Here is a 1,006,153-nt window from a genome sequence, read left to right as displayed (position 1 = left end):
GCTGACAATTCATTAGTTTTAGAGGCACATGTCTTTTAAATACTTAGATCGTAGCCCCAAAGTCAGCCTGTCTCCCTCACTGTTTCATTTCCCTCCACCCGTGAGCACCCTTCGCCTCTCCCCAGCTACTTTGCACATGCATGCAATCCCTGCTCCCAGAGAATTAAAATATCCTTTCTTCATGCCGATACAGTAACTTCACCTCCAACTTCTCACCTTGCCTGCATCCAGCCCAGAACCTTGATTGCCCTCCTGCAGCCTCAGACTCACTGTTCAAAGACCACGAGCACGGCCCCCCATCCCCTCTCACCTCCAGTTCTCCCACTCCCTACTCATGGTCAGTTAACAAGCAACCCCTTGCTTGCTCTGTCAGTGCTGTGGTGTGTGTACCAGATAGCAATTCACCCTGCAGGACCTCTGGAAATAGCTTTGTATTTATTTTAAAAGGAGGTTTGGAATCTTGCTATCTTAACTCAATTGAATAATTAGCTGACAGGCAAACTTCAGGCATCCAAGCCAGCATTCCCAAAGCATATTTCACAAACACTTGTCCTATGAGATATAGCAAAAGAAAAAAAAAATCTGTGTTTAGATCATTTTGAGAGATACTGAATACCATATTCCATTTTAAAGACTCACAATTCTTATAATGTATACATATATATACATATATATGTATGTATGTATGTATGTATATATATATATATATATATATATATGTAAGAAAGTTTGGAAAAACCCTAACAAACTTTCTGGCCAACCCATGCATGTGTGTGTGTGTGTGTGTGTGTGTGTTGTCATGAGCAACTCTTTGCAACCCCATGGACTGTGAGGGGCCTGCCAGGCCTCTCTGTCCATGGGATTTCGCAGGCAAGAATATTCATGTCAATGTATGGCAACAACCACTACAATATTGCAACGTAATTAGCCTCCAATTAAAATAAATAAAAACATTTTCAAAAAAAAGAATACTGGAGTGGATTACCATTTCCTTCTCCAGGGGGTTTTCCCCACCCGGAATCAAACCCCTTTCTCTTGTGTCTCCTGCATGGGCAGGTGGATTCTTCGCCACTAGCGCCACCTGGCATATGTGGCTTTGCAAAGTCCAAAAGTAAAGATTTGTATATAACTTTGTTCAATTCATTGTATCTCCAACTTATTTTCAAACCTCTTTACCCCAACTGGCCCCTTGCCCTTTGTTTTGATGGGCACATATAAACATCCAATACATCCAGCAGAAGCAGCACTCCCAAGGAACACTCTTGGGGATACACTGCCCTGGCCAATCAGTTCAGTCGCTCAGTCGTGTCTGACTCTTTGTGACCCCATGGACTGCAGCACACCATCCCAGTCCATCACCAACTCCTGGAGCTTACTCAAACTCATGTCCACCAAGTCAGTAATACCATCCAACCATCTCCTCCTCTGTCATCCCCTTCTCCCGCCTTCAATCTTTCCCAGCATCAGGGTCTTTTCTAGTGGGTCACTTCTTCACATCAAGATGAATGGCCAAAGTATTGGAGTTTCAGCTTCAACATCAGTCCTTCAGATGAATATTCAGGAGTGATTTCCTTTAGGATGGACTGGTTGGATCTCCTTGCAGTCCAAGGGACTCTCAAGTGTCTTCTCCAACACCACAGTTCAAAAGCATCAATTCTTTGGCACTCAACTTTCTTTATAGTCCAGCTCTCAAATTCATACATGACTACTGGATAAACCTTAGCTTTGACTATATGGACCTTTGTTGGCAAAGTAATGTCTCTGCTTTTCAATATGCTGTCTACATTGGTCATAGCTTTTCTTCCAAGGAGCAGGTGTCTTTTAATTTCATGGCTGCAGTGACCATCTGCAGTGATTTTGGAGCCCCCAAAAATAAAGTCTGTCACTGTTTCCATTGTTTCCCCATCTATTTGCTTTGAAGTGATGGGACCAGATGCCATGATCTTAGTTTTTTGAATGTGGAGTTTAAAGCCAAGTTAAATCCCTGGCCAACAGAAGAGCTGATTTGGAAAGGAAGGACAGGATAATAGGGTCTAGCATCCCTCAAGCCATTCTTCATAGGACTTTGATGGTCCCAGACTCTGAGTCAGACCCATCCTGTCCTGGGGTCCACTGCATCCCCAACGACCGGAGCCCTGCTGCCATCTGCCTTTTTACCAGGCCCCGAAGTGTCTTCAGCTGCTTCCTTCTCCACCTGCTGCTTTTCCTTCCATCAATCTCTGACTCTGCATCACATGAGCCATCTCTCTTGTACATTCCCATCATTGCTGAGGATTCACTCACCAATTGTGCACTTAAATTTAAATTTAAGGCCCCATTTAAGGGAAGCCAAGGCTTCCCCAGGCTGCTGCCAAAAATTAGCATATGTTTTCAGTATTTATGAGACATACACAGCTGACATTTTTAGAAAATTACATTCCATCTGCAAAAACATATGTATCCAACTGTGGTGAGATTAGATGTTCTGCATTTATTTTTCTAAGAATTGAGCACTTCCAATATACAGCCTTCTCTGAATGCATCCCATTGTTTCTTTTTTGGCTGTATCTCTCAACTATCCAATCACCAGGGACAGTTACACATGGACCCTTAAGTCAATTAATAACTTCTTAGAAAAACATGTACTTTCCCCAAAAGCAAGTTTCTCCAAAGGACACAGATGAGAATATTGTTGTTACTTAGGATTGTTTTCACAAAACCAATTATGTCAGATGGCAAATATGTGCCCGTTATAACTAGACTTTAAAGAAACCAATGGCCAGTTCATCATTTGTTCGTCATTTGTTGGTTTCCAAGCCACAGTTTGATATCCTGGATTCGTTCTGGGCATTTTCAGGAAAAATCTCTTTATCAAGGAACAGAAGCATGACATACATCCTCACATGAACATTTGGATTCTAACCCAGAGTGTAGGTGTGACCAACTGCCATGCCACCACACACATGGTGTGTTTCAAATTCAGCAACAGTGAAAAAGAGTTAGACCCAATAATATTAATGAGAGAGAGAGCTGAACAGGAGACTATTACTCAGGAATCTAGGCTTAAGCCAAATTATTTTTTATCCTCTCTCAGGAAATGACTCTATACCTGGTAGAGTTGTTCTTTTGTAACCAAGGACTTAAATCAAAAGAAAGTATTAGGTAGAAATGACTCAAAGGAAGTTTATCACAGACAACATGGAATCTCCAGTGAAGACTTTTAAGAAAGTGGAAGTAGACCCAGAGGGATGGTATGGGGAGGGAGGAGGGAGGAGGGTTCAGGATGGGGAGCACATGTATACCTGTGATGGATTCATTTTGATATTTGGCAAAACTAATACAATTATGTAAAGTTTAAAAATAAAATAAAATTAAAAAAAAAAAGAAAGTGGAAGTAGAAGATAATTTTCTTCTCAAAGAAGCCCCTTTTCGGAGTGCAACCTTGCTTTAAATAATGAAAGCAAGTTTTCAATGTCTACATGAAGTCTTCTGGTTTTTTAAACATCCTTGCCTTACTTTGTAGAAAATAAGAGTAAACTATAATTCCACCACAAATCCAAAGATCAGCCAAAGGTCCCTGAAGCCACACCTCTCTGGCTTGCCTCTGGCACACTCACCCTGCCTTGGTCCAGCTGTCACTCACTCTCACCCCAGGTGTGATCGAAGCCCAGAAGCTAACATTGCCACCAGGAAGATTCACTGCTATGCTAGTCAGGATAAGCTGGGAGACACTGCAATAACAAACCGCCCCAAATGTTGGAGGGCTTAACTCAACAAAGGATTCTTGTTCACGTGCCATCCCTCTGGAACACATGGTCTCTGATCCCTGTAGCAAATGAGGAATATGGACTTGACCCTGCCTCTTTCACATATCACTATACAGAACTGCAAGAAGACTAGGAAAGATCAACTTTACTGTCCTACAAAATGCAAATATGCAAAGAATCAAGGCTGAATAAAACAGACGTGAAATTTAATTATTAACATATCCGGTTCCTCAAACCTAGGCTCCTATCCTCAGGTTCACAAATACAACACTGCTTTCTGTCTGGTTTATGTGTCCCATCCACTCAACATTTAGGTCTTGGTTTAAATAGGGTTCCTTCTGAAGATCCTTGAAGAACCCACCTTACTTCAACCTAGACCCTCTTCTCTCATTTACTTTTCCCACAAGAATACTAGCTAGCATTTATCATCTACTCTGTGCCAGGTCCTGTTCTGGGCACTTCTTACAGTCCTCACAGTAAGCCACTGAAGTAGCATGCTACGAGTTTAAGCTTCCCTAGAAAACAGCCTGCACTCAAAGCATACACACTAGCCTGTGTGTACGCGAGTGAAAGCACACTAGCGTACACACTGCATTAGATGGGCAATGCCCGGGAAGCAGGAGGGTTAAAAGAGGGTGAGGGGGCAGGGAAGAAGGGAGACATATGAGGGACTGGGGTACCGAGCTTAGTGACAAGCTGGGTGCTCTCAGGAAATCAAGAGCTACTCAGGGAGACAGAGGAATACAAATCGCTGTGTCTGTGAAAAGTCCATCCCAGCTCCAAACAGACCAGGCAGCCACTCTGCAGGACCCAAGTCTATTAGCAAGGCCACCTCCTGGCTCTGAGCCTAAGGGAAGAAGACCAGATGTCACCAGGACAGTTCCAGCTGGAAAGCTAGATGTAGACATGGATCTGGTTGGTTCAGGTAATTGTAATTTACTTGCAGTTTTTGGAGGAAGACAGTGATGCCCAGAAATATAAAACTGAACAAGATGACACAGCTAGAGAGTAACAGGATGTGAACTAGGAAAACTGGCCCCCAAGCATGGAGTCTTCAACCACTAGCTTGCCGCAGGAATGCAAATTCCAGAAGAACAAGGACTACTTCAGTCCCAGCACCTATCACAAATACAGAGCCCATCACCATTGACACTCAGTCAACATTTATTGAATGAATGAATGAGCTGTAAATAAATGGCATTTCAAGAAAGCTTAAAGAATTCAGTAAGAAGGAGAGATCACATTTTATTGGGGTGTTCTGGAAGGTTCCATGGGAGAAGGGACATCTGTGTCAGATAGTCCAAAGATTTAGAGAAAAGTCTGAAAATGGCACAAAGGCCCTATTTGGAGATAGCACGTTTCCTGAAATAGAGTGCCGAGGGGAAAAATGGGAAATAAATCTTCAAAATTACATTGGTATCAAATTCTAGAGGCTTTGCCATCTTCAGGATGGACAGATGCTTAAGGCAGAGAGAAGTTAAGAATTGCATGTGTTTCAAAAGAAAGTTCCACTTGCAGCAATGCCCACAGCCATGGAAACTGAGAACATTCCCCAGGAAGTCCCCAAATCATGGTCTAATTAAGCCATGTGGTATTATGTACTCCAGGAACTCTCCATTGTTCATTCTGTTCTAGGCAAAAGTCCATTTTTTTTTTTTTGTTACCCAAGTTTCTAAAGCTTAGGATAGAGCTGTATTCTTGTTTTCTATCAGGAGAAATGGAAAACAGCTGCTTGCCATTCTCTTTATAATAAGCTTTATACAATTCAAGCGGTCATTTAAACATTTTCCTGATATTTGATCATTAACCCAGCACGCAACATGAGAAACTATAAGAAATCAAATGATTGTGTTGGCTTCATAAAGAGAATCACAGACACACAATGATTTTTTTCTAATCTATAAAGGATGAAATTATATTCCTTTATGGGACCATCCTTCTAGTTATGATGTTTCCATTGTAATACATAAAGAATTGTCTTTATGATAAATGAAGTCTCTCTGGAACTGATTATAACACAGATGGGAAGCAAACTGCTGAAATAAATTTTTATTTAGAAGCATGAACATTCCAGAAAAATCCACAAGTTCATACTGCTTTTATTTGCTTTTGCATTTCCACTTAGTTAATGTCTTCCAGCATCTGTAGGAGATACAGAAATACAATGGCCACAAGTCACCATCCACTACTCACTCCTGATCCCAGTTTGCCTCGGACTTTAGCCTCTTGACCACATTGGAAACAGTCTCCTGGTTTTCCTTCTACCCCTCTGACTGCTTCTCCCCCAACTCCTGGGGATACTATTCCTTTCCACCCACCACTGTCAGAGCTCCTCCAAGGTCAATTCTAGGCTCTCTCTTCACCTAGACTGTCTCCCTAAAAGATTTTGTTCACCAGATTCATAAATATATATCTGCTTCAAGACCTGGCCTCTGAAGCACCAGTAACCAGATGCTAATGTAATGTTTCCATCTCAGTGCTTGCAAGAGCATGCAGAGCTCAACATACCTAACTTGAATATATGATAATGAACCCCCAGCCTCACCCTACTCTGGGGTTCTCCTCTCATCCCTGTCTTCTTTACTCCATACACCTAATCTACTCTAGTACTCTACTCCACAATCATGTCCCCAACATTTCTAACTTGTCATCCTCTATCCTTCACCACCACCATGAACCTCTTCCAAGACATTGAAACAGGATGCTGAGTGGGACTTTTTTGCTGCCCAGGAATCATCAGTGGTTCCTAACGAATCTTTTCCCTTCTCAACACACAGGGAAGGGAAGGTACTTCTCATCAAGGGAGGGAGACACTAGGAAAGACTCACTCAGAGTTTGGAGATGCTGACATGACGTGTTTATTTGAGTAAGAGGAGAAGACAGCTGGGGTAAGATGGGGATAAGACAGGACTGGCAATGAAATTATCTTCAGGCTGCTTGGAAAAAGAAGGAATGTGTCATTCATCATGAGTCAAGTGAATGTCCCATGACACCTGGTGGGACCTCAGCAACAGAAGCTCTGGGCTGGCCTGCCCTGGGCAGATACCAAGAGGGGAGTTGGAAAACATCATGAAATCATGCAGGCTCTTCATAAGGATCCAGAACACGCTTGCCTTTCACACATGAGTCACCAGAGGCCAGTCAGTGTTTGTTCAAGAAGTGGGATCCAGCATCTCGAGGGCCACAGCAAAGAAACTATCCATTCCCCACCCCCACCCACAGAAGGGCCTGATCCAAGCACAGACAAGAAGTTCCCCCATACCCCTGCAAGGTGAGTGTAAGGTATAGTTCAAAGACATGTGTTAAATACCTGAATGCAGGAGGTATCATAGTTCCAAATCCCTTTGATGTTGTTTAGTCTCTAAGCCATGTCCAACTCTTTTGCAACTCCATGAATTGTAACTTGCCAGGCTCCTCTGTCCATGGGATTTGAATACTGAAGTGGGTTGCCATTTCCTTCTGCAGGAGATCTTCTTGACCAAGGGATTGAACCTGCATCTCTTGCATTGGCAGGCGAATTCTTTACTGCTGAGCCACCAATGTGAAAGTCGCTCAGTTGTGTCCAACTCTTTTCGACCCCATGGACTATACGGTCAGGGAATTCTCCGGACCAGAATACTTGAGTGGGTAGCCTTTCCCTTCTCCAGGGGATCTTCCCAACCCAGGGATCAAACCCAGGTCTCCTGCATTGCAGGTGGATTCTTTACCAGCTGAGCCACCAGGAAAGCTCCTAAATTCCTATATGTGACAGATAACACCATCCTATTTCAGTGAACAGTCGGCCTACTTCCACCTGTATCATTTAATAAGGTTTCTATCTGGGCTTCTGCCTGGCACGCTGGCTTGTTTTGTATTTTTTCACTCAACTTGCTGATGACAACACTTTAAGAAGCAATCCCCTCTTACAGTTTGAAAACATGAAATAAAATGATTGATGTTACCTGGAGTCTTACAGTGCAAAACTTTTGAAGTAAGAAAATTAAATTTCATCTGCCAATGAGAAGAAAAATTAAGCAAATGCATATAGCTAAAGTTTCATTAAAGGTGGGAGAGATGAATTAGGAGGTTGGGATTAACATACACACATTACTATATATAAAATGGCTAATCAACAAGGACCTACTGTATAGCACAGGAAACTCCACTCAATAGTCTATAATAATCTAAATGGAAAAAAACATCTGCGAAAGAATTGCTATATGTATATAAATAACTAAATCACTTTGCTGTACATCTGAAACTAACATAACAATGTAAATCAGCTATAATACTGAGTAAAAATGGAAGTAAAAAATTGTTTCATTAGAGACTAAATTTAATAAAAAGGGGGTCTTCTCTAACAGTCACTTGAGACTTTCTCACAGTGCTTTTAACCAGGCAGTTGGATGCTGGATAACCAATAGCCTTTCCAAGCCTGTGGTTTAACAAAGCATCCAGGACAATGATGATTTATAGCTTCACCAATGCTGATGACAAAAGATACAGTGAATTAGTCAATGTTATCTTAGGTCATGGTGATGCTTCCCACCAAGAATCAAAGTGAAACTAAAATTCCAAACTCTGTAGAGAGAAATCAACTACATAAGTGTCATAAACATCTAAATTTAAAAACGTAAGCTTTTTAGAAAGTACTGAAGCTGGAGCAGGAAGTCAGTAGACTACAGCCCAGGGACCAAATCCCGGCTGCTGTCTATTTGTAAGGAAAGCTTTGAACGTGGTCCCGAGGCTTTATTTACATATCATCCGCAGATGCTTTCGCACCAAAATAGCATAGTTGGGTATTTATATCTGCCAGAGACTGGATGGCCTTCTATGCTTAAAACAGTTACTACCTGGCATTTTACGTAAAACGTTTGCTGACCCCTGCGCCGGCTGCAGTGCAAAACCTCCAGTTATGTCACTCTTTTGAAAGAAAAATGACCTCAGTACCTGAACCTTTTCAGATAGTTCTCATTTAGACAGATAGACACATATATAATTACATATACATAAGATACGTACATAGTACACATATACTCAGATGATGTTTAGTTGCTGAGTGTAGCCCACCAGGCTCCTCTGTCTATGGGATTTCCCAGGCAAAAATGTTGGAGTGGGTTACCATTTCCTTCTCCAGGGGATCTGCCTGACCTGGAAATTGAACCCATGTCTCCTGCATTGGCAGGTGGATTCTTTACCACTGAGCCACCAGGGAAGCCCATAGATGATGGATACATATACATATGTGTGTATATATATATATATACACACACGTCCATCTATATACATATACATACACATATACATGCGTACATAGATGAGACATAAACAAACACATGCACAGATTATAGATACATACAAACATATGTAGATCATACATACACACATACAAGATAGATAGATAGAGATACACAAGAGGAATTTCTACCCACATGCAATATTTTTATTTGTAGTGTCTAAGAAAATGCATCGGAGAAGGCAGTGGCACCCCACTCCAGTATTCCTGCCTGGAAAATCCCATGGACGGAGGAGACTGGTAGGCTGCAGTTCATGGGGTCGCTAAGAGTCAGACACGACTGAGTGACTTCACTTTCACTTTTCTCTTTCATGCATTGGAGAAGGAAATGGCAACCCACTCCAGTGCTCTTGCCTGGAGAACCCCAGGGACAGCAGAGACTGGTGGGCTTCCGTCTATGGGGTCGCACAGAGTTGGACACGACTGAAGCGACTTAGCAGCAGCAGCAACAAGAAAATGCATAATAAAGGATAGTGCTTTATTCAACTCAATTTAAGAATTATTTTTATTCCTTAAAGAATGTATTTGGTGAAGATTATCTCCATCAAACTATATCCAAGTAAAGGAAATAAAACTTCACCATTGTTTTCCTTTGTGAAGTTCACTTTCCTAGTTTCTATTGACAGCCTTCTCTATACACTTTCTGTAACATACAACCAAGACCTGAATGTACATATTTACTTCAAAAATACAGTTAGTTAAGCTTGACTTCAGTCTAAGGAACAAGTTATGAGTATCCTCTTCAATTCCTCCTGCAAATAGAGCTCTGGATTACCAATCTTAGTTCTCACTTTAGCACACATTTATATATGCAAAAAAATGTTTTATCCTTCACATATCCTAAAATATAAAGGTGTTATGAAAGCTACATAATGGCGTTCAAAATAATAAAAATAGTACTAGCCAATACTCACTGAGCACTAACCGCGGGCTAGTGTGGCAAAGACTGCCTGGCTCAGCATCAAACCTGCCTTCTCTTCATCCTAAGGACACAGCCTGAGTTCTAGCCAATGGATCGTTCCTGGTCCAGAGAAACCTCTTGTTCATGAGCTTTCCTCTTTCCTTTTGCACTGACTTGATGGAGATGAGCCTAGCAACCTTGGGAACCACTGCTGAAAAGGCGGGAACCTCCCAAATGGAATAAACCTGGGTCTCTAGTCACAATTTGGGCCCTCAATCTTGCCAATCAAGTTTCCCTCTTTCAGACTTTACATGAGTGGGAAATTAACCTCTGTGATGCCTGGTCCATTATACCTCTGGAGACGTGTTTGTTACCACAATTGGCATAACTTTAACAGGCATTTCATTTAATCAAGAGGGTTTTATTATCACTACTGTATGTTACCAAATGCACTAATGATTTCTATTAAGATCCACACAGTAATTTATAAAAATATGCTAAATCATGTGGATACTTCACAACTGTGTAGCAGATTTCTTAAATGTCTTGAAACTCCTTGATCTTAGAAATCCACATGATATTTTTTATTACTTTTTGGGTAAGTCATTTCAGACATTAACTTTCCTTGTTAAAGCTAGAAAATACTAAATAAGTTCAAGATAAGCACATGAACTACACCAATGCCAATGATGGTTTGTGAATTCAGGTAAGTTGTGAAGGTGATGAACAAAGCAGAGTCTTATATTTACACACCTGATGAGGGAATGATATTTGTACTAATTATACAAAGGCAACAGAGATCCTACTCCAATGATTTTAAGTGAATTCTGATGCATTTAAATAATTCTGGTTGCAATGAAAGACTGCTGGAGCATCGTTTATATGTTGGAGAGTGAAAGAACAATGTTGTTCAAAGTGGCAAATTCTGTCCTCTGAGTCTGGATTCTATTTCACAACAATTTTGGATATTTGATGTGGCTTAGATTGCAGTTTTCCTTTGTGCATTTTCCATTTGGCAAACACAAAATTAAACAAGCCTGAGAAGCTTTCATCTTCCCTTCCCCATTAGCGTTCTGACCACCACATCCTCCCCCGGGCATTAAGTCTGCCTCTCCACTGATGTGAGCAGGCTAGAATCAATGGAGTGATGTTTGAAAAACCCTGAAATCACTGCCGGGGGGTTACACTTCATGATCTCAGAGAGCCTTCTGGCTGACGTGGGCCTATGAGAAGCCAGAAGGGAGCAAGAGGTATGACAGGAAGGAGGGGGAGGTTGGAGAGGAAGAGAAAGAAGGTCTTTCTGGTAGGGTCATCCCTCCTTGTCCCCTCCTTTCAGGACATGCTGCTACAGAGGAGCCTGTAGACTCTGCATCCCACTGTCCCCCACAATGGGCCAACTTCCTGATCATGCCTGAGAAGCCTTCCCTCCCTGTCCCCCTGCCTCCTTCCTCTAGATCTACACAGTGTGAAATATACACACTGCACATGCATACCACTTTGTACATTTCACAGAACAATGAAAAGCACTTTGCATTTTATAAGAATCCAGATGAAGAAACTAAGGCTGGGGAATGGCAGGGACTCTGCACACATCAGCATGATGCCTGGGAACCACCTGAGCCTGGGCTAAACCTCCGCAGCCCCCTTCTGACACCTGAATACCTTCAGTTCTCTAACCACCTCCTCCCTGGAGATGGCAATAAAATTCTCTGATCTCCCAGTCTTTAGATAGATAGAACATGCAGCAGAATGAAGTTCTCAGCCCTGAGCCAGGGATTCGTGGCAGTAGGAGGAGGGTGAAGGGGATCCCAGGGCTTGTTGGCAGCTCTGCTGGGCGCTGGCACCTCTGCCTGGGCCCCGGCTGTGGTTGGAATTGCCTGGAGCTGCCGCAGAGCCAGGAGTGTCTTTCTCTTGGCAGGGAGGCAGGAGCCACTCCTCTCCGCTGCAGCCCTCAAGAGAACTATTCTGTGCCTGGTGCCAGATTTTATAACTTGGGGCTTGAGCAGGAAAAACACTGGAAATACTTATAGATGACTCACAAACCTCAGGTGCAAAATAAAAGCTGCACCCATTTAATTGTTTTAAAAATCAAACAAGATTCTCTCTCCTATCTCTAGTTTCTGCTGGTGAACAATGCTGGCAGGCTGTCCAGAGACGCTAGTGAGACCAACAAGGAGCCAGGTCTCCATCCACTGGGATAGCTTTGTATCTGGTTATCTGAGTCAGATGAGAATTCTCCCTTTGTCTCTGAGATCACCACCTCGTTCAACAACTTAAATTCACATTTCATAGTGATGAAAGGAAACCCAGCCTGATAAATCCCTTTGTCCCCTCAGTGGTTCATTTGGACACAACACTCCTTCCTTCCTCTTCCCTTCCTTCCCCACCCCAGCCCCTCTCTCCCTGTTACACACACACACACACACACACACACACACACACAATGCAGGTGACATAAAAATGATTACCAAACTTGTCCTACACTCCCTACCTTCCAAAGAATCTGTTTTACTTAACTACCATCCATGAGTTAGCTACAGTCTTCTATTTACTTAACCACTTTTTCATGGACTTGACTGTTTATTCAGAGTCCAACACACTCCAGGCACTCAGCTAGGTCCCTAATCTCCATCCCACTTACCTTTCCTGTGAGGTTCATGTAAAAACGTTCTTTTTAATATCACTCATTCAGCAGATATTGACTAAGCCCCAAACTATTCAGATAAGTTTGACTCAGTGGCACGGGACCAGGTTTTTATTGCTCTGTTCTTTCCAAGTTTCCCAATGCTTCTCCAAATGCCTGATATTACTGTGGATTCTTTTGCACAATTGAACACATCTCAATGTAACTGCCACTTACAGAGCCTCCGGGTTTCTGCCAGGAACTAAAGTGGTCACTGGAGATGAAAAGCAGATCAGAGATAATCTCCAGCCTCGAGGGACTCAGCATTTGAGGAGGTGACTGTAAGATGCTGAATGAAGCCCAGTCAAAGGTCAGGGACACTGAAGGACAGTGGATGGGAAACCAATGTGCCTTGCACACTGTGTGACCAGGCCAGGACCTAGAATGCATAATCTTGCATATGAGAGAGATTTTGTTATCATCATTCTACTGGTGAGGAAACTGAGTTTCAGAGGAGTGAAATAATGTACCCAGTCTCTACAAGGCAAATTTCCCTCCACCTCACCATATGCTCTCTCCTGTGATGCTTGTAACTCAGAATCCCTGCCCGCTTGTGTTCCCTGCAGCTTTCACAGCCCAGGTGTCCCGGCTGGGAAGACTTCAGACACAAGACCACCGCCTTGCATGGTGAACCCAACAGAAAGAAAGAAAATTTGAGACTTCATATATCTTTGAAGATAGTTACCTTTTCATGGATAACAACAACATCAAAAAGCAGCTATAAAATTGCATGTTTACAAAGCCACTTCACATTTAATGCACACATGTTAAAAACTACTAAGATTTTTTTTAGTAGTACGGTAATAGGAAAAAGCCTCTTGATGAAAGTGAAAGAGGAGAGTGAAAAAGTTGGCTTAAAGCTCAACATTCAGAAAACTAAGATCATGGCATCTGGTCCCATCACTTCATGGGAAATAGATGGGGAAATAGTGGAAACAGTGTCAGACTATTTTGGGGGGCTCCAAAATCACTGCAGATGGTGACTGCAACCATGAAATTAAAAGACACTTACTCCTTGGAAGGAAAGTTATGACCATCCTAGACAGCATATTAAAAAGCAGAGACATTACTTTGCCAACAAAGGTCCTTCTAGTCAAGGCTATGGTTTTTCCAATGATCATGTATGGATGTGAGAGTTGGACTGTGAAAAAAAGCTGAGCGCCAAAGAATTGATGCTTTTGAACTGTGGTGTTGGAGAAGACTCTTGAAAGTCCCTTGGACTCCAAGGAGATCTAACCAGTCCATCCTAAAGGAGATCAGTCCTGGGTGTTCATTGGAAGGACTGATGTTGAAGCTGAAACTCCAATACTTTGGCCACCTCATGCAAAGAATTGACTCATTGGAAAAGACTCTGATTCTGGGAGGGATTGGGGGCAGGAGGAGAAAGGGATGACAGAGGATGAGATGGCTGGATGGCATCACCGAGTCGATGGACATGAGTTTGAGTGAACTCCGGGAGTTGGTGATGGACAGGGAGGCCTGGCGTGCCTCCCTGAGGTCGCAAAGAGTTGGACATGACTGAGCGACTGAACTGAACTGAATAGGAAAAAGCAAGGAAAAAACTTCATCCCCGATCACCACCAATGGGCTCACGAACCCAAACAAGCACGTGAGATCTAGACATCAAGAGTGCTTTCAGAGTTTCATAAAAACAAAATGTCCAGTTCTGCTGGTTTTTTCCTCATCATAGGCAGTGAATGTTTTGCCATAACTGTACTAAGTTATCCATGTCCTTTATCCCAGGTAACTTCCTGCTGCCAACCTGGGGTAGCACCCCCAGGACCTGTAAATTGAGTGACTGCCTCCTGGTTACAGGTTGAAAAAAATAATGAATGATCGATCCATGATATTAAGGATGTCCCCAGTCCTTGCACTAGTTGAGTATAGACTCTGTGGAAATATAATATGGAAGAACAAATCTGACTCCATGTTATATCTGTTCCTTTGGCTTTAATCTTTATGCTCTGTCGCATGTGCTCACTCTTGCTGGCTGTGAACTTTTTGTAAAAAAAAATGTTGCCTATAGCCTGAAATATACAGGATAGCCCATTCTCAGGGCTCTGACCTTTCAGGGTCCATTCATATAAAGGTTAAAAAGTTGCAGGACAGACAATACCATTCCTCTTGTTGGAGGTTTATAGGAACATCCTGACCTGACCTACACGGACAGCTGCCAGAACAAAGGATTCCAGCCCTGAGAACGTTGCAACAACTAGCTCTGCCCCTCCTTCACCTGACCTTTAAAAGCTGAAACTCTGGGGAGTTCAGGTTTTGAGGGGCACAAGCCGCCAGTCTGCTTGCATGCCCCCGTACTAAGCCTGCCTCTGCTTCAGACGCCGACGTTTCGGTTTCTGGGGCCTCACTGCATCGGGCACGCGGACTTGCCTTCAGTTACAGAAGGCTAGGCGGCAGTGTGAGCCAGATGGTGCCTGGTCTTGGAAGATAAACCTATAGTGACATAATTCCCACACCCCAAGAAGAAGTTACAGAAAGATGGAGTAAAAATAGTCTGGGAATTCAAAAAGGAGAAATACTGAATTCTAAAAACTCTTAGAAAAGCTTCTTCAACTTTGCTGTTGTTTTGGGAAATGACGTGTCCAGAGTGGGTTTTTAGGATTGCTATTTTCTAAGTGGTAAGTTTCCATTCTAAATATTTTGGAGGAATTCTGAAAGCTCTGGTGCCTTCAAATTACAGTTCCAGTCATGTCAAATAAGGAACTACTGATTGAGGCCATACACAAGAGTCTGGTCCCAGACTGGAGAAGCACCTCAGCAATCTTGGATGCCATCAAAATGTTGGTATTATAGGTATCAGTGAGGACTTTGTTGGAACCCTAAAGGAAAGAAGAAAAATATTGGGAAATTTTAAGATGGAAAGGGTGAACAAGATACTAATTTCATTTGGGAAATGGTGGCAAATTTTATTTAGATTTCATTTTCTCCAGCATTACTTTTCCATAATAACAGAAAATCACTTTAAAGCAAATATTCCCAGGGATAAAAAGAAGATTGCAAACAAAGGCATGAAGACTAGAGCCATTTTTCTATTGTTCTGTTATTACAAAACACGTGTAGCCAGAGAGGAGAGTTCTGGATGCCAGATGCATGGCGAGTGTGTCCAGCACAAGCTCACGATGGGAAAGCTCCTCTGTGGTCAGAGAAGCGGGCCCTGTGTGAAAATGCACGCCAGATGCACTGTTTGTGTGTTGGATTAAACAAACCAGATCCAGACACTTGTTAGTCTCACACAGTTTTCAAGGCTTTCCAGGAAATGTGTCGGTTTATTTGAATGATCTTTCAGAAAAGGATATTTATTACCTGGATACAAATTACCCAGCTGAGAGGTTATGTTCCTCCAACAAAAATGATTATCCCTTAGTCAGTAAGATTCCTTGCCACCCAAACCATGGCACAAACCTGCTGCTGGGCAACGGAGTTAATAAACTCCAGTTCTTAGAAAATATTTGTCAGTGACTCCCTTTACTACTATACAAAGTAAGCATATGCTGTATCCACTTACTAGGCTACATAATAGCCGATTCCTTTTTTCCCATGGCTTTCTCAGCATAGACCTACTTTTTTTGGATTAGTCCTTTTTTTAAATTTTATTTTATTTTATATTTTTTAAATTTTATTTTATTTTTTAACTTTACAATATTGTATTGGTTTTGCCATATATCAAAATGAATCCACCACAGGTATACATGTGTTCCCCAGTCCTTTTCATTTAAAACATTTTCAGTATAGGCCAAAAGAAACTTTGATTACCATTATAGAACATTATGGAGATAAAAAATATATATATTCTAACAATCAGTGAATGTGCTCAAAATCTTTGATAAGTAATTTAGCAATCTGTGTAAAAGATCTTCAAAGAGAAATATACGTTAAGCCAATAATCCTCCTTTTAAATAGCTATATTAAGAGAATCAGAATTTGCAAGATTTACATGCAAAGTTCTCAGTGTAGCATTATTTATAAAAAGTGAAAAAATAAAGTCTAACAAAGGAGCATTAGTCAAAAATGAGTATTAACCCATTTACTGAAGTAATACATCATTAACAAATATTTAATTTATTTCTTAACAAAATATTTAATCATGTGAGAGGAAGAGTAAAAATGCTTTTGGAAGCCATCTCGAAACTTGACAAAGAAGTCTAGGCGTGAACCAAAGGCATACTTAAAACCAATATGCTAACAGTATGAAAGAGGTCTGTTATGAGTAATTCTTCTTCAACTCTTCTACCTTTTATAAGTATTGGGTTGGCCAAAAAGTTCGTTTGGGTTTTTCCATAAGATGTTACAGAAAAACCAAAAGGAATTTTTTGGCCAACACATAAACATGTACTATTTTTTAAAAGAAAGACAAAGACCACAAGTAAATCATTTCTGTCATTGGTGCTTAGTGATAGAAAAATAGGAATAATGCTTGGTAATAGGTGCTGCTGCTGCTGCTGCTAAGTCGCTTCAGTCGTGTCCAACTCTGTGCGACCCCAGAGACGGCAGCCCACCAGGCCCCGCCGTCCCTGGGATTCTCCAGGCGAGAATACTGGAATGGGTTACCATTTCCTTCTCCAATGCATGAAAGAGAAAAGTGAAAGTGAAGTCGCTCAGTCGTGTCTGACTCTTAGCGACCCCATGGACTGCAGCCTACCAGGCTCCTCCATCCATGGATTTTCCAGGCAAAAGTACTGGAGTGGGGTGCCATTGCCTTCTCCGATAATAGGTGAGAGGACCACACGTAACCAATAAGAGCTCTCCAAGAGACAAACATATAACACACACCAATGTGAGTAGTCCTCTGTAGGAGGAACCATGTTTTCAAAAAACCTTGCTGAAGAGAGTGCCATAACTCAAAAATGCCAATAAAAGAGATCCAGTCTCAGGAAGGCAGGGCAGAATACATATGCGCGTGCACACACACACACATACACCTTCCCAGCTAGAGCAAGCTTGCCAATTATTTTTAGTTTCTCAGTCAACAGATAATAAAGCTGTAATTATTAGGATGTGGCCTCCTGAAGTTTCTTGCTGCTGTGCTGTGTGTGTGCTCAGTCATGAGCATACTCCCCATAGAGAAGCCCACCAGGCTCCACTGTCCATGGAATTTTCCAGGCAAGAATACTGGAGAGGGTATTGGAAAGGGTTGCCATTTCCTGGGGCTTCCCCAGTAGCTCAGCTGGTAAAGAATCCACCTGCAATGCAGGAGACCCCGGTTTGATTCCTGGGTCAGGAAGATCCCCTGGAGAAGGGATAGGCTACCCACTCCAGTATTCTTGGCCTTCCCTGGTGGCTTGGCTGGTAAAGAATCCACCTGCAAAGTGGGAGACCTGGGTTCGACCCCTGGGTTGGGAAGATCCCCTGGAGAAAAGAACAGCTACCCACTCCAGTATTCTGGCAGGGAGAATGGTTGCAAAAAGTCAGACTCGACTGAGTGACTTTCACTTTGCCATTTCCTGCTCCAGGGGATTTTTCCCAACCCAGGGATAGAACTCCTGTTGCCAGTATCTCCTGCATTTGCAGGTAGATTCTTTTACCACTGAGCAACCTGGGAAGCCCTGAAGTTTCTTAGTTGATGTTTAAAAGGAATCTTTATACTTGAAAGCATAGTCTGAAAAATCTGTTACCTTGGGATCCTCTTTTTTCCTCATCACTTGCAGCCAGTTGGTTAGCAGGACAGTGTGAGTCTGTCCCACAGGTGTTTACGGAATGCGGCTCTCTGTCTCCATCCCCAGATCCAAAGCTTTTATTCACCTGGCCCAGGGCAACGGGGCCTGGCAATGAGTCATCCCTCCCCGCAGTGAGCCCCGCCCACTCTGGCACTTTCCTTCCAAAGTGTAAATCTCCTGACGTCCCTTCCTTACAATTCTTCCTTGGCTTGCCAATGGCTGCAGAAGGAAACCCATTACAATGGCAGCCCAAGCCATTTACAAGCTGAACTCCAAACACCTGCCCATCTTCCATCCAGAAGTTCTATTTTCTGGCTGAGATCAGCTCACCCTGCACCTCACCTACTCCAAATCACCTATCCTCCTCCAACTATGGCTCACTTTTCCAAGTTCCTGGGACCTCAGGCAAGGTTTCCCTCCTCTTTTCTTTGTCTTCAGACTGACTAACTCAGATTCACTCAGGGTGGTATCCAATCATTAATATTTTTTTACATTCCCAGGTGATTCCAACGTGCAGGCAAATGTTAAGAATGACTGATCTGCTCTCTGTCCATCTCCATTTATTTTTGCGTCTGTCTGTCTCCAGAGCACCTCCCCTTCCTCCCTCCTCCCCCACAAACTGAATCAATCCACTGCAGGGACGCGTCCAATGGATATTTACAATGGGCCCTTTACATGCCAAGCATTTGCATCTTCACATCTAACTTCTTCCTTCTCCTCCTTTCTATCTGCCCAGCACTTAACATAAAGCCTAGCACAGAATAAGAATTCAATTAAAAATATGTTCTACTTATCCATGAAACATAAACAGACTCACAGACACAGAGAACAGACTTGTGGTTGCCAAGGGGGAGGGAAGTATTGAACGGCTGGGGTGAGCAGATGCAAACGATCACATACAGGATGGGGAAATACCAAGGTTCTATACAGCAGAGGGAACTACATTCACTAAGCCATGATAAACCATAGTGGAAAAGAATATGAAAAAGAATGCGTGTGTGTGTGTGTGTGTGTGTGTGTGTGAATCACTTTGCTGTATAGCAGAGATTAACTCAACACTGTAAATCAACTATACTTTAGTAAAATAAATTTTCAATGTGTCCTAATTCATTGAAATCGCAAGGGTTTTCCTCCAGCTTTTAGTCATAATCTTAAACAACCTCTTCTTAAAGAGCATCATTTAGTAAAGATGTCAGGTTCTTGCCTCTTTTCAACATTATCCTAACTTTGTATATTTTAGGTCTGGACAGGATCTTAAAATCTCACGTCAAGGGATGGCATCCTGAGTTTTCTCTGAAGACAGCATAAGAAATTCACAGTTTTAAAAACTGTCGTTTCCTAGTAGTTTTATCCTTAGCAAATGTCAGTATGAGAATTCTTCACAAATGTTTATATTCATTCATTTTTGGTTAGGACATCAAGAAGAAAACAATATGCCAAAAAAGTGACTCTATTAAGTTAGTGTAAAGTCTTCTCCGGTACCCATGTGATGTAATATTTATTTTAGTTTTTTGACGAGGCTGAGTGGCTTCCTTAGAGAAAGCTGGGATTATAAGGGGCTTAAGAGTTGGCATTGGGGCCCATCTTCTTGCCAAAGGTGGGTACCACGTTGACACAGTGCCCACTGTATCACACTCACCTCTTTGGCCAGTCAGGTCTTCTTTTCTCCTGTTTAGCCACCCTGTGTGCTGACGTCTTCTCTCTCAGCCCAGGTCAGGGAACCACGACCTTGACCTCCAAGCACGCAGTCTGCTGCTTCCAGGGTGTCAGAGGCTCCACTCCACCCCAGGCTGTCTCAGCCTCTAGGGCCAACCAGGAGAACGGTTTGAGCTTCTGGAGCGATGCCACGCTACCTGATCTTCAGCCCAGGGACTAACCATCTCCTGCCAGTCACCTCAAGGGTGTGCCGCTCCCAGGCGTAGACCACACACTGCACATGCGCGACTAAACCGCGCGGCCACCGCAGCTGCCGCCACGATGATGGAGGCGAAAGAGCTCATGTGACATCATGTTTAGCTACAAATGTCCTCAGCCAGCACCCTCCTGCAGCTCCTTGTTCTATTTCTAAGAAGATCCAAGTGCTCCTCCAAGCCCTTCACCCCCTCCTCAGGGTCACACTACCTCCCTTCCTGGACCTCCTCCCTAGGGATCCTTCTCACCCGGCACTCTTTGCAATAAAGCTTGCAAATCTCCCAAACACAGCTTGCTTACTCTTTTCTTTCTGCAGTCCTCATCATTCCATTTTTAACCCTCCCACTAAAAGGAAACAGGAATGCAGACTTAGTTTGTTCCTAAGACTTTTATGGGCTTCCCTCGTGGCTCAGCAGTAAAGAATCTGCCTGCAATGCAAGAGAAACTGCAGACACAGGTTCAATCCCTGGGTCGGGAAGATCCTCTGGAGGAGGGGATGGCAACCCAGTACAGTATTTTTGCCTGGGAAATCCCATGGAAAAAGGAGCCTGGTGAGCTACAGTCCATGGGGTTGCAAAGAGTCAGACACAACTAAGCGACTGAGCACACATGCACACAAGGCTTTTATAGTGACAGTTTATTAACTGTGGATTTCACTAGCCCAATCTGCTTCAGGAAACAGAAGAGTCAAAAAGAGCAAAGGACTTACAGTGTTCTTGAGAAGTCTTAATTAACTGGCCCATCAGAAATCCTGCCAGTGTTGTGGCTCCTAAATAGGCTGTCATATGATTTAAATCCACAAAGTTCAAACAGGGCGTGTTCAAAGCAAGTTAGAGAAGAGGACATTCATGAAAGAGGAGCTGAGAAGTCAGTTTGACTCAAAGTGCATCTACATGCCTGAGTACCCTGCTACCACTGACTTTCGGTTACATGCATGCATCTATGTACTCTGACATGGGCACACATCAATAGCTGCACAAGTGCAAACACACATGCTTACACATACTCTCAAAGGTACACACTCATATGCACACACACACTGACACACACCCATACCTGCCTGTGTACCCGTGCACACACATGCACACAGGTACAAGTACACACACTCACATCTTACCCGCCGAACAAGTTTCTAGGTTCCATGAGGCTGGTACCATGGTATATCTTCTTGTATTTAAGAACTCAGTGCCCGGCTTAGTCCATACAAATTAACTCAAAATGGTTACACAGTTTTCTACATTGATATTCAAATAACTTCAGTTCAATTCAGTCACTCAGTCATGTCCAACTCTTTGCGACCCCATGGACTGCAGCACATCAGGCTTCCCTGTCCATCACCAACTCCTGGAGCTTACTCAAACTCATGTCCATCTAGTCAGTGATGCCATCCAACCATCTCATGCTCTGTTGTCCCCTTCTCCTCCCGCCTTCAATCTTTCCCAGCATCAGGATCTTTTCCAATGAGTCAGTTCTTCGCATCAGGTGGAAAAAGTATTAAAAGCATCAATTCTTCAGTGATCACCTGTCTTTATGGTCCAACTCTCACATCCATACATGACTACTGGAAAAACCATAGCTTTGACTAGATAGACCTTTGTTGGCAAAGTAATATCTATGCTTTTTAATATGCTGTCTAGGTTGGTCATAGCTTTTCTTCCAAGGACCAAGCGTCTTTTAATTTCATGGCTGCAGTCAGCATCTGAAGTGATTCTGGAGCCCCAAAAATAAAGTCTGCCATTGCTTCCACTGTTTCCCCACCATGAAGTGATGGGACTGGATGCCATGATCTTAGTTTTCTGAATGTTGAGCTTTAAGCCAACGTTTTCACTCTCCTCTTTTACTTTCATCAAGAGGCTCTTTAGTTCTTCTTTGCTTTCTGCTATAAGGGTGGCATCATCTGCATATTTGAGGTTATTGATATTTCTCCCAGCAATCTTGATTCCAACTTGTGCTTTATCCAGGCCACCTAGCATTTTTCATGATATACTCTGCATATAAGTTAAATAAGCAGGGTGACAATATACAGCCTTCATGTATTCCTTTCCCAATTTGGAACCAGTCTGTAGTTCCATGTTCAGTTCTGTTGCTTCCTGACCTGCATACAGATTTCTCAAGAGGCAGGTCAGGTGGTCTGGTATTCCTATCTCTTGAAGAATTCTCCAGAGTTTGTGGTGGTCCACACAGTAGAAGGGTAGAATAATTCCCCTCCAAAAAAATGTCTACATCTTAATATTCTGGACCTTGAATATGTTAGTTAAAGATCAAAGGGGAAATGAGACTCTAATCAACTGACTTTGTGCCCATCCTGTGTTATCCATGGGCCACATGAGCCCATTGTGATCACAGGGGCCTTTAAAAGTAGAAAAAGGAGGCTGACAAGATGAGACGGTCAGAGTGATGTACTCTGCAAAGAACTCCATCCACCTCCGCTGCTCTGAAGGTGGGTCAGGAGGGCCACAAACCAAGGAGAGTGGGCATCCTTCTGAGCGGAAAAACGCAAGGATGTGGACCCTCCCTGGAGCTTCCAGCAGGAGCAAGCCAGCAGATACCGTGATCTTAGCCCAGTGAGAGTTCTAACCTACAGAACTACAAGGTCATAAATCTGTGTTGTTTTAAGCCTTGAAGAGTTTGGCAATTTGTTACAACAGTGATAGGAAACTAAGATAGGCCCTATATGGAAAGGAATTCATGGAGCAAAAGTTCTATTCCAGCGAATTTCATTAAAAAACAAAAAAAGGAAATGCTGCCCATCTGACTGCTTGGCCCACTAGGGTTTTCACAAGACTTCTGGGGTACAGAACACTGCCCTGGGGTGTAAGTAAGGACAGATCTAGTAGAGTTTAAATAACAGGAAAGAAGAAAATCTGTTACAATTTTGATGGAATCACCAAAATGGTTGCTGCAGTTATGCTCTAGAGATGGATGAACTTTCAAATGACTTGGCATTTTCCTGCCTTTGAAGACACATTACCTGTCTGCATACCAGGCTTGCCCAGGGGCCAGGAGAGAACAAGAGGCAGAGAAAGAGCCAAGAGAACCGCTGAAGCAGCAGCTGCTCACCATGGTCACAGACACCCCATCTCTGAGGGGAGCCCAGTGTACAATGTAAGCCAAGGGTGGGGGGAGTAGGGAAGCCCCCACATCTTGGAGGAAATAAAAACCCATGCTCACAACCCCGGGGGTAATGATGCAGGGCATTATGGGTAATGATGCAGTACGGGGATGCAGGGCATTGTGGGTAGTGATGAAGTACAGGGATGCAGGGCATTATGGGTGTTGGCGAGCAATCCTGTTAAAGCTCTGATGTTGACAGCACAGTACCGGTGTCACCGCAATTGACACGCCACCATTGCTTGGATGGAAATCCTTAGTATTCTTAATGGAATATATGGATGGTTATCATTTTCTGAAGTGACACAAACTCCAATCCTCATAAGCTACGGAACATCGGTATGTTATTGATGGTCTCCAAGCCTTAATCCCGCTAACTTGACAATCGAGTTAACAAAACTTCCCTCAAAGGATTAAACATGATATCTGGAGTGCCTAACAAAGCACCTGGCACATATTAATAGTAGAGGTGCAGCCAGTGGAAATCGTTCATTATTAGGATGTCTTCATTCATTCTCCCTGAAGTTAACCAGCCCCTCAATTCTCAAGGATATTAACTGAATACTACACTAGCAGCTGAAAGGAGGCTCATAGAAACTGATCAGCTTTCTCTCCACTTTCTACTGTCATTCTTTGTTACTGAAGTAGAGTCAATGTACAATACTGTACAAGTTAGTAGTGTACAATATAGTTATTCACAAAATTTTTTGATTATACTGTATAGTTACTGAAAAATATTGTCTATATTTGTCTATTTATCCATTTTTATTTTTATTTAATATATAGATTTATATTTTTATATTTATATATATATTCTATCCCATGTTACACAATATATCCCTGTAGCTTATTTAATACCTAATAGTTTCCCTCCCCCTTCCCCACTGGTAATCACTAGTTTGTTCTCCGTATCTGCTAATCTGCTTCTTTTTTTGAACTGTCATTCTTGATAGTGACACTAGAATGCTTGCCAACAATACACAGTGGGACAAAGCAGGATTCTGGGAGAATCTTAAGACTGTACACATACTAGCAAGTCTTGCACTACAGTTAACTTGAAAGTGAAGTGAAAGTGAAGGTTGCTCAGTCGTGTCTGACTCTGCGACCCCATGAACTATACAGTCCATGGAATTTTCCAGGCCAGAATACTGAAGTGGGTGGCCTTTCCCTTCTCCAGGGGATCTGCCCAACCCAGGGATCGAACCCAGGTCTCTCACATTGCAGGCGGATTTTTTACCAACTGAGTTATGAGGGAGGCCCCTACAGTTAATTTCCAGGACCTAAAAAAACAAAGCCTGCTACTTGCCCTAACAAGCACGCTATGGGACTATTTTCTATCTTTTATGGTTGTCTGAGAATACCTTGCTCTCAAATTTTTTGTAGCCTCCAACATCTAGGAAATCCCGCAGTAGATGCTCCATCGGTAAATTTGAATCAGTAAATAGAAAACAGATAAAAATGAACTGGATTGATCTTGCCACATCTTCTTAACCAGGGTTTCTCAATCTAGGCGCTATTAATATACGGGTGAAATCATCCTTTGCCTGGGGAGTGTCTGTGCATCAGAGGATGTTCAGAGCATCCCCAGCCCCACCCCCAATAAAGTCAACCCCCCCCCCCCCGACCACCACCAACAACTGTTAAGAAAAGAACCACTGCTCTAAAGCAGAGGTCCTCAACTTTGGCTATATATTAGAATCAATTAGGAAGACTTCTGAAAACCCAGTGCTTAGGCCACGCCTCAGACCAACTAAATCTGACTCACTGGGGTGGCATCTAGTCATCGGCCATTTCCTAAAGCTCCTGGAAATGTGCGGCCGGGACTCAAAATGAGCGGCCAACGTTTGAGGACCACTTCTGATTAGTAGCTGCTTGCTCCTGATACTGTGGTCAGTGGACCCAGCACCTGGGCATCACCTTGAAGCTTGTGAGAAACGCAAAATCTCAGGCCCTGCTCTGACCCTCCTGTATCACAGTCCAGGCAGGAACCCGAAAGAAACCACACCCATTATTTGAACAGTGAGCATTTCATACAAAGCATTGTTAACTAGGTATAAGTTTACTAACTACATAACTGAAAGAGTAAAAATAGAACTACAACAAATTAGGAAAACAGCAACCACAGAAAGTACGAATACAATAAAGGAAAGAGGTTGGACTATGACGGGGAACTGCTTAGCTAGCGCCGGGGTCCCTGAAGGGCATAACAAAGTTCATGGCGAGAGCGTGGTCAGACCTGGAAACCGGAAGTTGGTGCAACAGGAAAGAGCTGCTGCTGTTGCAGACGGAGGAATCATCGCAGGGTGATGCCCACGATGCCCACAGGAGCCGAACGACACAGGCCCCTGCTCCGCATCTGGTTTGGCAGGCTCCCTCTAGCGCCCCCTACTGGAGAAGCCTAGCTCGGACCCAGTTGGCAAAGCACAAGAGTCCAGCCCAGCCTCCCAAAGCCGAGCTTGGCTGGACAGGTTTGGAATTGCGAAACCATAGCTTAATCACAGGCATGTCCACTGATTCTGAATCCACATTTCAGCAAGATCCCCAGAGATCCCCGTGCACATCAAACTAAGAGAATCCTGCTTTAGAGATGGTCACTTCTTGTACCTATTCTGGCTTCTAGACAAGTTACCACAAGTTAGTCCATAGCTTGGCAGCAACGCCGACTTTAATCGCCATTCTTTTCTTAATGCCAAGAATATAAACCATGACTTCACCACGGTTTATCATCTTACACATAAGGAGTATTTTCAGTAGGGGAATGGGGTGAATGCCGTCTCTGTGTTCTCTTAAAAGCTATGTATGTCTCTGGTTTTCCCTGCTATTTCAAAGTATGACAAACAAAAGCAACTTGTCAGCCCTTTGTTTCTTCACCCTCCTTTAAATGACTGAGTAAAACGAGAAACTTCAGTTGTGAAATTAGTACTAACAAAACAGGGAGCCTCAAGGAGACTTGGCGTCCTTGAACTCGCCAGGGGACCAGCGGTATAAAAATGTAAATACTCAGGCATCTCGGCTTCTCTCTGAGAAAGCCCAAGGCGGGGGGCCTGCCTCTCCCAGCAGCTGGTGATGTACCCTTTGGCCACGAGAGAGAGCAGGCGGGTGACCCAGGCCAGGGCTCGGCGCCCACACAGGGCACAGCTGGAGACAGTCCCCGGCCAGAATCATCCTCCGTGGGAGACTCAGCCTGTTCCCTTGACGATGGCGTCACCCTGAGCCCAAGGGCTGGGCTGCCTGTGCGCGTTCCTGGTGCACTTCTGCCCCCTAGTGGACGTCCTGACTCCTAGGCTTACACGTGAATTGTGAAGTCTAGCCTTTTCTTTCAAAACTTAAGTATTTCAACCTTTCACCATTGAGTATTAGTAGGCCGTAGGTTTGTCATAGGAGAAGGCAATGGCACCCCACTCCAGTACTCTTGCCTGGAAAACCCCATGGATGGAGGAGCCTGGAAGGCTGCAGTCCATGGGGTCGCTGAGGGTCAGACACGACTGAGCGACTTCCCTTTCCCTTTTCACTTTCATGCATTGGAGAAGGAAATGGCAACCCACTCCAGTGTTCTTGCCTGGAGAATCCCAGGGCCGGGGGAGCCTGGTGGGCTGCCGTCTATGGGGTCGCACAGAGTCGGACACGACTGAAGCGACTTAGCAGCAGCAGCGGGTTTGTCATAAATAGACTTTATTATGTTGAGATATGTTCCTTGGATACCCACTTTGGTAAGAACTTTTCTCACGGTTGGATGTTGAATTTTATCAAGTGCCATTTCTGCATCTATTGAGATAATTATGTGGTTGTTGTCTTATTCTTATTGACGTGGTATATGTATCACAATGATTTGCATATGCTGTATTTGTTCCTGAAAACTGCCAATCGTTCTATAAATACATTAAAACTTACTTTAAAATTAAATATAAATATTAACACCCCACCCCATCTGGGCTAGTGTAATTATATATGCATGCATGTGTGCATACTAAATTGCTTCACTCATGTCTGACTCTTCACAATCCTATGGACTGTGGACCACCAGGCTCCTCTGTCCATGGAATTCTCCAGGTAAGAATACTCAAGTAGTTTGCAATGCCCTCCTCCAGGGGATCTTCCAGACCCAGGGATCAAAACTATGTCTCTTATGTCTCTTCATTGGCAGGCAGGTTCTTTACCACCTATTTAATTTTATACGAATGGAAATTTACAGGATATTTTTATAATGAAAACACAGTTCATGAAAGTGTGAATGAAAACAAAATGACCTTTTTCAAATTTGTGGAGATTCTTTAAAGTTTAAAGATATACTGAGAGAAGCACAGTTCCATATATGTGTATTTGTTGAGTTTTAGTTCCAAACATTAAAAATTCTCTTTCGAGTTGAAGTTAAAAACAAAATAACATAGAAAGTATCAACGATTTTGATTCCAAGGTATCCATTTGCACTTGTGGAAGCAACTTGATTTTATCAGATTGTTTTTGTGTGTATGGTGATTTCCCACACAAGTGTTATTAAGCATAAATTCTTAGATTTTCAAGTTATTTTAAACTACACATGACATATGACATTTAGAATTTATTTTATTTGAGTAAATTGGTTGACAAATATGTTAATTAAAATGTTATATAACATCTAGGGAACTAGGTGGCTCAGTGATAAAGAATCTGCCTGCCAATGCAGGAGACCTGGGTTCAATCTCTGGGTCCAGCCCTGGGTCCAGAATATCCCCTGGAGAAGGGAATGGCTACCCATTCCAGTATTCTTACCTGGAAAATTCCATGGACAGAGGAGCCTGGTGGGCTACAGTCCATGGGGTCACAGAGTCAGACACAACTGAGCGACTAACATAATGGAAAAGAATATAAGAAAGAATGCATGTTTGTGCATAACTGAGCCACTTTGCTGCACTGCAGAAATTAAAATAACATTGTAAATCAACCATACTTCAATTCTAAAAATACATTTAAAAAAAGAATGTAGGGCTTCCTTAGTGGCCCAGTGGTAAAGAATTCATCTGCCAATGCAGGAGACACAGGTTCACTCCCTGGTCTGGAAGATCCCACATGCTGTAGAACAACTAAGCCCAGGCCCCACAACTATCAAGCCTGGGTTCCCGAGCCTGGGGGCTACAGTCACTGAAGCCTGCGTGAGCTCACGCTCTGCAACAAGAGCTCACTGCAGTGAGAAGCCCGCACACCGCAACTGCAGAGTACCCCCTGCTCTCTGCAACTAGAGAAAAAATTAAAAAATAAAATTATTTTTAAAAATAATTTGAAGTAAGAAAAAAATATATGACACTCTTCAAAGAACAATATACGTGTAACTCACAATAACCATACATTTACTATAAAGAAACCACAAGCCCTATATTAAAAGGAAGAAAATCCCAGTGTTATATCTCATAAATTTATTATTCATTTTTGATAATTAATGAAGTAAAACATGAGATTATAGATAAAAACTTCTAAAATTCTCATTTTTTTAGGCAGCTTCACTCAATTACTAACAAACATAAAAATCCTGCTCTTGATTTAAAAAGGAAAATTGTCAGAAAAATTTAAGAATTGTTAAGAAAAATGTAAAAAGATTAAGAAGACACATGAAAGCAGATGATTTGAATTTTTAAATTTCATTAAAATAAGTAAAAGATGATAATTTCCAAACAGTTGGCTAATTACACAAAGTGCACTCAGGCATGAGAAACTTTTATAAAAAGGGAAAATATTTCTATTGAGCTTGAACTATAACAGCTGAAATGTGCTGGCTCCTTTTGGAATTTACTCTGGCTCATTGCAAAGTGCATATGGTGGAAACTCCATGTGGTGAGTCAAACTTAATTAAAATTAAACCAGGAAATTGATTTAAAATGGCAATTTAGTTGAACCGGAACTGAACCTCAAAGTATTTTGTTATTCTACCAGTCGTAATCATTCCAAACTCCTATCTTCACTTTAGTAAGCTAAATAAAGTTATCAGTTCAATTTATATTTTGATACTGAATCCTACAATATTGAATTAACTAGCAAATCTCTGCTATCTTTGTGAGTTTATAGTAATATGTGAAGGTTTAACTTTCTTGCCCTTCCAATCAAATTTTTTACTCAATCAATCAATTCCACAGAACTAGAATTTTAAAAGGTCTAGAATAAAAAATGCATATCAGACATACGGTTTCCAAATATTTTCTCCTATTTTCATAGGAAGATATTAAACATCTTATGTATTTTTTTATTAAATGAGGATTTGTTCAATGGATATAAAAATTTCAGTTAAACTAGATGAATTAGTTCTGGAGATCTGCTATATAACAGTGTGCCTATAATTGCTAATTGTGTAGTACTGTGCACTTCAAACTTTATTTAGAGTGTAGATAGAGCTGATGTTGTGTTCTAACCACAAAGGGAGAAAAATGGGATACAAGGAAACTGAGAAGTGTTGGATGTCTATTATCTTGACTGTGGTCATGGCATGGCAAGTGTTTGCATGTGTCCAAACTCACCATGGGTTCATATAGCAAAAGCTATGTTCTTTCATGTAGTCATGTGCAGATGTGAGAGTTGGATCATAAAGAAAGCTGAGTGCCAAATAACTGATGCTTTCAAATTGTGGTGCTGGAGAAGACACTTGAGAATCCCTTGGACTGCAAGGTGATCAAGCCAGTCAATCCTAAAGGAATTCAACCTTGAATATTCATTGGAAGGACTGATGATGACTCTAAAGCTTCAATACTTTGGCCACCAGATGCAAAGAGCCATCTCACTGGAAAAGACCCTGATGCTGGCAAAGACTGTGGGTAGGAGGAGAAGGGAATGACGGAGTATGAGTTGGTTAGATAGCATTACCAACTCAATAGACATGAATTTGAGCAAACTCCGGGAAATAGTGCAGAACAGAGAAGCCTGGCATGCTGCAGTTCATGGGGTCACAAAGAGTCAGACACGACTTAGCAACTGAACAGTAACAACAGCACACTCACCAAATTGTATATATTAAATATGTGCAGTTCTTTGTATATCAATTATATTTCAGTAAAGTTGTTTTTGGGGGAGCCTGATGGGCTGCCGTCTATGGGGTCGCACAGAGTCGGACACGACTGAAGTGACTTAGTGGCAGCAGCAGCAAAGTTGTTTGAAAAAGGAAATAATACATAATATTCAAAAATTCATAGTGCATCTTCAGAAGTCATTTCACACTCTTCCTTTTTAAGTTTACAGAAAATTGAGTAGAAAGTACAGAGAGCTTCCATCTACCTCCCCCCTTCCTACCACGATGCGCACACACTCACTCACTCACAGTTTCCACTATTATCAACATGCTGCATTAATGTAGTACATTTCTTACAATTGATGCATTATTGACACATAATTACTATCTAAAGTCCAAAATTTACATTCAGTTCAGTTTAGTTCAGTCGCTCAGTCGTGTCCGACTCTTTGCGACCCCATGAATCGCAGCACGCCAGGCCTCCCTGTCCATCACCAACTCCCGGAGTTCACTCAGACTCACATCCATTGAGTCAGTGATGCCATCCAGCCATCTCATCCTCTGTCGTCCCCTTCTCCTCCTGCCCCCAATCCCTCCCAGCATCAGACTCTTTTCCAATGAGTCAACTCTTCACATGAGGAGGCCAAAGTACTGGAGTTTCAGCTTTAGCATCATTCCTTCCAAAGAAATCCCAGGGCTGATCTCCTTCAGAATGGACTGCTTGGATCTCCTTGCAGTCCAAAGGACTCTCAAGAGTCTTCTCCAACACCACAGTTCAAAAGCATCAATTCTTCGGCACTCAGCCTTCTTCACAGTCCAACTCTTACATCCATACATGACCACAGGAAAAACCATAGCCTTGACTAGCCGGACCTTTGTTGGCAAAGTTATGTCTCTGCTTTTGAATATGGTATCTAAGTTGGTCATAACTTTCCTTCCAAGGAATAAGGGTCTTTTAATTTCATGGCTGCAGTCACCATCTGCAGTGATTTTGGAGCCCAAAAAAGTAAAGTCTGACACTGTTTCCACTGTTTCCCCATCTATTTCATTTAGGGTTCATTATTTGCATTTTACATTCTACGGGTCTAATAATACATTATGAATAACATGTATCTACCTTTACAGTATCATAAGATGAGTTTCACTGCTCTAAAATCCTCTCTACTCTGCCTATTCATCCTTCCCAGCCCTTGAATCCCTAGAAACCACAGATCCTTCTTCTGTTTCCATAGTGTTTCCTTTTCTAGAATGTCAGAGTTGTCATTTTAGTATTTTTAGACAGGCTTGTTTCACATAGCAGTATGCATTTCAGGGCTTCCCAGGTGGCGCTAGTGGTAAAGAACACGCTTGTCAAAGCAGGAGGCACAAGAGACGTGGGTTCGATCCCTGGGCAGGAAGTTTCCCTGGTGGAGGGCATAGCTGTCCACTCCAGTATTCTTATCCTGAGAATCCTGTGGACAGAGGAGCCTGCCAGGCTATGGTCCATAGGGTCGCAAAGAGTCAGACATGACTGAAGAAACTTAGCATGCACACATGCATGTATTTAAGACCCCTCTATGTCTTTGCAGCTAGACAGTTCACTCTATAACTGCATAATATTCTATTGTCTAGATGTTCCTCTGTTTATTTATACAGTTATCTAATGGAAAATGTCTTGGTTGCCTCCAAGTTCTGGTAATTATGAATAAAACTTCTGTAAAAACCCACATACAGGTTTTTGTGCGGACATAAATTTTCAACTCCTTTTTAATTAAATACCCAAGGAACATGATTGCTGAATCATATGGTAAGAGTGGGCTGCCTGGGTGGCACAGTGGTAAAGAATCTACCTTCCAATGCAGGAGATAGGGATTCAATCCCTGGGTCAGAAAGGTCCCCTGGAGTAGGAAATTTTCCAGAATTCCTGGAAAATTCCATGGACAGAGGATCCTGGTGGGCTACAGTCCATGGGGTCACAAAGGGTGGGCCATGACTGAGTGACTGAACACACACACGTATGGTAAGAGTATGTTTACTTTTGTGAGTCACTGCCAAGCTGCCTCCCAAAGAGGCCGTCCCATTTTGCATCACTGCCATCCGTGAATTGGTTTCTGTGGCTTCGCATCCTCACCAGCATTGGGTGGTGTCAGTTTTTTGGATTCTGGCCATTTCTAATAGTTATGTAGTGGCATCTCATTTTTGTTTTAATGTATAGTTCCCTAAATGACATATGGTGTTGATCATCGCCTCGAATGTTTATTTTTTTGGCAAAATGTCTGTTCAGATCTGCTCATTTTTTTTTAATGAAATTGTTTTTCTTACTGATGGGAATTTAAAGATCTCTGTAAATTTTGGATGCCAGCTCTTTATCAGATACGTTTTACAAAGGTTCTCTCCCAATCAGTGGCTTACTTTTTCATTATTTTAAAGGTGTCCTTCACAAAGCAGAAGATTTTAATTTTAATGAAGTGCAATTTCAAACTGCTGTATTAATTTGCTAAATAATGTGGGCCCCAGATACTTTCTAACTTTCAAAGGGAGAAGGGCATTTAAAAAAGCCAAAATGACAACATACTTTGATTTTTTAAAATACTATATATTAAGTTACAATGAACTCAAGTTATGCAGAATGAATAAAACACAGGATAAGTAAAAACTAGTTCCTGCCATTCTCTGCCCTTCAAAGGTTGCTCATTAAGTTCCCCCAAACCTGTGTATCTCAGTCCCCTTTTACTCATCCGCTTGTCTTGTTTAGTCTCTCCAGCTAAAATTAGGTTAAACTTGAGATTAATTTTAACTGACCTTAAAATGTGAGCAGTAGCCAACTGACCTTGCAAAAATGGGCAGGTCCCTGTATGTAAGCCAACATACATATTTTCACTTTGCTTAATGTTCTGTCATATTGTGAAATTCCAATCTGGGAAAAGTGTAGCCAAGAATAATGAAGATATTTACCATGTTTTTTCATTGATTGTGATTTCTTTTTATTTGACTTCATGGGCAACTGATTGTTATAACTCTGACCAAAGAAAACCAGTTCTTAATTTAGGATAATTTGAAAGTTAAAAACCTTAAAAAACAAGTGTGATTAATAATAATAAAATGACATATTGGCAAGTGGAAACAACCGTACACAAAGAAGTTATGGTTCTCAAAAGGTCACAACACAGTGGACTGATGGTATCTAAATGTCATTATTATGACTCAGAATGAGTCCTTCGAGCAGTTGAACATTAGGGTTTAAAAGTTGAGAGCCTCCTCATCATTAAAAAGTCGATAAGAAAGCTGGAGCGGATGTAGAGAAAAGGAAACTCTCTTACCCTGTTGGTAGGAATGTGAGTTGGGGCATCCACTATGGAGAACAGTATGGAGGTTCCTTAGAAATCTAAAACTAGAGCTGATGGGATCCAGCAATCCCACTCTCGGGCATATATCCAAACAAAACTGTAATTCAAAAATATTCATGCACCCCTATGTTCAAAGCAGCAGTAGTCACGATAACCAAGACATGGAGACAACCTAACCGTCCCCCAACAGATAAATAAAGAAGATGTGTATATACATATACAAAAGGTGGAAGTACTCAGCCGTAAAAGAATAGAATAATGTCATTTACAGCAACATGAATGGACCTAGAGATTATCATAACACGTGAAGTAAGACAGAAAAAGACAAATATTATATGATGTCACTCACATGTAGAGTTTAAAACACAGTACAAATGAACTTATATACAAAACAGAAACAGATTCCAGACATAGAAAAGAATCTTATGATTACCAAAGGGGACACATGGTAGGGAAGGGTAAATTAGGAGTTTGGGATCAACTGACACAAATTACTGTATAATAATAAACAACAGAGCCACGTGTGCCCCAATGTTCTTCGCAGCACTGTTTATAATAGCCAGGACATGGAAGCAACCTAGATGTCCATCAGCAGACGAATGGATAAGAAAGCAGTGGTACATATACACAATGGAGTATGACTCAGCCATTAAAAAGAACACATTTGAATCAGTTCTAATGAGGTGGATGAAACTGGAGCCTATTATACAGAGTGAAGTAAGCCAGAAAGAAAAACACCAATACATTATAGTAACGCATATATATGGAATTTAGAAAGATGGTAACGATAACCCTGTATACGAGACAGCAAAAGAGACACTGATGTATAGAACAGTCTTTTGGACTCTGTAGGAGAGGGAGAGGGTGGGATGATTTGGGAGAATGGCATTGAAACATGTATAATATCATATATTAAACGAGTCACCAGTCCAGGTTCGATGCACGATACTGGATGCTTGGGGCTGGTGCACTGGGACGACCCAGAGGGATGGTATGGGGAGGGAGGAGGGTTCAGGATGGGGAACACATGTATACCTGTGGCGGATTCATTTTGATGTATGGCAAAATGAATACAATATTGTAAAGTTAAAAAATAAAATAAAAAAAAAGAAAATTAGTCATGCTTAATGTCATAGAAACACCCTCAGTCCCTAATACAAATATGACCTAACTTAGTGCAAATCCCATAATACTGGAGTAATGGGATGACAGCAATGAATATACTGTCATTGATCTTTCTTAATTATTTTAGGCAAAATAATTAAGATTATTATTTTAATTATTAAAATAATTTATTATTATTTTAGGCAAATGGTCTTAATTATTTTAGGCAAATGAGTTAATTTTACCAAAATGGTGATAAATCATTACTGCCATGCATTATCAAATAATATTTTAAAATAAATATTATGCCTCAATTTGTCTTTTCCTTCTCAGACTAAAGATAGTACCCCACTGAGAAACTACCTAAGGGGAATTTTGACACTCTGTTTCTACCAAGAACATATTTAAATAATACACAAGCGAACTTTCAAATTCATAAAAAAAAAATTAAAAAATATAAAAAAATCAACAACCTGTTTGGGGCTGGTGCACTGGGACGGCCCAGAGGGATGGTATGGGGAGGGAGGAGGGAGGAGGGTTCGGGATGGGGAACACATGTATACCTGTGGCGGATTCATTTTGATATTTGGCAAAACTAATACAATTATGTAAAGTTTAAAAATAAAATAAAATTAGAAAAAATAAATAAATAAATAAACAACCTGGCACAGAGAACTTAGTTTAATATCTTGTAATAAGTTTTCTTGGAAAAGAATCTAAAAAATATGCAGATATATATTTGAGTCACCTTACAGTATACGATAAACTAACTGCACTTCTGAATTAACTAAATTTAATTTAATTAACTGTACTAACTGAATTAATTGTACTTCAATAAAAAGTTGTTTGCTTTGAAAACAACACAAACTAGGGCCTCTTCTTATAAATTCATCATCTTAGAGCTTGGAGGGATCTTAAAAGTTACATAACTTCCTGAAATAACTTGTGTTCAAAGCTATTTTATTAAAGCACAAATTTATATACCATCATAGTTAACAGAAACAATTAATTTTCTTCATCTGTCACTTGATGACAGATCATCTTATGTATTAATGATATTTGGGATGGATGCACCCAACGTAGAAGGCAAGAAAGCTGGCTTTTTGTCTCCAAACTGACACATTTTAACTGTGTGACCTTTAATAATTCATTTAATCCAGAGATCTCGGGGTCCACACATAGAGCTGAATTGAAAGTGAAAGTGTTAGTCACTCCAATTCCAGTTCAGTCGCTCAGTCGTGTCCGACTCTGCGACCCCATGAATCACAGCACGCCAGGCCTCCCTGTCCATGACCAACTCCCGGAGTTCACTGAGACTCACGTCCATTGAGTCAGTGCTGCCATCCAGCCATCTCATCCTCTGTCGTCCCCTTCTCCTCCTGCCCCCAATCCCTCCCAGCATCAGAGTCTTTTCCAATGAGTCAACTCTTTGCATGAGGCGGCCAAAGTACTGGAGTTTCAGCTTTAGCATCAGTCCTGCCAAAGAAATCCCAGGGCTGATCTTCAGAATGGACTGGTTGGATCTCCTTGCAGTCCAAGGGACTCTCAAGAGTCTTCTCCAACACCACAGTTCAAAAACATCAATTCTTCGGAGCTCAGCCTTCTTCACAGTCCAACTCTCACATCCATACATGACCACAGGAAAAACCATAGCCTTGACTAGATGGACCTTTGTTAGCAAAGTAATGTCTCTGCTTTTCAATACGCTATCTAGGTTGGTCATAACTTTCCTTCCAAAGAGTAAGCGTCTTTTAATTTCATGTCTTACCTTAACATTATTTAACATGTTCCTGAAATGAAAGTAAGCAGAGCTTCGGTTCTCACTCATATTTCCCCTGTGGTTAAGAGTGCTCCTTAAAATAAAAATATTGTTTTAACACATATGCAATATCATATGGAAATATGTATTTCCACTTTGTAAGCTACTTTCTAAAATATGAATTAAAATAATAGAAAAATTAAACAAGTCTGGCCAATTTAGCCTTTTCTATTTTTAGTTGCCGTGCTTTGTCTTTTAGTGCAAAATTCCACGTAAGGTGAAGAAAAGACAGTAAATGTCAGCGAGATGATGGAGGAGCCAAAATGTGCAGGAAGCCAGCATGAATAAGAGGAAATTCATTAGCAAATCTTCCCAAATGTGTTTATAAATAATTACATTTTGGAGAAAATTATACAATTCTGGGATTTTCTTGAAAATCAGGAGGGTCCGGGTGGAGGAGGAGGAATGAGCATAGGTGGAACCAGCGCAGGCTGTGGGAAGCCAGCTATCTAAGCAGGGTGATGAGTCTGTGGGGTCTATTAGAGGGTCCTTTCCACATTCATATATGTTTAAACTTTGTGGATGTAATAATCGAACTGGACGTTTTCTCTCCAGATTGTCTTTTCAAAAAAGCCTAAATTGCTCCCTCTGACATAAAGGCACAATAAAGCAATCACACAAAGTTTCGTACACTAACTTCCTTCATAAATAATGGCATTAATCTTTAAATATTCTGCTGGCATTTTAAAACGCATCAAGAGATATCCCTCCATCCTCAGAATCAGGCAAACAGGCTATGGCTTCCAGGCCCACATTAGCTTATATTCCGTCACTAAGTCGTGTCTGACTTTTTGCAACCCCATGGACTGTAGCACTCCAGGCTTCCCTGTCCTTCACTATCTCCTGCAGTTTGCTCAAACTCATGTCCACTGAGTCAGTGATACTATCTAACCATCCCGTTCTCTGCTGCCCACTTCTCTTTTTGCCTTCAATCTTTCCCAGCACCAGGGACTTTTCCAATGAGTTGACTCTTCACCTCAGGTAGCCAAAATACTGGAACTTCAGCTACAGCATTAGACCTTCCAGTGAATACTCAGGGTTGATTTCCTTTAGGACTGATGGGTTTGATCTCTTTGCAAAACACATATGTAGCCAAAATGAACAGACCAGGGCAGAATTCTTAAGTCTACATTTGATTGGTAATTGATGAGTATTGCTCCAAAATCTATTCTATGGGCCCACTGATCAACTGATTGGTGACTATTTCAATGCATGAAATTCTCAAAATTAATTTGCCGCATCAGACCCATCTTGCTGCTTCACTCAGTCAGCGTCTATCAAATACTTCATTCTTTAATTTTTTTGTCATATTTCATTCTCATTTTAAAATTTAATTATTAGGGTATAGTTGATTTACAATGTTGAATTCAGTTTCTGTTGTTCAACAAAGTGTTTCAGTTTTATATATATATATATATATCAACTCTTTTTTAGGTTATTTTCCCATATGGGTCATTACAGAGTATTGTGTAGAGTTCACTGTGCTATACAGTGGGTCCTTATTAGTTTTTTATTTTATGTATAGTAGTGTGTGTATGCCAATTTCTTTAATCAACTCATTCCAGGAAACATATTTTGAGCTGCTATGATGTGAAAGCCAGCTTTAACCCAGAGATTAAAATCACTGAGACTCACTTGCTGCTTTGAATGAAGTGGATAGAAAAACATGGGAAACCATCTACCAGGCAAGGTGGAATAAATACCCTGGCAGGTTAGGCTGAATAATGCCCCCTCCCATAGATATGCACAGCCTAATCCCCAGAACCTGCGAATGTGTTACCTCACATGGCAAAAGACTCTGTGAAGTGTGATTAAATGAAGGATTTTGAATTGAGGACACTATCTGGACTGTTCAAGTGCGTCTAGTGTTATCAGAAGGATCGTTCTAAGTGAAAGAAGTGCAACCGGGAAGGGTTAATTTTGATTCCATACTCGATCTGTTTCTGTGACTTTAATCCTTGATTTTTGCCTTTGTCATATACATAATGCCTTGCCCTGGGGAATCCTGCCCCAACTCTGCCTGACCCTTAAGCCAAAGTGCCTGTGTTCACCTGACAGGGAGATAACCTGGCCCTGCCCACGTGTGAAGGACGTTCTTAACTTCCTGGTGCGAAGAATGGTACTGCTGCCACATGCTGCTTGCCAGCATGGCTCAGAAATTCACATTTTTGTATACAAGCAACTCCTACAGCTCAACTCCAGAAAAATAAACGACCCAATCAAAAAATGGGCCAAAGAACTAAATAGACATTTCTCCAAAGAAGACATACAGATGGCTAACAAACACATGAAAAGATGCTCAACATCACTCATTATCAGAGAAATGCAAATCAAAACCACTATGAGGTACCATTTCACACCAGTCAGAATGGCTGCGATCCAAAAGTCTACAAATAATAAATGCTGGAGAGGGTGTGGAGAAAAGGGAACCCTCTTACACTGTTGGTGGGAATGCAAACTAGTTCAGCCACTATGGAGAACAGTGTGGAGATTCCTTAAAAAACTGGAAATAGAACTGCCTTATGATCCAGCAACCCCACTGCTGGGCATACACACTGAGGAAACCAGAAGGGAAAGAGATACGTGTACCCCAATGTTCATCGCAGCACTGTTTATAATAGCCAGGACATGGAAGCAACCTATATGCCCATCAGCAGATGAATGGATAAGAAAGCTGTGGTACATATACACAATGGAGTATTACTCAGCCATTAAAAAGAATACATTTTAATCAGTTCTAATGAGGTGGATGAAACTGGAGCCTATTATACAGAGTGAAGTAAGCCAGAAGGAAAAACATAAATACAGTATACTAACACATATATATGGAATTTAGAAAGATGGTAACAATAACCCGGTGTACGAGACAGCAAAAGAGACACTGATGTATAGAACAGTCTTATGGACTCTGTGGGAGAGGGAGAGGGTGGGAAGATTTGGGAGAATGGCAATGAAACATGTAAAATATCATGTAGGAAACGAGTTGCCAGTCCAGGTTCGATGCACGATGCTGGATGCTTGGGGCTGGTGCACTGGGACGGCCCAGAGGGATGGTATGGGGAGGGAGGAGGGAGGAGGGTTCGGGATGGGGAACACATGTATACCTGTGGCGGATTCATTTTGATATTTGGCAAAACTAATACAATTATGTAAAGTTTAAAAATAAAATAAAATTAGAAAAAAAAAAAAGAAATTCACATTTTTGGGGGATCCAGGATCACAGATAGCTGTGGCCACTTCACACCACCCGTGAAATGTCAGTAAGGAAGTGAAACTAGCGCACCCCTCTGCCCAAGGCTTGCGGTTCTAGGAGATATTCACAAGCATTAAATGATCTTTTCATTTTGTTTCCTTACCCCTCCCCCATCTCTGATCCATTAAAGAACCTGGCATCAGGCCCTGACAAGATGGTTATTTTGAGACTTTAGTCTGCCATCTTCTTGGTCAGCCAGCTCTCCAAATAAAGTTGTAATTCCTTGCCTGAACACCTCGTCTCTTGGACTTACCGGCTTATCATGCAGCAAAGCAGAGCGAGCTTGGACTCGGTAACAAAGGGAGGTGGGAATGTCAGAGCCAGAGAGAGATCTGAAGACCCTAAACTGCTGCCTCTGAAGGTGGATGGAGGGGCCACAAGCTCAGGAGCACAGGCGATCCCCAGCAGATGGAAAAGGCAAAGAAGATTTACTCCTAGGGCCCCTAGAAGACATGCAGCCCTGCCAACACCTTGCTTCTAGCCTAGAAAGACTCGTTTTGAACTTCTGACATCTAGGGGCTCCAGACCTAAGAACTTGGGATCTTAAATTTGTGTTCTTTTATGCTTCTGTGTTGGTGGTAATTTGTTGCAGAAGCTCTAGGAAAGCACAGATAGAAACAAGATTACTTGCAACCAGACACATAAAAAGGGAGCTTAAATGGAAACAAGACAGAGTTCACCATTTCTGCATCCATTGGATGTGTATTGTCTAGAGACCAGCTGCTAACCTCAGTGGCTATTTAAACTTAAGCTTCTGAAATAAAATTTTAAATCCACTTTCTCAGTTGTACTAGTCACATGTCAAGAGTTCAACCACTAGAAGTGGCTAATGGATGCTCTGTCGGATAGGATAGTGTTAGCTAAAAAGAAAAGAAAACACAACCTAAACATTGAGAATCACGTTTTATTCAGTGAACAAATCTGAGGATTTAAGCCCAGGATATAGCATCTTGAATACCTCTTGAGAGATTGTTCTGAAGAGGCAAGAGAGGAGCCAGGATATATAGATGTTTATGCCCCCAAAACCAGGTAGTCAGAACATCAAATGATTACTATTAATTGAAGAATATATATCTCAAGTTAAAGAATTTAGCACTTTTCTGTGTTTGGGGAAATGTAAGAGTCTGAGCTCGCGGCAATCAGTCCTCTGATGCGCACCTCAGCTGGCGGGGCCTCTCTTCCCTGTGCTCTCTCACCCTGAGTCTCCTCGGGGGCACCACTTGGGACGAGGCTGCAGCTGAATGATGCGGAATCGTGGGTCTTCTCCGTTTGCATTCTGAGTTCCCCGGAGGGAAGAGGCTCCGTGTGAGGGTTTGGTGGCTGCAATATCCTTCGTTTACTGATAGAGTGGGTGGCATCCTTAGCTCACAGTAGGCATAGAACAAATTCCATCATCACAGAAAATTCTTTCAGGCCACCTGGTTTTAGAGCCTTAAGAGTGTCACTAATTTCTGTCATTCTCCTGGGATGTGACATGCTTTGGACGCATCATCCCATCCAGGGTGGAGGGGACAGGGCTGGGGCAGATGCAGAAGCTTCTGCTTGACTTTCAGCTACTTGTTAATCACACTCAGCCTTTCACTATCCGTTCTGCCTGCACTTCAGAATGTAGTTTTTAAAAAATACTAATGTCCACCCAAAGCAACTGACTTAGAATCTCTAGGAGGAAGTTTGAATATTAGTATCATTAATGCTCTCTAGATAACACCAACATCCATGCAAGAAGTCTGAAAGGCATCTGAAGGTTTGAGAAGCAGGGAGACTTAGAGAGTAGAAGTGAATTTATCACAGTGCAAACTGTTCCCCATTATAATTTAATAGAACCATTATAGTAATTTTATTTAAATATATGAAATCTGGTATTGGAAAGATCTTTCTTTTTATTCTTATAAAAGTTGCTTGGAGACTATTTACAAATATGTAATTGTAGCCAGAAAAACATGTCTGACTAGTTAAGTAAGTTTTATGGCACAAACCTTACCATCCAATGCCAGGGGGTATGTCCAGAACAAATGAAGAAATATGTATTTGTTAATATATTTGTGGATTGACTATTACTAATATTTATAATGTTGTTTTAGAACATTTAAAGTACACCTATAAACATATATTGATAGTATATAGTATGTACATTATTTTTTTTTACTTATAGCCTAAATCTGCTTGACGGTTTAGCCCATAAGCACACTTTAGGAGTATACATTAAAAACATAGGTTTTTAACCTTGGCACAGATGTAGCAAATTAATAGAGACTTAAGTCACAGAAGCCAGGAATAATAAACAGCTATCAGCTTTTAAAAGACATGCCATGGGTTTAATAATGAAATGCCAGTGTATTTTTAAAGAACCGTTTCCATAAAAACAAAACTTTCAAAAGTCCTAATGCTAACCCATCAAACAACAGTCCTGCAGAATACAATGGCTCTTTTCCTGGCCAAGATAAAAGCACAAAGATCGTGAGTGAAAAGAACAAACCAGAGAATACAATTCTTGGATTAGTGAGTAGGATCTCATTCCAGGATATGAGCTGCTTTTTGAGAACAATCGTTTGAAAACATGTGTTCCTGATACATTGATGGGAGTGGTCCAGATCAGAGCCCCTGGGAAGGGAAACACTCGGGACCCTGTGGTGCCACCTTCAATATTTTAATGCTTTCTCTAATTCCTCGTGAGATAAACAACGAAAAGGATAAAGAGCACTGAGAAAGATGTTGCTGGGATTCCTTACAATGGGGATTAAGAAAACTTAGTCTATTCACGAGCGAATTGGACCTTGACAGAGTAATTTTCCTTCAACTGGATCTGTGGTATAGCTCTACATATTTATGAGTTCTATGGTATTTTGAAGACAGCAGTTACTTAATGTGGCTGTAGCTGTATAAATACATACATCATACATATATAAATATATATGTATATCTACACATATATGTACATATATTAATATATTAATCATAATTATAATTAATATATCACTAAAACAGCATTACCTTATATTACTGTTGCATATAATAATATAATCATATTTAATTAATGCAGTTGGAGATTAATTATAATTAACATATACATGTACAGATATGTACATATCTGTATATATATGTATAAGTTTGCCAAAAGTAGAGTGTTTCTAAAAACCTTTGTAAGCAGAAATGGCATAAAGTGGAGAAGCAACTATTATTAATTCATACGAAAAAATGTTTGAGTGTTCCCAGATAACCTACCAATTCATACAAAATAGCACATAAAATGTAAAATAACACTACCAAATAGTAAAAGCAGGAATGATATGAAAAGACACAGCCTGTACAAAGTAGAAATAACATACACTGCGTGATTCCACCCACCCGCATTGGGAGGATGCCCAGCACCCTGGGAGGCTGAGTGGCGCTGATGGTAGAGTGTGAGGCTTGCTCCTCGGAGGCTGGGGTGGCGGGAGGTACAGGAGACAGGGTGCAAGAAAGAAAGGAAAACATCACCTTTTAACAGCTCATCATTGTCTGAATCAATCCAGGCAGGCAGGTCGCTAACATGTGCCTGATGTAAAGCTTGAGGCTCGGTCTGCCATGGCTGGTGTGGCCGTTATGGATGGCGTGACCCAGCACAGGATGCTTCGGTGCCTAGCCCCGGGTGTTTTTCTAGCACACAATTCTTCGCATGCACAAAAAAATTCCTGCAAACCTCCCTGAACATGCACGCCTTTTCAAAACTAGAGTCAGACTGACTTACCTGCAATCCTTGCATCACTGTCAAGCCCAGCAAAATTGCACAGAGTGCTTCCTTTCTGACCCTGGAAGACTTCATTTTCAGGCTGTTCACTATTGCTTTTGATTTCAGTTTGTATCCTTTCCACATACAACTGTATCCACTCTTCCTCTGTCAGATCTTGGCCAAGCGAGGCCAAAATCTCTTCAACATCACCGCCATTTTTGTTCACGCCAAGTGGAGGAACAGCACAATTTTTGACAATCAGAAGACACCTATAATCAAGGTTATTTTCTCTATGGTATTTTTCAACACAGGAGCTAATGTATCCACTCATGTGGGGGACCCTTAAACAACAGTGGGGGTGGGGGCACCTAACCTGTCCAGTCAAAAGGACGAAAATCCAAGCGAGACTTTATAGCACACCCTTCAGATCCACAGTTTCACATTCTGCAGATTCAACCAACAAGGGATGGTGTAGTATTATAGTAGTATTTACTGAAAAAATCTGCCTGAAAGTGGAGCCCCACAGCTGCTGAAGACTTTACACCCCCGAGCTGTGGTCCACGACAGAAATCACTGCAACGAGAAGCCAAGCACAGCAGCTGGAGAGTAGCCCCTGCTCTCCACAACCAGAGAAAGCCTGCATGTAGCAATGAAGACCGAGGGCAGCCAAAAATAAAAAAATTAAATGATAGAACAAATAGTGGTCCAGAAGATAATGAAACTTAAGAATCTGACATTAAAAAAACCTGCCCTTAAAAACTAAAGTTTAACAAACATTTATTTGGACTTGTTAAGCATTGGGCTGAATTCTGACTCCACTCCCTTTAAGAAGCAAATTTTAAAAACAGATTAAATGGTAGGTCCAAGGGCAGAGGAATGGTCAGGATTCTGTTAGCATAAAGAAAGGATACTTAGCCTAATGTGACCTCAGGAAGAATTCTTGGAAGAAATGAAAATTCAACTGAGTGTTGAAAAACAAAGAGTTGCTATAGGCATCATTCTGCTGAGTGAGGATTATTGCTGAGGGTTTGGAGGGGTAGTGAGTTGTGGATAGAGAAAAGAGCAAAAAGAACTAACAGAATTATATTTGTAAGCAAAGAATTATAAAAAAAAACTTTGCAAACTTGAAATGTGGCATATGCTATAAAGGTGACCGGAAATGAAGCTGGAATGAAAGGCCGTGACTAGATGATAAGGACCCTGTGCACTTTGTTTTAGAGACTGAATGTTCTTTGCCCTTGATCATATTTGCATTTTAGATTATTCAGTCTAGCTGTAGCAGGAAAGATTTAAGTGGATCCGAAATGGAAGCAGAGAGATGAGTTAGAAGGTTAACGCAAGCCAGCAATGAAGAGATTGTGAACTAAGATATTGGCAGCAGGGACGAGAACAAGGGGTGAAGGCTGTGGTTATTTAGGTGATCGATAACCAGAAATTGGTGACTGATCAGATAAAGAAGAGTGTGTAGAAGAAAAACACTGGGACTTGTTCCCAGCTTTCTGCGGGGGGTGACTGTTGCTATTTCTGGGTTCCTTTGAGTAAGAACATTTAATGAACAAAAACTTCCAAGTTCAGGTGTATAATTAGTATTGAAGTATCTGTTAGTGATACAGACAGATATATCCAGCATATACTTGATACACGGATCAGAAGCTCAGGAGAGGCATCAAGACACAAAGGAAAGAAAGAGAAAGCTACTTGGAAGGTCTAAGAATATTGGTGGTAATAAAAAACCAAATAATACATATTGCATGAAATTGCCAAGAGAAAAGATCAATAGATAGATACCGTTAGGGCACATCAATTTGATCAGGTTCAATCCCTGGGTCGGGAAGATCTCAGGGAGAAGGAAATGGCAACCCACTCCAGTACTCTTGCCTGCAAAGTCCCATAGATGGAGGAGCCTGGTGGACTACAGTCCATGGGGTCGCTAAGAGTTGGACACGACTTCACTTTCACTTTCAGGGCACATCAGGCTGCTAACATGCATCTAGAGGAAAGAATGCCCTTGAAGAAAAGAGGAAGAAAGAGTCAGGAAGACAGACAACAAAAATTGGTATCAGGGACACCTACGGAAGAGGGCTTTTCAAGGAGAGATCTGGCAAAAGCACCAGAGAAGTCAGGAAGAGAGCAGAACCCTTATTCATCCATATTAGAGGACTAGGCCCCCAGCACATGTCTCTAACTGTTGTGACTGCTAAGCCAAGCTTAGTGAATCTCCATTGGTTTCTCAGGATCAGTCGAGATGGGGTGAGGGAGGTTCAGCTAGTGAAGAGCCGGCATGGACAAAGTGCAGGGTGGAGGTGGGATAGGGGATAATCTCTGGCTTCAGAGTCACGCAAGCCTTGTTTTGATTAGTCATGCAACTGGCTCACGGGCAAGAGACTCGGGTCTGATCCTTTTGTCAGGAAGGTGCCCTGGAGAAGGGAATGCCTATCCATTCCAGCATTCTTGCCTGGAGAATTCCATGGACAGAGGAGTCTGGTGGGCTAAGGTCTGTGGGGTCGTAAAGAGACAGACGTGGCTTCATGACTAAAGAACAATAACAAAAACAACAACCCCTTACAAAGATAGAAAGTTACCCTCTGATCTTCAGCTTCCAGAATTTGTAAAATTAAAATGAAATAATGAAAGCAGGGTGCCAACATGGTCAAATTCCAATAAGAAGTCTTTCAGGATTGCATACAGCACCTTCTAACTATGTCCTAGGCTTCCCAGGTGGCTCAGAGGTAAAGAATCTACCCACCAAGGCAGGAAGTGTGGGTTCAATCCCTGGGGTGGAAAAATCCCCTGGAGGAGGAAATGGCAACCCACTCCAGTATTCTTGCCTGGGAAATCCCATGGACAGAGGAGCCTGGGCTGCAGCCCACAGAGTTGCATAGAGTTGGACACAACTGAGCATGTGTGCAAGCAGCTGCCCTAGCATGGCAGATCTCTCTCCCCGCTTCTCTTAAGGGGCCCACCCTTAGACCTCCCACCATTATGACCTCACTTAACATTAGTTATCTCTTTACAGGCCTATCTCCAGATATAGTCACACTGGGGATTAGGGCTTCAACATATAAATTGGTACCACAGGGACACAATTCAGTCCATATCACAGCCATTCAGATCCCTGACTTGCACCAACCAAGTCACCTTTGTAACCTGTTCACTGATTAAGAAAGAGGACCTGAGGTCAGAAACGTGGAGAGAGACATTCTTATAGACCCTCCCCTACTTGCCTCTACCCTATTCGGCCCATTTTCTCCTCCTTTCCTGCTTTGCAAAGAAAATGTTCTGGAATCAATAAAGAAGGTAATGTTTTTAAACTATTTTTCTTTTTCCTGAAAGAGAAAAAATATATATCCTCCTCTCCCTTAAAATAATGAATGGATTAATTTTCATTTTTAATGTTCAGTTCAGTTCAGTTCAGTTGCCCAGTTGTGTCCAACTCTTTGCGACCCCATGAATCACAGCATGCCAGGCCTCCCTGTCCATCACCAACTCCCGGAGTTAACTCAGACTCATGTCCATTGAGTCGGTGATGCCATCCAGCCATCTCATCCTCTGTCGTCCCCTTCTCCTCCTGCTCCCAATCCCTCCCAGCATAGGGTCATTTCCAGTGAGTCAACTCTTCTCATTAGGTGGCCAAAGTATTGAAGTTTCAGTTTCAACATCGGTCCTTCCAATGAACACCCAGGACTGATCTCCTTCAGAATGGACTGGTTGGATCTCCTTGCAGTCCAAGGGACGCTCAAGAGTCTTCTCCAACACCACAGTTCAAAAGCATCAATTCTTCGGCACCCAGCTTTCTTCACAGTCCAACTCTCACATCCATACATGACCACTGGAAAAACAATAGCCTTGACTAGACGGACCTTTGTTGCCAAAGTAATGTCTCTGCTTTTGAATATGCTATCTAGGTTAGTCATGACTTTCCTTCCAAGGAGTAAGTGTCTTTTAATTTCATGGCTGCAATCACCATCTGCAGTGATACCTTTTTTCTTGATAGCATCTTGAACCTGCATATTAGGCTCTCTTTCTATTGAATAGGTGTGATGTATGATGTGGGTTGGACTTCCCAGGTGGCTCAGTGGTAAAGAATCCGCCTGCAATGCAGGAGACCCAGGTTTGATCCCTGGGTGGGGAAGATCTCCTGGAGGACGGCCTGGCAACCCACTCCAGAATTCTTGCCTGGAGAATCCTGTGGACAGAGGAGCCTGGAGGGCTACAGTCCATGGGGTCACAAAGAGTTGGACATGACTGAAGTGACTTAGCACGCACATGATGTGGGTTCTGTAAAGAAAGATTCCCCACCTGGGAGGCAGGAAGCTTCAATTCTAAGCTAAGTTCTATTGTAAATTATCTGCAGTAGATACTTCAAGCTTGGAGCTTGTTTTCTCATTGTAAAATGACTGGTTTGGATTCAACTGTCTTAAGATTTGTTCCATTCCTTACGTAATGTAATTCTAACAGCACTGACAAGCGTTTCAGATTCAAAACACTCTGCTTCCACCATCTTCAACACAGGATCTTCTATTAAAGTCTGATGGGCCTAACTTGTGACTTTCCTAGGTAAGACGTACATAGATATTGTGATATTATGGCACCTGGTGCATTCTCTAAATTGAAGAAAAGCACAGTTCCCTTTCTAACTTGAGAGCAAAAGGCCGCTTTCTGCACGTGGCAGCGAAGTAACTGCAATCCCAAGAATACACCACTAGAGGGCAGTACAGTGACAGCGATTCTCCGGTACTTGGCATTTCATCCCGCAGCCCATCACCAGTACGCACGGCGTAGTGGTCACCAGAGTATCTGAGCACTAGCTGAATTACGTGGTGTCCCTGCAAACATAGACTATATAACTAAAAACAAAAAAATCAGTGCTTCTGGGAATTCTTTAAAACCAGCATGATAAATGTAGATATTTTGACTGCCTATAAACAAGGTATGGAGAAGGCAATGGCACCCCACTCCAGTACTCTTGCCTGGAAAATCCCATGGACGGAGAAGCCTGGTGGGCTGCAGTTCATGGGGTCGCGAAGAGTCGGACACGACTGAGCGACTTCCCTTTCACTTTTCACTTTCATGCATTGGAGAAGGAAATGGCAACCCACTCCAGTGTTCTTGCCTGGAGAATCCCAGGGACGGGGGAGCCTGGTGGGCTGCCGTCTATGGGGTCGCACGGAGTCGGACACGACTGAAGCGACTTAGCAGCAGCAGCAGCAGCAGCAGCATAAACAAGGTAGATGCCTGAATAGTAAATTCCCACAATTGACTTGTTTTCTTTCCCTCCAGATGTCTGATGATACAATACAGAAAAGCTCCGTTCTGTTTCTCTTTGAGGGCTTTTGCTTCACAAGGGCCCTTCGCTATTCCCTGCGCAGGGAACCTTTGTCCTATAAAGCCCTGCCCCCTCCTCAGGCCCACCCTCCTGCCTCTTGGTTGGAATCCAGGACAGCAGATAACCCACAGAGGGGCCAACCATCCTGGAGAAAACTTGATACAAAGTTCCACACAAACATGGCCAGGGGAGAGTAGCTGCACCAGTGAGATGCTCTGGTTCTGAAATCTTCATTTAGAATTATGGTATCATCCAGTTGATGGTAGGAATAGATATAAAAGAAGAAAATGCAGTGATGATCTCTGGCTTCTTATCCTGATGACCCTTAGAAAGGCCCATCTTGGGATTTCCCTGGTGGTGCAGTGATTAAGAGTCCACCTCCCAGCGCAGGGGAGAGGGGCTTGATCCCTGGTCAGGGGACTAAGATCCCAAGTGCCACGGGGCAACTAAGCCTGCGTGCTGCAAACTGCAGGGTCCATGTGCCACAACCAACACCAACGTAGCCAAGTAAATATAGAAGTAAATAGCTTTTTATAAGGCCTATCCTTAGAGCTGCATTGGGCTTCCCTTGTAGCTCAGCTGGTAAAGAATACGCCTGCAATGCGGGAGACCTGGGTTTGATCCCTGGATTGGGAAGATCCCCTAGAGAAGGGAAAGGCTACCCACTCCAGTATTCTGGCCTGAGAATTCCACGGACTGAATAGTCCATTGGGTTGCAAAGAGTCGGACACAACAGAACGACTTCCACTTTCACTTTCTTAAGTCTAAGTTGAACCTGGAATCTTTCCCACTTCCAAACTACTGTTCCTGTTCCTCTCTAGAGCTGTACCTACCTTCGTTTAAGATTTCTCTTCCCCTCTTTCCCTTTCTCCTCCCTCCTCCCTCTCAATCCTCCCCACTCTGTTCTTGCATGAGGATCTTGTCAATGATCTGAGTTAGATCTAACGAATCATTTTCCCTTCCCCTCTCCAAAAGATGCTTTAAAAACACACACGTGGGACTCATGCTGCTAGAACAAATTTTCACGCTACATGTGGTCCATTAAAGTGTTATTCTATTGCCATGGCACATCTTTGAATTGCAATGTGGGTCAGAGGTTAAAGCATCTGCCTCCAATGTGGGAGACCTGGGTTCGATCCCTGGGTCAGGAAGATCCCCTGGAGAAGGAAATGGTAACCCACTCCAGTATTCTTGCCTGGAGAATCCCATGGACGGAGAAGCCTGGTAGGCTACAGTCCATGGGGTCGCAAAGAGTTGGACACAACTGAACAACTTCACTCACTCACTAGTGATAGCTATAACATTCTTGCATTTTCAAACAGGTTATTATTTTTTCTGAATTATAGTTTTATAAAAAGTACCAAGAGATTTGACATGAAGAGATCTGAGCAGGGGACTGGATTACAGAGTGTCCAAGTTTCAAGCCAAGACTAGTCACAGGGGCCCTTGCTTCTCCAGAAATATCATCTAGGAGATAAAGGCTACAGCCCCCAGATGTTCTCACTTTCACGCTAGTCCACACTGCACCTCTAGGAACTCATCATCTAAGGGTTCTTACCCTCATGGTTCTAGTGGCTTCTGCTTCAGGGAAGCAGATCCCAGCCGTGACTGTCTGAATTCCCCTCTCTCCTGATCTCAGGACGGCAGTTTGTCCTGCAAATTCTGTACTCTGATGGATCAAGAAAAGCCACTGAAATCCAGCAATCTCACTCTGAGGCATATATCCAGAGAAAACCATAATTTAAAAAGATACATGCACACCAATGTTCATTGCAACACTATTTACAATAGCCAAGAAACAAACTAAGTGTTCACCAACAGAGGAAGGGATAAAGAAGATGCGGTACATAACCTCAGATATGCAGATGACACCACCCTTATGGAAGAAAGCAAAGAGGAACTAAAGAGCCTCTTGATGAAGGTGAAAGAGGAGAGTGAAAAAGCTGACTTAAAAGTCAACATTCAAAAAACTAAAATCATGCGTCCAGTCCCATCACTTCATGGCAAATAGATGGGGAAAAATTGGAAACAGTAACAGCCTTTATTTTGGGGGGCTCCAAAATCACTGCAGATGGTAACTGCAGCCATGTAATTAAAGATGCTTGCTCCTTGGAAGGAAAGTTATGACAAACCTAAACAGTGCTTTAAAAAGCAGAGGTATCAATTTGCTGACAAAGGTCTGTATAGTCAAAGCTATGGTTTTTCCAGTAGTCATGTGCAGAGGTAAGAGTTGGCCCATAAAGAAGGCTGAGCAATGAAGAATTCATGCTTTTGAACTGTGGTGTCAGAGAAGACTCTTCAGAGTCTCTTGGACTGCAAGGAAATCAAACCAGTCGATCCTAAAGGAAATGAACCCTGAATATACATTAGAAGGACTGGTACTGAAGCTGAAGCTCCAGAACTTTAGCCACTTTGTATGAAGAGCCAACTTACCGGAAAAGGCCCGGATGCTAGGAAAGATTGAGGGCAAGAGGAGAAGGGGATGGCATGGATGAGATGGATGGCATCATCAACTCAATGGGCATGAGTTTGAACAATTTGGGGAGATAGTGAAGGACAGTGAAGCCTGGTGTGCTGCCATCCATGGGGTCGCAAAAAGTTGGACATGACTGAGAGCCTGAACAACAATGACATTTATACACAATGGAATATTACTCAGCCATAAAAAATAATGAAATAATAGCATTTGCAGCAATATGGAGGGGCTTCCCAGGTGGTACTAGTGGTAAAGAATCTGCCTGCCAATGCAGGAGACACAAGAGATGCGGGTTCAGTCCCTAGGTCGGGAAGATCCCCTGAGGTAGGAAATGGCAACCCATTCCAGTACTCTTGCCTGGAAAATTCCATGGACAGAGGAGCTTGGTGGGCTACATACAGTCCATGGGGTCACAGAGGTGGACACGAATGAGTGTACACACACACACACACACACACACACACACACACACACCACAACATGGATGGGCCTAAAGATTAACATATGAAGTGAAATAAATCAAAGACAAATATCATATGACATCACTCATACATGAAATATAATATTTTTTAATGATACAAACATATTTACAAAACAGAAACAGGTTTACAGATATCAAAAACAAACTTATGGCTACCAAAAGGGATGTGTAGCAGGGAGGGATAAATCAGGAGCTTGGGGTTAACACACACACAACTGTATATAAGACAGATAACCAACAAGAACCGACTGTATAGCACAGGGAACTCCACTCAGTATTCTATAATAACTTCTATGAGAATGGAAACTGAAAAATAATTAATATATACCTGCAACTCAGTTATTTTGCCATACATCTGAAACTAACGCAACAACATAGGTAACGATACTCCAATAATTTTTTTTAAAGAGAGAAAAGCCATTGATTTTTGACTGTTCAGGTTTCTCTTGTTGCAAGGGAAGAGTAATGACTTCCAAGCTCTTTACAGCCAAGAACAAAAACTGATTTATTGAGCACTCACTCTGTGCCTGGCAAAGTGTCTCCTAAGTTTCCATATCTTTAATTCTCCCCAAAGCGCCCCAGCAAAGCACCCACTAGTGTAAGCCCAGCAGTGCCTCCTCATGAGCAGCACCTCAGCAGCAGACCCCTCGATGGGCCCTCCTTGTTTTAAGAAGATTTTAGTTCCTGCACACCGGTTAGTCCTGTCATAACTTGGAGAAATCTCAAAGCCCATGTGGACGACTCATCCAATACTCCAGACTCTTCACTCTTGACCTCTCCCCCCTCAGCTGACCACTTCCATTCTACTCTCACGGCCCCCCTACCCCTAAGGCCACATCAAAGGCACGCTTGCCGTTGCAGATACTAATCTCTCCATAATCTCAATTTCAAACACTGCATTTCCTGGCCAGCCCCTCTCTTATCTCTCCAGCTCAATCCCTCTAGTTCTTCTGCCCCCAAAACACTTCAGGGACTATATGTGAACAATCCATTCATCTTCTCTCTCTCCTTCTCTCTCTCTCTGGCTCTTTCTCTCTCAAACATTACCTTGTACTTATTTCTCTTCCCCTCACTCCATCCACAAGCCAAACAGCCTCCCTGCTGCTGCTGCTGCTGCTGCGAAGTCACTTCAGTCGTGTCCGACTCTGTGCGACCCCATAGACAGCAGCCCATCAGGCTCCCCCGTCCCTGGGATTCTCCAGGAAAGAACACTGGAGTGGGTTGCCATTTCCTTCTCCAATGCATGAAAGTGAAAAGTGAAAGGGAAGTTGCTCAGTTGTGTCCAACTTTTCATGACCCCCTGGACTGTAGCCTACCAGGCTCCTCTGCCCATGGGATTTTCCAGGCAAGAGTACTGGAGTGGGGTGCATTGCCTTCTCCATACAGCCTCCCTACTACCTTACAATTCCTACAACTCGCCACTCAGGACCCGTCTCTAGGTTTCACATCTTCTGTTTCCTTTACCTGGAAATCTCTTTCCTTTAATATCCACATGGCTTGTACCTTCATTTCTTTCAGATTTCTGCTCAACTCTCACCTTTGAAAAGCCTTCAAAGTTTGCTAACTTTTCCAGAAAGCAATGCACTGTCCCCCAACACTCCATCCAGTTCTCTCCCTCTTCTCTGCTTTTTTTTTCCCCCCAAGGCAAGAACATCTTTGAGTCATGCTGTACTTTTGACTTCTTTTTAATTATCAATATACACCCGTGAAATGTAAACTTTCTCAAAGTGAGGACTTTGGCCTGCTTTATTTATTGCCTTATTCCAAGTGCTACAACCGTGCCTGGACAAAGGGAGAATTCAATAAACATTAGCTGAAAGAAGACTAAATTTTACAGATGAGAAAACCAAATTTTATAGACTGCATATAAAATGGCTTATCCACTAGGGTTACAGAACTGATCGAAGCTGCAAAACTTCTCGTTAAACATGGATCATCATCACGACATAGTTAGGACTCAGCTGAATGGGCCTCTTGTGTTTCTGCACGTCTTAACAAGCAGAGGCACTGGCTGTCCTCTGTCCCAGACTCTTTTCAAAGATATCTGTATACTGATTAGTCGAGAAATCAGAGGTCATATCTCCCTCCAAAACAAAGGGCAGGCATTCTTGTTGCCAACTATAAAATGTTTGGATTCCCTAAGTTCAGAGTGTCTCTCCTGTAATGAAACCTACCACACGTATAGGCACAATCTGGACCTAACACATTGGTTGGTGCCTTGGAACTTTGGGCAATGGAATCTATTGCAATAACTTGAGCGTGCTGCTTGCCATGCTGTGAGTTATAAAGTCCATTGTTTCTGAGCAGGAAGTCGTGTCTGCTGCCATCATCAAAACTTGGCAAGCTAACTTGTGAGCTCACAAGTGGCTCTCAGCCCAACAAAGCTATTGACAAGCCACATACTGCTGATTTCAAGCGCCCCAAGTGCATCCCAGCAGTTTCTAGTGTTGATTCTTAGAAACCTAAATCAACCAGATTAAATTTACCTGAATAAAAAAACCTAAATTTCAGTTCAGTTCGGTTCAGTCGCTCAGTCGTGTCCGACTCTTTGCGACCCCATGAATCGCAGCACACCAGGCCTCCCTGTCCATCACCAACTCCCGGAATTCACCCAGACGCACGTCCATTGAGTTGGTGATGCCATCCAGCCATCTCATCCTCTATCGTCCCCTTCTCCTCCTGCCCCCAATCCCTCCCAGCATCAGAGTCTTTTCCAGTGAGTCAACTCTTCTCATGAGGTGGCCAAAGTACTGGAGTTTCAGCTTCAGCAGCAGTCCTTCCAAAGAACACCCAGGACTGATCTCCTTTAGAATGGACTGGTTGGATCTCCTTGCAGTCCAAGGGACTCTCAAGAGTCTTCTCCAACACCACAGTTCAAAAGCATCAATTCTTCGGTGCTCAGCTTTCTTCACAGTCCAGCTCTCACTAAAATGGAATCCAACCCCTTATTGGATTCTCTGTACAGTTGTGTAGTTGGCTATAGATCAAAGGTTTGACTTTGCCTATGTGTATATTTAAGCCAAAGTGCCAGGTGGACCCCCAGCAATGTGTTGAGACACAGGTAAGTTTCATTCCTGATGGACAGTCCAAGGTGACCATTGCACCACTCGCTGGACCACAGGAGAAGGGCAACTGGGCCCTGGTTCAGGCGTGTGCCACGGTGTTTGGAGACCTTGTGTCCTCATCCTGCTCACCACCTCCTTCTCAATCTGGGATGTCTTTTGTCTGCTCCAGGGGCAGGAAAACTCACTCTGAAAGCTCACTTCTAAATCCCTCTAGAATGGAAGAAGCTGGCACCTTTGTTTTCTGCCTGGCACTTTCCTCAGTGTAGTAGGGACTGAGCACAGATTGCTTGAGTTAAAGGAGGAAACGCTCAGAGATGAAATGATCATGAATTAAGGGTTTCCTCCTCATAGACTGGGTCAGAGTGAGGGCAATGCATCGCTTAGCAATGCGCTAAGAAGACAAGCTCTCCATCCCCTGGCCCTGAGCAGGAGGCATGAGAGAGCCTAGCCACCTGGCCAGGAGAGTGGCATGGAGCAGAGGCCACGGCCACACCTGGAAAGGGGCAGTGAGACAGAACCGGTGTCCCACCACATCCAGACAACCATGGGTCAGTGCCCCACCCACCTCTATCACAGTGATGTAGTAATGCAGACTCCCTCTATGACTACGTCATTCTCCCAACGGACATCAAATGAACGTTATTGTGACAACTGATAAAAACTGGAACAGAAAGCAAGAGTAATCTGGGGAAACTCATGGTTCTGTTTTACTAGCACACTTGATTAGATATGATGCCTTTCATAATTAAAGTTCTTTACACATTTTAATGAAGTACATATATACGACATGAAAATATAATTAAGTCTTGAAACCCTGTTGATCTTTCTGAAAGTAACCAATGGCAATAACTTTGAAAAGTTGGATTTTTCAGTTATATTAAAACTATAATTTGTAGTTCACACATATGAATTCAAGCAACCTGGGAAATTATAAAAGCACATTGAATAGGAAACACTAGGATAAGCACAGCTCTCCAAGTCAGAACATAGCAGCAACAGCGGCATGTAGTCTGAGCACAGCCATTGTTTCTCCCTTACATAAATTTCCTCCTTCTTAATTTCATCAGGCTCTCAAGTATTGCCAGAGGAAGCATTCTAAAAGCTACACTAATTATAACTTAGTGGCATTGCATCACAATGTTCACAATATAACATCACAAATCAAAATGACAACCCTGTTTTTCTTTCTGATTGATATTCTTACATGAAGATCAGTTAAGAATCCTTCGGTTCAGTTCACTTCAGTCGCTCAGTCATGTCTGACTCTTTGCAACCTCACGAATTGCAGCATGCCAGGCCTCCCTGTCCATCACCAACTCCTGAGGTTCACTCAGACTCACGTCCATCGAGTCAGTGATGCCATCCAGCCATCTCATCCTCTGTCATCCCCTTCTCCTCCTGCCCCCAATCCCTCCCAGCGTCAGAGTCTTTTCCAATGAGTCAGTTCTTCGCATGAGGTGGCCAAAGGACTGGAGTTTCAGCTTTAGCATCATTCCTTCCAAAGAAATCCCAGGACTGATCTCCTTCAGAATGGACTGCTTGGATCTCCTTGCAGTCCAAGGGACTCTCAAGAGTCTTCTCCAACACCACAGTTCAAAAGCATCAATTCTTTGGCGCTCAGCTTTCTTCACAGTCCAACTCTCACATCCATACATGACTACTGGAAAAACCATAGCCTTGACTAGACAGACCTTTGTTAGCAAAGTAATGTCTCTGCTTTTCAATATGCTATCTAGGTTGGTCATAACTTTCCTTCCAAGGAATAAGCGTCTTTTAATTTCATGGCTGCAGTCACCATCTGCAGTGATTTTGGAGCCCCAAAAAATAAAGTCTGACATTGTTTCCACTGTTTCCCCATCTATTTGCCATGAAGCGATGGGACCAGATGCCATGATCTTCGTTTTCTGAATGTTGAGCTTTAAGCCAACTTTTTTACTCTCCACTTTCACCTTCATCAATAGGCTTTTTATTTCCTCTTCACTTTCTGCCATAAGGGTGGTTGCATCTGCATATCTGAAGTTATTGATATTTCTCCCGACAATCTTGATTCCAGCTTGTGCTTCTTCCAGCCCAGCGTTTCTCATGATGTACTCTGCATAGAAGTTAAATAAACAGGGTGACAATATACAGCCTTGACATACTCCTTTTCCTATTTGGAACCAGTCTGTTGTTCAAATCCTTCAAAACATTTATTACTAGCAAAGTAATTATTTTGATTAAGTTAGAGAGGAAATTTTGAAAAACTCTTATAAAACAGCTCATCTGTTCAGTTTAAAGCACATCTTCATGTCTATTTGACCAGGTCAGAAGTGATGGTATACAACAGAGGTCTGATTTAGTACTAAAATAGAGACTAGACAAGCAACCCTAAATTTATCCCCAAAGTTACTACCACTGGGCACCTGGAAACTCAACCCAGTGGTTATTAACAATATAGAAATGCATCCAACCTACAAGTCACATCATTAAGCAAATAATTCATTTTCTATGACTCATAACTAGTGATCAATGGAAAGAAATAGAAAAAAAAATAGAATGGAAAAGACTAGAGATCTCTTCAAGAAAATTAGAGATACCAAGGGAATATTTCATGCAACGATGAGCACAATAAAGGATAGAAATGGTATGGACCTAACAGAAACAGAAGATATTAAGAAGAGATGGCAAGAATACACAGGAGAACTGTACAAAAAAGACCTTCATGACCCAGATAACCGTGATAGTGTGATCACTCACCTAGAGCCAGACATCCTGGAATGTGAAGTCAAGTGGGCCTTAGGAAGCATCAATGAAGAAAGCTAGTGGAGGTGATGGAATTCCAGTTGAGCTATTTCAAATCCTAAAAGATGATGCTGTGAAAGTGCTGCACTCAATATGCCAGCAAATTTGGAAAATTCAACAGTGGCCACAGGACTGGAAAAGGTCAGTTTTCCTTCCAATCCCACAGTAAGGCAATGCAAAGAATGCTCAAACTACCACACAATTGCACTCATCTCACATGCTAGTAAAGTAATGCTCAAAATTCTCCAACCCAGGCTTCAGCAATACGGGAACCATGAACTTCCAGATGTTCAAGCTGGATTTAGAAAAGGCAGAGGAGCCAGAGATCAAATTGCCAACATCTGCTGGATCATTGAAAAAGCAAGAGAATTCCAGAAAAACATCTACTTTTACTTTATTGACTACGCCAAAGACTTTGACTGTGTGGATCACAAGAAACTGTGGAAAATTCTGAAAGAGATGGGAATACCAGACCACCTGACTTGCCTCCTGAGAAATCTGTATGCAGGTCAAGAAGCAACAGATAGAACTGGACATGGAACAACAGACTGGTTCCAAATAGGAAAAGGAGTATGTCAAGGCTGTATACTGTCACCCTGCTTATTTAACTTATATGCAGTGTGCATCATGCAAAATGTTGGGCTGGATGAAGCACAAGCTTGAATCAAGATTGCTGGGAGGAATATCAATAACCTCAGATATGCAGATGACACCGCCCTTATGGCAGAAAGTGAAGAAGAACTAAAGAGCCTCTTCATGAAAGTGAAAGAGGAGAGTGAAAAAGTTGGCTTAAAACTCAAATTTGAAAACAAACATCATGGCATCTGGTCCCGTCACTTAATGACAAATAGATGGGGAAACAATGGAAACAGTGAGACACTATTTTCTTGGGGTCCAAAATCACTGCAGATGGTGACTGCAGCTATGGAATTAAAAAACGTTTGCTCCTTGGAAGAAAAGCTATGACCAAGCTAGAGGGCATATTAAAAAGGAGAGACATTACTTTGTTGACAATGTTCATCTAACCAAAACTATAGTTTTTCCAGTAGTCATGTATGGCTGTAAGAGTTGGACTATAAAGAAAGCTGAGCACTGAAGAATTGATGCTTTTGAACTGTGGTGTTGGAGAAGACTCTTGGGAGTCCCTTGGACTGCAAGGAGATCCAACCAGTCCATCCTAAAGGAAATCAGTCCTGAATATTCACTGGAAGGACTGATGCTGAAGCTGAAACTCCAATACTCTGGCCACCTGATGTGAAGAGCAGATTTATTTGAAAAGACCCTGATGCTGGGAAAAATTGAAGGCACAAGAGAAGAGGAAGACAGAGGATGAGATGGTTGGATGGCATCACCAACTCGATGGACTGAGTTTGAGCAAACTCCGGTGATAGGGAAGTCTGCCATGCTGCAGTCCATGGGGTCGCAAAGAGTAGGACATGACTGAGTGACTGAACTGAACTGAATGACTCACAATCACATGGTTTCTAGAAAGTGACTTCAGGAGCACTATGAGTCATCCTTGCTAACATCCCTAACTTTATGTAATGTCTTTAAGTCCTATTTTGTCTACATTAAGCTGATTCATTGCTTTCCAGATGTCAGAACCCCTTCCTCCATTGAAATCTGGAACATTTTCTCATTACATCCTCTATCCTCTGAAAACCGCTCAGCCTAAGCCATGAGCTTTAATGACTTCTCATCTAGAACGACAGCCTCATGCCTTTCTCACACAGACTAGGCTCTGCTTCAGATCAAACTGCAAAATGTTCCTGTTTATCTACTATGTATGAACATTTTCTCTCCTACCCACCAATTTCAATATCAAATATGGAAAATAATTAGTTGAATAGCTGCAGATACTTGACATTCTGATTCAAAGTGTAACTTATGATTTACCTTTAAGAGAAAATACATTAATGTTTATTTTAAGGGTTTCACAATCTACCTCCCCCTCAAATTCTTAAATTATTTCTAGATCTTTCAATAAATGAGTAGAAAAAAATTCATAGTTATATAAGCAAAGTATATAAACTTCTCTTCACAGTAACAGCTGTAGTTTTATAATCAACTATTTTTAAAACTGTGAGTTCTTTTCAATGAAAGCCTCAAGTATTTTTAGATCTATCCCAATTCAAATTTTGATACAACAATATGCATACTAAATGCTAGGTACAACACAAAATAGATTTTGCATGACACAAGTCCATGTACAATTGTCTTTTCATTTGCCATCAGTTTTAAGACATTCCTAGTCACAAGAGTGGACTTCACCTATTCTAGACAACTCACAGGTGCTATAATTCATCAGCCATTTTCTGATTACAGATTTGTCTTTCACACTGCAGAAAAAAATCACATAGAAACTCTACTTGTCATAGTTTTAAAAATTCTCAGCTGAGGAAATATTATTGAACGAATGTCAAGTCATACTGAAGCACTAATATGAATCACAGAACAACCAAACTTCCTTCAATTTGATGAAAGCTATATATCTGCAAACATATCAAAGGCCGAAATACTTTCGAGCCTAACAAAATCAATTTGCAGAATTGATGGCAGCTCTAAAAATCTTAGAATTATTTCCTTTAAAAGTTTTCAAACTTTTAAGAAAAAACAGTTACTTTGTAAATATTGATCTCTACTATTTAAGAATGTTTTCCCGCCTGCTGTTTTCAGATATTGAACTGAAAAGCATGCTCTCCAATGTTAAATAGGGAGAAAAATCCTCAGCAGCAGCAAGAGTCTGTATTCAGGGAAATAATTCCAAAAACGAAGGGCCATTATAGTTCACAGTCTTGAATTAGAGGCAGAACAAACCTGGGTTCAGATCCCAGCCAGGTGACCTAGAGCAAGTGATGGAACCACTCTAATCTCAGCTTTCTCATCTTTTAAATGAGAAAAGCAACATCTATCTACAAATTGCTCATAATATTAATAGCATCAGGCACAAAGTACTAGGCTCACCTATGAGAGCTATTATCCATCACTACCATGACTAAATGACATGTATCTCCTGCCATTTCAAGTTTCTTTAACGTTAATGACTACTTAAAAATACTTAGAAAATTTGTGTGTGCCAAATGAAAAATGAACTTATCTACAAAACAGAAAGAGATTCACAGACATAGAGAACAGGCTGATGGTTCCAATCTAGATCTTTTTTTCAGTCCAAAATTGAACATCCAATTTTGAATAAAGTAGTGAAAGTGAACACCCTTGGCTTATGACTGATCTTCGGGTCAATCAATCTTTCTCTACTTAATATTATGTTATCTGTTTTCATTTTGTTGTTGTTGTTTTTTTTTTTTTTTTTTTTTTGGTAGATGCAGCTTATCAGATTCAGAGAATTTCATTCTATTCCTATTTTTTGAACATTTTTATCAGGAATGGATGTTAAGTATTTTCAAATACTTTTTTCTGTGTCTGAGATGATAACTTGATTTTCCTTTCTTAGTTTAATAATTTGGCAAATAACATTGATTGGTTTTCTAATGTTGAACCATATAGTCGTGATACATTTTCCTTTTTGTAAGTTGTTGCATTTAATTTGCTAAAATTTTGTATACATGTTTACTTCTATGTCTATAAGGAATTTTAGTTTGTAGTTTTCTTTTCTTATTATATCTTCATCTGGTTTTGGTATCAGGGTAATTCTGGTTGAGTTGGGTGAATGAATAATTTGGAATATTTTAACCCTCTTCTGCATTCTCAAAAAGATTGGGTAAAATTAAGTATTATTTCTGCCTTAAATTTTTCTAGGATTCATTTGTGAAACTACCTAGACCTGAAGTTTTCGATATAGGTAAGTTTTTAACTATAAATTCAATACTTTTGAAGATATAATAAGGCTAGTCAGGGTATCTATTTCTTCTTGAGTGATCTTTATTGGAAACTTCAGAGAAACTGTTCATTTTATCCAAGCTGTTGACTTTATTGGCATAAAATTGTCCATAATATCTCTTTATTATCCTTTTGATATCTGTACTCTGTAGCATCTATAGGGCTGTCACAGCTCTTATTTTTAACATGGGTCATATGTATCTCTTTTCTGTTTATCTTGATCAGTGTGGCTAAAATTTCATCAACTTAACTCAACTTCTCAATGAACTGGTTTTGGTTTTCATTCACTTTCCTTTATTGTTTAGCTTTCTATTTCATTGATTTCTACTCTGACATTTATTATTCCCTATTTTTACTTAATGTGGATTTGCTTTTCTCTTCTCTTAGTTTCTTAAGGTAGAAACTGAGGTCACAGACTTCAGACTTTCCTTCTTTTCTAGTATATGCACTTAGTGCTGTGAAATTCACCACAAAGTACTGTTTTGGCAGCATCCTGTGAATCTTGATACACTGTTTTTATTGTCATTTATTTCAAAATGTTGTTTAATTACAGTTTTATTATTTTGACCAACAAGTTATTTAAAGTATGTCATTTCATTTCTAAATATTTAGGGATTTTTGAGAGCTATCATGTTATTGATTTATATTTTAATTCCATTGCAGTTAGAGAACATACTTTGAATGATTCAAATGCTTTTAAATTTATTGAGACTTTTATGACTCAGAATACAATCCATATTGTCAAATGTTCCATGTGAACTTGAAAATAATATGTATCCTGCTGTTGTTCAATAGAGTACACTATGCATGTCATTCTGATCTAGTTGACAGTCTTATTCAAAACTTTTCTATCCATTTCTGTCTATCTGCAGCCAAAGATGGAGAAGCTCTATACAGTCAGCAAAAACAAGACCAGGAGCTGACTGTGGCTCAGACCATGAACTCCTTAGTGCCAAATTCAGACTTAAATTGAAGAAAGTAGGGGAAACCACTAGACCATTCAGGTATGACCTAAATCAAATCCCTTATGATTATACAGTGGAAGTGAGAAATAGATTTAAGGGCCTAGATCTGATAGATAGAGTGCCTGATGAACTATGGAATGAGGTTTGTGACATTGTACAGGAAACAGGGATCAAGACCATCGCCGTGGGAAAAAAATGCAAAAAAGCAAAACGGCTGTCTGGGGAGGCCGTACAAGTAGCTGTGAAAAGAAGAGAAGCGAAAAGCAAAGGAGAAAAGGAAAGATATAAACATTTGAATGCAGAGTTCCAAAGAATAGCAAGAAGAAATAAGAAAGCCTTCTTCAGCGATCAATGCAAAGAAATAGAGGAAAACAACAGAATGGGAAAGACTAGAGATCTCTTCAAGAAAATCAGAGATACCAAAGGAACATTTCATGCAAAGATGGGCTCGATAAAGAACAGAAATGGTATGGTGCCGGTGCCGGTGCCAGCCGGCAAAGTCGATCAGGTCCCAAGAACGTGCACGGCGCGGCTGAGAAAGAAAACTACAGCAAGAGACTACAACAAAGATGGGGTCGAGAGGTTCAGACACGTCTCCACAAAGGGAAGCGGTCTGACACCGACTTTATTCAGCATCTTATATATATACAGGAGAGCTTGAGAAAGACAAGACAGTTGACATTTTTTCTTGGTTGACCTATACATCTTACAAACAGTCACAAGAAATCTTGAGAGCATGGGAATGGCACCCTGTTATTATTTCTTACACCAGATAACATTTCCCTGTGCGTGAGAAGTTTGCACAGAACTCCAGGTGTCTGCAGTAAATAATCGCCTAATCTCTGGGGTGGCGGGACAGAGAGCTATGTTTGCAAGCAAACCCTCAAGGACTGAGGCAGCTCCCAGAGCTGTGTCCTTCAGACAAAGGACCCCGTTCTCACGGAGAGCTCCCCGCAGTATGGACCTAACAGAAGCAGAAGATATTAAGAAGAGATGGCAAGAATACACAGAAGAACTGTACAAAAAAAATCTTCACAGCCCAGATAATCACAATGGTGTAATCACTGACCTAGAGCCAGACATCCTGGAATGTGAAGTCAAGTGGGCCTTAGAAAGCATCACTACAAACAAAGCTAGTGGAGATGATAGAATTCCAGTTGAGCTATTCCAAATCCTGAAAGATGATGCTGTGAAAGTACTGCACTCAATATGCCAGCAAATTTGGAAAACTCAGCAGTGGCCACAGGACTGGAAAAGGTCAGTTTTCATTCCAATTCCAAAGAAAGGCAATGCCAAAGAATGCTCAAACTACCGCACAATTGCACTCATCTCACACGCTAGTAAAGTAATGCTCAAAATTCTCCAAGCCAGGCTTCAGCAATATGTGAACCATGAACTTCCCAATGTTCAAGCTGGTTTTAGAAAAGGCAGAGGAGCCAGAGATCAAATTGCCAACATCCGCTGGATCATGGAAAAAGCAAGAGAGTTCCAGAAAAGCATCTATTTCTGCTTTATTGACTATGCCAAAGCCTTTGACTGTGTGGATCACAAGAAACTGTGGAAAATTCTGAAAGAGATGGGAATACCAGACCACCTGACCTGCCTCTTGAGAAATTTGTATGCAGGTCAGGAAGCAACAGTTAGAACTGGACATGGAACAACAGACTGGTTCCAAATAGGAAAAGGAGTACGTCAAGGCTGTATATTGTCACCCTGTTTATTTAACCTATATGCAGAGTACATCATGAGAAACGCTGGACTGGAAGAAACACAAGCTGGAATCAAGATTGCCGGGAGAAATATCAATAACCTCAGATATGCAGATGACACCACCCTTGTGGCAGAAAGTGAAGAGGAACTCAAAAGCCTCTTGATGAAAGTGAAAGTGGAGAGTGAAAAAGTTGGCTTAAAGCTCAACATTCAGAAAATGAAGATCATGGCATCTGGTCCCATCACTTCATGGGAAATAGATGGGGAAACAGTGGAAACAGTGTCAGACTTTATTTTCCTGGGCTCCAAAATCACTGTAGATGGTGACTGCAGCCATGAAATTAAAAGATGCTTACTCCTTGGAAGGAAAGTTATGACCAACCTAGATAGCATATTCAAAAGCAGAGACACTACTTTGCCAACAAAGGTCCGTCTAGTCAAGGCTATGGTTTTTCCTGTGGTCATGTATGGATGTGAGAGTTGGACTTTGAAGAAGGCTGAACGCCGAAGAATTGATGCTTTTAAACTGTGGTGTTGGAGAAGACTCTTGAGAGTCCCTTCGACTGCAAGGAGATCCAACCAGTTTCTGAAGGAGATCAGCCCTGGGATTTCTTTGGAAGGAATGATGCTAAAGCTGAAACTCCAGTACTTTGGCCACTCCATGCGAAGAGTTGACTCATTGGAAAAGACTCTGATGCTGGGAGGTATTGGGGGCAGGAGGAGAAGGGGACGACAGGGGATGAGATGGCTGGATGGCATCACTGACTCGATGGACGTGAGTCTCAGTGAACTCCGGGAGTTGGTGATGGACAGGGAGGCCTGGAGTGCTGTGATTCATGGGGTCGCAAAGAGTGAGACACGACTGAGCGACTGATCTTATCTGATCTGTACTATCAATTATTAAGGAATTGGTATTAAATTTTCTGCAGCTCTATCGGTTGTATTTTGAAACTCTGTTAGGTACACAAACTTTTAGAATTATTATGTCCTCTTTGTTCCATCTATTTTTCATTTCTGTCTTCTTCTTTGTCTTTTTCTTGTTGATCGAGTTTCCTTTATGTTGTTTATTAGTTAAATGCTTTTTAAATAATTTTAGTCATTGCTGAACTGTTTATGGTGTACTCCTTTAACTTTTACTATCTGTTTTCAAATGATATACAACTTAGATCATGTAAGAATCTTGAAATAGTATACTCCTATTTCAATCCTCTCACCTTTGTATATATATTTTATTTCAATTCTTTTACTTAAATTTTAATATATAACATAACTTTACATAAAAGCCTTGCTATACATTATTTTATTGTTGTTTACCTAACCAATTATCTCTTGAAGATATTTCACAAGTAAAAACTTGTATGTCTAGCCCTTAAGAGCTAAATGAATTGAAATCGAGTTACATATTCCAAAAGCGAGTTACATATTCCAAAAGAACACGTGATGGCTCTTCCACAAACACCTGCTCCTTCTCCTTGGTGAGTTTCTTTTATAAGAACAGTTGGTTTCCGTTGTTGTGTTAATTTCTGGACAAAGCAATTCATACATACATATCCATACACATATTCTTACTCATATTGTTTCCATTGTGGTTTATCACAGGATACTGTGCTCTACAGCAGGGCCTTGTTGTTTATCCATCAGGCATATGATAGCTTGCATCTTGCTGTTTTCTATGTCAGTAATGGTGTCATAATCAGCTAGTCTCTCACGGGAGAACTCATAGAATTGACGTAAGACACTCTATGCTACACCTCCGCCCCTCACACGTAATCGAACACAGCCCTGTCCATTCGTTTATGAACTGTTGGCAGCTGCCTTGACCGCACACACACAGAGTGGGGTCGTGACAGGAGCCCGTGTGGGGCCCACAGGTTCAGGAATGCTCTCTGCCTGGCCTTTCACAGAGCAGCTTTGCCAGCCTCTAAGCTGAACGCACAACAGCCACTCTGCCACCAGACTTCAGGCTCTTCTGTTCTAGACCTCCCGGTCCACTCCACAGACTGTTCTAGACCTCCCGGTCCACTCCACAGACTCCCGAGCCTCCCTCCAGGCCGTGCTGTTCCCACAGTGTCTGGCTCCCTTTTCCCTCAGGAGCCTCTGTGTCCTCCCGGGCTCCCCGCCCCACACATCCACCCCGCACGGTGCTCTCCACACACCTGAGGTTTTCACGCTACTGACCTTTGACCAGCACGCCTTCTCCTCAGCAAGCTTCCCCAGCCACACTCTGCTAGGAAAGTGCCTGCTTATTCCTTAAGGCATAGATAAAATCTCAGTCACCCGCCGCTTTGGGGTGTTTACTGTACACTATTCATTTACTTCCATCACCTGATATCATGTGAATTCCCCAGGATTAGGCATCATCTATTATTGTTTCCAGTCTTTCCACCGGTCGGATGTTTGGAACACTGCAGGTACTACATTGCCATTTTCGAGTGAGTGATATGTGTATAAATTAGCTCATGGATTAGTGAATTCTACCCAGGAAAATATGTACATGAATGTAAAGACAGAAAGGCACTTCAGGGGAAAAGGAATAGACCCTATGGTAAAGAAAAGACATTGAAAAGTCATCAAAAATAATCTTAGAGAGATAAACTGGAACAAAAATATAAAAGACCATGAACAGTATCCTGTAATCAAAGCAAACTTTTTTTAAAAAAAATGATTTACTGGCATTGAATCAAATGCTATTTCCCAGAGCAACTTTACATTATAAACTAAACATTAACTATAACCAAAAGTCATCACAAAAATACAGTCATGATATGAAAAAATCAATAGTTATTTAGATAACTATTGTGTTGGTCAAAAAATTCATTTGAGTTTTTCACAAACTGTTTTGGAAAAACCCAAAGGAATTTTCTTGGCCACACTCATATTTGTGCACAGAAATTCTTGTGGACTTTGATAACTAAGGTGTAAGTCTCCCTCTCTTTTCAAACTTTATCTCCTGTCACCTTTATCCTCAGTGTCGGAAGGCTTTGGCTCATAATTCACTGAAAAAAGAGGCTTTCTTGTACATGATCTCACAACTTCAACCCCCTCCTCACACTTAACAAACACATCCTCAAGTCTCCCTGGTCTTCTTCCATCCTCATCTGGGTAAAAAGTGGAACTTCCTCTTGTCCAGTGATAATCTCTCCATTCATATTTTAAGTCCCAACTCTTTTCCATTTGTCAGGGACCTTCCTCTATCAATCAAGTGATTTGCTTCCTGAGCCTCCAGTCTCTTCCCTTCCTCTTGGCTCCACATGGTAGGTGTAAGGTGAGGAAGAGACACCTGTGCTTGGAGTGTTGACAGGATGGGATGTAAAATGTCGATTTGGGAGTGGAGATCTGAAAGACTTCATTTACAATCATGCAAACGGAAAAGGAGTTAGAGAGTGCAACACGGAACTCAGAACTTGGAGCAGATCCTGCTGTGCACCCACTGCTAGGGAATAAAGAAGGCAGAGGGAAAAGTAAAACAAAAGGCAACCAGCCAAGAACATGAAATCCAATGGTGGAGAGCTTCCAGAAAGCTGGTTGGTCCCCAGTGCCAAACAATACAGAGATTTAAAATGAAGGAAGTAAAGACAACCCAGGAGAAGAGAAGCTACTTATGTCTATGAATCCTGACAACATTCAGATGTAGACTCCAGTTACAAATTCTTCACTGTCACGATTCCTGGCTGTGAGTTAGCTTCTCAGTGCATGCATGCTCAGCTGCTCAGTCGTGTCCAACTCTTTGTGACCCCATGGACTGTAACCCACCCACCAGGCTCCTTCTGTCCATGGAATTTTCCAGGCAAGAATACTGGAGTGGGTTGCCATTTCTGGCTCCAAACGTTTTTTAGAAGTGCCAGAGAAGCATCACCATACTCTGAGAGCCCAGTTTCAGCAAAGAGTCATCAGACCTCAAAGGACTGCAGTAAGAGGGAATATACAGGAAGTTGCTTACTGAGAACGGCCCTTTCGCTACACTACCAAATTTGGATCTTCTGTATTGTTTGCAGAATTCGTCACAGTTTCTAATCCTTTTTCTCTCTTAGAACATGGGTCTCAAAGTCCCGCCACCATTGCCTCAGCAGCATTTCCATCATTTGTGAACCCTAAGAGTTTAAATAATCTCAGCCTGGCTAACTAGGAAACTCATTAGCATTGGTAGTTCAGTTCAGTTCAGTCTCTCAGTTGAAACAGACTCTTTGCAACCCCACGGAGTGCAGCACAGCAGGTTTCCCTGTCCATCACCAACTTCTGGAGCTTACTCAAACTCATGTCCATCGAGTCAGTGATGCCATCGAACCATCTCATCCTCTGTCATCCCCTTCTCCTCCTGTCTTCAATCTTTCCCAGCATCAGGGTCTTTTCCAGTGAGTCAGTTCTTCGCATCGTGTGGCCAAGTATTGGAGTTTCAGCTTCAGCATCAGTCCTTCCAATGAATATTCAGGACTGATTTCCTTTAGGATGGACTGGCTGGATCTCTTTGCAGTCCAAGGGACTCTCAAGAATTTTCTTCAACACCACAGTTCAAAAGCATCAGTTCTTCAGCACTCAGGTTTCTTTATAGTCCAACTCTCACACTCATACATGACCACTGGAAAAACCATAGATTTGACTAGACAGACCTTTGTCAGCAAAGTAATGCCTCTGCTTTTTAATATGCTGTCTAGGTTGGTCATAGCTTTTCTTCCAAGGAGCAAAGGTCTTTTAATTTCATGACTGCAATCACCATCTGCAGTGATTTTGGAGCCCAAGAAAATAAAGGCTCTCACTGTTCCCATTGTCTCCCCATCTATTTGCCATGAAATGATGCCATGATGCTTGTTTTTTGAATGTTGAGTTTTAAGACAGCTTTTTCACTCTCCTCTTTCACTTTCATTCAGAAGTTGTTTAGTTCCTCTTCACTTTCTTCCATAAGGGTGGTATCATCTGCGTATCTGAGGTTATTGATATTTCTCCCAGCTATCTTGATTCCAGCTTGTGCTTCATCCAATTCAGCATTTCGCATGATGTATATATAAGTTAAAATAAGCACGGTGACAATATACAGCTTTGACGTACTCCTTTTCCTATTTGGACCCAGTCTGTTGTTTCATGTCCAGTTCTAACTGTTGCTTCCTGACCTGCATACAAATTTCTCAGGAGGCAGGTCAGATAGTCTGGTATTCCCATCTCTTGAATTTTTCACAGTGTGTGGTGATCTACAAAGTCAAAGGCTTTGGCCTAATCAATAAAGCAGAAATAGATGTTTTCTGGAACTCTCTTGCTTTTCCTATGATCCAGTGGATGTTGGCAATTTGATCTCTGGTTCCTCTGCCTTGTCTAAATCCAACTTGAACATCTGGAAGTTCATGGTTCGTGTACTGTTGAAGCCTGGCTTGGGAGAATTTTGAGCATTACTTTGCTAGCGTATGAGATGAGTGCAATTGTGTGGTAGTTTGAGCAAAGGGCATTTGACATTGCCCTTCTTTGAGACTGGAATGAAAACTGACCTTTTCCAGTCCTGTGGCCACTGCTGAGTTTTCCAAATTTGCTGGCATACTGAATGCAGCACTTTAACAGCATCATCTTCTCATGCTTGAACTCCACAATTACAAGTCACTGCTGAACAATCATTGACAGGAGAATGTTGGACCCCACCAAAAAAAGATACCCCACATCCAAGGGCAAAGGAGAAGCCCCAGCAAGATGGCAGGAGGAGCAAAGTTGCATTTAGAATCAAACCCCATACCTGCCAGAGATGCTTAGAGGGTTCAAACAAAACATTGTCACACCAGGACCCAGGGACCCCAGAGAGACTGAGCCAGACTTTAGTCTCCTGCAGAGGTACAGGTTAGCAGTGGCTGGTTGCAGGGGCAGGGGCTCTGGGTGCAGCAGACCTGGGTCACCCAGCCTGTGGCATAAGCCCTCTTGGAGGAGGTCACCATTAACCCCACCATAGAGCTGCCAAGCAGACGACCCACAAACTGCAGAACAATTATACCAAAGAAATTCTTGCACTGTTAAGAAAGTTCTAGGGCCCAAAACAGATTTCCCAACCCGGGGATCTGGCAAAGGGACTGAGAACCCACAGAGAACTTGACTTCAGAGGCAAGTGGGATTTGATTACAGAACTTCCACAGGACCAGGAAAGCAGACTCTTGGAGGGCAAAACAAAACTATGTGCTCACCAGAACCCAGGAGAAAGGAGCAGTGACCCCACAGGAGACTGACCCAGACTTGCTGTGAGTGTCCAGGAGTCTCCGGCAGAGGCGTGAGTCGGCGGTGGACTGCTACAGGGCTGGGGGCACTGAGTGCAGAAGGGCACACATGAGACTTTTTGAAGGAGGTCGCCATTATCTCCATCACCTCCACCATTTACTGAGCATGACCCCGCCCATCAGAACAAGACCCAGTTTGCCCCTCAGTCAGTCTCTCCCATCAGGAAGCTTCCATAAGCCTCTTATCCTTATTCATCAGAGGGCTGACAGACGGAAAACCACAATCACAGAAAACTAATCAAACTGATCACTTGGATCACAGCCTTGTCTAACTCAATGAAACTATGAGCCATGCCGTGTAGGGCCATCCAAGAGGGACGGGTCATGGTGGAGAGTTCTGACAAAACGTGGTCCACTGGAAAAGGGAATGGCAGACCACTTCAGTATTCTTGCCCTGAGAACCCCATGAACAGTATGAACAGCATGTGTAGTGAAGTGAAGTCGCTCAGTTGTGTCTGACTCTTTGCGACCCCATGGACTGTAGCCCACCAGGCTCCTCTGTCCATGGGATTTTCCAGGCAATAGTACTGGAGTGGATTGCCATTTTCTTCTCCAGGGGATCTTCCCGACCCAGGGATCGAACCCAGTCTCCTGCATTGTAGACAGACACTTTATCATCTAAGCCACCAGGGAAGTCAGGAGAGAGCAAAATTAGCCAAGATGGTGTGTAGTGGCTCTCTTGCCCCACGTTTTGTAAATAATGACTATGTAACAGCTGAGATCACTTTATAGCACTGCACATGCGCATCACGAGCTACCCACTTGGTCAGAGGCTACTGTGTGGGGTGAGGGTATATGAGCTCCACCTAAAAAGCAGCGGCATTTACTGATGCTTAACGGCTGTGTCCATTGGGTCAGCCATGAGAGGAGAGACTACAGTGTGTCTGCTGCTATGGCTACTGCATCAGCCAAGAGAGAATAAACACATCTGCAGCTCCTAAGGCTCCTTGAGTTTTCTTCCAGCTTCCCCACTTGCACCTCGTCTACTGTGGGGTCAGCGAACAATGCACACAGTGAGATAGAGCAAGACAATTGGCACTGTCAGTGGGTCACCAAGACAGTAAGATAAATATATTACCCACCTGTGACACTATGATTAAGACAAGAACTGCATCTTTGGTCCCCATCCATATTTCTTGCATAAACCTCCTAAATCCTTGAGATGAGAGTGACAAATGTTTTTGTTATGTGACTTTGAGGAGGCACCTAAGGATGGGGGCTCATTGCCAGAAGAAGCACCAATGTGATTAGAGGGCTGGCACTTCATAGTCCCCTCCCCGACCTCCATGGAGGAGAAGTGGGCAGGATGTTGGGTCATTCGCCAAAGGCCAATGATTTAATCAATCATGCCTATGCAATGAAGCCTCCATAAAACCCCAGGAGGATGGGGCTTGGGGAGCTTCTGGTTGGTGGACACATGGGTACCTGGAGAGGACGTGCAGTCTCTGAACCCTTTCCCCACACCATGCCCTGTGCATCTCTGCCATCAGACTGTTCTGGAGTTATAACCCTTTACAATAAACCAGTAATCCAATAAGTAAAATGTTTCTCTGAGTTCTGGGAAGTGCTCTAGCAAAATAATCACCTCATGAGAGGGTCATGGGACCCTCCGATTTACAGTCAGTCAGAAGTACAAGTAACAATCTGGACTTTGAAGGGGCATTCGAATTCCAAGGAGGGGCTGAGAATCCATAGTTGGTGCGTCAGATGCTCAGGTAACAACCTGGGCTTTCAACTGAATATAGAAGTGGCTGTGGCAAAGCAGTCTTATAGGGCTAAGCCCTTTACTTCTGGATATGATGCTCTCTCCAGGTAGATTTGGTCAGGATTGACCACAACTCAGCTGTGGTTCCTGGAATCGTTGGTTAATATGGAGAAACCCACCCTTGCATTCATAGGAAATGAGTGGTAAAACTGTTGATCTCTGGACAGTATTGCTATGTAAGGAGACAAAGTGAAATGCCATATGTAAAACATTTTTTTAACCTATTAACCTGATACTCAAGGAAAACATAATAATTTTGAGTTACAGTCAGCCTTATTACTTCTAGACCTTGGTTGAGTGGCTTCAGGGAGCTGTTCAGTTCAGTTCAGTCACTCAGTCATGTCCGACTCTTTGCGACCCCATGAACTGCAGCACGCCAGGCATCCCTGTCCATCACCAACTCCCGGAGTTCACTCAAACTCACGTCCATCGAGTCCGTGATGCCATCCAGCCATCTCATCCTCGGTCATCCCCTTTTCTTCCTGCCCCCAATCCCTCCTAGCATCAGAGTCTTTTCCAGTGAGTCAACTCTTCACATGAGGTGGCCAAAGTACTGGAGTTTCAGCTTTAGCATCTTTCCTTCCAAGGAACACCCAGGGCTGATCTCCTTTAAAATGGACTGGTTGATCTCCTTGCAGTCCAAGGGACTCTCAAGAGTCTTCTCCAGCACCACAGTTCAAAAGCATCAAGTCTTCAGTGCTCAGCTTTCTTCACAGTTCAACTCTCACATCCATACATGACTACTGGAAAAACCATAGCCTTGACTAGACAGACCTTTGTTGGCAAAGTAATGTCTCTGGCTTTTGAATATACTATCTAGGTTGGTCATAACTTTCCTTCCAAGGAGTAAGCGTCTTTTAATTTCATGGCTGCAGTCACCATCTACAGTGATTTTGGAGCCCAGGAAAATAAAGTCTAACACTGTTCCCACTGTTTCCCCAAATATTTGCCATGAAGTGATGGGACCAGATGCCATGATCTTTGTTTTCTGAATGTTGAGCTTTAAGCCAACTTTTTCACTCTCCACTTTCACTTTCATCAAGAGGCTTTTGAGTTCCTCTTCACTTTCTGCCATAAGGGTGGTGTCATCTGCATATCTAAGGTTATTGATATGTCTCCCGGCAATCTTGATTCCAACTTGTGTTTCTTCTAGTCCAGCGTTTCTCATGATGTACTCTGTATATAAGTTAAATAAGCAGGGTGACAATATACAGCCTTGACATACTCCTTTTCCTCCTCATGGAGCTGTACAGAGCAAGAAAATTTCGAGTTAAACAGAACCTACAATGAAGTTGGGTTGCTGCCCTTGGAAGAATGGCTGCATGGCCAACAAGAAGCTTGTCATGCAGCATCAGCTTATCATTTGGTAAATGATAGAATCTATTCCTCGGTTTCGTAGGCTCAGCCATGATTTGCTGGTGTGCCAACAGTGGGTCATTTCCTGGTACAGAGTAGCGCCAACCAGGCTCGCCAGTAACTGACTCAGAAATGAGCCCGTCTGAGAGTTGTGATAAAGATCGCAAGCCCCACATGGGTTGGATCACAAGTCAGTGCGGTCAGGACCTCCTATCCCTGCAAAGCGTCTCAGCATCTTCTGCTGAAGATAAAATGGAAAACAACCAGCCCTTGGATAAATCTGAACTTGAATGTTGACCCACAGCCTGCAGCCATCTGCCTGGGAGGCCAAACACGTTATCTACAATCAGCAGCCCAGGAAACCAGCCTGCCCTGGGTCAGACCTGCAGGAAAACCCAGACTGCTATCGCTAGGGACAATGCAGGAAGCCAAACAATAACTTCAGTAACAACCAGCCGCAAATGGCCCAGACTTGTTTAAGAACTGACAGCTTTCAATCCCGGACCAACCAAAGAAAGACAAATACACACCCTAACCAATCACACAGGATGCCCTGTGTCTAGCAAGCCTGCCTACCACTTCCCCTTGCCCCAGCCTCCACCCAGGGCACACCTGAAGCCTTCCCCTTTTGCCACCATGAAGCACACCCACTCCTCTGTCTGCCCTTGAGTCTCTGCCAAAATGTTGGTGGCTGACTCCTTTGCTACTGTGAGATCAGAATAAACCACCTTTGCTTTTCTCATTTGGTTGGTCTTAGTTTATTTCCACAGCTTTATGGATAAGCCAGGTGAGCTGCCCATAATGATGTCTTCCAGGATACCTGGTCCAGTCTGTTACAAATTGCTCAGGAATGCTGAAAGATGCCTCCATTCTGGAGTCCTAAGAATAAAATAACAATTTTATCTTAACCACAGAGTTTGGGGACTGCCTGGTTGTTGATTCCTTCCACTGTCTATTTGATGATGACGACAGTGATGACGATGATGAGGGCAACTGTGATGCTGCTGCTACTGCTGCTAAGTCACTTCAATCGTGTCGGACTCTGTGCGACCCCATAGACGGAAGCCCACCAGGCTCCCCCGTCCCTGGGATTCTCCAGGCAAGAACACTGGAGTGGGTTGCCATTTCCTTCTCCAATGCATGAAAGTGAAAAGTGAAAGTGAAGTCACTCAGTCGTGTTCGACCCTTAGCGACCCCATGGACTGCAGCCTACCAGGTTCCTCCATCCATGGGATTTTCCAGGCATGAGTACTGGAGTGAGGTGCCATTGCCTTCTCCGGGATAATAGCTAGCATCTATCAAATGCTCTTAGGTCCTCTGATGGGCACTTGCGCTACATAATTAGCTCTTAAAGTGTTTCGGTCCCACCTGAGGACACGTTAGAAATGCAAGCTCTCTGCTCCCTCTGCTGACTGACTAACCCTCCGGCTGATTCTGATGCTGCTGAATGGCTCCATTTTGTTCCTTTCTACAGCTGAGTAATATTCCATTGTCTACACACACACACACACACACACACACATATATATCACATCTTCTTTATCCATTTCTTTGCTGATGGACACTTAGATTGCTTCCACATCCTGGCTACTGTAAACGGTGTTGCAATGAACATTTGTAGACGTGTGGATGGACCGAGAGACTATCATACAAAGTGAAGTAAGTCAGAAAGAGAAAAACCACTATTGTTTATTAATGCATGCATGTAGAATCTATAAAAATGGTTTAGATAGTCTTTACAAAACAGAAATAGAGACACAGATGTAGAGAAAAGTATACGGACACTAAGGGCTGCAGGGGTGGGATGAACCAGGAGACTGGGATTGACGCAGATACATCAATGACACTGTGTGTCAAATAGATAACTAATGAGAACCTGCTTTGTAGCTCAGGGAACTTCATACTTTATATATATACACTTCATAAAACCTATATGAAGTATAAACTTTATACTTTACAGCTCAGTTTTTCCTAAATGGAAAGGAAATCCAAAAGAAGCAGGAATATATGCATGTGAATTCTTTCTTCCTTTCTTAACTGTGCCACACAGCATGTGCTATCTTAGTTCCCTGACCAGGGATCCGACCTACGCCCATCGGTGAGACTGTAAAGCCCTAACCATTGGACCACCAGGGAATTTCCTACCATGAATTCATTTTAATTCATATTATTCTAAGATGAACACACTGAGGCACAGGGCAACTAAGTAACTCACCCAAACGCCCACATCCAGAAAGGGATAAAGGCTGAATTCCCACCCAGGCCGTCAGAGATTCTCTAGTTATGCAGAAAGATACAAAATTTTTTCCAGTTTTCTTAAATTAATCTATGTGAACACTATTCAGTGTGTGAGATTTTAAGGAATTAAAATAGCAGAAAGATAAGCACAAGAGGAAAATATTCTATTAAAGATTTTTTTCCCCCAGAGCCCTGAAGAAGCCTCAGGGATTGTTTACATGGGTTTTGCCCGTTTTCCCCTTCAAGGCTGTATAACAGTGAATTGCTGAAAAACACAAACTGAGATCAGTCTCAACCAAATGAGATCACTCATGTGAAGATACTTTGTAAGGCGTTCTGAAGATTCAAGTTACTGCCATTATTGTTAGTAGAACCAATAAAAGCATCTGTAAAGTGATCTCCCTGTGACTGACGCTGTGTCTGCTCAGTGCCAGTATGCTGGTCAAGGCGGGAGAAAGAAGTCTGTCAAGCCAGTCATTTGGTTCTGTCTAGTCCAAAACAATGGGTAGATCATTTTTCATCCAATTATTTCCGCAAAACTAAGATGGCCTCAGTTGCTTTGTTTGGATACTTCTGTGTGGATATTTCTGTGCCTTTTCCCATATTTAAGTCTCCAGGCATCCTCCTCTGCTTCCTTAATTGTTTCGTGGAACTGTTCTGAGTTTGATCTGAGCTTTTTCAAGAGGTTTGTCTCATTTCGTCGTCGTTCTCAAGCATGCTTAACAAACATTTGTTAAACGTTCCTGGATGATTTTCTTGACCCACCAAGAACAATCATGAGTGGACGTGGCAGTACCAGACATCCACAATCTGCAAAATGTCCTGGGCAGTGAACCTCTTTGCTATTTAGAATGAGTTTCTCCAGGGCTCTGCTGAATTAATAATGGAAATAGCATAGCATTAGCATTTATGTGAAAATTCGACAGGGCACATAACACTATCTCACATTTCATGTACTTTAAGCATGTATTTGTCCAAGTCTATCCTAAATGAGGGTGTATAATATTGCGTTGGCCAAACACTTCATTAGGGTTTCCCCATATGTTATGGAAAAACCAGAGTGGACTTTTTTTGCCCAAACCAATGTAATATGTAATGTGCTATATAGTTCACACATTTTTGAGTAAAACTTTTGAAATTAAAAACTAACAATAGCAATAACAGCTACAACCACTGATTGAAGGTCTAAGATGTTCCAAGATCTTCCAGCCCTTGCTTCTACCCTGCAAGGCTGGAGGATGGAAGGGTTCTATTGAAAATACGACAACAGGCCCAAAATGAAGTCACTCTTATGCTAAGCCCAAGGCTGACAAATTGAGACTTAATTACAGTTTTGGCTCTCCCAGAAATGGAATCTTAAACCAGTCAATCAGAAATCGTTCCATCAGCTCCAGTGAGGTAACCCTCCGATAGACCCTGCCATCATCCCCTGAAGAAAAGAAGCCTTGCCATAACCCGTTTTTTGTTTGTTTTTTTTTTTGTCTAGTGTAACTTTCTTGTTCCCCCTTTCTTCTGCCAGAATTGAGCTCCATCTAGACCACCTCAGTGTTGGTTATTTTACCTCAACTTATCCTAACATCTGTATTATTAATCCCATTGACCTGAGGATGAAACCCAGCCATGCACCCTGCAGTCAACTGCTCCATGGGAGCAAGCAGAGGAATCCTGGGAGGAGAGGATTAAGCTAACTCACTGGTGAGCTGACCACTTGGATACCACACCGACAAGATAAAATCAGTGCACACACCTTGGGTTTCCCTCTATAAAATATTTCACATATATAAGAATTTACTTAGCAACTACACAACAATAGCAACAATAAGATTTTTACCATCCAGCATATGTATCATTTTACAGATGGGAAAACACTCCAGTGTGGCTTGGCAGTAAATACTGTAGGTAGAAAATAGAAACTGAAAATTAACATTGCTGTCTCCATTTAGTGAAAAAAAGACATGGAGACACAGGAACTTTGCATGAGTCAGACAAATATCATGTGATATCACTTATATGCGGAATCTAAAAAGAGATACAAATGAGCTTACTTACAAAACAGACACTCACAGACATAGAAAATGCTATGGTTACCAAAGGAGAAAGTGGGGGAAGGGATAAATTAAGAGTTTGGGATCAACACATATGCACTACTATATATAAACTAGTGGTAAAAGAACCTGCCTGCCAATGCAGGAGACATAAGAGACATGGCTTCAATCCTTGGGTTGGGAAGATCCCCTGGAGGAGGCCATGGCAACCCATTCCAGTACTCTTGCCTGGAGAATCCCATGCACAGATGAGCTTGGAGGGCTACTGTCCATAGGGTCGCAGAATTGAACACAACTGAAGCAACTTAGCACACACACATATTTAAAATAGGTAATCAACAAGGACCTACTGTATAGCATAAGGAACTACAATCAATAACCCGTAATTACCTAAATGGGAAAATAGTCTGATACAGAGTAGATAATGTATAATCATGTCACTTTGGTGCAAACCTGAAAGTAACACAATATTATAAACCAACTATACTGAATACAAAACTTTCTAAAAGCATAGAAATAATAAATAGATTTTTTTTAATTAAAATAATGATACTTTGTAAAGTCAAATCTCCTACAAGTTAATGACAGCAGTGGAACAGTGATCTGAATCTCCTTTCTTCCACTGGCATAATTTTGCCAACACACCACACTGAGAGGTGTGCACCCCTGGGATTACTATTTTCAACTCTCTGTACATGTGAACCAGGAATCCTGGAGAATGTTTCCAATTATAACCTTCCTGGGATCCCAGTCAGTTCCTCAGCAGGAAAGAGGTTCTCCTGAAGCCTGGGACTGTGGGACCCACTGCTGACAGCCTAGAGCTGGCAACTCAAGTGAAGTTTAAAGGTGGAAATTGCCAAAGGAGGGACTCCCTTGCCTGTCCAGGGACGGTGCCTGGGACAGCTTCTCAAGACAACAGGAAAGTGACACCTGCCCTTCTGTAGACCCACCTTGGGAGCTTCTCCAAGGCTGAAAGGAAGGGTTTCCTTTGAAAGTAATCAGCAGCAGGGCCACCCAGAGATACAGGGAAGGCACTTCAGTTAAAGTCACTAAGTGTCTGTATCTGATCTTTGAGATCTACAATTCTGGGGGTTCCATAATGCTTTCTTTGAGTGGAGGGTCACTAGTGCCAGGCAAGAATCAAGTGCCTTCTTAGTCTGTCGTGCTGCTGCTGCTGCTAAGTCGCCTCAGTCGTGCCCGACTCCGTGGGACCTCATAGACGGCAGCCCACCAGGCTCCCCCGTCCCTGGGATTCTCCAGGCAAGAACACTGGAGTGGGTTGCCATTTCCTTCTCCAATGCATGAAAGTGAAAAGTGAAAGTGAAGTCTCTGTCGTGTCCGACTCCTAGCGACCACATGGACTGCAGCCTACCAGACTCCTCCGTCCATGACATTTGCCAGGCAAGAGTACTAGAGTGGGGTGCCATTGCCCTCTCCCAGTCTATCATGCTAATAACCTCCAAAACCTCTGATTACAATTAATGCCAAGCTTTCAAAAATTGTACTTTGCTTGCATATGGAAGCAATAACCGTCAGCTTCCATCACAATTTAAGTGCTGATGCTTAACTCTATCTTTGACTACATTCTGTTCTTTCTCCTTTTGTTCACCTGCTTTCACCTGCGACCCTTTACTCCTTTGCTGGGATGGAGGTAAGGTGGCCTTGGCGCACCTCAGGTGCTTCTCTCTGATTCAGGAGCAAAGTCAACTTCACAACAATAACCGATCGTAATCCAATGGGAAGTTGACAGACACTCGCTTTGGACTGTTGATTTCAGCCAGTTTTCATAATGAGGAGTAACTCCAATTTCAGAGTTCAAATTTGCTGTCGAAGTTCTCCTACATTTTAATTCTGTGGCTCAAATTTTTCAGGCAAAATACATTACTCAATATTATAGACATAAAAAAATTATTTTTACTGTACTCATCGGCATGGAACAACTGAGTTCAGGGTCTTTATTGTGTATTTCATCAGTGCACACTGTGCCAGCCTCATATAACAGTGGTGTGTGTGTTAGTCACTCAGTCGTGTCTGACTCTTTGTGACCGCATGAACTATAGCCTGCCACGTTCCTCTGTCCATGGAATTCTCCAGGCAAGAATACTGGAGTGGGTTGCCATTCCCTTCTCCAAGGGATCTTCCTGATCCAGAGATTGAACCTGAGTATCCTGCATTGCAGGTAAACTCCTTACCATCGGAGCCACCATAATAGTGATAGTTTCTTAAAACTTACTGTTATAATGGAAATAAGAAACTCTGTTTCCAGAACTAGTGTTTCCAACTAATTCCAATTACAATTTTTTCTATTTTCTTTCTTGGCTGTGCTATACAAATAAGAAAAAGGAACGTTTCATGAGAAATGCCATGTAAAAATGTTCATAAACCTAAATTCTTCAGATACTTAAGTAAAACGTTAAGTAATATTCATCTAACTACAAAACAAGCTTTTCTTAACATTAATGATTAACCATGTGTTATCGCATGTATATTTACATAACAGACTAAGAATCCTATAGTTTGTTTACAGTAAGTTGTACTAGAGATTATTTGTTAAGCAAATTTCAAACCCATTCATGTATCCCACACATATTTTTTGAATATCACCAGATGCCAGGTACCGTTCTGACTCTTGGGATACAGCCAAGAACAAAAAAATTCCTCCTTTAGGAAGCTTGTTCCACTGAAGGCTATTTTTAATGTCGTCCTTTGCTTTTTAAATTTCTAGCCTCTTTCTTCCAGTCCAGAAGGCCCTCCAAAGCTGGTGTTTCAAGGGCTCTGCAGTGGGCTGCTTTTTTACACAGTTCAAGAGGGTACCAAACTCAGGTGCCGACTAAGCCTCTATAGTTGTACAACCCACTAGTCCTCCAAGCGGAATCAAGCGTATAAGAGCCCGCCATCCTGCTGGAAGTGTATGGACTGGGATCTACCTAATTCTTGTGCCAGCATCTGATGTCCACCTCCCCAGTGGCTTCAGTGATCCTCACTTCCTGGTATCCAAGCCCTTGGGTCAGTGGCTTTCACACTGTGACCCATAGAATGTGAAATTAAAAGACGCTTGCTTCTTGGAAGAAAAGTTATGATCAACCTAGACAGCATATTAAAAGGCAGAGACATTACTTTGCCAACAAATGTTCATCTAGTCGAAGTTAAGTTTTCTCTGGTAGTCATGTATGGATATGAGAGTTGGATTATAAAGAAAGCTGAACACCAAAGAATTGATGCTTTTGAACTGTGGTGTTGGAGAAGACTCTTGAGAGTCCCTTGGACTGCAAGGAAATCCAACCAGGCCATCCTAAAGGAAATCAGTCCTGAATGTTCATTGGAAGGACTGATGTTGAAGCTGAAACTCCAATACTTTGGTCACCTGATGCAAAGAACTGACTCATTTGAAAAGAACCTGATGCTGGGAAAGATTGAAGGCAGGAGGAGAAGGGGACGACAGAGGATGAGATGGTTGGATAGCATCACTGACTCAATGGACATGAGTTTGGGTAAACTCTGGGAGTTGGTGATGGACAGAGAGGCCTGGTGTGCTGCAGTCCATGGGGTCACAAAGAGTCGGACATGACTGAGTAACTGAACTGAACTGATGGCATGACTTCCAAGGCTGGATCATGAAAGCATTGCAGCTTCTGCCTGGATCCTTGAAATTCTCACTCTGGGGACGCCAGTCACCTTGATGTGAGGACACTTAAGCTGCCCTGGGGAGAAGCTACATGGAGTGGAACTAGCCCCTTCCTCCCCCACTGAGAGCCACGACTAAGCTGACAGCCGTGAGCACCTTGAAGGTGGAACCTCACCCTGGGCCCAGCTTTCAGATGATGGCAAGCCACCTGTGACACCTAACAGCAGCTTCATAAGAATCTCAAGTCAGAACCATGCAGCCAAACTGCTCTCAAATTCTCAGCTCTCACTGTTGTGAGGGATAATGAATGATTTATTACTGTGTTATGCCACTGAATTTGGGGGGAGGCTTTTACACAACAGTAGATAACTAAGACCCAGGGTTAGTATTGGTCCTGAATGTTACCATTCTCCTTCCCCCAGTGAAGCCTCTGTTGAAGTATATCTTCTCCCCAAGAGACCAGGAGATGCTGTCTGGTTAATAAAAAGTTGATACCATAAAAAAAAAGTTGACATCAATCCTAAAGGAAATCAGCCCTGAATACTCACTGAAAGGACTGATGCTGAACCTGAAGCTCCAATACTTTGGCCACCTGATGCGAAGAGCCAACTCATTGGAAAAGACCCTGATGCTGGGAAGGATCGAGGGCAAGAGGAGAAGGGGACGACACAGGATGAGATGGTTGGATGGCATCACGGACTCAATGGACGTGAGTTTGAGCAAGCTCTGGGAGTTGATGAAGGACAGGGAAGCCCAGTGTGCTGCTGTTCATGGTGTTATAAAAAGTTGGATACAACTTAGTGACTGAACAACAATCATAAGCTAGTAGAGGTTGTTAAAGCACACTGAAGTGTGCTAAAGCATATTCATACTATATATTTTTCTAATAAAACACTTAGGTTTCTTTTTTTTTTTTTTTTTTTTTGGCCACACCACATGACACGTGGGATCTTAGTTCCTGATCAGAGATTAAACCTCCACCCCCTACAATGGAAGCTTGGAGCCAACCACTGGACCACCAGGGAAGTCCCAAAACATTAGTGTCCTTAAAGAATCTTTCAAGTTAAGCACTAGTTGTCTCTGTGTATAAGTCACTGGGCTGGCCCTTCTGTGGGGTGCACAGTGAGCCAAAAAGGGGCTCTTCCTTTAAGCGCCTTATAAAGTAACAAGGGAGACAAAAGGCCTGAGCTGAGGCTGATAGCACTTGAGTAGGGAGCAGAGAGAGGAAGAGAAGTGCGAACAAGCCCAGTCACGTGAACTGAAGCCCGTGACCGGTGCTGCTATTCGGCGGGTGGTCTTTTGCAATCCTATGATAAGAATAAGCACTCCTTTGTGGAAAGTCTGCCATATGCCAAACACTTATATTTGACCCAGTTTAATCTTCACAGCCCAATCTGTCATCCTTTGGGCAGATGAAGAAACAAAGGCTCTGAAAGACGAAGCAAGTTTCCCAAGATCACCTCGAAAAGAAAAAGCAGAGTTGGGTCCTGAACTCATACCTCTGTGATGTTGAACCCAACACTGTTCCCACGGCACCTCGATGAAAAGGAGCAAATTTCCCCGGGACTGAGAGCGTGCACAGGCCTGATCCTGCATCTCCCAGGGCCACTGAGGTCACCAATCTTGCCTCCAAAAAATGCCATTAGGATGTTTTTTGACAGCTTAGTTTTGATTTTAAAGGAACCAGTGTGTCTTTAGACAAATCAATTCCAGGAGGAGAGTTTTGGAAAAAATGTTATGGCAACATAATGGCATCTAAAACATTCCAAGGGAGAGAGAAACAGTCAGAGGAGGCCCGGGGGCCTTTTGATGAAAACACATTTTCCTGTGGCTCACGTCTACCCTCCGTCTTCTCTCTGACTGACTGAGTTAACTCCGGGCAGATTCGAGCATCATGTGTGTTTTTATCCAGCACCATCTACTTTTCAACACTTTGATTTATATTTCAACAATTTAGCCCAAGCGTTTGGGTGAAAAATGAGTAGGACTGTTTTATCTACCGCCTACTTCTTTGTAGCACTATGTGAATTATACCCTATATACAACCTTGGACAACTCAGATGCCCTGGATACACCAAGCTCAGGGGTGACGGGCCTGCGGTGCCTCCTTCTGCCTCAGACACTTGGTCCCATTCCTGGATTGAAATATCACCCAGGCGGCTCCAGGCTCAGCAGCACGCTGAGTACAATTCCCCTGTGAACCACTTAAGGAGCTAGAAATCCCACACCAAGTTTGATTCCTGATCCAAAAAGCCCATGCAGACTTTTGAAGACCAAACACAGCCAAAAATAAATAAATAAAAGTTTAGACTGGTTAGGTCAATGGCAAAGATTCTACCCATGCCTCGGTGCTTCCCTGGTGGCACAGATGTAAAGAATCTGCCTGCAGTGCGGGAGTCCTGGGTCCAATCCCTGGGTCAGGAAGATTCCCTGGAGAAGAGAATGGCAACCCACTCCAGTATTCTTGCCTGGAGAATTCCATGGACTGAGGAGCCTGGAGAGCTATAGTCCATGGGGTCGAAAAAAGTCAGACATGACTGAGTAACCAATACACACACCCATGCCTCTATCACTAAGAGAGGAAGGGCAAATAAGAGTTTTCATTTATAGTGTTCCTTCAGGGAAAAAAAGTGCCCTGCAGCAGAGAAAAGATCAAGGAATCTAGTCTGAAGAAAAGAAATTAAAAACACTATATTTCTAATCCTTGGCTAGAGCACTAAAAAAACAAGCCGTAGACAATAATCCATTGCCTTGACAATTACCCTTTTAGTAAGACAGGAACTTTCCTGTCTTAATACTAAGACAGAGAAACCTTAATACTAAGGTTGAGAACCTTAATACTAAATACCCAGAGAGAGTAAAATGGATTGAGGTAAGGAAAGAAACTATAATACCTTGAATTTCATGCCTTTTGAAGACAGAGCATGGTAATCCATGAAGACCAGTCCCCCACCAAAGTTAACCACGGAGACTGAGCAGCTGAGTCATCATAAATCAAAATAACCTTCAGAAAACAAACTCAGTGCCTAAAGCCATAATTATCTCAAGTTGCATTCTTGCCAGAAAATGGTTTTTGACCAAAGAAATTGGAGATGCTAAGGGTTATCCTCAAAGTGCCAAAAGATATTCATATAGGATTAAAATTTTCAATCATCAATCAGATATAAAATAATTGAAAATTTCAGGACACAATTTTTTTGTTAATTTTGGCTGCACAGGCCTTCTTTGGTTGTGGTGAGTGGGGCTCCTCTCTAGCTGTGGTACACGAGGTTCTCACCGCGGTGCCTTCTCACGTTGCAGATCACGGACTCCAGGTGCACGCGCTTCAGTAGCTGTGGCGCACGGGCTTCGTTGCTCTGAGTCTTGTGAAATCTTCCTGGACCAGGGACGGAACCTGTGTCCCCTGCATTGGCAGGCAGATTCTTTACTAGTGAGCCACCACAGAAGTCCAGGACACAGTTTTTTAACTTTCATATTTAGAAGTGTGGAGAGGGGGAGCATAGTGATCATTTAGCTGCAGTGTAAAATTAATATGCCATCTTCTGAATTAACCCATCATATTTTACATTATTGTTTCTATTTCTAGTTAGCTTGTATTTCATTTTGAGTTTTTTTTTTTTTCATTCTAATCAAGAAGAATTTCATTGTTAAAATAACCCAGAAATCCACTCAAGTTGGCACTAACAGGCATCCTATCATAAGGAATTAGACGTCTTCTGGAATCGGGGACTGGCTGGGGTGACATTGGAAACTAAGTAGGACTCTCTCCGTCTCTCAGGACCAACTTGGACTCTTCCCTCAGGTCCTCTCTTCCTTCTCTTCTCTCTTTCCGCCATGTAGACAAGACCTTCCCTTACTACTCAGCCACCGGCCCTCAAAGTCTGCTCAAAATTGCAGTTCCCCATCTGAGGACACATGGGCATGGAAACCTCACCAATTCAGAACTTGGTCCCAGTTCAGAATCACCAAGAGAGGAAGTCAGACTGGCCTGCTAGGTCCTGGATGCACTTCTGCTCCACTCTGAACTGGGGGGCTGGACAGGGTGCCCAGGAGCCCCTGGCCCACCCTCAGCCTAGCAGGGATAAGACTGCCTGCGGTAAACATGCAGACAGGTAGGAGGGTCCTGAGAAGGGGCGGCCATGGAGATGCAGTAAGGGCCGTCAGCCCATAGGAGCGCTTGGCTGGCAGAACATCATCTGGCCACGGAGCAGTGACCATAGTTTTCCCAAGAAGTGCTTGTTTTTATCGCTCACAATGTGCTACATGCTGCCTTTCACAAAACAGACACTGAGCAATGTGTACTGAATGGATAAACAAAAAAAGAAGCTAAAAACGTTTCAGGGAAACACTGCCCAACAAGAATGCTGCTGTTTCATTTTAGTTTGTCTTCTGGACCTTCCTCAAAGGACTTTAAGATCTCAAAGCTCTCCCCCAGATATACTCAATTAACATCTAGAAGAAGAGGTTGTAAACATGACTAGACATAGACCAGAATTGTATTCATAGTCCCCCCCAAGTTGGGCTTACTTTCTACAAGTTAGTAGCCTGGACCAGAGAGGCTCACGGGGCCAGATGGGGGGCGGGGGAGTGGGGGTATTCCTGCTTTGTCCTCACATCTGGGACATCCAGCCAGAGCCCACCTGGGTCCAGATTTCTTTCTTGGACAACAGACATACTTGTCTAATGTAGTATTGATTTATTAATAAATTTTAAAACTTTGGAAATATAATTTTCTATAGTCAGAAACAGAGTCACAGACCTTGAAAATATACTTATGGTTATCAAAGGGGAAAGTGGGGTGAGGGATGGATAAATTAGGAGTTTGGTATTAATATACACACATAGCCATATACAAAATAGATAAACAACAAGGACCTATTGTATAGCACATGGAACTATACTCAATATTCTATAATAACCTATATGGGAAAAGAATCTGTAAAAGAATAGCTGTTTCTCTTTCTTTCTAGATATATATATATATAAATGTGTGTGTGTGTCTGAATCACTGAATTGTATACCTGGAACTAATGGAACATTATAAATCAACCATATTCCAATATAAAATAAAAAAAATTTTTTAATGACACAGTGTGAGATTGGCCATGAAACCTATGTTAGACAATCTTTCATAATAAATAGACTGCATCAAAGCAGAGTACTTAACAATAATAATAATCTGGTTTCAGTATTGACCGTTTGGTGATGTCCATGTGTAGAGCTGTCTCTTGTGTTGTTGGAAAACAGTGTTTGCTATGAGTAGTGTGTTCTCTTGACAAAACTCTGCCAACCTTTGTCCTGCTTTTCATTTTGTACTCCAAGACCAAACTTGCCTATTACTCCAGGTATCTCTTGACTTCCAACTTTTGCATTCCAATCCCCTATGATGAAAAGGACATCTTTTTTTGGCGTTATTTCTAGAAGGTCTTGTAGGTCTTCATAGAACTGGTTAACTTCAGCTTCTTAGCATTAGTGGTTGGGGCGTAGTCTTGGTTTACTGTGGTGTTGAATGGTTTGCCTTGGAAACAAGCAGAGATCATTCTGTCATTTTTGAGATTGCACACAAGTACTGCATTTTGGACTCTTTTGTTGACTGCGGTGGCTACTCCATTTCTTCTAAGGGATCCTTGCCCACAGTAATAGACATAATGGCCATCTGAATTAAATTTGCCCATTCCAGTCCATTTTAGTTCACTGATTCCTAAGATGTCAGTGTTCACTCTTGCCATCTCCTGCTTGACTACATCCAGTTTACTCTGATTCATGGACCTAATATTCCAGGTTCCTATGCAATATTGTTCTTCACAGGAGCAGACTTTACTTTCACCACCAGATACATCCACAACCAAGCATAATTTCTGCTTTGGCCTAGCTGCTTCTTTCTTTCTGGAGCTATTAGTAACCGCTCTCGGCTTTTCTCCAGTAGCATATTGGATCCCTTCCAAACTGGGGAGCTCATTTGCTGGTGTTCATATCTTTTTGCCTTTTCATACAGTTCATGGGGTTCCTGGGGCAAGCATACTGGAGTAGTTTGCCATACCCTTCTCCAGTGGATCACGTTTTGTCAGAACTCTTCACTATGACCCGTCTGTCTTGGGTGGCCCTGCATGGCATGGCTCATAGCTTTATGGAGTTATGCAAGCCCCTTTGCCACGACAAGGCCGTAATCCATGAAGATGGTCAATACTGAAACCAGACTGATGGTATTCTTTGCAGGTGAAGATGCAGAAGCTCTATATAGTCAGCAAAAACAAGACCTGGAGCTGACTGTGGCTTGCATAACTGTCTTGGTGACACATAAAATGATGGTTTGTATCATCTTTATCTTTGATTTGAGGGAACAGAATACAGGGAAGGCCACGACAGTGCCTCAGAACCTAGTCGGTCCTCAGCAAACTGTCACAGTGGCTGCTGTTAGGGTCTCAAGGCTGTCAAACCTGGCTGAATCAAGGGGCAAAACTTAAAGACCATCTGTAAATTTATTATGTAAAAAAATCCCCCAAATCAAGTGTGGCACAGATGATGTATATTACAACTTACATGTTAATGTCCTTTCAAAGCTATTGATTTCATTATTGAACTTGAACCCTCAAGGCATGATGACTCCAAAGGGTATTTGAACCACTTTCTCCCTTACCCTCTGTCCCTGGGTATCTGGTCTATGTGGTAGGGACCACACAGCATCAGGAGGCAGGCAGAGCAGGAGAACTAAAACCAAAGCAGTTCTAACCCCATACAGCTCTTACACACCCGTGACTCAGTCTGGTATGCTGTTAAGCATTAGCACTTTTGATTTCATCTCACTGAAATTTCAAGGAATTAGAAAAAAAAGAATAACATCTGAGTATAAAATTCCCCCAAACATAGTCCCATGTCAGGAAAGATACTCAAAGTATATAAATTAAAGAAGAAAAGAAAATATCTAAAATCTCCAAATATTCTGGGGAAAGAAGTGATATAAATATTATTTTAAATTGCATGAAAATACCTGTTATGGCCAAATGGAAACTGTGGAGAAGGTCTATTTTATACAAACAGGGCAATGTAGAGTATTTTCCCATCTGAATGACAAAATAGTTCTACAATGGATGTTTACCTAAAGCAAAGCACATTTTATTTTCTTTCAATATTAAAGTTACTTCCCAGGTGGCGCCAGTAGTAAAGAACCTGTCTGACAACACAGGAAATATAAGGCTTCGATCCCTGGATCAGGAAGATCCCCTGGAGGTGGGCATAGCAACCCACTCCAATATTCTTGCCTGGAGAATCCCATAGACAGAGAAGCCTGGTGGGTTATAGTCCATAGGGTTGCAGAGTCAGACATGACTGAAGCAACTTAGCACGCGTGCACCTATGAATAATTTTATTAAAATTTTGATAGACTTTGAGAAGAATTTTAATTGATTATCAATTTCAAAATATAATTTTCTGCCAAAGTTTATCATAGAATGTATCAGCTCATTCCACATCAAAATTGCTCTGTGGAAGAATTTTCCTGATAATATTTTCTGAAAACTAGTTGGAAAAGCCACTGAGCCAGGTCTGTGTTATGGAGACAATCAACCACCAGGGGACAGCAAAGCACCTCATAAGACATAATCTGGAGCCATCAGATCAGCTCCTGGAATCAGTGTTTATTTTTCTGCTTTCTTGTCTTGTAAGTCTTTTACTATATTAATCAATAAAGTTACTTTTTATAATCTAAAAATACGAGGTATGAGAACATTTGTCATTGATTTTTCTAAAGACTATGTCTGAGCACATGCTCAAATTTTTCTTCCTGAGTCATGTCCCATTTTTCCATAGTGCTTGGAATTGACATATTAATCAAGATGAAAGATAAAGGCTCCCAGTCCCAATCAAGCAGCCTATTAAATTAAACCTGGTGATTTGGGCAGAGAGATACTTTGCAAGACAGATGTTCCATTATGTGAGTCTGAGAAGCAAGACAAAGAACTGTCAGCACTTTGAAGTCCTATCAAGGGATGTGGAACTCTTCCTTAATCTAATCAGTGATCCTTTCTGAGTACAAAGTCACTGAAAACAGACAAGCAGAAAGCTACTGAGATGTAATTTGCTCAGAAAACCACTGAGAAATAATTTTATTTTGACTGCAATAAACCATCACTTAAACAAAAGAATGCTCGTCAATTATCCTAAGAAGATTGACAGGCGGGGGTATTGCAGTGCTGATGTTTTCATAGGATTCTAGGTCACCCTCCTGAAACTGGAGGTCCTCACACACCAGTGACGTGTGCAGCAGGCAGGAAGCTGTTGCCTCCTGCCTGCAGCCAGCATCCTTCGCAGGTCACACAGGGAGACACATGGACCACTTTGATGTCGCAATGGCAGGAAGCAGCAGGGTTCACACCACAATGTCAGGGAGAACAGAGGCGGTAGGCAACAAAGATAGGGATATGCTCGAGATTATTGCAAGCCAGATGACAGACATGGAAAATGACCTTTTCTAAATTAAAAAAGAACGGCCTGACACAATAAGTGTTCTGAACCTGAGCACTAACTGAGGTGAGGTCACAGCAGAGGTCACAGAAACGAAATAGCAGAAGACAAGACCAGGCAACAGACAGGTGAAAAGTGTCTGGCCAAAAGTTGGCTGCATAAATATAAAAGGCATTGAAAAGGTTTAAAATTAAAATGGCATGAGTTGAAGAGAACAGATAAATACCCATGGTGACTTTTCAAGACACCATTCCTCAGAAATGAATGGAAATATATTTGAATAGCAAACACATATTTCTATAGGCCTCAGGTAGATAGAATACTGGAATTATTGGCAGCAACCTCCACTTTCTTCTGCTATTATTTTCATTTTTACATCTGAGACTACTGAGTTTGAACACTAAACAGATCAAGGGTGCAAGCCAGGAAGTCAGAAACCTGCAGTTTGTATTTGCTTGTAATTGGAACAGGTAGTTTAGCTCTAGTACTGTTGCCTGGAAAATCCCATGGACGGAGGAGCCTGGTAGGCTGCAGTCCATGGGGTCGCTAAGAGTCGGACACGACTGAGCGACTTCACTTTCACTTTTCGCTTTCATGCATTGGAGAAAGAAATGGCAGCCCACTCCAGTGTTCTTGCCTGGAGAATCCCAGGGACGGGGGAGCCTGGTGGGCTGCTGTCTATGGGGTCGCACAGAGTCTGACACGACTCAAGTGACTTAGCAGCAGCAGCAGCAGTTTAGCTTTGCTCTCAATTTCCTACAGTAAAACAAGAGGGTTCAATTAAACTACGTCCCTCAGAAGCAGAGCCAGAGGTGCGTCCATCTCTGGAGCTTCTCCTAGTCCGTGCTCTGTCTCACACATGAATGACCAGGGCACTTATTAATCATGATTTTGTATGCAGGCTACAGAATTATTTGTTTAACTTTATTTTTAACATGACAAACATTGTTTGAAAACAAGTCCAAAGTTGTAAATAAGTGAAATGTCCAATGATATGAAATTCTTTTCCATTATTCTGATATATTCAGTGGACAGGGCTTCCCAGGTGGCACTAGAGGTAAAGAACCCGCCTGCCAACACAGGAAACAAACTAACTGCAGGTTCGATACCTGGGTTGGAAGATCCCCTGGAGGAGGGCAGGACAAACCACTAACCACTCCAGTATGCTTGCCTGGAAAACCCCATGGACAGAGGAACCTGGCCGGCTACAGCCCATGGGGTTGCAAAGAGTCGCACACGACTGAAGTGACTTAGCGCACACATACACATGCACAAATTCAGTGGATAACCAAGCATCCATTGGAAATGATGTAGATCACCTAGCGCTTAGGGTAAAGTGTTTATAGGAGTTTGTTACAGAGACAAAAAGAAGCTGCAAACAGAAGGATCACACTGTTTCTTACAAAGAAATAAGGACACCTCAATGTTGACAGTGTTCATCACCAGAGACATGTCATTTTAAATTAAGAACAAAAGATGAAAGCACAAAAATTAAAACAGGAATAGCAGTTCTTTTTTGTGGGAGTGATTTTATGTCTTGTGTGCATGTGTGCATATGTGTGTGTGTGCACGTGCGCGACTGTGCTTTGCCCCAACATAAATAAAACAAAGACCACGATATCTTTTTGAAGGCTCTGAAAGCTGTCTTGAAGCCTGAGCCAGGAAGCAGGGGCCTGTGGTTCTTGCAGGAGGGCCCTGGGCATTGTTTTCAAGCAGACGTAAGCTTTTCCTCTGGCTCCCTGGCCCTTTGGCATCCCATCAGGAACAGCCGCCTTCCCGGTCCCCAGGCGGATGTGAACCAGGTCTCCAGGTCAAGGGTATACAGTGAGCACTTTCCCCTAGAAATGCACGCCCCCCACCCCCTCCGCCCCAACCCCTGCACTGCCCACCAGCTCACACTACCCAGAGAACCCTCCAGCTCACCAGATGACCAAACACAGATTAGAGGCAAATTCAGCCCAACTGGAAGGACCGAGTCTTGCAAGCAACTCTGTGTCACTTGAAGAAGAAAGTGTCTCAAGTGTCATGCTAGTCTTTTTTTTTTTTTTTTGTAAACTTATATGTCAGTAGTAACACATGAAGGAAATTCATGGTTCTCCCTCTGTGGGCCTGTAAGTGCCTTAAATGTTCTTCTTTTCGTTTTTCTCTATTTTCTCAATTTTCTACAAGAAATGGGCAAAAAAATGAATGAAAGTCACGTCCAGTTCTTTGCGACCCCATGGACTGTGGCCCTCCAGGCTCCTCTGCCCATGGGATTCTCCAGGCCAGAGTACAGGAGTGGGTTGCCACTTCCTTCTCCAGGGCATCTCCCCAACCCAGGTACCAAATCTGGGTTTCCTGCATTGCAGGCAGATTCTTTATCCTCTGAGCCACCAGGGTTAGTACAAGAATTAGGTATCACTTCACAGTTTTAAATAAAATGAATGAGGTAGTTTGTCAATTTAAAGACAAACTCTGTCTCTCTCCCTTTTCCTCTGAAACTTCTCTGCCCTGAATCTCCACCAGGGCCAGGCAGGACCTACGGCCAGAGGAGACTAGACCTGTAGAAACTCCCTGGAGAATTATTTCATGTTTTGTGCAGCTTTGAATGGAGAGACAGATTGTCTTTCCTAAACTAATAAATGAATGTGTGCTTTGAGAGATCCTTGATCTTCTGGGGCTTCGGCCTCTTTTTCTAAGTCAGGGTCCCAGACAGCAGGAGCCTAGGCCATATAGGCACAATGAGCACCATGTGATCAAACATTGATCATCTGTTTTAATGCTCATAGCTGCGCAAGATGGGCTTTTATACCTTCATTTTACTGACCTAGACATCAGGGCTTCAGATGTTAAGACATCTGGTATAAGTCACACCACTAGCAAATATTAGAGACTTCAATATATGTATTTTTGACTTAATACAAGGTGACCCCTGTTGTATCACAGGTCACTCTGAGAGATATTTTGAAGTTGGTCACCTGTGGCTATAAGAACTGGTTGTGAATTTCAGGATATTTGCTTACCATGGTCTTAAGTGGACCCTAGGAGGGCCCAACCTGGGCCTGAAAGATAGATATCGGGCAGTATTTCTTATCGGGGACATTCTGGTGATGCAGTTCTTGCTTGTATAGGTCTGTATTACAGGTTTCAGGGCTATTAGCATCCTTGACCTCTGCCTACTAAAATCTGATTGGGACAATCCAAAATGCACATACACACACATACCCACACATATACACATACACACATATACACATACACATTTCCACACCCCCGGGGGCATTTTGCCTTCCCAGGATTGAGAACTAGAGCAGGAATCTGAGAACCTCTGATTTAAAAGCAATGCCCAGGGAATTCCCTGGTGGTCTAATAGTTAAGACTCTACACTTCCACTGCAGGGGGCATGGGTTTGATCCCTGGTGGGAGAGCTAACATCTCATATGCCACATGGAATAGTCAAAAAAATAAAATAAAAAATCCCACCTTCTAGGGTGGTGCTGTTAAAAGAAATGGCTATATCCTAATAATTGACAAGTCAGAATAATTAGATCAAAAGGAAAATAATTACTGGCCAGGGCAGATCATTTGAGCTGGACTGACCTGGCCTCACTCAGAGCTTATACTGAACATGAGTCGATGGCTGATGTAATCAGCAAGCATTCCCTCAGTCAGCGGCCAAGATAAATGTATTATGAGCATAATGAGGCTGTATGGTTTCACTAGAATGGAAAGAACAAGCATCTACATCTTTGGCAAAGCTTGTGTCTCTCCCAGTTGTCCCCTGAATTGGCGATGATGAGCCCTTCAGGGTCCCAGACCCTCATGAAGGTGAAATTCTTTCAAACTGGCAAAGGGAACCATTGAGACAGTACTAACAGATCTTGGCAGAAGTAGCCGAGTCAGATACTGTAAATGAGAAATTCTAGGCAGTGACCTTTCAAAAAAGAGAATTAAAAGTCCCAGTGACTCCTCCACCTTCATGGGAACAGGGAGCTCCTTTCACCGGCACATAATGCTTTTGCCCAGATACCATCTCCAAGGGCCATTTTCTCCTGGATGTTGTTAACAGATGAATGACTCTCCTGTTTGACCAGGAGAAGGGATTGTGTTTTAGACTCTTTAGGGAGACCCCTCCCATAAATCTAACTTATCTCCATGCAGAGCAAAGCCATCTGAATCCCAGGGCAGCTGCTGGGAGGGCTGTGTGCTTCCCCACTTCCCCACCACGAGCCCTGCCTGGTTCTCAGACAGCCGAGCCCACTGCCTCTCAGTTTCTCTTGGACGGCTTTGGGGCTACAATTTGCTTTTCCCTGGGTAAAGATTACACAGCAAAAGCGGCTCTGAATTTATTCTACCCAAGTTGCTAGATGTTATCTCTCTCTTTAAAGAGTCCAGGAAAAAAAAGACTCAGAAATTCAAGTGTTCTGCTGTCTCATGCTCAAGGCACAATCGTTCACCATAGCTGTTATTGGGCACCTTTTTCAGGCTTATACAAGGACTATACAAGTTTCAAGAAAGTATTTGATTCCATTTTCGTCTCTGAGTCACTGGCAAACTGAATGCTTGAGCAGCCAATGCCCCGCCCCGGGGCTGCATGGGGAGGAGGGGAGTTGCGTAAAGCACCTTCCCCAGGAGAGCATGCCAAGGGCCTGGGTCATCTCTGTAACCTTGGTCCTGGATAACGCTCCAGAAAACACTTTTTCAGGTTTTTAAAATAGATTCAGTTGCCTCCTTTAATCTCAGGAATCCTAAATAGTCAGGAGTCAAATTTATCAGGAAAAAACATTTACAGCTCACCACAAAATTCTCTGTACCCAAATTGCTCAAATCTGTAATAATTTTAAATAGCTATCCGCATTTGACCAAAAGGACTCTCCAGGAATAAATTTTCTTTTCTTGTGTATTTTCACTGTTTCCCAAATAAAGTCCTACATGACATATTCCTTCCTGAGTTGAAAGCTAGGTTTCTTTCTCCTTATGGATGATCAAGGAAGATCATGAGAACTGTGTACCTCTCACCTGCTTTTTGATTCTGAGGTCAGAATTAAGTTTTATGCTCCAAAGAATAGTTTAATGTAAATAATTTTCTGGCGTATCCTTACCCTATAAATTCTTGGTTCTTAAATCTTTTTATTTCTCTTGTTTTAATGGTTTCATTATTTTATTGCTTGAGTTTTTTTTTAATTTTGTCAAAATATAGTTGACTTACAAAACTGTGTTAGCTTCACGTGTACAGCAAAGTGACTCAGTTAAAAACATGTGTGTGTGCTCAGTCGCTTCAGTCGTGTTCAACTCTGTGACCCCACAGACCTTCCAGGCGCCTCTGTCCATGGGATTTTCCTGGCAAGAATACTGGAGTTTTGCCATTTTCTACTCCAGAGGATCTTCCCGACCCAGGGACTGAACTCACATCTCTTGCATTGCAGGCAGATTCATTACCAATGACTCACCAGGAAAACCCTAAACGTATACATATAAACGTATATACAAATATATATTCTTTTTTAACATTCTCTTCCATTATAGGTGATTACAAGATGTTGAGTACAGTTTCCTGTGGTACACAGTAGGTCCTTGTTTATTTATTACACAGTAGTGTGTGTATGTTAATCTTAAACTCCTAATTTATCCCTTCCCCCACCTAACCATGTTTGCCTTCTATCTGTGAGTCTATTTCTCATTTGTAAATAAGTTCATTTGTATCATTTTTTTAGATTCCACATTTAAGTGATATCGTATGATATTTGTCTTTCACTGTCTGACATTTCATTTAATATGATTAGGTGCACATATATTGCTGCAAATGGCATTATTTCATTCTTTTTATGACTGAGTAATATTCCATTGTTTATACTTGCACATCTTCTTTAATGTAAGCTGCCTTCCTGCTGCTTTGACTGTAGGTAGGACATGAATATGGTGTTTGGGATTTTCTAAGATATTCCTAATGTAAAATTTATCCCCAGTAGTCTGGTTTGCTAATAAAGCCAGAGGACCACTCAAGGTCATAGCCCGTGAGTTCCAACATGGTTCTCACTTGTCAAAGCCTCACAGGTGGGTAGGGTGCAGAGCTGTTTCATTGATCTGAGACTTGGACTCTGAACCTTTATATCATCTGTAATAATCATTTCTTTCCCAGTCTGTTTTCACTTCACCAGAGCCCCTTCTCGCTTACTAGGAATCATCTCAGTATATGGGAGGATTTCAAGGTCCCAGGAAAATTTCCAGTCCCTCAAAAGAGAGGAAAAAAAAGAAAAAAAAAAAAAAAAAAACAAGAAAGAAAGAAAACCTTTTTTTACTGACTTTTATTGAAGACTAAAATGTCACAATTAGACATGCATCCCTTGACTTAGAGATTTGTCTCACTTGAAAATGCAAGGGAAAGATGAATGCAAATGTATCTCTAACCTTGTAGCGTTTATCCTTGTATGTTGAGTTTTTTGGATTCCTGTTCTGAGATTACACTGGAATAGAACAAAAAGGGATTTAAAAAAAAAAAAGGATGAAAGATAGGAAAGGCGCAATGAGAGGAAACATGAAAATGCAAAAGCACTAAAAGGTAAGACAGTCTGACTCAGAGGCAAAATTTTGAGTGCAGCCCAGCCTTCCAGGGCTGAGCCTGTGCAGCCTCTTTCCTCCCAGCACCTCCCTCTGCAAACCAGGGAGACCTCTGGGCCCGCGCAGGGGCAGGCCCTCGGCTCTGAAGGCCAAGTCTTACAACAGGAAAATCTGACGACTGTCTGGTGGTTGAGATCATGTCAATGTTCAGAAGCTGCGGATCAGGAGTGAGACTGGGCTGCTCGCACTTGAAATATGTTTTGTAAAACACATCAACATCCAAATGCAGAACCAAGCAGAGCCAGAAAAGCAACTAAACCAGGAGGAGGGTGTCGTGCGCGGTAGGATTTCTCTCTTCTCTTGCGAGCCATACATCTTGGGGGCCCTGCCCCTCTGTCAGCTTGCAAACAAAGGGAGAATTCTTCACTCCTGAGGCCATGTGGCAGGAGCAATTAGGTTGATGGGATTTGGTTTGAACTTGAGGCCAGCACCTCTCAGAGGGACAAACGCAAGTTTCTTCCAGATGAGTGTTTCACAGTACCATGAGTGGAAAATTGTTTCATGGCAAGAAAAAGAGCATGTAAACTTAGCAACCGAAGAAGCAATCGTTTCTAAGAAGTTTCATTTCCACTGGGCCAATTTGTTTTTAGAAGGAGAACTGATCAACCACGATGGACCAGTGGTGATTCTAGGGCTTGGGGGTGTTCTTTGTGCTACTAGAAATGCACTTGTATATATTCTACGTTAATTTAACAAAAATCATAATTTCTCCAAGATACACTTAGATTGGCAGCTAAACATTTCAAGAAGATATAAGGTCTCTGTGATCTTCCAAGTAAATACAAAATTTAATGGCACATCAGAAACATGTAACTTCAGTAGATTTCCCTTTTTACTTAAATCAATATTAAAATATTTAGAGCTGATTTAAAATGCCATTATTCCCTAGTTATGCTGCATGTGTGGTAAATGGGAATTCTCTCTCTATTCCTAGTGGTTCAGTCAACAGCCTCTTCCTTCTTTTCTGTTGGTATAACCCTAATTTTGTTTGCTTGTTCAGCCCCATGTAATTCAGAATGTGAACCCTGATTAGTCTAAACCCAGAGTGGTCACATTACTTCCCTTATGAGTGATTCATTTAGGAGTGGGCACGTGGCCCAGATCTGGCCAATGAGATGTGAGGGCAAGTCTTCTGGGGACTTCTGGAAGAATTTTCCACCTTCTCAAAAAACAGAAATAAGAGAAAGCAGGCACATTCTTCCACAGGATAATTTCATGTCTGGAAATGATGCTCTGAGACAGCAAGGGGAGATGGCCAACCCCTCCCAACACAATGAAGCCAGAGCAGAACAGATGACTCCAGAGGATGAAGCCAAAGACTGCTCTGCTTGGAGCATCTGCCTCTGGACCTGTTATGTGAGATAATAAATATCCTCGCTGTGTAAGCCCATTCATCCCATTTTCTACTAGTCGGGAGTGACATAATTCTTAAAGGTGCCTCATAAACACCCATGAACATTGGAGTACCATTCCTTTGGTTAAAACACTGTTCAGTGAGATCGAGCATTTTGAATTTACACTCATCTCAACACTCCAGTCAGAAACTTCTCAACAATCTCTCTTATGACTCAACAAGGTGAGGCTTGGGGTGGGATGTACAGAGTTTATATTTTCATATTTTATAAATAACTTTAAACATTAAGATAAATAAACTATTCTAGAAGACTGTTACCCTTGACAATCATGCCCTCATTTGTTTATCTATAATTTATGATTCATGGAATAGACAAAATCAAATTTTAAGTCTCTGCATCTATAGACTTTAAAACGATGTCCTGTACGTATGTAGATTCATCACAAAGAGATAAAATGTCATTTTTATAATGATTTTAGATAAATGATGAAATGCATATTGATACATCTTGACTCATGACAGTGGAAAAAGCTAAATACTAAGTGGTTTGCTTTTTCTGTGGCTGAAAGGACTCCTGGTTAAGGTGCAGGGTAGTGACCATTTTGTCACCTGACTGAAATTGCAGGTAGCCACACAGGGAACCTCACTTCACACCCTCTTCTCATTCCCATTAAAATTTATTCACACCTCCCTTTGGTTCAGAATGATCTGCCTTCAGCTGCCAGGGAAAGTTTGCTTGTATTTCTTGGAAACAAGCTTCAAGGTCACTTCCTACCATTAATCTCCTGTCAGCAAGTGTCACCTGGGGCACTTCCTGTTCCTGTCCTCAACAATGCTGAGGAAGACAAATTCACAATGGTGCCTAATTCTCATCCTCTACAATTTCTTCAAATATGTGCTAGTTTACCATTCATTTCATTTACCTGTAACTATTTGGGTAGAAGCAAGCCAACGTAAGGCCTCTGATACAAATCTTGCTCATTCCTTACTGAGAGTGTCTGTAGAATGGGCAATGCGGTATTTTCTTCCATCTTTGGAAGCAAACCAGCTTGAATTCAAGTTACTTAGAAGTCAATACAAACAAGCACTAATTATAAATCCAGAATGATGAGCTGACCATCCAGAAACAACTACTTTGGTCTTCTTTATTAACTAGACCCTTTGAATTGAATACATTCATTTAAGCTAAAAAAAATTATTTTAATCATTGATGGCTTTGTAAAGAAGGGATAATCAGTTAACAAAATGATTATTTTCATTTTCTGATTGGATATGTAAGATCATAAGTGATGGGGCCTACAATGGGGCCCACTGTTAAAATGGCTTATTACGTTGACCTCGTAAACAAAGGATAAAGTCACGGTGACCCTTAAGACTGACCAAATTGCCCAAGCAACATTCTGTTTTCCTGCTGGCGTCTACCTTCTCAAGGCTACGAGATTACCAGATTACAAGCCTCCAGCTATATGACTGCAGGACTCAGCTACAGGCTAAAAATTAACCATCCCTTCAGAGATTTTTTCATTGTCAGAGTATAAGAAAGACCCCATCAGAAAGGGAGGACACTGGTTCTTCTTAAAGGCCAGTCACCCCCTCATATTCTCTTTAATAAATTTCCTTTTCTTCCCTGACTGCCCAGCTTGCTCTCTTTTTCTCTGCACTCGCTGTAAACACAGTTTCCCAGTAAACACATTAAATTATAGAGGGCTTTAAATATCTGATCATGTTTGACATATTTGGCAAAATATCTTGTAAAACTCCTGCTTTGCTATATTCAGCTCAAATATCTCAACATCAGCTACTGCATTCTATTTTCACCCAAAGCTGATTTTTTCACACTAAATTAATTTTTGTTTGTTTTTGTTTCCCCCCCGCCCCAGACTACCTGTCTTGAGGGTAGAAAAATTACAAAAGGGTGAGAAAAATTATAAAAATATCAAGGAAGAATATAGTGAATGGAAAGAAACATTATGTTCCTAAAGAGGAAAATTTTCCAGAGGACATTTGACCAAATGATTGTAACATTTACCAAAAGAAACTCAACAGGCATAAATAGCCAAACAAATTCCAAAACAATAGCAAAACAGAGGGAATACTTCCCCTCAGATATGAAGGCATTTTACAAAGTTATAAGAAGTTCAATCACTGTGGCCAAGGTGAGAGAATAGATATAAGTCAATTCGAGACAGAAAAGAATATTCCACAGGTGCAGGGACAATTCAAAGTGTTCCTGACATCACACAGCAAAAGGAATTCCAGATGTAAGAGGGAATTGAATGTAAAACCATGTCTGTGGAAAAGCTGGGAAAAAGAGGGTGAAAAGTGCATGCTCTTGGCGCCCAGAGATTTTTGGGGGCATAAAAACAGAAGAAAAGGTAAAGAAAAAAACTGATGTATGTGACCACCAATGGTTGCAAATCTTCCTACCTTAAAAAATAAGAACCCTTTTTTGGAGAAATGTCTATTTAGTTCTTTGGCCCATTTTTTGATTGGGTCATTTATTTTTCTGGAGTTGAGCTGTAGGAGTTGCTTGTATATTTTTGAGATTAGTTGTTTGTCGGTTGCTTCATTTGCTATTATTTTCTCCCATTCTGAAGGCTGTCTTTTCACCTTGCTAATAGTTTCCTTTGATGTGCAGAAGCTTTTAAGGTTAATTAGGTCCCATTTGTTTATTTTTGCTTTTATTTCCAATATTCTGGGAGGTGGGTCATAGAGGATCCTGCTGTGATGTATGTCGGAGAGTGTTTTGCCTATGTTCTCCTCTAGGAGTTTTATAGTTTCTGGTCTTACGTTTAGATCTTTAATCCATTTTGAGTTTATTTTTGTGTACGGTGTTAGAAAGTGGTCCAGTTTCATTCTTTTACAAGTGGTTGACCAGATTTCCCAGCACCACTTGTTAAAGAGATTGTCTTTAATCCATTGTATATTCTTGCCTCCTTTGTCGAAGATAAGGTGTCCATATGTGCGTGGATTTATCTCTGGGCTTTCTATTTTATTCCATTGATCAATATTTCTGTCTTTGTGCCAGTACCATACTGTCTTGATAACTGTGGCTTTGTAGTAGAGCCTGAAGTCAGGTAGGTTGATTCCTCCAGTTCCATTCTTCTTTCTCAAGATCGCTTTGGCTATTCGAGGTTTTTTGTATTTCCATACAAATTGTGAAATTATTTGTTCTAGCTCTGTGAAGAATACTGTTGGTAGCTTGATAGGGATTGCGTTGAATCTATAAATTGCTTTGGGTAGTATACTCATTTTCACTATATTGATTCTTCCAATCCATGAACATGGTATATTTCTCCATCTATTAGTGTCCTCTTTGATTTCTTTCACCAGTGTTTTATAGTTTTCTATATATAGGTCTTTAGTTTCTTTAGGTAGATATATTCCTAAGTATTTTATTCTTTCCGTTGCAATGGTGAATGGAATTGTTTCCTTAATTTCTCTTTCTGTTTTCTCATTATTAGTGTATAGGAATGCAAGGGATTTCTGTGTGTTGATTTTATATCCTGCAACTTTACTGTAGTCATTGATTATTTCTAGTAATTTTCTGGTGGACTCTTTAGGGTTTTCTATGTAGAGGATCATGTCATCTGTTGGTGGGAATGCAAACTAGTACAGCCACTATGGAGAACAGTGTGGAGATTCCTTAAAAAACTGGAAATAGAACTGCCTTATGATCCAGCAACCCCACTGCTGGGCATACACACTGAGAAAACCAGACGGGAAAGAGACACGTGTACCCCAATGTTCATCGCAGCACTGTTTATAATAGCCAAGACATGGAAGCAACCTAGATGTCCATCAGCAGATGAATGGATAAGAAAGCTGTGGTACATATACACAATGGAGTATTACTCAGCCATTAAAAAGAATACATTTGAATCAGTTCTAATGAGGTGGATGAAACTGGAGCCTATTATACAGAGTGAAGTAAGCCAGGAGGAAAAACATAAATACAGTATACTAACGCATATATATGGAATTTAGAAAGATGGTAACAATAACCCGGTGTACGAGACAGCAAAAGAGACACTGATGTATAGAACAGTCTTATGGACTCTGTGGGAGAGGGAGAGGGTGGGAAGATTTGGGAGAATGGCAATGAAACATGTAAAATATCATGTAGGAAACGAGTTGCCAGTCCAGGCTCGATGCATGATGCTGGATGCTTGGGGCTGGTGCACTGGGACGGCCCAGAGGGATGGTATGGGGAGGGAGGAGGGAGGAGGGTTCGGGATGGGGAACACATGTATACCTGTGGCAGATTCATTTTGATATTTGGCAAAACTAATACAATTATGTAAAGTTTAAAAATAAAATAAAATTAGAGAGAAAAAAAAAAAATAAGAACCCTGAACAAAATAAGAAGGCAAACAAGTGCAAAATATGTGCTAATATGTTTAACAGAGAAAGAGCTTTCTAATCAATTAGAAATGGTCCTAAGTATGAAAACCAGTGCTCAACCTCAATGATACTCAAATAAACACAATTAAAAGAATCACAACATATATTACACAAAACCTTCTAATATTCAGAATGCTTGTAAGGCTGCTAAATGCAATCACACCCAGTCACTAAGACTTGTTTCCTTTGAATTAATAGCAAAGGAGATGCTCATGATATGTTTCAATTGAAAAGAAAACAGCTTAGTTGAATCTTCGGAATTATTCACAAATAAATGCACAGAAAAAGCCTTGAAGATTCACAGGTGTTATCTCCAGGTGGTGGGGGACCAGGCAATTAAAAATTTCTTATTATGCTTTTCTGTATTTGTCTTGTCAACCCAAAAACAAACAACCAAAAAAATGCAAACCTAAAAATTGAGAATTCCATTTTCTCTGGCAGAGTTTCTGAGAACCTAAGCCTGGGACATAGCATCTCGGATAGCTCTAAAGAACTGCTCCTAAGAGGTAAGTGGGGAGCCAGGACAGATAGAGGTTTTGCAACAAAGACCAGGTAGACAGAACATCAAGAGATCACTGTTGATTAAAGAAAACCAGACATCTCAAATTAAGGAATTTAATGCTTTTCTCAGTATGGAAAGACGCAAGAGTCTGGGTGCCCTGAAATCACTCCTTTGGTATGTACCTCAGCTGTCTGGGGCCAGTATCACAGCTTTCTCACCCTGTCTCCTCAGGTGCACCCTTGCGGGGCAGGGGGGTGGCTGCAGTGGCTGATGCTCCATGTGGACACCCTCTTTCCATCTTGAGTTCCCTGGGGGTTCACCGTCTGGGTGACTGAAATGTGAAGGCTTGATAGGCTGCAACATCCCTTGTTTACTGATATGACAGGTGGCACTTTTCATTCACAGTCTTTCACTTTATTAATCAAAAAACAGAAAAAATAAATGCCCTTCATCTTCTGGCCTCAAACCGTCTCGCTCTCAGCCCCTCTCCTACTAGAGGTCGCCTGATGCTTCTGCGATGGGGCTGCTGGATTCAGACCCAGACCTGGGATAAAAGCCTCTGTCCTCACCTGCCTCCCAGGGCTCAGCTCCATGTCCCTCTCTGAGCACGCCCCATGAAAGCAAATCAGGGCCTCCTGCAAAACAGGAGATATGTCAGATATATGAAAATAAGAGCTAAGATGTGACACACCAGCTAAATATAGGCGGTGCGAACGTCCAGTTTAAAATAACCTTGGTCCCTCAGAGGAGGGCACTGCCCGTGACTAAAACAGAGCTTCACCCTGTGGCTGGCTGATGCTATTCCTGCATTTTTCAAATGCTTCTTCTTGGCCCTTTTCAAAATAAACCGGAGAACTGGGCTTTATGTGCTTATATGGCAAGGTTGCTCCCTGGGATCCCGTCACAAGGCTAAAGCATAAAATCTAGTGAACGGTTCTTGCCAAATCATGAATCAGTTACAGCAGGATATTCTGAACTCTGCTCCTCTTTTTTTTCCATTCTCTAATATTTCTTCACATCGTAGCCCAAACAATCGCTCATAATTAAACAGAGTGAAGGAGCGGGCCTGGCAGGAAACGTACCTGGCAAGGAGCCTGGAGCCCTGCATTGTCCTCAGCAGAGAACAATTACATCAGTTTCTCCCATTTCCAGAGGAAGGACGGGTTTTGCAGAGCAACAGACGAAGAGGAGAGGAAGGAGACAGCTGATTTACATATTCCTAATTAGATTAATCTATAATTTTTATGGGGAAAGGAAATGCTTTAAAGAATGGAAAGGTCATTTTCAGAACCTGCTTTCACTTCCCGCGGGATCCATACCACCTGCTAACCACAACCTCCGCTGAAAAATCTCCAGGTTCAAAGGGAAAGGCAGCCAACAAGTGTGTGATAGCCCAGTCTGGAAGCTCTGGGAGAAGTTAAATGCCATTCCCATGTTTGAAAAGTGAAAAACGTATCATCACTCAGTTCTTAGTTATCTGCTATTTACTCAGTAGATGCACTGCTAATCCAAAAGCAGAGAGAAGATTCAGAGTCAAATGTGGGCGCCGAGCTGGGGTGTATTTTTATTTTACCGTGTACTGGAGTGTAGTTGATTAACAATGTTGTGGTAGTTTAAGGTGTACAGCGGTGATTCAGTTACACACATACATATATCCCCTCCCCCCAATTTAGTTTGTTACAGTGTGTGAAGCAGAGTCCCCTGTGCTTACAGGGAAGAACAAAATCTGGCTCCTTGTTGGATCTGTCTCTTTAAACTTTACTTGATTTTGTTCACTAAAAGAATACAGTTCAGTTCAGTTCAGTCACTCAGTCGTGTCCAGCTCTTTGCGACCCCATGGACTGCAGCACGCCAAGCCTCCCTGTCCATCACCAACTCCCAGAATCCACCCAAACCCATGTCCATTGAGTCAGTGATGCCATCCAACCATCTCATCCTCTCTTGTCCCCTTCTCCTCTAGCCTTTGATCTTTCCCAGCATCAGGGTTTTTCAAATGAGTCAGCTCTTTGCATCAGGTGGCCAAAGTATTGGAGTTTCAGTTTCAACATCAGTCCTTCCAATGAACGTTCAGGACTGATTTCCTTTAGGATGGACTGGTTGGATCTCCTAAATATACATAATGTCTTGCCTCAGGGAACCCTGCCCGTCAGCCTGAATGTTAAACCAAAGTGCCTTTATTCAGGGAAATGTCTTGACTCTGTCTACCTGTGAATGGCTTCACGGAAGAAGAAATCAACACATCCCCTCCCTGAGGCTGGCTATTCCAGGAGATAATTGCAAGATTAATGGCATTTTTTTAAAAATTCATTTTTAATTGGAGGATGATTGCCTCACAATATTGCATTGGCTTCCTCCAAACCACAACACAAATCAGCCACAAGTATACATACGTCCCCTCCCTCCTGAACCTCCTCCTCACCCCGTCCCACTGCTCCAGGGTATCACAAAGTACAGGATTGAGCTCCCTATGCAGCCACTTGCCATTCAGATCAGATCAGATCAGTTGCTCAGTCGTGTCCGACTCTTTGCGACCCCATGAATCACACGCAGCACGCCAGGCCTCCCTGTCCATCACCACCTCCCGGAGTTCACTGAGACTCATTAGCTATCTATTTTACATTACTTTACTTCCACAGCCTTTGACTGTGTAGATCACTAGATTACTTTACTTCCACAGCCTTCAACTGTGTGGATCACAACAAACTGGAAAATTCTTCAAGAGATGGGAATACCAGACCACCTGACCTGCTCCTGAGAAATCTGTATGCAGGTCAAGAAGCAACATTTAGAACTGGACATGGAACAACAGAGATTCCAAATAGGGAAAGGAGTATGTGAAGGCTGTATATTGTCACCCTGCTTATTTAACTTATATGCAGAGTACATCATGCGAAGTGCCAGGCTGGAAGAAGCACAAACTGGAATCAAGACTGCCAGGAGAAATATCAATAACCTCAGATACGCAGATGACATCATGCTTATGGCAGAAGGATGAAAATGAAAGAGGAGAGTGAAAAAGTTGGCTTAAAACTCAACATTCAGAAAACTAATGTCATGGCATCTGGTCCCATCACTTCATGGCAAATAGATGGGGAAACAATGGAAACAGTTACAGACTATTTTTTTGAGCTCCAAAATCACTGCAGATGGTGACTGCAGCCATGAAATTAAAAGATGTTTGCTCCTTGGAAGAAAAACTATGACCAACCTAGACAACATATTAAAAAGCAGACATTACTTTGTCAACAAAGGTCCATCTAGTCAAAGCTATGGTCTTTCCAGTAGTCATGTATGGATGTGAGAGTTGAGTTATAAAGAAAGCTGAGCGCCAAAGAATAGATGCTTTTGAACTGTAGTGTTAGAGAAGACTCTTGAGAGTCCCTTGGACTGCAAAGAGATCAAAACAGTCAATCCTCAAGGAAATCAGTCCTGAATATTCATTGGAAGGACTGATGCTGAAGCTGAAACTCCAATACTTTGGCCACCTGATGCGAAGAACTGACTCGTTGGAAAAGACTCTGATGCTGGGAAAGATTGAAGGCAGGAGGAGAAGGGGATGACAGAGGATGAGATGGTTGGATGGCATCATGGACTTGATGGACATGAGTTTGAGTACACTCTGGGAATTGGTGATGGACAGGGAAGCCTGGTGTGCAGTCCATGGGGTCACAAAGAGTCGGACACGACTGAGTGACTGAACTGAACTGAATTAAACATCCTCAGCACCCACCATGTTCTATAAAAGAACCTGGCATCCAGACCCCAATAAGATGATTATTTTGAGACATTAGTCTGCCATCTTGTCAGTCTGCTGCCTTTTCAAATAAAGTCATTATTCCTTGCCTCAATACTTTGTCTACAGACTTACTGGCCTGTCATGCAGTGAGCAGAGTGAAGTTGGACTCAGCAACATGCTAAGGCGTTGCTTAAGAGTCATTTGGCTTTGGCTCAGCTGCATCTCCCTGGAGAAGGGCATGGCAACCCACTCCAGTACTCTTGCCTGGAGAATCCCCAGGGACAGAGGAGCCTGGAAGGCTACAGTCCACAGGGTTGCAAAGGGTTGGACATGACTAGTGACTAAGCACAGCTGCATCTCAGAGCATCACAGCCCACCTGCTGCTTCCTGATGACAAGGTCTCATCAGCTGACAGATGTGCCACAGCTCCGGTGCCTCAGGGTTGAGCAGGTGAACAGAGGTCAGCCCAGCTTTGGTGTACCAAGTCCTTTCCCCCTCTTGGCAGCCTTGAAATTTATCACAGTTCCCTAGGAAGGGACAGTTGGGATAGAGGGGCTGGTTCTCAGAAACCCCAGACAGGCTGGAGTCCAGCCCCCCAGTGAGATCAGACGAGGGAGCCAGACCCTCCACAGAGTGTCCCAGGCACCTAGGAGGAAGGCGTACATTCTAGGAGGCCAAGGAGACATTAGACTTCACACCTTTTGTTCCCTAAATTGCTTTACCTCTCAACTGCTTCTCCTGGACCAACCCCTACCAAGGCCTCATCCCCAAAACATCAGAGGGACAGAAAGGGGTGTCCAGTCCTCATCCCTGCTCCATGAAGCTGGGGGGAGCCCCTTGTGACCAGGGTAAGCCTATGAAGTAGAGGGACCAGAGGATTCAGGGGGATCAGTAACGAGGGTTCTTCCCTGGGGACTGAGGGCATACTTCTAAGATGCACTCCTCCAGAGGATAAATCTTTGGGGTGCACCCTTTACCCTGTCTAGTAGTTAGACTAGAGAAACAGGGTCCAAGATGGTGATCAGAGGAAGTGGTGACTAGGAAAAAAAGCCCACAAAAAAGAGGAAGCCACGGAGGGGAGTGAGAACCTCTAGTGGGAAAGGTACCCCTTCCCTGATTGGTCTTGGGCATCACTGACCAGACCCAGGAAGAGTACAGGCCCCAGAAACTCGCTTAAGGGAGGGAACCAGGGACATAAAGGGACATAAAAGAGGGAAGCCAAAGCTAGAACAGGACCCGCCTCAAGGCTGGTCTGCTCTCACACCTTGAGAGTGCACTGCTTGATGCACGTCCGGTAAACCCTGCCTGCCTAAGCTATAATTGGGCTGCTGTTTCAATTCTTTGCTAAGATGAGACAAGAACCAAGGAAGAAGACTTGACCTAACAACCTGGAAACTAGTTCCATGGGGTCAAGATACACTAGTTCCTGAAGGGAAAGGATATGACTCCTGGTCTTGTGCTTACAAACAGTTCTCTGAACAAACCCAAACAATTTAGAGATGAACCAGACATCTTGATCCCATAACTGGACACAGAGCATGGCTCTCACAGGTTCACTGGCTGAGAATAATTTTTTTTTTTTTTAAGGAAAAGGAAATACTTTATTGGCTAATGCAACAGAAGACCCCAAGGATGGATTTCAAGCATGGCTGGATCCAGGACCTCAAACAATGACCTTAATGTTCTTCTTCCATCTCACCAAGGGTCTGCTCCCTTCTGCACTGGAGTCACTGTTGGGTCAAGTGTCCTCACAAGGCAGCAAGGATACCCACAGTTTATGTGCCCCCCCAAAGAGGTGCTACTGGAGCTTTCTTCAAGGAGTAGTCAGTCTCCCAACAGCGCAGTTAGCAGACAGCTTCCAGGGGCAGCTCCAGGGGATAAGAGCAAATTGAGAAAAAATCTGGGGGTTGTATGAGAGGGAGCCTGGGTGGGATGAGGCAGAGCCCCCTACCCCCAGGAGGCTGGTGGGCAGGGTGGTTTCCGTCCTCCCCTGGGCCTGCCCAATGGCCGAGAAATCAAGTGCATTCAGAAGGCACTGGCAGAGGAAACTCGGGGAAAAATCCCCCAATAAAGAAGCAAGAATATGATTTCACCACCAATATGAAAGCAGCACCATATAAGGCAGGAGGCTCTTGTTGACTAGTGACAGATGCTCAACTCAAAAGCGAGTTTATAATTTAGGCCAGAAGAAGAATTCATCAGCTAATATAAATAGGCCAGGGTTTTTGTTTCTTTTTTTTTAAGGCTGAGGCACATCTAGATTCAGAGGCTTCAATCACATTGTCTGGTTTTTGTCTGTCTCTCCCATTTCTTGGCTCTTCTTCCCTCTCTACCTAGGCTGAGTTCTGCAGACCTCTTCTCCCGTGACTTTCATTCCATAGCATCTGGAACTCCTCTCAATTTAGGGACTTTCCCACGTCCTGCATCTCCGCAGGGCATGCACCCTCCTGCTGCAGGAGCTGACGATGTCAGCTGTTTCATTTCCCAAACACCTTTGCAGCTGGAGCTCAGACGTGCAACCGAGGTGACAGCAACCAGACAAAGCCATCCTACACTTACTTGGAACTAGAGGCAGAAAAAACAAAGCAAGAGGAAAGAAAGAAGAGCAGGAACGTGGAAGGGGCTTTTCCCTGAGGAGCTCATGTTTCTGGTGGTCTCTGGGGTCCTGTGCGCACATCAGATCCGCCTGCTAGGGGCCTTGGTGCTCAGTGGCAATGATGTTCTCAGGAGACCCCTCCTGGCGCGTAACTGGGGGCCATTCACACAGTTGCTAACGATAGTACTTGATTCTCCAGCCATCCTAGAGATTCCTTTTAATACCAGTGACATTTTCCTAAATTTCTTTTCTGCTTAAGGGATCCAGAATGGGTTTCTATTGCTCACAAATAAGAAGTTGATCACAAGCAGCTGCCCCAAGGTCACATCCACCCAGCTGAACAACCTCAGATGAAAAGAAACTTCTCTCCTCTAAGAAGGTCTATCAATACAGCCAAGGATCTCACAGCTCCTTTGGGGGTCACATGTCACCCTCTCCCAGTCACGTCACTAGAAGGATGAGACTTTGTGATTGTCGCAGCTGCGGGAGATGACCATGGCGCTCATGAAGGACAGCTTGACAAGGAATTGTGGATGGAGGAGGTGAGATTTCTCCAAGGAAACGACTGTGTGTGATAAACGCTCCTTTTCCTTAGAATTTTCCCTATTTACTCACTAATCTTTAAAAACTCTCAAATATGAGACTGCAAAGAATTGAAAGAAGAGGTCGTGTTTGTTAGTTCTGCCTCCTCAGAAGAACAAAATAGGACACCTTAAAGTGAAGAAACCAAGAAATATGCTCAGAGTTTCCTGCCTCTGGGTCCGAGGAAAAAGAAATAGCATAAACAGAAGGGCTCTTTGTGTGTGGAATTTCTCAAAATAAGGTAAAAGGTTTCTTATCTCCAAATCTATGAATGTTTGTATAGAAGATGTTCAATCACACCTAGACATTACTAGGAAAACACTGCTTCTGAACAAAATTACCACCTTACTTTTTCCTGATTATCTACCTATTTCAGTTCACCCAGAATGTAGGGAGAGTCTGAGTGTCTTATGAGAGGAGGACCCCCGAGTGGAAGTTTGCCGGAAAGCCCATCTTTGCGAGAGAAATCTACAGCTTCAACCATCACGTGGTGTCACCGCACCCCCAGAGAGCAGGACCCCCGCCACAAGCTGGGTGGAGTCTGACAGGAAGGCAAAACTCGGGAAATTCAGGCCAGCTGGAGGCAGAAAGCCAATTTAGAAGGAAAGTGGGAGAAAGCCAGAGCGAAGGAAATATGATAGAAAGCATGTTAAAGAGTGAGAAAGGCAGCATGCGCTAATTACATCAAGGTCAGCAAAACCCTAATGTAAATAGTAACAGCTGTGCCCGCCCCGCAGGAGGAGTCCGCGCTGGATGTTTTCCGTCTGGCTCTCCAGCTTTGCTCGCAGCTTCTCCCCTTTGCTCCCCCGACCAAGAAGCCTGGGCTGCCTCCCTTCACCTCTGTCTGCTGGCTTCCAGTGGGTTCCACCTGTGGGCGGCGCCAGGGAAAGAATGCAGAGTAGGAGACAGGAGCAAACTGAGAAAAGAGCTGGGGGGTTGTATGGGATGGAGCATGCCACGTGCCCTCCAGGACTAGGCAAGAAGCTCTCCCTGCTGCGCCCGGCTCCAGCCCTGTTGGATTTCCTGAACCATGCCCACGCTTTGCAAACAACTCCTTTACACGGTGGTTTTACACCCCTGAATTACACTGTGTGAGCAAGTCATCAGTTTCCTTCTGGGACCAAGACTGATGCAAAGTCAGAACATCTGTAAAAGACTTGATGATTGACCACATTGGAGTGAGTGGTCATGGAGGGAATGAAGCAAACGGATCAATTCAAAGACAGGAAGACAGGAAGCAGGATGGGACTGAGGGTGTTAGCTGTGCTGTATTCAGTGCAAATGTGTTCCTCTGTTGCACCTGATGTGGATGTCAGAGAGGAGAAAAGAATTCACCATCAGTGATGAGGTTTAGGAGTTATTCACAGGTCAGGAGTTCATAAAGCTAAGAAAATAGACAAGGTTGTTTAGGAAACACAACAGAGTGAAAAGAGATGATTGTCACTTAAAAAAACTAATGAAAGTCTCAAAAAGCTTACATTTCATTTGAATAACATAGAATACACTACACTTCATATATCAACTTTCATTTATTTTTTTTTTCATAGCTTTTCTTCCAAGGAGCAAGCATCTTTTAATTTTATTGTTACAGTCACCATCTGCAGTGATTTTGGAGCCCAAGAAAATTAAGTCTGTCATTGTTTCCATTGTTTCCCCACCTACTTGCCATGAAGTGATGGGGCTGGATGCCATGATGTTAGTTTTTTGAACCTTGAGGTTTAAGCCAGATGAGTTTTAAGATGGTCAATACCGAAATAAAGAATGCTATACATCAAAATGTGTAGGGTAATTCTTAGAAGGACATTTTATTTAAAATTTATTTTAAATAAAAAAAATGTATAAAAAAAGAGAAGGGGAAAAAAAAGAAAATTTTTAAAAAGAAATTTAAAAATACATTAACTTTTATAACTGAAATTCCAGTAAATGTCTTCCAGTCAAGGAGGCACTTTGTTGGAGGCTCTGGTTTACTTACATGTCAGCATGTATTTCTACAGAAATCTTCATTGTTGCTTACAGCCATCAGAGTGACCAAATGACCCAGAGATAAAAGTGTCCTCTGGAGGAAAAGATTACACTTTCTTAATTAACGGCAATTTCCTTTGAAAAATACAGGCATACCTTGGAGATAGTGTGGTTTATTCCAGACCACCTCAGTAAAGTGAATATCACAATAAAGTGTGTTACCAGAATTTTTAGGTTTCCTCCGTTGCATATAAAATTTGTTTATACTACGCTGTAGTCTATGAAGTGTGCAATAGCATTTTGCCTAAAAAAACAATGTACATGGTGTAATTAAAAAGTACCTTTCTGCTAACACATGCTAAACATCATCTAAGCCTTCAGTGAGCTGAAGTAGTAACAGCAAAGGCCACAGATCACCAGGACAAATATAATAATAATGAAAAAGTTTAAAATATTTTGCAAATTACCAGAATGTGACACAGAGACACAAACTGAGCAAATGCTGTTGGAAACACGGCATAGATTAACTTGCCTAACACAGGGTTGCCCTGAAGCTTCAATTTGTAGAAAACACAATTACCTGTGAAGTGCAGTAAAGCAAAGTGCAATAAAACAAGGTATTCCTGAAATCATTAAAAAATAAAAATTTTAATCCTAAGAAATTTTACATGTCTTTTATATACTTTTATTCCTATTTTTGTTTTCTGCTAGCATATAAACTACATATCCAAGTAGTATAACAAATGAAAAAAGATGAATGAAACAATTAGCAAATGGCACTAAAGAACAAGATTTGGTGAAGAAATATCACAATAGGGTTTGCTGCTGCTAAGTCGCCCCAGTCGTGCCCAACTCTGTGCGACCCCGTAGATGGCAGCCCACCAGGCTCCCCCATCCCTGGGATTCTCCAGGCAAGAACACTGGAGTGGGTTGCCAGGTTTAGAAAACATAAATGTCCATTAAGAGATTAATGGAGAAGCAAACTGTGACATATCCATATCCATATCCAAATACTTCTTCATATACAATGAAGAAGTTCTCCACAATAAAAAGGAACCAACTACTGATACTCAAACACATTATAAATCAATGTTCTTTTTTTTTTACTGGGTGAAAGTAGCCAGAAACAAACAAATACATAGCATATGATTGTATTGATATAAAATCCTAGAAATCGCTAACATCAGTAGTGACCAAACACGAGTTTCAGAGTTTGTTGGAGTCAAGGGTCAGAGGGAGGAACAGGCAGCAGTTGGAAACACTGGTTGTGATGGTTCTGCATCTGGATGGTAGCGGTGGGTTCGTGAGTGCAGACATCTGTTAAAATCCTTTGAAATACAGACTTTAAGAGGATACTGAGTATTATATAAAATTTATGCCTCAAAAAGATGATTCCCAAACGGGGGAAAAAATGATGAGAAGAACTGCGAAGGAGAGCTGGTGTGTTCCCCTGAACAGTATTCAATGGATAAAAGGGAAAATGGTGGCCAACAGGGAGCAGCCAAGAAGTAGGAGGGAACCGGTGGTGTGAGCGGCCCCTGTGGCTGAAGGGGGGACTTCAGGAGGGAAAAACGGACTGGTTAATAGTGCCTCTAAGAAGAAATCTTTTAAGATAATGGTTGAAACTCTTCCACTGACTGCAGCATCTGAGGAAACACACATTACCTTTGTTTCCAAAGGGCGGAACTGTGGACCCGGGCAGCCTGGGAATCCCCTGCTGCTGCTGCTGCTGCTGCTAAGTCGCCTCAGTCGTGTCCGACTCTGTGGGACCCCATAGACGGCAGCCCACCAGGCTCCGCAGTCCCTGGGATTCTCCAGGCAAGAACACTGGAGTGGGTTGCCATTTCCTTCTCCAGTGCATGGAAGTTAAAAGTGAAAGTGAAGTCGCTCAGTCATGTCCAACTCTCACCGACCCCATGGACTGCAGCCCACCAGGCTCCTCCATCCATGGGATTTTCCAGGCAAGAGGACTGGAGTGGGGTGCCATTGCCTTCTCCGTGGGAATCCCCTAGGGAGGAGGAAAGGGAGGAGAGAGAGGTCGGCTGCAGAGACCGGGGTCCAGGCATCTTAGATGAGAAAGGAAGACAGAATAGTAAGATACAAGAGTAACCAGGAGAGGAAGAGGAGAGAACTTTTCTTTGTAAGAGAAACAGGTGACTCTTCATATGCAGAGGGGAATGCACCGGCAGAAAGGGAGCATTTCCTCCTTGGAGGCCAAGGAGACGCTGCAGGAAGGACGAGTACCGTGTGTAGACGGATCTTTCAGAGAGCAAGACCAAGTAGAGACACTGTGTATCTTATGGCCTCAGTTTTATCAATAAATTAGGAGGAAAGGATATTTGATGTAAGCCATTGGAATAGGATAGGGGCCTTGGGAGATTTTGAATAGTTACAGAAGAAAAAAAAAGTAGGGGTAGCTACCCTGGAGCTAGTCTAAAAGAGGGTGATGCATGACCTAGATTTTTTGTAATCAAAGACCCAGGGGGAGGAGTGTGTGGTAGCTACTTCGGGAAGAGATAATTAAATGTAGATAAGATATAGATTAATATAGATAATAAATACATATGTAGGCTAAGGCAAGATTATTCATACTCATCAGTCCTTTCCCCCATCCTACTCTCCTGCCTAGAAATTTATATTCATAAAATTTAAATCTTTAAGTTTGGAGGAGGAAGGGATGGGGAAAGCCTCAGTATCCTCACTGTACCCACCTGTGATCATGTAATGCTGTATATAACCCTGACTAAAATACAATTCAATGGAAATTAGAATGCCATTGAGACTGTAAACACACACACACACACACTTATGCACACACAATGATAACATGCTGCACACCTTTTAAATTCACTATATCTTAGCGAGTTTCTCATTCTTTTTTAAAGCTGAAGTATATTTCATACTCTCGATGTATCATCATTCTTTAACCAGAGGGTTATTGATGGACATTTAGATTGTTATCAAGACACTTCCCTTTATAAACAATACTGCAATGAAAAATGTTGTATGTATGTCATTTTGCACACATACAAATATATCTATGAACTGAATTCCTGGAAATGGGAATGCTAGGGGAAGGAGCAAGCGATCTGGTATTTAATAGCATATCATTTTACACCCCACAGGCAAAATATGAGAATGCCTATATCCTTACAACCTTTCTAACACAACACTTGAACAGCATTTTCTATCTTCACTAATCTGATAGTTTTAAAAATGGCATCTCAGTGTAATTTTAGCTTAATCTGCATTTCTTCTTGTATGAGGGATATTGAGCATCTTTTCACATAGTTAGGAGGCATGCATGTGTCCGACTCTGAGATCTGTCTCTCCACTGCCTTTGCCCATTTTCTATTAGGCATTTAGTCTTTTTCTTATTGAGTTTTATAAATTGCTTATATATACAATAGATCCCACTATTCACAGATTCCAGATTGAAGAATTTGCTCCTTTGTTAAAAATTTTTTGTAATCCCCAAATGCCCACTCTTGCTTTTGTGGTTGTTCACAGACGGGAAAAAATCTGAGTCACCCAACATGGACAACTGAGGTCAAGCAATGCTGTGCCCTGCCCTCTTGTTTCAGCTCTCATACAATAAGAAATGTCCTTTTCATGATCTACTTAATAAGTAGACAATTTTTGTGGTTTTCAGTTGGTGATTTGGCTATTTAAAATGGCCTTCCATTTACAGTGCTAAAGTCTGTCTAGTGTTCCTAAGAGCAAGATGGCTATGAAGTGCCTTATGAATAAAATTTATATGTTTGATAAGCTTCATTCAGGCATGACTTACAGTGCTATTGGTTGTGAGTATGTTAAATAAGTTGTCTTCAAACAGAAACACATAAGATATTAGGTTATATATGTGATTGGCTGACGAAAATGTTGTGACTGAAAGCTTTTCAGAAAAAACCCTTGTGTTCCCTCAGGAGCAATGGCTCAGGATTTGCTAAGACAGTGTTCACAGTGACTTTTTAGAACAGAACTATCTTGAATAATGCAACCATTTGAGAAATTAGCACTTTGTGATATAAGTTGTGGTAATTGTGTCTAGCTTGTTATCCATCTTTTCATTTTCTTATTTTTTTTGAAAGGATGTTTTTATTTTTATGTGGGCAAGTTTATGAAGTTACCATAGGCCTCTGGCTATTGCAATTTAATTAGAAGGGGGAAAATGAATGAGTGTAATAAACACCTGAGTCCAGGCACTACCTGTCATCTGGTCTACAAATCTCTGCCCAAAGAGAAACAAGACGATAGAGAGGTAGAGAGAGATTATATGACAGTTACTTCAAAGAGGAGCAATTAGACTCCCAAGGTACTGTTTCACTTTGCCCTTCAAATATTTATTTGGGGACAGCATGAGTTTATGGCCTCAGTTACAAGCATGAAATAAATGAGGCTTTCACTTCCATTTCTATGTAATTATCAGTAGGAATATTGTTGGCATCACATTTATCCCAACATAAGCTACAAATGTTGCTTTGGGTAAGCATCATCCCCCAAAAGAATGGAGACCTACTTTCTGGCAAAGTGAGGAGTACTTTGTCAATTATCAACTAAGAGAGTCCACAAGTTGTATTTTAATGAAGTTGCAAGTAACAAATGACTCCAAATTGGAAGTCACACTTCCAGGACCTCAGCTTGTCAAATTTCAGATGGTGGCTGATTTCCAGACACCAATAATAACAATTTTAACACAAGCAGCTGAGAGGAGCTACCCCACACCCAAGGTCAGGGGCAGTGGCTGAGAGGAGCTACCCCATATCCAAGGTAAGGAGCAGCGGCTGCACGTTGCTGGAGCAGCCGTGAAGAGATGCCCCACGTCCAAGGTAAGAGAAACCCAAGTAAGACGGTAGGCACTGAGAGAGGGCACCAGAGGGTGGACAGACTGAAACCACAATCACAGAAAACCAGCCAATCTGATCACACGGACCACAGCCTTGTCTAACTCAATGAAACTAAGCCACACCATGGGGGCCACCCCAGATGGGTGGGTCATGGTGGAGAGGTCTGACAGAATGTGGTCCACTGGAGAAGGGAATGGCAAACCACTTCAGTATTCTTGCCTTGAGAACCCCATAAACAGTATGAAAAGGCAAAAAGATAGGACACTGAAAGATGAACTCCCCAGGTCGGTAGGTGCCCAATATGCTGCTGGAGATCAGTGGAGAAATAACTCCAGAAAGAATGAAGGGATGGAGCCAAAGCAAAAACAACACACAGTTGTGGGTGGGACTGGTGATAGAAGCAAGGTTTGATGCTGTAAAGAGCAATATTGCATAGGAACCTCAAATATTAGGTCCATGAATCAAGGCAAATTGGAAGTGTTCAATAAGGAGATGACAAGAGTAAATATCAACATTCTAGTGTCAGTGAACTAAGATGGACTGGAATGGGTGAATTTAACTCAGATGACCATTATATCTACTACTGTGGGCAGGAATCCCTTATAAGAAATGGAGTAGCCATCATAGTCAACAAAAGAGTCTGAAATGCAGTACTTGGATGCAATCTCAAAAACGACAGAATGATCTCTGTTCGTTTCCAAGGCAAACCATTCAATATCACAGCAATCCAAGTCTATACCCCACCCAGGAACACTGAAGAAGCTGAAGTTGAACAGCTCTATGAAGACCTTCTAGAACTAACACACAAAAAAGATGTCCTTTTCATTATAGGGGACTGGAACGCAAAAGTAGGAAGTCAAGAAACACCTGGAGTAAGAGGCAAATTTGGCCTTGGAGTACAGAATGAAGCACGGCAAAGGCTAGTAGAGTTCTGCCAAGAGAACACACTGGTCATAGCAAACACCCTCTTCCAACAACACAAGAGAAGACTCTACACATGGACATCACCAGATGGTCAACACCGAAATCAGATTGATTATATTCTTTGCAGCCAAAGATGGAGAAGCTCTATACAGTCAGCAAAAACAAGACTGGCAGCTGGCTGTCACTCAGATCATGAACTCCTTATTGACAAATTGAAGAAAGTAGGGAAAACCACTAGACCATTCAGGTATGACCTAAATCAAATCCCTTATGACTATACAGTGGAAGTGAGAAATAGATTTAAGGGACTAGATCTGATAGAGTGCCTGATGAACTCTATCAGGCACTTATGACTTATAAGTCATAGAAGAAAGTCATTGAGACTGTAAACACACACACACACACACACACACACACACACTTATGGAGGTTCGTGCCATTGTACAGGAGACAGGCATCAAGACCATCCCCGAGAAAAAGAAATGCAAAAAAGCAAAAAGGCTGTCTGAGGAGGCCTTACAAATAGCTGTGAAAAGAAGGGAAGTGAAAAGCAAAGGAGAAAAGGAAAGATATACCCATTTGAATGCAGAGTTCCAAAATAGCAAGGAGAGATAAGAAAGCCTTCCTCAGCGATCAACGCAAAGAAATCGAGGAAAACAACAAAATGGGAAAGACTAGAGATCTCTTCAAGAAAATTAGAGATACCAAGGGAACACTTCATGCAAAGATAGGCTCAATAAAGGACAGAAATTGTAGGGACCTAACAGAAGCAGAAGATATTAAGAAGAGGTGGCAAGAGTGCACACAAGAACTGCACAAAAAAGATCTTCACGACCCAGATAATCACAATGGTGTGATCACTCACCTAGAGCCAGACATCCTGGAATGTGAAGTCAAGTGGGCCTTAGGAAGCATCACTACAAACAAAGCTAGTGGAGGTGATAGAATTCCAGTTGAGCTATTTCAAATCCTGAAAGATGATGCTGTGAAAGTGCTGCACTCAATATGCCAGCAAATTTGGAAAACTCAGCAGTGGCCACAGGACTGGAAAAGGTCAGTTTTCATTCCAATCCCAAAGAAAGGCAATGCCAAAGAATGTTCAGTCTACCACACAATTGCACTCATCTCACACGCTTGTAAAGTGATGCTTAAAATTCTCCAAGCCAGGCTTCAGCAATACTTGAACTGTGAACTTCTTGATGTTCAAGCTGGTTTTAGAAAAGGCAGAGGAACCAGAGACCCAATTGCCAACATTCACTGCATCATTGAAAAAGCAAGAGAGTTCCAGAAAAACATCTATTTCTGCTTTATTGACTATGCCAAAGCCTTTGACTGTGTGGATCACCACAAACTGTGGAAAGTTCTGAAAAAGATGTAAATACCAGACCACCTGACCTGCCTCTTGAGAAACCTATATGCAGGTCAGGAAGCAACAGTTAGAACTGGACATGGAACAACAGACTGGTTCCAAATAGGAAAAGGAGTATGTCAAGGCTGTATATTGTCACCCTGCTTATTTAACCTATATGCAGAGTACATCATGAGAAACACTGGGCTGGAAGAAACACAAGCTGGAATCAAGATTGCCAGGAAATATATCAATAACCTCAGATACGCAGATGACACTACCCTTATGGCAGAAAGTGAAGAGGAACTAAAAAGCCTCTTGATGAAAGTGAAAGAGGAGAGTGAAAACATTGACTTAAAGCTCAATATTCAGAAAACTAAGATCATGGCATCTGGCCCCATCACTTCATGGCAAATAAATGGGAAAACAATGGAAACAGTGGTTGACTTTATTTTTCAGGGCTCCAAAAATCACTGCAGATGATGACTGCAGCCATGGAATTAAAAGATGCTTACTCCTTGGAAGGAAAGTTATGACCAACCTAGATAGCATATTCAAAAGCAGAGACATTACTTTGTCAACAAAGGTCCATCTAGTCAAGGCTATGGTTTTTCCAGTGGTCATGTATGGATGTGAGAGTTGGACTGTGAAGAAAGCTGAGGGACGAAGAATTAATGCTTTTGAACTGCGGTGTTGGAGAAGACTCTTGAGAGTCCCTTAGACTGCAAGGAAATCCAACCGGTCCATCCTAAAGGAGATCAGTCCTGAATATTCATTGGAAGGACTGATGCTGAAGCTGAAACTCCAATACTTTGGCCACCTGATGTGAAGAGCTGACTCATTTGAAAAGACCCTGATGCTGGGAAAGATTTAGAGCAGGAGGAGAAGGGGACAACAGAGGATGAGATGGTTGGATGGCACCACTGCCTCAATGGACATAGGTTTGGGTGGACACTGGGAGCTGGTGATGGACAGGGAGTCCTGGCATGCTGCAGTTCATGGGGTCACAAAAAATCGGACACAACTGAGTGACTGAACTGAACTGAACACAGTGGACTGTACAAGCCTTCCCCTGGCCCATGGTCAATTTGGCCAGTAATGTGACTTCAGCAACAGATATGAATCTATGACCTACCTGCAAATTAGTCCTGATGATATGGATACAGAGCTGTAGAATGGAGACTAACAGAAGCATCCAGTTTGAACACCACTGGGGCAATAAGCCCCATCTCTCAGAGTTGGTGAACTTTATCATGTATGATTTAGTATCACTGGATTCTTGGTTTGTTGGTGGAGTAATTCCCACGTTTGTGCATTTTTGTGCCAAGGGTATGCATTTGGAATGCTCAAGTCCTCCCTTCTAATTCCCCTAGTAGCTCAGATGGCAAAGAATCTGCCTGCTCTTGGGCTTCCCTGGTGGTTCAGCTGGTAAAGAATCTGCCTGCAATGCAGGAGACCTGGGTTTGACCCCTGAGTTGGGAAGATCCCCTGGAGAAGGGAATGGCTACCCACTCCAGTATTCTGGAGAATTCTGGCCTGAGAATTCTATGGACTGTATAGCCCATCTGGTTGCAAAGAGTCAGATATGACTGAGTGACTTTCACTTTCCTTTTCTTTCCCTTCTAATTCACCATTGGTTATTCCAAAATACTTGTCTTTCATATGAAACAAAACACTGTATTGTCTCAGTGTTCCCATAATTCTATAGACAACCCAAGTGGGGTTGTCCTTGCTCTTAAAGAAGACATTAGATATCACCAGTGGCAAGGTTGGAGAATGGGTTCTCTGCTCCCTGCTGCATCCTCCTTCTCTTTCTGACTGCAACAGATTGAACTGTGTCCTCCCAAAATGCATGTATCAAAGCTCTAACCCCTCAATGTGACTGTATTTGAAGGTAGGGCTTTGAGGAGGTAATTAAGGTTAAATAAATTCATAAATAAGGTCATTAGAAGAACTAAGGAGCCTCCTGATGAAAGTGAAAGAGGAGAGTGAAAAAGTTGGCTTAAAGCTCAACATTCAGAAAACGAAGATCATAGCATCTGGTCCCATCACTTCATGGGAAATAGATGGGGAAACAGTGACAGACTTTATTTTGGGGGGGCTATAAAATCACTGAAGATTTTGATTGCAGCCATGAAATTAAAAGACACTTTCTCCTTGGAAGAAAAGTTATGACCAACCTAAGCAGCATATTAAAAAGAAGAGACATTACTTTGCCAACAAACGTCTGTCTAGTCAAGGCTATAGTTTTTCCAGTGGTCATGTATGGATGTGAGGGTTGGACTATAAAGAAAGCTGAGCACCGAAGAATTGATGCTTTTGAACTGTGATGTTGGAGAAGACTCTTGAGAGTCCCTTGGACTGCAAGGATATCCAACCAGTCCATCCTAAAGAAAATTAGTCCTGAGTATTCATTGGAAGGACTGATGTTGAAGCTGAAACTCCAATACTTTGGCCACCTCATTGGAAAAGACTGGGAAAGATTAAAGGTGGGAGGAGAAGAGGACGACAGAGCATGAGATATTTGGATGGTATCACCAACTTGATGGACATGAGTTTGACTAAGTTCCGGGAGTTGGTGATGGACAGAGAAGCCTGGTATGCTGCAGTCCATGGGGTCACAAAGAGTTGGACACGACTGAGCAACTGAACTGAACTGAACTGAAAGATCATTAGTGCTTCCCAGGTAGCACTAGTGGTAAAGAATCTGCCTGTCAATGCAGTAGACATAAGAGATGGGGGTTCAACCCCTGGGTCAGGAAGATTCCCTGGAGGAGGAAATGGCAACCTGCTCTAGTATTCTTGCCTGGGGAATCCCATGAACAGAGGAGCCTGGTGGGCTACAGTCCATGGGACAGAGTCAGATACTACTGAAGCGACTCATCACAAAAGGCTAAATGTGATGTCCTAGTCCCATAGGGCTGATGACTTTATAAGGCTTGCTCTCACTCTCTGGTTCTCTCCACTCATGTAGGGAGAAAAGGCCACGTGATTACACATCGAGATGGGCCATTTCCAAGCCGGGAGGAAAGCCCTCACCAGAACCTGACATGCCGTTACCTTGACCTTGACTTCCAGCCTCCAGAATGGTGAGGACATAAATGTCCGTTCAGTTCGGTTCAGTTCAGTCACTCAATCGTGTCCCACTCTTTGCAACCCCATGAATCGCAGCACGCCAGGCCTCCCTGTCCATCACCAACTCCTGGAGTCTACCCAAACTCATGTCCATCGAGTCAGTAATGCCATCCAGTCATCTCAACCTCTGTCGTCCCCTTTTCCTCCTGCCCCCAATCCCTCCCAGCATCAGGGTCTTTTCCAATGAGTCAATTCTTCGCATGAGGTGGCCAAAGTATTGGAGTTTCAGCTTCAGCATCAGTCCTTCGAATGAATACCCAGGACTGATCTCCTTTAGGATGGACTGGTTGGATCTTCTTGCAGTCCAAGGGACTCTCAAGAGTCTTCTCCAACACCACAGTTCAAAAGCATCAATTCTTCGGCACTCAGCTTTCTTCACAGTCCAACTCTCACAACCATACATGACCACTGGAAAAACCATAGCCTTGACTAGACAGACCTTTGTTGGCAAAGTAATGTCTCTGCTTTTGAATATGCTGTCTAGGTTGGTCATAACTTTCCTTCCAAGGAGGAAGCGTCTTTTAATTTCATGGCTGCAATCACCATCTGCAGTGATTCTGGAGCCCCCAAAAATAAAGTCTGACACTGTTTCCACTGTTTCTCCATCTATTTCACATGAAGTGATGGGGCTGGATGCCATGATCTTCGTTTTCTGAATGTTGAGCTTTAAGCCAATGTTTTCACGCTCCTCTTTCACTTTCATCAAGAGGCTTTTTAGTTCCTCTTCACTTTCTGCCATAAGGGTAGTGTCATCTGCATATCTGAGGTTATTGATATTTCTCCCAGAAATCTTTATTCCAGCTTGTGCTTCTTCCAACTCAGTGTTTCTCATGATGTACTCTGCGTATAAGTTTAATAAGCAGGGTGACAATATACAGCCTTGACATACTCCTTTTCCTATTTGAAACTAGTCTGTTGTTCCATGTCCAGTTCTAACTGTTGCTTCCTGACCTGCGTATAGGTTTCTCAAGAGGCAGGTCAGGTGGTCTGGTATTCCCATCTCTTTCAGAATTTTCCACAGTTTATTGTGATCCACACAGTCAAAGGCTTTGACATAGTCAATAAAGCAGAAATAGATGTTTTTCTGGAACTCTCTTGCTTTTTCGATGATCCAACCAAAGCCCTTAGCTTGCGATGTTTTGCTCTGGCACCTCAGGGGCTGCCGATACCATGTTGGCTCTGAAGGGCCTGGGTTTGGTCAAGAAAGAGTCAATCCTTAGGCAGGTTGATAAAAAGTTCAGGGTCTCCGAGAAGGAGAAAGGGGTCTGGGGCTCTCGAGAAGGAGAAGGAGTCTGGAGTTAAAGGAGAAAAGGACCAACTTTTTTCCTTTAAGCCCAGAACTGATGATTGCACAACAAAACAACTCATCTTGCTCAAGGATATGTTTTTCTTTAAACTCTGTACCAATGATTATATAACAACAATGCATCCTGCTTGAGGACATGTTTCTCCTTCTTGAGAACCTTCTGACTAATCCTATCATCTTAAAACATATATTATGGGAGTGGGTCTGGTCTCTTTACAACCTTGAGACATTCTTTTGATTTACTGTAATAACCAATTGAAAAAGTATCTGGCTCCCTTGCTAAGACTAGCGAGGGGGGCACTCTGTCCCCCTTCTGATGTCCATGTCAGAAGCTTTCTCTGTTCCTTTTTCACTTTAATAAAACTCTGCTACACAAAAGCTCTTGAGTGATCGAGCCTGGTACCTGGTCCCGAGGCTAAATCTTCCTCAGAGATCATGAATCAATCACCGTAAGCTGTCAGCCACAAGTTTCCCCACCAGCCCCACCTCAGATAGCACCCACAATGCTAACCTTTCTAGCAACATCCTCCTCTTCTTCCTCCTTTTACTGTTCCTTGGAGCCCTGTTCTCATAGGTGATGGCTGGTTTGACCAACTCCTCCATGCTGCATTGTCACATGCTTTCCCCGCCATCCTATCCCAGGTATCCAGAGGCAGAGAGTCTTGATAATCGGCCCAAGATCCTCGTACAGATTTTGACAAGGGCCCGACTCTGTGCTTATTCCAGGGGTTGGCAGCGGAAAGGGCCAAAAAATCATCCCCTGAAGAGTCACCACCGAAGGCCAACTACAGCCTTCTGGTCTCTGCTCTTGGGAACAGCCCCGGCCTTTGGCTTCCTATTCAACCAAACTTCCAGATACCCTGTTGCCTCCATCAGTAGCGTTAGGATCATAACAATCTTTAAAGAGCTAAAATGGGATCATTTCAGATGTTGAAGCAGGTTTTTTTCCTTTTCTTTTTTTTTTTTTTGCCTCACCACACAGCACACAGGGTCTTAGTTCCCTGACCTGGAATCAACCCCCACCCCCTGGAGTGGAAGCAGGGAGTCTTAACCACTGGACTTTCAGGGAAGTCCCAAAACAGGTCTTCTTGTTAGAAAGTAAAAGGCCTTTTAGACTACTTCCCCATAACTTCATACTTTTATTCCATTTATCCACATCTAAGTATGGATCTTAGTCCACAAATTCAAAGATGCAAGAAATACCCATTATAAAATGTTTTCACTTAGATTAAATGAAATACAGTTACAAGCCCTTTCCTGCCAATCTGTTGTTCAGCCATCCTTCCTCTTAGCATATGGTCACTCCAAGACCCAAAAGATCAGGACCTCCTGGTGGCCAGTTTCTCATGGTGCCCTGATGTCCTCATTGGCCTGCCCACCTGCTTCCTTAAACAGCATCCCTTTGCTCTTTGCGTCTGCATCATGAGTGGGTGCAGGGCCTAAGTGCAACCATCACATGAACCCTGCTTCTCTCCCTTGATCTAAGGGGAAAAAAAAATCTCTTCCTTGGATTGTCCTTAAAAGAGCTCAGCATAAACCTGTCAAAGCTGAGGGTTTAGAAAAACAAAAGCCAGGAAGACAGATATCTCACTGACAACTTCTGCTTCCGGCCCAATTAGAAAAACTTTCTCTAAGCCAAAAGAACATCTGAGGGCTTGGTGACCCTTGTAGAACAACAGGGAAAGGGAACATGAGAAGAGAATAAGTAATACTTCCTTAGAGGATCCTGGTCCACACAGAGCACATCCTGAGTAGAAATATCTGATACAACTGCAGGCAAGTTTTTCTCACTGACTTGTTATTAGGCAGCTCATAAAAGCATCAGCCTGGAAAGAAGACTCACTCCCAGCTCTTAATAATCCCCTATCAGTTACTTCACCTCTCTGAACTAAATTTTGTCTACTGATGCATTCAACAAATATTTATAAGCACTACTCTCTGCAGGAATTTGGGGAGAATGCCGCGTAGGTCTTGGGGCTTAAAGATATGTCTTTGATCTCAAGCTGCACATAATCAGCTCAGGGTCAACTGCGAGGAAAACCACCTCCCAGCACCAAGGAGAAGAATTTAACATGGCCGGGGGAGCGGAGAGCAGTCTGCACTCAGTCTGTACAGTAGATGCTGTCTAAGCCCAGATGTTGGAAGGGTAGTCCCTGGGGAACAGAACTAGCAAGACAGGGGATGTCTGAGGCTCCTGGAGGGGTCAGCAACCCCTGTGCTCTTATCTCCATGATGAAGTCTCCTGAGGGCAATAAAGTAACTTGAAATAGCTTTGGGGCAAAAAGTTATATGCTAAGATTTGACGGGTTTTTTAAAGCAGCTTAAACAACACAAATTTTATATCTTGCAGGTCTGCAGGTCACAAGTCTGACGGAGGTCTCACGGGCTAAAGTCAGGGTTTGGCAAGGCTGAGTTTCTTCTGGAATTTCTAGAGGAGAATCCATTTCCTTGCCTTGTCCAGCTTCTTGCTCACATGATCCCTTCCTCTGTCTTCATTGCCAGCAAAGGTGAGTCAAGTCCTTCCCACACAGCACCACTCTGACATTTTCTGCCTCCCTCATACACTTAAATATACTTTTTAAATTGAGGTAAAATTACTGTACATGAAATTACGATTTTAAGGTGCACAATTCATTGGCATTTAGTATACTCACAGTGTTGTTCAACCACCATGTATATCAAGTTCCAGAGCCCTTGAAACACCTAAAAAGAAAACTCTGTATCCATGAAGTGGTCACTGCCCCTGCCCCAGCTTCTGGCAACCACTAATCTTACTTCTATGTCTATAGATTTACCTATTCTGAATATTGCATATAAATGGAATCATCCAGTAAGTGATGTTTAGTGTCTGACTTCCTTCACTTAGCATGTTTTTGAGATTCATGCATGTTGTAATATGTATCATTACTTCCTTGATTTTTATGGATAAGAAATATCCCGTCGTATGGATATGCCACATTTTGTCTATCTGTTCGTCCTTTGATGAGCAGTTAGAATGTTTCCCCTTTAACTAATGTGAACAGTGGCTCTATGAATGTTTGTATTTGTCTGAGTGCCTGTTTTTAGTTATTTGGAGTACACTCTCAGGACCAGAGTTGCTGAGTCATATCTTAACTCTGTGTTCAACTTTTGAAGAATCCACCAACCTGTTTTGCAAGCAGCTTCACCGTTTGACATCCCTGCCAATAATGTATGAGGGTCACAATTTCCCCTCATCTTCATCAGCACTTGTTCTTCTCTGTTTTTTTGGGGTGTGTGTGCCTGACAGGTGTGAGGTATTATTGTGGTTTTGATTTGCATTGACCTTAATGACTAATGATGCTGAGTCTCTTTTCAAGATCTGCTTTTTAAATAACTGAATTTGGGAGTGGTAAAAGAGATTTTGAAGAAGGCAATGGTACCCCACTCCAGTACTCTTGCCTGGAAAATCCCATGGATGGAGGAGCCTGGTAGGCTGCAGTCCATGGGGTCACTAAGAGTCGGACACGACTGAGCGATTTCACTTTAACTTTTCACTTTCATGCACTGGAGAAGGAAATGGCAACCCACTCCAGTGTTCTTGCCTGGAGAATCCCAGGGACGGGGGAGCCTGGTGGGCTGCCGTCTATGGGGTCGCACAGAGTCGGACACAACTGAAGCGACTTAGCAGTAGCAGCAAAAGAAATTTTAAGAGAAGTGAAAGAAAGCAAGAAAGATTTACAGCTTAAATCTGATGAAGCCATGAATAAACCATGGGAGTGCAGAAATACAAGAGGGAACAAATTAGAGAAAAAAATCAGAAAGTAAAATGGTCAGAATTTCAGGACAATTTCACATGGTAATTAAAGGAAAGGAGACTCAAATAGCCCCCCAACCTCATCTGTAAGAGGGGAGGGTGGGGCCGGGCTGCCTGGATGCACCAGTTCTGAAGTTCTTTCTCAGATGGACTCTGCCTCAAGTATCAAAGAGGCTTGTCAGGTGAAATTTACTCAGGGTTCCATAAAATCGACGTTGCACTCACATATTAACTGCTTCTGAGAATGAGCCCCTGTCACTGCAGGGAGAGCTGAGACATGATTTAAATGGAAGCAATTTATTTAAAATTAATTGCTAATTAATGAAGCAATTAATTTACACCAATGTAACCTCTAAATTATCAGTCATTATGTTTTACATACATCCCACCAGTCAGTGCCAAAAATTTGTCACCCTGATTCAGCCTACCCCCTATCAAAACAGAAATGTGAATTATAATGGGAATTATTTTTCAAAGTCTGCACAATGGGAATGAGTCAATGCTCCAATTCATAATTAAAGGCATTAAAGTTTTATTTTAAAGCAGCATAATTCCCTGATAAGAAAGATCAAGCTTACATTAGTAGTTACATTAGTAGTCAAAGATTTTTTAATGTACAATTTCTTTGATTTGGGTTCTGTTTTTCTCCATTATTACAGAAAAATGCCAAATCTGTCACTCCTCCAAGTTTACCTTACAGCTGACTTGATTGGAGCCATAACAATTTCCATATGAACGCTTCTTCAAAAGTTGTAAATGAATCACTAGAAAATTGTTCATTATATCATTTTCTCTTCACAATTTAGCAATGAATCTAATTCAAAAATAAATTTTTTATGGTATAATCTTAACAAGAAAGAAGTGCACCTACTTTTAAAAAACACAGAAGTGATAAATCTATCATCTGTGTTAATGCTGAGTCAATTTCATTTGATAGTGTGATAGTGAACACAGGATATAATATTATATATAACATTAAGGACTAAAACCCAACCAGTCACTATAAAACACTTTTTTTGAACAATTGATGCATCCTTTGGTTTTTTTATTGCTATGTCATTAAGATATCAAAAAAATGAAAGAGATTTTGCCCTCTATAAGCTGTTTTAAAATATCTTTCATCTTCTCAAGTACTTTTCTCCAGTTCACTTGCAATCATTCAATTCCTTTTTCTTAGCTTAGTCATCTTCAAGGCACACAATTCCATTCAACCATTAAATTGAATTACCATCCTACCAAGTAGGGTATATTCTCTCAATCTTATTCCTAACAAGATATAATATGTACATTTTTCTGGGACTCAGCATATTCAGGAAATTGTCTCCACTGAGGGTTCACAGGGAGGCCAGGATGAAAGTTAAAGGTTTAACTGTGAGGTTTGTGAGGAAAGGAATTAGAGGCACTATCTCTTCTTCCTGATCGTGCCTTCCCCAGCCCATGTATCTGGAACATTTTTATCCTAACATGTCCTGCTCATACTTGGGCCAGCCAAGTTCATGAAGGGTAAACAAATTCCTAGAAGGGTGAGCAAGCATCCCAACTTCTGACCCTCCCTCTCTTCCCATCCACCAACTTTTCTTTACAGTATAAAATGTCCTTTGTCTCTAGCCACATTTTGTCTTAAACTCTGTTTTGTCTCCTCTTAGTACAGATACAGATACTCCAGTTCTCTTATGATTGCTGCTTGCATTAAATATCTTTTTCCATCTGTGCCATAATTAAAAATAAATATTTGGTCTTTGTATACTAAAATGAAAATAATTATTTGGCCCCTGGAACAGAGCTCTGAAAACCCTTGTAACTTAACCTTCTGTATGTTGAATGACTAATGCTGAATCAATCCATCTGAATCATTCAAATTGGTAAGAGGAGGGGAGAATGGATTCAGAATGGAGGCTAGATGCCAGAAAACCAACCATATGAGTAGAGGGCTAGGAATTTCAGCCCAAACCCCAACCCACGGGGAGAGGATTGGAGCTGGAGATAGTTCAATCATGCATGCCTGTGATCTAATCAGTTGTGCATACATAATGGAATGCCCATAAAACTCCTAAGTGACAGAGTTTGAAGAACCTCTGAGTTGGTGAATACATCCACATACCCTTTGTCTGCATGGAGGCAGAGACTCTCCTGCTTGGGACACTTCCAGACTCTATCTACTTTTTTGAAGATCTGACAGTTCACTGATGTCCTTTATAATAAACTATAATAGTGAATAGAGCACTTTCTTGACTTTATGAGTTATTCTAGCAAATTATTGAAACTGAGATGGTGGGGGGTACTGGTCAGTGGAAACTTCAAATTTGTTGTCATCTGGCCAGAAGTATGGGTTGCCTGAGAACCCCACTTGTGGCTGGTGTCTGAAGTAGAAGCAGCCTTTAGGAATAAATCCTTTAACTTCTAGGAGAAGATGCTAACTTCATGTAGGTAGATGCTAACTTCAGGTAGGATTGAACAGGACATCCAGTTAGTGTCAGAGAATTGGAGAACTGGCGTGAGAAATAAACACATATTTGGTGTCTAAAAAATATACAGTATCCTTTTATTTCAACTTAGTTATTTCTTTTAAGATTTTTTTGATGTGGACCATTTTTTAAGTCTTTATTCAGTTTGTTACAATATTGCTTCTATTGTTTATATTCTTCTTTTTTTTTTTTTTTGGAGGCTAATTACTTTACAATATTGTAGTGGTTTTGCCATACATTTACATGAATCTGCCACGGGTGTACATGTGTTCCCCATCCTAAACCCCCCTCCCACCTCCTTCCCCCTCCCATCCCTCTGGGTCATCCTAGTGCACCAGCCCCAAGAACCCTGTGTATCCTGGTTTTTTGATCATGAGGCATGTGAGATCTTAGCTTTGCATTGGAATGCAAAGTCTTAACCACTGGACCACCATCAAAGTCCCTATTTGTTTCTTTGACTCTAAAGCATGTCTCTTTCAGACAGCAGATGGTTGGCTCTTTTTCCTTTTACCTCTGTGACAATTACTACCTTTTGATTGTATTGTTTTATTCCTTCATATTTAACATGATTATTGACATAGAGACATTCTTCAAAGAAATCACAGGTTTAGTTCCAGACCACCACAATAAAGTGAAATCACAAAAAAGAAAGTCACAGGAAATTTTTAGTTTCCCAATGCTTATAAAAGTTGTGTTTATACTATACTGTAGTCTATTAAGTGTCTAAAGTATTTTGTCTAAAACAATAATGTGCATCAGTTCAGTTCAGTTGCTCAGTCGTGTCCAACTCTTTGCAACCCCATGGACCACAGCACACCAGGCCTCCTTGTCCATCACCAACGCCCAGAGTTTACTCAAACTAATGTCCGTAGAGTCAGTGATGCCATCCAACCATCTCATCCTCTGTCATCCCCTTCTCCTGCCTTCAATCTTTCCCAGCATCAGGCTCTTTTCCAATGAGTCGGTTCTTTGCATCAGGTGGCCGAAGTATTGGAGCTTCAGCTTCAACATCAGTCCTTTCAATGAATATTCAGGACTGATTTCCTTTAGGATCAATTAGTTTGATCTCCTTGTAGTCCAAGGGACTCTCAAGAGTCTCTCCAACACCACAGTTCAAAAGCATCATTTCTTTGGCACTCAGCTTTTTTGTGGTTCAACTCACATCCATACATGACTACTGGAAAGACCATAGCTTTGACTAGATGGACTTTTGTTGGCAACGTCATGTCTCTGCTTTCTGATATGCTGTCTAGGTTAGTCATAGCTTTTCTTCCAGGGAACAAATGTCTTTTAATTTCATGGATGCAGTCACCATCTGCAGTGATTTTTGAGCCCAAGAAAATAAAGTCTCTCACTGTTTCCATTGTTTTCTCATCTATTTGCCATGAAGTGATGGGACTGGATGCCATGATCTTCGATTTTTGAATGTTGGGTTTCAAGCCAGATTTTTCACTCTCCTCTTTCACTTTCAACAAGAGGCTCTTCAGTTCCTCTTCACTTTCTGCCATAAATGTGATATCATCTGCATATCTAAGGTTATTTTTCTCCAGGCAATCTTGACTCCAGCTTGTGTTTCATCCAGCCTGGCATTTTGCATGATGTACTTTGCATATAAGTTAAATAAGCAAGGTGACAGTATACAGCCTTGACGTAATCCTTTCCCAATTTGGAACCAGTCCTTTGTTCCATGCCCAGTTCTAACTGTTGCTTCCTGACCTGCATATAGATTTCTCAGAAGGCAGGTCAGGTAGTCTGGTATTCCCATCTCTTGAAAAATTTTCCACAGTTTGTTTTGATCCACACAGTCAAAGACTTTTGTGTAGTCAATAAAGCAGAAGTAGATGTTTTTCTGGAATTCTATTGCTTTTTCAATGATCCAACAGATGTTGGCAATTTGATTTCTGGTTCGTCTGCCTTTTCTAAATCCTGCTTGAACATCTGGAAGTTCTTGGTTTACATACTGTTGAAGCCTGGCTTGGAGAATTTAGAGCATTACTTTGCCAGCATGCGAGATGAGTGCAATTATGTGGCAGTTTGAACATTCTTTGGCATTGCCTTTCTTTGGGATTGGAATGAAAACTGACCTTTTCCAGTCCTGTGGCCACTGCTGAGTTTTCCAAATTTGCTGGCACACTGAGTGCAGCACTTTCACGGCATCATCTTTTAGGATTTGAAATAGCTCAACTGGAATGCCATCATCTCCACATTGATAAAATGGGCATACCTTAATTTAAAAATACCTTATTGCTAAAAATTGCTAACCCTTATCTGAGCCTTCAGCACATCATAATCTTTTTTCCTGGTGGAAGGTGCTGCCTTGATGTGGTGGTTGCTGAAATTTGGGGTGGCTGTGTCAATTCCTTAAAATGAGACAACAGTGAAGTTTGCCACATCAGTTGGCTCTCTTTCATAATTGATTTCTCTGTAGCAGGCCTTGCTGTTTTGTTTGATAATATTTTACCCATGATAGACATTTTTTCAATATTGGAGCAAATCCTCTCAAAACCTGCAGCTGCTTCATCTGCTACTTCTATGTAATATTCTAAATCCTTGTTGTCATTTCAACAATTCTCACAGTATTTTCACTAGGAGTAACACTATCTTAAAGAAACATTTCTTTTGCTCATCCATAAGAAGCAACTCCTCGTCTGTCTAATTTCTATCCTGAGATTGCAGACATATCTTCAGGCTCCACTTCTAATTCTAGTTCTTGGAAATTTCCACCACATCTGCAGTTACTTCCTCCACTGAAGTCCTGAACCCCTCAAAGTCATACAAGAAGATTAGAATCAATTTCTCCTAAACTCCTGTTATCATTTGTTGATATTTTTGCCTTTTTCAATGAATCAAAAATGTTCATAATGGCATCTAGAATTCTTAGATGTGTTCATCATGGCATCTAGAATCCTCTCCAGAAGTTTTTCAATCTGTTTGTTTCAGATTCATCCGAGGAATCACCCTCTATGGCAGCTATAGCCTTACAGAATGTATTTCTTAAACAGCAATAATTTAAAATCAAAATTGCTCCTTGATTCATGGGCTGCAGACTGAATGTTGCATGAGCAAACATGAAAACAACATAAATCTCCTTGTACATCTCCATTAGATCTCCTGGGTAATCAGGTGCAATGTCAATGAGCAGTAGTATTTTTAAAGGAATCTTTCTAAGCAGTAGGTCTCAATAATGTGTTTAAAACATTCAGTAAACCATGTAAACATATTACTGTCCTCTAGGTCTTGTTCCATTTATAGAGCACACACAGAGTTAGAATAATTCTTGAGGATCCTAATATTTTCAGAATGGTAAATGAGCACTGGCTTCAACTTAAAGGCCTCTAACAAGAGAATCAACCTGTCCTTTGAAGCTGTGAAGCCAGGCAATGACTTCTATCTATGAAAGTCCTAGATGGCAACTTCTTTCAGTAGAAGGCTGTTTCAACTATATTGAAAATTTGTTTCATAGATATTGTTCTAAGAAATTTTTGAATCAATTAGGAAAAGAAATACATAATTTTACTTTCTTTTTTAGCTACCTACATAATTGCCTTTACTGCATACCTTGTTTTTCTATGTGAAATCAAATGACTCTCTGGGTTAATTTATTTTCAGCATCAAGCATTTCCTTTAGTATTTCTTGTAATCTAAGTATTCTAGCACTGAATTAGCTCAGTTTTTGTTTATCTGGAAATCATTGTGCCTTCATGTTTGAAAGGTATTTTGCTGGATATAGGGCTCTTGATTGACATATTTTTTCAAGAACATTGACTACACTATTCCACTTTCTTCTGGGCTCCACTGTCTCTGACAAAAAGTCAGCTGTTAACTTTACTGGAGTTTGCTTCAATATGTAGAGTCGTTTTTCTTGCTGCTTTCAATATTTTTCTCTTTCTGTTTGTTTGACTATGATGTGCCTGAGTGTGGATGTCTTTGTGTTTAATCTTCATGGAGTTCACTGAGCTTTTTAAACAGTATGTTAATGCTTTATTTTAATCAAACTGGGAACTTTTCAGTCATTATTCTTTAAATTATTTTTTGCCTCTTCTCTATCCTCTTTTTTTTTTTTTGGTATTCATATTGCACATATTTTAATGCATTTATGGTGCCCTACATTTTTTTGAAAATCTGTTCATGTTTCATCTTTTTTTCCCCTGTTCTTCAGATTGCATGATCTCTATTGATCTAGATTCAAGTCTGCTGGTTTCTTCCTCAACAGCCAAAATATGTTGCTGGATTCCTATAAGAGTAATTCATCAGTTCCTGCTAATTCCTTTTCCAAAACCCAGCAATTCAATTCTGCCTTCCACAGGTGGCCTAAGTCTGCCCCCCAGGTACATTGTTCTTGATAGATTTCAGAACCCTGTCTTACCAGCTTTCATTGAAGTTTGTTCAGCATCGCTGGATTCAAGCTACAATCATCCACCGTCTGTAAGGCAAATGCCAGTATTCATGTTTTAAATAAATGAGAAAACCAAAGCACAGAATTGAGCAGTAATGTGCCCAGAAAATGAAGGACTGTCACCCAGGCTCTTCAGAGTTTTAACCAACCAGCTATTGAATGTGTATATAAGCATCACCTAGGGACTTGTTTACAATCTGAGAAGGGTAACTACTTATAGGTTCAAAATCACTTAGGAAAGACCAGTAGGAAATTCCAAACAAGGGAAATAAAAAGAAAACACCTCATTTTCCAATACAGAGATAGTTACTACACTGGAGTCAAGAGAAGGGACTCCCAGCTGGGACTTAGTGATAAGATAGTTCTTACTCTTAATAGGAACTCAAAATTAACATTATCCTAAATATGACTAATGTTTCTAACTCCAAATAACCTTAAAGGAAGGTCTGACAATTAGAACATTTTAAGCTGTCAGCAGATGTGAGAATTTCAAAGCAATAGTTTTAGACATATTTGGAGTTGGGTGATTTCCCTATTTTTAAAATTTTTATATCTTATTTTATTCCATCAAGGCTAAAGATTATTTCTGGAATTTATTTTGGCACAAACATTTACCAAGTATCTATGATGGCAGGCTCTTTTATGTAAATGAATAGAATAAAGCCTGCCACCAATGACTCAGAAACAAAAAACCGAACACATGGCTTCAAAACTGGTCTGTGGAGTCAGGCAGCCCTAGGCCTGTGTCCCAGCTCCTTTCCTTATTAAGGTAAAATTTGAACTCACTATTTGGCCTCTTCAATCCTCAGGGTCTTTATAAAACAGAGAAAAACACATAATTGACTTTGTTTGATTTTGTGGCAATTAAATTGTATAATTCCCCAAATGTTAAAGACAAGACTATCTTCCAAACCTACACTGAACGTGAGACAAAGGATTATGTAACTCATTAGTGAGGAAACCAGCAGGGTCACAAAGATGATTCAAAGACATATGGGAAAGACTGGTACACATAATAAATGAAAGAAAGTGCTGGAATAAGATCGCTAAATTATTTTTAACTTGTTACATCCTTTAGAGCAATAAAACTTAATATTTGGGTTTATCTTCTCTATAGAAATTATTTGTATTTCTGCCATCCAAAAATTACTTGAAATGTATCCATCTGCTACAAGTTGCATCTAATTCCACTGGAGCTGAAAGAAAATAGTCAATAGCAAGTCAAACAAGATGTACGCCTAGGGAATTAGATAATCTTTGGGTGGTCCTATTAGACAATATTCCAGCATGAAAAGACATGCGATCATCATTTTGCCTTATTTCCAAATTTGGGCTAATTTTTCTTAACACAGCTAAAGTGTTTAGCACAGAGCTTGTTATATAAGTGCTGATTTATCATTTCTTACTTTATAATCCTAGCTCTGCTGCATACTAGCTGAGTGGTCTTAGGTAGTGTTATCTCTTTGCTTTAGTTTTTTCATCTATAAAATGGAGATAATGGTGTTTTCTACCTCACAAGGGTATTAGGGGGATAAGTAAGGATTTAATAGGCACAAGACACTGAGTGTCTGGCAAACAGGAGTCACTAAATAAGTGAATGCGGTTGTTCTCTGGAGCACGGGGAATCACACTGCAGCCAACATCTTCATAATGTAAGGAAACGAAAGGGGAAGAAATGGTGGTGACATGGAGAGGATGGCACAACTGCTCAGAGGATGCCGGAGACCTTTGGCAGCTCAAACTTGGACGAAAGAACCAGCTATTTATAACTGTGCTGGGAAACCAGCTCACCCTTGCCTCAAACATTATTAAAATAGACCTGTTCCAGAATTCTGAAAGCAAAGATAAATTCCACACTTTCATTTCTCTACGTTTTGCCCTCATTCTCACACAGTAATGATGCACAACACACTTTCACAGGTTACTATGACCACTGCCCAATGCTTTGAGACCCCTTGGGACCATGACATCTTTTCCTGGGGATGAAAATGTTAGTCACTTTTTACTAAAAGCAGCTTCCCCAACATGTTTGACTGCCTTATTTAATAGAAAGCAAATGTCTTCACCAACCAGACGCTCTACACTATCACAGCCCAAGTAGCCAAGAATATACACTTTTATATTTTCCCGTCTATGTGAAGGGCATCTGAAATGTGTGTAGCTGGCACTGATATGTATCAATGATCAGCTTATGCTGGTATAAAAAAGACCCCTATCTGAGTGCCACGGACTTCTCTCTTCCATGAGTCTTTATATGATGGATGAATATCATGATTATAAATACCCAGGGCCCAGACTCAGTCTAGCTATTTTTTTCCCATAAGACAGGAACATTGATGGAAATTATGGTAGCTTCAGCGGATGCAAGGTACTAGGAGGCCACCTGGAGCTGTGTCTTTCTTCTCCCAGGTCGTGGCTCCTAATTTTAAATACACCTCTGTGAAGCCAGAGAGCTCAGACTGTGACACTGAAGATGTCCTGTATAATAAGCCCATTAAAAGGATAAGATGGGCTATACTTTGTCACCTTGTAAGCAGGTGGTTAGTGTTAAAAAGTTATCACAGCTTTTCAGAAGTGATTCATCTTTCCCTGTTTATTATTTATTCATCTATTCATTTGTTGACTGTCTCTAATGATAGAAGTAATAACTACATGATCAATTTCAGATAATCTGTGGATTGCAGAAAATCACAAGGGAATAGCCAAAAATTCTGCATATTTCCATACCAAATATAATCCTGGAAACAGGTTTTTGTTTTGTGTACCTCTAGAATTTCTCATGAGAGATAGAAAGAGACAGATCTTTGTACAGTTGTTCATATGTTTGTAACCTGCCTGGCAGGCACGGGTTTGTTCCAATATCTAAGTCTGCATAACAAACCACATACAAATTTAATAGCTTTGAAAACATCAGGATTTGTTCACAGATCTGCAGTTTGGGCAGGGTTTGAAGGGGATAGCTTGTCTGTGCTCCACTCAGCACCAGCCAGGATGGCTCAAAGGATTGGGGTAGAATCATCTGAAGGCCACGTGCCCTGCATGCCCAGTGCATAGACTGGAAGACCTGGGGCTGGAGAGCTGGGTGTCCCCAGGCACCTCTTGTTTTCTATTTGCTCTGCCCCCGTGGTGTCTCCAGCATGGTAGCTTTTGGTGAGCTAGACATCTTCCATGTCAACTTAGGATTCCCAAGGCTTCTCTACTGCTGGAGTTTTTGGGGAAACACAGTGTCACCTTTTATGATTTAGCCTTGGAAACACACACCATCACTTCCACCACATTCCACTTGTTGGAATCAAGTCTCTAAAACCAGCCCACAAACACAAGAGGGAAAACTGGAATCCATCCTCTCAGAGGAGCGTCAAAGAGTTCCTAAGCATTTTTTAAAAACCCCAGGGACCTTAGCAATTGAATGAATACCCGAATCAGTTCAGTTCAGTTCAGTCACTCAGTCATGTCCAACTCTTTGTGACCCCACGGACTGCAGCACGCCAGGCCTCTCTGTCCATCACCTACTCCTGGAGTTTACTCAAACTCATGGCCATTGAGTAGGTGATGCCGTCCAACAATCTCATCCTCTGTCTAAATAATAATAAATAGGGAAGCATGAATCATTTTTGAGAAAGGCTGTAAAAACCTTTTAACACTGATCATCTGTTCCTACTGTGTGATAGTATAGACCATCTTGTTCTTGAATATACCTATTAAAGAAAACGCATACCTTCTGCAATGTGCATAGTTGTTGGAATCAACTTAGCAAGTCATGAGTATTTTCCTACATCAGTGACTAATTTACCAGCATCATTTTACGAGTTGCATCATAATTTATTTAACCAATTTCCAGTCACTCAATGTCAGATATATAAAGAATTTACTTTATTATATAGATAACTCCATGAATAAAGATGTTTTAACATCTGTGTGCCGGTTTTTGTGTGAATATGGTTATGTACCAAGGAACGTGATTGCTGGATCATATGACAAGCCAATTTTGGGGTTTTTTTTTTTTTTTTTTTTTTGAGAAACTGTCTTCTGAAGTGACTGTATCAGTTTGCATTTCCACCAGCAATTGGTAAGAGTTCCTGCTGCTCCACATTCTCACCAGCACTTGGCGATGTCCGCGTTCTGGGTTTTACCCGTTTTTATAGATGTGCTGTTATCTCTCCTTTTCATTTTAATTTGCACTCCTCCAATGATACAGGATATGGAGCTTCTTTTTAATATATTTATTTGCCATTTGTATATCTTTTTTGATGAGGTCTTTGGCCCATTTTTTATGTCAGGTTGCTTGTTTTTTAATTGTCGACTTTTAGAAGTTCTTTGTATATTTTGGATAACAATCCTTTATTAGATGTGTCTTTTGAAAATATTTTTTCTCAGTATGGCTTATGCTTTCATTCCCTTGACAGTATCTTTTTGCAAAACAAATATTTTTACTTTTAATGAAATTCAGCTTATTGATTATTTCTTTCATGAACCATACCTTTGGTACTGTGTCTAGAAAGTCTGTGCCAAATCGAAGATCATTCACATTTTCTGTTATCATCTAAAAGTCTTATAGTTCTCCATCACACATTTAGGTCTGTGACCCATTTTGAGTTAGTTTTTATGGAGAATGTTTCATCTGTATCTACGCTCATGTGATGTCCAGTTGTTCCAGCTCCATTTGCTGAAAAGACTACTTTTCTCCAGTGTAAGTGCCTTCATTCCTTTGCCAAAAATAAGTTGACTGCATTTGTGTGGGTCTACTTCTGTGCTTTAATGGAATACATTAATGTAATAGAATATATTAATGTAATGTATCCCATTACACTAATCTATCTGTCTATTCTTTTGTCAGTACTACACTGTCATGTTTATTTTAGCTTTATAGTAAGGTTTAAAGTCAGTTAGTGTCAGTCCTCCAACTTTGTTCTTAATCGCTTAATATTGTGTTGGCTATTCTGAGTCTTTTGCCTATCCACATAAACTTTAGAATCAGTTTATTGATCTTCACATAATAATTTGCTGGAATTTTGATTGAGAAGACATTGAATCCATAGATCAAGTTGGAAGGAACTTTTAATGAGTTTTTCTGTTCATGGACAAGGAATATATATTCATTTATTTAGTTCTTCTGATTTATTTCATCAGAGTTTTGTAGTTTTACTCATATAGATCTTGTTAGATTTGTACCTAAGTATTTTCTATTTTGGAGTGTTAATGTAGGAAAATTCTGAAAGAGATGGGAATACCAGACCACCTGACCTGCCTCTTGAGAAATCTATATGCAGGTCAGGAAGCAACAGTCAGAACTGGACATGGAACAACAGACTGGTTCCAAATAGGAAAAGGAGTACGTCAAGGATGTATATTGTCACCCTGTTTATTTAACTTATATGCAGAGTACATCATGAGAAACGCTGGACTGGAAGAAACACAAGCTGGAATCAAGATTGCCGGGAGAAATATCAATCACCTCAGATATGCAGATGACACCACCCTTATGGCAGAAAGTGAAGAGGAACTAAAAAGCCTCTTGATGAGAGTGAAAGAGGAGAGTGAAAAAGTTGGCTTAAAGCTCAACATTCAGAAAATGAAGATCATGGCATCTGGTCCCATCACTTCATGGGAAATAGATGGGGAAACAGTGGAAACAGTGGCTGACTTTATTTTTCTGGGCTCCAAAATCACTGCAGATGGTGACTGCAGCCATGAAATTAAAAGACACTTACTCCTTGGAAGGAAAGTTATGACCAACCTAGATAGCATATTCAAAAGCAGAGACATTACTTTGCCAACAAAGGTCCGGCTAGTCTAGGCTATGGTTTTTCTTGTGGTCATGTATGATGTGAGAGTTGGACTGTAAAGAAGGCTGAGCACTGAAGAATTGATGCTTTTGAGCTATGGTGTTGGAGAAGACTCTTGAGAGTCCCTTGGACTGCAAGGAGATCCAACCAGTCCATTCTGAAGGAGATCAGCCCTGGGATTTCTTTGGAAGGAATGATGCTAAAGCTGAAACTCCAGTACTTTGGCCACCTCATGCGAAGAGTTGACTCATTGGAAAAGAGTCTGATGCTGGGAGGGATTGGGGGCAGGAGGAGAAGGGGACGACAGAGGTTGAGATGGCTGGATGGCATCACCGACTCAATGGACGTGAGTCTGAGTGAACTCTGGGAGTTGGTGATGGACAGGGAGGCCTGGCATGCTGTGATTCATGAGGTCGCAAAGAGTCGGACACGACTGAGCGACTGAACTGAACTGAACTGAATGTAAATGGTGGGCTTCCCAGGTAGCTCAGCTGGTAAAGAATCCACGTGCAATGCAGAAGACCCTGGTTTGATTCCTGGGTCAGGAAGTTCCCTCTGGGTAAGGAATAGGCTACCCAGTCCAGTATTCTTGGGCTTGTCCAGTGGCTCAGATGGTAAAGAATCTGCCTGCAATGGGGGAGACCTGGGTTCAATCCCTGTGTTGGGAAGATTCCCTGGAGGAGGGCATGGCAACCCATTCCAGTATTCTTGCCTGGAGAATCCCCATGGACAGAGGAGCCTGGTGGGCTACAGTCCATGGGATTTGCAAAGAGTTGGACACTACTGAGTGACTAAGCACAGCTCAGTAGTGGAAATGGTATTGTGGTGTTTTTAGGCAGTGTGTTTTTAGTTTCAAATTCCATTTGTTCTTTGCTAGTATATAGGAACACTATTGACTTTTGTAATGTTAACCTTGTATCCCAAAAACTTGCTATAATAACTTATGAGATTTTTTGCTAGCTCTGTCAGATTTTCTCCATAGTCAATCATGTCATCTGCAAACAAACAGTTTCATTTCTTTCTTCCTAATCTATTTGCCTTTCATTTCCTTTTATTTTGATGCTTTTGAACTGTGGTGTTGGAGAAGACTCTTGAGAATCTCTTGGACTGCAAGGAGATCAAATCAATCAGTCCTAAAGGAAATCAGTCCTGAATATTCATTGGAAGGACTGATGCTGAAGTTGAAACTCCAATAATTTGGTCACCTGTTGCAAAGAACTGACTCCATGGGAAAAAACCTTGATGCTGGGAAACATTGAAGGCAGGAGGAGAAGGGGACGACAGAGGATAAAATTGTTGGATGGCATCACCAACTCAATGGACATGAGTTTGAGCAAGCTCCAGGAGTTGGTGATGGACAGGGAAGCCTAGCATGCTGCAGTCCTTGGGGTCACAAAGATTCATACACAACTGAGCAACTGAGCTCAACTGAACTCCTTTTATTATCTTATAGCATTATCTAGAGTTTGAGCAAACTCCAGGAGATAGTGAAGGACAGGGAAGCCTGGAGTACTGCAGTTCATGGGGTCGAAAAGAGTCAGACACAACTTAGCAACCGAAAAACTGCACATCCAGTGTGATGTTGAAAGCTTTGAGTTTCTCTCCTTTAATTATAACATTAGCTGTAAGCCTTTTCGTAGATTTTTTAATCAAGTTGACGAAGTTCAAGTTCCTAGTTTACTGAAGAGTTTTTATCATGAATAGGTGTTGGATTTTGTCACATGCTCTTTCTAATTCTTATGATCTTGTGAATTTTCTTCTTTAGCCTGTTGCTGTGACAGATTAAATAAGTTGATTTTTAAGTGTTGAAATAGCCTTGCGTATCTGGATAAATCCCACTTGGCTCTGTGTCTAATTCTTTGTATACATTGTTGGATTTGACTTGTGAATATTTTATTTAGGAAATTTGCATCTAGTCTATGGTTTTCTTCTCTTGTAATGCCTTTATGTGGTTTTGATAATAGGATCATGCTGCCTTCACAAAAATACCTTAAGGAGTATACCTTTTGCTTCTGTTCTCTGAAAAGTATTGTAGAGAATTGGTATAATTTCTTCCCTAAATATTTTGTAGAATTTACAAATTAATTAAATTTGTAACATTTACAAGTTCATTTGTAATTAATCCAATTAACACTGGTATCTTTCCATTTTAGAAGGCTGTTAACTATTTATTCAATCTATTTTGTATATATGTATACACACACATACATATATAGGTCTGTTCAGATGGTTTATTTCTTCCTGTGTGAGTTCTGGCAGGAACTGATTATTCAAGGAATTGATCTCTTTAGGTTATTAAAATTGTGAGCATAGACTTGTTCATGGTGTCTCTTCATTATTCTTTCAGCATTTGCAGGATCTCTAGTGATGTGACGTCTTTCATTTCTGGCACTGGCAATTTGTGCTGTCACTGTATTTTCTCAGTTAGGCACTAGATCAATCTGATAGATCTTTGCACAGCACCAGCTTTTGATTTCCTTGCTATTATATTGGGAAAAGAAACTGTTAACGATAAGACCATTTAAAAATAAAGTTTCATAGTTTACTTTCACTTATTCCTTCTTTGATGTTCTTTCTTCCTTTGTATAAATCTAAGTTTCTGACCTACAATGTTTTCCTTCTCTGTAAAAGAACTTTTAACATTTCTTGCAAAACAAGTCTGCTGGTGATAAATTCCCTCTACTTTTGTTTTTTGGAGAAAGTCTTTGCTTCTCACTCACTTTTGAAGGATGACTTCACAGGGTACTGAATTCTAGGTTGGGTGGGGAGGGGTTTCTCTCAACCATTTAAATAATTTTATTCCAGTTTCTTCTCGCTTGCCTGGTTTCTGAGAAATCAGATGTAGTTCTTAATCTGTGCTACTCTACAAGTAAAGTGTTTTTCCTCTCTGGCTTCTTTCAGGAGTTTTCCTTATCCTTCAATTTTCTGCAGTTTGAAACATATGTGTACTTGTAGGTCTGGGGTGTTTGTTAGTTTGTTTCTGAATTTACCCTATTTGATGTTCTCTAAGCTTTCTAGATCTGTGGTTTGATGTCTAACATTAATTTGGAGAAATTCCTGGTCATTACTGTTTCAATTATTCTCCTGTTCCTTTCTCTTCTCCTTCTGGTACTCCTGTTATTCTTCTATTAAACCTTTTGTTGTTGTTTGGATTTTCTGTTCTATTTCTTCCCAGTCTCTGGTTTATTTGCTTTTGGGGTCTTGGGACATTCTATTGAGACATCCTCAAACTCAGAGTCTTCCCTCAGCTATGACCAGTCTACTAAAATCCCACTGAAGGCATTCTTCATTCCACAGTGTTTGTTATCTCTATCATTTCTTTTTTTTTTCTTAGAATTCTCATCTCTCTTCTTATATTGTCCTTTTGTTCTTATGTGCTGTCTACTTTACTCCTTAGAGCTCAGCATATTAATCATAGTTGTTTTGGATCCCCAATGTGATCATTCTAACATTTCTGTCCTATCTGACTCTGGTTCTGATGCTTGTTCTATCTCTTTAAACTGTGTTTTTGCCTTTTAGTATGTCTTGTAACTTTTTCTTCATAGCCTAACATGATATACTGGGTAAAAAGAAACTACTGTAATAGACTTTAATAATATAGTAATACATTATGGCAATGGCACCCCACTCCAGTACTCTTGCCTGGAAAATCCCATGGATGGAGGAGCCTGGTGGGCTGCAGTCCATGGGGTTGCTAAGAGTCGAACACGACTGAGTGACTTCACTTTCACTTTTCACTTTCCTGCATTGGAGAAGGAAATGGCAAACCACTCCAGTGTTCTTGCCTGGAGAATCCCAGGGACCGGGGAGCCTGGTAGGCTGCCCTCTATGGGGTCGCACAGAGTCAGACATGACTGAAGCGACTTAGCAGCAGCAGCAGCAATACATTATAATAATATAATATAATTAAGATAGTAGTGAGGTGTCGGGGAAGAGGAAGCTTTCTATAATCCTATAATAAGATTTCAGTGTTATGTTTTCTTAGATTATGATTCTGGCTGATATCTAATGCAAAACCTGCAGAAAATGTAATTAAAAACAACAAGATCCATGTTAAAATGTCTATTCTGATAGTATTTCATATCAGTTGTTCTTCTCAATCTAGCATTATTTTATTCCTTTCCCTATTAACTACTTTTCTGTGAATAGTTTTTTAGTTATGCATAACAACTTCTCTTATTTACATATGAATAACTGCCAAATAAATAATATTTTACCCTGTGCCTCTCAATCTGCTTCCACTCTTTGGAATAAATTCCTTTCTATTGGTCTATTTCTAATTGAGTTTGAAAGTGTGGACTAGTCTTGACATGCAGTATAAATGGCTTTTGTTGGAACTAGAGATTATGCTTTCCAGTCCCAACTTTCCTCTAGCTCTGTTTTCAATTAAATTTCAATTTTGCTCCATTGTTGACCATATTATGAGATACATCATATAAAAATCTAATTTGCATATACTGAAACATAAGAAGCACTCCAGAGGCATTTCTTGTTATTTAAATTCTAAAGTCAGTCCCTTATCCTACATCTGGTGGAATCATGTACTGTTCATTTTTTCTTATACTCTGAAATCCCCATGTGAGCCATTAGCGTTAGATGAAATCATCCCCAAAGACTCTGAAAAGAACTTTATCAAAGAATCATACCTCTAGCATCAGGCTTTCTAGTGCTTTTCACATATAAAAAGTCAATATTCACATGAATTATTTAGCTTAACTTATTTCTACAAGCACAATGGCATTATATTTACACTTAAGAGAAAGAGAAACAGCAGTGATTTCTTGGAATTCTGTTTATGTGCATCACACACACCCACACACACACACACATACACACACACACACACACACACGGCTTTGTATATACTCTACTTTGGCTATAACCCCTGTGGTTGCACAAAGCAGAAAACCAACACAAACTAATTTAACCAAGTGAAAATTCACTGGTTCAAATAACCTGAAAATCCAAGGGCAGATTTTCAAGCACTGATGACCCAGGTGCTCCAGCAACAAGCAGCATTTCTAGGTCTCAGTCTCAATCTCTTTCTCTCCTTTCCTTTCTTCTTGCAACGGAATTTGCCTACATGGGGTCAGGATAGTCCCCAGCACCTTCGGCCTTACAGCCTGCCCACCAGCCTCGTGACTGCAGCGAGAAAGCTCATTTCTTCCTGAAGAGTTCCAACAAAAGTTCTGGATGGTGCCACATTGGACTGGTTTGGATTATGTGCTCATCCCTGAACCAACTCCTGTGGCCACAGGGTAAAGTCTATCCATCAAACACTTGGGCCATTTGTAGCTCCTGGATCCAAGCCCATCCAACACTTGAACAGAGAGTACAGAGGGGTATTTCCCATGGAAAAATCAAGCTGATTGCCAGAATATGTGGGAAACACATAAAATAAATACCTACTAAGCTCCCTAGTTTGAAAAATCAAGTATCCCTCCAAATAAGATCTGATTCTCAGTCCTCTTATTTAACTACTGTGCTTACACAAACCAAATGATTCAGTCAAGAAACTAGGTGAGTGAAAAAACATTTGAAATTCTGCACTGTGTTGAAATATAGAGCCTCTACGTATTTCTCTTGTCAGACTATCTGCTGTCATCACACACACCAGTGCAGTAGCACACCGCAGTCATCATGCACCCCAAGAAGGGTTAATAACTCCAGCTAAAGTTAAGGCAACATATTTATCTCATCTATCTTCCAAAAGCCCACTAAAAAGACATTAAGAAAAACATAAGCATAAACTCAGTAGTACAAAGAGAATCATAGAAGAGATGACAGCAAAAAAGACCTTGGAAGCTGGGAAGCAGATCGGTAAAACTTGGGAAAGGTGAAAGCCAGGCCAGCAAGGCTTGTGGGATCCAGAAGCAAGGAAATCAAACAGCGCAGATGAAAGTTAAGGGCCCTGAGAGTTGTTTAGGTGGGGATGAAAGCAGAAGCGTCTGACGAAAGTTAGGCAGAGAATCGTATATTAACACGCACATGGAATCTAGAAAAATGGTACTAATGAACCTATTTTCAGGGCAATAGAGATGCAGACGTAGAGAGCGGACACGGGGACAGAGGGCTGGATGAAGAGAGGAGCGGTGACACGTATACACTGGGAGAAGGAAACGGCAAGCACTCCACTGTTCTTGCTTAGAGAATCCCGTAGACAGAGGAGCCTGGTGGGCTGCTGTCCATAAGGTCGCACAGAGTCGGGCACAACTGAAGCGACTTAGCATGCATGCATGCATTGGAGAAGGAAATGGCAACCCACTCCAGTGTTCTTGCCTGGAGAATCCCGTGGACGGAGGGGCCTGGTGGGCTGCCGTCTATGGGGTTGCACAGAGTTGGACATGACTGAAGCAACTTACCAGTAGCAGCAGCAGACGTGTATACACTATGCTATGCTATGCTATGCTAAGTCACTTCAGTCGTGTCTGACTCTGTGCGACCCCATAGATGGTAGCCTACCAAGCTCCCACGTCCCTGGGATTCTCCAGGCAAGAACACTGGAGTGGGTTGCCATTTCCTTCTCCAATGGATGAAAGTGAAAAGTGAAAGTGAAGTCGCCTAGTCGTGTCCAACTCTTAGCGACCCCATGGACTGCAGCCCACCAGGCTCCTCCGTCCATGGGATTTTCCAGGCAAGAGTACTGGAGTGGGGTGCAACCTGACCTCTAACCCAGGGCACTCAGTTTGGTGCTCTGTGCTAACCTAGAGAGGTGGCGAGGGAGGCTTAAGAACATGGAGATAAATGTATACTTATGGTTGATTTGAATTATTGTACAGCAGAAACTAACAAAACCTTGTAAAGCAATTATACTCCAATTTTAAAAAGTTAGGCAGGGAAATAGACACACATCAAGACCTGCCTTCCAATTCTGAGTAGCCTGAAGGCTGCCTTATAGCACTCAAAGGTTGGAGGTGTCGGCTCTGCAGGGGCTGAAGGAGACGGACAGAAGAGTGAGACCCCAGAGCGCTTGCCCTCAAGAATCCCGAACCTGATTTTTACATACGATATAATTAACATTGTGTGTGTTTAAGGGGTATGTGTTGATTTGATACAGTTGTGTTAATATGACTACTACCCTAAATTTGAGCCTGGATTTCCCAGTTATTATGAAAGTGAAGTAAAGTGAGTGAAGGTCCCTCAGTCGTGTCCGACTCTTTGCAACCCCATGGACTATACAGTCCATGGAATTCTCCAAACCAGAATACTGGAGTGGGTAGCCTTTCCCTTCTCCAGGGAATCTTCCCGACCTAGGAATCAAACTGGGGTCTCCTGCATTGCAGGCAGATTCTTTACCAACTGAGCTATGAGGGAAGCCCATTATGAAGGTATAGTTGTCAAATAGAAAAAAGAACATATTTTTTAAATTTATTTTATTGAAGTGTAGTTGATTTACAATGTGGGCTTCCATTCTGCTGTACAATGCTGTACTTTCCCTTCTGCAAAGTGATTCAGTTATATGCATATATATATATTCTTTCTCATTTTGGCTTATCATAGGAGAGTGAATGTAGCCTATATATAATAGTTTGCATCTGCCAACCTCTAACCCCCAATCCATCCCTCCCCCACACCATTCCCTCTCGGCAACCACAAGTCTGGAATGTATTTTCTTAGCAATTTGTTAGCTCTGTTTACACTTTTTATGGTTATAGAGATGTAGTTTGTGCCCCCCACCCTGGGCTTCCCTGGTGGCTCATTGGTAAAGAATCAGCCTGCCAAAGCAGGAGATGCGGGTTCAATTCCTGGGTCAGGAAGATCCCCTGGAGAAGGAAATGGCAACCCACTCCAGTTTTCTTGCCTGGAGAATTCCATGGACAGAGGAGCCTGGAAGGCTGCAGTCCATGGGGTTGCAAAGAGTTGGACACAACTTAGCGACTGAGCACACATACACACATGCATACGGGACTCTTGCCTCAGGTCCTACAAAGAGAGTTCAAAACCAACAGGAAAAAGGAAACTTGAAGAACTCAGTGGAGGGAACACAAACAAATCAACAGCAACAACAAGGCATGCTCTAAATGACATCCTTGTGGAGACAGGAAGACATCTTTCTACCAAGAGGCGGAAGGAGCCTCCGCCCACCCCCCACTCCCAGGGGTCGCCTGTCCCTGGCCCGAGCACCGCGGCCAGCTTGAGAGAACAGGAGCCCTTTGGAGTGTCCTGTGCTCCCTGTGAGAACATTCTGCCCCGGAGGGTGTCACACCCTCCATGGCACCGCCTTCCGGGCACCATAGGGGACCCCGCAGCTCTCGTGCTTACAGCAAGAACTCTCCCACCCCGATGCTCTGTACCCTCGGGCCTGAACCTGTGCCCCTCGGTCACTGAGATGAACCAGACCAGAGCTTCACCCAGCGGCTCTGAATTCCCTTAAACTGCCTACTACTGTTGGTTTCCTAGCCCTGAACTTCCACTCTGACCTCTGGAATACAGGATACAAGCTCCATCACCAGCAAACTCTGACATCCTCACTTTCTTTCCTGAAAATTCCCTTCCCTTTCTGATCTCCAAGGCACCTAGCTTCTCACATAGCCATAGCTTCCCACGTGCCCACTGCACATAGCGTCCATCTCTCTCCCGCACCCCCTGCTCCAGGGGCCAACTCACCATTTCCATCTGCCCTCCCTCTGAAGTTCCTCTGAAGCTTAAGTGCACATGCAATATCAGCCATCACCTTTACTAAACTTTCTCGGGGTCACTTGCCTTCATTCCACGAAAATGTTACCACCTGGCTTGTGGTTTGTTCCTCCAACCCTGAACCAGCTGTTACACTTGGCATGTCAATAGGGAGATGATTTTCCCAAAACACTGGCTGCACGATTCCTTGTGTCTCCCTTCTCCAGCAACCCTTTCCTCAGCGCCCCTGCCCCTGGGGCCCTTCATCATGACCCTGCTCCGTGCCCAGCTCTGCCAGACCCCAGTTCCACCCACTGCACACATGCACCGACACAGTTCAGTGTGGCTGGCAGGACACCAGACAGCCATGCTGACTGGCCTTCTTTAAATTTGTGATCAGTAACCCCATGTGAATGTGGAGTCAAGTGGGCCTAAGGAAGCATCACTATGAACAAAGCTAGTGGAGGTGATGGAATTCCAGTTGAGCTATTTCAAATCCTGAAAGATGATGCTGTGAAAGTGCTGCACTCAATATGCCAGCAAATTTGGAAAACTCAGCAGTGGCCACAGGACTGGAAAAGGTCAGTTTTCATTCCAATCCCAAAGAAAGGCAATGCCAAAGAATGCTCAAACTACCGCACAATTTCACTCATCTCACATGCTAGTAAAGTAATGCTCAAAATTCTCCAAGCCAGGCTTCAGCAATATGTGAACTATGAACTTCCAGATGTTCAAGCTGGTTTTGGAAAAGGAAGAGGAACCAGAGATCAAATTGCCAACATCTGCTGGATCATCGAAAAAGCAAGAAAGTTCCAGAAAAACATCTATTTCTGCTTTACTGACTATGCCAAAGCCTTTGACTGTGTGGATCACAATAAACTGTGGAAAATTCTGAAAGAGATGGGAATACCAGACCACCTGACCTGCCTCTTGAGAAGCCTATATGCAGATCAGGAAGCAACAATTAGAACTGGACATGGAACAACAAACTGGTTCCAAATAGGAAAAAGAGTACGTACGTCAAGGCCATATATTGTCACCTGCTTATTTAACTTATATGCAGAGTACATCATGAGAAACACTGGGCTGGAGGAAGCACAAGCTGGAATCAAGATTGCCAGGAGAAATATCAATCACCTCAGATATGCAGATGACACCACCCTTATGGCAGAAAGTGAAGATGAACTAAAGAGTGTCTTGATGAGAGTGAAAGAGGAAAATGAAAAAGTTGGCTTAAAGCTCAACATTCAGAAAACTAAGACCATGGCATCCAGTCCCATCACTTCATGGGAAATAGATGGGGAAACAGTAGAAACAGTGGCTGACTTTATTTTTCTGGGCTCCCAAATCACTGCAGATGGTGACTGCAGGCATGAAATTAAAAGACGCTTACTCCCTGGAAGGAAAGTTATGACCAACCTAGACAGCAGATTAAAAAGCAGAGACATTACTTTATCAACAAAGGTCCATCTAGTCAAGGCTATGATTTTTTCAGTGGTCATGTATGGATGTGAGAGTTGGACTATAAAGAAAGCTGAGCCCCAAAGAATTGATGCTATTGAACTATGATGTTGGAGAAGACTCTTGAGAATCCCTTGGACTGCAAGGAGATCCAACCAGTCCATCCTAAAGGATATCAGTCTTGGGTGTTCATTGGAAGGACTGATGTTGAAGCTGAAACTCCAATACTTTGGCCACCTGATGCGAAGAGCTGACTCACTTGAAAAGACCCTGATGCTGGGAAAGATTGAGGGCAGGAGGAGAAGGGGACGACAGAAGATGAAACAGTTATATGGCATCACCAACTGAATGGACATGGGTTTGGGTGGACTCTGGGAGTTGGTGATGGACAGGGAGGCCTGGTGTGCTGTGGTTCATGGGGTCGCAAAGCATTGGACATGACTGAGTGACTGAACTGAACTGAACTGAACTGAACTGAACTCCATGTGGGTCTTAAGTGCTGAATTTTAGGATCAGTTCTTCCTTCCTTCTTCCTTTCCACTTCTAATCTCCTAAGTTAATATTTTGCAGCTTTTCAAATCCTTGTACACTGTTGGTGGGAATGTAAACTGGTGCAGCTACTATAGAAAACAATTTGGAGGTTCCTCAAAAAGCTAAAATAGAGTTACCTTTGATACAGCAATCCCACTCCTGGTCATAATCTGGAGAAAACTATAATTCAAAAATATGCATGCACTCCTGTGTTCATAGTAGCACTATGAACAAGACATGAAAACAACTTAAATGTCCATCAACAGACGAATGGATAAAGAAGATGTGGTACATACACACAGTGGAGGATTGCCCAGCCACAAAATGAATGAAATGACGGTATTTGCAGCAACATGAGTGAGTCTAGAGATTATTGTACAAAGGGAAGTAAGCTAGAGAAAGACAAATACCATATGATATCACTTATATGTGGAATCTACAATAAGGGACAAATGAACTTATCTACAAAACAGAAACAGATGCAGACATAGACAATAGACTTGTAGTTGCCAAGGGTGAGAGAGTTGGGAGAGGGAAGGGCCTGGAGTTTGGGATGAGCAGATGCAAACTCTGTAGGATGGATAAACACTAAGGTCCTATTGTATAGTGCAGGGACCTATGTGCAGTATCCTGTGATACCTAGTGGAAAAGAGTATGAATATATGCATGTAACTGAATCACTTTACTATACACCATATACTAATGCAGCATTGTAAATCAACTGTGCTTCAATAAACCCTGCTCCCCTAGCCTTCAACATCTCCATCCCTATGCTTATCCTCAGTCGATGTCCTGGCTTCTTATTTAATCAAACAGATACAGTTTGAAGAAAGCATGTTCATGCCATTACCACCAGTTCTCCTGGTCTACCTGCATCTACGCCATCTATTCTGCCTTTGCAGATGAGTGGTCCTAGCTTCACTCCTGGCCAAGTCCTTCGGTGTTTACAAATTACACCCCCACCTACTCAAGAACATCTGTGCTACAACTGCCCTTTCTATGCCATGTCATCAATTTTCATGCAAATTAAAGAGGCTGGTGGGGGAGGGGAAAAACAAGGAGGCACAAACATGCTTGAATTTGTAGGTATCACTAGGCGTCACTGTCTCATCCTGCCACCCTTTTAGCAAAACCTACAAAGGGGTTTCTATACTAGTTGTGCCCAATTCCTTCCCTTCGTTCCCCTGGAATCCACTGCAATTAGACTCTGGCCCTCGTGACAATCAGTACAGCTTTTTCTGTTGTCAGTGAAATACTTCTCAGTCCTCATGTTACTCTTCATATCTAATAGCGGCATTGATAGTCAATCCTTTCCTCTTTTCACGAACACCCTCTTCTCTTCATTTCTAGGACTCTGTTAGTTTTCCTCCTATTTGCCAACAATTCCTCATTAGTCTCCCTTTGCAGATTCTTCCTCACCTTCCCAATTTCTGAATGTTGGAGTCTCCAGGGCTCAGTCCTTGGAGCTCTTTGCTTCTCCCTAAATGGCTTGGTTATTGATCACTCCTAGGAAATGGCAACCCACTCCAGTGTTCTTGCCTGGAGAATCCCATGGACAGAGAAGCCTGGTAGGCTGCAGTCCATGGGGTCGCACAGAGTCAGACATGACTGAAGTGACTTAGCAGCAGCAACTTATATCTCTAGTCCAGACCTCTCCACTGAAATTCAGACTCACCTATCCATTGTCTTCTTTTTAAATGAATGAACTTGGATCTCTAATATGTATCTCAAACTTCACATGACTAAAGCCAAATTTTTTATTACCCTCCCAACCTAGTTCTTCCTATATTGTCTGTGTCTCAGTAAATGGCAATGATTCTTTGCCTGGGCTTTGTCCTAAAACCTCAGCTTCTTTCTTGAGCCCTCGATTTCCTCAACAACTCTTGTCAGTGCTTCTTTTGAAATATGTTCAGAATCTGGCCACTTCTTGATCTATTACTTGGGTTCAGGTTACCATCTACATCAGATTCAAGTTACTAACCTGTACTGTTGCAACAGCCTCCCTAATATTCTATTTCACCATTGCCCTTGTGTCATCCATTCTCCACCAGGCAGCCAGAGAAATATTGTATTTTAATTTCTTTTAGTTTTTTTTTTTTAATTGAAGCATTGTTCATTTACAATGTTGTGTAAGTTTCAGGTATACAGCACAGTGATTCAGAGAAGGAATATGGAGAAGGAAATGACCACCACTCCAGTATTCTTTCCTCATGGACAGAGGAGCCTGGCAGGCTACAGTCCATGGGGTTGAACAGAGTAGAACCTGACTGAAGAGACTCACATGCATGCACACATATATATACACATATGCATTCTTTTTCAGATTCTTTTCCATCGTGGCTTATCACAGGATATTGAACATAGTCTCCTGTGCTGTGCACTAGGACCGTGTTTATCCATCCTGTATATAATAGGCTGCACCTGCTAATCTCAAACCCCGACTCCATCCCACCCCTAACACCCCTCCTCCTTGGCAACCGCAAGACTGTTCAGAGCAATATTTTTAAAGTGTAAATCAAACTATGCTTTCCCTATACTCAAAATCCTCCATGATTTCACACCTGTGATCCTCATCTGACTTCACCTCTGATCACTCGCCCCCCTGCTCATCTGAGTCCAGCCTCACTCATCTCCTTGATTTTCCCTAAACTTCCCACGTCCCCACCTCAAAACTTCTGTGCTTTCAGTTTCCTCAGCCTTAAAAGTTCTTCCCCAATATGCCTATTACTCCTTTACTTCTTTCTTTTCTGTTCATGAGTTTCCCCTTGCCTTTGAAGCCTGTCCTGACTACCCCTCTTGCAGTCCTTCTCAACCTTTTTTGACTCTGCTTTTTTCATCAGACTCATCTCTACCTAATTGACCCACTGAATGTGGTTTTGATTGTGAGCCTCTTAAAGAAAGAGATTTCATCTTTTTATTTTCTGCCAATTCCCTAGTGCCAAGAATAATAGTAAGTTAGTTCAGTCACTCAGTCGTGTCCGACTCTTTGTGACCCCGTAGATGGCAGCACACCAGGCTTCCCTGTCCATCGCCAACTCCTGGAGCTTACTCAAACTCATGTCCATCGCATCAGTGATGTCATTCAACCATCTCATCCTCTGTCATCCCCTTCTCCTTCTGCCTTCAATCTTTCCCAGCATCAGGGTCTTTTCCAGTGAGTCAGCTCTTTGCATCAGGTGGCCAAAGTAATTGGAGCTTCAGCTTTAGCATCAGTTCTTCCAATGAATATTCAGGACTGATTTCCTTTAGGACAGACTGGTTTGATCTCCTTGCAGTCCAAGGGACCCTCAAGAGTCTTCTCCAACACCACAGTTCAAAAGCATCAATTTTTCAGCACTCAGCTTTCTTTATAGTCCAACTCTCACATCCATACATGACTACTAGAAAAACCATCCTTTGTTGGCAAAGTAATGTCTCTGCTTTTTAATATGCTATCTAGGTTGGTCATAGCTTTTCTTCTAAGAAGCAAGAGTCTTATAATTTTATGGCTGCAGTCACCATCTGCAGTGATTTTGGAGCCCCCCCCCCATAATAAAGTCTGTCACTGTTTATGCCTAGAAAAATACCTGGGACATAACTAATGGTGCTGAATAAATATTTGTTGAATGAAAATGATGGATTGAAATTAAGTGGAATCCCCAAAATAAGACCAAAAAAGAGCATCCAGAAAAAGAAACCAAAATCTTTTGAAAATTAAAATATGACATTGCAATTAAAATCTATTAGACTAATCTGAAGATTCAGTGAAGTAAATTCTCCCCAAAATAGAAGAAAAAGCAAAAAAGATAGAAAATAGGAGAACAAATAAGAGAATTTAAAAAGAAAGGAAAATATCAAATACTGGAAATTCCAGAAAATGAGATAATGGAAAGAGAAGATGATCAAATAAAGAATCATTTCCCAGAACTGAAGGACACGTGTTTTCAGAATAATTTTCGCACCAAGAGAATACAAAATTACACAGCACTCATGTAAAGATGTTGGGCTTCAGCCAACAAAATATATACACATTTACCATTAGACCGAGCAGTCCTACTCTAAGGCTCTATTCAAAAGAGATATTTGCAAATGTGCCAAATGCCATAAGCATAAGGATATTTATTTTAGAGTTATTTGTAGTATTAAAAGACTGAAAACAATCCAGATGTTTATCAAGAGGAGAATGATGGCATAAGCTATTAAAAATTTTGATCATTAGAAGGAATGTGAATATGAATGGAAAGTTGGGTAACATTAAGGCATTATTATTTATTTTTATAGAGGTAATAATGATATCATAAATATGTTAAAAGAAAACTCATCTCTTGGAGACACATATTGAAGAACTGATGGTGAGATAATAGATGTCTTGCATTACCCTTAAAATATTCCAGAAAAAAATTCAAACAAACTTGATGGAAAAAACAAAACAGGAAAAATGTTGTAATTGTTTAATCTGTATGATTAAACATGATTGCATGTCAGCATTCATTATGCTATTCTCTTTATTTTTGCATATATTTGGAAATTACTGTAATAAAAATAGCTATCTCCAAATGCAATGGATTTTTTAATTGACATCATTAATGTACATTATCCAGAAATTTGTGTATATAAGGGACAAAATAAAAGTCCTAGAAGCTGAGAGAGGGAGAGAACAGATCACATAAAAAGGATCAAGAATTACAAAAATTCAATCCATAGAAAGAAGAATTAAAATGACATTGGATTCCTAAATAGCAGATTCTACCCTAGAAGACAATGAAAAAGTGTCTTCAAGATTCTGAGACACATATTTCTACTCACAGAATGGAGAAAATATCTGCTAATCATAAACTGATAAGAGACTTGTACCCAAAATATAAAAAGAACTTTCACAATTCAACAACATGAAGACAAATAACCCAATTAAAACACTAGCAAAGAATTTAAACAGGCTAAAAAAATTTTTCCAAAGAAGACGTACAAATTTGGAAGTCAGCATGTGAAAAGATGCCCAAAATCATTAGTCATTAAGAGTTGCAAATCCAACCACCCTGAGACACGGCTTCATATCCACTGCGTGCTCAGTCATGTCCAACTCTTTGCGACCCCATGGACTGTCGCCCGCCAGGCTCCTTTGTCCATGGGATTTTCCAGGCATGAATACCGAGGTGGATTGCCCTTTTCTTCTCTAAAAGATCTTCCCAGTCCAAGGATCGAACCTGCATCTCCTATGTCTCCTGCATTGGCAGAGGGATTCTTTGACCACTGAGCCACCTGTGAAGCCTTCACAGCCACTAGGAAGGCTGTAACAAAAAAGACAGACCATAAAAAGTGCTGGCAGGGCTGTGGAGAAGGGGCAACCTACACGTATTATTGGCATGACTGCAAAATGGTAAAACTCTTTGGAAAACAGTTTGGCGGTTCCTCAAACTGTTAAACATGGAGCTACATGACCTGAAATTTCAGAGCTGAAAACATATATCCCCATAAAAACATGGACTTTAATGTTCATAGCAGCATTATTTGTAATCATCCAAAAGTGGAAACAATTCAAATGTCTATTAACTGATACATGAATAAACAAAATTGCTATATCCTTATAATGGAATATTATTTAGCCAAAAAAGGAAAGTATTATTAATATTACAATATGAATAAACCTTGAAACATTATGCTAAGTGAAAGAAACCAGTCACAAAAAAGTACATATTTTATTAATCCATTTACATTAAACATCCAGAACAGGCAAATTCATACAAATTTAAGGATGAGTTATGTTTGCTAGGGGCGGAGGCAAGTGGCAAATGACTGTTCCTTAAGGTTTCTCTTAAAGGTAATGAAAATATTCAGGAATCAGATAGTGGTCATGACTGTATAACCCTGTGAATATACTAAAAACCATTTGATTGTGTACTTTAAATGGATGTGTGAATTATATCTCAATTAAGTGTTATTTTAATATTTTTGAAGGCATGATCACAGATGTCAGGGGGGTCTGTGGCTCATTTGTTAGCATGCACTCTGACTTGTCTGTTGATTGACCAAAGCTATTAAAAAATGTTCAAGTAGGCTGCAGGGTTTACTTACTAATCTAGAAGTACTTGGCTATCTTGCATTTGCAAATGTTCCCAATCAAGTCTGTACTAATGATTCAAAGTCCATGTTCACAGACTACTCTTGACTGATCTCCAATTCAAAATAATTTTACATAGAACAGAGAAAACTAAAAAAGCTTTCCAAATCGAGGCTTAAAGAGCTAAGATTAAAGGAGGGATCAAACTGCGACTTACAGCAATGGTTACAGCAAGATATGGTAATATAGTCAACCATGTATTACACTGATGAGCAGCTCAAATGATATCTGCGTGATGAACATGTTTAGAACAGACAGTCATGTCACAGAGAACATGACGCATTGTTGTTTTACACTACTTCATCTTTTGAACATGAACTTAAATTCTGTGAAGCTAAGTTTATGAAGATAATGACATGAACTCTGTACTTGTAATTGCATAAGTTGACAACCTCATTGATAAAATGAGAGCCATTGAAGAAATACATTCTTGATAAAAACAGAAAACATAGCATCAAATGTTATCAATTCCCAGAAGAATCAGATGAAGAGTTTAAAGATCAGACTGGGCTCTCTCAAGTCTTAGATCCTAACTTTTGTGGTAGGATCCAATTTCTGTAGATGGACATGAATGTCGAGGAGTTAGAAGTCATTGCTCTCTATGGGGCTTTGTAGGCATGAAGACTCCAAGACAATACGACGGTGGCTGAGCACAGCAGTCATTGCTTACCCACAGACCTCGAGGGACTAGCCAAGGACTTTCAATTTGAAAACTTTTACTCTGAAAGGCTTTAAAAAAAAATAAGAAAAAAGTGAAGACATGAATAAAGACCGCACTTCACTGAAAGAAGTGAATGCACATGAGTTCCATGAACGCAGGTATGGATGCAGAAACAAAGACAGGGAGAAAATGGAGAGAACTGTGTCGTGACCACCTGTGTAAGGGAACTGCCAGAGCAGGAAGGCTGTTATTCATGTGGTCATTGGAAGAATGCCCATCCTTTTAACAGTTCCTATGGAATTAAATTTTGCTTTCACCTTTAGATGAAAAATAAAAGCATCTTTTGTCTAAAAAAGTACTTCAACATTATTTATCATTGTTACATTTTTCAATTGTGCTATAAATGTCTTTTCACTTTTCTTATTTAACCATGAATGCTGAAGTTGGTTTTCAATAACAGCTCAGACAGTATCATTAATAATTAATTTGAGGTCAATAGACCTAACTAGCGAATCATTGATTTGAAAAGTGAAAGTGTTAGTTGTTCAGTCACGTCCAGCTCTTTGCAACCCCATGGTCTATAGCCCATGAAGCTCCTCTGTCCAGGGGATTCCCCAGGCAAGAATACTGGAGTGGGTTGCCATTCCCTTCTCCAGGGGATCTTCCCAACCCAGAGTGCGAACCTGGGTCTCCCACATTGCAGGCAGATCCTTTACCATCTGAGCCACCAGGGAAGATCCTAGGGGATTCGAACAATTGATTTACATCAAGAAAAAATTTCATTAAGTCAGACAAGGACAAATATCACATATCTTTTATTTGTGAAGTCTAAAAAAATGATACAAATGAACTAATTTACAAAACAGAAATAGATTCACAGACATAGAAAAAAAAATTATGGTTACCAAGAGGGAGAGAGGGTAGAGGAAGGGTAAATTGGGAATTTGGGATTAACATATACAACCAACTATAAAATAAATAAACAAGGATTTTTTTTTAAATACTTTTACAATTTCACTTTAGTTAAGTCTTGTACAGGATTACTAAATACCATTAAGAGTTATACCATCTATATCCTAATAAGAATTGAAAATTTACATTCCAGTTGACTATTTAGCTTAAACAGTTTAATTTCACTTCTTTCTTTTTTTTTTATTTATTTATTTTTTTAAATTTTATTTTATTTTTAAACTTTACATAATTGTATTAGTTTTGCCAAATATCAAAATGAATCCGCCACAGGCATACATGTGTTCCCCATCCTGAACCTTCCTCCCTCCTCCCTCCCCACACCATCCCTCTGGGTTGTCCCAGTGCACCAGCCCCAAGCATCCAGTATCGCGCATCGAACCTGGACTGGCAACTCGTTTCTTACATGATATTCTACATGTTTCAATTTAATTTCACTTCAATATCTATAGAGCCTATTAAGGCTAGATGGGCACATCCCTATCTTTCATGTTATCCTTAACCTCTTTGTCCTGAGAGAAGAGGCTTAGCTTCTTCTTTAGTTCTGTAATTTCTTTTCTTGCTCTATACTCAGTATTTTGTAATAACCTATAAAGGAAAAAATCTGAAAAAAAATATATATATACATATATATCTCGATCAGTTTGCTGTACACCTGAAACTAACACATTATAAATCAACTATACTTTAATTTAAATTTTTTAATTACAAAAAATTAAAAATTCATTTTTTACTTCAGTTGTTTTTGAGAGGCAGGATTTCTATCTGCAGATTCAGAAACACTGGCTGATGGGGGTCCAGGATGAGATCATCACTCACCATAATGTTCCATTCTAAGTCTCTTTCTTCTTTCTTGCTGTATTTGTTTGCGCACAACACTTAAAACTTCGGAGAAGGTGATGGCACCCCACTCCAGTACTCTTGCCTGGAAAATCCCATGGACGGAGGAGCCTGGTAGGCCGCAGTCCACGGGGTCGCGAAGAGTTGGAGATGACTGAGCAACTTCACTTTCACTTTTCACCTTCCTGCATTGGAGAAGGAAATGGCAACCCACTCTAGTGTTCTTGCCTGGAGAATTCCAGGGACGGGAGAGCCTGGTGGGCTGCCGTCTATGGGGTCGCACAGAGTCGGACACGACTGAAGCGATTTAGCAGCAGCAACACTTAAAACTAGCTTGTTGCCACCATTCAATACAGATAATTTACCTATACACTTATCCGCTAACCAAATAAAATAGTATAATGAGAAAATTATACTTAAATACCTTTGGGAGAAAAAAAAGAAACTTCTAGGTGGTAAGTATCGTAAATATGGTAATTCCAGGTGGTAATTTGAAAAGCCTTCTGAATTCTGATGCCAAATAACTTTAACAGTTAAAACAATTGCATTCTAAGCTATTTTTAGTTTATAATCTTCTAAAATGTTTATCCCTCGAAAGTTGGTTACTCTGTGCTATAGAGAAAAGTAAAAATAGCCTGTAAGTTCCACTTACTGGATTTTAAGTTAAGATTCTTACCTACAAAACTATATTTTCATTAATTAAATTTTAATATAATCTCTCTTTTCAAAGACAGTATTAAAAGCTTTAGTAGGCCTGTTTAAAAACCAGTTTCAGAATTATTCATTAGGTTCATTTGGGGTGGAGTCTTCAAGATTCCAGATCCAGGATGCTCTTGTGGCTTTGGCCAGATGAAGTCCTGGTACCTACCGGGACTTGATTTCTTTTTTATAGTTTTTAATGGAATGTGATAAGTAGTAATTGCTGTGTCACGTGTGGATGGTCCCAGCTGTTGCCACGCACTGTCATCCCCTTCATTCTGCCTAATATAAACTTCTCCATATGTTGTCCAAGGATAAGATGTATTTGAATTCAATGCCAGTCAATTTCAGGTGCCAGAGGTCAAAGGTACTCAAGTTCATCTACTGTGTGAAAATGTGGCCTTTTTCCTTATTAACATATCTTACTGTAGTACATTGATAGGAGAGTTGAAATATAAAGTGCTTGCTTTCTTTCAATATTCCTACTGACATTTTAAAGTTAGTCCCCAAAAGTGATATAATAAGGAAACTGGGAATAAAGACAGCAGGAAGTATTTGTATTTTCATTTTCATCAGTGGGATTGGAAAAAAGTTCAACTTAAGGAGGGGGTGGGAGTTTTGTTTTATATTTCATCAAACCAAGCTAAAAAAAGAATACATTTAAAATATTAGCTTTGAAGATATACTATTTCAAAAATATTCAAGTTTCTCACTAATACTGCAACTTTATCCTTGAGCAACTATCAATAGTCAAATATGATATGGTTTCCTTTTAAGGAGCTTTTTAGTATTACCTTTAGAAAGTCTATTATAGCTTATATTTGAGCTATTATGCATATTCTTACCAAGAAGATGTATTCTATGACTCCAGTGCATTACACAGAAGGTCACTTTTTAAATTATTTTGACATTTGTTAGTTATACTAGAGAAAACTATTTTAAAACATCTATTTGTAAATTATCACCATAAACTAAGCATTCTGATGTTTGAATACAATTACTACTCAGCAGAAATGAACACTTAGTGATTTTTATGAGGGTGGGGGAGCCTACAGGTTTTATGCCATTGTATTGATGCCTAGATTTTTCTTAAAATGCTTTTGTTCATGATATTTTACTTGCTATTTTACCAAAATGCTACTAATACCTGCTACTGCTAAGTCACTTCAGTCGTGTCCAACTCTGTGCGACCCCATAGACGGCAGCCCACCAGGCTCCCCCGTCCCTGGGATTCTCCAGGCAAGAACACTGGAGTGGGTTGCCATTTCCTTCTCCAATGTATGAAAGTGAAAAGTGAAAGTGAAGTCGCTCAGTCGTGTCCGACTCTTAGCAACCCCATGGACTGTAGCCTACCAGGCTCCTCCATCCATGGGATTTTCCAGGCAAGAGTACTGGAGTGGGGTGCCATTGCCTTCTCCGGCTACTAATACCTATGTATATGTAATTTGGAAACTTATTTTGCACAGTACTTTCATGTCTGCTCAATTAACTTTTCATCAGTGAAGTACTATTGTTTAGATATTTTCAAAAATTCTGAGACAATATCATTTTAAACCTGAAATTCTATGATAAACCAACTATCAGTCAATTGTGAGGGCAGAATTAGAACATTTCGAACATGCAAAACCTCCAAACATTTATTACGCATGCAACCTTCCTTGGAATGTTATCCAAAAATATGTTATAGAAAAATCATGGAGCAAACCAAGATAATGAAAAGTCTAACTCCTTCAGGCAGGTGGTCCTATCAGAAGAGAGATGAAGGGAGTCCAAGGTGATGATGAAAGCAGAGATTGGCCTCAGACAGAAGCTCTGGGAGCTTTTCTCTAAGAAATGAGGCTCTAAAATTAGTTCCTGCCCTCAGCGGCTTTGAGACCTGAGGACGCTTTTTCTCTCACATATCAAATTGTTCTCTTCGTTTCAAGAGTGAAGGAAAACAATTCACCTCTACTTTGGACATCTGATCACACAGGTCTACAGGTTTCCTCTCCGTTAGTAATGCTGTTGAGTTGGAAACTGTTGGTCCAGGGTTTCATCTCTGGACCAACTTCGACCACAAAAGATGAAAGAAACCAAAACCAAATTCTTTTCACATTAAAGATGATTAGGCCCCCATGGAATTTGGTACATGAATGTTTGGACTTAGCATAAAAAAGTCTTCAAACATTATGGAGGCAAAAAAATGTCCAGAAAAGCCTTTTTCACAGATTTTGAGTCATTTGCTGGGATCTATGTTAGGGTTGTGAGATATATTAAAGAAGACACACACAGACCAAAAAAAACTCCACTAAATTAAGAAGTGTTAGGTGACGTTCTAGTCCAGAGTGGCTTTGAATCAGTGAGCTTTTGCAGTTGCACATTAATTGGCTGTAGAGCAAGACTTTATACCAACAGTTCCCTTTGGTGATCTATAGTTCACTTAGAGCCTCTGCCAAACTCAAAGGATGCCAAATAACATCAGTCATAAAATGCAGAAGAATATTTAAGTCACTCTTTTTTTGCACGTTGGCAGGCATCCCTACCTAAAAGAAAGAAATTAAGTAAGATTTTGCCAGACACTCACACAACACTGAAGAAAATTCTTTTATTTTTTAGCCTTTCTAGAACTGGTCACTTGCAAAGCTACCCTCTCCTCTTCAATTATTTTTTGATAAAGATGAAAAGCTATCCCAGAAAGCACTACTTTTCCATATTTGGACCTATAGTCCATTGAATTTCACCAAAGCCCTCTCAGTTCCTCTGCTTTTTCCAATAAAAGCCCTTGTCAGCAGGAATATTTATTTATGATTAGTTAAGAGGCTTCCCTTACTTGTTTTCCTTAATGTGGGAAAACTCCCAAAGGAATTAAAAACTAAGAAGTAAGAATAAAATCGGAAGAGGCATATATTAATCATAAGCAGTGAGTCATAAGGATATGATAAAAGACATGTCAAATGGTTGAGCACTTAAGAGGTGACCTCTGTAAACTGTTGAGAGGAGAGGGCTGTGAGCCACCCTGTAATCACCAGGACTTTCAGAATTAGAGGTCAGAACCCAGCCAGCACAGCTCTCCACCCACCTCACCAGCCCACGTACCCTTAATCAGAGGTAATGCAAAAGAGCATTTTTAATTCCATCAGTCATCTCTCAACTGACATCTCAGTACCCCAAACAGGATAATTTAACAATGCTTTGTACATAGTGGGGAAGGGCGATTGGAAAAATAAGTGAAATCTTCCACTCACGCAGAAGCTCTAATGTCATCAGCACCTCCAAAGCTCTTTCTCTACTTTCCTTATTTACTGGTTTGCTAACTGGAAGATGCATTGAGGCAATCAAACCTTTTAGAGTTAGAAATCTCTGGATAGCAAGGCCAAGAAATACATTTCATTTAGCTGTATAATCCCAAGGTTTTAGTGTCTTGCCTAATGCTCCTAACTTCAAAGGTTTAAGAGACTGATTCATGCCTTTTGGAGCCCACCCCCTCCACACACACACACCTGGAAGAAGTCAAGAACTCCATTTACATTTCTTCTCTTTCAAAAGTGTTCCCTAGATTGTCCTCCAAAGCCACAGCTGACGTTCTTGGTTGCCTACACTAAACCCCAGTTCTACCTGGATAACCTGCTTCCTCCAAAAGCCAAAGCCTTAGCCAACCTTCTGCAGCGATCCCATCGCCTTGTCCTTGATCGGTCCGTGCGGTTGCAGCCACTCACACATTAAGGGACGACTGCTCAGGTTTGCGTGGGAAAGGCAGGCTTTTCTAAAGACATACAGGAAAAAGCACCCACATGTTCTCTGAGTCATGTCTGGAGGTGACGTCTAGGCTTGGTAGCCTCTTGTTACCCTCAGTGGAGGTGGTGCCAAGATCACAGAGAAGCAAAGTCAGAGCCTAACAAACAGTGCCCCAAACCCACCCTCCCTCAGAATATCTTCTGATGTGAATTAATGAATCTCCTTGTTGTTCAAGCCAATTGGGGTGGGGTTTGATGGTCTTTTCAGCAGACAGCAGCCTAACATATTCAGAGGGTAGATCCACAGGACTTCTACCCCGGGGATATTCCTCTTTGGTCTTTGCTCTGCTCTTTGCTAACAGTCTCACAATTCTCATCCTCAGGGTATAATAAGTGGTTAAATAAACGGAAGGGAAAAACATCCCTAGGCCAGAATGCTCATAAAATTTCCTATAACATCATCTGAAATAGGGCCAGATTTCCTGGGGAAAAAAACCAAACAAACCCTCAAGATATATCACTGGGGAAAATTGGGGAACTAAGTTATAATAATTACTAATGATTTCAAGTAGCATCCCTACAGAGGGAACTTGTGGGCAATAAGCATTTCAATTACTTCCATTAATGTTGGAGGTTTAAGGAAAAAAAAGTGACAATAATTCTTTTAATGAAAGAACTATCCAGAAGTCATAGAATTAAGGATAAAGTAAGGAGGTATAAATCTGCAAAGAAAAAAAAGCAAATATAACAAAAATAAGAATTCTCCTCTAGCAAGAGAATTTCATAAAGTTTCCTTGAGAAATTTCATTTTAAATAAATCACATTTTAAAATCACCAACAGAAAAGGGCAATAAACAACTTAATCACCAGTTGTATATCATCAGCATTAAAATCTGTAATTTATGCGTCTTTAAGTGCACTACTGAACCTGATAGGGGTGTCTACAGAGAGCTGGACCAGCTTGGCACTGGCAACAAGGCTCACAAACCATTATGTAGAATGGGCAAACCAAGAGGCTCCACTGTATAGCACAGGAAGCTATATTCAATACCATATGCTAAACCATAATGGAAAGGAATACGAAAACCTGTACATATTAATTTATGTATAGCTGAATCACTTTGCTGTACAGAAGAAATTAATGAAATGTTGTAAACTACTTCAGTAAAATCAGTCTTTAAAAAATCATACAGTAGGGCCCCAGCAGTCAAAAGTGGCGTCAGGATGTCATGAATTTCAGCTAGTTGCTGGGCTTCAAGGCATCATGTTGGGAACAGAAGACTGTGTGTGTGTGTCTTCTGAAGACACACAGAAGACCTAACTCTCTCCCTGCACATCCTGGAGCATCTGGGTGTCATTCGGGTTTCTTTCAAACAGATGAAATTGACTCTTCAGATGGAATTGATAAAGTGAAAGACAGAGTCTAATGTGGTAAGAAGCTGTTAAAAGATTAGCATTGGCTTTGGGTGGAAAAACAATTATGCTGAATTACAAAGACATCTGCCACACACTCAGCAAATGATCAGAGAAGCCAGATTTTCCTCACATTTTACTTCCTGGACCCTTTTCAATTTTCAAATAGAATACAGTGCTCTGATTATTGCTTACATGCATTTTCCTTAAATAAACTCAGAACAAACTTAGTCTGATATTGTTCCCTATAGAACTTCTTTTTCCCCCCAGTCTCTTACCCAGCAGGAAATAAAAGTGACACTCTCTATTTCTGCAGTGTTGTGCAGTTTTCAAGATTCTTTAACGAGCATTCATTTGTTGAAGAACATTCACTCTTCCATTTGCATTCATTCTTTTGATAAAAAACAAGTTTAAGCTTCTTGTAGCTCTACTTAGAACAGTTCTACAAAGACAGGGTGTGCATTCCTGTCTGCAGTCCCACTCATTCATTCATTTATTCAATCAATAAGCACTCGTTGCCTTTAATGTGCCAGACACTGTTCTAAACTCTGGGAGCCCAGCAGCGGGAAAAGAAACGGACAAAATCCCTGTCCTCCTGTCATTTACATCCTCAAACACAAGATGACTGTTTTGCATATTTCCAGTTAGGTTTAAATAACTTTTTGAAGAAGCAAGGTCCAAAAACTAATACATGGAGATAGGTTACTGCTCAACAGTATGGGGAAAGTTTATTAATTCATGAAAGGAAGAAGTCAAGCTCCTTTGGAGTATTCCTTAAGTGAAAAAGCAGATTTTCCATTCACCATAAATCCAGTGAAGAGTAAGGACCATCACAGTATTTCTCACACCCATTCATCACACACAGATTCATTATGAGCATATTACACTTGTTTTCATAACATGTCAATAAAATTATCTAAATTTACCAGACTAAACACACACACACACACCTCAGAGAAGCGAAGTTAAGTTTGTTGTCCCGTTTCTGTGAGTTAACAGATGATGATATGCTTAGGACAGTAAGCAAAGAGGAAGCATTCAATAAATGCAACCCTATAGATGCCAACCCACCAGGCTCCCCCGTCTCTGGGATTCTCCAGGCAAGAACACTGGAGTGGGTTGCCATTTCCTTCTCGAATGCAGGAAAGTGAAAAGTGAAAGTGAAGTCGCTCAGTTGTGTCCAACTCTCAGCAACTCCATGGACTGCAGCCCACCTGGCTCCTCCGTCCATGGGCTTTTCCAGGCAAGAGTACTGGAGTGGGGTGCCATTGCTTTCTCCGTCAATAAATGTTACCTGTTGCTATTATTTCACCAAATATAAGCTTGAGGAAGCTGAGACCTAGAAAGGCAACTTGCCTAAGATGCAAAGCTGGTTGCTGATTGAAGAGGGCCTTGGCCTCTCCAGGGGCTCATCCTATCCAGTCTGTTCTGGAATTAGCCAGCCAACACCAGTGTATCCATGCCACCTAGAGCACACTTCAGTGACAAGAATGAATCTCATATCCATTAGTCATAAGCTTAACCACTTGTTCCTTTAGAAGTGCGACAATCGGGTTCTGGAAACACTGGACCCAGGCCACTCCTTTGATGGGGGAAGCCCAAGGTCACAGGAGCAGACAGGCCTGGGGAGGATGAAGTTTTCCCCTGGGGAGCCGAGAACCAGGCTAAGGGACGCTCCAGTAACAGATATGCAGGTGTTGAGACTCATCTGGGGCTTTCACTTTTCACTCACTAGCACGTGTCCTCAGAAGGAAACAAGGAGGAAGCCGGGCAGCTCCATAACTCCTGACACTTCCGAGCCTTTTCAGGCACAGGTACTGGATCCTGTCTGAGGAGGATCTGTGGGGACGTGAACAACTGGGGAGGGAGAAAGGACGGATACTGCTGCTGCTGCTGCTGCTGCTGCTGCTGTTTAGGTGCCAAGTCGTGTGCAACTCTTTGCAACCCCATGGACACCAGGCTCCTCTGTCCATGGAATTTCCCAGGCAAGAATACTGGAGTGAGCTGCCATTTCCCTCTCCGGGGGATCTTCCCAGCCCACCTCTCCTGCATTGGCAGGCAGATTCTTTAGCGCTGAGCCACCTGGGAAGCCCCGAAGGAAAAAGCAAGCATTCTCATTTCAGAGGAAAACCTGTCCTTCCCTGGGTCAGTTCAAATCAGTAATCTAACAATCAACCTACGTTAGGACGCTTCTCTCCCCGTGGATGCATCCACTGTCAGAACTGCTGATCTGGAACAAGTGCTGTTCTCCCGGGTTTGCTTTAGTTAATAGAACATTTACCCAGTGTGATAGAGGCACAGTTAGTTAGCAAGACGACTTTTTAGACTGACCTTGCTAGATCACATAAGGGAACTTTTGGGAACATTTTCATTTAAAGGCATCCTTTTAATTAAAAAAAATAAAAGCATCCTTTTCGAGGCTCAGCACAAGGGTGTTCACGGGGTGCGCCATGGACGGCGCATGCACACACGCGCAGACGCTCTCTGGGCTACACCCACCCCCGACAAAGTCTACTGGGAGAATTCCCTTGTGCACAGCCGGCTCCGGGAGGAGTCTCCAGTGGGAATGACTGTAAGAGAGGTGCTACTGCTTCCTTGAGGCTGGTAGAGCATCCGTTGGCCTCCTGAAATGGCCCTCAATGGTCCAGTCCTCAAAGGCAGACTGAGGGTCAACATTCCATTTGTTTCTGCAATCTGACCATAGTCGGTTCAGTTTCTCGCCTTTACTCTGGAAGGGCCATCAGAGGCCTCAGAGCACTGAAGCCTCACCCTGCTCCTCCTTCCACTGCTTGGAGGCTGTTTCTATTTCCCTGAAAGCTGGATGCTAGATAAGGTCTGGCTTTAGTTACAAAACCCAGGGGACCCTAGAGAGCCAAGCACGTGTGCCAAGGCACTCGGACCCACAGCCTCTCCGTCAAGGACCTGGTTGCAACTGCAGTCTTTACAGTTTTGGAAAGGAATCTTGTTCCAAGGCCAGAAAGATCACATGAGGTAGATTTATTGGTCAAAAGTCTAATGATAAGAGAACCATGAAATCTTCTTAGTCTGTTATTTAAAAGTTGCAAAAGCATTTAGCATCCTACAAATGATAAAAGCATAGACAAAAGTTAAGAGACTCTGTTGCCCTCTGTCTGGAAGTCTACCCATGAGTGCAGGGAAGGCTCTGAACCCTTGGGAGAACTGTGTCTGACTGATGACCCTCTCGGGACACAGGTGACAGATGCACTGAACCCTCCTTGAGAGTCACTGTCCCCCAGAAGCCCCAAGTCACAGAATAACAGAGCCGGGCACGGCAACCTTGGCAAAGGCCCGCAGTCACGCTGGTCGTCAAGTTCAGGAGGAGGTCAAGAATTGTGCAGTGCACACCACCCATTACAGGCTATTTGTGGAAAGTCTAATGTGTATTTTTCTTAAAGGACGACCATATGGTGAGGAGATGAGGCTAGAGCTCTGGTGTTTAAAGAATCTGTATCACAAACAAATAAAGTAACTGCAAAAGGGGAATTTCACAAATATTTAACTCACAAGGAGATGTGCGCAGATGACAGAGGAAAATGATGTCTATGGAACATTAAGCTAGGTCACTGTGCCCAAGGTGACAGAGCAGTCATAGCCAGCTACAGCAATTCATTTCCTGTCCCAACGACCACAAATTTACCCAGCAAGCCATGAAATTGCGTCTGGAGGCAAACTGTGGCCAAGCCCAGGCAGAGCATCTATCACTTTCTGGGATGGCTTTTAAAAATTAGAAAAGACTCCATAAAAATTAAAATAGGAAAGGCTTCATCATGCGACAAGCCTCACTGGGACTAAGAAAATAACTCCATATAACATTCTAGTTACAGAACTAGAGTTGAAATGAGGATTATCTAGGAAGCCCTCCAAAAACAAATGAGTTAAGAGACTTTCCTCTGTTGTTTTCAGACCTTGGCTTTCTGCACCAAGGGGCCAGAAGGAGAGCAGAGGAAGCATCGAGAGACATACTTCTGTGCCTCCTAAACAGAGTTCCACCCAATCAGAGTGACCTCTGCTTCCTGTGGCGTCTGACCCAGGATAAACCCAGCTTCCTTGAACTCTCACCAAAATCACCTGCTTCCAGCCTGAACACTGTAATAAGTCCTTTCAGTGCCCCCTTACTGAGATGCCCCCCAACTCCCCATGGAGTGAAGGTGCTCTCACTGCAATAAATTGATAAATGCAAACTTTCTTCCTTGCAGGTGGATCCCTGGTCATCTCTGACCAGAGGACACTATCAATGCAATAACAAACCGAAGTGCTTGTAATATCTTACAGTTCAAGCAAAGGCAGGTGGCTCCTTTGTGCTGTGGAAGGTAGCTAACGTGGAAAATTCAAGTTTCTCTCTTTTAAGATTCACTCTTAATCATTCTTTAAAACAGTATCAAAAATCACTAGTCAATTTTTCCAGATTCTTTATATATGCATTAATATATGATATTTGTTTTTCTCTTTCTGACGTGCTTCACTCTGTACGCCAGACTCCAGTTCCATCCATCCACATCACTACAAATGACCCAACGTCATTCCTTTTTATGGCTGAGTGTACCGTATGCCATTGTGTATATGTACCACAGCTCTGTATCATTCACCTGTAGGTGGGCATTTAGATTGTTTCCACGTCTTGGTTATGTAAACAGTGCTGCTGTGAACAGTGGGGTACACGTGTCTTGTTGAATTGTGGTTTTCTTGGGGTATGTGCCCAGGAGTGGGATATCTGGGTCATATGGTAGTTTTACTTTGAGTTTTTTAAGGAACCTCCATACTGTTCTCCATAGTGGCTGTATCAATTTACATTTCCACTACGCACCTATTTACAAGGCAGGAATAGAGACCCAGATATAGAGAAGGGACATGTGGACACAGAAGGGGAGAGGAGGGTGAGACAATCTGGGACATTGGGATTGACATATACACACTGTCATGTATAAAACAGAGAGCTAGTGGGAAGCCGCAGTATAGCACAAGGGGCTCAGCTTGGCACCCTTAATGACCTAGATGGTGGAATGTGGAGGGGGGAGACTCAAGGAGGAGATACAGGTGTACATATGGCTGGTTCGTGCTGTTGTATAGCAGAAACAAATACGACATTGTAATGCAATTATATTCCAATAAAAATAAATGAATTGCAAGGTAAGCAAACACACACATGCAAATCATTAGTTAACGCATATCTGTAGCCTCTGTCTGTGCCTCTAAGCAGAATTCTAGGTCATCCTTCCGTTCTCATTGCCTGCCTTCCCGACTAGGAAAGATGCTGACCGGCTTGATCAGCTCTGGGCTGTTGATGATACTACATCTAAAGCAACAATGAGAACCAAAGCAAGTGGAAGACTTTGGGGAAGTGAAACCAGCACTGCAACGAGCGCTGAGCTGGACAGGTAGAGGAGAGAAGAGTCTGCATCATGTGGGTTTATGATGAGTTTGGACTCAGGAATGTGAACTAGTAGAGAACCTGGATGTGCATACGAGGAGGGAGAAGAAGTTTAAAGAAACCTCCCTGTGGTTTATAAAAGTACCACAAGCCCCTCCACCTCTCTCCCTTGTTTGCTTTTCTAAAACAAAAATTCAAACAACTTGGTCTTTGGGGATAACTGGTGGGAAAGATTTCAATTTCCTTCTGTTATCTGTTGCTGATGGTCTTTTTTTTTTTTAATGTTTGCCCTCCCCCAATGACTGAGCCTCATGACAGCTCAGCCTCATGCAAATTACATTTAAAAGTCAGCTCAAAGGTGCCCATGTCCCAGGCCTCTCCTGAACCCACCCTGCCTTCCTGTGTTTATATCCACATGGCCCTCACAGAGGGAGAGGCAGAATGACCTACAGCATCATCGTTTTTAATTGACAGGTCTGTCTCCTCTACTGAAATGTGGGTTCCTTGAGGGCAGGGCCTGGATCCTATTTACTTAATTTCCTGAGTGTGGCAGTGCCTGGAACAGGCTACTCAACATACTTTATTTTATCAAGCAAGTGTTATCTGGCTTCCTGGTCTAGCTGTCACCACCAGCTCCGTCAGCGCCAAGCTGGCATCATCTCCTCCAGAATGCTTACACTTTCTTTTCTTTTCCAATCCAGGCCCTGTTTTAGAATTGTCATAATTAATGCTGCTTACAGACCCTGTGCTAGGCCCTTTGTTTTCTTTTTTTTTAATTTTTTTTAAAAAATCTTCTTTCCACTTTGGTTTATCACAGGGTAATGAACATAGTTCTCGGTGCTGTAGAGTTGGACCTTGTTGTTTATCCACCCTATATATTATCATTTGCATCTGCTAATCCCAAACTCCCAACCCACTGTTTCCCCACCCCTCTTCCCCTTGGTAACCATAAGTCTATTCTTTATGTCCATGAGTCTGTTTCTGTTTCATCAGCTCTGTTCAGTCGCTCAGTTGTGTCTGACTCTTTGCAACCCCACGCTCTGCAGCACGCTAGGCTTCCCTGTCCATCACCAACTCCCAGAGTTTATTCAAACTCATGTCCATTGAGTCGGTGATGCCATCCAACCATCTCATCCTCTGCCATCCCCTTCTCCTTCCACCTTCAGTCTTCCCCAGCATCAGGGTCTTTTTCCAATGAGTCAGTTCTTCACATCAGGTGGCCAAAGTATTGGAGTTTCAGCTTCAGCATCAGTCCTTCCAATGAATATTCAGGACTGATTTCCTTGAGGATGGACTGTTTGGATCTCCTTGTAGTCCAAGGGACTTTCAAGAGTCTTCTTCAACACCACAGTTCAAAAGCATCAATTCTTCAGTGCTCAGCTTTCTTTATAGTCCAACTCTCACATCCATACATGACCACTGGAAAAACCACAGATTTGACTAGATGAACCTTTGTCAGCAAAGTATTGTCTCTGCTATTTTTTTTAATTTATTTTTTTATTGAAGGATACTTGCTTTACAGAGTTTTGTTGTTTTCTGTCAAACTTCAACATGAATCAGCAATAGGTATACATATATCCCCTCCCTTTTGAAACTCCCTCCCAACTCCTTCCCCATCTCACCCCTCTAGGTTGATACAGAGCCCATGTTTGAGTTTCCTGAGCCATATAGCAAATTCCCACTGACTATTTTACACATGGTAATGTAAGTTTCCATGCTGCTCTCTCCACACATCTCACACTCTCCTCCCCTCTCCCCAGGTCCACAAGTCTATTCTCTGTGTCTATTTCTCCATTGCTGCCCTGCAAATAAATTCTTCAGAATCATTTTTCTAGATTCTGCATATGTGCATTAGAACACGATATTTATCTTTGTCCTTCTGATTCACTTCACTCTGAATGATAAGTTCTAGGTACATCCACCTCATCAGAACTGACTCAAATGCATTCCTTTTTATGGCTGAGTAATATTCCATTGTGTATATGTACCACAACTTCTTTATCCTTTCATCTGTCGATGGGCATCTAGGTTGCTTCCATGTTCTAGCTATTGTAAATAGTGCTGCAATGAACAATGGGACATGTGCCTTTTTCAAACCTGGTTTCCTCAGGGTTTATGCCTAGGAGTGGGATTGCTGGGTCATATGGTGGTTTTATTCCTAGTTTTTTAAGGAGTCTCCATACCATCTTCAATAGTGGCTGTATCAATTTACATTCCCACCAACAGTGCAAGAGCATTCCCTTTTCTCCACACCCTCTCCAGCATTTATTGTTTGTAGACTTTTTGATGATGGCCATTCCAACCATTGTGAGGTGATATCTCATTGCAGTTCTGATGTGTATTTCTCTAGTAATGAGCAATGTTGAGCATCTTTTGATGTGTCTGTTAGCCATCTGTATGTCTTCTTTGGAGAAATGTCTGTTTAGGTCTTTTCCCTGCTTTTTGATGGGGCTGTTTGTTTTTTCTGGTAGTGAGTTGTATGAGCTGCTTGTATATTTTGGAATCAATCCTTTGTCAGTTGTTTCATTTGCTAATATTTTCTCCCATTCTGAAAGCTGTCTTTTCACCTTGCTTAGAGCTTCTTTTGCTGTGCAAAACCTTTTACGTTTAATCAGGTCCCACTTGTTTACTCTTGTCTTTATTTCCATTACTCTAGGAGGTGGGTCATAGAGGATCTTGCTTTGATTTATGTCATCGGTGTTCTGCCTATGTTTTCCTCTAAGAGTTTTCTAGTTTCTGGTCTTACATTTAGGTCTTTAATCCATTTTGAGTTTATCATTGTGTATGGTGTTAGGAAGTGTTTTAATTTCATTCTTTTACATGTAACTGTCTAGTTTTCTCAGCAGCATTTATTGAAGAGGCTGTCTTTGCCCCATTGTATATTCTTACCTCCTTTGTCAGAAATAAGGTACCGATAGGTGCATGGGTTTATTTCTGGGCTTTCTATCTTGTTCCATTGGTCTATATTTCTGTTTTTGTGCCAGTACCCTACTGTTTTAATGACTGTAGCTTTGTAGTATAATCTGAAGTCAGGAAGGTTGATTTCTCCAGCTCCATTCTTCTTTCTCCAGACTGCTTTGGCTTTTCAGGGTCTTTTGTGTTTCCGTATGAATTGTGAAATTTTTTGTTCTAGTTCTGTGAAAAATGCCACTAGTAATTTGGTAGGGATCACATTGATTGTGTTTGGTAGTAGAGTCATTTTCACAATATTGATTCTTCCTACCCAGGAACATGGAATATCTCTCCATCTGTTTGTGTCATCTTTGATTTCTTTCATCAGTGTCTTATAATTTTTTGTGTACAGTTCTTTTGTCTCCTTAAGTAAGTTTATTCCTAGATATTTAATTCTTTTTGTTGCAACGGTGAATGGGATTGATTCCTTAATTTCTTTTTCTGATTTTTCATTGTTAGTATATAGAAATGAAAGTGATTTCTGTGTATTAATTTTGTATCCTGCAACTTTGCTAAGTTAACTGATAAGCTCTCATAATTTTCTGATACTATCTTCAGGGTTTTCTGTGTACAGTCATGTCATCTGCAAACAGTGAGAACTTTACTTCTTCTTTTCCAACTTGGATTCCTTTGTTTCTTTTTCTTCTCTGATTGCTGTAGCTAGAACTTCTCAGAACTATGTTGAATAATAGTGGTGAAGGTGGACACCCTTGTCTTGTTCCTGATCTTAGGGGAAATGCTTTCAGTTTTTCACCATTGAGAATGTTTGCTGTAGGCTTATCATATATGGCCTTTACTATGTTGAGGTTGGAGAAGGCAATTGCACCCCACTCCAGTACTCTTGCCTGGAAAATCCCAGGGACAGAGGGGCCTGGTAGGAGGCCGTCTATGGGGTCGCACAGAGTCGGACATGACTGAAGTGACTTAGCAGCAGCAGCAGCAGCAGCATGCTAAGGTAGGTTCCTTCTATGCCCATTTTTTTGAAGAGTTTTAATCATAAATCGACACTGAATTTTGTCAAAGGCTTTTTCTGCATCTATTGAGATTATCATATGGTTTTTATCTTTCAATTTGTTAATGCGGTGTATCACATTGATTGATTTGCATATATTGAAGAATCCTTGCATCCCTGGAATAAATCCAACTTGCTCATGGTGTATGAGCTTTTTGATGTGTTGCTGAATTCTGTTTGCTAAAACTTTGTTGAAGATTTTTACATCTATGTTCATCAGTGATATTCAGTTCAGTTCAGTCACTCAGTCGTGTCCGACTCTTTGCGACCCCATGAATTGCAGCACGCCAGACCTCCCTGTCCATCACCAACTCCCAGAGTTCACTCAAACTCATGTCCATCGAGTCAGTGATGCCATCCAGCCATCTCATCCTCTGTCGTCCCCTTCTCCTCCTGCCCCCAATCCCTCCCAGCATCACAGTCTTTTCCAATGAGTCAACTCTTCGCATGAGGTGGCCAAAGTACTGGAGTTTCAGCTTTAGCATCATTCCTTCCAAAGAAATCCCAGGGCTGATCTCCTTCAGAATGGACTGGTTGGATCTCCTTGCAGTCCAAGGGACTCTCAAGAGTCTTCCCCAACACCACAGTTCAAAAGCATCAATTCTTCAGTGCTCAGCCTTCTTCACAGTCCAACTCTCACATCCATACATGACCACAGGAAAAACCATAGCCTTGACTAGACGGACCTTTGTTGGCAAAGCAATGTCTCTGCTTTTGAATATGCTGTCTAGGTTGGTCATAACTTTCCTTCCAAGGAGTAAGCATCTTTTAATTTCATGGCTGCAGTCACCATCTGCAGTGATTTTGGAGCCCCAAAAAATAAAGTCTGACACTGTTTCCACTGTTTCTGCATCTATTTCCCATGAAGTGATGGGACTGGATGCCATGATCTTCGTTTTCTGAATGTTGAGTTTTAAGCCAACTTTTTCACTCTCCTCTTTCACCTTCATCAAGAGGCTTTTTAGTTCCTCTTCACTTTCTGCCATAAGGGTGGTGTCATCTGCATATCTGAGGTTATTGATATTTCTCCCAGCAATCTTGATTCCAGCTTGTGCTTCTTCCAGCCCAGCTTTTCTCATGATTACTCTGCATATAGGTTAAATAAGCAGGGTGACAATACACAGCCTTGACGTCCTCCTTTTCCTACTTAGTTTTCTTTTTTGTGTGCTGTCTTTGGTTTTGGTATCAGAGTGATAGTGGCCTCGTAGAATGAGTTTGGAAGTGTTCCTTCCTCTGCAATTTTTTGTAAGAGTTTTAGAAGAATAGGCATTAGCTCTTCTCTAAATATTTGATAGAATTCTTCTTTGAAGCCATCTGGTCCTGGGTTTTTGTTTTTTTGGGAGATTTTTTATCACAGCTTCAATTTCAGTGCTTGTAATTGGGTTGTTCATAATTTCTATTTGTTCCTGGTTCAGTCTTGAAAGATTGAACGTTTCTAAGAATCTGTCCATTTCTTCCAGGTTATCCATTTTATTGCCATATAGTTGTTCATAATAGTCTCTTATAATCCTTTGTATTTCTGCATTGTCTGTTGTAACCCCTCCCTTTTCATTTCTAATTTTGTTGCTTTGATTCTTCTCTCTTTTTTTCTTGATGATTCTGGCTAAAGTTTTGCCAATTTTGTTTATCTTTTCAAAGAACCAGCTTTTAGATTTACTATTCTTTACTATTGTTTCTTTCATTTCTTTTTCTTTTATTTCTGCTCTGATCTTTATGATTTCTTTCCTTCTACTAATTTTGGGTTTTTTTGTTCTTCTTCTTCTTTTTCCAGTTGTTTTAGTTGTAAAGTTAGGCTGTCTCTTCGATGTTTCTCTTGTTTCTTTTTTTTTTTTTTCTTGTTTCTTGAGGTAGGATTGTATCGCTATCAACTTCCCTCTCAGAACTGCTTTTGCTGCATCACATAGGTTTTCAGTTGTCATGTTTTCATGGTCATTTGTTTCTAGAAATTTTTAGACTTCCCTTTTGATCCCTTCAGTAACCTGTTGGTTCTTTAGAAATGTGTTGTTTAATGTCCACGTGTTTGTGTTTCTTACAGTATTTTTCTTGTAACTGATATCTAGTCTTATAGTGTTGTGGTCAGAGAAGATGCTTGATATGACTTCAATTTTCTTAAATTTACTCGTTTGATTTGTGACCCAAGATGTGTTCTATCCTGGAGAATGTTCCATGTCTACTTCTGCATTTGGATGGAATGTCCTGAAGATATCAATGAGATCCATCTCATCTAACGTATCATTTAAGATTTGTGTTTCCTCATTAATTTTCTGTTTTGATGCTCCGTCCATTGGTGTGAGTGGGGTGTTAAAGTCTCCTGTTATTATTGTGTTACTATCAACTTCTCCTTTTATGTCTGTTAGTGTTTCTTGTGTACTGAGTTGCTTCTGTGTTGGGTGCATAGATATTTACAATTGTTATGTCTTCCTCTTGGACTGATCCCTTGATCGTTATATAGTGTCCTTCCTTATCTTTTGTAATCTCTTTATTTTAAGGTCTATTTTGTCTGATATGAGGATTGCTACTCCAGCTTTCTTTTGCTTCCCATTTGCATGGAATATATTTTTCCATCCTCTCACTTTCAGTCTATATGTGTCTTGAGGTCTGAAGTGGGAATCTTGTAGACAGCATATATATGGGTCTTGTTTTTGTATCCATTTAACCAGTCTGTGTCTTTTGGTTGGAGCATTTAACCCATTTACATTTAAAGTAATTATTGATATATATGTTCCTATTGCTGTTTTCTTAATTGTTTGGGGTTGATTTTGTAGATCTTTTTTCTTCTCTTGTATTTCTTGATTAAATAAGTCCCTTTAACATTTGTTGTAAAGCTGGTTTGGTGGTACTGAATTCTCTTAACTTTTGCTTGTCTGAAAAGCTTTTGATTTCTCCATCAATTTTAAATGAGATCCTTGCCAGGTACCATAATCTTGGTTGTAGATTTTTTCTATCAGTACTTTAAATATATTCTGCCATTCCCTTCTGGCCTACAGAGTTTCTGCTGAAAGATAAGCTGTTAAGCATATGGGGTTTCCTTTGTATGTTACCTGTTGCTTCTCCCTTGCTGCTTTTGATATTCTTTCTTTGTGTTTAGTCTTTGTTACCTTGACCTGTATGTGTCTTGGTGTGTTTCTCCTTGGGTTTATCCTGTATGGGACTCTTTGTGCCTCTTGGATTTGATTGACTATTTCCTTTTCCATGTTGGGGAAATTTTCAACTATAATCTCTTCAAAATTTTTCTCATACCCTTTTTTTCTCTTCTTCTTCTGAGACCCTTATAATTCAAATGTTAGTTCATTTGATATTGTCCCAGGTATCTCTGAGACTATCCTCAGTTCTTTTCATTCTTTTTACTTCATTCTACTCTTCAGGAGTTATTTTCACCATTTTATCTTCCAACTCACTGATTCATTCTTCTGATTCAGATATTCTGCTACTGATTCCTTCTAGAGTCTTTTTAATTTCAGTAATTGTGTTTGTCTCTGCAAATGTATTCTTTAATTCTTCTAGGTCTTTGTTAATTGATTCTTGCATTTTCTCCATTTTGCTTTCAAGGTTTTTGATCATCTTTACTATCGTTATTCTAAATTCTTTTTCATGTAGTTTGCCTATTTCCTCTTCATTTATTTGGACTTCTGTGCTTCTAGTTTGCTCCTTCATTTGTGTAGTATTTTTCTACCTTTTCATTTTTTTTTAACTTATTGTGTTTGAAGTCTCCTTTTCCCAGGCTTCAAGGTTGAATTCTTCCTTTCATTGGTTTCTGCCCTCTAAGGTTGGTCCAGTGGTTTCTGCAAGCTTCTTATAGGGTGAGATTTGTGCTGAATTTTTGTTTGTTTATTTGTTTTTCCTCTGATGGTCAAGGCTGAGTGAGGTGGTAATCCTGTCTGCTGATGATTGGGTTTGTTGTTGTTGTTGTGTAGATGAGGCATCCTAGGGTGCTATTGGTGGTTGGGTGATGCTGGGTCTTGTATTCCAGTGATTTCCTTAGTGTGAGTTCTCACTATTTGATACCCCATAGGGTTAGTTCTCTGGTAGTCTAGTGTCTTGGAGTCAGTGCTCCCAACTCCAAAGGCTCAGGGCTTGATCTCAAGTTTTGTGCGAGTCTATATATTCTTTTCCGCTGGTCGGGTACTCCTCTCTGCTCTCAGCTGGTGTTCTGCATGCACTTCTGTGTCTGAAGGTGTATTCCTGATATATCCGTGGAGAGAGATGTATTCCATGTCACCTACTCCTCCGCCATCTTTTTCCACTTCTGCTTTTTAATATGCTGTCTAGATTGGTCATGACTTTTCTTCCAAGGAGCAAATGTCTTAATTTCATGGCTGATGTCACCATCTGCAGTGATTTTGGAGCCTAAAAAAATAAAGTCTTTCAGTGTTTCCATTGTTTCCCCCATCTATTTGCCATGAAGTGATGGGACCAGATGTCATGATCTTAGTTTTCTGAATGTTGAGCTTTAAGCCAACTTTTTCACTCTCCTCTTTCACTTTCATCAGGAGGCTCTTTAGTTCTTCTTCACTTTCTGCCATACGTGTGGTGTCATCTGCATATCTGAGGTTATTGATATTTCTCCTGGCAATCTTGATTCCAGCTTGTGCTTCACCCAGCCCAGCATTTCGCGTGATGTACTCTGCATGTAAGTTAAATAAGCAGGTGACAATAAACAGCCTTGACATACTTCTTTCCCAATTTGGAGCCAGTCTGTTGTTCCATGTCCATTTCTAACTGTTGCTTCTTGACCTGTATACAGATTTCTCAGGAGGCAGGTCAGGTGGTGTAGTATTCCCATCTCCTGAAGAATTTTCCACAGTTTGTTGTGATCCACACGGTCAAAGATAAGTCAAACTTATCTATTCTGTTTCATAGATAAGTTCATTTGTGTCCTATTTTATATTCCATGGGCTTCCCTTGTGGCTCAGCTGGTAAAGAATCTGCCTGCTACTTGGGAGACCTGGGTTTGGTCCCTGGGTTGGGAAGATCCCCTGGAGAAGGGAAAGGCTACCCACCCCAGTATTCTGGCCTGGAGAATTCTATGGACTGTACAGTCCATGGGGTCACAAAGAGTCGGACACGACTGAGTGACTTTCACTTTCACTTCACTTTGGATTCCACGTATAAGTGATGCCATATGGCATTTGTCTTTCTCTTACTTCACGTAGTGTGATAATATCTAGGTCTATCCATGTTGCTGTAAATGACATTATTTTATTCTTTCCTTCTTTTTATGGCTGAATATTGTCCCATTGTATATATATGTGTGTGCCACGTCTCCTGTATCCATTCATCTCTTGATAGACATGCAGGTTGTTTCCGTGTTTTGACTATTGTGAGTAGTGCTCCTGTGAACATAAGGGTTCGTGTGTCTTTTTGAATTATAGTTTTGCTAGATATATGCCCAGGAGTTGGATTCCTGGATCATATGGTAATTCTATTGTTAGTTTTTTAAGGACCCTCCATATTGTTTTCCATAGTGGTCATTCCAACTTTCATTCCCACCAACAGTGTAGGAGGATTCTCTTTCTTCACACACTCTCCAGCATTTGTTACTTGTAGACTTTCTGATGATGGGCATTCTGCTGGTGTGAGGTGGTACCTCATTATAGTTTTAATTTGAATTTCTCTAATAAATAACATTTTAAGCATCTTCTCAAGTGCCTATTGGCCATTTGTATGTCTACTTTGGAGAAATATCTGTTTATAATAGGTCTTCTGACAGTTTTTTTAATTGGGTTGTTTGAACTTGTTTGGGTTGTTTGTTGTTGAGGTGTATGAACTGTTCACATATTTTGGAAATTAAGCCCGTGTTAGTCACATCATTTGGAAATATTTTCTCCCAGTCCATAGGTTGTCTTTTCATTCTGTTTATGGCTTCCTTTGCTGTGCAAAAGCTTATAAGTTTGATTAGGTGACTTTTAAAAAAATTTCTATTGTTTTTGAAGACTGACCTAAGAAAACATCGGTACAATTTATGTCAGAGAATGTTTTGCCCATAATCTTTTCTAGGAGTTGGATGGTGTCTTCTCATGTTTGAACCCTAAAGCTATTTTGAGTTTATTTTGGGGTATGGTGTGAGGGAGTGTTTTAACTTCACTAATTTGCATACAGCTGTCCAAGTTTCACAACATCAATTATTGAAGGTACTGTCTTTTCTCTGTGGTGTATTCTTGCTGCTTTGTCGAAGATTAGTTCACTGTAGTTGTATGGGTTTATTTCTGGGCACTCTATTCTGTTCCATTGATTCATACATCTGTTTTTGTGCCAGTACAATGCTGTTTTGATTAGTGTAGCTTCAAAGTCTGGGAGGGTTATTCCTCCTGCTTTGTTCCTTTTCCTGAGAATAGCTTTGGCAATTCTGGGTATTTTGTGATTCAGTATCAATTTTAGGATGATTTATTTTAGCTCTATGGAAAATGTCAAGGGTAATTTGATGGGGATCACATTAAATCTATAGATTTTGGGGGTATTATGGCCATTTCAACAACATTCATTCTTCCAACCCAAGAACATGAGGTATCTTTCCATTTCTTTGAATCATATTGAGTTTTCTTTATTAACATTTTATATTTCTTGATAAATCTTTCACTTCCTTGGTCAGATTAATTTCTGAGTATTTTGGGAGGGGTGTGTTTTTAAAAGTTTTTTTTTTTTTTACATTCCCTTTTTGATATTTCATTGTTAATATAAAGAAGTGCAACTGATTTCTATATGTTAATGTTGTGCCCTGCTACAATGTTTCTGTAGAGAAATCAGCTGATAGCATTATGGGGGTTCCTTTGTATATAACTCCTTGTCTCTTGCTTCTTTGAAAACTCTCTATCTTTAACTTTTGCCATGTTAATTATAATATGTCTTGGTATAGATCTGTTTGGGTTCATCTTGTTTGGGACCTTCTGTCTTTCTGTTTCTGGATATCTGTTTCCTTCTTTAGGTTTGGGAATTCGTCAGCCATAATTTCTTTAAATACATTTTTGATCCACTTTTTTCCTTCTTCACCCAATAGGCTCTCTATTATGCATAGATTGGCCCACTTTATATTATCCATAAGTCTTTTATATTGCTTTCTTTTTTTTCCTTTTAATTTTGCTTTCTCTTTGTTGACCTGATTGGGTGATTTCTATTATTCTATGTTCCAGATCACTTATTTATTCTCCCGCATTATTCATTCTGCTAGTCATTGCCTTAACTCCACTTTCATCTCAGCAAATGAATTCTCTAATTTTTCTTGGCTCCTCTTTGTAGTTTCTAGTTCCTTTTTACAAAAATCTGCATTTCTGTCAATTGCCTTTTTTAATTCCTTCGATATTTTTATTATCTCCTTTTTGAACTCAGTATTTATTAGACTGAAGAAGTCTGTTTCATTGTTCCTTCAGGGGGATTTTCTTGGTCTTTAAATGGAGAGTGCCTCATCTGCTTTTTCATCGTGCTTTTATTTTTCTTACTCTATGAGTTTAGGAGAAACACTTATCTTCTGTAGTCTTGGGGCTTCCCTGATAGCTCAAGTCAGTAAAGAGACTGCCTGCAATGCAGGAAACCCAGGTTCAATTCCTGGGTCAGGAAGATCCCCTGGAGAAGGAAAGGGCAACCCACTCCAGTATTCTTGCCTGGAGAATCCCATGGACAGAGGAGCCTGGCAGGCTACAGCCTACGAGGCCACAAGAGTCAGACACGACTGAGTGACTAAGCACACAGCACAGCACACTGTAGTCTTGGAGGGCTATTTTTATGTGGGAGCATCCCTGTGTAGCTTTTGTGAGTTTAATATTTTTGATGCAAGGGCTGTTTGTTGTAGAGGCCTGCTGCCTCCTCCCTTAGCATGTGCTGACAATTATTCTCTTGAATAATGGTCAATACAGGTCTCATTTGATAATATTCTGCTTAGGGTTTTTTCTCTATGTTTATGAACTATATTCTGGCTTCCCTGGTGGCTTAGACGGTAAAGCGTCTGCCTGCAATGCAGGAGACCCAGGTTCAAACCCTGTGTTGGGAAGATCCCCTGGAGAAGAAAATGGCAACCCACTCCAGTATTCTTGCCTGGGGAATCCCATGGATGGAGGAGCTTGGTAGGCCACATACAGTCCATGTGGTCACAAAGAGTCAGACACGACTGAGCGATTTCACTTTCACTTTTCATGAACTATATTGGCTTGTAGTTTCCTTTCTTCTATTTATTTTGTCAGCTTGTAGTTTCATTGTTACACTCTCTTCATAAAGTAACTTGAGAAGTGTTCCCTCTTCATCTGTTTTCTAAAAGATTACACTTAAGATTGCTATTATTCCTTCCAGTGAAAATCCAGAAAATTTTCCTACAGGAAAAATTTGTTAGGATTGACTGGTTTGATTTCCTTGCTGCCCAAGGGACTCTCAAGAGTCTTCTCCAGCACTGCTATTTGAAAACATCAGTTCTTCAGCACTCAGCCTTCTTTACTGTCCAACTCTACAGACATACATGACTACTGGAAAAACCATAGCTTTAACTCTACAGACCTTAGTCAGCAAAGTGATGTCTCTGATTTTTAATACACTGTCTAGGTTTGCACAGCTTTTCTTCCAAGGAGCAAGTGTCTTTTAATTTTGTGGTTGCAATCACCGTCCACAGTGATTTTGGGGTCCAAGAAAATAAAATCTGCCAATTTCTACTTTTTCCACATCTATTTGCCATGAAGTGATGGGACTGGATGCCGTGATCTTAGTTTTTTGAATGTTGAGTTTTAGGCCAACTTTTTCACTCTCATCAAGAGGCTTTTTATTTATTCTTAACTTTCTGCCATTAGAACAGTATCATCTGCATATCTGAGGTTGTTGATATTTCTCCTGGCAATCTTGATTCTGGCCTGTGTTTCATCCAGCCTGGCATTTGACATGATGTGCTCTGCATAGGACTTAAATAAGCAGGGTGACGATATACATCCTTGTTGTATATCGTCACCTTGTTGTACTTTCCCAATTTTGAACCACTCTGTTTTTTCATATTCAGTTTTAACTGTTGTTTCTTGACCTGCATACAGGTTTCTCAGGGGACAGGTTTCCTGTATTGGCAGGCAGATTCTTTACTGTCTGAGCCACTTTTAGTCTTTTACACTATTTTTAATCATTTTTAAATGTTTATTTATTTATATTTGGCTGCACCAGGTTTTAGTTGCAGCATGCAGGGTCTTGAATCTGCATTGAAGCACAAGGAACCGTTAATTGCAACCTGTGGGATCTAGGTCCCAGACCAAGGATTGAAGGCCCCCTGTATTGAGAGTATGGAGTTTTAGTAACTGGATTGCCAGGGAAGTCTCTATACATACACTATTTATCTGTTTATTTAACAAATATTATTGTACATCTATTATGTGCTTAAGTGTTTGGGATATAGTCAGTCAGTTTAGTCACTCAGTCATGTCAGACTCTTTGTGACCCCATGGACTGCAGCATGCCAGGCCTCCCAGTCCATCACCAACTCCTGGATCCTGCTCAAACTCATGGCCATCACATCTGTGATGCCATCCAAGCATCTCATCCTCTGTCGTCCCCTTCTCCTCCTGCCCTCAATCTTTCCCAGCATCAGGATCTTTTCAAATGAATCAGTTCTTCACATCAGGTGGCCAAAGTACTGGAGTTTCAGCTTAAGCATTAGTCCTTCCAATGAATATTCAGGACTAATTTCCTTTAGGATTGACTGGTTTGATCTCCTTGCTGTCCAAGGGATTCTCAAGAGTCTTCTCCAACACCACGTTTCAAAAGCATCAATTCTTCAGTGCTCAGCTTTCTTTATAGTCCATCTCTTACATTGATACATGACTACTGGAAAAACCATAGCTTTGACTAGACAGACCTTTGCTGGCAAAGTAATGTCTCTGCTTTTTAGTATACTGTCTAGGTTGGTCACAATTTTCTTCCAAGCAGCAAGCGTCTTTTAATTTCATGGCTGCAGTCACCATCTGCAGTGATTTTAGAGCCCAAAAATATAGAGTCTGTCACCGTTTTCATTGTTTGTCCATCTATTTGCCATGAAGTGATGGGACCAGATGCCATGATCTTAGTTTTCTGAATGTTGAGTTTTAAGCCAACTTTTTCACTCTCCTCTTTCACTTTCATCAAGAGGCTCTTTAGTTCTTCTTCGTTTTCTGCCATAAGGGTGGTGTCATCTGCATATCTGAGGTTATTGATATTTTTCCCAGCAATCTTGATTCCAGCTTGTGCTTCTTCCAATCCAGCATTTCTCATGATGTACTCTGCATGTAATTTAAATAAGCAGGGTGACAATATACAGCTTTGACGTACTCCTTTCCCAGTTTGAAACCAGTCTGTTGTTTCATGTCCAGTTCTGTTACCTCTTGACCTGTATACAGATTTCTTAGGAGGCAGATCAGGTGGTCTTATATTCCCATCTCTTGAAGAATTTTTCACAGTTTGTTGTGATCCACACAGTCAAAGTCTTTGGCATAGTCAATAAAACAAAAGCAGATGTTTTTCTAGAACTCGCTCACTTTTTTGATGATCCTACGGATGTTGGCAATTTGACCTCTGGTTCATCTGCCTTTTCTAAATCCAGCTTGAACGTCTGCAAGTTCACATTTCATGTACTGTTACAGCCTGGCTTGGAGAATTCTGAGCATTAGTTTGCTAGCGTGTGAGATGAGTGCAATTGTTCAGTAGTTTGAGCATTCTTTGGCATTGCCTTTCTTAGGGATTGGAATGAAAACTGACCTTTTCCAGTCCTGTGGCCACTGCTGAGTTTTCTGAATTTGCTGGCATATTGAGTGCAGCACTTTCACAGCATCATCTTTTAGGATTTGAGATAGCTCACCTGGAATTCTATCACCTCCACTAGCTTTGTTTGTAGTGATGCTTCCTAAGGCCCACTTGACTTCAAATTCCAGGATGTCTGGTTCTAGGTGAGTGATCATACCCTCATTATTATCTGGGTCACGAAGATCTTTTTTGTATAGTTCTATGTATTCTTGCCACCTCTTCTTAATATCTTCTCCTTCTGTTAGGTCCATACAATTTCTGTCCTTTATCGAGCCCATCTTTGCATGAAATGTTCCCTTGGTATCTCTAATTTTCTTGAAGAGATCTCTAGTTTTTCCCATTGTATTGTTTTCATCTATTTCTTTGCATTGATCACTGAGGAAGGCTTTCTTATCTCTCCTTGCTATTCTTTGAAACTGTACATTCAAATGGGTACATCTTTCCTTTTCTCCTTTGCCTTTCACTTCTCTTCTTTTCACAGCTATTTGTAAGGCCTCCTCAGACAACCATTTTTCCTTTTTTCATTTATTTTTCTTGGGGATGGTCTTGATCACTTCCTTCTGTACAATGTCACAAACCTCCATCCATAGTTCTTCAGGCATACTGTCTATCAGATATAATCCCTTGAATCTATTTGTCACTTCCACTGCATACTTGTAAGGGATTGGATTTGATACCTGAATGGTCTAGTGGTTTTCCCTACTTTTTCAGTTTAAGTCTGAATTTGGCAATAAGGGGTTAGGTAATATAGTCAAAATCATAATGGTCAAACAGCTCACATTCAGAGACAGAGCTGGGAGACAGTGTAGTTGCCATGATTAGGAAGAGGCAGGATGCAAAGCTGGCAAGACGGGATGCACAGGAGTTGACCAGGTAACATGGAGCAAAGACACTGTGTTAAGATGGAGAAGCTGAGGTAGAGATGAGGAACTTGGGAGCATTCATAATGAGACAAGTGATTTCCTAGGTACCACAAATATGGAGATGTTAGAACTTTTTGACATCCCTAACATATCCCCTAGGGTAATGGATGCCATGTGAGGCAGACAAGTGCCCTTAAATGGAATTGTTCTTGCAAGACTTCCAGAGAATTCCCACGGAGCTGTTAGAGATAATTCTTTCTCATAAGCACCTAGCAACATGATAACAGCTTTAACTATTTTTGTATGCTTGCTCTGGGTGGAGCAGTGCACTGAGGGCTCTGGAAGCTGCCTCAGCTTATCCTCTACAGCACAGTGGTGTGCACGTTTTTAATGTATAATACATATTGCCACAAAGACTTGAAGGGGATAATTTGCTCAGGTTCTCAGAACTAATAAATTATGGAGCCATCAAAGAAGACATACAGATAGCTAACAAACACTAGAAAGGAAGGTCAACAGCACTGTTAAAGAAATGCAAATCAAAGCTGCAATGAGATACCACCTCAAACTGGTCAGAATGGCCATCAACAGAAAATCTACAGAGAATAAATGCTGGAGAAGGTGTGGAAAAAAAGGGAACTCTCTTGAACTGTTGGTGAGAATGTAAATTCATACAGCCACTGTAGAAGACAGTATGGAAATTCCTTACAAAACTAGGAATAAAACTATCACATGACTCAACAATCCCTCTACTGGACATACACCCCTAGGAAACCATAATTCAAAAAGACACAGGTACTCCAAAGTTCATTGCAGCACTATTTACAATAGTTAGGTCATGGAAGCAACCTAATGTCCATTGATAGATGAATGGATAAAGAAGGTGTGGGACATATATACAATGGACTATTACTCAGCCATGAAAAAGGAGCACATTTGAGACAGTGCTAATGAGGTGGGTGAACCTACAGCCCATTATACAGACTAAAGTAAGCTAGAAAGAGTAAAACAAATATTGTGTATTAACTCATATATATGGAATCTAGAAAGATGGAACTGATAAACCTATCTGCAGAGCAGCAATAGCAATGCAAACATAGAGAACAGACTTATGGACAGAGGGGTCGGGGAGGAAGTAGAGAGGGGCAAATGGAGAGAACAACATAGAAACATATACATCATCATATGTAAAATAGATTTTATTGTTTAGTTGCTCAGTCATGTCCAACTCTTAGCAACCCCATGGACAGCAGCACACCAGGCCTCCCTGTCCATCACCAACGCCTGGGGCTTACTCAAACTCATGTCCATTGAGTTAGTAATGCCATCCAACCATCTCATCCTCTGTCGTCCCCTTCTCCTCCCACCTTCAATCTTTCCCAGCATCAGGGTCTTTTCCAATGAATAAGTCCTTCACATCAGGTGGCCAAAGTACTGGAGCTTCAGCTTCAGCATCAGTCCTTTCAATGAATATTCAAGACTGATTTCCTTTAGGTTGGACTGATTGGATCTCCTTGCTGTCCAAGGGACTCTCAAGAGTCTTTTCCAACACCACAGTTCAAAAGCATCAACTCCTCAGCGCTCAGCCTTCTTTATGGTCCAACTCTCACATCCATACTTGACTACTGGAAAACTATAGCTTTGACTCTATAGGCTTTTGTTGGCAAAGTAATGTCTCTGCTTTTTAATATGCTGTATAGATTTGTCATAGGTGTTCTTCCAAGGTGCAAGTGTCTTTTAATTTCATGACTTCAGTCACCATCTGCAGTGATTTTGGAGCCCAAGCAAATAAAGTCTCTCACCATTTCCACTTTTCCCCTTTCTATTTGCCATGAAGTGATGGGACCAGTGCCATGATCATAGTTTTTTGAAAGTTGAATTTTAAGCCAGCTTTTCACTCTCCTCTTTCCCTTTCATCTAGAGTCTCTTTAGTTCTTCTTCACTTTCTGCCATTAGGGTGTTGTCATCTGCATATTTGAGGTTATTGATATTTCTCCCTGCATTCTTGATTCCAGCTTCTGCTTCATCCAGCCCAGCATTGCACATGATACACTCTGAATGTAAGTTAAATAAGCACGGTGACAATATCCAGTCTTGACGTACTCATTTACCAATTTTGAACCAGTCTGTTCTTCCATGTCTTGTTCTAACTGTTGCTTCCTGATCTGCTAACAGGTTTCTCAGGAGACAGGTAAAGTGTTCTACTATTCCTATCTCTTGAAGAATTTTCCAGCTTGTTGTGATCCAAAGACTTTAGCATAGTCTATGAAGCATAAGGAGATGCTTTTCTGGAATTCTCTTACTTTTTCTATAATCCAATGGGTGTTGGCAATTTGATCTCTGGTTCATCTGCCTTTTCTAAATCCAGCTTGAACATCTGAAAGTTTTTGGTTCACATTCTGTTGAAGCCTAGCTTGGAGAATTTTGATCATTTCTTTGCTAGCGTATGAAATGAGTGCAATTGTGTGGTAATTTGAACTTTATTTGGCATTGCCCTTTCTTGGGATTGGAATGCAAAGTGACCTTTTTCAGTCTTGTAGCCACTGCTGAGTTTTTTGTATTTGCTGGCATATTGAGTGCAGCACTTTCACAGCATCATCTTTTAGGATTTGAAATAGCTCAGCTATAATTCTATCACCTCCACTAGCTTTGTTTGTAGTTATGCTTCCTAAGCCCTACTTGACTTTGCATTCCAGGATGTCTGGCTCCAGGTGAGTGATCACACCATCATGTTATCCAGGTCATTAAGACCTTGTCTGTATAGTTCTTCCATGTATTCTTACCACCTCTTCTTAATCTTTTCTGCTTCTTAATCCATTTCTGTCCTTTATTGTGCCCATCTTTGCATGAAATGTTCCCTTGTTAGCTCTAATTTTCTTGAAGAGATCTCTAGTCTTTCCCATTCTGTTGTTTTCCTCTGATCATTTCTTTGCACTCATCACTGAGGAAGGCTTTCTTATCTCTCCTTGCTATTCTTTGGAACTCTGTATTCAGATGGGTATATCTTTCCTTTTCTCCTTTGCCTTTAGCTTCTCTTCTTTTCTCAACTATTTGTAAGGTCTCCACAGACAACCATTTTGCCTTTTGCATTTCTTTTTTGGGGGGGATAGTTTTGATCACCGCCTCCTGTACAATATTGTGAACCTCCACACAGTTCTTCAGGCACTCTATCAGATCTAATCCCTTGAATTTGTTCAAGGGGTTAGAACTGATAATTTGCTGTATGACTCAGGGAGCTCAAACCAGGGCTCTGTAACAGCCTAGAAGGGTGGAATGGGGTGGGAGGTGGGAGGGAGGTTCAAGAGGAAGGAGACATCTGTATACCTATGGCTGATTCCTGTTGATGTATGCAGAAACCAACACAATATTATAAAGCAGTTATCCTTCAATTAAAAATAAATAATAAAAAAAAATTGTATAGCCATGGCATTAACCTGGGTCTGCTGGATGGCAGAACTATTGTGCTTAGTAGAGGTCAGAATATGTGACTGAATATCCAGAGTCATTCAGCAAGTATTTATCCAGTCCCCACTGTGGCCACAAACTACACTAAAATTATAAAATGAAGGGGCCTTAAATGCTTCTGGTCCAATCCACTCATTTTAGGTTTAAAAAACCTGAAGCCCGCAAAAATTGAGGGAGTTTATAACAAAGTGCCATTCTATCTTTGTCAGCTTTGAAGGGAAGACAAAGCTAAGAAAACAGGAAAATGATAGGTCTATGGATTTTTAGTTTTAAATATTTAGGTGGTGACATCACCAAGATGGCAGTCGTAGACCTCAGCATCTGGCCTCTGACAATGATTAACAGTGAGATAGATACCCACAAGCAGAAGCAGCTCCAGGAGAGGTCAGGGTCCACTTGAGGAACCTCAGCAACACAGAGGAACAAAACACCTGAAAATAACTACATGTGAAAGGAAGGAAGAGCTGGGGAGAACAGAGTCATTTTTCCCGCATCACCCCACCCCAAACCAGCGCTGCTCAGCACCCAGAGGGAACTCCTCAGCTACAGAGTTCCCCTCGTGGGGACAGGGCAAGCAGGGAGATGGAGCGGCTTCCCCAGGCTTTCAAGGAACTAGCTTGGGTTGCACCCCACCTTGAGACAAGCAAAGCTGAAATGGCAATGCTAAGAATGAGAGCGAGCAGGGCTACCATTATCAGCCTCACAGGAAGCAACCACAGTCTCCAGTGACCTGCTCTGCAGAGGAGCCCAGCCATTTTCACCACCAAAGAAAGCAATGGCCATACAGTTGCTGCAGATCCTCCTGCCCCTGCAGATTTCAATGGGTGTCCATCCCGCAAGTATCTACCTTAGTGGACACCAGCCACTGAACTGCTTCTCATTCCCTGCACCACTCCTGTCCCCAGGGCCCCCACCAGGAGCACCGTGCCTGGCTCCTGAATCTTCAGGGCTGCAGGGCCCCCACCAGAAGCACCGTGCCTGGCTTCTGAATCTTCAGGCTGCAAAACGCAAGCTCAGAGAGCTTAAGGCTGGCTCTGCCATCATTCATGAGCTCAACGCTCATCTCCCCAGCTGTGCGCCCCTGGTCTGACCCCTGACCCCAGCCTCTACTGCTGTGTCCATTCTCCTGGGGAGCTCCGGCAGTCACAAAAGTGCAAGCTGACAGCCAGGACCCCTGCAGCTTCCAGAGCACCCAAATCAGAATCAGAAAGGAAGAAGTAAAATTGTCTCTGCTGATAAAATGATCTTGTGTACACAAAGTCCTAATGATTCCACCAAAAAAACCAGCAAAACCAGTAAACAAATTAAGCTCCAAGGTATAAAACAAACATGTGAAATCAGCTGCATTTTTATACACTACCATTGAACTTTATGAAAAAGAAATAAAGAAGACAACCCCATGTACAATAGTATCCAAAGCAATAAAATATCTAGAAATAAACTTAACCAAAAAACTGTAGACAAAAACTGTGTATAGTTTGATGAAAGAAATTGAAGAAGACACAAATAAATAAAAAGAGATTCCATGTTCATGAATTGGAAAAATTAATATTGCTAAACTGTGCATACTGTCAAAAATGGTCTACAAATTCAATGTAATCCCTATCAAAATTCCATTGGAAGTTTACATAGAAATAGAAAAAAATTCTAAAATTTATTTTTAAAATACCTTGAAAAGCTGACGTAATCCTGAGAAAGAATAAAACTAAGGCATCACACTTGCTGATTTCAAATGATACTTCAAAGCCATGGTAATCAAAGCAGTAGGACACTAATATAAAAACCCACAGACCAATAAAACAGAAAGCGCCTAGAAGCCAGCTGTGGCTTACACAGTCCCCGGCATACACACAACTGATAATTGGCAAAGGAGCTAAGAATACACGGTGGAGGGGGAGGGACATGGTACTGTGAAAAGCAGATATTCACATGCAAAAAAAAAAAAAAATGAAATTGGACCTCTATCTTATGTTTGTTTCACTTTTAGTGAGACACGCACTAGAAGTGTCTCAAAATGGATTAAGGACTTAAATATAAGACCTCAAACTATAAATCTCCTAGGAAAAAGGGAAAAAAAGCTCATTGACATTGATCTTGGCAATTTTTTACACATAATACCAAAAGTACAAGCAACAAAAGCATTATAAGTGAGTCTACATCAACCTAGACAACCTCTGCGTCACAAAAGAAACAATAAAATGAAAAGGCAACCCATGGAAAGAGAGACAACATTTGTAAATCATGTATCTGATAAGGGGTTAATATCCAAAATATATAAGAAAGTCAAACAACTCAGTAGCAAAACGAAAAAAAAATCAAACAACCTGATTAAAAAATTAGCAGAGGACTTGAGGAAACCTATCTCCAGGGAAGACATACAAGTGGCCAACAGGCGTGTGAAAGGTGCCAAACACCATGAATCCTTGGGGGAACACAGAGCAAAACTACGAGGTATCACCTCATGCCTGCTGGAATGACTACTAGCCAAAAAGCAAGAGATAGCAAATGCTGGTGAGGATGTGGAGAAAAGAGAATTCTTGTGTACTATTTGTAGGAGTGTAAATTGGTACAAGTTCTATGAAAATCAGTATAGCAGTTCCTCAAAAAATTAACAATTGAACTATCATATGATCCAGCAAGCCCACTTCTAGGTATAGATCAAAAGGAAATAAAATTTCTATCTCAGAGATATCTACACTCACCAAAGCATTATTTAGAGTAGCCAAGACATGGAAACTTTGTAAGTATCTGTCAAAGGATGAACTGATAAGACACACAGCCATGAGAAAAGAGAATTTCCTCATTTGTGACAATATATATACTAAATGACAGACACAAAAAGACAAATACTATACAATTTCTTATACATGGAATAAAAAAATCACTGAACTCATACAAACAGAATGAGAGAAAAGCTATGACTAACCTAGACTGCATACTAAGAAGCAGAGACCTCACTTTGCCAACAAATGTCCATATATGGTTTTTCCAGTAGTCATGTACTTAAGTGAGAGTTGGACCATAAGCAAAGGTGAGTGCCAGACAAATGATGCTTTTGAACTGTGGTGTTGGAGAAGACTCTTGAGAGTCCCTTGGACTGCAAGGACATCCAACCAGTCCATCCTAAAAGAGATCAGTCCTGACAATATTCACTGGAAGGACTGATGCTAAAGCTGAAGCTCCAATACTTTGGCCACCTGATGTGAAGAACCGACCTATTGACAAAGACCATGACGCTGGGAAAGATTGAAGGCAGGAGGAGAAGGGGACAACAGAGGATGAGATGGTTGGATGGCATCACCGACTCAGTGGACATGAGTCTGAGCAAACTCCAGAAGATAGTGAAGGACAGGGAAGACTGGCAGGCTATAGTCCATGGGGTCACAAAGAGTCAGATATGACTTAGCGATTGAACAACAACATACAGAAAGCAAAATGGTGGTTGAGAAATTGGCAAAAAGGACTGAGAAATTAGCAAAAGTAGATGTTTTGGACAAAAAAGTATAAACTTACACCCTTTATTTAGGACTTCCCTGGTAGCTCAGACGGTAAAGCGTCTGCTTACAATGCGGAAGACCCGGGTTCAATCTCTGGGTTTGGAAGATCCTCTCGAGAAGACAATGGCAACCCACTCCAGTACTCTTGCCTGGAAAATCCCATGGACAGAGGAGCGTGGTAGGCTACAGTCCATGGGGTTGCAAAGAGTCGGACATGACTGAATGACGTCCCTCACTCACTCACACCCTTTATTTAAAATGAATAAGTTCCATGGACCTCAGGGTACAATACAGTCATTGCAGCTAATAATACTAGGCTGCTGCTGCTCATGCTCACTCGCTCAGTCGTGTCCGACTCTGTGAAACCCCATGCACTGTAGCCGCCAGGCTCCTCTGTCCGTGGGACTCTCCAGGCAAAAATACTGCAGTGTGTTGTGTTGCCATTTCCTCCTCCAGGGCGTCTTCCCAGCTCAGGGATCGAACCTGCATCTCCTGTATTGACAGGCAGATCCTTTCCCACTGCGCCACTGGAAAACCCTAAATGTTTTCTCCACTGGGGGAAAAATGGTGATTGTGTGAGATGATGAAGGTGTTTCATAATGTATGCTGTTGTTCAGTTGCCCACTCCTGACTCTTTGAGACCCCATGGACTGCAGCACGCCAGGCTTCCCTGTCCTTCATGATCTCCAGGAGTTTGCTCAAACTCGTGTCCATTGAGTCAGTGATGCCATCCAACCATCTTATCCTCTGTCACCCCCTTCTCCTCCTGCCCTGAATCTTTTTCCACATCAGGGTCTTTTCCAATGACTTGGCTCTTCCCATCAAGGGGCCAAAGTATTGGAATTTCAGCTTCAGCATCAGTCCTTCCAATGAATATTCAGGGCTGATTTCTCTGAAGACCAACTGGTTTGATCTCCTTGCTGTTCAAGTGACTCTCAAGGGTCTTCTCCAGCAACACAGTTCAAAATTATCAATTCCTTGGAGCTCAGCTGTCTTTATGGTCCCATTCTCACAACCACTGGGAAGACCAGTCAAATCAGCATGTTATACACCTTAAACTTTCACAATGTTATATGTCAATTACATCTCAATAAAGCTTTTAAAAAGTACTTAAAAGATCAAACTTGTAAACATTTATTACAAATTACCGCTATTCTGTTCAGTTAGTCACTTAGAATAAAAACAAATTAAAGGAAAGTTTGAATCAAGAAAAAGTTAAGTAGCATAAACTTTTTCTCCCCCCAAATACTTTCAGGGTTTGGTTTATGGCCTTGCTGTATTTGCATTTGCACAGTACACTGTTAGGTTCCTTTCCTGGAATCATCCTTCAGTGTGTTCATAAGGACTTCTCATAGTCTGCTTGGAGACCGATCTAATTAAGTATGGCACCTGAAAAGAGCAGCACCTCCCCAACAAAGGGCATGTGACTTTTAACTGGAGTCAGGAAGACTTGAAGCCCACCAAAAACTTGGAATTTGCTATTGCAATGGCATCACATGAGATGAATTCAGCGAATTAACATCTGGGTATGGTTATCTTTGTTTTCATCTGGAATATTCATTTTTAAAGTTTGGCCCATGCTTCCCATTTATTTTTCAGAAGGTATATAAGATTCCAAATATTTGAAGCAACCCATGGTAGGCTCCAACCTGGCTCAGTTCTTGGAAAGGAGGTACAACAGAAACTTCTATGAGCTAAGTCACACCTGAATAATTTGGGAAAATGGCAGTCGGAAGGGAGATCCAATTGATACTAATTACTTAGCAAGGACATTCTTTATATAAACCACAAAGATAACCTTTAATCCAGTTCCAGAAATTCTTGTATATTTCTGTATAATGTGGTCTAACAAGCCATGATCTGTGTGAGGGCCGTTGCCATGATGACAGTAAGAAAGCAATGTTCATGAGAATGAACAGCCATTCTCATATGCAGATGACACCACCCTTATGGCAGAAAGTGAAGAGGAACTAAAAAGCCTCTTGATGAAGGTGAAAGTGGAGAGTGAAAAAGTTGGCTTAAAGCTCAGCATTCAGAAAACGAAGATCATGGCATCCGGTCCCATCACTTCATGGGAAATAGATGGGGAAACAGTGGAAACGGTGTCAGACTTTATTTTTCTGGGCTCCAAAATCACTGCAGATGGTGACTGCAGCCATGAAATTAAAAGACGCTTACTCCTTGGAAGGAAAGTTATGACCAACCTAGATAGCATATTCAAAAGGAGAGACATTACTTTGCCAACAAAGGTCCATCTAGCCAAGGCTATGGTTTTTCCTGTGGTCATGTATGGATGTGAGAGTTGGACTGTGAAGAAAGTTGAGCGCCGAAGAATTGATGCTTTTGAACTGTGGTGTTGGAGAAGACTCTTGAGAGTCCCTTGGACTGCAAGGAGATCCAACCAGTCCATTCTGAAGATCAGCCCTGGGATTTCTTTGAAAGGAATGATGCTAAAGCTGAAACTCCAGTACTTTGGCCACCTCATGCAAAAGAGTTGACTTGTTGGGGGCCAGAGTGAGGCACTCGGCCCGTGGCAATGGTCATGAGGAAGGAGGCTTGACATATGCAAAGGCGGGATCGAGCCTCAGGAGTCCCCCTGGAAATCCTCGAGCATCTACCCCCATAACCAGAGCCTCCCTGCTTTACTACTTTGTGCTCTCACCTACACCTCTGACTTTATGCTGGGCTGTTCCGCACCACCTCTTTCAGAGAAGGAGTTAACCTAGAGCTCCAGTTAATAAAAACTCCTGGGCGTGACAAGAGTGTTTTAACCTACAAACTCCTCTGAAGGTTCTCTAGCCTGCCTGACAGGCTTGTCCGGCCACATGTGATTGCTCACAGCCTCCCAACCGTGAGAGGCACGAGATGCTTTAAACCTTCTAAAAACAGGTTCCTTAGAAAAGCTAGAAAACTATTAGTATAAGTATAGTGGGCTGATTAGAAATTGTATTGGTGAAGGGTTTTTCATTTGTTGAGCCAATGTTTGTTGCTAAGTCTCCACATCCCCTGCCCTTACACACATTAATGAATATATAGAAGAAATAAGTATTAACCTTTGATATAAATCACGTTAGACCTTAGGCTAAGTAAATTCTTTCCTTAACTAAAACCCACTATACCCTCACCCTGTAGGAATGTAACTTTATTTGGGTGGTGTCTGCTTTAAGAATAATCACCCCTGGAGAAATAAGTGTCCTGGTTGACTGACCGCTGTCACAAGGAGAGGGTCATAAATTGTCAGCAGGCCCCTGGCCAGAAGATGATGTAACACCCCTAAGACCTCTGTATACATTTGTATGAAGCACCTGACTTTGATAAAAGTCAGGACTGCTGACCCCACGTGACTTTTGTATAACATCTCAGTGTATAAAAACAGACTCTGGAAAATAAAGAATTGGGATCAGTTCCTCGAAAGACTGGTCTCCCCATGTCTCTCTCTCTCTCTCACTCTGGCTGAGTCTCCATCTGGAGCACGGAACCCACCATGCTTACTAATTATGCCTGGGCTTCTAAGATCCAACCGGGGAGGCCTCAGTGTCTCCTCTCCTTCAGGAGAATGGAAGGACGCCTGCAGCCTACGTAAGTGGTGCAAGCTTCTTGTCTTGAAGTTTTATTGGTCTCTCGTGTAAACCAAGCTACTCAGCCTCTTTTTCTCCACTGAATTTTCCTACTGAGCTATCCTCATTCTATTACTCTTTATATCTTTAATTAATATCTAATCGAAGCTATTGTATCCTGATCCTCGCCGACGCCGTCCCTGCTTCAAATACCCTGGATCAGCCGGGGCTGGAGCCCGGCATTGACTCATTGGAAAAGACTCTGATGCTGGGAGGGGTTGGGGGCAAGAGGAGAAGGGGACGACAGAGGATGAGATGGCTGGATGGCATCACTGACTCGATGGACATAAGTCTGAGTGAACTCCGGGAGCTGGTGATGGACAGGGAGGCCTGGTCTGCTGCGATTCATGGGGTCGCAAACAGTCGGACATGACTGAGCAACTGATCTGATCTGATAGGAAATTAATAGGGAAAAATAACTTTAAAATGGTCTTGCAGGCAAAAAGTTTGGCAAATACCAGGTGAAATTAAACTAAGTGTGTTTTCCTACAATCGATATTTTAAAATGTTCAATGATCTATTGTGTATTGTTCCTCTTCAAACTTATTTAAAGATCGCCCTTTTTCTTAACATCCTTGCTATGTGTCCTCATGTTTTAGATCCAGTCACCAACCACTCAGACATTCATCTTTCTCATTTTAAAAATGGAGTAACACTTTATATCATGAGGTTAGTATGTTTTTGTTGTTCAGTTGCTAAGTCGTGTCCGACTCCCTGCGACCCCAGAAACTGCAGCATAAATTAAGTTTATAAATATACATAATTGCCTTATAAATAATCAAGTATAATACAAATTGCTGTGTTGTTAGGCATGGGCGTAACTCTGGTGGTAAAGGTTAATATATTTCTCTTCACTTCTTTCGCTCTATTTATAAGTGTCTACAACCCTTCACAGCTTAAAAGCATGAAAATGTTGCCTTTTGGAACAGCCTAATCTCTGACTGTGCTACTCAGACTTCTGTTTCCTATGGTTCTATTCAGTGTCACCACTCCAGCTCTCCTTTTGGATGTTAGTACATACGTATACACAGCATTTTCCAAAATGTGAACTTTGGGGGGAACTCAGAACTAAACAATGTTCAACAGGTGTGAAATGTTTCATTTCAGCAGGATGTCCCAGAGCCTTCATTATGTATAACGCTGTGAGTCTCCAAGAGGAAACTCTAACTTGCAGTATATTTCCGAAATTTATCTTACAGTGGAACTCCTCTTATCCTGGAGGTCCCAGTGGTCTACAGAACACACTTTTGGAAATGCTACTGAATAGGCTTGGTGGACGTGAACTGGCTTCTCTGCTAGAAAAGAAGTGTCTCAGGGACTGTATCCCTAATAATCTCCCACTGTCCTTGTGAGTCTGAGACCTGGCACTCTGTGCTACAGTGCAGCAAAGCTTCCACCTGGACACACCTCTCCTGCAGATACAAAATACAGAGAAATTACACAGGACTGAAAATAACTCTGTGCGTATGCACTTGGGGCAAATTCTGGACCAAAAGATACAAAAAGACAAAAAAGAAAAAAGTCCCTGACATCCATCCCTGAAGAGCCACGAGCCATGGGTGTCAGGAGCAAAAGCATGTACTCAATACCACAGAGTGGGGGCGGGCAGACACCTAAGCCATCCCTCCAGCCTGACCTCTGGGCATACCCCTGCTCTTTCCTCGAATAAGGAATGAGCTCACAACCTCTCCAGAAGCAAGCAAGGGGGGTTCCTTGTTTTCATTTTTTCCTGCAGCTGGCAGAAGAACCCTAATAGAGCCTTGCCTGAATTTCTTATCTGGTCTCTAGTCAATTTCTATTGATTGGTGAGGGCCAAGAACCCTGGTTGGTATCACTTTGATATTGATCTGGAGTTTAAGTAGGATATGACTCTTTATGGGAGCTAAATGTGCCTCATGTACCTAAGTAATTATATTATCATCAAAGCATTTTGACAATGTCACAGCTAAAAAATCTTTCATAGACACCAAAATCTGAATAACCTAAATTTCCCAGTGTACAAAATGCCTGACTATATTGAGTTTTCTGGCTAATTCAGGTTACTTTAGGTGTTAGAAAAAAGCAGATGGTGGGGAGCCTTCCCTCATAACTCAGCTGGTAAAGAATCCACCTGCAGGACAGGAAAACCATCCACTGAAGAAGGGATAGGCTAGCCACTCCAGTATTATTGGGCTTCCCTGGTGGCTCAGCTGGTAAAGAATCCACCTGCAATGCAGGGGACCTGGGTTCGATCCTTGGGTTGGGAAGATCCCCTGGAGAAGGGACAGGCTACCCACTCCAGTACTCTGGCCTGGAGAATTCCATGAACTGTAAAGTCCATGGGGGTCACAAAGAGTCAGACACAACTAAGCAACTTTCACTTTACTTTATTCAGTGATAATTATGCAGTCTTACAAAAGTAGAGAGTTCTGGAGGTTTATTTTGACTCTTTCCTGATGCCTGACTGAGCCTAGAAAGTTTTTTTAAAAACCAACAAAAGCTTGTTTTCTGGACATTTGTGTTGCATTATTTCATTCTTTTTATGGCTAATATTCCATTGTGTATATGCATCACATCTCCTTTATCCATCCCTCTGCCAAAGGACATTTAGGTTGCTTCCATGTCTTGGAGAAGGCAATGGCACCCCACTCCAGTACTTTAATGTTAACAGTGCTACAATGAACTCCGAGGTGCATGTATCCTTTTGGATCACACTTTTTCTCCAGAATATGTCCAGAAGTGGGATTGTGGGATCATACTGTAGTTCTATTGTCAGTTTTTAAAGGAAACTACACTGTTCTCCATAATGGTTGTACCAATTTACATTGGTAAATGTAAAACCAATAAAAGTGGTTTTGTTGGTTTTAATAAACCTCCAACCAACAGTGTAGGAGGTTTCCCTTCCCTTCACATGCTTTCCAGCATTTATTGTTTGTGGATTTTTTTTTTATGATAGTCATTTTTACTGGTGTGAGATGATATCTCGTATTTTTGATTTGCATTTCTCTAATAATTAGTGATGTTGAACATTTGCTCATGTGTTTCTTGGACATCTGTGTGTCTTCTCTGAAAAACATCTATTTAGGTCTTCTCTTTTTTTTTTTTTTTGATTGAATTGTTTGCTTTGATGATATTGAGCTGCAGGGGCTGTCTGTAAATTTTGGAGACTGATCCCTTGAGGGTCACATCATTTTCAAATATTTTCTCTTAATCGGAGAGTTGTCTTTTCATTTTGTTTATAGTTTCCTTTGCTATGCAAAAGGTTTTTAATTTAATTAAGTTCCATTTGTTTATTTTTGTTTTTATTTCCATTACTCTAGGAGACACATTGAAAAAGAAAATATTCCTGCAATTTTTGTCGGAGAGTGTGTGGCCCATATTTTCCTCTGAGAGTTGTATAGTATCCGGTCTAACATTTAGGTCTAATCCATTTTGAGCTTATTTTTGTGCATGGAATTAAAAATATTCAAATTTCATTTTTTTAAATGTAGCTGTCCTGTTCTCCCAGCACCATGTATTGAAGACATGGTCTCCTCACGGGTGTACAGACAGTCCTTGGACAGAAGGCTGCCCTCACCCTCTCCCCCTCCACCCCAAGCCCCGGGCCACACACAATTGGATCAGGGTAGACAGCTAGTTGGGGCAGTCTGAGCAAGGGTCAGAAAAGAATTTCCAGATATGGAGCATTTCAGAAGGGAGTGAGTTTATTGAGAACAAAGAGCAGAGATAATGTGGGCACTGCCAGCGCAGTGGGCTGACCTCCTGACAATGGAGCAGCAACAGTTTTCTTGGGTTAGTAGCCAATTTTTATAGCCTCAAGACAAAGAAAATTTCTGCTAGAAGGTTGGCATTAGGTGATTGGTTGGGCCATTATAGGGTGTTTACTGGAGTGGGCATCTTTGCCTAACTGGGAGTCAGGAGGCTTGTTAGTGATGATCACAGTGGGGTTTTGGCAACGGTTGCAAAGGGGCTCAGTCAGCTTCAGAGGTGGCCTTGGTTCGGGCTCCACGGCTGTGGCCTCGGTGTAAGGCTGCACACCTGTGGCCTGGAGGCAGGGCTCAACACAGCTCACGCGAGCCTGTCCAATCAGAATGTGAAAACGGAAACTAGAACTTTGAGTCAGTTGGACAATGATGAGCAGCTGCTCTTAAAAGTAGTATTGGGGGAGGAGGGAGAGGAGGGAAGGGGGTTGGTCATAGGCTAGAGTGCTCATATTTTGAAGACACTTTCAGATTGTAACTGTTACACTGTTGCAATTTATTCAAGACTGCTCCCATACATAATGGACAAATTAAGTCCTTATTTGAAACATCTATTCCATCTAGATATTTAGAAGTGCCAGATGCATGTTAAATGGGTGTGTGTGTTAATCACTCAGTCATGTCTGACTCTTTGTGACCTCATGGACTGTAGCCTGCCAGGCTTCTCTGTCCATGGAATTCTCTGGACAAGAATACTGGACTGGGTTGCCATTCTCCAGGGGATCTTCCTAACACAGGGATTGAACCTGTGTCTCCTGCATTGCAGGCAATTCTTTACTGTCTGAGCCACTAGGGAAGCCCCAGTGTTACTTAGAGGTAGTAAAATATCACTTTGTAATTATCTTTTTGCTCGGATTCATAGGAAGCACTGTCTCTGGGAAAGTTAAATGTCAGACCTCCTCTGTGAGCGGTGTACTCTTGCCTACACTTGTTCAGTGGTTTGGAGGAAGTGGGAAGAATTGCAAAACGTCATATGGACATACCTGGACAGTTTCAAACAAAACCATTTTTTTATGTTATGTGCATTTTGTTTTGCTAAGTATATAGTATGTATAATGGACAAATGAGTCCTAATTTTGCAACATCTAGTCTCTAGATGTTAAAGAGGTTGCCACCGTATGACAAAGTAGGTAATTTTTAGCACATTTTGTACACTTAGTGTTGAAATTCACAGGAAAGCTTGTCTTCTGTAAATGACTTTTGGATATGAATTTGTTCAACCACCTCTAAGCAATACACATGCCTGAACTTGTCCACTGGATTGGTGGTGGGGAGAAGGAAGTGAGAGAAGGAATGGTCGTATTTAGAAGATACCTCAGATTATAACCTTTGTTACATGTGTGCGATTTTATTTAATAAAATGTGTACATAGCGTACAAGTGGATATAGTGGACAAATAAGCTATTATATGAAATATCTGGTCTCTCTAGATATTTAGAAATGCTTGACGCATTTAAAAATGCTGTTAAATAACTTCTTATAAAAAGCTGTTAAAAACTGATGGGAAATACTGTCTTTGGAAATGGAATTGTTAAACCTCTGCTCTGAACAGTATACTCTGCTTTTTTGCTGGGTTGAGGGAGGTGGAACGGAAGATTGCAAAAGATACTTTGCTAGTGGGTACTAGATTTCAGCTTACCATTGCTATATATGTTAAATGCATTTCATTTAACTTTACTGTATACACTAGGTATACACTGGACAAATAGGTCCCAATTTAAAAATATCTAGTTTCTAGATTGAGGTTGCCAAGGTGTGACAAAAGTAAGGTTAGTAATCTAACACATTTTGTACACTTTGTGTTAAAATTCACTGAAAGGCCATCTTCTGAAAAGGACCTTGGAAATGAAATCATAAATCACGTCTAGGTGATACATGCGCCTGTACTTGCCCACTTTTGGACAAATGGTGAAAAGGAAGAATTGGGAGAAATGAAGGGTTCTAGACTAGAATGTTCCTTCGTAGAAGACACTTTTGGATATACCTATTGTTACATGTGTGTAGTTCATTCAACACTATTGTGTATATAGTGGACAAACTTATGTTTAGAAGGGCACAAGTTACGTTAAAAGTAGAGGTAGTGAAATAACATATTTTGCATATATATCCTTTTGTTAAAATTAATACGAAATACTGTCTATTAGAAACGGAATGATTAAAATGATCAAACCATCTCTCTGAGCAGTACACATTATCTTATTTGTGCTGATTCAGGGGGAAAGAAGAAAGCACAAGGGGGTTATATCAGTGTGTTTATAGTTAGGCAAGATTATCCATTGTCACATATGTGTCTGCATTTTGTTTTACTTTAACTGTGTGTATAGTGTTCATAAGGAACAAGCATCCAAATTTATAGTTGGAAACGCCTGAAGCGACTTAGCAGCAGCGGCAGTCTTCGTAGATGTTAAAGAAGTTTCCAGTGTATGACAAAATTAGCAAATAAATACATTGTGTACACTTCATGTTAAAATTCATAGGAAAGACTTCTGAAAACAACTGGCAGAAGTAAAATTGGTAAAATCCCCTCTAAGCATTACAGAAGCTTATTGGACTTGTCCACTGGGTTGATGGAGATGAGAAGTGAAAGGGCTCTCGGCCAGAGTGTTCCTGTTTAGATGGCACTTTGAGACCAGCTTTTGTGCACAGTTTATTCAGTGCCATTACATGCATCAGTCCAGTTCAGTCGCTCGGTCGTGCCCGACTCTTTGTGACCCCATGAATCGCACGCCAGGCCTCCCTGTCTATCACCAGCTCCCGGAGTTCACTCAGACTCACATCCATTGAGTCAGTGATGCCATCCAGCCATCTCATCCTCCGTCGTCCCCTTCTCCTCCTGCCCCCAATCCCTCCCAGCATCAGGATCTTTTCCAATGAGTCAACTCTTTGCATGAGGTGGCCAAAGTACTGGAGTTTCAGCTTTAGCGTCATTCCTTCCAAAGAAATCCCAGGGCTGATCTCCTTCAGAATGGACTGGTTGGATCTCCTTGCAGTCCAAGGGACTCTCAAGAGTCTTCTCCAACATCACAGTTCAAAAGCATCAATTCTTCGGCACTCAGCCTTCTTCACAGTCCAACTCTCACATCCATACGTGACCACAGGAAAAACCATAGCCTTGACTAGACGGACCTTTGTTGGCAAAGTAATGTCTCTGCTTTTCAATATGCTATCTAGGTTGGTCATAACTTTCCTTCCAAGGACGTATAGTAGACAAATTCTTGTTTGAAACATCTAGCCTTTCTAAACGTATAGAAGTACACAATGTATTTCAAAAGTAGAGAGTTAAAGTATCAGCTTCGAAGTATTTTTTATGTTAATTCATAGGAATGGCTGTGTTTGGGGAGTGGAATTGTTAAACATGCGTTTTGGAGAGTAAGCTGACTGTTCATGCTGTGGTGGGGATGTGGGGGCAGAACAGGAAGGAAATGCAGAGAGAAGGGCTCGGTGCCCATCAGTCTTTAGACTGGTTCGGATTGTCTAGCATTGTTCTGTTAGTTACTGTCACTGTGTTTTAAAGAGTAAGCAAGTCCTACTCTCTGGAGGATGAGAGGAGACTGAGGCAGGGAAGAACTGAAGCACTCCAGCCAACAGCCAACCAACTCTGAGAACCGGAGCAGCTTAGCAGGTTCAGGGCTGACCACACACACGGGAGGCAGTCAAGACCACAGCAAGCCAGGACAGCCCAGGTAGAAGTACTGCCCCACTGAACTGGCACTGAAGACATGGTGTAAGTTACTATGTTTGGGGATGGTTTGTTACACAGCAGTAACTAACTGACACAGGAAAATATATGTAGAAACAATTCAAATGATATTTTAAAATCCGTGTCAGCCTTTTAAATAGCAATTATTTATGAAACATTTATATCTCACAGAAGAAACTAAATTATCATTTAACACATAGTATAATTATTTAAACAATTTCTTTTGCTGGATGTAACTTTTATATAGTTCAAATTCTCAATAAATGTGTTGAATTGAACGGGACCAAAAAAAATAAGCAAGTCTAATACCCAAAGTATATTAAAAGTAGAGGTAGTAAAATAACCCTTCATTAAATGCCCTTTTGTTGGTATTGGGAAGACCTGTGTCTTCTGGGAGTGTCTATGTTACTCCACCTCTTGGAGCTACTCCAGTACTTAGTCTCTGAGATGCTGGAGGCGGGGTAAGAGAAAGGGTGAGGGGAGGACTTCTTGGCTAATAAATATCTGCATATCAGAAGACAGATTTAGGTTATAACCATAGGTCTGTGTGTGCCTTTTTGTAAAGTACCTATGTTTATTGTGGACAAGCTCATTCTTTATTATGCAACATCTAGGCTTTTTAGAGGGCTTCGCTGGTAGCTCAGCTGGTAAAGAATCCACCTGCAATGCAGGAGACCTGGGCTCAATCCCTGGGTGGGGAAGAGCCCCTGGAGAAGGGATAGGAATGTCCTAAGGTGAAAATGTATGATAAAAAATAGAGCTAGTGAATTAACCAATTTTTAAATACCTGGGTTATAACTGATGAAAACATAAAGCAACATCTTGGACATGGAAGTGTTAAACCATCAGGACTTGATCATTAGGTTGGCAACAGAGGGGCAGAAGGACATATAAAGGGAGGGCTGTTTTGGACGTGTTCAGGTTTCTATTTTGATGATAACCATTGATGTGTGTGGAGAAGGCAATGGCACCCCACTCCAGTACTCTTGCCTGGAAAATCCCATGGACGGAGGAGGCTGGTGGGCTGCAGTCCATGGGGTCGCTAAGAGTCGGACATGACTGAGCGACTTCACTTTCACTTTCCACTTTCATGCACTGGAGAAGGAAATGGCAACCCACTCCAGTGTTCTTGCCTGGAGAATCCCAGGGATGGGGGAGCCTGGTGGGCTTCCGTCTATGGGGTCGCACAGAGTCGGACACGACTGAAGCGACTTAGCAGCAGCAGCAAGGTCATGAGGGCAGAGCCCCCAAGATGAGATTACTGTCCTTAAAAGAAGAGACTTGAGAGAGCTTGATTCTCTGCCCTGCACCGGGTGAGGATACAAGGAGAAGACAATCAGGTACAGACCAGAAGGTGAGCCCTCACCAAGAGCTAAACCTGCTGGCACCTTGATCCTGGACTTCCCAGACTTCAAAACTGAGACACACAGGGTCGTGACTTAAGCCTCCCCGTCGTGGTAGTTTGTTATAGCCCCCCGAGTCGACTAAGTGCAGAGACCGAACAATCCTCTACTTCTTCCAGAGAAAGGGGATGAAAGGGCTGCGCCTGGCAGGTTAATTGCATCTTGACGAACTGCAGCTTTTGGCTGAGCCACACTGACCTCTGACTCCTGGGAGAGCTCTGGCCAGAGAGCCTATTACCTCGAGGCGTGTCTATCACACCTTCTGTCCTCATATGGCCCAAACAGCACGGGCCAGGGCTGCCGTTGGGACTTAAAACCAAGACAGCTTCCACCAAGCGGCACTTTAGAATGCAGAGGGAAAGCCATCGGAGGGAAGGCTCCCTTGCTGCTCCTATCAGTAAGCGGTCCACACACACCCCTATGAACACCAGGAAAAAAACATTTAGTGTGCTGCTTCTAGAGGTGGTACACCTGATAACAATCATGGGAACTGATCTAAGAGTAAGAATTCTGGAGTCTCCACTCAGAGGGAAATTGAGCCTCAAAGCATCCCGGTTGCCGGTCTCCTTCCGCTGAAGGTGGCTGTCCTCTTGCTCTCGGCACACTCAGCCAGTCCCTGCTTCCCTCGCGTGGCTGTCAGCCCTCTTCATTACGGGGCGCAGTTAGTAGCTGCCTGTGTGCTCACCCCTTCCCCAGCCACAGATGTCCGGGATAACGGACGAGCCCACCTGGTGTGAATTCTCCCAACACCGGGAAAGCCCCTCCTCCCCCAGAAGCACAGATGCGGCCACTCGTCCCCTCCAGCTGTCACGTTCAGTGGACACGTTGCTCCCGAACCGACACCCTGTGTATTAACCAGTGATGTCCCTGATGCTGCCTCTTGGCTTTTTCTTTGGTCTCGAGACTGGGCAGCTGCAGAGCATGCAGGCCTGTGGAGTGCAGCCAGTCTCCCTTTTTTTCTGCTGTACTCTGTCTTGCCTTTCCAGCGTCTCATGCGCCTTTAGTGGAGAAGCTGCCAGCTGAATATACTTAGAAATAAGTCACTTCAATCGGATTTTAGAATCATAGAAACCAGGCCCCAGAGGTTTTTCCAATAAACCTTGAACCTCGTATTTGCCAGTATGTATGCCTACCTGTGGAAACAGTTCAAGGTGGGGTATAAAAGATATTTTCTACTACTTTGTTCCTGACTGTCTAGAGAGAGATGAAAGATCAAAAGAGACACACTCCTTTTACAGCTGGAATTAGGAAATGTACTCATGAGTAAATCACAGAAGAAGCCCAGGACGCAGAAGATACTTGGCAGAGGATCAGACCTCCAAGAGCCACACATGGCTCCCCCAGAGAGCCCATGGTAGGATGCTACTGAGAGATGGGGTGTTATGAGGGTTTATTAATACCATTCGTTAAGAATATCAATCAACTGTTCCAAAAATTTAGGTGAGAAGCTCTCAACCCCATTAGAATCTCAATGCCCAGGCTACAAATGGATCAACTAAGTAAAAACCACTGCGGGTGGAACTTCAGTCTTTAAAAATCTCTCCAGTGGATCCCAAGTTGCAGCCAAAATTGAGAACCGCTGATGTAGGCAGGATGGAGAAAGACAGATTGAAAAGAACAGGACATATTATTTCCAGCATTATGAAGTGAGTTTCAGAGGGCAAGAAGCTCTGGGTGGAAGTATTTGATCATCCAAAAGGGAACCTGCCCAGGTTCAGCTGAGACCAGGCAGACCCCTGAGAGCAGCAGGTAACACAATCATCCAGCCTCGAGGAGAAGAAATCTCTCAGTGCTCAGGAGCATCAAATCATGGAGCTTTTCAGGAGGCCCGTAATTTACTGACTTCATCTCTCCATGGTGGTGCTACATAATGCAGAATCTGGAGGAGGCTGTCAAACAGTGTGAGGAGTTAAAGGAATGAAGACAACCTCTTTTTTTTTTAAATTGAAGTTTAGTTGACTTCCAATGCTGTACTATATATATATATAACATATATATAAATATAAAAATAAATATATAAAAATAAAAATATATATGTTATATATATAACATATATAAATATAAAAATAAATATATAAAAATAAAATATGTTATATATAACATATATATATATAAAAATAAATATATAAAAATAAAATATGTTATATATAACATATATATATATAAAAATAAATATATAAAAATAAAATATGTTATATATAACATATATATAAATATAAAAATAAATATATAAAAATAATATATATGTTATATATATAACATATATATAAATATAAAAATAAATATATAAAAATAATATATATATATATGTTATATATATATATATGTTATATATATATATAGTACAGCACTGGAAGTCAACTAAACTTCAATTTAAAAAAAAAAGAGGTTGTCTTCATTTCTTTAACTCCTCACACTCTGTCTGACAGCCTTCTCCAGATTCTGCATTATGTAGCACCACCATGGAGAGATGAAGTCAGTAAATTATGGGCCTCCTGAAAAGCTCCATGATTTGAATGGTCCTGAGCACTGGGAATATATATACGTATATATAACATATATATATGAAGAATCTGCCTGCAATGGAGGAGGATTGCAGGAGACCCCAGTTCAACTCCTGGGTCAGGAAGTTTCCCGGAGAAGGGATGGACTACCCACTCCTTTGTTCTTGGGCTTCCCTGGTGGCTCAGACAGTAAAGAATCCACCTACAATGTGGGAGACCTGGGTTCAATCCCTGGGTTGGGAAGATCCCCTGGAGGAGGGCATGGCAACCCACTCCTGTATTCTTGCCTGAAGAATCCCATGGACAGAGGAGCCTGGCAGGCTATAGTCCATGGGGTTGCAAAGAGTTGGACACAACTGAGCGACTAAGCACAGCACGCAGCACAGCACATGCATATAATGAACTGTAATGGAAAGAAAAATTACATATATTCAATATAGGATATTGACTATAGTACCCTGTGCATTTCAGTAGGATTTTATTGTTTATCTATTTTTATATATAGCCATTTTTGCCTTTTTAAATACTATTCATGGGGTTCTCATGGCAAGAATACTGCAGTGGTCTGCCATTCCCTTCTCCAGTGGACCATGTTTTGTCAAAGAGGAGAGTGAAAAAGCCGGCTTAAAACTCACTATTAAAATAGCTAAGATCACGGCATCCAGTTCCATCACTTCATGGCAAATAGAAGAGGAAAAGTTGGAAGCAATGACAGATTTTGCTTCTTGGGCTCTAAAATCACTGTGGATGGTGACTGCAGCCATAAAATTAGAAGACAATTGCTTCTTGGAAGGAAAGCTATGACAAACCTAGACGGTGTATTAAAGAGCAGAGACATCATTTTGCTGACAAAAATCCATATAATCAAAGCTATGGTCTTTCCCACAGTCATGTATAGAAGTGAGAGTTGGACCATAAAGAAAGCTGAGTGCCAAAGAATTGATGTTTTCAAACTGTGGCGCTGGAGAAGACTCTTGAGAGTCCCTTGGACTGCAAGGAAATCAAACCAGTCAATCCTAAAGGAGATCAACCCTGAATACTCTTTGGAAGGACTGATGCTGAAGTTGAAACTCAAATACTTTGGCCACCTGATGAGAAGAGCTGACTCACTGGAAAAAGACCCTGATGCTGGGAAAGACTGAAGGCAGAAGGAAAAGAGGGTTGACAGAGGATGATATGGTTGGATGGCATCACCAATTCAATGGACATGAACTTGGGCAAACTCCAGGAGATGGTGAGGGACAGGGAGGCCTGGCATGCTGCAGTCCATGGGGTTGCAAAGAGTCAGACACGACTTAGTGACAACATACAGCAGTTTGAGTCTGACAATTCCAAAGTCCTAATTTATCCCTACCCTCTTTAACCTTTAGTACATAAGTTTGTTTTCTACATCTGTCTGTTTCTGTTTGGTAAATAAGTTCATTGTGTCCTACTTTAGATTTCACATACAAGTGATATTATATGGTATTTGTTTTTCTCTAAGTTCACTTAGAATGAGAATCTGTAAATCCTTTCATGTTGCTGCAAATGGCATTATTTCCTTCTTCTTTAGGGCTGAGTAATATTCCATTGTATACATGTACCACTTTTTAATCCATTCATCTGTGGATAAACATTTAGGCTGTTTCCATGTATCGGTTATTGTGAAAAGTGCTATTATGAACATAAGGACACATGTATCTTTTTTAATTAGTTTCATCCAGATATATGCTCAGGAGTGGGCTTGCTGGATCATATGGTAATTTTGTTTAGCTTTTTAAGGAACCTCCATACTGTTTTCCAAAGTGGCCGCCCCAGCTTACATTCCCACCCACAGTACAATAGGGTTTCCTTTTCTCCACACCTTCTCCAGCAGTTGTTATTTGTAGATTTTTAAATTATGGCCACTCTAACCAGTGTGAGATACCTCGTTGCAGTTTTGATTTGCATTTCTCTAATAGTTAGTGATGTTGAGTGCCTTTTCATGGACATGTTGGCCGTCTGGATAGCTCCTTTGGAGAAACATCAGTTTAGATCTTCTGCCCATTTTTTCATGGGATTGTTTGCTGTTCTGTTGTTGAGTTGTATCAGCTGTTTGTATAATTAGGAAACTCAGCCCTTGTCAGTCGCATAGTTTGGAAATCTTTTCTCCCAGCCCATAGGCTGACCTTTCATTTTGTTTATGGTTTCCTTTGCTGTACCAAAGCTTACAAGTTTGATTAGGTCCCATTTGATTATTTTTGTTGTTATGTCTATTGCCTTGGGAGACCAACCTAAGAAAACTGCTATAACTTCTGTTGGAGAATGTTTTGCCTGTGTTCTCTTCTGGGAGTTCACTCATGCTTTCTTCTGCATTTTGTTATTTATTGCCTTTAGCTTGGCTATTGTCTCAGCATGTGAATTTTCTAATTTTAATTGGCTCCTCTTTATAATTTCTAGTTCCCTGTTATAGTGATCTGCATTTGTACTGATAACACTTTTTATCTCCTTCAGTATTTTTACTGTCTCCTTTTTGAACTCATGATCTGGTAGACTGGAGAGGTCTGTTTCATTGTTTGTTCTTTCAGGAGACTTCTCTTGTTATTCTAATTGGGAGTGGCTCCTCTGTTACTTTTTTTTACTTATATTTCTCTGACTCTATAAATTACAAAGAAACTGTTATCTACTGTGGCCTTGAAGGGTTGTTTTTATCTGGGAGCCTTCCTGTCTAGCCCACAAAAGCTTAATATTTTTGGTGCAAGGGCTGTTTTTAGCATGAATGCCTGCCATGTCTCTCCTCAGGATATGCAGGCCCATCTCCCCTTAATAGGAAGTGTGATTGGTAGTGTGATCAGCACTGGAGGTTGAGCAGGGCCTCCTCTTTGCTCTGTGGTTGTTACAGCCCTGCCAGAGGCCAGGTCTGCTCCCCAGTTGTTGGGATATAACCCTCCGATCTGTTTATAAGGATGTGGTGTGAGGTGGGTTGAAATGGAGTGAGAATTTGTCAACGTGTTGATGTATTCTTGATGTATTTGTGGGAGTAGGTGGGTTCCATATCCTCATCCTGCTTCCTGATCTCTCCTTCGTCAAAAGCGTCTTTACAGCCAGTATAAGGATAAGAATTAACCTTAGGTGAAGATGAAGATTGTAAAGGAGAAAGGAGTGGGGAAATGAAACATAATGGGATACCCCACTTGTACAGAGAAAGACATAACCTGAAGAAGGGGGCCATATGTTTCTGTTGCCACTGAAACTGATAAGCTCTTCAAGGCCTGGAATAGTCACAGGCTGGGTCAAAATGGCCAACAAGCACATGAAGAGATGCTCAAGACCACTAAGCATCAGGGAAACACAAATTAAAACTGCAATGAGAAGCCACCTCACACCACTAGGATGGCTATTATCAAAAGCAAAACAAACAAAAAAAAACAAAACAGAAAATAGCAGATATTGGCAAGAATGAGGAGGAATTGTCATTCTTATGCACTATAGAAGGGAATAAAAAGGTGCAACCACTACATAACACAATATAGAATTTCCTCAAAAAATTAAAAGCAGAACTATCATATGATCTAGCAATTCAACTTCTGAGTATTGACTCAAAAGGAATTGAAACTGGAATCCCATAAAAATATCTGTAAATCCCTGTTTATAGCAGCATTACTGACAAGAGCCAAAAAATGGAAGCAACCCAGCTGTTCACTGGTGAATGAATGGATAAACAAAATGTGGTCTATACGTACAGTGGAATATTATTTGGCCTGGAAAAAGAAGGAATTTCTGACATAAACTATGACATGGATGAGCCTTGTGGACAGTATGCTAAGTGAAATAAACTAGTCACAAAAAGACAAATATTGTAATTCCACTTATACTTATGCGGTATCCAGAGTAGTCAAACTTACGGAAACAAAGTAGAATGGAGGTGGCCAGGGATTGGGGGAAGAACTATACAAAAAAGATCTTCATGACCCAGATAACCACGATGGTGTGATCACTCACCTAGAGCCAGACATCCTGGAATGCAAAGTCAAGTAGGCCTTAGGAAACATCACTACAAACAAAGGTAGTGGAGGTGATGGAATTCCAGTTGAGCTATTTTAAATCCTAAAAGATGATGCTGTTAAAGTGCTTCACTCAATATGCCAGTAAATTTGGAAAACTCAGCAGTGGCCATAGGACTGGAAAAGGTCAGTTTTCATTCCAATTCCAAAGAAAGGCAATGCCAAAGAATGCTCAAACTACCATACAATTGCACTCATCTCAGACACTAGTAAAATAATGCTTAAAACTCTCCAAGCCAGGCTTCAACAGTACATGAACCATGAACTTCCAGGTGTTCAAACTGGATTTAGCAAAGGCAGAGGAACCAGAGATCAAATTGCCAAAATCTGTTGGATCATTGAAAAGGCAAGAGAGTTCTAGAAAAACATCTACTTCTGCTTTATTGACTATACCAAAGCCTTTAACTGTGTGAATCACAATAAACTGTGGAAATTTCTTCAAGAGATGGGAATACCAGACCACCTGACCTGCCTCCTGAGAAATCTGTGTGCAGGTCAGGAAGCAACAGTTAGAACTGGACATGGAACAACAGACTGGTTCCAAATCGGGAAAGAAGTACATCAAGACTGTATATTGTCACCCTGCTTATTTAACTTATATGGAGAGTACATCTTGAGAAACGCAGGGCTGGAAGAAGCACAAGCTGGAATCAGGATTGCTGGGAGAAATATCAATAACCTCAGATACGCAGATGACACCACCCTTATGGCAGAAAGTGAAGAAGAACTAAAGAGCCTCTTGACGAAAGTGAAAGAGGAGAGTGAAAAAGCTGGCTTAAAGCTCAACATTCAGAAAATGAAGATCATGGCATCCGGTCCCAACACTTCATAGCAAATAGATGGAGAAACAATGGAAACAGTGAGAGAATTGAGCTCCAAAATCACTGCTGATGGTGACTGCAGCCATGAGATAAAAGACACTGGCTCCTTGGAAGAAAAGCTATGACCAACCTAGACAGCATATTAAAAAGCAGACATTACTTTGCCAACAAAGGTCTGTCTAGTCAAAGCTATGGTTTTTCCAGTGGTCATGTATGGATGTGAGAGTTGGACTGTAAAGAAAGCTAAGCGCAGAAGAATTGATGCTTTTGAACTGTGGTGTTGGAGAAGACTTTGAGGGTCCCTTGGACAGTCAGGAGATCCAACCAGTCCATCCTAAAGGAGATCAGTCCTGAATATGCACTGGAAGGACTGATGCTGAAACTTCAATACTTTGGCCACCTGATGTGAAGAACTTACTCGTTGGAAAAGACTCTGATGCTGGGAAAGATTGAAGGCAGGAGGAGAAAGGGACAATAGAGGAAGAGATGGCTGGATGGCATCACTGACTTGACGGACACGAGTTTGAGTAAGCTCCGGGAGTTGGTGATGCACAGGGAGGCCTGGCGTGATGCAGTCCATGGGGTAGCAAAGAGTAGGACACAACTGAGTGACTGAACTGACTGGAGGAAGAGTAGGGAATTTAATTCTGTACCAATTTTAATTGATACAAAGTTTCTGTTTTGCAAGATGAAAAGACTTCTGGAAATTGCCCAACAATGTGACTATAATCAAGGATTTGTAAAATGCATAGGTCAGTAGTGTTAAAACAGTAAATTCTGTTATGTGTATTTTGTCCCATTAAATGTATACATATAAATCCAGATACTTTTAGGTAAAAAAAGAGAGAGGTAGTACATTTTATATCATATATAAATATTTTTAAGAAAGTGGGATACATCTTAAGATAATCTCCTTTATGTCAGGTTTATATACACACAAATATAGATAGATAGACACATGAACACATCTATATCAAGAACCCTTAGAAGAATAAATGGGAAACTGATAAAATGGGATGGGGGGCAGTGGGACTGAGATTTCTTATGTTCACCTTTTTATAGTTTTAACTTTCGAATCATGTAAATATACTGCCTATTAAAAATAAAGATATTTTGAAAAGTTAAGAAACAAAGCTGTATGAGCTGTTTGTATATTTTGGAGATTAATTCCTTGTCTATTGCATCATTTGCAAATATTCTCTCCCATTCTGTGGGTTGTCTTTTCCTTTTGTTTATGGTTTCTTTTGCTATCAAAAGGCTTTTAAGTTTAATTAGGTCCCATTTATTTATTTTTGTTTTTATTTCCATTACTCTAGGAGACAGATCCAACAAGATATTGCTGCAGTTTATGAAGAGAATATTCTGCCTGTTTTCCTCTAAGACTTTTAGACTGTCCAGTTTTACATTTAAGTATTTAATCCATTTTGAATGTTTTGGTGTGTATATGGTGTTAGGGAGTGTTCTAATTTCCATTATTTACAGACTGCTGTCCAGTTTTCCCAGCACCATTTTTTGAAGAGATTGTCTTTCCTCCACTGTATACTCTTCCCTCCTTCGTCATAGATTAGGTGCCATAGGTGCGTGGGTTTATCTCTGGACTTTCTATTGTGTTCCACTGATCTATCTTTCCGCTATTGTGCAAGTACCATGCTGTTTTAATGACTGTAGCTTTGTACTATAGTCTGAAGTCAGGGAGCCTGATTCCTCTATTCCATTTTTCTTTATCAAGATTGTATTGGCTCATGTTGATGTACGGCAGAAACCAAAACAACATTATAAAGCAATTATCCTTCAATTAAAAATAATATTTTTAAAGAAGATTATATTGGCTATCCAGAATCGTGTTTCCATACATATTAAAAAAAGGTTTTTTTTCTAGTTCTATGAAAAGTGCCATTGATATTTTGATAGGGATTGCATTGAATCTGTGGATTCTCTTGTGTAGTATAGTCATTTTGACAGTACTGATTCTTCCAACCTAAGAACATGATATATCTTCCCATGTGTTTCTGTCATCTTGGATTTTTTTCATCAGTGTCTTATAGTTTTCAGAATGCAGGTCTTTTGCCTCCTTAAGTAGGTTTATTCCTAGGTATAGTATTCGTTTGGATGTGATGGTAAATGGGAATTTTCCTTTCTGATTTTTCGTTCTTAGTGTATAGAAATGCAAGAGTTTCCTGTGTATTAATTTTTTATCCTGCAACTTTATGAAATTCATTTTTGAACTCTAGTAGTTTTCTGGCTTTGCTCTGTATAGTACCATGTCGTCTACACACAGTGACAGTTTTACTTCTATTTTTCCAATTTGAATCATTTTATTTCTTTTTTTTCTCTCTGATGGCCATGGCTAGGACTTCCAAAACTATACTGAATAAAATGGTTTTGATATCGCATTTGTGTGTGGATGATTTCCTATCTTTACTGTGTGTTTCCTTTTATCAGTAAGATTTTCCATTTTGCAATTTTCTTATTTCTTGTTCTGGGCTTTTCTTTTCTGTCTAGAGAAGTTCCCTTAGCATTTGTTGTAAAGCTGGTTTGGTGGTCCTGAACTTCTTTATCTTTTGCTTGCCTGTAAAGATTTTTATTTCTCCATCAAATGAATATAAAAGTCTTGCTGGGTAGAGTATTCTTGGTTGTAGGTTTTCCCCTTTCTTCACTTTATGTCATGCCTTTCCGTTTTTGCCTGTAGTGTTTCTGATAACCTTATGAGAATTCCCTTGAATATTACTTTTTGCTTCTCCCTAATCATTTTAAACATTTTCTTTATTATCTTAGGTTTTTGTCAATTTGATTATTATGTGTCTGAGCATGCTGCTCCTTAGATTAATCCTGTATGGGACTCTCAGTTCAGTTCAGTCACTCAGGCTTGTCTGACTCTTTACAACCCCATGAATTGCAGCATGCCAGGCCTCCCTGTCCATCACCGTCTCCAGGAGTTCACTCAAACTCATCTGCATCGAGTCGGTGATGCCATCCAGCCATCTCATCCTCTGTCGTCCCATTCTCCTCCTTCCCCCAATCCCTCCCAGCATCAGAGTCTTTTCCAATGAGTCAACTCTTCGCATGAGGTGGACAAAGTACTGGAGTTTCAGCTTTAGCATCATTCCTTCCAAAGAACACCCAGGGCTGATCTACTTCAAAATGGACTGGTTGTATCTCCTTGCAGTCCAAGAGACTCGCAAGAGTCTTCTCCAACACCACAGTTCAAAAGCATCAATTCTTCTGTGCTCAGCTTTCTTCACAGTCCAACTCTCACATCCATACATGACCACTGGAAAAACCAAAGCCTTGACTAGACAGAACTTTGTTGGCAAAGTAATGTCTCTGCTTTTTAATATGCTATCTAGGTTGGTCATAACTTTCCTTCCAAGGAGTAAGTGTCTTTTAATTTCATGGCTGCAATCAACATCCACAGTGATTTTAGAGCCCCCCAAAATAAAGTCTGACACTGTTTCCCCATCTATTTCCCATGAAGTGATGGGACCAGATGCCATGATCTTCGTTTTCTGAATGTTGACTTTTAAGCCAACATTTTCACTCTCCTCTTTCACTTTCATCAAGAGGCTTTTTAATTCTTCTTCATTTTCTGCCATAAGGGTGGTGTCATCTGCATATCTGAGGTTATTGATATTTCTCCCGGCAATCTTGATTCCAGCTTGTGCTTCATCCAGCCCAGTGTTTCTCATGATGTACTCTGCATATAAGTTAAATAAGCAAGTTGACAATATACAGCCTTGACGTACTCCTTTTCCTATTTGGAACCAGTCTGTTGTTCCATGTCCAGTTCTAACTGTTGCTTCCTGACCTGCATACAGGTTTCTCAGGAGGCAGGTCAGGTGGTCTGGTATTCCCATCTCTTTCAGAATTTTCCACAGTTTATTGTGATCCACACAGTCAAAGGCTTTGTCATAGTCAATAAAGCAGAAGTAGATGTTTTTCTGGAACTCTCTTGCTTTTTCCATGATCCAGCGGATGTTGGCAATTTGGTCTCTGGTTCCTCTGCCTTTGCTAAAACCAGCTTGAACATCTGGAAGTTCATGGTTCACACATGGTTGAAGCCTGCCTTGGAGAATTTTGAGCATTACTTTACTAGCATGTGAGATGAGTGCAATTGTGCAGTAGTTAGAGCATTCTCTGGCATTGCCTTTCTTTGGAATTGGAATGAAAACTGACCTTTTCCAGTCCTGTGGCCACTGCTGAGTTTTCCAAATTTTCTGGCATATTGAGTGCAGCACTTTCACAGCATCTTCTTTCGGGATTTAAAACAGCTTAACTGGAATTCCATCACCTCCACTAGCTTTGTTCATAGTGATGCTTTCTAAGACCCACTTGACTTCACATTCCAGGATGTCTGGCTCTAGGTCAGTGATCACACCATAGTGATTATCTGGGTCATGAAGATCTTTTTTGTACAGTTCTTCTGTGTATTCTTGCCACCTCTTCTTAATATCTTCTGCTTCTGTTAGGTCCCTACCATTTCTGTCCTTTATTGAGCTCATCTTTGCATGAAATATTCCCTTGGTATCTCTAATTTTCTTGACGAGATCTCTAGTCTTTCCCATTCTATTGTTTTCCTTGATTTCTTTGCATTGATTGCTGAGGAAGGTTTCTTATCTCTTCTTGCTATTCTTTGGAACTCTGCATTCAGATGCTTATATCTTTCCTTTTCTCCTTTGCTTTTTGCTTCTCTTCTTTTCACAGCTATTTGTAAGACCTCCCCAGACAGCCATTTTGCTTTTTTGCATTTCTTTTCCATAGGGATGGTCTTGATCCCTGTCTCCTGTACAATATCACAAACCTCTGTCCATAGTTCATCAGGCACTCTATCTATCAGATCTAGTCCCTAAATCTATTTCTCACTTCCACTGTATAATCATAAGGGATTTTATTTAGGTCATACCTGAATGGTCTAGTGGTTTTCCCTACTTTCTTCAATTTAAGTCTGAGTTTGGCAATAAGGAGTTCATGATCTGAGCCACAGTCAGCTCCTGGTCTTGTTTTGCTGACTGTATAGAGCTTCTCCATCTTTGACTGCAAAGAATATAATCAATCTGATTTTGATGTTGACCATCTGGTGATGTCCATGTGTAGAGTCTTCTCTTGTGTTGTTGGAAGAGGGTGTTTGCTATGACCAGTGCGTTCTCTTGGCAAAACTCTATTAACCTTTGCCCTGCTTCATTCCATATTCCAAGGCCAAATTTGCCTGTTACCCCAGGGGTTTCTTGACTTCCTACTTTTGCTTTCCAGTCCCTTATAATGAAAAGGACATCTTTTTTGGGTGTTAGTTCTAAAAGGTCTTGTAGGTCTTCATAGAACCGTTCAACTTCAGCTCCTTCAGCATTACTGGTTGGGGCGTAGACTTGGATTACTGTGATACTGAATGGTTTGCCTTGGAAACGAACAGAGATCATTCTGTCGTTTTTGAGATTGCATCCAAGTACTGCATTTTGGACTCTTTTGTTGACTATGATGGCTACTCCATTTCTTCTAAGGGATTCCTGCCCACAGTAGTAGATATAATGGTCATCTGAGTTAAATTCACCCATTCCAGTCCATTTTAGTTCACTGATTCCTAGAATGTCGAAGTTCACTCTTGCCATCTCCTGTTCGACCACTTCCAATTTGCCTTGATTCATGGACCTAACATTCCAGGTTCCTATGCAATATTGCTCTTTACAGCATCAGACCTTGCTTCTGTCACCAGTCACATCCACAGCTGGGTAGTGTTTTTGCTTTGGCTCCATCCCTTCATTCTTTCTGGAGTTATTTCTCCACTGATCTCCAGTACCATATGGGGCACCTACCGACCTGGGAGTTTCTCTTTCAGTATCCTATCATTTTGCCTTTTCATACTGTTCATGGGGTTCTCAAGGCAAGAATACTGAAGTAGTTTGCCATTCCCTTCTCCAGTGGACTACCTTCTGTCCACATTCTGGGACTCTCAGTACTTCCTAAACCTGAGTGAATGCTTCCTTTCCCATGTGGGGGAAATTTTCAACTATTTTATCTTCAAATATCTTCTCAGGCCCTTTCTCTCTTCTCCTTCTGAGACCCCTATAATGTGAATGTTGGTGCATTTTACATTGTCTCAGAGATCTCTTAAACTGTCCTCATTTCTTTTAATTATGTTTCCTTTATTCTTTTTCATGGTAGTAATTTCTACAACTCTGTCTTCCAGCTCATTCATTTTTTCTTCTGCCTCATTTATTCCGCTACTAATTCCTTCTAGTGTGTTTTTCATTTCAGTTATTGTGGAGCTGGGTCTTGGCCCTCTAGTGAGCAGTGCTGGGTCATGGAGAAAGTCTCGAGGTAGCTGTGGCTTCAGGAACTCTTTAATCAGCCTGTATGATGATGAGTACGGCTGTGTTCCTGCCTGTCAATTGTTTGACCTGAGTTGTCCCAGCACTAGAGCCTACAGGCTGTTGGATGGAGCCAAGTCTTGGTACCAAAACACCAGACTCCAAGAGAGCCCATGCCAATGAATACTCCCCAATATCTTTCATGAATAGCATCCTTGTCCCCAGAGTGAGCCACATCCATACCCGATCTTCCCAGGGAAACTCCAAGACTAGAAGGTAGGTCTGACACAGGCCCCAGTGACGCCACTGCTTCTGCCCCTGGTTTCAGTGTGCATGAGAGCTTGTGTGTGCCCTCTAAGAGCAGAGTCTCTGCTTCCTTCAGTCCTGTGGAGCCCCTCCAGTCAAACCCACTGCCTTCAAAGCCAAGTTACCTAGGGCTTTGTCCTCTAGACACCAGGCCCCCCAGCCTGGGGAGCCTCACATGGGCTCAGAACTCTCACACCTATAAGAGAAGGGTCACCCACCTGGGGACCTGGGAATTGGTTATACTGTGAGTGTGGCCTTCCTCACTATGGTTTCTTCTCTATGTCTTTGGATGTAGAATATCCTTATTGGTAGGTTCTAGTCTTTTTTATTGATGGTGATTCAACTGTTAGGTGTGATTTTGGTATACTTTTGAGAGGAGGTGAGCTTAATCCTTCTAGTCTTCCATCTTTGGCTAAACTCCTGAAAGTATATATATTTTTGAAATTCTCTCATATTGTCAGACTTTTTCAGTTTGGATCTGGGTAGGAAACATTAACAGGGTCTTATTTTAAAGGAAAGCAGGTTTATACCAGTTAAAATAGTGAAAAAGCAAGTGAAAGTTGCTGTCATGTCCAACTCTTTGCGACCCCATGGACTGTAGCCTGCCAGGTTCCTTGGGTCTCCAGGTCAGAATACTAGAGCGGGTAACCATTCCCTTCTCCAGGGATCTTCCCAACCCAGGAATTGAACCCAGGTCTCTCACATTGCAGGTAGATTCTTTACCGTCTGAGCCACCAGGGAAGCCCAAGAATACTGGAGTGGGTAGCCTATCCCTTCTCCTGCAGATCTTCCTGACCCAGGAATCAAACCGGGGTCTCCTGCATTGCAGGCAGATTCTTTACCAGCTGAGCTACCAGTGAACCCCAGAATAATGAAAACATTTCATATAATTGGGTATTTTTGGCTCCCTGAAGACATCATGGCTCTGGCCCCAGCGCTCTGAAGGTATTGTTGTTTTCCTCATTGTTGTAACGTAAAAACACATCCACAGCAATATCACTACCACTAAGCATACATACAACTGGATCTTCATGCCTTGGGAATCCTGCACCCTGTCCTGCACCCAGACCCAGTTGTTTTTATAGTCTTAACAACAGTCTCCAGTAAACAGATCACCCTGCATGGGAAACCAAATTTGAAAGGGGCCTTAGTTGAACTTTTCATTGTTTGTCAATTATCAGCATGGAGCAACTTTAGGATTTCATGCAACAGATCATTAATACTGTGTCCTGTAAAGCATCCATTAAGCAAGAATCCTTCTAAGAGTTTTCTTCAGAAACATTAAGAAATATTTCCAAGGCAATGGATTCATCAACTTCAAAGTAGGGCCAACTTTTATCTTCTTATGTGATTTGGAGGGTCTGCCAGAAGTTATTTATCCTAGTCCCCTTCTCTAGGAAGAATTGTTTTTATGCCACAATCTTTGGGGAACAGAACAGAAAAATATATTGGACATACTGCATCTTGGTTATGAAAATTCCAGAGCTCCTTGTGGGAACACAATCCTCCAGGTAGATGTATTCCCAAGGATCCCCACCACCAACAAGGGTTAAGAAATATTAATAAGAAGCAAGTGTTTTTTTATTTTGCACTTTCCACTGTCCCCTCCCTGCTAGTGGTTGGAGAGCAGTAAGTTGATCCTGCCAAAGGAACAAGAAACAAAGAAAATGGGAAGATCATAAAAAGCCACTGTCCCCTCAAAGTCATGATATGTAGAGTCATTTGCTCCTCACCCCCACCCCAACACCTAGCCCAGCTCTGAACTCAAAGATGTCTATGAAGATGAAATTCGGACCTCACTCTTCATACAATGCCTACTGTACAGTCTGACTCTTGGACCCTCGATAACACAACTCCATGTGATCATTAGTGTTTTTAATCATAGCACCTAGAAACACAACTGTTTCCAAATAGGTAGCCAGATTTAGCAAATAAGAACACAGGATTAAATTTGAATTCCAGATAAACAATGAATGATATTTAGTATAAGAATGCCAAATGCAATGTTTGGGACTTACTTATGCTATAATTTTTCATCATTAGTCAAACATAGCTGGTGTCCTATATTTTATTTGGTACCTCTACTACCAAGATAGCCACCTTTGGTAATGGAAAAAGTTGTTTCTCATGATGAAATAAAGATCTATCTTCTACCCAGTGGTGGTTTTTTAGAATGTTATGTCATCCAGTTAAAGGGATCACAGTTCTAGAATTCTGAATGATAATGGAAATCTAGAAAAGAATGTTTTCATAAGGGTGAAATACTAAGCTTGCTACTATCTCTTTCTTAGGGGATAAGAAAGAATATTAGAGAAATGATTAGAGAATGTTTACTTGCTGATTACTCTAGATACATTCTGTCTCTAACCTTCATGGAGTCATATTCCTAAGCCTTTTGTCTTAAAAGTATAAAGAGCATTCCTGTAATATTCGGAGGTTTTAATAATCATTTCTCAACTACAGTAACTGTAACCTTGTGAGTATGTTTTAAGAGAGAAAATATTAGCTGTCAGAAAATTGTTATTTTACTTAAAAGTTTCAGAGAGTATTTCATCAAACTTGTGATAAGTAATCTGTTAATTATGATTTCACTAACTTGTTATAGTTAAAGTAAGCAGTATATAAGCTGTGCAGTTTCTCTTGCAAAAATTAATTTCCTTGGAATAACAGTACTTGCAGACATTTCCATTAAAACACAACATAAAATCTAATTTTTCCACATTATGATGTCCATTTCCGATAAGGTTCTGAGCTGCATGCTGGCCCCTCACTTGCGGAAGTGGCAGGATGCCCACATCTCATAACGAGGTACCACGGTGGAGCAGGACTCCTCCAACTCCTGTGTGCTGGGCACTGCATTTCTATTAATGTGGTTCAAGGTCATTTACACATCATCAACTGACTACCACTAGCTGTCAACTCAAATGTATCCATAGCATAAGTAAGAGAAAAAAACTATCTTATATTCTAAATTTGGCTTTCTCATTCCCGTTTATAAAACTTGTTGCATTTCTGATTGTACATTAAGTCATCAGTCTTGCATGGAAGGGTTGCTTTTGCGCTCCTCTACATCTTCATCTACCTTCTATTTGTTTTTTAAACCCTCCATGATATAGAAACTCAAGCTTTGAAAAACAACTCAGGTTTAAAAACTAAGAAACCTGCTTCCTCCACACCACCCCCAACCCCAGGTAGATTTATAGTATTGGACTGTGTTGGGGGTAGTTCTCACCAGCAATTGTTTGGTGATGTCAATTACCAGACAAGGTGTTCGACTAGATGAGTAATCAGTCTAGTGTACCTACCTCACAGGGAGGTCATGACCCGGAGGTAACTGACAAAGATCAAAGGTCTTTGCAGTATTCTGAGCAGGAAAAATAGATAAGATTTATTTCGCATTTTCAAACATTTATTCTAGAACACGTCGTAGGATCAGGTGGTCGTTCTGATCTCAGGTGGCCTTGACCAGCAGTGGCTTGGAGTAGGGCTTGGGTTCCCAGCCAGAGACTGAGGCCAGGTCACAGAAGGGAAAGGGCCAAACCCTAACCACTAAACCAGTGGTCAGTGGCAAGGGCCCTGGCCCTTGAGCTTGGCAGAAGAGAATTTCCACAAAGTCAAAAAGTAGTGAGGCAGGTAAAGTATATATTTAGAGGAAAAAGAGTACAGTATGTGTGGAGAGACCCACAGGCAGACTTGAAGGAGAGTCTGAGCTGTGACCTCCTGGCAGTTTGAATTACTTTTATGGGGATTTCTTCTAGGTTTCCTTTGGCCAGTCATGTTGATTTGCCTGGTTCACAGTCCATATTTGGTATGTCTCAGGATCTTCCCACGTGTATACATGCACCTCTTGGCCAAGATGGATTCTACTCAAGAGGCCTATACATAGAGCATCCCTTGACATCACTCCCCTTTGACTTCCAAGGATCCTCTTTGCATGTGTGGTCAGAGAGGTCTCCTGACTTTGAGAATGAGAAATACGTGGTCTGGGCAGGGCCCAGCCTCTTCCCTTAATTGTTCTGCTATTGCTGTCTTGGAGTTTCAGTCCACTGGGAATGAATCTCCAGTTGCTTTACCCTGGGTGGGAGGTGATGGTGGGGCATCTACCTCTGGCCTCAGTTCTTTCCTAGTATTTTCCCACAGACCTGTTGGTAGGTGCATGTGATATAATGTTGTAGTTCTCACATTTATAGCCATATATCCAGATTAGGAGCAGCTTTCTGTCTGGAGGATTACTCCAAAAGCAGTCTTCCATCTTAAGAGACCCAAGCACCACATGCCAAAGAGATAGGAAGGAACTCAAAGCCAAGATCACTGATTCTTGGCACGGAAGATGCACCCCTCCACCCACTTAGAACCATATTTCAACCTAATCCTAAAGAGTGTTTACATATTATCCTCTAAAGCCAAGGATTTCCCTGCAAAGCTGAGCACAAATCAGTTGTGTGGTTTGACTTGACTTCACAATGTTGAAGAGCCACATTTCTGGGTGCTTCCCAACTGGCATCTTAAATGCTTCTGCCTCTGTCTTTCTGATCTTTCCCCATATGTAACTGTCAGGGAAGGAATGTTTGTGCAAAGTAGGTGAGTTCTATTTTTAAAAATATGTGCTTTATCTCACTCTTGTTGGTGGTGGTGGTGGTGGGAGAAGCAGGATGGGAAAGAATATATTTTCAGGACTTTTAATTTTCTAAAGCACTCAAGTTAGGAGCAAATAAGAAAAGAAACTGATGAATAAGATGTGGGCCGGGTCACAAAAAAAATAAATCTGAAAAATAATGGCTGACACAACATGATACCTGTCACAGAAAGACCACAGGCTTTTGTTCAGCCAGAACTGGGCCGGAGAACATGAATCCCTCTACTTAATAGCTAGTGACCTTGGTCATGTAATTCTCAGAGCCTCAGCCTCATTAAATTCCTAACCAGCAGTTTGGGATAAGTGCTCCCCCAAAGTGTTGGATGAGAATGGAAAAAACATGGTTCCTGGCACAGAGAAACCTGCAGGAATGTCTGATTCCTGCCATCCTTTCGGAACTGTCCACAGTGTGTGGGGGCAGTCAAGAACTCCAAAATGGCGCCAATAGCTTTTGGCTTTTCTCTAGAAGTAATGAAAACAGGAAAAACCACTCTGGCCCCTGAAAGCCAATGTCCTTATATGGTATGAAAAGTGCTATCTCGATTGTTTATGGACTTTTAACAATAATTCCTAGGCAAGCTGCCTCACAGCTGCTACAAAATTCTCCAGCTAGTCTTGCTTCATTATACATAAAATTTCTTGGATAAACTTTGGTGCGAAGTCCACAAAGCAGTGCCTGCTCATGAGGTGTTTTCTAGGAAACCCTATGGAGCAGTTCCTCTGAATACGAATGTGATCTCACCAGCACAAACCAGATGTCAAACTACAGAGGACTTGGTTCAAGGGAGGAGGCCCTAGGGGCACATTTTATTTGCAACCACACTTGATTCCTCTGCTTCACAAGAGGCCTTTAAAATGTGTGTGCTGTATATGTGGGATCCTTTGGAAGAAAAAGTGAATGAGATTAAGCCTGGTTAGTTAATTCCTGGGAGCTCCTAGGTCAACAGAGGCTCACTTAGGTGCCAATGATCACAAGCACTTGTGCCAGCCATGGAATCCGGGTGTCCCCAGTGGAGAGAATCCAAGGTTTCCAAATACCAGCAACTTGTCGGGTCCAGCATTGCAAGGATGGGAGTCAGAGGCGGAGGATGAGGCAGGGCAGCACTTAACCATGAAGGGGTAAGGTGGTTCTCATTACTCCCCGACCCATCCTCTCACCGTATTTGTAGGATGTTGTTCCTTAACTGCCCTGTACATCTCTGGTTCTTTTTATGGGGTCATTGAGGCCTATTTGTACTCTATCCTGTTTCGGATGTTTTTGTTGCTCATTTCCCAGTATAAGCAACTCTTCAGTAAAGTTTTCAAGAAACATTCCTTTTCCTAACTAGATTGCATTGAACTGGTCATTAAATTTTGTTTTTTCATAGGAAAGCCATGATTTTTATTTTTAAAATTTTTACTGGAGTATAGTTGATTTACAATGTTCTATTCATTTCAGGTATACAGCAAAGTGGTTCAGTTAAACATATACAAATATCCACTCTTTTTAAGATTCTTTTCCCTATAGGTCATTAAAGGGTATTGAGTTCCCTGTGTTATGCAGTAGGTCTGTGCTGGTTATCTAATCTACATATAGTAGTATGCACATGGCAATCCCAATATCCCAATTTATCCCTTCCTCCTCCCCCATCAGTAACTATAAGTTTGTTTTCCAAATCTTTGACTCTATTTCTGTTTTGTAAATAAGTTCATTTGTACTATTTTTTAAGATTCTACATTTAAGTGGTATTAGATGATATGTGTCTTTCTCTGTCTGACTTACTTCACTCAGCATGACAACACCTAGGCCCATCTATGTTGCTGCAAAGACATTATTTCATTCTTTTTTTTGGCTGAGTAGCATTCCATTGTGGATTATATACATATATATACCACATCGTCTTTATCCATTCATCTCTTGATGGACATTTAGGTTGTTTCCATACCTTGACTACTGTGAACGTTGGGGTGTAAGTATTTTTGAATTATTGTTTTGTCTAGATATATGTCTAGATTGCTGGATCATATGGTAGCTCTATTTTTAGTTTTTTTGAGGAACCTCCGAACTGTTTTACATAGTAGCTGTACCAATTTATATTGTCACAAACTATACAAGAGTTCCCTTTTCTCCAGCATTTATTATTTGTAGATTTTTTGATGATGGCCATTCTGACTGATGTGAAGCAATATTTCATTGTAGTTTTGGTTTGCATTTCTCTGATAATTAGTGATGTTGAACATCTTTTCATGTGCATTTTGGCCATCTGTTGTCTTCTTTGGAGAAATATTCATTTAGATCATCCTCCCATTTTTTGATTGTTTATATATATATATATATATATATATTGAGCTATATGAGCTCTTTGTATGTTTTGGAGATTAATCCGTTTTTTGTTGCTTCATTTGTAAATATTTTCTCCCATTCTAAGCATTGTCTTTTCATTCTGTGTATGGTGTCCTTTCCTATGCAGAAGACTTTAAGTTTAATTAGGCTCCCTTTATTTCTGTTTTTATTTTTCACTACTATAGGAGGTAGATCAAAAAAGATCTTGCTGTGATTTATGTCAGAGAGTGTTCTGCCTATGTTTTCCTCTAAGAGTTTTAAGCTACCCAGCCTTAAATTTGTCTTTAATCCATTTTGAGTTTATTTTTGTGTATGTGTCAGAGTGTGCTCTAATTTCATTAAGTGTAGCTGTCCAGTTTTTCCAGCACCACTAATTGAAGAGACTGTCCTTTCTCCATTGTGTATTTCTGCCTCTCATGTCATACATTAGGTTACCGTAGGTGCCTGGGTTTTCTCTGGGGTTTCTATCCTGTTCTATTAATCTCTATTTTTGTTATTGGGCCAGGAACATACTGTTTGATTATTTTGCAGTATAGTCTGAAGTCAGGGAGCCTGATTCCTCCAGCTGGTTTTCTTTCTCAAGATTGCTTTTGCTATTCATGGTCATCTGTGCTTCCATATAAATTGTAAAATTTTTTTGTTCTTGTGTGAAAGATGCCATTGGTATTTTGATAGGTATTGCATTAAATCTGTAGATTGTTTGAACAGTATAGTCATTTGCACAATATTGATTCTTCCAATGAAAGAACATGGTATATCTCTCCATCTGTTTGTGTCATCCTTTATTTCTTTCAACATTATCTTATAGTTTTCCAAGTATAAGTCTTTTGCCTTCTTGCTGCTGCTGCTGCTGCTGCTAAGTCGCTTCAGTCGTGTCCGACTCTGTGGGACCCCATAGACGGTAGCCCACGAGGCTCCCGTCCCTGGGATTCTCCAGGCAAGAACACTGGAGTGGGTTGCTATTTCCTTCTCCAGTGCATGGAAGTGAAAAGTGAAAGTGAAGTTGCTCAGTCGTGTCCGACTCTTAGCGACCCCATGGACTGTAGCCTACCAGGCTCCTCTGCCCATGGGATTTTCCAGGCAAGAGTACTGGAGTGGGTCGCCAGTGCCTTCTCCGTTTGCCTCCTTAGGTAGGTTTATTCCTGGGTATTTATTCTTTTTGAATAAATAAATGAGATTATTTCCTTAATTTCTCTTTCTGATCTTTTGTTGTTAGTATACAGGAATGCAAGATATTTCTGCATATTAATTTTGTATCCTACACCTTTACCAAATTCACTGATGAGCTCTAGTAGTTTTCTAATAGTGTCTTTAGGATTTTCAATGTATAGTATCATGTCATCTGCAAACAGTGACCATTTTATTTCTTCTTTTCAAATTTGGATTTATTTCTTTTTTCTTCTCTGAGTGCCATGGCTAGGATTTCAAAAACTATGTTAAATGAGAGTGACAAGAGTGGACAGCCTTGCCTCCTTCAGGTAACTCAGATCTTCCCGGTAATGCTTTCAGTTTTCACAGCTGAGAATGAAATGGTGTTTGCCATGGGTTTGTTATATGGCCTGTATTATGTTGCGGTAGGTTCCCTTTATGCCCTCTTTCTGGAGAGTTTTTTTTTTTTTTTAATCATAAATGAATGTTGAATTTTGCCAAAAGACTTTTCTGCATCTATTGAGATGATCATATAGTTTTTATTCTTCAGTTTGTTAATGTAGTGTATCACATTGATTGATTTGCATATACTGAAGAATTTTTGCATCTCTGGGAAAAATCCACTTGGTCATGGTTTATGATCCTTTTAATGTGTTGTTGGATTCAGTTTGTAAGTATTGTGTTGAGGAGTTTGTATCTATGTTCATCAGTGATATGGGCCTGTAATCTTCTTTTCTATGTGACATCTCTGCCTGGTTTTGGTACCAACTTGAGGGTGACCTCATAGAATGAGCTTGGGAGTGTTTCTTTCTTTGCTATTTTTTGGAAGAGTTTCAGAAAGATAGGTATTAACTGTTCTCTAAATGTTTGATAAAATTTGTCTGTGAAGCTATCTGGTCCTGGACTTCTGTTGGTTGGAAGTTTTCAAATCACAGTTTCAATTTTAGTAGTTGTGATTGCTTTGTTCGTATCTTCTATTTCTTTCTGGTTCAAGCCTGTTAACTCCCTTCCTTTGAATGTAGGCTGGACCTGGCGATTTTCTCCTGACTAGGAGAATATGGCCAAAGTGAGAGGTCATAATTTCTGTGCTTCAGTTTGGGAGACTGTGACTCTGGAACCTACTGCTGTCTTGGTTTGTCCAGCTTGATGAAGTAAGCTGCCATCCTGCAGGGGCCTGTGTGACAAGGAACTGAGGGTGGTCTCCAGCTGACAGCTAGCAAGGAACTGAGGCCCTGAGTCCAACAACCCATGAGAAATGGAATGTAGACAACCAGGCAACCAAGGAGTGAACCAAAGGGTAGATCCTGCCTCAGACGGACCAAGACACAGACGACAGCGGTCCCAGGTGGAGCTCTGGATGCAGCCTTGTAAGAGCCCCTGAAGCAGAGGACCCAGGCAGACAAGCTTTGCCTGAATTCCTGTCCAGACAAACTGCAGGATGAGTTGCTTGAAATCACCAAGTTCTTGGGCAACGATTTTCTAGCAGTAAAAAGCAATATAAGAAGCACCCTATTTCTAGTTTTAAAGACTAAAATAACTGGATAACTTACAACTCTATGGCCTTTAAAACTTTAAATAAATAATTGGAGATACAAAAATTGAAGTACAATATGACATCAGAAATTTAAAATAGCACACATTCTTCATTATCAGTGATTTATTCCAAATAGAGCCATGCCATGTAGGGCCACCCAAGACAGACAGGTCATCGTGGAGAGGTCTGACAAAATGTGGTCCACTGGAGAAGGGAATAACAAACCACTTCAGTATTCTTGCCTTGAGAACCCCATGAACAGTATCAAAAGGCAAAAAGATAGGATACTGAAAGAGGAACTCCCAGGTCGGTAGGTGCCCAATATGCTACTGGAGATCAATGGAGAAATACTTCTAGAAAGAATGAAGAGACAGAGCCAAAGCAAAAACAACACCCAGCTGTGGATGTGACTGGTGATGGAAGCAAGGTCCAATGCTGTAAAGAGCAATATTACATGGGAACCTGGAATGTTAGGTCTGTGAATCAAGGTAAATTCGAAATGCTCAAACAGGAGATGGCAAGAGAGAACACTGACATTTTAGGAATCAGTAAACTAAAACGGACTGGAATGGAGGAATCAGTAAACTAAAATGGACTGGAATGAGTGAATTTAACTCAGATGACCATTATATCTACTTCTGTGGGCAGGAATCCCTTAGAACAAATGGAGTAGCCATCATAGTCAACAAAAGAGTCCAAAATGCAGTAGTTGGATGCAGTCTCAAAAACAACAGAATGATCTCTGATCATTTCCAAGGAAAACCGTTCAATATCACGGTAATCCAAGTCTATGCCCTGACCAGAAATGCTGAAGAAGTTGAAGTCGAACAGTTCTATGAAGACCTACAATACGTTTTAGAACGAACACACAAAAAAGATATCTTTTACATTATAGGGGACTGGAAAGCAAAAGTAGGAAGTCAAGAAACACCTGGAGTAACAGGCAAATTTGGCCTTGGAGTACAGAATGAAGCAGGGCAAAGGCTAACAGAGTTTTGCCAAGAGAACACTCTGGTCATAGCAAACATCCTCTGCCAACAGCACAAGAGAAGACTCTATACATGGACGTCAACCAGATGGCCAACACCGAAATAAGATTGATTATATTCTTTGCAGCCAAAGATGTAGAAACTCTATACCGTCAGCAAAAACAAGACCAGGAGCTGACTGTGGCTCAGATCATGAGCTCCTTGTTGCCAAACTCAGACTTAAATTGAAGAAAGTAGGGAAAACCACTAGACCATTCAGGTATGACCTAAATCAAATCCCTTACGATTATACAGTGGAAGTGAGAAATACATTTAAGGGGCTAGATCTGATAGACAGAATGCATGATGAACTATGGACGGAGGTTCATGACATTGTACAGGAGACAGGGATCAAGACCATCCCCATGGAAAAGAAATGCAAAAAAGCGAAATGGCTGTTGGAGGAGGCCTTACAAATAGCTGTGAAAAGAAGAGAAGCGAAAAGCAAAGGAGAAAAGGAAAGATATCCCCATTTGAATGCAGAGTTCCAAAGAATAGCAAGGAGAGATAAGAAAGCCTTCCTCAGCGATCAATGCAAAGAAACCGAGGAAAACAACAGAATGGGAACGACTAGAGATCTCTTCAAGAAAATTAGAGATACCAAGGGAATATTTCATGCAAAGATGGGCTTGATAAAGGACAGAAATGGTTTGGACCTAACAGAAGCAGAAGATATTAAGAAGAGGTGGCAAGAATACACAGAAGAACTGCACAAAAAAGATCTTCACCACCTAGATAATCATGATGGTATGATCACTCACCTAGAGCCAGACATCCTGAAATGTGAAGTCAAGTGGGCCTTAGGAAGCATCACTACAAACAAAGCTAGTGGAGGTGATGGAATTCCAGTTAAGCTATTTCAAATCCCAAAAGATGATGCTGTGAAAGTGTTGCATTCCATATGCCAGCAAATTTGGAAAACTCAGCAGTGGCCACAGGACTGGAAAAGGTCAGTTTTCATTCCAATCCCAAAGAAAGGCAATGCCAAAGAATGCTCAAACTACCACACAATTGCACTCATCTCATGCCACTAAAGTAATGCTCAAAATTCTCCAAGCCAGGGTTCAACAATATGTGAACTTCCAGATGTTCAAGCTGGTTTTGGAAAAGGCAGAGGGACCAGAGATCAAATTGCCAACATCCACTGGATCATCAAAAAAGCAAGAGAGTTCCAGAAAAATATCTGCTTTATTGACTATGCCAAAGTCTTTGACTGTGTGGATCACAATAAACTGTGGAAAATTCTGAACGAGATGGAAATACCAGACCACCTGACCTGCCTCTTGAGAAACCTGTATGCAGGTCAGGAAGCAACAGTTAGAACTGGACACAGAACAACAGACTGGTTCCAAATAGGAAAAGTAGTACGTCAAGGCTGTATATTGTCACCCTGCTTATTTAACTTATATGCAGAGTACATCATGAGAAACACTGGGCTGGATGAAGCACAAGCTGGAATCAAGATTGCCGGGAGAAATATCAATAACCTCAGATACGCAGATGACACCACCCTTATGGCAGAAAGTGAAGAGGAACTAAAAAGCCTCTTGATGAAAGTGAAAGAGGAGAGTGAAAATGTTGGCTTAAAGCTCAACCTTCAGAAAACGAAGATCATGGCATCTGGTCCCATCACTTCATGGCAAATAGATAGGAAAACAGTGGAAACAATGGCTGACTTTATTTTGGGGGGCTCCAAAATCACTGTAGATGGTGACTGCAGCCATGAAATTAAAAGATGCTTACTCCTTGGAAGGAAAGTTATGACCAACCTAGATAGCATATTGAAAGGCAGAGACATTACTTTGGCAACAAAGGTCCGTCTAGTCAAGGCTATGGTTTTTCCAGTGGTCGTGTATGGATGTGAGAGTTGGATCATAAAAAATGCTGAGCACTGAAGAATTGATGCTTTTGAACTGTGGTTTTGGAGAAGACTCTTGAGAGTCCCTTGGACAGCACGGAGATCCAACCAGTCCATCCTAAAGGAGATCAGTCCTGAGTGTTCATTTGGAAGGACTGATGTTGAAGCTGAAATGCCAATACTTTGGCCACCTGATATGAAGAGTTGACTCATTTGAAAAGACCCTGATGCTGGGAAAGATTGAAGGTGGGAGGAGAAGGGGACGACAGAGGATGAGATGGTTGGATGGCATCACTGACTCAGTGGACATGTTTGGGTAAACTCTGGGATTTGGTGATGGACAGGGAGGCCTGGCGTGCTGCAGTCCATGGGGCCACAAAAAGTCGGACATGACTGAGCAACTGAACTGTTCTGAACTGAGTGGTATAATGAGTGTATTCCTCTTTGTACTTTTATGTATCTACTACATTTTCCACAATTAGCAAGTGTAGAATTATAATCAGAAACTGATAATGAAATATATCATTGAATGTATAAAATATGGTTGGTTGTTTAGTTGCTAAGTTAAAGGAACACACAATGAATGTACTAACATGATTTGAAATATATTTGAGTGATAGAATCAAAAGAAATGCCTTGGGGGACTTGTGGTCCAGTGGTTAAGGATCTACCCTGCAACGCAGGGGACACAGGTTCGGTCACTGGTTGGTGAACTAGGATCCCACACGCAGCAGAGCAGCTAAGCCTGCACACCACCACAACCCAGCCCGCACGCCGCAGAGCCCGGGTGCAGGCCTAGAGAGTCTGTTCCAGCAACGAAGGATCTCAAGTGATACGACAAAGGTCCTGCTTGCCACAGTTAAGACCTGAGACAGCCATTTTTTTTTTTTTTTTAAGGCTCCAGCTTTCTAGGAAAAAGAAGTTGTTTTTATCTATGAACAATTTCAGTTCACAGTGTGGAGACAGAAGACTCATAGCCTTTATTTAAAAAAAAAAAAAGTAAATGCTTTGGAGCACTTTGTAAAATAGTCAAACTGACCAAAAATGAAGCAGGAAAAGAAATATACCTTTCCTTATATATTTTTATTAACCTTTTTTGGTTAGCTCGCATATATGTCCCCATGCCTGAAATAAATTTTTGAAAATGGTACCCCATGACATAGTGAAAAATTCCAACATTTACCCACATATTTTATCAATGAATTTAAGCAAAAATTAGGATATTCAGAAGTCTAATTCAAGTAAGTCATTCAGGATACCCATCTAGCAGCAGGAGGAATCAGGACTCTGGTAGCTAAGTGACGAAGCCGCTTTACAGGAGAACTCATGACTCATCTTGTGACGGTCAGAGAGAAAATGGTGTTATATATTAACTGCCTTGAAGCAGACCATCTTACTCAGTGACCAGTTTTAAAAGGCCACTGCTTTCTTGGAATTGGATAATTTGATGAGACATGAAATAATGGAAAATGAACTAGTTACAGAACTCAAGACATTTCCAACACTCCAAAGAAGAGTCTAAAACTATCTCGACATACAGCCTGTGCTCTGGACAGTGCAGACTTCGGTTCCCAGGAGCCCGTGACCGTGCTTTCCTTGTGAAGTCACTATCTTAGATAGGAATGCAGAGGCCCTGGGGTAATAGTGAGGTAGAGTTGGATGATGACTGGTCCTGGCAGGAAAATATTTATCTACTGGGTCATTTTTAGCTGTGTGAGGCTGGACAAATAACAGCCTCTCTAGGTTTGTTTAAATTAGTCATAAAATTAAAATAATACTTATCTACTATTTCAATGACAGGTTGGGAACCTCATATAAGATATATATTTGTGTAAAGAGCTTTTCAAACCAAAAGTGACTTAAAAAAAATCAATCTGGGTGTAACGAAGTACCTAAAAGAGCGAAAGGTTACCCAGGAGAAGCAATTCTAAATTAATTCGTGAACAGATACGGCATTGTAAAGTTGATGCTTTATTTCTCAAGACATTGATTGCTTCAGACTGATTCTGTTCCCCCAAATTCACTGGTCATTTCTCAAACAGGTATTTTATGACTCAATTGTTGACCAGACATATGTCCACTGACTGGTTATTTTGAAACAAACTTTTCTACACTAGCAATTAAAACCATAACAATGTGTATTTTTCTATCTAGTTGGTCCTTGTTTCTGAAATGTAGTCTTTATGGTAATGCATTTTTTCTTATTGGGCTATAGTTGCTTTACAATGTTTTGTTATTTTCTGCTATACAATGAAGTGCATCATCTATATTATGTATGTGTGTGTATATATATATGTGTGTATGTGTGTGTATGTGTGTATATGTGTGTGTGTATGTGTATGTGTATGTGTGTGTATATGTGTGTGTATATGTGTGTATGTGTGTGTATGTGTGTGTATATATGTGTGTATGTGTATATATGTGTGTATATGTGTATGTGTGTGTATATATGTGTGTGTGTGTGTGTGTGTGTGTATACTCTCCCTCTTAGACCTCCCCCCCAGTGCCCCCCATTGCGCCAACCTAGAGTACCATCACAGTGCCGAGCTGAGCCCCGGTGTTAATACAGCAGCTTCCCACTATTTCGCACACGTAGTATGCATATGTCAATCCTAATCTCCTGATCCATCCCACCCTGCTTCCCCCGCTGTGCCCACATGTCCGTTCTCTCTGTCTGCATCTCTATTCCTGCCCCAGAACTAGGTTCATCTGTGCCATTTCCCCTAGATTCTACATGTATGCATTAATAAATGGTATTTGTTTTTCTCTTTCTGACTTACTTCACCCTGCATGACAGATTCTAGGTCCATCCACGTTTCTATATTTTTAACTCACGTCCATAGCCAGATCTAATGGGTATATATCAACATACAAATTTCCAGAGACTTCCGTCTTCTTGAGAGACTAGAGCTGCACACATGCACACACGCATCAACCTAATTGGAGCTTTGAAGCACAACCAATTCCAGATGAAATGCAGGCTCTTCCTCCCTGTCCCTGGACCTAGGAGATTATTATTGCTTTCTCCATGGAGATTCTACTACAAGCACAATGAAAATCAATATAGACTTGGAACAGCTGAGACTAATTTTTAAATGCTGAGGCTGCCAAAATTCACCCTTGGACAATGCCCCCAGTATAAGTCCCTCTTGATCATACATCCATACATCTTCTCCTGGGCTCTCATCCCTACTGCTCTAGCCTTCCACCAAGTTGATCCAAACTCCCATCCACAGCATATCTTCCTTCAAGCCCTTTCCTCTGGGTACCCTAAAACCTGATTCTGCTTCTTCCTACAGCTCCAATCCCTTGCTCATCCTTTTGAGCCTGACTAAAAAAAGACTCCAACTCTTTTTTTTTCTTTTTTTAAAGAAAATCTGATCAATTTTCTAAAAAAAAAATCTTCTGGAATTTGGCTTGGGATTACACTCAATTTATAGATTAATTGGAGGATAACTGACATCTTAACAATATTAACTCTTCTGACTGATAAATATAGTACCTTTTAAGTTTTTTTTTATCTTTCTCAACATTTTGTAGTTTGTGTACAAATTTGCATATGTCTTGTTAAATGTATCCCCAAGTATTTTGGGGGTTTTGCTATTATAATTTTTATTTTCAACTTCCAACTAGTTATTACTAGCATGTGGAAATACAACTGATTATACTGACTTTATATATAGTGACCTTGCTAAAGTCATCTGTAGCTTTTTTTGTAAATTCCTTAGGATATTCTATGTGGACAATGGTGTAATCTGAGAATTAAAATAATCTCATTCCTCTTTGCCAATCTATAAATCTTTCATTCTTTCACTGGCCTTACTGTAGTGCACTTAGCTTCTACTAGGATGTTGAATGGGAATGGTGAGAGAAAATATCTTTGCCTCATTTCTGACCTTGAGGGAAAGCAGTTAGTCTTCCACTGTTAAATACAATGTTAGCTCTTCTTTATCAAGTTGAGAAAGTTCCCTTCCACTCTGAGTTTATTGAACCATTTTTTTTTCCCCTCATGAGTGGCATTTGAAGATCATCAAATGCTATTTCTGCATCTGCTGAGGTTATCATATTATTTGTCTTTTTTTTTTAGTCAGTTAATATAATGGAAAAACATGCTTAGCTTTCTAGTGTTAATACAACCTCACATTCCTGGGATAAACTCTTACATTTGGTCACTGTATTAGCCTTCTAGAGCTGCCATACCAGGATATGACAGATTGGATGGCTTAAAAAACAGAAATTTATTTTCTCACATTTTAGAGGCTATAATCCAAATCTTGCATGCTAGGCTTCAGCATTATGCAAACCAAGAACTTCCAGACGTCTAAGCTGGGTTTAGAAAAGGCAGAGGAACCAGAGATCAAATTGCCAACATTTGCTGGATCATAGAGAAAGCAAGGGAATTCCAGAAAAACATCTACCTCTGTTTTATTGACTCCAATAAAGCCTTTGACTGTGTGGATCGTAACAAACTGAGGAAAGCTCTTAAAGAGATGGGAAAACCAGAACATCTTACTCGTCTCCTGAGAAACCTGGATGCGGGTCAAGAAGCAACAGTTAGAACCCTGTATGGAACAGCTGATTGATTCAGGATTGAGAATGGGGTACGACAGAGCTGTCCCCTGTCACCCTGCTTGTTTAACGTATACACTGAGCACATCATGAGAAATGCCGGGCTGGATGAGTTACAAGCTGGAATCAAGATGAGCGGGACAAACTTCAACAACCTCAGATATGGCAGAAAGCAAAGAGGAACTAAAGAGCCTCTTGATGAGGGTGAAGGAGAGTGAAAGAGCCGGCTTAAAACTAAATATTAAAAAAAACTATGATCATGGCATCCGGCCCCATTACTTCACGGCAAATAGAAGAGGAAAACATGGAAGCAGTGACAGATTTCCTCTAAAATCACTGTGGATGACGACAGCAGCCATGAAACCAGAAGGTGATTGCTTCTCAGCAGGAAAGTTATGACGAACCTAGACAGCGTGTTGAAAAGCAAAGATATTACTCTGCCAACAAGGGTCTGCTTCGTCAAGGCTTTGGTCTTTCCAGTGGTCACATACTGTTGTGAGAGCGGGACTGTAAAGAAGGCAGAGCACCAAAGAACTGATGCCTTCGAACTGTGGTGCTGGAGAAGACTCCCGAGAGTCCCCTGGACTGCAAGGAGATCCAACCAGTCCATCTTAAGGGAGATCAACCCTGATTACTCATTGGAAGCACTGATGCTGAAGCTGACGCTCCAGTATTTTGGTCATCTGATGCGAACAGCTGACTCATTGGAGTAGTCCCTGACGCTGGGAAAGATTGAGGGCAGAAGGAGAAGAGGGCGTCAGAGGATGAGATGGCTGGATGGCATCACCAATGCAAATGACATGAACTTGGGCAAATTCAGGCGATGTTGAGGGACAGGGAGGCCTGGCGTGCTGCAGTCCGTGGGGTCGCAAAGAGCTGGACACAACCGGACGACTGAACAACAACAACTCTAAGTTGCTACTAGGGCTGGTTTCTGGTGAGATGTCTCCTGGCTTGCAGAAGGCCCTCCTTGATGAGTTCTCACAGCCTTGCCTCTGTGGACCTGCAGTGAGAGAAGTCTCAGGTCTCTCCCCTTCTTCGTGCAAGAACACCAGTCCTTAGGATTAGGGCCCATTTTTATGACCTCATTTAACCTTAGTTATCTCTTTAAAGGCCTTGTCTCTGACTATAGTCATATTGCAGCTTAGAGCTTCACCTTAAAAGAGTTTGCCCAGGATAGGATGGGGAGGACACCAGTCAGTCTGTGACAGTCATGATGTATTATTTTTATCATATATTGTTGTATTTGATTTGCTAACTTTTAAGGATTATTGTATCCATATTCATGAATGATATTGGTATTAATATACAGTTTTCCTTTCTTATAATGCCCTTGATTTTGGTATCAAGGTGATGCCTCATAAAATGAACTGTGAAGTGTTTGTTCCTTTTTTACTTGTTTGGATGATTTTTGTAAATTTGATATTCATTTTCATTTAATATTTATTATTCATGAATATTTAATATTTTTATTTAATATTTAATATTTTATTTAATATTCATGAAATACTAAATATTTCATGGAAATCACCAAAGTACACATTCAGTATTGAATTTTTCTTTTGGGTAAAGTTTTTTATTCTTTTGTTTTTATTGACCTCTAATTGATTTATAATACCATGTTAGTTTCAGTTGTACAGCACGGTGATTCAGTTATATACATATAGGCATACATATACATATATATGCATATACATATATTCTTCTTCAGATTCTCTTCCCTTATAGGTTATTACAAAGTACTGAGTATACTTCCTTGTGCTATACAGTAGGTCCTTGTTGGTTACCTATTTTATATAATGTAGTGTGTATATGTTAATCCCAAACTCTTAATTTTTTCTCTCCCCCTTCCCCTTTTGTAAGAACAAATTTGTTTTCTGTGTCGTGAGTCTCTTTCTATTCTGAAAATAAGTTCATTTGTATCTTTTTTTTTTCAGATTCCACATATAAGCGAAATCATGTAATATTTGTCTTTCTCCTTCTGACTTCACTTGGTATGATAATGTTTAGTTCCATCCATGTTGTTGCAAATGGCAATATTTCATTTTTTTATGACTAACAGTCCATTGTATATATGGACTGTTATACATCTTTGTCCATTCATCTGTTGATGGACATCTAGCTTGCTTCCACGTCTTGGCTATTGTAAATAGTGGTGCAATAAACATTAAGATGCATGTATCTTTTCAAATTATAATTTTCTCCAACTATATGTCTAGAAGTGGGACTGCAGGGTCATATGGTAATTCTAGTTTTTTTTCTAGAAATCTCCATACTGCTCTCCATACTGTAATATCAATTTACATGCCCACCAACAGTGTAGGAGGGTTCCCTTTTCCCTACACCCTCTCCAGCATTTATTATTTGTAGACTTTTGATGATTGTCATTCTGACTAGTATGAGATGACACCTCATTGTAGTTTCTGATCTGCATTTCTCTAATAATTAGTGATGTTGAGAATCTTTTCTGTGCCTGTTGGTCATCTGTATATCTTCTTTGGAGAAATGTCTATTTAGACCTTCTACATATATTTTTTTGTTTGTTTCTTTGACACTAAGTTGTATGAACTCTGTATATTTTGGAGATTAATTCCTTGTCAGTTGCTTCACTTACAAATATTTTCCACCAGTCCAGGGGTTGTCTGTTTTGTTTATGGTTTCTGTTATTGTGCAAAAGATTTTAAGTTTAATTAGATCCCATTTCTTTGTTTGTTTCCATTACCCTAGGAGACAGATCCAAAAAGATAATGCTGCAATTTATGTCAAAGAGTATTCTGCCTATGTATTCCTCTAGAACTTCTATAATGTCTGGTTTACATTTAAGTCTTTTATCCATTTTGAGTTTTTTGGGGGTCATGGTGCTAGAGAATGTTCTGATTTCATTCTTTTACATGTAGCTGTCCAGTTTTCCCAGCACTGCTTTTTGAAAACTGTCTTTTCTCCATTGCATATTCTTGCCTCCTTCGTTATGGATTATTTTACTAATGGTGTGTGAGCTTATTTCTGGATGTTCTATGTGTTCCATTGATTTATATTTCTGTCTTTGTGCTGGTGCCATACTGTTTGATTACTGTGGCTTTATAGACTGTGTGAAGTCAGGGATCCTTATTCCTCCCACTCTGTTTTTCTTTCTCAAGACTGCTTTGGGTATTTGAAGTCTTTTATGTTTCCTTATAGATTAAAAGCAATTTTTGATCTTGTTCTATCAAGAAATGCCACTGGCATTTTGATAGAGATTGCATTGAACCTGTAGATTACCTTGGGTAGTATAGTCATTTTGACAGTATGAATTCTTCCAGGCAAAGAACATGGTGTATCTTTCCATTAGTCATCTTTAATTTCTTTCATCAGCATGTTAGTTTCCATTGTACAGGTCTTTTACCTCCTTTGTTTGTTTAATTTCTCATTTCTGATCTTTTGTTGTTAGAATATAGAAATACAAGAGGTTTCTGTGTATTAACTTTATATCTTATAACTTCAGCAGATTCATGGGTGAGCTCCAGTTTTCAGGTAGTGTCTTTAAGATGTTCTAACTAGTACAGCCACTATGGAGAACAGTGTGGAGATTCCTTAAAAAACTGGAAATAGAACTGCCTTATGATCCAGCAATCCCACTGCTGGGCATACACACTGAGGAAACCAGAAGGGAAAGAGACACGTGTACCCCAATGTTCATCGCAGCACTGTTTATAATAGCCAGGACATGGAAGCAACCTCGATGTCCATTAGCAGATGAATGGATAAGAAAGCTGTGGTACATATACACAATGGAGTATTACTCAGCCATTAAAAAGAATACATTTGAATCAGTTCTAATGAGGTGGATGAAACTGGAGCCTATTATACAGAGTGAAGTAAGCCAGAAAGAAAAACATAAATACAGTATACTAACGCATATATATGGAATTTAGAAAGATGGTAACAATAACCCTGTATACGAGACAGCAAAAGAGACACTGATGTATGGAACAGTCTTATGGACTCTGTGGGAGAGGGAGAGGGTGGGAAGATTTGGGAGAATGACATTGAAACATGTAAAATATCATGTAAGAAACGAGTAGCCAGTCCAGGTTCGATACACGATACTGGATGCTTGGGGCTAGTGCACTGGGATGACCCAGAGGGATGGTATGGGGAGGGAGGAGGGAGGAGGGTTCAGGATGGGGAACACATGTATACCTGTGGTGGATTCATTTTGATATTTGGCAAAACTAATACAATTATGTAAAGTTTAAAAATAAAATAAAATAAAGATGTTCTACGTATAGTATCATGTTGTCTGCAAATACTGACAGTTTTGTTTCTTCCTTTCCAACTTGGATAACATTTCTTTCTTTTTCTTCTCTGAGTGCCAAAGGTAGGACTTCCAAAACTATGTTGAATAAAAGTGATAAGAGTGGACATCCATGTACTGGTCCTGATTTTAGAGGAAATGCTTTTCACCATTGAGTATGATGTTAACTGTGGACTTTTCATATAAGCCTTTATAATGCTGAAGTATGTTCCCTTTATATCCCCTTTCTGGAGAGTTTTTGTCATAATAGATGTTAAATTTTATGAAAATCTTTTTGAGTCTATTAATATGACCATATTTTTTGTTCTTCAGTTTGTTGTTTCATCACACTGATTGATGAATTGGTATTGAAAAATCCTTTCATCCCTGAAATAAGCCCCATTTGATCATGATGTTTGATCCTTTTAATGTACTGCTGGATTTGGTTTGCTAGTATTTTGTTGAGGAATTTTGTGTCTATGTTCATCAGTGAGATTGGCCTGTAATTTTTTTTTTTTTTTGGTGATATCTTTGTCTTGTTATCAGGGTGATGTTGGTATCATGGAAAGAGTTTCGAAGTATTCCTTACTCTGCCACTTTTGGGAATAGTTTCAGAAGGATTGGCATTAATTCTTCTTTTAATGTTTGATAGAATTCTCCTGTGAAGCTATCTGGTCCTAGGCTTTCATTTGTTGGGAGTTTATAAATCATAGATTCAGTTTCAGTATTTGTAACTGATCTATGTATATTTTCTATTTCTTCCTAGTTCAGTCTTAGGCAATTGTACCTTAGAATTTTTCCATTTCTTCTAGATTGTTCAGTTAATTGGCATCTGGCTGCCTGTAGTATTTTTCTGCATCTATTAATATGACCATATTTTTTGTTCTTCAGTTTGTTAACTTTGAACTGTGGTGTTGGAGAAGACCCTTGAGAGTCCCTTGGACTGCAAGGAAATCCAACGAGTCCATCCTATAAGGAAATTGAATATTCTTTGGAAGGACTGAAGCTGAAACTCCAATACTTTGGCCACCTTATGCAAAGAACTGACTCATTTGAAAAGACCCTGATGCTGGGAAAGATATAAGGCAAGAGGAGAAGGGGATGACAGAGAATGAGATGGCTAGATGGCATCACTGACTTGATGGACATGAGTTTGAATGAACTCCGGGAGTTGGTGATGGACAGGGAGGCCTGGCGTGCTGCAGTTCATGGGGTTGCTAAGAGTCAGACACGACTGAGTGACTGAACTGAAGGTTACGTGGTTTGAGATTTCTTGTTTCCTGAGATAAGCTTGTATGGCTATAAATGTCTTAGAGCTGTTTTCTGCATCTTACAGGTTTCTGAAATTTTTATTTAGAAATATTTACTTATTTGACTGTACCAGGTCTTAGTTGCGGCATGCAAGATCACTAGCTGTGGTGGGTGGTATCTTTCAGTTGTGGTGTGCAAACTCTAAGTTTCAGCATGTAGAATCTAGTTCCCTGACCAGCGATCAAACCCAGGCCCTCTGCTTGGGGAGCATGCAGTCAGAGTGGACCACCAGGGAAGCCCGTCATTGGTTTTGGATTATCGGGTTTCATTTTCATTTGTCTCTAGGTATTGTTTAATTTTCTCTTTATTTCCTCAGTGACCCATTGGTTGTTCAGTAGCATAGTAGTAACTTCCACATATTGTTTTTTGCATTTTTTAAATTGTAGTGGATTCTTAATCTCGTAATATTGTGGTCAGAAAAGATGCTTGATAAAAATTTCAGTTTTCTTAAATTTACCAAGGCTTTGTGTTCCAGCATGTGATCTATCCTGGAAAATGTTCCATATACACTTGAAAACTGTGTATTCTGCTTTCCGATGGAATGCTCTATGAATGTTAATTAAGCCTATATGGTCTAATGGATCATTCAAAGCCTGTTTCCTCGTTTTCTGCTGATCTACTGACGTGAGGGGTTAAAGTCCCCACTATTACTGTGGTAGTGTCAATTTTTCATGTATGTTAATATTTGTCTTAAGCATTGAGGTGCTCCTATATTGCTGCATATATATTCACAATTATTATGTATTCTTCTTGGGTTGATCTCTTGATAATAGTGTCATGTCCTTGTCTCTTTAGCAGTCTTTAAATTGTTTTATCTGATATGAGTATTGCTATTCCAGTTTCCTTTTGATTTCCATTTGCATGGAATAACTTTTTCCATCCCCTCACTTTCAGTCTGCAGGTGTTCCTAAATCTGAAGTGGATCTCTTGTAGACAGCATACACTGGGTGTCGTTTAAAAAAAAATCAATTCAAGCAGTGTGTGTGTTTTGGTTGGGGCATTTAATCTCTCTACATTTAATGCAATTACCTATATATAGTTGCCATGATGTTGTTTTATTGCTTTGTATGTTTTTGTAGGTCTTTTTATCTTCTCTTCCTCTTTTGTTCTCTTCTCTTGTGATTTGATGATTATCTTTAATGTTGTGTTTGGGCTATCTTTCTTTTTTGTGTATCTATTGTAGATTTTTGGTTTGATCACAAGGTTTCGATATAGCAGTATGTATGTATGTGTGTATATATAGACACAAATACATATATATAAATATATATAATTTGGTGTATATGTATTTATATATATAAATTAAAAATTTGGTTCAAATTGATCTCTAAATTTCAAACATCATGCCTTTGCACTCTCCTCCTCTCATGATTCCTGGTTTTGATATATTTGTGTGTTGATGATTTCCTGCTTTTACTATATGTTTGTCTTTACTGGTGAGCTTTCCCATTTTGTAATTTTCTTGTTTCTAGCTGTGGCCTTTTCCTTTCCACCTAGAAAAGTTCCTTTAGCATTTGTTACACAGTTGGTTTGGTGGTGATGAATTCTAGTTTTTGCTTGTCTGTAAACATTTTGATTTCAGCTCTTAACTTTCAATTAACCTTGCATTCCTACAGCAGGGTACACTCTGTAGATGAGGGTAACTGTAGACCTGCCCTGGTCTCAACTGTTTCAAATCTTTTTGGCTCATAATCTTGAAACGTCATAATCTATGGCCCTTTCGTTAAGTAAGACACCGTTGCTTCTAATTTGCTGAGAACAGTCAGTGTAGTTAGGTAACGTAACTCCCGTCCAGTTTTACTGAGACGTAACTTGGACTGCAAGGAGATCCAACCAGTCCATTCTGAAGATCAGCCCTGGGATTTCTTTGGAAGGAATGATGCTAAAGCTGAAACTCCAGTACTTTGGCCACCTCACGCGAAGAGTTGACTCATTGGAAAAGACTGTGATGCTGGGGGGGATTGGGGCAGGAGGAGAAGTGGACGACAGAGGATGAGATGGCTGGATGGCATCACTGACTCGATGGACCTGAGTCTGAGTGAACTCCGGGAGTTGGTGATGGACAGGGAGGCCTGGCGTGCTGCGATTCATGGGGTCGCAAAGAGTCGGACACGACTGAGCGACTGATCTGATCTGAACTAATGTACAGTGCTGTGTAAGTTCCCCTGCTAACCACCTTATTTTTCGCAGTCCTTCCTACTCAAAAGGCATGTCCCTTTCCATAGGGCCAATTCCTCTACCCTGACATCTGCAGAAAGCACTGAAAGCGAACCAAAAAACAGGTGGTCCTGCAAATCTAGTCCATAACGCCAAGGTTATGAGATCAAAGCCGATGACAGGATGTCAGCGGGGCTCTGAGTGGCAGCCACGCAACAATTTCCTTGCTCTCTTTCTCCAGCTGGTGGAACACTCCTAATCACTTCTGGTTGGTGGCTGCCAGATTAGAATTGGATTTTGCTCATTATTTAAAAAAAATTTTAATGTAGTCCGTTTATGATGTTGTGTTAATTTCTGCTGTACAGGGGACTGATTCTGTTTTATAGTCATATTCTTTTCCACTACGGTTTATCCCAGGATATTGAATACAGCTCACTGTACTATGTAGTAGAACCTTGTTGTTTATCCATCCTATATACAATAGTTTGCATCTGTTAACCCCATGCTCCCAGTCCTTCCCCTCCCACCCAACCCCTACGGCAACCACCACCGTGTTCTCTCTGTTTGTGAGTCTGTCTCTGTATTGTAGGTCTTTTAAAGTTCTTAATATGCCTCAATTTATCTTTAACAGACCCAATCTTTACACTGATTTTTAGTGCTGCGAGTCAGTCCAATGTCATGGTTTTAAAAAAAGAAGAAGGAAAGAATGCAAAAAGACAGAAAGAAGAGGAAGAGAAGGCAATGTACATAGGGAGGAGGAGGACAGTTTACAGGAGACCTCGGAAGTCAGGATGAGGCTCCAGAAAACAAGCATTCAAGAGGAAATAAACATCAGACATCAGAGAGTGAAAAGTTCCCCACAAGGCAACTGCTAGTGACTGGGAACAGCTCCTGAAGACTCTCAGGAATATTTTAAACCACTTACCTTTCTCCCAAAGTGTATTTTTCTGTTACAAAAAAGCAAAATCCCTAGGTCTTTAACAGGGGCAGCATTCAAATGAGCTGAGATAAAATTATGTTCTTAAATTTGTCTCTGAACACGTAAGCATATTCAAAGCACCAAAGGAGTAACAACTTCAACTGCCTTCTCAGATGACGTTTTTACAATCAAAATGCATGAATTATAACACACGATCTCTTAGGTTAGAACTATGCTTCCCATCAAAGGCACACATTTGAGGCCCATGCTTTGAGAAAGAAGTTTTTGTCATTGAAAGAAGTACTGAATTTCTGTCCGTGGAGATTCCAGGTCCTCTGTGATAAAGGTCACGTGAGGAAAACATGATTATCACCTTGAACCTGATCACCACCACTCCCACTTGTGAAATAAATTGACAATGTCACGAGGGAAGTCATAACTGGTCATGGTTCCAAAGGAACCATCTGCTATCCTTCTAATCATATTTGATGCCATTTTAAATAAAACTCTACCATTTGATTCTTAAATGTACGCAGGCTAAAAGGATATAACTATATTACCTTGTCATACATTCCCTGCTTTCAGTTCATGTTTTTTAGTGATTTAACTTTTCCCCTTTTGAAGAGAAGAGGGCTGGGGACCCTGTAGGCTCAGTGTCACCAACAGTGGCTGGCACATGGTTGGCACTTTTGAATTAAAAGTAGAATGACTGTTATTTTATCATTTGTTCATTATATATTATATCCTTGTGTTTCTGTCCCCCAAACTTAGCCTATTACACTGTTACTAAAGAGAGATCATCCATATAACATTTATTTAAAACAAATAAATGGAAAAAATTCACTTTAAAGAATCAGTTATTCCATATGTTCATGTGAATATGTTTTATTAAATGCATACTATAATAATATCTTTCTATAGTATGTGAGTATACATAATAAATTAAAAGGTATATATTTATTAAATATAGATATAATACCAGAACATGATTATTTCAGATGAGAAAATCAAAATAAACCCATTTTTAAGTCTCTTTTGGTCACTCCAAATGGATATTTGCTCATAAAAAAATACACGGATTTGTTTTTTTTTTCCCTGGGGAAAAAAATTAATTCCATAGCAATGTAGTTAAGGGACATATTTTATTTCATAGCTTTTCCGCAAGCAAACTTGCTTTGATACAAAATGAGTTCAATGGTACAGGCGCTACTGTCCACTCAAGCAAAAGAAAACCTCACATTTAGATGAATGCACTTTATGATGATACTCTTACAGGATACTAGGTCTCAGGTCCAGGTGGCCTCTGGCCTCAGGTGAAGCCATGGGCGCAGAAATGCACAAGAGTCTGGGAGTCTCAGAGCATGGGAAGGCGCGGAAAGGAACCTCCTGTGAGTTCTGTCAGCAGGAGGATAAGAACCGTGGTGGGTGTGTCTGTCTTTCTGCCCCCCATCTCGCAGTTCACACTGACATCATCTCGGAACAGATCCCTGGGGGTGTCTGTTGGCTTTTCGGGGTCTCCAGAGAAGCAGGGGCGTGTCATGAGGTATCCTTCACATTAGCGCCCAGTGGAGGGCTGGCTGCCGGGAGGCTGTGGACTTACCTTCAGGTACCGTGTGCTCAGTGTAGGAACCTCTGTGCCTGTCAAACACTCTCTCCTGCCTCACAGAGGGTGTGAGTCCAACCCCAGACTATCTGACCCAAAATCATACAGAGGAAAGAAAAAGACAAATACACAGATAAGGCTATCTGCAGAATTTTTAAACTCACCTCTTGCAATATTTCACAATAATCTCTACATCATATGTTACATCTCTCAGACTTAAATAGTAAAGGCTTCAGGAAGGGCCGCGGCGGAACCAACTGCACTATCTCTTGGAGGACTTGTCCAATTTGCTGGCAGGTGATTTCCTCTGGGGCGTGGGGATTTTGGAAGGCTTGGCTCCAGGCGGCCGAGAACCTGCTCGGGGCGTAGGCCTGTGTGTTGGGGGGACAGTCTCCACGTCGGAGCACACGGACTGGATCTCCGAGATGTCGAAGTCCGAGGCGTCACTGCCGCGGCGGCTGCTGGCCCGGCTGCCGGCTTTGCTGCCGGCCCGGCTCCCGGGTCGGCTCGGCGTCCTCCTGGGATCTGAGCAGAGAGAGGGCAGAGACAGGTCATCCTGCCTCCTGCGCCCCCTGCCACCGGTTCTCGAAGCTCAACACCACACTCAATCTCAGCCAGTCTGCTGAACACCCAGGAGGTGCTCAGGCAATACCTGTGGGTTTTATGGCCTTGCTGTGACCCTTAAGTGGATGAAATATACAAAAAGCTGGATACACACACAAAGTGGAGGTTGGGAGCCATCCCACTTAAACAGGAATTCCACTGACTGGACACAGATGGAAGGATTAGACGTATTGAACTGGAGACTGTGTTTTCCAAAGTGTGGCAGGTCTGCCCTAGGGATGTGCGCAGTGCAATTGCACAGCACGCACTTGGTCAAAGTTTTACCTGCAGATAAGGAATTCAAAGCAGAGGGGAACGGAAGACAAAAAACTTTGTTTAAAGAAGCTTCAGGCTTGCTATAAAGAAAGCTGAGCGCCAAAGAATTGCTGCTTTTGAACTGTGGTGTTGGAAAAGACTCTTGAGAGTCCCTTGAACCACAAGGAAATCCAACCAGTCCTTCCTAAAGGAGATCAGTCCTTGAGTGTTCATTGGAAGGACTGATGTTGAAGCTCAAACTCCAGTACTTTGGCCACCTGATGCAAAGAACTGATTCAATGGAAAATCCCTGAGGCTGGGTAAGATTGAAGGTGGGAGGAAAAGGGGACGACAGAGGATGAGATGGTTGGATGGCATCACCGACTCAATGGACATGAGTTTAAGTAAACTCCGGGAGTTGGTGATGGACAGGGAGGCCCGGCGTGATGTGGTCCATGGGGTTGCAAAGAGTTGGATACGACTGAGTGACTGAACTGAACTGAACTGAGGCTTGTTGTGCTCAGGACCCTGGAGTCAGAACCAGAGTGGTTGGGCTCTTCCAACAACCCAAAACAGCCCAGCGCAATTATCAAGCAGCAAAGGAGGCCAGACCTTCTGGCCTGAAAGGGTAGATCCTGTTGTAGCTTTTCTTTGATTTCACAGTCACTCTCTCATCTTTCTCTGGTACTTTCTGAAAGGGAATTTTTGAGTCTCTTATTCCCCTTGGCTCATTGATCCCCTATCTTAAATGGATGACTGGGACCACCTGTCATTTCAGAAGCACACAGCAGCATCAGTTCGTCTTCCCTGACTAGGAAGAAACGGGACTCCCACCTTTAGATCACATCAGGGAGGAAGCACCCCAGACTCACCGGCAAACTGGGTCCGCACTCTGGCAGCTGCGGTGGTGATCAAGCCACTGTCCTCCCCGGAGTGGAAGCCTTTCCCTGACAAGTATCCCGGAAGTCGGAGCTTGCTTCCCTGTATCGGCGTCCCCTGTGGTTAAGCAGGGAAAAGACATTTCAGACACTGCGTTTGTCCCATGATCCTCCACCGACACCGCTTCGCAGGCTGTGGGAACCCTCCGCTGACACTTGAGAGGTGGAGGGGACAGCCTACCGGTTAACAAGGCACTGGGCTCCCACCTACGAACTTCTTGTTCTCTCCCTGCATTCAGAGGGAACCCTCTAAAGGAGATGAGTCCATGTCGGAGAGAAGATATGAAAATAGAGGCAACAAACTGTGAGTATGTTAGTATCTCTCAGACAGTCAGTGAATATCACAGAGTTCAGAGTTCAGCCAAAAAAAGAGGATGGTGATTGCATGGTACAGAGAGAAGATGGGGCTCTGAAAAACTGTGTTTGGATTATCTGCTGCTTGCAAGGCTTTTAGGGACCAAGACAGAAATAAACAGAACAGAAAGAAAATAAGAAATGCTTAGACAGCCATCATTTAAACAAACAAAATGACCCCCAAAAGTGACACTTTATTAATCTGTAAGACGTCACTTTTATCCCTTGGCCCTGTCACTTTCTATGGTCCTCACACACAAGATACCTTACACCATTTTGGGATGATTCTCTTAAAATTCTTACAAGCGTTCAAGCAATCACAGCTATGAAATTTTTATTGTAAGTCTAAAATCACTGCACTTTTTCTTCATCACGACAACATTTTGAAAATTCTCCCAAAGTTAAAAAAAGAAAAAACAAATCTCCTGAGAAGTATAAGGATATCTCATCCCTCAATGAGCTCACAGTCAGGGAGCTGTTTGGAGGAAATAAATCTATATAATTATATGTGCTTTTTAAAATTAATTTTCCTTTATCAAATACTTTTAAATGCTTAATAAAGCATATGTAAGACCTCCTGATACATCAGACTTGCAATTTGTTAATATTAGTGATATTCATAATTCATTTACGTACTCTCTATACATTTAAGTATAGAATGTAAATAGAATTCATATAGATTACTTGAGTGTTCAAAATATTATCACACATCTAACCACAACCAATCCTCACACTTACCTAATCACTTTTTCACAGTCATGAAAGAGGAGGGCTTGAGGTGGGCAGTAACTTCCCCAAATGAAGTCTGACAGCTCTGCTTCAGCTAAATCCCTAACTGAGAATCTCAGCAACGCAAGAGAGACTGAGGACTCGCAGGTGATGAAACATATTATGCGAGGTGACAGTTCCTGCCCCCGGAACACCAAAAGCACTCGTCAGGTGCCTTGACGCGCTTGATTTTATGATCACAAAGCTACTCAGTCCTCTGAAAGACCCCTCCACGGAAGGATACTGTTGTTTTGTCTCATGAGGCTACTTGAAATCATACCTAGTTTTCTATTACCTAAAGACTTTAATTTGGGTGGGGGGGGGGGGTGGTTTCCACTTTTTAAAAACTTGAACTAACGGAGTAGCACAGCCCTAAATATTTATTTATTTATTTATTTATTTTTGATTTTATTTTATTTTTAAACTTTACAATATTGTATTAGTTTTGCCAAATAGCGAAATGAATCCACCACAGGTATACCTGTGTTCCCCATCCTGAACCCTCCTCCCTCCTCCCTCCCCATACCCTCCCTCTGGGTCATCCCAGTGCACCAGCCCCAAGCATCCAGTATCGTGCATCGAACCTGGACTGGCGACTTGTTTCATACATGATATTATACATGTTTCAATGCCATTCTCCCAAATCTCCCCACCCTCTCCCTCTTCCACCGAGTCCATAAGACTGATCTATACATCAGTGTCTCTTTTGCTGTCTCGTACACAGGGTTATTGTTACCATCTTTCTAAATTCCATATATATGCGTTAGTATACTGTACTGGTGTTTTTCTTTCTGGCTTACTTCACTCTGTATAATAGGCTCCAGTTTCATCCACCTCATTAGAACTGATTCAAATGTATTCTTTTTAATGGCTGAGTAATACTCCGTTGTGTATATGTACCACAGCTTTCTTATCCATTCATAAGCCCTAAATATTTAAAACAAACATCTCACGTAAGGTTCCCTCCTCTGCTTTCAGTTCTGGCCACAACAGATCCATCAGAAGTGACACCTCGAGACAGAACATGTGATACTAAACCACATCGCTCACTCGGGGGAAGGGAGAGGGACGAGGGGCTGGGGATGAGGACTGGTTTGTGCCCGATTCTACCTCCATCAGCAATTTCCATTTACACCATTCCGGTCTCAGGAGGGCAATGATATTTCCTCTGCCTGCCTCTCATTATGAGTGTGAGGGTTAAATAATACGTAAGAAAGAGTTTTGGAAAAGCATAAAAGGCTTTCGAGTGGTACTAAGTTACTTGCATCCAAGAGTCCTTGCCTTTAATATGAAATGCCTCCTTGGTTTCAGGAAGAGTTATTTAGAGATTCTCTCCCACCCAATTCTTGTGATTCTGGTCAAATATGTGCCTATGTTTATCATTTTACAGAGAAGTTTCTTTAAAAGACATATGGTTGACTTCCAGTTGAACATAAATGATCTGATATAGGAGTTAATCTTGGCAAATCTTATATCACCTAAATATCTTATCCCCATAGAGCATGTCATTTAAAAAAGAGCACACTGACTAAAAATCATCAAGTCTAATAAAGACATACACCTTTTGAGAAAGAGAGATAACTTTGTGCCTACCTTAGCCCCTGACCTCCGGCACTGATGACTAAAAGGCTATGTCCCAACCACCCAGTGTTCTTGGACAGACGTAACACACCAGACAGTCAGAAGGACCTTGCCCAGAGAGAACACTCAATCCACATTCTTTTAAGTGATTCTCTTGCAAATAACACTGCCTTTCACTCTCTCCCAAAAAGGATTATAGTATTTCTTGCTGAAATTATGTCTAGAAGCAGAAGGAAACCATCAGCTTGAAAAGAAACTGGACTCAGGTCTGGGTATAGTCTCCTGTACTTCACTCTCCCAGGGGAGAAAAGCAGAAGTATGAGCAAGAGAACAAAAAGCAGAAGCGATCAAGAGCCCGCAGTGGTGGCAAGGTTAAAGAGCTACAAGCCGTCTTTTCTGTTGACCCCTTACTCTCGTGTCTGCCTAGAAATGCTGGGTTGAGACTTACTACAAAGAAGTGTTTAAAAAGACACAGTATTGTCAAAAGTGCAGTTATCAAGGGGGAGGTGGCGCAGGGCTAGTAAGTGATAGTTAAAGGCAGCTGTTAGGCTGGAATCTGGGGCCTTACAATACCTCAGGAGATGACACGGGAAGGTCAGGGCACTCGGCTGGTTTACAGGGAGTTGACACCTTGCTGTTTGTCAACCAGGGTTTACCATAATTGCGTGTTAAAGGATGGAGAATCTGTATGGAACAATGGCAAATCAAACGTGAAGGATGGCAGATAAAAAGCAAAGCCACGGAAAGAGAGAGTCACAGCTACTCATTTAGCAGGAAGAATGATCGTCATTAAAAACACATGGAAAGGCCTGATGGCAAATCATACACACCAAAAACATGAATGAAGCTTTAAAAAGAAAATGCAGTCTAAAAGGTATCAAAGTCTCCAAACAGATTGTCTCTATATGGGCCACAAGGCAAAGGCATACCAAAAAAAAAAAAAATACACACACACACACATCCACACACATATATTTAATCCTGCATCTTCCATATTGTGATAAGGGACACATCTGGAGAAAGCTGGTCCTGCAAATTCTAGGAACCCCAAACACTGAAAAGCAGACTCTAGCACAGCAGTCCCCAACCTTTTCTGGCACCAGGGATTGGTCTGGGGATGACTCAAGAGCGTTACATGAATTGCATACTTTATTCCTATTTATTATTATAGCAGCTTCACCACAGAACATCAGACATTAGATCCCAGAGGCTGGGACTGCTGCTCTAGACGGGGAGTGTGGAGGAGAAGAAAACGCGTCCTACCTTAGGCGTGCTGCTGGCAGGGACCTGCGGGGAGGCGGCCTGGCCGGCCTGACCGGACACGGACGTGGACCGACTGGGCGAGGCCGCCCGGGATGAGGGCCTGGATCTCCGGCCCCGTGGCCGGAAGGCAGCCATGCCCTGAGTGGCTCCATCCGCCAAGATGAACTTCTCCCGCAGTTCCATGTTCGTCCTTCCTTTAGCTGGATGGTGGAACACGTGAGAAGGCACACACACAAGAAAGGAAGGGAAAAAAAAAAAAAACAGGGGCTCAGTATGTGAGGGGAAAAATCGCCACCGGGCACCACAGACCACGTGGAGGATTGCAAGAACACCTTTTTGCCATGCCAACTCCCACTCAGCATCACAAAAAGTCAAATGCATTCCTTTACAATGCATTCCTTTTAGATACAAGTAAGTTGGGGGAAGATAAAAATAAAAGTGTGCTTATTCTAACACTAGACACCAGAGCAAGAGGAACCACTATTAAAGAGAGAGTCAGCATGAAAATGACAAGCTCATGCTCAAATACCGTTAATCCACCCGCTACTGATGCCTGCAGTGTTTCCCTATGCCATCCCCACCCCAAGGGGACCAGGGAGGCAGGGACTATGGCTTTTGTAGGTACTACTGAGGCCAGGAGATTGAGACCAATATTTCACCATCAGGATTAATTGAACAGTTATACAGAATGAGAGATGGGTTATTAATCATGATGACAACACATAAACTTTCGGGTTTTTCACTTTCAAGAAGGCGGCTGGTATTTTTATTTTATGCCTTAAAAACCTGGTTTTACAACATGCAAAATAACAAACGCCAGACCGGAGGATCTGGGAGGTCATCTGTGATTCAACACTCAGACCGACACGTGTGCACGCGCTCTTGAGGCGCCGCCAGAGCCTCGCGTGTGGGGCATTGGCCTGTGTTTGATCACAGACACAACCCCTGCGTCTGCAACACTGGAAGGGCGTCCAATGTCGAGAGTTTCAATTTGGAAGCACCAGCTCAGTTGGATGTGAGTTAAGCCATACGTGATGGATGAAGCGCGTTATTTGAAAACAAACAACGAAAGCAAGAATGTCAAAGGAGGAAAGAGGAGAGGCCAGAGGGGAGAGGCAAAGAGAGGGGTCGCCAACCTATAGTAGGCTGAGTAGTAGTGATTGAAGAGTTTGATTCCGAGCGTAACATTTTACTCCCATGATGATGAACTAGAAGAAATGACACAGGATATCAATCACATTCAAGAGAACTGTTAGCAGAAGAAGAAACACAGCACAGCGGTCGACTACGCCAAGGCTTCTCAGGTCGGGCCTTGGTGCACAGTTTAGAAGAGAAGCACGCACAGGGCTGACTCGGGAGGAAAACCGCACCTGAAGACCCTGCCCCAGGCAAGCTGCCTTTCTCAGGTAACCGCACAGAGCACTCTGCCTTCTCCCTTGTTTCATAAGTGGAGCTGTGCTACCTTAGGCTGCACTGTTTCCAAATACAAAACAAAAGGGCGCCTTTGCTTTTACTTCACTCCTTTAGGCGTCATCACCCACGGTGGCCAGCAGGGAGGCCCGCGGACTGGCCACCCGAGCCCAGTCCCACCCGCCTGAGTGCTATTGGTGCGGTGTGTGTGCACCTTCTTAGGGCGCTGATCTGTAACTTCAAAATTCAGAGTCAAATCAGGAGCTTATTGTTTAAACATTTTTTTCAATACTGCTTTCCTCATCTCCCCCTAATTTCAGAAACACTTTTGCTTTCAAACGTCTCTTGTACACTATCTTCAATCTTCATCACTCGGTTTTCTTTCCTCTTACTTTGCTTTTCAATGACAGAGGAAATCCTGTCCTTGGCTGGTCGAATCGCTCATTCTGAAAACTGCAGATGGTGGGGTGTCTCATACAGAAAAATACATTCTAGTGTTTCCCATCCCCCAGTCTCCTAGCTATCCAGGAGAAGTGGAAAAGAAAAAAAAAAAAAAAACCAAGAGCGAGGAACACAGTTTACACAACTGCCCCAAGTTCTTTGGGAACTTCAGGCTGACAGACCAATGTGAACATTCATCATATTGGGCTGGCCAAAAAGTTCATTTGGGTTTTTCCGTAATGTCTTATGGGCAAACCCAAGAGAACTTTTTAGCCAACCCAATAATATATGACCAAAATGAGCCTCAGTAATTAGCTAACTTTTTAAAAAACGTTTGACTTTATGTACTGGGAGTATAGTTTTACTTGATACACTGGAGCAAAGTTGATGAACAATGCTGTGATAGATTCAGGTGTACACCCCAGTATGTTTTTGATGCTGGAAAATAACACAGGATGGACATACTTGCACGGGGTGACTACCCTGACGGTAAACGTCTCCTTACCCCTGCAAGGGTCGTTTTTCACTAGGAACTCATCGAGCGCCATCCATCCACCTCCAACGCGAACCATCACGGTGCTGCGCAGGATGCGGACGAGCCGAAGTTGCTGGGAGTCTCCAAACTGGGAAGGGAAAGAAAGAAGACCCTCTAATTGTCCAGAGTAAATCTCAACCAAGGCAGGAAGTGCGATCTGCTATAAGCAACCAACTCTAACTTCTTGCTTAGTTTGCAGCGATTAGTAAAATCTCAGAGAGGGGTTTGTCATGATCTGCGTTAGACGGCTGCATGCTGATTTAGCCCAGAGGAAATAGGGTGAAAAAAGATGACGAAGGTTATCACGTGTAATCCTGAAGCTTTCTTCTAAAAATGATTTTTCTCACTTATGACAGAAACAACATTAGTAAGGAAGTAATTGAAAAATGTTTCTAGAGAGTAAACACAGCCATGAAAATAAGCACTGATCCAGTCTCCTGGGGGTTCCAGGAGGTAACATGATCCTAAAGAAAATTTAATAAACTCTGATTCTTCTTCATGAAAACTTCATCTTACACCTAAAGCTGTTGGAAATCTGTGGCAGAAATGTTCATAAACTCATCTGCTTTCTCTAAGCAATTCTGACTTAGCAAAAGAGACAATAAATGATCATGACTAATAAAAATTTCACAGTTAAATAAAATTTCTGCATCACTAATGATCTGGTAGGCTAATTTGTTAAAGGCTGGATTAACATGCCATTTTAGATTACTGTCATATTGGACAGACACTGACACATTAGGAATGATACAGCTTTTAAATCTAGAAGGCCTTCTTTAAAGCTGTATGCATCAAAATTGCTGACACTGAGAAGCATTTGTCTTTTCCTGCTCTTTCAGTGGATCTCTGATCACTCAGATATGCTACAAATTCTTCAACTCTTGAATATACAAGGAGACTGCAGGCAGTTTCTGATCGTAAGGTTGATTTACTATGAAAGCCCATGAGAAATGATTTTATACCCTTAAATCATTTCTAACAAGCTCATGACCAACTTACAAAAACCACCAGACTGAATTTCATGGTTGCCAACCTGGCGGATACCATAGCAAAATCAACAGTCAAGTTGACATAAAGAGCTTCTTTTTAAGGCAGGGAACATACAATTGTGACTATTTGTCTGGGCTCATGAAAGATAAATAGAAAAACTTGAAGTAGAAACAATTTGCTGCTTTTCATAAATTTTAACGCTGAGTTTCAGGAAGAGAACACTAGAACAAAGCCAACCATCCCAGACCCTGAAACTCAGAAGGATCCAGAAAGTATGTAAAATGTACCAGTGGGACTCAAGATAGTCACATCAAACCTTTTTACATTGCTTTTTCTAAAATGGTTTTTAAGCCTTGAGATTTCAACTCTCCTGTAACTGAACCTGCTAGTGAATTGTAAATTAAAATTTAAAAATCAAAACACATATTTAATTTGTTAGAAAAAATTTGGTGCTGCTAATAAGCAAAGGAAAAGGAGGGGATTCAAAGAAAATTACCCTTAAGGAACCAGATAATCAGACCATACATACACTTTTGGTCCAAGATTACATTGAAAACAAGCTTTAAGGATATAGGTAAATATTTATATCACATATAAATAATATAAAATATTTATTTTATAGGGATGATATTTCAATTTATTTCCATCATACTAAATATGAATAAGTTTAAATTTTGAGATGGCATTCTCTGACAGGTACCAATGTCTTTAGAATTTCCCTGATTTTTTTCAACAGCTAAATTGAAAAATACATAATGTTGTTGTTTGTATTTTCAGTGACTTAAACCTTTGGGGTCATTTCATCCTTTCCAAAAATAAAAGATGCTGTCACAATTACTAACTTAGAAAATAACAAGAAAGGGAAAGTAACTTCTTATGCAAACCAATGGAAGGTTTCAAAACATCTATTCAAAATGACTTTAAAATGTTATTTGAAAAAATAATTTGCTTGCAAGTAAATGATACTTGGTAGTTTGAAACTTAAGATCTAATCTGACTTAGAAACTGAGGAGGAGAGTAGTATCTGTAATACGGCCAGATCCCCTGGAGGAGGGCATGGCAGTGCACTGCAGGAGCCTTGCCGGGGGAATCCCATGGACAGAGGAGCCTGCTGGGCTGCCGTCTGTGAGGTGGCGTAGAGTCAGACCCTACTGAAGCAACTGGGCACACACAAATGGTCAGGTGTCACAAATAGCATGCCTGTTTTCAAAAGCACAGAGTTAAAAAAAAAAACTTTCCTTGTTTAAATTAAAATATGATTTCTCTGTCTTTAGTTATAATATTCTGACTTAAATCTGAGGGCAAAACGGCATAAGCACGGCTAGGATTTCGTCAAGTCACAAGAGAAACAGCTCCTCACGGGGATTTGTATCGTTTAGGACTGTCAGAGCGACACTTTACCCAGAACGCAAAGCCCGAACTCGATGGACCAGGGCACACGGATGGCGGCTGCTCTGGAGAAAACCATCACTGAGGCCGAGTGCCGTGCTGACCACTCTGAGCTGTCCTCCCGGGTCACTGCCAGAGGCTGGCCCTATTCTCACTGCCCTCATCAGAGCAACCTGCTCCTCAACGGCCAAGCACCAAGACCACACGGAGATTGTCAACAGTCAAGTTTGTGCTGCGATGAGCAGATGCGGGTGACAGGTGGGAACAGCATTATCAAAGATAGGGCTGAAAACTGCACTCAACACTGTGCCTAGCCAGACTACAACTGATTATCTGGTGTGCTTGAAGGTAATCTCCTCATTTGAGACACAAAGCAGAAAGGAGTCCTGGATCGAGGACCCTTATAGCGCTGACAGAAACACCACGCCAACCAATAATGTAGCCGCTAGGGGACAGCATGGGAAAGACGGGCCAGGGCAAGCTTTAATGACTATGAATTAAAGTTAAAAAAAACCATTGGGAACTGGAGAATACATTCCACTGGTTTATACCTGATTTCCCAGGAAGAACTGATAAAAAAAATGAAAAATGGAAGAAAGACACAATTAGTTCAATAGGAAACTTTTCATATGACTCCAGAAAACACACACACACCCCCTCTCTCTCACACTTTGGGATTCTGGATATAGCATCTAGGTTAGAGATGTGCAGGTACCCATTTTTCCCAACTTCAAACCAAATAATCAGAAAATTTTCCATGCAAGTTTTTTGGAAAGTCTTTGGGTTTCAAATTTAAGGTAAAAATTCAAACGTATACTGGGTTGGCTAAAAAGTTCATTTGGGTTTTTCAGTGCCATCGTCTGGAAAAATGTGAACAAGCTTTTTGGCCAGCCCAATAGATGAATGTTTTTCAATGCAGAAATACAAAAAACAAAATGAATACTGTTTCATTTATAAGTAACAGACTATAGGAGGGAAACCAGCACATTTCCTATCTAGCTACTACAAATAAGAGATGTTCAAAAAAAGAGAAAAAAATGATAGAGAAAGTGTGACTAAGTCACAAGTGCTTTCAAGTAATTGTTTTGAAAGAAGGTGAACTGAATTATTGAGATTTAAATTAAAAAAAAAATTTCTGCATCAGAGGACAATACTGCCTCTTTCTCACGTTTGTAAAAACGAGTCAACATTTTAACTTTGCTTCCTGGCTTGGAATAGTTTTGTTACTGAAGGTATGAAAACTTACCTCTGATCATAATAGATTATAAAGTAATATGAAGCAATCTAAATATACAAGATGTGTTTTCCTCTGAATATTTTTCTCCTTGAATGGACATCCTGTACATGTCAAAGATATGTCCTAATATACAACAAGCTACCTTTATATCATTTAAAGTTACAAAAGCTGGAATTTCACATACCAGTACCCTTTGATAGATGGTAAAAATAAGTCATTAGCACTCCTGGGAAGCAATGCAGATCACATGTTTAATTCTCATCCTTTAAGCAGACTGCACAGCTATTTTGGAAACTTACCCTGTATTTGTTATCTCCAATCTGTTCAACCTGGAATCGTTTTGCACATTTGCACTTAGCTACCTGCCTTGTCACCTGCCAAAAGCAATGATAAAATAGTCACTCTAATGTTAATATTACATCGTGGCATCCTTAAAACCGTTATGTAACAACGAAACGTGGAAATAAAGCTGCAGCATCAATCGTGCAGGGTATCTGGGCAGAACATGAGGTGACCTCTGCACACAGTATAAAGGTAAGCAGTACCTCATCTTCGATTTTGTCAGCATCAGTGATGGGTTTGTATGCATCCTTATTTGGGTGAAGGGCAGCTACAAACTCATAGTAGTCGATGTACCCGTCTCCATCTCTGTCGAAGATGTCTGCAACTGCACTCATCTCCAGGCGGCTGGTAGGGAACTCTTAACAGTTTCAAAACAATAGTAAGTAGCATTATTGAGGGAATCACTGACAAATGAAACTGCAAGATATTTAAGGTGCAACCATAATAAGATATATGTACACTGTGGAGGGATTCCTCTCATCTAGTTAACACATCCATCACCTAACATATTTATCTTTTGCAGTTTTTTTTTTGGTAAGAGTAAGTTTCACTCTTTCAGCAAATTCCAATCTATACATGTTATCAATCATAGTCACCATGTCATATATATATATATGTATATATAATGTATACATATATACATACATGTGTATATATGTGTGTGTGTGTATATATATATACACATATATACATGTCATATATATACACATGTATATATACATATACATACGTATGTTATACATATATAACCAAACATATTTATATACATATATAAACCACAGTCATACATTACATTTTCAGGCCTTATTAATTTTATATCTGGAAATTTGTACCCTCATACCAGCCTCTCCCCCACCTCCCGGCCAAACACTTTCCTGCCCTGTTTCTATGAGTCCGACTTTTTGTTTAGATTCCACATACAACTGATAATTAAGATATCCTCAGTACACTCTACTCCCAATGAAAGCTGATAAGACCTTCCACCTATAATAACATTTTACAAAAAAGATTTGTGTGGGTTTTTTTGTTTTTGCCTCCTCGTGTGGGTCCTTTGGAGGATCTTAGTTCCCTGACGAGGAATTGAATCCATGACCACTGCAGCGGAAGTGCAGGGTTTTAGCCAATGCACCACCAGGGAAGTCCCCTTTAAGTCTTAAAAAAAAAGTAAGTGGCACTAACTTGTTAATTCTGCCTTGAGACACTCTTGGTTGTACATCTGAATTATAGTGTGGCCAGTTAAATGATTAGCATGATCAAATATAATAAAATCTTTAAAAAGAGAAAAACCTGATTTATGTAACATAAGCACAATCACTAGATATGTGGCCTAAATTTACCCTTATTTACTACTTGAATCCTTTGAAGTGGCTATTTGTCTAGGCTAAAAGCTATTTAAGATTAGCAAATTTCATATGGTTCAAGTACCACTTATGGAATAATTTACGTGAAATTTACTTTGAGAATGGTTTCCGGTAACCTCCGCCAAAGAAATCACAAACACAGGATCAAACTAATTCTGCCAACAAGAAGGGGGCACGTACTTGAAGAATTTCTATAGCCTTGTAACTTCCTACTAATGACAATATCAGATTAGAATGTGAACTACAACAGAAAAGAGGGATGCTTTGCATTTACTGACTGCCCATTCTATGCCAGGCAACACAATCTAAGAATTAAAAATTATCAACCTGCTTACCCACCGCCATTTATCTGTGGTGACACAATTAGTAAGTGTGCCTGCCTCCAAAGCCATACATTTTAACCAAGAACGGTTTTTTAGTTTTTTGAGGGCAATGACTTTAAAGCCAAATTTAAATGTGATGCTAATTACTTATAAATAACACAAGATTCCTGGCTCCAAAACTTAAACTGTGCTCATTTTCTTAAAAAAACTACATTCATTCTGGCCACCTCACTTGGGACTTACTTGAGGAAAGGATTCCGTCAATAAACTCTTGTCGGGTTATTTTCCCATCTTGATCTTTATCTATCCTCCTGAAAAAGTCCATCACTCGAGATTTCTTGTGGTTCATCCAGCGCATGTACTTTTTGCGCCAGACATCAAAGTCAAAGTTGGCAAATTCTCTAAGCTGAAAAGGGCAAGAGGCATTTGGCTGAGTGACTACTGTGCTCAAATTACATATACAACATGAGTGTGATTCCTAACGATCCTCTAGACAACAAAAATTTTATCTTATATGATATGAACGTTATTTTTAATGGTCCTCTAGAAAAAAAAATTGTATCTTATATAATATGAATTACCATTATTTTTAATGACCCTCTAGATTCAAGGGTCCCCCAGTCTCTGGGATCCACTGCTTGATGAGCTAAGGTGGAGCTTGTGCAATAATAACAGAAATCAAGTGCACAAGGAATGTAACGTGCTTGAATCATTCTGAAACCACACCCCCCCAACCCCACCCCCGGTCTGTGGAAACTCTCTTCCACGAAATTGATCCCTGGTGCCAAAAAGGTTGGGGACTGCTGCTCTAGATGACAAGAATTCTATCTTACACAATATGATTAACGCTATTTTTGATGGTCATCTAGACTACACACACATCGTTCTTTCCAAGAGAGACATCGTCTTGCAAAGGGGGCCTCAATGCTTACCCTGTAAAGTTTATTTCATTACTGCCACTGTTCTGTTCTGTACTTAGCAGAAGAAACAAAACTCAAAATGTCAAAAGGAAATTTTCTGGTACAGCAAACTCATTCTCTGTGCCCCTGGGGAGCAGGCCCAGCTCAGCACGACCCATTTAACCCCTCGAGCTCTCCGCCACCAGGCGCTCTCAACTCCCACCTTTTAAACATTCACCAGCTCCAGAATCTGAAACTCTAAGAGCCTCAGATCAGAGTATGTATAATTAAAAGATCTGCATTATAAATGATTACAGTTGCTAGGTGATGCTGCCAGCAAATGTGTCAAACCAGACCTATACCTGAGGCGGCAGCTTTTGATTATGTTACAATGTATCTGTTTTTGACTTTGATCCCTTAAATCCAAAGCCCATCTATCAGGGGTTTTTTTGCCATAAAAACATTCATACTTGCGGCATTAATTTCAGAAATATTAATAAAATATGTACTCTGACATCAAGAGTTTATCTATTACCAGAAATGTTGAAAAAACCCAAGACGTTGGCACTGCGTCCTGGTGAATGGGGGCAAATGCCAGTATGCCCACACGAGCCCCTCACCTCCTCCAGCCTGTCCAAGGCGTCGTTCAGCTTCCTCCTCCTCTCTAAGGCGAGAAGCCAGACTTGCTGCCACTTGCTCACCAGTAAGTTGACCCTGGGATTTTTGGTTTCAATTTGCGTCTGTGATCCAGAAGGATAGAAGCTTGGGGCTGGGAGGCGTTTACCTGTTAAAACACAACTTGATTAGGATGGCAAAGTCTCCAGGGTTCTGGAAGGTGTTAAGGTCTGACCTCTCCTGCTCCTCATTCAGAGTGAATCAAGTTCCCTACTGACTGTGACGAGTAGAAACTCTGATTGAGGTGAAGTGCGGTATCAGGGTCCAAGTGCGTTTTACTTAACAGGGATCACATACTGTTCAGAGACAGAGGCATTTTAACGTGTCTTGACAGGAGCCCTGAAGTACTAGGATGCTCTCTCAATACACTGACGCTTCAAACACTTTTCAACCTAAATTCTGTGCCACTTGAGTTCCAAAGAAGCACCCTGCCACCTTCCTCTTTGCTACCTAATCAGGGCACTGCTGTCTGTGACTCGGTTCCAGAAGCCTGGCTGTGACTGAGAGGCTAAGGCCCCGAGGATGGCAGTTGCGGGCAGGCGATGCCGGGGACGCCGCAGTCAGTGAGACGCCCGACAGCCCCAACCTGACCACCCGGAGTGAGGCAGCATGGCCTTCCTCCAGGCCCGCTTCCTGCTGAGGCTGAGCCCCGCACACTGGCTCACGCCCCAACTTACCACCCTCCTCGAGCTTCCGCCCTCTTTCTATCACTTACAGGCTTCTATAACATCACAGAGCTCCCTGATCCAACTAAACGGCTCGATGTGAGCTGGAAAAACACATCACTGGCCTCAGCTTACATAGGAAGGTAGTGTCCAAGCTGAGATTTGCCTAGATTTCCTAACCCCTATGGGGCTGTACAGAGATATCAATAGCTAATATTTAATGAGCATTTTTAATTTAATTTAAAATTAAATTTAAAATTTTAAATATTAAATTAAAAAGCTAATTTAATATTAGCTCATAATTTAATGAGCTAATATTTAACAATGGTCCAGGAAGTACGCTGAACACTTCACACACAGCAGTTAAATTAAATCCTCACCACAGCCCAAGAAGGTTATAATCCTCCCCTTTTACAGGCGAGAAAACTGAGGTTCAGAAAGGGTTTAGATAACATGTCCAAGGTTGCGTGATCCAGCTGGTGGTGGGAAGGGGTATGGCACAGGACAGCCAAGAGTCTGTGCAGAGTCCCTAACCACTTTCTTACCATGGCAGACCCAAAACCATTTTTTCTTTCTTTTTTTTTTTTTTAACTAATACAGCATTCAGAAAATCAACAAATTGGTATAAATTGTGTGTCTTCTAAACCTTATCCAAGCTATTATTGAATTTGATGTCATTTTGTTGGGTCAAGACAGGCTGGGAAGTCAGTAAATAGAGCCTGAAGTCATATGACCATGAGCAAAATCAATCAGATTACTGGTTACTAGTGAACAGTTAGGTCACGGTCATTCCTATTCCGTTCCACTTGAAGGTTATTTACATACTAGAAGCAGAACAAGTCATTTCAAAGGAGGTCATGATTTCTGTTCTTATTGCAAATCTTTCTAATTTCTTCTGGCTAATCTTAAAGATATACTTCAAGCAAATAAGGTTACACACAGAAACCTGGATTTACCTTTTTATTTTAAAATAAGTTGCTGTAATACGTAGCCCATGTTTTCTTTCAAGAAAACTTTTTGTTATTGAGAGCTCGTGTAGAATCACCTATGCCTCCAAAATGTCAAAGTGAGAGGAAAGTGAAGTCGCTCAGTCATGTTCAACTCTCTGCGACCCCATGGACTGTAACCTACCAGGCTCCTCCGTCCATGGGATTTTCCAGGCAAGAGTACTGGAGTGGGGTGCCACTTCCTTCTCCAGGAGATGTTCCCGACCCGGGGACTGAACCCAGGTCTCCCGCATTGTAGGCAGACGCTTTACCATCTGAGCCACCAGAGAAGTCCCAATGTCACACCATAAACTCAAAATAAAAGGAAGTTAACTTTCTTGTATAACCATCCTCATTTTAAAGAAACGGCCTGCTTACGTCCTGCTCGCCCCTTATCCAAGACCGGGATGTGGGACTGCAAGGAGGAAGGGTCTGCTGCCCTCCTCTTGTAGGTCTTGGTGACTTTGTCCACGTCAGGCTGCTTTCTGGTCATTTCTTCCATGAAGGTCTGAAAGAAAGCAGTGATATCAACTAAATACAAGTTCATCAGTGAACGCTATCTTTAGAAATGAATTAAAAAGAGAGAGGATAAAAAGACCGCACTACGATTTCTGGAAAAAGAACAAAATGCATGTTTTATCTAGGGGGGAAAAAATCTAACCACCATAATACAGCATTTACTTACTTCTAAAGACTACAAAGCGTTATAGGTAGTAAGTACAGTGTTTCAAAAGCAATTTGTTTTCGTTTGAAGACCACCCTGGGAGCAGCTGTATGAAGAACACAACCTGTCTGTGGCCAGCCAGGACCAAGCATCCTGGCTCCCCATGAAGAATCTCAAAGTGAGTATCTGTTTGCTCAGCAACAAGTCAGCTGGGCTGTCTAGGGACACATCTCACCTACATATCTAAAGTGTTTAAGATGTCTTTGATATACAGTGACAGAAAGCATTCACATTAAATGTGGAAACACCTCAAATATCCCTATTAATAAATGGGCTCTACCAGTGAGGGCCCTCTGGGCTCAAGTTTATATTTAAAAGGTCTGACTGTCTTGCCATTTGTCTCATCTCCTTGGGCTTATGATCATGATTGACCATGTGTCCCTGTATACGAAATCTGTGGCAAAGGCAGAGACTGATAAAAACGATGGGAAAAGGACGAAGCAGACAAAAGTGAGAAAAGTGAAGAAGCACGTTTGCAGAATGTTCATCACCCTGGAGAACACTGATCACTTTAACACTGCAGGTGCCAGAGACGCTTCAGGGCCGCACAGGCGCTGAAATCTTACACTTCTATTAAAATACAATTGCACTGCTAATTGCTTAGCCAAGTAATCTGACACTCAGTGATCTTCATAAATACATATTAAAGAAATGAATGAGCGAACAGTAGGTCAGTACGATGCCCATCATTTCCGAACCTGAAACTTTTTTGAGTGAGACTGTATGTTCCCATTGAGATGAGATGTGTCTGAAGGACTGGCGGGCTTTCTGTGAGATGCTGAGAGCAGGCAGCAGAAGATGCAAACGTGGACCAGTGAACAAAAGAAGTGAGGAGGCCACGGGGGTGCAGGAGGGAGGGGTGGGCCTGGGGACAAAACGCAGGGAGAGCTGCCCGCTGAGGGAGCAGGAGGTGGCCGGTAGGGAGAACCCATCCGAGGGGGGCGCCCTGATGGGGCCAAGAGAAGGAGCGTCCAAAAAGGGGAGGAGACCCCAGCAAAGCGAGAGAAGCTCCAGGGCCGGGGTGGGGGCTGAGGAAGTGAAATAGGCAGCATGGCCTTCTGGGAAGGCCCGAGAAGGCGGGCTGGGGTGACGTCTGTTACCTGGTGCTCCGCGATGAGGGCTTTCACCTCTTCGATCTCCTGGGGGATGACCTCCTTGTCCCTGTCGCTCAGCGTGGTTTCGGCCCACTGCAGCCAGGCCAGCAGGGCTTCCAGCAGCTCCTGCTTTGCGATGAGCCCAGCCAGGGCGCTGGCCAATCTCTGCTGGTGCTGCTTCGCCCAGGCCAGCACCTGATGGACAAACAGACCTTGTTCCCACTCCCTTCCATCATAGGGCATGATTTCATGGGTGTTAAGTACACAAAATTGAAACATGTATCAGGATCACCCTGGGCTAGACTCGTAACTCTTCCAATCTTTCAAGATTCCATCAATGGTCCCGAGACCCAGCTGGTGGAGGATATGGGAACCCTTTACAACACTGGTCACCCTCATAAGGGAAGATGGCCATCAATCACCCAGGCTTCCCTTCACCTTCTAATTTAAGTTCGAACTGGCATCCCCTGAAGGATCATGCATGCTAACTCCACGGAGCGCAGGGTGGAAATAAAAATAGCTAAGATCTTAAATACAAAACGAATTCACTTGGGTGTGCATAGACAAGCATAGATGGCTCTGAAAAACCTATTCTGCAGATATGAAGTGGAGTTGGACAGAAAGTTCTACAGTGAACCAAGTATTTGACTCTTCACGTTTCAGGGACACAGCTGCAGAACGCCTGTAACTTCTTCAAGAAAAGTGGGTGGCAGAGACAGGTAATACCCAGAGGAATGGTTTCACAAAGGGTGCAAGCCTCCAGGTTCCCACAGCCTTAAAGGCATCATCAATTGCCCAAGTGTGCACAGCCCCTCGCCCTGACTCTCACAGCTCCCGCTGCCCTACGCACGGCCTGCGGCGCACTCACCTCCTCGAATCTGGCCCGGATGATGGTTATCCAGTGCTTAATGGTGGTGATGGAGTCGGGGTGGCAGATGGCCAGGATGGCGTCCCCCATGCTGGTGGCTTTGTTGAGGGCGGCGCGCTTCTCCTCCAGTCTCTTCATGAACTCCTGCAGCAGAAACAAAGGCGCACAGGCTGAAACCAAAACTCAGGCAGTGCCCACTGGACTCTCAGAGCTAAACCAGCAAGCAAGAACTTAAATCGATTTATTCACAGCTGGAAATTGTTCACTGACAAGGAACTGAGAGAGGGGAGGAACAGAAATCGGAAAAAGCACCTTCTAACCCACTCTCAAAATCCAACTGCAGGATACCATCTCATGCTTTACAAACACATGATACAAAAAAACACACTCCTGAACTTGAATATATGATAATTATTATATTCACACAGAGGAGAATTGGGACTTGGCCTAAACCTTAAGAGACAGAAACAATATGGACTGAAAAAAAAATGTTCTAGCAAATAAGACAAGGAGGTTAGTGTTTAAAGCAGCATTTACTGTGCCAGGAATGACAGGAATGCGTATCCAAAGAGTGCCAAGGAAGAGAGCGGGCTGGCCGGGAACTGGGAAGGTCTGGGCTGCAGCAGAGAAGCCCCAGCATCCAGGCGGGAAGCAGGCCCGAGAGGCTGGAGCAAGTGGTCTGACAGGGCTGGGCTCTGGGAGAAGCGCCCATCTCAAAGTCTGGTAAAGAGAGCTATCCTCAGCTTCGGCAGGATACACAAACTTCAACAGGTCTGGAGGCAGTCAAACCAACCTGCTTACAAGTATCTCACATGCTTTACTTTTGGCCATCAGAACTGTATCTGTAGATTCATGGATCACAGAACTCACAAAGTGGGGCTGAAAGATGAGAATCTTGGCCCTAAAAAATGTGACATGCCTCCCGAACCCTGCACTGAATTTCAAATACCCACTGACCCCTCTGATCTATCTGGACCGCACACCAAGAACGATTCCTGCCCTGACAAGAGTGGGAGGGGATGGACGGCACCGGTGTTACCCACGCCCGGTAACCAGGGGGTCATCTCAAATCATGGGCGTGCATGTCTAGTGACCTTTCCTTTCGAACCTCCAGAGTGGCCATCTGATGCGTCCTAGGCTGGCATTTTGCTCTGATAAAACAATCCATTTACATGCACAGCTACCAGATGTTAAGGTGCACAAGATCAAGAGAGCGTCTCATTCAATTCCGTGTCTCTGTGGCTGAATAAATGTTGGGGGAGTCAAGGCCCAGTCACTCCGCTAACATGACCTGCTGTAACTTAGTTTACACGGGGGTACAGTTGCCTGACAATGCTGTGCTAGATGTAGGTGCACAGCAAAACGATTCAGTTACATATATACACGTACCCATTCTTTTCCACATTTTTTCCCCATAAAGGTTGCTACAGAGTACTGAGTGGAGTTCCCTGGACTGTACAGTGGGTCCTTGTTGAGTACCTCCTTTATATACAGGAGTGTGCACATGTTAACCCGAGACTCCTAGTGTATCCTTCCACCCATCCTTTCCCTTGGTAACCATAAACAAATGAACTTACGTACAAAACAGAGACAGACTCACAGACTCTAATGACCCACTTTTCAAATACCAGGACCTACTTTAAAAATATCTTAATTTTCATTTAAAGGTGAAAGAAAACAAACTTTACTAGGAAGAGAGAAAAGCAGAGGTTAAGAGCAGCTGTGCCTTTCCAGAGGGGAGCTGACCCAATCATGCACGTTTAACCACTCCCACACTGCAAACCAGGCCCCATGGCACGGTGTGGGCCAGATGCCAGCCAACACAGCGTCCCGGGCTCCTCCAGGCCCGTCTGAGCACTGCTTGGTGGCTTGTGGTCACATGGGAAACCCCGCCAATTTAGAAACTGGATTCTACCGAGAGGGCTCTAGTCCAAGAAATTAAGGATTCTGTTTGCCTTCTATTGGTGAATGTGTGAAGGGCAAGAAAGGAAATGGAAAAGAAAGAACAATGTTACTGTAAAATGCTATTATATTTATAACACTGCATGTAACTGTATGCTAACTTAAAAATATTTAAAAGGAATCTGTTGTTAAAACCACTACCCCAGCCTGGCTGCCTGCCTCCCGTGTTTCTGAGGGCTTCCTGGCCCCGCTGTGAAGGTGGTGACACCTCAGCGGGCGTCGTTCTGCAGGGCACTTATGTACCCGGGGCTTCAGGAGACACTCTGACACCCAAACCCCAGCATGTCAGCGGAGCCCAACGCAGCTGACGGTCAGCACATGGTAACACAAAGCAGATCTTCATAATACTGAACTGAGTCAAAAAAGGATGGCAAACGTGATGTCATTTTCCTACTTATACCGTCTAGCTTCAACTTGAAAAAGTGCATGCGGCATTTGTTTCCTCCAGATAAGGTTATACAAGCTCACATCCCTTTTATGAATAACAAGGCAATATTTCATTGCTACAGGGTAGGCAAACCATCACTGAGAGCGTGAGTATAGTGATTAAAATAAGCAGTCACCATACATGATGGCATCTGTTCTACACTGGAATTAACGATGTGTTTCCAACAAACACAAGGTTACTCAATGGTTATTAAAAAGATCCTTTACAATTCACAGGAAATGCTGACACTAATACTATCAATACATTGAAACAGGCAACAGGCACATGAAAAGATGCTCAACATCACTAATTATGAGAGAAATGCAAATCAAAACTACAATGAGGTACCACCTCACACTGGTTAGAATGGCCATCATTAAAAAGTCTACAAATGACAGGTGCTGGAGAGGGTGTGGGGAAAAGGGAACCTTCCCACACTGTTGGTGGGAATGTAAGTTGTAGCCACTATGGTGAACAGTACGGAAGTTCTTCAGAAACTAAAAACAGAATTACCATATGATCCAGCAATCATACTCCTGGGAATATATCCAGACCAAACTCTAATTCACAAAGACCCATGCACCCCTGTGTTCACAGCAGCATATTCACAATAGCCAAGACAAGGAAGCCACCTAGATTCCACCAACAGATGTGATCCATCAACAGATGGGGGAACAACGAGGATGTGGCACATATATTCAATGGAACATCACGCAGCCAGACAAAGAATGAGATCATACCCTCTGCGGTGACGTGGATGGATCTAGAGATGATCATACTAAGAGAAGTCAGAGAAAGACCAATACCACACGATACCACTTACATGGGGAACCTCAACTGTGACACAAAAGAACTTACTTATGAAACAGAAACAAACTCAGGGACACAGAGCAGACTTGCGGGTGCCAGGAGGGAGGGGGCTGGGCGAGGGATGGAGTGGGAAGTTGAGGTCAGCCAAGGCAAGCTTTTATACATAGGACAAAAAACAGCAAGGTCCCATCATGTAGTACAGGGAATTATATTCAGTATCCGGGGATGACCCATAATGCAAAAGAATGTAAAAAAGACTGTATGTATGTGTGTGTGTGTATATATGTAAAGTATACAATGTACATATTTATTTATAAAATTAATACAACACTGTAAATCAATTATACTTTAATTAAAAAACAGAAAAAACCCTCAAGATACTTAATTTTAAGACAATTAATGAACACTATATCCCAGGGGGAAAATATAACACTATTAGCACTGCAAATTCCTCATTTTTAGAATCAAAGATTAGAAAATAATCTGTTGAAGAGCTCTCTGGACCACTCTTATAAGGGTTTTGCGAGTCCTATGTATTATCACAGGAAAAATCTTGACCTGAAAACTTTGGTCAGAATTTTATTTGGTTAGTTATTTAATAGTATGTCTACTTACATAAACCATTTTAATCTATAAGTTGCAATATAAGTTACTTTGCAAAAGAATTTAAAGTAGCTCTTGATTAGGAACAGAATTGCAGAGGCATAAAAATAAAATTTCAAGACCAGTTATTAAACTACTTGTCTTTCTTACAAAGGTAAAAATTATTAATTTACAATTCTAATGGCGTAATTTTATAGATGTTATACTGCTCAGAAAAGGACATTTCATCTTTCAAATGTGTGTCTAAGTGCAACAAAATTGATCAATTTTGCTCAGGAGCCACATAGCCCCCTAGAAAAAACATGCTTCCTGGAGACAGAAAAACAAGAGTGACTATATTTTTTAATTTATTTTTTATAGTGAAGTATACTTGATTTACAATGTTGTGTTAATTTCTGTTGTACAGCAAAGTGACTCAGCTATACAGATACATATTTCTATATTCTTTTCCATTATGGATTATCCCAGGATATTGAATATACTTCCCTGTACTGTACACCAGGACCCTGCGGTTCATCCATCCTATAAATGTCCAATCCACCCCTCCCAGCTTCCCCCTTTGCACGGAAACCACAAGCCTGTTCTCTATGTCCATGAGACTGTTTCGTAGGTAAGTTCACTCGCATCATAGTTTAGATTCCACATGAAAGTGACATCATATGATATTTGTCTTTCTCTGTCTGACTTCATTTAGTATGATAATTCCTCGGTCCATCCATGTTCCTGCGTAACGGCATTACTTCCTTCTTCTTTATGGCTGAGTAACATTCCACTGTTATATATTTATGTACCACATCGTCTTTATCCATTCGTTTGTCGGTGGACATTTAGGTTGCTTCCATGCCTTGGCTATTGTGGATAGTGCTGCTATGAACATAGGGGTGCATGTGTCTTTTTGAATTACAGTTTTATCTGGACATATGCCCAGGAGGAGGGTTCCTGGATCATATAGTGGCTCTGTGTTCAGTTTTATGAGGTACCTCCACGTGGTTCTCCATAGTGGCTGCACCAACTCACATTCCCACCAACAGTGTAGGAGGGTCCCCTCTGAGTAACTAGTCTTAAAAGATCCACCTTCTATGAAGAAGGCATAATAAGACAGCCACACGTCCATGTGGGTAGGTGCATGCGGACATACCTATGTAAGGATGGAAGATACAGATAAATTCTAAAAACGTACCAGATCTTACACTACTTCTCAGAAAGGAAGATATTCACGCAGCTGGTATTTGCAATCAGGAATTCATTTTCTCTATTTTGTTTGGCTTTCTCACTTATTTTTTACTGAGCATTCATGTAACTCACTTTATGCTGGTCAATGAGAGTCCGGAGAGCATCCTCATCGTCTGGGAGAACACCATGGAAACGAAGCGTCTGCTCGGCTTCTGCCAGCCACTCCAGGAGGGCGTGGACCACCGAGTGGAACTCCTCCGCCTAAGGGTGCACGTGTGCCCGAAAGAGATTCGCAAATATGCTTGTTAGTAGAGTCAAATCTTCCTCTCCATGGAAACAAAAAAAACAAGTCTTACATTTAAACTGATTCATTATATCCATGATTCCCAGGAAAAAGAGAAAGACACATGGTGCTGCATTTTACAAATGTAGGAAAATCTGTTGGAAATGCCTGTAGGAAGAACAGTTCACCACTTTAACCATCTGATTTGCAGGGAATGGCAGCCCATCTTAATGTTTTTGCTGAGAAAAGGCTCCACCAGCACTTTTATGGGAAGATTAGAAAACCTCACTCTGTGAGTCACTGAAATTCTTCGGAGAGGAGATGGTATGTGGGAGAAGGTATGGAAGGATGCTCTAAGAACTTCCTCCCTTGAGTATCCCAGCCGAGACCAGGGGGGTACCGCTGGCGGTGTGAGCACAGGACTCTACCTGGCGCAGGGCAGCCTCGAGGCGGCTCTGCTTGGAGATGGACAGGGCGCACACAGTCTCCCAGCGTGTACTCAGCTCCTGCACCTGGACCCTGACCCAGGAGGAGTCATCCTGGTTGCCCTCGATGAGCTCCCGGGCCGAGCGCTTCAGTGCCTGCACACTGCTGGTCCTCTTCCCCAGCTCCTTCTGGAAGACCTGGGAGCAAATTTGTTAAAACGAACTTTTAATTGCCAAGCCCAAACAGTAACACATACTATATGAAACAGGCACGTGCACCTAACATCATGCATGGCTCTCCAACACCTACGGTTTAACGACTCGGGTTTTCTGCAGAATTTCAGAAAATAAGACAAGTCACACCACTCCTGTCAAGTCCGGGCTTACATCAATTTGATCAACCTTGTAATGCCTTCCTGAGTGAATGTTCCTTCTTAAATAATATGTTGGGTTTAAATACTGGTGGGCACCCTCTTTATTTCAATCCCATGCATCAATGCATCAAATTCAGGCCTTCCCTGGCAGTCCAGTGGCTAAGACTTTGGGCTTCCACTGCAGGGGCAAGGGTTTGATCCCTGGTTGGGGAACTAAGATCCTAACGTGTGCCACATGGTGAGGCCAAATAAACAACCTCCAGAAAACAAAATGCGTCAGACTGTCTCTGTGATTCTTTGTGAGGGTGTTCCAGCTGCTCTGGACTCCGTCACCCTGTGCTGGCCACCAGACTGCTCTCCACCAGCAAACGCGCCTCAGAGACTGACTCGAGGAGAAGGGCAGGGAGCCCAGCGGGGCTGGCACACAGCCTTTTTCCTTCTAACAATCCTCTGTCGCATCTTTCATAGCACCCTGGGCACTAACTCATGAGGACAGGTTTTAGAAGCTCAACCCCTCATCTGTCACCTTGAAGAAAAAGCTTTTTATTCTTCTTTCTCGCCCAGTTCTGGTGCTGATTTGCCAGGGGTTAAAATGACTTCTTTGGCCACAAAATGAACCCATTTCTGACCCTAAAAGTCTGTCTGCAACCAGATCTTTCAAATAACCATCTTCCTTTATAAACTAAAATCATCTTATTTTTCTAAAAAGTCATCACAAACGAACACTACCAAGCACATTTTATCCTTTTGACTCTATCCATGAGTTTCTAGTCTGATACTTGGATCATTCACAAAAGCGAGCCTGTTGAAAATAATCCAAAAACAGCGTGATGAGTTCTTTGCTGACTTCACACTGACAGTGTTAAATGAGGCGTACCCGTAGATAAACACACACACACACACACACACACACACACAGATCCAAGGTACAGGCTCTAATGCTTCCATTTGTGATACGAGTAGCCCAGCGGTTCTGAGTAGACCTTCCAATGCACTCTGCATACGTTAACTTCTTATTGGGCCTTTCAATTGTATTACTAATGCTGAATGATTAATTCATTCTTGTTGACCTTTGGTATATAAAAAACCTGGCAAGTGCCTAGGGGAGTAAATATTTAGACAGTGAGCTTATAAAAACGGCATTTATGTACAAAGTAACATTACATTATTCATTACTCACTGAATGAGTGCCAGGGGATGGGAAAGACTGCATTAATCACCCACAAAACATTTGTCTCAGTATAGGCAAAGCAACATAATTTAAAGCTTTTAACATGTTTGTAGACCTGACTGATGCTCTTCATCTATTCTCTTAATTCCTGTTCATGTTCAAACCTAACAAATTCCCTTCTATGAATATAATGTGATCATGGAATGAGAAAAAGGCAAACAAATATGCAAAACACCAGTTATTTTAAAACTAACAGATAAGATCAAAACAGCATAACCAGGAAGGTGTAAAGAGAACATTTAAAATTAACTAAAGTTTCTGAACTGCAAAATTATAGAGAATTATATATGAATTCAAGTGGAGTGTTGTAACTGTGCATGCGCCTAACAACCCTACAAGAGTACCAGTCCTCATGTTGTTTTCAAGATTCTTTAAGTTTTAACAGCATTTGATCCTAATTGAAGACCTCACACTCAGTATCAGTGGGAGTCTCAAATATCACCTCTGACTTCTACAACAGTATAACATACATATCAGGAGATAGCAAGGAAACCATTTTTCTTAAAGTAGTAATCAAATCCCTGATGGCTCACGCGGTTATCTCATGAACTGCTACAGGCCCAGGGTCAAGGCTAACAGTTCCTGAGAACAGAGACGCCGATCTGTGATGCAGCGCATGTCACAAACATAGCATTTCAGCAACGACCTAGTTCCAGGTCACCGCATGCGTGATTTTAAATTGCATCGCACAATTACTTAAATGCATTAACTAAAGATAATAAAACATTCTTATAAAGCTCTTTAAAGTGGCAGACAATGAAATCACTTCCTAAATTCTAGCAAGGTATCAGATGTGGAAATGTAAAACCAAAGTATTTCACTGATACTAAAGCAATTTTCCTGCATGGCTTTTAAAGCGGACTTCCTGATTCTGCTCAGAGGCGTACGTATTTCAATATTAAAGACTATGACGCAGCATGACACACAGTCTCTAGATCTTAAAAGGCTCAATGAAGTAATTACAGTTCCCTCTATATTCAGAATAATCAGACGAGATAAAATAACATGTCCCAGATAATCATACCTTGTGATTATCGATCAGATTCATCACCAGATCGATGTCTCCATGGACAGGCTGGTCCTCGGCCAGCTGGGGCTCGACCCTGTAGAGCCAGTCAATGAGGGCCTGCAGGGCGTCCGTGAATTGCCCAGAGAATAAGAGGGCTTCCTCCAATTTGTTTTGTCTGGCGGGAAAAATGGAAAACAATCAATCTGGGCAACAAAAAAGCCACCCTCTAAGAACGGAACATCTAAAATCCATCTGCGAAGGCTGGGCAGACCTCAAGAGAAAAAGGAGCATACTAGGATTGACTGCGGTTTCTCTGCTTTCCTAAAAAAATAACAAAATTTCTCTCAAATTTTCTTTTTTATCCCTTAAATACATGGCATCTATTCCAGGAAATGTCCCTCATCATCACCTCTGGAAATCATGGACCCTTTGCTTTCGTCATGAAAATCTGCCTTTTCCATGAAAAAATGTACATTTTCAGGAGTCACGCAGTACGTTTGAGTCTGCAGAGGTACAGTTCCATGGATTTAAACACTGTATTCACGTAACGTCTGTATTCATGTAATGTCATCGCAATCAGGACACAGTCTATCACCCCAAAGCCCCTCAGCTGGCTCTGTGGTCACCATGCCCCACCGCTAACGCCTGCCACTCAGGCGTCTGTTCATCACTGGGCCTTTCTGTCTCTGCAAGAATGCCTTACAAAATGCTGTGAAATCATTTAGAGGACATTGCAAAAAGCTGTAACCTTCTGAGACTGGAGACGATTTTAAAGATTTTTTTTTTAAAGTAACCATAAAAACGTGATGAAGCTCCTAGAGTGAAATATATAATAGGCTGTTTAATTTGGACACTGACAAAAGCAATTAGACCAACTCTGGATGAGAAACTTGAAAGCATTCATAAGCAACATGAACCTGCCTGCCAATGCAGGAGACACAAGAGGCGCAGAAGTGATCCCTGGCTCGGGAAGATCCCCGAGAGAGACACAAGAGGCGCAGAAGTGATCCCTGGCTCGGGAAGATCCCCGAGAGGAGGAAACGGCAGCCCGCAGCAGCACCAGTGCCTGGAGAATCCATGGACAGAGGAGCCCGCTGGGCTGCAGTCCACGGGGTCGCACAGAGTCGGACACAACTAAGCGACCGAGCACACGTGCGTGCACAAACTCTGCAACCGCTATTTTACTTTCTCAGGTGCTTAAAAACTATTCGAAGCTTTGGGTTTTTCCTGGTTGATACGTGAGGAAGAGGAGGCAGGAGACAGGAAGGGGCGGTGGGGCCAGGCTGGGAGGACGCTGCTGAGTGCAGTGAGGAGCCCGTGTCCTGGTCCACACTCGAGAGCCGGTCCCTAAGGCTATGGGCAGGGAGGCCCCAAGAACCCACTCTGCTCTAAGCACACAGGTCGGCTGGGATGTGGGGATGGGTGTGAGGAGGACAATGGCAGACCTGGGGGCCAGTCCCATGGCAGGGGCGGTGGGAGGCGCAGAAGGGGAGGTCATTTTGAATGAACTGAGCCCTTAGAGACAAACAGTAATGGACAGCAACACCTCCAGGGTGAGCAGGTGCTCTCCAGGCGCAGGAGGCACGTACTCAGGGGCCCCAGCCCTCCCTGCAAGGCACCAGGCCTGGAGTCCGCCGGGTCCAGCACGGCGAGCGGCCGCCGTCGGGAGCGTCTCACCTCTCCACCGACTTCCCGCAGATGGTGTCCCACTTGTCCCGGAGCTCACTCAGCATGTCGTCCAGCTTCAGGTTGTCGTCAGCCAGGGTGGTCTTCTCCTTCAGGGAACGCCCGGTCCTACTGGTGGTGTCGTACACAGAATGCTTGGCTCCGAGGGATTTCTGAAACTCCTACGTGTTCAACAAGAAAACAGTGCGCATGTCTACTCGGGACCAATCCACAAATGGGTAAGAGACAGTGAAAAACCCCGGACAAATAAGCGGAGACACGGGCCATCGTTGAGTCAGGCGCTGCAGCGTGCACAACACGGGAACACGCCAGGGGAGAGCAGAGTCTTTACACTTTCAAATGGAAGGATTCACTTTTCGCAGAATCCAAGTGTCTTTCAGAGCACCTACCATTACCACAAGAACAGGTTCCAAGCAAAACCAATCCTGAATCTCATGTAGATATAAACTGCAAACAATATAAACAGTGATGATAAAATGGAATTGCTAATAAACTATTGAGAGACCCAAGACAGTTTGGAGAGGAAAAGGTAGCTAGTACTCAGAGCAATTATGACTTAAAGTCCAGAATGACTTTATTTTTGGCAGTAAGTTTCCCAGGTGGCACCAGTGGTACAGAACCTGCCTGCCAGTGCGGGCAGTGTAAGAGACCCAGCTTCTATCCCCGAGTCAGGAAGAGCCCCTGGAGAAGGAAATGGCAACCCATCCCCGTATTCAGGCCTGGGGAATCCCATGGACAAAGGGGCCTCCTGGCAGACTACAGTCCATGGGGTCGCACAGAGTCAGACACGACTGAAGCAGCTTGGCACACACTCATGTACTCATTCCACTATCTATTTTTGTAGTTTGTTTTCTGTTATTATTATTTTTTCCTGTTATTCATAATAGAATGCTAGATTTAGAATCATGGTATTGACATATGTGTTTATCTCCTCACACATCAGATACATAACAAATGTTATAGCTGAATACAGGACAGAGTCAACATTTTTAAACATATCCAAATGATAAAGAGAAAAGACTTCTTTTAAAACTGGCTTAATGTACCTTGTATCCTTATCTCAGAGAAGAGTGACCATGACAGGTCATACTAGGAAAAAGAGAATCTAATAGGGTTCTGCACACATTTGTATGCCCAGGACTTCCTATGTTAAATATGTAACGTGCTTTCATCAGACTTCATAATTCCACGTCTATGCTTACGTTCATATCAGGCAGTCGGTCTACTCTGAGCAGGGCAGGGAGGGTGCTGGTCCCTGTTTCTGGGCTGCCAGTGCTGGAGGGGCAGCTCTTGGGAAGATGCAGAGGGGCCAGCAGGACAAGCCACTCGCAACCCCTCATCCAGCCAAAGAAAGGGCCCCCATGATCCCAGCATCCCGACCCCTGCAGTCAGTAACACCCATGAATGGAGCCACCAGCCTGGATAAACACGATGGCTAGAACTTTATGATGACGATAAAACTTACATCAACCAATTTCTCACAGCCTTTTAAAAATTATCATGTTCCAAGCAATGATTTACATGTAAAACCTAAAATTACAAACCCGTTGAAGGAACATGCTCCTTCAACACACATCCTCACCCTGAGGGCTGATGATCACATTACAAACAGAGTAATATATAGGAAGACCCAAATTAAAAAGTGCTGGGGAGAATGGGGAAGTGGTCTTTGAATGGCATGTGATTGGATATATACATTAGAAAATACAAAAAATGTTGTTTCCATATCTTCTTGTCTGCACAGGGAAGCCAGTGACCATGTCCCTTTGAGGAAAGGGGTGAAATTTCACACACATACACAATAATACCAGCTTAGGATGAGGCAACCAATTTTCCCCACTGCACTGTTTAGAGCAATCTACATGGCAAAACGTTCTTTTCAGTACACAATTATCTTCTGCATGGCTATGAAGGAAATGACAAGACAAGGCAGTTGTGATAAACTGAGGTACCAATGTTCAACCTCTGGAAATCCTTCATGTATTATTTTAGATAGTAAAAGATCCAGTTTTAATCTTGTGTGTTTTCCTTTAACAGCTAATCCTGGAATCATAATGGAATGATTCTTGGAGAGTAAAGATACTACTGCTCTTTGATCAACAAGAAGGGCAAGCGGTTTTAAATTTAGTATGAATCCACATTGGACAGCCTTTCTTCTCTTGTGATGAATAAACACGCAATCAGATAAGAATTTCAAAGTGACCTTGAGACGTACAATGACACAATGTGCTTCCTTTAGCTGCCCACCCACCTTATGCTGTGCCAGTTGTGTTTTGATTTTGTCTGGGTCGTTGGCAATTTCCAGTTCAGAATCCAGAGACTTTTCTGACTCTTCCAGCCACTCCATAAGCTTACTCCAAGCGTCATGGAACTGTAAAAGAAATTCACATCTTTGTCCAGTCGGGCACACTCACTAGATTTGAAATCGAATACATTTTTAAACAGAAACTAATAGTAACAGAAATGTAAGAAATTATTTATTCAAAGTTTTCCTTGAAGAAGAAGGAGAAAGAATATTTTCATCAGCAGATTGCAAAACATCTTGTTAATGCTTCTGTGGTCACGCCCCACGGTCACTTTGTTACAACTCATTCAAACACAGTCAGCCTTAACAGAAACAGAAGTAGGGCTTGAGGAGGCAGGGAGATCAGGCAGAACACCCCCAACCCCTTCTTTTGCTTAATAACTAACTAAGTATAGACCAGCATGCTTTATGTTATCCCATAGGTCTCTCCTATTGCTTTCATTTTATTTTTTTTCATTTGGCTTTCTGAATGCTGTTCTGATTGGAATCTAAAATATGACACAAATGACCATTCTACAAAACAAAACAGATTCACAGACAGAGAACAGACTTGTGGCTGCTGAGGGGGAGGGCGAGGAAGGGAAGAATTGGCGAGACTGGGATTAGCAGATGCAAACTGTTACATATGGGATGGACAAACAATAAGGTTCTGCTGTATAGCACAGGGAACTCTGTTCAATATCCTGTGATAATCCATAATGAAAAAGAATATATATTTGCGTAACTGAGTCACTCTGCTGCACAGCAGAAATTAACCACAACATTGTAAATCAACTATACTTCAATAAAATAATAAAAAACAATAATGTAGGCTTCTGCTGTTGTCTCCTGACAGATCTGGGTTTACTTCTCAGGTGTTTAATTCCTATGATAAGAGAGGGGGACAAAAAGGATAAAGTTTGTACATTCATTTTTAACAAAAAGGGGCCATTACATTCCTATTTAATGCAAGGACAGCTCAGTGTCTTTCTTGTTGCTCTCTGAACCCTCCCATCAAAGCCTGAGCCTCCCATGTTGGCTTTATATGTAAGAGTGCCCACCGTACCTGAGTTCTAGCGAAACAGAATTCTGTCTGTCTTCAACCTTGAACTATTCTGGTGCTATATACACTGAGTTGGCCAAAAAGTTCGTTTGGGTTTTTCCATACGATAGTATGGAAAAGCTTGAATGGACTTTTTGGCTGATCCAATATTTGATTTCAGCTGGTACTGTTTCTGGATACCAAACTGGGAAACTGGTTACAAATTATTTCTTCTAAGGAACTCAAGGGAACAGAAACATAGCAAAAACTTGAGCAATCAAAATATAGTCTGCTTTCTATCAAAGAACATGAACAGTGAAATAACAAAAAGACTTCTGACAACAAGCTCAGTGACAGCACAAAATGGCAAGGCAGCAAAGGTCCAGGGGAGACCATCTCGTTAGAGACCTCTCCCCAGGCCCCTCCCCAGGAGTAATCAACTCAGCAATGAAAACAGAGAGGCCAGAACAGCCACACAGATTGCCCAAGTCAGAGAACTGCAGCCAAGATCTGAGCCAAATGTGAGATACCAGAGTAAATATATAAACAGCTGACGATGATGCCGGGCCATCTGCAGACAGCACAGCCTGTAACAACCGAGCAGTAAGTACGAGGACATAAATGTACACGTTCTGAGACTGGTTCTGCTCTCAAAACTGTTCTGAAGTCACTCAAATAGAAGAAACAACATCCCTCTGCACGGAGAACAGTACCCTTACATGTTTAACTGAACAAATTGAGAAAATAAGATGGACTCAACAGAGAAAGGTGGAAGACAGTGGCCGATCGGCAACTGATATCCAAGAGGCTTTGGTGATCAGACGTTCCTAATTCAGAGTGCGTCCAGTACAGCCGATGGAGCTGCACAGGCGGGAGGAGACATGGCAGGTCTGGCCTGAGTGCTGTCCTACAAAAACATCCAGGCTGATTCCATTCCAGAGACGCACTTATAACATGGAACACACCACACTTCCCACTCAAAAGGAGACACGCGGCCTGTAATCCTATCACAATTCAATTTGTCATTTTGCAAGCCTTTAAACATGTTATGCTGACTGCTTGAAATGCTCCAACACTGGACTCCCAGGTCATCTACTGCATCACCCAAATGAACCTTGTTCCCCAAATAACCAAGCCCAACACCAATGCCAGACAAATGCAAATGAATGGGTTAGAAAGAGTCATGATAAAGATGTTATTCCAAGAAGTTCCTAGTAAAAAATCAAAGCTATATGCCAAGTCAGGGGGGTGCATCTTCCTTCTTCCCTGGAGTACAGAAATGTATCACTGTACTTTTCAGCGTTCAGTCTAGAACAGAATATTAACGACAGATAAAGGAAGAAAAGCTCCTTGTGAGATTCTTTAGATTAAAAAACCAGCCCCCCCAAGATTCAAACAGTTCATTTCAAAGTCGAATGGAGCGGTATCCAACCAGAGAAGAAAGGAAGGCTTGCCAACAAGTGCACAGACTGGGAGAGGAGAAGAGGACCCTGGTAGTAGCTCAGACCCAGAGCACACCTTCAGAAAGCTGCGTGGGGGCCCGTGGGGAGACAGCCTGGTTTTAGAGCTACACAGCCATAGCAGACTGCCTCACTCTGAGTGGATGCTGGAAGGACAAAGAAAACAAAGAGAACCAACAACAGAACTATGGAGGCTCTTTTCGAGCCCTGATGATAAGGGTCCATCAGTGAGATCAAGCTAAGATCAGTCCCTCCAAGGCTGATCCCCAGGGCTTGGGGCTGCTGCCAGCTCAGAAAGTGAAGTCATCCTCCAGACTCAGGCCACGCTCCTTGTAGGAAATAAACACCTTGGCCCCAGGCCATGACAGCTACACAAGGCACAGCCTGCCATAAAAGGACTTTAATAACATAGCATCCATTTAATAACCTAACCGAGTCACTGCCGAGTTCAGAGGATCTTTACAGAGGTTTACCTGCTTGGCCCTCTTCCTTGCTTCATCCAAAGATCTTCCTCTCTCCACTAAGCGCTGCACCACTTTCTCCCAGCGACTCTGTACGCTGATAAGCAGATTCTTAATGAGAACGACATCTTGCTTCTGACTGAAATATTTCAGGTGGGTTCCAGTTTTGTCCAGCTCTATGATCTGCTCTCGGTGAGAATTGACTTCATTGGCAAAGACCTTTCCAAAAAAGAAAAAAGCATGGTAAGGAAAAATGGATCTTGAAATGCTTCTGGGATGATGAGCTGGTCTCAAAGGACAAAAGACAGTAGTCAAACCACCAAATGTATGCTTTTCCCATTAAAACAGCCTGGTGTCTAAAAACGTCTGAGAGTTAAGTGCTCTACATCAGGGCTGCAGCTTTACCTTGTGTTCATCGATTTGAAACAAGACAGTGTCCAAGATCAGGCTGGGCCGGGAAGCCACGTTGAGGGTCTGCTCCGCCTGGGTGAGCCAGTTGATGAAGTCCTGGAGGGAGTTGTGGAACTCCATGGCCAAGGTGAGAGCCTCTTCCAGTTTAACCTGTAAAGACGGATTATTGAGCATTCTGTGGTATTCAAGGTGCTTTCCCCCAGTGTAACCACTCTCTGACAGATCTCCTTTCCATCCACGCTGTATTTCTGCATAATCTGTGTATTTCTGCATCTCTCCCAGACAGTTTTTGAATACTGGCTAACCCCCTTCAAGTAGAGTGAGAAGCATCTCACTGCAGGTAAAAAAGAATTTATATACACTAAAATTATGGCTTGGGAACAATCTGCAACAGAACATAATTACAAAGCAGAATGTAGAAAAAGAAAATTTGACATGCATACAACTCATTTTGGGGGTCAAAATACTATGAAATATATATACATTATGCTCTGTTGGTGAAGGCACATGATCTAGTATTCCAAGCCTATCATTTTTATATGATTAATATTTTTAATTCCCTCTCAAAGATTTCTGTTGCATAAGTGCCTATTTTTATATATACAATTCATTTCATTTTCTTGGTCTCCCTCCCCCTACCCCAAGCCTACATATGGCCTGCCTTTTGCTTAAAAAGTGTGATTAAAATTATTTAACCACTCAGAATTCAAGTGGTTCACAGGCTTAAACTATATCTAGTAACACTTGATCTATGATATACCTTTCTCTATCTGTGTCTGAATAGGCTCCTTCAACTCTGCTCTCCTATGTTAAGACAGAATACTATTTTCAGAACCCATTAATGTCCAAACGCATACAAAGAAAATTTAAACACGAGTCATTAAAAGTTCCACTGACGTTTTACTCAGAGATAAGGTCAGACTCATGCAACGAAACGGAGACATTCATTCTATAGTATTCATCAAGGCACATACTTTCCTTTCATTGAGCTTCGTTTCCACCGATTCCCACTTTTCTTTCAAGTTATTTATGTCTTGGTCAATATTTGTCTCTGCTGATTTGGGGCATCTTGCAAGCATCTGCTGGCCTTTCTGCATCAGATTCTTATATGTTTCTTCTTTAACATCAAAAGCAGCACAGATTTCCTAAATGGAGATATTCCCCCAAATTACATCACTTTTAAGACAACAAACTCTGAGTTCTTTTTCCACATTATCAATCCATCCAGCTCACAAATAACCCTGACACTCGAACTTTCTGCTATATTCAAAGAACACCTAACCGTACAGTCATACTGTTTCTACCAAGAAATCCTAGAAATGGGGCTATTGTCATCAATCTATCTCACATATGTCAATATTTTAAACTACTGCTACTACAAAAGGTTACAGTGTACAGTAACCAATCAGCTCTGTGACCCTGGGTGCATAACGTAACCTCAGAAAGCCTCAACTTCCTCTCTGTAAAATGGGTTCTCTAAGTCTCTCCCTGGGACATGAGACAGCAACTATGATATTTTTTGTATAACATAATTCTATGCTCAGAAGACTTACAGTGGATAGAAGGAAAGACCCAGTATAGTAAGACAAAAGTTGATGATTCAGACTTTGAAATCACAGAAGCCAGGCTTGTGGCCCTATGAATATAATATTCTTCTCTCGTATAACATTTTAAAAGTTTTCAACTAGAATGCAGTGTGTATCTTCTACAAAGAATATAAAAAATACTCCTTAAATGGATTCAGGATGGAAGATCAATGAAACAATAGTTGTATTCATGTAATAAATAAGACCAGTTCTATTCCATTGATTTGATTTAATATAAGTCAAACCATAGCTCTCACTGAAAAATTATATACTATCTAACACTTTCAATTTTATAATTTTAAAAATTGAGATACAGTCCATAAAAATCACCTTTTTAAAGTCTAGAAGTCAGTGTTTTAGTATATTCATAAGGATGTGTGACAATCACTACTAATTTTAGAACTTTATTGCCTCAACACTTTGTAATTTCTAAAACCTTAAGAAGTTCCTCTCTAAACATATTTATAGTATCATCTAAACATATTTACAAAAATCCCCCTCTAAACATATTTACAATATCATCTAATCAGAGCAAAGCTTCTAAATATTGCTAAATCTCAGGAAATAGTAATAGCACAAGTTTTCTAGGTTTCTTCACGTATAAGAGAACGAACTCAAAAGAACATGACTAAAACAGTATTATGAAAATCAGTGACTCTTTAGAATTCCTTAAATCATGGAATTTTATAATCTAGCAAATTATATCAGCAAATTCATTTTAAATATCCTACCCAAACCAGACATGATGATATGTGATATTTTTCTAAAATAAAATATTCTAAAGATAAGTCCTTTGCTTTCCAACTTTTCCTTTACATTCTTCTAAATTAACATTTAAAAAATAGCTGTTATTAGACAAACATCTCAAGCATGTTTGCTCAAGAATTCATTAAACTTATACTTGTTGGACTGTGACAGCTATGCAGGTACTTCTTGGGAAGTAAGGAGGTAACTGGAAGATGGCCAGATTTATGGAAAAGACAAGCACTCCCAAGTTAGTCAACTACTTTTTCAGTGAACAAATGAGTCCCCTGTGGCACCCAAAACCCAACATATAACAACAAAACCACATACACAATAATTTTCTAAAACAAGGAAAATAGACTCTAGAAAATTCTCTACTGGACTAACAGGATTCATTTTAACTGCTCACAGCCGCTGTGTAACAAATGTTACCTCTGCTGTATTTCTTCACAGCACCTACAGGATGGCACTTCCTCTCCAAATCATCAAATGCAAAATTATCCCCAATAAGTGCAGCTTTATTAGTAGGATTTTACAGTAACACGAGAATTACTAGAGAGGACAGATTTTCACAAACAATGGACCATTCCTTTTGCCAAACCCTTAAGTACTTCTGCTTTAATTTCTTAAGATGCTAACTGTAAGCATGAGAATATTAAAAAAGATTTATGATGCAAATTCATAAATATAAAAATTAAGAGGGTTAGTTTCCAACACCTGCAACACACTGCTTTCTCTTACAACTTTTGGAGTAGAATTACGATGGGAAATGAATAGGCAAGGATCAGAGACAGTCAAATGTTTCCATACTGCCATGATAGAAAGTCAGAATCTCAAGTTCATTATTTTTCTTCCTTATCCTTAAGATAGGACAGGGCTACAGTCTGAGTGGGAACAGCCTGCAGGCAAGAGGCACTGCTCGGGGACAGACAGTGAAAAACAAGCGTCCTCTTGTCCAAACCTGGTGGCTGTGAGGTTGAAGGCACTGCCCCACCAACGTTCAAAGGAGCAAATAAGTCACTCTGTCTTCACAGGACAAGAACACATCTTCTAGCCTTCTGTGAAACTCAGTGAGCATCTCATGTTCACAGCAATACTTTTTCAGTTCATTCTGATTCCTTTTGAGATTTTTCTTTTCACTCAAGGCACCACAGTTTAAAATTTACCCTATTACTATCCATAAAAGTTTATCATTTTATGGGGGAAGATTTGCTTCTAAAAAAATGCCTAAACTTCTAAAACCTGTTTTTCATATATTGACACACTACACTTTAAAACAGAGATTCTCAACCACTTACATTTCTGCTACAAAACTGGACAGCCTTTAAACCTTCACCTACGGTTTATTTACCACCAGGGCCTATAAAAATGGTCAATTTCTTAACCTGAGGCCAGAGCTGGAGGAAACAACAGTTACCAAGTGGGCATTGAGCTGCTCCCTGGCTGTTTCTGGTAAACCTCCCAGAGGCTTGGATGCTAACAGATGCCGCTCGGTGTCGGTCAACCACTGCTGCAGATCCTCAATTTCACCGTGGAACCCTTTGGCCTGGAGTGAGAGAGAGGTTCAAGACAGGTCCCAAATATGGTCACTTTGAAGCCACAAACAAAGCTTAAGCAGCCTGCTAAGCCTCGCCATGCACTCTGAACAACGGCAGGGGCCCCTGGACCACCTGCCCTTCTTCGTCAGGAGATCAGACCACCAGGCTAAGAGCTACAAAGCTGCCTTCTCTTCAGCTCTGCGCCTTTATCCCACTTATTTTTACTCCTCTCCCCAAGGTATAAAAACGAAACAGGGGTCTGAAATCCAGTCAGAGAAGGCCATGCCATCTTGATCTTGAAGACTACGGAAGGTTTCAAGATTTATCCCCTTATTCACCTGGCGCAAGGCAGCATCCAGCTGCTGCTTCCTTTGTTCTGTTTTTTCCAAAACATTTTGCCAGCGTTGATTCAAAACCTCCAGCTTGTTCTGAAGGCTGCTCGCTTCTTCTCCTGCACTTGATTCAATTAGGTCATTTCCTGCTTTATTCACGGCTTCCACAGTGGATTGATGAGCTAACACATCATTCTGGAGCACCTGAAAACATTCCAATAACACTATGTTTGCTAGTTTGTAATATACTATTATCGCTTCTAACGCAATTGTTTTATTTCCTGGTTAGGAAACCTTTTGAAATTAAAACATCATATACACAGAATTTTAATATTGTGAACTTTTTAAAATGGTGGACTTCTTTCCCCTTAGCTTTGCAGCTTTGATGAGTATTATTTTCAATCTACCAACATCCCCTGAAATGATTGTGGTGAGAACACTGCTTGTGCTTCCCATCAGAACAGCTTTGCAACTGATGACATTACCTAGAGATTATAGTTAAAAAACTCAAAAATATTCATTTGATTCAAGCTCATTTTAATTGAACTTAATTTCCATGTCTTGGGTAAACAACTTCAAACATATATTAATATACTGATATATATTTGAACATAAAATGAATACATTCCCATGTCTTACAATTAGTACTCTTAAAAAGTAAACAAATGATGATCATAGAATATTCTTTTATCATCTCAGGTTTTAAGGGTGCCAGAATTAACTCTTAAGTTGACAGGAACCCCAGGAGGCTCTACTATTAAAGGGAAAGAGATGTCACCATCCACTGGGAATGCATGAGCCCAGCACTCCATTTAGTTGTTCTCTTACTAGAAAATACACACGTAAAATGCCCACAGCAGACCCCAGTGCATAATACCTTCCTATTCTATTATCCGGTGGGAATATAAGGACAGATTAATAACACTTAGCTGCATTAACATGGACAAGAGTGGTAAGTGCAGAAAGCAACTGCAAGGCTAAAAGAATTTTAAAGAACAAATAACAGCTCAGGAATAGTTTCCTTTCATGAAGACTGTGCTATGTTTTTGGAAACCAGAAGAAATCTTCCTCTATTTTTAGCAAAAGTCTGTGACAATCCTTTTCTACACTCAGATGTGTGTTGCAAAGAAGAAGAGCACTGTGTGTTATCCTGGGTGGGATGTCCCACCCTGGGAACCCCAGATCAGGAGGATTTCAGCCAAGGGCACGAACCACCTGTGATCACTGTTCTCTGACTCCATTCACTCGGGTTCTAGGGCATCTGGCGAGGGAGGGTTTTTCAAAAGCTATAAAGTCAGCTGAGTAAGGAGTGATCTTTATAAGCAGCAGGTATTTTGATACAGTAACAGTAGGAGCCACTTTCAAAAGCTAAGAGCTCAATATTTTCATAATAAAAGCAAATGATAATTCTATAAAAGTCATTCTTATAAATGTTCGGAGTCCCACTATATAAGCCACGGCCTAGGAACCAGAGCACAAGGCAGGACAGAGATGAGAATATCCCCTCCCTTTCTCCAGGGAAAAACAGAAGAAAAATTTACATTAGGGAACAATTACTGCAAGGAAACACATAAGGGAAGAGGAATTAAGCAAGAATAATCAAAAACTGTACATCATGACCTTAAAGTCCTAGAAACCTATTATTTTAAAATGGTGTTAATATGTAAAATAATTAAATGTTTCAATATGAGAATCAAGGAAAACTTATTAAGATCAGGATAAGATACCACATAATGTGAATGTTAAAAGTTCTATGCTGCTGCTACTGCTAAGTTGCTTCAGTCATGTCCGACTCTGTGCGACCCCACAGATGGCAGCCCACCAGGCCCCGCCGTCCCTGGGATTCTCCAGGCAAGAACACTGGAGTGGGTTGCCCTTTCCTCCTCCAATGCATGAAAGTGAAAAGTGAAAGTGAAGTCGTCAGTTGTGTCCGACTCTTAGCGACCCCATGGACTGCAGCCTACCAGGCTCCTCTGTCCATGGGATTTTCCAGGCAAGAGTACTGGAGTGAGAGCCTGCTTAATGTCTGGGTCAACTCTACAGGGCATAACTTTTATTCATTAAACCTCATGACTTGACTAAGATGGATGGAATTTTCCACCAAGAATTATTAACCAGTGTCACAAAGATGACAAAAATATGAAACTCTTTTGCATATATCTCAAGGCAAACATTTTCCATTTATAAGCTTTCAATCAAGCACAGGAAATGTAAAAACTCTTCTCAACATAACAAACACTTTTAAAAGGCTAACTCTGAAAGAAAAAGACTACGAGATACAAAAAGCCAGTGAAAAGTAGAGAAAGAAACACAAGGATAAGCTCCAACATGATTAGAGAGATAGACAGAAATAGGCGACAAGCCTCAAAGCACAATGGAGACACGTGAAGGGAAGGGTGACCGGAGGGAACACACAATAGCCTGTAAGAAAACTGACTCGTCAGGCTGTTCTCAACTACTTGTAAAACGATGTCATCCAAGGACAGGGGTAATCAGAAATTTAAACCCTCCAGTGTTGGTCTCACAGCCCTCCTAAAATTTAGTCAGAAATTCCCCATTCTTGCTATTTTGGAGAATAACTACCTTGACCAATGAGAAAAACATTTTGACTATCATCTTTTAAGGAATGTGCTTATGTTGCAGATGTCAAATAGAAACTTGGGTCAAAACCATAAAATGCCTAAAAAAGAAACAGACCAGAAACATCTGGTGACCCTAGAAACGCAGAGAGAAGAAAACAGACAATGCAGTAACAGCCACATACGTGATGCTTGGCGAGTTCAATTTCGATGGCCTTGGGGTCTCCTCCAACAGGCTTCTGTTCGCCGAGCAAGCCCTCGGTGTGCGTGAGCCAGGCCAGCAGCTCGTCCAGGGCGTGCTGGAACTGCCCCAGCGCTAACAGGGCGCCCTCCAGCTTGTGCTGCAGACAGAGGGGTGGAAGATGATCAACCCACGTGTCCAACAGGACAGACGGCCCACGTTTATAAAACACAAGTGAACAAACGATTGCTCCATGCTGCAGAGGTCTACAGACAAAGCCAATGAACCCAATCACACATCCTCCTACATTTTAAGTTTGAAAAAAAATTCTTTTAATGGCATGAAAAGCAGGAAAAATTCTAAGGAAACAAGTGAATGTAAGGGTTTTCAAAGTTTGTATCCAGGAACACCTTATTTTACTTTTTAATAGTTATTTTACATTAATATACGACCTTGAAATTGGTATTTACCTGTCTGTTGATGATTCTCTCATCCAGACTGTCCCATATCAACTTCAGCTCCATCAGTGGGTCCTGAACAGTGTGTTTGTCACTTTCTTCTGTTACTTTCTTCAGCAGAAGCTCTGCCTGATGGTTCAGTCTCTCCATTTCTATCTGCTGTTGATATGCCTCTGACTTAAATTGCTGTTTTTTAAAAAAAGAGACATATAAGGAAAATTTGTCACACATCACTAACTTTTTAAACCAAAATTCTATGGGTCAGATCTTTATTCTAATTCATACTTCATATTGGGGAGGGCGGAAGAGGAATAAAAATCTAATACAGGGTTTACTGATTAAAAAAAAAAGGCATAGATAAAAGGAAATTTTCTCACACCTGAAACTAACGCAACATTGTAAATCAACTGTATTACAATATAAAATAAAAATTAATGTAAAAAATTAATCTTTTTCATTATTCAACATAATCTGATGAAAACAATGTTTTTATAGTTTGGTTATTTCACTTCTGTCTCCACAATAAAGAGCAAACAAATTTCAACGATGAACTTCTTTCAGTGTCTGATTACACATATTTAATAAATGTTTTGAAGCTACAGGAAAGAATAAAACAAAATATATATTTGCATATATGAAACCCAGGGGAAAAAATCTCTAACAAACTTAATTTCCTGCTCAAAGCATACATACATCTTGCATTCACTCAACATTGTATGTTTTCTGCAACCATGCTGTTCTGTTTTTTAATTATTATTATTCTTTTTCTCTTTGGCCGTGCTACGTAGCTTGTGGGATCTGTTTCCCGACCAGGGATCAGGGATCAAGCCCAGGCCCTGGCCGAGAGAGTGCTAAGTCCTAACCACTGGACTGCCAGGGAATTCCCTGCCATGCTGTGCTTATTAATATTTATTTATCCTATGGATCAACCAGTGATGACTCAGAATAACATTCCTCTCTCCTGGTGCTTAATGACATGTATGTAATCATCCTAGCTTTGCCAACTAATACAAGTTAGCCAGGGGTTACTTGTAATAGGAAACTGTCCTTTCATAAAGTATTGAGTTTAATCTCTAATAGTAAATAATTAAAGAGTAAATGATTAATGAGCTAAGCAGTCGCTTCCTTTTTTTCAAGCAAATTAAAATAATAATTAAAAGCAAAAGCACAGTGAACATTTGCTAGAGTCAAGGTGTTCTCAATAAACTTCTAAAGAAATTCACTTTATCCTCAACTAAGCTGGGGACACAGAAGTGAGAGCAGTTAGATAACACCATTTGGCTGGTAACTGGATTAAAGGGGGTGCAATTTCAGATACCTGATTCCAAGGCAACCACTCCACCTAGTCTGCTACATGCAAACCACTGAGACATATGTAAAATGCACAAACCCTGCACATCTGTAATTGTATATAAAGGATATCATGTGTTTACTACAGGGGCAGACAGTGAAAAAAAAATCACAATCTAATAATGATGGTAAGAGTAAAGTTCTCAAAAAGAAACAATTTTTTTTCTAACCAAAATATTCTATATCACACTCAGAGAGGAAAATGATACATTTCTAAAGCCAGATAGTAACTTTATGTGAAAATGTAGTAGCACTGATGGAAAGGGGCACGATGCCTCTGCAGAGGAAGACTTAAACCTCGGGAGGAAATACTGCCCCTACTTTGATAAAGGAGCATCAGTGGAGGAAATGGCCCAGCCATTTTCACAGCTGGAGATCAAGAGCCACAAAGGAAAAAAGATTACAAAGGAAAGCAGATGGGAAACAACAAATATCTACAGAACAAACATTTGGGGAAACACTGTGATCCCATCCACCCACAGGATCCTCCTTCGGCCTATTAGACTAACTGAATTATTCTGAACAAGGAAGAAAACAGAAGCGTTGCTGTATATGCATGTGTGTGTGTGTGTGTGTGTGTGTGTGTGTGCGTGCGTGTATGTGTGCATGCACACGCTCCCTCAGTTGTGTAAAACTCTTTGTGAACCCATGGACAGAAGTGTTGCTGTATGTGTGTGTGTGTGTGTGTGTGTGTGTGTACGCACACGCTCCCTCAGTTGTGTCAAACTCTTTGTGAACCCAGGGACTGGAGCCCGCCCGCCAGGCCCCTCTGTCCATGGAATTCTCCAGGCAAGAATACTGGTGGTCATTGCCACTTCCTTCTCCAGGGGATCTTCCTGACCCACGGATTGAACCTGTGTCTCCTGCACTGCAGGCAGATTCTTTACCCGCTAAGCCATCGGGGAAGCCAGTTTATGTATCAGTGACTACAGCATGCTACGGAATAATTCAGTTCTAAAATCTTTACAGTATAGTGTGTGAAAGTGTTAGTTGCTCAGTCGTGTGCGACTCTTTCTGACTCCACGGACTGTTGCCCGCCATGCCAGGCTCTTCTGTCCATGGGAATTTGCAGGCAAGAATACCGGAGTGGGTAGCCATTCCTTTCTCCAGTGGATCGTCCTGACCCAGGGATCAAACCCAGGTCTCCAGCACTGCAGGCGGATTCTTTACAGTCTGAGACACCAGGAAAGCCCAACAGTATAGTATACATAGGTAATATGTAAAACACCTTATCCTACTCTCAACATGAGGACGTCTGTAAGGCTATAAATCAAAATTTAAGAGTGCCTGCCACTTGGTATATAACATTTTAGTCTGCTTATCTGCATTTTCGAATTTTTCTATAATAAACCAGTATTGCTTTGGTAAGAAATACTACTAGTATTTTGTATCCTTTTATTGAATGAGCACTTATACACAGCTTATTAGGTGCAAGCACTATAGTAAACCAGTTACATAATCAAAATAAAGCACTTCAATTATGTAACATAGAAAAATCTGCACAAAGCGTCCCATGAATCAAGAACCTAAGAACGCAACGTGCCTGGTAGATTTCTCAGCCCTTACCATACCTTTAGCTCCTCAATCTGCTGCTTGACGGTTTCAAGATCCGTTCCAATTGGAGACATGGAAGCCAATTTGCCACCTGCGATATCTACCCAGTCAAATAATGCCTGAAAAACACACAAGGTCACATTATTATACAGTATATTTGAAGCTACTACACCACCTCAACTGTGAGAGAGAAGTATAATCATAAATCTATATATTAAGCAATGAGCCTGTTTTATAAAAAAAAAAGTAAGTGGCAATATACTGGAACAGTTATTCCAGATATGAAATAGATGAAATCTCCATTTTTGTATCCAAATTTGAAGAAGGAATTCTACCTCGAACAGAATCTTAGGATATCCAGAACTTTCAAGAAAAGTCTATTTGAAAAAAAGTTTTATAAAGTTACCACACAGAATAAAATTCTGTCCTCTTTTATGTCTGCCTAAAAGGCAGACTGCATAAATATACTGAAAGAAAAAGATTCAAACCCATCCTGTTGATTCAAATAATCAAGAAGTTGACTGCTAGGCACTTGAAACAATTTGTCTCAAGTAAACTCTTATGTATTATTTAGATTAGCATTAAAATCCTACACATATAATGATTAAGACCAGCATTATTAACTGCAAAAAAACCTGCAAAATCTCCTGTAATTCTTATTCTTTTTATGCAATATAAATATTCTAAAAAGGCTCTACTTACTTTTTCTTCAGGTACTGAATATACAAAATTATTGTGCCACTTAATGAAGTTGCCAGGACATACAGTCAGGGGGAAAAAACTTTGGAACAAGCCCTGAGAGGTTAAGCAACAATTTGGGAAACAAACTGTGTTTTACTTAACAATCAAGCTCTGAAACCTCTGGAGGGAGTGACTTTAGCTTTGGACACTGAGCTACATACAGTTCAGTGCCTCACTGCCCTTCATCCCCAAGGTGAGGCTACTGACCCAGGACCAGCGGGACCTCTGAAGGGCCTTGTTTTTCTATCAGTAGTGATGAGAGTAGCCTCAGTGTCCAGCTGGGACCTTGACCCCCGGGGCTATTGATGGCAGTGCCATCTCCAGCCCAGAGAGAGGACACAGTCCCAGGGACCCGCCAAACAGATGTGAGAATCACCCGCTGGCCACGCAGACAGAGCTGGAGCCTGACAGGTTACTGGCTGCTGATACCCAACCAATAAATGATCACACTGGTTTAAAAAGAAAGGCAGGAGAATGATAATAAGGTGTCCCTTGTGGTGAATTTTTAAAAATATATTTACAAGGTTCAAAATACTTCTCAGCTGGCATAAAGCCAGGCTTGTGATATTTATTTTTGTAAATTTAGAAATGAAGTGGCCTAGTCAAAGGGAAAAGATGTCCTCATCTGAGCTTTGCAAATAATATTCTCTTGGTGCTATGGAAATACTTAGGCCTTTTCCATATGGTTGGATGAAGGCTGAAGCCTTGTCAGGAAATGGAACAACGTTAAGGAAAATAGGGAGAGAAAGATCCCTGAGTTGGCTTAAACTGATAGGAGAATTTTTAATATAAAGAATAAACTAAAAAACTGGTTAGTGAACTGAATGAGAATCTGTGAGGGATGTGAAAAACAACCATTAAAAGGGATTATATACACAGAAAAGAAGAAAACACTTTTTACATGACTGATTATGACCTAATAAAATAGAAATCTATTTTAGTTCACCAGGAACACTGGCTTCAAATCACATTTCTTTATGTCTGACTTGAGCTACATACACTTGGTGATATTTTTAGACAGTGTTTACCCCTTTCATCTGACTCCACTCAACTCCAGGACAGAACTCAGACTCAGCTCCACTTCACTGTCTGGGGTTGAGACATTTATGAAAAATACTGTGACTTTCACCTTAAAAAGTTAAAATATTTTTTTTTCCAAAGTAAATTTCACTGAATGTGTGTAAAGGGGCGTCTATAAATCTGTATGTATCTCCAGTGTCAGAAATCTCTTTGAAAAGACACAGCACGAATCGAAGCAGGTGAGTTGACGGTATCACACCTGCAGCTACGGGGCAATACCAACGCGTGAATTTGTGAGCATCGTTTAATCTGAACCCTCCCCTCCAGCACACGCTGTAAGCCTTACCTGCAGTCCATCCTGGTACTGAACGGCAGTCTGCATCGCCTCCTCAAGTCTGTCTACCCGATCTTTCCAAGCTTTGTTGAGAGAATCCCATGCTGAATTTAGCTACAATGTAAATATCAGAACTCTTTCAGTGTCATATGGTAAATTTTCAACTACTATCAAACATGCTTTAATTAGCAAAATCCTTTTAAAAACCATCTGATGAGCTAGGAATGGGGGCTGTACCTCGTCTATACTTTTTTTGACAATGGGCTTGTCAGGCTCCCCACACGCAGCAATGAGTTCAGAACCGAGGTTAATAACCATGTCCAGCTCTTCCTGCAATCCATCTATCTCCTCCCTTATGACCTAGAATAAGAAATGGCAGCCTTAGTGTTTTAAGCCAAACCACAGTGAAACCAAAAAAATGCACACAGACATTAATGGCAGTTGTCTCTAGGAAACGGGATAAGAATCAATTTTTATTTTCTTTCCACCTGTTTTCTAAGTTTCTGCACTAAATTTTTTCAACAATAGAAAAACCAAGAACAAGTGTCCTTTGAAGGAACAAATGTCAAGTGTTTATTATAAAGACAATATTTAGGAAATAATTCCATGTAACACATAACAGAATAAGTTTTTTTAAAAAAATGTCAACAGTACTGAAAAGCATGAAAATATGTTTTGTCTTTTAAACCAATGAGTTTGGCAATACACACTTAAAACAGACACAAGTATAATATAACCTTAAAGACGTCACACAAATTAACGTATTTGCTTAGTTAGCAGGTGTAGAATAATCTAACTCTGGATTTTCAGTTTTATCCTAGGACACGTAAAGTACAAAAACAAAACAAAACCTATGACGGAAATGCCAATTCATGTTCCTGTATGGCAAAACCATCACAATATCGTAAAGCAACTATCCTCCAGTTAAAATAAATAATTAAAAAATAAAACAAATACTTGTTTTTTAAAAAAAAGTATATGCACTAATCTATCTTTGCTTTCATTTTCTTGGTTAACTACATTTATTCATTCAAGATGCATTTATTGACCACGGATGAACCAAGCCCCACACCAGGCATCGGAGACACAGGGAGAAGGGGCTCCAAGTCCATCAGGAAAGACAGAGGAACCGCCAACAGGAAGTCACCCTCTGCAGTCTTGGGAGTGAGGGGAGTGCTATGGGAACAGACTGACTCAGCTGAGTATACGAGAGGGTGGAGGGTGACAATCCACCCGAGCCTCGGAGTCTGAGTGAGATTCACCAGAGGCGTGTCAGGAGAGGCATCCCAGGGTGAGGAAACAAAATGTGCAAAATGCAGATGCTAGAAAGAACAAAGCTGCTTTGGAGAAGGAGCTGGGGAAAGGAGAGGAGAAAAAGGTGGCTTTGGAAACATAGGCCTGGGCTAGGCTGGGGTGGAAAGGGCTGATCCCATGTTCCAGGTGACCTGGATACTGGGTAATGGATGCAATCCTCCAAGGGCTTCTGAAGCCGCAGGACAGCAAGAGCGGGTCTAGAGGACAATGGGCAGTAAGCTTAGAGGCTGGAGGGAGAGAGACTGCAGGTGGGGCTGCCTCTCAGATTCCTTTTGTAGACAAAAAGGACATGACAAGGCCCAGCAGTGAGGCAGAAGCAGTGGGGATGGAGAGAAACTTTCTAAATACACATTCTCCAAGGGAAACCTGAGGGGGGACTCTTTCCCGTACTACATCCTGTGCATTCCACTTTCAGAGTCAAGTATCAGTCTTAACAGCATAATTCCAAATATTTACACTAAAGGAACCCAGCATTCACGCCGCTACGCCTTGTTCTCTTAACTTTAAGGGAGACTCGGCTCACCTCCGCTGCTTCCTGCTGCTGCTTCACCACAGAGGGGTCGATGCCCGGGTCCTCCAGGTCGCGGATGAAGTCCTGCGTGTCTTTCGTGGTGACCACCAGGGACAGGTGATCACACCAGAACTTCTCCGCCAGCTCCATCACATCCAGCAGCTTGGCCTCCCGCTCCTCCACCAGCACGTGGATGTTCTCCCAGATGAACACCATCTGGTCGAGCTTATCCTGAACAGCTACGAGCAGAAGAGTATCGAGAAGACACACTTCCTTATCAAAAAAGCACAACTTTCTAGCTCACACAGGAATCACAATTCTGTCTGCCAAGGATCTAAACCTGGGCCAAATGTGGGTTGAGCCCATCTAGTGGGTATCCCCGGGCCCAGTGGCCTTTCCAGACAAATGCAGTTCACGAGGGTGTCCTGTTCCTTATGAACCAAGTCCTCCTGACACAGGACAATGCTCAGAGGCACCGGAGCTCAGGGGAGACCTGAGTTCACCGAGGCTGGCCCTACTTCCTAAAGAGGTTTAGTCTATTCTTTATGCTCTCCAAATCAAGAATAGAGATGTCCATGCAATCCCTGGAATGTAACGAAGTAGGACACGTATTTTGAGTTCCCTTCTAGCATTCCCTTACCATGAATTTCCATTGACCTGTGCACAAGCTCTTCCTTTCAACCCCAGGCCAGACCTTGAAGGTGTCAGCTTAGGACCCTGGTGGCCATTTCTGTGGCTGTGGGATCGGGTACCCGTTACATTAGTTACTGCAGTCAGTAACGAGGACACGCTATCCCTAGGTTTGGTCTTTAATTAGCATTATGCTTTAATCACCTGATTTAAAGGGTCTAGAGACCACATGGTTTCGTATCATGATGCATGCTGTATTTACTGGACTGATTTCACAGACACAGGAAGACAGTAACCAGAGACTGGTGTGCACAGCCCTTCCACCCCAAACAAGCCCCACCTGTGAGACTTTTTCCCTAAACTCCAGTGTGTTGATATGCAACTGGGCTGTCAGGGGACACCCAGAATCATTCTAAGAGCAACATTCAGAGGTCCCTTCACCAAAGGGCTCACCTTTGGCAGATATGTCCTTGTCCGTTCCCTGGGACCGCGCGATCATCTCCTCGCCCCGCTGTCTGAGGGTCTCGTACAGAGGCTGCAGCTTCTCCATGTCCACCGCCACATTCTTGTTCTCGCTGACCTGCTCCCTGATCTTCTCCACCTCCGCCGAGATGGACGGCGGCTGCCGCAGCCGCTCCACCACACGCTCCAGGCTCTCCAGGATCTGGTCGATCTTGTCGTGGAACTGCGGGTCAAGCACAAGGGCCACTTACAGGGGAAAGACACCACGGGTGGGATTCAAGCGACCAAACTTCTGCTTAAGATCACGGCCGGGAACCAAACCTTGGCCCCGCTGTGAACACATCCAAAGAGAGCTCCATCCAGCTGGTGAGGGAACCTATTCCTAGAATCACAGTTTATGTACACCTCTCTGAGTCACACTGTTATGGGCACAGGACTGCTGCTTGGAAATAAATTCACTACAAATGGTGTCTGTTAATATACAATCGGGTCACCCGACGGCAGCATCTGACGACTGCTGCATATTACTGCAATCAAAATAACAATAATTTTGAAAATTAGTTCAATAATCTGGGTGTCTATCAACACTGATAGTTTCATTCACTTTACTGATTATTTTGGCATCTCAAAAAGTTACATTTTTACTGTGAAATTCATGGGCAGGTTTGATGAGATGAAAGGGATTTCTTAATTTACAAGTGTCCTGAACTAAAAAATGTTAAAAAAAAACAAAACAAAAGATGTGATGGAAGCTTGCATTTAATTCATGGTCAAACCCATAATGAGATCCATGAAAGAATTTTAAATTTCCACAGACAATGAAGCAAAGTTATAAACACTTGTTCATTTATATTAATAGATTTCACACAATCCTCAACATTAAATGAACTGTCAGCCAGGATTACAGGAAATGGACCAGTGTATCTAAAAATAAACACCAAGCCTTCAAAATGGAAAATCTGCAGGTACTACAAATAGACTTCTTGAGAAAGATATTTTCAAAATAATTTTTTTCAACTTTTCTTTCTTCTTCTTCAGCCTATCCTTCATAGTCATCTTATTGCTATCTTGGGAGTGATTTATTAATAATGATAATCACACTCTTTTATCTCTTCCAATGGCAAACACAGAATTCCACTCTAGATGGACACTTATTTAGATGTCTGGACAACTGCATATTTCTTAAGTCACTGAAAATTATGCCTTACTTATATACAAGCAGGCAGAGAAATGTAAGGACTGGATGCAGGCAAGTATCACCTCTGAGACTAAAACATCCATACTCAAGAGTTAATGCAATGAAACAATTTCAGCTGGAGTTGAATTAGGAGACCTGGAGACCATCCTCCCAAGCACTGCTGTGGCAGAGCCCGTCGCACTCAGGGTGCAAAGCCTCACCTGAGTTGACTGAGAAATGGCTTCATCCAGGGCCACAGCTCGCTTTCTGACATCTTCTTTAATCTGACTGTAGAGGGTGTCCGCAGCCACGTACTTCTCTTGGATAGAAAAGCCTTCCCTCGGGCTCAGCTCCAATAACTGCGGCCCAGTTTTGTTCATCTTATCTATATGAGGCTTGTGTTCGGCTATCAACTCTCGCAGTTGCTACAACAAAGCAAACAGCATTTCAGTATCTCAGAGGCGCACCTCCACCACACAGCTGTCAACATCCTCAGTGCATCCAGCTGGCACGGAACCCCAAACACACCCTCCCATCACAAGGCTCTGAACCAGCAGCCCTCTGCCAGGAAGAGATGCCCCTGACACAAAGATTAAACAACAGTCTGGTCGTGTCAAGTCCCTCTCAGGGCACATGCGAAACTTCTGGATGAGTGAAGCACCTACTCCCAGTTCATTACGACTTTTCTACTAAGAGCAGTACGTTCTAACAAGAGTATTAGCCGAGGGTCCTATTACATAAAAGGATTATGAACTCACTATGCCCCAACCTATAGAGACCAAGCTGTAATTCTCAGTATTCCTTTCTGCACATTCGTGATACATATGAAAATTATTTAGAAGTTAGGATGGAAGGGAGAGGGAGGGAGAAGAAGAAAGGAAAAGAAGCTCAGTAGAAGGTGGACATGATGCTGAGAGAAAATACGACAGATAAGTGAGGCACTTTCATTATATTATATGGAAGAGAATGGATATATGGCATATATATTATATATATATATTATACATAATACAATGCACAAGGCATTGTCATTATACTGTATGTAAACCAACAAAAAAGTGTCCATATATATTACATTATGTATCTGTGAATCTATTCTATGTATATATGTGATCTGTGTGATACTCACGTATATAAACAAATCTACTGGCACTTATTTTTAAATGTTCATGGCTGCAAGGGTAATCAACCCATCTATCAAACACACAGCTGTATACCGAGTATTAACTGTAAGGTGTACTTAAGAGAAAACATGTGACATATGAGTATTCTGCATAATATCATCTCATCAAGAAATATGATGGTAGCGATACTAATGAGGGAAGTGGAATCCAGGTGGAGCCCCATTCCTTCTGGGGAGATGGCTCCACTGGGGATCGTGACTCTCTCCAGAGTCCAGGGCCTCCTGTGACTGTCCACAGCCTTCTCCAGGGCCAGCCTCCTGCGGCACTGAGGTGCCCCGTTTCTCTCCGTTATTCCTGAGTTTCCCTAACCAGCAGCTTCTCATCCTCACCAGAAGGTGTGCCTCCACGCTGCTATCTAGCCCCTGGTGAAAGCTCCTCTGAGAGAAATTACACTCAAGAAAGACAGTCTAGAGGAAAACAATCTTTCTCTGCAAATATTTTAATTTCCATCACTCATTGAGCAGAATCACCAGGATGGCCACACGCATGGACTTTTATTTTAAAAGTGGCCACTAAGGAATGCATCTGAGTCAGTGCTAATGAGGTGGATGAACCCAGAGTCTATTATACACAGTGAAGTAAGTCAGAAAGAGAAAAACAAATATCGCATATTAACGCATATATATGCTAAATCTGAAACTCCAGTACTTTGGCCACCTCATGCCAAGAGTTGACTCATTGGAAAAGACTCTGATGCTGGGAGGGATTGGGGGCAGGAGGAGAAGGGGACGACAGAGGATGAGATGGCTAGACGGCATCACTGACTCGATGGACATGAGTCTGAGTGAACTCCAGGAGTTGGTGATGGACAGGGAGGCCTGGCGTGCTGCGATTCATGGGGTGGCAAAGAGTCGGACATGACTGAGTGACTGAACTGAACTGAACTGAGGAATCTAGAAAGATGGTACTGATGAACCTGTTTGCAGGGCAGCAGGAATCCCATGGACGGAGGAGCCTGGTGGGCTGCAGTCCACGGGGTCGCGAAGAGTCGGACATGACTGAGCAACTTCACTTTCACTTTTCACTTTCATGTACTGGAGAAGGAAATGGCAACCCACTCCAGTGTTCTTGCCTGGAGAATCCCAGGGACAGGGGAGCCTGGTGGGCTGCCGTCTATGGGGCTGCACAGAGTAGGACATGACTGAAGCAACTTAGCAGCAGCAGCAGTGAAGAAGCAGACCTAGAGAACAGACTTACGGACACAGGGGGTTTGGGGAAAGGAGAGAGTGGGACGAATGGAGAGAGTGGCATGGAAAGGTATACACTATCACATGTAAACAGAGCGCCAGTGGGAATTTGCCGCATGACTCAAGGACTCAACTTGGGGCTCTGTGACAACTTCGAGGAATAGGCCGAGTGGGAGGTGAAAGAGAGGCTTCAGAGGGAGGGGACATGTGCATACCTATGGCTGATTCATGCTGATGTATGGCAGAAACCAACACAATATTGTAAAGCAACTATCCTTCAATTGAAAATAAATAATTTTTTTAAAAGTGGCTACTAAAATCAGTCATGCAAATTCTTTACGAAGTGGTTGAGAAAACTGTTCAGTACATCATGAATAAACCCCAGTGCAATATCTCTATTTTTGAAGTTTTTCTGAAGGTGGTCTCAAAATTCTTTTGGAAAAGAGCAAAATAAGAAAAAAATCAGCTTTAAAAATAAAAAAAGAAGGAAGGTCTAATCAGTCTAGCGTGCTAGGCACAGCCCCTGGGCAGTCCAGGCAGCGATTTCCTCATTTTGTTCTACATTATTTGATAAATTCATCCTGTTTTATAGAACGGAGGTGATGATGGTAAGATCAGCTACTATACAATCTCATGGAGAAGAAACATGTCACCCAAGTTCTGGCTTCAACATCCCAGCGGGCATGTTTGAAAAAGGAGTTCATACTATGAGTATCAAGGGACTCTCAGTAAAGTGAGGGATCTCTGCTGAGAGCTCTTGAGTAGCCTGGACTCTAAGTGGCTGTCACCTGTGCAGTGCAAGTCGCTCAGTCATGTCCGATTCTCTGCAACTGACCCCATGGACTATACAGTCTATGGAATTCTCCAGGCCAGAATACTGGAGTGGGTAACCTTTCCCTTGTCCAGGGGATCTTCCCAACCCAGGGATGGAATTCAGGTCTCCCACATTGCAGGCGGATTCTTTACCAGCTGATCCCAAGGGAAGCCCAAGAACACCAGAACGGGTAGCCTATCCCTTCTCCAGTGGATCTTTCCAACCCAAGAATTGAACCAGGGTCTCCTGCCTTGCAGGTGGATTCTTTACCAACTGAGCTATCAGGGAAGCCCAACCTGTGTAGCAAACACCTTTCCCGAGAAGTTGTCAGTGAGCCTTTCTGAAGACTACTCCATGACAGACAAGCAAACAACCACAGGACAGCTGCTTGGTAGGTGTGTGCGTGGAGAAAAGGCTTGGCAGGAGAGGTCTTTTGCTTTATACATAACAAAATGATTCTTGGCAACCATCCTCAGAGCCCACTCATGCGGGAGATACTTAATGTGACTTCAAGGTAACTACCGCTTATTTATAACATGGCTCTCAGGGCCATTTTTCATCCCTGGCTAGAATGAATGAAAAGATGTTCCCCAGGACAGTGAAGTGGACGCTATGAAGTTGCAGAAGAATGCTGAAAATATTCTGAATAATTTAGTTTGAACAATTTGAAGATTTGGCTACGAAGTTTTGAAATCCTCTTTCTCCATACAAATCTTATATTTGTTTCGAGAACTGAAAGATTACGCCAAAAAGGAAAATTAACTCAATTTTAAAATTTTCCATTCAGTAACGATTCTTTTCAACCTATTTGATGTTATGCTGAAAAACAGCTACTCAAATCTCACCTCAGAGTAGAAGAGATCCATGAAATATATTTTTTTGAAATATTTTATCTTAAAAATCATTCTGTGGCTAGGCATGAGGATTTCTGCCAAATATAACCTTTCTACTAAAATTAATTATACATAGTTTATAAGTCTTTCTCCCACTGAACAATTTAGATAGAATGCCATAAAGTTTCCATTTTGTGCACTAAAGTGTCCTCTAAACAAATACTTAAAAGATCCTTTCCAATGCCAATACATTTAAAGAGTAAACAATAAGACCAATAAGCACGTTACTTGAAACGATGATGTAATATACCGAGTTAAACTTTATACACGTGCACACACTCGATGACTTGGAATAGTAGTAGTAGTTTCGGAGTACATCTTATACAGATCTAGGAGAGCAACTAAGGTTCACAAGCTCATAAGTAATAAGAATTCTAGACTTTCTTCCAACAGTCTTGAACCTTCTCACTCAAACCCTCGCAAAATTTTAAGCTAATCAACATTTCTGTGACTGCAGAAACGAGGGTTTCATGATGCCTTTTTATATGTCTAAAATAGGGTTTATTTGTAGATAGAAAAATACTCTCTCATTTGCTCATGTAAACTTATAGGAGCAGAGAACTTCAAAAGATTTCTATGTACAAAAGGTTAAAAAAAAGGGGGGGGACAACTGGTCTTTAAACTTCAGCAGTTTTTCGCTTTTCACAGAATTTCATGACAATGTTGCCACATTTGTTACAGCGTCTATTTTCTCCAAGCTCAACAGCCTTGTCTGTGTGAGGCTGCTTCCACATATTTCTTCTGCTAATTCAGATGGCTCCCATCACTATGAAGTATAAAACTTAGTCAAATTAGGGTATACTGAAAGCAATTCGACCTGATCAACTGAAAGGACTCGAAAGCTTACTTCCCTGACGCTCTGAGAGAGGGTCTCACTGCGCACTCAGCGTGCACTGCATGTACTGGTATGGCGTAGAGCGTGCGTGCTCACTTGTGTCCAACTCTTTGTGACCTCATTCACGGACTGCAGCCCGCCAGGCTCCTCAGTCCATGGAATTTTCCAGGCAGGAATACTGGAGCGGGTTGCCATTTCTTACTTCCGGGGTCTTCCTGACCCAAGGACTGCACCTGAGTCTCTTGTGTCTCCTGACCTGGCAGGCAGATTCTCTGTCACTGAGCCACCACTCCTGTGCTAAGAGCTGTGACGGTGTCACGTGACGTGCACAGGGTGTCTGCCCGTATGAGTCTTCCCACCACAGACCGGGACAGCTGGGTGGGGCTCAGAGGTGAGCAGACCGTGCAAACTGGACCCTGCACGGTGGACACTTCCCCACCTCAGAAGGCGTCTGAACCAGAAGCCCCCTGACAGCTGTGGTTCCTTCCCCGGGACCCCCGCGTCCGCCCGGGGCCTGAGCTCACCCGGTGCTCCTCCTGCTGCTGCCTCAGGGTCTCGTACTCCAGGGCAGGGGCGGGCAGCTGAGCAATGGCCTTCTGCGTGTCCGTCAGCCACGGCCAGAGCTCCTCGTACGTCTCCCAGAACTGGCTCACCAGGGACTGTGCCCGCTCCAGCTGCAGGTACCTCTCCGAGTTTACCTGGCAGATGGCGTCATAGTTCTTCAGCACTGTGTCCAGTTTTTTCTAGAAAATCAGATGACAAAATGTGTTTATCCAGTCAGGTAAACCAAGGGACACATATATACACTCCAGAGTGCTTGATCAGCACTATTTACCTGGAACAGAGTAAGCACTCAATGAATAAATGCATGGTAAATGACTGATGAACAGCGGCTAGTTAGTGTCTATGTAGAGAAGCTCATCTTAAAAGAAAGGCCTTGCTATGTTGTTGCATAAGGCAGGAAGTCCCTCCTTTTCAAGGCTGAAAATGCTATATGCAAATGCTATGCTTTTACTACAATAAAAAAAATTTCATGTATAAAATAGCGAAAATGTGTTATAAGTTTTAAAAGTACACCAACTGGAGATTACGGTAAAAAACGAGTATATGTTCCTATACTCATGAATTTCTATGCAGTCATCAAAAATCAGGGGGCTTGATAACATGGAAGACTTCTCAAAAAATATTAGGTAACAAACCACCCCCCAAATAAATAAAAAGCCTCAAGTTGTTCTGACTAAGAGACTGAGCTTCCCAAACACAATTTCTTCCAGGTCTTCTATGTGAGAGAAGGGTCTGGCAACACGGACGGCGAGTCCATGCTCAGTCGCTCAGTCACGTCTGACTCTTGTGACCCCATGGGCTGTAGCCTGCCAGGCTTCGCTGTCCATGGGATGTTCCAGACAAGAATACTGGAGTGGGTTGCCGTTTCCTCCTCCAGGGGATCTATCTGACCCAAGGGTCAAACCCAAGTCTCCTGCATTGGCAGGTGGATTCTTTAACACTGAGCTACCTGGCAAGTCCAACACGGACACTACTTTCTGTTAAAATACAACGACTGTCTTTCAAAAATGAAATTCTAAAAGGAACTCCTAGTCAGGAAAATTAATTACATAGACTGAGAAGCAAAGTAGAACATCATGCTGTACACTGATTTGATCGGGTGGTCACAGTGATCTTGATTATGGTATAAATTCACTATAATCCAATAGCAAAAGACAGAGCACAACCATAACCTAATAAACCACAGAATAACACAGAGATTCTTTCATGATCATCTATATTTTTCACATAAGATTTTTTGCAAAAATAATAAAGATTATATTAAAACCAAGTGCCACTGTGGAGTATTTAAATAAAAGAGAAAAAATATCAACACACACTCTGCATTCTATTACTGGCCTATGGTATACCTTAAAAGCAATGCACCATCTTTTCAATGGGATCTTAGGCATAGACATTTGTATAACAAATATGTTTTTCTGCCATGGGCTATTTTCCTATGAGAAGCATTAATTTCTTTATGCTGCTCAGAGGTCTGAATATGAATTGAACTAAACATTTTTATTTGAGGCTGCTTTCCCACCAATGTAAAGATCATTAAAATTACATAAACCGAATACTTCCTTAATGACTCCACTCCTTTTTTTCTATATGGATTACTGTAACTTTATACAGAATGGGTTTAAGCTAGAGAGAACTATGTATTTCAGGTTTTGTTTCGACTCCAGAGGACCCAATGTTCCTGAAACCTATAAACAACAGTTGACGTATAGAATAACAATTTACTCTGATAATAGCAATGATAATACAGCAAACATTAATTGGATGCTTAATGGGTCCCAGTTACTCAAGGATTCAAACATTAATAGCTTTTCTGTCTATTAAAAAAGATTATCCCCAAAGTGATTCCCTTAAGGAGTATTCTTTTCACTGTTATTCTGTAAGCTTGAAAAATGTTTTATTTAAAACTAATGATTTAGCTGTTTAAACAGCAGCTGTGGATAAAGGAAAAGAGCTTTTCTCCGAGTGAAAGCCCCACACACACTGTCTGCTTACGGGTCTCACACTAGTCACATGGACGAGATTGTACCTTCATAGGCTGCTTTTCCTCTTCGCTGCACGTGCTCATGATTTTATGTCCAGATTTAACAAGCTCATCAATAATGTCCTTGTGTCGCAAAATCTCCATGGTGAACGTCTGTATTTACCAAAATACAGATTTTTTTTTTTAAAGAGAGCATATGATTAAAACAAAAACAATAAGGCAAAGCAGTTAAAATGACTAAGTCACACTCAATCATGCAAGTGCATCTCCTCGGAGCACGCTGACAAACCACACAGATGTGACTGGAAACCTGTGTCTTCACCTTTTGAACCTGCAGCTGAGCGGAGGTCTGGTCTTGCTCAAGCCTGATGTCACCCAGAGACGTCAATTTCTTCTCTGTTTCATTAATCCAGGCTAACTCAGCATCGGCCGCTTGGTCAAACTAAACAAAAGATAAATAATCAGGTCAGCAAGTTCCTGTAACTGGTGCCAGAGAAATATCTATCTACATGTCTTTCAAATATCCTTATCACATAAATGGAAAATCTGGGCCTGTCTCCTCATGGCAACCGGAAATGATCCATGAGAGTGACTCATGTTATAAAGAGAAAGGAGAAGTTTCCACAGAGAAATTAAACACAACCTCTTAAAATGTGCTGAATCCATAACATGGTAATGATGTGAGGATCGCTCACACTGCTGCCTTCTCCCTGGTGGTGATATAAAGATTTTCTATACAATACTATATAAATTAAGCAGCTATAAGAGCGGTTAGACACCATCTTTACATGACTTCATCCTTCACTGTATCACTTTAATGTGATATGCAGGTAACATTCTGCTATCAAAGTCCGCAATTCCTAGCAAAAAGAATGATGTAGTCCCATTTATTTACTGCTTGTGGAAAATATCTTTCCATGTATGCAGAGTGTACCCCAAATGTCTCATGCATCATGTTTTGCCTCTCATTTAATAACAGCAGAATACATTTTCAAAAGCCTTCTTAAATATTTTAAGAGATTTTTCTTTTCCTGATCACAAGAATAATTTGTGGTCTAAATCTGCAAAGTACAAAAAAATACATAGAAGAAAATTAAAAGCTGAAGTTAATACTATCGTTATTTCAGTGAATTTTCTTTCAGAAGTTAAAACTTAGAAAGTGCTGAGATAATACCGCATAAACGGTCTCATTCTTTTTCATTTATGGTGAACCTTTCCCATGTCAAAAGTGTGATTTTTAAAATACCATAATTGTATCCCAGCATCCTTGGATATTTTCACTTAGGTTCTCTGCATTTGTCTGATGTTACACAAACAATGCAGTAATGGATATGCTTGTAAATAAATGTAAATAAATGTCCGTTGGCATCTCTAAGTAGTCCCTTAGAGTTGATTCCTAGAAGATGACTTCTAAATCAAAGAGTATGAACACTTTCTATACTTTGTACCAGACACACCCCATGCCTTCCAGTTATCATGAACAAATACAGCAGGCAAGCAGTACCAGTCAACACAGTGCCGACTATAAATGGTAATTAACAACACCTTGGCAGAAAGAGTGAGAGAGAGAGATTGTGATTTTCAAGTCCGGTACTGCCAGAACCTCCAATTTTTCAAGTGTCAGTAGCTCAGTGGTGTCCAACTCTTTGTAACCCCATGGACTGCAGCCAGGTTCCCCTGTCCATGGAATTCTCCAGGTCAGAGTACTGGAGTGGGTTGCCATTTCCTTCTCCAGAGGATCTTCCCAGGGATTGAACCCAGGTCTCCTGCATTGCAGGCAGATTCTTTACCATCTGAGCCACCAGGGAAGCCCCTAATTTTTCAAGAGCACCTGGAAACCCAGTTTGGGGTCGGGGGATAGTAAGTGGAGGCGGGTGAGGGTGGAGGTAAGACACTAAACTGGAAGATAACTCATGCTCTTAAGACACAAGGCAACACTCTGCAGACTCACAGGAGGGTGGAGAAGACATGCTTTTCACCCAAGGACTGATGCATCTCAGAGCCCGGGCATCATACAGAACACACACTAGGAGGATCCAGGAGACAGGAAAGCAGAACTGCTATGAGTCTTGGACCCCAGGAACACCACAGAGGCCAGTCCCCTGGTTTTCTTTTGCTCCCATACCCTGGACGGGATGCTGGAGAAACTGCCCCCCAGAAGCACCCAGAGGCCAGACAAGGCCCCCAGGAAAGCCTCTCTCTAGTCAAAGGTACAGGAAAGGGGAAGCCTTGCAAGACAGAAAGCGTCTAGACAATAAGCATTCTGCTCCAACCAAACACCAGAGAACAAAGCCCTGGGTTCCCTACCCTCCTGCCAACAAGGGCTGAATGGGGAGCCCAGAGGTCTACCCCCTGGGCTGGGCCCAGAACCCCTGCTGGGGTGACGTCAGCCCAGCAGGGGGCAGGTCCTCTCACTTCCCAGGCGAGCACAGGCCTCTGCCCCCGGGTCAGTGGGGAGCGCTGGGCAGTCCCATGGAGAGCCTGGACTTGCAGCCCTGGAGGCTCAGGCAGGCTCTCCTCCTCTCCTCAGGGGTGTCAGGTGAGGCCTGTCACAGTCAGGATCTGCACAGCACTCAGTGGGGAGGTGGCCCCTTGCCCACGGTGCCGGGGAGCTCCCAGCCCCACCAAGCAATGAGGGGTGCCCCCAGCTTAGGGGTCACACAAGTTCCCTGGGGTCCACGGACTTCTCCTTCCTCCGGGCGGCACCCCCATCATCTCAGCCAGAGTGGTGCTGGGGATTGCCCACCAAAGGAGAAGGCCGATCTGAGGCCCAAGACACAGGGCACCAAGAACCGCAAGGAATCAAGACGGAACTGAAGATCACGAGCAGGGGCTGGTCCCCAGATGACCTCAGAAGCATCTGACAGACCTTAGAGCGGCTGTGATAGACACACTAGGAGCGTTCTCACAGGCAGTGGAAATGAGGGGAAAATCAGAAGGCCTCAGCAACAAAAGGTAAAATCCGTAAAAGACACAGAATACACCGAGAAGAACCAAATGGAGATTTTAAAACTTAAAATATAACAACTACAGTAAAAGCTCAGAGGATGAGACCAAGGAACACAATAGAGGAAAGAGTCATCGAAATGGAAGACAGAATGACAGAAGTTACCCAACCCGAATGACAGAGAATAGACTGGAGAAAACTAACAGAGCCCAGGGCCTGAGGAAGGAACCGTAATAAAAGATCTAAAATTCAAGTCACTGTGGAGAGGAGATGGGGGATACCTTGTGGCTGAAAGGTACGCAAGCATTCTTAAAGCAATAAAATTGTAGAAATGGAGGCCAGATTTTGGCTAGGATCGAGGGGGAGGCAGAGACAGGAGGGGCAAATGCAGCTGTAACGGGGTGGCATGAGGGTCTCCGTGATGGCCATGTCCTGCGTCCTGATGGAAACGTTCTGCGTCCACTTCCTGCTTGTGACACTGGACCGTAATTTTGCAAGATGGTCTCCCATTGGGGAAACTGAAGAAACATTACAAGGGGGACTCTACATTACATCTTACAACTGCACGTGAATCTACAATGATCTTAAAACAAGTTAATTAAAAAAACAAAAAAACCTCTCTGTGCCTCTCACTGGCAAGTCCTATGCGCATCTTCTCTTTTCGATCTATGCTCCCAAGTTGTCCTGGATGTACTGATTCCTGTTCCCACAAGCAGAGTCTGGCCTTCCCCTCATCAACATAGGGCATATAATTACCCGCCAGTATAAGCTGATGCAAGTAAGATAGTACCGAATGAGTCACTGTGATGGCTCCAATCTCACAAATAGAGAGTCACCATTAGATAGGTAAAAAAGCCTTACTATTACTGAATTGTTATTTATCAAGATTTTTTTCTACCTATCATGTACCCACTTGTTTTCACCTTTGCCAGGTCATGAATGAGTAAATAAATACTGAAGCTATTTGAAAGTTAATTTCTCTTAGTCAACAAGTTTAGATAGAAAAAAAATTAGATAATCATTAAAATATGGGACCAAACCAGAAAATACATTTGCTCACTGGAATAAAAGCTATGACAAACCTAGTCAGTGTATTAAAAATCTGAGACATTACTTTGCTGACAAAGGTCCATATAGTCAAAGCTATGGTTTTTCCACTGGTCATGTACAGATGTGACAGCTGGACCATAAAGAAGGCTGAGTGCTGAAGAATTGATGCTCTATAATTGTGGTGCTGGAGAAGACTCTTCAGAGTCGTTGGTCTACAAGGAGATCAAACCAGTCAATCCTAAAGGAAACTGGTCCTGAATATTCATCGGAAGGACTGATGCTGAAGCTCCAGTACTTTGGCCATTTGATGTGAAGAGCCGACTCATTGGCAAAGACCATGATGCTGGGAAAGATTGAATGCAGGAGAAGGGGAGGACAGAGGATGAGATAGTTGGATGGCATCACCGACTGAATGGTCATGAGTTTGAGCAAGCTCCAGGAGATGGAAGGACAGAGAAGCCTGGTGTGCTACAGTCCACGGGGTCACAGAGTCAGACATGATTTAGCAACCAAACAACAGCAATATTTTTTTACATTTACCTTTAAATATTGACAGCATAAGGATATGAAAGGGAAGATATGGTTTAACAGACCTTTACTTAACAATCTCTAGAAATGCTGCCTGAACAAAATCTGAATCTAAACCAACATCTAACCGAAAAGGATGCAAAGTCAGGCTGCTCTGAGACTCCTCTGGCGTATGGGCAGCAGTCACACCATCACGTGAGAAGCTGAGACACGTGGCCCACGGGTGCCCTGCCAAGTGTCACACGTCTGACGGGATCACTGACAGGCCAAGCAGTTTCAGACAGAAATACACAGAACTTGAGTGCTCAGAGTGGGTGAGCTCCCCACAAGGGCAATTACAGGAAGTTCGCCACAGCCACCTTCCAGGTGTAAACTTTCAAAGGTGCAAATGCGCTCTGGTTCCAACAAGGAACCAGGACCTGCTCCATCAACGTGAGGCATGAGAGAAACTGCAGCTTGCCCTCCGTCTCCTGCGGGGACGATCCTTCAGCTCCACCATCTCCCACCTCCATTCCCTCCTCTAGGGAGTGACGCTTCTTGCCTCTTCACTTGACCAGCCCCTGTATGCCAGCTACTGTACTGTGCTACTATACTTTGCTGGAGAAGGAAACGGCAACCCACTCCAGCACTCTCGCCTGGAGAATCCCATGGGCAGAGGTGCCTGGCAGGCTACAGTCCACGGGATGGCAAGAGTCAGACACGACTTAGTGACCAAACCACCACCACCATCACTATAGTTTTCAAAGCACTGTACTGTAAGATCAAAAACGTTTTCTTATTGTGTGTTTTTTAGGTATTATTTATGTGAAAAGTATTATAAACCTATTACAATACTACACTGCCAATTGGGTATGTAGGCTAACTTTGTTGGATTTACGAACAAATTGGGACTGAAGAAAGAGCTCTTGGAATGGAACTCGTTTGCATGTGGGTTGTCGGTATGCAGGGGACTTACTGTACTTCTGAGATGACTCTGCACATTTATATACTCAAACAGAAGCCTTTCTCCTTTCTAAGTTTCCCATAACATCATGCGTTGTTTTTTGAAGCCGCCCTGTGATCTGCACGTAGTGGTGCTGGTTAAGTGTTCTGCTCACTAATTCATCACTTTTGCTGCTGTGGGGACAAGCCAGAACGATGCGGACTCCAGAAGGAATCTTGATAAGACATCTGAAAAATGCTATCTGAATTCATCTGGTTCAATAATTGTTACGACATGACTTAGTTTCGACTGGAACTACTCATTAGCAATTGTAGATCAATGTGAAGAGGGAAAAAAAGTTTCATCAACTAACTCAGCAGCTTCAGATGTGGAAAAAGAAATCATCACGAGACAGGTGGAAGAGTCCGGATCACTGGCTTTGAAACGGCACATGATGAAACTCCTGGGCACAGCTCTACTGTGTGCGGTGCACTTGGCACATAACTGAGAAAAATAGTTCAGGCCTTTCCACCTGAGTGCCAGTGCTGCAAAATAAATAATTCTTCTACTAGTCCTTGAAAAAATAAAGTGATGCCCCAACCCTTTTGCTTGTGTTCAGGCTATTTTTAGTATTTATATGACGGTCCTAATAAAGAAAGTCAGACTGTTAGTGTTAATATTAGTTTAATACTAAGTCTCCCTTTCCTAAGGGGGAAAAAAAAAGCATCCAATGTAAAACAGTCTGATGATACCCAAGTTGCCAAAATGGAAAGCTGAAACTCAAACACTGTTTCTTTAACCAAGGCAAATATTTGCTCTGCTAAAAGAAAACAAGACTTCAAGCAGAAATTTCCCTTCTGTCTTTTGAATTTTTTTAATTAGGTTAGAAAATATTTATTATCCAACAACAAAAGGGATAGCCGCAGGGTCTACATGAAACAATTTACAGTCAAGCAAGGCATTTTATTTAGATCTGGGACTCTTTCAAATAACTACTTAATGTGAGAATTCCTTAGCAGACCATAAGTGTGGCTTATTTTACTTGTTGAATAACATGGACAGAAAGCTCCCTACACCAAATTTTAATAAATTAGCTTACTGCCCATGTAAGTAGCAAAAAAAAAAAAAAGACTTCAAATGAATTGTAGAGAATGTCAGCATCCTTAACTGCGTTCTGGCAAACAGTCTAATAGACATCATCTGTGGAGTCCAACCATCAACCCCAACTACACTAATTCCTAGTTGAACTAGTATTTTAGAAACTTCCTACAAGTTGGTAAAAGACATTTTAATTGGTTAACCTCTAAATGTTCCTGAAAAACACTCTGTAAAACAGTAACGACCAACATTCTACTGAACACACTGTTCTAAGTGCTTGAACATTCAAGACTCCCTCCTTGTATCCTGACAGCAACTAAATCCAGTGGGTACCACCACTAATCTCATTTGCAGCTGAGCAAGCCAAGACAGACAGAGACTGACTGACTCACCAGAGGTTACCCGGCTTGTAACTGCGGGTCTGAGATTCGCACGACTGTGGTCTGACCCGAGTCCGCATCGCAGTCGCCCTGGTACGCCCCTGTGCCTGTGGACGGCCTCGGCTTAAGAACTCACATTATTCATGGGATTTCACCAGAATCGGTTCAAATACCACAACAGTCATTAAGCGGTGAGTTTTTGCTTACTATTTAAGTGTCTCTCCCATCTCTGACAAATTGTTTTTGGATTTCTCCAGAAAGTTTCACTTGAGCGGAAGCAGAGGTTTAAGAAAGACTTAAATGGTAAGCAGACCTTAACCTTCAGGACACCCTCTTACTCCGAGATGGTCTTGGAGCTTTCTTTCCATTAGCATTTCCTCCCATTCTCCTTCCCATTACTCATAGCCCAGCCCATATTTTCCTACCCCAACACCTGGAAGGTCTAAAGAAATCTCCCTTCCGTGGGGGAGGCTTCCCTCTAGTTCTTTAAAAGAAATTAACAGGTGTTATTTTTCTCCCAGGCAGATCCCTAATGACCCAGTGAGCTGTTTATTTTAATTGTACCCATACGCCTTTATACTGGGGGCCTTATGACGGCCCAATAAAACAAGCCAGGCAATCAGAACTGCCAGAGAGTGCCTGGGATACCCAGACCCTGCGAGACACACACCTCAGCACCTTCTGATAACTGTACATTTATAAGTGGCTAGTGAAGTGAAGTGAACACAAACATCCCGGGTTTAAATAATCACAGTGTCCATAAGACTGTTCTATACATCAGTGTCTCTTTTGCTGTCTCGTATACAGGGTTATCGTTACCATCTTTCTAAATTCCATATATATGCGTTAGTATACTGTATTTATGTTTTTCCTTCTGGCTTACTTCACTCTGTATAATAGGCTCCAGTTTCATCCACCTCATTAGAACTGATTCAAATGTATTCTTTTTAATGGCTGAGTAATACTCCATTGTGTATATGTACCACAGCTTTCTTTATCCATTCATCTGCTGATGGACATCTAGGTTGCTTCCATGTCCTGGCTATTATAAACAGTGCTGCGATGAACATTGGGGTACACGTGTCTCTTTCCCTTCTGGTTTCCTCAGTGTGTATGCCAAGCAGTGGGATTGCTGGATCATAAGGCATTTTTATTTCCAGTTTTTTAAGGAATCTCCACACTGTTCTCCATAGTGGTTGTACTAGTTTGCATTCCCACCAACAGTGTAAGAGGGTTCCCTTTTCTCCACACCCTCTCCAGCATTTATTATTTGTAGACTTTTGGATCGCAGCCATTCTGACTGGCGTGAGATGGTACCTCATAGTGGTTTTGATTTGCATTTCTCTGATAAGGAGTGATGTTGAGCATCTTTTCATGTGTTTGTTAGCCATCTGTATGTCTTCTTTGGAGAAATGTCTATTTAGATCTTTGGCCCATTTTTTGATTGGGTCATTTATTTTTCTGGAGTTGAGCTGTAGGAGTTGCTTGTATATTTTTGAGATTAGTTGTTTGTCGGTTGCTTCATTTGCTATTATTTTCTCCCATTCTGAAGGCTGTCTTTTCACCTTGCTAATAGTTTCCTTTGATGTGCAGAAGCTTTTAAGTTTAATTAGGTCCCATTTGTTTATTTTTGCTTTTATTTCCAATATTCTGGGAGGTGGGTCATAGAGGATCCTGCTGTGATGTATGTCAGAGAGTGTTTTGCCTATGTTCTCCTCTAGGAGTTTTATAGTTTCTGGTCTTACGTTGAGATCTTTAATCCATTTTGAGTTTATTTTTGTATATGGTGTTAGAAAGTGTTCTAGTTTCATTCTTTTACAAGTGGTTGACCAGATTTCCCAGCACCACTTGTTAAAGAGATTGTCTTTAATCCACTGTATATTCTTGCCTCCTTTGTCAAAGATAAGCTGTCCATATGTGCGTGGATTTATCTCTGGGCTTTCTATTTTGTTCCATTGATCTATATTTCTGTCTTTGTGCCAATACCATACTGTCTTGATAACTGTGGCTTTGTAGTAGAGCCTGAAGTCAGGTAGGTTGATTCCTCCAGTTCCATTTTTCTTTCTCAAGATCGCTTTGGCTATTCGAGGTTTTTTGTATTTCCATACAAATTGTGAAATTATTTGTTCTAGCTCTGTGAAGAATACTGTTGGTAGCTTGATAGGGATTGCATTGAATCTATAGATTGCTTTGAGTAGTATACTCATTTTCACTATATTGATTCTGTGGGAGAGGGAGAGGGTGGGAAGATTTGGGAGAATGGCATTGAAACATGTGAAATGTCATGTATGAAACGAGATGCCAGTCCAGGTTCAGTGCACGATGCTGGATGCTTGGGGCTGGTGCGCTGGGACGGCCCAGGGGGATGGTATGGGGAGGGGGGAGGGAGGAGGGTTCAGGATGGGAAGCACGTGTATACCTGAAATTTTTTTAATTAAAAAAAAAAAAATAAATAAATATAAAAAAATAAATAAATAAATAAATAAATAATCACAGTGAGCTGAACTCAGGCGGTAAAGTCTACATCTCTGAAGCAAAAGTGCATTTCCCCATTTCCAAGTGGCTCATTTAATTCAATGAGCAGAAAGAGAAAGAAAGCAACAAAGATACGTTGCGTTGTGTGGGTTTAACATGCTAAAATACCTACAGTTTCTAACTCAGATAATGGCAGGCCTTGGTGAGGAGGCAGTTGTTTTGCTTTTATATAAAGATCATTATTACTACTTAAGAAGCTGCCTTATTCTACTCAGATTTTTCCTAAAACTTATGAATGGGCCCAACTAAAAAATCCTTTTCAGAATATTGATGATTGTAAATCTGTTGAGTCAGATTCAGGGGCTTATTAACCAGTCGCAACAAACGGACACCATGCTCATTGCATTCACCCGTAATTGAGGCTGTTCTATTACTTCCAAAATAATAATAAACGTCACTCAAATTTATGTAAGACTCTTGGCACTATGTTCTCAAAACTCAATGACAGATCTTTTCAAAACTGCTATGTAATATAACAGAATTAACATGAAAAACCTAACCATGTAACATCAGAAGTATTTTGAGTATACTGGGTGGATACGAAGTACGTGCTAATGAGAAGGTATCTGGACACTCTTCCCACTTCTCTTTAGACCTCAGCCCTTTGCCACATTTCCCTGGCGTCTTCCACGTAGATGAATATAACCTGAGATGGTGACCTGACCATTCACAACTTCCCTAAAGCTGCAGAATTCCAAAGTGTAGCTTATAACAGTATCAAGGAGGCAGGCCTATATATAAACAATTTTAATGTCAAAAGACTAAAACATCTTATGAGAAACCTGCCTGGAAAACAGCCCCTTCAGTTATTTTCAGTCTAGCTGAACTTAGGTTATTTGGGGACACAGCATTAAATTTATAAATATAAAATTTACCAAGTCATTCTCAAGGCCCATACCCTCACGTTGTCACTCATGGGTGGGATATGTCGGGGAAGGGACCCAGGAGGGAGTAGCTGTTAATAAAACAAGCTGTATGTGACTAAAGTTGTACAGAGAAAGACAGACGCGGCCATATCATGTCCATGGCTCAGACGGAGAAGAAACAAGAGTGGGAGATGATTTGTTTATACAACATAAAATAGCATTTACAAAACATGTGGCTCACATCCAAGTGCAATTTTTTTCTTTTTCCACCATTCCTTTTGTATTTCATGGATGTACTAACACTGCATAAACAGAAAACAAGCATTCTAGTATCAAACTGTATTCTGGTCCTAATTCCAAACATTTACAATTGAGCAAGGTTATAAAATAATTTCAATGACATATTAAGCCTTTTCTAAACCTGGAAATCATGAGTTCAGAAGCCATTCTTTTGAATGCAAAAGTAAATCTGTCAAACCAGAAAGACAGGCATGGATGTCTTCTTAAACTTGTCTGGAGTGAGAGATTTCTTGATCCTTTCAGCGTGGATGCCCATGGCTCACAGCCCTTTTTGGAAATATCCTCATATTTCTACTTTGTAGCAATAATAGTGCCTACCTTCAGATTATGGAGGGAGGTTAGAAAAAAATGGATCACCATTTAAGACTTTTCCTTTCTACCTGATCTATAAAGAGGCACCAGAGTGGAGTAGAATGAGATCTGAACTAAGTCCTGATTACAACTCCACTACATACCAGAGGCAGGACCCCTCTGGTGGGAGGGAGGTCACCTCACCACACACCAGCTCTGAACAGTGCATCTCAGCCTTACTGGAAAGGTATTTCTCTTCTAATTTCTCTCTCTTTTTTTAATTGGCTTAAGTGCATTTTTAAGGCTGAGCGCCAAATTCGAATTGTGCTGCTGGAGAAGACTCTTGAGAGTCCCTTGGACAGCAAGGATATCAAACCAGTCAACCCTTAAGGAAATCAACCCTGAATATTCATTGGAAGGACTGATGCTGAAGCTGAAGCTCCAATACTTTGGCCACATGATGTGAAGAGCTGACTCACTGGAAAGAGACCCTGATGGCTGGGAAAAATTGAAAACAAAAGGAGAAGGGGGCAAAAGAGGGTGAGATGGTTGCATGGCATCACTGACTCAATAGACACGAATCTGAGAAAACTCATAGATAGTGAAGGACAGGGAAGCATGGCATGCTGCAGTCCATGGAGTCACAGAGAGCTGGACACAACTTAGCAACTGAACAACAACCAAAAAAGTGCATTTTATTGGAGGTATTTCACTGGACAGATGTGCAGGCATTTCAAAGGAATGCACATATACATATGGAATAAATACACATGAACAACCAGGAGATATTAACAGACCAATGGCACTGATATTAGCTACAATCTAGTGGCAGTGAGGTGCTTTATCCAAAAGCTCTCCCTCTCTCTCATAAGCAAGGCTTGAAGGATTTCAGACCACAGTGTGTGCATGGTCTTGCTTCCATGAGTTTTTCCTGCATTCTTTCTCAAAGTCTTGAAACTTTCAATCAGGAATGACTTTATCTGGTAAAAAACCCATTAATTGTTATTTTCCTACAGGATATATGTTTTGGATCTAGAACACACAGACCAACTTGTGGAAAATATCTGCAAAAACCTTGACTAGAACTAGACTCCAGTTTAACGACCTTGGCACCCAGCAGAGCTTACAAACCAACAAGGCGCTCAGCCTGTCACCGGTGCTTTAGAGCAGCTCTTTGCCCCTTTCCTGTTTGCCCATTTATATTTCCCTCTATCCTTAAAAGAACCCAGGGAGACGAATGAGATCACTAAGCAATTCAAACTGACTCCTGACTTATGCCCTCCTGAACGCACATCATGCCTTGCCTAACCTGCTGGTTCTTTTCCTAGATTAGAAGGAGTAAGAATGATGAAGCAACCAGTTAAAAATGACTAGCCCTCTATCCCACGAGCCCCCTAAGCAATCCTGCCAGAGATCACAGCAAGATAACGTTTGAAGACAGAGCCAGCCACCTGCACTCAATGCAGATGGAGGCAGAAGCACCCTCCTGCCTCCATGATTCAGAGATTCGCCCCGCTTTTTTCCTTTAAAAACCGTCCTGGCTGAGCAGAATCTTTGGAATTGGTCTCTGGACACGAGTCTCCCTTTCCCCCAGACAGCCCACTCTTACAGTTAAGCACCTTTCCTCTCTCCTGACATTTGCCTCTCGAATTACTGGCTTATGAGAGGCAAGCAGCCAAACCTTAGTTTGGTTACGCCCTCATTACCGTCGTCCTTCACTGAGCCAACCACGATCAGCTTCTCGAGAGAGCCCTATTTCCCAGAGGACAGAATATTTGTCTTGCTATTTAGAGAAGTCTTCAGTGCCAACTCGGAAAGGTCGGCAGAAATTCTGGCGAAAAAAATAATCCGACTCTTTTCAAATAGTTGAATAGCCTCGCAAGTAAACATGCTTATTTCCCTATGATAATGAGGCATACAAATTCCTCCCAAGTTTGAAAACAGAGCCATGCAAATGCATTCCTCAGGCACGAAGGTCTCCCTCGCAAAAAATACCTCAGGCGGGCCTTTTGCTAATACTGTATTCAGGCGGCCCTGGTGATTCTAGAGCACGGCACTCAAATGAGGGGCAAGCGGCCACGCTTTAGAACTAGACAAACTGCACTTTTACAGCAACCTGAGAGAACCGATTTTGGATGCTCCTGCACAATCTGCTTGGTTAGTGTGTCTTGCTTTTGGCCTGGATGAGTAAGGCTGAGTCACCCACCTTCCTGAGCCCCACTCTGCAGTACACAGCAAAACCGCACTAACCCCATCAGAGAAAGCCTGCAACAAAGGGCTGATGACTTAATGTAAATATCCAGAGATCTCAATACAAGTTAATCCAAACATGTCTCACAAGCTTCTGGATCCAAGACCCCCCTGGTTGCCCAGAGTCTTCTGACCCAGCTGTGGCTAAGGGGTGGGGCCTATGAAACTCTCTGGAACCAGAGGCTCTGTGTGAGTTGCAGACAGGTCAGAAACGATCATTTTTTCCCCTTTCAGTCATCTCCAGAAAGAAAAAAAACAAACACGACATCACCAATACAGCAGTTTCCTTTTCAGAAAGAACTCAGCCTTTCTTTGCCATGTATGTCAAGGAATGTTAATAGTGACTTACATGATAACTCAAAAATATAAGAATAATAATAATAATTACGCACACACAGATTTGACCTAGCCAGGACCTGAAATCAACATGAACAGCCTGCACATGTGGAGACAAAAGGCCTTCTGTGCGGGGAGCGGGGGAGCGGGGCTGCTCCTTCCACTGGCCGACGGGGGGACCAGGCCGGAGACCAGAGGGCAGACGGCTGCCCGCGATGCACAGCCGGGCCCTACCCGGCGCGCACACACCTGCACGAGCCTGCTGACCCTCTCGGCCCCTCCTGTGGCTCTGAAAGAGTGAGCAGTGGGTGGGAAGGCCCCTGGGAGGAGAGGTTCCGGGAGGTGCATGCCCACCTACCTGCTGGGCCCGCAGGAGCGCCGCGTCGATGGCCTCTACCCGCTGTGCCACGGCGTCGCTCACCAGGCGGAAGCGGTCGTTGTCCTCGGCCACCGTCCGCTCCAGGCCTTCCCTCGCCCTCCAGGGCACCAGCTCCAGCAGGGCGGTGCTCACCTCATTCAGCGAGTCCAGCAGGGCTTTGTGGCTCTTGGCTTCCTTCTTCAGCTCCTGGGGACGCAAGCCGAGAGACACAGGCCTGGGGGACACGCCACAGCTAAATGAGCTTCCCCTTCAACTGCCCTCGGGGCCAGAGCCCTTCACAGACAACAGGCCGCATGGGCCCCCTTGGCCGCAGTTACGTTCTGTATACCACAGGTATTTCACACAAGGGAAACCATTCCCTAAGAAGCTCAAAAGGACAACCCCCTTGTCAACATGGCACAATTTGAACTTTGAAACGTAACATCAATGTTTAAAAATTGGGAACCCAAACCCAGCAAGTTAATATGGATTATTCTTTGCTGGCTGGCAACCTCAAAGTAATCGGGAACCAGAACAGATAACTGACGAGAACCTCCTGTGCAGCTCAGCGAGCTCCACTCAGTGCTCCGCGGTGACCTGAAAGGGAAGGAAATCCAAAAAACGGCAGATACATGCATGCGTACGGCTGCCTCGCTGTGTTATACAACAGAAATGAACACAACACTGCAAAGCAACCATACTCTAATAAAAATTAATATAAAAAAATCAGGTACCAGAAAACTAAAGAGGAAAGTCTGGACCAGAATCGAGTGACCCTCAAGAGGAGGACACACTGGCTTTAAATCATCCCTGTTGAATCATCACAGGCTCAGTGAACCTAGCCTCCCTAACTCCCTGAACCCACGTGTGGTCATACTTCAGGGATGATGAAAACGGAGGCTGGCCACTCTGAGAAGAAAGACACTCAGCGTGGGAGAATACCAATTTTTGCAACATGATTAGGAAAGTCACCTCATGCCATGCACTGACCTTATAAACGTGATTATCCTGACCAAATTATGTGTGTCTCTGAAACACTGATCATTGTCCTTTTTTTCCTGTTTTTATGCATAATAAAGTAAACTCCCACCATGAGGTTCGAGGGACAAACGACAAGACGCTGTTTTTTTGTCTGGGCTCCTAAAAGTTCACACAGCTGGTCCGTTGCCAGTTTCTGTTGGGTCCACGCCCACAAAGGCGCCCTTGAACACATTAGTACTGACATGTGATAAACATCACTTCACCCCTGAGTGACTAGGCCTCCCTTGAGAGATAACAAGCAGACACAAAGAATATATGTTGGAGCGTACTTTTTGCCTTGCGTGTGCTTGGCTGGCAGCCTCTCCCTTCAGAACCTGCGTTTCGTACGAGAGCAGCTCGACTTCCACCTTGTCCAGCCAGGCGCACAGCTCCTCGTGGGTGGACTGCAGCCGCCGTGCAAGCTGCAGTGCCTGCTCCAGGGTCTTCGCAACGTCCGTGCTCAGCTTAGTGATGTCCTGGTATCTCGCTTTAATGGCTTCCAGCTTATCTTGAATGATTAAAACCTCATCACCTAGAATTTCAAAGGCATGTTATATCTCATGAAAGGGGAAGCAGAGTTCTTCAGAGGTGATGCTACGCTGATGAGATTTTGGGGGGTGGGGGAGAGGAGACACTTTTCTTAAGAAGCTCTGACCCAAGAAAAGTCCTTTCCTAGGTTTGAATCTTTCTGGGGATTTCTGGCTGATGTCAACAACTCTGCAAATGCAAATACAAAAAACTGCCAAGGACCACAGCACCTTCTGTCTTGTGAAAGCACTACCTTGCGTCTATCTGTATGGTCTTTCCGTGTTTAAGGTTAAAAACCACCTGGGTCCAAATACTGAGTTTGTGACTCATTACCTTGTACAAGGTACCTGACCTTTCTGTGCCCCTGAGTACTTATTATAAGAACAGAGCCTACTTCATAAGGTTGTGATAAAAATTCAATTAGTTTATATTTGCAAAGTATTTAGAATGGTGCCTGTCACAGGCATACACATGTTTATGTACAGCCTGGGTGGTGGTAGTTTAGTCACTAAGTCACGTCCGGTTCTTGGACTCTTGCAACCCCATGGACTGTAGCCCTCCAGGGTCCTCTGTCCATGGGATTCTCCAGGCAAGAATACTGGAGTGGGTTGCCATTTCCTCCTCCAATGTATAATCCGTGTGTGTGTTAAAAATAATAAACTCATCTGTACTGTTCCGACAGATCTTCACCTGACTCTAATTTTCAGACACACAGAAAAATTGCATCCTGGGCTTCAGGTTCCAAGTGTAAGGCTGTAGCTATAATACCAAATTCCTCCCATGCATAATGAACAGTACCTGCCCCCACAACACGCATGCTGAGCTGAATACAGATACAGTGAGATGTTCTTAAAGCCAAAGGGATTACTAAAAACAAGTCGCATTTATTTTCTTGGTGAGTTCAAGCGCAGAGAAAGGAAGCTGGGGCACAATCACACTGCTGCTGCTGCTAAGTCGCTTCAGTCGTGTCCAACTCTGTGCGACCCCATAGAGGACAGCCCACCAGGCTTCCCCGTCCCTGGGATTCTCCAGGCAAGAACACTGGAGTGGATTGCCATTTCCTTCTCCAATGCATCAAAGTGAAAAGTGAAAGTGAAGTCGCTCAGTCGTGTCTGACTCTTCACGACCCCATGGACTGCAGCCTACCAGGTTCCTCCGTCCATGTGATTTTCCAGACAAGAGTACTAGAGTGGGGTGCCATCTATGTGTCACCAAATAGCACCTCTTTTAAAATTTTACAAACCTGTCCACAACCGCTCTGCCTCTACAACAACTGCCTTCCACAAGTGGAAAGCTAATTTCATTCTGCCATGCAATTCTCTGACCAGTGCTCAGTATTATGAGTAATACACAAAACTTTCATTAAGAACTCAGTGAGATCATGAGAAAAAAGTGAAATCATAGTCCAAAATCCCCTTGATCGGCCTTCAAAGTGTTCTCCAGAACGAAGTCTTGGACTGGCCCCAAAATTCTAAAGTGCTTTGTGTTCTCCCTCCCCCATCTCTAAAATATTCTGAAAGCAATGCACAGTGTTCATGGAATGATGATTTGAAAGGTATCTCACCTGTTGTTCGTTTAAGTAGTTCCAGGCCATTCAGCAGAGCCTGGTCTACATTTTGTTTTCTAAGCTGGATGTCCTCTTGAAGAACCTAAAATACAGGTACCATCTTGTTATCAGCTAATCTTAAGAGAATGTTAACTAGGTTTCATTTTTTTGAGTAAACACCTCGCATTTTCAAATATTCCTCACTGTTCTCACATTTACTTCTCCTTGTTTCAGCACTGTGCCCATGTCTCAGTTCAACTATCGAAATTCTCTCCCCTACTCAGAAAATGAGCTACGTGGAGAGACTGGAGTATTGGTTAATTGTGGGCCTTTGTATACAATGATGAAATAATAAAATGAAAAATGAGCAATCTATTACTGGATAAACTGAATCTCTTCTTACATTACGTGTGATTTAATTGAATATAACACTCTATATTTAAAATGGATAAACAACAAGGACCTACTGTATAGCACAGGGAACGATACTCAATATTGTATAATAATCTAGATGGGAAAAGAATCTGAAAAAGTATATATATACATATATATATATAACTGAATTGGTTTACTGTACACGTAAAACTAAATCACTGTAAATCAACTAAACTTCAATTTAAAAAAAGGTCATTGTATACAAAGGCAATGTCTTTTTTGAGTACAGGAATTAACCTAAATCATAGCGAACATAAAATAATACAGAAATAAAGAGAACTGAGAAAATAAGGTCAACTGAAATGAAAAAGTAAAATAAATCAAAATACCCGCAACTCAGCCTGCTGTGTCCACAGCCCCTCGGGGCTGGAGTCCTGGACCGAGAGCCGCCTCAGCTTGTCATGCACTTCACTCAGCCAGTTCATCAGCTCCACTTCATCTTCCCCAAAAATCTTAGCATTACACAGAGCCTGCTGCAGGAGCTCAGACCTGCTGTGGCTTTTCTCTTGAATCTCAATGTACCACACTTGGGAGGAGTCTAGTTTACTCTGCACCATATCTTTATCCTCCCTGGGGCTCAAAACCTTTAAAGACTGGCCAATGCTAACAGCCTGGTGTAAATGCTTATTGTGATGCAGGATGTCATCTTCTAAGGCCTAAACGAGGTTTAAAAAAGGGAAACAGAAAGAATGGACAAATAAAAATGACAACATAAATTGAACAAAAAGATGACACATGAAATGGGTATAAGGTTGAACTGAGGCCTCACCCAATAGCGCGTAACTCAAATGCGTGTCATAAAACCTCAAAGCAAAGGGACAACTGGATCCCACGGGCGTGTGAGGGGAACCTTACTTTGTGCTGCTCAATCTGCTCCTCTAGCTTGGACGCCTGGGTTCCAACAGGCTCGCAGTTCGCCAGCCTCTTCTCTGTGGTCGACAGCCACTCGTTCAGCGGCTCTAAGGTTTCGTGAAACTGCTGTGCTACCACGGAGATACCTTCCAGCTGACGGTTCCTGAAAACGTGCCAACAGGAAGGTCATTCGGGGATGAGGAATGTGGGAAGCTGTCAACAGAAAGCTTCACTCATGCTCCTGCGTTCCGCTCCCAACACTTTTTGTAGAAAACATCTAAGGTTAAAATTAAAACCTCTCACACTGAGAGGACAGTTTAAAATAGTTCTTATATTCCCTGTGCTTCCCCTGCCAGGGTTCAATCCCTGGTTGGGGAACTAAGATCCCTCAAGCCACTCAGCACGGTGGAAAAAATAAAACAAATATCTGTAAATCTTTTTTAAAAAAAATAGTAGTTCTATTAAATTCTCCTTTAATTTTTAAAACTGAACAAAGACCAACCTCAAGAACCTGAATCTTATGAAAATCTTAAGTAACTCATCGTAATTCTTACAATAGTTATAATCTTAGTAATGGTATAACAACAATAGCAGCAATAATAATGATAATAATAGGCAATATTTACCGAACATGTATTCTATGATTTACAAATTAGTTAAATTCAGCCAGAGCACCAGTTACTGAGACTGCATTAGTCAAATGGTCAAATTTAGATGCAAGTTTTGAAAAATAAAGCATCCCTTGCACTGGAATTACTAGTAATTCCTCTCCTCCTTTAAAAAATATAGTGTCAGGTACATTTCCCCGAAGCAACATTTATTATTTTATGAACTAAAAATATCAGGAAAGAGAAGAACTATTTCTCTGACTTCTACAAAACAGAGCTTGAAATGCTTTTAGAAGACTCATCGTTTCCTCCATTGAAAGGGGGCCGTGTGAGTTAAAACCTGCTCGAGCGGTCCTGGGTTTCCACTGAGGGCAAGTGATTGTGCCGGTCTGTGTACGGAGAACCTGATTCAGTATCCAATTCTGCGAATCCTTTCTGCTGGGACCAAGAGCTGCTGTCTTGACCTGTCATCGTGTTTAATGCTTAGGAAATGACCTGATTTGAGACATGGATGTTCTTTAGGGACAAAGGGAATTATGAAAAACTGGCACATGCTGCTGAATGTATTGAGTTGGCCAAAAGGTTTGCTAGGGTTTTTCCGTAAGATCCCACTGGAAAACCCAAATGAACTTTTTGGCCAACCTAACAATTTTTGTATCTTTATATCACAAACCACATATGTATATATTTTTAAAACTTTCAGTTGAAACACATTTCACCTTTAAAAAAAATGAGTAAATTACTATATTATTTTTACCTTCTGGATGATCACTATCTATGACTCTTCTTTCTAAATTCTATTAAATAGTATCTAATCACCTAGAATGAATGGAAATAACTTTTGAGACTAGGTGTAATTGGCTGTGATCTAAACTGTAAGGGGATCTATTAATCGGTGTGTGAATCACAATATGACCACAATCCCTCCACTTAATACTACTGTGAGGATGGCTTGGGAAAAGGACAGTTCTGGAAGAAAAGCAGAGATCTTGGCTTTCATTCATTTAAAAAAAGTACTGAGCACCTCTCCCATGGTAGTAATAGTAATTCTAGGGCATTACACAGAAGGAATAATCTACTGATACACGTTAAAGGGAATGTGGAACTCCCAGCCTCCGTGGGAGCCCCTTACTCACTTGTCCTAGAACATCGTTTCCTTCTACCCTGTAATTCAAGATTAGACAAACCCTTCTCTGCATTATCCTATGAAGAGCTCCAACAAAGGCAGGAATGTGTGGAGACGCTCATTCTGTTCAGCGGGTCGTCTGTTTCCAACCCAACCAGTAGGCACTCCAGTGTCACAATGACTTAACGTGGGTCAGTGCAGCGTCAACGGAGAGAATGAAGGAGGAACTATACTCAGTATCCCACGACAAATGGTAAACCAAAATGGGGAAGAATACTTTTAAAAGAATGTATATATGCATTCTTATATGAAGTGAAGTTGCTCAGTCATGTCCGACTCTTTGCCATCCCACGGACTGCAGCTTACCAGGCTCCTCCGTCCATGGAATTTTCAAGGCAAGAGTACTATAGTGGGTTGCCATTTCCTTCTCCAGGGGATCTTCCTGACCCAGGGATCGAACCCAGGTCTCCCAAATTGCAGGCAGACGCTTTACTGTCTGAGCCACCAGGGAAGCCCACATTCTTATACATACGTATATATATATACACATACACACACATGTGTGTGCAACTGAGTCACTCTGCTATACAGCAGAAATGAAAACATCATCATAAATCATGTATACTTTAATAAAACAAAAACAAAGAAATGTAGTGAAGCCCAGCGGAGCCACGCTCCAGCTCCTCACCTTGGTAAACGTCACAGCACCCTCCACCAGCCTCACTTCCCAGACACCTCCCACTCCACTTTAAACCAGAACGTGGGACATCCCTGCTGCAGCCGCTCAGCCTTCGCACTTTCAGTGCTTCCACTGCAGTGGGTGTGGCTTTGATCCCTGGTTTGGGAACTAAGATCCCACATGTCTCAGGGTGTGGCCAAAAATAAAATAAAATTAAGTAACTGAGGGCACCATTTAAAAAATATTATTAGACAGTCAAAACTTAATTAGAAACAAAAATAGAAAAAAACAGAGGTTGCCTGTCACCTCCCCACCCCAGGCCGGGTTCTTCCGATTCTCCACTGCCATGGCACTGTGTGCAGGTTTCACTCTGAACCATCACATTCGTCCCTGCTCTTCAATGGCCACCAAACCCTGCTACGGTATTCCCTGAAGGTAGTAGGGATGATCTGACCAGTGCAGCCCCGGAACGCCTGGCCTTGCCTGATGCGTGGCAGGCAGGCAATAACTATGTTACAAATGAATGAAAAAAGGACCCTGCGAGCGATACACTGCTCTTAGAGAGTTGTAATAGGGACCTTCCTGGTGGTCCAGCAGATAAGAATCCACCCTGATCCCTGGTCGGGGAACTAAGATCCCAGACGCTGCAGAGCAACTAAGCCTGCACACTGCGACTACCTACGAGGTCCACGTGACGCAACGAGAGAGTCAGTGCACCGCAACAAAAGATCCTGTGTGCTGAAACTACGACAGGTCGCAGCCAAACAAATAAACAAATAAAAACAAAAACAAACACACAAGAGTTGCGAAAGATCTGGGACTACAAGACATCCCTATCGGAGGAATGAGACGAGAAGCGCCAGCACCCCTGCCCTCTATGTTCACATACGTGACAAACACAGGAAGAGAACAGTCTGGAAACAAAGTAGGACCAAAATAGAGAAGTCAGTACAAAAGCCACTGCCGCTCTTCCCAAACCCTGGCAGCGTTTACGTTACCTTGTTTCGGCCTTACTAAGCAGCGCCTCCCATCGGCTATCCAGCAGACTCAGCTGTTTCAAAATCTTCACTTTATCCGGAGGTTCTGCCGTGGCGGCGATTTTCTCTCCTTCCCGTTTGATCACCTCCACAGTAGATTTACGGTCATCCAGCAATCTTTGGAGAAGCTTAGGAAAAATAGTAAATAAGAAAACAATAAACAAATGGAAAGGAAACAAAGGAATAACTGTATAAACATATGCAAAACATATGCTTTGTAGCATACTTTTGACATGTGACAAAAATCATGTTGGATGGGTTCACATACAAAAGGATTTGAGAAGTAGAGCTTTTTCAAAAACCTCATCCTATTTAACGATTCATTACTACTGTGTTAGACACTGTGGTAGAGGCTTTTCGCAGTAAGTAAAATGAATATTGGTAAGGCCACTAAACTATTCATTCTCAACTTTTTAATACAAGATAATGCGGTAGAAGGATGCTTCTACTCAGGAAAACATCACTGCACTGGAAGTGCAAAACCCTCATTACTATAGCGAAATGGGAACGCCCTAACACTCAACCATGAGCTGTCCCACTGAGACAGAAAGTTCATTACAAATCATCACAATTTTCAAAACCTTTTCCCACATTAAACAATCTACCACAGGAGGGAAGCTGAGACTCAGACCAGTTCACATGTCAATGAGGCTGAAACCGGAGGCTCCTGGCTGCTTTTGGGAGGTAGGATAGCTCCTAAAATTCTTTATGAGGATAAAAACGAGCCTTTAACTAGCATTTCCACAACGACCAGAGAGTGGAACATTTCAGAAACCTTCAAAGTTGGCGAAAGAAGACTAACATTTAGGACTGAGCAGCAGAAAAAAAGTCAATCCAATTCTTCATTTCAAGAAGCCTGGAAGGGAGTGTTTGACATAGGGAGCCAAAAATCAGGATTCCCTTCCTCCACTTAAACAAAACAAGCATTTCAGTAATAAGTGCCAGCCCCAGGCCCCACGTGCAGAGTGGTGAGCAAGGCACACGGAACGCTGAACACCACTGCTGCCTGAACCTGACCCTGACTGATCCTGGAGGACCAAAGCCACGGACAGGCACCCAGGGGCAACACGCCGCGGGAGGGTATCCCGTCACCCAGGGGCAACACGCCGCGGGAGGGTATCCCATCATTGCCACTTCGCCACCAAGGCCGCTCTGCTCCATGTTACGCAGCAGCCTGGATGGGAGGGGGGTTTGGCGGAAAACAGGTGCATGTGTGTGTATGGCTGAGTTCCTTTGCTGTCTACCTGAGACTATTACTACGTTGTTAATCAGCTATACTCCAATATAAAACAAGAAGCTTAACAGCAATTTAAGAGAGACCACCACATACAAGGGGAGAGGAACAGGGTCCAAGAGAAGGGGAAGAGACGTCCTCTTTTAACACAGGTCAGAGATCATGAAATCAAAGTAGGACAGGTGGTTTAGGCAGTAAAAGGAACAATTAAGTGGATTACTTTCAGTAAACTTTAACGAATAGCTTCTAGCAATTAAGAGCAAAGTCGACAGACAGGTTTTGTTGGCTAAGCCTTGTTCATTAACTCTGGGTAAATACTAAAGGTTTAAATTAAATCATGAATGGTAATAGTCATATTATTTTATTTAACACCATAGTATATATTTTATATTTATTACATTATAGAAATTACATATTATATTTTATTACGTATTATATGTATCAATTTTTTTCAAAAACCAAACAAATGCAATGTGTTTCCTCTTATGCTTCTTTATTCCTTACCTCTAAATCTATTTCTAATTAGTTAATTTCTCAAGATACTAAAGTCTTCAAAGAATTTTCAGAGAGAGTAGTACTGGATGCCAAAACCCAACCAAGCCTCTGAATCCATTCCTTTTTTTAAGCGTGTTGTCTTTTTAAAGGTAAACCTTATCAACACACTGTATGCCAGGAGCCCCCCAATGCCATGAGTCATTTCAAGCCGTGGATGACACGAATCAATACTGGACGGGTCATTAATGCTTCCCAATGACCACAGAAGTTGTATGTGTGGCCCTAAGGAGTCAGCATCCCTCTAAGGAGTGTCTTTCCAACTGGGTCCTGTATGTGCAGCGTCAAAAGACACAAGAGCCCAGTTTTGAACACAGGGATCAACTCTCTGCCTCGTCAGTACAGGCTGAATCATAATAAACTGCCCATACTGACCTCATACAAAGACAACTGCATATGCACCAAACCAGTACATCAAAGAACCGTGATATCTCTGTTCGAAGTCACCTTTTCGCTGAGTGAGGTCGTCCTTGACTGCACTATTTTTTTTTTAAAAATTGTACACGTCCCGTCTCCACTTAGCACTTACTGTCCCCAGCTCTACCCGCTCTCTTCCCAGTTCTTAGCTCCCACCCGGCTTTATTTATCAGCGGCCAAGGTTAACACTAATTGCTTACTTTTGTTACTGTCTCTCTCTCCCTGTTCTTCCTTTCCCATTAACACTTAAACTTGATGAGGGACTTTTATGTTTTTAATTTGACGGTACAGCTCCAGCACCTGCAAGGATGACTCACCTGTGGCAGATGATGGACGAATATTTGTTGAATGACCAACAAAACAAGGTCTAGAACATCGATTACTGGTTAATGAAAACATTCTATTAATACAGACAGAGTCACAAGGTAAACGTTTACTCTCGTTATTAAGATGTAACGGGAAACAGGAAGCGCGCGCTGCTAACTCACCTTCTGCTCCTGTATCTGGGCCTTCACCACCTTGAACTCGGCGGACGGGGCTTTCTGATTGGCCACAAGCTCCTCGGTGTCGCCCATCCAGCTGAGCAGAGACTCCAGGGCGTCCTGGAAGCGCCCGCAGTGCAGCAGGGCCTCCTGCAGCTGGGCTGCCCGCTGGGCCACCTGCACAGCCGGGGCCTCAGTTACCACTGCGCTGGTGAGGAACCACACACGCCCACCAGCCCTCCCTGTCCATGCTCGTCTGCCCATTGATCACAGATTCTCTCTTCCTTCTCACTTAAAACTTACTCAAGGCACTGCTCGTGGGCAGGATACAGACAAAAAGGAGACAAGCTCATCAGCAAGTCAGCCCAGCAGATAAGGTTACCCTCTCAACCCAAATGCCAAAGAGGAGGACTCTCGGATTTTGGATGTATCCAATACACCAATGATTAGCAAAGAAGGGTTCAAATATTTTAAGGTTACTGAAAGAAACAGTGCCTTTTTCATTTTTACCATTATCCATGGGGTTCCATTATTTCCTACGTTGAAAATCAAGGATAGTAATTTTTTTAAAGACTAAGATTAAAAAAAAAAACCTATTATTTAATAGAGAGAATCAGAATTATATTCAGCCACACAAAATAACTATGAAGTATCCAATTAAATCCTGCCAGCTCCAAGCTCTATATAGGCCTTTCTTAACAAGACAGGGCCTTTGTCCTCCAGTAAATGGAGTCTCTGTGTCCCACACAGAGATACCCTATCGCCCCCTCAAAGGTCTTTTCTTTTTGGACTGAACAAGTACTTGGCAAGACAGTTTAAGTACCATGGAATATATTTATACCTGACACTGCATCCCCGTTTGTGTGAGCAGCACTACAGTATGAATCAGACTCTAAAGAAGGATAAATGCTGTCTTGAGATCTGGCCACCAAGAAAGATTTCAGAGCAGGAAAAACTCCAAAAACAATTCCCTCCAGCACCAGACGAGCCCTGCCATCCCAAAACCCTTTTCTGATCATTTCTGTCACATAAAGAGCTGCTGTTGTGTTTCAGCATCATCTCCTTAAGCTATCAGAGTTACTTTCCAGTGTTTTCTGTCACGCTCATTTGGGAAAAGAGGGGATCTTCATTTCATCAAATGACATTTGGATTCAGCAATCTATAGTGAGGTGCAAACCCTCAGTCCAGGGCGGACAGACACACGGCTGCACTGTGCGACCTGCTACACAGTGCAGAATGAGCTGCTGATGAATGAAAATTAGGTTTCACATACAAAGTGAAATTTCCAAGTTCTCTGGAAAATAAGTAGACCATTTGGCAGCAGGGAGCCCAGGCCCCTGGGTGGCACTAACCTGAGGCGCCAAGCAGCCCCCATGCCCTCAGAGGTATGTGCACGGTCCCAGCCCAGGGCAGAGGACCTGGCCACCGTCCAGACAGGACCTGCCTCACCCGGCTCGCTGCCTGCATCTACGCCCCCAGCCCTGGGGACACCTGGGATGGGCCATGGGTCACAGGGCGGCCAAGGAGCAGGCAGGGCAGGGAGGCTGGGCTACGGGACACAGGACTGGGGGTCCTAGAAAACGCTGGCGAACAATCTGCAGGAAGGACAAGGGAGGGAGCGCCACACCACCTTCTTGTTGAGGGTCTTCCAGCGCGCGCCGGCGTCGTCCAGGTCGTGCTCCAGGGCCTCGGTGCTGGCGCCCTTGGCGGCACTCTGGATGAGGCCCTGCCCCAGCCAGTTCACATCCTGATGCTTCACCTGCAGGGGTTCGATCTCTTCTTTTTGGAACACCTACGTTTGAAAAGAACAGTAATTCTCTGAATTAGCGTTACCTAACAGTCACCAAATACAAACATCTGTTCAATCAGCCAATCTGGATTATTACAGATAAAGATAATCCTGGTTGCCTAAGTCATGTGTTGTTGCCTAGTCTGCCTTACAAATACTAGTAAAAAACTAAACATAAATTCATAATATTATCATGACCACTCAGAAATATTCAGGAATGATATTCTAGCTGCATTTCATCAGATTACCTATAAAACGAAAACAAGAGTGGACATGTCTTCTGTATCGCTTCATTATCACAGCACTAGGAATCTCCTATCACTCCAATTTGACTAGTAAAAAAAGGTTTAGAGTGGCATTATTTCATTCTTTTTTCTAAATGTCATCTGCAGCAACATGAATGCAACTACCGATTATTATACTAAGAAAGTCAGAGAATGACAAATACTGTATGATATCACTCATACATAGAATCTAAAATATGACACAAATGAGCTTATTTACAGAGCAGAAACTCACAGATACAGAGAACGGACTCATGGTTGCCAAGGTGAGAAGGGCGGACTGGGACTTCAGAGTTAGAAGATGCAAGCTGTTACACACAGAATGAATAAACAACCAAGTTCTGCTGTACAGCACACTCAACCCTACTCAACATCCATTCCATAATGAAAAAGAACAGAAAAAACCAATATGTACACCTTTATGTATCCGTGAGTCACTCTGCCGTACGCTAGAAATTACCCAGTATAAATCAACTATGCTTCAATTCAAACTGAGGCTCTGTGACAACCTGGAGGGAAGGGTGGTCAGGGGATGGGAGGGAGGCACAGGAGGAGAGGACGCATGTGTACCTATGGCTGATCCATGCTGACGTTCGGCAGAAACCAACACAATACAGCAATGATCCTCAGTTAACAACAAATAAAAACTAAGATGGATAACAACAAAGTCCTACTGTGTATCACAGGGAAGTATATTCAGTATCCTGTGATAAACCCTAATGGACAAGAATATGAAAAAGTGTACCTATATAACTGAGTCACTTTGATGTATAGCAGAAATTAACACAACATTGTTAACTCAACTATACTTCAATAAAATAACTTTTTAAAAAGCCAAAAAAAAAGGTACAGAAAATGCCAAGTAGCAAGATGATAAGATGGGCCTTCCTGGACAAGAATCCTTATGGGCTCTTCTAAGCAGGCCTGCTGCTAGCTGGCATGACATCGGAGCCTCAGCTGGAAATGGGGGTCACTGACAAGAAGATGAGCTGAGCCAGAGGGGCCACACACGGGGACACAGACGGCAGAAAGGGGTAGGTGGACACTGCGACAGCATGGACGCCGACACGTCCAGCCCCTCAGCCTCCGCCAAGACACCAATGGGCGTGCGAGAGGCACAGAGGCCTCCCCACCGGATCCCAGCACACGTGGCTTGCACGGCCACCCTGTGGGCCCTGCCTGCACTGTCGGCGGCTTTCCAGCACCTCCCAGCCAACCCTCCAGCCCACCCAACTTACAGGCCGCACTGCCTGCAACTGGCAAAGTATCTAACTAATGTGTTAGAGTAAAATGCAAGTTCCACAAAAACACCAATTTGTTTTCCTTAGAGCTGCTCTATTTCCTGGGCCTACCACAGGACCTAGCTTGTAATATGGACCTGGTAACTACTTGCCAAATGAATTATCAGTATAGAAAATTGTATTCCTATCTTGGGGTGGGTGATGATCATTCCTCAATAGATAATACTATACGTCAACTCTTTCATAGATAATACCAATGCTTTAATATACGGCTTGAAGGTGTCAAGAGGACAATAAACTCATTTAACTAAGGAAGGAAAGCTTCAGCTGGAGATTAAGGGAAAACAAGGTTTGGGGTGCTGAGTCATTATACTACATAAATGTAACAGTCCAAGTGAATGAATAGTTCAACAGAATATAGGAAAACACAATAAAAGCAAATATCAAAATAGGAGTTGAGAAAACACTACAGGCACAGTATGGAAAATAATTCTGAAAGATGTAGAGGCTGCCAAACTCCCCAGACTTTGGCCCATGCCAGCATATGTCTGTGCTATATAGTATGAATGAGTACATTAAAGAAGAGCAAACAAAAAATGCATGATCACCTCTTCTAAAAGTCCCCTTTCAGCAAAAAGCCCAAACTTTCTGACAGTTTCCACACTAGCTAATTGCTTCTATAGAACAATACTCAATATAAAAAGTCAATTACACACAGAGAATTATAGGAGTTCCCCAAATCACGGGGACAAATACATAAAATTTTTCATAATTTTTAAAAGGCATTAATGTACCTAATAAGTCAACAGAAACACTGCAAGTTAGTGAAAACAGAATTCTGCCATATGATCCCACTTCTTTTCTATACCACTTTCCAAGTTACTATTTCTAGGAATAGCTGTAGATATGTTTTACTACTTACCAAAAAAAAAAAAAAAAGAGGGGGAGGAAAACGGCTACATTTTTAATTCCGGGAACTTGTCTGGTACATAAGGATTCAGGGAAGTTTTGTTCTCGCCCACAGCTAGTTTTCGGTGGAGAAGGCACCACTCCAGTACTCTTGCCTGGCAAATCCCATGGACGGAGAAGCCTGGTAGGGCTAAGGACTGAGTGACTTCACTTTCACTCTTTACGTTCATGCATTGGAGAAGGAAATGGCAACCCACTCCAGTATTCTTGCCTGGCAAATCCCAGGGACGGCGGAGCCTGGTGGACTGCCGTCTATGGGGTCGCACAGAGTCGGACACGACTGAAGCGACTTAGCAGTAGCATAGCTAGTTTTCAGGGCAAAAAACAACAAAACTAATAAAAATGTTCCGGTAAAGTGTCTTAACCTCTCGTCTTGGTTTGAAAGGAATGGATTTCAGGGTTGTCTATCAGCATAGTTCAGGCTGAGTCTAGTAATTTTCAAAAGTGCTTCTCAATATTCACTAAGGGTTAAAAAAAAAAAAAAAACTACTAAAGAATCTATATACTCTAAGAGTTTAATTACTTTCTACAAATAAACTACAAAATCCTTTATAGTAAGCAAACACTCTGTTAAGCTCTCAAACTAGCACAGCATTCAATGCAAGGAAAGGGCATGGCTAATTAGATCAATTATTTCATAGACTGATAGCATCCAAAAGCCTTATCTCTCAGTAACAAAATACCTAGGAAGAGAGACTCTTCCTAAGGCTAACCCTCAAGCATACAAACACAAGAGAAGCTTAAAATAAAGTAAAATTACCTCTGAGGCAAAGTTTACCAGAAGAGCTTAGGAAAAGGATCAAAATAGCTGAACTTCAATCTAAGTGGGAAGAAAAAAATTACAGGCTTGACAACCGACGTCTCCCTATGACAAGGCTGCACCCTTCACGAGCTCACTTCACTCAGCACTTAGCAAAAGGGAAGGCGGGCTTCGTGGACTGCAGAAGGCAGCACAACCGCTTTTCCCCGCATGCAGAGCTGCAGAGAGAACACTTTGAGCACGTGTACAGAGTCCTCAGCTTGAGGAGAGCACTTCTCAGACCACAACAATGGAACACTGTGTTTGCTCCTTCCTAAGCCCCTTCAAGCTTAATAAATCCCATATAACTGCCCTTAAGTGGCAGGACCTTAAACCACAATTTGTGGAGAAGCCTAAGCTTAACATGAATTCACAGTGGAGGGGGGGCATGCAAATGAAGGGGAACGGCCACCATCCTACCACCAGGAGCAGGAACGCAAACAGCTGGCAGTGATCATGCTCCTCAGGAACCATCCCTAATTAGCTTGCAGTGATCGATGGATCAATGTCTGCCATCTGGCTGGGTACCAGTCAACCACCCCTTGCCCCCCGCCCACTGCACCCCAGCCAGAGACAGGACAGGACTGACCATGGTCAGAGACACCAGTGACCACTTGATGGCAAATTTCCCATGCCTATTAATTACCTGAGCAGAGTGAAAGCCATTACAGACAGGGTCCAAGGTTCCTGCATGGGCCCCTGTTTTCCGGGGAGCGGCTTGCTTTCTTACTGCTCTGAATTGTGAGGAGCACGGCTCACAGACCGCCTCCATCTCCTGGACAGAAAGAGGAGCCTCCACACCCTCTTGGGATGCTACGTTGGATTCTTCTGAATCGTACTGTGTCAATAACGTCAGATTTTCCACTAAACCCGTGCCATCCCAATCTATGACATTTCCCCCCAGATCTGTGCAAGAGACAGCCAGCTCCTCGGGAGAGTCTCCCACAAATTCCCTCCTTTGGGCAGTGGTTTGGAATTCTCCTGATCCATAGGTTCTTCCTTCTTCTCTGGGATTAGAAATGCACTTGCTTTCTCCCTCTCTTGGCAGAATGAATGAACCACCCTTAAGAGCGCTCTCTCTGACATCATCCTGCAGGCAGCTGTTTTCACCACGGATTTCCCTTTGACCATGGACAGGTTTCGTTTCCTCTGGTGGAGAAGCATCATGTAAAATCATCTTGAAGTTGTCATCAAGGTGGGTGCTTCTGCATGAAAGCAAGGGCATCTTCTGTTCGCTGATGGAATTAACAGAAAAAAAGGGTCTGTATTGCTCTGCGGTGTGAGCACCTTCCACAGAAGACAGGCTTCTGATTTGGGACAGGTCTCCGGGGAAAAGGCGCTGCTTTTCCTCCCTCTCCGCCGGAGGGCCGCACAAGCCAGAGTCGTCCTCCTCCGACGTGAGAGAGCTAGTAGCCCCTCTGCACTTGCCAGCCTTGGCAACAGCATCTGACAGATCAGCAGGTTCAACAAAAGAGCTTTCACTTTTGTTTGCATAATCCACGAAATTGGCCGGGACGAACATTCGCCATGACCGTCTATGCTCTTTCTTTTCCGCATGGGATTTGGCTTTGGGTAAGCCTGTGCTCCGGATGACGTCGCTATTGAGTTTGAGGGCATCAAAGATCATCTTTTCATCGAGCTTGTGGGCTTCACGGCCTCTCAGCTCGAACGCACTGGAAGAAGCAAGGGGACCGTTGGAGCACAAAGAGCTGACATCCAGTGTTCTGTGACTGTAGGGTAAAGTCCGGTCTGTGAAGTGCCTGGAAGACAGGCTGCCCTTGGAACCCGAGTCAATCTGCTCATTCAGCCTAACCGTGTCATAGATGGAGCGCTGGGGGACATAGCAGTCCTCAATGTTGAGATCCTCCTCCTCCTCACCTTTTCCTACGCAAGGGGGATTCTGACGTAAACAGTCTGGTCTGCTCAGCGGCTTCCCCATTGCGGAGCCCGTTACAACAAACACTGCAGCTCTTGACGCAGAAAGTGGGAAGTAAGGCCAGGCATGTTCCAGAAAAGCACACTTCTGAACAGAACTATAAAGTGTCTCCAGCCCAAAGATGCATCTTAGATAACACACGTCATCACAGATGAGGGGCTGAAGGCCAGCAGCAGGGCACCAGTCCACGTGCAATCCTCCCTTTACCTGGTTGTGTGAGAATGATTCTCAAAAATAAAGTGCATCCAATAACAGAGAACTGAAGTCTCCTCCCCAGCCCCTGGAAGTTCCCTTTCACATACTCCAAAACACAGAAAAAAGAAAACAAATAATACACTTATCAGTGGCTCAAACACTCAGAACATTCCATTGTCGGTCCATTTCCCTTTTTATTCTAATTCTGCATCTGAGATTTCCAGATTACAATTTCCCCAGGAGCAAGCATCTTTATCCACTGAGTGTCAATTTCAGCAGAGGTCTGGTTAATTGTAATCCACTTAAACACAGCTTGCAAAACTCCATCTCTTATAAATAAACCAAGGTTCAGAAATTTAAAAACACTTGGAGACTTGAGACCACAGACTATTCCGATGAAGGCACAGATCAAGTCTTCAGAGAAAAATAAGTCTAACACACTGTAAGAAAGTTCAAATTTTCTTTTACTCTTTTTGGGAGTAGCTATAAATAATCCTGATTCGAAAGGCAGGCTCTTCCCATATTAAGCGTCTTCGAGGCTATTCAGAATTATCCAAAGAGGAAAAAAATAGGCTTTTGGAAGGCCAGGCCGGCACAGTCTAGCAACCGTTCGAAGTAAATAGACAGCATGGTGTAGTATAAACTCCATTCAGAGAAAAAAAAATAAAAGTCATTTTCAAAGAGTCTTATCTGATCTTCCTTAAGACAGCTGATTCCACCTGAGGCCACCACAGTGGAGAGCAGCCCCGCACTTCCTCCGAGGCTGGGCAGCCGCGCGGCGGGGCGGCGGGCGGGCGGGCGGGCGTCCCGAGCCTGGGCGCTCCGGGGGCGCATCTGCCGCGCGCCCCTCGCCGAGGCCCGGGGCCCGCTCCGCCGCTACGCGCTCCCGAGACCCGGCTCGGCGGGCATGTGCCCCGGACTCCGGCCCCGGCCGGCCGGGCGCCCGTAAGTCTTTCAGGGGGAGGTGCCCAGAGGCGGGCGGCGGGAGGCAACCGCCCGGCGGTGACATCAGCGCGAACCAGACCCGGCCCGGGGGCGCGCAGCGGGCGCGGGGGCGCGACCGGCCGGCGGGGCGGGGGCCACCTCCGCGCGGACAGCGGGGCCCCGCGGGAACCGCGCCCCACCCTACCCCGCAGAGAGAAATGGGGAGTCGGGCTAACCCGCCCACCGGGAACCACTCTAGGGGCGCTGCTGCGGCGGACTCGCAGCCCTTCGAGGTCCGCGATGTAGAGCGCGCATCACTTTCAAGTCGGATCTCCTGTCGTTCTTTTTAAAAGCCCAAGTTCAAGTCGAACTGTTCTCCGGAGGAAACCACTCCTTAGGGTATGGAGCCCTGGGCACCGTGGACGTGGATATGAGCCGTTACTAATAACTATGCATGCCTCTCGAGGTTACTGCAAGGCTTGGGCTAAGATCAAGGGCGGTTAAGCGACCCTGGATATTTCATTAACAAAATCACAGCCAGGGAGTTTTATCCACTGAACAAACACTCTTTAAATAATACTGTTTGAAAATTAACTCAGCAAGCCAAATCTTAGCCTTTGGCGGGGGGAGAAAATATCACAGTTTCATTTAAATAAACTAAGATCTATCCATTCTTTATTTTATGAAATAAGCAATCATGCCAGAATAGCAGATAGAGGGCAGATTTTCTTTCCTCAAACTCACAAAATAATCTTTCGAACATAAATAAAACTCTGCTGGCCCCAAGTGAAGACAGGTCTAGTAAAAACAACAGTAAACTTCTCTGATAACAGAAGAGATGTGGGAGGGGCCTTTTGTACCTTTCGTGAGAAAATGATTCCAAAATGATTTTTTATAAAAGTAAGAACTGAATCTTTTTTTTAAAAAAAATCTATCCATAACCAGAACTCTATAGGCAACATACCCATTCACTTATTAGATGTAACTCATATTAAGTTGGAAAAAATATATACATAGCCAACTATAAGGGATAATATACATAATAAACTACCCATCAACATAATAATATCAAAGCCCACTCTTCACGGTCAAGAAGTGAAATATCTCAGCAAGCACTTGATTCTATCTGAGCACACAGGCTGTTCTGCTGCCTGGATAATAAGACAAAGAAAACCCGCCCACAGTTACCATGTTTGAACAATGAGTCGGGCACCAGGCCACAATCAGCAGAGATGGAGGGACTGACTGCCAGCTGCCACGGCCTTCCTTACGCAAGTAGCTCCTGGGAAGCTACTCACTCGTGGCTACGTGGATAAGAAAGTTTCCACAAAGTGTGGACCAGAGTTGCTCACAGAACTTTTCCTAAGAAACAACGGCCCTCCTTCCAGCCCCCGTAGGCTCTAACTCTAAATCATGAACTCAGTTCTAATTTGGTCTTCCAGCTCTCTGTAAAGCTAAAGACAGCAACCCTGCATTTGAAATGAAGAGTACACTTTTAAAGCTACACAAATAATTCATTCATAATTTCAGCCATTCATCAAACAGGCTCCACTATCTGCCAAGCAGCACAGGAAACCCTGGCAAAGTGCAGGTGCCCAGAGAGGCAGGACCCTCACCCCATGTGACTGACAGTGAGGTGGAGAGTGTGGATGAGAAAGTGTGTGGGACACAGCCGGGAAGCAGGAAGTGCGATGGAGAAATCTCCTCTGATGGATTATATTTAACAGTGCACCATTTATTTAATAACTGAGTTCCTATTTTATTAAGCTGATTTCAACTAACTCTACAAAAGATGATCCTGGTACATTAGTGTTCCATTTGATATTTGTACTCTTAACATTATATTGGTATTGATGACAACAACTTGTATATTTATCTTTGTTACCTGAAATCAGATTCCAAAGATATATCTGGGTAACTTAAGAGAACTCATATTTAGAGCAGGACCCGACTGGTTGATCATTTCTTCCTAAATTCGAGTTATACAGCTACTTTTCAATGAGATGCTCTCTAAAGTTAGTATTAATAAAATCAAAATGTATTGAACTGTGTTAAATATGTTTACCATTATACATATAAGAAATATACAATGAATAAATGAGCAAAGCTCTTCCGAAAAGCAGTCAAAAGTATTCAGAAATCACAATGTTAAACTGGTCTCGAAAGGCAAGTCTACACAGCCTACTTGATGTGATCCAGTTAAAATACTTTGTAAAGGTAGATAATTTTGGAAAAGTACACAAACACTAGTTGAATTATAAGCAAGAAATATTTTATATTTCTAAAATTAAAAAAGAAAGTTTCTGAAGAATCTTACCACAAAGTATCATACAATGATCCATGTCTTAGAAAAGATAAAAGGCCAATTTTATCAACTGAAACATGGAGTTTTTAGAGCTGAAAGGCTAGAAATATTAGGAAATTCAAGTGTAGTAAGTGGACAACGTTTGTGAGTAAATGCAATATTATCCATAAAAGCTGATGAACTTATCTTCCTGGCCCAGTAGCTCCTGAAATATGAATTAGAAGCCAGACAAGAGATGTGTGGGGTGTTTTGTTTTAAGTACAAACCTAGGACTTAGAGACAACAATTTCTATTATTCTTTCTAAAACAGATATGCTTTTTGCTAAGGAAAACTGAAAGCATCTTAGGTTCTCAGGTTTTAAAGTGATAAACTTCTTTTCATGCATGGATAAAGGATCTTCAAGAATAGTCATCAGATGAATGTGAGTGTGCGTGCATGCTAAGTTGCTTCAGCTGTGTCTGACTCTTCCTTTGCGACTCTGTGGACTGTAGCCCACCAGACTCCTCTATCCGTGGGATTCTCCAGGCAAGAATACTGCAGTGGGCTGCCATGCCTTCCTCCAGGCGTCTCCTGTTGCTCCTGCACTGCAGGCAGATTCTTACTGCTAAGTCACCGGGGAAACTCCATTAGATGACTACGCAGTAACTATTTATTTCAGTTTAACACACTTTACATTTGAAGGAAAGAAGGGTATTCAGACCCCATGACCAAAGCAAACAAGTAATGAAACTTATCAGACTGACTGGTCTTGATGGATATTTATCTTGAACATTGGGTAGGGCCTTTAAACGTGCGCTCCTTAGCTTCCTGTGAGTTATCTTCACAGCATTTACCAACTGAGGCTATTTTTTAATGAATGAATAGAGATCTAGATGAATGTTTAAAAAACATTAACTCATCAGATTTTCTTATCAAGAAACCTACATCATTTCATAACAACAAAGCAAATTCCTCTCTCTCTCTGTTCCCATCTCTCACACACATGGACACCCATACCTTTAAGCAACTTCCCACGTGAGTAAAATAAATTATGTAGGTCTCCTTTTATCTAAGGAAGGCCCTTGATAATGACAAGAGATGCTACAGCCTGGCATTTTTCAGGGGTGGGGAGTGGGAACCACTTTAAGATACAAATTTATCCAGATAACAATAAACCACCAAAAAGTCCCCTGGTATGAAATCACTGGCTGGAACTGTGTTGAGAATGACCCACTTTGACTCCTTGACCTTTCTTTTGTAATTGAAGTGTAGTTGATTTACAATGTTTACAATACTGTGTTAGTTCCCGGTGAATAGCCATCTACACACACACACACACACACACACACACACACATAATCTATTACAAGATATTGAATATAGTTCCCTGGTGTCCAGTAGGTCCTTGTTGTCTATCTGTTTTATATCTTGTAGTATATATCTGGCTAATCCCAAACTCCTAATTTATCCCTCACTCCCCTTTCTCTGCTGGTCACTGTAAGTTTGTTTTCTGTGTTTAACTCCTGGGTCTTCAGTGAAGCCACAGGAGTTAAGAGGTCACAGGACACCCAGAGCATGGCATCAGTTAGAAGCAGACATGGAAAGAGAGCCCGCAGGCCACGCTCCCAGGAGCAAAGCCTTTCAAAGCATGAAGGCCCACCTGCTCCGCTGGCATGCGTGGTGGAACCCTGCCCCACGGCAGCACCATCCCCGCAGCATGGCGTGGCCTCTGCGTCCGTGGGCCTTCTCGCTTGCCAGCACAGCTGAGATTTCTTCTTCCTAGCATCCTAAAGCCACTCTGACACAGCTGACTGAATAAACGGGACCAGCTGATACAGCCCATGCATCAAGGGGTAGTTTCTACAGTGGAAATAGTCACCTTTAAATATACCAGAGGAAGGTGCTGTGAAATCTGCCTACTAATACAGGTTTATTAACAAAAATCCAGGCAAGTAAGACTATTTCCCCCATGAAAAACCACTTCTGAGAAAGCTTTACTGAATTTCCTCCTGTTCTCAACAAAACAGAGAACAATCTGCCATTGATCTCAAATGGAACAATATGGAGCACTTAAAAACCACTATTAAAGCATTCTTTGGACAGTTTACTTTTATCTTGGAAAATATGGTGACATTACAGAGGTTGTTTCAGGATCATTTAATAAATATCTTAATAGGATACTTGGAAAGTGATTTTTTTTTAGCAGTACTATTTACAAATAGGATCAAATAACCCGGCTGCGCCAGCTTCATGGCACCTGTCATTTTAGGTCCCCCAGCATTCATAGGAGGATGCTGGGTGCCCACTGCCTTCCCCTGTGCCCAAGAACATTCATCACGGCACAGTTACATGTGTTCTGGTTTTTGTATCCGGTTTCAACTTGGCTGTCAGGGAAATTAAAATGGAGGAAGTCTTCAGGCTCTAGAAGCAAGAGCCAGCCTCTGACCTGCCTCCGACCCTGGCTTCCACGCCTGCCCTAGAAGCACAGCAAGTCACACAGCACCGTAGATAAGAAAGGATATGTCCTGGAATCTCTTAAGCCCCTGAGGGCCTGGCCAATCCCCTACGGTGTAAGAAGTCTTCTGACTCACAAGGTGAAACAAGCAGCACTGTAAAAACTAAACCAGAGACAGACTTGCGTGTGCAAGCACGATGACATCACTTGCAGCCTGTGATTACAAGCAGGAGTCCACAAAACTGCAATTTGAAGTCTTGCCCATGGGGTGGACACACTGCTCGGGACCCTTTCCCAACTGGGATTCCAGACTGCTGTCAACAAGGGACTTTCCAGCACTGTTTAATCTGGATGTAGGTGGTTGGCTCAATTTGGTGATGTATATGCTATTACTTCCTTCTTGGGCTCCAAAATCACTGCAGACGGTTACTGCAGCATGAAATTAAAAGACACTTGCTCCTTGGTAGAAAAGCTGTGACCAACCTAGACAGTATATTAAAAAGCAGAGACATTACTTTGCTGACAAAGGTCGGTACAGTCAAAGCTATGGTTTTTCCAACAGTCAAGTAAGGATGTGAGAGTTGGACCATAAAGAGGGCTGAGCGCTGAAGAAATGCTTCAAACTGTGGTGTTGGAAAAGACTCTTGAGAGTCCCTTGGACTGCAAGGAGATCAAACCAGTTAATCCTAAAGGAAATCAACCCTGAATATTCATTGGAAGGACTGATGCTGAAGCTGACGCTCCAATACTTTGGTCACCTGATGCGAAGAGCTGACTCATTGGAAAAGACCCTGATGCTGGCAAAGACTGAAGGCAGGAGGAGAAGGGGACAAAAGAGGATGAGATGGTTGGATGGCATCACTAACTCAATGGACACGAGTTTGAGCACACTCTGGGATATGGTGGAGGACAGGGAAGCCTGGCGTGCTGCGGGCCATGGGGTCACAGAGACTTGGACACAACTGAGTGACTGAACAACAGCATTGTTCCTATTTCTTTTCTTTTAATGACTGTACCTCAAGATTAAGTCAAATAATCTAGAAAAAAATGAAACTTTTTTTGTGTGTAACAAGTGGTTTCTTTTGTTAATGAGTTCTTCAAACCTGAAACTTAAGTACTGGCTTAAAAATTCTCTGCCTTAAGAAATTTTTGGTTCAGAGAGACGAATACCAGTGATTTGTTCATTTGTGGGAACAAACAGTGACAACTGGGGCAGCCACAGAGTGGCCGGAAAAACCAGCAACAGGTTGTGGGTGAGGCTTTCTACCGCGGCCCAGATGGAGCTGGGGAAGGTCATTATTTAGCTGGAATGTGACTGCATGTGTTCGCTAAAACATCACGTTTCTTTGCTCTTCACCGAGATTAAATCAATTCAGTGTGCTTATAATAATTACTTCACAATGATCAGAAGATCTGATTGGCTGTTGGTGACATCATAGGAAGGCCGGTGTATATTCCTTGTGTAGAATTGGTAGGTCTTTGAAACACAGTAAAAACATGAAAACCTTAATATTCTATTTGATAATGGAGTTTTGATTTGAAGACAATCTTGAGCTGAGAATCTTCAACAGGAGACAGTGATAGGGAACTCCAAAGGGACTTTTTCTTTTTGTCTGGGAATGTATGATAGTGTACACAGAATTTAATGCAATAACTTACGGAAGCATAAGTAGAAAAATGGTACTTTGGGTTATCAATAGTAATAGAAAATACATCAGTCTTTAGACATTTTAGTCCAATGACTACTATTTAAAAATAGGAAAATGATTCAAATTATTTTAAAACATAGCTGAAGTAACCCAAAAGGTAGTACCAATCTCTTTTCAGCAACCTGGAATACTTTCACTGACAGTGAATTAGCACTCTTGGTTCTGAACAATTTTTATTTTCAATCGTTACATTTGGGTTGTATTAAATATGAATTAACTTTATCCTTTCAAGGATATTAACAGCTATTTCTAAGGTTAAATTTTAGGGGGGAAAAGAATGGAACCCTAAAACTCTGTCTCACCTAGCTTATATAATCCATTATGCTCCTAGTGAATATAAGGCATCCTTACTGAGCAACTGGGTAATAGCTATGAAGCCTCAGAACAACTCAGAGGGCAGCCTATTCTATACCATGAAAAACTGTTGAAAGATTTTCCCCCTGACATTAGGTTAAACTAAAGCTCCCTGGTAGAATAATGACAAATTGCATTTTATTCCAAAGTCTATAATGAAAATAGGTCCCGCACTGTGGTGCTTTTCTGTTTCATTTTTAGAAATTATAACATAGCAAACTACTAGTTTTTTTTTTTTTTAAACTCAATACACATTATTCCAATGAAGACAATTTTTAAATCTTCCTAAAATATTATGTTAAAACTCATGTTCAACCACGTATTCCAAGTTGCTGAAAAGAGATTGGTACTACCTTTTGGGTTACTTTAGCTATGTTTTAAAAGAATTTGAATCATTTTCCTATTTCTAAATATTAGTCATTGGACTAAGCTTAATGCCCAGCAAAAGTTAGATCGAGATCTGAAATAATTTACAACTATGATCAAGAAAGATATAATTACCAGGACAAGGAAATGTTTGGTTCCCTTTCAGAAGCAGTGGTGCTGGAGGTTAACTGTTCTCATCATTAGCCTCATCACCGTATCTACGGATCTGTTTCGACAACTATAGTACCTAACATATTCTTTAAGTGCTCCTGGTGTTCTGGATTAAGACAAATAATGATTGATTGACAGATGAATGGCTAAAACAGATGTGATACATATACAAAATGGAATACTCAGCCATAAGAAAGAACATGGATGGACATAAAGACTGTCATACTGAGTGAAGTAAGTCAGATAGAGAAAAATGTCAAATGATAAACCTAAAAAAAAAAAAAAAGACAAATGCACCTATTTATAAAACAGAGACTCACAGACAGAGAAACAAGTTTATGGTTTCCCAAGGGAAAAGGTGGGGTAGGGATAAACTAGGAAGTTGGGATTAACAGATATACACACTGCTGCTGCTGCTGCTAAGTCGCTTCAGTCGTGTCCGACTCTGTGCGACCCCATAGACGGCAGCCCACCAGGCTCCCCGTCCTTGGGATTCTCCAGGCAAGAACACTCGAGTGGGTACTATATATAAAACAGATAACCAACAAGGACCTACTGTACAGCACAGGGAACTATACTGAAGATTCTTAAATAACCAATAAGGGAAATGAATCTGAAAATTTTTATATATATGTATATGGGGGAGAGAGGGATTAAACAATAAATAAATATATATATATATATATATATATATACACACACACACACACATAACTGAATCTCTGGCTGTACACCTAAAACTAACATGATATTGTAAATCAACCATACTTCAATATTAAAAAATCAGGAAAACAAACATAAATGACAACAATGGATGGTTATTCAAGGCACCCAAATCAGTCTAGAGCAAAGATGATTTGAAAGTTTCCCAGAAAAAAATGTAAGATGTGCAATGTGATGAATAAAGTTGACCAAAACACTGCACTATATTCACAAAACATCCAGGCTCTCTCTAACAACTTAACACCTACATGACCCTGGGAATGTCACTTCCCCTCCCTCGTCTCAGCTTTCTTACAATAAGATGCAAATAATAATAGGACCCAACTCTCAAGACTGTCAACTGGATTAAAGACAGTCTAGTGTTTGCTCAGTCGTGTCCAACTCTTTTCAACCCCATGGACTGCAGATGGTAGCCATGAAATTAAAAGATGCTTACTCCTTGGAAGGAAAGTTATGACCAACCTAGACAGCATATTCAAAAGCAGAGACATTACTTTACGGAACAAAGGTCCATCTCATCAAGGCTATGGTTTTTCCAGTGGTCATGTATGGATGTGAGAGTTGGACTATAAAGAAAGCTGAGCACCGAAGAATTGATGCTTATGAACTGTGGTGTTGGAGAAGACTCTTGAGAGTCCCTTGGACTGCAAGGAGATCCACCAGTCCATCCTAAACGAGATCAGTCCTGAATGTTCATTGGAAGGACTGATGTTGAAGCTGAAACTCCAATACTTTGGCCACGTGATGCCAAGAGCTAACTCACTTGAAAAGACCCTGCTGATGTGAAATATTGAAGGCAGGAGCAGAAGGGGACGACAGAGGATGAGATGGTTGGATGGCATCACCGACTCAATGGACATGAGTCTGAGTAAACTCTGGGAGTTGGTGATGGACAGGGAGGCCTGGCGTGCTGCAGTCCATGGGCTTGCAAAGAGTCAGACACGACTGAGTGACTGAACTGAACTGGACTGTAGCCCACCAGGTTTTTCCGTCCATGGCGTTTTCCAGGCAAGAATACTGGAATGGGTTGCAATTTCCTTCTCCAAGTGTTATGCTTGACACACAGAAAGTGAAAGAAAGTGAAGTCGCTCAGTCGTGTCCGACTCTTTGCGACCCCATGGACTGTAGCCTATCAGGCTCCTCCGTCCATGGGATTTTCCAGGCAAGAGTGCTGGAATGGATTGCCATTTCCTTCTCCAGGGGATCTTCCCAACCCAGGAATACAACCCGGGTCTCCCACATTGCAGGCAGACGCTTTACCATCTGAGCCACCAGGGAAGCCCACAATAAATGTTAATCGTTGTAATGGTTATTTTTCAGAACATGCACATGTAACACACACACAGAAAACAGAATGAGTGACTGTGTAAGCCACTGTCTTTATTCACCATACATTCCTGTTCTTTTTTACCCATGGCACTGGTATACCAAAGGCAGATAACTGTCTCCTTGGAAACTTTTATTTCAATCACTGGGTTTCAAGACACTGAAGCTATGTCATGATATTATTATTACTCGATTTCGTTAAAAGCAGTCAACTCCCTCCAAAGTAATCAGAAAACAAATACAGCATGTCAAGTGGCTTACTTCAGAAGACATGATCCCTTTGTTTTTCTTCACAGTCAAATAAAACAATCTCTGTATACATGAACGGTAACGAGGCTTATTTAGTGCTTTTCAGTTTGCAAAATACTTTCAAAGAAATAGTGATTTTTTTTCTTACAAATAGTTGAAGTAGTGAAAAGAGACGGAGAAGGCAATGGCACCCCACTCTGGTACTCTTGCCTGGAGAATCCCATGGACGGAGGAGCCTGGTGGGCCATAGTCCATGGGGTCGCTAAGAGTCGGACACGACTGAGCAACTTCACTTTCACTTTTCACTTTCATGCATTGGAGAAGGAAATGGCAACCCACTCCAGTGTTCTTGCCTGGGAATCCCAGGGACGGGGGAGCCTGGTGGGCTGCCATCTATGGGGTCACACAGAGTCGGACACGACTGAAGTGACTTAGCAGCAGCAGTGAAAAGAGATGAGGCCTACTCTTTTTTTTTCTACACAAAGTCACAGAACATCTAGGGAAATGGTACCACTTCATGAAGGCAGTGAACAGAGCCAACTTGCATCAGTGCAAAGACCATCTGATCACTGTCATGTAAGCATCAAGCCTTGCTTGTTGGGCTCCACAAAAATTCCAGAGACTCACTCCTCAGAGCCTCCACCCAGTCTTCCAAGTTGCAATGGCCACAGAATTTTGTTTTTCTAATACAGAATTATCTTATATGAAACCTTTATTTTTCAAACCACAAGTATGACAGTGTGACAGAGAAATGAAGGGAGTTAAGTCAACAGTGAGGCCGCTCCTTCCACCTCCAGAATCAAGACCCAAATTCAGAACCGCAGGTTTTTAAGCCCTGCAGGGACGGGGCTTCAAAGGCACTCCATAAACAGCAAATAATCATGTTAGTAACAGAGAAGAAAAAGAAGCTACTTTGAAGTTACTTTTTAAAATTCAGTCACCTAAAAACAATGTCATGAAAGAGAAGCAAAGGAAAGACATTGTCAAGTACAGTAGCAGAGAATTTTGAAGTCTATTTGATTTATATTCATTTCTCCTGGGAAATGATTTCTAGGTTTGCAAATTCTGTTTGTATTTGATCCTCTCTGATGTTTCACGGGCTGGCGGTGGGACTCAGCGTCACACAGGCCTTTACTGCAAAGCAGAATGAACCTCGTGGATGGTCCCCCAGCCACTCCACAGGCTCCCGTCAGTCCCAAGCAGCAAAGGCTGGGCAGCCAGGACCTTCCCTCTGTCCCCATCCAGATGGGATTCTGTGCACGACACCCTGAGCAAGGCCACATTACTGACCCGGACCCTGGCACTGACCTCACCACCTTCTCCTGCACCCCATCGTCAGGCATCACTGCCGCTGCTGGTGAGAAATGTGTACTCACTCCAAGTGTACAGCCCCACGTGTACTCAGCTCCACGTGTACTCGGCCCAAGTGTACAGCCCCACATGTACTCAGCCCCACGTGTACAGCCCCACATATGAAATGAAAGTCATTCAGTCGTGTCCGACTCTTTGTGACCCCTTGGACTATATGGTCTATGGAATTCTCCAGGCCAGAATACTGGAGTGGGTAGCCTTTCCCTTCTCCAGGGGATCTTCCCAACCCAGGGATCGAACCAGGCTCTCCTGCATTACAGGCAGATTCTTTACCAGCTGAGCCACAAGGGAAGCCCCACGTGTACTCAGTCCCAGGGCGCTCACAGTCCCATCAGAAATAATTTACTCGCAATCGTCTGGGGCATGAGCCCCAAATCTTAAGTTTTATAGACCCAGGATTACAAAAGGGAAACTCTGCTTTTAAAAGAAGAATTTGGGGAAAAAACTAAGCTAAAAAGGAGAAGAAGACCATGAAAAGGATAAGGGGAGGAAGAGACTGTAATTCACCATGAGAGAAAATGCGAGGACACAAACAGAAGAGCACACACTCGTGATGGGTGGATGCGCCGGTCTCCGTGGTCGAGTTGTGGGAGCCGTGAGCGACGTCAGAAACCGACACCAGGCTTCCCTGGAGGCTCAGGGGTAAAGAATCAGCCTGCCAGTGCAGGAGACAGGCTTCAGTCCCCAGCACAGGAGACTGCACACGCCATGGAGCAGCTAAGCCTGGGTGCCACGTTCCTCGGGCCTGTGCGCCAGAAGGCAGGGGTGCCCAGTGCTGGGCCCCGGAGCCTGCGTTCCGAAACCAGAGCAGCCACCACAACAGGATGCCCGCACACCACCTCTGGAGAGCAGCCCCGCAAGTAGGGAAAGCGCCCGCACGGCAACGAAGACCCAGCAGAGCCAAATGCAAATAAATGAAATTTAAAAAAATAGACACCAGCCTTCCAAGCACCCTGTGACTTCCTAGGTCATCTCAAGCCTTATCCCACAAGAGGCCAAAGCAGAAGCAGAAGGACCCACCTGCCCTGCCCAGATACCCGCTACACAGATGCTCATTTGAGCTCCAACACTGCCTGGTGATCCTACTTGAAGATGCTGCAAAACAGGCCACCTCCTTCTCTGTCAACCAGTCTTCTTTTTTTTAATGGAAGTTTTATTTTTTATTTTATTATCATTATTATTTTTGGTCACGCTGCAAGATATGTGGGATTTCAGTTCGACCAGGGATCGAACCTGTGCCCCCTGCAGCGGAAGCATAGAGTCTTAACCACTGGGCCACCAGGAAATCTCTATTCACATCTCTGAATAACCAAAACGCAGAATAAAAAGGAAGCACTCCCTACCTTGAACACATCGAGCTGTTGATTAATTGTTTCTGTTTCCATGCCAACGGGGCCTTGAGACTCCTCAAGCTCCTCAGCCTTCTGGAGCAGAGTAGAAAACTCCTGGAGTTTGCTATAGAATTCCTCAAGGCGCACAATGGTCCCTTCGACCTGCTCTTTCCTGGCTTGTGCACGGTCCCAGAGCTTGTTGCACTGTTTGCTTAAAGCCTCCAGGTCCCGCTTAATGCCGACGAGGTCGGGAGAGGCTTCCTCCGTGGCCAGCATCATCTTGCAGGTCTTATTGGCATTGGCGTTGTTTGCGATGAGCGCATCCAGCTTCTCCAGGAAGGCTCTGATGGCTTCCTTCTGCTTCTGCAGTGTCTCCGCGTCTCTCCCAACTGGGGCCATGCCGTCCAGCTCATCATCAAACTCTGCGAACTGAGAAAACATCTCTCGGATGGTGTTCTGGAAATGGCCAATGCCCTGAAGCTTGGTTTCTAAGAACGAGCACTTGTCGTCCACCTGCTGGCTAAGGGAGTCGTGCTCCTGAGCTAAGGTCTCCGCTTGGAGCAGGATCTCAGAGGTGCCCTTGGAGTCAGAGGCCTCCGCCACGAGGTCCCGGGCAAGCCCCTGGGCCAGATCCACCTGCGACTTCAAGGTCTGGAGGGCTTTCTGCTGGGTCTGCAACACGGTCAGGGACTTGCTGCTGTGAGCCTGGGGCCCCAGGGAGTCGTGCACCGCGAGCTGGTCCTTTGCACCCTGAAGCTGGCGCTGAGCTTCTCTGGAAACTTCCTGGAACTCTTTAAACTTCTGGGCCATGTTCTCAAGGGAGAATTTCTTCCTGTGCACCTGCTCAGTGACCGTGTCCACCTTCCGGAGCAGGCACTCCCTCTCCTCTGCTACCACCTCCTGGTCCACCTCACAGACGCCGAGCAGGCTGCCAGCTGCACCACTCAGCTGCTCCACCAGCCCGAAATGCTGGTCCATCTCCTTCTGCAGAGCCTTCAGCCGGGCGAGGGCGTTCTCTGTCTCAGCGGGATCCAAGCTACACTTGATTTCCTCAAGGCTGCCTTGACATCTGTCTATCCACGGCCTGAGCGTGTCCACGTGCTCTTTATACTTGAGGGCTCTCTCCAGCGTGTCCTTCACCCTGTCTTCTCGGTCCTTCACCTGCTTCTGCAGTCCATCCCAGTTGGTTTTAATAGTGTTCAGCTGTAACTGCAAGGCTACTTTCTCAGACCCTTGGGTTTTTAGTAACAGGTTTTCGCCTTCCGCAATGGTTTTCTCATAAAGGTGAGACTGGGCAGTCAGCGTTTTCCTGAAGTCTTTCTGATCTTTCACTAATGACTCCAAGACGTCAACTTTGGCGGATATCAGGGGAGACTTGTTTTGTTCTTCCTTCTTAGTATCCAGCCAAGCCTGGAAATCTCTAGACATTTGCTGAAATTGGTGAGAGCTGGCACAGGCTGATTGAAGGTGCTCGACATGGGTCTCTAAAAAGTGAAATCACAGACAGGTTTATTTTACATCAAAATGTTGAACGAACCTGTGAAAAGCTAAGGGAAAAACCACCAACTAGAAACACAGAGTAATCTAAATGCAAAGGCTACTAGCACTGACGTTGTACACAAAGAGTGGGTGGGAGGGCAAGAGAAGGGCTCTACAAGAAGAAGAGGGAGCTTCGTGGCCAGATGCCACAGCCACCTCTGTCCCAGGGCAGAGACGTGACTACTGCTCAAAGCTCCAGGTGATGCTGATAAACAACTCACCCCTTATCAGTCGTGACCTTTCGACCTGTGTGATTTCCCCCGCTTTGGCTGCACAGCATGCAGGATCTCAGTCCCTGGACTAGGGACCGAACCTGTGTCCCTGCCTCGGGAGCAAGGAACCTAACCACTGAACCACCAGGGAAGTCCCACCTGTACAATTTTTACCCATCACTTGGACAAAATAAGGCAGTCTGCGAGGACTACAGGGTTCTGGGTTTCAATCAGCCTGTTATGTGCTGCAGGGCCCGGGGCGAATGACTGAAGCCCAAGGTCTCATTTCCCCAAGTCTGAAGCAGCAACACTGACAGACGCTGTCTCGGGCGTGAGGGGACCCTGCATGCACTGAGCTGAACGCCAGTGATGGAACAGGGCTCCTGATGGAGTCATCACCACTGTGATCGTCACAGCTCGTATCTGCTACCCGCACCACATCAGAATCCAGGGACAAGCCTGAAATGGTTGCTCCGATCAGTAAACAAGTCCAATCCGTTATTAACAAACATAAACTGGGTGAGGGTGTTTCTCTGCAAACGACACAAACAGACGCCCGTGCGCTCTCCTCTGCCCGGCCCCACTCGGCCCAGAAGCACCTCGGCGGGCGAGAGGGGAACGGGCAGGGCGGCTCTCTCCCACGTGTCTCTTGGGAGAAGCTCCCGTGACACAGCCAGACGAACTAACTGCGGGCAAGAAAATGACACCAAGCCTTTTTGGTAACTGTTCATCTCCTTTCCCGATAAAAACAAAACTGTGACGTAGCATGAACGTCTACACTTTTAAAAATCAATTTTTCTATTTTTTTTTTTACTATTTTCTTTAAAATGAAGCATAGGTGATTTACGAAGTTGTGTTAACTTCCGCTGTAGAGCAAAGTGATTCAGTTTTACATATACACACATTCTTTTTCATATTCCTTACCATTATGGTTTATCCCAGGACACTGAATACAGTTTCCTGTGCTGTACGGCAGGACTCTGTTGTTTATGCATTCTATGTTATATCCTATGATAAACCATAATGGAAAAGAATATTTAAAAAGAATGTGTGTGTGTGTGTGTGTGTGTAACTGAATCACAGGCTTCCTATGTAGCTCATGGGAATCCGCCTGCCAAGGCAGAAGACTTGGGAGACATGAGTTTGGTCGCTGGGTCAGGAAGATCCCCTGGAGGAGGGCATGGCAACCCACTCCAGTGTTCTTGCCAAGAAAATCCCAAGGACGGAGGAGCCTGGCAGGCTACCAGTCTGTGGGATCACAGAGTTGAAGACGACAGAGCACGCGTGCATAACTGAATCACTCTGCTGCACAATGCCAAAATTAACACAACACTGTGATTAAAAAAAACAAACAAAAAACAAAAAACACTGTGATTAACTAAACTTCAACAACAACAACAAAAATTTTTTTAAATAGTATGCATCTGCTAGCCTCAGACTCCCTCACCGTCACTCCCCTATCCCTCTCCCCTTGGCGGTCTCAAGTCTACTCTCGCTCTCTGTTCGTCTGTGAACACCAGTCGGGGGCACCTGAGATTTCCCGGGCCAGCTGTGCGGTGGCCTGCGCCCACACCGGATCCCCCGGCACCTGCACAGACCCCACCCCGCAGGCCGTGTGCACGGCGGCCAGGACCTGCGTTCCACGTGCCTGAGACTGCCTCTTCACACACACTTCTCACTACGGGCAGGTCCTCTGTCGGAGCCCGATTTACCCGGCAGCTTGGCTTGTTCATGGATCCCTCTCTCTAGGACACACGTGCACTCACAGAAGACACACACACCTGCTTTCTGCTCCAGATCCTTGAACGATTTCAAGACGCCTTCCAGCTGCCGGCTGAGCTCTGCTCTCAGATACTCTTCTCGGACCAGGGCTGCCAGGTCGTCGCCCAGGGCCTGCGCCGCACTGATCCGCTTCCCCTCCTGCTCCACCGCCTGCTTCAGCTTCTGGGCCGTTTCCAGCTGCTGGCTCATGGCGTCGGGGTGTGCACTGCCGGCCACGCTGCTGCTGAGCTGATCGTCCAGGTCGGCCAGCTTCTCGGACAGGCTTCTCAGCAGGCTTTGATACTGGGTGCTTTTCCCAACGGCCTGATCGATGCGGTCACACCGGTCCCTCAGCTGGCCGGTGAGGCTGTCCCATTTCTGGGTCACGGCCGCCAGCTGCTCCTTCACAGTCCCGTGGAGGGACGGGTGCTCCCCAGGTCTCTGCAGGATGCCCCGGCCGGCCGTGGTCAGCTGCTCGTACTGCGGCTTCCTGGTGTCGAACTCCTGCAGGAGAATCTGAGAGAAAGAGAGAGCGAGGGTAACTAAGCACACAGATGACTGGAGAACCAGTTACAGGAAACACGGCTTTATGCTTCTGCGCAGAAATGATAGTTAATTGTCTAGCTTTTATTTTTGCTTTTGTTACCGCTTTCCTAGCTCTTATTTCAAAGGCAGTGCGGTTATCATAAACTAAACCCAAAGGGCAATGCTGCCTCACAGAGATAACACTTGGTCTAAAATAACATCCCCCAAAGGGGGGGGAGAAATAAATAAATATTTTTGCTAGTCTGGGGAGAAGGAAGAGAAATTTATGCACAAGTTCTCACACACAAAGGGAAACACGGAGTTTAGACAAGTTCACATCACCCTAGCACCAAATGTGATTTTTCCTCCTTGTACTTTTCTTTTTACAGGAATTTTTGGAATGCTCTATAGCATTTTACACCAAAAAAAAAAAAAAAATGCACAGTGATAACAGTATCAGGCTATACCGATTCACGGTGCATTGATTTACAAAGATTTCTTTTTAAACCCAAGATTGATGTGTAGGCTTTTTTGTAAAGATTTAGCCAATAAATCACATCGTTCCAAGCATGCAGGCTCACAGAGGCTTTCACTGTAAAATGGATAATCTCCAAATTGTCCTTTTAATGTAATATTTTGTCTATCTCTGGGAGACCATGAACAATTATTTCTTCTCAAATGTTTCTTTACCTCTTTTGCTTCCAGCCTATTCAGATGAAGAACGTACAAGCCTAGAACAGTATGTGACTCAGCTGCCTGGACTGATTTGTATTTTCAGAGCAGGGATCAGTCTTCCTGCACGAAAACCACCCCCCGCACCGAAAGACGCTCCCGAGACCCCAGCGGCGGTGCTCCTGCGACCACGGCTGACTCACATTTTATCAGTGTTTCCCCGTGTGGATTTATCTGCTCATAATCAGATGAGTCTAAGTAACCTTGTGGGTTTCAAGGTTCCCTCTCTGCCTCCCTTCTTTCTTCTCCTCCCCAGATCAGGGCTGTTTTGCATGACCTTTCTAAGTTTCATTATCTACTACCACAGTCAAAATGAATCAAACTCCAAAGGAGTCATTTCTAAACAAGATACTAGCTTCTCATAAAAATGCTATTGCTTATGCAATCACATTAATACTTCAAAGGAGGTCCTCTTTAACAGGGGTCTGTACAAACCACAATATGAATGAGACAGTCAAGGGACGTGACCATCCATGGGCCCCGTGGGCCACTCAGGGATGCTCCAGCGCTTTGCTCCTCTGGGGTCCCCATCAGCATCACACTAGCACCTCACGGGCGTGTGATGCATCACAGATGCCCGCCCAGGCAGGCAGAGCACACACTGTCCAACGCCAGCGTACTTCCCGTGAAAACGCCCCCTTGTTAAGTCACAGGCTCACCTGCACCTGCTGCCTCTGTGTGTTCAGCATGTTCGGGTCAACTGACAAGGGCCCGAGGACGCTGACCATCAGCTCTTTTTCCACGAGCCACTGCTTTAACTGGGCCTCCACCGTCTGGAACTGGGTTAGAGTATTTGAGGATTCTTCCAGCTTTTGTTGTCTATCAACTGTCAATTGATTGAGTTCTTGCCACTTAGAATCTAAAAAACAAAAACAAGATAAAGGATGCAACAGAGGTTTGGTTTTTGTACATTTAACACAACTATACCTTAATGAAGATTACATAACAACTCAAAAGGATCCCCAATGGCCATTATTCCACCCTCATGACTCTCCCTATATAGTCTATTAAAAAGCCTAACCTAAGGGTTCATTGCATTTAACAATACAAATTTTATGGTCCTGAGGGTTGTATGTCAGCTGAAGTATACGAAAAATGAATTTGAATCTGATTTTGGAAGACGGCGTAAATTATGGGATACTCCTAAGAAACCTCACTCCTTCTAGAAGTCCTACAGAGTTTGTTTATTCACCTAGAACTGACCTACTAGAACAATGAACATATATCCTTTTCTTTAATAGCAAACCTTCAATGACCAGTTCGAGGTAAGTGACCCCCAAGTACGTGTACCCACGGCCAACCATGCCCTTCTATGCAAACCAGCAGCCCGCTGCTCGGAAGGTACGCTAAGAAATCTCACCAACCTTTTAAACTCAATGTTGGGGAAAAAAGAAAGCTATGATACTCCTATCTGAACGGGTAGATTTTTCCAGCTTTTAGATTTTTTTGAAGGTTCTTCTCTCACACATCGTGAGATGCAACAGTTAGATTTCTTTCATGACACTCCTACGTCCTCGATCACCAAACCTTAAAGCCAGTTCTTCCACTCCCAATACCCAAACGCCATGTGGGTCCCGACCCTGTTTCGCCCAGACCAGTGGTTCTCAAACTGGAGCTACGTCAGAGACCCCTGGAGTCTGCTCACACACGACTGGGGACTGAGGACTGAGGAGCAGGTCTGAGTGAGGCCTGAAGGTGCACTTCTAACACGGCCCCGGGGTGCTCAGCTCTTGCTGCCACGAGCGTGTCACACGCACACCCAGACCAGCAGCCGTCTACCCTGCTCCACCACCACCCACGACCCTCAGCTTCAGCGAACTTGTTCTTAAATAATCTCCCTTAGACATCACTGAACACGTCACTCCTGGGCTCAAAGCTCTCAATACGCCACCCACCACCATGCAGACGGCAAAATCTAACCAGCTTTGCTTGACCTGCAGAGGTGCCCCAAAACTGGCCTTGTCTGCTCATCCCAGAGTGTCTGTCCTCCTCTCGTCTGCACCGCTGGCCTCATACCCTCATCCAAACAGGGCGGGTGCACGCGGGCCCTTCTGCCCACATGCCCCATCCTGCCTTCAGGACCCGCTGGGTCTCACGCCCTGCTAGGATGCCTGCCTGCCACTGCCACCCAGACGACAGCACGCTCCCTGGAGCCAAGTTACTGACCATCCTTGAACACCAAACACTGCACAGTCAGGGAAGCTGTGATGAGCTGTGACAGACTGCTTTTCAGCCAGCACAGAGCTGCTTTTCCTATAACCCAACCCCTGAAACCTTCCCTAAGTGACATCATTCCATACCGCCTGTTCTAGTCAGTCACAATCTGACAGCAAAACAACGCAAGTAAAAATAAGCAAGGAAGAAGGAGAAATATCAAGATCTTATCAGGAAGCTTTCTGAAATATATGTTCCTCACTCCCACCCCTATTTTAAAATGCTTTGACAGTATTCTCCCAAGTAATTCTGATATTCTAGGCGACAGTCACTGAAATAGGGCCTGACTAATTATCAGGCAACAAGAGTTTCTAGCAAAATAAACCTTTCAACATTAAGATCTTTTAGGATGCCTCTTTTTTTACTGCAGCAGAGTGGATTTTACAATGTATGTCAGTTTCTGGTGTACAACAAAGTAAATCAACTACACATGTAAGGATGACTCCTACTAAACTGAAACATACTTTGAGACGTCTAAGTTCACCACAGCACGCTGCTGCTGCTAAGTCGCTTCAGTCGTGTCCGACTCTGTGTGACCCCATCAACGGCAGCTCACCAGGCTCCGCCATCCCTGGGATTCTCTAGGCAAGAACACTGGAGTGGGTTGCCATTTCCTTCTCCAAGGCATGAAAGTAAAAAGTGAAAGTCAAGTCGCTCAGTCGTGTCTGACTCCTAGCGACCCCATGGACTGCAGCCCACCAGGCTCCTCCATCCATGGGATTTTCCAGGCAAGAGTACTGGAGTGGGGTGCCACTGCCTTCTCCTCACCACAGCATAGCTAACTCTAGAGGAAGGACAAGGTATAGCTCAATGTAACGGAACAACTGACGGTGAAATGATGTTTGTGACGAGTAAGCACCTTCACTCTGTGCCCGTGTCTGAGCTGCACACACTGACTCACTGCATTCCCCAAACAGCACTACGGTGTACAGAGAACAACTCACTGTCTTACGCTCATTTCAGTGTCATCACAATAAGGAAAGGGGGCGATACGCCAACAGGGACTGTGGAGGAGATTCTGCATCTCCGAGGAACGGCGCACGCAGGGACAGGGTGGGAACGTGCACAGCACTCTTCATAAAGAGCAGAGCCCCGACCCCATGGGGAGCGGCCTCCACAGGCCTGACAGGGAAGGGCCCGGGAGCACGAAGCAGAGGCTGGCAGGGTCCCGTCGGGAACTCTGCGGCAGAAAACGGCACCCGTCTTTTCCAGACAAATAAACTAAAAGGACTCTCTACACTAAAATATAACAAAGCATAAAAAATTAGAGGCACCCAAAATCTAGCTTAAAAAAAAAAAAAAAAGACCATAAAGAAAACATGTGACTCAATGCACAGCACTGTAGTAACGAGTATCTACCTTCTTTGTAAACATAAATTTCGTTACTGTGTTTAGTGAGAAAAACAAAAGATATGCCAAGGCCTGGCCCCAGACAACATGAAATGACACTTCTGAAATTGCAAAAATAGATTCTGAAACGTGGAAGCAAATCTCAAAGTCAGGGAGACTGTCGGATAGATGTTTTCTAATAAACATTATGATTTTTTAAAAAATGCCTGGGTTCCTTTTGAAGGCCTCTGGTGTAATTGGTGACCTACCTATTTCCGTCAACATCTGCTTCCACCTGGGGGCCTCCGGCGTGTCCGGGTTCTCCTCCAGAAGCTCCGTCAGCTTGTCCTTCAACTCCTGCACTTTGTTCACATTCTGCTTCAGTTCTGCATCAAACAACTAACAAGGAAATAAAAAAAGTAACTGCATTAAAGCATGTCAACATCAAAAGACAAAGACACAATTATAATAGAGCACTTTTTTCTTTAACACGACCAAAACAGGGGGAAATATCCACAGTTAGAGGTTGAAGTGAGTGAGGACTGGATTCAGGAGTCAATTATATTTTCTTTTCCTCTTTGTAACTATTCTTCAACTAGGTGAGAAAAGAATCCCAAAGAAGAATGCTAGAGAGCTCACCCCACCACCTGGGAAGAATTTCATATATTCTCAAATCCCTCTGGAAAAAGGAAGTGACACCACTAAGACGGTAATTAACCAGAAAATCAGTCTTGAGAGAGGCTTGAGACTCTACTAGTGAATGAGCAGCTTTCTGGATAACACATTATAGAGCTCAAAGATAAGTCACTCATCTGGAGACATTTTTGCCAGCACTGCTAGCGTACAGAACCATTTTTCTAACGCTGAAAGCTGTAGAAAGAAATACTGTCTATTAAAGAAAGGGAAAGCGTGAGCTCCCCTATTTTATACTGGACAGAACAGACTCCTAATACACCTGGCCCTTAAGTACATCTTTTCCAATAAGGACTGGCTAAAATCCCAGACTTGAGCTGGAAAGTCAAAGTTGCTTGCACCCAACAGCTCACTCATCTTTATAACGTCTGTGGGTAAAAACAAGTGACTGTTAGGATCCATCTACAGAGAGGCACATCCAACAAAGCTGGCCCACGACTTGCTGGCGGTTACAGAGCCGGAAACCAGAACCGGCTCGTGAGCCTGAGGGCGCATTCTGGGCCCTGATGGCTCCCTCGTGTCTCCCGTGGACGGTACCTTGTTCTGTTCGACTTGGCTTTTCACAGCCTCCGTGTCCACAGGTGTTGGCGCCTGGTGCCACTTCGTGGCAGTGTTGCTCATGGTCTGCAACCACTGCATCATGGCGCTGGACTCCTCCTGGGCCTTCTGCAGTCTGGAGAGCTTGGTGCTCAGCTCGCCTATTTTGTCCTTAAGCAAGAGGCCGAGATCTTCATAGCCATGGCTTATGTCAGTCATGTCCTTTTTAATGGATGTTAAGCCTAAACGTAAGAAAAAAAATTAACACCGACACATTTTCAGGGTATTTAGAGCTCCAGAAATAAAAACTGGTTCTAGGTGCTATTTCCTTCTGTTAGGTTGGTCAATCGTTTGTTAGGGTTCTTCCATAAGACGTTACTGAAAAACCCGACCGAACTATTTTGGCCAACCTGACATGTGGTCAAGATTAAGTCTACTATGATAAAGTCATAGAGTTTTTAGAACTAAAATGTCACTTTCATCTTACAATGGTACTTCATGACCAATACATTAAGGACACTGCATAATACCGGTGAAATGAGATAGATATTTTACATGGAATAAACTACCCAAACCATGAAATGTTACATATTAATTCCTCAGGCATCAAATTAAAAAATAGCTCAAATAATGTTATCCCCAGTGAGAAACTACCTCAAATTAACCCAAAAGAAGGAAATATAAACGAAATGCCAAACTAAACGACCAGATTTTACCTTCAAATGAACAAAACTGCACAGAATGTTATATAAATATGTTATTTATGGAAAACATGATTATTTTTATGTCATTTTAATTCAAAGTTTGAAATTCTGATATAATTACTTTTTGTCCCTAAAAAGATTTTTTCTCAAAAAAAAAAAAAAAGTTATTTAATCAAGAAACATTTAAAGTTACTATTTACCTTTATTTGCCAAAACTTCCTGAGTATCTGTGGCTGTTCCTTCACCATTTAATATTACGCCACCTGCAAAAATATTAAAACTGAAGTCATCATAGACTTCTGTCGTATTACATGTGTATTAATAGCAGGTGGCATTAAAAAAAATAGTTGCTCAGTCGTGTCAGACTCTTTGCAACCCCATGGACTGTAGCCCGTCAGGCTCCTCTGTCCATGGGATTCTCCAGGCAAGAATACTGGAATGGGTTGCTATTCCCTTCTTCAGGGAATCTTCCCAACCCAGGAATCAAACTTTCCTCCATTGCAGGCAGATTCTTTACCATCTGAGCCACCAGAGGAAGCCCAGGTGGCATTAAAACAAACCCCATAAACAGTAATTATTTTAAAATGTTATTATATTTTAAAATTTAAAATAGTGATTCAATTTCAAAATCAAACGAAGGTTTAAAAGATCAAGCTATGTCCTCTCTTCTGTATAAAATTTACTCCTAAAGTCATAACACGATCAATTTAAACTCCAGAGTTTCAGAAACTTTAGATTACTGATACATTAATCATTAACTATTAATCTATAAGACAACTTGATTGATGCTTTTGAATTGTGGTGTTGGAGAAGACTCTTGAGAGTCCCTTGGACTGCAAGGAGATCCAACCAGTCCATTCTAAAGGAGATCAGTCCTGGGTGTTCTTTGGAAGGAATGATGCTAAAGCTGAAACTCCAGTACTCTGGCCACCTCATGCCAAGAATTGGCTCATTGGAAAAGACTCTGATGCTGGGAGGGATTGGGGGCAGGAGGAGAAAGGGACGACAGAGGATGAGATGGCTGGATGGCATCACCGACTCGATGGACGTGAGTTTGAGTGAACTCTGGGAGTTGGTGATGGACAGGGAGGCCTCGTGTGCTGCGATTCATGGGGTTGCAAAGTCGGACACGACTGAGCGACTGAACTGAAAAGACAATTTTGGGGTGATAATTGCTTTAATGCTGAAGTTATTTTAATGATACAGTCACCGAAGCACAGAAGCTGGTTACAGTGTGTGTTGCTTGAAGCATAAATGCCTGACGGACAGAAGAACATCCACCTCAATGTAAGGAACTGAAACTGTCTGCTGCAGTGACAGTCTTTTCGTGGGTTTACTGGAGGTGGAATAATGTAAAAAGACATGAAGGAAAAGTCAGAAGTAAAAGAAACCACACTGAATCAGCACAGGGAGAGGAGGCATAGGAGCTGGGGCCCTGGGCCCTGGTGTCCGTCTCACCTGAGCTTCAACCAGCCCACTGATGACCCTGTGAGTCTGCACAGATGCAGCCAGCCCTCCCTGCTGCTGGGGAGAGGAAGACCTGGCTCACGAAAGCCCAGTGGGAAGCCCAGACAGGCACCCTACTGCCTAGAAATAGGAACGGCTCGGTGAGTGGTAGTAATTACTTCTCTTTAATTCTATAAACATCTAGCATCGGTATCTTTTTATAATCAAAATATTTTTTAAAAAATCAATTAAGACTTTCTCATATGAGTACGCCTTGGCTCTCTCTCCAAAACACATTTCCCCCAACTAAACACACGAGAACAAACCTGAACAAAAACACTTACATATCTGAATCTTAATCTAAGTGTTATCCCCGTAAAACAAAAATCACACACCACGGAATTTCAAATGGAAGTGAAAATGCCCTGTGGATACTCAAGATTAATTCCCACCATGCTTGGGAGTTTTTAAAGAGCAGGGGAAAAGAAATGTTTTCTGCTTATTACAAATACAAAGAGGACATGGAGAACTAATATAAAACACCACAGAATTCCTTCCCTTTAAAAAAAAAAAAAACAAAAAACCTTGACATTTCAGGAAATCTGATTAGGAGAGAAAGAAGCGATCATCACACACATACACTGTGAGTATTGCCTGAAATGGGATTAATAGAGCAGAATGAACAGTGTGGGGAGAGGCCCAGCTGAACGCCAGCCTCACAATGGGGACAGTCGGGGGTGGAAAGAGCAGATAAAGCACAGAGGACCCTCAGAAACTCTCAGGATAAAGATGCGAGATCTGCCTGCAGTCTACTCTTGGATTATTTCAAACCTGATAGTGACAACAATATAAATGTTTTGCACTTAAAACCCTATCTACAACTTAAATTTTAGAACCCTTATTTATATGACTCTCCCCTTCTGTTGAGAAGCATGACAAGACTGTGATTCAGACATGCTGGCTAACCTAAGACAGGACTGTTTTCTTTGGGCATAAAAGAATAAAGCAGATGGGAATAAATTGAGAGGTCCACTTGACAAAAAAAAAAAAAAGCAAACCTGTTTCCTCCCCTTACTTCCTTTTTTCCCAGGAGACCAGATGCATTTCTTTATCAAATGTTTCAAATAGAATTGCTACATTTCCATCAATGAAGGTAAAAACAAACAAACTGGAATCTAATCTTTCCCCTTTCCCAATATAATGCTCCTTCTTCTTACAGATGAATTTGGCTACATTTTAAATCGTAGTAAAACCCAAGAGATCTGAAATTTGAACAGTACAGACACTTTTCTGTGGCAGCATTTAGTGTGTTTAGACACGTCATATTTCTTGTCACTTTCCCTTTGTATTTCTGAGGTTATTTTATGCATTAATGAAAAGAAATAACATAAACACATGAAATAAACACGGGTGGACCCAATTCTTAGGGGTTTTGCCACAAATGTACACAGCGCACATACCTGACTTAACTGCTGCTATGGCCTTCGCGGGGGTGGTGACAGCGCTGATCAAGTTACATAGTGAGTTCCCACTGTCGCTGACTTTCTGAATCTCTGGTGTTTTTAAGCTCCACTTCTCTTGTAATTTCTTGAGATATAAAAATACATTATTTTTCAGTCTTAGTAATCTTTTCCAAGTTACACATTATAATTCAGGATCTGAAACATATCTTAAAACAGTGACGATTGTGGCTTCTGACTTATGGGAGAGTGGATGCAAGAGAAGAACAGCATCTCTATTCGTTCCAACAGCCCAGGTGACTGTTAACACTGTTGCTAGTGAGGACTGGGGTTGGCACCATCCTGAATTCTGCTCCCAGCCACAGTGGAAGCTGGGCCAGCCCCAGCTGCCGTGAGTTCCAAAGTAACTGTCAACTGTAAGTCTGCAGACTGTACTAGGCGACAGCCAAGCTACAAGAAGAAAGGTACTAGAAAGTGTTCTTAAAAATGTAAATTCAGAATTCTACTTAACAGCGATTTTTAATTATCAAAATTTCAATGAATTTTTTAATATCTAAAACTCATCCTATTATTTTCTTCCAGCACTGGAATCAGCAAACATAACATACATTTTTTAACTTTAAATAGTACATAACAAAGGAGATTCAAGCAACTCAACAAAATTTTAAAAAGAAAAATTAGACTACATGGTGAGCTTCAAACATAAACAGTTGGAATAAATATAAGGACAAAAGAAAAACAATAAACGTGCATATGTTAAATAAGATTCAAAGTAGAAATACCTGTATTTTTACATAGCATATAAATGATGAATAATCAAAATACTCATGCATATCCACTCAAATTATACGTATCTAAAACTATCACAAAAAAAGTAAAAATAGTGAAATCATAGAAGGGCACTAGATAAATATCACTCAAAAGCAAAAAACAATAATGTAAAAACTTCAGTGAATTTTAAAAAATACACGACTCCACAAACTTGGAGTAGAAATCTTGCCATAACTGGTCCTAAGTTTTAGACCTGAGTCTGACGACAATAACTTCTATCTTCAGATACCGGTTTGAGTGATTATGTTCAAACTAGGGCAAAATGCAGAACTGAAGAAAAGCATCTCTTATTAACATGATGAGAAATAGCATAAAAAATAACTGAAACTAAGAGACATAGGGGCGAAAGCAACTTGGACCACTTAGCAACTCACTTATACGTCTCTCTAAAAAAGCAAATTCACTGCAAGTCTGTGTTCTTTAAAAGGTTCAGTTAAACTCATGTCATGATTTACAAGTTTCACCAAAATACACTGTATATTCGTGAAGATCTAACATGAATAGGAAGCCTCCGTTCCCATTCCTATGAAAAGGAAACCTGCCATTCCTGACACCAGCAAACGAGAACTTGGTATCAAACACAGACAGTGATTCACCTTGGTTTCTTCCAAAGATTTCTGCAAATCTTCTGCACCAAAAGAAGGCTGCACAACGGGAACTCTTTCTGTGGTTTCTTTTATCCATGATTTTAATGATTTAACCAGGACTTGAAAGGCACCCATCTGTTCTTGACAAGAAGATACTGCTTCTTTTCTAGATCACAAACACCATTGACAAATTTAAGCCACAAAGGGAGATACCCCAAAGGACTCATAACTAATAAACAAATTATTACTCCTATATCAGATTTAACATTAAGAAAAAAAAATCTTCGCCCACGCACATGCCAACCCTCAGATACAGGAGGAAAGATTTCCTAGGTGGCAAGTGAAATCAGTGAAGTCCTTGTCTGTTTTCAGTAGAGTCCACAGATCAAGACAAAACGGTTATGATGTCTGTAACCCATATGGAACAGCTCTCTACAGTGCTACACAAACTCTAAAGGCCATATAAACATCTTTAACATGATTTACAGTCAGTGTGCTTTGATCTGTCTGCTTTATACGGTGCTAAACGCCAGCAGGCTGAGACCCAGAAGGGAAACAAGCCACCGACGTGAGGGAAGCACAGCGCCACCCAGTGGTGTTTATGCTGCATTACAGTCCAGTCCAGCCCAGTTCAGTTCAGTTCCTTGACTCAGTCGTGTCTGACTCTGTGACCCCATGGACTGCAGCACGCCAGGCCTCCCTGCTGCTGCTGCTGCTAAGTCACTTTAGTCGTGTCCGACTCTGTGTGACCCCATAGACGGCAGCCCACCAGGCTCCCCTGTCCCTGGGATTCTCCAGGCAAAACACTGGAGTCGGTTGCCATTTCCTTCTCCAATGCATGAAAAGTGAAAAGTGCAAGTGAAGTCGCTCAGTCGTGTCTGACTCTTAGCGGCCCCATGAACTGCAGCCCACCAGGCTCCTCCGTCCATGGGATTTTCCAGGCAAGAGTGCTGGAGTGGGGTGCCATTGCCTTCTCCGCCAGGCCTCCCTGTCCATCACCAACTCCAGAGCTTGCTCAAACTCATGTCCATCGAGTGGGTGATGCCATCCGCCATCTCATCCTCTGCTGTCAATTTAGTGGATGGGTAAACTGGTCTTCAATGGACATGAACTTGGACAAACGCCAGGAGACAGTGAGGAACAGGGAAGCCTGGCAGGCTGCAGTCCATGGGGTCGTGAAGAGTTGGACATGACTTGGCAACTGAATGACAAATTGGGTCTTTAGAGAGGACAGGACTGAGTTTCTAAAACACAAGGTGAGACCTAGTGATGCTGAATTTTAATGGATGCCTCCCCCACAGGTACTCAGAAAGCTCCACGGTGAACTGTACACAGACCTCCCTGGACACGCAGCACCAGGGACGGAGGGTACCGCCTGGCACATGCACAGCTCTGAGGAGAGGTCTGGCAACTGGATTTGGCTCCTGGATACTTTGCGGATCGTGTGTGCTCACGTGCAGGGGTGTGGATTATCGGCAGAGAGTCCGCGGCTGCTAAACTAATCACTGAGGACCACGCGGTTTTACCATCGGGTCCATTTGACAGAAAAAAACAACCTAGATTTACCCAGGGAAACCAAGATTATTTCTTCTGTGCAATGTGAACTAAACGGGATGGAAATGATAGCTCTGTGAGTAGTTCCCACAGCGCCCAGAAGTTTCAGGTAGAGAATTCTAAAGAAATAAAAAGAGTTGAAAGAGAAATGGTTACTTTCTATCTTTGGCGGGGGGTGGGGGGGGGCGCTTCCATATGAATTCTGGCAAAACCAGATATATATTTTAAACTAGCACGAGATCAACAGTATATTCAATCAAAGCTCAGTCACAAGGCTCACCCCTGTGCAGCTTTTTACCTTAATTTAGGTTCACTTTTGTATCTTATCTTGTTTGTTCATGGAATCATGTCTGATCTGCTGCTGCTGCTGCTGCTGCTGCTGCTAAGTCGCTTCAGTCGTGTCCAACTGTCTGCGACCCCGTAGACAGTAGCCCACCAGGCTGCCCCGTCCCTGAGATTCTCCAGGCAAGAACACTGGAGTGGGTTGCCATTTTCTTCTCCAATGTGTGAAAGTAAAACGTGAAAGTGAAGTCGCTCAGTCATGTCCAACTCTTTGCGACCCCATGGACTGCAGCCTACCAGGCTCCTCTGCCCATGGGATTTTCCAGGCAAGAGCACTGGAGTGGGGTGATACTGCATGTCTGATCTACAACTCCTTAAAAACCAAACTACTTTTTTAAAAAAAGACACCCAGAACTATATTGGATTGATGCATAGTTTCTGAACTGAGTCCAGAAAGCCATGGCCACTGGCTATCTTTCAAGGTTATTTCAAGGCTTTTGCTGAAGATTTTAGACTAAAGTAAGTTTAGACTACTTTCAGTAAAACACTACCACCACCGTGCTCCTCACATAATGCCTTCTACTTTCATGCAAGAAAAATTCACTTTCCCTCCTAAACAATTTAACAAAAATACACTTCATTGTAACAGCAAAAGACTTAGCAACACAGAAGGACTTATAAAGTAGCCCTATGCTTATTCTCAAGTTTCTAAAACTGTTCCAGGTTATCTGTGTAAAGAAATAAAAATCATGCATTTCAATTAGTATCAAGTGGAATGAAATTCAGTTTCTTATGTGGTGCTCACTTTTCTTTGACAGTGTCCTCCATTTCCTTGAATTTTTTTGACAAATTATTTGTTTTTTCAAATACCAGAGCCTTATCCCCTGGCAAGCCATGGCTGGAGATCTCCTTCAAGAGGTTCTGCAAAACTTCCAGATCTTTCTTGCGTTCTAGCAATTCAGATGTTGATTCCTACAAAACACCAACATGAGATGTTGCTGCAGACACAGAGAACAGACCAGTGGCTGTCAAAGGGGAGGGGTTGGGGAGGGGTGGGGGGGGGGTCTGAGATCAGCAGAGGCAGACTCTTAGATGCAGGAGGACAAACAGGGTCCTACTGTGCAGCATGGAGAACTACACTCAGCATCTGATGACAAACCACGATGGAAAAGAATATGGAAAAGAACATACGTATTCGTATATATACACAAATACCCTTTTTCAACAACATGAGAGATGACTTTACACATGGACATCACCAAATGGCCAATACTGAAATCAAATCAATTACATTCTTAATAGCCAAAGATGCAGAAGTTGTAAACAGTCAGCAAAATAAGACCTGGAGCTGACTGTGGCTCAGATCAACAGCTTCTCACAGCAAATTTCAGGCTTGAACTAAAGAAAGAGGGGAAAACCACTAGGCCAGCCAGGTATGACTTAAACCCACTATGAATATGCAGCAGAGGTAATGAACAGATTCGAGGGATCAGAACTTGTAAACACTCTGCCTGCAGAACTATGGTCAGAGGTCCGTGACATTGTACAGGAGGGGCAAAGAAAACCATCCCAAAGAAAAAGAAAAGCAAGAAGGCAAAGTGGTTATCAGAGGAGGCCTCACAAATAGCAAAAGGGAGAAGAGAAGTGAAAAGCAAGGGAGAAAGGCAAGGGTATATCCAACTAAACGCAGATTTCCAAAGAACAGCACAGAGACAAGAGGGCCCTCCCCAATGATCCGTGTATAAAACTAGAAGAAAACAACAGTCTTCAGGAGAACCGGAGATACCAAGGGATCATTTTATCCAAAGATATGCACAATAAAGGACATAAAGAGTAGAGACCTAGCAGACGCTGAAGAGATCAAGAAGAGACAGAAAGAACACACAGAAAAACTGTAAAAAAGACCCAAATGAACTGGATGACCACGATGGTGTGGTCAGCCACCAAGAGCCAGACATTTTGAAAAGTGAAGAAGCCATGTGGGCCTTAGGAAGCACTGTTATTATCAAAGCTAGTGGATGCAACAGAATTCCAGTAGAACTGCTCAAAACCCTGAAGGATTATGCCATCAAGGTATTGCATTCAATATGTCAAAAATCTGGAAGACCCAGCAGTGACCACAGGACTGGAAAAGGTCAATCCTCATCCCAAGAATACTGAAGAATGTGCTAACCATCAGACAACTGCACTCATCTCGCATGTTAGTAAGATCATGCTTAAAATCTTGCATGCTAAGTTTCAGCATTATGTGAACCAAGAACTTCTAGATGTCCAAGCTGGGTTTAGAAAAGGAAGAGGGACCAGAGATCAAATTGCCAACATCTGCTGGATCACAGAGAAAGCAAGGGAATTCCAGAAAAACATCTACCTCTGTTTCACTGATTAAGCCAAAGAATTTGATTGTATGGATCATAATAAACTGTAGAAAGCTCTTCAAGAGATGGGAATACCAGACCACCTGACCTGTCTCCTGAGAAATCTGTACTCAGGTCAAGAAGCAACAGTTAGAACCCTGTATGAAACAGCTGGCTGGTTCAAGATTAAGAAAGGAGTGCAACTAGGCTGTCTATAGTCACTGTGTTTGTTTAATTTATACGCTGAGCACATCAGGAGAAATGCTGGGCTAGATGCGTTACAAGCTGGAATCAAGACAGGCAGGAGAAACATCAACAACCTCAGATATGCAGATGATACCACTCTAAAGGAGGAAAGTGAAAAGGCACTAAAGAAACTCTTGATGAGGGTGAAGGAGGAGAGCAAAAAAGTTGCCTTAAAACTCAACATTCAAAAAACAAAGATCATGGCATCCAGCCCCATCACTTCATGGCAAATAGAGGGGGAAAAAAGTACAAAGAGTGGCTCTTGGGCTCTAAAATCACTGAAGATGGTGACTGCAGCCATGAAATCAGAAAATGCTTGCTTTTGGCAGGAAAGCTATGACAAACCTAGAGAGTGTGCTGGAAAGCAGAAACATTACTCTGCCAAAAAGGTCTGTACAGTCAAGGCTTTGGTCTTCCCAGTGGTCATGTGCAATTGTGAGAGCTGGACCATAAAGAAGTCAGAGCTCCAACGAATTGATGCCTTCGAACTATGGTGCTGGAGAAGACTCCTGAGAGTCCCTTGGGCTTCAAGATCAAATCAGTCAATCTTAAGGGAGATCAACCTTGAACACTTGTTGGAAGGACTGATGCTCAAGGTGAAACTCCCATATTTTGGTCATCTGATGCGAACAGCTGACTCACTGAAAAAGTCCCTGATGCTGGGAAAGACTGAGGGTAGAAGGAGAAGAGGGTGTCAGAGGATGAGATGGCTGGACGGCATCACCGATGCAATGGACATGAACTTGGGCAAACTTTGGGAGATGATGAGGGACAGGGAGGTCTGGCGTGCTGTAGTCACGGGGTTGCAAAGAGACAGATCTGACTGGATGACTGAACAACAACAACACACACACACATATAAAACTGACTTAGTTTGCTGTACAGCAGAAATTAACACAACACTGTAAATGAACTAGACTTCAAAAAGAAAAATAAAACAATATATAGGATGTTGCCAGATCTTCAAAGGGCTTTCCACCAAGTTGTAGGTATGGACACAAATGACGCTACTCAGAATGTCAGAGAACGATCCTGCCTACAATCTAAGTGTAAACCAACATGCAGGCAGGCTGTCTGAAAGAGAACACGGTAAACTTTAATTTAAAAGTGCACCCTACGTCTACTCTGAGTTCTGGAATAGGATATGCATGGTATCTATGATATACAGAAAATGAGAGATGGGGTTCACTTCTGGGCAATGAGCAGAGGCCTCAAGGAGGAAACGGGCTCTGAAGTTTTTAAAGGAGAAAAGCACGGATCTTTTCAAATCCATCAGCAATTTAAATGATGCCTGTTAATCGCAATTCTGCCCTTAAATGTATGCGCTTGTCTTGGCTGCTGATACACTTGATCAGCCTTGTGAGTTCCAAGGAAGACATACCTGCATAAACTGAGACAGCTCAGTAACATCCTTCCCAGGTACATCTGCCTCAGTGAGAGCCTGGGTTTTGGCTTCTAAGAACGTGTGGAGCTTCTCTGAGAGGTTCTCAAACCGCTCCACTTTGGTTTTGAGCTTCTCCACCTGGGCAACTTTTTCCTTGTGTTTGTGACTTGCTTCTGAAAACCGGAAGGCTAAGTCCTTCATCCGGGCCTGCAGCGAGGATGCGGTGGACGGGTCGGTGGTTTCTGTGAACCGCTTCACTTTGTCATTCATGGCGTTTATGCTGCTCTGCCGCCCTGCAATGTCCTGCTCCAGCATCTGAAATGGACCAAAGACCATGTGCGCAATATGTTTACAAATAACGTCACAGACTTGTACAGATTACTATTCACAACAACAGAAGCTTGAGCCACCTGTGACTAAGGAAGCTAACGGGAGTGACCGACCAGCTGACGGGGTCCCCCAGCCCCAGCCCACCCCACCCCCGCCCCCGCCCGGCCAACCACGGAGCCTGCAGACAGCTGGCCGGCTGCCCTGGAGACGCGGCAGGTGGCTGCCACTCTGCGACCCCCGAATCTCCTGCAGCCCAGGGATTAGCCACGCTGCTGGGTTTCTGAAGGCCAGACAAGACTGATCTGATTAACTCCTGGGCAGCGGGCTGAAGCCGGGCGAACAAACAGGGCCCAGCGTGTGAGACACCTTCTGCCATGAGCGACGCTCGGGAAAGGTACAAGCAGCCCCTCTCTGCTCCTTCGCACACGTGACTGTGCAGGCACTACTTTGCACGCTGCTGTACTCAGGAAACATCTCTTTATGCCTTAAATTCATCTTAAATCTACCCATCTTTGGAGCTCATTACACTTTTTTCAATATAATTTTTAACTGAGATATAACTGACATATATAACATTATCTTACAATAATGTTAAACAGTAAGTCAGTTTCAGCTGGACAACATAATGGGGCTCCCCCGATGCCCCAGCAGGTAAAGAATCCGCCTGCAGTGCAGGAGTCACAGGAGATGTGGGTTCAATAGCTAGGTCAGGAAGATCCCCTGGAGAAGGAAATGGCAACCCAGTATTCTTGCCTGAAAACTCCCACAAACAGAGAAGCCTGGCAGGCTCCAATTCAATGGGTCTCAAAGAGTCAGATAGGACTGAGCAACTGAGTTCACATGCGCGTATAACATGAACATTCGATAGTTGGAAATATTGCTAAATGATCACTACAATAAGTCTAGGTAACGTTCATCACCACACCTAGTTACAATTTTTTTTCTTGTGATAAAAACTTTTAAGATCTACCCGCTTAGTAACTTTCCTACAATTATTTTGAATATACCCAATATCAAGTGCTATTTTAGCCAGAGAACCCAACAGTACACAGGTTCAAGTTCCCAGGAAAAATAAGTCTGTTTTTCCCTAAAGAAAATTAGAGGGTTGTGCTTTCTGCCATCTAGAATGAGGCTTACAACTCAAGACTGTATGTTGAGGAGGATATATAAAAGAGCAGATAATGTTACAGTAACACTTTATATATAGATTTTATGTTTGCACATGGGAAAATCCAGGATATATGAATTTTAGGGATGAAAATGTGTAGCGAGGATGAGTGAAATGCTTTGAGACGGGCAGAGCATGAAAGCATCCACACTTTTTAAATAACCTGAGATACTGTTTTTCCCCCACTGAATAGTGGTCTACTTGTTTGAAGTCACTTACGATGCTTTTACTGATGACATCCTGCAGAGCGGTGGAACTCAAGGGCAGCTGGCACGGCTCCTGCAGGCAGCGCTCCACCCCCTCCATCCAGAGCAGCATCTCGTCCAGGCCGTCTTGCACGCTCAGCGAGCGGGTCAGCGTCATCTGCAGCTTCTCATTCCGCTCACTCACAGACGCAGACAGGTCATCGTACCTCCCGACAATGTCATCTAGTCCAAAAGAACCAGGGAACGTCAACCACTAAGAGCTCTCTGTCCCATTCCTTTCCAGAATATGCTAAGGAGATTCACAAAATTCCCACACTAGAACTGGAAGAAGAAGAAAAGATTTAAGTGGCAAATTCATATTTGCACCATCAGAGCACCACCAAAACCTGAAAACAGAAAGCAAAGATCCCAGTGGAAAATAAAAAGCCGGGGATTTTTGACTAGTGTATACGTGTGTACATCATCTGGATTGGAAAAGAGATTTGGGGATGTGTGAACATTTGAACTGTCCCAGAGAAATGAACGAGTTTCAGATAGCCAATCTTTGGAGTACATGGTGGTTTCTCAATGTGACATTTCATATTAGCCACACTTCATAACCACGTGGAGGGGAGGCGACAGCTGCACAGAGCCAATTCCAAGGGAAAACACACACTTCCAAGGATTTATTCAGAATTCACCTTTACACATAAAAAGTTATTTCAATCTCTGTCTCTCTTGCTGTCTCTCATACACACACATACACATTTAGGTTCTATCATCCTTTGCATCCTAAGCAAAGGATTCAAACACATAGAAGGTGGCAAAAGCAAATGTTAATAGAAAACAGACAATGAAAATCCACATTAAATGAAGGCGGTTGAGATTACGCTTCTAAGGTTAACACTGAATTTCTCTGATAAATTTAATAGCAGACAAAAAGGGAAGGAAAAACACAAACAGGCTGACCTATCAGATGAGATCAGTTTCCATTCTGAAGACTTAAGACACTTAAAAAAAAACTTTCTGGCTAGTTTTCATTCATATATAAAGCTCTACATTTTAACATCCTATATTCTATGTTGCAGACCAATGAGAAATTCAAAGAACAATGGTTTTTACTGTATTCCCTTCTCCTTTCCTCCCCACAACCTGTCTCTCTGGAAAACAATCATCAATTATCACTTACTGTCCAAGAATCTGAAAAAAAATGTAATGATTTCTGAATGCCATCATCTATACACTATGACCTTATATTCTTATGTTTGGCCCACAGAACATATTCCATATAATTTTTGTTTGTTCTAACACTACATCATGAGAAAACAGTTTGACAAGTTTTCACCTGACTGAGAGGTCAAGCTGGGATGAATTAGAGAGTCAGTCATGCTCTTTTTATGAAAACACTAAGAAGGCCCTGGGAAGGGGGTGGGGAGGGCACAGTCTTTGATATGCACCAAGGCGCCAGGGGCAGACAGGAGCAGGTTCAAGTTCACGATTCTGTGAAAGTCACAGAGCAGGCCACCCAAACTGCAGGCCACAACTGGCAGGTGGGCCATTTCTCACGTGGGCAGCTTCCCCAGGGCAACATCCTGTCTGTTTAGCCATGGTAAGTGATTTCCCAAGTAAGGTCACTATTTTAATAAACTTAGCACACACAACACTGTAAATCAACTATACAACAATTAAAATTTTTTTTTAATCAATGCGTGGTTTACTTTTGGACTTAGTAATAAAATATCACTAAATTCTTAATTTTAGTAACTAAAAATTATGCTAGAAAAACATACAAACAAATTTTACTTTTAGAATGTTACTTTTTAAAGTGGTTGGTTCTCTTAGAAGTCAACTAGATCTTAGAGAAACTCCTCTATATCTTAAATATACTTTCACATATTCCTAGAAAACTATGCCAGAGAGAGAAGTTTTACTCTTAAAACAATGTAACATATGTTAAATAATGTCACATATATTTTTAAACAAATGCAAGTGAATTGTGTACACTTAACAATCAGAGAAGGCAATGGCACCCCACTCCAGTACTCTTGCCTGGAAAATACCATGGACGGAGGAGCCTGGTAGGCTGCAGTCCATGGGGTCGCTGAGAGTCAGACACGACTGAGCGACTTCACTTTCACTTTTCACTTTCACACATTGGAGAAGGAAGTGGCAACCCACTCCAGTGTTCCTGCCTGGAGAATCCCATGGATGGGGGAGCCTGGTGGGCTGCCGTCAATGGGGTCACACAGAGTCGGACACGACTGAAGCGACTTAGCAGCAACAATGGGGAAAATGTCCAAGTACTTCTTCAAGTCACAGAATTACACATAATAAGAGTCTTTTTTCTCCCCCAAGCCCCTGTACCAGCAGTGGTTACCAATGTAACCAGTGCCTGGGACAGAGGAGCAACATGTTGTAATGTCCACTCGTATTTTGATCTTATACTTTAACATATTACATTTTTTGTGTCGTATAATCATAATGTACATGTTAAGATAGTAACATCTCAAATTTATAAATACACATGCATCTCTGAGTATCTATATACAGATGCTGAAAAGTACAGGACAAAATGTGTGATTAGGAGATTGTGACTGTCTCTCGAGAACAAACTGGTGGCAGCCAAGGCAGTGGGGGTCGGGGAGGATGGAGTTGGGGGCGGTTAGCACACGTAAGCTTTTGTACACAGGATGGATAAACAACATGGTCCTGCTGCATGGCACAGGGAACTGTGCTCAATTTCCTGTGATAAACCACAAAGGAAAAGAACATTATACAAGAATGCATATACAGGTACAACCGGACCACTGCTGTACAGCAGAAATTAATACAAGGCTGCAATTCAACTATACTGCAATTTAAAAAGCTGATAAAGAAACTGCACTACGTCATTGTTTAAATCCGTGAAATTAATACTGTAGCAGAAAAAGTATAAAATTTCATATATTTCTTTTACATTTTCTTCAAACAATGCAGTCGTTATGGTCATTATTACTGATATTTTGCCTCCAGGGTTCTTGCTTCTTTCAATACAAAATCATAAATAAGATGAAACATTTTTTCTTGTAAGTTAGAAGAAGCATACTGTATACAGCTGGAAATAAATCATCCGAAAAAAACATTTTTGTAAAAAGATTCTGACCGCCTGTAAAAACAAAAAAGGTGTGTCTTCTACAGAGTGGTTTATTTTTTAAATTCATTTTTATTGGAGTATAGTTAATTTACAATGTTGTGTTACTTTCTGCAGTACAGCAAAGTATATCAGTTATCCATCCACATGCATACATACATATATATATATATATACACACATATATATATACATATCATCCTTCTCTTTACCTAAAATTTCAGTTCGGATTTTAATGCCAGCTCTGTTGTGGTGAAAGGTCTGTTAATAATTTGCTGTGTTAGGATTTTTATTTCACACCAGTTCAGTCACTCAGTCGTGTCTGATACTTTGCGGCCCCATGGACTGAAATGTGCCAGGCCTCCCTGTCCATCACCAACTCCCGGAGCTTGCTCAAACTCATGTCCATTGAGTCAGTGATGCCATCCAACCATCTCATCCTCTGTCATCCCCTTCTCCTCCTGCCTTCGGTCATTCCCAACATCAGGGTCTTTTCTAATGAGTCAGTTCTTCACATCAGGTGACCAAAGTTTTGGAGCTTTGGCTTCAGCATCAGTCCTTCCAATGAATATTCAGGACTGATTTCCTTTAGGATTGACTGGTTTGATCTCTTTGCAGCCCAAGGGACTCTTAAGAGTCTTCTCCAACACCATAGTTAAAAAGCATCAATTCTTTGGCGCTCAGCTTTCTTTATGGTCCAACTCTCACATCCATACATGACCACTGGGAAAACCATAGCTTCGACTAGACTGACCTTTGCTGGCAAAGTACTGTCTCTGCTTTTGAATATGCTGTCCAGGTTGGTCATAGCTTTTCCTCCCAGGAGCAAGCATCTTTTAGTTTTATGGCTGCAGTCACCATCTGCAGTGATTTTGGAGCCCCCCCAAATAAAGTCTGTCACTGTTTTCATTGTTTTCCCATCTATTTGCCATGAAGTGATAGGACCAGATGCCATGATCTTCATTTTCTGAATGTTGAGTTTTAAGCCAACTTTTTCACTCTCCTCTTTCACTTTCATCAAGAGGCTCTTTAGTTCTTCACTTTCTGTCATAAGGGTGGTGTCATCTGCATATCTGAGGTTACTGATATTTCTCCCTGCAATCTTGATTCCAGCTTGTGCTTCATCCAGCCTGGCATTCCTCATGATGCACACTGCATATAAGTTAAATAAGCAGGGTGACAATATACAGCCTTGACGGACTCCTTTCCCTATCTGGAACCAGTCTGTTGTTCCAGGTCCAGTTCTAACTGTTGCTTCTTGACCTGCATACAGATTTCTCAGGAGGCAGGTCAAGTGTCTGGTATTCCCATCTCTTGAAGAATTTTCCAGTGTGTTGTGATCCACACAGTCAAAGGCTTTGGTGTAGTCAATAAAGCAAAAGTAGATGTTTTTCTGGAATTCTCTTGCTTTTTCTATGATCCAAAGGATGTTGGCAATTTGATCTCTGGTTCCTCTGTCTTTTCTAAATCCACCTTGAACACCAAGAAATTTTCACACCAAGAAATACATAATAATGTCAAACAACACATTAAATACAGGAAAAGCAGCAAAGTCAAAACAAAAAATACAGTAAGACAATAAGTGACCTTAACTGATAATCCACTGGGCATTTAAACTAAACACTGTGAGTAGATCCCAAGGGTAACGTAACAGCTCTGTTCTCAAGAAAGTCACCATCTAATGTGAGAGGATGCACAAGCATGACTGTAACTGAACAGATTCCAGGATCACGAAAGACCCCAGGAGAGGAGAAGCGGGGACATTTCAACCTCTTATCACCGAGCTCCCACCCGGACAAGACTTCTCAAGCTTCTGCTCCTGGCCACAGGTTGAAAATCTAGCCCAGCCCAATCCCAACAACCAAAAGAATCTTGCTCGGGTCTACTTTCCCTGATCATTGCACATTATTTCTTTTTTAATCAACTAAAATATAAAATAGAATTTTTTTAAAAACCTAAATGTAAGGCTGGATACAATAAAACTCTAAGAAGAAAACACACGCAGAGCCTGTGAAATAAATCGCAGCAGTGTCTTTTTGGATCCACGGCCTACAGTAACGGAGACAAAAACAAAAATAAACAACTGGGACCTAATTAAACTTAAAAGCTTTTGCACAGCAAAGGAAACCATAAACACAACGAAAAGACAACCCACAGAATGGGATGAAATATTTGCAAATGAAGCAACTGACAAGGGGGTCATCTCTAAAATATACAGTTTATGCAGCTGAATATCAGAAAAACTAGCAACTCAATCAAAAAATGGGCAGATCTAAATAGACATTCCCCTAAAGAAGACATACAGATGGCCCACAATCACATGAAAAGATGCTCAACATCACTAATTATTAGAGAAATATAAATCAAAACCACAATGAAGTGTCACCTCACACTGGTCAGAATGGCCATCACCAAAAAGTCCACAAACAATAAAACACTGGCAAGGGTGTGGAGAAAAGGAAACCCTCATACACTGTTGGTGCAAATATAATTTGGTACAGTCACTGGGGAGAATAGTTCCTCACAAAAACCAAAAATAGAGTTACCGTATGATCCAGCAATCCCAGTCCTGAGTATATATCCAGAGAAAACCATAATTCGAAAAGATGCACGCACCCCAATGTGCAGAGCAGGACTACTTACGTTAGCCAAGACATGGAGACAACCTAAACATCCATTGACAGATGAACGGATAAAGAAGATGTAGCATCAATACATCTATATAGTGGAGGATTACTCAGCCATAAAAAGAACAGGGTAATGCCATCTGCACCAACACGGATGGACCCAGAGATTATCATAGTGAGCGAAGTCAGACACAGAGTGACAAATACACGATGTCATTTATATGTGGAATCTAAAAATACTGATACAAATGAACTTACTCACAAAACAGAAACAGACTCAGACATACAACACAAATGTTACTAACCAGGAAATGCTGGGGGTTGGAATAAACTAGGAGTTTGGGATCAAGAAAGCACACACTGCCGGCAGAAAGTACATAGTCACATGGACCTACTGTACAGCCCTGGGAACTCATACTCAGTATTTTCTAATAACTAACCTATGAGAAAAGAATTTGAAAAAGAGTATAGATACATGTATGACTGAATCATTTTGCTCTACCCCTTAAACTAACAAAATACTGTTCATCAACTATAATATAAAAGTTTTTTAAAAGTTTTGCTATATTGTCTAAATTAAAACTTAAGGATGTTCTTTGCAAACCACATGACCAGTCCCCACTCCCAAGACGCTAAGACGCCTGCCACAGAGGGCGGGTCTTCGCTCAGACTGGGAGGAGCCGTTCCAGAGAGAAAGTGACGGGAACGTGCTAGTGAGTGATGCCCCCGTGTCTATTAGGAGACCTTCGTTTAGAACACACCCACGAGACCAGACGCAGGGACACTGCACACTTACCCAGCGTTTTCTGGATGTCACTCTTGGCAGGAAGGAGAGATGCCCTGGAGTCTAACAACACTTCAGCTGTTTTCTTCAGTTTCTCTACAGCCACTTGCTGACTTGATATCTGTCCCTGCAGAGCCTGGAGAATCAAATGCCTCAATTATACTCAGTAGGACTGAATAACAGATTTGCAGCATGAAAAAAAGGTGCACGGTAAGACAAAGCGAAATCGGACAGAAGATTTGCCATTAGCAGAAACTGACACCAGAATTCTGAGAATCAGGCCAATTATAAAGCGGCACTAGGAACCACCAGCCACTTAGGATCACCCAGATTCACTCCCGGAATAAACGCTCAGCATCTGCGCACGATAAACAGCCTCATTCCCCATCCTCAGACACTCCACCCCCAGCCCAAGTTCCCCACAACCTCCAGAAAACAAAGACAGATGAGAGACAAACAAGCAACAAAAAACCTTTGGGGCCGTTTCAGACTCCAGGTAAGGAGACAGTTACGGATTCTCAGCACATCCTGACTCAATTCTGAGTCATATTCATTTCCATCAATGAAACAGAAGTTATTTAACATCTAACCAATTTCAAAAAAGCTTGAAATTTTTATGAAAAATACAAAGACCACACAAAGCTTAGCCACAGGGTCTTCTGGTCTAAGGCAGGAAGTGGTGACTGCTAAAGATGATTAAGAAAAGCTGAGCAGGGAGGACTCCTTCATGGGGTGGGCCGGGCTGGGTCTGGGGAAGGGGTGGCTCCGGGCCTCCTCCTGGGCTGCACGGTCCCCAGGTGGTGTCTTCCCCCTCCTTCCCATCTGCAAACCACGAAGCAAGCCCTGACAATTTCAGCTTCTTCACCTTTGTTTAAACTTGGGCTCCTGCTCTGTATTTTTGAATCACAGGAGGATGATCTCTTACTTCACTGGAAAAAGCCTCCTAACCACACGCTCTCCCTCCAGTCTCTCCCCTGATACAGTCCGCAGTGTGTTTGATGGAAGACACACACCCAGCTTCATGACTCACCTCTGAAAATCTTTCATGGCTTCCTCATGCTTCAGAATAGAGGGGATACTGGAACTTTCTATCAATGGCCCAAGGAAATCTATTCCTCAGTTCTATCTTCAGTTTCATCTTTATCCACCTCCGGTTCCAGGTGTGGCCCACGACACAGCTATCCCTCAGAGAGTCACTCTTCCTGGACCCAAGGCCCCAGCATCTCTACACAATGAGCTTGGCAGGCAACCCTGAGCTTGGCTCTTACCTTGAACATTCAGCCTGGGGGCCTCCCTGTCTCTTCCCACCCCAACCTGGAACACCGCCCCGAGGAGCTCCCAGATTTGCCCTGTGAATATCACTGCATTGATCTGTCTCTTCCATCAAACTGGAACCTCCGTGTGAACTAGGAATTGATACTGTCCAAGTTCCGTTACCACTGCCTCACCCAGTGCTGGTCACATAGCACTGATGGAAGTTTCTGGAATAAATGAGTAAGTGAATAAGTAAATAAATGAAGATATAAGGTGTAAGGTTTTAAAAGCTCCTCTTCTATTTTAGCCTCCAACAACAACAACAAAAAGCAAATGCCTAAAGCCAGTAGCAAAAATCTCCTCAATTAACTCCCGTATCCAAGAAGCTGTGATAATACAAGCAGCTGGACATACGTCCAAAGGTTCGACAAAAAAGGACCAGCTTGGGACCTGTGATCTGAGTACCAGATCCTACAGTTGATCCAAGAGACCAGAGAATCCGCATCCAAATGGTCATTTTGGGAAATTCTCCCACAGGTTTAGTTGCCATTAACGGTAAGAAGTTTCTCAAAACAGGAACTTCACCTAAAATGGACTGAAGTCTAAGCCACACAGACAGCTTACTCACCTCACACAGGTTAATAGGAAATGAAGCAAGTTTAAAGGTACCTCCAAAAAGAGTATTCTTTAGAATGTGAGTTCCCCAAAGTCAGAGACAGGGTTTTAACTCCTTGCATCTTCACAAAACCTAATAGCTGACCTAGTATATAAATGTCTCCGAACGAATGAATTTATGTAAAAGTGATCATGGTTTTATAAAAATATCCTATACCAACGATGGCCCTACCGACCATCCTAAAACTTAAAATAGATTACAAAAAAGCATCTCTTCTTTACCTATTCTCTTTAAAACATCCACACCTTTTCTCTTCATAATTACGTTCAAAACAGTCAATAGGTTTCAGTGCCTAACAAGGTAGGTCCCATCACTTTATGGCAAATAGAAGGGAAAAGAGTGGAAACAGTGACAGATTTTACTTTCCTGGGCTCCAAAATCACTCTGGATGGTGACTGCAGCCATGAAATTAAAGCAAGCATTTAATTTCTTAATGCAAGCAAACATTTCTTGCTTCTTGGAAGAAAAGCTATGACAAATCTAGACAGCGTATTAAAAGGCAGAGACATAACTTTGCTGTCAAAGGTCCATAAAGTGAAAGCTATGGCTTTTCCGGTAGTCACATGTGGATGTGAGAACTGGATCATAAAGAAAGCTGAGTGCCTAAGACTTGATGCTTTTGAACTGTGGTGCTGGAGAACACTTTTGAGAGCCCCTCAGACAACAGAGAGTGAAGGACAGGGACGCCTGGCAGGCTGCAGTCCATGGGGTCGCAGAGTTGGACCCGACTTAGTGACTAAGCAACAACGTGTTACCAGGTTTTGAGTTAGCCACGGCAGTAGTTTAAAACACTACAAGACTGCAAACTGAAGTCTCAAATGGGTGCCATACGTTGTTTTTAATGGACTTCGATTAAATTAAAGCATGAAAGCAGCATCTGGGACAGGGAACGATGCAAGATGACGACCTTGGCTTCCAGCCTGGACCAGAGAAGAGTGAAGTTTATAAAGCCACGGGCACTTGTCCAGCTCATAAAAATCTCCATACACTCGTCACCCTCCCTAAGATCAGAGCAAGCCTGGAAGGTCAATGTCATCCGTGGGACACGGTCCCATGCCTGGCTCCAAACCCAGGCCTCTACTTGGGTCCCAGGGTCTTGTCTTTCTGTGCTTCACGTGGAACCTAAGATCTCATTTCGTCCACTGACTTTGAAAAGCAGCATTCTAGCCCAGTGGTATCAGACTGCTGACAGGACAGCCAATGGTGATTTGAAAAATAACACTACTAACAATGTGCTATTGGCCTAAAGATTTCAAATGAACCCACTGGGCGCCCCAAATTACATTCATCATACAACAGAATATAAGTAGAAGTTAGTATGGAAAACGTAGAAAAGACTGATTATTTTGTAGTAGTCATGTGTTTGTATTATTGTTAAAAGACAAATGATTGTAAGACGTTGTTGGTAAAAGGAAAGAAATGGAGACTCCTTAGTCCTCATAAAAACAGATCCTCGCTACCTGTTGAGATCATCGGTGAGGAAGACACGGCCATGTGCCAGGAAAAACTCTAGTCACACATTTATTTTCTAAAATGATGCTGTGGCTTAATTGGAATTCATTCTCCTTGGAGACGTTCCTCTTTTTCTACTTCTTTGGCTGCCTTAAGACTAGAGGAGTCTTCTTCCTCTGTACGAACCAAGAAGTCTTCAGGTTTTAGAATTAATCCACGTTTCTATTTCATTAAAAAGCTATAGCATTCATTTCACTTTTTTTTCCTTTAGTTATATTAAAACTACTTTTATACAGGATGTAATCAGTTTGTTAGTATAGACCTAACTAAAAATGTATTATTTCTGTTTGACATAGTTTCTAATGCTAAAAATACCTAACTTCCTAATTAAATGTAATACCAGAAATCTTAATAACCATCAGCTCCTGACATTTCCTATTAAAATAATGGCCTTTAAGTCACAACATCTCTTCTGCCAGCATACACTGTCCTTGGACCTGTCATCCAGTGGGGACTGAAAACTTCATTTAGATGGATCTATTCTCGGGCTTGTGGGCAAGAGAGAAACACACACACACACACACGAGCCTCAGGACTGAGAACGTACCCCTGACGTTGGCAAGCTACATCACGTGGGGCTGGCCTGGCTCGGGCCACAGGTAGCGCTGGGTCAGCCCTGCCTGGGAAGTCACAGGCCCTGCCCTCTAGCCCCAGGCCCTCCCTCCTGTCTCTGCATGGCTTTAAGCTGCCACACTTTACTCCAGGGAACAACACAGCACTCCTCCTGCCGGAAGACACTGGCCTCACGCAATACCTAATGGTCAGTGAAGTCAGTAGAGGACCTGCTTCTCTCGTTAACAGAACAGTGATTTCCGACTCTGTAACTAATAGATGGAACCAAGTCTGAAGGGCGGTGGTTTCACTGGCACTAACGCTGACTTTCTATCAAGCTGAGAATAATCTATTGCTATCCACCTGCTAAGAGGAAACACAGGAGAGATTTAAGAAATGAAACTTAAACAAACTCAAAATTTTTTTCTTCCTTTCTTGGCCTCATGGCCTGGCGTGTGGGATACTAGTCTCCTGACCTGCCATCCAACCTGTGCCTCCTGCAGTGGAAGCATGAAATCTTAACCCTGGACCACCCGGGACACCCCTCAAAATCAGAATTACTGGTCACATGAAAGGAGAAGAAAATTTTTCAAAAGTTCTGTCCCCTTACATGAAGATTTGAAAATATACCTGAAATGTACGAAATGGGCTGGACTCTCTGGGCCGCTGGGGGTGTGGCTGAGACCCCACAATTACACTGTCCCCCAGCAACCCTGCACATTCAAAAGGGCAGGTGGCTTCTCTGAGAAGTGGGAGAGGTGACAGTTGAACTGTGCACCTCTGTGAATCAGGGGGCAACTCAACAGGAACCCACGTGGAGTGTGACGGTGACAGTCCCCCATACCCCGTCCACTCGTGAACGCTCACCGAGGACCCATGAGGGCCCCGGCACACAGCAGTGAACAAAACAGACCAAGGGTCAGTCCTGTGGACCTCAGAGCTAATGAAGGAGAAAGATGACGAACAAAATAAGTAAGACTAAAGACCACAGCTAGTCCGGGCAGGACTGGTCTGTGTCTGGGCAGGAGCGGGGGGGATATAAACCACAACAGCAGTGTCAGACCAGCTAAACCAGAGCAGAAGAAAGAGAAATGGACAGACATCGGAAGACCAAGTCAGGAGTCCTGAGGAGGGACACGCACACCTTCCCAACCCCTCTCCCCTTGCTCTGCGGGCAGGATCACAGAAGTGGGGGGAAAGCAGGGTTTCCTGTGGGACGACCCCGGGGCTGGATCTCTCCCTCCCTCTCGTTTCTCTTACCTTCATCTCTTCCAGCTGCCGCTGCAGGTTTTTAGGGTCCACGGCAATGGGCTCGGATAAGTGTCTGCTGGCTGTGGCCTCGCAGGCCTGGAGCCCAGAGAGAAGCCCGCTCGAGGCGTCTTCATAGTGCTGGTATTTATCCACCAGGTCTTTGAGGTTATTCCCGAGGACATTGCACTGAGAATCAAACAAAGGAAGAGTGGGAATCAAAATCTGCTACCTCTATACACAGTCTTCAGGACCTAGGAGTCATGCCACCTGTAAGACGCCAGACTTCAACCGCAGCGAGCGACACCTACAGAGCAAAGAGCTTCTCCTTTATATGAAGGTGCTTCCTCTAACCAATCAGAAAGTCACCTTAAACGTGAGCAGACAGATTACATTTATGCCAGTTCAAAAACATACGCACAGGGCTGGGTCTTCAGCTAGACTGAAGGCCCTAAGTGTCAGTCATCAGAGGGGCTCATCTCACAGAGTTGACACACCAGGCGTAGAGTGTACATCAGACAGAGACATGGTCCCTGTGCTTCATGTTGCACAAGACTGATCAACTTCTCTATGTTGCACAAGACTGATCAACACGAGGAGGGAAGAATCCAGACCAGGAAAAGAAAAGGCCAACAGCCAATGATGCTCCACAAGCCATGGATGCAGCCTGGTCAGCCTGTTCAGCTTATACTCTAAACTGGGACATGTTTTCTCTTTTTTATTTCTTTCACTGTTTTTAAACAAAATTCTCTTACTGGTCCACAAGAATAATAGAAATGGAAACTGTCTCTTAGCCACTCAGTATTAAAATAATACCAATCAAATATACATGTAAAGCAAACACTTGTGAAGCGAATTTTAAGAGACAAAGATTCCTTTCTCAAGTTTGAGGCTGCAAAGTACTCTATAGTTACAGTTTATACTTCAGTTGCTCAGTCGTGTTTGACTCTTTGCCACCCGATGCACTGCAGCACGCCAGGCCTCCCTGTCCACCACCAACTCCCAGAGTTCACTCAAACTCATGTCCACTGAGTCGCTGATGCCATCCAAACATCTCATCCTCTGTCGTCCCCTTCTTCTCCCACGTTCAACCTTTCCCAGCATCAGGGTCTTTTCAAATGAGTCAGCTCTTCGCATCAAGTAGCAAAAGTATTGGAGTTTCAGCTTCAGCATTAGTCCTTCCAATGAACACCCAGGACTGATCTCCTTTAGGATGGACTGGTTGGATCTCCTTGCAGTCCAAGGGACTCAGAAGAATTTTCTCCAACACCACACTTCAAAAGCATCAATTCTTGTCACTCAACATTTTTTATGGTTCAACTCTCACATCCATACATGACTACTAAAAAAACCATAGCTTTGACTAGACGGACCTTTGTTGGCAAAGTAATGTCTCTGCTTTTTAATATGCTGTCTAGGTTGGTCATAAGGAGAAAGCAATGGCAACCCATTTGCCTGGAAAATCCCATTGGCGGAGGAGCCTGGAAGGCTGCAGTCCATGGGGTCGCTGAGGGTCAGATACAACAGAGTGACTTCACTTTCACTTTTCACTTTCATGCATTGGAGAAGGAAATGGCAACCCACTCCAGTGTTCTTGCCTGGAGAATTCCAGGGACGGGGGAGCCTGGTGGGCTGCCGTCTAGGGGGTCACACACAGTTGGACATGACTGAAGCGACTTAGCAGCAGCAGCAGCAGGTTGGTCATAACTTTTCTTCCAAGGAACAAGCATCTTTTAATTTCATGGCTGCAGTCACCATCTGCACTGATGTTGGAGCCCCAAAAATAAAGTCATTGTTTCCACTGTTTCTCCATCTATTTGCCATGAAGTCATGGGACCAGATGCTAGAAACATGCTAAAAACATGATTTTAGTTTTCTGAATGCTGAGTTTTAAGCCAACTTTTTCACTCTCCTCTTTCACTTTCATCAAGAGCCTCTTTAGTTCTTCTTTGCCTTTGGCCATCAAGGTGGTGTCATCTGCATATCTGAGGTTATTGCTATTTCTCCCGGCAATCTTGATTCCAGCTTGTGCTTCATTCATCCCGGCATTTAGCATGATGTACTCTGCATATAAGTTAAATAAGCAGGAAGACAAAATACAGCCTTAATGTACTGCTTTTCCTATTTGGAACCAGTGTGTTCTTCTATGTCCAGTTCTAACTGTTGCTTCTTGACCTGCATACAGATTTCTCAGGAGGCAGGTCAAGTCGTCCCATCTCTTGAAGAATTTTCCACAGTTGGTTGTGGTCGGCACAGTCAATAAAGCAGAAAGAGATGTTTTTCTGGAACTCTCGCTTTTTTGATGATCCTACAGATGCTGGCAATTTGATCTCTGGTTCCTCTGCCTTTTCTAAATCCAGCTTGAATATCTAGAAGTTCACGGTTCACATACTGTTGAAGCCTGGCTTGAAGAATTTGAGCATTACTTTGCTAGCGTGTGAGGTGAGTGTAATTATGCGGTAGTTTGAGCATTCTTTGGCATTGCCTTTCTTTGGGATTGGAATGAAAACTGACCTTTTCCAGTCTTGTGGCCACTGCTGAGTTTTCTGAATTTGCTGGCATATTGAGTGCAGCATTTTCACAGCATCATTCTTTAGGATTTGAAATAGCTCAACTGGAATTCCATCACCTCCACTAGCTTTGTTCGTAGTGATGCTTCCTAAGGCCCACTTGACTTCACATTCCAGGATGTCTGGCTTTAGGTGAGTGATCACACCATTGTGATTATCTGGGTAGTGAAGATCTTTTTTATATAGTTCTGTGTATTCTTGCCACCTCTTCTTAATATCTTCTGCTTCTGTTAGGTCCATACCATTTCTGTCCTTTATTGTGCCCATCTTTGCACGTAAAGTTCCCTTGGTATCTCTAATTTTCTTGAAGAGATCTCTAGTCTTTCCCATTCTATTGTTTTCCTCTATTTCTTTGCATTGATCACCGAGGAAGGCTTTCTTATCTCTCCTTGCTATTCTTTGGAACTCTGCATTCTAATGGTTCTATCATTCCTTTTCTCCTTTGCCAAAGTACTCTGCGCTTAGAGCCAAAATACACACACCACCTGCTGGTCAAAATGGGTAGTACAGAGTTTTACAGTCAGGGCTGCCTGGAAACCACACTACATGAACTAAAAAATAACTGTACAGTCTTAATCTTTAAATACACATTGCAGAAGTAAAGCAGATGAATAAGACTGATAGAAGCAAGATGAAAATGCCTTATTTTCCCTGCTTCAGTTTTCAAATTTCTTGCTTCTAATTCCAAAACTAAAGTTAACAGGACACAGTGAAAACTATAGGTACAGATTAAAAAGTTAAAAATGAAATCACCTTATTGCACAGAAAATGAAATCATAAACAAAACAAAATGAATACCAATGGAATCAGAGAAAATATTTGCAAATGGTGAAACCAAAAAGGGCTTAAATTCTAAAACATATCAACTGCTCATACAACTCAATAACAAAACAAAATCCAATTGAAAAATGGGCAGAACTAAATAGACATTTATCCAAAGAAGACATAGACGGCCAAGAGGCACATGAGAAGATGCTCAACATCACTAAATAGTAAGCAAAATGCTGACACCAGTCATAATGGGCATCATCAGAAAGTCTACAAATAATAAAAGCTGGAGAGGGTGTGGAGAAAACGAAACCCTACTACACTGTTGGTGGGAATGTAAACTGGTGCAGCCACTATGGAGAACAGTAGGAAGTTGCCTCAAAAAAAATAAAATTGGAGCTACCACCTAATCTAACAATACCACTCCTGGGCATACATTCAGACAAGCACTCTAACCGCTATGTTCATAGCAGTGCTAATTCACAATGGCCAAGACATGGAAACTACTTAAGTGTCCATTGCTATTGCCAAGTCACTTCAGTCATGTCCGACTCTGTGTGATCCCATAGACGGCAGCCCACCAGGCTTCTCTGTCCCTGGGATTCTCTAAGCAAGAACACTGGAGTGGGTTGCATTTCCTTCTCCAATGCATGAAAATGCAAAGCGAAAGTGAAGTCGCTCAGTCGTGTCTGACCCTCAGTGACCCCATGGACTGCAGCCTTCCAGGCTCCTCTGTCCATGGGATTTTCCAGGCAAGAGTACTGGAGTGGGGTGCCACTGCCTTCTCCGTAAGTGTCCACAGATAGAGACAAATGGATAAAGAAGAGGTGGTACGTATATACAGTGGAATGTTACTCAGCCTGAAGAATGAAATTATGCCATCTGCAGCAACATGGATGGATCTAGAGATGATCGGTGAAGTAAGTCAGAAAGAGAAAGACAAATGCCATATGATATCACTTGTACGTAGGATCTAAAATATGACACAAAGTTGCCTGAGAAACAAAAGCAGAGTCATAGACATAATCCCAGACTCCTAACCTTTCCCTCCCTCAGAGGAAAAGCAGAGGTGACTAGCAGAGGTGAGCTATCTTACATAGAGAGGATTAACAACACAGGACTGGGGACTATATTCATTGTCTGTGATGAACCGTAATGGAAAGAATATCAGAGAGAATGTATGCACGTGTACAACTGAGTCACTTTGCTGTACAGCAGAAATTAACATGACGTTGCAAATCAATTAGACATCAATTTTAAACACTGCACTTACCTTTGTGTAGAGGGACCTGAAGCGCTCGGTGGCGCGGTCCAGCCGGCCCTGCACTTCTCTGTGGGCGGCAGAGGTGTCCACCTGGTCCCTATCAGCCCGGCCGCCTCCCTCTCTTCCGCCGCAAGACTTGGCTGCCTCCAGCACTCTGTTGCCAGAGATGGTGATGTACCTCAAGTCCCCTTTGTGCGAAATGACGTCTTCTGAGAAGCTCTTCTGCCGCTTGAGCTTGGCCGTCAGCCCGCTGAGGTCGTCCGCGCCAGCCTCCAGGTTCTGCAGGTCCTGCTCTGCCTGCTGCAGCCACTGCTCAAACTCGCCGCAGTCCGTGTCGAACTTCTGCAGCTCCTCCTGTAGGGAGCGCGTCCGGCGCACCGCCGTCTCCGATGCAGCCAGCGCGCTTTCGAAGTGTGTCTTCAGCTCCGTCACGTTCCTCTGCAGCTTCTCCTTCTCCTCCGGGCACAGGTGGTGGCCCTGCGTCTCCAGCAAGGCCTGGGCCGCCTGTGTGGCCGCGAGGACCGCCTGCTGCTGGGCCGCGAGCTCCGCGTGCTGCGCCTGCGCGAGAGCAGTAGGGTCAGGGCGTGGGGTCTGCGGGCGCCTGACGCTCACCCCCGCCTCCCGCCACGCCGCCCCAGGCGCCCCGCCTCTGCTCCACTGATGAATTTCCCCAAAGGAGGGGAGGCTCACCTCATCTTAGGATTTCCAGTCTTCTCTGGAAAGGACTTGGGCAAGCGCACAAAACAAGTACCGTTTTGAGAAGTTTGGGGAGGAACGGAACAAATTACTCTTCCAACTTGAAAACAAGCACCCACCACCTGCTCTAGTTCGGCTCATCCCTTCCTCACGAGCTCCCTAAAGGGACGGGGAGCGTCTTCACCTGATTATTGATCAAGGAAGTATGATGTTTGCTTACGAAATGATCTTGAAAAAATACTTAATAGGAAAAAAAAGAATCTATAATTTGAAAGCATAAAAAAAAAAAAAACAACCCACAAAGATAAGTAGTAAGCAAGAACAATACACATTTGGAGAAGCTCAAGGGAAGTCAGAGGAGCACGTACAATAGAGGAGCATCTTGGAGCTGCTCCTGGGCTGGCTGAGCCTCGGTTTCCAAAGTGGAAAGAGGACAGTACCCTACAGTCACATATATGCAGAAAGGACCACAGGAAGCCACGCGGGAAGAACACTGCCCTCAGAGCCTGGCACACCCAGGGATCCAGGTTCACCCTGGAGGCGGAGCACAGAGCAGGTCACAGGTGAGGGGCTGCTCGCTGGTGTGCACAGCTACCCGCCCTGGGCCCTCAGGGCAGCCGTGAGGGCCTCAGAAGGCCAGGAGCCCTTCCTCTCCAGCCATAACCAGCTTCTTCCATCCACCCCATCATGCCATTAAAATGTGGTCAAAAGCATAATGGAAAAGACACAAGTGTATACATACGTATGACTAGATCACTTTGCGGTACCATAGAAACTAGCACAACACTGTAAATCAACTATACTTCAATTTTTAAAACATGTAATAATCCTTTGGGGCCATTTCTGCATTTCTTGTGATGACTTACTTGAAGCCAGATGCCTGATCCCAACCACTTCCAAACCCCCTCTGGGACCTGACTGTCCCCCACCGCCAACCAGGCACCTGGCCTCCACCTCTACCCATCCCCACCCGCAGATGCGCTGGGACCCTTTTCTCCAGCTGCTCTCCTGTCTGGCTCCAGCTCTACACCAAAATACTTGCCTGGCAACCCCCATCTCCCCTAAGTCTTGCCACAAATCTCCCTCTCCTGTGTGGCCCTTCTCTGATGATCCTATTAACCCTGAAAGAGGGCCCCAATCCCATACTCACCCAACCCATACCCAGCTCAACTCAGTAGGAAGTTGCTGCCTCCCAGCACCCACAGAATGCAGATGGTTACCACCTGCCCAGTCATCCTCAGCCCCGCAGACAAGAACCAGGATGGGATTCATTCTGCTCATGACCAACAAAAGAGATGGCACCCAGGGGCTGAGAAAAGATCACGCCAGCCATCAGATGAACAGGGCCGAGGAGCGCTGCTGTGGGGCAGCTTGTCCTGAAAAGTCTGATCCCAGACATCAGCAGAGAACAGACTCACCAGTCCTGGTCCCCACCCTGCCTGTAACAACACCTGCTGTGTGGCAGACATATGCAAGGACTTCTGTCTCAATGACTTTTCTCCCACAGGTGATGTCTTCCATACGTGAGTTATATTCACAGGACGCCTCCGTCCAGTGGGCTGGACAGGTGTAATCATACCTGTAGGTCACCTGGTCCATCCTTCCCTCTGACAGATGAGGGGAGACAGGCTGCAGGTGGGGAAGCACCGAGCCCAGGATGCGTGGCACAGACAAAGAGCTGGCCCCAAAGCCCTGTGCTCCCGAGCCTCTGGGCCATCTTTCCACTCTGCCAGGAGCGCGGGAATTTCTAAGTTCCTTAGGTTCCCATCTTCTCAGCAGTAAAGCATTCAGAAGGGTAAACGTCATACTGTGGCCAAAAACAAGGGTTTCCTGGGCAGCACCTGTGTGTCTGGTCCACCCTGGTATTTTCCACTCCTTCAGTAGAGTTCCTAACCTTTCCTGACTCCTCTGTAACTGACTCACAAGGTTCCTTTAGGAAATCGTTACATTTTTCATTTTAAGACGCAATTACAGTCAGGTTTTGAAATAACCTCTTGAAATTGTGATGTAATGAACACCCCACTCCTCTTCTGGTTTACTTTCTAATTCCTTTAACAGAAAAGCTTCTCAGAGAGCACTCTGTTCCCAAAACGCCAAAGACAAAGGCTCAGAGGCAAACAGCAGAACCACAAACATTTCTGAAACCCACCAAAAGCCAAACACTGAAATAAAATGATTAAAACACTCTCTAAAAACAGCTTTCAAACGCCCCCTTGGCTCCTGGAACCGCATTCACATCAGCTCTGACTTCCTTCATGCAGTAACTTTCACTCCTCTCCTCTACAGCACCTTCACCAAACAGACAAGCTGAGGTCTGCAGAGGACTCGCATGAACCCAAAAGGACACAGCAGGCACGGACTGGAATTCAGCAGAGGGACTCACAGCCTAGGTTTAAGCCCAAACTCCATCCCTCACTAGAAGCATGACCTGGCCAAGCCAAATCATTCTGTAAGTTACTTTTCCCATCTGTTGTTGTTCAGTCGCTAAGTTGTGTCCAACTCTTTTGCAACTCCGGCGACTACAGAAGCCAGGTTACTGTGTCCATGGGATTTCCCAAGCATTCCCAAGTATTCCAAGAATCCTGGAGTGGGTTGCCATTTCCTTCTCCAGGGAACTGTCCCGACCCAGGGATCAAACCCAGGTCTCCTGCACTGGCAGGTGGATTCTTTACCACTGAGCCACCAGGGAAGCCTTCCCATCTGTAAAATGAGAATAATAATAACATTAACAATAATAAGCTCATCACTGTTATAACTGTATTCTCATTTTACAGAGTAGTGGGGAGGACGAAAGGGACAAAGTGATGAGTCAAGCCGGGAAGAGCTTTGAAGTTTGCCTGGACCACTGTCACCGCTCTACGAATGCTAGCTATTATTGTTATTGCTGTTAATTCCTTACAACTCTGCTTTACAGAGAAGAACTCCACATTTAATGATGTAGTTCTCATTGCTTTTGACTTGTTTACAGTTCTCAGCACAACTTATTCTGACATATGATGGGCCTAGAAAAAAAGGACTTTACTCTCAAGGGTCCCTGAACTTTGAAGGGACAACTCATGTGCTAAGTTCTTCCTATCTTTATAGACCCGAAAAGAGACTCTAACAATATCCTGTTTGAAACAACACACCTTCATCTTCTGGTACTGCTGGTTCAGGTTCTCCTCGGTGGTCCCGACACGCCCGTCAACATCCGTGTCCAACAGGTTACCGTTAAACTCATCCTCTTCTCCCATCATCAACTTGCCATCACCCTCTTGAAAGTGCGTCCCGTTCTGCTCAATGATCTGTTTCGGCTCCATCGCTGCCCGTCCTGAGTCTCTTTCGACGTTTGCCAACCAGTCCAAGAGGTTTTCGATTTTGGTTTTGCTCTCTTCCAGCTGCTTCGCAGCCACGACCTGGGCAGGAAAGGTCACAACAGGTAACAGTGAATGTGGGCCAAGGCATGGCTATTTAGACATTCCGAAAGCAAATAGTTAGATCACTGAAAAATCAGAGTGGGGAAACAAACCAGACCCATGCTGAAAACTGAACATTATGAAATTAAGTCTTACAGCAACTGGTAGTTACTCTGAAGTTTCCATTGTTCTTAAAATACATTCCAAAATTATAACTGATGAGACCTCAAACATCTCACAAGTACAAAGTTCCACAATCCCACTTAGATTTTTTTTTTTAAAGTTCAACAAAGCCTACACACTACTATATGTAAAAGAAATTAAGCTACAAGAAGGGAATCCCCTGGTAGTCCAGCGGTTAGGACTTGATGCTTTCACTGCCGAGGACACAGGTTTGATCCCTTATCAGAGAACTGTGCGAGCTGCGAGGCCCAAAAAAAAGCTACAAGGACATATGGTACAGCACAGGGAATACAGCCCATATCATATAGTAACTATCTATGGAATGTAGCCTTCAAAGCTGGGAACCACTGTGTTGTACATCTGTAACTTCTATAATATTGCACATCAACTTTGATTAAAAAATTTAAGTTCAGCAAGGCCAATTCTTCAAATCTGGTCAATTACATGCATGAAAACCCCAAATTCTAGTCTCTGCGCTAATCATCGCTTTGACCTCCTGACAGCAGGTAACAAATCAAGGCCCTGGAGAGCCTCGTCATTCTCAACAAAGCCGCAGGAGTGGGCACCACACATCTCAATAAGGACCTTTTCCGTTTCCTCTCGGATTGCTGTCGTCACAACCTTGTCCAGCTCTTTCTTTGACTGCTCCGCCTTTATAGTCAGCTGTTCACACTTTATCTTAGCTTCGTTCAGTTTCTGTTCAATCACAGCCTTATCTTCTCGTGACAGCTTTTCACCACTCTCTTTTAAGAAATTTTCTGTGTTTTTCACTATTTCTGCCAATGCCTGTGCACTTCCTTGCATATCTTTCTGTAATTCCTTTTAACACAGAAGAAAAAAAATTATTAAATTAGTAAACCTATTTAATTCTTTCAAAACCATCATTCTGAAAGTGGGGGTAGGTGTGGGCAGAGGAGAATGCATACAATGCATACAGGTTGAAAAAGCATATTCAATACAATGTTCATCTGAATGGTTTTATTTAAATCATAATATTTAATGTAATTTGAAACCTCAAAGAATATTAAAGAAAGATATAAGATTTGCATGGTTAATAAATGGATGTGGTTTGTAAAACACTGAAAAGAAATATTTAGTATAATCTTTACAAATTTGCACACATCAGATTGTTTTACATTATGTGAGTACATAATAAAAGGTTTTAAATACACATTAATATTATCAATTCTGTTTCTAAACATTAACATCTATCTACTGCTCAAAATAAAAACAAATAATTCCCTAAATTATGAGCTAAGTTGTTCCTAAGATAATTTCCAAAGACAATTTTTTTCTACTAAATGCCAGAGTTCTATAAAATGTAATGTTTGCTTCTTTGCCCTGGCTGCTAGGAAGCTCAGAGTAAGATCTCTCCTCAAGTAATATAGCTTTCCTCTCGTGAGATTGCTCTATGTAATTCTTCCTCTTTTTTTCACCCATTATAATTTCATTCTCTATATTGCACTATGTTTAACTCTTCATGCTATTTTCCCCCATAACTTAAGGCTCCCCAAATTTTTCTGGAAAGTATCTGAATTGAAAGAGACAGTGTCCAGTTGTCCCAGCACCACCGAGTGAAGAGGCTTTTTCTCCTTGTATATTCTTTTTTTTTTTTTTTTTCCTTGTATATTCTTGCCTCCTTCGTCATAACTAATTGACTGTAAGTGTGTGGGTCTATTTTGGGACTCTATTCTGCCCCATTGATTTCTGTGTCTGTTTTGTGCCAACACCATCTCGTTTTATGGCAATAGCTTTGCAGGACAGTTTGAAATCCAGAAGCAAGATAACTCTAGCTTTGTTCTTTTTCAAGATTGCTTTGGCTATTCAAGGTCTTTGTAGTTCCATATAAACTTTAGGATTATTTGCTGTAGTTCTGTGAAAAATGTCATGGGTACTCTGATAGGGATCACACTGAATCTACAGATTTCTTTGGGCAGTGTGGACAATTTTTACAATGTTAATTCTTCCAATCTATGAATACTATGTATAGAATACATAAGATATAAGAATATATTGTACAGCACAGGGAATATAGCCAACATATTAGTTTTAAATGGAGTGTAATCTGTTAAATGTTGAGTCACTGTGTTCTGTGTGTGAAGCTAATATAATACTGTAGTCAACTATACTTTAAAATATATAAATATTTTTTTTAAAGAGATACATTTCACTGAGCCACTGCTGCTGCTGCTACTGCTAAGTCGCTTCAGTCATGTCCGACTCTGTGCAACCCCATAGACGGCAGCCCACCAGGCTCCCCCGTCCCTGGGATTCTCCAGGCAAGAACACTGGAGTGGGTTGCCATTTCCTTCTCCAATGTAGTATACGGCATTAACTGCTGGTCCCCTGACATATAATATTTAACTCTGACAGTAACGTTGCAGTGGAAGTATGAGCAACAGAGTCAGTGAGGCTCTGAGAGCTTCAGAGTCTGGGAGCAGAACCAGGAACTATCTCACAGCGAAGAGAATGTCCCTTCTCCTGACACCGAAATAAAGCTTTCTTTATCTGTTACTATTGCTTGTTCCTTCAGTGAAAAGAAACAAATCTCAGAGAACAATGAAAGGAATGAGATGAACCAAGAACCCAAACTCATGGACGTGTTTCCTGATTTGTGAGTGACTTGGTCTTCAGTGGATTCAGATTTTAACTCATCATACAAGGTTTCTCCCCACCTATCAAACTTCCTCTATATGTCTCCTCCATTCAACATCTCACCAAAACAAAGTCAAGAAAATTACCTGGCTGGCTGGAGCTTGAAATACAACTTTTAGTATGAAGTTTCAAGCTCAGATCTAGGGGTGTCTTTGGTGCACCCTGCCTCTGAAAAGGTAAAGGGATGACTACTTTCCAGTAGCCCCAACTGCTTTCCAAATACCAGTACTCCAAGTCAACATGGACTCAACCCCCGAATGCAAAGCTGGACTCTACCTCTTGCTTGGACTGGTACTTCTTTAACTCAGCCGTGCCATCTCCAATCACGAAGGCTTCCTGGTGACCGATGAGGCGGTTTTCGGTTTGGGTGAGGAGGTCGCAGATGCCCTGCAGTTTCTCTTTGTACTCCTGCTGACGCTCGGCCACCAGCTGAAAGGAGGAAAACCACAGCCTCGTGAACTGGTCCCCAGCTCACTGCTGTCACAGCTGTTTACCACAACACATTTTGCAAGTTTCGTCTACATAAGCGTCCCTACGTATGCTGTAAACACGATAGCAGTGGGGTGTACACTGAGCGAGTGACACAGAACGCGAGAGCGTGGCTCATGCACACGGAAGGAGGCCACGCTTCGATGGCACCGCTCAACAGAACACTGGCCACGCGTATGTGTAAGAGGTGGAGCTTCTGACCGACGGGAAGAAACATCCCATTTCCTGAAGCTCTGGGAACCTGCGACACACACAATTAATTCTGCAAAAGGATATCAAAACAGAAGTTAGTTGTGATCAGTCTGTGAGCACATATTTGTTATGCGTAGACAGGATATCATGCTGGAGACCACGCTTATTCTTCCAGAAGAGATCGAAGGAGCTTTGCACAAGGTCTCGTGCCTTCATCACTGGGGCCAATTCTGTCCCCACCTCTGCGCACTGTTCCTACTGAATGGACCACCCCAAACAATTCATTACATCATCCTAAGAGATTAATCGAGCCATTGGTTGCATCTTTTACCTATTAAATTCACTCTACTCATTCTACAGCCATGGATCAGGTTGACTAGGAGCCTGACACGTGCCAGGCAAGGTCCTAAGAGTTTTAATTCTTTCTTTCATTGATGCCCACGATACTACTGGGTAAGCACTGCTACAGTCTCCAATTTCCCAGTGAGAAAACCGGTTCAGTGACTTGCCCTGGGTCCCACAGTGGGTGAGTGGTGTGAACAGGGTGTAAGCTTAGGCAGCCTGGCTCCAGAGCCCAGTCCCATCCAGCTGGGCCACCCTGCTCCCAAGAAGAAGAGACACCCTTAACCTTCACTCTCCATATGTTCATCAGTTTATCCCTGGACACTTCTCAGTACATACACATTTCTTCCTCCTAGGGAAAAAAATTACAACCCTCCCCTAAAAGCAGCAGTTTGAGGGAGTCATGAAAATTAAAAGCCTTCTTAGGACCAAAAATACCTTTATATATTGTAGAATTGCCACATCATACCCTGTCCATTCACTGCCATTCCAGAAAACCCTTCCTATCTTTTCCTACCCACAGCCCCTGGGGTCTACATTACAGGTTTCACACTGAAGCACTAAAAGCCAAGAATTTCGACTCCACAAAGAAAGGCAGACCTTCTGATGATCGAGATCTTGTTCTAGCTGTAACTGAGCCTCTAAATGTTCCACCTGGGTAGTTACTGAGTCCTGCATGTCAAGGAAACCCTTCTGAGTTGTGTTTAAGAGCCTTAATAGTTGTCTGCTTTGGGTGGGAGACAGATCTTGAGCGTGTTCAGAGATGAAGAACTGCACGTCAAAGGCGGTGGTCTCCAGCTGCGTCTTGGTGTGTCCGAGGTCTTTCAACACATTCTGTGAACAAAGTAGCACTAGTTATGAACAGCAAGTTAAGCCATAATAGAAAGCTTCTATCAACAGTAACATTTATTACAAAATACGGGGGCTTCCCAGGTGGCGCTAGTGGTAAGGAACCCAGCTGCCAATGCGAGACATAATGAGACTTGGGTTCATTCCCTGGGTCTGGAAGATTCCCTGGAGGAGGGAATGGGAACCCACTCCAGTATTCTTGTCTGGAGAATCCCATGGACAGAGAAGCCTGCCAGAGGAGTCCATGGGATCTCAAAGAGCTGGACACAACTGAGCGACTAACACACACACATACACACACACACTTTATCTTACTGATTTTGATACTTGCCTTGAGAAACTCCGAGCTTTGTTTTATGAGTTCAGCATCTCGAACTGTCATGATCTCCACATCCTTCACAGATTTGCTCGTCTCCGATATCCAACATGAGAATGACTGGAGTTTCTGCAGAAACTCTTCATGGGAAACGGCTAGTTTAGACTAGAAAATAAAAATTGCGTGTTCATTTTTATCTTTCCCCACATTTTAAATTCCTACAAATAATGATCCTGTGTTAAGGGCTTAACAATTTAAGAACAAATATTTCGTCTTATGACTAAATTTTCAAACCCTCAACTTTCTCCCAAAAGCTATATCTGACTTAGCACGAGACGTTCTGGTACCTACCACCTCGGAGTCGATCGCCAGCGTGATGTGGCTCATTCTTTCTGAAGACGCAGCCTGGAGGGATGAAAGGGCCGTCTGCAGACTCTGGAGGCTCATGCTCAGGTCCTCGAGGGGTCCCCTGGGGAAGTCACTCGGCACAGACTTTACAAATTCCTCCGCCAGCGTCATGTCCTTTCTTAAAATCACACCAATTGGAGCCAATCCCAATTCAAATGTCTGCAGAAAAAAATACGCATCTCGTATCTATTTAGTGAGAAACACAAGTATAACTAACATTCAAAATAGACAAGTGCTCTTCTTAATTTTCCAAATTAACATTAGCTGACCACCCTCCATAACCATCAGCAGACGATTCTTACCTCCAACTGTTTCAGCTGGTCTCTCAAAGCTTCTAGACTGCCATCCCGGGAGTCTTGGCTGCCAAAGGGAGGCTTCATGTCTTGAAGCAAAGCCAAATACTCGCACATCTTTGATCTGTGCTGTAAACATTGCTGCAGCTCCTTGGAAAACTGAAGATAAACGTGGACATTTCATTCAATTGCTCTGTGCAGGTTTTTCAACCAAATAAAATAAATGTGATTATTCCCAAATGCTCCACACAGCTACTTGCTTATAAAATGGAAAGTCCACTTACTCGCTCCATCAAGCTGTCTCCAGAAGCCAAGTCTTCTGACCCTGAAATACATTCCAAATGGCCTGGGGACGCAGCACACAGCTCCTTCAGCCTCCCATCTCTTGACAAAGCTGGTGCACAGACAGGAGAGTTTTCTGGGCCACTCTCTTTCACACTTCGTAAATTTAGGGAACAGGGGTTTCCTTCCTTGCTGTTGAATTCTTCAAGAATGTGTGGCTCCTCATCTGTCACCTCAGGAGCTGTACGTGATTTTTTACTCAAGTCTGTACGCTGTCCTCCCTTCTCCGAATATCCATCGGGAAGCAGCTTGCAGAATATATCTTCAAGCTGCAGAGGAAGAAGTTCAGATGCCCCACCCTTTTCCTCCAGATCACACTCCATCTGAGTTAATTCTTTCATCAGTTCAAAAGCTCCTATAACTTTTTGGCTATACTGACTCTGCTTAAGTATATCAAGGAGCAATTCAGACTTGAGGTTTGCAGCGCAGAGCGGATCCTCTCTGCTCTCTGAGTTTTTGGCGCAGGAAATGCCACAGCCACTGGTGTTAGAGTTGCTGGGCACACCAGGTGTTTCATTCACCAACTGTGATGAGCTAACTCTTTTAATTAAGGTCTGAATTAGAATGTTAGCATCTGCACAGGCTGAAGGTTTTCCAAGCTCTTGAGGAGTCACACGACCTTCTTTCAAATTACCTTTTAAGGTGTCCGTGATGTCCTCCACCAGGACCTGAGATAGTTCAGCGACCTGCACCTTGCTGCCCTGGGCTCCTGGCGACGGGGCTGGTTCTTTCCCTTTCTGCTGCTCAATCCCCTCTTTCTCGCTGTTAATTTCTAAGGATGAGCAGTCAGTGCTTAAAGCCTTACTGGAGTTATTTCTTACTCCATCTGCACAGAGGTCTGACTGCACAAAATCCATGTGTTTTCCAAGGCCTTCCGCATTTCCAAGAGGGAAGCCTGAAGGCATGCTTTCATCTCCTGCTGGTGTGAGCTTGGGGATTCCTGATCTGCTTTCTTCAGCAGGAAGGTCTTTCTGTTGGCCCATCTCCTTTGGAGGTGAGTCTTCTTGGGCAAGAGCTGCCTTCTCGTCTGCATTATTAACTCCTAACTGTAAATGCTCTTTAATGGGAGGGGAAGTGACTGGAATACAGCTTGGGGTATCTTCACCTGGTTTCAGTACATCCTTTGCTTTTACATCTTTAGCACAATGCTTTAAGTAAGTAAACAGATCAAGCTCATCTTCAGGTCCATCGGTGAGTGAATCTGTCTCAATCTTTGTAAACCCTTCGGACAAGGTCACGTCTGAAGTCATGTCATCATTGATCACTTGGGAAACTGATGAGTCAAATATTTCTTCAAGATTCTCAAACTGAACGGGACTTCTACTAACTACTGTTGGTAGGTTCTGTGGTTCATCTTTAAGAGCTACTGCTGTGTTTTTAAGGCTTTCTTCCTGACTGTGTTCTTCACTGTGTGTGGTTTGTGGGACTGGAAACAGACTATTAACTATATCAAGACTCTCCCTTGTACTTTTACTGGGCAAAAGTTTAGGATATTTATCTTCTAAGGGACCTTCTATGAGAACTTCTCCTTTACCTGCGCACATTTTAGGAACTGATGCTTCATCTTCTATTTGTACATTGCTTTTGTCAGCTCTCCTTTTAATTAGATCCCTTCCACTGCCTGGAGGATTGTTATCAGCTACAGACATTGTGAATGACAAATGGCTTTCCTCTGCAGGTTTTCCTGTTAAACTGGGCTCAGGACAAATGATTTTATCAGAAGAGGAGTTACCACGAAGTGTCACATTCTCACAATATGGATTTCCACCTTTCACAGAGTCAGCAGATCCTGGCTGAATCAGCTCAAGCCCTGTGTTCTTTAGGTGGCCCTCGAGTTCAGAGGCTGAACTGACACTGGTATTAGGTAAGGCACCAACAGGGCTAAAGATGTTTTCTGATTCAGTGTCTTTCATGATAGGCAGTAATTCATCCTGAAGGACCATCTCATGATTCAACAGATCTTCTATGCTTTTTCCAACAACCTCATTTGTATCTTCTGGAAAGCGGTTTATTTCAGGACCTAAGCTACTTTTACTACTCAATTCTGGCTGTAAAACATTCACACACTGCTGTTTTTGTTTAGAATTATGATGGTGCTTTTGAGTCAGGAGAATTGTTTTATTGTTCCTTTGACTTGCACGGCTGTTTTCTGTTTCGGGAGCAGCGGCAACACACCAGGGGACGACCACGGCCGCAGCTGCGCCCTGGCCCACGGGCTCCGCACCCTCCCCTCCTGCGCCATCTCCAGCATCAGCGCCACGGTCATCGTCGTCCTGCTCGTTAGGGCCAGACACAGATTCCTCATAACCGTCTTTGCTTTGCACAGAATCTAAATGATCAGGAGCAGATTCAAATCCTTGTCCAGCCACACAGTCTTTTTCTCTCCCTTCCCAGCAGCCAGCGTCCTCAGATTCTACCGCCATCGTGAAGCTCTCTTTTCCTCCCTCAGTTTCATAGTCAGTCAATGAATCAGACTCATCACCTTCAAGGTCATCTGTGCTGTCCCTTTCTGATACAGTTTCCATCAACGGTCCACTCACTTCATAGGACTCAAATGAATTTAACTGGATTTCTTCACCAGAACCGAACTCTGCTTTCTCAGCACCTATGAGAAAATCCTGCAGAGACTGTGCTCCTCCCCTCACACCTAAGCTCTCAGCCAGCCCTGCCTGGGTCCCCACAGAATGTTCCTCCTCTTTAGAAACATCATAGAAAACCTCTCCAGGAGGAGCGGCCCATTCGTCCTCCTCTGGCAGCGAGTCATAGTCCTCGGGCTGCAGACAATCACAGTCGTCACCTTCAAGGAGCAGGGAATCATGGTCGTCATCTTCAGACAAGGGTGTGTCATAGAAGTCAGCATCACTGTCTGTGTCTGTATCACTGCACCGGTCATCCAGCAGGGACGTTTCATAGTCGCCAGCACTGGCGCCGACAGTTCCTTCAAAAGATGGGGTATGGGTGGGAGCCAGGCCAACATCATGACCACCAGCCCTTGGGGTCGGGGCACCTGAGGACCCTTCCACTGTGGACTCACGGTTCTCATCTTCAGGTTCCTGCTGAGAAGTAGCAAGCGCATTTTCCTCTTCACCACAAGTATCTGAACTAAATTCATCACTCTGACACTCTACCTGAGGATTACTACAACCAACACTGAAAGATTTCTCTTCAGCCTGTTCTCCCTTTAAACTGATGTTAATAGCTGCAATTCCCAGAAACTGGTCGTGAAATTTTTCTCTTATTCTTTGACCTGATGACTCAGTTTGGTCATTGAATGGCAATGTAGAAGTTTCACATTTCTTTCCATTACTCTCTGCGCTGTGTACATCATGAAAACTTCCCTGCTCAGTCCTCAGTTTATCATGACTTAACAAGGCACTCAGCCTGGGGGAATAGTCAAAGAGAACTGAACCCCTGCTAATATTATCTTCATTTTCTGTTTCATTTAAATCATAGGCTCTACTAGTTTTTGATTTTATCATAGGATCTGTTATCAAATCACTTGCCAAGTTCTGAAGGTTTTTAGAATGACTACATTCATCTGCATGTTCCTTTGTTTCTAACTGACATTGATTTTCACCATTTTCAACTCTGTTTTCAGAGTCTTGTCTGGGCAGGCTAACATCAGCAAGTCCAAGCTGTGTTAAGTGTGATCTGGAACTGGGAACACTCACACCGGGTGATTTCTTAACTTTAAGATCAGTTGTGATTACATCTGCCAGGTTTTCTGACAGCCAAAATTCACTCCTGATAACATTAGTTTCCAATTCCTGAAACTCTTCGTCTATGGTATTTTCAGGGGTTTCTTTGTGTTCAGGTTCTCTCTGATGACATTTATCAAAACTACTTGGTGAAGCTGGACTTTCACCCATTTCTTTACTTGCAGTGTTATTCAGAGATACACCAGGGAGTCTTAAGACATCAAAACATTCTTCGATGGGTGTGTCCTTGTCAATTTCTGCACCACAGCCTTCCAGGAGCATCCCAACAGCCTCATTCAAGTCTCCATCATACAGCAAAAGCCTCTGCCCTGTGTTTGCATCCATATAGCTATTTATCATCAAATAAGACAGGAACAATTTTTTAGTTTGTTCTGAGCTCTGAGTTGCCACTGGCTCTTCTCCATCAAAAGCATCCTCGTCTAGCCTGTAATCATGGACCATAGACGGTTGGAATTTACAAAAAGAGAGCCATCTTCTGGCATTTTTACAAGCTTCTAAATCTCCCAAGTTTGGCATTTTATCGGGCAGTGTTATACTTTTTAAAATCGATGCTGTGTAATTATCTATAATTCCGAGTTGCGTGGCAACCTCCAAATCAATGACTTGACAAGTTTCTGGGATGTAAAGAGCAGCGATTTTCTGCCTCCCTTCCAGGATCTTGGAGGCCAATTCGTTGGTGATCAACTCCTGCTGCAGAGATGATGATGTGGGGAAGATTTCCCCAGAGTGAGGCCAGATGAGGCCCACATAGCCTCGCTGAGCCTCAAGGACCAGAAGGGCACTGCTGGACGGGATCAGATTGCACTGGACTGCCTCGTCGACAGTCAGACGCTTGGCGGGGTTGCAGCGGATGATTCCTCCTGTCTCCACCTGGTAGGTGAGGATGCTGTTCGCAGTGTCTCTGTCCATCACACCCTCTGCCACGGCTTCTTCGACAGTCAGCCTCTGACCAGACTTGGAATTGATCAGACCTCCTGAAAGCAGCTGGGCGCCCAGTAACCTGAACATGGTCTCACGGTCTATGAGGCCTTCGTGTGCTGCCCTTAAAATGCTCACATTTCGGCCACATTTCAATGTTATTCTGCCTCCTTCCTGCGGCCTCACAGGCAGAAGCCGCATCCCTAAGTCTTCCTGCAAAACACTTCTTTGCATGATATCTATTAAGGACACCTTCTCAGAGGTGGAGGGGTCGATAAGGTCTTTGCACAGACTCTGCCTTTCCAGGATTTTAGAAAATAAGGCTGAGGAAACCAGGTGCTGCTGGAAAGCCTTCTGCAAGGTCAGCTGTTCTCCTGTGGCTGGAATAACCAGCGAGCCCGTGGAAAGCAGGATCTCGAGCACTCTGATGGCCATGGGCTCTGAGATCACACCTTCAGCCAGGGCGTCCAGCACCGGAACTCTGGTGGATGACACAGCGGAGATAATCTCCTTCATTTCATTGAGTTCTTGGAGTTGGCTCAGAACTTGCTCATCGATAAGGCCGTGACTCTGGGCATCTTTGAGGTTAAAGCACGTTCTTAATTCTGGCGAAATGAGCCCAGAAATCATGAGCTGGGTCTCAAGCAACCGAATTCCCGTGTCATAATCAAGGAGGCCTCTCAGAACTGACTGAAAGACAGAAAGGACTTCCCCTGTGCTCTGATCGACGGTGCCCGCGATGACTTTATCCAGCTGAAAGGAAAGCACAGAAGTCTCAGTGGCTGACACAAGGGTGAGCAGAGCGTCAAGAAATTTAGTTTGCAAGTTTTTTTTTTTTAATAAAAAAAGACACTTTAGCATAAAAATCCTCTACTTACCGAGGTGTGGCAAGGCTGTGAGTGTTAGGCAGCTCAAATGCACAAGTGATCTAAGTCAGTGATCTATCGAGAGCACAGGATGTGATAAAGCTTTGAAAACGACATGCATCTGTGAATTGAAAACTTCATATTGTGGACATCAACAGGTTAGTGAGGACACGGAAAAGATGAGGGTGAGGAGACAGGACACACACCTGCAAGGCAAACCATGCTCTCTGCAACCCAATGAGATTAGTCTCCTGACACGGGAGAGTTTCAAACCCCCATGCTATTGATGTTTACAGCATACGGACTTCTTCAGACAAGCCAGAAAAAATCACTACGTACCCTCAAAATGCGACAAATAGTATGCAAAGTACTCCAGGGAGTAAGAGAATTGAATATAAAAATAACTTTGAATTCTGAATATTGTGTTGAATACTGAGTATTGTAAAGTTTAGAAAGTTCAAGGATAGGCCAAATTGTAAGCAATTTTTGTTGTATTTTGAAGATGCTAGAGGATCCTTACTAAGACATATAGCCCAGTATTTCTCAAATAAATCTCCTGGCTATCTCTGAAAGGCAGACAAACCCCTTAATATTCCAGTGGCACCTTTAGAGATGACTCATAGACTATTTTATATCATCACATTTATATATTAAAATACCTACTGTAGCAGCAGCAGAATGACTTTGAAAGAGAAGAGTTAGAAAAATGAATGATTCTTTTCTTTAACCATGCAAGGCAGAGATTAAGATGTCACAGAAACTGATGACAGCAGGTGAAAGGTTGCATTTAATAACCAACACGGAAATCTCCAAGTACTTACATAAACCCCACCCATGTTTCTTCCACGTACACAACTCAAGATCATCTCTTTGTCATTGACATATATTTCTACAACCATGCAGTTAGACTGAGAGTCTTGAAACAGCCTCGCGTTGTAAATAAATAACATTACCTTCTCCTCTACCTTTATGTCTCCTAAGGTTTGCAACTGTTGCAGTTGCTTCAGAGATTCACTAAAGAATAAATTATAACTTTCTTGGAGAGTTTTCACTTGTTTTTCCAATTCATTTCTTTCTTCATCTGTCATTCTAAAATAACCAGAAAGTAGGAAATGAAGAATATAAGTCCGCAAGTGATAATTATGACATACTAGGTGCAATGATTTTATAAAGAAAAATACTTTTCTAAATTAGTATTGGCTCATAAAATATAATGTAAAAAATCAATAATATATCAATACTATAATACAGTAAAAAATAACATAATCTCATACACAGATGGCTCAGGTCTAGAGTGGCTATGTATGTAAATTAAGGATGGCCTTTATAAAGAACCAAAGGAAAGAGTATAGACTAACAATATATCAGCATCTCTCTAGCATATGCAAACTTCTAAAACAACAATTGCTGTTATCTAACAGAGGGAAAACGGAAGGTATTCCCATTTGAATGCAGACTTCCAAAGAATAGCAAGGAGAGATAAGAAAGCCTTCCTCATCGATCAATGCAAAGAAATAGAGGAAAACAACAGAATGGGAAAGACCAGAGATCTCTTCAAGAAAATTAGAGATACCAAGGGAACATTTCATGCAAAGATGGGCTCGATAAAGGACAGAAATGGTATGGACCTAACAGAAGCAGAAGGTATTAAGAAGAGGTGGCAAGAATACACAGAAGAACTGTACAAAAAAGATCTTCACGACCCAGATAATCATGATGGTGTGATCACTCACCTAGAGCCAGACATCCTGGAATGTGAAGTCAAGTGGGCATTAGAAAGCGTCACTATGAACAAAGCTAGTGGAGGTGATGGAATTCCAGGTGAGCTATTTCAAATCCTGAAAGATGATGCTGTGAAAGTGCTGCACTCAATATGCCAACAAATTTGGAAAACTCAGCAGTGGCCACAGGACTGGTAAATGTCAGTTTTCATTCCAATCCCAAAGAAAGGCAATGCCAAAGAATGCTCAAACTACCACACAATTGCACTCATCTCACACGCTAGTAAAGTAATGCTCAAAATTCTCCAAGCCAGGCTTCAGCAATACGTGAACTGTGAACTTCCAAATGTTTAACCTGGTTTTAGAAAAGGCAGAGGGACCAGAGATCAAATTGCCAACATCTGCTGGATCATGGAAAAAGCAAGAGAGTTCCAGAAAAACATCTACTTTTGCTTTATTGACTATGCCAAAGCCTTTGACTGTGTGCATCACAAGAAACTGCAGAAAATTCTGAAAGAGATAGGAATACCAGACCACCTGACCTGCCTCTTAAGAAACCTATATGCAGGTCAGGAAGCAACAGTTAGAACTAGACATGGAACAACAGACTGGTTCCAAATAGGAAAAGGAGTACGTCAAGGCTGTATTTTGTCACCCTGCTTATTTAACTTATATGCAGAGTACATCATGAGAAACGCTGGACTGGAAGAAAACACAAGCTGGAATCAAGATTGCCGGGAGAAATATCAATAACCTCAGATATGCAGATGACACCACCCTTATGGCAGAAAGTGAAGAGGAACTAACAAGCCTCTTGATGAAAGTGAAAGAGGAAAGTCAAAAAGTTGGCATAAAGTTCAACATTCAGAAAACGAAGATCATGGCATCTGGTCCCATCACTTCATGGGAAATAGATGGGGAAACAGTGGAAACAGTGTCAGACTTTTTGGGGGCTCCAAAATCACTGCAGATGGTGACTGCAGCCATGAAATTAAAAAACGCTTACTCCTTGGAAGGAAAGTTATGACCAACCTAGATAGCATATTCAAAAGCAGAGACATTACTTTGCCAACAAAGGTCCATCTAGTCAAGGCTATGGTTTTGTCAGTGGTCGTGTGTGGATGTGAGAGTTGGACTACTAAGAAAGCTGAGTGCCGAAGAATTGATGCTTTTGAACTGTGGTGTTGGAGAAGACTCTTGAGAGTCCCTTGGACTGCAATGAGATCCAACCAGTCCATCCTATAAGGAGACCAGTCCTGGGTGTTCATTGGAAGGACTGATGCTGAGGCTGAAACTCCAATACTTTAGCCACCTCATGCAAAGAGTTGACTGATTGGAAAAGACCCCGATGCTGGGAGGGATTGGGGGCAAGAGGAGAAGGGTATGACAGAGGATGAGATTGGCTGGATGGCATCACTGACTCGATGCACATGAGTTTGGGTGAACTCTGGGAGTTGGTGATGGACAGGGAGGCCTGGCGTGCTGTGATTCATGGGGTCACAAAGAGTCGGACACAACTGAGCGACTGAACTAAACTGAACAGAGGGAAAGATCCCATTGTTAGTTCCAACATGGAAAAGGGACAAGTAATGTGCCATGACTCAAGATTAAACTTGTTCAAGCAGAAAGATGAATAAAAACGAAATTCATAAGGAAATTAACCCAATTCGCTAAGGTACAAAATCATTCTAGATTAATTCTGATGACAGCCAAAGAAGGGTTTAAGAAAAGGGTAGATTCCATCCCTTCCTAAGGCTAAAATAAATAAAGGGCCTCAAAGCAAGAACCAAACCATTAGAAATCTTGTTGCCAAAGGTCTCAGCTAAGGAAATAAAGAACACATTTATACATATTTTCCAAAAGGCAGGTCTTGGAGAGTAAGTACTACTTAGAATCAGGACTTGGCTTGGAATCTTTACAACTAACTAGCAACTCATCCTTAACTCTGAGCCTGTTTTTCTTATCAGCAATATATGGAGATAATAAGTATATTTCAGAATTTTGATAAAGACTGAGAGTCAAGAAAAGTGACAGTTAAATCACTTTATAATCATAGGTTATTAACTAAACTTGTGACTGAGTTCCATTTTTAAACCCTCCACTAAAATTTAACATCCTCTACTTTGCTGAGCATTTTGAAGACCACTTCGCTACTCTGAATAAAAGACTTAATTAAAACCAACATACTTGTCTCCATGTTTAACCAAAAACAGCTGCATGCCTTGTAGTGCTTCAGATAACTGTTCCTTCTTGATTGAAATTTCCTCACTGGAAATCTGCAAGGTAAAGAAAGTACACTCAGGCTCTTCCTTCACAAAGGCTAGATAACAGTCTTTTTAAAAAACTGATCCAAGTTTCCATCAACACCCACACGATGGGTCTATTTTCAGGTGACCTGAGTCAATACCATGAGTTATTCCCAGTCTGCAGGTCTGGATAAGATGAATACTTCATTGAGAATGTACAATGAGTGGAGCCCCTCCCTCTAATCCTAAGGCCATTACTTCCACCAGGAAATAATAATACAGCATGGTAAGATTCTTGCATCCATCCCAGCCCAACCACGAATGAAGGAGGCACAGATGCTCGGCACTGGAACATCACCGTCCTCACAGAGATGGATACAGCGCTCATTTGGAAAAAAACATAGTGGAAGTATTTCTCTCTAGATCTGCAGAACGAGGTTAAATAATTTCTATTATTAAGACATTTGATTGCAAAAGTCGCCAGTGACAGTCAAAGAAATAAAACTGAACTGTTTGGGAAAAGCAAGCCCTTGTATTACTTTCTCCTAATTCAGAAGTGTATCATTTCTTAAGCCCTAAATCCCATGGACAAGTGGAGGCTGGTAGGCTATGGCCCACGGGGTGGCAGAAGAGTCGGATACCACTTAGTGATTAAACAACAACGTCAGAAAGTAATTACCATTCTTTTAAGTGATGGGGCAATGAAAAGGTATATATTCCCCAGACATATACTATTGAGAATCATTTTAAAGTCTATTTTTTGTGGTTAGAGGAAAGCATGAGGCCATACTAATTTTTTGAGAGACACTTATTATTGACATCAAATTACCTGAAATTTCCTTTAATAGAGTGACCAAGAGTAATTCAAGATTTGCAACTGAGGCCACAATCTGCACTGGCAAAGTATCTATTCTTATGTCTGCCAGGTGTAAACCTGAAACTGATCTATAAAACTTGGGAGCACTCCTAACCACAGAATGAAGAAATACCAAGGGTTCATAAACCACATTCCTCAGAAGAAACTTGTTCTCCACAAAGAAATCCTTGCTAAGGTCTGTGTCCCTATTTTAATTATTTTCCTGTTTAATAGGGGGGAAATTAAGATGTTTTAAACTAAATATTCACATTCACTTTGATGGCTTTAGGTTTAAAACACTCAATGTAATTGTGTTTTCCAACTTATTTCCTCTACACTCTATAAAATGCAGTTTGCTAGACTATGAGCTAAGCTGGCTTGATTTCAACTGAATGAGAATTCAAGCAAATACTCAGGTTTATAAACCTCTCCTGGGGGAACCTCAGAGATGGCACACCTGCCTGGCACCACAGGTGAAATTTGACAAGATACTGAAGTTCTCCACTATTAGATTATGCCAACAATGTCTGTTTCAAGTGATGACAAGTGTGTGTCGATGCAGAGCTTGAAGGTAAAAAGCTACTGAGCACCTCTGTGATTTCCACAGGTCAGGAGGGCACTATAGGAAACGTACCCCAGAAAAATGCTGCTTAACTTAGCAGAGGTTTATTTTTTTTAAATAAACCAGCAATTCCAATGCTATCACCAGCAACAGTAACCCTGCTTAATTTAATCCAGTCCCCTAGGAGCATCAGGTGGGGCATTCCAATGGACACCTCGGAGCAGTAACATCTCACAAGAGGTAGCCAGTCAACCGAAGCCAAGTAGACAAGTTTAGCCCACAGAACTGAAGGCTTCATTAGGAGAGGGAAAGAACCTAGAATTCCTGGTGGAGGGCAGTTGTTTTCTTTAGGAGATAGAAAAGATCCAGAAAAGCACAACTAATTTCAATCCTCACAGGTTGTCATCTTGGTTTGTGTTTTGTTCTTCTGGAAACTTGTTGTTCACATTGTAAGAAGGAACCTGCATCTCTTTATGACACAAGAGTGCGTGGATATACTCAGGGCACAAAAGAGAGTGACTCTGCTCTCCAGCAGTGCTTATCACAAAGACCAAGAAGCAGAGCTCACTGTGAGGAGGACCAGGCCACATATTGGCTGACTAACAGTGAGATTAGTACTGATAAAGTTCAGAATTTGGAGCAGAGAGCGCGTCTTCTGCCACATACTGTGCTTCCTTGGGGAAGTTACTGAACCTCTCTGATCTTCATTTATAGTTGCCCAAAGAAATGGGGAAAACTAAAGAATTAAAAGTATTTTTTAGATGGACTATATCGACTCAGTAAATTCTTATCACTGTAATTATTAGTAAACCAGGATCTCGGTGAATACCTTTTGCTTAGAAAAGGAAGACTTTCCAGCCTTCTCTCCATCTCTCAATGTCTTGCTGATATTTGATACCCATTTTTGTAATTCTTTGACTTTTTCAACATGCTCTTTCTTTTCTTCTTCCAGTGACTTCTGATGGGTGTGAGTGATTTAAAAAAAAAAAAAAGACATATTCCAGTAAATGACCAAACTATTAATCACTTCACAGAAAACAAGGATGTAAAAATATTTTTTTCATCACACACAGGTTACTGAGATATTTTATTCATTCACTTATCCACATTCAACACATCACGTGGCAGATGTACTTCCAAAAATTTAGGGTAGTAAAGCAAACTGTGACAAACACTTTTGAATGATCAATCTAACCTCCCAGCTGGTCTATTAACATGACATATTCAAAAACTCAACTTTATTCATGAAGCACTCTTTGAATCGCTGCCTTTGCATTAGCATTACAATCAGAATTCTCTAGACAGAAAAATCTAAGACAATGGCATGCTGAAAAAATGAAGTCTACAAAAGACAAAAAAAAACACACAGAACTAAGAAAAACCTTCCCCCTCCTGCAGCAGGTAAACCACTCACAACGCTGCTTTTAATTACAAAGTTGCAACTAGAAATGGGAGATGGTGGTAAACATATTATACGTAGATTACAACATACAGAAAAACTAAAAACATGCATTTTTCAAGGTGATCTGAACCACCACAGCTTCACGGATATGGGAACAAATACACATTTCCCCTTGGATTTCATGGTGCTTTTGAAGTGTTCTTTCGGTGAGTGTAATGAATCCTTGAACAAATGGGAACCCTAATAGCAGGCTGGATCCCATCAGGGATGCAGAATTCTGAAGTAAGGATGCTGTAAACTCAGTGATATTTCTCAAGCTTGTCTCATATTTCAGGTAAAATACTTTTATTTTACTGTGGGTAGGAGTTCAAAAAACAAATCTCAAAGCTAAATGGAACCATTATGAAGAGCAGTAAATATTTTGTTATTTTCAATTTTAAACATATTCTCTCTCAGGCAGATTGGAGTCTAAAATCCAAGTAACCTGACATTTAGTCTAGAGGAGCGATGCAAATTTCTTCCAGATCAGGAGACAGCAACTGTGTTTTGTAAAGGACCAGAGGACAAGTATTTCAGGCTCTGGGAGCCATACGGTCACTGTCAGAACTACTCAACTCTGTCCTTGTGCCCAAAAGTAAGCCAAAGACAGTATGTACATAAGAGTGTGTCTGCGTTCCAATAAAACTTTATTTAAAAAAAAATTATAAATGAAAAGTTTTCTCTTTTCTGAGCAGTCAGTGTTTCCAGCCCTCAAGAAACTGAGGGTGCTTCCAGCGTGTGACAGTGACCAGAGCGTGGATCTTATCATTAAGCTGTGGGCACAGCAATGAGAACTAACACAGCATTTCCCGTATGACTGCTTATGTGAACATGCCCTGTTACGAAGAATAATAGAGGCTGGAAATTCCTGTCATCAAGGGTTCAGACACTTCTAGGAGTTTAAGTCCTGTGTGGAAATCAAAATCGGCTTTTTCTAAGGCTTCTTTGTATGTCAGCTTTCTTTTCGTCTGGGGACACAGGATGTTTCTGACATAGGACTTTTGATCTTTGAGCTTCGTAGCAATGAAGACATCTATAATCCCTACTTGCAGAGCTTCTTCAATGGACAAGCGGGACTGAGCCTGGGGCTCCATCAGGCCCCCTGTCAGGTACTGAAATTCTAGACATCGGATTCCCATGTCCTTACTGATGATGTTTGCACCCACAGTTTCCACCACGGACATCACTTTGTTGGTGACAGGGTGGCTGACCCCCGTGACCACTAGCTCGCACTGCCGCAGCTGCTGGGCAAAGCCCTCGTCCACCAGGCCTCTGTGCAAGGCCTCGGCCACCCGGTACCTCTTGCCGGTCAGCGGGTCGATGATGCCCCCGGTGCTGACTTGGGCTTCAAGGCATCGGAGGGCAGTAATCCGATCGATCAGATTCCGACGGGAGGCCTTCAGCACAGAGATCCTTTCCCCGCTGGACGTCAGCCAGTAACCCGCAATAGGACTGTGCACATCCTTCTTGGGGACCAACCGGCTCAGCAAGGAATCGGCAAGTTCTGTGAGCGTGAGGAGGCCTTCCTGATACTTTTTGATGGCGGCTTTGTCGATAGTTCCCTGCTCTACAGCCTCGCTGATACTGAACTGTAATCCGGTCTTAGCATCAGTCAGCATGTGACAAGGCTGCCCATAGGACTCATAAAACGTGGCTTCCTTCCACTGATACTGCTGCCCCGAGAGCTCCAGGTATGTACTTTTCTCAATCAGGGTTCTCTGGAAAGCCTCGTAGGCAGTCAGCTCTGCTCCCGTCCTAGTATCTACAACAGCAATCCTGTGAGTTTTTGCTACATTGAGATTGGAAATGTTCTTCTCCCCAAACGGAAACAGAAAGCACTGGCTGTCTACATCAAAGACACACATGCGCAGTAATTCCGAGTAATACAGGGCTTGCTTGTTATTGGGATTAGGGAAGACGCGGCTATTGCTGGAGGGCTCATGTAAAAACTGCAGGATGGCATTATTTAGCAGTCCTTGCTGCAGGGCAATTTCTGGGGGAACCCGAATGCCCCTTGTGGGGTCGATGACGCCCCCACTGGCGATCTGCACCTCCAATATATGTTTGCCCCTCTGTCTATCAACCATTCTATTTTCCATGGCCTGAAACACTGACAGCACCTTAGAGGAACATGGATAGCCCAGGGCTGCCTTCTCTGCCTCAAGGAGCCTGATTTTAAATTCAGGGTCAACCACACCTTTCAGGACTGCATCCTCAACAGAATAGGTCTGCCCTGAAACGGGGTCAATTATGAAACCTGTGGCCGCCTGAGCTTCTAAAAACGCTAAAGCCATCATCTTGTCAATGATGATTTTCTTGGCAGCTGAGGAAAAGGAAATCTTTTCTTTTGTGGATTCCAGGTAAAGCCCTGCGATGGAAGTGGCTTTTGTCAAAAACTTGCTCAGAGTTTTCTGAACTTCTTCAATGGTCTTAAGACCAAGTCGCAGCTGCTCAACTGTTTTCATGTCCAGAAGCTTAGCCTCAACCAACTGCCTGGCTGTCACGGTGTGCCGGAGCCCTTGGAACTGAAACTCATCATCCCTGACCGAGCATGCGTGATCACCATCAAAGTTCTGAAAGGTCTCTGGTTCTGAGTTTTTGTTTAGAAAATCTCTCTTGAGCCCACCCGCTGCCCTGCACCCTTCGAGCATCCATTCATCACTGCCAGGGGCTGGATTCTTCTCTTGCTTTAATGCTGTGACTTCCGCACGCATAGCACACGGCTTGCTCTTAGCTATCTGTAACAGGAATTTACAAGATGTTAAAAGTCATCTAAAGAACGTTCTCACGTTACCCACTCCTAATCCAAATATAATTCTTAGCATAACAAAGATTACATAAGAGAAAAAAACTGTTAAGCCCCAGAGGGTTCATGAATAAGGAATGCTATTTTGAGAGTCTGAAGTTTAAACTTTAGATGACTATTAAGTATTAAAATGGTATATCTGAAAAAGATGGGAGATGAAACCTGTCCACAGAATGTGTTAGAAATTAAAACTAACTGCTTGCTTTTTCTAGTTTTCTTTAGGGTCAAATTTTTCAGAATAGAATCCCTTTTGATACCAACAGGATAGCCATGCCATCTGTGTTTTTCATCTTAAGCATTTAAAAACTAAAGACTATGGTTTGTAATAAAGATTCAGGTAAATCACTAGAAAATGATAGCATGATTTTCTGTCGGAACTACAAACAGCCAATCACATTCAATATGGCTAAAAGAATACAGCCTAGCAGAGAAAGGAAACAAGAGCGAAAACTTGACAGAGGGTAACTGGTAAAAGTCCCAGAACCCAGGTAATACCTCGAAGGGCGCCAGAAGCGTCACCAGGTCTATTTCATACTTGTCATCTTGACACCTGATGGCGGGTCTGGAATTACACAGAGCTTGATCTCTTAGCTTCTCAATTTCTGACAGTCTTGCAATGGGGTTCGTCTCATCAAAAGTTATCTGTAACTCGGTGCTTGTTTGAGAAAAGTACTCCGAGTAGCACTGCTGGATTTTCTCTTTCTCAACTGGAGCCCCTGATGGCCTGCCCTGGACCTCCTTCTGTACATTCTCTGCACCCCAACGCTGCCATCTTTCCTCCGAGGGCTGTGGTTCCTGAGTCCACCTCTGCAGAGGGACCCCAGACACGGGGGGAGTGGAGGGGAGGTCCCTGGGGCCCGGACCCTCTTTCCCTGCCATCTCAGGGTCTGGCTTGATGGCTGTGTTCTTTTTCTGGATTTCACCCTGGAGCACCACTAACTGATGCTCGTGCTCCTTTATCTGCTGGTCCATCTTCTGCTTCAGGTTTTCCACCTCCCGCTTCTGGGCCACCAGCTCTTCCTCCAGCTTCCGACACTTCTGATAGTGATGGGCCTGCCCATCCTGCCCTTGGTGCATCTGCTGGCGATACTGCTGGAGCTGCTTCTCAAGTTCTTGGATGTTTGTCTCACAGAGCCTGGCATTCTCTTGAGCCCTGCTGTTTTCCCGCTGCAGAGACACGAAGTCCAGCTGGATGCCCGAAATATCACGTTCTGTAATATCTTTGGAGTCCATCAATTTTTCCATCTTCTTCCGAAACTCCTCTGCAGAACGCTTAAATTTCTCAGACTCTTCCTGAAACAGAACCATCTTCCTGTGGGTCACCTGCTCCTCTAGGGTCTTTAAGTGCAGTTCGTCTTGCACCTTCTTCAGCCTGTTGTTCAGGTCCTGCACCTGCGCCCGCTGCCTCTGCACCGTCTGCTCCCCGAGGCGCTTCTCCTCTTTCGATGCGCTCAGCTCCGCGCTCAGACTCCGCACCTCCTTCTCTGTGTTCTGGATGATGCGGTCTTGCTGGTCACACTTCTGCTTGAATTCACTCACTAAATGCTGACTCTGGGCCAGGTCTTCTTCCAGGCATTTGATTCTCCTTTGGAAATCCTGTTCCGTTTTGGTCTGTTTGTGCAAGTGCTCGGTGGTGGTGCGAAGCTGGTCTTTGAAACCATCCGCCTGGAGTTTCAGTGTTTCACATCTTTGCTGGATGGCTTGTTTCTCTAAGACCACGTCTGCCGATTCTGCCTGAATTCTCTGCATCGTTAACTTGGTTTGGTTATTCTGCCTGGTGAGCTCCTCCACCTTGTGCCTAAGCTTGTCTGCACGCTCATTACTTCTCTCCAATTCCTCTTTCAGCTTTTGGATTTTCTCGTTATTCTCCTTTTCGGCTTGAATATTCTGAAGCAACTGTGCGTGACTTTTCTCAAACTGCTCTTTCAGGTTATCTGGCGTTCTCTGGCAGGACCATGCTCTTTCTCTAGAGGACACCTTGCTATCCTGTGGAGAAGTAACCTGTGAGTTTAGATGCTGCATGCTCTTCTCGGCGGCAGCCTGCGTCCTGCTGATCCGGTCCCCCTCCCTCTGGAGCTTGCCCCGCTCCTGCTGCAGCGACTCCAGTTCCAGCTCATAGCTGTGCTTCATCCTCGTGAGGTCGGCAGCCTCCTGCCTGACCTCCGCAGCCCTCCCCGTGGTCTGGCTCAGCTGCCTGCCCAGCTCCTGGAGCTGCCGCGAGTACCCCTCCTCGGCCTGGTCCTTCCTTTCCAGTTCCAGCTTCAGGCACCTCAGGGACTTGTTGGTCTCATCCAGTTTCTCTTTGAGCAAGCGGGCCTTCTCCTCCGAGGAGGTTTTTTCGAGCTGCAGGGCGCCGAGTTCACACTTCAGCTTCCTCACGTCCTGCTCGGCCCTCCTGTTGGCCGCCATCAGCTCATCCACCTGCTCCTTCAGGTCCTTCGCCTCGGCATTCGGACAAGCTGGGTGCGCGCTTTCTCTGCACGGATGCTGCATTTCTGTTACTGTTCTTCGGGCTTCTGAGTCGATTTTCTGCTTTCCCTCCAGCTGCTTCTCTGCCGCCTGCTTCCGGAACGTGAGGTCTTTCTCCATCCGTTCCATCAGCTCCAGGAGTTCGGCTTCGTGGGCCTTCTTCCTCCTCAGCTCCGCCATGAGCTCGCCCCTCTGCCGCTCGAGCTCCTGGAGGCTGCAGTCCTTCCTGGTCAGGCGCTCCTCCAGCGCCCTCTGGGCAGCGCTGTGCTCCGCCAGCTGCTCCCGGAAGCCGCGCAGGTCGCGCTCCACCGCCTGCAGCTCCTGACGGTACCGCTGGGCCTCGCTCTCCGCGCGCACTTTCTGCAGCGCGATGTCCGCCGCGTCCCTGCGCTGCCTCCTCAGCGCGTCCTCCGCCTCCTCCCGGACTCTGGGGAGCTCCTGCTCCGCCCGGGACTTCTGCCTCTCGAGCTCGGCCAGCACCTTCTCCAGCTCTGTGATCTTCCCCGCGAGCTGGCGGTTCTCCCGCACGGTCGCCTCCTGCCGCTGGAGCAGGTCTGAGTACACCCCTTGCTCTGAAGCCTCCTGACGCCTCTGCATCTACGAGAGACGTTCAGAAGGGTCAGACCCGCGCCGCCCCAGCCCGTCTGCAGGCGTCCAGAGCAGCGCTCGCCAAAGGACCGACAACGGGGAGGGAGACCCAAGGCAGCCCGAGCCCCGCCACCGCCACCAGAGAAGGAGCTTCAGGAAGTCAGCAGTGGGGGGAAACCACAAACCCTGTGTGGCGGCTTTTCTAAGCCAAGGAATCTTTCTTTTTCTTTTTTGCCTCTTACGGATAATTTTGCTTTTAAAATTTGCTAGCTCAGGATTTTAGAGCAAGAAGGAACCTTACAGCCTGACTCTCACCTCAGATGAGGACACTGAGGTCTAGAAAACTTCAGTAATTTTGAAAACCCATGCAAAACAGGCAGATGACAAAGTAGGAACAACAGTTCTCATAGCAGTCCTCTTTCACTCACACACAACCTAGTCCTACGAGCTAAGAACATAGGAACTGAACAACATGAGAGAATTGTCTTCAGTTTCTAGCCCAAAAGAAATTAAAAATGATATCTAAAAGAAAGAAGATACAGAACTCTGGAACTAAGAGCCAACTGAGGAAACAATACTTAACAGGAGGAAGGAGGAAATTATATAAAAATTTATAATTTTCTAAAATCTAATTCCTCACTAATTTATATTTGCCCTACTATGATACTTACAATAATCAGAATTGCTAATGCAAAGGCAGCCATAGTCCTGGTGGCTTTAGAGAAGACGTGCTTCATATACTCACAGACTTTGTTGCTGTCATTAATGACATGGCCCATATGAATCCACCTTGACAAGTACCTTCAGATACTCCACAAACATAAAGATATGTGTTAAATATAAATGCTTATAAAAGTATACTTAGGAATTCAGCTCCAATTAGGAAAATTTGTTCACTCTATTGATTACAAATCGATCTCAGCTGGGAGGAACATACTTGACTAGAACAAAGTGATCACAGCTAGTTTATAGTCACATTTAACTTCTCTTTACTAACATCATAAGCTTATTAGTGTTGTATTATCAGTTAAAAATCATTATAGTTAGAAGTAACTTAAACAGAAGGAGGGAAATTATTCTAAATAGCAGGTTTTATTTTCATTGAAACGCCTTAGTAAATCTTAAGAATCTGATTTGTATTACAGACCACACATCTTATTTTGCATCCTCTCATAACATGATTGCCAATAATTTTGATGAGAATTTTGGTTGTTTCCTTTGCTAGCCTAAATATGATTTATAGTAAGAATTCATATGAAAACAAATCTCATCACAGTCTGTAATATTTAGTGCTCTGTTTGTTATCAGGGTCAACTCTTAATGACACTGAAGCATTTTATCTGCTTAGACATTAAAAGTATTCCATATATTAATATTTTGAGTAGACAACTTCTAAAAGGGTCTTTCTCATTTCTCATCAAATTTCCTTTCCAACTTAGCTGTTGTGAAGAAGTTTTGAGTCCCTTTCTTTTTTTTCTTGGTCATAGTCTGAGGTTTAAAAAAAATGAAAATTCTCTCAGGAAAAAAAAAAAGAAGTTAAACTCTCAGTGTCTTGGAATCATTTAAGTGACTGCTAATTTCATGTTGCCTAGATAACTATAATCTTTTTAAGCAAAGATCAGAAAAATTACTAGAGATCATTTAGTTCTATTACTGATTTCCTCTCTTGTGTATCTCAAACTTATTCACATAAAATAACTTCAAGTTTTAACTAAATTTTTCCCAAGGAGACATGCTGTCTTAATCTCAGCAATTAGTATATTCTGCTGTCAACACAGACTAGAAAAATCTCTTTATCCATTAAATATCCATTACAGATACCCTACTAATATTTCTGTAGCTAATTTGGTATTATCTTTGAAATTAACATGGCTCCCTCTTTGATTCCATGTTTATTATGGAAAATTCTGCTCTCTGACCAAGATTTCGCATGTGGGTCTTAGAGACCCAGTTTCAGAAACACTTCTTTGTGGAATCTGAAAATTGAGCTATGTATCTTTTATAAGATACTCCATTATTAAGACCAAGAATATAAAAATCTATTCTAAATTATAATAGTCCTTTCACAGACTTCCATAAACTATATTATTTTGACTTTCACTTCAATATAAATCTTTAACATGTCAAAGGATGACAAGCATAATTTAGATATATTTCAGGCTTTTTGAAATCTCTTTTGGGTCTATCAACTTCTGGTACTCTACCCCATCAGATAAATTGAGCACAGTGGCTCATACGTGTACAATCAGACATACATAGTAATAAAGGAAAGCCTTAACTTATTTTATTTTACCTTTAACTACTAAATATACAATTTAAAAGATCTGCCTACCACTTAAAATGGAATATCTCTTAAAAACTAAAAATGTAAAAAAACTGTGGACCTTTCATAGTTGAGAAGTGTATGCCAATTATTTGGATGTGAAAATACTCTGGTTCTCCTTTCTAAGCCCAAAGGTAGTTAGTTATAAAGACTTGCAAATAGCGATGTTAGTGCTAGTAACTCTGAACAGACAGAAATAGTTTACAAAAGTAGTCACACTTTTTTTAAAAACTAAGAAAGCAACATCTATTAGACATTTGCTACCAGTTTGGTCCTCTTATTATATGAATGGAGTTATACTAAGTACAATCACCTTCAGAATTTCAACAATGGTCTAATTTAAATGGCCAATATCCCACACTTTACTTATTATAGCATTCAATTGACTATTTTTGTCTGTTCTGAGGTCAGGAATAGAAAGTATATCAAGATGACAAAGCACAGCATAATACCTTCAAAATTAGATATAATAGCCTCTTATAAAAACATACATTCATGAATAACTCCCTATTCGGTTTCTGAATATATTATTAAATGCATATAGTCTTTTTAATATATACCATATCTTTTTGACAAAAATAAAAACAAAACACCTCAATTATTAAAAAGCATTACCATTTTGTATAAATACCTGCTACTTCTAACTTAATGGTGTTTCTGTTTTAAATCCTTGAAGATGTAAATTAATTTAAAAGATATAAAACAGATTTGTTTATGTAATATTTCTCCAGACATCTAACAGTAGTAACTATACTTCAAAGAAAACTGGAGAAAATTCTGCTAAACTGCCTACATTCCATAATGTAAACAGAGCCATTTATGACATTAACCCTCTCATATTAGATAGAGTCCCAGAGAGAAAATAAAAATGTTTTTCTTTTGTTCCCCAAAATGGTTGTTTCTTTTTTTGCAATGCTTTTCAATTTGACGGAATCTCAGTAACAATCCAAAAAATGCCAGGTCTCTACTGTTTTTCACTGTAATTTTATAACTAATCACTTATACATCAGATCTCAACCATGTGAGTTTATCATGAAGCCACCTCATGGCTCCTTGCCAGTGACCTGCCCATGGTTAATGGTTACCTCCTCCTCCTCCAGTCTCTTCAATGAGTCCCCAGCAAATTTAATATATTGTGTCATGAGGGTGACCAGAGCCGTGTATCGGGTCCTCAGGTCCATGAACTACAAGTAAAGAAAAACAAAATGATAGAAACATAATCTCCATTTGCCCTAAATCAGTTGAGCAAGCACCAAGTAATAATTAAAACATTAATTAGGCTTTGGGGCAGGGAAGCTCATGACTCCTAGTAACGATAACCACATAGGAGCAACAGGCATTTAGTATTCTCTGCAATTCACTCATCTTGAATGAGGATTTTCAAAGAGCTTCTTAAAACTCTTAACAAAACGTATTGTTATAGGTAAAGAGCAGGTACTTGGAATGATGGACTGCTCTGGACTTGGATTGTGATCAAAGTTGTACAACATTTCAAAGGTACTGAATGTCACTAAAGTCTACACGTAAAAATGATTAAGATGGTGAATTTTCTACTATGTATATTTCACCATAATACAAATATATAAATCTAAAACTGCTAGAGTGCTGCGTCTCTGTTTTGCATGCTCCCTGTCTCTAGACGGTTACCACCTCCTGAATGACGAGATCTGCTGAGCTCTGCATTCTCCGTCGTTTCACTGGAGACTTTTGCTGCGAATCCACCATGGCCCGGTAGGTCATCGTTTGTAATTCGTAGTCCTGCATGAAGATATCGGTAAGATTAATCATGGCAAAGCACTAACGCTTCATTCTATAGTGATCTTTGATGCAGAGAAAGGGAATCCAGTTTCACTGAATGACTTTAAATAAAAAATATTGCAAAAACACATTTTCAGGAATCAATCCAATCCTGAGATGTTTCCAAGGTGGTAATAAAAATCAGAAACATTTAGGGTGGTCAGGAAAGTTCCTAAGTCCCTTTAGGAGCTCATGGACACATTTAGGAACAACGTGCCAGTTATTTTCAGTCTCCCCTTCTTCTAGATAAAAAATGGGACTGCAGATCCGAATGGCCAAAGCCGAGATGTGGCGGGTGACTCAGAGCACATGGGAACCATCCCTAAGGGAGATGTTCTTCCATGGAATATCACAGCAATATCTGCATGGATATTCAAGCAATATTTCCAGGGACACTCCATCAATACTTCCATGGAATACTGCAGCAATACTCACATGGAATCCTAACCCAGACTAATGGGTTAGGATTAGGTGGGTGTTCCAGCAATGCTTGAAGGGAAGGAAGGAGTAAGTGAAGCAGAAAGAGGCAGATGACAGAGCTACATTTTCTCCTGGTGTACATGGGGGTGTGGGCAAGCTGTGCGTGTGTGTGACACGGAGAGAGAAGTAAAGAAGCAGGGGTTTTCACATGACTCAGGTTTCCATGAAGAATTAACAGGTTAAGTGACAGTGAAGATGCTCTGTTTCACTTTTCAACACAGACTGAATAACCCGTGAAGGCTTTAAAGAGCACTGTGGAAACATCCCCCTGAACACCTGAACGTGAAATCTGATGCAAGGAACTAGTCTCACCTTCACCGCAGTGGAGTACTGTTCTGCGTACTTCTGACACTCGTCCATTTTGCTCTGTTTCATTTCTATTTCAGAAACCAGCATCTATAAATGCACACAGGTTAGCAGAAAAGCAACAAGGAATTCTATGCTGTCCAACAACTTGAGATCTCAGGCACTAATACCTACATCACTTAAGACTACAGCTCTCTACCCTACTTTACTTTTAAGTACAGCCTTTATTAATCAATTAATTTATCTGGCTGCACCGCTTGGCCTATGGGATCTTAGTTCCCACACCAGGGATTGAACCCATGTCCTCGGCAATGAAAGCAGAGATTCCTAACCACTGCACTGCCAGGGAATTCCCTCTACCCCAAAGCACTTAATGTCATCTGCCTTATGGGTGAAGTTCAAACATTCAAGTTCAAGCCACTACGTGACACCTCCTCGTGGGGCTTCCAAAGCAGAAATTACTAAACTCCATGGAAATTATCCACAAGTAGGCCTGAAACCCTTTGCTCCTTAATCCTAATCTTGACCTAAAGAGAGCTAGAAATTACTGGCCCCTCAAGATGGAACAAAAATCTCAAAGCATTTAACTCTGTCAAATGTGGCTGTTTAATTTTCTACAACTAACCATTTTTTAAAATGTAGGGTCCTAATCTAACCTCAGTGATCATTAGACACTTGAACTGTCCCAACATGAAACTTTCTTATTCCTTATGGTTTCAAAATTGACCTCCAATAAATCAAAGAAGTAATGTATATAGGTCTGAGAGCACATTTTTAACATTTATGATTTATTCCTGTCTTCCTTGAAATAGTTGCTGACCTCCTGCCTTAACAAGAGAAAGGAAGGTCAAGGTCATGAGTGACTAAATGCAGACACAACCATGAGGAGCTATGTTTGCACACCTTCTGTTGATTCAACTGTGTGGCCAGAGCTTTACTATTTTCAGGCTGATTTTCTTGAATCTTCCTCTGAGTAGTTTCAACTTGCTGGATCCAATCATCCAACAGGTGATACATATCTCTGTAGTACTTCAGTGACTTGCCAATGCCTTCCAAGTCCCGTAACCTAAGAGGATCACAACAGAATAGCCAGTTTTCAAGAGCAACCAGTAGGGAGTTGGAACATGTAGAAGAGGAGGGAGGGACAAACTAACTGTCCTAAGTGCCACCACAGGGGAGTGTCCAGAGTTCAAGGCTGAAGCACCCTAGGCCAATTTCCAAGGGCCCCTGCACTGCTGTGGGTTGAATACAAATAACTTTTCTCCAGGACTTGTGCAGTTTATTAGTACTGACTGCTCTAGGGGCAAATCCAAGAGACTAAAGCTGGAAAGCAGGAAAACTGGAAACAATCAGCAAGTCTTGAAGACCCAAAGCTTGTAGCAATGACAGTTTCACTTCTGAACTCATGACCTGGTTGTAATGAATGGTTCAACATGAACTCAGAGAATACGTTTCAGGAGCTGTAACTGAACACCCAGTCTCTATGACTGTAAAACCACTACATTAAACCTACAGATCATGTATTTTAGAGATTAGCTACTGTGTATTTAAAAATAATGTATTTGTCACACACGACACTATATTATAAAAGCATTTTAGCTACATTAATAAAAACATAAAAAATAAATGAGAAAGAACACTATTCTGTTTCGTCCCCAAAACTATCCCATTTCCTTTCACTTCTTTATTTCAGTCACTGGGCAAATGATCTTGACTTTCTTTTATCTTTGGCTAGAATGAACATCAGGCAATTTCAGTTTCTTTTACCTTCTTGCCTACTATAGATACTGCCTCCCACCCTAGGAAATGCATGATTCACGCTCCTATTACTAAGTCATGGTTATTGGGATATTACCAGTTTGCAATAACTAGAGAACTGCATTGTTTTTTCCTTCATAAAATGCAAGTAGATTAACACTACAAATGCTAGACTAAGTACTCATTTGGAAGTTAAGCATCTTGCTTAAGGCCATCCTATAAAAAAGAAATGTAATTAGACGCAGCTCTTGCAATTAACACAAGTAACTGTTCTATGGAATGAATTACATATGAGGGTAGAAAGCCTAATATATTTAGACTTTACCCAGAATATAGAGATTAAATCTGAGCTAAAACTGAATGAAAAGGCTACTAACCTGTTGTCAATCTGAACATGAACATTCTGCCATCTCTCAACCAACTGATCTGCTTTTTCTTTGTGCCAGTCAAAGTCAAGGTCACGCTCTTTGTAGGTTTTAAACATCTCATCACTGATGGTCTTTGCTCTCTGCAGCTCATCCTCCAGCTCATGGAAGACCTCTCTCTTTTCATCCACTTCAGATCTCCATTGCTAAAATGGAACAATTTACAAAGTTATAAAAATGTGTAAGGTGCTCACCAGGTAAACACTTCACTTGCCTAATTTTACAACTCATTTACAAATGACTGACATAAAATCAGACAATGGAAAGAATATATTTCATATACAAAATATTACATTAGGTTGAACCTTATAAAATTGTCATATTTGGCTATACTTTGACCTAAAAAAAAAATAACAATATTATATGTAAAGTTCAGCCTAATAGATTTTGCACATCAATAAAATAAAACATATTCCATAAGTAAGTCTGCCAACTCAGTAAGTCTTTTTCATTGTTTATTTTTTATATATCTACTGATCCCATTGTTTAAAATGAACATGTGCATTAAAAATCCAGCAATCCCACTGCTGGGCATACACACTGAGGAAACCAGAAGGGAAAGAGACATGTGTACCCCAATGTTCATCGCAGCACTGTTTATAATAGCCAGGACATGGAAGCAACCTAGATGCCCATCAGCAGATGAATGGATAAGAAAGCTGTGGTACATATACACAATGGAGTATTACTCAGCCATTAAAAAGAATACATTTAAATCAGTTCTAATGAGATGGATGAAACTGGAACCTATTATACAGAGTGAAGTAAGCCAGAAAGAAAAACACCAATACAGTATACTAACGCATATATATGGAATTTAGAAAGATGGTAACAATAACCCTGTACAAGACAGCAAAAGAGACACTGATGTATAGATCAGTCTTATGGACTCTGTGGGAGAGGGAGAGGGTGGGGAGATTTGGGAGAATGGCATTGAAACATGTATAATATCATGTATGAAACGAGTCGTCAGTCCAGGTTCAATGCATGATACTGGATGCTTGGGGCTGGTGCACTGGGACGACCCAGAGGGAGGGTATGGGGAGGGAGGAGGGAGGAGGGTTCAGGACGGGGAGCAGGGGTATACCTGTAGCAGATTCATTTCGATATTTGGCAAAACTAATACAATATTGTAAAGTTTAAAAATAAAATAAAATTTTAAAAAAAAATCACTGAAACAACTTTTCACAACTGTTTTACAAAACCTTTACTCAGGGCTTTATAAGTGGAAGGACAGAAACATACATGTACAACTATCGTCCTTTTCCTTCTTAGATTAACTAATCTATTCACCTCTTTAATTTCTTAACATAACTGCCTCTTTCTGCAGGGGCATCTAATTACAAACAATTTACTTTTAAGTTTCAACTCCTCTTGCTGCCAACATGAACAGAGTATAAAAATCTACTGTCAAAAAGATAAAAACTTCAAATGAAAAGAACTCATCTCAAACTAAAAATGAATCAACATACTTATTAAGTCATAGTATTACAGAGAAAAGATATGGAATGAATAGAGAAGTATTCAAGTTCATATATTTAATGCTTGATGTCTGAAGACCTGAGCCAAGTTCTAGAGAAATACTGTTAGAGCACAGTCTTAAAAACAGCCAGCAGTGAGACGCATACCTTTAAAGTACTTATCAGATTCTCAATGTTATTCTTGTCAGCTATAACTGCTTCCTCTTCACACAATTTAGTTTCATAGAGTTTGACAAGGGCTTCTGCAGCTTGAGTGTTTTTTAACACCAAGTTGACCGTTTTCAACCTGAAAAAGATAATTAAACAACACCCCTTCTGTTAAGTGTTTATTTCCCCGCAGTACAGCCTTGACGCACCATGAGGCTGGGTGATGCAGTGTGTTCCTCATGCGGCACAAAGACAGTTTTTACTACAAGGTTCACATCCCGCTCAGTCAGTCAGGAAGAGACAGACAAATGCCACATGGTATCACCTATATGTGAAACCTAAAATACGACAGCAAGGAACTCATCTGTGAAACAGAAGCTGACTCACAGGCACAGAGAACAGCCCTGTGGAGGCGGAGGGGGCGCCGGGAGAAGGTGCAGTGGGGGTGTGGGGTCAGCGGATGCAAGCTATGGCTACAGGATGGATGGACACAAGGTCCTATTGTACAGCACAGGGAACTGTATTCAACACCCTATAATGAACTATAATGGAAAGGGATACAGACAATATATCTACGTATAACAGTCACTTTGCTGTATAGCAGAAATTAACACAGCCTTGTAAATCAACTATATTTCAATAAAAATTTTTTTAAAAGATTAACATCCCACTAACTATCTAATCAGAGAAGCCAATGGCACCCCACTCCAGTACTCTTGCCTGGAAAATCCCATGGATGGAGGAGCCTGGTAGGCTGCAGTCCATGGGGTCGCTAAGAGTCGGACACGACTGAGCGACTTCACTTTCACTTTTCACTTTCATGCATTGGAGAAGGAAATGGCAACCCACTCCAGTGTTCTTGCCTGGAGAATCCCAGGGACGGAGAGCCTGGTGGGCTGCCGTCAATGGGGTTGCACAGGGTCAGACACGACTGAAGCGACTTAGCAGCAACAATCTAATAGAATCCACACCATGCCCCCAAGTTGTCTTCAGCAGAAGATTCCAACAGAAGAGGGGCTTCTTTCAAAGCTACTTTAGACCAAGACTGGAAGGTAAGTTCAACAGACCGTAACAGCTGAGCTATCAAAACTACAGGGAACATGTGGGAAGATCATTAATGCTTTTGTCTCTGATGCTCATTCCCTTTCAGCATGAAACAGCATCATAAATCCACAGAAATATTTAGCGTATTTGTTACTAAGAAAAAAAATTTGAGGGATTTTGCTGGTGGTACAGGGGGTAAGAACCCACCTGCCATTGCAGGGGATATGGGCTTGATCCCTGGTCCAGGAAAATGTGGAGCCACTAAGCTCCTGAGCCACAACTAGCGATGCCCACGCGCCTGGAATCTGTGCTCCACAGCAAGAGAAGCCACCACAGTGAGAAACCCACACACCACAACAAAGAGTAGCCTCCACTGGCTGAACTAGAGAAAGCCCATGTGCAGAAAGCAAATCCACGCGTGCACACAAAGTCGCTTCAGTCGTGTCTGACTCTTTACGACCTGATGGACCATAGTCCATCAGGCTCCTCTGTCCATAGGATTCTCCAGGCAAGAACACTGGAGTGGGTTGCCATGCCCTCCTCCAGGGGATCTTCCCAACCCAGGAATCAAACCCACATCTCTTATGTCTCCTGCATTGGCAGGCGGGTTCTTTACCACTAGCACCAACTGACACAGCTAAAAATAAAAATAATTGAAGAAAAGAAAATAATTTTTTATATTCTTAAAAATTAACATTTTCAGCCTAAACAGCATCTGTATATAAATGGCAGCTATATGAAGTCAGCTTAGATGATTTCTATCAAGGCAGTGGTTCCATACTTCTCTATGTAGGTGGACGACATGGAATAGACATGGTTCATGCTCTGGACAACCACGCTGAGCTCAGACCGCAAGGCGGGCGTGGAGGCAGAGGCAGGCGCCTGACTGAAAAAGTCTTCACATTTACTTGTGATCGTGGCCAAATCATCTTTAAGTCGCTCCAGTTCTTTCTTTAGTTTCTACACGACAAAGAACAAACCATAAGGATTAGACAGGGCCTCTTTCTTCAAACACTTTAAAAACACACATTTCCCATTATTACTCTTGAGGTAAATACATATTCTTTTTTTAAACTGCACCACAGTTGATTTACAACGTCATGCTCATTTACGCTGTACATCAAAGTGATTCAGTCACACACATATATACATCCTTTTTTCCTATTCTTTTCCATTACGGTTTATCACAGGATGTGGGAGGCAGTTCCCTGTGCTGTACAGCAGGCCCCTGCTGTTTATCCAGTGTATTCATCCTACAGCTTGCATTTGCTAATCCAGCACTCCCACTCCATCCCCCGCCGGGCAACCACAAGTCCATTCTCTGTGTCTGAGTCTGTATCTATTTCGTAGATAAGTTCATCTGAGTCCTATTTTGGATCCCACACATAAGCAATATCATATGGTGTCTTTCTTTCTCCTTCTGACTTACTTCACCTAGTATGATCGTCTCTAGCTGCAAAACATTTACGTATTTTTATTTTTTCTTTACCAAAGAAACGAAGCCGAGGCAGTCTACTTTTACCACCAGTCATTCCCTCCCTCACCGCACAGCGCTCGGGCCCAAACACCTAGTTTAGGGCCTGTGCGTCAGCACGTGCCCGACGGAGAGGCCCTGCAGCCTCCACGTAAACGGCGAGGACGCAGTGCTCCGCGTTCACCCAGTGCGAGGCAGAGCTGAGCCACGGAGCCTCGTCTGCCGTCAGCCGTGAGCACAGTCAGAGCGCACAAGGTGGCCCCGGCACAGCGCGCGTGAGGGGTCGCAGGGTCAGCGGCGAAGGTCGCGAGACCCCATCTGCGCTGACCTCGGCCCACGCACTCGCAGCCTCACCTCCTGCTCCGAGATCCTGAACACGCTCTCATGCAGGTCGTCTCTCTCCAGCGGGGTGCGGATCTGTCTGATGAGACGGTCCTCACAGCTCTCTAGCCGAAGCCTGAGGTTTCGAACTTCAGAAATGTAGAGGTTGTAAGCCGATTCCTCTTGCTCCTCTGTGAGAGTAAACATGATGTTTAGAAAATTCCTCATTTTCTGACGTTTGGACGTTCTTGCTCATGAATTAATAAGGCAATTTTACCATTACTGAGACATAGCTAGTCAGACTAATGTTACCAGTTATCACCACAAACCCACACCAAGGATATAAACCTTGAAACTGTGGACCTTACAATTTACAAAGACTTAATACAACTTCCCTAATGCCACTTCAAGTACCAACATCTGACTTAAGATGTCTGAGGAAAGTAATACATTGGTTTGTTTTGTTTTCACAAAAATGTGAAATATATTAGTAGCAGATTAGTTATAAGAATAATGTTTTAAAAAAATTAGAGTATTACTACTAAAGTGTTTTTGGTCTCTAAGTTTTATGGACGTCAAGAATTTGGAATAAAATTTATATTTAACAAACATTAACAGGACAAAATCTTTTCCTTCAACCCCTATATAAAATCCAGGTTTGGTTACAGGAAACCTCTCCCCTTTGCTTTCAATTTTGCTGTGAATCTAAAACTTCTCTTAAAAAAAATATTCTTTAAAAAAATCCAAGTTTGACATATGAAAAAGTAATTGAAACTTGTCTGAAACTAAAATATCATTCTGAACATTACACTGCAAACTAGAGAAAATGGTTAAAAGTAGATGCATTAAGAATTCACTGTCATACAACTTGGTTGGCAGCTTTTTACTACTTAATTATTTGGAAAAAAATGAATTCCTTCTTGAATCTTCCTACCTCGAACATCCATCTGATGCTTTAGTAACTGTCTCTACCTATTACAGGTTGAGTGACATACTATACCTAAGACTGAGAGTCCCAGTGATAATAGAAAACAGCCTGGACTAAACACCCACGGGAAAAAAGGCAAGGGTTCCCATGCTTTACCTCTTTCTGCAGATTTAAGGAGTTCTTGATAATACTGCTTGCACACATTAACCTCCTTTTCCAGTTGTGTTATATCTGAGCCTGAAAATATTTGGGATTCCTGGCTATCTTCAAGAAAATCTTCAAAACGGGACTGCAGATTACTCAGAACTTGCTGATGTTCACCAGGCAACATGGTCTTTATCTAAAGAAGACCAATGATCCATTATAGTATTAAGGGTGAAATTTCAATAGGACTGATCTCAAGTGTTTCTTATGGGACATGAGTTTATATTAAATAATCATAATAGAAAATCATTGGAAATTAATTTTTTCTTCATTCACAACTTTAGGTTTTAAAAGACAAGGGAAAACAAGACTACAGAATTTCATAGAATTTCACACTATATACTATGCCTCCCAATGAAAACAGAAACACTGAATGAAGTATGGGATTTTCAGATCCCCCAATTCTTAGAAAGTACCTCATATAAAACAGGCATGTAACAGATATTCAGTGAGTAAATGACTTTTATCATGGATCTGCTGGACCTCATCTGACTCAAGGGATAACACAAAGGCCACTCCTCATGACGAGAGCCTGCATCTTGGGACAGGTTGGGTGGACGTGCAGATCTGCACTTACTGAAGCCACGTTGCTCGCTCGGATTCTGTCAATTTCATTGATGAGATGGTGCCAGGAGACTACACTCTTCATGTTTATGTGAGACTCGTGCCAAAGGGTCAGGACATTCTGATACTGCTGCTCAATTCTGAAACACATGGAAGAAACTCAGATTCAGCCCTTCCATTCCCCACCAACACGTGTGACGGTTTCTTTCTGTGTTTGAGACATATCTCAAGTTTACTAGCTCGAGGTCCTTCTGATCCAGTGCTGTTACTGTTCAGTTGCTAAGTCTTATCTGACTCTTTGCAACCTCATGGACTGCAGCATGCCAGGCTTTCCTGTCCTTCACTATCTCTGGGAGTTTGCTCAAACTCATATCCTATTAGCCTTGCCAAAGCATTGATTGTTTCTTTTACCTTCAGAGACCCCCAAAGCCAGCCCTACATCTGGAACTAAAGCACACAAACCTGTTTGCAAGGTCAACCGCCTCTTTGTTTGGAGGAGGGACGGTGAAGCACACAGAAGGGACCATGGCCTCATTCCCAGTGGGGCTGATGACCTTCCACTTAGCGCGATGAGAGTTGTTTGCCAAAACGCATTCATCGTCTTTGAAAATGGTTATCTGGTTTTAAAAGAAGAACAGAACAACCAGATGTGGTCACTGTGGTATTTGTCTCTTTCCACACCCAATCTTGGGTATTTTTTTTGTCTTTTTAAAGTGGGAAACTTTACCACTAGTGAGCAATATGACCTTGTTTTTTAGATATATGAATGATGCCAGAAACAGGTCTGTTTCTAGGAGTTAAAGTACCTCAATTTGTCTGTAGTCACAGATGGCTTTGATCGGAAGAGAAGTTTTGAGTGGACAGTCAGCATTTCTGGGCTTCAACTGAACGATTGTTTTTGCTCTCCCCATCAGGCTCGCCACTGTACTTTTATACTGCAGAAGCTCTTCTTTCTCTTCCTGAGGAATAAATCAGAAGGCTTTTAGAGGCAAACAGTGTGTACTCTCTGTTCTTTTAGGGCTGTGCACAAATGCAGCTTCCCCAGCAGAGTCTTCCGTCTGAACCGTCAGCCCCTCGCCGCCCACTCTCCCCCTGTGTTGTCCGGTTGCTTTCTTTCCTCCTTCACATTTGCCAGTACCTAACAGACTACATGTATTGTGCTGTACTAATTTATCATGTTTATTGCATCCCCCCCGGGAGGGTTCTTGTCTGCTGTGTTCAGTCCCAGCACTAAAAATAGTGTCTAGGGCCTAGAAATACTGACAAGTCTTTATGGAATAAATGACTAAGCACACATACTCACACACAAAGCACAGTGAGAGCATTTTAAAATACTAAGGCAATCACATCAAACAACACTCTTGCTGTGTGCCAAAAAGAAAAAAAATGCTAAAACTCAACGTTTAAGTGGTTGAGTGAGGCGGAAACACCAAGAGTACCAATAAAATGCGAAGCTCCAGGCACAGAAACGCAACCAGCACGCATCCAGCCCCACTACGCATCGCTGACGAAGCCCGGGGTCTTCCTGCTCATACCATGGACTCCTGAACGAGGTCCTCCAGTTTGTGGATGCTGCTGGACCTGTCACAGCTGTACTTCCGCTGGATGGCATCTTTTAGATTCCTCAAGTAATCTGTGGCTTCTTTGGCATCATTGAAAAACTAGCAAAAGATGAAAACTGGCACTTAAAAGTGTACGAAACGCCAGCAAAGCCCCCAGGTGTCAGGTTTGAGTACCAGAGTCCTGTGTGTACCCCTCCTACGTGGGCACAGAAGGAGCCGCAAGACTTCTTCTCCAGAGCCCTTCCCTTAACCAAACACCAACTCCTGAACTTGGATGATGATGAGCAAATGCTAAGTGTCCAAAGTTTATGTCTCCAGAGAACAAACCTGTGGATGCCCAGGGGGAGGAGAGGTGGGAGAAGGAAGGACTAGGACTCTGGGGTTAGCGGATACAAACTATCAAACACAGGGTGGATAAACACCAAGCTCCTACTGGTATAGCAGAGGGAACTGTATTCAGTATCCTGTGATAAACCACAATGGCAAAGAATATGAAAAATAATACAGCTATATAACAAAGTGTATGTCTATATTGTGGTCGTGGCCCTGTATTACTTTGATTGAACATCTATTTCACTTTAGAACATCTATAAACACTTAAACAGTTGTTAAATGAAAGTGAAACTCAGTCATGTCTGACTCTTTGCGACCCCATGTTCTATAGCCTGGCAGGCTCTTCTATCCATGGAATTCTCCAGGCTAGGATACTGAAGTGGGTAGCCTTTCCCTTCTCCAAGGGATCTTCCCCACACAAGGATTGAACCTAGGTCTCCCACATTGTAGGCGGATTCTATACCAGCTGAGCCAGGGAAGCCCAAGAAAACTGGAGTGGGTAGCCTGTCCCTTCTCCAGTGGATCGTCCTGATCCAGGAATCAAACCAGAGTCTCCTGCATTGCAGGCGGACTCTTTACCAGCTGAGCTACCAGGGAAGCCCAAACAGTTGTTAAGCGGGGATGAAATTGCAAGAATATTTTAAAACTTCTGAAGAATAGGAAAAAAGCTCCCCCTAGTAAAATTGTTCCTCAAAAAGACAAGCATGGACAAAGTTAAGATTTTCTGACATTTTAAGTGGTTTTTAAAGTATTTCTTCTTTACTAAAATGCTTCCATTTATCCTAAAGGACATATAACCCTTCTATCCTAAAATGAAGACATTTTGGTTTCTTTCCGCTGCAGTCAGACATACACGCATCCCAACATTACACCATGGAAATGGTTCCTGTAACTCAGCTGAAACTGCAGTACCACCCGCCGACACGGTGACCGTTCCATACCTCGAAATAAGCGCCGTTCTCCTTCACGTGCTGCTCCACACACTGGCAGAGCTGCAGGACCCAGCTCCACTGCGTCTGCATTGCCGCGCGGTAGGCCTGCCAGGGAAAGCACAGTCACCACTGCCGTCTGCACAGCAAGACACACCCAGGCTTCTCAGGGTTAAAAGACGGCGGTCTACACAGGTGATGAGATGCCTTAACAGAGACTTGAGAAGCAGGGACGTGAACTGTCCCGCTAAGCTAAACATCCCCACTTGCACAAAGCCAGTCCTAAAAGTTTAAACATACATTTTTCTTTTTAAAAAATTTTTTAATATAAATGTATTTATTTTAATTGGAGACTAATTACTTTACAATATTGTATTGGTTTTGCCATACATTGACATGAATCCGTCATGGGGATACATGTGTTCCCCATCCTGAACCATCCTCCCACCTCCCTCCCCATCCCATCCACCTGGGTCATCCCAGTGCACCAGCCCTGAGTACCCTGTCTCATGCATCCAACCTGGACTGGCGATTTGTTTCACATATGATAATTTACATGTTTCAATGCCATTCTCCCACCCTCGCCCTCTCCCACAGAGTCCAAAAAACTGTTCTATACATCTGTGTCTCTTTTCCTGTCTCACATACATTTTTCAATCAGTCCAATTTCTTTCAAATTTTCAGTTTCTTGACTCGTTTTTCTTGTCACATATATGAAAAATGCTAACTCTGGGGCTGTTTTTCCAGGCAGACTTCTTTAACACTTGAGATGGATGCAAGCTATCCAACACTCTCCTGTGTGGAATCCTCAGATACACCCCCTTCACTCCATTTTCCTCTGTCTGTTTTCTGAATTTTTGTATTATTGGATAATAAAATCCCCCTTCTGACACCAAAGTACATGGTGTGTAGTTTTTTTCCTGGTTTTTGCTTCCAAAACTAGTCTTGAAGCTCTTGGCAGGAGTGGGGCTGATCTGTTTTATCAGAACTGTTTGGGAAGGGTGGAGAAGCTTATGTAATTCTTTATCAGTATAATTATGGGATAATATCAGAGATAATACTAGGAAGTTTTTTTTTTTAGGAAGTTCTTTTTCAAATGTTTTTTACTTGAATCTTTATTCAGTACAAGGTGCCTCTTTCATGAGAGCAAAAATACTGCAGGAAAGGCACCTACTTACAGGGAAACAGGAAACACCCTTTCCTATTTAAGGTGCAGTTCCCTGGCTTCCAGAAGAGGGCGGCCTAGCTGCTCTAACGACTGTCTTACATAAGACGGTCCCTCCTGGAGAAACAGGCCGCTGAGCTCGGTCCGGCAGATTTCTGGATGGAACGTACAAGGCGACCGTGGAAATCTGGCAACACTTCCTGATCACGTTACGTGCTCCCTCCAATTAAGCTACTTAGAGTAAATTGGCTATAAAATACACATTGTGCATTGTTAAATTATTAGCTTCTTTTCCTCATAAAATACAAAATAGTGTTGATAATTAACTACTATCCACCGCCTACAATACATTAGATGGGCCTGAAGAACCATAAAGATGACTAAGGCTTAATTTTATCCTTCCACATCCTCTTAGTTAATTAGACTAACAGCTCTACCTAAAGGTAATCAGGTTCACATCCACTTCATCCACGCCCATCAAAAGTCTCAACCTATAATCGCACTTCCTAGCAGCCGTCACTTCTCTATTTTAAGGAATACCCCACCTTCAGTTGACCATAGTATAAAAGTATATCCAGACCCATCATGATTCTAATCTCCTTTCCCTAGTGCTCCCCCCCAACCCCCCCTACCCCCCGCCCCACTCTTCTAGGTCCTTAACATTTCTATGTAGCATTGCCTGGGGATGAAAACCACATTTTTACATGAAAGAAGGGCAACTGTAACATTCCCTAGACCTCCAGATGAGGTCTAGAATTTCATGAATCTTTTGTGTCATGACAACTTATTTTAGGGAACAAAGATTCTCAGATCCCTTTCCTCAACCGCACATCCCATTGTAAGTACAGTTTCATTTTTCTTCCTCTGGAAATATACAACTGTCCACATTTGATACTTCTCCCCTCTTCCATAACCTCCAGCACATTTAGAAAGTCACTAACTCTAGCAGATACCAGGCCTAAAAACTAAACACCCCCACCCCACCTGCACCTCACAGGCAGCCTGATAAACTCCAGGTCAGCCCTCCCCTTCTGGGTCTGAAATGTGTGTTACACCCTGAGGACGTTCCTGTCAGAGCCAGATCATGGACAGGATTAGTAAATGAAATAATAACTAGGACTTCTTGAGAACCTACTATGTATCAAGAACTGAACTAAGCTAACAGTACACTTTTCTCCTCCTCACACAACTCTACAGTTAGGAGCAACTTCCCCCATTTTAGGTAAGTGAACGGGACCCAGCAAGGTTACAACCTCGTGCAACATCACGTGGTCGGGAAGAAACTAACGTCAAAGCCTGACAAGACAAGGTCCTTCAGAGTTACTGTCCTGCATCTCTATGGCCACAGGGGTTGACACCAATGGGTGGCACGCTTCACGCAGAGCAGAAGGCACATCAGTATGATTTGTCAGAAGTGTTATTTTTGAGCCAGGTTGTAGTAAAAGTTTGATAGTTTGCATTTTTCTATTTATCCACAAACAATAAAAGAATCTGAAAGGTAACATTCGAATATCCATATTACACTTTCTGACTCACCTCAATGGTTAACCGGGCTGGGTGATTTTCCAGAAGCAGCTGCTCCGCTATCTCTTGAACTGACTTAATAGTTTCTTCCTTTTGATCAAGTTCTCTCATCAATTCCTAATTGAAATAAATACGTTAGGAAATGATAAAACCTGAGAGGCACTGGTAACATTCAGCCACAGAAGCTGCACTCACAGCGTGGTAATCTCTCTTCCGGGCTATGTTGGTGTTTCTTTCACTCCAGTCGTAAGCAACTTCCTCCTCTTCTTTTTCATTCAACCAAATAAGTTCATTCGTTGCACGAGTTACAAAATTGTGGAGTGTGTCAAGGTGCCGCTCCTGATTCCTGGATGTATTCTTTATAAGGAGAATCATGGTAAGAATCATGTCTTTGCCATATAAAGGGAAGGGAAAGTTAAAAAAAACTTACCAAGAGTTTTGCATACTGATTCTCTAATCTGTGTAACTTTTCTGCATAAGTTAGTTTAAGAGGTGCCGTCATCTGGATCTATAACATGGGATAAAAAGACAGCAGGTTAGGAATCTTAAGAAATTCTGATTCACTGGCAATCTATCTTTTATCCTGTGACAACAGGGTCTTAACAGAAAGAGCACAGCAGAAGCTGGGATGAAATATATACACACAGACTTTAAATTCACATACCTCACTGATCTTAGCTTCTTTAAGGCTAGATTCAAATTCTTCAATAGCTCGGTGGACATTTTTATGATTTTCTAAGTGGCTTTCAACACTTGGCAAATCTGATCCCCATTCAGTGCGGTCCAGCTGCACCTTTAAATAGGAAGATATGAGGTTTAAAAAAAAAAAAAACAAACTGGTAGCAATAAGGCCTGAAACTCAGGTAAGAGTAAATATTTTTACCTGCATCTCATCCACCCAATTCAAAAGGTCCTGAACAAATTTCATGTTGATTTCCTCTTCTGTTAAATTCTGGTCCAGCAGAGATGACTTGAGAAGGGGCTTTCGGATCTGCATCAGCTTCAGAGTCTGCAGGGAGCTTGTCTCCCCTCCTGAGCCGAAACTTGGAACTAACCCTGATGGGAAGCCAGGCGTATAGGCAGGAGTGACAGACGGGGTCAGGCGGGAAGTCAGCCCTGACGACAGGCCCGAGGTCACGCTAGACGGGGTCAGGGAAGGTGTGAGACCCTGCGTCAGCCCTGAGTTCATGCTGGGGTTTAAGGTCTGTGCAAATCCTGCGTTTAAACTCTGAGAGATTCCTGATATCATGAGCTTCGTCTGCTCCGTCGTCAGCACGCGGCCTTTGCTGTACACTGAGGAACATTCGTTCCGCAAGGCCATGATGTCATCGCGCAGTTTTGCAACCCTGAAAAGAAAATCAAAATGCGTAAGCTATAATGTAAGAGGTATTGTTCACAAAGGCTGACCCCTAAAACTAGGGACTCTAGTTACCAAAATGATCAATATTGGCTCATCAGCCATAACAAAGGCATCACACTAGTGCAAGACGTTAATAACAGGGGAAGAGGCTTTGAAGGGGTGTTATGGGAACTCTAGACTGTCCACGCAATTTTTTATAAACCTAAGTTGCTCAAATAAATAAAGCCTATTTTAAAATGTCATTATAGTCACACTGATAAAAATTTACATCACAATTTTTTCACTCAATGTTGTACTGTAAGTATTCTATATTATCATATGATCTTTACAACTGTAATTTATAATGAACTCAATTACAACACTATCATAGTATATGCTCATTCTCCTATTATTTGACACACAGGATTCCAAATTTTTGACATGGACACTTTTTTCCCTATATTTATTTAGATAAGTTCTATATTTAGAATTATTATAGATGTCTAAAAGCAGAATTACTCATTTGAAGCATCATTCATAGTTTTTGCCTTATACATATATATCATATATTTAGATATTTACATAATATATATTATATACAACCAGAAATGTTCCATTCCTATCCCCAAATCCACTTCTCAGAGACACAGATTTTTATATACATATTTTCCCAATATTTTGTTATGAGCATTTTCATAAGATAAACACAAAACTGATAAGTTGACTTAAAAGATAATTTTCTCATTATTGTCCCTTTTTCAAATATCACACATGAATATTTCAACTGCAGTTAGTTACTACAGTATTAAATACTACATGTATCTAAAATTTTTTTCTCTTATTTATCTTTGAAGAACAAAACCTACTAAACACACCGAAATAGGACACAATTAATGTGACACACATTGTCAACAAAAAAGAGCTTAGGGAACACTTCATAAAATCGCCACCCTCTACGTCCTTAATGAGGGGCCACGGAACAGTCAGCGAGGAGGACAAGGCTGGCTAGGAAGCTCCCTTACCTCTGCACCAACTGGTCTGCCTGGTAGTACTTTCCATCAATAAGAATCTGTACATCAATGACATGCTGGCGTAAAAGGTTCTCACATTCAAGGATATATCCTGCAATCTCTGCTTCATTCTGAAACTGCAGCCCGGATTCCAATCTTTTAGAATCCTGTATTTTAAAACAATTCAATATTAACTCTACATTAATTAACTAATTAAACAAATTGCAAATCTAGCCTCAGGGACTTCCCTGGTGGTGGCCCAGGAGTGAGGACTCGGCGTGTCCACTGTAGGGGGCATGGGTTGGATCTGTGGTCAGGGAACTAGACCCCGCACGCCATGAAAGTGAAAGCGTTAGTCGCTCAGTCATGTCTGACTCTTTGGGACCCCATGGACTGTAGCCCATCAGGCTCCTCTATCCAAGGAATTCTCCAGGCAAGAATACTGGAGCGGGGTGCCATTCCCTTCTCCAGGAGATCTCCCCAACCCAGTGACTGAACTCATGTCTCCTACACTGCAGGCAGATTCTTTACCATCTGAGCCACCTGGGAAGCATAGAAGATTTTATTTCATCTGAATGTACCGACCCCTCTACAGCAATTCCAGCAGCTCCTGAAATGAACTTACAGACTGGAGAGCATTTCGGGCAAGCAACAGTTTGTCTTCACAGATGACACTGCCCCTCTGAACTCGGTTAGCAATCTGCTGCAACATCTCCAACCTAAAAGAAGAAACAAAATCAACTCTTTCCTTCTGAAGTCAGAGAGCTAGCCACCCCTGAAAAACGAGGCCCACCAAAAGAAAAACCACAACCCCACACCAAGGACTCCATACCTGTGTCCATCAAAGGATTCATTGCCAAAGCTAATACAGGAGTTGATCAGGGTTGGACCACAATGAACCGAGAGGAAATTCTCATTTGAGTCAAGACTAGTCCGAGTGCTGGTCGTGTTACTAAACACAGAATCACTGCTCCGGTAACTGTAACTACTACTGTGCATTTTTATCTCGCAATGATGTTTTTTCTTCCACCATTAAAAGTAGACTAGAAAGTACACAGTCTGCAGAAAGTGCTACTTCTAATGGTGAAAAGAGGCGACTGGCTGTTACAGCTTTTAATGGCTCCTTAAATATGCCCCAACATGCATATTCAACACGCAGCAAATAATACGCTGATAACTATTCAAAGGAATCCCGCCTAGAGCCATGGGTTTGCTAGCTACGGTCTGCCTTTTGTAGCCTACACTAAAGCCCTACATGTACGGACAAGGCAGGCTGATGGGGCGTCACTGGACAAGACTTGCCAAATATTTTCACCAAGAATCATTCACTTGCCACCAACTCAAAAACAACTCTGATGTTTCACGGAAGCCAAAGAACAATCAGGTCACTCTGGCAATACCAATCATCAGCTAAAAGAACACAAACAGCCAATCAGAGCCTCATCCTAGCATTTTGGAAAAACCAGCTCTGTACTGAACAACACAGGGTTAGAAAACCGGTACGTACAAACACCTACAAACAAAGGAATTTGACAAGAAGCAAAGCATCTTTCCTTTTTAACCAGCGCAGCATTTGTCGATTAGGTTACATTAACTGGAAAATTGTCCAGTTACCTTTTCCCCACCACAGGAACCACTCCCAGGAATGTTACGTCTACTCTCAATAAAGTTACTTTTTATTTTTAAAAGCCAAAGTGCTAAGAAGAGTATCAGTGTGATGCTTGGAGATTTAATTTGTCTGTGCTTGTTTTTCCTTTCTACAGGTTATTACCTGGCCTAAGATCATTGGCTCTTTCTCATTTGCCTTTTACATACTCCCATGCCACAGAGCTATTATTTTGCAATACAGAGTTAATGCCAAAAAACTTGTTGCTTCAAGAAAAATGAAGGCATTGAATCAGCCATGCTAAATATTTTCCTATCCCCAACACTGCAAAGCCAAATTGCTGCTTCCCCAACTAGAGGCAGACACTGTCCTTTTTAGGAGGGAATTTGAGAGCGTCATGTCAAATATAGTTAGTAAACAGAAAAGCACAAAATAATAATAGTAGCCAGCACCTAACATTTCTGAAGCAATTGTTAGGTGCCAGGAAATTAACTAATCACTTTATAGACATACTCAGAACCACCAAATGTGGTTCCTACTATTACATCCTATTTACAAATGAGGAAACTGAAGTTTAGAGAGGATAGTGAATCTAAGATTACATGGCATGAACACTGAGCTAATAATTCATCCAGGATTGACTGGCTCCTAGACCTTGAACTCTTAACCACAGCATTCTTTTATTTACATAAATTAAAATCCAGCTGCTATTCTGACAACTAAAATCAACTCTGCCCCCTTTCTCTGGCACCTTTTCTATCCTTTCATCAGATTAGAAGCTGAGCATTTCATTTGAACCACCCAGAATTATCTCCTCCCTACAAGGTCCATCCTAGGTATTTTGCACTTGTTCTGGTTCAAAAGGATCCAGTTATGTAGACATAATACTCTGCTTTAACAAGCGTGTCATCAATGATGTCATAAAGGCCTGACAAATCAGACCCACCCTCGGATCTTCAATGCATTAGTTCACACTTCTTCCACGTGGAAGTTAGGAGTGGGTGCAGAGAACATCAGTATATTGAGGGCCTCCGGGTAGCAGAGCCGGTGTTGTGGGCAGTACAAGGAACCACAAACACAGGAATCTGTCTGCATGCTCACTCTGTGGAACTGGCAGTCCTCATTCAAGCAATCGCAGAGAAATGTATAAATTACAACCGAGATGAGTCTATGAAGGAGGACCACATGGAACAGGAGGGTCAACCCCAAAACACCTGAACCAGCCTGGGAGACTTCAGAAAGTTTCTGGAGGAAATCATACGGGAGCTGAGATCAGAGGAAGATCAGGAGTAAGGAGAGGACGAACCAGACGACCCAGCCGCAGGAAAAGACAGTGCCAGATCTCACAAATGCGGAGGCTGGGAAACGGGCAGGCCAGCGCTCCTGAGAGGCGGCCGGCGTGGCTCGCCAAGGACCAGAAGGCCAGCCTTGGGGACTCGGACCATGAGCCCCACGCAGCACAGCTCAGGCTGGAATGGAAGGACCGTCCAACAAACCCCTCCTGAGGACCTAGGCGACCTTCCGGGGCGCCTGGTGAGGCAGGAGAGAAAGGAGGAAGCTGAGGGATGGTTTCGGGCCCACCGGCAGGGTGGGACTGAACCAGCGATCACAAGTCCTCTGGGCGCTGCCTCACTGCCCTTCTTTAAACAGAGGGTTCACTGCCCACAGAGAGAGGGCCGTAGCCCTAAACATACAAAGAAACAAGGTAAGCTCACGGTTAACCTATGTTCTGTATGGATGAGCTTCTGGTGACTTAAAAGCTGGAGAAATTCTCACGGGTCCTCCTGACTGTTAAGTCTGTAACCACCATATGAGATGCGACTGCACACACCAACCCAGGCCCCCTTCTGCATTACTTCCCTGATTCCTTCCTCAAACCTCTTGGAAGAGTTTCTAGATAACAAAATGGGAGAATCAGAAAGACTTAGCCAAGGTCACACAAACAAGCAAATGGAAAAGGCTAATGTTGGTCCAGGGTGGCATGTCTCCAAAGCTTAAGCTGTTTGCGCACCACAAGTGGACCCCCTCACTGGACACCCCGGGCAGAGAACGCCCCCAACCTTTCAACTTCGGGACGAAGAGCCTTCTCCCTCTCCAGCATGGCGATGATGAGCTTTCCCCACTCCTTTTCTATGTCGTTTGGGTGATAACCTTGAAGGAGTTTGATGCGTCCAAACTCTATCCAAATCTAGAGAAAAGAGCACAAAAAGGTGATGTGAAGCAAAGACATTAAAAATCACGCTTCTTAAATCAAGACAGACTATTAATAAAGATTACATTTGATATCATATGATATCACTTACAGATGGACTCTAAAAGATGACTCAAAAAAGCTAATCTACGAAACAGAATCCCAGACACAGAGAACAAACTTGTGGTTGACAAGGGGGAGGGGTTGGAGAGGGGGGAAGGGAAGGACTGAGTTTGGGATTAGCAGATACAAAGAGCATTATACAGAGAATGGACAAACAGCAAGGTCCTACGGTACAGCCCAGTAAATACATATATAACTGAGGTATATAACTGAGTTACCATGCTGAGCAGCAGAAATTGACACACTATAATCAATCAACTACACCAATAAAATTTTTTAAAAGGAGACATTTGCCAATTCAAAGGAAAGTTTTTTCTTACCTCTAATAATTTATATAAGCGTTTAATTTTTGATTTTTCTGTCTCCTTTGGTGGAATTTCTGTTTCTTTAAACTGTAAATACTGATTGTAAAGTGCCTAAAATGAAAGGGAAAATAAATGAAGAGCTGAACTTCAAAAATCTGTTTTCATTATCACATAATGTCACGACTTCAAATGCTTTCTATCCTGTCGCCTGCCTGGGTGGCCTGGCATGCGTACTCAGCTACGTCCGACTCTTTGAGGCCCCATGGACTGCAGCCCACCAAGCACCTCTGTCTGTGGGATTTTCCAGGCAAGAATACTGGAGTGGGTTGCCATTTCCTACTCTAGGGGATCTTCCTGACCCAGAGATCAAGCTCGCATCTCGTGCATCTCCTGCATTGGCAGGCAGATTCTTTACCACTCTCCCACCCGGGGAGGTATTCCTTCATAAAATAAGACAATCAAGGATGCCAGTTCTGAGCCAGCTGGTAAACAGGATCTAAGGGATCTGAAGAGGATGTAATTAGGGCTGTGAGCCCGATTCAACATATGCTGCCCAGGCATCTGGATAATGAAAACCACAACAGTGTCTGTTAGTTGCTCAGTCGTGTCTGACTCTTTGCGACCCCGTGGACTGTAGCCTGTCAGGCTCCTGTGTCCATGAGAATCTCCAGGCCAGAATCCCGGAATGGGTAGCCTTTCCCTTCTCCAGGGGATCTTCCCGACCCAGGGATCGAACCCGGGTCTCCACACTGCAGGCGGATTCTTTACCAGCTGAGCCACCAGGGAACCACAACTCTACTAAGGATCTCATCATCCAAATAAGAAGACAAATCCTTTAAAAGATACACTTTGCAAATGCTGTACTTTAGCTTTTACTTTTTGGAAAAATCATCTGATACGATTCTCATAAAACGGGGTGGGAAGCATTCTTCTCTATTTCATGGTCCATCCTTGAAAAACAGAATTCTCATCAGACAGGACTAAAGTTTGCGTTCAATGTCCCATGGCCAAATTAAGCAGATCTTACAGTAAAAAAAGATGCTACTGGTTCCTGCTATTATAAAAGTCTGGGCCATATAATTAAATTATTATCTAATTTATAGATATTAATTTGGGAATCTCTTAAATATATGTATATTATGTTTATTAACAAGGAGCTTCTAAAAATTATGTTGATAAAATAGCTCCACATTTAGTAAGTACACACTGATTATTTCATCCTAATTCATGCTGCTTTAAAACAAGTCCATGAAAATGTTCGAGGAGACATATTTATCTGAAGGATTCCATTTAATGTTTTGCTGATTAAGAAAATTATTCAGTTGGCCAAAAAGTTCCTTTGAGAAAAACCCAAATAAACTCCTTGGCGAACCCAATATTTGGTATTTCCCCATGATGTATTTTTTTCCTATATCCTGTCTTATCCCAGACACCAGCAAGTAATCTGTAGTCAAACTTCTTCAATAATTTAAGCATCTGCACTAATCAGAAGCCAGCATGAATTTACTCAAATGTCTGGACAATCAATCTATTTGAAAATAAGTAGAACTTGAAATCTAAAAGTTGGCTAAACCCAAAGTGCAACATTTTAGGATGTCCATCGGTGAATAAGTACAGAATGCCATCGTGTGCTGACGCTGTTCACAGTAGATGTGGTCACGGAAGGGGGAGGAACGCTTTCCTGCCGGGAGAGGTTACCATCCACACTGGGAGACATCGCACAAAACCGCTTCAGAAAGACCCAAAGGAGCATCACATGGACACGCGCCAAGGAGCCTGGTGCCAAGAACAAACTCCCCGTGGCAGCGTGAGTAAAAGCTGTTCCATAGACGTTGTGTGCAGATGCGTGGACGCAATTGCTCATGTGAACAGGGCCTCTCCTAGATTAGAACCATTCCTGAAATTCCGATCAGGAAAACAGTGTCTACAGTTCAAGGAATTAGACCTTGTTGTTCATATTCACATGAGCCATTGCTTGAAATAAAGTACACTACTCTGCTATGACAAATCCCAAGGTTCAAGAAGAGTCAACTTATTTTCAATGTTTATACAACTACACCATCTTTCAATACCTCTGTGACGTCTCTGACAAAGAGACGGACCCAGTTTCTTAGGCAGTAGCACCTGTTCTACTAAACCAGGAACTCATTTACCCCGGGAGGCGGGTACGTCCTTTCGAATTCATGGTGAAATACTGAATGTACGTCTTGTACCACAGAAGCCTCTGAGGCCGTTTCTAACGGGATGTGACCACAGGCACACGCCCGGCCACCCCTGTATTGCACAAGCTTCCCACACAGCTCCTGCCCCGGCCACCTGCTAGCTCCAGGTGTCTCCCAGGTTCCAAAAATAACACCACAACGTCATTCCCAGAGACCCTCCCATATTAACTCTCAACAAGGCAAAGTGAAGGGACTATAAATTTAAGATGTTGTTGCTCTGATGTTTTAAGTATTGGTGTTGACTTCCATTTCCTCTGTATAATAGAAGATGGATAAATAAATAATTTGCCTGCTAACTGGTACCTTGCCAAGGCTAATTTTTCTTCAGTTTCTGAAATGAATGAACCATTTCAGCATTTTTTTTTAAGGTTTAGTAATAAACTTAACCCTACTTAACTTCTGTAGGGACACAGACCTTGAGTTCTACAGGATTATTAGGAAACGTTCTCTCCGACATAGTGGCCACGTGGTGTCTGATCCACTGGACGAGGTAGTTGACCATATTCTGGTATTCAATCCACTTGACTTCGACATCCTACAAGGAGAAGATGGCAAAGAAGGTCTGTATCTGCAGATGGCAACATTCACGTCTAACATAGCCTGGCCAGAGGTCGTTTTGTGGATCTGTGGGTCTTTAAGCCTGACAGAGAGGACCAGTTCAAGGTTTTCTTCATTTCCTCCCTTTCTCAATTCTGTCCACTTAAACAGCTCTAAAAACATGCTATCAACAGTTGACCACTAAGACTCCCCTAAGGAACACCAACTCTGATCCAAGGATCCAGGCTGACTGAGGTACCTTGTTAAGGCGGCTTCTGAGGCTGCACTGAAATGTAGCAGAAAAAAACGCCATGATCAATTTGGAGTGTTTCCCGGACAGTCAAGAAAGGGAGTAATGGCCTGCGAAAGCCAGGTGAGCTACCTTCTCTGCCAGCCTAAGTCTACCTGATATCTGAAACTCAGAGAACTACATAAGACACAGGAAACTTGACAGGAATGAAACCTACAGGAAATGTACATGGGGGGAATCATTCAATATTCCTTAAGCAAACTTTTGTTTTTAAATGAAGGAGACTGGAAGACTGTCAACTGTTTTCTTCAATTAAGCATTTGAGGAAGTGCTTATGATGTTCAAAGCACTGTGGTAAGCGCTGTAATAAAAATATACTTTAAGAGATGATCCCTTTTATCAAAGAGTTTTCTGTCTAGACGAGGAGGCAAGAGAGAGTCATAATATAAACAGTTATGCAAAATGAAAAGCAGTACTGAAGAAGTGTTGAAATAACAAAAGTGGGTAGTTTATGCGAGGCATCAAGATAAAAAGTGAGGTGAGCACAGATGTGCCTCAAAAGCATCACCTGAAGGCCTCTTGGGAGAGGCCGTCCCTGGGTGGCTGTGCAGTGAGCAGGAACTGGAGTGGGCGGTGGGAGGGACAGACAGGTGACGCATGGGATGGAGGCACGGACTCTGAGACAGGAACGCCCTGGCCACCACCAAAAGCTCACGTGGGAACTGATGCTGGGAAGAACGGACACATGCAGAGCCATTGGAGGTCAGTACATCTAGACTGCATTGAGCCTTGCAAGCCATATGAAGCCGTGGGAGGTTTCCAAGCTAATATGCCAACAGTGTGCAGAGATGATGGTAGAAGAAAATCAGGGGAGCCAGCAAGGCCACAAGCAAGCTCACATCCTCATCCCGGTGAAGGGGTGGGAGTGAGGAGCTGCGTGCAGGCTGTGGGGAGGAGCCCGGAGCGGCCACAGGCACGTTCTTGGGCAGCTCTAGCCTGAGTCACAGCAGACACCAGAGCGGAGGGTGAGCACGGCAGCAAGTTGCTTGGGGACCAGCCTTCAACACAGAGCACACAGGAGGGAAGAGGAACAAGCCTAAACCAGAGCACACGGAGGCGACACAAGAGACCAGAGAGCTCCCAAATCCTCAAGATGAAACAGAGTAAAGGTGGCAGCTGAAGGAGCAGAGCGGCCAGGGAGAGGGGGTCCCCCAGGAGCACAGCATGTGTGGGGCGGGGGTCCTGTCCTCCAGAGAAGCACAGCGCTCGTCAGCAGGGCCAGCACGACACGCACGGTGAAAATACACTGCAGGCTTCCAGAAGCACGGGACTAAACCAAGAACCCAGAGCCACGTGTCAGAGATCCTGCCCTGCTACAGAGTCTGACAAAATCCAATCACCCTCCTCCGGGCCTCACCTTCAAACCAGAACACAACACAGAGCGGCCTTACTTCCTGGGATCATATAAGTCTATAAACTTGAAAGTGATTTCGGAAGTGAGACAGTCTCTACAGAGAGAAGGATAGCAAACTGGGTGGCTGTTAAACAGCAGCACATTAAAAAAGAAAAAAAAAACTCTCAATTGAGTGGTTCCAGTTTTCATTTACAAGTGACATGCAACTCTGAATAACCTACTTTATGAAATGAAATGTTTCTGAGTTATACTTGAATTGTAATGGTGGAATGGTACCATTAAAATACATATAGTATCAATTTATTGAGTAGCCTATTAACTCAAATCCATTAAAAAATATTTGACATTTAAAGACTGTAAACCCATACAACTCGACAATACAAAAACAACTGAATTGGAAAGTGGGCAGAAGCTATAAATAGACATTTCTCCAATGAGAACGTACACATGGTCAACAGGCACGTGAAAAGATGCTCACCATCACTAATTACTAGAGAAATGCAAGTCAAAACCATAATGAGGCATCACCTCACACTGATCAGAACAGACATCATTAAAAAGTCAACAAACAATAAATGCTGGAGAGGGTGCAGAGAGAAGGGAACCCTTTTAGACTGCTGGTGGGAATGTTACAGCCACCATGGAGAACAGTATGGAGGCTCCTCAGAAAACTAAAAATACAATTAGTATATGATCCAGCAATGCTACTCCTGGGCATACACCCGGGCAGAATTCTAACTCAGAAAGAGCTATACACCTCTACACTCATAGCAACACTATTCACAATTGCCACGACATGGAAACAACCTGAATGTTGATCAACAGATGAAAGGATAAAGAAAATGTGTACATATACACAAAGGAATACTCAGCCATGGAAAAGAAAGAAATAATGCCATCTACAGCAACACGGATGGATCTAGAGATCGTCATACTGAGCGAAGTAAGTCAGACAGGGAAACAGAAATATTGCATGGCACCCCTTATATGTGGAATCTAAAAAGAAATGATACAAAGGAACTTACTTACAAAACAAACAAACTCACGGACTTAGAGGACGAACTTATGATTGCTGGCAGGGGAGGATGGGGAAAGGGATAATTAGGGAGTCCAGGATGGACAGGTACACACTGCTATATTTAAAACGGATAACCAACAAGGACCTACTACATAGCACATGGAACTCTGCTCAGTGTTATGTGGCAGCCTGGATGGGAGGGGAGTTTGGGGAAGAATGGATCCCGTTGCTGTTCATGTGAGACTAAAGACAAAAAGTTTTTTTTTAAAAAAGAAGATATGGTACATATATACAATGGAATATTAGTTGACCATATAAAAGAATAAAATAATGCCATGTGTAGCCACATGGATAGACCCAGAGGTTATCGTATTAAAAGGAAGTTAAGACAGAGAAAGACAATTACCACACAATATGAATGGTATTGTATCTAAAATATGACACACACGAACTTATCTATGAAACAGACACAGAATCACGAACAGAGAACACACTGATGGGTGCCAAGGGGGAGAACGTGGGGGAGGTAGGGACTGGGAGGCTGGGATTGGCAGAACTATATTCAATATCCTATGATAAACTATAATGAAAAAGAATATTCAAAAAAGAATGCAAATATACAGATAACTGAATCACTTTGCTGTACACCATAAATTAACAGAACATTGTAAATCTACTACACTTCCATTTCTTTTAGGTCATATGAACAAAAAATATGACTGCAAAAAGCACTCTCAGAGAATTCAGTCAACTGTGAGTTATCAACTTCAGAATGGAAAAATCAATACTCACATTTGCCCCGATGCCTTCACCACCTTCAGGGACTTTGGGAAATGCGTCATAGAGAGATGATACATAAGTTATTACTGACTTTTCATCAGGTGAGGAGACATCCACATCTAAAAGCAGCAACATGAATTATTTCAGAATGCTGATCGATTACTTTAGATCAGACCTTCCAGCCCGTCAACATCTGGTCAAAACAATCACTCACCTTCAGGATCCAGAAGTCTTATAACACCGATTTTTTCTGCTACATAGAAAGCGTGCTCTAAATTTGCAAGGTTGCTTTGAACAGCAACAGTATTCATGTCTATCAGGTCCGGCCTAGGAGAAACATATGCTGTATTAATGAGGCTTCTCACTTGCCAATTCAACATGAAATATACATGTGTACTTATTGACATAACAACTCCTGCAAATCTTAATACTAAGCGTGTGTTGAAATACAGAGCTTTTCAATCCAATCTTCACCACTGCTCCTGTGAACTAAGAATGCCTCCTGCCATATTGGTTAACAAGGATGCTGCAGTCACCAAGCCGTCACATTATGGCCGCCTGGACCGTGAGCCCCGAGGGAACTCAGGATGGAAACACCCGAGTTTCAAACCACCAGCCCAAGCCATCAAACTCACCTCAGGGCGAGAAAGCACGGGATCCTGGCCCCAGGCAGCTGAGGCACAGATCAAAAAAACGAGCTAGAGGAGCTCAGAGGCCTGCACCTTTCCATACACAGAAAAGCACTCAATTCATTAACTTGAGAGATCTTGTTTTCTCTAGTTAATTAATCAGGTAGTCTTCTGATGTTGCGACTACCTGATCTCTGTTGCAAAGCCCCCATACATCCTGGCCTCCCCGGCCTCTTCAGAGCCATCCCTCAGAGCCGTCTGAGAGGCCGTGTCCTAGGGTTAAGGCTTTAATTTTGTTCACCGGATGTAACTCTCACCTTTTAGATCATTCAGTTTTTCAGTCAACACTCACTTCTCTCAGAAACTTTTGTGAGCCAAAAGCAATTGTGGAAAAATGTAACAACTTTCATGTATAAAATTTCAGCAAAATCCACAAATTGCCCATGATCAGAACATGTATGAGTATCTGTCGCATTCAATCTATTTAAGCCCCATTACCTCAACAGTATCCTTCTAATCCAACTGGCAGCTTCTCAGTGTTCCTCCCAAGGAGCTCAGGCCCCACACACTGTTACCCTCAGGGTACCACCACGCAGAACACCCTTCCGGTCGCAGCCCCCCTGCACAGGCCTGCCCATCCTGGGAGCAGACATCCAGCCCCACCTCCTCCAGGGCCGTCACTCACCTTCCCAGCCCTCATTTCCCACTTTGGTCCCTGAACTCCACCATGCGTAGTTGCCCAGTCGTGTCCAACTCTTCGCAACCCTATGGACTGTAGCCCACCAGGCTCCCCTGTCCATGGGATTCTCACGGCAAGAATACTGGAGGAGGTTGCCATGCTCTCCTCCAGGGGATCTTCCTGACCCATGCATTGAACCCACATCTCCCGCGCTGCAGGTGGATTCTCTACCATCTGAGATGCCGGGAAGTCCTACTCCTAAGCCTGTGCCAATTAATCTGGCACCTGGAAGAATCATATACTTCTTTGCCCTTTAAATTTACTGTTCAAAACTGCATCTTGTTTCTCCCAACCGGCTAATTCCAAGATAACAAGAGCCACGTGATTTTAACAGACTTTTGTATTTTATCCTTCTACTGAGATAAACAGTGGCATATATATATTGTAGACACTGAATAAATATCTACAGATAAGGTAAGTAGATTGGTTATTACACAGAATTCATAAAAGACTAAAATAAGCACCAGCTTATATCTTCACACACACACACACACACACACACACACACCCCATGATGCTATAAACCACAAAGATTACTTAAAACCGGCTCTATCGACATAGGATTTTATAAGACTTCCCAAATACTCCTGAATACTAAGTGTAAAACACTGTAGCCAGAAACTTAACTCAAGGCCAGAAGCCAGTCAGGAAACTTTCCTCTCAAAATCATTTAAAGAATGTAGAAACAAATATGGAAACAGTAAAGCCATCAAAAAGAGCAGTACCAACCCCCAAATCTCTAGGAACCTGTTTCTCAGCTTCTAAGGAAAGGCTCTCATTCCAGCCTCCAAGGGCATCCTGTCTCCCTCAAAATCACCCTCTGGGGTCTGCAGAAGGGTGGGAGCGTTCAGAGGTAGGACAGGAGACTGAGGTGGTTATTCTGAACACAGCGAGAAAACAGATTACAGGACAGAAACAGACCACTAACTTCAGGGAGGGAGGCAGCAATCAGGACGCTTATCTCTATTAAGAAAGCAGACCTCCAAAGATATCTATCTACTCACTGTTTTACTGCACTTTCAAAGTGTTCGTAACCTTGAAATGTACCTACCTACCTACCTACGGATTTCCTGGGAATTATCTGGAAATTCTTTAATGCTTTTCACATTGCCACCAATATGATCACTAGAAAGGTATCTCACATCGATTATACAAACAATGAATCCGTTGACAACAATACAGGTAAATGACGTCACCTCTAAAGTAACACTTTTTATTCACAAATGTGTAGTTTGAAGAGTGATAACCTCAAGATTACTAAACAGGTGTGCATAACAGTCGAGACAAAAACAAATCTCAGAAGTTCAAAAAACTGCTTTGCATCCACAAAGTTCAGACATTTTGAAGAAATAAAAGCCAGTGTTTCTGAGTTTGCCAAGTCTCCCAACAAGAAAGGGCATGTTGTCAAGCAAAGCCTGCCATTAGCAGATAGAGTAAACACTGAGTAATCCCGGAGAATGAATCCAGTCATTGAAGAATCCAGCTTTCCACTGAGAGAACAAAGCACTCCTTCAGAATGACAGAGTTGTTTGAGCACAAAAGCAGCTGTGTAATACATCAATCTGGGATAAGCTGCCTCTGTTTTCCTGATACTTAACCCTTTCATGAAACAAAAGCTTGCAGGGGGTTTCCTCTGTTAAGACTCCAGTGAACAAAACTTAATGAAGCAAAAAGTGTTCTAAAACCACCCTGGAGAAGGAGCAGCCTGAGCGTTGTCGGAATTCTACCTTCCCTGGGGTCCCTCTGCAGCTTCCCATTCTGCTTCTCCTATTTGTCTGGAGCTTCCAGAAGCTGCACATGCTGGGACCTACCTTCCTTTTCCTTCACAGCTTCACTGGGATATATAACCCTTAAAAACCTGGCTAGTTCCCACATATGCAAGATTTTTGTTTTCATTCTAAAGGCTTCATTTCACTGTAACATCCCCTTTTGTGGAATTTTTACAGGAAATTTTATTCTCATCTTAGGTTTCACTAAGCAAACACTATATTATACTGTAAGCGACTGTTCGTGCCCTAGTTTACATCACTGGAGTGGGGTGCCATTGCCTTCTCCACACTGAGTATTAACCAGTCTAATTTCCCTGTTTTCTGAAAACCATTCCAAATTATATGATGTAATCCTCTGCCACCTAAAATTATACCAGTTTTTCAAATGGGATAAAAGCCATAAAAGCCATCTAAGCCTTACTTGTATTATTATTCTATGATGATGTCATCTTTTCTGAATGACTCCTTCATCATGGACAGCAACTTTTTAAAGCACACCTTTACATACCACTTTTTTCCCCACTAAATTAATAGAAAGCGCTTACAAAGAAATAAAAAATGGGAGGTGATCACATACATTTTTCACACTAGATGTATAAAACCAAGAGACGCCGTATGAGGAAGGTGAAAGTCAGGCCGAAGCCACTTCTATGCATGCTTAATGACTTTGTCTCAAAAACACAGAACAAAAAGGTACCAAGCAAAATGGCTATTGTCATAATACAAAATAATCTTGGATAAAAGTAATGTTTATCTTTCATACAACACCCAAATTAAAAGTATTCTTCCCGGACAAAACGGATATATGTATACCCAGAGGCATATATGGGCTTGCCTGGTGGCTGAGATGGTAAAGAATCTGTTTGCAATGCAGGAGACTCAGGTATAATTCTTGGGTCAAGAAGATGTCTTGGAGAAGGGAATGGCTACCCACTCCAGTATTCTTGCCTGGAGAATTCCACAGACAGGGAGCCTGACGGGCTATAGTCCACGGGATTGCAAAGAGTCAGACAAGACTGAATGACTAACTTATAGGCATATATACATATATATGCATGGCATTTATATAGAGAGAGGCATACACATACAGATTTATAGATATATAGATATATAAAGATTGCAACACTCACATTGATAGCCAAACTAGTGGAACATTAAAATTATATAAGAGATATTTTAGTATAGATGCCCCAAAATAACTCTGCAGTCCCCAAGTGCTTTATCAGTATATTCTCTCACATAAGAATTAGATGGAATTCTACAAGAAAACTGTGACTTAAGTGTCATAAATGGCTGAAGATTAGGCTTTCATGTTTTATCATGTCAAACACCAACAAGCCCAACCAAGAGCAGCATGAAGCAAAGTCAAACAACTGGAAAGAAAGTCCTCAGAAACTGCCATGGGAAATCCCAGAGGGGCACAGATACACGTCAATTAAGAGAAGAATACGTTAGTACAGACACAGGTGACCAAATCCTGAACCAAAAATGAAAGGATGCTGACAGGACGTATCTAAGAAATATCAATAGTCAAAGTCCAAATCAGCACTTTTTTCAAGCTATAGAAAGAAATGATTTAAATTCATGAAGTCTGTTACAACCTAAATATCCATCAGCAGATGACTGGATAAAAAAGATGTGGTATACACACCATAGAATACTACTCAACCATAAAAAGGAACAACATAATGCCATTTGCAGCAACTGGATGGACCTAGAGAATATCATATTCAGTGAAGTCAGTGAGAAAGAGAAAGAAAAGTACCATATGATATCACTTATATGTAGAATCTAAAGCATGACACAAATGCACCTATCTCTATCTATGAAACAGACACAATCCAAAGAAAGGCAATACCAAGGAACGGTCAAACTACCATGAAATTGCGTTCATTTCACGTGCCACCAAGGTAATGCTCAAAAAGCTTCAAGCTAGCCTTCAACACTACAAGAACCGAGAACAGTGCGTGAACTGAGAATCTCCAAATGTGCAAGCTTGGGGCCACCCAAGACGGGCGGGTCATGGTGGAGAGGTCTGACAGAATGTGGTCCACTGGAGAAGGGAATGGCAAACCACTTCAGTATCCTTGCCTTGAGAACCCCATGAACAGTATGAAAAGGCAAAAAAAGATAAGACACTGAAGATGAACTCCCCAGGCCAGTAGGTGCCCAACAGGCTACTGGAGATCAGTGGAGAAATAACTCCAGAAAGAATGAAGGGATGGAGCCAAGCAAAAACAACACCCAGCTGTGGATGTGACTGGTGATAGAAGCAAGGTCCAATGCTGTAAAGAGCAATATTGCATAGGAACCTGGAATGTCAGGTCCATGAACCAAGGCAAATTGGAAGTGGTCAAACAGGAGATGGCAAGAGTGAATGTCGACATTCTAGGAATCAGCGAACTAAAATGGACTGAAATGGGTGAATTTAACTCAGATGACCATTATATTTACTACTGTGGGCAGGAATACCTCAGAAGAAATGGAGTAGCCACCATGGTCAACAAAACAGTCCAAAATGCAGTACCTGGATGCAATCTCAAAAACGACAGAATGATCTCTGTTCGTTTCCAAGGCAAACCATACAATATCACAGTAATCCAAGTCTAATACCCTGACCAGTAACGCTGAAGAAGCTGAAATCGAACGGTGCTATGAAGACCTACAAGACCTTTTAGAACTAACACCTAACAAAGATTTCCTTTTCATTATAGGGGACTGGAATGCAAAAATAGGAAGTCAAGAAACACCTGGAGTAACAGGCAAATTTGGCCTTGGAATACGGAATGAAGTAGGGCAAAGGCTAATAGAATTTTGCCAAGAGAACGCACTGGTCATAACAAACACCCTCTTCCAACAACACAAGAGAAGACTCTACACATGGACATCACCAGATGGCTAACACGGAAATCAGACAGATTATATTCTTTGCAGCCAAAGACGGAGAAGCACTATACAGTTAGCAAAAACAAGACCGGGAGCTGACTGTGGCTCAGATCATGAACTCCTCATTGCCAAATTCAGACTGAAATTGAAAAAAGTAGGGAAAACCACTAGACCATTCAGGTATGACCTAAATCAAATCCCTTACGATTATATAGTGGAAATGAGAAATAGATTTAAGGGACTAGATCTGATAGACAGAGCCTGATGAGCCATGGACAGGTTTGTGACACTGTACAGGAGACAGGGATCAAGAACTCCCCTAAGAAAAAGAAATGCAAAAAAGCAAAATGCCTGTCTGAGGAGGCCTTACAAACAGCTGTGAAAAGAAAAGAAGCAAAACGCAAAGGAGAAAAGCAAAGATATACCCATTTGAATGCAGAGTTCCAAAGAACAGCAAGGAGAGATAAGAAAGCCTTCCTCGGTGATTAGTGCAAAGAAATAGAGGAAAACAATAGAATGGGAAAGACTAGAGATCTCTTCAAGAAAATTAGAGATATCAAGGGAACATTTCATGCAAAGATGGGCTTGATAAAGGACAGAAATGGTATGGACCTAACAGAAGCAGAAGATATTAAGAAGAGGTAGCAAGAATACACAGAACTATACAAAAAAGATCTTCACGACTTAGATAACCATGATGGTGTGATCACTCACCTAGAGCCAGACATCCTGGAATATGAAGTCAAGTGGGCCTTAGGAAGCATCATTATAAACAAAGCTAGTGGAGGTGATGGAATTCCAGTTGAGCTATTTCAAATCCTAAAAGATGATGCTGTGAAAGTGCTGCACTCAATACGCCAGCAAATTTGGAAAACTCAGCAGTGGCCACAGGACCAGAAAAGGTCAGTTTTCATTCCAATCCCAAAGAAAGGCAGTGCCAAAGAATGCTCAAACTACTGCACAATTGCACTCATCTCACACACTAGTAAAGTAATGCTCAAAATTCTCCAAGCCAAGCTTCAGCAATATGTGAACAGTGAAATTCCAGATGTTCAAGCTAGTTTTAGAAAAGGCAGAGGAACCAGAGATCAAATTGCCAACAACCAACGGATAATCGAAAAAGCAACAGAGTTCCAGAAAAACATCTATTTTTGCTTTAATGACTATGCCAAAGCCTTTGACTGTGTGGATCACCACAAACTGTGGAAAGTTCTGAAAGAGATGTAAATACCAGACCACCCGACCTGCCTCTTGAGAAACTTGTATGCAGGTAAGGAAGCAACAGTTAGAACTGGACATGGAACAACAGACTGGTTCCAAACAGGAAAAGGGGTACGTCAAGGCTGTATATTGTCACCCTGCTTATTTAACTTATATGCAGAGTACATCATGAGAAATGCTGGGCTGGAAGAAGTACAACCTGGAATCAAGATTGCAGGGAAAAATATCAACAACCTCAGATATGCAGATGACACATGGCATATGTCACTTTTTATGCCAGAAAGTGAAGAACTAAAGAGCCTCTTGATGAAAGTGAAACAGGAGAGTAAAAACATTGGCTTAAAGCTCAACATTCAGAAAACTAAGATCATGGATCTGGTCCCATGACTTCATGGCAAATAGATGGGGAAACAGTGGCTGACTTTATTTTGGGGGGGGGGCTCCAAAAATCACTGCAGATCGTGACTGCAGCCATGAAATTTAAAGACACTTGCTCCTTGGAAAGAAAGTTATGACCAACATAGACAGCATATTAAAAAGCAGAGACATTACTTTGCCAAGAACGGTCCATCTCATCAAGGCTATGGTTTTTCCAGTAGTCATGTAAGGATGTGAGAGTTGGATTATAAAGAAAGCTGAGCGCCATAGAATTGATGCTTTTGAACTGTGGTTTTGGAGAAGACTCTTGCGAGTCCCTTGGACTGCAAAGAGATCCAACCAGTCCAACCTAAAGGAGATTAGTCCTGAGTGATGTTCAAGCTGAAACTCCAATACTTTGGCCACCTGATGTTAAGAGCGGACTCATTTGAAAAGACCCTGATGCTGGGAACGATTGAAGGCCAGAGGAGAAGGGGACGACAGAGGATGAGATGGTTGGATGGCATCACTGACTCAATGGACATGAGTTTGAGTAAACTCCAGGAGTTGGTGATGGACAGGGAGGCCTGGCGTGCTGCAGTCCATGGGGTCGCAAAGAGTCAGAAACAATTGAGAGACTGAACTGAACTGAATGATTTATGATGTTGAGCATCTTTTCATGTACTTACAGGCCATCTGTGCATCTTCTCTGGATAGCATCTAACCAAGTCCTTTGCCAATTTTAAAATTGAGTTGTTTGATTTTTCATTGTTAAATTGTAGGATTGTATATATTTTAGATATTAAATTACTTTCACATGTATGATTTTCAAATATATTCTACCATTCTGTAGGCTGCTTTTTCACACTGTTGATACTGTTTTCTGATGCACAGAAGCTTTTGCTTTCATGTAGTCCAGTTCTTGTATTTTTTCTTAGTTACCCATGCTTTGGTAACATATGCAAAAAATCCCTGCCTAACCCAATGTCATAAAGTTTTTCTTTTATGATTTCTTCTAAGTTTTATAGTTTTAGCTTTTATGTTTTAACTTTTTATTTTATATTGGAGTATAATTGATTAACAATGCTGTGTTAGTTTCAGCTGCACAGCAAAATGATTCAGTTATTCATATGTATGCATTCTTTTTTATATATATCTTTTCCATTACGGTTTATCATAGGGTACTAAATACAGTTCCCTGCACCAGCAGTAGGGCCTTGCTGCCTACCCATCCTGCAGGTAACAGTTTACCTCTGCGGACTCCAAACTCCCAGTCCTTCCCTCTGCCACCCCCTCCCCTCTGACAACCAACACTCTGTTCTCTCCACGATTCTTAACTGATGTTTTTAAATAAAATCAAAACCACTGAAATAAACCTTGTGATTGGAGATATCTGCTCATCTGAAAGGACACTGAGCAACAGTTTTCTTTCTCAGATGGAAAAAAACAAATAGAAAGATAGGCAGTTGCAAGGTCTGGGAGAGGGGGAGGGGAAGTTACTGCTCAATGGGCACAGAGCTTGAGTTTTGCAAGATGAAAACAGTTCTGTAGATGCGTGGTGGTAATGTTTGTATAACACTGTGGTTGTGTTTAATCCCAGTAAATTGTACACTAAAAATGGGTAAGGGGACTTCCCTGGTGGTCCAGTGGCTACGACTCTGTGCTCCCAATGCAGGGGGCCTGGGTTCAATCCCTGGTCAGGGAACAAGATTTCTCATGCTGCAACTAAAAACCTGCATGCCACAGCAAAGACAGAAGACCCTATGCGCTGCAACTAAGACCCTGAGCAGCCAAATAAGTAAACAGTTTTTTTCTGTTACACACCACGGCCCCTCAGCATCCGTGGTGGATCAGTCCTGGACCCACAGGGACACAAGTCCCCTGACGCTCAAGTCTCTTACGATCCTCCGCGCACAGGCAGCTCTGCATCAGTGGGTTCAGTCAACCCTGGGCTGTGCAGCTTTAGGTTGGTACAAAGTAATTCTGGCTTTGCACTGTTGAACTTTCGCCAGTTGATACTGGAATACATTCTTAAAGAAATGTGGTTGTGCTATGTATCATTTTAACAGGTATTTCTTGCGTTATGTTTTCTGCTAATGAATCATTACTTGCTCTTTATTTTATGTATATTTTAGACTATGGAAATGATGTTAGACAAAAAGCAAACTTGAGCAATTTTCTTATTCGAGTTCAAAATGGGTCATAAAGCAGTGCATTTGGCCCAGAAACTGCTAGCAAACATACAGCGCAAGGGTGGTTCAAGAAGCTTCAAGGAAACAAGTGCCTTGAAGATGAGGAGGTTCATTGGCTGGCCACTGGAAGCTGACAACAACTGAGAGGAGCATCAAAGCTGATCCTTCTACAACGACATGAGAAGCTGCCCAAGAACCCAACATCAACCATTCTACCGTCGTTTGGCACTGAAGCCAACTGGAAAGGTGAAAAAGCTCGGTAAGTGGGTGCCTCACGAGCTGACTGCAAATCAAAAAAATATATCATTTTGAAGTTTGTATTCTCTTATTCTACACAACAACAATGAACCATTTCTCAATTGGATTGTGATGTGCAATGAAAAGTAGATTTTATACAAAAACCAGTGACAACCAGCTCAGTGGATGGACTGAGAAGAAACTCCAAAGCACTTCCCTAAGCCAAGCTTGCACCAAAAAAGGAGTCACGGTCACTGTTCAGTGGTCTGCTGCTGGTCTGACCCACCCACAACTTTCCAAATCCCAGCAAACCATTACCTAAGAGACGTATGCTCAGCAAATCGATGAGATGCACAGAAAACTGAAACAGCGGCAGCCAGCACTGGTGAGCAGAGTGGGCCCAACTCTGCAACCACACCCAACCACATACTGCACAACCAACGCTTCAAAAGCTGAACGAATTGGGCCATGAAGTTTTGCCTCATCTGCCATATTCACCTGACTCTCACCAACTGACTGGCACTTCTTCAAGCACCTAGACACCATTTTTCAAGGAAAAAGTTTCCACCGCAAGCAGGAGGCAGAAAATGCTTTCCAAGAGTTCATTGAATCCTGAAGCACAGATTTTTATGCTACAGAAATAGACTTCTTTCTCCCTGGCAAAAATGACTTGATTGTAATGGTACCTATTTTGACTAATAAAGATGTGTTTGAGCTTAATTAAAATGATTTAAAATTCAGGGTCTGAAACTATAATTACTTTTGCACCAACCTAATATTTTAGATCACCAGGTGGTTGCATCTGCATATCCCATTACCTCTGGATTGATATTGATGGGCAACAGTATGTTTTACCAGTGTTTTTAAAAGTTTCCAAAAATCATTACAGACAAATTTTCACATATTTGAGAAAAATGGGCTATATGGAGGTAGAAAAAAGTCAGAGGGATGTGATTCAGGTGTCCTGTGACTTAGTCCTAACTTGCTTGGACTTTGAACACACATCCAGACACCCTTGTCTCACCTCCTGTCTATAAAGAACGAACACTGAGAATCACCAGGAACCATCTAGAATTTCAGTTATCCTGAGCGAGCATCTGCAAATGTGTGTGGGGTGGAGGGAGATGCTGGGGCTGCTGCGGCCATACGGTCTGAGGAACCCCACCGACTTGCCTCAAGTCTCGAGAGGAGATCCCATGAAGGTACTTGGGAAACCAAGCACACAGAGCCACGTGTACAGGTCACTGAGAAGTTCTTACGGGAACATAAACACGTGACATGACGCAATCGGAGAAGGCAGACTGTGGGGCTTTGGAATGCTAATCATAGATAATCCTCCCCCGGCAACACACTAGCAGTTCGTTCATTCACTCATATTTAATAAGCATCTACATGAGCCTGGCTGATGAGTGAGGCATTAAGAATAACAGACACTGACTTGCATTTCTCTGAATAACTGGTGATGTTGAGCATCCTTCCATGTGCCTATTGGCCGTCTGTATGTCTTCTTTGGAGAAATGTTTATTCAGGTCTTCAGGCCATTTTTCGAAACAAACTAGTATATATAAGACGGATAAACAACAAGGTCCCACAGGGCACTATATTCAATATCCTATGATGAACAATAAGGGAAAAGAATATGGAAAAAGTATATACAGATACATAAAACTGAAGCAGTGTGCCGTACAGCAGCAATCAGAACAACACTGTAAGTCAACCACACTTCAGCAAAAACAAGAAAAAATTTTTTAAAGAGTATAGGACTGTGTATGGAGAGCTCAAAACCCTGAAGGGAGCTGGGGGGAAACCTGGAGAGCCCCTGGTGAGAGCGGCAGGTGTGGGGCGGGGAGCATGGACTGCACTGTCGGGGGAGCCGGGGCCCAGGGGCCCAGCTCAGCTCAGGTGCCAGCAGCAGGGGCACGCGGGAGGCGGGGACAGGAGCCAAGGTGATGCCCAATCTCATGAACTTCTTACGGGATTTTGTTTTCCCAACAACTATGGAAAACCACTCAAATGCATTAGGAGGATTAAGAGACTAAGCCATCAGCTCCAGGCCAGGTGGAGAAGAAATGTAAAAGGGAGACAGTCCTCTCACAGAATCCAGGGCGAGGCGCGGGAGACTCGCGGAAGGACACGGCTGCAGAGGAAAACGTGGAGGGCCGGGCGGTACGAGAAGGGCACGGCACGAGAAGGGCACGGCACGAGAAGGGCACGGCACGGAGCTTAGCTTTCCCACCCACTTACAGTACTCAGGGCTGGACGCAGGGACGGGGGTCAACAGGGAGGAAGGAGAAAGGAGACAGGCCGCCCTGAGATCCCCACGTCCACCAGCCTCCAGGAGGTCGGATGCGGAAAGGGCGCCGCAAATAAGCCCCAGAAACACGAGGAAACCTAGGGCAAGTGGGGCTGGAAGAGAAAAAGGGCAATTCACGAAGAAAGGACGGTCAACAGAGCCCAATACTGGCAGGTAAGACGAGGCCTGGGACGCGTGCGCTGGACGTGTCCACAGTCATCCTGAAATCCCTCGTGATGCGAGGAGAAGTGGTTCTGGGGGTTTGAGGGGCCGGGAGCCAGGTTCCCAGTCGGCTGAGGAGTAAAGATGGGGGGAAAAAATAAAAATAAAAAGAGAGTGCAGACGACTCTTCTGAGAAATCTAGCCTGTAAGGAGGTTAAGGCAGTACCCAGAACAAAAGCTAGGGATTAAGGGACGTTTTTAAATTGTTTGCTGTTTTAGAGATGAAGAGGTTTCAGCATGTTTAATATCCGATGAGAGGGCCCTCCCCTGGGGTCCAGTATTTAGGGCGTGGTGCTCCCATTGCAGGGTTGTGGGTTCGATCCCTGGTCAGAGAACTAAGATCCCACAAGCCACGCCCAATGAGAAAGACCCGTTGAGAGACATTTACTAGAATGGGAAAGAAGGTTTCTGGAGCAGTAGAGGACATGGGGTACGAGGGACAGGCCCGGACAGGTGGCAAGAGGGCACCTGGCAAACGGGGGCAGAGATGGCAAGAGGCAGGCAGAGGAAGGCGGGTTTGCTCCTTGGAGAGCCAACAGGACAACTCTCCACTTGCTGGCTTCAAAATCCTCTGAAAGCAGGAGTGAGGAAGACCAGGTGGTGACAGGGAGAGGAGTGGATGAACAGGCACAGAAGGACGCCTGGGAGCCACGAGGCTGGGAACCCGCCCTGCAGTCCGCCTCGGTCTCCTCTGCTTCTGTGCTGGGCACAGGCCCCGAGCAAGCCGAGGGCTGGGATCAGACAGGCCAGGCTTCTCTGGGAAACTGGTGTGTGCTCAGCGGCACGGACAGAAGTAAACAGGATTCTGTGCAAGAAAAGAGGGAAGGAGGAAGGGTAGACAGACAGACAGAGAGAGGAGACAGAAAGAGAGAGACAGAGAGAGAAAGAAAGGAAAGGAGGAGGGAGGGGGAGACAGACAGAAAGAAAGGAGGAGGGAGGAGGGGGAGACAGGCAGGGGAGAGGAAGGCCCTGCAGGGTCAGGGAGGAGGGACCCACTCTGCTCACCAGACGCCACTACTAGCCCAACCTCGGGGTCAGCACACCGCACACCGCCTTACACGCAGATGCATGAAGCCGCCTGCGGCGGTTCACATCCGCTCTCAGACACATCTCACACACGACTGTGCACTGATGACACCTCGCTTAGCCTCTGACAGCAGGACAGTCGCCATAACAGACTCCTGAAGATGACTATGTGGACCAAATCATGTTCAGACTAGCGTATTCTTATTGTTCTTGCTGGGGAAAAGCATCTCACCTTGGCCCCCGTCCCTCATTGCGGCGGGGACCTGTAATATGGTCCTTGCCCTCCCCCAGCAGTAACTGGGAACATGCAGGAGACACCCCCACTGTTGTGTAACTGGGCACAGACAGTCCCTGATGCTCATATTTGGGTACACACTGTTAACGGAACAAGGCCAGGGGCCCCCAGGCAGCAACAAGCTATAAAGGTAACTTTCCCTCATCTCACAATGAAATGCCTGAATTTACTCTCAATATTCTCATTTTTTCCTGCGAGGTGACTCTCCCCTACCTAACACAGCAGAAAGCAAAGAAGGAGAAGCACTATAATTCACAGCAAGCTTTGTTAGGACTTCAAGATTAGAATCTAACAGGAGACATCAGGAGACATCTAACGAATTAAGACTCTCCATTCACAGAGAACAATTAACCCCTCACAGCCTCACAGACTTCACTAAATACAAAAAACAGTACTGATCTTGAGAAAGGAGTAACTTCTTCAGTCTCCATATTAAAGTGAACTTACAACAGTAAACTGGAAATAAATCTAGGGGATGAATACTGCTGCCCTTCCCCAGAAAAAGGGGGGATGGCAATGAAATCAACTTATTTACTCCGGGAGAAAATACTAAACTGCTCCCATCGGAGAGCAGCACGACAATATGAACCTATCAATGCGCCAGAATAAAAGTGGCCTTGCAAGAGAACAGAGGAAGGGCTGGAGAGAGCCAGCCGTGGTCCCGATCGCAGGAGGAGTCTCGGGGTGGAGGAGGTCAGGGAGAGCGCAGCAGAAATGGTGAAGGAGGGCTGTACCAGCTCCACAGACAGGAGGGGTTCCTCCAGCAAAGCCGTCTTCTCCTGGGCCCCCCAGTCACAGCCTGTTATCAGGGGGCTGGCAGCAGCCTGGAGGAGGGAAGGAATCTGACATCTGTGACGCACCTCCTAAATCTCACCAGACACAGTTTCATCTGTTATCTCAAGACACCCCTCCCTTCCCACTAGTATCCCAACATCTTACATGATCACATCATTCAGAAATGTCCTCACTCACTCGGTCATTTCTCCCCTTAAACTCAACACATACATGTTTAGACTAACAGCCTGTACGCCAGACAGAGGGACGGGCAGGCCTGCCATGTCAGTTCCAGCACAGAGTTTAAAAGCTGAAGAAAATGAACTGTGTGAACAAAGGGGTCAATTTAAAAAGAAAGCTAAGAACATGAAAGGGGGTTGGATCTGCTAGGATGCAACGGACAAGGAAGCAAACTGTTCTTTCTCAAAAGCGACATGCAGGGCAAAAAGCACAGGAGGAGGTACAGGTCAGTGCGGCTCGAAGACAATGCAGACACAAGTCCTACAATTTAAATGACCCACAGATTCTGCTTCTAGGAACTTATCCTACAGGCGTATTCATACATCTGCACAGAGGCACATACGAAGTTCAGTACAGTAGTTTTTAGTGGCAGTAAACAACATCCATCCATAGTGCAGGGCATACGGGATCAGTTGTGTCCAACTTCTTGTGAACCCATGGACTGCAGCCCGCTTTCATGGTCAGGCCAGCCAGGGGAGACATCTTCCTATTATGGGTGGATAACGTTTTCAGTTTTCTGACTCCAAAATGCAACTAGGAGAATGAGGCTGTGCTGACTTCCTAGATACAAGGACCTATTTCACAGAATAATGGAAGGCTTAGTGTGATAGTACATTTCTGTAAATTAATCTTGGCAAGAGGGCCAGGAACACAGAAAAAAAAGTAATGTAAGCACATACTCCTATAAATATTAATATTTACATGCTAACTAAAGTCCCAAAGCTACATGTAAAAATACACAGACGAACACTAAAAACATTCCCTGGACATAGACACTAACGCACACACCTCGCTTGGGTACAGAGGCGTTACAAACCATGCATGTGAGCTCCCTGAAGATTTTAAAATGTGATCATGTATACAAGTCACCCACATGTACTCTCAGAGTTCAAACTGTTTTAAGTTTACCTGGTAAGGGAAATAAGACACTTGATTTTGCCTCACAAACTCACACGTTTATGACTTTAAAAAACAATGAACAACCGTCAGGGCTCAGTCTAGGCTATGCCTAGCCTGTGGCCACACAAACCTTACCTGTGTGTGCGTGCACGTGCACACACACACACACATACACACACACATATCCTGGTACCTCTGGATCTGCAGCCTGAGGGCAGACCAGTTTCCGAGAGAAAGGAATCTTCTAGTTAATACTAATCCAACTTCCTATGGGAACATTTGAAACCCTCAAAGGCCTCCTCCCAGTATAAACCAGTCCAGTCCAGTTTAGCTGGTAAGGTGTGACTGACTCCAGGTGTGAGGCTGAATCACAGCCTCCAGGTCCTGTTAAAGGAGATGACTAGAACACAGCCTCACAGCCCAACCTTCCCAATTGCAGCGCCTTTCAACAGTTCATAGAATGCAGCAGGATGATGGTCCTATTAAAGTTTAAGTCCAAATGTAAACAATGAACAAAATCATTGCTACCCATCTCTACACTCAGATGAGTGAAAAATTCCTGGCTGCCTAATTAAAAAAGAAAAAAAAACAAATGGCATGCTTTTAAACACAACTTGTTCCAAAAATATTGACTCGTACGTGGGTAACAGATTTAAAACATGCTTGTGAAAAGAATGTGGGGGCCAAGAAGGAGAGTTAAACACAAGAATGGGATAAATTAAGAACAAGAGGAGGACAAGCAGGAACTAGTGCCCTGAAATTATCTCTTGGCAAAACCCCTGCAGCAGTTCAGTCCTGACGTACTCATCAGCATCTCTTCATGTGGCCACCTGAGCTCACCCGCTGCACAGTCTGTGCTGCTCGTTCTGGCCCGTGGGCGCCCATTCGTGTCTCTGCCTGTCACAGAGACATGTTTTCATGCTGAGAGAAGCTTCACGCTGCTGAGTTGGAACTTGGCTTTCATCGGCGTTCCAGGGCAGAGACTGATAAAGTCAGACAATCTGGGGGCTGAATTCGAGCTGAAATCAGAGTGTTATTTTTCAGCAACAAAAAAGTCCATTTTCCTGTACCTGAGCACACAGAAGTCTCTGTTAACCCATCTGCTGGGACACCTGCCTCTCGAGGACACGCACACTGTCTGTCTTAACTCTTGGTGACATCAATCCACTATCTAGAAGACACTCCTGGAATCCCGTGGCTATTGATTCTCAGTCAATTCTACTTCATCCTTTCTTGCTTTCAAGCTCCTTACTCTGCAAATGCTCTTGTGACGTCCTTCTGATTTAAGTCCATCAAATCAAAATCTGCTTTGTTCTTCTTTCAAATGAAAGGTGACTTGTGAGGGCCAACGGTAAGGCTAATTTACCTAAGATCTCTGACCAGTTGAGTGTTGGTGAAAAGATCTTAACATGCTTTCAAGATAATTTAAACTATACAAACAAAACAAGCAGGGAACTACTATAAACATATGGTATTTTTATTATCTGAACCCTCTTTGCATTGAAAACTGAATGTAACAAATGAATGTTCCTAGAAGGAATTAGGGACAGATTCCTAAGACAGAAATAACATGAAAATAATCTATCAGTGACTTATTTAAATAGAACCCACAGAACCAACCTTTGTAATCTCTAAATCATATTACTTTATCACCCTTACTACTGAAATAAAGCAGGGCCCTAAGGGCTCCTGAGCGCAGAAGCCTTTCTGTTCCCTGTTTCTTGCTTATAGGGAACAGACTCTAGCTTCTACAACCTTCTCTGAGGCCCAAAGGGCAGAAATGAATTTAAAAAAAAAAAACAGCGGGCTTAAAACTCAACAGTCAAAAAACTAAGATCATGGCATCTGGTCCCATCACTTCCTGACAAATAGATGGGAAAACAATGTAAACAGTGACAGACTTCATTTTCTTGGGCCTCCAAAATCACCGCAGATGAAGCCATGAAATTAAAATATGCTTGCTCCTGGGGAAGAAAAGCAATGACAAACCTAGACAGCATATTAAAAAACAGAGACATTACTTTGCTGACAAAGGTCCATCTAGTCAAAGCTATGGTTTCTCCAGTAGTCATGTATGGATGTGAGAGTGGGACCATAAGGAAAGTTGAACACTAAAGAATTGATGCTTTTGAACTGTGGTGTTGGAGAAGACTCTTGAGAGTCCCTTAAATGGCAAGGAGATCAAACCAGTCCATCCTAAAGGAAATCAGTCCTGAATATTCACTGGAAGGACTGATGCTGAAGCTAAAGCTCCAATACTTTGGCCACCTGATGCAAAGAGCTGACTCATTAGAAAAGACCCTGCTGTTGGGAAAGACTGAAGGCAGGAGGAGACAGGGACAACAGAGGATGAGATGGTTGGATGGCATCACCGACTCAACAGACATGAGTTTGAGCAAACTCCGAGAGTTGGTGATGGACAGGGAGGCTTGGTGTGCTGCAGTCCATGGGGTCGCAAAGAGTCGGACACAACTGAGCAACTGAACTGAATCGGGAAGTGAGGGGATGCAGAGACCAGTGAGGAGCAGCCAGGACACAACAGTGTAGCCTTGAGACGGGGTTCCAGTTCCCCTCAAGGGATACACTAACAGTGTCTTTGAGCTCTTTACAGAACTAAAACCCCCAACAAATGGAAGATGTCAGCATTTTTCATTCCAGAGAAAACCACCTAAGGCCAAGTTAAGTGAACCAGAGAAGATCATCAGAAGATTACCTGAGATCAGATTAAAGGAACAGAGGCCCTGCACACACCCTTATCTTATCAGCAACCCCCTTTAACCACTGCTGTAAAATTCCCCACTAATCCTCCACAGCAGGGCACACAGTTTTGAGAGGCACAAGCCCACTGTGGCCCCCTTTGCAGGCAAGGATATAAAACTATTCTTTTCTCTTCACCCAAAACTCTGTCTCCCAGACCCGATCCAGAATGGGCACACAGAGGCTGAGTTTGGGCATCAGTACCCACCGCACCATCCAGGCCCTCCACCCTCTAGGATCCCAGGGACACACTGAAACTACAGAACAGTTCATCTGTGACTTTGCTCTTACTGGTCCTGTTCTAATGTTCTCTTTATTATCTAAGTTTTCCTCACTATATGATAGTTGTGGATGCTGTTTTCAGAGATGGCTGATTCTAGATTAAACAATTAATGCTGTCCTCATTAATTCCTTACAAGAGACCAAGATCTTAGTTGGCAGTTATATATGGTACTATTTATTTGGTCATTTTGTAAGCAGATAGGTAGGTGCTCCCATAGAAAGAGAACCAGGCAAGGCTTTCTTGGCATAAGAGAACCATTTTTGGCCTAAGCCATCTTGTGATCTAAGCCTTGCCACCATGCTTGCCCCTGAACAGATCTCAGTAATTAATGATCTTATGGGAACAAAAAAAAACATAGAAACTCTGCCCTGTCATCCAGTAAGATAAGTAACAATAGCAAAGATAATATACTAGTTATAAAGACTCTCAGTTCTGTTTCAATGGTAAAGATTAGCCTGAAATGCTCAACCAACAGATAAACTACAATCTAAAGGATGATGACTTTTTCTGACCCTAGAGACTTCAATCTGTTGACTGCCCAAGCGCCTTCATGCATATGCAAGTACCCTTAATTTAAAATTTCCCCAGTTATGCTGTCTAGGCTGCTTCTAGAAAGATCCTCAGTGTTCTCCTGACTTGTAGCAAGTAATAATAAATCCTTCCATCTCCCCATCTTGGTTTGGTTGTGTCTTTTGCCTTGACACCCACCAAAAGGCGAACCCAGTTTTGGGGTAACAATTTCTGAAATACATTGAGAATTCTCACATCTTTAGTCTTTAAGGACACATTACCACAACTGCTCTGGCCAACAGTTCCATTTCTTGGTATTTAGTCTGCCTATTGGAAATTACTTAAGTATTTACAGAGAAGTATATGAGGACTTGAGAATCCAGAGCAAACACGTCCATTATTAAAAGGGTATCTGGTGTGAAGCATATGGGTTACCTTTTGAGCCTCAGTTTAATAATTTAACAATTTGATAATTTAATAAATAGATAACAGTGAAAACAGTACCATCCGTTTCACTGGATTGTGATAATTTTGAAAGCCGCTGCTGCTGCTGCTGCTGCTGCTAAGTGGCTTCAGTCGTGTCCGACTCTGTGCGACCCCACAGACAGCAGCCCACCAGGCTCCCCCGTCCCTGGGATTCTCCAGGCAAGAGCACTGGAGTGGGTTGCCATTTCCTTCTCCAATGCATGAAAGTAAAAAGTGAAAGTGAAGTTGCTCAGTCATGTCCGACTCTTCGCAACCCCATGGACTGCAGCCCACCAGGCCCCTCCATCCATGGGCTTTTCCAGGCAAGAGTACTGGAGTGGGGTGCCATTGCCTTCTCCAAATTTTGAAAGCTACTAATTTGCATTGGAGAAGGAGGTGGCGGCCCACTCCAGTGCTCTTGTCTGGAGAATCCCAGGGACGGGGGGAGCCTGGTGGGCTGCCGTCTATGGGGTCGCACAGAGTTGGACACGACTGAAGCGACTTAGCAAGCAACCAAATACTAAAATACTAAATGCTAAAAAATAGGCAGGACAGAAACTAATATCTTTTCAACATCCTGCATCTAATTCTTGGGTACCCACTATATGATGGTTACTTTCTTTTCACCTTTATAAAACATTTTTATTTCCTAAAAACTACAAATCAGTCTTATTATATAAATTTGTCTTTGTTTTTATTTAATAATATTATTTATTATTACTTATTTCATATAATTCTGTTTCAAGAAACAGAATTTTAGAAAATTAAGTTTCTATGGAACTTTAGGAATAAGTGAATTGTTATTAAAGTACTGCTTACCAGAGTTAACAAACACACTCTCCACTTTTAAAAGTCATACTCTATGAGGGACACTAATAGCAATATGCTAGACAATTCAAATTAATGTGCTTGACTCACAACTACTGACATTGCTGGTGCTAAGTCGCTTCAGTCGTGTCTGACTCTGTGTGACCACAGACAGCAACCCACCAGGCTCCCCCGTCCCTGGGATTCTCCAGGCAAGAACGCTGGAGTGGGTTGCCATTTCCTTCTCCAATGCATGAAAGTGAAAAGTGAAAGTGAAGTCGCTCAGTCGTGTCTGACCCTTAGCATGGACTGCAGCCTACCAGGCCACTCTGTCCATGGGATTTTCCAGGCAAGAGTACTGGAGTAGGGTGCCACTGCCTTCTCCGCTACTGACATTATTCACATGCATATGGAAGCTGAACGATGCTACACTCTTCTCATTTCAGGTCCTATTTTGGAATCTTTAGACGATATTATATACAGTTAGCCCTCTGTATCTGTGGTTTCTGCATCCTCAAATTCAACTAACCACGGATCAAAAATATTTGAAAAAAAATTCTACAAAGTTCCAAAAAGCAAAATGAGTTTTGCTGTGTGCTGGCCACTGTGTACATAGCATTTCCTTTGTATTAGGTATTAGAAGTAACTTAGAGATGATTAATTGGAGAAGGAAATGGCAACCCACTCCAGTGTTCTTGCCTGGAGAGTCCCAGGGACGGGGGAGCCTGGTGGGAGGCCGTCTATGGGGTCACATAGAGTCGGACACGACTGAAGCGACTTAGCAGCAGTAGCAGCAGAGATGATTCAAAGTATGCAGAGGATGCACAAGGTTATATACAAACACTGCACAGTGTGAGCATTCATAGATTTTGTTATCTGTGGGATAACCCCCAGTGGATACAAGGGGACAGTGATACACAAAAACCTTACTAAATCAGTTATGTCAAATAATACTGATCTACTCTTATTTGATGAATCCTACCTATTCCCTTCTCAGCTCCAGAAAAATCTGCACTCTATCCAGGCGCCCCTGCCACATCAGGGTTCCACACCCTCTCTCCATGCACTGCCCTGATCAGGAGGTCGTTCCCTGCAAAACCCTCACTCCCCCCTAAGGTCCTTCTCAAGAAAAGAATCTATAAGATTAAGCTTGGTATCTGAGAAGAAACCCAACCCATGTGCCACCTCAGATAATTTTTATTACAGAAGTCAAATAAAATCCATGCAAATAATAAAATTTGTATCTCAAAAAGCCCAATTAAGTGGGTGTATTTCCACAGCAAATCCAAATAAATACATCACAAAATTTAAGAGGATAATTATCAAGGGGAAAACAACTGTTAAAACACAATTCTATAAATGCGATTATTTCTGCCCAATAGCCAAAAATGTAACAGTGATTTGTTAATTGTTTATAACTTTGTCTCTTTTGTCTTCAGTAAGTCAAGACAATCAACAACGAAAACCATGTATAAATCAACACCATCCGCTTAATTATTACACGGACTAGGGAAAAGGTACTCAACTATTTTTTAAGAAAAAACAAAGGCCCAAGGATTCGAAAAAATACAGTTCTACAGATGAAAGGTTTCTTCTAGTTAAAGAAACCACAGTAATATTCTAGGCACAGAATAACTTGACATTTCAGCAACAAAAAAATCTTGTAACCATTTAAACCAGATGGTATTTTTACCATGAATTCTAATAAGGGAAAACAACACACAGGAGGGAATCAAGTTCCAAGTTAAGGCTAAACACACTGCTGTACACAAAACAGACAACCAACAAGGACCTAGTGTATATACAGAGAACTATACTATACTCAGTATTTGCTAACAACCTAAGGGGAAAAGAATCTGAGAAAGAACAGACACACAGGTTACTGAATCACTTTACACCAGAAACTAATGCAACACTGTAAATCAACTACACTTCAGTCAAACAAGAAGTTAAAGGAAAAAAAAGCTAAAGCTAAGCAATGTTCTAAAATGATTACTCTGCCGAAATGAAAGTTCAAAACGAATAATGCTCACAAGAGTGAAATCCTGTCCTAAAACAAGGTGAGCTCTGAAACATAAACAGGGCAGTGATTTATTTAAGTACTTGGGGAAAAAAGGCACAGCAGGTATACCTCAATTTGCATTCATAACCCTTCATAAGTATCGCAGAGACAATGCCTGCAGAGTATGGCTTTTAAAAGTCAGTCATTTTAGAAGAAGAGCTGGCTTACAAATGCTTTGCTTCTACCTAAAAAACTTCAAAGCAGAGCACACCTTCAAAACGCACCCTGACACCCACCCTTCGGTCTAACAACCCCCACACTGCCATCCAAAGGCTACGAAGACCTTTCCGCTCAGGTACAGAGTGGGTCCGGCCTTCCAATGGCCTGCATTCTAAGTCACACGGAACACACAGCGTGACCATCACAGTGTCTGTGGCCACAAAACCCTCCTGGCAGCGGGGCCCTCAAGGAGAGCTGTGCTTTATTCTGGACAAGAGCTAGCAAGTCTATCCAGGTTTTTCTTTCTAACTCAGCAACCAACACCCACATCTACTGAAATGCCATCCTGTAAAGGAGGCAGACTGACCGCGTTTAAAGGGGCTCTTGGGTGTGGGCCACGGGAAACTTGGTACAGTGTTACATGCCTCAAAGTCTCCAAAGTGAAAAGAGGGAGAGAAGAGTGGTAGGGAAAGGGGAGAATGGGGCGGGGTGCCAGGCAAGCAGCCCAGGTGGGAATCACACTCTGCATCTCGGCAGCACTGTGACCTTGGCAAACCTGAGGGTGCCCATGTGTAACGTGGGCTTCCTCCCAGAGCTCGAGGAAGATACGAATGCGACAATACAGAGGAAGCATCTAACAGAATGCCTCACAGGCAGCAAGTTAGCAGGATATTAACTGTTTTATATAATTGTTCTTTTATTTCCAAGTAACTCTGTCAGTTCAGTGAGTTAGAGTTTGGACTTACTCTCACAGGAAGATACTCAGCTCTTCAAGAGCATGACAAACTCCTTGCAAAACTGAGAAAAATAACTGAAATCAAGAATGACATTGCTTTCAATAAGGAATTTCTGTGGATTTCACTTCTTATAAGGCAATAGAGGTGTGCCTTGTAAGAACAACAACAGCAGCTGGGCACTGGGGTTTGGGTCCCTAGCCTAACACTCACTGGTTGTGTGACTTGAAGCAAGTATGTACTCTGGTCTCGGTTTCTGTGTGTAGTAACCAGGGGGAACGACATTCTTACGGATGTTGTCAGGACTGAGTGAATGAACGTAAGTAAGCTGCTCAGGATAGCACCTTGCCCTTAACAGGTGCTATGTCAGTGTTCATTCAGATCCAGCAATTCTCACCAGGAAACTGTTTGCCACCCCAAAGTTGGCCATCATTAAACCCACCTATGCACTGGAGTTGCTAGGTGAGGAGGCTGTGATGTAGAAACTGACAAGGCTTTGTCTGAACTCTGACCTCACTAATCATCAGTGCTCTAAGTATACAATCTCGGTCCTCCACTTATAGAGTCTACATATGAGAGCTTACTGTCCGCTAAGTCACTGACAAAATTCAAAGACATACCACATACCATAGCTCTGCGTGTCTGAGTGATGATCTCTGGACAGTGGAAATGTGATTTTTTTTCACTTGTCTGTATTTTCTAGTGTTTTACCATGCACGTGCACCATTTAAGGCTCAAGATATCATTTTCACTGATACATTCTCTTTACTCATTGTATCAGTCTTGCCTGATCCAGGCGTCTCTCCAGTAAAAGGTGTGTTAATTGATAGAAGTGTTGTTTGTTGTCAGAAAGAATGTGTAGCTTGTGGTGACTGACACAGTTTAGCTGAGAGATCTTGGGTAAGTCCTTCTCTGAGCCACATTTCTTCATACATAAAATATGTGGGCACAACAGTGTCTTTCAGGATTCCTGCTGGTGGGCTCTTTCCCTGACCTGGGACTGAACCCAAGCTTCTGCATTGGCAGCACGGAGTCCTAACCACTGGACCACCAGGGGAGTCTCAGGATTCCCCCTGGTTCTAATATTCTGTGACCATCTTACACTTTTCAGATGGGAAGCAGAAACAATAGGGTATATGCTAAACCCTTATTTGTTCCAGCTTTGCTACCCTAGAGAATCTGTTGGGAACCAGTATGGTATAATAATAATCTTCTCATTAATGTACAAATTTATTTGCACAGGTTATAATGTTTTCTTTCCTGATCACTTTATCTATCTTTACGTATTTATTCTGGCTGTTCTGGGTCTTCGTGCTGCGTGTGAGCTTTTCTCCAGGTGTGCAACACAGCCTGCTCATTGCAGTGGCTTCTCCTGTTGCGGAGCAAGGCTCCGGGTGCACGGCCTTCGGCAGCTGCGGAGCACAGGCTCTGGGCGCACAGCCTTCGGCAGCTGCGGAGCACGGGCTCTGGGCGCACAGCCTTCGGCAGCTGCGGAGCACGGGCTCCCAGGTGCACGGCCTTCGGCAGCTGTGGAGCAAGGCTCCGGGTGCACGGCCTTCAGCAGCTGCAGCACGTGGGCTTGGTGGCTGTGGTCCCCAGGCTCCGGAGTGCAGGCTCAGTAGCCCACAGGCTCAGTTGCTCCCAGTTCGAACCTATGCCTTCTGCATTGGCAGATGGATTCTTTACCACAGAGCCATCACGGAAGCCCTAGTTTATTTTCCTCATTAATTACAAAATGATGCAATATATGGCGAAGAATGAGAAAGCTGAACTATAAAAATGTTTTCTCAAAGACCTGTCAATTGTCGAGGCACATTTGTGGGACAGAACCTCTTGAAATAACGTGTCTACATGAGGAGACATTTCAGGTTGACTGGCCAACAGATCATTTCCACTGCTGAAACTTTGACATTGCATCCATCTAGTAAAATCGCTAAAGAAAATCTAGATGTATTCTGTGAAGCCTGGGAATCCCAAAGCAGTGACATGTCAACACTGCTGAGAAATCAGTGATGTGCTTGAAGGAAAATGAGGGGAGAAGTATGGCTCCCTTTCATTTCCAAAGCCAGTGAAGAACAACGCAAACCTGAGATCATTAAAGTCAGACACGCCTGACTCTGAGGAGCAAGCCAAGATAGCAAGCTTGTTCTCAAGCTGGGTTTGCTAACCTCTGCGAGACGAGTAATGCCAACTCCAAGACTGAGAAGTGGGAGGATCAGGAGAATGAGATTGTTTGATATGGATGGAACATGTCCAGTATGGCATATTCTCTCTATTTATTTACTGCTAAGTCACTTCAGTCGTGTCCGACTCTGTGTGACCCCATAGACGGCAGCCCACCAGGATCCCCCGTCCCTGGGATTCTCCAGGCAAGATCACTGGAGTGGCTTGCCATTTCCTTCTCCAATGCATGAAAGTGAAAAGTGAAAGTGAAGTCGCTCAGTCGTGTCCGACTCTTAGTGACCCCATGGACTGCAGCCTACCAGTCCCCTCCGTCCATGGGATTTGCCAGGCAAGAGTACTGGAGTGGGTTGCCATTTATTTACTAGGGGTCACTAAAAACTTACCAAGATTTAATTCATCAACTAGAGGTTTTTGCTGAGAGGGTCTGAAGCTTGCTTCAAGTGTATAAGCTTTCTCAGAACAACTCAAAGATAATGATAAGCTTATGCTTTTCCTGGAAATAAATAAGCTTGTTCCTCTCTGCCACCAGCTCCAGACAATAATTGAGATACCTTTACAGAATCAAGGGGCTTCCCTGATAGCTCAGTTGGTAAAGAATCCATCTGCAATGCAGAAAACTCCAGTTCGATTCCTGGGTCGGGAAGATCCACTGGAAAAGGGATTAGCTGCCCACTCCAGTATTCTTGGGTTTTAAGACACTTTGGGCAGAATCAAGTGTTTCTAAAGGCTGATAAGGGTATTATAAAGGTAAGTTCCATGATGGCTGTTTTGGTTCAACTTCTCGCACTTTGCTATAAACTGCTGAAGAAGCTTTAGATGGAAAACAGATGGGTCTCAGTTACAAATAAAGATTCTGTGGATGGTAAAACTTGAGAAGCTTTTGAGGTCAGATCTTGCGAATACCATGTGGCAATGCTAACCTTTTAAGAAAGCAAATGATCCTTTATGTTTCAGAAATGCAACAATTTTGCAGAGAAAACAAACTGAAGTATTGCTTTATTTTCTGATCACAAAACCGACTGTGAAGCTTTCTGACAACTAATAAATGCCAAGGTAGTTGCTGTTAAAAAAAATTTTGGAAATGAAAGAAACACTTAGATTTATCAAAAGGCGGGAAAACTCAAATTTCATACCTGTATTTATGAATGATGGCATTAAATAATTTCCCATCTCTCCAGCAGGTGGTGAAATTTTCACACCGAATCCCGGCATAACCCTCCGTGGCCTGCTGCGTCCACAGTAACAGTCTCTCTTTCGCTGACATGTCTTCTGACTCACCAGTAACATGGATATCAGATATCTAAACGGAACAGAGAATGGTAAACCATTAGGAAGGAAGGAAGCTAACTCAGATTAAGAGCCTACTATGTGCCAAGCACTTTTTACTTAATCCTCCTTTCACTCGTAAGATGACAATGTTTCCCCCATCTCCATCGAGGGAACCTGAGTTTCAAAGAGATTAACAGATAGAAAAGGAGGATTTAACCCAAGCATCTCATTTTTTTTTTATACCGAAATGTCCCAGCACTGAAAAGTCTCCATTCCTTTTTACTAATCAGATCTGTTCAAACAACTTAAGCACATGTTTTTCCAAGTTCAAATGGGTCACAGTAGAACCTACAAATTAATCTACGTTACCCATCTTCAGAGCAGAATGTGATCCAGCAGGTATTCTGTGTAAAGAAAAGGAGAACAGCCCCCTCTCCAACTAACCACACTGCTTAACTGTTTGGCCAGAAGTCTTTCTGATTTTCTCATGAAGCTTCGTTCAGTTTACCCAATGGGAAATTTTCATCAAATAATTTTTCCCGATACTTTGTTTGCCTTATTTTTTTTTTATCTCTTCCACTGAATGATAATGAAACAGTCACCATTTCACATGATCTCCATTTGCTCGTGGCCCTTTGATAAGGGTCCTATTTAACCTGCTGATAATGACGTTAAGGCACCAAGTGACTCTGGCAGGAGTCAGACAGTGACTCCCCAGCTGGGATTAACACCAGCAGACAGCTGTTCCCTCAGTCAGTGGTGATGCCAAGCTGGGGGTCAGGACAGGCGACCGACCACGGTCAGATGGAAAGGAAGGCGGTGGGGCGGGGGGGGGGGGGGTCATCCTACACGGGAAGGAAACCCCTCAAGTCTGACCCGGCCTCGAGAGCTGGCCACCAGTCCCCTCACTCAGGGACGCCCTCCAAGCCGGGGCGGTCAGGACAGGCGGCTGACCAGGGTCAGATGGAAAGGAAGGCGGTGGGGCAGGGGGCGTTATACTACATAGGAAGGAAAACCCCTCAAGTCTGACCCGGCCTAGAGAGCTGGCCACCGGTCCCCTCACTCAGGGACGTCCTTTCAGGCCTGTGAGCCAGCATCCTCTTCTATAAAACAGGGGACAGCAGGCAGGAGCAGGGACTATTTAAGACTCTCTTCAGTCTGAAGTCTGAGAGGCTAAGACACTGTAAAAATGACACAGAGGTAGAGGTTCACACAGGCAGGCAGGCAACTGACAGCAGAAAACTTAAAAACCCGGACTAAAGCCCTTTAGTCTAGAAAGACGAATGGATAAAGATGTGGTGCCCATATTCACTGGAATATTACTCCGTCATACAAAGGAATGGAACAATGCCACTTGCCACAACATGGACGGACCCAGAGATGATCACACTGACACGTTTATGTGGAACCTAAAATACGACACAGACGAACCTATCTACGAAACAGAAGGAGACTCCCGGTCACAGAGAACAGGCGTGCGGCTGCCAGGGGGAGGGGAGTGGAGAGGGGGCATGGGCGTGCGGGACTGGCAGATGCAAACTATCACACACAGGGCGGAAACCAACAAGCTCCTGCTGCACGGCACAGGGAACCAGAACCAGGACCCCGCGGGGAACCAGAATGGAGGAGGATATGAAGAGGACGGTAGACACAAAGGTATAACTAAGCTGCTCTGCTGTAAAGCAGAAGTGTACACTTCAATAAAAATTTTTAAAAAGATCTATGCCTGTACAAGTAAAACTAGCTGTTTCCGGAAAACCTGAGAACACAGGGTGGTATTTATAGCAGTATAAAAAAAAGGGCAATAGCTGGGTAGAGGCAGGGACTGATTTCTGCAGGGTCAAGAATGTTCCAGTCCAGTCAAGGGCCAAAGGTAACTGCCTATTAACAAGGAAAGTCAACACATTTCAACCATATGGTAAGTTTAACAGGCTACAGTGCTGCCCAGCACATCCAGGATTAAGGAAGAAGAGTTAACAGGCCTGAAAATGACTAAACATCAAGCAGGAGAAAATAATATATTTTATTAAATGAGTTGCTGAAAGTTCCCAAATCTCGTAGCATGTTACACTCACATACACTCTATCAGACCGCTGCACATGCAGACACTAGTTTAAAAGCTATAGTTTTAAGGGGTATATTCAAATATGTTATGAACCAAATTTTAACATATGAAAGACCACTAATAAGTTAAGCCTTTCACCTTCTCCTTCAATTTCCAATCAACTATTATTCCCACTGGGAAGTTAAAGCATTTTTAGATATACTGTTACCACTCACCATTGCCTACATAGGTATATCTAACTTTTATATGTACCTAGAAGGCAATGGCACCCAACTCCAGTACTCCTGCCTGGAAAATCCGGTGGATGGAGGAGTCTGTTAGGCTGCAGTCCATAGGGTTGCTGAGGGTCCGGCATGACTTGAGTGACTTCACTTTCACTTTTCACTTTCATGCATTGGAGAAGGAAGTGGCAACCCACTCCAGTGTTCTTGCCTGGAGAATCCCAGGGACGGGGGAGCCTGGTCGGCTGCTGTCTATGGGGTCACACAGAGTCGGACACAACTGCAGCGACTTAGCAGCAGCAGGTATATCTAACTAAGATATGGTGCAAAAAAATTAAAAAGAAAAATAAACCAAATGCTAAACACTGTAAATCTGAAGTTGCCACTCACGACTCCTAATATAAAATCAGCAGAACAACCTGACTCCTCCATCAACGGCAGGCCAGGTGGGATTCTAGGAAGGAACCAGGCCTCTTCCTCCAAATCCTAGAGGCACACAGAGATCACAGAAGGTTTCAGCTCCTGCTGTCTGGGTTCAAATCCCAAGTGCAATTGCTAACAGGATTAAGACCCAGAGCCACTTAACGTGGGCAGATCTAGAGACGGCCAAACTAAGTGAAGACAGAGAAAGACAAATGTCATATGGTATCACTGATATGTGGACTCTTAAAAAATGATACAAACGAATTTATTTAGAAAACAGAAAAAAGAGTCACAGACTTAAAAAACAAACTTATGGTCACCCTAGGGGCAATGTGGGGGGAGCAATAAAATAGGTTAGGATTAACATATACACGCTACTATATATAAAAGAGTTAAATAACAAGGACCTACAGAGGTCTCTACACAGTATCTTGTAGTAATCTGTACTGGAAAAGAATACAAAAAAGAATATATACATATATATATAAATTAATCACTTTGCTGTATATTGGAAATCAAGGCAACACTGTAAATTAACTCTACTTCAATTAAAAGACAAGACCTAGAGCTATTAACATCATCTCCCTAAAACCCATCTTCCTCCTTTTTGAAACATAAATGATGATATAATAACATCTTTCTAAAGTTTAGACAAGATGACCTACATTAAGTGCTCAGCACAGGGCCCGCAGGTAGAAAACTCTACAAATGTCAGCTTCTCCCACCATTTGATGAGCAGTACTTGTTGCTTCAGGCCTCTCACCAGTGACCTGCCAGCCAGCATCCAACACAAACAAGATGTTTCAGACCAGAGCTCCTCCTGGACGCTGGAAGCCTGCGTGACTCTCCTTCGAGTCACTGCCAGCCGCCACTGGAGGGCACGTGCTTCCTCCCACAGAGCCTCTCGGACCTTCTTTCACCTCTGCTTCCTCTCCCCAGACCCAGTCTGCCTCCACTCCCAACTTTCCAGAAGCATCTATCCTGCAGGAAACAAAATCTGCTCACCTCCACTACCCTGCTTCGGCCTTTCCATTGAACCCCCGCCACCACGCCCCACATCACGTTAAGTCCTGGATACCAGCAGGGACACGGGCAGGGCACATTTCCCACCTCCCCCGATGATGGGAAGCAGCAGCTCTTAGATCATTATCTGTGGCACAAAGACCTCGCCTTTGCACATCTGGTCACTCTTGTGCCACCATCTACTTCCCATCCTCAAGACGACCCGTGTTCCCAGCATCTAGTATCCGCTGGGGGTCCCTGTCTGCATCCAGGGACCCATCCTCACAGGTCTCAGCCTTCTCGCCATGCTGACCAGTCACATAGCCTCAGCTGGATCTCGTTACCTTGAACCTGATCCAGTGCACTGCAAGTCTGTGGCTTCCGACAGCAAGGGACATTTTTCCCGCTCCCCAGCTCCAGTGGGACCGACCAAAGGCCCAGCAGCACCGTGCGGTCCTGCGCCGGCCCGACTCTGCCCCGTCTCTGAGCCCTCCGCTGGCTTCGCCGCCTCCTCCCTCTGTCTCCACCACGTGACCCCTCACTTCACCCGCTGTCCTCAACTTCCTCACCCTGCAGCCACCCAGACGAGCCTCAGCCCCGATCTAGGCAGGCTGTCTCCTCTCTGGGGATGTCCGCGTCCCACGTGGACAACCACCTCCTTGAACCCCAGCTCTGATCTCGGCCAGGGGCTCCAGGAAATGCGCCTTTTCTCCTCAGTGTCCTCAGTGGCCAGTCTTCCTATCCCTCCGAGAGTTTCTGTCCACTCTCCCCCGTGTGGTGAAGCGCCTACCCGCCTGCTCTCCTTGTGTTTGGCATCGCCTTTCGTCATCTTCACAGAGGACAGAGAGACGTGTAACGGCCCTGGCCTGTCACCCTGGGTCTCTGTGAGGGGCTCCCCTCTGGGTGTTTGCTCTCAGTATGTACAACACCCAAGTCTCTTCCATCCTAAATTGAGTAAAAACAAATAACCTTCATAAACCCGGTTTCCTCTGTACTCAGCACCATCGGAGAAGGCAATGGCACCCCACTCCAGTACTCTTGCCTGGAAAATCCCATGGACGGAGAAGCCTGGTAGGCTGCAGTCCATGGGGTCGCTAGTCGGACACGACTGAGTGACTTCACTTTCACTTTTCACTTTCATGCATTAGACAAGGAAATGGCAACCCACTCCAGCGTTCTTGCCTGGGGAGTCCCAGGGACGGGGGAGCCTGGTGGGCTGCCATCTGTGGGGTCGCAGAGTTGGACATGACTGAAGTGACTTAGCAGCAGCACCACCTCTCTCTCTTGTTAGTAAAGCACCTGGAGAAACCACTCTGCACTTTGTAACCTTTATCTTTACTCCTCAGCCTGTTGAGTCTCGGCTTCTGTCCCAGTCATTCCATGGAAAGTAAGAAGGGGTGAGCAGACAGAAAGAGGGGGTCAGCGCTCGTGACTGCTCACAGGAGGCGGGAGAGGAGATGGTCTGTGCAGCGTGGGGAGGGGTCAGGTGCGGAGCGTGGGCGGTCCCGCCAAGGGTCAGCGCTGCCAAAGCTGGGCACCTGCACACTTCCTGTGCCCTGGAGAGACAGCAGCGGACTCTGGGGGGGCGCAGGCTGCCCCGGGACTGTGGGGAGCAGAAGCAACTACCTTTAGTCAAGACCACCACCTCCAGGTTCCCGTGTCAGCATCGACCCCTCCTAAGACACAGCCACGACAGACAGGAGAGCCTCCCGCCTCTAGAACCGAGCCCCCGTGTCAGGTGAGTAACAATCTCCTGAACAGGCTCCGCGCACCACACCCGCCCCTCACCCCACGGACACATCGATCCATGACAGTCTTGACTGGTCTGCCCAGGCCCAGGCCATTAGCCTTCTGTTCCACGGTCAAACCACACGGCATCAGAGGCCCTCTCTCCGCAGGGGCTCTGCTCAGGCCGCTTCTTCCCTGAAGCATCCCCGCCCCCCATGCCCAGCTCAACATAGACTGAAGTGCTCAAGGGGCGGGAGACCTGCTGGAAGGGAGAGAGGGGAAGGCCAGGGACAGGGAAGGGGAGGAGGGAGGGGGAATGGAGGGAGGGGGAGGGGAGGAGGGACAGGGAGGAAGGGAGGGAGGAGGGGGAGGAAGCATCAGAAGAAGTGTCATGTTTGCACTGGGGATGAATGAGTTTTAGCCTATCATGTAACCCTTGTCACCTTAGGAAATAAAATGTTTCCAACTAAGGTCACTTCGCAGTAACTGCCACACCCCCAGCCACTGTCTAGGAGTGCCCGGCAGCAAACCCAGGCCTGGAGATTACTCAGCGAGAGCCCAACGCTACCCAAGTGTCATCTCGTTTCTGTAACAGTGTCATAAACTTAACCCGGGATATAGTTTTGAAATGTCTTTTCAATGCAAGAAAAGAAGCCGACACCTCCATCAGAATGCTCACTTGACTTCCCTCCCTGCGGACAGGGGTGGGGGGTGGGGGTGGGAGGTGTGGGGGGGCAGGCATGGAGGGCCAAGCCTCCCGTGCTGGTCAGCTGAGGCTGCCAGCCTCAGTCCTCTAAGCAAAGTCAAAGCCACGAGAAGACTGGGCGGCAGCCACACCCGCTTTTTACCACTATGCTGTCATAGTTCTGGCATGTGGGAAGGGAGGGCACGCCAAGGGCCAATTTCCAAAGCTGACTCACACAGTCCCCAGGAGACTATTCACAGTTCTATCATATTTAATTCTATCTAAGGCAAAGGCAATTTTTAAATTTTTAAAAAATAATTAGAATTTATGAAAAGGTTAAATAATCAGACATGTAACAGCAGAAAGGCAACATCTCTGAGGCTGAGAGGACTAAGAAACATAACTCAGAGAAGCTATGACTATAGGAAAGGATTAAGGAATCCAGGGAACTCTAACTGGAAGATCTCGGAGCCCGCTGTCAGCCCCTGGTTTCACTGGTGAACAAGCTGAGGACACAGGAGGCTCCGGGACATGTCCAGGGTCTCAGCAGGCCGGCTGGGAGGGCCCAAGGCACGGACCTGAGGCTCCTAAATTCCAGCTCAGGACCTGCAAGAGGAGAGTGAACTCTCTCCTTCACATTTAGAATAGACACCTATCCTGCCAACTCGGACTGATCTTTCCTCCGGGTCAGGAAGCCCGGTGGGTGCTCTCTCTCAGTGCTGGAGAGATGTCTCCACTCGACTGTGGTTAAGGGTTAAGGGTCAAGGTGGAGAAGGAAATGGCAACCCACTCCAGTGTTCTTGCCTAGAGAACCCCATGGACAGAGGAGCCTGGCGGGCTCATGGGGTCACAAACAGTCAGATACAACACTAGACTATACTCACACTGGTCACAGTGGCCATCATTAAAAAATCTACAGATAACAAATGCTGGAGAGGGTGTGGAGAGAAGGGAACCCTCCTACAGAGCTGGTGAGAATGTAAGTTGGTGCAGCCACTATAAAAAACAGTATGGACGTTTCTCAAAACACTGAAAATAGAATTACCATATGATCCAGCAATCCCACTCTTAGGCGTATATCCAGGCAAAACTGTAACTCGAAAAGATAAACACACCCCTATGTTCATAGCAGCACTGTCCACAATAACCAAGGCATGGAGAAGACCTGAATGCCCATCAACAGATGCACGGATAAAGAAGACGTGGCACATATATACAACGGAATGTTATTCAGCCACAAAAAAGAACAAAATAACGCCATCTGCAGCAACATGGAGGCAACTAGAGATTATCACACTAAGTGAAAACATCTCAGAAAGAGAGACAAATGCCACATGGCAATACTTCTATGTGGACTCTGAAATATGACACAAATGAACACATCTATGGAACATAACAGACCCACAGACAGAACGTTGTGGTTTCGAAGGTCGGGGAGGCGGGGAATAGCAGATGCAAACTATCATATATGGGAGGGATACACACGGTCCTACCACACAGCGCTACACGGGGACTATATTCAGAGTCCTGTGATAGACTATAATGCAGAAGAACATAAAAGAGAATGTGTGCATATACATACACACACACACACACACATGTATATATATAACTGAATCACTCTGCTATACAGCAGAAATTAACACAACAGTGTAAATCAACTAGACTTCAATTACAAAAAAATTTAATTAGAAAAAACATTTAAGTCTTCTGACTCAAGAGCTAAGTCCCCTTTCCTCTGCCACACCAAATCGACAGTGACACTCCACGGCATTTCAGGAAGAGTTTTGTCTACTGAGAAACCAGCTCATTTTACAGAAGCAAAAACTGACACGGTGGGTGTGGGAAAGCTAGTTGTCAAACGTTCCTCCCTGCAGAACCCAAACCCCTACTGGTTCAGAGAGCTGGACGCGAGCACCATCCACCGAATTTCAATTCCTTCACATATTTGTGTTCAAATCTACAAGAGAGTTTACACTCTAATTGAGAGAGTTCGGGTACTACCAAGGAGGAAAGCAGGAGGCTGGAAAAGGTGATCTCAGGATGCTTCCACCTCTGTTAACACAATGATTTGAAGAGTGAAAGCTGATCCTTGGGGGAAAAGGCACTGCAGAGCCACGGAGGGCGGTGACCTGTGTTCCACCCCCAACCCCACGGCTTCCTGGGCCTTGGTCTCCTCTCACGGAGATGTCCACACACACACACACACACACACACACACACACAGTTCAGAACCGTGCCTACCCATGTGAGTGGAAGGGACTGCACCATACTGGGGGTTATTCCTAACAATTTTTTACTCACACTGCTGGGCACTCTAGTCAGGCAAAAGCAAATTCCATACTGAATGTGTCAAAACACACAAATATTTCCAAGCCTGTATGTTTGCTTTCAAAGACAATCTCTTCAACGATGTTTCAACTGTTTTGGCAGAAACCGATGTAATCAACACATTTTTAGTGTCTGCTTCCAAGTTTCAAAAATGTGTGAAAAGGCTCCACAAAATATTCTTAACTGCAAAGAGGGCACATGTATTTTGAAAATTGTATCTCGTTAAAAAACTGCCTCCCTAAAAGGAAGAGGTAAATAGAGGATTAAAGCAAAATAAAAGCTGATAAAATTCAAGTGCTGATGCTCTACATTAAGGGTCACCTTGAGCAAAGGTTCATTTATTTCTTATTCAAATACAGGATAAATTAACATAGATTTAACTATTTCTCTTGTACAGCAAAGGATCTGAAACTTTGACATGTCCTTCCTTTAACAGAAAAGACAGAAGCATTTTAATGCTGACACACAGCCACGTTCTGTGCAATTATTTTAGAACTAAATTTTCACAAACTGGTTATGAAATCTAAATGAAGACTAGAAAAAAAAATACCCATAAATGCATTTTCATTTAAAAAGATGAACTGTTTCAGAAAGAAATGAGTTAAGTCAACTGTAAACCAAATGACCTTTGCTTACGAGATCTAGAAAAACGGCACTGATGAACCTATTTGCAGGACAGGAACAAGACACAGACCCAGAGAAGGGATTTGCAGGGGGAGGAGAGGGCGGGGCACGAACTGAGAGAGCAACGATGACACATACACACTACCACGTGGAGAACAGATGGCTGGTGGGAGGCTGCTATGGGACACGGAGAGTTCAGCCTGGTACTCCGACACCCTAAGGGGTGAGGTGGGGAGGGGGAGGCAGGCTCAAGATGGAGGGAATATATATATATGTGTGTGTGTGTGTGTATAATTATGGCTGATTCGAATTGCTGTACGGCAGAAACCAACACAACACTGTAAAGCAATTATCCTCCAATTTAAAAATAAATTAATTTTTAAAAATCTACAGAGCAAAAGCTACTATAGAAAAGGAGAAATACTTAGAATTTATCCTAGTCCTTGAATTCTAAGTACAATTTTGTAGCTTAAGATTCACAGAAGACTTGGTTAAAGAAAACTCTTCTGAATAAATATTACGTTTCAATGAGGCAGACAGGATGAAGCACAAGCTGGAATCAAGATTGCCGGGAGAAACATCAATAACCTCAGATATGCAGATGACACCACCCCTATGGCAGAAAGAGAAGAGGAACTAAAGTGCCTGTTGATGAAAGTAAAAGAGGAGAGTGAAGAAGCTGGCTTAAAACTCAATTCAGAAAACTAGATCATGGCGTCCAGTCCCATCACTTCATGGCAAATAGATGGGGAAACAGTGGAAACAGTGTCAGACTTTATTTTCTTGGGCTCCAAAACCACTGTAAATGGTGACTACAGCCATGAAATTAAAAGACACTTGCTCCTTGGAAGAAAAGGTATGACCAACCTAGACAGTATATTAAAAAGCAGAGACATTACTTTACTGACAAAGCTCCATCTAGTCAGAGCTATGGTTTTTCCATGGGCTTCCCTGGTGGCTCAGACGGTAAAGTGCCTGCCTATAATGCGGGAGGCCGGGGTTCGATCCCTAGGTCGGGAAGATCCCCTGGAGAAGGAAATGGCAACCCACTCCAGTATTCTTGCCTGGGGCTCCAGTCCATGGGGTCGCAAAGAGTCGGACATGACTGAGCAACTGAACTGAACTAAGGTTGACTATTCATGTATTATTCTAACATTTTGAGATGTTTCTGAATTATGTTATTCTGATACAATGGGAAGTCAATTAATAAAATATCCAACCCTCCTTTTACTCAGATGCTGATAATGTCACTTGTACACTATGCACACCCCTCCCCATCCTTCCCTCCTTGGCTTTTCCCTGCACACCACTGCCCTATTCACGGCAATTCACCAAAGGACGAAAAGAAAAGGAAGGTGAAAAGAAGTCAGTCTGAACTAGTTTACATGGCTGGATGACAGGGTGGGACGTCAAAATGACAAAATTCTCCCTTGATCCACAGTTTGGCTTTCTGTTATTTCAATGATCCCAGTCTAGCACAGTCCGAAAATATTAACGGAAACTTTCAGAAATAAACAATTCTTAAGTCTTAAATGGCACAACGTTCTGAGTAGTGAGACAAAATCCTGCCCCGTCCAAGTCCGTCCCACCCCTAAGAGGAATCACCCCACTAGTCACTTCATAAATGTCTTGGTTATCAGACTGACTATTGTGGTTTGGCCACCTGATATGAAGAACTGACTCACTGGAAAAGACCCTGATGCTGGAAAGATTGAAGGCGGGAGGAGAAGGGGACGACAGAGGATGAGATGGCTGGATGGCATCACCAACTTGATGGACACGAGTTTGAGTAAACTCTGGGAGTTGGTGATGGACAGGGAGGCCTGGTGTGCTGCGGTTCATGGGGTCGCAAAGAGTCAGACACAACTGAGCGACTGAACTGATTGTGGTTTCTCAGTGCGTGTATTCAAGGACCGCTTATCTTCATAATGGACCTAAGATGCAAAAGTCATGCCAGTAATTCAGCTACTCTCCTACTGTGCCTAATTTGCAAACTAAACTTCACTGTAAGTATTTAAGTACAGCAAAAGTACAGTGTATACAGAGAGGGCTGAGTACTATCCAGTTTCAGGAGTCCACTGGGAGCCTTGGAATGTGTCCCCTGAACATACAGAGAGTACCATGATATCCACGGTCCAGATCCCCAAAGCCTCCAGGGCATCTAAGCTTACAGCCACACCCCCAACATCTGTAATGAAGAAACGATGGGATGAGTTGGTGTTGGTTAGACATATAACAGGCCCAGAATAAATGGTAGAGAAATCAAAGAAGAGGGGACTGGAGGGAGGGGTGAAAACACAGCACAAGGGTGTGCAGTGGAATCTGCGGATTCGCAGGAATTGAAAGAGATGCATGCAGGGGAAGGTGGGGAAGTGGCAGCCGCTCTAAGCCTGGCTGGAGACAGTCCCCGGCGAGACCCAAACCCTCCCTCACCCCGGCAGAGAGGCGTGAGCAAGTCATCAGGTCTCCTGAGGCTCCACGTCCTCATCTGTAACTGGAGCGAACAACAGAACCATCTCATGATGCTTGAACAGCCCCGTGGGGGTGCCGAGCATGCAGCAGGGCTCCGCAAACACCATGCCTATTAATAGTCATGTCATCAACCAGCCCCACATCCTCCGTTTCTGGAATGGGGACCCGAGACCTGGAGAAATTGCAGGAGGCATCCAAGGCACCCGGCTCTCTGGCAGCAAAGCCTGGCGGGAACTCACACCTCCTGCCTCTGGGCCTGTGATCCACACCGCTTGCCAGAAAACACATGATGAGGGGAAAACGAGGGTGATGCTGGTTTTCAGAATTTAATGTGGTTTTCATGAAATGCAAGAGAGGGTGCCTGAAACATAAGCAGTATTCTCACATTCCACCAGAAGATACTGTCATTCAGTTAAATCCAGGGGAAGGCTTCATCTGGGGATGGCTCCACCACCCCAGGGGCCACTTGAGAACATGGAAGGAAATGAGCGCTCTGGCCACAGTCTTGACCGTCAGAATCACCAGCCCGCAGTGATCCTGTGTATCAGGATCACTGCAGTTGACATCCAGCCACCTATATATATACTTTTTTTTTTTTAATTTATGTGTCTGCGCTGGACTGTAGATGCAGCACGCAGGATCGTTCAGTTGGAACATGCAAACTCTTACTTGTGGCAGGATCTAGTTCTCTGACCGGGGATGGAACTTGGGTCCCCTGCACTGGGAGCACAGTCTTAGCCACTGGGTCATCAGGGAAGTCCCACAGCTTACTGCTTAAGAGCTCCTTAGGTAACATTTATACGTGGTCAGTCAGAAAAACAATAACCCATAAAGACAGAAAATAACCATCTTTGTGGAGATCAGCACAAGATTGTGAAGAAATGGGACTTGTGAAACTTAAGGATGAAGAAAGCTTTGTGGGAACAGCTCAAGGGCAACAGCAAGCTCCTCGTCACAAGTCCAGGGAGCATGTGCGTCAGACAAAGAAGGGGCCCCTGAGCTCATCACACACTGCCCCTAATCGTGCTGCACCCTGGCCACCTCTGTGGGTAACACTCACCCTCCCCAATGAACATCAGCGCTTAGAAACATCAACCTCTGCCCCAAGCTCACAGCATCTCCTTTAGAACTCTGACAGTTCATGTGGGATGCTAAGCCATCATTGACTCAGCTACTCACATCTACTGTGCGGCCTTAAGGATCTTATTTAACCCGAGTTTCCATTTCTTAGTTCCAGAAAAGAGGAACTGTCTGTTTCACCTATTTAATACAGTTCTATTTAATACAGTTCTTAAGAATGATCAAAAGACGATGAGTCTGAAAGCGTTTTCTGCTTCCAAATCAATATGCAACTCTGCGATGCTTCTGTTTTCACTTATACCTCCTTACCCTAGCAAAGCTATAACGTACTATGACATTTACATCCAGTATGTGCCCAAGGAGGACCAGCTGAACTCCCTTCTCAGAACCCCAGAGCCTGGAGGACCACCCAAGGTCAGCTGATGGGGCAAGGACTAAAGGGGAGGTCGGCTGGTCACCTAGAGCAAGAATGACAAATATCACAGGAACTAGGAAGTTCAAGGCAGAGGCCTAAAGTAAGTCTAAGCTGAAGAAAAGTTCAAAGAATTGTACACTATTCCATTTGGAGATTAACTCAAACATCACTGAGCCCAATCCTTACACATAACTGAGTGTAAAGATGGCTCAAATAGAGAAGCAATGAAAAAGATTTTGAAGGGACTATGTCTTGCAAACAAATGCTGGCTAACAGGACATTGTAGGGGCTGAGAGCTCTCACGTCCATCCAATTCTGAAATGGAAAATGGAGAATCCAATACAAAATAAAGAGCCATGCACAGTTCTAACCAAAGATAATTAGGCAGAGTCCACCTCCAAGGTTCTGGGAAGAATGCAGTGACAAAGAGCAGCAAGCTATTGGTCTGATTCTGTTTGCCACAGAACCATCTTTAAGTGGACCACAGCAAAGTGAGACCTCAAAATCCTCAGATAAAATAAGGACTGCTGCTGCTGCTGCTAAGTCGCTTCAGTTGTGTTCAACTCTGTGCGGCCCAATGGACGGCAGCCCACCAGGCTCCCCCGTCCCCAGGATTCTCCAGGCAAGAACACTGGAGTGGGTTGCCATTTCCTTCTCCAGTGCGTGAAAGTGAAAAGTGAAAGTGAAGTTGCTCAGTCGTACCCGACTCTTCTCGACCCCTATGGACTGCAGCCTACCAGGCTCCTCCGGCCATGGGATTCCCCAGGCAAGAGTACTGGAGTGGGGTGCCATAAATAAGGACTAGCCCTCATTAAAAAGTCTACAAATAAATGCTGGAGACAGTGTGGAGAAAAGGGAGCCCTCCTACACTGTGGGTGGGAATGTAAATTGGTGCAGACACTATGGAGAACATGGAATGGAGGTTCCTTTAAAAACTAAATACAGAGCTACCATACGATCCAGGGATCCCAAGCCTGGGGATATATCCAGAGGAAACCATAATGCGGAAAGATACATGCACCCCGGTGTTCACTGCAACACTGTTCACAACGGCCAAGACATGGGGATGACCTAAACACCCACGAACAGGTGGATGGGTAAAGAGGATGTGGTGAATACACACACATGTATATATGTAACACTGCTCACATAAAAAAGAGCAAAATCATGCCATTCGTAGCCACATCTATGGACCTAGAGATGATTATATTAAGTGCAGTAAGTCAGACAAACTCATGATTGCACTTACATGTGGAATCTAAAAAATTATACAAATGAATTTGTTTACAAAACAGAAACAGACTCAGATACTTCGACAACAAATTTATGGTTACCAAAGGGGAAGGTGGGGGGAGAGAATAAATTATGAACTGGGATTAGCATATACACACTAATATACATATAACAAATAATTAACACGGACCTACTGTACAGCAGTGAACTCTACTCAATATTCTGTGAGAAAGTGGAAGTGTCAGTCACTCAGTTGTGCGTGACTCTTTGCAACCCCAGGGACTGCAGCCCGCCAGGCTCCTCTGTCCATGGGATTTCCCAGGCAAGAATACTGGAGTGGGTAGCCATTCCCTTCTCTAGGGGATCAATATTCTGTAATAACCTTAGGGAACCAGGTAAGAATACTGGAGTGGGTAGCCATTCCCTTCTCCAGGGGATCAATATTCTGTAATAACCTTAGGGAAAGAATCTGAAAAAGAATGGTTATAGGTATGTGTATAACTGAACCACTTTGCTGTACATCTGAAATGAACACAACATTGTTAATCAACTACACCCCAGTATAAAATAAAAATTGTTTAAAAAGTGAAAAAATAAGACTATTTATTCCATTTTGCATTCCCATAGAAGATGTGAGCCTTTGTTAAGTACCTCCATATCACAACTATTTAACAAATCTGGTTGACAGGTTTATGACCTATTTTCACATGTATTTTCCATTGAAGTTTCAAAAATCATTAGCTACACAAAGTATAAAGAAGGGGTAAAATCCTTGGCATGAAGATAACACAAGGGGGGAGAAAAAGGCTTATGTACCACTTAAGAAACAGATTTTAAGTTTCCACTCATCAAAATGTGTAAGGCTTCCTTGAAGCCAAATTGTGAAAACAAACAAACAAACAAAAAACAGATGGAAAACATATGTGAGCAAAGCCAAGTGGCTACATTCATAAACACACAGCGACCAAGCAGCTTTCTTTCACACTGACCTCCATCCATGTCAGACCTACACAGACAACGGACTAGACCGGATGCTTCTTTTTCAATGTGACCACTGTAAAATGTAAACAGAAAGCGTGACATAACACTGCCAAGGATGGGGGTGGATGCAAACAGGGAACCAGCTTCGGGAGGGCCAACGAAAGTCAACGACGACCACGCACACTGGCCCGAACAGAGCTGCATCTGGTCCCTGGGCAAAGAATCTCTACCCGACAACACAAGGACTTTGCCACGAATGTTTCATATCACATTTACCTCTTATTTCTGGACTTTTTTCTTAAAAGGCAAAGCCATCAACTTAAAGAAAAACTCATCAACTTCCACTACTAACATGTACAGGACACTGCTTGGGTGATGGGCTTCTCAGCAAGTATATCAATATTTTACATTTTAAAGACAAGTAAAAATCCCAGAGAAGTAACTTTGTCTAATGCTAAATATCTGTGTTAGAAATAAAGATTGCAACTTCCTGGCAGTCTGAGTCATAAGCAAATTCCTATGACCCGCTGCCCAAGTGAGTTCTGATTTTAGAGTTGGCTGGGGGAGGAACTCATGTATCAGAGAGAACAGATTTGGTCAGTTTCATCTGTGCCTGCTGCCCCCAACACACAAACACACATGGAATTGAAAGCAGTCATGTGAGCGTCCCTATGTATGGACACAGAGAACTGGAATTTGCCTTTTGTATCAGCAAACTTGTGGATCAGCAAGTCCATACTGACTGATCACTGCAGTGTCTCCTCTTACATCTGTCTTGTCAAAATTGTCTTTTTTATTTAACTATTGTTTGCCAAGGCTATTCCATTGGAAAAAACAGGAAACATTAACTACAGAAATTTAAAAGACGTGCCAAGTCTTCCAATAATAACAAAAATGTAAAGGGTTTGAAAATAAAGTCATGATTAAAGAATGCATCACAAAAAATAAAATCACAATCCAACCTAGTGAAATGCATCAAGAGCTTCCACAGAGATGACCATAAAGAGAGCACCTACGAAGGACAAGCTGCAGAACCTCCAGCAGCTGTGCGCACCTGGAGTCCTTATTTACACGGTGAACTCGGGATCTGGCTGCACTTACCTCCTTCGTGTCCTTGGAAGGGAAGGACATATTATCACAGAGGGAATGACATCTCTTTTTTCCAAACTGGAAACGGTGTGCTTCCTGAAGGCAAGATCTTTCCGTGTTTTGCTTTTCCTGACTACCGCTGTCATTTTTTGATGGATCTTCAGAAAACCCACCTTTTTCAAGTGATCTCTCTGTACCACAGTGAATGGAACTTAAGCTGGCTGCCTTTCGTGAAGAAAAGCCACCCGTTTTTCTCTGGAATGTTCTTTTTCTTGTGTTGACATCATCAAAGTGGTCCTTTCTCTTTGCATGGTAGGGGGTGCTGTCTTTTTCTGAAACCCTTTCCTCTGGTATGCTGACTCTGATTTGGGTTTCCTGATGTTGAGAAGGGCACCCCGGGTAACGCTGACCGCTCGCGCTCGCCATCTGGGGCTGGACCCCTGCCTGCAGAGTGAGGCCGGGGCTGGCCCCCCGCTCCTGCACCAGCCCCCAGGCCCAGGGGGCTGCCTGCCCTCCGGAGAGCGGGCGGGCGCTTCTCTTCCCTTCATCATCAGGCCGAGGCCCTCCTGACTCTGTGTCATCTGCTGCTTTCTTGGTCAGGTCCCGTCTAAAGTATTTTCTTCTTCCAGCAGAGTACTTTTCAAGTCTCAGAGGAGTTTTGGCAGGATCCAGACACTGTTCTTCTTTCTCGGCTCGGACACATCCACAGACATTCCCCATTTGATTTGCAGAAACTCACAGCTACACAGAGTCCCTCATTTCAAAAGCCGGGGGTTCCTCAGATCTCCACGCAGCCTAACTCCTCAGACTTCCTGACCATCCTCTTCAGCGTGAGGCCATCTTGCTCATGAGAAAGGCACCCGCAAGAAACGCCGTGGCATCCTGCCCGGCCGGCCCCGGGTCTCATTAGACGCCGTGGCTTATTTCTGGCCAGCAATCCTCTTAGACAAACATCACTGCTCACTGTCAAATAACATGCTGATGAGCTTTCAAGGCAAACCCTTAGCCTTGGCTGTACGAAAACATTCTGACCCTCACTTTCCTTTCGGTTTTCTGAAATGCAGTTACACGACCCAAGTCTGCCTAACCTTTGGAATGACTGGCGATGCGACAAATCTGAGCGCAAACAGAAAGCAACACCAGTCAGGAGACGTTTAGCAAAGTGCCTTTCAAACTTAGTTCCAAAGTGCCTTTCAGATTTAGTTTCAGAAACTCCTGACTGTACAATTTTTTTACTTAAGAAACACAAACAAATGTTGGCACCTGCCCCAAAAACTAGGCTCAGAAACCTGTATAAACTGTATTAAGAATCATTTAAAAACAACCACACACACACACACACAAAAGAACAAAAACAGGGTGATTCCACAGCTGAAGGAGAGATAAAACATGCTAAATTCCTAAAACACTCCAGTCAAATCATTTCTAAAATCAATCCCTTTAAATAGCTTGTCATATTTTTCATATGACAAATTTCCAAGCCATTTCTCTTTCTCTGATCATTAGGATTTTCATGAGTAGCTTGATAAATTTTATGATTTCAAGCTTGAAACACTTAGCCAAAAGAAACACCTGTGTGTTCTTACACATGAATTAAGGCAGTTGAACTTTACATGTAACTTTTATACTTGTACCCTAGTTAAATATTATGCAGTTTTACCAGGGCTGTGCTGTATGAATGATAAATCAGAATGGAGCCTGATGACCCAAGGTGTGCCTCTTTCTAAGACTGAGTCACTGATACGGTAAAAAGGAAATTAGTATCATATGACTAGTCTTACACAAAAGCTCAAATCAGCTGACTAATAAAAAAAATTGACAACTGACTTTCTCTAGGTTGTCTTTAGACTGATCCAAAAATGGAACTCATATTTTTCTAAACAAAAATATTCAATTAAATAGTCAAGTTAGCAATGTGCCTGATAATTGTCAGTAACAGACCTGCACGGTGAGGTTTTCCTTAATCAATTCAAGAGGAAATTAAACAATCTCTATCAGAAAAAAGAATTATATCCTAGAAGACAAGCTGGTAAAAATAAAGCTTCCGGCTGGTTTGCTTTTAATTTATTCTCAATGTCTTTGTTGGCACTGGGACATTTTTCAAGAGAACTCAGAAGTATAATGTCACTAACATGACAAAGGTACAACCACTGACCTGCACGTCCTTCCAGCCCCGCCAAACCCAGAAGCTACCCCTCTTGAGGCCACTGCACACTGCTGTCTCCCCCGGAAATGGCTCCACTTCAGTCTCTGCCTGGTTAGCTGGCATTCATCTTGCAAAGCCTGTCTACAACATCAGGGGCAATTGCCTTTATTCTCTAAGACCTTCCTAATCCTACCGAAACACATCCTCCTCTACATCCCTACTTTTATTTGTACTGTGACAGATTCAGCAGCCCAGATTATAGTCAGTATTACAAACATTCTCCCAATAGACAGAGCAACACTCTTCCATCATCTCCACGAGACAGACTGGGATCTGGGACCCTTTGTTGCAATACTTGCACCTGAACAAACCTCTCCTGAGCAACAAAATACAAAGAAACTATATGGGACTGAAACTGACTGCATGCACGCACAGTTGGGGCAAATTCTGGACAAAAGATACAAAGAGACCAAAAAACCCAACTGCCACTTCTGAAGAGCCCAGAGCAAAAGCAGAGGTCAGGAGCAAAAGCAAGGTATTGCGCATGCCCCCTGCACACACCACCACCAAAGGGGTGGGCACACCACCTGGGCCACGCCTCCAGCCAAGCCCCGGTCAGGCCCCCACCCTGACCCCACGTGAGGAAGGCGCTCACCCCACCTTGGGGACTGAGCAGGGAACCTGTTCTCACTTCCCATGCTGCAGGCACAAGCCCCCAGAAAGCCCTGCCTGAATTTCTTATCTGGCCTCTCATCAACTGCTATTGATTAAGGAGGCCAAGAACCCTAGTCCATCACATAGTATCCTGGACTTAGCATAGGGTAACTCACACAAGATTACTGTCCTGGCAACACTAACCTTCAGACTGCCCAACTATAACAGACAGTCAATTTGTGATGCTCAAATAAATATTTTTAAATCAATCAATAAATTGGTCTTCTGAAATCATTTCCCTTATTTATATAAAGTATAGAGAAAAAAGGCCCCGTCACATTGAGTGAGGACAATTACCACTGCTATAAATAGCCTTCTGTCTTGGCATAACAAGTAAAACCATTCTAATCTTAAATTATCATAGGACTAAAAGTATTTCTTTAAATAAAAAAGAACATTTCTATTTTATACAAAACACTGAAATGTTCCATTTTAAATAAACCTTGGTCTAATTTTTAAATACTGGTGATAATCTAACAGTCATAATATCTTGTAATTCAGGTCCTAAAATACACTGGGTTTCATAAAATATGCCACAGTATCATACTAGAAGCAAAACCCTTGGGAGTTTGGGATTAGCACGTGCATTAACTATTATATATCGAACGGATAAACACGGTCCTCCTGTATAGCACATGGAACCATACTCAGAATCCTGTGATTAAACCATAATGGAAAAGAATATGGAAAATACTGTGTGTGTGTGTGCGTGTAAAACTAAAACATTTGGGGTACAGCAGAAATTAACATGACATTACAAATCAACTATATTTATATAAAAAATACATTTAAAAAAAAGAAACAGAACTGATGTTGGTACTTTTTTGGCTGATCCTCCTCTCTCCTCCAAAGACACTTTATATAATTCTTTTTTGAATGATTCTTTGCTTTCCATTTCTTTCAACTTAGGGTCTAAACACATTGCCTCTAATTTCCAACCAGTTACATTTCAGTCTGTTACTTTCTGGTTTCTGCTCTCGGGAACTTGAATGGACCTTCCCCAAAACTCCCGGGGTCTTCCCAGTCGAAACTACCAACCTGCACTCACTCTTAACTCTGTCAGGCCCTCTGGGGGCATTCCTCGCTGCCCACTGTTCCCCTTCTACTTGAAATTCTCTTCCCTGGTTTCATCAATGCTACATTTTCTTGTAGCTATAACAAGAAACGAAGTCCATGTTTCTCTTATTAGGAGAATTCTGGTAAAACCGACTATAATCCGGGGTGACGAATCCTTCTCAATATAAATAAAGAGAAGGACGAGGGGGTTCTGCAAGACTGGGAAGGTGCTGGAGAGAAAGCAGGCGGTCACCGACGCCGGCCAGCTGCGGGCCGGGCCCCTCGCTCCTTCTGTGTCGCCAGGTGGATGGTCTCCCCCAAACTTCCGTCCTCTCTCTCTGCTCTTCTCCACTGGCCCCTCTGAAGGCCCCCTCCTCTCTGACAGACTCAGGACCCTTGCCTTCTGGAGACCCCCAGGTTTATCAGCAGCACTTCTGACTCCCCGGCTCTGCTCTGCCCCCATCTCCAGCTGCTCGGCAGACAGAAGCCAGGGGACCCCACCACACATGTCAAGCCCACCAACGCTGTGGCCTTTTCCTCTCCCCTCACCTCCACCTTCCCCAGCTGTCTGCCGGCTTTTTACCTCTGGGTTTAACGGCTCAGCGGCATCCTTAACCACCCCCTCCAAGTCCATCCTGTCTTCTTCCAAAACACCACCCTGGATTCACCTTTTCTTCCGCGCCCGAGTCCTGGCCTTCAACACCCCGTTCTGAGGGCACCACCTCCACCTCTCCTCTCATCTCCTTGACCGTGGCCTGTGGTCATTTGTTTATTTTACTAGAGTCCATATAGAGTTCTAAAACATCATTTTTCAGGCGCAGGATGGTTGGGTGACTTGCTCAATGTCTTCACGGCCACAGATAAAAGAACTGACAATGACACTCCCTCCAGAGCCTGGGTGCCCCCCAACTCTGACATTCAAAATCCAGACACAGCCTGTATCATCAGTTGTCGGTAACAATGGGACTGTTTCTAAAGGTCTCCTGCAGTTTCAACCCTAAAAGTTCTGGATCCCTGGGAAAGTTGCTGAGCAACTCCACGTGAATTCTGCTTTTTGGCCCATTCTAGTTAGACTTCACCTGTTCTGATAACAAGGTTTCAGGTCTGGAGCCAGGCCCCAAACCCTGCCTTGCTCGGTACCCTAGGTCCCCGAAGGATAGGGCCTCTAGTGATGAGGGTCCCTGACTCCAGCTCCCAGTCATCAAGCCCGCTGAGTGGACATTCGCCTAATATATCTGTATTAGCTGCTGTATCGGCTGGCTGGCTGACACCCGGTTACCTGGTCTCCTGGTCCCTGGGTCCTCTCCTCTGATGTTCTAGGGCCTACCCAAGTCCTGGAACCTATAAGATTCTACTTCCTATAGCTGTCCATATATGCCAGATTTAGCCTGTTCCCAAATGAGCCCCAGGTACATTATTTCCACCATTCCCCTATAAACCCTGTATCCCACTCAAATTTTTTAAATATTAGAAATAAGTCTTCTTTCTCCCAAGATGTGGTCAAAACCACAGCTCCTCTCTGAAGCCGGCAAGCCGTGTCTTCCTCCTCCAAGGCCCGCCACACAGCCATCAATCAGTGGACGTGCCGCGTGCCCACCAATACAACACTCCACGGTCACCCAAGGGATTGATAAACCAAAGCAAGCACCAAAAGTAGGACTCACTTTAAATCAAATGCAGATTATTTTTTAATGCATCATTTTACAAAAACCAAAGGATCAAAAGCAGCCTTTTATTGGCAATTAGATAATAATTCATAGTAATAAATTTGCCTTTGCTGCTGCTACTGCTAAGTCGCTTCAGTCGTGTCTGACTCTGTGCGACCCCATAGACGGCTCCCCACCAGGCTCCCCCATCCCTGGGATTTTACGCTCTTAAATCCCGTTTGAGAAAGTACAAGGCCACAGGAAACACGGATGGCTCGAATGCAGGGAATCTCTCTGTGAGAACGACACCGCCACCTAGCGTCTACAACACCAGGAGAAAGCGGCATGTTCAGAAACCGCAGGATCAAGGAAATCCACTCCAGGTCAGGACTGAGTCCTAACATTTTTATGCATCTAAGTCAGGTAATGTTGGCCAACAAACAAAAAAAAATGTCTACATTCAATAAAAGGCATCTCTGTCTTTCAACTCTTGAGATTACAAGCACTGTTCTAAAAACATTCTAAGCTTTTCAACAACAGGATAAAGGGCACCAAGTCCTTAAGCGGCATGTTTCTGAGGGGAACAATACAAATATATTGTTTAGGAAACAAAGTCTGAATATCGTATCATTTACATACAGCATCTTTAAAAAAAACTGATACAAATGAGCTTATTTACGAAACAGAATCAGATGCACAGACTTCAAACACAGATTTATGGTTACCAAAGGGGAAAGGGTGGGGACAGATAAATTAGGAGTCTGGGATTAATAGATACATACTACCAAACATAAATAATCAGCAAGGACCTACTGTAGAGCACAGGAAACTCTAATCAAAATTCTGTAATAATCTATATGAGAAAACAATCTGAAAAAGAATGGATATAGGTACATGCCTATGAATCAATCTGCTGTACTCCTGAAACTAACACAACATTGTAAATTAACTATACATCAATAGAAAATAAAAACTAAATTAAAAGAGAAACAAAGTCTGAAATTTATGTCCCCCTGTTAGATGTGAATGCATAATTCACCCTTCACCTGAACCACTTGAAAACCAGCAATGAGGTTAAAAGAAATGACAATTAAGAAAACTGGGCTTACCTGAAAGTGCAAAATTATCGTCCATATTAATCCCAAAGTCAATTTAGGATTTCCATCTGTTATGTCATCATTTCTAATATTCACTAATTTCACCTGTTTTGCATATGAAAAGAGAAAACAAAATGCTTTTCAAGCAGCACATGAGTTATTTTTACCTACATAAATGATTCTAAATTACAGATAAAAAGAAGCCTGAATAATTTTAATACCAATAATCCTTTAAAATACTGTTTTACCCCTAACCCCACTCATCTTAGGCTGCAAATTACAGAGGAACAACAAAGCCAAAATGTTTATTTTCTACAGCAAGCACTAAAAGTACACTTGTCAAAACAAAATCACTGTTCAAGTAAGAAGTCCTAAATACCTAAGTTTTTAAACTAGAAATAATATTGTCTTTTGAAAATAAGTGTTATTTTATAATTAAGCAGGAAACTATTCTGAACCATCAAATAATTTTAACAATTTTATCACACTTCTATCACAAAGAGTGTAAAAAAGAAATCTAACATTATTATTCCATTTGTCTACCATAGACTGCTACCAGGATAAGGAACTATGTAAGTCACTGGACATTTAGCAGACTGTTCAAAGCTTTAAAAATAATATGCCAGTAATAACCAGATTTAAAGCTCATCAACTGTCAAATTATGCATTCAGATAAATCAATGCAATAATGATAACTAACACTTCCTGGAAAAATAATTAAATATTATGAATGATACCTAACATTTTACTTCCTGGACAAATCACTACCAAAAATATTTCGACAAGGAGACATAATTAACCATTAATCTTCTGGAAACTTCCACTAGCATTAAGAATAGTAAGGCAAATACCAATAACACTTAAAATATAACCACTGAGTATTTGCTGCTGCTGCTAAGTCGCATCAGTCCTGTCCGACTCTGTGTGACCCCATAGACGGCAGCCCACGAGGCTCCCCTATCCCTGGGGTTCTCCAGGCAAGAACACTGGAGTGGGTTGCCATTTCCTTCTCCAATGCATGAAAGTGAAAAGTGAAAGTGAAGTTGCTCAGTCATGTCTGACTCTTAGCGACCCCATGGACTGCAGCCTACCAAGCTCCTCCGTCCATGGGATTTTCCAGGCAAGACTGGAGTGAGCTGCCATTGCCTTCTCCGAGTATTTGCTAGAATTTACTAACTAAATTTAGTAACTAAAAGCACTATGATGTTCATAATAAACCAACTGAAGGACTAACAACAGTGTTTCCTTCTCTTCCTTACCCTCTCTTCTTTTTTCCCTCTCCATAAAAAAGCAAAATTGTTGCCACCTCTGATTTCTCAGTTTTCAGTCACTTTCAATTCTCCTGAGTTTCACTGTCTCCTCCTTTTTTCTACTAACTCAAAGCTACCAATTACTTGGCTTATACCATTTTAATCACAGTAATACCCAATCAAGATCAAATCCAATTCGGTGTTCATTTTTCTCCCATGATTTCCTCTGAAACCTTAAGCGAGTTGGGGACTGTTGTCAGAACTGTTTTATTTTTAACCGCTTCTAAATCATCCAGTTGTACCTGCTTTTAAAATATGAACTACTGCCTCCTCACTACTACATTTTAAAAATAAACACATGCAAAGTTTTTTTTTAATATTATATAAACTATCTTTTATAAAAATAAGGCAATTTTGTAAAGTGAGTCTAAAAAATATTCTCTCCCCACTACTAATAACTGTTCTTTGACATTCTTAACATTCTGTTGCTACTAAAATGTCGCTAATTTCCCAGGCAAAAGCATTACAATTCTAATAGAAGGAAAATCAGTAGCTGTTATTCAGATGGTAATGTAGCCACTTATAATTCCTCTGGGCTTACACCTACGATTAATTTTCTTTTCTTTGGAACAAACGTTTAAAAATATTTTAAAATATCAGTCTCACAAAAGCACAAGTTTAATGCTTAGGAAAGTGAAGTCGCTCAGTTGTGTCCGACTCTTTGCAACCCCATGGACTGTAGCCCGCCAAGCTCCTCCAACCATGGGATTTTCCAGGCAAGAATACTGGAGTGGGTTGTCATTTCCCTCTCCAGGGGATCTTCCCGATCCAGGGATCGAACCCAGGTTTCTGCATGGTAGGCAGACTCTTTACTCTCTGAGCCACCAAAGAACCTCTGTTAATGATTATTAAATCATTATCAAATCATATTAAATGTTAATGATTAACTCAAGGTCAAATTTAACCTGTTCGTTCCCTGTCATGGTCCTATGCAGATTTATTCAGTCACACATGTGTTGTATTATATGATTACAGCTTTGAAATTCAAACATCATACCTGGCGTCTTTTCAAATAGTCAAGTGCAATTTGTACATTCTGGAGTCTGTGAAAACGCATCCGGCCCTTCTCTCTGGGCTAAGAAGAGAAAAATGCAGGGTATGAAAAACAATATATTTTCTGACACCATTGACCATGCTAAATATACTGAATATACTATATAAATACACTGCATGCTCGTCATACTGTCAAAAATTTACTGTTTGGGGAAACCCATTAAATTTTTAATGATATTTTCATTTTTTTGAATTACCTGAGATTCAATGTAAACTAGGGATTTTTCTGAATATGTTTTATTTAAATAGATCCTTTACTGTGAATATTTTATTTAAACAAACGGAAAAGAGAAAGTATCACAGAATATACAGACATTTCATATTCACTAAACTACACGTCTAGCCTACAATTATTTAGCTATGGATGCACGCAAAAAATTAAATACCATTCCCCATTTGCCTTCTTAATAAACTCTAACTCAAGAGGGTTTTTTAATTATACATGTATGGCATGTTAATGAAAATGAGGTAAAGTAGCATGCAGTTAGTATAAAAACCACCAAGAAGGAGAAAGGCAGTAAAGGTTTACTTAGCCATGATACAGGAGAGAGAAAAGCAATTAAAGCCACGTAATATATTTCCTCTTTATTTTATTTTCGTTTTTGCACACAATCGGTTGGACTCTAATAGTCTGACACTGCCTGCGGATGGACGTGATGACGTGCTGTGTCAGGGAACCTGACAAACCATAATTCTTTTCCTTGATGCCGTTTCCCTTAAGAAACGTTACAAGTCAGCAGAAGGAAAACATAAGGAAACAGAGCTGAGAAAATGGTCAACAAAAATACAAAGGATGGAGCTGATAACTGACCACATAAAATCTTCCAAAGGGAAAAAAAGAAAACTGAGAGCTGAGCTGAAATGTGACTAGGTTGCTGAAGCCAAAGGCAGCAGAATTAAACAGACGGCGGACCCCAGACTGGGGAAATAACCCCATATAACAGGAGAAATGATGGCGATGAATCCCCACTGCATCCACAAAACACACGTTCCAGTGAGAACAGGGGGCTCCGGGGATATGATGACCAAAGAAGCGCATCTGTCCTGCAGAGGTAGGCTCAGGTGACTGAGTGCCACAGGGGTGAAACAGCTCTGTCAGGAGCCTGGCATTTAAAACATCCTCCCCAAATAAAATGAGACAGATAAGGCAGGCAGAGAATGTCTGTCTAATACCAACTGCCAATAGGCATGACTTAAAGCATAGTCTTAAATATAAAATAAATGTCCATACGTTCCTTCCAATAAAGCAATGAGCAGTTATGTCTGAAATATGAATTTCAAAAGTGGAACTGATGTGCATAAAAATTAGCAGGCTGGCTGTAACTGTAAACCTTCACACTTATACAAAAGGTATATAAACTTCTTTAGCTCAGATGCCATCCTATAGTTTAAGCACATATGTTCAAATACCATGCAATGCATACAGATACAGAAATAAATTTAAAGAGAAAATATGTCCTTTGTCCAATCAGTTGGTCCACACACATCCACCTCCCTGTGGGTCTTTGGGCCTTTGCACCATTTTCTAAACAGGAGCCAGAAGCCGTGGGTTACTCTACGGTGTTAGCGCTCACCGCACTGTACCGGCTAGGTTAGTCGAGTTACGGGGGCGACACCTACCCCCTTATCCTCATCCTCCACATCCTCATGCCGTTCATACTCGCATGCTTCTGAGGCACTCACCAACCGTAAGGTCTTCAAAAAATCTCGCTCCCTTGGCTAATGAATATAACAGACAGAAGACAGGACAGCAAATACACAGACAGACCAGAAATGAAAAGAAGAGCATGAACAGAACATAATGAAGGAGACCGGGTAACCGAGAGGGGGAGGGATGTTCACAAAAAAGGAGATGACACCTGTGGAGGGGTTAGACCATCTGTCAGAAAGCGGTGCTTATTTCCTTGCTATTGGTGAGTCTTTTAATAGGGGGTTATATTATGCATCCAAATTCTGCTAAGCATTAAAAAAAAAAACCCAAGGTAAAAAGAACAGCAGTAGTATTTTAATTACAGAACTAATTACATAAGCAAGGTCATCAAAGTGTTTCCATCTCCCAAATGCACACCACTTAAAGTCTGAAAATGCTTTAGAATCTAACCAGAACTCTTCTTTCCAGCAGAATTCATAGCAGCTCACAAGATGGATGCTGCAAAAATCTGAATAGTTTGTGCCAAAAACATACTAGGTCATACGCAAAAAGGACCACACGTTCCTCCAAATAAATTATGAAATTTAAAACTTACCAAGGTGTCTCCGGAAAGAACCTCCAAAAGAGAAATCAAATTGTGTCCGTCCCTCAAGTCTTCATAGAGATCGTTCACGTGTTTTCGAACCTATGTACAGAAACACAATTTAAAATATTTGGTTATAGAACTTGGATTATCCTTAACACCCGAACGACAAAGTGGACGAGGAGAAAACATTCCCCGTGTGTTCATTCATGAGGTGTTTTACACGGGCCCTGACCTGAATCACCATTCCTGAGACAGCAACCAGGGACACCTTAACAAGCTGAGTGTTGAGCCCCCCAGCCCCGAGTTGGTCTTCCTGATCTCTGCATCCCAAAATTCAAGATGCCAGAGGCACGCCCTCCACATGTTAAAAATCCAGAGATGCAGCCTGGGTAAAAGGTCCATGAGACTCTAGGTACTACTTCTGAAAATTCCTGTGAGTCTATGATTATCTCAAAATTAAAAGTTTTTTAAAATATATGTGAGGTTATAAGGCCTCTACTCAAGATTTCTCTGCACAGCATAAATTTTCCTGTGGTGAAGGGTTTTCTTTTCTTTTTGAATAGCTTCTTTTTAAATTTTCTATTGGACTACAGTTAATTTACAATATTCTTCTTGATTCAGGTACACAGCAAAATGGTTCAGTTATACATATATCGATTCTTTTTCAGTCTTTTCCCATACAGGTTACTGCAGGGTACTGAGCAGAGTTCCCTGTATGTCCTTGCTGATTATCTATTTTATATACAGTGGTGTGTGTATGTTAAACCCAACCCAATCCATGGGAGGGATAAATCACATAACCACACTCACAGTAACTGACAGTTAACAAGGATGGTTTACGTTTGAGTTTATAGCTCAAACCACCAAAGACTTCCCCAAAGCTCTGCTTTTCCCACAGAGGGACACCCCTGGCACACGCAGTCAGTTTCGACCGGACAGACACGGTCAGAGCAGGTCGGGAGCGCGGCTGTCCCACGGCGGGCAGGCCCACCCCAGCCTGCTCCCCTGGGCTGATGCTGGGCTGTGCTACTTCGCGAGCCGAGGACGGGATCCACAAAGGCAGAGACCAGCATCCCCCACAGCACGTGGGCACGGGCCTGCGGGCCCCATCTGCGTGGACACACACTCTGGAGGTTTACATGCAGGAGTCAAGCTTCTGTGCACGTGCAAAGTGTCATGTGACTAAACAGCAGAAAGAACAAAAAGATCCAAAGTATGGTCAAAACTTTCCGACTCCAGAGCAACCAGCAAGAAAGGGCCTAACGTAAACTGGAAGCCAGCCTTTGATGGTTAAGATTTTCGGGTCTAAAAAAGCAGCTTGCTAAGTCGCTTCAGTCGTGTCTGACTCTGTGCGACCCCATGGACTGCAGCCTGCCAGGCTTCTCCATCCATGGGATTCTCCAGGCAAGAACACTGGAGTGGGTTGCCATTTCCATCTCCAAAAGCAGTTTAAATACCACTAAATTTTGCTCTGCAGTGACCTAAATGGGAAGGAAATCCAAAAAAAGAGGGGATACATGTATACATATTGCAGATTCACTTCGTTGTAAAGCTGAAACTACCGGGACATTTTAACTAGTTGTCGTCATTCGCCGCTCAGTCGTGTCCGACTCTGCGAACCCCATGGACTGCGCCACACCAGGATTCCCTGCCCTTCACTGTTCCCCGGAGTTTGCTCAAACTCATGTCCATTGAGTCCATACCCCAATTTTAAAATCTTCCAATTAAAAAAAAATTTAATACTACTAAATTTTATTATCTTAACTGACTACATGCTTTACAGTATGATTTACTGTCAGAAACTATTTGTAATTAGTGAAGGATAAAATTCCCTTAAGAGTTTCATATCAAACTTATTCAGCTCCTATGACTAGTATTTGGGGACTTTCTGCCTAAGTCACAGTACTTTTTAATATTCAACTAATATTCATTTACCCATCTATGCATCATTAATGACAAATAATGTAAGCATTACACTCAGGCCTAATAGCTCTAAGTAACTACTAATGCCAATAGAACCTATAAAATGACCAGCAAAACTGAAACAGTCAGATTATTTTTAACCAAGTGTTTCCATTTTCACAAGTTGATATTTTTATTTTGATTTCCCAATACCCAAGGAATATCAGCTGACTCTTTGGTGTCACAAGATAATTATATAATAGTAAAAGCAAGCTTAAAAATACTTCATTTTTCTAAAAAAAAAAAAATAAGGAGCACGTCATAACACATTTCAGACAGTCCTATTTAGAAAAGCTATAAATACCTAAATAAGGTACAAAGAGAGTATTCCTTCCATTAAATATTTACCTTCTATTAAATAAATGGCATTAAATGACATTCCCCTGAACTACTCAATTACATTTCAGAGATGAGCCAATTTCCAAGGATCTTTTCAGGAAGAAATCTGTGATATACATAACACACACATGTGCAGACAAGCACCCATGTGAAATGAACGCTAATACTCAATTTTCTACTCACATATCAGAGTCCTGTAAGAACTGACGTGGTCTCATTCCAAGCCATGAGCTTGAATGTAAGGCTAAGGGCCCACTTAAAAACAAGATGTCCATGGATGGACGAATGGATAAAGAAGACACACAGTGGAATGTTACTCAGCCGCTAAATAACAGAGACCTTGAGGGAATTAGACTAAGTGAAATAAGTCAGACAGAGAACAAATGCTGTATGATTTCACTTATAAGTAGAATCTAAAAAACAACAAGTGAGCAAACAAAACAAAAATCATAGATACAGAGAACAGAATGGTGGTTGCCAAGGGTTGGGGCTCAGGAGTGGGTGAAAACAGGCGAAGCAGATCACAAGAAACAAACTTCCAGTTATAAAATAAATAAGACATGGGGATGTAATGTACAGCAGGGTGACTGTAGTCAATAGTATTGTATCACATACTTGAAAGCTGCCAAGAAACCAAGTCCTGAAAGTTAACTTTGGAGATGAATGGTATTATAACTAGAATTTTTTATCATCTTGTAACATATACAAATATCAAATCATGATGTCATATACCTGAAACCAATATAATGTTATCTGTCAATTATACTTCAATTAACAACAACAAAAAAACAAGGCAGAAGAGCTAAGCTTGTGAATTTCATGCATATGTGTACATCTAAATCAATATACTCCTCTGAGTATCTCCAGTGTAATCAGAGAATAGACTAATTCTTGAGAGCCTGAGCAGGAACATGAGAGACCACAGTTATATAAACAATATTATGCATCTCTTGACCCTGAGGCAGCTGTCGAATCTCTCAAAATAGACAAGTCTATCATGCAGGTCTGACATCTTCAGAAGGGACAGTGGAAACAAGCGCACCGTAAGGATGCCCCCGCCCCGGGCAGGAACGAACAATCAAAGCTAAGAAAGCCACGCGCTCTTGGTCCCCTGTGCCCACCCGTGCCTGCCAGAGCCACACTTCAATCCAGATCCACTTCCTCTGTCTTTCTCACTCCAGGACGGTTAATGATGAGCTGTGATCAATAACCAAGACATGGAAACAGCCTAAATGTCCATCGACAGATGAATGGAAAAAGATGTGGTACATATATACAGAGGAATACGACTCAGCCATTAGCAAGAATGAAATAATGCCATTTGCAGCAGCATGGGCGGACCTAGAGAGGATCACACTAAGCGAAGTACGTCGGAAAGAGAAAGACACAGACCACAGGGCACCTCTCCACGTGGAATCTAAAACGTGACACTAATGCAGCGATCTATGAAACATGGCTTCCCGGTGGCTCAGACAGTAACAAAATCTGCCTCTGAAGCAGGAGACCCAGGTTCTCCCCTGGAGAAGGAAATGGCAACCCACTCCAGTATTCTTGCCTGGAAAATTCCATGGATGCGGGAATCTCGTAGGCCACAGTCCATGGGGTTGCAAAGAGTTGGACGCGACTGAGAAACTTTCACTTTCAGAAATGGAATCACAGAGAACAGACCGGTGGTTGCCAAGGGGCAAGAGCATGCGGGATAGATGGAGTGGAAGGCTGGGGCTAGAAGAGACAAGCTTCAATACACAGGATGGATAAACAAGGGCCTTCTGCACAGCTCAGGGACTATATCTATATCTTCAATATCTTATGATAAGCCATAATGGAAAACATTTTTTAAAACAGTGTGTGTGTGTGTGTGTGCGCGCGCACGCGTGTGTGTATAACTGAATTACTTGCCATACAGCAGCAATTAACATAACGTTATAGATCAGTAGATTTACTTCAATTAAAATTTAAAAGATCAATTAATTAGAAATCAATTTTTTAAAAGATGAGGTATGATTCTGAACACATATTTCACATAAAAGCAATTTCACAACTTGCTCTGCCAGACTGAACCCAACCATGGACACGAGGGAAACTTTCCACCACAAGGGGTCCTTTTCCACAACCACATTCATGCACCAATAAAGAAAAATTAAATTAGGCATGTTTAAAGAAGAAGAAGATTAAGCCAAGCAAAACCAAGTAAGGGAAAGAGAAAACATTCTACGCAGGAAAAAGGATTTCAGCCATGCCTCTGCCGCAGGCCTCATGAACCAGCTACCCAACCTCTCGAGGCCTCCGTTTCCTCACCTGCAAAATAAAGACTGAAAACAGAAGGCCTCGAGTTCAAATTAGAGAACGAGAATTCTGTGACCCGAAAATAAAACTGTCATCTTTTTTAAAAAATCACTGTCAACTTAAAAGAGAAAATATGTAAAATGGAAAGCTGCTAAGAATTTTAGGAAGAAATACAGAAACAGATTAACTCAGCTTCTGTAATGCTTGAAAACATGCTGAGTCATTATTTATCATGGAATACTGCTTATCTTCCTTGTCTCAGGGGGACATTCTGAGGTTCCAGAGAAATACTGTGTATGAAAAATGCTACCTAAATGCAAGATACCATTATTTTCATCTTCATGACTCCATATAAAACAAATGCACCATTATTAACAATAATAAAAATACATAAACGGACCTGACCCTGTGTAAGTGCTTTATAAGGAATGACTCATTTTCCTCACGACAAACAAACGAGATAGAAAAGGAATGCCAAGTGAAAACTAAATATCAGCATTATGGAAAATAAAAAGTAGAGTGTTACGAGGAAGGAGTGCTAATGGGCGAACTGAGTGTAAGCAGCTGAGGTCCTAGAGAAATACCCAGGCATGTGATCAATCGGGGTGAAAAAGGAAGGAAATAGTTCAGCTGCCACAGAAAAGCCTTTTATTCTGTCCAATGTCTGAGTCACAGACACGTGGCCTGGTAACTTTCCTTCACAGATGACTGCGAACTGCCAAGAGCTTCAACCTTCGGCTTTCACTTTTTAATAAAACATTCTTTCTTCTCATTTTGGATATTCTCTCCCTGTGGGACAGAAAGCTGTCTGAATAAATAGAGCTCGAGGAAATGATGAGCAAGTTGAAAGTACTCTGGGACACTCTGGGGTTAAATTATGTAACTTGAATTACATAACAGGGATGAAGCATCTTTTTCTGTGTTTTCTGAATCCTATGGGATTCTCCCAGAATTTTGCAGGCTTTCTTAAAATGCGGTCCTGCATTGCACCTACAAGCTCACCCCTAGAGGGCGCTCATCTTTTGCTTAGGAGTTTTCCTAAGGAAGGGAAATACAGGCGAAATGGGTGGGGTGAGACCCTGAACAAGGTCCTGCTGATGACACAAAAATATTCCCATTTTACTTCCAATAGAGAACAGAGTAGAGTATGCTAGGTCTTCATCATCACAATGGCTCAACTGCTCAATACAGCACTCTGGAATTTTTATTTTAGCTTGTAATTGCTTGATTTCAGGTGGGCTAAATCAAATTCAAGTCTGAAGATCGGGCCGACCTTCAGACGTATAAACACAGTTGCTTATGTAATGCTTAAGGATGCCTTTTTCAAAAGTCTGACTTTTAGTGGTTGATGTCAATCTAGACGAAAATCTCACTTCCCATATTTATCCTTAGTGCTACTGTAGAGCTGCAGTTCATGTCAGCAAATATTTATTAAGCATTCCTCATATGCCAGGGTACCACTTTGCTTTTATTTTTTGGCCACAAAAATAAAAAGTGGTTCTTCATTGCATGAGGCAGGCTCTCTAAGTCACAGACTCAGTAGCTGCGGCAGGAGGGCTGAGACGCCCAACCAGGGACCAAACCCACACCCCTGCACTGGAAGTGGATTCTCAACCACTGGACCACCAGGCAAGCCCCTAAACTGACGCGAAGGGTGCAGACGTGGATAAAGAGCGCACGCCACCTCTTGAGGCCCACAGGCTGGGATGACAGAAACTTTGTGGGAGTCTGAGAAGGCCTCCCCCAAAGATGGGAGTGTCCCACCTGAAGTAAAGAACTGGACAGGGGGCCAGACGAGGGAGCTCCCAGCTCCGGGGAAGGACAGCGTCTGGGATGCCAAGGGGACAGGAGCGGGGATGGGGCACAGGGGCAGGGCACGGGGGGCTGACCTCCTCCTGGGTACCGACAGCCTGCGCTGAGCAAAGCCAGCCGCTGAGCCCCAAGCAGAACGAGGACACACCATCTCTGAGCAACATGAAAGCTCCCACCCTATCCTGAGCAAACCCAGAAAGAGCTGCTGGAGGTCCAGGCAATAGGCGAGGATGCAGGAAGGGCCGCTGGTGCGGGGCACACAGAGGCCACGCAGTCCCTCGTGAGCCCGGGGAAAGGGGATGCCCCCACCCCAGCAGCAAGGAGCAGACCACGGGCAAGGACGGCCAGGCCCCTCTTAGGGCAGTCCTAAAGCTGAAGGACACGCCACTCTGGCAAACAACCCCAAACTTTAGAAAGGCACATAAATAATCAAGGCTTGCCCCAAGACGGAGCACCTCGCAGCCCTGGGTGGAAAGAAACGGGAGACTTAGCTTCAGGCGAAACTACAAATGATGATGTTATTCAAAGCAATTTTTTGATTCTGAACAAATACATTCAGGAAAAATAAGCAACCACATTCTTGGGAGTGAGCTCCTTACAAGTCCTACTTCAAAAATAAAAATAACCTGCCAATAAGTTACTACATCAATTATTGATAGGTAAATTGATGCTTTAAAAATGCACAGAAATGCTTCAAAACACTGCATTCGCTTCGGTAGGTGCCTTTTCTGAATGGTTGTTTATTACAAACTTATGTCAGTACTATTTCTTCAAGAATGGTGAAGAAATAAAACCACAGCTCAGACTCTTGCTAAATTACCATAAATTCTAATCTGGTTCAGGGAAATATAAAGGGTAAATATCATTATCTGATGTAATAAAAAGGTGGTCATGCTTTTCTCTAGGCAGTATGTTAGGTCGGCATTAAGGCAACTCATAATTATCTCCTTCAGTGGTTTCTAACCATAAAATAAAGACATTCATCACACATCTTAAGGTATTAATGAATAAAATAAGGAAGCATTTCAAACAACTCAGTTGTTGGCCCCAAGTAGTACCAATAATCTGTCTACTCCATAAAGGACATGATTAGTTCTCAGACAAAGAAGACTTCTCTTTTAAGCTTTCAGATGGACAGTCGACAACCAATTTTAAAAAACCAAACAAAATCAAAAGGTTTTCTCTAGTCTTTCATCACGAGGTAGAACTACCGGTCGTTAAGTCATCTTTCTTACTGGTAAACACGTCAAGATGTGGGAGCTTTTTGATTATGGTTTTAACCCAGGTACTTCTGATTTTTTCTGTATAATTTTACCACTGTCATAGGGACATTTATAAAAGAAGATTTCAACTTTTAGAAATTTTAAAGGATGAAATTATTTTCTGTAATAATTTGTGTGGGGTTTGGGTGGCTGGTTCTGGTTTAGTTTGGTCTGATGTGGGTCTACTTTTCCTTTCAGTTCTTCCCTTTTACAACAGAAAGACAGATAAAAATCTGTTTTTGCATGGGTCTTCCCCTTGGTCTGCACATCTTTTATGGCCTGCAGAACTGTATTATGTCTTGGTGCTGAACAATTATAAATAATGTAATTGAAGGAGAAAAATAAAATTCAGAAGTCAATTACTGTACATATTATTGTGTATCTGCCCACTGTTTGGGGGTTGGTTTTCATTAAGGATGTATTCTAAAGAGCCTCCATACTACAACGTCAAACAAAGGAGCCCTGGTTCACAAAGACGTTAGCATCATCCATTCCGTGTGAGCTTTACAAGGGGTGGCGGGGTAAGGGTGGGGGTTAGGTGCAGGATAGTCACTGAGCTCAAAGGCAGGGATGCTCGGCCGGACGATGTGGGTCTCTCCTTTCAATGTATCCAGTGCCCACCTGGCTCATACCTGACACACGTCTTTCTTTAAACCATTTACCACTTCAAGAAATCAAGGACAGTTTTCAATAATAACATCAGGAAATGGGAAGACATCAATCACCTGCATTTTGACACTCATCTCTTTCCCGTTCACCTTCTTACAGTTTGGGCAAAAGGAAGCAAGAGCTGGGAAAGTGGGTGCCAGAGTCACTCAGCACTGACAAGGAATAATCAATGAGCTGGTCGGGGAAACAAAATTGATACAGATGTAAGCATGTGACTACAGTGATGTAACAAGACAGATAATGACTGCTCTGCAGAATATTATTATAAAAGCAACACACAATGTGAGCTAATACGTGCCAAGTCCTAAACGCACAAAATGAGCCGATCTGACCGAGTCCACGCTCCACTATCAAAGTCCTATTACTTTATCACCAACATTTTTAACAAATTCCACTGTTTTCTCAAATTCTAGCTTTTACTGGAAAAGTTCTGAAACAGAACTGCACATGTTTTTCAATACAAATCATGTAAAAAATGTTTAACATTTTTTTTCCCTTTTCTTGCCCAACTTGATCTAGAAGTACTCTTTTTTTTGGCCATGTCACAGTACATGGGATCTTAGTTCCCTAACCAGGGACTGAACCCGTGTCCCTTGCATTGGAGGTGTCTTAACCGTTGGACATCAGGGAAGCACCTAAAATTTATTTTTTTTAACTTTCATTTTAAATTTAAGTTACAGACATGCCCAAAACTTACAACTAGTTCAAGAAATGTGTATTTCCTCCATGCTAATGCTAAGTCACTTCAGTCGTGTCCGACTCTGTGTGACCCCATAGACGGCAGCCCACCAGGCTCCGCCATCCCTGGGATTCTCCAAGCAAGAATACTGGAGTGGGTTGCCATTTCCTTCTCCATAAACCCCCACTAAATGACTCTCTGGTAAGGTATTCCCAATAAGGTAAGTTAGGTCAGGTTAACTATTAGAAACTGGAGACGAACTCAAGTAAATAAACCAGTCCCCAGATAAAAATAAGACAGCTCCTGGGATAAAGAAACGATCGGTCATTGCCTCCGAATTCCAAGTCACTTTATCACACTGATATTCTTCTTAACACCTGTCTGTTATCAATTTCAAAGAAGCTTTGACCACCGTTAGTGATTAGATGGAGTAACCGTGGGAGCTGGGTGTGGGAGGGAGGCACCCTGGGGCACCCAGGGGTCCAGAGAAGAGCTTTGAAAGTGAGAAAGAACATGAGGGCCTTGGGCAGTTGCTGGGCAGAGAGAGAAGAGTCCAAGAGAGGGGTCAGGGAGAGGGTCAGAACCTCCAACGACTTGGCAATTGTAATTCAAAGGCTTGCTGTGGCCCCTGCTTTCTGAATACCTCTGAGCTGAATCATCTCCTCTGGGGCTTGTGTCAAACGCCTGACCGGCTGTCAGAGCCCAGCCTGTTGCACAGTAATTCAACAGTGAAGTGGACACTTGTCCTGAATAGGAGCTGGCCTCTCTCCTTTTGGCACCATTTAAAATACCTTTTACAGGAACCCTCCTACACTGCTGGGAATGTAAACTGGCAACAGCCACTATGGAGAACAGTACGAAGGTTTCTTAAAAAACTAAAAATAGAGCTACCATATGACCCTGCAATCTCACTCCTGGGCATGTATCTGGGGAAAAAAAATCATCATTCGAAAAGATGCATGCAACCCTATGTCCACTGCAGCACTATTTACAGTAGCCAAGACATGGCTATCTAAGTGTACACGGACAGATGAATGGATAAGAAGATGTGGTACATATATGCGCTGGAATACTACTCAGTCATTAAAAGGATGAAATAAGGCCATCTGCAGCAACACGAATGAACCCAGACATTATCATACTAAGTAAGTCAGACAAAGACAAATATATGTAGAATGTAAAAAAAAAAAAAAGATATAAATGAATTTATTTATAAAACAGAAAGAGACTCACAGACATACAAAACAAACTTATGGCTACCAAAGGGGAAAGGGGAGTTGGGGGACAAAGTAGGAGGTTGGGATTAATATATACACACTACTATATATAAAATAGATAACGACTTGTCTTGCAGTCCGGTGGTCAATATTTCACTTCCAATGGAGGGGGCAAGGGTTTGATCCCTGGTCAGAGAACTAAGATTTCACATGCCTCTTGGCAAAAAAAAAAAAAAAACAATAGATAATAAACAAGGTCCTACTGTATATAGCACAGGGAACTTTACTCAATATTTTGTAATAACCTGTAAGGCAAAAGAATCTGAAAAGTATATAGTATATGTATTCTATATATAATATATATAGAATATAATATAGAATATACAATATAATATATATTACATATATTATATTAAATATATATTATATTCTATATTATAGAATATACAATATATTACATTATATTAAATATATAGTATATTCTATATTTTATAATGTATTATATTCTATATATATATACACACACACACACTGAATCACTGTGCTGTACACTTGAAACTAACAAGATACTGTAAATCAACTACACTTCAATTTAAATTTCTTTTAAATACATAAAATAAAATTCCTTTTAGGACAACTGTTTATAGCAAAAAGAACCACAACCTCGGGGCACACAAAAAAGCAAAGGCCCCACCAAGCCCTCAAGGAGTCACTTCGCCTCCTTTGTAGAGGACGATGAGCGAGGCTGTGCCAGCGGCTGGGATGGTGCCCGGTGGCAAGGCTCAGGACTGGGAGGTGGGGAGTCCTCTGCAGGCGGCGGGGCCGGGGCTGAGGGTGCCACTCTGGGCGGGGAGCTGGCCAGGAGGGCCGCCCTGGGTCACACCGGCGCGGGCACTGCCCGTGTGCCGTTCGGAGCACTGTGCTTCCAAGAGAGGGATGACACGAGCCGTGGCTTCATGTCTTTTTAAGTCTTGAGGACTAGAAAATCTCAGGGTCTCTCAGGAGCGCATGTTAAGGTTCTGAGCCCTTTAAAACCCTGCGATGCTCTCTGATACTCCACATGCAACTGATTCACCCTTCTTTACACATAAGCCCAGGTCCTCGAGTCCTTACAAGTAAACAGCTGAGAACAACTGGCTGCATCCTCTTTACTAAACCTCTGAAGCAACCGGGATTAGGACAGGACAACTGCCGCAGGGAGATGAGCATGGAGACTATTTTTAAAGACACCCCCAGATCATGCGATCCCACTGCTTCTGCTCCCGACCATGCTGAAACCTGCCCCCTGTTAAAACGTTTCCTTCAATCCAGATGAAACTCCAAGGCCCCCAGACCCAAACATGTGGGCAGAATCATAAATATTGGTTTATCCATCACTAATAAAGAAAATTTTTGACACATGTTGTATACGCTGTTGTTGAAATGAATCTCTGCCACAGAATTATACCTTCTGTGGGAAGATTCAAGCTTAAAAAGCTGGCATCAATTTCTTCAAAGTGATCACCTCCCAGGGATGGAGCGGGAGGCTGGGCTTAGCAGATGTAAGCTATTATACACAGGCTGGACAACAACATGGTCCCACTGTATAGCACAAAGAAGTGTATTCAACATCCTATATACCATAAAGGAAGAGAATGTGAAAAAGTATGTGTGTGTGTATGTGTGTGTGTGTATTCTTTTTATGGAATATAGATATGTAAAGATACAGAGTATATATAGATACATATAGATACATAGCTGAATAATTTTGCTGTACAGCAGAAATTAACAGTGTAAATCCAATATACTTAAATTTTTTTTAAAAAAAGGACTACCTCCTAAATGACACTGCAATTTTACCAAATTTCCAGATTTCAAACTGCTCAGCAGAGACCTGTGGACCACGGACGTTCGACAGTTAGTCCTCACAGGCATTCATGACCAGAATCAGAGGCGATACCCACGTACGCCGCCTACTAAAGCCTAAAATCTAAGCGGATCTTATTTTTCCTCCAGTCCCTGTTCTGAACATCCTCTCTTTTAGACAGATAAGAGACCGCCTTGAAACACAGGGGCCATGTGTGCAAAGGTGAAGTGGGGACACAGCTGCGGTGCCCTGCAGCACACACGCGCCCCAGCGCCCGGGCGGGACAGCTGCACTTCCAACCCCGAGGGCTGAGAGAGCTGGAAAGGAATGTCGGATGGACAGTGGCGGGCTCTGCTTGCACTTGAGGTATTCTTTCTACCCGAAATGCTGTTCTGTCCCCACTCCTCTGGCTACTGAATCTTGCTCTTTCTTCAAGGTCAAACTCCAGTGTCACCAAAACCGTGAAAGCATCCTTCCTTTGCCCTCCCATATTCCTTGGCTTATACCAGGGCACCGACCATCCTTTTCCTTTAAGAAGAGTTTTATGTACATGATAGCACAAGTGTAAGCCCCTTAAGAGGACAGAGTCTCAGGTCCTCATTATAAATGCTTCGTGCTTCACACAGTACCCTTCATACAGCAGACAAAGAAGTTCTGTTCAATAAATAAAAGACGAGCCATCCGTACTTTGTCTGTGACCTTAGCCATGCCTTCAGCTGTGGGCTCCTGAGTGCCTGCCTGGTGATGGGGAAGAAAAGAGAAACTCAGGACACAGAATCATGAACTCCATCACCCACTTCCCAGAGGGAATCTGTCTCTCCTGCAGGGCCCACCAGGGCATCTGTGACAATCGGTACCTGGCACTGTGTCCTCTCGTACAGCTGGAGCTAAATAATGCTGCTCAATGACCAACACACAGAGGGAAACCTCCACTCCTGCACCAAATCCTCTAAGTGTTCCTCTTGACCCATCCAAACTGACCTGGGAAGTGACTGCCAGAATGGAGTTCAGGTAAACCAAGTTTTAGGACTTAAACAAGAATCTTTTTTTAAAATGCTTTTTTAAAAAATTGACATACAGATCAATGGAACCCAACAGAGTCCAGAAATAGACACATATTTATGGACAATTGTTTTTTATTTTTTCTCACCATACCACACACAGCATGTGGAATCTTAATTCCCCAAGCAAGGATTGAACCTGCGCCTCCTGCATTGGAAGAGTTTTAACCAATGGACCTCCAGGGAAGTCCTAACAATTGGTTTTTCACAAAAGAACAAAAGCAATTCAGTGTTGAATCTTTTCCACAAATGACGCTGAGAAACTAATATTCATCATGCAAAAGGATTCATTTGAACCTTTTCTTCCAAATGGATCAGAGACCTAAATACTGTATGAGAGCTAAAACTATATAACTCACACGCCCTTTGAGTTACTGAGTGGCAATTTTGTTTGCACACAGGACATGCTTACTACACTCATCAGAATTCACCAGGAATTAAGAATAAGAACAGTGCCCAGAATATAAGACAGGAAGTCAGGCCGTTCCAATCTGGAGGTACACACAATGAAAATACACTTAAAAGGACTTATGATTTGTATTTATTAAAAAGTTTCCAAAGTAATCAATTAATAATTAAACCCTTATATTAATTATAATACTAACGAGGCTAGAAAAACTGGCAATGCCAACCACTTTCACCTAAACAAAAAAGGAGATCTATATTAAAAGACCAAAAAGCAAATGGAACAGCCATACTGAAAGGGCTACCCAGTGATGCAGCTGGGAAACATCTAACTTGAAGGACAAGGAGTACAATTCCATCAGCACGACTTACTGAACTCTTACTTGAAGCAGGTATCTCTTTCTTGACTCCATCTCATTCAAAAAGGGTTATCACAGAAAGAAAATCTTGCCTAAAATATGAAGCAATGTATTGAGTTGGCCTTTTCGAATGCCATTTTAAAAAATAAATCGAAGAAGGACGCACATTCAGCAGCTGTAAAAAATTAATAAATTAAAAGTTTTAAAAACCTCAATTAAATAGAGTCAGGTGGCCAGCAGGGGGCGCTCTCACAGTCTGTGATGACAGCGGAGCCCAGCAGGAGAAGACCCACCTTCCTAGCCGGCCAGGGCTCGGCCAATGAAAAGCCATGAGGTCTGTGTTAATTGCAGCGCACCCATCTCCTCTCCCCACTGTAACAGTGGTCCCCTCCCTTGCGATGCCTGAATGTTCCTGTGATTCCCCTTGGCTGCAGACCCTGTACTGCAATTCTCTGCTGCTCTTGAATAAACTATCTTTGCGGGAGAAATATCTGGCCATCTATTTGGCTCAGGTCAATGCAGCTATGGTATAAAACTTCATTCACTGAACCACAGCAGATCTTACATGTAGGAAAAGAAAGCCATCTTCACAAAGAGATTCAGAGCAAAGTGAATTCACACAAAAGCTTACCCTAAATATACACAAAACCTCATCCGGAGATAAGAGCTCCACAAACATTTTCTGTGAAGAGCCAGGTGGGAAATATTTTTGGCTTTAAGGGCCACGTGGTACAAGAACACACAAATGAATGGGCATGCCTGGGTTCCGCATAATTATTTATGGACACTGAATGTTGAATTTCATATAACTTTCATATGCCCCCAAATAATATTCTCCTTTTGATTTGTCTCTAATTCTTTAAAAAACTGTAGAAATAATTCTTAACCCATGGTCTGTACAAAAAGACAGGCTGTGGCCTGGTTTGGCCCTCTGGCCATATTTGAAGGCCTCTCCCACCAGCATCACCACCAAGACATCTGAAACACAAATACTCTGGGGAATAGCAGCACATTTGTCATTATCAGGCCATTCCTGTGAAAGAGGTGAATGATCCAACTGCCTTCCCTTCCCAAAGCAAATTCAGAATGAAAAAGACTAAGGTTTTATAAAATAACATTATCTTGTTCTTTTCTGAAAATAAAAGCAATACTTGCTCTTTGTAGAAAAACTGGAAAATAGTTACAGCAAAAGGGGCTGTTCTGCAGGAAAGAAAAAAACCCTTAAAGGTAAGTCAACAGGGAAACAGCTCAACACGTACAAAGGTAGGGAGGTGGAAGGTCAGAGATAATTTGGAAGGTGCTGAGCACAGAGTGGATAACGTGGGCCCAAGCTCCTGCTGCACAGCTGTGATGACCTGACTGACTCCTTCAACTCACTGTCTGCCTTCAACTCAAGTCTTAACACAGGTAAGAACACAAAGAGAACGTGCTAGAAAAACAAATATGCAGTGTAAAAATGGAATCATCACATGAAATGAAGGCTATGAAAGTGTGAAATGAAGTATTTTCTGCTTTAGGCTCTACCAATAAACAATACGTTTCCAAATGCAAATTTCTGAGCCCAGGTGAAACAAAGCCAGCTATTCAGAAGCCATCAGCTAGCTAAGAGCTGAGGAGCCTGGGTGGGGGGTGGGGGGGTGGGGGGCGGGGTGTGAGAGGCACCATCCACCACATTCCCCAACGGTAAACAAGGAAGAAGCAAGTGAACAATAAAGAAAGCAGGATTGGCCCCAGAAGGCCAAACACATAGGAAAGAAATAATTTCAGCAAGCGGGCCACTAGCATCTTCCCATACACAGAAAACTGCTAAATCTCTTCATATGAGAGATTTCGTTTTCTTTTAACTAACAGTAATATTTCCATAGACTACCTGCCCTTGCTGTAAACCTGTATGTAGCCTGGCTCCTCTCCTGCCCCTCGGAGTCCGCTTTCCCCGGGTCACCTGAGGTCCTGTCTCCTGGGCTCAAGTCCAACATCCCCACTGAATAAAACCTAACTCTCAACTTACAGGTTGTATATATTTTTTTAGTCAACAGAAGCTTTAAGTGTTCTTAAAACTTTTTGACAAGAAAACTTTTAAAAAAGGGACAACATTAATTCTTCACATATTTAAGAGCTGACATACATGTTTAATATCCTGCTGACCCAAGATATGAGGGTGGGAGTTACAATGAGCAGATTCTGGCTCAGTTACAACTCAAGTAGGCTGAAAGTGTGAGTTATCCATGAATTAGAAAGCCAATGACCCAGAAGAAAGGCTGTGAGAAAACATTCCTGCAAGGACAACCAAATTAACTAGATCCTGTCCAAATCTGGGATTCGAATTAACACAAAATTAATTAGACTTGCTTACAAACAGTCATTTCTAAAACTCTCCTGCAGGATTTCTCAAAGGGATGTTAATAGATATTCTTTGATAAAAAAAAGAATCCGTGACCAAGTGGTTTTGTGTAACACTGGATTAAACAGGGTTCTTTTCCACAGAAATTCGGTCTTTAATATGCTAATGTGTACCATAAATCTCTCCAATGTGGGAAGGCTGCTTTCCAAACTCTTGGCAAAGGAAGCCTTCCCCACCACCCCCACCTTACCCCAAGGCATCTCACAGCACTGGTGTTCCTGGGAACCTGTTTTTAAAAATGCTTTTCTTTGCCAAAAAAAAAAATATATATATATATATATATATATGTTTTTATTTGATCCTGTCAACTCAGGAAAATTAATTTTAAAATGATCAAGAAAAGTCTTCTTCAGAAATTAAATCCACAAACCAAAAGTCTGGAATTTAACAAATGAGAAGAAACATTAAAACTTCTTGTTACAGACTCACAGATAAAGAGAACCAACTAATGGTGACCAGTGGGGAGAGGCAAGGAGAGAAGGCAAGACAGGGGTAGGTGATTAAGAGCTACAAACTATTATTAACACGTAGAAAACGAGTAAGCTACACGGATATACTGTACAACACAGCCAATATTTTAGAATAACTACAAATGGAGTAAAACCTTTAAAAAGTGTGAGCCACTGTGTTATACAACTAGCTTATATCAACTATTCATCGATTTTTTAAATTTGCTGTTACATACAGTGCTCCAGCAGGGCTTCGCAGGTGGCGCTAGCGGTAAAGAACCCGCCTGCCAGCGCAGGAGACTTAACTGGTTCAGTCCCTGGGTGGGGAAGCTCCCCTGGAGGAGGAACTAGCAACTCAGTCTAATATTCTTGCCTGCAGAATCCCAGGGACAGAGGAGCCTGGTGGGCTATGGTGTCACAAAGACTTGTTGGTCTTGACACAGTCCATGATGTCGCAACGAGCCGGACTCGACTGAAGCAACTTAACACGCACGCAGGCATGCACTATGCTCCAGTGAAATCAAAGTGTCTGCAAATAGGGCTTCTTCAGTTTTTTAAGCTTATGCATAATGAGATGCTTAAAACATCTGTGAACAATGTGAGACAAACTGTGAGATTAAAAAAAAAGATAACCCTGAAGATCATTAACTTGGGCACAGATCTACAGGACACATTTCTACTTTTAGGTCAGGGCACCTATATTATATCTTCCTGGTATAACTGTACTTAACTCTAAGAAATAGAGCTTTTACACTATTCTTCAAGAATTCAGTAAGTGTTACTGATTTTGGAGATTTTGCTTTGTTTTTTCAAGTACTAGAAGGCTGTTAATGCTCTTATAGGAAATACAAGTGCCAGATTCTCTCTGCTCAGGCAGAAGGTTGAAATGCCATCTTGTGTTTATGACTCTACCAGGTTGCTGCTATGTGGATTATTTTATCCGGGCTAAACTCAACCAGAGATGTGATGGCACACAAATAATCACAGCATCTCATCTCAAACTGCCATGCCCATGGGAAGGGACACGGTGTGGGCTTCAGCCAGACCATGGGAAACACACTCCTTTATTTGGAGTTCACCGTCTAACTGGCATCTGGCACTGCAACAGAAAACCACAGCCCCTTCTCAGATGGGCCATCTCCTCAATATGCAATACTCAATGCGATACTCCTCTTCTCATAGGCAATACTATGACACAAACCATAAAAATGCAACCATCATGACCCACCGCCACTGCTATGGAAGACTGGAGGACAGACCTGAGCTTTTGCTAATCTGAAAGATTTCTGAAGAGGGCACTATTCTCTGCGCTTTCCAGATGAGAAAACAAAGGCTTAGAACAGTTCAAGGTTAACCTAAATTATATATACAACATATATATATGTTAGTCACTCTGTTCTGTCCAAATCTTTGTGACTCCACGGAATGTAGCCTACCAGGCCCTCTATCCATGCAACTCTCCAGGCAAGAATACTGGAATGGGTAGCCGTTCCATTCTCCAGGGGATCTTCCTGATTCAGGGATCAAACCTGGGATTCTTGCATTGCAGGCGGATTCTTTACGGTCTTAAGCCAGCAGGAAATCCATATATATATATATATATATATATATATATATATATATAAATAAATACACACACACACACGTACAGATGTATAAGAGAATCGTTGAGCTGTATACCTGAAACTTACTGTAAATCAAATATACTTCAATTTAGATTTTTTAAATGAAAAGGGAGGGACAGTTTTATAAATCCAAGAAAAAAAAAAAAAAAAAAGGACGGACCTCCTCCGGGCTCTAGGGCACAGTGAGGGAAGATGCTGGAAAAGGCGGACTAGCTCACAGAGACTGCCCACCAGGACAGACTCCAGGCAAGACTAGCTTACTTCCAGGTTGCCTTCCTACCCACTCACCCCAGGCGTTCTTCCCCAGCACGAGGGCTGAGTGCTGCACTCCTTACGGACTGCGGAGAATCTGGTGCTCATCATCTCCCCTTGAGGGCCTGCCCCAAACCTCGCCAAGACCAGCTGCCCTGGGACTCCAGGATGAAACATAGAGAGTCAGGAGGACCCACTCACCCAGGCGCCCCTGGGGAAAGGGGGCAAGGGAGTCTCCGAAATAAACAGAGAAGCCCAAGGACGCTTGAACCTACACCTCTGTGGGGCTGGCGAGGGGCCGCTCTGGTGTGTTAGGGGGGGCTCCTCGACCTCAGGACTTAAGCTCTTAACATCCATCCATCAAGATATGTACTAGATTGCATCTCCGGGGCCGGTCTAAGAAGAAGAGCAGCCTGCCTCCTACTTCAACCACCTGGGGAAATGCAGTTCTCTAAAAATGACGGACAAACAGCCCCACTCACATGTGAGGGACTGTGCACACGTGCTCTATCAAAACACGATCTGACCACCAGCGCCATGGTATCTCTAAATTTTATTTGAAAATGAGTAGTATATTTCCCATGAGAGTTTTTTAAAAAAATCACAAACAAGAACACTTAAATAATTTTGATAAGAAATTCTTTAAACAGGTAAGAAAGTCACAAAATAATGTATAAAACTTTTAATATAAGGCATGTAGGTTGCCAATAAATATGATTTCCCATACCCCTACAATGGACATGCAATTTAAATGTTAGCATATTCCTGGCTCGATTTTGCTTTCATTCCAGTGGAATCTGAAAATTCTGGTAGTGAATGAATAAAATGCATTGTAAGGAAGCAATTATAATAAAAATATAGTCTTGTCCATATTATGTTGGTAGATGTTCTTACATTAATTTTAGCTATTGATTCTCCCTCATAAATGCATCTCAATATTGTGCATAAATATTAAGCAAGAGCACTTCAGCAGTGCTGTGCATTTCCTGTATACCATATGATAGATATCCTGCTGGAAAAATCCTAAAACAACATAGATTTTTGCTACTTTTATTTGTGAAACATTTTTCTTTTTGAAAATAGAAAAATTGGTAACAAAAAGTTGTCAAAAGTGGGCATCGTATGAAAACTATCATATATAGGATGGATAAACACCATTCCCTACTGTGTAGCACAGGGAACTATATTCAGTATCGTGGGACAGACCATAAGGGGAAAGAATATATATATGTGCATAACTGAATCTCTTTGCTATAGAGCAGAAACACATCATAAATCAACTATATGTCAATAAATTTTTTAAAAAATAAAAAAAATTTAAATTAAAAAAATGGACATCTGGACTTCCTTAGCGGTACCGCCAGCCAACGCAGGGAACACAGATAGGTTCAATCCCTGACCCGGGAAGATTTTACCTGCTGCAGAGCAACTAAACCAGAGCATCGCAACTCCTGGCGGGTGCCCCAGAGCCCGTGCTGCAACCACCAAGCCTGTGTGCTGCAACCAGTGGAGCCCACGCACTTCCCAGGAGGAGCCGCTCACCGCAATGGGAAGCCCGAGCACCACAACAAGGGCAGATTGCCCACGCTGCAACTACAGGAAGCCCACGCACAGCAACAGAGCCTGAGCGCAGCCAAGAAATCATCAATAAAGAAGTGGACATCTGATACGAATACATCCCAAGAGAAAAGGCTAAACATTCATACAGACTTGTGGGATATAAACTGGACCTATGATATGAAAACTCCTTCGAACACATCATCTGTGAGCAACTGTTTAAGTGAAGTGACAAGAGCAAGTGAAGGTAGGAAAATCACCAGAGAGATCTGTTTGTATATTTGTACTTTCAAGATTATAATGCAACTGAGCTGACTAGTCAGGTAAATGTAGATAACTCATGTACAACTAAGGACAGAGAGCCTTTCAAAATGCGTATTATTTGACTGTATTTGTACATCTTTAAACATAGGTTTAATTCCACAGTTTTATACTTTTCATGATCACTTAGGGTGGTGTAGCTTTAATGAATGTGTAGACCCCAACAGAGGAAATTAACAGTTAATAATCTGCACTGAATTGAACCTATAAGCACATAAACTCTCAAATAAATAGTAGGCATGTGATATACAACATGATTAAGGTAATTAGCATGTGGGAAATTAACTGTGAAATTAACAATTAACTGTGAAAAATTCTTAAAGAGATGGGAATACCAGATGGGAATACCTGACCTGCCTCTTGAGAAACCTGTATGTAGGTCAGGAAGTAACAGAACTGGACATGAACAACAGACTGGTTCCAAATAGGGGAAGGAGTACGTCAAGGCTATATATTGTCACCCTGCTTATTTAACTTATATGCAGAGTACATCATGAGAAATACTGGGCTGGATGAAGCACAAGCTGGATTCAAGATTCCGGGGAGAAATATCAATAACCTCAGATATGCAGATGATACCACCCTTATGGCAGAAAGTGAAGTAGCACTAAAGAGCTTCTTGATGAAAGTGAAAGAGAACAGTGAAAAAGTTGGCTTAAAACTCAACATTCAGAAAACTTAGATTATGGCATCTGGTCCCATCACTAAATGGCAAATAGATGGGGAAACAATGGAAACAGTGACAGACTTTATTTTCTTGGGCTCCAAAATCACTGTAGACGGTGACTGCAGCCATGAAATTAAAAGACATTTGCTCCTTGGAAGAAAAGTTATGACCAGCCTAGACAGGATGTTAAAAAGCAGAGACATTACTTTGCCAACAAAGGTCCATCTCATCAAGGCTATGGTTTTTCCAGTAGTCATATATGGATGTGAGAGTTGGACCATAAAGAAAGCCGAGCGCTGAAGAATTGATGCTTTTGAACTGTGGTGTCGGACAAGACTCTTGAAAGTCCCTTGGACTGCAAGGAGATCCAACCAGTCCGTCCTAAAGGAAATCAGTCCTGAATATTCACTGGAACGACTGATGCTAAAACTGAAACTCCAATACTCTGGCCACCTGATGCGAAGTGCGGACTCATTTGAAAAGACCCTGATGTTGGGAAAGATTGAAGGCGAGAGGAGAAGGGGACGACAAAGGATGAGATTTATACTTTTGGGTGGCATCACCGACTCAATGGACATGAGTTTGGGTAAACTCCAGGAGTTGGTGATGGTGATGGACAGGGAGGCCTGGCGTGCTGCAGTTCATGGAGTCACAAAGAGTTGGACACGATTGAGTGACTGAACCGAACTGAAGGTAATTAACACTGCTGTAAGTTATATATGAAATTTAAGACAGTAAATCCTAAGACTTTCCATCATAAGAGAAAATTTTTTCTCTTTTAATTTTGTATCTATATGAGGTAATGAAGGCTCACTAAACTTACTGTGGTCATCATTTTGTAATGCATGTAAGTCAGGTCATTACGCCGCAAAGCCTAGACTTATACAGTGCTGTACATCAATTATATCTCAATGAAACTGGAAGAAGGGAAAAAAAGAAATTCTTTAAGACATCATCAAGTGTTAGACTATGTCAGCATCATGAATCCACAGCTCAGGCCATCGGTGTTCAGTTCAGCATTTTTAGATGTACACAGTGGTCCTCCCAGCTTCAACAGCTTCCCTCTGAGGTCACTGATCTCTCCCTCTTTCACACAGACATTTCTTCTATATCACATTAAGATCATCTTTTCGGATTTAAAATAGCTCAATTTGAATTCCATCACCTCCACTAGCTTTGTTTGCAGTGATGCTTCCTAAGGCCCACTTGACTTAGCATTCCAGGATGTCTGGCTCTAGGTGAGTGATCACACCATTGTGGTTGTCTGGGTCATAAAGATCTTTTATTAATAGTTCTTCTGTGTATTCTTGCCACTTCTTCTTAATATCTTCTGCTTCTGTTAGGTCCATACCACTTCTGTCCTTTATTTTGCCCATCTTTGCATGAAATGTTCCCTTGGTATCTCTAATTTTGTTGAAGAGATCTCTAGTCTTTCTCATTCTATTATCTTCCTCTATTTCTTTGCATTGATTACTGGAAAAGGTCAGTTTTCATTCCAATCCCAAAGAAAGGCAATGCCAAAGAATGTTCAAACTACTGCACAATTGCACTCATCTCACACGCTAGCCAAGTAAAGCTCAAAGTTCTCCCCCCGCTTGTCCTCCTCATCAGCCCCTTTTAAAATCAGTTTCTGAATTTCCCCTCGGGTTTGCAGCACAGCCAACTTGACAGTGCCTGGAATTGGGGTTTCTGTAAGATCCTAAGAAGTGAGAAACTTAACCACACCTGCAAGACAGGGCTCAGGACGCACAACCCCAGGCTTCAACAGTACATGAACCATGAACTTCCAGAGATCATCAAAAAAGCAGGAGAGTTCCAGAAAAAACATCTACTTCTACAGAGGATGAGATGGTTGTATGGCATCACTGACTCAATAGACATGAGTCTGAGCAAGCTTCGGGAGTTGGTGATGGACAGGGAGGCCTGGCATGCTGCGGTCCATGGGGTCACAAAGAGTCAGACACGACTATGCAGGCAACTGCTTCCAAACTCCATGGCAAGTCCAACATGACTCGTCCCCGGCCCCTGACACACTGACTGCTCTCAAGGTCAAGTTCTCCACCAGCAGAGCACGCCTCCATCTTCATCACCGGCTTCTGCCTCCCCCTGCTTGTCCTCCTCATCAGCCCCTTTTAAAACCTGTTTCTGAATTTCCCATGGGTTTGCAGCACAGCCAACTTGACAGCGCCTGGAAACGGGGTTTTCTGTAAGATCCTAAGGGATGAGAAACCTAACCACACCTGCAAGACAGGGCTCAGGACGCACAACCCCAAACACAGCCCCTGGGCAAACTGGACATTTCCAGCCGAAGGGGCTGGGAGACAGCGGGTGCTGGAAGGGCGCTGCCACCACCCACCCCCAGGCAGGTCATGAGACCCTCAGCGGGGAGGTGCTCACTCTGCACCTGGAGGAAAGGAGCATCCTTATCTCTGCAGGTGAGAGGAATCTGAACAGACAGGCCTTCCTGAACTTCTCAAGTTTATTGCCCTTGACTCATGCCCTTCTGTTCTGCCACGTTTCCCCGTGACCCTCCACTCCCCACCAAGCCTGGTGTTAAAACACACTCAGGTTTAACTGTTTCTTCAGGTCTTCATTTCTCCTCGAAGGCTCCTGATTATACAAAGTTCTTATTAAATAATCTGTATGCTTTTCTCTTATTTATCTGTCTTTTGTTTTACAGCCCAGCCAGGAACCTAGAAAGGTTAGAAGGAAAAAATTTCTTCTTCCTCACATGCAATAAGGCTGCAAAGAATCTACTAATATTGTCAGCAAACTATTAGAAAATTCCCCAGTGAGGAAAAGCTAGCTTCAATCAATAGTCTTATACATTCTGAGCTGAGGGAAATAACAATAGGTAAGTTGGGCAAACTTTATTCATTTATTTATACGTACGTAATTCTTGCTGTTGTTCAGTCATCAAGTCATGTCCGCCTCTTTACGACCCCATGGACTGGAGCAGGCCAGGCTTCCCTGTCCTTCACCATTTCCTGGAGTTTGCCCAAGTTTGTGTGCTTATCGAATCAGTGATACCATCCAATCATCTCATCCTCTGCTGTCGCCTTCTCTTCCTGCCCTCAATCTTTCCCAGCATCAGGGTCTTTTCCAGTGAGTCAGCTGTTGGCATCAGGTGGCCAAAGTCTTGGAACTTCAGCTTCAGCATAGGTCCTTCCAAAGAGTATTCAGGCTGCTTCTTTTTATTATATTGTTTTATTTACTTGTACGTATTTAACGCTAGATAAATACATTAATATCAGTTATAAGTAAGAGTCAACTTCCTGCCCCCGAAGTGAACGGAGACCCTGCACTGGGCTGTGGAAGAACGCAGAGCATCAGCGTGGCAGCTCCTCCTGCCTGACCGGGCGACTCACGTTCTGCACCCACAACGCAGCGGGGCTCCTCAGCCTTCACAGGAAGGAGTCATCACGCAATGCCTTTCCTTCCGGACTTTCACCTCACTTCTCACAAAGTGACACTTTTCATCTTCCCATCACAGTAGTCAGGGGTATATCACAAACACGGGGGAAAGCATCATCTGGTTTCAGGTTCACTGAGGAAGCAACAGGGGCCTGACAGAAGCAGCGTATCAGGCACCGTGCTGGGCTGACCTGCAGCCTGGAGTCCAGAACAGACGACGCAGCAAAGCTTCTGCGGGACCTGCCCACGACGGAAGGACGGGACCGGCGCCGCTGTGAAGCCTGCGCGGCAGGATGGGGCTGTCAGCTCCACTGAGCAAACCGCCTTATCCTCTTCTTTGAAAAGGGCTTAGTCAGTGCCCTTCTCCAGCTAAAACCCCAGCCTCTGGGAGTGCTGGCTGGCTTTCTCATATACTTTTATCTGTATCTCTAAATGCTTGTAAAGCATATTGATTAGAGAAGAATGCAAATAAAAATTTATGGCCGAAGCATCACAGCAAAGACTAGAAGTAACGCAGAAAGAAACGAGAGCTGCACCTCAGCACCGCGCCTTTCCACTGAGCCGTGTCTGCCCCTCCTGACCGCTCTTCAGCCCCATGGCTCTGCTCAGGCAAGATGGGCCAAGATGGCGGAGCTTTCCTGGAGAACCAGAAGGTTCTCTGCCACGTTTCAGCCCGCCCACGCCGGTCAGGTCATGTCGTTCCTGAGCCTCCGGAATGTCACTGGCTAAACAAGGGCTCAACCAGACAACCCACGTTACACGGCCCATCCAGCATCTGGCTCAGCCTAGGCATTCAAAATGGCAGTGTTGGAAGCAGAAGTAATACTATTATTAGCAGTAAGGAAATCAAGAAAAACTATAATTGACCACAAGACAGAACTAAAGTCATTTGATGAATTACTGAGTCAAGTTGTGAGGTTCTCAATTTGAAAAGATACTGTATTATCTGAAAAATTTGAAAAGATACTCATTACTTATCAACAAGTACTAAAATCTCAGAAAAGAGCTTATCTTCTTGTCATAAAATAGTCTGAAGTTCAAAATACATTTTACTATTAATTGATCTTCCATTTTCTATAAACCCCTGTTCTGCAGTCTTCAAAAAATGTTCATGTCATAAAAGTCTGTTAAAGGGCTGTTAAACTGTTTCTATCTGAAGCAGGATAAAGAGACACAGCAGCTAAATGCAACAGCTGACCACGACCTGCAAGCTGCTCTGGGGTAACAGTGTAAAGGACCAACCACAAAACTGAAACACAGGCAAGAGACTGTAAGCCAGCGTAACTTTATGAAGTAGGTAGATGTGGGGCTATGAAAGAGAACACCCCTACTCTTGGGAAATGCTGCAGTACTGAGGGGAAAAGGGCCATCTGTATAGTATAGGACTTACCCCCACGTGGTTCAGATAAAAAATACACACACACACACACACACGTGCGGTATTAGAGTCATGATACAGCAAACAGGGTAAGTGCTACCAAGAGTCAATCTGAGTAATGAGCATACCTAACAGGGCTCCTTGTACTATTTTTATTTTTACAACTTGTTAAAGCATAAAATTATTTCAAACATTAAAAAATATAAAAACAAATCTCTGGTCTATCCCTATTAATTACTGCTTCACAAATCTTATCATAAACGAATGACATGACTATATAGTCTTGGTCTTGGAAAGCAAACGCATCACCACCTAGTTCACCCTCCTACCAACGCATGAACCATTTCTGTTCCACCTCTGATAGATTCCAACTACATCCCCACAGGATTTCGGTGGAAATTTGGGAATGACTGGGGAGTGCCTATCCCATGAAGCCTTAGCTGACTTCATATGAGGCAGTTTTACTGGTTCACGTATAAGAGGATGATGGTGGCCCCAAAGATATCAGGTCCGAATCTCTGGAAACTGAATGTTGCCTTATTTGGAAAAGAATCTTTGCAAGTGTGTTAAAAATCTGTGGTGGGACGATTATCCTGGATTATGCCCGTGGGCTTGAAATCCAGTCTCCAACCTCCTTAGAAAAGAGATGCTTGGGGGTCCTAACCCATGGACCAGGAGGCAGCATGTGGCGACGGGAAAGGCAATGCTGGTATCCCCAGACGCTGAGAGAGACGGGCACGGCATTCTCCCCAAGAGGTTCTGAAGGGAGCACAGCCTTGCTACCAGGGTGATTCGAGCCCAGAAAAACTGAGTCCAGACTTTCAGCCCCCAGATTTGACAGCATAGAGATCACTGTTCTAAGTCAGCAAGCCTGTGTAATTGGTTATAGCAGCCACTGGAAACTAAGAATATACCCTTAGATCAAAACAGACTTAAGTGAACACCTATTACTGGGCACTGTGGATGTTTACAGAGGGGTTTTACATTGAGCTTACATATTCAAACTGGAAAGTATCCATCAATCTTTGGATCTAATAAATCCTAAACTGTAGCTTCTTATATGACTACCCTGACCAATATCTGAAAATGCCCATCACGTTTCTCTGTAACCCTCTCTTCTCAAAGTCTCCTTCTCAATTGTCTCCATCGTCCCTCATCCAAGAGATGTTTCCAGATGCTCACCATCATGGTTGCCTCCTGCAGTCACTTTCCTTTTGACTGCCCCTTTATGCGCAGTCAGGACCTGAACAAACACCCTGGATGTTGGGTGCCCAGCACACTCTGAGCTCTGCTAACACAGCCTGCGTGCAGGCACACCACTGCCGTCAGCCTGAGGTCATCGGAACCCCCAGCTCCGATGAGAGGAATCGCTGCCCGCCAGACCTTCTGCACCTTCTAAATCCTACAGGGAAATCTTCAGTCTTTGAGCAGAACTTTACATTTTCACCGTTAAGTTCTCTCTTTCTGATGAGACCAGAGGTCCAGCCTTCTTGATCTGTTTACTACACTGAGTGTTCTTCAACCTATAATCTGATCAGCAAGCCTTCCGCAACCCCATCCGAGTACCAGCTACAAACAAGGGGAAGAGCTAAGACAGAGGCCCCGCAGTCCCCTCTGTAGGTTCCCTCACTCAGCAGACACGGAGCCATCACAGGAAGACAGCTCCATCGCAGAGTTCACAGTGCCGTCACCTGTAGTTCCTCAATGCCTACGTGTGCACTCAAGGCTCTTCCCAACGGCAGTCACATGACTTCAGAGTGCCAGTTATACCACGTTGCTCTTGTCCTCAGGTACTTCCAACATCCTTGGCTGACCCATCCCATCTGCTTCTTATCTGTCTTCACCATTTCTTTTTTTAATTGAGATACAGCTGACTGATGATGCTGTGTTAGTCTTGCGTGCGGCTTCGCCGTTTCTCTCCACCTGATCTCCTCCCAGCAAACCCAGCGTCCAGTGCAGCAGGCTCAAGACTCACGGCCCCGCCCAGCCCTGGCCCACCCCTCCGCTGCGCCCCGCTCAAGCCAGCACCCCTGTCCTGGCACACTCAGAGTGCCCTTGACACTCAGAGCCACCCCAAATCTCCTGGCCCCGATCTTGTAAAACCCCACTGTTTAGCACTCGTTCTGACACTTCATCCTGTGCTGCCAGGCGTAACAGGTAATGGTTTTGAAACAAAAGAGGTAGCAGTGAAAGAGTCAGTCACCCCGTCATGTCCAACTCTTGCAACCCCGTGGACTAGAGCCCACCAGACTCCTCTATCCAAGCTGTTCTCCAGGCAAGAATACTGGAGTGGGTAGCCAGTCACTCCCTTCTCCAAGGGATCTTCTCACAAATGTATTTAATGTCTCCAGCAAAGCGGTAAGCTGCATTAAAACTGGAGCCTATTATACAGAGTGAAGTAAGTCAGAAAGAAAAACACCAATACAGTGTATTAACGAATACATATGGAATTTAGAAAGATGGTAATGATGACCCTGTATGCGAGACAGTGAAAGGGACACAGATGTAAAGAACAGACTTTTGGACTCTGTGGGAGAGGGCTGGGGGGGATGATTTGAGAGAATAGCATTGAATCACGTATATTATCATATGTGAAATGAATCACCAGTCCAGGTTCAATGCATGAGACAGGGAGCTCAGGGCTGATGCACTGGGATGACCTAGAGGGATGGGACTGGGAGGGAGGTGGGAGGGGAGTTCAGGATGGGGAACACATGTACACCCGTGGCAGATTCATGTCAATGTATGGCAAAAACCACCACAATACTGTAAAGTAATTAGCCTCCATTTAAAATTAATTAATTAAAAAGAAAAAAACAGTACTTTCTAAACTGTATTTCAGATACAGCCCTGATTATACAAATGTTCAATACAGCCCTGTTGAAAGTAAACAGTATTATCTTGGACATTTTTAATTGGTGAGGGGCTTCCCTTGTGGCTCAGCTGGTAAACAGTCTGCCTCCAATGTGGGAGACCTGGGTTCGATCCCTGGGTTGGGATGATCCCCTAGAGAAGGGAAAGGCTACCCACTCCAGTATTCTGGCCTGGAGAATTCCAGGGACTGTATAGTCCATGGGATCACAAAGAGTCAGAAACAACTGAGCAACTTTTACTTTACTGATGAGGAATTTACCCAAAGAAATCACTATTCTTCATGATGAGAAGATATTCAGAATTTCTCAGTCCCAAGCTATGACCGTCTATATGAAACCATGTCAAACTCATCTGTGTTATCTCTTACTGTTTTGAAATGGTCAGGGTTACCAAATCAACAATTTTTTGCACTTAAAAAAACATGATTTGCTTCTAAACTCTACACTTTTGAGTCTATCCCCCCTCCCCGTTTAACCCTTCCTCTACTACATACATATCTCTAACACCACAACAGAAATAAACATCACATCGCATTTGTAAAGATACTAGACCAGGGTCCAAAGGTGAGCTCGACTCCCCCTTCAGCTCTGCTCACTGCTTTCATCCTTCGAGCAGCAGAGAGAGCACAATGTCTGGAGTCAGGCAGACTGGCGTGTGACCCTCACTTCCTCCCTAGACAGGTCTCCAGCCTGCGTGATCTCTCTTAGCCTCTTTCCCACGTGCATCCTGAGGTCTACCAGCTTCACGACCTGAGGAAATTATGCAACCTCCCTGGGCATCAGTTTCAACACCTGTAACACAGGGATTCAGAACAGTCAGGATGGAGACGAATGAACGAAGAAGGTGTGGCACATATACACAACGGAATGTTACTCATCCGCAAAGCAGAAGGGAACAATGCCATCTGCAGCTACATGGATGAACCTAGAGATGATCATCCTGAGTGAAGTAAGTCAGACAGATAAAGACAAATATCGTACGATACTGCTTACATGTGGAATCTAAACTACAACATAAATGCACTTTTATACAAAACAGAAACAGACCCACAGACAGAGCAGACCCGTGGCTGCTAAGGGGGAGGCGGGGCTGTGGGGAAGAGAGGGTTAGCAGACACAAGCTAGTCCACACAGCATCAAAGGACATGCCTGCTGCCCAGCACAGGGAGCTATCTTCAGTATCCTCTGACAAATCACAACGGAAAAGAATGTGGAAAAAATGTGAGACATATACAGATGTGAAGTGGAAGTTGCTCAGTCGTATCCGACTCTTTGCGATCCCGTGGACTGTACCGCCCGTGGAATTCTCCAGGCTACCGGAGTGGCTACTGGAGTGGGGAGCCTTTCCCTTCTCCAGGGGATCTTCCCAACCCAAGGAGCGAACCCAGGTCTCCCGCATCACAGAAAGATTCTTTACCAGCTGAACCACCAGGGAATCCACCAGGGAAGACACACACACACACATACATAAAAAACTGAATCACTTTGCTGTACAACAAAAATTAACATCATATTGTAAATCAACTATACTTCAATAAAATAAATTTTTTTAAAAAAAGAACAGGTCCTTTCCATAAGAATTGTTATGAGAAATAGACATTAAGACACAAAAGTGACAAATCCTGGTATGTGGTTTGCTCTCAAATAATATTAGCAGCTATTACTATTGGTAGTAATAACAGTATTAATATTGAAGGTATTAGTTAATATTAATTCATTATTAATAAATACAGCTTACAATAGATATGCAGTAGCTACAATTATTTTTTAAACCTGCTTATAATATTTGTTGATTATATCAAATGAATCTGATGGTCCATTATAATATTTATCATTTTCTCTATGACAGGTGCTCTCTCATAGAGTGGCCCTGGCTCAGCAGCAACAGCTTTTTGTTGAAAACCTAACTTCCTGGAACTTATTAGAATGGTAGAGTTTCAGGTCCCTCCCAGATCTACTGAATAAGAAGCCTTGGGCTGAAGCCCAACCATCTACTGTAACAAGCCCTCCAAGAGACTCTGATGTAGCTCAAGTTTAAGAACCACTCATGTAAGTCTAAGGTCTTGAAAAAAAGACCTTATTTGCGGATTTTAAGAACCAATACTTGCATTATAGTTTCAGAAAAAGCATTTGTCATTAGTCCTGTATAAAGTTGATGCTTCAAAAATTCTCCTCTCTCATCTGTGCCCACAGATGGTAAAATTACTCAAGAAGTATGTGATGGCTGAGAACACAGAGCAAATAGAGCTTTTTACCTATTCCTTAAAAGTTATCACCATATTCTCAGCTTAGGGGTCTACATTTTCTTCCAGCCACCAAATCAATAAAAAATAGTGTGATTGATTCGGCGGAGCCATGAAGTTGTTGCCTTTACAATACGTGCAAAGGATATCTCTGCCTTGAGTAAATCAAGCTTTCCCAAGACAAGACGGAACAGAGATTAAAGTGTGATCCTTAGCAGGCTGTCTCCCAGGTGGTAACCACACAGGTTACTAAGAGGGAGTAGTTCAGTACTGGAATCCAGGGCCTTTTCCTCTCCAAATGCACTTATGTGTCAATAAACTAAAACTCGGGCTTCCCAGGTGGCTCAGTAGTAAAGAATCTGCCTGACAATGCAGGAGATGCAGGTTTGATCCCTGGGTGGGGAAGATCCCCTAGAGGAGGGAATGACAACCCACTCTGGTATTCTTGCCTAGAGAATTCCATGGACAGTGGAGCCTGGCGGGCTACAGTCCACGGGGTCACAAGGAGCCGGACACGACTGAGCACACAAAGTAAAGCTCAGCCCAAACATCTGACTACACAATGTTAAGAATAAGTTCACAGTACAGTCAAGCAGTGCTGAAGAACATAACTCCACCATAAATGGTTAGCTAGAGGAATCCAACACAAGGGAAGCACACTATATGAATTGCCCAGACTCCAAGCTTCCAAAAACTGTTCTTCACCTTAAATTATTCCTCTTCAATACAGCCTCTCAGTCACAGCTCAAGTTCTAATTCTGGGTCCAGGCAAACAATGAGTTAAAAAGGAATCTTCTAGTCTTTCAAATGTTTCAGGAAATAAAAGGATGCCTTGCCTCCTGTGTCCTTAGAGCAAGACAAAAGCTACATCATCAGGACTTAGAGATCTGGGTGCCATACACATGCTCATGAAGTTCTAGACAGAAAGACAGAACTGCATGTGATCAAGAATAACAAAAATTAAACAGTGACCTAAGACCCTCTAGTATATAAAGTCCAATTGGCAGAATGGGCAAAAATAAATACTGTAAATAATAGAAGGTCATCAATTTTATATTTTAGAATAACTCTCTCGGTAAAATTTATCTAACTGAAGTCACAGGTATTTTCAATAACACCCAGCTCATGTTTTAGCGCTACAATTTAAATTATGCTAAAGAATAATCCAATACTTCCCACCAGGGAAGTCAAAGAATAATACATAATTGTTACTTAACAATAGTTTTACACAGAGATCATAATCTGCAAGGAAAATAATCCAGTATATTCTGTGTGTGAATAAACATGTAGAGGTAGCAGATGAATGTGTTAACTGGGATATATTCTTAAATATATTCTGAAGAAGGAGGAACCAAAAGGAAAACATTCTTTCTAGAACAATCAGTTTAAGGACAGGCTTAGTCATACAACTGAAATCCCAGAGCACTAAAATTTAAATACACTTGGAAAAAAGCCAGAGACGTCTGCTCACCAACAAACATAAGTTTTAATTAAGCAAACTATTTAAACAAATGTCATTTTAGCCCCAATATAAAATAAGGCTCTAGTCATTTTTTCTGGAGAGAAAGCTATATGAAAAAAAATCCTAACCAAGTATTTCAAGGAAACAACGTTTACGCGCTTGGATACAACAGTAACCTAAGCAATCATCTAAAAAGTCCGCAGTGTTTACTTTACTCGGTCAAATCAACTTTGAAAAATCGACCTTGCCAGAAGCTTCCCCGGGCACTGAGTATACACTAGTTTAGAGCCGGATAAATCCTAACTTCCTGAGTCACGAGGATTAATTAGCAAATAGCTGAAACTGTAAGGTGGGGAAAGTCAACAGTCTAACAGCCCTGGGAGCCGGCGGCACGTCGGTGCGCCAAGGCGCTCCGGGCGGGGCGGGCGCCCGGCCAGGTCACGCTGCCCGCATCCCTGCTGACGCGGCGGGACCAGCGCGGCCGGCTGCTCCCCCGTGAGATCGGCGACGAAGACGCGAGACGTGAGAACCCAAGCGCAGGTACACGGAGTCCACAGGCCCCTTTCCGCGAGGGGAGTGTGTGCAAGAGGGAAAAGGAGGGAGAAGAGGCCTTGGGCCCCAAGAGCAACCACGGATGGGGAGGGGCGTGTGGGGAAAGGACTCATTTAAGGAGATGAGCGAGCCTTAGACGACCGGAGTCTGGAGCCAAGGGTCCCCGCAGGGCTCCAAGGCAAGCCAGCCCATGGATTCTGACCCCCAGCCCCGGCTCTTTCTAAACCAGATGAACTAAGAGGGAAGTGCTTGCGGTCAAGAGGAGAGGCGGACGAGGCAGGCAGTGCCCGGGCGTCCCAGCCCTGCTTCTCTGTCTGATCGGCAGCACCCATTTCGGCCTCCTCTTCGGCCACCGCTTGCTGTGGGTTGCCCACCGGCCAGGCGCCGCCTGCCTGCTCATCCGGGCGATGGCATCAAGCCCCCCACCAACCCACCACTCCCACCGCCCAGGGAGGAGGGCCAGAGCAGCGTCACAGACGACCAACCGCAGGATCATCTGCCTCCCACCTTTGCCTTAAGTGTCACAGGCCGACAGTTTTGCAGGAAGCAAGTCTCTTTTCAAAGACAAAATAGTTATCAAATGAAAGGGAAAATCCCGTGAAGATCTGTCCTGGGACTAAGCTCTCAATCACCTCACTGCCTGAAGAAGCAGAACTACAAGGAACAGTCTTCTTGGAGCCACAACTGGGGTAAAATAATTGCATAAAATTACATTAAAGTAAACACATAAAATAATAACATAGAGCAAAAGTTTTAAGAATTCTTTCAAAAGATGGGGAGCACCCTGTGGTCTGAGTCAGCCCCCCAGGCCGCTGAGCGCAGGGCAGAGGCCCCTGGACGCAGTCCCAGCACACAGGTCCCGCTGCCGGGGCGCCCCGCCCCTCTAACCCCAAACCTCCCCCCTTCTTCTCTTTCTCCTCCTCTGTCCCCACTTTCCTCTCCCTGCTCCCAGGTTTAAGGAGGGCCACAATCAGACAAAGCAGAGCAAGTACACACACAGAATGACTCAAACGCCTTCTAAATGATTTTATTCCCACTTTTTTCTCTCTTTACCCATCAATTACTCCATTCTGTTGACTCATGGTCACCCTTTCCCTTCACATTTTTAGCATGATTAATTTTATGAAAAACTCTTCAAATAACATACTTTCCATTCACTAAAAAGGAACACGGTGGGGCAAGAAAGATAAGAGACTCACTTCTCTTCTGTCCCTGTTTCTCCTGAATACGTTCAGTATTTCAAGGGAAGAACATAAGAAAATCAACACAGAAGAAATATTTCTAATATTGACATTTTAACCTAAAATCCATACACTTATTTTCCATTTCCTGCAAACTGGGTTGTGACCAAATGATCTCTGACAGCACAAGTGTCTTACACTCCTCTGTCATCCCTTGGGTGAAACACACAAGAAATGACACAAAGGCTGGCCTTTTTCTGGCCAGCTCGGGACACAAACCTGAACAGCCTGCTGCCCCACATCTGGGGATACGTAATCACCTTTCCCAGTTGAAGGTAATGCTCTAACTTCCAAACAGAAAAGAATAAAATATCATAAAATTATGTTCTCACACATTTGAGTTTTGTGTCAGAAATTTTAGTGCACAATTTTTTAATAAGAGTAAATTTTAAACTCTGACCTACATCAAGAAACAAATATGCTACTTTGATTATAACCCTAACCAGTTGGACTGGCATCTATCAAATGGCTATTGTGTGTAAAATTATTATTTTCCTAATTCTTACTGGGTTACAGCAGAAGCCTTATATCTTTGAGATGTGTTATTTTACTAAAAAAAAAAAAAAAGACATCACTTACTCCACATAAATCAAGATGGGCACCCTTGCCATCTGACTCTGAAGGCTGTGTGTGCGTAACCACTAAATGAAACCACCTTTGGAGGGTTGTTGGAGGGTTAAGTGATTTAAGCATGTGTGTGCATTATCCACGCAAGGCACCAGGATGCACCCTAGGAGTGGACGACGCAGCCTTGTTGTCAGCGTTTTGAATTTTTAGCAAACGCACTTTCCTTAAACACATTCATCCAGTTTACAAAATGCTCATCAGATGAGTGGTCCAGCCCAACACATCCAGGAGACGGTGGGTCCCCACTAGCATCCATCTCAGGCCAGCAGGGCGTTCCCACGGGGTCACCCTGGTGAACTTCTATCCTCAACTGTCAGCACTATGGGGCTTACGCTCCAGGGACACGGGCCAACCCTCTGCACCACCCTCCCCCACCCCCCGATGGCCACAGTCACACAGACTGCCAGGCCAGACAGGCACATGGAGAGATGCTCCACATCACGGATTATCAGAGAAATGCAAATCAAAACTACCACGAAGTACCACCTCACGCCAGTCAGAAGAGCCACCATTAAAACGTCTACAAGTAACAAATACTGAAGAGGTTGTGGAGAAAAGGGACAACTGTACAGTGCTATACAATGCTGGTGGGAATGTAACCTGGTGCAGACACTATGAAAAACAGCGTGGAGGTTCTTCAAAAAACTAAAAATAGAGCTACCACATAATCCTACAATCCCACTCCTGGGCGTAGATATGGACAAAACTGTAATTCAAAAAGATACATGCACGCCTATATTCTTAGCCGGACTATTCACAATAGACAAGACATAGAAATAATCTAAATGCCCATCAACAGATAAAAAGATAAAGAGGCGGTACACACATACAATGAACTACTACTCAACCATCTGAGAATGAGAGATGCCATTTGCAGCACTATGGATGGATCTGGAAATTATCATACTAAGTGAAGTAAGTCAGAAAGAAAAAGACAAACATCATATGATACCACGTAGAAGGAATCTAAAATGTGACACAACCGAGAGGGGTGGGATAAGGGGGCTGGGACGGAGGCTTAAGAGGGGGATATGTACTTGTAGATACACACATGTATGTATACTTATGGCTGATTCACGCTGCTGTATGGCCGAAACCTACACAACATTGAACGCAACTATCCTCCAATTAAAACTTTTTAAACTAAACACTAAATAAAATATGACACAAATGAACTTATCTATGAAACAGCAAAACATGGCAACTGGTCCCATCACTTCATGGGGAACAGATGGGGAAACAGTGGAAACAGTGTCAGACTTTATTGTTTTGGGCTCCAAAATCACTGCAGATGGTGACTGCAGCCATGAAATTAAAAGACGCTTACTCCTTGGAAGGAAAGTTATGACCAACCTAGATAGCATATTGAAAAGCAGAGACATTACTTTGCCAACAAAGGTTCGTCTAAGTCAAGGCTATGGTTTTTCCTGTGGTCATGTATGGATGTGAGAGTTGGACTGTGAAGAAGGCTGAGTGCCGAAGAATTGATGCTTTTGAACTGTGGTGTTGGAGAAGACTCTTGAGAGTCCCTTGGACTGCAAGGAGATCTAACCAGTCCATTCTGAAGATCAGTCCTGGGTGTTGTTTTGAAGGACTGATGCTAAAGCTGAAACTCCAGTACTTTGGCCACCTCATGCAAAGAGCTCACTCATTGGAAAAGACCCTGATGCTGGGAGGGACTGGGGGCAGAAGGAGAAGGGGACAACAGAGGATGAGATGGCTGGATGGCATCACCGACTCGATGGACGTGAGTCTGAGTGAACTCCGGGAGTTGGTGATGGACAGGGAGGCCTGGTGTGCTGTGATTCATGGGGTCGCAAAGAGTCGGACACGACTGAGCGACTGAACTGAACTGATGAAACAGAAAGTGTCACAGTCATAGAGAACAGACTGTGGTTGCCAAGGGAAGAGGGAAAGGGAGAGATGGAGCGGGCGTGTGGGGTTGGCAGATGCAAACTGTTACACACAGGATGGGTAGACAGGGTCCCCCTGCACGGCACAGGGAACCATGATCAGCATCCTCTGATAAACCAGAATGGAAAAGAATCTGAAGAAAATGTATGACGTTGTTGTTTAGTTGCGCAGTCATGTCTGATTCTTTTGTGACTCTATGGACTGTCAGGCTCCTCTGTCCATGGGACTCTCCAGACAAGAATATTGGAGTGGGTTGCCATTTCCTTCTCCAGGGGATCTTCCCGACCCAGGGATCGAACGCAGGTTCTCCTGCATTGCAGGTGGATTCTTTACCACTGAGCCACCAGGGAAGAAAATGTATATATCTGTATAACTAAGTCACTTTGCTAAACAGCAGAAATTAACACATTGTAAATCAATTATACTTCAATAAAAATTTTTCTTGAAAAAAGATTGGCAGCCACCAAAGGGGCATCTTTTCATCCAGAACCTCACTTCCCCTGGACTTATCTCAGAAATGGAAAAGTCTTGTCAGAGTCTTCAGCTCCGACATCCCACACCCCAGCCCCGCTCTGCTCCAGCCTGTGCAGGGTCTGCTCTCACGGGAGGCATGGGACACACAGGATGACACAGAAGCCAGGCGGAGGGCAGGCAGGCTGCTGGCATGATGCTCTCCGTAGAAGTCACAACACACTTCCTCCTGAAAGCATCAGACAGCAGACCTCTGACCAACGCATCAGAGGATGAGGAACAGAAATCCCAGCAGTAACAGAAATGCCCACAAACTGACCCTCAGATGGGGAGTGGGTGACATGGCTCACCTGAAGGGCATGTCAGATTTGGGAAAAAGATTCTGTCCATGGGTGATGAGAGAGAGGACTAAAACTTCTCACGTCATCTGACATACCCCATGAAATACGCATCACTTTCATAGACGGCTATTAGATGTGATTACAGTATGGGCACCATCTCCCTAGGCTACATGATGGTTTAAATAGGATCTCCGGGACAGCCTAAGAATATAACCACTTTTACCATAATGTTTCTATGTGAGAAAACTCTCTCCAAGTCCCAAACAACAGACTTAAAATACGACCTCCCTCTAACTTCAGGACTGGCCATAAAAAGCCAAAAAAGGGGACTAAGTTAACTGTGAAATCCCATGGGGTCCTTAGATGAGATTTATAGAATCACTGGATTGGTGGGACCCAATAATGCCAAGAAATTGTATGCATGCGTGGTGCACATGTGTATTTCTGAGGAGAGCCTACAACAGATTCTCAAAGTGACCCATGGAACACAAATATTAATTAAGAACCACAACTATTAACTGTTTCACAGATAAATCCAGAATAAGCATCAACTTCTGGTTCACATTAAGTACAAGAAACCTGAGTCTAGACTTCTGTCTATAACCCATCTTTATTCCCACCTAACTCTCCACCATTCACATAAACCTAACACCAGAACTTGCCTGCAGTCTTGAGAGGAAAAAAAAAGGTTATTAAAAATTGCAGTTTATAATGCCCTAACATGTAACCTGCGGAGATTTTTGAGAGTCTAATAATAAGAGGTTGGACTGAGGTCACAGACCGAACCGCCATCACTGGGCAGTCGTCTCCAACCCCCATCAGGACCCGCAGGCCACACACCAAGTAACAACAGATGCCTGAAATGAACATGAAATACTCTAGAACTGAAACTCTGCAGCTGACACTGAAAGGTTTTTCTTCAGAGCCATATACTAAAGTACTGTACAATAAATTAAAGTCTGAAAAACCATCCCAAGATGCAGAAGAAACGCACACTGACCTTCATGAGATGCTGATTTATCCATTTTGTAAATGTTTTCTTTTGAACTTTGTCCCGTTCATCTGCAAGGGGGAGAAAAGATATAAAAGAAGGTTGGTAAAAATCCAGGAAGAGGAGACCTTCATTATCATCATGCAAATAAAGAAAACTAAGATGTTCAAAAGGTACTCTTTAGTGCACTTGAATTTACATCGTGAGGTTTGAGAGACCTCTTCCTAATACGGCGTCTGCCAGCACTGACCTCTGCTGCACCACCCTCTCCCCCCACCGCCGCCACCACCAGGAAGCCCTCTCACCGCCTCTGCCACCACCATCAGGAAGCCCTCTCACCCCCTCCGTCACCACCAGCTTAGGGCAAGCCCTTGCATGAACTTCCAAAGCACTTGGTCACAGATAACATCCCACTTGGTCTTCAAGATCACAAAAGGTAGGGTCATTTCCATCTCACAGAAGAGGAAACCAAGACCTCCAGCAGTTGAAAGATGTGTCGATGATTAGTTCGCAAACACGTAAAGTTGAAAGGCATGACTGAATTCATGTCCTCTAGCTTGAATTACAAACCAAGCGGCCTCTCTGTTAGATTCCCTGTGTTGAACCATCTGGTAACAACGGAACCCCTCACTAGATCCTTGGCATGGAGGGTGATGCAGTCCTGGTTTCTAGACATGGTTCAGAGAACAGTGAGGGGGGTCTTATGATTTAGGAGTGCACTAGAATACTCTGGCTCATCAAGTTATCGTTTCAAAGAGAACCCTGATCTCCAACTCCTAGAGAGGAGGCTGGTAGCCACACCCGCTCCCTGTCCTGCTCCAAGGCAGGAATCCTTGCTGTGCTGTTCCGTCCTCCTCTCTCTGCATCTGGGGATGGCTCTTCCTCTCCCCTCTGCTGTCCTCTTTCCTTTCCTCTCACTGATCCACATCTCCATCCCTTCCTTGGGGGCAAACAGGCCTCACTCTCTTCATCTCTTTCCCTCCTCATTCTTCGTCCCTGAGTCCCCATAAACTACTTTAACAGAAGGAAAGTGTCTCTGAAAACGCTTGCCTAAAAACAGGGCAACCGTATGATCCTACAATCCTACTCCTGGGCACAGATCCAAGAAAACCATAATTCCAAAAGATGCGTGCACCACAATCTTCACAGCAGCAGCGTTTACAACAGCCAAGAAGTGAAAACAATCTAAGTGTCCACTGACAGATGAGTGGATAAAGCCGCAGTACATACATACGATGGAATACTACTCAGCCATAAAAAAGAGTGATGCTATAACAACACAGACGGACCTAGACAGTCCCACACTGCGTGAAGAAAGTCAGACACAGAAAGACAAATGCCATATGATGTAACTTAAATGTGGAACCTAAAATGATACAGATCAACCTATGAAACAGAAACAGACTCACAGACATAGAGAACAGACGTGGTTGCCAAGGGGGTGGGGGAAGCAGTGGGAGTGTGGGATCAGCAGATGCAAACGGTTACACAGGATGGATACACTAGGCCCTACTGTACAGCACAGGGGACTACATTCAACATCCTGTGATAAACTGTGAGGAAAGGGATACAAGAAGGAATATATATATATATAAAACTGAATCGCTTTGCTGATTTAAAAGGTGATGCAAATGAACTTATTTACAAAACAGAAACAGACTTACAGATGTCAAAAACAAACTTACAGTTACCAAAGGGGAAATATAGGATGGGAGATAAATCGAGAGTTTGGGATTAACATACACACACTACTATATATCAGATAGATAATCAACAAGGATCTACTGTATAGCCTAGGGAACTCTACTCAATATTCTGTGATAACCTATATGGGAAAAGAATCTCAGAAAGAATGAACATATGCATATGTGTAACTGAAGCACACTGCTGCACACTTGAAACTAACACACTCCTGCTGCTGCTGCTAAGTCATGTCAGTCGTGTCCAACTCTACGCGACCCCAACAGGCTCCGCCGTCCCTGGGATCCTCCAGGTAAGAACACTAGAGTGGGTTGCCATTTCCTTCTCCAATGCATGAAAGTGAAAAGTGAAAGTGAAGTCACTCAGTTGTGTCCGACTCTTCACGACCCCATGGACTGCAGCCTACCAGGCCCCTGCATCTTTTACCTATCAAGTTGCCAAGATTTTATGAAAAAATAAATTCATATTGACAAGGGAACAGTGGAGCTTCCCCAGTGGCTCAGCAGTAAAGACTCTGCCTGCAGTGCAGGAGACCCAGGAGACATGGGTTCAATCCCTTGGCTGAGAAGATCCCCTGGAGAAGGAAATGGCAACCGAATCCAGTATTCTTACCTGGGAAATCCCATGGACATGGAAAGCCCATGGGGGCTGCAGTTCATAGGCTGTTAAAGAGTCGGACACAACTGAGCAACTAAGCACGCACACATATGCGTATAGTATGTATGTGTATATACTGTTGTTCAGTTGCCAGTCAAGTCTGATTCGTTGCAATCCCATGAATTGCAGCATGTCAGGCTCCTCTGTCCCCCAGTACCTCCCAGAATTTGTTCAAATTCATGTTCATTGAGTCAGTGATGTTATTAACCATCTCTTCCTCTGTCACCCCCTACAATATACATATATATATATACACACACACACACACACACACACACACATACAGTGGGTGTGTATATACACACGTACACATTGCTATTGGAAATGTACTTAGGTTTAAATCCTCTAGAACTTCACTGTCAACACTCCAGTCACGAGTCACATATATGGCTATTAAACTATGAATTTAATTAAAACAAAATAAAATGAACAATTCAGTTCTTTGATTACCCAGTCACAACTCAAGTGTGTACTGGCTAACACTGGACAATACAGATAAAGAACATTCCCACCATCACAAACATTTCTACTGGAGAGTGCTGCTCTAGGACAATTTGCCAATAAATATAAAAAGCCTTAAAAATATAGATGACGTATCCCAGCAAGCCCACTTCTAAAATTTATCCTACAACTAGAATGATGGTTGTGCACAAAATGTATCTATGACAATATAAATCAGTGTAACTACTTCAAGACAAAAGTTTTGGGAAAAAATAAATGTTCAATGATAAGGAAATGAATAAATAATTTTCAGTAAAGCAATCCAAAGGTTTGTTCAGATCCACATCTTTGCAAGCTACCTAGTGATGGCATGTTACTTAGAGCTCTCTTACCCTTTAATGCCATCAAGAATGGAAGGGGGCAGACCACGTAGTCTCTCTCATGTTTCACAAGCGTTTGTTCCCCAAAGTATCCCCTGGAAACCCTTCCCACTTCCCATCAACGTCAGGGGGAACCAGAAAGACACCTGAACAGAGACTATCGCTGGGTACTGTCAATAATACACTCCCTTTCAGTGAGCAAACCTCTAGCCTAACTTTTTTTGGCTGGGGCACATGGGATCCCATTTCCGCCAACCAGAGACTGAAGCTGTACCCCCTGCAGTGAGCATGGTGTCCCAACCAGCAGATCACCAGGGTTAGTCTCATTCTTAACTTCACACTGGGTATTAAAGACTAGAAAAGCTGACCAAGGAGATAGAAGGTTGCTGAATCTGAATATAAATGCTTAGAATTTATGCTAAAATTATTAAACTTGCCTTGGGACTTCCCAGGCAATCCAGAGAGTGGTTAGGACTCCAAGCTTCCACAGGGGCGAGGGCTGGGTCCCTGGTTGGGGAACCAGGACCCCACGTGCCATGTGGTCCACACACGAGAAAAGAAACTGGCCTGATCCCCAACATAAGAACCACAGGCATTGTGCATATAACTACTCTGCCAAGACCAATTGCATCAATAATTGTTAACCAATATCACCATCCACAAAATATTTATGAATTCCCCTGCGAGTCCCCTGGGGCATGACCCAGACCTTAGTCATCTTTATCTACCCCACAGTAGAGGCCATGAAGCTTTAGTGCACTCAACAAACATAGGCCCGTGATGTGAATTAATTATGTTTCTCAAAGGACAATCCTCCTCAGAATAACAAGGTATAATCCCCTATATACTTAGATACAGTGGTATATATCACTATCATTATTACATCTCTTGAAGCAATAGTGACGTTTTAAATATCTTTCAGCCTTGCTATCTCTAAAGTGATCAGAAAGAACCTAAGTAGCCTCCCAGGTCAGAGAAGGCAGTGGCACCCCACTCCAGTACTCTTGCCTGGAAAATCCCATGGACAGAAGAGCCTGGTAGGCAGCAGTCCATGGGGTCAGGACTGAGCGACTTCACTTTCACTTTTCACTTTCATGCACTGGAGAAGGAAATGGCACCCCACTCCAGTACTCTTGCCTAGAGAATCCCAGGGATGGGGGAGCCTGGTGGGCTGCCGTCTATGGGGTCGGCACAGAGTCGGACATGACTGAAGCGACTTAGCAGCAGCAGCAGCAGACTTCAAAAAAATAAATTTAAAAATAAAAAAATATATGTCTTGGGTCATGGAAAGCCATGTGCATTGATATGTTAATTGCATAATTTACAATGGAAAATTAGAAGGAATCTAATTATATGATATTTAATGATTATTAAATTCTGATTTTTCCTTTTAAATATATATTTATTTTCTCAAGTTAATAAAAACCAGTCCTATATTTTAAGGAACAGGAAGAACAGAACACAAGTTCTTAAAAACTACTCACGTATTGGTTAATTTCTTAGCCATGTGACAGATCAAGAAAGCTGATTACATCAAATAATCAAATAATGAGACTTATTCACATAATACAACCATATAAAGGCTTTTTCGATCACTGACATTTTGTTGTGGTTGATAGTAGCTCAAAAGCACTATTGAAAATGTAAGGTGGGTGTTAGACATTTAGCAGGTCGATACTGAGGTAGTATCTGGGGATTACGGTCCACAACTGAAGTAGTGGGTAAGGCACGAAGACTAACCTGAACTAAATAAATAACACAGGATTCATAGATTCTGATACTGTTTTCTAACAGTAATAACCTAACCTTTTAAGCCATGGTAACCCGAGATGAGCCCCCTTCAAGTACACCAAAGGACGGTCTTTTACCCTCAAAGGCTCCCAGGATGCTACGGTAATAAGGAAAGAGTTAACGTGGACTCAGGGCCTCTACTTTCTTTTAGAAAGCAACTTACAACCCGGGAATAACTGAAGTCTGGGCAGACAGTGATCTACCACTTTCCACACACATTATTTCAAGAGGGAGTATTCAAGATGACAGCATCTAATTTTCCAATTATAAGTTTCATAATGGCTCTTTCTTTCACTTCAGTGAGGGAGGTCTAACGCTAAGGTTTATATTTAGGGTGATGTTGCTAAGGCAACACAAAGGAAAAGACTCTCTTGAGTTATTAACTGATTCTGTTTGTTTTACAAACTGTTTTTCTCAATGGAGCTTTAAAATATTTCTCTATTGGAAAAGTACTTCATTTAGAGAGTACATCTTAAATGAAAACATACATTTATGATCACCTCATAAAGTACAACGTGGCTGAACATTCCACAATGACAAAGAAGGCAAACAATAGCAGAGTTTGAAAAAACAAAAAGTATAAAAAGAGTACCGATTATTACAACTTACACTGTCTGGTCTTCGGCAAAATCCAATCAAAGCTAAACCACTTTGTATCACCCATAAAATAACTATAGGAGTATCTCAGTGCGTGCCCTAGATCCAACAACGAGGGGGAAGTCCTGTCCAGGGAGCTGCAGGAGTGGTCATGGAAGCCCGCCCAGACTCTGAAAGGAGCCCCGCAGTCTACGACAGCCCCGCCGTGGGGCCCATCGGGTCCTGCACTGCACCCCCTCCCCGACCCTGCAGCGCGGAGGCCAGTGGACAGGTGGCTACTGACCCATGCAGCACATCAGCGCCACCAGCCTCGAGTTCCAGTCTCCATCGTCCCTCAGGACCTGGCCCATCCTTCCGCGGGAAATCTGTCCGGCAGCTCCCTAAGCTTTCCGTACCAGCACTCATGTGTCAGAGTCCTGGCAAGTTTCTGGACAGGAGGGAAAACACTGACTAGACACTCCCACTCACAAGCAGTCAACTCCCCCTTTTAAGCAAACATGAGCAAAGCCCGCCTCCACCACTATTTTGCCGGGGACGCAGACAACTCTTACTAAAAAGAAACTAAATCATCTCTTTCTCCTTTGACCCTAAGAGCTGTTCAAATGAAGTCCCTCGAAAACAAAGTTGTGCTTGCCTAACTTTTTTTGCAACCGGGCAAACCAATCAGATGTTAGATTTCACTGCAGCACCAGCTCATCACATTCCCTCCTCTAACACCCCAGGCAGGATTCCCCCGGGATTAATAAATAAAGAAAAAAACAACCAGCTCAACTAGTTTAACTCATCTCTGACACGCACTACATGAAGGTGATTTACACAGGAAGCTGAGCTTATAGGCTGGACACAAGTCCTTCAGGGGAAATGCCACCGGCAGGTATTTCTTTCTGTACCCTCACACATTTCCACGTGAATCTCACCATGAGTCTTGGAGCTGGATGGTACATCCACATTTTAATGATGTCACAAACAAGGTTGGGGAGATTAAGAAACTAGCCTGAGATTTCAGAGCCTAAGTGGGACCTGAAATCTGATGCCAAAACCCACTTCTTTTCTGTGTCACCATGACAGAAGCCCCAATCTAATAATGCAGGAAAAACAAGGAGTCTCCAATTTAAAAGGACTTCACTTTCAAGCATGAAGAAAAATGTCAAGAAATGAGGACCTTTGTTCTAAAGAAACACCAGACCAAGTGTCCTCAGCACAACTCTGTTTGTCTGAGACATTAGGCAAACAGACCTGCTCGAATAAAAACTGTGCAAACAGTAATTCCACAAACAACAAACATTTGGCAACAGTGAACCTGCCTCTTTGACCAGGCCAAGGGGAAAGACAAAGCCAGGTGAACAGTGGCTTTGAATGTGCTTTGAAATGTTCAAGTATGATGGCTAACTCTACTCTAAATAGATTGTGACAAAATTATATCAACTTCTACAAAAGTTTAAAGTATCCTTCACTTTCTCTCCCATTTCAATTGTCTGTTTCAGAGCCCCAAACTCCACTACCAAAAAGCCTCAGCCTACCTACTTTCTTGAAAGACTGTGATAACGTTAGCAAACACTCAGGGAGAGGCTGCTATGTGCCAGGTACTATTTTTACCTACAGACATGTAACACACATAGACTGCCAGGCATGCGAACAAAATCCGTCATGGGATCACGCCACCCACTCACAGCAGGATCTGAAGCGCTTAGAGCTTAAACATTTGCCCAGGATCACACAGCCACCAAGGGCAGAGGGTGGGGAGAAGATGCAATTTGCAAGAGCGTATTGCAATATTATCGTTTCATACTCAGAAAACAAAATGCCAGCTTTTAAAAAATAAACTAACAAAAAGGAAAAGGTGAGGCGTGGCCAAATCTTCAGTGGTGGGGATACACAAAAGATGGAATTCACCTTCTGCAGATCAGTGATTCTAGAGGGTGTAGGAAGGATACTCAGGAGGGCTTCCCAGGGGGTCACACTGGAATTTAGGACAAGGATGAGACCTCTGCATTTACTAATAACAGTCAGGTGTGAATTTTGGAAGACTAGGAGCCACCTGGCAAAAGGCTCTATCCAAACAGAGAGAGAGAAGGGACAGACAGATGGAAGGGGTGCAGAGGGAAAAGACAAGATAAAGTGTGGAGTCCATGTGAGGGAAGACAGGAGGCAGAGGAAAAGGGTGTCTAGGGAATTTCCCTGCTCCTGCCAGGAAGCACCTCTGTGATATAAGACGGTGCAAACAGTGGGGGGAAGCTGTAAGATTTGTTACAGAAGAAGGAAAACTGGCTGGAAGAAACAGCTGGGATTACTGAGACGACCAGCTTCTGAGACTGACAGGCTGTGACCAGGAAGCTCGGGTGGGCAGGAATGGGGCAGGGCGGGAGTCAGGCCTGATGCCATGGTCCCTACCCCTGCCGTGAGCTTTGCCCCCCATCACTCGGGCCCTGGGCCTCATCCCAGTAACAGCAGCCCCGCCCACCTGTCAGGACCTTCACCCACAGGGGTCTCGACCAACGACATTGGGACTGGAGATTGAAGGCGCAATCCCATTTTGGTTGAAAACTCTTCCCCAATAACAGAAGCATCATGATGTCCCCATGAGCACAGCTGACATCCAATTTCCAGCTGGTCCATTGGTCTGTGTGCCCAACCTCTGGGGGACCACGGATGGAAAGGAAGAAACTGGATATCTTGGAGCCCTAGCCAAGCTTTCCCCCAGCCCACTTTGTTAAAAGCAAGACTCTTCAGGACAATTCCACCAAAATCACGCCACTGATCTATTCATCATTAGAAAGAATAAGATTGCAAACTATCCCAGGACTCCATGGAAGAGAGTTAGTAGACCAGTGTTATTTCCCAGTAACTCCTCAGCTTAGTCATGACCTCAAAGTTCCACTGACTTCAAGCCTACAACTGGTCCCCCACCAAGGAGCCTGGTCCAGATCTGCGGTCCTTTCTTCCAATCACAGCACATCTCGTGCTCTGCATGATGTATGCAGTTTAACACTCTGGGGGAGAGAGGTTCTCTTTTCTTCATTCTCAATTCTTCTTCGCTTAAACAGAATTCTTCCTCTTCTACAAGAAATGACAGCATCAAAACTCTAGGGCTCTCCTTTTATCATTACTGCTTTTATCTGTTTAAATTCCCAACGCTGATGATTTTTCTGAGTGTTTTTTATAACTATTATTTGTTAAGATCTGAATCGAAATGAAATTGACATTATTTTCAATCACAGGTGCTCCTTGGTCAGAGCATGATCTACAGTTCATTGCTAGATCTAAGCATGGTTAAAAGCCACACTTCAAAAGGAGACACATCTAAATGATCATCTTCATAGAGAAGGTCTTTATTCTTTCAGAAATCCTTAAACTTTCTCCCAAGGAAATGAAGACAGCTTAAAAAGGAGACGGTGCTGACAATGTACCTCAGACACACAGCATAATACAATCTTCAGATGTATCCTCCCTGACAGTATATCAAGAAACTATACAATACCAGAAAGGAGAATGAGAAGAAGTTAAAACAAACCATTTAGAAGAAAGTATTAAAAATTATGTTTTAAAATAGTTGGGTAGGAAGAAGGTTTCAAAACTAGTTACACCCCCCAAAAAATGAACATATCAATGGCTGACAAATCTGATGAAGCCCTGATACAACAGATGGTATAAATGAAGTTTAAAAAATGACAAAGAAAATATATGCTATAGATATAATACACACCAAGAATATCCGAAGTAGATGAAAAATCCCATTAGTAATCAATAAGATAAAAAGACAGTCCCTCCCCTACTACAAATGATGTCAGCACACAATTCAAAGAAGGAATGAAAAAGACTCAGGGAAAGGCTCCCCCAGCCTTCCAATCAAGAAACGTACACGAAGCAAAATATTTCATACCAGCATAAATTTTATAAGAATGACAGTAACTAAAGCAGAGGCAGACAGCTCCATATGTGCAATGGCAAAAAAAAAAAAAATTATGAGGGCAATTTGCCAGGATCCATTACAAATGAAAACAACTTTCTGCATGAACAATTCTACGTGTAGTAAATCTAAAGAAATATTTGTGTATATATGATCAGCATACAAAGATGTTTACTGTAGCAAAATACATGAAACCACTTAAGTGTCAGTCAGTAGACTAGATGAATGAATTATACCTAATCCACCTTCTAGAATACTAACAAGGGAAAACGTGTACAACATGACATAAAAAGATTGCAAGATATACAGTTAAGTGGGAAAAATGCAAAATTATATATATATATATAGAGAGAGAGAGAGAGAGAGAGACAGAGAGAGAGGGAATATACACCAAATTGAGAAAGAGCCATTTCATCAAAGGGGCTGAAACTAGAAGGGGGGGGCGGGTGCTGGTAAATTTCACATTTCATTTTGCATCTTTCTAGATGGAGTGTTTCTACCTTTTACAAGAAAGATGTGCTGTGTAGGACTATTAACAACTGTGAGAGAAAAAGTGTTTCATGTTTTTTATTTATTTATGTATCGAATACTCTGCAGGAGAAGTAGGCTGGGTTCCTCGGTAGGGAAGACCCCCTGGAGAAGGAAACGGCACCCCATTCCAGTCTCCTTGCCTGGAGAGTCCCATGGACATGGACGGAGGAGCCTGGTGGGGTACAGCCCATGGGGTCTCCAAAGAGTCGGACAGGACTTGGTGAGTAAACAACTCTCTCTAGAGAAGACACAGAGAAAAGACAGACACGGGCAGGCGCACCCACCGGGATCTGAACATGGAGAGAAACACCCGCACTGCGGGCACCTGCCTCAGGCTGCTGGTACTGAGGGGGGAGGGGAAGGGGGGACGGGGCAGGGGAGGGACGAGGGGGAGGGGGAGGGGAGGGGGATGGAGGGGGAGGGGAGGGGATGGAAGATGGAAGGGGAGGGGAAGGGGAGGGGGAGGGGATCGAGGGGAGGGGGAGAGGGGAGGGCTGGAGGCTGGGGGGAGAGGGGATGGAGGGAGGGGGGATGGGGATGGAGGGGGAGGGGGATGGAAGATAGGGGAGGGGGAGGGGAGGGGGGAGGGCTGAAGGCTGGGGGAGAGGGGATGGAGGGAGGGGTGATGGGGATGGAGGGGGAGGGGAGGGGGATGGAAGATAGGGGAGGGGAGGGGGATGGAAGATGGGGGGGAGGGGGATGGAAGATAGGGGAGGGGAGGGGGATGGAAGATGGGGGGGGAGGGGGATGGAAGATAGGGGAGGGGGAGGGGATGGGGAGGAGGGGGGAGGGCTGGAGGCTGCGGGGAGAGGGGATGGAGGGAGGGGGAGGGGAGGCGGACGGGAATGGAAGATGGGGGAGGGGAGAGGGAGAATGGGGAGCGGAGAGGGCTGGGGGAGAAGGGCGGAGCAGCTGGTGACGCCTCCTCAGAGGGCTGCGCCCAGGCTGGGATACGCAGTGATGAGTCTTTAGAGATCTTGAAAGGAGAACCCGTAACAGAAAATATTCAGCAATCACCCCCCAAGTGTAATCGCCATGGAACGAAACGCAGTCCGGTTCTGCCCAGGTTGTCAGCAATCCCGAGGCAGGGCCGGGGGAATGTGCTCCGCAAGCTGAGGCAGGGCTGACCCGGAACAATAGCCGCAGGAAGCCCGCCCGAAGACGCCCTCCCGGGCCTCCCGCACCGTCAGCCTCAGCCGCGTGCTCGCTGTCAGGGCGGCAGCTGTGGACCCGGGACAGGATCCATAGGGTCGGCGGCTGGAAACCAAACGGCACTGATGCGTTCTGCTCGGAAGAAGACTTCGCTGGTATCTGTTCTCACGACTGGCCAAGAATTGGCCAAGGATATAAAACTGCCAGCATCTGCTTTTAATCTACCTTGTCCCCCTGAGCATCCTAAGAACACAGGAACACGAGAACACCAAGAACCTTCCGGGTGCAGCTACACTGCTGGAAGGTACGTGACCGCGGCTGTTCTGAGGCACCACGCAGGACACAAAGTCTGCACAGGGCTCTATCTGTGTTACACTCGCCCGAGGCTGTGGAATTACAGGGTGACTCACGTGTACTTTCCCTCCTGTAAGAGCTGGGCTAAACCCAGAGGGAGTCAGCGGCAGGCTAAGAGGGTGGAGATAAAAAACAAGACCCCAAGCCACTGGGAAAACATCAACAGAGGCTTATTTCACAGAGAGACTGCCTCCTGCCCAGGGCTTTTATTTCAGGGTAGCTTACAGCTTGTGGGGGCACCTGTCTCAGTTACAGAATCAGGAAGCATGCCCGTGCACTTCAGGAGCCACAAACCAGGTGACTCAACGCACCTCAGAAGGGCTCTGCCATGACCCACCCCACCCCATCACCACCACCATAACCACCACACTCACTACCGTTTCCCCCCCAACCCCCCTACACTGTCCCCACACCCATCACCCCACCCCAGCCACCAACTACCACCCCACCATCACCCCCACCCCCATGACTACTATCCCCACCCCATCACTATCACCACCCCCATCACCCCACCCCAGCCACCAACTACCACCCCATCACCCCTACCCCCACCCCCATCACCCCCACCCCATCACTATCACCACCCCATCACCCCCACCCCATCACCCCCACCCCCATTATCACCACCCCCATCACCCCCACCATGATAATCACCCCCATCACCCCCACCGTAACCACCACCACACACCCCCCACAGGCCCTCCCAGGATCGCTGAAGAGCAAGAGAGGCCGGCAGATGATTAAGCATCTGGGGAGCCAGGACAGCACCCCCTGGGGCTTACGTCCTCTTGTGCGGAGAAGATCTTCAAACCCGTGTTAGCCAGGGCTGCATTCTCCCAACCAGAGCTCACCTAGAACACCCCAGATAACAAAGGAGGGAAAACAGCTCTGACTGAAGTCAGAGTAGCAAAGAGCTTCTCCCCAGGTTATCCACCAGAGCATCACCTTGGGTTGACCATTTCTATGCCTCCACTTCCAGCACTCTTGCCTTCTCAACCAAGTTTTTTTCCTTGAAAACCAAAGGCAAGTTTCGAAAAAAATGGATCCTCAGAGACACTTCCCAGAGTTTCTAAAGACTCTACGCACCTCTATCACATACTATTAGAAGAGCGGTTCCAAACGTTCCGATCCCGTGACCCCTCCCCACCCGTCTTTATAAGAAACCAACATGCCTATCCTGGCCCCCCAAAAGAAGAAAACATATAAGATGAAAGTCAAAGCACATTTATTAATGATACATTACGTAACGGAAGTCAGGGCTCAAAGAACAAAGAGAACCTGAAGGATCACGTGCCAGTGGTACCAGAGGCTCTCAAGAAAGTTTTGCTAACAGCTGACTGTGTAGGAAAACGGGCACCCTGAGGTGCTGCTGATGGCACCTTTGGGAAGCTGGTGACGGTGACACAGGAGCCTTTATAATGCTCACAATGCTCTGTGTCCTGACTTAGCAAGTATAATGCCTGAGTAATCCAGCACCTCCCGAGCCACACCCTGCCCTAAGCATTTGATACTTCACCCTGGAGATCTGCTGTTCTCCTCCACCCTCACAGTGGAGGAAACCGAGGCACCAGGACGTTACTGCGTGCAGTCAGAAGGGAGTAGGGTGAGTCAGTAAAGGTAAGGGGCCTGCCTCTCTCCTGCCCCCTTTCTCCCTGAATATGTACCATATCTCAAGTGAATATTGTATAAGAATATGAACTTGAATATTCACAAGAATACTCTTGTATAAGAATATTCTTATACAATATTGTAGAAGAAAATCAATATAGAGGAAATATTTCTGTCTAACATATAAGATTTTTAATCTAAACCTCATAGCTTATTTTCTCTTTCCTACTGGCTGCATTAGTAGAGAGAATCTGGGATCAACCACAGCAGATGGGCTCACCACCCATACTCTTGACCTTCTGGAATACAGTGACAGAAAATCCAAAGCCCAGACAGAGATTTATACAAGGAAAGAGTCAGCTCAACATTAAATATACCTGAAACCAACATGACATTGTGAATCAACTCTACTTCAATAGCAAAATGAAAGGACTTCTCTGGCGGTCCGGTGGTTAGGACCCAGAGCTTTCCCTGCAGCACCCAGTGCAGATGGTCCTGCAGGCCATCCAGTGCAGTTAAAAAATAAATTGATTTTTTAAAAAAGAACCCATTCGTCCTTCTACACATGCTCCCCTGTTTATTACGTGTGGCTCTAAAAATTTCTGGCCATAAAATTTTTAGATAATTAACAACTTCTTTGCTTCATATTGTATAACAATAAAAGATTATCAGTGAAAAAAAAACCACTACATATAATCCTTGCCTGGTACTTAAAATTTATGAAGCTCTTATTAATTTTTACCTATTAACAGAAAAATATGAAATAATTTCAATATTCAAGGACAGAAAAGTGAGCAACTCAGTTCCAGCATGGGAACAAAATGATCACGCTTTCGTTAAACAGACAGTACACAGTTTCCAAGACATGAAAATGCCAGTTACAACATCAGTATTTTCTTCCCATTTTTCCTCAAGGAATGTATTTTTTACAGTTGGAAGGAAAAGTTGTATAGCAGGCATTCATGTGGGAGTTTTGCTGAGAACCCCTCAGTTTGTACAAAAATGTCTTATGCCTTCCATTCCTGACTGCTCCTGGTGTCATTGTAAACACGGATGGCTGGGAGTGAACCAGCAGACTCAGGCAGACATTGAAAGTCGGCCTTTAAATGGGGAGTTCTTCCCAGAAGACAAGCTTCTGGCTCCCCCAGAGTGCAGGGCACCACCACATAGCTCACTAGCCAGAACTCCACTGGGTGCTCAGCATCTCCGCCTGGCTGCTGAAAGGGAATCTGTAAACTCAGATTTATTCCAGCAATGAAGTACCTTCACAGCCCTAAGGTCAGAGATGTGAGTCAGAGACCTGCTCCAGCCCAAAGCTATTCCAAAAACAAGGGGGAGATGGTTAGAGAAGTCATGCTAGTTTAAACTGCAGGCATCACCTGACATCTAGAGGCTAAAAAATTCAAAGCACACCACTAAAAATATACAAACTCAGTCTTCACTTTTTTGTAGGCAAATCTCTGTAACTAAATTCATAAAGGCTTGATCTGCATCTTCTATGAAGCTTAGATTTCCAGGCACCTAAAGACCATGTTAAACATCCTCCTCAGCCCCCACTATTCCACACACACTCTTTTTTCCTAATGGACCAGGTTTTTTCAGAAGGTAGTATTCCATGCATTCAACAGTATCTCAAGAACCCACCATAGAGGGACAAAATCTGCCAACCCAAAAGGCCTCTCTGGCCTGTGGATTCTGTCCAGCTGAAAACAGTCAATGCCCAAAAGACTCAGGAAGAAACTTTGACCTTCCACCTAGCTGACTGAAGAATTTAGATAGAAGGCCTGTTCCCAGAACAGAGCTATCTGTTATCTGCAAGGAATACGGCTACGTGTGGTCAGGGAACAGGGCCGGGGGCAGAGTCCACGCTGTGTCCCACTGCGTCTGCCTGGCCCAGCAAACGTTCACTCACCAAACCTTTGTTCTTCCCTCTTCTTGTGAACTCCCGTTCTTGCCTTTAAAATCCCAAGCCCCCACCTCCGTATCCTCTTTTGTCTTCAGCTGCAGATGGAATTTAAGGGACCCATGCATACATGTTATTAAACTTTTAATTTTCTCCTGTTAACCTGTTTCCCATCAATTTAATTCTTGGACCAGGCAGAACCTAGAAAGGTAGAGAAATATTTCTTCCTCCCCAGTATCACAAAGTGCCAGGCATGGATGCCTACAAAATGTCATGTCCCATACCTGCTCCCATCCGGTGGGAAAAGAGACCGGAAGCCAGAACTGGCAAAACTACATGACAAATGCCATGAATTATGCAAAAGAACCACAGCCTTATTTTACTTTTTAAACAAAATAAAATAAATACTAAGTGTTCAGTTAAGAGAGTTTCAAAAACTGTTTGCTAGGATGCCTGGCACCCAAAACAAGACAGAAAATATTTCCACACTCCTGTGCGCCTTGCAGCCCACCCCACACCCCTCCCAAAGGCAACGTGATTTTGATCGTTACAGTTTCACAGGTTCTGAAATTTATAAATAGAATCAATTTGAGTGTAGCTTCTTTCACTCAGGCTAACATTTTTTTTTTAATGATCAAGGCTCAATTTTTAAAAACTACTTGTTTATTTACTTGGCTGCCAGGTCTCAGCCGTCACACGGCACCCTCTCTGTGTCACGCGGGATCTTCACTGCAACACAGGGACTCTCCAGTTGCAGTGCAGGCAGAGCTGCTCTGCGACGGTGGAAGCTCAGCTTCCAGACCATGGACTGACCCACAGCCCCCGCTGCACGGGACCACCCGGAAGTCCCCAGCCTCACATCTTTGGGGGGTGTTTTTTTTTTTCCCCCCGGCTGTGCTGGGCCTTCACTGCCGCCCATGTCTTCTCTCCAGCTGGGCTGAGCGGAAGCTACTCCTCAGTTGTGGAGCTGGGCCTTCCAGGGCTGCGGCTTCTACTGTGGGGTGCGGGCCCCAGGGCACCGCCAGCCTCACGTTTTTCAGATTCATCCGTGTCGCCGCCGTGTACTCGTGATCTGTTCCCTAGGATGACGGAGCGGTGTTTCACCGTGTGGATGCCCCAGTTTGCTTATTCACTCACCTGCGGATGGATGCTGGCACTTTCCAACAGCGTTGCAGTGATCTGCACTACTGCAAAAAAGGCTGAGTTTCATCTGTTTTGCTTCATCTCTGATTTATATTTGTCTGTGTTTTTAATATATGGGGCAAGGAGATACACAGTACAACTGGTTCGCAAAGAAGACAGATCGCAGAAAAGGCAAAATGTGGAGAACCAAGGGTGTGACGTCAGGCGTGAATCAAGTACAGACAGATGTGTGTGGAAGAGACCCGGGCGACTAGGCCAGGAGGAGAGGCCCGTAAAGACAGGCGGCCTAAGGAGCCGCGGCTCTGTGAGGATGGTACGAAGGGCGATGAGCATAACTTCAGGTTCCTCCCAGCTTCAGCAAGGTGGTTTCAAAGCACACCGATTCTGAAGGCAGAAAGACCTGGCCTCACACCCCCTCTCTTGCTAATAACCCTGTGTGTGCATGCTCAGTCGCTCGGTCGTGTCTGACTCTTTGCCACCCCATGGGCTGTAGGCCGCCAGGCTCCTCTGTCCACGGGATTTCACAGGCAAGAATACTGGAGTGGGTTGCCATTTCCTTCTCCAGGGGATCTTCCCAACCCAGGGACTGAACCCGTGTCTCCTGCATTGGCAGGTGGATTCTTTAGCAGTGTGCCACCTGGCAAGTCCATAGGCTGCAGCAAGTTAATAAAAGTCCCTAAAATTTCTTTTCTTCATCTGCAAAATGGAGAAAATACCACTCGTTTCAAAGACTTGAAGAAAGACTGGAAATATATCATGAAAGCCATGCAAATAGGATAATAGAAGAATGCTTAGCATAAAACGGGAACCCCTCTCGGTGCCAGGGTCAATTTACATGCACTTGTCTCAAACAGGGCCTGGAGTCCACATGCCACCATCATCAGGCACCCTGCAGGGCCCCTGCTAACCTCTCGCAGCTTCAGAAGCTGCAGATCTACGTCTAGTAGTGCATTTTTGAACCCATTTGTGAAGTAAGGTAACCAGTTTTCCCTGGAGAAGATTTTTAGGGAGATTTCTAGGGAGAAGAAAAAGAGTGATGGCAAGTGAACAGCATGAGTTTGGAGTAGCCAGAGAACCTGAATCATGGCTACAGCATGCAGTGTGACCCTGACCACAGGCTCCCGCTGCCATGAAAACAAGGCTGATTACCCGGCTCCAGGCGCAGTGCAACCACACAGCCACTCACATGCCCATCGCTCCAAAATGCAGCCTACAACAAAGACCACAGTAACGCTTCTGAGAACAGAACTTTCTGTCTGCATGAACCTTCTTAGAAATCCACTTCTATTGATAATGAAATTTATAAACAACAACAACTTCCTGTGCCTTTTTGCAATAGGAATGAAAAATAAATGAAAGTATTAGATGGTGATATATACCCTCCCAGGGAACTCTGGTGGACATACTGTAACTTCGTATAAAGTAAAACTTTTTAAAGGAAATTCATTAATTCAACAGAAGAAATACAAGGCTTATTTTGTAGAGGCTGACCTTTTTTAAAAGTATAAGCAAAATATACTGACTTTCATAGTAAAGGCAGATTTTTGTCTAACTTCATACAATTTTTTCTTTTTCTTTAAATTGATAGCTTTTTTGAGGTATTGCTGATGAACGGGATTATTCAAGTTACAGGTATACAACATAGTGACTCACAATTTTTAAAGGTTATATTCCATTTATTGTTACTGTAAAATACAGGCAACATTCACTGGGCTGCACCATATATCCTTGTTGCTTATCTGCCTTATACACAATAGTTTGTAACTCTTCATCTCCTACCCCTATCTTGAGCCTCCCCACTTCCCTTTCCCACCACTGGTTTGTCCTCTATAGCTAAACAATTTTTTAATTCTATTCCTTAGATGGGGTCTGTGTGACTGCATGACTCATTCCTTCTGGGGTCTGTCTCTTTGCTGAGAGATCCAGACTTAATTTATTTTAGCAGGTCATCCAGAACAGGCCTTAAGTGTATATGTGCTCAACTGACTCTGAATATAGACCATCTCCTTTATCCTCTCCCGAACCTCATGAATATTCACTAGCTAAATATATGTGAAATCTGAGATGGCTTAATTATAATAACTGAGGATTCAGCCCTTGAGAAGACCCAAGAGCTATGTAAACATGGCCACCAAAATTGAAATGTCACATATATTAGGTCTGGAGTTCCACAAACGAACTGTCAAAAAATACTTCTGAGCCATAAATATTTTAGTGTGATAAATGAAATGACTTCATAGTTCTAAGATAAATTTCTTAAATCTAAAAATACTTCTCAGTCAAAACTGTATGTGGGAAAAGTATTTAAATTAAGACATATGTTCTTGATTTTGCAAGTCCTGAATAATTTCAGCTAGTTAGTTACAAGTTATTTAGAGTCTGGGTACTTTTCAGAATCTGAAAGGATCAGATAAGAAATAGGATTATAAAGTACACATGATGAGATCAGACTTTTTAGTTCACTAATTTCTGGTAATATTAACCAATGCCTATTTTTTTCAGCTGCAAAGTCTGCCCAAGAGTTACAGAAAATATCCCCCAAAGCATTAAATATGCAAGTGCGAAGGAGAGGTTAACAGGAGCTTTTGATACAGGGAAAGTGCAGGGTGTGATATGAGTGTGCAAAACATCAAGGCACTTCGTGTCTACGGAGGAAATAAAGCAAAACCTGGACACAGAATGGGAAGCCTACTGACCGTAAGTAGGCAGGAGGAGAAGGGGACGACAGAGGATGAGATGGTTGGATGGCATCACCGACTCAATGGAGATGAGTCTGAGTAAACTTCGGGAGTTGGTGATGGACAGGGAGGCCTGGCGTGCTGCAGTCCATGGAGTTGGAAAGAGTCGGACATGACTGAGCGACTGAACTGAACTGACTGACCGTAAGTAGGAGGGGAATCAGACGCAGGATGGCCGGCGTCATCCCGAGCACCTGTGAAGGCCCGTGGGCACCAGGGCAGATGGCCCCCTGGGCAGACAGGTGCTGGGAACGTGCATGAGTGGGGCCACTTGCACCCCAGATGTCCCAGCACATGGCTTCCCCATGTTATACACACCCCAACTTTGTGAGGTAGGTACGGACTCAGAGTTAAAGATGGAATCACTGAGATCCCAACAGATAAGAATGACTTATCCAACCCAACCTGGCCAGCCATCGGCTTTACCCATCTCTGGATCACCAAACCCCATGTTCTTGCTAAAACTACCAGGAAAGAGGCTGACTTAGAGAATGAAAAGTTTAAGAACAATGAAATTTTAGTAAATGCTGGAGACGGTATGGAGAAGAGAGAATCCTCTTCCACTACCGGTGGGAATGTAAAGCGGTGCAACTGCTATGGGAAACTGCATGCAGGGTCCTTTAAAAACTAAAAACAGAATTCCCACATGATCCAGCAACCCCACTCCTGGGCATGCATCACACAAAAGTGTAATTCAGAAAGATACAGGCACAGCTAGGTTCACAGCAGTGCTATTCACAACAGCCAAGGCACAGAAACAGCCTGAATGTCCTTCAACAGATGGACAGATAGACAATGCGGCATATAAACAGAAATGCAAGGTAATACTACTCAGCCATAAAAAAAAAGAATAAAACGATGCCATTGGCAGCAACATGGATGCACCTAGAGATAATCATACTACGTGAAATAATCAGAGAGAGAAAGACAGTTACAATATGGCATCATTTATATGTGGAACATAAGACACAAATAAGCATGTCTACAAAACAGAAGACATAAAGACCAGCCTGCAGGTTGGCTGCCAAAGGGGTGGGGAGGGGGAAGGCCTGGGAGTTTGATTTGGACTTTTTCCTTGTTTTTTTTTTTTTGTCTTGCCAAGCGGCTTATGAGATCTTAGTTCCCTAACCAGGGGCTGAACTAGGGCCCAAAGCAGTGGACGTGCTGAGTCCTAAGCACTGAACTGCCAGGGAAGCTGGGTGTTGAGATGAGCAGATGCAGAATCTTATATATAGGATGGATGGACAGCAAGGACTACCTTAGAGCACAGATATTCAACACCCTACGACAGACCATAATGGAAAAGAACGTGCAAAGAGGATATATATGTATACATGTGCCGAGCCACTTTGCTGTACAACAGAGATTAATTCAACACTGTAGATCAACTACACTCCAACAAAAAATTTTTTAAAGAGGAACACTGAAATATTCACACACCACAAAATCAAGTGTCATAAAATAGCATTTTGAAAAGTACTCATTGGTTCTCCTTTGCCTCTAGACACAAAGAGATCATCACCCTAAAAAAAAATCACAGGAATGTTACTACAAGATGGAGAGTCATTTCAGCTGATGCACTGGGACTACTCAGCAAAACCATGTAACTCTGCTAGCCACGCTACTACCTAGAGAGAAATTTACAAAATACTTTATTCCTTTCCCTCATCAGGAGTTCATGGAAGGCTCCTCTAGGGAAGAAAAGACACCCTTTCAGCCTGACATCAAAGCCACAGGACCAGCTATAGGAGTGCGGTATAGGCTTCAGGCAGGCAGACTAGGGGAGAGGAAGGAGCCAGGGGCCAGACCAAGGGTCAGAGGATGCCCCCTGCCCAGGCTGCGGGGAGGGGAGCAGGAGGTGAGAAGTGGCGGGAGGCAGAAGGCGGCTCCCGGCCTCCCCTCCCGTCACCTTGGTCCTTCCCGGCACAGACTGAACGCGGCAGGACCTGCGAGCCTGGCCAGAGGTCCCCTAGGGCTCTGAACAAGGCGGCGGAGCAGATCACCTGGGCAGACCTCGCAGGGGCTGCAGCCCCCGCAGGACCGCAGGGACAGTCAAGGAAAGGAAGGACACGGCCTGAGCCACAAATGAGCCCCACGTCCATGTGACTGACTTGGAATCAGCAGCCGGCAGCACGCCAGGGACAAGCATCGGGCAGGGCAGAGGTGCCGGGGGAGCCAGGGGCACTGAGGGGGATGAGCACGCTGGAGGGTCAGCGCCTCTCCCCGGAGATGGAGGCAGGGCGGGGTGGGCAGCGGCCGGACAGGGGGACGCGGGACCACAGAGACTTTCACACGGCCGCGCACACTGTGCCTGGGAACAGGCACAACTGTGTGCATTTCCTCTGCCAGGCAGAGGCTGGGCTCCCCGAAGACACCAGAGAAGCTCAGAACGAAACAAACAACGCCCACCCTTTTTTTTTAATGTTCTTTTCCATTATGGTTTATCAAAGAACACTGAACATAGCTATTTGTGCTACACGATAGGACCTTGTTGTTTATCCATTCTATGTATTACAGCTTCATCTGCTAACCCCAAACTCCCAGTCCCTTCCTCCCCACCTACCCCTCCTCCTTGGAAACCCCCAGTCTGCTCTCTATGTCTAGGAGTTCTGTTTCTGTTTCACAGGTAAGTTCATCTGTGTCCAACTTCAGATTCCACGTGTAAGTGATATAGAGTCTCTGTCTTTCTCTTTCTGAGTTACTCCACTTAGCATGATACACTCTAGTTGTATCCATGTTGCTCCAAGTGCCATTATTTCATTCTTTTTCGTGGCTGAGTAATATTCTAGTGTGTGTGTGTGTGTGCGCGTGTGTGTGTGCGCGCGCGCGCGCGCGTGTGTGTGCGTGTGTGTGTGTGTACGCACACATCTTCCTCATCCATTCACCTGTCGATGGCCACTTAGGTTGTTTCTACCTCCTTGATATTGTGAATATTGCTGCTATGAACACAGGGGTGCGTGGATCTTTCTGAATTACAGTTTTGTCCAGCTATGCGCTCAGGGGTGAGGTTGCTGGGTCATATAGTAGCTCTATTTTTGGTTTTCTGAGGAACCTCTGTACTGTTTTCCACAGTGGCTGCACCGACTCCCATTCCCACCAATTGTGTCAGAGGCTTCCCTTTCAACAGAAAATATTTTCTTTGCATTTCCAAGTTTAATTGTAAATCAAATCTTTCCACCCTGCTACACTGGCAGAAGTCACTTTTTACAGAGAACAAGTCATGGTATTTTCTCAAGAGAAGTCTTAAGATAAAAATTCTGCAGTCATTGTACATGGTCTAGGGAAGAATCAATGTCTCACAACTACTTCACTCTTGAGCCAGAAACAGCTAAAATATGCATTCAGACTGTTTCTACTCTAAAACAAAGGGGGGAAATCCTTCTAGAGAGCAAAATAGGAAAAAAAAAAAAGAGTCCACTTTCCAAAAAGCAGAACCTCAAACAAAGCAACTTTGAAGCACTGCAAGCCAGTGACAGGGCCACTGTGCATCCACTGGCAAATGGGACTCTCTTTTTCAGGAAAGGCTTTGGGGGTCGACCTAAGACAGTGACTGTCCGTACACAGCCGTGAGCTGTGAACGTCAGACGTCCCTACAAACCCAAGTGTTTATAAGGAGTGGGAGGGGAGAAAGGGCTGACAGCCTCATGTGAACACGACTGTAAATCAGCAAAATGTTTTCTAATAGTTTTCCATGTTGCAACATATCAGGTAGGTAGATTAGACTGTTCTTCCCAAATTGACAGCGTGTAGCAGAGCCTGCTGGTGATTCCCTTCCTTAGTAACAGAAACTCTGATTTTGATGAGTCTCATTGTTGCTTGGGGGGAAAAAACCACACTTTCTAGCCTTGCTTCGTGGGCATGGCCAAATGATGGTGTTCTGGTCAATGAAATGAAAGCAAAAGTGTGCTGTGGCAACTTCTAGGAATTTTCCATGAAAGATGCCTGGCTCCCCTGTATCCCTTCTTCCCTCTTTCTTCCTTCCTTTGTCTTGGCTGACCTGATGGATGAAGTTCAAGCAACATCCTGAACCAGAAGGCAGCCTGCTAAGTCTGGGCTGCTGACAGTGGTGGTTTCTGGTATTGCTGCAAAGCCAGCCTGGGTTCCACATTAGAGAGAAGTAAACGACATTCCTTTTAAGTCCCTCTTATCTGATTTTCATTTGCAATATAGCATTATTATTGGCTGATTCTAATCCTACCCAAAATTCAGTTTTCCAGCAAATCTGCTACTGAAAACTCCTTGAAATGGAAAATCTCCTAGGAAAGAAAAATACACTATTTACAAAGTACAAAGCAAAGAATTCAGTATGTAAGTGAAATAAGTCAGAAAGAGAAAGCCAACACCTATTAAGATATCACTTATAGGGGAAATCTAAAATAAGACCCAAAGAGCCTACCTCCAAAACAGACACACAGACACAAGAACAGACCTGTGGGTGCTGGCGGGGGCGGGCGGGGCGTGAAGCAGACACGAGAACAGAATGGGGGCTGGGGACGGTATGTGGGTGGACTCAGGGTTTGGGGTTAACAGATGCAAAGGATTACATAAGGAATGGACAAAACCTTGGTCCTACTGTAGAGCATAAAGGAAAAAAAAATTAACTGGATCACTTTCCTGTACAGCAGAAATAAACACAATATTGTAAACCAACTATACTTCAATTAAAAAGTAATTTAGGATAATCAAGCCAACATAACTCTCCATGCACCCTTCCCTCCCAAAGAAATGGCTCCCTTAATTTTTAGCTGGGGGCATGGTCACCAGCAGCGAGTTCACCCTCCTGGCTTCCCTGAGCTCCACGTGGCATGTTCCGGCTATGTTCTCGCCCACCAGATGTCAGCAGAAGTGACTGTGCTACTTCTGGGGCATGTCCTTCAGGAGGAGGGTGGTGTCTTTCTGTCCATCCTTGGTCCAGACAGCTGGGATCAGCTGTGGTGAGCAAACACGTCAGAACCACAAGAGGGTGACAACCTCTGAAAGGAAGCAAGAAGACGGCAAAGGTCCCTGTCTCTGTCCCTGGGGCTGGGTGACAACCACTCCAACACGGAACTCAGCCATCTTTACAGTACCTAGGACGACTCTGTGTCTACAATGCATTTTATATTATCAACGACTGCATATCTTCTTCATCCATGAGTGTCTATGAACATCAGGAACTCCCAGCAGAGTACAATCCTTCCGTCACCATGCCGACCTTTCTGGTTTGGTGCACTGAGGGCTTCTGAGCCCAGACAATAAGGATCCCGACACAGCCCAGAACCTGCAGCCTGAAAACAGAGAGCTCCAGACCCAAACGTGACTGTGGGGGCCCCAAATGCCCCACATCACAGTTACCTTCCCCAGAGACCCCATCGAGAGCAAGGGAAGCGGCCACTCCCCCGCCTCCCCGTCAGCTATGTGCACGAGCAGAGCAAACCCCACAAACCCAACAGCGTCACAGAATCGTGTCACTCTATCATTTAGCACACTCTGGATACACCCTTCTTTTTTAAACAATTAATGGACAGGAGAACTTTTACCTCCTCAAACCCACACAAAGCAAAGCATGTAAAAGGAGCACTGGTTTCTTTATGCTTCCGCAAAACAAGAAAGCAAACTCTGAGAGCATATAATTTCACAGGAAACTGGAAGTCTGATCATCTCAAAACACACTCAAGGGGGAATGCCTGGCAGTCCAGCAGTTAAGAATCTGCCTTCCAGTGCAGGGCATGGGGCTTCAATCTCTGTGAAGAACTCAGACCCTGCATGCGGCAGGGCCACTCAGCCTGTGCATCAAGACAAACAGCCCACGCACCGGAGCTAGCCCTCGATGCAGCCGAAGATAAATTAAATAAGTGCGTAAAAAAATAAATTCAAAACCACACATGACTCTGAAATATTTCCCTAGAGAAGAATACTTTAATATCGAAATCTATGAATGTAGAATTCACAAAATAAGAGTATCGGAAATGGAGTTAAAATCAGGTTTCACAACCTACCAGCTGTGTGACCTGGGGAAGTGACTTTACTGTCCCTGAGCCCTGCAGACTCAGGTCTGCAAGATGGAACAGGCGCCAACACAGGCCAAGACCGTACCGCGCCCGACCCTCGTCCGCTGGCTCCTCTTCAACTCATGGGCCACTGACTCACTGTATGGCCACGCACACTGCCCGAACTCATCACAGCTTCCTTCCCAGATCACAAAAGTCCATTTAGCTTCCAAAAGGCTACATCCAACTGTGCTTGGATTTTAACAAATGGAGAATATAGGCAATATTTAGTCAAACAGAAAATCACAGATTCTCTTTGACAGAATCAGACTATCTGGGGAGCTGCTGCAAACAGAGGGCACCCAGTGTATAGTTTACACTCCATGTATAGTGTGTACACAGTGTTTAGTGTACACTGTACACACTGTGTATGTACACACTGCATATAGTGTACACACCATGTATAGTATACACATCGTGTGTAGTGTGTACACTCTGTGTATAGTGTACACTGTACACACTGTGTATGTACACATCACGTATAGTATGTACAGTGTATAGTGTACACACCATGTATAGTGTACACTCCATGTATAGTGTGTATACAGTGTTTAGTGTACACTGTACACACTGTGTATGTACACACTGCGTATAGTGTACATACCATGTATAGTATACACATCGTGTGTAGTGTGTACACTCTGTGTATAGTGTACACTGTACACACTGTGTATGTACACATCACGTATAGTATGTACAGTGTATAGTGTACACACTGTGTATAGTGTATACACACTGTGTATAGTGTACACACTCCCAAGAAAAAGCCACACACGGCACCCTCTCCACCGCCTTCATCTGTCCATCACAGCCAGGCCGACAGAACACTGTGTCACCTGCAGACGGGCGTGGTCCTCAAGGGGCCCATGGTGCCTTCTTCTGGACAGACCAGGGACGGCCGACTAGGACCAGCACGCCTCTCCCATGAGGTCGGGACTCATCCTTCTCCCAGGCGACCACCTACACACAGCAGCTGAGATGGGAATGGCTCACTGAATAACTAACACTTCAACTACTGAGGGGGGATAAACTGGGAGTCTGGGATTAACATATACACACTACTATATATAAAACAACCAATAAGGACCTACTGAATGAACAGCACAGGGAACTCTGCTCACCTAAACTGAAAAACAATTTGAAAAAGAATGGATACTTGTATATGTATAGCTGCATGACTCTGCTATACACTGGAAACTAACAAAACATTGTAAATCAACTAGAGTCCAATATAAAATAAAAACAAAAAAATTTTTTAATTAGAAAAATTTTAAGAGTTGTGTTTGTGGTCTGTGAAACATCATTTAAAGGAGCTTTATTACCTAATTTAAAGGAGATCTCACCTGCAAGATGATTATGCATTTAGCTACCCATGAAAAACCTTTTTTTATTTTTTTTTTTTCTTCCAATTTTATTTTATTTTTAAACTTTACATAATTGTATTAGTTTTGCCAAATATCAAAATGAATCCGCCACAGGTATACATGTGTTCCCCATCCCGAACCCTCCTCCCTCCTCCCTCCCCATACCATCCCTCTGGGCCGTCCCAGTGCACCAGCCCCAAGCAACTAGCATCATGCATCGAACCTGGACTGGCAACTCGTTTCCTACATGATATTTTACATGTTTCATTGCCATAGAGCTTCTTACTACAGAAAAACCTAAAAAAAAAAAAAATACTGGGAAGAGTAAAATGAGCTGCTACATATGGATGCATATACATATCATCAGCTTCACCAATTACCAATAGGGACTTCCCTGGTTAAGAAGACAGTGGTTAAGAATCTACCTTGCAATGCAGGGGACGCAGGTTCAATCTCTGGTCCGGGAACTAAGATCCCACAAGCTGCAAGCTGCAGAGCAACTGAGCCCCAGAGCCACAGCTACTGAGCCACAACTAGAGAATCCATGGGCCACCCTGCATGACCCAAGGAAGATCCCATGTGCCGCAAGTAAGACCTGACACAGATGAATTAATTAACTACAAACAGGAGGGGCGCGGGGAGGTTTAAAAAGGAGGGGATACATGTATACTTACAGTTGATTCACACTGTTGTACAGCGGAAACCAATACAACATTGTAAAGCAATGATCCTCCAATTAAAAACAAATTTTTTAAAAAAATTATCAATACACAGACACCCCTGGTCCATCAAATCCCACCCAGTCTTTCTCCCAGAAACTGTGTCAATAAATCTCAGAAAGCACATTACTTCATCCAAAAACCGTTCAGTACATGTCTCTAACAGTAAGGATTTCCTTAATATCATGAAATACAGTGTTCGGATTCCACAGACCACCTGCAAGCGTCTTTTCGGCTCCTCCCCCATGAGCCAAGACCCTGCAGCTGGGTACCTCCCTCAGCCACCGGGGTCTCTCCCCACCTTCACTTCCTCACAATTTATCTGCTGAAGTAACGGGACCCTCTGTCCCAGGGTCTCCCAAAGGTGACCTCTGGGTCTGCATTCCCACAGTGTCACTTAGAATATCCCTAATGTTTCCAGGAAACTGGAAGCTGGATAAAGTCCACTGGTGAGATTTAAGCACATAAAGCCTGATCGTCTCTTTAAGTCAGCAGCCTAGACTGCATCACACCTTGGAACTCAGTCTCTACTGAAGAGAAATTATCTCTATAAAAAGAATCTTCCTTTCCTTAAATATGTTTTCCCTGAGGTATAGGCATAGTTCATACAAGTAAATGCTTGGATCTTACTTTTTATTTCAAGTTTTCAAAATAGTAAGTGGGTTCCCTAGACTCTTCTAGGACTGGGTGGCTGATGGACGAAAAGGGGAGGGAGATACGGAGGGCAGCTTTATATTCCCCAATGTCTAGGTTCTGATGAGCCACGCTTTGAGTCAGAGAAAACACCAGAAAAGTGCAGCAGAAAGGAAAAATGCTCCGTTCTGACCACAGTTAGTCAAGAAAGTAGATACCCTGGTCTAAATTTCTCTTATACTTTAGCTTTTTGGGTTCTGGTATGTATTCTTTGGTTTACAGTTAGCAAATCTTTCTGGCAAGCCAGATGCTAATTGCTAAGGGAAAATTTGACAAAACTTGAAAAAAGCGAAAAGGTTTTTTGCCTTTTAACAAAAGTAATATGTTGGTTTTTCCTTCCTCCTTCAAGTGGTAAGTTAAAAAAAGAACACTCTGCAGAAAGAGTGTGATCTTGTTTCTCAAAAAAACTTACGATATAAATTGTATGTGTGTGTGTGTGGAAAATTAAAAAGTGTGAACGCATGGTTTCATACATTTTATGAGAAACTGAAGGGAGAGTGTAAATAAACCATTTGCACTAGTTATCACAGGGAAACCAGGGTACAGAGATCGAAACAACTGAGTCTTGATCTGTTTATTGCAACAAACTTGCGTTGCTTTCCAAACTGAAAGTGATGACTTTGAGCATCAATTTACGCGCTACACAGTTTTCAAAGCCCCAAAATGATGGGAGATTCCTTTATTTCCAGACACTGAAAGACCACCTCTGCCATGATAAGCTAGCACAGAGACAAAGGAGAATTTCTCAGGCCTCTGTGGGCACTGCTGATGGGCTGATGAGTTAAGTGACAGAAGTCTATAAAACCACATCAGCCCCCGCAGGATAAGTGATTAGCTAACACCTTTTATTTTGCACAGGAGGAGACCCTCAAAGGAAGAAGTGACCCTCTTTTTATAGGCAGACAATAGGCCCTATATATCAGAAAGGTATGCACTATTGCTTTGAAATGTTTCCATTTGCTTTCCTTTTTTTTTTTTTAAAGAATTTCCAATGTTTCCATTTTTTTTAAGAACTACAATGACTTAAATTACTAAACTCCCCACGGACTACACAGTCCATGGGATTCTCCAGGCCAGAATACTGGAGTGGGTAGCTGTTCCCTCCTCCAGGGGATCTTCCCAACAAAGGGATCAAACCCCAGGTCTCTCACATTGCAGGCGGACTCTTTACCAGCTGTGCCACCAGGGAAGCCTGGTATTTAATTTAAATAAAGTTTAAAACCTTTTTTAAGAAATAAAGCAATTTATGGCTATTTATCCAAATGGCTCAACCAAAAAGCTACCACAACTTCAGTGACTGAGTCACTGCAGAAACTGGAGGAAGAAAAGGTGACAAGAAGGAAGGCAGAAGCTGCACTGATGAACAGGTCACGCGGGCCCCTGCCACCCCGTGGGGTCCGATTCACAAGAAGGTGGGAATTCACTGAAGACCATCGCACAAAGGTACGTAAAGATAGTCCTCTGAGCTGTGACAGATGGATTCAAAACGAACCCGACTCCAACAGACAAGGGGATATTAATTCTGAACCTTTAAATGAAAATTTAAACATATCCTGCAGACACTGCTGCTGCTGCTGCTGCTAAGTCGGCTGCTAAGTCGCTTCAGTCGTGTCCGACTCTGTGCGACCCCAGAGACGGCAGCCAACCAGGCTCTGCCGACCCTGGGATCCTCCAGGCAAGAACACTGGAGTGGGTTGCCATTTCCTTCTCCAACGCATTAAAGTGAAAAGTGAAAGTGAAGTCGCTTAGTCGTGTCCGACTCTTAGCGACCCCATGTACTGCAGCCTACAGGCTCCTCCGTCCATGGGATTTGCCAGGCAAGAGTACTGGAGTGGGGTGCCATTGCCTTCTCCGATCCTGCAGACACAGAATTCGAATATAGACTAGTCTGAAATCTACCCACTAGGCAAATAAATACCAACACAGCACACAGTATAACTACCTTTTTTGGAGATGCTGTGGGATCTTAGTTCCCTGAAGACCAGGGACAGAGCCCATGCCCCTGTTTGGAAGCTCAGAGTCCTCAGCACTGGACTACCTTTTTAAGGAAAAAAGAATCAAAGAACTGTAATGATTCCAATAATACTAATGAAATCGAAGGATGGTTCTCCTACATACCGTGTGCCTCATTCAGATGTCACCTGTCAATCACATCCTTCCTGCATCCCTGGTCTTTCCATCACAGCAACAGTGTTTCATTGAAAGATCAACCCTTCTGGAGTTCAGGGCTTCTTTTGGGAGTGATAAAGATATTCTATATGTGATAATAGTATTGGTTGCTCAATTCTATGAATATTGTAAAAACCACTGCACTGAACATTTTAAACAGGTGAATTGTATGGTATGCAAACTGTATCTCAAAAAAACTATTACAAAAAGAAAAAAAAAACAGGGTGTACTTAGTCCTCTATAAACATGCTTTTTACAGAAACAAACATATAGACTAATTCATGCTTTAAATGGGATTTTGACTATAGAAAGATGACACTTTCAAACAAGACTGCAGAAAAAGGACTTTGATGAGGTAAGTACACAGAGAAAAGCCAACTCTGTCTTAATTTCTTACACAGGAAAAGTGACAGAATCATTCTCTAAATTCAAGTAAATTTCAGCTTAATGCATGAAAAAGTACATTGTGTATTACAAATCTACTTATTGACATTAAATATGCAGCTTTTGTTTTTTTTAGCTTTCAATTTTGAAATTTCAGACCTACCAAAAAAAAGTCATAAAAATCACATGAAGAATTCCCATATATCCCTTCATCTGCACGCTCCAAATGTTAAGATCATTCTCTACTGTAATATTAGCAACCTACTAAAATGACATAAAATGACAAAATGATACAACAGAAGAAACGAAAAAAATTATTAAAGAAGAGTTTAAGAGATTAAAGAGATTTCCATAAATCCCAAGGTTTCTTGGAGGCAGGATGAGACCAGAAGTCAACGTGGGCCTTAATGGCAATACACTCTTTTAATGGCTTCTCTCTGGCTAATTACTAAAAGGGAATCCCAACTGCACCTGTAGACTGAATGCAGCTGCCAGGTGCTGATCACAAGATGCCCTAGAAGGATGCACTGGGTCCAGGAAATGAAATCTCCCTGCTGTCCTACAGATAAGAGTCAGGGGCAAATATACCACTTGCTGCAGTCATAACCACCCTGGTACCAAATGCCTTCAACCATGCAACACACAAGAGGATCCATCAGCATGCAGCACGCCTTCAATTCACACCACAGTACCGGTCAATTACATCTCCATAAAGCTGGAAAAGTCACTTGTGCAACTACTGAAAAATACAAGATACCTACACTTCACCTTCAAAGATTCATACAAGCATGGGCAGGGATCCTGGCATCTTAGGTTAAAAAAAATCCGTGAAAAAAGCAAGCTTGAACTCTCATAACAGCACTTAAAATTCCTTCCAACAACTTGGAAAAGGATTAACCCGGTTCTCATTGACACTTCAAGAAACAAGGTCTTACATCATAATCACTTTTAGCAAATAACTGTATACAGGAACTTGACTTACGTATGAACTGACTACAGCTTTTGCTTTCAGTACTCACTGACGATTACTTAATGGCCCTCACAGCTGAGCATCTGAAACCCCAAAAGCAGTTTCTATTAGTTTCCCAATCTTCTGCCTCCTCAGGACACAAATGTCAACCTGAGGCCATGGTGTGGAAACTTTCAAACAGGCTCACAGAGCTCAAAGGGAGCAGCAGCTTTAGGGGCCGTCTTGTGTGGTCTGACGGCCTGCCCCGCCCCCGGCAAAGACCATTCAGCAGAAACGGGCTTTAAAAGCAGCTCCTCCAGGCTCAGGGACCAGAGCCGCCTCTGCAAACCCTGCTCACAGCCGCCTCTGCTCACAGTTCTTACCACATCCCCCAACGTCCTCTGTGCATGTCTCTCTCCCCGATCATACCTCTTTGAAGACAGGAATCCTGCCTTAACTCCTCAGACTCCCTTCTCTCAATGTCATTCACTCAAAACTGTTTGCTTAACAAGACAGTAAGGACACAAACAAAGTTGATTTTTTTCTTGATTATTGTATTTGTTCAACAGGGACTTATTTTAATGCCTACTGTGTCCTGTACCATGGGTAAAACAAATGTATGAGAGTAACACCTTTACAGAAAGTAGTTCCATCTTGTTTATCCTTAGGAATTTGGCACCTGTGGCCATGTGCTCTAATTTTGTCCTTAAATATTCCAGTCATATTCACAAAAACATTAATTCAGGCCTCAGCTCTCTGATCATTTACCTAATTATGTCAAAGTGCCTCTTCTCTCTGCCTGGATCAAGTCAACATGTCCCAGATTTTCTCTACGATCAATAAATTGAGAGAGAGAGAGAGAGAAGGCCTTAAAGGGGTCACGTTGTAAACTACCATTGCCCTCAAGAAACTCGGTCTAATCTCACGAGGAACTCTCATTCTCTATCACCTACACTGTTCACTGTTCCAGAATGTACTCAGGTAAGTACAAACCTAAGGTTTGAGGATATTTTCGTTATTATTATGGAAGCTCCCCTCTAATGTAACTGAGCACTATAAATACACAGATTAATGATAATCCACCTGAACTGACAGTGACTACAGTTCAATAATAGGAAGTCGCCCACCCATCTAACCACCTGTTCCTTAAAGGCAAAACTTTTTCCAGCACAAGCACACGTGCACACACACACTTACATGCACACACACACAGACACACACACGCGGTCCCAGGTGCCCTGCAAAGACGCAGGGACACAGTCCCGGTCTGACCACTCCTGCCTGGACAAGAGAGTCAAAGTGAAAGTCGCTCAGTCGACTCTTTGCGACCCCATGGAATATACAGTCCGTGGAATTCTCCAGGTCAGAATACTGTCGTGGGCAGCCTTTCCCTTCTCCAGGGGATCTTCCCAACCCAGGGATCGAACCCAGGTCTCCCTCACTGCAGGCAGGTTCCAGGAGCCTCTCTGAAAACCACAGCCCAACTGTCCTGCGCCCCCCAGTGGCTACACTGAAAAATGCAAGTCAGCAGGAGCAAAGCAAGCAGCACCTCTTCAAGACCACTGTAACAGCAATGGCGCGTCTTCTCCTGCCCAGACACCCCTCGGGTCACTGTCCCCTGCCTTTGGTGCCATCACAGGCTGGGCCTGCCTTGCTCCCCGGCACCGCTGGCCTGGGGTCTCGGGCCACAGGCTCAGGCCTCTGCTCCCCAGCCAGCCGCCCCATGGCTCCCAGCAGTTTGAGGCCAAGGACCCTGTTTCATCCAGCTTCGTACTCCCAGCAAGCACACTCTCCAGCAGAGAGGAGATATCCAAATATTTGGTTTTTTAAAAAGGGGAGGAAAACTGGGACAGAAAGGAGGGAGGAAGGATGTTAGGGGAGACGTGGGGCAAGGGAAGAAGCAGAAGACGACAAATTCAGATCCAGCAAAAATGCACGTGACCGCCGGCCCCGCACGGACAGAGACCGCTCAGGCCCTGGGCCCGGCTCATCATGCGCAGGCAGCTGGGGTCCACACTGCAGAGACCCCGTGACCCGGACACCCCACGGCCTTGCCCAAAGCTCCTCAGGTCGGGGGGGGAAGCACCCACTTTCACTGACACGGGACTTTCCAAAGCCAGGTCTCCACCGCCTTTGCCATCTTACACCTCCTCCATTTGGTGTTTAAAAAATAGTCTTCACTTCACAGATATGAACAGATATGGACACCGAAATGCCATCACTTAGTACTTGCGAGTGTCCTCTTCAATCACCATCCTAGAATTATAGTAAGAGGTCACTGCACGAAGAAATTAGGCAAGACTTACGACTTCCAAGAAAAGGGGTGAATCCCAACCAACCATCTGGCAGAAAGAATACAGGCCAGAGACCTATGCCAGGGCATCAAGGGAAAGGCCGTGGCACCAAGGGATGTGCAGAAGGCTGGCACGCAAATGTGAGGACAGAGTTGGGGCAGAGGTGTAAGGGGAGAAGTCAGCCAGCCTTGAGAGCAGAGCCGCAGCGGTAGAGAAGGACACATTCTGAGACCTGACGGTGTTTGGAGGCAACACTAGACAGACCCCAGTTAGAGAAACTACCAGTGTCTGGAAGAAGACCCTCGGGGTCTCAGTGAGACTTTAATTCCTGATCCCTGACAACCGGTAGGAGGAAACTTTCCAGAACTGAATTACAACAGCCTCCTCCTCGTCGACTTTCTTCAGCAGGAAAAAAGGCATCTGTCCACTCAAAGAAAAACACCTAAACTGATCACTTAAAAACACCTGCCAGATACAGAGAACAGATCTGTGGTTGTCAAGGGGGAGGGGGATGGTGCAGGGAAGGACTGAGAGTCTGGGGTTAGTCCATGCAAACTGGTACATACAGGATGGATAAACAGGGTCTGCTGTAGAGCACAGGGAGCCAAATCTATTATCCTGTGAGAAACCAACCACCCGAGTGCAGAGTTCCAAAGAATAGCACAGGGAGATAAGAAAGCCTTCCTCAATGATCAACACAAAGAAATGGAGGAAAACAATAGAATGGGAAAGACTAGAGATCTCTTCAAGAAAATCAGAGATACCAAGGGAACATTTCATGCAAAGATGGGCTCAATAAAGGACAGAAATGGAATGGACCTAACAGAAGCAGAAGATATTAAGAAGAGGTAGCAAGAATACACAGAAAAACTATACAAAAAAGATCTTCAATACTCAGATAACCACAATGATGTGACCACTCACCTAGAGCCAGACATCCTGGAATGTGAAGTCAAGTGAGGCTTAGGAAGCATCACTATAAAACTAGGGGAGGTGATGGAATTCCAGTTGAGCTATTTCAAATCCTAAAAGATGATACTGTGAAAGCGCTCCACTCAATATGCCAGCAAATTTGGAAAACTCAGAAGTGGCCAAAGGACTGGAAAAGGTCAGTTTTCATTCCAATCCCAAAGAAGGGCAATGCCAAAGAAATGTTCAAATGACTGCACAATTGCACTCATCTCACACGCTAGCAAGATAATTCTCAAAATTCTCCAAGCCAGTCTTCAACAGTATGTGAACTGTGAACTTCCAGATGTTCAAGCTGGATTTAGAAAAGGCAAAGGAACCAGAGATCAAATTGACAACACCCACTGGATGATCAAAAAAGCAAGAGAGTTCCAGAAAAACATCTACTTCTGCTTTATTGATTACGCCAAAGCCTTTGACTGTGTAGATCACAACAAACTGTGGAAAATTCTTCAAGAGATGGGAATACCAGACTACCTGACCTGCCTCCTGAGAAGTGTGTATGCAGGTTAGGAAGCAACAGTTAGAACCAGACATGGAACAGACTAGTTCTAAATCAGGAAAGGAGTAGGCCAAGGCTGTATATTGTCAACCTGCTTATTTAACTTCTATGCAGAGTACACCATGCAAAATCCCGGGCTGGATGAAGCACAAGCTGGAATCAAGATTGCCGGGAGAAATATCAATGACCTCACATACACAGTTGACACTACCCTTATAACAGAAAGTGAAGAGGAACTAAAGAGCCTCTTGATAAAAGTGAAAGAGGAGAGTGAAAAAGCTGGCTTAAAACTCAACATTCAAAAAACTAAGAACATGGCATCCAGTCCCATCACTTCATGGCAAATAGATGGGGAAACAGTGGCTGACTTTATTTTGGGGGGCTCCAAAATCACTGCAGATAGTGACTGCAGCCATGAAATTAAAAGACACTTGCTCCTGGGAAGAAAAGCTATGACCAACCTAGACAGCATATTAAAAGGCAGAGACATTTCATTGCCAACAAAGATCCATCTAGTCAAAGCTATGGCTTTTCCAGTAGTCATGTACGGATGTGAGAGTTGGACCATGAAGAAAGCCGAGTACCGAAGAAGTGATGTTTCTGAACTATGGTGTTGGAGAAAACTCTTTAGAGTCCCTTGGACTGCAAGGAGATCCAACCAGTCCATCCTCAAGGAGATCAGTGCTGGGTGTTCACTGGAAGGACTGATGTTGAAGCTGAAGCTCCACCACTTTGGCCACCTGATGCGAAAAGCTGACTCATTTGAAAAGACCCTGATGCTGGGAAAGACTGAGGGCAGGAGGAGAAGGGGACAACAGAGGATGAGATGGTTGGATGGCATCACCGACTTGATAGACATGAGTTTGAGTTAGCTCCGGGAGTTGGTGATGGACAGGGGGGCCTGGTGTGCTGCAGTCCATGGGGTCACAAAGAATCAGACATGACTGAGTGACTGAACTGAACTGAGGAACCAACATGAAAAAAAATAGGAAAAAGAATGTGTATCTGTATAACTGAGTCACTTTGCTGCACAGCAGAAATTAAAAGAACATTGTAAATCAGCAAAACTTCAATAAAACAGAATGAAAACACCTGAAACAGTTCCTCTCAGAACTTACTACATTTGGTTTGGGATCTCCTGTTTTTCGTGAACTGCTTGCGGGCAGAGAAAATCTAAGCGTAGCTACTTGTCCTGCTCAGCTGGGCACACACACCACAACTTCCCAGCTCCAGAACCTGCCAATCATGACCACTGCAGAAGTTAAACCTCACATTCGAAGATTCACTAACTGAAGCACCATTCCACGTTTGCTGAAAATGTACTCACCTCAGACTTTTAAGTCAAAGGCAACTTACTTCTTCAAGGTAGAAAAATATCTCTTTTTATAGATAAATCATGACAAAGGCAAATACCATGATGCCCAGATCCTCAATGTCATTGACAATTCATTGCCTCTTACAATATTCATTCTTTTGACACTCATTTGATGCCTGCTGCTGCTGCTGCTAAGTCGCTTCAGTCGTGTCCAACTCTGTGTGACCCCAGAGACGGCAGCCCACCAGACTCCCCCGTCCCTGGGATTCTCCAGGCAAGAACACTGGAGTGGGTTGCCATTTCCTTCTCCAATGCATGAAAGTGAAAAGTGAAAGAGAAGTCGCTCAGTCGTGTCCAACTCTTAGCGACCCCACAGACTGCAGCCTACCAGGCTCCTCCGTCCATGGGATTTGCCAGGCAAGAGTACTGGAGTGGGGTGCCACTGCCTTCTCTGCATTTGACTCCTACTACATGCCAAGTCCCTACCAGCCCAGGTAATGGGATACACAGGTGGGTAAACCGATCTGCTTTGAAGTCCTGGCTATGGTGTTGCTCTGGAAGACAGCACCATGAACTTGCTAAAGTCTGAAGTCTCTCATTTCAGACACACAGGCCTTTCTCTGTCATTGCCGCATTTCTCTTTTCATCATCCTTACACTCAGGGAAATCCCAGTTCTCTTAGCTGAGACACACAGTGGGCGACTTGTGTTCAGAAAGTCTAATGAATCAGTGGTTCTGCTTCTACTTTGACTCAGCTGCTGCTCCTAAGCTACTCGTAAGTCACACAGTCAGGAAAACCTACTACCACACAAGCAGCTGCACCTTGTCAGAAATCAATACATCTGTCAAATATTAATCTTGGTTTGGTTTGGATTTTGACTTGATCTTACAAGGTCCCAGTGGGACCGAATGGACTGGCACTCAGCCTCCTTCCACATAACTAATGCTCTGCACGTCACCGTATCACTCACTCACTTATTCATTTTTTAAAATGAAATGTATTGAAAACCTACAATGTTTTATCTGCCGAAGACATAGTAGTCAACAAAACAAAGAACTCTGCTATTTGGAATTAAATTCTAAGCAGAGAGAGAGAATAAATGATAAAAATAACAAGTAAGTAAGTACATAAGGTTTTGAAGGTGATGACAGTTATGAAGAAAACAGCAGGCTAAGAGAGGCTGAGAGAGTATAGAGTTTAAAGGAGAGGAAGAGGGCAAGCTGAGATCTCAGATAAAATGACCACAGGATCCTTGGTGGGAAGGTTGCATGTGAACAGGACTTGAAATAGACAAAGGAGCATCAGCCCTGCAGACCTGGGGGGAAAGACATTCAAAGCCAGGAAAGCAGCCCAGCTCAGGACTTTCAATGTGACCCTCACCGCAATCGGAAAACAGAGGTGGGACTCGGGCAGAATAACAGATCAGACTGGAGCTTTAAAAGATCACCACAGCTGCCATATTGAAAAGCTAGTACTTAACAAAGAGTGTTTAGCGAGTGCTGATTTTTCCTTTGGCCGAGCTGGTGTGTCTTGTGGGGTGCCAGCTCTCCAGTTGGGGCACACAGGCTTGGCTGCCCCATGGCACGGGGAATCTTAGTCCCCCGACCGGGGACAGAACCACACGGCCTGCACTGGACCACCAGGGAAGTCTGCAAGGGCTTATTCTTCAGACACAAAAAATCATTCCAGCCCAGGACAGCCAACATAATCCCGAAAAGGAACAAGGCTGAAGGACCGACATCGTCAAGACGGTGAGCTGGTGGTGAGGAAGCAGACAAGCAGGTCAATGGAAATGAACAGGGAGCCCAGAAATTGAACAACACAGATCTTGACAAAGCAGCAGAGACAACCCAGCAGGGAAAGGATAGTCTTTGCAACAAATGGTGCTGGAACAACTGGACACTCATAGGCAGAACAAGTGAATCCAGGCACAGATGTCTCACAAAAATTAACTGAAAATGGATCACAGGCCTAATGTAAAACTACAAAACTTCGAGATGATAACATGGAATAAAATCTGGGTGACTATGGGTTGGGTAGATGACTTTATAATAAATAACTTTATAAATAAATGATGACTTTATAAATAACACAGTCCCTGAAAGAGAAAAGCAATAAGTTGGACTTCATTAAAATCAAAAACTTCTGCTCAGCAGAAGATACTGGAACGAGAAGGAAAGGACCAGGCACAGAATGAGAAAACATTTGTAAAATATGCATTTGAAAAAGGCCTTTTATGCAAAATAGACAACAGACTCTTAAAACTCAACAAGAACTAAACAAACAACCCAAATGAAAAGTAGCAAAAGGTCTGAAGAGGCGCCTCTCCAAAGGAGATGTACAGATGGCAAGTAAACGCATGAAAGGATGCTCCACGTGGCATGTCATCAGGAAACGGCAGAGCAGGACAATGAAATATCCCTGCACACCTATTCCAAGAGCCAAATCCCAAACACCAGACAACTCCAAGTGCTGCGAAAAGGGTCAACCAACAGAAATCCCCAGTCGGTGTTGACAGAAAGGCAAAAAGCAGAGGCACTTTGGAAGACAGGTTAGCGGTTTCTTACCAAGCTAAACACAGTCTTATCATGCAAACCATAAACCATGCTCACAGACATTCACTCAAAGGAACTGAAAACTCATATCCACATACAATGTGCACATGAGTATTTATAGCAGCTTCATTCAGACTTGACAAAACTCAAAAGCAACCACGATGTCCTTCAGTAGGTGAATGAATAAACATCCATCCAATGGAGTATTATTCTGCAATAAGAAAAAAGTGAGTGAACAGGGTAAAAATTTATTCTTTTTTTATTTTAGATGCTAAAAAAAGAAAAAGAAGGAAAAATGAGGGACTTCCCTGGTGGTCCAGTGGCTAAGACTCCGTACTCCCAATGCAGGGGGCCTAGGTTCGATCCCTGGTCAGGAACTGTTAATAGACCCCACGTGCCACAAGTAAAGGCTCCACAAGCCACGACTAAGAGCTGGTGCAGCCAAATAAATGAATCAATGTTTTTTTAAGGAAGAAAAAGTGAGCTACCAAGCCAGGAGAAGACAAGGAGGAAACTTAATAGTATATTGTTAGGTGAACAAAGCCAGTGTGAAAGAGCTACATGGTTCCAACTATGGAACATTCCAGAAAAGGCAGAGATATTGAGACAAAAAAAGGCCAATGAGGGCAGGGAGGAAGAGAGGGATAAACAGGTGGAGGACAGGGGATTTTTAGGGCATTTGTCAGACCCCAAAGAGCTTTACAACACTTTAACTATTGACTGTGCTTAATAATAATATAGCCATATTGGTTCATCAATTAAAATCAATATGCCACACTAATACAAAATGTTCATTGAACAATAAGGAAAACTGGGGAGAACAGGGTATGTGGGAACTCTCTGGACCTTATGCCCAACTCTTCTGTGAACTTAAAACTACTCTAAAAGCCTATTCATTTAAAAAATTATCCCTGCCCTCAAAATGCTTACTCTTATTTATTTTATTATCCACTTTCCACCCACTTCCAAAATGGAGTTCAGATGAAATACACAGATAAGTGATCTAAAAGTAGAAATAAAATAACAAAAGCCATGAGAAAGGCAAGCAACACAACTATTACACAACTTCAAGCAAAAGAGTTCCTTTTCAACATTCCTTCGCTGACTTCCCTCCACCAAACCCCACCACATCTGTCATCTCTCCACGCACCGATCTGCCCGTCACAGCACCTACTGCAGCTATAACTTTCCTGGTGTAACAGCACCTACTGCAGCTGTAACTTTCCAGGTGTAACAGCACCTACCCCAGCCGTAACTTTCCAGGTGTCTGATGATCTCATTGACGCCTGCCCACGTCAGACTCCATAAGAGCAGGTGAAGGAGTTAGAGGGAGCCACAGTAACCAGGAAGCGTACGTCTGCAAACAGACTAAGGTGCAGAAAAGTTCAGCAATGAAAAGTTTCAACTTAAAACTGGCAGAGCCAGGATTTCCACACCTGGACTGTTAGACCCCAAGGCTGAGTGGTCTCGGTGTTACACAAAAAGTATGACGAAATTTTTGTGCTATATGTTCCCTTCAAGCTGTCAGAGGTAGCAACACAATAAACATAACACACAGCTGTAAGACAGATAACCAAAGTGACCTTCTATTCAGCACAGAGAACTCTATATCCTCTAATTTATACAGGAAAAGAATCTGAAAAAGAGTGGATTCAAGTATATGTATAACTGAATCACTTTACTGTACACCTGAAATTAACCTGACATTATAAATCAACTATACTCTAATAAAAATTTTTAAAGAATAAAACAAACACGACTTGGTGCTTAAGGTAGAAATCAGCCTAATTTAACCAAAAAAGACCATAACTGCTCCTAATTTCAAAGCCAGTCAATAAATTAAAACCCAAAGTGTGAGACGCCCTATTTCATCCCCTGCGTCTCCCCAGAGCTGGGTCTACTACCGATGGGACATACCCCTGGTGGCAGAGCGCATTACTCTATCTACTGAGTCCTGTGACGTAATGAGGATTTGAAAAGACGAACTAGACTGTTACCCGCACTGGTTTTTGCTGCACCCTTAAAATGGGACTCTGGGTAAAACCTGCCATCTTTAAACATGGAAACAAAGAAATAACCAGCCAGGAAACTGAATTATTGAGGAGTAAGGTAGGAGCTGGAGAAAGGAATGCTCTATTTATAAAATCTCTCTGGACTTTATATGCACACAGCCTTAGAGCTACCACATCCCAGAATAATTTAACTTTTTAAAGGACTCTGGCCATACAATTACCAGGAGAGATCTTAACAGCATTCCTGTTAGATAATAAAGTCTCTTCAAAAGGGAAGAGAATGATAAACATTACCTAGGAAAACTGGGTATTATTTTAGAAGCTCAGAAATTCTCTTCCACAGGGCCCCCAATTTAGACAAACACTAATCCTCACACCAGCTATGTGACTAAAATTGTCTGCAAAGAGCAGTTGTTCAACTGACGTTGTGGCTGCATCTGTAATGTCATAGTTAAAAAATGTGGTGTCATTTAAGGAGACGTTAGAATTTTTTGAACCTAGAGAAGTAAAACATCTAAAAACATTAAATTGCAAAAATTGTTATTTCTAGCAATTCTAAATATATAAATAATCATCAAAGAAGTACAAAAACTCCGGGTCAAAATATTCAAGTACATGTTTTGGTTTTGAGTTTTTATGGGAAAAATGCTGAGACTCCGTTTTCAGAAATGTAGAAATATCTGCACACAAACTACACATGCAAAACAACAAAATCCATCACAACTAGAGGACAAAATTGCAGTAAACACCGAGGGTCATTAATAGTTGGGGATCGTAGGTTTCTCCAAGAATCTGATAAAATCAGTGGGCTTTCTTCCAAATGCACACAGAAGGTGAAAACGAACACAAAATTTTACCTACATCCTTAAGGAGGGTATGACCTTTTAACCTCTGCTTAAAAACTTCAAACCTGGAGAAAAATCCCACTGCAAGATTATGTCAGAGTCACAAGGCTCCTGCTCTGGCCGGTGAGCTCATGGGACAATGACTTAAACATAAAGCGAGAAATACTCCAGCGAGAAAGGAATACCAACACAACTAATAAAACGCACTCTGAAAGGGAAATCACGAAGGAAGCAGGGAAAAGCTGCACCTTATACCGTGGGTCAGGCTATTTTAAACACAAGCACTGGGCCAGGCGAAGAGAGCTGAGCCATCCGAATCTCAGCACTTATATAGCATAATTTTAGATGTTTAGTCAACTTCTGTTCTATAAGCACATAATCCTTTCGTAAAACCAAATGTCACATGCATATATTAAGAGACATTGGGTAAATTTTCAGTATAACATCTGAACTCTTTTACAGCAAGGAAAATAAAATTCACAGAAGACTTAATTAATTTAATAGCTGAATCATGAGAAGTTGCTTGTGATGCTGTTTTTATACAATGACGCTCCAATGTGCTGGGGACCGCAGGCTGGGAGGCATGGCTGAACCGACCCTCCGCAGCCCTGCCTTGTCCGCTACTCACTCTGCAGCCTCCTGACGCTGATCAAGGCACTGCCTTGCAGCCTCTCAAGTCTAAAAGACTATAAAATTAAGAGAATGAACAACATGCTCTTTAAAACTCCAAAACTGTTTTAATTTTCATTCCATGAGGACATCACAAGTGAACAATGAGAGTCAGTGGAACAGAACAATCAGAATCACGAATAATTCTGTCCCAGGGGGACTACGCTGGCAACACAGACAGGGGCCAGAGCGCCAGAAGGCACAGCCAAGGCGTGTGTCTCTCGGCCACTGTGGTGGCCGCCCCCATGCAGTACCCCTCGGGGTCACCCCCGTAGTCCCCGTTTCCGGGGTTCACACCTATGCAGTCTCTTCCATCATGGGATCACCTACACAAAGCAGAACAGACATGTCTCTCTGGGGTCAGAGCATAGACGACAGGGCCCCCCTTCAGGGTCCACTCTCTTCCCCCACCCTCCTCAGTCTCCGGTGGCCCCGCTGCGAGCACCTGAAGCTTCCAGACAGGTGAGCACAGAGGCTTCCAGGGACAGGTGAGCACTGTGGCTTCCGGGGACAGGTGAGCACTGAGGCCTCCGGGGACAGGTGAGCACTGGGGCCTCCAGGGACAGGTGAGCACTGAGGCCTGGGGGCGGGGACCCAGGGCGCCCGCAGAGCCTGGAGACCTGGACGACAGACTCCCAGCTGAGCTACCCCCAGACTCCTGGTGAGTCAGTAGACAGTGACTGTTCAAAGCTTCTAGGGGGTTGAGTGATTTGTTATACAGAACACTGCAGCACCACGGATGGATCTAGAGATGATCCCACTAAGGAAGTCAGATGGGGAAAGACAGACACCATTTGATATGGCTTATACGTGGAATCTTAAAAAATGATGCAAATGAACTTCTCTACAATAGAGAAACAAACTCACAGACAGAGAAAAGAAACTTATGGTTACCAAAAGGGAAAGGTCAGGGAAGGAATAAACTAGGAGTTCAGGATTAAAATATACACATGACTATATATAAAATAGATAACCAACAAGGACCATACAGCACATGGAAATATATTCACTATCTTCTAATAATCTATAATGGAAAAAACTCTGGAAAAGAATATAGGTACAGACATACAAATTCTAGAAAAGAATATGTATCTACATAAATATGTAGATATATATATCAGTCACTAAATTGTGTGCGACTTTTGTGACCCCATGGACTGTAGCCCATTTTGTCCATGGGGTTTCCCAGGCAAGAACAATGGAGTGGGTTGCCAGGGATCAAACCCAAGTCTCCTGTATTGCAGGCAGATTCTTTACTGCTGAGCCACCAAGGAAGCCATATATATAATAGATACATTTTATATATATATATATATGAAACTGAATCACACTACTGTATACTTGAAACCAACGCAACACTGTAAATCAACTACACTTCAATAAAAACTTTTTGTTACACAGTAGATCAGAACACTGGCACCACTATCTCCTGGGCCTTACAAGCGCTTGGTCACCAGTGAGCTTTTCTTCCCGGGTCGTCCAGTATAACCGCCCCACACACGCTCCTTCACTTCCTCTCCCCCGCCTAGACCTGGCTCCCCTGTATCTCACCACTACAAACACCACAAAAGCCCACACCCAACACACAGAAGGCTGCTTTCTACACACCTCTGAACCAAGGACCCCAAGCTCAAATGTACACAGGAGACATGCGGGCAGGGTCGATGGCCATGGGGAGGTGGGCCACGTTCAAGGCGACAGGGTGAGACCTGCTTCAGGGGCGTCTTCCGCTCAGCTTCTGCCAACTGTCACCATGGACCCCGTGGGCCCAGAATTACTGGACGGCCTGTTCAAGAGGAGCGTAAACTCTGAATTTTTAAATGAAATCTCCCAACTTCTAAATATTGGTTTAAAATTTTATAGCAGTTCATGAGATACGCTCCCTTATTCAGCCTGTGAGCTACCAGTTCCCAGTGTCCACACTGGATGACTCTCTCAAATCTTTCTCTTATCCACATTCCCCTGCTCACAATCTCCAACCTACCAGCTGCCTAACTGAGACAAAGTCACTCTGCAAGCTTTGACACACCTCTTCCCAGGACCCCTGCTTACCCCTTCAGTACTCTGCTCTCCTTCCGAACGTCCTATGTCAGCAGACAGACCTCCCAACTCTCCCTGGAAGAACCCTGCACCTCCCACTCCCAAAGTTCTGGTCCACGGCCCATCCATACCCCATCCATGTTTAAAACCAAACTAGACTCAGTGAAGTCAGTCAAAGAAATATCATACCCGTATCACTCATATGTAGCATCTACTTTTAAAAATGATAAAATGAACTCTTTTACAAAACAGAAATGGACTTATAGAAAGCAAATTTATGGTTACCAAAGGGGAGAAAGTGGGGAGGAAATAAATCAGGAGCTCAGAAAGGATACACACTATTATATAGAAGACATATACATACTCAATAATGACCAACTCTATAGGCCAGGGAACTCTACTCAGTATTCTGTGATAACCTACAAGAGAAGAATCTTTTTAAAAAATGAATATATTTTGTGTATGATTGATTCATTCTGCTGTATACCTGAAATACAACGCTATAAATGAACTATACTCCAATAAAATGTTTAGAAACTAAAAAAGTAAAACCAAACAAGATGCCACTTCCTCCAGCAAAGCCTCCTGACTCCCAGCCATCTTCTGAAGTCCTGCAGCAGAGAACTGTGAGGATATTAATGCAATCATCAACCTCAGATCAGGTCAGTGACTCTCACTACCATCTTGAACTTGCATTTGAACTTGGCATATTCACTCAGCTTTTCAAACCTGAGTGAAACCTGTACCTTGTTCAGGTTTTTTCTCCTTGGGCACCAAAATCACTGCAGATGGTGACTGCAGCCATGAAATTAAAAGACGCTTGCTCCCTGGAAGAAAAGCTATGACAAATTTAGGGTACTAAAAAGCAGAGACATCACTTTGCCTACAAAGGTCCATACAGTCAAAGCCATGGTTTTTCCAGTGGTCATGTACTGATGTGATACTTGGACTATAAAGAAGGCTGAGTATCAAAGAATTGATACTTTCAAACTGTGGTGCTAGAGAAGACTCTTGAGAGTCTCTTGGACAGCAAGATCAAACCAGTCAATCCTAAAGGAAATCAACCCTGCATATGCACTGGAAGGACTGATGCTGAAGCTCCGATACTTTGGCCACCTGATAAGACAGCCAACTCACTGGAAAAGATGCTGATGTTGGGAAAGATTGAGGACAGGAGGAGAAGAGGGCAACAGAGGATGAGATGGTTGGATGGCATCACCGACTCGATGGACATAGGTTTGAGCAAGCTCAGGGAGATGGTGAAGAACTGGGAAACCTGTCACGCTGCAGTGCACGGGGTCACAGAGTCAGACACAGTGGAGCAGACAACTGAACAACAACAACAAATACTGTTCAGGAATGATTCTGTGATATCGTATGTGCGACACTCTGCATTCAGCGCATTCATAACCAAAACGTGCAGAAGTCCTCACTTACTGAACTGTGTTCTAAAGATTATACAAAGACGAGACACAATCCCTGACCTCAAAAAGCTCACAGATTCTTAGGAAAGGGAGATGCAAACAGCGTGATCGGTGCTGAGGGTCACAGATGCAGCAACAATGGAGCTCTTTCAGGAAGGAAAGAAAGAAGCGATTACAGCTGAATCACAGCTACAATGAGGCACCTCAAACTGGGCAGAATGGCAATCACCGGAAAATCTACAAACAGCAAACGCTGGAGAGGGTGGGGAGAAGAGACAATCCTCTGACACTGTCCGTGGGGATGTAAACCAGTGCAGCCACCATGGAGAACAGTACAGAGGCCCTCAAAAAACTGAAAATAGAGCTATCATATGAACCGGCAATCCCACTCCTGGGCATCTCTCCAGACAAAAGTAATTCAAAAAGATACATGAAACCCCAAAGTCCACTGTGGCACTATTCACAACAACCTCACAGTAATCAAGACACGGAGACAACCTGAATGTTCATCGACAAAGAAATGGATAAAGATGTGGTACAGACAGACAGCGAAATATTACTCGGTCATAAAAAGGAATGGAACAATGCCATCTGCAGCAACGTGGATGCACTGAAGTGATCATACTGACTGAAGTCAGGAAGAGAAAGACACCACATGACATCACCCACATGGAGACTCTAAACTACACCAGTGCGCCTATCTATGACTCAGAAACATACGCCAAGACACAGAGGACCGACTTGTGGTTGGCAGGGGGAGGGACGGAGTCCACATTAGCAGATGCAAACTATTGCATACAGGATGGTGACGAGCAAGGGCCTACTGTGCAGCACAGGGAGCTATGCTCAGTCCACTACAGGAAGCTACGCTGGAAGGAGTATACAAAGAACGTGGGTATACATATACACATACACACACGTGTAACTGACTGCTGGACAGCACAAAGTAACACAACATTGGAAATCACCTATATTTCAATTTTAAAGAAGGTGATAGCTGAGCTGGGCTGGGACTAGTCAACAGTTACCCCCAATAAAGAAGCCTTCCCAGCCTTGCTCAGCCAGGAGGGGGCCTCTGGGCACTGCCCACTTCGCCCAACTGGGGCATCCCTGCATCCCATCAGTGATATAAACTGCTTTGTTATTTAACCTCAAATGTCTCATTCTTACCTCTAAACAAAACTGTAACCATCACAATTATCCATATAATGGGTGCCAGGAACTATTACACCTATTAACTGAAAGCCAGTCTAACATTTTATGATTGCAAAATACCAGAACCACTCTTAAACCAGAAGATTTCAAAGGCCCAGTGCTGAGATCTTAGTTTCTCAAACTGTCTCCAAAAAAAGGCGCCAAGGCTCCTGGGAGAAATGGATGATTCAAAGGGTGGGGCAGGGAAGATACAAAATAAGCCTAGAACATTCAGTAACATCAGAACAAAAGAAAGTGCTCAAAAAACAAGGCAGGGAGATGCGTCAAAGGCACACAGACACACAGCTCCTGAAGGACCTCCTAGCAGTTAACAGCTTTTAATTTTCTGAGTGAAAAAGAGAGCTCTGATCTTAAGCTTTATACTAAGACTTTATACTAAACACTAACCGAAGCTGTTCTTTTTCTTTCGGGGGGAGGGGGTCTGCCCTGGGTCTTTGTTAGGGCATGCGGGCTTGGTTGCCCCTCAGAATACGGGGTCCCAGTTCCCACATCCCCTGCGCTGGAAGGCAGACTCATAACCACTGGACCACCAGGGAAGCACCCTAAACTACTCAATTTTATTTTGAAAAGCTTTCGAAAACCTTTCTTGCTCACTAAACCCCCTTTATCACATCCAAAGATTTTATTTTGAATAGCATTACAAAAACAAATTGTCTCCTCAAAGGTCACAGTCAAATCAAGACCTGGAGGAAAGTAAGTTTCGAGGTTCTACACACTGTGACAGCTTCATCTGAAATGCTAACAGTTAGGGGAGCAGAACATCCAGGCAAATACTAATGTGCACTCACAGGGTCCCTTATGCTTTACACAATAAGTTACTAGAAACTGAGAATGAAGGCCTTCCCCTGGTGGTGCACTGGCTAAGACTCTGTGCTCCCAGTGCAGGGGACCCAGGTTCGATCCCTGGTCAGGGAACTAGATGCCACATGCTGCAACTAAGACCTGGTACAGTCAAATAAATAAATATATTTTAAAAAGTAAATTAAGAAGGAACCCTGTTCATCTTTAAGCAGAGATGAGCATGTACCTTTACCGCTGATTGTTTTTTCCTTGGCAATGGCCCCCAGTACTTAACCTGAATGAACTGTGGTTTCTCTATACAAACTGTCATTGGCAGGGAATTCAACTGAGAAACGTAAGGCCTAAGAAAGCAAGGCACCCATGTCTTCAGGAGAGCCAGCAACTAACAAACCCCTTGTCCAGACTTTAAACCAATTCAGAAGTGGAATAAAACAGATGAGCACTAAGAGCAATACTGCAACTGGACGGATACGAGGGGAGAGGCGAGAAGGCAAACAGGAGCCCAACCGGGGACACTGACCACCCCCAGCTCAACACGGACGGATACGAGGGGACAGGCGAGAAGGCAAACAGGAGCCCAACCGGGGACACTGACCACCCCCAGCTCAACACGGACGGATACGAGGGGACAGGCGAGAAGGCAAACAGGAGCCCAACCGGGGACACTGACCAACCCCAGCTCAACACGGACGGATACGAGGGGACAGGCGAGAAGGCAAACAGGAGCCCAACCGGGGACACTGACCACCCCCAGCTCAACACGGACGGATACGAGGGGACAGGCGAGAAGGCAAACAGGAGCCCAAGCTGGGGACACTGACCACCCCCAGCTCAACACGGACGGATACGAGGGGACAGGCGAGAAGGCAAACAGGAGCCCAAGCTGGGGACACTGACCACCCCCAGCTCAACATGGATGGATAAGAGGGGAGAGGCGAGAAGGCAAACAGGAGCCCAAGCTGGGGACACTGACCACCCCCAGATCAATAGACTGACCCCCCAGCCACAGGCAGTAGGTGCCCCTGGGGTGGAGGGGTGTGGGTCCCTGAGCACTTGCAGCCGGGGGGCCGCTTCTCATCAGAAACTCACCAGTCAGGCTGGGGCCTCGGCCTCCGCCCTCTGAAGAGGGTGTCCCCACCCCCAGAAGCAAGCATCAGGCGTGGGAATAAGCATCTCCCCCACTAGGCAGCAGGGAAAAAATCATCATTTTGCTGCATCTTGTTAGGTATCATGAAAAATATTTTTAAATGCACGTGAAAGTCTAGCCATTTAAATACGCACATTCCTTGGCTCAGGATTTCACGGCCAATTTATGCCACAGATGTCAAAGCAGAAGGACTGAGTCAGTGTGAGAAGTGGTTGATTCCATTGAACTGGGGGTCTTTCCTTTCTCTCTGCCTCCTCTAAACAACACCATGAATTAGAACAAAAGGAAAACAAAACTGTCCAGGGTCTTATTGTGCAGAACTGAGGCAGGAATACAACAGAAGGATTGCAGAAAAACAACATACACATGTATGTACGTAACTGACTCATGTTGCTGTACAGAAGAAATTAATACAACACTGTCAATCAACTATACGTCAATTTTTTTTTAATCAAAACAAAAGGATTACAGATCTGGTGGCCTACTGATGCGTGCTAAGCTGCTTCAGTCGTGTCCAACTCTTTGCAACCCCATGGACTCTGGCCCACCAGGCTCCTCTGTCCATGGGATTCTCCAGGCAAAGATACTGGAGTGGGTTGCTATTTCCTACTCTAGCAGATCTTCCCAACCCAGGGATTGAAGCCACACTTCTTATGTCTCCTGCACTGGCAGCTGGGTTCTTTACCACCAGGGCCACCTGGGAAGTCTTTGCTATTCTTAGATACATCTTGAGTTAAAAATGTTCTAGGACTGGGATGCCTGGAGCGTGATACCAAGAGAAAGAATAATCTGGAACTTCAGGGCTGACAATAAACAGAGAAGTCAGCATACAGTAGGTCTTTGGCTTTTGTATGGGCTTCTCTGGTGGCTCAGATGATAAAGAATCTGCCTGCAATGTGGGAGACTTGGGTTCGATCCCTGGGTTGGGAAGATCCCCTGAAGAAAGGCTACCCACTCGGTTATTCTGGCCTGGAGAATTCCACGGATTATGTTTAGTCCATGGGGTCACAAAGACTTGGACACGACTCAGCAACTTTCGTTTTCATATATATATGGCTGCTGCTGCTGCTGAGTCGCTTCAGTCGTGTCCGACTCTGTGCGACCCCATAGACGGCAGCCCACCAGGCTCCCCCGTCCCTGGGATTCTCCAGGCAAGAACACTGGAGTAGGTTGCCATTTCCTTCTCCAATGCATGAAAGTGAAAAACCAAAGTGAAGTCGCTCAGTCGTGTCCGACTCTAAGTGACCCCACGGACTGCAGCCTGCCAGGTTCCTCCGTCCCTGGGATTCTCCAGGCAAGAACACTGGAATGGGTTGCCATTTCCTTCTCCAATGCATGAAAGTGAAAAGTGAAAATGAAGTCGCTCAGTCGTGTCCGACTCTTAGCGACCCCATGGACTGCAGCCTACCAGGCTCCTCCATCCATGGGATTCTCCAGGCAAGAGTACTGGAGTGGAGTCCCATTACTTCATAGCAAATGGATGGGGAAACAATGGAAACAGTGACAGACTTTATTTTCTTGGGCTCCAAAATCACTGCAGATGGGACTGCAGCCATAAAATTAAAAGACACTTCCTCCTTGGAAGAAAAGCTGTGACAAACCTAGGAAACCCATTAAAAAGCAGAGATGTTACTTTGCTGGCAAAGGGCCGTATAGTCAAAGCTATGCTTTTTCTAGTAGTCATCTATGGATGTGAGAGCTGGACAATAAAAAAGGCTGAGTGCTGAAGAACTGATGCTTTTGAACTGTGGTGTTGGAGAAGACTCTTGAGAGTCCCTCAGATAGCAAGGAGATCAAACCAGCCAATCCTAAAGGAAATCAACCCTAAATATTCATTGGAAGGACTGATGCTGAAGCTCCACTACTTTTGATACCTATGGCTAAGAGCCGACTCATTTGAAAAGACCCTGATGCTGGGAAAGATTGAAGGCAGGAGGAGAAGGGACGACAGAGGATGAGATGGTTGGGTAGACTTAACCATCCATCCGACTCAATGGACACGTTTTTGAGCAAACTTCAGGAGATGGTGAAGGACAGGGCAGCCTGGTGTGCTGCAGTCCATGAAGTCACAAAGAGTTGGACATGACTGAGCGACTGAACAACAATAACTAGTTGGCAAGTTCTTATTCACTGAAACACTGAAAATTTTAAATTGTAAAGCACCATCGCAGACTCAGAACTATGATAAAAACAACATTCTTGTATGATTGAGTTACCATGTACCAGGCATTCTTCCAAGAAGTCTAGATGCAGTAACTCATACCCACCTCACAACAACTCTCTGAAGTGCACGCAGTGACCCCTCCCATTTATAAGTAAGGCATGAGGGTGCTCCAACTCTCAGAGCAGAGATGGTGCGACAGATCTGGCATCTGGGCTGCGATAGTGAACGTGCCTAAGATAAAGGCACCTGAGGTATAAAAATGCTCTGTTCACAGAAGTTAAATTTCAGATGAGTAAACTGATGGATGCTCAGAGAGATACAGTAATTTAACCAAGGTTACTTAAATCAAGACTTGAGGTAGAAGGTCAGTCTTCTCCAAAACAAACTAGACTAAATGCTTTGCATTCCTAGACACTACACAAATTGATACAAAATAGCTTAGTTATTTTATGAGCTTGAGTATTTCATTATTTAAGACTGGTTGCAATTCTCATCAAAGTTAGCATGGAAAAATATAAAACACTGTAACATACACCACAAAAGATAAAATTAGACTCCCATCTCTTCAGAATGAAACTCAGAGCTCACAGAGAAGCAGACTAATTTACTCATGGGCATTTTGATCATCTTATCTGAAGATTATTAAATACCAAATAAATGCCAGATTTAAAAAAAAGGTGGGGGGGGAGAAAAAGAAGCATGGCTATAAAGAGGTTCTAACATGGAATTGTTTAATGACTTTCTCTGTATGGGTGAGTAATGTTAACTTGATAAAATGAATATTAGAAAAGAAAGGCAACTTTCATGACATATACATCTAAACAACATTTAAATTTAATTAGGACAGTCATAAAGATGCTACCAAGTTTTTCTTCATCAAATATTTTGAGAAGCAAAAGTTTATGAAATACGGAATTGTATATAATACTCTTCTATTAGTTGGCATCCAACTTTTGAAAAAAGGGCTAGAATAGTTTACATGATCAAGAGACCCCCTCTCTCTGTGATTTCCCTGGTGGCCCAGTGGTTAAGAATCCACCTGCCAATGCAGGGCACATGGGTTCAACCCCTTGTCCAGGAAGACACCACAGGGCACGGAGCAGCTAGGCTCCTGCACCCCAGCTCCTGAGGTCCGGAGTCCGCTCACCACAGCTGGAGAGCAGCTCCCGCACGGCGCAACTAGAGAAAGCCCACGCAGAGTAACAGACACAGCGCAGCCAAAAATAAAACTAAACAAATCAATTAAGATAAAAATTTTAAAATAAAACCAAGACTTTAAAAAGGGAGAGAGAATTCATCTGTTACAGTGGCTACAGCATAATCTGTAGTTAAAAGAACCTGAGTTCTGTCGTTTATACAAAGAACATAAACGTTTTCAAGTGTTAACAGAATCAAGGTATTCGTCAATCAAGTTTTATCCCCACAACCAATAGAGAGCTGCACAGCCAACAGAGAGCTGGATCTCTGTTTCAATAAAATGATGGACGCACCATAATCTAACCAATTCTCTAAAACTGAGCAATCAGAATTGCTTCCAACTTTTCATTATTATTATCAACAGGGCTGTAAACTAATACCCTTGTTAAACATTTATGCACAATTTTTGCCTTGTAACAAATTCTTGGAAGCGAAATCTCAGTTAACATGAATATGTACATTGTCCTGTGGAAAGATTGTATCACTTTTAGTCTGTGTATCTTTTACTCTTTTATCTTTTAGAAACACTGAAATAGCACAATATAAAATACATGTAAGTCTACACTAAATTTTTTAATATGTGTATATAATAACCATACATAGACATAAATGTTAGTATATGTTTATATATACATAAATGTCTATTATACAGACAGTATCTTGTAAACTATTGTGCTTTTTATTGCAGTAAAAGATTTGTAACATAGAATTTACCATCTTGACCATTTTTAAGGCTATGGCTCATTAGTGCTAAGTATGTTCACACTGCTGTGCAGCCAGTCCCCAGAACCTTTTCCTCCCAGACACTTCACTCGTTAAATGATGCCTCCATTCCCGCCCCCAGCCCCCACCCGGCCCACCATCCCTGGTAAGGACCCTTCTACCTTCTGTTTCTGTGAATTGCATTGGAGAAGGAAATGGCAACCCACTCCAGTGTTCTTGCCTGAACCCCAGGGACGGGGGAGCCTGGTGGGCTGCCGTCTATGGGGCCACACAGAGTCGGACATGACTAAAGCGACTTAGCAGCAGCGGCCACCTATAAGTGGACGAAGACAGCATCTGTCTTTCTGTGACTACCTTACTTCTCCCGGCATAATGTTCTCAAGGGCGGTCCCTGTTGTCCCAGATGTAGGACTTCCTCCCTTACTAAAGCTGGTCATATCCCACTGCCTGTACAGACCACATTTTGTTTATCCATTCTGCCGTCGGCAGACACTCAGGTTGCTCCCAGCTCTCTGCGATTGTGAGTGGTGCTGCCGTATAAAACACAGTGCCTGTTTACAAGTGTTCATCAGCACAGTGAGACTCTATGCAGAAGTCCTCAGCGCAAAGAACTCCGATCATTCCAGGAAGGAGGGTGAAGAATTCCCCGACACCTTCCACAACTTCCACTTACTGGCTAGACCATAATGTACCACTATGAGTGCACTGGAAAGAAATCACTCACTGGCAAGAAAAATTAATAACTGTTATCTCCCCTGGGTAGGGCTGGGATGAGGAAGTGTGCCCTCCCAGTGCTCAGTCCCTGGGCTCCCACACCAAGCATGGAGGTCAGGACCACCTGCGGGAATGGGAGCCCACCTCACCTGCCCGGACGAGGTTCGGGGCCCCAGTCCCCCAGCCCTGGCAGGGGTGCCCCCACCGTGCTCACGGCTGCCCCCTGGGGTTCAGACCCCACCTCTTAGAGATGGGCCCGCTGTCACACTTCCCGACCATGGCTTCACTGCAGATCCTTTATTTCTTCAGAGCTAGGACTTCGGACTTACCAGAAAATAAAGCTAAAAGGTATTTTTTTGTGTGTCTAACCCTCTATGATTTCTCACTTATAGTGATGAAAGTGAAAGAGAACAGTGGAAAAGCTGGCTTAAAGCTCAACATTAAAAAAACTAAGATTATGGCATCTGGTCCCATCACTTCATGACAAAATAGATGGGGAAACAATGGAAACAGTGACAGACTTTATTTTCTTGGGCTCCAAAATCACTGCAGATGGTGACTGCAGCCATGAAACTGAAAGACACTTGAAAACCTATGACCAATCTAGACAGCATATTAAAAAGCAGAGATGTTACTTTACCAACAAAGGTCCATCTAGTCAAAGCTATGGTTTTTCCAGTGGTCATGTATGGATGTGAGAGTTGGATCATAAAGAAGGCTGAGCGCCAAAGAATTGATCTTTTTGCTATGGTGTTGGAGAAGACTCTTGAGAGTCCCTTGGACTACAAGGAGATCCAACCAGTCCATCCTAAAGGAAATCAGTCTTGAATATTCATTGGAAGGACTGATGCTGAAGCTGAAACTCCAATACTTTGGCTCCATGATGACTGACTCATGGGAAAGGTCCCTGATGCTGGGAAAGACTGAAGGCGGGAGGAGAAGGGGACGACAGAGGATGAGATGGTTGGATGGCATCACCAACTTGATGGACACAAGTTTGAGCAAGCTCCAGGAGTTGATGATGGACAGGGAGGCCTGACGTGCTGCAGTCCACGGGGTCAAAAACAGTTGGACGTGACTGAACTGAACTCTGGAGATAGTGGGTGTTATCATGCTCCTTTTACAAAAGGGAAACTGAGGCTCAAGACTGCATTCGCCATCTACTCCATGCCACAAAGTTTGAACAAGCCAATTTCAAATTTAAGTCTGTTAAGTTGAAAGTTTATGTTCTGTTCACTATTTTATTCACTATTTTACAAACTGGCTTGTTAATTCTCAGTCACTAACAACACCTACCATAGATTTTCTTTAAAAAAAACTTATTCTTCTTAAAATATCAAGTTGACAGACTTTGGGCAGCTTACCTTTTCTTCTCATTCAGAAATCTAGGGGAAAAAAAAAACACACATATCTTTTTCCTCCTTTTGGGCGCTCTCTAAGATGTCATCAGTAGCTAAATATATTTGCCCTGTATAATGACTTTGATTTGTTCAGAAAGAGACTACAGCTTGCGGTTGGCAAGCTGGAAATTAAACACATTTTACTACCTTATTTTCGAAATTACTCATGAACTGAAAATACGCCATTAACCACGCTTCGGCAGGAGGAGAAGGGGACGACAGAGGATGAGATGGCTGGATGGCATCACTGACTTGATAGACGTGAGTCCGGGTGAACTCCGGGAGTTGGTGATGGACAGGGAGGCCTGCGTGCTGCAATTCATGGGGTCGCAAAGAGTCAGACACGACTGAGCGACTGAACTGAACTGAACTGAACCACACTTCTGGATGAAACAGTCTATAGCCATTCTAAGAAAAATAAAAGCCAGTTTGTACTAGTCCATTAAACCTGAGAACGTCCAGTGATTACAGCGTTCAAACAAAAGAAAGCAGCCAGACCCTTTCCACAAAAGAAATCTCTCCGCCCTGCTCGTGACCAACAATAGCAAAGACATCGCCCAAAAGGGGTGCTGCTGAACAGAGGGTAAAGGATCAGCCTGGAAAATTCCTCCACACTGGGGAAGGCTGAAGGTGGGAGACAAGGAGCAGAGATACCTGGAATGAAAATGTAACCAAGGCCAAGACAGCAGCGGGACGCAAGCAGCTGATTCTAAAAGCTGCCTTAGATCTGGGCCACCATTTATGCCTACATCAAATCCCTCATCCTTTCATCTATTTCCAGTAGGCAGCCTGGGAGAGCCTCCAGACCTTGACACCGAATGAGGCTGGTAAGGATAAGATGTAGTAACAGAGGCGCTGTTCCACGTATATTGTAGGAAAGAGCAATTAGGTTATATACAAATGCTGGTAGGAACCAAAAGGTTACATCAGAAGAAGGTGAAAAAGAACCCCATGATATCAGATTCAAATAGTGAGCATCACTAATACATTTATGACTTAAAAACAGGCTTCAGCACTATTTATAATAGCCAGAACATGAAAGCCACCTAGATGACCATCAACATGAAGACGTAGTACAGGTATACAATGGAATATTACTCAGCCATAAAACGGAACGAATCTGAGTCAGTTCTAGTGAGGTGCATCAATCTGAGCCTGCTATAGAGTGAAGTAAGTCAGAAAGAGAAAAACAAATATCATATATTAACACATATGTATGCAATCTAGAAAAACAGGACTGAGGAACGCATCTGCAGGGGACAGACAGAGACGCAGATGTAGGGGAGGGACTTGCGGTCACAGCGAGGGAGGGAGAGATTAGGACAAGCTGAGAGAGCAGCCCTGACAGGCACTGCCACGTGTGAAGCAGGTCGCTGGTGGGAAGCTCCTCTGCAACACAGGGGCCCAGCCTGCTCTGTGATGACTTACAGGGAGGGGTGGGGGGAGGGGCAGGGAGGGGATATACACACAATTACGACGGATTAGTGCGGTTATACAGCAGAAACCAACACAACATTCTAAAGCAATCATCCTCCAATTTAAAAAACTTCTTTTTTAGTTTTAAAAGAATAAAATCCTTCTATGTATGCTATAATTTCCTGGGTCTATAAAAATAAGAAATCTCTAAAGAAAAAAGAAAACATCTATTTCCTAGCTACTTCCATTAAAAGGCCCTAAGAGCAGGGGTAACCAGATAACAATAAAGGCATCTAGCTCCCAGATCTCAGCTTCCAAAAACACATCCCCAGCAAAAGAAACCAGGACTCTTCAGATACCTGATTTGCAGATCTGGGGCAGAGAAAGCACAAGGGGAACTGGGAATATCTTGTGCCAGAAAACAGGGATGCCTCAAGATTAACAAGAACATGGTAAAAAAAAAAAAAAAAGCAGAAGCTGGCTGCAAGGGCTCCCACTAGCCAAACCTGGGACAATTTAAGCATCAAAAAGAATAGCAGTGGTAATGGGTTCTAACACACAGAGTAAAAAAAAGAATCCGTAAGTCAACAGTGACGTGTAGAAAAGAGCTGGCGGTGGGGGGGGGGGGGGGGGGGGGGGGGCGGTGGTGAACGGTCTTCTGTACAGAAGAACACCAGCTAATAAATGAGGAAGAAACGATCAGTTTCTACAATAGCAATGAATCAAGTGAGGATCAAAATTAAAAATCCAGATTGCAGGACATTCCTTCAGACGACTGGCAAGGAGGGGTCTTTTCTAGAATAAATGAGACCAAAGATATATACCAATCAAACACAACCTGCAATCCTTGTCTGAATCTTGAGGTCCTGGGGGCCTAGGGGAGGGTGGGAGTGAAAAGTTGGGAAAAATGAGGGAAGAATGCCTATTATATATCAGACAGTATTATAGACACCTTCTTAGGGATGAAGACAGTATGCTGATTATATAAGAGAAATTCCACATTCTGAGGACATATGTGATGACTTAGGGACAAAGTACCTAATGTATAAACAATGTTTAATGGTTCAGAAAAAATTAAAAATAAAGAGACAGCATACAAAGGCACCAAAATGTTAATAATTGTTAACACTGAACCTAGATAACCTAGGTGAAAGGATACAAAGTGTTCACTTAATCCTTCTTTCAGCTTTTCTACAGATTTTAAGTTTTTGCAAATAAAATACAAGAAAAGCAAACTACCCAAAGAGAATTCTACCAACCAAAACAACCACATGCTTTTGAAGAGGAGAGAAATATTCACCAAAAAAATGGAAGTTCCTGGTCCGTCTAAACGTTAAAAATCTAGCTTTTCTTTAGTTTAGCAAATCCGGCCTAATTTCAGACTGCTTTTTTCAACTTAAATGAATATGCAGTGAAGAATGTACACTTTGTCCCTGATAAGTAAGTCGTGACAAAAACTTACCCCCCCCAAACTATTTTTAGTAAAAGTTCCTTAAGATGCTGTTATCAATTCTTCAGAGGAAGAAAAAGGTCTTAAAATGAAACATCACAGAGTTTCTGCTTCAAACGTCTAATCAAAGAAGCCACATGCGTTGTAATTTCTAACTTTCCTTTGTGACACCTGAGTGAGGTAGAGCTGACACTGAGAAAGCAGAAATGTTTAAAATGCCAGTGCAGGCAATGAGTGATTTCAGCAGGAGATGCAGGCGGCGCTTGTGGCAAAGAACCCACCTGCCAACGCAGGACACGTAGCAGATGTGGGTCCCATCCCTGGATTGGGAAGGTCCCCTGGAGGACGGCAGGGCAACCCACTCCAGTATTCTTGCCTGGAGAATCCCACAGACAGAGAAGCCTGACTGGCTCTAGCCCATAGGGTCACAAAGACTCAGACACAACTGAAGCGACTTAGCACACACACACCAGCTCTTTTGGTGAAAACCAACACAGCATTTTTAGGGTTTCTAAACTCAACATTTTATTTTAAAACCGGCTGTCAACCTGCACTGCAGCAGAAGAGTTTAAATAACTTTTCCAAATTTAACTCTTCAGTCCAACGAGTGGCAGCCAGATCTACTGGGAAAGAACAGCAGACACAAGGCCCTGCGAGGTCTGTGCAGACACTCAGACACCACGGAGGCCAGCGGGAGGGCTGCTGAGAGGGCTGGGGCTCCACGTGGAGCCCTGACGGCAACCTGAGGCCTTTTATCGTCTAGCTTTCACTTTTCATAATCACAGGATTCGGTTCTGATCAAGTTGGGCAGCTGAACTCTGAGCTCACGTCTCCTCTCCTGAAAGCCACTACATTGACAGTGAGGGGATCTAATTTTAGGATCTCCTCCTACAAACAAGGAGAAAGGAAAAGGACTTGTTAAGAATAAGATTCAGGAACTGTGTTCAATATCCTGACAAATCACAAAGGGAAAGAGTATGAAAAGAATATATGTTTACCTGAGTCATGTGCTGCACAGCAGAAATTAACACCATATTGTGAAACCAACTGTACTTCAATACTTTTTAAAAAAAAAGACAAGATTTGGGAGCCCAAAAGCAAAGGAACTGGTGATACCTGACCCAACAGATGAAAAGCTAGAGCGTCAGGCAGTAGCAGAGCATCCCGGTTCCTATCTGAAACCCTGCTGGACGCCCCCCAGAAGCTGACGGACCGGCAGCTCTAGAGGGGCAGGGGTGGTCTCTGAGGGAGGTGCCCCACCCTCCGTGACCGCCGACCAACAGAGGAGACAGAGAGAGAGAGATGGGGGTCTCTCGTCTTGGAGACACGGACGCCAAAGGCGGTGAAGAGTGAGGCCACACGAAAACCGGACACGCTCTTGGACCCGAAGATCATCCTAAGCGAAACAAGTCACAGGAAGACAAGTATGTGATGTCACTTCCATGTGCAAGTTTTAAAAATGGTACCAATGAACTTATTTACAAACAGACTCACAGACACAGAAAACAAAGGGAAAGATCGAGGGGAGGGATAAATTAGGAGCTGGGATTAACATTTATACCCTACTAGATATAAAGTACATAATCAACAAGGACCTATCGTATAGCACAGGGAACTCTGCTCAATATTCTGTAATAACCTATACGGGGAAAGAATCTGGAAAAGAGTGGACATACGCATATGTAACTGAGTCACTCTGCTGTACCCCTGAAGCTAACACAACATTGTCAATCAACCATGCTCCAATATTTAATAAAATTTTTTCAATTTGGACATCCTCCCACCTTCCGCCCACTCAGTTCCCTCATCAGCTGGAGCTGAAAACCATACTCTCTGAGGAAGCTGAGCGGCCCAGGAGAAACGGCCCTCAGACAATGACAGCAGGGACTCCCCACGCCCCTCTGATGCAATGGCCCAGCCAGATCATCAGAGCAAAGGCTAAAGCTGCCGTGTCGACCACACGCACAGAACCTCTCAGTCAGCTTTTCAACGTGAGCAGGTAAGCCACTAAGAGTGCTGTGGAAAGCCTCCAGTAGGGAAGGCGGGCACCGATACGAATGATGGGTTTTGTAAAACAAACTTGGAGGAAAGAGAACTGGGAAGGGAGATGGAAACTTAACAGAAAGTTACTGACATCCTTAGAGAGGAGGACAGATAAAAGTAGGAGGCCATCCACACCAGGAGGCACACGGAAAGATGCTCACCACCACCAATCATCAGGGAAACACAAACCAAACCGCAACGAGATACGAGACATACCTGCCAGAATGGCCACTGTCAGAGGCAAGAGGTAACAAGTATTACTATAGATGCGGAGAAAAGGAACCCCTCCTACGCTGCTGCTGGGACTGTAAACTGGCGCCGTCTCCATGGAGAACAGTGTGGAGGCTTCTCGAAAACCTGAAGTGGAGCCGCCATGTGACACGTCAAGCCCTCTTCTGTGCACACAGCTGAAGAGACTGAAATCTCCGTCCTGAAGAGATGTCTGCACTTACGTGTTCACTGCAATACTACTCACAACAGCCAAGACGTGGAAATAATCCAAGCGTCCATGAATGAAGAAAGAAAACGTGACACCCACTTATACAATGGAATATTATTCAACCATAAAAAGAAAGAAATCGTGCCATATGCCACAACACGGATGAACCTTGAGAGCATTAAAATAAGTCGGACAGGGAGAAACTACTGTGTGATCTCACTTACATGTGGAATCTTTAAAAAAAAAAAAAAAACTCACAGAAACAGAGATCAGACTGATGGCTGACAGGGGTGGAAGAGATGGGGAGATACTAATCAAAAGGAACAACTTCAGCTATAAGATGAGTAAGTTCTGGGCATCCAATGTAGAGCAGAGCGCTTACAGTCAACAACACAGCACTACATCCCTGACAGGTGCTAGGAGAGTAAATCTCTTTAAATTAATTTTGTTGAAGCATCCTTAATTTATACTATTGTATTAATTTCTGCTGTACAGCAAAGTGATTCAATTATACCTACATATACATTCTTTTTATATTCTTTTTCATTTCATTTTTTTTCATTATGGTTTATCAGAGGATACTGAATAGAGTTCCCTCTGCTATACAGTAAGACCTTGTTGATCATCCATTCTATGTATAACAGCTTGCATCTGCTAATTCCAAACTCCCACCCCATTCTTCCCACTAAGAAAATAAATTTTGTTTTTTTTAAATTTTATTTTATTTTTAAACTTTACAAAATTGTAGAAAATAAATTTTAAATGTTGTTATCACACACACAAAAAAGGTACCTATGCGAGGTGATAGATGTGTTAACTAACCTTGTTGTGGTAATCTTTTCACAATATATGTATCAAATCATCACCTTGTACACCGTAAAACTTACACAATGGTATATGTCCAATTAATACGATCTCAGTAAAGATGGGAGAGAAAGGAGTCCATAAAATAGAATATTCAGAACCAAGAACATAAACTTCTGGAAAATAAAAATATAATAAAGAAGAAAAACTCAGAGGGAGGAGGGTTCAGGATGGGGAACACATGTATACCTGTGGCAGATTCATGTTGATATATGGCAAAACCAATACAATATTGTAAAGTTAAAAAATTAAATTAAAAAAAAAAAGAAGAAAAACTCAATGGAAACACTGTAGATCAAACTGAGGAAATCACACAGAAACCAAAACAAAACAAGAGAAAGTTACAGAAAATGGAGGGCTTCCCTGGTGGCTCAGATGGTGAAGAATCTGCCTGCAATGCGGAAGACCTGGGTTCGATTCCTGGGTTGGGAAGATCCCCTGGAGGAGGGAATGGCAACCCACTCCAGTGTTCTTGCCTGGAGTCGCCATGGACAGAGGAGCCTGGCGGGCTACAGTCCATGGGGTCACAAAAGTCAGACACAACTGAGCATCTAAGCACAGAAAATGGAAGATGGGAGCACAGGACCTACAAACAGTAGAAGAGGGAAACTTGAAGGAAGAAGATAAAAAACTTCCCAAATTTAAAGGTCATAAATTTACAGATTATTAGGACACCAAGCACCTACCGTAATGGATGAAGAGACCCCCATTACAGTGCGTCATGAAAAGCCACTGTATTCTAGACAAAAAAAGACCTTGAAACAGGGGTTCTCAACTCTGGCTGCAAATCAGAACTACCAAGGAGCTTTCCAGAAATACCTATGTTTGGGCTCCAATCCAGACCAATTATTTCAGAATCTTTCATACTAGGATTTGGTCAAAGCTTGAGACTTCTTAACAGCAATAGTGAAAGCTCAAAGACAACAGATCAGACTTTCAAAATTGTGAAAGAAAATTAACTTCCAACCTAGAGATTATTAACTACTTGTAAGCATATAACAAAAGCCTCCAGACTACTGAGGTCTCACAGAATTTATCCTCCCCCCCCTTTCTCAAGGGAGAACACTGTACTGGGAGAAAAATTCTAACAACTGGGCAACAATCTGGGGATGGATGTGTGGTGAGTACATAGAAAATCGAGCAAAAAGCAACATGACTATTGACTCCAGGAAATGCAAAAGGTTTTCAAGGAAGAGAAAGTCATCACATTTATTCTGTGCTTCAGCTGTGAGCAGCATTTACTAAGTCACAACGCTGTGAACACAAAATACTGATCTGTGAACACAAAATACTAATGAATGCTATGATCAGCTCAAGAGGACAAGGGAAGTGGCGGGCCGTCTCTGCCGGCAGAAGCAGAGGGCAGGGTGGGGGTGTGAGGAGGGAGGGCAAGACAGAGGCTCACCCTCCAGAGAGCCCGGTGGACAATGCGTGAACAGATCCAGAAGTCCACCCAAAACCAGAGTCACAAAAAAGGCATGCTATAAGCATGGTAACTCTGCATCTATCATAACAGGAATTAACAGAAGATGTCTACAGTTAGTCTAGTCATAAAAACAGCAACATAAATATCTTATTTAGAGACCTGGAAGGAACCACCAGAAAAACCAAGACATGATTCCCGAAGGCTTCTAGGGACAGGAAAAGGGAAGAAGTGCAGGTGAAACTGCATTTTCATTATAAATCTTCTTTCCTGTTAGATTTTGTAACAGTGTGCGTATAATGTTTAAATAAAGCGTTTTTAAAATATTCAAAAAGGCGGCTTCTTTTTTTGGTAACTTGCTTTATTTACTGACATTAACTTCAGAATTAACTATGCTGACATAATACCAGCTCATACTTCTGATATATGGCACTCACTGCCCAATTACACAACCCGATATTTATCCATTATAATACTGACGGGCACCTAGGTTATTACCAGTTTCCCTACTAAAAGCAACAGCACAATTTTTTAAAAAGTCTTATACCTACTTGCACACATGTGATAATGTGATATTTTCATCTGTTCAGTTGCCTGTCACATTTTTTTGTCTTGTGTTCTGTGCCCCCACCACCAAATTTTTAACTCTTTACATACTTTTTAAGCTGGTTTTAGAAAAGGCAGAGGAACCCAGAGATCAAATTGCCAACATCCGCTGGATCATCGAAAAAGCAAGAGAGTTCCAGAAAAACATCTATTTCTGCTTTACTGACTATGCCAAAGCCTTTGACTGTGTGGATCACAATCAACTGTGGAAAATTCTGAAAGAGATGGGAATACCAGACCACCTGACCTGCCTCTTGAGAAACCTATATGCAGGTCAGGAAACAACAGTTAGAACTGGACATGGAACAACAGACTGGTTCCAAATAGGAAAAGGAGCGCGTCAAGGCTGTATATTGTCACCCTGCTTATTTAACTTATATGCAGAGTACATCATGAGAAACGCTGGACTGGAAGAAGCACAAGCTGGAATCAAGATTGCCAGGAGAAATATCAATAACCTCAGATATGCAGATGACACCACCCTTATGGCAGAAAGTGAAGATGAACTAAAGAGCCTCTTGATGAAAGTGAAAGTGGAGAGTGAAAAAGTTGGCTTAAAGCTCAACATTCAGAAAACGAAGATCATGGCATCTGGTCCCATCACTTCATGGGAAATAGATGGGGAAACAGTGGAAACAGTGGCAGACTTTATTTCTGGGGGCTCCAAAATCACTGCAGATGGTGACTGCAGCCATGAAAAGACACTTACTCCTTGGAAGAAAAGTTATGACCAACCTAGACAGCATATTCGAAAGCAGAGACATTACTTTGCCAACAAAGGCCGGTCTAGTCAAGGCTATGGTTTTTCCTGTGGTCATGTATGGATGTGAGAGTTGGACTGTGAAGAAGGCTGAGCGCCAAAGAATTGATGCTTTTGAACTGTGGTGTTGGAGAAGACTCTTGAGAGTCCCTTGGACTGCAAGGAGATCCAAGCAGTCCATTCTGAAGGAGATCAGCCCTGGGATTTCTTTGGAAGGACTGATGCTAAAGCTGAAATTCCAGTACTTTGGCCACCTCATGCGAAGAGTTGACTCATTGGAAAAGACTCTGATGCTGGGAGGGATTGGGGGCAGGAGGAGAAGGGGACAACAGAGGATGAGATGGCTGGATGGCATCACCAACTCGATGGATGTGAGTTTGAGTGAACTCTGGGAGTTGGTGATGGACAGGGAGGCCTGGTGTGCTGTAATTCATGGGGTCGCAAAGAGTCGGACACGACTGAGCGACTGAACTGAACTGAACCGATACGTTTTAAAAAATGAAACTCCAGCCTTCATTTGGATTTCAGTGGTATTTCCATTAATGTCCTCTTTTTGTTCCAGGATCCCGTCCAGAGGACAGTGATGCATTTAACAGTGCATTTACACATCTTGCCAGGGTCAAGGGCTGTTTCTCACTTATACTCATCAGAAACCTGTTTAAGCAATGCCAACTGTTAAAGCAAAACAAAACAAATTTAACCTCTGAGCCCTTTGCTGTAAGATGAGCAATTATTATTGCTCATCTCGTTCTTTGAGGAAAACTAACAAGATTATGTTATGAAAAGGTCCTATAAACTCTGTTTTCCTACTGGGAGTGTGTTTGTTTATATGCATTATTCACAAGCTAGACAAGGATCAGGAATATCTTTTTTTATAAAATATTCAGAAAAGAATTAAAACCTTCCTTTCCCCTAGATCATGCAACTTCACCCTTATTATAACATGGAGAAATCAAAGACTCTTGGTATATACATAAAGGACTTATATATAATGAAATTTCTGAGAAACTCTTAAGTAAAAAAATTATAAATCTGGAGAAACGATAATAAAACTTAACTAAATGTTATAATCTTCCTGATACATGTCACATAATAAATCTTAAGGGAGAAACTAAAGTTGATTTCTAATTCTTAATATCCACTTCTATTTCTACTTCTTGATTATTTGTTTTTTCATCAATCTACTTACATTTTACATTTAGGGAACAGTCAGAAAATGGGTTTGAAAACCAAGCATTATAAGAAGAATTCATTATGACATGAATTACATAATGAGAACCATATTTAAATTTTAGAATACAATTCTATAAATAGAATGACATTTTCTCATCTCCATGGACAATGAGGAAAAAATATCTTAACTTTACGGGTTCAATTACACTTATCTTAAAACTCTTAAGGAAAAAACTTAAACCAACCTTTTATTCTTTTTAATTTGACTTTATCATAGTTGACTTGCAATGCTACATTTATTAAATCAATCTTTTAAATTTGGTAACAAGCATCAACTCTGTAACAAAGATACTTTAACAAAGTGTAACATGTAATAAGAGTTCAATAAATATTTTTGGGTTTTAATACCACTAGTTTTGTGGATTTTTTTTTACAAAAAAACACAGTATATTCTCATAAAATCTAACCACTGGGAATTGTACCAAATATTGATTCTCTACGACTAGCTAGATCCTAAGGACCTCAGGACAAAGACACCGTTCACGTCAAACATGAGCTCATGGGAACATACTAATGCACCTCAGAGAACCATGGCCTTACGTTGAGCAGCAAGACCTTTCCCCCGCTCTATACACATTACACTCATTGATATCCATGGCCAAGGGCAGGCAAGGGTCACCATGCGGCCTCTCGTAAAGGGGAAAATTGATGTCTCCTTTTCAATGGTGTTTGCCACCTGGCTCTCAGCCAATCCAACATAAACACCACCATTCATGAAGTGCTGGAAAACTCCGTCTTCAGCGAATTCCAGACTTTTGAAAAGGTCAAAATTCAATTTGAAAAGAAGAAAATCATTATATTTAAGAAGGCCCAGAACACAGAAATATCATACAGTATAGTACAATGCTAACAAATGATCCAAAATACTCCACCGTACCGGGCATGAACATCTATGCCATGAGAGTGGCCATCTGGGGGGTGTCTGTCTGCACTGTACCATCCCATTTCCTTCTCACAAAAATCCTGTAAGTGGATATGAACCACATTCTGCAGGTGAGGAAAGTGAATTTAGAGAAGCAAACTGCCAGGACCAAATTATAAACTCTGGTCCTCTTTAAACACTACGGCCTAACCACCGCTAACTCAACAACACTGGGCAATGACATTAGCTGCTGGAAAACAGTCTATTCCCTTTGGAAATACTTTTCAAATATATGCTGCAATCTTAGTTGATACTTTCCTTTCTTTTCCAGGGGAAGTGTTTTTTATTTTCCCTTCCTTATTCGCTGTAATAGTGATATCTGTGAGTGCTCCGTCTCTCAGTAGTGTCCAACTCTTTTTGTGACCCCATGGACTACAGCCCACCAGGTTCCTCTGTCCATGGGATTCTCCAGGCAAGAATACTGGAGTGGGTTGCCATTTCCTTCTCCAGGGGATCTTCCCGACCCAGGGATTGAACCCGCGTCTCCTGCATCTCCTGCACTGTCAGGCGGATTCTTTACCACTGCATCACTTGGGAAGCAATATTGCTTAAAGACACCTTCTGTCTCTTAAGTGTTCAGGAGACTGCAAAATATAATAGAGGAGAATTTATAGGATCGTCTTAAATTAAAATTTATAGGATCATCTTGAATTAAATAATCTGAGTATAAGCAGCTTCTATGGAATTTCACCAATAAAATTATCAAACATCTACCAAATGTTTCCCTGACGATCAGAGGCAGAACTCCCTTTCAAAGGGAGAAAACCAGAAGGAAATGCCAATCCATTCCCTGATGTGACTCTTACCAGCAGACCAAGCTGACCTGCAAGTTGACACCCATCCTAACAGCAAGAGCTGAAATGCTGACTAACAGTATGGAGACCTTTAGAACATTCTAAGAGGTCACTGCCCTATGCTAAAGATTTAGGACATTCCCCCAGGATGCAATGGGCTTCCCTGGTGGCTCACATGGTAAAGAATCTGCCTGCAAAGGCAGGAGGCCTGGGTCCGATCCCTGGGTCGGGAAGATCCCCTGAAGGGAATGGCAACCCACTCCAGTGTTCTTGCCTGCAGAATTCCATGGACAGAGGAGCCTGGTGGGCTTCCATCCATGGGGTCACACAGCGTGGGGCATGGGTTACAGGCCAACACGTCACCTCAGCAGGATGCAGCACACAGGGATTTGAAGTCTTTAAAACAAGTTTCAAATAGTTGAGTGAGTGCTTAAGCTTACTTGATCCACGATGCATAAACCATGTGTATCATGCAGTTTCTAAGGAAACAGAATCATCTGGGACAAGAGAAACAAACGAGAAGCCAGGAGTTGCGATTTCCTTTGCAGTCATGAGCAAATCAAATACCTTCCTTGTAACTCAGTGGATTTATGTAGAAACAAGGTAAAACAGGATCTTTGGAAAATCGGAGTCAATGTTTGAATATATTGGGTTGTCCAAAAAGTTTGTTCGGATTTTTCCATTACGGCTTACGGAAACCCAAACAAATATTTAGGCCAATCCAATAAAATTTCCGTGATATTTTAATAAATAAAACTGAACTTGACATGACCTAGTACTGGAAAATAATAAAACCATGGAGTCAAAAGACTGTCTCTAAGCTACCGCAGGAGTGATACCAACTCGTAAGTACAAACAAGGGCATTCACATTTAAAAAGAAAAATAACTCAGCACTTCCTATGTAAGCAGGATGATTAAAGAATGAAACAACTAGTTAAACCCTTGATCTGGCTAAATGATTTTCACTGAATGGAGCAAATATACAATGTCCTTCTTCAAAGAACTGGAATAAAATAGGCTGCCAGCATTTACTGAACCTGCCATGTTCCAAGGCTGTTCTCAGAGTTTCACTCAATGTAATCTTCAAAATATAAGACAAGGAAGCAGACACAGATGGAATACATGTTTCCCCGGGATTACATGGTTAGGGAGCGGCATATTTTGTTCAAAAATAAATACTGAAAAATCAGACAGAAAAAGACAAGTATAATATGACATCACCTATACTGGAATCAAAAATACAATACAAATGAACTTATTTATAATAACAGAAACAGACTCACAGACACAGAGAACAAACTTACAGTTACCAAAGGGGAAAAGGGGAGAGAGAGAAATTAGGAGTATGAGATGAACAGATACACGCTACTATATATAAAACAGATGATCCACAAGGACCTACCGTATAGCACAGGGAACTATATTCAGCATCTTATAAAAACCTATAATGAAATCAAGAATCTGAAAAAGATAATACACACACACACACACACACACGTGTGCATAACTGAATCACCTTGCTGTACACCTGAAACTAACGTAACATTGTAAATCAACTATAGTTCAATTAAATAAATAAATAAAATTGCTACTGAACAAAACATAATAACATTTGATGATTCAGAAAAAAGTAAGAGTATCTTGTGCTAAACACAGAACACACTTACTGAGTATGTGCACACAGGCAGATGTGAAAAAGGAGCCCCAAATCCTCCCCTTGCCCTGGGGTCCCTGGGAGGGAGAATGCCACCAGCGAAAGCCCCTCAGGCTGGGCAGGAGGGCAGGGTCTACCTCCCAAGCAACTGGCATCCTGCATCCAGACAACCGGAAGGAACATGAAAACTACAAGCGGACTGAGACCACGTCAGATCACTTTCTACACCACCACTCACATCTTTAAAACATCTAAGAAGAAAAAAACCACAAATATCTCACCCTGCTGTCCCCCACTTTCTCATAAATGGGAACATGTACAAATACATACCCTGTGTAAATGCTTAAAATATGCTGGGACTTCCCTGGTGGTTCGGGGGTTAAGACTTCATGCTCCCAATGTAGGAGTATGAGTTAAATCCTGCTTGGGGAACTAGGAACCTGCACACCACACAGGGCAGCCAAAAATTTTTTTAATATATATATTGACATTCAGATGAAACTCCCAGGGAAATGGAGCAGCAGAGCTCAGCACAGTGATCTGAAATCTCAGCTAAGCTCTGAGAGTTACTATAAAGAAGCTCTAAGTCTCCAACAATGGAACACATTAGTCAGGAACCGAAAGATATATTCTCAGAACAGCTTCCCGGTGCTCTTCAATGCTCATCTCTGGTGCCCTGAATCATGTGCTGTGCTTGGTCGCTCAGCTGTGTATGACTCCTGGCGATCCCACCAGGCTCCTCTGTCCACGGGGATTCTCCCAGCAAGAATACTGGAGTGGGCAGCCTATCCCTTCTCCAGGGGACCTTCCAGACCCAGGAATAGAACCGGGGTCTCCTGCATTGCAGGCAGATTCTTTACCAGCTGAGCTACCAGGGATGTCCACCCTATATCATGAGACAGCTCAAATTCAATACACCAGAAGAGCACCATGCTGACATGTACAGAAGGGATTTACCTAATCCTGACATGCTCTCTGCTCAGCTGCACTGTTGGAGAATCAAGTGGAAACACAGAGGGAAAGATAAAGAACTTCCATCCACTATTTATGAAGTCCTTCATCTGCCAGATATCATTCTTTTCCTAAAGTTTATGCATTGCTAAAATCTGATGTATTCTTCCTATGATGAAGGTTGAGAATGAATGCTGTGAAAGTGGGTGAGAGCATCTGAAGGCACCCCCGAGGAACACTGACAGACCAAATGTCCAGTAACGTGGCTTTGCTTAACACACATTCTAACATAAAATATGATTTGAATTTAACAGTAGATCTATATATCTGCTTGCTCTACACAAGCAAGTCAGAGGTTCCTACAGATAACTGAGAAGCCACTGAAAATACTTAACAAAGAGACTTTTAACACAGGTTTTCTCTTGTATTTGATATTTGAAAAAACTCTGTATGAAATTTGAAAAATATCTCATAGAAAAGCTGTAAGGTGCATGCAGGCCGCTTCATCACCGAGTATCTTGACCTGTAGGCCCCCACTGAGTACATTTGTCATTGATAATCTGCCTGTTTGGGTTTTTTTTTTTTAATATTTACTTATTTACTTACTTGGCTACACCAGCTCTTACCTGTGCACACAGGGTCTCTGCTGTGCCGTGTGGATTTCTCACCGGGGAACATGGACTCTGGAGTTTGCGGTGTGCAGGCTCAGCCGCTGCAGCAGCCGGGGTCTTAGAACCCTGAGCAGGGATCAAACCCCACACCCAGCACTACACTGTGGGTTCCCAACCACTGGACCACCAGGTAAGTCCTAACAATTTGCCCGCGTAAACGGCCCTTTTGAAATCCCATGCTTTGAAGAGTAACTGTTCTTCCAGAAGATAGCACTGAAAGTCTCCATGTTATACTTGGGTGTGATCTCTGCCAATGGCACTGTGGAACTGCTTTAGTTAGGTATTCAGATATAATGGCTGTCACTGTGAGTCCAACTGTCAGGTACTGAGCTATCAGTTCTTTGAAGAAATAAATTTTGAGGAGGTATGGAAGGAAGGAATTTATTTTACAAAACATTACAATGAAATTCATGACTGACCTTGGAGTGGCAGTTTTAAGTATGCTGTTAAAAATCTGTAAGGGACAGTTGAGAAAATTATCAGACTATAAGAGACGTGTGAGCTCGCCAAACAAGGATTTCAGTGTAATTTCTGTCTTTATTAGATGAAGTGAAAGGAATGGGTTATACAGTCTGAATGGACGAGCCAGCCGCTGCTGTTCTCACCTACCTGCCGCTGGTGACATCCCTTTACTGAGCCTACATCTTCATAAGCTTTTGGACAGGCATATGCTGAACGCTTCAGTTTCATGGTCGAGAAAGGGTCAGAGGCTGTGGATACTGGCAACTGATTTGTCTGTTTTCTCTGTGTTTTTCCATGACTATATCTACTGTCTCATCTTGATTTACAAGCAAAACCTAGAAAACCTACAAAAGTAAGTGTTTGTGGTTTACCTAGGAATAATACAGAAAACACTGCTCTTATTTTTGGTGAAAAAAATCAATTTTGTATGGTTTATTTCAACCTAAATAAAATGTGAACTTTGTTTTAAAAATAATGCTGTCCTAATCAACATAAACTATTACGCCATCTACAAAACACTCAAGAGGAGGCTGAGGAGACGGGGAGGGAGGGAGCCTCCAACCCCACAAGAGAGACTCAGCCAACAAACAGGCAGCAGGAGAGCTCACCACACACTCGAGACAGGAGAACACTCAGGGCAACGTCTTCCAGGCCAAAGAGAAGAGAGCAAGACTGGAAAATCAGGAAAAGATGGGCTGATGCAAAGGAAAGCTGTGGTCTAATCAGAGACACCGCGGGACCCCTGGAGAAGGTCGGGGGGCAGAGAGCCGGAAGAGGGGGCGTGTGCGGTGGTCCCCCCCACATGGCCAGGAGGGGCCGGCGAGGTGCCCGGACCCGCGGGGGCTGGGCCGGCGCGGCGGGAGAGCCAGCTGCCCCAGGCTGCCACCGGCCAGCAGTAAGGACGACAGGGCAGCAACGGGGACAGTCACCATCCACTCCACGCTGAGCTCCGCGCCCCACACACGCTAGTGCATCTACCATCTCCAGGGAGCTGTGAGCCCCTGTCCCCACTGTACAGACGTGCCCAAAGTCATCACATGGCCTCCACAGAGGCATGATCTGAGCCCAGGTCAGACTTCACAGGCTATGCTCTGCTACCGATGAAGATACTACCCCTGTAAAGACTGGTGAGAGAAATTAGAGGAGACCAAACAAATACTGTATTCACTGATTCAGGGGCTCACACTGGTAAGGCTGAATTTTCCGCAAGTGACCTAGAGACTAAATATACCCACAGTTAAAATCATGGCAAATTTTTTATAAAAATGACTAATAAGACGATATAAAAAATTATACAGAAATAGAAAGGAATAGAAAAGCCAAAACAATTTTGTAAAAGAACAAAACTGTAGGGCTTGTGCTCCCTAATTTCAATACTTAAACCTAGAATCATCAAAATGATGTGGCTTAAAATAAAACACATGGATCAATGGAAAAGAATAGACCAGGAAGACCCAAGCACCTGTCGTCAATATATCCTTAACAAAGACGTCCAAGGTCACTCAATGGGGAAAAGACAGCCTTTTCAATAAATGGTGCTAGAACTAACATATATACCCAGTACTATACATAAAAATTAAATCAAAATGAAGAGAATATATATATGTATAACTGAGTCACTTAGGTGTATCACTTCAGCTCACTTCACTCGCTCAGTCGTGTCCGACTCTTTGCAACCCCATGAATTGCAGCACGCCAGGCCTCCCTGTCCATCACCAACTCCGGGAGTTCACCCAGACTCACGCCCATCAAGTCAGTGATGCCATCCAGCCATCTCATCCTCTGTCGTCCCCTTCTCCTCCTGCCCCCAATCCCTCCCAGCATCAGAGTCTTCTCCAATGAGTCAACTCTTCGCATGAGGTGGCCAAAGAACTGGAGTTTCAGCTTTAGCATCAGTCCTTCCAAAGAAATCCCAGGGCTGATCTCCTTCAGAATGGACTGGTTGGATCTCCTTGCAGGCCAAGGCACTCTCAAGAGTCTTCTCCAACACCACAGTTCAAAAGCATCAATTCTTCGGCGCTCAGCCTTCTTCACGGTCCAACTCTCACATCCATACATGACCACAGGAAAAACCATAGCCTTGACTAGACGGACCTTTGTTGGCAAAGTAATGTCTCTGCTTTTGAATATGCTATCTAGGTTGGTCATAACTTTCCTTCCAAGGAGTAAGCATCTTTTAATTTCATGGCTGCAGTCACCATCTGCAGTGATTTTGGAGCCCAAAAAAATAAAGTCTGACACTGTTTCCTATACTTAGGTGTATAGCAGAAATTAACTACAACATTGTAAATCAATTATATCTGAACAAAATGAATTTTTTAATTAATTCAAAATAGACCATGGTCCTAAATTTAAGAGACAAAATTACAAAACTTTCAGAGGAAAATATGGGTGAGCATCTTTATGATCTTAAGTTAGGCAAAGACTTCTTAAATATGACATCAAAAGATGAACCACAAGAGAAAACAATGATAAACTAGACTTAATCAAAATTAAAAAATTGTGCTCTTCAACAAGATCTATGCACTTTCCATTTTCACACACAGCATGGCTCTCCTGCAGCTTTTCTGATGGGGAAAATCCATCACGGAAGTCCAGTCCAACTGACAGCTGCATTCTTTTCACCGTATATTAATAAACTGACATTCTGGCTCACATGTCAGTGTCCTGAGAGCTCACTCACCCAGAACAAGTCAGTCTCCCTGGGCAGGGAGCATTAACAAGGTTCATGTTCTACACCCACAAAGCTAAACCGAGACCCTGGGCTATTTCCAAGTTGGAGGACTACATCCAAGTTACACCCCAAGGACTCCCAGGCCATCATCACCCAAACCCTAGTAAAGTCTCTCTTTATATACATATATATATATATATATATATATATATATACACACACACACACACACACCTATTTTTAAATTATAACAAAGAGTACTTTTGAAATCCTATACTCTATGTAAGAAATCAACTGAATTTTCCCAGGCCTGTTTTTTTCAAAGATACAAAAAGTTTGCTTAGATCTGTTGCAAGAATTACACTTGCTACTCCAACAAGTATGGGAATAAAAAAGGGCATGAGAAATGAATGGTCTGAGATGAAAACAAAGAAAATCATAAACATAAATTAACCAAATCTGACAGAGTGGAGGAAAAAACCCTTAAAATATGTTTCCCATAAAGAAAGAAAAATATAATGGATAAAAAGGAAAAAATGCTCTACCATTTTATCTAATATTTTGTGCTCACTTTCTAAATTAAAATAATGAGATTATATACAACTGAGTCTAAGCAACATCTCTGTAATAAAGGAAACTACTTAGAATCAGCATGAAATACTGTTGTTTGCTAACTGATATCCAAATTAAACTGATTTTCCCATAGCCAGTAAGAAATAGTCTACCATGCTTTCCCTTAGTCAGCCTTAATTGAGAGGATAAAAACAATAAACCACTGATACTTTTATAATTAGCAGATGAAGCACCATCTAATAATAGACACTGGAAAACATTTTCTACCACCTGCTAGCAGTCTGTGGTTATTAGTCAGTGATGAGGATCTCAATAATCTGTGAATAATGGCTGGATGGCAAATGTGTTACACGAGGCCCAACACGATGGCACACGCTGGACTGTGTGAAGTAGGTCCTCCAGGGCGGCACCTCCATCACTCACTGACTCCGAGGCTGTCAGTCACTCAGCAGCTGGGCATCATGGCAGCAGCTGGGATGGGGGATGGTGTGAGGACCACCTCCACCCACTATGGGTCAGTCCTCCCAAAACACTCTCCTGGGAGATACTAATCCGCCTTTTGCCCCAGGACTTGCTGCTGTCTGCCCTCGCTCCCGGCTCCAGGACGCCACCCCACCCCAAATTCCAAGGTAGTCTCCCCATGACAAGCATGAGAGGAATGGGGCAGCCCCACAGCATGGCCCTGCACTGCCCCTCCCTGGGCAAAACTAACTTCTAGAGGGTTCTGGCATCTTCTCCAGAGTTAGGGGGCTATCTGAAAAGAGGTACACTAACCCTTCAGAACTCTATTAACAACGCTGTTTCCCAATCTAGTCCTCTGGGTGGTAGCATAAATAAATGTGTAAATACTGCCACCTTGTAACTGACTAACTGATCATGCAGTAAAACATCAGAAACCCAACAAACTACAGCCTTCAAAATACCATCCCTCACAGCCCCACTGGAAAGAAAAACTGCAGACGATTAAAATACAGATTGATTGTTGGGGGGTGTCAGCAAACATTTAGTTAATGCCCACCTTTCACATGGACAGCTGGTGAGATTACAGAGAAAGTTCCACGCATGACTGGCCCTGTGCCAACATAGAGCTTCAGTGATACCTACCACCTTGAACTAAGAAACCCCATGAAACAGCTTCCCCAGTGATCCAGTGGTTAAGACTCCACCTTGCAATGCAGGGAACACCAGGATGATCACACAGGCCATGGCGCAGCTCCACCGCCGGAACTACTGCGCCTGCGCTCAAGCCCACGGGCCAGGAACGCTGAAGCCCGCGCGCCCCAGAGGCCGTGCTCTACAGTGAGAGAAGCCACCCGGGTGAAAAGCCCAAGCAGGCAACTTGGGAGTAACCCCAGCTCACTGCCACCAGAGAGTGCTCCCAGCAACAAAGACCCACCCAGCAGAGTTAAAAGCAAATAAATAAACATATGTTTAAAAAAACACCAAAAAGAAATCATATTTTAAAGACAGTTTTAACTAAGAGAGTCTCTTAAAAGTCTAGTCTCTGCTTCACTTTCACATAAGAAATTCCACGAACCATTTAAATTTTGCGAACTTTTAGGAATTGTAAACATGACATGCTTACTGATCAGTATTACTTCACTTTCTTATAGCATATGTTTGCCTCCCGGGAGCACTTACTATGTTGCTGCTAAGTCGCTTCAGTTGTGTCTGACTCTGTGTGACCCCATAGACGGCAGCCCACCAGGCTTCCCCGTCCCTGGGATTCTCCAGGCAAGAACACTGGAGTGGGTTGCCATTTCCTTCTCTAATGCATGAAAGTGAAAAGTGAAAGTGAAGTCGCTCAGTTGTGTCCGACTCTTAGCGACCCCATGGACTGCAGCCTACCAGGCTCCTCCACCCATGGGATTTTCCAGGCAAGAGTACTGGACTGGGGTACCATTGCCTTCTCCTACTTACTATGTTAGGTTAGAGAAAATAAAAGAACGACAACCTGTACTTTTAGTAAACAGCTAAAAGAGCACATTTTAGGTATTATATTAATATCATATTTCTGTACAAGATAAGATCAGCACCACCAGACATCATGGCATTTCATTAGTAATACACTGAGATCATAATGTCAGTTATTCATTATACATTCCATTCTAAACATCTTAATTCTAAGGAGTTTCTTGTTCGATGATGGGTGAAAGTTTGTGTATCCTATGTTTAAAAAATTCTGTTTTCCTATCTTTTAAGAACCTGTGTGTGCTAAGTCACTTCAGTTGTGTCCGACTCTTGTGTGACCCTGTGGACTGCAGACTGCCAGGAACCTCTGTCCATGGGGATTCTCCAGGCAAGAATACTGGAGTGGGTTGCCATGCCCTCCTCCAGGAGATCTTCCCAACCCAGGGATCGAACCTTCATCTCTTAGGTCTAACCTGCACAGGTAGGCAGGTTGTTTACCACTAGCGCCATGATTCGTAAACCCCGTTCTGAAATACAGGATCACTGAAATGCTAAAGCAGGAAGGAACATTAGACGTTAACCTAATACAATCTACTCACCAAACACACTACACCAAAAAAAGGTTAAATGATGTGTTCAAGGCTCCATAGCAAGCAAAGAGCAAAATCTGGATAATTTCAGGTATCTTGACTCCACGTTGTTTTCATTTTTTTTAATTGCAGTTGATTTATAATATTGTGTTAATTTCTGCTGACTCAGTTATAGGTACATATTCATTCTCTGTTCTTATATTCTTCTCCATCATAGTTTATCACAGGAACCGAATACAGTTCCCTATGCAGCACCCTGTTGCTCACCCATCCCGTATATACTCGTTTGCATCTGCTAACCCCAGACTCCCAACCCGTCCTTCCCAACCCCCGCCCCCTTAGCAACCACGAGTCTGTTCTCTATGTGAGTCTGTTTCTGTTCTGCAGATAAGTTCATTTTTCTCCTATTTTAGATTCCACATATAAGTGGTATCATATGGTATTTGCCTTTCTCTTTCTGACATTTCATTTAGTACGATCATCTCTAGTTGCATCCATGTTGCTGCTGAGCCACAGTCAGCTCCAGGTCTTATTTTTGTTGACTGTATAGAGGTTCTCCATCATCGGCTGCAAAGAAGAAAATCGGTCTGATTTCAGTATTGACGATCTGGTAATGCTCATGTGTAGAGCCATCTCTTGGGTTGTTGGAAAAGGGTGTTTGCTATGACCAGCGTGTTCTCTTGGCAAAACTGTTAGCCTTTGCCCTGCTTCATTTTGTATTCCAAGGCTAACCTTGCCTGTTATTCCAGGTATCTCTCTCTTGACTTCCTATTTTTGCATTCCAGTCCCCTATAATGAAAAGGACATCTTTTTATGGTGTTAGTTCTAGAAGGTCTTGTAGGTCTTCATAGAACTGGTCAACTTCAGCTTCTTCAGCATCAGTGTTGGGGGCACAGACTTGGATTACTATGACGTTTAATGGAAAAACAAGTTGGACTATAAGGAAAGCTGAGTGCAGAAGAATTGATGCTTTTGAACTGGGCTGTTGGAGAAGACTCTTGAAAGTCCCTTGGACTACAAGGAGATCCAACCTGTCAATCCTAAAGGAAATCACTCCTGAATATTCACTGGAAGGACTGATGCTGAAGCTGAAACTCCAATACTTTGGCCACCTGATGTAAAGAACCGACTCATTGGAAAAGACCCTGATGCTGGGAAAGATTGAAGGAGGGAGAAGAAGGGGACAACAGAGGATGAGACGGTTGGATGGCACCACCGACACGACGGACACGAGTTTGAGTAAGCTCCGGGAGTTGGTAATGGACAGGGAAGCCTGGCATGCTGCAGTCCATGGGGTCGCAAAGAGTCAGACACAACTGAGCAACTGAAATGACTTAGAAATGAACCGAGATCATTCTGTCGTTTTTGAGGTTGCACCCAAATATTATATTTCAAACTCTTTTGTTGACTATGAGGGCTACTCCATTTCTTCTACCGGATTCTTGCCCACAATAATAGATATAATGGCCATCTGAATTAATTTTGCCTGTTCCTGTCCATTTTAGTTCACTGATTTCTAAGATGTCACTAATTTCTAAGATATCAATGTTCGATCTTGCCATCTCCTGATTGACCACCTCCAATTTACCTTGATTCAGGGATCTAACATTTTAGATTCCTATGAAATACTGATCTTTAGAGCATTGGACTTTACTTTCACCACCAGATACATTCACAGCTGAGCATCCTTTCTGCTGTGGCCCAGCCGCTTCCTTCTTTCTGGAGCGACTAGTAGCTGTCGCCCGCTCTTCCCTAGGAGCATACTGGACTCCTTCTAACCTGAAGGGCTCATCTTCCTGCCGTATCTTTTTGACTTTTCATACTGTTCCTGGGGTTCTCCAGGCAAGAATACTGGAGCGGGTTGCCATGTCCTCCTTCAGTGGGCCACGTTGTGTCAGAACTCTTCACTGTGACCCGTCCATCCTGGGTGGCTGTGCATGACATCACTCATAGATTCAATCAGTCACACAAGCCCCTTTGCCAAGACAAGGCTGTGATTCATGAAGGGAGAAAAACTAAAATTACATTTTTATAAATATACTCCTTAGATAATACTATAAATAAACTATATTTCAATTAATATAAAATAATTAAAAAGAAATACTCAAATGCTTTATTGGTTTTATTTATTTTGTTTATTTTTTTTGCTTTATCAGTTTTAAAAAGTAGATCATAACTAATTCTAATTAAGATGAGAATTTACTAATAAGTCTAAAATTTTTTTCAGAAAAAAGTTTAAAAATACAAGGAAATGCAACCTAAAAACATAAAACCATATTCCACAAAAGGAGAAAATAACCTGATGGAAGGTTGATAAGGGGCAAAATTTTCCAAAGGGCAAATCTAACAATATCTATTTTCCAAAAATAACCTTTAATCTTCTAAAATGCTTACGCTAAATAAAGTGACTAATGTTTTAAATGTAGGACTTCATCAAAGACCTCAAATTCTTCTGTGAAACACTGAACGGAAACAGTTAAAACATGCTTGTGTATCTTCAAACCTCAGAATAACATATATTTAAACACCCTCCAGGGCTTCCAGGTGGCACTGGTGGTAAAGAACCCTCCTGCTAACGCAGGAGAAATAAGAGATGCCGGTTCGATCCCTGGGTCGGGAAGATCCCCTGGTGTAGGGAATGGCAACCCACTCCAGTGTTCTTGCCTGGAGAGTCCCATGGACAGAGCCTGGCGGGCTACAATCCATGGGGCTGCAAAGAGTTGGACACGACTGAAGCGACGGCACAAACAACCTCGATACAAATATATTCATTTCATTTGTGCTGTTCAGTTATGAAGCAAATATTTTTTAAACCCTATTTTAATACATTTAATTCTTATGCTACTTAAAGCCTAACAAACTACAAACAGTAAAAATATTTCAGCTCTTTTATCCCCCAACAGCCAATCTCAATTATAAATGAAATCATTCTCTTCCATTTGTCATTTTTTTTAAATTATCGTGCCTAAACATGCTTTTTGTATCACTAACTCAAGCTGATTCCCAAACAGAAAATAACTAAGAACATGAATATAATTATGATGGTAATAACATACAAAAGAAATTACTCATTATAATTTATTATTACATTTATTATGCAGATGTAAGTGGATACAGGGAAACTTATTCTACATGACTTCATTTTTAAAGTACAAAATCCACATCTCTGAAAAATGAGCAAAGAAAATGAGCTATTTGACTTTAACTTTTATTTTTACCATCATACAGTACTTCCATGTGAAATACGATGCTGTGTCTCACTAAATAAACAAGGAGCAAAAAGCGCTCTTTGATCAAAATCCTTCCACAAATGGATGGATTCAGGGGATGACAGAATGCTGCTATTTGGGGCTGTCACTGCATTAAAAATGAGCAGGGACCATCCTGGGGACAGACGCAGCACCTGCCACCAACAGCCCTTCCGAGCGGGATCCGACCTCCTCAGTCCATGACGGAGCAAAGAAGCATTTCACCGCCACCTCCCCGCCAGCCCCGCTCAGCAGCAGTTTCCCCAATAGCATTTGTCAACAACACCCACAGCTGTGCTCTGTGACAAAGAAAACCTAGCTGACTGTGCTACACAACCGCCCAAAGCAAACCCTGAACACGGGGAAACCAACCGGCCACCACCCAGAGTCCAGGAGGACTCCAAGGCTGATTCTAGAGGTATATTTTGGTCAAGGTATCTCATGCTATCTTAAGAAGCTGAATTGCTCAATCAAAATATTACTGAACAAAAATAGTCAGAGGCAAAGTACACGCTGCAGGGTTTCATGTATTTGTTTACCGGTATTCCCGTCATGTTCCAAAAATGATGTGAAGTTACTTATAAAATTATTGAGTTTTGACCACAAGGGCACCTTTAGAGGAGAGAAATGAACGCCCTAAAAGGACCACTCTCCCAGACTCATCAATGTGTCAGGCCCACTCCTTTCTTCCTAAAATTGCCTACGGACTCCACTCCAGTTTTTATCACCTTTAGTCACAGAAGTGAAGTGTTAATGAATGGATGAAAATTTCATGAACCTGGGAAATTGTCTACCTGGTACTCTTTGGCATCGCATAAAACCAAACAAACGTGAAAGGCAGCTCACTGCTGCTTCAGGAGGACAGTGAGAGCTGCATCTCTGCAGCCCCTGAGACACACCCTGGCCTCACATGGCGAGGAGGCGGCCTCCACAGACAGACCCAGGGCGGGTCGGCAGAGCCCCAGGAGCTGCAGCACGTGGAGGGCCCTTGTCCGCATCCCTCAGGCGTCACTGCAGTCCTGGCCTCTACTAATCATCGTTCCGGCTGCTGGCTGACGAGCGTCCTGATTATCAAGCCTCACCTGTAAAATTTACAGGCCCAGAGGAGTCCCCATCTGTGGGAGGGCTCCGGCAGGCGGGTGGGCAGGAAACGCTCGACAAGCCTCGAAGTTCCCCAGCCATCAGTCTACGTTTCCCTTCATCTCAAATGTCATATTTCCAGAAATATTCTCAAAGTAGAAGGAAGAATGGTTTCAAATAGACCATTTTTCTGCCTTTTGGCTAATTTCCAAGGTCTTCTCACCATATATAAAATACAACTTGTTAGCAAAAATGTTCATATTTAGTCTTTAAATTCTCTCCACCAGAGATCTCTGTAGTCTCTGCTCAATGTGGATATCACATTGTGATATGCCCTAAAAACTGGGCACCAGCGCGGCCAATGGGATCCTGGGCAGAAAGCTCACCTGCCAAGCAACGTCCAGATGCCTGACCCGTGGAAACTGTGAGATAACAAACCGGTGCTGTTTTAAACTCTTAAAAAAAAGTACAAGGAAATAGATATTGGGGAAGAACTAGAAAAAAAAAGACAGACGTCTAAAAAATGTTTATAAAGTATACTCAGTATTTTGTAACAACCTACATGGGAAAAGAATCTGAAAAAATATATATGTATATATAAGCCCACACCATATATATGGGCTTCCCCAGTGGTTCAGTGGTAAAGAATCTGCCTGCAACGCAGGAGACATGGGAGACGCCGGTTCAATCCCCAGGTCAGGAAGATCCCTTGGAGAAGGAAATGACACCCCACTCCAGTATGCTTGCCTGGAGAATCCCCATGGACAGCGAGACCAGGGAGCTACAGTCCATGGGGTTGCCAAGACACACACTGTAACTCTATGGACTGTAGCCCCGCAGACGCCTCTGTCCATGGGGATTCTCCAGGCAAGAATACTGGAGTAGGGTGCCATGCTCTCCTCATATATACCATAAATATATGGTATTTCCCCTTTTAAAGACAGTTTCTCTCAGGTAATCTGACTGATCTCATCATTTCCTTTCTTGGATGACGAAGAATTTAAGGAGTTCTAAAGGCAACTTAAAGCAACTGAAAATAGCAAAGCCTTTCCAAGAGCATCTAAGGATGATTTTATTTTATTTTCCTTTTCAGATGAAGATGAAAGATGTTATTTATATATATACACATCTGTATATTTAAAAAGCAATTTGTGAAAATAAGACTTCTGATGGGATACTGTGGGGTGGATTTTTTTTTCAATAGCGTTAGCATTTTATCACTAAACTCTAGATATCAAGACATGTTTTCTTTGACTATTTCCCCCATTTTAACTTAGAAAAGCACAATGAAAATTAGCCAAATTTGTCATACTTTTCAAAATTAAATCATATTTATGTGTTAAAGGAAATCATGATGATTTTTCTAAAGGTTAGTGGTCACCATCTCTGGTTTCCTTTTCTCCAGACAAGAATATTGGAATGGATAGCCATTCCCTTCTCCAGTGGATCTTCCTAACCCAGGGATTAGAACCTGGGTCTCCTGTATTGCAGGCTGATTCTTTACTGTCTGACCCACCAGGGAAGCTCCTGGTCTCCATTATGATCAACTAATATAAGAGAAGTTATGTGATTTGGTATCTTATCAGAAAATTCTAAAAATTTCTGTGGCAGGTAAAAAACTAGTTCCCCAAAGATATCCACCCTCTAATCTGTAGAATCTGTAAATATGTTACCATCCATGAAAAAGACACTTTGCGAATGTCATTAAGCTAAAGGTCCAGAGACAGAGAAGCAGCCTCCGGGTACCCGGGAGCACACACCGTCATTCCAGGCCTCGCAGAGGGAGGGGAGGCGTGACAAAGACAGGGAGGTGGGGGTGGTCGGGCCACCGGCCCAGCAAGGTGGGCAGCTTCCGGAAGCCAGGAAAGGTGAGGAGCCGGATTCTCCCTACAATGCCCCAAAGAAGCAGTTCTGCTGACACCTTGATTTTAGTGCCATGAGATCCACGTTGAACTCTAACCGCCAGAGCTGTACGATAATAAACTTGTGTTACATAAGCTGCTGAGCTGGTGGTAATTTGTGAGAGCAGCTCCTCCTGGAGCAAACTACCCCTTTTTGTTTTTTCAACAAGAACCAGTGCTATCGGACGGGCAAGGGGGAGGAGAAGGAAGGGTGAAAGGGGGGGTTTCTGCCTCCTGGGGGCTCAGCAAAGGAACAGGCGCCCAAGAGAAGCACAGTGCTATCCCTGTGACGGGTGGGCTGGTCTGCGGCAGGAGCGACTTAGAGCAGAGGACAGCCATCAGTCTCTGCAGGGCTTAACACCCACTTCACTCTGTGCCCAACCCTTCACCATCTCCAAAATCAATTACATTTAATAAGTAAGAAGTTTTCTTTTCGATTAGTCAATCAGAAATGTTAATCAACATAAAACTCAGAATAAATGAATATAATTTCAGTTAAACTCAAAAGAACTTGATAATCTGACCAATCTTATTTGGGAGATTTTTGGAATACAGAGAAGGGTCCAGACCCCAAGAGTTTCAAGGGCTCTGATATGTAAGCCCAGAGAGAGAAAAGACAATTTCTTTTCAGTAAATTATTTGTTTAAAGGAACCTACCCCCTGCCACCTCCTGCTGAATAAGACAGCTTTCCCTTTAATCCTAATGCATGTACCCGCTCAGGCTGGATCTGACCCTGGGTCATCCTCATTCAACATGTATCCCTTTTTCTTCTTCTTCCCCTTCCTGCCTTTTTTATCTTCAGCAAGTCCCTGACTGCCCACATCAAAAGATGACAAGCCTATTAACATCACCGGAGAAGGCAATGGCACCCCACTCCAGTACTCTTGCCTGGAAAATCCCATGGGTGGAGGAGCCTGGTAGGCTGCAGTCCATGGGGTCATGAAGAGTCAGACACGACTGAGCAACTTCACTTTCAGTTTTCACTTTCATGCCCTGGAGAAGGAAATGGCAACCCACTCCAGTGTTCTTGCCTGGAGAATCCCAGGGACGGGAGGGCCTGGTGGGCTGCCACCTATGGGGTCGCACAGAGTTGGACACGACTGAAGTGACTTAGCAGTAGCAGCAGTGACCTATTAACATCACCTGAACACCTCCTTCAAACCAACTCAAAAAACTCCTAGTTCCTAATCTCCAAATTTTAGCTGTCAGCACCAAAAGCACCATTCTGATACATTTCATCACATCTCAAGGTAATTCACAACATCCTTCAGAAGTCCCTGTGAGTTCTCAGATGGCCAAAATCACATCTCCCAGAGAGAAGACAGACATGGAAGCTGGGAAAAGACACTTAGTGAAAATCAGTCTGCATGGTTCAGAGTTCACTGAGCAACCTTCACATGAGTTTGTAGATAAGCAGCTCAGTGTATTAAACATCACTGCAACCTGAAGGTGCTAGAAATTACCCAGCAACTCCCTAATTCTCAAATTTAGGAACATCAATTTTATGTACGGAAATGACATTAAATGGCATACACCGCTTCCTAATTATAATACGAAAAAACTGATTAGGCCTCATCATCCTTGTTTGAACACAGGGAATAAAATGTCTCTAACAATACAACCAGAAACACTTTCTTGAAAAATTTCAATTCTTTAATTAAGGCAACATTAGAAAATACATAAGGAAAAGGTCAAGAAATCTACATATGCTTCATTAAGACATGTAAACAATTTACAGGAATAAAATGGCCTTTATGTAGTTCTGCTGTGGATCAGGCCCTCTGCAAGGCTGGAGCTGACACCACGTGAACAGAATGGACACTGTCCCCAGCCATAGTGAAGTCTCCAGGCTGTTTTTCTACTGGAGAGAGTCCTACTTTTCCTGCTGATTTATGTGAATACTTCATATAGTCAAAGCTATGATTTTTCCAGTAGTCATGTATGGATGTGAGAGTTGGACTATAAACAAGGCTGAGTACCAAAGAACTGATGCTTCTGAACTGTGGTGTTGGAGAAGATTCCTGAGAGTCCTTTGCAAGTCAATCCTGAAGGAAATCAATCCTGAATATTCACTGGAAGGACTGAGGCTGAAGCTGAAGTTCCAATACTTTCGCCACCTGATGGGAAGAGCCAATTCACTAGCAAAGACCCTAAGACCCTGATGGCTGGGAAAGACTGAAGGCAGGAGAAGAGGATGAGAGAGGACGAGATGGTTGGATGGCATCATCGACTCGATGGACATGAGTTTGAGCAAGCTCTGAGAGATGGTGAAGGACAAGGAAGCCTGGCGTGCTGCAGTCCATGGGGTCGCAAAGAGTTGGACACAACAACAACAACACTTTATCATAATGAAAATTCAAATAAAATCTAAACAATTACTAAACAAATCATTAAATAATTCTGAAGCATAAGTAGTTTTAACTCAAAATTTACTATAGTTACTACAGTTACTACTATTAGAGTTACTCACATTCAAGAATACCTTTAGGGACATCCCTGGTGGTCCAATTAAGAGGGCCTGGGTTTGATCCCCAGTCAGGGAACTGATATGGCACGTGCCCCACCTAAGAGTTCACAGGCTGCAACTCAGACCTGGAGCTCCCAAATAAATAAATTAATTTTTTAATCCTTTTTAAAAAAAATTTAAAAAGAATATCTTTAACCCCAAGAGGTAATACTGCAAGGGGGTTAAGATCACAAGCTCTGGGAACAGGGGGCCTGGTTCTGAACCCCAGATCAGCCACCCCTAAACTGTGACCTGGGCAATTACTACACCTCTGTATGCTCAACTTTACCACCTGTGCAATGCAGATTATCTAAGCACCTCCTTCAAAGGGTTAATCGGAAGGTGACATAACTCACACTAAATAGACCACCCAACGCAGATAATACAAACTAAATAAATGTTATCTATTTTCAGTGGAAGGCAAGCTTGAATGAAGTGCTGAATTTTTGGAATTTTGTAAGCTAGCTGTTAACAACAGCCTTTTCTTTAAAAATTAAATTACCTGAAACTATAATTAAATGAATTACACTAAAAACCAAGACAATAAATACAACTTGTCACTTACTACTGACATCATTGTTTCACTGCTTATGCCTAAAGGACGTGCATGGTGGAAACCAGGTCCTGGTGAGACGCTGCACCTCTCTCTCCAACTCTGCATCCAAAGCCGTCAAATGGTACCTGGAAATCGACTGTGCTTAAAGTATTTACACCTTGAACGTGAAAGTCGCTTTTGAAAGTGAGTGTCTGACTCTGCAATCTCACGGACTAATATACAGTCCATCGGATTCTCCACGCCAGAATACTGGAGTGGGTAGCCGTTCCCTTCTCCAGGGGGTCTTTCCAGCCCAGGGATTGCAGGCAGATTCTTTACCAGCTGAGCCACAAGGAAAGCCCAAGAATCTGGAGTGGGTAGCCTATTTCTTCTCCAGTGGATCTTCCCAACCCAGGAATCAAAGCGGGGGTCTCCTGCATTGCAGGCAGATTCTTTACCAACTGAGCTATCAGAGAAACCCAAAAGGTATTTTGTTGTGAAGTTCGGACCCTCTAGTTGTGGCACGCAGACTTATTTGCTCCATGGCATGTGGGATCTTACTTCCCTGACCAGAGATTGAACCCATGTCCCCTGCATTACAAGGCAGATTCCTAACCACTGGACCACCAGGGAAGTCCCAACTTAGGGTGTAGCTCCACTTACACCTTGGAAAAGCATGAATGCTACAAATCATGGCTTTTATCCTGGATGAACTGGTGATCAAAAACTTACCAGCACACTAGTACCCATTATTATAGATTTATTATAATAAATCGCCTTCAATCTCTTCCTTTTTCACAGGAGAAAAAGAAAGGGTAACAAATCAAAATATATGTTATCTCTAGTTGCCTTGTCCCTATGTCATAGTGTGTACCTGACGGCCAAGTTCAGGTTCCTTTTCAAAACTGTGTCCCCAAAGAACCGCATACCCTAGTGTGTAACTGCGCCAGCCTTGTCTTTTCTGCTTTGCCAAAGCCAGGTAGATTCATTATTCTTTAAAAATAACAGGGCTAATTTGCCACAGCTGAATATGAAGGCCACCTTAAGGAGGTAAAAGCCAAGTGCCAACTGTCCTCAGATACAGTCCTCACATCTCTTAAAACTGACCTTCTGACATTACTTAGCAACTCAGTCAATATCAAACGAGCCCACAGTCACTCCGGCTGAAACTAACTTGCAAAAAAAAGGTCAAGCGCTCAACTGCCTTCTAACTGCTCAGTGCATGCCTGTGTTAAACAGTACACACGGGAATAATGTGTTCAGAGGGACCAACTACATGTTCTAATTCAGGCCAAAAGGATGGCAGTTTGCGCAGCATAGAACAAAGCCTACAACAACACTGCCTGCTGGGCCCGAAGACGCGCCATGCGCGCGGAGGAAGAGAAATACTGTGCCGGCGCCTGGAGCACAGAGGACACAGACAGCATGACTGAGCAGGAAAGCATTAAACCAGAAATCAGAATTCCCGGGCTCCGCTTCTAACTCTGCTTCTCCCCAGTTCAAAGAGCTTAATCTCTGAGTACAATTCCACTAAATTAGGCCATCTCAGCTCCGATTCTGCTCTGTTTTTCAGAATAAATGTGCTGTCACTACAAAAAAGAATAAAAGAATCCTTCCCTTCTCCCTGCCCAACCAAGAGAACATAGTTTTATTAAACTGACTCAAGTTTAATATCACACAAACAGAAACACTTACATTAATGTGAGAATACAGAAATCTATGTGTCACGTCTTCATTCTCTGCTGTACAACGCTCACGTCTCAGGGCTATGTCAATACTAACACAGAGGCAACACGTGAACCAGGACCATGGGTTTTCTTTTCCATACTTTCAGCAGCCAAGTCCAGGGCACCCGTCGAACAGAAGGAAGGTAATAACCTTACAGATGAACGATACAGGAAGGACTCTGAGGGTTTTAAGTCTATCTTGCTACAGTCCATCTAGCTGTAACTGGTAACTTTGTGCACGATTTGCATGCACATAAGCCTTCTTTTTTAAGTTTACTTATTTATCTGGCTGTGTCAGGCCTTGGTTGCAACATGCAGGATCTTCACTGCACGACATGGGGTCTTTCTTTGTGGCACACAGACTCTCTAGTTGTGGCACAGGCTTCAGCAGCTGCGGCACATGGCCTTAGATGCCCCCCGCCACGTGGGGTCTCAGTTCCCCACCAGGGACCAAACCCACACCCCCTGCATTACAAGGTGGATGCTTAACCACTGGACCACCAGGGAAGTCTCTCCTTTAAAGAGAAAAGGAGGGCCTGCCACCTCCGGACACGATGAAGGAATAGGAACTGGATTTACTCTGCCACTTGACGCAACTATTTCTCTCTAAAAAGAGGCACAGAATGTATTTATGTCTTTGGACATCAGATAAAACAGAGACAACAGTGATTTCTGAGAAAATGGAAACCAACCAAATGAGCCCTACCAGCCCAGCTGCCTGCCTGGAGTGAGTTTCCAGGCCTCAGTACAGCTGTGGAAGGGAGAACAGGGTCAAGGAGAGAGGGTGGTCTCCATGAGAGGAGAAGACAGCCCACCTGAGGAGCTCAAGACCACCAGAAACTTCACCCGGGGGAACAGGCACGAGCTGCACAAAGGCCAAGCCTGGAGCCATGTGAGGAGCTGTGTTCATCGAAGGTGTGCACATACGAGTTAGGAAACTGCCAGAGCCAGGAAGACGACGAGCAGAAAGCAGCAGGCAGAATGCGGAAAGGTGTCACCTTGGTTACAGGAAGACAAGCCCCAGGCCAAGGCTGACAAGGCCCTACCCAGCCAAGCTTAGAAAGCAAACCTTAGAAGGGTCGGTCTCTTCTAATACTTGGCAAACAAAAACATAAAAAAAATTTCAGAAATTCAGCACCCAACTAACTAAAATCAAGAATGTTTAGCATCTATACAAAAAATTACCAGGCATACAATGAAGCTGGAAAATACAGAGAAATAGTAATCAAAGGAACAGACCCAGAAAATGACACAAAAAGTAGAAATAGTAGACCAGGATATTAAAAGAACTATTATTAGTATACCACGCATGTCCAAACAGACTGAGGAAAGTGTAAGCATGTTATAGAGACACAGACAAGACACAAAAGAAGTGAAAAAAGACCCAAATTGACCTGCTAGAGATGAAAAATATACTGGAGGACATTAATAACAGATTAGACGCTGAAAAAGAAAGTACTGGTGAAGCTTAAGACAGAGTCATTCTGTTTAGCCTTAATAAGAAACTGAATTTAGAAAATCTTTTTTTAAATCTATTCAAAACTTTTCAAGTTGTACACTTGATTTTTTTTAATTTTTGTAACACAGCATGCAGGATCTTAGTTCCTCGAACAGGGATTGAACCCGTGCCCCTTGCACTGGAAGTGTGGAATCTCAACCACTGGACCGCCAGGGAAACGTGAAATTCAGAAAATCGTACAGCCCAAAATCCTCAACAGAAATTCATTCAATCTTTTTAAAAAAGCAAAATAACTATTAAGCATTTGCAATATGCCAAGTACCATGATGGGCTTCCCTGGCAGCTCAGTGAAAGAACCTGCCTGCAATGCAGGAGACACTCAGGTTCAATCCCTGAGTTGGGAAGATGCCCTGAAGAAGGAAATGGCAACCCACTCCAGTATGCTTGCCTGGGAAATCCCATGGACAGAAGAGCCTGGCAGGCTATAGTCCATGGAGGTCCCAAGAGTGGGATACGACTTAACTTAACAATAAAAAGTACCATGATAAGCACTGGAAATATTTAAAAGTCTTAAAAGTATTTTCTATAGCTTCCCAACTTGTCAGAACTACTCAATATTCCCTTATTTGATGATCCTATAAACAAATATGCAATTCATTTTCCTCAGTCCCCCTCCTGTATTTCCATATGATCTATTAGTAGTAGGCACTCCCTTCTAACCCTGAGTTATGTTATATTAATATTTCAACCCACAGAAAAAGTTAATACTATAACCGGGCTTTCCCATAATTTCTTTCTTCCTACTTGTCAGAGAAACAAAACTTTATGAAAGAAGTTAAGAGATACAAGACAGGTTGACCTCATTAGGTAAAGCGTGTAAGGAAGTCACTCCTAGGATACTTTATTCACACTGAATGTACAGCGTCTTAGCTGTTCCTTATTCATGGTGCTGATTTCCCCCAACAGACTGAGATCTCCTAAAAAGCAACGCCATTTTTTTCCCATCTTTGTTTATGTCATGGGCACTCAATACACTTTCAGGTAACTTGTTAAATAAATGAGTAAAAAATGAAGCCAGATAAGAAAACAAACAGAAGTGTGACTCAGGACAGCACTCCTTAGGGACCAGGGTTCCATCTGCCTAACTCTTTGAGTCAGCACCTTCACGCCCCACTGGACTTTGCCAGCAAGTGACTGATCAAATCAGATGTGAAGAATGGTAGCTGAGGTCATAATGAGCCACTTCAGCCACAGGGACCACACAAACCATAAGTCTGTAAATTGTTCATGAGAGTGCCAGATGGTCTATTAAGTCAATGTCACTTAATACCCACAACTTATAAATCATACTCATCAGAGTCACACGGTGAAAGCTATTCTCAAAAACCAGTACCGCTTCATCACATTTGTGCGAGTATTTAATAATTTTCTTCTTATGAATGTTCTCCTTTATTTGTGGCGGCATCTATATTTATAAAAGAAGAAATAAGATACTTTTCAAAATGTCAAATGCCAAGACTGAAAAAAATCTTACCCCCTGGAGTTAACCACATTAACAGCTCAGTTTCTAACCTTCCTCTCTCTCCCTATGCTTCAATACATAATTTTTCCTGTTTTATAAAAATGCCATACACACTAGTCTTCTGCCTTTTAATTTTTCTTAAAACACTGGGGAAATGTTATGGGTCAATAATGAGACATCTAACTCATATTTTTTTAATAGTTTCTTAACATTTCAAGGTTCAGAAGTATATAAATTTACTCAGCTATCCCCTATTGATGGAGAAGGCGATGGCACCCCACTCCAGTACTCTTGCCTGGAAAATCCCATGGATGGAGGAACCTGGTAGGCTGCAGTCCATGGGGTCGCTAAGAGTAGGACGCGACTGATCGACTTCACTTTCAGTTTTCACTTTCATGCACTGGAGAAGGAAATGGCAACCCACTCCAGTGTTCTTGCCTGGAGAATCCCAGGGACAGGGGAGCCTGGTGGGCTGCCGTCTATGGGGTCGCACAGAGTCAGACATGACTGAAGCGACTGAGCAGCATCCCCTCTTGATAGCTGTTTCCAGTATTTTGCCATTATAAACGATGTCACAATAAACATCTTGAATTCTACCTGTAAGGAAGATTCTGGAATTTTGGTGGGTCAGAGTAGGTGTTCCTTCAGCAGCAACCTCCTTTCCCCAAAGATGGTTAGGAAATCACATGTCAGAAGCAATGCATGGAGTACTATTTTCCCACATCCTTGCCAGTCCTGGATGTTACACTAAATGCTTTTGGAGGATGACAACAGGAATAAAAGTGGTCACTAACCTTAAAAAAATATACTAACATTTTCCAAAATCCTTTAAATTTCCCCAGAGACCTACTCCCAAATATTTGCCAATGAAAATTTTACTATAGAAATTTACTTGTAAATTCCAAAAAAAACCCAATGTATAACACATTTCCTCCTTAAAATCCTGTTCAAATAAAGATTAGATAACCCCTGGTCATACAAGGCTCTATTTTTAATTGCAAAAATGGTAAAACAATAACATTATTGCTGTACAACATATATTGACATTTTGGAGTCAATCTAGAATAATTAAATAACTGGATCTACAAAAAAATAAAGTTTAATAAATACATAAATCAGGCATGTTGCTATGGAAACGCACTTTCCAAATCACATCCCTCCAACCACATACTCACCTGCTGCTGTCACAGGGAGGCTGAGGAGCCTGGACCAGCCAGAAGAAGCAAAACTGAGCTTGGAGGGTGCAGGGTAAGCGAACGGAAGCAGGAAGAACCAAAGATGGGCAGCGGAGTCGGGCCACCATTCACCTCCAACCCCCACCTCAGACTCCCCAGAAATGCCAAGAGACGAGCTGCCTCTCCTCTTCTCGGCCCCTTCCCGCCAGTGCACACCTCCCACACACGGCACACGCCCCTCCAGGATGCAAGTAGACCCCAACGTCCCGTCCCTTCCCTGCCGCTCGCACTCTGGAGGCAGACTGGAAACAGGTCATAAAGCAGCATCCCGTGTCCACCCTGACCCACAGCATGGGGACAGCCCCAGAGTCTCACCCCAGAAGGCAGCCATGGGGAAGGGAACGGGAATGGCTACTGGCCCAGCCCGCCTGCCGGGAGCCTGAATCCTACAGTCAATCAGAAAGCAGCCAGGAATCCACACACTGATCAAACGCTGCAGCCCAGTATCACTAAATTTTTCAAAATGGAGGACTATTTTGTCTGGGTTTATGAATCCAATTTATATTAAACCTAATCTATTTCTTAAAGCACCAGAGCAGTGATGAGCCTGCTGCTCGCAGTGTAAGTTCACTGACATCCCACTGGCCCCCGAAGTCCATAAACATCAAACACAACGCTGACAACTCAGCAGTCTTCTCACCCCAGGACATGTCACACGATGCCCTGTCGCTTCACTTTTTCCACTCATTTCTTCTCCATTAATTTCCTTACTAACTCTCTCGTAAGCCAGGGCTTTTTCCTGAAGTGGCTCATACCTAGCCCATGAAAGCACCTCTTCTATCCACTGAAAGCCATAAAGGAGCAGGAGGCGTGTGGGGATGCAGGGTCAAGAGACCTCAGCGCAGATCTTGCTCTTCCCCTGCTGACTCCCCTTCCCTGGACTTCAGTTTTCTCAATTATAAAATGAAAGTCGAGAAATCAGTGCACTCATTGTTTCTCTGTATCAACCACGAGCAACGGTAATTCTCAAAGATGGGCCAGCAAGGGAGCAGACTCAGGGTCAGATGCAGAACTACAGTTCTTTTCACTGATTAATATAGGTCATTTGTTCACACTTGAAGGCACCAAGTTTACATAACTCATGTGAAGAAAGTGGGAAAAGGTTTTAAATTAGGAATTTCTTCTAAAGTTTTACTTCAATCAGTGTTATAAATAAGCCTAGTTCCTCCCAAGTACTGCTTAATTCAGTACCACTAACAAAGAGGACAACCTTGAAGATCAGCATGAACAATAAAAGGCAAATGCAATCAAGGATTACAGCCTATATCAAAAGTCCTAAAGTCATTTTCCCTGGTGGCTCAGATGGTAAAGAATCCGCCTGCAATGCGGGAGACCTGGGGTCAGTCCCTGGGTTGGGAAGATCCCCTGGAGGAGCGCATGGCAACCGCCTCCAGTATTCTTGCCTGGAGAATCCCATGCACAGAGGAGCCTGGTGGGCTACAGTCCATGGGGTCACACAGAGTCGGACATGACCCAACAACTAAGCACAGAACAAAGGCGTTTTCAAAAGGAATCAACAGTAGTTTCATAAATAAATTAAAACTATGAATATGGTGATCATCTCAAATAAAACATAAAGTGTATGCCAAAGACAATAAATGGAAAGTAGGTCAGAAAGTGATGCCAAGGATAACCAGACAGACCATCATATCAGAGCAAAGTGACACAGAATGTAAAAATAATAAAATTGGGGGAAGGCGCCAAGATGGCGGAGGAGTAGGACGGGGAAAACACTTTCTCCCCCACAAATTCATCAAAAGAGCATTTAAACGTCGAGTAAATTCCACAAAACAACTTCTGAATGCCGGCAGAGGACATCAGGCACCCAGAAAAGCAACCCAACTCCTCGAAAGGAGGTAGGAAAAAGTATTAAAGACAATAAAAGAGACAAAAGAGGGAGGGACGGAGTTCCGTCCCGGGAAGGGAGTCTTAAAAAGAGAGAAGTTTCCAAACACCAGGAAACCTTCTCACTGGCGAATCCGTGCCGAGCTTTGGAAGCACAGAGGACAACATAACAGGGAGAAAAAATAAATAAACAATTAAAACTCGCAGATTGCGAGCCCTACGGTAACTCCTCCAGCGGAGAAGCAGCGCAGACGCCTGCATCCGCCATTAGCAAGCGGGGGCTGGGCAGGGAGGCGCGGCGCGGGCTGCATCGCTGAGAGTAAGAATCTGGCCTGAATACCCTGAGCACTATCTGAGAGAAATAATTTGGGCTAGCAAACCAGACTGTGGGATATCTACCATGCGAAAAGCCAGCCCTAACCTAAGACACCGCCAGCCCGCGCACGGAACAAAGGACTAAACAGAGGTAGCCGGCTGCAAACCTTCCCCCTCCGGTGACAGGCAGCCAGAGCCGGAAGGGGGCAATCGCAGCCCCAGAGAGACATTATCTATAAAACTGGCTTCTTTGCTAACTAAAACTTATTGGGGGTCTGGACAGTCAACATCTACCTGAGAAGGTGCGCCGGTTTTACACCCAGATAACCAAGTGGCGGGGAGGCGATAAGTCGCAGCATTGGCGCTCGCCAAACACCTCATCACCTGAGCTGCTCAGACCTGGGAAGAGCACAAAATGCAGCCCCAACTGAGTCTGCGCCTCTGAGGACTACCTGAGTGCCTGAACCTGAGCGGCTTGGACCTGGGAGGTGCATGCAACCCAGGGCCAGCCTCGGATTGTTCCCGGCGGAACAACCTAGAGCCTGAGCAGTGTGGGCAGGGAGGCTACACGCGCCGTGAGCGGGGGCAGACCCAGTGTGGCTGAGGCACTGCGAGCGCACGCCAGTGTCATTTCTTTGCAGCATCCCTCCCTCCCTCCACATAGCGCGACTGAACAAAGAGAAGAAATACAGCTCCACCCACCAGAACACCGACACAAGCTTCCCTAACCAGGAAACCTTGACAAGCCACCTCTACATACCCACACACAGCGAGGAAACGCCACAATAAACAGAACTCCACAAACTGCCAGAATACAGAAAGGACTCCCAAACTCAGCAATTTAAACAAGATGAAGAGACAGAGGAATACCCAGCAGATAAAGGAACAGGATAAATGCCCACCAAACCAAACAAAAGAGGAAGAGATAGGGAATCTACCTGATAAAGAATTCCAAATAATGATAGTGAAATTGATCCAAAATCTTGAAATTAAAATGGAATCACAGATAAATAGCCTGGAGACAAGGATTGAGAAGATGCAAGAAAGGTTTAACAAGGACCTAGAAGAAATAAAAAAGAGTCAATATATAATGAATAATGCAATAAATGAAATTAAAAACACTCTGGAGGCAACAAATAGTAGAATAACAGAGACAGAAGATAGGATTAGTGAATTAGAAGATAGAATGGTAGAAATAAATGAATCAGAGAGGATAAAAGAAAAACGAATTAAAAGAAATGAGGACAATCTCAGAGACCTCCAGGACAATATTAAACGCTACAACATTCGAATCATAGGGGTTCCAGAAGAAGAAGACAAAAAGAAAGACCATGAGAAAATACTTGAGGAGATAATAGTTGAAAACTTCCCTAAAATGGGGAAGGAAATAATCACCCAAGTCCAAGAAACCCAGAGAGTCCCAAACAGGATAAACCCAAGGAGAAACACCCCAAGACACATATTAATCAAATTAACAAAGATCAAACACAAAGAACAAATATTAAAAGCAGCAAGGGAAAAACAACAAATAACACACAAAGGAATTCCCATAAGGATAACAGCTGATCTTTCAATAGAAACTCTTCAAGCCAGGAGGGAATGGCAAGACATACTTAAAATGATGAAAGAAAATAATCTACAGCCCAGATTATTGTACCCAGCAAGGATCTCATTCAAGTATGAAGGAGAAATCAAAAGCTTTTCAGACAAGCAAAAGCTGAGAGAATTCTGCACCACCAAACCAGCTCTCCAACAAATACTAAAGGATATTCTCTAGACAGGAAACACAAAAATGGTGTATAAACTCGAACCCAAAACAATAAAGTAAATGGCAACGGGATCATACTTATCAGTAATTACCTTAAACGTAAATGGGTTGAATGCCCCAACCAAAAGACAAAGACTGGCTGAATGGATACAAAAACAAGACCCCTACATATGTTGTCTACAAGAGACCCACCTCAAAACAGGGGTCACATACAGACTGAAAGTGAAGGGCTGGAAAAAGATTTTCCATGCAAATTGGGACCAAAAGAAAGCAGGAGTCACAATACTCGTATCAGATAAATTAGACTTTAAAACAAAGGCTGTGAAAAGAGACAAAGAAGGTCACTACATAATGATCAAAGGATCAATCCAAGAAGAAGATATAACAATTATAAATATATATCCACCCAACATGGGAGCACCGCAGTATGTAAGACAAATCCTAACAAGTATGAAAGGAGAAATTAACAATAACACAATAATAGTGGGAGACTTTAATACCCCACTCACACTTATGGATAGATCAACTAAACAGAAAATTAACAAGGGGAAAAAAAAAAAAAAACATGTATCTATAAAGTTCACTAAAGCAAAGCACAGTAAAATGAGGTATGGCAATAAAAGGCATTAAATTTATCAAATAAAAAAATAAAAAATAAAAAAATAAAGTATTTATTATGGATAATACTGAATATAATCAAATGTAAATAGAAGCATGAGAAGAAACCCAAGGAAACCCATGCATCCTTCATTCAGATTCCTTCTCCACTAATCATTAATGACACGACTTTGAACAAATTAACCAAACCCAATGAATTATCTTCATCTGTTGTATGGCAGTAAAATGCTCTCATGTTTTGCTTAATTTGAGACTTAGACAAAAATGAAAATATTAAAAAAAAAATAATAATAATAATAATAAAAAAATTAAATATGGACCAAAGAAAAGAATAAATAAATGCATCCACAACTCAACAAGTAAAAGAAAAGGTAACTGTTTTTCATATATTGGTCACCCTGGTGACCTAACATATAGTACTTGCTGGCACACAAGAAATACTCAACAAATAAATACTCAACAAATGTTTTCTAAATGAATAAACAATGAATTAATTCATTGCCACAAGTACTACAGGATGATGAGGCAATCATTCCTTTAACTTATGAGCCCATGCAAGACTAGCTAGTTAGCACTGCGAGCCAAGAAGGGAAATCGGGTCTCTAGATTATTCATCATTGCTTAATTTATTGTGGAATTTCTAGACTTCAGACCAATTAGAAAATTTTAGTTGGATATATAACTCAAGAATCTACTCAGTCATGAACTAGGCAGGATCTTATAACCAGTTAACCGTTAACAGCTTATATAATCCGTGAGATTTCTTTCTTATCTTGAAAACGTATTTTTGAAGCTTGTAATTAGATCAAAAATATACCAACATAATAATATTAACCAAATCTATCAGGACACAAAATTGCTTAAATGGTGTCACCACACTGTTTATCATTATACATAACAGAATGCATGCATCAGTCATTAAAAACACTTTGAAACAATACTGGGTTGGCCAAAAGTTCTTTTGGGTTTTTCCAAAAGATGGTACAGAAAAACCCAAATGAACTTTTTGGCCAACCTCAATATTTAATGGCATTTAGCAAATATCCTGATATATTAAGTGGGTAAGCAGGGCATGAGAAATGCTGGATGAATCACAATCTGGAATCAAGATTGCCAGAAGAAATATCAACAACCTCAGATATGCAGATGATACCACTCTAATGGCAGAAAGTGAAGAGGAACTAAAGAGCCCTCTTGATGAGTGTGAAAGAAGATAGTAAAAAAGCTGGCTTAAAACTCAACACTCAGAAAACTAAGATCACAGCATCTGGTCCCATCACTTCATGGCGGGGAAAAGGTAGAAGCAGTGGGAGACTTTATTTTCTTGGGCTCCAAAATCACTGTGTATGGTGATTGCAGCCATGAAATTAAAAGACACTTACTCCCTAGAAGGAAAGCTACGACAAACCTAGACAGTATATTTAAAAGCAGAGCCATTACTTTGCCAACAAAGGTCCATACAGTCAAAGCTATGGTTTTTCCAGTAGCCATGCACACATGTGAGAGTTGAACCATAATTAAGACTGAGCACCAAGGAACTGACTTCCTTCGAATGGCTGTGCTGGACAAGATTCTTCAGAGTCCCTTGGACTGCAAGGAGCCAACTTATTGGAAAAGGCTATGATGCTGGGAAAGATTGAAAGCAAAAGGAGAAGGGGGTACAGAGGATGAGATGCTCAGACAGCACTACCAACTCAATGGACATAAATCTGAGTAAATTCCAGGAGATACTGAAGGCCAGGGAAGCCTGGCATGCTGCAGACCATGGGGTCATGAAGAGTTGGACAGAAGCAGGATATAGAATTTTACATACACGGTCCAAATTTTTAAATGTTATATATTAAGGAGAAAAGAGAAAAGGAAAAGAAGAGAAAATATGTCAGAACGTTAATTAGTGTATTTGGATAATGGAACTATAGGTCTTTCATACATATTTTGCACATTTCTTTATTTTCCAGAAATGCTACCTACTTTGTATCATAGATTTTTCTTCTCACATTCCCCCCAAATTTACATAGATGTAGTTCCTGCTTTTCCATTGAGTAATACAGAAATTATACATTTAGTCATTGGGATAGTTTTCTTGTCTAAACGTAAAACCCTAAAATTTTAAAAGCTGCTTCAGTTAACAACAGAAATAAAAGATAATGGAGTTTTTCTCTCCAATACCTAAATTCCCAATAGCCAGCAACAAAATTTTTCACTAAAGTTTACAGGTTAAGGATAGCCCAAAACAACATTACACAAAAAGGAAACTGTATTTATCTACTTCCTGAATATAGACCTCTACCAATAATCCCAGGACTTATTAAATAGCTGTTTATTTAAACTGAGACTATTCATCTCTCGTCACATACATCGCTTATAATCTCTACGGTTAATAACAGCTGTGAATGCGTATAAAGACAGACCTCAACCACCAAGAGCAGAGGCCTCTGTGGACTCGCCGTCAGAACTCCAGTCAGCCACCCGTCAACGCAGGCATGGGAAACCAGCTTCTGAGGGAACTGACTCTTGCGTTACTTGTCTCAGAGAGGAGGCGTAAGAATGAAATTATAACATGTTTATAAAAATACGATCAATATGTAAGGAGTTAGGATCATGGATCTCTGAATTTCCTACACGTCAAGACTCTCATTCCACAACGACACCACTGGACAAGATCTGTGAACGCAGCAAAAGCAGTCCTTGGAGGGAAGTTCATAGCAACACAGGCCTCTCTCCAATGGCAAGATTGTCTCAACCTTTGCATTTGTTGAGCCAGGTCTTCAAGTTATTTCTCACAACTGAAGCCTGAGATTTGATAATATATCCATGGTATTAGCAAAGTTCTTAAAAACAGAGGATAAAATGTACAGCTTAACACTGATTACCCACAAGTAAAATCGTTCTTGTTTAAAGGATTGATTAAGTCATTATGATAATACTCTTCCCACAGGGCAAAGAGTGAAATACAAGGTTAGACTGTGCAGATGAAAAAGCAAAAGCAGAAAACCCTCCACCAACACCGCCCACCCTCACCCACAGCGCGGAGCCTCCTCCCCAGACCGCCTCCCTCAGATGCCAGCCCTGAGCCCCTCCCGCCCCTGAGAACCTTCGAGGCCTGGAGAGTCGTCCCTGAGGGCTCACTGACACCACGCGGAGCGGGCCCACTGGCCTCACTGTCTCTGCTCTTCCAGAGGCTACAGCCCACAGCCTGCGTCCCTCTTCCTTCCACAGGCCCCCGTTCCTCTGCACATTTCTAAGTATTTGATCAACAAGCATTTAGATGCGTGAGACAGGGTGCTCAGGGCCGGTGCACTGGGATGACCCTGAGGGATGGGGTGGGGAGGAAGGTGGGAGGGGGGGTTCAGGATGGGGAACACGTGTACACCCACAGCTGATTCAAGTCAATGTATGGCAAAACCACTACAATATTGTAAAGTAATTAGCCTCCAATTAAAATAAATAAAATTTTTAAAAATAAAATAAAGGACAAGAAAAAAAGAATTAAACCACATATCTCAATTTGATGAAGATAAATTTCTCCTGCCCCCAAGTGTCTCCTCTCTCCCCAGCCTTCCCAAGGATCCTGATTAGAACACATGATGGAGGCTCTGGGAGGGTGTAAGTGACCAGGTGATCTGCGCATCTGAGCACAGAATCAACTAACTTCCAATGAGAAATATAGAAAGATGATGCTGGGAATAATGCAGCTTGACAGCTTTCAATGAAACGCTAGTTACAAACGTATTTTATCCTGTTTATTATTTTAACTCTACTAAAGCACAGATTTGAATTTCTATTCTAAATGAGAAAACATTTGTAACATTAAATACATCGATTTTTCAACGAGGAACAGAAAGCACCCTTGCATTTTGCTTTCTGTAATTTAGAATTCTTCAATCCGTCCATTTTGTTCAAAGAAAAGTAAGAAGACTATGTTATCTGCAGCAGCTAACTTGTTCGAGCTTCTGAGACTGTGTGAAAGATAGTCAAATAATACTACAATTGCCTTCATAACCATAAGCCCTTCCTCAGGAAGATCATAAAGTTATTTATTTAAATAGTATCTATACTGAGCCACTGAACTGAACTGAAGCAAAATCAAAACTCTGAATTTCAACCATTTGGCTTTTTATCTACCAAGTATTATCAATATTCTCTAGTTTCTGTCATGTAAATAAAGTTATTACAAAGATCACAAAACGTACAACCAAATACTTTTTTCCTAGCGAAGGCAGCCAGTGGTTTCCAGCATTCATAAATATTTATAGGCGGTAGCTCTTCCAAAACTACACTGAAAGAAAAATCAGGTAATCTTGTTTAATCTCATAACTCATGGTTTTAAAACTCAAACACGATCATTTACCTGCTGCTTAATTCTAAGTAGTAACAGTAAAACTTTGTGCTCTTAGACATTATCTATATGCACAGCATGATACTCAGGCTACAATCAAATTACCATCACAAAAATTCTTGAGTCAATTATATAAACTACTATCTATTTAGCCCTATTTCTGACTACATTTTAAAAGAAGTAACTCAATACCCTAAGAGTTTAACTTTCACATGTTTTGCAGGACATGAACTACTAATGTCAGCCTATCCTTAAAATAGAATAGTTCAACTAATTTTAGACTCAAGTGTTATAACGCATCATAGCTGCCAGCCGGCAGGATACCTGAACTGTACCAGCAGCATATACAGATTCACCAAAGCAAACTGTCAGATTGCTGAACTCTGAGCCACCCCATGCAAGCCCACGGAGGAGGTCCACATGGTGTACCTATGCAAAACAAACAGTACTTACTAATAATGTGCCCCTGGGAAAAAAAAAATGCCCAGGGCCCTATTGATTTAAATAGTATCTATAATATGCAGTGGTTCAAAAGTGTCTAAAGGAGGTAACGACATAAAAATACTACTATCATATACATAAACAATGTTCAAACGACTGCAGAGTTGCACTCACTTCACATGTTAGCAAAGTAATGCTCAAAATTCTAAAAGCTAGGCTTCAACACTACATGAATCGAGAACTCTCAGATGTTCAAGCTCAATTTAGAAAAGGCAAAGGAACCAGAGATCAAATTGCCAACATCTGCTGGATCACTAAAAAAGCAAGAGAATTCCAGAAAAACATCTACTTCTGCTTCACTGATGACACTAAAGCCTTTGACTGAATGGATCACAACAAACTGTGGAAAATTCTGAAAGAGATGGGAATACCAGACCACCTGACCTGCCTCCTGAGAAACCTGTATGCAAGTCAGAAAGCAACAGTTAGAACCGGACATGGAAAAACAGACTGGTTGCAAATTAGGGAAGGAATATGTCCACCCTGCTTATTTAACTTATATGCAGAGTACATCATGCAAAATGCCAGGCTGGATGAAGCACAAGCTGGAATCAAAACTGCCAGGAGAAATATCAGTAATTTCAGGTATGCAGATGAAACCTCCCTTATGGCAGAAAACAAAGAGGAACTAAAGTGCCTCTTGAGGAAAGTTAAAGAGGAAAGTGAAAAAGCTATTAAAACTCAACACTCAAAAATCAAAGATCATGGCATCCCGTCCCATGACTTCAAGGCAAACAGATGGGGAAACAATGGAAACAGTGACAGACTTTATTTTGGGGGGCTCCAAAATCACTGCAGAAGGTGACTGCAGCCATCTCCAGAAATTAAAAGACGCTTGCTCCTTGGGAGAAAAGCTATGGCAAACCTAGACAACATATTAAAAAGCAGAGACATTACTTTGCCAACAAAGGTCCGGATAGTCAAAGTTATGGTTTTTCCAGTAGTCATGTATGGATGTGAGAGTTGGACCATAAAGAAGGCTGAGTGCCGAAGAATTTGATGCTTTTGATCTGTGGTGCTAGAGAAGACTCTTGAGAGTCCCTTGGACTGCAAGGAGATCAAACCAGTCCATCCTAAAGGAAATCAGTCCTGAATATTCATTGGAAGGACTGATGCTGAAGCTCCAATACTTTGGCCACCCAACGCAAAGAACTGACTCATTGGAAAAGACCCTGATGCTGGGAAAGATTGAGGGCAGGAGGAGAAGGGGTCGACAGAGGATGAGATGGTTGGACGGCATCACCAACTCAATGGACATGAGTTTGAGTAAGCTCTGGAAGATTGTGAAGGACAGGGAAGCCTGGCGTGCTGCAGTCCAAGGGGTCACAAAGAGTCAGACACAACTGAGTGACTCAACAACAACAACATATACACACTACTATATATAACACAGATAATGAACAAGGACCTACTGTATAACACAGAGAAGTCTACTCAGTATTCTGTAATAACCTCTATGGGGAAAGAATCTGACAAAGAATGAATATATGTACACGTATAACTGAATCATTTTGCCAAATGCCTGAAAGTAACACAACATTGTAGTAATAAATCGACTATACTTTAATATAAAATTAAATTTAAAATAAAATATTCAAATCTCTTAAGTTAAATTTTGAAATATTAAAATTTCAAAATAAACTTATTAAAATTGAAGTTTAAGTAAACTTAAAAAAAAAGATTACTAATCATTCATGAAAGATGTGTGATAAAGGACTGATATCTGAAAGACACAAAGGACGCAAAATTCAACAGGAAAAAAACAAAAGGCAAAAGATCTGACCAGACAACTCACCAAAGGAGATACATAAATGCAAATGCACATACGAAAAGATACTCCACATCACATGTCACTAGGGAAGTGCAAATTAAACCAATTCAATGCTACCGCACCCTATCAGAATGGCTAAAATCCAAAACACTGCCAACACCAAATGCTAAGGAGGGTGTGGAGTGACAAGAACTCTCATTCACTGCTGGTGGAAACGAAAGATGGTACAACCCCTTTGGAAGAGAGTTTAGCGGTTTCTTAAAGGGTAGACACAGGCTTCCCTATGATCCAGCAGTCACACTCCCAGTTATTTACCCGAATGACTTCCCTGGTGGCTTAAGTGTCTGCCTACAATGCGGGAGACCTGGGTTCAATCCCTGGGTCGGGAAGATCTCCTGGAGAAGGAAATGGCAACCAACTCCAGTATTCTTGCCTGGAAAATCCCATGGACGGCAGAGCCTGGTGGGCTACAGTCCATGGGGTCACAAACAGTCAGACATGACTGAACGACTTGGCTTTCACTTTCTTTACTCAAAATTGACAGAAGTTGAAAGCAACCAAGATGTCCTTCAAAAGTTGAATGAATAAACAAACGTAAATTCATACTGCTACTGCTAAGTCGCTTCAGTCGTGTCCGACTCTGTGCGACCCCATAGACGGCAGCCCACCAGGCTCTGCCGTCCCTGGGATTCTCCAGGCAAGAACACTGGAGTGGGTTGCCATTGCCTTCTCCATTGTGTGAAAGTGAAAAGTGAAAGTGAAGTCGCTCAGTCGCTTCGGACTTGTAGCGACCACATGGACTGCAGCCTACCAGGCTCCTCCATCCATGGGATTTTCTAGGCAAGAGTACTGGAGTGGGGTGCCACTGCCTTCTCCGTAAATTCATACAATGGAATACTATTCAATAGTCAAAAGAAATGATCCATCAAGCCATGAAGAGACATGGAGGAACCTTAAATGCACGTTACTAAGTGAAAGAAGGGCTTCCCTTGCGGCTCAGCTGGTAAAGAATCCGCCCGTAATGTGGGAGAACTGGGTTCAATCCCTGGGTCAGGAAGATCCCCTGGAGAAGGGAAAGGCTACCCACTCCAGTATTCTGGCCTGGAGAACGCCATGGACTGTATAGTCCATGGGATCACAAAGAGTCAGGCACGACTGAGCGACTTTCAGTTTCAAGGGAAAGAAACCAGTCTAAAGAGACTACATACTGTATAATTCCAACTACAGGAAATTCTGGAAAAGATTCAACTATATGGAGACAAAAAAAAGATCAGTGGTTGCCAGAAGCATGGGAGAATGAAGAGGCAGAGCACAGGACTTGGGGGCTATCAAACTATTCCGTATGAGCCTGTAATAGTGAACACATGACATGCATGTGTCAGCTCCCAAAGAACTGTACATATTCAACATAGTTTTGAAAGTCCCAGCCACAGAAATCAGACAAGAAAAAGAAATAAAAGGAATTTAAATTGGAAAAAAAAAGAAAACTGTCACTGTTGGCAGATGACACAATACTATACAAAGAAAACCCTAAAGACATCACCAGAAAACTACTAGAGCTCATCGATGAATTTGGTTAAGCTGCAGGATACAAAATTAATATATAGAAAGCTGTCGCATTTCTATACACTAATAAAGAACTATCAGAAAGAAATTAAGGCAACAATCCCATTTACCATCACATCAAAAAGAATAAAATACCTCGGAATAAACCTATCTAAGGAAGTAAAAGAGCTGTACTCAGAAAACTATAAGATCAATGAAAAAAACTGGAGACAACAGAAACAGTTGCAAAGATACACTGTGGTTTTGGACAGGAAGAATTAATACTGTTAAAATGAGCATACTACCCAAAGCAAACTACACCAATGCAGCCCCTATCAAAACACTGATGGCATTTTTCACAGAACTGGAACAAATAATTTTAAAATTTGTATGGAAAAACAAAAGACCCTGAAGAGCCAAAACAATCTTGAGAAGAAAGAACACAGCTGAAAGAATCAGGCTCCCTGACTTGAGACCACATACAAAGCTACAGTAACCCAAACAGTGGGGTAGGGGCACAAAAGCAGACACACAGATCAAAGAAACAGGAGAGAGCCCAGAAAGAGCATGCAGTGTTACAAACGCAAGCTGGATCTTAGTAACACTAATGTACCAATACTGGTTCATCAGTTAAACAAATGCACCACACCAATGCAAGATATCTAAAGGGGAAACTGTGGGGAGGGGAGGGAGCACTGGACTCTCTCCTCAATTTTTCCAGAAAACCAAAACTTCCCTAAAAAAGAAAAAAATTTGTTTTTTATGGCCACTGCCCTAGGAGGAGTCAGAGGACTTGTATTCTCAGGTCTACATCATTCACTGACTATGTAATCTCTACTGCCCAAAATACCTCATATGCCCTATTTTATCCCACCTTTATTAACAAAAAACGGCTTCCCTTGTGGCTCAGCTGGTAAAGAATCCGCCTGCAATTCGGGAAACCTGGGTTCGACCCCTGGGTTGGGAAGAGCCCCTGGAGAAGGGAAAGGCTGCCCACTCCCGTATTCTGGCCTGGAGCACAGAGTCGGACGTGGCTGAGCGACTTTCAGCTTCGTTTTTAAGCTAGTGAGGTGGAGAGTGAGGGAGGTCTGCCTTTCTCCCTTCAGGAGGGTAAAATAAGCCACCGAATAGTTCTGCTTCATGCCCAGCATCACGAAGACAAACTGCCCCACTGGCACGGCCAGCATGGAGAACTGTACCAGTGAAAAGAGGGACATGTTTTTAATTCACTGGGACAATGGTATCTTTGTATAATGCCTTTAATACCAGGATTCACTGGGAAATATTTTCACCCACTAGAGAAAAATCAGGACTTTGTCAGCTCCCTTTGACGATTCTTTCCAGGAAATATCTCAGGCATGTATCAAGGCAGCCACATTCATCAGTGACATTTACAAAACATAATTCTTTTCAAAAATCTCAATCTAAATACACACTGGAAATGCTCATACTAAAATTCTATTTTATTTTCATGGATATCTACCCATTCGAATATATAATCCAGCTAAGATAAAACAGGTTCAAGCTCCAAAGTCTATTTAATATTTGAACTAAGTCTCTATGAATTTTTAAACTATTACTTTTTATTTCATGTATCCATTTAACACACTTCAGAAAGATCTAGTAATAAAATCATAATCCTAACTTTTAAAATATGCTTAAAAATACTACTTCAGCAACATTTCCTGGTTAGTATAACAAAACTCATAACACATAGTTTATATCAAATATACACTTAATGTTCAAATGTCATTGCTACCAACTTCTCTAAGCCTCAGTGTTCATATTGGTGAAATGCTATGCTATGCTAAGCCACTTCAGTCGTGTCCGACTGTGTGTGACCCCATAGACGGCAGCCCACCAGGCTCCCCCATCCCTGGGATTCTCCAGGCAAGAACACTGGAGTGGGTTGCCATTTCCTTCTCCAGTGCATGGAAGTTAAAAGTGAAAGTGAAGTCGCTCAGTCATGTCCGACTCTTAGCGACCCCATGGACTGCAGCCTACCAGGCTCCTCCATCCATGGATTTTCCAGGCAAGAGGACTAGAGTGGGGTGCCATTGCCTTCTCCGATTGGTGAAACGGCAGTAGTTAAATAGTTATGAGATTCAGAAATGAGAGAGAACTCATTTGCAATACACTACCCGGTGCCTGTCATATAAGTGCATGTGTGCTAAGTCACTTCGGTCGTGTCCAACTCTGCAACCCTGTGGACCGTCGCCTGCCAGGCTCCTCTGTCCATGGGATTCTCCAGGCAAGGATACTGGAGTGGGTTGCCATGCCCTCCTCCATGGGCTCTTCCTGACCCAGGGATCAAACCCAAGTCTCTTATGTCTCCTGTAGTGGTTCTTTACCACTAGGACCACCTGGGAAGCCCTAACAATGATTAATACCAAGAATTTTTTCTAATGTTATGTCAACTACACCCCTTTTTTAAAAAAAGAGGAAAAAGACTATTTTAAAACAGCATTTTCTTTTTTTGATAAATATTTATTTGTTGTTGTTGTTCAGTAGCTCAGTTGTGTCCGACTCTTTGCAGCCCCATGGACTGCAGCAGGCCAGGCTTCCCTGTGCTTCACCATCTCCCAGAGGTTGTTCAAACTCATGTCCATTGAGTCGGTGATGCCATCCAACCATCTCATCCTCTGTCACCCTCTTTTCCTCCTGCCCTCAATCTTTCCCAGCATCAGGGTCTTTTCCACTGAGTCAGCTCTTTGCATCATTTACTGAATTTACTGGGTTCCATCCATCTACGGCTAAGCTAAAGGTCTATTTAACAGCAGCTTTAAATGAATTTTTAAAACTCCAAACTATGTTTTGTAATGAACATACACTATAAGAGATTTTCTACAAATTAAAAAGACCCCAAGTATCTTCAACTGTAACTTCTATAACAAAGTCATTGCACCCCATCCTGTCCCCACACATACAGCCAACCATCAGCCACGCTGTAAGTTTCTGAAGTAAGCTCCTATTGAACCAGCCTTCCATCCAACCACCCCAATCTTTTGGTGGCTTCCTGAGGCTCCCATCCCATTCAGCCTCCACACTGTTACCAGAGGTATCTTCCTGAAACTGATCTAATACGCTGGCAAAGATCATGAGAGTTCCCTGCCTAGAGGAGAAACCCCAAATCTGGTGCTGGCTGTGGCATCCCAGGCTCTCTTCAACCTGGTCCATATTCAGCCAGATCCACCTTCCCATAACCGCCACCCCATACCATTCAGCCAAACTCTCCAAATGAGTTCTGTGGTTCTGCTAATGCAACAGAATTGCCCCGCCAGACCCTCCCCCTGAGGCTCTCCTCCCTGCCACCTTCAGCCTCTGTTCACGGAAAATCCCACTTGACCTGAAGGACAGAGTTTTTCCCAATACCCAACCCCAGGAGGACTATTTGCTTCCTCTTCTGAATGAAAAGAGAGTAGAGTAGAAAACTATGACAATTATAATTACATTAAAGGAATAGACCATACAGTGAAATATTACTCAGCCATAAAAAAGAAATAATGCTATCTGAGGCAACATTGATAAACCTAGGTATTATCATACTAAGTGAACAAGTCAGACAGAGAAAGACAAATATCATAAGCTATCTCCTATATGTGGAATCTTAAAAAAAGATCAAGTGAACTTTAATTTATAAGACATAGACTCACAAACATAGAAAACAAACTTAGGGTTACCAAAAGAGAAAGGGGGGAGATAAATTAGGAGCTTGGGATTAACATTTTCATACTACTATATATAAAATAGGTAACCAAGATATTGAGTATAGTTCCCGGTACTATACAATAGGTCCTTGTTGGTTACCTATTTTATAGAGAGTAGTATGTATATGTTAATTCCAAACTCCTATTTTAGTGGTGGCTTATTAGTTCCATTTTCCTTACCAGGACCTCCTGTTTTAAAATATTTATGCATGAAAATGGTTATTAGGGTGCCTGGTCAGGGTGGGCAGTTTCAGTCAGGGTGCTTCCTCTAATATTCCCCTTTCTTCCCATCTAGAATTGAGATGCAAAGGCTGGAAGAGCAGAAGCCATCTTGTAACCCGAGAACAACCACATGATGGCCAAGAAGCAACACACAAGTCTGGGTCCTGGTGGCAAAGAGAGGTTCCCCACAGAACCCAGTCCCTGAGAAAAAGAAAACATCATCAACTGTTCTTTGTTACAAACATCCAAACACAATCTTAGCTAACACTCATTACTAGTTAAACCTATTTCATTTTTTAAAAGAAAAGAAAAAGCCCAGACTAATATCATCATAACTAGCTACAAGTAGCACTATCGCGATGTGCAATGCTCAGTCACTCAGTCATATCTGACACTTTGTGACCCCATGGACTGTAGCCCTCTAGACTCTTCAGTCCATGGGATTTCCCAGACAAGAATACTGGAGTGGGTTGCCATTTCCTTCTCCAGGGTTCTTCCCAATCATGATGAGGCCCTACTAAAGACCACTCACTACACAACTATCAATCTCAAAGAGGAGATGAAATCTGAAATCAAGATTTTGCAGAATCCTGAAGCCAAATGAAAACCACTGAGGTCACATGGATTGAAGGGGGCAAAGTTCTCTGAAATCTTTACACTCCAGCTTCCAATTCAGCCAGCACCAGAATTAATTTACAAAGTAAAAGATAGGATTTTGACCATTCATGTATCTGTGTATGCCTTAAAAGTGAACTGAAAATGAAAATTACAGCTGGAATAGTTCTCAGTTCCTTTTGTCACCATGCACAAAAGCAGAATCACGGGGCCTTAATGTGAAAAGGGATTAAAGCAACTCCTCAGCGTTTTCATGGAAAATAGAAACTTCTGTCTTTTTTCTTAATCAAAGAGGGTTTTTTCATGATCTATACACACAGATTGGAGAAGGAAATGGCAACCCACTCCAGTACTCTTGCCTGGAAAATCCCATGGACGGAGGAGCCTGATAGGCTGCAGTCCATGGGGTCGCTAAGAGTCGGACACGACTGAGCGACTTCACTTTTACTTTTCACTTTCATGCATTGGAGAAGGAAATGGCAACCCACTCCAATGTTCTTGCCTGGAGAATCCCAGGGATAGAGGGGCCTGGTGGGCTGCCGTCTATGGGGTCACACAGAGTCAGACACAACTGAAGCGACTTAGCAGCAGCAGCAGCATACACACAGATACATAGTCATACATAAGTAAGAAATCTGCCACTCAGCTTTCACAGAGAATAATAAGAAACCCTTGTTATAGTTATTTGGGGATAACTGATCAATTTCCAGGTCAATGGGAAAATACTCATTTTCTTGGACCAAAATAATTTACCTTCCTTGTCCATTAAGTCTAAAATGTATAGAATACAATTCATTGGATTCACATTCAGTTCAGTTCAGTTCAGTCACTCAGTCGTGTCTGATTCACATTAGCGCTCTCATTTTCACACTTAACATCAATTTTAAAAATTAACAATGTGTTGAGAAAAGAAAATCTTCCATCACAGATTCAAACAGCAGAATTTCACAGTGACAGCTAATTAATACTAGTAATATAATAATACACAGAAATTAATTCTAATAACAGTATGTAAGTTGGTTTCCTTATACTGACAGGGAAGACAAGAGGGATACTGGGCATCTTTTATGCTAACCTACTAAAAATGTTTTATATTACATGGTAAATACCCCGGATAATTCACTGTAAGATATTAAAGAAAGTCACTGATATGGGCTATTTCTAGTATAAACAATAATAAAGAAATATGTTTTATTTGTAAATAAACGCTTTTATTCACCCTGCCTCTGGCAATCTGCTGAAGTAATGAGATTTTTTTTTTTTTTAATCAGATGCCTTGAACATCCTAGCAATAAATACATTTTATAAGTAAAGGCCCTGGAATATGAATCAGAACACGGCACCCTTCTCTGCAGCAAATAGCTCTTTCTGTGTTATTCTAATTCAACAGACAGTTGCCTCTTTTCACTCAAAAGTAAGGACCAAAGCAAGACCCAAGAATAGACTACACCATAAATAATTAGGGCTCACTCACTTGCCGCTATTCTTGTTCTGATCCAGAAGGCTAGGTTTGAAGTTCTTCCAAAGCCATCTGAGGACTCAACTCTCAACTTCTAAACCTAATAGTCATAATTGCTAACGTTATACATTACTGTAATTCTCCGTTTCTGTCAACAGACAAATTCTGAATTTGTTACAGCTGACCCACACTTTCAACAGCTGGGGCATATGATCACTTGGCAACCTGATAACACTCCAGCCAAACGCAAAGTCACCCTGGAATCAAGGAACTTGGTCAGAAATGAATATTGAAATAAGCTCTCAAGTTCAAACGGGAATGGAAAATGTTTTGAACAATGCACGATTTCAGAAAATGGAACAACTGTACTTTGAAAGTTGAGTGAGCTGACACTCCCTATTCACAGCCTACAATTCTTTTCTGATTAGATCAGCCCCCACAGCAAGTCATCGGGATAATAAGCACTGTAATGAAGTCATCGAATTGGATACTGATGGGAAATCATAACCGGCTTCAAAATACATCGGGAAACAATGAGTTTTCCAGGTCTCTAGCTTTCCACATAACACACTGGCCAATACTCTTACTTTTCTTTCCAAGACCAGATGAAACACAGAACATCTATAAAGCCGAGGACAAACTGATGACTTATGCGTTTTAACACAACAAAGAAGATGAAGGAAACAACCTCCACTTTTTCAGCAAATTCGGGACTACAAGTTTGAAAAAGTGGATGTGTAAAGTTCCATACTGATTATTAGGCTATAATGAAAATGAGATAAAGTGAAATCGGCAACAATCTCCAGGATCTTCTATTTCCTTTTACTTCCAAAGGCAAATAAAAACCATCTTTTACAGAATGTCCACTTCCTCAACGCAAGTCAAATCAGCACCTCAGTTATTTCTGTTTTCTAAGTCATCTGCAAGTACCCACATGTCACAGAGGTAAAACTTGATGGGACAAAAATTCATACAGCTATCTTTTTTTTTTTTAAGTAAAAAAGGTATTTACTTTCAAACTTTCAGACTCTTTCTTTCTGACCTTAAAGAACACAGGTGTACCTGTTCCATAAGGTTTATTAGTGTATTGCAATATCTCTCATTTTTAAGGTTCTGGAACAAATGATTAAGAATCTTATTTTCAAATGGAAGTATAGATGTAAACATGAGTGTATTGGACATGAACGCATATACAGATGCTACAAATGTGCTTTAGCCTAAAATATCATAGCACTTGCTCGGTGGTAGTATCATACAATAGAGCCTTGGCACAAAGGAATTCTGATTGTGCTGTATACAGAATTCTACATGCATTAAAGGAATGTCAAAAATAAAATATGTTCTAGAAGGAGATGAAACATGTTCATGTAGATTTTGAGCTTTGGGGGGAGGGGGCCTGGAATTTAATTATTCAGTTCATGCATCTTTAACCATAAAATCCCCATTCAATTTACAGAAATTGAGTTTCTTAAGACCAAAGCAAATATTCAAAAGAAGCAAGACCACTTGAAATCAACTGATGAAACAGGCCACGATTCACCATTAATATATTAAGGCTCTTAGCCATCCCTGGGTGTGGAGCGCTTAAGTAGAGCCACAGTTAGGAGATTGTCTAGACATATTGAAAGACAATGTCCAGAGACTAAAAGACCCTTTAAGATGAGAAAGTGTTCTTTAATCTAACCTCTCATTTAACTATAAAGTCAAAATAAACACAATGCTAAAACGTCAATACTATTTATCATAGAATTTCCCCAACGTAAAGGACAGGCAGAAAAATATCTCAAAATATACTCCTTTACCTTTAAATTTACAACAGACTCTCTGACGAAAGTCTTTCATCCATCACACTATCAAGTAACCTTTACGATAGGTAGGAATAGATTTAATATAGTCACGAACCATAAACTTTTCAAATAAAATCATTTTAAGAAAAACGATTTGGTGATGCTCTCAGCGGTGAAACAGTCCATTTATTTAAGAAGCTAAGAACCTTTTTTTAAGGGTTAACCAATACCCCGTATCAAGCAAGGTCAGCAATGCCTTAGTAATCCCACGGAGAATGAACCTGTAACCACCCTCCCAGCAAGAAGGATGATTATGCGTAGTGCTTAAGAGCTTTTTACAAAGGAGAAAAACGCAAGGTGCCTCTTGGAAACCAAACCCCTCCCCCGCACTGTACTGCCCATCCGACGGTGTCTCCCGGCCATCGCCCACCCGGCCACCCTCCCTGCGGTGCGATACGGAACCCCGTCCCCCAAAGACCAGGTTCAGTCCCAGGACTGGTCCAGACACCTGTTTACTTGTGCCCAAGCAGCAGTGGCTCCTGTCAAGCAAAGGAGACGGTCACCCCGCAGGTCTGTGCCCCGCCCAGGCGGCGGGGGCGACATACCTTTGTACCTCTCCAGGACATCCTCGTAGGCCTGGAGGTACTCCTGCTCGTCCACGCACAGGTAGGCGGCCGGGGAGAGGTACCCCGCCATGCCCAGGTTTATCTCAGCGGGGACCGGCCGAGCCCCCTCTCCCGCTCGAAACCCGGACAGGATCGCAGTCAGCGAGGGGCAGCCGCGGGCACGGAAACGCGCGAGGAGAGGGGAGCGCCGGGGCGCACAGGGGGTCGGCCGGGGAGACGCCCCGGGGTCTCAGCAACGGTCCGTGCAGGCGAGCCCGGCGGCGGCGCGCGGCGCCACGCGGCGCGGGGGAGCCCGGGGCCCGGCGAAGGCGGGCGCGGGGCGACGGGCGCCTGCACCCTCGTGAGCCGAGGCGGCGGCCGCCTGGGCCCGGCTCTGCGCGCCCGCTCGGGGCCGGGAGGACGCGCGCGCTGCCTCCGCCCGCGGTGCTCCGCGGCGCATCTGCGGCATTTCCTGGCCGCCGCGCCGCAGACGCGCGCCCGCGCCCGGGAGGGGGAGCGCGGGGAGGGGGCGGGCGAGAGGGCGGGCGGGCGGCGGCCTCCGGCGGGCAGCGCCCGGCCCCTCCCCGGCCCGCCCTCCCCGGGCGCGGGGCGCCGCCCGGATCCCAGGGGCGAGGTTTCTATTTGGGACCCACAACAGGTGCCTGGGAAACAAAGCCGCGGATCGCGCCTCCCGCGCTCGCAACCCCCGCGGGGCTCCGGGGAGACCGGGGGAGCCTCCGGGACCGGCCGGCCGCGCGGAAGGGCCGGGCCCCGCGACAGCGCGGGGCGCACGGGCGGGGGAGCCGGGGTCCGCGCCTCGGGGGCCGCCTGCGCCTGCGCGCCCCGCAGCCCCGGCCCGGCCGGCGGCCCCTCCCTGCCGCCCCCCAGAGCCTGGCCGCGCCGCTGCGCCGCCAGAGACACCAGGCTCCGCCACCCGCTCCTCCCCGCCGCGGATCACCCGGCGGTGTGATGTGGCCAAGTGACTTACCCTGTCTTCATCAGGATAATCATATCATAAAGTTCATCATATCGTATCATCATATCACAAACGTGTGACATGTCAACATTGTACGTGTTCGCTGTTACTATTATCAGATGAGCCACTTCATTGTTGACTCTGATTGATGACTCTGGCCACATCTCCCCTCCCTATTTCTTCTTTCATGAGTACTGACCTTTTGTCCTTGATGAGTCTTTTTTTCTTTTTTAGTGATGTGAATCTGGTCCGATTTCCATGAATTGTTACATGGGAATGAGTAGTCTTGAGAACACTGTATACTCTGGATAAAACTTCCTTAAGTTAGAATTGGAAAGCTTTACTTCGCACTAGTAATTGGCCTATGTGACTCCAAACAGAATAAGACCACCCTTCTCTTTTCTATCCTGACCACTGACCTGAGTTTGATCTCACATCCCACTAAGCCTTTAGGATCACTAGAATTTTCTTGCGACTTGGCATGCATTTATGTGCACATTAGCTCATGAAGCAACAAGCATGAACCATATGGGACACCTAGAACTGAAAGGATTAGCAATTCAATCCCTAAGAGTCGTTCCATTTACAAATCACATATGTACAAATAAGTCTCTCAGAACTCTCCTGTCTCTCATGGACACAGAGAACAGAGTTGTGGTTGCCAGGGGGTACAGGCTTGGGGGGAGGAATGGAGTGGAAGCTTGGGATTAGCAGATGCAAACTATTATATATATGATAGGTAAAAAACCAGGTCCTACTGTATAGCATAGGGAACTAGTATCCCGTGATAACCATGAGAGAAAAAAAAATGAAAAAAAGAATATATATATAACTGAATCACTGCTGCTGTATAGCAGAAATTAACACAACATTGTGAATCAATTTTACTTCAATTTTTAAAAAAATTTAAACTGTCTTGTCTCCCTCCCAATGAATAAGGTCATTGAGGGCATAGTCTGAGCCTTAATCAGAAATTGCCACCCAGTAGCTTCCCTGATAGCTCAGTTGGTACGATTCCTGGGTCCAGAAGATCCACTGGCGAAGGGATAGGTACCCACTCCAGTATTCCTGGGCTTCCCTTGTGGTAAAGAATCCGCCCACAATGCGGGAGACCTAGGTTTGATCCCTGGGTTGTGAAGATCCCCTGGAGAAGGGAAAGGCTACCCACTCCAGTATTCTGGCTTGGAGAATTCCATGGACTATATAGTCCATGGGGTCACAAAGAGTCGGACACGACAGCGACTTTCACAAGCACCCAGTTTTGTGAATATAATAACTGCACACTCAAGTGATTTTTAACTGTTCATTTAAGGAACTAGTCAAAAGGAACAAGCAGCACTGGTAGTTGTTGGGGTAAATGTATATTCCTGGAATGATAATCGAGGCTCAATCTGCTAATAATCTTAGTGTATTCCACGAGGAAGCGGCAAAAGCACAGCAGTTTAGAGCTTGGTCCCCCAAGTCAAAATGGCCTGAATTCAGATCCTAGCTCCACCACTTCCTAGAACCTCGGGAAGAGTCTCTCCTCTTTTGGCAGATTTCTGGCCTGAAAAAAATGGAGAAAATAAGAGTGTGTGTGCTCAGTCACTCGGTCATGTCCAAATCTTTACAATCCAATGCAAAGCAGCCCTCCAGGCTCCTCTGTCCATGGAATTTTTCAGGCAAGAATACTGGAGTGGACTGCCATTTCCTACTCCAGGGGATCTTCCCGACCCAGGGATCGAGCCCGTGTCTCTTGGGTCTCCTGCATTGGCAGGTGGATTCCTTACCACTGTGCCACCTGGGAAGCCCTGAAAATAACAGTGCCTACTTCACAAAATTGTCAAGAAGCCTGAATGAGATAACATATGGGCTTCCCTTGTGGCTCAGTTGCTAAAATATCCGCCTACCATGTGAGAGACCTGGGTTCAATCCCTGGGTTGGGAAGATCCCCTGGAGAAAGGAAAGGCTATCCACTCCAGTATTCTGGCCTGGAGAATTCCATGGACTGTATATACAAAGAGTCGGACATGACTGAGCGACTTTCACTTTCACTTTTCATCAGGTGCATAGGGCCATCAGTCAACCCTCACTCACAGAGCATTTACCATGTGTCAGGGAATTTGCAAAATGTTTTGCATTTACTACTTTAATCACCATAGCCACCATGATCCTTGGATAGACAAAATGAAGCTAAGAAGTAAATGTTCAGTAAATTGTCCAAGAAAACACAACCAGTTTGGGATAGAGGAGGAATTAAAATCCAAGTCTAACTCTGCCAAGATCTTTCAATTCTTCACTTCAAAGAATTCACATGGGACAAATATCCATAATTTAAAATAGCATCATCACTAACCAACCATGTACCTTCACAAGCACTTCAAGACTGAAAAACCCAGCTTACGATATCATGCAGGCAAAAACAGCAGATCTGCTGGTTATGATGTTAAAGAAAACAAAGCCCCTTTCCTTCCATGTTACCATGTCATTTTCACCTTGACCCTGAGATCAGGAGAGCATATGGCATGATAGGCTCAGATTTTAACATGAAGACACTGCGATAAATGCAGAATCACTTTTAAAATTGTAAAGTATCAGACATGTGACATCGTCGCCAGGAAATGTACATCTGATTATCTCATCACACTGCTTTTTACATCTTCAAGTGATTCTGCACCACTGACAGCTAAATAGTCCAGTCTCTGCAGAATTGCTCCAAAGCATCCTAACGGTTCCCACTCTTCCCTACAAATCCCAGGCTTCAGCTGCACAGATGACTTGCAGTTTCCACCTGAACCCACCTCCCTGCTGTGTGTCTGCAGCTCCATCCCGCAGACATGACCTCCAGTTTGCACCAGTCCATCAGGCTAGTGAAATCGCCCCTCCCGCAGCAAGCCCCCCAGCAGCCCTTCGGGAAGCTGCCGGCCTGCTCTCGGTCCGGGGTAATCAGACTCTCCCTCTGGGTTCTCCTCATCCAGGCCCTCAGAGCCGTCACAGCTGGCCTCTCACCCTGCTGTGACTCTCTCACTCGCGCGTGTGAGGTTAGAACTGCTTTCAAGGCAGAACCGAGTGTGCACCTTCATGTTGTCCCAGAAGCGTAATAAACATGTATTGAACAAGAGTGACTAACGGGATCCCCCAAACCATATGGTCTTCTCCACTCGAGACATTTCCTCATTCCATTTTTACAACCTTAAACACAAATAACCGTGTCCAACTTTCAATTCCTTTATTACTAAATAATAAACACAGTGGACATCCCCACACCCTTTCTGACCCTTGCCCTGTCTCTTATTAGGGATGAACTTCACAGACAGATTAGGTTTCAGGCCAAGTGCGAAAATGCCTAATAAAATGAGAAGCTGAAACCTGAATGATATGTTTTCCAGCTCTCCACTGTACCACATCCCCTCAGATGACCTGTCCCCTTACCTGGATGCTGTGTGGCAAGTTTAACACATAATATATCTGAACTTCATAGTTTAGCCACATGATGATGAAACAGGTGTTTATTGACCCCTCAGCCTATGCTGTGTGTGTGAGGATGGATGTAACTTGTGTGCAATAGCCAATTTACCAGTGTTTATTTTAAACATGGTCATTAGTACACGTCCATACTAGAGCCGCTTATTCTGTCTGTTGTTTTATTTTCTTTTGTTCTATTTTTGAAGAACTAATGTAATCTTAAAAGTCCGTAACTCGGAGGTCTCCAGTGCAGCAACTACCACTAACTTCATAGCAAACCCTTTACAGTAAGTAAGGTGTGGCCTCGCCCTCACAGAGCCGAGACTCCCCTGACCCCAGTGCCCACTTTTCCACTGCACCCCATCAGAACCCCCGGGTCCTCCATTCCCCACCGGCCGTACACGCCACCGGATACTACCGCCAGCCGCTGCTGGCTGCCTGTCTAGTAGTTTATGTGATCTCATCCCCCGACAAACAGGTGCCTGTCCTTCTCCCCTAGCCCCTCCTTCACTACCAAAAGCAAAATGCCCATCTCTGCCACAACCATCAAAACTCTCAGCCCAGGAGCACCTCCCGCCGTCCAGGCATCCTGCTTTGGAGACCCAGGCTTGCCACAGAGCACCACCTGTCACCATCTTCCCTTTCCGCCGAGATGAGTATCTGGTACCCTGGTTCCGGCACTGTTTCCTCCGCCCCCTGGGGGTGTCATGACCGGGCAGGGAATCCGGCCTTGGTGACTAGACCCTCCGGTGCCCACCCAGCCCTCCACAACCCCCCGGCTGCCCTGCTCACCCTCCCTTGGCTCCCAAACTGTTTCCATCCTCCCTGCCCTGCCCACCTCCACCCTCCGCGTCAAAGGCCTGGGCGAGACCAGCCAGCATCTCACAAAAGAAGCCAGGAGAAGCTCAAGGCTGTTGCCCCAGAAACCCAGATGAGAGAATGGCTGGCTGGGCGCTGTTTATTTTTCCCGTAATCAGAAAATCCCACTGAGGGGACCCTCGGGGGACTCTCGGCCACCATGGTGGCCAGGATCTGAGCTAGTCCCCTGCAGCCCCCTAGAAGGTAGACAAGTCCCAGCTCTGCATGATGGTGAGAAGCAAGAGAAACTGAGTGGGCAGGGGCCTGGGAGGGAGAGACGGAGGGGGAAGAGGCCCAATCCACAGTAAAAATCAACTCTGGTAAACACCTCACCTTTGGCCTTTGCAAGAGAGGCCCCCGGGACACACCCCAACCTACCCCGTTGCCATTTCTGAGAAAAAAATTAGGTAACAACCACCTCAAAAAGCATAGGTCATATATACACAAACCACACAGGCACTGCAGGCTGGGGGATAGATTTCCACAGCAGGCTCAGCTTACAGCTGAGTAAAACAAGCCATCCCTTCTGGGACCTACAGGCAGTGCAAGGGAACACCAGGTAACAGAAGAGAAACATGGGTCCCTCCCATGTATTAATTAATCAGGGATGCATGATGGCTAAACCCTCAAAAGCACCAAAGGCAGGAGCTGCTATGAACATATGATGCTAATAGAGATGCTATGCTTAAAAAAAAAAAAAAAAAAACCTGTAGAGAGCCCTACGCAATCTTGGGTACCAGAACCCAGGAATCTAGCCCCCTGATAAATCTGGTGGCTCGGAGCTCCCAGGCAACAGGGAAACGAAGCTTCCAGCAAACACACTGTGAAACACTGAATTAATACTTTCAGATTGTCACGGTGGCGACTGCACATATATAGGAAACTTCAACGCAGATGCCTGTAAATATCCTCTTGGTTTCAAAGATATCGGGTCCTCCAACCAGAAGACGGGGCCAAACAGCTTAGTCACTAGCAGACAGGGCCAATTGCTCCTTCGATAAAATCGGGACAGAAAGTAAACATGGTCATCCTCCTCCCCCACCTTAAGCCTCAGCTCCCGGCCAGACAGGGACCCCGGGGAGCCGGTGGGTGAATTTCCACCTCTCCGCACCCCCCAGCCGGGCCCCCCCTCCGCTCGCTCTTACCTGCGATCCTAAGCACAGCCCTCTCCGCGGGGTCCAGCACCGAGCCCCCGTGGATCTTTCTTTTCGATCGCTCATGTTTAGGCAAATTCCAGGGTAAGGTGTCTCCAGGAGCTGGAGATGCAGAGCCAGATTTCTGGCTGAAATCATCTTCGTCAGAAAAATCCGCAGAGGAAGACATGGAGCAGCGATAGGACGCGTTCCCGGAGCTCTACGGGGGATGACACAGAGAAAAGCATCAATGGCAGGGCACTCGCGTCAGCTCGTCCATTTCAGCAGCCCCCTCCCTGCCCCCAAAGGGAGTCCGCTGTCCCCCACCCTCCTCCGAGCGGCGGGGGGAACGCGCCCCAGGGCTGACCCCAGCGCTCACCATCTTCTCCGGCCCCGGCTCCAAGCCCAGCCACAAGGCCTGGGCAGCTCCGGTTCCAGGAAGATGGGCACCCAAGTGTGTGGCCTGTGGTCCGGCCACCAGCTCACAGATGACTGGCCCAACAATGAAGCCAGAATCCACAGCCTTCCTGTTACAAATCTATAGTATCTGGCTCCCCCACCAGGCCGGGACCGAGATTTTCCATTACGAGCTGCTGCTTAATTCATTAATGCAACTCACTCCAAGTTGCAAACACAAAGCACAAACGCAGGATGCTGAGTCCTGACTCCTTTCCGCTTCCCCTCCGAGTCTCCCCTCCGACCAGGTTTGAGCCCCTCGTTCTTTTCAGTTCATTTTTTTCCCCTGAGTTTGAAGCTAGTTCCCAGACTCTTCTGGAGGAAGGAGGGAGGAGGGGCTGATTCTGAGAAGAGCCTTTTCTGCAGACCTGGAGAGTACAAAAGGCTATTTGCCGAAGCCAAAGGCAGCGCCAGTAAACAAACGTCTGAACTCGGTTTGGAGCTCTAGAGATCATATAAACTTCGAGCAGAGGAACAGCTGCCAGCGATGGAGACGGAGGGATGCGGTGGGGAGGGGAAAGAGCTCCCCGGCCCGGCCTGCCCCGTCATCACACGCGGAAACCGGAGACGCGGCTCGGACCCGCGTGCGCGGCCTGAGCTCGTTCCCCCCTGCAGGAGCGGAGCCGGGCGCAGGGCGTGTCCGGCTGTCTGCCCTGCAGGGAAAAGTCACCAGTCATTAGCCCTTCCTCTTTGGTTGGGTTAAGTTTGTGATAATCTAGTGAGCCACTCATTTACCACTGAAAGGAGGCTGCTAACTGTGCTGTGAACAGGGTTATAAACAAGATAAAGCATCCATGGGGAAAAAAAAAAAAAAGGCTGTGTGACAACCTCCCAAAGCACGAGGGATAAACCAGAAGTGAATCAGGATCTGGCCTCCGTCTAGTCAGGCATGACCGACATGAAGTCCTGATGCACATGTAGTGACCAACACCATCATTTTAAAAGCAAACATACTATTTCCTGCAAAGTGTCTAAGATTTATCTTTGGCTTTACTCTTTCCCCTCAAAAGCAGTTTTCCATTTTACATGAAATGCATCGCTTTGGCTAATTATCAATTTATTTAGATTTTGTGTGTTTTCTTAGTGGAAATCGTGTACTAGGCAAATAAATAAATTCCACTGATTTTCTGTATTCATTGGAATCCACAGAGTTGTGAGGAGGCATTAAGTCAGTCACAGGATGCTACTATCAACCTACTTTATTTTCCATGTTTTTCTGAAAATTCGTCCTGAGCTCTATAAGGCTGTGATGCTGGATAGGTCCACAAAAAAGGATGACATTCTTAAAGACTTTCAAAAGGGTAACGGGTTTCCTTGGTTGCCTTCTGTCTTCCTTAAACTGGCTTCCAACCTGTCCTTAAGAAAGGTCAACTTTTATTTGTGAGCTTGTATTTCTTGTTGTTTCATGCACTCTTTCAGTGAGAGTAGTCATTTGGTTGTTTAGAGACAGACTTGGGGAATAAATGGTTAAAGGACCATCCCCATCCAAAAACTCTGATTATTGATTTTTGTAGATGAAGTAAATTTTTCTAATGATTAGAGTCTCAGCTAATGGAAGAGCAAAACATGATTTATGCCATGACATAAACACCACTCATCACCCAGCCAGATGGGAACATTTACGACCCTGGACCCAAGGGTGTTTGGTGCAGCCTCTAATCTGGACGTGTCCTTGGTGAATGGGTAAGACAGAAAGGAAGACAAGGCAATCAGCAGCACCTCTTTCAACAACACAGCGCAGGGAAATACACACGCAGACGGAAGGAAAGCACGCTGGCTTGTACACAGCCAAGTCTCTCCCAGGCTGCAGGACTCGAGTGCTAACCATCAAAGCATTTGGTTTTTCCCCACAACAATCTTCATGAACACTCTTTAAATATAAGGTAAACTATACAAAATTAGGCCCATGTGAACCTTGGAAACTGAGAACAGATTTTTTTTTTATCATTTACATGCTTCATATTCTGAGAATTACCTTTTAATTCACTTTTTAAATTTTAGACATATGCACTCGGCAGTACAGAAATTTTTTTCTATATCTTTTTAGCCTTATCTGGCTGCTTTATTGAATTTGAATTTTCTATTTTAATTGGTGGTGTTTGCTGTTGGCTGTTTAGCTGCCAACAAGATAGAGACTAAATTGGCCACCTTTTAAGGGCTATTGAATTTAGTCTTTTAGGTTTTAAGTGTGTGATTAAATGAATGCTTTTATTTTAATCAATGAAGGTTGTCTATGGTTTCTGTCTTCAAATTTGGGGAAAATATATTTCGAATCTTAGTAAATTTGCATTCTTTCTAATGTCAGTGGCATCCATGCCAGTGAATCAAGCAGACTTTCTAAATCAAGTGTTCCAGGTGGGAGGCTGAAAATTCCACCACTCACCTGTCCTTTCCTAATATCAGGCAAACTGGATGAACCATTGATAATTGTTTTTCTGTTTCTTTTTTATTTAATATTTGATGAGGTGAAAGAAGAGAGTGAAAAAGTTGGCTTAAAACTAAGATCATGGCATCTAGTCCCATCACTTCGTGACAAATAGAAGCAGAAAAAGTAGAAGCAGTGACAGATCCTCTTGGGCTCCAAAATCACTGCAGATGGTGACTGCAGCCATGAAATTAAAAGACACTTGCTCCTTGGATGGAAACCTATGACAAACCTAAAAAGCATATTAAAAAGCAAAGACATCACTTGGCCAACAAAGGTTTGTACAATCAAGGCTATAGTTTTTCCAGCAGCCCTGTATGGATGTGAGAGTTGGACCATAAAGAATGCTGAGCACTGAATAATTGATGCTTTTGAACTGTGGTACTGGAGAAGATTCTTGAGAGTCCCTTGGACTGCAAGGAGATCAAACCTGTCAATCCTAAAGGAAATCAACCATGAATATTCATTGGAAAGACTGATGCTGAAGCTTAAGCTCCAGTACTTTGGCCACCTGATTCAAAGAGCAGACTCATTGGAAAAGACCCTGATGCTGGGAAAGATGGAAAGCAAAAAGAGAAGGGGGCAGCAGAGGATGAGATGGTCAGACAGCATCAACGACTCAATGGACATGGATTTGAGCAAACTCTGGGAAATGGTGAAAGACCGAAAAGCCTGGCCTGCTACAGTCCGTGGCGTTGCCAAGAGTCGGACAAGACAGCGACTGAGCAACAAATTGAAGTACAATTGATTTACAATGTTGTGTTAGTTTCAGATGTACAGCAAAGTGATCCGGTTATACATATATATATATATATATATTCTTTTTCCTGAGAATGGATTCAAATGAAGCTGCTTTGAAGTCGACTGACCCTCCAAAACTACTCTTTATTGATTTGAAATGACTTGCCACTTCACAACTCTGCCATGGGGGTTAAAGGAAAGAGCTGGGGGTACAGTCCTTTCTTTTGGAAAAAGCAAATGTGTTCTCTGACCCAAAGTCCAGGCCTCGCCTTCGATGTGGGGCTTAAAGTTCAGACAAAGGAAGAGAACTCTTGGGACCAGCAAAAGACCCAAGTTCCTCCTGCTCTGCTCCTGTTGCCTAAGGTTTGATTCCTGTTAAAATATAAATATCTGTCTATAGGGAATTCATTAAGTAAGTGACAGTATATCCATACAATGGACTACTTTGCAGCAATTAAACAAAAATGTTATTGATCTACATTTAGCAAAGTGGGAAGGGTGCATACAGAATGATTCCTATTAAAAAAAAAGTCTGTGTGTGTGTGTGTGTGTGTGTGTATGTGGAAATGAATAGAAAGATAGATGATATCTAGACAAATAGGCAGACAGGTAACTATCTACCAGAGTGTAAACAGCAGTTATCTCTGGGTGATGACTAATGCTATGAATGAATTTAATTTTATTCCTTATAATTTTTTAACATAAAACAAACAGTATACAAAAAGATTACTGAAAGGGAGAAGATACTACATCAAGGGTCAGAGAAAATATCAAAGGCTATAGAAAGAAACAACCATTTAACCCAGTGATTTTAACTGTCTGGGGCTCACGGACACCTCTAAAAGTCAGACCAGAGCCCATAAGCAAAGACACACAAATTTCAAGTGTGATTTTATGGGATTCACTGGCTCCGGGCTAAGCCCCCAAGTTACATCATCAACTGTCAACCCCATTTGGCCTGCGTGTTGAAAACAAAAAAAGTGGGGAGTGGGAAAGAATGTGCAGTATTCAAAAGTGAAGAAAGGTAATTAGGAGAGTAAAGACAAAGCTGGCCCAGGTCATCATGGTTTAATATTTAGCCTTTTTCCGTAAATAAAGGACTGTGAGAGTCCTCCAGTCTGACAGCGGATCTCTGCGACCAAGAACAAACAGCTAGGCTGTGAGGGACAGAGACCCATGCACTGTGTCAGCACAGCCTCCTTGGGAAGGCGGTCTGAGCAGCTGGATTAGATCACCAAAAGCGAGCAAAGGGACCTTCCTAATCGCCAATTCACTCCCACGGTGCAAAAACAAACCAGATCTCCTAAAGCCAGGATAGTGACATAATGCGGCATTTTTAGCAGGGGAACTAAACAATAATCGCTCTAATTGAAACCCCAGTGGGGGATCTGGACTAGCACAATGGAGCTGCCTACCCTGGAAACCGCCCAGCCTCAGCACCCGGATCTGGAGGAAGGTGCCAGGAAACTGCCTTGGCCCAGCATTCTCTGAAGGCAGCAAGAAATCAGTGCGGAGATAAGACCCGGAGACGTAGCCAGACAGCCCAAGGCCCAGAGGCGGACACGTGGGCTCTCACAAACGCGCACACCTGAGACGTCGGCAGGCTGCTGTAAGCACGGTTCCAAAAATTTAACAAGAAAATAAAAAGCCTGTGAGGAATCAATTAGACAAATTCAGATTGACGGATATTCGAAGATAATTTTATCCTGGACTCTTTCAAAGAGGAAAAAGGTCAATGTCACAGAACACACACACTACCCAAAGTGGCTGCTGCTGCTGCTAAGTCACTTCAGTCGTGTCCGACTCTGTGCAACCCCGTAGACTGCAGCCCACCAGGCTCCACCGTCCCTGGGATTCTCCAGGCAAGAACACTGGAGTGGGTTGCCATTTCCTTCTCCAATACATGAAAGTGAAAAGTGAAAAGGAAGTCGCTCAGTCGTGTCTGACTCATCGCGACCCCATGGGTGCCATTGCCTTCTCCGACCCAAAGTGGGGACTCTGCTCAATTTAAAAAGACAATGGAAGCCTAACAACACAGTTATGAGCCTTGGTGGGAGTCTGAATTTCTCTTTAAGCTAAAAAGACATGTTAGGGACAACGGGAAGAATGTGCACCTGGATCACCAACTGTTTATTAGCTGATACCGGGAGACTGCTGTCAATTTTCTGAGGTGTGCAAATGGTATGCTGGTTGCGCAGAAGAGCATCCCTATCTAAATTCACTCTGCCGCACTCGCTCTCAGCTGTTTCCGTATAAACAGGAATTGGTAAACGTGGCAACAGCTTAACAGTGAGTCTTCACTGTACTGCTCTCCCAACTTTGCTGTAAATTTGGATATTTTCAAAATGAAGGGCTGGGGAAACACAGAGCAAGGTCTTTTATGGTTTGTGTGTGTGTGTTGCTTAGTCCAGGCCTGTTCTCACAAGATCAGATCCCCTGGGTTTATGTCCTCAGTGACAGAACCTAACTAAGTAATTGCTCATGTGAAAGTCGCTCAGTCGTGTCCCACTCTGCAACCCCATGGACTGTAGTCTGTCAGGCTTCTCTGTCCATGGGATTCTCCAGGCAAGGATACTGGAGTGGCTTGCCATGCCCTCCTCCAAGGGAGCTTCCCAACCCAGGGAGCGAACCCAGGTCCCCCAGAGCATCTCATAGACACCTGGAGAAGAACCAAAATAGATGCCAACCTCAAAGGGACCCCAGATCTCTCTGCCTTTGTCCCAATCACAGTTACATCTTTCCAACAGGTGGAAAGATATTTAAAAGGTGCCTTGGTGTTATTCACTTAATACACAATCCAGCGAGCACAACATTGGTGCAGTATCACATAATTTTTATATATTTTATATAAACTCCCACCAAAAAAACAAAATTTAGAATAAGTGAAGATCCAGTTTTGTTTAAAACTCTGTTGATTAGGTAAGCACAAATACTAAATACTAACTTCTTACAAAGTGTATAAAAATACTTGATCTGGCCCAAGACTATTCTTCCATACTAGTTTTCTATTTGAAAATAAGTCCAAAAGAAGGGCACACTATGTGATTTTAGAGATCTCAAGGAAAACCATCTCTACCACAAAGAAATAGATGTGGAAGAAAACAGAAAATGTTGGAAAATGTGTTTAACCCGCTGAAGACAAAATGACTTAGGGAAAACTTTGGGGGCTGTGTGCTTGTCTTAGTTTAAAGTGTTTCCCAAACTAGTTGAACAATGCAGGTACTTGCTCATTGAATAAATGACTCCTAATCAGCCTCTTAACTGGAAGCTACCTTTAAATAGTAAGCGGGGAGACTTCTGGTTTGGTAGGGCCTAGGTTGGAGAAGGAAATGGCAACCCACTCCAGTGTTCTTGCCTGGAGACTCCCAGGGACGGGGGAGCCTGGTGGGCTGCCGTCTATGGGGTTGCAGAGAGTCAGACACGACTGAAGTGACTTAGCAGCAGTAGCAGCAGCAGGTCGGCTTTCACCCTCTTCTTTCAGGAGAGATTTGCAGAACTGTAAACCAGGAGGAGAGCCTGGTGAAGCTAGAGGAGAGCGGGTTGGGTGGAGGGGCGTCAGAGGGAGGTGGAGCTGGAAGGTTCTTAGATCCAATTCAGGGAGGAGATTTGCGGCAGAAAGTGAAGGAAGTCCAAGGTTTCCTTCTAAGTGGAGAAGCCCAGTTCACCAGCCTCTGAAAGAAGGACACTGAGATTCAGGACACAAACTCTCTCCAGCGTGTGAGACTGTGTTCCGGTCACAGTGGTCCTTGGTGTTAGGTTTCCAGGGCAACCAGCCTCACTGATGGGATACAGGCAGGAGAAGTGCTCCCCAACGCCTTCTGTAGCTCTGAGGGATGCTCTACAAGGTAAGCACCAGACTCATTTCCTGAAGAGCCTAGCCTCAGGTCTAGGCTGTCTTGGCTCAGCTCTCAGGCATTCTGCAAGACTTCCTTCCTTTCAATTTAACCAGCAAGTTCTCACTCTGCATCGCTTATTCAGTGACTGAGGTCAGGGGCTGGACTGAGCATTTTTACTCACTGTCCAATTTAATCCTCACAGTAACCCAGTAAGGAAGTATGATTAGGGAGGTTAAGTCACTTGTCCATAGGCGTTCTCTCAGTCCAAGGTGGAGCTGGAATTCCACCTGGGTCTTTTGGACACCAAAGTGCCCTAGAATGTCCCAGTCCTCAGAGGAACACAGAACACGCTCACAGCCCTCAACTCTATTACCATGGATTTGGAGAGCCCAAAAGGATTAGACTTGCTCTGTATCTACTCCAGTCCAAAGCACAGAAATGACCAGGAGACAGGTGTCAGTCCACAATGATGAAAAAACATTCCAAAAAATATGACTGCTAAGATAAGGACAGCTTTGAGCGTCAGGGAGCTCCCTCCTACCCAAGAGACCAAGCCTTCACTGAGGACAACCTCACACCAACTCCATGTTCTTACAACCCCAAGATTCTCCAGCCCGGGGTGTTCTCACACCTCCATAAATCCTCTTCCCATACAGATAAATAAAAGAAAGACCATGAGAAGTATCAAAACAGTTTGAAACTGTTTGAAATTTGTAAAATTTCAAATTGTTTGAAAATTGCAAAAACCTTTCAAAAATACCACAAAATTTTTTGCATGTCAACCTTAATGAAATCATATTAAAATTACAGAAACAGAGACACTGAGAACTAGTTTGCAGAATCTAAAATATGACACAGGGCCTCCCCAGTGTGATCCAGGGGCTAAGATGCGTCACTCCCAAGGCAGGCGGCCCAGCCCAGATTCGATCCCTAGTCAGAGGACTAGATCCTGCGTGCCGCAGTGAAGCCCTGGAACAGCCAAATAAATGAGCATTTTTAAAACAATGTGACACAGACGGACTTATCTACAAAGCAGAAACAGACTCACAGACGGAGAGAACAGACTTGTGATTGCCTAGTGGGAGGGGCTGGGAGAGAGGGGAGAGAGAGAAACTGAGACTCTGGGGTTAGCAGATGCAAACAATTATACACAGGATGGCTAAATAACAAGGTCCTACTTCATGGTACAGGGAACTATACTCAATGTCCTGTAATAAACCATAACGGAAAAGAATATGACAAAGAAAAAAAGAACAAGTTTGCATTTGAGCATCTACAAACGAGTTTGCATTTGAGCGGCTTTGCAAACTAAGGAAGGGAATTTTTAAAAATCTGCCTCAAAGAAAAGTAAAACATAACTCTGAAAATAGTTCCACGACACAGAAACACATTAAGAAGACAAAAACCACTGAAAACAGCTCTGTACCTAAATAATACTTAATTTTATATTTTGAATGGATGATTATTTATACCAATCAATTAAACATGTATCTTAAGCATCCATAAGCTTCTGCTTTGGAAGAGTCTGACATCCAACCAGGAGAGTAACGGTGATTAAGAGAGCCCACTTTTAAATCCCATCATTTTATCTTCATGTACTAGGCTGTGAAATAAGTCTTCCATGGGACAATATAAATACGTGTGTAAAAATATGGTTTACAGCACAAAGTCAAGCAGGAGAAAGGGTCTGATGCAGGAGCACCTGTGGTTCCTGCGGAAGCCAGGATGGAGCTTTACTGCTCCAGCCCCCTGCCTTCCTCCGACCGTATCACCCCAGACCGGCAATGCTGACAGGGCTCTCCCGGAGAGCAGCGGTCCCCAGCCTTTTTGGCACCAGGGACCGGTTCTGTGGGAGACAATTTCTCCACAGCCCAGGGGGAGGGGATGGTTTCGGGATGATTCAAGCACATCACGTCTGTTATGCAGCCACTGATCTGGCAGGAGGTGGCGCTCCGGGGAAATGTGAGTGCTGTGGAGTGGCTGCAGAAACAGACGGGCCTCGCGCACTCGCTGCCACTTATTCTGCTGTGCAGCTCGGTTCCTAACGGGCCATGGACCGGGGACCCCTGCCATAGACGCACTGTGTTCCCCTGCCCACTTTTTAAATTTATGTTATTGAAATATAGCTGATTTACAATGTGGCATTAATTTCCGCTGTATAGCACAGTGACTCAGATATCCATATACAGACATTCTTCTTCATTTCCTTTTCCATTACGCTTTATCAAAGCATATTGAATACACTTCCCTGTGCTATACTGTAGGACCTTGTTGCTCATCCATTCTACATGTGATAGTCTGAATCTGCTAATGCCAAACTCCCAATCCTTGGCAACCAGATGTCTGCTCTCTGTGTCTGTGAGTCTCTTTCGTAGACAGGTAAGTTCATTTGTGTCATATTTTAGATTCCACACAAAAGTGATATCATATGGTGTCTGTCTTTTCTCTGTCTGACTTCACTTAGTATGATAATCTCTACGTCCATCCATGTTGCTGGACATGGCATTATCTCATCCCTTTTTATGGCTGTGCAGTATTCTATTGTAGCTATATATCTATGTAGATATATATGGGCTTCCGGGATAGCTCAGCTGGTAAAGAATCTGCCTGTAATGCAAGAGACCCCAGTTTGATTCATGGGTTGGGAAGTTCCCCTGAGAAGGGATAGGCTACCCACTCCAGTGGCTTCCCTGATGACTCAGATGGTAAAGAATCCGCCTGCAATGTAGAAGACCTGGATTTGATCCCTGGGATGGGAAGATCCTCTGGGGAAGGGAAAGGCTAACCACTCCAGTATTTTTTCCTGCAGAATCCCCATGGACAGGAGCCTGGCGGGCTACAGTCCATGGGGTCACAAAGAGTTGGACACAACTGAGCGATTAAGCAGAGCACAGCATATATATATATATATATATACACACACACACACACACATGCACGCACGCACACACACGTACCACAACTTCATTATCCATTCATCTATCAATGGACATTTAGGTTGTGTCCATGTCTTTGGCCTGCCAACTTTTAAAAATTATTGGCAAACATTTAAAATTGGGAATTTTACATGAAATTGCAGATGTGGATCATTGATCCTAGAGATAGTTTCCCCTTTCTAGAAAGAACACATGCTTTCCAGGCTAACACAGAGCTTACTAGCCTCTTTATCCATTTATGACACCTGCCCCTGCAGGCATCTGACTTTAGGGCCCTCCCATAAATTAAGGCAAGAAAGACACTGCTGCATGCAGAGATTAAGAATGACAGAGGCAGGGATGTGGGGATGATGGTAATCAATAAAAGGGGGACGTTTAAAAACTAAGGAGAAGGGAACTGAAGAGAAGACAAAATAAAACAAAGAGGGCAATCAAAGACGTCGGTTCACTAGTGTCAGACAGAAAGAGTGCTGCTACATTCCTACTGATGCCCCTGCTGCTCTCATTCTGCTCCATCCCCAAGAACCCTGGGAACCAGACCCTGCTGCAGGATTCAGGAAGAACTGGCCCGTGATCACTGAGAACTGAGCTGGACCTGCCCCCACCACACTGCTGAGCCCACTGGTTTTGCTCCTAATCCTTCCCCTGGTCAATCCTGCTCCGCACGTGTTCCTCCCACCCCACTCTAGGTTGTGGGAGGCTTTCTGTTGGAAAGAAGACATGGGTATGACCATGCATGTGGATCCTAAGGTATTAGCACAGGATGTTTGCAGAGACCAAACCCAACTACCATCCACGCTGTTAGTCATGAAGCTAAAAGATGTACATGATGTTGTCTTCATCACAGGAGACTGGAATGCAAACGTAGGAAGTCCAAGAGATACCTGAAGTAACAGACAAGTTTGACCTTGGAGTACAAGTGAAACAGGGCAAAGGCTAATAGAGTTTTGCCAAGAGAACTTATTGATCATAGCAAACACCCTCTTCCAACAACACAAGAGAAGACTCTACACATGGACATCACCAGATGGTCAATATCGAAATCAGATTGATTATATTCTTTGCAGTCAAAGATGGAGAAGCTCTATACAGTCAGCAAAAACAATACCAGGAGCTGACTGTGGCTCAGATCATGAACTCCTTATTGCCAAATTCAGACTGAAATAGAAGAAAGTAGGGAAAACCACTAGACCATTCAGGTATGACCTAAATCAAATATAATCTTATGATTATACAGTGGAAGTGAGAAATAGATTTAAGGAATAAGATCTGATAGACAGAGTGCCTGAAGAACATTGTACAGGAGGCAGTGATCAAGACCATCCCCAAGAAAAAGAAATGCAAAAAGACAAAATGGTTGTCTGAGGAGGCTTTACAAATAGCTGAGAAAAGAGAAATGAAAGGCAAAGGAGAAAAGGAAAGATATACCCATTTGAATGCAGAATTCCAAAGAATAGCAAGGAGAGAGAAGAAAGGCTTCCTCAGTGATCAATGCCAAGAAATAGAGGAAAACAATAGAATGGGAAAGACTAGAGATCTCTTCAAGAAAATTAGAGATACCAGGGAAACATTTCATGCAAAGGTGGGGCACAATAAAGGACAGAAACAGTATGGACCTAACAGAAGCAGAAGATATTAAGAAAAGGTGGCAAGAATACACATAATGGTACAGAAAAAACCTTCATGACCCAGATAATCACGATGGTGTGATCACCCACCTAGAGCCAGACATCCTGGAATGTGAAGTCAAGTGGGCCTTAGAAAGCATCACTATGAACAAAGCTAGTGGAGGTGATGGAATTCCAGTTGAGCTATTTCAAATCCTGAAAGATGATGCTTTTAAGGCGCTGCAGTGGCCACAGGACTGGAAAAGGTCAGTTTTCGTTCCAATCCCAAAGAAAAGTAATGCCAAAGAATGTTCAAACTACTGCACAATTGCACTCATCTCACATGCTATCAAAAATGCTCAAAATTCTCCAAATGAGGTTTCAACAGTACATGAATTGAGAACTTCTTGAAAGTCCCTTGGACTGCAAGGAGATCCAACCAGTCCATTCTGAAGGAGATCAGCCCTGGGATTTCTTTGGAAGGAATGATGCTAAAGCTGAAACTCCAGTACTTTGGCCACCTCATGCGAAGAGCTGACTCATTGGAAAAGACTCTGATGCTGGGAGGGATTGGGGGCAAGAGGAGAAGGGGACGACAGAGGATGAGATGGCTGGATGGCATCACTGACTCGATGGACATGAGTCTGGGTGAACTCCGGGAGTTGGTGATGGACAGGGAGGCCTGGCATGCTGTGATTCATGGGGTTGCAAAGAGTCAGATACGACTGAGCGACTGATCTGATCTGATCTGATCTGAAGAAGAGGCAAAGGAAACAGAGATCAAATTACCAACAGGATCATCAAAAAGCAAGAGACTTCCAGAAAAACATCTATTTCTGCTTTATTGACTATGCCAAAGCCTTTGACTGTGTGGATCACAAAAAACTGTGGAAAATTCTTAAAGAGATGGGAATACCTGACCACCTTACCCGCCTCCTGAGAAATCTGTACACAGGTCAAGAAGCAACAGTTAGAACTGGACATGGAACAACAGACTTGTTCCAATGTTGATTCAAAATATAAAGATCATGACATCTGATCCCATCATTTCATGGCAAATAGATGGGGAAACAATGGAAACAGTGACAGAATTTATTTTCTTGGGCTCTAAAATCACTGCACATGGTGAATGCAGCCATGAAGTTAAAAGACGACTGCTCCTTGGAAGAAAACCTATGACAAACCTAGACAGCATATTTAAAAACAGAGACATCACTTTACCAACAAAGGTCCGGCTAGTCAAGGCTATGGTTTTTCCAGTAGTCATGTATGGACGTGAGAGTTGGACTATAAAGAAAGCTGAACGCTGAAGAATTGATGCTTTTGAACCGTGGTGTTGGAGAAGACTCTTGAGAGTCTCTTGGACTGCAAGGAGATCCAACCAGTCCATCCTAAAGGAAATCTATCCTGAATATTCATTGGAAGGACTGATGCTGAAGCTGAAGCTCCAATACTTTGGCAACCTGATGAGAACTGACTCATTCGAAAAGACCCTGATGCAGGAAAAGACTGAAGGTGGGAGAAGGGGATGACAGAGGATGAGATGGTTGGATGGCATCACCGACTCAATGAAAGTGAGTTTGAGTAAACTCCAGTAGTTGGTGATGGACAGGGAGGCCTGGCATGCTGCAGTTCAGGGGACTGCAAAGAGTTGGACACAACTGGGCAACTGAAGTGAGCTGAACTGATCTGCTAAAGACTGGATGTCAGGGAGAAGCTTTAGGACCTGAGAAACTGTTGGGCCTCTCTGGGCTTTGGTTTGCTCATCTGAGAAGTGGGAGACAAAACAGTATATGAGACACGGGGCTGCAGGGGCAGGATGCGGGATACTTGAAAAGTGCTGAGCTCAGAGGCCAACACGTAGAGAGCCTTCAGGAACCTGAGCATCACTTGACGCTACCCAGTCACATCCCTGGCTGATCATACCTTACTCCAAAATGGAAAGTAAGGTAACTAATAAAAAAGTGGTGGGGGACAAGGGAGATGTTTGTGTAATCTGGGCAGGGACTAAGTCCAGGTAAGCCTATATGACTGTCATTCCAGGAAACACTGAACCAACAGAGAAAGACAGAGAAGCTGGAAGTGCCTGGAACTAGGTCACATTAAGGAGCTGCTCTCAGGAGGCAGATCCACATCATCCTCACATCTGTCCTTCCCATCCTCTCTGACCAAGCCCTCAGCTCTTTGAGATACCCTTGTATCTTTCCAGTGCACTTCGCCTTTATTCTTTTTAAAATCAATTGCTTTTAAAATCAATATCCTTTTAAATTCATTGTCTTCATTGTTGTAGAAAACAACGAAAATTTAGACAAACACGTTTTAGGGGGGGAAAAAAAAAGCAATTCTTTTCTGTTGAAACAAACAAGGCTGTCTTTACACCTTCATTTCATTACCTGTCTTCATTAATGAGACTCTAGATAACAGCTTGTACACAGCTATTCTCCCACTTCAGTTACTACTGCAATTAGGTGGAAGAATTAGTTTTTCGTTAAAAAAAAATAGCTTTTATCGTTGAAGTGAAGCCAAGTCCATGAAGCTTGCAGTGTCTGGCTTCTACCTTCTGAGGAAGACAGGGCTGGCTCCACGGCTCCACGTGTTCAGGGAAGGTAACCGTGGGCTGTGGGCCCCACCAGAGTGGGACCAGCAAGCAGAGCCCAACACAAGGAGGGCCACTGCCACAGCCGGGTCTCTGGAAGCAGCCCAACCGGGATGCTTCACGCTGCTGGCAACCCCGTCCAATCACAATGCAAAGTGGATTTCAAATGCTCTTCACTGACATTTGAGTTTTCCCAAAGATCTGCTGCCTATCCCAGCCCCAAAATACTTGAGATCCATGCAGAACCACCACGTGGTCCAAGGCCCCTACGTGGTGTCCTCTGGTTTGTAACAGATCTCTTTTTCAGAGAGATAATCAGAAATCGGAGAATCTTCCCTGCTTTATCCCTAGGGGAGGTTAGGTATCCAAACAGGAAGCAGAAATAGCCTGCACACGAACCTGGCTTTTATTTTCCACCAACCTAAATCTATTGAGGTTAAGGTTTTAGGAAAAAGACAGACAGCAGTACTATTCACAATAGCCAAGACTTGGAAACAAGCTAAAGTCCATCAATGGAGGAATGGCTAAAGAAGATGTAGTACATTTATACAATGGAATACTATTCAGCCATAAAAAGGGATGAAATAATGCCATTTGCAGCAACATGGACGGACCTAGAGATGATCATACTAAGCGAAGTAAGTCGGAAAGACACAAATACCATATGATAACCACTTACATATGGAATGTGAAATATGACACAAATGAATTTATCTACAAAACAGAAAGAGACTCACAGCATAGAGAACAGACTTGTAGTTGCCAAGGGGGCGGGAGGAGGAGGCGGAAAGGACTGGGAGTCTGGGGTTAGCAGATGCAAACTAGTATATATAGGAAGGATAAACAATAAGGTCCTTACTGTAGAGCACAGGGAACTGTATTCAATATCCTGTGATAAACCATTAATGAGGAAGAAGATAAAACACAATAAATGTAGGTATAACGGAGTCACTTTGCTATATAGCAAAAGCTAACACAACACTGTAAATCAACTAGACTTCAATAAAATTTAAAAAATACTATCAATACTCCTGTTTTTCTGACTTCTCTATAACAAGAAAACAGGTAAACTCTTTGTCCTGAGCTTTTAAGACAAATCCATTCCTGCTTTTGCAGAGCTGACCGCACAGCTCTCTCTCCAGGTCCCCGCTTAGTCCTGCTGCACACTTGGGATTAGTCTGAACTCCAACCCCACCTTCCTCCCCTTCCCAGCTGCAACTCCTGACCATGAAATCCTGCTTAAGGGTTTTTCCCTTCTCTCCTTCTCAACTGGTGCTTTCCCAGTCAGCCTGAGCACTTCCTCCAACAATAATATAAGACCAAGAATTTTTTTTAATGGATATCCGTGTTCAGAAAACAATACGATGACTCCTACCAGAAACACACACACGCCATGGAATAAGTTAAGAGCCGTCCCCTGGGGGCCATTGCGCTTCCTCCTGAACTGGTCTTGTGTCTGTGTCCACAGCACCAGAACCAGCTGGAAAGTGAGCAGGTAAGGAATTCAGCTACCTTAAAAAAATCTATTCAGTGAAAACCACTGCATTAATAAATTAACCACTTATTAGTCTGATGGCTAATTTTACATGTCAACTCAGCTAGGCCATGGCACAGAGTTTTTGGCAAAATGCCAGTCTAGATGCTGCTGTGAAGATTCTTCAGATGTGATTTCAAGCTAAGCACATCCATAGCGTGGGTGGGCCTCATCCAAGCAGTTGAAGGTCTTAAGAGCAAAGAGCAAATTTTCTCAAAAAAGAAGGAATTTTCCTTAAGTATCAATACAGAAACCCAACATGAGTTTTCAGCCTGATGTCCCATGAAATTCAGATTCAAAGCTGCAATGTCAACTCTTAACCTGAATTTCCAGGCTGCGGACTGTCCTAGAGATGTTGGAAAATAAATCTGTGTGTGTGTGTGTTCCATGGGTTCTGTTTCTCTGGGGAACCCTAACTTGACTCACATTTACTGCATGTTAGGGAAATAGAAACACCTCGAATAATTCACATTTCACAATTTCACGGAAGACCAGGCAGGACCTTCACCAGATCTCACCACACAAACTACCCTGAGAAAGTCATTTCACCTCTCTGACTTGCCCATATTCTAAACGCAGTGACTCGCACCCACCTCCTTGGATGTCAGACACCACTAAAATGAGATCATGTGTGTAAAGCATCTAACACAATGCCTGCCTGCCACGATACTCAATGCATTCTTATAGCATCCTACAAGGAAAACATAAAATGAAAACCAGACAAAAAGTACTTAGAATGGCAACGATGGCAGATTACAAAAAGTATATAATTTGGGGGACTTGAAAAAACTTCTCACCTCCTTTCACACTGACGCCTAAAATTCCAGCAATTAACATTCATTCTTTTTTTTTAACTGAAGTGTAGCTGATTTACAATGTTGTGTTAGGTTCAGGGATACAGCAAAATGATTCAGTTATATAACACAAATGTGTTCTTTCTAAGGGTCTTTTCTCTCACAGATTTTTGCAAGATATTGAGTATAGTTTCCTGTGCTATCCAGTAGGTCCTCATTGGTTGTCTACTTTATAAACAATAATGAGTATCTGCTAATCTCAAACTCCTAATTTATTCCTCCCCCTCTTTCCCCTTTGGTAACCCTAAGCTTGTTTTCTGTGTCTGTAATTCTATTTCTGTTCTGTAAATAAATCAATTTGTATCATCTTTGTAGACTCCACAGATAAGTGATATCATATGATATTTATTTTTCTCTGTCTGACTTACTTCACTTAGTATGATCATCTCTGGGTCCACTTATCCTGCTGCAAATAGCATTATTTCATTCTCTTTCGTGGCTGAATGGACCTCTGGGTTGCTTCCACGTCTTGGCTAATGTAAACAGTGCTACAGTGAACGCTGGGGGGAATGTATCTTTCAAATTACAGTTTTCACCAAATATATGCCGAGGAGTGGGATTGCTGGATCATATGGTAACTCTAAGGACGATTCATAAAATAAAGATTCATTATTCTAGTTTAAAGCTTTTTTATTTCTAATCCAGTTTCTCCCATACAGGAAACAGTAAGTGATGTCAGTCATTCACCCGTTAGTGTGAATAAGGGCGTGAGCGTCCATCCTGAAGGATATTTTGATAAAAGGAAGAGGTGACACAGAGGCTCTTAAGAGGTAAAACAAACTCTGTCTGCCTCATCATTTCCCCTAGAGCCATGTGACTCTCAGAGACAGAGATTCAAGGACCCAAAGGAGTACTAACAGAATCGTTGGCTGGCCGTAATTCAGATCGCCGCTAAAGAGGACCACTGCCTGGGGTTCAAGCTCATAATTCAGATGTGACCGTCCTCTCTTCTGCTTCCTTAGCTCAGGGCTCAGGCTCTCTCTCCCACTCTGCTGAGCCAGAGACAGACAGCCTCGTCTTCTCTCTGCCACGCTGCCTCTCCAGGGAGAACGTGAGCTGTCCAACAGTGTGACAGAATCAGAAGATCTGCTTCAAAGCCTGGTGCCATAGCGTCTGAGATCCTCCTGTGAGGGCCTCACTCGCCAGTGTTCTCACTGTGACAGGCCTGCAAACTGCACGCACTTACAGGAGGGCTAATAGAACACAAAAAGGCCCCCTAAGCTATTAGTAATGCAGGCAATCTCCCCCAAAACAGAATGCTACAGGTCACCTGAGAGCAATCAAAGCCACAGAGAAAAGGTAGAAAGCTGAAAAAAAGTAAAACTGTTCCCAATCTGGTGAATTCTCTGCCTCACTATAATAAAGTAAGAGGCCCACAGATCAGGGCTTTCACCACCAGTTCAGGCATTTACTGGCCACGTGGCCTTGTTACACGCCTTTGAGTCACAGCTTCTGTGAACCCTGGATTCCTCATCTATGACTGGGAACAGCACCTACCTCCCAGAGTTGTTCCAGAAGAGGAATATATGGTCCAGGGCCCCGAGGACCAAGCCAAGCAACAGGAGGAATAGATGAAGGACAGTGATCATTTTAAAGAGCTATGCCAACACAGCCGATTGGACAGAGCCCTACGGTCAGAGCTGCGCAGCCTGGGGCAAACTTCCAAGCCCCTGGGAACTTTCCAGTCCTATCTTAGTTAATGACTGAATTCAACCAGATTACTGAAAGGGTCAGCAGGGACACGCATATAGCACATAGTAGGCACTGCAAAAATGAGAGCAGTTCTTACCCAAGCTCCTCTACAGTCCATTCCCCACACAGAAGCAGGACTGAACCTTTAAAAGCAGCCGTCAGAGTGCAGCCCCATCCTCAGACCCCCAGCAACCACCCCGCTGCCCTCGGAGTGACCCCAAAGCCTGTGCTCTGGCCACAAGGCCTCACTGTCAGTCTTCAGCTTTCTGCTCAAATGTTTGTTTGTTGTGTTTTGTCTTGTTTGGCCACACCCAGCAGCATGCGAGATCTCATTCCCCAAATAGGGATTGAACCCGCGCCCCCTGCAGTGGAAGTGCAGAGTCTTAACTGCCAGACCACCAAGGACATCCAAATGCCATCTTTTTAGAGAAGTTCTTTCCGAACAACCGGACACTGTAATATCGCCCCCTCCTCCCTTCCCTCAAACTCCCACCTCCCCCCCCCCCGCCCCAACGCCACCAACCTGCTTCAGTTCCCCCACAGCACCCGTCACCACCCGACACGTTGTTCAGTCCACAAGAGTCTGTGTGCTGCCTGTCTGCAAAACATGCTCCATGAGCACAGGAGCTGTGTTTTCTTCTCGGTTCGCTCACCAGCTCCTGACCCAGTGACAAGCCCATAGCAGGGGCTCAGTCCGCATTTGTGAAATGGAAAGATAAACAGTGCGTGGGATTTGCAAAAGCACCTGTCCTGCCCAACACTCAGGAAGGGCTCAGGAAACGCCGGTCTCTCCTCCCTGCTCCCACAGTCATGGCCCGCCAGACTTGTCCTGAAGCTTGTCTTGAAAGAAGACGTTCACAGCATCACCCACAACCCACAGTGAACTTTCTAACCACACAGCAGAAGTGGAACCACCCTCAGCCAGCTCACTGGGGAGGGTCAGAGACCGAGGTCAGGCAGAGCCCTGGGGGCTGGCAGCACCGGCCCCCTGCCCAGCCTCACCACCCACCTGCCACGTGACTGTGGGTCAGCCCAGGACCTGCTCTGAGCTTCTGTTTCCTAATCTGCAGAGAGAATCCACCTCCTAGGGCTGCTGCTGGGACGAAGTGAGCACAGCGCCTGGAAGTGCTGACGAAATGCCAGCTCCCGTTACGATCATCAGTTAGCACCAGGGAATATGCTGTCAGTGTGAAAGGTATTCGCGTCTTCACAACTTCTATTCTTAGACGGTTTCACTTATTTATGGTTAACTCTGGAGCTAATGGAGTCCCCAGATTTTAGGCGGATCTAAAAACAGGAAATAGTGATAGTCTTTTGCTTATAAAAAGCAGCATTCTCATTTCAGAAGCCATTTTTCACTTCCCTAGGATTCTGAAACATCTACACCTCAGACTTCCTGATTCTTCGGTTCTACTAACAAGATAAGTCTGCCTGGAGTCATAGTGATTACATGTATTCTAGAAACAAATTTAAGATATCTGTGTTGTCTGGTTAATACTACCATTATGATAGAGGTTTTTTTTTTAAGACTTGTTTATTTATTGGCTCTGGCGGGTCTGTGCCGCACACAGCCTATTTCTAGCCGGGGTGCACAGGCTTCCTGTTCTGGGGGCTTCTCTTGTCTTGGGCACAGGCTCTAGGCACATGGCTTCAGCAGTGGTAACATGTGGGCTGTGGCACACAGGCTGAGCTGCTCCGCGGCATGTGGGACCTCCCTGAACCAGGCATGGAACCGGTCTCCCCTGCATTGCAAGGCAGATTCTTAACCACCGGACCACCCGGAAAGGCCTATTATAGAGTTCTTTAAGATAAGTTTTCTGGATTTTCTAAATTAATTTCAAACATGGGGACTCGGTTCATTTTATGAAACATAATATACATTTTTAAAAATTTATAGATATAAAGCATTTGAAATGTTTAGCTAATCTGGGCATTTAAGCCTAGAAACACTACAGCACAGAAGAGAGTAAGTTCAACTAGAAGGTTCTGCCTCCACTGAGTCTGAAAATCACAGGATACATCTGCAACTACAGATACATCCAGCATCTCAGATCACTTTCCTGGGCCCTGCATGGCAGCAAAGGCACAGGCTTTGTGAACTGGGCCCCGCGACAGAGGGAGCTTAGACTTCGACTCAGAGGAACCCTCTCCAAGGGGATTCTGTGGCTGGAGGAAGGGATCAAGGAGAGGGAAACTTGGAGGCCAAGCAGGAACACGCAAGCAGGGAAGCGCTTTTCCCTCATGAAGAGAACTGCAACCCACTCGCAGGGCGCCAACGATGAACCAGCCACGTGCTGTGCAAAGCCCACACCCCCAGCCTTCTCTCCCTGGGCTGACACTAGAGCCTTCGGAAGCAACAGCTGGTGGGTAAGGGAGAAAGTGGAGAAGGCAGAGACAGGAAGCCAGTTATGTCCTTTGCCACTTCCACCTGAATCTGGCTCAAGCTGAGTGAAGAGAGGAGCACTGGATCTGAAGCTGTGATAACACACAAGACCAGACTGCATTATATTGTTACGCGTCTAGGCTCAAATCTTTAATGTTTGAAAGTAATCCAAGGACTCGTGCAATAGGGAAGAAACTTTGTTCTATTACCAGTTAATCACTAAAGGGAAGTGTCTACACAACGGCCCATCTCTGCGAACTCTTCCTCCGAGGTAATGAGCATTAAGCAAAAATACCTTTGTTTAGCTCACAGGAACCATCCTGACCAGGCCCACCTGTGAATGACTGCAGGAAGGGAGAAATTAACACATCCCCTCGGGAGACTGACCAGAACCAGGGAATGTTTGACTCCACACCCTCCCATTTTAGTATAAAAGCCTGAATTCTAACTCAGGCAGGACGGTTCTTTGGGACATGAGTTCGCCATCTTCTTAGCTTGCTGACTTTTCAATAGAGCTGCTATTCCTTTCCCCCAACAACTTGTTTCTTGATTTACTGGCCTGTCACGTGGTGAGCAACATGAGCCTGGCCTCAGTAACACTTTCCATTATCTAAGAGTGACTGGAAAAGCGGAATCTGTCTTGAGTTTTTCCTTGGGGGCAAAAATAGAGATTGGTGAAAAAGAATAAATCTGATTTCTCTTCCTACCCTAATCAATAAATAGATGGCACACAAAGATAGTGCTCTGTAGCTCTCCTCCCCCTCTTCCCATAGGCAACCAGCTTCAACTCTGGTTTTTATGGCATTCATCTCTACAGTTCTAAACAATATGCACGTGGTAGTATCTCCATATTCATCGATTTTAGATATTATCTAATGAATTCCAATTATGGTAGACAAAGATTATACCATTGTTACATAACTTTTGCTTAAAGCCATAGCTAGTGATTTCGTGGTTAATTTCATGCTAATTTATCCACTGCTGAGTCAGGCAGCATATCATGATTAGATTTCCTTGCATAATCAAAATTTCATTTTTCTTGGAGTTAATAATTGCCTCATTTCTTCCTATTGTCTTCATTTAAATTTCTAATTTCTGACACGTGCAAAAAGCTCCTCTCGACATTCATTTTCCCTATGGTCAAATCGGCCCCATTTTTGCTCCTGGAGAAGTCTTTTCTGGTGCCGTCCGCCCTCCTACTCCATCTCAGCTGCCTGTCCCCACGTCTGCTGTACGATGATGCTGGGCCACCCTCCGTCATCATCTGCTGATCCTCTTCGTCTCTTCACTGACCTTCCTATTGGGTGCTAAGTGTCCGATGTTCTCTTAGAACACCCCTACCCTACTATGTTGTAACAGCTTTGTCCGTGGTCCACGAGACCTGAAGGCCCTTGAGGTAGGAGCATCATGTCACCCACCTCTGTGACCCCAGGATCCTATCCAGCTGGCGCTCTATCCACACCCAGCATGTCAGTGCTACGTGCCAACCACTGTTCCGAGCACAGTGAAAAGATGATGCTCACAGGAACATGATGAAGTCACAGCTGCCCATCTACAGCTGAGGAATCAAGCCCACTGGAAGCAGATAGAGTCACAGCACCCCTGGCCCTGAGCTAGGCGTGCTAAATCCAGAGCTGACGCTCACACAGGCAGGTGGCTCCAGAAAACACACTGTCTGCCTCTCCGTCAGACTGCTTACACTGCAGAGAAGCTTGTCTTAACTCAAGAAAAAGTAAACTGGCCCAGCCTGCTGATAAACCAGGTGCAGCTGTAGCATACAACACACAAATGTTCAAACTTCTGCCCCCAGGATGAACAGATGAATTTCAAAAAGGTATCCAGAAAGGTGGTTTGGATATATCAATATAAACCACAATCTAACTTGGCTTTTCACCACAATAACTGAGCCTATGATTTTCCTTTTCTCCACTCCTCCTCTCCCTGATTTCTCACCTCACAGCTTTCTCTTACTCCATGATGACTCAGCAGTAACTATTCAGAAAAAAAGGAGATCAGAGGTTCATTATTAAAAATTTATTGAAATTCCACAATTCAGAGGCTTAGACTACAAACCCCAGTCTCCTTCTTCTAAGGGGACATCATTCCTCTCAGAATTTTTTTAAAGTACAGTTGATTTATAATGTTAACTTCTGCTACATAGCAAAATGACCCAGTTACACATATATATTCTTTTTCATATTCTTTTCCATCATGGTTTATCACAGGATTGAATACAGTTCCCATTCTCATTATTAAAGTCAGAGTAGAGACAAGACTACAATGAAGCAATGACTTTTTGTAAAGATAGCTTTCATATGTCTCTAAGAAATCAGTGCTGTTCTGGTTTGCAACTTACCTGGCTCCACAAATAGTGAGAGATTTTTAAATATCAGCTAATAGGAACTTCCCTGGTGGTCCAGTGGTTAAGAATTCACCTTGCAATGCAAAGGATGCGCTTGATCTCTGGTCAGGGAACTAAGATCCCACAGGCCTGGGAGCAACTAAGCCCATGCACTGCAACTGAGCCCGTGTGCTCCACAGCCACAACTCGAGAGTCTGCGCAACACAAGGACAGCCCCCGCGCGGCGCAAGGAATAGCCCGTGAGCAACCAAATAAATAAGTATTTTAAAGATAAAATATCAGCTAATTCACACCAGCTATCTGTTTTACATATGGTAACTTATATGTTTCAATGCTATTCTCTCCAATCATCCCACCCTCGCCTCCCCCACGGAGTCCAAAAGTCTGATCTTCACGCCTGTGTCTCCTTTGCTGCCCTGGAGGTAGGACTGTCGGTACCACCTTTCTAAAGTCTATATATATGTGTTAATAGACAGTATTTGTCTTTCTCTTTCTTCACTCCATATAACAAAAGCAGGTGCTCTGGGACAACCTAGAGGGGTAGGGTGGGGAGGGAGGTGGGAGGGGGTTCAGGATGGGGGGGACACATGTATACCTATGGCTGACTCATGCTGATGTATGGCAAAAGCCATCATGATATTGTAAAGCAATTACCCTCCAATTAAAATAAAGTAATTAAGTTTTTAAAATATCAGCTAATAATATACTCATACAGCACAAAGCAATAATAAAATACTCTCTCACTCAAAGTTACATACACCCAGGGAGATAAAAAAGAACCAGTGAAAATAACTAAGAATATAAAGCAAACACTAAGTAACTCCCAGAAGAATCACAACGCCTGACACCAAGCTGACTCATCACCCAACTGTGTCTCCACCTTCAGGTCCAACAGTTTATTTTTATATTAAAAAAGGAAGCATTCAGGGTTTAGGAGCAGACTATGGACCACAGAATTCTAAAACTCTCCAACCATACTCAGTCTTTTACTCCTGAGAACAGAGAGTTGCTGCTGTTCAGTCGTTAAGTCGTGTCTGACTCTCTGCCACCCTGTGGACTGCAGCGTGCCAGTCCCTGTCAGGCCAGCTCCCCTGTCCTCATCATCTCCGGAGGTTTGCTCAAATTCACCTCCATTGAGTTGGTGATACTATCTAAGTATCTCAAAAGCAGATCAACAATCAGATATCTAATTCTCATGATTTTTTTTATTGGTGATATTCACCAATTCCTGTAATTTGCCATCAGTGGAAGAAATAAAGTTTGGTTCACAGTTTATTAAATAAATGGGAGACTAATCTTCTGTTTCGCAAAGACAAAAAAAGCATCAAAGAAAAGGATGGAAAAGGTGCCAACAATGAATGACTTTCCCTACATCTCTTCTCTAAAACTCCCAAGAGTTCAGTGAGCATGTTGAACCCCACTTGAAAGTTTATGTTCAGTCTGAATGGGTAATTTTTGTCCTTCTGAACTCTTGAGACAAAGGCTGATGCTCAATAATGTTTAACCTTCTGGGAACACAGGAGGAGGAAAGGCTGAGAGGGAAATGTCACAACTGGTTATAATCACAGTTCAAGGGAAATGTGACAACTGAGTTGTCTTACTCCGTAAGTTGTCTTACTCTGAAAAAGGAGCTCATTTTCAACACTTATGCTGCCTGTTTTAAAAGAATTACTTTTCTGCAGCTACAAGTTGTTAACAGTTAACAGCATGAGGTCACACATCCTGTAAGGACTCCATTGCCTCTTAAAGATCCATGCTTAGCTGTCCAGTTCGATAAATATAAATGGTGGCAAAGCAGCTAAAAATTACAGTCCATTCTCAATTACCCATGCCCATTTCTAACAGGGCTAAATAAAATTCACAGACAATTCTAAAGCACCCCAGCTAGTAAGAGATTCAAGCAGTCTTAAGTAAGCTTTAAACCAAACTGGTCATCAGCTCATGACCCTATTTAGTGACAGAGAAATACAAGTATGAGCAGCAAAATGAAAGCAATAACATTCCTCCGGAAAATCATCTCCTGAGCCCAGTCACATAATGGAATGTGAGGTCAATATTATTAACTCCAATCGATTAGGCAACTCGCATTTCAGCCCTCATCAAAATTTCATGATCTCTGTGAGAAGATGTAAAGTGCAATTTGCTGGAGTAAAGTAATGCTGAAATGGAAGGACTCCATTACTATGAAAAGACTGTAAGATTAGGTATCATTTGAGTTTTAGCAAGACAAAGTCATGCCACGGGATGGCACGTTGCCTTCAGGCCAGTTTTGTTTCAGTAATAATTCCAGTTTCATCAATAAATCTACAAAGAAGCAGAAAAGCAGTCTCAGGGAGAAATCAGCTCTTTAGAGATGACAATTAAAGAATATGCCTATATAACTGACTCGTCTGTTTTACAGTATTTGTTTAAATTTTAAATAATAAGCACACTTTTCCCCACCATTCACCAATACGGCTTCATAAAATGCTCCAAGTGAAAGCCAACAAATGAGCAAACTGTCCTTTGTTAAGAGAAAAAATAAAAGACATGAAAAGATAGCCATGGGAATATAGCTCCCTTCTGTCTTCCTGAAAACATTTTAATAGTAAATATCTGAATATGAAAAAGAATATGTATATAATATGTATAACTGAATCACTATGCTGCACACTACAAACTAATACAAGATTACAATCAACTATAATTTTAAAAATTTAAGTAAATATTCAAAATCTGGAAACCATATTAACAAAAATTTAGGCTCTATGGAAAACAAAACCCAGAAGAGGGACTAGATAAAACAAAGTGTTAATGAGGTAAATTTTGAATAAAGATATGTTTGGTTTTTTTGTTTGTTTTTCATTGTGAAAAGTTTCGAGCTTATAATAGAAAAATAAAGAGCTACCATCTGTAGCTTCAACACCCAGTTTCAACAATCACCATCTCTTGATCAGCATCATTTGGATGAGACCCACACTCACATTTCCTCCCCTCCTCCCCCTGCTGGATTATTCTGAAGCAAACTCCAGGGATCTTATTATTTCATTACTATTATATCAATAGTATAAATCTCTAAAAGATAATTATCCCTTATCGATGTAAATATTAATATGTTTCTTAATACCATCAAATATCCCATCAGTCATCCATTTTCTCAAGGGTCTTTTTTTCATTTGATTTGTTTATTCAAACAAGGCTTACATCTTACATTTGGTGGATAGGTCTCTTAAACCACTGTTAATCCATAGATTATCCCTCCCACTTTTTATGTCTTACAATTTATTTGTTGAGGAAATTGCAGTGCTTGCCCCAAAGCTCCCCAGAGTCTGGATTTTGCTGACCCCGCCTTCAGTATATCACCTGACACACAGCCCCGCCACATGCTCTGTGCGAGCCTGTCTGATCCAAAGTGGTGATGGTCCTTTCATCAGCGGGCACCTGAGGTCTCTCCTGAGGGTCAGCATCACGGATGACCACCCTCTAGGTCGCCGTTCATCAGTGTCTGCAAAGTGGTGACACCTAATTCCATCAGTCCTTCCCTCCACAACCATACGATTACTGTGTAGAGTAATTCTTACAGCAAAGACATGACAATGCTTCCTTCTTTCCCTTTACTATTTTCCGGAAAAGTGAGTCAGTTCACTTAGCATTCTCCAAAGGTCAGCAATAAGGGTGTGGGTTGTTTTTTTTTAAATATCATATATCATGGATTTTAAATACACTGATGTGACTCAATCTACTGTGATCATTATCCTCATTGACCAGGCAAGCAGGAGCCTCTCCAAGTTTAACACTGATTCGAAACAGTATTGAATCTCCAAAGAACCTCTCCTGGTTATTTTGACAAGACTACAATCATCTTTGATGCTTTCTTGTCTTCTGGTTTGACAATATTTTCCAAGCTTTGTGAAGTCTGGAAAAAGGTACTAATACTTCACATGTATTTTAATGTAATACTAATAAACCACATATCACATACTCTCCTAAGGTTTCAGACTTGGTAGCCATTGTGTATATCAGGCATATTTCTCTTGTGGCTCAGACATTAAAGAATCCGCCTGCAATGTGGTAGGCCTGGGTTTGATCCCTGGGTTGGGAAGATCTCCCAGAGAAGGGAACGGCAACCCACTCCAGTGTTCTTGCCTGGAGAATCCCGTGGACAGAGGAGCCTGGCAGGCTACTGTCCACGGGGTCGCAAGAGTTGGACACAACTGAGAGACTTTCACACAAGTGTATATTAAAGGAGACTAAGAGGTCAATCTAGTGACAACTAAATGCACAATGAGACCCTCGATGGAAAAAACAAGGCCAATATTGGAACAACTGGCAAATCTGAACATGTATACATGTTAGACAACAGTATCAAATCAATGGTAAAATTCCTGAATTTGGTAACTGTCATGTAATATGTAAGAGAAAGTCCTGGTTCTTAGGTGATACAAATTTAAAGTATTTGGGAATGAAGAGTTATGATGTTTGCCACTTCCCCAAATTGTTCCCAAAAATGTGTGTATGTGTGTACAGAGAAATCAAATGGCAAAATACTGATAATCTAGATGAAGATTATAGTATTCAGAATTATTGCTCTTGAACTTATAAGTTTGAAATTTCAAAAAAATAAGGAATTGAAGGTAAAAGGCAAAAAAAAAAAAAAAGATGTACTGGGCTCATCCTTCCTTTCTCATTGCAGACCTAGAATTAGCCGTTTCTCCAAGTGCTGCTAAGTGCCCTCAGCCTGTCCTTCCACCTAGCCCTCGAGCTCAGTGACTCACGGCGGCCCTTCCTCACGGCACTCTCCTGGGTTGCCCTGGGCTCCTCACACCAAGACCTGGGACTAACCCAAGTGAGGCAGCAAGCTGGCTTCCAGGGGAGACCACGCTGCTGCGACCAGGCCTGGAGCCAGCCCCCTACCCTGCCTGCACCAACTCAGCCTGTACCCCCGGGTGCTCCCCCTCGATGCGTCACTTACACTGCAGAGCCCCCAAGCTCTGCCTCAGAACCTGAGCCAGCCTGAGTCTGACACAGCTGGACACAGCCTGAGCTTGTTTCCATAAGAAGCAACACAGGAGGCTTGGCCGGTGGTCCAGCGGTTACAACTCCATGCTTCCAAGGCAGGAGGCAAGGTTCAGTCCCCCGTTAGGGAGCTAGATCCCGCGTGCCACAACTAAAGATTCTGCATGCAGCAACGAAGACACAGTGAAGCCAAGGAAATCATAAAATTTAAGAGAAAAAGAAATGACACAGGGGATTCCCCAACGGTCCAGTGGTTAGGATTCTGCGCTTCCACTGCCGGGGGCGTGGCCTCAACCCCTGGTCAGGGAAGTAAGATCCTACACGATGCACGGCACAGCCCACCCCCTCAATTCCTAAAAATAAATAAAAATCCACCAGTTAAAACGGAAATGACACAGGGAATGATAGCCACTATCTTGTAATAACCTACAATAATCTGCAAAAATGCTGAATCACTATACAACATGCCTGATTCAACTAGACTTCATGTTTAAAAATGAATTAAGTTTTTAAAAGAAACGATATTAGGATACCATAATACAGGCTATTTCTGCTGGATTGGTCACTGTTTCTAGTCCTGTCCAGTGGGTGGAGCCAGGAAAAATTTTTTTTAATAAGAAAAACTCACTATGAGTTCAAACTGATATTTCCAATTAAATTTTGGGATTAAAGGGATTTATTTAACTTCTCCAACTTCGCACCTGCATTTCTTCTCTCTCCCAACTGAAAAATCCTGGCTCTGAAAAAATCAACATATCTATTTACTAAATAAAGTTTCTGAAGTTTTCTGACACAAGAAAAAAATCCATCATAAAATATTTAATACAATATTTTGACTTGAAATCCAAGTTTACATCATTTTAGATCAAACTTGCTTATTGCAGAGTATAACATTTTAATTCATGCAAACGTGTTATACAATAGCCCGTAAAGCCTCAACTAAGACATAACATTCTAAGGAGTTTCTAAACAGCTTCTCTTGCCTCATGACATTCAATCTACACTCGTGACCACATCAGGTGTACAAGGACACATTCTTCAATTACTAAGTCAGAGCTTTCTCAGCATCTGCTACTTGTAATTACCTCTTTATTTACCTTGTGCCTCTCACACTCCATCGTTGTTTTATTTAAAATAAGCTAAATGTATCTTCTCTGATGTTCTTATCACTTGGGCCCTTCTTTTGTGAACCTTTATTGTGATTCTTCTGCCTCTTTGCCTACAGCTGCTGTTTAAACCCAATTTCCTTTTAATTGCGATAAAATACATAAAAGGTAAACTCTATCACTTTTTAAATATATGTATACCTGGCTGTGTCTGGCCTTAGCTGCAGCACATGGGAGCTTCCCTTGCGGCGCACAGACTCTCTAGCTGGGTCGTAGGCTCAGCAGTGGTGGTGTGCAGGTTTAGTTGCTGGCGGCATATGGGATCTTAGTTTCCCAACCAGGGGTCAAATCTGCGTCCCCCGCACTGCAAAGCAGATTCTTACCACTGGACCACCGGGAAGTCCCAACTCTATGATCTCAGCCTTTCAAAGTTCAGCATTACTAAGCCCAGTCATCTTGCTGAGCACCCAATCTCCAAACTCTTTTAGTTTTGAAAATTAAAATGCCACACTCATCAAACACTCCCCACATCCTCCTCCCTTCACCCCCAGCTACCACCACTCTACTTTCTATCTCTATGATTCTCCTACTCTAGGAACCTCATGGACGTGGAATCCACAGTACTTGTCCTTTGGTGACTGTCATGTCACTTAGCATAATGTCCTCAAGGTCCACCATGTTGCAGCAGGCCAGGCTTTCCTTCCTCATTACGGCTGAATAATATTTCATGGTATGTACACACCATATTCTGTTTTATATTAATCCTTAAAAGGACAGCTCGGTGCTTCTACCTTTTGGATACTATAAGTCACAGTACTGTCAACATCGGCACCCAAACATGCCTTCGAGACCTTGCTTTCAGTTCTTCTGGGTACACATGCCTGGTGGCTCAACGGTCAAGAAACCACCTGCCAATGCAAGAGACCCGGGTTTGATCCCTGGGTGGCGAAAATCCCCTGGACGAGGAAATGGCAACCAACTCCAGTATTCTTGCCTGGTGGGCTACAGTCCATGGAGTTGCAAAAGAGTCAGACACGGCTTAGTGACTAAACGACGACAAATTCATCCAGAAGTGGGATTGCTGGACCCTACAATTTCCATTTCTGATTTTTCGAGGAACTGCCATACTGTTTTCCAGAGCAGTTGCACTGTTTCACATCCCCAGAAACAGTACACCAGAGTACTTAAAGTTCATTTTAATGCGAGGTTAACTGAGGTACCTGGTCTTTACCCACCAGAGGGATCCAAGCTGCACGGAGTGGGGGTCAGTGAGGACAGGTCGGGGATATTTCCCAGCACCAGGGCTGATGAGCCACAGGAAAGCTGAGCAGGAAGTGTGGAGGCTGCCGCATGGAATTGGGAATATTGGACGAAAGCAGACTTGCCCACACACTGGTACCCTGGGGTGGCCACACAGATAAAGCATGCCGTGAGCATGCTCTCAAGACACACAGTTACTCTTCCAGGGTGAGTCAGGATGAGAAATGCATAATTCCCCCAGTCTACTGGAATCTACGATGGTGACTCCTAGGTGAAATTCCTCAGCTGACTCCCCAAGCGCTCTCGGAGCTGAAGCTCTCCCTAACAGATGGCAAGCACAAGGGATGTCAGAAACACTCCCATCTACACTGACGACCTGGGTCAGTCCTAACTCTGAGACTCAGAGCTGTCAGACTAGGGGTCCGCCAAGGTAAAAACTGCTTGTGCAGATTCAATGAGATATTCACTAATACGAACACACTTTTAAAAACATGAAGTGTGAAAAAAAAGCACAACCTGAACGCTGAGAGCTGTGTTAATATAATTCAGTGGACAAAACTGAGGACTTAAGGCCGGGACACAACAGCAGAGGGATTGCTCTGAAGCAAGGGAGGGGCCAGGATATCCAGGAGTTTCTGCAACAAAGACCAGCTACATGGAACAGCAAAAGGTGACTGCTAATTAAGGAAAGCCAGACATCTAAAGTTAATGAATTTAGCGCTTTGCCATGTGTGGGAAGGTGCAGGAGTCTGGGCTCACTGACGTCATCCCTTTGATCTGCACCTCAGCGGTCTGGGGCCAGCATCCTGCCATCCTCACCCCCGGTCTCCTCAGAGGTGCTGCTGCAGGCGGCAGGGGCTTACAGTTGATGGCAAGCACCCTGTCTCCACCCCAAGGCTCACCATCGTAATGCGCATGGCTCGAAGACTGCAACACCCTTTGCTCAATAACACTGCAGGCAGCATTTTTCATTCACAAGTGTTATTGCAAAGCAGTAGTTCTCCTGAAACATCACTGTCATTTCCAGATCTGACCTCTCCTCTCCCAAGGCACAAACTAAATTTGGTTTGGCTATGGCCCACTGTATTCTTTGGAACTCTGCATTCAAATGGGTATATCTTTCCTTTTCATTTGAATGCAGAGTTCCAAAGAATAGCAAGGAGAGATAAGAAAGCCTTCCTCAGTGATCAGTGCAAAGAAATAGAGGAAAACAACAGAATCGGCAAATCCCATGGACGGAGGAGCCTAGTAGGCTGCAGTCCATGGGGTTGCTAGGAGTAGGACACAACTGAAGTGACTTAGCAGCAGCAGCAGCAGAGATCTCTTTCAAGAAAATTACAGATACCAAGGGAACATTTCATGCAAAGATGGGCTCAATAAAGGACAGAAATGGTATGGACCTAACAGAAGCAGAAGATATTAAGAAGACATGGCAAGAATACACAGAAGAACTATACAAAAAAAAATCTTCACGATCCAGATAATCACGATGGTGTGATCACTCACACTCACCTATAGCCAGACATCCTGGAATGTGAAGTCAAGTGGGCCTTAGGAAGCATCACTGCGAACAAAGCTAGTGGAGGTGATGGAATTCCAGTTGAGCTATTTCAAATCCTGAAAGATGATGCTGTGAAAGTGCTGCACTCAATATGCCAGCAAATTTGGAAAATTCAGCAGTGGCCACAGGACTGGAAAAGGTCAGTTTTCATTCTGATCCCAAAGAAAGGCAATGCCAAAGAATGCTCAAACTACCGCACAATTGCACTCATCTCACACGCTAGTAAAGTAATGCTCAAAATTCTCCAAGCCAGGCTTCAGCAATACGTGAACCGTGAACTTCCAGGTGTTCAAGCTGGTTTTAGAAAAGGCAGAGGAACCAGAGATCAAATTGCCAACATCCACTGGATCATGGAAAAAGCAAGAGAGTTCCAGAAAAACATCTATTTCTGCTTTATTGACTATGCCAAAGCCTTTGACTGTGTGGATCACAATAAACTGTGGAAAATTCTGAAAGCAATGGGAATATCAGACCACCTGACCTGCCTCTTGAGAAATCTGTATGCAGGTCAGGAAGCAACAGTTAGAACTGGACATGGAACAACAGACTGGTTCCAAATAGGAAAAGGAGTACATCAAGGCTGTATATTGTCACCCTGCTTATTTAACTTCTATTCAGAGTACATCATGAGAAACGCTGGGCTGGAGGAAGCACAAGCTGGAATCAAGATTGCCGGGAGAAATATCAGTCACCTCAGATATGCAGATGACACCACCCTTATGGCAGAAAGTGAAGAGAAACTAAAAAGCCTCTTGTTGAAAGTGAAAGAGGAGAGTGAAAAAGTTGGCTTAAAGCTCAACATTCAGAAAACTAAGATCATGGCATCTGGTCCCATCACTTCATGGCAAATAGATGGGGAAACAGTGGAAACAGTGGCTGACTTTATTCTTCTGGGCTCCAAAATCACTGCAGATGGTGACTGCAGCCATGAAATTAAAAGACACTCCTTGGAAGGAAAGTTATGACCAACTTAGACAGCATATTAAAAAGCAGAGACATTACTTTGCCAACAAAGGTCTGTCTAGTCAAGGCTATGGTTTTTCCAGTAGTCATGTATGGATGTGAGAGTTGGACTATAAAGAAAGCTGAGCGCCGAAGAATTGATGCTTTTGAACTGTGGTGTTGGAGAAGACTGTTGAGAGTCCCTTGGACTGCAAGGAGATCCAACCAGTCCATCCTAAAGGAGATCAGTCCTGGGTGTTCATTGATAGGACTGATGTTGAAGCTGAAACTTCAATGCTTTGGCCACCTGATGGGAAGAGCTGACTCATTTGAAAAGACCCTGATGCTGGGAATGATTGAAGGTGGGAGAAGGGGACAACAAAGGGTGAGATGGTTGGGTGGCATCACCGACTCAATGGACATGGGTTTGGGTGGACTCCGGGAGTTGGTGATGGACAGGGAGGCCTGGCGTGCTGCAGTTCATGGGGTTGCAAGAAGTCAGACACCACTGAGCGACTGAACTGAACTGATGGCCCACTGTTGAATCTCCATAGTTGGATTTTCTTTTTAACCACACAACTGGAAAAAAGAAAAGATAAAAATACAAAAACGAAGAGGCACTATTGAGAGAGAGCAGATGGATTGATGCCGCTCACCAGGAGGGGGCAGAGAGGAGCACAACAGTGGTATTTGGGAAACCTGAGGGCTAGCCTTTGACTGTGTGGATCACAATAAACTGTGGGAAATTCTGAAAGAGATGGGAATACCAGACCATCTCACCTGCCTCTTGAGAAATCTGTATGCAGGTCAGGAAGCAACAGTTAGAACTGGACATGGAACAACAGACTGGTTCCAAATAGGAAAAGGAGTATGTCAAGGCTGTATATTGTCACCCTGTTTATTTAACTTATATGCAGAGTACATCATGAGAAATGCTGGGCTGGAGGAAGCACAAGCTGGAATCAAGATTTCCAGGAGAAATATCAATAACCTTAGATATGCAGATGACACCACCCTATGGCAGAAAGTGAAGAGAAACTAAAAAGCCTCTTGTTGAAAGTGAAAGAGGAGAGTGAAAAAGCTGGCTTAAAGCTCAACATTCAGAAACTAAGATCATGGCATCTGGTCCCATCACATCATGGGAACAGATGGGGAAACAGTGCAAACAGTGGCTGCCTTTATTTTTCTGGGCTCCAAAATCACTATGGATGGTGACTGCAGCCATGAAATTAAAAGAAACTTACTCCTTGGAAGGAAAGTTATGACCAACCTAGACAGCATATTCAAAAGGAGAGACATTACTTTGCCAACAAAGGTCTGTCTAGTCAAGGCTATGGTTTTTCCTGTGGTCGTGTATGGATGACTGGACTGTGAGGAGTCCAGTATGGAGAGTATGGAGAGTTGGACTGTGAAGAAAGCTAAGCACCGAAGAATTGATGCTTTTGAACTGTGGTGTTGGAGAAGACTCTTGAGAGTCCCTTGGACTGCAAGGAGATCCAACCAGTCCATTCTGAAGGAGATCAGCCCTGGGATTTCTTTGGAAGGAATGATGCTAAAGCTGAAACTCCAGTACTTTGGCCACCTCAGGCGAAGAGTTGACTCATTGGAAAAGACTCTGATGCTGGGAGGGATTAGGGGCAGGAGGAGAAGGGGACGACAGAGGATGAGATGGCTGGATGGCATCACTTGATGGACGTGAGTCTGAGTGAACTCCGGGAGGTGGTGATGGACAGGGAGGCCTGGCGTGCTGCGATTCATGGGGTCGCAAAGAGTTGGACACAACTGAGCGACTGAACTGAACTGAACTGGAGGACTGGGCTGGAGAAAAAAGGTCCAGAGAGATGGATTCATGACCCAGAAAAGAAACCGCACTTTGATTCTCAAGTGGGATGACTGGCTACAAATCCAAGCCATCAGACCACGGGAGGCCTCCTCACTGAGGCCCTGGACAAGCTCCAGGTCTTTCCCAGTGTGATTTCTCAAGAATGGACGGGACACAGAGCTGCAGGAGCGCTGCTTCGGCATCTTCACGGATGGCACCACTGTAACCCACAGTACTCAGGCCAAGACGAAGAAGTCACCCCAGGCAAACAGAATTCCAAAAGAAGCTCTGAGTGTGTCCTTCAAAATAAATAAAGACATTTATACCTATCTTCCTAGAACAATGTAACGATCATTCTGTTTAGAGGTACACGTTTTTCTGGTTAAAGGCAGAGTAATCAACTAGACCATCTCTGAAGACACTGTCTTTTCAGCTCTTTGATCCACCATTGTGCATGAAAACTTTAAAGGCACAAGTGGCTATCTAAAATTTTTCTGGAAAAGGAAGACTAAAGAAAATAATTTAGAAAATGAAAAATAGGGACTTCCCAGGTGGACCAATGGTTAAAAATCTGCCTTGTAACGTGGGGGACAGAGGTCAACCCTGGTTGGAGAACAAAGATCCCACATGCACCAGAGCAACGAAGCCTGTTCAACACAACTACTGAGCTCAAGTACCTCAACTACTGAGCCAAAGTACCTCAACTACTGAGCCCAAGTACCTCAACTATTGAGCCCAGGTACTTCAACTAGAGGGTTCACGTGCCACAGAGAAAGATCCCGCCTGCTGCAACTAAGCCAGAATAATACATAAGTATTTTTAAATAATAATAAAATTTTTCTAATTTTTAAAATTTCTATAAGCTCTCTTTGCCTGGAACTTAAACAATTTAAACTTTTTAAGACAAGGGATGATGCCGAGTACCAGATGAACAGAATGGCAACAGGCCTTGCTGCCATCAAAATACTGATGTCAAAAAGAATCATCGGTTAGAAGAATGTGCTTATTTTTCCCCAAGCAGAGCACATCAATCCCTTCACCAAGCTCATCTTGGTTTCATGAGCTGCTTGAGAAATTAAACTTTATCTGTATCCGCACCATTCATTTATATAGACCACCTACCCTGCAAGCTCCTGGGGACCAGTTATTCTTACACCTACTGACAGTAAACTTATAATAAATGAAATCTCTGGTAGAGTCGTATAATGGGTAGCAATGAGCAAAGACTCAGTAAGCTGACTGGATATTAGTCCACAAATTTCTTCTGAAGCAGTCAGCAGAAGAAATTTGACTTTATTCATTTAATGCATTCTCCAGAACCCCAAAGAGGAAAAGGAAACAAACATTTCCTCTAGGAGCTCTGTGTCTGCCAATTAATTAAGCCAGAGGAAGGTGTGAGCTGTAAGTAAGCCTTCCCCACAAAGGGCAGTGTCCTGAGGTTATGCAAATAAAGCTACAGGGGGCTCCACACAGGGAAAGGAGAGGAAAAGGCAAGACCACCTTAGTCCCCAAGCAGGAAAGGGAGAGAGAAACATCCTACATTCTCAGAGAGATCACAGAGGTCTGGTTAGTCTTTGCTACACGGCAGCGAGCTCCCAATTACAAAGATAACCTGAAATCCTGTTAATATTAACTTAAAATAAAAACTATGCAATGTTCCAAAATACCTTGCCCCCTTAAAATGACCTAAGCTGCAAAGAAAAAAACAGAAAATTTCCCCAAGACTTGAAAACAAAATCCAACAAGAAAAGGACAAAGAGAGTGAGGTCAAGGAAGTGTTCTGGTAGGAGAAAGGACCGGGCTGGGAGGGAAATCCGCCTGCCTGGGAAATCCTTTCCCGGTTCTACCTGAGACACCTTTTCTGGGCCAAGTACACACATCCTTCAGTGAAAGTCAAGAGCCCTGGACCCACCTCTGCCTAAGGCATTTGTAATTTTTTTCCTTTCCTTCTTTTTTTTTTTTTGGTATATTCAAGGGTTTGTTTTCCTGTGGTCACTGAAAACAAAAGACGTATTCAGATATGTGTGCTGTTTTAAACTGCATTTTCCCTGCCCCTGCTCCCCACCTCTGCTAACCACCTCTCTGCTCTCTGCATGTATAATTCTGAGGAAGGTGTTGAAGTTAAAGGAACCTCCACCCTCTTCCCGACCTCTTGGCTATGGAGGACCCCCCAACTCAGACCTCAGCTCTCTTTTCCATCAGTATTCACTTCCTGGGCCATCCTACCCAGTCTCATGGCTTTGATAGCATCCATGTATTGATAGTAATGACTCCATGAAGTCCAAACCCTAGGAAGTCTAGTAGATATTTCAGACTTAATATATCCAAACTGGAAATTTGATTTCTACCCCTCAACACAAAACAGCTTCTTCCCTAGTATTCGCCTTTCAGAAATCAAGACCACCAGTCATCTGTGCTAAGCCTGCCTGTCCTCCAACCTCAGTCAAGTACCAAGCTAAAAACATGGAAACAACCCAAGTGTCCATCAACAGATGAATGGATAAAGAAGAAGTGGTACATATATACAATGGAATACTACTCAGTCATAAAAAAGAATGAAATAACGCCATTTGCAGTAACACGAATGGACCCAGAGATGATCATACTAAGTAAAGTAACTAAGAAAGAGAAAGACAAATATCATGATATCACCTATATGTGGAATCTAAAATATGACACAATATGACAGGAATGAACTTGTCTACAAAACAGAAGCCAAGACTCAGACTCACAGACATAAAGAATAGACTTGTGGCTGCCAAACAGGATGGGGTGGTGGAGAGGTGGACTAGGAGTCTGGGATTAGCAGACGCACACTATTACATACAGGATGGACAGACAACAAGGCCCTGTAACACAGGGAACCATATTCAACATGCTGGGATGAACCAAATGAAAAAGGTATGAAAAAAATACATACGCGTAAATGTACATATATGTACAAATGAACAAATGATTCACGGATGTTGGCCACTTATCTCTGGTTCCTCTGCCTTTTCTAAATCCAGCTTGAACATCTGGAAGGTCATGGTTCATGTACTGTTGAAGGCTGGCTTGGAGAATTTTGAGCATCGCTTTGCTAGCATGTGAGATGAGGGCAATTTTATGGTAGTTTGAGCATTCTTTGGCATTGCCTTTCTTTGGGATCAGAATGAAAACTGACCTTTTCCAGTCGTGTGGCCACCACTGAGTTTTCCAAATTTGCTGGCATATTAAGTGCAGCACTTTCACAGCATCATCTTTTAGGATTTGAAATAGCTCAACTGGAATTCCATCACCTCCACTAGCTTTGTTCGCAGTGATGCTTCCTAAGGCCCACTTGACTTCACATTCCAGGATGTCTGGCTCTAGGTGAGTGATCACACCATCATGGTTATCTGGGTCGTGAAGATCTTTTTGTATAGTTCTTCTGTGTATTCTTGCCACGTCTTCTTAATATCTTCTGCTTCTGTTAGGTCCATACCATTCCTGTCCTTTATTGTGCCCATATTTATGTGAAATGTTCCTTTGGTATCTCTAATTTTCTTGAAGAGACCTCTAGTCTTTTCCATTCTATTGTTTTCCTCTATTTCTTTGCACTGACCACTGAGGAAGGCTTTCTTATCTGTCCTTGCTATTCTATGGAACTCTGCATTCAAATGGGTGCATCTTTCCTTTTCTCCTTGCCTTTAGGTGCTCTTCTCTTCACAGCTATTTGTAAGACCCTTTCCAAAAGCCATTTTGTCTTTTTGCATTTCTTTTTCTGGGGATGGTCTTGACCACTGCCTCTAGTACAATGTCACAAACCTCTGTCCATAGTTCTTCAGGTACTCTATCTATCAGATCTATCCCCTTGAGTTTGGCCTGAGGTCAAACAACAGGGAGGGAACACAGCCCAGCCAATCTCAGAAAATTAGATTAAAGATTTACTGAGCATGGCCCCAACCATCATACCAAGACCCAGTTTCCCTCACAGTCAGTTTCTCTCATCAGGAAGCTTCCATAAGCCTCTTATGCTTATCCCTCAGAGGGCAGAGAGAATGAAAACCACAATCACAGAAAATTAATCAAACTGATCACATGGACCACAGCCTTGTCTAACTCAATGCAACTATGAATCATGTCATGTAGGGCCCCAAGATGAACGGGTCATGGTGGACAGTTCTGACAAAATGTGGTCCACTGGAGAAGGGAATGGCAAACCACTTCAGTATTCTTGCTTTGAGAACCCCATGAACGGTATGAAAAGGCAAAAAGATAGGACACTGAAAGATGAACTCCCCAGGTCTGTAGGTGCCCAATATGCTACTGGAGATCAGTGGAGAAATAACTCCAGAAAGAATGAAGAGACGGAGCCAAAGCAAAACAAAACCCAGTTGTGGATATGCCTGGTGAAGGAAGTAAAGTCCGATGCTGTAAAGAGCAATATTGCATAGGAACCTGGAATGTTAGGTCCATGAATCAAAGTAAATTGGAAGTGGTCAAACAGGAGATGGTAAGAGTGAACATCGACATTCTAGGAATCAGTGAACTAAAATGGACTGGAATGGCTGAATTTAACTCAGATGACCATTTTATCACTACTGTGGGCAAGAATCCCTTAGAAAAAATGGAATAGCCCTCATAGTCAAATGCAGTACTTGGGTCCGAAATGCAGTACTTGAGTCTGAAATGCAGTACTTGGGTGCAATCTCAAAAACGACAGAATAGTCTCTGTTCATTTCCGAGGCAAACCATTCAATATCACAGTAATCCAAGTCTATGCCCCAACCAGTAATGCTGAAGAAGCTGAAATTGAATGGTTCTATGAAGACCTACAAGATCTTCTAGAACTAACACCCAAAAAAGATGTCCTTTTCATCACAGGGGGCTGGAATGCAAACGTAGGAAGTCAAGAAATACATGGAGTAACAGACAAGTTAGGCCTTGGAGTACAGAATGAAGCAGGGCAAAGGCTAACAGAGTTTTGTTAAGAAAATGCACTAGTCATAGCAAACACTGTCTTCTAACAACACAAGAGAAGAATCCACACATGGACACCACTAGATGGTCAACACTGAAATTGGATTGATTATATTTTTTGCAGCCACAGATGGAGAAGCTCTATACAGTCAGCAAAACAAGACCAGGAGCTGAGTGTGACTCAGATCATGAACTCCTTATTGCCAAATTCAGACTTAAATAGAAGAAACTAGGGAAAACCACTAGACCATTCAGGTATGACCGAAATCAAATCCCTTATGATTATACAGTGAAAGTGACAAATAGATCAAGGGATTACATCTGATAGACAGAGTGCCTGAAGAACTATAGATGGAGGTTCATGACATTGTACAGGAGGCAGGGATCAAGACCATCCCCAAGGAAAAGAAATACAAAAAGACAAAATGGTTGTCTGGAGGCTTTACAAATAGCTGAGAAAAGAAGAGAAGTGAAAGGCAAATGAGAAAAGGAAAGATATACCCATTTCAATGCAGAGTTCCAAAAAATAGCAAGGAAAGATAAGAAAGCCTTCCTCAGTGATCAATGCCAAGAAATAGAGGAAAATAATAGAATGGGGAAGACAACAGACCTCTTCAAGAAAATTAGAGATACCAAGGGAACATTTCATGCAAAGATGGGCTTGATAAAGGACAGAAATGGTATGGACCTAACAAAAGCAGAAGATATTAAGAAGAGGTGGCAAGAATACACAGAAGACCTGCACAAAAAAGATCTTCATGACACAGATAACCACAATGGTGTGATCACTCACCTAGAGCCAGACATCCTGGAATGTGAAGTCAAGTGGGCCTTAGGAAGCATCACTACGAACAAAGCTAGTGGAGGTGATGGAATTCCAGTTGAGCTATTTCAAATCCTAAAAGATGATGCTGTAAAAGTGCTGCACTCAATATGACAGCAAATTTGGAAAACTCAGCGGTGGCCACAGGACTGGAAAGGTCAGTTTTAATTCCAGTCCCAAAGAAAGGCAATGCCCAAGAATGTTTAAACTACTGCACAATTGCACTCATCTCACATGCTAGTAAAGTAATGCTCAAAATTCTCCAAGCTAGGCTTCAATAGTACATGAACCATGACCTTCCAGATGTTCAAGCTGGATTTAGAAAAGGCAGAGGAACAAGAGATCAAATTGCCAACATCTGGTGGGTCATAGAAAAAACAAGAGAGTTCCACAAAAACATCTATTTCTGCTTTATTGACTATGCCAAAGCCTTTGACTGTGTGGATCACAACAAACTGTGGAAAATTCTTCAAGAGATGGGAATACCAAACCACCTGACCTGCCTCCTGAGAAATCTGTATGCAAGTCAAGAACAGAACTGTATATGGAACAACAGACTGGTTCCAAATCGGGAAAAGAGTATGTCAAGGCTCTTTACTGTCACCCTGCTTATTTAGCTTGTATGCAGAGTACATCATGAGAAACGCTGGGCTGGAGGAAGCACAAGCTGGAATCAAGATTGCCAGGAGAAATATCAATAACCTCAGATATGCAGATGATACCACCCTTATGGCAGAAAGTGAAGAACTAAAGAGCTTCTTGATGAAAGTGAAAGAGGAGAGTGAAAAAGTTGGCTTAAAGCTCATCATTCAGAAAACGAAGATCATGGCATCTGGTCCCATCACTTCATGGCAAATAGATGGAGAAACAATGGAAACAGTGACAGACGTTATTTTGGGGGGCTCCAAAATCACTGCAGATGGTGATTGCGGCCATGAAATTAAAAGACGCTTGCTCCTTCAAAGAAAACCTATGACAAACCTAGATAGCATATTAAAAAGCAGAGACATTATTCTGCCAACAAAGGTCCATCTAGTCAAAGCTATGGTTTTTTCAGTAGTCATGCATGGATGTGAGAGTTGGAGTATAAAGATAGCTGAGCCCCGAAGAATTGATGCTTTTGAACTATGGTGTTGGAGAAGACTCTTGAGAGTCCCTTGGACTGCAAGGAAATCCAACCAGTCCATCCTAAAGAAAATCAGTCTTGAATATTCATTGGAAGGACTGATGCTGCAGCTAAAACTCCAAAACTTTGGCCACCTGATGTGAAGAACTGACTCACTGGAAAAGACCCTGATGCTGGGAATGATTGAAGGCGGGAGGAGAAGGGGATCACAGAGCATGAAATGGTTGGATGGCATCACCGACTCAACGGACATGAGTTTGAGTAAACTCCAGTATTTGGTGATGGACAGGGAGGCCTGGCGTACAGCAGTCCATGGGGTCACAAAGAGTCGGACAGGACTGAGCGACTGAAGTGAACTGAACTAAACTGAATTAAGATACTGGTGACCTGCTTCAAAAGATCCCATGCACGCACTGCTGCACTCAGTGCCCTGACCCTGCAGCAGACCACACCTCCAACCCACGCCTCCGCCGGAGACTCCTGTGCACTCACAGGCAAGTCTGGGTCAGTCTCCTGTTGGGTTAGTGCTCCTTTCTCCTGGGTCCTGGTGCGCACAAGGTTTTGTTTGTGCCCTCCAAGAGTCTGTGTCCCCAGTCTTGCGTATGTTCTGGCATACATTTGAATCACCTTACTGTACAGCAGAAATTAACACAACACTGAATCAACAGTACTTCAATAAACTTTTTTTAAAAGTACCAAGCTTGATTATCCAGTTACTCAGGGCAGGGGCCCCAGAGTGAAGGACAGAAGCCTTGGTTTTGCCAGCAGGGGGAGTGGGTGACCGCTTGGCTGGTGCCTGGAGGTGCTGGTGGTTTTTACTCAAAGTCCTTCACCGCCACTAAAAAAGATTCAGAGGCTCTGGGTCAAGGAAATGCCCGCGATGAGGTTGAAACGTGCACAGAACTGGGATCCGTAAGCATAACAGGGTCAGAGTCAGGGCACCTGGTTATCTGCCAGTGCTCTCAAGTTCTGATCCCCCCTGTGTGTTCTATGTTAAGAGGCTCACGTGAGGGCAGAAACATTCCTGCTGCCTCCCCAGTCCTCTGCCCCAGAAGGCCAAGCTCACCGAGAAGCGTGGCCAGAAGGAGGTTCAGGGCTTCTCTGTGCTGCTCAGTGCCATTTAAAAATGGGTACTGATGGATGCAAAAGTTGAAAAACATCTACACATGTAGGAAAACTGAGACTTTACGTGATGAAACTATGATCCATCCATGAGAATGAACTTCTAGCCCCAGAAATGGGATCGTCTGAATCTCTGTATTCCACGTGCTCTGGTAGGAACTCCTGGGCTTACGTCTTCATTCTGTCATCCCCCAGCTGAGTGACCTTGACAAGCTTCCTCCTCTGGAAAGTGAGCACCTGTGCCAGAGAACGACTGGGAAGGTAAAAGGCAGAAAGCAGGGACGCACAGAGCCGCGTGCTTGCGGGGGCGCGAGGGAGCAAGTGTGCGGTGACACGGCACCCACCCCGGGGACGGTGGGATGGGGACGTTTTGGCTCTAGGAGTCAGACCCCAAAAGGCTCTGCAAAGTCAAAATACTAGAGAAGCAAGGGAGATCTGGATCTAGTTATCTTTTCTGCTTCAAGATGGTAAAAATTCCTAAATGTTCCAGCGACATGTCTTCGTTTACAGGATAAGTCCGAAGACGCAAGAGAGAAAATCAGGATGGATGTTTGCCTTACTCACTCTTAGAATCATCTCATTTCCCCAAAAGAGCAGGGAAAGAAAATCATATTATTAACTTCATTTATATTAGTGATCTCTATTACAAATTCTCAGAGCCACACCGGAATATAAAAGCTACACACAGAACAAGTAAACAGGTCAGAGCCGCTAAGACGCTGAAACATAATGCACTGCCCGTGGCTCGGGCGCTTCTGGCTGAAACTGCACCATCACGTTTCTGAGTCATCTCCTCACAGCGAGATCCGGTGTCAGTCCAGCAGACTCCTGGGCCTTTTGCTCACTCAGACTACCACCAGAAAGGCCTGCAGTGCTTCCTGTAAAGTCATTCACACAATCCCGAGTCAGCACAGCTGATGTACTTTATTCCACCTCCAGGCCCCCACGAGAGCTGCCCTCGGGGCACCGCAGTAGCAGGCTCTGGGCTTGGGGAGAGGAGGCGGCACCCAGCGGCCCACAGGCTGGACCCAACCCCACCCGGAGAGGGACCGGAGGCTGGCGCTCACGTCCCGGTACAGCATGCAAAGAAATGCCAGCAAGGCTGTGCTACCAGCTCAGACAACCTCCAGTCTCCAGAACAACCCCGAGGAGACGCACACAGATGGACGAGGTGAGTTCACCCGCGCAGAGAAAGCTTCTGCAACGTCCTTCTCGTCCTTCTTGCTTGCTCACAACAGGACAGCCCCCACCGCCCCTTCCTGCCCTCCAACCCCACTGCCTCCCAAAGAATCCTGCTGAAGAGGGCAAAGGCCACCCGTAGCGTCCCCACCAGAAGTCACCACCAGATGGCATCACAGAGCAACTGGCAAAGCCCACGTTCAGGTCCCAAACACCAGGCACCAGACCCTTGGGACAGCTGCTGACCCAGCCCTGCCCTGCTCCGGTTCAGTTCCTGATGACGGCTCACCTCCTCCAGGGCCTCCATGACGCACAGAAGATGCAGTTTAAATGCAGTGGTATCATGGCCCCCTCTCTCTTTCCAGCTTTATCCTGTACATTTCTCATAAACCCCCACATCCAGCCAGAAGGGTCTCAGCACCATCCCAGACCTGACCTCTGCTGCCTGTCCAATTCCTACGTGTACTTAAGCCCAACTCAGTCCTGTCTCTTGAAGTAGTTGCTCCCTGACCATCCCATTTGGGAGATAAAAGGAAAAAAAAAAAAAAACCCCTCTCTTGCCCAGATCCTGTAGGACGTATGCCGTGTCGTGTGTGCACATCACTCATCTGTTTATTTAAAAAAAAAGCATCAGATGCTGTTTACCAGGAGATATTCTAAATCAGACGACTCAGCCCCTGGGGAAGACAGGTCTGGGAGGAAAGGAAATGAAGGTATCACTATGTTCTGAGTATTGATGCCAAGCAGGCCATCACCTCCACACGTCAGTTCATCCTCACCCATCAGGGAGGCCACCGTCGCTATGATGACTCCACAATACGAAAGCTGGGTCTCCAGGAATTGGACAGCTGGGTAAAGATGATCACGTGTGTTCTTTGCCCTCCAGGGTCCCTGTCTGCCCCCCACACTGCTCATCCCTGCCCTGCCTTGTCCTCAGGTGCTGAGCTCTGAGATCCGCATCACTCACGCCCCCTGCCCTCTGGCATCCTGCTGGGTCGGGTCATGGAAAAGCGGCGCACCTGCCCCCCCACCCTCATCCTGACTCAGCAGGCTCTGGCGGGCTGCAGCCCTCAGCCACAGCTCCTGGAAACCAGCCTTCCCACAGGGACCCAGCAAGACGACTGCCTGCTGTCACCCCTGCAGGCCAGGAGTGGTGGGTAAGCGGTAGACAGGCTCCAGAGGAAGCTGGCTGCACCATCGCAGCCCTAGTCACACTTCTGGGCAGTCTTTACATGAAACTCTTAGTGTGAAGACTGCTTCCTGCCAGGTCCACGGAGGGGAAGGCAAACATGCATCTGTCTCACTATAGAGCCTGTCTTTCTCACCTGGGTAACTGCTCTGCTCAACCTCTGGGCAAAGCACCTCACTCTCATGGGAAGGATCAGAAAAGACTTCCCTGAGCGGGTCGCCTGATGACAAGTCAGTGGTCAAGGTGGACTGGAAACCACCAGGCAAAGAGACAGCAAGGCAAGGTGATCCAGGACAGACTCACCGGGCATGGGGACCACGTCTGACCACCTGCAGCAGTCGGGCACAGGGCTCAGGGGAGAATAAAGGCGCGATGATGCCGACTTACTTCTCCATCCACGTAGGAAAAACGGGAGAGAGAATTAGCTAAATTCAGAGCAGGAAAACCAAGCAGGAGAGCCCTACCTTCAACAAGGCCACATTGCAGAAGATAAGCCCCGCTGCTGTTTAGCATAAGATGCCCCCTAATGCCCAGCCAGACCCTGGTCTCATCTCCCAGCATCACTGAGCTGCCCCGAGCCTGCCGCACCATCGGGCGTCCTGGCTTCTGTGTCTGCCCTCCTCATCAAAGACGCTGCCCTCTGCTTCCCACCTGCTCGACTCCCCTCTCAGGACACCTCAGGCGTCTGCTTCTCTGCACACACGGCTGGATCTGCACGTTCCCTCGTGCCGGTGCATAGTCCACAGCAGCACTTCGCTAACTCGGACCCACCCTGCTTACTTATGCGCATCTGTCCACCGATGGGGCCAGGAGGCCCAGGAAGCAGGAGGGCGGCAGCTTGCAGAGAGGTGCTGGGGCTCCAGAGCCCGCGGCCCAGACCCAATCCCTGGCACTGTCCCAGCCCCTGGGTGAACTCAGGCAAGTTATGACCCTCTCTGGGGCTCTATTTCATCATCCAGAAAATGGGGATAACACCAGCCTCCACCTCAGAGGCTTGTTAAGTGAGTCACGTAGAACAATGCCTGGGCCACAAAGAAGCCGTCAGTAATGTCAGTTGTTAACATATGTCTGTGTATCCCTTATTTCCTGTGTAGAAAAGTTTTTGTTGAATGGATGAATTTTCCCACTATTTCATTTTGCTCCATGTAGACACCAAATTCTGCTTAGCCTTTGCTTTATATAAGCATGAAAGGAAGACTCTCTAAATATGTGTTTATCTTACAGGTGGTTAAATGGGACCTTTTCTGTAAAGGAATTCAGCTTCTTGCCACTGTTTCTGGCCTGGGAGCAAACTCCACATACATTTGCTACACAGTCACCCCACTGAATGAACAGCAGGGCTGTTTTCACAACTCACAGGGACATATCATCACATCAACTCTTGCCGGCTCCCCTCGGGTGACCAGAGTCACAACGACCATGGGCCCCCACGACACAGAAGTGACCCACAGGAAAACTTGTCTCAACGCTGAAGCAATGCAAGGTTAGTGAAGTCATGAAATACTCTCTACAAGCTTTTAAAAATGTCAGCTTCTAAGCCCCAAAGTCTTAACTGTTACAAGCCTGGCAACACATCCCTTGGTGAGAGCCCCAACCGAGACAGAAAATCAGAGCACATGTAATAGTGTGCTCAGGAGGTGAGGAGGGGAAACCGGCTTCCAGGTGCGCCCCACACTTCCCAGGTAACTGTCCAGGTGACTTCCCAGCTAACTGTCCAGGTGACTTCCCAGCCAACTGTCCAGTCTGGCTGACAGAGACCGAGGGTACTCCCTAGAAAAGGAGAGCATGGTCCCGTGGGAGCAAAAGAAAGCCCATCCCAGAGGACGCAGCACCCCAGCATCGCCCCAACAGGAGCTGCAGAGGAGGGGTCAGCCCTCCGCCCAGGCCTCCCAACTCCAATGCCGCTTTGTGGAGGCCCCTGGTCCCTGGCCCAGCTCTCACCACGGCCAGGCCTCGGCGGGGGAACCCTGTGGCCCCATCCGGCCTGTGGACCCCGCACTCAGGGTCAGGATTCCCGTTTTCAGTCTCCCCTCCCGCCAGCGACCAGGACTTCCTGGGAAACCACACTCCACACTGACACAGCGGAGCTCAGTGCCACTGGCCGGGACGATCAGAGACTCACTGAGCACTTCAGGTCGACCTGACCATTTCTGAGGACTGAGAAGGACCGCTCTGGGCAACACGGCACCTAACACTCCCGGCACGCCCGCCCCCACTCACCGGTCTGCGGGCAGCGGCGCTCTGCACGCTCTGGTAGAACTCGGGCGGGACGCGCGCGCCCCTGCGGAGCCGCCGCCGCCTCACTGCGCCGTCCTGCTCGCTCTGCACCGGGACCTCCGCGGCGGGCTTCACGTCCTCCAGCCGGGCGGCCGCGGCGGCGCGTCTGCGGAGGTGTCGGGGGCTGGATCGGAATCCCTGGGCAGGAGACACAAGCGGACACATGCAGGTTGGTGCCGGTCAGCTGCGCTGTTCCCTGCGGCTCGCGGTGCAGGCGGCGCCAAAGCCACCAGCCCCGCGGGGGCCCGCTGCCCACCCACAGGAAGCCCGACGCGGGGCAAGACCCAGGTTCCCGGTCCAGAGTTATTCTACACTGAGAAACGCTTTTAATAAACAACAGAGTCCTACCGTATAAAGCGCAGGGAACCATACTCAATATCCTGTGATAAACCGTCATGGAAGAGAATATGAAAAAGAATAGATGTGTGTACAACTGAGTCACTTTGCTGTACAGCAGAAATTAATACATTATAATCGACTACACTTCAATACATTTTTTTAAAAAAAGAGAACTGTTTTTAACCCAGAAATGCCAGTTTTTAAAAAAAAGAGTAGGCAGACACACTGCTTTACTTCTGTGTACACAAAGTGTGAAGAAGGGGGCTCCGTGATGATGGGGAGGGTTGGGACCCAGTAGTACCCCGGAGAAAGGGCCCTCTGCCTCCCTTCAGGAAGGAAGGCCAGGAATGCAAGGCATCACCAAGCAACACCTTAAAGTGAAGACCTAAAACTAACTGGACGAAGGACGGTGTAGTGTGGCTTTGGAGGTCAGATGGGCCGGGGTCCAAACGCTGCTCATTATAGCTATACGTTTATTAAATATTAATGACCTAACTTTTCTAGTCTAACAAATGGATAACATTCTCAAAGGTTTTTATTTTACTCTTTATTTTACTACACGCATAGAATTTTATTATTGTTTCTAATTAACTTTTATTGAAGTGTATAGTTGCTTTATTGGAGAAGGCAATGGCACCCCACTCCAGCACTCTTGCCTGGAAAATCCCATGGATAGAGGAGCCTGGTGGGCCATAGTCCATGGGGTCGCTAAGAGTCGGACACGACTGAGCGACTTCACTTTCACTTTTCACTTTCATGCATTGGAGAAGGAAATGGCAACCCACTCCAGTATTCTTGCCTGGAGAATCCCAGGGACAGGGGAGCCTCGTGGGCTGCCGTCTATGGGGTCACACAGAGTCGGACACGACTGAAGAGACTTAGCAGTAGCAGCAGCATAGTTGCTTTATAGTGTTATTTTCTGCGGTACAGCAAAGCGAATCAGCCCTATGTATACACATATCCCCTCTTTTTAAATTTCTTTCCCATTTAGGTCACCACAGAACACTGAGTAGAGTTCCCTGTGCTATATACTCTGTTCCCATTACTTATCTATTTTACACACAGTATCAATAGCCTATACGTATCCATCTCAATCTCCCAATTACCCCCACCCTCCTTTCCTCCCTTGGTATCCATACATTTTTTCTCTACTCTGTGTCTGTTTCTGCTTTCTCTCACAGGGTTTTTTAGAAGGTAACAGATGTTAAAGGGCTTCCCTGGTGGCTCAGCTGGTAAAGAATCTGCCTGCAATGCGGGAGCCCTGGGTTCGATCCTTGGGTCGAGAAGATCCCCTGGAGAAGGGAAAGGCTCCCCACTCCAGTATTCTGGCCTGGAGAATTCCATGGACTGTATAGTCAATGGGGTTGCAAAGAGTTGGACGCGATTGTGCGACTTTCACTTCAATTTCAATGGATGTTAAAATTCTAAGCACAGCATCTGGCAAATGGCAGGCGCTGAACAAAAGGTTAATTTCCCTTCTCTTTTAAGTAAGGTAAGTATAAGGACAACTCGCTGGACAAGGAAACAAGCTCTGTTGTGCATCTGGGAATGTGCATCTGGTTTTGGAAAACACCACAGAATTCCATAAAATGATGCCTATCCACAGCCGGTGCTTTGCGGCAGAGCAGAAGCCAGCCACAGAGTTCACAAGCAGACTGGGATGGGTGACGGGGGGCAGCAGAGGGCACGTGGGGCCAGCAGATCCCACACGAGGATAAATGGATGAAGCTGAGCTCAGTGGGGCAAGCGGCACGTGCAGAGCAGATAGGATCTATGCTCCAGGCATGGGAGCAAGAGGGAAGAACAGAGGGGTAAGGGATGACTTAGCAGCAGCAGCAGCTCTGTCCATGGGATTTGCCAGGCAAGAGTACTGGAGTGGGTTGCCATTGCCTTCTCCACTAATGTTATTACCAATAGACTTTCTTGGTGGCTCAGATGGTAAAGCGTCTGCCTACAATGTGGGAAACCCAAGTTCAATCCCTGGGTCGAGAAGATCTCCTGGAGAAGGGAATGGCAACCAACTCCAATATTCTTGCCTGGAAAACTCCATGGACAGAGGAGCCTGGTAGGCTACAGTCCATGGGGTTGCAAAGAGTCGGACACGACTAAGCAACTTCACTTTCTTTTCTATTATTACCAATAGAAGGCCTCAAAGGCCTTACAAATTCTAGAAATAAAACCACAAAAAACTCGCTTAAAGTGATCAAAAAAAAATTAGTAGTCATTCTGGAGAATAATAACCCAGTAAATCCACACCCCTGTATCTACTCTAGAGGAACTTTGCCAAGTATGCCCAAGAAGATGGTCAAGCATTGCTTACATAAAAATTAGAAACTGTTTAAATCAGTCTTTTCTAAGATTCTTCAATTGTCATTCCACCTTCACATTTGTGAAGCTCTGAGCACCATCACATAAGCCTCTGTGATTTCTCTCATACCCAAATACACGTGCAGTATTTTAAAATAACTCTTTACAAGCACGACAGGGCAGGACACAGACAACAGCCAGGCTATCTGGGCTCATGACGGCCTCTGTCACTTCCTAGCTGTCTCATCTTGAAGAGTTGCTTAGCCACATCCTCATCTGTAAAATGGAGCTTAAAAACACTACTTAATTCACAGATTTGTTAAGAAGAATAAATAAATGTAAAGTACTTACTGCCTGGTACACCGTAAAACATAAGGGTCACCTATGATCATTCAGTATATTGCTTGTGTAAATAAAAGATATTCTTAAAGACTAAGGCGTGTTATTAATCCAATACAAAAAGGAAAAGGATCACACTGCAGGTATTCCTCGCTGCCAGACACGGAGGCACCAACCTCCCTGCTCATCAGGAGAGCTCTTCACTCCAGAGCATCCCAGGCGCTCACTGTCCTGAGTCAGAACCATCTGCGCTGGAACCCCAGCTCTCCCACTTCTAGATGTACGATCTCGGAGCTCAGAGATCACTACTTCTCAGAGCCTCAGATTCTTCTTCTGCCGAATGCATACAATACTCGCCTCTCACGGGGTCAGACAGTGTTTAAAGGAGACGGTCCACATGAGCCTCCTCGAACAGTACACATATCAGTGTACGCAGTCGATGCGTTACCCCCTTTATTACTACAGTCCCACTTCCTGGATCCTGAGGTACCAATTCACCTGCCAGAAGCTCAGAACTACGACCACAGACACTGCAAACCGAACGGACTCATCACTGAGCGGGCAGCTTCTTCGTTACCCTAAAGCAATGCAGAGCATTGGGGTTTACTGCGTGGGTTTGTTCTAAACACTATCAAAAAATACTCCATGACTTTTAAAAACAATTTATTTATTTATTTAGGGCAGAGCTGGGTCTTGGGTGCTTTGCGGTCTTTCTCCAGTTGCGGGGAGTGGGGGCTTCTCACTGCGCTGGCTTCTCCTGCTGTGAGCACAGACTCCAGGCGCCCAGCCGTCAGCAGCTGCAGCGCGCAGGTTCAGTAGTTTCAGGGCATGGATGAAGCTGCTCCACACAACGTGGAATCTTCCAGGGCCAGAGATCGAACCCATGTCCCCTGTGTTGGCAGGCAGACTCTTATCCACTGTGCCAACAGGAAGTTCCTAAGTCATGACTTTTAACAAAAAGAAATTTTCTTTTGAAACAGCAGGTGGTGCTATAAGCTCTCATAGGTGTTAACAGGTTTTGATGCCATCAGTATAAAGTCCACTTCTCCCTCCAGTCATTTGATCTTGCCCATGTGCCCTTCAAGGACTGATGCTGAAGCTGAAACTCCAATACTTTGGCCACCTGATGCGAAGAGCTGACTCATTTGAAAAGACCCTGCTGCTGGGAAAGATTGAAGGCGGGAGGATAAGAGGACAACAGAAGATGAGATGGTTGGATGGCATCACCGACTCAGTGGACATGGGTTTGAGTAACCTCTGGGAGTTGGTGATGGACAGGGAGGCCTGGAGTGCTGCAGGGCACGGGGTCAAAAAGAGTCGGACACGACTGAGCAACTGAACTGAACTGAACATGCCCTTCAACCAGTAGGTGACAGGCACTTGGCAGTCTCTCGGTAATGGACTTCTGTCATTTTTAGGGCACTCTATTATTAAATTTTTAAAATTCTTTATTGAAGCATAGTTGATTTAAAATGTGTCTGTTTCCGGTGCACAGCACAATGATTCCATAATTGTATTATATATGGTGGTTTAGCTGCTAAGTCCGGAAAAGGCAATGCCAACCCACTCCAGTACTCTTGCCTGGAAAATCCCATGGATGGAGGAACCTGGTAGGCTGAAGTCCATGGGTTGAGAAGAGTCGGACATGACTGAGCAACTTCACTTTCACTTTTCACTTTCATGCACTGGAGAAGGAAATGGCAACCCACTGTTCCTCCCTGGAAAATCCCAGGGACGGGGGAGCCTGGTGGGCTGCCATGTATGGGGTCGCACAGAATTGGACATGACTGAAGCGACTTAGCAGCAGCAGCAGCTAAGTTATGTCCGACTCTTGTGACCCCATGGACAGTAGCCTGCCAGGCTCCTCTGTCCATAGGATTCTCCAGGCAAGAACACTGGAGTGGGTTGCCATTTCCTTTTCCAACTTTTTTTTATTATATATACATACACACATATATATAAGGCTCCCCAGGTGGTACTAGTGGTAAAGATAAAGAACCAGACTGCTAATGTAGGAGACATAAGAGACACAAGTTTGATCCCTGGGTTGGGAAAATCCCCTGAAGAAGGGCATTGCAACCCACTCCAGTGTTCTTGCCTGGAGAATTCCATGGACAGAGGAGGCTGGCGGGCTACAGCCCATGGGATCACAAAGAGTCAGACACAACTGAATCGACTTAGCATGCACATGCCCACATATATTCTTTTTCAGATTCCTTTCCCATATAGGTTATCACAAAGAATTTGAGTATAGTTCCCTGCACTATACAATAGGTCCTTGTAGATTACCCATTTTATTTATAGTAGTGTGTATCTGTTAATCCCAAACTACTAATTTATCCCTCCCCTCCTTTTCCCTTTGGCAACAATAAGTTTATTTTCTATGTCTGTGAGTCTAGTTCTGTTTTGTAAATAAATTCATTTGTACCATTTTTTTAGATTCCACAAATAAGTTATATCATATGATATTTGTCTTTCTGACTTCAGTTCAGTTCAGTCGCTCAGTCGTGTCCGACTCTTTGTGACCCCATGAATCGCAGCACACCAGGCCTCCCTGTCCATCACCAACTCCCGGAGTTCACCCAGACTCATGTCCATCGAGTCAGTGATGCCATCCAGCCATCTCATCCTCTGTCGTTCCCTTCTCCTCCTGCCCCCAATCCCTCCCAGCATCAGAGTCTTTTCCAATGAGTCAACTCTTCGCATGAGGTGGCCAAAGTACTGGAGTTTCAGCTTTAGCATCATTCGTTCCAAAGAAATCCCAGGGCTGATCTCCTTCAGAATGGACTGGTTGGATCTCCTTGCAGTCCAAGGGACTCTCAAGAGTCTTCTCCAACACCACAGTTCAAAAGCATCAATTCTTCAGCGCTCAGCCTTCTTCACAGTCCAACTCTCACATCCATACATGACCACAAGAAAAACCATAGCCTTGACTAGACAGACCTTTGTTGGCAAAGTAATGTCTTTGCTTTTGAATATGCTTTCTAGGTTGGTCATAACTTTTCTTCCAAGGAGTAAGCGTCTTTTAATTTCATGGCTGCAGTCACCATCTGCAGTGATTTTGGAGCCCCAAAAAAATAAAGTCTGACACTGTTTCCACTGTTTCCCCATCTATTTCCCATGAAGTGATGGGACCGGATCCCATGATCTTTGTTTTCTGAATGTTGAGCTTTAAGCCAACTTTTTCACTCTCCTCTTTCACTTTCATCAAGAGGCTTTTGAGTTCCTCTTCACTTTCTGCCATAAGGGTGGTGTCATCTGCATATCTGAGGTGATTGCTATTTCTCCCGGCAATCTTGATTCCAGCTTGTGCTTCTTCCAGTCCAACGTTTCTCATGTATGATAATCTCTAGGTCCACCCATGTGGCTGCAAATGGCATTATTTCATTCTTTCTTATGGCTGAGTAATAGTCCATTGTGCGTATGTACACACATTTTTGATCCACTCCTCTGTCAATGGACATTTAGGCTGCTTCCATGTCTACAGGCCACCCCATGTTGTCAGCACCCTTTGAGTCAGCACCCTCTCAGACTTGCAGTCCTGATACGCAGCTAAGCCCAGGAGCTCCACAGACCACCCAGCATCTCCTCTCTTAATAACCCGGCACAGTGCCTGGAGGAGCTCACGGCTGAGAGTCAGCCCACCGAAGTCCCACTGTTTGGACACTGAGTACTGAATGGAGGGACGGAGAGACTGAAAATAGCAGAAGGAATTCACTCATCCAGTGGCCACACCAACTACCTTCTGAAGCTCCTAATTCTGTCTGTTCTAATCTTTCAGTCTTAATTGTGAGTTCTACCATATATTTGTATTAAATTCTCTTCCAGTAGGAGATGACACTGCACTCCCTTATTCTTGCCTGGAAAATTCCGAGGACAGAGGAGCCAGACGGGCTACAGTCCACAGGGTCACAAAGAGTCAGACACAAATGAACACGGCACATCCATATATACTCTTTCAGTTTAAGTCAGACTCGGATCCCACTGCCTGCAAACAAAACCCCTGATGCATGCACGTGGCTAGCTATTTCCCTCAGGTGCTAAACACTCAGACTGAACCAGGCTGTTTGTGTAGACTGATAAAAAAAGGAGAAAGCAACAATTTACTAAGCACCATTTAGATGCTAAGCCTAGTATACCCACTGAGACAAGCAAACTGAGGCTTACCAGGATTAAGAAATCTCCCTATGGCCAAAACCTCTGCCACCAAAAGAAATCACAGATATTTGAATACTGAATTATAGGGGCTGCAGATATCTAGAAATACCATTTATATTCATTCATTGTTACTTCAAAATCATAGTAGTTGGTAAACATGCCACTAGATCTTGTCATTTAACGCATTAATCAGTTCAGTTTAGTCACCAGTTGTGTCCAACTCTTTGCGACCCCATGGACTGCATTAATAAAGAAGTACATTTATTGCTCTGTCAAAAATGTTTTTTATTGAAGCATAATTGATTTACACTATCTGCATTAGCTTCAAGTGTACAGCAAAGCAATTCAGTTATACAGATATATGTATGCTGCTGCTGCTGCTAAGCCGCTTCAGTCGTGTCCGACTTGGTGCGGCCCCAGAGACGGCAGCCCACCAGGCTCCCCGTCCCTGGGATTCTCCAGGCAAGAACACTGGAGTGGCTTGCCATTTCCTTCTCCAATGCATGAAAGTGAAAAGTGAAAGTGAAGTCGCTCAGTCATGTCCGACTCTTAGCGACCCCATGGACTGCAGCCTACCAGACACCTCCGCCCATGGGATTTTCCAGGCGAGAGTACTGGAGTGGGGTGCCATTGAGATATACGTATATATTTATATTATTTTTCAATTATTTTCCATTATAATTTACTACAAGGTATTGAATATAGTTTCCTGTGCTATACAGCAAAACTTTATTGTTTATCTGTTTTATATATGGTAATGTGAATCTGTTAATCCCATACCCTAGTTTATCCCTCTCTCACCCCTTCCCCTTTGGTAACCATAAATTTGTTTCCTGTGGCTGTGAATCTCTTTCTGTTCTGTAAATAAGTTCATTTGTACTATTTTTTAGATTCCACATATAAGTGATATCATATAATATGTGTCTTTCTCTGACTTACTTCACTTAGTATGATCATCTCTAGATCCATCCATGTTGCTTCAAATGGCAATATTTCATTCATTATGGCTGAGTAATATTCTATTGTGTATATGTACCACAACTTTTTATCCACTTCTTTATCCACTTTATTCACTTTATCCATCTGTCAGTGAACCTTTAGGTTGCTTCCATGTGTTGACTATTATAATTAGTGCTGCTGTGAACATTGGCGTGCATGCATCTTTTCAAAGTAGAGCTTTCATCTTTTCTGGATATATGCCCAGGAATGGGAATGCTGGATCATATGGCAACTCTACTTTTAGTTTTTAACATACCTCTGTACTGTTCTCCATAGTGGCCACACCAGTTTACATTCCTATCAATAGTGTAGGGTTCCCTTTTTTCCACACCCTTTCCAGCATTTGTTATTTGTACACTTTTTGATGATGGCCATTCTGACCAGTGTGAGGTAGTACCACACTGCAGTTTTGATTTGCATTTCCATAATAATTAGTGATGTTGAGTGTCTTTTCACGTGCCCGTTGGCCATCTGTATGTCTTCTTTGGAGTCTTTAGTCACATCGTTTGCAAATATTTTGTCCCAGTCTGTAGGTTGTCCTTTCATTTTGTTTATGGTTTCCCTCTCGCTGTTTAACTTTGCTTTTATTTCTATTGCCTTGGGAGACTGACCTAAGCAAACACTGGTACGATTTATGCCCAAGAGTGTTTTGCCTCTAACCTCTTCTAGGAGTTTTATGGTATCATATCTTATGTTTGGGTTTCCCAGGTAGATCAGTGGTAAAGAACCCACCTGCCAAGCAGGAGACGCAGGTTTGATTCCTGGGTTGGGAAGATCCCCTGGAGAAGGAAATGGCAACCCACTCCAGTATGCTTGCCTGGAGAATCCCACAGACAGAGGAGCCTGGCAGCCTGGCAGTTCATGGGGTTGTGAAAGAGCTGGACATGACTGAGTGGCCGAACAACAGCAGCAACAGCTTACGTTTGAGTCTTTAAGCCATTTTGAGTCTATTTTTGTGTATGGTGTGAGCAAGTGCTCTACCTTCATTGATTAACTTGCTGAAGAGATTGTCTTTGCTCAGTTGTATATTCTTGCCTCCTCTGTCAAAGATTAATTGACAGAGGTATGTAGGTTTAGTCTGGGGCTCTCTATTCTGTTCTGTCGATTCACGTGTCTGCTTTTGTACCAATAGCACGCTGTTTTTGGTTACTGTAGCTTTGTAATACTGTCTAAAGTCTAGAAGGTTATGCTTCCACAGCTTTGTTCTTTTTCCTGTTTAGCAATTCTAGGTGAAAATTTTTTAACAATTTATAATTATGTTTCAATATAATTGATTTCCTTTGTATTCTATTATTTTATGCATTTAAAAACATCTTGAGAATCAGTCCATGAGCTCTGATGAGGCTGTCAAAGGAGTTTCTGCTACAAAATAAGTCCAGAATAATACAGAGAAAGAACCTCAGAAATGTTCATAAAGATACTGCAAGCTGCTCACCAAAATGCACGTTTGCCTCTTTCCCCTCAGCACAAGCTAGACTACTTTCACAGCCTCCCCTGCAGGCCAGCAGGGCCACGTGACTGAGCTCTAGCCAATGGACTACGGACACAAGTAATTCTGGACCCAGCCCAGGGACTCATCCCTCTGCCCTTTCTCCATACTCCTCTCTTTTGGCTGGGATGACCTCCAGACAGCCTTGAAAGTCACATAATAAAGACGGCAGCACCTTCATCACCCTGAGTCCCTGAATAACTGCACAGAGGAGCCCACTCTGGCAGCCTGTTCACCCACCTGCACCTTTAAATGAGCAACAAATATATGTCTATTTGTTTGAGTCGTTGAACCATTATACACTGAACTGAGCATTCAGTATAGGAGTTTGCATGACCCAGTCAGTGGTTCTCAAACTTTATCAAGCACCAGAAACCTCCAGGAAAGAAGACTAAGACTGCTGGGCCCAGTCCGGAGCTTCTGGTTCAGCAGCTCTGGGATGAAGCCTGAGAGTTTTCTAATGTGTCCTCAGGTGACGCTGCCGCTGCCCGCCTGTGACTGCAGTCTGACAATCCCTGCTCTAACCCACACCAGCTCCTGACCCTTGCTGTGTGGCTGGTGAGTACTTGGGTCAGAATAATACTGTTCCCCCTGTGCTGTGTGCAGCAGGGCCCTCCAGATCAAAGCGATTCCTCCCTTTGTGGATCTTAATAACCCCACATGAAAAGAATGGCCATGAAAGCCACTCTGTCAGCTGAACGGGAAAACAGTGTACCTTTCTGTTTTCAGAGGGAACTTATTCCCTGACAAGGAATAAGCAGGTCACCATATTACTTTTTAAAAACCTTATTTTCTATTAATTAATCATTAGTTGGTATAGATCACTGGTCCTAGAGGTATGATGACAGCAGAAAGTCTTTTTTTAATCTTTGCAAAATCTAAGGAATTATACATTTATGTTAGACAAAGGCTCACTTACTAACGTAACTGTGTTTCTTTAATATTTACTAATAGTATATCAACTGGTGATTTATTCCTGCCGATCAGAATCTCTAATGAGCAGACAGCCTTGATGTTTTTTTCAAATTGTGAATGAATTCCAACTGAAATGCAGTTTTGTACTGATGCCAATCATTCCCTTTTGGACATATGCCCCACCCACAGCTCCTGCTGCCTGGGGGTGTGTGCTTTGGACCCTGGGTCACGATGCCGGGGTGGAGTCCCAAGTATGATAGAGAAACATCAAGAGCCTGGACCACTTAGAACAGAACTTGAAACTGAAAATCATTCTGTGGCCAGTCCTTCTCAAACTGTACTCATAATGTATATGCACAGCCTAGGATTCTTAATAAAATGCAGACGGTAGAGCCTGAGATTCTGAATTTCTAACAAGCTCCCAGGGAATCCCAGGGTTGTGGGTCTGCAGACTCAGTTTCCAAAGGCCTGATGGAAGCTGTGTGGCCCTCTTACAGGCTGAGGGTGAAAGTACAGAAACCGCGGTGAGGACTGAAAACCAGCGGACAGCAAAGGAAAGGCGGCAGCCGCTGGAGTGGCTCTGAGTCACACCTTCGCCATTTCCGTATGGCAACCCCCACAACCACAACTCTCATTTCTCTGAAGCCAAACTCCCTCACGGGTCTGATTCTTAAATTCCACTAAATTACACATATATCCTTACAACACGCCCTCAAATACAGCAGGTCTCTGATTCTGCGTCCAAGTGAGCCTAAGACAGAAAACACGTCCACCATGGTGGGACTAGGGGAGGGGAAAAAGAATAAAAGGAGATTTGGAGGTTGAAACTACTTGAGATGGAGCATCATCTCCTGTAAGGAGCTTAAAGTGCTTTTTAATTATAACTGTTAGATTAACCTAAGCCAGGACCACAGGATCCATGCCGAAAGCCAACTAGACTGCCCCTCCCGCTGTCCTTCAAATCCACCATCCGGAATCAGTTCTTTCTCAACCTATGTACAGTGTGGGGTAGAGCCTATAATTGCTCTGGTTGTTCTCAGATGATTTAAAAGTGCTCTAGCCACTGACAGTGAAAAACAGTGCTATTTCAGTGAGGTCATTCCACTCCTCTCGGCCTCCTCTTGGACGCATTTAAAGTGACTGCAGGCTCTCCCCCAAGAAATCCACAGGAAATACACATGCTTCGCCCCAACTCACTCTGCTTCCCTCCTCTGCCCGCTCCCCCGCCGGGGCACTCAGCCAGCCACAGTCCCCGGCTCTTTGCAGTCATCGCCTGCGGTCTGGCACCAGCCTTGGCACACTGGCCCTGAGGACTCAAGTCAGCTCCCTAGTGGTCTCCTTCAGTTGCTCACTAAGCTTCAGACAGCCTGGCGTGGACCCAGAGCCCTGCTCAGAACTCCCCAGCCTCTAACCCTGAGCTCCCAGCAGGGGAGCCACTGGCCACAGGAGACGATGTGCATTCAACTTCTAGGCTCTAGGGACCTCCCTGGTGATCCAGTAGTTAAGACTCCAGGCTTCTGACATAGCAGGCACAGGTTCTATCCCTGGCCAGGGAACTAAGATTCCCACAGGCTGTGTGGTGCAGCCAAAAAAAGAAGTGTACTAAAAATAATAAAGGAAAGAGTAGTCAATCTATTTTAAATAAATAAATGTTAGGCTTTAGATATATACATATTTTTTAATTGAAGTATAGTTGGGAAAATCCCCTGGAGGAAGGCATGGTAACCCACTCTAGATTTTTGCCCCGAAGATTCCATGGAGAGAGGAGCCTGGTGGGCTACAGTCCGTGGGGTCGCAAAGAGCTGGACACAACTGAGGGATGGAGCATACATACACACAGTTATTTACAATGCTGTGTTAGTTTCAGATGTAAAGCACAGTGATTCAGTCATACATACATATGCATGTTCTTTTCTGAATATGTATATACATATACACACACGTGTATGCTCAGTTGCCTCAGTCGTGTCCGACTCTGTGATCCTATGGACTGCAGCCCTCCAGGCTCCTCTATCTATGGAATTCTCCAGGCAAGAATCCTGGAGTATCAGGTTACCATGCCCTCCTTCAGGGGATCTTCCAGACCCAGAAGTTGAACCCACATCTCCTGTGTCTCCTGCATTGCTGGTGGATTCTTTACCCACTGAGCAACCTGGGAAGCCCAGATATATATTCTTTTTCTGGGGAAAAAAAAAAGCTACAAATGAACTTATTTACAAAACAGAAAAAGGCTCACAGACACAGAAAACAAACTTACAGTTATCAAAGGGGAAAGAAGGGGGATAAATATATTAGGAATTTGGGTTTAACATACATGCACTATTATCAACCCTGAATATGCATCGGAAGGACTGTTGCTATAGCTGAAGCTCCAATACTTTGGCCACCTGATATGAAGAGCCAACTCATTAGAAAAGATTCTGATACGGGAAAGATTGAAGGCAAAAGAAGGGAGCAGCAGAGGATGAGATAGTTAGGTAGCATCACCAACATGAATTTGAGCAAATGCTGGAGACAGTGGGAAACAGAAGAGCCTGGTGTACTGCAATCCATGGGATCTCAAAGAGTCAGACATAACTTAACAACTGAACAACAAGAGCAACATTACTACATATAAAATAGAGAACCAACAAGGTCGTCCTGTGTAGCACAGGAAACTTTACTCAGTATTTTGTAATAACCTATAAAGGAAGGAGAAGAACCTGAAAAAGAATATATACACATATATTGGACATGAATCTGAGCAAACTCCAGGAGACAGTGAAGGAAAGTGAAGCCTGGCAGGCTGCAGTCCACGGGGTCACAGAGTCGGACAGAACTGAGTGACTCAAAAACAACAAGCAGATCTACGGGCATCCCAGGTGGCGCTAGTGGTAAAGAACCTGCCTGCCAATGCAGGAAACAAAAGAGATGCGGCTCAACCCCTGGGTCAGAAAGAGCCCCTGGAGGTGGGCACAGTGACCCACTCCAGTATTCTCGCCTGGAGAACCCACGGACAGAGGAGCCTGGCAGGCTATAGTCCATAGGGTCATGAAGAGTCAGACACGACTGAAGCGACTCAGCACAGTATATATATATATATATATATATGCATTCAGATGACAATGAATTAAAATCAAACTGAAAATTCAGTTCCTCGGACACACTAGCCACATTCCCAGATCTCAAGGGCACATGCAGATGCTGTACTGGGTGATGCAGGTAAAACATTTCCATTATCACAGAAAGTTCTTAACAGCACTTCTCCAACCTCTCAACCCTGGATACTCAGCCTTTATCCACACAGCCTAGACCTGATGACGGGAGACTCTGAATGTCAGCACAGGCTCACCACTGCAGCAGGCACCACCACAATCTCAAACTGAAAAACAGTGATCTCTTCAGCGCAGGCTCACCACTGCAGCATCCTGGTGCAGCAGTAAGCCTGCACCACAATCTCATCCTGAAAAACAGTGGCTTCTGCCCCGCTCAGGGCGCTGTCACACACAGCCAGCAGGGGGAGAGCCGCTCTGCTCCAGACACTCACGCGGGGCACGAGGCACCTTCCACCTTGCAGCCCAGGAGGCGCCCTACGTTCTCTCCAGGCTGCCAGTTGATGGAGAAAAAACCAGGACCGTGTACGCAGGGAATCCACAGGCCCGGCCTGTAGACAGCACCTGTCCCTTCTCATAGCTCATCAACCAGAATCCACTGACACAGCCATCAAGGGAGGCTGCAAACGTGGCTAGACCACGTGCCCAGACGGAGAGAACACAGATGTCTTGAGCACAGTGGTTCGGCCACAGAGCTGGTCACAAACTGCTCTCCACTCACCCCCTCCTCTGGGAGTCCTGTCTGGCACTGTGAGCCTCCCCAACAGCAACTCATGGGGCCTCAGACAAACCCAGACAAAAAGAGTTGCCTGCACACGTCTGGTTACACAGCCAAATTTAATTTAAGCCCATTTATCTAACACTTTTCCAACCCTGTTCAGCTGGTTAATTACATCCAACTCTCTTTAGAATTAATTAGCATTAATAATAGCAATTTCTAGTCATCAAACATTTCCCACGTGCCAAATACTATGCCTGCATTTTATCATTATTTCTTATAGCATTCCTAGGAGGTAAATATTTTAATGCAATTTTACAGATTTAAAATATAGACACTTGGGCTTCCCTGATGGTCCAGTGGTTAAGAATTTGCATGCCAATGCAGGGGACACAGGTTCAATCCCTGGTCTAGGAAGATTCCATGTGCCACAAGGCCAGTGAGTCCGTGCGCCACAACTTCTGAATTGGAGCCTAGAGCCCGTACTCCACAAGAAAAGCCACTGCAATGAAAAGTCCATGCACCACAACTACAGAGTGGCCCTCATACAGCAACAAAGCCCTCATACAGCAACAAAGATCCAAATAAAATATATAAAAATTTTTTAAAACTCATAAAATAGATACTTAGAATTTTGCCTAAGACTTAGAAAGTATCTGCTCTCCCGAGGAAGCCCCAGGAATAATACTCCAGGAGATCTTCCCGACCAGGGATCGAACCTGGGTTTACTCACATCGCAGGTAGGTTCTTGACCATCTGAGCCACCAGGGAAGCCCCAGGCCTCCGGCAACCAGACCTTCCCTCTCCAACAGGGGTCAGCAAACTGTAACCCTCAGGCCAAGTCTGACCGACTACCTGTTTTTGCAAAGTTTTATTGGAATGCCAGCATGCCCATTGCCCTTCATTGCCTATGGCTACTTCTGTACTAGAAAGGAGCACAGTTGAGTAGCTGCAATAAGAGTTCACACGCCCTGCAAAGTCGAAAATCTCTACGAGGTGGCTCATTACAGCAAATCTCTGCCAACCCCTGCTCTGCAGTGCCCCGCAGGGCCTTGAGCGCTTGCTTCTCCCGTAGACTGAAAAGTAACCCTGACTTGGTGTTTTGGTTGGCTGATCTGTGCTCTGAACCAACAACCTGGTCTGTGAAATATACAGGTCAGGCTAATAATACCCTGCTGGCAGCCTCTACTCCATCTGTTTGTGTCTGCTGTTTCACAAGCAGATTAAACAACATCTGCTACACTGTTTCATCAAACACACAGGTGACACCATTGAAGGATACACTTGCATTATTTTCTAGTAAGGAATACGCCTATTCCCTGATGATTGTTTAAGACTTGGACTGTAACTACCAAGCAAAAGGTTTGCACAAATTTATGAGCTCTATGGCTTTTGACACAACAGGTTTCATCCTTTTACCCTTTCCACTTCCTGCTTTGGTTTTTCAAGATAAAACCATCAGCACAAGGCAACAGTGAATTTTATGGTCAGTGGCTGTCCAATAAGGTGAGGAATGTTCTGCGAAACTGGCCTACACTCACTTTTTTATTCGATGGAATTCACCAACATGTTTTTTTTTTTTTTTTTACAAAAATGAACCATAAAAAGAATATAAATATGCTTAACCTTCAAGAGACTCAAGAGCATGGAACCCACATTGGCTGCACGTTGAAATAAGAGCAAAAGAGGATAGAAATTTCACCTACTTATCCAACACTAGAGAAAGGGTATGTGAGTGGATGCCATGCAGGCACCACCCAAACGCCACCTTCAAGAACCAGCTGCTAGGACTGCGGGCAGCCTGACTTTTAGCTGAACCCCTGTGTGGAAATTCCCCTCAGCCTGAGCACTGGCTGCCTGGGCCAGCATCACAGCCCTCACTGGGGCCAGCGCTGGTCCACAGAAAGCGCACATGCTGGCCTCAAGCAGAAACAACTCTGCCGGGCCTCTCGGCTCCAGAACAGTCTGTGGGACCAGCTGGGACCACTGCTGCACATGCCTCACGTTGCAGCTTCTCCCCCGCCAGGTCCTGCTTCTCCCTTCCCTCTAAGCACTCTTCCCCAGGGCCCCCTCCCCCTGTCAATTCCCCTGGCACATAACTGCCCTCTAAAAGTTTCTCTGCTTCTGCAGGGAAACTGACCTGCAACAAACATGAAGTCTGATTTCCTAAACAGCACCATCAATAACTGATGCACCATATTAAACATTCAATGACAGCAAAGAATCAGCAATAAGGAGATTCCAGGGGACAGCAAATCCATCAGTACAAAAAAATAACAGTAACAACAAAACGTCAGGCGGCATAAACATCAAACACAGGGAGTATCAAGGCAGAGAAGCAGCGGGCATTGGGGAGGTGAGGCAGAGACAGACAGAGGTCCGGAGCGAAGTTAAGGACAGCGAGTGAAGGTGGAGCAGAATCAGTGCCATCTGCTCTCTGCAACCACAGCTCCGGGCGCAGACAGTCATGCGCAGTGACAGGCTCTATAAATAGCAGATCAACCAGGAAATCATAACCCAGCCTTCGTGATTACAGGCCCAGGGGTCTCACAGATGATTCTCTAAATAAGAGCACGGTCAGCTTGCAGCTAGCCTTTTCTGAGCTGCCCACTCACAGACAGTAACTAACCACCGTGTCTACTAAATAAGGAGTCACAGTTTAAAACAGGGATGTGCCAGAGGCACTGTCCTTTTCAGGACAAAAAACTAGATAACAGAAAACACGGAAGCTTGTCTTGTGGCATGTATAAACTTCCCAGTTGCCAAGACGCCAAACAGCATCCAAACATCAAGACACCCACAGTGACGGCCACACAAAGCAGAAGCCACAAACCTCAGGCCTAAGAAAGAAGCAGTGCAGGGGCAGCCCAGAGGGGTGCAGGACAGGCAGGGGACAGCAAGAAGGAGAAGACAGGCGGGGAAAGCAAGAAAGGAGACAAGAGGAAAACAGGAGCGTGTGCCTGTTTGCAACAAGCCACAGCAAAGTCCTAGCAAGGGGTCACCAAGCCTTTACAAGGGCATCCTTTAAGCACCTTCAATACTCATTACAAAATCAGAGTCTTTAAGAGACTAAAGGCAATTTATGAGACAGCACAGCAGAAACAACTCAAGGGACTTCCCTGGTGGTCCAGTGGTTAAGAATCTGCCTTATACAAGGGACTGGGTTCCATCCTTGGTCAGGCAATCAAGCCCCTGCACCACAATTAGAGAGCCCAAATGCTGCAACTAAGCCCCAACACAGCCAAATAAATCACATTTTTGAAAAAGGAAGAAACAACTCAAGTCACAGTAGAGGGCAGTGGACATGACCAAGAGGAGAAAGTAAGAGACTAAAAGGCTAACACTGAACAAACTGAACAGCTAACACTCCATACAAAGGAAGAATGGTGATTAACCTCACAGCTACAGCTCCATCAACAGTGTCGTCAACAAGCTATTCGGCTCAAGACAAACGGGGCCTCACTGGTTCAGGGGGCCTCTGCCCCTGAACAGTGATGGGGAGGAGCGAGCCAGCCCTGCCAGGGGTCACGGGTCCGCACAGGCAAGACCCCGCGGGCGGGCGCAGCCAGGAGCCTCTGGCCAGGCGTGCAGGAGTGTCAGGGCACCCGGGGATCGGCTCAGCCAGGGTGAGAGCAGAGTGGCCCTGAGGGGGAGAAGCCCCGAGACCCCAGGTGTCCTCAGGGCTGCTCACCTCCTCTCCACACTGAGCTCCTGAACTGCCCCCTGGCTTTAAGCAACCTAAAGGCATCAGCCTTTCATTCGGCACCTGTTCTGATGGATCAGAGCCCATTTTCTCCTTGTGGTTAAATATTTCGAATATCAAATACTGCTACCAAAGCATTGGGCTGCCCAAAAAGCTTCTTCGGGCTTCCTGTAAGATGGTACAGAAAAACCAGAACGAACTTTTTGGCCAACCCAGTACAACAGTAACAAGAGCTATTCCAGCTTCTGGACCGGTGCTCAGGGCGGGCTTTCATATCCCAGAGGTGAGCTCCAGCACAAGCGCAGGCCAGTGTGGGAGCCATTCACTGAGACCCAGCCCAGAGCCGGGGACCGATGTTTGACAAGCTCAGCACCAAGCCCTGGGCAGCGCCTTGAAGGGCAGGAGCTTCCGGCACACAGAGCTGAGACCAGAAACATCTCGGAAGTATCACCAGCCCTCACTGGGAATTCAGTGGGCATTCCCACTCATAGTCTAAAGGTGGAACCTTTCCCCTAAAGAAAGGAATCGAAGGTGCATTTGGTCTGTGTTCAAGTCTTAAATGCCTTTCTGGAAGCACATTTTCTCTCAAAGTTGGCTTACTCTGAAGACACACTTATCAACAAGAAGGAAAAAGAAATGTTTTCATGACCTCATGTCTTCGGATAATTGATACTAAGTAAAGAGAGAGACAAGGAGAAGGGAGCTAAAAGGATCAAGGGCCAAACAAACACAGCTCATCAGACCAAGACACGTGAACTCGCCCAGTCTGGGGGTGGCGGCAGCATCGCTTACTGTGCGTTTCTGCTCCGTCTTTGGCCCGCATCTCACGGACACCAGCAAAAGCTCTGCATTAGAAGTCACCTTGGGCTCTTTGTCCTGAGATGATGTTATTGAACACTAGCTAAAAGCATTAAAGAGATTTTGTTACTCTCTCTGGCAGTTATTGGGACAAGAGCTATGAACTTTTTAACCTAGATCATATGATCTTGTCTTTCCCAGTAGACTAATGGAAGTGGTGTTTATTTCAATGTGGCCTTTTTGGTTTTGTTTTTTTTTTTTACAGCATTTATCACAGTCTGGCTCATTCGTGGACCTGAGAGCAGAAACAAGCTTCTTTTTCCTCTGTATTCTTCATTGTTCCTATCTGAACTTGGCACAAAGTCCATTCTCATTAAGTTTGGGGTTTTATTTTCTTTTATAAAGATCTACTTGTCTAAAATTTGCAGAAAAGAACAAATTAGAAACTTAAACCCTCCCCAAAGAGCACACTACCCTCTTTAAAGTATATAAATTAATGAATGTTCCTCTTCTGTACCTCGAAACACCTCTCCAGAGTAATACCTGGGAAGTCAGTAAATAGCATCCTGATTTTTTCCTTATGCTTACACAGATATTTACAGAATAATAAATAATAATTTTTAACAAAACAGGATTTTGTTATATATATTGGGTTGCACTTTGTTCTTTTTATCTAACAATAACAGAGATAGCATTTCAGATATACATCCTTTTTAACAATTGAAGAATTCTCCAGTATATTGGTATGCCATACCATAGTTAAATCCCTGGTCAGGGAACAAGATCGCACATTTTGCGATTAAAGAAACAAAGATCAAAGATCCCTAGTACTGCAACTAAGACCCGCTGCAGCCAAATAAATAAATTAAATAAAGATACTACCACATTTGTCTCTAAAAATGTTGAGCCGATCACATTTCTAGCAACGCTCTGAAAGCCCTGTTTCCTCCTGTCCCCAGAAGCAACAGGAGAGTATCAATCTTATTTGTTGCCAGTCTGATGGGGTAAAAAAACCAGTCTTGATTTGTACTTTTTATTAGTAAGGCTGGAAATATCCTCATATTTTTATCAGTCTTTTTTTGTTTTCTGCTTTGAATTATCAGTTCATATCCTTTAGTCTTTTTTTTTTAAATTTTAAGGTCTTTATTGAATTTGTTACAATATGGCTTCTGGTCTATGTTTTGCCTTTTTGGCCAAGAGGCATGGGGGATCCCAGCTCTCTGATCCCTTGCGCTGGAAGGCACAATCTTAACCACTGAACCACCAGGGAAGTCCCTCCTTTACTCACTTTTCAATGAACTGTATGTACGTGCCATATTGCTTTTGTGGAAGCTTTTTATATAATATGAATACAAGTATTTCCTAAATATAGAGCAAGTATGTTTGCCTAGGTTGCAAACTTTTAATTTTATTGTACAGAAATCTATAATTCTTTATTCAAATCTGCCCATCTTTTTCTTTATGACTTTAATAATTTTTATTGAAATGTAATTCATCTACCATGTTGTTTTAGTTTCAGGAACTAACAGCAAAGTGATTCAGTTACACATGTACATATAAATACATATTCTTTTCTTACATTCTCTTCCATTATAGGTCATTACAAGATAATGAGTACAGTTTTATGTGCTATATAGTAAGTCCTTGTTGATTATCTATTTTATCTATAGTTGTGTGTATATTTTAATCCCAACCTCCTAATTTATCCCTCCCTTGCCTTAATGACTTCTAAATTTTTTTCCTAGAAAGTTTTCCCAACTTGCAAGATTACAAAATGTTCTCCTATATCCTCTTCTATTCCTTAACTCCTTTAAGGGCATATTTACAATCCATCTGGAAATTACACACACATTTTTAATCTATCTGAAATCATTTTTTGACTGTAGTGTAAAGTATAGGCTAATTTTATTTCCTCCCAAGTGGGTAATATTGTCCATTGACCTATCCTTTCTTCAAAGAGTTTATTTTTAATTTTCTAAATGTTTATTTTTTTATTGTAGAAAATTCAAAAATATATAGAACGAAGAAGTGAGACAGGCTGGGTTCTGGGACCCTCTACTTGAACACTTGCACCTGGTCCAATGTCCCCTCAGACAACAGACACAATGAAACTATAAGGGACTAAAAATAACTGCACCAATGCCCAGCTGGGGCAAATCATGAACAGTAAGATACAAAAAGACTACCAACCAGCCGGCACTTCTGAGGTGCTAGGAGCGTGATCCCTGCACCACCAAGGGGAAGGGCAGACCACTGAAGCCACTCCAATGACGCCACTCAGGCAACAGCCCCCACCGAAACCCCATTTAAGGGACCAGCCTGCCCCACCGCAGGGAGCAAGAAAGGGCACCTCTGACTTGTTTTCCCTCCATCCCGCTGCACCACGAACCCCAATAAGGCCTTGCCTGAATTTCTCGTCTGGCTTCATCAATTTCTATTAGAGTCCAAGGACTCAAATTGGTAACACGAGTACAAAGAACCCTAAGTAGCCATCACCCAACCTCAAGAACTATCAATTCATCCTTTTTGATTCAAAACAGTATTTTTATCATTTACTAAACCTCTACATCGGAGAAAGCAATGGCACCCCACTTCAGTACTCTTGCCTGGAAAATCCCATGGACAGAGGAGCCTGGAAGGCTGCAGTCCATGGGGTCACTGAGGGTCGGACACGACTGAGCGACTTCACTTTCACTTTTCACTTTCATGCTTTGGAGAAGGAAATGGCAACCCACTCCAGTGTTCTTGCCTGGAGAATCCCAGGGACGGGGGAGCCTGGTGGGCTGCCGTCTACGGGGTCACACAGAGTCGGACACGACTGAAGTGACTTAGCAGCAGCAAACCTCTACATGTACTTGGATATACATCTGAACGATCTGCTCTGTGCTACTTTCATCAATGTGGTCGTTAATATTCTTATAAAAATATGGGTGTGTGTTAATTCGCTTCAGTCACGTCTGACTCTTTGCAACCCCATGGACTGTACATAGCCCGCCAGGCTCCTGTCCATGGGATTCTCCAGGCAAGAATACTGGAGCGGGTTGCCATGCCTTCCTGCAGGGGATCTTCCCAACCCAGGTACCTAATCCACATCTCTTACGTCTTCTGCATTGGCAGGCGTGTTCTTTACACTAGCACCACCTGGGAAGCCCCTTATAAAATACAGAAACACACAAAAATTTTTGTAAAAACAATAAGAATATACTCTTTATATACTACGTTATAATGATCTGAAAAGCACAGGAAAATACAAGCCTATTCCTGTAACAAAAATCCAAAAATACGGTGATATAAACAAGCAGAAATTCACCTTCTTTGTGGCTAGTTCTTGCGGCTGACAGATGGCTCTGCCCATGAGCTCACCTGAGGACCATGGTTCTACTCCGTCGCTGCCCTGCCTTCCCCACAGGCACACCACATCCTCATGGCTGAACCTGGCAACTCCTTTCCAAACAGAGGAAAGGAAGATACCGGCGGAGACGAGCAGCTCTCTCTCCAGGCATGTGCATGCATCACTTCCGCTTACACCCAACTGGCCAGAATTTTAAAAACTGCAGGACAGGCTGAAAAATGGAGGCTCCTGCGGTTCACCATATGCCCATTTATAATGGCAGCATTTATATTACAGAGAAAAGGGAAGGATGAACTCTGAGGAAAAATCATAGTCCTAACTATAAAATGAATGTAAAGTGTGTATCACAGATGAATTGGCTGACATATTTGCATGTGCTTTTTCTCACAGGGGTCAAGAATAATTCAAATGGGCACCCTGCTGCTGCTGCTGCTAAGTCGCTTCAGTTGTGTCCAACTCTGTGCGACCCCATGGACTGCAGCCTACAAGGCTCCTCTGTCCATGGGATTTTCCAGGCAAAAGTACTGGAGTGGGGTGCCATAGGCTGTCTAATTTAAAAAGCTTTCTTAGCAGAGTAATGCTGAGCCAACAGGTCAGAAAAAGATACGGTCACAACAGCATTAAGCAGGAAGAGTGTGACTTTCTCATCCAGACCCTGCAGAGCCTGGCAAGGACAGCAGTCACAAGTCCTTGACAGCTCGGCCTGCCCTTCTCAGAGCGAGGAGAGGAGCACGGCCCTTCACAGGATGCCTGGTCCTGGGGTGAGTGAGGATGGCACAGGGGCGACATCTAGGACAGAGACACAGGAGGAGGAAACGCCTGTGCTGAGGATGCAGACTGACCAGGAGACAAGAGAAGAGCTCACGAATCAGAGACCGAGGCCTTCCCTGGCAGTCCAGAGGTCCAGACTCTAAGCTGCCACAGTGGGGCTGTGGGTTTGACCCCTGGTTGGTGAACTAAGACCCCCATGCCGGCAGCACAGCCAGCAAGAAAAACAAACAACAACCATACGGAGTAAAGAGATCCAAAGGCCTGGGCGGCGGGGCTGGGCTGGTCCTTGACAGAGCCCAGGTCCTCCTCCCCTCATCCCCCACTCCGAGCATTCTGGAACATGCAGCTAAAGCCTTACTGGATCTTCCTGGGATTCAGTGTGCACCGATGTCAAGGACAGGAGGCAGCAGGCGTTCCCACTCTATTCCCTGGGGGAGCTGGGAGGCCACTGCTTATCTGGAGAAACAAGATCAACCTCCCCCGGACTCCATCCTATACCCACAGCACACCCACCACCACCAAAAGAAGACAGAAACCAGCTCTGGGGGTAGAAAGAAGCACTCAAACTGACTTACAGGTAAGAAGTAGCCTCCCCTATCACAGTTGGTAAAATGAAATGGAAAAACACTTCTGAAGCCAGGTTATAAAATCATCAAATCTATCCTGTCAGCATCAAAAAATTTTCCTTCACTTGGCACTGATGCTAAACTCTTTATGAAGATTAATTCTGAATATTAATGCAATTCAATAATAAGCATAGACACGTGTGCAAATCTTCAAAAGTGTCCCCATAAGATTCAGCATGACTAAACATAATTAAGTAAATCAGTAAAAAAAAAAAAAAAAAAAAACTGGCACACAAAATAGCTACCTAGAGAGTAAGAATAAAGAACACACAGAAGGGTACCCTGGGCAGGATACCCAGCATCAGTGGAGGGGTAGGCAAGGATAACAGTGTTTCAATGGCCCAGAATAATTTCTGCAGCTAAAGTGGGTCGAAAGAATTCGAAATTCCTCCCTTTGTCATCCAAACATGGGCTGCTAATTAAAAATTTTCCAGCAGCTCACAATGGGAACACATTCAAGCAAAACCTAATCCCATGTTCTATTTATATTTACACTTTGCAGGTGGAGGCATCATGGAAAGAGCTCTGATTTCCTGCAAACCCCTCAGTTTAATCCTGACCATTCAGGTCAGCCAGTCTCCCCAAAGCTCTATTCTTAGCCTTCGTATTACTCTCTTTGAGCCCCTTACCTCTCCTGTCAGCATTTCCTGAAGCAGGAAATAAAAACACAAATGTCCTGATACGAAAGGTGAATTATTATAAAACCACCAGAGGCTCTAAATTTTGAAAGCTGTTTTTCTGACTTATTTTGATGTACATCTACCAATAAGCAGATTTTAAATGTGTGTTGCCAGGAAAGCATCTGCAATGTAAACATATCGAATATAAATTCAATTCCCTCTGAATGAAAACATTATGGTTGCTTTCATACTGTTTCAAGTGAATTATTTTTAAAAACCCTTTTAGCATCTGGCACATGGTACTGAAACCCGTTCAGGGTCCATTCATCCATTTGCCATCCACCTTTCTTTATGTCCATGTTACTTGGATTTCATTTATTCAATAATTCAACTAAGATTTTTGAGGCCTCCTATGTGCAGCAGCACTGGGAGCCCTGGAAACAAAAGAGCTGAGACACAGAACGCTGCCCAGAAGCACTTAGTCCAGAGGGGACACAAACGTGAAGCAAGGGATGTGGTGAGCGAAACAGGACTCACGCTCAGGAGACGGTGCAGGGCAGAGGAGGAGGCGGTCAGCAACGGGGAGCGGGGCAGGGGGCCAGGGCCACGGCGTCAAAAATGAGCCAGAGGCGAGGGAAGGCCTGCTGACCGGAGAAGGTGAACATAACTGAGGCTAGAGCTGAGATCAGAAACTTGACAAGGTGTCATTTCATCTTTTCCTGGACTTACTCCAAGGGGGCCACATGGTGACCCTGATGGGTGTGTTTTAAAGAAGGCTGGGGACCTGCTAAGGTTCCCGAGTGGAAAGTTTATTAACGGAGTCCATGGGAGGATGGACTCTCCCCTACCTGGCGCATTTATGCGTCACCGCAGATTGAGTGTGCCCGGAGAACCTAACAGAGAAGCTGGGGGCACCAACTGTGTACATGTCTATATCCGTGACAGAACATGATTCTGTCATGATTACATTCATGATTCGCCTATTAAAATGCAAGCATTTCTCGACTAACAAGGGCTTACTTTCCAAAATATACAAACAGCTTATACAACTCAATAACAAACAAACAAAATAAACAACCCAATGAAAACCCAAAGAAAAAATGGGCAGAAACATATAAATAGACATTTTTCCAAAGGAGACATAAAAATTGGCCAAAAGACACATGAAAAAAAGCTCAACACCAGTAATTATTAAAGAAATGCGAATCAAAACTACAATGAGGTATCACCTAACATCAGTCAGAATGGCCAACATTAAAAAACCTACAAATAACAAATGCTGGAGAGGGTGTGAAGAAAAGGGAGCCCTCCTACACTACTGGTGGGAATGTAAGTTGGTGCAGGCACTATGGAGAATAGTATGAAGGGTCCTTAAAAAACTAAAAATAGAACTACCATATGATTCAGCAATGCCATTCCTGGGCATATATCCAGACAAAACTCTAATTAAAAAAGATACATGTACCCCAATCTTCTGGGCTTCCCTGGTGGCTCAGACAGAAAGAATCCTCCTGCAATGCAGAAGACCTGGGTTCGATCCCTGGGTAGGGAAGATCCCCTGGAGAAGGGAAAGGCTACCCACTCCAGTATTCTGGCCTGCAGAATTCCATGGACAGCGGAGGCTGGTGGGCTACAGTCTATGGGGTCGCAGAGTCAGAAACGACTGAAGTGACTTAGCATGCACCCAATGTTCATGGCAACACTATTTACAATAGCCTAGATGTGGATACAACCTAAACGTTCATAACAAATGAACAGATAAAGGAAACGTGGTACAAACCCACCATGGGACACTGTTGCAGTTAAGTCGTGTCCGACTCTTTGCAACCCCATGGACTGTAGCCCGCCAGGCTCCTCTGTCCATGGGATTTCTCAGGCAAGAACACTGGAGTGGGCTGCCATTTCCTCCTCAAGGGGATGTTCCCAACCCAGGGATCAAACCCTTGTCTCCTGCATTGGCAGGCAGATTCTTTAGCACTGAGCTACCAGGGAAGCTGAAGGGTTTAAAGCAAAAGTTAGTAACACCGAAAAGGGGGCACCTTGAAGGAAACCTAGGCATATCTTCTTTCCCTTTGACAAGCAGCCCCTCCTCTGTACAAAATGTGCCTGTGAAAGCACAAAAGAAATTAAATGTGCAAAACTCACGTAACAGATTTAGGCTTCAAGCCCAGAAACTGTAAGATAAGAATCCTTAGTAATGGACCTAGAGACTGTCATACAGGGTGAAGTAAGTCAGAAAGAGAAAAACAAATACCATGTATTAAATACATATATATATGGAATCTAGAAAAATGGTAAAGATAAACTTATCTGGGAAACAGAAATAGAGACACAGATGTAGAGAACACATGTATAGACACCAACGGGGGAAAGAGGGGCTGGGATGAATTGTGAGCTTCTTATTAACGGTACACACTACTGATGCTATACATAAGAAGGTAACTAACGAGAACTTACTGAATAGCACAGAGAACTCTACTCAGTGCTCTGTGGTGACCTAAATAGGAAGGAAATTCAAAAAGGAGGGGATATATGTATACATGCGTCTGATTCCCTTTCCTATACAGCAGAATCTAACACAATATTGTAAACATTTATACTCCAATAAATAAATAAATAAAAACACAACAAAATAAATAAATGTTATTGGAAATATTCTTTTAAAAACCCTTACCAAGAGCTCCCCTTCTGCATAGAACCCTCAGGGACAGAGTTTCAGAATTCCAGACACGTCCCTGACTTTGGCTTTCTTTCTCCACATAATGAAAGACTAGAGATGGGCTTCAATTCCATAAGCATCCATTTGAGGCAAAGAGTTGACTCTTTGGCCTCACCTGATGATTTTGTATATTTTTGTATGAAGTGCAAACTGTGTGAGATTTAATTTCCCATTACCAGCATAGGTAGTTATTTTTCCAATGTTCAGTCATTTATGTTTTTTTAAAAAAGACACAAAAAATCAATAAAGTATTCAAATAACTGTACAAATGCTGCTGAACAAAGACAGTAATTTTGCTGAAACGGGTTGCAGGCAAGGCAGCTCTCAAAATATTCCTTTGTCATGACTGAATGACATAATCCAAATCCCGGCATGAAAACCTGAGTAGAGACGGCATTAATATTCTGCAGGAAGTGGAAGGCAATGTGCCCAGTCAGAAATCTGCAACCCCGTGTACTGTGGAATCCAAATCTCAGCATCTCCTTGGGGTCTCTCCATCAGTCTTTTATAACCTGGGATGAATTAGGTTGACATGATTATCCTTTAATTGTGTCTAGCTGCATCCTTCAGTATAGAAATGGCATTCTGATTGGAACCAAGGGTGAAAATCTGGAAAGGAAAGAGTATTGTAGGAGTTCAAGGCACTCAGGGACAAGGCAAGCCTGTAATACCCAGAGGAACATGTTCTGGGAAGCCCGAAAACCAGCCTGAGGGCAGTGATACCCAGAGCGGCAGGAGGATGAAGGACAAGACGGAAAACAGGAAAACCGAAGTTCAACTACTGCGTTTTTCTCACACAGGCCCCAGTGACTCCAATGATCTTACCCACTTAATCCCATTCATTGGTCCATCAAATATTTACCAAACATCAAATATTCAACACACAGGGAGGAAGGACACATCCCACGCCAGATGCCACGTAAGGCTACAGAGAGACAAGATGAAAGGTGTGTGGCACCTGCCTTGGGAAGACAGATGCATTGGTCCCTACACCTGGTGCCCTCATCCAGTCCCGGGAGGATTAAGGAAGGATTGTGAGATAAAGGGACGGAAGAGGTGAGGCTTCATTCTCCTTCTGAAGTAGGAAAAGGAACGACTGAAGTGGCTTAACACACACACACACACACAATTACCAAACACACAAATAAAAGAGCGGCAGAATTCCAGCTCTGGCAGTAGCATGAAAGCGTAGCAGGATGGGAGGTGAGAACTCTACCACAGAACGGCCAATGCGAAAGCACAGCAGGCGGGGCACGGGGGGCGGCTGGGCCGCTTCTGAGTTCAGGCTGTGTGCCCAGCTGAGGCTGAGAAAACACGACCGATCCCACAGGCAGACGGAGCGGGGGGTCCCACCTGACCCAGGCAACTAACTCGGCCGACAGGAGAGCAACAGGCGACCTGGAACCGCAGGCCAGGAGACCAGGTAACAGACTGTGTCGGAGCGGTCCCGTCCGTGTCCCAGCCCTACGTCTGTCGTTGTGACTCTATTTTATCAGGCCCTCCTCACCTCTGCAGCGACTGCCCTCACCAAGGGGCTACACAACTCACCCTCCAAACAGGTGGGTTCAGAAGAGCAAATGGAAGAACCACCACAACAGGCATACGTTCACACTCCCTCTGACCCAGAGGATGATCAGATCTCTCCATCACTGGGTGTTGGTACACTCCCTCTGACCCGGAGGATGATCAGATCTCTCCATCACTGGGTGTTGGTACACTCCCTCTGACCCGGAGGATGATCAGATCTCTCCATCACTGGGTGTTGGTACACTCCCTCTGACCCGGAGGATGATCAGATCTCTCCATCACTGGGTGTTGGTACACTCCCTCTGACCCGGAGGATGATCAGATCTCTCCATCACTGGGTGTTGGTACACTCCCTCTGACCCGGAGGATGATCAGACCTCTCCATCACTGGGTGTTGGTACACTCCCTCTGACCCGGAGGATGATCAGATCTCTCCATCACTGGGTGTTGGTACACTCCCTCTGACCCGGAGGATGATCAGATCTCTCCATCACTGGGTGTTGGTACACAACATGTACTCTGACTCGAGAAGAGTGGCAACTTTAGCTTTTCCGTTCAGTTTCTGTTTTGTAAGTTACTCTGTGGTATGCTGTGCCTTTATAATAAATTCTAGCATGTAGGCTGTCAACGGTTCAGCTCAAGAGAGGAACCGTTTACTAATTTGTTGCCCATCAACCCACTGGTGCATTTCACTGGGACATGTTAACAGTCTCCAGCATCAAAATGGAAATAACATCCATTCTGTGACCCACCCTAGGTTGGCCGCCCTCCAGGTTGGCCTTCCAACTGTCAGTTACTGTGTACTCAAGAATTATAAATTAATTTGAACACTAATCTTAAAACCATAATCAGGAAACTATATTCTCTTTAAATATATACATAACATTCTAACATCAAATACTGATGTCCACTAAAAGAGTTTCCCTATCATTTCTTTGAACAATATACAGAACAAAGAATTACCAAATATATCTAAAACGAAGTATTTTTTTTTCAGTTGTCTGGATTATTCTCGTACACTCTTCCTATCAACTGGCAGCATCTCTGTTTTCTAAGCCACACACACTACTTCAGCTTTAATTAAAAGGCCCGTTGCCATAGTTTCCCTGAGAACAGCTCGAGGCATGCTCAAGACCATTATTTTCTTAAGGTTTCTAGAGAAATTGTAACATAGCAGTAGCCAGCCAAAATTCCCCAATTTTACCTCCCACCCAGTACAGCAGATGACTCAGACACAGAGCTAGGTATTCTGAACATTTTTAAGAGACTCGAAACAACCAGGAATGTTACTTAAAATTCAGCCTTTGGTTTCTTCTCTTCTGCCACGTTGGTAATGTAACCAGCAGGCCCAGATTGATGGGGGATTCAGCCTACAGACACAACACTGCCTGCGTCTGTGGAAACACCAGCACTTTTTCCTTTCTCACACTAAAGGAGAAAATGCACTGTATTTGCACATTAATAGCATCTTTTGCTTCATATCACCTAATAACTCAGATATGTAAACCCAACATGTTGGGGGAAAGCTCTCAAAAATAGAGAAAAGCAATGGAAGTTCATTTCTTTAAGGATTTCAAAATTAAAAAGTGGAACGCACAGAACCTTACTTTTTGGGGGTTTTGTTTTAATTTTCGTGCACACCACACAGCATATGAGATCTCAGTTCCCTGCCCAGGAATGGAACTGGGTACTCCGTGCCATGGAAGCATGGAGCCTTAAGCATTGGACCACCGGGAAAGTCGCCCTAATTTTTATTTTATTTTGGAGTATAGTTGATTTACAATGTTGTATGAGCTTCAGGTGTACAGCAAAATGATCACTTCCTAAAAGAACCTGCTTCCGTCCTAGTTCTCACCCTGCTCTCAGATGGCAATTACCACTATCTCTAGGTCTTGAAGAGTAAGCTCGAAGGTTATTCTGAGCCTTCAAGGTTAAAGAATGTGAATTAACACTGACCCCTATGAACCCCAGGAAGGGCAAATGCCAGTTCAGCTCGCTGTAATTCAGCCCCATTTCCCGGCTTCTCAGGAGCTGTGAGCACAGACTCTGCAGGTTAAAGAGCCAGGGCTGGAATTTCAACTCGGGGAGCCCCTGAACCTCAGGCAAGGGATGATTAAACGAGATAGACATCTGTAAAGATGGGGCGCGCTCAGGAAAGGGCAGCTATCATTCGCCCCTGTAACTAGGTCATCTCCAGGACAGGGAAGGGGACAGGATCAGATCTCACTAGTTTCAGGAAAGCGAAACTCATCCTACTCCCTTTGACTGTCATTTTAAAAGCCACGATAAACTATGTAATTAGTGATCTTTCCAGTGTAAACATTATACAAATCATTTGACTTCCTTATTCTGTATTACCAAACTTCCTTTTATTCTCTTTTCTACATATGAAGAGATTCTAGAAAGTATTTGAGAGATACTGCTGTGGTTCTTTCAGTCGCTAAGTTGTGCCTGACTCTTTGCAAGCCCATGAACTGTAGCCCACCAGGCTCCTCTGTCCATGGGATTTCCCAGGCAAGAATACTGCAGTGGATTGCCATTTCCTTCTCCAGGGGATCTTCCTGACCCAGGAGTCAAACCCATGTCTCCTGAATTAACAGGTGGATTCTTTATCGCTGAGCCACTAGGGAAGGCCTATTTGAAAGACAGAAGAACCATATTCCCAACCAGGAGCACAGGCAAGTTAAAGATGCCCTGTGAGTATGAGATGAGATGTATTTACTATGAGTAAATGCATGATGAGTAACGACAGTGCCATTTTTTCATAGCTATTATGCAATGTGTCCCTTCCACTTTGAGATGCTTGCATATTTTAAAAATCACATATATTATTGTCACTAATTCTCACAACTGCTAACTGCTGCTAAGTCGCTTCAGTTGTGTCCGACTCTGTACGACCCCATAGACGGCAGCCCACCAGGCTCCCCGTCCCTGGGATTCTCCAGGCAAGAACACTGGAGTGGGCTGCCATTTCCTTCTCCAATTCTCACAAAGTCCTATAAAATGACAGAACAGGTACTGCTATTTCTACGTTACCTAAAGAGAAAGGGATTCACAGCAGTACTAAGTGACTCACCCAAGGTAAGCTAAGGAACACGTTTGCCAGTAGGTCTTCAATGCCTGAGTCAGGACTCTCCCCACCCCTCCACTTGGTCAGCACTCTCCCCACTCTCACGGGCCCTGTAACAGCATCATTTGAAGGGGGGCTGAGAAATCTCTCCTCGGGGAGCTTTTGTAGCCCCATACACTCCAGAACACACACTTCATAAGTTCCAACAAACTTGGAGCAACCTCACTGGCCTGAAGGGTACCTCCTTCCTCCTTACTGCAGGAAAAAGATCTGAGCTGGAATTTCAAGTTGTAGGCTAGGGACTGAGGACTCTGTGATACTATTTCTCCAAGTATCACAGGTAATTTACAGGAGGTTTTCCACAACATCTCACATCTAAGTTCAACCTGCCAAGACACTGCCCAGGACAATCCTAACAGGCAAGGATGTCTGGTCATTTCACTGCAGGAATTCTTACCTGGGGGGTCTACCTCTGTCCTGGGTTTCCAAAGATGAGCATGAATAAAGTATGTGCACTTAAAAGTATGTGCAAAACTATGTCTGTGTATCTCCAATTTTTCTCAAGATGTGGACCACAGTTTTCATCAGATTCTCAGAATGCCTCCCCACCATGGGTTAAGATCCTGTACAAGGATTTCAGAGCAGCAGGAATTAGTTGGATCTCATTATTATTATTTTACTTGGAAAAATTTTAAGTTTCTGTTTGTGACTATGTCATTTTTTTAAATTGGAAAATTACACCAAATCTCCGCATACTAGTGAGCCAGTGAAGTTGCTCAGTCTTTGCAATCCCATGGACTGTAGCCTACCAGGCTCCTTCATCCATGGAATTTTCCAGACAAGAGTACTGGAGTGGATTGCCATTTCCTTCTCCAGATCTTCCCGACCCATGGATTGAACCCAGGCCTCCTGCATTGCAGGCAGATGTTTTACCATCTGAGCCACCAGGGAAGCCCACATATATATCTCCCCATATATATCTGTAATTCCTTCAGGACACCCTAGAGCAGCTTTCAAAACAAGAGAGCTATAGTCTAGGTGACTTGGAAATACAGACTCCTACTGCCTCATCCCTGCAGCCACTGCGCAGGGGGTCAGGTCAGGAATTTACCTATCGGGATTCATTAAGGATTCTCCAAAGTCGATCAGCTAGTTATTTAAAAGTAACAGTCTAATGCTAAATTACTTCTTAATGTGAGATTTCTATTCTCTTTGTAAATAAAATCTGTATGTGGTTCTTTAATCTCAACCTATTTGGTTTTCAAGAATTAGAAAGAAATCCAGAAAATCTGGAGAAGGATAAGATTAAACGAAAAGAATTTTTTTTTTCAAAAGACAGTGTATTGAATTTAGATTTCTAAAAAATCTGCATAATGATGAAAGAGGTGGAATCTTCAGTACTGCATGGGTTATATGTAGCAAAACACATCTCTACCAGCATCATCTTTTTTTTTGGTGGCTGTGCTAGGTCTTCATTGCTGTGCGGGTTTTTCCTTAGTTGCAGCGCTCAGGCTTCTCATTGTGGTGGCTTCTCCTGTTGCAGAGCACAGGCTCTAGGGCATTTGGCCTTCAGTAGCTGCAGCACATGGGCTCAGTAGTTATGGCTTCTGGGCTCTAGAGCACAGGCTCAATAGTTGTGGCCCATGGGCTCACATGCTTCACAGCATGCAGCATCTTCCCGGACCAGGGACTGAACCCATGTCTCCCGCACTGGCATATATGCCTGCCAGTGAGCCACCAGGGAAGCCCCCACCTACCAGCATCATCTTATTAGATGGCAAAATACAATGAGATTTTCCAAAAAGTAAATAAATTAAAGAAGGAAAGCAATGGGTTTAAGGTGAAAGGGAGATAGACTGATTGAAAACAGGCTGTGGTTCTGGTTACAATAAATAAGAACAAGCGTATACCCGCCACTGAGCACAGACACACACTTGGACAGAATGCACTGAGCACTTCTGAGGATTCTGAATAGGAAAGAGTAGTGAGAAGCCTGAAGCAAAAAGGCCAGAATTCCAAGTACCACCAAACCAGTGATGGCTTTGCTGTGTTTGACCTCCAGCATCCCCCAGGCTGAATGCAACTCAGCAGGACAGCTTGAAACCCAGAGCTGGTACTGCATCTGAAGCAAAGACAGTTCCAGGAAACACCCCCTCATCCTGGCTTCTGGAGTGAGGGAGGGAATCCTTAAGACTTAGACAGAAAACAGACCTCCCCCATCTTTTTCTTCTCTGAGGTCTCTTAAGCCTCAGCTTTCAAGCAATCCCATGCACAGTGACATTAGAAGCCACTGCTAATCCGATGACATTAGAAGTCCCAGGGGAATAGGAATTAGAACTCTTAGGAAGGAAACCTTCCTCTCTGATCCCAAGAAAGTGGGACAAACTCCCATCTTACTCTTTCTCTCTCTTCCTCCCACTTGGCCCTGGACACAAGAGTAGTGACAAAAGTGTGCAACGGAACAGGAAAACAAACTCCAACTTCCTGGCTGAATGAAAGGAATCTGAAAGTATTAACAACCCTACAGAAATTAAAAGGAGTAAAAGAGATTTGTTGGCCAACAAATCAGACATTTTAGATAAAATGAACAAATTTTTAGAAAGACACAAATTATCAAACTGACTCAAGAAAAAATAGAATATCTTAACAGGCAGGTACATAAAGTTTAAAATCTGAATACTTAAATTTTAAATTGATATCTTAAAAATATTCCCACAAAGAAAACATCAGCCTCAAATGGCTTCACTTTGAACCCTATCAAATATTTAAATAGTCAATACCAATAATTCACAAACTCAAAAAACAGAGAAAAACTCAAAATGGATCATGGCCTACATGTAAGAACCAGAACTGTAAATTTCTAGGAAAAAAAAGGAAAATGTTCATGACTTTGGGTGAGGTAGGGTTCTGAGATATGACATCAAAAGCATGATAATAAACGAAAATAACTGATAAAATAACTTCTTAAAAATTTTAAACTTTTGCATTTAAAAAGATACCATTAGGTAAATGAAATGACAAACCACACACTGTAAGAAAACATTTGCAAATCATGTGTCTATTAAAGGACTTGCAACCAGAATATATAAAGAACTCTTACAACTCAAGAGGAAGACAGAGAACCAATTTTAAAATAGGCAGAGACTAGCTTTAGGAGGATCCCATCTTGTACAGCTGTTCCCTGGAACAGAAGTCATTTCTCTTTCTCTGCCTTCTCTCCCACCTACGAGTGAGCCACAGTCCACAGAAAGCCACCCAGAGGCCGCAGAACTGTCCTGGTCGTGAACTGTGATGAAAGTGAGCAGGTATCTTTGAAAACAATCAGTTGGAGGGGCCAGGGCAAAAGATGGTTTTGCACATTACTGAAGCAGAGGCAACGAATGATGAGCCCAAGTAAAGCAACACTGGCGACTTTGAGAAATATCTTTCCAGTCAACAGTTTGCCTTGGGGACTTTGAAATGACACTACCTGGGGTCTCACAGTTGAATGGCGGTGCAGGTCTGTGCATATTAGCGGACAGCACGTGGCAGCAGTGGAGGAAGATGAAGATGATGGAAACTCCTAAGTATCTCTGGAGAGCAATCTGCCCCTGGAAGTGGTAACAAGCTTCCAAAGGAAAAAGCAAAATGTGATGCTGATGAAGGTGATGATGATGATTTTTGCAAGCTGAAAAGCTCCAGTAAAGAAATCTTCATGATGTATCACTGATTCACTGCGGTCTACAGCAGAAAGTAACACATGTTGTATATCAACTAGACTCCAATAAAAAAATTTTTTAAGAAATCTATATGAGATACTCAAGCAAAAATTGCACACAAAAATCAAACGAGAATGGAAGAGACTCAAACCATCACTACCAAGATCAAGATGTCAAGAATATTTTTTAAAATGGGAGGGGGGAAAACTCCTAAGACACAGAAAGGACCTGTTCTGTAGAAGACATTAAAAAAAATGCAAGCGAGTATAGAAAAGGGTGGTTATCTCCCAAAGTGGAAACCAAAATTATCGATTATGTGAAGAATTGCTCCAGATGACTGACCTGAAAACTACTCAAGATTTCCTGCAGTTGAGGAATTCTCTTTAAGAAAACAATGTAAATCTTTTGTCAAAACTTTCCATCTTATTTCATTTCTGTCCCAGTTGATATCTGGTTGTACTTTTTATAATGCAGGGTGAAAACTTCCCCTACTGTATCGGATACATGCTACCCAGGTTCACTGCCAAGAACGCATTGTCCAAAATGGCCATTTTATTTTTAAAAATGGAACTCTACCGTTTGCTCAGTCTTAAGAATATATGGAATGCCGTGATAGGACCCAGTAGTCATGGTGACCAGACAAACTAAAATGGTGGAAAGACGAAAATATACATGTGAAACAAATGCAGTATTTCAATAAAGCAAAAAGTAGAATAAACACGGGAAAAGAGTTGAACGTTTCACTAAAGAAGATATCTGAACTGCTAACAGGCACACACAAAAACGCTCAAAAATCATTAGTCATTAGGGAAATGCAAAGTGAAAACTACAGTGATACCACTTCATACCCACTAGAAGAGCTATAATCAGAAAGACAATAAGTTTGCCAAGGAGGTAGAGAAACTGGAACCTTCATACGTTGCTGATGAGAATGTTAAATTGTACAGTCACTTTGGGAAAGAGTTTAATAATTACCTTTAAAAATTAAACACACACTTATCACATAAGCTAGGAATTCAACTCCCAGGCATCAACCCAAGACAAATGGAAATGTATGTCCACACAAAGATTCCAAGCAAATATTCAGCAGTATTATTTATAATAGCTAAAAATTGGAGAAAAATAAAATGTCCATCAATTGTTGAATGGATAAATGAAGTATGGTATATCATAGACTAAAATACAATTCAGCAATAAAAATGAACAAACTACTGATGGATGAACCTCAAAAACATTAATATTCATGAAAGAAGCCAGATGCAAAAGACTATGTATTTAAGATTCCACTTATATATAATGTCCAGAAAAGACAAATCCATAGATACTAAAAGCAGATTCATAGTTTTGCAGATTAGGGGTGGGAACAGGGATCAATGGCAAATAGACATGAGAGATCTTTCTAGGGTAATGGAAAATATTCTAAAACTGGAACATAGAGCCACCCACATTGTTGAAATTGTTAGGCTTAAAATTTTTTCAGGCGGAAGTAATTTTTATATGGATGTAAACAAAGGCATTAGAAGACTACCCAGGGAAAACAACAGAAAAACCTTAAAATCAGTGCTAAGGAACAGCAGACAGCAGCAAACCAGACATAAATCAAAAGACTAGCCACAAGATTACAGAAGTGGCCACCACATGATTCTACTTTTCCCACCAGGACTCTACTTCCCTCACTTCCTATAACTTGCTTTGGTCAAAACAATGTATGAGCAGAGGCCACAGATGAGCTGAGAGCCTAGACGGACCCCCCCAAAGGCCTCATGCACTTCCACTCTTGCTGCTTTGAGAATACGAATCTAACCAACCACGGGTGAACCAACCCCGGGTGGCCTGATGGAAGGGGACAGACCATGTACAGGCAAACTGTGAGTCAGCCAGAAGCTCATCAATTGAAGCCAACATGTGACTGGGGCCGGCTGTGATGAGCCAAGCCTGACTCAGACCAGAACCACTGGCCAGCTGGGCACAGCTCAGACTGCCAATTCTCAGACTTGCAGGCTAAATAGTTAACATTCGAACTGTTATTGTTCACTGTTACAAAGCAGAAGCTAGCTGATACTCTCTAGGAGCAAACCTGGTTGCTGGATAACATAACAAATGGCTGGGTTTTATGATGCTGTCCAGTAAGGCCAGGCCTCCTGGGCATAAGAAAGAAAAGCAAAGTCACTGACTCAGATCTGATAATTTTCAAGTCACTGTGGTAGAGGAACTGAATGACCAAAGTGAGAACAACAGTAAAAGCTTCTCTACACAATTGATTAACAGTCTATACTAAGCAGAAAGGCAAGTGAAGTTAAACCAGGAAGTGGTGACAGGCTGAACTTAGAGAAGCAAGAAATTCATTAAAAGCTCATGATGAGATGCAGAGACAGGCAGGGATGTGGTCAAAGAGAGATACTTCAGAACTTAGGATCTGGGACTTAGAGTAGTTCTAAGACATGGTGAATAATTAGAGAGCTATAAGATATTTGTCCATTTCATCTAAGTTGTCAAATTTCTTGGCATAAAGTTGTACAGAATACTCTCTTTTCCTCTTAATGTCTGTGATTTTTATTGTTAAAATGTTTCTTCCACGTGTTATATCAGTGATTTGTCATTTTTTGATCAGTCTAGTTTGATATTTATAAACTTTGTTGATCTTTTCAAAAAACCAACTTTAATATATACACTCTGCTGCTGCTTCTGCTAAGTCATTTCAGTCGTGTCTGACTCTGTGTGACCCCACAGACGGCAGCCCACCAGGCTCCCCCGTCCCTGGGATTCTCCAGGCAAGAACACTGGAGTGGGTTGCCATTTCCTTCTCCAGTGCATGAAAGTGAAAAGTCAAAGTGAAGTCGCTCAGTCGTGTCCAACTCTTGGCAACCCCATGGACTGCAGCCTACCAGATTCCTCCATCCATGGGATTTTCCAGGCAAGAGTACTGGAGTGGGGTGCCATTGCCTTCTCCTAATATATACACTCTACTATATATGAAATAGGTAAACAACAAGGATCTACTGTGAAGCACAGGGAACTATACACAATATCTTGTAATAATCTGCAACAGGAAAGAATCTAAAAAGGAACATACACGTATATATAAATGAATCACTTTGCCATCTACCTGAAACTAACAAAAAATTGTAGATTATACTTCAATTTTAAAATACTTTTAAAAAAACAATCTTGCTTTTGTTAATTTTCTCTATTGTATGTCTTTTGTTTAATACCAATGTTTACTCTGATTTTTATTATGTCCTTCCTTCTACTTATTTTGCATTTACTTCTCCTTTTCTTAATCCCCTAGCTTCTTAAAGTTGACAATTTGTTAGATTGTAGACCATAAGCAGTAAAAGCTATATGTTTTCCTCTCAGCACTGCTTTGGCTGCATCCCACAATTTTGAGATACTGTGTTTCATTATCATTCACTTCGAAATATTTTCTAATTTTCCTTATGGTTTCTTTCTTGGTGAACGAATTTTCTAAAGCATGTTATTTAGCTTCCAAATATGGGAGGTTTTTCCTAGAGATATTATTGTTATTGATTCCTAGTTTAATTGTGTTATGATCAGAGAATATACTATATATGATTTCAATCCTTTCAAATTTAAATTAATTTGTATTGTGAACTGATTTATGGCCTAGAATATAGTCTGTCTTTGGGAATGAGTCATGTGGGTATGGTGTTCTATAAATATCAATTAGGTCAAGACAGTTGATGGCATTATTAAGATTGCTTATAGTTTTACTGATTTTCTATTTGGATATTGTACCAATTGCTGAGAGAAGGATGTTGAAATCATCAACTGTGATTCCAAAACTGTTTGCTTCTCCCTTTAATTTTGACAATGTTTACTCCATGCATACATTTATGATTACATCTTCCTGAACATTTAGTCTTTAAATCATTAAAAAAGAAACATCCTTTTTAATCTCTGTTATTTGCCTTGATATCTATTTTGTCTGAGCCACTCCAATCTTCTTCTGATTATTACTTATATCATTTACATTTTTCCATCTGTTCTCTTTCAATCTAATATAATAATCGATAGGATTGGATTGAGGTGTACCATCTTCTTATTTTCATTCTGTCTTCTCTGTTTTTTCTTCCTTTGGAGAAGGAAGATCCCTTCCTTCTATGGATCATTTGGATATTTTTTTAGAATTAAATTTAGGTTTATCTTTTGGCTGTGTATTATTTTTTACTGGTTCCTCTGAGAATTAAAATGTTCATCTTTAACGTTTCATTCTATTTAGTATTTAGAGTTAATACACCACTTCATATAAAATATAGAAATCCTGCAATCATATGGGGAGCCCATTTACTCCCCTGTACTTCTCTACACTATAGCTGTCATTCTTCGTATACATTACAACTCCCACAATGTTATCATTTGTGCTTTAAACAATCATATGTTTTACAGTTTCACTAGAAAGATGGTAATGATGAAATTGTTTGCAGGGCAGCAATGGAGATACAGACCCAGAGAACAGACTTATGGACACAGTGGTGGAGGAAGGAGAGGGAAGGACATATGGAGAGAGAAACACGGAAACTTACATCAACATATGTAAAAGAGACAGCCAATGGGAATTGGCTGTATGACTCAGGGAACTCAAACCAGTGCTCTGTAACAACCTAGAGGGGTGGAATGGGGAGGGAAGTGGGAGGGAGGTTCAAGAGGGAGGGGACATACGTATACCTATGACTGATTCATATTGACGTATGGCAGAATCCAGCAGAATTCTGTAAAGCAATCATCCTTCAATTTAAAAAAACAGAAATTACAAAGAATAAAATTTTATATTTACCTTGGTATTTGGCATTTCTGATCTTTTTTATTTAAACTTACCACCACACTTCTTAAAACTAGCTGAACAAAGATATCCACAGCACATTACTTGGCCTTCACCTGGCATGAATGCATAAAGCATAGGTTAAAATTGCCCTGGTGTTTTCACTTAAGATCATGACAGTTAAAGCAACACCACTGGACACCAATTTGATTGCGAACAAAACATAAGATGAGGTACTACAGCTGGGAAACCAAAACTGGTGATAAGGGAAACATGTACAAGATAATTCAAAGTACATTTATGTTGATGTTTCAGATTATAAATTGAAGCAACGTTAAATATTAGGCTTGCCAGTAGGCTCAGTGGTAAAGAATCTGCCCACTAATTGAGGAGACGGAGACATGGGTTTGATCCCTGGGTGGGGAAGATCGCCTGGAATGGGAAATGGCAACCCACTCCAGTATTCTTGCCTGGAGAATTCCATGGACAGAGGAGGGTGGTGGGCTTGTCTATGAGGTTGCAAAGAGGCAGACCCGACTAAGCACACATGCACACACATTAAATATTAAAGCTCAAAATTCAAAATATTAAAGTTCAAAATTCTCACCTCAAAGTATAAAAATCTCTTCAATAATATATAAAAATGTTGGGAAATACTTTCAACTCATTTTAAAAAGGGCCTGTAGATGAGATGGATATCATTGATATCTTCAGGACATTCCATCCAAATGCAGAAGAATACACTTTCTTCTCAAATGTGCATGGAACATTCTCCAGGATAGACCACATCTTAGGTCATAAACCAAACCTCAGTAAATTTAAGAAATTGTATCAAGCATCTTTTCTGACCACAGCGCTATGAGACTAGATATCAATTACAAGAAAAAAACCGTAAGAAACACAAACACATGGAGATTAAACAATACATTTCTAAATAACCAACAGGTTACTGATGTAACTTCTAGAAACAAATGATAATGAAAACACAACAACTCAAAACCTATGGGATGCAGCAAAAGCAGTTCTAAGAAGGAAGTTTATAGCAATGCAGTCCTAATTCAACAAACAAGAAAAACATCGAATAGACAACCTAACTTTACACCTAAAACGACTGGAAAAAGAAAACCAAAAAAAATTAGCAGAAGGAAAGAAATCATAAAGATCAGAGCAGAAATAAGTGAAAAAGAAATGAAAGAAACAATAGCTGCTGCTGCTGCTAAGTCGCTTCAGTCATGTCCGACTCTGTGCGACCCCATAGACGGCAGCCCACCAGGCTCCCCCGTCCCTGGGATTCTCCAGGAAAGAACACTGGAGTGGGTTGCCATTTCCTTCTCCAGTGCATGAAAGTGAAAAGTGAAAGTGAAGTCACTCAGTCGTGTCCGACTCCTAGCGACCCCATGGACTGCAGCCCACCAGGCCCTTCCGTCCGTGGGATTTTCCAGGCAAGAGTACTGGAGTGGGGTGCCATTGCCTTCTCCGAGAAACAACAGTAAAGATTAATAAAACTAAAAGCTGGTTCTTTGCAAAGATAAACAAAATTGACAAACCTTTAGCCAGAATCATCAAGAAAAAAAAAAAGAGAGAAGAATCAAATCAACAAAATTAGAAATGAAAAAGGAGAGGTTACAACAGACAATGCAGAAATACAAAGGATTATAAGAGACTATTATGAACAACTCTATGGCAATAAAATGGATAATCTGGAAGAAACGGACAGATTCTTAGAAAAGTTCAATCTTCCAAGACTGAACCAGAAATTATGAATAACCCAATTTTAAGCATTGAAATTAAAACTGTGATCAAAAATCTCCCAAAAAACAAAAGCCCAGGACCAGATGGTTTCACAGGAGAATTCTGTCAAACATTTACAGAAGAGCTAATGTCTATCCTTCTAAAGCTCTTTCAAAAAATTGCAGAGGAAGGACCACTTCCAAACTCATTCTATGAGGCCACCATCACCCTGATACCAAAACCAGACAAACGCAACAACAAAAAAGAAAACTACAGGCCAACATCACTGATAAACACAGATGCAAAAATCCTCAATAAAAATTTTAGCAAACAGAATTCAACAACACGTTAAAAAAGCTCATACACCATGATCAAGTTATTCCAGGGATGCAAGGATTCTTCAATATATGCAAATCAATCAATGTGATATAACAATATTAACCAATTCAAAGATAAAGACAAATGATAATCTCAAGACATGCAGAAAAAGCCTTTGATAAAATTCAACACCCATTTATGATGAAAACTCTTCAAAAAATGGGCACAGAAGGAAACTACCTCAACATTGTAAAGGTCATATATGATAAGCCTACAGCAAACATTATTCTCAATGGTGAAAAACTGAAAGCATTATTCGTAAGATCGGGAACAAGACAAGGGTGTCCACTTTCACCATTATTCAACATAGTTCTGGAAGTCCTAGCTACAGCAATCAGAGAAGAAAAAGGAATAAAAGGAATCCAGATTGAAAAAGAAGAAGTAAAGATCTCACTGTTTGCAGATGACATGATACTGTATACAGAAAACCATAAGGATACTACCAGAAAATTACTAGAGCTAATCAGTGAATTTAGCAAAGTTGCAGGATACAAAATTAGTACACAGAAATCAATTGTATTTCTCTATACTAACAATGAAAAATCAGAAAGAGAAATTAAGGAATCAATCCCATTCACCATTACAACAAAAATAGTTAAATATCTAGGAATAAATTTACCTAAGGAGACAAAAGAAGTGTACACAGAAAATTATAAGACACTGATGAAAGAAATCAAAGAAGACATAAACAGATGGAGAAATATTCCATGTTCCTGGGTAGGAAGAATGAATATTGTGAAGACTATACTACCAAACACAATCTACAGATTCAATGCAATCCCTATCAAATTACCAATGGAAGTTTTCACAGAACTAGAACAAAAAATTTCACAATTTATATGGAAACACAAGAGACCCCGAATAGCTAAAGTAGTCTTGAGAAAGAAGAATGGAGCTGGAAGAATTAACCTTCCTGACTTCAGATTATACTACAAAACGACAGTCATCAAGACAGTATGGTACCAGCATAAAAACAGAAATACAGACCAATGAAACAAGATAGAAAGCCCAGGAATAAACCCATGCACCTATGGGCACCTTATTTTGACAAAGGAGGCAAGAATATACAATGGGGCAAAGACAGCCTCTTCAATAAATGGTGCTGGGGAAACTGGACAGCTACATGTAAAAGAATGAAATTAGAACACTTCCTAACACCATACACAAGATAAACTCAAAATGGATTAAAGACCTAAATGTAAGACCAGAAACTAGAAAACCCTTAGAGGAAAACAAAGGCAGAACACTCAAGGACATAAATCAAAGCAAGACCCTCTATGACTCACCTCCTAGAGTAACGGAAATAAAAACAAAAGTAAACAAGTGGGACCTGATTCAACGTAAAAGCTTTTGCACAGCAAAGGAAACTTTAAGTAAGGTGAAAAGACAACCCTCAGAATGGGAGAAAATAATAGCAGATGAAACAACTGACAAAGGATTAATTTCCAAAATATACAAGCAACTCATACAACTCAATACCAGAAAAACAAACAACCCAATCAAAAAGTGAGAAAAAGACCTAAACACACATTTCTCCAAAAAGGACATACAGATGGCTAACACATGAAAAGATGCTCAACATCCCTCATTATTAGAGAAATGCTAATAAAAATTACAATGAGGTATCACCTCACACCAGTCAGAATGGCCATCATCAAAACGTCTACGAACAATAAAAGCTGGAGAGGGTGTGGGGAAAAGGGAACGCTCTTGCACTGTTGGTGGGAATGTAGATTGATACAGCCACTATGGAAGACGGTATGGAGGTTCCTTAAAAATCTAGGAAGAAAACCACCATATGACTCAGCAATCCCACTCTTAGCCATACACCCTGAGGAAACCAAAATGGAAAAAGACACATCCCATTGTTCACTGCAGCACTATTTACAATAGCTAGGACACAGAAGCAACCTAGATGCCCATGGACAGATGAATGGATAAAGAAGTTGTGGTACACATACACAATGGAATGTTATTCAGCCATAAAAAGGAACACATATGAGTCAGTTCTAATGAGGTGGATGAACCTAGAGCCTATTATACAGACTAAAGTAAGTCCGAAAAAGAAAATAAATATCGCATACTAATGCATATATACGGCATCTATAAAAATGGCACTGAAGAATTTATTTGCAGGGCAGCAGCAGAGAAACACATAGACAACAGACTTGTGGACATGGGGAGAGGGGAGGAGAGGGTGAGATGTGTGGAGAGAGTAGCATGGAAACTTACATTACCATATGTAAAACAGATAGCCAACGGGAATTTGCTGTATGGCTCAGGAAACTCAAACACGGGCTCTGTATCAACCCAGAGGGGTGAGATGGGAGGAAGATGGGAGGCACTTTCAAAAGAGACAGGATATATGTATACCTATGGCTGATTCATGTTGAGGTTTGACAGAAAACAACAAAATTTTGTAAAGCAGTTATCCTTATATTAAAAAAAAAAAAGTGTCTGAATCTGCATATTTTCAAAGCAAACACAGGATGTTAACCAAGGCGCAACTAAGGTAACCATCAGGGGTTATGAGTATGCCCGAAATAAAAAATGAAAAGCATCTGTCTCTTTCCCTTTAAATAAAACAAAGATATGGGAATATTTTGAAAGTTAGCATCCATGAGAACTGAAAACTAAACTGACTTTAGAAAACATCAAATACATTCATTCCTTCACCAAACATTGACGGAGCTAAAAACCAGGGTTTTAGTCTATCTTCAACAGTCCACTGGATCGCAAAGAGTCGGACACGACTGAGAGACTTCACTTTCACTTTCAAGATACTTACAATCTTTTAAGAGAGACAAATTTTTAAAACTCAACTATTATTATTATTATAACAAGGGAGTTAAGAAAGGTTCCTGAAGACAACTTATGAACTGAGTTTTGAAGGAAGAGCAAAGAGTTTGTCTTTCGGTGCCTGAGTATTTCTGCTTTAGTTAGGAGTGGGTGTGCAAAGAAAGAAAAGGAAGACAAAGAAGGGCTTTCTTTGTCGGAAATAACATGATCAAAACGAATAATCCAAAAAGTCATGGTCTGTTTGGAGAATTAGAACCGTCACCAGGACATCAGCATAGGGATCCCTCTGATATCACATTAAAAAGGTCGAACTTTATTACTCAGAACAAAGTGGAAAGCCACTGAAAGATTTTAAGCAGGGGAGGAATATGGCCTATCCAACCTTTTCTTCCTGCCTACCTCTACCAGGAAGCCAGGAAAAATGAAAGCTCATATTCGAAACTTCCTCTGCAGTGAGAGGTGAAGCTGTGACACAGTTCTGACCAATGAAGCATAAGAAATCTAACTGGAAAGGCATCCGGCAAAGATTTTGATTTCCTAATGAATATCTTTCCTTGACTGGCTCTGCCTTTTCCCTCACTTCCTTCCTTGAATTCGGGCATGATGTCTACAACGGTGCAACCACGAGGGAAAGGCCAGGACCATCCGAATCGCCCCAGTGATAACAAGCGGGACTGCTGCACCAAAGCCAGTGGCATCTCTAGACTTCTTGCTGTGAGAGAACAGAAATCCCTGTAGTTTCTACTTTTTTTCCTAGCTGGTTTTTTTTTTTTTTTCTTTGGCCACACCACGAAGCATGCAGGGTCTTAGTTCCCCAACCAAGGATCAAATGCAAGCTCCTCTGCACTGGAAGCATGGAGTCTTAACCACTGGGCCTCCAGAGAAGTCCAGAGAAATCCATGGTTATTAATAACCCATCTTATGCTGGGATCACCAGGATCAGAACGGCTCCCTGACGAGTGAGTTTTAAGACTTAATCTGTATTTTAGATGATCTGTACTAAATTAGTGTACATGGACTGGGAGTGGGGAGTTAGGGAGACTTGCCTGGAGGATTGTTATAGGGTCTGAAGCAAGGTAGCCATCGGGAGGATGGTAAGGAAGGCAGGACAGGATAGGATGGATGAGGGGGTCTGTCACAGCTTCTAGATTTCTAGCTTGGACAACTGCAGCCTCAGGGGTGAGGGTGTGCCACTCTCCACAAGGGGGGCACATACTTAGTCTGAGATCCCTGCGGCGCACCTACGTGAGGATGAGAGAAAAGGGTTGACTCTGTGTATCTGGAGGTCAAGAGTGAAGCCTGAATTGACATAGAGATTTCAAAGTAACCATTCTGTGAAGGGGCTTCCCTGATAGCTCAGTTGGTAAAGAATCCACCTGCAATGCAGGAGACCCCAGTTTGATTCCTGGGTCAGGAAGATCTGCTGGAGAAGGGATCGGCTACCCTCTCCAGTATTCTTGGGCTTCCCTTGTAGCTCAGCTGGTAGAGAATCCGCCCGCAAAGCAGGAGACCTGGGTTATCCCTGGGTTGGAAAGATCCCCTGGAGAGGGGAAAGGCTACCCACTCCAGTATTCTGGCCTGGAGAGTTCCATGGACTGTATGGCTGCGAAGAGTCAGACACGACTGAGCAATTTTCACTTTCATTCTGTGAAAAGGAACTAAAACAGGAAATATGTGAGTACAAGCACAGTTTGAACAGGATGAGTAACATGAGGTCCAGCCAATCTATCTAGACAAAACTAGGTAAGTGGTTGCCTATGGTTGGGGTGTGGAGGTGGGAGGTGAATGCAGAGTGACTGCTAACTGGTATGGGCTTTCTCGGGGGGGATGGTTGCACATTATAAACACACTAAAAACCACTGAATGGGTGAACTATATAGTATGTGAATTTTATCTCAACAAAGTTATTTTAAAAATTAGGAGAAAGGGAATAACTTGGGAATATCAACATAAGTAAAAAGAGGGTCTAGCATAGGAACAGAGGGAGCCGTGGCCAGAAAATAAAAGGGGGAAGAGTTTCAAGAAGGGATTGGTGTTGGGACTTCTGTGGTGGTCCAGTGGCTGGGACTTCAAGCTCCCAACGTGGGAGGCCTGGGTCCAATCCTTTGTCGGGGAGCTGGATCCCACATGCAGCAACTAAGACCCAGCGAAACCAAATAAATAAATAATAAACAAATAAATAAATATTTTTTAAAAAGAAGGGATCAGTTGTCAACAAAGTCCAATGCAAGATAGGTCGATTAAACCCAATACAGAAATATGGAATGTAATATGGAACTCATGGCTGAGCAAAGGGTGAGTGGTTTTAAGCTGCAGCAGCAGAAGTAGATTTTACTAAGTCGAGAAATAAATAAGAGCATGGAAACAGTGACAGACTTTATTTTCTTGGGCTCCAAAATCACTGCAGATGTTGACTGCAGCCATGAAATTAAAAGATGCTTGCTCCTTGGAAGAAAAGCTATGACCAACCTAGACAGCGCATTAAAAAGCAGAGGCATTGCTTTGCCAACAACAAAGGTCCATCTAGTCACAATTATGGTTTTCCAGTGGTCACGTATGGATATGAGAGTTGGACTATAAAGAAAGCTGAGTGTTGAAGAATTGATGCTTCTGAACTGTGGTGTTGGAGAAGACTCCTGAGAGTCCTTTGGACTGAAAGATCAAACCAGTCAATCCTAAAGGAAATCAGTCCTGAATATTCATTGGCAGGACTGATGCTGAAGCTGAAACTCCCAATACTTCGGCTACCTGATGCAAACAACTGACTCACTGAAAAAGACCCTGATGCTGGGAAAGATTGAAGGCAGGAGGAGAAGGGGCTAACAGAGGACAAGATGGTTGGATGGCATCACCGACTTGATGGACATGAGTTTGAGTAAGCTCCAGGAGTTGGTGATGAACAGGGAAGCATGGCATGCTGCAGTCCATGGGGTCAGAAAGAGTTGGACATGACTGAGCAACTGAACTGAACTGAAGGAATGGGAGGTGGCAGATAAAGAACCTTTTTCAGGGAACTTTTTTTGCCAAGAGAAGAGCTAGTGGTATAGGGAGGTTTGCGTTGTTTTTGAAAGGATGCACCTATGATGTTTATATGTCAGGAGCAGGTGCCAGCAGAGAAGGAGCAACAGAAGACAAAACAGCAGAGTCAACTCCCCTGAGAGACAAGAAGACAAGGAATTCATGGCATAAGCATAAAACATCCATAAGGAGGCGGACAAATGGGTGGGAGGGAAGATTAAGATGCCACTTAATATGCAGGGGCAAGAACTTTAAAGTGCTATTACTTGGTGGCACTGATGTCTTCAGTGAGTTAGGAGACAGAAGTCACTGGCTGAGGGTGACGGGCTAGGCTTGAAGATTTGAGGAGGAAACAGACATTCAGATTATTATGGGCGGGGGAATTTCTTCAAGAAGAAGTTTAAAAGCAGAGACATATTTGAAATATTTTTAAAAACTGTAATGTATCACATGGCCTTGTACATAATAAATTGCCTGCAAATCCCTGGACGCACACGGTGTCCGTGGTCAAGTATAACCCAGTGATGCTTGAGAAGTAGATCTGAAACGCACAATGTCCTGCAAGAACACAGCTTTCCAGTGACCAGGAAGGTCCCCGGCCAGCCATGGTCCCAGGCCTTAGAGCTGAGGCCACAACTCTCCACACTCTGTGACACAGTAAAAAGAGTAAATGGGCTATTTTGCTGTAGTTGCTAGAAAAGAAATAAAAACTCTGCTTCTCTTGAGAGTTCAGAGCAGGTTTCCTCCTAAGACACTCAAATAACGTTCTGTGAAAGCCTTTGTCAGCTACTTAGTGGTACTCAAAAATAATTTTTTATTATAGCTGGCACCTACTTATGTTTCCAGTTCTACATTCCATGATATGATCTCAAGACCCCTACCTTCTAACCACATGGACATGTTCTGAGCTATCAAAAAACAAGTGTGTTTCCTAAACTGTTGCTTATTATTAAGTGGTTCTGCTGTCTTGGGGGTTTGCTCTGAGTCCCTCTCTGTCTAGCTGGATACTACTCAGCCTGCACGCTGCAACAGAAATATCACCTGCTCCTGGAAGGCTTCTCTGATCACCCCAGCCAGAAGCCATCACATCATCAGAATTATTCCAACCTTTTTATAATAATCTGTTACTTCATGCTTATGCTATATTCTGTGACATGCTTATTTTACCTTTGGAAGTGAAGTCGCTCAGTCATGACCGACTCTTTGCGACCCCATGGACTGTAGCCTATCAGGCTCCTCCATCCATGGGATTTTCCAGGCAAGAGTGCTGGAGTGGACTGCCATTTCCTTCTCCAGGGGATCTTCCCCACCCAGGAATCGAACCCGGGTCTCCCGCATTGCAGGCAGACGCTTTAGCGTCTGAGCCACCAGGGAAGCTATTTTACCTCTACCTGCTTTAAATTCGTAAAAAGAATTGTGCTTTACATGATGCCTTTTTTAGCAGGTTGCTTTTTTTGCACATAGCAAAAACAGGGCCTGTTTACTCAGAGATCACCTTCGTGTTACCAGTGAGAACAGCAGGTCTGTGTCAGAGCCCCTGAGAGACTAGACTAAGATGGCACAGTTAGTGGCAGAGCTGGAACCCAAACCAAGACTCTAAACTCTTATTCCTGTAGTCTCATTAAACCACTGCTTGTTTTCTGCCTGGTTCTATGCTGTAACTGCAGTGTCAAAAATTGAGTTCTTAACCCTTAAGTTTAGACAAAGATTTCAGACTTCTCTGAAAAAGCTTTCTTCTAGATTAGATTTAATAGGTTTGGATACAAGAAAAAACACTAGGTTTCTTTCTTTTTTTCTTCTTTAGCTCTCAGCATCCTCTGTCACCACAGAGCTGAAGTAAGGGTGACTTCTATGCTAGTGGTGACCCGGTGGATGGGGTGAATTTGTCCTTTTCATGAATGTACTCGCTGTACTTGCACAGCTTGGCCTCTGATGCTTCCATCACATTTGTGATTCATAGCTGGAAATCGCACAACAGCTCAGTTACGGGAACCCAACCAGTAACTGCAAAATTCCAGCACTGCTACTGGGAGTGACCTGAAAAGTTATCATTAAGGGCAAGGGCTATACCTCAGACCCTTTGTTATTCCTACCATCTAATGTTATACCTTGTAGGTGATGAAAAAATAAATGTCTGCTTTTAAAATAATTGAGTGAAGCAAAACGAACCCAATATCATGTGTCGAGTTCAACTTAAGATTGGTTTAATTAGCATAAACTGACTTAGATCTAGAATTTAACTCCAGGCAAGGAATCTGTTTATAAAGATACATTAATTGCAAAAGAAAACTCAATAATAAACTATCATTTTCTCTAATTCACTAAATGAGTAACACTCTTTTTCCTTTGGGTCTCAGCTGCAGCACACAGGATTTTTAGTTGCAGCACATGGGATCTAGTCCCCCGGTAAGGAATCGAACCCTGGTCCTATGCACTGGAAGCTCAGAATCTTAGCCAGAAACTTCCCTGGACCGTCAGGGAAGTCCCTACATTGGTAATTCTTAATGGAAGATGCAGATTCCAGGAGAAGCTGTGAACCACGGTTACTCCACTGAACATGCTTCCATGGTTTGGTGCAGAGAGGCTCTGGGAACACGATGAGGCCGAGAGAGTCTGTGGACCACCTATTCATCTAGGAGAAGGTAATGTGGAGAGTCCCTGGGAAAATCTAAAGGATATGCCTTGACAGCTTCATCAAATGGCCACTAAAAACTCATTCCACTGAGCTTCTCTCTTTCACTGAGAATTCTGGGCACATGATTCTCTGGAATGTGAACGACACAGTTAAAAATCACACAGTGGTTCCTTTTCCCTGAAACGGGAAGTGAAGTTATTTACTCAATCCTGATGGACACAAAGCACACTCTTGCTTTTCCTGATATCAAACAAGGCTGCCCTTATTCCACTGAGCTGATGAATAGGGATCATGTACCGCTGTCCACGCTGGGTATTCTCAAGGGCATTATTTGTAATTGTCTCCACTCTCCTGAAGGGCTCCCAAGGCTCTTTCTTGTAATCTAATGGTACCTCAATTACCCGTATCACTTTCTGAGATTTCCTTAAAATCAAGATTGTCATTGTCTGGTCCTCATCACAGGCGTCTGGGGTAACAGGCATTGTGTAAAGTCACAGCATCAAATCTTATAAGTCCTCAGGAAAAGTATCCTTCTTACAGACCCAGAATGAGCACTTGGTTTCCAGACTGTCTCACATCAATATGAAATCACTTCTCATCAGTATATGTATTGTTGATATATATGTATGTGTGTTATGTGTGTGTGTGTCACACAGAACAAGTTCTTTACTTTTACATACAAAGTGCATATTTCTAGTTATCTAACTGAGCCCCTCTTCATCTGTTAGAGAATTGGGGTTTAGCCCTTGCTGGGTCGTTAATAATTTCACATTCTCATATGCTATCATTAAAATTTAGGGAAATCCTAAGCCAGTAAAGATGAGTTTGCAAGTGTGTGAAAATAAAAAGGGATTGTTGGTAGTTGCCAAATATCTCATAAATATCTGTATCAACTACTTCTAGCTTTATGAGGGAGAGATTGAGATGAGATGTTGATTAGTCACTTGTGAAAGTGAAAGTGAAGTTGCTCAGTCACGTCCGACTCTTTTCGACCCCATGGACTGTAGCCCACCAGGCTCCTCCGTCCATGGGATTTTCCAGGCAAGAGTACTGGAGTGGGGTGCCACTGCCTTCTCCGAAAGGGGATTGTTGGTAGTTGCCAAATATCTCATAAATATCTGTATCAATTATTTCTAGCTTTATGAGAGAGAGATTGAGATGAGATGTTGATTATTCACCTGTGAAAGTCTAGTTGCTCAGTCGTGTCCGACCCTTTGCGACCCCAAGGACTGTAGCCCGCCAGGCTCCTCCATCCATGGAATTTTCCAGGCAGAAGTACTGGAGTGGGTTGCCACTTCCTCCTCCAGTGGATGTTCCTGACCCAGGAATCGAACCTGTGTCTCTCGAGTTGTAGGCAGACGCTTTTACCATCTGAGCCACCAGGGAAGCCCGATTATTCACTTAGTGAGAACTAAAAAGCTGCAGCCACTCAGATGAGAGACGTGGATTTTTTTTTTTCCTGCTGCAAAACTTCCCCAAAGCATGCTGGGTCCTGATGACAAAGTCTCCCCGCTGGGAGTATTTCTCTCCCTACCTGGGAAGAAACATCCTGAAATTTCCTGTCCAATGGGACTCCTTTCTGGACATATGGAAAACAGAAGCGATATCCTCCACCAAGTAAAGCACCAAGCGCTAACTGAACTTCTCCTGTGTTCGAGGGCATCCCCAAACCTCTTTCACATTTCCAAATACGCCAGCAGATCTTAAACCCACTTCCCTCATCTGACCACTATAGAAACACTGAGAGTGACTTACCTACAGACTGAGACTGGGATAAGTAATAGAATACTCAAAAGGACTATAACTTGTAAGAAAACAAAATCGTTTTATTTGATACTTATTTTGCATCAGCTACTGCTAAAAAGCAACCCAAGTTCTGATTTTCTAATTTGCTAGAATCCAAAAACTTCAGAGGTATTTCCCATGGAGAAAATCCTGCAGGAAATGGCGTTTTGAAAGGGAGAAGGGGGAAAAACTTCACCCCTCTGTTTTCCTTAGGGGAAAATGTTTTATTTGTAGTGAACATGAAACAATGATGAAACAGACATTCTCCTGGAACAGTCTAAGGGTGTTCACTTATCACATGACTTTCTTTGAGTAGTTTAACACCAGACCTTGGTACGAACAAGAACACAGGTGGGCTATCAACAAACGACAGTAACACTGCACTGAACTTTCTGAGAAAAAAATTCTAACCAAATCCGTTTTCTTGTAATTAGTGATGTACATTTTCAGTACAAACTCCAGAGCAATATTTTAACATCTGGAAAGATAAAATAAGAGCTGGGATTTAGCAAATACTGAATTCTGAGCACTGTCCTGAGAAAGTACAAAAAGTTTTTCTCTTCGGCCCAATTCTGAGTTGTATTTGCCCAGTTATGGGAACAGGCACTCATTGAGGAATTTTTCACTCATTTGATAAATATTTATTATACAACAGGCAGTGGGGATACAGCCCTAAATGAGACACTTGGTCCAGGCCGTCAAGATGCTCACAACCCAGCAGATTAGGCAAATATGAAGCACACACAGGATGTCAGTCTCTACAGGGGATCTTGTGAAATGAACTATAGAGTTAAATAGTCACTCTCAGCTTTCCTAACCAAAGGCAAGTTTAGGATAAATACTTAACTGACAGGTAACTAAACAAAACATAGTCCTATCTCATTTTTTCTGTCTGCACTTTTCACTGAAACACTTGATGGTTGATCTAACAACCCATAACAGAATTTTAATTCTGGTTCTAGCATTGATGTGTATTGGACTGGTAATCTCTCCTTGAAATAAAAATCGTAAATTTTGGTGTTCATACCTTGACTGTGATGGATTTTTTTATCACTTCTAGATGGGTTATTCTATTAATCAGATATTCAAAAAGGGTTGGTTTATAATAGACACAGTTTATGTTGTTTCAGATAACTTTGAATTAATTAATCTAATAAAGACTTTAAGATTTGCAGACAAATCTTTTATTTTTACATATTTTAATTCAATTTTACAAAATGTAATGATACCTATCAGGTACTGAATAGCTACTATAAACTAAATGGGTTTTTGTTTCTGGGGTTTTTTTTTTTTTTTTTTTTTGGCCTCACTGCACAGCTTCTGGGATCCTAGTTCCCTGAATCCAGGCCCCCTGCAATGGAAGGGCAGAGTGCTAATCACTGGGCCGCCAGAGAATTCCCATAAATGGGGTTTTTTTAAAAAAACATGATTGTGGTAAACCCTGCCCTCCCCTTACAGCCCTGTAAGGTACTATTAGCCCTATTTTACAGGAAGGGGAACTGAGGGTCTGAGAAGTTGAGTCTTCCAGCACCACACAATTAGTTAGCATTGGAACCTCTGATTATCTGATTGGTTATTTTATTCTCTTTACAGTCCTAAATTGAGCCCAGAGTTCTCACCCACCGGGACCCCACGCATAATTCCTCACTGGGCAGCATTATCAGGGTGTTACAGTAGTACAGTGAAAGCTTTCAAGCAACCAGCGTCCAATCAAACATCCAGGGTGCAACAAAACACCGGATTAACAAGGGAAATGAAATGTGAAATAACTTCTCAGGTACATAGCAAGCCGATGCAGGGTGTTTAACTATGAAGTCTTTGCTAAGATGATCAAGCCACATCACCCATTGCTACTAGCAACCTCCTGGCTGTGTGAAACTCCCCGGGAAAGAAGGGGAAATCATCTGGCCTTAAGTGGGGGTTGGCCTGGAAACTCATCAAGAAACGTTGCGTTAAGAGAGCTTGTGCTTCTCGGTTTTGTTCTGTCTCCAGCAGGCCTAGTCCTACAACAGTTCCACTGAATCAGTGCAGCCAGGTCACCTGTTTAAGTAGGGATGGATGGTTCACCTTTTGAGGGTAAAGCCGGATCACTATCATCATCACTTTGCAAAAGTCATCAGACGTCCCTAGTAAAACATGGAGCGCTTTCTGGGTGAATAGGAATACAAACTTGCAAGTCTAAAAGGTAATACACACGGATCAAATTGCCCTGCACTAACTCCTTAAAAGCTCCCAGCGTGGTTGGATACCCAAGTGAACAGCAGCGGGTGCCTGACTGCGCCCTGAAAGCTTCCGGCCACTTCCAGATGGTCAAGAAGCTGACAGCCACCGCAAGGCTGCGTTCCTGAGGTCAGGCGGCTTTTAGGCGCTGTCTCTCCCCTTCCAGCACAGCGGCTCCACGACACAAGAAATCTGTCACAACCACTCCCCGGGAACTCATGCTGGGGAGTCGCTTCAAAGCAAACATGTCCCTTTTGGCTTGGGGGCTGTGGGCTCGCAATACAACACCCTCCCTGCTGGCTTCTAAACACGCCTATGATTAATACGGGTACCCAGGAAAGAGAACTTCTTCTGACCTTGAGCGTGCGCGCTAAATAAATTACCTCGGAACGAAAGTGGTGAGATCTCAGAACAGCATCTGGGGGAGAAAAAAAAAAGAGAAAAACGAGACTTCAGTTAACTCCTTGTTCTTCACCTGCCGAGTCACCGACGACTTACCTGGGGGGCCGGGGACCGGAAGGCGCGTTCCGGACGCCTTGAACGCAGTGGGGACAGACCGCAGGGCGGGTTGGCTGCTAGGCCATCAGTTTAGAAGTTTCAGGGAAAGTTTTGGGGGAGTTGGGGCGCCCCGACGTCTCCCTGCCCCAGGCTCCGGCGCCGGGGGGCGCGGGTGGAGGTGGCTGCCGCAGCCTGGACTCAGCTCGGTCACCCCGGGCTCAGGCGCCGAGCCCGAGCGTCTGCCGCCTCCCCTGTCCCGGAGCTGTGCGCGCCGCGGGCACCACGACCCGGCGGACCCGAGGAGGCGGCCGGGGCTTGAAACAGCGAAGCGCACCGGGCCGGGGGAGGGAGAGCGAGGACGCGGCGGGGGCAGCGGCGCTGAGGGAGCGAACCGCGCTCCCCTCTCCAGACTCGCCGAGCGGTCCCCCCGGTCCCGAGGAAGCCCGCCGCGACGCGCCTTACCTCGGCTCCTTGAACGACCCGAAAAGACCGATTTCATGGGATGCCTCGCCTTCTGGAGCCTGCGGTGCCAGCAGCAGAAGAAGATGATGGTGGCGATGGTGCCCAGCAGAAGCAGCAGGAGGAAGAGGGCACATTGGATGCTATAGGGTCTCAGCAGGACGAGGAACGCGGCGGCGATCATGGTGCTGGCGCGGCGCGGCCGGCCGGCGGGCGGCGGGACCGGAGGGCGGCGGCACAGGCACCCGCGCGGGGCGCACGCGGCGCGGCGAGCGAGGCTCAGCGCGTCATGCCCGGCGCTCGCGGCCCCGCGCCGGCCCAATGGCTGCGCACCCGCGCCCGCCGCGCTGTGCGAATGAGCCCGGGCTGCGGGCAGCGCTGCCCATGACTCAGCAGACGGCGGCCCGGCGGGCAATCGGCGGCGGGGAGCCGCCCCCGCCCCCCGCGGGCGCCCCCGCCCCGCCCCGCGCGCAGCCCCCGGGCGCAGCCCCGCCGCAGACGCGGCGCGGGGGGAGGGGGAGGGCCCGCCCAGCGGGCCCCGCCGGCCCCGCCCGGACCCGGCGCATCGCCCCGCGGCCGCGGCGGCCGCAGCATCCCCGGAGCCCGAGCTCGTGGGGCGGGGCGGGCGCGGGGCGCGGGGGGCGGGCGCGGGGCGCCGCGGCGGGGGCCCGCGATGACATCACGGCCGGGCTGCGGCGGCGCGCGCGGACATGGCTGCGGCGGCTCCGGCGGCCCCCGGCTGCGCCCGGGCCTGAGCGCCCAGCGCCCTCTCGCCGGGCCGCCCGCCCGTCCGCGCCGTCCGCGGGGCTCCGGCCGGGCGCCCCTTAGCTCCCGAGCGACCGGGCTGCCGCCTCCCTGGCCTCCCGCGGCCGGATCGCTGGGGAGTCCGGCGACAGGGGGCGCCCCGGAGCCGGGGGTAGACCGCAGGGCGCGGGCGGGAGCCTCCGAGCGGTGCTGCCCCCGCCTCCCACCCCCCCGCGCCCCGACCCGCGCGGCTGGGGCTTCGGAGGATGCAGCCGGGTGAGCGATTGCTTGCGGGGGTGGGGTTCCTGCACGACCACGCGTGAGCCCCAGGCAGGGCCTTCCCTGGGATTCGGGGTTCCCCGGAACAGGGGGCCTACCCCTACCTCTCCAGCCCCCCTGAACTGGACGCGCGCCCCAGCTTGGGTCTGCAGAGGTGACCCCTACCACCCCTAACTTGGCACAGTTTGGCAGCCGAGAAGTGGGCACTTGCCATCCCCCTCTATCCATCCATGCGTTGACCCTAAAACCTCGCCTCCTTTAGTGCAGCTGGAGGGAGAGGCAATTTCAGTTTATGGAACCAGCAGATGGAGAAGCTGGAGGTTGACTTGTAAATACTCTATTTTGAGGAGAGATTTTGTAGGGAGAGGGAGGAAATAGTAATGTCCCACTCAAAAGGCACACACTCCTTCTCTCCGTCTTGCCCGCTCCCCTTCCTTCGTCATCAGCAAAAGCGATCTTGCAGTTGGAGGTTGTCCCGGGGCCGCTGGCGCAGTGCGGACGCGGGAGGCGCGGAGGGGGCGCTGCAGCGGCCGCAGGGCACCGGATCGGAACCAATGACAACAGCGACCTCGGCCGGCCGATTCTGCGCCGCTGGCTGCTGCCCCATAGCCGGGGCTGGTTTTGCTCATGCGGGGCTGGGTTTTGCTTGTTTTGTTTACTTGAATAATGAAACAGCAATTAGAATGACAAGGTAACCCATTACTACATGTGTGGAGTTTCTGCTAACTACTAAGGTGAACTCAAATATTTAGGAGGCTGAAGAAATCGTGTAATTTTGTAAAATTCTGGAAAGCAGTTAAAGAATTGATGGCAATTCTTGTTTAGTTACTTGCTTGTAGGATATCAAAATCCGTATAGTTTTCTAACTATACGTAATCTACTGTTGAGCTCTGCATAAAGGCTTAACTCTTGATGTTCTTAAGGCCTTTAAGCATCATCACATCTAAGTGTTATGGGACACTCAAAAAGGCATTGCCTAGCGCATGTCTTAAATGAGATTCATCACCACGGGAAACATGGGGTTGAGTTTTCTTATGAACATCTTGTTTCTTAAAACAACATGTTCTGGTTTGAAGCTGGACCTTGCTTGCAGTGGTTGTATAAAGTGAGAATGGTGGATCAGAGTGCCAGCAGGATGGGCTTACCAGCAAGGTCCCAGGCTCTTGGGCTGACAGGTAGCACTGTATCTGTGCAGGTAGCTCAAAGGTTTCCTGATTCTGCAGCCACTGCAGTGAGACACCACATTCCCATCCACTGTGCAGGGGTCATTGAGGAAAAGTCTGGGAGCCTGCCGTGAGGGGCACACCAGAAAAAGAAGAATTCCATATCCCTTTGCTTCGCAGAGGCACAATGGAGTAATTTAAAGCAACAACAAAACGGAATTAACCTTTTGCAAACATTGGGAGAAATATCTCAGAGAAGATAGGAAGGTCATCTTTACTTTATCCTTCTTATTGAGGAAAATTTCTGAGTGAGAAGAAATGGCCTAACTCTCCTTGAAACATGCCTAAGAGCACAAACACAGCATAGTAACCAGTTTGCCCCAAACTGTACATTTATAACAAGAAAAAGCAACTAAATAGCAATTATGGTTTTCTGAGCTATAACTTGAGCACAACTGTTATCATCCTGAGTCTTACTGCAGCCATTTGTAAGTTTCAAGTGCACACAAGAACATCATTTATCTCTTTTGGCAGGCAAATACTTTACCGCCCTGCAGTTAAGATTATAGATACTTCGTTTTAGAGCTGTTCATTTCTGTTCTTTGCATCAAAATTTCAAGTATACTAATAATAAGCTAACAAAATCGTTGAAAGAATTTAGTATTTAGGTTCTATTCTTATTTTCTGGCTTGTTTGTTGCTAATTTATCATCCCCTTATCCAAATGATGGCATGTTATTAATTGCTTCTTTCTGTGTTGTTGTGCAATGCTAATGCATTGTGGAATTCAATAAATATTAAATCAGCCAATCAATCCTTTTGGTTAATTTAGTAGAATTCATACCTATTCTTTCCAGTAGGTTTTTATTAATAAAGAATAATTGATATAACAAAATCACAAATTTAAAGTTTGGAGGTAGCAATGGAGGAGGAAGAAAGTCTTTCATACCTTGGAATGAAAAATTAAGATGGAAAAGTATATATAATTTTTTTATTTTTATGATAGTGAGTTAGCATTGTCACCCAAGACAAATGAGTTGTGAAAATTAGTTAAGAGAATTTGGTATCAGGGATGTAGATGATACATCCTGCAGCCCTTTTTCCCTTTAGATTTTCAACCAAACTGAGAATGCATACAAGGATTCAAAAGGAAATTAAGATCCTGGCTTAGATTCAGAGCCAAGATGGAGCATCTTATCCCTTTTCCCCCTAATTCTGCTGACCCGCCCAGTCACAAGTGAAGTATAGTCCTTCCCAACACTGAGGCAGGAAGGAACCCTACCTGTACTGCTTCTCACCTGAAGACTAGGGACTCAAAAGAGCCTGACACCCTCCAGTCCACATGGCCTGCAGCACAAGTGAGCAAGAGACAGGACCATCTGTGAGAGGGACCTTTCCTACACCAGCCCTGCCAACAGTGGTCCCAGTCCCTCCCCAGGAACCCTCCTCACGGAGTCATTCTGCTCCCAAAGATAAACGTGAGTAAGGGGCTTAATAAGGTGACAGAAACATCTTCTACAGTACCTCCCTAGAGGTAGGAATGGCACGAATTCCTCATGTGTGCATCAGAAAGAAACATCAAGAAGAAGTGTCTTCACCTAAGCTGTGTGGTGACCAGTTGAGGAAAAGACAGGGATTGCAAATGACTCAGGTTTGGGGCTCAGATGAAGGAACAGTTGTGAAGGCAAAGAAGACAAACTGAGGTTCAGACCCATTGAGGAGCAGAGTTGTCAGAAAGTCATCCATGTGAAATTACCCATGGAAACCCAGCTGGGGAATCAGAAGCAGAGAAGTGTGGGAATCACACACAACAATTATAGTTGAAGTCACGCAGGTGGACAGAATTACAAAGGAAGAGAAAGTGTAGAAAGAACTGAAATCTGTTGAGGTCTATCCTGATGGGGCTTTTTGGTAAACCTACATTGCTGGAAATGCCTCATAGAGTAACTGTGGTTTCCTTTAATCACAGAGCTATGTATTAGATCTGTGGTAAAGAACTGTAAGTCAGAACTGCCAAGTAAACTATGAAAAAATGATCAAACTTTTTTATCATAGATATTGGTATATCCCAATGATCTGTGCTGTTCTAGTGTGTGATAGCTTAGGAATGAATATAATCTGAACTTCATGCATTCATTGAGGGTGTCTAAAATTCAGAACCATGCAGATCCATCTCCTGCCCCTAAACATGGTAAATTGCTTGAGGAAATTGGATCCCAAAAATTACAGGTGAGGAACTTTCAAGTGTGTCCATATTCCATTTGGAGAACAAAGAAGCCAACTAAAAGAATTGTGGACACACTGACATGACAGCTGTGGATTGAGCAAAACATCTGTTTGAAAGGGCTATCTTGAAGATTCTGACTTTGGAGAACTGGCGATTGGTAGTGAAAAGAATCAGAACACGTGAAATTCCTTAAAATTTTATTGAATGAAATAGTTTTGCCTGTTACACATAATAATAATAATTTTAAAAAGAAAACCTTTACACTTTGTGCAGAAAGTAAAAAAAAAAGAAGAAGAAGAAGAACTAAAATCAGAACTTTGGACACATCTAATCCCTTGTGGGCTGGAAAATGAGAGCAGGAAGTGCTTCCGGTTCAGGGGCTTCTCAGGACAGGCGCACATCCGGAGTAAGGAGTCAGAGCACCGAGGACCAGTGGGGAAGAGCCCTGTGCACACCTTCCAGGGAATCGGTTCATCACACTGGGAGAGGCTGAAACCAGACGGGAGGGGGTTGGAGAGGGACTAGGATGTGAAGAAGAGGCAAGAGCGATGTCTACAATCTTTGGAGAAATTTAGCTCTAGAATGAATGGGCAGAAATGCGAGTAAAGCCCAATAATTGTGCTTTCGTCAGAATAGGATACAACTTGGGAGAAGGAGCCAATAGTGGAAGAGAAATTGAGAGTTGAAGGGAGGGGAGAAGACAACCGCCTCTCCCGTGTGTTTTGTCGTTCCGCTACTTGTCCTCAGGCCCCCTGAGTCTCCCAGCTCTCAGGCTACCTCTGACTCTACAGAGTTAAAACTAGCCTTGACTGGTTGTGCTGGCTCCCTACCCCAACTCCTCCCCACCGGCTCTGGCTACTAATGTTCAGATAGAAGAAGGATTTTTAGGGAAAAAGAAAGAATACCTTGGAATATCACTGAGGCTATTTGTAAGAGTTTATTACAAACTTCGGTGGAAGTGAGTGGATGACCTGGTTGGTAATGATGCAGAGATATTCCACTGGAATATTACCCCAGAAAACAAAAAATTTAGTAAGAATGACTCCAGCAATAAGATACATGAAATCATACTGATTTCAAATAATAATAAGTTTAGGTCAGAATGACTTACCTAAAAAAAATTGAGGTGAGAATGACTCTAGCAATAAGTTACTTGAAATCATACTGATGACCTTCTTGATTGAACTTGTTTACTCTCAGAAATCAGTGGTGTGAAAGGAATTGGGAGGAGTCTGAGAAAGGTTGTATGCTTGTTCATTCCCAAGTGGTTTTCATGACAATCTGAGACCAGGGGCTGTGCCAACCGTATGCATGCCCTTGGGTTGAAAGTCCAAGGAGCCACATCATTTGGGAGCATCACTACAGCATCTAATGTAATCCAGGAGGCAGTTTCCAGCCACCAGAATCAGGGGAGCCATCATATGAATGGATCACTGTTTGCTTTGAAAAGTTTGCATTTGAAGGTAAAAGAATTATTCTTTGCAATAAATACCAAATATTATTTGTAGCAAATATGTCCTATAAAAGGTCTTTATTTTACCATAATAAAAATTTGAAAAATAAAGGCATCATTATAAGAGAAAATATTTTATATGACATCATCCCAAATTGTTCTTTTATGTTTTAGAAATTTTAGAGTCAGATTCGGATTTGTTGTCCTAGCGGTGGCAAAATTCATGATCATTCTTGGGTGGGGGAAGGGGTTTGTTCTTTTTTTGTGAACACTACAGACTTCTCGAAAAAGTCTGCTGACTTTGAGAGTTTAAAAACATCAATATAATTGAATTCATCTCCTCTGTAACGCTTTGCAGACAGTTTTTGGAAAGTAATCATTTATTATCCAGAAGCAAATAGAATTCATTTCTATAGTTTCCACACTGAGTGTGGGATTAGTCATGCAGCAAAATACTGAGTCATTTGGCTGGAAAATTTACTCATAGTTGTATGAACTGCCAATGGAAGATGTGAGAGCTGTTCATAAATCAAATTATAAAGCTCTCAGAGTTATAAATCACTGCACAACCTTATTCATTATTGTTCAGATAGTGTGGACTACTTCTACCATTTCTGAGAATGGGCAACTTATACAAAGCAAGTTGAAAGCAGAAGTCACTGCCTTCTAGATCCAAGATAAGAGTTGTCATATTCATTACAAGCATTTCAACATTCTTAAGGGAAAAAAGTAAGATAAGCAAGTGGTTTATAGTTGAAGCCCACCTGGTGGCTCTACGATAAAGAATCTGCCTGCCAATGCAGGAGACTCAGGAGATTTTGAGTTCAGTGTTTGGGTTGGGAAGATCCGCTGGAGAAGGAAATGGCAACCCGTGTTCTTGCCTAGGAAATCCCATGGACAGAGAGGCCTGGTGGGCTGCAGTCCATGGAGTCACAAAACAGTTGGACAAGACTGAGCAACTAAACTAAACAAAAAGCAAAGCAAATAGGTTACAAGATGAGTAAATTCTTGATTAGCTAATGTTTATGGATTAAATTCCAGATTTCTTAATAAAATGACAGCAATATTTATTAACTAAAGGATCTCCATTTCTTACAATAGTTTTTGTAGGACTTTTCCATTAACTGTTTTGTGGTAACAGATTTGTATACTAATGCATCAATGTGCTGGTAGCCTGAAAGGATGTCACCAAGAGAACAGAAGTAGCATGTGTACCCAGGAAAAGAGAATGAGTAACTGAGAATTAGTAAAAGATATGTCAATAACATACAGCTCCAGATGTTATTGAAATTATCCAGGTGTAATGGCATCCCATGGATCTAGGAACAGAAAGAAAAAATTTATCTTAACATGACTTTATGGTTCCAAAATACTTTTTGTAGTAAAATAGGAAAACAAATAGCAAACTCACTAAATTAGGATATAGTAAAATTTATATTTCAAAAACAAAAGCCAAAAATCTAAAGTGTGTTCTTGCTGGTCTTATCTGTGCTGTAGGAGTCTTTAATCTGGGATTCACAAACAGGATTCTAGGGACCTGAAATTATATGTAAAACTGTGGATCTCTTTAGAGGGACATGATCCACAGTTTTCACCAGCTTCTTAAGGAGTTATTACCAAAAAGAGCATCCTCAGAACCATACACAGCCACACAGATATACCAAGGCTTCTGCACCATCAAATCATTCTTTCATCCATCAGCATCACATCACGTCAGGGACCACCCCCGTCCCAGACTGGGAGAAGGGTCTGAAGCATCTTCAGACTAGGATGAACTGAGGAAGCTCTCAGCTGTAATTAAACAAGCTCAGGGATGCTTCCCCAGTGCAGGGAAACAGCTAGGCAGAGACAGTGTGCTCTGAGCTTCCTTGTCCTCCTGCAACTTTAAATGAGTTTGAAGAGGAACTAAAGGGCTCCTTCAGTAACTTTTATTGGGATGTCAGTTTCAACCCTGAGAGGGGAAACCTGTATTAAACTATCCAGGGCCACTCCACAGACAGCTAGATGTTTGAAGGCAGAAGCCCATTCTGAGCCAGAAACACTGGTCCTGGAATTTAGTCTTCAGCTCAGAGTCTGCAGGGATCTCCATAAAATCTTAAAGCTTAACACAGAGGCAGGCGGACTTCCCTGACAGTCCAGTGGTTAAGACTCCCTCTCCACTGTGGAGGGCTGGGGTTCCATCCTTAGTCAGGGAATGTGCCACTCTGTGTGGCCAAAAACTAAAAATAAGAAAAATTTTTAAAAAGAGCGAGGCAAGGACTTAGTATTAGGCTCCCGGAAACTACTCCTAGACATCCTAGTGAATTTAGCAGCCACTCCTCCTGTATCCTGCTTAAGCCACAGCTGTGAGGCTTTTCAATACCCAGTGTTCCCTGGGGGTCTGAGAACTGGGGCCCTGAATCCCGCCAGGATAACCCTGCCCGAAGTGGAATGGGCTTTTCAGGTGGCTCAGTAGGTAAAGAATCTGCCTGCAGTGCAGGAGATGCAGGAGACACAGGTTTGAGCTCTGGGTCAGGAAGGTCCCCTGGAGGAGGGCATGGCCACCTGCTCCAGTATTCTTGCCTAGGAAATCCCGTGGACGGAGGATTCCATGGGGTTGCAGAGTTAGACACGCCTGAAGCAATGAGCCCTCGTGCACGTGGTGTGGAAGACTGCCATCCGTCCCCAGGAGCTCAGCCCCGTCCTCCCACTACTCTGCCTTCCCCTCCCCTTGCCGTGCCTGTGAGCCCCGCTCCCCTGCCCCTCATCTCCCAGGACGCTAGGTCCTGTGACCTGTTCCTGGGATCACACTCCCCCACTTCACGAGGCCCTTTGCTTCATTACGGGACTGCCTCACCCCAGTGGGCAAGTCCACCATCCAGGGGTCCTCGTCTCTGGGTCTGGTGGCTGCATCTCCTCCAGGTTCCCTACCGACCCCACAGGCTGTGGAAGGTTTTGGGGTACGACATACACACATTTCACACAGGAGCGGGCTTGAGACAATGCCATTTCCAAAGTGTCTCTGGTCCCTCTCTGCACTGCTCTTGGCACGGTTTCATTTGGGGTCCATCTGCAGTGAAGCAGGAATCCACTTTGAGGAGATACTGCGAGCTCACAGTTCGTGCCCCGTCTCCTGGTGGTCTGCCCAGGCGAGCTGACCTGGTCTGGGTCTTGGGGCCCCGGAAGCTGGCTGGTGTGATCGCTGTTCACCTCTTGCCCTCACTCACAGGGCTCAGGACTCTGTGTGCTGGGCTTCCTCATCACGGAATGGAATACTGCTTCAACAGTGTGTGAAAGAATATTAGAGCCAGAAAATTACTGATAGTAGGTGAAGGGGCACCTACTTTTTTGTTACAATTGATTAAGTAAATTATCTGAAGTATGTGACTCAGCAGATTAATTATGTTCAGATCTAAACTTTTAAGACTATTAAAGTACAAAATTAATAGAGACATTGGTAATTGGTATACACTTAATTTCATTAGTATACAACATTAATATAGGATATAGGGTATGTGCTTAGTCGCTCAGTAGTATCTGACTCTTTGTGACCCCATGGAGTGTAGCCCACCAGGGCTGTCCATGGGATTCTGCAGGCAAGAATACTGGAATGGGTTGCCGTGCCCTCCTCCAGGGGATTTTCCCAACCCAGGGATTGAACCCAGGTCTCCCGCATTGCAGGTGGATTCTTTACCAGCTGAGCCACCAGGGAATGGGGCAGATATTTCAAAGAGAAATTAGCTTGTCCTTTATGTTATAATCAATAAGATAGATTAATATTTGAAAGTTGAATCACTCCTGATTTTTAGGCATAGGCATTAATTCCTGCATCAGAATGATTACATTTTATGAATTTTTAAAATTTGTCTAAAAATTATTAAAATTATAGTGATCTCATCTTGCAGTCAACTTTCAAGACAAATAGAATGTTCTACATTAATCAAAAAAAATGTGAAGTGGAAGATGGTTTACATGACTTAACAACTATCCTAATATAGAACGTTTCATTGATTCTTACTCTTCTTTAGGCGTGACTCTGCACTTGTGTTTCTGATAAATTGGGAAAAGCACATAAATATCAGAGTGTAGAGTGAAGGGACAAGTAATAACAGAGGAATAGCCAAGGAAAATAATACTCACAAAGACTGGTATTCCTTAGAAAAGATTTTGGAGGCCCTATAACCATGGGAAAACTTATCCGAGTCCTTCTGAGTTTTGCATATACTCTCTTATGCAGACTTTTAGACGGTCCTACACACACACACACGGCTATAGGCTTTTTTAAATTGAAGTATAGTGGATTTACAATGTTAATTTCTGCTGTACAGTAAAGTGACTCAGTTATACACATATACTCTTTTTCGTATTTTTTCTATTATGGTTTATCACAGGATATTGAATATACTTCCCTGTGCTATACAGTAGGACCTTATTTATCCATCCTATATGTAATAGTTTAAATCTGCTAATCCTAGACTCCCAATCGTTCCATCCCCCTGCCCCCTTGGCAATCACAAGTTTGTTCTCTATGTGGCTACAGGCTTTCTGTAGACATTAGAGGGGACAGGTGACATTGTGGAGCAGGTGAAGGTTGTCTTCCACTGCTCCCAGCCTCTGACTTCCACACTATTACCGCTCTGCTGTAAACATCTTCTTCCTGAACACATCAGGATAAAAATGAAGTGGTCTCACTGTCTCATTACAGAAGAGTTGGAGACTGGGCCATTTTGCACCCGGCTCTCCCACTAAGTCAGGAGCAGCAGAGAGACTTCAGTGCAGAATATGAGGTTGATGTCTTTCTTTGTTCAAGCTACTATAGAAAAATACCAGACATTGAGTAGCTCATAAACAACAGAAATGTTCCTCTCACAGTTCTGGAGGCTGAGGTCCTGGATCAGGTGCCAGCATGGTCAGGTGCTGGCGAAGCCCCTCTTCCGGCTGCAGACAGCCGATTCCTCACTGTGTCCTCCCCCGGCAGAAGGCTAAGGATCCCCTGGAAGCCTTTCTAACAAGGGAACTAATCCGTTCATGAGGCCCCCCACCGCTTCATGACCTCATCACCTCCCCAAAGCTCCACCACCTGATACCATCACCAATGAGGGTGAGGATTTCAACATGTGGATTTGGGGAGGCACCCATTCTGACCATAGCAGCTGGGTGTAGGGAAACCAGGAGGAACTTCCTCCAGTATATATATAGTTTAAAAAATAATATGGACGTCTCCTACCCCCATGTCCCACCTTGCCAGAGGCAGAGCTCAGACTGGTAGCCCATTTCACAGAGAGCATTAAACCAGCACTGGATATTTAGAAATATGTTGCCATTATTTTCCTGGCACTTTGGAACTCACTGAGAGGAGAGTTTTCAGTTTGTATTCTGACTTGAGTACTGAAAGGGACCTCCTATGTCTACACATTCTAAAACTAATATGTATAGAAAACAAAACTTTTGGCAATTTGGAAGAATACTTAAGTTTTATTTTGCTATTTCTTTAAATGTAGTACCTTTTGTTTCTTACAGTTTAAGAGGTGGCTTTTGTATTTTGAATTCCTGAATTAATTGTATTAATGACATATTAAAAGTAAACCTAAATGCATTAATAATTTATATTTTTATTACATTCATTTGCCTTCATTAGTTACAAAGTTCTCTGTTCTCTATGTCTTATTTCTCAGATATGTTTTGTATAATTTGAAGGTTTCTTGGAATATTCTTTTTCAAACTATTGGTTATAATCCATTAGTGAGTTGTGAAATCAATTTAATATGCTATGATCATCCCTTATTAAAATGAAACAAAATACAGTACATAGAATAAAAACTGAGAGAATGCATCACATGCAGTAAAAATGAGTATATTTCCTGAAATTTTGTTTTAGATGTATGTGTGTGGGTATGTCTGCAGGTGTGTGTTTTCTGGATCAAAATGTAGAATGTATTAATATAGATTACATTTAATATATTTAAATATAATAGTATATATTTTATTTATAAATTCTAATATAATATGTGGTCATGTATGGATGTGAGAGTTGGACTGTGAAGAAGGCTGAGCACCAAAGAATTGATGCTTTTGAACTGTGGTGTTGGAGAAGACTCTTGAGAGTCCCTTGGACTGCAAGGAGATCCAACCAGTCCATTCTGAAGGACATCAGCCCTGGGATTTCTTTGAAAGGAATGATGCTAAAGCTGAAACTGCAGTACTTTGGCCACCTCATGCGAAGAGTTGACTCATTGGAAAAGACTCTGATGCTGGGAGGGATTGGGGGCAGGAGGAGAAGGGGACGACAGAGGATGAGATGGCTGGATGGCATCACTGACTCGATGGATGAGAGTCTCAGTGAACTCCGAGAGTTGGTGATGGACAGGGAGGCCTGGCATGCTGCGATTCATGGGGTCACAAAGAGTCCGACACGACTGAGCGACTGATCTGATCTGATCTGATAAATATATTTAATATACAGAATATAATTACTGTGAGCTTTGAAAGACTGAAAGTCATTGACATATTATTCATCCAATCCCATGTCTTGGAGAATCTTATGGCTGTGGTCGTATTTAATCTTACCCACTACAACTACCTGGGAAGTTAATGGTTTCTTTTAGCAGAAAAGTAAAAAATAAAGAAGGGCATATAACTACACGATTTTTTTTTACTAACTAATAATGTTTAATATACAGTCATATTCATAATATCCCTTCTGAATTTGCTAATTGGCTGGTAATATATACATTGACCCACTTGTTTGTGGATATTAGAACAGTGGCCTGAAATCTACTGAAAAGCAGAAATTCTGCAAGAGGTCTGATATGTCTATTCTGGTTGGTCTTAAATGAATTGTCTGTTTGTGAAGAAACTTGAAGATTTGTTCTATAAGGAAATTATGTCAGCAGGAGAAAATTTTAGTACAGTTAAGAATATTAAAAAATTCTATATTTTTGCCAACTGATTTTTTCCAATTTTTTTACTAAACACAAAAAACATAGCATCGTTTTTTACCAAAACACATAGCATCAAATTTACATCTTAATCATTTTTAAGTATATAGTTCAAGGGCATAAAGTACATTCACATTATTGTGCAACCGTCACCACCATCTATCTCCAAACTGCTTTTCATTTTGCAAAACTGAGCTCTATATCAATAATTTCCCAGTTCCCCCTCCCCCCACCCTGAGCATATGAGCAACCGCTGTGAATGGGACTCATATCTGTCACCATCACTAAGGAATACTTAACAGATCTTGCAGTTGGTGCAGGGAGGCCTGGCGTGCTGCGGTTCATGGGGTTGCAAAGAGTCAGACACGACTGAGCGAATGAACTGAACTGAACTGGTTAAATCTGGCAAATCCAGTTTTATCAAATAATAACAATTTGCTGTTGGATCTTCAGTTCAGTTCAGTCACTCAGTCGTGTCTGGCTCTTTGCGACCCCACGAATTGCAGCATGCCAGGCCTCCCTGTCCATCACCAACTCCCGAAGTTGACCCAAACTCATGTCCATCGAGTTGGTGATGCCATCCAGCCATCTCATCCTCTGTCGTCCCCTTCTCTTCCTGCCCCCAATCCCTCCCAGCATCAGAGTCTTTTCCAATGAGTCAACTCTTCGCATAAGGTGGCCAAAATACTGGAGTTTCAGCTTTAGCATCATTCCTTCCAAAGAAATCCCAGGGCTGATGTCCTTCAGAATGGACTGGTTGGATCTCCTTGCAGTCCAAGGGACTCTCAAGAGTCTTCTCCAACACCACAGTTCAAAAGCATCAATTCTTCAGCGCTCAGCCTTCTTCACAGTCCAACTCTCACATCCATACCTGACTACTGGAAAAACCATAGCCTTGACTAGACGGACATCTGTTGGCAAAGTAATGTCTCTGCTTTTCAATATGCCATCTAGGTTGGTCATAACTTTCCTTCCAAGAAGTAAGCGTCTTTTAATTTCATGGCTGCAATCACCATCTGCAGTGATTTTGGAGCCCAAAAAAATAAAGTCTGACACTGTTTCCACTGTTTCCCCATCTATTTCCCATGAAGTGATGGGACCAGATTACAGGCTCTAAATTATGTCTTTCAAGTACCGTTCTAAATATTTTAGTAATAATGTGCAGTGAAGTAAGGCACGGAGAGGAAAAGGTTAAAGCAGTTGTTTTGCTCACCAGGAAAAGAAATGAAGATGAAAGTAAAGGAAGTGTGTGACACAGCTAAACTCCTTTTCAGTGCGATAACTGAGCCCCTAGGTCAGGGTTCAGCAAACTGCTGCCCCTCTGCCTGCCTTTTGTTTCTGTAAAGCCTGTAAACTAAGAGCAGTTTTTTACAGTTTCAAGTCATGAAAAAAAAAAAGTGAGAATATCATATCATGATATGTGAGAATTGTATAAAATTGAAGTTTCGGTGTCCATAAACTTTCATTGGAGCACATCCACACTGTTGTGTGTACAGACTGCCCGTGTGCTTTCGTGCTGCAAGGGCACAGCTGAGTAGTTGTGACAGAGGCCACACGGGCAGCCGCGCAGTGCAGTGCCGTTGCGATAACTGAACAGTGTTTCAGTGTCATGCACATTGTCATACCACTATATGACACCGCGTTTTATTTTCTTACTATCAGTGCATGGCAGTCATGCCAAAGCTAGAAAGAAAGAGAAATCTGGACTCATGGCTTCTGAAGCAGAGTGGCGTGTGGGTTATTTTGCTACCAAATTAGATGGCAAAGCATTGTGTGTATTATACAAGACACTATAGCTGTGCTATAAAAAAACACATTACCAAACTCAGCATTCATCACAGTATTTCCAGCTCACCAGACAGCAAGTCACAACAATTAGAAAATTTATTTATTTTTACTTTGGGCCGTGCCCTGTGGCTTGTGGGATCTTAGTTTCCTGACCAGGGATTGAACCCAGGACCTTGGCAGTAAGAGCCCGAAGTCCTAACCTCTGGATTGCCAGGGAATTCTCCTTGAAAATTTAAAGTGAAATATCACAACAGAATTTTTTCACAAAAATGAGGAATGAAAAGGAGTCTGTGACTAGAGGAAGTTTCTGGGTGGTTTGTTTGTTAGCAAGGAAAGCCATTAGTGACAGTTAATGAAGTCATCCCTTTTTGCAGTAGCTAAAGGCATGCGCCCAAAAAAAAAAAACAAATATACTTAAGACTCAGCTTTTCTGCAGAAAGAGTTACTCAAAGGAATGAGGACATCAGGAGCAATGTAATTAAAATACACAGCAAATGACTGCGTGTTTCTTGGCTCATGATGAATCAACAGATGTTACTGATATTGCTTAGTTGTTCTTGTTTATTGCTGAGTTTAAAGTGACTGATAAATTAGCCATTATAAATAGTCTTTGTGAAACTACTGTGGGAGAGAATAATTCCTAAGAAGTTGAGAAAACACTGATTCAGTACAACCTGATGTGGAATCTACTAAGATGTGATGCAGTTGATGGTGGTTCAAAATGTGTGTGAAGCCAAAAAAAGATTTGTTGGAAAAATTTATAAAACTTGTGAAAATATAAAGTATTTAAAGCCTACAGTTATTCATTTTATTTTTCATCAGAAGATACTTTGAAGAAAATGTTTGAACCTATTATATAAATATATATTTTTACATAGCTGTATTGAATTATTATTTAAATGCAATTTACCCATTTGAAGTACACAGTTCAACGTGGAGTTTTATTTTTATTATTGTTTGTTTTATTCACAGGCTTTGTGCAACAACCACCACAATCCAGTTTTTAAAAAATACTTTTGGGGCCTCCCTTGTGGTCCATTGGTTAAGAGTCTGTGCTTCAAGTGCAGGGTTTATGGGTTCAGTCTCTCGTTGGGGAACTAAGATCCCACATGTCACATGGCTTGGCCAAAAAAATTTTTTTTTAATTTTTAAACATATTTTTGTCTTTTTTAAAAGAAACCCATCAACAGGCATTCCTTTCCCCATCCACCAATCTTTCACCTCTAAGAAACCACTAATGTATTTTTGTTTCTAGAAATTTGACAATTCTTGACATTTCTTAGAAATGTAATCATACAATGTGCGATCTTTTGAGATTGATGTCCTCAACTTAGCATAAGGTTTCCAAGGCTCATGTATGTTGTAGCATGTATCAGAACTTCATTTCTTCTTGTTGCGGAATCATATTTCACAGTAAGAATGTACTTACTTTTATTCATCTAGTCCGAAGTTGATACACTTCTGGGTTTTTCTACTTTTTAGCTGTTACGGCTAATACCGCTGTGAACATTTGAGTACAAATGTTTGTTTTGAAGTATGGTTTCACTTCTGCTGGATGCATACTTAGGAGAGAAACTGATGTGTCATACGGTGATGCAATAGTTAACTTTTGGGAGAACTGCCAGACTGTTTTCCAAAATGCATGCTCTATTTTTACAATCCCACCAGCAAGAGTGGGATTCCAGTTTCTCCACATCAGTACCATAAGGGTTCCAATTTCTCCACATCAGTACCAAAACTTTTTGTTTTTTGTCTTTTTTGGTTATAGCCATCTCAGTGGATATGAAGAGGAATCTTACTGTAATTTTTATGAGCATTTGTGTAGTGATTAATAACACTGGGTTATTCATTGTTTATCTTCATTGAAGTAATGTCTGTTTAAATCCTTTGTTTAAAAAAGGATTTATTTTTTATTTTAAAATAATAATTTTTATTATCCTTTGTTTAAAAAAAGCTGGGTCATTCATCTTTGTATTATTGTGTTGTAAAAGTTTTTAGATATCCTGTATTCAAGTCCCTTATGAGATCTACTTTCAAATATTTCCTTCCATTGTATAAGTTTTCTTTTTACTTTCTTGATGGTATCATTTGTGAAAATAATGTTTTTGTTCATATCTATGAAATCGTTGCCTAACCCAAGATCACAAAATTTATATAAACTCTGATAACACGTCAGCGTTAGCAAGTGAGCGTTTGACTTTAATTTTGAAAAGGAAAAGGGAAGGAAGGAAAAAAGAAAAGGGAAAACGTTGAACACTAATTAAACAAGATTTTTAAAAATTCCATTCTCCCTAGGCCTATCTTACAAAAAATTGTACTCAATTATTATTAGTTTAGTTTCAAATATGCATAGTACATCATGAGAAATGCCATGCTGGATGAATCGTAAGTTGGAATCAACATTGCCAAGAGAAATATCGACTACTTCAGATATGTAGATGATACCACTCTGATGGCAGAAAGTAAAGAGGAACTAAAGAGTCTCTTCATGAGGGTGAAAGAGGAGAGTGAAAAAGCTGGCTTGAAACTCAACATCAGAAAAATTAAGATCATGGCATCCAGTCCCATAACTTCACAGCAAATAAAAGGAGGAAAAAGTGGAAGCAGTGACAGATTGTAATTTCCTGGGCTTCAAAATCAGTGCAGATGGTGACTGCAGCCATGAAATTAAAAGATGCTTGCTCCTTGGAAGGAAAACTATGACAAACCTAGACAGTGTATTAAAAAGCAGAGATACCACTTTGTCGATGAAGGTTCATAAAGTCAAAGCTATGGTTTTTCCAGTAGTTAGGTACGGATGTGAGAGCCGGACTATAAAAAGTGCTGAGTGCCAAAGAATTAATGCTTTTGAATTGTGGTGCTGGAGAAGACTCGAGAGTTCCTTGCACTGAAGGGAGCTGGAATCAGTCAATCCTAAAGGAACTCAACCCTGAATATTCATTGGAAGGACTGATGCTGAAGTTCCAATACTTTCGCCACCTGATGCAAAGAGCCAACTCATTGGAGAAGACCCTGATGCTGGGAAAGATTGAAGAAAAAGGAAGGGGGTGGCAGAGGTTAGACAGCATCACCTCAGTGGACATACATTTGAGCACATTCTGGGAGATAATGGACTACAGAGGAATCTGGTGTGCTACCTTCTTCCTTTGCTGGAGTTGCAAAGAGTCAAATACAACTTAGAATGAATAACAACAACATTTCAAATTCATGAATGAAAAGTTTTGAAGATTTATGTTCTTTCTTACTTACGAGTACCCACATAATATCCTTGATTTTGCCTCTTGGCCTGCAAAGCCTAAAAATTATACTATCTGACCCTTCACAGAAAATGTGTGTTGACCTTGCTCTGAGTAACCAGATGAATGAGATTTACTGTAAATAGAGACTTTGTTGACAGAATGCTCTCTAAATAATTATATATCACCAATTTAAGATTGCTTATGGCAAACACACTTAGGATCTGTGGATTTACAACTCCCTAGAAAAGGTCATCAGAGAAGGCAATGGCACCCCACTCCAGTACTCTTGCCTGGAAAATCCATGGACAGAGAAGCCTGGTAGGCTGCAGTCCATGGGGTCGCTAAGAGTCGGACACAACTGAGCGACTTCACTTTCACTTTTCACTTTCATGCTTTGGAGAAGGAAATGGCAACCCACTCCAGTGTTCTTGCCTGGAGAATCCCAGGGACGGGGGAGCCTGGTGGGCTGCCGTCTATGGGGTGGCACAGAGTTGGACACGACTGAAGCCACTTAGCAGCAGCAGCAGAGAAGATCATGCGAGCTACACAGCTCTGAGGTATAAAGTGGAGGTGTGTCACAAGCTAAACACACCCCCTGTGTGAGCTGACCCCCAACTCTCAGAAGTCTCACCTGTTATTCTAGAAGGAAGGACCTACAAAACCAGCAGGAAGTCTTAAATTTCTCCCCATTCTGCCTGTGCCTTTTTTTTAAATTGGAGTATAATTGCTTTACAATGTTGTGTTAGTTTCTTGCCCGTGCCTTTTGATTGTTTGTGTCTTTGAAATTATTAACAAAACTTGATACTAGGTAAGGTCTCTGATGGTTGTGAGGTGTGATAGTCTAGTCCCATGTGTTAGTTGAAACACTCTTCATGCATTTAAAAACTTAAATTTTCAAAGAGTCAAACCAAGCAGTCTTGGAAAGACCATCCCGGATATAATTTTATGCTTGGAGTAGAGAATAATTAATTTCTCTGAAAATAGGTAAAAGATCCATATTTTCTCAAAGGAGTACTTGGTGTAATTTGGTAAGGAGCATAGTTACCTTCCGGAGAAGGCAATGGCACCCCACTCCAGTACTTTGCCTGGAAAATCCCATGGATGGAGGAGCCTGGTGGGCTGCAGTCCATGGGGTCGCTAAGAGTCGGACACGACTGAGCGACTTCCCTTTCACTTTTCACTTTCATGCATTGGAGAAGGAAATGGCAACCCACTCCAGTGTTCTTGCCTGGAGAATCCCAGGGATGGGGGAGCCTGGTGGCCGCCATCTGTGGGATCACACAGAGTCAGACACGACTGAAGTGACTTAGCAGTAGCAGCAGCATAGTTACCTTCTGTTTAACAGTCCCTTTGAGATCAGTCTCTTCTGTAAAGTTTTATCGCAAGCGTACTTAGTCCCTCAGTCATGTATGACTCTTTGCAACCCCATGGACTGTAGCTCATCAGGCTCCTCTGTCCATGGGATTTTCAGGCAAGAATACTGGAGGGGGTTGCCATTTCCTTCTCCAGGATCTTCCTGACCCAAACTCGTGTCTCCTATGTCTCTTGCATTGCAGACAGATTCTTGACCTGCTGAGCCATCAACTATATAAATTATATATCTTTTCATGAAAACAAACCAACATTTGCAAGTAAAAAGGATGCTCGGATCAAATGTGCTGAATCATCCACAGACAGTAAAAGATAGATTTGATCATTTCCACTCTATTCAACTTAAACACTATTGTCTGCTTTATCACATTTTGAAAAAATGATTCTCCCTTAAAATTTTTATGAAGTCTGTTACCTTTGAAATTTGCCCTCATTCTTTATAGTACTATTCTTAAGTTTATACCAAAGAAGATATTCCATCTCCAAACTTTAGAGGTTTCAGAAAAAAAAAAAGGACCAATTTCTAGGCCATTATTGATCTCCCTTGGAACATTTTGGTCCTGATGAGATCTGCTATCTTTAATGTCTTTTTCCTAAAGGTATATAACTTCCGTCCTCATTTGCATCATTTTGTAATCTTTCTACTTAGACTCCTCATAACTGACAAGAAAAAACTTGTAAAGATGGGGAAAAAATTATACTATTTAATTTTATAAGTGACAACTTCCTGCATCCCACATATTGGAAACATGACATCCTCGTGATTTTGAATTGAGTGGAAGTGTGTCCTAAATAGGCTCGTGGGAGAAGAACGACAGGAAATATTGAGTAAACTAGTTCACTTGAGTGGCTAGTGCCTTTACGAAACATACAGTTACAAACATATTATGTATCCCTTTGCTTTTTCTTTTTTATTTCATATATGACCAAACATCTCAAAATATCCCTACTTTTTTAGATTGTATTAACTTTATTCAACAGTCTAGTAAAGATTGAAAAACGTTACAATTTTATACATACCTACATATGCTTTCATTTTTTCTGTTTGTTTTTTATGGAAAGGTATTTTATTTTAAACATAGCAAGCAGTGTGTACTCAATCTCAAACTCAAGCAGTGTCAATCTCAAACTCCCAACCTACCCTCTCTCACTTCCTCCCTGGTAACCACAAGTTCATTCTCTAAGTTTGTGAGTCTGTTTCTGGTTTTTAATAAGTTCATCTGTATATTTTCTTTTTCGATTCTGCATATAATTGATATCATATATTTGTGTTGCTCTATGTTACTTCACTTAGTGTGATAATCTCCAGGTCCATCCATGTTGGTGCAAATGGCATTATTTTGTTCTTTTTTATGGCTGACTAGTAGTCCGTTGTGAAGAAGGCAATGGCACCCCACTCCAGTACTCTTGCCTGGAAAATCCCATGGACAGAGGGGCCTGCTGGGCTATAGTCCATGGGGTCACTAGGAGTCGGACACGACTGAGCGACTTCACTTTATTTTTTCACTTTGATGCATTGGAAAAGGAAATGGCAACCCACTCCAGTGTTCTTGCCTGGAGATCCCAGGGACAGGGGAGCCTGGTGGGCTGCGGTCTATGGGAGTCAGACACGACTGAAGCGACTTAGCAGCAGCAGCAGCAGCAGTAGTCTGTTGTATATATGTACCATATCTCCTTTATCCATTCCTTTGTTGATGACATTTAGGTTGCTTCCATGTCTTGGCTACTGTAAACAGTGCTGCAATAAACACAGGGGTGCATGGATCTTTTCAAACCATGTTTTTCTCTCGTTTTTCATTTTAGGGCAAAATATTAACAGCGTATCCCCATCTCATGGGCTTTCCCTCCTCCCACAATTTCACAAAACCTTTGGTAACTAACTAAGAAAATGCAGAAGATCTTTCAAACAGAGGAAACCACTGATTCCCAAGCTCTCAGAAAAGGAAAGAGGAAAAGGACAGAGCCGATGGACTCAGAGAACGTGAACAGTGACCCAGACAAAGCCCAGGTGGGTGTGCTGCTGCTGGGGGTCCACCGCGACTCCACAATTCCTTTCTCAATTTACTGGTGCATTTCCCCCTCTTGTCTCAATTTATTCTTCCCTTTAATTCTTTATTCAACTGAAGGAATAAAATTTCATGTTATCTTTTTATTATTGAACAAGTTGAATTAGAAACATACTCAAAAGACATCTTACATACTTCTATTGAAGTGTGGCCAATTATGCATTGTTCAAACTTTCCTTGATATCCTGGTATATTAAAGATCAGCAAACTATCAAAAACGTTTTTTTCTTCCCCAAACCACTGGAGACATTGGAACACCTCTTCTAAAATTTACTGGCTGCTTTTCTTTTTTGACTGCTGTTTGTAGTCAGGGCCCCTTTCTTGTTTGTATTCATTCATTTATTCCTTTCTGATCTGAATTCCCTACTCACATTCTCCTCCTACACTTTCGACAAACCATCCATGTGTGTATTCTGTGCCTTTTTGTGTGTCTTTGTAATGCATGAAGTGTTTGTGTGCATACATTTTTAATTTTTCTTAAGGTTTAGAATATATTTTAGCCCCTGGGAATGGTGTCTAGAGGCATCGAGAATGGTCCAGCATGTGGCGCATGTCCATCCTAGGCTGCCCTACAGCACAGCCTCTAACAAAGCTAGACTGACTTGAACCCCTGGCAATAGAATTTTTTACCTTTAAACGCAGAAGTTTGGGGAAGTACCAAAATCCATGTGTGGAATGTGCCCAGGCTGACTTTGAGAAGTTGGCTCTGTGAGACCAAAAGATCTTACGAGGTTTCCTGAAATGAAACATCTCAGCTGGGCATATGGTGGGTCCGTGTCTGCTAAGTGTGTCCGTGAATGGATTACACAGTCTCTCCTTATAGAGGGACAGAAAATCCTTGTAAAAGTGTTGGAGGCACAAGCACAGAGTCACGAACCGAAATTTAAAATGAAGCCTTTTTCACCTGAAGTTAATGAAATACTGTTAATCAACTATACGCCAATATAAAATTTTAGATTTTTAAAATAAAATAAAAAATGAATCACTTTTGGGTAATTAAAAAATCAAAAGGCTAAAAATTATATAGTGTATATATAGTATATATATAATATATAGTATGATCATTGTATATATATATATCATATTATATGTGTGTGTGTGTGTGCCTATAAAACATCTCCCACCCATCCTGTTCCCCACCCCCCAGCCCCCATTATAGGGAACCACATGTTTGGCTTTCTTGTTTATCATCCCAGTAAAATAAAGCAAATTGAATGTAGATATTCTTATCCCCTCTTCAGCACAAAGAGTAACTTACAAATAGGCTGCTTTGTACTTTGCTTTTTTAATTTAGCGTATTTTGCAGATCTTTCTATTAGTGCATAAAGAACTTTCTCTTCTGTACATCAGCACCCCCTGGGCGTGTGTATCCTTTTTTTACTTATCCAGGCACCTAGCATGGATATGGCTTGTTTCCAGTCTTCTTTCTACAAATCACGCTATACCGTACAACATTATGGCTCCATCATCTTGCACATCACTTAGTATTATGCTGGTATCATAATATACACCTCAATCTGTTTCTAATTTTTCAATCAGTGCTGCTTTTAACTTCTGTCTATACTGCTATTATACATGATTCATTGTGTCTAACAAAGAACAGCATTCATTATTTCACATGTGCTTTCCTCCAATGATGAAGACAGAGATTTCCTCCAGCATCTTAGTACTACAAACAATGACAAAGTAAATGTCCATATACATGTCCTTTTAAGAAACAGCGTGAGAATGTCTCTGTGATAAACACTCGGGAGTGTGAGTAATTGCTTTCGTATGACAATGAAATTACTTTCCAGAAGGTGTGCGTTGGTGCACATGCCCAGCAGCAGCGCCTCAGGGGTTCCGTGTTTGTGCTTCTCTGCCAACACACACCATTTATGTCCTTATTGCATATATTTGGTAACTGAGGGGAGAAAATGTTTCGATTTGCTAGTGCAGGTATGGGGGTCCAGAGGTTCCTCGAGGATAAAACAGTTCACCTGCTCTAGCAGGCCAGTGTTATGGTTTCTTTTGCAATTTGTGTCTCTCAAAAACTTTAACAGCTGATCAAACTCTTTCTATTTGGTTCCCTTGCAAGTAACTACTGCCACATATCTTATTTGGTCCTAAATAAGCCTGAAAACTCTCCTCTTTTATTACGGCTGCCCAGTCTCTTTTCTCTCCAACTTTTGGCAGTGAGTTAATTCCCGTGTGAAACAAAAGCCTTGAAGGTAACGCTCTGAAGCCGAGGTTTACTTCCGGGATGGATTTCAGTGTCCGGCAGAGAGCACTTAAAGAGAAGCTCTTGAGAAAGCCTTAGGTCACAGGCTTACCTCCTGCAATTTAGATATAGACATCATTTTTTTTTCAAGCCTTGAAGATTTAACATTATTGGACTCAGTTTAGATCGCTTGCTGCATTCTCAGTGTCAATGGATGAAGAAAGTCTTCCGTTTCTGCAAACCAGCTAGCACTGACAGGAAGTCACTGATGCACACAGACATTCTCTTTCCAGGCCCAATAAGCACATGGTCTGCCTCCCAAGGCATTGCAGGTGACCGTGGATCAACTGTGTCATCACTGAGGCCTAACAAGAGTCAGTGACCTTCCAACATGGTATACCTGTGCTGTTTTTGCTCACAGCCTGACCTCTAATTGAAACATATGTCACTTTTTGGGTATCTGGCTTCTAGTTTATAGAATCTACATTAGGATGCATGTTGAAAAAGCTGTAACAAAGACCCAAACATCACAGTGGTGTATAAAGATGGTTTATTTCCCTTTCACATAACAGGAAGCAGAGTCCTGGTTGCTATGGCAGCTCCACAATGTTGAGGATCCCTCTTATCTTCTGTATCTACCTTCCTGAACACATAGCCTTGGCATCTGGGTCAAGGTGGCTGCTTCAGCACCTACCGTCACGCCTCTCTCTTTGCCAGTAGAAAAAGGAGAATTGAGGCAGGATAAAACATGCCTGTTCCTTCTAGGGTCATGACCCGGTGGTGGTACACATGGTTTCTACTCCTGTTGATTGGTGGAAGCTTAGTCACATAGCCACACTGAGATGCCCAGGAGTCTGGAAAATGTAATTCATGCATTGGAGAGGAAATGGCAACCCACTCCAGTGTTCTTGCCTGGAGAATCCCAGGGACAGAGGAGCCTGGTGGGCTGCCGTCTATGGGTCGCACAGAGTCGGACACGACTGAAGCGGCTTAGCAGCAGCAGCAGCTAGATCTATTGTCTATTAACTTTGTCTTCCAATGATGTTTACAAATGGATTCGCTTTAGCTTGATTTTATTTCTCTCTTGTATGAACTTGCTGTAAGAACTAGATCATGTATTCTGCTTTTTTTCCAGTTACTTTTTTCCAATTGCTCTGCATAGAATTATGATCTCAATAGGCATCCTTCAGGTTTTTTTTCGAAAATATTTCACTTCTATTTAACCAAATCTATCATCAACTAAATCTACTGTGAATACATTAGCTACTTGCCCACATAGGACAGTAGTCATTTTCATTACCAGTATATATATTATATATATTACATACATATATGGAATAATGAAATATATACACATACGTAGATTTGTATATTTGTAAAATAAGGAGTGAGGTTGAATGTACACATTACCAAACATACAAAAATGAAATTGTATTTTCTATAACTGATCCTACCTGGCTTTCAATTCTCCTTCCCTGCTTGACAAGGAAGTGGGGAGATGGGGAATTTGAACTTGTCCATTGACAGTGAATTACAGTTAGAGTGTTCCGGGGTTTAAAAGTCCCTTTGAGATATTGGTATGATTTAAGTCTCAGTGAGACTAGACTCTCACCCTCCTCCGCTTCCTGTTTTTTTCTAAGAAATGGTTCAAGTTTTGAGGACTCTTCTACATCATCCAGCGTTTCTGCGGAGGGGCGGCTGCTCTTGCACCTGGGCTCGAGTCTTCTTTGTGGTTCCTGGGTGTCCCGTACTGCGACTGCTGAGGCACAGGGGTCCCTCCAGCCCCCCGGGGGTCCTGTTGGCACCGTCTACTGATGTTTGCCGTGCTGGAACCCGCTGCCATCTTCTGTAAGGTTCTGTCGCTCTGTAGTCTCTCTGTTCCCCTGGTCCCCCAGCACTTACCCAGTTCCTGACTGGGACACAGGGACCATTCGGATTCTCCAGCTGCTTTGCCTGACCTCCGAGGGGTCTGGACACTGTCTCTGGTTCATTTGACCACACGCCCCTTTGGGCCATTTCTGATCTGGGGCTCAGAAAGGCACCGTGTTGCCCTGATGTTGCTAGACAGGGAGCCCATTTAAGGCATTTATGATGCACTGAGAAGCCCGGAGCCGACCCTACTGCCTAGACTGCCTTCATTCATCTGGATGTTTCTGTCATCTACCCTGACCCCGTGATCCGCCTCCATTCCCCACAAAGGTCAGGGCAGGAAGAGCAGACACGAATCTTTCTGTCTTTCTTGTCCCTAATCCCTCTTGCTCCTCAACCCGGCCCCAGGAAGTCTCTTCCCTTCCTATTCAGCAGGAACTTTCTTGATGCCATGCCTTTATCTCTCTATATATAAAAAAATTGTTGTAGTAAAGCTGGTCTACAATGTTGTGTTAGTTTCAGATGTACATGTGCCTTTATCTCTTCTCCTTTGAAGTTTATTTTTATAAACATCATACTCCAGGCTTCTAGGGTTGGATCTTTATAAATTCTATTCTGTGTTGTAATTTCCCAGATTTAGATTTATATAAATATAAAGATAAGCTTTATAATTTGAGAAAATTTTTCTTTCTCTACACAGCCTAGGTTTTACAGCTCAAGTGTACACATTTCAGACTGTTGTCCTGCTGGCCTCAAAAAATATCTTTTAAACTAAAAGGTAAACATTAGTGCTTTGTTCTGGGTAAATCTCTCTCCTTTCTCTGGTGGAATAAACCCCCAAATTGGCCTCATGGCTTAGTCTCAACAGAGAGGCTGAGGATGAGGCAATGGGAGAAAAATGGAGGATGTGGATGAGTTATAAAGATCTGAGTAGCACTCTGGTTGTTTCTGCTCTGTTATACTATTTTTCAACTTTGTGTTTTTCACTGACATTAAGTTGAAAGTCAGAATCCTGATGACTGTTTTGAGAAAGATGTGTGCATGAAGCTTTGATGTCCTCCCTTACTCTGAGCTCCCCTGGATGGTGGAGGACCAGGCTGAGGCTAGATCACTCGCAAGGACCCAGCCCCCTCCTGGGAGAGCAGGAGCCTGTAGGTCTGATTAAGTCCCAGCAGCATCCAGAACACAGGAGAAACCACAAAGCTGCCTTGATGCTTTTGTTGTGCCTGCCTTGTATTTTAGAGAGACCCATATTCGGGAAATGCCTTTCTGCCTGGTGAAAGCTCCAGTGAGGATGAAGAGCCTCTAGCAGAACTGTCAAAGGAGGAATTGTGCACAAAAATAAAAAGCCTGAAACAAAAACTAACAAACATCCGGAAAGAAAACAGCCGCCTTCGACAGTCTTTGGTCATGCTGCAAGGTAAACCTAGAGAAAATTGACATTTTTAGATAAAAAGAAAAATACGTGATGAGTGAAAAGTATTTAAATCAGTTGTCAAGAATGAAAAAGTGAGTGCCTTAGAGAAAAAATTAAAAACTACATGTTAAGAAAATCTATGATTACACAATTTAACATGGATACACTCTATCAAATCCTCAGTTTATTGCTTAGAAAATTTTAGATTATTCCTACAAAATACCAAATGTTGTATTCATTTAATAATGCCCAACAAATATTTACTGAGCATTTAATATAGGCTTAGACAGAAAAGACCAGTTAGACAAGAGATACATCAATGTGTTCACGATGTACTTATCTCATTCCCCTCTGCTAATGAAGCACTAGAAAATGGGGCCTGTGGTGATCCCTTATAGAATCACTGGAATTAAACATTCCATATATTAAATTTTAGATTTAGAGTTGGGAGGAGTGGAAAATAATCACATTCCATTGAAGACTTACAAAGGAGAAAGATAGGCCCAAGGAAATGAAAACTCCCCTGGTATAATGCCTTTTGGAAGAACCTATTAATATATTATGTTTAAGTGTTTATTTTTTAAATTATGGTTTCCATTTGTAGTTCAGCGTCATGCCCTATTTTTACAGCTGAATTATATTCTGTGTTGGAAAGCATTCTTTCCAACATAAAACGGTAAATGCATAGTGTATTTTGAAAATACATCCCTCTGGCTGCTGTGTATAGAATGAGTACAAGGAGCACAGAAAGGAAAGTGGGGAAGAACCACTCTGAAAGGTGTTCCAGTCCTCATACTAGCAGGATGGCAGCCTCGCGCAGGGCTGTGGCCGTGGAAATAAAGAAGACGATCTTGCAGAAATGGCAGGAGACAGAACAATGTCGTGAGCTAGGTCGACACAGTGATGGCTCAAATGCCTTCCTACCATTATTGGTTAAGTTGAAGACTTCTTAGTTTTAAGTAGAAACAGGGACATGTGAATGGAAATAAGATATTTATTCCACCAACAAGCTATTCTCTCTTTATTTTTTACATCTTAAATGTTGCATTTTTATAACTGATGGTTTTTCCTGGTGAGGTTTTTGCAGTTTTCCTTTTCATAAGGATGTCAGTCATTTTGGATTAAGGCCTACCTCATTTTAACTTGATTACATCTGTAAGACCCTATTTCCAAATAAGGTCACACTCTGAGATTTTGGAGGTTGGACTTCAGCATCTCTTTTTGGGGGGTACACAGTTCAGCCCACAATATTCCATATTGCTAACCCCAAAGGTCCTTTCTGAAGGGTCCCATTAAGTGCCTGCTACTTTTGACACCTTGGCTACCTCTCCTCCCTTGGCTTCAAGGACACCTGTGTCCTCAGGTGCTGCTGAGCTTTCCACCCCGGTCGTGTGTCTGCCTCATTTCATCATTTTACCCTCCAAATATCTAATGATGCCCAGGCTCAGCCCTTGGACGCCTTTCTTTTCTGTCTGCGTGCATTCCACAGGGGCTCATGTCCAATTCTATGGGGTTAAATTCAACAGTAACAGTGATTCTCAGACGTACCTCTGGCCTGGACTTCTCCCTTTAGCTCCCGACTCACTGTCTGACTGTATTTACATGACCAGCAGGTATCCCAGGTCAGCCTGTCCCGTCCATGTGCCCAGCCTTCCCCTCCACCTGCTCCTGTATTTCCTTCTTCCTTGTCTTGGTTAATGCTAACTGCATAGTTAAAGTTTCTCAAGTCAAAAATCACGATGCTGTCTTGTAGTTCTTTTACATCCTACACTCAGTCTCTTGGCAAATCCTACTAACTTCCCCTTCAAAATATCTCTGGTTTAGACTAGTCCAGATCACCAGCTTCCCTCACCCCGGCTATCATGGGGGCTTTCTCCCTGGTCTTGCACTTTTGCTCATGCTCCTGTGCAGTCCCCTCTCAATATGCAGCAGTTGCAACCCGGCTCCTTGTAGGCCAGCTCATGCTGTTCTCTGAAAACTCTTTGGTGCACGTCCACCTCACAGGGGGAAGAACCAAGGTCAGTTTTATGATCTAGAGTCCTTACATGATCCAGGCACCTCCCCGCCACCTCCCTTTCTGGCCTTGTTTTCTACTCTCTCCCCATCCTTCTTCGTGATTCAACCCATCCTGGACCGCTTGTTTTCCCTCTGAATACATCAGAGGTGATCTGACTTCAGGGTCTCTGAACCAACTTTCTTCTTGGCCTGGGATGTTCCTCCCCCAGATATCCATGTGGTTTGCCCCCCCACATACTTCAAGACTTCACTCTAAATTCATTTTTGCCCTGACTGACTCTCTCCATTTAAACTATCAGCCTCTCTTCCCTCACAACGTTTTTTATCCCCCTCCCTTGCTTTGCTTCCTCTTTGGTATTTACAACTCTATATCCTCTATTCCATATTTAATATTGTCTGCCCCCCACATGTGCACACACTGGAATGTACTCCTGGAAACCAAAGTAAAGTTGGCTATTGGCTGGACTTCAGGCAACAGGAAGAGTCAGGAACTGCCAACTGCCACTGCAGTATTCATGCATGCATTTCTTCGTTCAACCAATATTTATAAAGTCCTCTGTATATCAGGCACTGCTGCAAGTACCTAGGAAAACCCAGTGAACAAAATAGCAAAAGATCCCTGCTCTCGTGAAACTCACATTCCAGTGAGGCAAGCAATCAAGATCATGAAAAATAGTGATTAAATAAATTACATAATATGTTAGCAAGTGGAAAAAGCTATGGGAAAAAATAGGTGCTCAAGGAGGATGGGGATTTGAGAGAGAGCGTGTGTGTTTTAGAATAATGTGGGTCATAGTAGGTCTCCTTGTGAATCTATAGTTGGGAACTAGGACGATATCAAAAAGTTGAAATTTCATGTATAATCCAAGTAAGAAAGGGATCTGAGAGAAGAGTGCACGGTGGTTAGTCATCTTTTGCTCAGCAGTATTCTTCTTTGAACTAAGAATCAGTTTTTCTGTCTATAAAGCCTATTAACTAAGAAATATGGCAGAGCATATATGACGTTGTAGACGTTCAGAACAGCAGATGTGTGTGTGCTCTGTGTGCACGTGTTAAACATTTGAAGCAGATCTTGTGGATCACAGCTAACCAGCACAGTAAGATAGAGAAGGAGAGAAGCGATATCTCTTCTGTACAGAATGCTATTAAATTGTTACATGTAAAGGGTGAATATATACCCAGGAAAAATAATGCCTCAGCTGAAAACTCAACTCTATTAACTAAAGAGATTTCAGTAAAGAAGGAAAACTCAATTAAGTTTTGCCAAGGCTCATTTAAATATAGTAGAAAGCTGTCAAAGTTTCAGACATAGGCAAAGTAAAACCAATGAATCACTGAAGTAGTAATCATTAAAAGTTTATTGTGCTCACATCAAAAAGACAGTTTGCAAATCAGGAGCACTCAAATCAGAATATGGAATGAGGCTCAGGAGTATATTTTTATAAAGCAGCTTGTATAGTGAGAACACAGTGACTGTTTACACTTCTTTATAATATTGGTTATAATATTAGAATTTTTTTTAAATGGCAGGGAATTGGGTCAGTGGTTGCCTCATATCAACCTTGGGAAGCAGTTCAAGTTTTGTTTATGATTTTTCAAAGATGAAAACAAGAAATGGCCCAGGACAAGTTAAGTCTTGCAAAACAAGCTAAATTAAGCCTTGTTTGTGTGATTAAATGGTTCTGTCTGCTTGGGGAATTTTCAAGGCTGGTCTTCATTTCTGATTTTTAACAAAGCTTAAGTTAAATGTCTGAATCTCCCTCTTTTCTTGAAATCCTATGAAAAAGAAACTTAAAATGCATAAAACCACAAGGACCAAGAAAACTCAAAAGAAGACCACAGCAGATAAAAGATGCCGATAAAATTTGAGAAGCTAAGAGCAGATGGATGAATGGTAACTGACTCCATCTGGAGAAATCTGAAAGCTCAGTGTCTGTGATGGAGTGGGGGAGGTACGGGCACAGGACTGGGGAAGAGGAATTCAAAGGAAATAAGCCACATCCCAGCCCAGAACTACAGAAGGCTTAGAATTGTACTTGAGAAAAGGATTATGTTAGTCCTGATGGTGCGAAAACTGGAGGAGTCATTGAAAAACTTCATCAAAACCCTTTAGGACCCAAAGTCTCACATTTTTTCTGTACAGCCGGCAACTTCCACCCTTCCCACAGCCAAGGACGGGTGTGTTCTCTTAGGAGAGGTTGATCCAAAGCCATGAACTCAGGGACACTGGGCACAGTTGAGGGAAGGGGTGTGATCATGGAGGAACTCCTCTAACACGTAATGCAGAGACCGAAACAAAGGGGAAGTAAGGTCACAGGAAACAGAGAAAATGCAGGGAGCAGAGGGAGGCCCCATGAAACAGGGTGGTTTAAGGAAGGAACAGTCAAAGACATCAATAAAATGTCTGGAAGTGAAAGTTAAGAAAGTCTTGTAGCTATCGCAAGAAGGAGACTAAGAAAAGGGAAATAAAAGAGATTAGGAAAAACAGAGAATGAGTCCAGGAGGTCAAACATCCAAAGAAAAGAGGTCCTGATAGAGAGGAGAGAGAAGAGGGAGAAATTATCTTAAAAATAAATACAGTAAACTTCTAGAACTGAAAGACATAAAATTCTAGACTAAAAGATGCTACCAAAAGCAAAAAGGCTTATTTAAGGCACAATAATGTGAAATTTCAGAACACCAGGAAGGGAAGATCCAGAAGCTTTCAGAGGGAGCAGGCATGTTACCTGCTAAGACGTGGGGGTCAGATGATGTTGGACTTTTCACCAGCAACCCTGGAAGTTCCAAGGCAATTGAGCAATGCCTTTAACATTCTGAGGAGAAATGATTTAAACCTAGACTTCTATACCCAGTGAAACCATCAACCAAGGGTGAGGGCATAATAATGATACTGTCACACTTACAATGGCTCAGTGCTCTTCCTGTGCTTCCTTTTTCAAAAATTAAGGGAGGGTGTGTTCCTCTAAATGAGAGAGTGAACCTAGAAAGTCAATCTGAAAATGGTAGTCCAGTTCAGGAGAGGGACAGAGAGTAGCCCCAGACTAATAGTGAGGGGACACTCCAGGGGAACGGCTCCACAGTGGGCCGGACGCAGCTGGTTCAGAGAGGTGGAGGGGGTTCCAGGAGAGAGATGACTGAGAGAAATATGAGACGGAGAGATGACATAGTCGAAAGTCAGTAAACAATTGTATGAATCTGAAAAAAATAAAAGAACAGTTGGTTATGCTTATTATTGTTATTAAAGACTGTAATGGTAATGACCATAGAAACAGGTAAATGAATTAGAAATTGTCCCTCTAAAGCACTAGGTAATCCAGAGTGGTAGCAGTAGGGCAGAGGACTCCTATTTTTCATTATAAGCCTTATTGTATTTAAAAAATAAATGCCTAGTACATAATAGGTACCCCAAATCTAACAGCTACCATTTTTTAAAAAATCAGTAATTTTCTTAAAGATCAGAAATTGCTGGTTATATCCCTAAAAAAATAAAAAGAATCTACACATATTAATTACAAATAGCTATAAAATATCTACTAGTTACCCTAACAAGAAATGCGTTGGCTTCCCAGGTGGCTCAGTGGTAAAGAGTCCGCCTGCCAATGCAGGAGATGCAGGAGACACAGGAGGCACAGTTTCAGTCCCTGGGTTGGGAAGATGAAGATCCCCTGGAGGAGGAAATGGCAACCTGCTCCAGTATTCTCGCCTGGGAAATCCCATGGACAGAGGAGCCTGGAGGGCTACAGTCCATAGGGTCACAAAGAGTCAGACACAGCTGAGCAACTGAGCACAGAATGTGTAGGATCTATGATGGGAGATTAAAACCTCAACAGAGAAATACACAAGTCTGGACTTCCCTGACGGCCCAGTGATTAAGAAGCCTCCTGCTAATACAGTGGACACAGGTTCGATTCCTGGACTAGGAGGATCCCACATACCTCAGGACAAGGCTGGTGCACCACAGTTAATGTGCCTGCAGTCTAGAACCTACGCTCCGCAACAAGAGAAGCCCACACACCACAACTGGGGAGTAGCTGCCACTCTCCATGACTAGAGGAAGCCCGCATGCAGCAACAGAGACTCAGTGTGGCCAGAAAAAAAAGAAATACACAAAGCTGAATAGAAAGACCTCAAATTCATAGATGAGAAGATGCCAGTTCATCCCAAAATAACTCCTAGTTTGAATGGAATCCCAGTCAAAATGTCAATAATTGCTTTGGGGTTTTTATCTTTGGGATAATTTGACAATGATTATTCTAAAGTTAATGTGAAAGAATTAATAGGCAAAACCAAGTAAGAATATTCTGAAAAAGAATCTGAGGGCATACTGTCAACATGAAACCATGTGGTTCTGATAATTCCAAGCAACTTGCTAGGACAAGAGGCAGCAGATCAATGGAACAGAACACACATTCCCAGATAATACCTTCCACACAGAGAAGAAATGTCCCGGAGCCACTATGGCACACGGGCATGGTTTAGAGAGATCAAACCACCTGGGTTCAAACCCTGGCTCTGCCACCTACTAGCTGTGTAGCTGAGTGTGAGATAAATGGAAATGATGAAAGCGCTGCCCTGGGTGACACGCAAAGCATTCTGAGCAGAGGCTGGCAAGGCACGTGCATAGAGTGTTTGCTTCTTGCTGTACGACAACCAGCACAGCCACACAGGGCTCTGCTCCTAGGAAAGCCGCACATGCTTGTTAAAGGCGTTGCTGTCACCAGATTCAAATTCTGAAGAAGCTTGGAACAAGGAGTCCTGCATTTTCATTTCATAGTGAGCCTGGCAATTTACTATGTAGTGAGTCCTACAAGCGTTTAGGATAGGGATGAATTATTCAACAGAGGATGCTGGGCAAACTGACATTCCAGTGTTGGGGGAGGGACAGGTTGAAGTTAGGCTCTCGTTTCACACCATATGGCATACTAAAAACATAACTGTACAGTTTAAATTAAAACTTCATGTTCTGAATTTGAGCTTCAACACAAGATGAATTTTATTCTTGAAAATTAATAATGCATATTTTCTAATAATATTCACTGAAGAGGCCTAGAAACAAGAAACCAATAGCAAAGAGCACTTCCAGCACCTGGGTTATGGTCTCGAAATACTGTTTCCCACTAAAAGGAGCTGGGGTTCCCTGGAGAAACAGCTGATTCCAGAACTCACCCAGGAAATGGACAAGATGAGCCTTGTCAGGAGCATTGAAGGGAAATGCAGATGAAAATGTTGTCCTATTGGGAAAGAAGAAGGTCAGCAAAGACCATGTGAGCATGTCAACTGGAAGAAGTTCCTACTGGCCAAAAATTATCACTAGAGCATCAATAATAATGACTGTGGCAATTGGTTTTCATGTGTATTCACATGCATGAGTTCATTCAAAAGAGAGAACACTTAATGACCATCTGAAAGAACCAACTCATTGTTTTGAAAACTGGCAAATATGGACTGAAAAATCAAGTGTTTATCCTGCCATTATTATAGAAATTAACCTCAGGGTAACCAAATAGTTGATGAGAGAAAGTTTCCCTTGGTAGAAGAATTCTAGCTAAATGAAGAAGAAAAGAATTAGGATATCACCATTTCATAACCTCTTGTGATTTAATGAACCTAGGCAGTGATCATTCAGTTCAGTTCAGTTCAGTCGCTCAGTTGTGTCCGGCTCTTTGCGACCCCATGAATTGCAGCACGCCAGGCCTCCCTGTCCATCACCAACTCCCAGAGTCCACCCAAACTCATGTCCATTGAGTCGGTGATACCATCCAGCCATCTCATCCTCTGTCATCCCCTTCTCCTCCTGCCCCCAATCCCTCCCAGCATCAGAGTCTTTTCCAATGAGTCAACTCTTCGCATAAGGTGGCCAAAGTACTGGAGTTTCAGCTTTAGCAACATTCCTTCCAAAGAACACCCAGGACTGACCTCCTTCAGAATGGACTGGTTGGATCTCCTTGCAGTCCAAGGGACTCTCAAGAGTCTTCTCCAACACCAAAGTTCAAAAGCATCAATTCTTCAGCGCTCAGCCTTCTTCATAGTCCAACCCTCACATCCATACATGACTACTGGAAAAACCATTGACTGCTAATATTACAACAAAAGGTTATTATGCATTCAGTGCCCTCTGCTGGAAGTGTTTTTAACTTCCAAGCCTTTAGATCTAACTACCAATTTACACCAAGTAAGGAACAAAAGAATATGTGAAATACTCTCTTAAGGGTGTGATCAGCAAAATCCAGACTGTGGGAAACCCTACAGGCCAAAGGACTCAAATTTCTTCAACTAACAGCCTGGTGTGCTGCAGTCCATGCGGTTGCAAAGAGTCAGACACAACTGAGCGACTGAACAACAACGAAAAACAACTATCAATCACAAGGAAAAAACTAGAAGAGGGAAAGGAAAAGCATAGTTTGTAAGAGACAGCAACGGATTGTGTTAGCGTGTGTGCTTAGTTCTGTCCAACTGAGCGACACCAAGGAATGTAGCCCTCCAGGCTCCTCTACCCATGGAATTCTCCAGGCAAGCATACTGGGGTGGGTTGCCATTTCCTGCTCCAGGGGATCTTTCTGACCTAGAGAGCCAACCTGCATCTCCTGCATCTCCTGAATTGGCAGGCCGATTCTTTACCTCTGCACCACTTTGGAAGCCCAACAAATTGTAATATGTGGACTTTATTTGGATTCTGATTCAAACAAACTGAAAACAACAAAGACAGCAGCAAGGAGAAATCTGAACATTTGCTAGTTTTTTAATGGTATTCAAAAACGATTGCTAAGTATTTCTGGTTGTAACAATGGTGTTATGGTTTTATGTATTTATATATATATATATATATTTTTTTTTTTAATTTCTGACCGGTGATATACACGAAAATATTTACAGATAAAATGAAATGATGGCTGTGATTTGCTTGAAGTAATTTTGCAGGTGAGGAGAAAGTGGATGGAGGTACAGGTGTAATGAGATTGGCTATGAGTTGGAATACATGAGAGTTTACTATTTTGTGTATATGTGTTTAAACATTTCCATTAAAGGTTAGAAAAAATATGTATACAGGGAAAAAGAAAGCTTACTTGTGGAAAGATGTTTAGACTGTATGAAATATGTGAGTGAATATTTAATATGAATGGCTTTCTAAACAAATAAATAGTATATTAGGGAAAAGACTACTACTTTTAACTGAAATAAAAACTTAAAATATGTGTCTGCTTATAAAACATACTAAAATTAAAATAAACACTCTAAGAAAAATAATTGTAATTGATGACAAATTAAAGGTTAAAGTGCTTAAGACAAAGAAATTAATAATAAAAGCAAAGCTAATACATTGTGCTTATAGTGTAGTAGGCACTCCTATAAGCACTTTACAAAAGCCGTCTGCTGCTGCTGCTGCTAAGTCGCCTCAGTCGTGTCCAACTCTGTGCGACCCCATAGACGGCAGCCCACCAGGCTCCCCCGTCCCTGGGATTCTCCAGGCAAGAACACTGGAGTGGGTTGCCATTTCCTTCTCCAATGCATGAAAGTGAAAAGTGAAAGTGAAGTCGCTCAGTCGTGTCTAACTCCTAGCGACCCCATAGACTGCAGCCTACCAGGCTCCTCCGTCCATGCCGTCTAGCATATTATAAAATAGAAAAAGTACTAACATTCCTTGGCCTAATAACTATCTCATACGATAAGTTCAAATAATCAATCAATAAATATTTAACTTCACAATAATAAAATAATTGCAATTTAAGTTGTACTAAATTTTTTAATTTATTTTTTATTGAAGGATAATTGCTTTACAGAATTTTGTTGTTTTCTGTCAAACCTCAACACGAATCAGCCATAGGTATACATATATCCCCTCCCTTTTGAAGCTGCCTCCCATCCCACCCCTCTAGGTTGATACAGAGCCCCTGTTTGAGTTCTCTGAGCCATACAGCAAATTCCCGTTGGCTATCTATTTTACATATGGTAATATATGTTTCCATGTGACTCTTTCCATACATCTCACCCTCTCCTCCCCCCTCCCCATGTCCGTGAGTCTGTTCTAAAATTTTAGCTATCAAAATAGTGAAGATCATTGTTAATAATGAACATCTCTTGTTGATAGTGCAGTGACTGGTTGACTTCATACCTTACTAGTGGGCATGTAAGTTGGAAAATTCTGGAGAGCCATTCAACAATATTGACTGAGTCTTAGAAACATTCATACCTCTGAGCCTATTGTTATGCTTTCAGGAATTTGTAGTTATCGATATGCTCAGAGATACATATATAGATGTCTCTGGTAAATGGTTCATAAGAATGTTGTCTATAATCAAGAAAAATTGAAGCAACTTAAATTCCAAAAAGAAAAAAAAAAGGAGCATTTAAATAAATTATAGGAATCAATACCTTGAAATATTAGGAAATCCTTAAAGTGTATGTTTAATTGGAAAAGAATGAATGTGTGTGTGTGTGTGTGTGTGTGTATCTGAACCACTTTGCTATATACCCGAAACATAGTAAATCAACTATTTGTTGATGGTGCTCAGTCACTAAGTCGTGTCCAACTCTTTGTGACCCCATAGACTGCAGCATGCCAGGCTTCCCTGTCCTTCACTGTCTCCTGGAGTTTGCTCAAATTCATGCCCATTTAGTTGGTGATGCTATCCGACCATCTCATCCTCTGTTGCCCTCTCCTCTTTTTGCCTTCAATCTTTCCCAGCATCAAGGTCATTTCCAATGAGTTGGCTCTTCACATAAGGTGGCCAAAGTGTTGGAGCTTCAGCTTCATCATCAGTCCTTCCATTGAATATTCAGGGTTGATTTCCTTTAAGATTGACTGGCTTGATCTCCTTGCAGTCCAAGGAACTCTCAAATTAATCAACTGTACTTCAATAAATAAATAAATAAAGTATAATTAAATAAAAATAAATAATATTCATTCTCCTAAAAAAAAAGAATGAATAACTGACACAACAGGAATCAATCTCAAAACATTATGCAGAACAAAAATCAGACCAAAACAAGGAGAATATACCACTTGTATCCATTTATATGGAATTCTAGAACAGGTAAAGAAGTCACATTAGTCGTTGCTTTTGAGGTGAGTCCAGGAATTAATTTATTTGGAAAGAACATGAGGCAACTTTCTGGGCAGACGGAAACATTCTATGAACATATTGGTGTGTGCTAATTGGGTTTATCCTTTTGTCAAACTCATCCCCCTATACCTACTTTTATCCTGTTCAGACTTCATATAAGATCTTACCTTTGATGCTAAGCAAATTACACCTCAAAAGGTCATATTTTCCAAGATTTAATAAAATAGGTAAAATATTCGATGTATGATCTTAACTGAAAAAAAAAAGAACCATGATACAATGCTCTGGATGTAGCACAGTCCTAATTATACAAAAGAAAATGTACGATAAAGATACAGAGATAGAATTGGCAAGAAGGATATCTTCTGATGAACATGTACAGCTTTCATTATTAGAAAAAGCGGTGACTGTTTTCTAAAACCCACTTTATACGGAATTCCCTTTTTCTCCTTACAGTCTAGCTTTGGCCTTCTTGCAGTTCCTTAAATACAGACCTTGTGTTTTTGTGTTTCCTATGCTCCTGATGACCTCCAGGTATTTAGTTCCTGCTCAGCCCGCAGCTCTCAGGTAACTCTTGACTGCCCCAGAGAAGCCCTCTGTGCCCCTTCCCTTAGAGGAGAGGCTGCTTGCCTCTCCTCAGTGGTCTTAACAACTGCAATTTTTCATTTCTTTGCATGCACCTTGAGTTACCCAAACCGTAAAGTTAAGTGCACTGTCTTCTAGATGGCCAAGTCTGCTAAGACACCTGATACCAACTGCAAATTTAGGGGTTTTCAAAAACCACTCTCAGGCTCAGTAATTTGCTAAAGACATTAAATTCACCAAAACCTGTGATACTCATGGTTATACTTATTACAAGAAAAGAATACAAATTAGAACTAGCCAAAGTTGGAAGAGACCTATAGGGCAGAGTCTGATCAGTTTCCAAGTGAAAAATTTCTGTCCCCAGGACCCATTACCTCCTAGTCTTTACACGTTACAACAATACACACAGAGGATTGTCCACCCAGGAAGCTCTCTGAGCTTGGGCATCCAAAGTTTTTAAATGAAAGTTCATTATGTAAGCATAATAGATTGATTGACTGCTCACAGGGTTGAACTCAGGCTCTAGGTCTTTCTGGCTTTCTGGCCATGGCCAGCTTCTGCCCTAAGACTAGGCTGTATGATTGTCCCCACCCTGAGAAACTCCTAAGCATAAACATAAATCAGATGTGTTCTGAGGGGCTCACTGTGACACTCCTGATATAGCTGAAGAAATTCAAGGGTATAGAGATTACTTCCCAGGAACTGGGGGGTGGTGGGTGGGGGTTAGGGCTGGCAATCAGATTTCTTTCTGAGCAGGCCAAATGCTTACACACAGCACTGTTAGGTAAAGAGTGCTCCCCACCTGTCCCAGTTCCAAAAGGCTAGGACCGCATCTAGTTTTGCTCCCGGTTTCATTCCTTGCGCCTAACAGAGTGGTGAGCAAATGTTGAGAGTCGGTGTAACATTGTGGTTTACAGCAGGGGATGGGCAGAGTCCTAATTTGAATGTTGGCTCTTCTTTTCACTGAGTAGACCCTGATGGGTTATTTAACCTCTCATTGCCTCATTGTCCTCATCTATAAATTGCGGGTAGTGATAATATTATATTAATACCTTTCTTGGAGAATTGCAATGAGGAGTAAATGAATAAACATCAGTGAAGTTCCCAAAATAGTGCCTGGTGCAGAGTAAAAACTAGCTAAATGTCTGATATTATTAAGTGCTCAATAAGTAATTGCTGACAGAGCACCTGGCTATCACATGAGAGGTGCTTAGCAAATGTTAACTGAAAAATATAGAATAAGATTTTCTTCTTTAGCAGGTTTTTTTCTATTATTTTTCTATTAACATAGTATTAAATGTGTTGATTTGGACATACCATCACTATATCTGATGTTCAGGTCTTTAATCATCTATAATTCTAAAGATTATGTAGCTCAATAATATGCTTAGAAAAGTACAAAAAACTTCCAGTCTTTTCGCCTCTCTACCAGGCATTACCCCCAACCACAGAGTGAGGAGTTGAATTAGACAGGGTTCAAAGTGTCTTCCAGCTCCAACAAAATGTTATTTGTCCTTAGGAAACAAATTAGATAAAACAACAGAGAAGACCATTTTACATGGAGGCATGAAACCTATGAATGTGTAAGTTTCCATTTAAAAAAAGGAACAAAGAACATTCAAGCTGACTACCAAAATCCATCTGTTATCTGTGAACACATAGATTTGAATTGTGGCCATAAATTTTTAATAATTTGATGTCATTTGACTCCCTGGCAAATCATACACTAAGATTATAGAAGATTTAGTGAGAAACCTATTTATTTAATCTTGTCACTTAAACTGGCCTGATGGAAAGTGATACAATCAGTAATGTCTCCAAACAAGAGATTAAGCACCTTCAAGTAATACCATTAGCAATTAGAAAAAGAATCAACTTCTAAAAACATTTTTTTAGTTACAAAGTAATGCATATATATTCGGATACAACAACCAAATGATTTAACACTGATTTACTATTATTCAGCAATTATTAAATTATTGAATAATAAAAAGTAAATGTGTTCCAATCACTGTTCTTACCATGTTTATTTTCCAGATGTAGCAAGTGTTAACAGTTTGTTCTATACACTTCTATACATAGACACACAATAAAAAATACGTGTCTATGCTGTTATGACAAGCATCTGTAAAGTGCTACCTGTTCTTGCCATTTCAGTGTTACCGCAGGCCGTCACTCAGTTTGAAGAACTGGTCGGTATGGCCGAGGCACTGCTCAAGGGTGGAGGAACCCTGTCCACATCCGCATCCACCCTCTGGAGAGCAGCGAATAACTCCTCACCAGATTCCTTTGCTTCTACATGCAGTAATTCTAACTCTGATTCCAGTTCACCCATCTCCCTGAAAGCTGAGGAAGACCATCAGACGGATGAGAAACAGGTCAGCAGGGAGACTGTCCCATCTTTCTCTGGGGTGCAGTTACAGGCGAAATGAAAATCACAGAACAACATAGTCATTGTCTTATCAGATCACTTTATGGAACTTTGGGTCAGTCATAATATTCTGATGACACAAAACAATTTTTTTACAATAAATCTAATATCTGTGAAAAATATCCAGTTTAGAAAATAAATGGTGAACAATGATGAAGTTATTAAACTAGAAAATTCTTAAACCAGTGAGAAAAGGACAATTGTGCATTAAAGGTTATAAAACTGTATTATTGAGACCAGGTGAATTTCAGCCTGTACATGCTGGCTGAACACAATTCTTTGTCTTCTTTACCAATTTCTCTTAATCAAGAAACACAAGCTAAAAATACAAGTTTTGTTAGAATCAGCCTGGGAAAATATGCCTTCAAGAGCAAGTAATAACTGTAAATGCTCACAATCTAGCTTTCAGAACACTTGAATCTTAGTGTACCAGTTTCCTCCTGCGATGTAACAGGATCCCACAAACTGAGTGATTTATTATATTACAAACTCAGATGCTATAAACCCAAGGTGCGGGCTACTTCTTTCCTTTCTAGAGGCTCAGGGGAAGGCTCTGTTTCCTGGCCGTGTGGGTTCTAGAATTCAGTCTCTTGTGGCGCTACAGCTGAGCTCCCTGTTTTCTTGTCAGCTGTAACCTGAAGGATGTTCCCACATGCCCCGATTCGTGGTCCTCCTCCACCATCTTCAAAGCCAGTCAGAGCAGGCAAACCTCTCTCACTCTCCGAGTCTCTCCTTCCTCTGTGTCTTCTTTCTTGGCCACTCTTCTGCGTTCAGAGGGCTCACGTGAGCCCTCAATAAATGTTAGCCATTTTCTTTATTATTATTAAACACATTGCGTTCTTATTATATACCAGACACTGCTAAGTGTGTGTATATATTTATACACGTAAGATTATATATGTACGTGTGTATGTAAATATATATTCATACTTGCAATAAAGTACATGGATTTTAAGTGTAAAAAAGGTAAAATGTAAAAACTTCTCATAATTAGATTGGGCCTTTATGAATAACCCAGCATACTCTCCAGCTTTCCCCATCTCAGGGTCCTTTAATGACTCCTGCAAAGTTGATTTTCCCATATGGGGTGACACATTCACAGGTTTCGGGGATGACGATGTTGTCCGTGGGCCATTATTCTGTTTAGTAGGAACGGTTGAGGGTGGAATAATCCTTAAAGCACCAAATCCAGATTACATGACAAGAATTTGAATACACTTTGTAACAAATACCTCATACATATTGGGAATCTATCTCAAAAATAACATCTAACTCTAACCCCTGAGATATATATATATATAAATATATATTAAATATATGGGCATCACCTTAAAGAATGTTGATTTTGTTTTCTGGTCTGTATGAATTCAATGAATAATATATTTCTTCAGATACTCCTTTCCTTTTTCAGTTTTTTCAATTCTTATTTTTAATTTTTCAGTTCAAGATTGAAAAATGGCAGATTGCACGTTGCAACAAGAGCAAGCCTCAGAAGTTCATTAATGATTTAATGCAGGTGCTTTACACAAATGAATACATGGCCACACACAGCCTGACGGGGGCAAAATCCTCTACTTCAAGGGACAAGGCCGTGAAACCAGCTATGAATCAGAATGAAGTTCAAGAAATTATAGGTGATATGATTGCATTATATTGTGTCACATGAATCTGAAATTAGTTTACCATTCAACATTTGGTTGTTCTTTCATTACCTTTTTTTCTTCAGATTTATTTTTCTATGAGAGAAATATCTCGGGGTAGCCGAAACCTCTTAGGATACATGGTGAATTTTGTGGAACAACTTACATTAAAAGTGGTTAGTGGGACTTCCTTGGTGGCCCAGTGGTTAAGAATCCGCCTGCCAATGCAGAGGACGCAGGTTCGATCCCTGGTCCAGGAAGATCCCACATGTTGAGGAATATCTAAGCCCAAGCGCCTACTGAAAAATACACTGTGTGCCGCCACGACTAGAGAAAGCCAATGAGAGGCACCAAGAACCCAGTGTGGCCGAAAATTAATTAGTTTAAAAAATTTTAGGTGGTTATTAAAATAAAAATGAATTCTATATCACTGAAAAATTTGAATTCATACAATTCATAGCTTTAGAAGAGTAAAGTTTCAAAATTCACTCCAACAAAATTTTAGTAACTGTTCATATCTTGTATTCTTTTTCTTTATTTTGGTTAGAAATGTCCCTTATCTTTTATTCAGAAAAATGAAGGTTAATGTAACCATCCTACCTACAGTTTTTAAGTTCATCTCCTTAAATATAATAATCTAGGTTATCAAGTAACAATTTTAAGTACTCACTGAATCCCAGCTCTCTGTATTTTGATAGTACTTCATTTCTTGGTTGGAAAATAGTCAGTTGGAATCTGCTTGTTTCAGCTGATGCTGGGAATGGGTAAAAATAAATTCTCAGCATTTTGGGTCAAGGGCACGTGATATTCAGAACAAGCAACAAGGGTTAAGCTGGGTGGTACCGTAGGAAGACTCATACATATGTTCTCAGTTTATGATATAGACCTAGTTATCTCTTGCTTTGCTTTGGAAAATCTGCCTATATAGTCTGTTTAAATATCTCATGGTGTGTGGGCTGCTTTTTCAAAATGGAGGCCAAAATTATAATGTGTGGTATTTGGTGTTTTATCTCAGTTCGTATCTTAAGATGCAAAGGCCTGATAATGTGGGTTTTTAATTAATTTACTTGTTTTTATTCAAGTATAGTTGATGTATAGTATTACATAAATTATAGGTGTACAATATAGTGTTTTGGGGCTTCCCAGGTGGTTCCATGGTAAAGAATCCACCTGCCAATGCAAGGGAACACAGGAGATGTGGGTTCAGTCCCTGGGTGGGAAAGATCTCCCACTGGCAACCCACTCCAGTGTTCTTGCCTGGAGAATCCTATGGACAGAGGAGCCTGGCCAGCTATAGTCCATGGGGTAAAAAAAGCGTCGGACACGGCTCAGTAACTGAGCAGGCACACATGCAATATAGTGTTTCACAGTTTTTAATGTTTATACTCTATTTACAGTTATTATAAACTATTGGCTCTATTTCCCAGGTTGTACAATGAACGTGAAAGAGAAAGTTGCTCAGCTGTTTCAGACTCTTTGCAACCTCATGGATTGTATTCTCCAGGCCAAAATACTGGAGTGGATAGCCTATCTCCTCTCCAGGGTATCTTCCCAACTCAGGGATTGAACCCAGGTCTCCCGCATTGCGGGCGGATTCTTTACCAGCTGAGCCACCAGGGCAGCCCAAGAATACTGGAGTGGATAGCCTATCCCTTCTCCAGGGGATCTTCCTGACTCAGGATTCAAACCAGGGTCTCCTGCATTGGAGGCAGATTCTTTACCAGCTGAGCCACAAGGGAAGCCCATATAACTTACTTTATGCATAATCATTGTACCTCTTATCCTCCCAGCCCAACATCACCCCGCCCCTACTCCCCCACTCCCCACTGGTAACCACTGGTTTGTTCTTTGTTTTTGTGACTCTACTCCCATCTGATAAAATGTTTTTCTGTGTTTTGTTGTTGTTGTTACAGGAATCACAAAGCAATTGTTTCCCAGCACAGACGACGTTTCAATCAGGAGAATGATAGGGCAAAAGCTAAACAACTGTACCAAGAAGCCAAATTTAAGCAAAACTCTGAACTCTCAGGATATTAAGTAGAACTTCTCGGTAAGTCTTGTCAATCTCTGTAATCCTTTCAGTGTGGCAAGAAGATGCAGTACCTGTACCATGAGACAGCCTTTCCCAAACACTCTGCTGGAGGAGACCAGTTGGCTGTGCGAAGCTGATGAGTATTCCTGGGGTGAAGCAAAGACAGGGAAGGGGATGTAAACTTGGGAAATGCTGGGTCAGGTACACAGATTCTCCTCTCCCAGAGCCTCTCAAATATTCTGATGCCCTTTAAACACGCCCGAGTGCAGCGGAAATCTCTAAGAAGGGCATATTGGGTATAGTGTTTCCCAAGTGCATTTCACTGAGGAAGTTTTATTTTTCTTCACATCTTAACTATGGGTGGAGCTAGAAGGGAGCCAGGGGAAAGACACATGACAATTTAGGAAGTGTTTCTCTAGAATAAGGGGGGTACAGACCCTTGGGAGGTCCCTGAGGCCCGTCACTGGGGCTGCACTTACAACGCTGAACAGAGAACAAACCGCTGGTCGAGGGTCTCCTCTACCATCCCATCCTGCTTCCCAGTGTCTTTAAATCTTTCAGTCAGTTGTTACAGTTTGTATTTGTGAGATAAGTATTTTTTACCAATATATTTGTATTAAAATACTCAAAGGAAGAACTATTTGTTTTTAGTGAGTTCTAAAGGAAATTCACTTTATGATCAGGCCTTGCCCTAGGCAAGAGTGTGATGTGGAATTGTGTTTGCTTTACTAACTGAAAGTCTTGGCCTTTTCACCTGTCCTCATTCTTCCTCTTCATTATTTTGATGGAAAATACATGACACATGTGCACTGTTATGCTTTTAATAACTTTTTTTTAAAATAACTTTTAAACAGAGTATATGATAAGCAAGTGAGGGCAGGTTTTCCTTCCATTTTCTTTACTTCTGCCTTTGACTTCCACTTTGCCTGCTCTCTGCCTGATTTCATCACCTTGAGACCATGTCATTTGTCTTTTTCTTCTGACTGTGTTTTAAATAGATGTGGATATGAGTGTAATACAGTGATGCCCCCATCCATCACTGACTACCACCTCATCCTCCTTGAGGGTCCCTTACTATGTTGCTGTACATTTAAGGCTACCTCTGCTGAGGGTCAACAATAGTCTCTCTTCCTGTAACAAAACAAAATGACCAAAACACCTACTTATAATAGCTGCAGGGAAATTCTTTCCCTTGGCTCATACATACTGGCAGACCTGCCTGAAGAATTTATAAAAGGTAAAGATACTTGTATCCTTTTTCTCCCCCGGGGATTAAAAATTTCAGTAGATGGTGAATCTCACAGTCACCCAGTTAAGAGCTAATTGCTTAAAAGAGCCCTTGGAACTTCTTGGGTTTTTTTTAAAATTTATTTTATTGAAGTACAGTTGATTTACAATGTTAATTTCTACTGTAGAGCAAAGTGATTCACGTATATATATACATATATATATATTCTTTTTTGTATTCTTTTCATTATGGTTAATCCCAGGATATTCAAAATATGGACTTCTTTTTTGACATGAGGCTCCTCAGTTGTATCATGGCCAAGTTCCCCATCTACGGGTCATGTTACCAGACCTCCAAGTCATAGGGCTGTCTTTTGGAGCACATAATTGTGTCTCAGAGCTCCGCAAAGCATTTTCATATCCTAACTCCTTCCTGTTTTATATCCCAGGCTGTGAGGGTAGGCATGGAACTCATATCTGATAACAGCAGAATATTGAAGAAATTAAAGTTAAAAGGTTTTTCTATCAGTTTTGCTTGCACTTGCCAGCCATAAAAATCACCTGGTGATGACATTAATTAAAACTGAAAGGAAGAAGGAATCTTTTGTTATGAATGCAGGAAACTCTGGTGCCTCCTGCCCCTGAGCTTGGGGGCCAAGATGCTTGGAATAGAAATGCGTATATTTTGAATCAGAAGTAGAGATAAACAGTAGAATGGGATTTTTGTTTAATTGGCAGATACCTTTCATTTGAAGTATAGGCTCAATCCAATTATTTCAAAAGGACTGAGAAAATTCACTGGGAAAGACAGGGTCACAGAAGCCCTGATTCAGCCGTGCTTGATGAATGAGTCAGATACAGCACCACCTGGTGGAGCACTGCTACACTTACAGCGCCACCTGGTAGAGCACTGCTACACTTACAGCGCCACCTGGTGGAGCACTGCTACACTTACAGCGCCACCTGGTAGAGCACTGCTACACTTACAGCGCCACCTGGTGGAGCACTGCTACACTTACAGCGCCACCTGGTGGAGCACTGCTGCACTTTTCTCTTTTTGCTCATTTGATGGGTAGGAACCTAAAGTGACTGCGTTTACTCAGGCAAACCATACTCCTCCTCACCATGCCTTCAAAAGTATTCTTTGGAAAAATCATTGCTCTCCCATTACTGCAGTAAAAGCAGTAGATACTTCAAAACCATGTAGATTTCTATGAATTCCAATATATCTAGGAAACCCAGCAGGCCTACCAGGGCTCTGGTAGACTGTGGCCCCCATGCAGGACTGAGCTCCCAGTGGCCCCCAGCTTGGATTTGAGAAGACAAACATTTCCCAGCTCAGACTCGTCTTTGTAAGAATAAGAGCTAAGCCCATCCTGCCACTTTGAGTCCATCCCCTCTCACTTCCGTGACTTGTCTGCAGCTCTCACTCTGCCTAGAGCTTCATGTTGCCAATCTTTCTGACCTTTCTCCATTGTTTTGCTTTTTTCTTACAAGAGCTGTAGAACATTTTATCTATAAGGATTACAGAATATTAGACCATCACCTCTGTAACATTCCTCGGTGGTCAAACAGCCTTCTGAAATGTCCACGGCTGCTGCAGTGTATATAATCTCTACCATAATATTACATGTGCAGGTAACTTCAAGGTGATCTAATACAGCAGTGCTCAGACACGATTGGGAGGGGTTTTGTCCCCTGCCCCTGAAAGGGGATATGTGAAAATGTCTTGGAGGCCTTTGGGTTAGAGAGGCGCCAGGGATGCTGCTATACATCCAACAATATACAGGACAGCCCCCATAATAAAGAATTACCCAGTCCATCTGTCAATTCTGCCTAAGTTGAGAAAGTGAAAGTGAAAGTTGCTCAGTTGTTTCTGACTCTTTGCGACCCCATGGACTATACAGTCCATGGAATTCTCCAAGCCAGAATACTGGAGTGGGTAGCCTTTGCCTTCTCCAGAGGATCTTCCCAATCCAGGGATCAAACCCAGGCCTGCCATCGCAGGCAGATTCTTTCCCAGCTGAGCCACAAAGGAAGCCCAAGAATACTGGAGTGGGTAGCCTATCCCTTCTCCAGGGGATCTTCCCAACCCAGGAATCAAACCAGGGTCTTCTGGACTGCAGGCAGATTCTTTACCAACTGAGCTATGAGGGAAGCCCAAGGCTGAGAAATCCTGACGTAAATGATTTCCTGGTCACCAGGATGATAGAGTAGGAAGACCCTGAGCATACCTCCTCCCAGGGGCACACCAAGATTAAACCTGTTTGCAGACCATCTATCAATAGGAATGACCTGAAGACTAGCAGAAAGGATCTTCTACAACTAAAGAGATGAAGAAGGAACCACAAGAAGAAGGGTGGGAGGGGTGGAGACATGGTATAGTCAAGACCCAAGTAAGTAACCAATGAACAGGAGGATAGTCACAATCGCAGAGGTTCTCCCCAGGGAGTGATGGGTCCAAGACCCATATCAAGCTTCCCAGCCATGGGGGTCCTGGCACCAGGAAGACAAGCCCCCAGAATATCTGGCTTTGAAGGTGCAGCTTGCATTCAAGAGAGCTAGGGGCCTGTAGGAAATAGAGACCCCACTCAAACAGGGTATGTGCAGAATCTCACACATTGTAAGTCCCAGTTCAGAAGCAACAATCTGAAAGAAGCCTGGGTCAGACTCACTTGCTGCCCTTGGACAGCCTCCTGGACCAGTAGGAGGCAACGGGGACTTCCCTAGAGACAGAGACACTGGTGGCAGCCACTTTTGGGAGCGTATTCTACCGCAAGGACACTGGTGCTGGCAACCACCGTTTTGGAGCCCTCTCTCTAGCCTATTAGCTCCGGGACTTACCCACCCACCAGCCGGTCACCACTAGTCTTGGCACCCCTCAGGTTGAACAGGGACCTGGCCCCACCCTCTAGCAGGCTGGCAGAAGCCCTGGTACCCCCAAGGCCAGAACCAGCACTGGGAGCCCTGGTCCCACAGCCAGCAGTGCCAAGATCACACCTCACTCCAGTGGGCTGGCACAAGCCTCAGCCCTCACTGGGCCCCACGGGACCTGCCCTGGATCACCTGCAGCCAGTTTACCAGGATCCTGCCTTGCCCAGTGGCTCAGCATAAATCCCAGGGCTCTGCAGGCCTGGCAGCCAGCTGTGCCAGGATGTGGCCCCTTCCACCAGCAGCCAGTAGCTTCTGCAGGAGGCAGGGCCTGGCAGCCAACTGGACAAGGGAGAGTCCCATATACCAGCATGCCCACAGCATGCCCCACCACAACAGGAGGGCCCACTCAGCCTACCTGGGGCACCCTGATAGCGCACAAGGGGCGTGCACTACTGGTATGCACAGCGTGTCTCCCACAGAAGTCCACTTCTCCAAAATCTGGATGGAAATGTAAGCAAGGGAACTTCTATTCCACTGTCAGCCACCTTTTCAACAGAAACTATGCAGGCCAGAAAGGAGTGGCACAGTATAGTTAAAGTGATAAAAAGAGAAACCTAAATCAACATAGTCCACCCATCAAGGCTCTCGTTGACGTTTGAAGGAGAGATAGTTTCCCAGACAAGTGCCGCACTCTTTAGTTCCTCTTCACTTTCTGCCATTATATCATTTCCATATCTGAGGTTGTTGATATATCGCCTGGCATCCTTGATTCCAGCTTATAATTCTTCCAGCCTGGCATGCTATATGATGTACTCTGCAAAGAAGTTAAATAAGCAGGGTGACAATACCCAGCCTTCTCATACTTTTTCCCCAATTTTGAACTAGTCCATTGTTCCATGTCCCATTAACTGTTGCTTCTTGACCCGCATACAGGTTTCTCAGGAGGCAGATCAGGTGTTCTGGTATTCCCATCTCTTTAAGAATTTTCCAGTTTCTTGTGATCCACACAGTGAAAGGCTTTAGCATAGTCAATGAAGCAGAAATAGATTCCAAATTTCCTGGAATTCCATTGTGACCCAATGAATTCCATTGTGACCCAACGACTCCATTCTGTAATCCAACGAATGTTGAAAATTTGATCTCTACTTCCTCTGCTTCTTTGAAAACCAACTTGGACATCTAGAAGTTCTTGGTTCACATACTCCTGAAGCCTAACTTGAACAATTTTGAACATAACCTTACTAACATGTAAAATGAATGCAATTGTACCCTACTTGGAAAATTCTAAAAAAGAGCATTGCCCTTTTTTGTAATTGGAATGAAAACTGACCTTTTCTAGTCCTGTGACCACTATTGAGCTTTCCAAATTTGCTGTCATATTGAGGGCAGCATTTTAACAGCATCATCCTTTAGGATTTGAAATAACTGGAATTCCATCACCTCCACTAGCTTTATTCCTAGTACTGCTTCCTAAGGCCCATTTGACTTCACACTCCAGGATGTCTGGCTCTAGGTGAGTAACCACATCATTGTGGTTATCCAGGTCATTAAGACCTTTTTTTTTTTTTTTCTGGTTGAGAGACAACTTTTCTTAAAAACATGTAAAACCACTCCCACTTGTGAGTTAGTATATCTACACTATTACCTTTAATTGCAATCTACTGTTTCATGTTATACATCACTATAGTTTATTTATTTTTTATTTCTATTTTTTTGTTTGTATTTTAGTTTACTTATTTTTTAATTGTAGGATAATTGCTTTACAGAATTTTGTTGTTTTCTGTCAAATTTCAACATGAATAAGCCATAGGTATACAATATATCCCCTCCCTTTTGAACCTCCCTCCCATTTCCCTCCCCATCTCACCCCTCTAGGTTGATACAGAGCCCCTGTTTGAGTTTCCTGAGCCATACAGCAAATTCCCGTTGGCTATCTATTTTACATATGATAATGTAAGTTTCCATGCTACTCTTTCCATACATTTCATCCTCTCCTCCCCTCTCCCCATGTCCATAAGTTTATTCTCTATGTCTGTTTCTCCATTGCTGCCCTGCAAATAAATTCTTCTGTACCATTTTTCTAGATTCTGTATATGTGCATTAGTATACGATAATTATCTTTCTCTTTCTGACTCACTTCACTGTGTATAATAGGCTCTAGGTTCATCCACCTCACTAGAATCAAATGCGTTCCTTTTTATGGATGAGTAATATGTGTATATGTACCACAACTTCTTTATCCATTCATCTGTCGATGGACGTCTAGGTTGCTTCCATGTTCTAGCTATTGTAAATAGTGGTGCAATGAACAATGGGATACATGTGTCTTTTTAAATTTTGGTTTCTTCAGGGTATGTGCCTAGGAGAGGGATTGCTGAGTCATCAGATCAGATCAGTAACGCAGTCATGTCCGACTCTTTGCAACCCCATGAATCGCAGCATGTCAGGCCTCCCTGTCCATCACCAACTCCCGGAGTTCACTCAGACTCACGTCCATCGAGTCAGTGATGCCATCCAGCCATCTCATCCTCTGTCGTCCCCTTCTCCTCTTGCCCCCAATCCCTCCCAGCATCAGAGTCTTTTCCAATGAGTCAGCTCTTCACATGAGGTGGCCAAAGTACTGGAGTTTCAGCTTTAGCATCATTCCTTCCAAAGAAATCCCAAGGCTGATCTCCTTCAGAATGGACTGGTTGGATCTCCTTGCAGGCCAAGGCACTCTCAAGAGTCTTCTCCAACACCACAGTTCAAAAGCATCAATTCTTTGGCGCTCAGCCTTCTTCACAGTCCAACTCTCACATCCATACATGACCACAGGAAAAACCATAGCCTTGACTAGACGGACCTTTGTTGGCAAAGTAATGTCTCTGCTTTTGAATATGCTATCTAGTTTGGTCATAACTTTCCTTCCAAGGAGTAAGCGTCTTTTAATTTCATGGCTGCAGTCACCATCTGCAGTGATTTTGGAGCCCAGAAAAATAAAGTCTGACACTGTTTCCACTGTTTCCCCATCTATTTCCCATGAAGTGGTGGGACCGGATGCCATGATCTTCGTTTACTGAATGTTGAGCTTTAAGCCAACTTTTTCACTCTCCACTTTCACTTTCCTCAAGAGGCTTTTTAGTTCCTCTTCACTTTCTGCCATAAGGGTGGTGTCATCTGCATATCTGAGGTTATTGATATTTCTCCCGGCAATTGATTCCAGCTTGTGTTTCTTCCAGTCCAGCATTTCTCATGATGTACTCTGCATATAAGTTAAATAAACAGGGTGACAATATACAGCCTTGACAAACTCCTTTTCCTATTTGGAACCAGTCTGTTGTTCCATGTCCAGTTCTAACTGTTGCTTCCTGACCGGCATACAAATTTCTCTAGAGGCAGATCAGGTGGTCTGGTATTCCCATCTCTTTCAGAATTTTCCACAGTTTATTGTGATCCACACAGTCAAAGGCTTTGGCATAGTCAATAAAGCAGAAATAGATGCTTTTCTGGAACTCTCTTGCTTTTTCCATGATCCAGCAGATGTTGGCAATTTGATCTCTGGTTCTTCTGCCTTTTCTAAAACCAGCTTGAACATCAGGAAGTTCACAGTTCACGTATTGCTGAAGCCTGGCTTGGAGAATTTTGAGCATTACTTTACTAGCGTGTGAGATGAGTGCAATTGTGTGGTAGTTTGAGCATTCTTTGGCATTGCCTTTCTTTGGGATTGGAATGAAAACTGACCTTTTCCAGTCCTGTGGCCACTGCTGAGTTTTCCAAATTTGCTGGCATATTGAGTGCAGCGCTTTCACAGCATCATCTTTCAGGATTTGGAATAGCTCAACTGGAATTCCATCACCTCCACTAGCTTTGTTCATAGTGATGCTTTCTAAGGCCCACTTGACTTCACATTCCAGGATGTCTGGCTCTAGGTCAGTGATCACACCATCGTGATTATCTGGGTCGTGAAGATCTTTTTTGTACAGTTCTTCTGTGTATGCTGAGTCATATGGTAGTTTTATTCCTAGATTTTTAAGGAATCTCCATACCATCTTCCATAGTGGCTGTATCCATTTACATTCCCACCAACAGTGCAAGAGCATTCCCTTTTCTCCACACCCACTCCAGCATTTATTGTTTGTAGACTTCTGATGATGGACATTCTGACTGGTGTGAGGTGATACCTCATTGTAATTTTGATTTGCATTTCTCTAATAATGAGGGATGTTGAGCATCTTTTCATGTGTTTGTTAGTCATCTGTCTGTCTTCTTTGGAGAAATGTCTGTTTAGGTCTTTTTCCCATTTTTTGATTGGGTTGTTTTTCTGGTATTAAGTTGTATGAGCTGCTTGTATATTTTGGAAATTAATCCTTTGTCAGTTGTTTCATCTGCTATTATTTTCTCCCATTCTGAGGGTTGTCGTTTCACCTTGCTTAGAGTTTCCTGTGCTGTGCAAAAGCTTTTACGTTTAATCAGGTCCCACTCGTTTACTTTTGTTTTTTTTTCCATTACTCTAGGAGGTGGGTCATAGAGGGTCTTGCTTTGATTTATGTCCTCGAGTGTTCCGCCTATGTTTTCCTCTAAGGGTTTTCTAATTTCTGGTCTTACATTTAGGTCTTTAATCCATTTTAAGTTTATCTCTGTGTATGGTGTTAGGAAGTATTCTAATTTCATTCTTTTACATGTAGCTGTCCAATTTTTCCAGCACCATTTATTGAAGAGGCTGTCTTTGCCCCATTGTATATTCTTGCCTCCTTTGTCAAAAATAAAGTGCCCACAGGTGCATGGGTTTATTTCTGGGCTTTCTATCTTGTTCCATTGGTCTATATTTCTTTTTTTGTGCCGGTACCATACTGTCTTGATGACTGTCGTTTTGTGGTGTAATCTGAAGTCAGGAAGGTTAATTCTTCCAGCTCCATTGTTTTTCTCAAGACTGCTTTAGCTATTTGGGGTCTCTTGTGTTTCATATGAATTTTGAAGTTTTTTGTTCTAGTTCTGTGAAAACTGCCATTGGTAATTTGATTGGGATTGCATTGAATCTGTAGATTGTGTTTGGTGGTATAGTCTTTTTCACAATATTGATTCTTCCTACCCAGAAACATGGAATATCTCTCAATTTGTTTATGTCATCTTTTATTTCTTTCATCAGTGTCTTAAAATTTTCTGTGTACACTTCTTTTGTCTCATTAGGTAAGTTTATTCCTAGATATTTTATTCTTTTTGTTGCAGTGGTGAATGGGATTAATTCCTTGATTTCTCTTTCTGATTTTTCATTGTTAGTATATAGAAATGCAAGTGATTTCTGTGCGTTGATTTTGTATCCTGTGACTTTGCTAAATTCACTGATTAGCTCTAGTAATTTTCTGATAGTATCTTTATTGTTTTTAATGTACAGTATCATGTCATCTGCAAACAGTGAGAGCTTGACTTCTTTCCAATCTGGATTCCTTTTATTTCTTTTTGTTCTCTGACTGCTGTAGCTAGGACTTCCAGAACTATGTTGAATAATAGTGGTGAAACTGAACACCCTTGTCCTGTTCCTGATCTTACGGATAATGCTTTCAGTTTTTCACCATTGAGAATAATGTTTCCTGTAGGCTTGTCATATATGGCCTCTACAATGTTGAGGTTGGTTCCTTCTGTGCCTATTTTTTGAAGAGTTTTCATCATAAATGGGTGCTGAGTTTTGTCAAAGGCTTTTTCTGCATCTATTGAGATTATCATATAGTTTTTATCTTTCAGTTTGTTAATATGGTGTATCACATTGATTGATTTGCATATATTGAAGAATCCTGCCTCCCTGGAATAAACCCAACTTGATCATGGTGTATGAGATTTTTAATGTATTGTTCAATTCTGTTTGCTAAAATTTTGTTGAGGATTTTTGCATCTATGTTCATCAGTGATATTGCCCTGTAGTTTTCTTTTTCTGTGTTGTCTTTATCTGGTTTTGGTATCAGGGTGATGGTGGCTTCATAGAATGAGTTTGGAAGTGTTCCTTCCTCTGCAATTTTTTGAAAGAGTTTTAGAAGAATAGGCATTAGCTCATCTCTAAATGTTTGATAGAATTCTCCTGTGAAACCATCTGAGGGCCTTTTTTGGTGGGGGGGAGATTTTTTTTATTGCAGCTTCAATTTCAGTGATTGCAATTGGGTTGTTCATAATTTCTACTTCTTCCTGGTTCAGTCTTGGAAGATTGAACATTTCTAAGAATCTCTGTTTCTTCCAGGTTATCCATTTTATTGCCATATAGTTGTTCATAATAGTCTCTAATAATCCTTTGTATTTCTGCACTGTCTGTTGTAATCTCTCCTTTTTCATTTCTAATTATGTTGATTTGTTTCTTCTCTCTCTTTTCCTTGATGAGTCTGGCTAAAGTTTTGTCCGCTTTGTGTATCTTCTCAAAGAAGCAGCTTTTAGTTTTATTAAGCTTTACTCTTGTTTCTTTCATTTCTTTTTCAGTTATTTCTGCTCTATTTTTATGATTTCTTTCCTTCTGCTAATTCTGGGGGGTTTTGCTCTTCTTTTTCCAGTTGTTTTAGGTGTAAAGTTAGGTTGTATATTCAATGTTTTTCTTGTTTCTTGAGGTAGGATTGTATTGCTATAAACTTCCTCTTAGAACTGCTTTTTGCTGCATCCCATAGGTTTTGAGTTGTGTTTTCATTGTCATTTGTTTCTAGAAAATTTTTGATTTCCCTTTTGATTTCTTCAGTAACCTGTTGGTTACTTAGAAACGTATTGTTTAATCTCCATGTGTTTGTGTTTTTTACAGTTTTTCTGTTGTATTTGATATCTAGTCTCATAGCATTGTGGTCAGAAAAGACACTTGATATGATTTCAGTTTTCTTAAATTTACTGAGGTTTGATTTGTGACTCAAGATGTGGTCTGTCCTGGAGAATGTTCCATGTGCACTTGAGAAGATGTATTTTTCTGCATTTAGATGGAATGTCCTGAAGATACCAATGAGATCCATCTCATCTAATGTTTCAGTTAAGACTTGTGTTTCCTTATTAATTTTCTGTTTCGATGATCTGTCCATTGGTATGAGTGGGGTGTTAAGGTCTCCTACTATTATTGTGTTACTATTAATTTCTCCTTTTATGTCTGTTAGTGTTTGTCTTAATGTATTGCGGTGCTCCTATGTTGGGTGCATAGATATTTACAATTGTTATGTCTTCCTCTTGGATTGATCCCTTGATCATTATGTAGTGTCCTTCCTTATCTCTTGTAATATTCTTTGTTTTAAAGTCTATTTTTTCTGGTATGAAGATTGCTATTCCAGCTCTCTTTTGCTTTCCATGTGCATGGAATATATTTTTCCATCCAGACATCTAGAATATATTTTTCCATCCAGACTCTCACTTTCAGTCTATATGTGTCTTTAGGTCTGAAGTGGGTTTCTTGTAGACAGTACATATATGGGTCTTGTTTTTATATCCATTCAGCCAGTCTGCGTCTTTTGGTTGGAGCATTTAATCCATTTGCATTTAAAGTAATTATTGATATATGTGTTCCTATTGCCAGTTTCTTAACTGTTTGGGGTTTGATATTGTAGATCTTTTTCTTCTCTTGTATTTCTTGACTCTATAAGTCCCTTTAACATTTGTTGTAAAGCTGATTTGGGGTTACTGAATTCTCTTAACTTTTGCTTGTCTGAAAAGCTTTTGATTTCTCCATCAATTTTGAATGAGGTCCTTGCTGGGTACAGTAATCTTGGTTGTAGATTTTTCCCTTTCAGTACTTAAAATATATCCTGCCATTCCCTTCTGGCCTGCAGAGTTTCTGCTGAAAGATCAGCTGTTAAACGTATCGGGTTTCCCCTGTATGTTCCTTGTTTCTTTTCCCTTGCTGCTTTTAATATTCTTTACTGTGTTTCATCTTTGTTAGTTTGATTATTATGTGTCTTGGCCTGTTTCTCCTTGGATTTACCCTGTATGGGACTCTTCGTGCCTCTTGGACTTGATTGATTATTTCCTTTTCCATGTTGGGGATATTTTCACCTATAATCTCTTCAAAAATGTTCTCATACCTTTTCTTTTGCTCTTCTTCTTGGACCCCTATAATTTGAATCTTGGTGCATTTGACATTGTCCAAGGGGCCTCTGGAACTATCCTCAGTTCTTTTCATTCTTTTCATTCATCCATACTTTATTCTGTTCTTCAGAAGTTATTTCTACCATTTTATCTTCCAGCTCACTGATTCATTCTTCTGCTTCAGATATTCTGCTATTGATTCCTTCTGCCATATTTTTAATTTCAGTAATTATGTTGTTTGTCTCTGTATGTTTGTTCTTTAATTCTTCTAGGTCTTTGTTAATTGATTCTTGCATTTTCTCCATTCTGTTTTTTCAAGGTTTTTGATCATCTTTACTATCATTATTCTGAATTCTTTTTCAGGTAGTTTGCTTATTTCCTCTTCATTTATTTTGGCTTCTGTGTTTATAGTTTTACTCATTTGTGCAGTATTTCTCTGCCATTTCATTACTTTTCTTAAACTTATTGTGTTTGAGATTTTCTTTTCCCAGGCTTCAAGGTTGAATACTTTTTGGTTTCTGCCCTCCTAATGTTGGTGCAGTGGTTTGTGTAAACTTCATACAGGGTGAGATTTGTGCTGTTTTGTTGTTGGTGGTGGTCCTCTGATGGGCAAGGCTGAGTGAGGTGGTAATCCTGTCTGCTGATGATTGGGTTTGTATTTTTGTTTTGTTTGTTGTTTGGATGAGGCATCCTGCACAGGGTGCTACTCATGGTTGGGAGATGCTGGGTCTTGTATTCAAGTGGTTTCTTTTGTGGGAGTTCTCACTATTTGATAATCCCTAGGATTAGTTCTCTGGTAGTCTGGGGTCTTGGAGTCAGTGCCCCCACTCCAAAGGCTCAGGGCTTGATCTCTGGTCAGGAATGAAGATTCCAGAAGTGGTGTGTTATGGCATTAAGTGAGATTAAAACAAATACCCAAAAACGAGGAACCAAAGATGAACCCCAGACAAATGGCAGTTACAAAATCAGGCAAAATAATTTAAAAAATGGAAAATACACCTATACATATACACCCATAAACAAAATGAGAACAGTCCAATAAAAGTAAAGTACAATGGATTGACCTGGTGAAAATGGAAACCAAAAGTTATATCTACCAGTTAGGAACAAAACTAACTACGGCACAAACTGGAAAACAAAGCTAGAGCAAGGTGCCAGCTGAGGATTAAGCAAAGAAAACAAAACTAGCAAATATGTTGAGAGGAAAGTAAAGGAGAAAAACAAAGAAAGAATAGATATTCAAAGTTAAATAGAGGTAGATAAAGAAAAGTTATATACATTAAAGATTAACTGCAAGGGAAAAAGAACAGTAGGAAAAAGCAAACAAAGGAATAAATGTAGAAAGAATAATAGCTTTAAAAAATTAAAATTTAAAAAAAGAAGAGGAAAGAAAAAAAGAAGAAGGAAAGAAAAAAAATAAAATAAAGAAAAACTCCACAGAACTGCAAAGGTCCAATGTAGAAGCAGAGGTTTATAACAACAATAAAAAGTGTGATTGAAAGAAAAAGACTCAAAAGCTTGATTAGCTTTCATAGTGTCAATAAAACTGACAACTACAACAGAGGAGGGGTGAAAGAGGGAAAAAAAAGAAAAAGAAAGAACATCCAAAAGAACCACAGAGCAAGTCAAAACATAAGAGTAACAAATGTTTTTCTTGAGTTACTGCTGTCAGGGAGTCACAGTCCACCTCACCTCCCTAGGATGGCCTCCAATACTGTGCTGGTCTCTGGACCTGCTGTGGGGGCAGCTCGGATTCTAATCTGGTCCTACTCCTGTATGCTCTTGCCTCCAATGTCCACAGCTATCAGAACTAGTATGTTTTCTTTTGTGGGAGCTCTCAACGTCCTTTTATCTATTCCATAGACACAGGGTCTGCCTTGTTGATTGTGTGGATTTAATCTGCAGCTTGTACAGCTGGTGAGGAGGTTTTGGGTCTTCTTCCTTAGCCACACTGCCCCTGGGTTTCAATTGTGGTTTTATTTCCACCTCTGCATGTGGTTTGGGGGTTTGTGTCCACTGGGGTTTGCTCCTGAGGCTGCCCTGGAGGGCTTGGGTTTGCCTCTGTGAGGGCCAGGTGTGGAGGCAGTGCAGCTGTTTGAGTCTCAGGGGTTCTGGCAGCAACAGTACTCAGTAGGGCTGGCGGCTAGGGCAGCAGGAAATACAGTGCTCTAGAAGGGTACGGCAACCAGTATTGGCCAGTACGCTCCAGTATTCTTGCCTGAAGAACCCCCCTGACAGAGAAGCCTGGCAGGCCACAGTCCATACAGTTGCAAAGAGTTGGACATAATTGAAGTGACCCCATGTGCATAGACTTTTCTTTGCCTGTGGCAGCTCTGCCCCAGTGAGGGTTGAGTGTGAAGGTGGTGCAGCTACTTGGGTTGTGGGAACCCTGGTGGCACCAAGTGTGCAGGGACACGGACTGCCTCAGCCTCAGGAGTTATGGTGCTATCAGTCTTTTTTAGAGCCTCTGGTAGCTGGCAATCAGAAGGCCTCTTTGGCTAGTCTTTCTCCATAGCTCCGCCCATTCAGGCACTTAGAGGGTTCTCTTGCCTGGGGTCCTTCTATGTTGTTCTGAGTGTCAGGCACATAGAGGGGCTCCCCTGGCTGGGGTCCTACTCTGGAGATCAGCATGTCAGGCACTTAAAGGGGCACCCTGGGTGGGGTCTTAACTCTAGTTCGGTGCATCAGGCACTTGATGGGCCATCCTGTCTACTGATCAACTGCCAGTGCTGACGTGTGGGGAAAGAGAGGCTATGGTGATGGCTCCACTCCCTACGTGTGACTCAGCAGTATTGCCTTGCTTCCATGGCTGCCTGGCTTTCCTCCACAGGCATTTTCCACCACAATCTCCTCCCTCACATCCTCTCTGTCCGTCTCTCCAGTCGACAGCAGCCCTTGCCCTGGGGTTGCTCCACAATCCCTAAGCTCCAGCTCCCAACCACTGCACCTTCTAAGTAAGGGACCTGTATCCCTGTCCAGGGCATGTATGGCTGCAGCAAGGACTGTCTGATTCTCATTCCATTTAGGTTGACAGAGATCAACTGTTTCACTCTCAGCCTTAAAAGTTTTTCCTCTGACTCAGACAATTGCCCCGATGTGGGGATCAGACCCCTGCTTCAGCTCTCCCACCCACTGAAGGCAGGTCCAGACCTAGTAACACTCCTGTTTTTCCCCCTAGTTCCTTCATCCTAACAAGTTTTTGCGTGGTTCTATACATTCTTTTCCACTGGTCAGGTACTCCTGTCCACTCTCAGCTGGTGGTCTTTATGCATCTCTGTGTGTGAAGGTGTATTCCTGATGTATCCATGAAAAGAGATGTACTCCGTGTCCACCTCCTCCCCCGCCATCTTGTTCTCCAAGACCTTTTTTGTATTCTTGCCACCTCTTCTTAATCTCTCCTGCTTCTATTAGGTCTTTACTATTTCTGCCCTGTATTGTTCATTTCCTTGCATGAAACATTCCCTTTATAACACCAGTTCTCTTGAAGAGATCCCTATTCTTTCCCATTCTACTGTCTTTTATTTCTTTGCACTGTTCATTTAAGAAAGCTTTCTTATGTCTCACTATTCTCTGGAATTCTGCACTCAGTGGGTATGTCTTTCCCTTTCTCCTTCACCTTTCACTTCTCTTTTTTGTTTCACAGACAAAACTCTGTGAGCCTTTGACCTGCTTTATGTTGTACTCCAAGGTCAAACTTGTCTGTTACTCCAGGTATCTCTTGATTTCCTACTTTTGCATTCCAATCCCCAGTGATGAAAAGGGCATCTTTTTTTGATGTTAGTTCTAGAATGTGTTGTAGGTCTTCATAGAACCAGTCAACTTCACCTTCTCTTGCATTACTGGTTGAGGCATAGACTTGGATTACTGTGATGCTGAATCAGTTGCCTTGGAAAAGAACCAAGTACATTCTGTCATTTTTGAGATTGAACTTAAGTGCTGCATTTTTTATTCTTTTGTTGGCTATGAGGGCTACTACCTTTAGTCCACTGGATTCTTGCCCACAATAGTAGACATAATGGTCATCTGAGTTAAATTCACTCATTCCTGTCCATTTTAGTTCACTGATTCTTAAAATATCAATATTCACTCATGCCATCTCCTGCTTCATCACATCCAATTTGCTTTGATTCATGGACCTAACATTCCAGGTTCCTATGCAATGTTTTTCTTTATAGCATCAAACTTTACTTTCACCACCAGACACATCCACAACTGAGTGTCGTTTCCAGTTTGACCCAACCGCTTCACTTCATTCTTTCTGGAGCTATTAGTAATTGATTTCCTCTCTTCATCTGTAGCATATTCTGAACTAAAAGGCTCATCTTCCAGTGTCATATCTTTTTGCTTTTTCATACTGTTCATGGGGTTCTCACAGCTGGAACACTGAAGTAGTTCTTCTAAAGGGACTTCTCTAAATGAAAAAGAAAAACCAGAAACTCCAGAAAAAACAGAAAACCAGAAAATAGAATTATATTTCTAGAAAAACAAGAAAGGTAAAATTTCACAAGGAAAAAAAAACTCACCAGTAAGAGCAAACAGACAGTAAGGGCAGTATACCCACCACTTATAATGCTAGTATGAAAGTTAAAAGACAAAATCATCTATGTTGAATAGTTAAAGAGTACACAAAATACAAAGACATAAATATGATGTAAAAAACATGACATGTTCTGGGGAGGAAGTAAAAATGTAGGATTGTTAGAATGTGTTTGAATTTAGGAGATTATCAACTTAAAAAAAAATTATCTGTATATATAGGTTGCCATATATAAACCTCGGGCTTCCCAGATGGCTCAGTGGATAAAGAACCTGTCTGCAGTGCAGGAGACATGGGATCGATCTTTGGGTTGGGAAGATCCCCTGGAAAAGGGCATGGCAACCCACTCTAGTATTCTTGCCTGGGAAATTCCATCAACAGAAGAGCCTGGCAGGCTACAGTCTGCTGCTACTGCTGCTAAGTCGCTTCAGTTGTGTCCGACTCTGTGTGACCCCATAGACGGCAGCCCACCAGGCTTCCCTGTCCCTGGGATTCTCCAGGCAAGAACAATGCAGTGGGTTGCCATTTCCTTCTCCAAATGCATGAAAGTGAAAAGTGAAAGTGAAGTCGCTCAGTCGTGTCCGACTCTTCACGACCCCATGGACTGCAGCCTACCAGGCTCCTCCTGCATGGGATTTTCCAGGCAAGAGTACTGGAATGTGGTGCCATTGCCTTCTCCAAGGCTACAGTCTATGGGGTCACAAAGAGCTGGATACGACTGAAGCGACTGAGCACGCTCATATAAACCTTATGATAACTAAAAACACAAATCCATAATACATTCCCCCACAAAAGAGAAAGGGATCCAAACGTAACTCTAAATACAGTCATCAAACCAGAGGGAAGAGAGCAAAAGAAGAGAAAAGAAAAAAACAAAGAAAGAAGAATGAATAATGAGGAAACTATAAACAAGACAAAAAGTCACCCTACTGAATGAGAGAAGATATTTGAAATGATATACTCCATAGGAGTTAATATCCAAAATACAGAGAACTCATACAATTGAACATAAAAAAAAAAACACAAACAGCCCCATTTAAAAATGTATAGAGGACCTGAATAGACATTTTTCCAAAGAAGACATACAGATGGCTAAAAGGCATATCAAAAGATGCTCAGCATCACTAATCATCAGGGAAATGCAAATCAAAACCACAACGAGATATCATCTCACACCTGTCAGAATGGCTATTATCAAAAATACAGCAAATAAGAAGCGTTGGCAAGGATGCAGAGAAAAGAGAACCCTCATGTACTGTTGGTGGACTGAAAAATTGGTACGCCCTCTGTGGAAAACAGTATGGAGGTTCCTCAAAAAATAAAAAATAAAATTACCATATGAGCCAGCAATTACACTTCTGGGTATTTTTCCAAAAAAAAAAACAAAAACAGTAATTAAAAAAGATATATGTACCCCTGTGTTCATAGAAGCATTATTTACAGTAGCCAAGACTGGAAGAAGCCTAATGTTCACTGACAGATGAATGGACAAAGAAGATGTGGGATATTTATATATATACATATATATAATTTCATATATCTATGAAAGAGGTAAGGTAGGTTTGGGAAATTTCCTAATATTTAAACACTCAGCGAGTATTATTGAAGAGTGACAAACAGAACTGTAGATAATTTTTTAACGGGTATGTGGGGATTGTTCATTTTCCTTTGTGTGTTCAAGTTTTCTTTAAAGTCATTTGTTAAAAATATATATTAAATATTTTAGTTGTTACCTATGCCGGAACTCTTCAGAGTAGATCGTAAAACAATTCCTTTGCCACTGAGCTATCAGGGAAGCTTATTAAAAAAAAAAAAAAAAACAACTGTTAAAAATACTATAAGAAGTCTCACATAAATATGTTCTTTTCTTTTTTTTACTTGCTTCTTATAGGTATCCTCAGTTCCTGAAACAAGAGCACCTTCAGTTGTAAGTCTAATACCGGCTCTTGCTGGAGACTCTGCAGCCTCCCTGGCAGTGAGCACAGGGACAGGCGCAGGGACAGGCCGAGAGGCACTTGGGACACCGCTGGCCGTCCTACTGGAGCACAAGCTCACGAAGAAGCTGCATGTAGACGCCACCCTCAGTACCAGTGATGCATCAAACCACAGAGTTTCTAGCAGGCCCACGAGCATGCAGTATAGTTTCTTGGAAATATGCACTTTCCTGCCCCAAAGTGCTTCCCTGTACAGCTAACCCAACAGGATAATCTGAGCTCTTATCATAACAACAAAAACTTTAACCCCTAAGAGTCATCATTGTCCTGATCAATCCCTGTTCCATTTATTATTACCAATGACTCTCCATTTTAGCTTTTGGATCTTTAGTATAAGCACATGTTTGGAAAAGTAAACAGTGAAAAAATCAATGTTCACAAACATGAGAGCAACAAAATCAACTTAATTGATCATTATATCTAATGAACTACTAGTATCTTAGCAATAAGATTACATAAAATTTATAAAATAAGAATCTGAGAAAATAAGAACAGGAAGAACTTTTCATTTTACTATAAACTTATTCCACTGTACTCCTGAAAAAGAAATAAATCCAAGTTTTTGATTGTTAAAACATGCATCAACTTTTAAAAAAAAACCTTTTTTATGTTTGTCTGTTTACCTGCTTCTTTTTATTGCCTAAAGTATATTAAATGCACGTGTGTAATATAAAGCATCAATATCTAAAACATTGTGTATAAGATAAAAGCCTTTTTGTTATTGTTGGTTATACTGTTACATTGCTTAGTTTTAACTAATTTGTTTTCATAGTTTCAGAGGAGAAAATAATTGAAAACAAAAATGGGTTTAGTAATTAGCCACATACACGAATACCATTTTGTAAACGAATGAAAGATAAAATATTCTTTATCAATAGACTTCTCATTTGACGTCAGGTTGTCACAAGTGACAATTGTGCAGTGTCAAGCCATGCTTCTTCAGCACAAAAGGCCATGCTCAGACTTGGAGAGGAGGATCCCTAAGATGGTTACAAAGTCCAGTACTGTGGACCCGGGAACATTCCATAACGGTTGCTTGACAACAATGTGATTGTACAAAATAAATATTCTTAAGGAAATAACTTAGGTTGACATTTGCTACTTTTAACTAAATATGAATAAATTTCATTGAAAATATAAAAACCATTTGCTTGTTTCTTATTAATGTGAAAAATCCAGGGAGAAAATAATTTTCTGGGCTGATAGTTTTTTTACATAACATAGGGTTGCTTGTATTAGTATCTTTTCAAATCAAAGTTCTGTCTGGATGTATGCCCAGAAGTGGAATTGCTGGATCCGATGGTAACTCTAATTTTAGTTTTTTGAGGAATCTCAATACTGTTCTCCCTAGTGGCTGCATCAATTTACATTTCCATCAACAGTATAGGAGGGTTCCCTTTTCTTCACACGCTCTTCAGCATTTATTATTTGTAGGCTTTTTAAAAAGATTTAAAAGAACTAAAAAACTGAAAAGCTTCATATATTTAATGATCGTATATGCTTGTCAAATAAGAGCTGAGGTGAATTTTTTTCTAAATTCAATTTCTGCGATGTCATTGTTTGCTCTCTGGGTTTCAAGTGTGTGGTCACCTGATAGACCATCCACTGGAAGTTATGTCCATGTTCATTCTTTGGACCCTGGTCACTGTGAGGTGGAGCCTGGCAAGGGCTAATCGTCCTGGGGGTCAATAACAAATATCAGTGCTCCTGTTAACCTTGTCATAGCCAAATAGAGGGTCAAAAAGTCAACGTGTTGCAGGAAGTTCCAAATGTGAAAATTAACAAAGCAGTTGAAAGCTACAGCTAACATCATATTTCATGATGGAAGACAGAATGCTTTCCCTCTAAAGGAAGAACAAATCAAGAATCTTTATTCTCACTACATATAGTCAAGATTGTGTTGGAGCTTCTAACTAGTACAGTAAGCCAAAGAAAGAAATAAAAGTCATTCAGATTAGAAGAGAAGCAGAAAGATTGTCTTTATCCACAGACAACAGGTTTATCTATGCAGATGATCAAATGGAGTGTCTAAAAAGTAGAAAAACTAAAAAGTGAGTTCAGCAAAGATGCAAGATACAAGATCAATTTACAGAAGTCAATTATATTTCAGCTGTTGGGTCAGCAAGATGACAGAATAGAAGTTTACTATCACCTTTTTCTGATAAAATGTGGTCCACTGGAGAAGGGAATAGCAAACCACTTCAGTATTCTTGCCTTGACAACCCCATGAACAGTATGAAAATGCAAAAAGATAGGACACTGAAAGATGAACTCCACAGGTCAGTAGGTGCCCAATAAGCTACCAGAGATCAGGGGAGAAATAACTCCAGAAACAATGAAGAGACAGAGCCAAAGTAAAAACAACACCCAATTGTGGATGTCAATGGTGATGGAAGTAAAGTCTGATGCTGTAAAGAGCAACATTGCATAGGAACCTGGAATGTTAGGTCCACGAATCAAGGCAAATTGAAAGTGGTCAAACAGGAGATGGTAAGAGTGAACATTGACATTTTAGGAATCAGTGAACTAAAATGGATTGGAATGGATGAATTTAACTCAGATGACCATTATATCCACTACTGTGGGCAAGAATCCCTTAGAAGAAATGGAGTAGTCATCATAGTCAACAAAAGAATCAGAAATGCAATACTTGGATGCAATCTCAAAACGACAGAATGATCTCTGTTCGTTTCCAAGGCAAACCATTCGATATCACAGTACTCCAAGTCTATGCCCCAAACAGTAATGCTGAAGAAGCTGAGGTTGAATGATTCTATGAAGACTTACAAGACCTTCTAAAATTAACACCCAAAACAGATGTCTTCTTCATTATAGGGGACTGGAATTCAAAAGCAGTAAGTCAAGAAATACCTGGCTAAGTCACTTCAGTCGTGTCCGACTTTGTGTGACCCCATAGACAGCAGCCCACCAGACTCCCCTGTCTCTGGGATTCTCCAAGCAAGAACGCTGGAGTGGGTTGCCATTTCCTTCTCCAGTGGACCTGGAGTGACAGGCAAATCTGGCCTTGGAGTATAAAACAAAGCTGGTCAAAGGCTAACAGAGTTTTACCAAGAGAACACGCTGGTCATAGCAAACACCCTCTTTCAACAACACAAGAGAAGACTCTACACAAGAACATCACCAGATGGTCAATACCGAAATCAGATTGATTATATTCTTTGCAGCCAAAGATGGAGAAGCTCTATACAGTCAGCAAAAACAAGACCAGGAGCTGACTGTGGCTCAGATCATGAACTTCTTCTTAAGTATTCAGACTTAAGTTGAAGAAAGTAGAGAAAACCACTAGACCATTCAGGTATGACCTAAATCAAATCCCTTATGATTATACAATGACAGTGACAAATAAATCAAGGGATTACATCGGATAGACACAGTGCCTGAAGAACTATGGATGGTGGTTCATGACATTGTACAGGAGGCAGGGATCAAGACCATCCCCAAGGAAAAGAAATGCAAAGAGGCAAAATGGCTGTCTGAGGAGGCCTTACAATTAGCTGAGAAAAGAAGAGAAGTGAAAGGAGAAAAGGAAAGATATACCCATTTGAATGCAGAGTTCCAAAGAATAGCACAGGGAGATAAGAAAGGCTTCCTCAGTGATCAAAGCAAAGAAATAGAGGAAAGCAGTAGAATGGGAAAGACTAGAGATCTCTTCAAGAAAATTAGAGATACCAAGGGAACATTTCATGCAAAAATGGGCTCAATAAAGGACAGAAATGGTATGGCCCTAACAGAAGCAGGAGATATTAAGAAGAGGTGGCAAGAATACCCAGAAGAACTATACAAAAAAGATCTTCAGGACCAAGATAACCATGATGGTGTGATTACTCACCTAGAGTCAGACATCCTGGAATGCGAAGTCAAGTGGGCCTTAGGAAGCATCACTATGAACAAAGTTAGTGGAGGTGTTGGAATTCCAGTTGAGCTATATCAAATCCCAAAGGATGATGCTGTGAAAGTGCTGCACTCAATATGCCAGCAAATTTGGAAAACTCAGCAGTGGCCACAGGACTGGAAAAGGCCAGTTTTCATTCCAATCCCAAAGAAAGGCAATGCCAAAGAAAGTTCAAACTACTGAACAATTGCACTCATCTCACATGCTAGTAAAGTAAAATCCTCCAAGCCAGGCTTCAACAGTATGTGAATCGTGAACTTCTGGATGTTCAATCTTGATTTAGAAAAGGCAGAGAAACCAGAGATCAAATTGCCAACATTTACTGGATCAGTGAAAAAACAAGAGAGCTCCAGAAAAATGTCTGCTTTTGCTTTATTGAGTAGGCCAAAAAAGTTGACTGTGTGGATCACAACAAACTGTGGGAAATTCTTAAAGAGATGGGAATACCAGACCACCTGACCTGCTTCTTGAGAAATCTGTCTTCAGGTCAAGAAGCAACAGTTAGAACTGGACATGGAACAACAGACTGGTTCCAATAGGAAAAGGAGTACATCAAGGCTGTATATTGTCACCCTGCTTATTTAACTTACATGCAGAATACATCATGTGAAATGCCAGGCTGGATGAAGCACAAGCTGGAATCAAGATTGCCAGGAGAAATATCAATAACCTCAGACATGCAGATAACACTACCCTTATAGCAGAAAGCAAAGAAGAACTAAAGAGCCTCTTGATGAAAGTGAAAGTGGAGAGTGAAAAAGTTGACTTAAAACTCAACATTCAGAAAACTAAGATCATGGGATCTGGTCCCACCACTTCATGGCAAATAGATGGGGAAACAATGGAAACAGTGGCAGACTTTATTTTCTTGGGCTCCAAAATCACTGCAGATGGTGACTGCAGCCATGAAATTAAAAGACACTTGCTCCTTGGAAGAAAAGTTATGATAAACCTAGAAAGCATAGTGAAAAGCAGAGACATTACCTTGCTGACAAAGGTCCATATAGTCAAAGGTATGATTTTTCCAGTAGTCTTGTATGGATGTGTGAGTTGGACTATAAAGAAAGCTGAGCACCAAAGAATTGATGCTTTTGAACTGTGGTGTTGGAGAAGACTCTTGAGAGTCCCTTGGACTGCAAGGAGATCCAACCAGTCCATCATAAAGGAAATCCGTCCTGAATATTCATTGGAAGGACTGATGCTGAAGCTGAAACTGTAATACTTGGCCTCCTGATGCAAGAACTGACTCACTGGAAAAAACCCTGATGCTGAGAAAGATTGAAGGCGGGAGGAGAAGAGGACGACAGAAAATGAGATGGTTGAATGGCATCACCAATGTGATGGATATGTGTTGAGTAGGATCCTGGAATTGATGATGGACAGGGAAGCCTAGTGTGCTGCAGTACATGGGGTCACACAGAGTCAGGTACAACTGAGCAACTGAACTGAACTGATCATCATTTTCATCCATGGATGAGAGTATCTTTCCTGTATTTTCATTCTGGATGAGAGCCCCCAGGTCCAGCAAAGAAGTTCCAGCACACCATTGAACAAAAGAAATACAAGAATAGACAGACTGAAGATGGTAAAAACAGTTTCACTTTACTCACATCACCACGCCCCAAACTGGCGCAGCTTAGTGCCAAGGGAAACCTCCTTGACTCATGATGTCTCCCATATGGGTAAGAGAGAGGTAGTGAATGAGCTGGCCCAAATAAGTTATGCTGAATGCTGGCTAAGAGGCCCACTTCTTTCTTGCCCTTCCAGAATACCAACGTATTTGGCATGGCTGAATAGGGGAGAGGCTGTGGTGCAGGGAAGAGAGATAAGAATCACAAGCAATGAAGGCTTAAACTGAACAAAAGGCCAAGGAACCCACTGATTGACAGGCTCCCCCAGGAGGCCTGCCAACCAGTGGAGTGGGACACCTCACATGTAGACCCCACAAATGGGACACCCCTACTGGTCTGTTCGTAGATTATAAGAATAATACTGTTAAAATTTCCAAACTACATAAAATGATCTACAGATTCAACCGTAATCTCTATCAAAATCCCAATGGCATTTTCAAGAAATAGGACAAACAGTCCTAAAATTTTTATGTTACCACAAAACTCCTGAGTAGCCTAAGAAATCATGAGAAAGAAAAACAAAAGTTGAAGACATCACAATTCCTGATTTAAAGTTATATTACAAAGCTATAGTAATCAAAACAGTATAATACTGGCATAAAAACAGACACTGGCATAAAAATAGACCAATAGAACAGTATTATACAGACATCTAAGTTTTGGCATGGGTACCAAGAATACACAATGGGGAAGTAACAGTCTCTTAAATATATGGCATTAGGAAAACTGGCTATTCACATGCAAAAAATAAAATTGGGCCCTTATCTTACTTCATAAACAAAAATTAATTCAAACTAAATTAAAGTCTGAAAATGCAAACTGATAGAAGAAAATGTAGGAGAAAAGCTCATTGACATTGGTCTTTGCAATGATTTTTCTGGATACAACACCAGAAGCACAGACAAAAATAATAAGTTCAAACTAAAACTTCAAAATTTTTGTTCAAAAACAAATAAGTTCAAACTAAAACTAAAAAGTTTCTGACACAGCAAAGGAAACAATCAACAAACCAAAATCAACCTGCAAAATGGAATAAAATATTCACAAACCACATACCAAATCTCTTTAAAGAGAGATTGCTATGCTATGCTATGCTAAGTCACTTTAGTCGTGTCCGACTCTGTGCGACCCCATAGACGGCAGCCCACCAGGCTCCCCCATCCCTGGGATTCTCCAGGCAAGAACACTGGAGTGGGTTGCCACCTCCTTCTCCAATGCATGAAAGTGAAGAGTGAAAGTGAAGTTGCTCAGTCGTGTCCGACTCTTAGCGACCCCATGGATTGCAGCCTAACAGGCTCCTCCATCTATGGGATTTTCCAGGCAAGAGTACTGGAGTGGGGTGCCATTGCCTTCTCCTTAAAGAGAGATTACTATCCAACTATATATGGAATTCTTACAATTCAATAGCAAAAAACAAATAACTCAATTTAAAAATGAACAAATAGATATTTTTCCAAAGAAGACATACAAATCACCAGCAGTTATATGATAAGGTGCTCAGTGTCATTAATCATCACAGAAATGAAAGGCAAAACCACAAGGAGATATCACTTCATTTCTGTTAAGATAACTATTATAAAAAAAAAAAGAGAGAGAGAGAGATAATAAGTGCTCTGGCAAATGTGCAGAGAAAAGGGAATTCTTGTACACTGTTGATGGGATGTAAATTGGTACAGTCACTAAAGAAAACAGTACAGTGATTAAAAACAGAACTACAATATGATTTAGCATGTGTCTCCTGGGTAATATAAATAAAAAGAAATAAAATCTATATCTCAAAGAGATACATGAACTCCTATGTCCATTGCACCATCATTGCAATAACCAAGACGTGGAAACAACCTAAGCATCTGGTGACAGAAGACTGGATAAAGACAATACAGTATAGATACACAGTGGAGTGGGCTTCCCCGGTGGCTCAGTGGTAAAGAATCCACTTGCAATGCAGGAAACGCAGGGGATGCAGCCTTGATCCCTGGGTTGGGAAGATCCCCTGGAGGAGGAAATGGCAATCCACTCCAGTGTTCTTGCCTGGAGAATACCATGGACTGAGGAGCCTGGTGGGCTACAGTCCATAGGGTCACAAAGAGTCAGACACGACTGAGTGCACGCGCATGCGCACACACACACACACACACACACAGTGGGATACTATCCCACTTTAGAAAAGAAGGAAATCCTGCCATTTACAGCAATGTGGATGAACCTGGAGGACATTGTGCTAAGTGAAATAAGCCAAACACAGAAGGACAAATAGCATATGATCTTATATGAAGAATCTAAAAAAAATGAACTTATTGAAACAGAGAGCAAAATGGTTGTTTCCATGGGCTGTGAGTGTGGGGAGAACGAGGGCATGTTTGTCAAAGGGTACAAACTTCCAATTATAAGATGAATAAGTTCTGGAGACTTAATATATAGAGAGGTGACTAATGTATAGATGACTCTTTTTGCTAAGTCGCTTCAGTCGTGTCCGACTCTGCGTGACCCCATAGACGGCAGCCCACCAGGCTACCCCATCCCTGGGACTCTCCAGGCAAGAACACTGGAATGGGTTGTCATTTCCTTTTCCAATGCATGAAAGTGAAAAGTGAAAGTGAAGTCACTCAGTCGTGTCCGACTCTTAGTGACCCCATGGACTGCAGCCTACCAGGCTCCTCCATCCATGGGATTTTCCAGGCAAGAGTACTGGAGTGGGGTGCCATTGCCTTCTAGTTAACAATAATGTTTTGCATACTTGAAATTAGCTAAGAGTGGGTCTTAAGTGTTCTTACCACACACATGTGTTAATTAGTTTGTGGGAATCTTTTCACAATGCTTAATAATATCAAAACATCGTGTTGAACACCTAAATGTACACAATTTTTATTCGTCAATTATAGCTCAATAAGGTGGCTTCCCTGGTGGCTCAGGGGTTAAAGCATCTGCCTGGAAAGAAAAATAAGTTTTACTTGTAATAACAATGAACAATCAGAAATTTAAATTTGAAAAATCATACCAGTTATAATAGCACAAAAAATATGAAATACTTAGCAGTTAACAAGATATATGAAACATCTGACAGTGAAAACTACAAAATGTTGCTAAGTTTAACATCTACAACAATTAGAAAAAGAAGATAAAGCTGAGAGACCAACATTACTTGATTTCAAGACTTATTGAAAAACTATAGTAATCAAGAAGATAGTGTGGTACTGGGTATCAAAATAGATAAATTTCACCAACAGAATATAATTCAAAGTTCAGAAATAGACCCACATGAATATGGACAATTGGTATTTGACAAAGTGCAAAGGCAATTCAAATGAAAATTATTCTTTTCAACAACTGGTCCTGGAACAATGACATATCCATATCATATCCCACACCATATACAGAAATGAATTCTAAGTGGATCACAGACATAAAATTATAACCTAATTCTAAAATTTCCATAATAAAACAAATGGGAATATTTGTAACTTCTTAGGCAAAGATTGGAAAACACCCTGATGCTGGGAAAGACTGAAGGCAGGAGAAGGGGATGACAGAGGATGAGATGGTTGGACGGCATCACCAATTCAATGGACATGAGTTTGAGCAAGCTCTGGAAATTGATGACGATAGGGAATCCCAGAGTGCTGCAGCCCATGGGGTTGCAAAGAGTCAGACATGACTGAGTGACTGAACTGAGCTGAGGCAAAGATTTCTTAAATACACCACCAAAAGAAAAAATTGATAAATTAGACTTCATCAAATGTAAGAACTTCTCTTTGAAAGACAACTTTAAGAAAATGGAAAGAAAAGCCACAGACTGGGAGAAAATATTTGCAAATCACAGATCTGTTAAGGACTTTTACCCAAATAAATAAGCGATTCTCAATATTCGACAAGAAAATAAATAATCCATTTAGGGCTCAAGATGGCAGAGTAGAAATATGTGCGCTCATCTCCTCCTCCAAGAGCACCAGAACTGCAACTAGCTGTTGAAAAAGCATTGACAGGAGGACACTGGAACCCACCAAAAATGATACCCCACATCCAAAGGCAAAGAAGAAGCTGCAGCAAGATGGTAGGAGGGGCACAATCATGATAAAATCAAATCCCATACTCGCCGGGTGGGTGACTCACAGACTGGAGAACAGTAATATTAAAGAAGTTCTTAGCTGTTGTGAAGGTTCTGAACACCATGTCAGACTTCCTAGCCTGGGGATCTGACAAACAGACTGGGAATCCCAAGGGAATCTGGCCTCAAGGGCCAGCAGGATTTGATTATAGGACTTCCAGAGGATGAGGGGAAGCAAAGACTCCAGTTTTGGAGGGCACAAATAAAACTTAGCATGCACCAAGACCCACAGGATAGGAGCAGTGACCCCACAGGAGACTGAACCAAGGCTACCTGCTAGCATGTGAGGGCATCCTCTGGAGGTGTGGGTCAGTAGAGCCTTACCACAGGAGCCGGGGCACTGGAAGGTCCCCCTTGTTGAAAATCCTCTTGGAGTTTGCCATTAACCCTACCATAGATCCCATGGCTGAGTCGCCTCAGACCAAACAACTACAAGGGAGGGAGAGCTACAATACCACCCATCAGCAGATAATTGGATTAAAGCTTTGTTAAAGCTGGATTTAGAAAAGGCAGAGGAACCAGAGATCAAATTGACAATATCCACTGGATCATCAAAAAAGCGAGAGACTTCCAGAAAAATGTCTATTTCTGTTTCATTGACTATGCCAAAGGCTTTGACTGTGTGGATCACAACAAACTGTGGAAAATTCTTGAAGAGATGAGAATACCAGACCACCTGATCTGCCTCCTGAGAAATCTGTATGCAGGTCAAAAAGCAACAGTTAGACCCGGACATGGATCAACAGACCGGTTCCAAATAGGGAAAGGAGTACATCAAGGCTGGATATTGTCACCCTGTTTATTTAACTTCCATGCATCACTTATATAACTTAGAGTACATCATGTGAAATGCAGGGCTGGATGAAGCAAAAGCTGGAATTAAGACTGCTGGGAGAAATAGCAATAACCTCAGATATGCAGATGACACCACCCTTATGGCAGAAAGTGAAGAAGAGCTAAAGACCCTCATGATGAAAGTGAAAGAGGAGAGTGAAAAAGTTGACTTAAAACTCAACATTTAGAAAACGAAGATCATGGCATCTGGTCCCATCACTTCATGGCAAATAGATGGGGAAACAGTGACATTATTTTCTTGGGCTCCAAAATCACTGCAGATGGTGACTGCAGACATGAAATTAAAAGACACTTGCTCCTTGGAAGAAAAGTTATGATAAACCTAGAAAGCATAGTAAAAAGCAGAGACATTACCTTGCCAACAAAGGTCCATATAGTCAAAGGTATGATTTTTTCAGTAGTCATGTATGGATGTGTGAGTTGGACTATAAAGAAAGCTGAGCACCAAAGAATTGATGCTTTTGAACTGTGGTGTTGGAGAAGACTCTTGAGAGTCCCTTGGACTGCAAGGAAATCCAACCAGTCCATTCTAAAGGAAATCAGTCCTGAACACTCATTGGAAGGACTGATGGTGAAGCTGAAACTCCAATACTTTGGCCACCTGACGTGAAGAACTGACTTATTGGAAAAGACTCTGATGCTGGGAAAGATTGAAGGCAGGAGCAGCAGGGGGCGACAGAGGATGAGATGGTTGGATGGCATCACTGACTCAATGGACATGAGTTTGAGTAAACTCCGGGAGTCGGTGATGGACAGAGAAGACTGGTGTGCTGTAGTCCACAGGTTACACAGAGTCAGACACAATTGAGCAACTGAACTGAACTGAACTGAGGAAGGCCCTGCCCACCACAGCAAGATCCAGTTTTTCCCATCACCAGTCCCTCCAGTCAAGAAGCTTACACAAGATTCTTAGCCTCATCCATCAAAGCGCAGACAGAAGCAACAAGAAGTACAGAATCACAGAAGCTAAAACAAAAATGTATTACAGAGAGTTAATCACAGTGAGAAAGCAGAAAGTTATGTCTCAGGTGAAAGGAAGGGACAAGGTAAAACCCCAGAGAAACAACTAAATAAGTGGAGATAGGCACTTTACAGAAAAACAATTCAGAATAACGATAGTGAAGATGATCCAGGATCTCGGGGAAAGAATGGAGGCAAAGATTGAGAAGATGCAAGAAATGTTTACCAAAGACCTAGAAGAACTAAAGAAGAAACACACAGAGATGAATAATACACTAGGAGGCATCAATAACAGAATAATTGAGGAAGAAGAATGGATAAATGACTGGGAGGACAGAATGGTGGAAATCACTGCCACAGAACAGCATATAGAAAAAAAAAAGTGAAAAGAAATGAAGACTGCCTAAGAGACCTCTGGGACAACATTAAACGCACCAACATTCTCATTACAGGGGTCCCAGAAGGAGGAGAGAAACAGGACCTGAGAAAATATTTGAAGAGATAATAGCTGAAAACTTCCTCAACATGGGAAAGGAAATAGTCAACCAAGTTCAGGAAACACAGACAGCCAGGCAGGATAAACCCATAACACACTGAAATACATAGTAATCAAACTGACAAAAATTAAAGACAGAGATAAAATATTAAAAGCAACAAGGGGAAAATGACAAATAACATACAAGGGAACTCCCATCAGGCATCTCAACAGAAACTCTACAAGCCAGAAGGGAATGGCATGATATATTTAAAGTTAAGAAAGGGAAGAATCTGCATCCAAGAATACTCTACCTAGCAAGACTCTCTTTCAGATTTGATGGAGAAATCAAACCTTTCCAGACAAACAAAAGTTAAGAGAATTCAGCACCACCAAACCAGCTTTGCAACAAATGCTAAAGGAACTTCTCTAGACTGGCAACACAAGAGAAGGAAGATATGTACAGAAAATAAAGTCAAAATAATTAAGAAAAATGGTCATAGGATCATACATATCAATCACTAACTTAAATGTAAATAGTTTAAATACACCAACCAAACAAGATAGACAGGCTGGGTGCATGAAAACGTGTGCATGTATGCACTTCCACTTATCACATCACTGTGCCTGACACCCACCCCCCCCACCCCCCCACAAATTGTATGTAATTATTTTATATTGTTAAGTTAATCGTGTTCCCATTATGGCTTGCAATTGTAATTTTTATTTTTTGCCTGGTTATTGATTGTGAAAATTGATAAACATCTTTTACTCTTGTGATTATGTAAATATTACTACTTATTACCATTGTGTCATGATTGTTCAACAGAAAATAATAGAATTCTCTATCACCAAAACTAGGAGCTAATAGAAAAACCTGTAATCACTTTTTAAAATTCAGATGCATATCGGATTTTGAAATTTTTTGAAAAACACAAATGCTAAGGTATTGCTTTTTTTTCTCATTTAAGAACAACTGGACTATATGATGATCTTTTATTTTTGTCTAGTTTGTTTCACTTTTTCTATTTCATAGTCAGTGCTCCCATTTCATTTAGTTTATGTTTTCCAGTTTCGCCATCTCATCTTCTTTTTTGTCTATTCTTTCTCAATTTTGTATCAAGTGTAGTAGAAAAGCTTTTGTATACATATATATGTATGTATAATACATATTTTCAGTTCAGGTCAGTTGTTCAGTCGTGTCTGACTCTTTGCAACCCCATGGACTGCAGCAAACCAGGCCTCCCTGTCTATCACCAACTTCCGGAGTTTACTCAAACTCATGTCCATTGAGTTGGTGATGCCATCCAACCATCTCATCCTCTGTCGTCTCCTTCTCCTTCCACCTTCAATCTTTCCCAGCAATATATATTTTAGAAAACATTTATTTTGCCTAACTAAAAAGTTTATGACATTTTGATTCCATTTGTTTGACTTACTATGAATAGAATGCTAGATTTCTACTTTAAAAATAAATGTTCAACAAGCAACAAAGGTTTACTATACAGCACAGGGAACTATAGTCAATATCTTGTAATAATCTATGATGTAAAATAATTTCAAAAATAATAATGTGTATTTGTATATCTGAATCACCTTACTGTGTACCTGAAACATTGTAAGTCAACTATACTTCAATACAATATATATTTTTTTAAAAAAAAGAAAACAAATAACCCATTTAAATAATGAACAGAAGGTTTTAACAGACACTATCAATGAAGATACTTGCTGTTGTTGTTTATTTACTAAATAATATCCGACCCTTTTGCAATCCCAAGGACTGGAGCCTGCCAGGCACCTCTGTCCAAGAGATTTCCCAGGCAAGAACAGTGGAATGGATTGTCATTTCCTTCTCCAGGGGATCTTCCTGATTCAGCGATCAAACCTATGTCTCCTGCATCTCTTGCATTGGCAGGTGGATTCTTTTACCACTGAACCACCTAGGAAGCCCCAAGGATACTGGAGTGGGTAGCCATTCCCTTCTTCAGGGGATCTTCCCAACCCAGGAATCAAACCCAGGTCTCCCACATTGCAGGCAGTTTCTTTACCATCTGAGCCACTAGGGAAGCCAATGGCAAAGGAATTCATAAAAAGATGCTCAGCATTGTTAGTCATAGCTATGCTGTGCTGTTCTTAGTCACTCCGTTGTGTCTGGCTCTTTGCTCTTCCATGGACTGTAGCCTACAAGGCTTCTCTGTCCATGGGATTCTCCAGGGAAGAATGCTGGAGTGGGTTGCCATTTCCTCCTCCAGGGGATCTTCCCAACCCCTTACAATGCAAACCGCATCTCTTACATCTCCTGCATGGGCAGGTGGGTTCTTTACCATTAGTGCCATCTGAGTATCCTAAATGGAAAAGACTGTCCCCTCAACAAATACCAAACTGGAGGTCATGAGCCCATTCAGGCTCTAGACACATACTTGGCTGTTGTTTTCCAAGAGCTTAACTGAACTATCCCCCCACCACCCCTCACCCCTGTCCCCCACTAACCCCCACCCCTCACCCCCCAGCCAGCAAACTATCACAGTACATTTCTACTGAATGCTTATTAGAACATTAGGAAAACCTTTTAAATGCAAATCTTTCCTAGACATTTAAGGGATTTAGAAACGGTTACTTTACCTGCAGCTTTTGGGGAGGTCATTGTGGAGGTCATCCTGTTCTCAACTTTACAAGCCCCAAATTAAGTTGGAACAAATACACCTGTACTTTTTGTGCACTCTTTGTGCAATATGTGAATAAGAAAGAAAAAAAATAAAAAAACAGTTGAATCTAATACCAGCCATGTTCTCATTTACACCGGCAGAAGAGATCTCCCACAAGAAATTAAATGTCTGCTGGGCAAAAATAACTCGTGCACATAAAGTCTGCTGAAACATTAACAAGGGACAAGATTCCTCCCAAAGAAACACCGCAGAAAGTCGAAGTGGCTTTGATAAATAGAGCTTTTTACCTGCTCAACGAGAAACTTTGTTCTCTAAAATCAGAGTATGAGACACTTTGTTCTTTGAAAATATATCAGGAAGAGTGAAATACCCTTCTGTTGGCTGGTCTCTTCAACACAGAGAACCAGCCTATCTCATGCCCAGTGCAGGAGTTTCTGGACATATCAAATGATCTATATTAAGTGTATATATATATATATATATCTCAAGTATCTATATTAACCTGAAGTTCCCAAGTTGGCAAGACCCTTTGCAACCCAGACCTAACACTGAACCCTTTACACATGGCCCTAAAGTTGACTGTGACCCTATGAGAACACTGATTCACCAACATTTCACCTCCCTACACCCTTCCCTAAAATCTCATAATAATGACATTCATATCCCCTGAGATGCCCCATGGTTCCACCACTGTATGACCTTGCTTACTGCAGGCCAGGATCATAAAGGTGATTCTGTGGTGATACAGAATCAGTTTTGTCAGACTACAGACTGATGGGAAAGGAGAAAAAGCTCTGCATGTTCTCAGTTAATACTGGTTTTCACACATTTTATCTATTTACAGTTGTTTAGATGTGAGAGTTGGGCCATAAAGAAGGCTGAGCCAAAGAATTGATGCTTTCCAACTGTGGTATTGGAGAAGATCCTTGAGAGTCCCTTGGACTGCAAGGAGATCCAACTAGTCCATCCTAAAGGAAATCAGTCCTGAATATTCATTGGAAGGACTGATGCTGAAGCTGAAACTCCAATACTTCAGCCACCTGATGGGAAGAAGTGACTCATCATTGGAAAAGATCCTGATGCTGGGAAGGATTGAAGGCAGGACAGAGGATGAGATGGTTGGATGGCATCACCGACTCAATGGACATGAGCTTGAGCAAATTCCGGGAGATGGTAAAGGACAGGGAAGCCTGGCAGGCCGCAGTCCATGGGGCTGCAAAGAGTCAGACAGGATTGAGCGACTTAACAATCAATTATAAACAAAATCCTGGCCACTATCTCACTATAAAGTATCTAGACGATAGTTTTGGTTTAAAAGAGAGAGAAAGAGAGGGGGGGTGCTGGAAAAGAAAGATCCCCTATGATTTTACTTGAGTAGCACAGGCTTTAGGAGGAGCGCAAGCCTCATAGCTCCTTGTTCGCGCCACGCCGCACGCCGACCGGTCTCGCGATCGGAACTACATTTCCCAGTAGCTCTTGCGGCGAGGCTGGCCGAGCGGACTACAGTTCCCAGAGGCCCTGAAGGCGGGGGAGGAGGCGGGCGCTGTGCAGGGAGGCTGGGCGCCGCTACCCTAGCGGGGGGCCTCTGCCGGGCGCGGCTAGCGGTCTTTTCTGCTGTGGTGGCAGCGACGACTGTGGGAGACGGGAGGTGCAGGGTCGGAAATGCGTGGTGGGCTGGGTCCAGCCTTGAGCCAGAGTCCGGTAGGTGCTGTGCGGGACCTGGGACTTGGGGACTCTAGGGTCCTGAGGAGCCTGGGCTCCGGGGGACTGGGGAACCGAGGGCACGGCGCGGGTTCCGAGGCCCGTTGGCCCTGTGGGCAGGCTTCCTTCCTCTGGAGAAGGGGCCGGCAGGGGCCTGCGGTCCCCAGCGCCAGCGCTGTTCTCCGGCGGGTCGCGGGGGCTGGGGCTCCGGGCGGTCTCCTCGAGAGCTCTGCCTTTTCATTTCCTTTGGAAAAATCGCCTCCTGCAAGCCGTGGTTGTCTGGATAACCGTGTTTTGGCTAATTTTATAGATAATAGAATGTGTCCCTTCCAGCTGGGCCTGAGGCGTCCGAGTCAGCCGTGGAGGAAAACGAAGATGACATCCAGTTTGTGAGTGTAAGTAGCAGCGGTGTTTGGGTTTTCCGAGTCAGAGATTGTGCGGGACAAGCCACGATGTGATTTCCCCTCGCCTGTTCACTCATCGTCCAGCAAACGTGTGGACGTCTCATACAGACTGGACATTGTGGAGCAGGGCACAGGAGTGGGTATCAGACTGGACACCGTGGAGCAGGACACAGGAGCGGGTATCAGAATGAACACCGTGGAGCAGGACACAGGAGCGGGTATCAGTGGACACCGTGGAGCAGGACACAGGAGCGGGTATCAGTGGACACCGTGGAGCAGGGCACAGGAGTGGGTATCAGAGTGGACACCGTGGAGCAGGATACAGGAGTGGGTATCAGAGTGGACACCGTGGAGCAGGACACAGGAGTGGGTATCAAACTGGACAACGTGGAGCAGGGCACAGGAGTGGGTATCAGAGTGGACACCGTGGAGCAGGGCACAGGAGTGAAAGGTTGTTTTTGAATCACGCAAAGACGCTGGGATTCTTGGCCCCTGCAGGAGAAGAATTCAATCCAGGGCCAGAAACGAGGCTTGATCGCTCAGAGCTTTTGTGTAATAGTTTCATTAAAGTATAAAGGAGATAGAGAAAGCTTCTGACATAGGCATCAAAAGATGGCAGAAAGAGTACCCCCCTGCTAGTCTTCAGCTGGATGTTATATACATACAACATACTTTTGTGTGTATGTGAAGTCCCTCAGTTGTGTCTGACTCTTTGTGACCCCGTGGACTGTAGCCTACCAGTCTCCTCTGTCCATGGGATTCTCCAGGCAAGAGTACTGGAGTGGGTTGCCATTTCCTTCTCCAGGGGATCTTCCGGACCCAGGGATTGAACCCTGGTCTCCCGCATTGCAGGCAGACTGCTTTAATCTCTGAGCCACCAGGGCAGCTAGCAGTCACTAGCAGTCTGTTAATAAAAGAAAGAAATGTTTTAAAACTCAGAATGGGACCAGGCCCCTCACCCATAAGATGCATTTTGGGATAATCTTGGCACCAAATGATTCATCCTGGGCCGTAAAATGATTAACTTGAATCTTGAAGAAGGGCAGATTACCATACAAATAGTTTCATTTACATAGATTAGGGGAACAATATCTGAGTATAACAAACTGGTTTTTCAAGTCAGTTCTGAGCCTAGAGGCAGAACCGACTTGAAGACAGAGTTTGGGGTAAATGCATACTACATTAGCATAGCTTAAGACAAACATTTCCATAAGAAAAAGGCATTGGTTGTTTCTAGGTTTGAAAATAGTTAACTTCAGGTGAAACCAGGTGTTGTTATGGCAACACAGTATTTGAAGAGAAACCTCCTTTTAAATTTGTACAGAGAAGGAAAAAATATCCGTAGTTTGTTTCCTCCTGCCGCTTAAGAGAGATAAAAATGTCTGACACTTGCAGGCTATTTCCTCCATTTGGAGACCCCTGGCCTTCTTGCCTGTTACCCTCTCAGGAGTAGGTATCAGAGTGGACACCGTGGAGCAGGACACAGGAGCAGGTATCAGAGTGGACACCGTGGAGCAGGACACAGGAGTGGGTATCAGACTGGACACTATGGAGCAGGGCACAGGAGTAGAGCGGTTGCCCAGAGAGAGGTCTCGGTCACCCCCTTAGCCATCCCAGAGACTGTGGCCTGCGGGCCTGTTGGAGCCTGGATCACGCCTCCTCCTCTGCTTTGCACATGGAGCCGCTGGTGTGCACAGGGTTCTGGTCTCCTAAGACTGTGTTTGAATTGAGACCAGAGTAACTTCTGCAAGATGGCCCCCAGGTTAGGGAGAAGGGGCGGCTAGTGAGGGGGAAGGAGGCGGGCTGCAGGAGGTCAGCATCAGAGCCTGTGTGTCTCTGTAGAGTGGGGGCAGGTGCCCTGAAGACCTCACTGAGCTCTGAGGTCACCCTGTTACATCACAGTCCCGCAGGCCAGGTTCACAGTGAGGGGCCTGCATCACAGGAGCATCCTGTATCTTTCTGTGTTTATCCCCTTCTGACAGAGTTTTCAAGCATGAGGGAGTGGAAGTGTGCAGAATCCTGCTCCCCGCTGCAGACCTATGGAATGAGGATTTGATGGTGGGGCTTGGGAACCCTAATGTTGGTGCAGGGGTATGCTGCTGCTACTGCTAAGTCGCTTCAGTCGTGTCTGTGCGACCCCACAGACGGCCTCCTACCGGGCCCCTCTGTCCCTGGGATTCTCCAGGCAAGAACACTGGAGTGGGTTGCCATTTCCTTCTCCAATGCATGAAAGTGAAAAGTGAAAGTGAAGTTGCTCAGTCGTGTCCGACTCTTAGCAACCCCACGGACTGCAGCCTACCAGCTCCGCTGTCCATGGGATTTTCCAGGCAAGAGTACTGGAGTGGGGTGCCAATAGGTAGCTCTGAACACAGTAAAACATTGGTTGCAATAACCGAATGGGGTATTGTGATATATTTCAGGATAATTTCCATCCCAAACTGTTAAGTTTTACAAAGTCTCTGCTTAAAGTAGTATCTCAATTAGCTGGAGAATGTGTCTACTGTGAACTACTCTTTTTGAATATAGTTAGTTGAGGTTTGCTATTAGAAGTATAGTCTTTCTTTAACTGGGTTCCTGTTGACCCAGAAACACACAATGTTTGTGTGTTTCTTAGTTGCTGTAGGCTTAGGGCACTCATGTAAATGACTTGGTTTTAAATCAAACAAAATTCCCTCCCGAAGGATTGTGGTAACTTTGTTTTTGTTGTTTTCTTAGGGTTATATAGAAATTCTTTACCAGATCATTTCTTTGATGTTCTTCCCCAAAATTGTTCATATGATACTCTCTTCTTGACACTTGGAGCTTTGAGGTACCAAGAACTGTATGCTGACTTCACCTCCCCATACGGTGAGGAATAAATGATGCAGCTATGGAAACTGAAGAGCCATGATGTCTGTTTTCGTACTGAAAAACATTAGGCAAGAGGACTGCAGGGGTCATTAGGAAAAATAGTTTAGATTCTGACTATGGTGTAAAGACAATGAATAGGATATGATAACTTTGATGGTGTTTTGTGCACCTCTAGATATGCATAATGTAAGTGTTTATGGTATGTGTTTTACTTTGAGAAATACAGTAAAATTCTATAAAATTAATTTGGAAAAATAGGTACAATTTTAGTGTCATACTCTGAGGTTTAAATGCATAATTATGTTGTAAATTCTGACAGTTAATATATCCACTTGTGTTCAGCTGAGGTTTAGAACTCAATTTAAATTTACTTTAAATATAGAGAATTTTTTGTATTTTTGCATCCAGAGGAGTGTATATCCAACCTGATAGAACCTCTTATAAATAGAAATAGCTTTGTTTACAAATAGAGGATTAAAAATTTGACAGCTCCATAAGAAGTGAATTATATGCTCTGAGTGGAATTACAATATGAGAAGAATCTAGTAAAAATATTCCTGTTGCATTTAAATGGTGGCACAGAAAAATTAGAATTCAATTCTATTTTAAGCTACATTCAGATCAGAATTTACTTTCCTCTCACCCTATCCTATGCTGGGTTCCATCAGGATGTGTTTTATTACTATATTTTTTATAGTACCATCCAGCAAAGATGAAATGCTACTGGGTACAAGTCTCTGCTTGAGTGTTGTCAGATACAAAAAATTTTTGTGTTCTTTTTATATCTTTTATCAAGAAGAATGTTACTCCTTGATGTATTCTGGTTTACGTTTCTTAGTTTTCTCATATAAATCTAATTTTCCAGCCATCAGTTTGCATTATGGCATAGCATCATCTCTGTATGTTGCCATATATATAAACGCCAAACTAAACACAATATTGTTTATTGATGCTTTTGAACTGTGGTGTTGGAGAAGACTCTAGAGAGTCCCTTGAACTGCAAGGAGATCAAACCAGTCAATCCTAAAGGAAATCAGTCCTGAATATTCATCGGAAGGACTCATGCTGAAGCTGAGACTCCTATACTTTGGCCACCTGATGCGAAAATCTGACTCCTTGGAAAAGATCCTGATGCTGGGAAAGATTGAAGGCAGGAGGAGAAGGGGACAACAGAAGATGAGATGGTTGGATGGCATCACTGACTCGATGGACATGAGTTTGACCAATTTCTGGGAGCTGGTGATGGACAGGGAAGCCTGGCGTGCTGTAGTCCATGGCGTCTCAAAGAGTCGGACACGGCTGAGGGACTGAACTGAACTGAAACACAATATGCTGAAAGGAAGGAATGATGAAAATTGGGGAGTACAGAGAGCACCAGTATCTTTGGCGTAATTTTTCTGAAGTCCAGTGTACTGCAGAAGAGGCCGCCAGCTGGCTCACTGTTCTCCTTGCCCTCACTCTACATTAGTACTACATTACTGTTTGTGTGAATTGGTTATCTTGTTAACTAATCCCCCATTTCATACTCTGCTAATCTCCCTGAAACACATCTCTAATGTGGTTCCCATCTCAACACTACTAATTTGATTCCTTTGCCTGTAGAATAAAATCTAGGTTTTGACTGGGGTATTTAAGGCCTTATTGATGTTGAAGGTAGTATGTGTGTTAGGAAAGGATTGAGGAAATTTGATATTTGATTTCATAAAGATAAAGAGGATGAAGCCGAACTGTCAAAGAACTCCATGATTTTGAGCTTAGAGATCTAAAAGATTATTGATAACCATCCCAGTTGTAAAATACTGTACCATGATATCTGTATTTTTAACATTATCCTTGGACTGTTTCCCTATTTCCAAGGAATATTTGGCTTTTTCCCCCTCTATGTATATTTAGGCTCTTTTCGGTTTTGTCATTTTGCATATTGGTCTTCTCTGAATCTTTACGTCTGCTGCTTCTGTTTCTGATTATTTTGTGCCACCTGTGAGGCCTCTTCTTCATAGGAATTCTTGTTAATTCCAACCAAAAAACCCCAGTGATTGTAAATGTACATGTGGTTTCAATGATTGTTCATGACTTGTAAGTCTGCTGACTTCCTTTTTAGGAGAGACCATCAATACCTGTTCTTGAATACATTGATCTGATCTGTAGTGATGATAAAGAACCTAGTACCTATTGTAGTGATATAAGTATGTTTGTGTTTCCTCAATTCTGTCATTAAGTGCAGTATGTTCTGGACATGGCTTGAACTGGCTTGCAAGAATCAATTGTTAAATTTGAGCTGATTGTTAAACATAGATATTATTAAAACTTCAAGTATAACTCAGCCATAAAAAAGAATGAAGTAATGCCATTTGCATCAACATGGATAGACCTAGAGATTATCATACTAAGTGAAACAAGTCAGAAAGACAAGCACAAGACAAGTATGATATTACTTACATATGGAATCTAAAATACGATACAAATGAACTTATTTACAAGACAGGAATAGACTTACAGAGATAGAAAACAAACTTACAGTTATGAAAGGCAAAGAGGAGAGAGGAATGAATTAGGAGTTTGGAATTAGCAGATACAAACTTTTATATATAAAGAAGATAAACAACAAGGTCCTATTGTGTGTTGTAATAACCTATAATGGAAAAGAATATATATAACTCAAATCACTTCTCTGTAAGCCAGAAGCTAACACAACATTGTAAATCAACTGTACTTCAGTTAAAAAGTTCAAGTGTATACAAATTTGAAAGTAAATAGGTTATCATTACATTTAAGGTAATAGATACGCAAATCTCTCCACAACCTAACGTCTACACACTTGAGGTTATTCACGTCTGTTGTACTGTGTGGTAGAAACACTGTATAATGGTGTGCTCCTGAAGGGTGATGGGAGTATTTACAGCAAGGTAGTTGACTGCAAAGTAGGGGTTGGTTTACTTGTTGATTGTCTAAACTGAAGAAAGTGATAGGTGAAATCTTAATATGGATTAAGCTTAAAAATGTGTTATGTGTCTTAACTACTAGACGCTATTCTGTATGAAAAGTTGAGGAAATCTTGCAGTATTTGAAAACTGTTCATTGATTCAACAAAAGTGTTGATATATCATTGATGAATGAGTGAAGTTCTGAGATGTGTATTTTTTAACTTTCTTCTTAATCATGTACATGAAAATATCAACCATTTTTCACACTAGAACTATCTTGTAAATAATATGAGCAACTTTTATGTTGAATTAGGTAATAATCAAAAATTAAGCCAGATTTTGTGACATTATTATTGACAATAGAATTTAAAAAACTGATAGTGGATTTTTCAAGAAATTAACAAGTCATTGAAGTTATAGGCACAAACTGAAAATCAAGGTAAGTATTCTAGATTAAATTTTATTAAATTTAATAAAATTTATTATAAATAATTAAAATAATTAAAATTTAATTATAAATAATTAAAATAATTAAAAATAATTAAATTAAATTAAGAAATCATTAACAGAACTTTCTGCATTAACCCTAAAAGTGTTACCATAAATTTTATTTATATTTGTAAAATTATTTTTCAGATTTTGTTCCTAGGATGACAAAATGACAGGGTTATTTTTGCATTTTTTAAATGCGAAGAAGGTGAAAACAGATACAGAAAGTAGCGATAGTAATAAGAACTATTGTGGGTTGTCTAAGTCAAAGGAATTGGATTTCAAATATGCTGAACAACCAATCATTGAAGAAAAGCCGTCATCTTCATCAAAGGAAAAAATGGATAATCTTGTGCTTCCAGATTGTTGGAATGAAAAACAAGTGGTTATGTTTACAGAACAGTACAAATGGCTTGAAATAAAAGAAGGTAAATTAGGATGTAAGGATTACTCAACAGTTCAGCATTTGGGATTAAAAGCAGAAGATCATGTTCACATGTCCAAGGAGTGGATTGCATATTTGGTAACCCCTAATGGCAATTATAAAACTATTAGACAGGCTTCTCTGCAAAAAAAAATTAAGGAGCATGATGTTTCTAAAGCCCATGGTAAAATTCAGGATTGTTAAAGGAATCAATTAATGACTCAGTTTCTAATTTAGTGCATAAATAATGTAATAAAAATGTTGATGCTACTGCAAAAGTTTTCAAGACAGTTTATAGTTTAGTAAAACATAATAGACCTTAGTCTGATATTGCAGAGGCAATAGAATTACAAGAAGAAATGGGGTGAGAATAGCAGTGCATGCCGCAAAAGAAATGAAGATGACAATCTTTAAGGATATTATAGAAGAGAAGGCCAAAATCTGTCTTATAGTTGATGAGGCATCCACAGTTTGAAAGAAGAGGACCCTTGTGATTTATGTCCAGTACACAGTATAGTCAGCTCCTGCACCAGTTATGTTGTTTGTTACTTTAAAGGAACTGGTGTCAACCACAGTAGAATGTATCTTCAGTACGTTATCGAGTACTTTAAATGATTGTGGCTTCACTAATGAGTATTTGAAAGCAAATTTAATTGCATTTTATCCTGATGGTGCTAATACAATGCTGGGTAGAAAGTCTGGAGTAGCCACGAAGTCGTTAGAAAATTTTCCTGAAATTATTATTTGGAACTGTTTAAACCATCAATTGCATTTGTCACTTGATGACTCAATATCTGAAATAAAACAAGTGAATCATTTAAAAATATTTCTTGATAAAAGTTGTTCCAATTATCATCCACCTAATAAAAATCAAAACAAGCTTTTAGGGAATGTACCTAAAGATCTTGAAGTTGAACTTGTTAAAATTGGCCAGGTAAAGGGACCAAAGCAGGCATTTTGTAGTCTGCAACCTGCTACTGCTGTGTGGAATGCATATCCTGTATATATTTGCATTTTTCTCATTCGCATTCTGGTTTGGCAAAGAGGTTACCTAACATTCCAATATCTTGTAAAACCTTTAATGATTGACATTCTTGAAGAATTTTGACTACTTTCAACTGCACTACAGTCAAGCTCAACTAACATTCAGAAAGCACAAAAATTGATCAAATGCACAATAAAAACCTTGGAAATTTTAAAAATTGGTACTGGAAAGCATGAATCTCAAATTGAAGGTTTGATTAAATCAGATAAGTTTAAAGATATTCCATTTAATAGAAATAATCAATTGAATGCCCTTCCTAGGAACATGTTACTAGAAAATATAATTCAACACATGAACTTATGTCTTTTATCAAACAGGAAGTATGATGAAAGTATTTTTAATTATTTTGATTTGCCAGAACCTTCTACATGGCCTTATGAAGAAATAACTTCACCATGGATAACTGGTGAAAAAAAATTATTTGTGTGAAATTTTAAAATTTGAAATTGATTTGAATGATTTTGGGGAATTTGTAAATAATAATATAAAGTCAATGTTTCAGTTCCTAAAACCATACAAAAAGCTAATAGCACCATTGTAGTCAGTAGTGAAGTAGTGCAGAAGCTGAAAGGTTTCAATTTAATGAACATAATTTGTACAAGGGTGAGAAACAGTTTAACTATAGATCATATATCCGATTTAATGACAATAAATTTGTTGGAAAAAGAATTAGCTGGTCGGGATGCAACTGCCTTTGTAAAATCCTGGTCAAACTGCAACCACAGGTTAGCTATAGATACGGGAGTTCAGCAAAAGTCAACAAGAGCCTATGAGAATCAGCTGGCTCTCTGAAACTTAAAGTGTATTGTGTTGGAATTCCCTTGTGGTCCAGTGGTTAGGACTCGGTGCTTTCACTGTTGTGGCCTTGGTTCAGTCCCTGGTAGGGAAACTAAGATCCTGCAAGCTGGCCAGAAATAGGATTGTGTATGATTTATTATTTGTAAGTTATGTGTTCTGCACACTTTATATACACATAAATTTTTATTTTGAAAGTCAGTTGTTAAACTTTTGTCCGTATATTGCTGTTTAAAGGCATTCTCCAAGGAGATAAAGTTGATTATTTTTGGAGTAGTGGGTTTTTAGAGATTGGCCCATGTCTGCTAGAGTAGGCCGAATATGTATTTCACGGACTCTATAAGAACATCCAATGATTCCACTTTTGCTTTGTTTTACGTTTAGTAAGGATATAAAAGAGTAATATAACCCAGATTACTTCTAAGCCCTGAAAGTTATAGCAAATAAAAGAGAAATAGAATAAAAACTACAATCCTTGTGGCTTTTGTCTTTTGCATTTCCCTATATGTTATCAAATATGGTAACCACTAGCAACATATGCCTTAGGACTAAGGAAGCAAATATTTAATTTTAATTAAACATAAAAAGGAAAATAGTGTAAAATATTTTATTGAACTCACTTGTTTTTTAAAAAATATATTTTAAGTTTGTTATCTTGCTTAAGGGGTGATTATTAGAGTGTGCTAAGTCTGGTATTACGTACAAACAATCACTGGTTAGTATCAGTGGATGTATTCAGTGTAAATTATTTTTTCCTTTGAATCAATGTAACATAGTGTGTTTATCTGAATATTTTTGGTTGACGAAAGGAATTATAGTGATTACTTTTGTAAATCAGAATTGGTGATTAAAATAAGGTCTTAATTATTTTTCTGTTTTAGATATAAATATGAACAATTTTTAGTTTAAAATGAAGGCCTACTGAAAAAGAACCAGTAGAGCTGCAGAAGCTAGGACTGCAGCTAGGACAGTAAACAGAAAGACTGGAGGAAGGTATGTGGCATCGTCACAGTGAATGATGATTGCAGTTTGTTACAGCAGAGAAAAACAAGCTGTAATTTAACAAAAAATAAGACAGTAAAGTCGACAGTATTGAGACAGTCCCAGAAAATGCATAATGAATGAATGAATGAAGTTACCTTTCAAAGGTCAAAAAAGAATTGAAATTTAGGCACCTGAAATCTCAGTGAAATTTCTAACAAAAATTTTTTAAAGGATTGAGTATGTTAAATTTGGCCAGATGTGTAACAGCTTGAATTCTTGCATGAAAAAGAACTAGCTTTACATAGATAGATAGTAATATTATTTCAGTTATAGAAATTGTTAGAAATTTATGAGTTAAAGCCTAAAAATATCTTTTGAAAAAAAGTACAGTCTTTAGTTGTCACCAAACGTTGCTTATGGAATACAGAAATTTATAACAGTATTAAGGATTAATTGATTCAAAAGCTGAAAAATTACAAGTACTTTTCTTTAGCTTTAGATGAGTTATGTAACAGAAGAGTTGCTGTCCAACGAACACTTGGAGTACCTTTTGTCTCATCAGGCTTAAAAGCTTATGAAATAACTTCAGTTCATGGCCTGAAAAGTCAAATGTGTATAGCTATATTTTAATTAATTATCAAAAGTTTCAGCTAGATGAGGGAAAAAAAAACTTTTTGCCACAATAACTGGTGTTCCAGCTAGGTTAGGTCAATGTCAGATTTCACTGGGATTTTTAAATGAGTGTAGTGTTTCCCTTATTTCTTTGTTGCACTGATACAGTTTGAAAGTATTTGGGCTCAGTTTTCTGAAATGGTTTCTCGGAGAGATGTCATGAGTACAGTTGCAGTGCTATGAATCAATGTCAGCTTATTGGAGGATTGCTGAACAAATTAAAAGACAGTAAATTTAGTGATCTCTGCCAGTTGGTTGAATTGTGAAAGAAACTTACTATACCATTAACACCAGTTCAAGATTTTCCTGCAGCAACAGAAATGCTAGCCAAATACTTAATTAGTAATTAGAGAAAATGGCGGTTTTGTGCCCAGTATTACATAGCATATGAATGATCTAAATTTGAAACTCCAAATATGGGGGAAAAGCCCATTTGTGCTACCTAGACAAGTACTAGAATTTATTTTGAAATAGAAACTTTAAAAATCATGTAACTTCACACATATTTCTAATATGAATCAGTATGGGTCAGATTTTAACTTTGACAGTTCTATAAATTTACTATAAAAACTACAAGAAAAAAGTTTTTAATGTCATTTTTTGATCAATTTAGAGTTGCTGTTCAATTTACCCAGTAACACTGAATTCAGTATTAATGATACTGAATTGACATAAGATTTATTGAATTTACTTAATTTGGACAAATGTAGTTTGTAAACTGGTGTGCTTTTACTCTGAAGGCAAATCAATTCTTTTAAAAAAGAAGAACAGGAATTTTTCCTTGTGGATTTAAAAAATAAAAATATTTTCTTTAAGTCTCCTTGTGTCATTCTTGCCCCTTCCAATCCGTCCTCCATAATAACTCAGGAATGGCCATTCTGAAATATACATTTATTCTTAAAACTTTTATTGGTCAAGAATATATTCAGATAACAGAAAACCTAACTTAAATCACTTGAATGGACTTATTTTGAATAACAAATCTGGAGAGGGCTGCAGGCTTTGCTTGAGTAGCTCGATGGTGTCATTACTGTGTTATCTGCGATGTTTTTGGCCTTTCTTTTAGGGTTACAGGATGGCTGGCACAGTTTTGTACATGCTGGATTTAAGGCAAGAACAAACTCTGGATATCAGAAAATTAAGAGCTTTGCCAGAAGCCTTTTCAAGTGGGTTTGCATTTCACTGGCCAGAAGTGTATGAATGTGGCCATCCTTCATCGGAGTTGAGGCTTAGAATGTGAGCTTTGACATTTCCTAGCTTCAGTAATAAAGGTAGGCAAGGGAGGGAGGAATGTCGTTTACCATTTTTCTCCCCTGCTGAAAATCCTTTACTAGTTTCCTAATGTCTTCAATCTTTCTGCTTCCCTTATAAGAGTTCAATTTTTTGTATCCGCCCCCGCCCCCCAACTAGGTAGTGAGTTTCTGGGAAAGAGTTGAACATTGGTTATTAGTAATGTCTATCACATAATAATAGAATCTCAGTAAATGTTTGCTTAGTTTTGGGTGTTTCCTATATGTCAGTTCATTTTTATGAGTTGTTTACACCTCTAAATGTTCCTATTTCCCAGTGAACTTTTAAGGGAAAAAAGATTCTCTTCAGTTTTAAATTTCAGATATATAGTTTTTATGCCTTAATTGACCTTTCATGTTTACTTTGAAGAGAAATTGAGGTCGTCTTAAAAATTAGTTGGAAATATTTCCTGTTTGTTTAATGTTGTAGAGATGTTCATGGTTTAGAATTTTCAACAAGATTTTTATACTTACCATTTTTAATAGCAACTGATAATGTGGAAAACAAACAAAACCATCTTAGAACCACGGAGTTTTTGCCTCATAAATCCCAAGCTTGGAACTGAAGAAGCCAGTAACCTGGAAATGCCGGGGGATGCAGATAGAAAAACCCTGCAGAAAGCCTGCTGTCTCTAGTCAAAGGATCAGGGAAGGGCAAGCTAGCAAGACAGAAACTATTTTTTTTATACAGTAGCCTCTCTGCTTTTGCCCACTACCACAGAAAACACGGTAGCTTCATCCAAATCACCAAAGGCCACGTGGGGAACCTGGACTTCATCTCTGCCAGTTTATAAGGAAGTACCACTGACCTGAACCCCACCCCACTGCACTGATATCAGAGAAGGCCTAATGGAGAGTCATGACTTTTACCTTTGCTCAGCATGAAGCCTCTTCCTCAATTTCAGGTATTAACAGAAGATAACTAGGAAGCCTGGACTACTTCTACCTGGGAGTAACTAGGCAACAAACAACATCCCCCTTTCTGCTTCTAAATTAGTATCTCTGGAAAGTTTAAGATCTAAGGTCTTATAATAACCAGTTATATCTGTTTCAGTTATAAAGTGGCATGTCATTCCTAGAACCCAGACTATCTCCAGTGCAAAAAAGACAGTAGATACCAACTGCGTTGCCATAGATGCTAGAATTATACAGATTATAAGCAGCTGTCATTAAATGCTTCAATGGGCAGTTAAGAACATGCTTTTGAATTTCAAACAAAAACATAGAAAGTATCTGCACAGAAAGAGTAAGTCTCAGAAATGGAAGATGTAAAGAAGAACCCACCTCATGCAAAGAGTCGACTCATTGGAAAAGACCCTGATGCTGGGAGGGATTGGGGGCAGGAGAAGGGGATGACGGAGGATGAGGTGGCTGGATGGCGTCACCAACTTGATGCACATGAGTTTGGGTGAACTCCGGGAGTTGGTGATGGACAGGGAGGCCTGGCGTGCTGTGATTCATGGGGTCGCAAAGAGTCGGACACAACTGAGCAACTGAACTGAACTGAAAGAAGAACCAAATGAAAAGTTTAGTAATGAAAAGTATAATAACCAAAATAAAAACCCTGGATTGATTCAGGAGAAGAATGGATGGAACAGAGGAAGGAATCTGTAAATCTAAAAGTAAAACAATACAAGCTACACAAACTGAACAATAGAGAGGAAACAGACCTGGGGAAAAAACAGTCCAGCTACAGGGACCTCTTGGGCTGTAACAGAGTTTGGTATCCATGTCACCATGAATACCAAAGGAAAGGGAACCAGAAGGAAAGGAGGAGGGCAAGGCTGGAAAAGTATTTGAAGATACATTTTCTGAAAACTTCCCCCAGTGAGCAAAGACAAACCTCAATTCAAGAAGCCAAGTGAATTTAAAGAAGATAAGTCCAAAGAGATCCATACCAACTGTATAGAGTCTGACTTTGGAAAACTAAAGATAAATCTTGAAAGCTTTGAGGAAAGGCACCTTACATATGCTACTGTTAAGTCGCTTCAGTCGTGTCTGACCCTGTGCGACCCATAGACAGCAGCCCACCGGGCTCCCCGTCCCTGGGATTCTCAAGGCAAGAACACTGGAGTGGATTGCCATTTCCTTCTCCAACCTTACATACAGAGGAAGATAATTTGAATAACAGAAGAGACCAGAAGGAAGTGGCACAGTTTTCAAATACTGAAAGAACTGTCAACATAGACTATACTATATGGTGAAACTATCCTTCAGGAATGAAGGAGGAACCAAAACATTTTCAAATGAAGGAAAACTAAGGACATTTGTCATCTACAGACCAATGCTAAAATGAATGTTTAAAGGAAGTTCTGTAAACCATTAAAGGAGAATCTTGGAACATCTGAAAGAAAATACAGTAAGTGAAAAATAAGAGTAAGCAGAAAGCAATATTGTGTTACTTAAATGTGGACTTAAATTTGTTGTGAATATATGTTGCAACCACTGGAAAAACCATTAAAATTTTAAAAAAATATATAATTGATATGCCAAGAGATAAGATAAAATAGGATCATATAAAATGCTCAAGTAAAACCAGAGAAGGCAGGTAAAGAGTGGAAAACAAAAACAAAAGAAGGAAAAAAGAACAAGGTAACATGTAGTATATGTTAATCCATCTATACCAATAGTCATTTTATTTATTTATTAAAGTTTTTATTTGTTTGACCATGTCACATAGCTTTTGGGATCCTAGTTCTTCAACTAGGTATCAAATCTTGGTTCCCTGCTGTGGAAATGTAGAGTCCTAACCACTGTACCACCAGAGAATTGCCCTGGTAGTCACTTTTTAAATGTGAATGGTCAAAATATGGTAATTAAAAGAGATTATCGAGTAGATTAAAAAAGTAAGATCTAACTATATGTTGTCTACAGAAATATTTAGGTATAAATCTAACAAAATATGTGTAAAGTCTATATGAGGAAAACTTAAAATTCTGAAGAAGGGAATCAAGATCTAAGTAAATGGAGAGATATTCCAGGTTCATGGATAGCAATACTCGATATTGTTAAGATATCAATAGCAATTGCTATTCAGATGTGTAGCGCAACTCCGGTTCACCTTCTTTTCTGTACAGCCTATCTCCTCATACTCCTTAGGGCTCTTGTAATCTTCTTTGTCTCTGATAGCCTAGAACTGGATGAAAATGTGCCTGTTGTTTATCTTTTTAAATTTATTGTGCTGGGTACATGATGGACCCTTTCAATCTGGATACTTATATCCCTGAATTCTGGGGAAATTTATTACTTTTTATACAAATCCTATGTAATGTTCGTAGGATTTGTATAAAAAGTAATTTTCCCAGAATTCAGGGATGTAATGTTCTCCCACCCTTCCTTCATTTTATCTGTCTCTGCAGTTTTTTGTGTGTGTCTACGCTTACTCCTTGGAAGGAAAGTTATGACCAACCTAGATAGCATATTCAAAAGCAGAGACATTACTTTGCCAACAAAGGTTCATCTAGTCAAGGCTATGGTTTTTCCTGTGGTCATGTATGGATGTGAGAGTTGGACTGTGAAGAAGGCTGAGCGCTGAAGAATTGATGCTTTTGAACTGTGGTGTTGGAGAAGACTCTTGAGAGTCCCTTGGACTACAAGGAGATCCAACCAGTCCATTCTGAAGGAGATCAGCCCTGGGATTTCTTTGGAAGGAATGATGCTAAAGCTGAAACTCCAGTACTTTGGCCACCTCATGTGAAGAGTTGACTCATTGGGAAAGACTCTGATGCTGGGAGGGATTGGGGGCAGGAGGAGAAGGGGATGACAGAGGATGAGATGGCTAGATGGCATCACTGATTCAATGGACGTGAGTCTGGGTGGACTCCGGGAGTTGGTGATGGACAGGGAGGCCTGGCATGCTGCGTTTCATGGGGTCGCAAAGAGTCAGACACCACTGAGCGACTGAACTGAACTGAACCAACCTTCTTTCTTTTTCCATTTCTGGAACATTTCCTTGGCTATATAACTTCCAGACATCTATTGAATATTTAATTTCAACTGTCAAAATTCTAATTTTGGAGACCTGTTTCTTGTTCTCTTGTTTTGTTTTCAATAAAATACAGTGTTTATTTCTGGATGCCCTCTAGAATAAAATTTTTTTAATATAATTTTCTAGGTAGTATCTCTTTCAGTCAGTGTGTTAAGTCACTCAGTCATGTCCAACTCTTTGAGACCCCATGGGCTGTAGCTCACCAGGCTCCTGTGTCTATGGAATTCTACAGGCAAGAATACTGCAGTGGGTAGCCATTCCCCTCTCCAGGGCATTTTCCTGACCCAGGAATCAAACCTGGGTCTCCTGCATTGCAGGCAGATTCTTTACCATCTGAGCTACCAGGGAAGCCCCATTTTCAGCCAAGATCCCCACCCCCCTCTTTTTTTTCTGCTATCTTAGATTTACCTTTCCTCTCAAGGGTCTTAGTATTTGATCCTTGGATGTTTTTACATATCTAAATGTTGAGTCCCTTGGTAGAAAGCTATCTCTGTGGGGAATTATCCTGATTATCCTCAGTCTGAGTCTGACTCCTTTGATTGGTACTGACTTGTTCTCCAGAGGATCCTTTGGTTCTCCCAGTGATAATACTTTGCACACATGACAGGGGAAAGGGGCTGGAAGTGACAGTGTTCCTCAACAAGACTGTCAGTGAATTCTCTTTAGCTCTTCCTCATGGTGTCCTGGGCCCTGGATGTCTCGTTTTCACTTACTGCTGAGATGTGGAGATGTGTAGGAGGAGGGATTTAGGGCCCCTTTATGCAGTCTTTCAACCTCTCTTTGTTACATGGAACCTTATCTGCATCATCTGTTACAACCTGGTGTCAGTTCTGAGTCCCTCCTGGGTTTTCTGGGGCAAGCTGGTTTGCTTCCTCTATCCTGTGAAATCAGTTACTGCTCTATTTCATTTATCACAAAGGTTTTTCAAATGGCTCATGGAGATGATACCAGATAATACACCATTAGTTTATATGGATCAAATGAAGTTACGGGTGTAAGATGCATAACAGAGTACCTGGCATGGAGTAGTCATTCTATATTCCCAACACGATGATGACAAAAGAAAGTCTCCTCTGTTGCTGTCTTTATGGACTTATTTTTTAAATATTCATTTCAGAAAAAAAGTGGGAGAGAAATGAAATTAATTTATGCCTTAATTCTGCCATTTTAATGTCCTAATTACTAGAGATTATAATACCTGATAATTATAACTAAAATTTTTTTAACAATGTTTTGACAATTTTCATAAGTTTTTTAGCCCAGATAAGTTTTATGATCGATCTTGCCTAATCCCTCTTCCCTTTAAATACCTTTAAAATTTTCATTGGAATTGTCACGTTGTTTCATCACTGAGTTGTGTCCTACTCTTTGTGACCCCATGGACTGTAGCACACCAGGTTCCTCTCTACTCCCCTATCTCCCAGAGTTTGTTCAAATTCATGTCTGTTGAGTCAGCGATGCTATCCAGCCATTTTGTCCTCTGCTGCTTCCTTCTCCTTTGACTTCAGCCTTTCCTAGCATAAGGGTCTTTTCCAATGAGTCGGCACTTTGCATCTGGCGGCCAAAGTACTGGAGCTTCAGCATTAGTCCTTCTAATGAATATACAGGGTTGAATTCCTTTAGAATTGCCTGGTTTGACCTCCTTGCTGTCCAAGAGACTCTCAAGAGTCTTCTCCAGCACCTCAATTTGAAAGCCATTAATTCTTCAGTGCTCTGCCTTTTTTATGGTCCAGCTCTCACATTCATACATGACTACTAGAAAAACCATAGATTTGACTGTTCAGACCTTGGTTGGCAAAGTGATGTCTCTGCTTTTTTATATGCTGTCTAGGTTTGTCCTAGCTTTCCTTCCAAGGAGCAAGCATATTTTAATTTCAGGGCTGCAGTCACTGTCCGTAGAAATTTTGGAGCCCAAGAAAATAAAATCTGTCACTGCTTCCACTTCTGCCCCTTCTATATGCCATGAAGTGATGGGACCAGATGCCGTGATCTTAGTTGTTAAATGTTGAGTTTCAAGCTAGCTTTTTCCCTTTCCTCTTTCTCTCTTTATCAAGAGGCTCTTTAGTTCCTCTTCACTTTCTGCCATTGGAGTACTATCATTGGCCTATCGGAGTTTGTTGATATTTCTCCCAGCAGTCTTGATGCCAGCTTGTGATTCATCCGTCCTGGCATTTCCCATGATGTACTCTGCATAAAAGTTAAATAAACAGGGTGACAATATACAGCCTTGTCATACTCCTTTCTCGATTTTGAACCAGTTCATTGATCCATGTCCAGTTCTAACTATTGTTTCTTGACCAGCATGCAAGTTTCTCAGGAGACAGGGAAGGTGGTCTGGTATCGCATCTCTTTTAATAATTTTCTAGAGTTTGTTGTTATCCACAGAGTCAGAGGCTTGATTGTAGTCAAGGAAGTAGAGTAGATGTTTTTTTCTGAAATTCTCTTGCTTTCTCTAAGGTCCAAGGTATGTTGGCAATTTGATCTCTGTTTCCTCTGTCTCTTCAAAACCCAGCTTGTACATCTGAAAGTTCTTATTTCACATACTGCTGAAGCCTAGCATGAAGGATTTTGAGCATTACCTTGCTAGCATGTGAAATAGGCACAATTGTACAATTGTTTGAACATTCTTTGATATTACCCTTCTTTGGGATTACAACGAAAACTGACTTTTTCCAGTCCCATGGCCACTGTTGAACTTTATAAATTTGCTGACATATTGATCATCTCTAAGGATTTGTATTAGCTCAGCTGGAATTCCATCGCTTTCACTAGGTTTGTTCACAGTAATGCTTCCTAAGGCCCACTTGACTTCACACTCCAGGATGTCTGGCTCTTGATGAGTCACCACACCATTGTGGTTATCTGGGTTGTTAAGACTTTTTTTGTACAGTTTTTCTGTATATTCTTGCAACCTCTTAGTATCTTCTACTTCCGTTAAGTCCTTGCTATTTCTGCCCTTTATCATGTCCATCCTTGCATGAAATGTTACTTAGACAGCTCCAGTTTTCTTGAAGAGATCTCTAGTCCTACCCATGCTATTGTTTTCCTCTATTTTCTTGCATTGTGCATTTAAGAAGGCCTTCTTATCTCTCCTTGCTATTCTCTAGAACTCTTCATTCAGTTGGGTTTATCTTTCCCTTTCTCCCTTGCCTTTCACTTTTCTTCTTTCCTCAGCTATTTGTAAAAAGCTCCCGAGACAACCACTTTGCCTTCTTGCATTTCTTTTTCTGTGAGATGGTTTTGGTCACTGCCTCCTGTACAATGTTATGAACCTCTGTCCATCCTTCTTCAGGCACTCTGTCTACCAGATCTGATCCTTTTAGTCTATTCATCACTTCTACTGTATGGTGGCTTAGATGGTAAAGAATTTGCCTACAATGCAGGAGCCCTGGGTTCAATCCCTGGGTCAGGAAGAGCCCCTGGAGAAGGGAATGGCAATCCACTCCAATATTCTTGCCTGGGGAATTCCATGGACAGGGGAGCCTGGTGGACTACAGTCCATGGGGTCACAGAGTCAGACATGACTGAGCAACTAACACAATACAACTGTATAATTATAAGGTATTTGATTTAGGTCATAGCTGCATGGCCTGGTGATTTTCCTTACTTTATTCAATTGAAGCCTGAATTTTGCAGTAAGGAGTTCATGATCTGTGCCACAGTCAGCTCCAGGTCTTATTTTTATTGACTGTATAGAGCTTCTCCATCTTTGACTGCAAAGAACATAATCAATCTGATTTTAGTATTGACTATCTGGTGATGTCCATGTGTAAAATCATCTTTTATGTTTTTGGAAAAGGGTGTTTGCTGTGACCAGTGTGTTCTCTTGACAAAACTCTGTTAACCTTTACCCTGCTTCATTTTGTACTCGAAGGCCAAACTTGCCTGTTACTCCAGAAATCTCTTGACTTCCTACTTTTGCATTCCAATACCCTATGATGAAAAGGACATAGTTTTTGGTGTTAGTTCTAGAAGGTGTTGTAGCTCTTCATAGACCTGGTCACACAAGCATTGTACATGTGCTTTAAGCAATACACTTAAAACAAGCAGTGATACATGTCATGAATAGTTATATTCTGTGAGAACTTCACTAGAGAATTTTTTTTCATCCTGATCATTGGGGTCAAAAGTATGGTTATAAGAAAAACAACAACTTTCCATTTTTATAGAAAGACAAAATTTGGTAAGCAGTGCACTTGAATAGTTGGATGGTTCTTACAGGCCTGCCTCCCTGGTGGCTCAGGTGGTAAAGAATCCTCCTGAAATGGGGGAGACCTAGGATAAGTCCCTGGGACAGGAAAGTCCCCTGGAGAAGGGAGTGGCTACTCCACTCCAGTATTCCTGCAGGAAGAATTCCATGGACAGAGGAGCCTAGCAGGCTACAGTCCATGGGTTCACAAAGAGTCAGACACCACTGAGCGAATGTTTGAGTTTTCAGTTTCTTACAGGCCTGATCCAGATATTGATAGCTTATGGTGAATGGTATTGGATTCGTGATCTCCAAAGAAGAAGAATTTGGGATCAGGGGACCAGGCTTAATCACTCAAGAGCTTTTGTATAGGAGAGTTTTATTAAAGTATGAAAAAGGGACAGAGAAAGCTCACATAGACATCAGAAGGGGGACAGAGAGTGCCCTGCTTGCTAGTCTTTAGCAAGGAAATTATATTCTTTTTAATTCATTATTACAATAAATCAAAAGAAAGTCTCAAGTTTGTGAAAATTTTACCAGACCCACTCCCACAATTTACATTTTGGGATAACAGGATTAGAACTTAACAGTAGAAAGATCCTACCAAACACGTTTCTGACAAAATGTGGCCCACTGGAGAAGGGAATGGCAAGCCACTTCAGTACTGCCTTAAGAACCCTGTGAACAGCATGAAAAGGCAAAAAGATAGGACACTTAAAGCTGAATTCCCCAGGTCAGTAGGTGCCCAATATGCTACAGGAGAAGAGTGGAGAAATAACTCCAGTAAGAATGAAGAGACGGAGCCAAAGCAAAAACAACACCCAGTTGTGGATGTGACTGGTGATGAAAGTAAAGTCCTATGCTGTAAAGAGCAATATTGCATAGGAACTTGGAATGTTACGTCCGTGAATCAAGGCAAATTGGAAGAGGTCAAACAGGAAATGGCAAGAGTGAAAGTTGACATTTTAGGAATCAGTGAACTAAAATGGACTTGAATGGGTAAATTTAACTCAGATGACCATTATACCAACTACTGTAGGCAAGAATCCCTTAGAAGAAATGGAGAAGCCACACAATAAAAGAGACCAAAATGCAGTACTTGGATGCAATCTCAAAACCACAGAATGATCTCTGTTCGTTTCCAAGGCAAACCATTCAATATCATAGTAATCCAAGTCTATGCCTCAACCACTAATGCTGAAGAAGCTGAAGTTGAATGGTTCTATGTAGACCTACAAGGCCTTCTAGAACTAACACCCAAAAGAGATGTCCTCTTCATGATAGGGGACTGGAATGCAAAAGTAGGAAGTCAAGAAATACCTAGAGTAACAGGCAAATTTGGCCTTGGAGTACAAAACGAAGCAAGGCAAAGGCTAACAGAGTTTTGCCAAGAGAGCATACTGGTCATAGCAAACACCCTCTTCCAACAACACAAGAGAAGACTCTACACATGGACATCACCAGATGGTCAATACTGAAATCAGATTGATTATATTCTTTGTAGCCAAAGACGGAGAAGCTCTATACAGTCAGCGAAAACAAGACCGGGAGCTGACTGTGGCTCAGATCATGAACTCTTTATTGCCAAATTCAGACTTAAACTGAAGAAAGTAGTGGAAACCACTAGACCATTCAGGTATGACCTATATCAAATCCCTTACAATTATACAGTGGAAACAACAAATAGATTCAGGGGAATCTATTTGTCAAATAGATTTGACAAATAGATCTGATAGAGTGCCTGAAGAACTATGGATGGAGGTTCGTGACATTGTATAGGAGGCAGGGACCAAGACCATCCCCATGGAAAAGAAATGCAAAACAGCATAATGGTTGTCTGAGGTGGCCTTACAAATGACTGAGAAAAGAAGAGAAGCGAAAGGCAAAGGAGAAAAGAAAAAACATACCCATTTGAATGTAGAGTTCCAAAGAATAGCAAGAGATATTAGCAATATCTAGCAATAGCAAGCAGAGGTAAGAAAGCCTTCTTCAGTGATCAATGCAAAAAAAAAAAAAAAATAGAGGAAAACAGAATGGAAAAGACTAGAGATCTCTTCAAGACAATTAGAGATACCAAGGGAACATTTCATGCAAAGATGGGCACAATAAAGGACAGAAATGGTATGGACCTAACAGAAGTAGAAAATACTGAGAAGAGGTGGCAAGAATAAACAGAAGAATTATACAAAAAAAGAGCTTCACAACCCAGATAATCATGATGGTGTGATCACTCACCTAGAGCCAGACATCCTGGAATGTGAAGTCAAGTGGGCCTTAGAAAGCATCACTCCAAACAAAGCTAGTGGAGGTAATGGAATTCAGTTGAGCTATTTCAAATCCTAAAAGATGATTTTGTTAAAGCACTCCACTCTATATGCCAGCAAATTTGCAAAACTCAGCAGTGGCCACAGGACTGGAAAAGGTCCGTTTTCATTCCAGTCCCAAAGAAAGGCAATGCCAATAATGTTCAAACTAGTGCACAATTGAACTCATCTTACATGCTAGTAAAGTAATGCTCAAAATTCTCCAAGCCAGGCTTCAACATTATGTGAACCGTGACCTTCCAGACATTCAAGCTGGATTTAGAAAAGGCAGAGGAACCAGAGATCAAATTGCCAACATCCACTGGATGACCGAAAAAGCAAGAGAGTTCCAGAAAAACTGCTTCTCCTCTATTGCCAAAGCCTTTGTGTGGATCACAACAAACTGGAAAATTCTTAAAGAGATGGGAATACCAGACCACCTGACCTGCCTCCTGAGAAAGCTGTATGCAGGTCAGGAAGCAACAGTTAGAACTGGACATGGAACAACAGACTGGTTTCAAATCGGGAAAGGAGTATTTCAAGGCTGTATATTGTCACCCTGCTTAGTACATCATGGGAAATACTGGGCTGGATGAAACACAAGCTTGAATCAAGATTGCCAGGAGAAACATCAGTAACCTCAGATTCAGAGATGACACCACCCTTATGGCAGAAAGCAAAGAAGAACTAAAGAGCCTCTTGATGAAAGTGAAAGAGGAGAGTTAAAAAGTTGACTTAACATTCAGAAGACTAAGATCATGGCATCCTGTCCCATTACTTTATGGCAAATATATGGGGAAACAGTGGAAAGTAACAGACTTTATTTTCTTGGGCTCCAAAATCACTGCCAATGGTGACTACAGCCATGAAGTTAAAAGACATTTGCCCTTTGCAAGAAAAACTATGACCAACCTAGACAGCTTATTAAAAAGCAGAAATATTACTTTACCAACAAAGGTCCATCTAGTCAAAGCTATGATTTTTCCAGTAGTCATGTATGGATGTGAGAGTTGGAGTATAAAGAAAGCCAAAGTATAAAGAGTGCCAAAGAATCAATGCTTTTGAACTGTGGTGTTGGAGAAGACTCTTGAGATTCCCTTGGACTGCAAGGAGATCCATCCAGTCCATCCTAAAGGAAATCAGTCCTGAATATTCATTGGAAGGACTGATGCTGAAGCTGAAACTCCAATACTTTGGCCACCTGATGCAAGGAATTGACTCATTTGAGAAGACCCTGATGCTGGCAAAGATTGAAGGCGGGAGCAGAAGGGGACAACAGAGGATGAGATGGTTGGATGGCATCATGGACTCAATGGACATGAGTTTGTGTAATCTCCAGGAGTTGGTGATGGACAGGGAGGCCTGGTGTGCTGCAGTCCATGGGATTGCAAAGAGTCACACAGGACTGATCGAATGATCGATTGGACTGAACTGAACTGAACCAGACCTACTCCCATAATATACATTCTGTGATACCAGGATTAGTCAGAAGGTTTTCAGGAAGGAGAAACTGTGCTCAGGCAGGATACATTGTTTCTATATAATCCCTAGTACAGAGTTTAAACTGAGTTGTTGTGTAGACATCAGTTCCAAGTGTAAAGAAAATAAACTGTTTCATGTGGCTAAGACTAAGGAATGTAGAGAGAAAAAGCAAAAACAAGACATTTGTCCTTTCGTCCTCCTTGAGAATTCCAGACCCCTGTCTTCTCCTTGAGAATCCCAAATCCCTCTTTCCTTGGGGACCCCTGGACTTCTTATCAACCCACCTAGGAATTGACTCTCTCAGTATTTCACGCCTGTATTCCCTTGTCGTCTAGACAGTCCAGTCCAGAAGCCCTTCTTGAATGGGAAATGTGAATTCAAGAGTCAGTTCCCTTCAGCTTTGTTGCACATGTGCTAGTTAAGAGTACTTGATATGGGTTCTTTTATCTAGTTTGGAGAGCATCCTTTAAATGTTGTCTTTATCAGTGTGTATAATCTCTTAGTTGTAGTTCCCAGGGCATCTGATCTTTATTCAAATATAGATTATTATGATCACATTTAGAAAAGCTTAGAATATTATTCTGCTAATTCAATTAAGCTTTATAATAATGTAACAGAGCACCAAGGAACCATCTTGGACATGGATAATAAATGCTAAGCCTCAGTAAATAGAAACCTTTAATATCCATGAAGGTATACTACTGAGACATAATTTTCCTCTCTAGATCATTCTCCTTTCTACTGAAGTGAAGCCACTCAATTGTGTCCAACTCTTTGTGACCCTGTGGACTGTAGCCTGCCAGGCTTCTCTGTCCATGGGATCTTCCAGGCAAGAATACTGAAGTGGGTTGCCATTTCCTTCTCCTTTCTGTTAAATCCAGCCAAATTAATGCTTATTTGTTCAAAATAAGTCTGGTTCAACAAACATGGCTGATTATTCATGTAATTGCTCATATGGGGTCTTCTAAGTTGGCTGCTGCACTGGAGCCTTTCATTAGGATCTTCAGAGTAAACTTCTAAAAGGCTCTCAAGGCCGAGAAAGCCATGCCCATGGCTTGCCTTCAGATTTTGCCTGTGATATCTCCTTTTTAGACATCCAGAATATCTAGATTCTTGCACATGTCAAGAGACAATCCATTTCATTAGGTTCAGAAGTTTGCTCAGAACTCGAGTCTCCAATTTCTGGAGGAACCAGATAGACAGAAAAGGAAAATATTTTAGTTTTACCCAGAGGTGTACATTACCAAATTGTTGTAAATCTTAAGTAGCTTGTAGAAAAGGGCTTTTCAACATCTGAAAAACAAAGATTAGAAGCCAGTAGTATGTCAGACAAGTCATAAAAATTATAATAATATTTAACTGTCCATCTAATCCCATATAGTTAATCTTTGTTCCATTTGAGTCCAGTTTTTTTTCTATTAGTTTTGTCAACCTTGTCTCATGATTAAGGATGATCAGATCAGATCAGATCAGTCGCTCAGTTGTGTCCAGCTCCTTGTGACCCCATGAATCGCAGCACGCCAGGCCTCCCTGTCCATCACCAACTCCCGGAGTCCACCCAGACTCACATCCATCAAGTCAGTGATGCCATCCAGCCATCTCATCCTCTGTCATCCCCTTCTCCTCTTGCTCCCAACCCCTCCCCACATCAGAGGCTTTTCCAATGAGTCAACTCTTTGCATGAGGTGGCCAAAGTACTGGAGTTTCAGCTTTAGCAACATTCCTTCCAAAGAAATCCCAGGGCTGATCTCCTTCAGAATGGACTGGTTGGATCTCCTTGCAGTCCAAGGGACTCTCAAGAGTCTTCTCCAACACCACAGTTCAGAAGCATCAATTTTTCGGTGCTCAGCCTTCTTCACAGTCCAACTCTCACATCCATACATGACCACAGGAAAAACCATAGCCTTGACTAGACGAACCTTTGTTGGCAAAGTAATGTCTCTGCTTTTGACAGTGATAATTTCAAGAGGTTTGTAAAGTTTTTGTTAATGTTTGTATGATTTGTCCAGTGAAGTGGTTGTCTTGATCACTGGATTGTAGAACGTATATTCCAGGCGGGAAACATATTTTCTAACCTTTTCCTTTTCACTGTGAAGGCATCAGCCCTGTAGCCAGGGAAGGCTTTAATTCATCAAATAGAAACGGAGGTTTATTAGGGAGCCAGGAAAAGCTAAGCCACCATCTTGGATTTCTCAAATCCTTGATTTTTTTAAAGTTATAACTATTGTCTATTCATTTAAAATTCACTGATTTAGGAGTAGACTGTTGTCATGTTTTAAGGACATCAGGATAGCAGAAGTCTGACCATCAAGGGTTAACTTTTTGTAGAAGCAGAATGAATTTTATTTATATGTGTCATAATATTCATAGATCATTGTGAAATGGTACTCAATTACTTTATCAAGGTAACAAAATATTTTTAAAAAATATAGATCATTTAAAGGCAAAGAAATTTACAGAGTCTGTTATCAAAAGTCACATTCCAAGAAAATTTTGTATTCTTAACAGAGAAAACAAAATTGCAATGTGATACCAGCTTACTGTTAATAACAAAATTTGTTTATCTAGTTAATTTTAATTTAATCTTAGAAAGTCCTTTCTATAAATCTTGAAGAGGTAGTATTTTTCTAAGGCATCAGAGTGAAACAATAGCTATCTATAATGACAAAAAGGCTCAAGATGACATACATAAAATCTGACTACAATGCAATTGACAGAAGTAACTTGGTTACTGCTGTGACATGTAACACTTTGAGATAGCAACTAGAATTATGACTAAAAACACTTTACCAGGACATACAAGATCTTTATGAATTCTGTACAATTTCTAGATTATCTGTGTTGGCGACGTATACCATCCAGGATAACCTGAGAAGATTTATTACTTATTTGACCATACTTCCCATGCACCTTCCTATCTCTTCTCTAGGGGCTCTTCCCGACCCAGGAATCGAACCAGGGTCTCCTGCATTGCAGGCGGATTCTTTACTAACTGAGCTGTCAGGGAAGCCTTTTAACATACCAAATGAACCTAATTAGTTTAATATCTATCTTCGGGAGGCCTAGGGCCTTCCCAGGTGGTGCTAGTGGTAAAGAACCCGCTTGCCAGTTCTGCCAATGCAGGAGACACAAAAGACACAAGTTCAATCCCTGGGTCAAAGATCTCCTGGAGTAGTAAGTAGCAACCCACTGTAATATTCTTGCTGGGAAAATTCCACGGATAAAGGGACTTGGTGGGCTACAGTTCATGGGGCTGCAAAGGGTCAGACATAACTGAGTGACTGAGCACATTGGGATGCCACTGAAGCATCCCAAAGTTATCCAGAGGTCAAAAGAACTTTATTAGAAATTTGGTCTTAGAAAGTTTCATCAAAAATATAGAGTTTAGAACATTCAGTGAGACAGGATCATAGGTCCCTGTGAAACTGTAGTTACTCATTCAGCCAAAGTAACAATGAAAGATTTCAAAGGTAAATATAGAAGAGATCACTCAGGTAGAGAAACTTACAGTCTGTTATCAAAGTTGGTTCAATATCTCAAGAAAACTTGTATTATGTACAAAATACTTTTCTTGGGGTCCACTTTCCACAAAACTTATCACTCTCTGTATCTCTTATTTTATTTGTCCATTCAGAAACAGCCACCTGTAAGTCAGATTTATTTCCTTTTCCCTTAAAATGTAATTCTGTTCCTCATACCTTCTTTTGCAGCCATCTCCTGCTTCCATGGGCTTCCCTGATGGCTCAGTTGGTAAAGAATCCGCCTGAAATGCGGGAGACCTAGGTTCAATTCCTGGGTCGGGAAGATCCCCTGGAGAAGGGAAAGGCTACCCACTCCAGTAGCCTGGAGAATTCCATGGACTGTATAGTCCATGGGGTCTCAAAGAATCGGACACAGCTGAATGACTTTCACTTCACTTCCTGCTTCCTTTACATATTGAAATGTTTCCCTTATCATTTTGGTAGCTTTAATTATGTGTTGTCATTTTTAACACTTAAAAAAAAAAAAACCCTCTCTCTATTGAGAAACAAGAAGAAAGCAATTGTGAACTGTTTGTCATGTTGGCATTCTCTCATTAGCAAACTTAAGAACATGTTCTGTAACCTCCAAAACATGCATTTTCCAAAAGCATAAATTCTTTCTCAAAGTGGCACAAGACATGTTTAATAAATGCAGCATCCTTAGTTTCTCTCTTTCAAGAAGACACCAGTAGGTACATTTAGATTTGTTTTATTCGTAAGCACTTACTTTTCTTTAAGCCAGTTAAGTAGAGCTCATTTACACATTAACCCCAGCAATATTTTCCAAAGACAAAGAAAATACTGAGAGATACATATATCCAGACAGAGATCTCATTTCATTTTTTTGTATTTATCAGGCATTGCAGTTAAATTTATTAGTTTATAAATAACAGAATAGTCAAATTTACACATTTGATTTAAAATCTTCTTTTTTCCCCCTTGGCTTGAAGTTTTACTAAGTATCCCAATGCTGACGTCCCAGGAAAACTGGGCTGTATTTGTACTTCAAGGACACGATAAGAATTAACTTCAAGTTTTCTTCTGAGAATATTTTTATTCTCTGAGAGATAGTGTTCTGAAAAAAAGTATTGTATCAAGCTAGCTTTCTCTAACTGCACATGCAAAAAGAACAAGTTTTGGAATTTCAAAACAGTTTCATCTCAACTGATTTTTTCTGGAGCCTAATGAATATTGTGACCACATGATGTTAAATTATTTTTTCCTTATTTTTAAGTTTATAATTATTGGTTGACCAGTCTGCAAAAATTTTCTAGGGGTCTGTCAGATGAAATTCAAGGAGCACTTCTCATGTTGAGTCAAATTATTACTACTATATACTCACTGGCAAAACCAAAGGAAACCAAATCCTTGCCAGCCAAACAGAAGCCACAAAGCAAAAAAAAAAAAAAAAAAAAGCAAAACTCAAATAGCCCAAGGCTTAAATTGGCTTCCAAGTCCCCCTAAGCCTGTGGCCTTAGTCCAAGTGGCACCTTACAAACAGGATGAAAAAAATCCTCCAAAGGGAACATAAGGTTCGCCAGACAGACAAGGTCAAGTGGCCTCAGAGTGTATGCCGGAGGACTTACCAAAGTGCTGGCAGAGGTGTCATGACATCCAAAATGCTACTTTTCTCCTTCCTCAGAATATTTTCTCAGCAGGAAGTCAGGACTGTTGTGGGCAGGAGAGGGGGATGTCCTCAAGGGAAAGGTAGCTTTGGCAGCTGCTAGGGAAGCCTCTCTCCTATCTTCCATCCCTGCCCCTATACACCAACTACCAAAATGGAAGTCTGGATATGATTGGGAGATGGCCCTGTGGTGGGGGAATGCCTGGCCATTTGGCCTCCAGAGGCATCTCCCAACCACCCTCTGTCCAACCCCCCCCACCCCCACCCGCCCCATCTCCAGAGGCTGGCTTGGAGAAAAACTCAGTCTAATCAAGCCTAGCAGCCCCACAGGGCCACCTGCCCACCAGTCAATCCCAGACGAGCCCCCAAAATTCTGTTGCCAGAACTCAGCCTCTGTTCACTGGTGCCAAAGAGAAACATAGAGAGTTTTGGGTGCAGTAGAAAAGGGTAGCTTTTATTGCTTTGCCAGGCAAAAGGGGCCACAGTGAGCTAAGGCCCTCAAGACTGTGTTGAACCATCCTTCCCCCGCCCCACCGTGGGAGAGGTAGTGAGAAGTTTCAGTGTTTAAGGAGAAGGAAGTGATCAGCTCAAGGACAGTTCTTGGATTGGTTGGCACCAAGGTGAAGTTTCAAGCATCTCCAATTTTGTTTCAACCAGCTCACGATCTATGTTCTTGTGGTCAGCAATTTTTATCTGGGGGTGGGGGGTGCTGCTTCCTGTAAAAACAATCTAGGAATATGTGTCAGGTCTTTATATCCTTCAGGGAACTGGGAGTTTGGTAACTGTGCTATGTGGCAGAATTATAGTCTAAATTGTTACCAGTTCCTTAGCCCAACAGCTATTCTTTGTTTCTACATCTTCACATTTCCCAATCACTAACTCTTGAGTCAGCATTTTGCTTCAAAAGGCAAGGACACAGGGGTTTGTACAGTTTCAAGGGTAGGGGTGAGTCCAGAGGTCAGGCTGGAGGGGTGGCTTAGGTGTTTTGCCCACCCAAGTGGTGCTGTGTGCAGGGGGCATGTACAGTATCCTGCTTTTGCTCTGGGCTCTTCAGAAGTAACAGTTGAATTTCTTGGTCTCCTTTGTTCAGAATTTGCCCTACCTGTGCTTGCATTTTTAGTCCCATTTAGTTTCTCTGTATTCTGTTGCTATAAGAGAAGCACGTCGAGCTGCAAGCACTGCAGCACTGCAACAAAGGGTCCCAGCCTGTCCCATTCTTATGTTGGTAAAAGTGAAACTGTTGGTGGCTCAGTTCCTTCTGTCAGACTCTTTGTGACCTCATTGACTTAGCCAGCTAAGCTCTTCTATCCACTGGAATTCTCCAAACAAGAATACTGGGGTGGGTAGCCATCCCCTCCTCCTGGGGATCTTCAGAACCCAGGGATGGAACCCAGGTATCCTGCATTGCAGGCAGGTTCTTTAAGTTCTGAGCCAAGTACATGCCAAAGTTTAACCATTCCATTCCCAGTCAATAGACATTTAGATGTTTTCCAATTTCTGCTGTTACAAATTTGTGGTAAATAAATTTTGCGTGACGGTTTTCCTACAGATTAAATTATGTCCTCACGATAAATCCTTGCAATGAAAAGGATTTAAGAGTTATGGTCATACTTGGGCTCTTGTTTTCCAAATTTTACCCATTAACTCCTACCTACAGTTAAAGTAAATTTTCCACTGAACTCTCAGAAGCACGTTAGAAGAATTCTAAATATAAGTTTTGCATAGACATTTAAAAATTTTAGAAATATTTACTTCACATACAACTTTTGGGAAACACAGCAAGCAGGTCTCTCATTTTCAACTTGCTTCTACAAATTCTCAAACTTACGATGTATAAAAGCAATTGAACTCATAAAGTCATGGTGGAAATGTGGGAAGTACAGAATTAAGCAATAATTACTGCCTGTAACAGGTAACAGATGTTGGGCATGCATGCAGACAGGCAACAAAAGCGTCTAAGAATTTTCCAACTTAAACTCTTTTCAAAACCTTCGAGTAGGTATTTTTGGTAAGGCAGTAAGTGAAAAAAATGAGAACACATATCTGAACATAAGTGGACTATTTTACAGGTTTTTTTGAGTGTGAACACTGGAAAACAGTCAACTATTCTATTTCACTAACCTACTACCTGAGAACATCTTTAAAAGTTCGATATAGTATCACTGGTCTAGGGCCCAAAAATACAGTTGGCTGGACCTCGGGTCCTAGACGTACTGAATCAGGGTTCTCCAGCCTTGCCAGGTTTCTTCAGGTCAACCCTAGCCTTCCTCCTCAGGTGCGTCAATACAGGCTCTGAGTGGCGGCTGACATGGCGAACAGGTGAGCAGGGTAAGACTGCCTCAGATTTCTATTCTGATCTTCAGCTCAGTTCAGTTTAGAGATTCTGATCTTAGTCTTCAGCTAAACAGCCAGATTTCCGACCCGTCGAAGAAAAAAGCACTAATAAATTAGTGCTGCATTAACACTCAGCCTTGAAGGTTAAGATTTATCAGTGAGCTTCGCTTCCACAACACAGAACCCACGCCTACGCCCTCCTCTCCATCCTCGTCCCCCTCCTTCCCTGTGAAACAGGACGCAGCCAGTCCTCCGCCCGGCGAGCGACAGTGACGTCAACCTCAAGAAGCGCAGGAGGGGTCTTTTCCCCTCCAAGGGTTAGGGTCTTTTCCCCGCGCTGTTCCAATGCCTCTTTGGGAGGTTTCGGTGTGGGCGAAACTACAGTTCCCAGCAGCCCTTGCGTCGGGGGAGTTGGCCCGAACTACAGTTCCCAATGGTCTTTGCGGCGGGGGCGGGAAGCCTGGGCGGCGCGAGGGAGGCTGGGGGCCGCGGGCCTAGCGGGCTGCTCTTCCCGGGAAGCGGCGTGCATCCCTTTACGCCCGCGGCGTCGGTGGCTCGGCGGCGTAGTCGGCGGCTCAGCGGTCACGCGGCGGCGGGTCACGGCGGCGCGGGGCTGACGGCCGGCCGGGCGGGGGAGGCGGCCGCGGAGACCGCAGCGCGGGTGCCGGCAGGCGGGCGGTCGCGGAGATGGGAGACCCAGGGTCTGAGGTGAGTCGCGGGCTGGGCCGGGTGTGCTGCAGGCTCAGAGGGTGCGGACTGGGCCTGGGGGCCTATGACCCGGGATCCGGAGCCTGGGGGCCCAGGGGCGTGGGCCTGGGCCGGGGGCAACAATGGCCGCCCGGCCCGGCCCCGGGGCCGCGGCTGGGCCCGGGCGCGGCGCGGGTTCCGAGGCCCGTTGGCCCCGTGGGCAGGCTTCCTTCCTCGGGAGAAGGGGCCGGCGGGGGCCTGCGGTCCCGGGACTGGGGCTCCGGGCGGTCTCCTCGAGATCTCTGCCTTTTCATTCCCTTTGGAAAAATCGCCTCCTGCGAGCCGTGGCTGTCTGGATAACCGTGTTTTGGCTTATTTTATAGATAATAGAATGTATTCCTCCAGCTGGGCCTGAGGCGTCCGAGTCAACCGTGGAGGAAAACGAAGATGACATCCAGTTTGTGAGTGTAAGTAGCAGCGGTATTTGGGGTTTTCCGAGTCAGAGATTGTGCGGGACAAGCCGCGATGTGATTTCCCCTCGCCTGTTCACTCATCGTCCAGCAAACGTGTGGACGTCTCATACCGACTGGACACTTTGGAGCAGGTCACAGGAGCAGGTATCAGACTGGACAGTGTGGAGCAGGACACAGGAGTGGGTATCAGAGTGGACACCGTGGAGTAGGGCACAGGAGTGGGTATCAGAGTGGACACCGTGGAGCAGGCACAGGAGTGGGTATCAGAGTGGACACCATGGAGCAGGACACAGGAGCGGGTATCAGAATGGACACCGTGGAGCAGGGCACAGGAGCGGGTATCAGAGTGGACACCGTGGAGCAGGGCACAGGAGCGGGTATCAGTGGACACCGTGGACCAGGGCACAGGAGTGGGTATCAGAGTGGACACCGTGGACCAGGTCACAGGAGTGGGTATCAGAGTGGACACCGTGCAGCAGGACACAGGAGTAGAGCGTTTGCCCAGAGAGAGGTCTCGGCCGCCCCCTTAGCCATCCCAGAGACTGTGGCCTGTGGGCCTGTTGAACCCTGGATCATGCCTCCCCCTCTCCTTTGTACATGGAGCCGCTGGTGTGCACAGGGTTCTGGTCTCCTAAGACTGTGTTTGAATTGAGACCAGAGTAACTTCTGCAAGATGGCCCCCAGGTTAGGGAGAAGGGGCGGCTAGTGAGGGGGAAGGAGGCGGGCTGCAGGAGGTCAGCATCAGAGCCTGTGTGTCTCTGTAGAGTGGGGGCAGGTGCCCTGAAGACCTCACTGAGCTCTGAGGTCACCCTGTTACATCACAGTCCCGCAGGCCAGGTTCACAGTGAGGGGCCTGCATCACAGGAGCATCCTGTATCTTTCTGTGTTTATCCCCTTCTGACAGAGTTTTCAAGCATGAGGGAGGGGAAGTGTGCAGAATCCTGCTCCCCGCTGCAGACCTATGGAATCAGGATTTGTAGGTAGGGCCCAGGAATCCTCATGTTGTTGCAGGGGTATAGGAAGCTCTGAACACAGTTAGAAAAACATTGGTTGCAATAACCGAAGGAGGTGCTGTGATATATTTGGGGATAATTTCCACCTCAGACTGTTAAAATTTTATAAAGATTCTGCTTAAAGTAATATTTTAGTATCCTCGTTAGCTGGAGAATTGTACTGTAAAGGATTCTTTTTGAATTCTGCACTTAGTTGAAGTTTTGTTATTGAAGGTGTATAATCTTTCTTTTGGAGAAGGAAATGGCAACCCACTCTAGTGTTCTTGCCTGGAGAATCCCATGGACAGAGGAGCCTGGCAGGCCATGGTCCATAGGGCTGCAGAGTCGGACATGTCTGAAGGGACTAAGCATGCATACACGCAGTCTTTCTTTAATTCCCTGTCGGATGTGTATTTGTGTATTTTGGTTCTTGGACAGTTTTAGTTTTCAAAGATTGGTTATTAAACAGTGTCCTCTATGTACCCCAACATTAGACCATTGTGATGATCTGTTGTGCTGTGTTTCAATGAGTTTGTTTAGAAATCTTTCACAAGATCTTTTCTTGGCTTTTTTTGCCTTTGCCCCTCTATGTGGTATGCTGTCCTTTTCCTTTTAAATTTTTTAAGTTTTGGGGGATGGTGGTAGAAGAAATTGAACTCTGAAGTTTGTTTGGCTCTTTAGGATAAATGTTTCAGGTTCTCCCTGAATATGGCAAAATTTATGAATGGAGAATATTTACTTTGGCATTTTGTGGAAATTAAAGAGGGACACACTTCTTCATGAACTATAGGGCTTACTTTGAGAGTCACAGATGGACTCTACAAAAATAAGATTTAAATATATATATATATATATATATGTACTTTGTGGAATGGAGAATTGTATTGTAGCTTGTTAGTACCTAATATAAGCTTCTGTTACTCTGAAGTTGAATATTCTTTTAAGTATTACTTTAAATGTAGAGGATCTGTTTTATCTTTGTATCCAGAATAGAAAATACACAACCAATGTAATTGTGTTCAACTTGATCCATTTTGTATTCATCTCTCTTTCCAAATATAAGTTCAAAGGTTTGCTAGTTCCAAATGGATAAGTGACTTACATGTATTAATGCAATTACAGTACCAGAAGAAACCTATTACAAACATTCCTTCTGCCTTTTTGGTGATAAAACTTCAGTGACAATAAAAACACATTAGAAACAGAATCTTTTACTTCACTCTGTAACCCAGTCTATATTTGACAGCTCTGGGTATTGCTTGTTCAATAAAGATAATGACTAGTTCTGTGCTTAAGATTTTTCAGATACAAAAAGCACACTGTGATGTTTCTTCTTGATTTACTCTGGGTTAGATTTATTAGTTCATTCTTTGTCTAACTCTCCCATCTTTAATCCGTGTGTGTCCACCTAGTGGTACGGTAGTCTTTGTGTGGTTTGGAAAATGCAGAGTTCAAAACTAAACTTAGCATGCTGAAGGAAAGGAAGGCTGTAGATGTGGAGATGCAAAAATGAGCCCTTTCATTTAAATTTTATTGAAATACACATACAGAGAATTGCACAGTTCGTAACTTTACCCTCTGATTTTTTTTCAGAGCCAGCACACCTGTGTAAACAGCGCTTAACTCAGGAGACGGAATGTTATCATAAGGTGGTGGTTTAGTCGCTAAGTTGTGTCCGACTCTTGGACTCTTGCTACCCCGCTGACAGTAGCCTGCCAGGCTCTTCTGTCTGTGGGATTCTCTAGACAGGACTACTGGAGTGGGTTGCCATTTCCTTCTCCAGGGGGTCTTCCCGACCCAGGGATCAAACCCCAGTCTCCTGCATTGCAGGCAGATTCTTTACCAACTGAGCTATGAGGGAAGCCCAGATGTTACCATACACACTTTTCATTTAGGTTTTTTGCTCTAATTTTCTAAGTTAGTGATATTTCCTTTCCCTTTTTCAGCCATCATCTTTATTCTCTGCATCCTTTGAAACTGCGGATATGTTAGTTAATTTACTCCCAGAGAACCGTGTTAACTTAGGGCTAATGACATGATCTTTCACAGATAAGAGATATACTTTAGATAAGAAGGTATCAGAACTGCTGAGGCAGCCTGTTATAATGTTGGTAACAGCACGTGAGGTTTAGGCTTCAGTCAAGATGATTGGTGTAGTGTGGAATCATTGAACATGTGGAAATAGGGAAGAAAATCCAGGTATATTTTCATAAATTATTTCAAGGGGTTTTGGACAAATAGGGTGGTTTTTGGCTGAGTGTCTTGGGGTTGTAACTAGCTCAATAAATGTTTGAGCTCATAATATGTTAAGTCCTGAATAAAGTACTTTAGAGCTGCAGAGATTAGCTGTAAATAAATCCTGCTCATAAGTGTCAGTGTTTCAGTGTGAGAGATGAGATAGGGAGGAGGACTTTGTAAATAGTTGTAGGAGAGAGTTCTTTTATAAAAAGTACATGGTGCAAAAAAAAAAAAAGTACATGTGCTATAAAAAAAGACATGATTTTCGGTTTGTTACTTTTGCACAGGGAGCATTTTGTGTTTATATGTGTTTAAAAGGGTAGTTTGAGAAGAAACAAGTCATCAAAATGAGAAAACAATTATGCTTAGTTCTGGAGGATACGTTTTTTGTTTTTGTTTTTTAAATGGAAGAGGAGCAGTTGGGACAGATAGTATAGATTTTGAATTGTGGACTAAATTTGAATTAAAGTAGGCATTTGGGAATCATTTGAAATGTTTGAATCAGGCAGGACTGTAGAAGTTCCTTATGTCTGGAACTTTTCTTTGTGTGGGAAAATATATCAATTATTTAGGGTTTCAGATTAGATTTTTGCATCTGTGCTCAAATTCATGTTGTTTGTTTTAGACTGAAGTAGACTATCTGCCTTTTCTGTAGACTGTATTTTAGTATATTGACGTTACTTTTCAGTTAGTAGGTAATTGGTGTTGGCATTGTATGAGAATCAGTTTTCTAATAACAAGATGAAAGCTCTTTTGGAGAAGGAAACGGCAGCCCACTCCAGTATTCTTGCCTGGGAAATCCTATGGGCAGAGGAGTCTGGTGGGCTACAGTCAGGGGGTTGCAAAAGAGTTGGATAGGACTTAGCGACTAACCAGCAACATCATCTCATAGAGGTACAAAATTAAAGAAATAGAAAACAAAGATGAAAGCTTTTTATTTCTTTAAAAATGTTGTTTAAACCTTAGAATATTAAACCGTGTTCCTCAGAACAGAAGCTGTTTTGCTTCTGCCTGTGCTCCTGCCCCTAAATTGTTTGGCCTTGGAATAGAATTCTTTGACTTTGTTACTGATATGGAGGGAAAGAGTTGATAGATGGAACAAATTTAAGAAAAAAAAATACCTTGTGATCGGAGAACCACATGCGTTTATACTTTTTGATATAAGCAGCCAGTGTAAACATAATAAATTACCTTTTCTTAATACTTGTATTATAAACATTACTGTTTGGGGAGAATTAATAACTTATCTTTTGGTCAGTTTTATGAGTTATTCAGAGTTGGGAACAAGAGCAGATAGTCTTTTTGCTCATATTAAAGGAGACAGTAGCTTATCTTATAAGCTTAGGACATAAGTATTGATTTAAAAGTAGTGTGTATACTTTGGACTGGCTCAGAGTTGGTGTGGCCACACAGCCAGCGTTGTGATTACAGAACCAGGGGGCCTCACTTAGTTTTCTCCTTTGTTACATGGCATAAAAGCCAAGGAGTGGGGGATTGAATGGAACAGTGTACATGGAAAGTTTAGCACCATTGCCTGAATGGGGCTCAGTGACAGATGTTCCCGACTAGAGTGAAATAAATGGAGGGCCAAAGGATTTTGATTCCTTAGGTTCATTATGATGGAAGCTTGTCCATATCCACTGTAAAAATTAGCTGTAGTGTAGAGTGTTTGTAAGTAGTATTTTCCTTTGGGATAGTTACCTTCTGTTTCTTCTGCTCAGCCTCTTCCTTTTGGGGTCTGAAACACATGTTGTCTTCTTCTACCTGTCTGTCACTTATAACTCTGTAACACGCTTTGAGTAAATGAATAAATGACCCCTGCTTTTTCTCATTTATGGGCCTCAATCCTGATTGTTTTATTCTGCTGGGAATCCTAAGTCGTTGTCGTTGAGTAGTTCAGGAGTGGGCTTGTGTCAGTGTTGTGGCTGACCCCAGTGGGGCATTTCTGCTGCTCTGATCTCTCCTTATTCCTGCCTTTCCTTCTGTTTCTGCAGCTACTTTTTCATCATTTGTGACCATTGTCCTGATGGTGGTGTTTTCTGCCTGTCCCATTGTGCTCTGTGCCCTGTTAGCCTGTCATCTCCCTTTTTTCTCTACCTGCTTTCCCTTCGTGGAAGCTCTGCCCCAGCCTCTGTGTGTTCCTGGTTTCTGGTAGCTCAGGGACTTTCTTGGTGTGCTGTCTCAGTAGGCATGTAATAAAGTTCCTAATGTACATTTCTTGAGGAGAGCAAGCTATTATAGTTTTTCTCCTCCACTACCTTCTTGACTTGACTGTTTGACTTTGACAGTCTTATGACAAGTGGCAGGTTTGGGTCTTAAAGTAGGTGATCCACCTCTGTGATCCCACAGAGGAGAATATTCTTCTTACCCTCTTTTTTTAAATGTCCATTTTTACAGTTTAGGCAGAAATCCTGATTACTTTATCATGTGACCCTTGCCCAGTTTTGCTGTCTGGTTTTATCTTAGCGGCTGAATCACCCCTCTGTGGGCTTCCCTTGTGGCTCAGTTGGTAAGGAATCTGCCTGCAATATGGGAGACCTGGATTCGATCTCTGGGTTGGGAAGATCCCCTGGAGAAGGGAAAGGCTACCCACTCCAGTGTTCTGGCCTGGAGAATTCCATGGACTGGATAGTGCTTGGGGTTGCAAAGACTGGATACAACTGAGCAACTTTTCACTTTCACTTTCACCCCACCTGCAGGGAAAGCATTTTCCTGCTTGGGGAGGGATGGAAGCTGGCAGAGAAGCAAGCTGTCTGTAGGACTGGATGCCATGTCTCAGAGAGAGGATCTTTACCTAGATGTTATCCTCTGTCTCCTGACCCCAGGTCTTTTTCTGTTAGTTTTTCAACTGAACATATCACTTTGGCTTCCCAACAGCCATCTTTCCCAACCTGAGAAATCTTTCCCCAGCCCTAATCTCCCCTGTGCTCCTTTCTCTTTTTTCAACATAGACTTTTTGAAAGAATAATCACTCTTGGCCTTTACTCCTCATTTTCCGCTTAATGTTGTAGTCTGACTTGTATGCTCATTACTTTCTTGAAAGTTGCTCTCTCAAAGACATTTTAAAATCTCCTTGTTGCTAAATTCTGTGGCTTTTTTTTTTGGTGCTCAGTATTTTTGGCCACATTTGCATTGATACCTTTTCATTGAGGTTTTCTCTATCTTTAGGTTCTTTGGATTTGTGCATTCCTGATTCTCATAGATCTCTGATTACTTAGCTCTTCTTAAATCTTAAAATTCCATCATTTCCTCAAGAACCTCCTCGAATTTCTTCTTTGTCCTCTTTGCCCTCCTTGGTAATATCATAGTTCCAGTTTAGTTCTAGAGTTAATAATTTTCTAGGGGAGCAGCTTTCCAGTCTGCATTTGCAGTAATGTTCCTGTACCCAGACTACAGGCCTGCATTTCCAGCTGTCTGCCAGTTGCCTCTGTCTGCCAGTTGTACATCAACCCATTATGGCCAGAAGAATGCCAGCCTTCCATCTCCATATTCCAGATGTATACCTTTTATGTGACTATTGTGTAGTCATTCAAGCTTGAAATCTTAGAGATAGCTCTGACTTCTTGTTATTGTTTGACTTCTGTTTTTTATAGTTGATTATTTTTTGGTGTTTGTTTCCATCTCACCTTTGTATCCTTTTGTATATGCACCATGAAAGTGAAAGTGTAATCACTCAGTCATGTCCAACTCTTTGCGAGCCCGTGGACTGTAGCCTGCTAGGCTCCTCTGTCCATGTAGTTCTCTAGACAAGAATACTGGAGTGGGTTGCCATTTCCTTCTCCAAGGGTTCTTCCCGACCCAGGGATTGAACCTGGATCTCTTGCATTGTGGGCAGATTCTTTACAGTCTGAAAAAAAAAGCCCTTCCGTTATTTTTGCCATCTCTGCTATTTAGTTTTGCATTGTTATGTGTGGACTGATAAATTATCCTGCTCCTGCTTTTCTTGCTGCCATACTTCTCTGTGTGATTGATGTTATTCCTATCTTAGTATTTACTGATTGCCTTTTGCCTACAGAATAAGATCTAGACTTTTAAGTTTCATGTTCAAGACTTGGTCTATGGTAGAGTCAGAGTGGATGGAAAGAAAAGATGAAGGAGAGCCAGGTTTGATGCACGACTGCAGAATACAGCCCAGCTTCTAGTCAGAGATCCCCATCTCATCTGAAAAGCATTGGCTTAGAGTGTCTGTGTTCTTGCAGCACCGTTCCCGTGTTACTAATCCTCTCCCCAAGGAGTCGGCATAGTCCCAATACCCTTCGTGGCTTGGGCTCTTTCAGGTTTTATCATTTATTAGTCATGGACTCTGAGCATTTCCCTCTGCATTTGTTCTGATTATTTTGTAGCACCCATAAGGTTTCCTCTTCAGAAGAGTTCTCACCAGTCAGTCCCAACATCAACAAAAAGGATTGCCTTAAATGCTAATTTAGCTTGAGTAGCTTTGCATGGTTTGTTAGTTTGTTCGTTCTTTTCTAGGAAGGACCGTTGAGGCCTGTTCTGGAATACATTGACCTGGTCAGCAGTGATGATGATGAGCCCAGCACCTCTCAACGTGAGGTGAGTACATTTAACTTGGGTTTCTTCGCTTTTCATAGTTCAGAGATGTCCTCTAAAGGAAGTCATCAAGTCAATGTTTAGGCGCTGTTGTGCTCTAGGAAACGGCCCATTTCTGTTGGAATAGCCCTGAGAGGTAGTGCAGGGAGTCCTTAGCCTGGAAGTTCTGCTTCTAGCTTTGTTCCTCTACTTTGAGCGAGGATGTGAAAGTATTACATGACACAGGAGTGTCCTAAGCCTTGAAGGTGGTATCTGATGAAAGGGAAATGGAATAAAACTGCAATATTTTTGGCGCCCTTTTCCTTTCCTGTCTTTCCTCAGATGCCCTATAGAACTGGATCCCTTTCTTCCAGAACCACGTGGCCACAGAAAATTTATTCTGTTTGGAAGAAAGGCTGTGAGAAGTTCCTTTAGAAATGGATTGTGGGGAAGGCTGCTGGGTCATTTAGGCATCGTCCCTCTAACCGCCTCTCCCCCTCATATTTGGGGTTCTCTCTGAACTGTGGTTTTTTGGTTGTGTGTTTGACCCTTAAACAAATCCTTCCCTTATTCTGAGAACCAAAGTAACTGAGCCGTTTTATCAGTCTTGTCTTGCTTTTTTTTTGTCTTAGCCCGAATTTCTATTACTGGACTGTTTTCTTGATGGATTAGAGGACTCCTGGCTGTGTGTTCAGGGTGGCCTATGATATACAAGGGATTGGGACTGGGACTTACAATCAAAATACCTAGGTTTTAGTTCCCGCTTAGCTCCTTATTATTTTGTGAATTTGGATCAGTAGCCTTTCAACTTCGGTTTCTTTATCACATAAGAATAATAACCTACCTCACAGGGTTGTTGTGAGGATGCAATAAGGTTACAAAGCTCCTGAAAACTACAAACTGTAGAGGAGAACTGCCCACCTGGAAAATTTTGTTATTTATGGTCAGTGAATGAGAATTTTTAAAGGGACCTAAAAGTGTCTCTGCAATGGGGGACTTTTAGAAATATTTTTTTTTTCTCTTCAGTGGAACTTTTCCATGTTCTCTCTGCCATTATTAACTTCTGCTTATTGTCTTACACATGTTCAATGGGATTTTTAAAAAAACTATTTTCATCAGCAGTCTTGTTACCTCTTATTCTAACATGGAAATAAGCAGCAGGCTAGGATGGCGCCCCTTGAACTGGGCTTGTTTTTGCTCTTTTTTCATAGAGTGCCAGGTTAACGCCAGTAGTTGGTATTGGGCTTTTGGGGTAATGAAACTTGTGGATTTGACTTCTGTGATCCCCTTGCTGACCTGAAGTGGATTGTGTGTTTCATTGTTAATTATAATAATTTAAAAAGTTGAGTTCTACTTACTGGACATGCATCTCTGCACTTGAAAGTTAACATATTAAAAGCATATTTTCTTTCTTCCTTGGTTCTCTTGTTCACGTGGATAACCCAGAGAATGCCTGAGTCTAAGGCGCCATCCTCAGAGAGTCGTCGCCCAGAAATGTGCTCTGGCTGCAGGGCTCCTCCTCCCAGTGGAGACAGCAGCTCCTCCTCTGGGCGCTGCGCCAGCAGTCCTCAAAGGATGGTTTCTCACCCTTCTTCCGTTGAGAACCCATTGGAGACCCAGAGAAATGATCACAGTAATTCAGATATTAAGATCTCTGAGACAGAGACACTTGAGCCATCACAGAATTACCAGAGTCTGCCTCCATCTCCACTCCTGGTGCCCCAAGAGTCTATGGCCTCCTCAGAGGTCAAGGAGGGTTTGCCCGTAGAGTCTCCAGCTTCCCAGCACGGGCGGGATGCCCTCCTGTATCTCCAGACACAGGTGGCTGAGATGTCCCGAGTGATACGTGACCTGCAGTCCAGGAGCTGCTTCCGATTTCATCATTCCCGCACAGGTGAGGCCTCCTCGGTTCCTTGGGACATCTCCACCTCCAGAGAAGAACAGATATCCGCAGTCGAAGAAGAGGCTGAGTGCAAGTCCCCCTCGGCCGACGACAAAGGGCAGCCAGCTGACCCGAGTCAGTCCAGCTTCACAGGGCTGTTGAAAAGAATGGAACAGAGAGGTGTTATCAAGAGAGTCACCTTACAGTCAGAAGCAGAACCGTGTGAGGGGAAGCCTGACTGTGTGACCTCCAAGAAGCGCTTGGTCCCTCCGTTGCATCCTCTTCTGAGAATTGCCACCGCGGAGGTTTTCAAAGACCCTGCTGATTGCCATCCCTCTTCTTTCATGGGACACAGGGTGTATCCTGTGGCTAAGGACACCTCTCCTTTCCAGCCAAATCCCCCAGCAGGGGGCCCCATTGTCGAAGCGCTAGAGCACAGCAGGAGAGGAGGCACCACGTCACCCCTGGATTCCACCTCAAAGGAGATGGAGGTCATGGGCTGCAGGTTCTACCATGCTGCTTCCATCGCAGCCCGAGCTGCCAGCTACATGGCCTACATGACGCAGTATCAGCGTAAACTCTGGGAAGACATGGAGGACCTGGTCCATGACCCCGAGTTTGATCGTGGAAAGGCAAGATGTATCATATCTGATGGCATGGATGCAGGCCTCTGGCAGCTGTGTACTACCAGGGACATAATGGACTCTGTGGTCAGAGTTATGGCGATGGCAATAGACTACAGAAGGCAGGCGTGGCTTCGGCTCACATCCCTCACGAAGAAGACCCAGGAGAAAATCTCACACTTGCCCTTTGATGGTACTTGCCTCTTTGGACAAGATGTGAATGCTGTTGTTGCAGAAGAAAACAGTGTGAAAGAAAACGACTATAAAGACCACAGTAAATACTATAACCAGCATCGATGCTTCTACAGTCACGACCAGAAAGCACATTACCACAGTCGCGGGTACTCCCGAGGGGACTGGTACAGACCTCGCAACCACCCCTATAGACACAGAAAAAGGGCAGACTCTCCGGAACGCCATGGGTACAAGAATTAGTGACCCATTCACGGTCTGCAGTGCAGCCACGCACAATGCCCCCTCCCCCACAGGACACTGAATACGTGTTTGGGATGATCACAGCTGACATTGAGTTCTAGACTTTGGGAATGAAGTAGATAATACAGAGACTCGTGCTTTCTTGGCCAAGTGAGCAGTAGAGACTTTTGAGTTGGATTGAACAAAGGTTACGCATTATTTCTAGTCCAAGATAAGTCTAGAGGTGGGTCCTCAGGAATCCAAATCCTTTTATGATTAAGGAAAAATATAAAGATTTCTTCCCCCTCAGAAAACTCTCACTGATAAACTGATGGCGAGCAGGTTTTGGATCTGGAAATAACCTATTATCTCTAACACCAGAGGCAGATCATTCATTTTTAGGTCATCAGTGCTTCCTTGTTTAGGCTTCCATTTGTCAGATCGTCACAAAACATCTTTTTGTCCACAGAACGACAAATGTGTTTTAATCTCTCTGTATCAGGGTGATCAGCTCACCAAGTGTCCATACTACTGTCAGTCTCTGTAAGACTTCAGAATCAGTCTTGAAGCTATATGTCAAGAACTGGAATTCAAATCAAAATTTGCCAAATCCAGTCCCTGCCAGTGGTGTGGCTGGATATTCTAGATGGGCTGTGAACACCAGCTGGAAGAAGACTTTCCTGTGATATCTCTGTGGAAACTTTCACAGTAACTGTCTTCACCACCCAGAGCTACACAGAATTAATTATCTGCAGTTGTCACTCCCAAGTCTGTCAAGCATCAACAAGCTGTGAGACCTGATCATGCTGTTCTTGCAGGATAATCTGGACATTTCACCAAGATGACCTTGACTGCTTTCTAAACTTTAAGCTTGATGATTCATCAAGCTCTAAAAACAAAAAAAGAGAGAGATTGCATATTAGTGCCCTGGAAATCAAGGATTTTACACCGTCTCGGCATGCAAAATCTGAACTCTTGAAAGAGCAAGAATTCCAAACATGCCTGATAGTCTGGTCCTCTGATTATAATAAATGGATGCTGTCAGTCTAGATTTTACTGAGAAATCTTTCAGATTCAGAGTGTAACTGTGGATGTAGTAAAAAGTACATTTCATACACTTCCCTTTCTAGATTCCATTAACGATTTCTTGAAGTCTGAAGTCAAGACTTCAGTGATGTGTTCTTGGTTTTTTCGTCCCTTAACCTAGTCACACTCTACCATGAGAGACAACTTACATTTTTGTTCCCAGCTCTTCGAGGTACTGTTTCTCCATCAGACTGGAACTGACAGCAGATACCTCAGCTAAACATCCTATAGTGTTTTTATCCTGAGGCAGTGGCTGTGTGGTGTCCCAGCCCTTAGACCCTTGTCTTCACAGCGTGACTTCAGAGATGGAGAAGATGCCAAATTGGAGGGGTCTGAATACATCATCCAGTATTATTTGCTTGGCCAAATAGAAAAAAATTTTATCAATAGACTGATAATTTTGTAATTTCTTGGTTTGTTAAGCATCTGCATTTTTTTCTGCTTCCCGTAGTATTTTGGGTCCACTGTTAGTGGACTCCAACACCGTTTCGCATTCATGTGGTTTCTGTTTCTTGCCTGCATAGTGGTGCCTGATGTTTTCCTGGTGTTCCACTTTTTAATGGCTTGTTGGAAGGCCATCCTCTCTCCTCGTCATAACCACCTTCAGCACACTTTTTGTCTGCTTTTTCTTCCTTTCCTTGTGTGTGCTGTAGCAGTCAAAGATGCATATATCCCTACTTGGAAGCTACTTTGTCAGATAATTTCAGGGATAATTTATAATTGATTCTGATTGTCGTATTGGTAGATGAAGCTTAAGTTGCAGTCTTGATAGTTTCCTCTTGGCAAATTTGGTCAGGGCATATTTAGAGTTAACATTTACCTTTAATTTTTCTGTACTTTTCACCAAGTTTTACTAACGCTGTTTGAGGCCCATGCTCAAAGAAGCTGTCCTTCAAACTGAACCCTAGAAGAGCACTGATAACTCGCTGAAAGAACCAAAAGCCTAAGAAATCACACGAAGATGATAATAGTTCACAATATTTGGCCCACTAGCTCAGCGGCCTCACGTGCCCTTGCCGTGACCTTCTAGTTTCTTCTGTGAAAGGATAGCCGTGGAAACTTGAGAGAGAGAAAGACCTTGACACTCCACGATGGCTGCCCGAGGTGTTCCCAGTTAGCTGAGGCTTCTTCACACTGCTCCCGCTTCTCCATTTCTCTCCATCCCTTCCCTGAATTAGGTGCTGGGTCACAAATTTGGTGATTTTTGAGAACTCTTCTTTTCCAAAATTTGAACTGGAATTAATGGTGCTTGAAGACCTGACTCTGAGACTGCTCTGGCATTTTCACCTAACCTGCTCTTCCTTTGAAACTTTTTACTTTTAATGGTGTTTAAAAAAGGACGCAGTGTAGAATTTACCATTGTAACCAGTTTAAGTGTACCTTGGAGTAGAGTTAGCTGTGTTCACTTCGGTGTATTCCTCCTTTCCTCACTGCTCATAGAGCAGCATTTCTTTTGTCTTCCTTCTGCGTTATGTTTGTTGCTCCATAGCAACAAGATAAGTAGCATTTCTTTCCCACTGTCTGATTGATATGCCCAAGGACCTCCATAGGTCTTCCCTAAAAATGAAAAAGTATTGAGAAATCATCCAGTTAGTGGTCAGGTAGCTGACTTCTGAAGTATGCGGCCATCTCGTGGGGATGGAGCAGAATGCAGTAGAGTGGGAGCAGGTTTAGTTGGAGGTGATGCGATTGACTGCAGAAGAAGCGATTGACCTGCTTTTTTATTATTGCTATTTTAAAGTCTTTCTCTGGCATACTTGAATGAAGATGATGTTATAAAACTAAAAATGGGGACTTGGTCTAGGGAAACAGCCGCAGTAGTATTTGGAACTCATAATTAGTCAGATAACAGGTTTTCAGGTCACGTCTGCCGTGTGCAAAGCCAAGATCCTCCATCAGGCCAGCCTCTGATGTTTGAACGTCGCTGGGTTTTCTAGGAGGCCTCGCGGTCATCACAGGTTGAGTGATGTGGTGTTCCTGAAAGGGATGCATCTAATGATCCTTCTTTAAAATGTCATTGTTTGACTAGATATAAAATGTATGTGGAAACTAAGATTTCTCGTGTTTACTGTGTGTACACAGAAATACTGTTTCCATTCATTGTTATATGAAGTGCCTTTTTGAATTTTACACTATTGTTTAAAACAACATTTTAATGTCTTGCATGTCGCTGGTGATATTTATGTGAATTCTGTATAGTGCTTTTTTTATCTTGTAGTTTATGCCTCATCTGTACAATTGCACTATCTAAGGGTACTCTCCTTCTGAATGTTACTTTATTTTCATTACAGCACTGTTGATGCATTTCAGAAGGACTTGTAGAGTATGTCCCCCCGCCTTTATTTAAATAACTTAGCAGTAGCTATTTTAGTTACTAGTGATTGGCTCAGTTTTCTGGGCATTGAGGCAGCTTTGTTTTCTGTCTCTAGGTTCTAGGTTTCTGATTGAAGCATTTGTCTTATGTCTAACCTTGTTCATAGCCATAGTAACACAGCTCATTTGTAAGTGGGTGTGTTGCTTGGTAATAAGAAACAAAGATATTTGGAAATTAAAGTATATTTGTTGACACTTTATCTTTTTTTTTCAGACTGTGTGACAGCTTATCAGTGTAATTGCATTTAAACTTATTATTATTATTTACTGTGTGACAGCTTCTTTATGTATTATTACATTTATTTACCTAGCCCTCAAAATAACATTTTGAGGAGAGCATAAACTCAGGCTACTTGGGTACTATTTAGTATATTACATTATGTTACATTACCATTATACTAATAATTTACTGAATGATGCCTAAGTGTCCTGATTGATAATGTCCTTAAAGGCCTGCTCCATCCAGGATAACCTCTCAGGTACTGTAAACAGGAGGTTGGAATCAGCACAGTCCAGAATCTCTTCTAGCTATAAACTTGGATACAGAGTTAAATGACATGGATGAACAAAGTTAAACGCCACATTCAGTATTCTTGAGGATACACTTAATTGACTGGGATTCTGGTGAAGGTTAGAAATTAAGGATTAGATCTTTGCAGAAATAGTTTAAAGACTGCAATAACTGAAAACTTTTTTTTTTAATGGCGTGAGGCATGTTTTGCCCAGACTTGCACTGTTCAGGTTTCCTTATCTTTTGAAATACGCCATTCTTAGTGGCTGGTCCTGTAATTGACTGTCAGATCTGTATGTCTCTCCTGCCTGTCATTACCCGCTTAGTTGTTTCTCCACATATAACTAGTTTTGTAAACTGTTAAAATATGTTGTGGAATTTCTCTTCCTGGATGAGTGCTGAGAATATTGTTTTATTAAGTCTTTTTTTCTTGTATTGATTAGTGGAGTGGTACTTTTGTATTACTTTTCTTTTCATCTGCTTGACTTTATAGGGATGAAAACCTTTTTTGTAGTAGTGTTCAGTGCCATTGAGATATTACTGGAGATTATTTGAGTTTCTCGTGTGATATATCAGGAAGTGATCACAGGCCAAACATGTATGTCGTTTTGATGTTAGCATCTCAGTTATTCTTTGTATTGATCTTTTCTTTCCCTTTATGTAAACCTCTTCTTAAAAGGATGTCTTATCTTCCTTAATCTCTTGATGTAGATTATATTTTTTATTCTGCCAATCTCTACTAACCAGGATTTTCATGTGGTTTTGTATGTTTAAATGCAATGCCTTCAGCATTATTTTAAGAGGTTTTCTAGTTCTCTCTTAAAAATGTCTTTTTCTTAAAAAAATAAAAGTAGCCAATTCAGTCTCATACTACTCGTTGGCTATTGAATTTCCTCAGTTTTTAATGCCTTCTTATTTCCTGATAGTACTATTTTCTCATTTCTGTATAGTCTTCACACGCATGTATTGCTATATGTAATTTGTGGTCAGTTGCATCTTTTCTCTCTTACCAGAAATTTTAAGTTCATCATCATGAACTTACAGCACTGCTGTCACATGTACTGTGTGTGTGTGTGTTGAGTCACTGAGTGTCCGACTCTGCAGCCCCATGGACTGTAGCCCGCCAGGCTCCTCTGTCCATGGGGATCCTCTGTCCAGGCTCCTCTGTCCGGGCCATTTCCTTCTCCAGGGGATCTTCCCAACGCATGGGTTAAACCCGAGACTCCTGCATTGGCGGGTGGATTCTTTACCACTGAACCACTAGGGAAGCCCTGACATATTTAATACCATATCTTAATCGGTTTTCTCTAGGTTGTAAACGCTTTACTGGTTTTGTCATGTTAACTGTCTATTTCAAATGATCTGTTGGATTTTCTGATGTCTTGTCAATTCAGTAAGAGTTCTCAGGTTGTCTGTAGTTTTTTTTAGGACTTTGGAGATCTCTCAAGTTGCATTGTGTTTTCTGATATTCCTGAGCAGTATGTTTCTTGGTAGAAGTGATTGTAAATGCATTGTATCTGGTAATTAAAAAAAATCCTTTGACTTTAAATGCTTCAAGTGTTATCTTATAGGTTCTGTTGGTGGTCCCTTTGTAAGAATTTCATAGCTATTTTTTCCCCATGAGCTATCCTGTGCTTTCTGTTTCCTTTCATTACCCATAAAAGTGGCTCTATCAAGCATTCAGTTTTAAGGGCTACAGTTAGACCTCTTGTTAACTCTTGCTTTTATCTGTAATGCCTGTGTTTCACACTTCCTTGACGTGCTAAAAGCGTTATGTCTGAGATCCATGTATCTATAGTGCTTTTATTTAGTGAGGCAACAGTGGTGTGGGTGATGGGGAAAAAGACATTTTCCAAGTCACTAAACACAGTTTAAAATTTTCAGTTCCATTAAAAAAAAACAGACATTTAATCACAATAAGCTTCTTGCTTTCAAGTGTGTAGCCCATTCCCTTCTGCCTTGGGTAGAACACAGATAATTTAGTCTCATTTAGATTATTAGCACAGCTGGATGTATGTTGCTTTGTCTAATGGCTTATAACAACTCCTGTTTTCTTTAACTTTTGACAAAAGTTGTATTTGACAGATGTTGGAAGCTCCTTGATAGTATTGGGTATAAAATGTTGTCTCCCTGCCTGGGAAGGAAGTAGAGGGGGGAACCTCCATCAGCAGAGCTTCTGTGTATCAGGCACTGTGCTGGCAGCGGGGACTCTTGAGGCAGAAATGCACCCTTATTTTGCAGATAAGGAAGTGGAACTGAACGTTAAACGATTTGCTCAGGTGGCGGAGCTGAGCTTCGAGTTTGCGCTCTGTTCTTAAAGTCTCCACTCAGCATTGTGCTCGGTGGCCTCTGTCTGTTTTTCAAGGTGCCGCTTAAAGTCTTAACCTCCCTGAGAAGCTAATTTGTCCAACAGCTAGCCTTCTCCTTCCCTGGATTTTGTGTTTATGGCTGTACTGTCATCCCTTATAACTTAATGTCTTCATTAAGTAATTCCTGGTTATTTCATTTACCTGATCAGAAACCTTGGTCATAGTGGACAGTCATGCTCACACTGAGGTTTTGCTGAGGTGGTTCTGGTTGTCTTCTGTTTCGTGGATTCCTTATTTGTATCCTGTTCATTGTCAGCACTGATCATCTCCGCCATGGTTCTTGATGCTGTTTTTTTTCTTTGTTGTACCTTTTTTATTTGTTATACTCATTTTATCTCAGATACGTACTTAAAAATTTTTAAAAACTGGTGTCTTGAGGATATTGGCTTAATGAAAGATGGTGGAATGATGTTAAGCACGTAGTGTTTGAATTCCAGAGACCTTGATGTGAATATTAGTAAGTCACTTATTCTCTGAGACTCAGTTTTCCTACTCTCAAATGAGATAATAATGCCTGGAAGTACTTTGGAAACGTCACAGCCTGATATAAATTGCCTTTCTTTAGTGGTTATACTGTTTTTGCCCACATTTATAGATTTCTCATAACCATGGGATGGTATTAATACAGATTCTCTTGAAGATGTATTTAATAGTATGTAATAGTTCATGTCGTCACATCGTGCTTCCCTCTTTATGGTTTTTTAAGGCTGAAATATTAAGCTGCATATTATACAAGTCCAACAGTGGATTAAGGTATTGAGAGATATATTTAAAGTAAAACAGTCTCTTAAGTGCAAGCTAAGAAATGCTCATAATCAACAACAAGAAAAAAATTAAAAAGAATGTAGAATGAAGAGCTAGGATGTGTACGTATATGTATACAATTTTTGATGGATGGTATTTTGTCTTTTTGTGTCTGTGATAGAAACAATCTTTTTATTTGTAAACATCTTCAAAACCTGTTATATGCAGGCAGACCCTGAGGAAGGTCTGTGGGTACTGTGAATTGGTAAGAAATGGTCTATTCTCTTCAGAAGAGAAGGAAATGCCAACACAATGTAGTTGTCCTGTTAGAGGAACGCCTGTGGTGAGACTGGGGCAAAAGAGGGCTGTCTGCAGGGCCCAGGGAAGCTTTTCTTTACCAGATGCTCGAGCTGAGGCTGGAATGTGACTAGAGAAGAGTGAGTGGGACCAGTGGAGGAGCAGGAGCCAGGCATCAGGTGAAGGCGCCAGTTGTGTGCACAGTGCGGGGCACACGGCGTCTCTGCTTTCAGAACCGCGGAGAACCGCCTTAATGGGCACAGTTGAGGAGATCGGGTTGAAGAAGGATAAATTCCCCATGAGAATGTATTGGTTCTTACGTGTTCAAAGTGTACTAAGATGTATGCTGCTGCTAAGTCACTTCAGTCGTGTCCGACTCTGTGCGACCCCATAGACGGCAGCCCACCAGGCTCCCCGTCCCTGGGATTCTCCAGGCAAGAACACTGGAGTGGGTTGCCATTTCCTTCTCCAGTGCATGAAAGTGAAAAGTGAAAGTGAAGTCGCTCAGTCGTGTCCGACTCTTTGCGACCCCATGGACTGCAGCCTACCAGGCTCCTCTGTCCATGGGATTCTCCAGGCAAGAGTACTGGAGTGGGGTGCCATTCCTATGGACATTTAATTCCTTTTATCCCTTAGACTGAGCCGAAGGAAGGCTCTCAGATAGTGCAGCAGTCACCCACGAGGTTCTGGCGCTGACCGCGAGCAGCGGCGGGGATGAGCCGGGAGCCACCCCCGGGGAGGCCGCCCCTTCCATGTAGGCCAGTGCCTGCAGGGCCAGCTGGGGGCCACAGTCCCCATGTGGCTCGCTCCCTGTGCCCTGGCCTGCAGATAACCTGAGGGTGCGCTTGGGGAGGGAGCGTACTTGTTCAGAATGTAGCTTCGCTGGCGGTTTGAAGCAGGGACTGCGCCTTGTGCCGGTGGCATCTCCAGCAGCACCTGGAGGACACTCTGTCAGCTTCCTTTTTGTCTTTTCCTCTGCTTTGGATTTCTTTCCCTGTTCTGGTTGCCCCTTTGACCTCTTCTCTCCTCTCCTCAGTTCTCCCTTTTCAGTACAGTGCCAGAGGTAGAGCAGTGGCCCTCAGGATTGAAGCATTCTTAACTCCCTTTTGCTTTGTTACAACTTCGTAGTAGGAGATGCTTAAAAATTCTCCTAAGTTCCGAGGTGGTTTTGGGGGGTTTGGGGGGTGGGTCCTGTATCAAAAGAGAATCAGTCATTCTTCCTGGGAGGGGAATTTTATAAATACAGATACTGGTGATTAACCAAAAGACAAGGTAGGAAGAAGCTTTTTGAACAGGTTTGTTAGTACGGCCTTCTTCACCGAGTAGTACTTTACAGAATATGGTGTATCTGTATGTGTGTTTTAAAACTTGTTCATATAAGGCGTATGTTCCATGTACTTTGTAAACAATAGTTTGGGGGTGGGAAGGAAGTTGCTTTGTACAACAGGATTGTTTCTTGGGTTTAAAGCTTTGCTGCTGGAGTTGGTAAATAAATATTGTACTGCTTTGCTGTGTTTATTTCTTCTGCTCTGTCTGTATTTGAATATAACATTCTTGAGAAAAATTGTTGCTTTTCAAGATGTTATTTGGGAGTATAGCTTCAGGTACAAGATAGGTACAAGGGGATTCTGGTAAACAGAACTTACTCTGGGGGTATAAAGCTCATGAGACCAAACCATGGACCCAAACTTTGAAGGACTGATCAGTGAGAAGCAGGCTTTGAAACTGGAGTTTGTGTGAAGTAAGGCATTGTTTCAGGAATTCTCTTCAGCCTGTTGAACTGAGAATGACTTGCCCTAATTCCTGATTAATGTGTTTCTGTTATGTTTGGGCAATAATGTAATGCAGTCATTGTACTTCTAGAGACGAAAAAAACCCAGAGGGAAAAAGTTAAATACAATTTACTAAGAAGATTATGTTCCTTTTAGAGACAAAATTTCCACCTGCTTTTGTGAAGGATAGATGTTAAACTTATATTTTTAAAAGGTAAAAAGTAGTGATTTAAACCAAATCCATTGCATTTCCCCTGGGGAAGGAAATGGCCGCCTACTCCAGTGTTCTTGCCTAGAGAATCCTGTGGAGAGGAGCCTGGTGGGCTGCTGTCCATAGTGTCGCACAGAGTAAGACACGACTGAAACGATGCATGCATTGCATTTCCAAACAGAAGGTTGAAATCTTCAACACTTTTTGTTGTTCACTACGTTAACAGTTTTATTGCATATTCTGACGTAGAAATATTTGAAAACAGTTTAGAAAAGGAAAAAGTCCCTCTAGACAGAAATAAATACTGTTAACATTTTAATTTTTAGCTTTCTAGATTTGGTTGCTTCTAAGTATTTTTACCAAAAATAGGATCATTTTCATTTTAAAACAAATACAAGTGATAAGAAAGACATTGAAACATGTATGTTAGAGCTTCCAGGGAAAGGTGGGATTTTTGTGCTGTGTCATTCGCCTGTTTAATGATTTTGCAGTTCATATAGCAGGTCACAGTTTCATAGCAACGCTAGAAATTTTAAGTTCCCAGGAAATTTTTGTTAGCTCGTTAAACTGATTAGTATATGAAAGTATTAATTTCTTTGGTAAAATTTTTGCCTAAATAGTGGAATTCTCATTGGACATGATTCCTGATGATCTTTTATGAGCTAAGTTCATAAAAGTTATGAGTTCATAGTCAGAACTGATTTCAAGTTCAGCTGAACTGATTTCAAGTTTGAAGCAGTGTATTCATCTGTAGCAAAAAGAAAGATCAGGACAGTGTAGCTAGTTTTTCACAAGGTTAAGTTTATTCATTAAGGAAACTTCTGAGGGAGGTTTTGAAGTATTAGCTTGAATATGTGTCTTAATTCTTATGAAATAAAGACACAAATTGATACTGGTTCCCTTTTGAAAACACCCTTACTTGATAAAATGTGCTCAGTACTGTCCAACTCTTTGTGACCGCATAGACTGTAGCTTACCAAGCTCCTCTGTCCATGGAATTTTTTAGGCAAGAATACTGGAGAGGATTACCATTTCCTCCTCCAGGGTACCTTCCCGGCCCAGGGACCACCCTGTGTCTCTTTGCACCTCCTGCACTGACAGGCAGCCCCTTTACCACTGTGGCACCTGGGAAGCTCCCGTACTCTGTTAGCCAGAAGAGAGAGGAGGGATGTGGCAGAATGAGGGACCCCGCCGTCAGGCTTTGCTCCCTCCCTTGCCCCTGCCCGAGTTAGGAGACCCACCACTGAACCCCACTACTGCAGATCAGATGTCAGGAGAAAGCCCTCTTCCTGTCCTGCCCAGGCTGTATGTTTTTAGACTTGGAATTTTGATGGTAACTACCAAACTCCATTAAAAGATAAACATTATCTTCTAGAGCAGAAGAATTCTTGCTTACTGTCTCCTGTATAGGTTTATCTTTTGTGGATATGTGCACTCAGATTTAACCAGTATCCTTAGTCTGCTGCCATTTCTAGGACACAACTCAGATTTGCTTTGTGTGTGAGAGGTCTCCTAGCGTCCGGGGTGAGCGTCGACAGGCTGCAGGGGCAGGCCACGGGAACCTGGCTTCCGAGGCTCTGCAGCAGTCTCTTCCTTCCTCAGTGTGGCCCTCATTCTGTAACCTTCCAGCTCCTCCACGGATTTGTATGTCAGACTGTGTCACTGGAATCATACCTCTGGTTCTCACTTTTAGTTTAAAAAATTGTTTCATAGGGACTAACTAGAATCTGCTTTTTCTGGTGTTGAAACTTTCTTCTTAATTCTGTTAGGACCCTACACAGCTTCCCTAGTGGGACGGGGTGGGTATGGAAGAAAAACTGACTCAGATGTAAGGTGTTGACAAACAGGGACTTTCCTGGTGGTCCAGTGGTTAAGATGCCCCGCCAGCACTTCAGGGGCACTGGTTCAATCCCTAGAAACAGATCCTGTGTGCCATGTGGGACAGCCAAAAATATATATATTTATATATAAGCATATAGAGACCCTCCCTCCCCAGTATATTTCATAGGACTTTTCTTTCCTGTGCATCTCCCCCCAAATAACACAATGGATACACTTTCTTGCTGATAATTTGCTATCATTGTGGACTCTAATGTTACTGTGTGCTGCTGCTAAGTCGCTTCAGTCGTGTCCGACTCTGCGACGCTATAGATGGCAGCCCACCAGGCTCCCCCGTCCCTAGGATTCTCCAGGCAAGAACATTGGAGTGGGTTGCCATTTCCTTCTCCAATGCATGAAAGTGAAAAGTGAAAGTGAGGTCGCTCAGTCGTGTCCGACTCTTAGTAACCCCATGGACTGCAGCCCACCAGCCTCCTCCGTCCATGAGATTTTCCAGGCAAGAGTACTGGAGTGGGTTGCCATTGCCTTCTCCAATGTTACTCTGTAGTAGTATTTAATATAGAAGTTAATCCAGGGTAACCACAGCAAGTGCTTCAAGAAAGATGACCCAGAATCTACAGCTGGGAATAACTTTCTGAATGAAACATGAAGCACATTGTTCTTACCAGAGCCAGTTCCATTTCTAGTTTGAGAAGTTTCATATCTGAAAGCCTGACCTTTCTTAGAAAAATCTCCAAGGGCCTAAACACTTCTTTAGACTATAGGATTTTGCGGAGACTGCCAAATCTAGCCTAGGAAGAGTCCTGGAATTTTGTGAGTTCACCTTAAATTGCAAGCATTGTGGCACTAATGGAATGGTGGGAATTCCCAAACTGAAGAGTATATTAATTCCTATTCATCTTAGTTCTACAGCAAACGTTTAAGACATTTTCATCTAGCCTAAAACTAGTTCAATTTCTGCCCATGTGCCTGATGATACTGAAGCTTTGGTTCTGCAGTTGGGTCACCAGCAAGGTGGCCTGCAATAAGTTTTACCCCCTGAGTTCTGATCATTTAAAATTTATTTCTGTACCTATTGAACCTTTGGATTACCTGTTAAACTTCTGTCCCAAAGAAGGCCTTCTCTGACCTAATCAGTGAATTCCCTAGCATGCATTTTAATATCCCTCTGTTGTGGGATTAAGTGAGATCTGAGGCCAGCCCTCGTCTTGGATCACTAACCACGGAAATTCCTGAGACTTGGCTTTCCGGAGAGAGTGGGTGTTCGTAGATGACCCACTCATGCCTGGCTTTAACCAACAACCTTGATCCCTAAACCCAAGTTTGTGGTAGAAAAGTATCCAATGAATATCACCCTGCTGCACATGGTTTGTTTCTTTACCCTTTAAGAGAAAACATTCTTGTTTAAAGTACTTCCATTTTGTCATTTTTAAATGCAAGGATTTCAAAGTTGAAGTTCTTCCTTTCTCTAGCTAGCATTTCTTTTCATCTACTCCTAACAGATTATCTCCCAGATCTGCTTTTCTGCTTGCTTTCTTTTTTGAAAGATTTTTTAAAATATGGACCATTTTTATAGTCTTTGTTGAATTTGTTACAGTATTGCTTCTGTTGTTTATGTTTTGGGTTTTGGGCCATGAGGCCTGTGGGATCTTAGCTCTCCGACCAGAGATCCAGCCCACACCCCCTGCATTGTCCTCTGACTTGTGAAAGGACATTTTGAAGTTGGTGGGATGCCACCTAATATCTGGTGCAGTGGTATGGCCGTTGGGACGACTCCCACCCAGAGTGATGCTGTGAACACTCTTTATTGCAGAAATGCAGCCTTCACAGAAACCCCAGTCAGTTTTGTTATATGTGTTCACTTCAGTGGAACTCCTGTGTACCTGCAGAATCACACCCGCTGCTTGGTTTGCTTGATGCAACTCTTTCCCACTTTACATAAACTTTGGTTTGTACGTGTGTAATTAATATCTTACTAAACCAATCTTTCTGGTAGAAAATATTTTTAATAGAGTTTATTTTTTAAGAAAACTTTTATTTTAGATTCACAGCAAAAAAAGAGGAAGAGACTTCCCATATACCTCTGCCCACAATGTATAGCTTCCCTCACTATCAACTTCCCCTAACATAGTGGTACATCTGGAATAATCAGTGAGCCTGTTGTTGACACAGTATCACCCAAAGTCCATAGTTTACATTAGGGTTCACTCTTGGAGTTATACGTTCTATGAGTTTGAACAAATGTAGTAAGATACCTACCTGTAAAGTGTCATACTGAATAGATTTTCTACCCTAAACATCCTCTGTACTCTACCAGTTCATCCCTCCCTCTCCCGTTCCGCCTGGCAACCACTGATTTTATTTTAATTGTCACTATAGATTCGCCTTTTCCAGGATGCCATATTGTTGGAACCATACAGTATGTCGTGTTTCCAGATCGGCTACTTTCATTTAGGAATACGTATTTAGGTATTCTTCCATGCTTTTAAAGATTTGGTAGCTCATTTCTTTTTTGTTGTTCAGTCGCTCAGTTATGTTCGACTGTTTGTAACCCCATGGACTGTAGCATGCCAGGCTTCCCTGTTCTTCACCATCTCCTGGAGCTTGTTCAGACTCATGTCCATTGAGTCAGTGATGCCGTCCATCCAGTGATGCTGAGGCCATTGTCCTCTGTCGTCCCCTTCTCCTCTGGCCTTCAGTCTTTCCCAGGATCAGTGTCTTTTCTAATGAGTCAGCTCTTTGCATCAGGTGGCCAAAGTATTGGAGCTTCAGCATCAGTCCTTCCAATGAGTATTTGTTTTTAGCAGTGAATAATACTCCATCATCTGGATATATACAGTTATCCATTTACCTATTGAAGGTGCTTGGTTGCTTCTAAGGTTATGAAAAAAACTGCTGTAAATGTCTCATTACACAGGTTCAGTCAGTTCGGTTCGGTTCAGTTCAGTCGCTCAGTCGTGTCCAACTCTTTGCAACCCCATGAATTGCAGCACGCTAGGCCTCCGTGTCCATCACCAACTCCCAGAGTTCACTCAAACTCACATCCATCAAGTCCGTGATGCCATCCAGCCATCTCATCCTCTGTCGTCCCCTTCTCCTGCCCCCAATTCCTCCCCGCATCAGAGGCTTTTCCAGTGAGTCATCTCTTCACATGAAGTGGCCAAAGTACTGGGGTTTCAGCTTTAGCATCATTCCTTCCAAAGAACACCCAGGGCTGATCTCCTTCAGAATGGACTGGTTGGATCTCCTTGCAGTCCAAGGGACTCTCAAGAGTCTTCTCCAACACCACAGTTCAAAAGCATCAGTTCTTTGGTGCTCAGCCTTCTTCACAGTCCAACTCTCACATCCATACATGACTACTGGAAAAACCATAGACTTGACTAGACGGACCTTTGTTGCTTTTGAATATGCTATCTAGGTTGGTCATAACTTTCCTTCCAAGGAGTAAGCGTCTTTTAATTTCATGGCTGCAGTCACCATCTGCAGTGATTTTGGAGCCCCCAAAAATAAAGTCTGTCACTGTTTCCACTGTTTCCCCATCTATTTCCCATGAAGTGATAGGACCAGATGCCATGATCTTCGTTCTGTGAACGTTGAGCTTTAAGCCAACTTTTTCACTCTCCTCTTTCACTTTGATCAAAAGGCTTTTCAGTTCCTCTTCACTTTCTGTCATAAGGGTGGTGTCATCTGCATATATGAGGTTATTGATATTTTTCTCGGCAATCTTGATTCCAGCTTGTGCTTCCTCCAGTCCAGCGTTTCTCATGATGTACTCTGCATATACGTTAAATAAGCAGGGTGACAATATACAGCCTTGACGTACTCCTTTTCCTGTTTGGAACCAGTCTGTTGTTCCATGTCCAGTTCTAACTGTTGCTTCCTGACCTGCATATAGGTTTCTCAAGAGGCAGGTCAGGTGGTCTGGTATTCCCATCTCTTTCAGAATTTTCCACAGTGTGTTGTGATCCACACAGTCAAAGGCTTTGGCATAGTCAATAAAGCAGAAATAGATGTTTTTCTGGAACTCTCTTGCTTTTTCCATGATCCAGCGGATGTTGGCAATTTGATCTCTGATTTCTCTGCCTTTTCTAAAACCAGCGTGAACATCTGGAAGTTTACGGTTCACGTATTGCTGAAGCCTAGCTTGAAGAATTTTGAGCATTACCTTACTAGTGTGTGAGATGAGTGCAGTTGTGCGGTAGTTTGAGCATTCTTTGGCATTGCCTTTCTTTGGGATTGGAATGAAAACTGACCTTTTCCAGTCCTGTGGCCACTGCTGAGTTTTCCAAATTTGCTGGCATATTGAGTGCAGCACTTTCACAGCATCATCTTTCAGGATTTGAAATAGCTCAACTGGAATTCCATCACCTCCACTAGCTTTGTTCATAGTGAGTTACTTCACCCCTAACTCTGTTTGGTTTATTTGCATGTTATTTTCTTAGGAAAAGCATGTCATCTGCAAAGAAAGGTTTTATTTCTTCCTTGATTTCTGATTTGGTGTCTGCTCTTAATTTGGGGAAATTGTTGTTATTGCTTCAGATGTTTCCTCTGTTCATTTTTCTTTCTCCTGGCATTCCCATTATGCATTTGCTATATCTTTCGTAACAGTTCTCATGTGTGTGCTGTGCTTAGTTGCTCAGTTGTGTCCGACTGTTTGCGACCCCATGGACTGTGTTGCTCAGTCATGACTATTTGTGATCCCATGGACAGTAGTCTGCCAGGCTCCTCTGTCTGTGGGGATTCTGCAGGCAAGAATACTGGAGTGGGTTGCCATGCCCGTCTCCAGGCCATCTTCCCAATCCAGGGATTGAACCCAGGTCTCCTGCATTGCAGGTGAATTCTTTACCATCTGAGCCACCAGGGAAGCCCAACAGTTCTTATATATATATATATATATTTTTTTTTTTCTTTTCCAGTCTTTTTTCCTGTCTTCCAGTTTTGGAAGTTTCTGTTGACATACTCTCAGGCTCAGAGATTTTTTCCTTTTGTGGTGTGCAGTCTGTGGTGAGCCATCAAAGGCACTGTTCACTTGTGTTGTGGTGTTTTGATGTCTGATTTCTTTTTGGTTCTCTTTTAGGATTTCCATCTCTCTTACATTACACATCTGTTCTTGCATGTTGCCTGCTTTTTCCATTAGGGCTCCAAGCATAGTAATCTTGGTAGTTTTAGATTCCTGGTCTGATGATTCCAACATCCGTACCAGCTCTGCCATTCTTTGCTTGCTCTTCACACTGTGTTTCTGCCCTTCGGTATGCTTGTAGTTTTCATGTGGAAAGTGGACATGCTGTCCTAGGTAAAGGAGCTGCAGTAAACAGAAGGGTCGTGCTCTGTGTGACTGTTCTTAGCCATGGAGAGCTTGCGTCCCTAGACTGGAACCATGTCAGGGCTTCCCAGGCCTTCCACTCTCCTGGGAGGATGGCTGTTTCCTGTCTCTCAGATTGTAGTTTCTCATGAAGTAGTTTCTCTGAAGGGCACACATCAATAAGAACTTAATGCTCTTGACATGCTTCAAAATACTCACTTTTTTCTCCCCGCACTGGAAACACGATGGGATTTTTCTTCAGCCGTCACTGAAGACCTGGTAAAGCTTCTGAAGCTTTAAGCTTTAAGCTCGCATGACTGAGTTCCTCTGGCATTTAAGTCTGGTTAAAACTTGTCCACACGGAGCTCCCAGCGCCCGGTCAGTTCCAAGGCCAGGTCCCCACACCAGCACTGGTCCCACTGAGGTTTCCATGCATGGGTTTCTGCTCTACTCAGTTGACTTCACAGTTCATTCAAGCTTTTTACTTGTTATAATTGAGTGGCAACTTCTAAGATTCTTCCTTGTATGTTGGGCCAGAAAACAGAAATTAGATAATTTCTTTTTAATCAGTAATTTCTCTTATATACATACTGTCCAGGAATTGCTGAAAATCCAGAGCCAAGAGTGTTTGCGCTGTCAGACCTTTTAGTGGGTGGACTAATGGCTCAAGATTACCTTACAGGCTCAGAGCAAAGCAGAGCCAAACTCTTCAGTATCCAGATGGTTATAAAGGAAATAAAGATGGGACTTCTCTAGTAGTCCAGTGGTTAAGAATCCACCTTGGAATGCAGGGGACACCGTTCTGAGGAGATTCCCACATGGCACAGAGCAGCTAAGCCCACGGGCCACACCTGCTGCGGCCCGCGCTCTGGAGCCCCTGAGCTGCAACTATGGAGGCCGTGTGCTGCTACTGCTGAAGCCCCCACGCCTTAGAGCCTGTCCTCAGTAAGAGTAGCCTCTGCTTGCCGCAGCTAGAGAAAGCCCATGTGCAGCAAAAAGACCCACCGCAGCCAAAAAATAAATGAATAAACCTAAAAAGAGAAGGATATAAGGATGATTGATAGGTTATATAACTTTGTGAAAATCAAAGCTGCTGGTGGGTGATTAGCTGTCCTACAGACTACCACAATTTAAACATAAACAAGACAAGTTCTTAGAAATTTGATAATATTAAAGTAAATAATTCCTTAATCAACAAGGACCTGCTGTGTAACACAGGGAACTCAGTATTCTGTAACAACCTGTATGGAAGAAGAATCTGCAAAGAATGGATATATGTATATTTGTAAATGAATCACTTTGTTGTATACCTGGAACTAACACAACATTGTAAATCAACTGTGCCCCAATATAAAATTTTAAAAAGTAAGTGGTTCTTTTTATTTTTTTGGCTGTACTACATGGCATGTGGAATCTTAGCTTCCTGACTGGGAATCAAACCCATACCCCCTACAGTGGAGGCATAGAGTCTTAACCATTGGACTGCCAGGGAAGTTCTGTAAATGGTTCTTTAGTATAGTAACTCTTTGGTAAATGGATATATGTAATCCCAAAGCTCATTTTGTTAGCTAAAAGTAATGAAAATTGTTTTCAATTATAGGATAAGCATAAAGACCATATTGACCATCAGAAGGATAAAGTCGCCTTGACTCTGGCACGCCTAGCCCGCCATGTTGAAGTGGAGAAACAGCAGAAAGAAGAAAAGAACAGGGCATTCAGGGTATGTGGCTGCTTTCATTGGTGTTTTACCAGATTATAGAATTGTTTGTAAGAAAGTTAAATAGACACTTACATAATTGGATACAAGTTCAGCATGAAATCTGTATAGCTCACTGATTTAGTAGTAGTTCATGATGGCATTTTATATCTGTTCTTGTTTGTTGGATTTTGATCATATATGTATACAGACCAACAAAAAAGAAAAAATAGACTTGAGTGAACTTTATTTTGGGAATTTAAACTCATGGAATTATATAAGTTTCTAGTTACTTTATCACAGTTTATCAGGGCTTCAAGCTGTTGAAAGGTTATTTTCTATGCAATAGAGCCAGACCACTTTCACTTCAACCTCTTCCTTCGGTTATTGAATTAGGGCAATAGAAGATGAAGCCTGATTTAAAATCTTGCATGATATAAACCATTTCAAACTTTGACTTGCTTTACAGAAGGTTACCAAATGAAATTACCTTAGAGAACTCTCCCAATACTGCCAAATGTCTATTAGGAGTAAAATGTTGGCCAGTTGGGTAAAAAAACTTCCTCTTGGGAGTTTAAAAATGGAAATACAAATCACAGCATAATTTTACCATGTATGTTTTTGCTTCCTTGTTCCGTTTGTTATTATAAAGGAATTTATATATTTCTGTCGCCTTTGTTTTAGTATCTGCTTAATCTAATGTAAAATACCTTAATCTTTAAATTTAGAAGTACCTTTGTTTGGGGACTTTTATTAATACTTTATAATGTAATACCAATTAAACTAGAGCATAATATTCTAATTGTATGTTTAAAATGCTTAATACATTAGTGATATTTTTTTAAAAAAAGATTATTTCTTTCCTGGCAGAGACACTATTCATTTTTAAGGAAGCTTTCCGCAAATTACATTAAGTGTGTGTGTATGGGGAAAGTCTCTGAGAGAGGAGTGGTTATCAAGCTGTCCTCTTTTTCTGCCCATTTCCTCAGTGATGCTCACTGCTTTTGTGATGAGTTCAGAGTAGTTGCTTTGACAGCAAGGGTTTTTCTCAAGGGTAGCTTCAGCTTTTACCTATACAAACGTTCATTCAGTGTATTAAAGACTTTAGCTTGTTGGAGAAAGTTTTTTAAAACTTTGAAATTCTTGTTTACCCAATTTTAAAGAATGCATTTTTCTAGATTTCTTTCTTAAAGAGAAAGTGACTCACAGGTTCTGTAGCTCCTTGCTTGCTATCCATTCATGGTTTTTTGAAAATTTGGTTTTCCTTATATATAGCTTATTTTAAAAAAACTATCGATAGATGACAGAAAACAAAAACCAAAATAAACTACCTAGAAAGAAAGATAATAAAACTAATTCTTGAAGAATTGTAGTAGGTGTTAACTGTGACTACAGAATATAGTAGAAAACGTCTTCCAGCTCGTCTAGGCCTTTTGATTTTTGGTGTCTCACTGTTAAAGTGGTTTGTCCATCTCTTTCGACGGAAATGTTTTTAAAAAAACAAAATCTATTAAAATCTTCACTGAATAAATCACTTTCAGAGATAATGTGTTGTGCTTGACTAGTTGACCAGTTACCAGCTTTGCTTGTTGATATTCCAAGAGTTAAAATGACTCACAAGAGGGGATGTGCCCCTAACATATGTAGGAATAGCTATATAATGCATATTAGCATCTTTGGAGAATTAGTACTCTATGGCTATACTTAGAACAGTGTTGTGTAGCTGATTTTTTTTCTGATTACAGTCTTGAATCTCCCTGTCTGCCTCTTACCTATGCTGATAGAAGATCCTGTTACATTGCTAACAGGGTTATTCAGTATGCTGGTCTGTTTCTTGCAAATCTAGCGTTTGTGGCTTTGTTATTTCTTTTTAAGGATATAAAAACCTTTTTGAGATACAGTATGGTATACTGGTTAAGTGCATGAGTTCTAGAATCAGATTAGAGAATGAGAGTTTAAATCCTGGCATTGTTATTTGTCCCTGTGCAATGTATTTGGACTTCCTATGCCTCAGTTTTCCCATTATAAAATGGGAACCATACTGGTACCCATCTTACAGAGTTATTGAGAGAATTAGATCTAAGATGCTTTTAGAATAGTGCCTGGCACATGGTAAGTGGTTAATAAATATTCATTGTTATTAGGTTGGTGCAAAAGTAATTGCAGTTTTGCATTATTGAACTTTGCCATTTGATATTGAAATACATTCTTAAATAAATGTGGTTATGTTATGCATCATTTTAATGCACATTTCCTGCTGTATTTTTTTTCTGATATCTTACTGTTTATTTTATATGTATTTAGACTATGGAAATTGATACTAGACTAAAAGCAAATTCAAGCGATTTTCTTACTCGAGTTCAAAATGGTTCATTAAGCAGCAGAGACAACTCGCAACATCGACAACGCATTTGGCCCAGGAACTGCTAACGAACGTGTAGTGCAGTGCTGATTCAAGAAGTTTTGTGAAGAAGACCGGAACCTTGAAGATGAGGAGTGTAGTGGCCAGCCAACGGAAGTTGACAGTGACCAACTGAGAGCCTTTATTGAAGCTGATCCTCTTATAACTACACAAGTTGCGGAAGAGCTCAACATGGACAATTTTATGGTCGTTCAGCATTTGAAGCAAATTGGAGAGGTGAAAAAGCTCAATAAAGTGGGTGCCTCGTGAGCTGACCAAATAAAAAATATTGTTTTGAAGTGTCTTCTCTTATTCTATGCAATAACAATGAATCACTTCTGGATTGGATTATGACATGCAATGAAAAGTGGATTTTTATGACAAACAATGACAACCAGCTCAGTGGTTGGGCTGAGAAGCAGCTCCAAAGCACTTCTCAAAGTCCAACTTGCACCAAAAAAAGGTCATGATCACTATTTAGTAGTCTGCTGCCAGTCTGATCCACTACAGCTTTCTGAATCCCCGTGAAACCTTCCATCTGAGAAGTATGCTTAGCAAATCGATTAGATGCACCGAAAACTGCAGTGCCTGGCACCAGTGTTGGTCAACAGTGGTGACCAGTGGGGCCCAGTTCTTCTCCATGACAACATTGGACTATACATTGCACAGCCAACACTTCAAAAGTTGAACTAATTGGGCTACAAAGTTTTGCCTCATCCACCATATTAACCTGATGTCTCACCAACCAACTACTACTTTCTTCAAGCATCTCAACAACTTTTTCCAGCGAAAACACTTCCACAACAGCAAGAGGCAGAAAATGTTTCCCAAGAGTTCATTGAATCCCAAAGCATGGATTTTTATGCTACAGGAATAAACATTTCTTGTTGGCAAAAATGTGTTGATTGTAATGGTTCCTATTTTGATTAATAAAGATATGTTGAGCCTAGTTATAATGATTTAAAATTCATGGTCTGAAACCACAATTACTTTTGTACCAACCTATAGATACAGCATGATTAGAGTATGCAAATAGATTTATCAGTAACATAACCAGAAAGATTTAGAGACTGTAAAAGTCTAAAGCATCTAGTTTAGTAGTTGGCACTGGCCCACTGCCTGTTTTTGTAAATAAAGTTTTATTGGAACATAGCCATGTCCATTTGTTTACATATTATCTATGGCTGCTTTTGTGCTGCAGCAGCAGAGTTGAGTAGTTGCAAAAGAGACTATATGGGCTGCAGAGCCTTAAATATTTATCCTGTGGCCCTTTATGGAAAAAATCTGCCAACCTTTGATCTAGATGGAGTAGATGTTTTGTACTGGTACATATTAAGTACTAATGAAGGTCTGCTCTTACACTGTTCATTGAACAAATATTTAATAGGCTTCTATATACTTCAGACTACATTTGGAAAATTTGAAAAAAAATGTTTTAAAATGTAAGGATGAAAATAATCATTCACATTTCCATTCCAGAGATAACCATTGACATTTATCATATTTATTTTCTGCTTTTTTCCCTCTCAGCAGGCAGAGTTACATATAGCTTGAAATAATCTTTGCTTATATTTGACCCTATTCATTTAATACAATTTGGTAACATACTTGATATCAAAAGTATACTCCTAATTCACAGAAAAGTTTGGTTAGTGTTTCTAATGACTTTCATGAAATGTACACACTGTAATTTACTTAAACAGTACCCTATTGTTGGAGATTAAGTTGTTGCAAACTGTGTGCAAATAGAGATGACATTGGGATCAACATCTTATTTAGAGCAGGAAACTTTGGTTTGACTTAGCTCCTTAGGATAGAGTTCTAGACTTGGAGTTACAGGGATAAAGGATAATCAGTATTTTTTGATCACTGTTGTGACAAAATCATTTTCTTAAGGAAACAAGATTAGTAATCACAGTTTAATTGATTTTTTTTCTTAATATCTTTAGGAAAAAATTGATTTTCAGCATGCTCATGGGTTACAAGAATTGGAATTTATTCGAGGACATTCTGATACAGAAGCAGCAAGACTGTGTGTGGACCAGTGGTTAAAAATGCCAGGTATTCTTTAGAGATCAGAGGCTTCCCTGAAGCCCTAAGGCATTGTGTCTGTTTATTCAGTTGCTAGTAAGTATATAAAGTATTAAAATTTACTTAACTGGAGGTCTGCTTTACCTACCAGTTGTCTTCCTATTTTGGCAAAAATGTATTTTGAGTAAAAGTAATCCTTGAGCAGATTAGATATTGCTCATTTATTCATTCATGTGTGTCCTACATGAAATAGTACTATGTGAGGCTATGTGAAGGTGTGTAACGGGTTATTTGAGGTCAGGATTCTGTAAGGAAATGGAATTTAAGCTGAGATGGAAAAGATTAGCATTTACTTATTTGTCCATGCAACCTATGTAGATATTTTGTTGGAAGTGTCGACATGGGAGGCTCATCTAAAGCAGTGGGTAGCTTCTTCATTACTAACTCTACAGACCTGAGATTCCTGGAGGAATCACTGTGGAGCGTTTTCCTTCCACCAGATAGTTTGGTAAAATTTTTGAGTCAGTAGGACAGTCCCTTGGGGCTTCCGCTCAGACAGCAAAGAATCTGCCTGCAATGTGGGAGACTTGGATTCGATCCCTGGGTTGGGAAGATCCCTTGGAGAAGGGAATGGCAACTCGCTCCAGTATTCTTGCCTGGAGAATCCCATGGACAGTGGAGCCTGGCGGGCTTCAGTCCATGGGGTTGCAAAGAGTCGGACACGACTGAGCAACTAACACTTTCAGGATAGTCCCATCAAGGCAGCTTTTCTAGCCTGTCTTGTAAAAGACCCACTGAGCCCTTAGAGGCTTGGGTTACTCACAGAAACCTTAGCTGTGGATTTAATCCAGCCAAAAGTTTAGTTGCAAAAAGTCTTAGAAATAATCTATGTATGCAGTGCTCAACTTTGAACCTGGATATCTTGTTCTATAGTTTTCAGAGGGCTTTTCTTTGGACAGAATCAAATCGCCACTTTTAAAATAATTCCAGTAATTTGTAGGTATTTTGACACTTGGCTACTCCCTGACACTGCATTTCCTTCTTATCTCCCAGTATGTTTGTGCCTGGCAAACCTCCCCCCTTGCCCTATCCTCCCTCTTAAATGCCTTTTCCTTTTTTCTTACTTGCCCGTGGGGTTAGCCACAGGCAAGTAAGTACTACATTCAGTACTAGAGGGTGCTAGGTTTTTTAGTCTGCCTAAGTTTGATTGCCCAGCTGTCTTTGATGCCACAGTGTTTTATTCATTTTTTGCCTATAGTTTTTGCCCTGTTGTGTTGGATTCATATGTTTACATATCTGTGTCTTTTACTAGATTGATATGTTATGGGGACAGAGGCTAAGCCTAATTAATCTTTTTTAGCGTCAGTGCCTAAGAAGAAGGCTCTGCACAGAGATGTCCAATAAGTGTTGGTTGAATATTATACCAGAGTGGGCAATGAGTATTTGCATATGAACACAGAAAGGAAGCCTGGAACCATGTTCCAAATTTGACTGTCATTCAACTAAACAAAAGAATTGTTTGGTATTCCAGACCTACTTTAGAAAAGTTTACTTGAAAATTGCTCTCTTTAGCTATATCAGAATCACCTGGGAGTCTTAAATACATGCCTGGGCCTCACCTCTAGAGGGTATCTGTAGATTTGGGAAGATTTGGATACAAAAATGGTCTAGAACTACAAGGCTTACAAGATCTCTTGTAAAATTGTTTCTCTCATATGTTTCTCTTCTCATACTGTTTCTCTCATTCTTCACTTTCAAGTCTTGCCTAGAATGATTGTTGGGTCAGTAATATATCCCTTTAGGCCTAATCTCTGGCTTTCAGGTTGTCAGAATATTTTCAGTTCAGTTCAGTCTCTCAGTCGTGTCCGACTCTTTGTAACCCCATGAATCGCAGCACGCCAGGCCTCCATGTCCATCACCAACTCCCAGAGTTCACTCAAACTTATGTCCATCGAGTCAGTGATGCCATCCAGCCATCTCATTCTCTGTCGTCCCCTTCTCCTGCCCCCAATCCCTCCCAGCATCAGTCTTTTCCAATGAGTCAACTCTTCGCATGAGGTGGCCAAAGTACTGGAGTTTCAGAATATTTTAATTCACTATAAATTGAATTCACGAACATCTGAGTATATATTTTTCTGAGTGGATCAAGTGGGAACAAATGACTCAGTTAGCTGTCTTTATAATTCTTGTCAAGATGTGGTACTGTAGATCACTTCAGGTTACACCTGGTTCATTGGCGGCTGATAAGCTTGTGCTGTGAGTTAAGGTCTTTAGTTACATTCTTTTTATGTGGTTGTTTTATCTTCTTGCTTGGTCCCTGCCACACTGTAGCACTGAAGAGTCAGGGGGCTGTTGCTGGCATAGCGGCTTTAGCACTGGGCTGTACTTGCTGCGGTGCCATTCCTTTGAGGAGTGGAGAACTGGGGAAAACAGAGATGTCTTTTTGCTGTCAATTATAAAAAGTGAGATTCTACTTCTCAGTAGCATTAAGGGACTCCATTCAGTCTATTCCAAAGTATCCAGCCATTATAATTCAGTTCTTTGATTAGAAGTAGTGTAAGGACTGGAGAAGGCAATGGCAACCCACTCGAGTACTCTTGCCTGGAAAATCCCATGGATGGCAGAGCCTGGTAGGCTGCAGTCCATGGGGTCACTAGGAGTCAGTCATGACTGAGCGACCTCACTTTCACTTTTCACTTTCATGCATTGGAGAAGGAAATGGCAACCGACTCCAGTGTTCTTGCCTGGAGAATCCCAGGGACGGGGGAGCCTGGTGGGCTGCCGTCTATGGGGTCGCACAGAGTCGGACACGACTGAAGCGACTTAGCAGTGTAAGGACATTATTTATAATTACTCAAGCTTTGGAAATCCAACTTTTTTATAGACATTTATAGTTAGACCAGTTTCTGCACATTTGAATACTTAGTAATTTAAAAACAACACGCTATACTGTTTAAGGAAAAGAGCTGTTTAAATCTTTCTGTATTTTGCCTTTCCTTGGATAAAGCTTATTTTCTTCTAATTGATTGCTTTCTCCACTTTAATTTTTACCCAGAACCTCTATGGCTAAATAAAGGTCTTAATAGGCAACACCTGGAATGTGGATGGACAGTAAAAATTACTCTTAATTCTGACTGCATTATAAAATTAAAGCAAAAAACGGTGTATTGTTATTAATGCCTCCTTGAATGTGATTAATGCTGTGTTAGTCTTTTTTTATTGATAGAACACATTTATAAGCGTTTTGACAGCATTTAATAGAGGCATTTCTTCCATAAACAGAAGAGCATTGAAACCTTCAACATAGATAACCATTTGGGGATCTTAACTAGATGATGTTAAAGGTGTAACATTTTATTCCAGTTAAACGCTTAGGGACTTGGTAGAAATGGCCATAAAGATAAATATACAATTTTTTGTTATATGAAATATTCAAAGTATTTGAGTGAAACAAGTTATAAGAAATAATAATAGTCAAACTATATATCAGAATCCTCCTAGAACTTTTAAAATTCTTTGTTTATAGAACTTAACTCTAAATTTTTCACTGTACAACATGCATTGGGAGTTTGCCTGGAAACAGAATTTGGCTGAGGCGGGAAAGTTGTGTGACTGTAAGACCAAGATTATGACGGAAAGGGATAATCTTCACCAGATAAAAGGGATAATCTTCACCAGATAAAAGGACTGGTGAAGGCATTCTCCTTGTCCTCCCCATTCCCTCCCTGTCTCAGTTACAGCCTGTATAACTGAACCTTACAATGTGTGTAAGATACTTAAAAGAGAAAATAAGAATTAGAAGAAAAAATCTTTGCCAACTTATATAAATGAACAGAAGGGAGGCAGGTACAGGGGTTGTAGAGCAACTGGTTTTCTAATATATTCCATCTTTGACATTTCTTGACTGTTGAACTTAAGGGAACAGTTCTTTTCCTCAAGATAATATTACTTGGAGATCTTAATGGCTTTCCTTGTCCCAAATAGCTATTTATTTGTAGGTTGTTATATCTTTTATAAGAAAGTTTGTAAGCACTTAATTACAAGTAGGATCACCCATTTGATGCTGCCCAGTGTTTTTTTTTTATTGTTTTTTCATAATTTTGATTACCAGTCCAAAGGACAGTTACCTGAAATAGGAACTTAAGAATTTATATTCTGATGATACAGGACTCAAAACAGGCACGATTAATTCTGGAACAAAAGGTTCATTCCGAAGAGGAAGCCAAATTCGAGCATCTGGGAAACCAATTTCATGTCCCATAATGCACTGTAACAAGGAGTTTGATAATGGGCACCTTCTCTTAGGACATTTGAAAAGGTAAGTGTGATGCTCAGAACAGTCGGTGCTGAAGATGAACTGAGAGCGTGAGGCACCTCTGCCATTGCGATTGTAGCTTTATGTTCCAAACTCTTACGATACAGTTTTTTCTAATTTACATTTCTTAGGCTTCCTAGGAGGCTTGAAGTCAGATTATTCTAGTGATATTCAGTCCTAATATGTTTCATAAAATTCTGACCAGACTTTTTGCATTGATGTACATTTGGATCAGTTTTAGAGAAATCCAGTCCGTTAGCAAATTTTAAGAGACACAAAGCATTTACAGATATGTGGGCTAGCTCAAAGAAAGATAATATTTCATTGCAAAGTAAATGCTAAAGGCAAACAAAGTGTAGCAAAATTAATAATAAATGTTCTATTTATGAGATCCATAATTTACTGAAGTTTGAATAGTACAGCTTGAGAAAGTAAATATCAAGAGAAGGCAATATTAAAGGAGTTAAATAGTCCTTATCTTCGTAGTCTCCCCTTCTTATAGTTTGAAGAGGGGAGTTGAGTTTGGGGCTCTTGACCTTCTCCAGATGTCTCATCCTGCTTATGCCTGACCCTGGTGTGAGAGCCTTCTGGAGAGGGGTTCAGTATTCTACAGATAACTGTATTTTAAGTGTTTTTAATTTTTAAAAAGTCTTTGAGGCAGTTTTCAATGACACAAATTTGTTAAATGATTAAAATGACACTAAAAGGATTAAAAGCCATTTTTAGGAAATAGGTGTGCACCAGAAAGCTTGACATGACATTATTATTCTAGTGATTCATTTACAATTATTTGTGAGTTTTATTTTGTTCCTTGCAAGAAGAAACAGATAATGGCTGTACAGTTTTCAGACTGGAAGTTTACCAATTTGGTGAAACATGCTTAAATCCATTTTGTTGTATCTTGAGTACTTTTTTGAAATTTTAAGCTGTTGGTCACTGTTTCAAGAGATTGCATGGCATATGAGAGCCACTTGATATTTCTTGAATATAAAGAACGTTATTTAATACTTCAGTAGAAAAAGTGCAAACACTTGAATGTGTGTGTCTAACTTAACAAATGAAGCAACTTAGTGCTGCCTCTAGAATATGTCAGATTTTCTAATGTTACCTCTGTTTTGCCAAGTAGGTTCGACCACTCTCCATGTGATCCAACAATTACACTGCATGGACCTTTCATCAGCTCCTTTGCTTGTGTAGTATGTTATAAAAATTTTGTTACTCAGCAACAGTATAGGGATCACCTTTTTGCTAAGGTAAGAACATGTCCTAAGTTAAGGATAGGTATTCTTTTTCTGGAGATCCGTGGGGTGTTTTCTTGCTGTTCTTAAGCTTGCAGTCCACCGTGATGCACATAAGGATCAAAATTGTGATTGTCTATGATAAATAAAATGATTTGGAACGTTATTGTGGGAAGTTAACCCTGAGAGCTGAAAGCTAACAGTCCTAAAGATTATCATTGAAACTCTTTTTATTGAATTGCTCTGTGAAATTGACTTACTTTGTTCAAGATGTTCTGTGAGTTAATCACATGATAATCAGAATGGTATTAAGGACACTGCTGTTCAGTGCTGGTTGACATGTCAGAGCCATGTAGTCAGTGATGATCCTTTATCAATGCTGGTATTAGGAGATCTGGTATTTAAAAGGTTGTGTTACGTGACTCACAGTGTGTGAAATCTCAATTCAGTGTAATAAAGAGCCCTGTAATAAGTGTTTATCAGACTTGATATTAGCAGGTATCTCACTTACTAATGTTACAAAATGTTAATTATGTGATATTTTTCACTCTGGAAAAGTTTTAAAATACTAACAAAAAGAAAATAAGAAACGCTTTTTTAAAAAAATTTATTAAAGTATAGTTGTGCCGGGGTCCAGCCCCGGCTGATCCAGGGTATTCGAAGCGGGGACGGCGTTGGCGAGGGTCAGGATACAATAGCTTCAATTAGATATTAACTAGAGATGTAAAGAGTAATAGAATGAGGATAGCTCAGTGAGGAAATTCAGTGGAGAAAAGAGGCTGAATAAAATTCCAAAGCAGGGAATTTACGTCACCTACGAAGGCCGCAGGCGTCCTCCTGTATTCCCGAAGGAGAGGAGACACTAAGGCCTCCCCGGTCAGATCTTAGAAGCCCAGGCAAAATTAGTAGGCTTGACGAGCTTCCCCGCCTCAGAGGAAAAATTCAGCTAGAAGGTGAAAGAAAGGACGCCATGGGGAGACCAAGTTTCGGTGAACAAGGCCCGCACTTTATTTTCCAAAGTAGTTTTTTATACCTTAAGTTGTGCGTAGAGGATAATGGGGGAAGGGGCGGAGTCATGCAAGGACAGCAGTTCCTCGTCCTAATCGAAGCCAGGCTTTCAAACTTATCATATGCAAAAGTTCAGGTGATTTACATCATCTTCTGGCCAGGAGGCCTGTTAACATTTTAAGGAACTTATTTTTCTCTAAAGGTGATTATTCCAAAGTCAGGCAGCAGCCTCCAAAAAAGCATTGGACAAAGCTGCATTCCTATAGGGCAAAAGTGAGGTGGGCTCAATCAAGAAAAGAATTAACTCAGGGGTCCAAGGTTACAAACATTGAGCTACTACTTACATTTCTATACACCCATTATATCAATCAATACACTGCCAAGGACACAGTAGGTAAGGAGTATGGAGACTTAGCAGCAAACATTGGCCCAATAAGTGAAAAACCCTTCACCAATACAATTTCTAATCAATCTTTTAACAACTCAAAGGAATCTGTGTTTAGACAGTTTAGAACATCTCCTCTCTCTCACAGTTGGGAGGCTCTGAACAATCACATGTGGCCGAAAAAAACCTATTAGGCAGGCTAGAGGATTTCCAAAGGAGTTTGTAGGTTGAAACGCTGTCACACCCAGGAATTATTAACTGGAGCTGTAAGCTAACTCTTTTTTCAGAGAGAGGTAGTGGGGGACAGCCCCCCGTAAAGTCAGAGGTGTAGGTGAAAGCACAAAGCAGAAAGTAGGCAGGCTCTGGTTTTGGGGGTAGATGCTCGAGAATTTCCAGGGGGACTCCTGAGGCTCGATCCCCCCTTTGCGTATGCCGAGCCTCCTTCCTCATGACCTTTGCCACGGGCGGAGCTCGCTCCCTGAATAGTTGATTTATAGTGTTGTGTTAATGTCTGTTGTGCAGCAGAGTATTTAGTTATACACGTACAGACATTTCTTTGCATATTCTTTTCCATTATTGTTTATCACAAGATATCGAATATAGTTCCCTGTGCTATACAGTAGGACCTTGTTTATTCTAAATATTATAGTTTGCATTTACTAACCTTAAACTCCCAATCCATCCCATCTCCACCCCCTCTCCCCCATGGCAACCACTGGGATATCACTCTAATGTCACTATAGAGATAAGCATTATTAACATTTATATATATATATTTCTGTTATTTCTCCATATGTAAATATTTTTATATAAGATAAGGTATCTAAGTTATTTCATAATTTAAAAAAGCAGTGTGTTATAAGCATAAATGTTTAAATGTTGAATCAGTATGTACATTTAAAATAAGTGAATGGCATTCTGTATGACTGTAAGGTATTTACTTATTTATTTGTGGTTGGCTGTGCCGGTCTTCGCTGCTCTGTGGGTTTTCTGTATGACGATATTTATTTACTTGTGGTTGGCTGTGCTGGTCTTCGTTGCTGCGTGGGTTTTCTGTAGCTCCTGCAAGCGGGGGCTGCATGTTGCTGCAGTGTGCAGGCTTCTCACTGCGGTGGCTTCACTTGCTGCAGAGCACGGGCCCTCGGGTGCAGGGGCTTCAGGAATTGCAGCCTGTGGGCTGAGTGATTGTGGTCCCTGGGTTCTAGAGCACAGGCTCTGTCGTCGTAGCTGGCCACTGGGTGAGGTGCTCTGCAGCATGTGGGATCTTCTTGGATCAGGGGTCAAACCTGTGTCTCCTGCATTGGCAGTGTGGATTCTTTCCCACTGAGCCAGCTGAGAAGCCTCTCTTTTTATTTCCTATTAGATGTATTAGTTTACATTTTTCTGTCATTATAAACAGTAACACCTTAAATACCCTTGTAGCTAAAAACCTATGAGAAGATTCATACTTCAGGTATTTGCTGACTAAATATTAGATTTTGAAATAGTAAAATGCTAACGTCCAAAGACTAGTAAGGTTTTTCTTTAAACCATATTTTCAGAATTTACTAGTCTGTGACCTATTCTTGAAAAGTCATGTCGGTAATACCCTAGATTCTGTGTAGGTTCACACAAAGTGGAGACTTGTGCTCTCAGCTGTCTCTGATTGAGTTCTGTGTTCCCAGAGTAGATGTGCCTCTTGGCAGTGAGTTTGCTGTCTGCTCCATCATTAGTTTTGGGGAGCCTGTGTCTTGTTGAACCCTGGCGAGTGGCCGTAGTATGAGGGGAATCCATGTGCTCTAGAATGAATAAGCCATAATAGTAATCGTCAGAGGAAACAGGTTCAGAGGAAGGGGAGAGGAGAAGCTGGAAAAGTTGGCAGAGCCCTGCGGAGGAGAAGTGGTCTTCCAGGCTTGGATTTGGATAGGTGGAAAGGAGCCTGCAGAGAATAGCAAGTAGGGAATAGGGGTGGTGCAGAGAGCAGGGTACACAGCAGGCCCGAGACTTCCATCCTTAGACGGACTTGCTTGTAAGGTTGGCACTGAGCTGCTGTCTGGGAACTTGAGATTGGCAGTTTCCCAATGAGTCTCTGATGAGTGGCTTTTTGTGCCTGAACTGTAGGTGCAGGTGGTGTGGTTTATGCTGAACACCTGCTTTCCGTGTGGGGTTATAGCATTTTGGTCTGTACTAGGCAGGTATGACCTAATCCCCTGGGCACTAAGTCTTTTTTTTTTTTTTAGTTTTGAACTCTTATTTAAAAATTTGAACTCTTTTTAAAAATTAACTAATTAATTTTAATTAGAGGATAATTTCCTTACAATATTGTGGTGGTTTTTGCCCTCAGTCAGTTCAGTTGCTCGGTCGTGTCCTACTCTTTGCAACCCCATGGACTGCAGCACGCCAGGCTTTCCTGTCCATCACCAACTTCCAGAGCTTGCTCAAACTCATGTCTATTGAGTTGGTGATGCCACCCAACCATCTCATCCTCTGTTGTCCCCTTCTCTTCCTGCCTTCAATCTTTCCCAGCATCAGAATCTTTTCCAATGAGTCAGTTCTTCGCATCAGGTGGCCAAAGTATTGGAGGTTCAGCTTCAGCATCAGTCCTTCCAATGAATATTCAGAACTGATTTCCTTTAGGATGGACTGGTTGGATCTCCTTGCAATCCAAGGGACTCTCAAGAGTCTTCTCCAACACCACAGTTCAAAAGTATCAATTCTTTGGTGCTCAGCTTTCTTTATAGTTCAACTCTCACATGCATATATGACTACTGGAAAAAACCATAGCTTTGACTAGACAGACCTTTGTTGGCGAAGTAATGTCTCTGCTTTTTAATATGCTGTCTAGGTTGGTCATAACTTTTCTTCTAAGGAACAAGCATCTTTTAATTTCATGGCTGCAGTCACCATCTGCAGTGACTTTGGAGCCCAAAAAAATAAACTCTGCCCCTGTTTCCACTGTTTCCCCATCTATTTGCCATCAAGTGATAGGACCAGATGCCATGATCTTAGTTTTCTGAATGCTGATCTTTAAGCCAACTTTTTCACTCTCCTCTTTCACTTTCATCAAAAGGCTCTTTAGCTCTTATTCATTTTCTACCATAAGGGTGGTGTCATCTGCATATCTGAGGTTATTGATATTTCTCCTGGCAATCTTGATTCCAGCTTGTGCTTCCTTTAACCCAGTGTTTCTCATGATGTACTCTGCATATAAGTTAAATAAGCAGGGTGACAATATACAGCCTTGACGTACTCCTTTTCCTATTTGGAACCAGTCTGTTCCATGTCCAGTTCTAATTGTGCTTCCTGACCTGCACACAGATTTTTCAAGAGGCAGGTCAGGTGGTCTGGTATTCCCATTTCCTGAAGAATTTTCCATTTTATTGTGATCCACACAGTCAAAGGCTTTGGCATTGTCAATAAAGCAGAAATAGATGTTTTTTTGGAAGTCTTGCTTTTTCAATGATCCAGTGGATATTGGCAATTAGATCTCTGGTCCTGCCTTGTCTGGTGCATGCTCTGTTGTATTCAGTGCCACTGACCCTGCAGTAGGCCACCACCGACCCACGCCTCCGCCGGAGACTGCTGGACACTCACAGGCAAGTCTGGGTCAGTCTCCTGTTGGGTTAGTGCTCCTTTCTCCTGGGTCCTGGTGTGCACAAGGTTTTGTTTGTGCCCTCCAAGAGTCTGTTTCCCCTAGTCCAGTGTAAGTTGTGTAATCAAATCCCACTGGCCTCCAAAGTCAAATTCCCTGCGGGTTCTTAGTCCCTTTGCCAGATCCCCAGGCTGGAAAATCTGTTGTGGGTCCTAGCACTCTCTTAACAGTGCGAGAATTTCTTTGGCATAATTGTTCTGCAGTTTGTGGATCATCTTTACAATATTGTGGTGGTTTTTGCCCTAGCTCAACTTGAATCACGTACGGTGGGTACTGAGTCTTTAAGGTGGTATTGATTGTCAAGTGTGTTCTGTTTGTCTCCATGGAGAGGATCTTTGGAATCTTAAACCTAGTTCCTCTGGGCTCTGCCCAGTGGGCCTTTCCCCTTGGTTTCCTTTTGCTCTAATAAATTAGAGTATAGCTATCCATAGCCATGAGTATAGCTGTCCCCCAAATTCTGTAAGTCCCAGCCAGACCCCCAGCCCTGGGGGTGGTCCTGGGGATCCCAACTCAACTAGTAACTGGACTGCACAGCTACAGGATTTAAACTTGGTAGTGGGCAGGTCCTGGCACGACTGTGGGATGTGACCTGATGAGAAGAATGCTTATGTCTTCAGAGTTAAAGTGCTTTAATTCTAGAACCAAAGTCCTTCTCCTTTTGGGGGGAGGGGGGTGGACACCAGAGACTGAGTGGTATTGGAATGGCACCCGTGTTGAGGGTGGGTTCGAAAACATGGACAAGGAGACCAGTTTAGGTGAGTTTGGCAGTAATGTAGGTTTGAGATGAGAGAAGAGTTTTACTTAGATAAGGGCATTTAGAATAAAGAACTTAAAGTGGACCCAAAAGACACCATGAAGAAAGAAATGATAGGTCTGCTGAGTGTCCTGATCCAGGTTGGGGGAGAGAAGGGGAAAAGGTGCAACTTCATCACACAGTTTTGAATTGTTTGCACTGAGTTGTTAGTATTCTACCCTTTTCAGAACTAGAACTCCTTCAGGGCATGGTTTTTTTTTTAATTCCATGCTGTAAGTATATTTATCCTTTTCCTTCAATAAATCTGAATAGGCATTTTAACCTTTAAAATTAATGAATACTCACTCTCATTTGTGTTTTCCCGAATTTCATTAGTTTTCCGTTCTTTCTAGGAATTGCTCATTCCATGCTCTTTTGGCCTCCCTTTTGCCATCTCTCTGGGAAGTAAGTTTGTAATGTTCAGCCTTCCCGGAGGCAGTATGGTGAAACAGAGCAAAGTCTTTGGTGTCAGACAAGCCTGGATTCCATGTCAGGTTTATTAACTGTGTGTTCTCACCAAGTCATGGCACACCTGTGAGCTTAGTTCTTTATCTCTAAAGTGAAATCATTACACTTTCATCCAGAATTGTTGAGAGAAAGCATAATATGTTATAAAGCACTTAGGGCCTGCCATACGTATTTAATAAAGACTTTTTATTGCTTATTCTTTGGAGTGTCTATCACAAGGACTCAAAATGAGCTAGTGTGCATGGGGTTGTCATTACGTATCATAAATCAACCAGAAGAGGTCGCTAGAAGATTGCTTAGCTGTGCATTCTGTTTCATAAAGATGATGCTCTTCAGTGAACTCTGTGAAACTGTCCACAATTTATGTTTGCCTTTCTGCCCTTCCCTTTTTGTCTCCAGTGTCTTCTGTCTGGAATGGTGCCTTTCAAATCTTAGTGCGCACCAGTCATTTAAAGTGCAGGTTAGTGTTGTGCCTTAGAGTCAAGATTTTTAACAAACTTCTGAGTGATGGCAGTGCTTCTAGTCTTTGGATCATACTTGAGCAGCAAGTGTTTAGCCTTTTTTTTTTTTTTTGACATTCAGGCTAGTGGGTCTGTCCCCAGGTAGCTTGCTGCCTTTCTCGCTCCTGGTGCGGGGGGTGGTGGCGGACGTGTTGCAAGCCCAAGGCTGCCTCAGCGTCCCTTGTGGGTGAGCAGACATTACCTCCCATCGTGTGTTTAGGGCTTGTCCTTGTTGTAGCTTGTGTCAGTACTTCATGCTTTTTGTTGCCAAATAATTTTCCATCGTGTGAACATGCGCCACTTTTGTTTGTCAGTTCAGCTGGTGGACACGTGGGTTATTTCCGTTTTTGACTGTTGTGAATAATGCTGACAGAAACAAATGTACAAGTCTTTGTGTGGTCCTATGTTTTCAGTTCTCTAATGAGCTAATTGTTGGGCCATTCAGTTATTATGCTTAAGTTTTTAAAGAACTGCAAACTGTTATCCAGCGCAGTGTGTCAGCTTGCCTTCCTGGTCACAGTGTGTGGGCTCCCGTTTCTTCACAGCCTTGCCAGCACTATTATCTGTCTATAAAATACCCATCCTAGGGGTGTCTGTGATGTGGTATCTTGTTGTGGTTCTAATTTCTATGGTGTATTTTGATTTAGTATGACTGGAAATACAGTGGTAAAAGGGATTTGAGTACTTTTAACTTACCAGACATCATATTTCCCATTCCTTCTGGTTTTTGGAAGATATTTGCAAATATGCTATACCTTTGCAATTAGGTATATTCCCATAAAATCTTATGTGGAATCACAATTTTATTCTATTGAGCAAACAATTTAAACAAACTTGTTTTGAATCCAGTTATCACTCACATTTGAACTACAGCTTATTTTCTTAGAGTTCTTCAAGTAGGGGCCATGTGTGTAAATTGGTAAGTTATGTGTATAAGTTAGTAAATGCTTTTAGTGCTCTTTTTTGGAACCTTCTAATCAGAATGTACAAAGTCAGACTAGGGGTTATCTTTTACATGCTGTCACCAAAATAAAATGGATGAAGAGTGACGAAAAGAGCATAGGATTTCCCACCAAAGCTATAAAGCTGGGTGGATGGCAGCCCTCTGTCTTCTGAGGGTGCAGCTGGAAGGGCAGTGCTGATTTTGTTGACTTACCTAAACTTTAGCTTTCTCATTAGTAAATAATGAAAATAGTACTTCATGGGTTATTGTAAGGATTAACTGGAAAAGCACATTTGAACCATAATGTACTTAGTATGAATGTGAATTTCCTATCCCCCCTCCTGTTGCATCTCATAAGCAACTACACAAACTATTGTGTATACTTAATGATAGAAATTTAGGAAGACACAATACAACTTTTAAGGCTATTACTCTAAAGACCATTAACAAGTTAAATTATATTTATACACAAGCACACGTACATATACATACACATATAAATATACGCTGAAAAATACTTCCAATTTTGGGATAGAGGAGGCTCTTTTTAAAATTTTTATTTTTGTGGGGATCAGGATTTTTTTTATATTTTTATTTTTAGTTGGAGGATAATTGCTTTACAATATTGTGATGGTTTCTGCCATATATCAACATGAATCAGCCATAGGTATACATATGTTCCCTCCTTCTTGAACCTCCCTCCCACCTCCCACCACATCCCACCCCTGCCTCTCTAAGTTCTCAGCAGCAGATCCCACTAGCTCTCTATTTTACATATGGTAATGTATATGTTTCAATGCTATGCTCTCAAATCATGCCACCCTCTCCTTCCCCCACTGTGTCCAAAACTCTGTTCTTTACGTCTGCGTCTCTTTTGCTGCTCTACAATTAGGAGCATCAGTACCATCTTTCTAGATTCCATATTGCTATGCTAAGTCACTTAAGTCGTGTCTGACTCTGTGTGACCCCATAGATGGCAGCCCACCAGGCTCCCCCATCCCTGGGATTCTCCAAGCAAGAACACTGGAGTGGGTTGCCGTTTCCTTCGCCAATGCATGAAAGTGAAAAGTGAAAGTGAAGTCGCTCAGTCGTGTCCGACCCTCTGCGACCCCATGGACTGCATCCCACCAGGCTCCTCCGTCCCTGGGATTTTCCAGGCAGGAGTACTGGAGTGCGGTGCCATCACCTTCTCCGAGATTCCATATAAACATGTTAATATATACTGGTTTTTCTGACTTACTTCATGCTGTGTAATATAGGCTCTAGGTTCATCCACCTCATTAGAATTAACTCATACATGTTCCTTTTTATAGCTGAGTAGTATTCCTTATCCATTCATCTGCCATTGGACATCTAGGTTGCTTCCATTGCCTAGCTATTGTAAATAGTGCTGCAGTGAACATTGGGGTATATGTGTCTTTTTCAATTATTGTTTCCTTGAGATATATGCCTAGGAGTGGGATTTATTGGGTCATATGGTAGTTTCCAGCCAAAGGCCTAGAAAAGGTCAGTTTTCATTCCAGTCCCAAAGAAAGGCAATGCCAAAGAATGTTCAAACCACTGCACAATTGCACTCATCTCATATGCTAGCAAAGTAATGTTTAAAATTCTCCAAGCCAGACTTCAACAGTACATGAACCATGAACTTCCAGATGTTCAAGCTGGATTTAGAAAATGCAGAGGAACCAGAAATCGAATTGCCAACATCCATTGGATCATCGAAAAAGCAAGAGAGTTCCAGAGAAAAACATCTACTTATGTTTTATTGATTGTGCCAAAGCCTTTGACTGTGTGGATCACAACACACTGTGGAAAATTCTTAGAGATGGGAATACCAGACCACCTGACCTGCCTCTTGAGAAATCTGTATGCAGGTCAGGAAGCAATAATTAGAACTGGACATGGAACAACAGACTGGTCCCAAATTGGGAAAGGAGTACGTCAAGGCTATATATTGTCACCCTGCTTATTTAATTTATATGCAGAGTACATCATGAGAAATGCTGAACTGGAGGAAGCACAAGCTGGAATCAAGATTGCCGGGAGAAATATCAATAACCTCAGATATGCAGATGACACCACCCTTATGGCAGAAAATGAAGAAGAGCTAAAGAGCCTCTTGATGAAAGTAAAAGAGAAGAGTGAAAATTTTGTCTTAAAACTGAACATTCAGAAAACTAAGATCATGGCATCTGGTCCCATCACTTCATGGCAAATAGATGGGGAAATAATGGCAACAGTGACAGACTTTATTTTCTTGGGCTCCAAAATCAGTGCAGATGGTGACTGCAGCCATGAAATTAAAAGACACTTGCTTCTTCGAAGAAAAGGTATGACAAACCTAGATAGCATATTAAAAAGCAGAGACATTACTTTGCTGACAAAGGTCCATCTAGTTAAAGCTATGGTTTTCCCAGTAGTCATGTATGGATGTGAGAGTCGGACCATAAAGAAAGCTGAATGCTGAAGAATTGATGCTTTTGAACTGTTTGAATTGAACTTTTGAACTGCTTTTGAACTTCACCAACACTATGGTGTTGGAGAAGACTCTTGAGAGCCCCGTGGGACTGCAAGGAGGTCCAACCAGTCAATCCTAAAGGAAATCAGTCCTGAATATTCATTGAAAGGACTGATGCTGAAGCTGAACCTCCAATACTTTGGCCACCTGCTGCGAAGAACTGACTCATTGGAAAAGATCCTGATGCTGGAAAGATTGAAGGCAGGAAGAGAAGGGGACAACAGAGGATGAGATGGTTGGGTGGCATCACCAACTCAATGGACATGAGTTTGAGTAAGCTTTGGGAGTTGGTGATGAATAGGGAAGCCTGGCGTGCTGCAGTTCATGGTGTTGCAAAGAGTCAGACACAACTGAGCGACTAACTTAACTGATGGCAGTTTTAGTCCTAGTTTTTTTTTTTTTTTTTTTAAGGAATCTTCATGCTGTTCTCCATAGTGGCTTTATCAATTTGCATTCCCACCAACAGGGTAAGAGGGTTCTATTTTCTTCACACCCTCTCCAGCATTTATTATTTGTAAAGTTTTGATGAACAGCCAAAGCAATCTTGAAAAAGAAGAATGGAGCTGGAGGAACCAATCTTTCTGCCTTCAAACTGTACTACAAAGCTGCAGTCATCAAGACAGTATGGTACTGGCACAAAAACAAATATAGGCCAATGGAGCAAGAGAGAAAGCCTGGAAATAAATCCACGCACCTATGGGCACCTTATCTTTGACAATGGAGAAAGGACAGGTGGTGCTGGGAGAACTTGTTAGCCACCTATAAAAGAATGAAACTGGAACACTTTCTCACACCATACACAAAATTAAACTCAAAATGGTTTAAAGATCTAAATATAAGGCCAGAATCTAGAAAACTTTTAGAGGAAAACATAGGCAGAATACTCTTTGACATAAATTACAGCAAGATCCTTGGGACCCACCTCCTAGAATAATGGAAATAAAAATAAAGAAATAGAGGAAGCTCTTAACCAGGTTTGGAAACCTGGACAAAAGGCATGCCCGTTTGACTATCAGAATTTTAAGGTGACCATATACAAAATTAATAGATAGGTGTTTGATGAAAAATATTTTAAAGATGGAGGATGAGACAGGGTTAGTTTGATAACAAAGAATTAATACAGGTTGACCACAGGGGAAAAAATAAAACCTGAGACTGGAATGGAGTAAGCAACACACAGAATTACATGAATGAAAGCTCATAGCACAAGTAGACAGGAAAGGCAAGTTAACACAGCACATGTCTATAAGACTGCAGACATGAAAATAAGGTCCATAAAAGCCTGTGCCAGACTCATTTAGTGCTAGGGAACCTGAATTGGTAGAATCTTTTGAGCAGCAATTACACAATATCTTTTAATTACCAAAAACTTTTAACCCAATAGGGCCACTCCTGATGAGGGAAAAGCAGTAAATATAATAAAGATATGTAGTCAACAATATATTTTTATAAATATATTTCCAAAATTGTAGTGGCAAAAAAAAAAAAAAAAGCCTGAAAATGAATAGTTGACTAAATCTTAGTAGATCCACACCATGAAGTAGTTTGTGATCATTACAAAGAATAAATTAGAGTGACACCAGCTGATTTTTAGGGATTTCTGTTAGGAATAATGGAATAAGAAAACTGAGAGGCAGAAGATCTGTAAGATAACAATATTTGATAAAACAATGGCAGTTCCCCTTGTATATGTATTTTTATGTATTTTTTATAAACGACAAACATGGAGAGATTTATGGAAGAATACATATTTGTAAACATAGGTTATATTGCAGAGTGGGCAAAGCAAAACATAAGAAAACATATGTGATATGAAAACATTTATGCATTAATATTGCATATACATTTATAAAAAGAAAATGTCTAGAAAGCAAACATACTTTTATCTTTATTATCACAGAAAGATGGTAACAATTTGTTTTTAAGGAAAAAATTTAAAAATTCATATATGGGACCTTATTTATGATAAAACAATTCCACAGTTCACAGGGAAGAAAAGTTTTCATGTTAAAAACTGATACAAAATATTCCAAATGTATAATAAATAGGGTATTTTGAAAGTTGACTTAAGAAACTGAATATTGATTTTAGTTGTCTATAATATAGCTTTGCCTTATATTTTAGGAAGCTGCAGATGATGGACATAAAAACAACCTTCTTCCTCAGATTATTCAGTGTTTTGCGTGTCCAAATTGCTTCCTCCTTTTTAGCAGCAAGGATGAGTGTTTGAAGCATATGTCTGGAAAGAATCATTTCCATCAGAGTTTTAAACTGGGTGGTATGTTCATACTCTCTTCTGATGAAAATTATTAAACTCCTTTAACCTTTGCTGATTTACTGTACATCTCAGATAATTCTTGAGATAACTTATTTTCACATTAATTTTGAGAACCATGAAAGTGAAAGATGTTTATCTCAGTTTTTATTTTTCAAAAAAAAAGATTCTTAATATTTATCTGTACATAAGAGTAAGGTTTACTTTGAGGAATGAAGACAAACTTGGGAAGAAAACATTTATGTACAATAATGTTTTTGTATATCTGTTTTGTAAATCCCTGCATTTAAACTCAGATTTTAGTCTGAGCATGAGTTCAGCATCCATTGCATTTAATTGAAGCTAGAAAATGACTTTTCATAGATTTTTATCACATAAATAATTATCTTCTTTCACTTACTAACCGGATGTTACGAAAGGCAGAGGGGAGGAAGGCCGGGTCACTCCACTCAAATCTTTGCAAGTTATAGTTCATTTTGTCTTTCAGATGACAAGGCAGTGGCACAGCCAATATCATTTCCATCTTTTGCAAAGAAACTTTTGATCTCTCTGTGCAAAGATGTTCCATTTCAAGTTAAGTGTGTGGCCTGCCACCAGACCCTGCGTTCCCACATGGAGCTTACTGCCCATTTCAGGTTTGTACTGGTCCTGCCCAAAAGGCTCTTCACCAGCAGGGGGATTCAACAAATAGTTTTATATTCTGTGTTTCTCTCCTTTAAAATGAGAATGGCTATTTGCCTGGACATTACCCAAATTTACCAAACCCAACTGTATCACTTAGTAGATACAAACTTTTAATGCATTTTAAAGAAATAAGGAGGGGGAGACCTAAGAGAGCATCAGATGCAAAGTACAGTCTTTGAATTATGAATCCAACAAAGCAAATGTAAAAAACTTCATGAAGTGACATGAATAAGAGGAGAAGTGTGAGAAAAGTGGATTCATTGATACTGCTGTAAGTGTAAAACAAACTGACAGTTCCAAGTTTCATGTGGGTTGCTGAGGGTTGTGCCTGTGGGAGGAGAGGGTTAAGATAGAATGTTGGCTTTGATTCAGCTAGCATGGAAAGTATGACAAATGTGTGAAAAAATGCATGTCAATCAAAGGCCAAATTGATCAAATAATCGAGTGTGATATTTTTGTCTTTACAATGAAAATTATCAAGCAATATACAAAAGTAATGAATACAGTAAGCCCATTAGGTGTATTAATGGGCTGTCACCAGGCTTCAGTAGTTGTCACTACATGACACTTTGATCCCTGCAAATTCTTACTTTTGAAGCAAATCTTGTCATTTTATCTGTAAATACTCCAGGATATACCTATGGATGATAAGAGCTCTTTTTTTTTTTTTTTAAGAAAAATAACTGTAATACCATGATACCTAAAAAACTAGTTTTTTAATATCATCAAACATCTGATCAGTTATCAAATTTTCCCTGGTCACTTCCTGAAGTTTTTTACATTTGGTTTGTTGGATTCATAATTCAAAGACTGTACTTTGCATCTGATGCTCTCTTAGGTCTCCCCCTCCTTATTTCTTTAACATGCATTAAAAGTTTATATCTACTAAGTGATACAATTGGGTTTGTTTACTTAGAACAGTTGTTTTCACAAACTTTCAAGTAAAATACATTCTCAAAAAAACAGGCAGCTGAGTATAATTATTCTGTATAAACTCGGTGTAATTACTGATGTTAACAGTCCTAGTTCTGACTTGTATTTCTTGAGTTCATGCATTCAAATCCTCATTCTGCCAGGATTTTTATTCTTAATTATTTCATGGAAAATTTCACTGTATGCACGTCAACAGACTAGTATAGTGAACCCTATTTATCCATCTCCCAACTTTGATAATGCTCAACACCACCATTCTTATACATCTTTATGCGCCTTACCATGCTTAATGATTGTTTATAGTTCTTTGTTTCTGACGTATTGTTTCAATTTATTGACGTATACAAATCTTAACCTTTATGATTTTTTTCATGTGTTTTTCATACCTAGCCCTCTGCCCCCTTAACCTTTATGATTTGTAGACTGGATACAGCTGTCAACCCATCCTTCCCTTCCTGGTCATCTCCCACCATCTCATCCCCAGGCAGTCTGTTCGGATATTTTTTCTACCTTACATTGATATATCTCCTCTAGATCTTTATGTAAATGGAATCATGTATAGTATGTACTCTTTTGTATTTGTCATAGCATCTGTACAATTCATCCATATTGTTTAGTTCATTGTTCTTTTTTATTTGTGAATAACATAGCACAATTTGCTTATTCATTCTCATGTTGATGGACTTTTGGATTTTTTTCAGTTTTTAGCTATTGTGAATAAAGCTATTACATATATCTTATACAAATCATTTTATAGACATATGTCTTCATTTCTCTTGGATAAATATCTAGGATTGGAATTGCGAGATCAAAGAGTAGATGCGTATTTAATTTTATAAGTCTCTTCTCACAGTGTGTACTGGTGCATGTTTCTACCAGCCAGGTGAGAGAGTTGCAGTTTCTCTACATCCTTGCCAAGGTTTGCTGTTACCAGTCTTGTTTCATTTTAGTTGTTCTTTTGAGAGTCTCATTGTGGTTTTAATCTGGATTTCCCTGATGAACAGTGATGTTGGACACTTTTTAGTGTAAAAGCAACCACGAGCATGGCATGTTCCTGACCTAAAATCAGTCCATTCTTAAAGAACAGGTACCAGGTTGTTGAGAATGTCACTGTCGTGTTCCTCTGTACCATAGAGAGGTTAGTTACCTGCTTGTCTCATAACATTCCTATCAGTGCATTTTACATTGTTTCTACTTTTCTAAAACTTGTCTGGATTAAACAAAATGTAGGTAATGTTCAGGTAGATAGGATATTATTATATCATCTGCCTCTTTGTTGAAAAACAATCTTTAGTGCTTATGTACACATGTTTACTTAATAATTACTACAATAAAAAGCAGAGATACTGCATTTAGAAATACTTACAAGTTTATCTTTTTATCCAATTTAGAGTTCGTTGTCGAAATGCTGGTCCTGTAGCTCTAGCTGAGAAGAGCATTGCTCAGGTGGCAGAGAAATTCCTCCTGAGAGGTTACTGTCCACACTGCAACCATGTCTTTGTGGATGAAACCAGTACCTGGAATCACAAGCAGAATTTAGGACACAAAGTCCGAGTCATTAACTCAATGGAAGAATCAATTTTACTTTATTGCCACAGCAATGAAGGGAACAAACCTCTTTCTGACCTGCACCTGTTGCAAGATGGGTCAAAATTTTCATCACTGAAAAGAAATATGTCCTCTCAAGAATCTAGCTCACAGGATTGCAGCACTGTTCCAAAAAAGAAGATGAATTTAGGAGTTAAAAGCCTTGGGGGTGTGGTTTGTTTTCAGAAGGAAAGGTCACTTGTTAAAACCTGGTTTTGTGAATGCCATCAACGCTTCCCAAGTGAAGATGCAGTAGAAAAGCATGTTTTCTCAGCAAACACAATGTGTTACAAGTGTGTGGTCTGTGGGAAGGTGTGTGAAGATTTGGGAGTCATCCGTTTACACATGAGCCGCATTCACGGAGGGGCACATTTAAATAACTTTCTTTTCTGGTGTCGGACATGCAAAAAGGAATTGAGGAGGAAAGAGGCTATAATGGCCCATGTGACTGAGTTTCACAGTGGACACAGGTATTTTTATGAGACGGATGAGGTGGCAGGTGACACTTTGCCATCATCCTCTACCGCGCTGGTGAGTGATCTGACTGCTGAGAATCCTTCTTCAGCTCTTACTATTGTTGATCACTCCCCAGCAAACCGTCCTCCGAGGGGTAAATGGCAATGCCGAATTTGTGAAGATATGTTTGACTCCCAAGAATGCGTAAAGCAACACTGCATGTCTTTAACAAGTCACCAGTTTCACAGGTACAGCTGCACCCATTGCAAAAAGACTTTTCACAAGATGGAAACACTACAACGACATTGCCAAGATGAGCACAACAGTGAGGTAAAGATGAAGTACTTCTGCGGGCTTTGCGATCTGAGTTTTAATGTGGAAGATGCATTTTTGACTCATTATAAGGAGCACCACAGCACAGACTATGTATTTGTGTCAGAAAAAACGGAACCTTCCATTAAAACGGAGAGTGATTTTCCAGTAATAGAGACGGGTAATCTGCTGACCTGCGGCTGCCGCGAGAGCTACCTCTGCAAAGTCAACAGGCGGGAGGACCACGGCCGCTGTCTGCAGACCCTGCTGGGCCAGGGCCGCCTGTGGTTCCGCTGTGGCGTTTGCTCAGCCACAACTCAGAGCCTCGGTGACCTGCACACGCACGTGCGCCAGGCGCACGCGGACCTGGAGACCCCGCCGCGGGGCCTCATCAAGTGCGGCACGTGCACCAAGGCCTTCCAGGACCCCGAGAGCGCGCAGCAGCACTTCCACACGAAGCACTGCTCGCTGCGGGGACCGGTGGGGGCCCGCCTTTCGGCCGAGCCCAAGAGCCCACCACCCGCCCGGGCAGAGAGAAAGCCCAGACAGACCGCAGACGGGCTGCAGACTGCAGAACCGGACAGAGCCGCTGAGATGGAGCTGAGCGGCCAGAGCGCAGGTACGGCAGGTAACCAGCTCTGACGCGGGGCGTCCCACGTGCTGGTGATTGATAGGCGCGGGCCAGGGGCAGCTGCCCGGGGTTGGGTGAGATGGGGTAATCGTTTCTGCAGCGGGTACAGAGATCCGTGTTCCTGCTGCTTCGTGCAACTACCCTCTTAACCTGAGGGGACAAAGAATACCTGTTACACTAATAGGTATTTTAGATACCGTTTTATTTTCTTTTCCAAAGGACTTGGGAATTTTTAAAGATAAGGAAAATGGATGGTTTTCTGAAAGTCAGATTTGAAAGTACACTGCCCATTACATCATTTAGACTAAAATTCAGTAGAAGATAAGTCAGTGATTTCTGTTTCTATTTTGGCCTTATTCTCTGAGAAATCTTAAAGATTACTTGAGAATATATTTTCCTTATTCCTTTTTGGAAGCAAAGCTTGTACTTAGAGTTAAAATAGCAATTAGGAATTGAGTTGTTAAGTGGAAACAAGAAACCAGGCAGAATACGGAATTCAGAGTATGGATTACTCTAGACTTCTACAATAAGATTGAAGAACTCTACAAGAGTGCAAGTTTTTATTTTGTTTAGAAGTATGATTGTTTCCTTTTGAGTATAACTTTAATTATATATTCTTTTAAATAAAAATTGACTAATGCAGTGTAGAGTGGAAAAATGAGGATATGTAAAAGTTTCGGCTAATAAAATATTGTTATGAACTACTGAATTTTTAGACTTGCTCTGTAGCACAGGTAGCTCTTGCCATCACCATTAGCCATGTGTTTTATGTTGATTAAATGATGTACTCCAGCCCCATTCAACTCTTCTTCTAACAGTGGAACCGTGGCCATACTGTTTTATGTTCTGTTCTTTTCTTTTTGGGGAATTTGTGTTGGTTTATATTTGACAAGAGGTCATTGTCATATCTAAATCTAAATTACTGAGTATTTTAAGAAAAGAGATAAGAAAATGGTTTAGAAATGAGAAAGAATGGCAGGCTGTTTCTGAGGCAGTCTTTATTAGGTGGAATAGAAGCTGTGAAGAAAGCTGAGTGCCGAAGAATTGATGCTTTTGAACTGTGGTGTTGGAGAAGACTCTTGAGAGTCCCTTGGACTGCAAGGAGATCCAACCAGTCCATTCTAAAGGAGATCAGCCCTGGGATTTCTTTGGAAGGAATGATGCTAAAGCTGAAACTCTGGTACTTTGGCCACCTGATGCGAAGAGTTGACTCATTGGAAAAGACTCTGATGCTGGGAGGGATTGGGGGCAGGAGGAGAAGGGACGACAGAGGATGAGATGGCTGGATGGCATCACCGACTTGATGGACATGTGTCTGAGTGAACTCTGGGAGATGGTGAAGGACAGGGAGGCCTGGTGTGCTGCGGTTCATGGGGTCACAGAGAGTCGAACACGACTGAGCTACTGAACTGAACTGAGAAGCTGTCTGTTTTAAAAAGAGTTTAAACATTCAGGGTCTTCATTGCTACCGCTGGAAACTCTTAAGGCCCTGTCAAAGTGAAGAGGTGTGACGGGAGGGAAGAGGAGGGAGAACAAGAGTTGGAGAGGGTCAGAGCGGAGAGGCCCCGGGAGAGCGGAGAAGAGGTGTCTTTGCAGGAGGTGCCCAGGAGCAGCGTGTGGGCTGTCTCACGTCTGCGCTCCAGGGCGTAGCATGGAGCCAGAGGCATGCCGATAGATCAGTCCAGGTTAGGAAAAGAACAGACTCCTGGTAGCAAGAAAGTTCTTAGCAAGTAACCTGTAAAGTTTATTTTGATGAATGGTGCGAGTTTTAGTTACTTAGCCTTAAAGCCTGGTCTTCTAGATCTTCCAATACACTAATTAAAAAAAAAAAAATTACCTTTATAAATGACTTTTAAAGAAAGCCAGGATCAGTGGCACATATTTGTAGAAAGGACAATCATTTCTGAAATATTCAAAATATTTTTATCTGATATAAATATACTGTGTCATTTGGATTTCACAACATGGCTTAGATAGAAGTAAAAACACATGCAAGATTAATGTTAAGTTGACAAGTTGAAAAGTTTTTAGCTAATTCTTCTCAAATTCCTGTCGATGTTTCTTTTTTCTCAGATGAAGAGGTTGTTGAGCTCCCAGACTTGGATTACCTGAGAACTATGACTCACATAGTCTTTGTTGACTTCGATAACTGGTCCAACTTTTTTGGTCACCTACCAGGGCATCTTAACCAAGGAACATTTATTTGGGGCTTTCAAGGTATGGCAATAAGAAAAACATTTGAGGCTACCTCTCCCACTCCCTACACACACCTTAGAATATGTTTTGCTTTAAAAGGACTCTTCTTGAACCTTCCTGAATAGGAGATAGAAACAAAATTGAAATTTTGTCACCTTGCATTATAGTTACAGTGCTAGAATATTTTTCTCCTTGCATTTCTCTGTGATGGGTGTTAGCTCTTTTTGATGGACCCACAGTTTATAAATCTGTAGCTACAGATTGAAAGAGCCTTTTTATTCAATACCTACAGTATGCCAGGTACTGGTTTGTTTTTTTTTTTTTAAAGAAAAATAGTCGCTCAGTCATGTCTGATTCTTTGTGACCCGATGGACTGTAACCAGTCAGGCTCCTCTGTCTGGAATTCTCCAGGTAAGAATACTGGAGTGGGTAGCCATTTCCCTTCTCCGGGGGATTTTCCTGACCCAGGGATTGAACCTGGGTCTCCTGCAATGCAGGTGAATTCGTTACCACCTGAAACCACCAGGGGAGCCCATGCTTACTGATTATTATAATTTTCTCCCTTTAAATATAAGGAATTAGGCTGAGAAGTTTATTTTTTTTTTGCAAAGTATAAAAATAATAGAGTTAGCTTTTGAGCTTGGACCTTGTAGCTACAGAATTACTGTGTTTTCTCCATAACTGCCTCTTCAGTTCTTCCTTACTGCTTATAAATGTGCATCTTTGTATGAATCTCCCATTCAGGTACTAACCAGGCTCAGCTTCTGAGATGACATGAGATTGGGTGCATTCAGGTTGGTTTGGCCACACACTGAATGTCTTTATAAGCCATTGACCAAACCTGAGAGAGAGACTTCTCTTTGATTAACTGAGATTTAGTACAGTGAGCCTCTTGCGTATAGGCACACCCAGTAAATACTGCAGTTTCAATTCCAGACCACTGCAAGTCACACGAATTTTTTGGTTTCTCTATGCATATAAAAGTCATGTTTACAGTATTACTGTAGTCTGTTAAGTGGGCAAGAACATTATGTCTTAAAATATGTCTTAATTGAAAGACATCTTATTGCTATAAAACGCTAAGTATTACCTTAGCCTTCAGTGAGTCATAATCTTTCAGCTGGCGGGGGTGGTATCTTGCCTCTATGTTGATGCCTATTGACTGATTTGGGTGGTGGTTGCTGAAGGTTGGGACGGCTGTGGCAATTTCTTAAAATCAAGTTTGCTGCATTGACTGACTCTTCCTTTCATGAATGATTTCTTTGTAGTCTGCAGTGCTGTGTGATAGCGTTTTACCCACAGTAGAACTTCTTTCAAAACTGGAATCGATCCTCTCAAACCCTGCTGCTGTTTTATCAGCTAAATTTATGTGATATTTCAAATCCTTACTTGTCATTTCGACAGTCATCACAGCATCTTCACTAGAGTAGATTCATTCTCAAAAAACCACTTTCCTTGCTCATCATCCATTAAAGGTTTATCTTGAGATTGCAGCAGTTCAGTCACATCTTCAGACTCTACTTCTGATTCTGGTTCTCTTGCTCTTTGCGCCACATCTGCAGTTCCCTTTTCTACTGAGTTCTTGAACCCCTCCAAGTCATCCATGAGAGTTGGAATCAACTTTTTCCAAACTCCTGTTGCTGTTGGTATTTTGACCTTTTCACATCTTCCCCAATCATGAGTTTTTTTTTTAAACTTTAAATTTTTTATTTTGTGTTGGTGTATAGCCAATTATAATGTTGTGGTAGTTTCAGGTGAACAGCAAAGGGACTCAGCCATACATATACGTGTATCCCTTCTCCCCCGAGAGCTCCTCCCTCCTGGCTGGCGCACACATTGGGCAGTGCTCCACGTGCTATACGGTAGTTCCTCTTGGTTATCATTTTAAATAGCAGTTTGTACACGGCCTTCCCAAAGTCCCTAACTATCCCTTTCCCCTGGCAACCGTAAGTTTTCTAACTCTGTGAGCCTCTGTCTGTTTTGTAAGTAAGTTCATTTGTATTATTTCTTTTTCGATTCCACACGTAAGGGATTCATACAACATTTCTCCTTCTCTGTCTGACAGACTTCACTCATATGACATTCTCTAGGTCCATCCATGTTGCTGCGAATGGCATTCTTTCACTCTCTTTAATGGCTGAGTAATACACCATCGTATATATGTACCACATCTTGTTTATCTGTTCCTCTGTTGATTGACGTTTAAATTGCTTTCCTGTCTTGCCTGTTGTAAACAGTGCTGCAGTTAGTGAAGGACAGGGGTGCGTGTCTCCTTTCGGATCGTGTTTTTCTCCAGCTGTATGCCCAGGAGTGGGATTGCAGGGTCATATGGTAGCTCTGTTCAGTGTTTTCAGGAACCTCCGTACTGTTCTCCATACTGGCTGTACCAGGTTACATTGCAGCCAAGAGTATAACAGGGTTGCCTTTTCACCACAGTCTTTCCAGCAGTTGTTGCTTGTGGGTTTTTTGAAGATAACTGTTCTGACTGGTGTGACAGGATACCTCATTGTAGTTTTCATTTGCATTTCTCTAATTCTTAGAGATACTGAAATCTGTTCATAGGTGTATCTGTATGTCCTCATTGGAGAAATGTATGTTCAGGTCTCTGCCCATTTTTTGAGTGGGTTATTTGTTTTGATGCTGTTAAGTGTCATAAAATGTCAATTTTGGAGACTAATCCCTATCAGTCACATCATTTGCAAATATTTTCTCCCATTCTGTGAGTTGTCTTTCATTTTGTTTATTGTTTCCTTTGCTGTGCAAAAGTTTTTGAGTTTAAGTAGGTCCCATTTATTTATTTTTGTTTGTATTTCATTATTCTGGGAGATGGATGAAAAAAGATGCTGCTGTAATTTATGTTAGAGCATGTTCTGCCTGTGTTTTCCTCTAAGAGTTTATATAGTCTTGTCTCACGTTAAGATCTTTAATCCATTTTGAGCTTATTTTTGCATATGGAATTAAGGAATGAGTTAACTTAATTTTTTTACATGTCGCTGTTCAGTTTTCCCAGCACCATTTGTTGAAGAGACTGTCTTGCCACCATTGTGTAAACTCGCCTACTTTGTCATGGATTAGCTGGCCATAACTGGTTGGGCTTATGTCTGGGTTTTCTGTCCTGTTCCGTTGATCTATATTTCTGTATTTATGCCACGACCATACTGCTTTGATAACTGTAACTGCATTGTTGCTCAGTTGCTCAGTCACGTCCAACTCTTTGCAACCCCACGGACTGCAGCACACCAGGTTTTCCTGTCCTTCAGTATCTCTCAGAGCTTGCTCAAACTCATGTCTGTTGAGTTGGTGATGTCACCCAACCATCTCATCCTCTGTCGTCCCCTTCTCCCCACCCCCCCAATCTTTCCCAGCATCAGGGGCTTTTCGAATGAGTTGACACTTTGCATCAGATGCCCAAGATGGCCAAAGTATTGGAGCTTCAGCTTCAGCATCAGTCCTTCCAATGAATATTTAGGGTTGATTTCCTTTGCATTGACTGGTTCAATCTCCTGATTGTCCAGGGGACTCTCAGGAGTCTTCTCCAGCACCACAATTAGAAAGCATCAATACTTTGGCGCTTGGCCTTCTTTGTGGCCCAACTCTCAGATCCGTACATGACTATTGCAAAAAACCATAGCTTTGACTAGACGGACCTTTGCCAGCAGAGTGATGTCACTGTTTTTTAATATGCTGTCTAGGTTTGTCATAGCTTTTCTTCCAAGGAGCAAGTGTGTTTTAATTTCATGGCTGCAGTCACCACTGTTCACAGTGATTTTGGAGCCTAAGAAAAAGAATCTGTCACAGTTTCCATTACTTCCCTGTCTGTCTGCCATGAAGTGATAGGACTGGATGCTATGATCTTAGTTTTCTGTATGCTGGGTTTTAAGCCGGCTTTTTTCACTCTCCTCTCACCCTCATCAAGAGTCTCTGTAGTTCCTTTTCACTTTTTGCCATTAGGCTGGTATCATCTGCATATCTGAGGTTGTTGATATTTCTCCCTGTGATCTTTATTCCAGCTTGTCATCAGTTTGCATGATATACTCTGCATATGTTAAATAAGCAGGGTGACAGTATATAGCCTTGATGTACTCCTTTGCCAATTTGGAACCAGTCTGTTGTTCCATGTCCAGCTCTTAACTGTTGCTTCTTTACCTACATACAGATTTCTCAAGAGGCAGGTCAGGTGGTCTGGTATTCCCAGCTCTTGAAGAATTTTCCGCAGTGTGTTGTGATCCACACAATCAAAGGCTTTGGCATAGTCAATAAAGCAGAAAAAGATGTTTTTCTGGAACTCTCTTAGGTTTTCAGTGATCCAGTGGATGTTGGCAATTTCATCTCTGGTTCCTGTACTTTTTCTAAATCCAGCTTGAACATCTGGAAGTTCACGGTTCATGTACTGTTCCTGGCTTGGAGAATTTTGAGCATTACTTTACTAGCGTGTGAGATGAGTGCAATTGTGCGGTAGTTTGAACATTCTTTAGCATTGCCTTCCTTTGGGATTGGAATGAAAACTGACCTTTTCCAGTCCTGTGGCCACTGCTGAGTTTTCCAAATTTGCTGACGTATTGAGTGCAGCACTTTCACAGCATCATCTTTTAGGATTTGAAATAGCTCAATGGGAATTCCATCACCTCCACCAGCTTTGTTTATAGTGATGCTTCCTAAGGCCCACTTGACTTCACATTCCATGATGTCTGGCTCTAGGTGAGTGATCACACTGTTGTGATTATCTGGGTCATGGAGATCTTTTTTGTATAGTTCTTCTGTGTATTCTTGCCACCTCTTCTTAATATCTTCTGCTTCTGGCAGGTCCATACCATTTTTGTCCTTTATTGAGCCCATCTTTGCATGAAATGTTCCCTTCGTATCTCTAATTTTCTTGAAGACATCTCTAGACTTGCCCACTCTATTGTTTTCCTCAATTTCTTTGCACTGGTCACCGAGGAAGGCTTTCTTATCTCTCCTTGCTATTCTTTGGAACTCGGTGTTCAAATGGGTATAGCTTTCCTTTTCTCCTTTGCCTTTAGGTTCTCTTCTTTTCACAGCTATTTGTAAGTCCTCCTCAGACAACCCTTTTGCCTTTTTGCATTTCTTTTCCTTAGGGATGATCTTGATCCCTGCCTCCTGTTTGTACAGGAGGTCATGAACCACCATCCATAGTTCTTCAGGCACTCTACCTGTCATATCTAATCCACTGAATCTATTTGTCACTTCCACTATATAATTGTAAGGGATTTGATTTAGGTCATACCTGAATGGTCTAGTGGTTTCCCCTACTTTCTTCCGTTTAAGTCTGAATTTGACAATAAGGAGTTCATGCTCTAAGCCACAGTCAGCTCCTGGTCTTGTTTTTGCTGACCATATAGAATTTCTCTGTCTATGGCTGCAAAGAATATAATCAATCTGATTTTGGTATTGACCACCTGGTGATGTCCATGTGTAGAGTCTTCTCTTATGTTGTTGGGAGAGGGTTTTTGCTATGACCAGTGCGTTCTCTTGGCAAAGCTGTATTAGCCTTTGCCCTGCTTCATTCTATACTCCCAAGGCCAAATTTGTGTGTTACTCCAGGTGTTTCTTGACTTCCTACTTTTGCATTCTAGTCCCTTATAATGAAGAGGACATGTGTTTTTGGTGTTAGTTCTAGAATGTCTTGTAGGTCTTCATAGAACCGTTCAACTTCAGCTTCTTCAGCATTACTGGTTGGGGCATAGATTTTAATTACTGTGATATTGAATAGTTTGCCTTGGAAACGAACAGAGATCATTCTGTCATTTTTGAAATTGCATCTAAGTACTGCATTTTGGTCTCTTTTATTGTGTGGCTTCTCCATTTCTCTAAGGGATTCTTGCCCACAGCAGTAGATATAATGGTCATCATATGATGGTCATCTAGCTACAGGCCTGCATTTAAGCCTGTCTTGTCTTTGGACATTCCTTTCTCACTGAGCTTAATCACTGCTAGCTTTTGGTTTAATTTGAGAAATGTGAGACTCTTCATTTCACTAGAACACTTAGAGGCCATTGTGGGGTTATTAATTGGCCTACTTTCAATATTGTGTCTCAGGGTGTAGGATGCCCAAAAGGGCAGAAAGGCAGTGAAGGCAAGTCGGTGGAGCGATGAGAATGCACAGAACACGTGTTAGTTAAGTTTGCTGTCTTGTATGGCATGGTTTGTGGTGCACCCAAGCAGTTACAATGGTAACATCAGTGATCACCATCATAACAATGATGGAAAAGTGTGAAATGTCATGAATATCATCAAAATGTGACAGAAAGTTAGCAAATGCTGTTTGATAAATGACATTGATAAGCCCACTCAAGGCAAAGTTGTCACAGACTTTTATTAGTAATAAAAAAAACAACAGTATTAAAGCACAGTACAATGAAATACGGTGCATTTGCCACGTTTGATAGGAAACCGTATACAAAGAAGAGGAGTAGGACTTAAGATAGAAACCCACTGACCTGGATAAGGCTTTTAGTAAGTCCAGCTTTCCTGATTGACCACTTTTTAACTTCAGTGAGCAGCCTTAACGTACAGGAAACCGTATACAAAGAAGAGGAGTAGGACTTAAGATAGAAACCCACTGACCTGGATAAGGCTTTTAGTAAGTCCAGCTTTCCTGATTGACCACTTTTTAACTTCAGTGAGCAGCCTTAACGTACTCGTAAAAAATCCACTAATGCATACATTCATGTAGAACACCACCAAAGAATTTCACACACATTACTGTGATTCTGCTTAACGTCCCTGTGAGTCTTCCGCTTACTAGTCAGGTTTGGGGCAGGTGTCTACTTTCCTGAGGTTTCAGCAGCACTCTCGTGATCCCTGTGCTGGAACTGCCTGTTCTGCCTTCTACTCTGGTACTTTCTTTCTAGAAACATTTTTTTCCTAGTATTTGTTTTTCCTTATGGAATTTTCAGTTGTGTCTGCTCTTCTGTTCTGGCTTCTTCTATTTGACTCCGTTTATGCCTGTTGTAAACAACAGTGTTGTTATTATTCTAAATACGACAGGGGGAAACACCAACTGGAAGCCCCCGGTCCACTGTAAGGTCTACAACTACCTGAACCGCATCGGCTGCTTCTTCCTGCATCCTCGCTGCAGCAAGAGAAAAGATGCTGCTGATTTCGCCATATGTATGCACGTGAGTCATTGCTTTATTCAGAATCTGCTGTGAATCTAGGACCCTTTTGATTAATTCTCCCACTTAAATCGTAATGACACTGTAGATTCCTTTTCAGTGCTGTGTCTTTTGTGTAAAACCTTTTGCATCAAGTTCTACTTAAGACCGTTGGGAGCAGGAATGCGGGGATGCAGAACGCAGTACTGCTTCATCCCCAGTTCTAGCCAGCCCTCGGCTATGCACAGTAGAACCTTAACTGTTTCTAGAATAAATGATCAGGAGGTGTCACTCCTGACGCATGAGGCGCTTCCACGTTTAACATCTGAAATGAGCACGCCCCGTGATAGTCACTGTTGGCCCAGGTGGAATCTGCATTTGCTTCTGTCTCGGCTAGTCGCCTGGAGAAATGACCCACCTGAGACCTAGCTTAAATTAAATTTTCTGCTTAAGCTTTTCTGTGTCACACTGATAACATGAATTTACTCTGTAGATTTGTTGATTGCTGCTTATATTTTAAACCACAAGATAATTTCTTTTTCCATCTAGCCAGTTTTAAGGTTGAGCTTGCTTGCCTTACTGTTACTTTGCTTACTTTAGCCCTGTTACTACTGTTCCACCTTTATATGGGGGCCTCCTCTTTTTTTCTTTCTGTCTTAGTGGCATACTAAACAGTTTATCTTAAAATTGGCAGCACTTTACATTTTTAAAATACGGTATTAATATATTTTATTTGTGAATGAGATCTTTATATCATACTTTAGTGGGAGCAAGGGGACATGTGAAATATACCTTTCTAGGTAGGCGTTCATTCTGAAACAGCTGTAACTTGATTGGAAGCACAGATGCTGATTTGACGTGTGCCGTTTGTTCCAACTTAGGCTGGCCGTCTAGATGAACAGCTGCCCAAGCAGATTCCTTTCACCATCCTCTCAGGAGATCAAGGTTTTCTGGAGCTAGAGAATCAGTTTAAGAAGACTCAGAGGCCAGCACATATACTCAACCCTCACCACTTGGAGGGAGATATGATGTGTGCCTTGTTAAATAGCATATCTGACACCACCAAAGGTATGCAGCTGCAGCCTCGGGGCAAACCGCCCAAAAGGAGGAGACTTCACTGCTGAGAGAAGCCAATAAACTGCTGTCCACTCTGCCCTGCCGCCTGCTCACTAAGCTGCCACGCGCTCATGCTTTTGTTGTGTTTCATTCCTTGTCTGCTTTCATTTTGAGTGTGTTAGAAGGAGAATGAATTCGTGATTTTCTGGAGCCCTTTTTCGTCTGAAGGATAAAATTTATATTCGTATATTTAATGGTTTGAAATATGCTATTAGAGTTTTGTAAAGCTCAGAATCTGGATCTTCATTTTGTTTTGGAAATTCTAAATTTATCTTCAGTTTTTCAGAAAGCAAAGTGCTTATAGGAGAAACCAGAAAGCAGTAAATATGGCAATACCAAAAAAAAAGAGCATTTAGGAGGTTGGCAGTAATAGAACGAAGCCCTGAGCGATTTTATGACCTTGAAGGACTAGGAGCCTCTGTCCTGCACTCTCTCTGCCTTTCTGAGATTGTTCAGTGAATGGGCATGCTGGGGGCCAGTTTAACTAACCAATATTTAGGAAAGGGTATAATTCTAGGGACCCAGATGGGTATTTTTTGTTTTTGTTTTTTTAATTTCTGAAGTAAATGTGGGTAGGAGAGAATAAAAGAATAGTTTTTAAATATCCTAATAAGTTGCAGCCATGAAAAGAGTTTAAAGATACTGATGACTGACTTCAGTGAGAAACTGACTACTTCTTGGAATGTTTATTATTTGCCTTTACATTTCCCAAGTATGCCCTCCTCCTTGCTAATTTCTGCATTTCATATATGTAGAGCCGCATTTTGATTGAAGATCTGTTGTGAAGAACTTTGCTCTGGTCACTCATTGCAATGGATAAATTCAAAGTTAGGAGCCATTGAGCTGCTGGCACACTCGTGCTCTTTAAAGGAAAGTCAACTCTGTTTTGCTTATTTATGTCATATTGTAGTACTGAATTTTATCTTCCTGTTCTGTAGTTTTTGTTTTCATTCACTTGCTTTTTCTGTTTGTGGCTTTTTTTTTTCTTTTCTTTCTTTTTAAAAAAATGTTAGTTAATATTTTTATTGGAGTATAGTTGATTTACAATGTTGTGTTAGTTTCAGGTTACAGCCAAGTGAGTCAGTTGTACATATACCTGTAAATCCTCTTTTGTAGATTCTTTTCCCGTACAGGGCGTTACTGAGTACTGAGTAGAATTCCCTGTGTCCGTGGCTTTTTTTAACCACTTTTTCTTCCATTCTTTTATCATCCCTTCCCCGATCCTTAAAAACATCTATGTAATAATCTCATAAAATATTTAATTTTCACCTTTGCCACCTAGGCCAACCCCCTTGTCTTCCTCCTGCTGCTCTTGGGAGCATTGCTTTGGTATTGAGAGCTGTTATGATTTTGCCTTTCTTTCAACTTTATTTGGAGTGAAAGCTGCATATAAATAGGTCTGCATGGGTATGTTAGGGTTAGAGGTAAGGTGTAGGTTATTGTTATATACTGAAGTTCTTTTATGAATATTTCTTATCCTCTACATATTTTTAAAATCATTTATTCATAGTCAGTGCTCGTTTGAACTTACTGCTCTTTGGGGGCACATGTGTACTTTATTTTGAATTTTTGTGATAAATAAACAGAGGCGATGCAGTGTATAAAGAAGTCCATGGGCATTTGTTCAAATGCTAAGGTAGCTGCTTCCTAGCAGTGTGATTTCAGGTAAAGATATTCAACTTTCTGTGAGTCTCACTTTCATATCTATAAGTCTGTAAGAATTAGTGACATGTATAGTGTCTAGAGTCCAACTCTTTGCACCCCCGTGGACTGTATAGTCCATTGAGTTCTCCAGGCCAGAATACTGGAGTGGGTAGTCTTTCCCTTCTCCAGCAGATCCTCCCAACCCAGGGATCGAACCCAGGTCTCCTGCATTGCAGGTGGATTCTTTACCAGCTGAGCCACAAGGGAAGCCCAAGAATATTGGAGTGGGTAGCCTTTCCCTTCTCGAGCAGATCTTCCCAACCCAGGGATCGAACCCAGGTCTCCTGCATCGCAGGCGGATTCTTACCAGCTGAGCTACAAGGGAAGCCCAAGAATACTGGAGTGGGTAGCCTATACCTTCTCCAGCAGATCTTCCCAATCCAGGAGTCGAACCAGAGTCTCCTGCATTGCAGGCGGATTCTTTACCATCTGAGCTATAAGGGAAGCCCAGAAAGCACATAGGTGCTCAGTAAATAGTAGGTATTATTAATCATTAATACCATAAAAAGGAAACATGATTCCCAGCCACTATATATATATTTTTTAGATTTTCTCTCCACTGTTTTCTTTTTTTAATTGAACCAAAATATACATGCTTTTGGGCTTCCCTGATGACTCAGATGGTAAAGAACCCAACTGCAATGTAGGAGACCCAGGTTTGATCCCTGGGTTGGGAAGATACCCTGGAGAAGGGAATGGTTACCCACTCTAGTATTCTTGCCTGGAGAATTCCATGGACAGAGGAGCCTGGGGGGCTACAGTCTGTGGGGTTGCAGAGTTGGACACGACTGAGCAGCTAACACTTTCACATGTAAGATTTACCATGTTAACCATTCTGAAATGTCCAGTTGCGAGGTGTGTTTGTGTGAAGTCACTCAGTCACGTCCGCCTCTTTGTGACCCCATGGACTGTAGCCTGCCAGGCTCCTCTGTTCATGGGATTTTTCAGGCAAAAATACTGGAATGAGCTTCCATTTCCTTCTCCACGGGATCGTCCCAACCCAGGAATCGAACCCAGATCTTCATTGAAGGCAGATTCTTTATCACTGAGCCACCTGGGAAACCTGTTGTATGGTGTTAACTGCATTCACATTGCTGTGTGGCCATCACCACCATCCATCCCCAGGACTCCTTTCATCTTGACAACTGAAACCCCATGCCCATTAAACAGTAACTCCCCACTGTCCTTCCCCCAGCCCGTGGGGAGCCAGCATTCTGTCTTCTGTCTATGAATGTGACTACCCTGAGTGTGTCCTGTAAGTGAAATCATGCAGCCTTTCTGTTTTTGTGACTGGCTTATTATTTCACTGAGAAAAACGTTTCCTCAGGTTTTACCCATGTTACAGCCTGTGTCGAAGGGTCCTTTTTAAGGCTGAGTAGTGCTCCGTTGTATGTCTGTGCCCCCTTTTGCTATCTGTTTACCCATTGGTGGTCACTTGGTGCGTGTTCATGCTTTAGCTGTTGTGAGTCATGTTGCTGTAAGCATGGGGGCAGGCGTCTCTTCCAGACCCTCCGTTAGTTTCTGTGAGTATATGCCCAGAAGTGTGGTTGCTAGGTAACATGGTAACTCTATTCTAATTTTTTGAGAAACCTCCATATTATTTTCCACATGGACTATAATATTTTACATTCCCACCAGTAGGTCATGAGGCTTCAGTTTCTCTACATCCTTGCCAACAATTGTTATTTTCTGATTTTTGTTTTTGATAACCATCCTAATGGGTACACAGTGGTATCTCATTTTGGTCTTCATTTCCATTTTCCAAATAAGCATCTTTTCATGTGCTATAGCCAATGCATTTTAAAAGTAATGAAAATTATTAAAATTAAGTGGCCAAACAATAAACTTTATAACTGATTAGAAAATCAAAGACCAGTGATTTTTGTGGGTAACTTTATTCCTTCACCTTTCCTAACAAATGGCCTTAAGAATAATAAGAGTTTTTGGTAAGAAATGGTATTTAATATGCATTAGAACTGAGAAGCATTTCTCAGAGCACAGACCTCGCGGTCGGTGTGCACCCCGCACTCTCACAGGGGTGGAATATTACTGTGGGTACTGTTTGGGGTAAATCAGTTACTCTCTGTAGCAGGATGAGGCTTTAAGTTAAGATTAAGATTTGAATGTGTCATGGTTTCTGCCCTGTAAACTCAGTCTCCTGTGCATCAGGGCTCCAGCAGCAGCACTTTGATTACAGTATATGCATATCCCTGTGGAGACATGTAACGATACTAACCTGTCCTGAGTTGACACCCATGGGCCCCTTATCCTTCTATTAGTTCTATTTTAGTACTGATTGTCACTTTTTAAAAGTTTACCAAGATACATGGATGCTTTCTAGTGATCCCGGTCAGAGGAGCCTGGTAGGCTTTTTCTTTTTTTAAACCTTTCACATCTTATTCACAAATATGTGTTCATTCTAACTCAGGCCTCATATTTCAAAGATGCAGACATCACTTGTCACTTCAGTGTTGTTTTAAAGAAGAAAAAGGGAACTAATCTTTTTATTGAGGACCTACTGTATGCCGGCTGCCATGCTAGGTGTTTTTTGTATTTGTAGTGTTGAAGATGGTTTATAACATTCAAAGAACTTCTTCCGCGTGTTTACTCCTCCTTGCAGCACTGTGAGGTGGGATATGTTAGGTCTTCTCCTTTTGTACATGACAGAACAGAGGCCCAGAAATGTTGAAATAGCTGCCTAGGGCCAGACAGCCATCATCTGCGGAGACAGGTTTTCACTGATGCGAAGCCCCAGTTTTATGTTAGAGAGTCTAGTGTGCGTTGTTGGCTCTTACCACGTCCTTGAAGAATGAAGATGAGAGACGCTGTGCTACAGTCTAATGACTTTGCAGAGCATGTGTAGATACCAACTATGAATGCTTAAAAAAATAACAGGAAGATGCTTTTTCTTTTTGTAGAAGATAAAAAGATTTGATTGTGCATTCTGGTCCTTTAAAAAGTAAGCTGATTGTCAAACATAGCCAACTTGTCATTGTAAGTTCCCCAGGATCTTTTGTAAGTTCCCCAGGATCTTTTGTAAGTCAACTAGGAAGCCCTGTTTTCTTTCTTTTGACTGTAGAAAATTGCAGTCACCGTTTGTGAGGGCTGCTTGAGTCAAAGGAACCATGTCAGCAGCATTTTTATTTGCACTGTGTGATGTTGCTCCTGGTTGTCACGCTCTTTGTAAGATAAAATAACTGCTACTTGTTTTTATATAAGCTCTTAAAGATCTGTTTGTGTAAAGAACTTGACATTATCTTATAGGTTAGTTCAACAATATTGATTTGCTTTATGTAAGATTTTCTCTTTAAAAACAGTTTTGTGTATTCAGGTGTTTATAGTTCTTCAGTAATTAAACATCTTCCTTTGAATTTTATATAAAGTTTGAACTTGCCTAGAATAGTTTTTCTTCAGTAATACAAGGGTGAACTAGAGTATAGGCTGTTATGAATTACTGAATTTAAATTGAAAACAGACTTTAGTAAAGTCTGTTTACTGTTTAAAGACTTTACTTTAGTTAAGTCTCTTTAAAGCATAGTATGTTTCAAGATGGTTTTTGTTGAATCTGAACACAGTCCGTGGCCACCTGGTTTATGACCCTGGGACTTTGTTGTATTTTTTTGGTTTGTGTCTTCATTTTGAAATGAGTGGGATGGAGGTTGGTACCAATTACACAGGTTTCTAAAGCCATCTTAAAAACTGAGCAATGAGTTTACCCTGCTGTGAAAGTGTAGGCGACTGAAGCAGTGGCGTGCCCTGTTGAATAGGCATTATGTGAAATAGCTGTTAAGTCTAATTCTGAGCTTCTGTCTGCCTCTTTCCGTATGGTACAGTTAATTCTATGCAAGGTACTGAAGACAGAAAAAATTATTCATGATTTTCTCTGTTCTATGGGTGGTGCTGATTGAGGCAAAAGAAACCTTTAAAAATGTTTACAACCTAGTGTCAAACTCATAGCCCTGTGTAGCCCAGGACTACATAGGCCTTCACTGCAGTGATGGGTTATTTAGACCAGTTACAACACACTGCTTTTGACTGGCCTTGACTTTGAATTATAATAATGGAAAGCTTGGGCATTTTCTTTGTTCCTAATGTTTGAAGAATTAATTTTTCTGTTCTTCAAATTGTAAATATAATGTTTTATTTCACTAAGACATAGCTTGAAATATTTGAAGTAGTAAGTGTATATAACATATTGTAGAAAAAAACATTGTTTTTGCTGGAACAGCAAAAGATGACATAACAAATTTTTGCACTAAAGGAATGTAAGAGTTATACAGTGGTTTCTATTTGTAGACTATGGTAAATTGATTAATTTTTAAATGTATATTTTAGGATTTTACATGTTTTCATATATATATGTCCATATGATTTGTATTCAGTTATTTAAACCCTGATTCAGTCACTCTGATAGAAATTGATTTAAATGTAGTGAAAGTGAAAGCCAGGTCCCTGATGGTACCATGTTCATGTTTTAAGTGGCTGTCATTCATTATTTTAAAGCCTTAGGTCTCTCATTAGTAAGCATAAAAGACATCAACTGAGTTTGTGGCATGCAGAGGCATTATTAATAATAAACCTACATCTCTGTAGAGATGAATGCTTATGATTTTCAAACTACAGGAGAATTTTTTCTGTCACCACTAAGAAATCTTTTAAAGATGATTTAATGCAAATGAAACTTTGGAGTTTATTTGCTGGATCCAAATAAATTAGCTTTTTAAAATTTACAGTTTTTAAAAAAATGCTGGAACTTATTTCCTAAACATACAAAAAAACTTTTTCAAATAATCTTTTGAATATAGAGCTAAAAGTGAATTACCTATTTCATTCATTTTTATTTTTTCTTGATTTATGTAGTAGTATTTGGTAATCATTTTTAAAAAAAAACTAGGGAAAGATGTGTAATACTAATGGATTGTAATTAGTAAGCTTGGGTATGGGAGGAGTGGAGGAGTCATTGAAAGTCATACCATTTTAGAGTACGTCAATTAATGGCACAGTAACTTTTTCAGAAGTACATTTGCGTTTATTGATTCTTCCTTACAGAATGTGACAGTGATGATAACCTGGGTATAAAAAGTGCTTCAGTGGGAGAAGAATTCAGATCCGCAGAAGGTAACCTACTGGAGTTAACCCTTCACCTACTTGATTCTATGTTTTATAATTTCTTCCTCTCTTTCTTCATCCCCCTCCTCGCACTGTGTCTTGTTTGGTTTTTTAAAGCTGTTCTTTCATGTAAAGGATAGTTTGCATTTCCTTGTGTAAGATAATTTAGGGACTAGAATGAATGAGGTTTTACCGGAGCCTGTCCACACTCTTGTGTAAGTATGGTCTGTGCTGTTGCTTTCTCATCCTGCCCCATCCCGCAACCAAACCTAAAATAATTATTTTTTGACCCTTTGCAGAAAAAGGTTGCTGTCCTGGGGCTAAGAAAGGATTTTGGTTTCCTAATTTTTATTTAAATAGTATTAAATTTAAAATATTAAAAGTTATGCAGTGAAACTATGAAAGCAAGCACTTATATCTGAGTATTACAAGATTTTTTCTATAAATTAGGTATGTTTCCCTTCATAGGTTTAAGAGAACTTTTTATATCACTTCACATCAAATCATTTACCAGCTGCCACTGTTTGGTTGTGATGTAAGTCCCAGCTTTTACTGTGGGTTTTCCGTAACAGATTGTGCTTTTTAATAATCCTGGGCAGGAAATGAAACAACAGGATTTTGGAAAATAAGCTTACTGAAAGTTGAAACTCTCATATTAGCATCTTTAACATTCAGGAACAATAGTAGGAGTCTTTTTTTTTTTTTTTTTTAATTTTTTGGCCACGCCACACAGCATGTGGGATCCTAGTTCCTCAACCTGGGATGGAACCCATGCCCTCTGCTGTGGAAGCATGGAGTCTTAACCACTGGACCCCCAGGGAATTGCCACAGTAGGAGTCTTAATATACGTTCCAATGTGGTGGTTGGTGGAGACTTGAGAGTGGAATGTATACTTAGGGAAGGAGGCGTGGCAAAACGGGCACAAGGAATGGCCCGCTGCTGCGCTTCTGTTTGCGGGCGCTGCTCTAGAGTACGATGGATCTGACTAGGAGCACACTGTGTGCTGTCTCGGGTAGGGAATTGAGTCTGGCAGTGCAATTGATTCTTTTCAGGGAAGATTCTATTCAGAGAAGACTGATCTTTCTTATAGTCAAAATTCATTAGTTAAACAAAATCGGCAGTAAGTCAACAGCTTAATTGGAAGCAAGTTTTCTGACCAGCTTGTTTTCCCAACATGGTCTTGCGAGGTCTGGCTCGGTGCTAAGCAGCCACATAATGACAGGTTAAACAGATGAAAGAACGTTTGTGAGTTTTAAACAGAAACTGCCAGCTAAGTTGTTTATGAAGTCCACGAAAAGAGAAATACCACTGAGCACCTAAGTACTTAAGACTTCGCAGTCTTCACTTACTACCCATGACTAATCCCATGGAAAGTGCCAAACAAAATTATAACTTTTAAATAACCACACTTGAAAAACATCCACAGTCCTGTGGGCTCCTAGCTAACCCAGGAAATCTGAGATCTGTATCACTGAGTATGTATCAGAATTTCTAGCATTTTGTATCTATGTTACACTTTTTATGACTGGGAGATTTTGAGAGTTTTTACATTTTTATCATGTCTTAGTTTGGAAAAAGTATTACATTAGTGGATTCAAGTAAAGATACTTTAAACTTTTAATTAACTGTCCTATGAAGCAGAGATATAATGCTCTAATCCCAAGAAAATCAAAGTGGTGTCACGTGTGTTTTCATTTCCTGCTTTATGTAAAATGAGTATGAGAAGCACACAGTGTCCACTCTAAGTTACTGAGCGGCGGCCTCCTCTGTACTTGCCTCCAGTGCCTTCCTTTCCCTTCCTTTTCACCCAGCAAGAACCAGCTCAAATATCATCTCTTAGGTTGAATTGCCACTTTGTAGACAGTTTTGTATGATCACTGCCTCTTAGATCTTCCATCTTTAGAGAAAGCTAGCGGCTCCCATCTCCAGACTCCCTCTGGTTTAAACATTTTTTTGTTTGTATTTCTCATGCCCACCAGACTGTGAGCCATTCAAGGAGTAGGATCATGTTTTATTTATCTTTATTTCAGTAACAACTAGCACAGGGTTTTAGCACTAAATGATCGTTGAATGAATACACTTCTAACAAACAAAATAAGTTAGGGCTGCTAGGACCCAGCTCCCTATAACTGGATTAAGGAAATTAAGACAGAAACCATTTGGCTGGAGAATATTGGGTGATTGAGTTGACTTTGCACCATGGAAGCAAAGTGATGTTCTAGTCCAAACCCAGTAGCAAAACTTCTCCAATCTCCTCTCATTCCTTCTCTCCTCAACACAGCATTTTAAAAGCCTGACAAATGGGTGGTAAAAAGCAGGGTCAATTTGCTTGTGACTTTGCCCTGGGAAAAGGCAGTTTCTTTTGTGGCCTCCTCTCCCCCCGCTGTGATTATCTCAATCTTTGTTATTCTCTGTAGACCTGTCAGAGTCTTTAACTACCCAAGCCCATTATAAAGATCCTAGGTAGTCTCAGCTTTGGTCTCTGAGTGATATAATATTTTCCAAGTCCCTTAACTTCACTGTGTGTCAGTTTCCTCAGTTTTAAAAACAGAAATACTAGTATACCTGCCTTACTGGAGTAGCCAGCACATGGTAAGCAGTACTGAATTGGTTGCTGCTGCTTGTGGGAATCTTAGTTCCCCAAGCAGGGATCAAACCCACACCTTTAGTAGTGAAAGCATGGAACCAGGGAATTCCCCATGATGGTGATTATTATCAGTATTCACTGTTTACCTGCACCTAAGGTCTGCTCTGTGGAGAAGGCAACAGCACCCCACTCCAGTACTCTTGCCTGGAAAATCCCATGGACGGAGGAGCCTGGTAGGCTGCAGTCCATGGGGTCACTGGGAGTCAGACACGACTGAGCGACTTCACTTTCACTTTTCACTTTCATGCATTGGAGAAGGAAATGGCAACCCACTCCAGTGTTCTTGCCTGGAGAATCCCAGGGACGGGGGAGCCTGGTGGGCTGCCGTCTATGGGGTCACACAGAGTCGGACACAACTGAAGTGACTTAGCATAGCATAGCATAGCATAAGGTCTGCTCTGAAGTATACATGTTCAATAGAGGTATTCTGACCCAAATCCCTGGAAAAGAAGTAGAAGACAGCAATATGTGGGTTGCTGCTAATGTAAAACCATCTTTCTGTAAATGTCATCAGTTTGCCTTAGAGTTCCTTCAACTAATAGCAGTTGTCAGTACAATTATTAATATTATAACAAATAGTAAAACTATAACGTAAACAGTAAAACAGTATAACTCTGTGGCCAGTTTAAAGAACAGAGAAAGAAGAGACTACTGTGTTCAGTTTTTACTTGAATTGTATATGAAAAAAACCTAACACATTTAAAAGTGCTGTTAATTTTAACAACCTATAAGAGTCAGAATATTTCTCCTATTTTTCATAAAAACTTAGTCTTCAAACATTTAGTAATTTGCTTTCAGATTCATAGCCTCCAAATGAGTGGAGCATGATTTAGTATAGGCCTTCTAACTCCTATTGCTGAGTTCTTTCTTATTTAGTCATATTACCTCTCTTTCAAAGAGAATGAAATAAAGGCAGAGAGAAAAGAGAATAAGGGAAATACAGACTTAGCCATAACAGAGAAAAACAAGGACATATTTGCTGTAAGTGTTCTATATTTCTTCATGTAGCTTTGAATCACTGTCTAATTTCCTATCATTTCAACCTGAAGGATTCCCTTAGCATCTCTTGGAGGGCAGATTTGCTAATAACAGATTCCTTTAGTTTTTGTCTGGGAAAGTCTTGATTACTCCTCCATTCTTTGTAGATACAGAATTCTTACTTGACAGATTTTTGTTTGTTTTTTCTTATAGCATTTTAAATATGTTCTCTCACTGTCTTCTGGCCTCCATGATCTTTATGAGAAATAAGCTGTTCGTCTTATTAGAAACGGCTTACACGTGATGAGTTGCTTTCCTCTTGCTGCTTCTGTTGACTTTGGCTTTTGACAGTTTAACTGTAACATGTCTTCAACATGAATCTCTTTGAGTTTCTCCTGTTTGGAGTTTGTTGGGCTTCTTGGATGTGTAGATTCATATCTTTTATCAAATTTGGGACATTTAAACTCTGTTGATTCTTTTTTCTATCTGCTTAATTTTGTTAAACTCCTGTAACAGATTTTTCACTTTAGTTGTACTTTTCAGCTCCAGAATTTCTATTTGGTGGCCTTTCATAATATCCACCTCTTTATGATATTCTATTTTGTTCATACATTGTTTTCACAATTTGCTTTACTGCTTTGCTCATGGTTTACTCTAGGTCTTAGAACGTAAGACAGCTGGTTTAAAGTCTTTGTTTAGTAAATTCAATATCTAGGTGTCCTCAGGGACAATTTAATGCAATTTTTTTCACTTTGTATACTTTACTGTTTCTTTGTATTATTTGTGTTTTTGATGAAAATTGGATGTGCAAATATTATAATGTAGTACTTTGGAAATCAGATTCTCTGTCTTCCCCTTGGTGTGCTGTTTGTGATTGTCAAAGGCTGTAATTGTCCATGTGCTTAGTTCCAGATTATTTTTGCAAAAACTGTACTCCTTGTCATTTTTGGTTACTGAAGTCTCTGTTCCTTTAGCTTGTTTTCAACTATTGTTTTGACAGAGATTTCTTTGAATACCAGGAGCAAACAACAATCTCTCCTGAGCTTCAGCTCTGTGCTAGCACCTTCAACATTTAGCCAGCTGTGCACTGAGCCTGGTGGCACAGTGGTAAAGAATCTGCCTGCACTGCAAGAGCCACAGGAGACTCAGGTTCCATCCCCAGGTCGGGAAGATCCCCTGGTGGAGGAAATGGCAACCCCCTCCGGTATTCTTGCCTGGGAAATCCTATGGACGGAGGAGTCTGGCAGGCCAAAGAGTCCAGCACAGTTGGAGTGACTTAGCACGCAAGCGTGCACTGAGCCTGCAGACCAGCCAGTGGCGAAGGCTCAGTGTCTTCTCAGGCATTTTCTGAGCGTGCATCCTGTACTGGGTATGTGCCTGGTTACTGAATTCCCCAGGACACAGAGGTGCTTTTGAATGCCCTAATTTCCCAAGGAAATTCTCTTCATGGCTTTTCCTCCCAGATATTAGGTGTTCTATTGTATGTCTCACCCATCATCTTTTACCCCAGGCCATGGGCTTTTTGTCTGCCTCACAGTGTTTCTGAGCCACGCAGACTGCTTTTCTGCCCGGTGTGGGGCCTGAGCTTGTAAAATAGACGATGCCTTCAGATACAGGATAGAACAAAAGCAGTAAGTTGTGACTTCTGCTCTGCTCTGCTCTGCCTGGAGCCAGGGACGAGGGTCCCACACCAGGAGTATGGGCTGCTGCAGGGAGGGATAGTGAGGTGGTGGGGAAAGGGCAAGTGAAGATACCACTAGGCTTTCCCACTGTTTGTTTGTTTGTTTTTTTAATTATTTGTTTTTGGCTGCACTGGGTCTCTGTTGCTTTTGTGTGGGCTTTCTCAAGTTGCAGTGAGCAGGGGCTACTCGTCACTGCTGTGTACGGGCCTCTCATTGCGCTGGCTTCTCTTGCTGTGGAGTACAGGCTCAGTGGTTGTGGTGCGTGGGCTTAGTTGCTCTGAGGCGTGTGGAATCTTCCTAGATAGGGATGGAACCGTGTCCCCTGCATTGGCAGGTAGATTCCTATCCACTTCACCACCAGGGCAGTCCCCATACTGGTGTTTGTGTGATCTTTGTCTGGATTCAGTGTTTGCTTTGTTGCTGTGACCCTTTGAGGATTTTCCAAACTTTTGAGAAAGTTGTTTCTGCCCAACAGTTTAGGCGTGTATTTCAGTGTTGTATGTGGAAGGACGGGTGTTTGGAGCTACCTATTCCACTGATTTGTTGAAAATTCACTCTAGGACCTGTTCTTCTTCTTCATGTCAGTTTTGGAGAATGATGTTTTGCGAGAAATTTGTCCATTTTACCTTGATGGTCAAATGTACCAGTGTGAAGTTGTTCATAGTAGTATTCCTTTATTATATACTTTTTATTTCTTTAGGATTGCTGATGATATCATCTCATTTTTCCCCTAATATTGGTAATTTTTGTTTTCCTCTTCACTAACTTGAAGTTTATCAGTTTATTTGATCATTTCAAAGAGTGAACTGTTTTTAGTTGATAATTTCTCTCCTTTTGGTCTGCTCTCCATTTCATTGATTTCTGCTCTTTATTATTTCCTTCCTTCTACTTTGAGCTTAAATTTTGTCATCTTTTATAGCTTTTTAATGTGACATTTAGACTGTTGATTGAATTTTTTTTTCCTTATTTTTTAAATGTAAACATTTAAAGATGTTTATTTCCCTCTAAGCCAGGATAAGCAATCTTTAAGCTTTTTCTGTAAAATACTAGATAGTAAATATTTTAGGCTTTGTAGTTCCTGTGGTCTCTGTTAGTTACTCAACTCTGCTATTATAGCATGAAAGCAGCTATTCTCAATACATAAACAAAGGAGTGTCAAGTATACAGTGAAGTTTACAAAAGTTACTGGTGGACTGGATTTGGCCCACAGACTGTAGTTTGTCAGCTTTCTACTTTTTACTGTGTTCCACAACCTAGACAGCATATTAAAAAGCAGTGACATTACTTTGCCAACAAAGGTCCATCTACTCAAAGCTATGGTTTTCCCAGTAGTCATGGATGGATGTGAGAGTTGGACTATAAAGAAAGCTGAGTGTCAAAAGAATAGATGCTTTTGAACTGTGGTGTTGGAGAAGACTCTTGAGAGTCTGTTGGGCTGCAAGGAGATCAAACCAGTCCATCCTAAAGGAAATCAATCCTGAATATTCATTGGAAGGACTGATGGTGAAGCTGAAACTCCAATACTTTGGCCACCTGACATGAAGAACTCACTCACTGGAAAAGACCCTGATGCTGAGAAAGATTGAAGGCAGGAGGAGCAGGGGACGACAGAGGATGAGATGGTCCCCATGGCATCACCAACTCAATGGACATGAATTTGAGTAAACTCCAGGAGTTGGTGATGGACAGGGAAGCCTGGCGTGCTGCAGTCCATGGGGTGGCAAAGAGTTGGACACAACTGAGTGACTGAACTGACTGTGTTCCACAAATTTTCATGTTTTTGCTATCAGTTTGAAATATTTTCTAATTTTCCTTATATTGTCTCCTTTGATCTATTGACTCTTTAGATATATTGTTGAATTTACAAATATTAATATTTGAATGTCTTATTATTTCTAATTTAATTTTGTTGTGGTAAGAGAATATACTCTGTAAAATTTAAAACTTTTGATATTTATTGAGACTTTCGTGTCTCAACCTGTGGTCTGTCTTGATGAATATTCTGTATGCACTTGAATGTATTTCTGTTTTTGATTGTCAGTTAGGTCAAGGTGGTTGATAATATCAGATCTTCATCCTCAGTGATTTTTTTTTTATCTAGTTAACCTATCAGTTACCACGGTAGTAACAGTGAGCTTCTTCATCAAGGATTGTAGATTTACTTTTTCTCTTTAGTTATTTTGTGTTTTGAAGTTCTGTTTTTAGTTGCATATACATTTCTGATGTGTGCTAAACTGATCTGTTTAGCGTTATGATACTATGAACTGTTCTTTATCTCTGGTAATACCTTTTATCATAAAATGTTTTTGTTTGATATTAATATAGCTACTCAAGCTTTCTTATGCTTAATATTGACACAGTGTATATTTTTCCATTCTTTTATTTTCAGTCTATTTATATCTTTGTTTTGAAACTACGTCTCTAAATCTGATTCTGAATTTGAAACTACGTCTCTAAGTTTGATCTTACTTTTTGATTTACTCTGACAATCTGTCCAGTTTTTTATGGTTGCTCGGTTATGAGATATATACTTTGGCTTTTGTTATAAACACTATAAGAAAATATTATTTTTTGCTCTAAACATTGCTTTGAGTTTTAAAGAAAGGAAAGAAGAAATAGAGTTTTTAATATTTATCCACATAGTTACCATTTCAAATGACCTTTCATTCTTTCCAGTAGATTACGGTTTCTATCTGATGTCCTTTTTCTTCAGCCTAAAGAATTTCCTGTCCTGTTTTATATTAATGTAATGCAGTTTTGCTAGTGTTGAATATTGTTTCATTTATGAAAATATCTTTATTTTCCCTTTAATTTTGAAGTATATTTTCTCTGGCTTTAGAATTCTGGTTAACTAGTGTTTTTTTCTTCAGCACTTTAGAGCTGGAGCTCCATTTTCTTGTTTTGTGGCCAGCCTCCTTTGTTTGTCCTGACAAATGACCATAATTTCTATTATTGCTCCCCTATATGCACGTATGTCATTTTTTCCCTCTTATTGCTATTAATATTTCCTCTTTGTCTTTGGATTTTAGCAGTTTTTGGTAATGTCCCTGGATGTAGCTATCTTTGTATCTACTTGGAGTTTCCTTAGCTTCATGTTATCTCTAAGTTTATAAGTTTCCCCCAATTACTTCTTCACAATTGTTTGTCCCACTTTCTGTCTGCTTTTCTTTTGGAACTCCAGTTATGCATGTTCTGTGGTTTAGATTTACCCACAGGTTTGTCATCTTCTTCCAGTATTCTTTCTCTCTTTTCTTCATATTTGATCACTTCTGTTGTCCAGTCTTCAAGTTTATTATTCAGTCTTCTGCCACCTCCAGTGTTAAGCTGACTTAGTAAATTTTCAGTTTCAAAACTTGTGTTTTCTCTTTAATAGTTTTTATTTCTCTGTTGAGATTTCTTATCCACTCAACCTTATGTCCTTGAAAATAGTTTTAACTTTTCTTAAAATCTCTTTTCTGCTAATCCCAATCAGTAGCTTGATTATCTTGTGTGTCAGTTTCTTTTGTCTGCTCTTCCTCTTGACTGTGCGGCACATTTCTTCTTTCTTTGCAAGTCACGTGATTTTTGATGTATGCTGGATGTTTGTGATGTAAATTATAGATTCTCAGAATACTGTTAACTTCCTCTGAGGAATTTTTTTTTTCTTGTAGGTAGTTAACTTGCTGGACTCGGACACCAAACTCTCTCTCCGCCACAGCAGGCAGCAGTCGCTTGCTTCTTTTAGCTTTCCGACTGCTGTTTCTCACGAGAATCTCGGCTCCTTTCTCGTGTATGCAGAGTTCAGAAGTCAGCCAACGATTTGTAGATTCGGAGGATCCTCTTCTGTTACTTTCTCATTTCTGCTGGGATCTCTTTCTGCTGTTCCTACCCTCCTGCCACCACCTCCCCTTCGCACCCTCTGTCATCTGTCTGACTCCTCAGTTTGCATCTTGTTTCACAGGGATGTCGGCATGCCCTAAGGCAAATGAGAAACAAGGTGTAAAGCTGCATATTTAGCCCTGTGTAATTCATTTATTTCAATAATTAACTTCGGTCCTATTTCTACCTGATTTTTATTGTTCTTTAGTGCCTTAAAATAGTTTATAATTGTTATCTAGGGGAGAATTAATCCAATAAGCTGCTACTGCTGCTGCTAAGTCGCTTCAGTTGTGTCCGACTCTGTGCAGCCCCATAGACGGCAGCCCACCAGGCTCCCCCGTCCCTGGGATTCTCCAGGCAAGAACACTGGAGTGGGGTGCCATTTCCTTCTCCATTGCATGAAAGTGAAAAGTGAAAGTGAAGTCGCCCAGTCGTGTCCGACTCTCAGCAACCCCATGGACTGCAGCCTTCCAGGCTCCTCAGTCCGTGGGATTTTCCAGGCAGGAGTACTGGAGTGGGGTGTCATTGCCTTCTCCCCAATATAAGCTACTCTACTGTTAGAGTGGAAGTTTATTGGAAGTGGAACCATTTAGTTGCTTTCGTTTTTATCCATTCTAACTGGCAAGTTTAATTCCTGTAAGTTCACTGTGAGATATTAATGTTTTTGTATTTACTTCTGCAATTTCATTCTTAGCTTCCTCTTTGTTTTTTCAAGTTGGTGTGTATCCTGTGTATTTGTTTCTGTTCTTTCTGTGGTTACCTTGGCATTTTATCACATTTTTTATATGTAACTTAAAGACTAAAGTGTATGTACATGTTGTCTGCCTCCATAAAACAATAAAAGGACTCTGGAACACTTCAGCTCTGATCCTTTTCCCCAACTTATACCCTGGTCCTCCAGATTTTTGGTTCTCTGTGTGTGTATATGTGTATATAATACACACAGAAATTGTACAAAACATCTCGCAAAACAGGTGACCATCTTTCAGATTAAAAAAGAGTATTACCAGTGGGTTGATTTCCTGGGGCTGCTCACCTAAGTACTACAAACGAGGTGGCTTAAAACAATAGAAATTGTCTCACAGTCGTCGCGTTCACCCATCTAAGGTCAAGCTGTTGGTAGGGCCATGGTCCTGCTCCCAGATTCTGGTTGTTAATGTCAACTGTAGGTGAAGGAAAGTTGCATGGCTCGAGGTAGCCTGGAGTTAAAACTCCCCTCCAGGTCCTCCCCACTATTCTATGCAAAACAAAGAACTCTATCACCCAAAGGGAAAATGGACATTAGGTTGGTTATGCCCAGCTTCCAGCCGGTCCAGCCTCTGGCCGATCTCCAAAATTCCTTGCCCCAGCTGTTCAAGAGATAACTACTCCGAACAACCTTGGAGAAGAACAGGCCCCCTTAAGACAGTAGATTTCCACACATATGCCTATATATACTTACTCTTTTCTTGGGTTAGTGCAGCAGCTCACTAATCTGACTGCTGCCCCTTCTCGCCTCATTTAAGGTGATCTGTTCCTGTAAAGTGCCGGCTTCCATCTTTTTCTGAACCTTGCCTTCTCTAACTCCCTTACCCAACAGCAGGCATTCCTTGGCTTGTAGATGTATCTGTCTCTGCGTCCATCATCACGGGACCATCTACCTGTGTGTCCATCTTCACGTGGCATTTTCTTCCAATAAGGACGTCAGTCATGTTGAATTAGGGCTCACCCTAGTGACCTCATCTTAACTTGGTCACACTCACAAAGACCCTATTTCCAAATTAGGTCACATTCACGCATACCAGGGTAAGAACATATCTTGAGGGGGGCACAATTCAGCCCACAATGGTCAGTTCCCTAGAAGCATCCCCCTCACTTAATTTCAGTTAATCAGAACACAAATAGCCACATATAGTCAGTGTGCATCACATTGAACAGCACAGTCATGGTCTATATTACTCATATTTTGGGTCTGAATGCCTTTAGTTAACACTGTTTTACAGATTCATCTGATTGTTAGCATGTAGCTTTGGTTTGTTCATTTCCAGTACCTGTAAGATAACTTTACACATAAATCAATTCATGTATCACTTACAGACATTGGGTTGGCTGTTGCAAATAATTTCCACATTTCTAGGAATATATACTGAGGTGGAGACTTGCTGACATTCAGCTCTAGTAGATTATGCAAGGTTTTTTACAAAAGTGGTTGTTCGAATTTTTTTTTCATTCCAGTAGTGAGTGTGAGCTCCTACTGATCTACATTTTCATTAATCATTGAATTATTGGTCTTTTTAATTTTACCTAGTGGTAGGCATTTTTTTGTGGTTTGAATTTACATTGTTCTGATGATTAATGTTTATTTGACCTTTTGACATCTTTTGCCAGTGTCTTTGCAGATTTCTTGAGTTTTGACTATCTTTTTACTGATTTTTCTGGGTTGAAAATCTTTTTAGGTATAAGATCTGTGTATTGCAAATATTTTCTCTTTATGTCTTGTCTTTTTACACTCTCCTTTTGATGGATTAAAGGAATTTTAATGCATTCCGAAGTACCATTCTTTTTCATAATGTTTTTGAATCCTGTTTAATTCTTTCCCTACACTAAGGTCCTGAACATAGTCCCATGTTCTTTGCTGTTTGTTGTTCCACCTTTGCTCTTACACAGTTAATACACAGTAAACCTGAACTGTATTTTTGTATATTCCATAAGGTGGGGATAAATTTATTTTTTTTCCATGTGGCCTGCCAGTTTCTCTCCATCATGTATTGAAAACCCCACCTTGCCCCACCATTCTGCAAGGCTGCCCGTGTAATCGATCAGGTTTCCATAGAGCTGTCGGTGCTGCCTCTTTGGTCTGTTCACCAGTTCTTGGGCTGGTTTGTTGTAGTTTAGTCACTAAGTCGTGTCCGACTCTTTGGTACCCGACCCAATGGACTGAGATTTCCCAGGCAAGAATACTGGAGCGGGTTGCCATTTCCTTCTTAAGGGGATCTTCCCAACCCAGGGATCGAACCTGCATCTCCTGCACTGGCAGTCGGATTTGCACTGGTACCACATTCTTAATTACTATAACTTTGTAATAAGTTTTCATAAAAAGAAATCTTGTCACCTTTTTCTTCTTTGTTTGCTAAGAGCATCTTGGCTTTTCTGTACATTTCTTCATCCCTTTGAATTCATCTTAGGGCAATGCACTGACCTAGAATCTAGCTTTAACACAGTGTAGAGTAGCTTGTAGTGTTTTAAATTCCTAAGGATGTAACACTAGTGCCCCAGCTCATAGGAAGAGGTGGCTGCATATTAGAGGAATTATTGTGCTTGTGAACCCAGTAGACTGCGGGAGACTATGGACTGGACAGGATTAGATAAATCTGGTGTGAGAAGCTAGTGAAGGCCAAGAAACTTGACACCTAATTACCCCCTTGAGTTTTTAGCATCTTTCTCAGGAAATGGAGAAAAAGACCAGTGAACCCAAGAATGTCTGTCTTGCTCACTGTTGTATTTTGTACCTGATATACAGTGGGCATTCAATAAATTTGTTCAGTGAGTGCATATGTATATATAATAAATGCTTCTCAGAGGATATTATATAGCCTTGAATTTGACTCTTTGTCTTAGATACTAGAAAAATTAAAACTAAAATTTTAATAGCTTTTGAGGTTTTGCCATTTCATGATTTTGCCTTTCTTTTTCTACTGGTAAGTTTTATATGTATTACCTCAAATCTTTTTTGGAAATAGATACTCTTTTTTCCCCTGTTAAGTCTGGTGAATACCTGTCAGTCATTCTCGAAGTTTGTTGTCTTTCTATGTCCCTAAATGGAAATAACTAATAAGTTTCTTAGCATTTTAAGCTCAGATATACTGTAATTCAGTTTAAGATCATATCCAGATTCTCATATTTCAAAAGTCAAATTTTATGATGAAGAAACTGCAAAGTTATCTTCAGTTTCTCAAGTTGTATTTCCTTTTCTTCCTGAAAATACAGATGTAGTTGATGAGACTTACATTAAGTACATTTTTATCAGTTTTCTGCCCTAAATGTTAAAATATTCTTTTTTAATGCAGATGTGGAATTAGAAGAAGCTATTAGAAGAAGTCTTGAGGAAATGTAACTAAAGGTATTACCACACAACATCAAGTGGCCTTGAAGAGACTCAGGATGATGAATTCTTGAGTTTGTTTTCTAAAGGAGACCACAGACCTACTAGTACAAATGTATTTGAAAACACACTGTTTTTGCTTTTGTATGTTCAAACTCTGATATTGCTTTGTGTTTTTGTGCCATTTGCAAAAATGTATAGAGGAACAGAATATATGTTAATGCAAATACAAATTATATATTCTAATATAGGTATCATGTTTCCCAGGTAACCTTGAATTCATATACTTAGGTTAAAAGGATTTTAAAAAAAGAAATAAAGAAGCCCTTGACTATTGTTTATGTTTCCCAAATAGAATTGGTTCTTTAATTTTAATTGTACTGTACAGATAATTCTAGTTTATTTTTTTAAGAGTGAAAATGAATATAAATAAAACTATCATAGCTCATTTTTTCTGTAAATTTTACTTCTCATGTGGCACTAATATATATTATCTTTGAGGTCTTTTTATGATTATTGGAAGAGAGCAGTGGAAACTGATTGTGAAAACAGATGAAGAATTTTATCAGCAATGTTCTTTGTGGCTTTCACTGAGATGTATAGTCCTGCTTTAATTAGAGCTGTACATTGCTGGAATGAAAAAGAAAACCAACCTAATTTCTTTGAAAGTAGTAAAAAGAAAGTTTTTCCATTCTTTTTACCTACTTCGACTTTCATATGACTTGTATTATTTTCTGTTTAAAGGGAATGATGTAAAAGTATTTGCATAGAATTAGGCATACTTTTAATATTAGTCCTTTTATATATATATATATATATATATATATATATATATTTCTGTAAACATAGTATTCTTTAGAAAATAATGTTGAAAGTCTACTCAGGAGTAATCTTCCTTAACCCTTTAAAATTTTTCATTCATATGGAAGTATCTTCATGTTAGTTATTCATTAAAATATCAGTGTCCTACAGTTGGTATTACATATTTAATTTTTAAATGTTGAAGCCCCATGATGAATAATAAAAAATGTTATATAATTAGAAGACTAAAAAGGGGCTTGTCATACAATCTTTGTGAATATACTTCATGTTATTTGACCAGAAATGTCATCCCTAAAAATTTTGAGTAGTAATTATTTACCAAACTTAAATTTTTCTATAAATTTAAATTTTTCTTTAAGACAAAAAATATCCTAGCTAGAACTTTGGTCTTTCTCTGCAACTAGATAATTGAGTGTTAAATAGTATGACTTGTTTTATTATTATCATATAGTCTTTTCAGTCCACATTGGAAACCAGTTTGTGTTCTTTCTTTCTTAAGCTGTCAGTTCTGTCCTCCATGCTTGCTTTTTAAGTAGACGTCATAGCTTGAGAATGCCGTAGTCATTTTTCCAAAGCGAGCATACTGTACTGTTAATTTGTTAAGAGTAGGTTAAGGCTTTGGGAGGTGGTTATAGAGCTTAAAGACGTCTGGGGAGCCTGCTCAGCAGTGGGAGGTGAACGGGTGTCCAGGAGACGGCTGTGCTGGAGGCGCCTGCTGGGCAGGGGCGCTGTGTTGCTGGGACACTCATGTGTGAATGGTCCAGAGTGACACAGTGGGGAAGGGGTAGTCATCATGATCCTTAAGGTCATTGGGTTGCTTAATGTTTTAATAATTGTCACTGATTGTATTTCTGCTTACTACAAAATTAAAAATCATGTTTCAGTTCAGTTCAGTCGCTCAGTCGTGTCCGACTCTTTGCAACCCCATGAATCACAGCACGCCAGGCCTCCCTGTCCATCACCAAGTCCCGGAGTTCACTCAAACTCAAGTCCATCGAGTCAGTGATGCCATCCAGCCATCTTATCCTCTGTCATCCCCTTTTTCTCCTGCCCCCAATCCCTCCCAGCATCAGAGTCTTTTCCAGTGAGTCAACTCTTCGCATGAGGTGGCCAAAGTACTGGAGTTTCAGCTTTAGCATCATTGCTTCCAAGGAACACCCAGGGCTGATCTCCTTCAGAATGGACTGGTTGGATCTCCTTGCAGCCCAAGGGACTCTCAGGAGTCTTCTCCAACACCACAGTTCAAAAGCATCAATTCTTTGGGGCTCAGCTTTCTTCACAGTCCAACTCTCACATCCATACCTGACCTTTGTTGTCAAAGTAATGTCTCTGCTTTTCAATATGCTACCTAGGTTGGTCATAACTTTTTTTCCAAGGAGTAAGTGTCTTTTAATTTCATGGCTGCAGTCACCATCTGCAGTGATTTTGGAGCCCAAGAAATAAAGTCTGATACTGTTTCCACTGTTTCCCCATCTTATTTCCCATGAAGTGATGGGACCAGATGCCATGATCTTCGTTTTCTGAATGTTGAGCTTTAAGTCAACTTTTTCACTCTCCTCTTTCATTTTTATCAAGAGGCTTTTTAGTGTCTCTTCACTTTCTGCCATAAGGGTGATGTCTTCTGCATGTCTGAGGTTATTGATATTTCTCCTGGCAATCTTGATTCCAGCTTGTGCTTCCTCCAGCCCAGCGTTTCTCATGATGTACTCTGCACAGAAGTTAAATAAGCAAGGTGACAATATACAGCCTTGACGTACTCCTTTTCCTATTTGGAACCAGTCTGTTGTTCCGTGTCCAGTTCTAACTGTTGCTTCCTGACCTGCATTTAGGTTTCTCAAGAGTCAGGTCAGGGGGTCTGGTATTCCCATCTCTTTCAGAATTTTCCACAGTTTATTGTGATCCATACAGTCAAAGGCTTTGGCATAGTCAATAAAGCAGAAATAGATGTTTTTCTGGAACTCTCTTGCTTTTTCAATGATCCAGCAGATGTTGGCAATTTGATCCCTGGTTTCTCTGCCTTTTCTAAATCCAGCTTACTCATTTGAACTTAATTTAGACACATGGAGGAGAGTGGATGTCACACAAAGTAATGGGGAATATTATCAAGAGAATGTTTCTGACAACGATGCTTACTTGTTTGCTTTTATTCGTTTTTCATTTTACTGTGATAGTTTTTTTTTTCTTTTAAAAAGTTTTTATTGTGATGCCTTTTTATACCTGAATAACTGCTTTTGTCAAAAAAATGAATGACAGTGTTTATTTTTAAAAGGATATATAGGTAATGTACTGACAGCGTCTGGTTGGTGGTATCATTGACTGTCTTAAATAAAAATTCCTCCCTTAAAGAGTTTGTTTTTGGATGCTTGGTATCCTACCAGCCCAACCCTTCCTTCTGTCTCCTTGTCCTCCTGACCATTTGGTCACTCAGACCTCTCCCAAGAACAAGGTGCAAGGACTCTCCTGGACTCCCTCGGGCAGGGTAACCAGAGACTCAATAGCATAGGCCTCAACTTAAAGAGCTTTCTTTTTTTCCATCAATATTTTTCCTTTAAATTTCTTTTAAACCATTTATTCTTTCACTCACAAAGTATTTATTGAGTACTTATATTTGTCAGCTACTATTCTAAGCACTTGAAATACATCAGTGAGCAAAAGGAAGCCCTCACCTCCGCAGTGGGGCACACCTGCGGGCGGTGTTGAGATGAGGAAGGAAAATAGCCGAATGAGCTGAGAAGGACCGGTGGGGGCGGCCGGGGAGTGGGGGGCTTGCTGTTCCTACTAGAGCGATCAGGGTCCTTAGTGAACTTCAGCAAAGGCCTGAAGGCAGGGAGTGAGCTTATCCAGACATGCAAAGTAAGGCTAGCGCAGGCAGCTTGGAGACAAGAGTCCTTTGACGCCTCTTCTGAAGGCCTTGGCTTTTACTCATTTTTTACAAGTGAGGAGCCGCTGAAGGTTTCTGAGAAATGCTGTGCTGTGCCTTATTCTGGATCACTGTAGCTGCTGAGCTGAGCACAGTGGTGCAAACAGCACCAGACCAGATGGGAGGGCAGGGCTGGGATGCTGGCCCAGTGGGGAGTGAAGATGGGCCTGGATATTCTCTGGAGTTGGAATCCACAGAGTCTGAGGTGTGAGAGAGTCCAGCACATTTACAAAATGTCTAAGGATTCCAGGTTTGTCATGGTACGATAAAACGTCTAATGAGGCCAGATGACCCCCTACAGCAGTTGTGAATTAGTATTTAGAGTTAGAGGAACTGGGATCTAGCCTTAGGGGCCTCATCTCTGTTCAAGTACCTTGACTTTGATCTCAGATTAAAGGCTGGGCTCCAGCCTTGAACTGTTATTATCCCCTTCCAGGTGCCCTGTGCATCCCCTCCGTGTACTGCTGGGCAGAGCCACGAGGAAACGCGAGCAAAGGCCCCGGCCCCGCCACCACTCTACTACTCCCTGACCTTCACGGTGGCCGAGCGGCCTCCATGGTCTTCTCATAACAGGAGGTTTATACAAATGGGGCTTGAAACGGTCTTAAATAACAATCATTTCACTCGAATTCCAACCAGTAGCTTTTAAACAGAGAAGGCATTACAAATGCTTTCATGAGAGGGTGTGAAAACGGTGAGGTTCACCTTGCCCCCTACACGCAGCTGGACAGGGCGGCTTTCTGTTTTCTGCTCTGTAGGCTTCGCTGTTGGCGTCCGGACTCCTGTTCTCACCTCGGGAAGGTGCCCAGGAACCACGGCTGCGCAAAAGACCCCTTCCTCGCGGCGGAGGGCCCCGGGGCGGGGCGAGGGCGGGGCTGGCGCGAGCCCGCCCCAGGGCGTGGTCGGAGGCGGGGTCCCCGCGGGCCAGGCTGGGTGGGGGCGTGGCTGACGCGAGCCCCGCCCCGGCCATGTTTGGGGGCGGGCCCTCCGCGGGGCGGGGCGAGGGCGTGGTTGGCGCGGGCCTCGCCCCCGGGGCGTGCTCCGGGCGGGGCTGGGCCTGGCGCCACGCGGAGCCGCCCCGCCGCGCCGCCCCCGAGGCAGCACGCGCGGTCGGAGCCCGGCTGCCAAGCCCTCGCGCCCTCACCTGGGTTCCCCGGCCCCCGACTTCGGGTTTACGGGCGGCGCGTCCGAGGAGACGGCTGGCGCGTGGGGACGGCGGTGACCTCGGGCCGCCCGGCCGGCGCAGATGGCTCAGGCGAGGATCAGCGCTAAGGCCAACGAGGGCCGCTTCTGCCGCTCCTCGTCCATGGCCGACCGCTCCAGCCGCTTGCTCGAGAGCCTGGACCAGCTGGAGCTCAGGTGCGCGGGGCTGGGGGCGCGCGGGGACGCAGCGGCGGGCGAGGGCGGAGCGGCGGGGCAGCCTCGGCCCCGCTGAGGGCAGCGCAGCGCTGGGTCGGCGGAGCGGCCCCCCCACCCTTCGGCGGCTGGCCCCGAGCGCCGGGACCGCGCGACCCCGAACAGAGGAGGTCGGGGGGATGTGACTTGAGACGACGGCCGTGCCGCCGCGGAGCTTCCAGAACCTTCCGCGTGGGGCCAGGTGTTTCCGGCCCACTCCCCGCCGCGTGCGGTTTTAGGACCGGGGCCGGTTAGTGGTTTATGTGCTGGGCGACCGAGCTCTTTGCAAAACAGAAAAATCCGTCTGGCCTCAGGCCCGAGAGCAGCGGACAGGTGTCTCCCCAAGCGGCGCTCGGCCTCCCCGGGCGCCGTCCCACCTTCCCGGCCGCCAGAGCGCGAGCCGCAGCGCTCCCTCTCGGTCGGGGTGTCACTGTTGTCAGCGTGTCCCTTCCCGGTCGGGGTGTCACTGTGGTCGGCGTGTCCACGGCGGTCAGCGCGCAGAAGGAAGCTTTGGCGGCGAGGGTCGGGTCGAGGTCAGCGAGGATGTGACTTTGGAGCAGGGCCCAGGGTCAGGCGCGCAGAGGTTACCACCGGTCAGAAGGAGCTGCTGTCTCCCTTAAGGCTTTTAGTGCTTTTCTGAATTTGAGAAGATGCAGGAATCTGAGTTCCTTAGATTTTCCTGAAAACCTGAGAGCCTGTTTTGCCAGTTTTCCCAGAGCACATAGTGCCTCAACCCGGCTCTTTTCCTAAATTCTTTTCAGGCTGTGCTGTCAATTCCTATAGAAACCGGTGCGGGGACACTCCTTAGTGACAAATGTAGTCACCGGCTTGTATAGGATTCCTAAATAATTTGTAAGAAATTTGGGAAATAATTTTTCCTCTAACAGTGAATGAAGACTTCTGTGTACTTCCTGTAACTGTTTATTGTCACTGAAGTTCGTGTAAATTGTGTGCAGGTGTAATTACAGGCAAATCTTAGCAAGGCGTCCAAAACTCCCTAAAACCACAGGGAATTTTTCCCATAGTTACCAGACTCCGAGTGAGCAAAGGAGTATATGTAAGACAAAATTTTAAGAAGGGCTGCATATGTGCTTTATCTCAAAACAGGACAAGGGGTCTGTTTGCTAGTAAAGTACATTAATAACCAAATGAGGCACTTACTATCATTTATTAATATTTATGTTGACTTTTGTCATTTATTGTATAGTTGTTTTTATTATATTATTACAGAAAGAAACAATATCTTCTCAGAAAATGAGATGCTCACCACCACCATGATTTCACAGAGAGTGACAAGGGTCCTTCTCCAGCTGAAGCAGGTGAACAGGCAGAGCAGCTCCTGTGGACGATTTTATGTAGCAGCGTTAACAAGTGACTCAGCGTCTCTGATCTCAAGAACTTTGAGGGCATGTTCTCAGCCATTTCAGGGGGGCTCTTCCCTAGCTGGAAAGAAAGGATGTTTTCTTCCAGGCTCCGGCACAGGACACAGTTCCTTTCTTGAAGCTGAGTTATTGTTCTAAGACTTGAATTGGTGCCTCACATAGGGCAGGTGCTAATCTTTAAAAGGAAGTTTCTTGTTTGAAATATTACATTCTAGGGCAACCCACTCCAGTATTCTTGCCTGGAGAATCCTAGAGATGGGGGAACCTGGTGGGCTGCCGTCTATGGAGTCGCACAGAGTTGGACACGACTGAAGCGACTTAGCAGCAGCAGCAGGGCTTCCTTAATGTGAAGTGAATTCTGATTACCGTGTACAAGTGGTTAATCACTTGCTGAATTAACCCTTGAGCTGAGACTGATAAATGTGTGTTCAATTGTTCATTTTAAGGACTTTTCTAGTTTTAGACTGACGAGCTTTGCTTCTTTCTTTTTAAAAAAAAGTGATGCTGACAAAGTTAAGGAAGTGCTTTGGAAGGTTAAGTAAAAATAGAGTTTATGAAGGCACATGGGTCATGGAAGAGAGCACTGCGCTGTTAGAAACTAGAATAAGGCCCCGAAGATCAAGTTTAAAAGAAAATGAGACATTCACGTGTTAATTAATACTGTCATTTAATTTCATGTTACAGGTGGCTAATAAAGCAGTGTTCTAGGCATACTGAAAATTACACACTGTACCGAGAGGTCTGGGTTTACTGTCCCTCCAATGTACGTTTCGGCAAAAACTTTCTCCACATGAAATCGAAAACAGAATTCTGCTCAGTGCTTCATGACCTGCCATGTGAACTGGTGTCCACGGTGTTTAAAGCACTTTCAAATGTTTGATGGCATCTGACAAATCGCTGAAGAAACTCCAGTTGTTTCTAATGGGTTAGCACGAAACTAGACCTCCTTTTTTGCTTCCTCCTAAAAAGGTGATGTCTTTCTCTTCGGGTTTTCGTGACCAGTGCAAATGGCCTCTGATTTTTCCATTTGTCAGTGGCTCCAAGCACTTTGCTCACAATTGTTACTATTTTAGCAGTGATCATAATTCATAAATGATGCCCTCCAACAGGTATTTTAGTTAACCAGCCTGACTTTACAGGTCCTGTGCCTTTTGGGAAATTATGTCACCCTCATTCTCCAAGTGGGAAATTGAGGCTTGAGAAGTTAAAAGAGCTCAGGAGGAGTGGCTGTAGAGCTTAATGCTTTATGCCTGAAGTTTTTGAGTTACTATGTCATATTTCAAAGTGTAGGAATAGTATATGATTTTACTGAAAGAAGTGAAAATTCCACTTAGATCTGGATTTAGATCAGGGGCTGTTGAATGCCATCTCTGCAGGCTGTGAGTGGCCCTGAAGCTCTGGCTGGTGGTGAAGATGCTTGGGCCATGAGGGTGTGGAGAGCAACCCAGGAGACGGACGGGACGGGGAGCCGGCTGTTGTCAAGTGTCCGCAGAGCGGCCTCCTGGGCGCTTGGCCGCCAAGGAACAAGGGAGCAGGGGCCGGGGTCCTTTAGCTGAGTTTCCTGCTGGGCTGACGTGACCCCCGGAGCCAGAAGACAGCACCCCAGTTAATACTGTGTCAGAGTCTGTAATTTAAAAGGTCACTTCTCATAAACTGTATCATGTGAACCTTCCAAAACCCTCCAAGGCAGGAGGACATCCATTATCTCCTTTAGCAGCAGTAAAGGTCCAGAGGGACTGGGCGGCCACCTGAGGCCGTCCTGCTCAGGACTAGCTCCTGACCCTAAAGCCGCGGCCCGCTTTAACACCAGTGTCTCAGTAGTGAGTGTTCCTTACTATCTGGGTGATGATTAGGAGCCTTGTTACTCACAGTCCTGAGTTCATAATGCTGAGTGCATAGAAACACCCGGAAGCTGGGGTTCACGCCCCAGTTGTGGGCGTGTGCTGCGTGTGGTGGTCCCTTGCTGACTGCAGGGATTGGTCCCAGGGCCCCTGGGTACCGGAAACCAGGGATGCTCCGATTTTTCCTAGAAAATGGTGTGGGAGTCAGCCCTACATATTCATAGTTCTGTGACTCTATTAATTCATAATTTAGTCTGTGCTGTCAGTTGGTGAGTTAATCTCTTTACCACGTTGACTTCATTCAGTCACACATACCGTCTCATGATCCCTGTGTCATAAATTAGGAAACTGAGGCAGAGAGAATGTCAGCAGCTGCTCGAGGTCACTCAGCTAGGACGCAGCAGCGGACCTGGTCCCGCGCCCAGCCCGGGGCGCCTGCGGGGCGGCCGGTGTGTCTCCCGGCACCTCGTCCCCTGGTCCCCGGGCTGCCGAGACCAGCTGAGGAGGCACACACTCCAGATTTTGTCCTCACGGAACATTCTGAACAGTTCCTCTGTAGTTACAGCTTAGTTGTGATCTCATGCAGAGAGTTTTCCAGGAGCACAGCCCAGGCCAGCCTTGCTGTGAGGATCGGTTCTTTCCCAATTTGGACACATAGCTCTTGAAGGATCTGCTAGTAAAAACAGAGCTGCCCCCTCTGCCAAGGAGCATTGTCAAGTGATGTGTTAAGAAGGTGAAGGATAAAGTGAAATGGGCTAACGCTCTTGTGGGCAAAGTTCCAGGAGAAATCACAGAAGGGCGGGTGGGAAATATTTGAATATTCAGTAATTAACTGTTCTAAAACTAACGCAAGGGACAGAGACAAAAAGATGTGTATACGAGTTGAATTTAGGGCTTCCCAGGTGTTGCTAGTGGTAAAAAAAAAAAAAAAAAAAAAAACCCACCTGCCAATGCAGGGGAGGTAAGAGACGCAAATTCAGTCCCTGGGTCGGGAAGATGCCCTGGAGGAGGGCACAGCAACCGACTCGTGTTCTTGCCTGAAGAATCCCATGGACAGAGGAGCCTGGCGGGCTACAGTCCATAGGATCACAAAGAGTTGGACACGACTGAAGAGACTGAACACAGCACACGTGAGTTGAAGTAAGACCAATAGCTGATAAACAGTAACAAGATGACTTAAGCAAACTAAGTAGAGGTTCAGCTTTTGAAAATACTCGTTTGGATACTTGGTTGCATTGGGTCTTCACAGCAGCACACGGGCTCCTCGGTGTTCACGGCAGCCCACAGCATCTTCAGTTGCAGCGTGTGGGGTCTCGTTCCCTGGGCAGCAGGCCAGCCTGGACCCCCTGCACTGGGAGCTTGGAGTCTTAGCCACTGAACCACCAGGGAAGTCCCAGGTCCAGCTTTTTAAAATAAAAAACTAAGCCAGTGATGTAGTGCATACACTAGACAGATGTAGTTTCGAACGCCTTGAGGGAGAGGAAGGAGGAAGTTGCTAAGGAAACCGTTCTGCCAAAAGGACTGGCTTTTGAAAAAGGATCACCTAGTGGACCTGGGCCAGGGATAAAGAATGTTCAGGAGGTGAGGGGCAGCAGATGAGAGGGCCACGCTGCCGGAAAGCCCTGGGGATCCACATGCTGAAGAATGGAATTGTATCTTTGCTGTGAAATGAAGTTTACATAAAATCATATATTAAAAAGTCTAGAAAAAACAAAATCTGTTTTTCACAGGGAAAATGCCTGGCAATTTCTAACCTTGGGAGAAAAGTTCCGTCCAATTTCCTCTATATTTGGTTTCATTTAATGACAAAACATCTTTATATGACAGATTTATTAAATATTTTTTCTGGAGTGGCTCCTTTCAAGCCATTTTCTTATTAACAACTCCATGAACATACTATTATAAATTATTATACTTATGATTATACTTCTTTCGAGTAACAATTTTCTCTTTATCATCTTATATTTGAATACAAACTCAGGAGTGCTGGAAAATTCAGCTCTTCTTTCATCATCGTCTCCTCTACCAGTGACTCGTGTGCCATTTCAATACTAGAGTCACTTTCGTAGCGCGTTTCTTGTTTGTGCTCACCCGACCCCCTTCGTGTGGCCCAGGCCGAGAGTCTGCTTGTGTGGAAGGTGTGAGCGCGCCATGCTTGCCGCTGGAAGGCCGTCTGATGCGTGGTCACTGTCCTGTAGAGTTCTCATGGTTCTGATTGCTTTCCAGCCACATTTGTCACACAAGGTTCTTACAAGCTCTGTGCTTCTACTGGCTCTTACAAGCAGAGTCCAACATATATTTAGTATCCCGAGAATTGAAACCCTGTGACTTTACAGTGTGTTGGTGCTATTTTGGGGGTAACAGGTGGGTGCCTGTAGGGGAAGAGGCCTGCGTGTGGCTGGGGTGGGGCGGGGACCCCCTTGTATGGCAGGAACATGTGCTAGAGGACTGGAGCTGGGTCTTATATTTATTTTGCATAAGTTGGTGACTTATTTACTTGTGGCACTTCAGACACACAGGGTTCTGTTTTCTGATGATTTCACAGCCTCATTCTTTAGTCACTGTTGTGTATCTGTGCAGTAAGTGAATGTGTGTCTAGGTGGCGGTGGGGAGGGGAGTTGGGGCAAGTGGTGCTTAGGAATCGATTTCAGAGGCAGACAGTCTGCAAATCATTGAGGAAAAGATGGATTTAGGGTAGATAGTGTTGGGGAAGATGGTTCACTATTTGGAGAAAAAGAAAACAAAATCCTTATCTAATCATAAACAGAGGTGGATTCTGGATGGATGAAGACATGAGTATGAGAAAAGTGAAAGTAAGTTAATAGGAGATGCAGGCAAGTACGTCCCAATCTCAGGACGGGAGGACCCTGAAACAAAACTTCACTGCGAGAGCCAGAAGGCAAAACAAAACCAAGGAAAAGATGGGTCTGATCACTTCAGAGTAAGGCTCTGTGTTCAGTGAAGGACATCCCAGATACAGATTATATGGGGTTGGATGGGAGATAACTCAAGAGGACAGTAACCCCAGTTTAAATAAGAAAGAGCAAAATAGGCAACGGCTGTGAACAGGCTCACAGGGATACAAAGAGATGTCCAAAATTATTAGCAGTGAAGAAACACAGATTAAGTGCTGACACACCGCTTGTCAACTGGGGGACGCGAGTGCTGGTGGGGTTCCTGGGACCACCGAGCGCCCCGAGCGCCCCGAGCGCCTGCTCTGGAGAGGCGTCCCCAGGGCGACACACCCTGGGTCTCAGCTGTGCCACCCTGGGGGGGGCCTGTCTTCAGGGCCACGAGGGGACAGGAGTCGGGTGGGTGGTGAGGGGAGCTGGGGGCTGGGCAACAAGGGAACCCGGCGGGTCTTAGAGAAATATGCTGCTGAGTGAAGAAGCAGTGACGAGTAAACAAGTACAGGTTTTTATCTACAAATAGAAAAGCACTAAACAGAATGCTTGCCCTGTGAGCAGGGAGGCAACTAGGAGCCACGGGGCAAGCGGATGAAGAAGGAAAAAAGGACAGAATAGGAAAGAAAAGAGTGAAGCGTTGGGGGCGTGCCCCGATCATCCTGACAGCTGAGCTGGACGGGAGGGGGACGGGGGCGGGCGCACGAGGCTTCCATGCACTGACTGTGTCCCTGCCCGCAGGGTGGAGGCTCTGCGGGAGGCGGCCACGGCCGTGGAGCAGGAGAAGGAGGTGCTCCTAGAGATGATCCACAGCATCCAGAACAGCCAGGACATGCGGCAGATCAGCGACGGTGAGCCCGCGCGGGGAGCGGGGCGCACAGAGGACAGGAGCAGGTGGGGGGAGGCGTGACGGGGGTCGGGCGCCCCTGCAGCCCCTTCTGGAGAGAGGGCGGGCCGCCCCGGGGGGGCTGGGTGTGCCCCCTGACCGCCCCCAGGTCGTGGGGCTGGTGCGCCACGACCCTCACACGGCCTCAGTGGGTCAGCGTTTCCGCCCCTCGTCCTGGCCAACCAGCAGTGAACTTGGAAGGCGTTACACAGAGCGGCGCAGATTTCTTGTTTCCAAATAAGCAGAGAGAGGATGACCCAGCATCCTCCTCCTGCTGGCCGAGATTCAGACCACAGGCCGAGTTGGTCGGACGGGATGAGGTCAGCGCCTCGTTTAGGGCCAGCCTTTCTTCCAGGGTCTTGGCTCTGTTTCCTCCGCCAGAGCCGGGCACGGTGTGCTCACAGGCACGGGATGTGCCGCCCAAAACATGCCTCTGCCATAATGATTATTGGGGCTGGTCATTTTTGAGAAACCACAGGCACAGGAGCAGCTCTGGAAATAGACACGGTCACAGTTTTGTAAGGGAAATGTACATTTACACTTCCTAAAGGAAACCTCCGCTTATAAGGGGTCTCCACGAAAACCTCACCTCTGGTCCTCTTTCTGGGGCCCTTGAAACTCGCCTCTCCCCTCATCTCTACCTGAGGATGGAGGCCTGGGCCATCTCCAGGAGTTACTCAGTTTCCCTGGGGGTCTCATGTATACATGAGCTGTACACGGTAATAAGGTTCTGGTTTTGTTTTTGCTTGTTAATCTGTCTGATCACAAGGTCTCAGCCAAAAGCTCAGAGAGGCAGAAGGAAAGGTATTTCCTCCTCTAGTGCACATAGTCCTGTAGACGCAGGGCACGGTTTCCTGCTCTGACCAGCACACCCGCCCCAGCCTCTGCAGACACGATGACCACGGTAGTCACCTGGTGTCCAGGCTGATCCTCTTCACTGCTGATGCTGTTCAGTTGCTCGGAGGACTCCTTGTGACCCGATGGACCGCAGCACACCAGGCCTCCCTGTCCTTCATCATCTCCCTGAGTTTGCTCAGACTCCTGTCCACTGAGTCAGTGATACCATCCAGCCGTCTCATCCTCTCTCGCCCTCCTCTCTCTCCTCTTGCCCTCAGTCTTCCCTGGCATCCTAAGTTAATCTTATTGCTAACAGTATATACCTTTAAGACATGTATAGGTGCTCGCAGGCTAGATTTAACCACACACAAATGCCTTAGTGCTCCTGACATAGATGTAGGTGTGTCTCATATTGATTCATATTTCAAACTTTTTATGATTAGGAGAACGAGAAGAATTAAATCTGACTGCGAACCGTCTGATGGGACGAACCCTGACTGTGGAGGTTTCAGTAGAAACAATTAGGAGTCCCCAGCAGCAGGAGTCCCTCAAGCACGCCACGCGGATCATCGATGAGGTGGTCAGCAAGTTTCTGGATGACCTGGGAAACGCCCGGAGTCACCTGATGTCGCTGTACAGCGCGTGTTCCTCCGAGGTGCCTGCGGGGCCGGTGGACCAGAAGTTCCAGTCCATCGTGATCGGCTGCGCTCTCGAGGACCAGAAGAAAATTAAGAGACGACTAGAGACCCTGCTTAGGAACATTGAAAACGCTGACAAGGCCATCAAGCTGCTGGAGCATTCTAAAGGAGCTGCTTCCAAAACACTGCAGCAGAACGCTGAAGCCAGATTCAACTAGTGTTCAAACCTAACAGTCCTTATAAACAATCATGTAAAAACGATAAAGAACTATCTTAAATGATAATAGTTGTGTATGTCATATATAATTCATTTGATACTGATAGTTATTTCTGAAGAACAAAATATCTCAGTGTTGTTAGTTTTGTGAATAACAAAATTAGAAATATTTTGATTACCTTTCTAGAAGTTTTTAGATTGAATTCTTGTCTTCTACTAGGATCTAGCACCTCCTATATATATATTTTACTATTCTGTGGATAACAGCATGTGGGGAAACAAGTGCTTGGCTCGGAGCAGACGCATTATGGTTATCTCCTGGACTTTGTCTACAGACACGTGGGCACACAGGGCTTTCGGCTGACCAGCCAGCCTGTCCCTAAAGCAGCCACACAGTGACTGACTGCGCCTCTGCTGTGAGCCCGGCAGTGAGCTTGGAGGGATGGGAGGGAACCTTCGCTACATCACATCACCTTCATTCAGCAGGTTTTTAGTCATCTGTATCAAATTATTTTGAACTTAAAGACTTACGCAACTCCTAATATGCATTTCTTGGTAAGATGTGAAAACATGACATGGGAGACTCCGCCTCTGATTTTGCCACTCTACTACTTCATCACTTCCTGTTTCAAAATGCATCATTTCTTTAAAGTTTTAATCATTAGAGAAATACGATGTTGTAATTTGCCTTTAAAAAGAAAAATGCTGTTTTAAAGTTTGCTTTTAATTCTCAACTTAAAAACCATTATCCTGTGTAGTTATACAATTGCCTCCCATTCCACTTACTGAACCTTTAGGTGGTTTCCAGTTTGTTGCTTATCAATGCAACAGATTTACGCACACTGAGCTTTTCCCTTCTTTTGTTTCCGATTTTCTTTATATAAATTGCTAGCAACTGGTTTTAGTCAAAGGGTGTATGCATTTTCATGGCTTGATATGTTTCCAAAGTTTTTTGTATGGGAGATATCAATTTATATGTCTTCAATAATTAAAAAGTAGCTGTTTCACTGAAAACTTTTCAGCATTGAGCATTTTTCCTAATATTACATATGAAATACCTTTATTTAGATTGCATTTTGTTCACTAACAAGGATAACCAGTGTATTGATTCTTTTAGTGCAACTATAGACTATCTGCTAGTGCTTACTGATACACACACGTCCCCTTCCCCAAATACTTCAAGACGAATACATCACATTCAGTTTTCATTAAAAGGTAGGTACTTTTTCACACTGGGGGAAAAAAAACACTCAAGCTCCAGACTGGTTTTATATATTTATATGTCTTTTCATAAAAAGCAGTTACACTCTGAGGACATTCATGGTAGTTTCAATGCCAGCCCAAGTCCACCTTATGTAAATGTCTCTTCTCATGGGAGACATTAATTCTTAATGATAACTAGCAAAGTCTCTTGATTTGTCAAGCTCATTTGCTATCATCAGGTTCACTACGAGATAAAAGATTTTCTGTTCCATCTTTTTCTTTATCAGCAGACAACCAGGTTTTCCTCAAGTTCTCATAGACTCTCAGCATCTGGGAATCCTTCCCTTCCCATTCATGCCAGTTCAGCCCAGGACTGCCTTGTTCACCAGATGACTGCCCGTGGGACAGATTTTCACCGATCAGTTCATTTTGTTTCCAGAAAAACACACCCTAGTGACGGAAGGACCTCAGCAAGTTACCAACTATTTGAAAGGTGTTTAAAAGGAGGCAAGAATCTGACAGTCTTTAAGTTGGGATGTCAGGTCCTGCAGCCAAGTCCAGGATCTCAGAGGAGAGCCCAGCCTGGACTCCGGGCACATGATAAGGCCCTTCAGTGATCCTGCCCATGCACGGCACTGCCAGCTCCGGGGACACCCAGACCAGCGTGCGCTCAGGCCACGGTGGGACGGGCTCTTCTTGGTAATGTTAGTTTCACTCGGTTTTGAAGAAGTACACGAGTGTTGTCAGCTTTGGGCAGATAAAAAGGAAACCATTTCGCTTGATGTAATATAATTCTGTTGCTTCATGTGGGCTATTCTATATGCTATTAATTCAATAGGCAGACTGAAAGAGGAAAAGGAATCCTGAGCATTCTGAGACAAGGCAACCACACCGCAGCTGAGGACCAGCCACGATGTAGAAAAGCGTATCAGTGCACAGATGCACAGTGTCCTGGGGCCTTATTTCTTTAGCAGCCACGGTTCAGAAATTAGTAGTTATTTAAAAGAATTAAAGGTCTCAGCAAAAAAATTTAGTGTCAATTTTGAAGGTTTTACAAACTGAGAAAGTAACTTGAGACTGATTTGGGGGCCTATTTAATTATTTAAATTAACCAATTATGGTTAGGTAAAATACAGAATTGCAAATTAAAAATTCAAACGTGTAACAAAGATCCCAGTTCTCCTTAAAAAAATAAAACTACATAAGATTATATTACAGATATCAAGGGAACTGCAACCATCATCAGAGAGTACATTTTTTATATAGAAAAATAACAAACTTCTACCCACATACATTTAATTAATGTGAAATAGAACTACAACATTTTATATCATATGATTTTTCTGCTATAAAGACTGTTTGCTGAAAAATATATTTTGTGCAAAAATTAAAGGGACTGTATTTCCAGAGAGTAGAAAAAAGGGAAGATGAATTGCCAGTGGGCACCCAACGTCAGGAACAGGGTTTTCTCCCAACACCTACCCCACTGCCAGCAGTGGGAGTGGTGACAACTGGTGACATAAAAATAAAGATTTTATATTACTTTGAAATAGATAATGCCAGATTATTTCAATATTATGAAAAGCAAACATTCACTCCTGACCATTTAAAGACATGTCCTAAAAAATTCTATTCTGTTCTCAACATTAATCTGGACAGGGGGATGAGGGTGGTGCAGATGGCAGACTTAAAAAAAAGAGAAAACATATAAAAGGAATATATAAGACATTATGCATTTAGTACAAATAATTAAAAATGTGACACACTTTCTAAGAAAAGTTATTTCACATATTTTTAAATCCTGTAAAGACCAGGTATATGTTGCAAGGGGTTAAAAACAAGTCATTGATGAATGATAACCACTTTTAGTACAGTTCATGCAATTATTTATCTGCACTGGAAAGCTACTGTCCAAATCACAAAATGTATGCTCTGCCACAATTACTTTGTATTTGGTGCTGACAGAGCTCTTGAGAAAGTTCTATACAAACTGAAGATTATAGAAATTTTAAAATTATAACCTGAAAAAAACATATAAAAATGTGTAAACAAAAAGAAGCTTTAGAGTTGCAGGGCATTATAAAATCGGTAATGTGGTTTAAGACAAAAAAAAATCACCTCTTGTATGTTTAAAAAAATTGCTAGTATAATCCTAAAAGTTCAGAATTGTGTTGTCAACAGCAAAAGGCCCCAGGCGTGGGGTGGCCACGCTGCCCAGGGCAGGGGTCCTGCAGCCGCCAGCTCGAGCCCACCACCCACGTGCAGGGACGTGGAAAAGATCCCGTGACCAGGCCCACCTGGGAGGGGCTCCAGCACTAATGCACTTACACGCCTCTTTCATCTACCCTGTTAGAGAGGAAAGCTGCTTTTAAAAGAGATTACCAACAGTATAAATTCTAGTAAAGCACTGAGAATTAGGTATGAGATTTTTGGCACAAAGCACTTTTTAAAGTCAACCTCATTTTGCAAAATATCTATCTGGAATTTCTCATTTGAAAATTAAAACTTAGAACATACACGTAAGTGTGTAAATGGTTTCATGAATGAACAAGTTAGATTCCACGTTTCCTTAAACACTGCACATACCTTCCTTTACTCCAGAACCAGGGATCTGTGTGCACACACCTCCATGTTCCACATATACAGACATCGCACAACTAACATCATAAAGTACACACTAATGCAGTCTGGCAAGATTAGGGCTCGCCTTTCAATATTATTCTTGTAAGTATTCAGAGTCAATATTATTTCCCAGAAAAGCTAGATGACCAATTTCAGAAAAAGAAAGCCTGCTATCTTTCCTTGACCCCTAATATTAAAATCTATACCAATATATTTAGGCATTTCATTTATGTGTTTCTGCATTTCAAATTCAGCAAAACCTGTTTTTGATGTTTCTTATATCGTTCCTTGAATAACAGGAGAAGCTTCGTCTAATGTAAAAAAATTAAAATGAGTCCACAGGGCAGTAATTTTTCAGAGATCTTGCTCCATTCTGAAAAGCACTGCAGAATAATGTTTAAGTCTGTCAATTTTCAGACAGCCGATTAGGTGCAAAGTCTGCGAAACATCGTGTAACATACCGTGATAGCTGGACGTGTCTTACTGCACAATGTAATTCCATTTCCTCCTCCCTGAGGCCTGTTAGGGTATGCTACAGCTGCTGAAAGGATTTCGGTTTTTCTTGGTCCTCTGTCTGTTGGGCCTGAGGTTGATGACATCTCCACCATTGAGGGTACTTGAATTCTGACCCAAGTGACTCCCAGCAGACGTGCTAAAGACCCCTGGAAAAAGTGAGGGACGATACAGATGTTGACACTGACGGACTGCAGGCTCACCTACTAGGCTGTGCTCCCGGCTTCTTAGTAAATTAGCCACGTTTGCAAGTATTTACAATATGAAGCTTTTGTTTTCACTTCATCTATTTTTAATAGACAATAAGAGAGTTCAAGTTCAATAAGAACCAGGAGGGTGGCAGTGAAGTCTCTCCCCCTCAGTGCCTCAGAGCCCCACGGCACCGCGGGACACACACGTGGGGTCAAGAGCGCATGGAGGCCTTCCTGCCTCTACTGCCCAGAGGCGACACTCTCTGCACATCCCTCTGCCTCTTTTCGGTAACAATCAGTTTTTGAAATTTGAAATCTGTATGATCACTTTAATAGCTTCACTTACTAACTTCACATCATAGAACTTCCTCAATAGCATCTGTCTTGTTATAAGTCATATTAATAAAGACGCCACACATGTAAGAGCTGGCAGTGATGGCAGATGTTTCTGTCCAGGCTAAAACAATGGCAAAATGGTCTGCAGATCCTCAAAGTGATGAGCAGACAAAAGGGATGAACTAAAGAAAAACTTTCAACTGTTACAGTTTTCATTTTGCACTATGAGGGTCCCACAATGTAATCTCCAATCCATGAGCTATTTACCATCCGTGATACACAAGACTCTGCACAGACACTTTGGGCAATACCATGACAGCCAAGACTGTTCGTGCCCAAGGGGCTTACACTCTGAGGGGTGCAGCGATGCTGCAGGACACGACGTTAGGTGTCATAAAAGAGACGCGACGTCCCACAGAGAGCTCAAAGGAAGGGTCAACCACATCTAACTCGTAAGAAAGGACAAACGACAGGAAGGAGGGACTGGGCCCTGGACATACCCTGCACTCAGGTCTCTGATTGTTTAAGAGAAGTGAAGGCCGTGCTCCAGCCAGAGTCAAGAGCTTTGGACACAGACCTCGAAGGATGCACAGTTCCAGACAGAAGATGGGAAGGGGAGGCCATTCTTGATGGAAGAGCCAACATGAGCACAAGAGAAGACTCAAGAAACAGCGGGCCTTCAGTGGAACAGTAAACAAGGTATGTGATGGAAGGGGGCATGAGGCTGCGCAGGAAGGATGGCCCACACGGTCTTCAAATGCTGGGATGTGGTGAGCCTGCACTCAATGTGCTGCACAACCAGGATCTAGCAAAGGGTTCTACTCAGCAGACTGGAGGAGACAGGGTGGGCCCAGGAGACCAGACACGACAGCAGCTTGGCACTACAGCCCGGGCATGGGTCGGCGCACGTGCGGGGTCTGACAGTAGGAACACAGGCAATAAAAAAGGTGAAGTAAGAAAAGTTAAAACAGGTCAGGAAAATGCCGTACGTGAATGTGTAGGTGGGGTGCAGGCAAGGGTCCTTAGGACAGGACTAGTACCTGTCCTCCCAGAAACCCACTGTCCAAAGTCAAGACACGGGCAGGTGGTCCCTGCTCCCTGGCGAGCACGACACTCTGCTGGCACTGCATGCTAAAATCAGGCTGGGTACTAAGCAAGGCGACAGGAAAGGGAAAAGGTGGCAAGACAGGGCAACTGTCAAGTCAAATAGGAGAGACCTTTAGAAAATTCCTCAGGTAAAATCTTTTAACTCAATATACCTTTAATAAGAGAGCTGATACTCCTAATAATCTCACATTTCTTTAAAGAAATGAGCATACTGTATCCTTTAAGGTAAATATGATAATGAATGGAAAATAAATTTGCCAGGTAAACATGGGGCTAAAACTTTCTGGGTACTTACCAATTTTGTTACTACTTGAATGCATTGATTCTGGATTCTCAGCTATTTGTTGTTTAAGCTTTTGAAGATATTTTTCAGCCAAATATTTAAAAACTGGAATGAAAACAAAACCAGAAGCCTTGCCAGGTCAGTATAATCTATGCACATAAAACCTGTTATTGAACATCACTTATTATAATATTTATATTTATGAAACAAATTTAAAATTAGAAGTATACAAATGAGTTGAAAAAAATTCAACTTCTAAAAATTATCTGAGTAATACCTAATTACGATGGTAATACCAATAAATACACAGTGGACACGCATTTTATTAGTAAAGAAATAAAATAACACTGTAGTCATTGGCTCTTTAAAGTATACCTGAACAGTAATTAATATTCAGCAACACTAATCTGACTCAGTCTTAAAAAGATGCCTCCTTCTTTAGGTGATAAGTATTACTTGGGACACTGAAGCAACAATCAAGCTGATGCTAAGTCGCTTCAGTCGTGTCCGACTCTGTGCGACCCCATAGACGGCAGCCCACCAGGCTCCCCGTCCCTGGGATTCTCCAGGCAAGAACACTGGAGTGGGTTGCCATTTCCTTCTCTAGTGCATGAAAGTGAAAACTGAAAGTGAAGTTGCTCAGTCATGTCTGACTCTTTGCGACCCCATGGTCTGCAGCCCACCAGGCTCTGCCATCCATGGGATTTTCCAGGCAAGAGTACCGGAGTGGGGTGCCACTGCCTTCTCCAACAATCAAGCTGCAATCTAACAAAATAAGTAGCAATTCCAGAATGAGAAAAATAACCATCATCTTCCTCCAATCCCAGAAAGTAGGAAATACAAGTTAAGGGTGCCGTAACTACCTAGTGGGTGTCCACTGCTGTGTTTCAGGACAATGCAGCAACTTTAGAAGGTACGCTTGAAAAACACACATATACACTCACACACAGTCAGCTGTATTTTTAAAGATAAAAAACAGAACAAAAGCCCACTGGAATTCTGCTGTAGAGTAAGAACTATTCAAAGACATTAGTAAATAACTAAGGACTCAAACCCAGAGCAGCATCAAGCCTTTACACTACTTGATGACATGTAACAACGAGAAAAATCCTATTCGCATTATAAATAAGACTTCTAGAACTTCTCTGGTGGCACAGTGGGTAAGAATCCGCCTGCCAATTCAGGGGACACGAGTTGGATTCCTGGTTGGGAAGATTCCACATACCACAGAGCAACTAAGCCTCCACAATGGCCCGTGCAACACGGCCAGAGGGCAGCCCGCTCCTCACAGCTAGAGAAAGAGCCTGCACAGCAACAAAGGCCGGTGCAAGCAAAACTAAATAAAAACATTAAAAATACAAACATGACTGCGGATTCATTTTGATATATGGCAAAACCAATACGATATTGTAAAGTTAAAATAAAAAAAAAAATAAAGTTAATCAGACAATCCCCCCCCGCCCAAAATAGAACCATGATTTCCAAACCACACAGAGAAAAGGCATAAGAAGAAAAAACAAACGTCCTGCCATTAGTATTAAGAGGCACTTTACCTTCACTGACATTCAGGTCCTCCTTCACTGAAGTCCTGTAGAATCTCAACTTCAACTTTTTTGCCAGTGCCTCGGCTTCCTCACTACACATCAAGTTAAAAAAAAAAAATGCATGTAAAGGTACTTTCTGAGCACTTGTTTTACTACATTTACTGCATACAGCCTGAGGGGGAGGGTCAGTGCCTGAGGGGGGTCAGTGCCCAAGGAGGGGGCGGGGGTCAGTGCCTAAGGCGGGAGGGTCAGTGCCCAAAGCGGGGGTCAGTGCCCGAGGTGGGGGGGTCAGTACCTGAGGCGGGGGGGTCAGTGTCTGGGGGCAGTGTCAGTGTCTGAGGAAGGATGAGTGCCCAGGGGGGGCGGGGGGCGCGTCAGTGCCCGAAGTGGGGGTCAGTGCCTGGGGGGGGTCAGTGCCCGAGGGAGGGGGGCTCAGTGCTCAAGGTGGGGGGGTCATTACCCGAGGAGGGGGGTCAGTGTCTGGGGGGGAATCAGTGTCGAGGTGGGGTGAGTGCCTGAGGGCAGGGGTCAGTACCGGGGAGGGGGAGGTCAGTGCCCGAGGGTGGGGAGTCAGTGCCCAAGGTCGGGAGTCAGTACCTGAGGCGGGGAGGTCAGTGTCTGGGGTGGGGGGTGGGGTCAGTGTCTGAGGTGGGGTGAGTGCCCGACAAGGGGAGGTCAGTGTCAAGGTGGAGTGAGTGCCTGAGCAGAGGGGAATCAGTGCCTGAGGTGGGGTCAGTGCCCGAGGGGGGTCAGTGCCTGAGGAGGATTTTCAGTTGTCATTGCTCTTGGGGGGTAAACACCAGCCATCTCACTGTAATTGTAAAAGACACTTTTCCATAAAGTCACTAATTCTAGCCTTAGAATAGTTAAATATCACTTTTCTTTATCTAATACTTTAATTTTCTCTCTTCCATTTTTAAAAACACTTGAATTTAATTACACTCCCAGAGTCTTAACTGCATTACCTATTTGACTCTCCTTGGCTACAAAACTACTTTGCTGCCTAAGCCAAAGTCAGTATGCTGAAGTGTCTCCGAGAGAGGACCCCTAATTCTAGTTTCGTTACAGCTGCTGACTCTTTAAAAGGGTTCCCAGTGACTCCTCTGCCCACACTGCCCCTCCCTGTAATCAAGCTGGCCTGTGTCGTCAATAACACAACAGTGTGTGACTCAAGAGTCCCTCATAAGCACCCTAAGAGGCACTGCGGCTTTCCTGCCTTTCCCTCTCTGGGATCACATGCCTGGGACAGAGGCTGCCGCGCCATAAGGACACTCCCAGCTCAAGAGGGGCCTCCTGCCTGGACCCAAGCAAGGGTGCCAGCCTGACAGCAGACCCCCTGCCCCAGTCCAGCCTTCCAGTGACCACAAGGCCCCAGCAGCTTCTTGGCAGCAACCTCACGAAACACCCAAAATGAAGCCAGCCAGCTAAGCCACTCCCAAATTCCTGACCCACAAAAACTATGAAATAACGTTCGCTGTCTTAAACCACTAAGTTTTGGGCTAATTTGTTACACAGCATCAGATGACTAATGAACATACCAAAAAAAATAAGGTAAGGTAAGAAAGAACCAGGCAACTGTTTTCAAAGTCAGCAAAATGTTAATAATGCAATAAACTAATACTTACAGAGAGAAATTATCTGGATGCCAAATGCTGTTCACACATGTGAACATAATGGTACTGAGTACACAAAACAGTGTGAATTTGAACTGCTTACCTATTTAAACTCATCAACATACTTACGCTGGATACTAGAACATACAGAGTTAACACTCATACTCTGTCTAGATTTGACTTCACACAAACAGTTGGATTGAGTTGCAAGGACCTAGAACTCTAAAAGGGCCTCCAAAATGTATTCCTTTAATTTTCTTTACTTCTGATTCAGTGTGAACTTGTTTAAACTCAAACCAGTCACACAATAGCTCACAGAAAATTTTAAGTATAAACCTGTCTTTTGTAAGTCTATACAAAGAAATAAAATAGGTTTTATCTTTCTAGAATTACCACCACCCCCTCAACAATAGCCACCTTACTTCTTTATACAGGAGTCATCCAGGAGATCGATCTTGTTTTGTACGAGTGCAGTTGGTATGTCTCCAACTTCAGCCACCACTTTCTCTCTCCAACTGGAAATGGCTTCAAAAGATTCCCTGTCTGTGGTAGAAAATACAAGCACACAAGCCTGGGCTCCTGTAAGGTCACAAAATAAAAATGTTATTTACATTAATGAAACAGTCCTATGTAGGGTGCAGGCAACTTTTATGTACTCAAAATGATTTTTATGTAAGTAATGTTGAACTCATCTTTGTAGCACTGCTTATTTTTTTAACATATAAACTCTATTTTCCATTTCAAAGAACCAATTTTTACCAAGAACAGTGGTTCTCAAATTTGTGCATCAAGGTGCCCTCAAAATTATACACATTCCTTGTGAAATACCACAAAATACTAATACGTTTAATGATACAATAAGAGCCAGAGAGAATAGTAAACTAGCCATGAATAACAGGCTGTTGCCAAATTCTTCCTGTTAATCCCTGTCACTTTTTTCTTAATTTTCTTCAGTGCAGATTTAAGAAAAAGCACAATTTTCTCATTCTATTTACTTTCAAAAAAATCTGTATTATTTTATTTTAGGAGAATACCAATGATGCTGAAGAACACAACTTAAGAACCAATGCCAGACTTCCCTGGTGGCACAGTGGGTAAGAATCCGCCTGCCAATGCAGGGAACAGGGGTTCAATCCCTGGTCAGGGAAGATTCCATATGTCGAGGACCAACGCTCAAGCACTGCAGCCACTAAAGCCTGCGCGCTCTAGGGCCCCGGGGCTGGAACACTGACCCCACATGCTCCAACTCTAAAGCCTGCGCGCTCTAAGGCCCAGGGACTGTAACTACTGACCCCACATGCTCCAACTCTAAAGCCTGCGTGCTATAAGGCCCAGGGGCTGTAACTACTGACCCCACATGCTCCAGTTCTAAAGCCTGCGCACTCTAGGGCCCCGGGGCTGGAACACTGACCCCACATGCTCCAGCTCTAAAGCCTGTGTGCTCTAGGGCCCACGTGCTGTAACTACTGACCCCACATGCTCCAACTCTAAAGCCTGCGCGCTCTAGGGCCCAGGGGCTGGAACTACTGACCCCACATGCTCCAACTCTAAAGCCTGCGTGCTCTACGGCCCAGGGGCTGGAACTACTGACCCCACATGCTCCAACTACTAAAGCCCGTGTACGAACAGCCTGTGCTCTGCAACAAGAGAAGCCACAGCAATGAGAAGCCAGTGCCCCACCAAAGAACCAGTGCAGTGCCAAGAGTAAAATATTTATATATAATAGAGAGGAAGAAAGTTTTAGTTTTTCATCCTGTTCAACTTAATTCACATAGCATACTCACTGACAATATTTTAATCATCAACTATCATATTAGGTTATAATATCTAGTTTTAAAAATAAGCAGCAATCTTCTGGAAGAGGGTTTTGACAAATGATTAGCTCTTGAATCAGGCAGCCTGGTAACAAAAGCAGGCGACAAGAGAAAACTCTCCTGAGCCAGAGGACTCCTCATTGCTGCGCCTTCCTTCCAAGGCCCTCAGGTGTGAGAGTCTCCTGCCACTCAGAGGCCAGACACAAACACAGGGCTACCAGGACACTCTGAGGCCAAAACAGAGTTGCTCATCCCCTGAGGGAATTTGGTAGAAAGCCAAAGAACAATTAATGAAGGAAAACACGGCACTTCACTATGGCTGAAAAGCAGATGCTTCCCTCCACTACCACAGGCTTGAAACCAAAGAATAAATCAGTTATGCAAAACTCAGGGCTAGGGGACAGGCAGACTGATAAGACACACCCTGAGACTTTCTCAGAATTGAAGGAGAAAGAGACTGAAGCGATCACACTAGCATACTGGACAATAAATTTATGTTTAACCCTCATATTTACTTAAACTATAAATAGAACATTATTTACTCATACTTTAAAAAACCATTCTTTGTTAATAAAATTGTTAGCTTTAAACATAGAATTTTATATCCAGTCAAGTATCATTTAAATTTGAGGGTCCAATAGGCTATTTCCAAGTACACAAGTTCTCAGTCACAACAAACAAACAGACAAACATTCAGAGAAGTATGTAAACAGAACAAAACCAGCCAACAAACAACAAAAATCTAAGCAGATAGCACCAGAGATAAGGGCAGGAAGGATGATTAACTAAGAAAAGCACAATTTTGTTTTTAAAAAATCAAGGATCAAAGTATAAAAGTCTGTCCATAAAACAAAATTCTTTAGTGGGGGGCTGTGCGGAGAGAGTCCCCAGGACTGGGAAGGGGCACAGTGCCCGCTGAGGAGGAGGAAGAGGGATCTGGACTCGATTCATCCACAGGGAGGTGGGCGCAGGAGAGCCGGGGGTCCCCCCTCACCTCCAGCACTGGCTGCAGGGGTGCTCGTCTGCCCAGGCCTCAGAGGACCCCTGCTTTAGTGCACCCAGTGAGGCCTTGACGCCTGGGGAGGAGGGTAAAAACCTCAGCTTGTCTCCCCAGCCCCTAACTAGGGTGGGCACCCAGCTGCCCGCAGCAGTAACCGGCTCATCACTGCACCCTCTGCGGATAGCTCTCCTTCCTTCCCTGGCTTCTCACTTCTACACCCCACACCCATCCCGTGTGTGTGGGGGGGTGGGTGTGTGTGTGTGGAGGTGGGCTGTAAGCCTAGACAGAATCTTAAGCTAAAGGGAATCACCCTAAGAATAAAAAGAATGTGTGACTATCAAACCAAAGGAGCAAAGTAGAATTATCCAATTTTAAATGAGAAACTACCAAACAACTGAATAGCCCTCAGTTCAGTTCAGTTCAGTTGCTCAGTCGTGTCCAACTCTTTTCGACCCCATGAATCGCAGCATACCAGGCCTCCCTGTCCATCAGCAACTCCCGGAGTTCACTCAGACTCACGTCCATCGAGTCAGTGATGCCATCCAGCCATCTCATCCTCTGTCGTCCCCTTCTCCTCTTGCCCCCAATCCCTCCCAGCATCAGGGTCTTTTCCAATGAGTCAACTCTTCTCATCAGGTGGCCAAAGTATTGGAGTTTCAGCTTTAGCATCAGTCCTTCCAAAGAACACTCAGGACTGATCTCCTTTAGGATGGACTGGTTGGATCTCCTTGCAGCCCAAGGGACTCTCAGGAGTCTTCTCCAACACCACAGTTCAAAAGCATCAATTCTTCGGTGTTCAGCTTTCTTCACAGTCCAACTCTCACATCCATACATGACCACAGGAAAAACCATAGCCTTGACTAGACGGACTTTTGTTGGCAAAGTAATGTCTCTGCTTTTGAATATGCTATCTAGGTTGGTCATAGCTTTCCTTTCAAGGAGTAAGCGTCTTTTAACTTCATGGCTACGGAAAACCCAAAAAGCTAAACAAACAAAAAAAAAGTCCTTTCTAAAAGATACAAAAAATAAACTAAAAGAAGACTCTTATAGAATTTTGACTGAGGTACTGACAAAACAAATGACAAATACCAGATTCCAAAATGTGTGTGAGAAGATTGTTATTTGCCAAACTTATAAAGAAAATGGCTACAAATCTATTATACAAGTCTGGAACTCCCTTAAGCTCTTCAAGGATTTTTTAAGAATTGAGAAGAAGTGGAAAGGCAGGAGATACTCGAAGGATTTCCTTAAAGAAGCACTGCCCGCATGCAAGCTGATGGGACCAGCAGAGGAGGGCCGCGTCTGCGGGGTGACTGTGCCACGCCACCAGCAGGACCACAGCACACGAGGGCCTCACACGGGCAGAGGCGAGCCACGTCCTGGACAGAAGCCCGCGCAGGGCCACTTCAAACCATGGCCAGCAGGGCCACTTCGGGGCACTGGGAGCTGGCACCAGGGGAGATGGCAGTGCAGCGCTGACTCCCACAAAAAGGAAATCAGCGGACAGAATCAAGGACACATTTGTGCCCCAAGACCGGGAAGCACTGAGGAAGCCAGGATGAAGTCCCAGAGAGAGAAGCACCTGCTACCATCGGCACACAGAGGCCCTGGCACCACACCACCCTGCCACCCTGCTCCGTGCCCGCTCCAGGGGCCTCAGGGCCTGGCCCGCTTGGGAAGAGCTGGGAGTGAAGCCATCCGCATTCCCCTCCCAGACCACAAGGCCTGTCCCAGAGAAAAAGAGATATAACTTACATTATCTGGCTATTCCTACTACTAACTGAGATATGTTTATGACTAGAAATCACTGAGGCAGCTGAGAAAAATTATTTAAGAGTGACCAGGAGTTGGCCTGGATGGGAGGTAAGTCTGGGAGAGAATGGGTACATGTACATGAATGGCTAAATCCCTTCACTATTCATCTGAAACTATCACGACACTGTTAATCAGCTACACTCCAATATAAAGTTAAAGAAAGAGTGCGCAGAAGAGACATGAGCTGAGGGTATTGTCGAGGAAAGGCCTTTTCCTTCTACCGCCTGCTGCTGCTGCTAAGCTGCATCAGTCGTGTCCGACTCTGTGCGACCCCACAGACGGCAGACCACCAGGCTCCTCCATCCATGCGCACATAAAGAGGGGGCGAGACACAGAGCTGCGTTTCCCTACCTTCAGGAGCTATGACTCTCCAGCATAACAATTGTAACTATTTTTTTTAATGTGTTTATTTTACATTGGAGGATGAATGCTTTCTAATATTGTGTTGTTTTCTGCCATATATCAATTATAACTACATTTAATTTTTAAATGACCATAAAAAAACAAAATAAAATGACCCCATGCTGCTCTCCATTCTTTTTCTTCCTCCAACCTCTGTTAGTGCTAAACATCTTTGGAAAAGTTAATGTTTTAATTTCTCTGTTGTGTATCTTCTATCCATATATTTTACAAAGACCTTTATTTTCCTATTATTCAACGTACCTTCAATACTACCTACCCTAAAAACTGGAGCACTGGAGAAGTTTCTTCACTATCATAGGTAACAGTAAACCACCCATAAATGGATCACTTCTAACAGTTAATAGACTACCTCACTTATGCACAGATCAGAATACGGAGCTCTGAATAAATTTTTGGTGTCAATGACAAGATCACCAATAGCAAGTGTTTATTCCTCATTAACAAGATCATTCCAAAAAAGTCACCATATTTTAATACAATTCAGAAAATACTCTCCAAGATACATAATATGCAGAGTTAATTCTGTCCTCAAACCACTGACAGATACTACAAGATGGTCTGCAGGCCAGTCCAGAGTGGCTGAGGAGCAGGATCAGTGTCACCCGGGAGGCGGCGGGAAAGCAGGCTCTTGGAGCCACCGCAGACCTAGGGAAGTCAGGCTGCATTTTAATAAGCTCCCCAGGGGATTCCTGTGCACAGCAGATTGGAAGAAACACTGCTCTAGAGAACACTGGAAAAGGCCAGCTGGAATCACAAGGCTTTAAAAACACTATTATAGATATTACTAAGGATTTAAAATGTTGGCCCCTATTCTTTTTGACACTTTATAACCTAAAGCACACAAATTATTCAATGAACCAATTTGTCACAGATTCCATGCTCATGTAACTTCAAAACCAACCTGACACTTGCAATCTAATTCTGTTATTCCTTAATTCTTGTGTTTATAATTATAACTTAAAACCAGTTTCTTGTCCAGAGCTATTCAATTTCCAACAATTTATATTCATTTATATTTGTGAAATAAAGTTTTGTTTTGTTTTTTTAAAGAAAATAAGTGTTTTCTTCTACTTATGTGAGTTCAGTATAGTCGCTCAGTCATGTCCGAGTCTTTGCAACCCCATGGACAGCAGCACACCAGGCTTCCCTGTCCATTACCAACTCCCCGAGCTTGCTCAAACCCATGTCCACTGACTTGGTGACACCATCCAACCACCTCATCCTCTGTTGTCCTCTTCTCCTCCTGCCTTAAATCTTTCCCAGCATCAGGGTCTTTTCCAATGAGTTGGCTCTTCGCATCAGGTGGCCAAAGTATCAGAGTTTCAGCTTTAGCATCAGTCCTGCCAATGCACATTCAGGACTGATTTCCTTCAGGACGGACTGGCTGGATCTCCTTGCAGTCCAAGGGACTCTCGAGAGTCTTCTCCAACACCACAGTTCAAAAGCATCAATTCCTAGCGCTCAGCTATTTATGTGCATAATCTCAAATAACAGGTCTTAAGTCTAAAACCTCATTTCCATATATTTAGTCAGAAGCTTTTTTTTTTTTTCCTGAGAACCAAGTCACAGTAAAAAACTGTAATGAAAATCTCTTTTATGTTGTATGCAACTTTCTAAGTATGGTTTCTATTGCCAAGGGTGGACTTCCTTAAAAGTTTAAGAGGAGTCATCTGGGGTGCTAAAGACTTCCTAATATGATCTGCACTCTGTTCTAACCTACTGACAAGGAAATCATGTTTCCACATGCCTCACTGTGCAATTAAGCCGGTACTCTAAGAACATACCCACCCCTTGGAGCAACAATCTTGCTGTAATAGGTCTTTTAAATTAATTATAATAATTTTTTTTAAATATAATTTTTATGTATCTTGAATAACACATTTTTAGAATAAAAATTAGTAGGTCATAATTTTTTAAGGCATAGTGTTTCAGTCACTGAATCTCCATCAGAACTCATTCTGCCCACCTTACCTTTTCTCCCTACTCTTTATTTCTGCTTAATTAAATCATCACTGGAATCTACACTAGAAGCAGATGTTACCTGGTGCCAATTGTCATCCTGCACCCCTGCCTCTGAGAACACCTCTCCCTCTCTGAACAGCAGCCTACAGTTTAGGCAGCCAACCCTACCATCTGCCCTGAGGGGGCCACATGTGCAACAAGCCGATTAGGTTAATCATCTTCCTCTAACTTCTCACTGTAATCTGGTCAAAGGTGGTCTGATCAGATAAAAGCTCTGGACTTTTGATGCACAGTTGTGGGAAGTAACCTTGGGTCCCCAAGGATGTGAACAAAGCACTGTAACCCTGCAGCCTAGAGGAAAATCAACATGAGGAGGAACCCCACATTGGGAGGGTGCCAGCCGGGAGATTAGTGAGGCTACCATCCCAACAAAACCGCAACTGAAAGCTACTCCCACTAACAAGTCAACAGACGGTAAATAAGTCAGTGTGAAATCTATTTTCTGCTGTCAGTAGCCAAAAGCATTCTTATGGAGCCTAAAAAAAAGCATAAAAGAATGTCCAATATGTCAAATTGACATAATGTTGCCACTGTTTGTTCCTTAATTCAAATAGGGATGTGAGGGGAAAAAAGCTCAGGCTTAAGACCTGGCTCAGTATCCACCCTCTGCCATTTTAACAGAGTTGGCTAAAAAAAGTTACATTTTAAGAAAAGCTTTTAACAGATCTATTTATATACTTATGATAGCTTTAAAACGTTAAATACAGGGAGATTAAATCTGTTTAAAGCCTTCTAGTCCAAATGAAACAAAGGGAAAAGAAATTTGAGTATCACCCATAGTAAATTAAAATGTTCAGTTCAGTCGCTCAGTCGTGTCCGACTCTTCGCGACACCATGAATCACAGCACACCAGGCCTCCCTGTCCATCACCAACTCCCGGAGTTCACTCAGACTCACGTCCATCAAGTCAGTGATGCCATCCACCCATCTCATCCTCTGTCGTCCCCTTCTCCTCCTGCCCCCAATCCCTCCCAGCATCAGAGTCTTTTCCAATGAGTCAACTCTTCACATGAAGTGGCCAAAGTACTGGAGTTTCAGCTTCAGCATCAGTCAGTTCTTCCATTAAGATGTAAATACTAATAATTACGGGCTCTCGTTTTAGTTTCTGGCAAAGAATGTCTTTTGTAAACATATGAAAGAGAAATGGATGATATATGCAGAGTACGTCATGAGAAACGCTGGGCTGGATGAAGCACAAGCTGGAATCAAGATTGCCAAGAGAAATATCAATAACCTCAGATATGCAGATGACATGACCCTTAGGGCAGGAAGAGAAACTAAAGAGCCTCTTGATGAAAGTCATAGAGGAGAATGAAAAAGCTGGCTTAAAACTCAACATTCCAAAAATGAAGATCATGGCATCCAGTCCCATCACTTCACGGCAAATAGATAGGGAAACAAGGGAAACAGTGACACACTTTATTTTCTTGGGCTCCAAAACCACTGCAGATGGTGACTGCAGCCATGAAATTAAAAGACATTTGCTCCTTGGAAGAAAAGTTATGACCAACCTAGATAGCATATTCAAAAGCAGAGACATTACTTTGCCAACAAAGGTCCGTCTAGTCAAAGCTATGGTTTTTCCGGCAGTCATGTATGGATGTGAGAGTTGGACCATGAAGCATGCTGAGCACCAAAGAATTGATGCTTTTGAACTGCGGTGTTGGAGAAGACTCTTGAGAGTCCCTTGGACTGCAAGGAGATCCAACCAGTCCATCCTAAAGGAGATCAGTCCTGAATGTTCATTGGAAGGACTGATGCTGAAGCTCCAATACTTTGGCCACCTGATGCCAAGAGCTGACTCATCTGAAAAGACCCTGACGCTGGGAAAGGTTGAAGGCAGGAGAAGAAGGGGACGAGAGAGGATGAGATGGTTGGATGGCATCACCGACTCAATGGACAAGAGTCTGAGTAAACTCCAGGAGTTGGTGATGGACAGGGATGCTGATGGTGATGGCATGCTGCAGTCCATGGGGTCACAAACAGTTGGACACAACTGAGCGACTGAACTAAACTGAACAGTTAAAATAAGAAGTCTGTGACAAACTCGATGAGCCAAGTTAAAAAAATTAATAGATGATAATGAACACAGTCTTATGGCAAAAACTGGAAAAAGGGTTATAACCTCAACTGCAGTGGAAATTAAAATATTTTTAGCTACCTGGTCTTTTTCTTTAAATTAGGGACCCAAATGATATCCTTAATGTACAATTGCAACATTTTCTCCTTTTTATTCATATACAAATAAAATCATTTTTCACATTTGACCAGTTCTTTTTTTAACTTCATTTTGAAATAATTGTAGACACACAAACTTGTCTTATTAGAAATACATAATGGTAATTACTTTCTCAAAAAATAACCACACTAATGAAAAAGTAATACTGGCAAATCACAGTGTTAAAAGCTTAAAAAGAAATAAACCAACCTATTTATTTCTCACAAAAAGAATGCATTATATACTGAGAATTTAGAGAAAAAAGCTAGGTAGGTAAAAAGGGGAATTCTGCCCACAATTTAGTCTTAGATCCTGTCATGGTAGCTCTTTCCTTTCACTTGTACCTCATACTTCTCTGAATTTGTGCAGCCCTAAAAAGGCTGTACCCACACACATTAATGTCATAACAAAATGCCATTTTGTTTGCCGGAGTTTTCCTTTTTCTTATAGTAGTTTCCATTCTCTGACTACATAGTCATTTCCCTGGAGTCAGAGAAGACATTTCATAGTTTCTGACTTACTAGGTCTGGGAATGCCTGTATGAGTCATGTAATTCTAAGGCAGACACAAACAGTCTATAGTATACACAGTCTATAGTATAAAGTATTATTTACCACCCAACGAGGTCTTTATAAGAATAAGGGCCTGGGGTTTTCAAAAATACTTTGGAATTAATTTAAATATTCTTAAAGAGAAATCCTTCTATGGGGAACAAAAAAGGCAAAATTCTTTGTTCAGCCAAAAGAACACATCCAAACAGACTAAAGACACCCACAACTTACCTCGATAGTAGGCCTTGGTTATCGCGTCAAACTCCTCCTGACCCGCTGTATCCCATAACATGAGCCTGACGTCTTCGTCATTAACTCTGAAACGAGATGAATTTATTTTATATGCAAAGGAAATGTCTTTATTTTTAAAATCTGGAGGTATTAAAACTACATTGTGGGCTTCAATCTGAAAAAGTCTAAGTGCTTTTAAGTGCTGAGACCATTAACCACAGTGAGAGTAAAGAGTGAAAGACACCCCCTAACGCTGTCACTTTACACGATTTGGAGTTACCTGTTGTGTTTCTTCCTTCAACAACAGTCACAGATAGAGGTGGCTCTAGGACTAGCATCAGAAGGGCCCACACCTGCAGATTCAACCAACCACAGACAGAATATATTTGGAGGGCTTCTCGGGTGGCTCAGTGGTAAAGAAGACATGGGTCCGATCCCTTATCCTGGGAGATCCCACGCAGAGCCACTGAGCCTGCGAATCACACTATGGAGCCTGTGCTCCAGAACCAGGAGCCGGACTTCCGAGCCCGCGCGCCACAACCACTGAAGTCACGCCCTAGAGCCTAGTGCCGCACATGAGAAGCCTCCTCGATGAGAAGCCCACACACCGCAACTAGAAAAAAGCCCACTCAGCAACAAAGACCCAGCACAGCCAGAAATAAATAAAATTATTTTTTGAAAATATGTGGGAAAAACTCTAGAAAGTTCCAAAAAGCAAAACCTGAACATGCCATGTGTCCGGCAACTATTCACGCAGCATTTACCTTGTATTAGATGTTGTAAGTGATGTGGAGATAATGAAAGTCTATGGGAGCACGTGTGGAGGTTAAATGCAAACACTATGCCATCTGGTACATGGAACTGAGTGTCTGTGGAGGCTGGTATCCACAGGATCCTGGCCTGTCCTGAGAAAGCTTCCTCAGGTCAGCTGCCGCCTCCGGCCGGCCTACTCTAACGCGGAGACCAGAGAGAGAGGACCAAGCAGCTCACCGCGCGGGCCCCTTAACGCAGACACTGACTGTTCTGTGCACCTCCTGTCTTACTCACGGGCAGCAGTCCCTTTATAGAGCCACTGCCAACAGCCAGTCAGCAAGTCCTGAACCGTGGCTCTGAGCGAAAATACCCGGCAAGGGGCCTTCAAGCTCCTGGTTACAACTGCATCAACCAATCAATATATAACTTCTTTTTCTGCATTGTTCTATTTAAAGACACCTTATTTAATATATATTGTTGATTCATCACCTTTGAACTCATGGCCAACAGCACTATTACTGGTACTTGAAAGAAGCTTATTTAATACATGTGTCTTCTCCACGAGGCACATCACAGCTCACCAGACAGCACTTCAGTTCTAGGCTTGGGGCCGTTTTAAACAGCAAAACCAACAAAACACACAAAAACAGAACAGGAAAAGGCCACTTATGTACTTATGAGAGATGAAACAAAAAGATGGAGGTTGTCGCGTTCAGCCTCAACCAGACCTGTGTGTGCAGGTGACGCAAATGTTTTGAGGCTCTGTACATGTCCATGAATGGGGTCCCGAGTCTGGGGTCGCAAATACATTTTAGCAAGTAGTGAATCCGAACATACAAAGTCCACAAATAATGAGAAGTAACTAACTGCATACTTAAAATATTAACATGGAATCTACAAATAATGAGGGTCAACTATATACTTAAAATATTAATTTGGTCCAGATAACAAGTACAAAAATAAACATCATCAAGATTTGAAATGAATCCTCTTAAGACACCTAAGAAAGGAAGCAAAAACAGAAGCATTTTTAGAAAGAAGGTGAACAGATTATAAATTCAACAATTTTTACAACAATGAACACAATTATCTCTGATGCTAATGTCTGGGACAGTTACGTCAGATTTGTTTAATGTTACTTATTTCTCTGTGATAAATTTTAGTTTGTCTCCTACAATTTAAAATAACCTCAAAAGTTCTCAGGACTAAGGACAAAAATTGTTACTTTGATGTGTTTTAGAACTGGATTTCCTTTTCACAGGCGTATTTAATCCCCTCAAATCCTTCTCTTATTTCTTTAAAGTAAAAATAAATTATTAATTCTCTAACTTCTACACAGTCCTGTCCAGTTTTAAAAAGAGAAGATTATACAAACAGATCCCTTAATATATAAGAGATGAAAATTACTGTGAAAGGTAACTTTCCTTCCAAATAAAATTGTGGACAGAAATCTCAGCAGAATCAAGCACTACTTTCTATCTAAGAAGTGCCCACGATGGGACGTCCCTGTGGCCTGGTGGTTAACAATCCGACTTGCAGCACAGGGGACACGGGCTCAACCCTGGTCAAGGAACCAAGGTCCACAAGCCACGGAGCAACTGAGCCCACGTGCTGCAACCAGAGTCCGTGCGCCACAACTGAGACCCAACACAGCCAAATAATCAATGAAATTTTTAAAAAACGTGCCCAAGGTGCCACCAATAAATATAAAACAGATATAAGTAGAAAAAAAGAGAGAAGGGAGAAGGGTAGCAAAAAAGAAGAAAAATGACAGAGGAAAGGGAGAGATGGAGGAGGGGGGAGAAAGACGGTGAGGACACACGAAGGAGTGGGTGACTGAACATCGCTGCCGCCCGACGCCTAGCGTTTGTGCGGTAACCAGTCACCGTCGTTCCGACACCGTCATCGGACACTGCTCACAAACCAAAACCCAGAGGATAAAATGGCCAAGTACATACTGGATTTGTCGCTCCAAAAAATCAACTCCAATGGTTTTCTTGTAGTCTTTTGTAAAAATGCCTTTGCAATACCGCTGAATCATACTTGACTTTCCAACTGCACCGTTCCCTACAACCACCATCTTGATGGCCACTTCCATATCTTCCTCCAACATTTTTGGAGTTGAAAAGGTTTCTGTGCCAACTTTAATTCCAGGTGATCAGATCTTCTCTCTCAAACCTGTGGTTTAAAGTGAAATTATTCTTTTCATGACATAAAAATAAGCTATAATTATTTTATCAAGAAATAATCAAACTGAATTCCAAGAATTTGTTTCCATGATGAAGGGCCCCCCTCCCCACTCTGTTCATTTAACTTAAATTCTATGAAAAGAGAGACAATAATATTCACTTTTGAATCCTTATCAATAGCACAATGTATGACTTTTAGGTAGTGATAAATGAGTAGATTCTGCCTTTCACAAAGATTAGCCGATAAAGACTATGGGCTTTAGAGTTGAGGCCTGACTTAAAGTTGCCTTTTACTGGTTCTGTGCTCTTTGTGAAGTTATTGCTTATCCTCTTCAAGCTTCAGTTTTCTGAAGATATTTAACCTCACAGGATCATTGATCGATACATATAAAGCACTTAGCACAGTGAAAGTTAAGCATTCAAAAAATGGTAGTTTCATACACCAGAAGAAATCCTCCATAGATAGTTAACACCAAATGGGAAACAAATACAAAGTCTAAGGGAACTGCTCATCATCCTCACAAGTGATAATTAACATCCCTAGGTCCGCACCCAAAAGGGTCTTGTGTAATATACTATGCAACCAAGTGACAGCATCCAGCTCTTAAGTTACAGCACTTTAGTATTTAGGTTACAATGAATCCATTACCCATAATCTTACAGCATACTGTTTTTCTTTACTTTCAGACTGCTGCTACTGCTAAGTCACTTCAGTCGTGTCCGACTCTGTGCGATCCCATAGACGGCAGCCCACCAGGCTCTCCTGTCCCTGGAATTCTCCAGGCAAGAACACTGGAGTGGGTTGCCATTTCCTTCTCCAATGCAGGAAAGTGAAAGTTAAGTCGCTCAGTCATGTCCAACTCTTAGCAACCCCATGAACTACAGCCTACCAGGCTCATCTGTCCATGGGATTTTCCAGGCAAGAGTACTGGAGTGGGTGCCATCGCCTTCTCCGTTACTTTCAGACTAGTTACAGTTATTCACACAATGGAAGCAGTAGTACATGTACTGTTTGCATTTTAGACTGAATGAACTGTCTAGACCCTTAGAACAGAGGGCTAATTTTTTCACATTTCTTAAAATTATTAATGCTATCCAAGTTCCTACCTACTTAACTATTATATTCTAGCTACCTGAACCAAAAATTCATTTATACAACCACTACACAAAACATGTCTGAAATGTGAAGAGCATTCCTTTCTTTGTCCCTAATGGAGACTCAGTAACTGGCCCTAGTGCTCCATAAACTTGCATGATTTAAGAAGCATCTAAAAGTACTTGTTAAAGTACAAGTTCTAGGTCTCCACTTCGGACATAATTAAATTATTAAAACAACCTAAAGTATCAGAACCAAAGAAAGATGACAGAAGCAAAAATATGGATAAATACAGAGAGACTTATCCTCTTGAATGTTCTATGTTACATGTGACAGTTGAAAGAAAAATCATAATACTGTTCGATGTGGTTTTCAATATACGTAGAGAAAACATTTAAGACAATTATTTATACATGGGAGAGAACAAAAGGATGTGAAGGGAGGTAAGGTTTCTATACTTCGCTTGGGCTTGTAAAATGCTGACACCAATAGACTGTGATAAATTATCTACACGGCTAAACAAGTTACACAAAGAAATACTCAAAAATACTAGAAAACATGATAAAACAAAATGAAATTATAAAAACACCATAAAAATATCAGAATGTAATTGACATTTATAGAGCTGTCCACACAACAGCAGAACATTCTTCAAGCACCCACTGAACATGTATCAAGATAGGACATAGTCTAGGCCATCAAACAACCCTCAAAAAAATTAAAATAAAGAGACCACAGTGGGATCAAACTAGAAGTCAGTAACAGAAAGATAACAGGAAAGTCTCCAAGCATTTGGAAACTAAAAACAGATTTCTCAACAATCCATGGGCCAAAACAGAAGCTCAAGAGAAATTTTAAAAATAACTGAATTGAAATAAAATGAAAATACAAAGTGTCAAAAGTTTGTTGGACACAGCTAACTTAGTGCTGAGAGAGAAAATTTACAACACTAAATAGAGTCCCTTGGACTGCAAGGAGATCCAACCAGTCCATTCTGAAGGAGATCAGCCCTGGGATTTCTTTGGAATGATGCTAAAGCTGAATCTCCAGTACTTTGGCCACCTCATGTGAAGAGTTGACTCATTGGAAAAGACTCTGATGCTGGGAGGGATTGGGGGCAGGAGGAGAAGATGATGACACAGGATGAGATGGCTGGATGGCATCACTGACTCGATGGACGTGAGTCTGAGTGAGCTCCGGGAGTTGGTGATGGACAGGGAGGCCTGGCGTGCTGTGATTCATGGGGTTGCAAAGAGTCGGACACAACTGAGTGACTGAACTGAACTGAACTGAAATGCTTACCTTAGAAAGGAAGAAAAGTCTCAAAGCAATAACCTAAGGTCCCACGTCAAAAAACTGGAAAAACAAGTGCAAAATAAACCCAAAGCAAGCAAAAGGATGGAAATAATAAAGAGAAGAAATCAATAAAATTGATATAACTATTAGGAAAATAAAATCTGTAACTTTAAAAACTCAAAAAGAAAGCTCCAAGCTCAGGTGATTTCACTGAAGAATTCTACCAAACAGTTCAAGAATGATAAACAATCCCCCCAGAATATAGAAGAGAAGGAAACATCCCCTAACTTATTTTATAAAGCCAGCATTATCTTGATACCAGCACCACACAAAGACAGAAAAAAAAAGAAAACCAGACAGACAGCCCCTCATGAACATAATGCAAAAATCTTCAACAAAATATGAGTAAATCACATCCAGCAATGCACAAAAAGAATAAATAGGACCAAATGGGCTTTACTTGGGAATGCAAGGCTGTTTCAACATTAAAATATCAATGTAATCCACCACATTAATAGAGTAAAGAAGGAAAACCCCATCACCATATCAACTAATGCAGAGGAAATATTTAACATAATTCAACATCCATTTGTGAGAAAATTTCTCAGCAAACTAGAAAGAGAAGGGGAATTTTTCAGCCTGATAAAGGGCATCTATTAAAAAAAACACACAGAAAAACATACAGCTAACATCATACTTAATTCTGAAAGACAGACTGCTTTCCCCCTTAGAGTGAGAACAAGGTAAGGATGTTCATTCTCACTACTCCAGTTTATCATTAGGCATGGCCAGAGCAATAGCAACAAAAATACACAAAGTGCTTACAGACAATAGGGAAAAACTATCCCTATTCACAGATGACATGGTTGTCTATGGATTGTCCAAGGAATCAAACAAACAATCCTGAAACTAGTAAGTGAATTTAGCAAGGACACAGGATACAAGAGTAACACATAAGACTGAACTGTATTTCTAATATCCTAACAAGGTACAATTTGAAGCCAAAAAAAATTTAAATGATATTTACAATAGCATCCTCCCAAAACGAAATTCTTTGATATGAATCAAATTCAGACACGACTGACTGACTGAATTGACTGAAAGTTGGAGAAAATCATACCACCCAATTTTAAGACACTATAAAGCTACATTCATGAAGAGTGATACTGGCAAAGAGAAAGATACAGAAATCAACACAGCACAGGCCCAATACAACAGAGGGCCCAAAAACAGACCCATGAAAATACAGCCAATTGATGTTTGACAAAAATGCAAAACTATTAAATGGAGACAAGGCAGTCTTTTCAACAAATTGTGATGGAACAACTGGACATTCATATGCAAAAAAGTAAACCTTCCCCTAAATCTCACACCTTATATAAATAATTCAAAATAGATTATAGATCTAAATGTAAAACTTTAATATCTAGAAGGTGAAAACCTTCTTGACCTGGGATTAGGCAAAATTCTTAGACATGCTACCAAAAGATGTACAAAAGGAAATATAGATAAATTAGATTTCATCAAAATTAAAAATATCAGCTCTGTGAAAGATCCTGTTAAAACAATAAAACAAGTTATAGACTGCAAGAAAATAGTTGCAAAACATACCTAACAACTTGTATCCAGAGCATATAAAGAACCTTAAAAAGTCAACATAAGAAACTACCAAATTTAAAAATAGGTAAAAGTCTTGGCCAGATATTCACCCAAGATTATATATGCCAAGTAAGCACACAAAAAGATATTCAACAGCTGTGGACATTAGTTAAAGACACACTGGGCTCCGTTGCTGCATCCTACTCTTTGCGACCCCACAGACTGCAGCCCACCAGGCTCACATTCTGTCCATGAGATTTCCCAGGCAAGAATACAGGAGTGGGTTGCCATTACCACTATATGCCTATCAGAATGGCTAAATTAAAAAATCTGACTACACCAAGTGCTAGACAGGAAGTGGAGCAACTGCAACTCTCACATTTTGCTGGTGAGAATGCAAAATGATAGTCACTCTGGAAACCTGTGTGACAGTTTCTTATAAAGTTAAACATACTTTATGTGATCCTACAACACTAATCGTAGCAGTACCCTAGAGAAACAAAATGGCAACCCACTCCAGTGTTCTTGCCTGGAGAATCCCAGGGACGGGGGAGCCTGGTGGGCTGCCGTCTATGGGATTGCACAGAGTCCGACACGACTGAAGCGACTTAGCAGCAGCAGTAGCATGAATTTCCCTTGACTGGAAAGTCTTAAAACTCCTATGGTAAGTTTTCTCTCTTTTACTTTCCAAAAAGCCCCACAAACATTTGGCTGATGACAGGCAATGGCAACCCACTCCAGTACTCTTGCTTGGCAAATCCCATGGAGGGAGGAGCCTGGTAGGCTGCAGTCCATGGGGTCGCTGGGAGTCAGACCAGGCTAAGCGACTTCACTTTCACTTTTCACTTTCATGCATTGAAAAAGGAAATGGCAACCCACTCCAGTGTTCTTGCCTAGAGAATCCCAGGGACGGGGGAGCCTGGTGGGCTGCCGTCTCTGGAGTCGCACAGAGTTCGACACGACTGAAGCGACTTAGCAGCAACAGCAGCAGCAGAGAAACAAAAACTGATGTTCACACAAAAACCTGCATAGGAATGATTACAGCAGCTATAGTCACCATAAACTACAAACAATCCCACGTTCTCCAGCGGATGCATATCCATCCACCAGAATACTACTCGGTAAGAAAAAAGGATACATTGATACATGCAGCAACTTGAAGGAATCTCAAAGGCATTGTACTGAGTGAAAAAAGCTTACATGTTGTATGATTCCATTTACATGACATTCTAGAGAAGATCAGTAATTGCCAGGGGTTGGAATAAGGGGGAGTTTATGAGACGAAAGACAGCATGAGTGGTTGGAGGTGACAGAACTGTTCCATATTCTATTATGGTGGTTACATGAATCTAAAATTCACAGAACTGCACACTCCCCAAAAAAGTCCACTTTATCACATGATAACGTTTAAAAGAATAAAATATAAAGACAAATAAGTGGAATTAGATCTTAACACAGGCAGTCTGACCTTTGTGATTATCATCAGCCACTCACTTCTCTACAGACTAAAAAGAACACAATCAAGTTCTTAGAAAAGTATCATTCTAAGTATAATACCTTAAAAGCTTGACAGTAATACTGTATATGTGTTCTATTCCCAAGTTTAAGTTTACAATCAACAGCAGTCCAATACATTAGAAAAGGAAGAGTTAACTCAATGATTAAAACAGTGGTTTTTCCATCACTGCCTGTACTTCAACACATGTTATGATTATACTTAAACACGGAAAACCTCAGGTTCACTGAAGTTACCTGGAAGATATCCTGACCTGTATGAAATCTAGAGACGTAAACAGTCCTTCTCAGACTGTAAAGTCACTTGCCCGGGCCGTGACAGTGAAGCTGTCTCCCTATCACACCCTAAGGGTCCCGAGCCTGGGGTCCCCGTGGGAAGCGACTCTGCCGCGCCGGGTGTCAAGGGGAGCGCGCAGCCGGTTCATCCGTATTCCACGGGCGCCCCGGCAACACCCCGGGCAGGGTGCGGCCGGGCAGGGAGGGGCCCGCTGCCTGGACCCGGTCTGGAAGCCAGGGTGGGCTGGGGCCCTTTCCCAGCCATCCCCGACCGGCACTGAACGGCCCGCCACGTCCAGGGAGACCGGAGCCGGGGGAGACGCGGGGGCCAGGGGAGAGTGGGGAGAAGGGAGAGCGGGGAGACGAGGGAGCCAGGGAGACGCGGGGCGCCAGGAGCGCGCGGAGACTGGGGCGCGGGGAGGGGCGGGGAGACGGGGGCCGGGGGGCCGCCGCCGGGCCCGGGCCCGCGCTCCAGGCGTGCGCGCGGCGGCCGGGTGGGAGCGAGCGCCCGGCTTGGAGGCCCCGCCGCGCCCCTGCGCAGGCCCCGGGCCGCGACGAGGGCGAGGAGTGCGGCCGCCGGCCCGGGCGCGAGCCGCTACTCACCCTCCCCGCGCCGCCCGCCGCCCGGTGCTACAGCTCCTCCGGGGCGCGGCGCAACCGCCGCCTCGCCGCGTCCGAGCGCGCCGGCCCCCGGCTGGGCGTCCGGCCGGCTCGTGCCCTCTTCGCTCTTTAGGGGTGACTGTGATGCTTCGGGAACTTTACTGGCAGCAGGGCTCGGAACGGGTGGTGCTCAGTACCTCGCCGGGAAGGGCCGGGAGCGGGCGCCCAGCCTCCGCTCAGCCCGGCCCCTCCGCGCTCCGAGCATGCGCCGGGCTCGCGGTGCGCACGCGCGCGCGGGTCCCCGCCTCCAGCCGGCCGCGGCAGCGGGCGCCGGGCGCTACCTGGCCGCGAGAGGAAGCGG

The 1,006,153-nt window shown here is 42.6% G+C and overlaps 5 protein-coding genes, 2 long non-coding RNA genes, 1 other non-coding gene and 1 pseudogene across 33 annotated transcripts; 7 read left to right on the top strand and 2 right to left on the bottom strand.

Annotated features, from left to right (window-relative positions):
* Positions 1-245,765: 245,765 nt before the first annotated feature.
* Positions 245,766-765,127, bottom strand: DST (dystonin). 22 transcript variants are annotated; one of them, XM_061397801.1, is made up of 104 exons: positions 764,745-765,127; positions 764,168-764,202; positions 709,142-709,336; positions 661,446-661,653; positions 542,087-542,148; positions 503,411-503,500; positions 502,785-502,883; positions 501,109-501,186; positions 498,814-498,906; positions 475,658-475,824; positions 448,998-449,110; positions 448,796-448,902; positions 445,200-445,319; positions 442,578-442,673; positions 442,004-442,131; positions 438,963-439,056; positions 438,350-438,504; positions 436,872-437,334; positions 436,653-436,781; positions 436,419-436,496; positions 436,184-436,345; positions 436,001-436,105; positions 433,312-433,407; positions 432,011-432,136; positions 431,282-431,434; positions 430,938-431,092; positions 430,489-430,615; positions 429,864-430,047; positions 428,813-428,970; positions 427,766-427,944; positions 425,941-426,079; positions 424,265-424,458; positions 423,033-423,195; positions 422,136-422,219; positions 421,197-421,304; positions 420,632-420,730; positions 410,749-410,877; positions 408,443-408,531; positions 405,488-405,623; positions 398,974-404,421; positions 398,699-398,848; positions 398,340-398,555; positions 398,004-398,153; positions 397,424-397,657; positions 396,077-396,229; positions 393,731-393,964; positions 392,696-392,962; positions 388,881-389,429; positions 384,282-384,458; positions 379,040-379,163; positions 372,521-372,729; positions 370,801-371,118; positions 367,625-367,791; positions 364,993-365,149; positions 363,566-363,692; positions 360,860-360,922; positions 359,956-360,197; positions 358,995-359,124; positions 355,842-356,041; positions 353,946-354,441; positions 350,426-351,897; positions 331,567-331,728; positions 329,943-330,113; positions 327,213-327,379; positions 323,805-323,964; positions 323,279-323,605; positions 322,533-322,617; positions 320,731-320,972; positions 319,421-319,627; positions 305,882-306,001; positions 305,605-305,712; positions 303,536-303,754; positions 298,320-298,523; positions 296,913-297,144; positions 295,842-296,068; positions 294,242-294,364; positions 294,017-294,118; positions 291,927-292,028; positions 289,018-289,191; positions 288,552-288,707; positions 285,794-285,991; positions 285,335-285,463; positions 282,562-282,732; positions 281,582-281,737; positions 281,189-281,395; positions 278,181-278,300; positions 275,921-276,090; positions 274,259-274,418; positions 271,633-271,827; positions 271,054-271,182; positions 265,947-266,090; positions 265,085-265,273; positions 263,639-263,768; positions 261,555-261,718; positions 260,279-260,441; positions 258,555-258,709; positions 258,309-258,383; positions 257,324-257,341; positions 254,364-254,481; positions 253,144-253,215; positions 252,008-252,207; positions 251,323-251,428; positions 247,976-248,104; positions 245,766-246,770 (listed from the first exon to the last, which is right to left on the bottom strand). In XM_061397801.1, exons 1-104 carry the CDS (start codon positions 764,923-764,925, stop codon positions 246,508-246,510), a joined length of 23,409 nt encoding a protein of 7,802 aa, XP_061253785.1. In that variant the 5' UTR covers positions 764,926-765,127; the 3' UTR covers positions 245,766-246,507. The 22 variants fall into 22 exon arrangements, with proteins under 22 accessions (XP_061253785.1, XP_061253766.1, XP_061253769.1 ...); XM_061397782.1 differs by lacking the exons at positions 397,424-397,657; positions 398,004-398,153; positions 398,340-398,555; positions 398,699-398,848; positions 398,974-404,421 and having other exon boundaries at positions 764,141-764,202; positions 764,745-765,114; XM_061397785.1 differs by lacking the exons at positions 397,424-397,657; positions 398,004-398,153; positions 398,340-398,555; positions 398,699-398,848; positions 398,974-404,421 and having other exon boundaries at positions 502,848-502,883; positions 764,141-764,202; positions 764,745-765,114.
* LOC133236045 (uncharacterized) lies at positions 248,015-251,698 on the top strand. The gene is made up of 2 exons (XR_009732713.1): positions 248,015-248,104; positions 251,323-251,698. It is a non-coding gene; the product is annotated as an uncharacterized LOC133236045 (long non-coding RNA).
* A 546-nt stretch (positions 765,128-765,673) lies between the features above and the next one.
* BEND6 (BEN domain containing 6) lies at positions 765,674-829,027 on the top strand. Of its 2 annotated transcripts, XM_061397804.1 has the most exons (7): positions 765,674-765,761; positions 785,725-785,929; positions 791,299-791,476; positions 805,294-805,514; positions 807,009-807,201; positions 809,121-809,257; positions 827,779-829,027. In XM_061397804.1, the coding sequence occupies exons 2-6, from the start codon at positions 785,810-785,812 to the stop codon at positions 809,246-809,248; spliced, it is 840 nt and encodes a 279-aa protein (XP_061253788.1). In that variant the 5' UTR covers positions 765,674-765,761; positions 785,725-785,809; the 3' UTR covers positions 809,249-809,257; positions 827,779-829,027. The 2 variants fall into 2 exon arrangements, with proteins under 2 accessions (XP_061253788.1, XP_061253789.1); XM_061397805.1 differs by lacking the exons at positions 807,009-807,201; positions 809,121-809,257; positions 827,779-829,027 and adding an exon at positions 803,086-803,118 and having other exon boundaries at positions 805,294-805,381.
* Positions 768,809-768,936, top strand: LOC133237087 (small nucleolar RNA SNORA18). The gene has a single exon (XR_009733120.1). It is a non-coding gene; the product is annotated as a small nucleolar RNA SNORA18 (small nucleolar RNA).
* LOC133236044 (large ribosomal subunit protein eL34-like) lies at positions 785,944-786,991 on the top strand (annotated as a pseudogene).
* Positions 829,028-843,590: 14,563 nt separating the features above from the next.
* On the top strand, positions 843,591-849,790 carry LOC133236037 (uncharacterized). Its single transcript, XR_009732709.1, has 2 exons — positions 843,591-844,190; positions 844,524-849,790. It is a non-coding gene; the product is annotated as an uncharacterized LOC133236037 (long non-coding RNA).
* Positions 849,791-875,647: 25,857 nt separating this feature from the next.
* Positions 875,648-966,308, top strand: ZNF451 (zinc finger protein 451). 4 transcript variants are annotated; one of them, XM_061397776.1, is made up of 15 exons: positions 875,676-876,215; positions 876,578-876,661; positions 884,371-884,451; positions 905,451-905,570; positions 909,897-910,008; positions 914,146-914,296; positions 915,420-915,546; positions 927,902-928,055; positions 928,540-928,687; positions 931,061-932,643; positions 934,729-934,872; positions 941,860-941,990; positions 942,848-943,034; positions 949,836-949,904; positions 963,107-966,308. In XM_061397776.1, exons 1-15 carry the CDS (start codon positions 876,195-876,197, stop codon positions 963,151-963,153), a joined length of 3,159 nt encoding a protein of 1,052 aa, XP_061253760.1. In that variant the 5' UTR covers positions 875,676-876,194; the 3' UTR covers positions 963,154-966,308. The 4 variants fall into 4 exon arrangements, with proteins under 4 accessions (XP_061253763.1, XP_061253762.1, XP_061253760.1 ...); XM_061397777.1 differs by having other exon boundaries at positions 958,853-963,175; XM_061397778.1 differs by lacking the exon at positions 949,836-949,904 and having other exon boundaries at positions 875,675-876,215.
* Positions 966,309-967,931: 1,623 nt separating this feature from the next.
* On the top strand, positions 967,932-977,996 carry BAG2 (BAG cochaperone 2). The gene is made up of 3 exons (XM_061397781.1): positions 967,932-968,242; positions 975,146-975,255; positions 976,571-977,996. The coding sequence occupies exons 1-3, from the start codon at positions 968,130-968,132 to the stop codon at positions 976,981-976,983; spliced, it is 636 nt and encodes a 211-aa protein (XP_061253765.1). The 5' UTR covers positions 967,932-968,129; the 3' UTR covers positions 976,984-977,996.
* A 249-nt stretch (positions 977,997-978,245) lies between these two features.
* Positions 978,246-1,005,883, bottom strand: RAB23 (RAB23, member RAS oncogene family). The gene is made up of 7 exons (XM_061397780.1): positions 1,005,796-1,005,883; positions 999,180-999,399; positions 996,469-996,554; positions 986,817-986,973; positions 984,791-984,873; positions 983,250-983,342; positions 978,246-981,469 (listed from the first exon to the last, which is right to left on the bottom strand). The coding sequence occupies exons 2-7, from the start codon at positions 999,332-999,334 to the stop codon at positions 981,330-981,332; spliced, it is 714 nt and encodes a 237-aa protein (XP_061253764.1). The 5' UTR covers positions 999,335-999,399; positions 1,005,796-1,005,883; the 3' UTR covers positions 978,246-981,329.
* Positions 1,005,884-1,006,153: the final 270 nt, after the last annotated feature.

This window comes from Bos javanicus, chromosome 23 (genome assembly GCF_032452875.1).
Source record: "Bos javanicus breed banteng chromosome 23, ARS-OSU_banteng_1.0, whole genome shotgun sequence".
NCBI lineage: Eukaryota > Metazoa > Chordata > Mammalia > Artiodactyla > Bovidae > Bos > Bos javanicus.
The sequence above is the reverse complement of the archived record's forward strand: the minus strand, read 5'-3'. Positions and strand labels throughout refer to the sequence as shown.

Bases quoted from the DNA above. Each gene is read 5' to 3' on its own strand.
- DST (XM_061397801.1), bottom strand. From the start codon at position 764,925: ATGATCGCCGCCGCGTTCCTCGTCCTGCTGAGACCCTATAGCATCCAA. The intron at 498,907-501,108 runs GTATGATGTTTG...TATGCAAAACAG, and splicing joins ACTATTTGAAAAGACGCCAG to GTGAAATTAGTGAATATTAG. The intron at 475,825-498,813 runs GTAAGCCCAGTT...TGTTCCGTTTAG, and splicing joins CGATAATTTTGCACTTTCAG to ATATCTGATATCCATGTTAC.
- BEND6 (XM_061397804.1), top strand. From the start codon at position 785,810: ATGCAGAAGATCTTTCAAACAGAGGAAACCACTGATTCCCAAGCTCTC. The intron at 805,515-807,008 runs GTCAGCAGGGAG...TTAATTTTTCAG, and splicing joins ATCAGACGGATGAGAAACAG to TTCAAGATTGAAAAATGGCA. The intron at 807,202-809,120 runs GTGATATGATTG...TTGTTGTTACAG, and splicing joins TGAAGTTCAAGAAATTATAG to GAATCACAAAGCAATTGTTT.
- ZNF451 (XM_061397776.1), top strand. From the start codon at position 876,195: ATGGGAGACCCAGGGTCTGAG. The intron at 914,297-915,419 runs GTAAGTGTGATG...TTTGCCAAGTAG, and splicing joins CTCTTAGGACATTTGAAAAG to GTTCGACCACTCTCCATGTG. The intron at 949,905-963,106 runs GTAACCTACTGG...TTTTTAATGCAG, and splicing joins AGAATTCAGATCCGCAGAAG to ATGTGGAATTAGAAGAAGCT.
- BAG2 (XM_061397781.1), top strand. From the start codon at position 968,130: ATGGCTCAGGCGAGGATCAGCGCTAAGGCCAACGAGGGCCGCTTCTGC. The intron at 968,243-975,145 runs GTGCGCGGGGCT...CCCTGCCCGCAG, and splicing joins CTGGACCAGCTGGAGCTCAG to GGTGGAGGCTCTGCGGGAGG. The intron at 975,256-976,570 runs GTGAGCCCGCGC...TTTTATGATTAG, and splicing joins CATGCGGCAGATCAGCGACG to GAGAACGAGAAGAATTAAAT.
- RAB23 (XM_061397780.1), bottom strand. From the start codon at position 999,334: ATGTTGGAGGAAGATATGGAAGTGGCCATCAAGATGGTGGTTGTAGGG. The intron at 986,974-996,468 runs GTAAGTTGTGGG...GTGACCTTACAG, and splicing joins AACCAAGGCCTACTATCGAG to GAGCCCAGGCTTGTGTGCTT. The intron at 984,874-986,816 runs GTAAGGTGGCTA...CTTGATGTGTAG, and splicing joins GATGACTCCTGTATAAAGAA to TGAGGAAGCCGAGGCACTGG.